The sequence below is a fragment of the Sciurus vulgaris genome (assembly GCF_902686455.1).
Source record: "Sciurus vulgaris genome assembly, chromosome: 10".
Classification (NCBI taxonomy): Eukaryota; Metazoa; Chordata; class Mammalia; order Rodentia; family Sciuridae; genus Sciurus; species Sciurus vulgaris.
The window spans coordinates 105,892,760-106,872,846 of NC_136470.1; the positions used below are offsets into that span (position 1 = coordinate 105,892,760).

The window sequence follows — 980,087 nt, forward strand, 5'->3', positions numbered from 1 at the left end:
TTGTCATTAATAGGTGCTGGCGTTCAATTAAAGCTTATTTATTTATTTATTTTTACGTCAACAGATGCATTCATGATTTTGTTCATTAACTCATTGGTAAGATAAATGCCATTGACAGAATTTATTTTTTCCCAAATTTATTGAGATATGGGACAAAATCATTTATACATAAATTATACAGTGTAAAGTTTTCATATAAGTAAACATTTAAAATGATTACTGCATCTAGTTAAATAACATAAACACATTTGATAATTAGCTTTTTTTCTGTGCATGTGATAAAAATATTCAATATCTAAGCAACTTTCTGGTATAAATATGTTATTGTTAACTATAGTCTCGATGCTGTACATTAGTTCTCTCTAAATTTTAATAATGAATTTGTATTTTTTGAGCAATCTTTCCCCATTCCTTCACCTTTAGCAACCATCCTTTTACCCTCTGTTTTTATGAGGTTGGCTTTTTTGTATTCAACATATAAGTGAAGTCATGGAGTAATTTTTTGTGCCTGGCTTATTTTATTTAGCAAAATGTTCTTTAGGTTCATCCATGTTGCTATAAATGGAAAGATTTTCTTTTTTAGGGCTGAATGATCTTAATACAGGCACCAACATAAACTCACACATATTTTCTTATTACACTAATCTGTTAAGAGGCACTTTGGTTCTTTCCTTATCTTAGTTATTGTGCCTGATTTTCAAATGTGAAACTATGCATACACATTTGAAAAAGTCCCCCTGGGCCATGGTGGTCCATCCGTGGAATCCCTTGGACTCTGAAGGCTGAGGCAAGAGGATCATAAATTCAAGACCAGCATGGTCAAGCAAAAGAGATCCTGTCCCAAAATAAAATTTAAAAAGGACTGGAGTTACAAATTAGTAGGAGAGCAACCCTGGGTTCGATTTCCAGTGGCACAAAAATAAATAATTAAATAAAGATAAAACATTTGAACGAATCTTAGTGATCACGTGATCATTTCATACTAATTATTTTATGCATTGTTATATTTGATTTGTTAATATTTTGGTGAAGATTATTGCATTTCTCTTCATGAGAGACATTAATCTGCAATTTTCATTTCTTGAAAAATATTTATCTGGTTTTGGAACTAGCATAATATTGGTCTCAACTGAGCTAGAGAATGTTCTTTTCTGCTATTATTCTCTGGATGTGGATATAGGGGCTTCATATAATTTCCTACTGAAATGTTTGGTAGAATATGCCACTGAAACCCTCTGATTCTGGTGGCATCTTTTTTGGAAAGTTATTAATTATTAAATGATTTTAAAAAATAGATATATGTCTATTCAAACTATAGACCTGACTTTGCATGAGTTTTGGTAGTTTGTGTGTATTTCAAAGAATTTGCCTAATTTACATAAATGTCCCAAGTTGGGTAAATAGAATTATTTGTACTTTTTTAAATGATCTGTTTAATAGACATGTGATCAATAATGATGACCTTTCTTTCATTTCTGATATTGTCAATTTAAGTCATCTCTCTTTCTCTTAATTATCCTGACCAGAGATCTAAATTTTATGGATCTTTTTGAAGAACCATCCTTTCATTGTATTGGTTTTCTTTATTGTTTTCCTATTTTAAATATCAATATTTCTTCACTCTTATTTCTTTGCTTCTGATTACTTAGGCTTAAATTGCTTTTTTCCTCTTGTTTTCTCAAGGGAAAGCTTGGGTCATTTGTTTTGGGTCTTTCTTCTTTCTAATATATTCATTAATAATGTGTATTTCCCTCTAAGCATTACTTTCGTAGCATCACACACATTTTGGGAAGTTAGGTTTTTCTTTTCAGTTGGTTAAAAAATCAGAAGTGAATTCCTATCTTTTCATCAATCATGTATTTTGGAGAAGGTAAAGAATCTACTCAGGATTCTTTCTTGGATATAGAACACCCTATATCCTATGGCTGGGAAACCAAAGAGTTATGGTGCAAAGGAAGAAACACACATCCAAACTAACAGATTAGTAAAAATACAATCTTTAAAATGTTACATTGGTATTTGGGAAGTATTGATTGATCTAAATACATAGGGAATTAATCCTTGAAAATATATCAAAGTTTTCTTCTTGGAGAATGGAGATAACAATTAATATATGCACGTATGTGTATATATAAAAATCATTTTAAATGGTGAACTAAGAAGAGTTGAATTGTAAATACTTATAAATGTAGAGCTGAAAAATACCAGGTTGTTTTTGTTTCAATGAGGACTTGGTGTTGGTGGGTGAGATAACTGTGCTTTCAAACTCATATATACACATTCTTATGGGTTTTGGGGGGAGAGTAATTGATTTATGCTTAGAAGATTTGAAGTTGTTTCCTGGTGAGTCAAAAGTTCTGATACAATCTCCAAAAAAAGCCCAGATTTCCTTATTTGGTGATTCCTTTTACAGCCAAGGTAAATATCTGACATCTTCTCTCATTCAGGTCTGAAGACTTGCAAACAAAGTTCACTTCCATAGAAAAGGAAATTAAAAGGTTTGATTCAGGAGAGGACTGTGTTGGTTCTATCTGTGAAAAAATGCATATGTACATATTTCGAACTACCTGCAGCCCAAGGGCTTGCTTACTCCTTTCTCATCAGGCTTCAGAGTTAACCAATCACCCAGGAAGTGGTACACATACGATCTCCAATGGAATAGACTAGAACTATGTGATGGGAGCAATTTTTATTGACTTCTCTAAGGCATTTGCTTTAGCTGGCCATAAATTACCCCTACCAAACATCAGGGATTTGGGGCCTTGCAGTGACTACATAAAGTGGTTTGTGTTAACTTGAGGAATTGTACAGGAAAGCAAACCTTGTGAACATAGATTCAAGGGAATTACAAATGGGACGCCTGAGGATGTATTTTATTTTCTATGCTTGACGATTATCTTACAGTCTAATGTTTTTCTCCCCTGTGTACATGTATGCTGATGATATAGTATGATTTTACAGAACAACAGTGATGCCCTGGGGTAGCCCTAGCAGCCTATAGTCCTACTTACTGAGCTGTTTTTTCTCCAGAAAGTTGCTTCAAATAAAACCTGGTGCCAAAATCTTAGTCTTCTGTTTCACTTCAAGGTTTCATAAATTTGGTACCTCATTAATGATTAACAGCCAGGTAGCATTTCAGAACAGGCTGAGTAAGCTTTGCGTCTGTATTGTGGGCTTGCCTTGCTTCAGACTTTAAAAAAAAAAAAAAAATCACTCTCCTGGTTTTCTTCAATGCCAGCAAAAATGTCTTTCTGGGTTGTGTTACTTTAAATATGATCACATTAGTTTCTTCTTGGTGTTGAGGGAGAATGTGGAGGAGTTGGCATCACACATGCCTGAATATTTCGTGGGCAGTTGCTGCCCCAGTGCACCTGGTTTGACAGGTGTCTAAGTGTCTCTTAGAGTCTCTTAGGAGCTTGCATTGCCCAGCAGCTGTGGCAGCTGATAAAGCCATTGTGAAGTGAAAATCTAGCATCCTCACAGGCAGAATGTGTCCTTACCTCAATGGCTGGCATGAGTGTGCTGGTGCATCGTACCAAGCCAGAAGGGGAGGATTGAGAAATGCATTCACACCAAAATGAGCACTTGCAAATCTAGTCTCTGATCATTACTTTAATTATCATAATGTATAAATGCACAATCTGGTATCCAAAGGAGCAACTGAGATTGTCATTTTTTATGGAAGAAAAGTAAAATATGGAAATTTGGAATCATGAAATGATCCATGGAATGGTTCATTTAAATAGTAGTACTATTTTTTCAAGAAGGAAAACTAAGGTTCAGAAAACTTACATAATTACTTGAAGTCATAGAGCTATATAAGTAACTAATTTGGTATTAAAGAGATAGTTTAGGATTATAAATCATAAGATTTTTATCCTTCATTTTGTTAATGATATCTAGGAGGAATATCTAATAGGGATGCAAGATAATGAAAGAAATAACATGGAATTTAAACATTTTTTGAAAAAATTGCTGCTTAGTCAATTACCACATTTCTGTTATTATTTGAAACTATGGTGTAAATTGTTAGCATGGAAACAATACATTTGTTATACTGATTAAAATGTAGCACAGTTAGTGTGAAAATGTTTGGCCCTTCACTGAAACTCGGAACTATTAATTATTTGTGTGGAATTTGTCAAGCTCTACTAAACTCTAAGGTTACTTAATAGAGATACTGTGTGTGTGTGTGTGTGTGTGTGTGTGTGTGTGTGTGTGTGTGTGCAACAATATAATGGATTAATCTGCTGAAAACCTTAATTTGATTCTTGGAAATTAGACAAAACAGTTTCTTTCTAAAATCTGAATAAATGATTGTTTTAATTTATGTTACTTTAATCATTGTCTTTTATTTATAATATAGATCAAAATCACATTTCCAAAATAATGACTAGTAAACTCATTTTCACCAAGATGACATGAAATGTTTTGATATACTACAGTAAAGCAGCCACCTCAATGTTCTTAGCTGCTCAGTTCACAATAGCTAGATTGTGGAACCAACCTAGATGCCCTTCAATTGATGAATAAATAAAGAAACAGTGGTATATATACCCAATGGAATACTACTCAGCCATAAAGTAGAATAAAATTATGGCTTTTGCTGGTAAATGGATGAAGTTGGAGAATATCATGCTAAGTGAAATAAGTCAAGCCCAAAAAATCCAGAGGCTGAATATTTTTTCTGACAAGTGGATGATGACACATACCAGGACAGAGAGGGAATGGCAGGGGAAGGGTAACAGAAGAATGGAGGCACTTTGGATGATGTAGAGGGATATGGGGTGGGAAGGAAAGACAGTGGACTGAGACAGAAATTATTACCTTATTTATATGTATGATTACACTAATGGTATGAATCTACAATGTGCACAATCATAGAAATGAAAAGTTGTACCCCATTTGTGTATGATGAATCAAAACGCAGTCTGTAAAAATTAAAAAAAAAAAAAGAAAAAATACAAAAAAATAAAGTATTTCACCAGGAACATAAAGAATCACAGCTTCTGAAATTTCATAAAACTGCATACAGCTGAGAAAGATACATTCTGAAGAAGTTTTGTGTATGCAAATGCAGATTTTCTGTTTTTCAAAAATGTTTGTTATAAGTAATTGTCACCAGTACTTCCTGCAACTGCTTGAGCACTAAGAAACAAAATGTCAAATATCAGAATGAAGACACTGGGAAACGCATATTCATCTTCCTTTGTTTCTACCATCCTTAAGTCTTTTGTTTCTTCTCTTCTTTTCCTCCTATGAATCTGGCCTTCCTGATTTACAAAGCTTCTCACCTTCCAGTCCAACTGTAATTCTGGCTGCTTCTCAAAAACTCCTGTATTCTGTTTCCTCTAGGAATTGACTAAAAATATGCCATTTGTTAGAAGTTTCCTTCTACTCATGGGCTCCTATGAAAATCCTCCCTATCTTTTAAGACAAAGCAATTTCTATGTGAAGATTTCTCAGTCATACTGGCACAGAAAAGGGGTCTCCATTTAAAACTTCATAGTTAATTATTTGCATGCTACATCATAATTATATTGTCTGATAACAAATTTCCTATGTCACATTGCCTTATTAGATTGTGATTTTGTTGCAGAATGGAAATGGGGCATGTTTTAGTGAGTTTTTTGTTTTTTGTTTTTTGCCCCTGTGACTGAAAGACCTGACAAGAACAATTAGAGGTGGAAAAGTTTACTCTGGCTCATGATTTCAGAGGTCCTAGTTCATAGATGGCTGACTCCATAGCACCAGGCCCCAAGTGAGGCAGAACATCATGGTGGAAGAGCATGGTGGGGGAAAGCGACTCTGGACATGGCCGCCGGGAAGTAGAGAGAAAGTTCTACTTGACTAGAGACAAAATTTATACACCAAAGGCAAGCTCACATTTACCTTTCTTCTCTAGTCACACCCTATCTGCCTAATTAATCCACTGATTAAATTACAGCTCTCATAATCTGGTCGTTTCACCTTTGAACTTTCTTGCATTATCTCACACATGAGCTTTTGGAGGATATCTTTTATATAAACCATAATAAGGCTGTGTATTTTAACTCATGCAGAATGTTTAGCATTGCTTTACCTATAGTAGCCACTCAAGACTCCATTGAAAAGTAAATGACATTGATTCAACATGAGTATGTCAGCAAACTTCAGGGTCTGTGACAGTAGCATTATCAGACTTTATAAATGTTGAAACCCTTTATAGAAGCCACCTCAAGCTCTATATTACCACATTGATATGGAGAATATACACTTCTTTTTCTGTTATCATACTCATAAAAATGTAATAAGCAAACATCATCTTCCATAATGATAAACAAATAAACATTTCAGGGTATGATTTAATAGATGATATCTACAATTTTAACTGCTGTTTTGCATTATGAATGTCAATCAAGTAAACTGTTGTTAATGTCAGCTAAGATATATAACATCTAGAAAATCATAATATTGAGCTATTAAACCCTTAGAAGAGTTTGACTTTATGTTTATAGTTTCCATCTATATTTTTGCTGTTAAGAAGCAATACAAAGACTATATTCATCCTCAAAGTGGATGAAATTTGTAGAAAATTTTGGCAGCTCCAATTTGTCTTGTGAAATTTCAGTGACAGGTAAGTATTTTTAGTTTGATGGGTGACATGTTCTTGTAACTTTCTTTGAAATGTATCCAAAATGTTTTTTAGTGGTCTTGGCATTTTCAAATTTTTTATGTTTGATATTTGATTGTGTGTGTATGTGTTTAATTCTTCCTAGGTATTATATTGGTTAGCTGATCAAGTAGTTTGTATTCTTGGATTATATTTATTTCCCTAAGATTCCACATGGTCAAATGAGAATTTAGGAATTGAGTTTGTGTAAATGGAATAAAGCAAAACTTCTTTAGTTTCTAACAAGTGAGCTATTGCCTTGAATGAATCAGTTTGCTCCACTCAAATGCTCATGAACATCTACGTCCTATATTATGTTGTACAAGCTGTGAGTCATTAAATAAGGGGAATAAAATAATGGAAGCAATATGTTTTAGTTAGTTTTTCTTCACTGTGACAAAAATATCCAAAAAGAATAATTTAGAGGAAGAAAAGTTTATTGGGGAACCACAGTTTTGGAGATCAACTCCATTGTTCTGAGCCCAAGATGAGGCAGCACATAATGGGGATAGGGCCCAGAAGAAGAAAGTTGCTCAGCTCATGATGAGGTAGGGAAGCAAAAGAGGGGGAGAGAGAGAGAGAGAGAGAGGGGCGGGGGGAGGGGGAAGGGACTGCAGGCCCCTTCCAGTGACCTACCTCCTCTGGTCACACTGCACTTGCCAATAGTTACCATTCAGTCATTCCAACTAGATGGACTTATTAAGTTAAACTATCACAATCCAATCAGATCACCTTTGAACATTACTGCATTACTATAGGACCTTTTGGGGTATACCTCTTAGGTAAATCATAACATGATAGTAGCCAAAAGGCATTTTTTTTTCCAATAAAAATTTGATTGACATAATAGTTGTGCATAGTGTATTGGGTACAAAGTGATATTTCATCATAGAGTTGTTAACCTATTATATGGACTAAATTGTTTCCCTTCCTACTTGAAATTTTATGTTTTGTTACTTGTATACATTATATAGTGATCAAATCAGGGCAATATACACATCCATGAATGACCTCATAACATTTAAAAATTTTTCATGGTGGGAGCATTTATTCCTTCCAGCTATTTTTAAGCATACAATACCTTATTATGGTCCCTAACTTTTTCACTTTGACTCCAAAGTGAAAAAGTATTATGAGAATGTATGCTCCCTGGACTTTTAAGACATACCAGAGAGAAAAAATGTATTTCTAAATAGATGTTTGTTCTTTTCATTTCAGTCTAATAAAAGTTTAACAATGTCCATTAGAAAGTGTTGGAAGTACTTGATTTAGGGTTGTGTAAGCTGAAATGGGTGGATGAATGGTGCATTTTTGTATGGATCAATGTTATGGAGATGGAGGCTGTGTAGGAAAGTGTAGCTGTTGAGGTTTGGGATGATTCCTGTTAAGAATTAAACATTCCTTTAGGATAAATCCTTTATTCTAAGGGATTACCTGTATACCTGTTGCAAATAAAATTCACCCTGCATGATACAGACTCTTTCCATGCTTCATATTTTATTTACCCAAATTTCTCATATTTTTCAGTTGCAATCAGTTCCATATCTTACTGTTATTTTGTTTAGCCTTTAACTTAAAACATCATTAAACATCACATTTTTACAACTTTTTTTTTATTGTAAATTCAAAGTGGACCAGTTGCAGTGACACAAGCCTGTATGTAATCCCAGATACTTGAAGGGCTGAGGTAGGAGGATCACAAGACTGAGGTCAGCCTCAACAATTTAGTGAAACCCTGTCTCAAAATTAAAAAAAAAAAAAAAAAAAAAAAAATGAAAAGGGATAGGAGTATAGATCAGTGGTAGATCCCAGGTAGTAGCCCTGGGTTCAACTCCCAGTACTACAAAACAAACAAACAAAACCAAAGTATAAACTGAATGAGCTTTGGTCAAGGTGAAAGTACGTAATGAAAAAAACTCATCTTTCAGCATTTGTTTAATGTATTACATGGGCTAAATTGTGTCCCCTTCCATATCAAAATTCACATTGAAGCCCTGGTACTATCTATACACTCCACTCTGCTTTCCTCATCATGTCAGGGAATTTCCACTCATGAGGTCCTTTTATGCAGTGGCTGGTAACACTTCCTGGCATTGCATACAGACTTGATGACATATTAAGAAAAGAAGCTTTTTCTCCTATACATGGTTTCTTAACCTGGTACTCATTTTCAGAATTGGGTCATATGTTCATGACTCAACTATTCACAATCAAAGCAAAATAAATCAGCATGATGAACAGAGGCCAGTCAATTTTCTGCCTGGAGTGTTAGGAGTCCTTCAATTCTATTAAGGTCATAGCTACTGGATAGCAGAAAAGAATTTGGATATATTAGAGAGTAGAATTGGGAATGGCTGTTAATGAAGCAATGCCTGCCACTCTAGGAACGAAACATATATAAGATCTATAACCTGCATCTGTCTACGTATCTATCATTTATCCATCTTTCTATCGCCTATCTATCATTAAATCAGTGAGATTTTTTCCCCCCATTAAAATGACTAAACTATTTTAGAATTGGCATGGTAGACTGGAGCATGCAGTGTTGTAATCATGTAGTGAATAAACAGCTGGCAGTGTGTAGGATGTCCTTACTTATTTCTGGATGTGATTCCTGTCCTGAGGCACTACTAAAGCACCGGGTAATGGTTGCTGAATGGCCATTCATCCAAAGGAACAAATAATATGTGAATCTGCCTGGGGAAACAACCAGCTAAAATTGGTTGGAGTCATGTAATATGCATTGAGCTTGGTCAAGAGAGGAAGTTGGTCATAAGCTCAGACAGGGTGTAATTGGCTCAGGACAAAAGAATGGATGAGACTGGTCATGGTAAAGGATCTGGGTAATGTACTCAACTCATTTGAAGCTTTTTTCATTCTTAGCCTCATTTACAGAATTTCCTTTGTTGCCACGACACAGCAGTTCCTCTGGTGGCATAAGAAGATGATTCCATAATAAAAATAACCAACGAAAAAAATTAAGAATGGTGAAAGAAAGGGAAAACTCCAGGTGCCAAGAAGTTCACTTTCTCAGCATGCATTTTAATCTCAGCACTGGGGGTGCATTATGATCCCCTGGTGGCAGACAGCTTGTGTCTCTGCTAGCTGAAAAATGTGAGAATGTAAGACACCTTAATTAAAGTCGGAAGCAAAATTTACAGTCAGAAGTTTATGAAAATTGGAGTAGCAAAAATTGTTTTTATTTCTCTCCTTCTTTCCAGCTTTCTGGTTTCAAAACCACAGGGAAGAAACACAAAGGATTAGTAAAAAGAAGAATGTCTAATTGCCATATACTCACCACATGCTATGTGGAATAAATTCCTGCAGTAGGTGATGGATATAAGAAAGTATTTCTTGCCAGTAGTCAGGGAAGTAGGTTTAAATATTAAGTTGGTGAGTAAAATGTGTAGAAATAACCTTTATCTTTTGTGAATAGAACTACAGTGCAGAGAGACCTTAGATGGTGGCGGAGAGCAGAAGCTTGGGGAGCAATCCTGCCTTCTGAATTGCTTCTGGTGACTGTGCTATACCTTTGGATCTACTCGTTAATTGGGTAAGCATCATTAAGCCTCTTTGAAATGGAGGATGTGTAGCATAGGGAACCATTTAAATATTTGTTCAAGTTTTATCAAGATCATTGAGAGGAGAATACAGAGTAGGGAGGACAATGGGGACAGTAACTTCTGAAATGAGCATTTACCAGAATCTTGTTGGTATTTCATGATAAATGATTCGACATAATACCAGCTGCCTATACTTATCCTTCTCCAAACAATAATATGCCTATGATATTGGTATTATTGAATGTTATCATTATGCTTATCAGAGATCATTGTCCATTCTTGTTTTGTGATGATGATCTGCTGCCAGTGGCTAATAAATTTTGCCCATATCAGGCATGCCATCTCCCAAAATTTATTTTTAGCCTTTTTGTCTTATTATGTCCTTTTCCTCATTTATCATCTATGAGTAGAATGATAACATCTTAACCCTGTATTCATTGAATTTTTTCATATACTACACCTTATTTCAGAAAAGACTTAAGATAGCTAAATTCATAAATTTGTATGTTTCAAACTATATGACTTCTCTTAAATGATTTAGACTTCTGATTTTAAAAACATATAACATACGTTATATTGCTGGCTAGAAGTTTTCTGGCTATTTTTCATTTCCTGTTTAGATTGTACAGCTCCCAATTTCTCAGTTTGGACTGTTTTACAGAAGTAACAGATGAAGTACTAGTGTTTTCAGGTGATCAGTAACATTCAAAAGTCTTATAGATCATAACTTCTTGCATTTTTTTTGAAGAGTCTTCCTCTTCCTGAAATTAAAGAAGATATTTAAAGTCTTTGAAATGAGAGCTTTCTTCTTCCACATGGTAGAAAAGCCAAGAAGGGCTGTCAAGTGGTGGTAATACTTTGTACACATTTCTACTGATGCTTTCACCAGGCCACATCAGTTTTCTGTTTATATAGCTGCCTTTTTATCAGTCTTCAAGTTGACAGAGTTCATACCCTATCAATTGAAGATTCCAAAAACCCACATCTTAGAAACATGGTACCTGTCATAGAGTGGTTGTATAATAAATATGAATTGAATGAACAAAGTCTAGAAAGGAGACGACTTGTCTTTTTTGTCCTGTGGGGGAAATGTATTTTTGCTTAAAAGAACCATCTTCTTCAGTACAGATCCACAGCCAGAAAGCATAAGCTGAGATGCCTGTGAGCACTCTAAGCTTAGAGTTTTTCCTTCTGCGGTGAAGCTAAACTGGCAGAGTGAGGATTGTTCAGAGGGGGTCCGAGGAGGGAGGGAGAAGGGACTCCTTATCTTATCCAGTAAGCCAGAACACCTGGGTAGTTACCCCATTGACTTTTTGTCCAAAGATGATGCTCAATTGGGAGTGAAACTGAGACCAGGTTTTACTTTATCCACTTGCCACTCAGGACAAGTGTGTCGTAACAACTGTCACAGACCTTAGCTCTTTTGTTGAACTCTTTGCTCCAAATGCTCTGATAGCATTTACGTTGCTACTCAAAGTTACAGTCTCATATTCTGTTCTCATAACAGAAAATCCCTCAGGTAAAAGGGCTAATTAAATATACATGGGTTTTCCCTTTTGCCAAAGGACAGCCAAATACCACTTCCTTCACATTTGCTTAAGGACAAGAGTATTTCAGTTTCAAAAAGGGATGCATTTTGTTCTAAAATAAAATATGGCACCTATGAAATCATGTAAGATGTAATTTAAGGAAAACCAGCTCAGTATTATAACAGGATTTTCTTATCACGCTCCCTCCAGATGCTGCAGCTGTCACTTAGGCCATGCCAGTGTCTGGTGTCATGCCAGTTTGATGCAAGTTGGTTCCACTTGTCACCCTTTCAATTTCCCAGATGGCCTCAATTTTAAAGGGCATATTAGCATTATCATAGCAATCTTAAAGATGTGTCTTGGCGTGACTTTAAGCTCATTTTGTTTCTAAGTCACAAAGTATAATGAAATACCACTGAGATAAAAAGGATTTTATTGTCTATATATGACATCAAATGCTCTAATCTCTGACCAAAGAAATTGAAGGTTTTAAAAAAGGTTGTTCCATGGAATACACTGCAGCGTAGCATCAAAGAGAGTAAGGGGTGCTTTAGAACACAGTGGTTTAAATAACAGGTAGGGGGTGCTTGCCTTTGCACATTTTGAAAACCCCAGGCCTATCATGTGCAGAAGTAGTTTTAATGGAAATCTGTCAAAGCATTACAGAACTGTATGAAAAAATAGAAAAACCTGAAAACATAAATGCACTCTAAATTATTAAACAGTAAAATTACTTGGTCTGTCAATTATTAATGTAAAATTCAAGCTTTCTTGAAATATAGATATTTACTTCAGCATCTTTAGATACCTTCTGTTTGTGTGTTGAATTGCTGCCTCAGTAGAGCATGATTAGATTCTGTGATAAGGATGTTTGTTTAAAAAGAAGGAATGTCTCCAGGAGACTGTTAGTTGCTAAGAATACTATTTATTTGGCACTTGGAGTCATCGCTAAGGAATCTATGTTTAAATTAAAGATTGTCAGCACTTTTTAATCCTTTTGCCCGTATCATTTTCGACTTCTCTCTGATATCTCAGAAACTCAGGACTTTACTTTTTTTTTTTTCTCCTCCACAAAATAAGGAAAGTGAAACTGACTTCACTGGGTTGTTGAGAAGTCATAGAATAAATACAGCCTTAGCAGAGTGCTGGGAATGTCCTTAGTACTCCATGATTGCTGAACCCACTCTCTCAAACGGAAGTGCATACTTGCATGCATACACACAGACATGCACACACACACAGACATACACACACAGAGAAACAGACATAAATTTTGAAATCTATATCAGAAAAACTTATCAGCAACTGGTTTGCATGGGTCTGGCTAATTTTTTGGAAGAATAATTTAAATTTGATAACAATCTTTAGGACTATTAATCACACTATGTAGAAACAGTGAACATCAGCCTAGTGAAGGAAATAGAAGGGCTGTGTGACCTTCCTTTTAACATAATCAAAGTGAAATTTCAGAGCTGGAATATCTTCAGTTCTCTGAGTCCCTAGCCCAGCATTAGAACAAAATATGTCCTCGATGTTCCAGTTCTATAATTGTCTACTGCCCTCATTTGGTCCTGGAACAGGGAATAACTGCACTTCTCAAAGGGATAGAACAAGGCACGGAGATAGGGTCAGACTGTAAAAGGACTGTTTACATGTTATGGGTCAGTTATGGAGGAACCTTGAAATTACTTTTGTACAATTGAGCTGTATGTACAGATCTTTGTTTTAGAAAGATGATTTCCTCAGCTGCATCACTGATACACTGAAGTAAGGAAGAACTGGTACAGGGAAAATTTAAAAAGAAATACAATAGCAATTTGGAGGTGATTTTGTTGTTATGTGCTTACCACATCCTCTAAAGTAGTAGAGGGTAGTGGTTAAAAACTTTGTTCCTAAACCTGGGTTTGAATTTTTGATCTACTATCACTAACTGTGGAGACTATTGGCAACTTAACTAATTTTTCTGTGATAATGACTCAGTTCCTTCATGTATGAAACATCAGGAGCTACATCATAGGTTTGTGACGACTAAGGAAACTTGTACACATAAATTTATGGGAATTATTCCTGGCTTCCAACGAAACTTCCAGCGATAAGCAATTCATTGAGTGTCTTGACAGAGAAAGGGTAGTTTGTGTGTTTAGATTTTATTTTTTCTCTGTTTGTGTTTTACAGTGCTAGAAAATTAATCCAGGGTATTATGTGTGGTAGGCATGTGCTCTACCACTGAGCTACATCATCAATCCTCGTTTAAGTTTTAAATTGGTGAGACACAGATTAAATACTTGCATGAACTTCTTAACACATTGTATCTATCCCTCTCTTGTTTGAAATTTGAGATCATCAGTTAAATCTTATGATAATACATATTAATAAATCATCATATTATGAAGAATGATAACTCAATGACCTGAGTTCATTGGAGACATAAATAGGAACTGAACCCCTCTAAGTCACCATTTGGTCATTCTTGTCCTGTGATATTATCAGAGTGGTTAACTGGGATTTCTAAATGAAAATGCCTAAAACATAAGAAATTTGGGGGTTTGGGTTGTGGCTCAGTGGTACAGCAATTGCCTAGAATGGATGAGGCACTGGGTTCCATCCTCAACACCACATAAAATAAAAATAAATAAAATGAAAGTATTGTGTCCATCTACAACTAAATATATATGTATGCATATTTAAAAAATAAGAATTTCTTTTTTTTTTTTTTTTTTTTTGTACCAGGGATTGAATCCAAGGGCACTCAACCACTGAGTCAAATTCCCAGTTTTTTTTTTTATATTTTACTTAGAGACAGGGCTCACTAACTTACTGAGGCTGGCTTTGAACTTGGATCCTCCTGCCTTAGCCTCCCAAGTCACTGGGATTACAGATGTGTGTAACTATGCCTGGCTAAGAAATAAGAAATTCTTAATTCATTTTTGTGGAATTTAAATTTTATTTTCATTTTAAAGAAAAAACAAAATAACAAAAGTTTTTAGATTAAAACATTATTCCAAATTTGGAATAAATGTACATTCAAGTATAATACTTAGACATAACAGCAATGTTTTAAACCACTGCTCTCTCTGGGAAAGTCATGTTTGTCTAGTTGTGGATTGATAGGTCCTTTTCTCTGATTGGATGAAATTTCTCCAACACCAGAAGTCCTAAAGGGGATCATATCTGCATTAGTTTTGACTCTACCTCTGATCAGCAGAGAGCATTGGCAGGTTTTCGCAGCTTCCTCTTTAAGAAGCTGTGGATAATGACTTCTTTACCACATTTCTTAGACTGTTGTGGGACAAATTCACCTTATAAAGTTCTACAAATACATGGGACTTTATATCTGGTACCAGCAGCTTACCACCAGAGGCATCATTTTGGTGCAGAGGTCTTCTTGGTTCACATGAAGAAAACTACTTGGTTCAGACCTCAGTTGAACTTGTTTCTCCTCTTCTTCCCCAGTTATGTGTATTTAGGTAAATCTCTTGATTTATCTCAGTCCAACACCATCTGGAGAATGGAGATAATGATGTTGCGAGAAGAGTGTGGTAAATTACCATCATTCAAGTATCTGAAAATTAGGGTTCTGTGAATTGAGTTCGCTGCCAGGCCTAATTTCTGTTGCTTTCTTTTATAGAGGTTCCCCACAGTCACAGATGCTGATGGCCCAGGTAACCGTTTAGGACATTTGTTGGTGGGTTGAGTGGGGGAGTTCATAGGATTAGAATGTGTGTACCATGAATCCTATGAGGACTAACGTCTGCAGATATGAATAAATAGAGTGAACCAGATGTATCTGGTTATTTTGACAAGCATTATCTCTGTTACACACATCCAGGCTTTTGAAGGTGTCTTAACATAGGTAGCTTGAAGCTTCTCTAATATGAAACATGTCACAAGGCTTATTTGTTTAGAGTTTTATTTTTAAATGTGTTCAAAGTTCTATAAAAGAAACAGTAGTTAATATAATGAAAATCATGACTTCCTCTTAGTCCAGCGTCCACTGACAACCATTTTCAACTCTTGTGGTCTTGTAGCTATTACCTTTTTCTCTTTCTTTTTTCTTTTTACACTGATATTCCTAAAAGTGATTGTGCTGTTTCTTAAATTCTGTATTTGGTATTTTCCATCTATTTTGTACTATTTAGTAATTAAAAATTAGGAATTAGAATTTATAATTTAGCTGTCTTTTTATCATTCATTATATTGAGATATATTATATAATATACACATATAATATATGTATAATATATATCTTTCTTCTGACCTTAAAATGTAGTTGTAAATTTTGGTTAATTACATGTTGACAGATTTTCATCATCAAAACGATGTAGCTTTCTTTTTATTATAGAGTCAATTACAGACTTAAGTTCACATTCATAAAGAATTTTATTTATTTTTTTTCCCTGAAATTAGTTGGCTCTTTTATTTCATTTGTTTGGCATTCATCGTGATCTAGTTTTCCACAAAGCCAAACCTGTCTGATATCTACCATGTAGATTTTTCTTTTTCCTGGTATTCTTTGGAAACTCCTCTTCATTTCTTTGCCCCAGCGCTATCTAGCAGGCAGCCAAACTATCATCTTGGGTCTTCCTTTTGTGTATAGTGATTCTCTTTAATACCCTCCTCTGTTCAGTCTTTTATTCTTGGATTCCCATGTCTTCCTTATTCTTTCTTCTCTGTTTTCTCTACTTGCTGAGTGAACTTTCAGTGTTGTCTTTCTGTTTCTGTGTAGCAACCGCTACATGAGCTAGTTTGATCATTTCCTTGAAATTTGGGAAGAACTAGAAATGTCCATTACAGATAAAATAGCTTTCTTCAATAATAAAATATTGATTTGATAGTGAGAATAACTGAAGTATCATTTAAGTCTTCATAATGTACCTGCACTGACCAGTGGAGCGCCCCATACCACAGCTAAATTTGTTCAAATTTTCTAGTTTGACTTGATATCTGCTTTGTTACAGGGAGTTTGTAACTCTTGTAATTTTTTTTTTTTTTTTAAATCTTGAATTTTGTGTGATTGCCTACTATGGGTATAACTAGAAGAAAGCATCTGAGAAATAAAATTTATAAGGTAAAACAAAGCAAAACTTAATTTTTTTGCATTTCCCTGATTCTATAGAACTACAAATTTAAAATGACAGCCTTTATTAGTGGTTAGAAACATAAACATTTTGATAAGAAACAATAATACCATACCTGTAATTTAAAAGATAAATTTTGTCAAAAGTTACAAATATGAATACTAAAGGATTTCTATTGCTTCAAGGTCATAAATTTGGAGCATTTAGAAAATGTTAGTAGCTAAGAACGAATGTACATCAGCCAGTAGCTTAATATTATCTCTTCACAATATTGAACAAAATAGTAAAATTTGCTTCAAGGGTATTAGCAGGTAGCAAAAGGCAAACTGCAGGAGCTTTCTCAATTTATTTACCTTGTATTACATTTTTTTCTTAGAATCACATACAATTTAGGATGTGTTGACATAGAGGAAAGAATGCATTCATAATGTTTCATATTATATTTTAAAGGTATAATTTCTATCATAAGGCAAAGGAAATAAGAAATAGTGCTGATATTTTAAGATAGCCCAGTGATAAAACACAGGTAGATGGTCACTTCTTACAGTTTCAATGCGAGGGCTTTATCAGTGCAGTTTAATAAATATTTGTTGTTGACATACTGAATATAAGTGCTTGTCCTAGACCCTGTGATGCCTAACACCAAGTAGCAATATGCTTAAAACCTAATGGAGCTGACTGAATGTACCCAAATAGGTATGACTCAGAATAGAAAGTGAATTTCCAAAGCAGAGACCTTAGCCAAGGACTGTATGTGCAGAGAAGACACAGAAGGTTTTCATAAAGAAGGTGGACTCTGTGTTTTTAATGGCAGTATGATAACTCACAAGGTTAGGAGCCCAAGGATATATAATCTCATACATATGCTATTTTGCAGTCTACAAAATTCTTACAAGTATAGTATAGTGGTTGTTATGTTTATTGTCCATTTTACAAATGAGGAAAGTGAAATGCTAACGTCTGTATGATTTTCTTAAAGTCATAATTATTATAAGTACTTAGGAATGGCATAGTTCAAAAATGCTTCCAAAATCCAATTTGATGATGACTTTAAGTATAATCCACTCTCATGATGTTATGGTTGGCAGAGACCTAGAAATGTCAGTCTTACCAGATGTGATTTGATGTACAGGAACACAGTGTTTCTTTGACTCTAAATTATGTCTGTAATAATTCTAAAAATTATTTGCCACAATGAATATAGATGGCCTATAAGAGTGCTTTCAAACCTTCTAGATCATCAGAATCACCTATGAGGATATTTTAAGAACACAGTCAGTTCTCATTAGCATAAACAGTCTTATCTATTTTATCTGAAAAACTAGGACTCATGCTAACATATCAGTATGTTTAATTGCTCCTTGGATAGCTGGGATTATCTGCTGGAAATGGAATATAGTATTCAATAGTGAAATGAGAAATGTAATTATTTTCATCAAATCACCATCATTTTCCAATATAGCATTTTGTATTGCATTAGCTTTCTATTATAACTAATGTAATTTTTTTATGTAACAAGGGATTCTGATGTGAAACCAAAAATGTTAATGTCATATGATTAAAATGAGAAATATTCAATTTCCTAATTTTGACAAGAATTAACATATCTTTTACCCAAAGATTTCCAGTGAACACACTTTTCAGGCCCAGAGAATTTCTTCATTCCACTACCTCTAAATATAACCAGTTTAGTTACTATTCCAGTTCTCATGAAAATTCTTTTTATTTGTAGATACATAACTTCTTCAAGTAGGAAAATCAACTACAAAAGTTCATGTTGTATATTTTAAAATTCTCCTTATTTCAAGTGAATTTGAGTGGTTTGGCCACCTTTCTGAACTATAGAAGAACATTTGAGATCATTGGAATAAGAGGAATATAGAATAAAGGACTCTAGAGTAACTATCTAAGGCAGTAATAAACAACTTACTGTTAATAACAGGTATCCCTGCCCTGAGAAGTAGGGGGTTTGACTTCAGTTGTGGGTTAGGAACTGGATCAGCCAGTCACAATCCTTGTGTGACATTAACTGTATGATTTCCTTTCTCTAAGTCTCAGCTTTCCAATCTGAGTTGTTACATGGTTCAAGTGATAAAATAGAGATCACGTAATTTAATAAACTATAATGTGTGATTCAGATATGATGGTGGTAAGATGGTGAAGGTGCTGAAGATGATTTGGCCTTAAGATGACCAAGAATGCCTTAGTAAAGGAAAAACAGAACACACATCAGAACTATATCATTAAAAAAAAAAAAAAAGAACTATACCATTTTACATACATGTAAAAAAGAGGCCTACATAGAGATGTTTATAGAAAAGTGTTGTGATTCTGTATTTAGCTAGTGATTTATAACACAAGTCATATTGGTTGTGTTTGTTTATATTGAATGATAAATATATTTAGTTGAAGAAGCAACTTAAAAAAACTCCTGATCATATTATGCACATTGGGGAGACAGGACTAAATCCATCCCAAAAAAGGATGTGAAAGACATTTGTTCAAATTCCAGCTTTGTTAGTAATCTTTAATTTTTGATAAATTATTTTAAGTCCTGAATCCTTGATGTTATCATTCATTGCTAATTAAGGTAGCAGGTTTATCAGGATTCCAAAACAATGCATGTAGGTAGAGCTATCTACCTTGGTTATTCCAAAGACTGCCTTAGTTATCCCTAAATGTATCTTTATTAAAATACTATTGAGAACACAATGTTCAAATGCTGTTGCACAATTGTATGTACTTCCTCTTATGATGGACTGAATATGTTCCCCAGCAAAATACCTATGTTGTAGTCGTAATCCCCAGTAGGTCAGAATGTGACCATATTTGAAAGTATTTCAAATACATTTTTAGAGAAATGGGTAATCTAAAATGAGTTCATTAATGTGAGTCCTAGCCTACTATGTCTAGTGTCCTCATAAGAAAAAGAAATTAGGGCACAAAATGTATACAGGAGAAGCCACACGGAGAAGATAGCCATTTACAAGCCAAGGAGAGAGACCAAGAACAGATCCCTCCCGCACAGCCCTCAAAAGAAATCTGTGCTAGAAATTTTACCTTGAAGTTCTACTATCCACAAATGTAAGAAGAAGATTTTTTCTTGTTTAAGACATTGAGTGTGTGGTACATTGTTGTGACAGTGTTAAAAAATGAATACACTGATATAGATGTCCTTTTAAAAATATGTTGGCAATGTGGAGTGTGCAAGACCTAGCCTAGAGTCTGCTGCAGGCCCCATGTTTGTCCCCCTCTCTCCTGCATATGGTAGGCTGGTTTCCAAAGGGCACCCTTTGACAGACACAATCCTTAGGTTCACCTGAGAAGGAAGTGCAGAAAATGTCACTTCCTAGAGAAAAGGATGTGAGGTTCATTGTTTACCCATGTTGGAGGTGCTTTGGGTACAATGAGTCTCCAAATTCAATTGAGGATGATCATTCTTCCTTGCTGTGTCACAGAGGGTCAGGGGGTAGGCACATCATCCAAATTTAAAAGACAAATGTCTTTTAAAATTAAAGTGCTGTTGAGTGTGAAAAACCTTCACTTTTCTGGAGTTTTGAGAACTTGTCATAAGTCAGAATTACTACTTAAACGTTCCATAGAGATGGGCCAATCTCAGTAAAGAAGCAAAAGAAGCAATGCAAGGTGAGAAGACAGAAAGATCTGACTATATGCGTATCTCTGGTGTCAGATTTCAACAAAGTTAAGTTCTAATTCTGTCTTTCCTAAGTTGATTATTTTAACCAAGTCATACTTCATTGCAACAAAGAAAGACTTAACTAACACAGGATGTATGGTTTGAAAAAAAAAAAGAGCAAAAGTGCTAATGAATGTGACATTTAAAAATATGAAGGTGCCATTTTCCTCTATAATGAGCAATGGTTAATAGATTAATATCTACTTTTTGTTTTTGTATCTACTACTAAATTCACATAGGTAAAATACATAACATGATAATAAGTAACAACTTTAAACAAGAACTCTATAAAATGGTGTAGCTTGGCAATGTAGCACATGCTGTAATCCAAGATACTCAGGAGGCTGAGGCAGGAGGATTTCAAGTTCAAGGTCAGCTTGCGTAATTTAGTGAGACTGTCTTAAAATAAAAAGAGCTGGGATATGACTCAGTGGTAGACTGCATCTGGGTTCAATCCTCAGTACTACAAAACCAAAACAAAAACAAGGAGAAAAAGAATTCCATAAAAGAAAAAGTGATACTTCTTTCTATGTACGTTCATTCCCTAGAATAATCATGATTACCTGTTTGTGTGCAAACTTCAAGAAATTTTTAATAATGTCCACTTTAAATATTTCACCACTTTTTAACCACAAAAATAGAGGATGCTTTTAGCTACTAGTAATAAAAAATCCAATTAAAAGTGCCTTTGGCATTGAGAAAAACTTATTAATTCATATAACAAAAATCTGGATGTGACATTTTCCAGCACTCTTGAGATTAAGTGAATGCCACAATGATGCCTTTCACACGACGATTTCTTTAGCATGTTATGATATCCCCCTTCATGGCCACAGGATAATTGAAGTAGTTCCCAGTGTCACACCTGGACATCACAATTCTAGCAATGAACAGAGAGGCATTTCTTCCTATGTGTCTGTTTTACTAGTGAACTGTTTCCAGAAGGTTACAAGCAGATATACTTCCACAATTATTACTAAGAGGAATAAGAATTTCTGTAACTGAGTTACACCAAACATGTACTTTCTTCCTGTTTCCTGAATTCAGGAAGGATTGTCTAAACTGAATACTTCAGAACGTGATACTCTAAAGAACTCTGAAGAAAGAGACTGAAAAGTGAAAGATCTGATGTTTACTACTTAAGAGGGCAACTAATGGTGTCTGTATACAAGACTCATGAAATACAAATCCTTGACATTTTTTGAACTCAGCAATATATAAAATGCATACATAAAATCATTTTATAAATGAAAATATAGTATTTACCTCATTCACTTTTAAAATTGAGGCTAAAGTAATATAACAAAATTAAACAATTTACAGGAACAATGTGGTGGCAATACACACATTTACAAAATTGTCAAATAATCACTTAGATTTAATGATAGAATATTGTGTGTACTTTGATGACAGTCCAGTTTCTCAATAAAAGCTAATTGATTAACTTTATAACTAGTTGTCTCTTTTAGTATTGAACAATAAAATGCTGACCCCTTTTTCCTTGATAATATTTTTGTATATACGAAGGTTAGCTCAATTAAAAACCTTGCTTGCAGAAAGTTTAGCCATTAGTCAAGAAAGTCACATTCTTGTTTTGATAAGATCATTTACATTCCAGGTGTCTATTATAATTTTTAAAAATTAAGTAAATATCTTTTGTTCTTCAATTTGGATATATATTTCATGTAATTTGAATTGTAGATTGCTGACATTTACAGAACATGAAGGAAATTACCTTTCACTATGCAGTTGGTAGCAGGAAGACATGTACATATTTATTTCAGTTTGCTAGATGCAATTTGGTAGGTGGGTAGAGAGCCAGGTAGGAAAATGTGCTGTGTATCATATTTTCAAAAGGCGACCAGATGTAATTCATCTGGTTATGTAGGTTGACTGTGCTTTCAGAAGTTGATCATTATCATTTAATATCATATTGGGATGTTTTCAAATCTGCTGTGCCAGGCACAGATTGTTCTCTTTGAACTTGATGCATGTCAAAAAACTTTGTAGTTAAATATAGAGTTGGGATTTCATGGCTAAAGTATGTCTGCTAGAAAAAAGTAAAAGTGTGCAGAGACTAATCATTTTCCTCTTAGAGTTAGAAACACCAACCTATTACCAGCATGAGCTTTTTCTTCCTCTCTCCCCTCTTTCCCTCTCTTTTTAATTTTATAACACATTATCTATTTAGTTTCTTGCACTGCATATACTGCAATCACATTAGGGAACTTGAGAAATTAATTGACTCAATATCTCAGAAACTTGCTATTTAAATGGGTAGAAAAACTCATTATGGTAAAGATGAAACTGAAATGACTGAAAGTAGGTGTTACGATTGCCTTCGTAAAACACATTTCAGCTTGGGGTTGATTTCTTAAAACATCCTGTGACTAAGGTATGCAAATCTGTCAATATCAGTTTGATTTGTTACAAAATAGAGCAAATATAAAATTATTGCAGAGTTGAGAAAAAGCATACATGCAGAAGTAATTTGAATTCTAATTAATTGAGAGAGATTTAAAGTAAGAAGAAATCAGTGGGACTGTTTTTCTGCATACCATTAAATCAATGTTGAGGCCTACTTTGACACCATCTTTGAGTCCACTTGATAATGTTCTGGGGTGGCAAACACTCTGAGGTCTTGAAATATACATTGAATGTTAGGCCTCTGATGTTCAGAAACTGAGAAAACTTCAACAAATTGATCTACTTCACCTAGACTCTATTTGCATCTGATAAATTTGTTTTATACCATTTCCTCATTTATTCTGGAGACTATTAAAAATGATATTTTTAAATAATACATAAATTGTTGAGGTTAGTGCTAATCCAAGAGTAGGTACTTATAAAGTTCAAGCTATTATTTTTTTTATCTATACAGCACTCTGATAGGCAGGTTTCTTTAGATGTTCTTATTATGGCAATGTGTCATCTGTCTTTTAAAATAAAATGGGAAGGGTGATGTGAATCTATAGTTCTTGGTGTCCTGACATGCCTGAAGGATAGGTAATGTTTTACCATGGTAGCGATTCCAAAATTTGCCAGGTTGTGCATGTGTACCTGTGTACATGGGTGTGCAAAGTCCTCAATGACACCAACATTCATACAAATGGGGATGGCATGATTTCAAATTCAATTATTCCTTGAAATTTTATGCAAATAATTTTGGAGTTTTATTGTTATCTCCAAAAAAGAGAAATATGCCTTATGAAGTGGACATGAATAAAATAACACTGATATGAGTTGATAATCCTAATTTCTGAACTTCACTCTGGGTAAGAGCTCATTTGCTTTCCTGTTACCATTTCAGAGGAAACTGCAGTATATGCTTCTTAATTATTAGATGAAGAAATGTACATACTTGTGTTGCTGTTTTTTTCCTCACTTCTCTGATAAGTGGGTTTACTCTGATTTTGTTTAGTTTTGTTTTATTTCTTAACAGGTGGTAAATGTGAGAAAGTTAAAGAAGCTGAAAGCAAGGTTTTGATATGATTGAAGATATCTGAGCAGTATCCTAAAAGACACATAAAACATGTAAAATAATTCCTACTGTTTTTATCTATTTCCTTTTCTTCTTTGTGTCCTAGCTGCCAGTCTATCAGAGCCACTTGGTGATGAGGAGCAGTTCTGGTTGAAAGAGCTGACATTCAATCTACTTCTCTGTAAGCCACTGAAGGGACAGTCAGGTCCTGAGAATTTCTCGGGACATTTGAATTCTGTAAAATCCGTAAATTTGACAAATTTTGATTAACTTCAGCCAAGAGATACAAACTAGAAGAAACAGATTTCTGTCAAAATGACTCCCAGTGTTCTCAAGTGCAACCTAAGAACTCTCAGGAGTAAGATTCCTGTAAGGTTTAAAGTTGTCTAACACTCTTCACGCTCTTCATTTCTCCACAATTATCTGCATTTCAACTGCCTGTATGTCAGCAAAAGAAAACAGACAAAATGGTTTTCAGTACAGGAAAATATAGCTCCTTGAGAATAACTATTTACAGATATATTTTGAGTAAAACATTCTGAAAATTTTGATATTGTGGTCCACTTTCATCTTTATGTTTATCAAAAGATTTTTTTGCTAGATTTAGACATCAACAGAAAGTTATCATAAAATAACTACATCAATGGGGCATTTTCAAACATCATGAGCCTTTAATCCACATGTACTCCTTTCATATTGTCTATGTGCTGGTAAGAAGTGTTTTAAGATGCACATATGGATACTTTCTCTAGGTAGCACAGAATTGTTGCAGATAAAGCTTTGATAAAGAAAGATAAAGCCTATTTTTATAAAATGATTATGTCTCCATACTCTGCACACCTTAGTTCAAATTAGAGGATAAGATTGACACAGATTTCATTAAAAAGATTCATTGCAGAGAAAAAATCTGCCACAGTGCTTCCATGTCTAGTTTGGAAAGTCATAAATTTGCAGCAGCATAGAAGGTTAGATCCAGAAAGGACCTAACACATATTTTTGTCCAATGATTTGTAGATGAAGAAGTCTATATGGAGACTGAAAGGATCTCCCTGCTCCAGAAAAGAAATCAGATTTAGATCACAATAATATTTATTCCAGAAATATTGAGTTCCAGGTTTCAGGTACTATATGTACATCATGATTAGCTCATTGTATGTTAAAAACTTCTTAGCTGAAAATTCATTTAAAACACCTAAGTTACCACACATCTTATTTTAGCAATGCAGTACACTGTAGGGTAAGGATTGTTTGGTGGTCATGGGGCTGACTGTGAACTGTGGCTCACTCCCCCTTCTTAGCATCAAAGGAGAATATTACTATGCTGAGAAAAGGTCAAAATTCAAAACTTAAAGTATGGTGTATATTTCTTTTGCACCAACATAAAGTTGAAAAATCTTGAGTGAACCATTGTGGGTGGGAACCATCTGTACTGTATTTTAAATCCTATAACCGTCTTAAGAAGTTGGCATTTGTATTTCTGTTTAACAGATAAGACAGATTTAAAGAAATGAGATGATCACCTGTATTCTGGTTAGTTAGCAAGTGATTAATCAGCTTTAAACCTAGTTGTCTTTTTGGGATACTTAATAGTAAGACAATAAATATTTGTTGGGTAAGTGAATAAATGGATGGATTTACAAGAGTCATTTCAATGCATCACTATCCCCCAACACATCATTGTAGCTCCAGTATACAATAACTTGTTTTAGTTTAATTTCATTCACAAAAGCTTAATAGACATGTATAACCTCAGCTGAGCATTTTCCACTAAGACTAATACAATTATAATGGTACATGTCTTTGCGATAAAGAAATGACCTACAATTATTCATTATTAAATATATATGTGCAAATTCAAGACCTATCAAAAAAGGATGTCTTGACGTAATTAACTTTGATTTATGATCTATCTAGGAAATGACTATGAGTGGGCAGATACTGAAGTCATTATATTCCTCCAAACTATCTTCCAATGGAAATAAGTGCGTATTTAATTGGTTGCACATGTGATTCCTCTTCTATCATAAAAATTCGAATATTGAAACATGATTTAAACAATTTTGAATAATTTGCAATCTAAAGCACATGTAAAAATGCAATCAAATATATTTCTGATAATATTATTTTCATTTTTAAAGTTTAACCAGTTTATTAAATGAATAATCACAGATAAACTCAGAGTATGATATAAATCTACTCTGATGATATAAATGATATAAATCTTTTAATAATATTTCAAAAAATCAAGATATTTTAACTATCTTATTTAGGCTAGAATATTACCAGTTTTGCTTGATAATTAAACTTCTGTACCTACAGAGATATTTAATTCTCATTATTCATGTACACATGGTAATCAAGATCTGTAACAATTACTTCTCATTCATTTATAGAGTAGGCATGGAAACCCACCAAATTTTCCAGAAGCCAGTAACCAGTTTTGTTTGTTTATTTTGAGAATAACCAGTGAATTTATTTTTTATAATAAAGTCAAATACTTGTTAGAATACTGTTTAGGACAATGAGAATATTAATTTTCTTTCTTTGCATTTCTTATTAATTTTTGTAGGATACAAATTCAAGAGAGAGTAACTTGATAGACCTGATTCTGTAGTAATGGGTCATGAAACAGTTACATAATGACATGAAAAGATGAGTATTTGTATTGGAGGGAAATTAATCTGTGGCTTAATGTCAGCATTACTATAGATAAGCTGCAAAAACTTGGCCAGTGTTTTTCTATCCCTTTGAACTTCAATTTTTCAATCCATGAAAAATGGACACAATAGGTACTATTCACATCATACAGTTGTAAGAGACTAAAATGAACATTCACTTAGCATTTACTATATCCTTAGTAGGCATTTCCACATAAATCATCACTATTTTGGTCCTTGGAATGATGACATAAAATAAGAATTATAACCCACCTCATTTTCAACATTAAAAACGTTCTCATTCTTATAAGGTTCGGTGAGATTGATAAGGAAGAAAAACATCCTTTGATTCAAACTCAGGACAATTCGATTAAAAGTCCCTGCTCACTCAAAATATTAACATCATATGAGAAAATTAATTAAATATGAAAAAATACTTAGTACCTGTTTGGCTCTCACCAATCGTCAAATATGAATGGATACAGGAGCTTTCTCCCCTTTAATGCAAAATTTACCCTTTCTTTAATCTTATTTTTCATTTCAGCTTCAGTTCAAAAGTGAAACAAGAGCGATACCTTCCATTTTTGCATGTGTGTGCAAGTACTTTTAAGTTTACGTCCTAATGTAGAAAGCACTGAACATTTTTCTTTGACCACAAAACAATCTAACTTCAATTTGATTCTCCAGTCACAGACCAACAGGGGGCATGAGAGCACTGCTAAGTATCGGAGTGGTTGTCCAGTTGAACAAGAATTTTCATTTGATGTTCCTGAGACAGTTAAAATATCATTATAACTGGCCTTAGCATTTGCAATTACTCTACTAGAACTTGATGCTGAAATTTAGTGTATTAATAAAGTCTTGTAATTCTTCGCAATGTTAATGAATCAAACATTTTGATTAAGTAGGCATGTGCAGGGGAAAAAGTTAAGATGGCGTATTCAAATGGAAGTAATTAAAATGAACACAGAGCTGGAAATGAAAATGTGACACACATAAATGACTCTATTATCACAAGATAACAGAATGCTGTTGAGGCATTTTTCCTGTAACCGAGTAGACCACTAGTTAATTGTCTGTCCTTTTGCTCTCATCCTTCCCACTTAGCAAGACTTTTGTCTCTGCTACTTGGAAGAAAGAAAGTTTGAAGAGGGGAGTCCAAAAAGGTTGGGGCTGGATCCTTAGAGGGCATTACCTTTCAAAAGAAATCGAATAGTATGCTACGTGCTTTGATTTGTATAATATATAGATAATTATATATCTTATAACTTTCTAGCAAATATTACAAAGGCTAGTGTCAGAAGGAAAAGAGAAATGAAGTTATATTTGATTTGTGTCCTATGTCCCTGAAGAAATTCAAGAGTCCTCAGGACCTTAGAGCAAGCTGAAGAGCTTCATGAATAGAACTTCCATCAGGAGAATGCCCAAACCTTGCCAGAAAGGCATTGTTTTTCTTAAGCAAGGGAAGAAAGAAGAATTATCTTCCTTGTGGATGAAGCAGGATAGGACAAAGTAAGTAGACAGATTTGTGGGTTAAAAAGGAAAAAGGTCAACACAAACTGACCCATGCACTCATTTTTGATTCTTATAAAGCCCACTTCTTTCCCCAGAAGTGACTTTTTCAGTGGTCATACTTCCAGATTTTCACCTGGGACAAAGTGAACATAACAAGGATTTCTTTTTTATTTATCTGAGAATATCATAAAACTGAGTCCCAGAAGCAGTGATTTAAAAAAGTAGAATTATATAAATAGGATGACTTATATTATAATACATTTGTCATATATGTGTTGAGTACATTGTACACAGTTGTAAAAGATTTTCTAATAGTCTTAAGATACTGAGATAAATTGGAATTGCTTGGAAATTTTCCTTTAAGAGAAGGCAGACCTTTGGATGTCTTTGGTATCTTTTGTAATTGGTTTAGGTCAGGATTTGTCTAGGACTTCACATTCATTTAATTTGAAATGGATCACAACTCTGCAGGGTATTAGAGTCCAATGGTAAGATTAAGTGGGTAGGTCTGGACACTAAGTCTATTTCAGACTGAGTAAACAATAAAGAGACTGTCTGTTCTTTACCTCTGTGGTCCCATGACAAGCATTTCTTTTTTTATTTGCTTTCCTTCCTTGTTCAGTCCTAAAGACTATTTCCCTCTTTGCTGCTCTCACCGCCCACCCCCTGAAGATTTGATGCAGCCCAATTGAAACCTATTTTCAGCCAGAAAGACTATAATAAGTTTATCAAACCAACTTCTCCTGATTTGAAGAAAAGGACCTAATTATAATGTTCATAAGTCTTAATTTTTGTCTCAGTTTTCACTGCTCAGAATTTTGTAAGCATTTTCTCAATTTTAAGTAATTGAAATGAAGTCCACACTATAACCCTGCTCTTGATAGTAGTGTTTTGAGGTGGTTTTAACAGTGGCATAAATGAATTTTCTGTAATCCATCCTCTCTTGTCTAGTTCCTCTTGTGACCAATAGAATTCATTTGGTCAGTAGCCATGGAATTGAGCGAGGCTAACTGGCCCATATGGCAATTGAACTTGCAATCTTGACTTCATTAGTACCATGCTCCAACCAGCTGAGCTAACAAGCCAAGAAAATCAAATTAGACATTATACAGAGCTCCTCGTTAATTGCATTTTCCTCTTTGGGGTTCTTCATTACAGCTACTTTCACAAATTACCAGCTTTGAAAGGGTGAGGATTGAGTCTATGGGGCTCATGTTCATTTTGCCCCTTAGCTTGAGATTAGAGAATGGAATGCACTATTTAAGTTCAGGCAGCAAAGGCGTAAGACTATATCAGCAAAATTATAGGGCCTAATGTTCTTTGTCAGAGGCTGAAGTAGCACATTTGAAACATCCCAAGAGCAAAGCTGCTGCTTTTGTGGGCAAAATGGGGATAGATATGGTTTTGGCAGCTCTTAGATCCTTTTTCTGTGCACTTCCTGTCTAATCTATGAATATTATTTCTGTCTTTAGTTTCCATTCACTTCATTCAAGAATGTGTTGTATTTGTGCTTTCATGTGAACTCTGGATTCCAGATGAAACCTAACTTCTATCATGCTTAACAACCTGGCACCCCAGCCTTGTATCTGAAATGCAAATCTGTTTTGCCCAGAAATCTGACTTTCTAAGTAGCATGTTCAAATAACAACAATCTACCTGTGATTCTTGATAAGTAATCCAGTGTCCTACTCACTAGACAACATGTGAATAGGACTTAGTTCTTTCTTTGACTAAATTGCTAGGCATGGATAATAATAGTTTGGATGAATTTAATTCATTTTAATTAATTAACATTTTGACACATACATACTTATAAATTCCCTAGGCATTTACTAGATTAATGTTTTAAGATGAACCACCATGCCAACAAATATTGTGGCTGAAGTGTTTAAATAGGCTGATTATTTGGATGCATTTTGGCAATGTCGTACAAAGTATTATTTAAGATATTGATTTTTGACATTGAGAGGAGCGATGATTACAGACTCTGTCTCTTAATACAATCTTTTAGATTTTATTACTCCATGGATTAAGATAATTTAGAATTAAAAAGAAAAACACTGAATATTACAGCTGATCATAACAAATTATCCAAATGAGGTAGGAGTTTAGGGATATCAAGATGGTGGAGGCAGGGTACAAGAAAAATACCAGCGGGAGAGCAAGACTGAAGATAAGTCATCATGTCCCTGTTGATAGGTCTCATTACCATGGCAACTCCCGCCATGGAGGGCTTATCGCCTTAGCAACTCCCTCCACAAGTTCTATACAGTCCCATTACCATGGCAACTCCTGTCACAAGTTCTGTATTCTAATTAGGTGAAAACAAAGTAACCAATGGGGACAAATAGGGCAAGGCCTTCTGTCAGGTCTATAGGGAGGTGAATGTGACACAGCTCAGCATATAAGACAAGACCCTCCCAGACATGGGATGGGATGTTGAGCCACTCTTGCTAAGTCTACTCCATCTTACTTTATAAAGGATACTTTCCCCTTCCTTTCAATAAACCTACGCTCTGCCTGTTACTTCTGTACATCCTGCTTAATTCTTTGTTCAGGATGGCAAGAACATGAACCCTATTTGGACACCCCACCTTTATGACTAGAATTCAAGTTCTGGTAGGAGAAGTTTTTGTGTTATTTATTACTTGAAATAATCTATTTTCTTGGAGGACAAAGTTAGAATTTTTAAAGATCTGTAGAGATCATCTATTTTGACTTCATTTTACCCATGGAAAAAAAGGACATAGATAGAAAATAAGTAGCATAGAAAAAAATAAGTGGGAAAGATCTGCAAGCAACTTAGTATCAGAGCTAAGGGTAGAACTCAGGTCCAGATGTTATGGACTGAATTCTGTTCCCCTCTGAGGATACTTAGAAGTCTAAGTATTACATTTAAAAATGATGCCTTCAAAAAGATAATTATAGTTAAATGACATCTTAAGGAGAGACCCTAAATCAATACAGATATCCTTATAAAATCACCAGAAAAATGTCTCTGTGAGGACCCAGTGAAAAGGTGGCCATCTGCAAGCTGGAGAGAAGACCTTATAGGAAACCAACCCTGCTGGCACCTTGATCTTAGACGTCACAATTATGAGAAATAAGTATCTGTGGTTTAAACCACCAGGTCTGTGGCATTTAGTTATGTAGATTGAACTCATACACCAAGTTTCTGTCAAAGGTCTTCTGATACTCTATGTGACAAGTTCTGAGGTTAAAGAAAAGCACACCTTCTACCTATGGCACTTATCATTCAAAAGGTGTCACAAGAGCTGACCTCCTCTGAAGATAGTAAAATTAATTTAAAATCTAACAGTGGTAGTGATGGGATGTTTGGCTGGGATTGTATCTCTCCACTTCCCTCAGAACCTGGTACAGCCCACAGCTGGAATTTAACTACCTTGTAACTGTATCCTTTGCAAAAGCACTCTCAAAAAAAAAAAAAAAAAAAAAAAAAAAAAGTTAAAACTTCATAACTTCATCTGAAGAATCCCTTCACATATGATCTCTGAAAGGAATAGTCTTATGTCTTTTGTTGGTTCATTTTCTATGCAAAAGCTACCCCTTCTTTTTCTTCAGTGCTAGAAATTATTGAATCCAGAGCCTCATGTATGCTAGGCATGTGTTCTACTACTGAGCTATATCCCCTGACAAGAGGTAGAGTTTTAGAGAATAAATTAACACTATTTACAGATTGTTATTGCATTGCGATAATTGGCATTATTTGAAATTTAAAAGATTTAAAATATTGCATTGTAATAATAATGATAATTAATTATGATATGTAATCCTTTTCCTTTTAAAACCTATATAACATAAGCCCTGTGTCTTTAACCTTATTTAGGAATAAGGAATCAAAAACTGCAGTCAGTTTAAAAATTCTGTTTTCATTTCCTATGTTCACCTGCTTCAGAGGTTTGGTTTTGGTACAAAATGATGGCTATAGCTCTGGCACAAAGTCCCTACAGTGGGTTCAACTGCAATCCCATTCACACTACAACTAGGAAAAATCATAACATGTGACTAATTTTATTCTATCTGTCCAGATATTTGTATCATCAGTACATAGAAGATATCAAGCCTTTTTGTATATACTTAGCCTTTGCTCCTTATCTCTACCTGAAATATTCTTGCAACAGAACTTGGCAGGCCCAATTTCTTATCTTCCTTATCTTTTGGGGTGACTCTTTGGTAAGGTCTTGTTATTGCCTATGTCTACCGAATCCCTCCTTCATCACTATTTATCTTTGCTACCCCACCTTCTTTAAAAGTACGTATCACTGATTAGTGAATACTGATCCTACACAAATATTTACTGTAACTTTTGTCATGTAATTGTAACATAAATGACTAGAATAGAGCATTATATGTACAAAGTAGTTAATTGATATGTTTTATATTATGCTATATATTTAGCAATACATAGAATAAATTCCAGATGATGTATTATATATTAACTTTTGGCATTTAATAAGGTGTGGGTGGGTTCCAGTTGCATGTCTTCTCTTGTATGTATAATTGTTGCCTAAAACAGGCTTGAGCATCACCTTTGACTTTAGAGTTCTTTTCAGTTTGTTTTAAATTTGGTGACATTCCTTAAAAAATGGCATCTGAATGCATATATTGACATATTTTCTGATGAAGAAATATTTTTCATTTCTATGGCTCGAAATACAAATATCAAATGGATTGTTTTTCTGTAACTTGAGGTGCATACTTGTGAATTTTATTTATGGTTTTATTCATTTGGTGTATTCATTAGTTAGATATTTGTTGAATGTCAGATGCTTAGCTAAAAACTGGAAATATCTTACATGAGAAATGCTCCTTCTCTTAAGGAGATTTCAGATAGTAGAAGAGACAAAAAGTATCAAGTTAGCAAAAATGAATATGTAATTACAAAGTTTCTGATGCCAAGAGAAACTGAATTGCATTGAGTAATACAGTGAAGCTGGAAGCCATTTAAGGAGATCAGGAAGAAATTTCTGATGAGGTGAATTTTAATTCTATGTCAGAAAAATTTAAAAACAGGTAGAAATATAATCAGTAATATCATTTTTATTGCAGTCCCCTATTTTCAGTGCATGTAACATTGAAACCAGCCCCTAGAATGGCAATGGTCTTACTGCAGTTGATAGGTTTTCTTGTTATAGTTTTTCTTCAGAATCAAATGCTGAGTAAAAGGGGTATCTATTTTTCAGCAGTCTGTCAGATAAGCTGCACACTGGAAACCAGGATCAATTGTAGATCTGACAACATAGTGGAATGTTCAGTTAACTTTAAACTGCCTTTGAGAGAAAACAAAGGGGTTCTGAATAGTCTAATCACTTTTCCCAGAAGGCACCTGTGAGTTTGCTAATTTTCCTCAGAGGAAGTCCGTGCAGAGGGAAAGGAGAATATAGGGCTCCAAGTAGCTGCCGTAGGTAAACTGCTGTTTTGCACTTGTTTTCTCTTTATTCATGTTTTCCAGAGAAGAGCCATAAATTGGTTAGTAAAAAAGATGCTTGGAATTTGTTTTCTTTTTCCTTGGAATCTATGCAGTCTTCAATCATGTATCTATATGTGCAAAGATTATTTGGAGATTAGAGATGCTGCAGAATGAAGCTTCAGTATTTAATATGCTAAAGGTTTAAAGACTTAAAGGGCCTTGCACTGAAGGGCTTTGCTGTTTCAATAGAATTCTGTGATACTTGGTACAATTTCCAGTACCAACTGGTCACATTTCTGAGTGCTATTAAGGTAGAACGAAGTTTCTGTTCTAGTCATAATATAAACACACACACACACATACACACAAATGTACACACATATCTATAGTTATATCTGTACAAATACAGTACACACACCTGTGTGTGTAATGTGTATTAAATACCTTTTAGAAACATTTTAGATAATTTTCAATATTCATGTTATTGTCAGAATAAAGTTTGTTTCTAAGAATACATATTCCCTGAAGGTAATTCAAGGAAGAAAAAGTTATATTCATTAAGATATTCATTGTTTTATTCTTATGAACACAACATCTTGGAAGCTGTCCAAATGTCCAACTATTAAAATGTTTATTATGTTATTAAATTTCCTTCCTGTCTGAAAAAATATAAACTTTATTGGTTTTGTTCTGTGTAATATTTTGCCAGTCATAAAATAAAGTTGTGGGAAATATAATACAACATAAAGTATTTAATATGTTAACTGATGTGGAAGAAAAGATAATTATGTAATTTTCCTTTAACCTCTCAAGTTACTGTTCACTGGGTAACCAACACAAGTCTCAAATTCAACTTACCCAGAGCCAAACTCCCACTTCAAAATTGATCTCTTTTCTTATTGAACTTTAAGTCCTTATCTTATTGAACTTTATCACTGTAAGTGACAAACTGAATATCCAGAGGCTCTGGCATTGTCTTTAGTGAATCTCCATCTCCATCCCTTGACCTAGACCCCATTGGCCTGGCCTTCACCTTATCATGATTCGTACCTGAAGCAATCACGGCAATATACTATCTTGGGACCTGCATTTTCTTTCTCCCTGACAAATATCTTCCCGTAAAATACAGATGAGGAAATGAGGTACCCTACGTAGAAGTACTGGTGATCTTCTAGCATATATGGGACAAAACCTCAACTCCTTTTCATTAGATAAATAGCAACAACTGTGTCTTATATATTTTCTCTCCAGTGAATATTTCTTTCTAGTGAATAGTTCAGTATCCAAGAAAGAATTTGGGACTTTTGGTAGCAAGAGGATTTTTTCAAATTAGGGTCAGATGTGATGTTGAAGATTTTGAGTGTGTGTTGCGCATCTAGAAAGTTTTGGCAGTCTTGTATATATAATTCCATTTTCGAAGAAGAGAAACTACAGAATCTTGTACACTTCTGCATATATACAAATGAAAGAATATATGTCAGATTATTGAAAAAGGGCATAGGGGAATGTTAATTATTTAAAAGAAAAACCTTATATATCTATTAATATTCAATGGTTACCGTAAACGTGATTTATTACTGTACTATTACATTTTTAACATTAAAATATTCTTTAAAAAATGAAACAACACTGGTGATAATTTTAATGCTTTTAAATTAAGGGTGAGTAGCAAGACAAATCTGTATTTGTCTTCTGGATTGCCCTTTTAGTTCTCTAGGACAGGCAGGTATATTCTATAGGACAGATGCTCTACAGAACAGAAAATATATATATTTTCTGGAATATAATTTCAATTACAGCATTCTCCCCTCTAATATATAGTAGATATGAATAAAAAGTAGAAAGATTAATAAATTCTTTAAAATTATAATAATTTGGAATTCATCCATTACCCATGTTAAAGAAGAGAGTAATTTGAAGTAAATTGTATCTCCTTACCCTCAACAGAGAGATAAAATATTGAGAGATTTTGTCTGCTCAGCATGAGGTGAAGGGAGTTTGATGTAAAATACTGTGAGTTGAGACAAAAAGACAATTAAAAATAACCTTCATTCCTCCTTGAAAGTGGTAGAAAGAGTAAAAGACCTTCAGGTTGTAGCTAGACTGACATTAACAGAGTTCAAACACTTGCTCCTGGTGAGGCTACAAGCAAGAATTGATTGGGTGCACAGTTATCATTTGGATCTGCATAAGGATTAAAACATTTAATCAATAGGTATTGAATAAGTAATTCGTACACGGTGTGCTAAAGGAGAAATATGTTGCTGGCATATTCTTTTAGAAAGGTTAAGTATTGTCTTTCTCAATCACTTTCAAGAACAATTAAAGTTTTAATTAACAGATTCTTACTTTATTTGCAAGAATTTTAAGCATCCATTTAAGAAAATTGCTCCATGTAACAGTTATGCTGGATCAGTTTGGCAGAATCATGGAGAAGAGAAGCAGAAAGTAAGATTACTTCCGAAAGATGCATCATTCAACCATTCTAATATCTTACTCTACAACTTTTCCTTTGCTTCAATGATTTTCACTCTTTTAAGGCCTAAATATATAGTCTCTGGTTTGAGTATAAATGCATAATTAATTTGAAATAAATTTTCATTATGATTCTCATTCCATGGTTGATATGATTCTGTTTTTGTACCATTCCTGAATATCTTATCATATTATTTCTTAATCCCTTGACATATCTTTAATGAGATTCATATGAATGAACTAAAGAGCTAGTAAGCAGAGAATGGAAAGATGCATACTTAAAATTGGAGTCTGCCTTGTCGATCATTAATCAGTTTAAATGCTGGTCATCTAATGATTTCCTAATTAGCACTTTCTTTCTATCATATCATTTTCTTTTGCATTTTTCCTCTGTACTCTTGTATTTGAATCAGGGGAGATTCATGTGAGTATCCGTTCCTGAAGAACACCCAAGTAGGCCAGGAATCTCTCCTCTTGCCTCCTAACATCACCTGCCTGCTAACCATTCCTGTCTCACAATGTTGGTGTTCCTCATGTACCTACTTGCTGTTTTCCTTACAAGATAGATTCATAATTTTTATAATAGCAGGTATGAAATATTTATGAGGAGACAATTAGGTAAATATCCTTTATTTGTTTGCCGTATACTTACCTCATCCGTTACTCTTCATTACCTTTTGCATTTGTAGTTTCATTTTCCTTCTCATTCTTTTGACTATGGTATATCTTCACTGTGGATCTAGCTGCCTGCATAATTTCTCAGTTTATGTTTGCACTGGAATTCATTTTGCTTTCACTTTTAAAAAAATACTTTGACAGGCAGAGACTGTATGGTTGGCATGTTGGCCCCTGACTCACCCCAGAACATTAAAACATCAATTTATTATCTTGTATTCTTTTTATCTTTTCTATCACAAAGTCAGCTTTTACTGTTGTTGCTGCCTCTAACTGTGATGCGTCTTTTATTTTACTATTTTTAAGATTTTCAAGATTAATTATTTTTCCTCTGTCTTTGTTCTCTTTGGTCAGTTATATCATGATGCAGCCTAACTGACTTGTAAATTTTACTTCTTGGATTTCTTAAAATTACTTTTATCTCTAGATTGATATCTAATATCAGAGCATTTAAGAGCCATTATCTCTTCAAAAATTGCTTTTGTCCTCTTTTTTATTCTCTTCCCCTTCGGTGACTAAAAGTCCTTTTATGGTATGCCTTTGTATACTGCCTATGATTTTTTTTTTTTTTTTCTCTTCATGCTTAAATCTAGATACAGTCTACAAATTCAGATAGAGTACTGAGTTAATACTCACTAATCTTTTCAGCTTTGTCCAATACCACAACACCTGTTGGTTCCCCTGAAATAGCATTAGTCTATTCATGAGGGTAGAGCTCCTATACCTAATAACCTCCCAGGAAGCCTCACCTAGTCAGGGTTCCACCGCCTCAATACCATCAAGCAGGGACCAAGCTTATGTACAAGGACATTTGGGGAACACACCATACTACTAGGTATGCCTGTATTTAATTTTACTTAAATTCTAGATATTTGTATGAAAATCAGAAACAATCCAGATAATGCCCTCTTCTTGCAAGAGGATTCATCTGCTCTCTGAAGGAAGACAAAGAAGCAGAAACACCTCAATCCAATCAGGAACTCAATTGATTAGAGGTAGGTTGCAGACTTTGAAATGATTGTTCTCCCCCTGACTGCCTCACTCCTGGTGTGTAGTCCCACAGAGTTTCAAACTGAGAGTCTGAGGATTTCCCAAAATTATCCCCTTATTCCTAGGATCCTAAATATGACTTTTGAATTGCAAAACAATGTAACATGGCAGTCATGTCCTGCTTTTTTTTGTTTTTTGGTTTTTTTTTTTGTTTTGTTTTTTTGTTTTCAGCTAATTGTCCTTTTTCTTTTAATCCTCTTGTCTTAAGCATCTTATTCTATAAGTGTCTTGTGGGGAAAACTAAAGCCAAGTGTTGAGCTTACTTCCCTGAATCTGCCTTCTCCTGGGGATTTTGTGGCTTCAAATGCAGGCTGCTGTAGCACCACTGACTTCAGTTTTCCTCTTCTAGCTCTTTGAGTTGCCTGCAGTTCTCTCTGCTCTGCAACTTAGAAACATCTTGCTTGGCGTTTGACCTCAAGCTGTCTTCCAATAATTAGCAAATGTTCTGACAGGAAAGAGGCAGGCAGGAAATCTGGCTCATTTCAATGAGCTTAATCTTAATCTTATCCTTAATCTTAAGGTAAGTTGCTTTACTGGTTTCTAGTGCATTCCAACACATTAAATATATATATATATTTATATATGTGTGATTTTCTGCCCTTTATAAAAAGGATTATTGACTGAGCATAAACTATTTCATCATAACCAAGGAAAATTACTGTTCTATAGTATTATTAAGGTAACCATTTCTGTATTTTGGACTATTTCTCCTGTCTGGTTTGCTTGCTTAAGAAATGGATAAACTGTATCATTTTAAGTATCAATCTCTTGTTTACTGAGCTGCAAAACTAAGCTGGCTACCCTGTGAGGCTCTGACCACCTGTCCTCTGCTGGCAAATCTTTCATAACTAGCACAGTTACAATGACTTTAGTTGTTATCTCTTTGTTTGGTGTATTTAAATTGTCTAAATTTATCACCTGTTGTTATTTAGTTTTTAATAACATTTTTAATATGATAGTCATTCAATGCCTTTTTAATTCTATTTTTATTTTCCTGTTACATTGTATATACATATGTTGTGTATTGGAACATATTGCATATATGATTTGTTTAATTATTTTATCAATACAATAAATTGTATTGATCTATACAATTTGTTTAGATCTTGTAGTTTATTTGGTATATGATAGATCTATAATGATTTTCTAGAAATCTAATTTGCACTTAGTTGTTCCACCATCATTAATTAAATGTTTTCCCTATTATTGATTCATTATTCTTCTTTTACTATTATTTAATTACATTTTGGGGGTATCATTTTTTCCTCATTTATTTTTCTGCAATAAGATACTATACATATTTATGTAGTGCACATATTCATTGGATTAGCTGATAGTTTATTTTTCAGGAGTTTCACATTTTTTGAAGTATAATTTCATTGCATTTTTAGCCTAAGTATTCGAGTTCTTTATTTACCTCTCTCCAAACCAAAATGTTTTGGGGATTGTCTTTTGGACAATATTGAATTAAAATATGTTTAAAGTTTCCTAGAATTGATATGTTTAACAGTTTCAAAGTATTCTTTTCCAGGAGTGTAGTACTGGCTGGTATAGTGATGCACATCTGTAATTAGAGCTACTAGTAAGTTTGTGTGGATCAGGAGGTTGAAGGTCAACCTGGGTACCTTAGTGATACCCTGTCTCAAAAACTAAAAAATACAAAGGACAGGAATGTAACCCAGTGGTAGAGTGCCCCTGGGTTCAAGCCCTAGTATGGTAACATATTTATCTACAGTAGATATACAGATGTAGATAAAGATAGTACTTATTCCATTTTATTAGAGTTTCTTTTTTTTTTGGCCTTGCCTGACAATAAATATTTTAATTTGTTTCATTTTTATGATGACAAAAACTTTCAAGTTTATTTCCTTTTTTTTGTTTGTTTGCTTAAATATAAAGCTAAACCACAAACTTGTACAACTAAGACATTTTATCTCACATTTAAATATTCCTGTTGGTCCTCCTCCAATGTGCTGACCACTGACCCATGCTACTGGGTGTGGCGGGGGAGATTTTCTTAGGTAGCACCATCCTGAGGCCCAGGGTGGGGATAAGGATGAGGACAGGTTCACACTTGAACTCCATTCACACTTGTCTCCGTTCACATTTACCTGGGACCGGGTGGACAGGAGCCACAGCCCCATGGACTGAAGGTGGACATGAGTGAGAACTGGACCCCTGGAGGGGAAGAGGAAGCTGACTACTCTTCCTGCTGTCACATTCAAGATGAGACCTGAGCCACAACCTTGCTCCCTAGCTCTGGGCCCTGCATGCTCCCTGTGAACCTGATGCCTCTCTTTGAGGCCAGTGTGGTGGTGGCGGGCGGGGTCCGAGTCTACACTCACAATTCAAGTTATGGCTGCCCTTCACAGGAAGGACACCTGGTGGTCTGACAAAAAGAAGGCCTCCACAGAAGTCTGGAACTTTCCACCCAGCAGAATTGGGTAAGGGAAGAAGATAGGGTAAATAATTTCTGGTCCTGCTACAAAACTTTATTTTTGATTAGAATAGAGTATCATCTCAATCTCTTCTACAAAAACAAAACAAAACAAAAAAAACACAGAACAAAACAAAAAAAAATTGCAGCACTCCACTCACTTCAAGACCTATATACATGTAAGTTGTTTTCTGTGGTTTTTTCCTTTTCTTTTTTTAAATTTTTATCATTTTTTTTTCTTTTTAATAAACTCAGTGTTCACATTTCTATAAAGAATTAACCCGGTTTCAGGAAGCTCTGCCTTGGCAGGTATAGGGAACAGCATTTGTCCCTGCCTGCCTCTAGGGTGACTGCTCACCCTAATGCTTCCAGGTACACGGAAAAGTAGCTGCCTGGGAAGAGAAAGTCTAGGCCCCGTCGTGCCCCAGCCACGGTCAGTAAGCTTTCAAGAAAGCAGAAGGGAGAACTAGCCTACTGCGAAACCTTTTTTAAAAATATTCATACACTTCAAGGTGCACCTGTCCAGACGTGAGAATAAGAGCTTAGAGACATCCTGTCCAGGCCTTGGGACGCAGAGTGGCCCTCACACCCACCTGTCTTCAGCCGTGAGGGGTGGGGGCAGTCCTGGCTCTTCACCTGGAGAAAGGAGACTCCCCTACTCTTTCCTCTAAAACCTGTGCTTAGTCTTTGACTGCATGCAAGAAGCACAAACGTTCAGTTGTGCAAAAAAGGTACAAAAACAACTAGAATATAAAGTTTTGGTAATATAAGGCCATCTGTTCAAGTCCACCTTGGAAACCTGTAACAGATATTTAAATACTACAGTAAAAAGGCATTTTTAACATACTTTTTAAAAACATCTCTGAAGTAATCTGCTAAGATTGTGTGTAAAAAAAAAAAATCATTTTCCTTTGAGGGCATTTTGCCCTTTGAGGAAGGGAGGAGGGCGGGGAAGGCGACAGAGTAAATGCTTCAGCCAAGGGTAGGCCTTTATGGAGGCCCTGCTGCGGTCCCTGTAGTCATACAGCAGCTCCTCGCCAGGCGCAATGTCGGGGAGGCGATGAGGACGAGGTGAGGCAGGCCGACGATGTTCAGCAGTTTGGTCTGGCAGTTCCCGCATTTGCTGTGATTGATCAGTCTTCCCGGGCGATTTTTGTCTCTGGTCACATCCACGCAGTAGGTTTTGCCCAGATACTGAAACAGTACCCCTCGCAGCCCGTGGTGAGGTCTTGCGTGTACAGAGCCTCTCGCTTCTTGGCGTCTGTGATCTCGAGATCCTGGTGATACTCCACCACCAAGTCGCCCCGAGAGAACTGCTTGGTGGCCATGACACACCTTTGCCAGCAGCGAGGTCAGTCTTCACGCCTTCTTCCTTCCCACTTTCGATCAGCTGGTCTGTTCTCTTCCTTTCTGCAGACTGCAGCTCGGCCAGCTCCTGGAGCTCCTTCGGACTGGGTGGAAATCTGTGAGTTTGTGATTCTGTTGCGTTTTTCCTTGAGTTTTTTCCGAGGGGCCTGTTTTCCCTTGAGGGACGTTTTCAGGGTCTGCTTGGCAACGGCTGCATTGGTTGAGTTACAAGACGAGGTTGGAGTTTTGGGAGGTTCTGCTGCTTCAGATTTTTGGTTTGGAATAGGTGTCAGGGGACCATTCCTGGCGTCTTTGATCTTCTGTTCCTCGGACTTCATTGATCTTCCTATCGCGTTCTCAGCATTTCTTTTCTCGTGTTTCCGTAGATTTCAGCTGATGGTTTCCCCTGGCGTTTGACTTAGTGATGTGCAACTGAGTTCTCTTCCTGAATGGGGGAACGCATTCCAGAGCATTTGTTCAGGTTTATGTAGGAATAGATCTTTGATTGCCTGGCAAATACGTTCTCCCCGTTGGTGTGGGGCCTCCCCGGACCCCTCCGCTTCACGGACTCCAGGCCTGGCTGTAGCTGCCACCGCCATCGCCACCGCCTCCACCGCACAGGGCTTGGACATCTTCGTGCTTTAAGCTATGGTCCGGCTCTTTCACCGCCTAGATCACCTGGGAAACCGAGCTTTTGAAAAAAGTTGCAACAACTATAGAGTTTCTTTTAAACATCAAAATAGTTTGATATTATTTTCCATTGGTTATATATTTCTTTTTTCCAGATATTTTATATATTGGTATTGCATGTTACAAATTAGAATAGGACAGTCTACTAAATAGTTTCAAAATATCTAATTTACGTGGTCATTTTGCATTTTGTTTTTAATTCTTATTTAAAAATTAGTCAAGAGTATTTCCATTAGGCTATAGGGGGTAATAGTAACTTAAAATGTTCAACCAGATTATAAGAAAATAATGACAATTTTACCTCCTACTATTTAAAAATTGCATTGTGTATTTGTTTTAGATCCTATCATAATGATACCGCCGTTTACCAGTGCCGAGTTCTGCTCCTTCTGTTGAAGATTGAACACTAGAGAAGCACGCCAAGGCAAGCAGATTAAACAGGTTTTATTTAAAGCTAATAATACAGACTTCTCCCGGCAGGAAGAAGGGGGCCATGGCTGATGTTCTAAAGTCCCAAGAAGTGAGCGCACCCTACATCTTAAAGTCCCAAGAAGTGAGCGCACCCTACATCTTTTATAGGTTAAATTCTCTTTTGTTCTCCAGTTCTCTCCCCCCCTTATCTCTCCTTCCTGCCTACGTGACTAGGCTTGGTTTTGCATTAAGTGAGAAGCCATGGGCAGGGGGAGGGCCAAGGTGATTCAGGCAGGCAAGGGCCCAGGGGGCATTAATTAGCAGCTCCATGCTTGCAGTCCTTGATAAAGGCAGGTAAATTTGGTAATCAATGGGCTCCGGAGATCCTTGACATTCCATTCTTCCAGGGGCAGTCTCCAACTTCCAGAGGCAGATGATTTTATGGCCATTTCCTCGATTTGACCTGATCCCCTATTTCTACACTAACTACCTGTTCCCAATTCTGGCTTCAATAAGACATAATGCCTCTCAAAATAATTAATTATTAAAAATGGTAGTTGAATTAAATGACCTTTTAATGTCTTTCAGATGATAACATTATTATTGTTATTTATAATATCTTTTATGAGATACTAGATGTGATGATATTAAATCTTCTAATATTTTTTCAAGTTTTCATTCTTCACAGAAAAACTAGATAGTAATGGTACCTCTTAACATACATTATTGAAAGCTATTTTTCTTTTATTGTGGAAAGAACACAACATGAGGTCTATTTTCAGTAAATTTTAAGTGCCATTTGTGGCATTATAAATTATAGGCAAAATGTTGTATAACAGGTCTTTAGAAATTACTCGTATTGTCCAACTGGAACTTCCTGTGAATTTTCTAATTTTTGTTTGATATTCACATTTGATGTCTAAAAATATCTTGTGTATAATTTACTTGTGCTACAATTTTAGTTCTAATGATCTATTATTTCCTATATGGGCAAATTGGATAGTTCTGAGCTATTTCCATGTTTTTGAAAAGTTTATGCAGTATCTATAACTTGTTATTTGAGAGTCTTTACAGACAAAACTGTATGAGCACAGAACAAGTTCTGCAAACTAATCCCTTGATAATTTTCTCAATTTCTTCCCTTGTAATTGGGTTTTATTCAAATTATTCATTTTTTTTGTGAAAGCAATTTTGGTAATTTCCAGTTTCCGAGAAACTATCCATTTCAATGAAAATTGTTTCTTATTGGCAAATGGAACAATATTTTATGAAAATTTTCCATTACATAGAAATTTGTTTAATCTTAGTTGTCATAATTCTATCTAATCTTATTGTTTGTCACTTTTTTCTTTGGGCATTATGGTGATTAAAAAAAAAAAAACAGACCAACTGAAACAAAAACATATTATTAAACTCATTCAAATAACTGGATGTGAAGGTAGGGAGCATGATTGCCCTCAGCTCCCTCCCAACTGACAGAATCTTCTTTACTGACTTGAGTCTGGAAGTTAGATCCATGCATTCAGTTCTCACACTCTTCTTGGTTTCAGAATGTACAATATATTAACATGGAAAATTCTCTCTGGGACTCTAACCTAGGCAATGTGGAGAAAGAAGATCAACAGAACTAAACTCAATTCATGTAATCTTTGGGGTTTTGCACCAAGAATATATCATTACTAAAGAACAGTCAAGTATCCAGTATGAGCATCAAAGCAAAACCTTGATCTGAATCCTTTCTTGCCAAAAACATATTCCCTGGTCTGTACATTTGTGCATTCAGTTGTTCTGTTCCCTGTTCCCTGTTCCTGCTGTTGTCTTTTTGCTCTTCATTCAATATGACTTTTAACTGTACACACCCTTTTAGGCCTCTCTACTCTGCTTTCTGCCCATCTTTCTAGTCAATTCAGCTCTTTTTTTGGCTGCATGCCTCGAATTTCTCTTAATGATATATGTCACTAACACTTCTCATTAAGCTACAATATTAGTTTTGGGAGTCCTACCATTTGAGTATTTGCTAAGTTTCTGAATGCTATTCACTCAGTGTGGGAGTTATTGAAATCACTCCAAATATCTGTCATGTAATTTAAAAAAATTAATTTCTAAGACTTTTCATGTAAGATGAGGAGTGGGAACTCTGGAAGTCAGAGTGCAGAGTTCTCTGTCTGGAAGTCAGAGTACAGCTTCCTCCAGAAATATACTTGTCTTCCCATAGGTACTCTGAAGCTCTTTCCCTCTCAATGTCACTAAAGTCTAAACTCAGTGGAAAGAAGGGGACAGTGAAATGGGGACCACAATGGTCCAACAGCAGATATTTGATCTAATATTAACTGAATAGGAGAGATGCAGAAAGTGCCTGAAACTATCTTCTGTTAAAAACAAAAATATTTTTGGCTTTGAAGAGTGGGAGATGAGAATAGGGGGCAGAAACTCTGTGGCAGTAATTGAATTAATTACCAGAGTATAAAGGCAAGCAATGAGGCATTTAAAGGAGAATTTGAGAAAATGAAATAAACGAATTCAGGAGAAGAAATTGCAGAACATTGCAACTTCACCTAATCTCAGAAATCTATCAAATTGAAACCACATTTGATACAACCATGTCACTATTAAGTGAATAAATCTTAAATTTGTTTATATTTAATTGAACATATAATACAGAATAAAAGCATAATCCATACACTTTGTAAGTTGCTGGATCTTAGGGAATTAAGTCTAACTCTGATGTTGGCAGTAATTAAGAAAAGACAACATTACAATTTGCCAATAGCTCCTAATTTCCAATAATACTACAATAAATTGTACAGGATTTTCTGGGCAATGATGTATTGAAAGAATCCAGAAAGCCTGTGAGGAATGTACCACAATTTTAATGTAGGTTTCTTAACACTGGTAAGAAGTTATGCCAGAGACCTAAAATTTTAGTTATCTTTATTTCAAGTAGAAATAATATGTGATATAAGAAAAAAATGTGAGTTTCTATTTATAGAGAATAGAGAAGAAAAGCAGGATTTAGGTAGATTAAAGGTCTAGCTGGATAGTTCTTCAGAACTAGAAAAAATATGGCGATATACAATCTATTCATGGAGCCAATAGAAACTATTAAATTTGTATTCAGCAGTGCTTTTAGGTAGAAAATTGATGTTGCTGCCAATTTAAGAAGGAGAAATAAGTTCTATAATTATAGTAAAGGCAGTAAATGTGGAATCTGAGGAAATAGCAAGAGAACTAAAGAACTAAGGGTTACTAAATCAGACAAGCAGATGATCAAGGAGGAGTTCCTAATCAACATTACATAGCCCAGGAGTGGCTCTGTCATCTTAGACAGTTGCATATGAGTGGGGGAAGGGACAGATACACTTCAAGGCAACCTGCAAGTCAATCCCACTAATTGTGCTCACAGCTCTTAACAAGAAAAGATGGGTCAGTTAGCTTTAGAAATTGCTGGAGATTATATAAACTATATAGTGACTTTTTTTGTCTAAGCTACCTAGCATAAATTGATATTTATAAAGACTATTTTTGTTAATACTATTTTAAACAGTTTATTTATTTCCAGATCTATTGAGACATAATTGATATACACTTTTGCATGGAAACATGCAAATCCTATGTATGGAAATAACATATGCTACAAAGTGTTGTGTCTTTTCCAGATTGATTTTTGCCTGCTTCTTCTTATCGCTGGTTTTCAACATGTTTCTCATACATTTTGTACAGGAAGGTCAAAATAATGAGTTTTTAAATGGGTAAATATTAACAAAAGAGAAATTACCAAAAAAATATGGTAGTGAACTAAAAATAACAGACACAGGGTACTTATCCCTAAAGCTACTTCTAGGTGCCATGCCCTGCCCTCTGATCCTGCCATCTGTCTTCTCCGGAGCTGCCATGTTTTCTAGCCCATGCTTTTGTAATTTATTATATGGACTAAATTGTTTCCTTCCTACTTGAAATTTTATGTTTTGTTACTTGTATACATTATATAGTGATCAAATCAGGGCAATATACACATCCATGAATGACCTCATAACATTTAAAAATTTTTCATGGTGGGAGCATTTATTCCTTCCAGCTATTTTTAAGCATACAATACCTTATTATGGTCCCTAACTTTTTCACTTTGACTCCAAAGTGAAAAAGTATTATGAGAATGTATGCTCCCTGGACTTTTAAGACATACCAGAGAGAAAAAATGTATTTCTAAATAGATATTTGTTCTTTTCATTTCAGTCTAATAAAAGTTTAACAATGTCTATTAGAAAGTGTTGGAAGTACTTGATTTAGGGTTGTGTAAGCTGAAATGGGTGGATGAATGGTGCATTTTTGTATGGATCAATGTTATGGAGATGGAGGCTGTGTAGGAAAGTGTAGCTGTTGAGGTTTGGGATGATTCCTGCTAAGAATTAAACATTCCTTTAGGATAAATCCTTTATTCTAAGGGATTACCTATATACCTGTTGCAAATAAAATTCACCCTGCATGATACAGACTCTTTCCATGCTTCATATTTTATTTACCCAAATTTCTCATATTTTTCAGTTGCAATCAGTTCCATATCTTACTGTTATTTTGTTTAGCCTTTAACTTAAAAATCATTAAACATCACATTTTTACAACTTTTTTTATTGTAAATTCAAAGTGGACCAGTTGCAGTGACACAAGCCCGTATGTAATCCCAGATACTTGAAGGGCTGAGGTAGGAGGATCACAAGACTGAGGTCAGCCTCAACAATTTAGTGAAACCCTGTCTCAAAATTAAAAAAAAAAAAAAAAAATGAAAAGGGATAGGAGTATAGATCAGTGGTAGATCCCAGGTAGTAGCCCTGGGTTCAACTCCCAGTACTACAAAACAAACAAACAAAACCAAAGTATAAACTGAATGAGCTTTGGTCAAAGTGAAAGTACGTAATGAAAAAAACTCATCTTTCAGCATTTGTTTAATGTATTACATGGGCTAAATTGTGTCCCCTTCCATATCAAAATTCACATTGAAGCCCTGGTACTATCTATACACTCCACTCTGCTTTCCTCATCATGTCAGGGAATTTCCACTCATGAGGTCCTTTTATGCAGTGGCTGGTAACACTTCCTGGCATTGCATACAGACTTGATGACATATTAAGAAAAGAAGCTTTTTCTCCTATACATGGTTTCTTAACCTGGTACTCATTTTCAGAATTGGGTCATATGTTCATGACTCAACTATTCACAATCAAAGCAAAATAAATCAGCATGATGAACAGAGGCCAGTCAATTTTCTGCCTGGAGTGTTAGGAGTCCTTCAATTCTATTAAGGTCATAGCTACTGGATAGCAGAAAAGAATTTGGATATATTAGAGAGTAGAATTGGGAATGGCTGTTAATGAAGCAATGCCTGCCACTCTAGGAACGAAACATATATAAGATCTATAACCTGCATCTGTCTACGTATCTATCATTTATCCATCTTTCTATCGCCTATCTATCATTAAATCAGTGAGATTTTTTCCCCCCATTAAAATGACTAAACTATTTTAGAATTGGCATGGTAGACTGGAGCATGCAGTGTTGTAATCATGTGGTGAATAAACAGCTGGCAGTGTGTAGGATGTCCTTACTTATTTCTGGATGTGATTCCTGTCCTGAGGCACTACTAAAGCACCGGGTAATGGTTGCTGAATGGCCATTCATCCAAAGGAACAAATAATATGTGAATCTGCCTGGGGACACAACCAGCTAAAATTGGTTGGAGTCATGTAATATGCATTGAGCTTGGTCAAGAGAGGAAGTTGGTCATAAGCTCAGACAGGGTGTAATTGGCTCAGGACAAAAGAATGGATGAGACTGGGTCATGGTAAAGGATCTGGGTAATGTACTCAACTCATTTGAAGCTTTTTTCATTCTTAGCCTCATTTACAGAATTTCCTTTGTTGCCACGACGCAGCAGTTCCTCTGGTGGCATAAGAAGATGATTCCATAATAAAAATAACCAACGAAAAAAATTAAGAATGGTGAAAGAAAGGGAAAACTCCAGGTGCCAAGAAGTTCACTTTCTCAGCATGCATTTTAATCTCAGCACTGGGGGTGCATTATGATCCCCTGGTGGCAGACAGCATGTGTCTCTGCTAGCTGAAAAATGTGAGAATGTAAGACACCTTAATTAAAGTCGGAAGCAAAATTTACAGTCAGAAGTTTATGAAAATTGGAGTAGCAAAAATTGTTTTTATTTCTCTCTTTCTTTCCAGCTTTCTGGTTTCAAAACCACAGGGAAGAAACACAAAGGATTAGTAAAAAGAAGAATGTCTAATTGCCATATACTCACCACATGCTATGTGGAATAAATTCCTGCAGTAGGTGATGGATATAAGAAAGTATTTCTTGCCAGTAGTCAGGGAAGTAGGTTTAAATATTAAATTGGTGAGTAAAATGTGTAGAAATGACCTTTATCTTTTGTGAATAGAACTACAGTGCAGAGAGACCTTAGATGGTGGCGGAGAGCAGAAGCTTGGGGAGCAATCCTGCCTTCTGAATTGCTTCTGGTGACTGTGCTATACCTTTGGATCTACTCGTTAATTGGGTAAGCATCATTAAGCCTCTTTGAAATGGAGGATGTGTAGCATAGGGCACCATTTAAATATTTGTTCAAGTTTTATCAAGATCATTGAGAGGAGAATACAGAGTAGGGAGGACAATGGGGACAGTAACTTCTGAAATGAGCATTTACCAGAATCTTGTTGGTATTTCATGATAAATGATTCGACATAATACCAGCTGCCTATACTTATCCTTCTCCAAACAATAATATGCCTATGATATTGGTATTATTGAATGTTATCATTATGCTTATCAGAGATCATTGTCCATTCTTGTTTTGTGATGATTGATCTGCTGCCAGTGGCTAATAAATTTTGCCCATATCAGGATGCCATCTCCCAAAATTATTTTTAGCCTTTTTTGTCTTATTATGTCCTTTTCCTCATTTATCATCTATGAGTAGAATGATAACATCTTAACCCTGTATTCATGAATTTTTTCATATACTACACCTTATTTCAGATAAAGACTAAGATAGCTAAATTCATAACTTTGTATGTTTCAAACTATATGACTTCTCTTAAATGATTTAGACTTCTGATTTTAAAAACATATAACATACGTTATATATGCTGGGCTAGAAGTTTTTCTGGCTATTTTTTCATTTCCTGTTTAGATTGTACAGCTCCCAATTTCTCAGTTTGGACTGTTTTACAGAAGTAACAGATGAAGTACTAGTGTTTTCAGGTGATCAGTCACATTCAAAAGTCTTATAGATCATAACTTCTTGCATTTTTTTTTGAAGAGTCTTCCTCTTCCTGAAACTTAAAGAAGATTACTTTTAAAGTCTTTTGAAATGAGGAGCTTTCTTCTTCCACATGGTAGAACAGCCAAGAAGGGCTGTCAAGTGGTGGTATACTTGTACCAATTTCTACTGATGCTTTCACCAGGGCCACATCAGTTTTCTGTTTATATAGCTGCCTTTTTATCAGTCTTCAAGTTGACAGAGTTCATACCCTATCAATTGAGATTCCAAAAACCCACATCTTAGAAACATGGTACCTGTCATAGGTGGGTTGTATAATAATATGAATTGAATGAACAAAGTCTAGAAAGGAGACGACTTGTCTTTTTGTCCTGTGGGGGAAATGTATTTTGCTTAAAAGAACCATCTTCTTCAGTACAGATCCACAGCCAGAAAGCATAAGCTGAGATGCCTGTGAGCACTCTAAGCTTAGAGTTTTTCCTTCTGCGGTGAAGCTAAACTGGCCAGAGTGAGGATTGTTCAGAGGGGGTCCGAGGAGGGGGAGGGAGAAGGGACTCCTTATCTTATCCAGTAAGCCAGAACACCTGGGTAGTTACCCCCATTGACTTTTTGTCCAAAGATGATGCTCAATTGGGAGTGAAACTGAGACCAGGTTTTACTTTATCCACTTGCCACTCCAGGACAAGTGTGTCGTAACAACTGTCACAGACCTTAGCTCTTTTGTTGAACTCTTTGCCTCCAAATGCTCTGATAGCATTTACGTTGCTACTCAAAGTTACAGTCTCATATTCTGTTCTCATAACAGAAAATCCCTCAGGTAAAAGGGCTAATCTAATATACATGGGTTTTCCCTTTTGCCAAAGGACAGCCCAATACCACTTCCTTCACATTTGCTTAAGGACAAGAGTATTTCAGTTTCAAAAAGGGATGCATTTTGTTCTAAAATAAAATATGGCACCTATGAAATCATGTAAGATGTAATTTAAGGAAAACCAGCTCAGTATTATAACAGGATTTTCTTATCACGCTCCCTCCAGATGCTGCAGCTGTCACTTAGGCCATGCCAGTGTCTGGTGTCAGGCCAGTTTGATGCAAGTTGCGTTCCACTTGTCACCCTTTCAATTTCCCAGATGGCCTCAATTTTAAAGGGCATATTAGCATTATCATAGCAATCTTAAAGATGTGTCTTGGCATGACTTTAAGCTCATTTTGTTTCTAAGTCACAAAGTATAATGAAATACCACTGAGATAAAAAGGATTTTATTGTCTATATATGACATCAAATGCTCTAATCTCTGACCAAAGAAATTGAAGGTTTTAAAAAAGGTTGTTCCATGGAATACACTGCAGCGTAGCATCAAGAGAGTAAGGGGGTGCTTTAGAACACAGTGGTTTAAATAACAGGTAGGGGGTGCTTGCCTTTGCACATTTTGAAAACCCCAGGCCTATCATGTGCAGAAGTAGTTTTAATGGAAATCTGTCAAAGCATTACAGAACTGTATGAAAAAATAGAAAAACCTGAAAACATAAATGCACTCTAAATTATTAAACAGTAAAATTACTTGGTCTGTCAATTATTAATGTAAAATTCAAGCTTCTTGAAATATAGATATTTACTTCAGCATCTTTAGATACCTTCTGTTTGTGTGTTGAATTGCTGCCTCAGTAGAGCATGATTAGATTCTGTGATAAGGATGTTTGTTTAAAAGAAGGAATGTCTCCAGGAGACTGTTAGTTGCTAAGAATACTATTTATTTGGCACTTGGAGTCATCGCTAAGGAATCTATGTTTAAATTAAAGATTGTCAGCACTTTTTAATCCTTTTGCCCGTATCATTTTCGACTTCTCTCTGATATCTCAGAAACTCAGGACTTTACTTTTTTTTTTTTTTTCTCCTCCACAAAATAAGGAAAGTGAAACTGACTTCACTGGGTTGTTGAGAAGTCATAGAATAATACAGCCTTAGCAGAGTGCTGGGAATGTCCTTTAGTACTCCATGATTGCTGAACCCACTCTCTCAAACGGAAGTGCATACTTGCATGCATACACACAGACATGCACACACACACAGACATACCCAACACAGAGAAACAGACATACATTTTGAAATCTATATCAGGAAAAACTTATCAGCAACTGGTTTTGCAATGGGTCTGGCTAATTTTTTTGGAAGAATAATTTAAATTTGATAACAATCTTTAGGACTATTAATCACACTATGTAGAAACAGTGAACATCAGCCTAGTGAAGGAAATAGAAGGGCTGTGTGACCTTCCTTTTAACATAATCAAAGTGAAATTTCAGAGCTGGAATATCTTCAGTTCTCTGAGTCCCTAGCCCAGCATTAGAACAAAATATGTCCTCGATGTTCCCAGTTCTATAATTGTCTACTGCCCTCATTTGGTCCTGGAACAGGGAATAACTGCACTTCTCAAAGGGATAGAACAAGGCACGGAGATAGGGTCAGACTGTAAAAGGACTGTTTACATGTTATGGGTCAGTTATGGAGGAACCTTGAAATTACTTTTGTACAATTGAGCTGTATGTACAGATCTTTGTTTTAGAAAGATGATTCTTCCTCAGCTGCATCACTGATACACTGAAGTAAGGAAGACACTGGTACAGGGAAATTTAAAAAGAATACAATAGCAATTTGGAGGTGATTTGGTTGTTATGTGCTTACCCACATCCTCTAAAGTAGTAGAGGGTAGTGGTTAAAAAGCTTTGTTCCTAACTGGGTTTGAATTTTTGATCTACTATCACTAACTGTGGAGACTATTGGCAACTTAACTAATTTTTCTGTGATAATGACTCAGTTCCTTCATGTATGAAACATCAGGAGCTACATCATAGGTTTGTGCGACTAAGGAAACTTGTACACATAAATTTATGGGAATTATTCCTGGCTTCCAACGAAACTTCCAGCGATAAGCAATTCATGAGTGTCTTGACAGAGAAAGGGTAGTTTGTGTGTTTAGATTTATTTTTTTCTCTGTTTGTGTTTTACAGTGCTAGAAAATTAATCCAGGGTATTATGTGTGGTAGGCATGTGCTCTACCACTGAGCTACATCATCAATCCTCGTTTAAGTTTTAAATTGGTGGATGAGACACAGAGTTAAATACTTGCATGAACTTCTTAACACATTTGTATCTATCCCTCTCTTAGTTTGAAATTTGAGATCATTCAGTTAAATCTCTATGATAATACATATTAATAAATCATCATATTATGAAGAATGATAACTCAATGACCTGAGTTCATTGGAGACATAAATAGGAACTGAACCCCTCTAAGTCACCATTTGGTCATTCTTGTCCTGTGATATTATCAGAGTTGGTTAACTGGGATTTCTAAATGAAAATGCCTAAAACATAAGAAATTTGGGTGGTTTGGGTCTGTGGCTCAGTGGTACAGCAATTGCCTAGAATGGATGAGGCACTGGGTTCCATCCTCAACACCACATAAAATAAAAATAAATAAAATGAAAGTATTGTGTCCATCTAAACTAAATATATATGTATGCATATTTAAAAAATAGAATTTCTTTTTTTTTTTTTTTTTTTTTTTGTACCAGGGATTGATCCAAGGGCACTCAACCAACTGAGTCAAATTCCCAGTTTTTTTTTTTATATTTTACTTAGAGACATGGCTCACTAACTTACTGAGGCTGGCTTTGAAACTTGGATCCTCCTGCCTTAGCCTCCCAAGTCACTGGGATTACAGATGTGGTGTAACTATGCCTGGCTAAGAAATAAGAAATTCTTAATCATTTTTGTGGAATTTAAAATTTTATTTTCATTTTAAGAAAAAACAAAATAACAAAAGTTTTTAGATTAAACATTATTCCAAATTTGGAATAAATGTACATTTCAAGTATAATACTTAGACATAACAGCAGTGTTTTAAACCACTGCCTCCTCTGGGAAAGTCATGTTTTGTCTAGTTGTGGATTGATAGGTCCTTGCTCTGATTGGATGAAATTTCTCCAACACCAGAAGTCCTAAAGGGGATCATATCTGCATTAGTTTTGACTCTACCTCTGATCAGCAGAGAGCAATTGGCAAGTTTTCGCAGCTTCCTCTTTAAGAAGCTGTGGATCAATGACTTCTTTACCACATTTCTTAGACTGTTGTGGGACAAATTCACCTTATAAAGTTCTACAAATACATGGGACTTTATATCTGGTACCAGCAGCTTACCACCAGAGGCATCATTTTGGTGCAGAGGTCTTCTGGTTCACATGAAGAAAAACTACTTGGTTCAGACCTCAGTTGTGAACTTGTTTCTCCTCTTCTTCCCCAGTTATGTGTATTTAGGTAAATCTCTTGATTTATCTCAGTCCAACACCATCTGGAGAATGGAGATAATGATGTTGCGAGAAGAGTGTGGTAAATTACCATCATTCAAGTATCTGAAAATTAGGGTTCTGTGAATTGAGTTCGCTGCCAGGCCTAATTTCTGTTGCTTTCTTTTATAGAGGTTCCCCACAGTCACAGATGCTGATGGCCCAGGTAACCGTTTAGGACATTTGTTTGGTGGGGTTGAGTGGGGGAGTTTCATAGGATTAGAAATGTGTGCACCATGAATCCTATGAGGACTAACGTCTGCAGATATTGAATAAATAGAGTGAACCAGATGTATCTGGTTATTTTGACAAGCATTATCTCTGTTACATACATCAGGCTTTTGAAGGTGTCTTAACATAGGTAGCTTGAAGCTTCTCTAATATGAAACATGTCACAAGGCTTATTTGTTTAGAGTTTATTTTTTAAATGTGTTCAAGTTTCTATAAAAGAAACAGTAGTTAATATAATGAAAAATCATGACTTCCTCTTAGTCCCAGCGTCCACTGACAACCATTTTCAACTCTGTGGTCTTGTAGCTATTACCTTTTCTCTTTCTTTTTTCTTTTTACACTGATATTTCCTAAAAGTGATTGTGCTGTTTCTTAAATTCTGTATTTGGTATTTTCCATTCTATTTCTTGTACTATTTAGTAATTAAAAATTAGGAATTAGAATTTATAATTTAGCTGTCTTTTTTATCATTCATTATATTGAGATATATTATATAATATACACTATAATATATGTACTAATATATATCTTTCTTCTGTCCTTAAAATGTAGTTGTAAATTTTGGTTAATTACATGTTGACAGATTTTCATCATCAAAACGATGTAACTTTCTTTTTATTATAGAGTCAATTGCAGACTTAAGTTCACATTCATAAAGAATTTTATTTATTTTTTTTCCCTGAAATTAGTTGGCTCTTTTTATTTCATTTGTTTGGCATTCATCGTGATCTAGTTTTCCACAAAGCCAAACCTGTCTGATATCTACCATGTAGATTTTTCTTTTTCCTGTATTCTTTGGAAACTCCTCTTCATTTCTTTGCCCCAGCCGCTATCTAGCAGGCAGCCAAACTATCATCTTGGGTCTTCCTTTTGTGTATAGTGATTCTCTTTAATACCCCTCCTCTGTTCAGTCTTTTATTCTTGGATTCCCATGTCTTCCTTATTCTTTCTTCTCTGTTTTTCTCACTTGCTGAGTGAACTTTCAGTGTTGTCTTTCTGTTTCTGTGTAGCAACCGCTACATGAGTAGTTTGATCATTTCCCTTGAAATCTTGGAAGAACTAGAAATGTCATTACAGATAAAATAGCTTTCTTCAATAATAAACTATTGATTTGTAGTGAGGAATAACTGAAGTATCATTTAAGTCTTCATAATGTTACCTGCACTGCCCAAGTGGAGCGCCCCAGTACCACAGCTAAATTTGTTCAAATTTTCTAGTTTCTGACTTTGTATCTGCTTTGTCCAGGGAGTTTGTAACTCTGTTGGTAATTTTTTTTTTTTTTTAATACTTGAATTGTGTGTGATTTGCCCTACTCATGGGCTATAACTAGAAGAAAGCAGTCTAAGAAATAAAATTTCTAAGGTAAAACAAAGCAAACTACTAATTTTTTTGCATTTCCCTGATTCTATAAACTACAAATTTTAAAATGACAGCCTTTATTAGTGGTTGAAACATAACAATTTTGATAAGAAACAATAATACCATACCTGTAATTTAAAAGATAAATTTGTCAAAAGTTACAAATATGAATACTAAAGGATTTCTATTGCTTCAAGGTCATAAATTTGGAGCATTTAGAAAATGTAGTAGCTAAGAACGAATGTACATCAGCCAGTAGCTTAATATTATCTCTTCACAATATTGAACAAAATAGTAAAATTTGCCTTCAAGGGTATTAGCAGGTAGCAAAAGGCAAAACTGCAGGAGCTTTCTCAATTTATTTACCTTGTATTACATTTTTTCTTAGAATCACTACAATTTAGGATGTGTTGACATAGGGGAAAGAATGCATTCATAATGTTTCATATTATATTTTAAAGGTATAATTTCTATCATAAGGCAAAGGAAATAAGAAATAGTGCTGATATTTTAAGATAGCCCAGTGATAAAAACACAGGTAGATGGTCACTTCATACAGTTTCAATGCGAGGGCTTTATCAGTGCAGTTTAATAAATATTTGTTGTTGACATACTGAACATAAGTTGCTTGTCCTAGACCCTGTGATGCCTAACACCAAGTAGCAATATGCTTAAAACCTAATGGAGCTGACTGAATGTACCCAATAGTATGACTCAGAATAGAAAGTGAATTTCCAAAGCAGAGACCTTAGCCAAGGACTGTATGTGCAGAGAAGACACAGAAGGTTTTCATAAAGAAGGGGACCTCTGTGTTTTTAATGGCAGTATGATAACTCACAAGGTTAGGAGCCCATAGGATATATAATCTCATACATATGCTATTTTGCAGTCTACAAAATCCTTACAAGTATAGTATAGTGGTTGTTTGTTTATTGTCCATTTTACAAATGAAGGAAAGTGAAATGCTAACTGCTGTATGATTTTCTTAAAGTCATAAGTTATATAAGTACTTAGGAATGGCATAGTTCAAAAATGCTTCCAAAATCCAATTTGATGATGACTTTAAGTATAATCCACTCTCATGATGTTATGGTGGCAGAGACCTAGAAATGTCAGTCTTACCAGATTGTGATTTGATGTACAGGAAACACAGTGTTTCTTTGACTCTAAATTATGTCTGTAATAATTCTAAAAATTATTTGCCACAATGATATAGATTGGCCTATAAGAGTGCTTTCAAACCTTCTAGATCATCAGAATCACCTATGAGGATATTTTAAGAACACAGGTTCTCATTAGCATAAACATCTTATCTATTTTATCTGAAAAACTAGGACTCATGCTAAATATCAGTATGTTTAATTGCTCCTTGGATAGCTGGGATATCTGCTGGACAATGGAATATAGTATTCAATCGTGAAATGAGAAATGTAAATTTTTCATCAAATCACCATCATTTTCCACAATATAGCATTTTGTATTGCATTAGCTTTCTATTATAACTAATTAATTTTTTTATGTAACAAGGGATTCTGTGTGAAACCAAAAATGTTAATTGTCATAGTATTAAAATGAGAAATATTCCAATTTCCTAATTTTGACAAGAATTAACATATCTTTTACCCAAAAGATTTCCAGTGATAACACACTTTTCAGGCCCAGAGAATTTCTTCATTCCACTACCTCTAAATATACCAGTTTAGTTACTATTCCAGTTCTCATGAAAATTTCTTTTTATTTGTAGATACATAACGTCTTCAAGTAGGAAAATCAACTACAAAAAGTTCATGTTGTATATTTTAAAATTCTCCTTATTTCAAGTGAATTTGAGTGGTTTGGCCACCTTTCTGAACTATAGAAGAACACTTGAGATCATTGGAATAAGAGGAATATAGAATAAAGGACTCTAGAGTAACTAGTTATCTAAGCAGTAATAAACAACTTACTGTTATAACAGGATCCCTGCCCTGAGAAGTAGGGGGGTTTGACTTCAGTTGTGGGTTAGGAACTGGGATCAGCCAGTCACAATCCTTGTGTGACATTAACTGTATGATTTCCTTTCTCTAAGTCTCAGCTGTCCATATCTGAGTTGTTACATGGTTCAAGTGACAAAATAGAGATCACGTAATTTAATAAACTATAATGTGGATTCAGATATGATGGTGGTAAGATGGTGAAGGTGCTGAAAGTGATTTGGCCTTAAGATGGACAAGAATGCCTTAGTAAAGGAAAAAACAGAACCACACATCAGAACTAATATCATTAAAAAAAAAAAAAAAAGAACTATACCCATTTTACATACATGTAAAAAAGAGGCCTACATAGAGATGTTTATAGAAAAGTGTTGTGATTTCTGTATTTAGCTAGTGATTTATAACACAAGTCATATTGGTTGTGTTTGTTTATATTGAATGATAAATATATTTAGTTGAAGAAGCAACTTAAAAAAACTCCTGATCATATTTATGCCACAATTGGGGAGACAGGACTAATCCATCCCAAAAAAGGATGTGAAAGACATTTGTTCAAATTCCAGCTTTGTTAGTAACCTTTAATTTTGTAAATTATTTAAGTCCTGAATCCTTGATGTTATCATTCATTGCTAATTAAGGTAGCAGGTTTATCAGGATTCCAAAACAATGCATGTAGGTAGAGCTATCTACCTTGGTTATTCCAAAGACTGCCTTAGTTATCCCTAAATGTATCTTTATTAAAATACTATTGAGAACACAATGTTCAAATGCTGTTGCACAATTGTATGTACTTCCTCTTATGATGGACTGAATATGTTCCCCAGCAAAATACCTATGTTGTAGTCGTAATCCCCAGTAGGTCAGAATGTGACCATATTTGAAAGTATTTCAAATACATTTTTAGAGAAATGGGTAATCTAAAATGAGTTCATTAATGTGAGTCCTAACCTACTATGTCTAGTGTCCTCATAAGAAAAAGAAATTAGGGCACAAAATGTATACAGGAGAAGCCACACGGAGAGATAGCCATTTACAAGCCAAGGAGAGAGACCAAGAACAGATCCCTCCCGCACAGCCCTCAAAAGAAATCTGTGCTAGAAATTTTATCTTGAAGTTCTACTATCCACAAATGTAAGAGAAGACTTTTTCTTGTTTAAGGACATTGAGTGTGTGGTACAGTTGTTGTGACAGTCGTTAAAAAATGAATACACTGATATAGATGTCCTTTTAAAACATGTTGGCAATGTGGAGTGTGCAAGACCTAGCCTAGAGTCTGCTGCAGGACCCCATGTTTGGTCCCCTTCCTCTCCTGCATATGGTAGGCTGGTTTCCAAAGGGCACCCTTTGACAAGACACAAATCCTTAGGTTCACCTGAGAAGGAAGTGCAGAAAATGTCACTTCATAGAGAAAAGGATGGAGGTTCATTGTTACCCATGTTGGAGGTGCTTTGGTACAATGATATCTCCAAATTCAATTGAGGATGATCATTCTTCCCTTGCTGTGTCACAGAGGGTCAGGGGGTAGGCACATCATCCAAATTTAAAAGACAAATGTCTTTTAAAATTAAATGCTGTTGAGTGTGAAAAACCTTCACTTTTCTGGAGTTTTGAGAACTTGTCATAAGTCAGAATTACTACTTAAACGTTCCATAGAGATGGGCCAATCTCAGTAAAGAAGCAAAAGAAGCAATGCAAGGTGAGAAGACAGAATGATCTGACTATATGCGTTCTCTGGTGTCAGATTTCAAACAAAGTTAAGTTCTAATTCTGTCTTTCCTAAGTTGATTATTTAACCAAGTCATACTTCATTGCAACAAAGAAAGACTTAACTAACACAGGATGTATGGTTTGAAAAAAAAAAAAAGAGCAAAAGTGCTAATGAATGTGACATTTAAAAATATGAAGGTGCCATTTTCCTCTATAATGAGCAATGGTTAATAGATTAATATCTACTTTTTGTTTTTGTATCTACTACTAAATTCACATAGGTAAAATACATAACATGATAATAAGTAACAACTTTAAACAAGAACTCTATAAAATGGTGTAGCTTGGCAATGTAGCACATGCTGTAATCCAAGATACTCAGGAGGCTGAGGCAGGAGGATTTCAAGTTCAAGGTCAGCTTGCGTAATTTAGTGAGACTGTCTTAAAATAAAAAGAGCTGGGATATGACTCAGTGGTAGACTGCATCTGGGTTCAATCCTCAGTACTACAAAACCAAAACAAAAACAAGGAGAAAAAGAATTCCATAAAAGAAAAAGTGATACTTCTTTCTATGTATGTTCATTCCCTAGAATAATCATGATTACCTGTTTGTGTGCAAACTTCAAGAAATTTTTAATAATGTCCACATTAAATATTTCACCACTTTTTTAACCACAAAAATAGAGGATGCTTTTAGCTACTAGTAATAAAAAAATCCAATTAAAAGTGCCTTTGGCATTGAGAAAAACTTATTAATTCATATAACAAAAATCTGGATGTGACATTTTCCAGCACTCTTGAGATTAAGTGAATGCCACAATGATGCCTTTCACACGACGATTTCTTTAGCATGTTATGATATCCCCCTTCATGGCCACAGGATAATTGAAGTAGTTCCCAGTGTCACACCTGGACATCACAATTCTAGCAATGAACAGAGAGGCATTTCTTCCTATGTGTCTGTTTTACTAGTGAACTGTTTCCAGAAGGTTACAAGCAGATATACTTCCACAATTATTACTAAGAGGAATAAGAATTTCTGTAACTGAGTTACACCAAACATGTACTTTCTTCCTGTTTCCTGAATTCAGGAAGGATTGTCTAACTGAATACTTCAGAACGTATACTCTAAAGAACTCTGAAGAAAGAGACTGAAAAGTGAAAGATCTGATGTTTACTACTTAAGAGGGCAACTAATGGTGTCTGTATACAAGACTCATGAAATACAAATCCTTGACATTTTTTGAACTCAGCAATATATAAAATGCAATACATAAAATCATTTTATAAATGAAAATATAGTATTTACCTCATTCACTTTTAAAATTGAGGCTAAAGTAATATAACAAAATTAAACAATTTACAGGAACAATGTGGTGGCAATAAACACATTTACAAAATTGTCAAATAATCACTTAGATTTAATGATAGAATATTGTGTGTACTTTGATGACAGTCCAGTTTCTCAATAAAAGCTAATTGATTAACTTTATAACTAGTTGTCTCTTTTAGTATTGAACAATAAAATGCTGACCCCTTTTTCCTTGATAATATTTTGTATATACGAAGGTTAGCTCAATTAAAAACCTTGCTTGCAGAAAGTTTAGCCATTAGTCAAGAAAGTCACATTCTTGTTTTGATAAGATCATTTACATTCCAGGTGTCTATTATAATTTTTAAAAATTAAGTAAATATCTTTGTTCTTCAATTTGGATATATATTTCATGTAATTTGAATTGTAGATTGCTGACATTTACAGAACATGAAGGAAATTACCTTTCACTATGCAGTTGGTAGCAGGAAGACATGTACATATTTATTTCAGTTTGCTAGATGCAATTTGGTAGGTGGGTAGAGAGCCAGGTAGGAAAATGTGCTGTGTATCTATTTTCAAAAGGCGACCAGATGTAATTCATCTGGTTATGTAGGTTGACTGTGCTTCAGAAGTTGATCATTATCATTTAATATCATATTGGGAGTTTTCAAATCTGCTGTGCCAGGCACAGATTGTTCTCTTTGAACTTGATGCATGTCAAAAAACTTTGTAGTTAAATATAGAGTTGGGATTTCATGGCTAAAGTATGTCTGCTAGAAAAAAGTAAAAGTGTGCAGAGACTAATCATTTTCCTCTTAGAGTTAGAAACACCAACCTATTACCAGCATGAAGCTTTTTCTTCCTCTCTCCCCTCTTCCCTCTCTTTTTATTTTATAACACATTATCATTTAGTTTTTCTTGCACTGCATATACTGCAATCACATAGGGAACTTGAGAAATTAATTGACTCAATATCTCAGAAAACTTGCTATTTTAAATGGGTAGAAAACTCATTATGGTAAAGATGAAACTGAAATGACTGAAAGTAGGTGTTACGATTGCCTTCGTAAAACACATTTCAGCTTGGGGTTGATTTCTTAAAACATCCTGTGACTAAGGTATGCAAATCTGTCAATATCAGTTTGATTTGTTACAAAATAGAGCAATATAAATTATGCAGAGTTGAGAAAAAGCATACATGCAGAAGTAACTTTGAATTCTAATTAATTGAGAGAGATTTAAAGTAAGAAGAAATCAGTGGGACTGTTTTTCTGCATACCATTAAATCAATGTTGAGGCCTACTTTGACACCATCTTTGAGTCCACTTGATAATGTTCTGGGGTGGCAAACACTCTGAGGTCTTGAAATATACATTGAATGTTAGGCCTCTGATGTTCAGAAACTGAGAAAACTTCAACAAATTGATCTACTTCACCTAGACTCTATTTGCATCTGATAAATTTGTTTTATACCATTTCCTCATTTATTCTGGAGACTATTAAAAATGATATTTTTAAATAATACATAAATTGTTGAGGTTAGTGCTAATCCAAGAGTAGGTACTTATAAAGTTCAAGCTATTATTTTTTTATCTATACAGCACTCTGATAGGCAGGTTTCTTTAGATGTTCTTATTATGGCAATGTGTCATCTGTCTTTAAAATAAAATGGGAAGGGTGATGTGAATCTATAGTTCTTGGTGTCCTGACATGCCTGAAGGATAGGTAATGTTTTACCATGTAGCGATTCCAAAATTTGCCAGGTTGTGCATGTGTACCTGTGTACATGGGTGTGCAAAGTCCTCAATGACACAACATTCATACAAATGGGGATGGCATGATTTCAAATTCAATTATTCCTTGAAATTTTATGCAAATAATTTTGGAGTTTTATTGTTATCTCCAAAAAGAGAAATATGCCTTATGAAGTGGACATGAATAAATAACACTGATATGAGTTGATAATCCTAATTTCTGAACTTCACTCTGGGTAAGAGCTCATTTGCTTTCCTGTTACCATTTCAGAGGAAACTGCAGTATATGCTTCTTAATTATTAGATGAAGAAATGTACATACTTGTGGTTGCTGTTTTTTTCCTCACTTCTCTGATAAGTGGTTTACTCTGATTTTGTTTAGTTTTGTTTTATTTCTTACAGGTGGTAATGTGAGAAAGTTAAAGAAGCTGAAAGCAAGGTTTTGATATGATTGAAGATATCTGAGCAGTATCCTAAAAGACACATAAAACATGTAAAATAATTCCTACTGTTTTTATCTATTTCCTTTTCTTCTTTGTGTCCTAGCTGCCAGTCTATCAGAGCCACTTGGTGATGAGGAGCAGTTCTGGTTGAAAGAGCTGACATTCAATCTACTTCTCTGTAAGCCACTGAAGGGACAGTCAGGTCCTGAGAATTTCTCGGGACATTTGAATCTGTAAAATCCGTAAATTTGACAAATTTTGATTAACTTCAGCCAAGAGATACAAACTAGAAGAAACAGATTTCTGTCAAAATGACTCCCAGTGTTTCTCAAGTGCAACCTAAGAACTCTCAGGAGTAAGATTCCTGTAAGGTTTAAAGTTGTCTAACACTCTTCACGCTCTTCATTTCTCCACAATTATCTGCATTTCAACTGCCTGTATGTCAGCAAAAGAAAACAGACAAAATGGTTTTCAGTACAGGAAAATATAGCTCCTTGAGAATAACTATTTACAGATATATTTTGAGTAAAACATTCTGAAAATTTTGATATTGTGGTCCACTTTCATCTTTATGTTTATCAAAAGATTTTTTTGCTAGATTTAGACATCAACAGAAAGTTATCATAAAATAACTACATCAATGGGGCATTTTCAAACATCATGAGCCTTTAATCCACATGTACTCCTTTCATATTGTCTATGTGCTGGTAAGAAGTGTTTTAAGATGCACATATGGATACTTCTCTAGGTAGCACAGAATTGTTGCAGATAAAGCTTTGATAAGAAAGATAAAGCCTATTTTTATAAATGATTATGTCTCCATACTCTGCACACCTTAGTTCAAATTAGAGGATAAGATTGACACAGATTTCATTAAAAGATTCATTGCAGAGAAAAATCTGCCACAGTGCTTCCATGTCTAGTTTGGAAAGTCATAAATTTGCAGCAGCATAGAAGGTTAGATCCAGAAAGGACCTAACACATATTTTTGTCCAATGATTTGTAGATGAAGAAGTCTATATGGAGACTGAAAGGATCTCCCTGCTCCAGAAAAGAAATCAGATTTAGATCACAATAATATTTATTCCAGAAATATTGAGTTCCAGGTTTCAGGTACTATATGTACATCATGATTAGCTCATTGTATGTTAAAAACTTCTTAGCTGAAAATTCATTTAAAACACCTAAGTTACCACACATCTTATTTTAGCAATGCAGTACACTGTAGGGTAAGGATTGTTTGGTGGTCATGGGGCTGACTGTGAACTGTGGCTCACTCCCCCTTCTTAGCATCAAAGGAGAATATTACTATGCTGAGAAAAGGTCAAAATTCAAAACTTAAAGTATGGTGTATATTTCTTTTGCACCAACATAAAGTTGAAAAATCTTGAGTGAACCATTGTGGGTGGGAACCATCTGTACTGTATTTTAAATCCTATAACCGTCTTAAGAAGTTGGCATTTGTATTTCTGTTTAACAGATAAGACAGATTTAAAGAAATGAGATGATCACCTGTATTCTGGTTAGTTAGCAAGTGATTAATCAGCTTTAAACCTAGTTGTCTTTTTGGGATACTTAATAGTAAGACAATAAATATTTGTTGGGTAAGTGAATAAATGGATGGATTTACAAGAGTCATTTCAATGCATCACTATCCCCCAACACATCATTGTAGCTCCAGTATACAATAACTTGTTTTAGTTTAATTTCATTCACAAAAGCTTAATAGACATGTATAACCTCAGCTGAGCATTTTCCACTAAGACTAATACAATTATAATGGTACATGTCTTTGCGATAAAGAAATGACCTACAATTATTCATTATTAATATATATGTGCAAATTCAAGACCTATCAAAAAAGGATGTCTTGACGTAATTAACTTTGATTTATGATCTATCTAGGAAATGACTATGAGTGGGCAGATACTGAAGTCATATATTCCTCCAAACTATCTTCCAATGGAAATAAGTGCGTATTTAATTGGTTGCACATGTGATTCCTCTTCTATCATAAAAATTCGAATATTGAAACATGATTTAAACAATTTTGAAATAATTTGCAATCTAAAGCACATGTAAAAATGCAATCAAATATATTTCTGATAATATTATTTTCATTTTTAAGTTTAACCAGTTTATTAAATGAATAATCACAGATAAACTCAGAGTATGATATAATCTACTCTGATGATATAAATGATATAAATCTTTTAATAATATTTCAAAAAAATCAAGATATTTTAACTATCTTATTTAGGCTAGAATATTACCAGTTTTGCTTGATAATTAAACTTCTGTACCTACAGAGATATTTAATTCTCATTATTCATGTACACATGGTAATCAAGATCTGTAACAATTACTTCTCATTCATTTATAGAGTAGGCATGGAAACCCACCAAATTTTCCAGAAGCCAGTAACCAGTTTTGTTTGTTTATTTTGAGAATAACCAGTGAATTTATTTTTTATAATAAAGTCAATACTTGTTAGAATACTGTTTAGGACAATGAGAATATTAATTTTCTTTCTTTGCATTTCTTATTAATTTTTGTAGGATACAAATTCAAGAGAGAGTAACTTGATAGACCTGATTCTGTAGTAATGGGTCATGAAACAGTTACATAATGACATGAAAAGATGAGTATTTGTATTGGAGGGAAATTAATCTGTGGCTTAATGTCAGCATTACTATAGATAAGCTGCAAAAACTTGGCCAGTGTTTTTCTATCCCTTTGAACTTCAATTTTCAATCCATGAAAAATGGACACAATAGGTACTATTCACATCATACAGTTGTAAGAGACTAAAATGAACATTCACTTAGCATTTACTATATCCTTAGTAGGCATTTCCACATAAATCATCACTATTTTGGTCCTTGGAATGATGACATAAAATAAGAATTATAACCCACCCTCATTTTCAACATTAAAAACGTTCTCATTCTTATAAGGTTCGGTGAGATTGATAAGGAAGAAAAACATCCTTTGATTCAAACTCAGGACAATTCGATTAAAAGTCCCTGCTCACTCAAAATATTAACATCATATGAGAAAATTAATTAAATATGAAAAAATACTTAGTACCTGTTTGGCTCTCACCAATCGTCAAATATGAATGGATACAGGAGCTTTCTCCCCTTTAATGCAAAATTTACCCTTTCTTTAATCTTATTTTTCATTTCAGCTTCAGTTCAAAAGTGAAACAAGAGCGATACCTTCCATTTTTGCATGTGTGTGCAAGTACTTTTAAGTTTACGTCCTAATGTAGAAAGCACTGAACATTTTTCTTTGACCACAAAACAATCTACTTCAATTTGATTCTCCAGTCACAGACCAACAGGGGGCATGAGAGCACTGCTAAGTATCGGAGTGGTTGTCCAGTTGAACAAGAATTTTCATTTGATGTTCCTGAGACAGTTAAAATATCATTATAACTGGCCTTAGCATTTGCAATTACTCTACTAGAACTTGATGCTGAAATTTAGTGTATTAATAAAGTCTTGTAATTCTTCGCAATGTTAATGAATCAAACATTTTGATTAAGTAGGCATGTGCAGGGGAAAAAGTTAAGATGGCGTATTCAAATGGAAGTAATTAAAATGAACACAGAGCTGGAAATGAAAATGTGACACACATAAATGACTCTATTATCACAAGATAACAGAATGCTGTTGAGGCATTTTTCCTGTAACCGAGTAGACCACTAGTTAATTGTCTGTCCTTTTGCTCTCATCCTTCCCACTTAGCAAGACTTTTGTCTCTGCTACTTGGAAGAAAGAAAGTTTGAAGAGGGGAGTCCAAAAAGGTTGGGGCTGGATCCTTAGAGGGCATTACCTTTCAAAAGAAATCGAATAGTATGCTACGTGCTTTGATTTGTATAATATATAGATAATTATATATCTTATAACTTTCTAGCAAATATTACAAAGGCTAGTGTCAGAAGGAAAAGAGAAATGAAGTTATATTTGATTTGTGTCCTATGTCCCTGAAGAAATTCAAGAGTCCTCAGGACCTTAGAGCAAGCTGAAGAGCTTCATGAATAGAACTTCCATCAGGAGAATGCCCAAACCTTGCCAGAAAGGCATTGTTTTTCTTAAGCAAGGGAAGAAAGAAGAATTATCTTCCTTGTGGATGAAGCAGGATAGGACAAAGTAAGTAGACAGATTTGTGGGTTAAAAAGGAAAAAGGTCAACACAAACTGACCCATGCACTCATTTTGATTCTTATAAAGCCCACTTCTTTCCCCAGAAGTGACTTTTTCAGTGGTCATACTTCCAGATTTTCACCTGGGACAAAGTGAACATAACAAGGATTTCTTTTTTATTTATCTGAGAATATCATAAAACTGAGTCCCAGAAGCAGTGATTTAAAAAAGTAGAATTATATAAATAGGATGACTTATATTATAATACATTTGTCATATATGTGTTGAGTACATTGTACACAGTTGTAAAAGATTTTCTAATAGTCTTAAGATACTGAGATAATTGGAATTGCTTGGAAATTTTCCTTTAAGAGAAGGCAGACCTTTGGATGTCTTTGGTATCTTTTGTAATTGGTTTAGGTCAGGATTTGTCTAGGACTTCACATTCATTTAATTTGAAATGGATCACAACTCTGCAGGGTATTAGAGTCCAATGGTAAGATTAAGTGGGTAGGTCTGGACACTAAGTCTATTTCAGACTGAGTAAACAATAAAGAGACTGTCTGTTCTTTACCTCTGTGGTCCCATGACAAGCATTTCTTTTTTTTATTTGCTTTCCTTCCTTGTTCAGTCCTAAAGACTATTTCCCTCTTTGCTGCTCTCACCGCCCACCCCCTGAAGATTTGATGCAGCCCAATTGAAACCTATTTTCAGCCAGAAAGACTATAATAAGTTTATCAAACCAACTTCTCCTGATTTGAAGAAAAGGACCTAATTATAATGTTCATAAGTCTTAATTTTTGTCTCAGTTTTCACTGCTCAGAATTTTGTAAGCATTTTCTCAATTTTAAGTAATTGAAATGAAGTCCACACTATAACCCTGCTCTTGATAGTAGTGTTTTGAGGTGGTTTTAACAGTGGCATAAATGAATTTTCTGTAATCCATCCTCTCTTGTCTAGTTCCTCTTGTGACCAATAGAATTCATTTGGTCAGTAGCCATGGAATTGAGCGAGGCTAACTGGCCCATATGGCAATTGAACTTGCAATCTTGACTTCATTAGTACCATGCTCCAACCAGCTGAGCTAACAAGCCAAGAAAATCAAATTAGACATTATACAGAGCTCCTCGTTAATTGCATTTTCCTCTTTGGGGTTCTTCATTACAGCTACTTTCACAAATTACCAGCTTTGAAAGGGTGAGGATTGAGTCTATGGGGCTCATGTTCATTTTGCCCCTTAGCTTGAGATTAGAGAATGGAATGCACTATTTAAGTTCAGGCAGCAAAGGCGTAAGACTATATCAGCAAAATTATAGGGCCTAATGTTCTTTGTCAGAGGCTGAAGTAGCACATTTGAAACATCCCAAGAGCAAAGCTGCTGCTTTTGTGGGCAAAATGGGGATAGATATGGTTTTGGCAGCTCTTAGATCCTTTTTCTGTGCACTTCCTGTCTAATCTATGAATATTATTTCTGTCTTTAGTTTCCATTCACTTCATTCAAGAATGTGTTGTATTTGTGCTTTCATGTGAACTCTGGATTCCAGATGAAACCTAACTTCTATCATGCTTAACAACCTGGCACCCCAGCCTTGTATCTGAAATGCAAATCTGTTTTGCCCAGAAATCTGACTTCTAAGTAGCATGTTCAAATAACAACAATCTACCTGTGATTCTTGATAAGTAATCCAGTGTCCTACTCACTAGACAACATGTGAATAGGACTTAGTTCTTTCTTTGACTAAATTGCTAGGCATGGATAATAATAGTTTGGATGAATTTAATTCATTTTAATTAATTAACATTTTGACACATACATACTTATAAATTCCCTAGGCATTTACTAGATTAATGTTTTAAGATGAACCACCATGCCAACAAATATTGTGGCTGAAGTGTTTAAATAGGCTGATTATTTGGATGCATTTTTGGCAATGTCGTACAAAGTATTATTTAAGATATTGATTTTTGACATTGAGAGGAGCGATGATTACAGACTCTGTCTCTTAATACAATCTTTTAGATTTTATTACTCCATGGATTAAGATAATTTAGAATTAAAAAGAAAAACACTGAATATTACAGCTGATCATAACAAATTATCCAAATGAGGTAGGAGTTTAGGGATATCAAGATGGTGGAGGCAGGGTACAAGAAAAATACCAGCGGGAGAGCAAGACTGAAGATAAGTCATCATGTCCCTGTTGATAGGTCTCATTACCATGGCAACTCCCGCCATGGAGGGCTTATCGCCTTAGCAACTCCCTCCACAAGTTCTATATAGTCCCATTACCATGGCAACTCCTGTCACAAGTTCTGTATTCTAATTAGGTGAAAACAAAGTAACCAATGGGGACAAATAGGGCAAGGCCTTCTGTCAGGTCTATAGGGAGGTGAATGTGACACAGCTCAGCATATAAAACAAGACCCTCCCAGACATGGGATGGGATGTTGAGCCACTCTTGCTAAGTCTACTCCATCTTACTTTATAAAGGATACTTTCCCCTTCCTTTCAATAAACCTACGCTCTGCCTGTTACTTCTGTACATCCTGCTTAATTCTTTGTTCAGGATGGCAAGAACATGAACCCTATTTGGACACCCCACCTTTATGACTAGAATTCAAGTTCTGGTAGGAGAAGTTTTTGTGTTATTTATTACTTGAAATAATCTATTTTCTTGGAGGACAAAGTTAGAATTTTTAAAGATCTGTAGAGATCATCTATTTTGACTTCATTTTACCCATGGAAAAAAAGGACATAGATAGAAAATAAGTAGCATAGAAAAAAATAAGTGGGAAAGATCTGCAAGCAACTTAGTATCAGAGCTAAGGGTAGAACTCAGGTCCAGATGTTATGGACTGAATTCTGTTCCCCTCTGAGGATACTTAGAAGTCTAAGTATTACATTTAAAAATGATGCCTTCAAAAGATAATTATAGTTAAATGACATCTTAAGGAGAGACCCTAAATCAATACAGATATCCTTATAAAATCACCAGAAAAATGTCTCTGTGAGGACCCAGTGAAAAGGTGGCCATCTGCAAGCTGGAGAGAAGACCTTATAGGAAACCAACCCTGCTGGCACCTTGATCTTAGACGTCACAATTATGAGAAATAAGTATCTGTGGTTTAAACCACCAGGTCTGTGGCATTTAGTTATGTAGATTGAACTCATACACCAAGTTTCTGTCAAAGGTCTTCTGATACTCTATGTGACAAGTTCTGAGGTTAAAGAAAAGCACACCTTCTACCTATGGCACTTATCATTCAAAAGGTGTCACAAGAGCTGACCTCCTCTGAAGATAGTAAAATTAATTTAAAAATCTAACAGTGGTAGTGATGGGATGTTTGGCTGGGATTGTATCTCTCCACTTCCCTCAGAACCTGGTACAGCCCACAGCTGGAATTTAACTACCTTGTAACTGTATCCTTTGCAAAAGCACTCTCAAAAAAAAAAAAAAAAAAAAAAAAAAAAAGTTAAAACTTCATAACTTCATCTGAAGAATCCCTTCACATATGATCTCTGAAAGGAATAGTCTTATGTCTTTTGTTGGTTCATTTTCTATGCAAAAGCTACCCCCTTCTTTTTCTTCAGTGCTAGAAATTATTGAATCCAGAGCCTCATGTATGCTAGGCATGTGTTCTACTACTGAGCTATATCCCCTGACAAGAGGTAGAGTTTTAGAGAATAAAATTAACACTATTTACAGATTGTTATTGCATTGCGATAATTGGCATTATTTGAAATTTAAAAGATTTAAAATATTGCATTGTAATAATAATGATAATTAATTATGATATGTAATCCTTTCCTTTTAAAACCTATATAACATAAGCCCTGTGTCTTTAACCTTATTTAGGAATAAGGAATCAAAAACTGCAGTCAGTTTAAAAATTCTGTTTTCATTTCCTATGTTCACCTGCTTCAGAGGTTTGGTTTTGGTACAAAATGATGGCTATAGCTCTGGCACAAAGTCCCTACAGTGGGGTTCAACTGCAATCCCATTCACACTACAACTAGGAAAAATCATAACATGTGACTAATTTTATTCTATCTGTCCAGATATTTGTATCATCAGTACATAGAAGATATCAAGCCTTTTTGTATATACTTAGCCTTTGCTCCTTATCTCTACCTGAAATATTCTGCAACAGAACTTGGCAGGCCCAATTTCTTATCTTCCTTATCTTTTGGGGTGACTCTTTGGTAAGGTCTTGTTATTGCCTATGTCTACCGAATCCCTCCTTCATCACTATTTATCTTTGCTACCCCACCTTCTTTAAAAGTACGTATCACTGATTAGTGAATACTGATCCTACACAAATATTTACTGTAACTTTTGTCATGTAATTGTAGCATAAATGACTAGAATAGAGCATTATATGTACAAAGTAGTTAATTGATATGTTTTATATTATGCTATATATTTAGCAATACATAGAATAAATTCCAGATGATGTATTATATATTAACTTTTGGCATTTAATAAGGTGTGGGTGGGTTCCAGTTGCATGTCTTCTCTTGTATGTATAATTGTTGCCTAAAACAGGCTTGAGCATCACCTTTGACTTTAGAGTTCTTTTCAGTTTGTTTTAAATTTGGTGACATTCCTTAAAAAATGGCATCTGAATGCATATATTGACATATTTTCTGATGAAGAAATATTTTTCATTTCTATGGCTCGAAATACAAATATCAAATGGATTGTTTTTCTGTAACTTGAGGTGCATACTTGTGAATTTTATTTATGGTTTTATTCATTTGGGTGTATTCATTAGTTAGATATTTGTTGAATGTCAGATGCTTAGCTAAAAACTGGAAATATCTTACATGAGAAATGCTCCTTCTCTTAAGGAGATTTCAGATAGTAGAAGAGACAAAAAGTATCAAGTTAGCAAAAATGAATATGTAATTACAAAGTTTCTGATGCCAAGAGAAACTGAATTGCATTGAGTAATACAGTGAAGCTGGAAGCCATTTAAGGAGATCAGGAAGAAATTTCTGATGAGGTGAATTTTAATTCTATGTCAGAAAAATTTAAAAACAGGTAGAAATATAATCAGTAATATCATTTTTATTGCAGTCCCCTATTTTCAGTGCATGTAACATTGAAACCAGCCCCTAGAATGGCAATGGTCTTACTGCAGTTGATAGGTTTTCTTGTTATAGTTTTTCTTCAGAATCAAATGCTGAGTAAAAGGGGTATCTATTTTTCAGCAGTCTGTCAGATAAGCTGCACACTGGAAACCAGGATCAATTGTAGATCTGACAACATAGTGGAATGTTCAGTTAACTTTAAACTGCCTTTGAGAGAAAACAAAGGGGTTCTGAATAGTCTAATCACTTTTCCCAGAAGGCACCTGTGAGTTTGCTAATTTTCCTCAGAGGAAGTCCGTGCAGAGGGAAAGGAGAATATAGGGCTCCAAGTAGCTGCCGTAGGTAAACTGCTGTTTTGCACTTGTTTTCTCTTTATTCATGTTTTCCAGAGAAGAGCCATAAATTGGTTAGTAAAAAAGATGCTTGGAATTTGTTTTCTTTTTCCCTTGGAATCTATGCAGTCTTCAATCATGTATCTATATGTGCAAAGATTATTTGGAGATTAGAGATGCTGCAGAATGAAGCTTCAGTATTTAATATGCTAAAGGTTTTAAAGACTTAAAGGGCCTTGCACTGAAGGGCTTTGCTGTTTCAATAGAATTCTGTGATACTTGGTACAATTTCCAGTACCAACTGGTCACATTTCTGAGTGCTATTAAGGTAGAACGAAGTTTCTGTTCTAGTCATAATATAAACACACACACACACATACACACAAATGTACACACATATCTATAGTTATATCTGTACAAATACAGTACACACACCTGTGTGTGTAATGTGTATTAAATACCTTTTAGAAACATTTTAGATAATTTTCAATATTCATGTTATTTGTCAGAATAAAGTTTGTTTCTAAGAATACATATTCCCTGAAGGTAATTCAAGGAAGAAAAAGTTATATTCATTAAGATATTCATTGTTTTATTCTTATGAACACAACATCTTGGAAGCTGTCCAAATGTCCAACTATTAAAAATGTTTATTATGTTATTAAATTTCCTTCCTGTCTGAAAAAATATAAACTTTATTGGTTTTGTTCTGTGTAATATTTTGCCAGTCATAAAATAAAGTTGTGGGAAATATAATACAACATAAAGTATTTAATATGTTAACTGATGTGGAAGAAAAGATAATTATGTAATTTTCCTTTACCTCTCAAGTTACTGTTCACTGGGTAACCAACACAAGTCTCAAATTCAACTTACCCAGAGCCAAACTCCCACTTCAAAATTGATCTCTTTTCTTATTGAACTTTAAGTCCTTATCTTATTGAACTTTATCACTGTAAGTGACAAACTGAATATCCAGAGGCTCTGGCATTGTCTTTAGTGAATCTCCATCTCCATTCCCTTGACCTAGACCCCCATTGGCCTGGCCTTCACCTTATCATGATTCGTACCTGAAGCAATCACGGCAATATACTATCTTGGGACCTGCATTTTCTTTCTTCCCTGACAAATATCTTCCCGTAAAATACAGATGAGGAAATGAGGTACCCTACGTAGAAGTACTGGTGATCTTCTAGCATATATGGGACAAAACCTCAACTCCTTTTCATTAGATAAATAGCAACAACTGTGTCTTATATATTTTCTCTCCAGTGAATATTTCTTTCTAGTGAATAGTTCAGTATCCAAGAAAGAATTTGGGACTTTTGGTAGCAAGAGGATTTTTTCAAATTAGGGTCAGATGTGATGTTGAAGATTTTGAGTGTGTGTTGCGCATCTAGAAAGTTTTGGCAGTCTTGTATATATAATTCCATTTTCGAAGAAGAGAACTACAGAATCTTGTACACTTCTGCATATATACAAATGAAAGAATATATGTCAGATTATTGAAAAAGGGCATAGGGGAATGTTAATTATTTAAAAGAAAAACCTTATATATCTATTAATATTCAATGGTTACCGTAAACGTGATTTATTACTGTACTATTACATTTTTAACATTAAAATATTCTTTAAAAAAATGAAACAACACTGGTGATAATTTTAATGCTTTTAAATTAAGGGTGAGTAGCAAGACAAATCTGTATTTGTCTTCTGGATTGCCCTTTTAGTTCTCTAGGACAGGCAGGTATATTCTATAGGACAGATGCTCTACAGAACAGAAAATATATATATTTTCTGGAATATAATTTCAATTACAGCATTCTCCCCTCTAATATATAGTAGATATGAATAAAAAGTAGAAAGATTAATAAATTCTTTAAAATTATAATAATTTGGAATTCATCCATTACCCATGTTAAAGAAGAGAGTAATTTGAAGTAAATTGTATCTCCTTACCCTCAACAGAGAGATAAAATATTGAGAGATTTTGTCTGCTCAGCATGAGGTGAAGGGAGTTTGATGTAAAATACTGTGAGTTGAGACAAAAAGACAATTAAAATAACCTTCATTCCTCCTTGAAAGTGGTAGAAAGAGTAAAAGACCTTCAGGTTGTAGCTAGACTGACATTAACAGAGTTCAAACACTTGCTCCTGGTGAGGCTACAAGCAAGAATTGATTGGGTGCACAGTTATCATTTGGATCTGCATAAGGATTAAAACATTTAATCAATAGGTATTGAATAAGTAATTCGTACACGGTGTGCTAAAGGAGAAATATGTTGCTGGCATATTCTTTTAGAAAGGTTAAGTATTGTCTTTCTCAATCACTTTCAAGAACAATTAAAGTTTTAATTAACAGATTCTTACTTTATTTGGCAAGAATTTTAAGCATCCATTTAAGAAAATTGCTCCATGTAACAGTTATTGCTGGATCAGTTTGGCAGGAATCATGGAGAAGAGAAGCAGAAAGTAAGATTACTTTCCGAAAGATGCATCATTCAACCATTCTTAATATTCTTACTCTACAACTTTTCCTTTGCTTCAATGATTTTCACTCTTTTAAGGCCTAAATATATAGTCTCTGGTTTTGAGTATAAAATGCATAATTAATTTGAAATAAATTTTCATTATGATTCTCATTCCATGGTTGATATGATTCTGTTTTGTACCATTCCTGAATATCTTATCATATTTATTTCTTAATCCCTTGACATATCTTTAATGAGATTCATATGAATGAACTAAAGGAGCTAGTAAGCAGAGAATGGAAAGATGCATACTTAAAATTGGAGTCTGCCTTGTCGATCATTAATCAGTTTAAATGCTGGTCATCTAATGATTTCCTAATTAGCACTTTCTTTCTAATCATATCATTTCTTTTGCATTTTTCCTCTGTACTCTTGTATTTGAATCAGGGGAGATTCATGTGAGTATCCGTTCCTGAAGAACACCCAAGTAGGCCAGGAATCTCTCCTCTTGCCTCCTAACATCACCTGCCTGCTAACCATTCCTGTCTCACAATGTGTGGTGTTCCTCATGTACCTACTTGCTGTTTTTCTTACAAAGATAGATTCATAATTTTTATAATAGCAGGTATGAAATATTTATGAGGAGACAATTAGGTAAATATCCTTTATTTGTTTGCCGTATACTTACCTCATCCGTTACTCTTCATTACCTTTTGCATTTGTAGTTTCATTTTCCTTCTCATTCTTTTGACTATGGTATATCTTCACTGTGGATCTAGCTGCCTGCATAATTTTCTCAGTTTATGTTTGCACTGGAATTCATTTTGCTTTCACTTTTAAAAAAATACTTTGACAGGCAGAGACTGTATGGTTGGCATGTTGGCCCCTGACTCACCCCAGAACATTAAAACATCAATTTATTATCTTGTATTCTTTTATCTTTTCTATCACAAAGTCAGCTTTTACTGTTGTTGCTGCCTCTAACTGTGATGCGTCTTTTATTTTACTATTTTTAAGATTTTCAAAGATTAATTATTTTTCCTCTGTCTTTGTTCTCTTTGGTCAGTTATATCATGATGCAGCCTAACTGACTTGTAAATTTTACTTCTTGGATTTCTTAAAATTACTTTTATCTCTAGATTGATATCTAATATCAGAGCATTTAAGAGCCATTATCTCTTCAAAAATTGCTTTTGTCCTCTTTTTTATTCTCTTCCCCTTCGGTGACTAAAAGTCCTTTTATGGTATGCCTTTGTATACTGCCTATGATTTTTTTTTTTTTTTCTCTTCATGCTTAAATCTAGATACAGTCTACAAATTCAGATAGAGTACTGAGTTAATACTCACTAATCTTTTCAGCTTTGTCCAATACCACAACACCTGTTGGTTCCCCTGAAATAGCATTAGTCTATTCATGAGGGTAGAGCTCCTATACCTAATAACCTCCCAGGAAGCCTCACCTAGTCAGGGTTCCACCGCCTCAATACCATCAAAGCAGGGACCAAGCTTATGTACAAGGACATTTGGGGAACACACCATACTACTAGGTATGCCTGTATTTAATTTTACTTAAATTCTAGATATTTTGTATGAAAATCAGAAACAATCCAGATAATGCCCTCTTCTTGCAAGAGGATTCATCCTGCTCTCTGAAGGAAGACAAAGAAGCAGAACACCTCAATCCAATCAGGAACTCAATTGATTAGAGGTAGGTTGCAGACTTTGAAATGATTGTTCTCCCCCTGACTGCCTCACTCCTGGTGTGTAGTCCCACAGAGTTTCAAACTGAGAGTCTGAGGATTTCCCAAATTATCCCCTTATTCCTAGGATCCTAAATATGACTTTTGAATTGCAAACAATGTAACATGGCAGTCATGTCCTGCTTTTTTTTGTTTTTTGGTTTTTTTTTTTGTTTTGTTTTTTTGTTTTCAGCTAATTGTCCTTTTTCTTTTAATCCTCTTGTCTTAAGCATCTTATTCTATAAGTGTCTTGTGGGGAAAACTAAAGCCCAAGTGTTGAGCTTACTTCCCTGAATCTGCCTTCTCCTGGGGATTTTGTGGCTTCAAATGCAGGCTGCTGTAGCACCACTGACTTCAGTTTTCCTCTTTCTAGCTCTTTGAGTTGCCTGCAGTTCTCTCTGCTCTGCAACTTTAGAAACATCTTGCTTGGCGTTTGACCTCAAGCTGTCTTCCAATAATTAGCAAATGTTCTGACAGGAAAGAGGCAGGCAGGAAATCTGGCTCATTTCAATGAGCTTAATCTTAATCTTATCCTTAATCTTAAGGTATAGTTGCTTTACTGGTTTCTAGTGCATTCCAACACATTAAATATATATATATATTTATATATGTGTGATTTTCTGCCCTTTATAAAAAGGATTATTGACTGAGCATAAACTATTTCATCATAACCAAAGGAAAAATTACTGTTCTATAGTATTATTAAGGTAACCATTTCTGTATTTTGGACTATTTCTCCTGTCTGGTTTGCTTGCTTAAGAAATGGATAAACTGTATTCATTTTAAGTATCAATCTCTTGTTTACTGAGCTGCAAAACTAAGCTGGCCTACCCTGTGAGGCTCTGACCACCTGTCCTCTGCTGGCAAATCTTTCATAACTAGCACAGTTACAATGACTTTAGTTGTTATCTCTTTGTTTGGTGTATTTAAATTGTCTAAATTTATCACCTGTTGTTATTTAGTTTTAATAACATTTTTAATATGATAGTCATTCAATGCCTTTTTAATTCTATTTTTATTTTCCTGTTTACATTGTATATACATATGTGTGTGTATGTGAACATATTGCATATATGATTTGTTTAATTATTTTATCAATACAATAAATTGTATTGATCTATACAATTTGTTTAGATCTTGTAGTTTATTTGGTATATGATAGATCTATAATGATTTTCTAGAAATCTAATTTGCACTTAGTTGTTCCACCATCATTAATAAAATGTTTTCCCTATTATTGATTCATTATTCTTCTTTTACTATTTATTATTACATTTTGGGGGTATCATTTTTTCCTCATTTATTTTTTCTGCAATAAGATACTATTACATATTTATGTAGTGCACATATTCATTGGATTAGCTGATAGTTTATTTTTCAGGAGTTTCACATTTTTTGAAGTATAATTTTCATTGCATTTTAGCCTAAGTATTCGGAGTTCTTTATTTACCTCTCTCCAAACCAAAATGTTTTGGGGATTGTTCTTTTGGACAATATTGAATTAAAATATGTTTAAAGTTTCCTAGAATTGATATGTTAACAGTTTCAAAGTATTCTTTTCCAGGAGTGTAGTACTGGCTGGTATAGTGATGCACATCTGTAATTAGAGCTACTAGTAAGTTTGTGTGGATCAGGAGGTTGAAGGTCAACCTGGGTACCTTAGTGATACCCTGTCTCAAAACTAAAAAATACAAAGGACAGGAATGTAACCCAGTGGTAGAGTGCCCCTGGGTTCAAGCCCTAGTATGGTAACATATTTATCTACAGTAGATATACAGATGTAGATAAAGATAGTACTTATTCCATTTTATTAGAGTTTCTTTTTTTTGGCCTTGCCTGACAATAAATATTTTAATTTGTTTCATTTTTATGATGACAAATAACTTTCAAGTTTATTTCCTTTTTTTGTTTGTTTGCTTAAATATAAAGCTAAACCACAAACTTGTACAACTAAGACATTTTATCTCACATTTAAATATTCCTGTTGGTCCTCCTCCAATGTGCTGACCACTGACCATGCTACTGGGTGTGGCGGGGGAGATTTTCTTAGGTAGCACCATCCTGAGGCCCAGGGTGGGGATAAGGATGAGGACAGGTTCACACTTGAACTCCATTCACACTTGTCTCCGTTCACATTTACCTGGGACCAGGGTGGACAGGAGCCACAGCCCCATGGACTGAAGGTGGACAGTGAGTGAGAACTGGACCCCTGGAGAGGGAAGAGGAAGCTGACTACTCTTCCTGCTGTCACATTCAAGATGAGACCTGAGCCACAACCTTGCTCCCTAGCTCTGGGCCCTGCATGCTCCCTGTGAACCTGATGCCTCTCTTTGAGGCCAGTGGTGGTGGCTGGGCGGGGTCCTGAGTCTACACTCACAATTCAAGTTATGGCTGCCCTTCACAGGAAGGACACCTGGTGGTCTGACAAAAAGAAGGCCTCCACAGAAGGTCTGGAACTTTCAACCCAGCAGAATTGGGTAAGGGAAGAAGATAGGGTAAATAATTTCTGGTCCTGCTACAAAACTTTATTTTTGATTAGAATAGAGTATCATCTCAAATCTCTTCTACAAAAACAAAACAAAACAAAAAAACACAGAACAAAACAAAAAAAATTGCAGCACTCCACTCACTTCAAGACCTATATACATGTAAGTTGTTTTCTGTGGTTTTTTCCTTTTCTTTTTTTAAATTTTTATCATTTTTTTTTCTTTTTAATAAACTCAGTGTTCACATTTCTATAAAGAATTAACCCGGTTTCAGGAAGCTCTGCCTTGGCAGGTATAGGGAACAGCATTTGTCCCTGCCTGCCTCTAGGGTGACTGCTCACCCTAATGCTTCCAGGTACACGGAAAAGTAGCTGCCTGGGAAGAGAAAGTCTAGGCCCCGTCGTGCCCCAGCCACGGTCAGTAAGCTTTCAAGAAAGCAGAAGGGAGAACTAGCCTACTGCGAAACCTTTTTTAAAAATATTCATACACTTCAAGGTGCACCTGTCCAGACGTGAGAATAAGAGCTTAGAGACATCCTGTCCAGGCCTTGGGACGCAGAGTGGCCCTCACACCCACCTGTCTTCAGCCGTGAGGGTGTGGGGGCAGTCCTGGCTCTTCACCTGGAGAAAGGAGACTCCCCTACTCTTTCCTCTAAAACCTGTGCTTAGTCTTTGACTGCATGCAAGAGAAGCACAAACGTTCAAGTTGTATGCAAAAAAGGTACAAAAACAACTAGAATATAAAAGTTTTGGTAATATAAGGCCATCTGTTCAAGTCCCACCTTGGAAACCTGTAACAGATATTTAAATACTACAGTAAAAAGGCATTTTTAACATACTTTTTAAAAACATCTGAAGTAATCTGCTAAGATTGTGTGTAAAAAAAAAAAATCATTTTCCTTTGAGGGCATTTTGCCCTTTGAGGAAGGGAGGAGGGCGGGGAAGGCGACAGAGTAAATGCTTCAGCCAAGGGTAGGCCTTTATGGAGGCCCTGCTGCGGTCCCTGTAGTCATACAGCAGCTCCTCGCCAGGCGCAATGTCGCGGGAGGCGATGAGGACGAGGTGAGGCAGGCCGACGATGTTCAGCAGTTTGGTCTGGCAGTTCCCGCATTTGCTGTGATTGATCAGTCTTCCCGGGCGATTTTTGTCTCTGGTCACATCCACGCAGTAGGTTTTGCCCAGATACTGAAACAGTACCCCTCGCAGCCCGTGGTGAGGTCTTGCGTGTACAGAGCCTCTCGCTTCTTGGCGTCTGTGATCTCGAGATCCTGGTGATACTCCACCACCAAGTCGCCCCGAGAGAACTGCTTGGTGGCCATGACACACCTTTGCCAGCAGCGAGGTCAGTCTTCACGCCTTCTTCCTTCCCACTTTCGATCAGCTGGTCTGTTCTCTTCCTTTCTGCAGACTGCAGCTCGGCCAGCTCCTGGAGCTCCTTCGGACTGGGTGGAAATCTGTGAGTTTGTGATTCTGTTGCGTTTTTCCTTGAGTTTTTTTCCGAGGGGCCTGTTTTCCCTTGAGGGACGTTTTCAGGGTCTGCTTGGCAACGGCTGCATTGGTTGAGTTACAAGACGAGGTTGGAGTTTTGGGAGGTTCTGCTGCTTCAGATTTTTGGTTTGGAATAGGTGTCAGGGGACCATTCCTGGCGTCTTTGATCTTCTGTTCCTCGGACTTCATTGATCTTCCTATCGCGTTCTCAGCATTTCTTTTCTCGTGTTTCCGTAGATTTCAGCTGATGGTTTCCCCTGGCGTTTGACTTAGTGATGTGCAACTGAGTTCTCTTCCTGAATGGGGGAACGCATTCCAGAGCATTTGTTCAGGTTTATGTAGGAATAGATCTTTGATTGCCTGGCAAATACGTTCTCCCCGTTGGTGTGGGGCCTCCCCTGACCCCTCCGCTTCACGGACTCCAGGCCTGGCTGTAGCTGCCACCGCCATCGCCACCGCCTCCACCGCACAGGGCTTGGACATCTTCGTGCTTTAAGCTATGGTCCGGCTCTTTCACCGCCTGGATCACCTGGGAAACCGAGCTTTTGAAAAAAGTTGCAACAACTATAGAGTTTCTTTTAAACATCAAAATAGTTTGATATTATTTTCCATTGGTTATATATATTTCTTTTTTCCAGATATTTTATATATTTGGTATTGCATGTTACAAATTAGAATAGGACAGTCTACTAAATAGTTTCAAAATATCTAATTTACGTGGTCATTTTGCATTTTGTTTTTAATTCTTATTTAAAAATTAGTCAAGAGTATTTCCATTAGGCTATAGGGGGTAATAGTAACTTAAAATGTTCAACCAGATTATAAGAAAATAATGACAATTTTACCTCCTACTATTTAAAAATTGCATTGTGTATTTGTTTTAGATCCTATATCATAATGATACCGCCGTTTACCGGTGCCGAGTTCTGCTCCTTCTGATGTTGAAGATTGAACACTAGAGAAGCACGCCAAGGCAAGCATATTAAGCAGGTTTTATTTAAAGCTAATAATACAGACTTCTCCCGGCAGGAAGAAGGGGGCCATGGCTGATGTTCTAAAGTCCCAAGAAGTGAGCGCACCCTACATCTTAAAGTCCCAAGAAGTGAGCGCACCCTACATCTTTTATAGGTTAAATTCTCTTTTGTTCTCCAGTTCTCTCCCCCCCCCCCCTTATCTCTCCTTCCTGCCTACGTGACTAGGCTTGGTTTTGCATTAAGTGAGAAGCCATGGGCAGGGGGAGGGCCAAGGTGATTCAGGCAGGCAAGGGCCCAGGGGGCATTAATTAGCAGCTCCATGCTTGCAGTCCTTGATAAAGGCAGGTAAATTTGGTAATCAATGGGCTCCGGAGATCCTTGACATTCCATTCTTCCAGGGGCAGTCTCCAACTTCCAGAGGCAGATGATTTTATGGCCATTTCCTCGATTTGACCTGATCCCCTATTTCTACACTAACTACCTGTTCCCAATTCTGGCTTCAATAAGACATAATGCCTCTCAAAATAATTAATTATTAAAAATGGTAGTTGAATTAAATGACCTTTTAATGTCTTTCAGATGATAACATTATTATTGTTATTTATAATATCTTTTATGAGATACTAGATGTGATGATATTAAATCTTCTAATATTTTTTCAAGTTTTCATTCTTCACAGAAAAACTAGATAGTAATGGTACCTCTTAACATACATTATTGAAAGCTATTTTTCTTTTATTGTGGAAAGAACACAACATGAGGTCTATTTTCAGTAAATTTTAAGTGCCATTTGTGGCATTATAAATTATAGGCAAAATGTTGTATAACAGGTCTTTAGAAATTACTCGTATTGTCCAACTGGAACTTCCTGTGAATTTTCTAATTTTTGTTTGATATTCACATTTGATGTCTAAAAATATCTTGTGTATAATTTACTTGTGCTACAATTTTAGTTCTAATGATCTATTATTTCCTATATGGGCAAATTGGATAGTTCTGAGCTATTTCCATGTTTTTGAAAAGTTTATGCAGTATCTATAACTTGTTATTTGAGAGTCTTTACAGACAAAACTGTATGAGCACAGAACAAGTTCTGCAAACTAATCCCTTGATAATTTTCTCAATTTCTTCCCTTGTAATTGGGTTTTATTCAAATTATTCATTTTTTTTGTGAAAGCAATTTTGGTAATTTCCAGTTTCCGAGAAACTATCCATTTCAATGAAAATTGTTTCTTATTGGCAAATGGAACAATATTTTATGAAAATTTTCCATTACATAGAAATTTGTTTAATCTTAGTTGTCATAATTCTATCTAATCTTATTGTTTGTCACTTTTTTCTTTGGGCATTATGGTGATTAAAAAAAAAAAAACAGACCAACTGAAACAAAAACATATTATTAAACTCATTCAAATGACTGGATGTGAAGGTAGGGAGCATGATTGCCCTCAGCTCCCTCCCAACTGACAGAATCTTCTTTACTGACTTGAGTCTGGAAGTTAGATCCATGCATTCAGTTCTCACACTCTTCTTGGTTTCAGAATGTACAATATATTAACATGGAAAATTCTCTCTGGGACTCTAACCTAGGCAATGTGGAGAAAGAAGATCAACAGAACTAAACTCAATTCGTGTAATCTTTGGGGTTTTGCACCAAGAATATATCATTACTAAAGAACAGTCAAGTATCCAGTATGAGCATCAAAGCAAAACCTTGATCTGAATCCTTTCTTGCCAAAAACATATTCCCTGGTCTGTACATTTGTGCATTCAGTTGTTCTGTTCCCTGTTCCCTGTTCCTGCTGTTGTCTTTTTGCTCTTCATTCAATATGACTTTTAACTGTACACACCCTTTTAGGCCTCTCTACTCTGCTTTCTGCCCATCTTTCTAGTCAATTCAGCTCTGTTTTTTTGGCTGCATGCCTCGAATTTCTCTTAATGATATATGTCACTAACACTTCTCATTAAGCTACAATATTAGTTTTGGGAGTCCTACCATTTGAGCATTTGCTAAGTTTCTGAATGCTATTCACTCAGTGTGGGAGTTATTGAAATCACTCCAAATATCTGTCATGTAATTTAAAAAAATTAATTTCTAAGACTTTTCATGTAAGATGAGGAGTGGGAACTCTGGAAGTCAGAGTGCAGAGTTCTCTGTCTGGAAGTCAGAGTACAGCTTCCTCCAGAAATATACTTGTCTTCCCATAGGTACTCTGAAGCTCTTTCCCTCTCAATGTCACTAAAGTCTAAACTCAGTGGAAAGAAGGGGACAGTGAAATGGGGACCACAATGGTCCAACAGCAGATATTTTGATCTAATATTAACTGAATAGGAGAGATGCAGAAAGTGCCTGAAACTATCTTCTGTTAAAAAACAAAAATATTTTTTGGCTTTGAAGAGTGGGAGATGAGAATAGGGGGCAGAAACTCTGTGGCAGTAATTGAATTAATTACCAGAGTATAAAGGCAAGCAATGAGGCATTTAAAGGAGAATTTGAGAAAATGAAATAAACGAATTCAGGAGAAGAAATTGCAGAACATTGCAACTTCACCTAATCTCAGAAATCTATCAAATTGAAACCACATTTGATACAACCATGTCACCTATTAAGTGAATAAATCTTAAATTTGTTTATATTTAATTGAACATATAATACAGAATAAAAGCATAATCCATACACTTTGTAAGTTGCTGGATCTTAGGGAATTAAGTCTAACTCTGATGTTGGCAGTAATTAAGAAAAGACAACATTACAATTTGCCAATAGCTCCTAATTTCCAATAATACTACAATAAATTGTACAGGATTTTCTGGGCAATGATGTATTGAAAGAATCCAGAAAGCCTGTGAGGAATGTACCACAATTTTAATGTAGGTTTCTTAACACTGGTAAGAAGTTATGCCAGAGACCTAAAATTTTAGTTATCTTTATTTCAAGTAGAAATAATATGTGATATAAGAAAAAAATGTGAGTTTCTATTTATAGAGAATAGAGAAGAAAAGCAGGATTTAGGTAGATTAAAGGTCTAGCTGGATAGTTCTTCAGAACTAGAAAAAATATGGCGATATACAATCTATTCATGGAGCCAATAGAAACTATTAAATTTGTATTCAGCAGTGCTTTTAGGTAGAAAATTGATGTTGCTGCCAATTTAAGAAGGAGAAATAAGTTCTATAATTATAGTAAAGGCAGTAAATGTGGAATCTGAGGAAATAGCAAGAGAACTAAAGAACTAAGGGTTACTAAATCAGACAAGCAGATGATCAAGGAGGAGTTCCTAATCAACATTACATAGCCCAGGAGTGGCTCTGTCATCTTAGACAGTTGCATATGAGTGGGGGAAGGGACAGATACACTTCAAGGCAACCTGCAAGTCAATCCCACTAATTGTGCTCACAGCTCTTAACAAGAAAAGATGGGTCAGTTAGCTTTAGAAATTGCTGGAGATTATATAAACTATATAGTGACTTTTTTTGTCTAAGCTACCTAGCATAAATTGATATTTATAAAGACTATTTTTGTTAATACTATTTTAAACAGTTTATTTATTTCCAGATCTATTGAGACATAATTGATATACACTTTTGCATGGAAACATGCAAATCCTATGTATGGAAATAACATATGCTACAAAGTGTTGTGTCTTTTCCAGATTGATTTTTGCCTGCTTCTTCTTATCGCTGGTTTTCAACATGTTTCTCATACATTTTGTACAGGAAGGTCAAAATAATGAGTTTTTAAATGGGTAAATATTAACAAAAGAGAAATTACCAAAAAAATATGGTAGTGAACTAAAAATAACAGACACAGGGTACTTATCCCTAAAGCTACTTCTAGGTGCCATGCCCTGCCCTCTGATCCTGCCATCTGTCTTCTCCGGAGCTGCCATGTTTTCTAGCCCATGCTTTTGTAATTTAGCACTTGCTAGTTCTTTCTCTTTATCATGTTTATCTACCAAAAAATGTTCTTATCCATGGTTTTTAATGTATACTGTTTGCTTCAATGGAGAAACGGAATCATACTTCTCATGAGTTTATAGAGAAAACTGAAGTGAGTGTTTCAGAACAAGAGAAAACTTAAATATTAACACTCAATATCCAAGTCCCTATAAGGAAGAGAGCTATTTTGTGTTCAAATATTGTAAAAATAAAATAAAATAAAGACAAACACCTATCAAAAAGTCTAAGCTTTTAGAGAAATTTGGACATCTCTGAACCCTGCCCCTCATTGGTAAGCATCATCTAGCTTAAAAAAAAATGTGAACAGCCTTCTTTAAAAAAAAAAAAAATTCAGTAGGAAATGAATCATTTTTGCACAAATTTTATATACTATAATTTATTTCATTAAATTTCACAGTTTCAGTGGTTCTTTTTATATATACCTGTGTCCTTAATGTTTCTTATATATTCAAATCAACCAATAATTATACTTACATATATACCTCCACACACATACCTAAGACTCTTTTGTGTGGCAGAAGGCAATTTCATTTAATGATGGCAATGATGGATAGCTACACATTCTCAATCGATGGCTTCAATACTGGTTCATAATCCTACAATATTAAAAAGAATCCCTTAACATTTACACTTGATGCTCTTTAGAAAGCAAATATATTTCTGTTCCTGAATAAAACACCGAGTATTAAAGATTTAGATAAATTACACTGACTGCTGCTAGTGGTGTCCCCTGCAGTGAATTAAAAACTACATTGAGCATGAAAACAAGGACCAGATGTTATTTTTACAGCCATTGTTCAAATGGCTCCAGTGAGCTGTATTTCCCTAGTGCTTCTCTGACTTCTCATACAGAAGATGACTTATGGGAATTTTATGTCTATGAAAGGATAGATAGGGTGGCAGTGGTGGTGATAATTTAACTCAGAATCCTATCATAAAATGTCTTTCTGAAGTTGAGTAACAATTTAACAAGACACAAAGATTCAGTTCAGATTGAGAGTCCTAGATTAGCACATTCCATCTCCTATCATCATGGCACAGAGCCATGGAGATTTACACCATAATAACAAAGGGAGCATCCAGAGGCATGGGGACTGCTTCACATTCCATTATACTCCATTTAGGATAAGCAGTGAGACAGAAGTCCTGGGGAAACTCTCTCCATGTTTTCAGGAGTTAATCTGTGGTTTAAGAATGTCTTTCAATGGGACAGATTTGAGGATATGATGGAGGATTTCTCCAAAACACCAAAGTAGCACAGATAATTGGAATTGTAGCATTCTCATCATTTGTATGATGTGTTTTACATAGTGACAAATTTACCATATATGTGTATGTGTGTGTATCCTAGTTGATATCCATAAGCATCAACAAAAACAGAGGAAAAAGACTTCTAATCAATTTAATGCCGAAGAGTAAAATATTGTATGGGGATATGATTAATAAGCATTTGTTTCTTGGATGGATCTTATCTCCTGTATATTATATACCAAATAACTTGTGACATGAAAAGTGCAAAAAAAAAAGCAAAATGGTATCATGAAAAAGAATTTTTAAAAATTCTATTTAAACCTAATCATACTGTAATTTGAATTATAATTCTTCCATCTAAATGCTGGTGGATTTCAGAAATATTCAACACTTAACTTCTCATTTATAAATTTAATGTAAAAATACACTAAATTCCAGGGATGATATAAACAAGGAACTGGGAAAATTCAAATACCACCTAAACAACTGAGTGTGTTCTCTTCTTGCAGTTTGCTTATTTTCCTAATCAACCACTTAGTGATAGATTCTCTGCTTCTCTTCAGACCTCCCCTTAGCTGTAATATCTTCTCCTTATCCTCTGCCTCTAATGCCCATTTCTTCTAAGAGGTCAGCCTTGATTGCTCCAGACAGGAAATGCCCACTTCCTCTGAACTCCTAACTTCAAAAACCTTGCTGGATTGTGCAGTCATGGGGACCAGGAACTATTTGATGTCCATCTTTTTCCCAGAGCCCACTTTGAGGCCTTGCACTGGCTGCTTCAAATGTATTGCACTGATGACTAAGTGTGTGATAATAGGTAGAATGAAGAATGTTTAATCTAAAAGGGTTGTCTTTCAATGTGAGATATATATATAGGCATATACATATAATGTATACATATAATACCAACTATATGTAAATATATAATGTGAGATACACATATGTATATATATAATGTATATATCTAATATGAGTTATATGTAAATATGTAATGTGATATATACATATATATACATAATATTCAACCACAAAGAAGAATGAAATCTTGCCATTTGCAAGAAAATGAATGGAACTGGAAAACATCATATTGTGTAAAATAATCTTAATCAAACACAGAAAATATCCTCTATTTTCTCTCATATGTGGAAATGAGAAAGAGAAGGAGACAAACCTCAAAGTAGAAGAGGAACTATACGGAGGGTGGATATGATTAAAACACAATCAATATATGCATGTATGGAAATATCACAGTGAAACCCATTAATTTGTACAATTAATGAGTTAATATTTATAATAAACAAAATGTCTTTCAAAATTCTTTCTTATACATTCTTTCAAGGTAGTAGGGAATATTTAAAAAATTTCAAGGCACTAACAGCTATCCTAACACTTGTTTTTAGCACCTAATATGAAAGAAGTAAGGGCATGGAAGCTCAGAGCAATTAGGGAACAATTGTAGCTTCACATAAGCAATGTGCATGATTAACCAGGTTATATCTCAAAATCAAAGCCTTATTTCTCATCTCTAAATAAAGTGAAACTCTGAAAGATTCAAGGGCAGAACCTAGGTTTCCTAAGGAGAAAACAAAGGAAAAGACAAAGAAAAAAGGGAACAATAGTGGGAAGAGAGAATAGAATGGGAGATGCTGCATTTTAACTTCAACCTGCAGGGACAACAGGAAGTCACACCAAAAACAAAGCTAATGACACTCCCAGAGGTCTATATCCTGATCCACAAAATCGGCTCAGCAGGATCATTGCTGTGGCTTATTCGACTCTGGAAAGTAACTAAATGTAGGGATAGAGAAAAATCTAAATTCCTCATTATTCAAGACACAGCTGAAAGAATGGGCAAGAGGTGCATGGAAGCCCTTCCAGAATCTGATTAGTAGTGCATTTACTCTGTGGCACTGTGGATGAAGAAAGAATATTCATCCATAGAAAGATGCAGAAACAACGCCTAAAGAGGGGAAACCCACATCATATCTTGCTTACAACAATGGAACTACCTTTAAAAATGGTTTTCCTCCCTCCAACTCCTGCTGTTTCACAATTATTTTCCCACAGAATAGCCAATGTTTCATTTTTTTTTAATTAAATAATTAGATAATATCATCTTTTCTACTTAAAATTCTCCAATAACTTCCTATTGAACTTAATTTTCTTTTTAACATCCTGGCATGTTCTTTCATTTGGGTTATTTTTACAAAAATGAGTATTCAAAAATTTCTTCATTTGAAAATATGCTTTGCATTAATTAATTTAAGAAGAAAATAGAAAGAAATGACACTATTTTTTGCTCAATCTATTAAAGAATGTAGAATATATACAGTTATATTTTTACAATATTAATTCAAGAAAATATCAATTCATGTGATAATCTCCATAGCCATAATTAATCTCTGAGGATTTTCTTTAATGTATGGAAAGAATAATTATTTATTCTTTTATATATTTTCATTAAAATTAGAGCATAGCTAGTTGAAATTCTGTTCTAAGGTGCCAATTGAGAGCAAAATACTGAGATCAATATTGAATAATACACATTTGAAGTACTGTTGTGATTTAGATCAAGTTAGAGCAAAAATAATCAAAGAGTATATATATACTATTTCCCTTTTGGAATGGATGAATCTGATTCTTCTTTTGTCCTAAAATTTTCTTTTTCACATTATTAAATCAATAGATGTGTATCATAAAAATTCAACTTACAAAGAAATGCATTGCATCAAAATTCTCTCAATTCTTAATCCCATCCTTTGAATAAAACCATTGTGAACAGTTTTGTTGTTATCTATCTCTATGAGTGCAAATATATGTGCGTGCACACACACACATCCTACAAGACAGGGTCCTACTTCATTTGCCAACCATATGTAGTTGGTTTCCAGGTTACTCACAACTTCCATATAATTTGACTGCAAATGGAAGATTCCCATGATAGCCTTCTAGATTAATTTGCTAGAGAAGTTCACAGAGCTTAGGATGATATTTTCTTATGATTGAAGACTTAGTACAAAGAATATTTTCAATGAATAAACAGATGAGGAAACACCTAGGGCAAAGTGTGGGAAAAGTTCAGAACTTCCATGCCTTTTCTTGGTTCCTGAATTTCCACATATTTAGTTTAGCAATCTGGACAAAAGCTCTCCAAACCCTGTACTATTGGGTTTTTATGGAAACTTCATTAGATAGGCATGACTAAGTCACTGACTCTTGGTAATCAAATCAATCTTCAGACTTTTTTTCTCACAGAACTGAGGGGATAAGACTGAAAAACCAACTCTCTCTAATCATATGGTTTGCTCCTTTGGGCAACTAGTCCTCATCCTGAGGATTTACAGGAGACATCAGATTAAATCTCATTAGGATAAAAACAGACATCATTGCTACAGACAGTGTAAGGATTTGAGGACCTATGTGGTAAGAAATTGAAATAGGGACAAAATATCTATTTATTACTGTGTCACAATATTGTGAATTGATTTCTTGGTTGGCTCAGACTTAAAATTGCCTAAATGTGTAACTTGGGTCAATTTTCTAAAGGTCTTACACTTAATGGAAAGGGACAGGGGTTGGATTTTGGTGCATAATATGTATTATAAAAAATAATTATGAACTTTTTTCAAGATTATGTGATTAATTAAACAAATTGTCATCAATGTATTAAATAGACATGCATTTATTTTGGAGAAAGAAGTTGAAATCAGTATATTCGAGGTTAAAGAACGAACAGAAACTTATGTGAAGAAGTGGGCAAATTGATTAGAGACCGCTTTTTCAAGAATTATGAACTTCAAGGGAGAGATTAAAAGGGTGGTACTTTTGTATCAATTATAGACTAATATGAGATGACTGAAGTCAATTTTGTAAAGTTTCAGAGCTAATTTGGATCATTATAAAATCTTGATTTATGGAAAATTGATGTTTACAAATGTTATTTTTTCTGATGTTAATATTGTTGAAATGTTGATTCAATGAGACATCAACATGTACTGAAATACACTTAATTTCTTCCTGTGAGGATGTGGTAAGATAGTTTTTCTCTAGCTGGGGTACATCTCAGTGGTAGACTGCTTGCCTAGCATGTGGGAGGCCCTGGGTTTGAAGCTCAGCACTGGAGAGGGAGAGAGAGAAGGAACAGAAGAGAGATTGTGTTTACCTTAAGAATTTTAGGATGACTAAATATGATAATATGAATAAAGTCCCTAACACAATTTTTAGCATGTAGCAGCATTCAATATTTTTCTATAACTCATCTTTGTTCTCTAAGTCTTACGCATAATGGAGGAGGCTAAACTTAATTATCTCTAAGATCTAAAGATAGAGTCTGTGATTTTAATTTAAAAATTAAAGAAGGGATAAGAATAAGAGGATCAATTTGAAATCATCCCACTTTAAAAGCAGGAGGGTTTCTTGCTTCATGTGCTGATTTTGGATTACAAGGACCTTAATTGGCCATAATTCCTTATGACCTGTGTCTTGTTTCCACAAAGTCCAAGTGCCTGCAAGTTAATGAGGAGGAAAAGTGTAGTTGCCTTTAAGACTGTCTTTTTGTACCACGTTCTCACATCTTACTTTTGATCTCCTGTTATTATTTCACAAAGTATTTTTCAAGAGACAGGTAAAATTACATATATTTAAAAGTAATCAAAACCATACTTTCTCAAAACATGCCCAACTAGTAGCTCCCTGTGTTATCTGTTTTGGGTCTTGTGGTCCTAAGTCAACACACAATATGTTTTTGCTTTTGAATAATCCATTTTCCTATATACTACCACAAGCATCTTGCATATCAGATCAGTAATGGTCACTGTATATTATTATAAAGTTAATGCATCTTAGGATCCTTCTGGTTGGTGCTGTACATCATCCCAGGCAGAATTGTCAGCTTCGTGCTTGCAGCTGCTCTCAATCTGTCATCATACATGATAAATGAGCATTGGAGTCTTATTTTCTATTGTACATTATCGTCACTACAAGATTGCAAGACCAGCATATCTTGGCTTGCTCACAAGACCCTTTATGATGATAAGAACTTTACTAGAAAAGCAGGGAACCTTACATTTCTAACTAAATAATGAGTACTATAAATCTGCTAAAATTTTGGCTTAATACCATTGGAACTTAAAATAAAACTTGTGTGTCTATATATGTGTGTGTATGCATGTGTGTATAGATATATACACACTAATTGAAATGATTTTTAATTTACATAATTATTGGTCCTTGAAGCACAACTGGCGCCATTTTTCAAAGAGATGTTGAACACTTGTCAGCAAATCTACACTCTGGATTCTTTTCCTGTAAAGCAAACTATTAGGTGCACAAGCTCCTAACTCTGTATTCATTGATAGCCTTCCTGAGGATTGGAGTAGAAGGTGGGAGGTGGGAATTTGTTGAGGTTCATGATTTTTGCTGTACTGTCAGGAATAAAGGTTTTTGTTTCTGATCTTGGCCTCTTGTTTATTCTGCCAGTTTCTCCATAAAATGTTGGTAGATAAACTTGTTAGATTATAGGTAGAGTCTAAACTTATCACAGTTCCTGACAGTATGCATAAGAAAATGAAGGGGATTCTGAAGATTTCAATGTAAAATTTGTCTTAAGAAACAAAATTCAACAAAACTAGATATATATTGATTTATATTTATTTCTATTTCATTTTTTATTTTTATAAATCTATTTGCCAATAAGTTTTGTGCAGTACGAATTATGTTTGAAGATAGAGGAGCATCAAAACTGATACTATCATTAGGGGATTAAAAGTTTGGAGCCATACTTTTTCTTTAGAAACCAGAATTATCTGGATGCTGTAATCCCAATGGCTTGGGAGGCTGAGGCAGGAGGATTGTGAGTTCAAAGTCAGCCTAGCAATTTAGAGAGACTCTAACCAACTTAGTAAGACACTATCTCTAAATAAAAAATAAAAAGGGCTGGGGGTGTGGCTTAGTGGTTAAGCAATCCCTGGGTTTAATCCCTGGTAACAGAAATAAAAAAGAAACTGAAATTAGTGTGTGTGTGTGTGTGTGTGTGTGTGTGGTGTGTGTGTGTGTGTGTGCGCGCGCGCGAGAGAGAGAGAGAGAGAGAGAGAGAGAGAGAGAGAGAGAGAGAGAGATTTATTATTCTAAGCGAAGCTTATCAGAAATAGGTAAACCATACTTAGAATGAATATTAATCAAGGAAACACATTTAAGTTACAAGCAGAAAAATACTTTGTAGGCCTTTTTGAAATGAATTTAGTCATACAGGGTATTAGACTAGAGATCTTAATTCTATAGGCTAATTTGATTTTAATGGACCATTAGCATTTTCTCAGAAGAACATTATAGTGACTTAATCTATCATTTTATACATGTGTAGTTGGCCATACTGTTTGTTCATCAGATATTTATAGGTGACTTCTTCCAGTCCCCGTTTCTCTCTTCAGTAGGATTTGAGTATTATTTCTACTAGTAATCCCACTGCCCTTATGTGTGCATGCCCTTCACTAAGCCATGGTGATTTTAGTCATGGTGATTTTCTTTTGCCAGTCTTTGTTTGAAGTGGATATTTGATGCCATTTCATTTAAAGAGTTGTGAGAAGAATTCTGTGGAGGCATGTCTGAATATACTTCCCTTACTCTATAAGTGAACCATAGAAGGGGATTTTCTTCTTTACTTCCAATATCTTAATATGATATTTGAAGGTGTGATATCCTCCTGGCATGGGGGTCTGTTAGCCTGAGGTCCCAGTATGTATACCAGTGACCCAGAGCTGAAGAGTGAAAGAATCTGGATCATGGAGGAGGCTGACCCACTGGAGTAGCCAGTTCTAGTGTCAATTATCTAGTCATGGTGCTATGTGAAACAGTACATTTCTTTACTACTAAATACACATTAATCAATATTTATATAACTCTTCAATAAATTGTGTGTGTGTATGTGTGTGTGTGTGTGTGTGTGTGTGTGAGAATGTGAGTGTATGTGTTGGGTGTGTCTAGGAAAGAGGAAAGATTAAAAGTCATAGGAACAGTTAAAATCTGATCTAGTCCTGGACAAAAACAATATTCATGAGGACATCTTAACGCATATGACACTTCATCAAATGAGGATCGTCATTAGCTTTGTATACTATCAAAGATGATTTCTTGATAATTATCCTTTTTAGTTTCTGCAAAATAGTAAGTCATAATATTCAATTTTTATTTTCATACACTGTAAATCTTATGTTCAAGAGTAGTATCTCCTGATCCCAATATTTGAAACAATTGAAAGAAAATCAGTTTGCCTTGAACACAGGCATGTGTGGGCAATAGAATGAATATTTTGCTGCTTGGACCACCTCTTTTCCTAAAATCTTCGGAGGGCACCACGGAACCCATAGAACTCAGTATGGAAATCTTTGAAAAGTGGGTATTTGAGCTTAGAATTGTGGTTACAAATGAGAAAAATAAATAAATCTTATATATGGAACAGTGGATTTAAGCTGGAATTATGTGCCCATCATGTCCTCATCAAATATGCTCAAATGATGGTTGTAATGCAATTTCACCATCATGACTAAAATTCAAATTAGAAGTAAAAATGATGTATTTATTATTCTGAAGCATGTTTTTATCATGAGAATTTACTTTTAAGACCAACCTGGAAACAAATTATTGCCTACTTTAAAATTTTGGATTTTAAGAAAGATAACTTGTAAAACTATCTTTTACATAATACAGTTTCAAAATCATCATTTATGTTAATCTATCCTCATTTAAATATAACATCTTCAAATAAGAAAAAGGCAAAGAGACTTAGTAATGTTTAACAAAAGCAAAAAATCATACACACAAATAAACATACAAAAATACACATTTCTTTTCTTCATTTTTTTTTTTTTTTTTTTTTTGAGCAAATCTTCCTTTTGTAAGCAATCAAAAAGAAAGACTTAAGAATTGACCCAACTATAGATAATCAGTCTAAATAAATGAACAGCACTAGGTGTGAAGAGGACATTTAAAAATACCCAGGGCTTAACTTTTTTTTGCATCGATTAACATAAAGTGATATATCCTATTGAACAAGATGCTGCTTTCTGTTCATGTCTAGTATTGTATTCAGTTTACAATCTTGCAAAACAATCAATAGGCCAAGTTCTCTTCCAGTTTACTCTCCTTTCTGCTAGCCTTGTGCAATTAATCTGAGTTTAACGTGCACAGCAGATCAAATGAATGCTGTCTTTAAGGTAATGTAGCAGTTCTTCCTTGGAATCACATTTTTTTGTGCTTGGGCAATCTGGTAAGCTCTTCTTTCCTGAGACTCTGTGAAGACATAGACAATGTCCTAGTGTTGCAGGAAAACATAAGTTAGCATCTAGGAAGTCTTGTCTTCCTGGTGGTAAGATAAGGAAAACTTCAAAGAATGTGATAATGAAGGAAACTGAGAAGGGAAATTAGCCCCTTCCTATGACTCCAACCTTTAAGTAGGGATCAAAGCCGAGTGACCATGGCTGTAAGTAAAAGAATGGACTCATAAAACATCTGAAGAACTCCTTTTGCCCAGTGGTCATGCAGCCTATCCTATGTATTCCCCCTACTGGTAGGCACAGGGCAGCCCTCCACTTCGTCCCAGCCTGCCTCAGCCAAGAATAAATGTATAACAAAAGGCTCATCCTCTTTGTTGAGTCATCTAAATTCTTTGTTTGAAATCAGAAAATGGTACGGTGGGGCTCTTGCAGTCCTGGGGTTGAATAATTGGCATAGTTAGCAGGATCCCAAAAAGGAATGTACTGAGTTGACTCCAGAGTCAGAAAGGGACATGGGATCTGAGGGGGGCAATCCTGGGCTCACCACAAGCCTCCACGTGGTTTGAGGTGACTTCCCTGTGGGAGGAGTAGGGACCACAGCATGAATATGCCCCCAACTGCAAAGAGGGGTGCTGCAAGTGTTGGCAGCGGCATTCAAAATGGTCATGGAAAAGTAAAATCGAATAAAATGCTGGCGTGGCAGTGGCAGGGCCCCTGCTATGTGCATTAATGACAGCCACAGCCCAGGGGTGTGCTTCGTGAGGTTTGGTTCCTCAGAGCACAGGAGGAGTTAAAACAAGGAAGAGGAGCCTGTTTAGATGGCTCAACGGCAAGGAAGTGCTGTTATAAAGTTAAGAACTTGCAGAGAAACACCTGCAGGTCATGCCACAACTTTATGCTTGATTAAGGGAACATTGCAGACCTAGAGACCTTATTAGGGTTAGTGGAAACTGGGACCCTCAGACATGGGGCTCACTCTGAGTCCACTAGCTTCAGTGACTCAGAAGTTGAAGTAGAGGGTGAAACTACAAAGGAGGCTAGACTGTTAAAATACAAAAATTAAAGACCCAGCAGAAGCAGCCAGAGAGGAATGATCGCAGTCTGCTCCCCACTCCAGAAAGATATTTACTTACCAACACGAGACCACATACCCTCATCAGAACTGGTGGAACTGGGGTCCAAGTTCAGGCAGAAAATGAAAGAAGTTATGCTAGCATGATTGTTCAACTTGTGGGACACTGGAGCAGATAGGATAACACCACAGAATTATCTAAAATGTCTTCAGTGACTGCCTATCCTGATTTATATCAGCCCTTACTATAGTGCTGTTAATGAAAGTTTGAGGTCATTATTAGTTTTGCTGCTTCTTGCCTCTTGTGACCAAATTTAGGAGATATTCCTCTTCTCAGAGGCACCTGGGCCTCTATGAAAGATTTATAGACCTATTTGTGGGGATAAAACAGACGGGGAAAAACCATGCTATTCATGTGCAGTCTTTCTCAGATCAGACAGCATGACTTTCACTGCTGGGATGAGGAATGCAGTGTTACCCTTAGACCCCACTTTTACTTACAGTGGTCTAGTAGCAAGAGTATCCCCATTAGTAGGGCAGTCACTCCAGTAAGTAGTACCGCTGATAGCAGATCTAGGGAGAAAGAAAGAATGGCAGAACAGGAGTCCATAAAACCCATCCTAAACCGAAAGAGTCTCTTCAACTCTCGCATAAACAAAAGCTGTTGGACTTCATAACAGCAAGAATGGATGAAAGAAAAATGGATAAACAACCTAATGCTGCTTTAGTACTATTATGGAAGTAATTGCAAAGGACAAAAGACTTCATTCTTACCTCTCAATAAGGAAAAAGAAAAGGGGACAGTCATACAGATAGAATATACTCTTACTCCAAAAGGAAGCAATGCCAAACTTCGCCCATTAGGAGATGTAATGAAAAGAGAGTCCGCAGTTATCCCTGAAAAATCTGGGACTCTTGGTATTGGGATGACTGGGGGGAGGTCAAGGTTCAGGAGTACAAGCCATGTACTGGATAAAAGACTATATATAGAATTGGCAATATACTGGTCTTCAAAAAATATTCATAGAGTACCAGCATTGGTGGACAAGGGACCTGAGAGTCCATTGATACATGGCATTCTTGACAAATTGTCATGTGAATTAACTGCTGTGGATGGATATGAGGGAAAAACATTGAGAGTTCAAGATGTAACCTTTATACTGTGACTTGGATGCCTGCTGTTTACCTCCCACCTACTGTCCACAGCTCTCATTTCTAAATACATTATAGGTGTTTATATCTTATGGGGTAAATGTCTACAAAATATAGTAGAGGAATTCCATTTGTATTGCCTGGAGATTAAGCATGTGTCAACTTTAAAGCCATTATTAAGGGATCATCCAAAACACTCTCCTGTTGTTTTGCTTGAACCTAGATGGATAGTCACCACCAAATGATATCAGCTTCCTGGTAGCCATTAAGAGGTAAAGGAGACCATATGTAAATTGGCTAAAGTAAATATACTTAGCCCAAACCACAGTACTTTTAACTTCTTTCTATAACCAGTGAGAAAGCTGGATGTAACTTGATATGTGACAGTAGGTTATAAGGAATTAAAGAAGATGATCCTTCCTCTTCATGCAGCCATTTCCAACATAGCCACCATACTGGGAGTGTTTCATACTTAACTGGGAACATAACATTACATATTGATTTTGTTAAAACCTTCTTTATCATAGCTATGACCCTTGAGAATCAAGACCCATTTGCTTTCCCTTGGGAAAACAGACAATGAACTTTCACTATGTTACCTTAAGTATATTTCCATAGCCCCTCAGTGTGTATGGTAGTAAACCTAGTTCCCACCTTTGCTGATAAAATTTTTTTTTAATAAGACATGCTTATGGCAGCAAATCAAAAGACACAGGACTCCTATTGGATTTTGGTCAGAGTTATGAAAATGGGTGAAGGAATATTATAGCCTGTTTGAAAAAACAACTGCATATGCTTATGCTGTTGTTCTTGCCATGGACGTATCAGTCAAGGTCAGGACCACTTACCCCATCAGTGAATGACAACAATAAACGACCAAGGCCACACGATCAAGGATGCTCAGATGGCCACCACTATGAAGTGCAGTGAATATCTTCAACAGTGAAGACTAGATAACATTTCGCTCCTCAGAACATCAACAGTTCTTGGGACTGGTCATGAATGTGGCAGAAATGAACAAAACACCAGAAAATGTTCCTTCACTCTTTCACCTGTACAAAAAGACCAATCTCCAATGTGAAGCCAGCCTGGTACTGAAAGATCAGGGAAGGAAACCTCTAAAGTGTAGAGCCTATTATCCAGGGACTGAGATTCTGTGTATCAACAAAAGGCAAGGATACAACAGTCAGTGGGTAGAATGCGAGTGGTATGGATGGTCATTGCTCAGGCCCATGAAGTCTCTGAACTGCCAGCTGGACTCTACTCAAAGAACTTGTAATGTAGTTGCCTCAATGGAACAACCATGGGTGATTAATGGCAGGTCTCTGTGGGGAAAACAACTATAAGAAGACATTTGGCATTGTGTCCAAACCAAAGTTGTCTCAATATACCATGTGAATAACTACCCTTTGTCCTTTCTGGTTTCCAGGCAATAATGAAGCTGACCAACTGGCAAAAATAAGATGACTGGAGGAATCCCCAGAAGAGGAAATTGCCACCTGGCTACATCACAGATTAAAGCATGAAGGTCAAAAGACTATGGGCAGATTGGGGCTTTTGCAGTGTTGGGGTTGATCACCTTGCATTTTACAGCCCCAAATCTCTCTATTGCCCTATTGCCCGTGTAAGACTTTCATATCAACTCTGCTTTCAGTCTTGAGATATATGATAGATTTGTAGAAGTGGGGAAAGAATATAGAGAATCTGTGGTATGCCTGTCAGAGATGATACGAAAAATGAAGATGAAGCAATTAAAACACAAATTTATTCTTTGTATAGCAGCTTCAACTGCACAATCATTTGTTCATTATTTAGTTCATATTCCATGCCAGAATCCAAGATAGGCAACAAAGCATTATGCCTTTCGTTCAGCTAAGTCATCTTGATTTTTTTCTAAAAAATCTGAGTTTATCACTCTTACCTGAAACACTCTAGTGGTTTCCTTCCTAACAATTCTGGTTGTAAATCAAAACTTTTTATCAAAGCTCTAAAGCCTTAGTGCCTGTCTTGTGTTTCTGATTTTAACCAAAATCTACCACTTTCTTTCTTGCTTACTTTGCCACAGACTCATTGCTCCAATCTCCATTTACTTTGGGTATTCCATATTTGTTTCCCATTTCCCAGAAATCTCTTTTCCCAAATGTTTCCAGGATTGAGTTCTCATCATCAGGTTCTCTGGTTAGTTATCATCTCCTCAGGAAAGGTCAAGGTCTTTTTCCCTGTTGAATATTCTTGTTAAAATTGCACTGAAAGCCGAGGTTTCTGTAATTTCTCTGATTGCCCTTACGGTTTCAACATTTTCTTATTGCTCTAATTAGCTGCTCCCTCTAAATGTTTTGGTCTGAGTGGATATCTTCCTTTTTATTCTAACTAGAGTTCTGCATGAATCAGTGTTTATTTGCCCTGGTATTTCTTTATATTTTGAATGTGAGAATGTTTCAGGGTGTATAACTTTCCATAGGTCCCCATACCATTTTCTAGTTGGAAAATCTATAATGTCTTCTTTTTCTTATTTACTTCAGAAAATTGAATACCAATGGAAAAAGCTGGATAGGCATATTGAACATCTAAATACTATTAACCTGAGATAAATTTTGTGATTTAGATCATAATGAAGATATAGGTATATATGTATATAGGTTATATATACATATATATTTATATTTCTGACATAAGTATGTTCTAAATCTCAGTATCATTAATGTCCTCGTTTCATCAAATAATCAAATTCCTGTTCTAAGTAGCTTTATGTTTGGATGATAACTTCTATAGTTTAAAAAAGAATTCATAGGTTTCTAATTTGTGTTCTTTATAAAGGGAGAAATAAGTGCATTCTTTATCATTTCATTAGAAGAACTCGCCTTTTTATATATTTTAATTAAATAGTTAATTTTAGGCCAGCTGTGTAACAATACCCCTCAGAATTATTACATTTTAAAATTTTGCTTATGAAGTTAATTAGCCCTTTTCTGGGTTCCAACAGTTTTCTCTGGGGTTTGTGCATTGTTTTACCAAAGCACATCCACAAGGAATATTTTCAAAAAAGACACAAGGGGAGGGGGAGAATTTTCTGAATAATGTTATGACTAGAAATATTCCTTATGTCTTTCACTCACTTGAATGTAATAAAACACAAGATTCTAGAGAAAATTAGTCTCCTTCCTTGGAGATTTCTAATATTCAACACTACTGAAAAGCTTTGTAGGTTGTGATTTTTTTTTTCTCTGAGTATCTTTAGGATGTTTTTCTTTAATTTTGCTTGTGACGTACAGTGGGGTGTTTCTAGCTGTGCCTTTCTTTGTTACTCGTCAAGAATTTTCAGTGTGAAATTTTGTCTTTCCTCCCAACTTTGGAAATTGTCCTTTAAATACTTGCTAGTTTTCTCCCATATATTTTCTGTCTTCTCATTCCAATAGTCATTTTAACTGATATCAGGTATAATGTTCATGAGCTTTTCTTTCCTTTTTCTCATATTTTCTTTAGGCTCATCAATTTATCACAGTGCTTCTATTTCTTTAAAAATGTTGTAATTTTCAACTGCTATCTAACAATTCTTCTTATCCTTTCAATTCTTTTTGCTTCTTTTTAAAGCCAGTCCATCCTTATTTTATAGGTGCATGATCTTTCTTTTAAAAAAAAAAATCCCTTTGAAGATAATATTTGGAATTTTTTCAAGTACTTTATTTTTCAGGATTTCTTTAAGTTCATATTTGCTTTTATTTTTAAGAATTTGAATTTCCTTCAGTTTCCTACTTGCAACAAGTTATCAGTTTGAATAATGTAGGTGTCTTTGTAATTTTTACTGGTCATTTCCTGCCTTTTATTTTAATGTATGAATTTTAGGGAGATCCCATCACATGGCACCTTCCACTTCAGACCAACAGTCACTCAGTATTTTCTTTTCTAAGTTTCCCAAATGGAAGACTTTGATCGGAGGCTGAAGCTCTTCATTTCCAAACATTTTCAGAAAAGTTGCCCTGATTTGTTGGAGAAAATTTCTCTTGCTTCAGTCAAGGACTAAATATCACCTTTAATGACAGGGCTCTCAGATCAGTGTTTCAACAAACCATTATGGTTTTCTGTCTTTTCAGTTTGGATTGTCATTGTACCTGCAGGCTCTCAAGGAAATTCCAACAATGAAATCCAGTCCATACCTTATTGCTGCCTTGTCATTGGAGAACTCTTAGGTATAGTATTTCAGGCACTCTAATATGAACTGTATGCTATCTTCTTTCTAGAACTATTCAAAATCTCTGTTGTTTATGTGATGGACTCGTCACATCCTGAGCACCTTCTTAACTGCAATTCAGTTGAGTTTTCGTAGTCGTGTGAAAAGAATTATAAAAGAAATAAAAACAAAATGTATAGGTTTTCTCCACTTTCCTAATATGTAACCATTAGAATTACATGTCTTACAAATATAATTTCATCATCACACATTAGATGGAATAATGGGAGTCTAGTACCAATATATCATAAATTAAGCTTTGAAGAAATTTTCTTTTCAAAATGAAACTTATCCCTATACACAAAGCAATAAAAATTACAAGTTAATAGAATCTTGGAATACATACCACGAAATCATATTCTACCCTTCATATTTTAAATGTGAAATATTCTTGTTAAAATATTTTAACAAAGTTTTCATGTAGCTTCAAAAAACAGTTAAATTGAAATGAAAATTGTTTCCTTATTGAATATAAAGATATAAGAAGTTAGAATAATCTATTCAAAGATATAAATGAAAATAATGTTCTTCACTTATATAAAGTAGACAAAAATTTGTTCCCACTCTTGTATATGAGTGGAAACAAAAAATAAGATGTTAAGTTAAAAATTATAGATTTCATATAAAATTTACAATGACATTTACTTACTATGAAATACATATGTTAAAGTTATTCTGAGAGAATAAACAAGTATGAATAAAGAAGAATGTTGTGGTCAAATATTAGCAGTAAAAGAATTTTGCTTTATATTTACATATACTATAAGACAATAGCTGATATTTTCATGACAGCAGAGATATAACTGAAATAGCTCAGAAAGAAACATTGTTCAAGGTACTTTGTTCATTAATAGAAAAATATGTAATCAAGTAGAAATAAGGAAAAATAATTGATGGTTTTTATTCTAATCTGCAAGAGAAATAAATTCCAGTGTGATTACTTAGTTTAATATAAGTAATGCTAGAATAACAATAAGATAGTAGAAAAGAATATTTACCAAATCTCCTGTGTGAAATGTCTCTCTATAATACCAAACACAACAGGAAATCACAAGCAAGTGACTATAAAGTTTTAATATGTCATTAAAACCAATTCAAATAGACTTGGAATATATGTGTGGTAATAAATTAAAGGTAACTTCTCTTTTAAGAAGTCATGGAAATGAATAAGAAAACTAGATATAAGCTCTATAAATACAGGAACATACAATAATTTAATGAATTGAATCAAAAATACAGCAAACATAGAAACTAAGAGAACTGTCCCAAATTAAATATTTTGAGTGTCATTTATGCACAGTGAAATGTACAGATTTTTCAGTATATGTTTTTTAGAATTTTGATCATCATTTTTAATATATCATTAAGTTACATAATCTATACCCCAACCAAGACAACATTAGCATTGCCCCAGAAAGACTCCCAGGTCCCTTGGTAGTCAATCCCTCCTCTTTAATAACTGTTGTTGAAATCCAAATACATAGAAAAATGGTATCTGTGCACCTTTTGTTTGGGATTCTTCCACTCAAAATAATTTATCAGTAGATTCTTCCTTTTAATATCTGAACACTATGGCCATTTTTATCAGAAACTCCTCCTTTTAATTCTTTTACATGTTGATAACCCTTTTCCTTATTTTAATTAATGTTGTAAATAAACTCCTTCTTAATACTCCATGTGCACATGGTCCTGTTTTCTTATTCCTCTTGAGTAAATATTTAGAAGTGAAATTTCTGGGTTCTTGTTGGTATGTGTCGACTCTATAGAACACTTGCAAACAATGTATTGGAAGTGTTTGTTTTTTAACATGTCTTGGCTTAAACCAGTACTTTTAAGTGACCACTTTGGAGGGTTTTTATTGTATTTCACTGGGGACTTCATTTCACTTTATCTGATTACTAAAACTGTGAGGCATATTTTCATGTACTCATCAGCCATTTTTCTCTCTTCATTGTGACATGTCTATTAATGAATTTTGCTAGATTTATTGGAGATCTTATATTATTTGGATATATTCCTTTTTCATCTGATCTTGATTCCAGGTAGATATAAGGGAACTGTCATTGTGAATACCAAGATTTAATTGATTTTTTAGTAAGTAAATGATCTTCAGTAGATTGAAGAAGTTGCCTTTCTACTCACAGGTTTTATTTTTATATTTTTGTCTTAACAAGTACAGAAATTGGAAAAATACATTTTCTGTATTGTTGAGGCCATCATATGATGTTCCTCTATTTTTCCTTTGATCTCTAAATTACATTGATTTTTGAATGTGGAAACAAACTTTCATTTCTGGAATAAAAGTTACTAGTACTTTATGTTTTAACCTTTACACAATTTAAATGTATTTAATTTGCTAATATTTAATTGATTTTGCATCTTGTGTTTATAAATTAGGATGGTTTATAATTTTATTATTTTTTTAAATATTTTTTGGTACTTGGAACTGAACCCAGGAGTTCTTAATCACTTAGCTACGTCCCCAACCCTTTTTATAGTTTATTTGGAGACAGGGTCTTGCTAAGTTGCTTAAAACCTTGCTAAGATGCTGAGACTGGCTTTGAACTTGCTATCTTCCTGCTTCAGTCTCCTGAGCTGCTTGTATTACAGGAGTTTTTCAGTGCACCTGGCTAATTTTCATATACTATACTTTCAGGTTTTGGAATCAGAATTAAGATAGCTTCAAAAACACAAACAAACTGGGTAGTTTTTATTTCCCTTCCATTTCTAAAACATTTTGTGGAAGGTTGATAATATTTCTTCCTTATTCGTTTGACAGAATTTTCCATTGAGGAAAACTGAGTGTAGAGTTTTCATAGGGATGAGTTAAGTTATACATTCAGTTTCTTTCACAGATAAAATTTCACTTAGATTTTCCTTTTTTGTTTTGTCACTTATATAAGTTGTAATTCAATATATTTTTGTTTTATTTCATTCATCAAATTTATTGCTATCCAGTTGCATACGATCCTGTTATTACCATTTTAATGTTCATTGAAACACATTTATATGAGGGATCCCCAAGAAGCTCATGTATGAGACAGTGGGCAATGGAAGAAAGTTTAGAAGTAAAGGGATTGATTAATGATAGTCTGAACCTAATCAGTGCATTAACCCCTATAAGAATTAATTGGGTGGTAACTGTATACAGTAGGGTGTGGCTGGAGGTGGGTCCTGCGGGTGTGCCTTTGGGGTTTATATTTTTTCCTTACTGAGCAAGTCTTTCCTCTCTTTCTCTCTACCCCCTGGTGCCATGCTCAGCTGCTTTCCTCCATCATACCCTTCTGCCATGATGTTCGGCTTCACTGGGACCCTGAAGAATGGAGCTTGCCTTCTATGGTCCAAGAGCTCTGAAACCAGGAACCCAAAGAACTGTTCTTATCAGGTCTTTTAGACACCATAGGAAAAAATAAATAAATTAAATAAAAACAGACTAAAAATGCTTCTTTTATCCTGGTCAATTTTCCTAGAGTTTATAATTATGAATCATCTATTTTTAAAAAAATCAGTGTTTGCCATGATTCTCTCTGTGATTTTTCTGTTTTCGGTACTATGATTTCACTTATTATTATCATTATTATTAACTTTTGCTTTAATTTTCTGAATTTTTTTCTAGTCTTATAATGTAAAATTAGATCATTGATATCAACACATTGTTCTTTTCATACAAGCACTCAAATCTACTAATTTCCTTTTAGTATTGTTATTGAAGCATCTCACAAATGTTGTTTTCATTACAATTTGATTTAAACAAGTTTTCAAATGACCTTTATAATTTAGTCTTTGATCCATGAGTACTATTTTTTAAAGTATATTATTACTTATGTAAAACACATTTTAGTATTGATGTTCTATTTGGATTCTTTTCAGTTACTAGTTCAATATTTTTGAGGCTATGTTCTCTGTGATTTTAGTCCTATAAAATTTATTGTGACTTATTTTATGCTCCAGTTTGTATTCTGTCTTCATGAACACTTCATATAAACTTGAACTTGAAAGAAATGTGTTGTTGGTAGAGTGTTTTATAAATATTAATCAACATTGATTAAAGTGTCATCCAAATCTCCTAAATACTTACTGAATTAAGGGTACTTCTATCAATTACTGACAGGGATTGCTAACATTTTCAATTATGATCTTGTGTTGTGCCTTTCTTCCCTCATTTCTGTTATTCTTTATTGTGTGTATTCTAAAGTTCTACTATAAGGTGTCTAGAAATTTATAATTGATGCTGCTGAAATGCCCTTTTATCATTCGAAATGACTCTAACTCTGCTAATACAATCATCTGATGATATAAACATGGCATGCTAGCTTGCTTAGACCTGGGTGAGTGTGGTGGATGATCTGATATGATCTAAAAGTCATTTTGGATCTGCTTATTTTCAATATTTTTTCTTCATTTACTTCAGTTTGATTCCTATTGGCAACATTCATGTTTGTTGAAGCTCTGTTGTATCATATCCAGTCTTGTCTCAATGATATCTGGTTAATTTTTACCATAATCTTTCTCAGTTCTAGGATCCTTGTTGTTTTGTAGAGTCCAAATTTCTCCCCAAATTTCCAATATTTTCTTTCATTATGTGAACATTTTCTTCTGGGTTTAAAAAATATTTTTCACAGTTATATTAAAATTCTGATTTCTTTATTTCAACATCTGTGCGTTTCTGAATCCACTTCAATTTATTGATTTCTTTTTTGTAACTTCTTGCACATGTAGTAATTTTGGTTGTGTGTACTAGGACTGTGAGTTCTGAAGTTTGTTACTTTCCTTTGAAAAATGAAGAGTTCTGTTTAATAGGCAATTAGTATGTGTCCCAATCACCCTGATCTTGTCAGGGCTTAGTTTTAAGCTTTATTTGCATTGCCCTAGGACATATCCTTTAGTTCTGGGACATGATATTTATCTTTCTAGCTTTTAATAACAATGGCAAGAATTATATTATAAACCTTAGTTCATAGTTGTCACCTGTTGAAATTTCTACTAAACTTTTTCAGTCTTTTTAATTTTTTAATTTTTTTTTTTAGTTTTACAGTATAGTAATGTATGTTTTGGCACATTTATACAAACATGGATTTACATGATGTGGCTATTTTATGTATGTACATAAAAAGTTAAGTCAGATTCATTCCACTGTCTTTCCTATCCCTTTCCCCCACCCTTCCTTTATTCCTCTTGATTTAATATACTGAAATTCTATTCTTCCTGTCCTTGCCTTGTTGTGTTAGCATCCACATATCAGAGAGAAATTTTGACCTTTGATTTTTTTGAGAATGGCTTATTTCACTTAGCATAATAATCTCCATATCCAACCATATACCAACAAATGCCATAAAGTCATTCTTTTTTATGACTGAGTAATATTCCATCGTGTATATATACCATAATTTTTTTTATTCTTTCTGTTGATGGGCACCTATGTTGGCTCCAGAGCTTAGCTATTGTGAATTGAGCTGTTACAAATATTGATGTGGCTGCATTACTATAGGGTGCTGCCTTTAAGTCCCTTAGGTTTATACTAAAGTGTGGAATAACTGGGTCAAATGTTCTGCACAACTTCTTGGAGCCTTGCCCCACAAATGTACATTCCAGAATCAGCATTTGAGGAAAGTTTATACAAACGTGATGAACTTTTCCCTGTGTCTCCCTCATTCCTGGGATCTTCACCCATTATTTCCATGTGTTGGGGCGGTTAGTAATTCCAAACTCAGATTCCTTGAATTGATTAAGTTTATGATGGCCTACTTCATGTGATGTTAGGAAAAACAATCCACAAAAGTTGATCTCACCTACTGCAATTTAGTTTTAGTATGGGTCAGTTTTCCACTAATTTCTGTCTTCTTTGGGTAACTTTCCATCATCTTTGACCATTCCCCTGTTCAAGGACTTTGCCAAATAGCCAACGGGTGACTAGAGAGATGCAGCCAATCAACACTTTTAATATCTTTGACAAGCAAGAGATTTAGTTTTTGTATTTAAACCTTATTTCACAGAACCACTGATTTTAGCATATGTTCTTTAAGAGAGCCACATCTATTTGATCAAATTTAATTGGAAAAGTATATAACTTTTTTAAAAACAATTTTAGCATTTGAGGAAAGTTTATATGAACATACACAAATATAGTATTCATTAAATGCTAATTGATGAAGAAGAAAAATGCTTTAATTCCTGCTAGATAAGTTTCTTTTTCTTTAGAGTTCAAAACAAAGTTTATCCTGTCAAGTGGATAAGATGCAAGGTGAGATCTTACCATTACTATTAATATATGAAAATCTCTATTTAGATGAGTTGATATTTTTTAATGCTGCAAAACCAAAACAGAATAGAGAGATCAATTTGATGTCATAAATGATGTTACATAGCCGCTCTTATGCATTATCTCAGTGACAATTTGTTTAAGAAAATTTAAATTCCTAATTGATGTTTTTATAAGTTAATGCAGAAAGGAAATTAAACTAATAAAAGACTGGTGCTATCTCTTCATTAGGTTCCACTTGAAAAGTATGATTCTGTGGTTCAGAAGTGAAGAGAGCCAAGCATAGTGGCAAGTGCCTGTCCTACCTGTACAGGAGACTAAGGCAGGAAGATCGTTTGAGCCCAGGTGTTTAAGCTGAGCTTGTACAAGGCAGTGATACCCTGTCATTAAAATAAGCAAAAAGTGAAGAGAAAAAAACAGCAGGTCTATCCTGAAGACATCAAAAATCTAACCCTTTTATGTCCTGGAGGCCTATGTTATCGTCTTTTTGGTAGGATGAGAAAAATAGGACATGATGTGACGACCCCTGCTGTGACCTCTAAGAAATCAGGGTTCTTCACCCATCCTGGATGAGTCCACATGCACCACTGCTCATTCTGCTCTTGAAATCTTTCTCAGTTACTGACTTAGTTTATTCTTTGGATGAAAAGATTATGATAGTCTAATAACTTTTATCAGTCTGTCTTGGTTTACCCTATGATCCCTATTTAATAATTATTAAGTAGCTTCCAAATAATCTTTTAAAACTTGAAATGAATTAAGCCACGCCAGATTATATGCTGAATATTTATGCCATCCCAAATTCATATTTTGAAATGCTATGGATTCAGGATATTAAGAGGTGGGTACTTATGGGACATGCTTTAGTTATGGGGGTAGAACCCTTAAGATTACAAGTAATGTCCTATGAAAGAGATCACTGTATGTGTGGACTGAGACCTTCACCTTTTACTGTTAGGACTATGCCTTTTTCATATTTAAATTAGCACAATTTTTGATATACATACAAGTCCATCAATTATGTGCTACTTGGCACCTTAGCCCTTGCTACATGTAGAGAGGCCCCTTCATCAATTGCCTATTCCTAGCCTTACCACCTCTCCATCTCACACATCCTTTGCTCCAGAACCATTTTTAATTTCCCCCACATCAAATAACTGATGTTAGGAATATTTGTAATTATTGATTTTATCACCTCGAATTATAATAACATTGTTTTTGATATCATTTTAAACCATTGATGTTAAACACAATTTAAATTGGTTCATTAAACCATTTTACTTACCTGATTTGAAAACCATTCTAGTCAAAGAAAATAATTGCATAAAATGATTAACAATAATATTTAAATAAATACATTAAATATTTCTAACCCTTGAAGTTTAATGTTTTCCTATTTAATTAGAATGTCAATTCAGGATTTGGTTGATAAAATGTATTTTGGATAATGCACTTTCTAATCTTAATTATTTATACTTATGTTATTATTCAAAGTATTATTACAGATATTTGAACACTGAGATAAATAAAATAGTAAAAGGTTTTGATTCACATTTTTGGTCAACAAAATGTATTGAATGTCTATTTAACTGAACAAGAACCACATATTATAATTTAATGGATGAGCTACAACCTTTTTTTGGTCTACCTTCAAGAGGAGTCTAAATCAAACTAAGGACAAAATCATTGACATACATAGAGGGACAGTGTAAGCAACCATGATTAAAAACAGGTCATACTCAATTTTTCTACAAAAGATCTAGGTTTAAAAATAGATCAGATGAAGGATTACTTGTGCAAGACAAGTTTTGAATGTTTGTGATGGATAGTAGGCACAAAAATTGATAGAGAAAAGACAATGTCAGTCTGTTTCTCAGGGTGCTATTTTATACCACAGAGTCCTGCACTTGATGAATCTCAGGCGCATTTTGAGTACTTCTATTCCCTACCTCCCCAAATCTATTTTATCAAATAAACTGAAAATAGTTCTTAACAGGCAGTTTGCAGTAGCCCAAGCAGACCCTCTCATTAGTTGAAATAAAATGGAAAACAAGATAAGTTCTGGGCTGTGACAAGGGCCTGTCTGTTTTTGTTTTTCAATCATGCCTCAAATCAGATTTAGCTAACATATACGGATTGAGGTTTTCTTAGGCACCAAGACTTTTTTTTCTTTTTTAAACCTAGGTTACAGTCAATGGTTTCCTATTCATGCAGCTATGGGCCTTCTCAGCTGTGAAATTACTAGTTCCTTTCCCAAACAGAACTGAAGTATCAGTTTATTTGTTTGCATTAGCCCTTTCACTTCAGTACATGAAGGCAACTTGTACCCTATTCAATGATCTTAAAACATTTTAATTCTATTATTTGTATTTTATAGGAACTATGAGGTAGAAATGTATAAAGTGCATGACTGGGAGATTAGCTTGTGCATGACTCTAATGTAATAAATAATTAAATTATTTTTTCCTTCCCTAATTCTTCAGAGATATCCCTAGCCATTCCCATCAAAGTGCCTACTTTAGAATGAAACAACACCTTTAATTTTTAGAAACACATTTTGGGGTTTGACAGAAACAGTTTTCATGCAGAGATACTGGAGATGGAAAAGAGTTTTGTCTTATGATGAAACATTTTCTAATTTTTCCACATTTTTCAATATGGCTGACTAACCTGAGTGATCCTTCTTATGAAAGAGAATGTATGTTGGATAAAACATACATAAAAAGTACATAAATGTACATAAATTCTCTTTCTTATGAAAGAGAATGTATGTTGGATAAAACATACATAAAAAGTCATTGCTGAGCTAGCATGGTATTGAGAAATCTGCAGAGGCCCTGTGTTCATTTCTGTATATAAAATACCCAACATAATCAACTTAAAGTGGAAAGATTTATTTTGGGTCATGGTTTCAGACATATCTCATGGTCAGCTGTCTCCATTGCTAAGGGCCTATGATGAGGCAAAACATCTTGGCAGAAAGACTTTACAGAGGAAAGCTGTTCAAGTCATGGCAGCCAGGACAGAGACAAAGAGGAAGGAGCCAGGGACAAGATATAGTCTCCAGAGACACAACACCTATCACCTACTTTCTTCAATCAGGTCTCACCTACTTTAGTTTCCACTCTCTCCCAATAATGCCATCAAATTATTAATCCACTTATGAGGTCAGAACCTTCTTGATCCAATCCTTCCCAAAAGCTGCAGTTCTGAACATTGCTGTTTGGAACCAGGCCATCAATATATGAATTTTCAGAGGACATTCCAAATCTAAGCCATAACTAACACACAGATAGTGAAACTAGAAGATGTAGCTAAAGAAATTATTCTGAATAAAGCATGCTTAACACATAACTAGAAAAATATTATAAAAGGAATTAAGAGATTAGAGAAGAGTTACCAAACTTCCTAGCAAGAGAAAATAAAAAAGATATGGTTTCAGAACTTGAAGAGAAAATGGTTATTAATTTCCTGGAATGGGTGGAAATTGTCAATCCTGAGATCTTGGGAATGGATTCCAAGCATGGTAAAGAAATGTTTTAATCCAAAACTGATACATGGACTGAAACCTCAAAAAAAAAAAAAAAAAAAAAAAAGAAAAGAAAAAAAAAAAAGAATGATGGACAACAAACTTCTTAACAGTAAATTAAAAACCCTGACACTTCAGAATAATATCATTCATGTTCTCAGAGAATATAAAACTGTAGTTCTGTATCTATAGGAACAGCATATCAGAAGGTTCAAGACATTTTTAGCAAAGTTTACTTCTAATTTTTACGTATAAAAATTAAAGTATTAAGGAAAATTATCCCAAATTAAAGAGTTAAATGAAGATAGTATCGGAAAGACATTTTTTTTTTTTTAAAATGGTTAACTGAATGCAATGGTTAACTTGCATTGTCTTAAAATGCAAGAATAGTATTCAATTTAATACTTAAGACATCTGTGTCAATATGCTGGAAGATTTCAGCATTTCATAAGTGTTACTAAAATTTAATCATCCCATACCCTCAATAGTTTGAGGAAGGCACTATTAAAATCTGCATAACAGATAAGAAATGGAGAAAAAAAAAAAGAAGTTAATTAGTGCCACCATGTCTCATGGCAACTAAGCAGTAGGGTCAAGTTACAAACCACACAGCCACTGTGGCTCTAGCATCTTCACTCTTGAATATTATAGCTGTTTTTTTTTTTTTTTTTTTTTTTAATCTCTGGAGGAAAAGACAGATAATAATACACTCTTGACAACAACAGGCAGTACTGATATAGTATCCTCTTATCTGCATCTTTTCAGCCTCATTGGAATTCTTTAGAGAAACAAAGACATTGCTGTTTAATTTATACAATCTCTGTAAATTAAAACCTATCCCACCGTATCCATAGCATGACCCATAATGTAATTTCTTGTCAAACATCAGCTGCAATTCTCCAGTTGCTCCAGAAGCTTGCTTAAGGTGAAGAATAATGGACATGATGATTTAAAATACAAGAATCACTTGTATTACATTCCATTTAAGATCAACTCACATATTTGAAGGAATGACTCAACTGATTATATTCCCATTTTCTCTGAAGCAGGTTCACTGTACACTGGTTACTAACTTATCTGAGCCTGATGAAACAGAATCCCCCCGCACCTCAATGCAGCATGAAGCAGGGTTTATTGCTTAGGTAGGTAGCATGGAACAACAGAGGCTAGGATTCACTGTGAGCTGATCCCCCAAAGTTCAGAAAGGCTACCTGGTATGGGTGATATCACATCTGTGCACACATTATTTGACCCACAGCAGGGCAAAGTAGCTCACCCTGGGCTTTATACTTCAGGGGCAGCAGAAAATGCTGAAGGGAAGCATTAAAGGACATCATGGACATAAGATTGCTTTATTATTATTATTATTGAGTGGGTATTGCTGAAACAGAGCTTATACTGTAACAACTAGTTTTCTCCTATCTCAGGACATGTTCACATGTCCAGCACATGTCAATGGTTATTGTGGAGAACAGGTAAGAAGATGGGAGAACTGGGCTAGTCTAAAGTCACTCCAAGAAATATTCTGAAGCCCCCAAAGCTATTTACTGAGCTGTTAATCATGTCCTGGTATTATATTATATCCTTTTAAATAAAATTAAGACAAATTACTTCTATTCTTCTCTCATAGATACAGATATAGAACCTTCTAGAGTTGGTTATTTGACTTGAAAGCAATGGTTGTCAGAGGGAGGGTAAAAATGACCCCAGTTATTTAAAAACCAAGCTCAAACAGCTTGGTGTATTTGTTCTTATATCACAAGAGTGAAAAGTAATCAAGTTATTTTTTAGCTTATTTTCAAAAGAAATTATAGGACAGAGGATACAGTTCCTGGAGGATTGTTTTACTTTTCAATTAAAAATTTAAAATCTATTGTGTCATTTATGAAAGAAACTGAGTATCTATTATTTGAACAAGAAAGCAGAAACAAAACATTCAAGACTAATAATGCTTATTTTCACTTCCTGTAAAAGAAGTTTCTTAACAATTAGTGCTTAGAGAATATTTCCTGATACCTTTTCACATTTCTTATAAAATATCCTTTGGATTTATTAGAGTTAAGAGTGGTTAATTGGTGTTGGTGACCTAAACCTTTTTTTTTCCATCTTACTTTACCAGGTTATTATCATTATTTAAGTTATTAAAAGATGTTGCTTGTTCATTGATCAGTTAATTCTCTTTCATATCTATTGCTACAAATATGGGCATCTTGAATCTGCATTGCTCAAACTCCTTTGGTTTATTGTGGGTTTTGTTTGTTTGTTTTATTCATACTAGTAGTTCTACAATGACCTAGAGGGATGATAGAACTTCATACATTAGAAGTATTCTGTATTTGCTCTGCCTAGTCTGTTGTCTCTTTGCAGATAAACACAGACATTAGATTTTATAAAGCCAGCCACCTTGAACAGATGGATGTGGGATGTGTTTTAGAGAAAAAAAGTTGAAGGTTAAACCTCATAAACAGACTCCAGTATGGGAAGGATAAGTGACATTACATCACAGCTGAAATGATCAAATGCATCCCAGTGCCAGGTGTGAGAAACCGGGGCAACTGTCACATAGTAGAGGGGAGGTAGCTACCTCAAGCTTGGAGAGGGAAGAGTTTCAGGAAGAAAGACAGATTCAAAATTTTTGTTCATGAATCCCAGATATAATTTGTTTGGGATTCAGGAACAAAATGTATTATATTATATGAAGAACCATAATAAAGTGTTTGAACCCCAGAGTAATGAGTTCTTGTTTTAGAATCCTTTGATAGTCAGAATCTTTCTCTCCTCCCAGTAGCAGTACTACAGGACAATAAGATTTTATGTGCTGATGACAAATTGTAAAATATAAAGCCCAATGTGGCAAGTGACATTTTCTTGATCACTGAGTTATTTTTGATCAAAGACTGAAGTTAATGTATATAAATGTATAAAACTAAGATATTCAGTGCAAAGATTCAGAAATACCAACATATTTTCCAGTTGAAAATTGTGAGTTTATGGTTCTATTATTTCACCGTCATTAATCTCACCAGGTTTAATTGACTTTAAGCTGCAAGTTCACGAGTATGCTTAGTTTCAAACAGACTCTTGAGTTATCTCTATAAACCCATAATTGACACCATTACTTAATATCTATGCACTCTGTACCAAAATTATGAACACTGCACAATAAAGACTAGAAAAATTAAATCAGAGTTTGAGGTGACCTAGCGTTATCAGCAGCTTACTTAAAGAATGTGTTATACTAAAGGAAAGGACACGCTGCCTTTTCATTTTCTTAGATTCAAATTATATCCTTATATCAAGTTGGATCATCACAAAGCAAAGTAAATGGACTGTGTTATCTCTGCCCCCCACGGATGTGCCTTCATTGAATTATGATTTAATGTGATGCCCTCTCTCAGATAACTTGGCTAAATGGCCTGAGTCTGATTAGACTGTGCTCCCCCACCAGTGCTGAAATTGCAGGTGGGGCATGAAAGTTGTTCTCATGAAGGGAAAGTGCTGAAACTAGATGCTGGGTGGCTATTTTTGTTTGTTTGTTTGTTTTGGTGTGATCAGGGATGTAATAGAAATCATATCTGGACTCAATAACATTTTGAATGTCAGTTCTCTTGGTGCACATGTGTATGTATATGTGTATGTTTGCAAACATGTATTTAAAATGTCATCTATTACTTTACCTTGTAATATTTAGCTATTAATACTAATGCTATGGCATTAATAATGAAATGTTTTTGTGAGAATATGAATTAGAGTTTGCTTAATTATATTTTAAATGTGAACTATTATCACAATAATACTAGAGACTCTCATGGCTTTGCAATATAAAAGCCATTTTAGATTGAGTCAGTGGCTAAATGAGAAAAAAAAAAATAGCATTCACAATTACTTGTGCCTGACACCGACTTCTGAGGAAAGAAGAGAAGAAATAAATGTGATTTCAGACACTCCCAAAAATAAACTTGAAAAACAATTTCTACTTAATTAATTATCCATAATATCATGAAAGAGAAAAGAAAGGGAAGGACAAGAGGGAGGGGAGAAAATGAGAAAAAAAAGAGGATTATTTACTATATTCACAATGACAAACAGCAGATACACAAAACACTACAAAGTCAAAATCAAAATGCTCAAAACTTTTAACAAACTCTGATGATGATGGATTGGACTCCATCATCATGGACATTCAGAGTCTGACAAAATTAGAAGTTCTCCTATGGCATGTATGCCTTGCTGAATTTTGTTTAAAAAAAATCATGGCAGTCGTGTTCTTTGAGGCTTTTTGTTATCAGAGTGTGCCTCAAAATTTAGCATTCAAGTGTCATCTGGAGAAACATCGTTAAGGTCACATCTCTCTTCCACCTCTTCCCCTGCCACATCCCACCCAAGGGAGAGAGAAATATATTTAGTACCTCTGGAGTAGAACTTCAGTACCTACACTCCAGACACCACATGCAGGTAATTCTGTTCTGGGTAGCTTGTGGGCAATGGTGGGAGAAATTCTGATTTTTGTTTTTTATCTGTTAAGATAAACCATTGAATTTTAAAATTTCCAATCATAGAAAGGGAATACACAAATGTAAAATCATGTATAAAGAAATTGAAAACACCTCTAAGTTTATTTCTGAGGCAGCACAGTGCAGTGTTTCAGGAAGTAGGAAGAGAAGCTAAGGAGACCTTGGGCCTTGTTTCTAGCATGTTCTGACTGCATGACCTTAAGTGAATCCTTTCAATTCATTGAGTTCTAGTTTTCATTTCATGAAATTGGGATATTAATGCTAGACTACCAATGTTGTTGTAAAAATTAAAGGAAAAGACAAATGGAAAACATCTAGCAATGTCTTCTATATTTTCACCCTAATTATTCCATTCAATATTATCTCTAACTTGTAAATCATTTCCAATATTTTTGAATGTGTTCTAAATTACTAGAAATATGTTAGTTATGCAATTTTTTGACACTTATTCAATAAGAACAGAAAATTTTAATTTTAAAGATCACAATATAAGATAATGCTGAAAAAGTTTTACATTATAATATATCATGAAATCATAAGCTCATATACCCTAATATTATCAAAATTAAAGTGCTAGAGTATAGCTGTACTTTAAAAGTATTCCATACAGAACAAGATTTTTGAAACAAATTTTCCTTGAAGAAGACAAAGGGAAACAAAAGATCTTTTTCTTTGAAGAAATAGGCTATTAATGGGGGGAAAATATGATGTATGGATAAAGTATTGCCATGAAACTGCATCATATCTATAGATATCAGTCTCCAATGTTAGTATAATTAACACTTTGAAAATCAGCAAAAGAACACACAGAAAAAGATATTGCTACATTTGGTCATTATTAATATTTTGACTCACACTGACAGGAATCTACAAGAAATTCCTCTATATTGGAAGAGAGTCCAAACATTTTGCCACATGAGCTTCATTCGTTATGGTAACACTGCGATTGTTGTTAATTTGACAGTCGGTGTGGCTAAGTAATGTACCCATGGACATTAGAACATGAGCAGAAATTCAGAAGTGGTACTGCACAAAATGATGGTGTTATTGGGGGACAAATTTCAGAATTATGCTGTTGTTTTTTGCAACAGTTTAGCGTTAACTTCCTTAATGTATACAAGCACCTTTAGGTTTCACTCTCTTGTCTCTTCAACAAGGATGCTGTGAAGAAGAGGGAGAGTATCTTACGTCTGATCGACTGGAGGATGCCTAAGAGTATGTCCTTGTTCACTGGTAATCAAGATCATAGTTAGACCACGTGGTAACATTGCGAGGATTAGGAAAAGATGATTTTTCCTATAAAAAGTGCCCCATGTACAATATTTGGCAAGTAGGGTACAGGATAGCATTCACTTTCATCTTTTCCCCTTGGTGTAGTATCCTTGCCCAGCGTCCAGCCTGCTTAACAGTCTAGGCCTGCCCTGCCTGGGAAACCCAAGGGAGAACATCATCGACCTCATTGCTCTACTGCCAAGTCATCTGAGTGGGACTAGGCACTAGTATCTCCTCAGGGTTTAGGATACTCAGCTTACTGGGCTGAGGGAGGGCCCTGTTGGACCCAACTTTCTGCAAGCTTCCTCGTACATGTCTGCCAGTGCCCACAGCTGCCTTGGACCACAACTTGCCTTGTGAGTTCTCTGGCACATTCATATGTTGGGGAGATCAAAGTTGTGGATCTATGCCAGCTGGAGGGCCATTTTTTGAGGATGAATATTCCCAAAGCTCATAAATGTAGGCATATTTTAAGCAGGCAAAAGAGCATACAAATTTTAGATTCAATTTCCTCCCACTACGGCCTCTACCCAGCTGAAATCACTTAAGTTTTGTGTTCATTTATTCTCAGTGTTAATTTGCTGGTTAGTGGAGAACAGACTATGGATGATCTCAATGAATTCTGGATAAAAGGTTCAATATTAACATTGAATTACATGAAGTTTTGTCATCTTTGTAGGCCAAAGGCCAGCAGGGTAACTTGTTCAGTAAAAGGATGACTGCACAGGCTTGGGATATTCAGACTTGTACCTTCCAAAGAAAGGAGTGGCCCCTGTTGGGTTTTGGAAGATATTCTCTAAACCTTAGTGATACCCTGCCCAGTAAAAGTATATTTATACACCTGAAGTCATTGGGCCATGTCAAATAGTTTATACTAGCAATGCAATAGGAGAGGGGATTTGGGTTATGCTTTGTCAGGTCGACTCCTGAAATGCTGGAGACAGAGTAACTGAACTCAACCAACAGATGGCCCAGGCCTACATGGCCAATCCCCAGTGAAGCTCTGGAAACAAAAGCTCACTTGAACTTCCCTATGTGGTAATACTCCACAGGTACTGTCACATATTATTACTAGGGAAATTAATTCCTGTCCATACAATTCCACGGAGAGATTACAACTAAGAACCTGGACCTCGTGTCTTCTGGACCCTGCTCTATGCACCTTGTACATTTTTAGTGTGCATTGTTTCACGGTAATAAGCCATGATCATGAGCACAATAGTTTTTCTGAACTTTATGAATCCTTCTTTGAATCTTAGGGACCACTGAAACAGTAATGAGGACCACAGAGTGTCCTCATTCTCATTTCATACAGAATGCCTGATACAGTAATAAGAAATTTTCCATCTATGTTATAATCAGAGAGATGCAAACAGAGATAAATAAAATTTCATATTAACCTGGCAAAAACCAGAAATAGCAATTATAGTTGATATTGGAAGCATATGGATGGCTTACACAGTCTGTTAAGTCATGGTGGGGATTTAAATTTATATAGTTGTTTTTTAACAATTTATTTTTGTCAGCACATTTGAAATTTTAGCATTCACATATTATTTTCCTAATGATTAATGTGCACAGAGATGAATATTTATTTCAATATTATTTATAATATAAAAACTAGAAGTGACCTAAATAACTCTCAATAAGGGAATAGGTGAATAACGGTGGTGCAAACATTGGAACATCATGTAGCTCTTAAAACTGAACTAGATATATGTGCAATGAATACAAAGATATTAAGTAAAAGGTAAATTTCAACAACAGTTTATCCATTATGCTCAACAAACATTTGTGCCTATGCACAAGCTCATAGCCATAAATCACACATGGGCATATACAGAACATAAATTAGAATGATGAAATATACATATTATTAGCAGTTTTGTCTCCAAGAGATTAGTGAACTTTCTAGATTTTGCATTTTTCTGATCTCCATGTATTTCATATCTATATGGTTGTTTCTTCTCTCTATATATTTCATATCTATATTGTTGTTTTTAAATTAATGTTTTAGTTTTAAAATTTAATTATGCAAATTAAAATAAGGAATTCTAGGAGGGTCCTTGAAAGAGGAGGATAGTTCCCACTGTGTTTGAATAATATATAAGTGTACCTAGACTAAGTATAGCCCTTGGCCATAGATGATAGCTGGACTCTGATGCATGACAATGAGGGAATGAGCAGGGTCTCCACTGCTCCTCTTGAAAAAGTCAGCTTTGCTTTCTAGACTTTACTTTGTTTATATGTGAAATGAATAGGTTGGATTAACCTTCTATATCTAATTTTCTGTGATTATAATCCTAACTATTGGAAGTATAAATACATATTGCATGAGAATTAAGTGTACATGAAATTGATTGATCAAAGTTATATTTAATCTTCAAGGAGAGGACATATCCTTCCCTAGAGAAGTTGGACTTTGACTCTGAGTCAGCATGGTGCAGACTGAAGCTGTGTTAACTGTGAGATATAAAACTGGGTATTCTCTGCTGTCCAATTTTCTGTCATATGAACCACACAGTGGGTTCGAAGAGAGAATCATAGAATTAATGACTAGAGCACAGCAGAAATGGAAGATGGCGAAACAGTCTTGACATTGAATTCCCAATGTCTAGTTATACTGATCAACTGCTGTTTTCTGAGCTACTCCATTGCTTTTATAATTCATTTCCCTTTTTGCTTAAGTTACTTCAATTTTGATTTAGGTAATGTACAGTGAGAGGAATCTTATCCAATATATACTATCTCTTTCCTCTTTATTTGCACTTCCCTGTGCTCAAGGCAACTTAATATTGATCTAAGTCATTTGTATAAAGGTAAAGTGATGTGTTAAATTCATTTATGTCAAAATGCTGGTGACAAGACAGTACACATTCCAGAAGCATCTACCATTTATGTAAGAGATGATTTTTGCCTTTTCCAAAGGAATGAATTTCTAATGGTGTAATTTTAGGTACTGTGACACCTGGGGCAGATGGTGAGAGAAGTTTAGCCTCTCTCTAAATCTATTTACATGTCTGATGTGTGACCATATACTGGGCTAAATTTGAGGCACTGGTCAAATGAGATTGACTATTACTCATCCTGTATAAGGTGTTAGGTTTAGTCTCTCTTATTAAATATTATTTTGATAATTTTGTTTTCTGTTTCTCTCCCAGGGAAAGAAAGTATTCTTTTTGAATGCTTATGAATTTAAATTTGAATGCTTTTTTACAGGGAAGTACAATGATCAAAACCTTGCTAGCATTAAGAAAATGATCACTATTTTTTTAATTGAGATCATTAAAATAAAATTATACTGCTAGCATTTACATTCCATTTAGGAGATTCCATAATTAAAATAATGTTTTCATTTAAAACAGACTCACAAAAAGACAGAATTGCTTGTTCAAATATTGCACAATGTAAACAAATTTCCACTAGAATGCTCACAAATAGGAAAGAAATTGCCTTTATTATTTTGTGTACTGGTATGTAGTTAATAATATAATTTTAAAAATTTAATAGGGTTAATATAATAAATGAAGTAAGTACTTTATATATATCAGATAGTAGTGCAGCTTTACATATTACAAATTTCAGTTCTAAAAATTTAATTTTTGGTGTGGCTGTATTACACAATTGAAATCACTAGATGTATATATTTGTACTCATTAAAAAAAGATACTTGAGTAATGGAACTTATTTACTTTGAAATACAAGGAGTGTTAGTGCATGCACCTGATTTTTAATATACGTAGTACACATACATAAAATGATTACACGCATTATTTATATTACATATGTGTGATTCATATCATACATGCAATGGTATATGTAGGTATGGTTATTACATATGTATATAATCATTGTTTGGTTCTGGGAGCCAGACATTATATTACTAACAAAATTCTACCTGGGCCTTACTTTCATCTTTTCTATGTTGGAGGTGATAACAATTCCCTTAAATCATTTATGATGGAGTTTAAACTACATCAGTAACATCATCAGACATGAAGTGTCTGAGACTGTTCTATCATTCAGTAAACATGATTTCTCTTCATTACGTACTGTTAATTTCAGGACCTCAAGAGTAGTTTTTTTTCTATTTGATCTTTTCAGTTTTCACTCAGTCTGAGTGAAAAAAAGTGAATTTTTTAAAAAATTAAAAAATGATCCAAGATAGGGAATGGAAGTTTAGCCATTGAGGTAAGATATGTAACTTAGGATAAATTACAAATGTGGTCTATGCCTTCTAGCATTATCTTGTGCTGCCTCAGAGCCATTGGTGCAAGTGCTCTGGATGAAAAAATTTGGTTAAGTTCTTGAGAACAGAAAAAGAGAAGTAAAAAGATATTAATTCAAAAGAATGTTATTTTCATGAATATGGTGAGCTTTCTACTTCTCCTTGGTTCTTAGGTAGCAGAGCATAGAATAGAGTTCTCTCCTTGTTTAGCTAATCTTTTGGAAATTAAAAATGGATTCTATCTTCTAGCCTGAAGTGACCCCAGGAAAGATCCGTTATCAGTAATTTTACGTATTATATAAATTTAGCTGAATATGAGTATTTAATTGATCTTTGCCTGGAAATTTGCATGGGAACTATTTTCTTTCTTTCTTTTCGTTTTTGCCAATTATAGAATATAATAGCATTTTTCCAGCATATAAACTTCAAGCACCAGTGAGTTGCTGATGTGATGTTTAAGAGGAGGTTTTCTTCACAGGCTTATCAAGTTGATGCATGTAAGATAGCACTTTGCATATTCATACTGCTGTTATTTAAAAATATCCTGTTTTCAAAGGTTTTTTCTAGAATGGCAATTGCAAGAAACTTTCCTCAAGATGGGAGGTATTTACTACAATGCTGTTAAAATATTATCTCCAAAGAATATGGAAATCTATGCTTCCCTTCATAATACCTTCTGTATAACACCAAACTCAACATACCTTGTCCTTTGGCCTAGCTCTTGTTGCATGATTGAACTTGAATTTCCTTTAAATTTAAACATCATTATATATTTCTAAATATAAATATGTAAATCAAAAATTATCACTAAAGACTAGCAGTTAACTAACAGTAATAAAATAAAGGGTTATTTTAGACTTTCAGAACTTCACTCCAGTGGAACATATTCACAAAATCAGAAATGAGTCTAAAAAGTCGCTGGTGGTAATAAAAGTGGATGCATTTTACTATGTGGAAAATTTGAAAATATCCCTAGAGATTCAAGAGGTGTTTGATAATTAACAATTATGTGTAGAAAATTGCCAATTAATAAGCTTACTTAAAAACTAGCAATGTAACATAATAATGCTAAACATAGACATGCTGATATGAAAGGAAGAGGCAGAAGAACCATACAAAGAAGTCAGGGAAAGTCTAACTGCTTAGCAATTTGACATCTTGTAATTTAGAGAATAATTAAATTTGTAATTGGAAAGCAGTTTTTCATTGTAAAACAAATGTCCCCAGGCCTCACGATCCTGATGCCTGATGTTATAAATGGCTCATAAACACCTAGATCTAGATTTTGCTAGCTTGATACCCACTTCCACCCCTACACACACACACACACCATAACTTTAAGCAGCTTTCAAGATTCCTGTGGTGTTTTTTTTTTTTTTTTTTTGTATTTTTTGCTTCCACTCTCCCAGAACACTAATGCTCATTTTTTCTTTTCAAAACTGGATAAAGAAAGGAAATATCTTCCTCTTTGGTCTTTCACAGGAATTTCGAAAGGTGTCATTTGAGCTGAGTTGCATCAGGGACCACTCCATGGACTTGCGCTTAACCTGCCTTTTCCCGCATAGGGTGTCATAAAACCACGTCCCTATAGTTGCACCTGTCTACTCCAGCTTCTTCCGACAGTGAGCTTCAGTGTACTTTAACTCTTCATGTTGAATCCCCGATTTGTGAATTTCTCTCTTGGGCATGGTACAAATAACCCACTTTATTTTCAGTTCAGTTTGTTTTCCCCTCATCATGGCCATCCATGTGTAATCTACTGGACAATCTTATGCATTTCTAAGAAATATTCATGGATAACTTTTATCTATCATATACCCAGTTTCCAATCCCAAATAAAGTCACATATTTGTAGCGTTTGATCTTTATTGGGAAGGAGGAAGCGTACACAAAGTAATATTTCACATACCCCAGTCTTTATTTTGGGTCTAAGGAGGACTGTAATGATAACTTCATAAAACATCCTCCTTGAAACATCCTCCTTAAAATATGGAATTTGCAGAAAAATTAAAAAATGATTAAATGGTAAAAAGGTTTTTGGGCTTAGTAATTTATAAGCTATCTTTTCTGAACAAATTTCACAGGGCTTTATTATGTCAATGTGCTTTTTCTTCTCTAAAAAATAGTTATAATAGACTGTATTTTTTGGACTTGACATATGAACATTTTGCTTTTATTTTATTAATTTTTATACTGAAATTTTAATTTTAGAAGTTTTAGTTTAAAAAATTATTGCAAAGATCATGTAAACTCATTTACTATATAATTACTTTCTCCTACTAATAACATGGTTTCATTATGATAAATAAATTTTATACCATTAATGAACAATTTTTTAATATATTATTATGAACTATAGTCTGCCCTCTTTCAGCTTTCCTCAACTTTTTCTTACTGTTCCTTTTCTCACCCAGAAAATCATGTTAGAGTTAGTTTTCATGTCTAGTTGGGCTTCTTTTGGTTGTGCGGTTGTGACAGTTTCTGAGACTTCTCTTAATTTTGGCAGTCTAGGTAATTTTGAGGATTATGGTTCTGATTTTTTGGAATGGAATTTCTGATGCTTTCTTCAGGATTAGAATGCAGTAGCAATTTGCAGGGAGGAAGGTCACAGAAATGAAATGCTCTTATGACATCATATCAAGGACACCCATGGTGGCTATGACTTGCCACTGTGGATGATGACATGGATTGTCTGGTTTGACATAGTGTTTGAGATCCTTCTCCACTGGAAGTCTATTTTTTGTCTTCCCTTTTCTTAGTATGCTCTTTGGAAGAAGATATTGTTATTGCAGATCACACTTAGGGATTGGGGAGTCAAGCACCCGATCCTGAGGGGAGGGTTATCTAAAGAAGTTAATAGATATTCTCCACAAAGTAATTGTTCTTCCCAATTATTTATTTATTAAATCATTTGTCCATTTACCTCATAAATTCCTGCTGGAACAATGATAAACTTGGCTCTAAATCCTTCATCCAATAACTTCAGTATTGAATTCTAATACACATATAAAGATTCACTCGTATCTGCATTGTAAACAATACAGATACAGTATTAATACACTGTTCTTTCTGTCATCAGTCTTACAAACTCCACTCATTTCTAACAAAATTTAGATTATTGTCCTTTCCCCCACCTCCTTTACTGCATCATTCACAAATGTGTAACACTTTAAACAATGTTTTGCCAATTCTGCGTTCTATTCCAGGATTCATGCCTCTTAAAAGCCTTTAAAAATGTGCATAACTTAAAGTTTAATTTTATGTTATTAAATTCTATAAGTTTTGATAACTGCCTAATATCATGTGTTCATTTTTATAACATCCTCAGAACAGATTTGCTTCCCTAAAAATTACTTGCACTTCACTTACTCAATCTTACCTCCATTGGCACTCTTGAGCAAGGGTCACACATTTCCTTTCTGAAGTTTTGCCTTTTCCAGGTTGTCACTTACACTCATACCATCCATAGATTTTGAAAACTAAATTCTTTCATATAACAACATACATTTAAAAGTTATCCAAGTCTTCTCATGGTTAAGATCTCATTTCGTTTTTAGTGCTGGATAATATTCCATTTTATGGATGTATCTTTGTTTAGTATCTTAGTGATGGACAGCTTGTTTGCTTCCAGTTTTTATTGGCTATGACTAGAGCCTTTAAAAACATTTATATTCAGGATTTTATGTGGTTATGCAATTTACCCAAATGAATAACTGGATTGTATGGTAAGTAGCATAATTGCTATGTTGTATGGTAAAAACTGCTTTTGTAAGAAATTGCTAAAGAAATTCCCAGAGTGATGTGCCATTTTACATTCCCACCAATGGAAATGAGAATTTGTATTCCTCTGTATTCTTATCAAAGTTGGAACTGTGACTCAGATTATATCCATTCTAATAGGTTCAGAGTGGTATCTAGTGTTGCTTGAATTTGCACTTCCCTATGACATATGATGTTAGGTATGTCTCCAGGTGCTTATTTTCTTTTCTACATAACACAAATTCATTTTTTAAAAAAGGACATTAGCAGAAATTCATATTTTCTGAAATACTCAGAGAAATGCTTTCCTGGGCCATGATGAAAAGGTAGAAATAGCCTTAGTATACTAGAGTAAGAGACTATATAATGCTTCAAAAATGTTTGCATAAAACTAAAAAATGTTTTTGGTTAATTTTATATAGTTTCCTTTAATCTTGTTGATGATGTTTTAGAAATAATATTTTGAATCAATAATTTGTAAAAATGTCTTATATGTAAGAAATTGTCTCATAAAAAACTTACCAAAAGTGTAAATATGTATTTTTATTTTTGTGGTCATAAAATAAAACTATAGTCAGGCATGGAGGATCACACCAGTAATCTCAGCAACTTGGGAGGCTGACACAGGAGGATTGCAAGTTTGAGGCTAACATCAGAAACTTAGGCCCTAAGCAATTCAGTGAGGTCCTGTCTCAACATAAAAAAGAAAAAGGGCTGGGAGTGTGACTCAGTAGTAAAGTGAGTGCCCCTGGGTTAAGTCTCTGATGCCAAAATAAATAAATTCATTAATTAAATAAAATAAAACTATAATGTTTTTATATTTGCATTACCTTTTGGTAACATTCTCATTTGTGATCTTGTTCCACATATTTCTACATGTTTAGATGTATATTGCAAAATGACACGTTATATGAATGAATGTGAAACAATGACTGCATAGGTATGTTAAATGAGCAACATATTTTAATTTATTCAAATAGATTATTTGAAAGTTCGTGAGTCTTCAAATTCATTCACCAATGTATTGGAATATTTATGAATATCATAAGTATTTATACACTTTATTTGAGGAAGGTAGAAATGTAGTCAAGTAGTTATAATAAAATGATGTAAGTGTAGAGGTATTTTTAAAAAGAGAGAGGGAGCACAACATTGTAAGCAAACAAAAGTGGCTAAAAATCAGACCTACTTAGGAAGTGTCAAATTGTATTTGTTTGTCCTTCTATAAAAATAGAGAATGAGACCAATCCCTGCTACTAAATGTGATACCAATGCATTTCTCAAACGTTGGTGAAATGCTAGAGCGGAGTCTCATACCGACAGTCATTAATGACTCTAATAAATAGGGGACTTTAGTTCAAACAAACACATTATTCCAAATGACAGAAGTGTAAGCATGACTAATTAATGCATTTGCTAATATTTGTTCCCTATTTATGAGAACATTACCCTGAGTTAAAACTAATTACCTGTATACATACCTCAGAAAATTCACCCATATCTCTAAGGCCAGGTATTCTTTCTTATGTTTAATATAATGATGACTTTCTGCATATATTAAGGACCTAATATACAAATATTAGTTCAGAATAACATAATATCACAGACACATTAATTTAAAAACTATATTTCTAAGCCAGAAGAACTTTCCTGTACCAATTTAAAGCAAGATGTGAACTATTCTAATTTAGGTAGTTGGTACAATCCTTAGGAAAATGGAGCATGATATAAGAAATGGAGATGACCTGACACAATCTTTACACAAATCCCAAGTGAGACCCAGGCATTCTGCTATGAAGGCAGTTCTAAATGCTGTTTGTTCCATAACACTTTCTTTTTGAATTTGTACATAAATTAGAAGAGCTCTTCAAATCCTTAGCTACAACATGACCAAACTATGTCATTTTTCAGAAAAGATGAAAGGTAATTTTGCTTTTAATTCCTCAATAACTTAACCATGAAACAAATGGTCCTGGTGAAAGAATACTTTTTTATTATAACAAATATTTGTCTATTTAAGTTGCAAATAGAATTTAATGATATTCTCCATTTGCAATATGGAATTGCTTGCTATGGTGTATATTTAAAAACACATGCATTTCTGTATCATCACAAAGTTGCTATTGAAGATATGAGTAGTTTGAACAATTGAATGAGAAATCTGATGTATTTAAGTAAAGTTAGTGAATATTTATTTTCTATCACATGATAAATGTAGAAAACATAACAGCATTCTTATCATTCAAACCTTATACTTTTACTCAAATCAAGGGAAAGGACTACCTTCTTTTCAGGGTACAATGTATTTAATAGATATATTTGAGTCAATAAATGAAATGTGAAACTTTAATGAATGATCGTATATTAAAGAGAACAGTGTATAGAGTTCTTCAATTTTTCTGTAGGTGATATTTTTCAAGAAATATTACCAACACCAATCTTTCAACATTCTGATCATAAAGTTTCTATCTTTGAACTTTTAACATTCTTGGCAAAATTTGAGTACCCTCTTGGTCTTAAAAGTGACAGACAAAATTGTCCACCAATCTAGTTTCATGAACAAAACTTATCAATCTTCCTTCTTTGTGCATTGAACAACCTTCACTTTTGGTACCCAAAAGGATCATCAGTAAAGAAATCCATATGCAATTTTAACTCTGCCTTTTTGTATTTGCTTCTTTGGGGCACTGGAAAGCAGAGCTGTTTTTCTTCTCTAACAAGCATACTACAGAACAATGAAGAAAATAAATTCTTATGATATAGTACAAGATGTAAAGACTGAAAAACATTTTATATTTGTTCATTGCTTTGTAGTAAATCATCCTATGGAAATGGAATCTTTAGGTTTATCTATTTTGCTTTCCTAATGACAGTCAGAGTTCATATGTTCACAGATGAAGGAAACATCAATGCAAGATAAAGAGCCAGGAAGGTCCCTTAGCCTCCTCAACTGACTATTAAGGACTTTTCAATGAGGACATATGGATAATGAGTGTTCAGTGTCACAGACCTAACAAATACTGAGAAGTGACCCTAAACTGAGCATCTAAATCCAAACCAGGCTTTCTGTCATTCTGCTTTGTGTCCTTTCCAGTTGATATTGCCTAGGACAGAACCATAAAATGACTCATCCGCAGGGATTCTGACAGAGGCTAAAAAAAAGAATAATTAAATGTATGTGATTTTGTAGTGATCTAGACCTGTCCCAACTGTGGCTTATTTGAATATTGTAGTATTTGATTTTTAGTGTAGTTATGCAATTACTGAACACATCATGAAACACTAAGGCATTTAATATAAAGTAATGTAATCTATATATAAAGCAACATATGTGTACATTTTCATGCTAAAAATAAATTCATAGCAACCTAATGATATATTTATTAAAATAAAGAAAATATCCTGTACCATGCAGTGTTTAACGTGCTATATATTCTGCATCACCATATGAGTTTGAGGAACTTGACAAACGTCATTCAAAAAATAACAGAAATTTAAAACTGAATTTAAAATCCTGTTCTAGAAAACTAGATAATTGGTACTTTTGTCACTATAGAATGAAGTACAATACATAAAATAAAAAATTAAGATGCTTAATATTAAATAACCAAAAATTTCTTACAATGAATGTATTTATATTATTAACATGTTATCAAGGCAAAATCAAGTTCTAAAATTGTTCAAAATATCAACCCTTGTTAAAATAGTCAACATAAGTAAAGTTTATGCCTATATAAATGCCACTTGAGTTTATATTGTTTTTTGGTATTTAACATATTGTTCTAATTGACACTGAAAAATATTCAAAATTTTAGAAGTATACTAGACGGTTGTGCAAAAGAACTCCATGAGCATTTCAAACATATTGCACGGGCATTGGTAGTAATGTCAGGAGTGGTGTGATCACTGTGGACCAATGTCTGTCCCCTCAGCCCACCACTCCCACCTAAGGAAGTTCGGTGCTGTGCATTAAGAATTTGAACCACTTACTTAAGGAAAAGTATTAGTAACCTTATTAGGAATTCCAGTCAAATTTTATTATTCCCTAAGCAATTTTCTCAAGATAGCCATGGAAAATTGTATTGGAGATATTTCTCAAAAGTATAAATGTGTCCAATGGATAAAACTAATGTTTTCAGTACAGAAGCAAAGGTTAATATTTCCAATATTTATTAACTAATAATGTTCACATATAAGTATGAAAACTGTATGTTAAGTTGGAAAAGGAACACAAAAGAGTCTCCAACTTCAAACAGTCCCACTATAACAAAGAGAAAAGCACCCCTTAAAACTAGTATTTATCACTTTCCATCAGGACTTGTACTAGAAACTGCAAATGCCAGTCATTTGAGAAATGTTGCTGGGTTTACTTTTCTTTCACATACTTGCTCCTCTTCTTCCCTGCACAAACTTATTTTTCTTACTGCTCTTTTCCTTCTGAGTTCTGTTAAAAAGACTGTTCAGGCAAGTGGGAGAGAGGGATACATACCTTCCCACACACTTGTCCTATTTCGGTTTCTTCACCCATGGATGAGAACATGGTGCCATTTCTTCAAGCATTTCCATCTGGAAGGGAAACTACACTAACTTTTCAGTGCATTGGAAGAAATTTTAAAAAAGATTCTTGAAAACTTATTATCCATAGAATAAATTTACTGCTATTTCATAGAACTCCTATATTGCCTAGAAATGATAATTTCATGTATGTGTTTGGCATGGTAACCTGTGAAAACTTGAGAGTCGTCTCATGATCATATGGGTATTCATATTTCCAACATTTAGTAAAATACTTTTATATTTGTTGAATTCTTAGAAAGAAAAACATGGAAAACTATATCCTGTCCCTTCCCCAGTTTCCCAGGGCAAGGATGATGGGATCCTAACATTCACAAGCAGATTAAGTAGCCTGAACAGAGCAATATAAAATAACCCTGTCTGCAGTGTGTCTTTCCCACAAATTACTTTGCACAGACAAATGCGAGGATGGCATTAATCCCAGAATCAGATGTGGAAAGCTCATACACTACCCTCTAAATTACCTCAGCATAAAGGAGATTAATGACTATTCTTTAAAGTCTGAATCAAAAGATTGCAATAAAGGTAATGCTTCTATTTCAGTATAAATTGCAAACATTGTTCACTTCAGAAAGGAATAGTAGGTCCTTAAGTTTTAGTGAAAATTTGATCCAACAATTCACATAACATTTGGTATCTTTGCAAATGATAAAATATTTTTGGTTTGGTTAACATAGGACATTGCAGTTTATAAGGTACTTTTTAATGTGTCCGTCCCTTTATCCTTCACAAAAAACACTGAAGGTAGACATTATTAAGTTATTTTATTTGCTAATGTAGAAAATCAGAGAAGTTGCACATAGGTGGTGTCAGTTCTCCCACACTCTTGACACCTGAAATTATGTTTTTACTGTTTCTATTCCTCAGATTCCACAAAGGTGATGTTCCCCTCTGGCTGACTCATTCCTCTTTCTTTACCACATTGCACTATCACCAGCCCAGATTAAGGCAAAAAAGAAAAAAAATTAAAGATAAATTAGTGTTTTCTGTTTCCACTGTACACTGCTACTAAGGTGCTATTCTAGATTCCAGGATTATACAAGATTGAAACAAGTTTTGTACTCAAATGCATCACTATCTGTTAGAAAGTTGCCATGAAAAAACAATTTCTGGGAGGCAGGAAAGGAGGGAGGAAGGAATCAGAAATTATACCTTTCCATTGAAGGCAGAATAAAGGCTCCTCAAAGATGCCCATAACCTAATCTTTGGGACCCAGAGATTTGGTACTTTCTATGGGCAAAAAGACTTTAAAAATGTAATAAACATGCTTGACTTTGACAGGAGATTATCCTGGTGGACCAGTATAATCACATAAGTCCTCAAAAGCAGAGGAACTTTCTCAAGTGTGGTGAGAGGGATTTGTGAGAATGGAAGAAAAGTCAAACTGAAGTGACATGAGTTGGCCTGAAGTTGCTGTCTTTGAAGATGGAGCAATAGGGCCATGAGTCAGAAAGTGAGGACAAATTCTAGCAGCTAAAAAGGGTCAGGAAGTAGATTGTCTCCTAGGGATTCCAGAAAGGAACATGGCTCTCCCTTGCCACCTTGATTTTAGCTTAAAGAAATCAAAGTTCTACCTTTGCCCTGCAAAAATGTAAGTTAAAACCTCTGAATCATTTAAGCAACTAAGTTTGTGGTCATTTGTTACAGCAGCAATTCAAAACTAACTGCAACTTCTTTCCACATGAATGGCATAGGAAATATAAAACAGGAAAATCTCTACATTGGAATTGAAAGCTAGAGAATAAAATCAGTTTTTACTCCACACAGCAGAAATGGATCAAAATTAAAGCACCCACGAGTCTAGATTTCAAATGTTTCCTTTGAAATAAGACAATGTCTTTTCCTCCAAATAAATCAGAAGAGATTTTATATTGCATCTATTACCTTGACAGGGAAATGGCTAAGGCAGGGATTGGCTGGGACCTACTGAAGAGCTATTTGAACAAGATGTGCCATTTGTTGCTACAGATCAGAGATGTCATAGCAATGGTAATGACACAGCTCAAGGATTCCAACAGAATGGCTGTGATAGCAGTGAGCAGTTTTTGAGATTTGTCTTTGATGCAGGAGATGTTTAATAAGCAGAATAGTCCTGAAAACTTGGTTATTCAGCTGTACTCAACAGGGGCAGATTTTGGTGGAGATAGCAAGGACCTATGAGACACAGTTGTTACTTAGTAGTTCTTCAACATCTCTGTATTTATTTAGGTAGTCAAAATGGTGTTAAGAATCAAATCTCTTTTTCCTCTGGGACCAACCATAGTAACATGGAGTTTAGAAGTTAATTCAGTACAGTTGTTCCAATTAGCATAATCTACTCACAGACTAACCTCTCCCACTTGGATTGCCCATGGTTCTAGATTAAACAAACTCTCCTGTGCCAATTTTTTAGTTAGTTATTCCTATCTCCCTGCTCCCATCCTGCCAGTATATATTATCACTCAGAGACTAAAAGTCCATTAACTCACGGACTTCCGTGGAAGTGTGTCAGGAGATAGCTCTTCCTATGGCAGCACTGGTAAGGAAGGCAAAAGCCATTTTCTCTGCATTTTTGATGATGGCACAGTAGCTGTGACAGTGGTTTAGCAGTCAGTGGTGGTGCCAAAAGCATCTGTAGGAGAGAAGGCAGCAGCAATAGTTACAGGAGAGGCGGCACTGGAAACAGTTCCTCTCAGAAGGGAGGGGGATGTGTAACTTCTTAGGCTCCAGGGCGTGACTCTGACCCTCTCTGACTGCTGCTTACTGTCCCCTTCATCATTTTAGGTTCCCTTCTCCAGCACCTGGTTCCTTCTGATGTTTCTGTCATTAATCCCTTGCTTTATATTCCTGTCTGTTTCATATTACTAGAGTAGTTTCTATTTTCCAACTAAACTTTGATTTATATGTTACTTGTAAAGGAAGTGGACTCAGAAACAGGCTTTCAAGCATGAGGATCTTGATTTGTTAATATTGAATATTGGACTATTCTATTCTAAGTCAGCAAATGCACAACTATATGCTAATTAATAAAATTAAAAACAAGTCAGCAAGGCTGAAAGTGGCTATTTTTCTTGATAATTGTGGTGGGAATGTTTAACTCATGGATGGTAGGATTGATGGACCAGTTTGACTGAGCTAAAGAGTTTGGTCAGTTCATAGTCAAAAAAAGGAACCACCTGAGGTCTTTCAACCTCCTTCTGCTGCCCCTTCCAAACACGGCAGAAGAGGCAGAGAGGAAAGGACTCCATTACTCCCACCTTGCAATTCGTTTTTATTCTTTCCCTCTCACCAACTGTAGAGAATCCAGATGGCAAAGGAAAATGGAAAAAAAATTTTCAGACTTTCAGATTCCTATAATGAAAGGAATCTTACAGAAAGCTTAGAGCAGAGCTAAGTGCCAATAGACAAATAGCCAGCTCAGAGACTACACTGTTAACATGTTTTATAGTCAACTCTAAAGATGATCTGTAAACACATCCCAGATCAAAATGTGAGAATTACAAAAAAAAAAAAAAAAATCCAATTATCTTATATCAGAGTGAATACCAGACTCAGAGAGGACTGTCATACTTTAAGGATAAAGAGAATAACATAGACTCAAAAAATAATGAAAGAAGAAAGTGACCAAGATTTTTTCTATGGCACAGTGAAAAAAATATACATACAAAGCACGTAGCATAGGGAAAGGAAGATGTACATTGGATAATTATTCTTTAAATATTTAAAGAATATGGATATTTGACGTTATATTTTGACAGATCTTATTTGTGTTTTAATACTAACCTGAGTATTCTCTATACTTCTGTTCCCATTACATACTATGAGATTAGACCATAGGATCTGCTGCAACCATTTATGCTGAATGCTTATGATATAAATAAAAACAGGAGTTTAAGTTTCCAGAGGTTTACAGACTAAGATTAGGAACCTGATTAATGAAAATTAAAAAAAAGATTAATTCTGAGGTTCAGGTGTAAGACAGAATTGTTGGTGTTCCATACAAAGGGAGGAATTAAGTAGGATCTCTTTCAGTAAAGTGGTGGCAAGTAGTTTAAAAAGATGATTGATGTGAGAAATTTTAAGAATATAAAGTACACAGTAATAATAGTAATGGACATTTACTGAATATTTTTAATGTACCAATCACTGTCATAAGTGTTTCCTGTGAATTGTATTACTTATTTCCAATTTTATAAGAACATTAGCATGCTACAGTAATTTTGTAGGTAAAGCATCAGAATGACTACACATGTAATCAATGGAATGTGGTGGCAGTGACATGATGTCACTTCTTAAGACAGAGGGCAACTTCTGCTTCCATCCTCTTCGGGTATTGCATTAGTGCCACTAGGCGAGGAAGTCTTCTGGAGTAGAAGAATCCTGTGAACAAAAGCCATTACCTCAATCCATGGCCAGCACCAAGGGACAGACACTGAGTGAAAACATCTTGAAACTTCCTGTTCAGCCAAGCCACAAAGAGGTAGGGTGCTGGTAAATGTTGAACACCCTAACTCTGGGAAGGAGAAATTCTGGGTGTGTAGCACTTGGTGCTTTCTATAAAAAGATAGCAATTATGGTCAATTTCAAGCCATTAATGTGGTGATACCTACTTCACAGAATTTCTCTGTGAATTATTAGCTCTTCAGCTACTGAAAGCCTGCTTGAGCCCACTGTCTCCTGTTAAATATTGCAGCATATGTGAAAGTGAGCCTAGCTGAAGCCACAAAAGCCAGCCCTGGGAGCTCACAGAAGCAGAGCAATACAAAATCCTTGTTTGAAGCTACCAAGTTTGGGAATGATTTGACATGTAGCAAGTATTTATAATAATACTTAGTCATCAATATTATTGGACAAATGATAGTACTAAGTAAAAAAAAATTTTCTCAATAATATGTTAATATTAAGAATTTATACTCAATTATATAACCTCTTCCCTTTCAAATGAATGATGAAGGTAAGAGGAAAGGTATAGCAAATGCTACATATTTCTCATAGATACTGAAAACTTGTGATAATACCTAAAAATATACAGATAGCATATTATCATATCTTCACTGTAATATCTTGAACAAAGATATTTCTATATGAGAAATATAATGACACTGTTGGGCATCTGAAATTAGTCATACAAGGTTTTTTTTTTAAAAAAGAAATGTGTTAACGTATTGCTCTTTTCATTTGGCACGTTAATAATGAAGGGCACAATCATTTGATGCAGAAAAAGCATTTGATGAAATCCAATACCTTTCCATGTTTAAAAAAGACACACACACAAACACAAACACACACACACACATGAAAAAAAACAAAAAAGAAAACTTCAAATTTATAAAGGACATTCATGAAAAATCTAACATCATATTATTCAAAAGTTACAGCCACAGAAATTAGGCAAGAAAAAAAATTTAAAGTATCCACTTGAGTGTGAAAAAAGCAAAACTATCTATTTGCAGATGACAAGAACTTGCATATTGATAACTCTAAGCCAGTTATGGCAGTGAAGTCCTATAACAACTTTGGAGGCTGTGTGGGAGGCTGAGATAGGAGGACCACAAGTTGGAGGTCACCTTGGTCAATGTAGTAAGACCATGTCTGAAAATAAAAAAGGGCTGGGGATGTAGCTCAGTGGTAGAGTGCTTGCCTACTATGCCTAAGACCCTGGATTCGATTTGATCCCCAGTACCACACACAATCTTTCTCCCTCTCTCCTCTTTCCCTCTCTCCTATTTATCACACAAAACACACACACACACAAACACACACACACACACAATCATAAGTAATATATATATGTCCACACTCACAACTAGAATTAGTAATATATAAGTTTCTTTCTATTTTGTGGAATAGTTTGAGTTAAGCTATGTACTATCCTGGTTTGTGGGTTTTCTCTCCTCTCATCTTCAGCCCTTGCCAGGAAGGCCACAAGGTCAGTTGCTGTGATTATTACAGATGCCACATTTTAAGGATGAGAGAAATGCTGAATGTCTTGCCCAAGGGCAAAATGTCAGTGAGAGTGGATTCAAGAGCCTGGATATCCAGAGAGCAATGCTCTTCCCTTCCAGGAGGTACCTGTCCCAGCCCCTGAAAGCCTCCCCAGGAAACACGTTCCTCTGAATCTAGAACAGACAGGCGGAGCAGCCAGAGAATCAGCAAAAAACAATTTTATGGGGGTTGGAGAGTCATGGGGTCAGGGTGCTCCCAACAGGGGAGTCGGGGCTCAGGCCTCAGAGGCCTGATGTGGGGCTCACATCCTGGCAGCATGTCCATATCCAGGCATGACAGGGACGGGGAGAATTGGAGACCAAGTCTCACTGTGGGCCTTCCACTGCAGCACTGGGCTGATGGGAAGAGAAACAAGAGTCAGTACATGGGGCTCTCCCTGAACTCCACCCCACAGCTCACGGTCAAGTCCCTGAGCCCTGAGGCAGGACAGAAAGAGGGCTGACACCACAAGTCAATAAAAGAGCACTTGGAGGCACTGTGGGTTACCATCCCACTTAACTACTAATACCCCTCTCCGTAAGGTTCACATGGGACTTCAAGTAAAAATTTCCAATAAAAAACAGTCTCCATTAAAATATTATAAACTCCAGATCTAATGTCAGTCCTTAATAATAGCTGAGGAAACTGAGGCACAGAAAGGTAAGGACCTGGTCCAGGGCCAACCAGCTAGTTAGCCAAGCAGTCTTTTCTCTCTGTCTATTCAGGGACACCTGGGTGTGCTCTGAAGCCCTGTGACTGGACCTGCACCCTCACATCCATACTCCCACTCCTCAGCTCCAGGTACTTCAGCTGCAGGGCCAGCCCCACCTCAGGGGCTCCAACAACACACGTGCAGCCCACAGACACCCCTGTCCACTGCACACCCACTGCTCCTCACCTAGATGACTGCACTCCCTGGTGCTCCTTCATAAGATGTGTCAAAAGACACAGGTTGAGAGTTGGGCCCAGGGAGGTCTGGGCGATGGTGTTCTGGGGAGAATGTTGGTGACTGCAGGGCCACCATCGGCTCCCACTTGGATCCCGAGTCTTGCTGGAGCAACACAACTTCTGACATGTACCTGGGCAATGACAGGACAAAAGCAAGGGGTCACCACCCACGTGTCCTACTCTCCCTGACCACACTCACCCCTCAGTTTGGACAGCACAGAGCCCAGGGCTCTCATCCAGGGTTCCCATCCAGGCTGGGGTTCCACTCTACCCCATTTCTTGGGACTAGAACCTAGAGAGGCAAGGAAGATGGGAATTCCCAGAGACTTCCAGAGTGCCCTGGAGAAAACCCCCAAGGAAGAGAACAGTGAGAATTAGGGGCCAGGGAGCTGAGGTAAGGCACCATGAAAGAAGACCCAGCCCCAACCCACCCAACCAGCCCCAGGATCCAACCACTTGAGCCTCTGGTTTACCAACTCACTTGGGCCCCAGTGGTGCGCAGAGGGTGACATGCCAGTTCCTGATACAACCCTGGTCGAATGGGTTGTTGTCCTGAAGGGAGACGGGGATGGGAAGAGGAGCTCAGAAATGGCAGGACTCGGCACAGCCATCTCCCAGTGACCCTCCCTAAGTTGGTCAGCTGAGCCAGGGCTCAACTCAGGCCTGGAGCGAGAATCCAAGGCAGGGAAGCCCAGAGTGACCCAGGGATCCTGCCTCCCAGGGCCCTGGGAAGAGCCCTCCCTCCTCCCACTTGTGTGCAGCTCTCCCTGACAGTGCTGACCCTGCACCACCTCTCCTGCCTTCTCAGGACTCCCTCCTCACCTGCTCCTCCCCTGGCAGCATCCTTGCTCTGTCTCCATGGGGCCCACTCATCCTCCCACCACGTCTTTCCAGATCCCTCATAAGATATTCCCTTGCTGCTCAACTGCTCCACAGTCAGTGTCACCCCTGCTCCCACTTCCTCTCCCACCCCTCACTGTTCCTAAACATGTGCCTTCAGTGAATTTCACAATCTGGGAGTGCAGCGGCAGCAGGGATGCCCAGGTGTATTTAGCTGTACAAAAATCACATGGCCCAGGAGAGTCTGGGCTGAAGGCCTTCAGTACACAAAGGAGTAAAGGTCAAGCAGAAAGGTCAGGTCCTCACTGACTGGCTTCTCCTCTCCCTTCTTCCTCTCCCTCCCACTGCGTCCATCTGCCTGGCTCTATCCTCCTCCCAGACTGGGATGAGTCTCACCCCCAACTTCAAGGATTTAAATTATAAATAATTGATCAACATGGGAAGGGATCCAATAGCACCACTCCCCACCCCCAACTCTCCCATGGCGCACACATGAAGATGCTCATTTTCAACCCTATTCTGCACTAGAAGAAACAAGGATCCCACATCAACAGGACAGCTCTGGAATATTCCACCATGTCCAAAAGCAACATGAATCATTGTTCTCTATGAGGTTCTGCCAGCTTTAAGGGGTTCACAGCACTTAATAACCAAGTATGCTGCAGTGGATCACACCTGTAAGCCCAGTGACTGGGGAGTCTGAGGCAGGAGGATCAGAAGCTCAAGGCCAGCCTCACAAATTTAGAAAGGCCCTCAGGAACCTAGTGAGACCCTCCCTCAAAACAAAATGTAACAAGGATTGGAGATGTAGCTTCCAAAATAAAGGAACCCTGGGTTCAAACCCCAGGACCAGAAAAAAGAGAATAATTAATTACAGAGACTAAAAACATTTACAAAATTTTTAAATTTTGAGAAATAACATTTGATTAGATGTGCATAAAGTATAGAAAATACTGGTTGTATATAAGGTATAAGAAAATCCTTAAAGGAATGATAATTACTACATTTTTGTGAACTGTGCAGTAAACTTGAATCCCTTCCTCTCCCCACATGGAACCCTATCAGACAGGAATACAATCCAAGCACTCAGACCAGTTACAATCACTGGCTCCCCTCCTGGGGATCCTGCTCCAATTCTTCATCTCAAACACCCTCCCACTCCACAGGACCAAAATCAAGGGCATCTTCTTCTTGCCCCATCTTCTGCCCAACTTTCTGCTGCCTCTACTTCTTTCCCTATCCTGGGAAAATCAGGGAATCAGGACTATCTCTGTTCCTTTCTCTCTTCTTTCCCCAAAGGTTGATGCTTTTGTTTGTTGGTTCACACATTGTTCAGATTCCTATTCTTTGTGTGCTGGGGATTGAAGCACCAGGGTCTTGCACATGCTAAGCCCATGCTCTGCCTCTCAGATTCACACACAGCCAGATGCATTTCAGGGCATCAAAGATGCCTCAGGAAAGCCAGGCAGGGTGGCACACACTTGTAATCCCAGCACTGTGGCTAAGGAGGTAGGTGAATTACAAGTTTGGGACCAACCTTAGCAACTCAGTGATGCCCTGTTTCAAAGTGGAAACAGAAGGGACTAGGGGGGAAGATCAGTGCTAAAGTGCCCCGGGTTCAAAACACAGTAGCCAACAAATAAAGTCCAGTCACTGCACTGGGGGTTGAAAACACACTGCAAAGAGCATGGCCAGTCTGTTTTAGGTTGGAGAGTGCAGCAACAACATGAGGCCCTGAGCACCATGGGGAGTGGCCAGGGTAGCTCAGGGAGAGTATCATGGACAAAGCGTAGGCAACCCTGCCCACAGCATCCAGCTACATGCAGAGGACAAGCCCAGAGAGTTAAGTAATAAGACACACAGGAGGGCTCACTTATCTGCTTCTGATTTCAGAGGCTTTTCCCAGCCCAGAAAGAGCAGCCTGAAGAATGGCTGCTGCTTTGGCCATTGATGGGAGCATCTTCCTGACAGCAAGGGCAGGGCTGGTCTCACATGGGCCAGGAAGTGAAGGGTGAAGTTAGTGAGAGAGGTCAAGTCTTTCAGGGAATAAGGCACAGAGGATACTCCAGGTGCATTGGAGGTGTGGGACATCAATGGTGGAGCTTGCTTGGCTTTTAAGGTGAGGCACAAACATATGTAAATGACCACAGGAAGAAATGGGAGTCATTGTAACAGCAACTCATAGGGCACTTTCTGGTTCCAGCCACTGTTCTATGTGTCTTCTGCATATTAACCCATGCTTCCCTGGTTACATATATGGAAACTGAGTGACCAAGTAGCTAGTTAACATGCCCACGATCTCCCTGATGGTATGTTGTGGAGGTGAGACATGGAATTCTGCAATCTGGCTCCAGAGTCCTTGCTACCAACCACCAAGCAATTGACTCCAGGAGGAGCTGCATGAAAGTGGCTGCATATAATGATGCCTGCACGGGTGCTGCCAGCGTGGGGAGGAGCCCTGTCTGGTGAATCTGGAGTGCAGACCACATTTCCCTTGAGAATGGGATCCTGCACTTGGAGGGCCTCATTTAAGTAGAGGAGGCCAATGGCCTGAACTGGGGCTGGAAGAATCACAGGAGGGAGGAAGGGAAAAGGCTGCTGGGAAAACTAAATGATGGGCTGAAGCTGGAGAGAGAAGAAGACAGGCAGACCACAGGGTGATGAGTAAGGGCTCAGCAGACCAGCCACAGATGGGAGGGGAGCCAAATATGGCTGTAATGGGGTGGTGACCAAAAGGCTGGGAGGTGACTAGCCAAGAGGCTCCTCTGTCTTTTCAGCTGTCTTGGGGTCTTTAGCTCCCACCTGCCCCACTGATGCTGCCCACCAGCCTTCCTGTCGGAAACTTTAGTCAAGTAATTATGATACTAGAGGAACGATGCCCACTCCTATCATTACTATTCCTAGTCCACGCTAAAATGAAAAAGAAATAAAGACACACAAATTGGAAAGAAAGTAATGAAACTGTGCTTCACAGATTACAAGATTTTCCATGTGGAATGAACAACAAAAAATACTAAGGGAGAATCTCAGCTGTAGAGCACCCCTGATTCCATCCCTGGTCCTGGAAAACTAAGAACCACTGCTCTTTGGAAGATGCTATGAAGAAAAGAAAATGACAAGGCACAGACCACAAGAAAAGATCTGCAAACCACAGATCTGAATCCAGCATAGAGAACTCTTGAAACTCAGTAAGGAAACCATCATTTTGTTTCTCGGTTTTGATTGGCAAAAGATTGGAGCAAACACTTTACCAAGATATACTGATGGCCAATATGATATGAAAATATGCTCAACATTATCAATCATTAGGACAGAACAAACTGGGGCATGAATGAGATACCACTGCTCATTTATTAGGCCACAATAAAAACACAAAACAAAATGACAACAAATGACAGCATCAAGTGTTGGTGAGGTTGTGTAGCAAATTCTCAAACATTGCTGGTACAAATTAGGAATTGTACAGTGGTTTTGGAAGAAAGATTTGGCGATTTCCTATAAAGTTCCACACACAGTTACCTTATGCCTCAGGAAATGGCACTCCTAAGAATTTTCCCAAGAGAAATGGAAATGTACACTAAGATGCCTGTACACCAATGGTTTTAGCAACTTCTTTGTAAGTGTGAGAAACTAGCTGGGCACAATGGCCCACACTTGAATTCGAGAAGCTTGGGAGGTTGAGGCTGGAGGATTGCAAGTTCAAAGCCAGCTTCAGCAACTTAGCCAGGCCCTAAGCACCTTAGCGAGACCCTGATTCCAAAAGAAAAACAACAAAACAGAACCAAGGGGCTGGGGATGTAGCTCATTGGTTAAGCACTGCTGGCTTCAAAACAGACCAAACCAAACAAAATAAAACAAAGAAAGTATGGAAAAACTAGATGCAAAGTTAGAATCCTTACACTGGTAATGTGTACATTATCTGTAGGCCACCCGTACAATATCCAGACTGAGAAGGAAAAGACTCCATTTACATGGTGATTCCGGAAAAGGAAAACCAGAAGGACTTGGGAGAGAATTTGGCAACGGAAGATGATAAGAGGAGATTCTGGGCAATGAAACTGGTCTAACCTTAATCATGGTGGACAGTGCAGGATGGGATCTATGTGTTAAAATCCCTGAGCATAGAACAAAAAGGGTGAATTTTACTGTGTGTACATTATTCCGCAATGAAAGACTTTTTACAAAAAGCCTACACCAGTTCCCAGATTTTTACTTCATCCAAAATAATCCCACATTTCAACTTTCTGGGCCTTTTTAACTTGATCCCCATAGGGTCAACTTCATTGCCAGTGCCACCTTGTGCTTCAATTGGAGCCTTATCCTCATCATTCCCTCAACAGAACACCTTCAGGTTCCTTGCCTTTTTCCAATCATGTGCTTCTCAGCCCAGCGGGGTATCACGGCACAGGAACTCAGCCCTGCTTACCTGGACCTCGTAGAGGCGCCTGGCGGTGCTCACGGCTACAGCCTGGACCAGTAGCTCGAAGATGACAGGCAGCAGGGCGCCAGTGGCCAATACAGCCACGATGATGCTGAGCACAGGTTAAGAAGCCAAGCCCTGGGACAAACCTCACTGGCCCCGCCCCTTGGCCCGGCCCCGCCCCTTGGCCCCGCCCCCACAGGGCCCCACCCACCGACTCTTCCTTCCTGAACTAATTGTCCATCCCCCCAGCCGAATCCTCACTCCACCGGCCTGTCCTCCTGCCTATCCCGTTTCTCCCTGCATTACCCCTCTGCCAAGTCCTGCCAGAGTCTTAACTCCATCGTCATCCCACCCCGCCTGGCTCCCTGACCACACCCACCTTCAACATGGCCTTGACAGGTCCTCCCAAGGGGCTTTTCCTTCTTTCCCGCCCACATCAGCCCTGCTCTCCGCGACCCGCCTCTTGGCTGTCCGTCCCTCCCTCTCCACAGCATGTGGAGTTCCCAGTGTGGGCCCTTGGGACTCTGTGGATACGCTATGATTTTGTCCAAGGACAGGGCCATGTCAGTGGTGCGCACCACGAAGATGACGCAGGTCACCACCAGGGCACCCAGGTATAGGCACAGGGACACCAGGAGGAGCAGGAACAGCCGGAAGTTCCGATGCCCAATGCAGTTGTTGACCCACCTCGAGTGATGGTCAAACTCCTAGGAGAGAGGAGGCAGATGTCCACGGTCTATCTGGCCTGGCCGGCATTGCCCCCAAATACTCAGGTCCCCCCAAATTCTGGGCCACCTGCACTTGGTCCCACACACAAGCTCCCAACTCCAGGCATAACTTGGCATTTCCATTGCTGCAGATGTTTGTTAGGACTCCATGGTTCAAGAGCTCAGCTGTCATAGAGTGAGGTCTTTAGAGACAAGACTGCCTGGTGTCACTTGGAGCAGGATATAGAATAACTCTGGGCCTCTCTTTTCTCAGATACTGGACAAGGATGTAAAGAACTCCCTTACCCAGCCAGCCTTCTGTACTTGGAAGGCCACTCAGGGTGTGCACATGAGAGAAGAGCACTCAGAACCCAGGAACCCCTCCAACTTGGACAACCAGAGGAAAACAGGCAAAGATCCCCAGAAAAGGGAAACACCTGGCCTAAGGTCTGGGTATGGAATATCAGGAAGCAGGGGATGGGACAGGGGCTGCCTTTCCTCCCCCTGAATCCACCAGGCTCAGCACATATTTGATGCCCTTAGCTTGTCAGCACCTGTGCAAAGAAGGCCTGCCTCTCAGGACAGAAGAAGACACAGAGGTGATAACAGATATGAGTGACCAAGTGTGGCAGAGAGACACCCTTAGCACTCTGAGAAGACAGTCTCATACCCACCCCTGGCCCACTTAATGCTGTGAGGTTCCCAGTCCTGGTCAGGTGCCCCAGGATGGATTGGTGAGTGGACAGGGAGGAGGAGTACTCACCTCCACGCAGATGTTACAGGTCTCACAGTGGAGGGTGCGAGGTGGGCGATGGAACTTGCACTGGTTACACCAGGGCATCTGGTATGCGTGGCTGTGCATCCAGGCAGTGTGTCCTGCTTCCGGGTCCTGCTCCAAGGAGCCTGGCATGGGAAGAGGTTGGGCCAGTTCAGGAGGCCCTTCCCTCACTGCTGCTTGGAGCAGCCCCATAGCATCACTGGGCAAGAAGAAGGGTGGGGAGGAAGTTTCCAGAGGAATCCCGGTCCTTGTTGAGGACACTGACCACTCAGATGGGCTGGCAGTCCAAGAGAAGGGCTTTCCAGCCAGAAGAGCTCTCTACAGAGCTCCACCATTGGGAAGAGAGATCAGTGCTGGATGTCGTGTGTGAAATGGGAAGGAGCAAGAGTGAACTGTGCTTTGGAAGAGCCTGCTGGCCTCTCTTGCCAGCCTGCCCAGTCCTCCCTTCTAAAGTAATTGGGAAACTTCCAGGATTCTGTTTCTTCACACCTCAGTGGCTTGGGAAATGAAGTGCCAGGGCCTAAGTCATGATGACTTGGAGGCAGGGATCCTGAGCCCATAGGTGGGCTTCACACTTTAGAAATCATCCTTGTAGGGACCAGCCCTTGGGGTACCACTCCTTCTCCCAGGTTTCTGAGGACTTACCTCGATGTATGATGCCCGGGTCCGATACGTTTAATTGAACCAGGCTCCAAAGGCTCAGAAAGAACAGGGGGCCGGTGACCAGGGCAAAGGCCCACTCCCCACTACCCACCAGCCATCGGCATCTGAAACCAGAATCAGACTCACTTCTAGTCTGGGCCAACCCAGAGCTCCCCACGAGGCCTGGCTCACCTGAGATCGGACTCACAGACCTTAAGGACAGGTGTAAATATCCAGGCTAGAGACAGACCATGGAGACTCCAGCTAATGTCACCAGCATTCCCAGCCACCCACAGTTCCCTAGATGCCCCAGGCACTCTAGACCTCTGAGCTACTAACTATATATTCTTCTTTCCCTCCTGACCCTCTGTCCCCACTTCCCTGCCTCTTCCCTATCATTGCCTAAACCTCAGAGCTTCCCTGGGAGACTCACGGGTAGGCGAAGAAAGCGCTGCTCGTGATAACGAGCAGCATGATGATACATGAGGCAAATAGACTTGGTCGAAACCAAGAACAGTCAACTCGAGGTTGACCACCAGGCACCATTTCCGGAGAGTGTGGCATGAGTATGCCGATTCTCTTGGGAAATGAGAACCAAGTGTAACCTGTGTTAGGTTCCCACCCAGAGTGTCATGACAACGGTAGGGAAGGAAAGAAGTATCAAGTGTGACATCACAGAGGTTGTGGCATTGGTGCTCTGGCTGCTTCCAGTGACTTCTGAGAGCACCTTTCTCCCAGCCCCACATACACACCTGTTGCACACTGGACATCCTGCTCTGTCCATGTTGGCTGTGCTGGAGCATGTGATGATGTGGATGTGGTTTGTCCTTCATAGTTTCACAGGCTGGTTGCTTGGTTCTCAGTGTGGCAGTGTTGAGGTGGTGGAAGCTGTAGGAGGTGTGGCCTAGTGTGAGGTGTTTCCTTCCCTGGGAATGGTGCCCTCGGAAGGGAGTAATGTGCTTCTCATGGCCCCCAGTGGTTCCTGTGAGAGTGGGTTGTTTTGAGAAGAGCAACTCAACTGGTCCCTCCCCAGGTTTCTAGTCAGGCAGTCTCTTCCCCTCACATGTCCTCCCACCATGATGCCATTCACCATGTTGGGATGACCCTCACCACAGCTCAGTCACAGGGGCTGCCAAATCTTGGACTCTGAGCAAAATAACATCTTTTTACAAAGCACCCAATCCTGGCTATTTGTTTAGAACAAAAGCAGAGGAAGCAAGCTAGTACATAGTCTCTGGGGAGGTGGCATGGGTAGAATTTGGCTGATTCTCATCATCCTTTCAGTCCTGTTGCTAATTGAAGCAAACAGTGCTCATTTCTTATCCTATCTCCACTTCTTTGTTTTTTGTGTTTTTTGTTTGTTTGTTTGTTTGTTTTTTAACAGATTTTCAGTTTCTGTAAGGAGTTAGCAATCTACCCCACTAAATAACTTGCCCATTTCCCTCATTTCCAGGGTGGGCTGTATGACACAATTTTGCTTAAAGAGACATGTGCAAATGTCAGTTGAAGATTTCTGGGAAAGATTTTGCCTTTTCAATGAAAGGGAAGATGATGCAGTTGGCAGAGCTCTGTGCCCCTTCTTCCTGTCTGGAAGGTAGACCTGATGGCTGGTGTGCCACCTGGAACCCTTGAGACCACAAGTCATGATACCCAGACACAACTTGTGACATTGTTGAGTCCCTGTCCTATCCCTCAACTGCTTCCCCCTGAGCTGCATATTATGAGAAGGTAACTGGGTTTCTCTTACACTGACATGTGTCATCGTATTGACCCATGAGCCCCTGGGAGCCTCTGGGATTGGTGGATTCTTCCTATCATTAGTCTTGGTGAGGGGCTGAAAACATTTTCCCATCCCAATTGGAACTAACAATGGCCAAATACTTGTGGCTTGTTTCACAGTATAACAGAGACCTGTGATCCAGGTGACATCAATTTCACTATAGATCTGCTACCACCAACTGACTGAGTAGTCCATTAAGAAATGCGAACAATTGCACAGAGGTCCAAAGACCATACGTGGTGCCCAGCACCATTTTGGACTGGGGATTGAACCCAGAGCCATGGAGGTATATCCCTGACCTTTTTATTTTGAGACAGGGTCTCTCTAAGTTGTTGAAGCTGGCTTTGAACTTGAGATCCTCTTGCCTCAGCCTCCCAAACTGCTGGGATCACAGGTATGAGCCACCATGCCTGATCAATGAAATTAAATTGATTAAAAATAGATCAAGACTGGTGGCATTGAGATCAGGGCAAAAGGACAGTCAGTGTAGATATTAAATAATCGGGTCAGGAAGATTGGAGCTGATTCCAAAGAAAATAAAATGCTAATACTTCCAGAGCACTCCCCCTCCTCCAACCTTTTTCGAGGGCTCCCTGCCCCCAGGGAATTGTTTCTCCCAGTAAGGAGTTGTTACTGAATACCTTGGCCACTTGGTGGCTCCCTTCCTGCCTTTCTGGGCAGTTGTGGAAAATAGAGGTACCAGAAATGCTCCCTTCCCACCTTTTGTCCCCATAGGCAGGATGGGCAGGGGGAACATGAGGTGAAAGGAAACCTGAAATCTTGCAGCATACATGATGAAAGAAAATGACTTCATGACCCCCCACACCCTTGGGCACCTGCTCAGGATCCTGCATCTCCAGAGGACTGTCTTTCTCTCTGTCTCTCTTTCTCTTTCCCTCTTCCCCTCTCTGTCTTCTATCTTTTAAATAAAACTTTTTACTCTTGCCTTGGCATTTTTTTCGTGGATTAATGTTCAACACCTGGGGTTGGGGACTTGAACCTGATCTTGATTTTCAAGACTGGTTTCAGACAGGAGCTCTGCACAGATCATCACCAGGGTAAATTCTTCCACACCCCACTTCTTTCTTAGGTGTGCAATTCTGTATTTCTTTCTGGAGGACAATAATGCACGCCTGACTAATTAAATGCCGTTAGTGCAAGTTGCCCTCCAAGCTCATTTTACAAGACCAATATTACACTGAAACCAAAAGATATCACAGGGAAAAACCAAGACTAATACCCTTCATGTGCATAGATGCAAATGTCCTTTGGGAAAAAAAAAATTCAGTAACATATTGAAAAGTTTACATATTATTGTCACTGGATTTTATCCCAGAATTCCAAGAATGATTCAACATAGAAAAATGAAGTATAGCTGAGCATGGCAGCTCATGCCTATCATTCCAGTAAATCTGGAGGCCAGTACAAGAGGACCTCAAGTTCAAGGCCAGCCTCAGCAACTTAGTTGGGTGCTCAGCAAGTTAATGAGACTGTGACTCATTTAAAAATAAAAAGAACCGGTAAAGCAGCCCTGCGTTGATCCCCGGTTCAGCCCCTTCCCCGCCAAAAAAAGTCACATAGGTGATAGTCCGAGACATTATCACCAACGTGGGAACTGGGGAGATGGTCAAGAGTGACTCCATCATGCAGAATCTCACCTTGCTGGACACAGGCTCCTGCAATTAATGCAGCATACATGTCAGAGCCCGACTCGTCAGATCAATGCAAGAATTGACAATATTGGTAATCACATGTGTGATTGGAGAAAACCAGTCCAGACCTCATTACTCAGGCTGGGGTGGAAGAGTGTGAAAACAGAAATCAGATATGGTGACACGAAAGAGTTGAAGGATGCTAGTAGTTTACACTGAAATCTGGAACATGATTTTCCTGAACTAAGAATGGTTTCTTGCAGCTAACTAGTATGCGTAGAAAGGTTTTATGTTATAATGCACATTCTTATCACATACTGTGTTGTTTATAGAGTGATTTTCCTCCCAACATCTTTGTGTCTTGAACATCAGATCTTTATGTCTTGGAACTATACAGTCATACTATAAATTATTAAACACTAAAACTTGAAATAATGACAATTATATAGTTCCTACTAAAACTCCACCAACTAACATTAATGTTTCTTTTCTGTGAGTTAAATAAGAGGTTCATATTGTACACATAATTTTCATAATTGGGAATTAAATAGGGAAAGCAGACTCCAAACTTTATTCTTAATCCACATCCCATATTCTTTCCTTTGTACCATGCTACCTGCTAATCAATCTGCTTAAATAACATTTTTAGCTAACTACATAAATGTGGATATTAGACATGTTATATTTTAACAGATTTTATTTGTGTTTTCATACTAACTTGAGGTGTTCTCTATACTTCTGTTCACATTACATACTATGAGATCAGACCATAGGGTCTGCTAGCAACCATTTAATTATTTTATTTACTATTAATGAGGAGAGGTGTACTGAAGAGTTCATAATTGGTCAGAGCCTGTGGGAATTTAACAGGCAGTTACAACTAACAGCTATTCATTTTGGAAAGCTCTGCTTATTGATAATGACTGCCATAGGCATTTTTCAACAGCAGAGAAAAGAGCTTAGCTGATAATGACAGCTAATAAGAATATTCCCCAATAAAAGAGATAAAAAACAGTGATATCTTCTACTGGTGCTTCTATTGTGATCAGATGTATTTGGTAGCATGAAAAGTCTGTTTGGAAAGCCTTAACTATTTCTGTATTAGAAATCTAAGTCCCTAATAAGGATGTAGAACTTTTAAAGACAATATTCAGAACACATCTATTACCACTGCAAGCTTACGTTAACAAATGCTCCTGTCTTCTGCTGCAAATTAAGACTGAATTGCTTATAGCTAGAGGTGTTACGTTAGTGCAGGGGTTGAGAAACTACTCACTAGGAATGTGGTAGAAGAATATTAGCAAAACGAGTAGTTGTTTTAAATTACCTCTAATATCTTTTCAAATCTGGGTATTCTGTTTCCTCGGTATAAGGATGCAACAGGTAATTTGTATATCTTCTTTTGGAAAAATTAAGAGTATTTTTAGTCTTCAGAGTTTGAGTTCCTATGTAAGGAGTTTGGTGTGAAAGGTCAATAAGGCAACTCTTTGTTCTTTGGAACCCTAGAAAAAGAAAGAACTAAGTGAACAGGCAGCGTTAACAATGATGGGGCTGGGTCAATATTCCTTAAATATTGGTTGTTCTTTTCCAGCCAGATACGTATACAAGGGAAATTTCAGAGGAGGCAGAAAAAGACTGCAGAAAAGACAGAGAAAATGTCACAGTAGAGAAAAAAGAAAGCATATTGAATTAGGGAAATGATTGATACTCAAGAGTTCCTAGAACATAGTAGAAATGAATGTGTGTCAGCATGATGGGTGTTGAAGGGGCAGCTGGGAAAGGCATGCATGAGACAGATCCTTAGCTTTAGGAATAAACCTAGAAGTAATTTAGTTGCAACCTTGTGCTATCTTTACACATTTAATAAGAAATTGTATGCAATTAATGAAATCATGTATTATACTGTTGGGACTAATGACACGTTAACTAACTCAGGCTGACTCCTTACTCCCTGACGAGTGAGCAAGATCAAGGCCTCAAAGGCAGTTTCAAAAGTTAGTGATGATAAATCAGACCACCATCAGGGATTGGTTAACAACAGTTCCGCGAATGTGATCAGCTCCTGCTTGCCATATAGTCCTATGGGACTCTCACCTGTGTAAACCCGCCCCCCCCCCCCCCCCCCCGCCTTGCTGACCTTTAAGCTGATTAGTTTCCGCCTACTAGTCTTTACCCTACATAAAAACTGTGTGACTTCCTCAATAAAGGAGTTCCTGCTGTGACTGGTCTTCCTGATGAGTCTGATTGTGCTCCACCTGGAGGGCTGGGTGTGGGCGGTCAGTTGGCCCTACCTTTCCCAGTCTGGTCTTGTTGGGGAGTGCTCCCTTCCCTTGTCACTTGTCGAGAAGAGCAAGGGCGCTAAAGACCCCAACATCTGGCGCCCAATGTGGGGCCCCTCAAGGCTGATCTGCAGCCAAAGCGAAGAGGCAGCTTCGAAACCAAGAGTACAGGCAGATTGGGCCAAGCGAGTTCCGAGGTAAGGCATCCCTGAAAAGATGGCGCAAACACACACCACACGTGGTGACCCTGCGCTCTCAGCTCTTAGACTCATGCTGAAGAGTAGGGGTGTTGAGTGGTCTGATACACAGGAGGAAAAAGCCTAGGACACCTTTACTCGGGTGGCCCCTTGGCTTCCTGCCGCTAATCTTTTTGACTGGTCCACATGGGATCGTGTAGAACAACTTGTTAGGAAGAGGGAAATCAATTTAGGGGAGGGTCCCCCACTGGGAGTCTACCCTACATTATCCACCCTTAAGGCCTGCTTCTCTCCAGGACCTCCCAAAGGGGGCTCGAAGCTTCCCCCCAAAGAGTTGCTGCCTAAAGAATCATTGGCTCCTCCCTTTGCATCTCCTTCCAGAAACTTGCCACATAGTAAACAATGTTGGGAGACCTTTAATGAGGAGTCCAATCCATCTCCGTCTGCTCCTCCCAAGGTTGAGGAACCATGAAGGCAGCCAGCCTCTACATATAGCGAGGGCCCACTTCCACCCCGGGGAGGCTTGTTGCTGCCATCTTGTATTCTGGGGCCACATCAGACTCCAATGAAAGCCCTCGCTCTCCTCCTTCCTGATGGTGGGAAATCTTCCTGGAGGCCATTTTATGATACTGGGAGAGAATTCACTGACTCTAACCTCCCCCCTCCCTGTATGGCCTTCCTGGTAAATGCTAACCCAGGGGGTAACCAGCATGCTATATGGTACCCATGGGAGGCACAAGATTTAAAGGAACTAAAGAAAACTGTTTCAGAGGATGGGCCCAATTTCCCATGCTCCAGGGCCTCGCCCACCAGCAGTGCACCACTCAGAATTGGAAGAACCTAACTAAATCTGTCCTTCCTGGTCCTTTATATCTAAAGTGATGTGCCTTTTTTAATGAAGAATGTCATGCTCAGGCTGAACAGAACCAGGCCACTAACCCTCCCGTCCTGGTTACTTATGGGATGCTCTCGGGGTCCAGTGACCCATTTTCTACTGGCCTCTTACAGGCTGCCATCCCAGCCCCATATCAAGAACAAGTAAGAGCCCTAGGGTTAGTAGCATGGAAAGAGCTAGAGGAGGGCCCCTCAGAACCCCCCATCACAGGGATTACCCAGAAGGCAACTGAGGACCTAGCAACCTTCATTGAAAGGGTTAAAAGAAGCCTTCAGAGAAAATTTCCTCCCGGGCCCCTAAGAGATCAATTTGTTAAAATGTTAGTTTGGGAAGGAATGACTACCGATCACAAATTGGCCTGTGCAGGGATGAAAGATCACTCCATGGGAAGGTGGATTGTGGCTACCAAAGATATTGGCATGCAAGAGCATCAGTCTCAATCCTTGGTCGCAGCCCTACAGGCCCAAACTGCCTCACTTACTGAGGCTCTCATTGCAGCCTTGTCACTGTTGCAGCTAAGGACAAAGGAGTATGTTATGACTGTGGGCAACCAGGCCACTTCAAGAGGGATCGCCCCACTGGTCAGGTGTGTTCTGAGGCTCCGCCCGGATGCTCTACGGGTTCAGTTCAAAGGCCAGCCACTCCCAAGATGCCTTGCCCAAGATACAGAAAGGGATTCCTTATCTTCAAGTCTCTTCTTTCTTGTGTTTCTATGTTCTTCCTGCAAACTCGAACGCCTCCTTCTTCTCCCGCTCTTAATCCCTCCTCCTCCTCCAACTTCCACTTAGCTGTTTCTGCTTCCATTCCCTGGCCCAGCCTACCTAGTCCTCCTGCCATGAGGTCCTGCATAGGCCAGTGTGGAGGGAGTAACCAGCCCAACCATCAGTCGCATGTCCCAGTAAGGAGTATGATATAGCAGCCTCATTCCCCACAAGTAGTGAGAGATAATGTTGCACAATTTTTTGCATCCAAACCTGAATTGATTACAAATGAGGAAAAAATGGCTAAAATGCCCTAGGCACAAAATTTCTGCTTAAACCGGTTAGCTCCTTCCAGATCTCAGTCAAGGTTTACATTGAAATGTAAATAGAGGGCGCCTGAAGACTCAGTAGGAGACCAGTCTCAAATGCAAGGGAAAACAAAAAAAAGAGCAAAAAGAGTCTTACCTGAACTCCAGCAAAAGTAAATTTTATGGTGTTTTACTAAAGTAATTAATGGCTGTATCAATTTTCCAGTACTCTTGTTTTTTTTTTTTTTTTTTTTTTTTTTTTTTAATTCTATATTCTTTTGAGCTCATGACTTTTTGATCAGTTCTATTTTTTTTATTCAACTAGAGTTTTTGAACATCTGTTACATTGCAATGGAGATCACCTATAAAGTTACAAGGCCTTTGATTTTGTGTTATTTGTATGTCGTGCTGACTGACGTCATGTTTTATCTGTATCAAAACTGAGCACTCCTAAAATTCCAATTTAAAAATGGATCCAGATACTTTTAATTCACGTGATTTAAAAAGGTTCAATTTAAATTGGGTAAACTAATAAAAGTAAAATGTCTTCAAAAATAACTCGCAAGTCTCTAGGTGGTCAAACTAATAAAATGTTGATGTTAATAAAATGTCTAATATCAATTGTTTCTAGGACTTTCCTTCAACAAGGAAAGATGGCAAATACTATTCAGAACACTTGTCTAATATCTTGTTTTTTTTTAAGAAAATAAGTGAATTAGAGTTGACATGTATGGGATTACTCAAATGTATTTGTAGAGAAAATTGCTTTGTGTCATCATTAAACTAAAAACAAGGTTACTAAAAGTTATGTCCTAACAGGTACAATTCTATATACAAAGGGTTCCAAAAGTTTCAACTGTGTTTCAATTAGAGTACTATAAATTAACAAAATATTTAATCTTATTAAAATGGAGCAATTTATATAAATTAAGAAATTTCTTAAGAGTTGTTTCAGAATGTGAACAAAAAGGTCAACACATAGGAAAGAAAAAATTAAAGGTTCTAGATATGGCAATATATTTAGTGAAGAACAAAATGTTTCTGGGTAAGCAAGTGCTTATGTGATAAAATACATGAGAGTCTAAGTAAGTACTAAGAAAGTCTGTAAAGGGCAAGTTTCAACAAATTTGCATGTAACTAAGTTGATTGTATGTATGTGACACAGTTAAAGCTATTTAAGGATTTGCCTAGAAATACTAATGTTCTAATATAAACCAAAGTTTAATCTATATGGTAAAATGATAAGGATTTCTTAGAAACACTAATTCACTCTTAACTTTGTGTCTATTAAGTTTTATTCTTTAGAACAATTAGTCTTAAAAATTGGGGTTTATACAGTTATGGTTAAACAACTGTTAGAGTATTGTACTACATTAGAGTCTAAATTTTTCTTTAAAAACTAAATTTGGTAATATAAAAGTGTCAAGGTAATTGTGAAATGGTCTCTCTTTGTATATTAAATGTGTTCATATTTTCCAGGTATACAAGTTTTTAAAGCAGGGAATATATCAAGCTGTTATTCTCCAGATTAAACTTGTCTATAATGGTAATTTTAAACTTAAAAAGAGTAAATTTTTTGGGGGATTTATTTCTATCTTTTAATGTTCTATTATAGGGCCTATCATCACTAGGATATATGTAAAATTTGTTACTTTTTACACTGAGATAAAAATTTTAAATGTAAATGTATTTCTAAAAGTTAGAGCCTGATTTGTTTAAAGGTTAATATTGTGAAACATGAAAACATTTTGCCACTTTGCCACACAAAAGGAAAGTTAAAAGCTCTCTCAGCCTTTCTTTAATTCATGGTTTTGATATAATGTTAAATTGTGTTAACTAATGTTCATATATAGACTCAGGAGTCAATATATGTAAACTGCTTAAAATGACATTTAAGAAAGAGTGTAATGCGCAGTAGCAAAAATGGGACAACAGTGATTGAGACTGGGGTCTCTGACCTCATGACTTTGGACAGTGGACTTCCTTGAGAGCTACACAGAGCTCCTAACATTGCACTTTGTAGCTCTACCATCTTAGATCTACAGGCTCAACTTGATTCCTTGGCTGCTGTTGTCCTGCAAAATCTTCGTGGTTCGGATCTGCTAATGGCGAAGGAAGGAGGGCATTGCCTGCTCCTTGGTGAGAAGTGCTGTTTCTATGCCAACCACTCTGGCATTGTACAAGATAAAATGAAAAACCTACAAGAAGATCTGGAACATCGTAGGAGCAAGCTCCACTCTAATTTCCTCTGGACTGGGTTACACAGGTGGCTCCCCTACCTCTTCCCGCTTATGGGACCGCTAGTCACCACATTATCCTTGTGTTTACCTTTGGGCCTTGCATAATCAATAAGCTTATCCATTTACTGAAAAGCCAGGCTAAGTCTGTGCAGCTCATGGTGATCCGACAGCATTATACGGCCCTTCATAATGTTGATTGGGAGCCCTATAGGATCATGGATCACTCGTATCAGGACACTGGTGTCTAAATGTCTCTCCCTTAAGCCCTGCTTCTCCTGAGGGGCCCGCCTGAAGCACTAAGATGGTAGTCAATGACAGGTAAGATCCTCAGAGGAGGAAAACCTAAGACAGACACACCCTTAATATAAAACAAAAAAGGGGGATATGTTGGGACTAATGACACATTAACTAACTCAGGCTGACTCCTTACTCCCTGGTGAGTGAGCAAGATCAAGGCCTCAAAGGTGGTTTCAAAAGTTAATGATGATAAATCGGACCACCATCAGGGATTGGTTAACAACAGTTCCGTGAACGTGATCAGCTTGTGTTTGCCATATAGTCCTATGGGACTCTCGCCTGTGTAAATCCCCCATGCCTTGTTGACCTTTAAGCTGATTAGTTCCCGCCTAGTCTTCACCCTATATAAAAGCTGTGTGAGTTCCTGCTGTGACTGGTCTCCCTGATGCGTCTGATTGTCCTCCGCCCGGAGGGTTGGGTACGGGAGGTCAGTGGGCCCTACCTTTCCCAGTCTGGCCTTGTTGGGGAGTGCTCCCTTCCCTTGTCACTGGTCGAGAAGAGCAAGGGGGCTAAAGATCCCAACATTATACACAGTAATTGAGTTATATAGAAGACAAAGATGTATATGGGTGGTAATATGTAGTAAGTTAACATGTTATCATATTATCATATGCACTGTGGTAAAAGGTATCATATGCATATGGTAAGAAATATGTGAACATTTGCCAGTAAAATATTCATTTTCTGAGAGATAAATATAAGTTAAATGCAGCCTTGATACATTTATAACTATGTAACTGAAAATATGTGGCTAATGATTTCATCAATATCAAAATATCAAAATTTTAAAATAATGTTAACATCATTAAAACAAAGTACAAATATATGCCTGAAGTTTTCTAATAAGAAGTAATATGTGGATTAACTTTATTGTAGAATAAAAAACAATTTCCATGAAGGCAATGGAATTTTATCATTTTTGATAAAATGTGGCAATTTAAATTACATGGTTGCCAAGTGAATGTGGTACAAACCTCTTATCTTCAATAATAGACAAGCTTCTTGAAAGTGGCTTTAAGAAGATTGCATTAGGAAGTAAATTTTTCCCCTTAACTGTTGATGTATAGCTATTTTTCTAATGTAAGAAACAAATAAACAAAGATGGAACTCAGTAAGTAAAACTGTACCATGAAACTTGATGAAGTTATTGTATATTTCCCCTACCTTGAATAAAATTACATTTTAAAAAGTTATATATATATATTTAGAAACATTATTATGAGAAATTGTGAAGAGAAAATCATAACGAGGCAGTTAGATAACCAAAATACAGCAAATATTCTGAATGCACTACCTTGAAGAATAGTATACTTAGAGTTTTGATACTAAAATAAAAATAAGTAAAATCTGTGTTAATTATTATATGTTACCTACATTGCATATGTAATGTATAAAATATAATAGTGCATATAATACACGATAAATAAAATTAAAAATAGACATACTTCCAAAGAAGATACACAACTTGCTAACAAGTACCAGAAAATATTCCTAACACCATTTGTTATTAGAAAAACACAAATTGAAACCACAATAAGATATCACTTTGAGCACGCTAGGATGGCTATAATTTGAAATAAGGAAAATTTAAAAAACTGGTTACAATGTAGAAAAAGTAGCACCCTGATATTTTGCTAGTGGTAATGCAAAGTGGTTCAGTAGTTGTAGAAAATATTTTGGGTGCTTCCTTACAAGTTAAACATAGAATTACCATATGATCCTGTCATTCCACTCCTGGAATATATCCAAAATAATATAAGACAGGTACTCCAAAAGTGTATGTTCACAGGGCTTCAGAACAGCACTGTCCACAGTAGCCTACAGGTCAGAATATCCCAATGTTCATCAGAAGATTAGCAAATTGTGGTATATACATGTAATTTAATATTATTTAGTTATAAAAAGAATAAAAAAAAAGAATAGTTTTCAGCTCAAAACCAATGATATATTGATCCATGTTGTAGCACAATAAGTTATTTAGACTTTAATTTTTGTCTACAAAAATTTTGGAATTTTCTGAGTAAAAAGAATGAACTTTTATTTATTTATTTTTAATTGGATATTGAACCTAGGGCTTTGCACTTGCTAAGAAAGCACTGTACAATTGAGTTACCCTTTTTATTTGTTCTTTTTTTTTTTTTTTTTTTTTTTTTTTTTTTTTAGATAGAGTCTTGATAATTTGCCCAAGGTGGCTTGGAACTTACAACCCTCCTGCCTTTAGTCTGCTGAGTAACTAGAATTATAGGCCCAGCAATAATACCATTTTTAATTCATAAAAATCCCTTTCGACAATCTCCAAGTGTGATTTAATGGTGTAGTGTGGCGTATTCCTTGTTACCACAAGGATGGTGTTAGTTATTAGAGACTCAGAAAATTAGAGGATGGGAACTTACAGACCTATCCACTGATATTTAGAATGGAGAAGGGGACTGGAGATTGAGCTCTATAAAATCTTTTAAATGATGAGTTGGGAGATGTTTCAGGTTGGTGACCACATTGAGATGCCCAAAGAATGGAAGCTTGGCACAATTTCCTAAACTCTGCCAGTGCTTTGCCCTGTGAATCTTCAGTTTTGCTACTCCTGAGCTGAATTTTCATATTTAATTGGTAAAGGGAAGGCACAAAGTTTTCCTCCAGTATTGTGAGTTATTCTAGCAAATTATCAAGCTTGGGATCAGGTTGTGGAAACCTTTGATTTATAACCAGTTGTCCAGAAGTATAGGTGGAAGGGTATCTGAATTGGGGCGTCCTGTGGGACTATGGGAATGGTTGATAAATTTAGTAAGTGTCAGAACTGAGTTTTGGAAAATCCAGTTGGCATCAGATTATTGGAGAACTGGTATTGGAAAGAACTTCACATATGTCACAATACATCTCCAAAACTTTATGTTAAATGATAAAAAGCAGAAACAAACGGTTGTGTATTTATATGAATCATTCAGACCAGGTGAATCTATAAAGGTGGAACACAGATTGGTAATTACCAAGGGCTGGGCAGAGGGAAGAATGTGAACAAACTGCTTAAGAGGTCAGAGATTTTAACTCTAAGGCTGATGGAAATAACTAGTAATGAAATAAAAGAGATTGTTCACAATGTTGTGAGTATAATTAATACCACATTGTTCTTTGCTTATTTTAAACTGCTTAATTTAATTTTATATGAATTTTTCATTTCAATAAATTAATTTTAAAAGAGGGCCATGTCATACATATAGCCCACACAACATTCTCAGATTTAAAAGATTTTGGGAAAAAAGAGCAGTCCTTTATTTGTAAGTCATAATTTAGGTACTTCTTGTTGATTTAGAGAAAAATTGTTGTCAACAAATGAGCTCCTTTTGAACTTATATCCTGGTTTATTTGACAGCTAGAAAATTTCTTAGTGCTAATGAATTAGTACATTTACAAATAATGCATGGAACAAAGGATAAATTACAGAAAACATTAAAAATACTTTGAGTTTAATTAAAAGAAGGAAATTACATTTCAGAATTAGAAATAGTGTGGTGTTCATGGGAAAATTAAAAAAATACTAAATGAAGACATTTAAAAAAGTGTAGGCTAAATTGCCTGAACTTCCATTACAGAAAGGTAGAGGAAAAAATAAGCAAATTAACAGCAAAAGAAAAAGAATACTATAAACAGAAATACTATTAACAGAAAAAGTATACTATAAAATGAAAACAGAAAAGAGTAATATAGAGAAAGTTACTTTAGGGAAAGTCAAAATACCAAAAATTGTTTTTATTTCCAATATTCGTTAAATTGGCAAATAGAAAGATCAAAAACAAAGAGAAGAGGAAACCAATATCAGAAGGGAAAAAAGTAGTTATCAGTACATAAAGACAAGAAAAATACAAGAGGATGTTGTAAAGAACTTTAAGCCAAAATTTCTGAAAACGTAGATGAAAAGAATACATGCTTTGGAAAAGATGTCTCAGAAAATGCATAAGAAGAGATAATATAATGAAATAGTCCCATATCCAGGAAAGCACAAATATCTTTAAAAAAATTGACAAAACTTAAAATCCATAACCAAAAATATGAAGTGAGGACTAGCTGGTTTTAACAATGAATTGATTAGAGCAGTTAAGGAAATATAATACAGTTTGTATGCTCTTTAGGAGAGAAAAGTAAAAAATGACCCAATCCATTTATAAAGCTAGGGTATAGCAGAATGAAAATAAAGAGCAATTGTAAATCAAAGACAATTAACTAAAATAAAAAAAATTCCCAAAAGATTCACTAAAGAAAGTAACTAAATATACAAGGTTTTATAATATTTTTTAAATTTATGTACATTCAAAGTCAGGAAAGACCTTTCTACAGTGTAAGTTTGTAATCAAACTTACATGGAGTTTAATGACTGAAAGTGGGTTGAAATTGGATTGTCAGCTCCTATCTGTACTGTTTCTTAAAATGAATTCTGCTGAGATATGTGCATTTAGTTTGTGAAAACTTCATCAAACTTTTAAAATTCTAAATTTTTAAAGTTTTGTAAAAACAAAAATTATAACACACTGGAAACATAGAACAAAACCAAATAAAAAAGCAATAAAAGAACGTGGTAACGTTAAATGGCAGAATGTCAGCAGAATGGTGTGCATGACTCCCTAGCTTCTTGTTTGACCACTGGGTAATTGATACTGCCTATTCTATTGAGACAAAATAATTTGAAATTGAAGGAAATGTAAAAATAAATATGACTTAATTTTGAGCATATATTATTTTAAGGAGTCTATGAAAAATAAATTTGAATTGCCAGTTGAATTTCCAGGTAAGCTTGCAGAATTAGAAGAATGATGAAAAGGACATATTAAAAATATGCAAAGGTGTGGACGAGGGTGTACTGGCAGGGAATATAATTTAAGTGATGTTTTCACTTCTGTAAATAAAAGGACCCAACCAGAACAACTGTGAAGGAGGAAAACTTTATTCAGGGGCTCAGTTTCAGAGGTCTTAGTCCATAGACAGCAGGCTCCATTCCTTGAGGCTCAAGGTGAGGCTGAACATCATGGTGGAAGAGTGTAGCAGAGGGAAGCAACTCGCATGATGATCAGAAAGCAGAGAGTTACTCTAGGGATACCAATATTACCCCAAAGCCACACCCACAAGGCCCCACCTGCCTCCAATACCATCAGGACTGATTTGGTTTGGGGTTAAAACTCTCACAAACTAATCATTTCTTCTTTGAACCCTCTTGCATTGTCTCAAGTGTGAGCTTTTTGGGGACACCCCATATCCAAACCATAACAGTGACTTTTAAAAGTTGTATTTCAAGTATCATCAAGATATAGTAGGGTTACTTTAGACATCTGAAGAGAATGTGGGAAATCAATTTTAAGGTGATAAGTGGGTATCTTCTGTTTGTGTTACATTAAATGATTTGTTTCTGGGGTTAAGAATACAATACAGAGTAAACTCAAGGTGTCCTTGGTTCTTGGGAGATAAATGAATTGAAGGTTGAACATAGAAAGTTCTACCTGTGGTGAGACAGGTAGAAAAAAATATATTTTGAGAACAAATTATCATCATCATGATCCCTACTTAATGAAAATTGAGGGAAGACTGCAGGTTTGATACTGAGGAATCCAACCCTGCACTAATATTATTGACACAACTTAGCTTAAATCAAACCAATTTAATATGTATAGGCTACCAAATAATTTTAAGAATTATTTAAGCATAATTAAATTATTAAATATAAATAAAGGTAGCAAATAAAGGAATGATATAACATCTGAAGTCTGTATTTACAAATGTACTCAGTGTTATGAAATATTATAGTATTCTATAATACAACACAATATTTGGAACTTAAAAAACATAAGAAATGATCTGCTGTGTCCACTAGATGGAGTATGATACAGCTATATTAGAGCTGTGTTTGGAAATGGCGTTGTAATACAATAATGTTTGGTAGAAAAAAGTTGAATAAATTTAAGTTTAAAAATGTCATATATATGTAAGAAATGAAACATGCTGAAATTCTAGTACTAGAATTAGGATAAACGTTTTTCCTTCCCTGAATTTTTCTTTATTTTTCTAATATGTTTTGGCCGTAAAAAAAATCCCACAAATTTATATTGCCAATGTAGTATTGTTGAATAGTAATTATTATAGACTAAAGTCCACAATAAATAGAAATCAAAATGTATAGTGACTTACATATCTTGAAGTTTATTTCTTGCTTATGTATCTGTGCTTACCTGGCCAACGATTCAGGAACCAGGCTCTGGGAGCTTTGCTATCTTCAATGAATAGCTTCCAAGGTCTTGTTGGAAATCATCTCCATTCCAACTCATAGGAGGATTTCATGGGTCAGACTAGAAGTGTACAACTGCTTTTGCAAATGTTACTTTCTGTATCAATAATGATTTCTGTGTGAAAGATCACCCATTACTTCCTTGTTCTAAAACAATAGTGTATCTTTTTCTCCTGATCCCATAGGTTGATTAAGCAGATCTTTGCTGTCTTATATTGCTTTTATTCATACAGTGACAGTCAGCTGATGGATAAGCTGGGCTTCAGCTCAGTCCCCTGAACCTGTTTCCAGGGAATATGTCAGGGAAATGTCTCAAGAAGATGAAACAGAAAGTTGTGAGCTCTTTAGACCTACCTCAGATCATATGACATTATTTCTGCCACATTCCATTGGTGAAAACAAATCTGAAGGCCAGCCTGAATTCAGAGAGGTCCAAAATTAATTCTACCTCTTGAGCTGATGAGTCCAGTAAAGTCACATTACCAAGCCAGTGGAGACTACAGGGACATAACTCATTAAAACACATGATTGTAACATTATACTACATAAATGTTAGAACCTAGATATATGACTACCCTTATGTAGAAGTGATTTTGGAAGATGAGTTTTAATTCTGTGCCCAGAAAGAGAAGAAGTTTTCAGTTTTGATAAACCATGGACACTCCTTTTTATAGTACAGTAGGTAGTATTTTTCTGCTTTTTAAAAACAAATTGGTGTTAAAACTTTAATTAAAACCTGACAAATACTACATTGAAGATCATAATGAAGTTCTACTACTGGATTCAACTTTGTTAATTCACACCTTCCATATTCCCAGTCTTGGGAGGAAAACACTAAATTTAACCATACAGTATGATAATTTATACAGGTTTCTGTCAACTAGTGCTTAATAAATTGAGGAAGTTCTCTTCCGAATTTGCTAAAAAAGTTTCCATGAATTGGTCTACTTAGATTATTGAGGTGAGTGGGCAGGTGGAGATGTAGGCCACCCTTCCGTGGCCTGTGCCATTAAAAGGTACCTGGCCAAGGAAAGAGTGGGGGCTGAAATACAGCCCTTGTTGGAACTTGCCAAACCTGTCTTGATAGAATTATATATTTCTACAGAGGATGTGTTGGCTTCCAAAATATCTATCCAAGTGGCCATGTATTTTAATCCATCCACATGATGTGAGTGCCTATTTTAGGTTTCCAACATCTAGAGAAGTACCCTTTTTCTCTAAAAATGCAGAAATGTGATGCTTAGGTTAGAATTAATTCTGGATGAAGATGTTAAGGGTAATATTTGGTTTCTGACATGAGTCTTTGGTCGAGTTTTAAATCTTTGTTTCCTCAAATGTGGTTCTGGGAACAAAAGCATCAGCAATATTAGGCTGGTTTATCGAAATAGGGAATATGCAATCAGAAACACTGCATTTTAACAAACTTACCATGTGGTTTATATAATATATATAATATATATATTATATATATATTAATAATATACACCACACACATGTATATATATATATATATATCAGTGTTTGGGAAATATTTCTTTAGAATACAGATATTGAGTGAATACACCTCAGAGTTTTAGTATCAGATGGTATTTTTCTATGAGCCTGTCCCCAATTTTAGTGAAGACCATGGCTACCTCATCCAACAGATCTTTGCTATATCTACACAAGATTCAGGGGATACTGGAACCTTTCCAAAGCTGTGACATGGAAAGGTAAGGAGAAGCAGGGATCTTACAAGCAGATAGTAATGACAAGGCAAAAATTAAATTCAGCATCTTTCTATTTATAGGTTGGCACAACTCAATGAGTGAAGGGAAATGCAGATATATAAAAAGATATACTAATTTCCAAGAGCCACCTTAGGAAAAATAAAAAACTGGGTGGCTTTAAACAACTACTTGTTTTTTTTACAGATAGAAGGACAGAATTTGGGAATTAAAGTATTAGCAAGATCACATGCACCCTTGACTGTGGAGCAGAATCTTTTCCTTTACTCTTCTAACTTCTGGTGGTAATTGACATTGTTCCAGTGGTATAACCACCATCTTCCTGGATGTGCTCCCCTTGTCTTCTCTCTGTGCACATCTATCTCTGTGTTCAAATATTCCCTTTTAATAAAGACATAATCATGATGCTTTTATCTTAACTAACTGCAATAACAACCCTATTTTCAGAAAATGTCACATTCTGACATGCTAGGGGCTAGGACTACCACATATATTTTGAAAAGACATAATTCAATCCATAAGGGAAGGACAAAATTATGATTAGATATGTGTTGAATTATATTTTAGGAGCTGTCTAATAATTTATTAGATAATTTCCACAATCAATAATGTAATAAGTCATAATGTTACTGAAGAATATCAATCAAAATATGGAATTAATTCAAAGTAATATAAAAGCAGAAGGGCACCACAGTTATAAAATAAGTCTCAAGACAAATTAAAAATAAGTGGTTCTGGGGTTGAAGCTGTAGCTCAGTGGCAGAGCATTTGCCTAGCATATGTGACGTACTGGGTTCAATCTTTAGCACCACATAACAATAAACAAATATGATAAAGGCATTCTGTTCATCTACAACTACAAAAAATTAAGATAAATAAATGCCTCTGAATACCAAGATTATCTAATTTATGGACAAGATAGCAGTAAAATTGCCTTAAAATAAAAATAGAATAAAGCCTTTGGGTTCCTAATGGGTTTAGACTCCTGGGCTACAGGCCCTCAGCAGCTACTTCTTTGGTTCACTTGCATTTTTCCAGTTTTTGTGCTCAGTCTACTACTGGGATTCTTCTGCGTATCATACGTAAAGACCAGAACTTTTTCCACTTTAGGCCTTCCTTATGACCCTTACTTTACTTTCCCTAAGTATCTGATTGCCCTCTGAAGTGCAACTTACCTGTTTATTTTATAATCTTTCTTCACTGTGTAATATAAATCTTTAGTACTGGCATACTTTCTGTATTCTTTGATATATATCACTTTCCTCCTGTTAACAAGCTTACCATGTGGTTCATATATAAGCACACAGAAAGCTCTCAGTGAATGTTTGTTGGCTATATATAACCCTCCTAAATATATATTGTAGTTCCCCTTCTCTGCAGTTGCTTTCTATATTTCAGTTACCTCACTCACAGTCAACTGTGGCTCAAAAACAAAATGAAAAATACTACAGAAAAAAAAAAAAAAAACCCCCTCATGTCTTAAATAGCTTTTATTGTAACATACTGTTATAATTGTTAAATTTTGTTTTCCCATCTACTCTGCCAAATTTATAAATAAACTTATTCTGGTGTGTATGTCTAAGAAAAACATTGTAAATATAGGTTTTAGTACTGTCTGGAATTTCAGATATCCACAGAACACCTTGAATGTATTCCCAGAGGATAAAGGGGAACTAATATAACCTACAAAATAATTATCAAAATCTTCTTATTTAACATAGATGTAGATATAGCTTTCTTTTATGTGTTTTATTCTGTCCTTCTGAGGGCAATAAAAAGAAAATTTGCAAATGATATGAAGAATCCAAAGGATTTTTTTCAAGAATCTAGATATTTAATAAAGTTCTTAAAAATGCTGTCATCAAGCATGAAGTTAAGAAGTGTTGTGTTCTTTTCCACTCTCAGCCTCTAGTAAGGCATTCATTAATATGGCTGGATCTGTAAGCATATTGTCTCAGCAAAGGAAAATGAAGTCATAAACAAAGAACATTGAATACAAAAATTTTGCCAAGGAAAAAAATAAAACGAAGACCAAATGTTTTTCTATAAATAAATTTTAAAAATCTATGAGGTGATTGTAGCTGAGAAACAATACATGTGTCCAGAAAGAGATGTGAAGAACAGAAGTGGTACTGAGATCTGGGATAGAAGAACACAGAAAAAGTCACAAACTTCAATAAGTAAATAAATTAAGTCAAAATATGGGGGATGCAAAGAGTGGAACTTCCCCAAATATTCTATAGGTACTCACTGGGGAGCAAAATTGGGACAATTTAAGACAAAAAAAAAAATCAACAGGAAAAGGAATCTATTCTACATACAAAGGTTGTCTACGTGACAGATATCCACAATGATGTCTGGAAACTTGAGAGCATTTTGGCTTTAAGGATATGGAAAATTTATTAGCTGATCTAGGAAAGAGCTTCATGCTAAGGAGGAACTGATATAAATGCTTTTCTAATTAAACAGGATGAGTTCAGTGGGAACAAAAAAAGAAGATCACATGAGAGTGGGGATATGTAACAGAAGTAGGAGAGATAAGAAAGTAGAAGACCACATTTTTTATCACTTTGCAAAAGTAATAGAAGGGTTTTTAGAGAAGTGAAATCATAAAATGTTCTGTGAATAATTCATTTTTGTAAGAGGCAAGGAGAATAAATCTAATGTAATAATGAACACTAGAGTGTAATTATGATCAAGATTCCATTCAAATTTTTTAAATAAAACGAACTAATAGCAGAGTAATATACCCATACAGAAAATAAAAGATGTCAGAAACACAATATCCATAGATTAGATCAAAAATGATAGTGAAATGAAAGAAACTGAAAAAGATATAAGATACAACTGGACTATAAATATTCAGAATGTAGATTAGAGAATCATGAAATATTTGGCAAAGGAATAAAAGAAAACCTTCCGAACTAAAGAATAAATTATAAAACAGAAGACTTTTTAGAAAAATGACTTACCATTGATTCTTCTCCCCAGAGTATTTCCCCTGCTAGTATTAAATAAACCCCAGATTTTATATCCCATCCAGAGGCTGCTGAAATAAGATTGACAATGTGGATAAACATGAAGGCAGGTGATGGGCATGTGGGGGTTCATATACTTTTCTCTGTATGTTGTATGTATTCAAATTCACACAATAAGAATTTTTTTATTTTTAATAAAAGAATGAATGGATGTTGAAAAAAATCGACCTTACTAGACTAGGAAGTGAAAGAAGAAACTCAAAGAAAACAAGACAGGTAAAAATATTGTAAAGAATGTTGCACATATATTTAAGGGTTCCTGAATAAGAAAAAAACAATGAAATAACTAAATATTAAAAAATACATTTAAGAAAAATTCCTAAATGTGAAGAGAGTTGAAATCATTTGAAGTTTATATTGAAAGGGGCAATCTCCATACTGGAAAAGTACGCTTAGAAAAAAAATATTGAGATATGTTGTACTAAAATTGCTAGAAATAAAACAAAATTGACAAAGCAATCAAAAGGGACAATTTATTCAAGAGGAAAACAGATTATCATTGATCTTTGACAATGTATTGAGAATTAAAGAGCATATTAAATAGCCTGCAAATGGAGAAAAGGAGAGCCCATAACTCTTATATCCATCCCTTTAACATAAATGTTTTACTTTACAGAGAGTAATAAAATATAAATAAAAAGTTCCAAGAATTATTACCTTTCACAGATATTTTAAAATATTTGAAAATTTTGGAACACTATATGTGTAATAAAGTGAGAAAACAGAAATTCTTACATTTTTCTGAAGTATAATTAATATAACCCTATATAAAAGGATATTTTAAATAACTCAAATTATGAATTCTATGATTATGTATCCATAAGACCAAAAACACTTCACCAGAATATTTTTAGAGCTGACAAATAACTATACCAAAGTATTGGAATATAAGATCAACACAGAAAAATCAATAGCTTTCCTATACTCCACTAGTCAAGGAAATCAGAAAAACTGTCCCATTTACAATAACCTAAAAACAAAGAAACAAACGAACAACAACAACAACAAAATACACCTTGGGAATAAATCTAACCAAGGAGGTGAAGACCTCTGGATGAAAACTATAGAACACCGAAGAAAGGAATTGAAGAAGACCTTAGAAGATGGGAAGACATCACAGGTTCTTGGATAGGCAGGAATAATATTGTCAAAATGGCCATCGTACTAGAAATGCCATAAAGATTCATTGCAATCCCCATCAAAATATCAATGATATTCTTCACACAACTAGAAAAAACAGTCCTAATATTCATTTGGAAGAATAAGAGACCCAGAATAACAAAAGTAAACCTGAGTAACAAGAGAAATGCAGGAGGCATCACAATACCTGATCTCAAATTGCACTACAGAGCAATAGTAATGAAAAACATCACGGTATTGGCATCAGAACATATAAACACCAGTGGAATGGAATAGAAGACATGGAGACAAACCCTCATAGACACAGTCATCTGATACTCAAAAAAGTGCCACAAAAAAACACTGGAGAAAAGATGGAACCTTTTAAACCCAAGATGCTGGAAACACTGGCTATACAAATGTAAAGAATGAAACCAGATCCCTACCTCTCACCCTGAACAAAGGTCAACTCAAAGACCTGGGAATTAGGCCAGAAACTTTGCAACTGCTAGAAGAAAACACAGGCTCAATGCTCCAACATATTGGTGCAGGCACTGACTTCTTTATCAAGAACCCTAGAGCTCAAGAAATAAAGCTAAGAAACAACACATGTGATGCATCAAATTAAAACGCTTCTGCCCAACAAAGGAAATAATTAAATGTGTGATGGGCGATCTTATAGAATGGGAGAAAATCTCTGCCAGCTACCCCTCTGACAAGAGATTAATATCCGAGATATACAAAGAACTCAAAAAACTTAAACACGAAAAAAAAAGGTCCAATAATGAGAAAAGTACTATATAGACACTGTTCAAATGAGAAAATACAAATGGTTAACAAATATATGAGAAAAAGTTCAAACTCCCTAGCAATCAGGTAAATGCAAATAAAAACTACATTCAAATATAATTTCACTCCAATGAGAATGGCAGTTATCAAGAATAGAAAGAAACATAAATAGTAGTAAGGATGGGGGCAGGGAAGGTATTCCCATACTTTATTAGTGGAATTGCAAATTAGTACAATGACTAATTAGTGGAAGGAAGCATGAAGATTTCTCAAAGGACTAAGAATGGAACTACCACAGGACCCAGCTATCTCACTCCTTGGTATTTACCCAGAAGAACTAATATCAGCATACTACAGTGATATAGGCACATTAATTTTTATTAATTAGCACAACTCACAATAGCCAAGTTATGGAACCAGCCCAGGTGCCCATCAACATATGAATAGTAAATAAAATGTGGTGCATATACACAATGGAATTTTACTAAGCTATAAAGAAGAATGAAATTATGGCATGTGTCAGTAAATGGAGGAAAACTAGAGAACATCAAGCTAAGTGAAATGAACCAGACTCAGAAAGTCAAGGTTTGAATGTTTTCTCTCATATGTGGAAGCTACAGTCAGATAAGGGAAAGAGAGAGAGCAGCACCATGAACATAGAAGGGAGATCAGAGGAATTGAGAAGGGGTTAATGTGGAGGAGGAAACATCAGGAAAGGGGAGGAACAGCAGAATGAGATTGATCTTATGATGCTGTGTGCTTGTGTGAATGCTTCATGATGAATTCCACTGTTATGTAATCCTACAACATACCAGTTTATAAAACCAATATAAAGATGGGGAGGGTTACAGGAATACAGAGGTAAACTAAAGAAGGGAGAGGAAAAGGAAGGGGAAGATACTGGTGTCCGAAATGGAAAACATTATATTCCATGAATGTGTGATTATCTCAAAATGCACCCCACTATTATGTATAGGAATAATGCATTAATCAAAATATGAATGCTAAAATTCTTTGATATGGCAATTCCTCTTTCAGGAAATTAATCTACACATATACTTGCAAATAAGGAAATGACTGCTACAAAATTTATACTGTCGGTGCGAATACATGTTCTCACACGTGTGCCCATCATGATGTGAGGCCATCTGCTGTGAAGCCCTCACCAGAGAATAAATCAATGTGCTGAGCCAATGTTGGATTTTTGAATCTCCAGATGTGTGAGCTAAATCAACTTCTTTTCTTTATGAATGGCTTGACTCAGGTATTTGTTATAGTAACACAAGATTCATACAATGCACAATATAAATAAATCATGGTGAATAAAACATACATATATGTATATGGGTAAGTATAAAACAATGTTATTTTATACAGTGGTGGAAGTTGAAAATGAGCTAAATATTATCAAAATGATAGAACTATGATATGCTTTGTAAGATTATAATATGTTTACATAGTATTGATTATGAAAATTAAAATATGAAATCTGTCATCTAATAATATACATATTACAGTTTTATATATTATATTCCCTGAGGTATATGAATTTACATATCTAGGGACTCCTTCCATTCTATTTAATACCCTGATGGTTTGCTGCAAATTCACTATTATCTGAAATTCAACAAAGAGAAATGTCATTGATAAGAAAGTTTTACTCTTCTAGGAGCTAAATAATTTATTCTAACAATTTAGTTGAAATGACTTGGATTATTATTTCACCCATTCTCTTTAGTTCCTAAGTCTTAAATTTCTAAATTTAGGAAAAACTTCTTACCACATTTTTTTTTATTGTGTGATAAAACTCTAGTCTGTATAAATCAATGCATTTTTTAGTCTCAGTGCCTAGAATAGTCCCTCTCTCTCTCTCTTTCCCTGTCTCTCTCTCTTTCTCTCTGTCCCTCTATAAATATTTATAGGAAAAAATATATTAATAAATAAATGTTAAAATTTTAGTTTATTTTAGAAACTTTTAGTCCTCATTTTCCAAAAGAGAAAAAACAAGATTTAATAAGATTCATTAGAAAAACAAAGGTTGAATGTTTTCTTTGATATGTGGATACTGAAACACAGTAACGGGAGTGGGCAGAGAATAGTTTAGTGAATTAGACAAAAGGAAATTAAGAGAAGGGAGGGCAGATGGGAACAGGAAAGACAGTAAAATGAATCAGTTGTAACTTCCTATGTTCATATATAATACACAGCCAGAGAAACTCTACATCACGTACAACTACAAGTATGAGATACTAACTAAAATAAGTTACACTCCATGTCTGTAAAATATGTCAAAATACACTCTACTGTAGTGTACACCTAAAAAGAACAAACAAAAAATAAAAAGAATGTAATACGTAGAAATACATTTAATAAAATACGTGAAAAGTTTTTATTACGAAAACTGTAAAACATTGTTGAAATAAATTAAAGATCTATATAAATAGAAAAATAGATTCATTAATAAAATATATCATATTTTTCTAAAATGTGGATAGGATGGATGTGTGCATTCTCATCACACAAACAGTGACAGGTGATGTAGTGCACTTAGTCATTAGATTTAACCATTCCATTATGTCTACATATATGCATGTAATTGTGTGTGTGTGTGTGTAGTTCAAAACATGTTATACATGACAAAATTTATAATGTTAACTTTCAACTTATAAAATAAATTAACTTTCCCAAAAGAGACAGTTGCTTAGGGGGAGAGCTGAACCAGGTCAGTCTGACTCTAATATTCATGCTCTTTCAAATATACACCATGTATCTTTTTTAGTTGGGTATTCTACCAAATTAAATTGCTAATATTGTTGAAGAAAGTATGTGAATCAATGGTGAACATGCATTGGAGAAACTTCTAATCTGTGATGTCACTTGGAAAAGAATGATAAGGAAAGAATGAAAACATGATGCTTTGTGGGGAGCCATCCATGTTTAGCAGAATTGGGCTTGGCTGAGCCATAGGATACAGAGGTCTGACTCCCAGGAACTGGCAGTCATGGGAGACTGGTTTCAGATAGCCGAGGAGTAAGTGGCCCTGTACAGAGCTGTTCACTCCTGAGGATATGCTAATTCTCTAAACAAATGGCTTCCCTAACTCCACCCCATCTTGTTCCTCACAGAAGCCCCTTTACCTGTGGGACTATAAATAAAGGTGAAGGTGGGGCTTCTCCATCTCGTTGGAGGCTAGAGTTGGTATGGCCCAATCCATCACACACCCTTGCATTTGAAAAAGTATTGGCTCTTGTAATTATTGATTAGATAAATTTATTAGTAATTAATTGATCTCTGGAACCATCCTCCTCTGACAGAAACTGTTCCTCTCATTCACGCCGGAAGTGGAAAAACCCCCACAATGCTTGAGCTAAATTTTGAAGGGTGAATGAGAAATAGCCAGATAAAGATGCTAGGAAATGACTGTCTACAAAGATGAAGAAAGCAAGATGTGTAAGAATTAAGCATGACTTCTGAGAACAGATACACTAGAGTGGAGTTTGTGTTCAGTGTTTCTAGAAGGCGATAGCTAAAGGTCACATTGGAAAACTGAACTAACAAATTATCATAAAGATCTATGAATGATATATTAAGACTTGTTAATTTTATCTTGAATAGCTGATGGGAGGACCAATAGCCAATGCGTTAGTTGCAAATAATGATGGTGTTAAAGGAGAGCGATCAACCAAAGAGTTACCTCTTACAATTTCTTCAGTTTCAGGAAATTTCAACCCAGACACCAAAAGAGTAGCATCTTTCTTGAACTCCTGAGACTTCCTTCTGGGCAAGGATGCTGACCTCAAGACTAGATTGGACAAACAATGTTGGATATGTGCCCATGTGCATCTTAATTCCATTGTTCTAATCACATATCCCTGGAAATATTGCACTGTTGCAGCACCTTAAAAATAGAACCTGCTGACACGGGCTACATAATTTGGAGCTGTATACCCATTTGAGGTTGGGATAACAGTCTCTATAGATTTTTGAAATGCTTTTATTATTTGGGAATACAGCTTTCTTATAATATTCCTGTAACTAATCTACCTGAATGTAAGTATTGTCTGATGAATTGCACCTTCTATGTTGGCTGATTCTGGTGAAAAACATGCTTTCAGTCCAAGACAAATGAAGGTCAGAATATTTTAAATATCTGTTTTATGCCTTTTTCTTTTATGAAATGCAACAATAAAGCTTGACTCACAATAGTTTCAATTAAATTCACTGGTAGCGTTCCTAAGTCAAAACAAATAAAAATTATAAATAAATTTGTACTGATTAAGACCCCAGGTTGCTTTAGGAAATAAAGATTTGACAGGAGAAGTCAAAATTTCATAACATACATTGTGTCATTTCAAATCTCTTTTCAATGTCACCTGTCACCTTTTAATCCATTCTTTTCACTCTAGATTATATTTGCTCATAGAAAACTGTAGTGTTAGGAATTCTGTTAAAGGGGTCAGAATGAAGTTAAATAAGCCTTCAGTGATAGGACTTTATAGGAATTTTTTCTCATAAACTTAATTGAAGTTTTTTCTTTACTGTCACTGATTTGACAGTCTGCAAATTAAGAGAAAATGCAGGAGAATCAAAACGTTTAACCACAAATATTTCTAGAAGTGGTTTGCTACAAATAAACATTTGCTCTTTAGTTCTGAATTTTGAAAAAAGTGAAAATAAAATATTAATTGCTCTCATACCTCTAATGTGTGTATTACACATATACATACAGAGAACATTTATATTTGTATATATGTAATGTAGATATTTCATTGAAGATATTCTTTAAAAGTAATTTAATAAAATTATTAAGAGCATATAGCCTTCTAAATAACTTGAATGGGTTTCAATTACTTAAATAATAAGGAATCCTCAGAGTGTTAATTTTATCCAATTGAGAAACTAAAACAGTGCCATTTTACCTATATTGTATATTTAATTCAACTTTTTTTCCCCAGGTTCGGGCTCCTGGACTTGCTCCCATAGGCACTGTCTCTGTAAAATAGTGGCAAGATGGCTCCTGCCTTAGCTCTCTGGGGACAATCTGAAGAAGCATAGCATCTTTCCTGCATGACTCTATGTATAGTATAGCTCACCCTCTGGATCATTCCAGTAGTGTCCTTGAACTCCGAGTTGTTTATTCCAAGACAAGCCATGTTGCCACCTGAAGTTTGGGATCCCTTAGCCCCCCTCCCCACTTTGCCTGCAGTGGATTAGCTCCAGCAGTCACCAGAGCTGGTGATGAGCTTTCTTCTTTTATTTATTTAATTTAATTTTTTTTTTTTTTTTTTTTTTTTTTTGTGCACTAGTGATTGAACTCAGGGACACTCAACCACTGAGCCACAACTCAAGTCCTATTTTGTATTTTACTTAGAAACAGGGTCTCACTGAATTGCTTAGCACCTCACCATTGCTGAGACTGGCTTTGAACTCAAGATTCTCCTGCCTCAGACTCCCAAGCCTCTGAAATTACAGGTGTGTGCCTCCTCCTTTATTTTATTGTATCTAACTTTCTGAGTCCCCACACTGTTCTGACAGCCCAGTATTGAATTCCAGTAGAATCCCTGTTTCATCCACCTCACTGAGAAGTTGTTTATCCACTCCTTTTCCTCATGCCACGGAGCAGTTGGGAAAGCAACCTCCTTGACTCCACCATTTTCCAAGAGCTCTTGGAACCGCTAACTTAGCTGCAGGAGTCACAGTTGCATTATGCTGCAGCAGATTGCAGTACTAGACTGGGTGACTTTAAGCTCTTGGAGAGCATAGGAGACAGAGCAGACACTGCAAGTCTGGCCCACTGAATTCCGACTCGAAGGCTCTCTCGGCTTTTCCCTCACTGGTTATAACTGTAGCACCTAGAAAAATAGCTGGAATGTATTCAACAAATATTTGTTGAATAATATTTGCTGCAATTTGTGTTTTGTGGGAGGAAGTCTTATCCCAAGGAAGTAAGTGATCCAAGGTCAAATGGCTAGACTTTGAATATTTCAGGAATGTAACTCGGAGTTTATCACATATAGAATGATACATTTCCTACTTCCTCAACCCATCCACATGTAATATTTCACAAATACATACATCCATACCTAAATATATGATGTATTATATGATTTGTTGAAAAAACTTTGAATTTATACTGCTTCAAATACTTTTTAAGAATTATTTTCTAATGATACCACTATCCAAGGATACTAAATACAATTGGATATAACAAAAAATAAAATCCATTGTTTAAAATCTCATATGAAACATAGCTTCCATCATATGAGTATATTAGAAGTTCAAGAGAATCATAGCAATTACCAATTTTGTATGTATCTATGCTGTATTCAGTATAGAGATAACAATATATATACTGGGCAGATATATAGAAAGACAGATATATTATATATATTTAAATATATGCATATGTGCTATACATATATGGTACATATCTTATGTACATAATATATAGATAGATACATGTATAAATAGATGGTTGATATAACATGTACACAATATATACACATAACCAAATTATTTAATGTTAATAAATAAGAAGTGAAAAATAATATTCACTTTTTTAAATGAAATATATGTAACAGAAATTTTTGGTCTTTTTTTTTTTTTTCTTCACTTACTAGCTTTCTCAGTGACTAAGAAAGAACAAAATAGAAATCAAAACTCTCAATGTCCAAGTGGAGAATCCATTAAACCAATGCCTTTTCCTAGATGTTATTTTTGTGTATTTCTTTTGTTCAAAATTAATCAAAATGTAAAGAATTGTACTCTTTTCTGGAAATAGGGTAATAACCAGGTTTCTGTGTTTTACCTATGCAGTCAGAATATTCAACAGAGATGTGGCTGCCCAGCATTATTCTTCTTGCCTTCAGCAGATTTTTTTATTCCTTTTTGGTGATTCAATTGTCTCATACTCTCAGACTAGATTGGGCCATTGAGGTTCCATTCCCAAGACCAAAAGAACAGTGCATTCCATCATCCAAGTCATTGTTTTACTTTGCGGATAACAAAATATACCTCAAGAGCTATGAAACTTCCAATTTCCTGTTATATTGAAATCACAAAAGTCAAACCTCTCTTGTAATACCTGGCAGACACCTTTCAACACTGAGGATGAAAGAAATCCAACATGAGAAGAGAGTCAAGCTGAACAGAGATAAGCAAATATGGATCCTATATTATTCATTGTGTCCCTGTATTTACATCCTAGATCAACTGAAGAATTTGTAAGTAAACTGAATTCATTATAGTTCAATGTTGTTTAAGCTAGTTTGAGAATTGTCTGTGACCATCAAAAGAATTTTGATAGAATTCAGTAAAACAGAAGACACAGAGACAAACCCACATAAATACAGTTCTCTCATACTAGACAAAGGTACCAAAAAGGAAAAAAGAAAACCTACTCAACAAATCGTGCTGGGAAAACTGGAAATCCATGTGTAGCAAAATAAAATTAAACTTCTATCTCTCACCTTGCACAAAAATCAACTCAAAATAGATTAAAGGATTGGCACAAGACAAAACACTTCTCTAGGTACTTGATAACTGGCATGTGACAGGAGAGTGTGTTTTCTAATAATAAGAGTAATGGACACTTTAATAACTGTTGCTTAAAGCTGTAGGAGAAATTCCTCTCTTCCAAAAAATGAAAATAGGCAATATGAGGATTTCATCATTAAAGTGATAATGGCAAAGATGAAGATAGATGTGTGCACATATATTCTCATGGGAAATAAAAATGCAGGGTTTTCATATTGCAAAGATGCTTCCTTATTACTTTTTAATGTTATAGAAGGGGTTTTCTAAAAAAAACGTCCAAGTTACTTTTATCATTGGGAGTATAATTTAGGATTAAGGATATCAAATTGCTGTTTACTGCAAATACTAAGATTCCTAGATTTTTCTATATGATTTTCCCAGAGTAAATTTAAAAAAATTATATCTGCTATGTTATATCCTCAAATGGTTCAAGCTAAGAAACCAAAATATATTCAGAATATTCTGAATCAGAATTGAATTTAATTTTTTAAGCTTCTAAGGAAATGATACTGAGAAAAGTTGGAAGAAAACAAAATTCTAACCATTAGGATATAGTTTAATGAATTATGTTATATTCATATAACCAAAGAAATTGTAGCAATTAAAACTTTTACTTTTTGAGAAATGCACATTTGCAAATTCTTCTCACAAATTCTGTGCATAATAATAAAGACAATTAAATAATTAGCAAAAAAAGTACTCATAAAATTGCCAAATATCTCTAAGTTGTTAAGTTTTGATGATTTAATCTTTTCTATACTATAGTGAAATTATGAGTATTCTATACTTTGGGTGTATTATTAACAGAAAAATGCTACTGCAACAATAAAAGAAATGCCACTTGCTAAGACATAGGACAGAATATATGGGGAAGTAGATGTAATAAGAACCAGCTATGGAATGGATTGGCGGGAGGCAGTTTGCTGTGCATGAGGATCATAGCTCACTTCCTATAGTCAAAGACGTCAACAGGAACCACTCTAGATAGAGATCATATGGATGAGCAAGTTCTACAGGTTCTATTGCCATCTGCAAAGCTAAGGAAACAGACAGAGGCAAACTTTATTGATAAATCTGTCTGTCTTAATCACATCTCGATGTGATATGTGAAATAACCCAGAGAGAAATGTTGTCTTTTTCAGGCATAATTTGTAAGAGATGGTGATTTCATCACTTCTTTAGGTAGGCTTGTTATGGTAAAGATTAGGAAAGTTACTTTTGAGCATAGGAAAGAGGACGACATAAATGTTCTCGAGTGTTCAGTGCAACTTGCAGATTATTATGAAATGGTGCCAAGATTTCATTGTATGATATTTTTCTCTGGCTGAGCCCAGTCACCCAGGGAGAAACTGAAGTAGTGTAGTTAAAGGCTGAGGTTATAGATGGCTTAGCAGAGCTAGTGTATATAATAACTCTAGCAAGGACAGATGTAAAAAATCCACAGGCTAGCTCCAGGTGCAGGGCTTGTTGAGGGCACTTCTTATAACACATAAAGGAAATTATAGTAGCACTTCAGAGCACAGTGATTGAAACTTAAACAGATATAATAGCAAATAATAGGCATAATAACTGCACTAGCAGCTCTGACAAAATAACAGGGCCCTAGCACTGATATAACTTCCACTATCTGTCAATTTTAGGTCTCCTGTGAAAATTGAGAAGCCACACTCAAATCCTCCATTGGACATTCCCTCCAAATGTCCCCTAGATATTTCCTAACAACCCTGGAGAAGACATTATTATAACACAAAACTCTAACATATGTAAGATTTGTGAGTTAGAGTGCTCATGTTTGCCAGCCTTCAGATTTAGTCCTCAGGTGAGACCACCTTACTCAGGTGCATCTTGGAAGAAGGGAAATCACTCCATCGTGGAAGCTCCCTTTAAATAAAATGTCTTGCCTATAATTTTCTTCCATTTTTCACAAGGTGTTAATGTTGGTGTTATGTATTATGATGTTGGTATATGTTTCTCCAAAGAAAATATAATCGCCAAATTCCCTGAGAGCAGATGTCCATTTATAAGTCATAGCAAGGCTGTTAGAAATAATATTCTTTTCTAAGGATAGATATATCCAGTAGCCTGTCTTGCCTCCTAGCCTGCACACAAACTTCTGTGTTCAAATAGTTTTGGATGAGTTCCTTGCTTCCTGATGTTCACATGTTAATATGAAAAGTATGGGAGAATGGGTTGGTTCCCAGGTTTTCAAATAGACTTTTATTTTAGAGCAGTTTTAGATTTACAGAAAAATTATATAGAAACTACAGTTTCCATATTATACTCCCTCCAGCATATAATTTCTCTTAATATAACTTTCAATAGTAGAAACTATTTGCTAGAATTGATAAATATTAATACATTATTGTTATTAACTATAGTGGGCATTATAGTTCACTTTTTGTGTTGTATAGTTCTATGGCCTTAGATAAATGCATAATGTCATGATCACAGTATAGAGAATAGTTTCACTACCATAAAAGTTTTGTATGTTCTCTTGTTCATGCTTTTCCATCCCTGAATCCCTGGAAACTATTGATATTTTCACTGTTTATATAGTTTGCCTTTTCCAGAATGTCATATAGTGAAAAAAATATACAATATTGAAGTCTTTTCAGGCTGCCTTCTTTCACTTAGCAATTTATATGTAAGGTTCATTCATATTTTTGTTTTTTGACTGTGCTCATTTCTTTCTTTCAAATAATATTTCATTGTATGAATGTGCCACAAGCAGTCACCTATTGAAGTTTTAAAAATCTTTTATTATTTGTTCTAATTAGATGTACATTGGAGTAGATGTGTAAAACTGCTATAAGCATCCATTGAAAGTTTTTAGATGGACATAAGTCTTCATTAAATTTTGGAAAATACTTAGGAGCATGATTGCTGGATCATGTGATAAGACTACCTTGAGTTCTGTAAGATTGCTGAAGTGGGTTCCAGATTTGTTGTAGCCCTTGACTTTCTCAAGGTGTAAGACTTCCAATAATTCACATTGTCTCCAATTTAGTGACTTTAATTGGCATATAATAGCTCAAGTTATGTTTTGCCTCTGTTATATTGAGAATATCTTTATATAAAAATTTTACCATCATCTTAGTTATTGTGTAACTCTCATCCACAGTGTTTACTTGTTTCCTATCTGTGGTTTCTAATTAGTTACCTACTTTACTATTTTGGTGGCCAAAACCTTGACTGAACATTTGACCACATTTATTTCCCTTTTCTTAATTTGTGACACATAATTTGACCCTTCCTATTACTGCCTTCAAAAAACACCTCTTACCTAATTTATTTATTTTGGTACCAGATATTAAATCCAGTGGGATTTAACCATTGAGCCACATCCCCAGTCTCTCTCCTTTTTTTAATCTTAAATTTAAAAGTTTTTTGAGATAGGGTCTCCCTAAATTGCTTAGGGTCTTGATAAGTTGCTGAGGCTGGACTTGAACTTGTGAACCTTCTGCCTCAGCCTCCCAAGAAGTTACTGGGATTACAGGTGTGCACCATCACATCCAGAAAAAAAAAAAAAAAAAAAAAAAAAAAAAAAAAACTGTTATTTTAAAAAGACACTTATCTTGTTAAAGTAGGTTTATGTCTTCTATTTTCCACCAACTCTTTCTTTTCTCTTATGCATTAAACAATTAGCTCTTGCTGTCTACCTTCCCAATATCCTGAAGGGGAATATTAATTTCCAAAAAGAACCATATATTTGCAATTGCAGTGCAGTTTTTCTTCATGTTAGGCATTAAGCATCCTTATATAGGCCCAGCATTAAATGATCTTTTGTGATGAAACTGAGAGAAAAACATGAATCTTCTGATTTTTACAATGTTCACTTTCTCATTGATCAACAATAACATTATAGACAATCTGTCCTTTTCCCTAGAATTGTTTGAAAATAAAATATTAAGGGTCATAAGAAACAAACCAACAAATATAACATTTTCAAACACTCTCAAGACTACAGATATCATACCTATTTTTATAACTTGAATTATTTTTTTTAAATACATTGAAATTCTCATCCCCCTACCTCAAAATGGGACTTTATTTGTAAGTAGGGTCTTTGCATATGTAATCAAGTTAAGATGATATCATTAGAGCAGACTGTCTTCATGACTAGTGTCCTCAACAAAGGATAGAGACACATAGGAAGAAAGCTCCATGTGACTGGTGACAGAGATAGAGATCAGAGTGATACAGCTGTAAAGCAAGGGAACTCAGGGATTGATGAGCACTCCCATAGAACAGTAAGGGACAGGAAAGATTCTACCCAGAGTCACAGAGGGAGCATGACCCTAACAGAACCTTGTGTTCTGGACTTGTAGACTCCTAAACTGTGGGAGATAAAGTTCAGTTGTTTTAAGCCCTCTAGTTTGCGGTATTTTGTTATTTCTGGTGTAAAGAATGTAATACACCAGGGTAGGGAAAAGAGAACTGCCCATGGACCTCTGCGTTCTCCTACGACTGCACGCTTTAGGCCAGTAGTTTTACTGTCATGGTCAAGTGCACAATGATCTTTTCTCTTTCTTTTTTTTTTTTCTTTCTCTTTTTCAACTAGAGATGTTCTCTCCCAGGCTGTTGTCAGGCGAAAAACCTCATTAAAGTTGCTGGTGGGGGACTACGGAGAGAAAGACTTTATTTGCTTTCCACACTATGGAGTATCAAGAAAAATTGCTTGAGTACTCTCATGAATTCAAATAAAACCAAAGAAAAGAAACACAAAAGGATACAATGACGGCCCCTCAAAGATGAGAAATGTACAATTATGTTTTCTTGTGTGTTTAGCTTTGTTATTATGTTTAATGCCATTCTAGCTTACTCTTCCCTTTTCTGGAAAGCAGCTTGTTGGAGATAATCAATTTCAAAATCAATACTTATAATTTGTTTTGATTCAAGGGATATTATTTCTCATGCCTGGAAGAGTTTCTCTAGGCTTACCAGAAAACCATGGATCATATATCAGTGATGTAAATCATTGTTTTCTTTCTACTTTGTCACAATTTACCACTCTTCACACTTGGCTAAATATGTCCATTTCTATTACCTCATCTCATGGCAGCTGATAAGGTGCCACCTAGTCTTTTCAGGGCTTCCTAGTCTCAAAATATTACTATTAAAAGAATCCACAGAACTGGCAAAGTCAGGAGTTTATGGTGCTGGATCTGTGCCTTTCTAAAGTTTAATCAAACACCTCTAATTCTTTAAGACATTAAAAAGAGTTTAAAAGATTATGGAGAGATACAGTTGCTATTTGATTACATAGATTCATTAGAAAATATTTAGGCTTTGGGTAAAAAAAGATGCATGTATTAATAAAGTCAATAATCAAACACAAGTGAAGTTATCAATTGTGATTCACAAGAGTTGTTAGACATCCCTTGACCTTTGAATATGCTCCAGGAAATATTTAGGTGCACATTATTTCAGCTTTCAATTGTATACATCTTGAAAGCTTTTGATATGGGAATTATCAAAATTTTTATCTACAAAATAGTTTTTACTCATAGAATAAATATTGTAATTTCACATGCTTCCACATTTCAAGAAATCTAATTTGTGAAACTAATCAGTGACTGGTAAGTTCAACGCAAAGATCATTCTTTAAGGACCTATGCAGTGCCCAGCACTAACTTACTCAAAAATGGGAAAGCAAAACGTAGTTTTGACAATGTGCTTGGACAGTAGTGAAAGATCTTGCTTCATTGGGTTGGAAGTAAGCTTCATCTTGAACGTTAGTGGAAGAAAAGGTGATGATTCAATTGGGACCAAAAATGGAGAACATGACAGATCAGGTCACAGTACTCTGAGTTCATCCTCTAAGCAATTAAGTTTGTTGTTTTGACTGTATGTGTGAAATGAATCAAGAAATAGAACGCAAAGTGTATTTGAGAGACGACAGCCTCTAAGAAAGAAGATCCCTAATGAGGTGAAGAGGATCTCATCTAGGATGATAGAAGAAACTAAAATGAAAGAAGGAATGAAACATGAATCAACAAGATTTTCTAAGAGGACAAAAGTAGAAACAAAGATGATGATGAAGCAAGGCACACACTGTTTTATCAGGTAATTGTACCCATCGCAATGATCGTTCCACCTTATTTCAGTTCAAAAAAGTCATCTCATAATCTTGTCATGGTATGAGTCTGTTCCTCATGCTGTTTGAAACGAAACGAAACAGAGTAGAAATGTATGCACCAGTGGCATGCGGATGTGTATGTGCATTTTGAACATTATGAGCCCTACGCCTACAATTCTCAGCGCATGCGCATTGTCAGTCTATTCTCCACAGCGGTGACTTGTAGCACGTTGCCCAGAGGCTGTGTTACTAACCGTAACTGCATTTTGTGAGTGGCACTGAGGACAGAGGGTCAGGTAATGAAATCAGTGATACTAGTGCAGAATTTTAGGACAGGAAATTAAAATTTTTGGTCCATGCTTCATAACACTGCAAAGCCTCAGTTTTTAATTAAGTAAATTTTTTCAAGTGTAATGTTTTGACTATGATGAACAAATCATTAACATCTAATGCACGAAGTTTTTCATTTTTTTTAGACCTGAAAAATTTTTAAACTGTCATGGAATTATGTGTGTAATTTGGACTATTCAACTTTGACAAATATTCATAAGTATTTCATGAATCCTTATCTTGCACCAAAACCAGTTTAGTAATAAGTGATTTTTAAGTATACAGGTAAATTTTTTATAAAAAAAGTTCCACATAATGATCGTACCCCACTTTTGCAGAAATATTTCTCACAAAATCTGTGACAATTATGCAGTAAAAGAAGGTACGCATTGCAAAGAAAAAGGAAATAAACAAGTACAATGGATATCACTAATTGCTCATAAATAGAAAAAAATCTATTATTTCAACTAAGTCTTAAACTGATAAATGAATGGAGTAAATTTTATTAGTCACATTTTCTTAGTCATAACCCTGAGCCTCCGAAAAGTTGTAAGAAATGAGTAGAAAGGAAATTTGAATCAAGATATTTTCACTCTAAAGTTTTCCTTCATGTAATGCTACTTTGTTAGAATGAAATAAACAACCAAATTTGTCATAGCATCTATTTTTAGTAAGTAGTACAGATTTTAAGATTAAATATAAAATCCTTTATTTTCTTTTTGTATTTTGCATTTTAAAATGCATGTCTGCAAATATCTAATTAATTTATCTATTATCTCTATTTCTTTTTTGTTTGTTTAATGTATTTTTATTCATTGGAAAAGACAATATAAAATTTAAGAGTATAAACTCTTAAAATATCTAATTATTGAAAATATTTCCTGTTCTTAGTTTGCTTTCAACTTATGTAATTTGGGAAGATTATAAATATGAATTATTCTTTCTTTCAAAATGTTGACTTTCTGGTGTATTCTCTATATTTTTATGTTTTCAATGAAAACTGTTTTCATCTTAATATTTAAGAGTACCTTATAAAATGAGAGCTATTGCTTGTACACACAAAATATTTTAAACATAGCTTGTTAATTTTGATATTTCCTCCTTACTGTAAATTTAACCCTTGGTTGTGACCCAGCCTATCTTTCAACTGTCTTATATAGAAAACTTTAAGCAAATATATCTTCTCAGAATTAAAAGACATACCTCAAGGCTGAGTGAAGTCTGATGGCTCTTCCAGCAAGGTTAATCCTGTACTCATTTGATTTTATTCTGCAGCAATTGGGCAGAGATTTTGGTGACTGTGGCTCTGGCTGTGGGAGAGTCAAGAGGGATTTCCTTTGAAAGTTTTGTGGGATGTTTGGACACTTGCACTGATATCTCTCTTCTGAGGGATTTCATGGCTCCCTATGCATTCAAAAATTATATTTGCTAATTAATATCATAAGCTAAATCAATTTTTTATTTCATTATCTAAAATTTACTCTATCTTCAAATGAAACCTAACCAATCCAAAAAAGAAAAAACTCATAAAATATGTACAACTAATTAGAACAAATAAAGTAAAAAAAAAATTTTGAATTTTAAAAAATTTAAAAATACATGTACTCTTCTCAGAAAAAAAAGATGTATTTTGTAGCTAGGACTAATTTTTTCCCCTACTATTTCTTCTTCTTTAATTAAATAATAGAAGCTTCAGTTTTTAATTAAATACCTACCTTTCTATGATGAAGTACTCTATTTCCCAATTTCACTCAATAGGAATTGCTTTAACTTTGACCGCAGCATATAAACACAGATCACACTGGAAAGTTTTAGTAACTATAATTAGAGATAGATGCATGCTCTTATTTAACTCTTCTTCTTCTGCTTTTGGACATGATGGGTGGAATAATAGTTGTGTGAAAATCTTAAAGTATATTTTTGAAAAATTATAAATTAATTCAAAACAAAATACAACTGTTAGATGATTGTTGCCAGCTGTTTTAGAATACTGCACCCATAAATTTGAAATACCCTAAAACATAACAACAGATACATGAAATAAAATATTGAACTCCATATTTGATCTGAAGATTTCACAATGTGTCACCCATAACAAGATATTAAACTAAAATGAACTGTTGGAGGGGTTTCAAGATGGCAGAACAGAGAAAGTCACTTTCTGACTGCTCCATGGTGTGAAACCAAAAAGCAGATAGGCAGCTTTTCTGTGAGGTGGGTGAATGAAAAGAAGGTGGGTGTCGGGGGGCTTTACTGAAATTGAATACTGTATATTCAAAGCAAATGGGGGAAGACTTAGGAGGCAGAATGTAAAAAATAATGAAGAATTTCCCAGCGCCACAGCTGCAGCCGCGCCTGGAGTCACCAACCAGAGCTGTCCCTCCTCAAGCAAAGTGGAGGGATAAGGAAATGAAAGAAATGCTCATTTTTAGGAGGCCTGAGGCTTGTCTGGGTATAGAGAGTTTAAAGATCAAGAACACTTCCCAACTAAACTGAAATGCATGCTCTACCAAAAATGCATGCTTTCTTGTGCAGGAAAGAAGCTGCATCTTTCCGGACTATGTGAGGAGGACACAGGAAAGAATCATTCTGTTGTCCCAGGGCAGGGACTGGCAACTGGGGATCCAATTTCTGGTAAACCCAAGTTTGGCCCAAAAATAGAGGACTAAATAATCCACACTGCATGACACAGAGTCTACATAAGTGACCAGGAGATAATCAAACATGGAGAGGGATTTATACAGGGGAATACTGGTCATGCAAACCCACCAGGTGCTTCCCCTTCCCCTCCAATATCATTGTTTTCAGGACAGACCGATAGAAACTAACCTGGCCAGAAAATCTAAAGGGCGGGGGAAGAGATAGAGTTTGGAGAGGAGAAAGAGACCAGAAAGTAAGAGTTTGGTAGGTGAAGGAGTGGACTAAGAATTGGCTCCTCCACCACACAAATGGAACCCAGAGGAGGTCCCTGGGTTTCAGCATGGACCAGCAATTGCTAGGCCCTGGTGGTGTGCTGATTCAAAATTTCCACAACAATTGGCATTCAGCAAAGAACCTAGAGCCTACCTAAGCCCAAACCAAACTCCCAGGAGTTCTGCCTATAGAATTACGTCTCTCACTTCAGCAACCCCACCCTGAGGATGGAGCAAGCATCACCTCCAGAAGACCCCAAATGCTGCTGAGAAGGTGAGCTGAAACTTGAAGTTGAATGGAAACAGTTCTTTAACTTTTCATAGAGATCTTTTTTTTTTTTCCTCTCTCTCTTTCTAATTGTTCCCTTAATGTTTCATGGAAATGTACGCTTTTTCGATCTCATTTCTAGCAATTATGAAGCAGTTATTTTTCATGGATCTGTATTTGGAGGACTAGGATGTTAGATTACCATATATCAGTTTTGTTTTGCATTCTTTTATTCTTATTATTCTTATTTTTAATGTTTTAAAAAATTACTTTATATGTTATATATATATATTTTTTTCTGTTTCCCTTGATTAGCTTTCTCTCTTTTCTTCTACTAACAGCCACTCTCTATTATTCTCTCTTTCATACTTCTTTTCATTTTTTACGTATATCTTCTCTCCTCTGCCCTCATAATCATCACATTCAACATAAGTTCTGTTCTTTCCCTGTCCACCATTTGAAATTGTAAACCCTTTTGCAAACTTACTGTTTTTATTGTACACAATAACTGATCATAGCATTTCTGTTTATAGTGAAAATTATCATTGTAGATATCATAGCAGGAACTATTTGGTTTAAAGCTGTATATCGTTTGCATCGGTTGTTGCTATTATTTGTCTCCATCTAAATGGTGAGGCACTGGAAACCTTCAGGGACACTAGAAGTCCACAGGGTAGTAACTTTATTGCCCAGATCCATACTGGTAGATGGGTAGACACAAAAACAAATGAAAAAGAAAGGGAAAAATTGCTACAAACAAACCAAGATATATCAGTAATGGGATTCATAGATGCCACAGTGAAAGAAACGTAAAAGAATTTAGAATGCACATACTTAAATTGATCTGTGAGGTAAAAACCACATAAGGAGTGAAATCAGAGAGAAAATATAGGAAGCGAAAGATCACTTCAATAAAGAGAGAGCTATTCTGAAAACAAAGTGAAGGAATCAGTGAACCAAATTAAAAATTCAATGGAAAGGAGCCAGGTCCAATTGAGAACTTCTGTAATCCCAGTGGCTTGGGAGGCTAAGGCAAGAAGATCCTGAGCTCAAAGCTAGTCTCAGCAAAAGCAAGGTGCTAAGCAACTCAGTGAGACCCTGTCTCTAAATGAAAAACAAAATAGGGCTGGAGATGTGGCTAAGTAGTCAATTCAGTTCCAGGTACAAAAAAAAAAAAAAAAAAAAAAAAAAAAAAAAAAAAAAAAATCAATGGAAAGCATCACTAACTAGACCACTTGGAAGACAGTTTCAGGAAATGAATTCAAAATATATAATCTTAGAAGTAAAGTTGACCATGGAGAAAAAAGAAATCATGAATAGAATTTCCAAGAAATATAGGATAACCTGAAAAGACAAAATTTAAGATTTATCATGATAGATGAATGCTTGTAGACACAAACCAAAGGAATATACAATCTATTCCATGAATAATATCAGAAAATTTCTGAAACCTTAAGGATAAAATGGAAAATCAAATACAGGAGTCTTATAGGACCCAAAATATACAAAATTACAACAGATCTACACCAATTAGCATTATTATGAAAGTCCCTAACCTACAGAATAAGGATAGTATTGTATAGACTGCCAGAGAAAAAACAACAGGTGAAATCTGGAGAGAAACAAATTTGAATCTAGACTGATTTTTTTAAACCCAGAACCTAAAAGCTAGGAAGTCTTGGAATAATATATACCAAGCTCTGAAAGAAAATGTATGCCAATCAAGAATACTATACCCAGAAAAGTTAAGCTTCAGAATTGACAATGAAATAAAAACCTTCCAAGATAAACAAAAGTTAAAAGAATTCATAACTGGAAAGCCTACACTATAAAGCATACTCAATAAGATATTTAATGAAGAAGAAATAAAAGTGAAAAACAAAAAAGGCAGGAACTAAACTAGAAGAATAGCCAATCAATGGAGAAACTAATTTAAATTAAAAACCAAAGTAAATCAAAATGATGTAAAAATTGTTTATCAATAATAGCATTGAATGTAAATGGCCTAACATCATCCATCAAAGGACATAGACTGGCAGAATGGATTAAAAAGAAGACCCAACAATATTCTGTCTCCAAGAGACTCATTTCATAGGCAAAGACATCCACAGACTGAAGGTAAAAGGATGGAAAACCATATCATTTGCATGGATCTCATAAACAAGAAGGGATTTCTATTCTTAGATAAAGTGGACTCCAAGCTAAGGTTAATCAGAAAGGAAAAGGAAGGGCTTCTAAAGGGAATTACATATCAACAAGACATAATAAGTAGAAATATTTATTATCAAACAGTGGAGCACCTACATACATCAAACAAAAAAATCTCAACTTCAAGAATTTAATAGACCACAACACAATAAACCTTTAACATACCTCTGTCACCACCAGATAGATCTTCCAAACAAAATCTAAAAAAAGAAGTAACAGAAATAAAAAATGTAATTAATAATTTAGACTTAACAGACATATATAGGATATTTCATCTATCAGTGATAGTATATATTTTCTTCTCAGCAGCACATGAATTCTTCTCTAAAATAGAAAACATCTTAGGCCACAAAACAACTTTTAGCAAATACAAAAAAGAAAGAGAGAGAGAGGGATAGATAATACCTTGTATTCTATTAGAACATAATGAAATGAAATTAGAAATCAATGATAAAATAAAAAATGGAAGCTACTATAACACCTGGAGACCAATAATACACTATTGAATGATCAATGAATAACAGAAGAAATTGGGGTTGAAATAAAACAATACTGAGAGGTGAGTGAGAATAGTGACACTATATATGAAGATCTCTGGGACACTATGAAGGCAATTCTTAGTGAAAGTTTCATTGCATTGAGCAGATTCATTGAAATAATAGAAAATCACCAAATAAACAACCTAACATTGCATCTAAAAGCCCTAGCAAATGAAGAACATATCAACACCCAAAGCAGTAGTAGACAGGAAATAATTAAAATCAGAGCTAAAATAAGTGAAATTAAAAGAAAAAAATCAAAAATCAACAAAACAAAAAAATCAGTTCTTTGAAAAAAGTAAATGAAATTAGTAAACCCTTAGCCAAGCCAATGAAAAGAAAGAGAAGACTCAAATTACTAAAATTCATGATGAAAAATGAAATATCATGATAGACACTACTGCAAGATAGATGATAATCCAAAACTATTTTGAAAATGTATTATCTAATGAAATAGAAATTCTTAAAGATATCAACAAATTTCTAGATACAGGAATCAGGAGGACATAGAAATTTAAACAGATCAATTTCAAGCAATGAAAGTGAAGATGCCATCAAAAGCCTACCAACTAAGAAAAGCCCAGGACCAGATGGTTCTACCAGACTTTAAAAGAAGAACTATCCCCAATATTCCTCAAATAATTCCATGAAATAGAAAAGTAGGGAATCCTTCCAAACTCATTCAATTAAGCTAGTAGCAATCTGATGCCAAAACTAGACCAAAACATATCAAGGAAAGAAAATTTCAGACCAATATTCTTGATGAACATAGATGCAAAAACTCTTAATAAAGTACTGGCAAAACACATACAAAAACATATTAAAAAGATAGTGTACCATGATCAAGTGGATTTCATCAAGAATGCAAACATGGTTTAAGATGGAAATCAATAAATGTAATTCATCACATCATTAGATGTAAAGACAAGAACCAAATGAAAAATTTGATAGATGCAGAAAAAGCACTTGACAAAATAAAGCATCCATTCATGTTCAAAGCACTAGAAAAACTGGGGATAGTAGGAACATAGCTCCGCATTGTTAAAGCAATATATGTTAAACTGAAGGTCAACATCATTCTAAATGGAGAAAAATTGAAAGCATCATAAAACCCAGAAGAAGAAAATGATACCCTTTCACCACTTCTATTTATTATATTCCTTGAAACTAGTCAGAGCAATTAGGCACAAGAAGGAAATTAAAGGGATACAAATAGGAAAAGAAGAACTCAAACTATCTCTATTTGCTGAGAACAAGATTCTATACCTAGAAGGCCAAAACACTCCACCAGAAAACTTCTAGAACTCACTAGTGAATTCAGCAAATTAGCAAGATATAAAATTAACACTGATAAATCAGTTGTGTTCCTATACATCAGTGATAAGTGAATTGAAAGACGAATTAGGAACACTATCACATTCACCACAGCCTCAAAAAAAAAAAAAAAAATATTTGGGAATCAAAAGTGATGAAAGATCTCTACTGTGAAAACTACAGCATACTAAAGAAAGAACTTGAAGAAGACCTTAAATGATAGAAAGATCAATGTTCTTGGATAGGCAGAATTAATATTGTCAATATGACCATAAAACCAAAAGCACTATACAGATTTAATATTATTCCTATTAAAATCCCAATGATGTTCTTCATAGAAATAGAAAAAGCAGTCATGAAATTTATCTGGAAAAATGAGAAGCCAAGAATAGCTAAAGCAATCCTTAGCAAGAAGGTGAAACAGGAGGCATCACAATACCAGACCTTAAATTATCCTACAGAGGTATAGTGATAAAACAGCATGGTATGGCACCAAAACACACAAGAAGGCCAGTGGTACAGAATAGAATACACAGAGACAAGCCTACATGAGTAGTTATCTTATACACAACAAAGGTGCAGTAAATATACATTGGAGAAAAGATAGCATCTTCAAGAAATGCTAGGAAAACTGTAAATCCCTATGTAGCAAAATGAAATTAACCCCAATCTCTCACCGTGCACAAAATTCAAAGTGAATCCAGGACCTAGTATTAGACCAGAGATTCTGTGCCTATTAGAAGAAAAAGTAGACCCAGCTCTCCATCATGTAGACTTAGGAACCAATGTCCTCAACAAGACTCCTGAAGTGCAAGAAGTAAAAATCAAGAATCAATAAATGGATGGTATCAAACTAAAAAACTTCTTCACAGCAAAGGAAATAATCAAGAGCATGAAGAGAGAGAGCCTCCAGAATGAGAGAAAGTCTTTGCCACTCACACCTCAGATACAGCATTAATCTCCAGGTTATACAAAGGTACAACACCACCAACAACAATAACAATAACAACAACAATAATAATCCAATCAATAAATATGTAAAGTAACTGAATAGGTACTTCACAGAAGAAGAAATATGAACAGTCAATAAATATATGAAAAAATGGTAAACGTTTCTAACAATTAGAAAAATGCAAATTAAAACTACACTGAGATTTCATCTCACTCCAGTCAGAATGGCAATTATCAAGAATACAAATGAGAATAAATATTGGCAAAGATGTGGGGGAAAAGGTACACTCATAAATTCGTTGGTGGGACTGCAAATTAGGGCAACCTCTCTAGAAGGCAGTATGGAGATTCCTCAGAAAACTGGGAATTGGAAAAACCATTTGATCCAGTTATCCCACTCCTTGGTTTATACCCACAGGACTTAAAATCGCATACTACAGTGACACAGCCACAACAACATTTACAGCAGTCAACTTAACAATACTTAAGCTATGCAACAAACCTTGGTGCCCTTCAACAGATGAATGAATAATACTGCTTAACCATAAAAATGAATGAAATTATAGCATTTGCCAGTAAATGGAAGGAACTGCAGACTCTCATGCTAGGTGAAGTAAGGCAATGCCAAAAAAACAAAGGCCAAATGTTCTCTCTGATGTGTGGATGCTAACACAAAATAAAGGAGGACAGAGGGAAGAGTAGAAGGTCATTGGATTAGACAAAGGAGAATGAAAGTGGGGGATGGGAATAGGAAAGACAGTAGAATGAATCAGACATAATTAGCATTTGCATTAGCTCACATAATTGTCATTCTTTTGATTAGATTACTTATCAAAATTAGATTACTTATCAAAATAAAAGATCGCTCTTTTAGCATGTTTTCAGCATGCAACATGTTGTTAACTATAGTCAGTATATTTTATGCAGACCTCTTAAGCTTACTTCTTCTAACTGAAATTTTGAACACTTTGTCCAAAATCACCCAGACTTCACTCCTGGACCTGCTACCCCATTCCCTGAGTCATCTTGATCATGTGGTATTTGTCTTCTGTGCCTGGCTTATTTTATTCAACATGATGTATTCCAGGTTTATCCATGCTGTCACAAATGATGGAATTTCTGCTTATGGTTTTCTTTTTTACTTTCTTTTTTATATTTTTTAAGTTTTTTTGATATCAGGGATTGAAATCAGGGTCACTCGGTTACTGAACCACATCCCCAACCCTATTTGGTATTTTATTTAGAGACAGGATCTAACTGAGTTGTTTAGTTAGCCCCTTGCTTTTGCTGAGGCTGACTTTGAACTTTAGATCCTCCTCCCTTGGCCTCCATAACTGCTAGAATTACTTTAGAGGCTTGCACCACTGTGCCTGGCATGTTTATGGTTTTCTAATGACTCATCACGTATATATCCCAAGCAGATGGTATTTCTGCTTCAAGCTATGATTCTTGGGGTTGAGGGAGAGGTGATGCAGGCAAATAAAACTGCCCTTCCTACTCTTGTCAATGTATCCTTTCTTACTATTGTGCTTCCCCAGGTATTTTGATTTCTCACCTCATTTCTTTAGTTCCTGGGAAGATATTTTCCTGAGCAGATAGTTCTTAAAATTTATGTTTTGGTGTGGTAGGAGCATATCACTGTAGAGTCTCACTACCATCAAGCGCTCTGTCTCTCCTCCAAGAGTTGGGAAGATTTTTAATACCTTCATAAATTAATAAAAGCATTAATTTTCATTCTGGATAAGGAAGTGTTGGTGATAGTCTCAATATTTTAAAACTGGCGTTTTGGTGATGTTTAATTCTAAAAGACATAATAAATATTTTCATCTTTTTTGTTTTAAAGTGTCTATTAAGTATTTTTTTTTTTTTGCTGGGAATTGAACCCAGGGCCTTGTGCATGTGAGGCAAGCACTCTACCAACTGAGCTACATCCCCAGTCCAAAGTATTTTAAGCACAGCAGAAGGATTACTTATTCATCGCTGCACAACAAATGACCACAGATGTTGTGATTTAGTATACACACATTTATTATCTCACATTTCTGTGGGTTGAGATTCAGAGTGCAGCTGAGATGCACAGGGTCTCATAGCCCTCAGTCAAGGGTTGAGCTGCATTGCATTCTCATTCGGAGGCTGGACTAGGGAAGAATCTTCTGAGCTCTCTAAAACATTGTTGGAATATTACTCAGCCATAAAGAATGATAAAATTATGGCATTTGCAGGCAAATGGATGAAATTGGAGAATATCATGCTAAGTGAGATAAGCCAATCTCAAAAAGCCAAAGGACGAATGATATCACTAATAAGTGGAGGATGACACATAATGGGGGGGAGGGAAGGGTTAGTGTTAGGGTTAGAGTTAGGGTTAGGGAGGGGGGAAAAAAAATAAAAAAAAAATAAAACATTGTTGTAATTTGACCAGAGAAGAAGGGAAGAAATTTCTCGCTACACTGAACCTGAAAAGAGACAGATTAAGAGAAGGGAGAGCCAAGGATTACAGAAGAGGTAGGGGATCATAGCAAGGCAGAGGGAGAGGAAAGAAGGGTCATGGGAGATGGATATGATCAAAGTATGCTATTTGCATGTACAAACACACCACAATGTATCACACTATTCTGTATAATTGAGATACACTAGTGAAAAAGAGTGAGAAAAGAGAGCCACTGCCATGCCATGATGTGCACCCTGAAATTTTGAGGGAAAGTAATAATAACAGAGAAGATAGAATAATGTCAAAATCTCTGGTAGAGAAAGAAGAGCAAAAACTCAAGAATCAGCAATGCATGGAAAAATGAAAGCAGTTAGAAAAAGTGGTGCATATATTTTGCTACTGAATGTATGCCAGGATATATTAAATTGTCAGTCTTTCCAAGTTCAATTTAGTTCACAAGTGCTTTTGCAATTTTTCCAGGCTAGATCATCCCCTTTATCAAACTTCAAACACATATCTGCAACTGCCTACTTAGGATTTCCACTTGTATATCTAAAATTATCCAAAATTCATCCACTTTAGTTAATGCTCTCGGTTGTTCTCCTTTAAAAAAAAAAAATCGTGATAACCCCTCTCTGTCCTTTATACCTTGCATTGAAGACTTCAAGAAATTTTGTTACCTCTACTTTCAAAATAGATTCAGAATCCTCACACTTTCCCCAACTTGTGCCTCTGCCACACTGACTCTGCCCACTTTTATCTTTTGCTTGAACTACAGAAATAGCCTCTTGCTTGCAACTTGCTTCCTACTCTTGTCAGCACAGCAGCCAGAATGATACTTTATAAAAAAATTAATTTAAATAAAGTTATTCATTTGCTCAAATTCTTGCAAAAATATTCTTACTTCAGTGAATGCAAAAAATAAATGTGAAAGTCTGCTTAGTGACCCGCACAAATTCTAGGTGATGTTGCTTCCTTTGCCTACCCGACCTTATCTCCTGCTCTTCCTCTTGAGCTCTCTGCTCATTGTTCACCCCCATAATTTTCTTGAACTTAAGCATTTTAGGCAAGCTTCCAGTGTGGTTCTTTGCACTAGCTATTTGCTTTTCCAGGCATACATTCATCACAAATATCCATATACACAATATACGTGCTTACTTCTCGTGCTTGCTGAAAGGTTTCTTTTTCTTGAAGTCTACCTAGGGCACCCTGCTTAAAAAGGTATTCCACCTTTGTTCAGCACCACTTATTCTGTTTTCTTTGTTGTACTAATTTTTGTCCTTTATCATAGTAAATTGTACTTTCAAATTATCTTAAACAGGCTGATTCATTTTATGTCATGTGTATTGTCTGCTCCTACTCCTGTATCTAAAATGTAGTTTGTATAAGACAGACACCTTTCTTTTTTTTGCTTAATAATGTGTACCTGGTGCCTGAGAGAACACCTAGCACATGGGAATACTTAACTCCTATTTACTAAATTAATGAATTTAGAAATAATAATAATATCTATTTGGATACATCACAATCTTTTTGCAAGAGACACAGTCTAGAAATATAATAATTGATAAGGAAAAAAGTAATATCTTCAAAAACCTCCCTCATTTCATGGTACTTGTTGATGACTATTCAATAACTAGTCTGCCCCACTAGTAGGGCATTATACCTTCATTGAACTAAGAACCTAACTAGCAATCTGGAAACCTCTACCAAGAGAAAATAATTTTCTATACATGAGTGAAATGAAAACAGGTTGCATAAAAAATTCTAGGAATAAATTATGGGAAATTCTGAAGGATATATTGAAAGGAAAAGAAAAATGATAATTATGTGAGTAAAATAATATTCTGTACTTTGAATTTTAAATGTTATCATTTTCGGCCTTCCTGTGGAATATTTTCATTTTGTTTTTGTCTTTGTTTTTTTGTTTTTGTCTCATTTTTGTAATTCTCGTGATCAAATCCAGGGCCTCATGCATGTATGGGTAATAACTCTCCCACTAAGCTAAACCCCAGACCTCACTTTAATTTTTGACGATAATTTTTCTTAAGGTACATGCTGTTTTATTTTTTTCTACATAAGATCTTAAATGGATGAAATATTTGAACTTTTATTTTTTTGTCACAAAGGCTTTCTTTGGTCCCTAATAATTGTCAGTTAAGATTTTTGTAGGTCTCTTTTTCATAATTGTTCTCTAAGTTAGATAAGTATGCACAGATTCTCATATGTTTCTGTGTTGAGAGATGTTTATATAGTTAGTCTCTTTCCCTACCTCATTGTTTTTAATCTACAAACTGATACAGTACATAAAATAATTTTTGGAGCATGAAATTCTACTGGTATTCTTTCTGGGTTTACTGCAAATTATGCAAGCTTTATTTTAATTATTACTGTGTTGGTGTGAAATATCACCTCTTATTATCTTTATTTCTGAACCAGCATATTTGCAGAGATAGCTACAAAATATCTAAGTGGATGCATATAACAAGTGTTAAAGTTCAGTCATCTCTAGTGGTTGTATAGGGTTGGTGTTAATGATAGGCTGACAGACGCTCCACTAGAAATCTGCACATGGTTATGATTTTCCAGCAAGTGATATCCCAGAAGATTGGGAAAAAGGCATCTTCTAGTACTCCATAGCCAAATACTATTCTCTATTTTGGCGTTTCAGTATTTGGGGCCACTAGTAGTTTTTCTTGACAATTTTATCAGTTTTACAGGTAGTAGAAATGTCACTTGTGAAAGATTCCGATTTCACCCATAATTTTGTACTGAATTCCTGAATAGTTTTATTTAATTTAGATGCTGCTGTGATCAAGACTATCTCCACTGCTATCTGGTTGGTTGGGGAATGATGTTGGAACCATTCTGATTATTATTTTCCTTGAATTGAATAGCTGCCATCGTGTCCAAGTGGGGAGCAAGTGGTAAAAAACAATTAGTAATAGTCATTCTCTGGGTAAAAAAGTGAAATTGCTTGAGAAATTCAACTTTATCAATGGGATTAGAGAAACACTTGAAAACACAACACTGAAACTGATTATCTAAGTGAAATATTGAATATTCTCACAAAATGCATATGGAGAGTATTTCACTCTGACTGCCACAAAATAATCACTGGTAGATGTTATAATTTGGGGTCTTACATTTTGTCAGCAACAGGTCATACTGGTCATATCTGCCCCAGTACCAGTTCTCTGCATAGAGAGCTAGAGCAAAATTGTCTTCACTACAAATTCTATCCTTGCCTATCAGAGTAACAAAGATTTGTTTTAGATTTTTCTCTTAATTGTTACTTTTTTTCATTTTTCTTCCTTTTGAGTAATCCAAAAGACACATTCCTTTAATAAAAGAGTCTTAAAATAAGTGACAAGAAGTTTCTTGTCCTTGTTATAGGCACATTCTTCATCTTCAGTTAGATAGACTTTTAAAATACTTTAAAAACATACATAAAACATAAAAATAATACATGTAATTTCAGCAAACTCAGAAACCACAAATGCACAACTACTTTACAAAGTACTCTCTAAAAACAAGAAGTCTAATTGAAAAGGCTATGTACACAAAATGCATAAGTCAATTAGTCACAATTCATATAGATAAATGATATCATATTTTAAGTATGATTTATTAAATTGATTAATTTGAAAATATAATGTATCTTCTCTTTCAAACTTGAGGAAATAATATCATTTGATACTTTAGCACACTTAAAAAACTTAAACATGAAATTAAAAGTGTTGATAAGCTCAATACGTAGATATTTTTTGAATAAGAATTAGCCTAAGACAGAAATATAGTTATTTTTATTTCATTAGAGTGAAAATGATGGGAGCAATTAATCACCAGTAATTACCTCTGTAATTAGCATTGTAGATTACATCCACTAAGGTACACTTAAGAAAATAATATTTCACAAATTACCAGACACTATAAATAAAATACAAAAAGCAATATTTTGACAAAAAAATAAGCATAAAGCTAATCAATTATAGAACTCTTGGAATCATATGTTCCTGTGCCAGTATTCATGCTCCTGAGATTGTGCAAATGTACTTCCATTATTCCGCATTAGTAGAGTACTTGGGCTCTGGCTCTAGTGACCACAGATATAGATCTAAACTCCTGTATTTACATTTGTTGAAACACTGTATAACTCAGTCTAAAAACTTAACATTGGGCCTCAGTATTTTTATTTGCAAAATGGGTACAAATATTTGTAAAAATGTTATGTCTTAAACTATGAGACATAAAAACTCAAGTGCTCAGTATATAGTAAAAGAGAAAATTAATCCAACTAATTTTTCTTATTGCTCTTAATATGGATTTTAGTTTTAGTTCAACATTTGCCTCAATTAATTTATGATCCATTCAGGTAAATTACTAAATCTTTTTTCTGACTGTCAAAATATCATTATTCACAGTTTAGTTTTTTCCAAAAAGTAATTAAAAATTTTTTTAAAACACTCCTTTTAAAAATTTTTTTATTTTTCATTTTTTATTTTTTACAGATGCATTCTGATTCATTGTACACAAATGGGGTACATCATTTCATTTCTGTGGTTGTACATGATGTATATTCATATCATTTGTGTAATCATACATGTACATGGTAATGATGTCTGTCTCATTCCACCATTTTTCAGTGTTTCAACAAATGTAAATATCTATGTATAGATTGTAGGTTTCATATCTATAAATAGTTAGTAGGTGATCATAAATATTACTCTACAAGCTTCATTTTCACTCTAGAACTATTAATAGAACTAACTTAACTAATAGAGAAAAATACTGAGAATACAATAGAGTTAGACCATGAGAAGAAAATGGAAATAGTTTATCGTCTGTTAAGAGAAAGAAAAGAAAAGAAATAAGAAATGATCAAGAGATATAGGTCATTAGGGGGAAATCCAAAGAATAATTACTTTTCAATGTTACATGTTTCAATGCTTATCATAGGCTTCTGCTCTGTGATAATGTTTTTTTTTTTTATTAACTTTGTCATTAAATTTGCTGGATGACATCTGGAATTGATTAAATTATTTAAAAGATGATTTATCTATGTCTGGTAACAGAGATGCTAGAGAATTATTCCCAAACATATTTTTAAGTGAAATAAATGTTACCTGATTTATTTTTCTGAAAGTTCCTCAATTCACTGAGAAATAATTTTAGCTAAATGTTTAGATTTAATGTGAACTGACACTGTTGCCCTCCTTATTTTTACTACTGTGTGTATGTATGTATATATATATATAAATATATATGTATATGTATAAAATATATAAAATATATAAAATATTTTATATTTATAATATATATTGTATTTATATATAATACAAATACATAATATATAATAATATATACATATTTGCATAATGTATTATATAGTATAGATTTATATTATATATAAATAATTTATATATAAATAATTTATATATCTCTATCTATCTATCTCTAAATATATATATATATATACACACACACACACATTATATATATATGTATGTATTGGTACCAGAGATTGAACCCAGGAATGCTTAACCACTGGGATGCATCCAAGCCGTTTTCATTCTTTATTTTGAAACAGCATCTCCTTAAGTTAGTTAAGGCCTCACTAAGATGCTGAAGCTGGCTTTGAACTTCTGATCCTCCTGCTTCAGCCTTCAGAGCCTCTGGGATTACAAGTGTATGCCACTATACCTGGCTCCTTAGTATCTAAAATTTGATCAGACAGTTGTGTGACAAAAATAATGTTGACTTTTACATCATCTTCATCATCATCATTATCATGAAAATAGCTCTAATGCCAGAGAGCTCCCTATTTACTGACTGCTCATCATTTATCAGAAGCTGTGAAAAGTCCCATTCATGATATTTATGAATTAGAGGTAACAGTGTCATTTTTATTAATGAAAATGTTAGATGAAATTATGTATGTGAAAGTATAGTTCATTATCAGAAATAACATTTACCCATCTATTATATGGAAAAATTCAGGAGTATTTACTTATTGCTGTACCTCTATCCAGAACATTTCTATCCCCAATTTTCAATGTATGACATTCTTACTACATTCATTCAGGTACTATCTTGATTGTCAACACTTTTTTTTATATCATCAAATATTACATAATAAAATATTAGCTTTCTGTTTGTTCATTTCTTCAGTATTTTAAAATCCAGCAGAATTAAAGTGGCTGTGAGGGAAGACACATTATCTCTCCTATCTTCAGTACGCAGAAGACTTCTGGGCCTACCCCTGGCATTGGACAGGACTGTTGAATAGAAGGTCTGTCTATTCTGTGATTCATGCATGTTTATAAGTTAAACTTAGATATACTGGCTGTTTTTGCTGTTGCTGTTGTAATTGTCTCTGCAGAGCTATCTTCCTTTCTAATCTATGCATTAAGAGGCTATTTAGGATTGGCTCTCGTTGAGTTCATTTAAAGTCGAGAAAATGTGAAGCGTCTTCATTAGATCACTGAATTTCAGGGGAGTGGTGCAGGAGTACTTATTTTTCTTGTTCACTCCCCATCAGGCCATAGGTTGCCAATGCCTGTTTTCTTCTATTGAAGACATAGCTCTTCTCCAATAGCCCTGACCTAAAGCTCCAGCTCTTCTTAGACAGTTTCTATTAACAATCTCTCTCCTTAAGGTCTAGCTGATTTCAGTAACTTTATAGCCTATGAGTGCTTCAACATATCATGGTGATTACTGTTGGCCTTGCCGATACTTCAGTAATTACTGAAGCAAAGAGTGAGATGAGAATGGAGAGAAGGAGTGTTGGTCACATTATTAGAGGTAAAATTGGTAGCAATTTTAATTTGCTTTCAACATAAAGAACACAAGACACTGATGGATTAGAAGTGGATGTTAAATAAAGCAAAATGTGAAAGGCAATTTCTTAAAACTTGCATTTGAATAACAAAATAGAGATGCTGTTCATCAATATAGTGAAAATTGTTGCTGATGACCTTCCTGAGAGGGAAATCAAGAACATTGCCTTGAACATGCTAATTTTCAAAGTCTTATAAAATACACACTGACCATGTAAAGCATCTTTTTAAATGTTGAGCTCAAATTGGAAATGTTCTCTTGATACAGATAAGATTTATATATGTAGCAGTGGATGGGCAAGTGTATAGAAGAAAAGATGGCAAAGGTTGGAAATGCTTGACTGACCTAAGATACTTTCCATATAAATTCATGGAGACAAAAGAAGATACAATTATAAATCAAGAGAAAACGGCTGCTAAATCATTGCTTGTTGTTAATGATTCTGCAGACAAATGGTAGCCTATGGTGTTCATTTGAATTTTGATCATCTCTGGTTTAGATATCATGGTGATATTGGCTTCATAGAATGAGTTTGGAAGGTTTTCCTCCTCTTCTATTTCATGGAATACTTTAAGGAGTATTGGAATGAGCTCTTCTTTAAAGGTTTTGTATAGCTCTGCTGAGAACCCATCAGGTCCCGGACTTTTCTTTGTTGGTAGGCTTTTGATGACTTCTTCTATTTCATTACTTGAAATTGATCTATTTAAATTTTGTATGTCCTCCTGGTTCAGTTTGGGTAATTCATATGTCTCTCGAAACCTGTTGATGTCTTTGAGATTTTCTATTTTGTTGAAGTATAGATTTTCAAAATAGCTTCTAATTATGTTTTGTATTTCAATCATGTCTGTTGTGATATTTCCTTGTTCATTCAGAATTTTAGTAATTTGAGTTTTCTCTCTCCTTCTCTTTGTTAGTGTAGCTAAGGGTTTATCAATTTTGTTTATTTTGTCAATTTCTTCAATTGTTTCTTTTGTTTCAATTTCATTGATTTCAGCTTTGATTTTAACTATTTCCTTTCTTCTACTATTTTTGGTGTTGCTCAATTCTTCTTTTTCTAGGGCTTTGAGCTATAGTGTTAAGTCGTTTATTTGTTGATTTTTTCTCCTTTTATCAAATGTGCTCAATGAAATAAATTTTCCTCTAAGAACTGCTTTCATAGTGCCACATAGATTTTGATATGATGTCTATCTTTGTTCTTGATTACCTCTAAGAATTTTTAAATTTCCCTCCTGATGTCTTCTGTTATCCTTTCATCATACAATAGCATATTATTTAATCTCCAGGTGTTGAAATAGTTTCTATTTATTACTCTGTCATTTATTTCTAATTTCAATCCATTATGTTCTGATAGAATACAAGGTAGTATCTCTATCTTCTTGTATTTGCTAACAGTGGCTTTGTGGCATAATATATGGTCTATTTTAGAGAAGGATCCATGTGCTGCTGAGAAGAAAGTGTATTCATTCTTTGTTGGATGGTATATTCTATATATGTCGTTAAGTCTAAATAATTGATTGCATTGTTGAGATCTATGGTTTCTTTGTTCAATTGTTGTTTGGAAGATCTGTCCACTGGTGAGAGAGGTATATTGAAGTCACCTAGTATTATTGTGTTGTGGTCTATTTGATTCCTGGAATTGAGAAGGATTTGTTTGACATACATGGATGAGCCACTGTTTGGGGCATAGATATTTATGATTGTTATGTCTTGCTGATTTATGCTTCCTTTAAGCAGTATGAAATGTCCTTCTTTATCCCTTCTGACTAATTTTGGCTTGAAGTCCACATTATCTGGTATAAGGATGGATACTCTGGTTTCTTTGCTGTGTCCATGTGCGTGGTATGTTTTTCTCCATCCTTTCACCTTTAGTTGTTGGGTATCTCTTTCTATAAGATGAGTTTCTTGCAGGCAGCATATTGTTGGATTTTTCTTTTTAATCCAATCTGCCAGTCAATGTCTTTTGTTTGATGAGTTCAGGCCATTAACATTCAGGGTTATTATTGAGATATGATTTGTCATCCCAGTCATTTGGCTCATTTTTGTTTTTTGACATGACTTGGTTTCTCCTTTATTTGGCTGTTCCTTTAGGGTAGCTCCTCCCTTTGCTGATTTACATTGTTATTTTTCATCTCTTCCTCATGGAATATTTTGCCGAGAATGTTCTGTAGTGCCAGCTTTCTTTTTGTAAATTCTTTTAGCTTTTGTTTATCATGGAAGGGTTTTATTTCGTTGTCAAATCTGAAGGTAAGTTTTTCTGGTTATAAGATTCTTGGTTGGCATCCATTTTATTTCAGAGCTTGAAAAATGTTGTTCCAGGCCCTTCTAGCTTTTAGGGTCTGGGTTGAAAAATCTGCTGATATCCATATTGGTTTCCCCCTGAATGTTATTTGATTCTTTTTCCTCTCACAGCCTTTAAAATTCTGTCTTTATTTTGTATGTTAGGTATTTTCATTATAATGTGCCTTGGTGTGGGTCTGTTGTAATTTTGTATATTTGGAGTCCTATAAGCCTCTTGTACCTAGTTTTCCATTTCATTCTTCAGATTTGGGAAATTTTCTGATATTATTTCATTGAATAGATTGATCATTCCTTTGGTTTGTTTCTCTAAGCCTTCCTCAATCCCAATAATTCTTAAATTTGGCCTTTTCATGATATCCCATAATTCTTGTAGATTCTGTTCATGATTTCTTACCATCTTCTCTGTTTGGTGAACTTTGTTTTCAAGACTAAATATTTCATCTTCAATGTCTGAGGTTCTGTCTTCCAGGTGTTCTATCCTATTGGTTATGCTTTCTATGGAGTTTTTAATTTGGTTTATTGTTTCCTTCATTTCAAGGATTTCTGTTTGGATTTTTTCAGTATCTCTCTTTATTGAAATGATCTTTTGCTTCCCACATTTGCTCTTTTAACTGTTTAGTGGTGCGATCATTCAAAGCCTGTGTTTGCTCTTTCATCTCATAGTTTGCTTCTCTGATCATTTTAATTATGTACATTCTGAACTCCCTTTCTGACATTTCTTCTGCCATGCTGGATTTTATTGATGTAGCATCTAGGTTTGTATGGGACATTTTCATCCCTTGTTTTCTCATATTGCTCAGGTGTCTTTCCCTCTAGTAGTGAAACTGAGATATTGAAGATTTCCTCTATTGACTTATAGTGTCTGTAGATTTCCAATAACTCACCTCCTAGCCTTCAGTTGCCTGAAGTCTTGGAGGAACTTGATAATTCAGTGCTTCACAAGGAGCTGCCCCTCTAGGGGTGGTGGCCTTCAGGAGGGGTATATTCCCTGCAAGTGGACAGAGGCGCCTCCACTTGTTGACCAATGGTCAGTCAAAGGGGGACTAGACTGTGGGCTGGGGCATGGCTAGTCTGGACCTGTGTCTCTGGTTCTACTGCCCTGGTGGGAAAGCCTTGCCTGTCAGGGAAGACTCACCCAGTGGTAAGTCCCACTGGGCAGCCCTCCTCTGCAATGTTCCCAGGAGTCCGAACCTACCACCTGGGTCAGGGAGCCTCACCATGCACTGAAGCCTCTTGCTGGGTGGCCCTCATCTACAATGCTCCCAGTTGTACAGGTTCATGTCTCCAGCAGAGGAGTCTCACTGGGCATCTACTCCATGATGTTCCCTGCATTCTGGGACTACTGCCCCATCCAGGTAGCCTTGCCCAGTGGGAGAGACTCACCTGGCAACTCTGAGTTGGTCCCTAGTCTCTCAATACCTCCTCTTCTTGAATCCTGAGTCCTGTCAAAGGCCCTCCAGTCTCCTGTAGGTGTCTCAGGAAGTGAGCCGCCCTTCCGATAATGATGGCCATGCACACAGGAATAATTCAAAATGCCTGCACCAGCCTCCAAAGAAGCTGGGGAGCCCCAATGAGGGTGTGCTGAGTAGCACAGAGGCAAATGCAGTGTCCCTCAGCAGTAGGGGCCAGGCAGGCAGGCTCAGCGATGGCGTCTGACCTTGGTGTGGGGTCGAGCAGGCTGGCTGGCTCAGTGATGGCAGCTGACCTGGGTTGGGGGTCAGGCGAGCTAATAATATCTTTTAGTTTTTTTATTTTTACTTACTACACTTTGATTCACTGTACACAAATGGGGTGCACCTTTTCATTTCTATGGTTGTACACGATGTAGATTCATACCATTCATGTAATCATACATGTACATAGGGTAATGATGTCTGTGTCATTCCACCATCTTTCGTACCCCAGACCCTCTGCCCTCTGAGTAGTAATATTTCAATAACAATAAAGCAAACATTTTTAGTTATGGAATTTAATTATCAAATTAAAGAAAATCAATGAATTTCAAGTAATGCTCTCACTTAGACATATTGAATTGAAATTTATCAATGTCTATAGCAGCTCAATTCCCAACAGCTAAATTTATGAAAACAGCCTAAGTACCCTTCAACAAATGAATGCATAAAGAAAATGTGGCATATATAAAACAGTGTAATATTACTTAGCATAGAGAGAGGTGATATTCTGGCATTTGCTGGTAAATGTATGGAACTGGAGAATATCATGCTAAGTGAAATAAGCAATCCCCCAAGCCAAAGGCCAAATGTTCTTTCTGATATGGGAATGTTAACTCACAGTAAGGCAGGAAGGAAGTTAGGGAAGAATAGACATACTTTGGATTAGACAAAGGGAATGAAGGGTGGGGAAATAGGAATGGGAAAGATAAAAGAATAAATTGTACATTATTTTCCTATGTTCATATATGAATTAATGACCAATGTAAATCCACATCTTGTGCAACCAGACTAATGGAAAGTTGTACTCCATTTTTGTATGATATGTCAAAATACATTCAACTGTCATGTATAACTAAAAAGAACGAATAAAAAATTTATACACAAAAATGAAATTCATAAACCTTTTGTACTCTTTGCATGTAGAATTACATTTATAGACTCTTAAACTCTTAATAACTTTGTTTTTAGTGAAGACAAGGAAACAAAGCAATCTCAAACTTTTTCATTTTACCAAGTTATAAAAACACATTTAATGTTTATAAATATATTACCTTATGGAATTTAAGAAATTAAGAGTACTTGATTTTATATTTAGCAGTTGATGTTTTAGCACTTTAATTTGTAATCAGATGTTTTTGTTAACAAACACTTTTATGAAGATTAATCCCATTTATGTTAAATCTAATCTACTCATTTTTAGCTGTAAAAACCAGGATATCAGACAAGTGTAGTTAACATATTTACCATCTTTTCCCTGTTGAAGAAAATCCTAGAAATAATGATTATTGATATTTAGACATTTTATGAAACCAACACTTTATAGTCTGACCTGAAAAACTCATGAATTAGTCATTTTAAAAACATCTTTACTCTCATTTGTTTACTTATTTTAAATTGAACTTTTTTTAAAGTCACATGAACCAAAAGATATTTGGAGCTATTTTTTACTTAAATTTTGATTCATGAGCACTTATTTATCTATCTGCCAATTTTGATATCATGTACATGATATATGGACATATACACACATTTAGACACAAGAATACATTTCACCGGTGTGTACACATACATAAAACAGGAAACAAAGGTCTTGTAGCTTTTTTAAAGTAGATCTCCATAGGTAGGAGGCAACTTTATATATGTTTATTAAAGCCTGTATTAGATTTAACATGTTATAAATTAAAATAGAGTCTATCAGATCTTTACATTATGACTTAAACATAGCACAGGCCTGCACAGTTGGAAATTACAGGTGTAAGTCTGACAGAAATGTTGGGCACTGAACTCAAAGTTCAGCTGGCCAGTTGTCCTAAATGTCTATCAGATTTATTCCAAACATGACCATGTCTGTGTTCTTAGGATTTTGTAAAAACAGACATTTTTAATGTATTTGAGATTCGAGAACCTTTGAAAAAATGTCCTCTTAACAAAGAGTATAAAAACCTCTATAGTTAAATAAAATAAGACTAATCAGAAAAATATAGGTGTGAAGGATCAAATGGGAATTCACCATAAAACCATGAGCTCAAAAGCAGAATTTTTTAAAAAAAGTTTAAAAAATAATATGGTTGTAATTACTCTAGTAAAGGAACATGTAAACCTTTTTTTATTGATCAGAGGGTACCTTCTTTTTCTATTTATTTTTTGTTCTTTTTAGTTATGTATGACAGTAGAATGTATTTTGACATATTATACATATATGGAGTATAACTTTTATTTCTGTAGTTGTACGTGATGTAGTTACACTGGTTGTGTTATATACGAACATAGGAAATTCATGTCCAATTCATTCCACTGTCTTTCCTATTTTCAACCCCCCTCACTTTCCTTTGCCCTCCCCTTTCTTCTAATCTAATGAAATATACTAGTTGACTGTAATGTTAATGGGGAGCATAATAAAGGAAGAACCAAAATATCATGATCTCTGCTATGTCTAGTCACACAATTAGTGAGATCACAATTAGTACATTAGGCAAAATATCAATCACTGTCTCCCAGGTTTCTCTTTTGCTGCCGCTGTATGATCTGCCAATAACTGGGACTCATCTGCTCTCCACATTAATACACACAATGACATCAAATTTTAAAAGCTGTCAGAAAAAATAGACGTGTACCCACCAAAAATAAATATATAAATACAATAAACAAAATAGGTTCCAAAGAGCAAAACTGGAAAGCAGAAAAGAGTTAAGTAACAAATCTTATCCTAGACAATGTTAAATGTAAATCTGCTACCCATACTGTAACAGTCCTCAGAAAGGGTAATTCAGACTATTTTTAAGTTTTAAGTGAAGAAAACTATATGGTGCACAAATTTGCTCGTATTTCTGAACAAATTATCTATACATTTTTTTAACTACTTTTGCCACATATTAGTAATGCCTGTTGTTGAATGCCATGTGAATATAATCACTGTGTGGTTTGTTTCTGGTTTCTAATATGGAATGCAGACTCATACAGCATATTGCTGTAATTGTGGTTTTTCCCATTGATGAATAGGATTCCACTCTAAGAACATAACAATCAGTCCTGCTGTTCTATTAATGATAAACATGTGTTTTTCCATTTGACTAAGAAAATTAAAGCTGCAGTTTTGATTTTTGTGCCCATCCATGGGTGCACATATGTAGTCCTTTTTTTTTTTTTTTTTTTGAATCACATATAATAAAGAACTGCTAGATCACAGGGAAAGATTTTGTAGGTTCTAAGATATTACTGAAAAGTTTTCTACGGTCATATCCACTTTATTTTCTAGTAGGTATATATTGAGGAGGATGCCAATTGATCCACATTCTTGTCAAGTCTTGATTAAAAAAATTAATTTGAAACAATGAGTATAAATAGGGGTTATTTAGACTGAGTATACTAAATATTTTCATTCACTTCTTCCTTACTGCTAACAATTTAATTTTTTTTCTTTTGCATAATAGTTTTGTTAAAAAGCCTTTTCTGTGAACTATCAGTTTTAAACCATTTACTCAATATTTGTTAGTCATTTTTTTTCCTGTTGATGAATAGAAATTCCTTTAATGTTTTGGTTTTGAGTAATCTGCCATATATGAACTAGAAATATTTGTCTCAGACTATGATTTTCATTTAAACCTTATAATGGCATCTTTGGATTCATACATCTTAATTTTAATGAAATTCACCAAATTACTTGATGTGGTTGCATCAATCTGGTGTTGATTTTATCTCCTTTGGCTATAAAGTGAGGAGTTGGATAATTGGGTCAAATTGTGATTCCATTCCTAGTTTTGGGAGCAATCTCCATACTGCTTTTCAGAATGGTGGCAGCAATTTTCAGTCCCACCAGCAGCGTATGAGAGCATTTTTTCCCCCACATCCTCCTGGCAACATTTATTTTTGCTTCAATTCTTGATTGTTGCTCTTCAGACTGGAGGGAGATGAAATTTTGGTGTAGTTTAAATTTGCATTTGTCTACTTGCTAGAATTGTTGAATATTTTTCATATATTTGTTGACTGTATTTCTTTTTCTGTTCAGTCCCTTTGCCCATTTATTGATTGGCTTATTTACTTATTTATTTATCTATTGTGTTGAGTTTTTTTAGTTCTTTATATATCTTGGAGATTAATACTCTCTCTGAGGAGTGAGCAGCAAAGATTTTCACCCATTGTGTAGGCTCTCTCTTGAGGCTTTCAATTATTTCTTTTGAGGTGAAGAAACTTTCTAGTTTGATAACATCTCATTTATTGATTCTTGATTTTAGTTCTTTTGCTGTACGAGTCTTATTGAGAAAACCAGTTCCTGTATTTTCTTCTAGTAGGCACAGGGTTTCTGGTCTAATGCTCAGGTTTTGATCTACTTTGAGTTGAATTTTGTGCAGGGTGAGAGATAAGGATTCAATTTCATTGTACTACATATGGATTTCCAGTTTTCCAAGGATGATTTGTTGAAGAGTCTATCTTTTCTCCAATGTATGCTTATGGTTCTAGTATGAGGTTAAAAATATAGTGCACCATTATTAAGTGGAGTTCATTGCAGGAATGCAAGGTTGGTTCAACATATGGTAATCAATAAATGTGATTCACCACATCAAAAGAATTATAGTAAGAATCACATGATTATCTCAATAGAAGCAAAAAAAGCATATGAGAAAATGCATCATTCATTCTTGCTTAAAACAGTAGAAAAACTATGAATGTTTAAATAATCTATCTTAAACCCAAAGGCAACATCATTCTAAGTGGAGAAAAGATGAAAGCATTCCCTCTAAAAACTGGAACAAGACAGGGATAACCTCTTTCACGATTTCTATTCAACATAGTCCTTGAAACCTTAGCCAGAACAATTAAGTAAAAGAAAGAAATTAAAGATAAGTAAATAGGAAAAGAAGAGCTCAAAATATCCTTGTTTCCTGATATCAGGATCCTATAATTAGAAGAATTTTGGGGGGAAAAAAATGGAAAATTTGTAGAACCCATAAATGAATTCAGCAAAGTAGCAGGATAAAAAATTACCACCCATAAATCAATTGCTTTCCAATACACCAATGACACATAAGCTGAAAGAGAAATTAGGGAAACTATCCCATTCAAAATAATCTCAAAAAAAAAGAAAAGAAAAGAATTGGGAATCAATCTAACAAAAGATGTGAAAGACTTGTACAATGAAAACTACAGAACACTAAAGAAATAATTTGAAGAAGACCTTAGAAAATGAAAAAACCTCCCATGTTCTTAGATAGGCAGAATTAATATTGCCAAAATATCCATACTACCAAAAGTGCTATATAGATTTAATGCAATTTCTATTAAAATTCCAATGAGGTTCTTCACAGAAATAGAAAAAGTAGTCATAAAATTCATTTGGAAAAATTAAGGAACCCAGAATAGCCAAAGCAATCTTTAGGGAGAAATGTGAAACAGGAGGCATCACAATGCCAGACCTTCAACAATGCTACAGAACCATAGTAACACGAACCACATGTCACTGGAACAAAAACAGACATAAAGACCAGTGGAACAGAAGAGAAGAAAATATATTATTTTAAATAGTCTAATATTTAGAGAAGTCTTAAATTCATGGAAAAATAGAACAGAATATTCAGAGATTTCCCATAGACAAACTTGACCTCACAAATATGAACACTTTCCCAAGGTCAACACCTTGCCTTCAGTGGTGCATTGTTGCAATTGATAAAAGTTGCAGGAGCACATAATTATCATCCACAGGCCATAATTTACATTATGTTTAGTTTATGAATTTTGACACATGTATAATGACATGTGCTCAACATTATGGTATCATACAGAATAATTTGAGCATCATAAATATCTTCTGTGCTCCTCCTATTTTTCTCTTCCTTCACACAACTCTGGCAGCCAGTGATCATTTTACTGTTCTTGAGAGTTTTTCTTCTTTTTTCCCCTAGAACTATGTAGAGCTGCCTGTGCTATCCCTCAGTACACACCCTTGTCAGGCTGGCTCCTCTCATTCAGTAATAGACATGTCAGGTTCCTCCTTGAGTTTCCATGGCTTGCAAATTTGTTCCCTTATATTCCATCATCTGGTTGTAACACAGAGGCACAGACCACAATTGTTCCGCACAGAGTTCATTTATCCATTCACCTCCAGGACGACATCTTGGTTACTTTCAATTGTTTTGGAAATCACAGATAAAGTTCACATAAACATCTGTGTTGAAGTGTTTGCATGGATCTAAACTTTCAACTCATTGGAATGCATACTGAGGAGTATGACTGCTGAAGGCATGAAGAGTATGTTTCGTTTTGTAAGAACTTGTACAATCATTTTGCCAAGCAACTCTACACTTGTTTATTCCTATGTAATTAGAGTTTCTTTTTTTCAAAAAAATTATTTGTTCTCATTAGTTTTTCATGACAGTAGAATGTATTTATACATTTTGATAGATCATACACAAATGGAGTGTGATTTCTCATTTTTCGGATTATACATATTGTAGAATCACATCGGTTTTTCTTTTGCTCCACATTCTTAAAAGCATTTCACACTATCAGAGTTTCGGATTTGGGCAATCTAATAGATCTAATTTGGCTTCTCATTTTTTTTTAATTTTCAGTTTCCTCATGGCATATGATATCAAGCATATTTTCACATGCTTAGCTGTCATCTGTATACTTTCTTTGGAGGTTTGCCCATTTATTCTCTTTCCCAATTTTTAATCAAGCTATTTATTTTCTTATTGTTAAGAGTCCTTTACAGCCAGGCATGGTGGCTCACACCTGTAATCCCAGCGGCTTTGGGGGATTAAGTAGGAGGATCGAGAGTTCAAAGCCAACCTCAGCAAAAGTGAGGCACTAAGAAACTCAGTAAGACACTAAATGTGTCTCTAAATGAAGCACAATATACTGCTGGGAAAGTGGCTCAGTGGTCAAGTTTCCCAGAGTTCAATCCCCAGTCCCACCTTTGAAAAAATGGGAGTCCTTTGCAATCAATACTACAAGATTCCATCTTGCCCCATTAGAATGACAATTATCAAGAAACAAGTTCACAATAAATGTTGGTGAGGATGTGGGAGAAAATCTTCACTTACACATTCTTGGTTGTACTGCAAATTGGTGCAATCACTCTAGAAAGCAGTATGGTTCCACCATTTGACTCAGTCATCCCACCCTTTGGTTTACACTAAAAGGACTTAAAATTAGCATACCACAGTGACACAGCCACTTCAATGTTTATAGCAGCTCAATTCACAATAGCCAAGTTGTGGAACCAAACTAGATACACTAGAACAGATGAGTGGGAAAGAAATTGTATATACACAATGGAATATTACTCAGTCATTAAGAAGAATAAAATTATGGCATTTGATGCTAAATGGGTGGAAATGGAAAATTTTATGCCAAATGAAATAAGTCAGTCCCAAAAAACCAGAGGTCAGATATTCTCTCTGATGTGGATGCTAACTCACAATGTGGGAGGTAAAGTTTAGAAGTTAATTGGATTAGACAAAGGGGAATGAAGGGAAGGGTGGGGGAATAGGAAAGACAGTTGAATAAATGGGACATACCATCCTATCCTTATATATGAATCCATGACCACTGTAACTCTGCATCTTGTTCAACCACAATAATGGAATCCTAATTGAAACAAGTTTTACTTATTCTATGAATATAAAATTATGTCACAGTACACACTGTTGTCATGTATACCTACCTAGAAAGTCCAAATGAATAAAAAAGTCTTTTTCATTTTATTGATGTGTTTTATATATATTCATTAAAAATATTTTCTTCCACTATATAGCATGTTTTTTTTTATTCTTTTGACCATGTCTTTTAGAGAAGAACTTTCATATTTTAATGAATTCCATCTTACTAGTTTTTTTTAGAGAGTAGAACTTTTATATTTTAATTAAATCCAGCTTACTAATTTTTTTTCCCATGACATTTTTGTATTTGAATACATGACCAGGGTAACTCCACATCATGTACAACCACAAGAATAGGATCCTAAGTAGAACAAGTTATATTCTATGTAGGTATAATTTACCAAAATACAGTCTATTGTCATGTATAACTTAAAAGAACAAATAAAAAAATTAAAGCAAGCATGAAATGTCTTAAAACTACACAAAAGTATTCTCTACCCCTTTAGACCATTGATTGGTACTTGCAGGGAATTTTCACAACATGAATATATGTTTTGTGTATTATTTTTTCAAATAGATATTAATTCAATAATGTGTAATAAAGGTTTTCTCAAAGGAAAAAATGTAAAATAGACTCACATTGTTTTCAATGGACAAAATTTAACTACATCTTAGGGAGTACATTTGACAATGATTTTTAAAGAAATTGAAGGAAGCGAATTACTATAAAAGTTTGGATACTTGTGACTTTTGAAAGAATAAAGGGATTGAGATCAGGATGAAGTACATGGAGGAAATTTAGGGTGGCTGTTGATGCTATTCTTCTCCACAGGGTGGTGGTTACACATTTTTCTTAACAGTATTTGATTTTGTAATAAAAGCACATTGCAAAAAATATACAAGAATAAATTCAATTGTTCAAAAATCCTGTTCAAGGAGAAAATAATGAAACATTTTTATCACATTAATGAAGCCTAAACAAAATAAGAGATAATAAGTATACATGTAAATTATCAATTGTTCTTTCTATATAAAACAATAGTAAGAAATTGCAAGATTTCATGGAAACAGGCAAGTTGATTCTTACAAAGAACTCACTTTACTAGTTCTCAAAGCTTATTATATATATAATTTCACAGTACTGAAATATCAGTGCAAAAATAGAGAAATATAGAAATATCAGATAATGTTAAGCCAAGAAACAAAAACATATTTTCATTGTCACTTGATATTTTTTCAGATCAGTTTGCAAATATCTATATACGTATATGTATATATATTCAATAAATAATTCTGATATATATTTATATGTAAAAGTGAAATTTAATAACTTTTACCCACTCTTCATAAATTGTATCATTTTGACTTAAAGTCCTGTATAAGAAAAGCCCAAGGAATTCTTTTAATAACCTAAAAATAAAACAATCTCAAATCTTACATTACAAAATCAATAGATTCAAAATTATGTCTTAAGACAAAGAGTTACGAGGTAAAGGAAAAGAAGCAAAAAATGGAAAAACAAAAAATGCAACATTAATAACTTCCCTAAAATAAAATTCTATCTATTAATTAATAACAAAGAACAAAATCAACACTAGAGAATAGGCAAGAGTGAGAAACTTCATTAAGATGCATGGAAATGCAAATTAAAACAACATGAAAGGCCAACCTATAACTAAATGACTGAAAAAAATGTAAAAAGTGTTGGTCAGTCTTTGAAGGGAGATGACCACAAATTAGGCAGACATTTAAAAGTAACTTAGAAAATGGGAGACACTCCAGCTGTAGTAAATGCACTAGTCATATTTTGAGGAGTGGACATAGAAGAATCATTATGCTTATGGAAATTATTACCTAGTTTGTAATCACATATATATTAGCTTCCTACTGGGATAAGCAAAACTGAAAAAGTATGACAATACAAAGTAACAGAAATGAGGTAGAGGAGTGGGTACTCACATCAGTTTGGCACAACCTATTAGAAACTGTATTGCATCACCAAGAGAAGTTAGAAAGATGAACCCCCTTAGCAATTCACTTGTGGGTACTATAATCAATAAGAAACTTGTGTTCATATGCATTAAAAGACATGCATATATTTATAGCAGCATTATTTGTAATAACAAAACCCAGAAACAGCGAAGGAAATTTATTTTAGTGTTTTCTTACTAACAGATGCTATTTGACATTAGAATAAATGAAGTATAAATACAAACACTAATATGCATAAACAGTTAAAAACTATATTGTTAAGAAAAAGGTCAGAGAAGAGTACCATATTATAACATGAAAAGTAGGCAAAGTTAAACTATATGTTACTAAAAGGCATATGCCCAAAATACATGTATTTTGTTTAGAAATGCACAGATATGTTGAAAGTATAAAAAAACAAGAAATATTAAATTGTCTTTAAAAATATTACAACAAATATTTACCTTATTACCACCCTGACTTAATAGTGATCTGGCAAATAATTACCCAGAATTACCCAGACTTGCTTTCCCTATTCATTTATACATTTAGGTGGTTTTCTATTATACACTGGTACAAAAATAATAAAAGAAATTCATTCACACCACATAGTTTTAGTATGTAATCAATATGGGTGTAATAGCATTACTCCAAACTCCATTAAATACAATATTTGATTTTACTTTGGATTCTTACAGTTACCTATAATTTTCCTCACAATGACAAAGAATGTCATTGAAAGAATCTTAGGAGAGACTTAAACTAAGTAGAAAAATAGTATTTGAAAGAATAGGAATAGACTTTTTTGGGGTTTGCAGAACCTGAAGCAAATTTTTCTTTCAGTGTCCTGTCTATATGAATAATTTATTTTAAATTGGTTTAAAATTCATCATCATAGACTGGGGTGAAGTTCAGTACTGGAGCATTTGCTTAGTATGTGTGAGTCGCTAGGTTTGAACCCCAGCACCATAAAGTATAAAAATAAAAATAAAATATAACTCATTGTCACATGAGAAATATAGTGATGTGTGTGTGTGTGTGTGTGTGTGTGTGTGTGTGTGTGTGTGCAGAAAAGATAAAGATAGTAAAGAACCATTTACCTACCTGTTTGTCATTCAGTTAGGAACACTTTCTTTCTCTTTAGGTCCAGACCTATCTTTTGTGCAAATACCATCAAAATGTGTGATTCTGTTTGCATAATTTCCTATTCCCTTTGAGTTTCAGGTAATCTTCCATCAGCATATTACTTACAATGAGCTTAAAGTATTTTGTTTTATATTTTATATTGAACGTGGACTCCTCTCTTTTGCAGGCAAATGACTTGTTAACATGTTGTTTTTGAAGCACGATTTCCTTTTCTATGAACCAGGGATTAGGCATTGTATGTAGATTAGGAATAATTTATACCTAATTAATAATTCACATTTTTCCCTATTTTTTTTTCTTAAAATACATCCAGTAGATTTTGTGGGGGACTTAGTTTCTAAATTTTAATTTTTGATGTCTAAATTTTAATTTTTGATAATCAAGTATACAAAAACTAAGATCATGTCAGATTCTGAAAAATGTTATGGAAAAGATATACTAATGGAGTAAAACATCAAGGTGAGAAGAGGTAAAAAAAAAAAAGGAAATTGTCTTTGAGGAACTAATAATAGAATAGATACCTGAATGTTGAGGGACAAGGAAACAAGCATGAAAAGCTATCCTGGAAGAAATTCTAGGCAGAAGGAACATCTATTACAAATTTTCTAAGTTTAGCCAGACAATACCACTGTTCTACACTGTTGAACTTTGGAATTATCTAAATTCTTAAACAATTGGATGTTTAAGCAAGGGGAAGTTTGAAACAGATCTCTTCAGCTTCTTTGATTGTATATTGATGGTGTAGACTAGAAAAAGTGAGTAAAATCACTGGCTGTTGGGAAGTTGAGGAATGTCTGATGATAGGTTGGACTAAATAACAGGTAAAGGAGAAAGGAACCGAAGCAGACTGGCTTTAAAAGGCCATTCTGATTCTTTCTTTCTTTCTTTTTTGGCAGGGAGGAGTGGGATGATACCGGGAATTGAACCAAGGGGCTCATACCAATGAGCCACATCCCCAGCCCTGTTGTATATTTTATTTAAAGATAGGGTCTCACTGAGTTGCTTAGCAACTCACTTTTACTGAGGCTGGCTTTGAACTCCCGATCCTCCTGTCTCAGCTTCCCCAGCTGCTGGGATTACAGGCATGCACCACGGTTCCCAGCCATTCTGATTATTTCTGAATAAACTTTTGTGTCATTTAATGAGATGGGGAAAACTGAGGAAGGAGCAGATCAGGTCTGACATTTCTAGATTAATTTCAAGGGACCTATTAAATGTATGAAGCAAGATTAAATAACCCATGTGAATTAAGTGTAAAGATGTAGTTGGTAGTCACTAAGCTAAAATATCTCTACTTAGTTGCATGGCAAGTACTGCAAAGCATAGAAGATATGTATTTAAAATCTCCTTATGTACTTCTCTATCTTTATATTCCTAGCTCTTCCATGTCAATTATTTCACTTTATCTGTTTTAATTTTTCCACCATTAAGCTGTATTTAGTGCTTACTAATCATTGCACAAAAAGCAACTAGCCTGAAGCCTGATGTAAAATTCAGATTCAGTGTTTATCAATGTATAAATATACTTTGAGGGGAAAATTAAAAGAAAAATTAGTTCTGCATACAATATAAGAAAATATATTATTATTTAGTTTTGTGATTCAGCTCCTAGACTGCATGAATACCTTTTTATATTCAGAGACTAGTAAGGATTAGAAGTTGATTGCTGAGGTACAGTGAAAAAGCAGTAGAAAAAGTTTGAATGGAATTCTGATCCACTATAATGTATAGTAAGTTACAAAGGAAAAAAAAATATTCTCAGTTGAAGTAATAATTACAGGATAATTTTTATTATAAGCACCATGTCAAGACCTTTCACTCTGCTCTTTAATTTTAATGTCCCATGTAGATTGCAGATATGTGTAAATTTAGTGTGCTATCACACATTTAATCATCAAAACACAGAAGTTATTTAAGTGTTAGAAGAAGGAACTGATACCAAATTCACAGGACAAGTCTTTTAATACGGCGTAATAGAAAGAATGTTCCTTAATAAACCCCTCATGAAGCCAGCAATCAGAATCTTTTAATGGAACTGTCTAGGGCCTCTGTGTTAAGGATGATGTATAATGTTAGTTTTTAATAGATGCTTTTGATCAAATTAACAAGGTGTCATTCTATTCCTAGGTTGCTAAAACTTCTTTTATTAAATTGGGAATTGATGGTGAATCGCACCATCTTTTGCATCAACTATGAAGTTGATAATTTGTTTTTTGTCTTTTAATCTTTTAAGATAATACATCATACCATTTTAGGACATTTAAATGTAGACTTAATTTTGCATTGCTAGGTTAAAGTATTTATTCAAGATATATTAACGTTTTAATATATTGTTGTATTTGATTAGCTAATATTTTATATACAATCATTGCCTGTGCACTCATAAGTAACATTTAATCATAGATAAGGTCTTATTTGTACTTTGCTGTGTGACTTTGGTAGTGCAATTATACTAGCCCCCTATAATTAATTTGAAATTACAGGCATACCTTATTTTATTATCACACTTCACAGATAATGTGTTTTCTACAAATTGAAAATTTGGCAACCCTTTCTTGTCAATCAGTGCAGGTTTTCAATAGCACGTGCTCATTTTGTGTCCCTGTGTCACTCTGTGACAATTCACATAGTGTTTCAGCTTTCATTGGAAGTTACCCGGGTACATAATCAAAACCTTTTGTGTCCTGGAAAGTCAAAGGTGAAAGACATGGGGGAGCTAGTAAAATGGGTGTTGCATGATAATGAGGGAGAGTTTCAAAAGAGAGCTACATTTTCTATGGTCATTTTTCATTTTTCATTTGTGTATTGTTCCTTTAATAATCACTACCTTTTCAAATTATTTCCTCATTTTTTTTCCTATTGGATTATCTATTTTTGATTTGTAGAAGACAATTTTTTTTTTTTTTTTTACATTTTCTGGGTATAATTCCCTTGAAGACATATCTCAATGTGTTTGCCTCTGGGAACTGTGTTATGTGTTCCTTTATTAATGTATTTCATTCCATTTGTTTTCTGCTAAATTTCTGAGGCTCCTGCAAGACACATTGAATCTTCAATTATTCTCTGTCTTATTTTCTCCTCTTATTTCCATATTGTTGCACTATTCTGAGGAATCTTTTCTCTTCATTTCATAATCTTTTCATTATACATGTAAAACAAATATACAAAAATATTTTAATCCCCTAAAACTCCATATTTTTTCAGTGGTTACATTTTTATTATTTGCTTTCTTGTTTGTAGGAATCCTATTCTCTGGATTATATGTGATCATCTCTGGTTAGAGAATTTTAGATTTTTTCCTTGTTCTCCCCATTTCTTGTCACATTTTCTTTAAGTTCACCTTGATCTTTTTCATTCAAGTGCCTGTCATTCCTCTGAAGCTGAAGGTCTTGGTTATCTGGGTATATTTTAGAAAAGAAACTGGGTAGTAGGCTTAACCTTCCTATAGAGTTGTGTAGATATTGTCTCGCTCCAGTTACCTATCTAAATGAGAAGCCTAATTGAAAGATCAATTTTAGGTACAGGAAGCTACATGCATACTTTGATTTATGTTAATCAAAAATAAAGCAAATACTAGGCTGGTAATTAGACTGTGGACTGTCTCTACGTCAGAATTAGCAGACAGAATGGGTTTTCTGTATGTGACGTTTTGCCAGTATGCACCATAAACTTCTTGCTATTTTAAGACTTTTGTTTAAAAAACTTAGATTTTAATATTATAATGTATATAAAAGTTATATCAGACCAGAATAATCTTTATGAGAAAGCACATTTCTCTCTGTTGGAAAGCTAGTTGGTTAATGATCATGTCATTTTGCAAAGGCTGTGATTGGATCACATATAAATAACTGGGATCTGATGCTAAAGTAACCCAAGGCATCCATGTCTATTACAGGATTATATGTGACAAAACATTTAAATGTTTACATCCAGTGTTTACTGAGGAAATGCTTCATAAGGAAATGTTTAATGAAATATTTCAAGTGAGTATGCAGACTAGTAAATCACTGGAAAAACAGTGAAAGGTGCTAAATTTTGGAAAGCATTCTATAACCTTGGCACTAAAATCTTGAAGCTAATCATGTAACCTCTCTAAGCTCAGCTTCTGCATGAAAATAGGAAAGATAGTTTTTAAATTTAGCTTAAGATTTTTCATGGAAATTAATGAAAACAAACAAAAACAAATAAATTTAAAAACCAGTCAATTTAAAATAAGTAAATTGTCAATTCCCAAGTTCAAACTGAAATTATAAATTAAATAATATTATAATATTTTATAACACAGTGGAAAATAATTCTGGACTTTGGACCAGCCTCAGCAACTAAAAAAGTCAATTGACCTTGAACAAGTATGTTAAGTTCTAGTTTTTCCAGTTTAATGTGGATAACAATACCTGCCTCTAAACTCCCTGGACTGTTGTGAAGAGCCAGGTTGAAATCATGAGATAACAACCATAGGAACTAATGTGAGTTTATTACTAACACATCATAATACAAATACTAAATAAATGACTGAATAGTGACAAAGACTTGAGGTGCCTTAAGGCTTCAGAGGAATGACAAATCTCAGCTTGGACGGGCCAAAGAGAGCTCCACAGAGGTGGGATTGAAAGCAAACAGGAATGCACTGTACTTGACCCCATGTTTCAACAATCCTTTTATTTGCATTCCTTTCATTTCAAAATCTAAAACAAATTAAGATAAACTTGAGGGTCAGGGAAAGGGCAGCAGAAGATAATAGTTCTGTTTAATGAAATATTGTTGTGTCAACACAGGAATGCAGAGTGCTTGAATAAATTGTTAGTGTTTCATTTTATATTCTGTGAAGCCTCCATCAGGGAAATTTTATAATCAGCAAAGGCACCAAATTCATGATGTGTCAGGATCATTTCTATTTTATTTCAAATGCTATTTAATATCAATAAAATAAAAACAAAGGTGCAAAGAAATGTAATCACTTGATTTCCTTGTATCTTGCCCTTCTCCCTTAATTTCAATGCAAATGACATTTCAACTGCTCAGATTTTCAGTGATTTATGTTCTCTAAATATTCTTTTGCTATCTGTATTCAACTCAGTATTACTGAATTTTTTAAACTAACTTGTAATATTTTCTCGTTATATTGTGTTGAAAACTCAAACTTTATAAAGTGATTTATGGTACTAAAATACTATGATAAAACACTTTTAAGGAGGATATAATTCCATCTGAATTATCAGTTAAAGTAATTTATTATAAAATGTTGTGATTATCTTTTGTTAAAGTTCTTTTTGGTATTTCCTGTTTCCAAGACAACTCAATTTTTTATTATCTTTTCACAGTTTCTGTGAAGCATATTTCTTGTGCGGAAAAAAACTGATGATCTTCAAAAATATTATATTTTAGGCTAATTCCAGTAAAGAGCCACTTTCAAAACAATGATCACTTGCAAAGATTCCCCTAGGATAGAACAGACTTTCAACGGTTTCTCAGCTTCTTACTGTTTTAGGAAATATATGACTTCTCTCCTATGTTGTACTACAATAATATCTGCAGAAAATTACTTTAAGTAACATGTCCTAGTTCCAGAACTAACAGAAATAATTGGTATTTAAAAAAAGTGATGTGAAAAAATATTAAGAAAAAACATTCAATTGAAATTCTAATACAAAAAAGTGTCTTGCTTACCTATCTACTTAGTATATTTTCTTCTACTAACATCACTAAGATTTTCCTTTTCTAATGAAGTTTTGTATTTGAGAGAAAACACGTGTGTTTCATACATACTAATTGTGTTTCAATTAAGTGTTATTTGTTTGTTTTTGTTTGTTTTTTTTCTTTTTCTTGAGCTAAGGTCTTGCTGCGTCACCCAGGTTGACATCAAACTTGGATTTCTGCAGATTTGGCACCTTGGGCAGCTTGTATTACAGGAGTGCCCCTCTGCAATTGGCTGTTATTTTTAAATTTTCTTAGTTTTAGTTCAGTTATAATGTCACAAAAAGATTTATATAGTAGGAAATATTGTATATATGAAGTAGTACAAATGCATTACTTTGTAAAGCACAGTAACATCTGATCTCAAGAATTCAGATTATCACAAAAGATATTAAACTATGAGCCCAGAATAGTTCATTTAATGGGAAGAACATGGGCAACATTATTTAAGTAGCATCTCCTATTTCCAGAATTAACAAAAATAAATATTTTCAGTGGGTTCCCAAAGGGACAGTGACTCAAGTATAAATACTTTTCACTGAAACTTAGCCTGTGTCTAAATGACTCTTTTAATCACTGATCATTCAGTTGAATCTGCCTATAAGGCAATCAAATTGTGCAATTTATTTCATGAGTAATGGATTTTCACAGGTGTGAACATACTATATATCGTTTTGTCAAGTCTTAAAAATGTATGTTCAAAGAGGGAAAGAAAATTTTTCTTCAGCCTCAAAGAATAATAATTTTCTTATGTCTTAGTGCACACTTTTTTTTAAAAAAAATGAAAACCAATAAAATCAAGAGCATTGCACATCTACAACTTTACATTTTTTTAAAAAATTTAACTGGATATTTCAATATTATTATATAGCTTGATGATACTGAACTGTTCTTTGAATGAATTTTGTAACCCCAGATTTTACACTAAGAAAAATAATAAATTCCTACAATGAGAAAAATATTTATGGGTCACTGTAGATAGAATCCTTGGTAGGTGCAATTAAGTACTTCTGAGCTCTGGGCTAAACCCTTATTTAGACGTATTAGGAGTATTTAGAAGCATTCAGTGTTTTCCATTGTATTATATAGGTCTAACACATTGTGACATAAAGTTATGTTAGTATTTTATGGAAGTTGGTTCCTCTACTAATCATTTTCAAAATCTTCCTGAGTTTCCACTCAGGTCATTTGTTACCAAAATTAACAAATACTGTTACTTCTTATTGGAATGAAATATTCCCACCATGAGTTTATATTTAACACAATTTCATTTTATTCAAGATCACACATACTGAGGACATGTGTTTTGTCTCATGTAAATAACAAAAATATTTATGATGGGGAGTATACCTGAGGAGGAAAGGAAAATTTATACACTCAAGATTTCCATAGTCTAAAGAAAATAAATAAAACTGTCATTTAAAGTTGTATTTATTCATCTTGGTGCAGGGTACATTGTATATGGCAGGTGCTCAAATTTGGGAGAGTGAGTATTGAGAAATACAATCAACTAATATTTCATAGCTATTCATATTTTCCAAAAATTTTGAATAGATTGATCCCATCCTTTTTTATTAGTTGGAAACGATTTTAATTTCTGGTGGCAATTTGCATAGGACTTAGAAAAAATCATGTAAAATTTAATCATGTTATAATTTGTTATGCACTAACTAGAGTACAACTGATACATTATTAAGTGTTATATACTGTGATATATATGCATAAGTGCATTTACCTTCTGTTCAGGCACATTACAATTAATTCAACCTCTTAAGAAGAAACAAATTGGGGACATTATTCAAATATTAATATTCCTTCATACATGTTTTTGTATGTTCACATGATCATTTAAAATTATAAGCAGTTCCTTTTACTGAAAAATTTTTATTATTAATTATTAAAGCATTTTAAAAAGTTGCTTATTCTAGGAAGAGATTTTAAGTTTACTGAAGAATTAATCCATTTTGTGTGATAGAGTCCCAGTCTTATTGCACAATGATATTCAATTTGTAAATTTTTTTTAAAAAATAATGTTTTGGGGTCATTCATTCACCCACAAGTTCTTAATAAAATATTACCCTGTCCTAGGCAGTTACCTCATTATTAGTAATATAGAACTAAAGGAAGGATTCAACATCCTTGCTTTTGTATAACTTTTTACTTTTTGGACTGGCTATTGAACCAAGTGGTGCTTTTTTACTTTACTGAGATACATTCCCTTTCACTTTTACTTTTTATTTTGAGACAGAGTCTTGCCAAGTTGCTGAGGCTGACCATGAACTTACAATCCTCCTGCCTCAGTCTCCCAAATTTCTGGGATTACAGGCTGTGAGTCACCTCCCCACCAGCTCATACAAATTATTAATGTACAGGAGATGTACAAAAAACACTTGAAAAAAATAGCATAACAGGAAGATTGGTGATAATTGTCATAAAATATTTTTTAAAGTAGAGAAGAGGTAGAAAAGCAATGTTGGTACTTGATGTAATTAGGTTTGATAGAGTTGTCTGGGGAGTCTTTTGCAGTCATGAGGGGAATGATATAGCACAGTATGGGAGTGGGTGTGTTTGCTACATTTAAAGCACAGCAAGGAGGCTTGTGAGGCTGGAGATGAAGTCAGAGAGTGTTCTGGGACTGATTATCTTGAACTTTGTGGGTATGTTATTGGGTGTTACTGTGGATAGATGGGAAGTCATTGGCAGGGTACTTTTGTTGTTTTATTTTATAGGGAATAGAAAAGTGGTCAAATTTGGTATACTTTCTGAGAATATTAAACCACAGAGAATGCATATAGTAATGTTGAAAATACAATGTATTCAATTACTTTAGAAGATAATGTGAAACTATACTTTAAACTTGAACATCTCTATAATATATAACCCACCAATTCTATTATTAGGCAGAAACCCCACCTCAAATGCTTACCAATGTGTATCAGGATATATGTACACATTTTCTTATAATTATTAGTTGCAATTGCAAATGTATGAAATAACTGAAATATTCATTGACTGGAAAATAGATAAACAAGGTAAAGGATTATTTTACAGAAGTGAAAACTAATGAACTAGATTTTTATAAAGCAACATAGGTGGATCTTAAATGTAATAGAGAGTAAAAACAGTAAATCACAGATTATACATAGTATAATGCCATTTTTATAAGTAATCACAAAAATAAAAAGTAAAGACTTTATTCATAAGGATAACTATATAATCTAAAGAGGTAAATAGAAAGATGAACAACACACAAAATGAGCAGGACAAAATGGAATGGAATACATAGATAGACATAATAGCCTTAAAGATTTTCTAATTCATAAAAAAGTATAGGTGTATTTCCATATTATGCACGCATGTATTTTTATGTATAAACATTTCATCAGATATTTAAAATAATCAAAAGTAAAATCTTTTTTGGAAATATTAATTGAAAAATTATTAACTTTGATTACATAATTTTAGTAAGAGAAAAACTCGAAAGAGTTGAGAGTAGAGAGAAAATTGGTTATGGAATCACACATTTTTATTGGGAAATACTTTGATGACAAATGCACGAAAGGCATTACATAATTTTAAAAACAGTTTCAAAGTCAGACTCTAGTTTCAATGTAATACGATTGCTGTGTGAAAAGTAAACCATAGGTAGACAAGAGAAAGATAACAGAAAGTTAATCAGGAGACTATTTCAGTGGAGAAATGAGTACAGCGGGACTAGACCTAGTCTGACAAGTGGTGTGAAGTGATTCCAGATGTATTTCACAGGTAAATCTATGAAGGCCCCAATGAAAGAGAAAGAGAAATTTCAAGTTTATGGACCTTGAAATTTGAGTAGAATGAAGTTGTTATTTCTGAAATGGGGAAGGCTATAAAAGGGTAGGTTTAGGTAATGAAAGCAAAATATGTGTTTTTGAACATGTTAAACTTGTGATGTTTTTTCACATAGAAGGGAAGATGAAGGGTAATTATCTAAAGTTCAAGGGAGGTATTAGAGCTTTTGCTGTACAGACATGCACACACATCAGTGGGTGTTACACAGACAGCCAAGGGACTGGGGTGGAAGTGACTTAGGGACTGGGCCTTGACAAACAAGGGCGATTGCTCATGGAAGGCTGTTCTCATGTCCAACAAGGGCAGTGTTTGAAGAAATAGAGAGTGAATGGCCAATCATGTCCAATGTGGCTCAAATATAGGAGAAAGTTGAGAACTGATACTGGAGCTGGTACTTTATGAAAGACACTGATAAAAGTGACAAAAAAGGCCCACAAACTATGCCTAACTACTTACAAGTTGTGAACCAGGGCAGTCAATTCTAAATAAAATAATATCTACACTCTAGCTTGATAAATATGACATCTAATAATAACATAGAAAAATAAGTAGTTAGATCTTATCTCATTATTAAAGATGATCCACAAATTACAAAGAAAAAGAAAAGGGGTTAAAAGCCAGCATAGGGAATCTATGGAAAAATCATACCATTTCTTTGTTTTCAAGAATCTGCAGTTTTTTTGAGAAGGTAACTTTTTCTGCTGTTTAGTACTCAAATCCACTATTCAGTTCAGATTATCCGAGGTATTCTTTTATGACAGCAGAATTAGAAATCACAGGTTTTCATATGATCTATATGTAAGTACACATTTTTCTTGGAACAGAAGGTAGAAAATGTGGAGGCCTGTTCCCCAGTCTCCGAATAGCTTTTACTATGTGAATAAATGTGTTAGGTCAAGTGTGCTTTGCTAAAGATCAGATTCCAAGTGGTGGAGGCATCCATTCATTCTTTAATAACATTTTTTTTTGTTTGTTTTTTGAGTCTTGGGAGAAGGGTACAAGCTTAATAGCCTGTACATACCTCCAGTGCAGATAGTTCTCAACTTAAGCAACAAATGGACATTAACAATTTTTTTCAGCTCTATAATGAGGTGAAAGTGATACATATTTGGCAATAACCAGAGTTGGAATTTTTAATTTTGATCTTCTCCCAGACTAATGTATGCATTAAGATTCTCTCTCATACTGCTGGACAGGAGTGGTGAATAGCAGCTCCCAATTAGCCACGTGATCATGAGGGTAGTTAGATCCTTTAGTGTCCTATGTTGCTAAGCTCTGAGGTTTGGTAAGTTAAGTGCATTAAATGGTTTTTTGACTTAATGATATTTTCGGTTTACAATGGGGTTATCAGATTTGAATGAAGTTAGGGGTGAGGAGGTGTGGAGACTGCTTCCATTGGATTCCTTGATAGACTATCATTTCACTGCTTCAGAGCAGGGAACTCATACAGAACACAGCAATCCACATGCCATAGATGAAACTAGGTGACTGTATTTCTTTCAATATTTAAGAATATAGATTGTAAGGAAAACTTTCAGGTTTTGGAAGCCCATTCCTTTTTTTATTTCACAACACTGTGTAGGGTCTAGAATTAAGTATATGATCTGGCATTATTTTTAATGCCTTCTTAATGCCCAGATTGAAATCAGTCTTATCTCCTGAGGATTTAAAATACCCCAACTCTGTACTGTGTTTAAGGCTACTTCTCAGATACTTATTGTGTGTGTGTGTGTGTGTGTGTGTGTGTGTAACAAGTCAAAAAAATTAGAAAGAGAAGATTTAATGAAAAGAATTTTCTTTCTTTGCTCAATGGAATCCATAAAAGTGCCTCAGATGTCAGGTGTCTCAGATACTTTTCCCCCATATATTTGAAGTTGAATATTGTGCTGAGTAAGAGTTAAGAATTATTTTATGAAACACATTTAATCAATTTTAGTTTGATTGCATAAAATATGTTATCAGAAGCTATGGCAAATTGATTTTTGGATGGAGAGGAATTTCCAAGGCATTAAGCGATTTGCTTTTGCTTGTCAGCAACATGGAAGTAAGAAATATTTTATCTCATTTGGGCTGGTGGTTCTTGTCTGGTTCATTAGCTTCTATTCAAGTTCATCTATATGTCATGGTTAATAGTCAAATGCTTTAATGAGTGTGTATAAATAAGCTGAGGCAGAATTTGGTCTATACATTTCTAAGATATAATTGCTTCTATAAGTCTTATAATTTTCTTTCTTCTAATTATTTTCAATTAATATAGAATATAAGTTAAACTAGTACATTTCACATACAAATGTGTGTGTTGTTGCATTATCTAGAGTTCTGGAAATTAGTATAATTAAAGTTTATGTAAATAATGGCTTCATGATTGCAAAGTACTATGAAACTTGAAAACTTTCAGGCAGATTTGTTTCAGTAACAACTGCCTTCAAAATTTTTTATTTTCTCCATCTCAGCACAGGTATGAACAGCATCTTTAATTCAAGGAAACCTCATTGACCTTTCTGTTTTAACATTCTAGTTTATTATAATTTTAATGTCATTTTCACAGTGAAAGCACAGGTTCCTTGGGAGTAGGGGCAACAAAATATTCACTGGTGTTCTCTGTGAAAAATGACAATGAATAAATCCAAACCAGCTTAGTGAGTATCTATTGCTGTGCTTATTATAATCCTTCTCCTCTCTCTTCTTGTAAATACCCCCCCTCCCCTGTTACTCACCCCTCCTTCCACTGTTTTGTACTATAAGCCTATAAGTCACAATATTATGATTTTCAGAGTTATTTTTCATAGCTGTAATGCAAACTCTAAAGTGTACAGTCATATCTTTATCCTGTCTTCTTAAATGCATTTCACCTTACATCCCAAACCCAACACCTAAGGATGTCATATCCCACCCTCCATTTCCCTGGTTCTTCTCATTGTTCTTACTTGTTACAATCTGGCTATCAACCCACCTCTTAATTTGCCTCAACATTAGCATTTTCCCATTCAATCTATATTTTATTTAAACACAAAATATTTTTTGTATTTTAAAAATTTTTTTATTAGACCATTATAATTATACATAGCACTTGGGTTCATTTTGACAAAATCATACATCTAAGGAATTAGATTTCAATCCCCATCCCACCTCTTTTTCCTCCCCTCCTTCTTCCCTCTTTTCTCCCTCCTGTACTGATTTTCCTTTAACTCCTTTATTTGTTTGTTTTTGATAGGTATTTTCTACATATAAATAAAGGTGAAATCCCTTTTGATATATTTATATAGGTATAGAACCAGATTTTGTGAAATGCATTGCATATTTCTTCCCATTCTCTCTTCCCTCACTCTCTTTTCCTTCTTCTACACTGGTATTCCCTATATCTTTATGATGTCTGACCCCTTCCCTGACCACCTTCTTTCCCTTATTTTTCTCTAGATTCCACATGTGAGAGAAAACATTTGAGTCTTGATTTTCTGAGTCTGGCCTATTTCACTTAGCATGTTTTTCTCCATTTCCATCCATTTACTGGAAAATGCCATTATTTCATTCTCCTTTAAGATTGAGTATAAATCCATTGTATATCTATACACATTTTCTTGATCTATTCATATATTGATGAGCATCTGGATTAATTCCATAGTTTGGCTACTGTGAACTGTGTTACTATAATCATTGAAGGGGCTGTGTCAGTATATTATGTTGATTTTAATTCTTTTAGATAAATACTAGCAGAGTGGGATAGCTGGGTCATATGGTGATTCCATTCCATGTTTTTTGAGGAGTCTTTACATGGTTTTTCATAGTAGTTGTACCAGTGAGCATCCCACCAACAAATTACAACTGTTCCTTGTCCTTCACATCCTCACCAGCATTATCATTTGTGTTCTTAATCATTGCCATTCTGACTGGAGTGAGATGAAATCTTAGTTTAGTTTTAAATTACATTTTCCTGATGCTAGAGATGTTCAACATTTTTTTCATGTATTTGTTGACTTTTGTATTTCTTCTCCTGATAAATTTGTTTAGTTCTTTTGAACATTTATTGATTGGGTTATTCTTTCTTGTCATTGAGATTTTTGAGATCTTTATATATTCTGGATATTAATCCCCTGTCATAGGAGTAATTGCAAAAATTATTTCCCATTCCATTGACTGTCTCTTTACTCTCTTAACAATCTCTTTCACTGCACAGAAACATTTTGATTTGATGACATCTTATTGATTCTTAGTTTTATTGCTTGCACTTTAGGGATCTTATTGAGGAAGTTGATGCCTGCACCTATATAATGGAGTAACACCATACATTTTTATCATATGATATTTAATCACATCGTTATCATCGCAAGGTCTTGTGGAGAACCTTTTCTCCACTCTGAAACCTAACCTGAAATTATAGCTTCATTTCTCATAACTTCCAACACTCTACTAGATTATTCACTATTCTCCGAACATTCCATGGCATTATTTGCTATTTTTTAGTTTTTATATTCTGTCTTGAAAAATATACACTCTAATACCTTATTTTAATAAGACATTAAATTGTCTTCTTTAAATCTTTATATTAATACAAATTTTTATGTATGTACTTATCATGTACAATATGATGTTTGGAAGTATATATACATTGTGAAATGATTAAATCTAGCTAATTACCAAGTACATTAACTAATATTATTATCATTTTAGTGGGGAGTGCATCTAATGTCCACATCCTTTGCATTTTTCAAGAATACAATATACGGTATCCCCTCCTGTCTTCAGGGGATATGTTTAAGACCTCCAGGGGCTTCCAGAAAGCACAGACAGACTGAACCCTAGAGGTACTGTTTTTCCTCCTTCTCTCTCTATATATTTATACATATATGATGCATATATATGATACAATTTAATTAAGCATAGTAAGAGATTAATAATAGCTAAAAATAAAAGAGAACCATCATAACAACATGTTGTAATAGCAAAAATTTACATGAATGTGGTCTGTCTCTATTAAGACATTTTGTTGAAACATAAGCACCCTGTGGTAAGATGGTGCCTGTGTAGTGCCATGAGTGAGCTGAAAGCCCCGTGACGTGGCATCAGATTAGTACTGAACTTCTTGCTTGAACCCAAGAACTCAAGTGTGGCAGCAGTGGATCTGGTAACTGAGGGTCTGCCAAGTGACTTTTAGGAGTGTGGTCAGACTGTGCAAATATGCTGGACACAGGATGGTCACATCTCCCCTGGGGTAGAGCAGAATGGTGAAGCACTCATCACAATACTCACAACCGAGAGTGATTTAAAAAGGAAATATTTATTTCTGTAATTTTCTATTTAACATTTGCAGCTCATGGTTCAGACCATAGGCAAAAGGAAACAAGAAGGTGAACCAGCTAAGACCAGACTGTTGACTGATCCTCAACGACAGTCATCAGTCTGCCCAATAGAGCCTAACATTACAGTGGTCCTGTTAAGTGTGTATATTTTAACCAGCACACCCCAAATTCCCTGACCCGTAACGACCTTAGAATTTGATAACCATCATTCTACCCTCTACTTCTTTTTTATTTATTTATTTATTTTATTTTATTTATTTTTTTTGTAAACAAATGGGATACATGTTGTTTCTGTGTGTACATGGAGTAACAGCACACCATTTGCATATTCATACATTTACATAGAGTAATGATGTTTGATTCATTCCGTTATTTTTTACTTCCCCCCACCTCTCTTTTCGCTCTATACAGTCCCTCCTTCCTCCATTCTAGCCCCCTCCCACCCCCCATTACATGTCATCATCCGCTTATCAGTGAGATCATTCGTCTTTTGTTTTTTTTTTTGAGATTGGCTTATCTCACTTAGCATGATGTTCTCCAATTTCATCCATTTGCCTGCAATGCCATAATTTTATTATTCTTTATAGCTGAGTAATATTCCATTGTATATATATACCACGATTTCTTTATCCATTCATCAATTGAAGGGCATCTAGGTTGGTTCCATAGTCTGGCTATTGTGAATTGAGCAGCTATGAACATTGATGTGGCTGTATCTCAGTAGTATGCTGATTTTAAGTCCTTTGGGTATAGGTGAGGAGTGGGATAGCTGGGTCAAATGGTAGGTCCATTCCAAGTTTTCTGAGGAATCTCCACACTGCTTTCCAGAGTGGCTGCACTAATTTGTATTCCCACCAGCAATGTATGAGTGTACCTTTTTCCCCACATCCTTTCCAACACCTATTGTTGCTTGTATGCTTGATAATCAACATTCTAATTGGGGTGAGATAGAATCTTAGTGTAGTTTTGATTTGCATTTCTCTTATTACTCAAGATGGTGAACATTTTTTCATAAGTTTGTTGATTACTTGTAGATCTTCTTCTGTGAAGTGTCTGTTCATATCCTTAGCCCATTTGTTGATTGGGTTATTTGTATTCTTGGTGTTGAGTTTTTTGTGTTCTTTATATATTCTGGAAATTAGTGCTCTATCTGAAGTATGAGTGGCAAAGATATTCTCCCACTCTGTAGGCTCTCTCTTTGCATTGCTGATAGTTTCCATTGCTGAGAGAAAGCTATTTAGTTTGAATCTATTCCATTTATTGATACTTGCTTTTATTTCTTGCGCTATGGGAGTCCTGTTAAGGAAGTCTGATCCTAAGCCAACAAGGTGAAGATTTGGACCTACTTTTTCTTCTATAAGATGCAGGGTCTCTGGTCTGATTTCAAGGTCCTTGATCCATTGTGAGTTGATTTTTGTGCAGGGTGAGAGATAGGGGTTTAGTTTCATTCTGTTGCATATGGATTTCCAGTTTTCCCAGCACCATTTGTTGAAGAGGCTATCTTTTCTCCATTGCATATTTTTGGCACCTTTGTCTAGTATTAGAAAATTGTATTTATTTGGGTTTGTGTACATGTCCTCTATTCTGTACCATTGATCTATCTGTCTATTTTGGTGCCAATACCATACTGTTTTTGTTACTATTGCTTTGTAGTAGAGTTGAAGATCTGGTATTGCAATACCCCCTGCTTTGCTCTTTCTGCTGAGGATTGCGTTAGCTATTCTGGATTTCTTATTCTTCCAAATGAATTTCATGATTGCTTGCTCTATTTCTATAAGGTACGTCATTGGGATTTTAATTGGTATTGCATTGAATCTGTATAGCACTTTTGGTAGTATGGCCATTTTGACAATATTAATTCTTCCTATCCAAGAACATGGGAGATCTTTCCATCTTCTAAGGTCTTCCTTAATTTCTTTCTTCAATGTTTTGTAGTTTTCATTGTAGAGATCTTTTACATCTTTTACCTCCTTGGTTAGATTGATGCCCAAGTATTTTGTTTTTTTTTTTGAGGTTATTGCAAATGGAGTTGTTTTCCTCATTTCCCTTTCAGCTGTTTCTTCGCTTGCGTATAAAAATGCTGTAGATTTATGCGTGTTGATTTTATAGCCTGCTATTTTGCTGAATTCATTGATGAGGTCTAGAAGTTTTCTGGAGGAGGTTTTTGGATCCGTTAAATATAGAATCATGTCATCCGCAAATAGTGACAGCTTAAGTTCCTCTTTTCCTATACATAGCCCTTTAATTTCTTTAGACTGCCTAATTGCTCTGGCTAGAGTTTCGAGGACAATGTTGAATAGAAGTGGTGAAAGAGGACATCCCTGTCTTGTTCCTGTTTTTAAAGGGAATGGTTTCAGTTTTTCTCCATTAAGAATGATGTTGGCCATAGGCTTAGCATAAATAGCCTTTACAATGTTCAGGTATGTTCCTACTATCCCTATTTTTTCTAGTGTTTTGAGCATGAAGGGGTGTTGTATTTTGTTGAAGGCTTTTTCTGCGTCAATTGAAATAACCATATGATTCTTATCCTTAAGTCTATTGACATGATGGATTACGTTTATTGATTTATGAATGTTGAACCATCCTTGCATTCAGGGATGAACCCCACTTGATCGTGGTGCACAATTTTCTTAATATGTTTTTGGATACGGTTTGCCAATATTTTGTTAAGGATCTTTGCAACTATATTCATTAAGGAATTTGGTCTAATATTTTCTTTCCTTGATGTGTCTTTTCCTGGTTTGGGTATGAGGGTGATATTAGCTTCATAGAACAAATTTGGTAGGGTACCCTCATTTTCTATTTCCTGGAATACTTTGAGAAGTATTGGAATGAGTTCTTCTTTGAAGGTCTTGTAGAACTCGGCTGAGAATCTGACTGGTCCTGGACTTTTCTTGGATGGTAGATTTTTAATGGCTTCTTCTATTTCATTGCTTGATATTGATCTTTTTAAATCGTGTATGTCCTCCTGGTTCAGTTTGGGAGGAGCATATGTTTCTAGAAATTTGCCAATGTCTTCGGTGGTTTCTATTTTGTTGGAATACAGATTTTCAAAGTAGCTTCTCATTATGTTCTGTATCACAGTGGAGTCTGTCGTGATATTTCCTTTCGCATCATGTATTTTAGTAATTTGAGTCTTCTCTCTCCTTCTCTTTGTTAGTGTGGCTAAGGGTTTGTCTATTTTGTTTACTTTGTCAAAGAACCAACTTTTTGTTTTGTCAATTTTTTGAATAGTTTTTCTTGTTTCAATTTCATTGATTTCAGCTCTGATTTTAATTATTTCCTGTCTTCTACTACTTTTGCTGTTATTCTGTTCTTCTTTTTCTAGGGCTTTGAGCTGTAATGTTAGGTCATTTAGTTGTTGACTTTTCATTTTTTTCTGGAATGCGCTCCATGCAATGAATTTTCCTCTTAGTACCGCTTTCATAGTGTCCCAGAGATTTTGATATGTTGTATCATCATTCTCATTGACCTCTAAGAATTTTTTAATCTCCTCCCTGATGTTTTTTGTTATCCATGTTTCATTCAATAGCATATTATTTAGTGTCCAAGTGTTGGAGTAATTTCCCTTTTTTATTTTGTCCTTGATTTCTACTCTCAGTCCATTATGATCTGATAGAACACAAGGCAGTATCTATTTTTTTGCATTTCCTAAGGGATGCTTTGTGGCATAACACATGGTCTATTTTCGAGAAGTTTCCATGTGCTGCTGAGAAGAAAGTGTATCTGCTCGTTGATGGATGGAATATTCTATATATGTCTATATATGTCTATTAAGTCTAGGTTATTGATTGTGTTATTGAGTTCTATGTTTTCTTTGGTTGGATTTTGCTTGGAAGATCTATCTAGTGGTGACAGCAGTGCATTGAAGTCGCCCAGAATTATTGTGTTGTGGTCTATGTGATTCTTTAAATTGAGAAGGATTTGTTTGATGTACAGGGATACACCATTGTTTGGGGCATAAATATTTACTATCGTTATGTCTTCCTGATTTATGGTTCCCTTAAGCAGTATGAAATGTCCTTCTTTATCCCTTCTGACTAACTTTGGCTTGAAGTCCACTTTATCTGATATAAGGATGGAAACCCCCGCTTTTTTACTGAGTCCATGTGCGTGGTAGGTTTTTTCCCATCCTTTCACCTTTAGTCTGTGGATGTCTCTTTCTATGAGATGAGTCTCTTGTAGGCAGCATATTGTTGGGTCTTTCTTTTTAATCCATTCTGCCAGTCTGTGTCTTTTGATTGATGAGTTTAGGCCATTAACGTTCAGGGTTATTATTGAGAAATGATTTGTATTCCCAGTCATTTGGCTTATTTTTGGTTTTTAAGTTGGCTTGGTTTCTCCTTTGAGTGCTTTTTCTCTAAGGTAGTTCCTCCCTTTGCTGACCTCCATTGTTGGTTTTCATTTCCTCATGGAATATTTTGTTGAGAACATTCTGTAGTGCAGGCTTTCTATTTGTAAATTCTTTTAACTTTTGTTTATTATTGAAGGATTTTATTTCATCTTCAAATCTGAAGGTTAGTGTTGCTGGGTATGGGATTCTTTGTTGGCAACCATGTTCTTTCAGAGCTTGAAATATGTTAGTCCAGGCCCTTCTAGCTTTTAGAGTCTGGGTTGAGAAGTTGGCTGCTATCTGTATTGGTCTCCCCCTATATGTAATCTGATGCTTTTCTCTCGTGGCCTTCAAAATCGTATCTTTATTTTGAATGTTAGGCATTTTCATTATAATGTGCCTTGGTGTGGATCTGTTGTGATTCTGTGCATTTGGTGTTCTGTAAGCCTCTTGTATTTGATTTTCCATTTCATTCTTCAGGTTTGGGAAATTTTCTGATATTATTTCATTGAATAGGTTGTTCATTCCTTTGGTTTGTATCTCTTGCCTTCCTCAATCCCAATAATTCTTAAGTTTGGTCTTTTTCATAATGTCCCATAGTTCTTGGAGATTCTGTTCATGATTTCTTACCATCTTCTCTGTTTGGGCAACTTTATTTTCAAGATTAAATATTTTGTCTTCATTGTGTGAGGTTCTGTCTTCCAAGTGGTCTAGTCTTTTGGTGATGCTTTCCATTGAGTTTTTTGTTTTGTTTATTGTTTCCTTCATTTCAAGGATTTCCATTTGTTTTGCTTTTTTTTTTTTTTTTTTGAGAATCTCTATCTCTTTGTTGAAATGATATTTTGCTTCCTGCAGGTGCTCTTTCAGCTTATTGATATTATCATTCATTACCTGCATTTGCTCTCTTATGTCATCCTTTGCTTCGCGAATCATCTTAATCATGTATGATCTGAGTCCTTTTGTGACATTTCTTCTAACATACTGTCATTGGATTCTATTACTATAGAATCTAGATTTGTTTGGATCATTTTCTTCCCTTGTTTTTTCATGTTGTTCATGTATCTTCCCCTCTAGCACTGCAGATCTGGGGTATTGCAGATTTCCCCCTATAGGCTTATAGTGGCCCTACTGGTTTCCAAAACCCTTTCTTTAAGGGGAGATCAATATTAGCAGTGCCCAAATCAGACACTATGCAATCCTAGACCAAATAGCCCCTAATGGGGACAATAACAAAATTGTCATAATAAACAAAATGAGTCCAAATATTATCTTTGGTAAAACAAACAGGTTTGCAATAAGGTACAGTTTCTAATGGAGGACAAAGAGGATGCAGAGGGATGTAGAGTGTGGCTGTTAATGGGATAAGAAAAGAATATACAGAAGTTCTAGGAAATAGAAAAGGTGAGAGTGTAATCAAAAGAAATCAGATGGTAGCATCCAAAAAAGGGAGAAAGAGACTCTGAGGGAACAGGTAAACAAAAGGAAAAGAAAGCAAGAAAAGTAAAGAAATAAAAACTTAAATTTTTTAAAAAGGAGAAAAAAGAAAATCTACAGTATAACAGTCATATACTAATGAAACTTCCCAGTGTTCAGTAGCCTGATGCATGAGAGGTACCTGACAATGAGCTTCAAGCCTCCAAAAGGCATCACAGGATGGGATTTGCCCCACCCAAGGGTCAGTGTTACAGCTTCCAGGATTATCCAAGATGGCCACTGTGGCTTTGAAATGTGTTGGCAAATGGGGAGCTGCAGCTCAGGGGTGGACATGGTCAGCTGGAGGTCCTGGAGATGGGATGCAGTTGGTCCAGCAGGGTTCCTGGAGGTCCGGTGTGTTTGGTGTAGTTGTGGGATCCTGGAGGCTGGGTGCAATCAGTCGGTCTAGGTCCCGGTGATAGGGCGCAGTCAGTTGGTCTGGTGGTCCTGGCAGCAGGGAGCAGTTAGTTGATGTGAGGGCCCCAGAGGCAGGGAGTGATGGGTCAGGCTGAGGGATCCTGGAGACGGGGCTTAGTGAGTCCAGCCAGGGGTTGTATGGGGCCTGGCTGTTGTCTCAAAATGGCGGCAGCCACGTGTAATCAAACCAGCAGGTACTGTAACAGTGAACTTCCAGGCAGCAGCAGGCAGCTGGTGCTCCAGGGCGGTTACTGATCAGTTTGCTGACTGTTATTGGACGATCGGGAGGTGAACCTTCAGCATTGGGTGATGGATAGGAATAAGGCAGGCGATGGACAGGAGAGAGGCAGGCAAACGGTGGATGATAGACGCCTGATAGTGAGCAATCTGCTCTCAAAAACGGCATTGATATGCTGGCAGACTGCAGGTCATCACAGCAGACAAATGGGTAAACACTAGGGGATCGATAAGCAGCAAAAACTGCCTCACTGAGAAACAGATATCCTCTGCTTGTAACCGGCATTACGAAGCGACAAGGAATGCAGCCTCCCTCTAGTCCACCATCTTGGATCTTCCTCTACCCTCTACTTCAATGAGTTCAACTAGTTTAGATTTTACAAGAGTGAAATCATGTGACACCAATCTTCCTGTGCCTGGCTTAGTTTTTTAAATGTAATAGCTAATGGGATTATTCATTTTCCACCAATGTTCTTTTTATAGTCATAAAAATATTCCTTTATGCAAATATATCACATTTTATTTATGCCATCAATTGACAGATTAAGTGTTATTTTTTTTCCCCCTCAGTTATTGTTATAGTGCTATAATAAACATGGAAGTGTGGGTTTTCTGACAAACTGACTTCATTTTCTTGGGACATACAGCTATTTATATATTGCTTAGTCATGCAGTAGCACTATATTATCTATTTGCTTATTTATTGATTGATGGATGGATTGATTGTAGTGTTGGGATCAAACCTAGGGGCTCGTATATGTTAGGCAAGCATTTTAACACTGAATTATACTCACGGGCCCTGTATTTCTAAGTTCTTGGAAGCTTAATACTGTTTCCTACTATGGCTGTACTAATTTACATTCCTGGCAAGAATGTGAGAGTGTTTTCATTTTACTACATCTGTGTCAACACTGGTGATATTTTGTCATTTTTTATCATAACCATTCTTATTGGACTGAGGTGATATCTCACTGTCATTTGCATGATGATTAGTGATATTGGGCATTATGTCACATACCTATTAGTCGTTTGTATGTCTTCTTCTGGGACCTAATTCTCAAATATATTGCTCATTTTAATCCTTTTTTATATTTTATTAATTTTTCTTTGTTATTGCTATTTTGCATGTCCTTATACATTTTGGATATTAACTTCAGGTCAGAGGCATCATTCACAGGCATTTTCTCACATTGAGTATTATAATATATACATATGCTGAAAGATGTGGGTTTAATTTCATGTATTTACAAGCAGATACATGGTATTCCTAACACTATTTGTTGAAGACACTATTCTTTCAAAAATGAATCGAGCATACCTTAAATGTGAAGACTTTTCTTCAACTGGAATACATTTCATTCTTCTGGATCATATTTTATTTAAATTTTATGTTCTACATTGAAAATAATCATTTAAATATTTATCTTTTTCTCTATATTTACTGTTTTGCAGTCTCCGTAGGACAAACAAGACAGCACTCTCCACCTTAGTGGAGGTTATCTTCTGGCATAAGTGATGGTAATTTTTTCCAAGTGCATCCCTCTGTCTTGACTCTCTCTATATTTCTACATTATATTGACAAGTACCAGGAAAGCTTTATCTCCACAATGATATCTCTGCTCTTATGATTTTGAAAACTGATAAACTAACTTTTAGTCTTATTATTTTACTAATCACGATAAGCAGTTATGATCTACAGTGAAATTTACCAGAAGGTACTAAAATATTACCATTTAATTGTATTTCCCATTATCTTGTTTTTTTGTTGTTATTGTTGTTATTGCTATATTTCTTTTTGAATAATTAACCAAAATAACTCTTGAATAAAAGCAAACACTTTCCATATCTCTTATTTTCCTCCTACAGCTACTACCCATAATATCCAACACTTCAATAAACATAGTAAGTTCTGAGTAGATAATTGGGTTTTTGTTTATATTTTATTCACTTTTAATCTTGTCATTAATTAATAACTCATTCACATTATAGACATCTATATTAGTGTTGTACAAATATTAGTAGTTGCGTTATACAGATATTTTAAGCCACATAATACAGATACACACACACATATATATGTGTACATAAATTTTCTTTCTGCCACAATTAAATATATAAGATGTTAAGATGTTTAGGAGAGTCTATTCTTCTTAATCATTCACACAAAATTTTAAATTAAAAATTATTTGATCTACTTTCACAAACTATAACACAGTTGAACTTGGAATTTAGCTTCAGTGGTAGATAACTCACTCTGCATATACAAGGTCTTGGTTTCAGTCTCCTGCATGACAAAAAATAAATACACAAAAATTAAAAACCAAAAGCTATTCTATTTTCTGTTTTCTTTTTCCCCCCCTTTTGGCACAATGTAGTTAACACATTGCAAAATATAATGCTTTCACAAATAGGATGTGAGCAATGAAAAAGAAATGTTTATAATCTGGATACCACATTTTGCATAGAAGATTTGTTTGAAAATAAACATTTCCCTTCAAAGATAAAATCATATGATTCTTCACAAAGGCACTAAACACATACATTGCAGAAAAACACCCTTATTAACTAATGGTGCTGGGAAAAATTGGGTATCCCTAATGCAGAAGAATGAAATTAGATCCCTGTCTCTCACTCTGCCCAAAGTCAACTCAAAGTAGAACAAAGACCTAGGAATTAGGCCAGAAACTTTTAAAATGTAAGAAAAAACCATGAGTCAACACTGCAACATACAGGTGCAGGCAATAACTTCCCCAATAGGACTCATAAAGCCCAGAAATTAATACCAAGAATAAAATGGAGGATATTAAATTAAAAATCTTCTGCAAATGATGGAGATGACAAAAGGCATTAAGAGAGCAAATTCTAATGACAGAGTATGTATATCAGCCATATATAAAGAACTCAAAAACGTAACTCCAAAAATAATAGAAATTCAATCAATACATGGACAAATAAACCAAACAGAGGTGTTTTCAAAATAAAATATAGGAGAATTTGTTCAACAGCCTTAGTAATTAGGGAAATGCAAATTAAAACTACACTGAGATTTCTTCTTACTTCAGTTAGAATGGCATCATCAAGAATACAAACAATAATAGATGCTGGTGAGGATGTGGGGAATAAGGTATACTTATATATTGTTGGTAGGACCATAAATTAGTATGATCACTATGGATATCAGATGGAATTTCTTTGAAGATAAGAAATGGAACCACTATATGCCCCAGTTATACCAATCCTTGGTATATATTAAAAAGAACTAAACTCAGCATAGAATAGAATACATAAATATCCATGTCTATAGCTACGTGATTCACAATGAACAAGTTATGGAATTGGCTTTGGTCTCCATCAAAAGTTAAATGGATAAAGAAAATTTGCTATATATGCACATTGGAGCTTGACTCAGTCATAAAGAAGGCTGAAATTATGTCATTTACAGTAAAATGGATGGAAAGTAACAGCATTATATTAAGTGAAATAAGCCAAACTCAGAAAATCAAGAGTCATATGATGATTTTTTCTTGTATTTGGAAATTGGAGAGAAAAATGGAAAAAAAAAAAGTGATTTCATGAAAAGAGGAGATCAGTAAGGGAAGAAGACCACAGTGAGGGAGGAGGTAAGAGAAAAGGGAAGTACCTGGGAATGGAATTGACTAATTATGTTTTGAGCATGTATGAATATATCACAATGAATTTTACTATTATAATACATCAATAATTTTTTTAAAAAATGAAAAGTTCTCACTCTTAAAGGAAAAGATTAACTGTAAACACAGTAACAAGTCACTAAATGATTTCATTTTATCCATAATAAGCAATATGAATTCAACTTTATGAATTGCTAAAAGACAGTAGAGTGCATTAAAATATTAACAGTATAATTATCTTTCAAAAATAGTAATGATCATTCAGTATTATTTTAATTTTTTCTTCCTTAACATTTTTGAAGCTTTTGCCTTTACAGTTAACATGTATAATTTTTTAAAAACTTGTAATTTTCAAATAATTACAGATTTACAAATGTTTTAAATGGGATAGGATTTTAATATGTGCCCTTCACCTATTCCCCCTAGTGGTTATAATTTTTTTTTTTTTTTTTTAATTTTGATGAAGTCCAACTTACCAATTTTTTTCTTATATGGATCTTTCTCCTGGTGTCTTGGCTAAAAGTTATTTTCAAGTCTTAGGTATCAAAGGTTTTCTACTATTTATTCTTCAAAATATTTTATTTATTTCACACTTTCATTCAAGCATTCCAATTTGAGTTAAATTTGCATAAGGTTGTAAGTATAGGTTGAGGTTTACTATCTTTATTATGAATAAACAGTGATAGAAAACTCCATTTAAATAATGATACACTATATGTATTAGTAGAAAAACCTACCTCAAATAGAATTAAGCAAAAGATAGAACTTATTAAATAAAAATTGAATTCACATTTCTTGACTAAGTAACTTTTTATTATGTTATTCCATTTAAAAAGAGGATCTCAGACAACTTGATTTTACCTGTTTAACTGGAAATTCCTGGATAATAGGTATAGGAAACTTTTAAAAAAGGTTTGTAACAATATGTATTTTGTTGTGACTTTATTTCCTGTCATTAAGCTGCTGATGTTTTTTTTTCTTGAGGAATTTGTACAAAATATATTCTGAAATTATGTTTTCATTAATTATAAAGAAGCTATTAATTTAGAAATGAAAATAAAAACCTTACCTTTTTATATGTGAAAGCATGTAATAATAATGACCAGATACAACGAAGAAATTGCAATGGTTACAGGGTTTTAAATGACCATCTGCTAGTAATAATCAATCATTTCTGCAAATATAATGAACGTTAACAAATGTGTACGCGTTGTATACTTTATATAAATCTTATGGGGGGGAAAAGTGTCCTTAATGCAATTATGTCATGTGATTCCGTATGGTGCTATTAATCTTGCTGGATATCCAAATATCATGTTATTTGATCCATTATATAGGCACTTATGTCTGTTCAATAATTTTCCAGCACTCAATGTGTAAATCATTGTAAACTTATTTTTTACTTATTTGAAATGTGAATAATACATTACAATAATAAAGAATACTTTCTGACTTGGAAATTTCCAAGAATTCCTCTGAATTATTATTTCTCATTCTCAAACCAATAATTAGTAGCTGCTAAGAATTTGGAAAAAGTATGTTTTAAATTACAGGATTCAATTAAAAAGTGAATAAATATGATAGTAAAATTTAAAGAAGAAAATTATGATTAACAAATTTGAAAGTTGCAAGTTCAAAGGAAGTTACTGGAACAAAATTATAAACCTCACTGTGTGACAATAATTAATTTAAATGTATTTAAAAATAATACATTTCATCCTGTCTCAAAAAAAAAAAATATATATATATATATATACATACACAGAGAACTGGGGATGTGGCTTACTGGTTAAGCACCCCTTAGTTCAATCCCCATTACCAAAAAAAAAAAAAAAAAAAAAATCCAACCAACATTTTAGTTAAGAATTATAGAAATTATTTATATTATGCACTCAATTATAAAATACTTTATAAAAGTTGATAGCAAAAGCAAGGTTATGTAATTGTTAACAGTCTTATTTTTTCAATCAAAATACATAATTTTTTTCCGTTTTGATTATAAAATGAAACTCAGGTCTGCTCTCTATATATGAGAAATATCTAAAACACAGTGCTTTGGAAAAGCTAAAACTAAATGGATAAAGAAATGTCAGGGAAATAAAGACAACAAAAGCATCAAAGATAAAAATTACATATTACTTACACATCTACTAGAATTGCTAAATTGCAGAAAACTCCTAAGTTAAAATGTTGGCAAAGACAAGAGACAATTAGACTCATTTGTTGCTGCTTGCAATGCAAAGTGGCTCAGTCACTTTGGAAGACAGTTTGGCAGTTTCTTATGAAGTTAATCATAGGCCTACTATATGACCCAGCAATCATATACCTAAGCAGTTATTCAAATGATCTGAAGATTTAGCCCACATAAAATCTTGCACACAAACATATATAGTAGCTTTTTAAAAAAGTTGTCCTAAATTGCTGGCCTCTATAACACACACCTGTGGATAAATGCTTCCATCTACACACAGTAACACGAAATAACACACCTGGGAGGTATAAGATAATCTGTCTCAGCACCATCTCTGGCTTCATCTCTAGTCAAATGTTCCTTCTTTCTGTTCTTCAAATTCAGCAAACACATCCACCCCCATAGACCATTACCTTCAAGGCTCCAAATGTCTTCCCAAGACAACTTGAAAATCAAATAATAGCAATCACCAACATTGTTTGTTCTCCTCTTCTCTGATATTTTTAGAGTACTTACCACCAATCTTCCTGTTAGGTTATTTCTGTGAGTGTTTCTGGTACATCTTCACATTAATAGTTTACATGAGGTGGGCCTAGTGGTGCATGCCTGTAATGGTAGTAGCTTGGAAGGCTGAGGCACAAGGATCACAAGCTCAAGGTCAGCCTCAGCAATTTAGTAAGATCCTATCTCAGAATAAACATAAAAGTGGCCAGAGAGGTAGGTGAGTGATAAAATACCCACAGTTCCATCAGCAGTACAAAACAAAGCAAAACAAAAGCCAAAAATTGTTAAGGTGAACTTCAGTAATGAATAACTAAACCACAGTATATATTCATATATTCATACTGTGGTTTAGTATTATTCAGCAACCAGAAGAAATGAGGTACCCAGTGATGAAAAATCATGGAGGAAAATAAGTACATATTGATAATAAAAAAAAAGTCTATAAAGACTACCTACTGTGTGAATTTCAGACAATGCAAAATATAATGACAGTAAAACAATTAGCTAATGCCAGAGTGAAGTGGGGGAGGCATAGATACATGCATTATGATCCAAACCAAAGCATTATGGTTTGGTTTGGATCTTAAATGACCCCCTCCCCCGCCTCCCCCTCCCAAGCACACATACCTCCAAATCTCAGGTCTGGATGAGCAGTGCTTAGAGATACATCCCCGACCATTTTTTCTATTTTTTTATTTAGAGACAAGGTCTCACTAAATTGCTTAGTGCTTCCCTTTTGCTGAGACTAGCTTTGAACTTTTGGTCCTCCTGCCTCAGCCTCCCTAGCTGCTGGGATTACAGGTCTGTGCCACCATGCCTGGCTCAACGGTTTAATAAAGATAAAAGAGTTCCTCCACCTGGCGAGGGGAAACAAACCTGTAATCCTAGGGGCTCCGGAGGCTGAGATAGGAAAATCACAACTTTAAGGCCAGCCCCAGAATTAAGCGAGGCCTTAAGCAATTTAGTGGGACTCTGCCTTGAAATAAAAAATAAAACGTGCTGGAAAAGAGACATAGTAGTTAAGTGCCGCTGGGCTCAATTCTCAGCACAGAAAATAGATAAATTAATGACGATACATAACGATGGGGGGGTGTGTGTGGCAGAGGCGTGGGAGAGAAGAATGTAGGAACTTTGGATGGTGTAGAGGAAAATGGGGTGGGAGGGGGTAAGGGAAGGGAAGATAGTAGAATGAAACACAGTATTATCCTATGTATATGTATGATTACATGAATGTTGTGACTCTACTTGTGTACAATCATAGAAATGAAAAGTTGTACCCTATTTGTGTACAATGAATCAAAATGCAGTCTGTAAAAATAAAACATTAAGAATAAAATACATAAAAATTTTTAAAAATCAGGAAAATTGCTTTAAAATATCAAAGCTCTTGATTTTAAAAAGCCAGAGATAGCAAAGTAAAAGTCATTACCAAAATTAGGGAAAGAATTAGGAGTAACCCACAATTATCCCAAGAAAATAGGGATAGCAATAGTTGTCAGTTTTACTGCAATTGTGGTTATAGGGTTAATTGCAATTTCTAATTTATAGAACTACCAGTGTTTTCATTAAGATTCAATATATGTAATGTTGTTGTTCTACGTTCACATGAGAAGTTGAATTTTTGTTTATTAGGGGCTTGGTGTTCAAAATATCTCATCATAAGTCCTACATTTTTTTTTTTTGTTTGCTATATTTTTACTTGTCTACCTGTCCTGCCTTATAAGTGATGTGTTAAAATTTCCTGTTTCTGGATGTTTCTTTATGAATTTCCTTTAGTTTTTAATAAAGGAGGATAATGTGTTTTTTGGGGTGGATGTGTTCATATTCATCCTACCTTCATTTTAATTCATTTCTGAAAGACACACAAATGTACTTAATGAAACAATAGATGCTGTGTTTTTTTTTTTTTTTTTTTTTTTGTTGTTGTTTTTGTTTTCCTTTTTGTTTTTTAACTGGGGATTGAACCCGGGGTACTTAACCACTAAGTCACATCCCCAGTCCCTTTGGTATTTTACTTACAGACATGATCTCACTGAGTTGCTAGGGACTCACTAAGTTGCTGAGGCTGGCTTTGAACTTCAGATCCTCCTGGTATACAGGCATGGACCATACTATTTCATAATGCCTAGATGTCAACAAAATAGCTAACTTTTTCTAAGATAAGTTTCATGTTTAATTCAACTACAGTAAGAGTGAATATTTATGGAAAGAGGCAATTTCATGCTAAAGTTTATTATAAAAGGACAAACAAGGATGATTAGAAAACTTGTAACAAAAGGTGTAATATCTACTAGCTATAAAGTCAGACTTGCAATAAAAAATTTTTCAATTAAAACAATATGCTAAAAATATGGTAATAGAGAATGGAAAACAGACCAATCAAATAGAAAAAAGTCCTGGAAATTGATGTGGATCCATATAGAAATTAAATATGACATCTCATATCAGTTAAAAATAATAAATTTTTAAATAAATAATACTGAGACAAGTACATAGATATTTCACGAAGAATAAAGAAAATGTATTCATACATTATGAAAAAATATGAAAAAATTCCTTTTGAAATTCTTATTTAAAATCCTAAGGATATTAAAGGAAATATTAACAAATTTGGATGCTTCTTAACTTACCTATTAGGTTATATCCCAATAATATGCATTGTTAAGTTGCAAATATTTTAAGTCAAATGCATTAAGTGCACCTCAACTGCTGAACATAATGGCTTGATAAGAAAGTAGACTGTACAGTATCATCTACCCTTGTATGACTTACCCTGTAAGCTGTGGTTCCCAGTCTGCCAATATCAAAAAAGAATAAAGCATTACCTTTGCTAGACTGGGAAAAGATCAATATTCAAATTCAAAGTCTGTTTTCTATTGACTACATATCGCTTTAGCATTATCATATAGTAAAGCAATTGTAAGTTGAAACATTCCATGTCAGATCATCAGAATGTGTGCGCATTTGTCTATGCATCTCTCTAGGGTGTATGCATACATATGTATAGTTGTCTATATTGTACTGTGGTAAGAGTAGAACTAGAACACATGGAGAGACAAAATAAACATAAATACTAAATAAAAGGAAACTAGGGAGCTTATATCCTTAATAGGTAAATAATACTTCAAAGTTCAGTGACTAATGGCCAAATCCCAATACTAAAGTGCATGTGTGTGTGTATGTGTGTGTGTGTGGGTGTGTGTGTGTGTGTGTTATCCTTCTTATAGAAATAGATGTTCAATTATATCACGTGCTAAAAAATGATTAAATGATTGAGAGAAATTTCATCTTCCATTAAGATGAATCAATCAGACCCCCAAAACAGGTAAAGCTATAAATCTACAAAATCATAACTTTTCTTGAACTCACATTAGAACTGAGAGCTTAATTTATAGCCTAAAATCTAAAATAAGGTAGGTTCTTACAAAGAGAGCCATGAAGCATCACTTATCCTAGTTGGAGCTCAAAGATGCAGATTTGGTGACCATCAAAGATCAACTAGTTTTAAAATTTTTAAATTATCAGATTACTTCTAAAGGTTCAGTAAATGGGTAGAGGTTAGAGTGGGCAGGTGAGAGAGTACAGAGCTCTGTATGTCACAGGTACAAGGATTTCACATTCTCTCTTGGGTTCTTCTTGATAGATTTCCCCCATATGCTAACTAAAAAAAATTGGGGACAGTAGACAGATGGAAAAAGTGTTTCTGATAAAGTAAAGGTTCATGTGCTAGTTTGTGAAAGGTATAAGCCCCCACCAGGATTGTTTTATTTTTCTTAAGCAGCTAGGTGTTGAATGTAGAAACTGAGAACCCAAAGCAAACAAAAGCCACCTTTCCTTGAAGGGAGCAGGAAAATGTCTATTACCTAGCTCATGAGAAATTTTGTAACATCACTGAGAGGAACAGGCCAATAAGTCTCCAGACTGAGACAAAAACAGCGCATAACTGCAAGACTAAATAAGACAATCAGGAAATGCCCTCCACCACACCACACTGCACCACGCTACAAAGCCCTGAATACCAATTAATAGCATTCGACACCAGGTACAAGGCAAGGGGTGGTGGAGGCTCCATCTTGAGATTTTAGCTAATAGGAAAGCCTAAATTTGAGAGCACAATAGGAATATTGAAAACCTTCCGTAATCCAATCCATACTTAGGCAAAATTATACTGGAGGATTTTTGAGTCGGTTATGCTCTAAGACTCACCATAGTTAGTAAATAAAAATTCCAAAACTTGTTCAGCTCTTTAATTGGTTTCACCTCTATGAATTGCTCTTCAAAATCTTGAGAGATGAATGCCTATTTAAAGACAAGTATAATTATGCTTCAGTCTCTGGTATTCTGTTCATGATGACCAGTTTTCAACCAACAATTTTCAAAAAGGGAAGAAAAAGAAAGAAAAGGCAGAAAAAGGAAAAAAAATATCACACAGTCATGACCTAGATGTTGTAATTATTTCATGCTGAATTAAAAATGACTATAATTATTTTGAAATAATTTAAAGGAAAAAGTAAACAGCATTTATAAATAGATTGGGAATCTGCAGAGAGAAAGAGAAACCATAAAATCCTAAAACTTTACTGAGATATGATTTTCATATATTACATCTGTGAAATGACAAATACATAAAAACCAGAAGAGCATAGAGCATCTCAGTACATCTGTAAAGAAATAAGAACTTTTATGCCATTGTGGTGGGAATAATCACTCATAAAATTCATTTAGAAGGGAGTGTGCAATATCCAATTAAACTCAATAGTTCAGCAATTCACTTTCTAGAAATTCACCTGAAAATAAAACTCCTTTACAAAATGAAAGCACACACGGATCAGTATATTTATTGCAGTGATGTTTGCAATTGGAAAAATTGGGGAAAAAGTGGAAAAAAAGTCCATATACTCCAATAAATAGTATACTATATAAAAATCAATGGTAAATACTCCTCCTACAGAATAACATAGAAGGATATTCTGAGTATCTATTTCTACTATTGCTCAGTGATAAAAGAAAAATGGAAAAATTATTGATTTCTACTAATATTCATTTAGAGACAGACAAGGATACATTTCACTTATTAAAAAAGGAATTGGAACTTAAACTGTAAATTAACCCCTTTTTATAGGAGTTGAGTGTCTGTGTGACACAAAAGATGGAAAGATGGAAACAAGGTAAAATGAACTAAGGGTAGGACTTCTTTAAGAATACTTATTATTTTAATAGGTCTCACACTTAAATCCAAGTTAAATTCCCATGTAAAATAATAAGGTAAATCTTTACATCAGAAAAAAATTTACTCATTTGTAAACTATATATAACTTATAAGAAAGTCTTTTTGTTTTTATACTAGTCTTCTAATTCTATCTCAAAAGTTTGACTGAAAAAGTAATAAAATAGAATATATTGACATTTTCTCTATGGCAAAACTATATTTTATTTCATTTTCTGACCAGTCTTGGACAGATACCATGTAAAAGTGGTATAAGCAGTAGCTGTTTGACCTGGGTAGTTATAAATTCAGTTTTAAGAATTTCACATTTATGATCTTCAAGTATATATTTATACAAGAATGTATTAATAATTTTTTGCTGGCAAAAATTATTGAAAGATTCATGAGGCAATAAACAAAATAATCTTTTTGTGTATAAAGCTAGGAGGAATCATCTCTACATTTGTTGAAGTGGTTGAAGTATTGAGTAATGTAGCACATAGTCAGACCTACTGAAAACAAGGCAGAAATCAAACATGAAATTCACAGATGACTGTTTTGTTTACTCCAGTGGCTCTACTTAGTTAACTTTAGTCTGATCAATTCAGTATTCAAGCAAAAAACTCTCAGAGTATGTACCATTAATGGTATATAAAAAGTGGGATTTGCATCTTTTAAATTCTTGATTTAAGTCAGGTGTTTTAAATCTTTACCATTCTATATTTTTACCACATGGCATAGTATATTTTCTTAAATTTTAATCTTTATTTCTCAAGCTTTCTTAAATTTCTTAAGCTTCATATACTATAAAACTGACAAAAATCAGAATACCTATTGAGCAGGGTATTAAGGACCCAGTTAATTTTGACTATTATTATTGAATAAGTAGTATAATTAGTGAGCTTATTATTTTATAATGTTTTAAATCAATTAGGCTGAAAATAGAAAATAATTAGCCTGTTTTATTCAAAGGCCAGACCTTCATAATAAATGCAAAATAAATCACATTATTACATTCAAGAAGAAACAGAAAATTTCTAAACGATAAATGATAATGAAGAAATAGTCAAATAGAGTGTATTTAAAAGAATCCTGAGTTCTTTGAACATAGTTCTCAGTTCCTGGGTAGTGTGGGATTTTCTAGGATAAACATACATGACAAGAATTGATCTTGTGGATGTAGAAATCCCATCAGAAAATTGCTGTAGAAGAAGTAAATTTATCAAAGATGTAGTCCTTTTCTTAGAAACAAAGCAACAAATGAGCAGTTTCAGAGAAATACAGTATAATGCATTAAGTAATTAGATAATTCTAATGAACTTTGTTTCTGAGGTCAGAGGAAGTTGCAAATCATTTTATTAGCCTAGTTCATTTCTGTTTTTTATCTCTAAAAATTAAGAGTTTTTCATTTTTATTTCTATTTTAAATCTGATTAATAAAAAAATACATATTTAAAAGTGCCACATGATGTCTGGTATATGTATACAGTATGTAAGCTACAATTGGGATAATATATCTATCTCCTTAAACATTCCTTTCCTCTGAGTTTCAGAATATACAGTACCTTTTATTATCTCCAGCCACCACTACCAGGCAGTAGCATTACTGGAAACTTCGTTAATCAACTTTCCACTGTGTGACAAAATACCTGGGATAAAGCTTAAAGGAGAAGAGCGTGTTTTGACTGACAGTTTCAGAGGTTTCAGTCCATATTCTCTTGTCCCATTTCTATGAATCCAGGGTGAGGCAGAACTTCATGCAGAGAGCATGTGGCAGGCTCTCATCCTGGTGACTGGAAGCAGATAGAGGAAGGGACCTATGGTCCCAATGGACCTTCAAGGTCATTCCCATGGTGATCTACTTCCTACAACTAGGCCCTACCTCGTAAGTTTCCACCATTTCCCAGCGGTGTCAGTAGATGAGGAATAAGTATTTAAATCATGAGTTTTGGGGGACATATCTGATCCAAACTATAACAACTTCCTTTTTCTATCCAAATACAGCTAAATTACCCATCATACATTTCCTTATCCCTCCTCCTTCCCTGCTTTATGCTCAGCACCATTTTACCCTCAACTATGAGATCAACTTTTAAAAATGTCTTGTAAATTTTAATCTGGATGTTTAAATACCTTATAATTTCTCTCTGTCTCTACCCTTCTTCTTCTTCTCCTTCTCCTTCTTCTTCTACAGGGTCTTGCTACTTACCCCAGCAACTGGCCTGGAAGTCCTGGTCATCCTGCCTCTCTACTCCAGAACAGCTGTGATTACAGATAGCATGCACCAGCATCCTTGGATAATGTTAATCATTTTAATATCAATATTTCAGGTAATACACATTCTTTTCTTTACTTCTTTGGCTATGTATCTTCATTTCTAACAAGTAACATCTTGTTCATGGTAACTTTTTAGACGGTCTCATTTGAGAACCTCTTTGAATAGTAGTTAAGGGGATTGTTTGCTTGTGTTTTTAAAACTCTAGAACTATAGAATATTTCTCTTCATTTTATATTATGATTTTGTTATGTTTCCCTGGGTTTTCTTATTTTTAATCATATCTATCATTTTGAATAATTTAAAGTTTTAAACAGTGATTATAAATGTATTGCAGTTTCAGAGCACTAAGCAGGAGAATGACCAAAGTCTGTCTTTTGTTGCTGCCAATCTGTGCCACCATGTGGAAGACAAGCTGATGCTAAAGGACATAAAGCCAAATTGAAGGACAAATGACAGAGAAATTCATAAGGTTGTGTGCTAAACCTGCTTTCCCAAAGGCAGATCCCAAGCCTAAAAAGGCTGTCTAAAGAAGGGAGAGAAGAATACCCATGCAGAAAAGGGGAAGCTGACACTGGCAAGGGTAGGACCATCCCTGCGAAAATGGAGATACCAGGACAGACCAGGCACAGAAAGCTGAAGGTGCTAGAAATGCCAAGGGAAGTGCGTGCATGTTTTATTACTGTACACTTTCACTAAACATACAGTTTGAAAAAACATTTTAACAAGATTTGATAAAATTATGTAATTTTGAATTTTGTTTTACTTATTTATTTTTAACCTGTGTTTGCACAAAGAACACTTCTTTGTTGTATTTGGGGGAAAAAACATATGGCACTAGTAGAATGTCTCTAAAGCTGGATCGCTGTGGGAAAAACACCTTTCCCTGCTATTTTGGGGAGACTTCCACTTGGCTCCTAGGAGGAGGGCTTCCCGGATAGCCTCACACATTGACATTTTAGCAGAAATGCTTGTGATGTCAGAAAAACTTGGCTCCTCGCTATGTCTTCCTCTTCCTCTCTGACTTCAGCTTGACTTAACTAACCTCCTTAAACAGAAAGACCTGTTGGGACCTGATCCCCAAAGTTGCTTTCATCTCTGTGTCAGGCAATCTTGGCTTTCCAAGGACAGCATTATGGCCGTGTCCCTTAAAGGAGCAGTGGTTGCTTTTTTAGATGGTGACTTGTGACATTGGTAATTCTGCAAGTTTCTTTTTATGTCCTAAGTCAGGGTTCTCTCTGAGAAAGCTGCTGAACAATATGTTAAATGTGAAATGCCAATTCTTACTTTAAACCTTCTTTGTTGAGGGCATCAAATGAAAACTTCATTGGATTTTATAGGGGCTTTCTGATTTTGGTAGTCCATTCAAGAAGGGAGTTTGAAAGTTATACCCTGTTAATAATTGCCTGCCAGAAATACTGGTTATTTATGTAAAGTATCTTTAATATCTTTAATAAATGTATACAGTTTGACAACAAAAGTGCAATTTCAATAATATTCTGGTTCATCCAAAAATTATATACATTGTATTAACATAACTTATTCTATGATATGCAAATTTTAAGCAAAATTATTATGCTATTATCAGGTAGAAGACATTGGGACTTTGGGTATTAATACCAATTTTTTAAAATGTCAATTTTTTATGATAAATTATGCAACTTTCTCCTTGTCTTTTTAAGTTTATAATGAAAGTATTTTCATGGGAACTTATAACACATTTTTTTAATAAAATCATATGCAAATATCCATCTGTTCTCTTCCATTAGAGATTTAATTTTAAGAGAAATTATTTGAATTCAAATTCAAAACCTTTAATAAATAGATTGAATCTCTTATATTGAGTAGTGAAGGACAAAATATTCCTATTTTCAGAGGTATGGGCAATTCATAAATTCATATTCTTTGTATAAGTCCATATTGGCATATGTGTAAATCTCTGTATTTTTCATTTATTGCACAAATATTTAATTAAAAAAATTGAAAATACTATGCAAAATCATTCAGCCTATACAAAATATAGAGTAAGAATAAAGGTAAAAAGATTTGTTGGCTGAAAGTCAAGCTGGCTCAATGGAATCCAATACCTTCATCAGTGTTTGTAGAGAAAAGGAAGTATTAAACTGACCTGAACTCCCCATTTATGGGAGAGTTCTGATAGAAACAAAATTTAAGAAAAGGCTTAGATAAAGCAGATTAGAAGACAACAAACCTTAGGCGAAAATTAAATAATCATGATACCAAGTATTTGAACACAGGGTATTTTCTTGGAATTCACTTGTCTAATTTTGAGAGTTGAGAATTAGTAAAGAAAATAATTTTGGGGAAACCAAATGTCATCTCAAAACTGTGCAGGACCAAAGTTCGATGAGATTAAATATACATTGAAGCCCATTAAGTACCAAGTTTTCAATTCTGACAGTATTTCAAATAAATTGACAAGAATGAATTAAAATAGGTTGGAAACAATAAACTAGAGCTTGTAGATATAATAATATAAAACTTTGTAAATATTATAATATTTATAATAAATGTTATATAGTATATATTACATTATATTATATAATACTACATTATAATAATTATATTACATGATATATGATACATTAATTGTAATATGTTTAGGTAATTATATACTTATTACTATGTATGTTACATAATTTATATTATAATGTATTTATGTTTTTATAGATGTTTCATCTAAGACAATGGGACAAAATGGGTTAAAGATGAGAGAGGCCTTCAGAGAAAGAATGAAAATATATCATATAATCAAACATGTATTCTGGATAGCACATGCTCATTAATTTGAATATTTAATAGGATTTTAATTAAGAAAATATCCTTACTATTTGATTAATTTTATCAGCTTATGTTATTTTATTTTATAAATGATATATATGTGTTCAATTTGACTAGAGTTGATTCCAACAAAGAGATACACTTTATGATAACAATGTTGTGTCATAAACATAATTCAAAATGTTAAGTTTGTAGGAGGAAATAGAAATGTGAGTCAGGCCTATGGGAATCTCAGCTGCTCTCATTTCAGTTACCTCTCCAGTCTCTGATATCTCTTTCATCTTTACAGTACACCCTAAAGCTCTTGTGTAGATCAGACACAGACAGATTTGAATTGGAATCTTTGATTTGGTTCCTAGTATAACAATGCATTCTCTGAATCTCACTTTTCTCATTAGTAAAATGTGACTTAAATGTATCAGTCTGGTGGAATCAAAGGTAATATTAAGTAAATTCAAGTAATTTACTTTGTCTCTCTCTCAGGTACTCGTTCTATATTATTTTTATGCAAAGTATACTTAGGAGATAGGTATGGAAAAAACAAAATTTAGCATTTACTATTCTCTTTAGTATTTTATATTTATATCAATATATTTGTAGCTCTCTTGTATAATATCATTTCTCTACAACCTTCTTAATGGAAATTAAGACTTCTGATCAAGGAATCCATTGCGTGCAATAAATGGATTTCTTCCTTTGTCTTCCAGAATGTTACCAGTTGTAGAACATCTGAAATAAAACTAAAAAGTGAATATTTTGGTCATTTTTATGTTTTTATTTGTGAAAGAAGCACCAGACCTGCACAGGCATGAAATATGTGTTTATTTTTCTTAATTCAACATCTTCTGTTTCCATAGACACATTTTAGGGAGTCCACAAGTAAGAGATAATATCTTGATTTCAACTTAACTACTCAGGTAGATGAAAGTAGAATGTGTAAAATTCATAAGAAAAATGAAATGATTTACTTTAAAGGAAATAAAGGTAGTTTATGATGCATATTTTACAAAAAGCACTTGAAGGTTTTCTCAGTTGTATCATGTGTATTCTATGGAAGCAGCACTGAAAATGTTAAAATATAGTATTATTTAATTCAAAGTTTTAAAAGTGTTTCTGCAAGAAATTCATTATGTAATCTGACTTCCTTAACAAGACCCTTAGTAAAATCAAGAAGCAATAAATGGGATGGATTCAAACTAAAAAGTGTTTTCTCAGCAAAAGAAATAATTAATGTGAAGAGAGAGCCTACAGATAAGGATAAAATCTTTATCACATGCATCTCAGATAAAGCATTAATTTCTAGGATATAAAGAACTCAAAAAACTCAAAACAAAACAAAACAACAACAACAAAAAACCACAAATAATCCAATCAATAAATGGGCTAAGGAACTGAACAGACACTTCACAGAGGAAGAAATAAACTGAGCAACAAATACATGAAAAAATGTTCAACATCTCTAGCTATTAGAGAAGTGCAAATCAAAACTACTTAAGATTTCATCTCAACCCAGTCAGAATGGCAATTATCAAGAATACAGGGAACAATAACTGTTGGCAAGGATGTGGGGAAAAAGGTACAGTCACATTGCTGGAGGACTGCAAACCACTATAGAAAGCAGTATGAAGATTCCTTAGAAAACTTGGAATGGATCCGCCATTGACCCAGCTATCCCACTCCTTGGTTTATAAAATCAGTATACTAGAGTGACACAGTTATGTCAATGTTTAGAACTCAATTCACAATAGCTAAACTATGGAACCAACCTAGGTACCCTTCAATAAATGAATGGATAAAGAAAATGTGGTGTGTGTGTGTGTGTGTGTATTTGATAGATTGTTACTCAATCTTAAAGAAGAATGAAATTATGGCATTTGCTGGTAAATGGATGGAATTGGAGATATCATGCCAAGCAAAATAATCCAAATCACAAAAATCAAAGCTGAATGTTTTGTCTGATAGGCAGATGCTAATTCACAATAGTGGGGGTGGTGCTATGGAGGAATAGAATTACTTTAGGTAGAGGGGAGTGAAAGGAGGAGAGGGGATAAGGAGATAAGGATAGTAAAATGAAACAGACATTATTATCTTACATACATATATGATGGCATGACCAATGTGATTCTACAACATGTACAATTAAAAAAGTGAGAAATTATATCCATTTATGTATGATATATCAAAGTGCATAAATGCATTCTACTGTCACAGATAACTATTACAACAAATTTTAAAAAGTTAAAAAATAAACTCATTATATAAATTATGGTACATTAGTACAATAAATGTAATTGAGATTTTGAAAAATAAGGCAAATTCACAAATATTGAGCAGATTCACAATATTGATCCAGAACACAAAAAATGAGTATAGAACCCAATATTTGGATGCCGTATCTTATAATCAGACAAAACAGAACCGGGGACCCAGGGGTTACAACCTTGGAAGCACAGCCAGATGAAGAATATACATTCTTTTGTTCTGGTTAATTTTTTAAAATATATGCATCTATTACTTATGTCACATAAAAATTAAAATGAAACTAACATGAAAAGAAATGATGAAATTTTTGAGTTCTTAATATAAAGCATAATATAATTCATATTTCACTGAATGACTGTATGATTCAACAATTGCACTTCTGTGTACATACCCAAAGAAAATGAAATCAGAATTGCGAGAAGCTATCTGTATTCCCATTATCATAGCTGCATTACTCACAATAGCAAACATATGGAATCAAATGTTCATAGATAAAGAAGGTGGACAGATACTCAGTTTTTTACATTTTTTTAAAAAGGAAATTCTGTCTTTTGGGATCACATGATTAAACAAGGAGTACATTATGTTAAGGGAAGTTAGCCAGAAACAGAAAGACAAGTGCTGCGTAAACTCACTCATAATACTACTAGGAGGACAGAGTTGCCAGGTTAGTGGGGTGTGGGAGAGTAATTTATGTTGGCCAAATGTACAAAATTTCATTAAATAAGAGAAATAAGTCTGTGAGATTCATTATACAGTACAGTGACTACTATTGTGGTTAATAAAAGTATATAATTGAAAATTGTTAATAGAGTAAATCTTACATGTTCTGATCACATATAAATGTTAAGTATGTGATAAAATGGGTCTGGGATTTAGTTTGATTTAATCACTTTATAATGTACACATTGATCAAAATATCAACATATCAAAATGACAGCTTGAATATAAATGATTTATGCTTGTTATTTACACAACCCATATAAAAGTTGTTTCTAAGATGCTAAAAACTGAATTCAAATTTTTAACATACTTGACTATTGCATCTGGAGTACAATCAAAATTCTGACTACAAAATAACCAATGAACATAGAGCACAATATTTCTGGTTTGCTATAACCCTGCAATTTTGTCTTTCTGTAGTCACAAAATAGTCAATGAAAGCATATCAAACTATTAAAAGAGAAAATGACCGTAGATATGGTAATGAAAGAGCACTATATTGAAACTCAATCTTGAATTCTTAAAAAAATAATTGTTTATGAAATTTAAGCAGAGAAATAATGTATTCACAGAAAAATAAGTATCAGAGTATCATAATAAGAGTAATTAAAAAGGTCCTAAAATGTCCTTAATTTCCCATGATTTTCTAGTTGGGACAACCTGCTATTATCTCCAGTGGAGATAGCATGACCCTCTATAGTGTGATATTTATCATTACATGTGTTTAATTAAATTAATAGAAACCACCATATTTTATTTCATAACTCCTGAAACTTTTGAATACTAAATCATATGCATATTTCATCATATTAATCCTAACTGAATTTTTACCTAGAAGTTTAGTTGGAGGTTTAGTTTCAATTACAGACCTCAGATTGTAAAAGACTCGATGCATCACTATACTTTATCTCTTAATGCTGGACTGGAAATGTATCTCAGTGGTATAGTAATTGCTTTATATGTGTGAGGCCCTAGGTTTGATCCTCAGGACCCCCGCCCCCCAAATGTGTTTCAAAATGAAACACATGGTTATTCCAGCATCAGAGTTACAAATTCTCTAAGAATGTGTTTTAAAAGTCACCCCTATCAGTTGACTTTCTTTTAAATTGAATAACTTTATTTTGTTGTATTTTAAAAGTTCTTTGAATAACCTGAATGAAAGCATTTTTTTAAAGAATAAAATTGTTTCAGTTTATATTAAACCATATGATGCACTCCATAGAAAACAACAACTACTATTTTATTGTTATCGGGTCAAGCAGACAAAAGACAGTGTCAGAGCTGTCAAATTATTAGCTCATTTATTTTACATATCTGCAAACAAAAGGTTGGAGACATTTTGAAAGCACGTACAACCTAGATAAAAACAAGGTCACTCGTCAAAAACTCAAAATTACTGTTGGTGAATTCTATGATAATTATTAAGAAAATATAAAACCATCTGCTTTTAGACTCAGCAGGTGCAGGGCATTTAGAGGCAGGAGCATTTATTTGTATTGTGCATTAAATTAACATGTATTCAAAAGCACAACTAAGATAAAATGTCACTCCTATTGCTTGTGTCAAAGATTTATTCATGGGTTCCAATATTCTGTTTCTATATCCTGAACTTTGATCTTCCCATTATTACTGTCAGAATATTAATAAAGTTTGTTGCTATACCCAAAGGAACCATTAAAATAATCATATAATCTCATTTCTTTTAAGAAATGACAGCACTTATCTTGTATTTACAAAAAATTAATCTCTTGACTTCTTGTCCCCTCTATCATCAGAGATTCTTTGGAGTCAGGAAGACACATCAGCTGATGATGAAAAATTGCCTAACTTTACAGTTGTCTATTTACTTTATGCTTGTTTTACAATCCCAATTCTGCTATTTGAAATGTGTGTGCATAGGAATTTTATAATCACAAGATTGTGATTTCATTTCTAGGTATATATCCAAGGCAAATGAAGACTTATATTCATGCAAAGATAATGTGTGCAGTTTTCCTAACAGCTTTATATGAAATAGCTAAAACTGGACTATGCAATGGGATGAGATACTTCAGTAATAAAAATAAATGAACTTCTGATACATCTATCAATATGATAAGATCTTAGTTAAGAGACCATGATTGAGTTATTCCATTTCATCCCAAGACTAAATTGTTCCATTGCATAAACCTCTTTCTAAAACAAATTTTAATCTTAACTGAAAGAAACAGATTAGCTATTTCTTAGATGATAAGCAATGAATGACAAAGGAATCTTCCAAGGTGATGAGTATGTTCTATATCTTCAATATGTTACATGGATGCACCAATTCCTTAAAACTATTTTGGTGCCAATACCATGCCATTTTTGTTACTATTGCTTTGTAGTATAGTTGAAGGTCTGGGTATTGTGATACCCTTGTTTCACTCTTCCTGCTAAGGATTGCTTTAGCTATTCTGGGTTTCTTATTCTTCCAGATGAATTTCATGATTGCTTGCTCTTTTTCTGTGAGGTACGTCATTGGGATTTTAATTGGAATTGCATTGAATCTGTATAGCACTTTTGGTAGTATGGCCATTTTGACATATTAATTCTGCCTATTCAAGAACATGGGAGAACTTTCCATCTTCTAAGATTTTCTTTATTCTTTCTTTAGTGTTCTGAGTTCTTATTATAGAGGTCTTTCACCTCTTTTGTTAGATTGATTCCCAAATATCTTATTTTTGTTTTTTTTTGAGGCTATTGTGAATGGGGTAGTTTTCCTAACTCTCTTTCTGAGGATTCATCACTTATGTACAAAAATGCATTAGATATATGAGCATTGATCTTGTAACCTGCTACTTTACTGAATTCACTTATGAGTTCTAAAAGTTTTCTGGTGGAATTTCCTGGTTCCTCTAAATATATAATCATGTCATCAGCAAATAGGGATAGTTTGAGTTCTTCTTTTCCTATTCATATCCCTTTAATTTTTTTTGGTCTGATTGTTCTGGTTAGAGTTTCAGGACAATGTTGAATAGAAGTGGTGAAAGAGGGCATCCCTGCCTTGTTCCAGTTTTTAGGGGAAATGCTTTCAGTTTTTTACCATTTAGAATGATATTGGCTATGGGCTTAGCATAGATAGCCTTTACAATATTAAGGAATGTTCCTACTATCCCTATTTTTTCTAGTGTTTTGAGCTTGAATGAGTGATGTAATTTATCAAATGCTTTTTCTGCATCTATTGAAATAATCATGTGATTCTTGACTTTAAGTCTGTCGATATGGTGAATGACATTTATTGATTTCCAAATGTTGAACCAACCTTGCATCCCTGGGATAAAACCCACTTGAACGTGGTGATACTATCTTTTAAATATGTTTTTGTATGCAATTTGCTAAAATTTTGTTAAGAATTTTTTGTGTTGATGTTCATTAATGATATGGTCTGAAATTTTCTTTCCTTGATGTGTCTCTGTCTAGTTTAGGTATGAGGGTGATATTGGCTTCATAGAATGAGTTGGGAGGGTTCCCTCCTCTATTTCATGGAATACTTTGAGGAGTATTGGAATGAGCTCTTCTTTAAAGGTTTTGTAGAACTCGGCTGAGAACCCATCTGGTCTCAGACTTTTCTTTGATGGTAGGTTTTTGATGACTTCTTCCATTTCATTACTTGAAATTGATCTGTTTAAGTTGTGTATGTCCTCCTGGTTCAGTTTAAGTAGTTCATATGTCTCTAGAAACCTGTTGATGTCTTCAAGATTTTCTCTTTGTTGGAGTATAGATTTTCAAAATAGCTTCTAATTATGTTTTGTATTTCAATCATGTCTGTTGTGATTTTCTCGTTCATCCTGAATTTTAGTAATTTGTGTTTCTCTCTCCTTCTCTTTGTTAGTGTGGCTAAGGGTTTCTCAATTTTGTTTATTTTTTCAAACAACCAACCTTTTATTTTGTCATTTTTTAATTGTTTCTTTTGTTTCAATTTCATTGATTTCAGCTCTGATTTTAATTATTTCCTGTCTTCTACAACTTTTGGTGTTGATCTGTTCTTATTCTAGGGCTTTTAGCTGTAGTGTTAGGTCACTTATTTGTTAACTTTTTCTTCTTTTATTGAATGTGCTCCATGAAATAAATTTTCCTCTAAGTACTGCTTTCATAGAGTCCCAGAGATTTTGATAGGATGTACCTTTGTACTCGTTTACCTAAAGAATTTTTTTTATTTCCCCCCCCCGATGTCTTCTGTTATCCATTCATTCTGACATTTATTTCTAGTATCTCTATCTTCTTGTATTTGCTAGCAGTAGCTTTGTGGCATAATATATGGTCTATTTTAGAGAAGGATCCATGTGCTGCTGAGAAGAAAAGGTATTCGCTCTTCGTTGGATGATATATTCTATATATGTCAAGTCTAAATTATTGATTGTGTTATTGAGATGCATGGTTTCTCTGTGCAGTTTTTGTTTGGAAGATCTGTCCAGTGGTGAGAGAGGTATATTAAAGTTACCTGTATTATTGCGTTGTGGTCTATTTGATTCCTGGACTTGAGAAGGATTTGTTTGATGTACATGGATGAGCCACTGTTTGGGGCATAGATATTTATGATTGTTTTGTCTTGCTGATATGCTTCCCTTAAGCAGTATGAAATGTCCTTCTTTATCCCTTCTGACTAATTTTGACTTGACGTCCACATTATCTGATACGAGGATGGATTCCCCGGTTTTTTTTGCTGAGTCCATGTGCATGGTATGTTTTTTCCCATCCTTTCGCCTTTAGTTGGTGGGTATCTCTTTCTATGAGATGAGTCTCTTTCAGCAGCATATTGTTGGATTTTTCTTTTAATCCAATCTGCCAGTCTATGTCTTTTGATTGATGAGTTCAGGCCATTAACATTCAGGGTTATTATTGAGATATGCTTTGTCTTCCCAGTCATTTGGCTATTTTTGTTTTTTGACATGACTTGGTTTCTCCTTTATTTGGCTGTTCCTTTAGGGTAGTTCCTCCTTTTGCTGATTTACATCATTATTTTTCATCTCTTCCTCGTGGAATATTTTGGTGAGAATGTTCTGTAGTGCCAGCTTTCATTTTGTAAATTCTTTTAGCTTCTCTTTTAAAGGAAGGGTTTTATTTCGTCATCAAATCTGAAGGTAAGTTTTGCTGGGTGTAAGATTCTTGGTTGGCATCAATTTTCTTTCAGGGCTTGGTAAATGTTGTTCCACACCCTTCTAGCTTTTAGCATCTGGGTTGAAAAATCTGCTGATATACGTATTGGTTTCCTCCTGAATGTAATTTGATTCTTTTCTCTCACAGCCTTTAAAATTCTGTCTTTATTTTGTATGTTAGGTATCTTCATTTAATGTGCCTTGGTATGGGTTGTTGTAATTTTGCATATTTGGAGTCCTATAAGCCTCTTGTACTTGATTTCCATTTCATTCTTCAGATTTGGGAAATTTTCTGATATTATTTCATTGAATAGATCGTTCATTCCTTTGGTTTGTTCCTCAAATCCAATAATTCTTAAATTTGGGCTTTTCATGATATCAGATAATTCTTGTAGATTCTGTTCATGGTTTCTTACCATCTTCTCTGTTTGGTGAACTTTGTTTTCAAGATTAAATATTTTGTCTTCAATGTCTGAGGTTCTGTCTTCCAGGTGTTCTATCCTATTGGTTATGCTTTCTATGGAGTTTTTAATTTGGTTTATTGTTTCCTTCATTTCAAGGATTTTTTTTTTTTGAAGTATCTCTAACTCTTCATTGAAATGATCTTTTGCTTCCCACATTTGCTCTTTTAACTGTTGAGTGGTGTGATCATTCAAAGCCTGCATTTTCTCTCATCTCATTGTTTGCTTCTCTGATCCTTGTAATTATGTACATTCTGAACTCCCTTTCTGACATTTCTTCTGCCATGCTCTCACTGGATTTTATTGATGTAGCATCTAGGTTTGTTTGGGACATTTTCATCCCTTGTTTTCTCATGTGGCTCATGTATCTACCCCTCTAGTAGCGAAACTGAGATATTGCAGATTTTCTCTATTGACTTACAATGTCCCTGTAGATTTCCAAAAACTCACCTCCTAGCCTTCGGTGCCTGAAGTCTTGGAGAAACTTAGTAATGCAATGCTTCACAAGGAAGCTGCCCTTCTAGGGGTGGTGGTACTCAGGTGGGGTATATTCCATGCTAGTGGGCAGAGGCGCATCCACTTTTTGACCGATGGTCAGCCAAAGGGGGACTAGACCATGGGTTGGGGCATTGCTTGTCTAGGCCTGTATCTCTGATTCTACCGCCCTGTTCGGAAAGCCTTGCCAAGCAGGGAAGACTCACCTGGTGTCTAAGTCTTGCTGGGCAGCTCTCCTCCCAGAAATTTCCTTTGTTCCAGAACTACCACCTGGGCTGGGCAGCCCTCCTCTGTAATGTTCCCTGAGGCCTGGAACTACTACCTTGGCTGTGGAACCTGGCCCTATGAGGGACTCTCTCGCTGAGCTGCCCTTCTCTGCGACATTCCTTGGGGACTGGACCTACCACCTGGGCCAAGGAGTGGACCTACCCCTGAAGTCTCTTGCTGGGTGGCTCTCCTCCGAGAAGCTGCCTGTGGTCCAGTCCTGCCACCTGTGTCTGGGACCCTCACTCTGCCCAAAAGCGTCTCGCTGGGTGGCTCTCCTCTACAATGCTCCCGGTCATCTGGGTTCACAGCTCCAGCAGGGGAATCTCACTGGGCAACTCAACTCCACAAAGTTCACTGCGTTCTGGGACTACTGCCCCATCCAGGACCCTCACCCAATGGGTGAGACTCACCTGTTGGCTCTGAGTTGGTCCCAAGTCTCTCAATACCTCCTCTTCTTGAATCCTAAGTCCTGTCAAAGGGCCTCCAGTCTCCTGTAGGTGTCTCAGGAAGGGAGCTGCCCTTCTGATGATGATGGCCCTCAGGAATAATTCATAATGCCTGTACCAGCCTCCAAAGAAGCTGGGGAGCCCCAGCGAGGGTGCATTGAGTCAGCACAGAGGCAAGTGCAGTGCCCCTCAGCAGTAGGGGGACAGGCAGGCAGGCTCAGCGATGGCATCCAAACTCAGTGTGGGGTCGGGTGGGCTTCACGATGGCATCCGACCTTGGTGTTGTGACTTGATGTCTTGCACATAATTTTCCAAATTATCCATCATTAATGTGGCATATATCAGTACTTCATTTCTTCTTTGGATAAATAATATTCCACTATATGGCTTTATTGTATTCTATTTATCCATTTTTCTGTCGATAGACATTTGATTTATTTCTATTTTTTAATTTTTAAGAATAATTACATAATAGTACTATGAACATTCATGAAATTTATTATGTACACATTTGTTTTTATTTCTCTTGAGTATGCATTTAGAAGTGGGATTGCTGGGTCTTACAGCAACTTTGCGTTTAACCATTTGAGTAACTCTCAGAGTGCTTTGTGAAAATGTGTTCACATTTTGCATTTCAACCAACATTAGACGGTTCCAATTTCTCCTCATCCTTTATAATATTTACTATGATCCATATTTTCTATTATGCATACTAATGTGTATGAAATGTTATTTACTGGGTCATAATTATGTTATTCATCTTTTCATTTCCTATTGGCCTCCTTTGTATCTGCTTTGCACTATTGCTTATTCAGATTCGTTGCTCAATTTGCATGTGATCTTTTGTCTTATGATTGAGTTTAATAGTTCTTTTTATATTATTTGGAAAAGCCCATGATCAGGTATGTATTTTATAAAAATGTGTTCCCATTCCATGGGATATTTTCACTTTTTGTTTGTTGTTTGTTTGCATTTAGAAAGGGTCTTGCTATGTTTTCTGGTTTGGCCTGGAACACTTGGGCTCAAGTGATGCTCCTGCCTGACCTTCCTGAGTATCTAAGACTACAGGTATGCAACACCACACCATTTAAAAATTTTTCTCTACTTATTGATGGTATGTCTTGAAGAAGAAAAGTTTCGATTAGGGTGATGTTGATTTTATCTACATTTTTTCTTCTGTTGCTTATAGTTTAAAGTCAAATCCAAGGAATGTCTGCCTCAGCTATGATCACAAAGATTTATACATGTGTTTTTTCTAAGAATCCTATAGTTTAAGATTTTACATATATGTGTTCAATCTGTTTTGATTAATTTTTGATAAACTTTTCAAATCACATACAGAATTAAAATCAGAGCAGTGAAATTGTTTGTGTGTGCATAATGATTTTTTTCCAAATGACTTACTCATTCATATTTTATTTAAACCAATAAATTAAAAAGTTAACTTTTTTGATGTGATATAAGATAGGACTCAAATTTATTTTTCTTTTTTTTTTTTCTTGTGGCTATACAGTAGTCTTAGCATGTTTTGTTGAATTGTTTTGATACTCTAATGAAAAATCAGTTGACCATGAATGTGAGGATTTACTACTGATATTTTCAATATATCCCACTGCTCTGTAGTCTGTCATTGTATCAGTATCACAATGTCTTGATTATTGCAGCAGTAATGTAAATTTTCAAGTTAGGAAGAGTGAGTCCTGCAACTTTGTTCTAGGTCACATTTCTGGAAATACAGAATAATGCTAAATATGTGGTTGCTTCTTTTAAAGAAATTTCATTTGAAAGGTTTTGTTTTCAATTTTGTTCTCTTCTTTTTGGTTTGTGTTGGGCATAAATGACTCCAGATTTGTATTCTATGGACTAATAACTTTCTTTGCACTTATACTGTATCTTCACTTAAAAATGAATAGGTAGCTTCATTGTCTTTCCAATACTTTTGGCTTTCTTGCTATATACTATATCATTATCTTCAGTAGGTTAACACGTAATTCTAATGTCTGTAAAAGCTCAGATTTCAGAGTTGTTTGTTGACTATTTAATAGATCTGAGCCATTAGGGTTTATGCCATTTTTTACTATAAATTGGTATAATTTAAGTGACTAATGACAACAAAGGCAACAATAACACAACTAAATTTTACTGAACTCTATAAACAGAATTATGTATTTTTCTTTCACAACAATTACCTAGAAGTGTTTTTTTCTGTTTAATTTAATTCACCAACTCCTAGCATGACATCCTTCTCTCAGTCCTATTTCTAGTGATAGCTACCAAATCTGTAAATAACCATCTTCATGGGCCACTTGTGTCCCTCTTAATTTATCTGGTCAGACAGATAGGGGCAATTTCTAGAGAGACTCATCTGAGCTGGTAAGGTGTAGAAGAAACCAGTGAAGGTCAATAGGATTGTGATTCTGAGGTAGTTTCTAAGGCATTAGGATTTCCTTTAGATCATGTTTCTCATTATACAAAAAAAAAAAAAAAAAAAAAAAAAAAAAAAAAACCATAATTTGGTGTTGTCATTCTTTGAGCCACAGCACCGGCGTGCTTATTTTCAATCTAAGTATGATTATTATTTTGCCACTGTGGAAAAACTGTAATATAATGGAGTGGCAGTGTCATTATTTGAATGACATTATCATTATTTAGCTTTTCCTTAACATCATGTGGCTATGATCAAGACTGATTGAAATATATAAAAATACCCATCACACTGAACATGAACAGAAAATGTCAGTCAATGCCACCATTTGAAATAATGACTTTCAGGTTGCAAAATTCAATAGTAATTTTATTCTTTACCATAGTTTAATTTTGGACAAATTTGATGCTGATGATTACCTCCTCCTACTTGTAAAGAGGATTTTTTAAATCTTTTGTATTGTCTTTTTTTTCTTTTTTTTTTCTACCAGAAACAGGGTTGCTCTGCAGCTCAATTTTCCTCTTCTCCTAAATAATACCAATTCCCTTAGCAATACCACTCAATATTCATGAATTCATGAATTTGTGTGTCATGAATTCAACATTATGTATAGGGTTATAATTTCCAGTTTTTAATAGTCTTTTTCAACTCGGGGCTTCATATTCAATTCTATGATAGATTTCTCCACTTGAATGTGAAACAAACATCTAATGTCCAAACGGAATTCCTGCTTTACCACAACCTCTTCTATTAACTGTTTTTCACTTCTCAGGTTAAAAAAAAAAAAAAAAATCTTATTCTTCTAATATGTTTAGACCAAAATCCATGGAGCTCTCCTTTATTTCTCTCTATGGACATTCCACAATCACAGATCTTTGACCACTGCTATATTACTGGTTCCCAAATGATCCCTTTTATTCCTACCTCCAAGATTACACCCCTGGTCAAGTTACCCTTAACTTCTACATGATTACTGCTATACTTATTAAGAGGCTTCTTGGTGTCAATGTTAGGTCCTTTATAAGCTGTTGTCAATCAAACCCAGAGAGATGTGTTAGAAGGAACTATAATTAAAGGAGACATATCTGTTTAGACCAGATATACATGAAAAATACTAAACCTTAAGGCTGATACTATCTATAAATGAATGAAACTTTGTGGTACTTGGAGATGATCATTTTATTTCATCTCAGAAGAAATGAAAATAATTTTGGCCATGGGGAAAACTCACCCAGGTCAATTAAAAATATGATAATAAATGTGACCACATATGCATGTACCTTGAAAATGTGACTGACTTTCCAATTTTTTCCTTTAGGAATTGGAGTTTATTTTCCAATTCCTTTAATCTGAGTTGGTCTTACTTACTTAGACTAACAGAATCTTAACAGAAGTTACATTGAATGGTTTGCATGATTGAGTCATAAAAACCTTCCACTTTGTTTCTTGCTATTTTAAGATAGTGATCTTAGACTTCCCTACAGGGAAACCAGTCTCCTGTGCTGGAGGATGAGTAGTCACATGGAAGGGAGCTGAGTCATCCCTGATAACAGTCATGGCCTATGGCATGTAGCATGGAGGACCACATTGGATCTTTCCTGCCATCCTGCGATCTGAATATAACTGTATAAACAAGCCCAGAAAAAACAGCGAAGTAAATGCACAGACAGAAAACAAGGAAACTTGGAAATAATAATTTTGGGGTGTACCAGGGATTGAACTCAGGGGCATTCGAACACTAAGCAACATCCCCAGCTCCATTTTATTTTTTATTTAGAGAAAAGGTCTCACTGAGTTGCTTAGTGCCTCACTTTTGCTGAGACTGGCTTTGAAGTCAAGATCCTCCTGCCTCAGTCTCCCGAGCCACAGGATTACAGACATGCTCCACTGCAGCAGTCAATTGTGGTGTTTTAAACAACAGTTTTCGTGTTGTTTATAATGTAATGAAAGGATACCAGTTAAAACTATAACGTCCTCTCTGACTCCCATTATTGTTTTTGGTATTATTACATTCCATAACACTAGTGAGGGTTAATAAGTTGAACAATTATTTTTTATTGTTGTTTTATTGTTTATTATTTGTCTAATCTACTAAAGTGTTAGCACTGCACTAGTATAAATTTTGTCTGGTTTGTATAATGATGCTTGACACATGCCAGGTATTAAATGAGTGAATGAATCTGAACTATGATATAGTGCTAGCATATTAACTATTACTGGAAAAGGTATTTAAAAGAGATGGTTTAACACATTGTATCACATTAGACGGGGAAATATATTTTTCAATATTTTGTTGCAAGAGGTAAAATGTTTTATATCTTTTCTTTTTCTATACCAGATTTATAAAATAATGTTCACATAGGTGACATTTATAGATCTTATAAGGTAAAGGAATTATAAACATGAAGAAGTCTCAGATATGATTATTACTACATGAAGTATTTAGAAAGTTCAAAGTCTATTCAGCTTTTAATGTCAGTCTGGACCAACTTCTACACTCATTCCCTGACACCAATTTCAATCAGGAAGGTAATTTAGGCAGTTAGGAATACAGTTTTCAAAGGAAAATGCCATACTGTTTGTTCTGTTAACTTTCGATGTCAATGTATCTCACAAGTTAAAAAAAATATCATTAGGGCATACGTAGGACACATGGTTATACATATTAGTAGAATTTATTGTGACAGTGTCATGTGTGCACGTAATTGACTCCATTACATTCCCTGGTACTTCCCTTTTCTCTCCCTTCCTCCTGCCTACACCTGCTTTCTTTCCTCTACTCATATTAGTGAAAAATGGCATCTCTATCTTAGAGTTTAGATTCACCTCATTTGGTCATAACTCTAAATCTATGAAGAAACCAGTTTCAAAGAATTTTAGATGTTGTTTTAAACTTTCTTCAGATGTAATGGAGATGCAGAGGGTTCTCCAATTCTGAAGTTCTTTTTGTGATTTTACACTTGCTCCCATTTGCACTGAACGGCCGGGTCACAGTTTAGGGTCTCTGGAAACTGATATTGGGATGGAGTGTGAGCTGCAAAGCATTCATTAGTATTAAATGCATGTGAAGGTTAGGAAGGGAGAAATAGGATTGGGCACTCGGAAGTCTGACTGTGATGCAGACATAAAAAGCTCCAGAATCTTCACCGGGAGTTCAGAAAAAAGTCATCACTTAAAGAATTCCAGGTTCTGCCCAAATGACTTTACCTTTATACTCCCACCTCTCTCAGTCACCAGATGTGGGCTGACCTCTGACCCATCCATTTCCCACAACTCAGGTGGATCCTGAAGACACTGCCAGGTGCAGGCTGGTTGGCTGCTGAATGCAGTCTCAACAGCCAGCATGCAGCAAGGGGATTTGGATAACAGTTCTCATGGTCAAAAACTGCTTTTTCCTGAATACTCTCCAATGCTCCATGTTTTCCCTTCCCTGAACTTGGCCTCTTTGTGAGGAAGCGAATCCGTTAGAAATGACATTAATCGAAACCCCATAGATTCTAAAGGAGTGATACAAATAAAAGAATTATTGGGGAAATAAACCACAGGGTAACCAAGTCTTCATCTTCTAAGGTAAATGGTTCCTAACTCCTTAATTACTACAATTAGCACATAGAACATTTTCTGAATAATTCCTGTAGTTGACATTTTATAGTAATTTTTCGTCATTTGTGTTCTTAAAAGTTCATGGAGGGTGAATAACATTTCTTATCTGGTGTTTATATATAATATTAACACTCTTGTTAAATGTTTTCTAAATGAACACACAAAGTTTATACAAAGAATTCTTTGCAATCCAAATATTACCTTCCCATTTCAACTTTTCCTTTTTTACTGTGTAAAGGAATTAGTGAGAACAGAGAAATAAAAAGAAGCAATAAATCAACATTTAAAAAATCACAAAATTATTATGATATGTCTAAACAGGATATCATAAGGCTAGATATTATGCATGCATTGAACAATAAAGTAAATACTTAGCAATAAACTTTCAAGTTTCTTAACGTGAATGATTTCTATTTCTATCAATATTACATTCCCTCAGGAAGTAGGTTGGTACTTTGTCTTTTTACTGGGCACTAGATAATTCAAAAGTAAAAAGCCATTTGTGGAACCTTGCCACATATATCATATTCCTCGCAAAAAATAATAATTCCAATATAGCAATATGAATAGAAATCTAGAAAAGAAAATGACTGCTCAAGAATACAATAGAAGTGGAAACTATTTACATTTCTAAAAGCAAACAAACACGGCTAAATTATATTGTTATATTGTGAGCATGGACGAATATGTAACAACAAATCCCATCATTGTGTACAACTCTATTGCACCAATAAAAATGTGGAAAAAAATAATAGCAAACAAGCAAACCAAAATCAGAAGAGTGTGAATTTCCCTGCAGCTTATCATAGCTTAAAGGTTTTACATTTCTCTGCAACATTTACCTTTGGGTCAAGTACCATGTCTTAATTTTCCTAGATTGCCATTACTATTTCTATTATAGATAGTAACTTTACTATTTGTAAACTTGATTTTAAAGCATCACCCAAGTCTTCCTTAAGTTCGATTTGTGGTCTATTTCTGTTATACCACTACATTGTCTAAAACCTTTTTGTTTTCCTCTTCTGACCTCTATGGTAAATTTCTGGAATTCTTTGATGCCTAAGTTTTCTCATTTGGCTTCTATGATCAATCATCTGAATCAACCTTAGCAGCCAATTTAATGTCCTCTAATTCTAACCTCATGATATTTGACCTCTTCAATATTTCACTGAATGTTATGTCTGAGGGATCTATTAATCCTTTCATCTATCTTTCCTTCCTTCTTTCCCTACCTCTTCTTCTGCTTCACCTTTTTCAAAATTCCTTGTTTTATTTATTTTATTCTATTATGCATAACAGCCATGGATTTTAGGCTAGTACCCTTAGATCCTAAAAAAATATTGCTCAATTCTGTGATTGTTTTTGGCACTTAGGAAATAAGAATTACACTAGTGATGAGAAGAAAGAAAGGATAAGAGATTAAGTAGTGTCCTTTGACCTCTGCAAACTGTAATTGATAGAAGATAATGCTGTTCTCAAACTAGAATATCCAGTTTCTAAGGTTTTAGTAATAACTCAGAAAGACAGAAACTAGGTGAGGGTACTTATCTGACTGAGGCAAATCAAGTAATTACTCTAACGTGTAGCAAGGACTAAAGGTTCAAGAAAGAAGTGATAGTTCTTGGGACAAGGTGGGTAGGATGTATAAAGGAGTTATTTATATAGTCTAAATGAAAAGATAACCTTGCATTTGGAGTGAAGAAGTCTGACATCAGCTTAAATGAAAGTCGTGATTCTTCCCTTTTTTCTATGTTTGATGCAGTTCACAGACCCAGAGTCCACTAACTGAATAGAATATAGGGTTTCCTTAAGGAAAGTATCTTGCAAAATGCCACCCCAAGCATATGCCATAGTTATTCCTCTAGTTTCTTAACACAGGGACTGTGGCTACAGGTAAATATAAATTCACAGGAAGGGAGTTATATCCAGATATTCAGGGCTACAACATAAAGTGTCCTAATCAACACTGATACAGGAGTTCTGAAGTCCCAAAATTCTTCTTATTGGAGCTGAGGCTTATGAAGATCAGTGAGTACAGTTGTTGTGGCTTAATCCCGTCTCAGATTGGGCCACAATCTGAGAATTCACAAACCTGATAAGTGGTTATTTTCCTTATTTTTGGATGCAAAATTAGGATGAAGTATTTATCAGCTGGCAGAACCCTCATATGACCTGACCTTTTAACAAGGTCATTTAACCAAGTCATTTAACAAGGACCTATGTTAGCCCATCATTAGACCTTAATTTTGAATGAAATGTTCTAGGTAGTTAAAGTAATTTGTTAGTTTACTTGACTCTAAAGTTGGACCTGGGTTTCATGTTGATCTTTCTGGTATTATCTGACAATTATATTGTGACCACCAGAGGTGCATGTATTTCCTGGGATAGAACTCATTTGATGGAACAGAGGACAAAATCATGAGATGTTAGTCATCAAAATAAAGAAATACTTTTGATTCCACCTCAGTTTTATCCTCCCAAAGTTTCATGTTTGAACACCATTACAGTTTGGACATGAGGGATGCCCTAAAAGCCTATGTGTTAGGCGATGCAGAAATGTTCAGAGGTTAAAAAATTGGATTATGAGAGTTGTAACCAAATCAGTGGATTAATCCTTGTGATGAATTAATAAATTAATTAGATTACTGGGCAGAAACTAAAGGCAGTTGGGACTTGGCTAGAGGAAGTACGTCTCTGGGGGTATGTCCTTGAGGATTATGTACCTTGTTCCTTGCTCCCCGCCACTCCCACTCTCTCCTTCTCTCTGAAGCTTGGCTGCCATGAGCTGAGAGGCTTTCCTCACACTTCCAAGTGATATTTCACCTCAGGCCCAGAGTAATGGAATTAGCTAACAATGAACTAGGACCTCAAAAGCTGTAAGCCCAAAAGAAACTTTTCCTTCCTTAAGTTGTTCTCGTTGGACATTTTGATCATGGTGACAGCAAGCTAGTAGAGATGCTAAGAAAATAAAGGGCTAAAAATAAAAGCTGAAATGAGCATTTCCTTGCAAACTCTTATAAGAACCCAGCAAGCAAAGTGTTGTTTTGTTGATAGACCACAATATTACAAATGTCATAAAATAAAGGGTGGCATTCTCTTCATTTTAGTCCTGAAGAGCTTCAGGTAATTGAGGACCCAAGGGCATTGGTGACCCCACCCAAATGACAGTCAGTGGGGAAATTCATAGCAAAAATACCAAAATGAAAACATGGTGTTCAGAAGAATGGTTAGCAGGCCCTACAGGCACAGTGAGGCTCACAGTAGCTCAGCAAATGTGGCTGAGCCCAGAAGTGTCCAAGCACTGCTTGGACAATGTTTATTTCAAGGTGGCCAGGATTGTAGAGTCTGACATGGATAAAATACTGCCTCACTTGCTTTGGTTTATTTAGCTCATCACTAAAAATTTCAATGAAGCAGCCTTTGTTTTAAAATATTTCAAGGTTTATTGCAGCCCTAAATTTTTATAGTCAGTTTGTCAAATAATTCAATAATTTTGGAGAGCAACAATCCTTTCAGTTGTAAAGAAGACTATTTTACTTAATTAAGCAGTCTACTCATTTCAAACAAACTAAAGATGATGATAAATACTAATGTGTTGCCTTTCAATGTAAAACTCGCAGAGGGCAACATTATGTTATTCTACAACTCTGTACAGGTCTGAGTACGTTATGATCTCTTTTTCCAAATAATTTTTTTCTGCAGTAAGATCTTTAGAGAAAAATCAACTAGTGGAATTATAAGGAAATAGTCCACAAAATTAATTGCTTCTTCAGAAGTATAGTATTCAAGTAAGTAGGCATGAAAGCATTTCCACACATTATTAATTTTAGTGATCTTTGGATTTCAAATAGACCCAATAATATTAGTAATAACAAATGCTAACAGATGTGCTAACAATACTGAAGGCATGTTTATACAGACTGTTTTACTTCATACACGTTCACAATAATCTTCCTAGTACTAATGTTTTCTTGTCACTTGGATAAAGTAACTGAGTATTAGAAACAAATGATTGGTTCACACAAGAAGCCGATGGACGAGCCCAGATTAACAAATACTGTCTGTAGAGCCCATACTCCAGGTTCACTTCAATGCTACTGAACAGTATTGTGATTATGACGAAATTATTAAAGCAAAGTAAAAACTTACCAAGTTTTCCAGTATTACAGTGACCACATGTCAAAAAACAAACTGCTTGGGGTCTCCCTTTTCTTCATTGCTTTGGTCTATCTTGGGATACCATTCTTGAAATAGTAACTGCTGTGTTTTAGTTCCACTTTTAGTTTTCCTAATTGTGTCTTCCCTCAATTTAATCATGGAGCAGGATCAACTTGGATTTTCAAATTCCCCTTTGTTAAAAACTTAATTGAATCTATTGTTCTTAAAAGTATTTGATGGACAGAAAAAGAATTGCTTGCTTTCTTTGTTATTTCGAATTTCAAAAGGCTCTTCCTAAACTCTAAGATTCAGAATCTTGCTAATTTAGGCCACAAAAAGTGTAGATGAACAGACAAAAAGCATCGTCAGCGTAGAGGGATGATTCAAGGAAAAGATGAACTAGTGTAGTTCCAGCAGATCAGAGAGCTCTGCACTACCTGGGACAGACCCAAAAGAACAGAAGTGCCTTGCACTTTTGCACACATTCCTACACCTCTGGCAGCTTTTTCTCAAGACCTCTTTCTTGAGTGTGTGGAAAGGTGGAGAAAGTTCAACTTTATCCCCAGCCTTCTTGTGAGCACTACAAGAAAGCCAAGAGTTGAGGGGCACCGAACAATAATTAATAACAAAGAACAAAATCAACACTAGAGAATAGGCAAGAGTGAGAAACTTCATTAAGATGCATGGAAATGCAAATTAAAACAACATGAAAGGCCAACCTATAACTAAATGACTGAAAAAAATGTAAAAAGTGTTGGTCAGTCTTTGAAGGGAGATGACCACAAATTAGGCAGACATTTAAAAGTAACTTAGAAAATGGGAGACACTCCAGCTGTAGTAAATGCACTAGTCATATTTTGAGGAGTGGACATAGAAGAATCATTATGCTTATGGAAATTATTACCTAGTTTGTAATCACATATATTAGCTTCCTACTGGGATAAGCAAAACTGAAAAAGTATGACAATACAAAGTAACAGAAATGAGGTAGAGGAGTGGGTACTCACATCAGTTTGGCACAACCTATTAGAAACTGTATTGCATCACCAAGAGAAGTTAGAAAGATGAACCCCCTTAGCAATTCACTTGTGGGTACTATAATCAATAAGAAACTTGTGTTCATATGCATTAAAAGACATGCATATATTTATAGCAGCATTATTTGTAATAACAAAACCCAGAAACAGCGAAGGAAATTTATTTTAGTGTTTTCTTACTAACAGATGCTATTTGACATTAGAATAAATGAAGTATAAATACAAACACTAATATGCATAAACAGTTAAAAACTATATTGTTAAGAAAAAGGTCAGAGAAGAGTACCATATTATAACATGAAAAGTAGGCAAAGTTAAACTATATGTTACTAAAAGGCATATGCCCAAAATACATGTATTTTGTTTAGAAATGCACAGATATGTTGAAAGTATAAAAAAACAAGAAATATTAAATTGTCTTTAAAAATATTACAACAAATATTTACCTTATTACCACCCTGACTTAATAGTGATCTGGCAAATAATTACCCAGAATTACCCAGACTTGCTTTCCCTATTCATTTATACATTTAGGTGGTTTTCTATTATACACTGGTACAAAAATAATAAAAGAAATTCATTCACACCACATAGTTTTAGTATGTATCAATATGGGTGTAATAGCATTACTCCAAACTCCATTAAATACAATATTTGATTTTACTTTGGATTCTTACAGTTACCTATAATTTCCTCACAATGACAAAGAATGTCATTGAAAGAATCTTAGGAGAGACTTAAACTAAGTAGAAAAATAGTATTTGAAAGAATAGGAATAGACTTTTTTGGGGTTTGCAGAACCTGAAGCAAATTTTTCTTTCAGTGTCCTGTCTATATGAATAATTTATTTTAAATTGGTTTAAAATTCATCATCATAGACTGGGGTGAAGTTCAGTACTGGAGCATTTGCTTAGTATGTGTGAGTCGCTAGGTTTGAACCCCAGCACCATAAAGTATAAAAAAAAAATAAAATATAACTCATTGTCACATGAGAAATATAGTGATGTGTGTGTGTGTGTGTGTGTGTGTGTGTGTGTGTGTGTGCAGAAAAGATAAAGATAGTAAAGAACCATTTACCTACCTGTTTGTCATTCAGTTAGGAACACTTTCTTTCTCTTTAGGTCCAGACCTATCTTTTGTGCAAATACCATCAAAATGTGTGATTCTGTTTGCATAATTTCCTATTCCCTTTGAGTTTCAGGTAATCTTCCATCAGCATATTACTTACAATGAGCTTAAAGTATTTTGTTTTATATTTTATATTGAACGTGGACTCCTCTCTTTTGCAGGCAAATGACTTGTTAACATGTTGTTTTTGAAGCACGATTTCCTTTTCTATGAACCAGGGATTAGGCATTGTATGTAGATTAGGAATAATTTATACCTAATTAATAATTCACATTTTTCCCTATTTTTTTTTCTTAAAATACATCCAGTAGATTTTGTGGGGGACTTAGTTTCTAAATTTTAATTTTTGATGTCTAAATTTTAATTTTTGATAATCAAGTATACAAAAACTAAGATCATGTCAGATTCTGAAAATGTTATGGAAAAGATATACTAATGGAGTAAAACATCAAGGTGAGAAGAGGTAAAAAAAAAAAGGAAATTGTCTTTGAGGAACTAATAATAGAATAGATACCTGAATGTTGAGGGACAAGGAAACAAGCATGAAAAGCTATCCTGGAAGAAATTCTAGGCAGAAGGAACATCTATTACAAATTTTCTAAGTTTAGCCAGACAATACCACTGTTCTACACTGTTGAACTTTGGAATTATCTAAATTCTTAAACAATTGGATGTTTAAGCAAGGGGAAGTTTGAAACAGATCTCTTCAGCTTCTTTGATTGTATATTGATGGTGTAGACTAGAAAAAGTGAGTAAAATCACTGGCTGTTGGGAAGTTGAGGAATGTCTGATGATAGGTTGGACTAAATAACAGGTAAAGGAGAAAGGAACCGAAGCAGACTGGCTTTAAAAGGCCATTCTGATTCTTTCTTTCTTTCTTTTTTTGGCAGGGAGGAGTGGGATGATACCGGGAATTGAACCAAGGGGCTCATACCAATGAGCCACATCCCCAGCCCTGTTGTATATTTTATTTAAAGATAGGGTCTCACTGAGTTGCTTAGCAACTCACTTTTACTGAGGCTGGCTTTGAACTCCCGATCCTCCTGTCTCAGCTTCCCCAGCTGCTGGGATTACAGGCATGCACCACGGTTCCCAGCCATTCTGATTATTTCTGAATAAACTTTTGTGTCATTTAATGAGATGGGGAAAACTGAGGAAGGAGCAGATCAGGTCTGACATTTCTAGATTAATTTCAAGGGACCTATTAAATGTATGAAGCAAGATTAAATAACCCATGTGAATTAAGTGTAAAGATGTAGTTGGTAGTCACTAAGCTAAAATATCTCTACTTAGTTGCATGGCAAGTACTGCAAAGCATAGAAGATATGTATTTAAAATCTCCTTATGTACTTCTCTATCTTTATATTCCTAGCTCTTCCATGTCAATTATTTCACTTTATCTGTTTTAATTTTTCCACCATTAAGCTGTATTTAGTGCTTACTAATCATTGCACAAAAAGCAACTAGCCTGAAGCCTGATGTAAAATTCAGATTCAGTGTTTATCAATGTATAAATATACTTTGAGGGGAAAATTAAAGAAAAATTAGTTCTGCATACAATATAAGAAAATATATTATTATTTAGTTTTGTGATTCAGCTCCTAGACTGCATGAATACCTTTTTATATTCAGAGACTAGTAAGGATTAGAAGTTGATTGCTGAGGTACAGTGAAAAAGCAGTAAAAAGTTTGAATGGAATTCTGATCCACTATAATGTATAGTAAGTTACAAAGGAAAAAAAAATATTCTCAGTTGAAGTAATAATTACAGGATAATTTTTATAAGCACCATGTCAAGACCTTTCACTCTGCTCTTTAATTTTAATGTCCCATGTAGATTGCAGATATGTGTAAATTTAGTGTGCTATCACACATTTAATCATCAAAACACAGAAGTTATTTAAGTGTTAGAAGAAGGAACTGATACCAAATTCACAGGACAAGTCTTTTAATACGGCGTAATAGAAAGAATGTTCCTTAATAAACCCCTCATGAAGCCAGCAATCAGAATCTTTTAATGGAACTGTCTAGGGCCTCTGTGTTAAGGATGATGTATAATGTTAGTTTTTAATAGATGCTTTTGATCAAATTAACAAGGTGTCATTCTATTCCTAGGTTGCTAAAACTTCTTTTATTAAATTGGGAATTGATGGTGAATCGCACCATCTTTTGCATCAACTATGAAGTTGATAATTTGTTTTTTGTCTTTTAATCTTTTAAGATAATACATCATACCATTTTAGGACATTTAAATGTAGACTTAATTTTGCATTGCTAGGTTAAAGTATTTATTCAAGATATATTAACGTTTTAAATATTGTTGTATTTGATTAGCTAATATTTTATATACAATCATTGCCTGTGCACTCATAAGTAACATTTAATCATAGATAAGGTCTTATTTGTACTTTGCTGTGTGACTTTGGTAGTGCAATTATACTAGCCCCCTATAATTAATTTGAAATTACAGGCATACCTTATTTATTATCACACTTCACAGATAATGTGTTTTCTACAAATTGAAAATTTGGCAACCCTTTCTTGTCAATCAGTGCAGGTTTTCAATAGCACGTGCTCATTTTGTGTCCCTGTGTCACTCTGTGACAATTCACATAGTGTTTCAGCTTTCATTGGAAGTTACCCGGGTACATAATCAAAACCTTTTGTGTCCTGGAAAGTCAAAGGTGAAAGACATGGGGAGCTAGTAAAATGGGTGTTGCATGATAATGAGGGAGAGTTTCAAAAGAGAGCTACATTTTCTATGGTCATTTTTCATTTTTCATTTGTGTATTGTTCCTTTAATAATCACTACCTTTTCAAATTATTTCCTCATTTTTTTTCCTATTGGATTATCTATTTTTGATTTGTAGAAGACAATTTTTTTTTTTTTTTTACATTTTCTGGGTATAATTCCCTTGAAGACATATCTCAATGTGTTTGCCTCTGGGAACTGTGTTATGTGTTCCTTTATTAATGTATTTCATTCCATTTGTTTTCTGCTAAATTTCTGAGGCTCCTGCAAGACACATTGAATCTTCAATTATTCTCTGTCTTATTTTCTCCTCTTATTTCCATATTGTTGCACTATTCTGAGGAATCTTTTCTCTTCATTTCATAATCTTTTCATTATACATGTAAAACAAATATACAAAAATATTTTAATCCCCTAAAACTCCATATTTTTCAGTGGTTACATTTTTATTATTTGCTTTCTTGTTTGTAGGAATCCTATTCTCTGGATTATATGTGATCATCTCTGGTTAGAGAATTTAGATTTTTTCCTTGTTCTCCCCATTTCTTGTCACATTTTCTTTAAGTTCACCTTGATCTTTTTCATTCAAGTGCCTGTCATTCCTCTGAAGCTGAAGGTCTTGGTTATCTGGGTATATTTTAGAAAAGAAACTGGGTAGTAGGCTTAACCTTCCTATAGAGTTGTGTAGATATTGTCTCGCTCCAGTTACCTATCTAAATGAGAAGCCTAATTGAAAGATCAATTTTAGGTACAGGAAGCTACATGCATACTTTGATTTATGTTAATCAAAAATAAAGCAAATACTAGGCTGGTAATTAGACTGTGGACTGTCTCTACGTCAGAATTAGCAGACAGAATGGGTTTTCTGTATGTGACGTTTTGCCAGTATGCACCATAAACTTCTTGCTATTTTAAGACTTTTGTTTAAAAAACTTAGATTTTAATATTATAATGTATATAAAAGTTATATCAGACCAGAATAATCTTTATGAGAAAGCACATTTCTCTCTGTTGGAAAGCTAGTTGGTTAATGATCATGTCATTTTGCAAAGGCTGTGATTGGATCACATATAAATAACTGGGATCTGATGCTAAAGTAACCCAAGGCATCCATGTCTATTACAGGATTATATGTGACAAAACATTTAAATGTTTACATCCAGTGTTTACTGAGGAAATGCTTCATAAGGAAATGTTTAATGAAATATTTCAAGTGAGTATGCAGACTAGTAAATCACTGGAAAAACAGTGAAAGGTGCTAAATTTTGGAAAGCATTCTATAACCTTGGCACTAAAATCTTGAAGCTAATCATGTAACCTCTCTAAGCTCAGCTTCTGCATGAAAATAGGAAAGATAGTTTTTAAATTTAGCTTAAGATTTTTCATGAAATTAATGAAAACAAACAAAAACAAATAAATTTAAAAACCAGTCAATTTAAAATAAGTAAATTGTCAATTCCCAAGTTCAAACTGAAATTATAAATTAAATAATATTATAATATTTATAACACAGTGGAAAATAATTCTGGACTTTGGACCAGCCTCAGCAACTAAAAAAGTCAATTGACCTTGAACAAGTATGTTAAGTTCTAGTTTTTCCAGTTTAATGTGGATAACAATACCTGCCTCTAAACTCCCTGGACTGTTGTGAAGAGCCAGGTTGAAATCATGAGATAACAACCATAGGAACTAATGTGAGTTTATTACTAACACATCATAATACAAATACTAAATAAATGACTGAATAGTGACAAAGACTTGAGGTGCCTTAAGGCTTCAGAGGAATGACAAATCTCAGCTTGGACGGGCCAAAGAGAGCTCCACAGAGGTGGGATTGAAAGCAAACAGGAATGCACTGTACTTGACCCCATGTTTCAACAATCCTTTTATTTGCATTCCTTTCATTTCAAAATCTAAAACAAATTAAGATAAACTTGAGGGTCAGGGAAAGGGCAGCAGAAGATAATAGTTCTGTTTAATGAAATATTGTTGTGTCAACACAGGAATGCAGAGTGCTTGAATAAATTGTTAGTGTTTCATTTTATATTCTGTGAAGCCTCCATCAGGGAAATTTTATAATCAGCAAAGGCACCAAATTCATGATGTGTCAGGATCATTTCTATTTTATTTCAAATGCTATTTAATATCAATAAAATAAAAACAAAGGTGCAAAGAAATGTAATCACTTGATTTCCTTGTATCTTGCCCTTCTCCCTTAATTTCAATGCAAATGACATTTCAACTGCTCAGATTTTCAGTGATTTATGTTCTCTAAATATTCTTTTGCTATCTGTATTCAACTCAGTATTACTGAATTTTTAAACTAACTTGTAATATTTTCTCGTTATATTGTGTTGAAAACTCAAACTTTATAAAGTGATTTATGGTACTAAAATACTATGATAAAACACTTTTAAGGAGGATATAATTCCATCTGAATTATCAGTTAAAGTAATTTATTATAAAATGTTGTGATTATCTTTTGTTAAAGTTCTTTTGGTATTTCCTGTTTCCAAGACAACTCAATTTTTTATTATCTTTTCACAGTTTCTGTGAAGCATATTTCTTGTGCGGGAAAAAAACTGATGATCTTCAAAAATATTATATTTTAGGCTAATTCCAGTAAAGAGCCACTTTCAAAACAATGATCACTTGCAAAGATTCCCTAGGATAGAACAGACTTTCAACGGTTTCTCAGCTTCTTACTGTTTTAGGAAATATATGACTTCTCTCCTATGTTGTACTACAATAATATCTGCAGAAAATTACTTTAAGTAACATGTCCTAGTTCCAGAACTAACAGAAATAATTGGTATTTAAAAAAAGTGATGTGAAAAAATATTAAGAAAAACATTCAATTGAAATTCTAATACAAAAAAGTGTCTTGCTTACCTATCTACTTAGTATATTTTCTTCTACTAACATCACTAAGATTTTCCTTTTCTAATGAAGTTTTGTATTTGAGAGAAAACACGTGTGTTTCATACATACTAATTGTGTTTCAATTAAGTGTTATTTGTTTGTTTTTGTTTGTTTTTTTTCTTTTTCTTGAGCTAAGGTCTTGCTGTGTCACCCAGGTTGACATCAAACTTGGATTTCTGCAGATTTGGCACCTTGGGCAGCTTGTATTACAGGAGTGCCCCTCTGCAATTGGCTGTTATTTTTAAATTTTCTTAGTTTTAGTTCAGTTATAATGTCACAAAAAGATTTATATAGTAGGAAATATTGTATATATGAAGTAGTACAAATGCATTACTTTGTAAAGCACAGTAACATCTGATCTCAAGAATTCAGATTATCACAAAAGATATTAAACTATGAGCCCAGAATAGTTCATTTAATGGGAAGAACATGGGCAACATTATTTAAGTAGCATCTCCTATTTCCAGAATTAACAAAAATAAATATTTTCAGTGGGTTCCCAAAGGGACAGTGACTCAAGTATAAATACTTTTCACTGAAACTTAGCCTGTGTCTAAATGACTCTTTTAATCACTGATCATTCAGTTGAATCTGCCTATAAGGCAATCAAATTGTGCAATTTATTTCATGAGTAATGGATTTTCACAGGTGTGAACATACTATATATCGTTTTGTCAAGTCTTAAAAATGTATGTTCAAAGAGGGAAAGAAAATTTTTCTTCAGCCTCAAAGAATAATAATTTTCTTATGTCTTAGTGCACACTTTTTTTTAAAAAAAATGAAAACCAATAAAATCAAGAGCATTGCACATCTACAACTTTACATTTTTTTAAAAAATTTAACTGGATATTTCAATATTATATAGCTTGATGATACTGAACTGTTCTTTGAATGAATTTTGTAACCCCAGATTTTACACTAAGAAAAATAATAAATTCCTACAATGAGAAAAATATTTATGGGTCACTGTAGATAGAATCCTTGGTAGGTGCAATTAAGTACTTCTGAGCTCTGGGCTAAACCCTTATTTAGACGTATTAGGAGTATTTAGAAGCATTCAGTGTTTTCCATTGTATTATATAGGTCTAACACATTGTGACATAAAGTTATGTTAGTATTTTATGGAAGTTGGTTCCTCTACTAATCATTTTCAAAATCTTCCTGAGTTTCCACTCAGGTCATTTGTTACCAAAATTAACAAATACTGTTACTTCTTATTGGAATGAATATTCCCACCATGAGTTTATATTTAACACAATTTCATTTTATTCAAGATCACACATACTGAGGACATGTGTTTTGTCTCATGTAAATAACAAAAATATTTATGATGGGGAGTTACCTGAGGAGGAAAGGAAAATTTATACACTCAAGATTTCCATAGTCTAAAGAAAATAATAAAACTGTCATTTAAAGTTGTATTTATTCATCTTGGTGCAGGGTACATTGTATATGGCAGGTGCTCAAATTTGGGAGAGAGTGAGTATTGAGAAATACAATCAACTAATATTCATAGCTATTCATATTTTCCAAAAATTTTGAATAGATTGATCCCATCCTTTTTTATTAGTTGGAAACGATTTTAATTTCTGGTGGCAATTTGCATAGGACTTAGAAAAAATCATGTAAATTTAATCATGTTATAATTTGTTATGCACTAACTAGAGTACAACTGATACATTATTAAGTGTTATATACTGTGATATATGCATAAGTGCATTTACCTTCTGTTCAGGCACATTACAATTAATTCAACCTCTTAAGAAGAAACAAATTGGGGACATTATTCAAATATTAATATTCCTTCATACATGTTTTTGTATGTTCACATGATCATTTAAAATTATAAGCAGTTCCTTTTACTGAAAAATTTTTATTATTAATTATTAAAGCATTTTAAAAGTTGCTTATTCTAGGAAGAGATTTTAAGTTTACTGAAGAATTAATCCATTTTGTGTGATAGAGTCCCAGTCTTATTGCACAATGATATTCAATTTGTAAATTTTTTTAAAAATAATGTTTTGGGGTCATTCATTCACCCACAAGTTCTTAATAAAATATTACCCTGTCCTAGGCAGTTACCTCATTATTAGTAATATAGAACTAAAGGAAGGATTCAACATCCTTGCTTTTGTATAACTTTTTACTTTTTGGACTGGCTATTGAACCAAGTGGTGCTTTTTTACTTTACTGAGATACATTCCCTTTCACTTTTACTTTTTATTTTGAGACAGAGTCTTGCCAAGTTGCTGAGGCTGACCATGAACTTACAATCCTCCTGCCTCAGTCTCCCAAATTTCTGGGATTACAGGCTGTGAGTCACCTCCCCACCAGCTCATACAATTATTAATGTACAGGAGATGTACAAAAAACACTTGAAAAAAATAGCATAACAGGAAGATTGGTGATAATTGTCATAAAATATTTTTTAAAGTAGAGAAGAGGTAGAAAAGCAATGTTGGTACTTGATGTAATTAGGTTTGATAGAGTTGTCTGGGGAGTCTTTTGCAGTCATGAGGGGAATGATATAGCACAGTATGGGAGTGGGTGTGTTTGCTACATTTAAAGCACAGCAAGGAGGCTTGTGAGGCTGGAGATGAAGTCAGAGAGTGTTCTGGGACTGATTATCTTGAACTTTGTGGGTATGATTGGGTGTTACTGTGGATAGATGGGAAGTCATTGGCAGGGTACTTTGTTGTTTTATTTTATAGGGAATAGAAAAGTGGTCAAATTTGGTATACTTTCTGAGAATATTAAACCACAGAGAATGCATATAGTAATGTTGAAAATACAATGTATTCAATTACTTTAGAAGATAATGTGAAACTATACTTTAAACTTGAACATCTCTTAATATATAACCCACCAATTCTATTATTAGGCAGAAACCCCACCTCAAATGCTTACCAATGTGTATCAGGATATATGTACACATTTTCTTAAATTATTAGTTGCAATTGCAAATGTATGAAATAACTGAAATATTCATTGACTGGAAAATAGAAACAAGGTAAAGGATTATTTTACAGAAGTGAAAACTAATGAACTAGATTTTTATAAAGCAACATAGGTGGATCTTAAATGTAATAGAGAGTAAAAACAGTAAATCACAGATTATACATAGTATAATGCCATTTTTATAAGTAATCACAAAAATAAAAAGTAAAGACTTTATTCATAAGGATAACTATATAATCTAAAGAGGTAAATAGAAAGATGAACAACACACAAAATGAGCAGGACAAAATGGAATGGAATACATAGATAGACATAATAGCCTTAAAGATTTTCTAATTCATAAAAAGTATAGGTGTATTTCCATATTATGCACGCATGTATTTTTATGTATAAACATTTCATCAGATATTTAAAATAATCAAAAGTAAAATCTTTTTGGAAATATTAATTGAAAAATTATTAACTTTGATTACATAATTTTAGTAAGAGAAAACTCGAAAGAGTTGAGAGTAGATGAAAAATTGGTTTGTTATGGAATCACACATTTTTATTGGGAAATACTTTGATGACAAATGCACGAAAGGCATTACATAATTTTAAAAACAGTTTCAAAGTCAGACTCTAGTTTCAATGTAATACGATTGCTGTGTGAAAAGTAAACCATAGGTAGACAAGAGAAAGATACAGAAAGTTAATCAGGAGACTATTTCAGTGGAGAAATGAGTACAGCGGGACTAGACCTAGTCTGACAAGTGGTGTGAAGTGATTCCAGATGTATTTCACAGGTAAATCTATGAAGGCCCCAATGAAAGAGAAAGAGAAATTTCAAGTTTATGGACCTTGAAATTTGAGTAGAATGAAGTTGTTATTTCTGAAATGGGGAAGGCTATAAAAGGGTAGGTTAGGTAATGAAAGCAAAATATGTGTTTTTGAACATGTTAAACTTGTGATGTTTTTTCACATAGAAGGGAAGATGAAGGGTAATTATCTAAAGTTCAAGGGAGGTATTAGAGCTTTTGCTGTACGACATGCACACACATCAGTGGGTGTTACACAGACAGCCAAGGGACTGGGGTGGAAGTGACTTAGGGACTGGGCCTTGACAAACAAGGGCGATTGCTCATGGAAGGCTGTTCTCATGTCCAACAAGGGCAGTGTTTGAAGAAATAGAGAGTGAATGGCCAATCATGTCCAATGTGGCTCAAATATAGGAGAAAGTTGAGAACTGATACTGGAGCTGGTACTTTATGAAAGACACTGATAAAAGTGACAAAAAAGGCCCACAAACTATGCCTAACTACTTACAAGTTGTGAACCAGGGCAGTCAATTCTAAATAAAATAATATCTACACTCTAGCTTGATAAATATGACATCTAATAATAACATAGAAAAATAAGTAGTTAGATCTTATCTCATTAAAGATGATCCACAAATTACAAAGAAAAAGAAAGGGGTTAAAAGCCAGCATAGGGAATCTATGGAAAAATCATACCATTTCTTTGTTTTCAAGAATCTGCAGTTTTTTTGAGAAGGTAACTTTTTCTGCTTTAGTACTCAAATCCACTATTCAGTTCAGATTATCCGAGGTATTCTTTTATGACAGCAGAATTAGAAATCACAGGTTTTCATATGATCTATATGTAAGTACACATTTTTCTTGGAACAGAAGGTAGAAAATGTGGAGGCCTGTTCCCCAGTCTCCGAATAGCTTTTACTATGTGAATAAATGTGTTAGGTCAAGTGTGCTTTGCTAAAGATCAGATTCCAAGTGGTGGAGGCATCCATTCATTCTTTAATAACATTTTTTTTGTTTGTTTTTTGAGTCTTGGGAGAAGGGTACAAGCTTAATAGCCTGTACATACCTCCAGTGCAGATAGTTCTCAACTTAAGCAACAAATGGACATTAACAATTTTTTTCAGCTCTATAATGAGGTGAAAGTGATACATATTTGGCAATAACCAGAGTTGGAATTTTTAATTTTGATCTTCTCCCAGACTAATGTATGCATTAAGATTCTCTCCATACTGCTGGACAGGAGTGGTGAATAGCAGCTCCCAATTAGCCACGTGATCATGAGGGTAGTTAGATCCTTTAGTGTCCTATGTTGCTAAGCTGAGGTTTGGTAAGTTAAGTGCATTAAATGGTTTTTGACTTAATGATATTTTCGGTTTACAATGGGGTTATCAGATTTGAATGAAGTTAGGGGTGAGGAGGTGTGGAGACTGCTTCCATTGGATTCCTTGATAGACTATCATTTCACTGCTTCAGAGCAGGGAACTCATACAGAACACAGCAATCCACATGCCATAGATGAAACTAGGTGACTGTATTTCTTTCAATATTTAAGAATATAGATTGTAAGGAAAACTTTCAGGTTTTGGAAGCCCATTCCTTTTTTTATTTCACAACACTGTGTAGGGTCTAGAATTAAGTATATGATCTGGCATTATTTTTAATGCCTTCTTAATGCCCAGATTGAAATCAGTCTTATCTCCTGAGGATTTAAAATACCCCAACTCTGTACTGTGTTTAAGGCTACTTCTCAGATACTTATTGTGTGTGTGTGTGTGTGTGTGTGTGTGTAACAAGTCAAAAAAATTAGAAAGAGAAGATTTAATGAAAAGAATTTTCTTTCTTTGCTCAATGGAATCCATAAAAGTGCCTCAGATGTCAGGTGTCTCAGATACTTTTCCCCCATATATTTGAAGTTGAATATTGTGCTGAGTAAGAGTTAAGAATTATTTTATGAAACACATTTAATCAATTTTAGTTTGATTGCATAAAATATGTTATCAGAAGCTATGGCAAATTGATTTTTGGATGGAGAGGAATTTCCAAGGCATAAGCGATTTGCTTTTGCTTGTCAGCAACATGGAAGTAAGAAATATTTTATCTCATTTGGGCTGGTGGTTCTCTGGTTCATTAGCTTCTATTCAAGTTCATCTATATGTCATGGTTAATAGTCAAATGCTTTAATGAGTGTGTATAAATAAGCTGAGGCAGAATTTGGTCTATACATTTCTAAGATATAATTGCTTCTATAAGTCTTATAATTTTCTTTCTTCTAATTATTTTCAATTAATATAGAATATAAGTTAAACTAGTACATTTCACATACAAATGTGTGTGTTGTTGCATTATCTAGAGTTCTGGAAATTAGTATAATTAAAGTTTATGTAAATAATGGCTTCATGATTGCAAAGTACTATGAAACTTGAAAACTTTCAGGCAGATTTGTTTCAGTAACAACTGCCTTCAAAATTTTTTATTTTCTCCATCTCAGCACAGTATGAACAGCATCTTTAATTCAAGGAAACCTCATTGACCTTTCTGTTTTAACATTCTATGTTTATTATAATTTTAATGTCATTTTCACAGTGAAAGCACAGGTTCCTTGGGAGTAGGGCGCAACAAAATATTCACTGGTGTTCTCTGTGAAAAATGACAATGAATAAATCCAACCAGCTTAGTGAGTATCTATTGCTGTGCTTATTATAATCCTTCTCCTATCTCTTCTTGTAAATACCCCCCCTCCCCTTGTTACTCACCCCTCCTTCCACTGTTTTGTACTATAAGGCCTATAAGTCACAATATTATGATTTTCAGAGTTATTTTTCATAGCTGTAATGCAAACTCTAAAGTGTACAGTCATATCTTTATCCTGTCTTCTTAAATGCATTTCACCTTACATCCCAAACCCAACACCTAAGGATGTCATATCCCACCCTCCATTTCCCTGTTCTTCTCATTGTTCTTACTTGTTACAATCTGGCTATCAACCCACCTCTTAATTTGCCTCAACATTAGCATTTTCCCATTCAATCTATATTTTATTTAAACACAAAATTATTTTTTGTATTTTAAAATTTTTTTATTAGACCATTATAATTATACATAGCACTTGGGTTCATTTGACAAAATCATACATCTAAGGAATTAGATTTCAATCCCCATCCCACCTCTTTTTCCTCCCCTCCTTCTTCCCTCTTTTCTCCCTCCTGTACTGATGTTCCTTTAACTCCTTTATTTGTTTGTTTTTGATAGGTATTTTCTACATATAAATAAAGGGTGAAATCCCTTTTGATATATTTATATAGGTATAGAACCAGATTTTGGTGAAATGCATTGCATATTTCTTCCCATTCTCTCTTCCCTCACTCTCTTTTCCTTCTTCTACACTGGTATTCCCTATATCTTTATGATGTCTGACCCCTTCCCTGACCACCTTCTTTCCCTTATTTTTCTCTAGATTCCACATTGTGAGAGAAAACATTTGAGTCTTGATTTTCTGAGTCTGGCCTATTTCACTTAGCATGTTTTTCTCCATTCCATCCATTTACTGGAAAATGCCATTATTTCATTCTCCCTTTAGATTGAGTATAAATCCATTGTATATCTATACACATTTTCTGATCTATTCATATATTGATGAGCATCTGGATTAATTCCATAGTTTGGCTACTGTGAACTGTGTTACTATAATCATTGAAGGGGCTGTGTCAGTATATTATGTTGATTTTAATTCTTTTAGATAAATACTAGCAGAGTGGGATAGCTGGGTCATATGGTGATTCCATTCCATGTTTTTTGAGGAGTCTTTACATGGTTTTTCATAGTAGTTGTACCAGTGAGCATCCCACCAACAAATTACAACTGTTCCTTGTCCTTCACATCCTCACCAGCATTATCATTTGTGTTCTTAATCATTGCCATTCTGGACTGGAGTGAGATGAAATCTTAGTTTAGTTTTAAATTACATTTTCCTGATGCTAGAGATGTTCAACATTTTTTTTCATGTATTTGTTGACTTTTGTATTTCTTCTCCTGATAAATTTGTTAGTTCTTTGAACATTTATTGATTGGGTTATTCTTTCTTGTCATTGAGATTTTTGAGATCTTTATATATTCTGGATATTAATCCCCTGTCATAGGAGTAATTGCAAAAATTATTTCCCATTCCATTGACTGTCTCTTTACTCTCTTAACAATCTCTTTCACTGCACAGAAACATTTTGATTTGATGACATCTTATTGATTCTTAGTTTTATTGCTTGCACTTTAGGGATCTTATTGAGGAAGTTGATGCCTGCACCTATATAATGGAGTAACACCATACATTTTTATCATATGATATTTAATCACATCGTTATCATCGCAAGGTCTTGTGGAGAACCTTTTCTCCACTCTGAAACCTAACCTGAAATTATAGCTTCATTTCTCATAACTTCCAACACTCTACTAGATTATTCACTATTCTCCGAACATTCCATGGCATTATTTGCTATTTTTTAGTTTTTATATTCTGTCTTGAAAAATATACACTCTAATACCTTATTTTAATAAGACATTAAATTGTCTTCTTTAAATCTTTATATTAATACAAATTTTTATGTATGTACTTATCATGTACAATATGATGTTTGGAGTAGTATATATACATTGTGAAATGATTAAATCTAGCTAATTACCAAGTACATTAACTAATATTATTATCATTTTAGTGGGGAGTGCATCTAATGTCCACATCCTTTGCATTTTTCAAGAATACAATATACGGTATCCCCTCCTGTCTTCAGGGGATATGTTTAAGACCTCCAGGGGCTTCCAGAAAGCACAGACAGACTGAACCCTAGAGGTACTTTTTTCCTCCTTCTCTCTCTATATATTTATACATATATGATGCATATATATGATACAATTTAATTAAGCATAGTAAGAGATTAATAATAGCTAAAAATAAAAGAGAACCATCATAACAACATGTTGTAATAGCAAAAATTTACATGAATGTGGTCTGTCTCTATTAAGACATTTTGTTGAAACATAAGCACCCTGTGGTAAGATGGTGCCTGTGTAGTGCCATGAGTGAGCTGAAAGCCCCGTGACGTGGCATCAGATTAGTACTGAACTTCTTGCTTGAACCCAAGAACTCAAGTGTGGCAGCAGTGGATCTGGTAACTGAGGGTCTGCCAAGTGACTTTTAGGAGTGTGGTCAGACTGTGCAAATATGCTGGACACAGGATGGTCACATCTCCCCTGGGGTAGAGCAGAATGGTGAAGCACTCATCACAATACTCACAACCGAGAGTGATTTAAAAAGGAAATATTTATTTCTGTAATTTTCTATTTAACATTTGCAGCTCATGGTTCAGACCATAGGCAAAAGGAAACAAGAAGGTGAACCAGCTAAGACCAGACTGTTGACTGATCCTCAACGACAGTCATCAGTCTGCCCAATAGAGCCTAACATTACAGTGGTCCTGTTAAGTGTGTATATTTTAACCAGCACACCCCAAATTCCCTGACCCGTAACGACCTTAGAATTTGATAACCATCATTCTACCCTCTACTTCTTTTTTATTTATTTATTTATTTTATTTTATTTATTTTTTTTGTAAACAAATGGGATACATGTTGTTTCTGTGTGTACATGGAGTAACAGCACACCATTTGCATATTCATACATTTACATAGAGTAATGATGTTTGATTCATTCCGTTATTTTTTTACTTCCCCCCCACCTCTCTTTTCGCTCTATACAGTCCCTCCTTCCTCCATTCTTGCCCCCTCCCACCCCCCATTACATGTCATCATCCGCTTATCAGTGAGATCATTCGTCTTTTGTTTTTTTTTTTGAGATTGGCTTATCTCACTTAGCATGATGTTCTCCAATTTCATCCATTTGCCTGCAATGCCATAATTTTATTATTCTTTATAGCTGAGTAATATTCCATTGTATATATATACCACGATTTCTTTATCCATTCATCAATTGAAGGGCATCTAGGTTGGTTCCATAGTCTGGCTATTGTGAATTGAGCAGCTATGAACATTGATGTGGCTGTATCTCAGTAGTATGCTGATTTTAAGTCCTTTGGGTATAGGTGAGGAGTGGGATAGCTGGGTCAAATGGTAGGTCCATTCCAAGTTTTCTGAGGAATCTCCACACTGCTTTCCAGAGTGGCTGCACTAATTTGTATTCCCACCAGCAATGTATGAGTGTACCTTTTTCCCCACATCCTTTCCAACACCTATTGTTGCTTGTATGCTTGATAATCAACATTCTAATTGGGGTGAGATAGAATCTTAGTGTAGTTTTGATTTGCATTTCTCTTATTACTCAAGATGGTGAACATTTTTTCATAAGTTTGTTGATTACTTGTAGATCTTCTTCTGTGAAGTGTCTGTTCATATCCTTAGCCCATTTGTTGATTGGGTTATTTGTATTCTTGGTGTTGAGTTTTTTGTGTTCTTTATATATTCTGGAAATTAGTGCTCTATCTGAAGTATGAGTGGCAAAGATATTCTCCCACTCTGTAGGCTCTCTCTTTGCATTGCTGATAGTTTCCATTGCTGAGAGAAAGCTATTTAGTTTGAATCTATTCCATTTATTGATACTTGCTTTTATTTCTTGCGCTATGGGAGTCCTGTTAAGGAAGTCTGATCCTAAGCCAACAAGGTGAAGATTTGGACCTACTTTTTCTTCTATAAGATGCAGGGTCTCTGGTCTGATTTCAAGGTCCTTGATCCATTGTGAGTTGATTTTTGTGCAGGGTGAGAGATAGGGGTTTAGTTTCATTCTGTTGCATATGGATTTCCAGTTTTCCCAGCACCATTTGTTGAAGAGGCTATCTTTTCTCCATTGCATATTTTGGCACCTTTGTCTAGTATTAGAAAATTGTATTTATTTGGGTTTGTGTACATGTCCTCTATTCTGTACCATTGATCTATCTGTCTATTTTGGTGCCAATACCATACTGTTTTTGTTACTATTGCTTTGTAGTAGAGTTGAAGATCTGGTATTGCAATACCCCCTGCTTTGCTCTTTCTGCTGAGGATTGCGTTAGCTATTCTGGATTTCTTATTCTTCCAAATGAATTTCATGATTGCTTGCTCTATTTCTATAAGGTACGTCATTGGGATTTTAATTGGTATTGCATTGAATCTGTATAGCACTTTTGGTAGTATGGCCATTTTGACAATATTAATTCTTCCTATCCAAGAACATGGGAGATCTTTCCATCTTCTAAGGTCTTCCTTAATTTCTTTCTTCAATGTTTTGTAGTTTTCATTGTAGAGATCTTTTACATCTTTTACCTCCTTGGTTAGATTGATGCCCAAGTATTTGTTTTTTTTTTTGAGGTTATTGCAAATGGAGTGTTTTCCTCATTTCCCTTTCAGCTGTTTCTTCGCTTGCGTATAAAAATGCTGTAGATTTATGCGTGTTGATTTTATAGCCTGCTATTTTGCTGAATTCATTGATGAGGTCTAGAAGTTTTCTGGAGGAGGTTTTTGGATCCGTTAAATATAGAATCATGTCATCCGCAAATAGTGACAGCTTAAGTTCCTCTTTTCCTATACATAGCCCTTTAATTTCTTTAGACTGCCTAATTGCTCTGGCTAGAGTTTCGAGGACAATGTTGAATAGAAGTGGTGAAAGAGGACATCCCTGTCTTGTTCCTGTTTTTAAAGGGAATGGTTTCAGTTTTTCTCCATTAAGAATGATGTTGGCCATAGGCTTAGCATAAATAGCCTTTACAATGTTCAGGTATGTTCCTACTATCCCTTTTTTTCTAGTGTTTTGAGCATGAAGGGGTGTTGTATTTTGTTGAAGGCTTTTTCTGCGTCAATTGAAATAACCATATGATTCTTATCCTTAAGTCTATTGACATGATGGATTACGTTTATTGATTTATGAATGTTGAACCATCCTTGCATTCAGGGATGAACCCCACTTGATCGTGGTGCACAATTTTCTTAATATGTTTTTGGATACGGTTTGCCAATATTTTGTTAAGGATCTTTGCAACTATATTCATTAAGGAATTTGGTCTAATATTTTCTTTCCTTGATGTGTCTTTTCCTGGTTTGGGTATGAGGGTGATATTAGCTTCATAGAACAAATTTGGTAGGGTACCCTCATTTTCTATTTCCTGGAATACTTTGAGAAGTATTGGAATGAGTTCTTCTTTGAAGGTCTTGTAGAACTCGGCTGAGAATCTGACTGGTCCTGGACTTTTCTTGGATGGTAGATTTTAATGGCTTCTTCTATTTCATTGCTTGATATTGATCTTTTTAAATCGTGTATGTCCTCCTGGTTCAGTTTGGGAGGAGCATATGTTTCTAGAAATTTGCCAATGTCTTCGGTGGTTTCTATTTTGTTGGAATACAGATTTTCAAAGTAGCTTCTCATTATGTTCTGTATCACAGTGGAGTCTGTCGTGATATTTCCTTTCGCATCATGTATTTTAGTAATTTGAGTCTCTCTCTCTTTGTTAGTGTGGCTAAGGGTTTGTCTATTTTGTTTACTTTGTCAAAGAACCAACTTTTTGTTTTGTCAATTTTTGAATAGTTTTTCTTGTTTCAATTTCATTGATTTCAGCTCTGATTTTAATTATTTCTTTTCTTTTACTACTTTTGCATTTATTCTGTTCTTTTACTAGGGCTTTGAGCTGTAATGTTAGGTCATTTTGTTGTTGACTTTTCATTTTTTTCTGGAATGCGCTCCATGCAATGAATTTTCCTCTTAGTACCGTTTTCATAGTGTCCCAGACATTTTGATATGTTGTATCATCGTTCTCATTGACCTCTAAGAATTTTTTTATCTCCTCCCTGATGATTCTTGTTATCCATGTTTCATTCAATAGCATATTATTTAGTGTCCAAGTGTTGGAGTAATTTCCCTTTTTATTTTGTCCTTGATTTCTACTCTCAGTCCATTATGATCTGATAGAACACAAGGCAGTATCTATTTTTTTGCATTTCCTAAGGGATGCTTTGTGGCATAACACATGGTCTATTTTCGAGAAGTTTCCATGTGCTGCTGAGAAGAAAGTGTATCTGCTCGTTGATGGATGGAATATTCTATATATGTCTAATATGTCTATTAAGTCTAGGTTATTGATTGTGTTATTGAGTTCTATGTTTTCTTTGGTTGGATTTTGCTTGGAAGATCTATCTAGTGGTGACAGCAGTGCATTGAAGTCGCCCAGAATTATTGTGTTGTGGTCTATGTGATTCTTTAAATTGAGAAGGATTTGTTTGATGTACAGGGATACACCATTGTTTGGGGCATAAATATTTACTATCGTTATGTCTTCCTGATTTATGGTTCCCTTAAGCAGTATGAAATGTCCTTCTTTATCCCTTCTGACTAACTTTGGCTTGAAGTCCACTTTATCTGATATAAGGATGGAAACCCCCGCTTTTTTACTGAGTCCATGTGCGTGGTAGGTTTTTTCCCATCCTTTCACCTTTAGTCTGTGGATGTTCTTTCTATGAGATGAGTCTCTTGTAGGCAGCATATTGTTGGGTCTTTCTTTTTAATCCATTCTGCCAGTCTGTGTCTTTTGATTGATGAGTTTAGGCCATTAACGTTCAGGGTTATTATTGAGAAATGATTTGTATTCCCAGTCATTTGGCTTATTTTTGGTTTTTAAGTTGGCTTGGTTTCTCCTTTGAGTGCTTTTTCTCTAAGGTAGTTCCTCCCTTTGCTGACCTCCATTGTTGGTTTTCATTTCCTCATGGAATATTTTGTTGAGAACATTCTGTAGTGCAGGCTTTCTATTTGTAAATTCTTTTAACTTTTGTTTATTATTGAAGGATTTTATTTCATCTTCAAATCTGAAGGTTAGTGTTGCTGGGTATGGGATTCTTTGTTGGCAACCATGTTCTTTCAGAGCTTGAAATATGTTAGTCCAGGCCCTTCTAGCTTTTAGAGTCTGGGTTGAGAAGTTGGCTGCTATCTGTATTGGTCCCCCTATATGTAATCTGATGCTTTTCTCTCGTGGCCTTCAAAATCGTATCTTTATTTTGAATGTTAGGCATTTTCATTATAATGTGCCTTGGTGTGGATCTGTTGTGATTCTGTGCATTTGGTGTTCTGTAAGCCTCTTGTATTTGATTTTCCATTTCATTCTTCAGGTTTGGGAAATTTTCTGATATTATTTCATTGAATAGGTTGTTCATTCCTTTGGTTTGTATCTCTTGCCTTCCTCAATCCCAATAATTCTTAAGTTTGGTCTTTTTCATAATGTCCCATAGTTCTTGGAGATTCTGTTCATGATTTCTTACCATCTTCTCTGTTTGGGCAACTTTATTTTCAAGATTAAATATTTTGTCTTCATTGTGTGAGGTTCTGTCTTCCAAGTGGTCTAGTCTTTTGGTGATGCTTTCCATTGAGTTTTTTGTTTTGTTTATTGTTTCCTTCATTTCAAGGATTTCCATTTGTTTTGCTTTTTTTTTTTTTTTTGAGAATCTCTATCTCTTTGTTGAAATGATATTTGCTTCCTGCAGGTGCTCTTTCAGCTTATTGATATTATCATTCATTACCTGCATTTGCTCTCTTATGTCATCCTTTGCTTCGCGAATCATCTTAATCATGTATGATCTGAGTCCTTTTGTGACATTTCTTCTAACATACTGTCATTGGATTCTATTACTATAGAATCTAGATTTGTTTGGATCATTTTCTTCCCTTGTTTTTTCATGTTGTTCATGTATCTTCCCCTCTAGCACTGCAGATCTGGGGTATTGCAGATTTCCCCCTATAGGCTTATAGTGGCCCTACTGGTTTCCAAAACCCTTTCTTTAAGGGGAGATCAATATTAGCAGTGCCCAAATCAGACACTATGCAATCCTAGACCAAATAGCCCCTAATGGGACAATAACAAAATTGTCATAATAAACAAAATGAGTCCAAATATTATCTTTGGTAAAACAAACAGGTTTGCAATAAGGTACAGTTTCTAATGGAGGACAAAGAGGATGCAGAGGGATGTAGAGTGTGGCTGTTAATGGGATAAGAAAAGAATATACAGAAGTTCTAGGAAATAAAAGGTGAGAGTGTAATCAAAAGAAATCAGATGGTAGCATCCAAAAAAGGGAGAAAGAGACTCTGAGGGAACAGGTAAACAAAAGGAAAAGAAAGCAAGAAAAGTAAAGAAATAAAAACTTAAATTTTTTAAAAAGGAGAAAAAAGAAAATCTACAGTATAACAGTCATATACTAATGAAACTTCCCAGTGTTCAGTAGCCTGATGCATGAGAGGTACCTGACAATGAGCTTCAAGCCTCCAAAAGGCATCACAGGATGGGATTTGCCCCACCCAAGGGTCAGTGTTACAGCTTCCAGGATTATCCAAGATGGCCACTGTGGCTTTGAAATGTGTTGGCAAATGGGGAGCTGCAGCTCAGGGGTGGAATGGTCAGCTGGAGGTCCTGGAGATGGGATGCAGTTGGTCCAGCAGGGTTCCTGGAGGTCCGGTGTGTTTGGTGTAGTTGTGGGATCCTGGAGGCTGGGTGCAATCAGTCGGTCTAGGGTCCCGGTGATAGGGCGCAGTCAGTTGGTCTGGTGGTCCTGGCAGCAGGGAGCAGTTAGTTGATGTGAGGGCCCCAGAGGCAGGGAGTGATGGGTCAGGCTGAGGGATCCTGGAGACGGGGCTTAGTGAGTCCAGCCAGGGGTTGTATGGGGCCTGGCTGTTGTCTCAAAATGGCGGCAGCCACGTGTAATCAAACCAGCAGGTACTGTAACAGTGAACTTCCAGGCAGCAGCAGGCAGCTGGTGCTCCAGGGCGGTTACTGATCAGTTTGCTGACTGTTATTGGACGATCGGGAGGTGAACCTTCAGCATTGGGTGATGGATAGGAATAAGGCAGGCGATGGACAGGAGAGAGGCAGGCAAACGGTGGATGATAGACGCCTGATAGTGAGCAATCTGCTCTCAAAAACGGCATTGATATGCTGGCAGACTGCAGGTCATCACAGCAGACAAATGGGTAAACACTAGGGGATCGATAAGCAGCAAAAACTGCCTCACTGAGAAACAGATATCCTCTGCTTGTAACCGGCATTACGAAGCGACAAGGAATGCAGCCTCCCTCTAGTCCACCATCTTGGATCTTCCTCTACCCTCTACTTCAATGAGTTCAACTAGTTTAGATTTTACAAGAGTGAAATCATGTGACACCAATCTTCCTGTGCCTGGCTTAGTTTTTTAAATGTAATAGCTAATGGGATTATTCATTTTCCACCAATGTTCTTTTATAGTCATAAAAATATTCTTTATGCAATATATCACATTTTATTTATGCCATCAATTGACAGATTAAGTGTTATTTTTTTCCCCCTCAGTTATTGTTATAGTGCTATAAAACATGGAAGTGTGGGTTTTCTGACAAACTGACTTCATTTCTTGGGACATACAGCTATTTATATATTGCTTAGTCATGCAGTAGCACTATATTATCTATTTGCTTATTTATTGATTGATGGATGGATTGATTGTAGTGTTGGGATCAAACCTAGGGGCTCGTATATTTAGGCAAGCATTTTAACACTGAATTATACTCACGGGCCCTGTATTTCTAAGTTCTTGGAAGCTTAATACTGTTTCCTACTATGGCTGTACTAATTTACATTCCTGGCAAGAATGTGAGAGTGTTTTCATTTTACTACATCTGTGTCAACACTGGTGATATTTTGTCATTTTTTATCAACCATTCTTATTGGACTGAGGTGATATCTCACTGTCATTTGCATGATGATTAGTGATATTGGGCATTATGTCACATACCTATTAGTCGTTTGTATGTCTTCTTCTGGGACCTAATTCTCAAATATATTGCTCATTTTAATCCTTTTTTATATTTTATTAATTTTTCTTTGTTATTGCTATTTTGCATGTCCTTATACATTTTGGATATTAACTTCAGGTCAGAGGCATCATTCACAGGCATTTTCTCACATTGAGTATTATATATATACATATGCTGAAAGATGTGGGTTAATTTCATGTATTTACAAGCAGATACATGGTATTCCTAACACTATTTGTTGAAGACACTATTCTTTCAAAAATGAATCGAGCATACCTTAAATGTGAAGACTTTTTCAACTGGAATACATTTCACTTCTGGATCATATTTTATTTAAATTTTATGTTCTACATTGAAAATAATCATTTAAATATTTATCTTTTTCTCTATATTTACTGTTTTGCAGTCTCCGTAGGACAAACAAGACAGCACTCTCCACCTTAGTGGAGGTTATCTTCTGGCATAAGTGATGGTAATTTTTTCCAAGTGCATCCCTCTGTCTTGACTCTCTCTATATTTCTACATTATATTGACAAGTACCAGGAAAGCTTTATCTCCACAATGATATCTCTGCTCTTATGATTTTGAAAACTGATAAACTAACTTTTAGTCTTATTATTTTTACTAATCACGATAAGCAGTTATGATCTACAGTGAAATTTACCAGAAGGTACTAAAATATTACCATTTAATTGTATTTCCCATTATCTTGTTTTTTTTGTGTTATTGTTGTTATTGCTATATTTCTTTTTGAATAATTAACCAAAATAACTCTTGAATAAAAGCAAACACTTTCCATATCTCTTATTTTCCTCCTACAGCTACTACCCATAATATCCAACACTTCAATAAACATAGTAAGTTCTGAGTAGATAATTGGGTTTTGTTTATATTTTATTCACTTTTAATCTTGTCATTAATTAATAACTCATTCACATTATAGACATCTATATTAGTGTTGTACAAATATTAGTAGTTGCGTTATACAGATATTTTAAGCCACATAATACAGATACACACACACATATATATGTGTACATAATTTTCTTTCTGCCACAATTAAATATATAAGATGTTAAGATGTTTAGGAGAGTCTATTCTTCTTAATCATTCACAAAATTTTAAATTAAAAATTATTTGATCTACTTTCACAAACTATAACACAGTTGAACTTGGAATTTAGCTTCAGTGGTAGATAACTCACTCTGCATATACAAGGTCTTGGTTTCAGTCTCCTGCATGACAAAAAATAAATACACAAAAATTAAAAACCAAAAGCTATTCTATTTTCTGTTTTCTTTTTCCCCCCCTTTGGCACAATGTAGTTAACACATTGCAAAATATAATGCTTTCACAATAGGATGTGAGCAATGAAAAAGAAATGTTTATAATCTGGATACCACATTTTGCATAGAAGATTTGTTTGAAAATAAACATTTCCCTTCAAAGATAAAATCATATGATTCTTCACAAAGGCACTAAACACATACATTGCAGAAAAACACCCTTATTAACTAATGGTGCTGGGAAAAATTGGGTATCCCTAATGCAGAAGAATGAAATTAGATCCCTGTCTCTCACTCTGCCCAAAGTCAACTCAAAGTAGAACAAAGACCTAGGAATTAGGCCAGAAACTTTTAAAATGAAAAAAAACCATGAGTCAACACTGCAACATACAGGTGCAGGCAATAACTTCCCCAATAGGACTCATAAAGCCCAGAAATTAATACCAAGAATAAAATGGAGGATATTAAATTAAAAATCTTCTGCAAATGATGGAGATGACAAAAGGCATTAAGAGAGCAAATTCTAATGACAGAGTATGTATATCAGCCATATATAAAGAACTCAAAAACGTAACTCCAAAAATAATAGAAATTCAATCAATACATGGACAAATAAACCAAACAGAGGTGTTTTCAAAAAAATATAGGAGAATTTGTTCAACAGCCTTAGTAATTAGGGAAATGCAAATTAAAACTACACTGAGATTTCTTCTTACTTCAGTTAGAATGGCATCATCAAGAATACAAACAATAATAGATGCTGGTGAGGATGTGGGGAATAAGGTATACTTATATATTGTTGGTAGGACCAAAATTAGTATGATCACTATGGATATCAGATGGAATTTCTTTGAAGATAAGAAATGGAACCACTATATGCCCCAGTTATACCAATCCTTGGTATATATTAAAAAGAACTAAACTCAGCATAGAATAGAATACATAAATATCCATGTCTATAGCTACGTGATTCACAATGAACAAGTTATGGAATTGGCTTTGGTCTCCATCAAAAGTTAAATGGATAAGAAAATTTGCTATATATGCACATTGGAGCTTGACTCAGTCATAAAGAAGGCTGAAATTATGTCATTTACAGTAAAATGGATGGAAAGTAACAGCATTATATTAAGTGAAATAAGCCAAACTCAGAAAATCAAGAGTCATATGATGATTTTTTCTTGTATTTGGAAATTGGAGAGAAAAATGGAAAAAAAAAAAGTGATTTCATGAAAAGAGGAGATCAGTAAGGGAAGAAGACCACAGTGAGGGAGGAGGTAAGAGAAAAGGGAAGTACCTGGGAATGGAATTGACTAATTATGTTTTGAGCATGTATGAATATATCACAATGAATTTTACTATTATAATACATCAATAATTTTTTAAAAAATGAAAAGTTCTCACTCTTAAAGGAAAAGATTAACTGTAAACACAGTAACAAGTCACTAAATGATTTCATTTTATCCATAATAAGCAATATGATTCAACTTTATGAATTGCTAAAAGACAGTAGAGTGCATTAAAATATTAACAGTATAATTATCTTTCAAAAATTAATGATCATCAGTATTATTTTAATTTTTTCTTCCTTAACATTTTTGAAGCTTTTGCCTTTACAGTTAACATGTATAATTTTTTAAAAACTTGTAATTTTCAAATAATTACAGATTTACAAATGTTTTAAATGGGATAGGATTTTAATATGTGCCCTTCACCTATTCCCCCTAGTGGTTATAATTTTTTTTTTTTTTTTTTAATTTTGATGAAGTCCAACTTACCAATTTTTTTCTTATATGGATCTTTCTCCTGGTGTCTTGGCTAAAAGTTATTTTCAAGTCTTAGGTATCAAAGGTTTTCTACTATTTATTCTTCAAAATATTTATTTATTTCACACTTTCATTCAAGCATTCCAATTTGAGTTAAATTTGCATAAGGTTGTAAGTATAGGTTGAGGTTTACTATCTTTATTATGAATAAACAGTGATAGAAAACTCCATTTAAATAATGATACACTATATGTATTAGTAGAAAAACCTACCTCAAATAGAATTAAGCAAAGATAGAACTTATTAAATAAAAATTGAATTCACATTTCTTTGACTAAGTAACTTTTTATTATGTTATTCCATTTAAAAAGAGGATCTCAGACAACTTGATTTTACCTGTTTAACTGGAAATTCCTGGATAATAGGTATAGGAACTTTTAAAAAAGGTTTGTAACAATATGTATTTTGTTGTGACTTTATTTCCTGTCATTAAGCTGCTGATGTTTTTTTTTCTTGAGGAATTTGTACAAAATATATTCTGAAATTATGTTTTCATTAATTATAAAGAAGCTATTAATTTAGAAATGAAAATAAAAACCTTACCTTTTTATATGTGAAAGCATGTAATAATAATGACCAGATACAACGAAGAAATTGCAATGGTTACAGGGTTTTAAATGACCATCTGCTAGTAATAATCAATCATTTCTGCAAATATAATGAACGTTAACAAATGTGTACGCGTTGTATACTTTATATAAATCTTATGGGGGGGAAAAGTGTCCTTAATGCAATTATGTCATGTGATTCCGTATGGTGCTATTAATCTGCTGGATATCCAAATATCATGTTATTTGATCCATTATATAGGCACTTATGTCTGTTCAATAATTTTCCAGCACTCAATGTGTAAATCATTGTAAACTTATTTTTTACTTATTTGAAATGTGAATAATACATTACAATAATAAAGAATACTTTCTGACTTGGAAATTTCCAAGAATTCCTCTGAATTATTATTTCTCATTCTCAAACCAATAATTAGTAGCTGCTAAGAATTTGGAAAAAGTATGTTTTAAATTACAGGATTCAATTAAAAAGTGAATAAATGATAGTAAAATTTAAAGAAGAAAATTATGATTAACAAATTTGAAAGTTGCAAGTTCAAAGGAAGTTACTGGAACAAATTAAAACCTCACTGTGTGACAATAATTAATTTAAATGTATTTAAAATAATACATTTCATCCTGTCTCAAAAAAAAAAAATATATATATATATACATACACAGAGAACTGGGATGGGCTTACTGGTTAAGCACCCCTTAGTTCAATCCCCATTACCAAAAAAAAAAAAAAAAAAAATCCAACCAACATTTTAGTTAAGAATTATAGAAATTATTTATATTATGCACTCAATTATAAAATACTTTATAAAAGTTGATAGCAAAAGAAGGTTATGTAATTGTTAACAGTCTTATTTTTCAATCAAAATACATAATTTTTTTCCGTTTTGATTATAAATGAAACTCAGGTGCTCTCTATATATGAGAAATATCTAAAACACAGTGCTTTGGAAAAGCTAAAACTAAATGGATAAAGAAATGTCAGGGAAATAAAGACAACAAAAGCATCAAAGATAAAAATTACATATTACTTACACATCTACTAGAATTGCTAAATTGCAGAAAACTCCTAAGTTAAAATGTTGGCAAAGACAAGAGACAATTAGACTCATTTGTTGCTGCTTGCAATGCAAAGTGGCTCAGTCACTTTGGAAGACAGTTGGCAGTTTCTTATGAAGTTAATCATAGGCCTACTATATGACCCAGCAATCATATACCTAAGCAGTTATTCAAATGATCTGAAGATTTAGCCCACATAAAATCTTGCACACAAACATATATAGTAGCTTTTTAAAAAAGTTGTCCTAAATTGCTGGCCTCTATAACACACACCTGTGGATAAATGCTTCCATCTACACACAGTAACACGAAATAACACACCTGGGAGGTATAAGATAATCTGTCTCAGCACCATCTCTGGCTTCATCTCTAGTCAAATGTTCCTTCTTTCTGTTCTTCAAATTCAGCAAACACATCCACCCCCATAGACCATTACCTTCAAGGCTCCAAATGTCTTCCCAAGACAACTTGAAAATCAAAAATAGCAATCACCAACATTGTTTGTTCTCCTCTTCTCTGATATTTTTAGAGTACTTACCACCAATTCCTGTTAGGTTATTTCTGTGAGTGTTTCTGGTACATCTTCACATTAATAGTTTACATGAGGTGGGCCTAGTGGTGCATGCCTGTAATGGTAGTAGCTTGGAAGGCTGAGGCACAAGGATCACAAGCTCAAGGTCAGCCTCAGCAATTTAGTAAGATCCTATCTCAGAATAAAACATAAAAGTGGCCAGAGAGGTAGGTGAGTGATAAAATACCCACAGTTCCATCAGCAGTACAAAACAAAGCAAAACAAAAGCCAAAAATTGTTAAGGTGAACTTCAGTAATGAATAACTAAACCACAGTATATATTCATATATTCATACTGTGGTTTAGTATTATTCAGCAACCAGAAGAAATGAGGTACCCAGTGATGAAAAATCATGGAGGAAAATAAGTACATATTGATAATAAAAAAAAAGTCTATAAAGACTACTACTGTGTGAATTTCAGACAATGCAAATATAATGACAGTAAAACAATTAGCTAAGCCAGAGTGAAGTGGGGGAGGCATAGATACATGCATTATGATCCAAACCAAAGCATTATGGTTTGGTTTGGATCTTAAATGACCCCCTCCCCGCCTCCCCCTCCCAAGCACACATACCTCCAAATCTCAGGTCTGGATGAGCAGTGCTTAGAGATACATCCCCGACCATTTTTTCTATTTTTTTATTTAGAGACAAGGTCTCACTAAATTGCTTAGTGCTTCCCTTTTGCTGAGACTAGCTTTGAACTTTTGGTCCTCCTGCCTCAGCCTCCTAGCTGCTGGGATTACAGGTCTGTGCCACCATGCCTGGCTCAACGGTTTAATAAAGATAAAAGAGTTCCTCCACCTGGCGGGGAAACAAACCTGTAATCCTAGGGGCTCCGGAGGCTGAGATAGGAAAATCACAACTTTAAGGCCAGCCCCAGAATTAAGCGAGGCCTTAAGCAATTTAGTGGGACTCTGCCTTGAAATAAAAAATAAAACGTGCTGGAAAAGAGACATAGTAGTTAAGTGCCGCTGGGCTCAATTCTCAGCACAGAAAATAGATAAATAATGACGATACATAACGATGGGGGGTGTGTTGTGGCAGAGGCGTGGGAGAGAAGAATGTAGGAACTTTGGATGGTGTAGAGGAAAATGGGGTGGAGGGGGTAAGGGAAGGAAGATAGTAGAATGAAACACAGTATTATCCTATGTATATGTATGATTACATGAATGTTGTGACTCTACTTGTGTACAATCATAGAAATGAAAAGTTGTACCCTATTTGTGTACAATGAATCAAAATGCAGTCTGTAAAAATAAAACATTAAGAATAAAATAAATAAAAATTTTTAAAAATCAGGAAAATTGCTTTAAAATATCAAAGCTCTTGATTTTAAAAAGCCAGAGATAGCAAAGTAAAAGTCATTACCAAAATTAGGGAAAGAATTAGGAGTAACCCACAATTATCCCAAGAAAATAGGGATAGCAATAGTTGTCAGTTTTACTGCATTGTGGTTATAGGGTTAATTGCAATTTCTAATTATAAAACTACCAGTGTTTTCATTAAGATTCAATATATGTAATGTTGTTGTTCTACGTTCACATGAGAAGTTGAATTTTTGTTTATTAGGGCTTGGTGTTCAAAATATCTCATCATAAGTCCTACATTTTTTTTTTTTTTGTTTGCTATATTTTTACTTGTCTACCTGTGCCTTATAAGTGATGTGTTAAAATTTCCTGTTTCTGGATGTTTCTTTATGAATTTCCTTTAGTTTTTTAATAAAGGAGGATAATGTGTTTTTTGGGGTGGATGTGTTCATATTCATCCTACCTTCATTTTAATTCATTTCTGAAAGACCACAAATGTACTTAATGAAACAATAGATGCTGTGTTTTTTTTTTTTTTTTTTTTGTTGTTGTTTGTTTTCCTTTTTGTTTTTAACTGGGGATTGAACCCGGGGTACTTAACCACTAAGTCACATCCCCAGTCCCTTTTGGTATTTACTTACAGACATGATCTCACTGAGTTGCTAGGGACTCACTAAGTTGCTGAGGTGCTTTGAACTTCAGATCCTCCTGGTATTACAGGCATGGACCATACTATTTCATAATGCCTAGATGTCAAAATAGCTAACTTTTTCTAAGATAAGTTTCATGTTTAATTCAACTACAGTAAGAGTGAATATTTATGGAAAGAGGCAATTTCATGCTAAAGTTTATTATAAAGACAAACAAGGATGATTAGAAACTTGTAACAAAAAGGTGTAATATCTACTAGCTATAAAGTCAGACTTGCAATAAAAAATTTTTCAATTAAACAATATGCTAAAAATATGGTAATAGAGAATGGAAAACAGACCAATCAAATAGAAAAAAGTCCTGGAAATTGATGTGGATCCATATAGAAATTAAATATGACATCTCATATCAGTTAAAAATAATAAATTTTTAAATAATAATACTGAGACAAGTACATAGATATTTCACGAAGAATAAAGAAAATGTATTCATACATTATGAAAAAATATGAAAAAATTCCTTTTGAAATTCTTATTTAAAATCCTAAGGATATTAAAGGAAATATTAACAAATTTGGATGCTTCTTAACTTACCTATTAGGTTATATCCCAATAAATGCATTGTTAAGTTGAAAATATTTTAAGTCAAATGCATTAAGTGCACCTCAACTGCTGAACATAATGCTTGATAAGAAAGTAGACTGTACAGTCATCTACCCTTGTATGACTTACCCTGTAAGCTGTGGTTCACAGTCTGCCAAATATCAAAAAAGAATAAAGCATTACCTTTGCTAGACTGGGAAAAGATCAATATTCAAAATTCAAAGTCTGTTTTCTATTGACTACATATCGCTTTAGCATTATCATATAGTAAAGCAATTGTAAGTTGAAACATTCCATGTCAGATCATCAGAATGTGTGCGCATTTGTCTATGCATCTCTCTAGGGTGTATGCATACATATGTATAGTTGTCTATATTGTACTGTGGTAAGAGTAGAACTAGAACACATGGAGAGACAAAATAAACATAAATACTAAATAAAAGGAAACTAGGGAGCTTATATCCTTAATAGGTAAATAATACTTCAAAGTTCAGTGACTAATGGCCAAATCCCAATACTAAAGTGCATGTGTGTGTGTATGTGTGTGTGTGTGGGTGTGTGTGTGTGTGTGTTATCCTTCTTATAGAAATAGATGTTCAATTATATCACGTGCTAAAAAATGATTAAATGATTGAGAGAAATTTCATCTTCCATTAAGATGAATCAATCAGACCCCCAAAACAGGTAAAGCTATAAATCTACAAAATCATAACTTTTCTTGAACTCACATTAGAACTGAGAGCTTAATTTATAGCCTAAAATCTAAAATAAGGTAGGTTCTTACAAAAAGAGCCATGAAGCATCACTTATCCTAGTTGGAGCTCAAAGATGCAGATTTGGTGACCATCAAAGATCAACTAGTTTTAAAATTTTTAAATTATCAGATTACTTCTAAAGGTTCAGTAAATGGGTAGAGGTTAGAGTGGGCAGGTGAGAGAGTACAGAGCTCTGTATGTCACAGGTACAAGGATTTCACATTCTCTCTTGGGTTCTTCTTGATAGATTTCCCCCATATGCTAACTAAAAAAAATTGGGGACAGTAGACAGATGGAAAAAGTGTTTCTGATAAAGTAAAGGTTCATGTGCTAGTTTGTGAAAGGTATAAGCCCCCACCAGGATTGTTTTATTTTTCTTAAGCAGCTAGGTGTTGAATGTAGAAACTGAGAACCCAAAGCAAACAAAAGCCACCTTTCCTTGAAGGGAGCAGGAAAATGTCTATTACCTAGCTCATGAGAAATTTTGTAACATCACTGAGAGGAACAGGCCAATAAGTCTCCAGACTGAGACAAAAACAGCGCATAACTGCAAGACTAAATAAGACAATCAGGAAATGCCCTCCACCACACCACACTGCACCACGCTACAAAGCCCTGAATACCAATTAATAGCATTCGACACCAGGTACAAGGCAAGGGGTGGTGGAGGCTCCATCTTGAGATTTTAGCTAATAGGAAAGCCTAAATTTGAGAGCACAATAGGAATATTGAAAACCTTCCGTAATCCAATCCATACTTAGGCAAAATTATACTGGAGGATTTTTGAGTCGGTTATGCTCTAAGACTCACCATAGTTAGTAAATAAAAATTCCAAAACTTGTTCAGCTCTTTAATTGGTTTCACCTCTATGAATTGCTCTTCAAAATCTTGAGAGATGAATGCCTATTTAAAGACAAGTATAATTATGCTTCAGTCTCTGGTATTCTGTTCATGATGACCAGTTTTCAACCAACAATTTTCAAAAAGGGAAGAAAAAGAAAGAAAAGGCAGAAAAAGGAAAAAAAATATCACACAGTCATGACCTAGATGTTGTAATTATTTCATGCTGAATTAAAAATGACTATAATTATTTTGAAATAATTTAAAGGAAAAAGTAAACAGCATTTATAAATAGATTGGGAATCTGCAGAGAGAAAGAGAAACCATAAAATCCTAAAACTTTACTGAGATATGATTTTCATATATTACATCTGTGAAATGACAAATACATAAAAACCAGAAGAGCATAGAGCATCTCAGTACATCTGTAAAGAAATAAGAACTTTTATGCCATTGTGGTGGGAATAATCACTCATAAAATTCATTTAGAAGGGAGTGTGCAATATCCAATTAAACTCAATAGTTCAGCAATTCACTTTCTAGAAATTCACCTGAAAATAAAACTCCTTTACAAAATGAAAGCACACACGGATCAGTATATTTATTGCAGTGATGTTTGCAATTGGAAAAATTGGGGAAAAAGTGGAAAAAAAGTCCATATACTCCAATAAATAGTATACTATATAAAAATCAATGGTAAATACTCCTCCTACAGAATAACATAGAAGGATATTCTGAGTATCTATTTCTACTATTGCTCAGTGATAAAAGAAAAATGGAAAAATTATTGATTTCTACTAATATTCATTTAGAGACAGACAAGGATACATTTCACTTATTAAAAAAGGAATTGGAACTTAAACTGTAAATTAACCCCTTTTTATAGGAGTTGAGTGTCTGTGTGACACAAAAGATGGAAAGATGGAAACAAGGTAAAATGAACTAAGGGTAGGACTTCTTTAAGAATACTTATTATTTTAATAGGTCTCACACTTAAATCCAAGTTAAATTCCCATGTAAAATAATAAGGTAAATCTTTACATCAGAAAAAAATTTACTCATTTGTAAACTATATATAACTTATAAGAAAGTCTTTTTGTTTTTATACTAGTCTTCTAATTCTATCTCAAAAGTTTGACTGAAAAAGTAATAAAATAGAATATATTGACATTTTCTCTATGGCAAAACTATATTTTATTTCATTTTCTGACCAGTCTTGGACAGATACCATGTAAAAGTGGTATAAGCAGTAGCTGTTTGACCTGGGTAGTTATAAATTCAGTTTTAAGAATTTCACATTTATGATCTTCAAGTATATATTTATACAAGAATGTATTAATAATTTTTTGCTGGCAAAAATTATTGAAAGATTCATGAGGCAATAAACAAAATAATCTTTTTGTGTATAAAGCTAGGAGGAATCATCTCTACATTTGTTGAAGTGGTTGAAGTATTGAGTAATGTAGCACATAGTCAGACCTACTGAAAACAAGGCAGAAATCAAACATGAAATTCACAGATGACTGTTTTGTTTACTCCAGTGGCTCTACTTAGTTAACTTTAGTCTGATCAATTCAGTATTCAAGCAAAAAACTCTCAGAGTATGTACCATTAATGGTATATAAAAAGTGGGATTTGCATCTTTTAAATTCTTGATTTAAGTCAGGTGTTTTAAATCTTTACCATTCTATATTTTTACCACATGGCATAGTATATTTTCTTAAATTTTAATCTTTATTTCTCAAGCTTTCTTAAATTTCTTAAGCTTCATATACTATAAAACTGACAAAAATCAGAATACCTATTGAGCAGGGTATTAAGGACCCAGTTAATTTTGACTATTATTATTGAATAAGTAGTATAATTAGTGAGCTTATTATTTTATAATGTTTTAAATCAATTAGGCTGAAAATAGAAAATAATTAGCCTGTTTTATTCAAAGGCCAGACCTTCATAATAAATGCAAAATAAATCACATTATTACATTCAAGAAGAAACAGAAAATTTCTAAACGATAAATGATAATGAAGAAATAGTCAAATAGAGTGTATTTAAAAGAATCCTGAGTTCTTTGAACATAGTTCTCAGTTCCTGGGTAGTGTGGGATTTTCTAGGATAAACATACATGACAAGAATTGATCTTGTGGATGTAGAAATCCCATCAGAAAATTGCTGTAGAAGAAGTAAATTTATCAAAGATGTAGTCCTTTTCTTAGAAACAAAGCAACAAATGAGCAGTTTCAGAGAAATACAGTATAATGCATTAAGTAATTAGATAATTCTAATGAACTTTGTTTCTGAGGTCAGAGGAAGTTGCAAATCATTTTATTAGCCTAGTTCATTTCTGTTTTTTATCTCTAAAAATTAAGAGTTTTTCATTTTTATTTCTATTTTAAATCTGATTAATAAAAAAATACATATTTAAAAGTGCCACATGATGTCTGGTATATGTATACAGTATGTAAGCTACAATTGGGATAATATATCTATCTCCTTAAACATTCCTTTCCTCTGAGTTTCAGAATATACAGTACCTTTTATTATCTCCAGCCACCACTACCAGGCAGTAGCATTACTGGAAACTTCGTTAATCAACTTTCCACTGTGTGACAAAATACCTGGGATAAAGCTTAAAGGAGAAGAGCGTGTTTTGACTGACAGTTTCAGAGGTTTCAGTCCATATTCTCTTGTCCCATTTCTATGAATCCAGGGTGAGGCAGAACTTCATGCAGAGAGCATGTGGCAGGCTCTCATCCTGGTGACTGGAAGCAGATAGAGGAAGGGACCTATGGTCCCAATGGACCTTCAAGGTCATTCCCATGGTGATCTACTTCCTACAACTAGGCCCTACCTCGTAAGTTTCCACCATTTCCCAGCGGTGTCAGTAGATGAGGAATAAGTATTTAAATCATGAGTTTTGGGGGACATATCTGATCCAAACTATAACAACTTCCTTTTTCTATCCAAATACAGCTAAATTACCCATCATACATTTCCTTATCCCTCCTCCTTCCCTGCTTTATGCTCAGCACCATTTTACCCTCAACTATGAGATCAACTTTTAAAAATGTCTTGTAAATTTTAATCTGGAGGTTTAAATACCTTATAATTTCTCTCTGTCTCTACCCTTCTTCTTCTTCTCCTTCTCCTTCTTCTTCTACGGGTCTTGCTACTTACCCCAGCAACTGGCCTGGAAGTCCTGGTCATCCTGCCTCTCTACTCCAGAACAGCTGTGATTACAGATAGCATGCACCAGCATCCTTGGATAATGTTAATCATTTTAATATCAATATTTCAGGTAATACACATTCTTTTCTTTACTTCTTTGGCTATGTATCTTCATTTCTAACAAGTAACATCTTGTTCATGGTAACTTTTTAGACGGTCTCATTTGAGAACCTCTTTGAATAGTAGTTAAGGGGATTGTTTGCTTGTGTTTTTAAAACTCTAGAACTATAGAATATTTCTCTTCATTTTATATTATGATTTTGTTATGTTTCCCTGGGTTTTCTTATTTTTAATCATATCTATCATTTTGAATAATTTAAAGTTTTAAACAGTGATTATAAATGTATTGCAGTTTCAGAGCACTAAGCAGGAGAATGACCAAAGTCTGTCTTTTGTTGCTGCCAATCTGTGCCACCATGTGGAAGACAAGCTGATGCTAAAGGACATAAAGCCAAATTGAAGGACAAATGACAGAGAAATTCATAAGGTTGTGTGCTAAACCTGCTTTCCCAAAGGCAGATCCCAAGCCTAAAAAGGCTGTCTAAAGAAGGGAGAGAAGAATACCCATGCAGAAAAGGGGAAGCTGACACTGGCAAGGGTAGGACCATCCCTGCGAAAATGGAGATACCAGGACAGACCAGGCACAGAAAGCTGAAGGTGCTAGAAATGCCAAGGGAAGTGCGTGCATGTTTTATTACTGTACACTTTCACTAAACATACAGTTTGAAAAAACATTTTAACAAGATTTGATAAAATTATGTAATTTTGAATTTTGTTTTACTTATTTATTTTTAACCTGTGTTTGCACAAAGAACACTTCTTTGTTGTATTTGGGGGAAAAAACATATGGCACTAGTAGAATGTCTCTAAAGCTGGATCGCTGTGGGAAAAACACCTTTCCCTGCTATTTTGGGGAGACTTCCACTTGGCTCCTAGGAGGAGGGCTTCCCGGATAGCCTCACACATTGACATTTTAGCAGAAATGCTTGTGATGTCAGAAAAACTTGGCTCCTCGCTATGTCTTCCTCTTCCTCTCTGACTTCAGCTTGACTTAACTAACCTCCTTAAACAGAAAGACCTGTTGGGACCTGATCCCCAAAGTTGCTTTCATCTCTGTGTCAGGCAATCTTGGCTTTCCAAGGACAGCATTATGGCCGTGTCCCTTAAAGGAGCAGTGGTTGCTTTTTTAGATGGTGACTTGTGACATTGGTAATTCTGCAAGTTTCTTTTTATGTCCTAAGTCAGGGTTCTCTCTGAGAAAGCTGCTGAACAATATGTTAAATGTGAAATGCCAATTCTTACTTTAAACCTTCTTTGTTGAGGGCATCAAATGAAAACTTCATTGGATTTTATAGGGGCTTTCTGATTTTGGTAGTCCATTCAAGAAGGGAGTTTGAAAGTTATACCCTGTTAATAATTGCCTGCCAGAAATACTGGTTATTTATGTAAAGTATCTTTAATATCTTTAATAAATGTATACAGTTTGACAACAAAAGTGCAATTTCAATAATATTCTGGTTCATCCAAAAATTATATACATTGTATTAACATAACTTATTCTATGATATGCAAATTTTAAGCAAAATTATTATGCTATTATCAGGTAGAAGACATTGGGACTTTGGGTATTAATACCAATTTTTAAAATGTCAATTTTTTATGATAAATTATGCAACTTTCTCCTTGTCTTTTTAAGTTTATAATGAAAGTATTTTCATGGGAACTTATAACACATTTTTTTAATAAAATCATATGCAAATATCCATCTGTTCTCTTCCATTAGAGATTTAATTTTAAGAGAAATTATTTGAATTCAAATTCAAAACCTTTAATAAATAGATTGAATCTTATATTGAGTAGTGAAGGACAAAATATTCCTATTTTCAGAGGTATGGGCAATTCATAAATTCATATTCTTTGTATAAGTCCATATTGGCATATGTGTAAATCTCTGTATTTTTCATTTATTGCACAAATATTTAATTAAAAAAATTGAAAATACTATGCAAAATCATTCAGCCTATACAAAATATAGAGTAAGAATAAAGGTAAAAAGATTTGTTGGCTGAAAGTCAAGCTGGCTCAATGGAATCCAATACCTTCATCAGTGTTTGTAGAGAAAAGGAAGTATTAAACTGACCTGAACTCCCCATTTATGGGAGAGTTCTGATAGAAACAAAATTTAAGAAAAGGCTTAGATAAGCAGATTAGAAGACAACAAACCTTAGGCGAAAATTAAATAATCATGATACCAAGTATTTGAACACAGGGTCTTTCTTGGAATTCACTTGTCTAATTTTGAGAGTTGAGAATTAGTAAAGAAATAATTTTGGGGAAACCAAATGTCATCTCAAACTGTGCAGGACCAAAGTTCGATGAGATTAAATATACATTGAAGCCATTAAGTACCAAGTTTTCAATTCTGACAGTATTTCAAATAAATTGACAAGAATGAATTAAAATAGGTTGGAAACAATAAACTAGAGCTTGTAGATATAATAATATAAAACTTTGTAAATATTATAATATTTATAATATAATGTAATATATACTATATAACATTATATTATATAATACTACATTATAATAATTATATTACATGATATATGATACATTAATTGTAATATGTTTAGGTAATTATATACTTATTACTATGTTATGTTACATAATTTATATTTATAATGTATTTATGTTTTATAGATGTTCATCTAAGACAATGGGACAAAATGGGTTAAAGATGAGAGAGGCCTTCAGAGAAAGAATGAGAAAATATATCATATAATCAAACATGTATTCTGGATAGCACATGCTCATTAATTTGAATTTTAATAGATTGTAATTAAGAAAATATCCTTACTATTTGATTAATTTTATCAGCTTATGTTTTTTATTATAAATGATATATTATAATGTGTTCCATTGACTAGAGTTGATTCAACAAGAGATACACTTTATGATAACAATGTTGTGTCATAAAACATAATTCAAAATGTTAAGTTTGTAGGAGGAAATAGAAATGTGAGCTCAGGCCTATGGGAATCTCAGCTGCTCTCATTTCAGTTACCTCTCCAGTCTCTGATATCTCTTTCATCTTTACAGTACACCCTAAAGCTCTTGTGTAGATCAGACACAGACAGATTTGAATTGGAAGCTTTGATTGGTTCCTAGTATAACAATGCATTCTCTGAATCTCACTTTTCTCATTAGTAAAATGTGACTTAAATGTATCAGTCTGGTGGAATCAAAGGTATATTAAGTAAATTCAAGTAATTTACTTTTGTCTCTCTTCTCAGGTACTCGTTCTATATTATTTTTTATGCAAAGTATACTTAGGAGATAGGTATGGAAAAACAAATTTAGCATTTACTATTTCTCTTAGTATTTTATATTTATATCAATATATTTGTAGCCTCTCTTGTATAATATCATGTCTCTACAAACCTTCTTAATGGAAATTAAGACTTTCTGATCAAGGAATCCATTGCGTGCATAAATGGATTTCTTCCTTTGTCTTCAGAATGTTACCAGTTGTAGAACATCTGAAATAAAACTAAAAGTGAATATTTTGGTCATTTTTATGTTTTTTATTGTGAAAGAAGCACCTAGACCCTGCACAGGCATTGAAATATGGTTTTATTTTTCTTAATTCAACATCTTCCTGTTTCCATAGACACATTAGGGAGTCCACAAGTAAGAGATAATATCTTGATTTCAACTTAACTACTCAGGTAGCTGAAGTAGACTGTGTAAAATTCATAAGAAAAATGAAATGATTTACTTTAAGGAAATAAAGGTATTTATGAGGCATATTTTACAAAAAGCACTTGAAGGTTTTCTCAGTTGTATCATGTGTATTCTATGGACGCAGCACTGAACATGTTAAAATATGAGTATATTTAATTCAAAGTTTTAAAAGTGTTTCTGCAAGAAATTCATGTATGTAATCTGACTCCTTAACAAGACCCTTAGTAAAATCAAGAAGCAATAAATGGGATGGATTCAATACTAAAAAGTGTTTTTCTCAGCAAAAGAAATATTAATGTGAAGAGAGAGCCTACAGATAAGGATAAAATCTTTCTCACATGCATCTCAGATAAAGCATTAATTTCTAGGATACTATAAAGAACTCAAAAAACTCAAAACAAAACAAAACAACAACAACAAAAAACCACAATAATCCAATCAATAAATGGGCTAAGGAACTGAACAGACACTTCACAGAGGAAGAAAATACAACTGAGCAACAAATACATGAAAAAATGTTCAACATCTCTAGCTATTAGAGAAGTGCAAATCAAAACTACTTTAAGATTTCATCTCAACCCAGTCAGAATGGCAATTATCAAGAATACAGGGAACAATAACTGTTGGCAAGGATGTGGGGAAAAAGGTACAGTCACATTGCTGGAGGGACTGCAAACCCCTATAGAAAGCAGTATGAAGATTCCTTAGAAAACTTGGAATGGATCCGCCATTTGACCCAGCTATCCCACTCCTTGGTTTATAAAATCAGTATACTAGAGTGACACAGTTATGTCAATGTTTAGAACTCAATTCACAATAGCTAAAACTATGGGAACCAACCTAGGTACCCTCAATAAATGAATGGATAAGAAAATGTGGTGTGTGTGTGTGTGTGTGTATTTGATAGATTGTTACTCCATCTTAAAGAAGAATGAAATTATGGCATTTGCTGGTAAATGGATGGAATTGGAGAATATCATGCCAGCAAAATAATCCAAATCACAAAAATCAAAGCTGAATGTTTTGTCTGATAGGCAGATGCTACTTCACAATAAGTGGGGGTGGTGCTATGGAGGAATAGAATTACTTTAGGTAGAGGGGAGTGAAAGGAGGAGAGGGGATAAGGAGATAAGGATAAGTAAAATGAAACAGACATTATTATCCTTACATACATATATGATGGCATGACCAATGTGATTCTACAACATGTACAATTAAAAAAGTGAGAAATTATATCCCATTTATGTATGATATATCAAAGTGCATAAATGCATTCTACTGTCACAGATAACTAATTACAACAAATTTTAAAAAGTTAAAAAATAAACTCATTATATAAATTATGGTACATTAGTACAATAAATGTAATTGAGATTTTGAAAAATAAGGCAATCACAAATATTGAGCAGGATTCACAAATATTGATCCAGAACACAAAAAATGAGTATAGAACCCAATATTTGGATGCCGTATCTTATAATCAGACAAAACAGAACCGGGGACCCAGGGGTTACAACCTTGGAAGCACAGCCAGATGAAGAATATACATTCTTTTGTTCTGGTTAATTTTTTAAAATATATGCATCTATTACTTATGTCACATAAAAATTAAAATGAAACTAACATGAAAAGAAATGATGAAATTTTTGAGTTCTTAATATAAAGCATAATATAATTCATATTTCACTGAATGACTGTATGATTCAACAATTGCACTTCTGTGTACATACCCAAAGAAAATGAAATCAGAATTGCGAGAAGCTATCTGTATTCCCATTATCATAGCTGCATTACTCACAATAGCAAACATATGGAATCAAATGTTCATAGATAAAGAAGGTGGACAGATACTCAGTTTTTTACATTTTTTTAAAAAGGAAATTCTGTCTTTTGGGATCACATGATTAAACAAGGAGTACATTATGTTAAGGGAAGTTAGCCAGAAACAGAAAGACAAGTGCTGCGTAAACTCACTCATAATACTACTAGGAGGACAGAGTTGCCAGGTATAGTGGGGTGTGGGAGAGTAATTTATGTTGGCCAAATGTACAAAATTTCATTAAATAAGAGAAATAAGTCTGTGAGATTCATTATACAGTACAGTGACTACTATTGTGGTTAATAAAAGTATATAATTGAAATTGTTAATAGAGTAAATCCTTACATGTTCTGATCACATATAAATGTTAAGTATGTGATAAAATGGGTCTGGGATTTAGTTTGATTTAATCACTTTATAATGTACACATTGATCAAAATATCAACATATCAAAATGACAGCTTGAATATAAATGATTATGCTTGTTATTTACACAACCCATATAAAAGTTGTTTCTAAGATGCTAAAAACTGAATTCAAATTTTTAACATACTTGACTATTGCATCTGGAGTACAATCAAAATTCTGACTACAAAATAACCAATGAACATAGAGCACAATTATTTTCTGGTTTGCTATAACCCTGCAATTTTGTCTTTTCTGTAGTCACAAAATAGTCAATGAAAGCATATCAAACTATTAAAGAGGAAAATGACCGTAGATATGGTAATGAAAGAGCACTATATTGAAACTCAATCTTGAATTCTTAAAAAATAATTGTTTATGAAATTTAAGCAGAGAAATAATGTATTCACAGAAAAAATAAGTATCAGAGTATCATAATAGAGTAAATTAAAAAGGTCCTAAATGTCCTTAATTTCCCATGATTTTTCTAGTTGGGACAACCTGCTATTATCTCCAGTGGAGATAGCATGACCCTCTATAGTGTGATATTTATCATTACATGTGTTTAATTAAATTAATAGAAACCACCATATTTTTATTTCATAACTCTGAAACTTTTTGAATACTAAATCATATGCATATTTCATCATATTAATCCCCTAACTGAATTTTTACCTAGAAGTGTTAGTTGGAGGTTTAGTTTCAATTACAGACCTCAGATTGTAAAAGACTCGATGCATCACTATACTGTATCTCTTAACTGCTGGACTGGAAATGTATTCAGTGGTATAGTAATTGCTTTATATGTGTGAGGCCCTAGGTTTGATCCTCAGGACCCCCGCCCCCCCAAATGTGTTTCAAAATTGAACACATGGTTATCCAGCATCAGAGTTACAAATCTCTAAGAATGTGTTTTAAAAGTCACCCCTATCAGTTGACTTTCTTTTAAATTGAATAACTTTATTTTGTTGTATTTTTAAAAGTCTTTGAATAACCTGAATGACAGCATTTTTTTAAAGAATAAAATTGTTTCAGTTTATATTAAACCATATGATGCACTCCATAGAAAACAACAACTACTATTTTATTGTTATCGGGTCAAGCAGAACAAAGACAGTGTCAGAGCTGTCAAATTATTAGCTCATTATTTAACATATCTGCAAACAAAAGGTTGGAGACATTTTGAAAGCACGTACAACCTAGATAAAAACAAGGTCACTCGTCAAAAAACTCAAAATTACTGTTGGTGAATTCTATGATAATTATTAAGAAAATATAAAAACCATCTGCTCTTTTAGACTCAGCAGGTGGCAGGGCATTTAGAGGCAGGAGCATTTATTTGTATTGTGCATTAAATTAACATGTATTCAAAAGCACAACTAAGATAAAATGTCACTCCTATTGCTTGTGTCAATAGATTTATTCATGGGGTTCCAATATTCTGTTTCTCTATCTGAACTTTGATCTTCCCATTATTACTGTCAGAATATTAATAAAGTTTGTTGCTATACCCAAAGGAACCATTAAAATAATCATATAATCTCATTTCTTTAAGAAATGACAGCACTTATCTTGTATTACAAAAAATTAATCTCTTGACTGTTCTTGTCCCCCTCTATCATCAGAGATTCTTTGGAGTCAGGAAGACCACATATCAGCTGATGATGAAAAATTGCCTAACTTTACAGTTGTCTATTTACTTTATGCTTGTTTTACAATCCCAATTCTGCTATTTGAATGTGTGTGCATAGGAATTTTATAATCACAAGATTGTGATTTCATTTCTAGGTATATATCCAAGGCAAATGAAGACTTATATTCATGCAAAGATAATGTGTGCAGTTTTCCTAACAGCTTTATATGAAATAGCTAAAACTGGACTATGCAATGGGATGAGATACTCAGTAATAAAAATAAATGAACTTCTGATACATCTATCAATATGATAAGATCTTAGTTAAGAGACCATGATTGAGTTATTCCATTTCATCCCAAGACTAAATTGTTCCATTGCATAAACCTCTTTCTAAAACAAATTTTAATCTTAACTGAAAAGAAACAGATTAGCTATTTCTTAGATGATAAGCAATGAATGACCAAAGGAATCTTCCAAGGGTGATGAGTATGTTCTATATCTTCAATATGTTACATGGATGCAACCAATTCCTTAAAACTATTTTGGGTGCCAATACCATGCCATTTTTGTTACTATTGCTTTGTAGTATAGTTGAAGGTCTGGGTATTGTGATACCCCTTGTTTCACTCTTTCCTGCTAAGGATTGCTTTAGCTATTCTGGGTTTCTTATTCTTCCAGATGAATTTCATGATTGCTTGCTCTTTTTCTGTGAGGTACGTCATTGGGATTTTAATTGGAATTGCATTGAATCTGTATAGCACTTTTGGTAGTATGGCCATTTTGACAATATTAATTCTGCCTATTCAAGAACATGGGAGAACTTTCCATCTTCTAAGATTTTCTTTATTTTCTTTCTTTAGTGTTCTGAGTTCTTATTATAGAGGTCTTCACCTCTTTTGTTAGATTGATTCCCAAATATCTTATTTTGTTTTTTTTTGAGGCTATTGTGAATGGGGTAGTTTTCCTAACTCTCTTTCTGAGGATTCATCACTTATGTACAAAAATGCATTAGATATATGAGCTTGATCTTGTAACCTGCTACTTACTGAATTCACTTATGAGTTCTAAAAGTTTTCTGGTGGAATTTCCTGGTTCCTCTAAATATATAATCATGTCATCAGCAAATAGGGTATAGTTTGAGTTCTTCTTTTCCTATTCATATCCCTTTAATTTTTTTTGGTCTGATTGTTCTGGTTAGAGTTTCAGGACAATGTTGAATAGAAGTGGTGAAGAGGGCATCCCTGCCTTGTTCCAGTTTTTAGGGGGAAATGCTTTCAGTTTTTTTACCATTTAGAATGATATTGGCTATGGGCTTAGCATAGATAGCCTTTACAAATATTAAGGAATGTTCCTACTATCCCTATTTTTTCTAGTGTTTTGAGCTTGAATGAGTGATGTAATTTATCAAATGCTTTTTTCTGCATCTATTGAAATAATCATGTGATTCTTGACTTTAAGTCTGTCGATATGGTGAATGACATTTATTGATTTCCAAATGTTGAACCAACCTTGCATCCCTGGGATAAAACCCACTTGAACGTGGTGATACTATCTTTTAAATATGTTTTTGTATGCAATTTGCTAAAATTTGTTAAGAATTTTTTGGGTTGATGTTCATTAATGATATTGGTCTGAAATTTTCTTTCCTTGATGTGTCTCTGTCTAGTTTAGGTATGAGGGTGATATTGGCTTCATAGAATGAGTTGGGAGGGTTCCCTCCTCTTCTATTTCATGGAATACTTTGAGGAGTATTGGAATGAGCTCTTCTTTAAAGGTTTTTGTAGAACTCGGCTGAGAACCCATCTGGTCTCAGACTTTTCTTTGATGGTAGGTTTTTGATGACTTCTTCCATTTCATTACTTGAAATTGATCTGTTTAAGTTGTGTATGTCCTCCTGGTTCAGTTTAAGTAGTTCATATGTCTCTAGAAACCTGTTGATGTCTTCAGATTTTCTCTTTTGTTGGAGTATAGATTTTCAAAATAGCTTCTAATTATGTTTTGTATTTCAATCATGTCTGTTGTGATATTTTCTCGTTCATCCTGAATTTTAGTAATTTGTGTTTTCTCTCTCCTTCTCTTTGTTAGTGTGGCTAAGGGTTTCTCAATTTTGTTTATTTTTTCAAACAACCAACCTTTTATTTTGTCATTTTTTTAATTGTTTCTTTTGTTTCAATTTCATTGATTTCAGCTCTGATTTTAATTATTTCCTGTCTTCTACAACTTTTGTGTTGATCTGTTCTTATTCTAGGGCTTTTAGCTGTAGTGTTAGGTCACTTATTTGTTAACTTTTTCTTCTTTTATTGAATGTGCTCCATGAAATAAATTTTCCTCTAAGTACTGCTTTCATAGAGTCCCAGAGATTTTGATAGGATGTACCTTTGTACTCGTTTACCTAAAGAATTTTTTTTATTTCCCCCCCCCCGATGTCTTCTGTTATCCATTCATTCTGACATTTATTTCTAGTATCTCTATCTTCTTGTATTTGCTAGCAGTAGCTTTGTGGCATAATATATGGTCTATTTTAGAGAAGGATCCATGTGCTGCTGAGAAGAAAAGGTATTCGCTCTTCGTTGGATGATATATTCTATATATGTCAAGTCTAAATTATTGATTGTGTTATTGAGATGCATGGTTTCTCTGTGCAGTTTTTGTTTGGAAGATCTGTCCAGTGGTGAGAGAGGTATATTAAAGTTACCTGTATTATTGCGTTGTGGTCTATTTGATTCCTGGACTTGAGAAGGATTTGTTTGATGTACATGGATGAGCCACTGTTTGGGGGCATAGATATTTATGATTGTTTTGTCTTGCTGATATGCTTCCCTTAAGCAGTATGAAATGTCCTTCTTTATCCCTTCTGACTAATTTTGACTTGACGTCCACATTATCTGATACGAGGATGGATTCCCCCGGTTTTTTTTGCTGAGTCCATGTGCATGGTATGTTTTTTCCCCATCCTTTCGCCTTTAGTTGGTGGGTATCTCTTTCTATGAGATGAGTCTCTTTCAGGCAGCATATTGTTGGATTTTTCTTTTAATCCAATCTGCCAGTCTATGTCTTTTGATTGATGAGTTCAGGCCATTAACATTCAGGGTTATTATTGAGATATGCTTTGTCTTCCCAGTCATTTGGCTATTTTTGTTTTTTGACATGACTTGGTTTCTCCTTTATTTGGCTGTTCCTTTAGGAGTAGTTCCTCCTTTTGCTGATTTACATCATTATTTTTCATCTCTTCCTCGTGGAATATTTGGTGAGAATGTTCTGTAGTGCCAGCTTTCATTTGTAAATTCTTTTAGCTTCTCTTTTTAAAGGAAGGGTTTTATTTCGTCATCAAATCTGAAGGTAAGTTTTGCTGGGTGTAAGATTCTTGGTTGGCATCAATTTTCTTTCAGGGCTTGGTAAATGTTGTTTCCACACCCTTCTAGCTTTTAGCATCTGGGGTTGAAAAATCTGCTGATATACGTATTGGTTTCCTCCTGAATGTAATTTGATTCTTTTCTCTCACAGCCTTTAAATTCTGTCTTTATTTTGTATGTTAGGTATCTTCATTTAATGTGCCTTGGTATGGGTTGTTGTAATTTTGCATATTTGGAGTCCTATAAGCCTCTTGTACTTGATTTTCCATTTCATTCTTCAGATTTGGGAAATTTTCTGATATTATTTCATTGAATAGATCGTTCATTCCTTTGGTTTGTTCCTCAAATCCAATAATTCTTAAATTTGGGCTTTTCATGATATCAGATAATTCTTGTAGATTCCTGTTCATGGTTTCTTACCATCTTCTCTGTTTGGTGAACTTTGTTTTCAAGATTAAATATTTTGTCTTCAATGTCTGAGGTTCTGTCTTCCAGGTGTTCTATCCTATTGGTTATGCTTTCTATGGAGTTTTTAATTTGGTTTATTGTTTCCTTCATTTCAAGGATTTTTTTTTTTTTGAAGTATCTCTAACTCTTCATTGAAATGATCTTTTGCTTCCCACATTTGCTCTTTTAACTGTTGAGTGGTGTGATCATTCAAAGCCTGCATTTTCTCTCTCATCTCATTGTTTGCTTCTCTGATCCTTGTAATTATGTACATTCTGAACTCCCTTTCTGACATTTCTTCTGCCATGCTCTCACTGGATTTTATTGATGTAGCATCTAGGTTTGTTTGGGACATTTTCATCCCTTGTTTTCTCATGTGGCTCATGTATCTACCCCTCTAGTAGCGAAACTGGGATATTGCAGATTTTCTCTATTGACTTACAATGTCCCTGTAGATTTCCAAAAACTCACCTCCTAGCCTTCGGTGCCTGAAGTCTTGGAGAAACTTAGTAATGCAATGCTTCACAAGGAAGCTGCCCTTCTAGGGGTGGTGGTACTCAGGTGGGGTATATTCCATGCTAGTGGGCAGAGGCGCATCCACTTTTTGACCGATGGTCAGCCAAAGGGGGACTAGACCATGGGTTGGGGCATTGCTTGTCTAGGCCTGTATCTCTGATTCTACCCGCCCTGTTCGGAAAGCCTTGCCAAGCAGGGAAGACTCACCTGGTGTCTAAGTCTTGCTGGGCAGCTCTCCTCCCAGAAATTTCCTTTGTTCCAGAACTACCACCTGGGCTGGGCAGCCCTCCTCTGTAATGTTCCCTGAGGCCTGGAACTACTACCTTGGCTGTGGAACCTGGCCCTATGAGGGACTCTCTCGCTGAGCTGCCCTTCTCTGCGACATTCCTTGGGGACTGGACCTACCACCTGGGCCAAGGAGTGGACCTACCCCTGAAGTCTCTTGCTGGGTGGCTCTCCTCCGAGAAAGCTGCCTGTGGTCCAGTCCTGCCACCTGTGTCTGGGACCCTCACTCTGCCCAAAAGCGTCTCGCTGGGTGGCTCTCCTCTACAATGCTCCCGGTCATCTGGGTTCACAGCTCCAGCAGGGGAATCTCACTGGGCAACTCAACTCCACAAAGTTCACTGCGTTCTGGGACTACTGCCCCATCCAGGACCCTCACCCAATGGGTGAGACTCACCTGTTGGCTCTGAGTTGGTCCCAAGTCTCTCAATACCTCCTCTTCTTGAATCCTAAGTCCTGTCAAAGGGCCTCCAGTCTCCTGTAGGTGTCTCAGGAAGGGAGCTGCCCTTCTGATGATGATGGCCCTCAGGAATAATTCATAATGCCTGTACCAGCCTCCAAAGAAGCTGGGGAGCCCCAGCGAGGGTGCATTGAGTCAGCACAGAGGCAAGTGCAGTGCCCCTCAGTAGTAGGGGGACAGGCAGGCAGGCTCAGCGATGGCATCCAAACTCAGTGTGGGGGTCGGGTGGGCTTCACGATGGCATCCGACCTTGGTGTTGTGACTTGATGTCTTGCACATAATTTTCCAAATTATCCATCATTAATGTGGCATATATCAGTACTTCATTTCTTCTTTGGATAAATAATATTCCACTATATGGCTTTATTGTATTCTATTATCCATTTTTCTGTCGATAGACATTTGATTTATTTCTATTTTTTAATTTTTAAGAATAATTACATAATAGTACTATGAACATTCATGAAATTTATTATGTACACATTTGTTTTTATTTCTCTTGAGTATGCATTTAGAAGTGGGATTGCTGGGTCTTACAGCAACTTTGCGTTTAACCATTTGAGTAACTCTCAGAGTGCTTTGTGAAAATGTGTTCACATTTTGCATTTCAACCAACATTAGACGGTTCCAATTTCTCCTCATCCTTTATAATATTTACTATGATCCATATTTTCTATTATGCATACTAATGTGTATGAAATGTTATTTACTGGGTCATAATTATGTTATTCATCTTTTCATTTCCTATTGGCCTCCTTTGTATCTGCTTTGCACTATTGCTTATTCAGATTCGTTGCTCAATTTGCATGTGATCTTTTGTCTTATGATTGAGTTTAATAGTTCTTTTTATATTATTGGAAAAGCCCATGATCAGGTATGTATTTTATAAAAATGTGTTCCCATTCCATGGGATATTTTCACTTTTTGTTTGTTGTTTGTTTGCAGTTAGAAAGGGTCTTGCTATGTTTTCTGGTTTGGCCTGGAACACTTGGGCTCAAGTGATGCTCCTGCCTGACCTTCCTGAGTATCTAAGACTACAGGTATGCAACACCACACCATTTAAAAATTTTTCTCTACTTATTGATGGTATGTCTTGAAGAAGAAAAGTTTCGATTAGGGTGATGTTGATTTTATCTACATTTTTTCTTCTGTTGCTTATAGTTTAAAGTCAAATCCAAGGAATGTCTGCCTCAGCTATGATCACAAAGATTTATACATGTGTTTTTTCTAAGAATCCTATAGTTTAAGATTTTACATATATGTGTTCAATCTGTTTTGATTAATTTTTGATAAACTTTTCAAATCACATACAGAATTAAAATCAGAGCAGTGAAATTGTTTGTGTGTGCATATATTGATATTTTTTTCCAAATGACTTACTCATTCATATTATTTATTTAAACCAATAAATTAAAAAGTTAACTTTTTTGATGTGATATAAGATAGGACTCAAATTTATTTTTTCTTTTTTTTTTTTCTTGTGGCTATACAGTAGTCTTAGCATGTTTTGTTGAATTGTTTTGATACTCTAATGAAAAATCAGTTGACCATGAATGTGAGGATTTACTACTGATATTTTCAATATATCCCACTGCTCTGTAGTCTGTCATTGTATCAGTATCACAATGTCTTGATTATTGCAGCAGTAATGTAAATTTTCAAGTTAGGAAGAGTGAGTCCTGCAACTTTGTTCTAGGTCACATTTCTGGAAATACAGAATAATGCTAAATATGTGGTTGCTTCTTTTAAAGAAATTTCATTTGAAAGGTTTTGTTTTCAATTTTGTTCTCTTCTTTTGGTTTGTGTTGGGCATAAATGACTCCAGATTTGTCTTATTCTATGGACTAATAACTTTCTTTGCACTTATACTGTATCTTCACTTAAAAATGAATAGGTAGCTTCATTGTCTTTCCAATACTTTTGGCTTTCTTGCTATATACTATATCATTATCTTCAGTAGGTTAACACGTAATTCTAATGTCTGTAAAAGCTCAGATTTCAGAGTTGTTTGTTGACTATTTAATAGATCTGAGCCATTAGGGTTTATGCCATTTTTTACTATAAATTGGTATAATTTAAGTGACTAATGACAACAAAGGCAACAATAACACAACTAAATTTTACTGAACTCTATAAACAGAATTATGTATTTTTCTTTCACAACAATTACCTAGAAGTGTTTTTTTTCTGTTTAATTTAATTCACCAACTCCTAGCATGACATCCTTCTCTCAGTCCTATTTCTAGTGATAGCTACCAAATCTGTAAATAACCATCTTCATGGGCCACTTGTGTCCCTCTTAATTTATCTGGTCAGACAGATAGGGGCAATTTCTAGAGAGACTCATCTGAGCTGGTAAGGTGTAGAAGAAACCAGTGAAGGTCAATAGGATTGTGATTCTGAGGTAGTTTCTAAGGCATTAGGATTTCCTTTAGATCATGTTTCTCATTATACTAAAAAAAAAAAAAAAAAAAAAAAAAAAAAAAAAAAAAACCATAATTTGGTGTTGTCATTCTTTGAGCCACAGCACCGGCGTGCTTATTTTCAATCTAAGTATGATTATTATTTTTGCCACTGTGGAAAAACTGTAATATAATGGAGTGGCAGTGTCATTATTTGAATGACATTATCATTATTTAGCTTTTCCTTAACATCATGTGGCTATGATCAAGACTGATTGAAATATATAAAAATACCCATCACACTGAACATGAACAGAAAATGTCAGTCAATGCCACCATTTGAAATAATGACTTTCAGGTTGCAAAATTCAATAGTAATTTTATTCTTTACCATAGTTTAATTTTGGACAAATTTGATGCTGATGATTACCTCCTCCTACTTGTAAAGAGATTATTTTTAAATCTTTTGTATTGTCTTTTTTTTCTTTTTTTTTTTTCTACCAGAAACAGGGTTGCTCTGCAGCTCAATTTTCCTCTTCTCCTAAATAATACCAATTCCCTTAGCAATACCACTCAATATTCATGAATTCATGAATTTGTGTGTCATGAATTCAACATTATGTATAGGGTTATAATTTCCAGTTTTTAATAGTCTTTTTCAACTCGGGGCTTCATATTCAATTCTATGATAGATTTCTCCACTTGAATGTGAAACAAACATCTAATGTCCAAACGGAATTCCTGCTTTACCACAACCTCTTCTATTAACTGTTTTTCACTTCTCAGGTTAAAAAAAAAAAAAAAAATCTTATTCTTCTAATATGTTTAGACCAAAATCCATGGAGCTCTCCTTTATTTCTCTCTATGGACATTCCACAATCACAGATCTTTGACCACTGCTATATTACTGGTTCCCAAATGATCCCTTTTATTCCTACCTCCAAGATTACACCCCTGGTCAAGTTACCCTTAACTTCTACATGATTACTGCTATACTTATTAAGAGGCTTCTTGGTGTCAATGTTAGGTCCTTTATAAGCTGTTGTCAATCAAACCCAGAGAGATGTGTTAGAAGGAACTATAATTAAAGGAGACATATCTGTTTAGACCAGATATACATGAAAAATACTAAACCTTAAGGCTGATACTATCTATAAATGAATGAAACTTTGTGGTACTTGGAGATGATCATTTTATTTCATCTCAGAAGAAATGAAAATAATTTTGGCCATGGGGAAAACTCACCCAGGTCAATTAAAAATATGATAATAAATGTGACCACATATGCATGTACCTTGAAAATGTGACTGACTTTCCAATTTTTTCCTTTAGGAATTGGAGTTTATTTTCCAATTCCTTTAATCTGAGTTGGTCTTACTTACTTAGACTAACAGAATCTTAACAGAAGTTACATTGAATGGTTTGCATGATTGAGTCATAAAAACCTTCCACTTTGTTTCTTGCTATTTTAAGATAGTGATCTTAGACTTCCCTACAGGGAAACCAGTCTCCTGTGCTGGAGGATGAGTAGTCACATGGAAGGGAGCTGAGTCATCCCTGATAACAGTCATGGCCTATGGCATGTAGCATGGAGGACCACATTGGATCTTTCCTGCCATCCTGCGATCTGAATATAACTGTATAAACAAGCCCAGAAAAAACAGCGAAGTAAATGCACAGAAAACAAGGAAACTTGGAAATAATAATTTTGGGGTGTACCAGGGATTGAACTCAGGGGCATTCGAACACTAAGCAACATCCCCAGCTCCATTTTATTTTTTATTTAGAGAAAAGGTCTCACTGAGTTGCTTAGTGCCTCACTTTGCTGAGACTGGCTTTGAAGTCAAGATCCTCCTGCCTCAGTCTCCCGAGCCACAGGATTACAGACATGCTCCACTGCAGCAGTCATAATTGTGGTGTTTTAAACAACAGTTTTCGTGTTGTTTATAATGTAATGAAAGGATACCAGTTAAAACTATAACGTCCTCTCTGACTCCCATTATTGTTTTTGGTATTATTACATTCCATAACACTAGTGAGGGTTAATAAGTTGAACAATTATTTTTTTATTGTTGTTTTATTGTTTATTATTTGTCTAATCTACTAAAGTGTTAGCACTGCACTAGTATAAATTTTGTCTGGTTTGTATAATGATGCTTGACACATGCCAGGTATTAAATGAGTGAATGAATCTGAACTATGATATAGTGCTAGCATATTAACTATTACTGGAAAAGGTATTTAAAAGAGATGGTTTAACACATTGTATCACATTAGACGGGGAAATATATATTTTTCAATATTTTGTTGCAAGAGGTAAAATGTTTTATATCTTTTCTTTTTCTATACCAGATTTATAAAATAATGTTCACATAGGTGACATTTATAGATCTTATTATAAGGTAAAGGAATTATAAACATGAAGAAGTCTCAGATATGATTATTACTACATGAAGTATTTAGAAAGTTCAAAGTCTATTCAGCTTTTAATGTCAGTCTGGACCAACTTCTACACTCATTCCCTGACACCAATTTCAATCAGGAAGGTAATTTAGGCAGTTAGGAATACAGTTTTCAAAGGAAAATGCCATACTGTTTGTTCTGTTAACTTTCGATGTCAATGTATCTCACAAGTTAAAAAAAATATCATTAGGGCATACGTAGGACACATGGTTATACATATTAGTAGAATTTATTGTGACAGTGTCATGTGTGCACGTAATTGACTCCATTACATTCCCTGGTACTTCCCTTTTCTCTCCCTTCCTCCTGCCTACACCTGCTTTCTTTCCTCTACTCATATTAGTGAAAAATGGCATCTCTATCTTAGAGTTTAGATTCACCTCATTTGGTCATAACTCTAAATCTATGAAGAAACCAGTTTCAAAGAATTTTAGATGTTGTTTTAAACTTTCTTCAGATGTAATGGAGATGCAGAGGGTTCTCCAATTCTGAAGTTCTTTTTGTGATTTTACACTTGCTCCCATTTGCACTGAACGGCCGGGTCACAGTTTAGGGTCTCTGGAAACTGATATTGGGATGGAGTGTGAGCTGCAAAGCATTCATTAGTATTAAATGCATGTGAAGGTTAGGAAGGGAGAAATAGGATTGGGCACTCGGAAGTCTGACTGTGATGCAGACATAAAAAGCTCCAGAATCTTCACCGGGAGTTCAGAAAAAAGTCATCACTTAAAGAATTCCAGGTTCTGCCCAAATGACTTTACCTTTATACTCCCACCTCTCTCAGTCACCAGATGTGGGCTGACCTCTGACCCATCCATTTCCCACAACTCAGGTGGATCCTGAAGACACTGCCAGGTGCAGGCTGGTTGGCTGCTGAATGCAGTCTCAACAGCCAGCATGCAGCAAGGGGATTTGGATAACAGTTCTCATGGTCAAAAACTGCTTTTTCCTGAATACTCTCCAATGCTCCATGTTTTCCCTTCCCTGAACTTGGCCTCTTTGTGAGGAAGCGAATCCGTTAGAAATGACATTAATCGAAACCCCATAGATTCTAAAGGAGTGATACAAATAAAAGAATTATTGGGGAAATAAACCACAGGGTAACCAAGTCTTCATCTTCTAAGGTAAATGGTTCCTAACTCCTTAATTACTACAATTAGCACATAGAACATTTTCTGAATAATTCCTGTAGTTGACATTTTATAGTAATTTTTCGTCATTTGTGTTCTTAAAAGTTCATGGAGGGTGAATAACATTTCTTATCTGGTGTTTAATATATAATATTAACACTCTTGTTAAATGTTTTCTAAATGAACACACAAAGTTTATACAAAGAATTCTTTGCAATCCAAATATTACCTTCCCATTTCAACTTTTCCTTTTTTACTGTGTAAAGGAATTAGTGAGAACAGAGAAATAAAAAGAAGCAATAAATCAACATTTAAAAAATCACAAAATTATTATGATATGTCTAAACAGGATATCATAAGGCTAGATATTATGCATGCATTGAACAATAAAGTAAATACTTAGCAATAAACTTTCAAGTTTCTTAACGTGAATGATTTCTATTTCTATCAATATTACATTCCCTCAGGAAGTAGGTTGGTACTTTGTCTTTTTACTGGGCACTAGATAATTCAAAAGTAAAAAGCCATTTGTGGAACCTTGCCACATATATCATATTCCTCGCAATAAAATAATAATTCCAATATAGCAATATTGAATAGAAATCTAGAAAAGAAAATGACTGCTCAAGAATACAATAGAAGTGGAAACTATTTACATTTCTAAAAGCAAACAAACACGGCTAAATTATATTGTTATATTGTGAGCATGGACGAATATGTAACAACAAATCCCATCATTGTGTACAACTCTATTGCACCAATAAAAATGTGGAAAAAAATAATAGCAAACAAGCAAACCAAAATCAGAAGAGTGTGAATTTCCCTGCAGCTTATCATAGCTTAAAGGTTTTACATTTCTCTGCAACATTTACCTTTGGGTCAAGTACCATGTCTTAATTTTCCTAGATTGCCATTACTATTTCTATTATAGATAGTAACTTTACTATTTGTAAACTTGATTTTAAAGCATCACCCAAGTCTTCCTTAAGTTCGATTTGTGGTCTATTTCTGTTATACCACTACATTGTCTAAAACCTTTTTGTTTTCCTCTTCTGACCTCTATGGTAAATTTCTGGAATTCTTTGATGCCTAAGTTTTCTCATTTGGCTTCTATGATCAATCATCTGAATCAACCTTAGCAGCCAATTTAATGTCCTCTAATTCTAACCTCATGATATTTGACCTCTTCAATATTTCACTGAATGTTATGTCTGAGGGATCTATTAATCCTTTCATCTATCTTTCCTTCCTTCTTTCCCTACCTCTTCTTCTGCTTCACCTTTTTCAAAATTCCTTGTTTTATTTATTTTATTCTATTATGCATAACAGCCATGGATTTTAGGCTAGTACCCTTAGATCCTAAAAAAATATTGCTCAATTCTGTGATTGTTTTTGGCACTTAGGAAATAAGAATTACACTAGTGATGAGAAAGAAAGAAAGGATAAGAGATTAAGTAGTGTCCTTTGACCTCTGCAAACTGTAATTGATAGAAGATAATGCTGTTCTCAAACTAGAATATCCAGTTTCTAAGGTTTTAGTAATAACTCAGAAAGACAGAAACTAGGTGAGGGTACTTATCTGACTGAGGCAAATCAAGTAATTACTCTAACGTGTAGCAAGGACTAAAGGTTCAAGAAAGAAGTGATAGTTCTTGGGACAAGGTGGGTAGGATGTATAAAGGAGTTATTTATATAGTCTAAATGAAAAGATAACCTTGCATTTGGAGTGAAGAAGTCTGACATCAGCTTAAATGAAAGTCGTGATTCTTCCCTTTTTTCTATGTTTGATGCAGTTCACAGACCCAGAGTCCACTAACTGAATAGAATATAGGGTTTCCTTAAGGAAAGTATCTTGCAAAATGCCACCCCAAGCATATGCCATAGTTATTCCTCTAGTTTCTTAACACAGGGACTGTGGCTACAGGTAAATATAAATTCACAGGAAGGGAGTTATATCCAGATATTCAGGGCTACAACATAAAGTGTCCTAATCAACACTGATACAGGAGTTCTGAAGTCCCAAAATTCTTCTTATTGGAGCTGAGGCTTATGAAGATCAGTGAGTACAGTTGTTGTGGCTTAATCCCGTCTCAGATTGGGCCACAATCTGAGAATTCACAAACCTGATAAGTGGTTATTTTCCTTATTTTTGGATGCAAAATTAGGATGAAGTATTTATCAGCTGGCAGAACCCTCATATGACCTGACCTTTTAACAAGGTCATTTAACCAAGTCATTTAACAAGGACCTATGTTAGCCCATCATTAGACCTTAATTTTGAATGAAATGTTCTAGGTAGTTAAAGTAATTTGTTAGTTTACTTGACTCTAAAGTTGGACCTGGGTTTCATGTTGATCTTTCTGGTATTATCTGACAATTATATTGTGACCACCAGAGGTGCATGTATTTCCTGGGATAGAACTCATTTGATGGAACAGAGGACAAAATCATGAGATGTTAGTCATCAAAATAAAGAAATACTTTTGATTCCACCTCAGTTTTATCCTCCCAAAGTTTCATGTTTGAACACCATTACAGTTTGGACATGAGGGATGCCCTAAAAGCCTATGTGTTAGGCGATGCAGAAATGTTCAGAGGTTAAAAAATTGGATTATGAGAGTTGTAACCAAATCAGTGGATTAATCCTTGTGATGAATTAATAAATTAATTAGATTACTGGGCAGAAACTAAAGGCAGTTGGGACTTGGCTAGAGGAAGTACGTCTCTGGGGGTATGTCCTTGAGGATTATGTACCTTGTTCCTTGCTCCCCGCCACTCCCACTCTCTCCTTCTCTCTGAAGCTTGGCTGCCATGAGCTGAGAGGCTTTCCTCACACTTCCAAGTGATATTTCACCTCAGGCCCAGAGTAATGGAATTAGCTAACAATGAACTAGGACCTCAAAAGCTGTAAGCCCAAAAGAAACTTTTCCTTCCTTAAGTTGTTCTCGTTGGACATTTTGATCATGGTGACAGCAAGCTAGTAGAGATGCTAAGAAAATAAAGGGCTAAAAATAAAAGCTGAAATGAGCATTTCCTTGCAAACTCTTATAAGAACCCAGCAAGCAAAGTGTTGTTTTGTTGATAGACCACAATATTACAAATGTCATAAAATAAAGGGTGGCATTCTCTTCATTTTAGTCCTGAAGAGCTTCAGGTAATTGAGGACCCAAGGGCATTGGTGACCCCACCCAAATGACAGTCAGTGGGGAAATTCATAGCAAAAATACCAAAATGAAAACATGGTGTTCAGAAGAATGGTTAGCAGGCCCTACAGGCACAGTGAGGCTCACAGTAGCTCAGCAAATGTGGCTGAGCCCAGAAGTGTCCAAGCAGTGCTTGGACAATGTTTATTTCAAGGTGGCCAGGATTGTAGAGTCTGACATGGATAAAATACTGCCTCACTTGCTTTGGTTTATTTAGCTCATCACTAAAAATTTCAATGAAGCAGCCTTTGTTTTAAAATATTTCAAGGTTTATTGCAGCCCTAAATTTTTATAGTCAGTTTGTCAAATAATTCAATAATTTTGGAGAGCAACAATCCTTTCAGTTGTAAAGAAGACTATATTTATACTTAATTAAGCAGTCTACTCATTTCAAACAAACTAAAGATGATGATAAATACTAATGTGTTGCCTTTCAATGTAAAACTCGCAGAGGGCAACATTATGTTATTCTACAACTCTGTACAGGTCTGAGTACGTTATGATCTCTTTTTTCCAAATAATTTTTTTCTGCAGTAAGATCTTTAGAGAAAAATCAACTAGTGGAATTATAAGGAAATAGTCCACAAAATTAATTGCTTCTTCAGAAGTATAGTATTCAAGTAAGTAGGCATGAAAGCATTTCCACACATTATTAATTTTAGTGATCTTTGGATTTCAAATAGACCCATAATAATATTAGTAATAACAAATGCTAACAGATGTGCTAACAATACTGAAGGCATGTTTATACAGACTGTTTTACTTCATACACGTTCACAATAATCTTCCTAGTACTAATGTTTTCTTGTCACTTGGATAAAGTAACTGAGTATTAGAAACAATGATTATTGGTTCACACAAGAAGCCGATGGACGAGCCCAGATTAACAAATACTGTCTGTAGAGCCCATACTCCAGGTTCACTTCAATGCTACTGAACAGTATTGTGATTATGACGAAATTATTAAAGCAAAGTAAAAACTTACCAAGTTTTTCCAGTATTACAGTGACCACATGTCAAAAAACAAACTGCTTGGGGTCTCCCTTTTCTTCATTGCTTTGGTCTATCTTGGGATACCATTCTTGAAATAGTAACTGCTGTGTTTTAGTTCCACTTTTAGTTTTCCTAATTGTGTCTTCCCTCAATTTAATCATGGAGCAGGATCAACTTGGATTTCAAATTCCCCTTTGTTAAAAACTTAATTGAATCTATTGTTCTTAAAAGTATTTGATGGACAGAAAAAGAATTGCTTGCTTTCTTTGTTATTTCGAATTTCAAAAGGCTCTTCCTAAACTCTAAGATTCAGAATCTTGCTAATTTAGGCCACAAAAAGTGTAGATGAACAGACAAAAAGCATCGTCAGCGTAGAGGGATGATTCAAGGAAAAGATGAACTAGTGTAGTTCCAGCAGATCAGAGAGCTCTGCACTACCTGGGACAGACCCAAAAGAACAGAAGTGCCTTGCACTTTTGCACACATTCCTACACCTCTGGCAGCTTTTTCTCAAGACCTCTTTCTTGAGTGTGTGGAAAGGTGGAGAAAGTTCAACTTTATCCCCAGCCTTCTTGTGAGCACTACAAGAAAGCCAAGAGTTGAGGGGCACCGAACAATGAGCTTGTATGATGAAAGTGATGTGATGGGATAAAGAGATGGCAACATAGGCTGTGGATCAATAACCAAAGCCAGAGTCAGATTTTAAAAATATGGATTCAAATGATCTGGTGGGCAGATCTTGAGTTCTCTGGAGTGACCACAGAGAATTGATCACAAATTGCCCTGTCTAGTAAATTGCAGCAGATATATTGGCAATGAAGCCAATATTTCAGACTAGTCAGGAGAAACTATATTTACTTCAGGTCAAGAAATCACTCCCGTGAAGACAATATGATTAATAATTCCTGTCCCATCTCAAGGCACACCCCAAGGAAGAAGAAAATGAGTGGTAAGGAAGAACCATGAATTTGTCTTAGCTGAAGTCTTCAACTGACTGAAAGTGACCTTCATTGACCAGGTTTGAAGTGAGTGTTTTTTTTTTCCCCTTCCTTCAATGTAAATGGAATATTGTGAACTAAGTTGAATTATTTTATAGAGAAATAAAGCCCTGATTTCACATGCCAAGTTGCAACTTGGAAGTCTATGAACTTTAAAAATTGTAAAATATCTACTCTCAAATCCTCAGAGTGAAATTTTACTCATTTGCCTTCATTGAAATATATTACTTCAATCACATACTACTGGACATTTAAAAAAAATTGAAGCGCTCATATTTTTAATATTTCTATCTGTTTCTACCAAGGATTTAGATACTGCTATTGAGTTATAAATAGAGTTGATGACACTGTAAAAGAAAGCCACGTAGTCATGGCACCATGTAGGAAAAATTATTGAACTGGAAATCAAAGTTCAAGGTCAAATACACATTTTTAGGTGGTTTCCTGGAACCAAAATTGCAATGTGAAAATATAAAGATATAGGTAGTTATTACCTTGAAAAGATGTATTCATTTATAAAGGGAAGTAACTGTTTTTCTAGTATATAATACTAAAAATAAATTCACCTTAAATATGTATCTCTATATCTATCCAAATATGTAGTATTAGTTTCCTATTGCTACTTTAATAACATTACCATGAATTCTGTAGTTTAAAATAACACAGATTATTTTTCTGTTTTAGAGGCCAGAAGTCCAACATGGGTCTCACCGAGTGAAAGTCAAGGTTTAAGGAGGGTTGCTAGAGGAACCTCCTGGAAACTCCAGAGGAGAATGGGTTTTTTTGCCCTTTCCATTTTTTTTACAGGTGGGGTACCTGCATTCCCTGATCTATGGACCCTTTTTTTATCTTGAATGTCAGCAACTGTAGTGCATCACTCACTTCTGAATCCTTCCTCATAGTTTCTTATTCTCACTTTTACTCCCCTAACTCTGTCTCTAATTGTATAAAGATTCTTGTCGTTACAATGGGTTCCAGTGGAATAAGGAACAATTCCAGATAATCTCTCCATCATAAAATTCTTAACTTATATCAACAAACTGCATTTAAACACTTAAGATAACATATTTAGCAGTGCTAAGAATTAGTAAATTTCTGGAAGTCAAAGTTCGTAGTGAATATACATTTGTATGTGGCTTCCTGGGTGCATTTTCACATTATTCCATCTACTGCAAACATAAAATGATCGTACAATATGTGAGAACCCTGTCAATAGGGCAACTTCTTATACTGGCGCACCACTGCACTCATAGATCTGTGGGAAACATTTTTAAATGTACAACTTAGCAGATGTCTACAATGATTCATATATATATGTATGGACATAATCATATTTGTGTAAAGTATGATGTTTTGTGCCAAATTTTAATGTTACACATGAATTCAAATATCCAAATATAATTTGTTCAAAATTATTGCTTAAAATTAAATTTTAGGAATATGAATATATAAATAAAAATTGTATTATTATAAAAACAATTGAATTCTTGCTAGGTGAGCAAGGTGACAAAAGGACAACGTTACAGGAAAAGCTGTTCCCTCCCTCCCTCCCTTCCTTCCTATTTCAACGGGCATTGAGATGTAATACATTTGCAATAAAATACATCTTTTGAAGTGAACGATTGAATGATTTTCAGTGGGTGAAGAGTTAAATAGTCATCACTATTAATATACTGTTTTAGAAGTTTTAGGCTTACAAAAAATTTTAGTATAAGTACACTCTTTCTAAGTAGAGGGATTTCTCTCATCCACAAAACCTACCTTCATCACAATTTTTTTTCTGTTATTAACATCTTGCATATGTTTGCAGAAGTTACTTTTTAAAAAACATTCTTTATTGGATTGAAGAAGTCCCTTCTATTCCTAGTTGTCTAAAAGTTTTTGTCATAAATATATATGTTGTCTAACTTTTTTCTGCCTCTATTTTATATAATCATTGTTTTTTAACGTTGAACTAGTCTTAAATACCTGGTATAAGTCTTAGTTGCTCATATTGTATAATTCTTTTTATACAGCATTATATTTGATTTTGAAATATTATGTGGAGGAATTTTCCATCTGTGTTCATGACAGACATTGATCTATGGTTTTCCTTTCTTGTACTTTCTCAGTTTTGTTTTGGTTTTAGGGTAATGCTGGGTTTATAGATTGAACTAGAATGTATTATTACGGCTTTTATTTTTTGTAAGAGACTGTAGATTATTGGTATAATTTCTTTTTAAAATGTTTCCTAGAATCAGGAACCCACTGGGACCTGATAGACTCTGTTTTAGAACTTATTACATGTTAATTCAACTCTCTAATAGATATCTGTCTATTCAGGTAATCTTTAGGTTTGTGTGAGTTTTGCTGGGTTGTATCTTTTAAGGAATTGACATTCAGGTTATCAAATTTTGGGACATGGTATAATTTATACTAATGCTTTATAAGATTGGCAGCAATAGTTCTTTTCACCTTTCTGTAGCTTGCATTCTTTCTAAATTTGTCAACCTAGCTAGAGTTTTATCAGTGTTATTGATTTTTCAAAAAAATTATTTTGGTTTTGTTCATTATTCTTTATTGATTTCTCTTTTCAATTTCATTGATTTTTGTTCCAGCTTGTATGATTTTTTTTTTTTTCTTTCTGATTACTTTGAACTTTACTTGCTCTTCTTTTTTTAGGTACCTAAGGTAGTATCTTAGATTATCGATTTCGGATATTTCCTCATTTTTGACAATATGCATTCAGTGCTACAAATTCGCTGCATCCCAACAAATTCGATAAGTTGTAATATTACATTAATTTAATTGGTGATAATTATTGGCAATAATTAAATTTTTGTGAGACTTCTTTGATTTATTTGTTATTTAGACTTTTGTGGAACAGTTTGATTAAATCTCCAATAATTTTTTACTTTTTCAGCTGTTTTCCTGTTTATTTCTTGTGTCATTCCATTCTTGTCAGACAGCATACTTTTAAAGATTTTTATACTTTCAATTTGATAAGGTGTATTATGTTGTCCAGAACACATCTTGATGAATGCTTTCAGAGAGTCAAAGGATAATGTGCATTATACTGTTTGAGGACAAACATCCATAGATGCCAATTAGATCCAGTTGATTAATGATGATGTTTTATTCAACTATGTCCTTACTGAGTTTTTCTATTCTCCAACTGGCAATAACTGATAGGAGGTGTTGAGGTCTCCAGCACTAAGAATGGATTCATCTATTTCTCCTTGCTACTCAGTTTCTGCCTTGTATACTTGTTAGGTGCACAGTAAGTATTGTAGTCTTCTTGAGTAATTTACCCATTTGTAGCTATGTTGTGCTCATCTGTAGCTATGTTGTGCTCATCTGTAGCTATGTTGTGCTCATCTGTATGCCTGATAATTTTATAATTTTCCTTGCCATAATTTCTAATTTGTGTGAAATTAATATAGTGATTCTTTCCTTTGAGTATTGATAGTACGGTATTACTTTCTCCATCTCTTTACATTCAATTTGTCAACATCTTTACATTTAAAGTGGGTTTCTTATAGACAATATATAGTTGTTCTTTTTTAATTCATTCTGACAGTCTTTTAATTTATGTATTGACATTTAAAGAAATTATTAATAGAGTTGTACTAATATCTATCTTATTTGTTACTGTTTTTCTATTTTTGTCCTTGTTTTTTATTTTTCTTTTATTTTCACCATGTTTCTACCTTCTGTGATTTTGAACACTTTTATTTGATTCAAGTTTTTCCCATTTCTTGCCATATCACTCATAACTGCTTTCATAAAAATGATTTCTTTTAGGGGTTGGCACAGAGTTTTTAATATACATTCCAATAGATCTAAATACTATTTCAAATAGCACTGTTCTACTTCACAGTTGTGCAAGTATTGTAACAGAATGTCCCCAACCCTCTCTCCCATTTCTTATAATATTGCTGCCTTTTATTTCTCATACATATAAACTATAATCATTGAATACATAGTTGCTGTTGTTATTTTAAACAAGCTCATTTTAGGCCATTAAGATTAATAAAATATTTGATTTCAGCTTCATTTAATTTTTTCTCTAATGCTCTTCATGCAGACCCAAGTCTCTGCCTATATTTTTCTTTGTTTTGAAGAATTTATTGAGATACTTCTCATAAGGCAGGTCTACAGGCCAGGTTAGTTAGGCTCTAGAAAGACTCTAGTTTGTTAGACTGTAGCAAAACATATTTTCCTGAAGGCAGGCCTATTAAGAGGAACAAACCAACCCTCAATGTTGCAACTATTTCCCAATTTCCAGGCCCAGCCTCTGCATTTTTTGACAGTCATTTTTGCCAAACTCATTCCCATCTTAATTTCTCACTGATTTCATCCTCTATTCTACTTTAACTCTAATTTTATCTCACTTTTGGACTGTTGTCCTTGATCTGCCTAGAGTACCACCCCCCAATCCCTTAACTTTGATATTCTTTGGCCATATTGAGACGTACAATCCATTAATCCTACCATGTTTTTACAGTCTCTCAAATGTCTGATTTTCCAACTTTCCTCATTAACATGATACATTTTGTGGTTGATATTTAATCAGTTCCTTTAATACATCCTTGACCCTTGGCCATATCTTTTCTTCTTCCTATTCTCAAGAATTTATCCTATTCTACAGAATTTATCTTGCCAATTTTATCATTAACAACTAAGTCTGAAAAGTATCTAAGCAAACTGAAGGAGTCTTACTATAAATTCTTTTAAATTCTTGCTCATAACATAAACATCAAGTTGATGCTCAATACTAAAGAAAATATATATTCTTTGATTTTTTTTCTTTTTTGGAGGGGTGGGGGCAGGGCAGGGGGTGGACTGGAAGAATCTTGCTATTTTGCCCAGACTGGCCTTGAACTCTTGGGGTAAACGATTCTCCTTCCATAGTCTCCCAAATAACTGGAACTAGAAGCACACATTGTGGCACCCCACTACATTTTTCTAAATTATCAGTTAGTTAGTCTCAATTTTCTTTCTCCCAATGTTGCCCTCCTGAAGAAAATGGATTTACACCCCCATGTAAGACAACCACTACCTTTTAAAGTAAAATTGAAATGCATATTAAATACACATATGGCAAGGGCTGACTTTGCCACAGATCTTTTTTTCCAAGACGTTTACAATAACTTCTTGAGGATAGGAGATATTAAGTGAATAACAGTGTGGTATAATAAAACAGGGAGCTACAGGGGTAGGGTGTGGGGGTCTCAGATATGATTGGAATTGTTATCACAGCTGGAAAATTTTTTCTTGTTGTGAAGGTGTCTTGAGCTAATAAGAATTATTCAAATGGAGAAAGAGAAGGTATGACATTCTGAGCAAAGTAAACAGCAAGTGAAATTGAACTAAGGTGGGAAACAGCATGCTAATTGTTGTTTTTTCAGCCATTATTATACTCAGTAGCCTAAAATCCACTGGGAAAATAAATGAGCTCCCAGAGAGTAAACTCAGAACACCTGAACAGAATAACATTGTGGCACCTGGGAAATAGATATTGGCTGGAAAATCACCTGGAAACATGCTCAGAGTAATGTTGTGCCATATTTGCTTGGCCATATGGCAACATTTCTGAGTTGCAATGCCAGAACCATGCAAAAATTTGGCAAACAGTATAAACTGTGGCACTCAAAAGCTAATGTATATGCCTCCTAATCCCTCTTAGTTCAGCCCCATTCATTTATGTCTTACTCCTATTCACCATACTACCTTATTAAGGGATTTTTCCTTTTCATTTTATTTTCATTTGTTCTGATTAGTTATACATGACTGTAGAATGCATTTGTGCATTTTGGTAAATTATACATAAAAGGAGCATAATTTCTCATTTTTCTGATTGTACATGTTGTAGGATCACATTAGTCATGCAGTCATATATGTACATGAGGTAATAGTGTCTGTTTCACTCTACTATCACTCCTACCTCCATACCCCTTTCCCTCCCTTCACTCCTTCTACCTAACTAAAGTAACTAAAGTAACTATATTCTTCCATACCACCCTTCCTTATTGTGAATTAGAATCTGCATATTCAGAAAACATTCAGTCTTTGAATTTTTGGGTTTGGTTTATTTCGCTTAGGATGATAACTCCATCCATTTACCAACACATGCCATAATATCATTCTCCTTTTAAGTTGAGTAATATTCCACATTTTCTCTATCCACCCATTTGTTGAAGGGGAAAATTTTGTTTTCAGGTATGCGTATACTACATACTTAGTGAATGTCAAGTCTCAGCCTCATCTATGTGATATTTTGTATCCTTCAGGAGACAAGAAACAGCCCTGTGCATATCTCCCAGATTTCAATGTTACATTTCAACATTCCCAATGCACCACTATTTATAAGATTTTAGAGAGAAGGAAATGGGTAATTGTCTTTAAATATATTTTACAGGTAATTATTTGTGTACAATGGAAATGAGAGTGAATTACCACAAAGATTGCTCTGATTTCTCACTTCTCTTGCATTTTGAGTCCATATATGCTCTCATCAAAAAGTCAACTATATTTCTCTACTCACACTGTGGAGAACCTGTGGGCCTGAAGTGAATAAGAACAACAACGATAAAAACTGCACAGATATGAGTGATATAACTGTTCTGAACCTAGACCTAAAGAGAAATTGTTAACTTCTGCTCTGGAGATTACTATGTGAATAAAGCCAAGCAACCTGCTGGCCAGAGACTGAGCACCCATCTTTAGAAAGTCTGATTCAACAGAGGAGAAGCCACAGACAGTACCCAGACTCCAGCCTTCCTGCCAGTTCACTTCAGAAACCTGATGCAGCATGAACTTTGGAGACCAATATGTATTGTTTTATGCGATTGAATTTTAGCATCACTATTTTCCCTGTGTTTCAGATGTAATACTTGGAACATGAAACATAATATTTATAAATGGGAAGAGTCCTGTTACCATGTGTTCATACCTAAGCCTTCATCATCTTTGCTAAGGTATACTTGTCCAAAGTTCTAGTAGACTCTGTTCATAATTGGAAGGTGGAAAATAGAGTTAATTGAACTTTAGAATAAGTACAATGAGATATTCACTGAAAAATAGAATGGCTGTAGTTTGGAACTATCAGTATTAGAAACATCTTTAATATTTCCTTTTTTCATTTGAGATTTAATACTCATTCTCAATATGAAAAATGTTCACATAAAATCAGAAACATGTTCACCTCAGAGGCAGGATGTGTCTCTGACTTCATATCTGGTTTGGATGGAACACACAGAGTAAGTGGGTATGAAAAGGGTATTTACTCACATTATGAGGCTTTCTGGGAAGAGCAAGACAGCTAAAAACCATGTCTAAAAATAGACTGAGAGAGGAAGGAAAGCTTTTTTTTTTGGTCTGTTAGCATAGCTCTGTGAGAGTTTCCACAGGTGATTTGCACTTCCCACTTGTGCCAAAGGAAGGATCACACAGGCCTTCTCTAATCAGCTGTGCAGATGTAGGGCAGAAGGGCAATAGGGAGGTGTGAGATGCAAAAGGTGTAAGCAAACATAAAAATGATGTGAGTCTGTCTTCCAATTTGCCACTGAAGTTTCACCTGAAGTCTAAAACATGCCACATGTTTTAGTAAAACAGTTTACTTGAAAAACTATAAATTCAATGAAATATAATTTAATATAATTGAACACTCAGTTTTTCAAGTAAACGGTTAGGTGCTTGATGAGGCCTGCAGATGAGGTCAATGTAGGCAAGAGTTCCCTGTGTGCCTTGCTGAGAGACCAGCACTGTGTATTCTGAGAATTAAACTGATGCCTAGTTCACTACCTATGATATTTAGAACTCTGCACCTATGATTGGAATGTCTCTCCAGGACACTTCTGTTCTTTTCACACTTCCAAATATTATTGACAGTGAATTAGGCACACATTTCTTAACAGTAATGGATTTTCTAAGGCAAGAGATTCCTAGAGATTTTTTTTATTCCAAGCAGGGCAAACTTGGTAGGAAATAGTTTTTATTTGTTTGTTTTGTTTTGTTTTGTTTTGTTGTTTTTTTGTTTTTTGTTTTTGTTTTTTGAAATTGGCTGACTGAATAGACAGAATAAAGGGAGGGATAAAATTCTAAAACTTTCAGCAGTGAACATTAGCCAATCAGTCTATCAACTGGTCCCACTCTGCAAAAACTTAGTAAACTAAGTTAATTAGTTAATTAGCTGATGGGTGCCCATTATTGAACTCCAGAAAGACAGAAAGGCACACATCGGAAAGGTGGGGAGTGCAGAGGAGCTTACCCTGGTGATGATTACCGCAGAGTCCCCATCAGGAACCAGTCTTGAAAATCAGGATTAGGTCCTGTTCCCCACGGTGTTGAAGATTAAACAGCCAAGAAATGCCCACACAAGAACCAAACATTTTATTTAAAGGATAGGACAGAGAGAAAAACAGGAGAGAGTCCCCTGGAGAAGAGGGGGTTCACAGTCTGTGCCTGAGGGAGTGGAAGTGTCCGGTACCTTTGATACTTTACAGGTATCCTTTCTTCCCCTGTCCCTCTCCTCCTATCCTGCCTATGTGGGCAAAGGCACAAAGGGAGCTGTCCAGGAACCCCTCCCTAGTTTCCATATCTGCTCAGAAAGGGCTGAAGGGAGCTGCCCAAGAGTAATTATTAACAACTCCTTGGTGGGAGGAGCAATTCCTGGAGCCAGGTAAACTTGGCAAAAGATTGGAGGAGGGAGAGTGGTCTATAGGCATTAGCATTTTATTTCCTTCTGAATCAGCCCCCATCTTCCTGAGTCAATCATTCTTTATCTACACTGACTGTCCTTTTGCCCTGGTCTCAATGCCACTAGGTCTGATCTATTTTTAATCAATTTAATTTCCTTGTCCAGGCATGGTGGCTCATACCTGTAATCCCAGTGGTTTGGAAGGCTGAGTCAAGAGGATCACAAATTCAAAGCCAGCCTCAGCAACTTAGTAAGAGTTGTCTCATAATAAAAAGGCCTGGGGATGTAGCTCAGAGCTCCCAGATTCAATCTCTGCTCCAACAAAAAGGGGTCAATACACATGGGCACTGGATTCTGTGCCCTTGCTACATTTCAGCACAGACTTCTCTGTCAGTTGGTGGTAGCAGTTCTAAAGGAAAAGGTTGATGTCACAAAGATCACAGGCCTCTGTAATAAATGCAAGAGTAGTCATAAGTATTTAGTCATTTTTAGTTTCAATTAGGATGGGAAAATTGTTTCTGCCCCTCACCAAGAATTGTGATGGGAAGAGTCCGCCAAAACATAGGGTCTCAGGTGCTCAGTGACCAGTACAATGACACACATCAGTGTAACCAAACTCCAATTATTTTCTCATAACATGAAGTTGGGGGAGACAGCTGAGGGATAGGACAGGGACTCTATAACGTCACAAGTTGTGTCTGGGTATCATGACTTGTGGCCTCAAGGGTCCCAGGTGGCACCCCAGCCAGCATGTCTACCATCAAGACAGGAAGAAGGGGCATAGAGCTCTGCCAACTGCATCATCTTCCCTTTCATTGAAAAGTCAAAAGCTTTCCCAGAAATCCTTAATAGATATTTGCACACATCTCTTTAAACAAAATTGTGTCATAAAGTCCACCCTGGAAATGAGGGAAATGGGCAAGTTATTTATTTGGATAGATTGATACCACCTTCCCCCAACTGGAACTCTGTTTCAACAAAAAAGAAGTGGAGATAGGATAAGCAAAGAGCAATGTCAGATTCAATTAGCACCGGGCCTGAAAGGGTGATGAGAATGAACCAAATTCTCCCCGCCCAGCCAACTCCCCGGAGACTCTATTAGACTGCTTCTTGTTGCTGTAAGAAAACACCCACGATTGTGTAGTTTGTAAAGAGATGAGGTTTCTTTAGCTTAGAGTCCAAGACTTGGCAGGCCCTGAGACTGACCTTTGGTGAGGGTCATCCCAACATGGGGAATGGCATCATGGTGGGAGGACAAGTGAGGGGTAGAGATTGCCTGGCCAGAAACCTGGGGAGGGACAGGTTCTGCTCTTTTTATTACAACCCACACTTACAGGAACTATTGGAGGTCATGAGAATTACATTACTCCCTTCCAAGGGCACCATGCCCGGTGACAAAAACACCTCACACTAGACCACACCTCTCAACACTGCCACACTCAGGTCCAGGTCGCCAGACTATGAACCATTCAGAGTCAAAACCACATCCCATCATCACACACTCCAACAGAGCCAACATAGACAGAGCAGGATGTCCAGTGTGCAACAGGTGTGTATGTGGACCTGGGGGAAGGGTGCTCTCAGAAGGCACTGGAAGCAGCCAGAGCACCCATGCCACCACCTCTGTGATGTCACACTTGATACTTCTTTCCTTCCCTACCGTTGTCATGACACTCTGGGTGGGAACCTAACACAGATTACACTTGGCTCTCATTTTCCAAGAGAATCGGCATACCCATGCCACACTCTCAGGAAATGGTGCCTGGTGGTCAACCTCGAGTTGACTCTTCTTGGTTTCGACCAAGTCTATTTGCCTCATGTATCATCATGCTGCTCGTTATCACGAGCAGCGCTTTCTTCGCCTACCCGTGAGTCTCCCAGGGAAGCTCTGAGGTTTAGGCAATGATAGGGAAGAGGCAGGGAAGTGGGGACAGAGGGTCAGGAGGGAAAGAAGAATATGTAGTAAGCAGCTCAGAGGTCTAGAGTGCCTGAGGCATCTTAGGAACTGTGGGTGGCTGGGAATGCTGGTGACATTAGCTGGAGTCTCCATGTCATGTCTCTAGCCTGGATATTTACACCTGTCGTTAAGGTTTGTAAGTACGACTTCAGGTGAGCCAGGCCTCATGGGGAGCTCTGGGTTGGCCCAGACTAGAAGTGAGTCTGATTCTGGTTTCAGATGCCGATGGCTGGTGGGCAGTGGGGAGTGGGCCTTTGCCCTGGTCACCGGCCCCCTCTTCTTTCTGAGTCTTTGGAGCCTGGTTCGATTAAACATCTCGGACCCGGGCATCATACATCGAGGTAAGTCCTCAGAAACCTGGGAGAAGGAGTAGAATCCCAAGGGCTGATGCCCGCAGGGGTGATTTCTAAAGTGTGAAGCCCACCTATGGGCTCAGGATCCCTGCCTCCAAGTCATCATGACTTAGGCCCTGGCACTTCATTTCCCAAGCCACTGAGGTGTGAAGAAACAGAATCCTGGAGGTTTTTCAGTTACTTTAGAAGGGAGTACTGGGCAAGCTGGCAAGAGAGGCCAGCAGGCTCTTCCAAAGCACAGTTCACTCTTGCTCCTTCCCATTTCACACATGACATCCAGCACTGATCTCTCTTCCCAAGGGTGGAGCTCTGTAGAGAGCTCTTCTGGCTGGAAAGCCCTTCTCTTTGACTGCCAGCCCATCTGAGTGGTCAGCTTCCTCAACAAGGATCGGGATTCCACTGGAAACCTCCTCCCCACTCTTCTTTTTGCCCATTGATGATTCTCTGGGGCTGCTCCAAGCAGCAGTGAGAGAAGGGCCTCCTGACACTGCCCCAACCTCTTTCCATGCCAGGCTCCTTGGAGCAGGACCCGGAAGCAGGACACACTGCCTGGATGCACAGCCACGCATACCAGATGCCCTGGTGTAACCAGTGCAATTTCCATCGCCCACCTCGCACCCTCCACTGTGCGACCTGTAACATCTGCGTGGAGGTGAGTATTCCTCCTCTTTGTCCACTCACCAACCCAGCCTGGGGCACCTGGCCAGGACTGGGAACCTCACAGCATAAGTGGGCCAGGGGTGGGTATGAGACTGTCTTCTCAGACTGCTAAGGATGAATCTTTGCCACGCTTGGTCACTCATATGTGTTATCACCTCTGTGTCTGCACCTGTCCTGAGAGACAGGCCTTCAATGCACAGGTGTTGACATGAGAAGCACATCACATCTGTGCTGGGCCTGGTGGAGTCAGGGGAAGAAAGCACTTGTCCCATCCCCTGCTTGCTGACACTAGATACCCAGACTCGAGGCCAGGTGTTTCCCTGCTCCGGGGATCTTTGCCAGTCTTCCTCTGGGTGTCCAAGTTGGAGGGATTCCTGGGTGCTGAGTGCTCTTCTCTCATGTGCACACCCTGCATGGGCGTCCAAGTGCAGAAGGCTGGCTGGGTAAGGGAGTTCTTTACATCCTTGCCCAGTATCTGAGAAAAGAGAGGCCCAGAGTTATTCTGTATCCTGCTCCAAGTGACACCAGGCAGTCTTGTCTTTAAAGACCTCACTCATGACAGCTGAGCTCTTGAACCATGGAGTCCTAACAAACATCTGCAGCAATGGAAATGCCAGGTTCTGCCTGGAGTTGGGAGCTTGTGTGTGGGACCAAGTGCAGGTGGCCCAGAATTTGGGGGGACTTGAGCATTTGGGGGCAATGCCGGCCAGGCCAGATAGACCGTGGACATCTGCCTCCTCTCTCCTAGGAGTTTGACCATCACTCGAGGTGGGTCAACAACTGCATTGGGCATCGGAACTTCCGGCTGTTCCTGCTCCTCCTGGTGTCCCTGTGTCTCTACCTGGTTGCCCTGGTGGTGACCTGCGTCATCTTCGTGGTCCGCACCACTGACATGGCCCTGTCCTTGGACAAAATCATAGCGTATCCACAGAGTCCCAAGGGCCCACACTGGGAACTCCACATGCTGTGGAGAGGGAGGGACGGACAGCCAAGAGGCGGGTCGCGGAGAGCAGGGCTGATGTAGGTGGGGCTAGAGGGAAAAGCCCCTTGGGAGGACCTGTCAAAGCAATGATGAAGGTGAGTGGGATCAGGGAGACAGGCGGGGTGGGATGGACGATGGCGTTAACTCTGGCAGGACTTGGCAGAGGGGTAATGCAGGTAGAAACGGGATAGGCAGGAAGACGGGCCGGTGGAGTCAGCTTTCGGTTAGGTGTACTGGACAAACTGTTCAGTCGAGAAAGGAAGATTCGGTGGGCGGGGCTCCATGAGGGCGGGGCCACTGGGCAGAGTCAGGCCAAGGGGCGGGGCCAGTGAGGTTTTGTCCCAGGGCTTGGCTTCTTAACCTGTGCACAGCATCCTCGTGGCTGTATTGGCCACTGGCGCCCTGCTGCCTGTCATCTTCGAGCTACTGGTCCAGGCTGTAGCCGTGAGCACCGCCAGGCGCCTCTACGAGGTCCAGGTAAGCAGGCCTGAGTGCTGGGCCGGATACCCGCTGGGCTGAGAGGCACATGACTGGAAAATAGCAAGGAACCTGAAGGTGTTCTGTTGAGGGAATGATGAGGATAAGGCTCCAAATGAAGCACCAGGTGGCACTGGCAATTAAGTTGACCCTGTGGGGGTCAAGAGTAAAATTGGCCCAGAAAGTTCAAGCGTGACATTATTTTGAATGAAGTGAAAATCTGGGAGCCATGGTACGATTTCTTCTAAAACTCTTCTATTGAGGAATAATTTACACACAGTAAAATTCACCCATTTTCTTATATGGTCAGGCATTTTGACAAATAGATACCATCCTGCACTGTCCACCATGATTAAAGTTGGACCAGTTTCATTACCAGAATCTACTTTCATCATCTTCAGTTGCCAAGTCTCTAGTGAAATGTGGTCTCCACTCTGGATTCACCAGACAGGGCTACCCCCCCCCCCCACCCACCCCCCCGATTACTGACAGCACCCGTGCAGGCATCATTACACGCACCCACTTTATCAATTGCTTGGTGGTTGGTAGCAAGGACTCTGGAGACACATTGCAGAATTCCATGTCACACCTCTGCAACATACCATCAGGGAGATCATGGGCATGCTAACCTGCCATCTGGTCATTCAGTGTCCCTATCTGTAACCAGGGAAGTGTGAGTTAATATGCAAAAGACACATAGAACAGTGGCTGGTAGCAGAAAGTTCCCTATGAGTCCCTGTTACAATGACTGCCATTCCTTCCTGTGGTCACTTACACATGTTTGTGCCTCATCTTAAAAGTCACACAAGCTCCACTGTTAATGTCCCACACCTCCAATGCACCTGGTGTATCCTCAGTACCTTATTCCCTGAAAGACTTGACCTCTCTCACTAACTTCACCCTTCACTTCCTGGCCCATGTGAGTCCAGCCCCTGCCTGTGCTGTCAGGATGATGCTCCCAGCAATGGCCAAAGCCAGCAGGCATTCTTCAGGCAGATCTTTCTGGGTTGGAAAATCCTCTGAAATCAGAAGTAGCCAAGCAAGCCCTATTGTGTGTCTTATTGCTTAACTCTCTGGGCTTCTCCTCTGTATGTAGCTAGGTGCCCTGGGCTGGGTAGCTATGCTTTGTCCATGATACCCTCTCTGTGAGCCATCCTGGGCATTCCTCATGGTGCTCAGGGCCTCATGTTACTGCTGGACACTGCACCATGAAGTAGGCTGGCCATTCTCTTTGCAGTGTGGTTTCAACCCCCAGTTCAGTGACTGGACTTTATTTGTTGGCTACTATGTATTGAACACGGGGCACTCTAGCTCTGATCTTCATCCCAGTCCCTCCTGTTTTCCAGTTTGAAACAGGGCATCACTCAGTTGCTAAGGTTGGTCCCGGGCTTGTAATTCACCTATCTCATCATCCACAGTGCTGGGATTACAGGTGTGTGCCACCGTGCCTGGCTTTGCTGAGGCATCTTTGATGCCCTGAGATGAATCTGGCTGGGTGTGTATCTGAGAGGCAGAGCATGTGCTTAGCATGTGCAAGACCCTGGTGCTTCAATCCCCAGCACACAAAGAATAGGATTCTGAAAAATGTGTGAACCAACAAACAAAAGTATCAACTTTTGGGGAAAAAGAAAAGAGAGAAAGGAACAGAGACAGGCCTGATGCCTTGATTGCCCCAGGATAAGTGGAAGGAGAGGCAGCAGGAAGGAAGTTGGGCAAAAGATGGGGCAAGAAGAAGATGCCCCTTGATTTTGGTCCTGTGAAGTGGGAGGGTGTTTGAGACGCAATTGGAACAAGAGCCCCAGGAGGTGAGCCAGGGATTGTAACTGGTCTGGGTGCTTCAGAGCTGTTGGATTCTATTCCTGTCTGATAGGGTCCCATGTGGGGAGAAGAGGGGATTCAAATTTACTGCAGAGTTCACAAAAATGTAGTAATTATCATTCCTTTAAGGATTTTCCTATACCTTATATACAAACTGTATTTTCTATATTTATACACATCTAACCAAATATTATTTCTCTAAATTTAAAAATTTTATAAATGTTTTTAATCTCTGTAATTAATTATTCTCTTTTTTTCTGGTCGTAGGGTTTGAACCCAGGGCTCCTTTATTATGGAAACTACATCCCCAATCCTTGTTACATTTTGTTTTGAGAGAGGGACTCACTAAGTTCCTGAGGGCCTTTCTAAGTTTGTGAGGCTGGTCTTGAGTTTGTGATGTTCCTTCCTCAGCCTCTCCAGTCATTGGGCTTATAGGTGTGATCCACTGCAGCATACTAGTTTCTTAAGTGCCATGAATCCTGTAAAGCAGTCAGAACCTCATAGAGAACGATGATTCATGTTGCTTTTGGACATGGTGGAATATTCCAGAGCTGTCCTGTTGATGTGGGATCCTCGTTCCTTCTAGTGATGAATAGGGTTGAAAATGAGCATCTTCATGTGTGTGCCATGGGAGAGTTGGGAGTGGAGACTGGTGCTGCTGGATCCCTTCCCATTGTGTCTGAACATTTAAAATTTAAATCCTTGAAGTTGGGATGAGACTTCTCCCACTGTGGGAGGAGGACAGGGCCAGGCTGATGGATGGAGTGGGAGGGAGAGGACGAAGTGAGGGGAGAAGCCAGTCAGTGAGGACCTGACCTTTGAGCTTGACCTTTACTCCTTTGTGTACTGAAGGCCTTCAGCCCAGACTCTCCTGGGTCATGTGATTTCTTACAAGGAGAATACAACTGGGCATCCCTGCTGCCACTGTCCTCCCATATTGTGAAATTCACTGAAGGCACATGTTTAGGAACAGTGAGGGGTGGGAGAGGAAGTGGGAGCAGGGGTGACACTGACTGTGGAGCAGTTGAGCAGCAGAGGGAAGATCTTGTAAGGGATCTAGAAAGACGTGGTGGGAGGACGAGTGGGCCCCATGGAGACAGAGCAAGGAAGCTGCCAGGGGAGGAGCAGGTGAGGAGGGAGCCCTGAGAAGGCAGGAGAGGTGGTGCAGGGTCAGCACTATCAGGGAGAGCTGCTCACAAGTGGGAGGAGGAAGGGGGCTCTTCCCAGGAGCCTGAGAGGCCGGATCCCTGGGTCACTCTGGGCTTCCCTGCCCTTGGATTCTCGCTCCAGGCCTGAGTTGAGCCTTGGCTCAGCTGACCACTTTAGGGAGGGTCACTGGGAGATGGCTGTGCCGAGTCCTGCTGTTTCTGAGCTGCTCTTCCCATCCCTGTCTCCCTTCAGGAGAACAACCCATTCGACCAGGGTTGTATCAGAAACTGGCATGTCACCCTCTGTGCACCACTGGGGCCCAAGTGAGTTGGCAAACCAGAGGCTCAAGTGGTTGTCCCTGGGGCTGGTGGGTTGGCGTGAGTCTGGGTTTTCTTTCCTGGTCCCTTACCTCAGCTCCCTGGCCCCTAGTCCTCACTGTTCTCTTCCTTTGGGGTTTTCTGCAGGGCACTCTGGGAACCTCTGGGAACTCCCCTTTCCCTTGCCTCTGTAGGTTCTAGTCCCAAGAAATGGGAATGAGTGTAATCCCAGCCTGGATGGGAGCCCTGGATGTGATCCTGGGCTCTGTGCTGTCCAAGCTGAGGAGTGAGGGTGGTCAGGGAGAGCATGAAAGTTGGGTGGTGACCCCTTGTTTTGGGCCTGTCATTGCCCAGGTACATGTCAGAAGTTGTGTTGCTCCAGCAAGACTCGGGATCCAAGTGGGAGCCGATGGCGGCCCTGCAGTCACCAACATTCTCCCCAGAACACCATCGCCCAGACCTCCCTGGGCCCAACTCTCAACCTGTGTCTTTTGACACATCTTATGAAGGAGCACCAGGGAGTGCAGTCATTTAGGTGAGGAGCAGTGGGTGTGCAGTGGACAGGGGTGTCTGTGGGCTGCACGTGTGTTGTTGGAGCCCCTGAGGTGGGGCTGGCCCTGCAGCTGAAGCACCTGGAGCTGAGGAGTGGGAGTATGGATGTGAGGGTGCAGGTCCAGGTCACAGGGCTTCAGAGCACACCCAGGTGTCCCTGGATATATGAGGAGAAAATACTGCATGACTGACTAGCTGAGTGGCCCTGGAACAGTTCGTTACCTTTCTTTGCCTCGGTTTCCTCAGCTATTATTAAGGACTGACAGTAGTCCAGGAGTTTATAATATTTTAAAGGAGACTGTTTTTTACTGGAAACTTTTACTTGGAGTCCCATGTGAAACACACACAGTGGGGTATTAGTAGTAAAGTGGGATGGTAACACATGGTGTTCCCAAGTGCTCTTTTATTCACTTGTAGTGCCAGCCCTCTCCTTTGTCCTGCCTCAGGGGCTCAGGAACTTGACCGTGAACTGTGGGGTGGAGTTCAAGAAGAGCCCCATGTACTGACTCTTGTTTCTCTTCCCATCAGCCCAGGTCTGCAGTGGAAGGCCCACAGTGAGACCTGGTCTCCAATTCTCCCCCTCTCTGTGATACCTGGATATGGACATGCTGCCAGGATGTGAGCCCCACATTAGGCCTCTGAGGCCTAAGCCCCGACTCCCCTGTTGGGAGCACCCTGACCCCTGACTCTCCAACCCTCATAAAATTTTTTTTGCAAATTCTCTGGCTGCTCTACCTGTCTGTTCTAGATTCAAAGAAAATGTTTCCTGGGGGAGGCTTTGAGGGGCTGGGACAGGTACCTCCTGGAGAGTATGAACTAGTCTCTGTAGACATTCAAGCTCATGAATCAACACTGTCTGTATTTTTGCCCTTGGCCAAGACACTTAGCATTTCTTTCATCCTTAAAATGTGGCGTCAGTAATAATCACAGCAACTGACCTTGTGGCCTTCCTGGCAAGGGCTGAAGATGAGAGGAGAGAAAACTCATCAACCTGGATAAACAGTGTACCTCCAACTACTCCACATAGAAAGGGAACTTTCATTTTATTAATTCTAGTTTGTGTGTGTGTGTGTGTACATGTGTATTTTTAGATGTGTGTGTGTGTGTGTGTGTGTGTGTGTGTGTGTGTGTGTGTGTGTGAGAAAGAGAGAGTGATAAAGAGATACTGTGTGTGGTACTGGGCATCATATCAAACCTAGGACCTTAAGCATGGTTGCAAACTCTCTACCACTGAACTACAGTACCAGCCCTTTTTTAAATTTTGAAACATGGTCTCACTGTACTGACCAGGCTTCTTTCTTTATCAATTGGATACTTTGATTTTTTTTCATGTGAAATTTCTATGACTGTAACTTTTAATAAATATGATGTTAATATTTTTCATAAATGCCCTTTATCTGTTTGAGGAAGTTTTATCTTTGTTGTGTGTGTGTGTGTGTGTGTGTGCGTGCGTGCATGTGCGTGTGTGTCTTTCTTTTTTAATCATAGAAAAGTATTAAATTTCTTCAAATGATTTTTCTGCATCAAATGACCCTGTCGAGTTTTTACTTGACTCTTAATTAGTGTACTACCAAATTTGGCCTGCAAATTTGGGGTATCTTCCACCCATACTCCAGCAGCTGAGCAGGTAAGTTCTTTATTCATAGAGAGGAATCTGGGGGGTACCTCAGAAGATAAACTTCTCAGATCTTAGCATATATGAAGGAACTCAGTGTCTGCTGGCAGTGGTGGTCACTAATCAGGGAAATGAAATCTTAACTTGTTTGGTGATGTTGGGAATTTTTATTGTAACTATGGGGAACACACATGGATTAGACTTTCATCTTACCCTATATTAATTTCAGATCGATTTAAGATTTAAAAGAAATAGGAAACAATATACCAATACTTATCAGCTTGAAGGAGAGGGAAATACAAGTAAACTTATATGATGCTAGCAAAATCATTAATAGATTTGATTACATACAAGAAAGACTTTATGTTAAAAATTTCACACAGTTAAAAGGCAAACAACTGAAAACTATGCTTACAATAAACACATTGAAAATATTAATTCTTATTAATCTATATTTATTTGGTTCTTTATATTATCTTATCCTTCTATCCCCACTTCCTTTATTTTACTCTACCTTCTGCATTTGAGAGGAGTTGTAGAGGTGGAAATCACCCCAGGAACAAGACAGAGGTCTAGTAAAATATTGCTCTAGGGACTGGCCCTATGTGCCCTGAAAGGTTCCTTTACCTTTGAACCTAGGTCCAGGAGAGGAGGACAGAACTGAGAATTGAGCTTCCATGCTGAGAAGGAAGTTTATCTGGGGACTCTCCATGAGAAAGGTTGCCAGGGTCTCCTCAAGTAGGACTTCAGTCACAGTAGCTATAAAGGAAGCCCCTGGGACCCATCATTGTGAACTGGTAGGTGACAGTCTTGATCCTCTTAGATTCTGATGACATCTGTACTTCCAGTGGTTCCCCAACTCAGTGGACAAGGTCTGGAAGGTCATCTAATAGATGAACAATGAACCCAGCAGCCCTAGAAGGTAATAGAATTAGGAACTCTTCTGGGATAGAAACCATCAATTCAAAAGTTAGAAACAATCATATCAAATGGCTGATGACCACTGATCTTTCAGCACTTCTGGCACTTCTGTTTTCTCTGAGACCAGGGAAGCCCCCAGGCACAACTAGCACAGCTAAATTCCCAAACTGTTTTTTTTCCCCCCTTTTCTCTTCTCTCAGCAACAACATGAGTAATAGTCCCCTTGGTCCATAACTGAATCAGCAGTATTTCTTTTCAATGCATCAGGGGACAGTCCTTTTTGAAATGATCATCTTTCCCTCAAGAGAAATGGGAGGTCAAGGAGTACCCCTGGGCACCTGCTCACATGACTGCCATCAGTTCCCCATGTCGTTTGTCATTCTTTTTCTACTTCCCTAGGTCCCAGTTATAGAAGACTGCTGAGGTGGCCTGGACTAATTGATCCAAGGTTTTGTTTACTTCCACAGTCAGTTTTTGGAGCTTCCTCCATATGTCTGGAGCATATTGAATTAAGAATTTGTCTTTAAGAATGATTTTGTCATCTGTGACCCTGGCTCAATATCAGTGTGTTGGTTAGGTCCTCCTGGAGCCTCCGTAGAAAGGTAACTGGTGGCTCCTTTTCCCCTTGAATCACAGTGGCCAGCTGGGTATAATTGAAAGGCTTATCTTGGACTTTCCTCAATCCTTTTAACACATAGTATATCAAGCGATGTCTGTCCCATTCATCTTTATCTCTGTCAGCATCCCAGTTTGGTTCAGTGAGGGGAAGTGCCTGACTCCCCTTGGCAATGTTCCAACTCTTTCCAGCCTTGGTTACTTTCCATCCCCCTTCTGTATCATGGTTGGCTCTTGTTTCGATAGCCCTCTCTAAGACCCTTTATTTCTCCAAAGAAGTTAAATTTTGACTCAAAAGGAACAGAACGTGCTTCCATGTTAAGTCATAAAGATTCGATAATTGCTACAAGGTTTGAAGATATTGCTCTGGGTTTTAGTGTACTTCCATAGGTCTTTATGTTCTTTAACTTTGTTAATAAAAAAGAAACCTGTACTATCTTAGGTCTGAATCCCACCCTGGCATTACCCTGAGAGGAAATATGCCCTTAACAGCAGATTTCCTAGCAACTCTGGAATTAAAGGTGAAGTTTTTCCCTGGATAAGGAAGACTGAGCTCTAATTCTTTTAAATTGGAATATAAAGGGAAAACAGTCTCAGGACCCATTTTTCCTGAGGAAATTTCCTGTTTCACTGGTGAAGTTCCCTTTTCTTCTGTGAATAAGTTTTCTGTTCTTGGGATTTGGTATCTGACTCAGAGCAGCAGATTGTCACTTGGGTCTTAGTGTCAAATTTGCAATTCTTTGCTAGTTCAGGATGATCTCTCAGATAAAAGAATAAATGTAATAAGGAACTTCATTCCATTTACCATCCTGCTTCCAGAAAAAAATCTAATTGCTGAATAGTAGTATGATTTAGGTTCCATCAGGTTTAGGTCCAATTTTCTCCATCTTCTAATGGGTATTGGGGCTAGGCCTCAGTGCAAAAGAAGATCAAAAACTTTCTCTTTAATTAGGGGTCCAAATTATCCTAACTTTTGAGCAGACAGGAGAGAAATGAGCCTTGTGGGATGTTGGAAGAATTGAATCCCATCTGGAAACTAAAGATACAAAAGGTCTTGGGAGTGGCCCAATTCCCATATCACTCATTTGAAAATCTGGAGGAGTGGCTCTGGCCTGTGAAACAGGCAGACTGGCTTGACCCAGAACCTATATAAAGGTGACCATATCTGGGTAAGAACTAGACAAGCTTACATGTGTTCTGAGGTCCATATCTCCGATACTCTTTTTGCCACTCAAATCTGTCTAATGATTTCATTCCCAGAAGCCAACTAATTCCTACCTTATTCCTATCAAAAAGAGATTCATAATTCTCAGTAGAACTAGAATCTGAAGGGGTGGCATCTATCTGTAAAAATATTTTTGCTGTAACCAGATACATGAGAGGTACCTGATAATGAGTTTCTAGTCTCCAGTGGGTGTCTCAGGATGTGAACTGCTCCACCTAAAGATGACAGCTTCTGCTTTGGGGATAATCCAAGATGGCTGCAGAGGCTTCCAAATGTGTTGGTAGATTGGGAGTTACAGCACACAGGTGGGGGCAGGGGCAGGAATACTTGGGTCCTGAAGCTCCATCTCAGTCCATGTGGGCAGGCCAGTCTGGGTCTGCATTGAAACTCCTGGGTGGGTGGGCCTGCTAGATTGTCAAACCAACCTAGATGCCCTTCCATAAAGAAACTGTGGATAAAGAAACTGTGGTATATATACACAGTGGAATATTATTCAGCCATAAAAATTATGGTATTTACAGGTAAATTGATATGGAGTTGTAGAATATCAATCCAAGTGAAGTAAACCAAAAAAAACAAAGACTGAATGTTTTCTCTGATAAGTGGATGATAATACATAATGTGGGGTGAAGGGGGAAGGAGAGAATGGAGGACTTTGGATTGTGTAGAGGGAAATGAGGGGAGAAAAGGGGGAAATAGAAAGATTGTGGGATGAGACAAACATCATTACCCTATGTACATGTATGATTACATGAATGGTGTGAATCTACATTGTGTACAACCATAGAAATGAAAAGTTGTACCCCATTTGCATACAATGAATCAAAATGTAGTCTGTAAAAATAAAAATAAATAAATAGAAATAATAATAATGAGAAACTGGGATATATCCTTATAGGCAGAATATTTACTGGTGACATAAAAAGTGTACTTGACCTTATTAAGACAAATATTTTTCCAATATAATCAGATAAATTATGCTTATATATGCACAAAATGACTCTTCTAAACATTTATTCACCTCAGTTTCAAAAATATAATTTTAAATGATCCTAGATTAGTTCTTTCATTCTCTTAGAAGTGACAAATAAATCGCAAATTGTTCCTTAAAAAATAAATTTTTACGCTGGAGTCTCTGAGATAAGAATTCCGTGAACTAGTAACACGATCTCTCAGCCCACATTTATTGGTCTTTTTCTGTGCAAGGAGATTCCCAGCAGCCATTATAAATCAATCCCAGGAGAAGTCCTGTGATGGTCATAATAATATTCCCATTTTTCTTTTCTTCCTTTCTTTTGAAGGATTTTTAAAGTCACAAGGGAAGGAGATATGTGGTTTCTAAAATGTCTCAAAAAACAAGAAGTTTCTCTATTAAAGGGCCCTTTGATTAGGGGTGACTATCCTGACAAAAGGGACAAGATCTCTACATAAGATAAAATGAATTAGTCTTAAATGACAAACTGTGTTCCCATAAGGAGGAAAAGAAATATTGCTGATTCAGTCATGGACCAAGGGGACTATTACTCATGTTGTTGCTGAGAGAAGAGAAAGAGGAAACAAAAAACAGTGTGGGAATTCAGCAGTGCTAGTTGTGCCTGGGGTCTTCCCTGGCCTCAGAGAGCCACAGAAGTGCTTAAAGATCAGTGGTCACTTTCCAGGTCTCATCAGCCATATAATATGACTGTTTCTAACCTCTGAGTTGATGGTTTCTATCCCAGATAAGCCCCCAATTCTATTACCTTCTAGGGGTGCTGGGTTCATTGTCTTTATTCAGCAAAGCATTGATGAACAAGACAGAGAGATAGCAAGCAAGAAGTAGGTTTATTGCAAATGCAACATCCTGCCTATGTGGACAAAAGCCTCAAACGGAGCTGTCCAGGGTGTTCCTCACTCTATTTTCCATATTGCCCTGAAAGGCAGGAAGGTACCTAGGAGGTACTCATTAAAAACTCCTTGCTAGGAGGAACAATTCCCTGGAGGCAGGTAACCCTGGCAACATGTTGGAAGAGGGAGAAGTGCTCTGGAGGTATTAGCATTTTATTTCCTTTTGAGTCAGCCTCCATTTTCCTGACCCTCTCATTCCTTATCTACACTGACTATTGTTTTGCTCAGGTCTCAATCCCCTCCTCTGACTGAGGGAACCCTTAGTGCTTTCAGTGGAAATGGGTTTGACTGCTCTGGCTGTTTCAGGCTGAGAGGGACAACATGGACCAAGCAGTTTGGATTTCCCTTTTAAGAATGTTTTGGGTCAGTGGAGAGGTCCATGGGAAAAGTCTAATTTGGAAAGAATAGGTGGTAAAGTCATCTGAGTTATGTTATTTCTATGAAATAAACAATAAGACATGAGTCCTGGAATGAGATTAATACAAAATAAATGTAATAGCATGGAACATGACAATGAATAACATGGTGATGATAGAAACTAGTGATTTTTCACCAGGAGGTTTAAGAGCTAAGAAGTTTTTCCTATGGCAAACTAGTGAGGACATGGCCTCTATTTGGGAATATTTATGGATATTAGTTATATTGTCAGAGTAATTAGGAATGCAACCCAATACTTAGTTATTATAATGTCACAGATGTCCCTATAAGATTAGGTAAACTATTCAATGTCATGTGATTTTTGCAAGATACCTTTTTATTGGTATAAACTCTGTGCTTAGTAGAGATCCCTGGGTTAGATAATCATACTAGCAAACAGATCAAGCCTGTGTATGTAGAAGGTAAGGAAGATTATTAGACCTTAAATTGACTTTACGAAGCTTCTGATTCTGACAGTGTCTTTGGATAGTTATCGGCCACTCCTAAGAATCCCTCTTTTATAGCCTCTAGTCTTACTTACTCTTGGTGGGGTTAACATGCTTTTAGTTCCATTAAAAGAACAATTGTCTTTAGTTTTAAATGCTCACGTATGGCTCTACCTGGTTATAACTGTTTTGGCTGGGTGTTTAAGACCAAGCTGGTGAAATTGACCTTGTTTCTATTGTTAAGAGTCAGCTGAGTTTCCTTAAGGTGTCACTCTTGAGAACCTGTGAGCAGTCTTTTAGTTCCACTAGTGCCATCTGTCAGGATGGGTCAGGGTCTCTGTGTTTATGTGGCTTCCCTTGGAATCATCATGATATCTCCTCAAATACCCTCCTCTTTGCTGCATGTACACTGGTCAGCTTTTTGTTCCCCAGGGTCTCACTAATCTCCCTGATTGAGAGGTCATGAGGTCTAGAATTGGAAAGCCCTTAGAAGATTGCCCCTATTCCCTTGGTTCAAGCCGACATCAGAGGGCAAAAGCTAAATATTGGTTATTTTCTTTCTTGGCTCCTTCTTGGATCCTTGATTTTAGTCTCCAAGTTTTGGTTTTAATCATCCAGCAAAAAAAGGTGACAACTGAGAGGGATTCCCCACATATTAAATTTGCCCCCTCATTTTTGTTGTTTTAGGATGACAGCATTTGAAAGAATCAAACAATAAAAATAGTTTTTGACAAAGACATGAACTAATAGGACTTTAAAGATTTAAGGTTATTGAATGAATAAAAGAGGGATCAACTACCTAAGTGTCATAAGATAAACAATGAGATTGCTCTTTTTTGAGAAATTTATTCATACATAGAAATAATGTAATCAAGCAATTAGAAAAATTATACAATTCAATGTGCTTTGAAATGCTTCAACTATGTCAAAATGATTTATCCATAGATAAAAGGTATCATTCATGATTTATTGAAGTGATTGCTTAATTTCTAGACAAATATTCTTTTTATTTATTGTAGTGAAGTATAAACTTAAAATGCAAAGTTAAAATTGTGTCAGTAGTCTTTGATAAATGTTATAGCATATGATAAGCTTTTAGAACAATTAAACCACATATCATAAGCCAACAATTTATTACATGCTTATATATGGAAAATGAAAAATGAAAATTTTTTCAGTGAGTACTCATGTTCCTAATCTGTTAATGAATATTTAAGAGGGGTCTTATGATTCACCTATGTTGTCTCAGGTCGTGGCACTATTTTTACCTCTTAATGTCAAACTCTACCTCAATTTTATGAGATCAAGTCCACAATTTGTCAGTGTGCAAGAGTAAGATTTAATCTGTCTTTCCCTCATGATGATAGACTTCTCACTGCCACTAGCTACCTATAAACCTGTGAGACTGAAGTAGGGGAAGCTGCATGGTAGGCAGAGGTGATAAGACTTCATTGTGGTCTGATTTTATTGGCGTTAGGTTTAATGGGCCTGGAGGTGGTGAAAATTCCTAAGGCTTTAGACATGCTTATGAAATGACAATTGCAAATTTTTCATTTTATCACCTGTGAACTAGGAATTTGTTTTCTGCTTTAGCTGGTTGTTCCACTTTCTTCCTGGATTCTTGCTCCTTTTGTTTCTACCACTTATACAATTTTGCCTTCTGCTAGTTTTTTTCTTGGATGGATAACCGATCAATTTGAGGACACTTTTTGTCACACTGGTCTACCTCTGACTCAGAAAATTCATGAACAACCGTTGCTTGTTCTGATGATCTTGGAAAGTATCCTCTTCTTTTAAACCACACTTTCTATTTGTCACATTTGCAAGTTTTGGGAAAAATCACACAAGAGCCCATTTTTTTTCCAATGCATTTTTCTTCTGAGGAAGGATTTAGAATTAACCCTCCTCTTGCCCACTTGAGGGTCTGTTAGGTGAAGGGGAAGATGAGAGCATTGTCTTCTTGGAGACCTTCAACTCTCTTTAAATAAATATTCACATAATCCTCTTTATTTTCCCCTCTACTCTTATTTATTTTTAAGCTTGTTCTATGGCTGAGAAGCTCCAGTGGGACGGAACTGATTTTGGCAATGTCTTTCATAAATGTGAATGCACAAATAAGTACATGCAATTTCAAACCTATTTTAGTTTTGTGCCCCTATTAAAATTTTAATCTTTGAAACATTATTTGAAAATATAATAATGATAAAACAAACATCTTTCAGTACATTGTCCAGATTTCTAAAAGTGGAAGTCAGGCTTATGATTTTCAAAAATATTAACACAGATTATATTAAAACTCTCCACAAAGTTACATAAACTTTAACTTCAATTACCAGTATATGAGAATACTCACAGGTGAAATAGAACAGTTCATTATAATTAACTACTAAGATGTTTTTGTTCACTTTAAAGTGTAAAGTTTTTAGGATAACTTGTTTCTTTCTGTGCTGTTATACTTCAATAATATCCTCTCTTGAATTATTGGAGTTATTACTTATAAGTTCATTGTCCCTGAAAAGTTCCACACTCAATATTCTCACTGTTTCCTCCACCTATTGGGTGAAACTGGCCCCCTTTACTGCAAGACTTTACCACAAGAGATTCAGAAAATTTTGAGGCAATTTGAAGATAGACTTTTCCCCCCAGTTTAATCATCTATGTTTATGGCCAACATTTGTATAAGACATTTCAGAATAGGAATATTTAAGAGCATCTCCCTTCCTGCAGACATTCTACTATAGTACTGGAGATCAAGTCCTTTGTTGAACCTGTTTGGGGAAGATTGCTTGACTTGCAGATCAAAGAATGTGCAGTAGCTACGGTCTGAATGTTTGTGTCTTCCTAGAATTCATGTGTTAAACCTAGTCTCCAATATGATTATATGAAAAGGTGAGCCTGTGGGCAGGTGACTAGCTCATGAGTCAGTGTCTGGCCTTTATAAAAGAGGTGCCGGAAACCTGCCTTGTCTCTATTACCATGTGAAGACAATGGATGAGGAGCTTTCTGTGAGCAAGAAAGTGAGCCTTCACTAGACATCAATCTGTGGCTCTTGATCATGGACTTTCCAGCCTCCCAGAAATGTGAGCAGTAAATGTCTATTTTTATAAGACACCCAGCAGTCCCAACAAACTAAGACAGTAGAAGTCACTAAGAGAGTGTGCCCTGTTTCAGGGTCCTCTCCTGTAATGTAGAATGCTGCATGTGTCCTCATCACTCTGGGGCTGGTGACATTCTAGAGCTATTCGTAAGATGTTGCTCTTGCTGCTGACTGATCCAAAAAGCTGTTTACATTTCTGACCCACAGTTCTCATTTTCTTATTGCACACATATACACACAAGCAAAGATATATTTGCATGTTCACATATGTATGTATGTAATCATGATGAATTAGCAGTAACACATTTTTTCCAATGTAATAAATTCCTTGCAGAGTGTTATCAACGGAAAAACATGCAACTGTAGATACAGTCAGCAAATATAGGTCAATAGAAATTTTCTGTACTGGAACACATTAGCCTTTATAGCAATGCAAAAAAAAAAAATTTAAAGTCATTTTGGTTTAAAAGCAGGCAAAATTGTATTTGCTAAAAAATGTATCTAATTACACTGAAAATCTCAAAGATTCCACAAATAAGGCTACTATATCTAATAATACAGTTAGTCAACTTGACAGGAGACAAAGTCCATATACAAAAGGAAAATACATTGTATTTCTACATATTAGCAATAGAAAATGTGATTTGAATTTATTTATATATGAGTATAAATGCACATATACAAGCATACACTCACATTTAGGGACAAGTTTAATCAAATACATGCAAGATTTGTGTACAGAATGCTACAAAACAGGGGCTGGGCTGTAGCTCAGTGGTAAAGTGCTTGCCTTGCAGATGTGAGGCACTGGGTTTGATCCTCAGCACCACATAAACATAAAAAAATAAAATACAGGCATGCTGGTCATCTACAACTACAAAAAAAATTTACAAAAAAAGAATGCTACAAAACATTAAAGGAATAAGCTATGTATTTTTAAGACATGATTCAGATAAAATAATCAGGGCAATGTCAAATTAGTAAAACTATATATACATATAGGTGTATACATATATACATGTACAATACACACACACACTATATATGTACATATGTGAAACAGAATACAGGAGTACAGAAATTGTCCCACACATATATGACTAATGTATCTTGACAATGTTGCAAAGGAAATTGAAGATAATAAGAAAATTGAAAAATATCAATAAGTGATACTGAAACAGTTATATGTCCATATGCCCCCTCCAAAGTTTCTTGATCTATTCTTTTTATCAAATGTAAAAATCAGTTAAGTTTTAATTTTAATTCTATTTATTTTTATGTGCATGCATTTTTCCACTATGCATTCAAGAGTTTTTATTAGTCATATAGCAATATTTTGTGTCAGATATGCTTCCCTAGTTTGGGAGTCAGGCCAAACTGGGCTCAAATTAAAATCTTCATTTTAACTTCATGTAACTTGAAAAATATAATACATGTCTTAGAGTACAAATTTATTATTGGTAAAATAATTACACTTATTTTTGCTTCATGGTGCTATGGTGATAATTAAACATTTATTAATATGAATGGTAATTCAAAATCATCTTTGTATAATTAGTTTGTGTTGGACCTCAGCCTAAAACATTAAATGTATTGACTCCTTACTTCTCACAACAAATTTGTAAGACATTTCTTTTAATCCACATTTTATGTGTTGGAAAAGGAGGCATAAAGAAATCAAGCAGCATGCTTTAATTTAGAGATCCAGTGAATTTTAGAGCTAGAATATAACTCATACCAGCAGATACCCTACTGAATCAGTCACCCTCTGTCTGTGTTAACACAGTGATCCACTTGAAGAGGCTTTATCTAATATATAATATATATTGAATATATATTATGAGCACATTGCATGAATTATTTGTTGATGAATTGGTATTATCACTAATTCAATATTTGCAATATAAGTTATAAACCAATGCACAATGTTTATTTTCTTCTAAATTAATTACATCATGATTTTTGTTATTTTGAACTCTATCTAACCTAGTATTTTCTTTTCCTTTTTCCTTTTTTTAAAATATTTAGGCTATTAGCTGTCACTATGTTATAGCTTAAATAAAATTCTCTTTTTCCTTAAATAAATTTCTTTCTTTCCTCATCTAGTTAATTGCTTACAATTTAAAAATCTGTGAGAAGAAAATTAAACATACTGTTCTAAAATCTCAGAGGGGAGTTAAAAGTGTACAAATTACAATTTTTTGTAGGAGTATAAGAAGGGATAATAGAAAGATAATAACTGGCAGAATGGATGTGAATTTTCAAATTGCATTTATATTTTTATGGTCTCTGTATAATTATAAAAATATTTCAAATTCAAAATCCACGATCTTTTCATAGTAATCTTTCCATAGTAATTCTAACTGCAGGGAAGACAAAACTGTAAATACTTTAAGAAACTTTTAGTTTTCTTTATGTCCAATAGGCAATAGCTTAACATTTTATTTAATGGTTTTCTGTGAAAAAAAAAAAAAGTCTTCCATGGTCAGTCCTTGAAGATGCCAAGTAAAAAAATACATGTATAACATTTCTGGAGGCTGGAATTTCTATTCTCACAGAAGGTCATATCATGAAATAAAGTACTGGTTAAAAAATATGAATGATATGATTGGTAGATTATTCAATGGTCCTCATCTGAATGGCTAGAAACACCTCCAGACAATATACTAACAAATGCTGAAATATAAACACCTGCTACTGTTTTATTCAATGTGAACATATGTGCTCAGTCAGCTGCAAAATTAATTTTAGTTAGAATGATTTCTTAAAATTTAACTTGAATTGATTTTCTTGTAGGATTTTAATAGTACTATTGGAGGTTATGTTTATGGGACTCACTGATCTACTCAAGCTTTAAAATATACTTCTGAATTGTGTGACTTATTAATTGATTGACATACTTTAACAGCAAGGTCAAATAGACACATATTTGGGGAGAAGAAATGACATTTTTTCAAATATGAATTTTGTTGAGAAAAAAGTGTAAGAATTTATAATCCATCAATAAAGGCAATTATGAATAAAGTCAGTTAAGTGATACACCTGGTGAAACCCTAATGAATGCTTTATATTTGTTGTTGAGCTCCTGAATGAAAATGAGGGAATCATTCATCTATGGGTTCTATGGCTGAAATGCACAGTTGAACATGTAGACAGGAATCAAACCAGGTATCTGGATTCTATTTTAATCACAGAAGACCTGTTATGAAATAGAGAACCAGTTAAACCACTGTGATGGATATGATTGATAAATTGTTCACTGGTTCACATCTTTGAATGGCTGGAAATGGTTATATACAATATACTAATAAGTGTAAAAGCATAAATGTCTGTAACTATTATATTTAATGTGAATACATGAGATCAAAAAGCATATATGTTCGCCTTGCTTTTGAGAAGATTTCCTGTTCATCCACTATTAGGTAGAAAAGAATTAGCAAATGGCTTTAAACCATCCTCTACATTTAGTGAGAGGTGCCCTAGCAAAGGGTCAGAAGTGACCCAATAAAATCTCCTCGTGAACATGACAATGAGAGACCACCTACCAAAGACATTGTTAGCATGTTTTGACTGTCTTTATATAGGAAATGCTTTGTGGTATGATCTAGTCTGATGAGAGAGGCTTATGGTGAAGAAACATAGAATCTATCAATTTATGGGAGATGAATTCAGAAAAAAAATAGCACATAACCTGTACCTGATACTGCATAAAAGAAGTTTTGTGACCAACAGCATTTTTATGTTCAAGTGATGGCCGCAGGTACATCTTATGGGTCACTGATGATTAAAAAACTCTACCAAAGTCTGTCCTAATATGGCAGGAAAGGACCTAGGTATCTGCTACATAAGTGGTCCCATGTATCTTCTTCCATTTGAAATTATTAGAAAGTTTGAATGAATTAAGATTTCTGATTTGTGTGTGTCTGATTAGACCATCCAGTCAAGTGTGTTAGTTCAGATTGTTCCTGAGAAAATTATCATTTAGAGTCTTGAGTCTTAATGAAGAATGAGGAAATTAAAATATGATAATCTGGTTTCTCTTGTGTTGGTTCAATCATGTCACTGTAAATTGTACAATTTGTTTAGCTGCTCACATAATTAACCTTTCTGTTTAAGTATTGGCCCCTTAGAATAAATTTTGTGGTAATAAAGCAAGATTTCTTTTATTTCCTTCTGTGTGAAACTTTTAGCATATATATGTTTCCGAAGGTCACTTTAGTCTTAGAAGCCAAAACTTCAAGTAAAGAATGAAGCAAACAGGAATACATAAAAAAATTGTCTAGCAATTTTAGTTGATGAAAAACTCACTGATTAGGTATAAAATAATAAATGAATAACACTAATGATATACTGTGCTAGCCAAGACTCCAAGTTGCTAGTGTATGATATTTAAATAAAGATGATACTACTCTATATCATGTTAAGTTTTAAGATTATCACTTTGAGAGGGTTATAGACACTGATTTCCTAAGACAATATTACATTATACTTGCTTTATAAAATAATTCCTAATAGTTACCCTTTACACTTCAAAAATGCTCTGAGAGATGAATTACAGTATTATCCTGTGTATACACAGTGGGCTATTTTAAAGAGAAATTGTCTTTTCTCATAAAGAACTAGATATGTCTAATAGAAAATTATAGATATTTGGAAACTCATCAGCTGTATTCAAGAATTTAAAAATTTTTAGTAAATGATTTTTCCAACAAGAAGAGCTGCCCAATATTGGAAATGTTTCCATAGTATGTTTTAAGTTTTTTCTTCTATCAGAGGCATGACTTTTTGATGACTGAGCATCAAAAGGATTTCTAGGAAAGCTTTGTTGTTTATTCTCAAAGATAAGCTAAGTAGCAAATAAAAATAGGGATTTCTCATTCTGTATTTAGGATACTAAGACATGGAAGAAAGGATGACCTACAAGAGCATGATCAATACAGGCTTGGATGTAAGTAAATATGTGAGATCATATGTCCTTAAGAGAATCAGGAACATTTTTCTAGGGAAGATCTGTAATGTGATATTTGCAACATGGTAAGTAAATGGGACCATGGAGTAGATTTTCTTTGATTATTAATATACATAAAATGATGGAGGAGAAAAATCTAGGAAACTCTTAAGGAAAAATAAATTATTCCCTTGGCTAGCCCAGGGACACAAAAAGAGAGAGAGAGAGAGATGTAGAATTGAATAATTGAGCAAAGGTGAGAATATTATTAATTTTAAAACCCAAAGAACAATGTGAGAAGTGGAAGAGAACACAAGGTGGACAGGTCATTGAAGAAATGTTTTGCTTTGTTTTGGGGGATCTTTGAGACCTTATTGAGCATGTGGCAAAAGAGTGAACATTTGTACATTAACAAATTTCAAAGAAAATTGGGAAAAAAGAGAGAAAAGGAATTGAGGATGCTCTGGAAATATATAACACAGAGTTCAGATTTTCGTTTGATTCCTGCCACATTCAGGTCATAGTCAGAAGATGTCTGTTATAAAGAGCTGAGATTAAAAGCTGGGCCTCTACAAGATTATAATAGTAGATGCAATTCTAGTTACTGCAATAGTGTGCTGAAGAAAAGTTCTCTCCTTTTTCAAAACACACTTTTAGAAAGAAAAAAAGAATATTTAAATACATGTAATTTAATTTTCCTTAAAATATGAACTCTCTAGAAAACAAAATTTTCAATCATACTTGTGATGTTTTCTAGTCTAATTATTACTCAGGGAATGATCCCATTCTCCACCATACTTTCCACATGGTAAAGTGTAAGTCGTACATGCTATTTACATGCATGTGATGTAAATATCAGTGATGTTGGGTAAGGCATTATTTTAAAGAAAAATCAATAAGCAGCTAAAACTCTGTATCCTCTGTGTGTTTATGAAGTGTCCATCTGTTTTTGCCACAGATTGTTGCTGTTTTGATGCTCCATCTCTCACCCTTGTATCCTCCATGAACGTAGCACTAACAACTATCTGCTCCTCAATGCCACCTGCTAGGTTTGTTTGTCTGAGACCTTGTTTCCCAGCAGGCCAAGTAGTTATGTTGTCTGAAGCTGTGCTTCAGTAAATTCTTAAAATAGCTCTCATGCCCTCTCCATTTCCCAAACAATAGTTATAAGAAAGAGGCATCTTTATTTTTGGTCATATGCCAATATTGAATGTTGTAGAAACCCTCTCTGGAGAAATTCCTAAAATTTCAAAACCATGATCTATTATCTATATTTTATTCCTATATGTTGGTAGAGATAGGTCCTCAGAATTCTATGTATGCTAATTAGATTTTACTCTCACACAGGTATTTAAAAATATGTTTTTTTAAAAGAGCAAATACAGAGAAACTTACTACAGGCTGAACTCAAATTAAATGAAAAATAATCAGGGTAATTGAAAATGTACTGTGTTTGCAAGCAACATTTCCCAGTATTCCTTAGTCTAAGGCAATGGTTTTGTTTTGCATTTTCCCCCATTCCACTCTTTCCTTCTCAACCTGGCTTCTTGCCTATAGGCAAAATCAGAGACAGAGTGAATGGCAGAGTGGTCCTTGCACTCAGGTGTCTCAGAATCTGGATGTCAAGGTACAAATTTGGGAGAGCAGTCTGATCAATGATACAAATTTAACTTCAAAGCCAATGTTAATTTATTGGCCATTATTCAAGTTTCCCAACTTCAGGAAGAACCAGAAATGGAGCGTCTATCAGGAAACTCTCTGCATCAGGACGGAGTCTTGGTCTTCTCTTCTGGATACAGTCCTGAAACTGTCGTGGTCTTAAAATTATATTTATTCATAAAATCTTGATTAGCTGGAAGGGTTTAAGAATGCATATAATGATGGTTTCTTACTTCCAAAGCTGACTGAAGACAGAAACAGAAAACAAAACAAGACCAAAGCTATTAGTTGCCTCAAATGCTATGATCTCCTGAAATACAGGAATAGTTTTGAAAGAAACCTCCAGGAGGGCAGATTTGTTAAGTAAAGGGTTACAAAAGACTTAAACCCCTATGTGTCTTAAACACCAGTAAAATTTGGAGTGTAGGTGTATTTTCACTTTTTTTGTGAGGAAAATCCTGTAGTTTACATAATTATTTCTAGAAATTAATTACCAGTGAGAGTAAAATATTAAGATCCATTCTTATCTCTCCTTTCTTTCTTTCTCTCTCTCTCTCTCTCTCTCTCTCTCTCTCTCTCTCTCTCTCTCTCTCTCTCTCTCTCATACACACACACACCACTCTATTTTAAAGACATACATGCAAAAGTGAATAAATATACACATTTATGTAAATATATGTCTATAACACTATTAATAACTTAATCCATCTATTGAACATCAGTGTGTGCCAGTATGGGGTAAGACTTTAATAGTTCTTGTTAAAGAAAATTGTAAAAATAATCTTGAGCTGAATATTTTAAGTTCCATGTACAAGGAACAGTTTAAGAGACATGGAAACTGAGACTCGGGTTTTAATTATTCTTTCCAAATCACACAGTTAGTGTGTCCTAAATCCCTGTTTATAAAAGTTATTCTTATTCCACTTTGAAAACAATGCATGTGAAACCATGATTTTAGCTAATGCCACAGATACAAAATGGTTATTGAAGATCAAATCACAGTTTATTGGTAATACATATAAATCAACTAGTAGAATTAGAATTATGTGAGTCTGACTAAATTTATCACCTTACATATTTAATACTGATAAAGCTTTTTGCTTGACCTGAAACTTTGATACCTGAAACTTCTAGGCTTATCTATGTACCTCCTTACAAAATCCAGTTTTAGCAAGTAATCTGCTAAGTCAGTTTACAAAGAACCCCCATCCTTTATATCTGACCACCCTCTATATATTGTCAGGCTCCTTATTCTCCACAACCAGGTGATGTGGAATCATCCTGGCTTGTCTTCAGTAACAATCCTGTTAGATAGTTTTATTCACAATCCCTACCCTTCTCCTGGACTATAAATCCCCACTTGCTTATGTTATACATGGAGTTAAACACAATCTCTCTTTCTCTTTGCAAGATCCCTTTGCAGTGTCTCTACTTCTCTTGTAGTGGTTTTAAGTAAAGTCTCCCTTATCATTCTTTAACAAGTGTCATTGAATAATTCCTTCCATAAGAATATTCATAAAGTTAAAATAGTATAGTGCATTTATATTCTAATTTCTATTTTATTTTTATTTCATAACCATCAATTCTTAATAGTTCAGCTATCCGTCTATTCATTCAGTTTCAACTGCAAATCTATAAATGGTGATGAGGATTTACTCCTTGATCCAATTCTGGTCAGGCTTCTCTGTGTCCAGCCTCAAGCTCAGCCTATAAAAACTATAGGTTTGCTGCATAATTGATTTCATGCCCTCTACCCTACTCATGTTCATCCAAACATATATAAAAAGACATTATCAAAACTTTTTAGCAGCATAAGGCCACATTCCTGGGAAAACTCAGATTCTTCTGAGCTTCTCTCTGGGAAAGCTCAGAGCTGTCAAAGAATTCACATAGTTTGTTCCAACCAATACCTGATGACAGGCCAAAGACCTCCCTTTCCTAGAGTCTCTACTAAAAAGTGTTTATAATTGTGAACCTTTCCTTCCTATCTATCTATCTATCTATCTATCTATCTATCTATCTATCTATCTATCTATCTATCTATCATCTATCTTTGAATTGTATACATAATTCCTACAACTCAGGAGTGTCTTTCCAAAGGACTTGAGAGCCATTCTTTGAAATACAATCACCAGGAAGCACAGGGCTTCTGTCTCCAAGCCTCCTAGACAGAATTCTAACTCTGATAACTGCTAGCCTGCAGACATAACTGGCCCAGTCAAATTCACACCACCAACACTTCAGAATTTTTCACTTGAGTTGCTCTACTGAGTTCCTATGCTCTCCCCTCCTGCTCCCTCATTCTTCCTGTAAAACAGTTAGCTTTGTATGAATCAAAGCTGAATTCAGTTCATGTGGATCTTCTATTGTGATAAGAGATTGCTGATTAAAATCTCTTCTTACTACTTTAGAACTTTGTCTTTGCTTACTTTGAAAAATGCCCTATGCTTTCTATTTGTAAATGAACAGATTATATCATGACATTTAAAGTATTTGAAAAATACTTTAAATTCCCAATTTATAGATGAGAAAATGGAGAGACTGATTAATAACTTCTCCCAAATCACACATTTAATAAGTGATAAAACTTGAACAGACTGGAACAGTCTGAAGTCAGACTAGCAGGTTTAGTTCTGATGTTATTAGCTGATTCATTTTGGGCAAGTTACTTAATTGTTTTGATTCAATGTTATCATCTTTTATTTATTTTCTTTAAATTTTTACTTTTATCTTTTGGGGAAGGCATTGGGGATTGAACTGAAGGATGCTTAACTACTAGACCACATCCCTAGTCCTCTTTATTTTTTTTAATTTTGAGATAAGGTTTCACTAAGTTGCTTAGAGCCTCACTAAGTTGCTGAGACTAGCTACAAACTTGTGATCTTTCTGTCTTAGCCTCCTGTGTTGCTGGAATTATAAGCAGGAGCCACAACGCCAAGCCTCGATGTCATCATCTTTAAATGGGAATATTAACAATGCCTATCTCTCTTAAGGTTATTGTGATGAACTCTGTTAATTCATGTCAATCACTTAGAAAACAGCTCAGCACATAATGAGTACTCAGTATATTAACATTTGAACATCGGTACCATCATTATTACTTCATTACATTGTTCTTATATATTTTTTTCTCTTTTTAAGTTTGTAGCAAAACAAATTAATACATGGAAAATTTGCTAACAAGTTGTGTTATAATTATCTGGACTATTAATCTGGACATTATCCAGGTTCTGAGCTTGGAGGCAGAGAGGGGCTAGCTGGAACTTGTGTTATTTGAAAGTTTACCTGAGGTAGGAACCATTTAGTTGAGGAAAAGGTCAATATTATAGGAATAAAGAAAAAAAGAAACTCAGTTTTTCTGTTCCCAACCAACCCTGGAAATGCAAAACTAAGAGACTGAAGAGATAACACCCTATAGAAACGACTTTTGAGCATTCGTAAAGCAAGGTCCTGACATACTCAACAGTGTAGCAGAATAGAGATCAGTGTGAAAGGTTTGTTTCCTTGAGATTTTTCTTAACCTGGTCCATCATGGAATATTCAATAAAGAAAGTGAATGCTTGTTCTGACTGGATAGAGGCAGTAAAAAGGAGACGAAATAGAAATTTCTTGTTTCTTAGAGACTGGGTCAAAACCTCAGAGAAGGTTTTGACAGCAGTTTCTGAAAGAATGATCCATTTGATCTGTTTTGTGAAAAAATATACATGTTTCCTTGACTTTTGAAATGAGGACATCACCACAGCTGAACCCCAGGGTTGGCATGGTTCCTTGGTCTTCCAGAAGTAATGACCATGTGAGAGGAGGTGAATGGACACAAAAGAATTCCAACCTAAACCCATAGGAACTACGTCAAGTGGAGGAAACCAAGCCTTATCCTTGCAGAGGGATTCAAACATTGTATGAGGGCAAGATGCCGTGTTCCCCAGTGTCTTATCATTGTGATGAAGATTCCCTGCATACCAGAGGTTATAAGAGGAGCTTGCAGCTGCCTATGCTGATACCCACAGTTCTAGGAGATCAAATGGTCACAGGTTAACCTGGAGACTTCAGTGAATACCAGCAAAAATAATTATGGATTGGCTTACTTCAGTTAGCATGATAGTCTCCAGATCCATTAATTTACTGGTAAATGTCATAAAGTCATTCTTCTTTATGAGTCCTGCCATCATGTATATCCAAAAAATGGGATCCTAATTAGAATAAGATATATTTCATGCTTGCATAATTATATCATAATGGATTCTACTGTCATGTACACCTAAAAAGAGCCAATAAAATAAATGAAAATAAAGAAAGAATAACTATGGATCAGGTGCCACTTCTCAGTTCATGGTACCTTACAACTACTTATGTGTCCCAAGAAAAGAAGGGAGTGAGCAAAAATTATGTATAACAGTTTAACAGAGAAATCATGAATTATTCCTGATATACCTGTGTCATGACAGGCATCAGATGTTCATAAAGCTCAAAGGATAAATTAGATTGAGTGACAGATAATTTAAACAAACTGGATTATGAATCAGTATCTGTAGTCATAAATACCTCCTCGCTTATATAAAAAACAACATTTCCATTCTTTCCACTCCAACCACTCAAGTTCATGCAATTGGTCCACCCTCTAGGGGATGCCAGGAAAATGTGTATCCTGGAAAAGAAATGTATATCAACTAGTCACTGACACCTAAAGCTGCTCAGTTAATCACTTTGACTTAACAATAAATCACAAAGTGGTTTATTGTTCCTGAGCTCTGACTCTGGTACTCCAGCTCTACCTGGCATTTTCTAGAACACAGTGTTCTTAACAAACTTGGGATTTAACACTTAGAGATACCATGGGTAATTATAACTGTCAGCAGTCCCAAATTTATCACTGCATTGAGGACAGAAAGAAGGAGAATTAATATTTTTTGAGTTCTTTCTGTTCTGCAGTTTCATTTATAATCTTTGCACCTATTTTGAAAGGTAGGTGCTCTTATCTTGCGCTACACACGAAGAAGCTGAACTCAGCAACATGAGTCTTGTTCAAGTATGAAATAGAGCTAAAATCGAATTGAGATTTCCATAAGCAATTTGCATTAAAGAATAATCCCATTAAGTGTCTAGGGAAGGAACTTAGTTCTACATTCTTCTTAGGGGAAATCCGTGACATGATTTTGAAACCATCCATGAGAAACATTCCTGGGCCCCAATCCAAGACTACTGAATCAGATTATTCAACAACAAGACAGAGGAATCTGTATTTCATTTGTGCCTTAGGTACTTCTTCTGTGTGCTTAAGTTTTTAACATTGCACATTGTTTTTTTAAGAAGGAAATTATATCTGAGATACAAAATGATAAGAGGAATTAAAATTTACCCAGCTTTTGTATACTTCAAGAAGAACATCCTATTTTTTTGTAATATAGTTACTAAAGCAATATTTCTGTCAGCATAGGACTACCAAGAAGTTAAATTTTAAGATAAAAAAAATAATCACTAGAAAATCTTAGAGGAGGCTGCAAACCATAAAAGTTTAGCCGTTATGCTGGATCCTTTTGGTATTACTGTACTTTGAGATGTATTACACCATTACTATTTAATCACCTTTTAGAAATTTTGCAAGCCTAGTGTGGAATGATTAAAGCTACTTTTTATCTGAAAAAAAAAATGCACCTTTGCCTAATGTGATATAATCACATAAGAATTCTTTACATTAAACTTTTTTCATTATCTCAGCTGTAGAAACTTGTCCTGTATTTGATCAATAAATCTGTTACTTATAATTAAATTAATAATCACATTTTGACCTTTTTTTGGAAAATACAATTTTGATTAATAATTAGAACCTCATTTCTCCCTTTACAGAATTACTTATTTTCCTCTACCATTAACAAATCCTATATATAATTATGTTTATAACTGCTTACTCCCAATGGTTTTTCCTAAACTGTGTTTTATATTGAGACTATTTCTTACAGAAAAATAGAAGTGGATAATCAATGTATATCCTTAGATTGAATTGATTCTCCAAATTTTGATTGCTATGAAAAATATTTCTTCCTTTATTATTGATTGATGACTATAACTACTTACAAAAATGAAATCGTTGCATATAACAGAGGAAGTAAGATACAAATAATACTATGTATTGATCAACATCTTATCTCTTTATTAAAGTTATATGAAAAACCTGTGAATGATTCCAATATCAATCAGGAGGGAAAAGATTGTTATTACTTTGATTTAGAGAGAGAAGAAAGTCTTATATACATTGTAAATTAGACATGAGAAGTAAAGAAGAGGATAGAGATTATTTTGGAGGAAAAAATCATGTATGACTGGAGCACAGAGGTGGACTGTTGTTACATGAGCAATCGGGTTATGTAGCTAAAACACTCAAAAATAAGAGTGAGAGAAGATATAGGAAATAAAGGATGGAGTCAAACCTTATAAGGTATTAATTAATCTGTAGTTCAGTGTTATCACTAATTAAGCACCTGGAGTTTCCTATTGTGATAAACACATTATATGTACCAAATAATGTCCTCAAACATCAGATATCTTCTATTTGCTAGTCTAGGACTTTTGCAATTAATCCTGTACATTCTATTAGCATAAGTGAAGAGTAAGAATACTTTTTGAAAAAAAATATTAGGCCCTTTTCATTGTGAATCAACTAAGTATTCTAATTTTGCTTCATATATCAAATTATCATACACATGCACACACACATATATGAAAAAAAACCATAAATCATATATATGGTCTGAGTCTTAGTTTTATTGTCACAATTATTTGTAATACTAGTTAAAATTTGAAGGCCTGGAAAGGTCAATTGGTTTCTAAAAAATCAAGAAGGTAGTACTAGTGCTGCGATTAGAGCTAAAACCTTTTGACACCTAATTTTAGATAAATTTTTTTGCATTATTTCTTAGAACATGTTCATGAAAACTGCTAATTTAGACTATCTGGATGATGAGCAATTTGCATTTTTAAAAGGCTGTATTATATTGTTAATGTGGTGTATTACCATGAAGAACAACTAACCTGGGTAATGAAGTTTCCCTAGTAGGTTTAACTGGCAAAAGAAAAGAAAAGATTTAGTGCTAAATTAATGGCTTACATAAAAAGACATATTTGAAGGTCTTTGATATTAACTGAAATAAGAATTACTTTCAAAATCTTGTTTACATTTCTAATTTAAGTGGAAAAGTTCTTTATTCATAAATTTCACGATTTTCATAGCTTCTGCCCACATTCTGAAATTTCAAAATTAATAAACCTTACCACGGAAAGGATATTTTATTTTTAGAAACATTGGGAAAATACTTTTTATTCTAGGAAACTGGATAAATGTATTAATCCAGGAAGATTTTTACTCTTGCAACCATCAGATACTATGAGAATATCTCATAGTGTCTGTATCACTTTATTTATTTAGTTACATAATATGCAGGAGAGTGAGAGAGCCATGGTATAAGCACTCGCTCATGACACAAATTAAAGACACAACTGCACTCTCAGAAGGCCCCCTGATCTAGATAAATGCAAGCCTCAAAGTAAATGAAATCTCTCATACCATCTGTCATCCTTTTCAAAACAGCACACATTTTACATTTCAAAACTTATAGGTACTAGTGTATTTTGTGGACCACCTAGAATAAGAATAATATCAATATTACTAATATTTATTTAAAATATGGCCACATTACAAGGAAAAGTTGGATTTTTTTTTTAGCCCTGCTCAGGACAGATATCAAAATCAGTTTTAGCATGCATAATCAGTGAATGGAAGCTCTATTATAACACACAGCCACTGGAATCACTTTAAGCACACTGCAATCAATAAGTAACAATAAAGCACCTCACTGAACACGCTTTTGCATGGCATCCAATCAATATGGGCTCCCAGCTTCTAAACGGCAAGCAATTAAAGATGAATTATCTTGTAAATACCAACTACACCACAGCAGTCTCATTCTACACAAATGATGTCCAAACAGGAACCTGTAACAAACAGATACCTGTAGCAGTTCACCAAACCTTGAATTTCATGCTATCAAACAATTCTATAGAGTCAGCAGTTTTCTCTATTTAGAGAATCTATGCCTAACCAGCAAAATTCTCCATTCTCCATAAATGTATTAATTGGTACATTTATGTTGTGTTCTCATTTTAGATGTTCAATAAGAATTTCATCCTTTTATGGTTCTGAAAGTTACACCAAGATTGTGTTGGAGACTGTTGCTTGCCAGCCTTTCAGGGAATTCTTTAAGCAACAGGCATGTTTACTGGGTCCTTTTGGGCCAAATCCCACTTGCATTTAAGATTTCTTTGGAAGTTTCTAACTTAACTGTTTGAGTTCTGTCTCCTTATTCTAGAACTTTTGACCAATGTGTCATTAACCAAGACTTTATATAATTAGATGTTATTTATTCCTGATTATCTTGAAAATTAACTCTACAAATGTCTCTCTTTTCTGTTCTGTGTTACTTCTTATAAAATTGCATGATTTGAAATTTTGTGTGGTGAATTACTTGTTTTTAAAACTCTCTGAAGCTTAGTTTCTCTATATGGGACAAGAAAACAGTATTCTTTCTGCACAAGAAGTTTCTGAGACTTAAGAGATAATCACAGGAAAGCATGTAAACTGTTACTTCAGTAATAAATGTTTAGAGAATTTAGGCAATAGTGTCATTTTGCAATGCAAAAATTTTAACCATATTAGAGCCACATGCCTCTAAAGTGCTGACATCCCTGCCCATACCTCTGTATTCCTTGCCATGGTTAAGGAAGAACCAACTTCCTTTCAGAGTAGAGTTTTATGTAACATATTTGCATTAAAAAATTAAACATAATTTTATTTCTCATTCTCATCTTTTATTGACCTTTTTAAATATTTTTTGATAGTCTACATACTGTATAAGGATTAGAAGATTAGAAGTAGATAAAGAAAAACCAAGGCATACATATGGAGCCAAAGAGATTTGGGGTACAGGAAATAAGCATATAAGCAAACAACATAGAATGAAGCACAGGTGGTGGAAATTACATTATCAATGTCCTCCACATGCTTACTCGTATTGGAAAAAATAGAGATTTACTTAAAGAGAAAGAGCCAATGAAAAACATGTAGTGTTTTTTTTGTGTGTGTGTGTGTGTGAGTGGGGAAAGGTTGTTTTGTTCTTTTTTACTTTTGAGAATACTTTTTATTATTGAATTCTATGAGGCTAAATAGAGAATAAAAACAAATTGGTGTTTGTGTTTAAACTGTATCTTAATTAGTAATATTTTCTTTAAAATTTTTCTGAGTATTTTACCAAAAAAGCTAAAAAACATGAGCTATACAAAGATCTGTGCACAATACAGAATTTAATGATTAAAAACTACCAGTATCTGTACTGAAGGGAAATACTTATTTTGGATCAATATTTTAGAAATTGTAGAGGATTTCTGTTGTCAAAACTGAAAATAATATTATAGATTTTCAAAACTTTATATAATGCCTGAAAATGCAGGATTTGTTTGAGTATCCAGGGAAAAGAAACATTAATGACAATAAGTATCTTTATTTATTGCATTATAATTTACCATATTATATAATCATTATACTAATTGCTCATATTATCTTCTACCAAAAATTTCAAGGCAAGTTACTCCAAGTAATATTCAAAAGTAACAAGTAGATGGCATTATATTACTATTAATACATACTGCTAAAGGTAAAATTCAGGAAAAAAATAGTTCTATAAAACATTTTACTTTTGAATTCATGAGTAAATACATTTTTTTAATTCAATAACTTCACATTTGAGTCAACCTGGATATAAAATTATTGTAATTCTAGTGATTTCCTTGAGATAATCGCTTCACTAACTGAAACTATTACTTAAGGAAAACCACTTAACACGGCAAGTAAATTTCTTCGCAGGAAATGAAATTAACTTTACATTTAAGACTCCTTTAAGGACTTCCAGTTTTAACGCAATGTTGATTTTATACCACAATGTACTTCTCTACCCCTAAACCTTGTTAAATGAACAAAACAGATATAACAAGAAAAGCAAAGAGAAGCATACTTATGTCAAAACAAGGAACCCTTCAAACCATAACCGTGTTATTTTAAAAACTGTCAGAAGGGAAAAAGACAACAGAAGAATCTAGTAGTCCCTTTTCTCTTACCCAGATACATAAAGAAAGAAACAATAATCCTAAAACATTGTTAATATTCACCTATTTTCAGGTGTCCCATATGATATGCCTGAGTATAACCATCAGAGAACCAGATCTGGTAGTTTGCTATCACTACTAGAAGAAGACCAAAAATGCCAAAAACATTTGATCATGATTAACAAGAGATATATCTAATAATATATCTAAAAAAGAAGTAACACATAGTGCGTACCTCTGAATTTGCTGATAGAACAAAGGAAAGGGCTACTGGAAATCCAAATTTAATCTATCCTTGCTTGCTAAAATTTTGTACCATTAAACATTTGGCAGTTTTGTCCATTTTGTCTTCCTATTTCTGTAAATGAAATCGGTCGTAAAGACTGAAGATTTGGGTAAACTGTAAGAAAACACATTTTTTTTTCTTTGAAATACAAAGGATTTCAAAGCATACCCTGACTTTAGAAAAACAATCTGAATCCTGATGATAATGCACATTAAAATGTTAACAAAATTTATGTTACTATAATTTCTATATAACTTTTATTTTTAGCCTTTTGTCTATATATCTATGAATTTGTATATATATAAAAATATATATATATGTATATATAAATCAAGACACATACACATAATGTAATATATATACATACATATATATATATAGAGAGAGAATCTCAAGAAAACTCCAAGTAGATTAAAAACAATTCTTCTATAGTTTAACGTACATGAAAAGAAAAGAACACAAAATATGGTGAAGTTTCAGTTAGAGCAGAAGGTACTTTCTTGAATGAGGAATAAATTGAATCTGTAGGGTCAAAAATAACTTTATATTCCTTGATTTAATACATTTATCAATTCTGATAAATATTCTAGTAAGTTTCTTGAATTTCAAGTAAGAAAGAGATGATTCTTTAGGAAATCAAATAGGAAAAATCAACTACTTTTGACAAGAGTGTGTGTTTGTTTGTATTATATATGTGTGGGCATGTACCACTTGTAACCCAGTAGGGCTACCTTCAAATGTCCATGTGGCATAGCATCTGGTCAGAGGATGGAAGTGTGGGTACAGTCTCACCACCACGTAATTTGCTGGTTGTGTCACATATAGCACCATCCAGGAGCAGCTGATCTCAGAGAGGCTGAAATAGTTTCAAGAAACATATCTGAAGCACTAGCTTGAGAGCAACACTCCAAAAGGGACAGGACAGGTGCTTTTTTTCAGTTTGTAGTGCACAGATTTAGTAAGAAGCTTTTTGATTTTGAGCTGAATCCCAAAAGAACAAAATGTATGAGTTCAGGACTAAAATTCAGAAATGCAATGGACTCAACTTTAGTCATTCCAATGACCCACAGGCATATCCCCATACTTTTGGTTCTACAGGGTTGGATGTTCTGTTTCAACGTGGATGCTCTCTTGCCAGGGTTACTGTAACAGGTAGATACCTACTTGGAACTCCTTGCAGTCAAGGACCTGCAAGAGAAAAGAAGAGTTAACATACACACAAGAGTAATTTTTCTTCCTTTTTTTGGTACCAGGGATTGAATTCAGGGGTACTTGACCACAGAGCCAATTTTGTATTTTGTTTAGAGACAGGGTCTCACTGAGTTGCTTAGTACCTCGCTTTTGCTGAGGCTGGCTTTGAACTCAGGATCTTCCTGCTTCAGCTTCCTGAGCAGCTGGGATTACAGGCCTATGCCACCATATCCAGCAAGAGTAAATTTTTCTTGATTGACAGGAGACCATTGCATTCAGTAAAGTGGGGCAGGGAGGACGATATTGGAACAAAAGTGGTCTGCTTAGGTGCTTCCTCACAATAAGTGTGAACTGAACAATGGTAACCATCTGGGAGTAAGAAACAAATAATTATTGTTTCAGAACCCTCAGGAATAGAAGTTTTATTCTGATCATCTCACAAATCCCCGGGATTTGTCCAGAGTATAGTTGAGGGTGTGGGAAAGTTAAAAACCACAATTTCTAATCCTTCTAGGATAATCTGAGATTGTGTCAGTGGAGAATATAGTTCAACTCAATGACATCTCCTTTCAAAGGATTGTCTCAGCCACAGGATCAGAAGCCCCTTATAAGAGTCATTCCTTAACACAGAATGGGCAAAGAGGGTTGTTTATGGTGAATGTGAAATGTATGTCTCAGATGTTATGCTGCAACTTCCATAATTAATGGACTGCCTTATGTTCTGCACTAGAATCCACCATATTAGTCAGTAGCCCTGCTTCCCATGGGCCACTTCAGGACTATGACCTGGAGGGTCAGGTAGGAAGGCAGGGATTGTGGAATTCTTTTAATGGGTTACATTGTCTTGAGAATGTCTTTTCAAGGTCACTAAAACTTTCTTTCAATTTCCTTGCAGTTCCTACTCAATTTTCCTTCCCAACATGTCCCCTTCAAAGGATTCAGTCCTGATTGTCCCTCCTTCTCTGATTCCCTTCAGCATTTTTTCCTCTCAATAAGTCTCTTGAAACTCCAACAGTATCTTTTTGTTTGCTTTTTGGAGACCTTATACTAAGACAACATTTTTGTAACTTCAGCAACATTTAACTTCTCAGAGATAGTGGAATGATTTCTGCAAAGTTTTGATTACTAAAACATAAATGGTTACTCTCACTTCCAAAGTCATAGTCACACATATGCAAGAAAGATATATATAATTTCTCCAAAATAAACATATGAATTTCTTTTAATTTTTTTATATCTATTTGTTCTAATTAGTTTTACATGAGAGTAGAATGCCTTTTGATTCATTGTACACAAATGGAGTACAACTTTTCATTCCTATGGTTGTATAGGATGTAGAGTCACACCATTCCTGCAATCATACATATACCTAGGGTAATGATGTCTTTCTTATTCCACCATATCCCCCCCAATGTCCCCTCCCCTCTCCTCACTCCCCTCTGCCCAATCCAAAGTTCCTCCATTATTCCCTTGCCCAGCCCCCATTATGAATCAGCATCCACATATCAGAGAAAACATTTGACCTTTGCCTTTTGGGGTTTGGTTTATTTCACTTAGCATGATATTCTCCGACTCCATCCATTTAATTGCAAATGCCATAATTTTGTTCTCCTTTAATGCAAAGTAATATTCCATTGTGTATATATACTATAGTTTCTTTATCCATTCATCAATTGAAGGGCATCTAGGTTGGTTCCACAGTTGAGCTATTGTGAATTGAGCTGCTATAAACATTGATATGGCTGCATCACCATAGTATGCTGATTTTAAGTCCTTTAGGTATAGACTGAAGAGTGGTATAGCTGGGTCAAGTAGTGGTTCCATTCAAAGTTTTCTAAGGAATTTCCACACTGCTTTTCATGGTGATTGTACCAATTTGAAGTCCCACCAGCAATGTATGAGTGTACCTTTTTCTCCACATCCTTGCCAACACTTATTGCTTGTATTCTTGATAATCACCATTTTGACTGGAGTGAGATGAACTCTTAGTTTTGACTTGTGTTTTTCTAATTGCTAGAGATGATGAACAATTTTTCATATATTTGTTGATGGATTGCATTTTTTCTTCTGTGAAGTGTCTGTTCAGTTCCTTAGCTCATTTATTGTTTGGATTATTTGTTTTTTTTGATGTTAAGTTTCTTGAGGTTTTATATATCCTGGAAATTAGTGCTCTATCTGATGTGTGTGTGTGTGGTAAAGATTTTCTCCCATTTTGTAGGCTTTCTTTTCACATCATTGTTTCCTTTGCTGAGAAGAAACTTTTTAGTTTGAATCCATCCCATTTATTGATTCTTGATTTTATTTCTTGTGCTTTAGAAGTCTTGCTAAGGAAGTCAGGTCCTAAAGTGACATGATGAAGTTTTTGCCTACTTTTTCTTCTTTAGGTTAAGGGTCTCTGGTCTAATTACTAGGTGCTTGATCCACTTTGAATTGAGTTTTGTGCAGAGTGAGAGAAAGGGGTTAATTTCATTTTGCTCCATATGGCTTTCCACTTTTCTCAGCACCATTTGTTGAAAAGGCTATCTTTTCTCCAATGTATGAATTTCATTGGGGGAAAAATTGACTATCGTGCATTCAAGTAATTAATCCAAATAAAATGACAGAATTTAAAATTTTAATAAATTTTGAATGAATATAAATATAGAACCCAATTTAAAAACATCACAATTAACTATCGTTAATATGTGTATAATATAAATCTTTTGCTGGGCTTGGTGGCACACACCTATAATCCCAGGTGAGACTGGGGCAGGAGGATCACAATTTCAAAGCCAGACTCAGCAAAAGTGGGGAGCTAAGCAACTCAGTGAGACCCCATCTCTAAATAAATTACAAAATAGAGCTGGGATATAGCGCAGTGGTCAAGCACCCCTGAGTTCACGCCCCCGGTACACCCCAGCAATATATATATATATATATATATATATATATATATATATATGTGTGTGTGTATCTTATATATATTGTAAACTTATTGTAAAAATAGTATAATAAAAATAGGCCTAGAGAAAACATTTTTAAAAGAGCCACCAAATGTATAAAATGACTGCAGAAATGAAAGATATAGATATATGAAAGATATAGATTAATAACTTCAGAGAATGGTCTTGAAAATATTGTTTGATTAAACAAAGACTATATATCATTTGTATGCTAAATATATGATAACACTGAAGATAATAAAATAATGATGATCATAATTAATGTGATTATACTTTCTTGAATGTGAGGCTAATTATTAATATTTTATATATCTTTTTAAAAAGTACTGGTATATGGTATATTCTAAGATCAATGCTTATATGAGAAATAAACTCAGAAAACAATTTCCAAAATTTACTAAGTTCCAGGAAACAAAAAGCACCTACTTTATAATCCAATAACTAATATCTGATGATTTTGTCCATTGTGTATCTACTTTATTAATCTGATTCTAAACTAAGAGAAAAGTAGATGTTGCAGTGTTTATGATCATTACTTTGTATACAAAAAGACATTATTGATTTTATTATTGATTTTGAGTAAAAATTGATCCTTCTACAACCCAAAGTAAATTTTTGAGCAGTTTTATGAACAAGACAAAATGTTTCACATTTATTTATGACAGAAGGCAAAATCATTTAGACTTGGGGAACCCTATGGACACTCAATACTTGCTTTTAAAATAAAGGGCAGAACATAGATTATACTACACTTTAATTCTACTCACCCTTCAAATTAAGATATGAATATATACCTGAACAAGATGTGCACCTCTAAAACATATTATTATAGTAAAAAGAAAGGGAATGGATCCAGAATAGTAAGGAAAGTAACCACTTCATCTGATATGAAAGAATATATTATGCTTTGGATATGAGGCAGCCCCCCCAATCAGAGATGAGATGATTAGATACCAATATATGAGCCATCTAACTTAATTTCTCTTTCATTTCTAATGTTTCGGTATTTGTGTAATAAACTTTGTTTTTCCATCATTTTAAAGAGCAATTTGCTTATGACACTTGTCATGTAACATTGGTCATCACAGCCTTTATCTTTTTGCTAAAATCTCATTTTTCTAAAGGGATCTGGGAAGGATTGGGATTTGGGATAGAAGCAAGAGGAAGTGAATGAAGGAGTTCTATGATTGAAAATGACTATCTGATTTCATTGCTTAAATTCTAAATCATATTTTTCTTAGACACATTTAGCATCTATCTATCTATCTATATCTTATGTATATATTATTTTTGTCATATATATATATAACTGATGACTAAATCAAGGTACAAAATTCTATAAAATCCTCTTAGAATTTTTCCAGTTTAAATAACTGTCCAATGTAAAAAAAAATTCACGTTTTCCTTTTTGATTTTATTCATTTATTTCAAATGTTTTCTTTTTTTGGGTAACAAATTACTTGGAGCTTTCTGAGAAAGCACATCAAGTAACAACAAAAACCATCATGAAACATACATTCTAACAAACAAAAAATACATATAAGGTAATCTCAAATAACTGAAAGTTCCAATGAAGGAATATAGTGATATTATGAAATAGTTTAACTTTATTAGGGTGTTTCTTAACATAGAGTGACCATGGCAAACCACTTTGCACTTTAAAAAGCTTTTACATTTCAGCTAAGATCTAAATAATTATGAGTAACCATGAAGAATCTCATGCACTGGCTTATGAAATACTGTGTTTTCAATGAATTGTAGTTCTATAGGCCCATTCATGGTTCATAAAATGAATAGATTTTAAAACTTATTTATTTACTCATTTATTTATTATAATTCAAATACTGAATGGCATCTACAAATGAGAAACTTTAAAATAATAGGATAAGCCTGAGGATATAGCTCAGCTCAAAAAGGAGGATAAAACATGGATTATTAGGAACTTTTAAATTTATTTATTTTTTTGTCATGCTGGAATTGAACCTAGGACCTTGTGCATCCAGGGCAAGCACTCTACCAACTGAGCTGCATCTTAGCCCATGAAATGCTTTTCTTAAAAATGGCTTATAAATATTAGAGCTTTAAATATCACTTATTACAAGGTGCAACATGAATATAAGGTGAAATTTATTGTTAACACTGGTGGTTATAAATCTTTACTCAAGAGAATTTCCATGGGGATTTCAGTACCTAGACTAAATGACCAGATTTAAATGCATCATTATTTTTTAACCTCATTTGTGTGCCTGAAGCAGTTGTACTACAATCATAGCTCGTGTCTAGTCACCATTTTCTTTTTGTTCACATATGATTGTATTTTTGATGTGTGAAATCTGTGATTTCTTGGAAGGAAACTCTTCTTATCTATATGCCTATTTCATGAGAGTTAGTTTAGTGAAAACTTAATGGTTTATTTTCCAAATCCACGTAAGTAGACCAAGGTAACCTTCTACAAATTACAGTACAGGTGGAGAAGCTGCTGAGGGCACTGCTATCCATGCACCCCTCCTTGAGAACTTTGTCCTTGCTTGTTGGTACTGCATGCAAGTCACATGACATACAAGGTCAGATATGGGCCAAGTGTCAGCCACAGGCAGAAGAACCTCTGTCTTAAATGTAAACAAAGATATTTTTTAAAGTATAGATAATAAAGTAGAAATATAATTTCTGTTATTTATTTACCTCCATGGATCATTTTGAACACTTCCTGAAGTGTATATATATATATATATAACTTAGAAAGCTCCAGTCTCTTGGTATTTCTACTGGACATAGCTCAGGCAGCTCCAAGACAATTGATGTTTTACTTAAGAAAATATTTTGCCTCAAAATAGTCACATTTGTTATTGCATCTTTTATACAGATGAAATCCCCCAACTAGAAATGCTGTGACAATCCCTTGGTTGACCAGAATATGTATAATAATGATAGACAGAGGAGCTGCTGAAAGAGAAAAAGATAATCGAAGTGTCTGTAGGTAGATAACATTCATTTTGATAAATATCAGTCGCACTTTGATAAATATCAGTAGCTTCTATCCACATAACTAAACGGTTAATTAGTACAACCCATATGGCAATTCTTTTTTCCAGAAGTAGACTTTTAGACGTGAGACTGGAATGAGAAAATTATTTCATATTAGCCTGCAGTAAAGCAAAAATTGATTTTTAAAAAAGCAGTAGGGTTTAAATGATCAGTTATATATATTCCTGTCAAGTATTTCCTTAAGAGAAACCTCTTCCTTTAGATGATGTTGCTGTTACAACAGTGAAAGGACATTATATCCATATTGTGTTTATGCCACTTGTAACTGACAAAGGGGAAAGAAAGATACAAGAATCCCTTGGATGCAGTGCTAGTTCTGAATTAATAATATTACAGTAAATGAAGGAATCATTTAGGTCGCTGAACACTATGCAGCAAATAATCATTTTTTAAATGATCAGATACTAATTCCAAAGTAAATACACTCCATCTTGTAGTTGTTTCTCTCTTTTCTCAGAACAATTGAGTTTACAACATTTTCCCAAATTTAGTGTTAGATTTTATCACGTCTTTTTATTTTATTTTAATTTTGTTTTGTGGGAGGAAAGATGAGGTATAGGCTGCCAAACCAGTTATTGACAAGTTTTGCAACACAAAATACACAAATGGCCTATATAAATCATGGCAGGAACAATTTGTCCATATTAATAAAATAAATAAGATCAAGATAAGTAAAAGGCAGAGAAATATAAAATAGAAATTAGGAAACACAGACAGAAGCAAAATATATGTACATATAAGAAACTTAAGTTTTTCACATAGTTTTTCAAAATTTTGCATCTAATACTATAAAATATAAATAATGTACTGGTCTCAGAGTTGAGTAATTACTAAGTTTCATGTCATTGTTTCATTGAGTTCAGTGAAAATGATTAATTTTAACCCCTTCTTTCTCTTGTACATAACATATCATTCTTGTTTATGTTGATCACTGTGCAAATCCAAGCTATAAATCATGATGAGTAATACATAACTCTACATTTTCATTCCAGGACTATTAATGCATGCTGTTCTCCTTCCATTGCATGGAGACCTCCAGGCATTTCACTGGTAACATATAATTTTGACTTTATATATATATATATATATATATATATACATATATTCATATATATACATATACATATATATACATATATTCAAATATTTTGGCTTTTTTTTCTTATAAGACAAGTAAACAATCCAAAAAGACTAGTTTAATATTCCTATCCACTTTTGCTTTATAAAGTTAGAGTATCATTTTTAAAACATTATTGTTTACCTAGTGATTTTTTCTCTATGTTGAATTTTATCAATTTTAGCATTTAAGAAAAGTTTATTAAAGATTGAATAATTATCCCAACAATACTCTTACATGTACTCAAATAATCATAAAGTTGATAGTTTGTTTTCTTAATTTCCATCCATGGTCCCATCGAGGTTGCCTTGAAGGATGCTGGGCAAAAGGAAATTGAGAAAGTCTTTGTCCTTAATATGTTTGAGTTGAGTAGTATAGTAGTATAGTAGTATAGTAGTTGTCACACTTTTATTAGGAAACTTTTAAAAATATAATTATACAAGTCTCATAGTTTATGTGTGTGTGAGAAAAAGTGTGTATGTGTGTGTATGCATGTGTTTATGTTCATTAGGAAATAGTTTAGAATTAATATGGTTTCCAGATAGTTAAAATTAAACCTCTTTGGAAGATATTTATTAATATAATCATTTTAATTGCAACAAATGTTCGAATGGTATTCTATTAAAAAGTGAAAGACTAGAGTAAGATGAAACATAAGAACAATCAGAGTAGTTAAGCTGTTCTTTAAAAGGATTTTCCTGTTGGGAGAGACCTCTTCCCTTCTCTGCATATGGAAGTTGGACTTTCTTCAAACTGAGCTGGAGTCCTTATTAAATATCATTGTGTTTGCCTCACACTGCAAACTTTTCTGAGGAAAAGTATTGACTGGTATTTATGGTAAATTATGAATAATTTCCCATACCTATTTTTGTTATCCCAGGTGTTGATGCAGTTTCATAAAGAAATGAATGTAGAAAATAAAAATGTTCTTTAAAAAAGACTTTGAGTGAAAAGTTGTATGCTGAACAAATTTGCTCTAGCCCTAGTCTTGACACTGGTGCTGAAGGAAGTGAATGGACTGAAGGAAAATGAACTGTACAAAAGCCAGGCTGGGTTCATGCCAATGATAACTCATTTCAATGAGATATTTAAATAATTTGTGAATTCAACAAGAAGAATAAATCAGATGGCTTCTCAGGGGAGGAGGAAAGGGAAATGATCAATTTTTTTAAAAAAAATTCTTTGCTGCTTCTTTTGGTATTTTACAAGAATACTCTACTTTTGGACTCATTTTCCCATTGTTTCACAGATTTTTAGCACTCATTACTTGGGAGGTAAAACTCATTTTCTCATAATGATTGACAAGAGTAATGTGATATTTATTTCTGTTTTATTCATTTAATTTTATGTAATTGACAAGTTTTGTGGATAATGCTGGCTTATATTCTCCAGGCTCTCTGTATGTTTCTGTATATTTATGTGCAATACATCTGTTGCAGTGTGCAGCTCCTCTCAGAATCATTTTCTGGTTTCAGCTCTGCAAAAGGGTGAAAGGAAAACAACTTAGAAACCAGAAATGAAATCACTGGCAGGCTGCAGCTCTGAATGAGACTTGGAGGCTCCTTCAGTTCTTTGAAGCAGCATGTGTCAAACTTGTGATGAATCAAAATTTTATATTCAGAATTTGAAACCTCTCAGCTGACACAGCTGCAGTCAAAGCCTAGAGGATACAGTGTAAGATTCCTATTTTGCATCGAATCACTGAATACTTCCATTGGAAATTCTTTTTCTCAAAATAATTGCCTCATTTGAATGTTGGGGTACAGAAATTCAGGAAACAGCATTCCTTTTTAGAATAAAGACAATGAAAAAAAATGTGACATGACCTTTTTTCCTTCCACGAATTGCCTCTGAGAGCATATCTACCTGTCAGTTTGCCTACCCACCTTCCTGTGTCACCAGCCCTCACTGCTCAATCATTGAAGAAGGTGTAAAATCAAGAGCCATATATATCCATTTTGTTAAATAAAATAATCTCTTTGTCAAACTCTGTTTTGCCTTAGGAGATTAAATGGGAGATGTTCTTTCTGAAGGCTTACATCGAGAGGTACCTTCCCTATTTTGCAAAACATCATCTATCACATTTAGTGGCTTCTATGGTCAAACTTACCCTATGGTGTGGCAAGTGTGGCTGTGCTATGATCTGGCCATCTTCGTCTCAGATCCTTTTTCTTGGAATATTTTTTTCAAGTAAATAATGAAATTGGAACTTCCCATGTAAATTATAAAAAGACATATAATTTAAATATAGATTTATTAATCATGATTCTAATGTGCCCTAAAGTTCATAGTGATTTATACTTGTTGATTGTGATTGACAGATAAAATTCTGTTTTAAAACTACTATGGTCCTTGGCTACAGATTTAAAGAAATGACTGTACCTGGAAGTAAAATTTTATTTTGGATTAAAATTATACTTAAATAAAATATAAGTATGTATGATAAATTATCTTGTTCAATGATAAATAATAATATGTAAATAAATAATAATAGAGAGATTAACCACCTTCTTAACCACCTTCTCTCTCTCTCTCTCTCTCTCTCTCTCTCTCTCTCTCTCACACACACACACACACACACACACACACACACACACACAGAGGAATGCATGAATCTTAATCTTAGTTGTTAGTTCCAAACAAATTAATAATTTACACTTAGAATTTTTATGGGATTTGGCTTTAAGAATGATTTGATCTATTTGCTAATCCAAATAATTAAAGGGAAAGAAGAGAGCATTTTATACTCTTAACGACAGTGAAACTGAACTCTACAGTGGTTACTGAACCTGCATTAAAAAATGTTAGTTTGTGGTAGATCAACTGCTTCAAAACCTGGTATCTCTGTTTATAAAGTCAATAAACTACCTAGAGGATGAAATGAGCTCTCCTTGCTCTGAGTATTTATGAAAAAAACAAATAGTTTTAATAAATATGTTTACCTTAATCTCTTCCAACTGAAATAATTTATCTTGGTATGTAACCAAAAAATTTGGTTGTAACCATGACATGAATATTGTTTCCCCCTAAAATTTACATGCTGGACCCATAACCTTTAATTTGATGGTGTTTGGATGCAGGCTCTTGGGCATAAGGTTTACAGGAATTCCTGAGAATGGAGCTCCAATGATGGAATTAGTGTCATAAGAAAAGGAAAAGACACTAGAACTTTCTCCCTCTCCAAGGTGTGGAGCTACAGAGAGAAAGCCTCTGCAAGCAAGACAGACACCTTCCCCAAGAATCAAACCTGCTGGCATTTCGATTGTGAATTTCCAGGCTTCACAGCAGTAAATATCTACTGTTTAGCCCCTCACTTTGACCCTAGTCTAAGGCATTTTGTTAGAGGAGCCCAGTCTAACATATCTACCGATTTTACCACATCTACCTATTTTAAAGAATGTAACCAGTCTAGCATGTGGCTTAACTTTTGTTTTCAGTTTTAAATCTTATTTCTTAGTTAAAATCTTTTCTTTTCTTTCCTTTTCTTCTTCTCCTCCTCCTCCTCCCCCTCCTCCTCCTCCTTCTTCTTCGTCTTCTTCTTTTCTTTCCCTGTTCCTTTCCTCCATTTGACATCAGTAAAAGTTTTAAATATCATGAAAACTGATTTGGCTGTAAATGGAGAAACGGTACCAAAACAAAGTGAAAAGAAAAACCCCAAGGATACACAGAATACCCTAAACAAACCCTCAAGTTTGGCCTCTGGGGGTTCACATATCACAAGAACCTCAACTCTACCCCCTTGCAACGACTCTTCGGAGAAGCGCTGAACGCACACCAACAGCACAGGAGACCGCCAACAACACCTTTTGTTAACACAACAAATGTGACACTAGATAACTTTTTTTTTTTTTAATTACAGTACATGGTACACAGGGTCTCCAAGATGGCCCTGTATAAACCCCCGTAAAGACTTGAGCCCAGTACTCTTTATAAAAATATTGTGTTGCTACAAAAGTATAAATTAATGCCATAGATATTAAGAAATATTAAACACATAAAACTTAGAAAGATTAAGAAAAATATTCATTAATACCTATAGAAAACCCTGACCTAAAAAAGATATTTTTTGTGCTTTTGTGTGTGTGTGTGTGTGTGTGTGCATTTCTTTTTTTTTTTTTTTTTTTTCTTCCTTTTTTTTTAAGATGACTTGAGTTTCTTGCACTGAGAGAGACTCAGATGTCTTTATGGTGTTGCCTAGAACGCTGTCACTTTTGAGAAAGGATGGAGGCGCATGCACACAGTTACTGAGCAGGGCAAGAGGGCACCATGTCTTTCTCAAGATTACCAAATTGGGGAATTGGGGGGTAAAAAAAAGGCAGGATCAGAAAACAACCAAAAATAATTTACAAAATATCTCTGCTCCAGGTGGTTGTACGAAATGGTCTCCTGATGCTTGGGTTCTGAACCGCCTGGCTGCAGTGTTCCTGCTCTCTCCAGGTGCCGAGACCTCAGAAAATATCTTTTTTTTCTTTTTTTGTATGCATGCATATATTTAATAATGAAACAATTCATTAACAACAAAAAATTATAAAAATTTATGAGGCCTCAGTGCTGTGGAAGAAAGTGAGATATCAAGGAAAAAAGCAACTGAACCAGAAGGTAATATGATGAGCAAAAGCAAAAGCAAATATGAGTAGGATAATATTATATTACCTGAAAAAGGAGAAGGGCTGGAGAAGCAACCAGTTATCTGAATGCTTAGTAGCAAGCAGCCTCACTGAATGTTGCACAGAATGGAGGCTATGAGCCAGAGAAAGTCAGGAAAGGAAAAGAATATATAACCCAGGGTAAATAGATGGAAGAGAGTAGGAATTACAGAGGGATGACTCTAAGGCCTTTTGTTTCCGCTAAAGTCTAAAATAAGCCTTAAGTTTTTAAGTATGTCAGTCAAATTCTACAATCACATCATGAGTAGCACTAGGCACCTGTGAAGATGTGGTGAGGGAAGTGGTTTATAGAAGTAAAGGAGTGACATGGATCCTGCTCTACAGAGCTTACAACCTACATGAGGAGACAAATTGTACACATAAAACTACTATAAAATATATTTACAAAATAACATACATACATATAAATATACATATGAATATCCAACATAGGAAGGCTAAGGGGTACTATGTCAATAATTGCTTAGAAGTCCCTAGGAGAGTCATTGAAGGCTTCCTAAAGGAAAAAATGTTGGACTTGTTTAAAATATAGTGTTAGTAGAAAGTAGGGCATGTGCAAAGGTACAGAAATAGGAATAACTATACCATGTTCAGTAAGCAAATAAGCTTGATTAGAGTCCAAATACATCTAGTTAAGAAGTGAGTGTGATGAAACAGTAGAGGTCCATTCAGTGAAAGACCCTGCAATGTTAGATCTGGTCTGTAAACAAAATGAATAGGGAATGAATGTTTTCATTAGGTAAGGATAAGTGGCCACGGGTCCAGGACCAAATCCACTTCTCTCAAGTTTGGTAAGAGACAGAAACCAGCAATGGAATAGTAGAGAAGCACTCAGCTTCCTTTGAGAAGTACAAGGAATTGCCTTCTGCAAGGACTTGTTCAAAGTGGCAAGTGAACCCCCCAAAGCAAAGAAGTTAAAAAACAATGAAATTTCTATGTAGCAGATCTAATATCCTAAAGCCAGCTAGATCCTGGTCATCTCAAGTGTTCAAGCAGAATATACTTGGCCCTTGCTACTAATTCTTGGTGGGAAGCATATTATATATGCTTATAAAATGGTTTTATTTTTGAACTACAATGACAATCAACTTTGATCCTAACATTTTATACATTACAACAAGAATGAAAAGAGCCCCAATCTATAGGGAATGTTCATGTCCCTAAAGAAGGACAGGTCAGTAAGGGCCAAATTCTCCCCTATTCTTTAAGTGGAAAAGCAAAATATCACACCTTGAAAAGAAGCTGCTCTCAGCCAAAGCAAGTAAGACCTCTTTCTTTAAGCCTATTGATCTGAAGCTGTTCCAGGAAGAAAAGGGGGAAAAAAAACAAAACAAAAACAAAAACAAAAACAAAAAAAAAAACCCAAAGAGTTCAGGTCAGATGTTCAGCAGCAGCCAGAGTCCTACCCTATGTCACCACAGTTCTGCTGGAAAGTGCTGGATCCCAGTGATGCTGGATCCCAGTGATGTTGAAATTGACTGTTGGGGCCCAATCTTGATGCCATATGCCTCATTGTGGACATCAAATAAACCCTGCTGGATCTTCCTATATGTTTCTTTGGCTATGTTAATGAAGGCCTCTTCAACATTGCAGGCTGTTTCGGCTGAAGTTTCCATGAATATAAGTCCATACTCTCGAGCAAAGGCCTCTCCTTCCTCTCTCTTCACATCCCTGCGGGACTCTAGGTCACTTTTATTCCCAATCAGCATGATAACCATGTTGGAGCTAGAGTGCTGGCGGGCATCCTCTAATCATGAGGTCAGGTGGTTGAAGGTTTCACGCAGTATCCCAGATTTGCAGTTTGATTTGTTTTCCATCAATGTTGACCATGCGGGCCCCAAACTCACACCTATCATGAGGTCGTGGACAGGCTAGAACCGCTTGTCTGTAAACTGCAAGAGGAGACATGACTTCCCCACACCTGAAAAAAGAAGATGTACATTCCAGCAAGCACGTGGCTGGAGAACTTTACAGCTGCTGGACTCTGGGCATAAGGGCTCAGAAAATATCTTAACGAAGAACTTCAACAAAACTTATTAAATACCTAGATGCTTGGGATTACTAAAGACAAATTTATTTGGGCCACTTAAAAATAGTGTATAATAGGCATAGTTTTACAACTGTTAAGAAATTAAGTACACAGATTTGATTTTTCATTTGTTACTTCTTATAAGATTACAAAGCACAACTGACAAAACAATACTTTTTGACATTTATAAAACTTTGATCCCTACTATTATGTAAATATTATTCTAATTTAGATGTTAGAGAGAAACAGATAAGACAGGCAAAATATGACATAGAAAATTCTTTGGGAAAAAATGTACAATGGAATGCAGCACATAGAGAAATATTTATCAATTACTACATGCAATAGAAATATGTAATATTGATTTGTAATTATAATTTTTATCTGAACTTGAAAATATTTTGTAGCATTTTTGAGAAAGAATCTTTCTAAATTGAAAATGTTTTTTAGAAGTATGCCTATTCATATATCTAATTGTGCAAATATTTTTCTTTATTAAAAAGGATTTTTTCAATCATATATAAGAAAATGTCTCTTCATAAAAGTCATATCTCATTTTTATTGTCTTATAATCTAAACAAATAAATGGCTAATATATATTTAACTTAGTTTATATTTTCTCTAGTAATTCTTATATTACATAAGGGATTTATTCCTGTGAAAATAATTATATTAGAGGAAACCTAGCTAACATTTATGAAAGCAATAAGCCAGTGGAAACCATCTCATTTATTTTATAAGAAAAATATTTTAATAAATCAATTTTCCTTTGAACTTTAAATAAGTCCATAGTGAGTAGTAATCTTAGAACTGTTAAAGAAATAATGGGCCAATAATTAAATGTCAAAATTTGGGACTTGATAATTAAATGCTATTTCTCTCCAAATGTTAAGAAGGCTCTTTACATGGAATTTTCACAAAAACAATTAATCTGGGGTTTTGTTTTTGTTTTGTTTTTAACATAAAAGAGTAAATGAAGTCCATTTCAATTTTGTGTTTTGTTAAAACACAAATTCTATATTGATTCAGATATTAATTTATGGAAATAATCAGAAGGATCTTTTTTCCATCTGGGAGCACTATTACCACATTATTAAAACACTGAAGAAACTAGTAATGAACGCTTAGCTTTTGTTCTTATTATAGTTCTATTGTGTGATTCCAGACACTGTTATAGACTTTGATTTCTTTATGAAAAATTTTAAAGATGAAAGCAGTGACCACCAACATTACTTTCCATGTCTTGAAATTTATTTCACGCATATATTTTAAGATTACTCCTGTTGGCTACATTGAAGGATTCTTTTTGTTTTACTATACAGTAATGACAGGATTATAGCAAACTCATGAGAGGAAGGAAAAGTTATATGGGGCATAATAAAAATGACTTGGGAGTGGTCATTACAAAATAACACAGCAAAAATGGTAAATATGGTCATGCAAAGAAGAATAAAACAACTTCATGTATTTCAAAATTGCTTCTATCTTCTTTTTGTTAGCAATTTTCAGTTTTCCTTTAATAACAATATTTAACAATTAACAATTATTAATCCTTTAATAACAATATTTAGATACTATTAATAGTGAAAGTAGAAAACAAATTAATTTTGGAAATGAATTTTAGAAATATGGCAATAATGTAACTGCCTATATTAGATATTTATATCCTACAAAAAGAACAATAGAGCTATTGATTTAGATTAGAATATTCTGAGACCTAGGAACTAATGTAAATCATATGTCATGTGTTACTACTACCTTAACAACTGTGGTCAGAACCCATGGAAATGGGAATTATCACAAGTGATCATAAATGGAATGAAGGAATTCCCAAACTGGATGCATGACCTCCAGTAACTTTTAATCCATTAAAATTTTTAACATTGATTGATTGTAATCTAATATTAAATAATTTTACTTAAAATATATTACTAATTTATAGCTTGTCATATCACCCATAGATATTTAAAATACTTATATTATTCATCATAATCTGAAATTATTTTATTTTTGTTTTTCAGACTTTTTGTTTACTGTTAACTCCATCTGAAAAAAATAAATTATATCATGCAGATTTCTTTTCATCAGTATCCTTTTGAATCTCTAGCAACTTGTACAAATCCAGGCACATAATAGGTAGTCATATATTTTAATTGAATAATTAATAACTAAAATGATTATGTAAAGTTTCCTTAGTATATTCTGGCTGAAAATAGAGAAAAATGGTTCAACTCTGTATTTGTGTAAGAGAATAATTTTATCAGAATTTCAATATTCTACCTTCCATATAATCTGAACTTGAAATTTAGATATGGCAGATGACTTTGCAGATACCAGTTTATACATCTTGCCTTTATTTCTTCTTTTCAAGCAAGGCTTTGTTGTTTGTTTCTCATGTTAGGCAATTAACGTGTAATTCCTTTGAGGCGATTCATGGAAAGGTTTTTCTGACTTTTTGTTTCTACAAAGCAAAGGCCAATGGAGGAAACTCATCTTGGGGTAGAGAGGAGAGAGTGAGGTGGAGAAAGAAGTTTATACCATGATACTGAAGCAAGAGCTGTCTACATAGTAGTGTAGATAGGTGATCCATTGGATAGGGGAGATCATAACTGATATGGGTGCGGGAAGATGGAGGATGCCTCTGGGGGATTGAAATGCTAATACCTCCAGAGTCCTTCCTGGCCCCTCCTCCACACATTACCAAGGTGACCTGCCTATAAGAAACTGTTCCTCCCAAAAGGCACTTATTGAAGCACTTCCTCGGTGGCCCTGACCCTGCCTGTTTGCTTCTCACCTTCTGGCTCTTTCCCAGGGCCACTGGTCTTATACACAGGACGGGGAGAGGAAAGAGACAAGATAAGGGGGGAAGAGGGCAGAGAACAAAGAAAATCTAAAATGTATAAAAGGGGCAGGACACTCTCACTTCTTTGGATACCAACTCTGGGCCCCCTTCCTCCCAGAAGTCTGTTTCTATTCTTCAAATAAAACTTGCTTTCTATGCTCTCAAAGGTGTTTCTCCGTTGTTCAGTCTTCACCAATAACATTATCATGGATGCTGTGATGCTCACAGGTCCACTTCAGGAATGGGGGATTTATTATTTTTTTTCCTCCACTCTCAGAAACCTCCAGAAATTTTTTCAGCTAATGTGAACAACCTGGCCCCAAGTTGCCATTCTTCTATACCATTTTCAAAGCTTCTTAAAGGATTTTATGGAGCTTTGGTTGAGATTGCTTAATTTGTGTCTGTACCCATTTTTTTCTTCCCTTCCCCTTCAGGGGAATTAATCCAAGCATATTTTTTACTAGACCTCTTGTATACTAAACTCCATTTTAGACTCTGTTTCCTGGAGAATGTGGAAATGTTAGTGTGAGACTCTTAGAAGACACATACCTGGAATTTTGAACTGGATGTGGAACATCGCGATCTCTTGACCACGGTAGCAGTGAAATGGTTTAAGCTTCTGTGCATGATGAGCTGGGATGGTACAACTGGTGGGAATGCACAAACTGTAATATATCAGGCCTTGGAAGACTATAGTGGAAATAATAACATTAAGCACAGTAGAATTGCTAAATTTTATTGCTTTGAGAAAAGATAACAAAAAACTGAGAGGAATTAATTGGCAAATAATGGTAACTGTAAGATTGAAAACTCAAAGGCCTCCTTGGTATTATACAAAGGGATCTCAGCTGCTATAATGAGAGGACAGAGAAGGATGAAGACAAGACCCAGTTCTTAATTTGAAAGAATAGCTGACCTTTAAACAAGGTTACAGGAGTCAATACCCAATAGGAGCACTGGGAATTGCAGAAATGTTGGTAGGAAGGATTCTAGAAGTATGCAGAAGTAATGATCCACAGTGACTGTTATGCAGAATAATGGCTACCCCAAATCTCCTAATCCCCCCAAAATTCACGTCAGGTTGGGTGGAAAAGGGTAACAAAGGTAGCAGACATTATTACAATTGCTAACTTATTTACTTAAATTTAAATTGAGAGGTTATTCTTAATTGTCCCAGAAAGAAAATGTAAGTAGAAGATACCTTAAAATTGGAGGAGGAAAGAACTAAATAGAGGGCAACGTGAGAACTTGGGCAAAGTCATTTCTGCCTTTGAGCATGAAGGAAATGGCCACAAGGAATGCAGGCAGACTCTCAAAGACAAAACAGACAAGAAAACAGATTTTCCTCTAGAGCTCTCAGGAGGAACACAACCTTACCAACTCTTAGCAGATAGTCCATTCAGACTCCTGATTTCCAGAACTGTAAGATCATAAATTTACATTATTTTAAGTCACTAAATTTGTGGTCATTTTTTATAGAAGCAGGAGGAAACTAATATATTTACTGAGGTAGAAATGCCAAAGATGCTGTGGCAGATGGTAGAAGAAGGAATTAGAAGACTGAGAGCAATAATTTACTCACAGTGATATACTATGTAGGGTAAAAAGAAAAAACGTGAAAATAGGCTTGATAGAGGGTTTAAAGGAAACACATTTGCCAAGTCAAAAAGGAATATGTTGATGAGGAACTGGCAATCTCAGTTAGAGTTCATTGCTTTTGTTAGGACTTCTTTTCCAGCAACAAAAACAATACCAAGAAAATACCAAGCTCCACAAGACCAAAGGTTAAGTGTCATTGCTCAGGAAAAAAATTGAGGTTGCATGATTAGAAATCTAGTTGTCTCAAATTTTGCAATGAGAAACAACATCACAGTGGCAGCCATAGGACTCTAATTTGCAAAGTTAGAGTTTGTTAAGGGAATAGAATCTTCCAAAGTGTGAGATAGGTGAGCAGGCAGTGATGTCCAGTTGCTCCTTGTTATTGCCATACCCACCAAGTTGTAGGTCATTCAGGTCTAGCAACATTTTAACAATCCAATATAAAAATCAGTGTATACCACTGGCCTCAAATTGGCTGTATTTAGGCTCCCTTGCCAATGCTTCCTGCTGACTCTGTTATATTTCTAGTTTGTAGCCATGCCTGGGAACCAACTATGTTATTAGTCAAGGCCAGAAACACTGATTCTGTGTATATACTCAAGGAAATACACATTAACTTATGAGCATGCCCCAAGTCCTACCCTTTCACTTCTGTAACATGTTGGCCATGTGCCTTCTTTGTTTGACCTGCATATAAAAAGAGCCTATGGAAAAGACTCAGGGTGAAACAGGCTAATGGAGACCAAAATGGGGGCAAAATGAGGACTAAAATCGAACTGATAGGAGCTGAAGCTGAAGCTGGAGACTGGTTGTGGAAGATGGAGAGGTTATGGCCACTGCTAAATAAAGCATGTTTACTCTCCTAACTATCTGACATCTTCTTCCACCTGTAGAACCTTGCATCTATTTTCTGAATCAGAGCTCCTACATGATACCTGCATATTACCCAAACAGCACCAAAGATCATAAGAAAGATGCCTGTGCAGGCGGCTCAGAATATACATATCAATCACCAGGGTTGCACCTGCAAGTCAATAGTCAATTACTGGGTCTGACATTTATGCCACATGGAGGTTCCCTGATAGGAACCTCCTATGTAGGGGAAAGAATTCGGAGCATGGCTCATGAAGGTGTTGGTTTGGTATATGGGATTAGCTTACGACACTGTGGCAAGGGAAAAATCTTCCCTGTGGAAAGAAACTTGAGTGTTGACTGGTCATCACTACAGGGAAGAAGAATCTGAATTTATAGTATATGTGCAATCATAGTTGGTAGTGAATGTCTTGCTGACTGGTCAAGGCATAGGAGAGTTTGTAAGATTGGAGACCAGGAAATATGGAGTAGGGACATATGGCCAGGTTTTTTTTTTTTTTTTTTTGTTTTTTTTTTTTAATATGGTTAGGTTTTTATTTCTTGTTTAACAATAGCTCAGAATTCATGAGGATAGACAGCAGATGATATTCGAATTAAAATAAATTATGAGTTATATTTGAGTTAATATAATAAAAGGAGGAAAATTTTAACTCTAATTTGGAGAAAGAGCAGTTGTTGGAGGACAGAAGGCATGCAAGATGGAAAACTCTTCATCTGTTTTTAGTTACTGTATCATGAGTATCTAGGTGGTCTAGCATAGAATAGATTCTGTCACACACTTGCTAAAATCCTTGTTGACAAGTATAAACACAGGAAATACATTTCCAAGGCTAAGTAAGATGTAAAGTTACTAAATAGCAGCAAAATTCAATTTCTTAATTTCTTTTAGAAAATTTGTTAGTGAAGACATTTACCTCACAGATTGTTTGATGCAATTAAATTTTGATCTCATCTAAATGCATCTAAGCTTACTGGTGGCTGTTTAGTAAGTGATCAATAAAAGCTATTCGTTTAGTTAACTTAGCAATTAAATTGTTGCAAAAAATTTGTGATTTCTATAGAAAAAAAAAAGGATTTGTGTCTCATTGTTTATTTTCTATATTTGCCAATACATAGCAATATACCTTCGCTCAGCAGGGAAAAAATGTAGCAAGTACCTGTCATTATTTAAACATTAAGAGAAAAAATTTTCCATGGATGAGCTATTTCCATAAAGTCAACATTGATTATATTTTTTTCACTTTAAAAAATGTTTATTGCTTATTGCCTCTGGCATACTTGGATGTTAGATCTATTAATAATATGCACTGATTCAAGAGATGATATCTTTTTTTTAACTTTAGAAAAATAGTGATGAATGTCGTAATCGAAAGACCTTCATTTTGAAAGTCTCATTTGCATTTTTTTGCCATTTTTATCTTCCTTATTAAATACACATATTTATATTTAATTACAGATATTCCTCAACTTATGATGGTTTGACTTAATGATTTTTCCACTTCATGATGATAAGAAAATCATACTTCAAATTTTGAATTTTGGTCTTTTCCGAGTTACAGATATGTAGCTCCCACTGGAGAGGGTGATCACAAAGCCAAACTATGGATACTGTTCAGTCTACTGTGATGATGCCTGGTATATTGAGTATACTAGGCTTATGATAATTTCAATTTAGGATTGGTTTTTTAGGTACAGACCTGATCATAAATTGAAGATCATTTATATAAATATATGTACATGCCAATTTTTAAAAACAAATTTACACAATTAAAATGAGAAAAAACATGATAAAGTATAAGTTTAAAACATCAAAGAATCAATTCATATTAGACGAAGAGACAAAGGCTTTTGAAGAAGAGTTTTTCTATTCTACTAAGATTAAAAACATTGTTTTCTCAAATATTTACTTTTTCACTGAAAAGTCTCACAAAATTACAAAAACAAAAGTTTAGGAAGGTCCTAAGCTGATTCATTTGGGACTGAATGAATCAGTTTTGGGCAGTGTTAAGATTTTATAATTATAATCCTGTAATGAGAATAAAAGAGAATTGTAATTGACTTCACTGAGGCCAACTGGTTTAAAATTATTATTAGGCTTTAGAATAAGATCTCTCTAAAAGTTCTAAAATTATTATAGTCTGTGTTTTAGTCAACTGTTTTGGTGCTGTGACTAAATGACACAACCAGAACTGCAGAGGAGGAAGAGTTTATTAGAGGGCTCAAAGTTTCAGAGGTTTCAATTCATATACAGCAAGCTCCATACCTCCAGGCTCCAGGTGAAGCAGAACATCATCACAGAAGAGTGTGGCAGAGGGAAGCAGAGAGAGAGACTCCATTCACCAGACACAAATATATACCCAAAGCCATGCCCAGTTCCCACCTCCTCCAGTCACACCCTACCACTTCCGTTATCACTCAGTAAGAGTCTGGGTTAAGACTCTTGCAACCCAATCATTGCTCCTCTGAACCTTCTTGCAGTCTCACACGTGAGCTTTTAGGGAAAACCTCAAATGTAAATAATAACAGGCTGGTACAAACTCAAAATATCAGAAATGTTAGCAATTATTGGATTCCTGAAGTATATTCTGCTATAGCAATTCTTAAGTAGAAAAATCAATTCTTTAATATATAATATATTTTTGTTGGACATTCAAATGCATCCTATGACAGATGGAAAAGGAGATATGATTTTGATTCCTGATGACTTAGCAATTCCTCTTAAAGGAGCTAGCGCGTCTGAGACTTGGTTTCTATTGCAGCCTTCTTCACCAACAATCTTTTATCTGGCAACATTTCTAATAAGTCAGCTCCTTTCAATGCATGCAGTTTTTCAAAAGCTAGCCATTCTAAGCAACCAGGACTATATGAAAGATGAGTCATTAGCATTTCTTTATCTATAATGAGAACACATTTGTTTTATTTTTAAATCAGTTTAAAATTTATTTTTATTTGAGGAAATGTTACTTAAAATGTTTGAGAATTACATGACATTGAAACTTAGATTTGAAAAGATAGTAACCATATTGTAAGTGTTTGAGAGACCAAATTACTTTTCTTTGAAGGCACAACACAAAGAGAAACTTCAGCCTTTTTTAGATCTTGAAGAAGTTAGGGGTAAGTGTCAAATATCTAGCAATTGTTGGTATGGAAGAGGCCTGAAATGAGGTGATGGGCTGGTGACACAGGATTTAACGGTACTTGGAAGGTAATCCTTGTTTGAAGTGGTACATACTCCAAGCACTCCAACTCTCCAACTTGACAGAGGATAAGGAAGGACCTCAGAAATCAGTCAGAGGAGTATGAAGCAAAAAGCCTGCTCACAAAGGAGGGAAACTGAGTTAACTCCTGGTAGCAAACACGGAAAAATACTCTCTGAAAAGCAATCTTACTAAGGGAATCATCATTTTCTACCTGAAACCAATTTAAGTTACTTGCTTAGAAAGGTGAATTCTTACTTATAAAACAGAAATTTCTGTTGAGGAAGGAAAAAAAAAAACTATGTTTAAGAAAGCATGCCAGAGAGGTAGCAGCTTCATCTTGAATTATCTTAGTCTCATCTATCATCAATAAATAACTTCATTCTTAACATCATCAGTATATAACCTCAGTCAAAAATACCATTTTTATGTAGAGGTTGCCATCGTGATTGCTGTGGACCTGATGGAGAATAAAACATATGCCCTTTCTTTTGACAGCTTATCTTCTAATGAGGGGAAAAATTAAAAGACTATATAAACAAGATAGTTTCAGAATATGCCAAGTTCTGTGAACAGACTAAATAGAAGTTGATAGTGATCTTTGAGGGAAAAAAAAAAAAAAAAACAACTAACCAATGACAAGACTGAGAGGAGAACATCTAAAGAAGATAAAAAAAAATGTCAAAATCATAAGGTATAAAAGTATTTAGCTACAGATAGAACCTGGAGAGGTCAATGTGACTGGAGATCTGTTGGTCAATGGACACTGGTCTTAAGTACAGGTAGAAAGATTAGCAGAGACCAGAAGTAAGAGGACCTTATAGGACCCTGTAATAAGTTTATATTCAACTTGAAGAGCAGTGGAGAAAGCACTTAAGTTTTGTTTTTCCTTTAAGGAACTTGACAATTTTGTATTTTTAGAATAATTTAGCTCCTTTAAGAAGAAAGGATTTTGAGTAATGGAGCCTGGAAATTAAACTAATGAGGACAAATTAGGAGGCAAGTACAATGATCCACATGATACCTCACTGAGATTAGTGCCCATGGAAAGAATTTGCAATGTTTAGAGGAAAAAACTGGTGTACATGATGAATGACATAGGCTACAGAAAAGGAAGAATAATGCAGGATTCGACTTCAAATGAGCAGGTTTTCTCTGGAATTAAGATTCCTATTTTGAAAGTTTGTGGTTTAATATTAAGATTTAGTCAATTAAGTGGAATTTTTAAGTAACATGTATCAATAAGAAATATCCACAGAAGCATGTATTTGTGTTTATGCTAATTCTATTTTATTCTTTCTTAGTTTCTTAGTAAATTTCATTTTGAAAATTATACTCTATCAATCCATAAGGAAAAATAAAAGCAATAAAAAGGAAGATATTTTCCATATTTAGAACTTCAGAATAAGAAAGTTAGAGCACCTCTAGAGAGTAGTATTACACGTGCAGCCACATTGTCTTTGAAAGCACCCAGAAACCACTGTGGACTTGGGAACTCATACAAGAGATTTTATTAAGCAGACAGGCAGAGTGTCTGCCCACAGGGTGAGAAAGAGAGCAAAAAAGTGAGAGAGAGAGAGAGAGAGAGAGAGAGAGAGAGAGAGAGAATGAGAATGGTGGTGGAGCTATTCTTAAGTAATCAGATTTCACAGGCTAATAATAACGAACCAATGACTGATGAGAACGTTCGCAGGCTGACAAGTGGACCAATGGCTGGCTAGGATGTTTGCAGGCTGACAATCTGGGTTGTAAAATGGTGTGTGTGGGGGGTGGTGCAGGATACTGGTAGCAGCTGATGACAATATTCCTCCCTTTTTGTTTTTATAGATACTGGGGGTGAGATGATTGTCTTTCTTCTGTAGCTTCTTCCTGCTGGTTAGGGGCAAAGACTCTCATTCCTGTAAAAAAGAGGATTAGGAAGGGGTTTAGGTGGGAGCAGAATTTTTGAAGATGGAGGTGTCAATAGTGAATTATAGGTCTTGGCTTTGGATATCAGGGATGGCTGGTAGTCTTAAAGGAGAAGTGAATGATTGACCGATTGGTTGGTGAACTTGTGTGTGTCCACCAGCTACAGAACTTGTGTATCTGATCTTGTAGGAACTTCTGTAGGCAATTTAGCAGGCATGGTCCTGTTTAGGAAGATCTGTAGACCTTAAAATAACTAAAAATTTCTGACTAGCAGTTATAAGACACTTCTGCCTAATAATCTCTTTTGTAGCCTCCAATCTTACTTATTCTTGGGCCTAACACAAGTGTAGGTCTTAAGTTGCAAAAAAGGAGCTATTGTCCTTCCTTTTAAACCCAGTTATGGCTATATTTTGGTTATAACTATTTTTGCTAGTTGTTCAAGACCAAACTGGTCAAATTGACCTTGTTCCTATCTGCTATTAAGGGTCAGCTGAGTTCCCACAGGGGTTACTTGTGGAGAACTTGAGAGCAACTTCTTAGCTCCTTTAGTGCCATTTGCTAGGTAGGGTATCCTTGATGAGGTGGCTTCATTTGGAAGTATCAGGGATGGCTCCCTTTTTTAATGACCCTCCTCTGCAGCAGGTGCACTGATCGGCTTTTCATCTTCTAGTGGTCTCATGAATCTCCCTGATTAGGAGTTTGTGTGGCCCAAAGTTGCAAAAATCCTTAGAGAAGCTCTCCCATTCCCTGGGTTTGGGCTGACTCAGAGAGCAAGAGCCAAATACTGGTTTTCTTGGTCCCTATATTTTAATCTCAATCTCTAAGTTTGATCTTAAACATCCAGCAAGCCAGTCTTACCAGTCATAAAGTAAGAATACTGGGCTTTAACTTTAATGTGTATGACATTACAGTTATTTACCCCCTTTTATTTAATTGGAGTCTATATTTTCTTATCTGTCCTATAGGTGATGGCTTATTATCTCAAATTAATTTATATCATTTGTTCTTGAAGTAGTACTTCTGAAAAACATTAATCAGGCAACAGTTATAGAGTTTACAAGGAAAATACAAAATTGAATTAACAACAGTAAAATATTTAGTTTGTGTAATAGCTATCTTGAATTTTGGCTGAGCTATACATTATATCCCCTGCTTGAGATCACAGCAATTTTACAACACACGAAAAAAATCTTTTGAATATAACTTTAAATAAACTGAAGTCTGGCTTATTTTAGAGGCATTCTGATATGCAGCAGGGTGGGAGGCAGAGCCTTATCTCAGGTAAGGTGAGGCTCTTTATAAATCTTAGGTAAAGTGTTCAGAAGTTGATCTTTGTCTCTTTCTTAAATGTCATTTTAAGATGTTTCCATATATTGTTTCCTGAGTCTATGTGAATGTTAGTTAATACAATGACATTACATCCAAAACATAAATCAAGGAATGGCTGAGAGAGTTTTTAACTTTCTTTTTGTGTGGCAAAGTGGCAAAATGCTTTCATGTTTCAGGATATTAATCTCTAAATAAATCAGACTCTAACAGGTCCTGTTATAGAACATTAAATGATATAAATAAATCCCCAATACTATTCATATTGACACAAAGGGGTGAGAGCAAAGAGAATAGAAGGTGTGAACTCAGGGAATCTCTACCTCCTTGTTGTTGCGGTGACAGAAGTTGTATCCAAGAGGAATCTAACTTTTATTGTGGTCAGAAAATGAGCCTGCAAGGTTTGAGATTTGGAGTCAAATGGAAGCCAAATGTTTTTGAGAAGAAGGCCAAGGGGATTAGCGTTGCAGAGAATTTTAGGTTGGGCAGAGCCCATAGGTAAGAGTTCTCAGGAGCCCAGAGAAGGGAAACAGGAGAGGAAGGGGCATTCCTACAAACTTTTTGATTTCCCACCTAGGAACAGATCATTAGTGAGGGTCATCACCATCCCTAACAGGTCTATGGCTGAAGCTGAGCGAGACCCTGACCCAGTAGACCCAGTACTGGGGTTTTTGGAGAGAGAGAGTTTAGGGCCACCTTAGAAGAGTTTTGAGGACTCACTGCCAGCAGAAGGAAGGCTGTCCAGCAGAGAGAAGGTTGACGAGGTCAGCAATGGCAAAAAGCAGAAATATTCTATCGTGGATATTGGCCAGGGAAGGGGGGTACAGTCAAGGTGGCTCAGATCCCCATAAGGAGAAAGCCAGCAGGCAATGACCGTGGATCCCATCCCAGGTTTCATCACAGACTTTCCTACCTAGAAACATTTTCTTCTCCCTTCTGCCTAATCCAAAATAACTGTCTCTGAGTGAATGTGTAATAATTTCACAGAAGAACTACATTCTGAAAAAAATATTTTTTTCCATAATTAGAGAAAAGGGCAACTTCTACATGGTTTACATTTTAAAAAAAGAACTAAGTCTGACCTCATATTTGAAGCAACATACTTAAGTTAGCTTAGGTTTAAATTCTTGATGAACTTGTATACAACATGTCTGTTTGGATTCTCAAGGGAAAGCCAGGAAATCCTTAAGGCTTTATGGGAACATGCTCTTTGCTTTCTAGGCTTGATACTAAAGAAAAACATCTTTTTCCCCTTCTACTAAATATATATTTGTACCTAGAACCCTTTATTTTTTTGTTCACATCTGAAAAAAAACTCTTATAAAATGTCTGAATTTAGATAAATTAAGATGAAATATTTTGTTATGTACTATACTCTGATTGAAATACAGTTGAAAATTTTGGATCCCTTTGTTTATAGGATTATACCTATTAGGACTTAAGTCTTAGTGACCTTGTTTTTAGTGATGACACAAAGCAATTTTTTATGGAGTTAGCAATTTAACTTTGTAAATTAATCAGATGTCTCTAACGAACACATTTGAGTAATCCCACACATGTTAAATCTAATTAAAAAATGAAGATATCAGACAGGTGAATTGAACAGTATCTACCATCTCTTTCCTGTTGAAGAGAAGTCCTAGAAACAATTGATATTAGACATTTTATAGGCATCAACATTTTATTAATTGACCACTGGAGACTTGTGAGGTAAGTAATTTCAAAAGCATTTCACCTTCATTTGTTTACCCAATTTTAAATGACCTTTTTTAAATCATGTGAATTAAAGGTATATGGATTCATTTTTAAATTTTAATTCATGAGCACTATATTTAGACACACATATATAGACAAACAACACATATCACAAAAGCAAAGGCCTTATAGCTTTTTATAGGTGAATCTCCATTGCAAAGTAACAGATGTTCAAAAATAACTCTAGAGTTGAATAGAAGTAGAACTGATCAAAAAACTATTAACCTAGGTATGTAGGATCAAAATTGTGAGCTTGAAAAATATAGCATTTAAGAAAAACAAAACAAGAAAAAATGATAAAGGCCATTAATTATAGCATGAGAGAACGAGAAATATAAAGGCAGGAAGAGGGGGTGAGAAAGGCAGGGAGAGGGGGTGAGAGAAAGAAAGAGAGAGAGCGAGAGAGAGAGAGAGTTCTGTGTTGCAGCCCAAGAGAAACTTAAAAAAGACACTTTTTCATTCTCATCTTGGCCCTCACTGAGTCTGCTGCAGTCTACATCCCAATGTAGGTTTCACCAAGAATAGGCAGGGGAAATTGCCAGGGCTTTTTTCACCCTTTTTCCTGGTTGGTAATCAGGTCAGGTTTGGATGCAGAAAATTATGAAACATTATCTCCCACTACTTTGGAGGAATGGGGCTGTTATATCATACTCCTTACTGCAACAAGCCACTGGCTGTTGGGCTAATTAGGGTTACTCCCTCCACACCAGCCACCTCCCGTAGCAGGGCTAGAATATGTGCACAGAACCTCATGGCAGTGACTGGGTAGGGGTACAGAAGCAGAAATAAAATGGCGCAAATGAGATGGAAGAGCAGGAACTGGAGGGGCCTTTGCTGCAGTGGACCAGTATCGAGGTGGTTTGTTAGCTGAGTTGAAGTTGGAGGAGGAAGAGGGATTAACAGGGAGAGAAGAAGCCAAAACAAGGTTCAGGTTTGCAGGAAAAGCAAAGATCAGGTTTAGTGTGCTAGGGAATCCCTTTCCATCTGCCTGCTTACTCTCAGAAGTTGTATGCCATTATGTGACCATTTTGAATTGATTATCTAAAAGATAAGTTTTGGTGGTTTTAGGCTGGGGGTCAGGTAAAGGGGTTTAAGATTGTCTAGTAGACACTCCAGGGGTGAATCTGCCAGAATGGAGGACCCAGATCCCATGGTAGAGACTGATACAGCCTAGTCAGTGTCCAAGGCATCCTGAGGTCACAGATTAGTTGGCTGGAGCCAAGAAGGCAGCACAGTGATGGGGTCATCACCCAACCATCAGTGTGTGCTACATAAAAGCCAAGAGAGTTGAGGACCTGACATCAGGATTTTTGAGGGTGAGCATGAAAAGGAGCCTAAACCCTGAGAAAGAATCTCCACCATAAAGATCAGTGACCCACTCATCAGATAAGGTCCACTAAGGGTGCCAGCCATAACTGTAAGAGTCGTGGCTAGGGGAACCACCCACTCCTCAACTGCCTTGAGGGTGCTGGACGATCAACAGTCGCATCTCAGGTCAGCAGAGGAGTGTTTAAGTTGACCCAGGGGGAAACTCACCAATCTGAAGCAGGTGGTGGATGGGGAGAACATCCAGAAAAATGGAGGTGAGACCAACATCTTGGGGTCTGGGGCGACAGATGGGATTCCACCTGTGTAAGTGAAGGTAGAAGAGCCCATCTGAGTCATGGCACCAATGAACGAACCCAGAAACTGCTCCGGATATGGGAACTCACTCAAGAGATTTTATGAAGTGGACAGGCAGAGTGTCTACCTCAGAGAGAGAAAAACAAAAACTGAGAGAGAGAAAAAAAACAAGAAAGAGAGAGTGAGAAAGAGAGAGAGAGCATGCAAGAGTGAGAGCAAGGGAGAGAGAGAGAGAGAGAGAGAATGGTGGTGGAACTATTCTTAAGTAGTTGAATTTCACAGTCAAATAATAATAGACCAATGACAGCTAAGAATGTTTGGAGTCTGAAAAGTGGACCAATGACTGGGTAGGATATTCAAAGGCTGACAATCTGGGTTGTAAAATGGTGTGTGGAGGTGGGCAGAATACCGGCAGCAGCTAATGCCAATAGTGTTGACATGTGTTGGGAAAGACATGATATATTTTACAGCACATTCCTAAAGTTCTACAGTTTCAGAAGCATAATTACAGAGCTACTGAGTTTGTTCACTTACCTCTTTTCTAAGCAACAATCATGCTGCTATTAATATTTATTTGTTTTTATTATACCCTCAACAAAAAGAAACCATTGCACCCCCAGTTTCCCCACTGTACTAGACTTGTCCCCTTTACATGTCATCCAACATATTTGATTTCCTTATTCTACTAAATTGCAACCTCCTTGAGGTATTGATGATCTCTTATTTGTCTTGGTACATTTTCCAGTAGCTTAGACACATCCCAGTAAACAATTGACTAGTGAATAGATAAATGATTGTATAAATGAATGAATGAGGCAATAAGGCCCTTTATTCTCTGTGTACTGCTCTCTTGGCAACCTGGCATTTGTATTGAGTAAGAACAAGGATAGAGAAAGTATGAGAGAATTAAACATGCCTTAAGAGTGGAGCATTGAATCTTTCTTAATTTCAGTTCTGTTACTCTTTTACTGAAGCACTTATAAACAACTATCACAGCATAAGAGAGGAAATGCATGTTTCTGGTACACATGCATCATGTGCATGTGAGTTTCATTTCAATAAAACAGGACTAAGATAGGTTAGTTTATTATAAAACCCCTAAATGGTCATGGAATTGAATTGAGTTTGTCAATCTAGTATATATTTTTCATTTTAGATTTTTTAAAAAAGGCAGGAAAAGTCAAATTGGAATCAATAAGAAGCATTGTAAGCATGAAATTAGAACAAGAAAAATAAGTACTTTGGTTTAACAATTAAAAAAACATAAAACCAAGATTGAGTGATATAATAAAGATACATATATACACATGACTGGTATTTAAAAACTAAGATCACTGACATAGAAAAAATTCTAATCTAAAGAGGAATTGATGGTTTCTTATAATATTTAACTTTTAATCTTTGTGTTTTGTATTTCTTATTCCAAACCCCACCATAACAACTCCCTTCATAAATGCAAAGCTTCTTGTTTCAGTCCCCTACATCACTGAAAGAAGTGAGCACTTTGCAGAACACAGATGGAAAACAAGGTGATGAGGTCTTGAATATTGAGTGGGACAATTGTTAGAGCATATTTATTTCTCTTCATATTATTACAAAGGTTAGATGTATCTGTGAACATATTTTAGATTAAGACATACCAAAATTGGGCCAGTTAATAGGAATAATAGCACAAATAAAATTAGATGGAGTACACGTGTGAACCAATTAAAGTACAAAGTGTAAGAAGAGAGAAATGTGAAATATAAACAGGATTCAAGATTCAAAGCAGCATCATGGAGGTAGTGATTAACAATGAAAAGAATTGAAAGTCAAGTGGTTGGTTTTCCAAATGAAGTTATACTCAATTGAATAATGAAACACAGAGATGCAGTTGATGAATTATGGTGGGAACTTTCCAAAATACGAAAAAGTCTATCCAATGATATTAAGGATAAAAAAATCAGCATGAGGTGTTCAGGAGCAATACACAATTGTTATAATGCTATTAATTTTCCTCAAATATATTGATTTTAAAATGAACATTGTGTTTATGTTCTGTTGTTCTAATTTTTTTTTTACTTTCTGTGCCCAATTTATTTTTAATGTCATACTTTTATAAAAATAATGTATTGGTTCTTTTTAGTTATGCATGACAATAAAATCCATTCTGATATACTTTTATAAGCATGGAATATATTTCATTCTAGTTAGAATCCCATTCTTGTTGACGTACGTATGATTGTGGGATTCTCTGTGACGTTTTCATAAATGTACACAGGGAAATTATGTCAGATTCATTCCATTAGGAAAAGGAAAGTTCAACCAAATTTTATGGCAAAATGTACTTTTATTTTATCAAAAAAATGGAATATAATCCAATATATTATATTTTTGGACATTTTCTTCTTTGTTCCATATCATAGAGTGTACTTACTCATGAGAGCTATGACATCACTCAGAAATAAAATCTTATGTGCCCATAGTAGAATATGTGGTCTGTTAATGACATTATGTGGTTCATGAAGGTATGCTACTAGAATAAAAATGTTTCTAAAATGTTCATATGTGTTTTTAAAGATCATATGACATCAAAATTTCACCATCACATAATAAAATATGTACTAAACAATGAAAGTCACTTGAAATGAGATTACTATGATAACCATGCTGATGATTCAGAAAATTAAACTTGGAGTTGAAATTGAACAGAGTCAGGCATACTGTTTCTAAGTGCTGAAGGGACAGAATTGACATTTTGAAATGTGGAATATAAAAATGGAATTTTTATTTTACAGAGTTAAGGAAAATTGTATTTTTCCATGACTGGATTTATAAATATTGGTTCTTGTATTCCTGCATCCTATTTAATTATCTGTAGCTGTTATTTTGAAATGTAATCTATTATCGCTTCTGAATGTGAACCTTGTCTACCAAAATAAGTAATATTATGGCAAGTCTCCATTCTGCACAATATTTGAAGTGAAGCAACAGACTGTAAATAAGATGTAACATTTTTCAAGGCCTAGGTTCATTGTGACTTCTTCTTGATGACTATTTCTGAGAAAAGTGGTATTGAGTTTCCAAGTTCAGTTATTCTATATGGACCTATCTATATTAGACTCAGAGATTTTAATTATTTATATACATGTACATGTAATTTTCCAAGCCTAGAGGACCTCGCAAGCAGCCACAGATTGAATTATTTCTGATATCCTGGCACCTAGAGAAAAGTATGACAATATTCAGAGTGAATTTATTGCATATCTGATGGACTGAATTAAACTGAAATGTATGGAGAGAAGGACAGTTATTTCAAACTACAAAATGTATGTTGGTGACTTGAGGAATGTAAAATTCACATTTGAAGTTTCTTAAATGTTATATAACAATAAATATTTGAATATACACTTAAATCAAAGTCACTTTTTCATTAGTCTTTCATAATACACACCTGAAACTGAATGTGGGCTCCAGCTTGACCATCCAGATTCTGAAAAGGTGTAACATAAGAATGAAAAGACAGGGGTGAAAATGGAAATTATGGAAAACAATTACTCCCCTCCTCAGAAAGCTTTCACTGCCATTGTCCAAAATTTGCAGTTAGTTTAAAAGAACAGCTACCTTAAAAATGAACATATTAACTAGAATTAAATTTGAAATGCTAATACCTTCGTCTTTCTTTCCTACCTTCAATGCAGCTCAGAATTTGATCAGGTGAAAAAAAATCTGCAAGGAAAATGAAGGTGTTAGTTTCAAAGCAGAGTTTATAAAACAGAAAGCCCTTGTGGGTTGGAGGTGAAATGATAGCTTGAGATCATTATGATGGATTTTTTCACAAAGAGACATAACTAACAGGCATCACCAAAGAGGGTGACCCTGTGATGTGGATTTTTAAGATGACATAACAAGGATAAAATTCAAAGGCCTCAGATCAACTACTTAGAAGCTCAATAAAAGTAACTTTACTATTTGAGATTAGAAAGTTTAGAAAGCTTTTAAATTATTATATTAAAAATGGTAACCCACATGTTCTTTGGTCTTGGACATATTTATTTCTATTTATACACATTACATTTTTCAGGGTAATTTGATTAATAAAATATTATTTTTATTTATTAGCAATCTGATGGTATTGAACAAATACATAGATAGAATCAAGTTCTTATTTTTTGCTTATTAGAGAAAGATGAGAGAGAGAGGAGCAAATGGGCAAATGTTAACAACAGGCGAATCTAGGTAAAATGCATAGATGTTCTTAGTATTATTCTTTGTTATTGTAACTTTTCTGTAACTTTGTCAGTTTCCAAATAAAAAGTTTTTTTTAAAAGGCAAAATAATGTATGAAACAATACAGCATTTTAGGGTCAGTTATGACATTGTCTGATTTGCTTAACGATAATTAAGAATCTGAAATAAACTCAGTGCTTTGCACTAATAAACAAAAGCAAACAAAAAAAAGTCTTTTAAATTTCTATTTTGTTCAAATAACTCTAATATGCACTTGAGGAAGCAAAAGTCCTGCCTTTCAGGAGACCCATTTTTTGTCAGTTGGTTTTTCTGATCATTTTGTCATCTACTGGTCAGTCACAGGGCAAGATCAAGAAGGAAATGGGAAGGATAAAAGCATTAGATAGGTGTGAATTATTTTTTAGCTGTTTATCTTTCTCTTGTAAGGTCTTAATTATTCCATTATGTATTCTAAGTTTTTATTTCCTCTAAATTGAGCCTTTAAAGTTACCATTAGAAAGGTGTATTCCTTAGAATTTGTCCTAGAGAAGCTGTTTTATGAGATATTAAACAGAAAAGATTCTCGGGTGAGATAAATTTGAGAAATTCAGTGTTAAAATTAAGCAAATTTCTCTAATAAGTAACAAATTTATCTAAATAAAGTTTCTTTTGAAGATATATGATGTTAATGAACATTGTAAAATTCCAAAAGGGGAACATTAAGCACATCTTTGGTGACTCACAGATTTGTCTGAATATGTAAGTGCTTCAGACTAGGGATTTGAGAAAGTGAGAACTCCAGAGTTGAGACTCAGCCTTCTGAATGGTCACCAGAGGACAGCTGAAGATATACTGATGTGTGCTCAAAATGTAAAGAACAGTTGTAAGAGTATGGGAAGGGGATTCCTAGTTTCAGTAGATGTATCATCTAGAGTACAAGTGAGCAGAAACTGATTTAAGGGCCATACTTGACTTCTAGCAGAAGTAATTGAAAACACTACTTTACTCCTGTGCCATAATCATAATCGTGTAGTTACTTGGCTGGGAAAAGAGAGAACAAGAAGAAATAGCTGGTCTTTTCCACAAATGAGGGAAACATAATGAGGAAAGGATAATATCCCTGCCCTTTAGGGCAAATGAAGTCATAGCAAGATGTCTAATCCCCTGATATTATTTATAGCCTTCTAAGATGTTTGGTAAGTATGTGCTTCCTGAGGCTCCCGCTAAAAGGCAGCTACTGAGACAACAGTAAAGCAATATTCCACCTTAATCTGCCATTGAGCTGATGAGGTTGAGCACCCACAGAAAATAGGTGAACAGGGAGAAAGAGCTGTGACTCATAATGAAAATGAGAGGGTCATTGTTCAACTGGGAATGGTGGAAACACTCATAAGATTCAAATGAGGCAAAGCCAAGCCACTATCCCTTCTCATTAGGTTGGCTACTTATAAGAGGTATTTCTAGTAGATATTACCTAAGGAAAGATGCTATAGTATCTATTCAATATCCTAGACTTGCAAATTGTATTTTAGGAAGAGCTCAGAGAGCTGAGAAACTCCAGCGCTGCACCTGATTATACTTATCTGCATCTACTTTCCTTGCTACACACAAATGGAAGAAAGAAAAGGGTGAGAGAGAGTATTAAAAAGTAACAGTGTAATGATTGCCCCAAATAAGTAGGGACAAATAAGTCCCTGATGGGAGAACTATTATATTTGCCATCTAATAGGGAGAATTGTCAAACTTTAATCTAACACCATGGATTTATTTGTACAGAATTCAAATAGATCTTTAATAGATTAATAGATAATCAGAGGTCCTCATGACAATCCAAAACAACACTGATGAGCTTGACAGACGTGATCAGATGACATAGGGAGGGACTCCAGAGTAGCATTGCACATTAGAAGAAGCAAAGGCAACATGATAATACACATGCACCAAGGACTAACCCACTTTTTCCCTGAACAAGTTAATTCAGGATTCTTATCAATCTCAAATCAAGGAACTCCATATTTTAAGGGAATAGAAAATAAAGATATTTGTAAAAAAATGAAGACAAATTTTCCTTTATAGTAGTTTTAAGATGAAGGAAAGAAAAAGACAGCTAGCAATAAGAAGGGCATTATATTTTTAGAAAAAAAAACTATTATTTGTTGCTTTGAATCCATTTTAGTTGAGGGAAGGCTAATATCATGAAGAAGTGATTGTTCAAAAGTGAAACAAATATAAATAATAATCTCTCACAATTTGTAAGAAAATAGAGGTGAAATGCTTTGTTTATCTCTAATATTCTAAGGTAGATTTTGTGGACCTCTCTTCTATACAATGCAATTTGGAGTTAAATCACTGTATTATGATACATCAATCCTTCTTGTTTTAAATGAAAGTAAAATTTGAAGCTATTATAAGCATTCATAGCTATGTCTTTCAAAAAATCTATTTGCATACATCAAACAATGATATTTAAAGATGATATTGAATTTCTTCAGAATTGCAACATCCAAAATTAATTCTCTTCTGCATTTGTATTGTAATCCTTGCACAGCTTATTGACTTACCATCTTAATATAATTATATATATACAACAAATATATATGTGCATTTATGTGTGAAACAAGTATGTGTGTATATATATGTATCTATATCTATATATATAGATCTATATCTATATATATGTATCTATATCTATATATATAGATCTATATCTATATATATATCTCTATCTATATAGATATCTCTATATATATATACATTTATTTCAAAAAATTGTAACATCTGTTACCCCATTGATCACCAATATTACTTAAGAAGTCTGACTCTCTAGGCATATGTTCTCCTTCTCCCTCACAACTCCATGTGAGTCTTCTCTGAGTTCTAAGGGGTGATTTGTATGTATTTCAATTAAATTTTATAACTAGATCCACTGCATTTGTTTTAGCTTTATATTATATCATTAAACATTTATGAAATATTTATTAGTCCCAGCATTGCATGATGTTTTGAGAAAAAGAGTGGGATAAAGCTATCTGAATTTGTGATCTAGTCGGAGGGAATCATAATAATTAATTAATGTCACATAGATGTTGGAACAAAAGATAAACATGAGTTAAAATGCCAGTATGCCTTTTGACTACATAAAAATTAACAACTAAACTTTTCTGGGTTTTTTATGAAAGCAGAGCAATTCCCTGAATGATTTCTGGAGGCCAATTTATATTGTGATACCCAGATAAAAGGAAAGGCTAACAGGTAATCATAAAAAAAAAAAAAAAAAAAAAAAAAAAAAAAAAAAAAAATGAAAAAGCAAATGGAAGCTATAAACAAGGAGGGTGAGATGACTGGAAAATGGAGGTGATTTTCAAGCAACCAGTGCATATGATACCCAGATGAAATTTTGCACATTAAACTGGCAAAATCAAACCACAGAAGTTGTCTGAGTCCATTTTTGTGATACCGTAACAGGATGTCACAGACTGAGTATCCTGCAAACAAAATTATTTGACTAACAGCTTGTTAGACTTCTGGAGTTTGAGAAGATCAATATGGAAGGTCTGGGAGTATTGTGAAGACCCTCTTGCTGTGCTCTCCATGGTGAAAGGCAGAGGGCAAGAAAACAGGCGAGACAGCCAGAGAGGGAGGGCTGCACCCGTCCTGTAACAGGAATCCTCTCCAGTGAAACTACGCCACTCCTGAGATCCCAACACTAATGAATTCATGATCTAGTCACCACTTTAAAATCTTATCTCTCAATACTGTTTCATTGGGAATTAGGTTATGGATACATGAACTTTAGGGGACACATTCAGACTGTGGCAAAAAGCATGTGACAGCTAACTGAATAGTTTTCCTAGGAAAACTCCAAAGTCTTTTGAGCAGAATAGCTCCTTCTTTCTGTGTGTGGAGTGTCATAGAGAATCCATACCAAAGCTAAGAAATGGCAAGAATTTGTGATGTTCCTGAAGACAAGAAAATGCTGTGGAAATTATTAAATATTTATATTTAAGTAAATCCAAAATATTACAAAGCAATTAAGTACAAAGAAGTCAAGTGAGGAGCTAATGAATTTCAATTTCATATGTATTGAATATATGATATTGTCTGAACACACAAGGTTGCATGTTCATCCCAGCCTGACATGTGGGTTTAAAATTCAGTAAGTCAGAGCCACTGTTCAGGACTGATGCATAAACAATATATGAAATTATAAGAGCAAATTAATCCTCAGAGATGGAACAGAAAGAAAATAAGAAAAGATTTGGTGGATAACATCCAGGAATGAGAAACTTAAGGTTGGCAAGATGAAGAGTATGGTGCGGGGATTGAGAATACATCAATCAGATCCCTCAGGATAAAAAAGTAGAATACAGACTTCAAGGGACAAACTGCCCAAAGGTGGTAAGGAGGCAGACCAGTCTTGTGAGAATTTAGTAGTTAAAGGAATAAATGAAACAGGATAACTCGTAAGGAGATCATAGGCTAAGAAAAATGTTTTCAGTGAAAAAGGCATGAAAATCCAGGCTTAAAAATCAAACCAAAAGAAAAAAATATTGTTGAGAGGAAATATAATTCAAGTAGTTCCCATTGCTTAGCCTTGTCTCCCACTTTCCAGATAATTGTAGATAGTTTACACATGTAAATCCATCTTCCCAATATTATATAGTGTGAATGTCATCCTTATAGTATAACACAGGAAATGTTATACTATTATATATATATATACATATATATATGTATATTAGTATATTATATAGTGTAATGTCATCCTTATAGTATAACATAGGAAATGGAGGCTCAGAAATTTTATAAAGATTCCATGTGATGTGACAGAAAAAAGGATCATTTTGGTGTTATTTGAACCCAGGCCAATATGTTTCTTTCTTCCATATTTATTTATCAAGACTAATGCTGTAAAGTGAGGGGTAAAGAATACATAAAGATACAAGTTCCCCAGGTAAAAAAATAATGTTCTTTCCTTCAGTAAATAGTTTAAATCTTTTCTAACCACAAGTCTTCCATATTTTTTTCAACCCTTCTCTAGCTTTATCCTTATTTTGCAGGTTCAAATGTAATTACCGGCCAATTTATTCTGGAATGTATAATTAGATGGTAAGGATGCTCCTAAAAAGGTTCTTTAGTAGCTGACTGTGCGTCTGAGACGACTCTTGTAGAGAAAACTTATCCTCTTTAAGTCTGTAACCATAGTACTCCTTATTTTTCTCCACCTGATCACTTTGACACCATCTCCCAGCACACCATCAGATAAAGTAGGTCTTCTAATTTATAACACAATAGAGTGTTCCTCTTACAGAATTATGTGAAATGGTAATCTTATTACATCAATTGTCATACTATCTATTGTGTAGAACATATTTCACTTTTTACACAGTGTATCAATTGTACGAAGGCATTCACCGTGAAGCAGTAGCAAAAAGATAATCCACTTGTGTTAGTCAGCTTTCTGATCCTGTGAAAAATACCTGACAAGAATAAATTAGAGGAGGAAAGACATCTTGAATTATAATTTCTGAGGGTTGAGACCATGATAAGCAGGATCCAAGGCAGAAATGACATGGTGGAAAAACATAGTGGAGGAAAGTCACTCAGCTCCTGAGTTAGGAAGACATACCCTTCCAGGGCACACCCACACTGACCCAATTTCTTTCAACTCCGTTCGATCTCCCAGTAGTCTATTCAGCTGTAAGTGTATTAATCAGATGTGATCAGAACCCTAATGATCTAATCACTTTCTGAAAACTCCACCTCTGAACCTGGCTCCATTAGGGACCAGGCTTTGCACACATGAGCTTTTTGGAGGGAGTACTGAAGATCCAAACCATAAGACCACTTAACATAAAGTGAATGAAAATATAAACCAGCTATTAAATGGTAGTGAGTTTTACAATGAAATACTAGGAAGTAAGTACCCTTCCATTACTGAAGCCATTCCTTCAAAGTAGAACAGGAGGAGGATTAAAATTCTGTGTTTAGGATATTTATTCATAGTTATTATTCAGCAACTGACATTTTCTGTCCTCATAAAAATGCTAACACACATTTTCCCATTCATTTGTAACCCCAGAAAAAATTAAACTGGCCCCAATCATAATTTTTATGAGCATACAATATCCTACTTATACTTTGACACAATTGCATGAAAAAAATCCTCATATTTGTCACTAAATGACATAATGAAATGCACAAGCCTATATTGAAATTTAACTTTTTATATTCAGTATTGCAGTTATTTGATATAACTGACCCACAAAGCACAAATAGCATAGACAAATGGAATTCCCAAAATAATGTTACATTAATTTTTACCAAGAATAATGTGTTACCTGGAATTTTCTCATAATAAGTGAAATTTGAACCAAAGTGGTATTTTTATTTATCTTTTTCTTTCTTTTTCAAAGAAAAAAAAAAAACAAAAATCAATGAATGCAGAGCCAAGTTCTAATAAGATGAATTAAACAAACAGCAATTTTCAGAGTTCTACGTTGTCTAATGAATAATTACATAGTTCAAAATTGACTTTTGTAGGGAGAGCAATGACCTCCCCCAACAAATGAGCATAGTTTCATTTGCAGAACTTATATGTGTCCTTCTTGGCAAAAAGTAACTTTGCAGATATAATCAAGGATATTGAGATAGGGAGATTATCCTGAATTATCCAATTTGCCCAATCTAATTCCAAGTGACCTTATCTGTAGAAGAGGGCAGTAAGAGAGAGTCAAATTAAAGGAAATGTGACAGTGGAAACAGAAATAGGGATGATGCAGCCACTAGAAGGGGGCAGGTGCGCTCTAGAACTTGAAAAAGGACCCCTCAAAGGAATGCAAATCTATTGACACCCTTATTTTTGCTCAGTAAGACAAATTTGGACATTTGTACTTTAGACCTTCAGAAATGTGTGTGTGTGTGTGTGTGTGTGTGTGTGTGTGTGTGTAATTTTTAAAATTTTTTTTTAACTGAACCATAAACATTATGCATATCAGTAGGATACCATGTAACGTTTTGATACAAGTTTACATTGCATGATGTTAAATGTATTTATGTCCTCCAACATTGTCAGATCTTTATGGTGAGACCTTTAAAATTTCTTTCTCCCAGCTTTTGGAAATGTGCACTATATTATTGTTATCTATATGTCACCCTTTCCTTCCCATTCTCTTCCTACCAAGCTGCCCAGCTTCAGGTAAGCATTATTTTACTCCCAACTTCTACAAGATCAACTCTTTTAGATATAATATATGAGTGAGATCATGTGGTACTTTCTGTATTTGACTTATTTCATTTAATGTGATGATCTCCACTTCATTTCAGGTTGCCACAAAAGACAAGATATCATTCTTTTAAATGGATGAATAGTATTTCAATGTATATATGTACCACATTCTCTTCATCCATTTATCAGCTGATGGACACTTTGGGTTGTTTTCATTTCTTGTCTATAGTAACTGTGGTTGCAATGAACATGGGAGTATAGATTTCTCTTGATTTCATTTTCATTGGTTATATATTTGGCATGTGACTGCTGAGTCATATGGAGGTTCTATTTTTAATTTTTGATGTACCTCCATGTTATTTTCCATAGTACACTCCCACCAACAGTGTGCAAGATTCCTCTTTCTCTGCATTCTTAACAATATTTATTATGGTCTTTTGATAATACAGGATTTTACTGGGGTGAGGTGATATTGTGGTTTTTATTTGCAATTCTTTGATGACAAATGGTGTTGAACATTTTTTTCAAGTACCTTGTGGTCATTTTGTAATGGATAAAGAAAACTGGGCCATTTACACAGTTGAGTACTCTTCAGTCACCAAAAGATGAAAGCCTGTCATTTGTAACAGCAAGAATGGAAAGATACATCATTATATCAAGTGAAATAAGCTGAATACAGAAAGATAAGTACCACATGATCTCACTCATAAATTTAATCTAAAGGAGTTGATATGATAATTCATAGTAGAATGATCAGCAGAACCTAGGCTGGGGTTGGAGGTGAGGGAGGGAAAGGAAAAAGTGAATCAGTGGGACTACAATACAGTTGGATAGAACAAAGCGAGAAGTTGTGGTGTGCTATTATGCAGTAGGGTGACTGCAGACAACAACGATGTACAGTTCAAAAAGCTGGGAAAAAGTATTTTTAAAGGTTTAGTCACAAAGAAAGGATGAATGACCAGATAAATATGGTTAACCTGATTTAAACTTTATGCATTTTATGTGTGTTGACTATTACACGACACCACATTAATGTGTACAACTTTTACATTTTTATATATCAGTTGAAAAACAAAATAAATATAGATAAATATTTTCTTTATCTAAAGAATTATAATGAAAACAGAGACGATAACAAACAGCCATTGTGTGAAGGTGCAAGTCTATCACAACTACTTTTTTATTTCCTAAGAAATAAATACATCTGAAACACTTAAAAATGACATTATTTTTTATGATTTATTAAGGTTTCCTCCATCCATATAACTGATTGAGGCACTTTTCATGATGGTATTCTGTGTCTCTTTCAAAATGTTACAATACTACCTTTGTTATTTTTTTATGTTTATTTATTTTTATACTTCATAACAATGTAAACCCTTGAGATCAGGAACTGTGTCACATTAAATTTCATAGTCTCTTTATCACCCCAAACAACATTTTGAACACTGTGAAACCACATGTCATTTAGGATGCTAATTGAAATCAATATAAGAAAAACAAAAAATAGCATGTTTCCCTGTCTTCAAATATTTCTAAGATTTGACCTGAACCTTCAGCAAAAATGTTGAGTTCGAAAGCAGTAAGGAAGGATTTTGTTGCTGTCATTAGCTCTTTGTTAATTAAAATTAAAATATAAATTTGATATTATTTGGCTTTCTTTATATTCTTTGAGATCTGTTTGGTGTTTCATCTATAAGCAAATGATGACAAAATTTATTTATTTTATTTTTGACTCTCAATACTATGGCAAAATTCTGTTTGATTTTTTGATCACTGAGGATCAACTCATCCCAATCAAAGCAATGTGTTAATGCAAGTCACATAAAGAAACACATAAAGTGACATTTCCCAGGAAAGATTAGTTACATTAGTTATAAATAATTTATAATATTATTTTATGATAAATGAACATCAGTAGACACTTGTCCAATGGGTACAACTTAAATATATGCTTAAAGGATATTCTTTGATTACTACTCACCTGGCAGGTTTTCGAAAAGTGTTTTCACCTATATAATGTAATTATTTATTACATCTTTTATTCACACGTTCTTTACAAGGTACTGATATCAAATTTACACCCATAAGATCCACTAAAAATAGATTAGTTCATTTTATTACATAGGATTTTTAAAAATCAATACCAAACACCTATCTTATTGAAATCTTTTTTAAAGAGAATTTTAAATTTATGATAGATAAAGCTTAACCTATAAAATGCACCCCAAATTAAATGCATAATGGCATAAATGTGTTTTTAGCCAACATAAAAATGAAATCCTTAGAGTTTAATAAGGAGAAAAAGAATTTGTCTAGACTGTTTCTGTGTATACTGAAACATAAACCCTGGTACCTGTTTACTTTGAATGAATTCATAATTCTCTTTTTTGATTGCTTTAGCATCTTCGTTTCTTATGAAAGGTTTTTTCCTCAATTAGTTTTTGTACTTGATTTTCCTTTATTCTCCAGAAAGAGATAATGATTTCATACACATATTTCATTTTAAAAATATAATAGATGTCTTAGTCTTATTAAATAATCTCTAGAATTTCTCCTTCTTAGTTACATAATTACACTGCTTTTTTTTTAAATGTGTTTGTTTTGTTCTGTTTTTTTATACCAGGAATAGGACCCAGTAGAGTTTAACCACTGAGTAATATCCCCAGCTCTTTTTATTTTTTGTTATGAGACTGGACCTACCTAAGTTGCTTAGGGCCTCACTAAGTTGCTGAGGTTGGCTTTGAAGCTGAAATCCTCCTGCCTCAGCCTCCTGAATTGCTAGAATTACAGATGAGCACCACCACACTCAGGAATTACAAAGCTTTGACATTTCTCAAAGGTCTGTTGATTTTCAACATTTTAATTATTTAGTAAATTTTCACTTGGCTCTTCATTTCTCTATGTTTTTGCAAAATTTGCCTATGAAAAACACTTTCGTTTGGTTTCCCAAGCCCCAAAGCCTTGAAAGATTAGGGAGAAATTGCACAATTTATAAATTCATAACTGGTCATGAATTAATATAGTGGTAAATATCTTCTACCTTTTATTAGTTCTACAATGGACCAGGAGTAGGGGTGCACACAAATAAGCACATTCTTGCATAGCCTACAGAGTAGTTTCAACACAGCTGGGTGACCCTAAGCAACTCATTTTTATTATTTATTTATTCTTTTGGAAACAGGATTGCATGTGTTTGCAAATGTCAGTAATATAAGGGAATTATGAAGGATTTATCAGGAATAAAGTATTATTGACCTAAAATTTCTATAAACCAATGTTTATAAACAAATATAAGCACATGAAAAAAATATTAAAGAGACATGAGGGAAAATATCATGGATGCAAAATAGCAGAATCAACAGAAAATAGTTATAAAATCATATTAGGGTTCAGATATTGCCATTATCAGACACAGATGTTAAAAGTAACCTTGTTATGTTCAAGGTAATAAAAAAATGAAAATGTTATGACATATAAATGTTAAGTAGGACTGAAAGAAACTAACTAAATATAATTATATAATTAAATATATTTTTGGTATTATCCAAAAATCAGGAATAAGCTAAATACCTGAGAAATAAAAAAAATTGAGTTTAAAAATCGTTGGACATGTTTACCTGCAAATTAAACACAAAGAAAGATTGGTGAACTGATAATCGGGTAATTTTTTTTTTTAAATTGAGAGATAAGTTAGAGAAGCAAAATAATGAGAAATATTTGTGCAAGGCCTAAAGTACTCTGAGAAAACACTCAGGATCTCTGAAATATTTTGAATTAGTTCTCTAGAAAGAATGGAGAAGGGAAATAGGAAATGAGGGCTAAGAATATTCTACAGCACTCATTTTACATATGTAAGAGGAACAATATACCTCAATTGTGATGAATAATAAGAAATTTACATTAAAGTGTAGAATAAACAAAGGTAAAATTATAGAGGAAAATTTTTTTCAAAAAGACACTGTGCTTACTGGTAAAATCTTCTTAAACTGTTAACTAGAACAGAAACACATGCATTTTTCAAAAGCAGTTACCCCAAACAGAAATCCACCTGTACTAAAAATCTTTATTTTTGAGAAATAATAAATGAAAGACTGACTCAACAAATTTACATCAAAAATTATTAAACGATGGTTTCAAACAGAAAGGAAATGATTCAAAGATATATTGTCAAGAAAGAATAAGCAGCATTAACCTGGTGAATGAAAATTTTATAAATAATATAAGAGGCTTTCTCCAGATTAAAATAAAATAATAATTGCATGCAACATGAGAGAGGAATAAAGAAACTTTTCTAAGTTGGTATTATCCAAAAATCATGAAAAATATTCATTCACTTTAGATTTTTGTTTGTTCGTTTTTGTTTTGTGGAGCTGGGATTGAACCCAGGGCCTTGGGCATTCGAGGCAAGCACTCTGACAATTTAGCTATGTCCCTAGCCCATCACACTGTATTTTGATAAGTTAATGAGACATGTCATAAATTTACTAGGAAGAGATTATAATTTTTAAACTTTCAAAGATATGTGAAATGGTGGAAAGCATTCTACTGTCCCTTCTTCTTTTCTTTCTCTCTTCCTCATTTTGCCCCACCCTCCTTCTTTCCATCCATCCATCAATCTATCCATCTATTATCCACCCACCCTTTGGGGAACACCAATCCTTTTTCATTCCTTTCCCTTCTCTTTTCTGAAAACTCTGTCCAAAAGTCACTTTTTAGGTCAAATAAAGTAGTTTGAATTTTCATTTGTTGGGTGGACTGGGCAGGTAGCCACTGGAATAAGGTATTAAAATGATCAGGATGAAGGAAGGCTAAATATAATGTGGTGCAGGTTGTTGATATCCTTATGGAGTGAAGAGGGCATCCACTGTGGGGTATTGGTGGTGGTAAAAGTATAGATTAATGTAGGCTACTGAAATCTGAGGTGGGTGGCAAAGGGAGGCAGCAGCGGCAATGGGAGATGGTTTATTAAAGGATAGTTGATGAAATAAATGTTGTCACTTTATTAGAGAATGGAGTTGTAAATATGGAAATAGAAAACTACAGTAAAACTTGTGTGTGGATTGGATTTGGAAATACAACATTGATGCCATGGCTTTTTAAAATCTATATGTATATTTATATTTATAAACAAATAAATAAAGGTTGTGGGTATGTGTCTGTGTGTGCATATTCACTAATTTTGCCCACCAAGAGGGACTGGGAGCATCAAGAGTACAATCGCATTCAACAGTTCAAAAGACCAGAGTTTTATTTTTCTTTTTAAACTAAAACCAAGCATTTTTAGAGAAGTGGAAAATTTTAAGACTAGGGCAGAGTAATTAAGACTATCTCTTGTTTGAACTATCTCTTGTTCCAGAAGGTACAAAAGTGTTCAAGGAATAATTAGGACATGTAGCAAGGACAGAGAAAACACTGGTTTAAAGGCTTTCTCAGTGGCCAATCATGGAGCAATTTAAACATCAACTCAGTTATATGGAAATATTCTATCCCATTAAAAAAAAAAAAAAAAAACCAGAAAAATATGAGTCCACATTGGAATAAATCAAGGAAACTTTTGTTGTACTACACTATTTATTAATAGGTATAGAAGGAATGACTGAATTAAAAATGTATCGTGGGAGCTGCGGTTGTGGCTCAGTGGTAGAGCACTTGTCTAGCATGTGTGAGGCACTGGGTTCGATTCTCAGCACCACATAAATATAAAATAAAGGTCCTTTGACAATTAAAAAAATTTAAAGAAAAATAAAAAATGAACTAAAATAAAAACTAAATCGTGGTACTGATGACAGTTCAGGTAAGTGATAGCAATAGATTTCACAACTATTAGGTGCAAGTTTGATGATGAATGGGCTATTTATGGTCTCCATTTATCTTCCTATATAATTCTTACTAATTACAAAGGAAAATTTAGTGACTACAGTAGAGAAACCTGGATAACACCACTTTAATCAGGTGAACAAAGTTAACATTTGAAGTAAAGAGACAACAAATAGTGGGATAATTGAAAATTGTGGGCCACTTTTTACAAAGATGTAATTCTTGCCAAATATGCTTCTCCAGAATTTAATAACAAGGAAACATTAGCTAAACACAAATTGAGAAAACTTTTTCAAAATAATTGGCCTGTAATTTTTAAAGTTTCATAGTCATCAAAGGCAAAGAAAGTCTCTGAAACTCCTCCCAGTAGATGTAGATCAAAGAAACATGACACAAAATGCAAGACATGATCTTTGAATCATTTTCTTTAAAGATGAAACATGAATGGGGTCTGTGCCTTTGAGGGTAGTATTTTGCCAGTATTAATTTTAAATTTGTTTGCTTACTTTTATTGTAGTTATGTGAGAGAATATCCTTGGTTTTAAAAAGTATATGTTAAAATTTAGGGGCTGATGAGGTAGTCTGCAGTCAAGTTCACTTCCTATAATATGGGAAAATAATATTTGGCATTTTTTTTCACTCTTTTTGCAATTTTTATTTAAGTGTGATATTATTTCAAATAACTTTGAAAGATGAAGTAAGTGGAAAGACGATAACAAATAGAAAGAACAGAAAATTTTGCATGCACAATATATGTCTTAAAGAAAAAATTCTTTAGAAAAATAAAGGTGGGCACAGTGCCCGTTTACTCTAGATAATCACCTAAGTCTAGGAGTTTTGAGGCCAGTCTGAGCAACATAATGAATCACTGTCTCAAACAGTAAAATAAAATATAATAAGATAAAATAAAATCAATCAGGGGACTGGGAGCCAGGGGTACAGCTCAGTGTTAGACAGTGTTAAGAGTCATATGATCCTGGGTGTAATCCCTAGCTCCAAAAAAGTAAAAATAAAAGGGTAGAAATACAATAATCAGGGAGGAATAAGAAGAACCTTGATGACAGCTCCTATACCTGAGATAGGTGGAAAGTGATAAAAGGAGCGATCATTGCAGAAGAAAGCCCCAGGGAAACTGTAATAAACTTTGGCAAGCCGGATTTCAGTGAATGTAAGGCAGTAAGGGAGACTTCAGTGAAGGGGGTGAAATATGGACTGTGTGTGTTAATTCTAAAAGAGGTTTTCAATGGTAAACTAGAAATATCGTGGCAGATGAAGCATGGGAGGCTATGAGAATGAGAGGGAAGAAAAGAAAATCAAAATAAAATACATGTAACAAATATAAAGATTATCAGGGACACTTAGTGGTTGAATTTAGTTAATCCTAAGAGAATAAAATTGTCACATTAATCTTAACAGGTTCTCAATGGGTGTATGAGCATTTCACATGTCTCAGAATTCATCTTGTTTGGGAAAGCTAATTTTTTATTGGTTCTTTTTAGCTTTGCAGAACATTAATATTAATTATAACATGATTATAAAAGCATGAAATATAATTTGTTCTAATTCAGTCCCTAGTATTTCCCCTTTCCCTTCCCTTCTCCTTCCCCTGTTTATTTCCCTCTACTCCACTGATCTTTCTGCTATTATAGTTTTTTTTTAATTAATGTCTTGTGGATATGATGGTGAGATTCACGATAATATTCATATACGTACATATGAGAGTTATGTCAGATTCATTCCACTATTCTCCCTTATCCTGTCCCTCTCCCTTCTCCTTCAAACCACTTCATGTAGTCCACTGATCTTTCTTCTAGTTTGATGAAATTCCCCTCATTTTCAATTCTCTCCTGAACTCTCTCTTTCTCTCTACTTCCCTTTTATTTTGAAAAAGTTTTTCATATCAGAGAAAACATTTAACCTTTGATTTTTTGAGTCTGACTTCTTTCATATAGTATGATAATTTCCAGTTCTATACATTGACCAGTAAATGCCATAATTTCATTCTTCTTTTAGGCTGAGTAATACTTCATTGCGTATATATACCACAATTTATTTTTCCATTCATCTGTTGATGGGCACCTAGATTGGTTTCATAGCTTGGCTGTTGTGAATTGTGTTGCTATAAACATTGATGTGGCTGTATCTCAATAGTATTGCTGATTTTAGATCATTTGCATACATATTAAAGAATGGAATAGCTGAGTCTAATGGTGATTCCATTCCTAATTTGTTCAGGAATCTCTCTCTACCCAGCTTTCCAGAGTAGTAACACTGATTTGCAGTACCACCAACAATGCATGAGTGACTGTAACTTTTCCCCATATCCTCACCAACGATTTTTTATTTGTATTTCTGATAATTGCCGTTCTTATTAGAGATAAAAATCTCAATGTACTTTTGATTTGCATTTCCCTAATTGCTAGAGATGTTAATTGAACATTTTTTCACATATTTCTTCACCATACATATTTCTCCTTTTGAGAAATGTCTGCTTGGTTTATTAACTTTTTTTATAAACTTTAGTTTATAAAATGCCCATTTATAAATTGGGTTATTTGTGTGGGTCTTTCTTAGTGTTAAGTTTTTGAGTTCTTCATATTATGGATATTAATGCCCTATTTGAGGATTGTTGGTGAAGATCTTTTCCCATTCTCTAATCTCTCTCTTGACACTCTTGTTTCCTTTGTTATGCAGAAGCTTCTTAATTTGATGCCATTCCACTTAATGAGTTTTGTTTTTATTTTATGTACTTTAGAAGTTTTGTTAAGAAAGTCAGTTCCTGTGCCAACCTGCTAGAGTATTGGGTTATATTTTTTTCTAACGGTTTCAGAGTTTCTGGTCTAATTAATGTATTGTCAAGCCACTTTGAGTTGATGTTTGTACATGGTGAGAGAGAGTGTTCAAGTTTCATTCTTCTACATATGGATTTCCAGTTTCCCCAGCATCATTTATTTAAAAGACTGTCTTTTCTTCACCCTTTGTCTTTGGCACCATTGTCTAGTATTAGATAAGTGTGCTTAGATTGTCTCAGGGTCTTCTCTTCTATGGGTCTTCATGTGAATTTTATGCTACTTTTGTTACTATACCTTTGTAGTGTAATTTGAGGTCTGGTTTTGTGATTCTTGGACTATCAATCTTTTTGCTCAGGATCGCTTTGACTCTTCTGGGTCTCTCTCTCTGGGAATTGCACTAACCCTGTATTTTGCTTTTGGTGGTATGGCCATTTTGATAATATTACTTTTGCCTATCCAAGAGCATGAGAGATCTTTCTATCTTCTAAGGTATTCTTCAACTTTTTCTTCAGTGTTTTGTAATTTTCATTGTAGAGGCTCTTCTATATTCTTTGTTATATTAATTTCCAAGTATTTTCTTGAGGTGGTGAATGGGATAGTTATCTAATTCTTCTTTAGCAGACTCATTATTGGAGTATAGGAAAGTAAAAATATATGAGTATTAATCTTATTTTCCCTCATTTTTATATTAGTTTTCTGTTGCTTCAATCTTAGAGACTTAAAATACACAAATTTAGTAAATTAGAGTCTTCAAGTCAGATGTACAGTAAAATACTACAAAGATAAACCCAAGATGATTGAAGGACTATGTACTCTTGGCAGCTATGAGAAAGAGCCATGTTTTTTAAGGGATGTTTATACTACTTGGTTCCTGGTCAGATTCCTCCATATTTAAAGTCAGCAACAGAAAGGTCACATATCTCATTGTCAGTCTTCTTTTCTGACTCCCTCTTGTACTTCTAAACACTCTTGTAATTATATTGTGCTCCCATGGACAATTCAGGGTTAGCTACCCATTCTACAGTAGGCTAGTTAAAAATCTTAGCTTCATCTGTGAACTTAATTTCCTTTTAAACTTTATTTTAGGGTGTCCATAAATCTGACAACTAAAGCACGGGGACATCTAGGAGGCGGTCATTATTGTGCAATCACATGTATTTTTCAATCTTTTCCTCTTTTTTTCCAAATAATAGACAGGACACCAAAAAATCCATCACTTACTTCACTATGAATCTTAGAATATTATAAATATTTAACTTTAATACCCTTCACTAAATATTAACTCAGGTCCCCTTGAATATGGAGATATGCATATAAGAAATTCTTAGGGAAATCAAATCCCAGAAGCATAATGGAAATCAATCAATTTGAGATAATCAACCAAATTTTTGAACTTTTAGTTCAAATGTACTCCTAGCTATTGAACTTCTTTACCCTCATTTATTGCAACTGTTTTCTGACCCATTGATTGTTATTGCTGCTCTTTGATAAATTTATTCCCAATTATATTCATTTTTTTAAAGTTTTAAAGAAGAAAAAATTTTTAACACTGTGAAATATGTATACTAATATATGATTCAATATATTTAAATGGAAAGCTCAAATTTCACAGGATAGTCATTGAAGGACTATGCCTTTTGATTAGAAATTTTTTCAAGTCCTAGTTCTGATTTTCAAAGTTCTATAACTTCTAAAAATTATTAAACTCCTTTAAGCTTCAGACTGCTTTCTTTTCTGGGATATAAGAATACTAATCTAGCTTTATTGAGGTATTTATAATGATTACATGATATCTTGTCTACAAAATGTTTGGGTATTCCCTGGTGTTGAGTAAGGATGGAATAAATGCATTTATTGGAATGACATTTATTTAGATAATACAACATTGACAGTCTGGGCCATTGATTATTGATAATGATTACAATACAGTGCACAACCTATATACTCTTTTGAATGAATGACTGCCTTATATTTTACAATGTGGAATTATTTGAATTTATACATTATAATTATATACAACATGCATCTAAGAAACGGCAGTGTACCAAGGGTAACAAAACACTGTTAAGGAATACTTGAAGCATCCTGAAGAAGAATTTGTAATTTACATGGAGTACTACATACATGAAAAGAATAATGGGGAAAGAAATTGAAAATAAAGACTCAGATATAACAGAAAATCGAGTGTTTTTGTAGCATTTACTAAGGAGCTCCATGTGGAGAAAATTGGGAGATGACATATTCTTTCTTGTAACTTACTATTAAAAAAAGAATGCACAAAAAATTCGTATGAAAAGTGTCCAAAGTCCATGTAGTTTAAAAAATCGTGTTGGAACATGATTTGAAATTGTTGTAGTTGGTTTGGATAGGAAACTATTAATTTTCTTAAAAGTTAAAAGATACTATAATTACATTTATGTGACAAATTATAACTCTGCATTTTCTTATAAATTATACTTTTCTAAAATAATGTATATTTCTTCTATAATCAAATTAAAATGCTTTTAGATATTGAACAAATTTAAGTAATTCACACACTATTCAGTTTTTAAATTTAATTTTAAATTAATGATGGGATAGGGATATGAATAAAGCATTTGAAACTATGTAAGCTTATCATTTATTTGTTGAACGAATATTTATACAATGTATGATGTATATAACATACAACTGTAGCATGTGAAAAATATGATTAAAACTTTGCTAAAATTGAAAAGGGAGTAATATTTAATGATAGTACAAATTTTCAATCCCATACGCTAAAAGTTTGAAATAATTTATCAAATGTTATACAGCTATACATAAAATTGTAGAAATTATTAGGTCATTAATAAAGATGTTAAGACAGTATAATATAGAGTATGAGACAGTGTAATGTAGAGTCTCATTTTCACTTAAAAAAATCCTTAGTTGACTGTTAAGGAAGAGTGAGGAACATAAAATTTGGAACATGATTTGAAATTGTTGTAGTTGGTATGAATAGAAAACTATTAATTTTCTTAAATTTTCAAAGTGATTATTTTTCAAATGAGAACTTTTTAACATTTTTTAAAGGTGCAATGCAATATTTTGAAAGATTTTGAGTTTTTATTATTCTGTATTCAATGGCACAATCACTTGGCAAAAACAATATATGAGAGATCTAATCATTTCATATATGAATTAAGTGTCTTTAAATGTGAGTCATAAGGGTAGTCTAAGTATAAACTGTTGTTTATTAAATATTATTTTGTTTTATATTTCAGAAATCTTGAATTCTGTTGTTTCTTGTTCTCCTATTGTAATTTTTTCTCTCTGTGAAATTGGAAATTCCTGTGTTTCAAGTTTGAGAGTATTATGTTTCTGTACAGTATCTTGCAGTGCTTTTTCAAAAGGCAACCAGTGGTTACACTAAAAATTGTCAAACATTCAATTTTAAATGATAGTTTATTTTCATCTCTGATAAGAGGTTCTCCATGAAACATCATAAAATATTAAATGTTGACACTGATGGGAAGCTTTTATGTGTCTCATGATTAAATGAAATAGTGTGACACACAGTTGTTTCTTCCAGCTCGCCCTCTGAATAGATTCTACAATTTTATTATAATCTATAAAATAAATCTTTCAGGAAATCCATGTGCTGCACTGAATTGTGGAATATATCATCATTTACTTTTAGTAGAATTGTTTTTTAAGAAATCACTTTTTTGTTTTTCTTCTTTTAAATTATATATATTTAAATTGGGGACAGTTGAAACAATGTTACAAAATCATAAATAAGATTCATTCAAAATAGCACCTCAGTAAAATCCAAACACTGTAATATTGATTAAATAAATAAGAGTTTTTTTGTTGCTATAATACAGTTCACACTAAATTGGCAAGAGTTTTAGTGCTTATGATGAAGAACAGTTACAAATTTCAATAAAATATAGTTGGATCCTGGAAACCTGACTATATAGTACTAAAAAAATAAGATAGTGCCTTGAAAAATTTCAATGGCATGGATTAGGTTTATTTCATTCTTTTTTCATTTGTTGGTTTTAGACATCCATGACAGTAGGGTGTAGTTTGACATATTATACATACATGGGGTGGAACTCATTATAGTTTTGATCCCAGTCTTGTGATTGAACATGATGTGGAGTGAACTGGTCGTGTATTCATATATGAGATAAGGAAGCTAGATCTGATTCATTCTACTGGCTCTCCTATCCCAGTTCATCCTCCCTTCCTATCATTCCCCTTTGTTTAATCCAATGAAATTCTATACTTCCTTTTCCTAACCTCCTTATGGGTTTGCATCCACCTATCAGAGAGAACATTCAACCTTTGATTTTGGGGGACTGGCTTATTTCACTTAGCATGATATTCTCCAATTTCATTCATTTACTGGCAAATGCCATGATTTCATTTTCATTTATGCCTGAGTAATACACCATTGTGTATATGTACCATATTTCTTTACTTATTCAGCACCTAGATTGGTTCCATACCTTGGATTTTGTGAATTGAGGTTCTATAAATATTGATGTGGCTGCATCACTATAGTACGCTGATTTTGAGTCCTTTGTGTATAGACCATGGAGTGGGATAGTTGGGTCAAACTGAGGTTCCATTCCAAGTTTTCTAAGGAATCTCCATACTGCTTTCCATAGTGGTTGAACCAATTTAAAGTCCCACAAGCAAATGAATCTGTGTTTTCCCCCACCTCCTCACCAGTATTTATTGTTATCTGTATTTTGATAATTGCTATACTCACTGGAGTGAGAAGGAATAGCAGTGTAATTTTAATTTGCATTTCTTTAATTGCTAGAAATTTTGAACAGGTTTTCATAATTTTTTAACCATGTATTTCTTTTTCTGTGAACCACAAGCCTTTCATTAGGCATATTATACTCTATTTTTCTCTGATGCTGAAAGAGGCCCATGTCAGTTATGAAATAGAACTTAAAGTGCAAAGTAGATAGATTTTTGATTCAACCATATGAGTGGGTGAAACTAATGAAAGACATTCGTCTTGTAAACTTGTTTTTCTAGTAAAAGAATACATTAAATAATCATGTTACACCTCTATGCCATACTAATAATCTGGGTTTTCCAAAAAGAGAGTGATATATAATGTTAAAATATTCAAATATTTTAACCTTTCCTCTGAGTATTACAGTATTCTCTAGCATCAATTTATAGACAAAACTTGGTTTATATTTGATTTCCTGCTTTACCCAAAAATTAAATAAAATTTATATAAAATAAATCTGTCTGCCCTGTCTCCTCTTTAAGATACTTGGCAGTCTTTTATTACATTTCACACATTGTAGTTTTTTCTTTCTTGAGATTTTTCTACAAAGCTCTTAAGTTCAGAATTGTTGAATCTTTTGTGGTCTCACCTACATGGTTTGTTGGAATGGATAAGAGAAATCTTTATTCTTCTGTTTGTTAATTGCCATTACTGAAGCAATTCTTCCTCTTCATATTCTAGCCAATGTGGAGAATTACGCAGTTTTCCAATTTGGCTAAGAAGTACACACTGCTCCAAATCTGTGTGAGCATTAAGCAATGTTTCTTTGGAATATTTTGTGTTTCTTCCAGTCCTGGGAAGTTTCTTCACCATAAGCTTCAATCAGTATTCTAGTGAGGATTCAAAGTGCCCTGCAGACCAGTAGAGGACCCTGAAGACCACTGGAGTTCTATTCCTGAGCAAGTGTCTTCTCTCACTGTCCTGCAATCGCTAACAAACCGGGTCTTGCCTGACTCTCGTCTCCTCCTCCTTAACTCAAGGAAGTTGCTAGGCTCTGTTTGGCTCTGTCCCTAACCTGTACCACAGCCTAGAAAGGATAGCAGTAATTTGAGTACTTATCCAAAAGGACACATGTTTCCTTTCTCTCAGAGACTGCTGTTTGTGATGGGGTCAGTGGTGCACACCAGTAATCCCAGCTGTTTAGGAGGCTGAGGCAGGGGAATCACAAGTTCAAAGCAAGGGGAAATCAAAATTAGTAAGACCCTGCCTGCCCCCCAAAAAAGAACAAAACAAAAGAAAAAAAATGAGCGGAGACCTATTGCAACTGGGATTTATCCCAGGAATGCAAGAATGCTTCAACATATAAAAATGGAGTGTAGCTGGGCATGGTGGTGCACTCCTGTGATTCCAGAACTCTTGAGGCTGAGACAGGAGGACCAAAGTTCCAGGCAAGCCTCAGCAACACAGTCAGGTCCTCAGCAACTTAAAAAGAATTTCACTCAATACAAAGTCGAAAGGACTGGGGATGAAACTCAGTGGTAAAGCATCCCTGGGTTAAATCCCCAGGGCACACCCTGAAAAAATGTTGTATAGGTGATAGTCTGAGACATTATCACAAACTGGGAACTGGAGAGACAGAACACTGATTCCAATATCAGGCAGGATCTCACCTCACTGGGCACATGGTCCTGCAGTGAATGCAAGATATATTTCAGACCACATCTCATCAGATGATTGCAAGAATTGACAAAATTGGTAATCACACCTGTGATTAGAGAAAAACACTCCAGACCTCATATCTCAGGCTGGGGTGGAAGAGAGTGAAAACAGACATAAGGTATTGCCATACAAAAGAGTTGGAAGTTTGCTAGTAGTTTACACTGAAACCTGAAACGCCATTTTCCTAAGCTGAGAATGGTTTCTTGCAGCTAACTACTATGTGTAGAAAGGTTTTATATTATAATACACTTTCTTATCACACACTATGTAGTTAGTTTATAAAGTGATTTTCCCCAATTTCTTGAACATAGTGTCTTCGTGTCTTGGACCTAGTCAGTCATGTGATTAATTATTAAACACTAAAATTTGGAATAATGTTAATTATGTTGTAAACATAATTAACATTAATGTACTTGATTAACATAATTAATGTTCATAATTAACATAATTAATGTACTTCACATTAATAGTGAAGTAAAAAAAAAAAACAATTATTTGATTCAGAAACAGTTTTTGACAAAATCTAATCCTTTCCATGATTAAAAAGGGAACACATACACACACAACAAAGACACAAGGAAACTTCCACAACCTGATAAATGGCATTTATGAAATATCTAACAAGTTTATTAAAAGTTAAAGGCACTGATATTAGACAAGAAAGAAAAATTTTTAAGTATCCACTTGAGAAAAAAATAAGAAAAACTATCTGTTTGTAGATGCTGAGATTTTCCATGTAGAACTCCCTAAGCCAGTATGAAATTGACCTACTCCTGTAACACCTTGGTAGGCTACATGGGAGACTGAGACAGGAAGATCATAAGTTGGAGGCCAGCCTGGTCAATTTAGTGAGCCTATGCTTCAAAATAAATAGGGCTGGGGATGTAGCTCAGTGGTAGAGTACTTTACTACCATGCATAAGCCCCTGGTTTTGATTTGATCCCCAGTACCACACACAATCTCTCCTTCTGTCTCCTCTCTTTCTCTCTCTCTCTCTTTCACACACACACACACACACACACACACACACACACACACACACAATTTTGTGGAATGCACATGTGTGCACATATACAACTAGAACTAATAATAAATAAATGGTCTAAGAACTGGGCAGGCACTTCAGAGAAGAAGATATACAGGTGATCAACAAATACATGAAAAAGTGTTCATCATTCCTAGTAATTAGAGAAATGCAAATTAAAACCACCCTAAGATTTCATCTAACTCCAATTAGAATGGTTATTTTCAAGAACACAAGCAATAATAAATGTTGGCGTGGATGTGGGGGAACAGGCACACTCATATATTGCTGGTGGAATTGCAAATTGGTGCAGCCACTCTGGAAAGCAGTATGGAGATTCCTCAGAAAACTTGGAATGGACCCACCATTTGACCCAGCTATCCCACTCATGGGTTTATACTCAAAGGACTTAAAATCAGCAAACAACAGTGATGTAGTCACATCAATGTTCATAGAAACTCAATTCACAATAGCTAGATTGTGGAACCAACCTAGATGCCTGTCAACAGATGAATAGATAAAGAAACTGTGGTATATATAATAGCCATAAAGAAGAATAAAATTATGGCATTTGTTGGTAAGTGGATGAGATTGGAAAATATCATGCTATGTGAGATAAGTCAGTCCCAAAAGGCCAAATGTTTTCTCTGATAAGTGGATGATGATATATAATGAGGGGGAGTGGTGGGGGGAAAGTGAAGAATGAAGGAACTTTGAATGGTGTAGAGGAAAATGGGGTGGAGGGGTGGGGACGGAAAGATAGAATGAAACAGACAGTATTACCCTATGTATACATGTGGTTACATGAATGGTTGAATCTACATTATGTACAAACACAGAAATGAAAAGTTGTACCCCATTTGTGTACAATAAATCAAAATACAGTCTGTAAAAATAAAAAATACTAATTAAAAAAGAAAATAAATAAATCTTCGTACAGACAGAAGCCTCCCCTCCAGATTCTTGTTCTCCTGAGAATTCTGAATCCTCTTTTGACAGAAATAAGGTGGGAGTTACATGCATTCTGGGAATGAAAGCATCGGACAGGTCTGAGTTACAAAAGAACATCAGGAACATGGACCAGAGGCCATGGGTAAGCTTGGTCAGTCCCTACCTGGACATAGTTGACCTTGGATAGATTCTGAGCCAAGCCAGTCTACCTGATTCACAGGAGAGAGCTGCCCCTCCAGATTTGTAAAAGGGTGAAGTGGGGAGTGGGCCACCCTCATCAAGACCTCTTCCTTCTTTTTTCTCCAGATGAGATCCAATTCTTCTAAGATCCCATAAGACTTACCTCTCCCCTGTCTGCTCAAATACTGGAATAGTTTGGAACCCAATTAAAGAGAAAATCTTTGATCTTCTTTGGCATTGAGCCCCAGCCTCAGTACCCATTAAGAGATGGAAAAAAGTGGCCACCCTAGAAGACCCTAAATTATAGTACCAGTTGGGAATTGGATCTTTTTTGTAAATGGGAGGGTAAATAGAATTTAGTCTTTTATGTACAGTTGTTCTCTTATCTGAGCAATCATCCTGAACTAGCAAAGAATTGGAAGCTTGACACACAGACCCTACTAGCAATCTGGCTCTAAGTCAGACACCAAATCCCCAGAACAGAAAAACTTACTGACAGAGGAAAATGAGCCTTTACCAGTTAAACAGGAAATTCCCTCAGCCCCCATCTAAAGGAAAAATAGGTCCTAAGACTGCTTCCCCTTTATATTTAAATGTAAAAGGATTGGAGCCCAGTCTTCTTTATCCAAGGAAAAACTTCACCTATGATCCCGGAGTTGCTAGGAAATCTGGGGCTCAAGGCATATTTCCTCCAGAGCAATGCTGGGGAGGGGGGATTTTGACCCAGGATAGTACATGTCTGTTTTTCATTAACTGAATTAAGGACATAAAGACCTAGTAAACTACACTAAAAACTCAGAGCAGTATCTTCAAGCCTTTCAGCAGTTATCATGTCTTTATGACAGCATGGAAGGATGTTATGTTGCTTTGAGTCAAAAGTTAACTTCTTTGGAAAAATAAGGGGTCTTGGAGAAGGCTTTTGAAATCAGAAACAACTATTATATGGCAGGGGATGGAAAGTAACCAAGGCTGGCAAGAGTTGGAACATTGCCAAGGGGAGTCAGGCAGTTCTCCTCACTGAACCAAACTGGGATGCTGACAGAGAGAAAGATGAATGGGACAGACATCGCTTGATATACTATGTGTTAAAAGGATTGAGGAAAGTCCAAGATAAGCCTTTCAATTATACCCAGCTGGCCACTGTGATTCAAGGGGAAAAGGAGCCACCAGTTACCTTTCTACGGAGGCTCCAGGAGGACCTAACCAACACACTGATATTGAGCCAGGGTCACAGATGACAAAATCATTCTTAAAGACAAATTCTTAATTCAATATGCTCCAGACATATGGAGGAAGCTCCAAAAACTGACTGTGGAAGTAGACAAAACCTTGGACCAATTAGTCCAGGCTGCCTCAGCAGTCTTCTATAACTGGGACCTAGGGAAGTAGAAAAAGAATGACAAACGACATGGGGAACTGATGGCAGTCATGTGAGCAGGTGCCCAGGGGTACTCCTTGACCTCCCATTTCTCTTGAGGGAAAGAAGATCATTTCAAAAAGGACTGTCCCCTGATGCATTGACCACCTATTGGATGGCCTCCCAGGCCTTCGCCATGAGTTGGGGAACCATTGGAAGTACAGACGTCCTCAGAATCTGCGTGGATCAGGACCGTCACCTACCAGTTCCCAATGATGGGTCCCAGGGGCTTCCTTTATAGCTACTGGGACTGAAGTCCCACTTGAGGAGACCCTGGCAACCTTTCTCATGGAGAGTCCCCAGATAAACTTCCTTCTCAGCATGGAAGCTCAATTCTCAGTCCTGTCCTCCTCTCCTGGACTTAGATGCAAAGGTAAAGTAACCTTTCAGGGCACATAGGGCCAGTCGCTAGAGCAATATTTTACTAGACCTCTGTCTTGTTCCTGGGGTGATTTCCACCTCTGCAACTCCTCTCAAATGCAGAAGCTAGAGTAAGATAAAGGAAGTGGGGATAGAAGAATAAGATAATATAAAGAATCAAATAAATATAGATTAAGAACTAATAATTTCAATGTGTTTATTGCAAGCATGTTTTCAGTTTTGGTTGCCTTTTAATTCTGTGTGAAATTTTTAATGTAAAATTTTTCTTGTATGTAATCAAATCTATTAATGATTTTATTAGCATCATATAAGTTTACTTGTATTTCCCTCTCCTTCAAGCTGATAAATATTGGTATATTGTTTCCTATTTCTTTTACTTCTTAATTGATCTGAAATTTATATAGGGTAAGATGAAATTCTAATCCATGTGTGTTCCCCATAGTTATAATCAACATTCCCAACGTCATCAAACAAGTAAGATTTCATTTCCCTGATTAGTGACCACTACTGCCAGCAGACACTGAGTTCCTTCATATATGCTAAGATCTGAGAAGTTCACTTTCTGAGGTACCCCCCAGATTCCTCTCTATGAATGAAGAACTTACCTGCTCGCTGCTAGAGTATGGGTGGAAGATACCCCAAATATGCAGGCCAAATTTGGTAGTACACTAATTAAGAGTCAAGTAAAAACTCGACAGGGTCATTTGATGCAGAAAAATCATTTGAAAAAATTTAATACATTTCTATTATTAAAAATGAAAGACACACACGCACATGCACGCACGCGCACACACACACGCACACACACACACAACAAAGATAAAACTTCCTCAAATAGATAAAGGGCATTTATGAAAAATCTTGACATCATATTTATTAAAAGTTACAGGCATAGAAATTACACATAAAAAAAAAACATTAAAGTATCCACTTGATAAAGAAAGAAGCCTGGTCAGTACAGTGAGATCATGTTTCAAAATTTAAAAAAGGGCTGGTACTGTAGTTCAGTGGTAGAGAGTTTGTGACCATGCTTAAGGTCCTAGGTTTGATATGATGCCCAGTACCACACACAATATCTCTTTCTCTCTCTCTCTTTCACACAGACACATACACATAAAAAAAAAAAAAAAAAAATAACACACACGTACACACACACACACTACTAGAATTAAGAAAATGAAAGTTCCCTTTCTATATTGTGGAATAGTTTGAGGTACACTATGTTTATCCTGGTTGGTGGGTTTTCTCTCCTCTCACCTTCAGCCCTTGCCAGGAAGGCCACAAGATCACTTGCTGTGATTATTATTGATGCCATATTTTAAGGATGAGAGAAATGTTGAGTGTCTTGCCCATGGGCCAAAATCCAGAAAGGGTTGACTCATGAGCTTGGGTGTCCATGGAGCCTCGTTCTTTCTCTCCAGGAGGTACCTGTCCCAGCCCCTCAAGGCCTCCCCCAAGAAACACATTTTTCTGAATATAGAACAGACAGGCAGAGCAGCTATCGGAATCAGCAACAAACAAATTTATGGGGGTTGGATAGTCATGGGGTCAGGGTGCTGCCAACAGGAGAGCCGGGGCTCAGGCCTCAGAGGTCTCATGTGGGGCTCACATCCTGGCAGCATTTCCATAACCAGGCAGCACAGGGAGGGTGTGAATTGGAGACCAAGTCTCACTGTGGGCTTTCCACTGCAGCACTGGGCTGATGGGAAGAGAAACAAGAGTCAGTACATGGGGCTCTTCCTGAACTCCACCCCACAGCTCACAGTCAAGACCCTGAGCCCCTGAGGCAGGAAAGAAAGAGGGCTGGCACCACAAGTGAATAAAAGAGCACTTGGGAACACCGTGGGTTACCATCCCACTATACTACTAATATCCCACTGCATGTGTTTCACATGGGACTCCAAGTAAAAATTTCCAATAACAAAGAATCTCCTTTAAAACATTATAAACTTCTGGACTAGTGTCAGTCCTTAATAGCAGCTGAGGAAACTGAGGCCCAAAAAGGTAAGGATCTGGTCCAGGGCCACCCAGCTAGTTAGACAAGCAGTCTTTTATCGTTGTCTATTCAGGGACACCTGGGTGTGTTATGAAGCCCTGGGATCTGGACCTGCACCCTCACATCCATACTCCCACTTCTTCAGTTCCAGGTCCTTCATGTTCAGGGCCAGCCCCACCTCAGGGGCTCCAACAACACACGTGCAGCCCACAGACACCCCTGTCCACTGCACACCCACTGCTCCTCACCTAGATGACTGCACTCCCTGGTGCTCCTTCATGAGATGTGTCAAAAGACTCAGGTTGAGAGTTGGGCCCAGGGAGGTCTGGGCGATGGTGTTCTGGGGAGAATGTTGGTGACTGCAGGGCTGCCATTGGCTCCCACTTGGATCCCGAGTCTTGCTAGAGCAACACAACTTCTGACATGTACCTGGGCAATGACAGGACAAAAGCAAGGGGTCACAACCCAACTTTCCTGCTCTCCCTGACCACCCTCACCCCTCAGCGTGGACAGCACAGAGACCAGGGCTCTCATCCAGGGCTCCCATCCAGGCTGGGGTTCCACTCAACCCCATTTCTTGGGACTAGAACCTATAGAGGCAATGAAGAGGGGAGTTCCCAGAGACTCCCAGAGTGCCCTGGAGAAAACCCCAAAGGAAGAGAACAGTGAGGATTAGGGGCCAGGGAGCTGAGGTAAGGCACCATGAAAGAAGACCCAGCCCCAACCCACCTCACCAGCCCCAGGGTCCACCACTTGAGCCTCTGGTTTCCCAACTCACTTGGGCTCCAGTGGTGCGCAGAGGGTGACATGCCAGTTTCTGATACAACCCTGGTCGAATGGGTTGTTCTCCTGAAGGGAGACGGGGATGGGAAGGGGAGCTCAGAAATGGCAGAACTCGGCACAGCCATCTCACAGTGACCCTCCCTAAGGTGGTCAGCTGAGCCAGGGCTAAACTCAGGCCTGGAGCAAGAATCCAAGGCAGGGAAGCCCAGAGAGGCCCAGGGATCCTGCCTCCCAGGGCCCTGGGAAGAGCCCTCCCTCCTCCCACTTGTGAGCAGCTCTCCCTGACAGTGCTGACCCTGTACCACCTCTCCTGCCTTCTCAGGGCTCCCTCCTCACCTGCTCCTCCCCTGGCAGCATCCTTGCTCTGTCTCCATGGGGCCCACTCGTCCTCCCACCATGTCTTTCCAGATCCCTTACAAGATCTTCCCTCTGCTACTCAACTGCTCCATAGTCAGTGTCACCCCTGCTCCCACTTCCTCTCCCACCCCTCACTGTTCCTAAACATGTGTCTTCAGTGAATTTCACAATCTGGGAGGGCAGTGGCAGCAGGGATGCCCAGTTGTATTTTCCTAGTCAAAAATCACATGGCTCAGCAGAGTCTGGGCTGAAGGCCTTCAGTACACAAAGGAGTAAAGGTCAAGCTCAAAGGTCAGGTCCTCACTGACTGGCTTCTCCCCTCACTTCTTCCTCTCCCTCCCACTCCATCCACCTGCCTGGCCCTGTCCTCCTCCCACATTGGGATGAATCTCATCCCAACTTCAAGGATTTAAGTTAACAGTGTTCCGTCACAATGGGAAGGGATCCAGCAGCACCAGTCTCCACCCCCAACTCTCCCATGGCTCACACATGAAGATGCTCATTTTCAACCGTATTCTTCACTAGAAGGAACAAGGATTCCACATCATCAGGACAGCTCCAGATATCCCAACAGGTCCAAAAAAAAAAAAAAAAAAAAAAAAGAACCATTGTTCTCTATGAGGTTCTGCCTGCTTTACAGGGTTCACAGCACTTAAGAAAATATTATGCTGCAGTGGATCACACCTGTAAGCCCAGTGACTGAGGAGGCTGAGGCAGGAGCATCACAAGCTCAAGGCCAGCCTCACAAACTTAGAAAGGCCCTCAGGAAACTAGTGAGACCCTCCCACAAAACAAAATATAACAAGGATTGGGGATGTAGCTTCCATAATAAAGGAGCCTTGGGTTCAAACCGTATGACCAGAAAAAAAGAGAATAATTAATTATAGAGACTAAAAACATTTACAAAATTTTTAAATTTAGAGAAATAATATTTGTTAGATGTATATAAAGTATAGAAAATACTGGTTGTATTAAAGGTATAGGAAAATCTTTAAAGGAATGATAATTACTACATTTTTGTGAAATGTGCAGAAAACTCGAATTCCTTCCTCTCCCCACATGTAATCCTATCAACAGGACTGGAATCCAACATCTCTGAAGCACCCAGACCAGTTACAATCACTGGCTCCCCTCCTGGGGCTCTTGTTCCCATTCTGTGTCTCATACATCCCCCCACTCCACAGGACCAAAATCAAAGGGCACTTTCTTCTTGCCTCATCATCTGCCCAACTTCCTGCTGCCTCTCATTCTTCCACTTATCCTGGGCAATCAGGGCATCAGGCCTGTCTCTGTTCCTTTCTCTCTTTTCTTCTATCCCCTAAGGTTGATTCTGTTGTTGATTCTGTTGATTCTGTTGATTCACACATTTTTCAGCTTCCTATTCTTTGTGTGCTGGGGATTGAAGCACCAGGGTCTTGCACATGCTAAGCACATGCTCTGCCACTCAGGTACACACCCAGCCAGATTCATCTCAGGGCATCAAAGATGCCTCAGCAAAGCCAGGCACGGTGGCACACACCTGTAATCCCAGCACTGTGGATGATGAGGGAGGTGAATTACAAGCCCGGGACCAACCTTAGCAACTGAGTGATGCCCTGTTTCAAACTGGAAAACAGGAGGGACTGGGATGAAGATCAGAGCTAGAGTGCCCCGTGTTCAATACATAGTAGCCAACAAATAAAGTCCAGTCACTGAACTGGGGGTTGAAACCACACTGCAAAGAGAATGGCCAGCCTACTTCATGGTGCAGTGTCCAGCAGCAACATGAGGCCCTGAGCACCATGAGGAATGCCCAGGATGGCTCACAGAGAGGGTATCATGGACAAAGCATAGCTACCCAGCCCAGGGCACCTAGCTATATGCAGAGGAGAAGTCTAGAGATTTAAGCAATAAGACACACAATAGGGCTTGCTTGGCTAATTCTGATTTCAGAGGCTTTTTCCAACCCAGAAAGAACATCCTGAAGAATGTCTGTTGCTTTGGCCATTGATAGGAGCATCTTCCTGACAGCAAGGGCAGGGGCGGGACTCACATGGGCCAGGAAGTGAAGGGTGAAGTTAGTGAGAGAGGTCAAGTCTTTCAGGAAATAAGGCACAGAGGATACACCAGGTGCATTGGAGGTGTGGGACATTAATGGTGGAGCTTGCATGGCTTTTAAGATGAGGCACAAACATGTGTAAGTGACCACAGGAAGGAATGGCAGTCATTGTAACAGGGATTCATAGGGCACTTTCTGCTACCAGCCACTGTTCTATGTGTCTTTTGCATATTAACTCACACTTCCCTGGTTAAGATGGGGACACTGAATGACCAGAGCAATGGGAGGGAGCCCTGTCTGGTGAATCCAGTGTGCAGACCACATTTCCCTTGAGACTTGGCAACTGAAGATGATGAAAGGAGATTCATGAAACTGGTCTAACCTTAACCATGGTGGACTGTGCAGGACGATATATATTTGTCAAAATGCCTGAAAAATAGAAGAAAATGGGTGAATTTTACTGTGTGTAAATTATTCCTCAGTAGAAGAGTTTTAGAAGAAATCCTACCATGGCTCCCAGATTTTCACTTCATCCAAAATAATCTCACACTTGAACTTTCCTGGCCATTTTTACTCTTGACCCCCCACAGGGTCAACTTCATTGCTGGTGCCACATGGTGCTTGCATTAGAGCCTTATCCTCATCATTACCTCAACAGAACACCTTCAGGTTCCTTGCCTTTTTTCAATCATGTGCCTCTCAGCCCAGCAGGGTATCCGGCACAGGCACTCAGCCCTGCTTACCTGGACCTCATACAGGCGCCTGGCGGTGCTCACGGCTACAGCCTGGACCAGTAGCTCGAAGATGACAGGCAGCAGGGCACCAGTGGCCAATACAGCCAAGATGATGCTGTGCACAGGTTAAGAAGCCAAGCCCTGGGACAAAACCTCATTGGTCCCGCCCCGTGGCCAGGCTCCGCCCCTGGCCCCGCCTCCACAGGGCCTCGCCCCCCGAATCTTCCTTCCTGTACAGTTTGTCCAGTACACCTAACGGAAAGCTAACTCCACCGGGCCGTCCTCCTGCCTATCCTGTTTCTACCTGCATTACCCCTCTGCCAGGTCCTGCCAGAGTCTTAACGCCATCGTCCATCCTACCCCGCCTGTCCCCCTGACCTCACTCACCTTCACCATGGCCTTGACAGGTCCTCCCAAGGGACTTTTCCTTCTAGACGCTCCCACATCAGCCCTGCTCTCCGCGACCCGCCTCTTGGCTGTCCGCCCCTCCATCTCCACAGCATTTGGAATACCCAGTGTGGGCCCTTGGGACTCTGTGGATACGCCGTGATTTTGTCCAAAGACAGTGCCATGTCAGTGGTGTGCACCACGAAGAAGACGCAGGTCACTACCAGGACAACCAGGTAGAGACACAAGGACACCAGAAGGAGCAGGAACAGCCGGAAGTTCCAATGCCCAATGCAGTTGTTGACCCACCTCGAGTGATGGTCAAATTCCTAGGGCAGAGGAGGCAGATGTCCAGGGTCTATCTGGCCTGGCCTCCATCGCCCCCAAATGCTCAGGTCCCCCCAAATTCTGGGCCACCTGCTCTTTGTCCTACACTCAAGCTCTCAACTGCAGGCAGAACCTGGCATTTCCATTGTTACAGATGTTTTTTAGGACTCCATGGTTCAAGAGGTCAGCTGTCATGAGTGAGGTTTTTAGAGACAAGATTGCCTGGTGTCACTTGGAGCTGGATACAGAATAACTCTGGGTCTCTCTTTTATCAGATACTGGACAAGGATGTAAAGAACTCCCTTACCCAGCCAGCCTTCTGCACTTGGACGCCCATGCAGGGAGTGCACATGAGAGAAGAGCACTCAGCACCCAGGAATTCCTCCAACTTGAACACCCAGAGGAAGACAGGCAAAGATCCCCGGAGCAGGGAAACACCTGGCCTAAGGTCTGGGTATCTAGTGTCAGAAGGCAGGGGATGGGACAGGGACACCTTTTCCTTCCCTGACTCCACCAGGCTCAGCAGAGATGTGATGCCCTTCACATGTGACCACCTGTGCAAAGAAGGACTGCCTCTCAGGACAGGTGCAGACACAGAGGTGATAACACATATGAGTGACCAAGCGTGGCAAAGATCCACCCTTAGCAGTCTGAGAAGACCATCTCATACCCACCCCTGGCCCACTTATGCTGTGAGGTTCCCAGTCCTGGCCAGGTGCCCCAGGCTGGGTTGGTGAGTGGACAGGGAGGAGGAGTCCTCACCTCCACGCAGATGTTGCACCCTCCACTGTGTGACCTGTGAGGTGGGCCGTGGAACATGCATTGATGACACCAGGGCATCTGGAATGCATTGTTAAACATCCAGGCAGTGTGACCTGCTTCTGGGTCCTGCTCCAAGGAGACTGGCATGGGAAGAGGTTGGGCCAGTGTCAGGAGGCCCTTCCCTCACTGTTGCTTGGAGCAGACCCAAAGCATCACTGGGCAAGAAGAAGGGTGGGGAGGAAGTGTCCAGGGGAATCCCAGTCCTTGTTGAGGACGCTGACCACTCAGATGTGCTGGCAGTCAAAGAGAAGGGCTTTCCAGCCAGAAGAGCTCTCTACAGAGCTCCACCCTTGGGAAGAGAGATCAGTGCTGGATGTCGTGTGTGAAATGGGAAGGAGCAAGAGTGAACTGTGCTTTGGAAGAGCCTGCTGGCCTCTCTTGCCAGCTTGCCCAGTCCTCCCTTCTAAAGTAACTGGGAAACCTCCAGGATTCTGTTTCTTCACACCTCAGTGGCTTGGGAAATGAAGTGCCAGGGCCTAAATCATGATGACTTGGAGGCAGGGATCCTGAGCCCATAGGTGGGCTTCACACTTTAGAAATCGCGCCTGCGGGCATCATCCCTTGGAGTACCACTCCTTCTCCCAGGTTGCTGAGGACTTACCTCGATGTATGATGCCAGGATCTCCCACATTCATGGATACCAGGCTTCAGAGGCTCAAAAGGAAGAGTGGGCTGGTGACCAGGGCAAAGGCCCACTTCCCATTGCCCACCAGCCATCTGCATCTGAAACCAGAGCCAGACTCACTTCTAGTCTGGGCCAAACCAGAGCTCCCCACGAGGTCTGACTCACCTGAGGTCGGACTCACAAACCTTAAGGATAGGTGTAAATATCCAGGCTAGAGACACACCATGGAGACTCCAGCTAATGTCACCAGCATTCCCAGCCACCTGCAGTTCCCTAGATGCCCCAGGCACTAGCTGCTAGCTATATATTTTTCTTTCCCTCCTGACCCTCTGTCTCTACTTTTTCTCTGCTATCATTGTCTAAACCTCAGAGCCTCCATGGGAAACTCACGGGTAGGCGAAGAAAGCGCTGCTCGTGATCACGAGCATCATGATGACAAAGGAAGCAAATAGACTCGGTCCAAACTAAGAACAGTCAACTCAAGGTTGACCACGAGGCACCATTTCCTGAGCGTGTGGCATGGGTATGCCTGATTCTCTACGGAAATGAAAGCCAAGGGTTATGTGTGTTAAGTTCCCACCCAGAGTGCCATGAAAATTGTAGGGAAGGAAAGAAGTATCAAGTGTGACATCACAGAGGTGGTGGCATGGGTGCTCTGGCTGCTTCCAGTGCCTTTTGAGAACACCCTTCCCCCAGGTCCACATACACACCTGTTGCACACTGGACATCCTGCTCCATCCATGTTGGCTCTGTTGGAGTGTGTGACCATGTGGATGTGGTTTGACTCTGAATGGTTCATAGTCTGGTGACCTGGACCTGAGTGTGGCAGTGTTGAGAGGTGTGGTCTAGTGTGAGGTGTTTTTGTCACCGGGCATGGTGACATTGGAAGGGAGTAATGTAATTCTCATGGCCTCCAATAGTTCCTGTAAGTGTGGGTTGTAATAAAAAGAGGAGAACGTGTCCCTCCCCAGGTTTCTGACCAGGCAATCTCTACCCCTCACTTGTCCTCCCACCATGATGCCATTCCCCATGTTGGGTCAGTCTCAGGGCCTGCCAAGTCTTGGACTCTAAGCTAAAGAAACCTCATCTCTTTACAAACTACACAATCGTGGGTGTTTTCTTACAGCAACAAGAAGCAGTCTAATAGAGTCTCTGGGGAGTTGGCTGGGTGGGGAGAATTTGGTTCATTCTCATCACCCTTTCAGGCCCGGTGCTAATTGAAGCAGACAGTGCTCTTTCCTTATCCTATCTCCACTTCTTTTTTGTTGAAACAGAGTTCCAGTTGGGGGAAGGTGGTATCAATCTACCCAAATAAATAACTTGCCCATTTCCCTCATTTCCAGGGTGGACTTTATGACACAATTTTGTTTAAAGAGATGTGTGCAAATATCAAGGATTTCTGGGAAAACTTTTGACTTTTCCAATGAAAGGGAAGATGATGCAGTTGGCAGAGCTTTGTGCCCCTTCTTCCTGTCTTGATGGTAGACATGCTGGCTGGGGTGCCACCTGGGACCCTTGAGGCCACAAGTCATGATACCCAGACACAACTTGTGACGTTATAGAGTCCCTGTCCTATCCCTCACTGTCTCCCCGTAACTGCATGTTATGAGAAAATAATTGGAGTTTGGTTACACTGACGTGTGTCATTGTACTGGTCACTGAGCACCTGAGACCCTATGTTTTGGCGGACTCTTCCCATCACAATTCTTGGTGAGGGGCAGAAACAATTTTCCCATCCTAATTGAAACTAAAAATGACCAAATACTTATGACTTCTCTTGCAGTGATTACAGAGGTCTTTGATATATGTGACATCAACCTTTCCGTTTAGAATTGCTACCACCAACTGTAGAAGTCTGTGCTGAAATGTAGCAAGGGCACAGAATCCAGTGCCCATGTGTACTGACCCCCTTTTGTTGGACCAGGGATTGAATCTGGGAACTCTGAGCTACATCCCCAGGCCTTTTTATTATGAGACAGGCTCTTACTAAGTTGCTGAGGCTGGCTTTGAATTTGTGATCCTCTTGACTCAGCCTTCCAATCCACTGGGATTACAGACATGAGTCACTATGCCTGGACAAGGAAATTAAATTGATTAAAAACAGTTCAGGCCCTAGTGGCATTGAGATCAGGGCAAAAGGACAGTCAGTGTAGATAAAGAATGATTGACTCAGGAAGATGGGGGCTGATTCAGAAGGAAATAAAATGCTAATGCCTATAGACCAGTCTCCCTCCTCCAATCTTTTGCCAAGTTTACCTGGCTCCAGGAATTGCTCCTCCCACCAAGGAGTTGTTAATAATTACTCCTGGGCAGCTCCCTTCAGCCCTTTCTGAGCACATATGGAAAATAGGGAGAGGTACCTGGACAGCTCCCTTTGTGCCTTTGCCCACATAGGCAGGATAGGAGGAGAGGGACAGGAGAAGAAAGGATACCTGTAACGTATCGAAGGTACAGGACCCTTCCACTCCCTCAGGCACCGACTGTGAACCCCCTCTTCTCCAGGGGACTCTCTCCTGTTTTTCTCTCTGTCCTATCCTTTAAATAAAATGTTTTGTTCTTGCGTGGGCATTTCTTGGCTGTTTAATCTTCAACACCGTGGGGAACAGGACCTAATCCTGGTTTTCAAGACTGGTTCCTGATGGGGACTCTGCAGTAATCATCACCAGGGTAAGCTCCTCTGCACTCCCCACCTTTCCGATGTGCGCCTTTCTGTCTGTCTTTCTGGAGTTCAATAATGGGCACCCATCAGCTAATTAACTACTTAACTTAGTTTACTAAGTTTTTGCAGAGTGGGACCAGTTGACAGACTGATTGGCTAATGTTTACTGCTGAAAGTTTTAGAATTTTATCCCTCCCTTTATTTTGTCTATTCAGTCAGCCAATTTAAAAACAAAAAAAAAAAAAAAAAAAAAAAACAAAAACAAAAACAAAAACAAAAAACAACAACAACAACAAAAAAAAAAACTTCTATTTCCTACCAAGTTTGCCCTGCTTGGAATAAAAAAATCTCTAGCCTTAGAGAATCCATTACTGTTAAGAAATGTGTGCCTAATTCACTGTCAATAATATTTGGAAGTGTGTAAAGAACAGAAGTGTCCTGGAGAGACATTCCAATCATAGGTGCAGAGTTCCAAATATCATAAGTAGTGAACTAGGCATCAGTTTAATTCTCAGAATACACAGTGCTGGGCTTTCAGCAAGGCACACAGGGAACTCTTGCCTACATTGACCTCATCTGCAGGCCTCATCAAGCACCTAACCGTTTACTTGAAAAACTGAATGTTCAATTATATTAAATTATATTTCATTGAATTTATAGTTTTTCAAGTAAACTGTTTTACTAAAACATGTGGCATGTTTTAGACTTCAGGTGAAACTTCAGTGGCAAATTGGAAGACAGACTCACATCATTTTCATGTTTGCTTACACCTTTTGCATCTCACACCTCCCTATTGCCCTTCTGCCCTACATCTGCACAGCTGATTAGAGAAGGCCTGTGTGATCCTTCCTTTGGTACAAGTGGGAAGTGCAAATCACCTGTGGAAACTCTCACACAGCTAGGCTAACAGACAAAACAAAACAAAACAAAAGGTTTCCTTCCTCTCTCAGTCTATTTTTAGACATGGTTTTTAGCTATCTTGCTCTTCCCAGAAAGCCTCATGATGGGAGTAAATACCCTTTTCATACCCACTTACTCTGTGTGTTCCATCCAAATCAGATATGAAGTCAGAGACACATCCTGCCTCTGAGGTGAACATGTTTCTGATTTTATGTGAACATTTTTAATATTGAGAACCAGTATTACATATCAAATGAAAAAAGAAAATAATAAATGTGCTTCTAACACAGATAGTTCCAAACTAGAGCCATTCTATTTTTCAGCAAATATTTCATTGTACTTATTCTAATGTTCAATTAACTCTATTTTCCACTTTGCAATTATGAACAGAGTCTACTAGAACTTTGGACAAGTATACCTTAGCAAAGATGATGAAGGCTGAGGTATGAACACATGGTAACAGGACTCTTCCTACTTACAAATATGTGTCATGTGCAAAGTATTGCATCTGAAACATGGTGAAATAAGTGATGCTAAAATTCAATCACATAAAGCAATACATATTGGTTTCCAAAGTTCATGCTGCGTCAGGTTTCTGAAATGAACTGGCAGGAAGGCCGGGGTCTGGGTACTGTCTGTGGCTTCTCCTCTGTTGAATCAGACTTTCTAAAGAAGGGTGCTCAGTCTCTGGCAGCAGGTTGCTTGGGCTTATTCACACAGTAATCTCCAGAGCAGAAGTTAACAATTTCTCTTGAGGTCTAGGTTCAGAACAAATATACTACTCACATCTGTGCAGTTTTTATTAATTGTTCTTATTAATTTCAGGTCCACAGGTTCTCCACAGTGGGAGTAAAGAAATATAGTTGAATTTTAATGAGAATACAATGGACTCAAAATGCAAGAGAAGTGAGAAATCAGAGCAGTCTTTGTGGTAATTCACTCTAATTTCTCTTTTCCACAAACAATTACCTGTAAATTTATTTATGGACAACTAACCATTTCCTTCTCCCTAAAATCTTGTAAATAGTGGTGCATTGGGAATATTGAAATGTAACATTGAAATCTAGGAAAGAAACACAGGGCCTTTTCTTATCTCCTGAAGGATATAAAATATCACATAGATGAGGCTGAGACTTGACATTTACTAAGTTATGTAGTATACACACACTTGAAAATCAAAATTATCCCCTAATAGCATAGTATGGGGAGGCCGGATAAGACATAAATGAATGGAACTGAACTAACAGGGAGAAGGTGAAGAAGAGTCCAATCATTTGGGTGTATCCAATGCTTAGAGAAGGCTTATATATATTAGTTTTGAGTGCCACCGTTTATACTGTTTGCCAAATCATTGCATAATTCTGGCATTACAACTCAGAAATATTGCCATATGGCTAAGCAAATATGGGACAACATAACTCCCAGTATGTTTCCAGGTGACCTTCCAGCCCATATCTATTTCCTCATCGCTACAATGTTATTCTGTTCAGGTGTTCTGAGTTTACTCTCTGGGAGCTCATCTATTTCCCCAATGGTTTTTAAGCTGGTAAGTGTAATAATGAGTGAAAAACAACAATTAGCATTCTATTTCCCACCTTACTTCACGCTCTCTTGCTGCTTACTTTGCTCGGAACAGATTACCTTCTCTTTTTCCATCTGAATAATTCCTTTTTGTGTTTTAAGATTAACTCTAGCCACCTTCACAATGAGAAAAATTCTCCAGTTGTGATAACATAACTGCACTCACCTGAGACCCCCACGCCCTACTTCCATAGTTTCCTATTTTCTTATAACCCTCTTGTATAGTTAGTGATTCACCTAATATCTCCTATCCTCAAAAAAGTTCATTTAAATGTCTTGAAGAAAATATCTTGTAGCTAAGCTAGTCCAAGCCGTACATGTATTTAATCAGCCTTTCAATATTTAGTAAAAGAACTACTCTTTAGTAAACCATGGACCTCTTTTATTTGTTCTACTTAGAGAGCAGAGTGTAGTTTGATGCATTATACATACATAGGGTGCAACCCCTTACAATTTTGTCCCCAATCTTGTGGTTGAACATGACGTTGTGATGCTGGTCATGTATTGATATATAAGCATAGAAAAGTTACATCCCATTCATTCTACTGTCTTTCTTATCCCAGTCCCATCTCCCTTCCCTTTATTCCCTTTTCTTCAATCCAATGAACTTCTATACTTCCCCTCCCTTGACTGTCCTTTGTTGTGAGTTAGCATTTATATATCAGAGAAAACATTCAAACTTTGGGTTTTGGGAACTGTTTTATTTCACTGAGTATGATATTCTTCACTTCATACATTTACCAGCAAATGCCACAATTTCATTCTTTGTAGCTGAGTAATAGTCCACTGTTTAATCATATCCCATTTTCTTTATCCACTCATCTGTTGAAAGATACCTACCTTGATTCTATAGTTTGGCTATTATGAATTGAGTTTCTATAAATATTGATGTGGCTGCATAAACTGTAATATGCTTATTTTAAGTTCTTTGAATTAGTTTTCTGTTTATTTTAATTTTGACATGTTTTGGTCATTCATTATCAAAACTTATGGAATATAATGCAATCATGTCTGATTAAAAGCAAAAGTTAACTATGTTGGGTATCCTTCATAAAGTAGCAAATTTTCTGTGCTTTTCTTTCTTCATGGATTTTCTTTCTATAAATCTCCAGGCTAAATGATTAGGTGATGGACTATATAGCTGCATTATATTTTGCATTTCCTCATCATCCCAAATTGAAATGTACTCATGACAACAGTTTACATATCTTTGAATTTCTGTTCTTGGAGGTTATAAAAACCAAATAACTACTGGCAAAAAAACCCAAAAAAAAAAACAAAAAAAAACAAAAAAACCTTTTATCTAGTATGGATTTTTTTAAGAAAAAGTGAAATAGGAATAAAATCAAGTTAGTTTTTTTTTTTTTTTTTTAAGAATGAGATTGAAAGGGAATAGTATGAAAAGAAAAGAAGAGAGGATCTCTTAGAAATTCATTAAACCATAGGTATTCATTGGGATGATAGCTTAGCAGAAACAATACATAGAGACACATTTGGAATCCGAATAGAACATGTATTTTATATTAATTCACATTCTACCGCTAATCAATTGTATTCCATATTACCTACTTTAACTTATCCTTGTGATACATTTGAAGTTAGAGCATCAATTTAACTTGTAAAATATAATTATATTTAATAATGTATTCACTTTTCATTATTCTGCTTATGCTTCTAACCATGCAGACTCAATGGTGCTTGCAATGAGACAGGAGGGAAATTGCTTGAGAGAACCACCATGCTCTACTCTTTTCCTGTGCCTGCCTGCCTGCCTGCCTGCCTTACTATTTTCACTGAATGGTAATAATTTAGTGTTTTGAGTGTCACATGCACAACATTTCTGTATGAAAAGATGTTTTTAAAGATGAAACACAAAATATCATTGCAGAAGAATATTAACAGATGAACTTTTGCAATTGATCTTCATATAGGAAAAACTAACTTTGAATCCTAATTGAGCACACCCGTAATCCCCTCAAAAATACTCCCGTTCTTACCAGTAGAACTGCATTGCAAATATTTACTCAATTCCTGTTGCTTGAGGGTAATAGTGTTGTTATGCGCTGACTTGCATTACCACCAAATTCATTAACTGAAGCCCTAAAACCCCAATGTGAACGTATTTGGAGATTAGGCCCTTACGGAGGTAATCTTAATGAGGTCATAGTGTGGGGTTTTAATTCACTAGGATGGGTGACCTTATATGAACAGGAAGAGACACCAAGGGTGTCTGCAGACAGAGGAAATGTCATTTGAAGTCATAGTGACAAAGCAGCCATCTGTAAGCTAAGGAGAGGTGTCAGGAGAAACCTAACCTCCAGTACCTACTTCTCAGAATTCCATCCCCCAAAATTGTGGGAAAATAAATTTCTATTATTTAAACCACTCAGTAGGTGGTGATGGTAATCACAGTCATGATAACTTATACAATTATGCTTTTTGGTTTCAACAATAAAAAGTTTGTAATATTTTTACCTTCAATTAACATAAAAGTACTCACATAATGCCTTTGATTCTTTTAGCCTCAAACTTTTACCACCTAGCCATTAACAAAAAACGTTTATAAAATTTTACCCTCAAGAGCCACTTTTCTGTGCTGAACTTTGACAAGATTTATCTGCTGTTATAAAATAGCATTTACTATAATTCATTATCTTTTCTGTGCTTTTGTGATATTCATTCTATCACTGTTACTAAAAAAGAGCATCATGTTTTTCATTTTCTTCTCCATTTAGAGAACCAAACCTGCTTCAGCAAGTACTTAATAAATTGTCAGAAATAATCATGGCAAGGTTGAAAAATAAATGTGGATATTCCAAAAATGAATTCACCTCTTAAAGTACTTATTTTTATAAATTAGATTGCCAAGCCAGAGACCTAGGGACTGGTTTCTGTCACTCCTGTATTCCCATCCTACAGTAAATGAAAAAATTTCAGCATATCCAGTGAAAGTTACCACTTGTAATGTTAAAAATTCATCCTTGTATCTTTAATGTCATCACCCTGATTTAGATCATCTCAATTTTTCCTAGAAAACTACAGACAGTTTTCTTGTTTTCTGGTCCTGTCTTACTCCATTTCCATCAATATTTCAATTAGAAATATTTAGAGTCTTTAAAGAAGACTCTAAAATCAGAATGGACATGCCACTCATATACTCCAAAGATGTCACAAAATTGCAGTGATCTTTGGCTAAAGAGTTGTCATTTCTTGCTTTGGTAGATATCTTATTATATAGCATATGGTTTCTAACCTTGAGAAACAAATCATAAATCTCATGAAAATGTGTGCTAGAATGGTGGTATGGAAAATTAAATGTGATTAAAAAGCAAAATATTCTTATGACAGAAGTATATAGTCCTTTCAAATTGACTTTCGATCTTTGTGGTTGATGTAATTTACTCTCTTAAACTTTTAAGAGTAAATTAGGCAGATAAAAAAGTAACAAATTAAAATTAATAATGTAAATGAGTATAAAAAGCAAAACATTTTACTAGTAATTTTTTATTGTACCCATACATTAAATGTATCCCAACATTCCTACTCTTTCATCTATTCTCAGGATGTATCTTACAAGATTATTGATATAATTAACCAAACTATGGTTCACTTTTGGCATGCAGACAATATACATTAATAGAAAATAAAGATAATAAAGTCGATTTACATTGAGGCATTAATTTTATTTCTAAAATTTTTCAATACTCATTAAATATATATTAAACATTTATAAATTACTGATATTGCTAGATGTTGAGCGAGGTTGAATGGAAAAGTACAATAATAACATTAATTATAAAATATAATACCAGTAAGAACACTATTCCTATTTCATGAATATATTTTATCTTAGGAAATTAAAGCAGAGACACAGTAGACTGGAAGTTGGACAAAAAAGAGGGAGGGAAGGGAAAGAATTTTAACAGAAAGTTAACACATATTGACCTTTTAAAAAAACTTTGCCACATAATAATAATATAGAATAGTGCATTATATAGTGGCATATCCATGTATGCATGTGATATGACTTAAGCACTTTCATTCTTTAATACAACTCCTTTTCCTACCCTGTTTTCTCCCCTTACTCCTCTCTTCTTCTACCCTAGTAGTCTCCATTCTATTTTGATGAGATCCTCCCATTTTATAATTTTTTCTCTCTAGCTTCCCCATATGAGGGAAAAAAGGACCTTGGCTTTCTTATTCTACCTTATGTTACTTAACATGATGTTCTCTAGTTCCATCCATTTACCTACAAATGAAACATTTTTTCTCCTTCGTGACTGAATAAAATTCCATTGTGTATGGACACCAAATTTTCTTTATCATATTCAACTGTTGACAGACACCTCCACTGTTTCCATAACCTGGCTCTTATGAACTGGGCTGCTATAAACATGGGTATGTGACACATATTGATCTTCAATATTTTATATGAATATACCTAATTCAAACCTAAATATTCCAAATGTGTGTTCAAATTTATTGTTAAAAGTCAGTTTGAAAACTTCAGGTGTTATGGTCCCTGAATTTTATATAATCATTCCACTTTTCTGTCATCTCAAATGAGAAGATAAGCAAAATGAATTAAAAAACACCATGAATATATAAAAAATCACACCTTAGCTATTTCAACTAGTATCTCTAATTTGGGTTATATTTTTTTTCAATGTATAGTAGAATAAATTTGCTAATAAAGAAAAGAAGATCATAACATTATTGAAATGCATTTATGGAAAAACTAATATTATAGAATAGTGAACAATAACAGATATGAGAGAGTAGAAGGGATTATATTCCCCTCCATCCTGAATGAAGAAAAAGAATATTAATCATTTCAGGGGCTTGTTTCTCTGGAACTGAGATGTATTTTGCATCTCTATAAATCTTCAAAAACTACAGAAAAAGATGACACAGAAAGCATCATGTTTTTTTTTTTTGTCACTATCTCTTCCATTTTCTTTCATAAGTTTTTATCTGAGAAGTATTCTTACCTAATTTATTTATCACATAAATACATAAAGCACCAAAATAAATTTAAAAATCATTTCTCAAGTTGTCTTTTCAACACTATATCAGAAATTTTACATGTATTTTAATAAATTCAGTATTTAATTTTGAGAATAAAATTCTCAGCAATAGATCCAGAGATGGGAAAGGCGAGAAGATGAAAATTAAATTCATAGGAAAGCCATAAGAGGTGAATAAATAAAAATCCTGACTAGTACATTATAATAATACCAGTTTATAATAATGAAAATGATTTTATCACCTATTTATTATGACCAGTGTTGTGGACTAAAGTGCGTTTAAAGTCACTTGAGAGTTCTCTTAGTTTAATACATATTTAAATCCAATCTGTAGTGTTTCTGGAGAAGCTAGAACCTGATTGTAGGCCGGCATTAAAAGGCTGACTGTCTTTAGATAACTCCAGCAGTGAAAACTACTTCTGCAACTGGAATATAAAAAATAAGAATCAAAGTTTCAATTCTGATTCATAATAAAGGGAAAGACATGCTCATAGAAGTGCCAACATTTGAAGTGTGGAACCTTACGCATTGCATCACCTACAGCGGAAGTCGTTAACCCTGGAAGAGATTACCAAAAGAATAAAAAAAGACTAACTCAGTTGGAAAAAAAATAATATAGGCAGTTTAATGGAATGAAAGAGTGAATAACCCTTCTCACAGGTAAAAACAAGAATTCATATTACATAAATATTAGTTGAGCACCATTATTTGTTTTTCACATTCAGTTTTAAAGCTTACATTTGAAGTATAGGTTTCATTGAAAAAATTAAGCAGAAATAGAGGAAGACAAAAATCTATATTATCTGTGGGAAGTTTAACACTGAATAAGAAAAAAATTAACCCTTATTTAAGGAAGTTTGTGTGTGAGACAGAAACAGACACAGTGAGAAAATGAGAGAGAAGTGTACATATGTGGACATAAGCAGTGTGAACACGTTATTTCATAACATAATTTTAGGTAGTTTTCATTTTCTTTATATTCAGGAGGTAAATGAATATGGAATTGTATTCCATATTCTATTTGTAATAGAAAACCAAATCTGATTTGAAAGATGGAATAAAATAGAGATAAGAGCAGGAAAAAGAGAGAGAGAGAGAGAGAGAGAGAGAGAGAGAGAGAGAGAGAGAGAGAGAGAGAGAGAGAGAGAATCATGAAGACAAAAGCTGATTTTTAAGAACTACAGCGAGATTCAACTCCACTTACCCAAGTTGACTAAAGCTGAGCGGGACACTGGGTAACGGCCAGCTAGGTCGGCACTACAGGTTCCATTAGGTCAAGTTCATTGGCACTGGCAGTTGTAGGGCTGGTGCCAGTTGCACATGGAACAACCGTGGGTGCCATCGAACCCTGTAACCTCCTACGGGCAGAGGGTGAGGCTGAGGAGGAGAATGACTTGGATGTGTACCCTGGTTCTCCCTGCCACCTGCAGCCTGCCGCCTGCCGCTCACCACCCAGCTGTCTGCGGTGGAACCCAGCTGTGTAGTCATGGGGACGGAGTCATCTTACCAAATGCAGAAAGAGAGTGAGGAGCTGTGTGGCATGCAATGGAATCTTGCAGAAGCTGAGCACGATCTTGGTAGCTTAGCACTGCCTTACTCTGAGTCCTTAGATCGGGAACATGCCAAAGCACAAAGGGCCCTGTTAGAACTGAGGCAACGACCAACGAGAATGGCAGCAGAAAGAAGAGGCCATTTAGCACAGAGAAAGAGGATGTGTGTGTGTGGAACGGGGATGCCATTTGCAAGGATGCTTTAATCAAGATAAAAGAAACTAAAGATGAAGATAAATCAAAATTATTTATGCAGAAATATGAACAAAAAATAAGACATTTTGGTATGTTGAGTCCATGGGATGATAGGGATTTTTGTCTTAGTATTCATACCTTGTATGTGAAAAACTGCTAAATATTTTGTGGTATTTTCACCTAGAAGCTGAGCAGAAAGGGTTTTTTCTTCTCTCTCTTAATTACCCTGAATTATGAGGGCAGCTTATTTAGTGTATTTTTATAGTTAGCTTTCATTGTTTCTTCTTTCTTCAAACTTAACATGCTTTTTAAAATTTATCATTTTTGTAAATCAAATATTTAAAAATCATGTCTATTTCTTAATACATTTTCAGTTATGCTGTGGAATAGTGTGAGCTTTGGAAATATGCCAATAAATTATTTTACTCACAAAAGAAAAATATTATTTTTCCTTTCCATGTCAAAGCTCAAAAAATAACCTCCCAAATATGACTGTATCCTAAGACCCCAAACTGGAGAATAGTTTACCTTTTAACTTATATTAATCAGGGTTTTCCAGAACACAGAACCAATACATTATGTCCACATGTATGGTTCACTGTGTGTTTGAATAGAAATTTCACATGTCCTCATGAGGGTCAACAAGTCCCAGGATTTGCAGTTGGCAAGTTCGACAAACAGGAGATTCAATGGTATACTTTAAGTTCCAAACTGAAAGGCCCACAACCCAGAAAAAGCAGATGTTGTGTATTCAACATGAATCCAATGAGACAGGAAATTCTCATTTATCTTCTCCATTCAGAATAGGCTTTCTACTGATTATATGAGACTCACTCACATTATGGAGGACATGTTAAATTATAACACAGAGATGCAATCAGAAACCCTAGACAATGAAACACTCTTTAAATGGGTGAATGGGTGCCCTTAACAAATGCATTTTAAGGTTTGTAAAGAGAAAGAGATGGAGAAACAAGAGGCCTAGAATAGCCAAAGAATCACTTATCAAACAAAGTGAAGCAAGACACAGGACAATACCAGATCTTCAAGTATACTGCAGAGCTATGGTAACAAATAAAGTATGGTATTGGCACTAAAACAGGCATGAAGACCAATGGAACGGAATACGAGACACAGTGATAAACCCACATGAACACACTTATCTCATGCTAGACCAAGTGCCATAAACATACATTGGAGAAAAGATAACCTCTTCAACAAATGGTGCTGGGAAAACTGAAAACCTATATGAAGCAGAATGAAATTTAATCCCTATCTCTCACCCTGCACAAAACTCAAAGCGAATCAAAGACCTAGGTAAACCATAAACCCTGCATCTTCTAAAAGAAAATGTAGGCCCAACACTCAAATATGCAACATTCTACGGTGAAAGAAATAAAATCAAGAATCAATTAATGGGATGGGATCAAACTAAAAAACTTCTTCACAGCAAAGGAAACAATCAAGAGTATAAAGGAAAAACTTAAAGAATGGGAGAAAATCTCTGATACTCAAAGCTCAGGTCCTTAAATACAAAGAACTGAAAAACTTACTTGCAAAAAAGAAATAAGTTTTGCAGGCAAATGGATAAAATTGGAGAATATCATGCTAAATGAGAAAGCCAATCTCAGAAAACCAAAGGACAAATGATCTTGCTGATAGGTGGATGATGACACATAATGGGGGGTGTCATAAATATGACAAAAATTTTTTTTTGTCATAAATGCACAAAAAAATAGACACTTCTCAAAAGAAGAAATACTAATGGTCAATAAATATATGAAAAAAATGTTCCACATCTGTAGCAATTAGACTAATTCCAATTAAAAATACACTAAGATTTTTACCTCACTTCAACCAGAATGGCAATTATCAACTATACAAGAACCAAAAGATGTTGGTGAGGATTAAGGGAAAGGGTACACATGTCCATCAACTGTAGTAACATAAATTGATGCAACCACTCTAGAAAGCATTTTGGAGGTTCCTCAAAAAGCTAGAAATGAAATCTCCATTTGACTCAGTTATCCCACTCCTCAGTATATGTCAAATGGATTTAAAATCAGCATACTATAGTGATGCAGCCACATCACTGTTTATAGCAATTCAATTCACAATAGCTAAGCTATGGAACCAACTTAGATGTCTTTCACTAGATGAATGGATAAAGAAAATGTCATATATTGTGTGTGTGTATATATATAATGGAATCTTACTCAGCCATAAAGAAGAATGACTTTTTGACATTTGCACATAAATAGAAATATTTGAAGACAATCATGCCAAGAAAAATAAGCCAATCCCTCCAAATCAAAGATCAAATAGTATCTCTGATATGTGAATACTAATAAGTGTGAAAGGGAGAAGGAGGGGAAGAATGCAAGTTCAGTATATTAGATAAACGGGAACAAAGAGAAGTGAGAGGTGATAGGAATAGGAAATACAGTTGAATTAACCTGACAACTTTCCTATGTACATATATGAATACATCACAGGTAATCTCACCATTGTGTATATTCACAAGAATGCAAATATTGTTATAATAAGATAGACCCTATGTTTATGTAAATATTTCAAAATGGACTCTATTGTCATTTAAAACTAAAAAAATAAAAACAGATGGAGATGGCAGCGTAAAGGAATATTTATAGACAAAACATACTTTAGAAAAACACAGACTAATGAAAGAATTTTATTTGGATTATAATTTTTAAAACTATCAGATAATTGAAAGCTTAAAAACTAGGTAGATAATGGATGTTACTAAGTAATAATCATTAATTTTTTTGATATGATCATGTTTCAATGTCATGAAATACACACAAAATAAATCACATTTTTTTCTTATAAAGATGGGATTATAATATCATAACCTATGCTATTCCTTTCTACTTCATGAAACTTAAACAGAACTCAGAGGTGCAGTGATAGTTGTCTAGAGTCTGCAAGTCAAACCCTCAAGTGACCTGAAGTTTCCTGGTTCAGCCTTTGGTTCCCTTGAGTCTCAATTCCTGTGTTCTCCTCATCCCACATTTCAAATTTCATACCACAGGCAGTTTATCCCTACATCAGCTATCATCAAGAAAAATTGATAACCTCAAAATTAACTTCCAGGTTCCATAAAGAGTTGAACCACAGTTAATTGTTGGATACAATTAAATGTTACTTAAAAACTGAATAAACTAAGAAAGTCAATATAGGATATGAATGAGAAGCTATTAAAATATAAGCAATTTTGTAAAAGAACCAAGTAGTTTTTGCAAATAAAACACACAATAAATCAAAATATTCATTCAAAAATTTCTTAAATAGATTATACCATGCTGAATGCAGAATGTCAAAGTTGGAAGACAAAGTATTCAGCCATGAACATTCAGACAGTATTAGAGATAAAAGAAAGTAACCATGATTAGAATATACAAGAAATCTGGGTCACCATTGAGTCCAAATTGGAGATTTATTTGAATTGAAGTGATCCATAAAGATTAATGACACAGATTACCTGTTCAGAGAAATAATAACAGATTTTCCAAGCTTTGAGAATAAGGTAGACATCCAGGAGACATTCAGAATTTAAACACAAGACAAGAAAAATAACCTTTCCATGATACATTATCATTAAAATGCTTAAAATACAGAACAAGGATAACATTTTAAATGTCTCAAGGGAAAAAAATCAGGTCACTTTTAGAGGCAGGCCAATCAGATTTTCTTCCAATATCTCAGCAAAAACTCTAAAATCCAGGAGGACATGGAATGATGTATTCCCAATTCTGAATATATATAAGTGTCAACCAAGATTGATATACCTAGCAAAGATACCTGTACAATTGAAGAAGAAATTTCAAACTTCCAAGATAAAAATAAAGAAAAATTTCATGACTACTAATCTGGCATGACAGAAAATACTTAAGGACATACTTAACACAGAAGAAATATTTTTTAAAAAATCCAGAGTAAAAAAAATGAGCAAATCTCATTGAAGAGTAGCTAAGCAAACGAGACCAACATAGGAGCAAATTAAACATCAGAATTAAATGAAAATGGCAGAAATTAATAAACATCTCTCTATAAAGACATTTAATATACTTGGTCTTAACTTACCAGCTAAAAGACACATACAGGTAGAATGACTTAAGAAATAAAACTCAACTGTATGTTATGTGAAGAGACTATTTATACAGGAGAGGATAGACACAGTTTAAAAATGAAAGGATGGATATTGGTATGCCATTCAAATGGAACCCCCAAAAGCAGAAATAACTGCTCTCATATTTGACTAAGCAGATTTTAAGCCAAAATTAATCAGAAAAGACAAAAAGGTCACTTTATACTGGCAAAAGAATGATCCAACAAATAGATAAAATGATAGTAAATATTTATGTCCCAAACATTGATGCACCTAATGACATAAGAGACATATTTAAATTAAAGACTCCGGGAGACCCCAATATAATCCTACTGAGTATTTTCAATACATCTCAACAACAATATATAGGTCATCCAGTCATAAATTCAATAGTCTCTTCAGACCTAAAAAGTATTAAAAATCAAATACACTTAATTGACATCCATAGAATATTTTTTCCAGCAACAGCTGAATACAATTTTTCTCAGCTGCTTAAAGAACCTTTTCCAAAATAGACCATGCTTTAGGCTACCAATCAGTTCCTAGCAAATACAAATACAAATATGTGTATAAAATTATATATACATACATATATATAATTCTTGCTACTTACATGATAATAAAAAAATAAACTTAGAAATCAACACCAAAAAACCCCCCAGAAACTGTATAAAATCATAACCACATATAAAATAATTTTGAGTGATAAATATATGATAGAAAAAATCAGGAGATAAATGAAAATACATTAAAATTAAATGAGAAAATGATACCACATACCAGAACCTCTGGGACATTATGAAGGCGAATCAAAGAGGGAAGTTTATAGGTATAAGTCCTACATAAGAATATCAAAAATTCCAAGTAAACAACATAATGATACATCTCAAGGCCCTTCAAGAACAAGAACAAACCAATTCCAGAACCAGTAGAAAGAAGGACATAAGATCACGGCCAATGTCAATGATAGTGATAATTTAAAAATACTGAAAAGAATCAGTGACACAAGTCATGGATTCTTTGAAAAGATAAAAATGATTAAGCTTTAGTCACACTAAACAAAAGAGAAAGAGAACACCCAAATTAATAGAATTAGAGATGTAAAGAATTAATCATCAAAGACATCACAGAAATCTAAAGGATCATTAGTTTATATTTTAATTAGGCTGCAATAAATTTGAAAATCTAAAATAAATGTATGCATTTCTAGACACATAAAACTGGTAAAAATTAAATTAACAAGACATAGAAGAACTAAAATGACCAATAACTAGCCATAAGATAGAAGCAGTGATAAAAAGCCTTGCAATAAAGAAGAGCCCAAGACCAGGTAAATACTTAGTTAAAGTTTTACCAGGCCATTAAAGAAAGAACTAATGCCAAAGCTCTTCAAATCATTTCATGACAAAGAAAAGAAGGAACACTTCCAAATTCATTCTATAAAGCTGCTCTCACACTCATACCAAAACCAGACAAGGGCACAATGAGGAATGAAAACTATAGACCAATACACTTGATGAATTCAAATGCAAATATCCTAAATAAAATATTAGCAATTTGTTTTCAACAGAATACTACATCATGATCACGTTGTTTCAAAAAATATGTATTTTGTATAGTAAGAATGTCCAGTGTTGTTAAGAACCCAAATAAGCAAAAGAAGCTAAATATCAATAATGCTTTAATTTATCATATTAATGCCATAGTTTTAAATTTGAAAATACAGTGCAAACCAAGATGATATCTAATTTTTCCACAAAATTATTCTTATAGTAAGATTTTTAAATTTTCTATTAATGTTGAGAGTCAATTTGGTTTAATAATATATATACATATACAGTTGTGTGTGATTACGTGTATGTGTGTGCATGTGATTCTGGGCATTGAACACAGGTACACTTTACAATTCAGCTACATCCTCAGTCCTTTTTTTTTTTTTGGCCACAGGGTCTTGATAAGTTCCTCAGGGAGTCACTAAGTTGCTGAGACTGGCCTTGAACTGTGAACTTCCATCTCCTGTCTTTGACTTCTTGAATCACTGGATTTACAACCATGTACCATACCATTGCACCTGACTCAAAATATATTATTACTTTCTGTTGCCACTGCTAACCATAATTACAAGAATAACTAAGGAGATAAAAACTTTAAGGTCTTTTGAATTTTTGTTTACATTGATGTTTTAAGAAAATATGACTCTATTCAATGAAAGACATGTGAAACATATGTTAGAGCAGATGAAGAATTTATTTAAATTATTTTAATTTTATCTGGTCTTTTTAGTTACACATGAGAGTAGAGTCTATTTTGTCATTTTTACACATATATGAAATGTATCATATTTTAACTAATATCCCAGTCTTGTGGGTGTATATGATGGTGGGAGTCACTGTGGTGTGTTTATAGGTGTGTGTGTGTACATAGGAAATATGGCAGATTCATTTCACTATCTTTCCTATTCTTACTTTCACCTCCCTTCCCTTTTTTCCCCTTCGTCTAATCCACTACTTCAATTCTTCCCCTCCACCCCCCTTGTTATAGGTTAGCATTAACATATCAGAAAGAGTGTTTGACCTTTGGGTTTTGGGGATTGGCTCATTTCACTTAGCATGATAGTCATAAGATTTATCTATTCACCAGTAAATGTCATAAAGTTATTCCTACTTATGGCTGAGTAAGATTCCATTGTAAATGCATACCACATTTTCTTTATCCATTCCTCTACCAAAGGCATTAGGTTGACTTCATATCTTAGCTATTGTGAATTGTGCTGCTGTAAACAGTGAGGTTGCTACATCTCTGTACGATATTGATTTTAAATCCTTTGGGTATATACTGAGAATTGGGATAACTGGGTTGAATGGAGGTTCCATTCCTAGTGTTTTGAGGAATCTCCATAATGTTTTTCAGAGTGGTTATGTTAATTTGTACTCCCTCCACAATATATCAGCAGACCTTTTCCCCACAACCTCACCAACATCTATTATTACTTGAATAGAATCTAGATAATTGCCATTCTGGTTGGAATGAGTTCAAATGTTACTGCAGTTTTAATTTGGATTTCCCTAATTGCAAGAGATGTTTACAGTTTTTAAAGTGTGGTAACTATTCATATTTCTTCTACTGAGAATTGTTAGATTAGTCTCTTTGCCCATTTACTGATTAGATAATAATAATAATAATAATTATTATTATTATTGGTGTTAAGATTTTTGGTCCTGTGTATATTCTAGAAATTAAAACCTTATCTACAGTGGCAGATTTTCTTCCATACTGTTGGCTTTCTTCATGTTCTTGATTGTTTCCTTTGCTCTGAAGAAGCTTTTTAGTTTGATCACATCTCTTCTATTGATTCTTGATTTTACTTCTTGTCTTGTTGAGGAAACTGGTTCCCAAGCCAAGTTGTTGGGGTGTTGAACCTACATTTTATTCTAGTAGGTGCAGGATTTCTGGTCTAATGCCTAGGTCTTAATCTACTTTGAGTTGAGTTTTGTGCAGAGTGAGACAGTGGTTGAATTTCATTCTGCTACATATGGATTTCCAGTTTTCCTAGTACCATTTGTTGAAGAGGCTATCTTTGCTCCAATGTATGTTTTAGCACCTAGGTCTAGTACATAATTGTTTTCATGTGGGTTTGTCACTGTTTCTATTCAATTCCATTGGTCTTCATGCCTGTTTTGGTGCCAACACCATGCTTTATTTCTTACTATAGCTCTGTAGTATAATTTAACATCTAGTATTGTGATGCCTCCTTTGTTACTTTTCTCACTGAGCATTGTATTGGTTATTCTAGGCTTCTTATTTTTCAATGAATATCATAACTGCTTTTTCTATTTTATGCGGATATCATTGAAATTTTAACAGTTATTGCATTCAATCTTTATAAAACTTTTGGTAGCATGGACATTTGGACAATATTAATTCTGACTATCCAAGAACATAGGAAATCTTTCCATCTTCTAAGGTCATCTTCAGTTTTTCTCTTTAGTGATTTGTAGTTTTTATTGTAGCAGTCTCTAAACTCTTTTGTTAGATTGATTTTCAAGTTTATGGATGTTAATTTTGAGTCTATTGTGAATGGGATCATTTTGCTCTTTTCTCTACAGCTGATTTATCATTGGTGTATAGGAATGTAATTGATTAATGGGTGAAAATTTTGTCCTCCTACCTTTGTGAATTAATTTGAGATCTAGAAGTTTTCTTGTGGAGTTTTTTGGGTTAAATATATGGGATCTTGTCATTGGCAAACAGAGTTTGAACACTTTTTATTTCTATTCATATCCTTTAATTTCATTCCTTTCTTGATTGCTCTGGCAAGAGTTTCAAGGTCTCTGTTGAATAGAAGTGGTGATGGAAGTCATCCCTGACTTGTTCTAGTTTTTAGAGAGAATGCTATTAGTTTTTCCCCATTTAGAATGCTTGGTCTTGGGTCTGTGTAAGAAACTCTTACAATATTGAGTTATATTCCTGCTATCCCTAGTTTTTCTAGTGTTTCGAGCATAAAATGGATGCTAAATTTGTCAAATTCTTTTCTGCGTGTATTGAGATAATCATGTGATTCTTGTCTTTAAGTCTATTGATGTTATGGATTATGTTTATTGATTTCTGTATGTTGAACTCACCTTGCATCCCTGGGATGATCCCCATTTGATCATGGTGCACTATCTTTTCAATGTGTTTTTGTATGCAACTTGACAGTGCTATATTAAGAATTTTTGTATCTGAGTTCATCAGGGATATTGGCTGAAATTTTCTACCTTGATGAGTCTTTGTCTGGCTTTAGTATCAGGGTGATACTAGCATCATAGACTGAGTTTAGAAGGATTCCCTCCACCTTTGATGGCATTTTCAATTTCATTGCTAGTAATTGATCTGTTTAAGTTCTCTAGGTCCTCCTGATTCAAATGGGTAGGTCACATGTCTCTAGAAATTTGTTGATGTCTTCAATATTTTCTAATTTATTGGAGTACAAATATACAAAGTTGTTTCTGATTATCCTCTATATTTAATAGTGTCTATGCTGCTATTTCCTCTTTTATCATGAGTCTTAGTAATTTGATTTTTTCTCTCTTTCTTTTGATTTGCCTGGCATGTTTATTATTTTTGTACACTTTTTCAAAGAAGCTACTTTTTGCTTTACTGTTTTTTTTAAATACTTTAATATCAGTTTCACTGATTTTGTCTCTGATTTTGATTATTTCCTGTCTTCTACTGATTTTGGTGTTCATTTGTTCTTCACTTTCTAGGGCCTTTATATGAAATTTCAGGTTACTTATTTGGTGCTATTCTATTCTTTTAATGAAAGAACTCTATGCTATAAACTTTTGTGTTAGTACTGCCTTCATAGTGTCCTACTGATTTTGATAGATTGTATCACTATTCTACTTTACTTCAAAGTAGTTTTTAATTTCACCCTGATTCCCTCTGCATCAATCCATTATTTAATACTGGATTATTTAATCTGCATGTGTTAGGGAAGTTTGTTTTGTCTTATCTTTGATTTCTAACTTCATTACATTACAATCTGAAAGAACAAAAGGTGTTATTTGTATTTTTTTGTGTGTTTGTGTTTGTTCAGAGTTGCTTTGTGGCCTAAGATCTAATTTTAAAATTGACACATGTGCTGCTGAGAACAAATATATTAAATCATTGATATGTAAAATACAGTGTGTGTGTATATATATATATATATGTTTTTCCTAAATTATTAATTATATTTTTGAGTTCTATAGTTTTTTTGTTTCATTTTTGTTTCAAAAATCTATCCAGTGATTTGAGAGATATTTTAATATCGCTCAGTATTATTGTGTTCTGGTCCATCTGATTCTTGATATTGAGAAATTTGTTAGATATTTGTAGATGCTCCATGTTTAGTCCCTAAATATTTACCATTGTTATTTTTAGTCGTTGTATGATTCACTTTAGCAGCATGAAAAGACTTTCTATGTTTCTTCTCATTAACTTTGGCTTGAATTACATCTCATCTGCTAGCTTTTGAGATATATGTGAATGATACATTTTTCCCATCTTTTTATTTTCAGTCTGTGGAAGTCTTTGCCTAGTAGGTGAATCTCTTGGATACAGCATATCATTGGGGTTTGTTTTATAATCCAGTCTGCCAGTCTGTGTCTTTTGATTGATGAGTTGAGGTCATTTACATTCAATGTTACTATTGAAAGATTAGTTTTATTCCCTTATTTTGATTTATTTCTAGTTTTTAATTAGTATTATGCTTTGACTCTTCTTCCAGTGTATTTCCTCCCTCTGCTGATTTTCAATTATTTTTCTTATTTCATATGCATGAATTATTTTATGGAGTATGTTTTGTACAGTAGGCTTTCTAGGTGTGAATTCTTTTAATTTTTGGTTATTGTGGAAGGTTTTTGTTTCATCGTCCATTCTGAATCTTAATTTTGCTGAGTATAGCATTCTTGCTGGACATTTATTTTCTCTTTGCATATATTATTCCAAGACCTCCTGTCTTTCAGGGTCTGATATGAGAAATCAGCTGAAATACGATTGTTTTACCTTTATATGCAACCTGTCATTTTTCTCCATCAGTCTTTAAAACTCTATCCTTTATTCTGCATGTTGGGCATGTGCATAATAATGTGCTTTTGTACGTGTCTGTTGTAATGTTGTATATTTGGGATCCTGTGTGCCTCCTGTATTTGATTTTATATTTCCTTCTTAAAGTTTTGGATTTCTGATGTTGTATTCCTTTTTCTTTTTAATTTATTTTTATTGTAAACAAATGGGATACATGTTGTTTCTCTGTTTGTACATGGTGTAAAGTCATACCATTTGTGTAATCATACATTTACATAGGGTAATGGTGTTTGATTCATTCTGTTATTTTTCCCCTTCCCCCCACCCCTCCCACCCCTCTTTTCCCTCTATACAGTACCTCCTTCCTCCATTCTTGTCCTCTCCCACCCCCATTATGTGTCATCATCTGCTTCTCAGTGAGATCATTCTTCCTTTAGTTTTTTGATATTGGCTTATCTCACTTAGCATGAATTAGTCTGGGTTTCATAGACTTCAACTATCCAAATGAATCTTAAATTTGGACTTTTTATGTTATTTCATATTTCTTGATTCTCTTAACTACTACTCTCCATGGTCAGATTTTGTTTCAGGATTATACATTTTGTTTTCATTGTCAGAAATGCTACCTTCCAGGTGGTGTAGTCTATTGGTGATACTTTCAACTAAATTTTCAATTTGATTTATTTATTTCTTCATTTTGAGAATTTCCCTTTGGATTTTTTTCAAAATCTCTCTTTTGGAAGCAATCTTTCACTTCCTATAATTTATCTCTGATTTGGCTTCTTACATCATCTTTTACCTTGTAAAGCATCATCAGTTTAAGTATGAATTTTATAAATTTGTTTGATATTTCCTCCACTATGGTGTCCATGGATTTTGTTATCAAGGTATTTTGATTTGTTTGGAATAGTTCAACTCTTATTTTCATATCGTTTTGTGTGTCTATGCATTCCATATTGGGGTGTAGGTGACAGAGCCTCTCCTCTGTGAACTTATAGTGTCCCTAAAGGTTTCTAGTTTCTCACAATTTAGGGGGAAGGTACATAATAACAACCTCCAATGCAAACAATTTATACCATTCACGTAAATTCTTAGTTCTTACTATGACATCTACAGTTTTAATTTACACAATAAGCAGAAGTTATATGATAAGCAATTGCTTATTGTAAAACAATAAGTTTGGAAAAGGTTTTGCTACTTGAAAAGGTGAAGAGAGGAATCAGAAGAGATGGGGAAATGATGATTATAAGGGAAGAGGAGAGAAAATAAAAGCAAAAAATTAAAGAAAGCTCGAAATATAGAACAATATAATTTGTATGTTAGAAAAAGAAAAGAGAGAAATGCATTTAAGAAAAAGAGAATTCACAGTACACTAATCAAAAACCCAAACCCTCAAAAGACAGAGTCATGAAAAATAACTACTTTCAAAAATTTCCAGAAATGAAGAAATTTAAAATATATGTATAGGTACACATCCCATGCAACATTCAGCAAAAAATCAAAAAACACAAAGTGAAGGAAGACAGAACAAAAGGGAAAAAAAACTGATTTAAATTTTTTTTAAAATGTTTCTTGATGAAAAATTAAATTGTTTCCATTACAGTTATCAAAATTATGAATGAAAATATGTTTGTTGTGTGTTGCCAATGTCATTCTTTCCTTTTTCTCTTTAGGTTTTTATTATGCACTAGAGGAGTAGCCATATGCTGCCAAGTTCTTCCTCTTTTAGCATCACTCCTCAAGTTGCTGGTTGGAGTTAAAAAATTTTCCACTTCCCTTCCTGTGCTATGAGGTGAGGAAGTTTGGAGAGTTTTCTACTCCACTCTCTGGGTGAGTTTGCTGTAGAGTTCTATGAGATGAGTTCCCATACGTGGAGTTTCCAAAGGCATGGTTTAGGTGTAGTGAGGTCCTGGTCTTTTGTTGAAGGGTGATTGTTCAATATTTTTAATCAGTGTGCCTGAAGAACCCAGAAGCTGCCAATTAACACTGGGCATCTGCACCATAGGATCTCCCATGGGTTCCTGTCATGTAGAGAAAATCCAATTTTTCTCCCCCACTGCCACGCATAGATCATGTCCTTCCTGGTCTCCTGGGATCTATCCCCAAGCACACAGTCACTCCCACCTATCCAATAGAATTCCTGGCCCACCCCAGCTGGTCCTGCAAGCTACCCAACTCAAAAGTATGAGAGGGACCTGGAAATCTCTCAGATCTCAGTGACCCATATCCATGGGTAAAACTTTCTCTGCGTCTGAATTTCTCCTGGTTTCCTATGGACTCTCATAGTCTTGTGGCAGGCTCTTGACTGCTGCAGCCTTTGGACCTAGCTCAGATTACAGAAGTTGGCTTTCCTGAGCTTGTTCCCATACCCACTGGTCACTGTAGCCTGGTGCAAATATGGCATCTGCTTTGGATTTCCATGGATAACTGGGGGCACACAGAATCTTTTCCCCAAGAGGATATAGTGTAACTTACCCTCTGAATCAGTACAGCAGTGTCCTTGATCTCTGATTTCTTACACCAAGATATACCAGGGTGCTACCTGAATGTAGTATTTTAGTGTCCTTCTCTCCAACTTGCCCACAGTGTATGTATCAATTCCAGCAGGTGCCTGTGGTGGGTTTTCTTCTTTTATTTTTCTGTATCCCATATTCTGAGTCCCCAAGCTATTCTGAGAGTCCAATATTAAATCTTTAAAATCTTTTCACCCACATTACTGAAAAGCTATTTATCCACTTTCCCAGTCTCATGCCATGGAGCAACTTGGAAAACCACCTCTTCTATTCCAATATCTTAACAAATCTGTAATGAAGAATCTGAAAGCATGAAACTACACAAAATTTTGAAATAGTATATTATTTTCAATTTTTAATTGAAATATAATCTGAAAGTATCTCACAATTTAAAAATTTCATATGTATGCACATTTCATTAAAGGATAAAAATATAGAATACTCACAAGTAGCAAATGTTTATTACCCAGCTAAGAAATGGGAAAGACACATTATTATTCATTTCAAATATTTAATTTTAACATTTTATCCTTCAAGATATAAGATCCTAAGATTTTTTTACAGTGAGAATGAGAAGTAAACAAAAAATGAGTCAGGTGTGCATTAATTAACATATTTATTCACTTACATTGTGATTGCTGGAAGATATTCAATAGGCACTAAATTTAATTATATAGTCAAGCAATAATATAAAAATTACCAGCATAACTATTATAGAGTTTCTATGAATCATCAATAGATGATCAATAGATGATTCAGAGAATTTAGAAGTTCTCTGAAGTGGAAATTCATGGGTTCAATATAAGCTCTTCACTAACCAGATTATGCTTATGTTTAAAGATTATTTTTATCATGATAAGGACAATGTAAAATGTATAGAAGTATCAGAACAACATGTGGTACATCATAAAAATTCATATGTATATTTAAACAAAACTATTTTGTTAATTATAGAATTATAAGTAAAAGAATTACTAGAGCATTAAACTTTCATCACATAATAGATCTAGGAAAACATGTGAGTTGATTTACAGTGAGTTTTGCTGAGTGAATTTGTTTCACAGATGAAATCTCAATATGAAGTTGCTTTGAGGCAAATCCCAAACTTTCTGTCTATATCTTAGGGAGTTAAAGTTTTAGAGAAGTGGAGCCTGCTGTTCAAAGAAAGCAGCCAAAGGGAATTCAACATGCTTACATTATAATTGTGCAGAAAAGTAATATGATAAAGCTTAAATTTATTTGCATTTTGTAGGATTTAAATCACAAATGTATGCTTTGTTAAAGCTGCAACATTTTGATTTTGGCTTACATATTTGTAAAAGTTGAAAATCTACTGAAAGAAATAATTGTGAAATATTCACTATTATATTCTAGTTGTGGCTCCTCTTCCTACTCTCTTCCCAGTATGAAAACTTTAATTATATTTACTATACTAGACACTATTCTAAGAGCACTGGATATTTTATTTCCTTTAATTTTCATAGTGATATAAGGTCAGAATTATTATTATGATATGAGTTGCACAAATAAGCAAACTGAGGCATAGAAAGTCTTCCCAAGGACACAGAGCTGAAAAGTGGAAAAATTACTACTTAATACCACAGTTTAGTTTTTTCAGCCTGCACAATTTTAAGTTAAATATAAAATATGTGTCCCTCTAATGAAGAGTCTGTTATCTTGTTTGATTTTCACTATAACCTATTGAAATAGTCAGGAAAACTATTACATTCTCGAAACTAAAATAAAAATAATCAGGCTCAGAGATATGAAGGTGACTTATCAAAGTTATATCACAAGGAAAAGGTAAATTTTACCCAGAAAACAAAAATCTAAGTATAATTCTAGTTTTCTTTTAACTATATCATATTCAATTAACAGAATAAAATACATTTGAAGAAGTATAAGCTATACTAAAGACTTGTTCTAATTCTTAAACCATTGTTCCCATGATTCAAATAGATGTCCAATTATATTTATTTTAATATTAAATCAAAACTTGGACAGTATGAACAGAAATGCACATAGAAGAGGAAGGCAAAGAGTGATTTTGCAAATGTTCTAGTAAACTAATTGCACTGTGTATCTCAAAGACCCAATAGGAATTTGATATGTAACCATGACTCATGATCCATGCCCACCCCACATACCACTCCTCCATGGTCTGCTTTAGTACATATACTTTATGTCCTGTTTTAAATGCCCATGTTAAAAGACATTAAACTAATAGAAATGTGCACTGTAAAGATTCATGATAAGCTGTATGCTAATAGAGTTTTTGTTTACTTTTTCCCACTTAAACTTGCATAAATGAGAGATGGTATTACTAATGTTTGATGATCTTATTGTTTTTATGTAATTTTGAGGCATTAACACCAGAATGATGAATTAATCAATTTCCTGGGCCCCTGGAATCTCAATTTCATCATTTAAAACATAAAATTTTTTTTCTAATCACTTCGTTGACTTAAGAATCAAATGGGATCATGGATAAGAAATAATCTCCATGAGGTATAAAAAGTATTAACATGGCAAACAATGAATTGTTTTAAGTATTTGATTCTCTTCTCCACTTTTTACATTTTTATTTGTTTGCTATTGTATCACAAGATACATAAACAAGGGCATAAAGTTATAGTGGGGAGAAGTATGATTCTTTCTCTTTCCCACATAAGTAATAATATGAAATCTGTTTTCTGGGTCTAAATTTAAACCTTCCTATTCATTCCTAATTCTGTTGCTGTTTTTGTCGTTTTATTTCTTCATCTGCACTTTCTAGAGCAAAGAAGTCCTGATATTGAGGCTGATCAAACTCTTGATCCTGATCCTGGTTCTAGAAAAACTAACAGATTCTGTTCAAACGACTGCAAAGCAATAGAATGAAAAGGCCTATGAGGAGGATCTGTGTCCTCAGCCCTGGTCAATACCTAGTACCAAATGAAGAACTGATGCTTATAAATCATTAATCTGCTAGATAAGTAAAGTTTCTTGTCCCTACTCGGCACCATGTCCCAACTACATTTTATCCTTTACCCTTCTTTTCTTTTCCGTATCTCGATGCATCACAGAAATGGTCTTTACTTAAACTTTGGCCTACTTAAACTTAAGCCTACTTCAGTCTAACATCTTTCACCACTACAATCTCTCTTAACAAAGTGAATTATTTTTATCCGTGTTTTTTGGGGTTCTTTTCTGTTGTTTTTTCCCTTCGGTACAGGAGATCAAACCCAGGCCTCACACATGCTAGGCAAGCAATCTGCCACTGGGCTGCTTCCTCAGCTGATCTCTCTTTTCTTGTTCTCTGTACATTTGAAACCACTTTTATTGCCCTTTTCTTGAAACTTTGTCCTATCTGACTTATAAAAATAATTTCTGTATGATATTTTTTTGTTTATCCTCATTGTTTCATAGTCTCTATGTAAAGCCATTTTCTTCATTTTCTTCTTCCTCCTCCTCTTTTCCCTCTTCTCCTCATCCTTCTTCTCTAACTCCTCTTCCTCCTTCTTTTTCCTCTCCCACACCTAAAATATTTAACCTAAAATATTTTCCTTGACTATCTTGGCAGACATTTTATGGTTTACTAGTTAAATTCTGAAACTTCTGAATCTCCAATCTAGGTGACTTTCCTGAATTCTGAACAAATAAATCAGTGAGTATCATACGTCTCTTCCTGGTTTTCCCGTAGATATGTGAAACTAAATCAGCCAAATGTGAAATATGCTTGTGCTCAATATTTCCTCAATTAATTTATGACACTATATACTATCAAGTTGCTCAAGTCAGAAATGTGGGAAGCAATTTAGACAACTTTAGCAGGTTTTTAGCTTCCTTTCAAATCTACTAATCATTAAAATTTTTATATTCAATTTAACATAATGACTGTATCCACTTCCATAGTTTCTGATCTCTTGGTATCTTGGACATTAGCTTTTAATGTAATAACATTTAGTATTATGTAAGGTCACAAGGCCAGGAGTAACCCACCAAATGTTTTTCCCCATGAGGCGCTTTTACTGAAATGCAAATTGAGTTTCTTATTTATCTACTTAAAATCTTTCAGTGTTCTGTATTAACTACAAAAATCATTCTTCAGCATCAAGAAATGGAATAAAGATTTTTGTGATTTACTCTTACATTTGCCATCTCACTGCATTGTTTTCTCTTGCATCATAAATTATAACAATATTCAGCTGAACATACTGTAATGCATTTTCCCCTCTGGCCCACACTCATGTGCTTCAGTTGATATAAAGTGCCCCTCCCTTGAAGCCCTATGCCAATCAAGATTCTGTTGAATTATCCGTTCTATAGTGAGATGTCCACTGCATGACTCACTTCTTAGGCCACACCAGCTCAGTTTTATCTTGTACATGAGTCTTTTACTTTGTCAATTAAATTATGATTATTATTTCACCAGGTTCACTCTTAGCCTCGTTTTAGAAGCTCTTGCTTATCTTGCCATGTTTCTTCACTAGTGACTGCAGTGAGACATCACCTTGGTTCTTAACAGTTAGACTTAATTTCATTTCTCATCAAAGGCATTCCTCTTGGATATAAATACAGTAATTGCATTCTTTCTACTTTCCTTTGAATGAGCTGGTGCATATTTACTGTCTGTCCATTTATTATCAGCTTAGGTGATATCCTGCACCACTGCCCTGTGCCCTGAGCCACAATGCAGAGAGGCATCACAGGAGCTGACTGTGAGCCATGCTGTCATGCCATACTTATTGCAGCAGAGGATCACTTACCAGTGGACCTGTGCAATTCCTCTGCTGAGGAATCATGGCACTTGAAGTTCCAAACTTAATTGATTTTTAATGGGCCCCAGGCCTCATTATTTTACCATAATAATCATGTGATTTGTGATTCCCTGCTGACATCTCTTATTTCCATCCATCAAAGTTTCAATAAAATCAAAATTTCAAAATTTTGATGTAGACCAAGATATCATATTTATGTAAACTGAAGCTGTTTTATGCCTTCATGCTTTAATGAGGCTTAACTTATTTATAATAAACTGCATATATTTAAAGGGTATATTTTCCCCATGATTTACATATTGATCATATTTGAGGTAACAAACATTTCTATCATTCCTTACAGTTTCTTGTAACTCCCTCCCTCTCTGTCTCACCATTGATCAGATTTGTGCCATCACTGATTAATTTTTATATTCTAGAAATTTATGAAAATATGCATCACATGCAACCTTTTCTCTGGTGTTCTTTTATTTAATCAAATGGTTTCAAAATTGTCTGGCGTTCACTTATTCAATCAAATGGTTATGAAAAGTTTTCTTTATTACTGCTAAGGAATATTCCATTGTATGGCTATATCACAATTTTTCTCTTGCTGTTGCTGTTGTGTATGTTGTTTCCAATATTTGGTCATTATAAATAGACATTTCAGTGAAAATTGACAGACGACTTTTGTTGAGCATTTGCTCTCACTTTTCGTAGCAGTGAATTGACAAAGTTGTATCCGTATTGTTTCACTGTGTGTGTTATAACTTAAATAATTATAATGAAAATGGTAACAAATATGAAGTATAAAATACAATATTCAAAAACATTAAAATTTCAAAATTGCATAATAATTATTATCACCTTTATGGGGCATCTGAAGTGGCAGATTATGGAAAAGCAAACTTTAATTGACTTATTTTTAAATGAAAATAATCATAAAATGAAACCTTAATAAAATATTTTGTGCAAATAAAGTTAAAAGTCTGTAAATGAATTGATTTGAAGAGTTTTTCCTGTTTTTTATGAACTAGCATGCAGTTAGTATAGTTCATTACTTTGTGAAAATAACACACTTAGGATTGTGTGGATGAGTGAGGTCCTATGATGCAAGGGCCTCATTTCCTATCAGAAACTTCTATAGTTTTGTTTGTATGTATCTGAAGCTTTTTACTTCTGTGATAGAACTGATTTCCTTGAATCACAATGACATTATGAAACTAAAATTTTTAGGGTAATTGATCATTAAGTCTTATGAAAACATTCAAATGATAATTCATCTTTCTTCCATGTTTTTAAAAGCTTACCTGACTGAAAAGAATAACTTGATTATTGTTATGAAGTCATAACTAATAATTTACTTGCCTAGGAATACAATAAATTACATTACATTGCATTAGGGGTTTGGTGGTTTGTACAGTTTTTTTTTTTTTTTTTTTTTTCCTTTAAGTGGAAAAAATTCAACCTGTACATCAAGTGGATGTTTGCAAAGTCTTTCTTCTTTAAGTCTCTTGGGAAATGCTCTGCTGTATACTATGTGCAACTTCTTTTTAATTCATACTTTCCTATGAATAGTCTAATTAGCATTCTAATTAAACTACAATTGATTTATTGTGAAATGACCATTTATTTAAGTAACAGAATGTGACAAACTGAAAAGGTCTTTTAAATAAATGGCATTCATTCTCCCCGCTTGGTGAGGAAGTGCTTCTGACTAGTGTTCTACAGGCCCCTGCTGTGGACCTGAGTTGCTTTCAGTCACTTCAGCAAAGACACTGAAAAACTTTGTCTAAATTATGAGCCTTTATATCTTCCTAAGAGAGTAATCACTTTGAAAAACATAATGAAAAATAGAAAATGAGGAGATTAAGGAAGAGAGGTGTAGGTAAGGAAAAAAATATATATATTCCTTGAATAAAACAGTTAAGAAAATAATAACAAGGAGAAGCAGGAGGGGAAGGGGAGGGGTAGAAAGAAGAATAAAATGGAAATACATTAATTTCAAGACCACAAATAATATGTAATAATAAATAAGAACTACATTATGAATAATTAAATAAATATTCAATGTGAAGAGAAAAGAAACCTTAGTTTACTAAATCTCTTTAAATTTCCAAGACAGTATTGAAATCCATTTTATTCTGAATGCTGCCTCTCTACTGTCACATATGTTAGCATAGGAGAGAATGGTTTTAAGTACTGAAGCATGTATTAAGATAAATACAAATAATATTTTTTAGGAAAATCAGAAATTACTAGGGCAATTTACCAGAGGTGTCCATAGGAAAATGATATTTATTTCACAATGATTAAAAAATAGAAAAAAATAAACAATGATAAGAAAAAATTGGCTTGCTCTTTCAAGATAGATTCTTGATGCTTTTCAAGATTGCCTCTAACGCCTCATATCTGCAATGGGATTTTGAAGAAAACTTCAAACATACTTCTTCAAGGACATATGCATGACTTCCTTCAGAGTAAGAATGTGCAGAGACAGAATCATACTACATGTTATTTCAGGAAGTTTTCACTTCAGACTAACTGCACCAAACTCTCACCAGATGTGTAGTGTGTCTGAATCTCTACAACACTTGTAACATTTGACATTAATCATATTTATTTATTCAAAACATGTTTATGTAGATCTATGTTTCAAGAACTTATTTCAACTGCCAACTGCCGAGCAGAAACAAATGAATCCTTTCTCATTTCTGCATAATAATCAGCTGAGTAAAACTAATATCTTTTTGTTGGTATAATTTGCATTTTCCTAGTTACTGAGGAATTTGAAACTGATCTAGGTTCCACTGGGTTTCTTTTCTAATGAATTGCTGGTTTTTATCTTTTGCCTATTTCTCTATTGAGTTTCAAACTTTCTAAAAGTATGTTTTTAGTTTTATATGGACATAATATCTTTATTTATTCATTTTTATGTGATGCTGAAGATTGAACCCAGTGCCTCACACATACAAGCAAGCACTTCTACCACTAAGCCACAACCCCAGCCCCTGAGTTTCAAACTTGATGTTCTAGATATTGAGAAAATTTTCACCACAATCAGGTTTTAAAAAATAAGTTAATTTCAGTTTCAAACCTAGATATTGAGAAAATATTGCTTTAAGGGTGAACTGAGAAACATCATATGTGAGCTGCATTTTGCAAAAGTGGTACTGTCACAGCTCTTAGCCTAACATGGTGGCCACAAATCATATGGGACTATTAATTTTAATTAATAGGTTCATTAATATTTTTTAAAGTCCTTGGGATCGTGACCCCAAACCATTGTTCCATGACTTTTTGACAGACTCAGCATTCTTATTCAATGTTCTGGTTCTACATGTACTACCAAGGATCTGCCAAGAAGACATATATGCATGATTTCATGTTATTGATTTTATTCACCATGAATTAATTTAGAGAGAATGGATATTTAAATATAATTGACTTTTCTAAAATACTAATATTAAACAATTATGTTTTAAACAAGAATTAGTAATATATTTTTTCAATATTGCTTTTTAGTTTGTAGTTCACCTGATCATGTTTTGCATGATCTTTCCTTCATTTTTTGTACAATATGATTTTGGTCATGTTCAAATTGAATTCTTCAGTTTACTTTTCCCACCAGTTTCTGTCCTCATATAAAACTATGCTTGCATATTTAGCTTGAATCCTGGGATGATTCTAAATTTACTTGCTGTCATGGGTGTGTTCTTGGTATGTTCTTTAAAGGAGAGTGTAAGTAAATAGTAAAGTCAAATGAAAGCACAGACAGGTATAATTACTTGTTTCCATTCTTCATCATTTTAGCCATTTCTTGCGTCCATCTTTTAATGTTACAGCATCCAGGACAATATCCATGCAAATGGCAGGAGGGCATATCCCTGCTGTGATCCCAGGCTTATGGGGAGTATCAACTTTTCAACATTAACTGAAACTGAAGCTGTGTTTCACAGTGGCCTTCCATTACAGCAAGGAAGTTCATATCCTTCCCCATTTTTACCATCAATGAAGTTTTCATTTTTCCCATGCTTTTGTGGACTTTGAAATGTTTATGATATTTTTTTAAAATTTATGTTGTCATTTAGTTAGTCAATTATATTTTTAAGTAGAATAATATTTCAACAATAAATTTGATTAACTTTACAATGCCAGGTATATGGTGCACTCATAATCAATATTTGTTAAATGAAAAGTTAGATGAAGCCTTTGCAAGGTCATGTAGTATCAAATCCTAGACTACGGTGAGGCAGGCATATTATAGCAAGATCCTAATAGGCTTCAGTATTTTCTTTCTTAGCTTATTTTTCTTAAGTCCACTCTGATTGAAGAGAAGATAATTACACTAAATTCCTAAGTGTCAATCTCTTTTCTGAACAAAAGAACTGTTCACTTTCCATTAACAAAGCTAACAAGGAAGACAGATTTTATTAATATAAAAAAGTCATAAAGTAAATTTTATTAATTCTACTTACTGCTTTTTTTTCTAACATAAGAGTCCGTCTGGGTGCTGGAGGGGTTAAGGGGCAGGCGCAGTCTCCGAGAGTCATTCTGTCGCAGGGAGGGTTGGGGGGATGTCTGAAATGTATTTTTAAAGAACATCAACCTGTCATTCCTGAGATGAACCCCATAGAGCCCTGGAGAATTATTTACATAAATTGATAAAATTGAGTACAAATTTCTACTCGTATCTTCATGAAGGTTCTTGGTCTTTGGTTTCTGATTTCATAATTTTTTATCAGGTTGTGTGGTCTTGTAAAAGACGTTGGGAGGTGTCCTACATTCTGAGTGTGTGCATGAGATGGTATTCTAAATATTTAACTATTTTGAACAACGTACGCAGTGTTTGGGAAGATTTTTGGAAAAAAAAATTCGTATTTCCTTTCCTTTCTTTCTGCTTTTAATGACTTAAGTCAACATGCATGATGTTGAATTTCATCTATTTTCTTTACAAATGACCATAAAGTACACAAATGGGACACTGCTGTGGAAATAATATTTTATATTATATATCCAAGAGAACAAATTGTTTAAAAGTAAGTGAAAGCCAGCCCCTAGCCCCACACCCAGCAGTGGGCCCGACTGCAGGCAGCTTCCGGGACCAGGTCAGGCCAGGGCAGCAAGAGGCTTTCCCGAGCAGCCAGGCTCCCTCCAGTGGCAGTCCTGGTACACAGCCAGCTTCTCCAAGCAGGCCAGCCCAATGAGAGGTTTCTGCACACAGCCAGCCCCCAGCATGGGCCCCCAGCATGGGCCAGAGGCAGCTTGCTTCGGGAGCACTGCATTATCAAGTTCCTCCAAGACTTTAGGCTACTGAAGGCTAGGAGGTGATATAATGGAAATCTACACGGACACTATAAGTCAATTGAGAAAATCTGTAATATATCAGAGTCCCACTGATATCTGACCAATATGAGAAAACAAGGGAAGAAAATGTCCCAAACAAACCTAGATACTACATCAATAAAACCCAATGACAGCACAGCAGAAGAAATGTCAGAAAGGGAGTTCAGAACGTACATAATTAAAATGATCAGGAAAGCAAATGAGGAGATGAAAGAGCAAATGCAGGCATTAAATGATCGCACCAATCAACAGTTAAAAGAACAAATACGGGAAGCAAAAGATCATTTCAATAAAGAGAGATACTGAAAAAAAAAATCAAACAGAACTCCTTGAAATAAAGGAAACAATAAACCAAGTTAAAAACTCCATATAAAGCATAACCAATAAGATAGAACACCTGGAAGGCAGAACCTCAGACATAGAAGACAAAATATTTAATCTTGAAAACAAAGTTGACCAAAAAGAGAAGATGGTAAGAAATCATGAACAGAATCTATAAGAATTATGGGATATCATGAAAAGGCCAAATTTAAGAATTATTGGAATTGAGGAAAGCACAAAGAAACAAACCAAAGAATGAACAATCTATTCAATGAAATGATATCAGAAAATTTCCCAAACCTAAAGAATGAAATGGAAAACCAAGTACAAGAGGCTTATAGGACTTCAAACACACAAAATTACAACAGACCCACACCAAGGCACATTATTATGAAAATAACTAACATACAAAATAAAGACAGAATTTTAAAGGCAGTGAGAGAAAAGAATAAAATTACATTCAGGGGGAAACCAATAAGAATATCAGCAGATTTTTCAATCCAGACCCTAAAAGCTAGAAGGGCCTGGAGCAACATTTACCAAGCCCTGAAAGAAAACGGATGCCAACCAAGAATCTTATACCCAGCAAAACTTACTTTCAGATTTGACAACAAATTAAAATCCTTCCATGATAAACAAAAGCTAAAAGAATTTACAAAAAGAAAGTCGGCATTACAGAACATTCTCAGCAAAATGTTTCATGAGGAAGAGATGAAAAACAACAATGCAAATCAGCAACTGGAGGAACTAGCCTAAAGAAATAGCCAAATAAAGGAGAAACCAAATTATGTCAAAAAACAAAAATGAGTCAAATGACTGGGAAGACAAATCATATCACAATAATAACCCTGAATGTTAATGGCCTAAACTCATCAATCGAAAGACATAGACTAGCAGATTGGATTAAAAAGAAAAATCCAATAATATGCTGTATGCAAGAGACTCATCTCATAGAAAGAGACACCCACAGACTAAAGATGAAAGGATGGGTAAAAACATACCATGCACATGGACACAGCAAAAAAGCTAGGGTACCAATTCTCATTTCAGATAAAGTGGACTACAAGCCAAAGTTAGAAGGGATAAAGAAGGACATAACATACTGCTTAAGGAAAGCATAATTCAGGGACAAAACATTCATAAATATCTATGCCCCAAACATTGGCTCATCCATGTACATCAAAAAAAAATCCTTCTCAATGCCAGAAATCAAATAGACCACAACACAATAATACTAGGTTATTTTAACACACCTCTCTCACCACTGGATAGATCTTCTAAACAAAAATTGAATAAAGAAACCATAGATCTCATTAACACAATTAATAATTTAGACAGACATATATAGAATATACCATCCAACAAAGAGCGAATACACTTCTCAGCAGCACCTGGATCTTTCTCTAAAATAGAACATATTTTATGGCAAAAAGCTAATGTTAACAAATACAAGAAGATAGAGATACTACCTTGTATTCTATCAGATCATAATTGATTGAAATTAGAAATAAATGACAGAATAAAAAACAGAAACTACTCCAACACCTGGAAATTAAATAATACACTATTATATGATGAATGGATAACAGAAGTTATCAGGAGGGAAATTAAAAAAAATTCTTAGAAGTAAATGAGAACAAAAACACATCATATCAAAATCTCTGGGACACTATGAAAGCAGTACTTAGAGGAAGATTTATTTCATGGAGCGCATTCAACAAAAGAAGGAAAAATCAACAATTAGACTACTTAACACTACAGCTCAAAGCCCTAGAAAAAGAAGAACAGAACAACAACAAAAGTAGTAGAAGACAGGAAGTAGTTAAAATCAGAGCTGAAATCAATGAAATTGAAACAAAAGAAACAATAGAAAAAATTAAAACAATAAAGAGTTGGTTCTTTGAAAAAAATAAACAAAATTGATAAACCCTTAGTGATTCTAACAAAGAAAAGGAGAGAGAAAATTCAAATTACTAAAATTTGGAATGAACAAGGAAATATCACAACAGACACGAGTGAAATACAAAACATAATTAGAAGCTATTTTGAAAATCTATACTCCAACAAAATAGAAAATCTTGAAGACATCAACAGGTTTCTAGAGACATTTGAATTACCTAAACTGAAAAAGGAGGACATACACGACCTAATTAGATCAATTTCAAGTAATGAAATAGAAGAAGTCATCAAAAGCCTACCAAAAAAGAAAAGTCCGGGACCAGAGGGATTCTCAGCCAAGTTCTACAAAACCTTTAAAGAAGAGCTCATTCCAATACTCCTCAAAGTTCCATGAAATAGAAAAGCAGGGATCCCTCCCAAACTCAATCTATGAAGCCAATATCACCCTGATACCTAAACCAGACAGAGACACATCAAGGAAAGAAAATTTCAGACCAATATCCTTAATGAACATCAACGAAAAAATTCTCAACAATATTTTAGCAAATCTCATACAAAAATATATTGAAAAGATAGTATAGCACAATCAAGTGGGTTTTATCCCAGGGATGCAAGTTTGGTTCAACATCCGGAAATCAATAAATGTAGTTCACCATATCAACAGACTTAAAGTCAAGAATCATATGATTATTTCAATAGATGCACAAAATCATTTATAAAATACAGCATCCCTTCATGCTCAAAACACTAGAAAAAATAGGGATAGTGGGAATATTTCTTAACATTGTAAAAGCCATGAATGCTAAGCCCATGGCCAATATCATTCTAAATGGTGAAAAACTGAAAGCATTCCCCCTAAAAACTGGAACAAGGCAGGGTTGCCCTCTTTCACCACTTCTACTCAACATAGTCCATGAAACCAGCCAGAGCAATTAGACAGACCAAAGAAATTAAAGGGATATGACTAGGAAAAGAAGAACTCAAACTATCCCTATTTGCTGATGACATGATTATATATTTAGAGGAAACTGGAAATTCCACCAGAAAACTTTAGAACTTTTAAGTGAATTTAGTAATGCAGCAGGTTATAAGAAAAATGCTCATAAATCTAATGCATTTTTATACATAATTGATGAATCTTCAGAAAAAGGAAAACTACTCCATTCACAATAGCATTGAAAAAAATAAAATACTTGGGAATCAATCTAACAAAAGAGGTGAAAGATCTCTGCAATGCGAACTACAGAACACTAAAGAAAGAAATTAAAGAAAACTTAGAGAATGGAAAGATCTCCCATGTTCCTGGATAGGCAGAATTAATATTGTCAAAATGGCCATACTACCAAAAATGCTTAACAGATTCAAAGCAATTCCAATTAAAATCCCAATGATGTACCTTACAGCAATAGAGCAAGCAATCATGAAATTCAACTGGAAGAATAAGAAACCCAGAATAGCTAAAGCAATCCTTAGCAGGAAGTGTGAAGCAGGGGGTATCGTAATACCAGAACTTCAACTATACTACAAAGCAATAATAACAAAAATGGCATGTTATTGGCACAAATATACTCAGACAGATCAATGGTACAGAATAGAGGACATGGACACAAACCAAAATAAATACAATTTTCTCATATTAGACAAAGGTGCCAAAAATATGCAATGGAGAAAAGATAGCCTCTTCAACAAACGGTGCTGGGAAAACTGGAAATCCATATGCAACAGAATGAAACTACAGCCCTATCTCTCACCCTGCACAAAAATTAACTCAAAATGGATCAAGGACCTTGGAATCAGACCAGAGACCTTTCATCTTATAGAAAAAAATGTAGGTCCAAATCTTCAACATGTCAGCCTATGATCAGACTTCCTTAATAGGACTCCCACAGCACAAGAAATAAAGGCAAGAATCAATAACTGGGGTAGATTCAAACTAAAAGCTTTCTCTCAGCAAAGGAAACTATCAGCAATGTGAAGAGAGAGCCAACAGAGTGGGAGAAAATCTTGGCCACTCATACTTCAGAGAGAGCACTAATTTCCAGAATATATAAAGAACTCAAAAAATTCTATACCAAGAATACAAATAATCCAATCCACAAATGGGCTAAGGAAATAAACAGCATTTCACAGAAGAAGATCTACAAGCAATCAACAGATATATGAAAAAATGTTCAACATCTCTAGTAATAAGAGAAATGCAAATCAAAACTACCTAAGATTCCATCTCATCCCAATTAGAATGGCAATTATCAAGAATACAAACAACAATAGGTGTTGGTGAGGATGTGGGGAAAAAGGTACACTCATACATTACTGGTGGGGTTGCAAATTAGTGCAGTCACTCTTGAAAGGAGTGTGGATATTCCTCAGAAAGCTTGGAATGGAACCACCATTTGACCCAGCTATTCCACTCCTTGGCCTATACCCAAAGGACTTAAAATCAGCATACTACAGAGATACAGCCACATCAACGTTCATAGCTCCTCAATTCACAATAGCCAGATTGTGGAACCAACCTAGATGTCCTTCGATTGATGAATGGATAAAGAAACTGTGGCATATGTATACAATGGAGTATTACTCAGCCATGAAAATAATAAAATTATGCCTTTTGCAAGCAAATGGATGAAATTGGAGAATATCATGCTAAGTGAGATAAGCCAATCTCAGAAAACCAAAGGATGAATGATCTCACTGATAAACCGATGATGACACATAATGGGGGTGGGAGGGAGGAAGGAGGGACTGTCTAGAGGGAAAAGCGGGGTGGGAGGGGTGGTGGGGGAAGGAAAAAATAACAGAATGAATCAAACAACATTACCCTATGTAAACGTATGATTACACAAATGGTGTGCATTTATTCCAAGTACAAACAGAGAAACAACATGTATCCCATTTTTTTATAATAAATATAAATTTTAAAAAGTAAGTGAAAAATAAAAATTAGGTTTTGTACAAAGAACACTCATATCATTGCACATTTTAGTAGTCCATTATATTTTCTTCTGAATACACTCACATAATTGAATTAAACATGATTAGCTCAAACTTAGAAAGTTAAGTTTTATAGTTAGATACGCAAAGAAATTAACATTAATATCTGCATAAAATCTACAACTGAAGATTTTCACAATTTTCTGCTACACCTTTGATTCCCAATTATAATCACCTGCTTAAACAATACCAGGCTTTTTACTTTTTATAACTCTCTGATGTATTTATCCATATTGGCATGTGTGAATGTTGAAATATTCTTATCCATATTCTTATTTCTTCAGTTTGCACACAGCTGGGTCTTTCTCCCCAGTCAGGCCCAAACGTTCCTGTTTCTTTGCAAATGTGGACTCCTATTCTTAGAAATTCTTGCAAAATTTTGAATCCATGGAAAGCTCATGAGAAGCAGTATTTCATTGTAGAAATATTTAAAGTTAGAGGTACTAACATTACAGATGACTCCTGGCACATTGGATGGTTTCAGTGTTCTATGAATGACATAGACCACAGATAAAACTAAGTTTTTTAATGTCATATGCTCTATTTTTTTTTTTTTTTTTTTTTTTTTGCGATGCTGGGGATTGAACCCAGGGCCTTGTACTTGCAAGGCAACCACTCTACCAACTGAGCTATATCCCCAGCCCTGCTCTATTCTTCATATTTCTTTTTTTAAATTTATTTTTTATAGGGTGGGAAGGAAAAAATATTCTTTATATTTCTTAGTCATCTTTTTCTATTAAAGACACACGATTTCTTTGCATGGGCTGCAAGACATGATTGACATGATAGACATGATTGACAAGTGTTTTTTTTTTCTCCACCAGATTGTTCTACCTTTGTCCCTATCACCCTGTTGGCTAACATAAAGAATTTGTCCAGTCCATCAATATCACTCTCAACAAATATTTATAATTGTAAAATAGTATTAGAATGTTCATTAATTCAAGTTGATGGAAAAATGCCTTGTTTGAATATTAATATAATTAAGCTTCAATTTTAATAACAAAATTTTGAGTATCCTACCCATCACTAAAATTGCCTTTATCTTCTTCATATTCTTTTAAAGCTTTGAGAGATATTTGGTTTACCTTAAATACCATGATTTTATTTTGGAAATAATTACAGGAAGTTATTATGTGTATATACATATATATGATGACAAAATCTATGTTGATGTCTTAATACTAAAAATATGTAAGTACCAAATATTATTAATGAAAATATTTATATGGTGGATTCAATATTTAAGGACACATCTTAAGAAAGGCTTGTCAAACATTAAGAACATTAAAATTTATAAAATGTTCACCTCCTAGACAAAGCCAAAGAATCTTGTGTATAGGTTTATCTTTTGACAAAATTTTGTTATTTTTTCTTTTTAATATCTAACAACACTTGGTTGTGTAGGGATCATAGTAGCTAATTCTTTCAAAGTGTCAATTATATAGAAATCTCAGGAAGTCATTACTGAGATATCTAAATGCATTATTAAAATGAATTAAAATTGCATGTGTTTTCACATGTATGGAATAAATATTCAATTTCCTAAATTTCTGGGCACAAACAAAATACAAATGCAGTCTTTCTTTATTTCTTCTGAAATTTTCTTCATTGATTTCTTTAAAATATAAGATCTATCCTCTGTATTCTGCAAATACGAATGAGGACTTTTCCTTTGTTTTAGTAAGATTTTGATCTTAATCTCCAGTAAAATCATTTGTTTTCATTTATTTAAAGTAATTATCAAGTCATGCTTACATTATATTGCATGTTATCAATTTGGGTTACATTATCTGCTGAAAAGAATTTAGATGCTAAGACATATTTTGAAATTACAACTTTAGTAATGTTGACTTATTTTTATCTATGTTTCATGAAGATAGGCTGATTTATATGTGTGTCATTCAGTATGGAAGGGATATTCCTGCCATGACGCAGTATTTATAGTTGATATTTTCCTAACATCACTAATTGTAAGACAATCTAATTCACAGTATTTTAGCAGAATAGCTTCTACTCAAAAGATTTTGGTCATGGAACATTTTTAGTAATAAACATTTTCAGAACTTTTTCCCTGAGAAATTTGAAAAGCATGGATTATCATGGGAACAATCCAAATTATTCAAGGCTATTTTCATATTAAAAGTATTTTACTAAATAACTATTTTTTAAAATTATTCAACCTCTATACTTTAGGAATGCTTTGTATTCATCTATCTAAGTTTTGTTTGTGATTCCCTATAGACCATGACAGAAATGAAATAGAATGGAAAAAACTTGCCAAAGTGATCATATTGCAATTGACAGATGGTGCTATGAAAGTCAGTCACAGTTGGATGTAGAAGTCACTAACCAAAATCACTGGGTCCGAAAATGGCTGCCAATATCAAATCAAATTTCTTATTTATTGTAGCATCTATGCTGAGAAATAGCTAAACTTTATGATATATACTCCTTTCTCTATTCAAATACACTATCTCTTTTAAAAATTGCAGTAAGCATTTGATAAAGAACTACCCTTCTAACCAACTTTTTTGGTGTGTACTGCAGTGTGGCTAGCTACAAACATGGTGCTGTATAGTAGGGCATCACTTCACACAACTGCAATTTTATGTCCCTTGGATGGAAAAAATTCCTAGCAACCACCATTCTTCTCTTTTTCTGTGAGCCTCAGTATTTTAGATACTACGTATAAGTGGATTTCTGCAGTATTTGTCCTTGGGATTGACTTATTTCACTGTTCATAATTTCCTTCAGGTTCACCCATGTTGTTACTTACATGTAAACAAAAATTGTACTTCAAAACTAGGAAAATAAGGCGTTCATCTCTTGCATTCCAGAACTCCTATGACAAGGTCTAATATCTATTTACTCTGCAGTTTATTTTTATAGTTCTAGGTAAAATTTTCATACAGATAATTTTTGATATTCAATTTGAGATGATTGTTTGACTCCCTTGCTTCAACACAACCACTTTTCTCTCCTAGTTTACTCTTTAACTATATAACACACTTTCTCATTAACTTCATTCTGTATGTATACCACATGTTCTTTATCCATTCATCTGTTGATGGGCACCTAGGTTGGTTTCACAGCTTGGCTATTGTGTATTGTGTTGCTATAAATATGGATGTGGCTATACCTCATTACTATTGTTGATTTTAGATCTTTTGGATAATTGTTCAGGAATCTCTATGCAACTATTGTCCAGGAATCTCTATAGAGCTTTCCAGAGTATTTGCACTAATTTGCAGTCCCACCAACAATGCATGATTGAGTATAACTTTTACCCTATATCCACACCAAAATAATTTTATTTATATTCCTAATATCCATTCTCACTAGAGAAGAAATCTCAATATACTTTTGATTTGCATTTCCCTAATTGCTAGATATGTTGAACATTTTTTCATATATTTCTTGGCCATTCATATTTCCCCTTTTGAGAAGTGTCTGTTTAGTTTATTAACTTGCTGGTTCATAAATTTTAGTTTATAAAATGCTATTTATAAATTGGGTTATTTGTGGTTTTTTTTTTTGTTTTGTTTTGTTTTGGTGTTAAGTATTTGAGTTCTTCAAATTATGGATATTAATGCTCTATTTGAGGATTGTTGGTGAAGATCTTTTCCCATTCTCTAATCTCTCTCTTCACACTCTTGTTTCCTTTTTTGTGCAGAAGCTTTTTAATTTGATGTCATTCCACTTATTGAGTTTTGGTTTTATTTTATGAGCTTTAGAAATTTTGTTAAGAAAGTCATTTCCTGTGCCAACCTGCTGGAGTCTTGTGGCTATATTTTTTTTCTAACAGTTTCAGAGTTTCTGGTCTAATTAATGTATCATCAAGCCGCTTTGAGTTGATTTATGTACATGGTGAAAGAGAGTGTTCAAGTTTCATTCTTCTACATATGTATTTCCAGTTTGCCCAGCATTGTTTATTTAAAAGGCTGTCTTTTCTTCACACTATGTCTTTGACACCGTTGTCTAGTATTAGATAAGTGTGCTTATGGAGATTGCCCCAGTGTCTCCTCTTCAATTGATCTTCATGTGAATTTTGGTGCTGGTATTATGCTATTTCTGTTACTATACCTTTGTAGTTTAATTCGAGGTCTGGTATTGTGATTCTTGCACTATCAATTTTTTGCTCAGGATTACTTTGACTCTTCTGGGTCTCTTATTTTTACAAATGAATTTTAGAACTTTTTTTTTTTTTTTTTTTTTTTAGCTTAGTGAAGAATGTCATTGGTATTTTGATGGGAATTATAGTGACTGTATATATTTCTTTTGGTAGTATGGCCATTTTGATAATATTACTTTTGCCTATCCAAGAACATGAAAGGTCTTTCCATTTTCTAAGGTATCCTTCTATGTATTTCTATAGAAATCTATAGTTTGCATTGTAGAGGTTCTTCACATTCTTCATTATATTAGTGCCCAAATTTTTTTTTAAGGTTATTGTGAATGGGATAGTTTTTCTAATTCTTCTTCAGTAGATTCATTATTGGAGTTTGGGAAATTAATCATTTATGTGTATTGATCTTGTATCTTGCTACTTTATTAAATTTGTTTTTCGGTACTAGAGGTCTTCTGGTAGAGTTTTTTGTACTCTCTAAATATAGGATCATATTAGTAAACATAATTTGAGCTTCTATTTCTACTGTATCCCTTTAATTTCCTTTTCTTGCCTTTTTACTCTTGCTAGAGTTTCAAGGACTATGTCAAATATGATTGGTGAGAATGAGCATTCTTACCCTTTTCCTATTTTAGAGGAAATGCTCTCAGTTTTCCTCATTTCAGTATGAAATTGTTTTTGGGTTTGTCATATAGCCTTTACAATGCTAAGTTAAGTTCCTTCTATTCCTAATCTTTTAATGTGTTAAATATGAAAATTACTGTACCTTTTCAAATGATTTTTCTGCATCTTTTGAGATAATCATGTGATTTTTTATGCTTAAGTTTATTTATGTGGTAAATCACATATGTTGATTTGTATATGTTGAACCAAGTTTACATCCTGGGATGAAATCCACTTGATCATGTTGCACAGTGTTTTAATGTGTTCTTTTATGCAGTTTGACAATGTTTTATTAAAAATGTTTTTTTATCTATGTTCACTAGGGATATTGGCCTTAAGTTTTCTTTCCTTGATGTCAGGTTTTGTTATCAGGATGATCCTGGTTCATAGATTAAATTGGTAGTGTTCCCTACTTCATGGAATAATTTGAGAAGAACTGGTATTAGTGTTTTTTTAAGGTCTGTTATAATTTGGTTGAGAATCCATCCAGTTCTGGGATTTTCTTTGTTGAAATGCTTATAAAAATACATGCTTCACATCATTACTTGAAATTGATGTGTTTAAATTTTCATATCCTCATGGTTCAATTTCAGTGTTATGGTTTGAATCTGAAGTGTCCCCAAAAGATCATGTGTGAGAGACAATGCAAGAAGGTTCAGAAGAGAAACGACTGGGTTATGATTGCTTTAATGCAATCAGTGAACCAATCCCCATGATGGAATTAACTGAGTGGTAAATGAAGGTAGGTAGGGTGTGGCTGCAGGAGGTAAGCACTGGGGGCATGGGTTTTGGTATGTATTTTATATCTGGTGAGTGAAATCTCTCCTTTCTGATACTCATGAGTTGCTTCCCTCTGCCACATTGTTCTGCCATGATGTTCAGACTCACCTCAAGGCCTGAGAAATGGCCAGGTGTGTTTGGACCAAGACCGCAGAAATCATGAAAACTCAAACTTTTCCTCCCTTAAAATTGTTCTGGTCAGATCTTTTAGTGACAGCAGCAAAAAGCTGACTAAACACTAGGAGTTCATCAATGTATTTTAAGAATATTTTTTAATTGGAGTATAATTTTTCAAAATAGTTTCTGATGATTCTCTGAATTTCAATAGACTATATAGAGATATTTCTTTTTTTAACCCCAATTTTGTTATTTTGATTCTTATCTCATTTTATGTTGTTTAGGTTTGCCAATAGTTTATTAATGTTGTTTAGACTTTCAAAAATCAACTCAGTGTTTTAATTGACCCTGTGTATTTATTTTATTCTCAATATAATTGATTTCAGCTTTCATTTTAGTTATTTCCTATGTACTGATTACAGTGTTGGTTTGGTCTTCTTGTTCTACAAACTTGAGGTGCAAAGTGAGAATATTTATTTAGTATCTGTTTTTTTAATGCATAAACCCAGTGCTAAAATCTTTCCTCATAGTGTCTAAGAGATTTTTGATACACTGTATCAATTCGTTTGTAAGAATTTTATGTCTCCCCCACATTCTCCTGCTATCAATTCATCTTTGAAAAGTAATAGAATGTAGGCTGGGGATATAACTCAGTTGGTAGAGTGCTTGCCTTGCAAGCACAAGGCCCTGGGTTCAATCCCCAGCACTGGAAAAAAAAAAAAAAAAAAAAAAAAAAAAGGTAATAGAATGCAGCAGGGCATGGTGGCACATGCCTGTAATCTCAGCAGCTCTGGAGGCTAAGGAAGTGTTCAAAGTCAGTCTCAGCAATTTAGGGAGGCCCTAAGGAACTTAGTAAGAACCTGCCCCTAAAACATATATTAAAAATGGCTAGGGATATGGTTCTGTGGTAAAGCATCCCTGGGTTCAATTTTCAGTATATAAAAAAGTTATCTCTTATTATTTTTATTTGCTAAGATTTCCTTTATTACCTAAAATGTGATCTATTTTAGAAAATATTCCATGCACTCTGAGAACAAAGTGAAGTCATTTATTTGTGGATGAAATATTCTACAGATATCTGTTAGGTCCATTTGATTAATAATATTGTTTTAATTCTAGAGAATCTTTGCTTAGTTTATATCTGGATGATCTATCAGGTTTTAAGTGGGATGTTTTGAAGCTGCCCAGTATTAGTGTACTAAAGTCTATCTGATACTGAACATTGACAAGAGTTTGTTTCATGTACATAGATGCACCACTGTTTGGGCATAAAAATTTATTATCATTTATCTTGTTGTTGGATTGTTCCCTTAACTATTATGAAGTTAGTATGTTTTTCTTCTAAATGATTTTGTTTGAAGCTCATTATATATAATATGATGATTGCTACTGCTGCGTGTTAATGGGTACAATTTGCACGGTATATCAGTTCCCATCTTTTCATATTCAGTCTGTGAATGTCTTTGTAAGGTGTGTTGTTGGCCAAGAATATAGTGTTGGCCCTTGTTTTTGATGCACTCTGTCAATTTTGTCTTTTGATTGAAGAATTTAGACCATTTACATTCAATGTTATTATAAAGCCATGACTTTTACTTCCTAATGTGTCTTTTATACCTAATGTGTCTTCAGACTTGGTTCTCCTTTAAAATATTCATCAAGTGTAATTTGTCTCTATGCTGGTTTTCATTTTTATTTTTTTACTTCATGAAACATTTCATTGAGTATGTTTTGTAATGGAAACATTGTGTTATGAATTCTTATAGATTTGTTCATTGTGGAAGTTTTTTATTTCAATTCTGAAGGATAATTTTGTTGGATACAGTAAGTGGTCTTGGTTGTCACCCACTTTCTTTTGGAGTTTTGGGTATATTATTCCAAGTCCTACTCATTTTTAGGATATGGGATGAGAAACCACTTGAAATCTGAGTTGTTTTAACCTCTAAATGGAACCAGTCATTTTTTCTTGCAGATTTTAAAATTATTCCTTTATGTTTTATATTAGATGCTTTCATTATAATGTGTCTTGGAGTAAATTTATTGTAATTTTATTGGAGTTCTATATACCTCTTGTATTTTAATTTCCATCTCATTACTAAGATTTGGAAATGTTGTGATGTTATTTCATTGAAAGCATTGTGCATTTCTTTAGTTTGTATTTCAGACCTTTCATCTACCCCAATGCTTTTAAATTTGGTCTCTTGAGGTTATCCCAGAGTGGTTGATCATTCTGGTCATGGCTTTGTAAAATCTGTTCTTTATCCTCAACTTTATTTTCAAGATTACATTGTCTTCAAGGTCTGAAAAATCTATCCTTGAAGCGATCTAATGTATTGGCGATGATTTCTGTTGTATTTTTAATTTGGTTTATTGAGTCTTTCATTTCCAGGATTTCCATTTGGTACTTTTCAGAATCTCTATTGAATTGATCTTTCACTTTGTATATTTTCTCTATCTCATTTCATTTCTTACATCTTGTTTTTGCTCATTGAACCTCACAACTATGAACTTTTAGATTGTTTCTACTATATTTCTTCATTTTGGAGTTCATGGAGTCCATAATTTAAGTGTTTTGGGCTATTTGGGATGGTTTGTTCAATGGTTTTCATATTGCATGCGTGTCTACCCATCTATTGGGATAGATATGGCTCAAATATCCATATTTGTATTATTTGAAAATGTCTATGTATTGATATTTTAATTCAGTGTATAGAATCTGCTGATCCTGGTATCAACACCACTTTGAAAGAAACAACTGAAAACTACTACAAGCACTTCAAAGCCAAGTCAACTACTAGTCAACCTTATGAAAAATGAAAAATTTGTTAATGTTTTTCTACTTTTCTTCTAATTCAGTTATGAACATGTAGTAACATTCTGGAACAGGATGAAAAATCAGTTGCTAAATACAGTAAAATTGGTATAATTTTATATGAGTGCTGAAAGGGGAAAAAATACAGTTTGGGCAAAGAGAAAGAAAAAGAAAATAGAAAGAAAGGTCAGCAAAAAACAGTACATGCCAAGATAAACAGGAAAAAAAATGAGAAGGTATATTTGAGGAATTAGCAGATAATGTAAGAGGGAAAATAGTAGATAAGAGGACAAAGCATAAACTAGGTTCAAAAAACAAAGATAGAATAATTCTAATGAATGCTTGAAGCCATTAGAAGGAATACATTCAAATGAGTTGAAAGTACAGTGTTGGCTATTAAGGTAGCAACTAATAATCAAGATAAAGAGTAGGGGCTAGGGTAGTGACTCAGTGGTAAAGGGTTTGTTAAGCATGTGTGAAGCACTGGGTTCGATCCTCAGCACCACAAAAAAATAAACGAAATAAAAGGACATGTCCATCTATAACTAAAAAATAAAGAGAAGGAATAATAAAGATGATCATAATTGATGTTAAGAGTTATTTATCTTAAACCATGCGAAGGTGAAAAAAAAACTTTTGTTGCATGTTGTTTTGGATTTTATTCGGATTTGGAACATGTAGAAGATGTCATTCTTGGCTTTGGATTCCTCCAGAGGTCGTGGGGCACATGATCACTCTCCTAGTTGCTCTGAACCTCCCACTGGTTCTAGTTTGTCAGCTCAGGGGCCTGTGGTTCACAGCTTGGGGGATATGGTGTTGTGTCTGTTGGTTGTTCCTGTTACGTGAAGGAGTTAAAGATGCCAGATTAAAACTGTAAGTGTGATTGCTGGTTTCACACTGTGTACTCACTTCCCTCTACAGGATGCTTTTAATGGTGGTCTATAGCCTGGTAGCTGTCTACAAGCACAGGTCCTGTGCTTGTGGATTCTCCATGAGTGATATGTGAGGCAGAAACATTTCCCCTGGCCCGTACAGCTCACTGAGTTACTGTTCTCACTGCTGAGTACATGAACTCAGCTGATTCTCCTGTGTTCTAATTTCTACTGCCCCTGTTTGGAATGGTCAGTACTGATTCTCTCTGCTAACTGTGGCTGAGTCAGGATTGAGGCAGATCTGAGGTTTGCTACTAATATCTCAGTACTCACAGTTCTTCTGCTGGGAATTACAGGTGTCTACTCCTTCTCTGTCTGAACTTCCATAGCAGCTATGGGCACACTCTCTAGGCAGGTCGGTCCACCCTGGTCCCCTGTTTTGTGGTAAGAGGAAGGGGTTTAGGCACATTAGGCCAGTAGCAATCCTGCTACAATGTCTTTTAGACGGATTCTTAAGAGAAGTCACTGCAGGGTGTTCCCTCTGGTTTAAATTGCTGCTATCCATATGTGGGGAGTTGCTGTGTTGATTTACTTGTCAGCTGTGGGCTCTGAAAATGACTGTGAAGTAGAGAACAACAAAAAAATTGAATTTTCTTAGTTACAAATCAGGAAACTAGTGATATATGTGATTGTAAACAAATAGGAGAAGAGTGAATAAGAACTTCCACAGAATCCTTAAGAAAGAATGCATAGTATTTTACTGTTACCACTGATAACTCGTTCTAATTTCTAAACTCCATCTCAAGCATGCTACATCTTTATGAAGGATGGTTCTATATATTCTATACTCTATACATTAAAAAGATTACAAATACATACTCTTAATAGCACTCTACGAAATAAAAATATCATTGAAATCTAATTCATTGACTTGCAATTACAGAACCCTCCCATACATTCCTTGCCTATATATCATTTTTAAGGTTTTTATACTTAATAACAAGAAATAAAACTTTTCCTGTTCCTAGAATTTTCAACCAGTGAAGTTGAATGCTAAAATGCAATACAACACGATGATTTAAAGAGAAAAAAACAATTGAATCCAGATACGGAGACTCCAAACTATAAAAGGGAAGAATTAATCATGATATTCAACAACAACAAAAAGAATGTTTCAGATAAAACCACACCATTGCTAGAAGAATTCCAGAAAATGCAAAGAGAAAGAAGGTAACTCCGAGTTTTTTGAAGAATTTTATGTTCACCTTGGAGACTTTACACCTGTATTCCAGATGAGAAAGCATAAAGTTGTTTTTCTCCATTTCCCAGGAAGTTCAATTAAGAAAAAGTTTTATAAGAGAAGCTGTTAAAAATTAGGGTATGATTGATTGGAAGCCTGGTTATCTAGATTCATAGAATGTCTAGTTTCCTCTCTCAATGCACAACCTACTCTGTGACAAGAACAAAACATGATGAGGGAATTCTAAATGATGAGATAATGAGGAAAAGGCTGACCAATTACCAGTGACATATTCTCAAAGAACCTCACTAATATATTCACTGATTCTACCAAAGATACCTGGTAAATCTAGTGGGGTAGCAATCTACAGTCCAACTCCTAGCAGGCTTCATCACAGGAGCCTACTCAGGCTCAGTCCCCAGGAACAAAGGAAGAGAGTTGATGTTATAGTCATTATGGTGTGTTGTGTAAAGTTTGATGGCCTACTAAAATATTTTTAAGGTTTGGTTGATAGAAGATGGACAGCACTGACCAAGTAAAACAGGTCCAACATTTGTACATCCACTACTACCCTAGAGAAGTCATTAACAAAGAACTAAAGTAGAACCAGAGCAAGGCTGAGGACTTCCATATTCCACTGAATTTTTTGTACTGATGTGATCTAATACCTGAACCACTAGATTATAAAAATCAAATCCTTCTATAATCAAATAAAGGTGTTCACCTTAGCATGAATTTACAAATTTACAATCAATATGAACATTTTTTTCTATTATACACTTTGCATTAAGATGACTTCTTTATTTCAGAAAAGTCTTACATGAAATAAATTTGCAATAAATTGCAATTATTTCAAATTCAAATACATTTATTTATACCAAAAATATGCTACTCAACAGCTGTCATATGGGTAAATGGATACTTTACAAAATGATGGCTATCATTCAACCCTTGACCTGACGTGTCTGTCAATTCTAAACAAATATACTGCTAATGTTGCCCTGTCCCAATAGACACCATATTGAGTCATCTACCTTAAAATCTAAAATTTGTAAATTACTTGCCTTTGATTTCTGCCTTCCAATGTGTTACAAAGTCTCTATAAAGTTAATGGAGTACAATGAGCATAAACTTAGCTTACTATGATCATTTTGATTTTATCATCTTTTCAGGAAGTCTTCAGCTGACAGTCACAATAGCTGAATCTTTATTTTTGATAGTTATTTAACTAATATTTAATATATTGAATTTCCAAAAAGTTATGCACTATATGGAAATCAAAAATCTTCAGTCATGAGTTCACATTCAGCCAATTTAATCATATAAAAATATGTTAAGTGACAAAAGCAAGACACACAACTATATGTATAGAATATTCTCTTTTTTGATAAAAAATATATATACATCTATTTATTTTTGTGTCTGTGTGTGCTTAACATATTTGCAATGTTTATATAAGAAATCATTGAGAATGCATATGCACAGAATATTTTTTCTATTCTTTGGAATTCAAAGCTATTCATATATCATCTTCATAGTTGAAGATATTGAATATGATTTTGCAAGAAATAAAATGAGATCTTTGGAATGGGAAATCAGGTATTCAAGACTGATTCTGGTACTCTTGTAAACCTAAGTTATGTAATATAGCTCAGTTTCCTCATTTCTATAAAGGAGAAATTAATTTTCCATCATTATTGTTTTCTATTACTACATATTAAGAAATAGTATTTAAAACTATGAAACAGATTGGGGACAACTACATTTCTATTTTATTGAAACACCTAGTAGTATAGGTGTGTAATCTGAATTCAAATGCATTCCATTCCCTCAATCATTCTGTAATATAATTTTTTTTTTAACTGGCATGTGCATCTTTGTGGAACTAGAAGAATGAAGAAAGTTTGTCAATTTTAAATAAAGTGACTCATATAATTGGCTTGGTTTAATTCCTGTGGAATAATTGGTAAAATTTGGATTAAAAATAGCATTTTCAAAACTGTTTTCAAAAATAGTTTGGAATGAAAATATTATTTATAAGAGGAAAATGCTAAAAGTTACTTCATTGCAATAGATCATATTATTTTCTCACATTTTTATATTAGTTTTATGTTGCTTCAGTCTTAGTGGCTTAAAATACTCAAATTTAGTAAGTTACAGTCTTGAAGTCAAAAGTACAGTAAAATCCTACAAAGCTATACCCAAGATGATTGAAGGTCTATGTTCTCTTGGAGGTTATAAGAAAGAACCGTGTCTTTAAGGGATTTTTATACTGCTTGGTTCCTGGTCTGATTCCTTCATATTTAAAATCAACAACAGAAGAGTCACCTATCTCATTGCCAGTCTTCTTGTCTGACTCCCTCTTGTACTTCTAAATACTCTTGTAACTATATTGTCCCAAGGACAATTCAGGGTTAGCTACCCATTCTACAGTCAGCTGATTAGAAATCTTGGCTTCATCTGTGAGCTTAGTTTCCTTTTATTTTAGGGTGTCCATAAATCTGACAAGTAAGGAATGTGGATATCTTGGAGGGGGTCATCATTGTGTACATCACATGCATTTTTCAATCTTTTCCTCATTTTTTTCCAACTTATCAGACGACAAAGTAACCATCATTTATTTCACTATGAATCTTAAACTATTATAACTATCTAATTTTAATATCCCTTTCACTAAATATTAACAAATAGATCTCAGTTCCCCTTGAAAATGGAGATGTGCATATAAGAAATTCTTATGGAAATCAAACCCCATAAGCATAATAATGGAAATCAATCAACTTGAGTCTATCAACCCAATTTTTAGAACTTTTAGTTCTCATATACTCTTGGCTATTGATCTTCTTTTCCCTCATTTATTGCACCTACCATCTGACCTATTGATTGTGGTAGCTGCTCATTGATGAATTCATTCCCATTGTATACATACATCTTATGAAGTTTTAAAGAAGAGAAATATTTTATAACACTATGAAAGATGTAGACTAATATATGATTCAATATATTTCATTGGAAAGCTCAGATTTTACAGATTAGTCATTGAAGGACTGTGCCCTTCAATTGGAATTTTGTTCAAATTCTTGATCTGATTTTCAAAGTTCTATAACTGCTAAAATTTATTAAACTCCTTTAAGCTTCAGACTGCTTTCTTTTCTGGGATATATGAATACTAATCTAGCTTTATTGAGGTATTTATAATGATTACATGGTATCTTGTCTACAAAATGTTTGGATATTCCCTGGTGTTGAGTAAGGATGGAATAAATGCATTTATTAGAATGTTCTATTTATTTAGGTAATACAACATTTACAGTGTGGGCCCTTTATTATTGGTAATGATTACAATACAGTGCACAACCTATATAATCTTTTGAGTGAATGATTGCCTTATATTTTACATTGTGGAAATATTTGAGATTACAAATTATGTATCTAAGAAACAGCAGTGTACCCAGGGTACAAAATCTCTGTTAAGGAATAATTGAAGCATCCTGAAGAACAATTTATAATTTACATGGAGTACTACATAAAGGAAAAGAATATTGGGGAATAAAATTGAAAATAAAGACTCAGATGTAATGGGAAATTCAGTGCATTTGTAGCATTTACTAAGGAGCTCCATGTGGAGAAAATTGGATATTGACATAGTCTTTCTTCTAACTTACTATTATAAAAAGGACATATGATAAATTCATATGAAAAAGTGTCCAAAGTCCACATAGTTTAACATAAAATTCAAAGTTAAAAGTTATTATAATTGCATTTATGTGAAGAATTATTCCTCAGCATTTTCTTATAAATTATAATTTTCTAAAATAATGTGTATTTCTTCTATAATCAAAATAAAATATTTTAGATATTGATCAAATTTAAGTAATTCATATACTATTAAGCTTTTAAATTTAATTTAAAATTAATGATAGGATTGGGATATGAGTAAAACATTTGAAACTATGTAAGCTTATCATTTATCTGTTGAATGAATATTTACACCACGTTTAATGTATATAACACACAATTTCAGCATATGAAAGAAAATATGATTAACTACTGTGCTAAAATTTGAAAGGCAGAAATATTTAATTATAGTACAAAATACCAACACCATTTGTCTAAAAGTTTGAATAATTTGATAAAGGTTTACAGCTCTACATAGAAATACAGACATTATTTGGTCATTAATAAATATGCTAAGATAGTATAATATGGACTATAAGACAGTGTAATATAGAGTCTCATGTTCATTTTAAAAAATCCTTAGTTAACTATTAAGGAAGACAGAGGAACATAAAATAAGGAACACAATTTGAAATTGTAGCTGGTATGGTTAGAAAACTACCAGTTTTCTTAATTTCTTATTTTTATAGATTACAGATTGCATTTATTTGTAGACATCTGGAAAACAATCCAACAAGTTCTCGGGAGAACTCCCAACAAGCCTCCTCTTCTCCTGCTCTCAGCCGGACTCTGCCTGGGTTGGGTGGCGGCTGCCACTCCACCGACTCCAGCTAGTACTGAGGGTTTTCATGACGGTCTTCAGCACCAGCACCGCCTGGGTGCTCATCGCCTCTGGCTCTAAGGATCTCAGTGACCAGTGAGAAAGTAGCTAGGCTCTGTGGGACCCCGTCCCTGCCACAGGTAAACGCTCTGCTCATTCAAGTTTCCTCAGTCAGGAAGATGGAAGGAGGTGAGGTTTCGGTGACAATTATAATCCTTTGAGAAGTTATTTCCCTTAAAGTTAAGATAGTAGTGTCTGTCTTGCTCTTGACTCAGCCTGCCCTGAGGTGTGGGTGACTCGTACCTGTGATGGAATCTCCGAAGTGGGGGTCTGTCCTCCTTCCGGTCTGCTTCGCCCAGGGCACGACCTCAGGGAGGCTGGAGGACATGGGCATCTCCACAGCAGGTCGAGATGGCTGTGCTCCTGGCATCTTGGGAGGTTTTATTATTGGGAGTGTGGGTGCTGGCAAAGAACTTGACATCCCTGTCCTGGTCCATCTGCAGGGTCATGATGGTCTGCTCCACTGCTTCCTGATAGCCACTGGCAGAGGCCAAGGAATACTCTTTTTCCAGCAGTTTGTCTTCATGTTTTCACAAGCAGCACTCTGACATTTGGAAGCCTGTCATTTGCCAAGGTCATCAAGTGTGACATCAGAGGCACAGCAAACTGGTTATGGGGAGTCAGTCCTCCTCGATGACAGTCTGGCAGAGGAAGACAAAGGCTTGCCGACCAGATCAACTGCCAAAATTCTCCACCAGCTCATTGATGAGGTCTGCTCTGAGGGTTGGGTGTTGCCATGTGCAGCTTCTTAATCATATTGCTGTCCAGTTTGTTGGAGATCCAACAAGGAACGAAGGACACTTTGCCTGCACACAGATTCAGAGCAATGGGACATAAATAGTCTTAAATAATCTGCAACTGTACACTTCCAGAAGCAAAACCAGCTGTTCAGCCAGCTCTGCTCAGAAGTCCCAGTTTCTACTGTTGTCGGTCACCAGGAACCTCGGCAGCTGTTACAGATACTGTCTCCTCTTGTCCATAGGTAGAAGCTTCAGAAAATCATGCAAGTGCTTAAGGACACCTATCCTGACTCACGAGGTCTTTAAAAAATCTATTAAAAATTGGAACCAGATCTGCAGCTGTCAAGTGATCTCCAAGAATAACCGTCAAGTGATCTCCAAGAATAACCCCAAGCTTGTGGTTGGAGAATGGTAAGGTTCTTTGAACTTTCCACTGCATGTCTGAAGCCAGAGTCTCATAAGTCTCCTGCAGGTAGTGTCAATTCTGTTGACGGAGTGACACTCAAAGTGATTTTTTTTCAAATGACAACTTTTTAATATGTTTTTGAAGGTGGAATGCAATTTCTTGACAGATGTTGAATCTTTCTTATTCTGCTTTCATTGGCATCATAGCTTGACAAAAACAATAAGAAGATATAGAAGATATAATAATTTCATATCAGGATTAAGTGTCTTTAAATGTGGTTCATACAGGTATTCTAAGTATAAATTGTTGCTTATTAAATGTTAATTACTTTGCATTTTATATTTCAGAAATCTAAAATTCTATTAAGCTCTTTGCTGCATCTATTTCTTGCCACTCCGACATTTGACACGGTTCTGTTTGAGTAGAGGACTCAGCACTTGACACGGTTCTGTTGGTCATCTTCTCTCTTGGAGGTCAATGGCATGGCATGTATCCATGTGTAGTTGCTTTTTAATACTAATCATCAATATATCATTAGAAACTTATTGGAAAAACATTGGGAAGGTTTTACTGTATTGGGACACAAAATAGTACACAATAAAAATTTAGTATTAATACATAGATAAAATATATAAAAATAAACAACTGTAACTATGCTTGAGTTAAAGGAGCCTGTGATTGCTTTAGTATAGTAATTTCTAAATATAGATGGATAAAGAGGCATTCCTCTGAGCTTGGATGCGGTGTTTAGCCTTTGTAGCTTTCCTAGTTTTAATAGTTGATTCTAAAGATAATTTACATAATAAAAATATTTGGGTTAGTCATAAATATAATTTGTGTTTTTCCTATGTTTAGTCTAATTCTTTGAGAATCAAAATAAAATTGTAGTACACCATTAAATGAAATAGAATAGACTAAATATTAACTATAAGTTGATTTATTTGCCCTTTGTTAATAATAGTGAAAGCTTTTCAATGTTAAACACTGGAGTTCATGGTGGGGGTGGTATCTCAGAAAATCTAGTGACATGTTTGTTCTGGAGGTTGAAGGCTGGCAGATCATGGTGCCCTCAGTTTAGCTGGGAGACAAGGTTGTTTTAATCTGGCTGGGAAATAAGTTTGTTTTGGTCTGGGCTGTCATACAGAGAGAATGTGTATTTTGAGAAGAAGCATAGATTGTACTTTTGAAGGTTTTTCTTATTTTAAACTAACCATAAGATGATATAATCATTACTAAAGAAAAATATCTATAAAAAGTCTGGCAGAAAAATAAAAAGACAGATTCAGCCTCAGAACAATTGGTGTCTCTGTACGCTGCTTCTCTACCCCGCTGATCCCTCCCTTCTACCTAGGACCTGCGACCTCTGCTAGGGCAGAACCCCGGAAACTCTTTTTTATTCTCCTACACTAATTTTTTTGTGAAATTGGAAATTCCTATGTTTCAAGTTTCAGAGTATTATGCTTTGTTCAATAACTTGCATCACTTTTTCAAATGGTAACTAATGGCTTTACTAAAAACTTTCAATAATTCAATTTTAAATGATAGTCTATTTTCATCTCTGATAAGAGGTTCTCCATGAAACATCAGTAAATGTTAAATGTTGACAACGATTGGAAACTTTTATGTGCGCCATGATGAAATGAAATAGTGTGACACACAGTTGTTTCTTTGAGCTCTCCCTCTGAATAGTTTTACAATTTTATTATTATCCATAAAATAAATCTTTTAGGAAATCCATGTGCTGCACTGAATTGTGGAATATATCATCATTTACCTTTATGAGAATTGCTTTGTTTAAAAATTTTTTTTTGTATTTCTCATTTTAAATCACATATATTTAAATTGGGGACAGTTGAAACAATGTTGTAAACTCTAAAATATGATTCATTCAAAATAGCACCTAAGAAAAATCCAAATAATATAATACTGATTAAATAAATAAAGGTTTTTTTTCATTGCTATAATATAGTTTACAATAAATTGGCAGGAGTTTTAGTTCTTTTGATGAAGAACCGTTACAAATTTCAATAAAATATAGTTGGTTCTTGGAAACCTGGCTATATACTACTAAAAAAATAAATTAATGCCTCGAAAAATTTCAATTGCATGGATTAGGTTTATTTCAATTTTTGTTTCATTTGTTGATTTTAGACATCCATGACAGTAGGGTGTAGTTTGACATATTATACATACATGGGGTGGAACCCATTACATGATCCCAGTCCTGTGATTGAACATGGTGTGGAGTGACACTGGTCGTGTATTCATATATGAGATAAGGAAGCTAGGTCTGATTTACTCTACTGTCTGTCCTATCCCAGTCCCTCCTCCCTTCCTATCATTCCCCTTTGTTTAACCCAATGAAATTCTATACTTCCTTTTTCTAATCTTCTTATGGGTTATCATCCAACTATCAGGGAGAATATTCAAACTTTGATTTTGGGGTACTGGCTTATTTCACTTAGCATAATATTCTCCAGTTTCATTCTTTACTGGCAAATGCCATGATTTCATTCTCATTTATGCCTTAGTAATACACCATTGTATACATGTACCACATTTCTTAACCCATTCATCTGTTGAAGGGCAACTATATTGGTTCCATACCTTGGATTTTGTGAATTGAGGTGCTATAAACATTGATATGGCTGCATCACTATAGTATGCTCCTTTTGAGTCCATTGTGTATAGACCAAGGAGTGGGATAGCTTTGTCAAACTCAGGTTCCATTCCAAGTTTTCTAAGGAATCTCCATACTGCTTTCCGTACTGGTTGCACCAATTCACAGTCCCACAAGCAATGTATGACTTTGTGTTTTCACCCACATCCTCACCAATATTGTTACTTGTATTTTGATAATTGCTATTCTGACTGGAGTGAGAAGGAATATTAGTGTAGTCTTAATTTGCATTTCTCAATTTACTAGAGATTTTGAACAGGTTTTCATAATTTTTTAGTATTTCTTCTTTTCTGTGAAGTGAACCATGGGACTTTCATTAACTTTACTACACTATTTTTCTCTGATGCTGAATGAGTTATTAAGTAAAATTAAAAGTGTAAATGTAGATAGACAAAAATATACAAGATTTTTATTCAACCTTGTGAGTGGGTGAAACTAATGCAAGACATTCAACTTTTAAATTTGTTTTTCCAGTAAAAGAATACATTAATACATCATGTTACACCTCTATGGCCATACTAATAATCTAGGTTTTTCAAAGAGGAAGAGAGTGATTTAAAATGGTAAAATATTCAAACATATTTTAACCTTTTCTCTGACCATTACAGCATTCTCTAGGGTCAATTGATAGAGAAAATGTGGTTTATATTTGATTTCCCGCTTTACCCAACCCATTAAATAAAACTTAAGTCAAAGAAAACTATCTGCCTGCCTACTTTTGAAGATACCTGGCAATCTTTTATTGACTTTCAGGCATTGTGGTTTTATTTTCTTGAGATTTTTGTACAAAGTTCTTAAGTTCAGAATTCTTTAATTTTGGTCTCACCTACGTAGTTTGTTGGAATGAATCAGAGAAATCTTTATTCTACTGCTTGTTAATTGCCATTACTGGAACATTTCTTCCTCTCCATATTCAGGCCAATGTGGAGAATTATGTACTTTTCCAATTTGACTAAGAAGTACACACTGCTCCTAATCTGAGTGAGCATTGAGCAGTGTTTCTTGGAATATTTTGTGTTTCTTCCAGTCCTGGGAAGTTTCTTCACCATAAGCTTCAATCAGTGTTCTAGTGAGGACTGAAAGTGCCCTGCAGACCACTAGAGGACCCTGAAGACCACTGGAGTTCTATTCCTGAGCAAGTGTCTTCTCTCACTGTCCTGCAATCGCTAACAAACCGGGTCTTGCCTGACTCTCGTCTCCTCCTCCTTAACTCAAGGAAGTTGCTAGGCTCTGTTTGGCTATGTCCCTAACCTGTACCACAGCCTAGAAAGGATAGCAGTAATTTGAGTACTTATCCAAAAGGAAACATGTTTCCTTTCTCTCAAAGATTGCTGTTTGTGATGGGGTCAGTGGTGCACACCAGTAATCCCAGCTGTTTGGGAGGCTGAGGCAGGGAAATCACAAGTTCAAAGCCAGAAGCAGTAAACTGGTAAAACCCTACCTCCCCACCAAAAAAAAAAAAAAACAAACAAAAGAAAAAAATGAGTGGAGACCCAGTTGCAACTGGGTCTCCCAGTTATTCCTGGTTATCCCAGGAATGCAAGAATGATTCAACAGGTAAAAATGGAGTGTAGCTGGGCATGGTGGTGCACTCCTGTGATTCCAGCAACTCTTGAGGCTGAGACAGGAGGACCAAAGTTTCAAGCAAGCATCCGCAATATAGTCAGGTCCTCAGCAACTTAAACAGAATTTGACAAAATAGAAAGGACAAAATAGAGAGGACTGGGGATGAAACTCAGTGGTAAAGCATCCCTGGGTTAAATCCCCTGTGCACACCATGAAAAAACGTTGTACAGGTGATAGTCTGAGACATTATCACAAACTGGGAACTGGAGAGATGGCCAGCGCTGATTCCAATATCAGGCAGGATCTCACCTCGCTGGGCACATGGTCCTGCAATGAATGCAAGATATATTTCAGACCACATCTCATCAGATGATTGCAAGAATTGGCAAAATTGGTAATCACACCTGTGATTGCAGGAAGGCACTCCAGACCTCATAACTGACACTGGGCTGGAAGAGAATGAAAACAGACATAAGATATTGCCCCACAAAAGAGTTGGAGTTTGCTAGTACTTTACACTGAAAGCTTAAACACCATTTTCCTAAGCTGAGAATGGTTTCTTGCAGCTAACTACTATGTGTAGAAAGGTTTTATATTATAGTACACATTCTTATCACACAATATGTAGTTAGATTATAAAGTGATTTTCCCCACAATTTCTTGAACATAGTGTCTTCTTCTCTTGGACCCAGTCAGTTATTAAACACTAAAATTTGGAATAATGATAATTATGTTGTAAACCACATTAATAGTGAAGTAAAAAAAAATCAACACAATCATTTAACTCAGAAAAAATTTTTGACAAAATCTAATCCTTTCCATGACTGAAAAGGGAACACATACACACACAAAAAAAGACACAAGGAAACTTCCACAATCTGATGTATGGCATTTATGAAATATCTAACAAGTTTATTAAAAGTTAAAGGCAGTGATATTAGGCAAGAAAAAATTGTTTAAATATCCACTGGAGAAAAAAAAAAAAAACAAAAAAAAACAAACAGGAAAAACTATCTGTTTGTAGATGCTGAGATCTTCCATATAGAACTCCCTAAGCCAGTGAAAAATTGAACTCCTTCTATAACACCTTGGGAAGCTACATGGGACTCTTGAGACAGAGGAGGATCAGAAGTTGGAGGCCAGCCTTGTCAATTTAGTGATTCTATGCCTCAAAATAAATAGGGCTGGGGTTGTAGTTCAGTGGTAGAGTGCTTGCCTACCAAGCATAAGGCCCTGGATTTGATTTTGATCCCATGTACCACACACAAACTCTCTCCCTCTCTCCTCTTTCTCTCTCTCACCCTCTCTCTCTCTCTCTCTCTCTCTCTCTCTCACACACACACACACACACACACACACACACACACACACACACACATACACACACCCATAAGTACTATACTTATGTCCACACACACAACTAGAATTAGTAATATGTGAGTTCCTTTCTATTTTGTGAAATAGTTTGAGGTAAGCTATATACTATCCTGGTTGGTGGGTTTTCTCTCCTCTCATCTCCAGCCCTTGCCAGGAAGGCCACAAGGTCAGATGCTGTGATTATTACTGACGCCATTTTAAGGATGAAAGAAATGCTAAGTGTCTTGCCCAAGGGCAAAAAGCCAGAGAGTGTGGACTCATGAGCTTGGGTGTCCACAGAGCATCTCTCTTCCCTTCCAGGAGGTACTTGTCCCAGCCCCTCAAAGCCTCCCCAGGAAACACATTTCTCTGAATCTAGAACAGACAGGCAGAGCAGCCATAGAATCAGCAAATACAAATTTATGGGGGTTGGAGAGTCATGGGGTCAGGGTGCTCCCAACAGGGGAGTTGGGGCTCAGGCCTCAGAGGCCTCATGTCAGGCTCACATCCTGGCAGCATGTCCATAACCAGGCATCAACTGGGAGGGGGAGAACTGGAGACCAGGTCTCACTGTGGGCCTTCCACTGCAGCACTGGGCTGATGGGAAGAGAAACAAGAGTCAGTACATGGGGCTCTCACTAAACTCCACCCCACAGCTCACAGTCACGGCCCTGAGCCCCTGAGACAGGACAGAAAGAGGGCTGGCACCACAAGTGACTAAAAGAGCACTTGGGGGCCCATGTGCTACCATCCCACTTTACTACTAATACCCGACTGCGTGTGTTTCACATGGGACTCCAAGTAAAAATTTCCAATAACAAAGAATCTCCTTTAAAACATTATAAACTCCTGGACTAGTCTCAGTTCCCAAAACTATCGGAGGAACCTGAGGCCCAGAAAGGTAAGGACCTAGTCCAGGGTCACCCAGTTAGTTAGCCAAGCAGTCTTTTCTCTCTGTCTATTCAGGGACACCTGGGTGTGCTCTGAAGCCCTGTGACTGGACCTGCACCCTCACATCCATAATCCCACTCCTCAGCTCCAGGTGCTTCAGCTGCAGGGCCAGCCCCACCTCAAGGGCTCCAACAACACACGTGCAGCCCACAGACACCCCTGTCCACTGCACACCCACTGCTCCTCACCTAGATGACTGCACTCCCTGGTGCTCCTTCATAAGATGTGTCAAAAGACACAGGTTGAGAGTTGGGCCCAGGGAGGTCTGGGCGATGGTGTTCTGGGGAGAATGTTGGTGACTGCAGGGCCACCATCGGCTCCCACTTGGATCCTGAGTCTTGCTGGAGCAACACAACTTCTGACATGTACCTGGGCAATGATAGGACAAAAGCAAGGGGTCAGCATCCTCGTGTCCTACTCTCCATGACCACCCTCACCCCTCAGCTTGGACAGCACAGAGCCCAGGGCTCTCATCCAGGGTTCCCATCCAGGCTGGGTTTCCACTCAACCCCATTTCTTGGGGCTAGGACCTACAAAACAATAAAGAGGAAATTTCCAGAGACTTCCATTTTGCCCTGGTGGAAACACCCTAAAAAGGGAACAGTGAGGATCAGGGCCAGGGAGCTGGGGTAAGGGACCAGGGAAGAAGACCCAGCCTCACTCACCCCATCATCCCCAGTGTCCAACCACTTGAGCCTCTGGTTTACCAACTTACTTGGGCCCCAGTGGTGCGCAGAGGGTGACATGCCAGTTTCTGATACAACCCTGGTCGCATGGGTTGTTGTCCTGAAGGGAGAAGGGGATGGGAAGAGGAGTTCAGAAATGGCAGGACTCGGCACAGCCATCTCCCAGTGACCCTCCCTAAGGTGGTCAGCTGAGCCAGGGCTAAACTCAGGCCTGGAGCGAGAATCCAAGGCAGGGAAGCCCAGAGTGACCCAGGGATCCTGCCTCCCAGAGCCCTGGGAAGAGCCCTCCCTCCTCCCACTTGTGAGCAGCTCTCCCTGACAGTGCTGACCCTGCACCACCTCCTGCCTTCTCAGGGCTCCCTCCTCACCTGCTCCTCTCCTGGCAGCAATCCTGCTCTGTCTCCATGGGGCCCACTTGTCCTCCCACCAGGTCTTTCCAGATCCCTTTTAAGATTTTCCCTCTGCTGCTCAACTGCTCCACAGTCAGTGTCACCCCTGCTCCCACTTCCTCTCCCACCCCTCACTGTTCCTAAACATGTGCCTTCAGTGAATTTCACAATCTGGGAAGGCAGTGGCAGCAGAGATGCCCAGGTATATTTTCCTAGTAAGAAATCACATGGCCCAGCAGAGTCTGGGCTGAAGGCCTTCAGTACACAAAGGAGTAAAGGTGAAGCTCAAAGGTCAGCTCCTCACTGACTGGCTTCCCCTCTTCCTTCTTCCTCTCCCCCCGACTCCATCCATCAGCCTGGCCCTGTCCTCCTCCCATACTGCGATGAATCTCCCCCCAACTTCAAGGATTTAAATTATAGGTGTTCAGTCACAATGCGAAGGAATCCAACAGCACCACTCCCCACCCCCAACTCTCCCATGGCTCACACATGAAGATGCTCATTTTCAACCCTATTCTGCACTAGAAGGAACAAGGATTCCACACATCAGGATAGCTCCAGAATATCCCACCAGGTCCGAAAGAAACATGAATCATTGTTCTCTATGAGGTTCCGACTGATTTACAGGATTCACAGCACATAAGAAACTAGTATGCTGCAGTGGATCACACCTGTAAGCCCAGTGACTGGGGAAGCTGAGGTAGAAGCATCACAAACTCAAGGCCAGCCTCACAAACTTAGAAAGGCCCTCAGAAACTTAGTGAGACCCTCCTTCAAAACAAAATTTAACAAGCATTGGGGATGTAGCTTCCATAATAAAGGAGTCCTAGGTTGAAACACTAAGACTAGAAAAAGAAAGAGAATATTTAATTACAGAGTCTAAAAACATTTACAAAAATTTTAAATTTAGAGTAATAATATTTGATTAGGAATGTATAAAGTAGAGAAAATGTTAGTTGTATATGTGGTACAGAAAAATCCTTAAAGGAATGATAATTACTACATTTTGTGAAAAGTGCAGTAAACCTGAATCCCTTCCTCTCCCCACATGGAATCCTATCAGACAGGAATAGAATCCAACAGCTCTGAAGCACCCAGACCAGTTATAATCACTGGCTCACCTCCTGGGGCTCTTGTTCCAATCCTGTGTCTCAAACTTCCCCCCACTCCACAGGACCAAAATCAAGGCGCATCTTCTTCTTGCCCCATCTTCTTCCCAACTTCCTGCTGCCTCTCCTTCTTCTACTTATCCTGGGGAAATCAGGGAATCAGGACTATCTCTGCTCCTTTCTTTCTTTTCTTCTCTCCCCAAAGGTTGATTCTTTTGTTTGTTAGTTCACACAGTTTTCAGATTCCTATTCTTTGTGTGCTGGGGATTGAAGAACCAGGGCCTTGCACATGCTAAGCACATGCTCTGCCTCTCAGATACACACCCAGCCAGATTCATCTCAGGGCATCAAAGATGCCTCAGCAAAGCCAGGCACGGTGGCATAGACCTGTAATTCTAGCACTGTGGCTAATGAGGTAGGTGAATTACAAGTTTGGGACCAACCTTAGCAACTGAGTGATGCTCTGTTTCATAGTGGAAACAGAAGGAACTGGGGATGAATATCAGTGCTACAGTGTCCCAGGTCTAATACACATTAGCCAACAAATGAAGTCCAGTCACTGCACTGGGGGTTGATAACTACTGCAATGAGCATGGCCAGCCTACTTCAGGTTGGAGAGTCCAGCAGGAACATGAGGCCTTGAGCACTATGAGGAGTGGCCAGGGTAGCTCAGAGAGGGTATCATGGGCAAAGCATAGGCAACCACAGCCCACAGCACCCAGCTACATGCAGAGGAGAAGCCCAGAGTGTAAGCAATTAGACACATAATAGGGTTCTCGCTTGGCTACTTCTCATTTCAGAGGCTTTTTCTAACCCACAAAGACCAGCATGAAGAATTTCTGCTGCTTTGGCCATTGATGGTAGAATCAGCCTCACTGCAAGGGCAGGGGCTGAGCTGACATGGACAAGGAAGTGAAGGGTGAAGTTAGTGAGAGAGGTCAAGTCTTTCAGGGAATAAGGCACGGAGGATACACCAGGTGGATTCCAGGGGTGGGATATTAACGGTGGAGCTTGCTTGGCTTTTAAGATGAGGCACAAACATGTGTAAATGATCACGGGAAGAAATGGTAGTCATTGTAACAACAACTCATAGGGCACTTTCTGGTACCAGCCACTGTTCTGTTTCTTTGGAATATTAAACCACGCTTCCCTGGTAATAGAAAACAAAACTGAGTGAACAAATGGCTAGTTAACATGTTCATAATCTCCCTGATGGTATGTTGTAGAGGTGAGACATGGAATTCTGCGATCTGGCTCCAGAGTCCTTGCTACCAATCACCAAGCAATTGGCTCCAGGAGGAGCTGCATGGAAGTGGCTGCATGTAATGATGCCTGCACAGGTGCTGCCAGCAATGGGGGAGAGCCCTGTCTGGTGAATCCAGAGTGCAGACCACATTTCCCTAGAGACTGGGATCCTGCACTTGGAGGACCTTATCTGAGCAGAGGAGGCCTATGACCTGACCTGGGTCTGGAAGAACCACAGGATGGAGGAAGGGAAAAGGCTGCCAGGAAAACTAAATGATGGCCTGAAGCTGGAGAGAGAAGACGACAGGCAGACCACAGGCTGCCTGAGTAAGGGCTCATCAGAGGAGCCACAGATGGGAGGGGAGCCAATTATGGCTGTGGTGGGGTGGTGACAAAAAGGCTGGGAGGTGATGAGCCAAGAGTCTCCTCTGCATTTTCAGCTGTCTTTGGATCTGCAGCTCCCACCTCCCCCATTGATGCTGCCCACCAGCCTTCCTGTAGGAACCTTTACTCAAGTAATTATCATACTAGAGGAATCCAATGGCAAAGATGCCCACTCCTATCATTCCTAGTCCATGCTGAAAACAAAAAGAAATGAAGACACACAAATGGGAACAAAAGTAATGAAACTATGCTTCACAGTGATATAATTTTCCACGTGGAATGGACAACAACAAAAAATGCCAGAGGAGAATCTTAGCTGTAGAGCACCCTGATTCCATCCTGGTCCTGGAAAAACTCCACCACTAAGAACCCCTGATCTTTGGAAGATGCTATGAAGAAAATGAAATGAGGCACAGACTGCAAGAAAAGATCTGCAAAATATAGATATGATTCCAGCATAGAGAACTCTTGAATCTCGATAAGGAAACCATGGTTTTGTTTCTTTGTTTTGATTGGCCAAAGATTGGCGCAAACACTTTATCAAGATATACCGAGGGCCAATATGACTTGAAAATATGCTCAGCATCATCACTCATTAGGACAGTACGCACTGGGGCACCAATGACATACCACTGCTCATTTATTAGGCCACAATGAAGTGCAAAGCAAAATGACAACAAATGACAGCATCAAGTGCTCGTGAGGCTATGGAGCAAATTCTCAAACATTGCTGGTAGAAATTAGGAATTGTGCAGTGTTTTTGGAAAAAAGATTTGGGAATTTCGTATAAAGTTCCACACATAGTTAGTTACCTTATGACTCAGCAATGGCACTCCTATGAATTATCCCAAGATAAATGGAAACTTACACTAAGATGACTGTACAGGAATGGTTTTAGCAGCTTCTTTGTAAGTGTGAGAAACTTGCTGGGCACAATGGCCCACATGGTGAATCCGAGAAGTTTGTGAGGCTGAGGAGGAGTAATGCAAGTTCAAAGCCAGCTTTAGCAACTTAGCCAGACCTAAAGACCTTAGTGAAACCCTGACTCCAAAAGGAAAACAAAAAAAATAAAAATAAAAAAAATAAAATTAAAAAACAAACAAACAGGGCCATGGGTCTGGGGATGTAGCTCATTGGTTAAGCACTGCTGGATTCAATACAGACCAAACCAAACAAAATAAAACAAAGAAAGTATGGAAAAACTAGTTGCAAAATTAGAATCCATCCACTGGAAATGTGTCCATAATCTGTAGGCCACCCGTACAATATCCAGACTGAGAAGGAAAAGACTCTTTATATGGTGATTCTGGAAAAAGGAAAATCAGAAGGACTTGAGAGAGAATCTGGCAACCGAAGATGATGAGAGGACATTCTGGGCAATGAAACGGGTCTAACCTTAATCACGGTGGACAGTGCAGGATGGTATCTATTTGTCGAAATCCCTGACCATAGAACAAATAGGGTGAATTTTACTGTGTGTATATTACTCCTCAATAGAAGACTTTTTACCAAAACCCTACACTGGTCCCAGATTTTTAACTTCAACCAAAATAATCACACACTTGAACTTTCTGGGCCATTTTTACTCTTGACCCACAGAATCAACTTCATTGCCGGTGCAACCTGGAGCTTGAATGAGAGCCTTATCCTCATCATTCCCTCAACAGAACACCTTCAGGTTCCTTGCCATTTTCCAGTTATGTGCCTCTCAGCCCAGTGGGGTATCCGGCACAGCACTCAGGCCTGCTTACCTGGACCTCATAGAGGCGCCTGGCGGTGCTCACGGCTACAGCCTGGACCAGGAGCTCGAAGATGACAGGCAGCAGGGCGCCAGTGGCCAATACAGCCACGATGATGCTGTGCACGGGTTAAGAAGCCAAGCCCTGGGACAAAACCTCACTGGCCCCGCCCCTTGGCCTGACTCTGCCCAGTGGCTCCGCCCTCATGGAGCCCCGCCCACCGAATCGTCCTTCCTGGACTGGACAGTTCGTCCAGTACACCCAGACAGAACCTCACTCCACCGGCCCGTCCTCTTGCCTATCCCGTTTCTACCTGCATTACCCCTCAGGTCCTGCCAGAGTCTTAACTCCATCGTCCATCCCACCCCGCCTGTCTCCCTGACCACACCCACCTTCAACATGGCCTTGAAAGGTCCTCCCAAGGGGCTTTTCCCTCTAGCCTCGCCCACATCAGCCTGCTCTCCGCCACCCGCCTCTTGGCTGTCTGGCCCTCCCTCTCCACAGCATGAGGAGTTCCCTTTGTGGGCCCTTGGGACTGTGTGGATACGCCACGATTTTGTCCAAGGACAGTGCCATGTCAGTGGTTTGCACCACGAAGATGATGCAGGTCACTATCAGAGCAACCAGGTAGAGACACAGGGACACCAGGAGGAGCAGGAACGGCCGGAAGTTCCGATGCCCAATGCAGTTGTTTACCCACCTCGAGTGATGGTCAAACTCCTAGGGGAGAGGAGGCAGGTGTCCAGGGTCTACCTGGCCTGGCCTCCATCGCCCCCAAATGCTCAGGTCCCCCCAAATTCTGGGCCACATGCTCTTGGCCCTACACACGGGCTCCCAACTCCAGGCAGAACCTGGCATTTCCATTGATAACTCTGTACCTCTTTTCTCCCATTCTGGATAAGGATATAAAGAACTCCCTTACCCAGCCAGCCCTCTGCACTTGGAAGGCCTTGCAGGGTGCACATGAGAGAATAGCACTCAGCACCCAGGAATCCCTCCAACTTGGACACCCAGAGGAATACAAGCAAAGATCCCCAGAGCAGGGAAACACCTGGCCTACGGTCTGTGTATCTAGTGTCAGAAGGCAGGGGATGGGACAGGGACATATATTCCTCCCCTGACTCCACCAGGCTCAGCACAGTTGTGATGCCCTTCACATGTCACCACCTGTGCAAAGAAGGACTGCCTCTCAGGACAGGTGCAGACACAAAGGTGATAACACATATGAGTGACCAAGCATGGCAAAGATCCATCCTGAGCAGTCTGAGAAGACAGTCTCATACCCACCCACTTATGCTGTGAGGTTCCCAGTCCTTGCCAGGTGCCCAAGGCTGGGTTGGTGAGTGGACAGGGATGAGGAGAACTCACCTCCACGCAGATATTACAGGTCGCACAGTGGAGGGTGGGAGGTGGGCGGTGGAAATTGCACTGGTGACACCAGGGCATCTGGTATGCGTGGCTGTGCATCCAGGCAGTGTGTCCTGCTTCCGAGTCCTGCTCTAAGGAGCCTGCAATGGGAAGAGGTTGGGCTAGTGTCAGGAGGCCCTTCTCTCACTGCTGCTTGGAGCAGCCCCATAGCATCACTGGGCAAGAAGGGTAGGGAGGAGGTGTCCTGGGGAATCCCGGTCCATGATGAGCAAGCTGACCACTCAGATGGGCTGGCAGTCAAAGAGAAGGGCTTTCCAGCCAGAAGAGCTCTCTGTAGAGCTCCACCCTTGGGAAGAGTGATCAGTGCTGGATGTCGTGTGTGAAATGGGAAGGAGCAAGAGTGAACTGTGCTTTGGAAGAGCCCGCTGGCCTCTCTTGCCAGCCTACCCAGTCCTCCCTTCTAAAGTAACTGGGAAACCTCCAGGATTCTCTTTTCTCATACCTCAGTTGTTTGGGAAATGAAGTGCCAGGGCCTAAGTCATGATGACATGGAGGCAGGGATCCTGAGCCCATAGGTGGGCTTCACACTTTAGAAATCGCTCCTGCGTGCATCAGCCCTTGGGGTACTACTCCCTCTCCCAGGTTTCTGAGGACTTACCTCGATGTATGATGCCCGGGTCCGAGATGTTCAATCGAAACAGGCTCCAGAGGCTCATAAGGAAGAGCGGGCCGGTGACCAGGGCAAAGGCCCACTCCCCATTGCCCACCAGCCATCGGCATCTGAAACCAGAATCAGACTCACTTCTAGTCTGGGCCAACCCAGAGCTCTCCACGAGGCCTGGCTCACATGAGGTCGGACTCACAGAACTTAAGGGCAGGGGTAAATATCCAGGCTAGAGACACAGCATGGAGACTCCAGCTAACGTCACCAGCATTCCCAGCCACCCACAGTTCCCTAGATGCCTCAGGCACTCTAGACCTCTGAGCTGCTAACTGTATATTCTTCTTTCCCTCCTGACCCTCTGTCCCCACTTCCCTGCCTCTTCACTATCATTGTCTAAACCTGAGAGCTTCCATGGGAGACTCACGGGTAGGCGAAGAAAGCGCTGCTCATGATCACGAGCATCATGATGACACATGAGGCAAATAGACTTGGTCGAAACCAAGAACAGTCAACTCGAGGTTGACCACCAGGCACCATTTCCTGAGAGTGTGGCATGGGTATGCCGATTCTCTTGGAAAATGAGAGCCAAGTGTAATCTGTGTTAGGTTCCCATCCAGAGTGTCATGACAACGGTAGGGAAGGAAAGAAGTATCAAGTGTGACATCACAGAGGTGGTGGCATGGGTGCTCTGGCTGCTTCCAGTGCCTTCTGCGAGCACCTTCCCCCCGCCCCACAAACACACCTGTTGCACACTGGATATCCTGATCTGTCCATGTTGGCTCTGTTGGAGTGGGTGATAATGTGGATGTGGTTTGTCCTCCAAAGGGTCTTACGCTGGACGCGTGAACCTCAGTGTGGCAGTGTTGAGGTGGTAGAACCTGTAAGATGTGGGCCCTAGCGTGAGGTAATAGGGTCCCTGGGGATGATGCCCTGGGAAGGGAGTGAAGTACTTTTCATGGGCCCCAAGAAGTTCCTGTGAGAGTGGGTTGTTCTAAATAGAGGAAGATTGGCTCCTCCCTAGGATTCTTATCAGGCTATCTCTACCCCTTGCATGTTCTCCCACCATGATGCCAGTCCCAGTGTTGTGATGACCCTTATCAAATGTCAGTTCCAGGGGCTGCATATCATGAACTCTGAACTAGTAAAACATCATGTCTTTACAAAGCAACCACTCTTGGCTCTTTTGTGAGAACAAATAAGAGAAAGCAGCTAAGACAACAGTCTCTGGGGAGTTGGCTTTGGGAGAAGATGGTGATTCTTATCACTCTTTTAGGCCCCATTCTACATGATGCAGATAGCTCATTGCTTAGGCTATATGCACTTCTCCCTTCCTCTTGTGACAGAGCTCCAGGTTTGTGAAAGAGGTAGAAAACCACATTATCACAAACTGGGAACTGGAGAGAAGGCTAACACTGATTCCAATATCAGGCAGGACCTCACCTTGCTCGGCACATGGTCCTGCAGTGAATGCAAGATATATTTCAGACAATCTCATCAGATGATTGCAAGAATTGACAAAATTGGTAATCACACCTGTGATTACAGAAAGGCACTCCAGACTTCATAACTCAAGCTCGGGTGCAAGAGTGTGAAAACAGACCTAAGATATTGCCACACAAAAGAGTTGGATGTTTACTAGTAGTTTACATTGAAATCTATAATATCATTTTTCTAAGCTGAGAATGGTTTCTTGCAGCTAACTACTATGTGTAGAAAGGTTGTATATTATAATGCCCCATCTTATCACATACGATGTAGTTAGTTTATAAAGTGATTTTCCCCACGGTTTCTTGAACACAGTATCTTCGTGTCTTGGAACTAGTCAGTCATGTGATAATTTTTAAACATTAAAATTTGGAATAATGGCAATTATGTTGTAAACCACATTAATATGAAATTAAAAACACAATCATTGATGTGGAAAAGCCATTTGACAAATCTAAGATCTTTCTATCACCAAAAAGAAATACACACTCAAAGAAAACAAAGATAAAATGAAACTTGCTCAACACCTCATGAAGGGCATTTATAAACAATCTAATATATTTATTAAGAGTTACAGACACCAAGGTTAGGAAAGAAAAAACATTAAATGTCCACTTGAGAAAGAGGAAGCACTATTTATTTGCAGTTTGTAAGCTCTTGTATATAGAAATCTCTAAGCCGGTATGGCAGTGAACTGTAATATCTTGGGAGGCTACATGGGAGGCTGAGACAGGAGGATCACAAGTTGGAGCCAGCCTGGTCAATTGAGTGAGACATGCCTCAAAATAAAAAGGACTGGGGATAAAGCTTAGTGGTAGAGTGCTTTCCTACCATGCATAAGGCCCTGGATTTTATTCCATCCCCAGTACTACAAATAATCTCTCTCTCTCTCTCTCTCTTTCACATATACGATCCTAATGAATAGACACATGCACACACAACTAGAACTAATAATAAGTAAATTCCCTTTCTATTTTGTACAATAGTTTGACGTGCACTTGGTATTATTTTGGATGGTGGGTTTCCTCACCTCTTATCTCCAGCCTTTGCTGGGGAGCCAGCCAGGTCAGTTGCTGTAATTTTTACAGTTGCCACATTTTGAAGAAGAGAGAAATGCTAAGTGTCTTGCCCAAGATCAAAGAGGCAGAGAGTGTCAGTTCCTGAGCTTGGGTGTCCAGAGAGCAATGCTCTTCCCATACAGGTGGCATCTATCCAGCCCCTCAGAGCCTACCACACACCCCTAAGAAACACACTTCTTTGAACATAGAAAAGACAGGCTGAAGTCAGGAAGCAGCAAGAAAAAGCACATTTATGTGGACAGGAGAGTCATGGGGGTCATGGACTCTGAAAAGGTGAGTGGGGATGCTCGGGCCCGAGAGGGCTCCAAGTGGGACTCACATCCTGGCATCGCATGTAAGTTCACACATTACTGGGAGGGGTGGATAGGAGGCCAAGCCTCTGCTGGGGGCCTTCCACTGCAGCACTGGGCTAATGGGAAGATAAACACAGAGTCAGTACATGGGGACTCTTTGTTAATTCCACCCCAAAGCAAACAGTCAAATCCCTGGGTCCCTGGAGGCAAGACATAAAAGAGGAGTGGAATCACAAGTCACTAAAAGGATTCTTGGGGTGCACCATGGGTTACATGACCCACTGCACGGCTCATGCTCTATTCCATACTTTCACGTAGGATTTAAAATAAAATTTTCCATTAAAAAAGAATCGCCTGTAAAACATTTTAAATTAGTGGACTAGTCTCAGTCCTCATTAATAGCTGAGGAAACTGAGGCCCAGAAAAGCAAGGGACTAGCCCAAGCCCAATCAGCTAGTTAGCCATGCAGTCTTTTCTCTTTGTCTCTCCAGCAATACCTGGTTTTGCTCTGAAGCCCTGTGACCTGGACCCTGCAGACTTCAGGTCCATAATCCCACTCCTTAAGCTCCAAGTGCATCAGCTTCAGGGCCAGCCTCGCATCACGGGCTTACCCAACGAATGACACCCCTCTCTCAGTGCACACCCACTACTGCTCACCTGCTAGATGGCTACAGCCTCACCACTCCCTGGGGTACCTTGTCCACCTGTATTGAAAACTATAGTTTGAGAGTTGGATGCAGGGAGGTCTGTGCGATGGTGTGCTGGGTTGTACCTTGGAGAACTCAGGCCTCCATTGGCTCCCACTCTGTTCCCTCCTCCCTCTGGAGCCACACAACATCCAACATGTACCTGGGTAGTGACAGACCAAATGCAATGGGTCCCTACCCAGCTTTCCTGGTCTCCCTGACCACCTTCAACCCTCAACGTAGAAAGCACAGAGCCCAGGGCGTTCATCCAAGAGCCACTTCCAGGCTACAGTTCCCCTCTACCCCATGTCTTGGGTCAAGAATCTAGAAAGGCAAAAGAAGGAATTTCCCAGAAGTTCCCAGAGTGCCCTGGAAAAAACCCCAAAGGAAAGGAACATTGAGGGTCACGACCTGGGAGCTAGGGTAAGGGACTGGGAAAGAATATCCAGCCTCACCCACCCCACCAGCCCCAGGGTCCACCACTTGAGCCTCTGATTTACCAACTCACTTGGGTCCCAGTGGTGTGCAGAGGGTGTTGTCCCCTGAAGGAATTGGCCCTGGAGAGTTGGGGATGGGAGGAGGAGGTCAGATCCAGCTGCACTGGGCAAGGCCATCCTCCAATGACCCTCCTTAAGTTGGTCGCCAAAGCCAGAGCTCAAACCAGGCCTGTAATAAGACTCATAGGAAGAGAAGCCCAAGAGTGACCAGGGCCTCCTGCTTTCCCTGGCTTTGTGGAAGAGGGACCTCCCTCAACCCAGTTGTGAGCAGCTCTCCCCAGAGGAGTCCTGACACTGCAGCCCCCTCTCCTGCCTCCTCAGGACTCCCTCAGCACCTTGACCTTCCTTCGCAGCATCCTTGCTCTGTCTCCATTGGCCACCCATGTCCTTCTACAGCGTCCTTTCAGATACCTTATAAGATCTTCCTTGTGCTGCTCAACTGCTCCGGAGACAGTGTCACCACCCACTCCCACTTCACTTTCCCACTCCTCATGCTTTCCTAAAAAATGTGACTTCACTGAATTTAGCTATCTGGGAAAACGGTGGCAGTGGGGATGGGCAATCAGTCAAAAATCACATGGCCCAGAACATGGCTGAAGGCCTTCAGTAGGCAAAGTAGAAAAGGTCAAGCTCAAAGGTCAAGTCCTTCCCTGGACACTGACTTCCTTCTCCCCTCCATTAGTCTACTATCTCTTCCCAACCCACTCCATCTATCAGGCTCTCCCCCTCTCTCCATTAGACCAGGATGACCATCACTCCAGTTTCAAGAACTTTGGCTCGCAAATATTCTGTCACAATGAGACATGGCCCAGCAGCACCTCCATCAACACTGAACTCTCCCATGATCCAGGCATGAAGACTCTGCTCTTTAAAACTATTCTTCACTAGAAGGAACTTGGATTCCACATCAAGAGAGCTCTGGAATATCCCACCATGTCCAAAAAACAACACAAACCATAGTACTTTATGAGGTTCTGCCTCCTTAAAGGTGCTCAAACCCTTGAAGAACCAGTATCCTGCCACGTGCATTGGCCAAGGTCTGTAATCTTGGTGGATTGGGAGCCTGAGGCAGGAGGATTCCAAGTTCAAAGTCGGCCTCAGCCTCAGCACCTTACCAAGGCCCACAGCAACTTAGTGAGATGCTATCTCAAAATAAAATATAAAAAGGATTGAAGATATAGATTTATTGCTAAAGCACCCCTGGGTTGATCCCTAGTACCAGAACAAATTAATTAATTAGTGACAGATAATTATAAAAGATTTACAAAATTTTTAAATTTAGAGAAATTTTCATTAGTTTATAAAGTAAATGTTGAGTGTATAAAAGGTATAGAAATGTCCTTAAAGGAATGATAATAAATTTTTAAAACTCAACTAAACATGAATACCTTGCTCTCCCTACATGGATCTCTATCAAACACAGCTCTGAATCCAACAGCTCTGAAGCACAAAGACCAGTTTTTCTCACTGCCTCCACTCCTGGGGCTCCTGCTCCAAATCTCTGTCTCAAACACGCACACACTCCACAGTACCAAAATCAAGTAGCATCTTCTTCTTGCTCCGTCTTCTGCTCAACATCCTGCTGTTTCTCTTTCTCCTTCTTTCAGTGAGGATCAGGGCATCAGGCTTGCCTGTCTTCCTTTCTCTCTTTTCTTCTATCCCATCAAATGTTGATTCTTTTGTTTGATGGTTCACTCATTTATTCCGATTGCTTTTCTTTGTGTGCAAGGGGTTAAACAACCCAGGGCCTTGCACATGATAATCACATGCTCTGCCACTCAACTACACCCCCAGCCAGAAATATTTCAGGGCATCAAACATACTTCAGTCAAGCTGGGCATGGTGGTGCCTGCCTGAAATCCCAGAGACTAGGAGGACTGTGGCAGAAGGATGGCAAGTTCCAGGCAAACCTTAGCAACTTAGCTCCACCTTGTTTCAAAATTTAAAAAATAGAAAGGTCTGGCATGTAACTAGGTGTTTAAGGATCCTGGGATCAATCCCTGGTACCAACAATGCAAAACAAAGTAAAAGAAATAATAGCAGAAAAATAGATACAGTGTAGAAATCCTTTAATTGGAGAATATAAAAATAATCTGTAGGTTATCCATATAGTACTACTGAGAAACAAAAAAAAAAAAAAAAAAAGAAAAAAAGAAAGAAGCTACAAATCTGAGCAAAATATGGATAAATCTCAAATGCATTGTGCTAAATGGATGAAGTCAGACTGAAAAGGCAAAGACTCCATTTATAACTCTTCTGGACAAAGAAAAATTAGATGGATGCAGGAAAAGAAATTGACAACAAAAGATAAAGAAATAATTTCCTGGGGCAATGCAATTGGTCCAACTCGAATCATGGTGGCAAGTGCAGGATTTATCCATTTGTCAAAATCCCTGACTGTAGACAACAAAGGGTGAATTTTACTGTGTGTAAATTTTCAGCAAAAGACTTTGAAAAAAAAAAAAAAATCCTACCATGGCTCCCAGGTTTAACTTCATCCAAACTAAATTCCATGTTTGAAATCCTGAGCCTTTTAAATATTGACTCCCCACACTTGGTATCAATTTCATAGCCCTTGCCACTTTGTGCTTGAATTAGATCCTTATCTTCATCCATCCATTCACATCCTACTTTCTTACCCTTTTGCACGGGGGTTCCTCTCATAGCCAATGCCCTCCTGTCCTCTGCCTCTCCAAATCACACATAGGACATGTGGAGGGCCCTGTCCTACTCTACAGTGAAGACCTTACCAAACTATTTCTTCCAGTCTGCTGCACCACTCAGACTGAGCCCTTCTAGGAGTGTACTGGGTGTCTCCCTATGTTATTCTGATTGCAGGTTGCTTATCCACACAATGTGGGATGCACTTACCTCTAAAACCATCTGTCAAATAGCACACTCCCTAGCACAAGGTAGGTTCTCCAAATAATGCACCCAGGAGGGAGAAAGACCATGGAGCTTTAGGGGGAGGACAGATTTGAGCTGCATTTAAAGAGGTGGGTCTGGATGGACTAATGAGGGCCAAGGGCTATGCAGAACTCAAAGAAGTGCCAAATCTGGGACATGCAAGATGCCTCCATACAGCCAGGTTGTGTGGCACAAATACTGGGCACCACTTACCTGCAACCCACAGGGACCCCTGGCAGTGCTCACCATCATGGCCTGCAACAGCAGCCCCAAGATGAGTGGAAAAAGGGCGCAGATGGTGGGTAGAGCCACTAGGAAGCTGTGCAAGGGTTAAGAAGCCAAGCAGACCCACAGTTCCTCCATGGCCCCACCCCTCTAGCCCACTTTGACCTCCCTGGCCCCACACTCATAGACCCCCACCCACCTACACTTCCTTCGTGGACTGGACTCTTAGTCCAGTACACCCAAGGGAAAACTCACTCAGCCATGCTTTCCTCCTGCCAGGCCCTTTTTTATTTCCATTACCCTTTGTCTGGCTCTGCTAGATTCTTAGACCCACAATCCACTCTACCCACCTATCTCCCTGACCCCACAACCCGTCATCATGTCCTTGACATGTCCTCCCAGTGGGGCTTTTCCCTCTGACACCACCCACATCAGCTCAGCCCTCATTGACCCTGCCCCTGGACTGTCCACCCTTGCCTCCCCACCACCATGCTCTTCCAATGTGGGTCCTTGGCACTGTGTGGATACGCCATGACTTAGTCCCAGGAGAATGGCAGGTCTCTGATACATACAAGGACGGCCACACAGGTCACCAGCAGGGCAGTAAGATATAAACAAAAGGATGCCAGCAGCAGCATGAAGATTCTAGTGTTACAGGGACCCACACAGTTGTTGACCCACATGCAGTGGTGGTCAAAGTCCTAGGGAAGCAGAGGGTTTATCTGGCCTGGCCTCCATCACCTGCAAAGGCTCAGACCTCTCACAACCTGGCCCCCTATGTGACCTGCTCTTGGTCCTACCTGGCAATTCCATGGTTAGAGCATAGTTAGGACTCCATGGCTCAATATGTCACTTCTCCTTAGAGAAAAGACCAGCCTGATGTCGCTTTGAACAGGATATAGAATAACTCTGAGCCTTTATATTCTCAGATACTACTAAGGATGTGACGAACTCCCTCGCGCAGCCAGCCTTCTGCACTTAGAAACACATGCACTCATATCCTAGGAAATCCTTCAACTTGGACACCCAGAGGAAGATAGGTAAAGATTTCTGGAACAGGGCAGAAGCTGGCCTAGGGTCTGGGTATCTAGTAACAGTGATCCACAGGATGGGACAGGGGCTGCCTTTCCTCCCGCTGACTCTACTAGACTCACACAGATGTGATGCCCTTTGCATGGCAGCACCTGTGCAAACAAAGCCAGCTTCTCAGGACAGGTGAAGACATAGAGGCAATAACTGACATACGTGACCAAGAGTGGCTAAGAACCACTTTGAGCAGTCTGGGAAGATAGTCTCATACCCACCCCTGGCCCACTTATGCTGTGAAGTTCCCAGTCCTGGCCAGGTGCCCCTTAATAGGACTGTGAGTGACCAGGGAGGAGGAGTACTCACCTCCCACAGATACTACAAGAGGGACAGTGGAAGGTCCGGGGTAGGTGGTGAAAACTGTACGTGGGGCACCAGGGCATGGGAAATGGCCTCCCATACATCCGTGCTGTGTATGCTGTCCTGGGATTCTGCTCAATGGAGCCTGGAATGAGAAGAATTTGGGGCAGTGGCAGGAGGCCTGTCCATCATGGGGCTGCTCAGGGCAGCCCCATAGCATCAATGAGTAACTAGAAGCCTGGGGAAGAGGTGGGAAATCCCAGTCCCTGTAAAGCAAGTTCACCATTCAGATGGACTGGCAGTCTCAGAGAGGAGGGTTTCCCTCCAGAAGAGTTCCCAACTTAGATGGACTGGCAGTCAAAGAGAAGAAGGGTCCCTGCCAGAAGAGCCCTCTACAGAGCTCGACCCTTTGGAATAATGATCACTGCTTGATGTCATGTGTGAAATGTAAAGAAGGCAGAATGAACTGTGTGGTTTGCCAGCATGCCAAGTCCTTCCTTCTAAAACCACCAAAGTCCTCCAGGATGTTTTTTAATTTTTCCACACCTCAGTGGCTTGGGAAATGAAGTGACAGGGCCTAAGTCATGATGACATGGAGGCAGGGATCCTGAGCCCATAGGTGGGCTTCGCACTTTAGAAATCACCCCTGTAGGCATCAGCCCTTGGGATACCACTCCTTCTCCCACGTTTCTGAGGACTTACCTCGATATATGATGCCAGGCTCTGAGATGTTCAGGGATACCAGGCTCCCTTCTTTCCTTCCTGACCCTCTGTCCCCACTTCCCTGTCTCTTCACTATCATTGTCTATATTCTCTTCTATTTCTTTGTAAGAAGCCTGACAGCTTCCATGGGAGAATCTTGGGTAAGGGAAGAAAGCTCCGCTGATATTCATGAGCAGCACAGTGATGGAGGCCCAAAAAGACTTGGTCTAATCCAAGCATTTTCAACTTGAGGTTGGGCAGGTGGCATGCATCCCGAGAGAGTGGCATGGCTCTGCCTGTTTCTCATGGAAATGAGAACCTACTGTTAGTTGTGTTAGGTTGCCACCCAGAGTACAATGACAATGATAAGGAAGGAAAGAAGTATGAACTGTAACATCACAGAGGTCTGGCATGGGAACTCTGGCTGCTTCCAGTGACTTCTGAGAGTACCCTCCTCCACCCCCACATGCACTCTTGTTGCACACTGGGACATCCTGTTCTTTCAATGTAACATTGCTGGAGCATGTGGTGATGTGGATGTGGTTTATCCTCCATAGGTTCATAGCCTGGAGGCTCGGTCCTCAGTGTGGCAGTTCTCAGGTGATAGAAACCATAAGAAGTGGGGCCAGGGTGAGGTAATAGGGTCACTGGGGACAATGACTTCGGAAGGGAAAAATGTACTCATGGGTCCCCATTTGTTCCTGTGAATGTGGGTTGTTATAAAATAGAGCAAGACCTGTCCCTCCCCATGTTTCTGTTCATTTCATTTCTAACCCATGTGTGTCCTCCCACTATGATGCCACTCACCATGTTGTGATGACCCTTATCAAATGTCAGTTGCAAGGGCTACCATATCATGAACTCTGAACTAGTGAAACATCATCTCTTTACAAAGCAACCATTCTTGGCTATTTTGTGAGAACCACATAAGATAAAGCAGCTAAGACAACAGTCTCTGGGGAGTTGGCATGGGGAGAAGTTTGGTGATTCTTATCACTCTTTCAGGCCCAGTTCTAAATGAAGCAGACAGTGCTCATTGCTTAGGCTGTATGCACTTCTCCCTTTTTCTTGTGAGATCGATCCAGGTTTGGGAAGGAGGTAGAAGACTAAACAACTTCCCTGTTTCCCTCGTTTCCAGAATGGGCTCAACATTTTGCTCTTGCTTCAGTATTTCTCATTATATATTTTACCTTATGATTGAAGAACAGATAAAGCAGACAGGAAGTTGAAAAAAGAAGAGGGGGAGAAGGGAGAGAATTTTAACAGAAAGATAACACATATTGATCTTTTAAAAAATTATTGTTGCATGATTATATAGATTAGTGGATTATATAGTGGCATATCCATACATGCATGTGATACAATTGATGAAATTTCATTCTCTAATACATCTCCTTTTCCTACCCTGTTTCCTCTCCTTACTCCCCACCTTCCTCTACCCTAGTGGTCTCCCTTCTCTTTTCATGAGATCCTCCATTTTTATAATTTTATAATTTTGTTCTACCTTCCCCATAGGATGGAAAAAAGGACCTTGACTTTCTGATTCTAGCTTATCTTGCTTAACAGGATGTTCTCTAGTTTCATCCATGTTAAGCAGGAATTGAAATTTTAATTTTATTACCTGAACATGCTTTCTGGTTAACATTAATTTGTTCTAAAAAAATATGAGGTACGAATGATAAATTTTGTGGTCATGCAGGTTGCATAGTACTGAAAAGCAGTAAATGAAATTGTAACTTACTCTCTATTTAGGACAGGCACAAAATGCATAGCTGATACTCACTAAAGCTTATTCAAGTTTTTAGCTAATAACCCAAAACTATACTCTTGATTAAAAATGCGATATTTTTATGAGATAAATTGGCATTTATTTAGAATCCATACTGTCTATTGATTCTTGATCAATTTCATGCACTTTAGCATCTTGTTAAGGAAGTCAGATTCTATGCTGACAAGTGAAGGTGAAGGATTGGGCCTACTTTTTCTTCTAGTTGTGGCAAGGTCTTTGATCCACTTTGAGTTGAGTTTCATGCAGGGTGAGAGACAAAGGTTTAATTTCATTGTGTTACATGTGACTTTTCATTTTTCCTAGCACTATTTGTTGAATAGGCTCTCTTTTCTCCAGTGAATGATTTTGGCATCTTTGTATAGTATAAGATAACTGTATTTATGTGGGTTTGTCTCTGTGTCTTACAGGTAGTCTTACCAATTGGTCTATATGTCTATTTTAGTGCCAATACCATGCTGCTTTTATTGTTATAGTTGAGTATAGTTTGAGGTCTGGTATTGTGATGCTTTCTGCTTCACTTTTCTTTCTAAGGATTACTTTGACTATTCAGTGTCTCTTATTTTATTTTCAGATGAATTTCATGATTGCCTTTCCTAGTTCTATGAAGAATGTCATTGGGATTTTAATAGGAATTGCATTAAATTTGTGTAATGCTTTCGGTAGTGTGGTCATTTTGACAATATTAGTTCTGCCTATCCAGGATCATCATTTTTAAGATTTCTTTCTTTATTTGTTTAGTATTCTGTAGTTTTCATTTTAGAGATCTTTCACCTCTTTTGATAGTTTGATTCCCAACACTCATACATTGCTGGTGGGAATGCAAAATGGTGCAACCATTGTGGAAAGCATTATGGAGATTTCTCAGAAAATTTGGAATGGATCCACCATTTGACCCTATTGTCCCATTGCTCAGTTTATATGCAAAGGACTTAAAATCAGCATACTATATTCATGACTTCACATCAATGTTTATAGTAGCTCATCTCACAATAGCTAAACTATAGAACCAAACTAGGTGATCTTCTACAGATAAACTGATAGAGAAAATGTTGTATATATGTGTACATATCTATATGCATACATACACCCACCCACCTCCCCCCTCACACACACAAATATACATATACACCATGGATTATTACTCAGCTTTAAAGAAGAATGAAATTGTGGCAATTGCTGGTAAATGGATGAAGTTGGATGATGTCATGTTGAGCAAAATAAACCAAACCCAAAAAACCAAAGGTCGAATGTTTTACCTGATATGCAGGTACTAATTCACAATAAGGGGGTGTACAGGAAAAAATAGAGTTAACTTTATATTTGGTAGAGGGGAGTGAAGGGAGGGGAAGTGGTATGGGATAGGAAAGAGAGTAGACATTATTACCTCATGTAAAAATATGACTATGACCAATGTAATTCTATAATATATACAATCAGAAAAATGAGAAATCACACTACATTTATGTATGATTTATCATTATGTATAAATGTTTTCTACTGTCATGTACAACTAATTAGAAAATATTTAAAATTTTTAAAAGTAGGTATTTAATATTTTACATGAATATATCTAATTCAAACCTTAACATTCCAAATGTACCTTCAAATTTAAATGATGGTTGAAAGTCAGTTTCAAACACTTTCAGAGGTATGGTCCCTGCACTTTATATAATCATTCCACTTTTCTGTCATCTCAAATGAGAAGATAAGCAAAGTGAGTTTAAAAAATAATGTGAATATATATTAAATCACACCTTAGTTATTTCAACTAGTCTTCCTAACTTGGGTTATAGATTTGTATTTTTTTAATGGATAGTAGAATAGATTTGCCAATAAACAATTTTATGACATTATTGAAATGCATTTATGGAGAAAACAATATTATAGAATGGTGAACAATAACACATATGAGAGAGAAGAGTTTTCATTCTCCATCCTGGATGAAGAAAAAGAGTAATAATTATTTTGTGGGCTTGATTCTCTGGAGCTGAGATGTCTGTATAGTGTTTCTATAAATCTTCAGACACTCCAGAAAAACATGACACAGAAAGCAGCATGGATGTTTTTAGTCATTGCTTCTCCCACTTTCTTTCTTGATATTATCTATGAAGTATTATTTTCTAAATTATTTATCACATAAATGCATAAAGCACCAAAATACACTTATAAATTATTTCACAAGTAGTCTTACCAATTGATTTCAAAAATATTTTTTATGTATTTTTAAAAATTCAGTATCTAATTGAGAATAAAATTCTCAGGAGTATACCCTGAGATTGGAAAGGTGAGAAGATGAAAATTAAATTCATAGGAAAGTCATAAGAAGTAAATTAATAAAAATCCTGACTAGTGCATTATAATAATATCAGTTTTATAATAATGAAAATGACATTATCACCTATTTATCATGAACCAGTCTTGGGGACTAAAGAATAAAAGGCATTTTAATGGGATGACAGAGTGAATCACACTTCTCATAGGTAAATACAAATATTCATAATATTAGTCGAATGCCATTATTTTGTATAAAGTTTTTCTCAGTCTAAAAGCTTACATTTGAAAAAGCTTCAATTTTAAAAGTCAAGTAGAAATAGAGGAAGATAAAAATTTATATTATCTGTGGGAAGTAAAATACTGAATAAGAAAACATTAACCCTTATTTAAGGAGGTTTGTGTGTGAGAGAAAAACAGAGACAGTGAGAGAATGAGAGAGAGAAGTGTACATTTGTGGACATAAGCAATGTGAACACATTATTTCATGATTAATATAATTTCAGACATTTTTCATTTTCTCTATATTCAGGAAGTAAATGAATATGAAATATAAATTGAAAACCAAGTCTGATTTAAACAATGCAATAAAAGAGATAAGAGCAGGAAAACGGGAAAAAAAGAGAGAGAGAAAACCATGAAAACAAAAGCTGATTTTTAACAACTACAGTGAGATTCAACTCCACTTACTGAAGGTGACCAAACAGAGCCGGACACTGGGTAAGTCCCCTGCAGGCTGTATGACTGGTTTGGAGTGCAGGTTCCATTACGCCAAGTCCATTGGTAGTGGCGGTTGTAGGGCTGGGGCCAGTTGCACGTGGAAAAACTGTGAGTGCTATCAAACCCTGTAGCCTCCCTAGGGCAGAGGGTGAGGCTGAAGAGGAAAGTGATTTGGACATGTCCCCTGGTTCTACCCACTGCCCACTGCCTGCCGCTGTCTGGCAGTGATGCCCAGTTGCATAGCCATGGGATGGAGTTGGCTTACCAAAAGCACAAAGACAGTGAGGAGCTCTGTGATATGCAAATGGAATCTTGTGGAAGCTCACATAAACTGGGCAGCCTAGCACTGCCTGACTCCCAGTCCTTAGATCAGAAACATGCCAAAGCACAAAAGGCAGTGTCAGCACTGAGGCAAGAAGAATGAAGACTCACCCACATTATGGAGCACATGTTAAATTATAACATGGAGATGCAATCAGCAACACCTAGACAATAGAAAACTCTTTAAATGGGTAAATGGGTGCCTTTAACAAGTGCATTTTAAGGTGTGTAAAGAGAAAGAGATGGAGAAATAAGAGGCCCAGGATAGACAAAGCAATCCTTAGTGAGAAAAGTGAAGCAAGACACATGACAATACCAGATCTTCAATTACACTTCAATTATACAGAGCTATGGTAACAAATGGCACATGGTATTGGCACCAAAATAGGCATGAAGACCAGTGGAATGGAATATGAGACACAGTGACAAACTCACATGAATAGTTATCTCATGCTAGACCAAGGCTCCATGAACATACTTTGGAGAAAAGATAACCTCTTCAACAAATGGTGCAGGAAAAACTGGAAACCTATATGTAGCACAATGAAATTTAAACCCTTTCTCTCACACTGCACAAACTCAAAGTGGATGAAAGACCTAGTTATTAGACCAGAAACCCAGCATCTACTAAAAGAAAATGCCGACATGCCTGCTTAGGACCCAACTTCCTCATCAAGACTCCTAAAATGCAAGATATAATCAAGAAGTAATTAGTGGGATGATTTCAAACTAAAAAACCTCTCCACAGCAAAGGAAACAAGAGTGAAGAGAGAAATTATATAATGTGAGAAAATCTTTGCCACCCACAGCTCAGTTAAGGCTTTAATTTCCAGAATATACAAAGAACTGAAAAGCTTACTGTAAAAAATCAAATAAATCAATCAACAAATGGTCAAAAAAACTAAACAGTCACTTCTCAATAGAAGAAATATGGACAACAAATATATGGAAAATGTTCAACATCTCTAGCAATTAGAATAATGCAAATTAAAACTACACTGATATTTCACCTCACTTCAACCACAATGGCAATTATCAGAATATAACTAATAATAGATGTTGGTGAGGATTGGGGAAAAGTGTACACACATACAATCCTGGTAGGAATGTAAATTGGAGCAATCACTCTGTAACGTATTTTTGAGATTTCTCAAAAAAACTAGAAATGGAATCTCCATTTGACCCAGTTATCCCACTTGTTAGTATATATCCAAATGACCAAAATCATAGTAATTATATATATTAATAGGATAATGAGAGGTATCAGTACATGTGTATACTGTGTAATGTTTAAATCAGGTTAACCATGTGTATATCCTCAAAAATCAAGTTTTTTTTTGTTTATTTTTTTTTTGTAAATAGTGCCTCTTCTAGAAATATTTTTTTTCCTGCAGATGATCTCTTCTAAAAGAAAACTTTGGACAAATTAAATAGTTAAATCAAGCAAAGAATGATTCATCAATCAAGCTGCACACTGAACCAGTAGAGGTTTAGAAACCCTCATTTTCTGGGTGGGCAGAGAGAATTTATAGACAGGAAATAAGTGAGGTGTGGTCAGAAAGGTTTCAGCTGGTTACAGATCAGTGCTTGCCTTCCATGGACATTGTGGACTAGTTGGCAGCCTGTGATTGACTAATGTTCACTGCTGACAGTTTTAGAATTTTACCTCTCTCTTTATTCTGTCCATTTAGTCAGTCATTTGCAAAAAGCATCTACTTCTACCAAGGTTGCCCTGTTTGCCCTAAAACATTTCTAGGAATCTCTTGCCTCAAAAAATCCATTTTTGTTAAAAATTGTGTACCCAATTCAGTATCGATAGTATTTGGAAGAATGAAAAGGACAGAAGAGTCCTAAAGAGGTTTTGTAATCATGCATGCAGAGTTCCAAATATCATAGGTAGTGAACTAGGCAGTCATTTGTCAGAATACACAGTACTGGGCTCTTAGCAAGGCACACAGGGAACTCGTGCCTACCTTGATCTCATCTGTAGGCCTCATCAACCACTTAGCAATTTACTTGAAAAACTATAAATTCAATTAAATAAATTATGACATGCTTTAGTCTTCAGGCAAAAACTTCAGTGGCAAATTGGAAGACAGACTCACATCATTTTTATGTTCCATCTCTTAGTGTTGGAAATACCTTTATTATTTTCTTGTTTCAGTTGAGATGTAATACTCTTTTTCAATGTCAGAAAAAAGTTCAGAAACATGTTTACCTGCAGAGGCAGGATGTGTCTCTGACTTTTTATCTGCATTGGATGGAACACACATAGCAAGAGGATATAAAAAGGTTTGTTACTCACATCATAAGGCTTTCTGGGAAGAGCACATCAGCTAAAAAACATATCAAATGATAGAATGAGAAAGCAAGGAAAAGTTATTTTTTTTTATTTATTCTTTGTAAGTCAGCAGAGCTGGGTCAGAGTTTTCATGTGTGATTTGCACTTCCCACTAGTGCTAAAGGAAGGATCACACAGGCTTTCTCTAATCAGCTGTGCAGATGTAGGGCAGAAGGGCAATAGGGAGGTGTGAGATGCAAAAGGTGTAAGCAAACATAAAATGATGTGAGTCTGTCTTCCAATTTGCCACTGAAGTTTTTACCTGAAGACTAAAGCATGTCATAATTTATTTAATATAGATATTCTCCACTTCATCCAATTACTAACAAATACCATAATTTCATTCTTTGTAGCTGAGTAATATTCCATTGTATAAACATACCCCATTTTCTTCCATTCATCTATTGAAAGATAGCTAGGTTGATTCTATAGGTTGGCTATTGTGAATTGAGTTTTTATAAATATTGATGTGGCTGCATCAACTGTAATATGCTGATTTTAAGTCCTTTGAGTTTGGTTTATTTTATTTTAATTTGACATGTTTTGGTCATTAATCATCAAAACTTTTGTAGTATAATGCAATTATGTTTTATTAAAAGAAAAAATTAATTATATTGGGTATTCTTCCTAAAGTAGAAAGTTTCCTGTGCTTTTCTTTCTTCATGGATTTTCTTTCTATAAATCTCCAGGCTAAATGATTAGTTCGTGGACTATATAGCTGCATTATTTTTTTTGCATTTCCTCATCATCCCAATCTGAAAGGTACTTATGACAATGGTTTACATATCTTTGAATTTCTGTTTGTGGAGGTTTTAAAAAAATAACTGCTGACAAAAGATTTATCTCATATGGATTTTTAAAAAAAATGGAATAGGAATAAAATCAAGTTAGTTTTTTTTGTAAGAATGAAATTGAAAGGGAATAGTATAAAAAGAAAAGAAGAGAGGGTCTCTGAGAAATTCATTAAACCATGTGTATTCATTAGGATGATAGCTTAGCAGAAACAATGTATAGAGGCACATTTGGAATCTAAATAGAAAATGTATTTTATATTAATTTACATTCTAACTCTAATCAAATTTATTGCATATTACCTACATTAACTTATACTTGTGATATATTTGAAGTCAGAGCATCAATTTAACTCGTAAGAATGTAATTGTATTTGATAATATATTCACTTTTCATTATTCTGCTTATGCTTCTAACCATGCAGACTCAATGGTGCTTGCAATGAGACAGGAGGGAAATTGCTTGAGAGAAGCACCATGCTCTACTCTTTTCCTGTGCCTGTCTGACTGCCTGCCTGCCTTACAATTCTCACGGAATGGTAATAATTTAGTGTTTTGAGTGGTACATGCACAACATTTCTGTTTGAAAAGATATTTTTAAAGATGAAACACAAAATCTCGTTACAGATGACTATTAACAGATGAACTTCTGCAATTGATCTTCATATAGGAAAAACTAACTTTGAATCCTAACTAAGCATAACTGTAATCCTCTCAAAAGTACTTCTGTTCTTATCAGTAGAACTGCATTGCAAATATTTATTCAATTCCTGTTGCTTGAGGGTGATAGTGTTGTCATGTGCTGACTTGAATTCCTCCCAAATTTATTTATTGAAGCCTAAAACCCCAATGTGAATGTATTTGGAGATGAGGCCCTTAAGGAGGTAATCTTAATGAGGTCAAAGTGTGGGGCTCCAATTCCCTAGGTTGGGTGACCTTAAAAGAACAGGAAGAGACAACAAATGTGTCTGCAGACAGAGGAAAGGTTATGTGAAGACACTGTGACAAAGCAGCCATCTGTAAGCCAAGGAGAGGCGTCAGGAGAAACCTAACCTCCAGTACCTACTTCTCAGAATTCAATCTCCCAGAATTGTGGAAAAATATATTTCTACTATTTAAACCATCCAGTAGGTGGGGATAGTTATCACAGTCCATGATGACTTACACAATCATGCTTTTCAATTTCAACAATAAAAATTTGTAATATTTTTACATTCAACAGACTTAGAAGTACCCACCTAACAATAAAGATTCTGCCATTTAACCTCAAACTTTTACCATCTGGCCATTAACATAATAAGTTTATAACATTTTACCCACCCTGAAGGGCCACTTTTTTGCACTGAACTTTAATAAGATTGATCTGCTGTTTTAAATTAGCATTTACTATAATTCATTATCTATTCTATGCTTTTGTGACATTCATTCTATTACTGTTATTAAAAAGAGAGCATCATGCATAGAAGGGCAACATATTTTATTTTCTTCTCCATTTAGAAAACTGAACGAGCTTCCAGCAAGTACTTAATAAATTATTATGAGTTAATCATGGCAAGGTTGAAAAATAAATGTGGATATTCCAAAAATGTATTCACCTCATAAAGTACTTATTTTACAAATTGATTCACATGTTGGATTGCCAAGCCAGAGATCTAGGGACTAGTTTAGGTCATTCCTGTATTCCTATCATACAGCAAATGGAAAACTTTCAGCAAATCCAGTCAAAGGTACCACTTGTAATATTAAATCTCCATCCTCATATCCTTAGTGTCATCACCCTGACTTGGACCATCCCAATTTTTGTTAGAAAACTGTTTTCTGGTCCTGTCTGACTCCATTTCAATCAATATTTCAATTTCAGTTGGAAGGACTTTTTAAAATTGGAATGGACATGCCACTCATTTGCTCCAAAGATGTCACAGGATTGAGTAATCTTTGGCTAAAGAGTTGTCAATTCTTCCTTTGGTAGGTATCCTATTATACAGCATATAGTTTCTCAACTTGGGAAATAAACCATTAATCTCATAAAAACGTGTGCTAGAATGGAGTATCGAGAATGAAGTGTGATTAAGAAGTAAGATATTCTTACTATTGAAATTTATATTTCTATCAAATTGACTTTAGATCTTTGTGGATGATGTTATTTAGTACCTTAAACTTACAAGAGTAAATTAAGCAGATACAGAAGAAACAAATGAAAATTATTAATGCAAATGAGTATAAAAGGCAAAACATTTTACTAGTAATTCTTATACTACTATACACTAAATGGATCCCAACATTCCTACTCTTTCATATTTTCCTGGATGTATCTTTCAAGATTGTTGATATAATTTACCAAACTATGCTTCACGTTTGACATGCAGATAATGTATGTTAATAGAAAATAGATAAAGGTAATAAAGTCAATTGCATTTTAAGGCATTGATTTTATGCCTAAATAATTTAAATAATTATTCAATATATATATTAATCATTTATAAATTATTCCTAAATGTTGAGGGAGGTTGAATGGAAAAGTCCAATAACAACATTAATTATAAAATAAAATATCAGGAAGAACACTATTTGTATTTCATGAATATATTTTACCTTAGGAAATAAAAGAAGAGACACAGCAGACAGGAAGTTGGACAAAAAAGAGGGAGGGAAGGGGGAGAATTTTAACAGAAAGTTAACATATATTGATCTTTAAAAAAAAAACTATTGCCACATAATAATTACATAGAATAGTGCATTATATAGTGGCATACTCATACATGCATTTAATATAATTTAAGCAATCTCATTCTCTAACACATCTCCTTTCCCTACCCTGTTTCTTTCCCTTACGCCCCTTTTCTCCTACCCTTGTGGTCTCCCTTCTATTTTCATGAGATCCTCTGTTCTTAATTTTTCTCTCTAGTTTCCCCGTATGAGGGAGAAAAAGAACCTTGGCTTTCTGATTTTAGATTATCTTGCTTACCATGGTGTAGTTCCATTCATTTACCTACAAGTGAATCATTTTTTCTCCTTTGTGACTGAGTAAATTTCATCGTGTATATACACCAAATTTTCTTTATCATGTTCACCTGTTGAGAGACACCCTCACTGTTTCCATAACCTGACTCTTGTGAATTGGGCTGCTATAAACATGGGCATGTGATACATATTGATCTTTAATTAATAAATATAAGAATAAAAATAGATTAGGGATCATTAATTTGCCATTAGTTGGTAAAAACCATTTTTGTCAGTTTTGACAGCTTATAACAGAACAGTGTAGACTAGATACAAATGTATTTCTCACAATTCTGAAGCTTGAAAGTCCAAGCCCCAGGCTCCAGCAGAGCTATGTCTGATGATAGACTCCTTGTGGATGTGCAGATGTTTGCCATTTTGTTTATTTCCTCTCATGGCTGCAAACAAACAGAGAGGAAGAAAGCTCTCCCTACTCTTATAAGTACAATAATCCTGTTCATGTGGGCTCCACTCTCATAACCTAACACTTCCTAAAGACCTTTTGCATAATACCACCAACTTTGGAAGTTAGGATTTAAATACATGGATTTGGGATGTGTATAACATTCAATGCACAACAATGACAAACTCAAAAATATTAGTTTTTCTGGAAGAACTGAAATTTTATTGCCTGTACATGCTTTCTGGTTAACAGTAATTTTTTCCTCAATCTTAAAAGATAAATTTTGTGATTGTATAGGTTACATAGTAATTAAAAGGCAGTAAATGAAATTGTAACTGACTCTATTTAGGACAGTCTCAAAATGCATAGCTGATGCTCACTATACCTTATGCAAAGTTTTAGCAAAGAATTCAAAACTATAATTTTGAGGCAAATAAAAGCAATATTTTTTTCTCAGGTAAACTAGTATTTATTTGAACTCCATCCTATCTAATGATTCTTGATTTAAAATCTTGCATTTTAGGGGTATTGTTAAGGAAGTCAGGTCCCAGGCTGACATGGTGAAGATTTAGGCCTTCTTTGCTTCTACTAGTCACAGGGTCTCTGTTTTAGTGCCTAAGTCTTTGATCTACTTTGAGTTGGATATAGGTTTAATTTCATTGTGTTACATGTGGCTTTCCATTTTTCCCAGCACCATTTGTTGAATAGGCTATCTTTTCCCCAGTTAATGTTTTTGGCACCTTTGTCTAGTATTAGATAGCTGTATTTATGTGGGTTTTTCTCTGTGTCTTCTATTGTGTACATGTCTATTTTGGTGCCAATACCATGCCATTTTTGTTACTTTAGTTCTGTACTATAAAATCTGTTATTTTCATACCTCCTGCTTCACTCTTCTTGCTAAGGATTGCTTTGTCTATTCTGGGTCTCTTATTTTTCCATATGAATTTCACATCAATGTTTATAGTACCTCAACTAGCCAAAGCAAAAATATGGAACCAACCTAGGTTCCCTTCGACAGATGAATGGATTGAGAAAATGTGATATATATATATATATATATATATATATATATATATATATATATATATGAATGATAGGATATTACTCAGCTTTAGAGAAGAATGAAATTGTGGCAAGGCTGATAAATAGATGGAATTGGAGAATATCATGTGAAGCCAAATAAGCCAAACCTATTAAAAACCAAAGGCAGAATGTTTTCTCCAATAAGCGGATGATAATTCATAATAAGGGAGTATGATATGGAAAAACAGTTACTTTATATTATGTAGAGGGGAATGAAGGGACAGAAGTGGTATGGGGTTAGGAAAGATAGTAGACATTATTACCTCATGTATATATATATGACTGCATGACCAATGTGATTCTATAATATGTACAATCAGAAAATGAGAAATCACACTCCATTTATATATGATTTATCAAAATATATAAATGCATTCTATTGCAATGTTCATAGCTGCTCAATTCACAACAGCTAGATTGTGGAACCACCTAGATGCCCTTCAATAGATGAATGGATAAGAAACCGTGGTATATATACACAATGGAACATTACTCAGCCATAAAGAAGAATAAAATTATGGCATTTGCAGGCAAATGGATGAAGCTGGAGAATATCATGCTGTCAGATAAGCCAATCTCAAAAAACCCAAAGGACAAATGATCTCTCTGATAAGTGGATGATGATACATAATGGGGCTGGGAGGGAGGCAAGAATGGAGGAAGGATGGATTGTATAGAGGAAAAAGAGGGGTAGGAGGGTTGGGGGGAAGGAAAAATAACAGAATGAGACAAACATCATTACCCTATGTACATGTATTATTATGCCAATGGTATGACTCTACTTCATGTGCAACCAGAGAAACAAATTGTACCCCATTTGTTTACAATGAAACAAAATAAATAAATTTTTAAAAATTGGTATTTAATATTTTGTATGAATATATCTAATTGAAACCTAAACATTCCAAATGTATCTTCAAATTTAAATGATGATTGAACGTTAGTTTGAAAGACTTTCAGGGATAGAGTTCCTGCATTTTATATAATCATTCCACTTTTCTGTCATCTCAATGAGAGGATAAGCAAAATGGGTTTAAAAAATAATGTGAATGTATAATAAATCATACCTTAGCTATTTCAACAAGTCTTCCTAATTTGGGTTATAGTTTTTTTAAAATGAATAATAAAACAGATTTGCTAATAAAGAAAAGAATATTATGACATTATTGAAATGCATTTATGGGAAAAACAATATTATACAATGGCAAACAATAACAGATATGACAGAGGAGAAGGGATTTCATTCGCCTCCATCCTGGATGAAGAAAAAGAGTAATAATCATTTTGTGGGCTTGATTCTCTGGAGCTGAGATATCTGTACTCTGTGTCTCTACAAATCTTCAGAAACTCCAGAAAAACATGACACATAAAGCAGCATGTTTTTTTTTTTTTTTTTAGTCACTGCTTCTCCCATTTTCTTGTTCTTATTAGCTATGAAATATTCTTTTCTAATTTATCACATAAATGCATAAAGCACCAAAATAAACTTAGAAATTGCTTCATGGGTAGTCTTATTAATACTATTTCAAAAAAAATGTATATGTATTTTTATAAATTCAGTACTTAATTTTGAGAATCCAATCCCAGTAGTATATCCTGAGATGGGAAAGGTGAGAAGATGAAAATGAAATTCATAGGAAAGTCGCAAGAAGCAAATAAATTAATAAAAATCCTGACTAGTACATTATAATATCAGTTTATAATAATAAATATAATATTATCACCTATTTATTATGAATCAGTGTTATTGACTAAAGAATAATATAGTAGTTTAGTGGAATGAAAGTGTGAATCACCCTTCTCATAGGTAAATACAAGTATTCATATTAAATAAATATTAGTCAAACACCATTATCTTGTCTAATTTTTTTCACATTCAGTCTAAAAGTTTACATTTGAAAAAGAGATTTAATTGAAAAAATCAAGTAGAAATAGAGGAAAAGTCTATATTATCTGTGGAAATTTAACACTGAATAAGAAAAAAAAAATCAAACCTTATTTAAGGAGGTTTGTGTGTGAGAAAAAACAGAGACAGTGAGAGAATGAGATAGAGAAGTGTACATATGTGGACATAAGCAGTGTGAACACATTATTCCAAAATTAATATAATTTTAAGTATTTTCAATAACCTGTATATTCAGGAGATAAGTGATTATGGAATACAAATTGAAAACTACGTCTGATTTAAAAGATGCAATAAAAGAGATAAGAGCAGCAAAACAGAAAGAAACAGAAAAAATCATGAAAACAAAAGCTGATTTTTAAGAACTACAGTGAGATTCAACTGCACTTACCAAAGTTGACCCAAACAGAGCGGGACGCTGGGTAACGGCCCGGCCGGCTGGGCAACGACCAGGCAGGCTGCGTGGCTGGCTCGGGGTGCAGGTTCCATTAGGCCAAGTCCATTGGCAGTGGCGGTTGTAGGGCGGGGGCCAGTTGCACGTAGAATAAACCGTAGCAGTCCTCGAGATCCTGTAGCCTCTCTCTGGCAGAGGGTTAGGCTGAGGAGGAGAGTGACTTGGACATGTTCCCTGCTTCTCCCCACTGTCTACCGCTGGCTGCTGTCTGGCGGTGGTGCCCAGCTGCGCAGCCATGGGATGGAGTTGGCTTGCCAAAAGCACCAAGACAGTAATGAGCTATGTGGCATACAGATGAAATCCTGAAGAAGCTGAACACAAACTCCATAGCTTAGCCCTGCCTAACTATGAGTCCTTAGATCAGGAACATGCCAAAGAACAAAATGTACTGTCAGCATTGAGGCAAGGAGAAAATGAACAGAGACAGAGAAGAGGCTTTAGTACACAGGGAGAGGATGTGCCTGTGGAGTGTGGATGCCATTCGCAGGGATGCTTTAAAGAAGAGTTTTATTAATTGAGATAAAAGAAACAAAAGATGAAGATAAATCAAATCCATTTATTCAGAAATATGAACAAAAAAGCAGACATTTTGTTATTTTGAGTCAGTGGGATGTTAGAGTTTTTTGTCTGACCATCCATACCTTGTATGTGAAGAAACTGCTAAATATTTCATGGTGTTTTCACCTAGAAGCTGAGCAGAAAGGGTTTTCTCTTCTTTCTCTTAATTAGCCAGAATAAAGAGGGAAGCATATTTAGTATATTTTTATGATTAACTATCATTGGTTTTTTCATCCTTCAAATTTAAAATGCTTTTTAAAATTTATCATTTTTATAACTCAAATATCAAAAATTTGTGTCTTTCTGAATGTTTTCAATTATGTTGGCTGAATTAGTGTGAAATTTGAAAATATGCCAAGAAATTGTTTTATTCACAAAAGAAAAATATTATTCTTCCTTTCAGAGGTCAAAAATGACCTTCCAAATATGACCATCTCCTAAGCCCCCAAATCAGAGAATAGTTTACCTAATAACTTACATTAATCCCGGATTTTCTGAAAACAGAATCAATACATTATGTCCACATGTGTGGTTGTGTGTGCATTTGTATAGAATTTTCACGTGTCATCATGAGGGCCGATAAGTGCCAGGATTTACAGTTGGCAAGTTGGAACCAGGAGAGTTAATAGTGTATATTCAGTCCCAAAATGACAGGCCAAGACCCAGAAGAAGCTGATGTGTGTTCAGCATAAAGCCAGTGAGTCACAAAAAATCTCATTTATCTTCTCCACTCAGAATAGGCTTTCTACTGATATGAGACTCACCCACATTTTGGAGGACATGTTAAATTATAACATGGAGATGCAATCAGCAACACCTAGACAATGGGAAAACTCTTTAAATGGGTAAATGGGTGTCTTTAACGAATGCATTTTAAGGTGTGTAAAGAGAAAGAGATGGAGAAATAAGAGGCCCAGGATGGCCAAAGCAATCCTTAGTGAGAAAAGTGAAGCAAGACACATGACAATACCAGATCTTCAATTATACTACAGAGCTATGGTAACAAATGGCACATGGTATTGGCACCAAAACAGGCATAAAGACCAGTGGAATGGAATATGAGACACAGTGACAAACCCACATGAGCACAGTTATCTCATGCTAGACCAAGGCTCCATGAACATACATTGGAGAAAAGATAATCTCTTCAACAAACGGTGCTGGGAAAACTGGAAATCCACAAGTAGCAGAATGAAATTTAAACCCTCTCTCACCTTTCACAAAACTCAAAATGAATTAAAGACCTAGGTACTACACCAGAAATCCTGCATTTACTAAAGGAAAATGAAGTCCAATACTCCAGTATGCAACACTCTAAAGTGCAAGAAGTAAAATTAAGAATCAATTCATGGGTTAGCATCAGACTAAAAAGCTTCTTCACAGTACAGGAAACAATAGTTTAAAGGGAGAACTTACAAAATGGGAGAAATTTTTTTGCCACCCACACTTCAGATAAGGATTTAATTTCCAGAATATACAAAGACTGAAAAAGCTCAACTGCCAAAACAAAACAAAATAATAAAAAAAAGAAACAACAAATAAGTCGAACAATACATGGACAAAAGAACTAAAAAGACACTTCTCAAAAGAAGAAATATGAGTGATCAACAAATACATGAAAAAAATATTCAACATCTCTAGCAATTAGAGTAATTCGAATTAAAAATACACTGAGATTTCACCTCACTTCAACCAGAAGGGTAATTATCAACCATACAAGTACCAATAGATGTTGGTGAGGATTGGGGGAAAGGGTACACACATACATCACTTGCAGTAACATAAATTGGTGCAACCACTCTGGAAAGCATTTGAAGGTTCCTCACAAAACTAGAAATAAATGCATTTGACCCAGTTATCCCACTCCTCAGTATATGTCGAATGGATTTAAAATCAGCATACTATAGTGATGCAGCCACATCACTGTTTACAGCAACTCAATTCACAATAGTTAAGCTATGGAACCAAACTAGATGTCTCTCACCAGATGAATGGAAAAAGAAAATGTGATATACTGTATATGTATATATATGTATATATGTACACAATGGAATGGCTTTTTGACATTGTCCAGCAAGTAGAAATATTTGAGACAATCATGCTGAGAGAAATAAGGAACCCCCCCCAAACAAAGATCCAATAGTGCTCTGATAAGTAAATACTAATATAAGGCAAAGGGGGATGGAGGAGAAGGATATAAGTTCAGTGTATTATATAAACGTGAACAAAGAGAAGTGAGGGGTGATAGGAATAGGAAATACAATGGAATTAATCTGACATAAATTTCCTATGTAATATATGAATATACCACAGGGAATCTCACCATTGTATACATTCACAAGACTGCAATTATTGTTATAATAAGATGTTTGTGTAAATATTTCAAAATGAAATCTACTGTCATGTAAATATTTTAAAAAAGAAAAGAAAAAAGGAGATGGAGATGACAGGGTAAGGACTATTTATAGACAAAACATACTTTAAAAAAACAAACTAATGAAAGGATTTTATTTGGATTATGATTTTTAAAACTATCAGATAATTGAAAGCTGTGTAGATGATGGAAGTTACTAAATAATAATCATGAATTTTGTTTCAATATGATCATGTTTCAATGTCATTAAATACACACATGCAAAATAGATCATATTTGTTCCTTATAAAGTTTGGATTGCAATACCATACCTATGCTATTCCTTCCTATATCATGAAATTTAAACAGAACTCAGAGGTGCAGGGATAGTTGTCTAGAGTCTGCAAGTCAAACCCTCAAGTGACCTAAAGTTTCTTGGTTCAGCCTTTGGTTCCCTTGAGTCTCAATTCCTGTGTTCAAATTTTATACCACAGGCAGTTTATCCCTACATCAGCTAACACCAAGAAAATTTGACAGCCTCAAAATTAACTTCCAGGCTCCATCAAGAGCTAAACCACAACTAACTGTTGGAAGCAATTAAATACTACTTAAAAACTGAATAAACTAAGAAAGACAATACAGGATATGAATGAGAAACTCAATTTAAATGTAGCAATTTTGTAAAAGAACCAGGTAATTCTTGCAAATAAAACACAATAAGTCAAAATGTTCACTCAAAAATCTTTAAATAGATTATACCATTCTGAAGGCAGAATTGCAGAGTTAGAAGACAAAGTATTCAGCCATGAACACTTAGACAGGATTAGAGAAAGTAACCATGATCAGAATATACAAGAACTTTGGGCCAATATTAAGACCAAATTTGATATTTATTTGAATTGAAGAGATCCATAAAGATTAATGGCATAGTTAACCTCTTCAGAGGAATAATAACAGAATTTTCCAAACTTTGAGAATGAGGTAGACATCCAGGAGAGATTCAGAATTTAAACAAAAGACAAGAAAAATAACCTTTCCATGACTCATTATAATTAAAATGCCTAAAATACAGAACAAGGATAAAATTTTAAAATCCTCAAGGGAAAAAACCAGGTCACATTTAGAGGCAGGCCTATCAGAATTACTTCTAATTTCTCAGTTAAAAACTCTAAAATCCAGGAGGGCATGGAAGGATGTGTTCCTAATCCTGAATACATATAACTGTCAACTAAGATTGATATACCTAGCAAAGCTACCTGCACAATTGAGGAAGAAATTTCAAATTTCCAAGATAAACATGAACAAAAAAATTCATGAGTACTAATCTGGCATGACAGAAAATACTTAAGGACATACTTAATGTAGAAGAAATATTTATAAAAAGTCGAGTTAAAAAATGGACAAATCTCAATTGAAGAGTAGCTAAAGAAATGAGATATAGGAGCAAATTTAACATCAGAATTAAATGAAAATTGCAGAAATTAATAAATATCTCTCTATAAAGACAAAAAAAAAAAAAAGACATTTAGTATAAATGATCTCAATTCACCAGATAAAAGAGACAGGTAGAATGGGTTAAGAAATAAATCCAACTATATGTTGTGTGAAGAGACTACCCTTATAGGAGAGGACAGTTTAAAAGTGAAATGATGTATATTGGTATGTCATTCAAATGGAATCCCCAAAAGCAGGAATAATTGCTCCTGAATAGAGGACAAAGAAGATTTTAAGCCAAAATTAATTAGAAGAAACAAAAAGGTCACTTCATACTGGCAAAGAAACAATTCAACAAAAAGATAAAATGATAATAAATATTTATGCCCCAACCATTGATGCACCTCATGACATAGAACAGACATATTTAAATAGAAGACTCAGGGAGACCCAATATAATCCTACTGAGTAATTTCAGTATCTCTCAACACCAATATATAGGTCATATAGTCACAAATGCAATATAGTGTCTTTTTGTCTAAAAAATATTAAAAATCAAATAAACTTAACTGACATCTGCAGAATATTTTATCAAGCAACGACTGAATACACTTTTTTTTCAGCTGGTTAGGAGTCTTTTCTGATATAGACCATGTTTTTGGCCACCAAGCAGTTCCTGGCAAATACAAATACATATATATATATATATATATATATATATATATATATATATATTTCTTCACAATGTAAACAATCATAAAAAAATAAAATTAGAAAACAACACCAGATCCCCCCAGAAACTACATAAAAACATGACCATGAACAATGTACTTTTGAATGATGAATGAATGATAGAAAAAATCAGGAGAGAAATAAAAATATATTAGAATTAAATGAGAAAATGATACCAAACAACAGAACTGCTGGGACATTATGAAGACAAATCTAAGAGAAAAGTTTATAGATATACATGACTACATAAGAATATCGTAAAAGTTCCAAATAAACAATCTAATGATGCACCTCAGGAACGTCAAGAGCAAGAACAACCAATTCCAGAACCAGTAGAAAGAAGGAAATAATTAAGATCACAGCCAAAGTCAACAAAATAGACAATTTAAAAAAATACAAAGAATGACACAAAACATGGGTTCTCTGAAAAAATAAAAATGATTACACTTTCGGCACACTAAACAAGAGAAAAAGAGAAGACTCAAATTAATAGAATTGGAGATGTAAAAGAATTAATCATCAAAGACATCACAGAAATCTAAATGATCATTAGTTTATATTTTAAAAATTATGCTGCAATAAATTTGAAAACCTGAAATAAATGTATGTGTTTCTAGACACATAAAACTGGCAAAAATTAAATTAAGAAGACACAGAAGACCTAACATGACCAATAACTAGCCATGAGATAGAAGCAGTGATAAAAAGCCTTCCAACAAAGAAAAACCCAAGAACAGGTGAATTCTTAGCTAAAAGTTTACCAGGCAATTAAAGAAGAATTAATGCCAAAGCTCCTCAAATTATTTCATGACATAGAAAAGAAGGAACGCTTCCAAATTCATTCTATAAAGCCACTATCACACTCATACCAAAACCTGACAAGGGAACAATGAGGAAAGAAAACTATAAAATACACTTGATGAATTCAAATGCATATATCCTTAATAAAATATTAGCAACATATTTTATAAATATGCATATATCCTTAATAAAATATTCAACAGCATACTACATTTTGATCAAGTTGTTTGTTTCAAAAAGGATGTATTTTATATAGTAAGAATGTCCAGTGTTGCTAAAAATGCAAAGAAATAAAAGAAGCTAAATATCAATAATGCTTTAATTAGTCATATTAATGCCATAGTTTTTAATTTGACAGTGTAGTGCAAACCAAGATTATATCTTAATTTCCACACAATTATTCTTACAGTAAGACTTTTGAATTTTCTATTAATGTTAAGAGTCAATTTGTTTTAGTAATATAAATATACAGTTGTGTGTGATTATGTGTATGTATGTGCTTGTGATTCTGGGCATTGAACACAGGTACACTTTACAATTCAGCTACATCCTCAGTCCTTTTTACTTATTTATTTATTTTTTTGCAACAGGGTCTTGATAATTTGCTTAGGGACTCACTAATTTATTGAGACTGACCTTGAACTGTAAACTTCCATCTCCTGCCTTTGACTCCTTGAATCACTGGAATTACAACCATGTGCCATACCATTGCACCTGACACCAACCATACTATTACCTTCTCTGTCACCTCTAACCACAATTACAAGAATGGCTAGGGAGAAACTTTAAACTCCATTGAACTTTTGCTTACAGTGATATCATCCTTTAATGTTTTCAAGCAAATTTGACTCTCTGTGCAATCAAAGATGTAACATATGTGTTATAGCAAATGAAGAATTTATTTTATTCATATTATCTTTATTTTAATTTGTTCTTTTTATATATACATCACAGTAGAGTCTGTTTTGTCATTTTTATACATACATGAAATGTATCATATTCTTACTAATATCCCAGTCTTGTGGATGTATATGATGGTGGGAGTCACTGTGGTGTGTTTATATACATACATAGGAAATTTATGGCAGATTCATTCCACTATCTTTCCTATTCTTACTTCTCCCTCCCTTCCTGTTTTCCCCCTTTGTCTATTCCACTACTTCAATTCTTCCCCTCCACCCTCCTTGTTATGGGTTAACATTCATATATCAGAGAGTGTTTAAACGTTGGGTTTTGGGATTGGCACATTTCACTTAGCATGCTAGTCTTCAGATTTATCTATTCACTAGTGAATGTCACAAGATTCTTCTTATTTATGGCTGAATAATATTCCATTATGCACATATATCACATTTTCTATATCCATTCCTCTGCCAAAGGGCAGTAGATTGACTTCATAGCTTAATTATTGTGAATTGTGCTGCTATAAACAGTGAGGTTACTGCATCTCTCTAGTATGTTGATTTTAAATCCTTTTGATATATACTGAGGTCTGGGATAACTGGGTCGAATGGAGGTTCCATTCCTAGTTCTTTTGAGGAATCTTTATACTGATTTTCAGAGTGGTTGCTTTAATTTTCACTCCCACAACAATTTATCAACATACCTTTCCCCCACATCCTCACCAACATCTACTGTTACTTATATTTAGATAATTGCCATTCTGGTTGGAATGAGTTCAAATGCCCTGCCATTTTAATTTGCATTTCCCTAATTGCAAGAGATGTTTATACTTTTTTAAATAGGTTGACTGTTCATGTTTCTTCTATTGAGAATGTTAGTTCAGTTCCTTTGCCAATTTATTGATTGGAACATCATCATCACTATTATTATTATTATTAATGTTATTATTATCCTTGGTGTTAAGCTTTTTCTGTTCTTTGTATATTCTGGAAATTAAAGCTTTATCTGCTGTGGAAGGTTTTCTCCCATTTGCTAGGCCCTATTTATGTTCTTGATTGTTTCCTTTGCTGTGAAGAAGCTTTTTAGTTTGATCACATCTCTTTTATTGTTGTTGTTGTTTTGTTTTTTTGCAGTGCTGGGGATTTGAACCCGAGGCCTTGTGCTTGCAAGGCAAACACTCTACCAACTGAGCTATATCCCCAGCCCTCATTTATTGATTCTTGATTTTACTTCTTGCACTCTAAGAGGTTTGTTGAAGAGTTGGTTCCCAAGCCAACATGCTGGCGTAGTGGACCTACTTTTTCTTCTAGTAGGTGCAGGGCTTCTGGTGTAACCCTGCCTATGTCTTTAATCTACTTTGAGTTGAATTTTGTGCTGGGTTAGAGATAGGGGTTAAATTTCATTCTGCTACATATGGACTTCCGGTTTTCCCAGCACCATTTGTTGAAGACGCTATCTTTTCTCCAATGTATGTTTTAGCACCTTGGTCTGGAACATGGTAATTGTTTACATGTGGATTTGCCACTGTTTCTATGCAGTTCCATTGTTCTTTATGCCTGATTTGGTGCCAACACTATGCTTCATTTTTTTCTATAGCTCTATAGTATAATTTAAGGTCTGGTATTGTGTTGTCTGCTTTATCACTTTTCTCAATGAGAATTTTCTTGGCTATTCTAGGTGTCTTGTTTTCCAAATGAATATCATGACTGCTTTTTCTATTTTATGGAAAACACTTTTGAAATTTTAATAGGAATTGCATTCAATGTGTTTAGCACTTTTGGTAGAATGGACATTTTGACAATATTAATTGTGACTATCCAAGAACATAGGAGATCTTTCCATCTTCTTAGGTCATCTTTGGTTTCTCTCTGTAGTGTTCTGTAGTTTTTATTGTAGCAGTCTTTAACCTCTTCTTTTAGATTGATTCCCAGGGTTTTGGTTGTTAATTTTGATTCTATTGAGAATGGAATCTTTTTGCTCTTTTCTCGACAGCTGATTTATCATTGGTGTATATGAATGCAATTGATTTATGGGTGATAATTTCATTTCCTCCTACCTTGGTGAATTAATTTGAGTTCTGAAAATTTTCCTCTGGATTTTTTGGGTTAGGTATATAGGATCTTGTCATTGGCAAATAGTGATAATTTGAACCCTGTTGTTGGTTTTTTTTTTTCTATTCATATTCCTTTTATTATTTCTCCTCCTCCTCCTCCTCCTTCTCCTCCTCTTCCTCCTCCTTCTTTGCTTGATTGCTCAAGTTTCAAAATCTATGTTGAATTGCAGTGGTGACAGAGGGCATCTCTGTCTTGTTCTAGATTTTAGAGAGAATTTTGTTAGGTTTTCTCCATTTAGAATGATCTTGACCTTGGGTTTGTGTATAGAACATTTACAATAATGAGTTATAGTCCTGCTATCCCTAGTTTTTTCCACTGTTTTGAGAATAAAATGGATGCTGAATTTTGTCAAATGCCTTTTCTGCATCTATTGAAATAATCATGTGACTCTTGTCTTTAAATCTATTGATGTTATGGTTTATGTTTATTAATTTCTATGTGTTGAACTCAACATGCATCCCTGGTATGAACCCCACTTTATCATGGTGCACTACCTTTTTAATGTGTTTTTGTATGAAAGTTGAAAGTACTTTACTAAGAATTTTTGTATCTAAATTCATCAAGGATATTGGCTGAAATTTTCTTTCTAGATGTGTCTTTGTCTGGTTTTAATATCATTGTGATACTACCTTCATAGAATGAGTTTGGAACGGTTCCCTCCTTTTCTATTTCATAGAATAATTTAAGGAGGATTTGTGTAAGTTTCTCATTAAAGATCTGGTAGAACTCAGCTGAGAATCTATAGATTGCTTGGATTTTCTTTGTTGTTAGGTTTTTGATGGCATCTTCAAGTTCATTGCTAGTAATTGATCTGTTTAATCATCTAGGTCCTCCTAATTTAGTTTGGGTAGCTCAAATGACTCTAGAAATTTGTTGGTGTGTTCAAGATTTTCCATTTTTTTTTTTTCAGAATGAACTTACAAAACAGTTTCTGATTATCCTCTATATTTCAGTAGTGTCTGTGCTAATATTTCCTTTTTCATCATGAGTCTTCATAATTTGAGTTTTTTCCCTCCTTCTTTTGATTAGTCTGGCTAAGTGTTTATCATCTTTTTCACTTTCTCAAACAAGGTATTTTTTCTTAAATGATTTTTAAAAATATTTTAGTATAATTTCATTGATAGTGGCTCTGATTTTGTTTATTTCCTGCCTTTCACTGATTTGGTGTTAATTTCTTCCTCATTTTCTAGGACATATGTACATTTTTCAGATTATTTCCTTAGTGCCATTCTATTCCTTTAATGAAAGAACTCTATGCTATGAACTTTGATGTTAGTACTGCCTTCATAGTGTCCTAGAGATTTTCACGTATTATTTCACTATTCTAATTTACTTGAAAGTAGTTTTTAATTTCACCCTGATTCCCTCTGCTTCCATCCATTATTGAATAGTGAATTTTTTAATCTTCACATGTTAGAGTAGTTTCTTTGCTTTGTCCTTTCATTGATTTCTAATTGCATTCCATTAGAATCTGAAAGAATGCAAGGTGTTATCTGAATTTTTTTTGTATTTGTTCAGAGTTGTTTTGTGAACTATATTTTTAAGTTCTACAGCTTCTTTTTTTAATTTTTTTTTCAAAATCCATCCAGTGATGAGAGGGACATGTTAATATCCATCACTATTATTGTGTGGTGAACCATCTGATTCTTAAAATAGAGGTTTGTTTGATGTATGTAGATGCTCCATTTTTTGGTTCATAAATATTTACCATTGTTATTTTTTGTTGTTGTATGATTACCTTTTGCAGTATGAAATTACCTTCTTTGTTTCTTCTCATTAACTGTTCCTTGAATTCCACCTCATCTTGTTGTTTATGAGAGTCAGTCTATGTAAGTCTTTGCCTAGTAGGTGAATCTCTTAGACACAGCATATTGTTGGGGTTTGTTTTTTAATCCAATCTGCCAGTCTGTGTCTTTTGATTGATGAATTGAGGCCATTTACATTAAAAGTTTTATTGAGTGATTAGTTTTATTGAATATCATTTTGATTTATTTCTAATTTTTAATTGGTATTAGTATATCCTTTGACTATTCTGCAGTGTATTTCCTCCCTCTGCTGATTTTCAATTTTATTTCTCATTTCTTCTTCATGAATTATTTTATGGAGTATGTTTTGTACAGCAGTCTAGAAAGACTGTGAATTCTTTTAACTTTTGGTTTTTGTGGAAGGTTTTTGCGTCATCATCCATTCTGAGTTTTAAATTTTTCTGAGGATAGTATTCTTGCTAGACATTAATTTTGTATAGTGAAATATTATTCAAACACCTCCTAGCTTTCAGGGTCTTGTGTAAGAAAGCAACTGAAATTCAATTGGTTCATTTTTATATGTGACTTGTCCATTTACTCCATCCGCCTTTAGAAGCATATCTTTTGTTCTGCATGGTGGGCATGTTCATAATAATGTGCCTTGGTATGAGTCTGTAAATTTGTATATTTGGGGTCCTATATGCCTCCTGTGCATGATTTTCTATTTTATTCTTGATGTTTGGAAAAGTTTCTGATTTTATTTTGTTACAATATTGTGTATTTCTTTACTCTGTGTTTCAGAACCTTCATCTATCACAATGAATCTTAAATTTGACTTTTTATGTTATTTATATTTCTTGATTCTCTTAACAACTTTTCTCCATAGTCACCTTTTTTCAGGATTATATAATTTGTTTTCATTGCCAGAAGTGCTACCATCCAGGTGGTCTAGTCTGTTGATGATCCTTTTCATCAAGTTTTAATTTGGTTTATTGATTCCTTCATTTTGAGGATTTCCATTTGGCTCTTTTTTCAGAATCTCTATCTCCTTTGGAAGTGATCTTTCACTTCTTTATTTTCTCTCTGATGTAGCTCTTTACATCATCTTTTACCTTGTAGATCATTTTAAGTATGAATTTTCCAAAATTTTTGTTTGACATTTCCTCCACTATGGTGTTCATGGATTTTGTTATTGAGGTATTTTGATTTGTTTGGAATAGTCTGTACCCTTATTTTGTCATAGTGTTCTGTGTGTCTATATATTCCATATTGGAGCTTAGATGACAGAACCTTTCCCCTATGAATTGATAGCATCCCTGAAGGTTTCTAGTCCCTCACAGTTTAGTGGGAGACACATAATCACAACATCCAATGCAAACAATTTATACCATTCACCTAAATTCTGAGTTTCTGTTATGACATCTACAATGTTAATTCACACAATAAAGAGAAGTTATATGATAAGAATTGAGTATTGTTAAGTAATAAGTTTGTAAAAGGTTTTGCTATTTCAAAAGGTGTGTAGGAGGAATCAGAAGAGATGTAGAAAATGATGATTATAAGGGAAGAGGAGAGAAATTAAAAGCAAAATTTAAGGGAAGAGTGAAAAATAGAAAAATGTAATTTGTATGTTAGAAGAAGAGAAAAATGCAATAAAGAAAAATAGACAATTCACAATATACTAATCTAAAACACTAGGCCTCAAAAGACACAGTCATGAAAAATAACTACTTTAAAAAATTGCTAGAAATGAAAAAGTTGTGAAATATGTATATGAAGTCATGCCCATGTACCATTAAGCACAATTTTAAAAAAAAGAAAAAAAGAGGAATACAGAACAAAAGAAAAAAATAACTGATTTAAATTTTAGAAGAATGTTTCTTGATGAAAAATCAAATTGTTTCCATCGCAGTTGTCAAAATTGTGAATGAGATATATGTTTGTTATGTGTTGCCAAATTTCATTCTTTCCTTTTTCTCTTTAGGTCTGTATTATGCACTAGAGTATTAGTATATGCTGCCAAGACCTTCCTCTTTTTGTGTCACTCCTCAAGTTGCTGGTTGGAGTTCAAAAATTCTCCACTTCCCTTCCTGTGCTATGAGGTGGGGATGCTTGGAGAGTTTTCTCCTCCACTCTCAGGGTCAGTTTGCTGTAGAGTTCTGTGAGATGAGTTCCCATAGGTGGAGCTCCCAAAGGCAGGGTTCAGGCCTCGTTAGGCCCTGGTCTTTTGTTGAAGGGAGATTGTTCCAATGATTTTTAGTTCGTGTGTCTCTAGAGTCCAGCAGCTGACAATCAACATTGGGAGTCTGGACCACAGAATCTTCCCTGGGTTCCTGTTAGGCAAAAAGGATCCAATTCTTCTCCCCCACTGCCACCCACAGATCATGTCCTTCCTGGCCTCCTGGAATCAATCTCGGAGCCCACAGTCACTCCCACCCATCCAATGGAATTCTTGGCCCACCCCAGCTGGTCCTGCAAGCTGCCCCACTTAAAAGTGTGAGAGGGACTTGGAAATCTCTCAGATCTCAGTGACCCTTATTCCCCTGGGTAAAACATTCTCTGTGCTTGAATTTCTCTGGGTTTTCTAGCCACATTTGTTGTCTTGTGACAGGCCCTTGCCTCCTCGAGTTTTTGGATCCAGCTCAGATTAATAAGTCTGTGTCCCTGAGCTTGTTCCCATAGCCAGTGGCCACTGTAGCATGATGTGAATATGCCATCTGCTTTTCTTTCCATGGATAACAGGGGACACACAGCATCTTTTCCCCAAGAGGATATAGTGTAGCTGACCCTCTGGATCAGTCCAATAGCTTCCTCAATTTCTGATTTTTCAACTGAAGACATACCAGTGTGCTACCTGAATGCATGTTTTTTTTCCCACTCCCCACCTAGCCCACATTTTATCAGATCCAATGGGAACCTGTGGTGGGTTTTTTCTTTTATTTTTCTATATCCAATATTCTGAGTCCCCAAGCTGTTTTGAGAGTCCAATATTAAATATTTTTACCAACCTTACTGAGGAGCTACTTATCCCCTTTCCCAGTCTCATGCCATGGAGCAACTTGGAAAACCACCTCTTTTACCTCCAGCATCTTAACAATGGGAAAGACACACTATTACCCATTTCAAACATTCAATTTTAATATTTTATCCTTCAAGATATAAGATCCTAATATTTTTTTTACAGTGAGAAAGGAAAGTAAACAAAAATTGAGCTCAGGTGTACATTAATTAAAATATTTATTTACATTTATTTAACATATTTATTTATTTTGAATAAGAACTTAATTTAATTATATAGTCAGGCAATAATATAAAAATCACCAGCATAACTATCATAGAGTTTCTAGGAATAATCAATCATCTATATGGTAATTTGGAAGAGTAAGTTTTCAGAAGTGGAAATTCATGGGATCAACCTTAGCTCTTCACTAACCAGATTATTTTAAAGCTTATTTTTACCATGACACGGAATATATAATTTGTATAGATGTATCAGAACAACATGTGATACATCATAAAAATTCATAAGTATGTTAAAACATAAAACAACTGTCCTTAATCACAGAATTATAAGTAAAATTATTACAAGAGCATTCAACTTGCATCATGCAATAGGAAAACATGTGAGTTGATTTATAGTGAATTTTGCTTACTGAGTTTGTTTCACAGATTAAATTTCAACACAAAGTTGCTTTGAGGCAAATCCCAGACATTCCCGCTTTCTCTTAAGGGAGTTAAAGTGTTAGAGAAGTGGAGCCTACTGTTCAAGAAAAGCAGCCAAAGGGGATTCCACATGCTTACATTATAATTGTGCATTCAAGTAATTTGATAAAGCTTAAATTTATTTGCATGTTGTAGGATTTAAATCACAAATGTAAGCTTTGTTAATAAAGTTTCAGCATTATGATTTTGAGCTTCTATGTACGTAAAAGTTGAAAATCTACTGAAAAAAAATTGTGAAGTGTTCACTATTATATCTATTTTTGAATCCTCTTCCTACTCTCCCCCAATATGAAAACTTGAGTAATATTTACTGTATACTAGACACTATTCTAAGAGCACTGGATATTTTATTCCCTTTAATTCCCATAGTGATATAAGGTCAGAATTATTATGATATGAATTTCACAAATAAACAAACCGAGGCATAGAAAGTCTAATATATCTTCCCACGTGCAGAGCTGTAATATGGCAAAATTGCTACTTAAAACCAGAGTTTAGTTCTTTCAGCCTGCACTAATTTCAGTTAAATATGAAATATGTGTCCCTCCAATGAATAGACTGTTATCTTGCTTGATTTTCACTATAGCCCAATGAAATAGTCAGGAAAACAATTGCATTCTCAAAACTAAAATAAAAATAATCACGCTCAGAGATATGAAGGTGACTCACCAAATGTTATACCATAAGGAAAAGGTAAATTGTACCAGAAAAAAATCCAAGAATAATTCTAGTCTTCCTTTAACAATTTCATTCTCAAATAACAGAATAAAATATATTGGAAGAAGTATAATCCATACTAAAGACTTGTTCTAGCTCTTAAAACCATTGTTTCCATGATTAAAACGGATGTCTGATTATACTTATTAGTATTAAATCAAAACTTTGACAGTATGAACAGAAATGCACTTAGAAGAGCAAGGCAAAGAGTGATTTTGCAAATATTCTAGTAAACTAATAGCACTGTGTATCTCAAAGATCCAACAGGAATTTGAGATATGACCATGACTCGTCATCCATGCCCACCCCACATACCACTCCTCCAGAGTCTACTTTAGTACATATACTTTTATGTCCTCTTTTAAATGCCCATGTTAAAAGACATTAAACTAATAGGAATGTGTACTGCAAACAGTCATGATAGGCTATATGCTAATAGAGTTTTTGTTTACTTTTTACCACTTAAATTTTCATAAATAAGAGGTTGTATTACTAATGTTTTTATGGCCTTATTTTTTTTTTTTTAATGTACTCTTGAGGCGTTAACTCCAGAATGATGACCTGATCAATTTCTTGGGGCCCTGGAATCTCAATTTCTTCACTTAAAACACAAAATAGTTTTTTTTCTAATCACTTAATTGACTTTAGAATCAAATAGGATCATGGGTAAGAAATAAACTCCATGAGGTATAACAAATATTAACATGTCAAACAATAAATTGTGGAAAGTATTTGATTCTCTTCTCCACTTTTTACATTTTCGTTTGCCTACAATTGTATTACAAGGTACATAAACAAGGCTATCATGTTATAGTGGGGAGAAGTTTGTTTCTCTTTCCCACATGAGTAATAATATAAAATCTATTTTCTGGGTCTAATTAAACCTTTCTCTTCATTCCAAATTCTGTTGTTCTTTTTGTTGTTTTATTTCTTCATCTGCACTTCCTAGAGCAGAGAAGTCCTGATACTGAAGCTGATCAAATTCCTGATCCTGATTCTAGAAAAACTAATGCTGATTTTGTTAAGCAACTGCAATTAAATAGACTGTAAAGAGCTATTAGGAGGATTTGTGTCCTCAGTCAAGGACAGCACCTGGTACCAAATAAAGAGTTGATACCTATAAACAATTAATTTGTTAGATAAGTAAAGTGTCTTGTCCCTACTCTACACCATGTCCTAACTATATTTTATCCTCTACTCCTCTTTTCTTTTCCATATGTTGATGTTTGGCAGAACTGGTCTTTACTTAAACTTAGGCCTCAAACTCTATTAAGTAGCTAGGCTATTTTAGTCTAACATCTTTGACCACTACAATCTCTCTTAGCACAAGGAATTATTTTTATTTTGTTTTTTGGGGTTTTCTTGTTATTGTTTTTTCCCTTGGGTACAGGGGAATCAAACCCAGGCTTCACACATGCCAAGCAAGCAATCTGCCACTGAGCTGCTTCCTCAGCAGATCTTTGTTTTCCTTGTTCTCTGCACATTTGAAACCAACTATTATTGTCTTTCCTTGAAACTGTCTCCAATCTGACTTATGAAAAATCATTGCTGTGTAATAGTTTTTGTTTATCCTCGTTTTTTTGTAGTCTCTATGTAAAGTCATTTTCTTCATTTTCTTCTAGTTTCTCCTTTTTTCTTTCTCCTCCCCCTCCTTCTCTTCCTTTTCTTCCTCCTCCTCCTCCTACTTCTTTCTCTCGTCACCTAAAATATTTATTTAATATTTAGGTTAAATATTTAACCTAAAATATTTGCCTGACTATGTTGGCATCCATTTGCTGGTTTACTGAAACTCCTGAATCTCCAATCTAGGTGACTTTCCTGAAATTGAACAAATAAATCAGTGAGTACCATACATCCCTTCCTGGTTTTCCCATAGACATGTGAAACTAAACCAGTCAAATGTGAAATACGCTACTATTCATTATTTCCTCAACTAATTTATAAAACTGTAAACTATCAAGTTGCTCAAGTCAGAAATGTGGGAAACAATTTAGACTACCAGGTTTTAAGCTGCCTTTCAGATCTACTAATCGTTATATTTTTTATATTCAACTTAACATAATGACTGCATGCACTTCATAGTTTCTGATCTCTTGGTATCTTGGACATTAGCTTTTAATAGGATGATATTTTGTATTATTATGTAAGGTCACAAGGCCAGGAGTGCCCCACCAAGTGTTCTTCCTCACAAGGTGTTCTTACTAAAATGCAAATTGAGTTTTCTTATTTGTCTACTTAAAATCATTCAGTGGCCTGTATTAACTACAAAAATCATTCTTAAGCATCAAGAAATAGAATAAAGATTTTTGTGATTTACTCTTCTTACATTTGCCATCTTCACAGCATTGTTTTCTCTTGCATCATAAATTATAACAATATTCAACTGAACATACTGTAATGCATTTTCCCCTCTGGCCCACACTCATGCCCTTCAGTTGATGTAAAGTGCCCCTCCCTTGAAGCCCTATGCCAATAAAGATTCTGTTGAATTATCCGTTCTAGAGTGAGATGTCCACTGCATGACTCACTTCTTAGGCCACACCAGCTCAGTTTTATCTTGTGCATGAGTCTTTTACTTTGTCAATTAAATTATGATTATTATTTCACCAGGTCCACTCTTAGCCTAGTTTTAGATGCTCTTGCTTATCTTGCCATGTTTCTTCACTAGTGACTGCAGTGAGACATCACCTTGGTTCTTAACAGTTAGACTTAATTTCATTTCTCATCAAAGGCATTCCTCTTGGATATAAATACAGCAATTGCATTCTTTCTACTTTCCTTTGAATGAGCTGGTGCATATTTACTGTCTGTTCATTTATTATCAGTTTAGGTGATACCCTGCACCACTGGCCTGTGCCCTGAGCCACACTGCAGAGAGGCATCACAGGAGCTGACTGTGAGCCATGCTGTCATGCCATGCTTATTGCTGCAGAGGATCACTTACCAGTGGACCTGTGCAATTCCTCTGCTGAGGAATCATAGCACTCGAAGTTCCAAACTTAATTGAAACTTAATGGTCCAGAGGCCTCATTATTTTATCCCCATAATCATATGATATGTGATCTGTCTTCACACCTTTTATTTCCATCCACCTAAGTTTCAATAAAATCAAAATTTCAAGCTCTTGATGTAGACCAAGATATCATATTTATGTAAATTGAAGCTCTTTTATCCCTTTAAACTTTATGAGTTTAACTTATTTATAATAAATTGCATGTATTTGACTGGTATATTTTTCAATTTTTGCCATATTTCTCATATTTGAGGTAACAAACATTTCTATCATTCCTTACAGTTTCTTGTAATTCCCTCCCTCTCTGTCTCACCATTGATCAGAATTGTGTCATCGCTAATTAGTTTTTATATTCTAGTAATTCATGAAAAGATGCATCACATGGAAACTTTTCTCTGGTGTTCTTTTATTCAATCAAAATAAGTATAAAATGAACCCTCAATAAAATATTTTGTGCAAAGAAAATAAAATGTCTGTAAATAAATTGATTCGAATAATTTTTCCTGTTTTCTGTAAACTAACATGCAGTTAGTATACTTTATTCCTTTATAAAATAATACACTTAGGATCATGTGAATGAATGAAGTCCTAAAATGGAAAGACCTTATTTCTCATCAGAAATTTCTATAGTTTTCTGTGTATGTATCTAAGGCTTTTTCCTTCTGTGGTAAAAGTGATTTCCCTGAGTCATAATAACTTTATAAAAATAAAAGTTTTAGGATACTTCATCTTTAACTCTTATAAAAACATTCAAATTATAATTATTCTTTCTTTCATGATTTTTAAAAGTTTACCTGACTGAAAAGAGTAACTTGATTATTGTTATAAAGTCCTAACTAATAATTTCCTTACCTAGGAATATAATAAATTACATTACATTGCATTAGGGGTTTGGTGGGTTTCTATACTTTTTTTTTTTTTAAGTGGAAAAATATTCGACCTGTGCATCAAGTGGATGCTTGCAAAGTCTTCTTTAAATCTCTTGGGAAATGCTATACTGTATACTATGTGCAACTTCTTTTTAATTCATACTTTCCTATGGATAGTCTAATTAGCATTCTAATTAAACTACTATTGATTTATTGTGAAATGAACATTGACTTAAGTAACAGAAGGTGACAAACTGAAAAGGTCTTTCAAATAAGTGGCATTCATTCTCCCCCCTTGGTGAGGAAGTGCCCCTGACTAGTGTTCTACAGGCCCCTGCTGTGGACCTGAGTTGCTTGTGCTTTTCAGTCACTTCAGCAAAGACACTGAAAAATTTTGTCTAAATTATGAGCTTTTGTATCTTCCTAAGAGAGTAATCACTTTGAAAAACATAACGAAAAATAAGTCAGAGAGAAAATGAGGAGATTAAGGAAGAGAGGTGTAGGTAAGGAAAAAAATACATATGTTCCTTGAATAAAACAGTTAAGAAAATAAAAACAAGGGGAAGCAGGAAGGGAAGGGGAGGGGTAGAGAGAAGAACAAAAGGGAAATACATCTAATTTCAAGACCACAAATAATATATAATAATAAATAACTAAGTTATGAATAAGTAAATACATATTCAATGTGAAGACAAAAGAAAGAAACCTTAGTTTACTAAATCTCTTTAAATTCCCAGGACAGTATTGAGATCCATTTTTTCTGATATCTGCCTCTTCTACTCTCACATATGTTAGCATAGGAGAGAATGGTTTTAAGTACTGAAGCATATATTAAAATTAAATACAAATAATATTTTTTAGGAAAATGAGAAATTATTAGGGCAGTTTACCAGAGGTGTCCATAGGAAAATGATGTTTATTTCACAATGATAAAATATAGAAGAAAATAAACAATGATAAGAAAAATTGGCTTTTTTATAGATACACAAAGAAATTAACATTTATACCTACATAAAATCTAAAACTAAAAAAGATTTTCAAAATTTTCTGCTGTACCTTAGATTCCCATTTATAATCATCTGCTTAAACAATACCAGGCTTTTTACTTTTTATAACTCTCTGATCTATTTATACATATTGTCATGTGTGAATGTTGAAATATTCTTGATCATAATCTTATTTCTTTAAGTTTGCACATAGCTGGGTTTTTCTCCCTAGTTAGGCCCAAATGTTCCTGTTCCTTTGCAGATGTAGACTCCTATTCTTAGAAATTCTTGCAAAATTTTGAATCTGTGGAAAACTCAGGAGAATCCGTGTTACATTGTAGAAACGTTTAAAGTTAGGGTACTAACATTATAGAGCACACTTGGCACAATGGGTGGTTTCAATGTTCGCTGAGTGACATAGACCACAGAAAAAAAACTCACAGTTTTATAATATCATATGCTCTATCCTTTATATTTCTTAGTCATTTTTTTCTATCAAGGACACAAGATTTCTTAGCATATGCAGCTAATCAAGACATGACTGACAAGTGTTTTTTTTTCCTATACCAGATTGTTCTACCTTTGTCCCTATCCCCCTGGTGGCTAACATAAAGAAGTCGTCCAGTCAATCAATATCTCTCTCGATAAATATTTACAATTGTAAAATATTACTAGAATGTTCATTTATTCAAGCTGATGGAAAAATGCCTTGTTTTGGATATTAATGTAGATTAAGCTTCAATTTTAATAACAAAGTTTTGACTATCCTACCCATCACCAAAATTGCCTTTATCTTCTTCATATTCTTTTAAAATTTTGAGAAATATTTGGTTGACCTTAAATACCATGATTTTATTTTGGAAATAATTATATGAAGTGATTATATGTACATCCATATGTATGATGACAAAATCCTTCTTGATGCCTTAATACTATAAATATGTAAGTACCAAATATTTTTAATGAAAATATTTATGTAATGATGGATTCAATATTTGAGGACACATTCTAAGAAAGACTTGTCAAACATTAAGAATATTAAAATTTATAAAATGTTCACCTCCTAGACAAAGCCAAAGAATCTTGTGTATAGGTTTATCTTTTGACAAAATTTGGTTATTTTTTCTTTTTAATATCTAATAACACTTTGTTGTGTAGAGATCATAGTAGCTAATTCTTTCAAAGTGTCATTTATATAGAAATCTCAGGAAGTTATTACTGAGATATCTAAATGCATTATTAAAATGAATTAAAATTGCATGTGTTTTCACATGTATGGAATAAATATTCAATTTCCTAAATTTCTGGGCACAAACAAAATTCAAATGCAGTCTTTCTTTATTTCTTCTGAAATTTTCTTCATTGATTTCTTTAAAATATAAGATCTATCCTCTGTATTCAGAAAATACAAATGAGGACTTTTCCTTTGCTTTAGTAAGATTTTGATCTTGATCTCCAGTAAAATCATTGGTTTTCATTTATTTACAGTAATTATCAAGTCATGCTTACATTATATTGCACATTATCAATTTGGGTTATATTATCTGCTAAAATGAATTTAGATGTGAAGAAATATTTTGAAATCACAACTTAAACAATGTTGACTGATTTTTATCTATGTTTCATGAAGATAGGCTGATTTATATGTGTGTCATTCAGTATGGAAGGGATATTCCTGCCATGATGCTGTATTTATAGTTGATATTTTCCTAACTGATATTTTCCTAATTGTATCACTAATTGGGAGATACAATCTAATTCACAGTATTTTAACAGAATAGATTCTACTCAAAAGATTTTGGTCATGCAACATTTTTAGTGATAACCATTTTCACAATTTTTTTCCCTGAGAAATTTGAAAAGCATGAATTATCATTTAGGAAACAATCCAAGTTTTTCAAGGCTATTTTCATATTAATAGTATTTTACTAAAGAACTGCTTTTTAAAATTATTCAGCCTCTATACTTTAGGAATGCTTTGAATTCATCTATTTAAGCTTTGTTTGTGATTCCCTATAGACCATGACAGAAATGAAATGGAATGGAAAAAACTTGCCAAAGTGATCATATTGCAATTGACAAGTGGTGCTATGAAAGTCAGTCACAGTTGGATGTAGAAGTCACTAACCAAAGTCACTGGGTCCAAAAATGGCTGCCAATATCAAATCGAATTTCTTTTTTATTGCAGCAACTATGCTGGAGAAATAGCTAGGTAAACTTTATGATATGTACTTCTTTCTCTATTCAGACATATTATCTCTTTTAAAAATTGCAGTAAGCACTTGATAGAGAACTCCCCTTCTAACCAACTCTTTTAGTGTGTACTGCAGTGTGGCTAGCTACAAACATGGTGCTGTATAGTAGGGCATCACTTCACACAACTGCAATTTTATGTCCCTTGGATGGAAAAAATTCCTAGCAACCACCATTCTTCTCTTTTTCTGTGAGCCTCAGTATTTTAGATACTACATATAAGTGGATTTCTGCAGTATTTGTCCTTGAGATTGACTTATTTCTGCTCATAATTTCCTTCAGGTTCACCCATGTTGTTACATACATGTAAACAAAAATTGTACTTCAAAACTAGGAAAATAAGGTGTTCTTCTCTTGCATTCTCAGTACTCCTGTGACAAGGTCTAATATCTATTTACTCTGCAGTTTATTTTTATAGTTCTAGATAAAATTTTCATACAGATATTTTTTGATATTTCATTTGAACATTTGACTCCCTTACTCCAACACAACCCACTTTACTCTCCTAGTTTACTGTTTAACTATATAACACACTTTCTGATTAAGTAATAACTTCATTGTGTATATATGGGCACCTAGGTTGCGTTCATAGCTTGGCTATTGTGAATTGTGTTGCTAAAAATATGGATGTGGGTGTACCTCAATACTATTGCTGATTTTAGATCTTTAGGATACATAACTAGGAATTGTTCAGGAATCTCTATGCAACTATTGTCCAGGAATACTCTGTACAGCTTTCTGGAGTAGTTGCACTAATTTGCAGTCCCACCAGCAATGCATGATTGAGTGTAACTTTTACCTTATATCCGCACCTAAATATTTTTATTTATATTTCTAATATCCATTCTCACTAGAGTGAGAAAAAAATTTCAATGTACTTTTGATTTGCATTTCCCTAATTGCTAGATATGTTGAACACTTTTTCATATATTTCTTGGTCATTCATCTTTCTTCTTTTGAGAAGTGTCTGTTTATTAACTTTTTAGTTTATAAATTTTAGTTTATAAAATGCTCATTTATAAATTGGGTTATTTGTGTGGATTTTTTTTTTTTTTGGTGTTAAGTATTTGAGGTCTTCATATTATGGATATTAATGCCCTATTTGAGGATTGGTGGTAAAGATCTTTTCCCATTCTCTAATCTCTCTCTTCACACTCTTGTTTTCTTTTTTGTGCAGAGCTTCTTAATTTGATGCCATTCCACTTATTGAGTTTTGGTTTTATCTTATGTACTTTAGAAATTTTGTTAAGAAAGTCAGTTCCTGTGTTAACCTGCTGGAGTCTTGTGGCTATATTTTTTTCCAGCAGTTTCAGAATTTCTGGTCTAATTAATGTATTGTCAAGCCACTTTGAGTTAATTTTTGTATATGGTGAGAGAGAGTGTTCAAGTTTCATTCTTCTACATATGGATTTCCAGTTTGCCCAGCATGGTTTAATTAAAAGGCTGTCTGTTTTTCTACCCTATGTCTTTGGCACCTTTGTCTAGTGTTAGATAAGTGTCCTTATGGGAGATTGTCTCAGTGTCTTTTCTTCCATTGGTCATCTTTTGAATTTTTGTGCTAGTATCATACTATATTTTTTTTTAACTATACCTTTGTAACATAATTTGAGGTCTGGAATTGTGATTCTTATAATATCAATCTTTTTCCTCAGCATTGCTTCGGCTCTTCTGGGTCTCTTATTTTTCCAAATGGGAATTTTAGAACTGCTTTTCTAGTAGTATGGTGAAAAATGTCATTGGTATTTTGATGGGAATTATACTGACTGTGTATATTGCTTTTGGTACTATAGCCATTTTGATAATATTACTTTTGCCTATCCAAGAGCATGAAAGGTCTTTCCATCTTCTAAGGTATTTTTCAATGTATTTCTGCAGAGTTCTACAGTTCTTATTGTACAGGTTCTTCACATTCTTCATTACATTAATTACCAAGTATTTTTTTTTTTGAGGTTATTGTAAATGGGATAGTTTTTCTAATTCTTCTTCTGCAGATTCATTATGGAATATAGAAAAGTAATAATTTATGTGTATTGATCTTGTATCCTGCTAGTTTATTAAATTTGTTTTCATCTGTAGAAGTCTTCTGGTAGAATTTTTGTTTTTTCTAAACATAAGATCATATTAGTAAACATAATTTGAGCTCCTTTTTCTACCATATCGCTTTAATTTCCTTCTCTTGCCTGATTACTCTAGCTAGAGTTTCAAGGACTATGTTAAATAAGATCGATGAGAAAGGGCATTCTTATCTTGTTCCTGTTTAAGTGGAAATGTTTTGGGATTTTCTTTTTTCAGCATGATGTTGTTCTTCAGTTTGTCATATAGCTTATACAATGCTAAGTTCCTTCTATTCCTAATTTTTTAAATGTTTTAAACAGAAAGTTTATTGTACTTTGTCAAATGATATTTCTGCTTTTTGAGATAATCATGTGATTCTTAGCCTTAAGTCTATTTATGTGGTGAATTACATATGTTGATTTGCATATGCTGTACCAAATTTGCATCTGTGAATGAAATATACATGATCTTGATGCACAGTGTTTAATGTGTTGCTCTTTTATGCGTTTTGACACTATTTTATCAAAAATATTTGTATCTATGTTCACCAGGGATTTTGGCCTTAAGTTTTCTTTCCTTGATGTGTTTTGTCTTGTTTTGGTAACAGGATGATACTGGTTCATAGATTAAATTGCCAGGGTTCCCTACTTCATGAAATTAACTGAGAAGGATTTACGTTAGTGTTTTTTTTTTTAAGATCTGTTATAATTTGATTGAGAATCCATCCAGTTCTGGGACTTTCTTTGTTGAAAGTTTTATAAAAAATCCGTTTCAAATCATTACTTGAAATTGATCTCTTTAACTTTTCATATCCTCATGGTTCAATTTGGGTGGGACATATATCTCTAGGTGTTATGGTTTGAATCTGAAGTGTCCCCAAAAGATCGTGTGTGAGAGACAATGCAAGAAGGTTCAGAGGAGAAATGACTGGGTAATGTTAACTTTAATGCAATCAGTGAACCAATTCCCTGATGGAATTAACTGAGTGGCAACTGAAGGTAGGTAGGGTGTGTCTGCAGGAGGTAGGCATTGGGGGCATGGCATTGGGGTATATATTTAAATCTGGTTAGAGGAATCTCTCTCTCCTTTCTGATATTCATGAGCTGCTTCCTTCTGTCTCATTATTTTGCCATGATGTTCATATTCTCCTCAAGTCTGGAGAAATGGAGGGAGGTGTGTATGGACCAAGACCACTGAAACCCTGAGAACTCAAATTTTTCCTCCCGTGAAATTTTATAATCAGGTCCTTTAGTGACAGCAGCAAAAGAGCTGACTAAAACACTAGGAATTCTTCAATATATTTCAGACTTTTTTTTTAAATTGGAGTACAAATTTTCAAAATAGTTTCTGATGATTCTCTGAATTTCAATATAGTGATGTTTCTTTTTCCTTACCCCATTTTTGTTGTTTTGAATCTTATCTCACTTTATTTTGGTGAGTTTTGCCGATAGTTTATTAATGTTGTTTAGACTTTCAAATGTCAACTCTTCGTTTCATTGACCCTGTGTATATATTTTAATCTCAATAAAATTGATTTCAGCTCTCATTTTAATTATTTCCTATGTACAGATTTCAGTTTGGGTTTAGTCTTCTTTTCCTAGAAACTTTAGGTGCAAAGTGATGTTGGGTCTAATGACACATTAACTAAATCAGGCTGACTCCTTCCTCCCTGGCGGGTGAGCAAGATCAAGGCTGCAAAGGCAGTTTCAAAGGTTAATGACGATAAATCGGACCACCATCAGGGATTGATTAACAACAGTTCTGTGAACGTGATCAGCTCGTGCTTGCCATATAGTCCTATGGGACTCTCACCTGCATGAACCCCGTGCCTTGCTGACCTTTAAGCTGATTGGTTCCCGCCTAGCCTCCACCCTACATAAAAGCTGTGTGACTTCCTCAATAAATGAGTTCCTGCTGTGACTGGTCTCCCTGACGTGTCTGCTTGTCCTCCGCCTGGAGGGCTGGGTGCAGGCGGTCAGTTGGCCCTACCTTACCTGTTCTGGCCTTGTTGGGGAGTGTCCCCTTCCCTTGTCACTGGTGGAGAAGAGCAAGGGGGCTTAAGACCCAGACAAAGTGAGAATCCACTTAATATGTGGATTCATGGAGTCCACATATTAAGTGTTATTGGTTGTTTGGGTTGGTTTGTTCGATGGTTTTCGTATTGAGTTCATGTCTACCCATCTATTGGGATAGTTATAGCTACTTCTTTAAGGAAGGGCTACTTCATAAGCATCTTACTCTTAAGAGCTCTGGGTTGTAAAAATATCCATATATTTATACTTTAACTCAGCATATAGAATCTGCTGATTCTGGTATCAACACCACTTTGAAAGAAACAACTGACCACTACTACAATCACTTCAGAGCCAAGTCACCTACTATTCAAATTTATAACAATGAAAAACTTGTTAATATTTTTCTCTACTTTTCTTCTAATCCAGTTATAAACATGTAGTAACATTCTGGAACAGGATGAAAAATCAATTACTAAATATAGTAAAGGTATAATTTTATATGAGGGCTGAAATGGGAAAAAATAAAGACTGGGCAATGAGAAAGAAAAACAAAATAGAAAAAAAGGACAGCATAAAATAGTACACACTGAGACAAAAAGAAGAAAAAATGAAAAGGTGTATTTGAGGAACTAGCAGATAATGTAAGAGGGAAAGGAGTGGATTAGTGGATAAAGTATAAACTAAAGCTCAAAAAACAAAGATACAGAAAGTAATTCTAATTAATGCTTGAAGCCATTAGAAAAAATACATTTCAAATGAGTTGAAGGTACAGTGTTGGCTATTAAGGTAACAACTAACAATCAAGATAAAACGTGTGGCTGGGTTGTGACTCTGTGGTAGAGTGCTCTCCTAGTGTGTGTGAAGCACTGGGCTTGATCCTCAGCACCACCTACACACAAAAAAGGTACTTGTCCATGTACAACTAAAAAAAAAAGTAGGAGTAATATAGATAATCAAAATTGATACGAAGAGAATTCATCTTAAACCATGCCAAGGTGAAAAAAAAATTGTTCCATCTTAGTTTGGATTTCATTAGGATTTGGAACATGTAGAAGATGTCATTCTTGGTTTTGGATTCCTCCAGAGGTCGTGGGGCACATGATCACTCTCCTAGTTGCTCTGAACCTCCCACTGGCTGGTTCTGGTTTGTCAGCTCAGGGGCCTGTGGTTCACAGCTTGGGGGATATGGTGTTGTGTCTGTTGGTTGTTCCTGTTACGTGAAGGAGTTAAAGATGCCAGATTAAAACTATAAGTGTGATTGCTGGTTTCACACTATGTACTCACTTCCCTCTACAGGATGCTTTTAATGGTGGTCTACAGCCTGTTGGCTGTCTACAAGCACAGGTCCTGTGCTTGTGGATTCTCCATGAGTGATACGTGAGGCAGAAACATTTCCCCTGGCCCGTACAGCTCATTGAGTTACTGTTCTCACTGCTGAGTAATAACTCAGCTGGTTCTCCTGTGTTCTAATTTCTACTGCCCCTGTTTGGAATGGCCAGTACTGATTCCCTCTGCTAACTGTGGCTGAATCAGGGCTGAGGCAGTATCCAACCAGTGGCTATCACTAGGCAGTTGTGGCCTCAAGTCAGGCTGAAAATTGGGTTAGGCTGGGAACCCTTGTCTTCTTCCTTGAACCTAGGCAACTTTCTGCCTTGACTGACATCTTCCTGGCTATGGTAAAGACCTGGAAACTTCCTTTAAGGTTTCCAAGGATTCAGTCAACTTCTACTTGTGGAATGCACCAGGTGCTGCCATGATCTGGAGAACCATCCCTCTATGCAGCTGGAATGGACCTATGTATACTGTGAAAGCAATCAGAGGGAAAGTCCCTCTGGGCTTCTTAGGACTCAATTTCCAGCTGTGCCTCCCTCCAGCATTAGCAGGGCCACAGAAGATCTCAAGCCTCCCCTTCCCCTTTCCTTTGCTCTTGGTCAAAATTTCTTTGCTGCTTAGATTTGAGCTCTCACAGATTCTTCTGCTGGGAATTACAGGTGTCCACTCCTTCTCTACCTCAGCTACGACAGGGTCTATGTGGAACGCGGAGGTGGGTAAGTACATTCTGGAAAGGTTGATCCTCCCTGGTCCCCTGGCTTGTGGTAAGGGGAAGGGGTTTCAGCAACTTTTCACGTGTAGCAATTCTGCTACAAGGTTTTCCTAGATAGATTCTGAAGAGAAGCCACTCCAGGGTGGGCCCAACTGTTTAATTTGCTGCTATCTGTATGTGGGGAGTTGTATTGATTTTCTTGTCAGCTGTGGGTTCTGCAAAATGAGTGTGGTGTAGAGAGGAATGAAAAATTGAATTTTCTTAGTTACAAATCAGGAAACTAATGATATATGTGATTGTAAACAAATAGGAGAAGAGTGAACAAGAAATTCCACTGAATCAGTAAGAGAGAAATGCATAGTATTTTTTTGTTACCACTAGATAAACATGTTCTAATTTCTGCACTTGTCTCAAGCATGCTACAATTTTATGAACAATGGTTCTATATATTCTATACTCTATACATTAAAAAGGTTTCAGATACATACTCTTAATAGCACTCTACAAAATAAAAAAAAATCATTGAGTACTAATTCATTGACTTGCAATTATAGAACCCTCCAATATATTCCTTGACTATATATCAATTTTAAGGTTTTTATACTGAATAATAAGAAATAAAACTTTTCTTAGTACCCTAGAAGTGTCAACCAGTGAAGCTGAATGCTAAAATGCAGGCAAACACCATGATTCAAAGAGATAAAACAACTGGTTCCAGATGTGGGGACTCCAAACTATAAAAGTCAGAATTGATCATGATATGCAAAAAAAAGAATGTTCCAGATAGTACGAAACCATTGCTACAACAAATCCAGAAAATGGAAAGAGAAAGAAGGTAACCCCGAGTTTTTTGAAGAATTTTATGTTCACCTTGGAGAATTTACACCTGTATTCCAGATGAGAAAGCATAAAGTTGTTTTTCTCCATTTCCCAGGAAGTTCAATTAAGAAAAAGGTTTATAAGAGAAGCTGTTAAAAATTAGGGTATGATTGATTGGAAGCCTGGTTATCTAGATTCATAGAATCTCTAGTTTCCTCTCACAATACACAACCTACTCTGTGACAAGAACAAAACATGATGAGAGAATTCTAAATGATGCGATAATGAGGAAAAGGCTGACCAATTACCAGTGACATATTCTCAAAGAACCTCACTAATATATTGGCTGATTCTACCAAAGATACCTGGTAAATCTAGTGGGGTAGCAATCTACAGTCCAACTCCTAGCAGGCTTCATCACAGGAGCCTACTCAGGCTCAGTCCCCAGGAACAAAGGAAGAGAGTTGATGTTATAGTCATTATGGTGTGTTGTGTAAAGTTTGATGGCCTACTAAAATATTTTTAAGGTTTGGTTGATAGATGATGGGCAGCAATGACCGAGTAAAACAGGTCCAACATTTGTACATCCACTACTACCCTAGAGAAGGTCATTAACAAAGAACTAAAGTAGAACCAGAGCAAAGCTGAGGACTTCCATATTCCACTGAATTTTTGATACTGATGTGATCTAATACTTAAACCGCTAGATTATAAAAATCAAATCCTTCTATAATCAAATAAAGGTGTTCACCTTAGCATGAATTTACTAATTTACAATCAATATGAACATTTTTTTTCTATTACACACTTTGCATTAAGATGACTTCTCTATTTCAGAAATATGCTCCTCAACTTCATGGTTTGTTGGAATGGATGAGAGAAATCTTTATTCTAATGCTTATTAATTGCCATTACTGAAGCAATCCTTCCTCTCCATATTCAGGCCAATGTGGAGAATTACCCAGTTTTCCAATTTGGCTAAGAAGTACACACTGCTCCTAATCTGTGTGAGCATTGAGCAATGTTTCTTTGGAATATTTTGTGTTTCTTCCAGTCCTGGGAAGTTTCTTCACCATAAGCTTCAATCAGTATTCTAGTGAGGACTCAAAGTGCCCTGCAGACCAGTAGAGGACCCTGAAGACCACTGGAGTTCTATTCCTGAGCGAGTGTCTTCTCTCACTATCCTGCAATCACTAACAAACCTGGTCTTGCCTGACTCTCATCTCTTCCTCCTTAACTCAAGTAAGTTGCTAGGCTCTGTTTGGCTCTGTCCCTAACCTGTACCACAGCCTAGAAAGGATGGCAGTCAGTTGAGCATTTATCCAAAAGGACACATGTTTCCTGTCTCTCAGAGACTGCTGTTTGTGATGGGGTCAGTGGTGTACACCAGTAATCCCAGCTGTTTGGGAGGTTGAGGCAGGGGAATCACAAGTTCAAAGCCAGAGGCAGAAAATTGGTAAAACCCTGCCTTCCCTCCAAAAAAAAAAAAAAAACACAACAAAAGAAAAAATGAGCGGAAACCCATTGCAACTGGGATTTATCCCAGGAATGCAAGAATGATTCAACATATAAAAATGGAGTGTAGATGGGCATGGTGGTGCACTCCTGTGATTCCAGCAACTCTTGAGGCTGAGACAGGAGGACCAAAGTTCCAGGCAACCCTCAGCAACACAATCAGGTCCTCAGCAACCTAAACAGAATTTGACTCAATACAAAATAGAAAGGACTGGGGATGAAACTCAGTGGTAAAGCATCTCTGGGTTAAATCCCCTGTGCACACCATGAAAAAACGTTGTACAGGTGATAGTCTGAGACATTATCACACACTGGGAACTGGAGAGATGGCCAACACTGATTCCAATATCAGGCAGGATCTCACCTCGCTGGGCACACGGTCCTGCAGTGAATGCAAGATACATTTCAGACCACATCTTATCAGATGATTCCAAGAATTGACAAAATTGGTAATCACATCTGTGATTAGAGAAAGGCACTCCGGAACTCATAACTGACACTGGGCTGGAAGAGAGTGAAAAGAGACATAAGATATTGCCACACAAAAGAGTTGGAGTTTGCTAGTACTTTATACTGAAACCTGAAACGCCATTTTCCTAAGACGAGAATGGTTTCTTGCAACTACCTACTATGTGTAGAAAGGTTTTATATTATAATACACATTCTTATCACACAATATGTAGTTAGTTTATAAAGTGATTTTCCCCACAGTTTCTTGAACATAGTGTCTTCTTGTCTTGGACCCAGTCAGTTATTAAAAACTAAAATTTGGAATAATGATAATTATGTTGTAAACCACATTCATAGTGAAGGGAAAAAAATCAACACAATCATTTAACTCAGAAAAAGTTTTTGACAAAATCTAATCATTTCCATGACTGAAAAGGGAACACATACACACACACAAAAAGACACAAGGAAACTTCCACAACCTGATGTATGGCATTTAGGAAATACTTAACAAGTTTATTAAAAGTTAAAGGCACCAATATCAGACAAGAAAAAATCGTTTAAATATCCACTGGAGAAAAAAAAAAAAACAGGAAAAACTGTTTGTAGATGCTGAGATCTTCCATATAGAACTCCCTAAGCCAGTAAAAAATTGAACTCCCCCTATAACACCTTGGGAAGCTACATGGGAGTTTGAGACAGAAGGGGATCAGAAGTTAGAGGCCAGCCTGGTCAATTTAGTGATTCTATGCCTCAAAATAAATAGAGATGGGGATGTAGTTCAGTGGTAGAGTGCTTGCCTACCAAGCATACAGCCCTGGTTTTGATTTTGATCCCCAGTACCACGCAAAAATTCTCCTCCTCTCTCCTCTTGCTCTCTTGCACCCTGTTTCTCTCTCTCTCTCTCTCTCTCTCTCTCTCTCTCTCTCTCTCTCTCTCTCTCTCACACACACACATACACACACACACAAACACAAGATACATATGTCAACACACAGATAGAATTAGCACTATATAAGTTCCCTTTCTATTTTGTGGAATAGTATGAAGTACACTAGGCACTATCCTGGTTGGTGGGTTTTCTCTCCTCTCATCTCCAGCCCTTGCCAGGAAGGCCACAAGGTCAGTTGCTGTGATTATTACTGACGCCATTTTAAGGATGAGAGAAATGCTAAGTGTCTTGCCGAAGGGCAAAAAGCCAGAGAGTGTGGATTCATGAGCTTGGGTGTCCCGAGAGCATCTCTCTTCCCTTCCAGGAGGTACTTGTCCCAGCCCCTCAAAGCCTCCCCCAGGAAACACATTTCTCTGAATCTAGAACATACAGGCAGAGCAGCCATAGAATCAGCAAATACAAATTTATGGGGGTTGGAGAGTCATGGGGTCAGGGTGCTCCCAACAGGGGAGTTGGGGCTCAGGCCCCAGAGGCCTCATGTGGGGCCCACATCCTGGCAGCATGTCCATATCCAGGCATCACAGGAGGGGGTGAATTGGAGACCAAGTCTCCCTGTGGGCTTTCCAATGCAGCACTGGACTAGTGGGAAGAGAAACAAGAGTCAGTACCTGGGCTCTCCCTAAACTCCACCACAGCTCACAGTCAAGTCCCTCAGCCCCTGAGGCAGGACAGAAAGAGGGCTGGCACCACAAGTGAATAAATTAGCCCTTGGGGGGCACCATGGGGTACCATCCCACTTTTCTACTAATATCCCACTGCGTGTGTTTCACATGGGACTCCAAGTAAAAATTTCCAATAACAAAGAATCTCCTTTAAAACATTATAAACTCCTGGACTAGTCTCAATTCCCAAAACTAGCTGAGGAAACTGAGGCCAGAAAGGTGAGGACCTGGTCCAGGGTCACCCAGTTAGTTAGCCAAGCAGTCTTTTCTCTCTGTCTATTCAGGGACACCTGGGTGTGCTCTGAAGCCCTGTGACTGGACCTGCACCCTCACATCCATAATCCCACTCCTCAGCTCCAGGTGCTTCAGCTGCAGGGCCAGCCCCACCTCAGGGGCTCCAACAACACACGTGCAGTCCACAGACACCCCTGTCCACTGCACACCCACTACTCCTCACCTAGATGACTGCACTCCCTGGTGCTCCTTCATAAGATGTGTCAAAAGACACAGGTTGAGAGTTGGGCCCAGGGAGGTCTGGGCGATGGTGTTCTGGGGAGAATGTTGGTGACTGCAGGGCCGCCATCGGCTCCCACTTGGATCCCGAGTCTTGCTGGAGCAACACAACTTCTGACATGTACCTGAGCAATGACAGGCCCAAAGCAAGGGGTCACCACCCACGTGTCCTACTCTCCCTGACCACCCTCACCCCTCAGCTTGGACAGCACAGAGTCCAGGGCTGTCATTCAGGGCTCCCATCCAGGCTGGGATTCCATTCAATCCCATTTCTTGGGGCTAGAACCTACAAAGGCAAGGAAGAGGGAAATTCCCAGAGACTCCCATTGTGCCCTGGAGAAAACACCAAAAAAAAGGAACAGTGAGGGTCAGGGCCAGGGAACTGGGGTAAGGGACCAGGGAAGAAGACCCAGCCTCACCCACCCCACCAGCCCCAGGATCCAACCACTTGAGCCTCTGGTTTGCCAACTCACTTGGGCCCCAGTGGTGCGCAGAGGGTGACATGCCAGTTTCTGATACAACCCTGGTCGAATGGGTTGTTGTCCTGAAGGGAGACGGGGATGGGAAGAGGAGCTCAGAAATGGCATGACTGGGCACAGCCATCTCCCAGTGACCCTCCCTAAGGTGGTCAGCTGAGCCAGGGCTCAACTCAGGCCTGGAGCGAGAATCCAAGGTCAGAGAAGCCCAGAGTGACCCAGGGATCTTGCCTCCCAGGGCCCTGGGAAGAGCCCTCCCTCCACCCACTTGTGAGCAGCTCTCCCTGACAGTGCTGACCCTGCATCACCTCTCCTGCCTTCTCAGGGCTCCCTCCTCACCTGCTCCTCCCCTGGCAGCTTCCTTGCTCTGTCTCCATGGGGCCCACTCGTCCTCCCCCCACGTCTTTCCAGATCCCTTACAAGATCTTCCCTCTGCTGCTCAACTGCTCCACAGTCAGTGTCACCCCTGCTCCCACTTCCTCTCCCACCCCTCACTGTTCCTAAACATGTGCCTTCAGTGAATTTCACAATCTGGGAGGGCAGTGGCAGCAGGGATGCCCAGGTGTATTTTTCTAGTAAGAAACCACATGGCCCAGGAGAGTCTGGGCTGAAGTCCTTCAGTACACAAAGGAGTAAAGGTCAAGCTCAAAGGTCAGGTCCTCATTGACTGGATTCTCCTCTCCCTTCTTCCTCTTTCCCCTACTCCATCTGTCAGCCTGGCTCTGTCCTCCTCCCACAGTGGTATGAGTCTCCCCCCAACTTCAAGGATTTAAATTAAAAGTGTTCAGTCACAATGGGAAGGAATCCAACAGCACCACTCTCCCCCCCAACTCTCCCATGGCTCACACATGAAGATGTTCATTTTCAACCCTATTCGTCACTAGAAGGAACAAGGATTCCACATATCAGCTCTGGAATATCACACCAGGTCCAAAAGAAACATGAATCTTTGTTCTATATGAGGTTCTGACTGCTTTATGGGATTCACAGCACTTAAGAAACTATTATACTGCAGTGGATCACACCTGTAAGACCAGTGACTGGGGAGGCTGATGCAGGAGCATCACAAACTCAAGGCCAGCCTCACAAACTTAGAAAGGCCCTCAGGAACTTAGTAAGTCCTTCCCACAAAACACAATGTAACAAGGATTGTGGACGTAAAAAAAGATTTAGCAATTTCCTATAAAGTTCCACACACAGTTACCTTATGCCTCAGCGATGGCACTCCTAAGATTTTCCCAAGAGAAATGTAAATTTACACTAAGAAGCATGTACACCAATGGTTTTAGCAGCTTCTTTGTAAGTGTGAGAAACTAGCTGGGCACAATGGCCCACACTGGAATCCGAGAAGCTTGGGAGGCTGAGGCTGGAGGATTGCAACTTCAAAGTCAGCTTCAGCAACTTAGCCAGGCCCTAAGCACCTTAGTGAGACCCTGACATCAAAAGAAAAAAAAATTACCAAAAGAGAACCACGGGGCTGGGGATGTAGCTCATTGGTTAAGCACCCCTGGCTTCAATACAGACAAAACCAAACAAAATAAAACAAAGAAAGTATGAAAAAAATATTTGCAATGTTAGAATCCTTCCATTGGTAATGTGTACATTATCTGTAGGCCACCCATACAATATCCAGACTGAGAAGGAAAAGACTCCATTTATATGGTGATTCTGGAAAAGGAAAACCAGGAGGACTTGGGAGAGAATTTGGCAACCAAAGATGATGAGAAGAGATTCTGGGTAGTGAAACTGGTCTAAACTTAATCATGGTGGACAGTGCAGGATGGTATCTATTTGTCAAATCCCTGACCATAACAAAAATGGTGAATTTTACTATGTGTACATTATTCCTCAATAAAAGACTTTTTACAAAAACCCTACTTCATCCAAAATAATGCCACACTTGAAGTTTCTGGGCCTTTTTAACTAGACCCTCACAGGGTCAACTTCATTGCCGGTGCCACCTGGGGCTTGAATGAGAGCCTTATCCTCATCATTCCCTCAACAGAACACCTTCAGGTTCCTTGCCATTTTCCAGTCATGTGCCTCTCAGCCCAGTGGGGTATCCGGCACAGCACTCAGGCCTGCTTACCTGGACCTCGTACAGGCGCCTGGCGGTGCTCACGGCTACAGCCTGGACCAGGAGCTCGAAGATGACAGGCAGCAGGGCGCCAGTGGCCAATACAGCCACGATGATGCTGTGCACAGGTTAAGAAGCCAAGCCCTGGGACAAAACCTCACTGGCCCCGCCCCTTGGCCTGACTCTGCCCAGTGGCCCCGCCCTCATGGAGCCCCGCCCACCGAATCTTCCTTCCTGGACTGGACAGTTCGTCCAATACACCCAGCCAGAACCTCACTCCACCGGCCCGTCCTCTTGCCTATCCCGTTTCTACCTGCATTACTCCTCAGGTCCTGCCAGAGTCTTAACTCCACCGTCCATCCCAACCGCCTTTCTCCCTGACCCTACTCACCTTCAACATGGCCTTGACAGGTCCTCCCAAGGGGCTTTTCCCTCTAGCCCCACCTACATCAGCCCTGCTGTCCGCGACCCGCCTCTTGGCTGTCCGCCCCTCCCTCTCCACAGCATGTGGAGTTCCCAGTGTGGGCCCTTGGGACTCTGTGGATACGCTATGATTTTGTCCAAGGACAGGGCCATGTCAGTGGTGCGCACCACGAAGATGACGCAGGTCACCACCAGGGCAACCAGGTATAGGCACAGGGACACCAGGAGGAGCAGGAACAGCCGGAAGTTCCGATGCCCAATGCAGTTGTTGACCCACCTCGAGTGATGGTCAAACTCCTAGGAGAGAAGAGGCAGGTGTCCAGGGTCTATCTGGCCTGGTTTGCATCGCCCCCAAATGCTCAGATCCCCTCAATTTCTGACTACCAGCCAGGAACCCTCCAACTCAGACAACCAGAGGAAGACAGGCAAAAATCCCTGGAACAGGGAAACACCTGGCCTCAAGTCTGGGTATCTAGTGTCAGAAGGCAGGGGATGGGATCGGGACATATTTTCCTCCCCTGACTCCACCAGGCTCAGCACAAGTGTGAATCCCTTCACATGTCACCACCTGTGCAAAGAAGGACTGCCTCTCAGGACAGGTGCAGACACAGAGGTGATAACGGATATGAATGACCAAGCATGGCAAAGATCCATCCTTAGCAGTCTGAGAAGACAAGTCTCATACCCACCCCTGGCCCACTTAAGCAGTGAGGTTCCCGGTCCTGGCCAGGGGCCCCTGGCTGGGTTGGTGAGTGGACAGGGACGAGGAGTACTCACCTCCACGCAGATGTTACAGGTCGCACAGTGGAGGGTGCGAGGTGGGCGATGGAACTTGCACTGGTGACACCAGGGCATCTGGAATGCGTGGCTGTGCATCCAGGCAGTGTGTCCTGCTTCCGGGTCCTGCTCCAAAGAGCCTGGCATGGAAAGAGGTTGGGCTAGTGTCAGGAGGCCCTTCTCTCACTGCTGCTTGGAGCAGCCCCATAGTATCACTGGGCAAGAAGGGTAGGGAGGAGGTGTCCAGGGCAATCCCGGTCCATGTTGAGCAATCTGACCACTCAGATGGGCTGGTAGTCAAAGAGAAGGGCTTTCCAGCCAGAAGAGCTCTCTACAGAGCTCCACCCTTGGGAAGAGAGATCAGTGCTGGATGTCGTGTGTGAAATGGGAAGGAACAAGACTGAACTGTGCTTTGGAAGAGCCTGCTGGCCTCTCTTGCCAGCCTGCCCAGTCCTCCCTTCTTTAAAGTAACTAGGAAACCTCCAGGATTCTGTTTCTTCCCACCTCAGTGGCGTGGGAAATGAAGTGCCAGGGCCTAAGTCATGATGACTTGGAGGCAGGGATCCTGAGCCCATAGGTGGGCTTCACACTTTAGAAATTGCCCCTGCGTGCATCAGCCCTGGGGTACCACTACTTCTCCCAGGTTTCTGAGGACTTACCTCGATGTATGATGCCCGGGTCCGAGGTGTTTAATTGAACCAGGCTCCAGAGGCTCAGAAAGAAAAGAGGGCCGGTGACCAGGGCAAAGGCCCACTCCCCACTGCCCACCAGCCATCGGCATCTGAAACCAGAATCAGACTCACTTCTAGTCTGGGCCAACCCAGAGCTCCCCACGAGGCCTGGCTCACATGAGGTTGGACTCACAGACCTTAAGGACAAGTGTAAGTATCCAGGCTAGAGCCAGACCATGGAGACTCCAGCTAATGTCACCAGCATTCCAAGCCACCCACAGTTCCCTAGATGCCTCAGGCACTCTAGACCTCTGAGCTGCTAACTATATATTCTTCTTTCCCTCCTGTCCCTCTGTCCCCCTCCCCTGCCTCTTCCCCATCATTGCGTAAACCTCAGAGCTTCCCTGGGAGACTCACGGGTAGGCGAAGAAAGCGCTGCTCGTAATCACCAGCATCATGATGACACATGAGGCAAATAGACTTGGTCGAAACCAAGAACAATCAACTCGAGGTTGACCACCAGGCATCATTTCCTGAGAGTGTGGCATGGGTATGCCGATTCTCTTGGGAAATGAGAGCCAAGTGTTATGTGTGTTAGGTTCCCACCCAGAGTGTCATGACAACAGAAGGTAAGGAAAGAAGTATCAAGTGTGACATCACAGAGGTGGTGGCATGGGTGCTCTGGCTGCTTCCAGTGCCTTCTGAGAGCACCCTTCCCCCACCCCCACATACACACCTGTTGCACACTGGACATCCTGCTCTGTCCATGTTGGCTCTGTTGGAGTGTGTGATGATCTGGATGTGGTTTGTCCTCCAAAGGGTCTTAGGCTGGAAGCGTGAACCTCAGTGTGGCAGTGTTGAGGTGGTAAAACCTGTAAGAAGTGGGGCCTAGCGTGAGGTAATAGGGTCCCTGGGGATGATGCCCTGGGACCCTGGGAAGGGAGTAAAGTACTTCTCATGGGCCCCAAGAAGTTCCTGTGAGAGTGGGTTGTTCTAAATAGAGGAAGACTGGCTCCTCCCTAGGTTTCTTGTCAGGCTATCTCTACCCCTTGCATGTTCTCCTACCATGATGCCAGTCCCAGTGTTGTGATGACCCTTATCAAATGTCAGTTGCAGGGGCTGCCATATCATGAACTCTGAACTAGTAAAACATCATGTCTTTAAAAAAAAAAAAATTCTTGGTTCTTTTGTGAGAACCAAATAAGAGAAAGCAGCTAAGACAACAGTCTCTGGGGAGTTGGCATTGGGAGACGTTGGTGACTCTTATCACTCTCTTAGGCCCAATGTACATGGTGCAGACAGTACTCATTGCTTAGGCTATATGCACTTCTCCTTTTTTCTTGTGACAGAGCTCCAGGTTTGGGAATGAAAATTAAATAACTTCCCAGTTTCCCTCATCCTGCATTTGCAGAATGGGCTCAGTATCACCGGTTAATGGTGATGAGTTCTGCTTCCTCTAATGTTGAAATGTGATCATCATAGAAGAATCCCAAGGACAATCTTTTAAAGCAGGTTTTTTTTTTTTTTTTTTCTTTTTTTTTTTTTTTTTTTAAGTAGGAAGACTGACTTATCCCAGGAGAGAGAAGGGAGCCATGGCCGGTATTCTGGTATCCCAAGATGGGAGAGCGCCCTGCCCCTTTTATAGACTTTTACCTTCTTTGTTCTCTTGCTCTTCTCCCGCTTGTCACTCTCCTTCTTGCATATGTGACCAGGCCCAGGAGATGCCTGTGGGATGGCCAAGAGGTGAGAATCATAAGGACAGGCGGAAGGGCCAGATGGAGTGTTCCAGGCAGGAAACAGCCCAGGAGGCATTAATTAACAACTTCTTGTCTACAGCCTTTTGAGAGGGGTAGTATAGGCAGGTGATCTTGGTAATGGAAGCACTTGGAAACATTGACATTCCAATCTCCCAGGGGTGGTCTTCAACATCCTGGAACCAAATGGGACTCATTTTCTCAATCCAACCTGATCACCTATCTATCCTAACTGCCAGTCTTCAATTCTGGCTTCAACTTTATGACACAATTCCTATTAAAGAGAGGTGCACAAATGTATATGAAGGATTTTTGGAAAGAATTGTGCCTTGGCAGAGCTCTGTGCCCCCTGTTTGGTCTTAAAGCTAGACCTGCTGGCTGGAGTGCCACCTGCAACACTTTAGCAACAAGTTGTGCTACCCAGACACAACTTGAGACATTGTAGAGTCCCTGTCCTATCCCTCAACTGCCTCCCCCCAAGCCTCATATTATGAGCAATTAACTGGGTTTCTATTACACTGATTATTGGCCACTAAGCACCTGAAACCAGCTGTTTGGCAGATTCTTCCCTCCATGTGTGTTGGTGAGGTGCAGAAACCATTTTCCCATCCCAGTTGGAGTTACAAGTGGCCAAATACTTGTGGCTTCTCTCACAGTGATTGCAGAGGCCTGTGATCCAGGGGACATAAATTTTGCTCTAGAACTGCTATCACCGACTGACTGAGAAGTCTGTGCTGAGATGAAGCAAGGGAACAGATGTCGAATGTCCAAAGGTAGTGCCCCCTTTTTGTTGGTCTGGGGATTGAATCCAGGAGCACTGAGCTACATCCCCATCCCTCTTTATTTTGAGACAGTTTCTCACTATGTTGCTGAGACTGGCTTTGAACTCATAATCCTCTTGACTCAGCCTCCCAAGCTGCTGTGATTACAGGCATGAGCCACCATGCCTGGCCAAGGAAATTAAATTGATTACAAGTAGATCAGGCCTGGCCGCAATGAGACCAGGACAAATGGGCAGCCAGTGTAGATAATGAATGATTATATCAGGAAGATGGGGGCTGATTCAAAAGGAAATAAAGTGCTAATGCTACAGAGCACTTCCCACCTCCAACCTTTTGCCATGATTTCCTGGATCCAGGGAATTGTTCCTCTTAGGAAGGAGTTGTTAATAAGTAATTCCTGGGTGGCTCCCTTGCTGCCTATCTGGCCTGGTATCAAAAGTAGGAAGAGGTACCTAGAGGGTTCCCTTCCTGCTTTGTGGCCAAGTAGTTAGCATGGGAGGGGTACAGTAGTAGAAAGGTAACCTGAAATCTAGTAAATGTGCAGGACACCCCTATTCACTGGGATGTCAGCTCCACTCTTCTCTCTAGTAGAATCATTCTCTCTCTCTCTCCCTCTCCCCTCTCTCTCTCTCTCTCTCTCTCTCTCTCTCTCTCTCTCTCTCTCTCTCTCTCTCTCTCTCTCTTTCTCTCCTCACCCTCCCTCTCAATTTCACTCTCTGTCCCTCTCTCTGTGTTATATTCTTCCTATAAAACATTTTTTCTTGCTTCAGCTTTCTTTTTATATGTTTTAGCTTAGGAAATTGAAGAACAGATACTGCAGACAGGAAGTTGGAAACAAAACAGCAAGGGAAGGGAGATAATTTTAACAGAAAGGTATCACATATTGATCTTTTAAAAAATTCATTGCTGCATAATAATTATATAGAAAAGTGGATTGTATCACTGCATATCCATTCATGCATGTGATATAATTGAGGAAATTTCATTCTCTAATACATCCCCTTTTCCTACCCTGTTTTCTTCCCTTACTCCCCCCCTTCCTCTACCCTAGTGGTGTCCCTTACTTTTTTGTGAGATCCTTCCTTTTTATAGTTTTGTTCTCTCTACCTTTCCCATATGTGGGGAAAAAGGACCTTGACTTCTGATTCTGACTTATCTTTATTAACATGATGTTCTCTAGTTTCATCCATGTTAAGTAAGAATTGAAATTTTAATTATATTGTTTGAATATTCTTTCTGGTTGACATTAATTTGTTCTAAAAAAATATGAGTTATGAATGATAAATTTTGTGGTCATGCAGGTTGCATAGTACTGAAAAGCAGTAAATGAAATTGTAACTTACTCTCTATTTAGGATAGGCACAAAATGCATAGATGATGCTCACTAAACCTTATTTAAGTTTTTAGCTAATAATCCAAAACTAATCTTTTGAGGCAAAATAAAATCAATATTTTTTTCTCAGATAGATTGGTATTTATTTATTTATTTATTTTTTTGCCGTTTTGCCCTTTTTTATTTTTATTTTTTTATTTTTATTTTTATTTTTTTTTATTGTAAACAAATGGGATACATGTTGTTTCTCTGTTTGTACATGGTGTAAAGGCATACCATTTGTGTAATCATAAATTTACATAGAGCCATGTTGTTTGATTCATTCTGTTATTTTTTTCCCTTCCCCCCACCCCTCCCACCCCTCTTTACCCTCTATACAGTAGTTCCTTCCTCCATACTTGCCCCCCTCCCTAACCCTAACTCTAACCCTTCCCTCCCCCCCATTATGTGTCAACCTCCACTTATTAGCGATATCATTCGTCCTTTGGCTTTTTGAGATTGGCTTATCTCACTTAGCATGATATTCTCCAATTTCATCCATTTGCCTGCAAATGTCATAATTTTATCATTCTTTATGGCTGAGTAATATTCCATAGTATATATATACCACAGTTTCTTTATCCACTCATCAATTGAAGGGCATCTAGGTTGGTTCCACAGTCTGGCTATTGTGAATTGAGCAGCTATGAACATTGATGTGGCTGTATTTCTGTAGTATGCAGATTTTAAGTCCTTTGGGTATAGGCCAAGGAGTGGGATAGCTGGGTCAAATGGTGGTTCCATTCCAAGTTTTCTAAGGAATCTCCACACTGCTTTCCATAGTGGCTGCACTAATTTGCAGCCCCACCAGCAGTGTATGAGTGTACCTTTCTCCCCACATCCTCACCAACACCTGTTGTTGCTCGTATTCTTGATAATCGCCATTCTAATTGGGGTGAGATGGAACCTTAGGGTGGTTTTGATTTGCATTTCTCTTATTACTAGAGATGTTGAACATTTTTCCATATGTTTGTTGATTGCTTGTAGATCTTCTTCTGTGAAGTGTCTATTCATTTCCTTAGCCCATTTGTTGACTGGACTGTTTGAATTCTTGGAGTAGAGTTTTTTGAGTTCTTTATAGATTCTGGAGATTAGTGCTCTATCTGAAGTATGATTGGCAAAGATATTCTCCCACTCTGTAGGCTCTTTCTTCGCATTGCTGATAGTTTCCTTTGCTGAGAGAAAGCTTTTTAGTTTGAATCTATCCCAGTGGTTGATTTTTAATCTATACCATCTATTGATTCTTGATTTCATTTCTCGTGCTTTTGGAATCTTTTTAGGGAAGTCAGAATCTATGCTGACATGGTAATGATTTGGGCCTAACTTTTTCTTCTAGTTGTTGTAGGGTCTCTGTTCTAGTACCTAAGTCATTGATCCACTTTGAATTGAGTTTCATACAGGGTGAGAGATAATGGTTTAATTTCATTGTGTTACATGTGGCTTTTCATTTTTCCTAGAACTATTTGTGGAGTAGGCTATCTTTTCTACAGTGAATGTTTTTGTGTCCTTTGTCTAGTATGAGATAACTTTACGTTTACGGGTTTGTCTCTGTGTCTTCTATTCTGTACTATTGGTCTCCATGTCTATTTTGGTGCTAATGCCATGTTTTTATTTCTATAGCTCAGTAGTATAGTTTGAGGTCTCGTACTGTGATGCTTCACTTTTCTTGCTAAGGATTACTTTGGCTATTATGGATCTCTTACTTTTCCAGATGAATTTCATGATTGCTTTTTCTAGTTCTATGAAGAATGTCATTGGGATTTTAATAGAAATTGCATTAAATTTGTATAATGCTTTTAGTAGTATGAACATTTTGACAATATTAAATCTGCCTTGCAAGGAGCATGGGAGGTCTTTCCATCTTCTAGGGTCTTCATCAACTTCTTTGTTTAATATTCCTTAGTTTTCATTACACAGGTATTTCACATCTTTTGATAGATTGATTCCCAAAACTCGTACATTGCTGGTGGGAATGTGAAATGGTGCAACATTATGGAAAGCATTATGGAGATTCCTCAGAAAACTTGGGATGAATCCACCATTTGCCCAGTTATCCTATTCTTCACTTTATATCCAAAGGACTTAAAATCAACACACTATAGAGATGAAGCCACATCAATTTTTATAGCAGCTCATCTCACAATAGCTAAACTATGGAACCAAATTAGGTGAACTTCCATTGATGAATGGAGGAGAAAATGTGACATATATATATATATGACATATATAGGCATATATATATATATATTCACACACATGTACATATACAGGATGTAATATTACTCAGCTTCAAAGAAAAATGAAATTGTGACATTTGCTATTAAATGAATGGAGTCAGTGGATATCATGACAAACATAATAAAGCAATCCCTAAAAAAACCAAAGGTTGAATGTTTTCTCTGATATGCAGATATTAATTTACAATAAGGGTTTATATAAGGAATAATAGAGTTACTTTATATTAGTTAGATAGGAGTCAAGGGAGGGGAATTGGTATGAGGATAGGAAAGATAGTAGACATTATTACCTCACATACATTTATGACTGCATGAACAATGTGATCCAAAAATATGTACAATGAGAAAAACAAAAAATCACACTCCATTTATGTATGATTTATCAAAATGTATAAATGCATTCTACTGTCATGTACAACTAATTAGATAAAAATTTAAAAGTTTTTTAAAAATTTGTATTTAATATTTTATATGAATATAGCTATTTCAAACCCAAACATTCCCAAATGTATCTTCAACTTTAGATGATTGTTGAAAGTCAATTTGCAACAAATTCTGGTGTTATGGTCTCTGCATTTTGTATAATCATTCCATTTTTCTGTCATCTCAAATGAGAAGACAAAGAAAATAGGAATAAAAAATATTGTGAATGTATAATAAATCATACTTTAGTTATTTTAACTAGTCTTCCTTTTTTGAGTTGCTTTTGTTTTTTAAAGTGGATATTAGAATAAATTTGCTAATAAAGAAAAGATTATGACATTATTAAAATGCATTTATAGGAAAAAGATTATTACAGAATAGTGAAGAATAACACATATGAGAGAGGAGAAGGGATTTCATTCTCCTCTACCCTGCATGAAGAAAGAGAGTAATAATCATTTCAGGGGCTTGATCTCTGGAGATGAGGTGTCTGTATTCTGCATCTCTATAAATCTTCAGAAACTCCAGAAAAATATGACAAAGAAAGCAGCATGGGTTTTTTAGTCATTGCCTCTCCCATTTTCTTTCTTAAGTTACTATCTAAGAAGTATTCTTACCTAATTTATTTATCACCTAAATGGATAAAGCAGCAAAATAAATTTAAACATTATTTCTCAAGTAGTTTTACCAACACTATATCAGAAATTTTTATATGTATTTTTATAAATTCAGTATTTTATTTTGAGAATAAAATTTTCAGCAGTATAATCTAGATTGGAAAGGTGAGAGGACAAATTAATAGGAAAGTCAAAAGAAGTAAATAATTAATAATAATCCTGACTAGTATAATAAGTATAATCCAGTATAATAATACTAGTTTATAATAATGAAAATGATATTATCACTTATTTATTATGAACCAGTGTTGTGGACTAAAGAATAATATAGGCAGTTTAATGGAAGAGTGAATCACCCTTCTCAAAAACATCAAGAATACAAGTAATAATAGGTGTTGGTGAGGACTGGGTAAAGGATACATATATACATTGCTTGTACTAACCTAAATTGGTGCAATCACTCTGTAGAGCATTTTCAAGATTTCTCAAAAAACTAGAAATGGAATCTCCATTTGACCGAGTTATCCCATTCCTCAGTATATTTCCAAAGTACTTAATCAGGCTAAAATATATATATATATATGTATATATATATATATATATTTCAGCTAAAAAAAATAATATATATATATATATATATATATATATATATCTCTAGGTGATTTCCCAGAGGATATATATATATATATATATATATATATATATATATCCTCAAAAATTAAGCTTTTTTTGTAAATAGTGCCTCTTCTAGAAATATTATTTTCCTGTAGATGATCTCTTATAAAAGAAAACTTTGGACAAACTAAACAGTTAAATCAAGCAAAGAATGATTCATGAATCAAGCCGCACACTGAACCAGTAGACGTTTAGAGAGCCTCATTCTCTGGGTGGGCAGAGAGAATTTATAGACAGGACACAGTGAGGTGTGGTCAGAAAGAGCTCAGCTGGTTACAGCTCAGTGCTTGCCTTCCATGGACATAGTGGACTAGTTGGTAGCCTGTGATTGAATCATGTTCACTGCTGACGGTTTTAGAATTTTATGTCTCCCTTTATTCTGTCCATTCAGTCAGCCATTTACAAAAAACATCTATTTCTACCAAGGTTGGCCTGTTTGGGTTACCAAAAAAAAAAATCTCTATTAATCCCTTGCCTCAAAAATCCATTTTTGGTAATAAACGTGTACCCAAATCAGGTTGAAAAGGACAGAAGTGTTCTAAAGAGGCCTTGTAATCATGGGTGCAGAGTTCCAAATACCATAGGTAGTAAACTAGGCAGTTATTTTGTTTCTCAAAATACACAGTACTGGGCTCTTAGCAAGGCACACAGGAACTCTTGCCTACCTTGACCTCATCTGAAGGCCGTATCAAGCACCTAACAATTTACATGAAAAAGGTTCGATTAAATAAAGTATGGCATGCTGTAGTCTTCAGGAACAAACTTCAGTGGCAAATTGGAATACAGACTCACATCATTTTTGTTTGCTTACACCTTTTGCATCTCACACCTCCCTATTGCCCTTCTGCCCTACATCTGCACAGCTGATTAGAGAAAGCCTGTGTGATCCTTCCTTTGGCACCAGTGGGAAGTGCAAATCACACATGGACACTCTGACTCAGCTCGGCTAACTGACAAAAAATAAATAATAAAATAACTCTTCCTTGCTTTCTTATTCTGTCATTCCACATGTTCTTAAGCTGTTGTACTCCTCCCAGAAAACCTTATGATGTGAGTAACAAACCTCTTTATACCCTCTGGCTTTGTGTGTTCCATCTAATGCCGATAAAAAGTCAGAGACACGTCCTGCCTCTGCAGGTGAACATGTTTCTGATTTTGTGAACTTTTTCCTGATATTGTGACAGAGTATTAGATCTCAACTGAAACAAGAAAATAATAAAGGTGTTTCTAACACTAACAGTTACCAAACTTAGAGCTATTCTATTTTTCAGAAAATATTTCATTGTACTTACTCTAAAGTTCAATTAACTCTATTTTCCACTTTGCAATTATGAACATTTAGTCTCCTGGAACTTTGGACAAGTATACCTTAGCAAAGATGACAAAGGCTGAGGTATGAACACATAGTCACATGACACTTCCACTTACAAATATGTGTCATGTGCCAAGTATTGCCTCTGAAACATGGTGAAATAAATGATGACAAAATTCAATAGCATAAAACAATACGTATTGTCTCCAAAGTTCATGCTGTGTCAGGTTTCTGAAGTGAACTGGCAGGAAGGCTGGGGTCTGGGTACCATCTGTGGCTTCACTTCTATTGAATCAGACTTTCTGAAGAAGGGTGCTCAGTCTCTGGCAGCAGGTTGCTTGGGTTTATTCACACACTAATCTCCAGAGCAGAAGTTAACAGACAATTTCTCTTGAGGTCTAGGTTCAGAACAAACATACCACTCACATCTGTGCAGCTTTTATTGTTATTGTTCTTATTAATTGCAGGCCCACAGGTTCTCTACAGTGTGAGTGGAGAAATATAGTTGACTTTATAATGAGAATATATATGGACCCAAAATGCAAGAGAAGTGAGAAATCAGAGCAATCTTTGTTGTAAGTCACTCTTATTTCCATTGCCCACAAATCATTACCTGTAAAATATATTTAAAGATAATAAACCATTTTCTTCCTAAAATCTTATTAACAGTGGTCCATTGGGAATGTTAAAATGTAACATTGAAATATGGGAGAGAAGCACAGAGCCATTTATCTCCTGAAGGACACAAAATATCACACAGATGATGCTGAGACTTGACATCCACTAAGTATGTAGCATACACACCTGAAAATCAGTTTTACCTTAATACCTTAGTATGGTGAAGCCGGATAAGACAGAAATGAATGGAGTTGAACTAACAGGGAGAAGGTGAAAAAAAGTCCAATCATTTGGGTGCATCCAATGCTTAAAGAAGGCATATATATTAGTTTTGAGTGCCACAGTTTATACTCTTTGCCAAATTTTTGCAAGGTAATAGCATTACAATTCAGAAATGTTGCCATATGGGTCAGCGTTACTCTCAGCATGTTTCCAGGTGATTTCCCAGCCAATATCTATTTCCCATTTGCCACAATATTATTCTGTTCAAGTGTTCAGAGTTTACTCTCAAAGCTCATCTATTTCCCCAAAGGTTTTTAAGCTACTAAGTGTAATAATGGCTGAAAAACAATAATTAGGTGCTATTTTCCACCTTAGTTCACTCTCCCTTTCCGCAGAACATGTTACCTTCTCTTTTTCCAACTGAATAATTCCTTTTTGTGTTTTAAGATTAACTCTAGCCACCTTCACAATGAGAAAAATTCTCCAGTTGTGATAACATAACTGCACTCACCTGAGACCCCCACACCCTACTTCCATAGTTTCATATTTTCTTATAACCCTCTTCTATAGTTAGTGATTCACCTAGTATATCTTATCCTCAAAAAGTTCATTTAAATGTCTTGAAGAAAATATCTTGTAGCTAAGATAGTCCAAGCCATATATGTATTTAATTTGCATTTCAATATTTAGTAAAAGAAATACTCTTTATTAAGCCTTGGACCTTTTTTATTTGTTCTTTTTAGACAGTATAGTTTGACACATTATACATACATAGGGTGCAACCCATTACAATTTTGTTCCCAATCTTGTGGTTGAACATGATGTGGCGTGACACTGGTCGTGTATTCATATATAAGCATAGAAAAGTTACATCCCATTCATTCTACTGTCTTTTCTATCCCAGTCCTGCCTCCCTTCCCTTCATTCCCTTTTCTTCAATCCAATGAACTTCTATACTTCCCCTCCCTGTACTGTCACTTGTTATGGGTTAGTATTTACTTATCAGAGAAAACATTCAACTTTTGGAACTGTTTTATTTTACTGAATATGATATTCTCCACTTCATCCATTTACTAACAAATGCCATAATTTCATTCTTTGTAGCTGAGTAATATTCCATTGTGTAAACATACCCCATTTTCCTTATCCATTCATCTGTTGAAAGATATCTAGGTTTATTCTATAGCTTGGCTATTGTGAATTGAGTGTCTAAAAATATTGATGTGGCTGCATCAATTGTAATATGCTGATTTTAAGTCCTTTGAGTTTGGTTTATTTTTATTTTACTTTTGACAAGTTTTGGCCATTCATTATCAAAACTTATGGAGTATAATGCAATTATGTCTGATTAAAAGCAAAAATCAAATATACTGGGTAGTCTTCTTAAAGTAGAAAGTTTCTGTGCTTTTCTTTCTTCATGGATTTTCTTTCTATAAATCCAGGCTAAGTGAATATTTCATGGACTATATAGCTACATTTTTTTTTTTGCATTTCCTCATCATCCCAATCTGAAATGTACTTATGACAACAGTTTACATATCTTTGAATTTCTGTTTGTGGAGGTTTTAAAAAAATAACTGCTGACAAAAAACTTTTATCTAATATTGATTTTTTTAAAAAAAATGGAATAGAAATAAAATCAAGTTAGTTTTTTTTTATAAGAATGAGATTGAAAAGGACTAGTATAAAAAGAAAAGAAGAGAGGGTCTTTTAGAAATTCATTTAACCATATGTATTCATTGGGATGATAGCTGAGCAGAAACAATGTATAGAGACACATTTGGAATCTGAGTAGAAATGTATTTTATATTAATTCACATTCTACTTCTAATCAATTGTATTGCATATTACCTATTTTAACTTGTACTTGTGATACATTTGATCAATTTAACTTGTAAGAATATAATTATATTTGATAATGTATTCACTTTTCATTATTCTGCTTATGCTTCTAACCATGCAGACTCAATGGTGCTTGCAATGAGACAGGAGGGAAATTGCTTGGGAGAAGCACCATGCTCTACTTTTTTCCTGTGCCTGCCTGCCTGCCTTCCTGCCTTACAATTCTCACTGAATGGTAATAATTTAGTGTTTTGAGTGTGCACAACATTTCTTTATGAAAAGATGTTTTAAAAGATGAAACACAAAATCTCATTACAGATGAATATGAACAGATGAACTTTTGCAATTGATCTTCATATAGGAAAAACTAACTTTGAATCCTAATTAAGCATAACTGTAATCCCCTCAAAAATACTCCTATTCTTACCAGTAGAACTGCATTGCAAATATTTATTCAATTCTTGTTGCTTGGGGGTGATAGTGTTGTTATGCACTGACTTATATTCCCCGCAAATTTATTTATTGAAGTCCTAAAATCCCAATGTGAATGTATTTGGAGATGAGGCCCTTAAGGAGGTAATCTTAATCAGATCATAGGGTGGGGTTCTAATTCACTAGGATGGGTGACCATATAAGAAGAAGAAGAGACACCAAGTGTGTCTGCAGACAGAGGGAAGATTATTTGAAGACACAGTGACAAAGCAACCATCTATAAGCCAAGGAGAGGTGTCAGGAGAAACCTAACCTCCAGTACCTACTTCTCAGAATTCCATCTTCCAGAATTGTGGGAAAATACATTCTATTATTTAAACCACCCAGTAGGTGGGGATAGTTATCACAGTCCATGATGACTTACACAATTATGCTTTTCGATTTCAGCAATAAAATATTTGTATTATTTTTACCTTCAGTTGACATAGAAGTACCCACTAATGCTTTTGATTCTGCCATTTAGCCTCACACTTTTACCAGGGAGGTTAACAAAATAAGTTTATAACATTTTACCCTAAAGAGCCACTTTTCTGCACTGAACTTTCATAAGATTTTTCTGCTGTTTTAAAATAGCATTTATTATTATTCATTATCTATTTTATACTTTTATGATATTCATTCTATCACTGTTATTAAAGAGGTAGCATCATGCATAAAAGGAAACGTGTTTTATTTCCTTCTTCATTTAGAGAACTGAACCAGCTTCCAATAAGTACTTAATAAATTATTATGAAATAATCATGGCATGGTTGAAAAATAAATGTGGATATTTCAAAAATGAATTCACCTCATAAAGTACTTATTTTACAAATTGATTCATATGTTGGATTGCCAAGCCAGAGATCTAGGGATTAGTTTAGGTCATTCTTCTATTCCTATCATACAGCAAATGGAAAAATTTCGGCAAATCCAGTGAAAGTCACTACTTGTAATAATAAATATCCATCCATGTATCCTTAGTGTCATCACCTTGACTTGAATCATCCCAATTTTTCCTCTAAAACTACAGTCAGCTTTCTTGTTTTCTGGCCCTATCTTACTCTATTATCCATTAATATTTCAATTTCAGTTAGAAGAGCTCTTTAAAATTGGAATAGATATGCCAATCATATGCTCTAAAGATGTCACAGGATTAAGTAATCTTTGGCTAAAGAGTTGTCAATTCTTTCTTTGGTGTATATCTCATTATACAGCATATTGTTTCTAATCTTGGGAAACAAACCATAAATCTCATAAATATGCTAGAATGGTGGTATGGAAAATTAAATGTGAATAAAAATTAAATATACTTATGACCGAAATTTATAGTTCTAACAAATTGACATTAGATGTTTTTGGTTGATGTTATTTACTATTTTAAACTTTTAAGAGTAAATTAAGCAGAAACAGAAGTAACAAATGAAAATTATTAATGCAAATGAGTATAAAAGGCAAAGTATTTTACTAGTAATTTTATACTGTACTATAATTTTGTATACTGTACTGTAATTTTTCATACATTAAATGAATCTCAATATTCCTACTGTTTCACTTTTTCCTGGATGTATCATTCAAGAGTGTTTATATAATTAACCAAGCTATGCTTCACTTTTGACATGCAGATAATGTATTTTAGTAGAAAATAAAGATAATAAAGTTAATTTGCATTTTGAGGCATTTATTTTATTTCTGAATAATTTAAATACTTATTCAATATATATTAAACATTTATAAATTTCTGATCTTGCTAAATGTTGAGGGAGGTTGAATGGAAAAGTACAATAATAACATTATGCATAAAATAAAATACTAGGAAGAACACTATTCATATTTCATGAATGTATTTTACCTTAGGAAATTAAAGAAGAGACACAGCCAACAGGATGTTGGACAGAAAAGAGGGAGAGAACGGGGAGAATTTTAACAGAAAGTTAACACATGTCGATCTTTTGAAAAAACTTTTGCCACATAATAATTATATAGAATAGTGCATTATATAGTGGATATCCATATATGCATGTGATAAAATTTAAGCACTTTCATTCTCTAATACATCTCCTTTTCCTACCCTGTTTCTTTCCCTTACTCCCCTCTTCTTCTACCCTTGTGGTCTCCCTTCTATTTTCCTGAGATGCTCTCATTTTATAATTTTTTCTCTCTAACTTTCCCATATGAGTGAAAAAGGACCTTGGCTTGCTTATTCTAGCTTATGTTGCTTAACATGATGTTCTCTAGTTCCATCCATTTACCTACAAGTGAATCATTTTTTCTCCTTTGTGACTGAATAAAATTTCATTGTGTATAGATACCAAATTTTCTTTATCATGTTCATCTGTTGACAGACACCTCAGCTGTTCCCATAACCTGGCTCTTGTGAATTGGTCTATTATAAACATGGGCATGTGACACATGTTGCTCTTTAATTATTAAATATAATAAGAAGAAGAGATTAAGGATCATTAATTTACCATTAGTTAGTAAAAAAAAAAAAAAATTTGTCAGTTTTGACTGCTATAAAAGAACAGTATACTAGGTACTTAGACTTACAAATACATTTCTCATAATTGTGCATCCTAAAAGTCCAAGCCCCAGGCTCCAGTAGAGCTCTATCTGATGACAGACTCTTTGCAGGTGTGTATATGTTTGTCATTTTGTTTATTTCCTCACATGGCTGGAAGCAAACAGAGAGGAAGAAAGCTCTTTCTACTCTTATAAGGACAGTATCCTGTGTGTGTGGGCTCCACTTTCATAACCTAATTACCTCCTGAAGACCCTTTTGCATATTACCACCAAAATTGAAAGTTAGGATTTAAATACATGGATTTGGGGTATATATAAATGTTCAGTTCACAACAATGGCAAACTCAAAAATATTAGTCTTCCTAGAAGATCTGAAATTTTATTGCCTAAACATGCTTTCTGGTAACATTAATTTGTTCTCAAAAAATATGAGGTATGGATGATAAATTTTGTGGTCATACTGGTCGCATAGTTCTTAAAAGTTAGTAAATGAAATTGTAACTTACTCTCTATTTAGGACAGTCTCAAAATGCATAGCTGAAGTTCACTACACCTTATTTAAATTTTTAGCAAATAATTCCAAATTATAGTTTTGAGGCAAAAAAAGCAATATTTTTTCTCAGATAAATTAGTATTTATTTTGAATCCATCCCATCTATTGATTCTTGATTTAACCGCTTGCATTTTAGGGGTCTTGTTAAGGAAGCCGGGTCCCAGGCCGACGGGGTGAAGATTTGGATCTACTTTTTCTTCTTGTAGTCTCAGGGTCTCTGTTATAGTGCCTAAATCTTTAATCTCCTTTGAGTTGGATAAAGTCTTAATTTCATTGCATCACATGTGGGTTTTCATTTTTCCCAGCACCATTTGTTGAATGGGCTATCTTTTCTCCAGTGAATGTGTTTGGCACCTTTGTCTAGTATTAGATACCTGTATTTATGTGAGTTCATCTCTTGTAAATTCTATTCTGTACCATTGGTCTACATGTCTGTTCTGGTTCCAGTACACTGAGGTTTTTGTTACTTTAGCTCCGTACTATAAAGTCTGGCATTTTTATACCTCCTGTTTCACTCTTCTTGCTAAGAATTGCTTTGGTTATTCTGGGTCTTTTTTTTTTCTAGAATAATTTCATGAATATTTTTTCTAGTTCTATGAAGAACTTCATTGGGATTTTAATAAGAATTGCATTAAATTTGTATAATGCTTTTAGTAGTACAAACATTTTGACAATATAAATTCTGCCTATCCAGGAGCATGGGAGATTTTTCCATCTTCTAAGTTCTTCTTCAATTTAGCGTTCTACAGTTTTCATTGTAGAGGTCTTTCACCTGTTTTGTTAGATTGATTCCCAACACTCATACATTGCTGATGGGAATGCCAAATGGGAATAAAAATGGAGATTCCTCAGAAAATTTGGAATGAATCCATCTTTTGACTCAGTTATCCAACTCCTTGGTTTATACCCAAAGGATTAAAAATCAGCATACTACAGTGATACAACCACATCAGTGTTTATATCAGCTCAATTCATAATAGCTAGATTGTGGAACCAGCCTAGATGCCCTTCAACAAATGAATGGATAGAGAAAACCTGATATATATATATATATATAAAATATATATATATTATATAATTATATATATATTGTATATATTATTCAGCTTTAGAGAAGAATGAAATTGTGACATTACTGGTAAATGGATGGAGTTTTAGAATATCATGCTAAGTGAAATAAGCCAAACCCAAAAAACCATAGGGTGAATGTTTTCTCTGACATGAGTGTGCTAATTCACAATAAGGGGGTTGGGATAGGGAAAAATAGAGTTACTTTCTATTTGATAGAGGGGTGTAAAGGGATGGGAAGTGGTATGGGAGTAGAAAAGAGAGTAGATATTATTACCTCATGTGCATATATGACTGCATGACCAATGTGATCCTACAATACGTACAATCAGAAAAATAAGAAATCACACTCCATATATGTATGATTTATCAAAATGTATAAATGCATTCTACTGTCATGTACAACTAATTAGAAAAATTTATAATTTTTTTAAAGATTGGTATTTAACATTTTATATGAGTATATCTAATTGAAACCTAAACATTCCAAATGTATCTTTAAATTTAAATGATTGTTGAAAGTAAGTTTGAAACACTTTCATGTGTTATGATCCCTGCATTTTATATAGTCATTCCACTTTACTGTCATCTCTAATGAGAAGATAAGCAAAATGGGTTTAAAAAATAATGTGAATGTATAATAAATCACACCTTAGCTATTTCGACTAGTCTTCCTAATTTGGGTTATAGATTTTTTTCACAAATGGATATTAGAATAGATTAGCTAATAAAGAAAAGAATGTTTGACATTATTGAAATGCATTTATGGGAAAAACAATATTATAGAATGGTGAACAATAACATATATTAGAGAGGAGAAGGGATTTCATTCTCTTCCATCCTGGATGAAGAAAAAGAGTAATAATCATTTCAGGGGCTTGATTCTCTGGAGCTCAGGTGTCTGTATTCTGCATCTCTATAAATCTTCAGAAACTCCAGAAAAATATGACACAGAAAGCAGCATGGGTTTGTTTACTCATTGCCTCTCCCATTTTCTTTCTTAAGTTATGATCTAAGATCTTAAGATTCTTTTTGAATTTATTCATCACATAAATGCATAAAGCAGCAAAATAAATTTAAACATCATTTCTCAAGTAGCCTTATCAATACTATTTCAAAAATATTTTATATGTATTTTTATAAATTCAGTATTTAATTTCAAGAATAAAATTCTCAGGGGTATATCCTGAGATTGGATGGTGAGAAAATGAAAATGAAAGTCATAAGAAAGTCATAAGAAGTAAATTAATAAAAATCCTGACTAGTGCATTATAATAATATCAGTTTATAATAATAAGGAGGATATTGTCATTTATTTATTATGAACCAGTGTTGTGGACTAAAGAATAACATAGGTAGTTTAGTGAAATGGAAGAGTGAATCACCCTTCTCATAGGTAAATACAAGTATTCATATTACATAAATATTTGTTGAACACCATTATTTTGTCTAGAAGGTTTTCACAGTCAGTCTAAAAGCTTATATTTGAAAAACAGATTTAATTGAAAAACATCAAGTAGAAATAGAGAAAGACAAAAATCTATATTATCTGTGGGAAGTAAAACACTGAATAAGAAAATATTAACCCTCATTTAAGGAAGTTTATGTGAGAGACAGAAAAACAGAGACAGTGAGAGAATGGGAGAGAAAAGTGTACATGTATGGACATAAGCAGTGTGAAAACGTTATTCCAAAATTAATGTAATTTTAAGTATTTTTTATTTTCTTTATATTCATGAGGTAAATGAATATGGAATACAAATTGAAAACCAAGTCCGATTTAAAAGATGAAATAAAATAGAGATAAGAGCAGAAAAACAGAAAGAAAAAAAGAAAAAAAGAGAGAGAGAAGATCATGAAAACAAAAGCTGATTTTTAAGAACTACAGTGAGATTCAACTCCACTTACCGAAGGTGACCAAAACAGCGAGATGCTGGGTAACGGCCGGGCAGGCTGGGCAACGACCGGGCAGGCTGGGCGGCTGGCTCGGGGCGCAGGTTCCATTAGGCCAAGTTCATTGGCAGTGGTGGTTGTAGGGCGCGGGCCAGTTGCACATGGAATAACTGTAGCAGTCCTCGAGACCCTGTAGCCTTCCTCTGGCAGAGGGTGATGCTGAGGAAGAGAGTGACTTGGACTATCCCCGGTTTTCCCTGCTTCCTGCTTAGCCATGGGATTGAGTTGGTTTGCCAAAAGCACAAAGGGAGTCATGAGCTCTGTGGTGTGCAAATGGAACCTTGTGGAAGCCCAGCAGAAACTGGGTAGCTTGGCACTGCCTGACTTCCAGTCCTTAGATCATGAACATACCAAATCACAAAAGGCAGTGTCCGAACTGAGGCATGGAGAAGAATGGCAGCAGAAATGAGGCTTTAGTACAGAGAGAGAGATTGTGTCTGTGGAACGTGATTTGCATGGATGTTTTAAACAAGAGTTTTGTTAAGCAAGATGAAAGAAAAGAAACTAAAGATGAAGATAAATCAAAATCATTTATTCAGAAATATGAACAAAAAAATCAAACATTTTGGTATGTTGACTCAGTGGGATGATAAAAAGTTTTTGTATGTGAAGAAACTGCTAAATATTTCATAGTGTTTTCACCTAGAAACTGACCAGAAAGGATTTTTTTCTTCTGTCTATTCATTACCCAGAGTTAAGAGGGCAGCTTATTTAGTACATTTTTACAGTTAACTTTCATTGCTTTTTCTTCCTTCAAACTTAACATGCTTTTTAAAATTTATCATTTTTATAACTCGAATACCAAAAATTTCATGTCTATTTCTGAATGTATTTTCAATTATGTTGGCTGGAATAGTGGGAGCTTCAGAAATATGCCAACAAATTATTTTACTCACAGAAGAAAACTATTATTCTTCCTTTCCCTGTTAAGGTCAAAAAATGACTTTCAAATATGACCATATCCTAACACCCCAAATTGGAGAATAGTTTACCTTATAACTTATATTAATCAGGGATTTCCAGAACACAGAACCAATACATTATGTGCACATGTGTGGTTGTGCGTGTGTATGTATAGAATTTTCACATGTCATCATGAGAGCCAACAGGTCCCAGGATTTGTAGTTGGCAAGTGGGACAACCAGGAGAGTCAATGGTATACATTCAGTCCCAAACTGACATGACCACAACCCAGAAAAAGCTGATGTTGTGTATTCAACATGAAGCCAAGTGAGTCATAGGAAATTCTCATTTATCTTCTCCATTCAGAATAGGCTTTCAACTGATTATATGAGTCTCACCCACATTATGGAGGACATGTTAAATCATAACATGGAGATGCAATCGGCAACATCTAGACAATGAAAAATTCTTTAAAAGGGTAAATGGGTGCCTTTAACAAATGCATTTTGAAGTGTATAATGAGAAAGAGATGGAAAAACAAGAGAACTAGAATAGCCAAAGCAATTCTTAGTGAGAAAAGTGAAGTAAGACACATCACAATACCAGAACTTCAATTATACTACAAACTATGGTAGCAAGTAATTCATGGTATTGGCAACAAAAAAAGGCACGAAGAAAATGGGATGGAATTGGAGACACACTGACAAACCCACATGAACACACTTATCTCATACATGGAGACCAAGGCTCCATGATTATACTCTGGAGAAAAGATAGCTTCTTCAACAAACGGTGCTGGGAAAACTGAACCTCTATATGTAGCAAAATGAATTTAAACCCTATCTCTTACCCTGCACAAAACTCAAAGTGAATCAAAGACCTAGGTTCTAGACCAAGAAACCCTGCATTTACTAAAAGAAAATGAGGCCCAACTCTCCAATATGCAACACTCTGAAGTGCAAGAGACAAAATCAAGTATCAATTAATGGAATGGAATCAAATTAAAAAACTTCTTCACCGCAAAGGAAACAAGAGTGTAAAGAGAGAACTTCTATAATGGGAGAAAATTATTGGCACCCACACCTCAGATAAGGCTTTAATTTCCAGAATATACAAAGAACTGAAAAAGCTTAACTGCACAAACAAAAACAACAACAACAAAAAGTAATCACTAAATGGACAAAGGAACTAAACAGATGCTTCTCAAAAGATGACATACCAATAGTCAACAAATACATGAAAAAAAAATTCAACATCTCTAGCAATTAGAGTAATGCAAATTAAAACTACACTGAGATTTCACCTCAATTCACCCAGAATGGCAATTATCAAGAACCAATAGATGTTGATGAGGATTGGGGAAAAGGGTACACATGTATCGATTGTAGGAATGTAAATTGATGCAATCACTCTGGATAGCATTTTGGAGGTTCCTCACAAAACTGAAATGGAATCTTCTCTGACCCACTTATCCCACTCCTCAGTATATGTCCTAAAAAAAAATTAGCATACTATAATGATGCAACCATGTCAATGTTTATAGCAGCTTGATTCACAATAGTTAAGCTATGGAAACAACCTCGATGTCTTTCAACAGATGAATGTATAAAGAAAATGTGATTGTGTGTGTGGATGTTGTGTGTGTAAATATATATATACACACATACACAATGGACTCTTACTCAACCATAAAGAAGAATGACTTATTGACATTTTCAGGAAATAGAGATATTTGAGGGAATCATGCCAAAAGAAATAAGGCAATCCCCTCAAATCAAAGATCCAGTAGTGTCTCTGATAAGTGGATACTAATACAAGGCAAAGGGGGAAGGAGGAGAAGCATACAAGTTCAGTGTATTAGATAAAGGAGAACAAAGAGAAGTGAGAGGTGATAGGACTAGGAAATACTGTGGAATTAATCTGATATAACTTTCCCATGTACATATATGAATACACTACAGGGAATCTCACCATTGTGTACATTAACAAGATAGGAATTATAGTTATAATAAGATATACCCCATGCTTGTATAAATATTTAAAAATGGACTCTATTGTCATGTAAAACTTAAAAAATAAAATAAAAGAGAGATGGAGGTGACAGGGTAAAGGACTATTTACAGACAAAACATACTTCAGAAAAACAGAGACTAATGTAAGGATTTTATTTGGATTATGATTTTTAAAGCTATCAGATAATTGAAAGCTGGGTAGATAATGGAACTTACTAAATAATAATCATGAATTTTATTTCTATATGATCATGTATCAATGTCATTAAATACACTCACACAAAATAAATCACATTTTTTCCTTATAAAGTTTTGATTGCAATACCATACCTATGCTATTCCTTCCTATTTCATGAAATTTAAACAAAATTCAAAGGTGTAGTGGTACTTTCTAGAGTCTGCAAGTCAAAACCTCAAGTGATCCGAATATTCTTGGTGTAAGCCTTTGGTTCCCTTGAGTCTCAATTCCTGTGTTCTACTCATCCCACATTTCAAATTTCATACCACAGGCAGTTTATCCCATATCAGTTATCTCCAAGAAAAATTGATAACCTCCAGGCTCCATCAAGAGCTAAACCATAACTAACTGTTGGAAGCAATTAAATGCTACCTAAAAACCAAATAAACTAAGAAAGTCAATACAGGATATGAATAAGAAAGTCAATTAAAATATAGAAATATTGTAAAAGAACCAAACAATTCTTGCAATTAAAACACACGATAAGTCAAAATGTTCATTCAAAAATCTCTTAAATAGATTATACCATGCTGAATACAGAATGTCAGAGTTGGAAGGCAAAGTATTTAGGCATGAACATTTAGACAGTATTAGAGAAAAAAGAAAGTAACCATGATTGTAATATAAAAGACTCTGGGCCAACATTGAGAACAAATTGGAGAGTTATTTGAATTGAAGAGATTCATATAAACTAATGGCATAGATAAGTTCTTCAGAGGAATAATAATAGAATTTTCCAAACTTTTAGAATGAAGTAGACATCCATGAAACCTTCAGAATTCAACACAAGGAAAGAAAAATAGGTTTTTCATGACACATTAATTTTAAAATGACTAAAATACAGAACAAGGATAAAATTTTAAAAATCTCAAGAGAAAAAATCAGGTCAATCAGGCAAGCCAATCAAAATTACTTCTAATGTTTCAGCAGAAACTGGAAAATGCAGGGGGATATGGAATGATGTGTTCCCAATTCTGAATATATAGAAATGTCAACCAAGATTGATATATCTAGCAAAGCTACCTGTACAATTGAAGAAGAAATTTCAAACTTCCAAGATAAAAATAAAGAAAAATTTCATGACTGCTAATCTGACATGTCAGAAAAGGATTAAGGATATACTTAAACAGAGGAAATATAAAAAAAGTCCAGAGTTTAAAAAGAACAAGTCTAATTTGAAGAGTAGCTAAGCAAAAGAGACATAGGAGGAAATTAAACAGCAGAATTAAATGAAAATGGCAGAAATTAATAAACATCTAAGGACATTCAATATAAATGGTCTCAACTCTCCAGCTAAAAGACAGAATGGGTTAAGAAATAAAACCTAACTATATGTGTGTGAAGAGACTACCCTTATAGAAGAGGACAGACACAGTTTAAAAATAAAATGATGGATATTTGTATATCATCAAATGGAACCCCCCAAAAGCAGGAATGAATGACTGTTCTCATATTTGACACAGCAGATTTTAAGCCAAAATTAATCAGAAGAGACAAAAAAGTCACTTCATACTGGCAAAGAAACAATCCAACAGAGATAAAAGATAATAAATATTTATGCCCCAACCATTGGAGCACCTAATGATATAGAACAGACATATTTAAATATGAGATCCCATATACTCCTACTGAGTAATTTCAGTACATCTCAACACCAATACATAGGTCATCCAGTTATAAATGCAATAAAGTGTCTTTGTATCTAGAAAAGTATTAAAAATCAAATGAACTTAATTGACATCTATAGAATATTTTATCAAGCAAGAGGTGAATACACTTTTATCAATCAAGAACTGAATACACTTCTTTCTCAGCTGGTTAGGAGCCTTTTACAATATAGACTATGCTTTAGACCACCAAGAACCTTGTAGCAAATATATATATTTATATATTTGCTATATATATATATATATATAGCTATATAGCTATATATATATTGCTATTATATATAAAATATTTGCTATTTTATATATAATATATATAATCTTATATATATAATTATAAAATTATATATTTTTTTGCAACTTCCATGATCATAACAAAATAAAATTGAAAATTAACAGCAAAAAGCCCTCAGAAACTATATAAAAACATGACCATGAACAATGTAGTTTTGAATGATGAATGGATGATAGAAAAAATCAGGAGAGAAATAAAAATATGTTAGAATTAAATGAGAAAATGATACCAAGTAACAGAACCTCTGGGACCTTATGGAGGCAAATCTAAGGGGAAAGTTTATAGATATGCATATCTACATAAGAATATCAGAAAAATTCCAAATAAATAACCTAACGATGCATCTCAAGACCATTGAAGAACAAGAACAAACCAATTCCAGAAGTAGTAGAAAGAAGGAAATAATTAAGATCACAGCCACAGTCAACAAAATACATAATTAAAAAGCAATATAAAGAATCAATGACACAAAACATGGGTTCTTTGAAAAGATAAAAATGATTAAACTTTAATCACACTAAACAAAAGAAAAAGAGAAGACTCAAATCAATAGAATTAGAGATGTAAAAGAATCATCAAAGACATCACAGAAATCTAAAGAAACATTAGTTTATATTTTAAAATTATGCTGCAACAAATTTGAAAGCCTGGAATAAATGTATGCATTTCTAGACACATAAAACTGGCAAAAATTAAATTAAGAAGACACAGAAGAACTAAAATGACCAATAACTAGCCATGAAATAGAAGCGGTGATAAAAAGCCTTGCAATAAAGAAAAGCCCAAGACCAGGTGAATTCTCAGAGTTAAAGTTTACCAGGCCATTAAAGAAGAATCAATGCCAAAGCTCCTCAAATTATTTCATGACATAGAAAAGAAGGAACACTTCCAAATTCATTCTATAAAGCCACTATCACACTCATACCAAAACCAGACAAGGGCACAATGAGGAAAGAAAACTATAGACCAATACACTTGATGAATTCAAATGCATATATCCTTAATAAAATATTAGCAAGTTTTTTTCAACAACATACTACATTATGATCAAGTTGTTTGTTTCAAAAAGGATGTATTTTATATAGTAAGAATGTCCAGTATTGCTAAGAACTCAAATAAATAAAAGAAGCTAACTATCGATAATGCTCTAACCAATCATATTAATGCCATAGTTTTTAATTAGAAATTATAGTGCAAACCAAGATGATATCTAACTTTTCCCCACAATTATTCTTATGGTAAGACTTGAATTTTCTATTAATGTTAAGAGTCAATTTGGTTTAGTTTTATATATATATATATATATATATATATATATATATATGTATGTATGTATGTATATATGTGTGATTATGTGTATGTGTGTGCATGTGATTCTGGGCATTGAACCACACAGGTACACTTTACAATCCAGCTACATCCTCAGTCATTTTTACTTATTTATTTTTATTTTTTGCAACAGGGTCTTGATAATTTGCTTAGGAACTCACTAAGTTGTTGAGACTGACCTTGAACTGTGAACTTCCATCTCCTGTCTTTGTCTCCTTAAATCACTGGAATTACAACCATGTGCCATACCATTGCACCTGACACCAACCATACTATTACCTTCTCTGTCACCTCTAAACACAATTATAAGAATGGCTAGGGAGAGAGAAACGTTAATCTCTGTTGAACTTTTGCTTACAGTGATGTCATCCTTTAATGTTTTCAAGAAAATTTTAATCTCTATGCAATAAAAGATGTAACATATGTGTTATAGCAAATGAAGAATTTATTTTATTCATATTATTCTTTATTTTAATTTGTTCTTTTTAGATATACATCACAGTAGAGTCTGTTTTGTCATTTTTATAAATATATGAAATGTATCACATTCTATCTTGTATCCCAATGTTGTGGATGTATATGACAGTGGTAGTCACTGTAGTATGTATATATATGTACATAGGAAGTTTATGAAACATTCATTTCACTTTCCTTTTCTTACTTATCCCTCCCTTCCTGTTTTCCCCTTTTGTCTATTCCAGTACTTCAATTCTTCCGCTCCACTCCCTTTGTTATGGGTTAGCATTCATATATCAGAAAGTATTTAAACGTTGGGTTTTCGGATTGGTTCATTTCACTTAGCATGATAGTGTTCAGATTTATCTATTCACTAGTGAATGTCATAAGGCCGTTCTTGTTTATGGCTGAGTAATATTCCATTATACACACATATCACATTTTCTTTATACATTCCTCTGTCGAAGGGCAGTAGATTGACTTCATAGCTTAGCTATTGTGAATTGTGCTGCTATAAACAGTGAGGTTACTGCATCTCTGTATTATGTTGATTTTAAATCCTTTTGATTTATACTGAGGATTGGGATAACTGGGTCAAATGGAGGTTCCATTCTTAGTTCTTTTGAAAAATCTCCATACTGTTTTCAGACCGGTTGCTTTAATTTGCACTCCCACCTCAATTTATCAACATATCTTTTCCTCACATCCTTACCTACATCTACTTTACTTATATTCTAGATAATTGCCATTCTGATTGAAATGAGTTCAGATGCCCCTGCAGTTTTAATTTGCATTTCCCTAATTGCAAGAGATGTTTACACTTGTTTAAATAGGTTGACTGTTCATGTTTCTTCTATTGAGAATGTTAATTCAGTTCCTTTGCCAATTTATTGATTGGATCATAATCAACACTATTATTATTATTGTTATTAATGTTATTATTATTATTATTGGTGTTAAGCTTTTTCTGTTCTTTGTATATTCTGGAAATTAAAGCTTTATCTGCAGTGAAAGATTTTCTCCCATTTGCTAGGCTTTATTTATATTCTTGATTATTTCCTTTGCTCTGAAGAAGCTTTTTAGTTTGATCACATCTCTTTTATTGATTCTTGATTTTACTTCTTGCACTCTAAGAGGCTTGTTGAAGAGTTGGTTCCCAAGCCAACATGCTGGCATAGTGGATCTACATTTTCTTCTAGTATGCCTAGGGCTTCTGGTGTAACCCTGCCTATGTCTTTAATTCACTTTGAGTTGAATTTTGTGCTGGGTTAGAGATAGGGGTTAAATTTCATTCTGCTACATATGGACTTCCGGTTTTCCCAGCACCATTTGTTGAAGAAGCTATCTTTTCTCCAATGTATGTTTTAGCACCTTGGTCTGGAACATGGTAATTGTTTACATGTGGATTTGCCACTGTATCTATGCAGTTCCATTGGTCTTTATCCCTGATTTGGTGCCAACACTATGCTTTATTTTTTCTATAGCTCTATAGTATAACTTAAGGTCTAGTATTGTGTTGTCTGCTTTATCACTTTTCTCAATGAGAATTTTCTTGGCTATCCTAGGTGTCTTGTTTTCCAAATGAATATCATCACTGCTTTTTCTGTTTTATGGAGGACATCATTGGAATTCTAACAGGAATTGCAATCTGTATAATACTTTTGGTAGCATGGACATTTTGACAATATTAGTTTTGACTATCCAAGAACATAGATCTTTCCATCTTATTAGGTCATCTTTGGTTTCTCTTTTTAGTGTTCTGTAGTTTTTATTGTAGCAGTCTCTAACTCCTTTCGTGAGATTGATTCCCACGTTTATAGATGTTAATTTTGAGTCTATTGTGATCTTTTCTCTACAGCTGATTTATCATTGGTGTATAGGAACACAATTGATTTATAGGTGATAATTTTGTTTCCTCCTACCTTGGTGAATTAATTTGAGTTCTAGAAGTTTTGTTCTGGAGTTTTTAGGATGAGATATATAGGGTATTGCCATTGAAAAATAGAGATAGTTTGAACCCCTTTTTTTTTTTTTTTCTATTTATCCTTTAATTTCTTTCTTTGCTTGATTTCTCTGGCTAGAGTTTCAAGATCAGTGTTGAATAGAAGTTTTGACTGAGAGAATTCCTGTATTGTTCTAGTTTTTACAGTGAATATTGTTAGTTTTCCCCCATTTAGAATGATCTTGGCCAAGATCTTCTAGTTCCTCCTGATTCAGTTTGGGTATCTCACATGTCTCTGGAAATATGTTGAGGTCATGATTTTCTAATTCATTTCACTATGAATTTATAAAACAGTTTCTGATTATTCTCTGCATTTCAGTAGTGTCTGTGCTAATATTTCCTTTTTCATCATGAGTCTTCATAATTTAAGATTCCCCGCTCTTTCTTTTGATTAGCCTGGCTAAGAGTTTATCAGTTTTGTTCGCTTTCTTGAAGAAAAAGTGATTTTTTAAAAATATTTTAACATCAATTTCATTGATTTGGCTCTGATTTTGTTTATTTCTTGTCTTCCACTGATTTGGTGTTAATTTCTTCTTCATTTTCTAGGACCTATATATGTTGTTCAGGTTATTTCTTTAGTGCCATTCTATTCTTTTAATGAAAGAACTCTATGCTATGAAATTTGATGTTAGCACTGCCTTCATAGCATCCTAGAGATTTTGATGTATTGTTTCACTATTCTCATTTACATCAAAACAGTCTAATTTCACCCTGATTAAGTCTGCTTCCATCCATTATTTAATAGTGAATTATTTAAACTCCACGTGTTAGAGTAGTTTCTTTGCTTTGTCTTTTCATTGATTTCTAATTGCATTCTATTATAATCTGAGAGAAGGCAAGGTGTTATCTGGATTTTTTTTTTTTTTTTTTTTTTGTATTTGTTCACAGTTGCTTTGTGACTAATTCAAAAAATTATGGACTAATTTCAAAAAAACCCATAGGCTGCCAAGAACACATATATTAAATCATTGATAGGTAAATTATGGTATATATGTCTATTATTCCTAAAGTATTAATTGTATTTTTGAGTTCTATAACTTTTTTGTTTAAATTTTTCTTCAAAATTTAAATTTAAATTTTTAAATTTCAAAATTTAAATTTAAATTTTTGTTTAAATTTTGCTTCAAAAATCTGGTTAGAGTGGCATTTTTATTTCCATCAGTATTATTGTGTTGCAGTCCATTTAACTCTTAATATTGAGAAGTTTGGTTGATGTATGTAGATGCTCCATTGTTTGGTTCATAAATATTTACCATTGTTGTTTTTTGTTGTTCTATGATTACCTTTAGCAGCATGAAATGACCTACTTTGTTTCTTCTTATGAACTTTGGCTTGAATTTCACCATCTGCTAGTTAATGAGATCTATGTGAATGAAATATTTTTACTTATCCTTTTACTTTCAGTCTGTGGAAGTCTTCGCCTTGTAGGTGAATCTCTTGAATACAGCATATTGTTGGGGTTTGTTTTTTAAACCAGTCTGTCAGTCTGTGTCCTTTGATCGATGAGTTGAGGCCATTTATATTCAATGTTGATATTGAGAGATTAGTTTTATTCCCTATCATTTTGATTTATTTCTAGTTTTTAGTTGATATTAGTTTATCCTTTGACTATTCTCCCAGGGTATTGCCTCCCTCTGCTGATTTTAAATTTTTTTCTCATTTTGTATGCAAGAATTATATTATGCAGCATGTTTTGCAAGGCAGGATTTCTAGGTGTGAATTCCTTCATCTTTTGGTTATTGTGGAAGGGTTTTGTTTCTTCATCCATTCTGAATCTTAATTTTGCTGTGCATAGTACTTTTGCTGGATATTCATTTTCTTTAGTTATGTATTGTTCCAAGACCTCCTAGCTTTTAGGATCTGGTATGAGAAATCAGCTGAAATCCAACTGGTTTACATTTATACTTGACTTGTCCTTTTACTCCATCAGCCTTTAAAATTCTATCCTTTGTTCTGCATGTTGGGCATGTTCATAATAATGTGCCTTAGTGGGGATCTATTGTAATTTTGTATATTTGAGGTCCTGTATGCCTCCTGTATTTGATTTTGTATGTCATTCTTAAAGTTTGGAAAAGTTTCTGTATGCCTCCTGTATTTGATTTTCTATTTAATTCTTAACGGCTGGAAAAATTTCTGATTTTATTTTATTAAAAAGACTGTGCATTTCTTTACTCTGTGTTTCAGAACCTTCATCTATCACAATTAATCTTAAATTTGACTTTTTATGTTATTTATATTTCTTGATTCTCTTAACAACTTTTCTCCATAGTCACCTTTTTTCAGGATTATATATTTTGTTTTCATTACCAGAAGTGCTACCATCCAGGTGGTCTAGTCTGTTGGTGATCCTTTCCATTAAGTTTTAATTTGGTTTATTGATTCCTTAATTTTGAGGATTTCCATTTGGATCTTTTTTCCGAATCTCTATCTCCTTTGGAAGTGTCTTTCACTTTCTGTATTTTCTCTCTGATGTGGCTCCTTACATCATCTTTTACCTTGTAGATCAGTTTAAGTATGAATTTTCCAAATTTTTTGTTTGACATTTCCTCCACTATGGTGTTCATGGATTTTGTTATTGAGGTATTTTGATTTGTTTGGAATAGTTTGTACCCTTATTTTGTCTTAGTGTTTGGTGTCTATACATTCAATATAGGAGCTTAGATGACAGAGCCTTTCCCCTATGAACTTACAGCATCCCTGAAGGTTTCTAGCCCTCACAGTTTAGTGGGAGACACATAATTACAACATCCAATGCAAACAATTTATACCATTCATACAAATTCTTAGTTCTGATATGACATCGACAATGTTAATTCACATGATAAACAGAAGGTGTATTATAAGCAATTGAGTTCTGCAAAACAATAAGTTTGTAAAGGTTTTGCTATTTCAAAAGGTGAATAGGTGGAATCAGAAGAGATGTAGGATATGATAATTATAAAGGAGGAGGAGAGAAAGTAAAAGCAAAAAATTAAAGGAAGAGTGAAAAATAGAACCAAATAATTTGTATGATAGTAAAAGAGAGGGAGAAATAAAATTAAAAAAATAGACAATTCACAGCACAATAACCTAAAACCTAGCCCTCATAAGACACAGTCATGAAAAATAACTACTTTCAAAAATTGCTAGAAATGAAAAAGTTGTGAAATATGTATATGAAGTCATGCCCATGTACCATTAAGCACAATTAAAAAGAAATGAAAAAGAGAAGGAAGACAGAACAAAAGGAAAACTAACATTTAAATTTTAGAAGAATGTTTCTTGATGAAAAATTAAATTGTTTCCATTGCAGTTGTCAAAATTGTGAATGAGAATATATGTTTGTTATGTGTTGCCAAATTTCATTCTTTCCTTTTTCTCTTTAGGTCTGTATTATGCACTACAGTATTAGCATATGTTGCCAAGAACTTCCTCTTTTTGTGTCACTCCTCAAGTTGCTGGTTGGAGTTCAAAAATTCTCCACTTCCCTTCCTGTGCTATGAGGTGGGGATGCTTGGAGAGTTTTCTCCTCCACTCTCAGGGTCAGTTTGCTGTAGAGTTCTGTGAGATGAGTTCCCATAGGTGAGCTCCCAAAGGCAGGGTTCAGGCCTCGTTAGGCCCTGGTCTTTTGTTGAAGGGCAATTGTTCTAATGATTTTTAGTTCGTGTGTCCCTAGAGTCCAGCAGTTGACAATTAACACTGGGAGTCTGGACCACAGGATCTCCCCTGGGTTCCTGTCAGGCAGAGAGGATCCAATTCTTCTCCCCCACTGCCACCCACAGATCATGTCCTTCCCATCTCCTGGGATCAATCTCGGAGCCCACAGTCACTCCCACCCATACAATAGAATTCTTGGCCCACCCCAGCTGGTCCTGCAAGCTGCCCCACTTAAAAGTGTGAGAGGGACTTGGAAATCTCTCAGATCTCAGTGACCCTTATTCCCCTGGGTAAAACATTCTCTGTGCTTGAATTTCTCTGGGTTTTCTAGCCACACTTGTTGTCTTGTGACAGGCCCTTGCCTCCTCGAGTTTTTGGACCCTGCTCAGATTAATAAGTCTCTGTCCCTGAGCTTGTTCCCATAGCCACTGGCCACTGTAGCATGATGCGAATGTGGCATCTGCTTTGGATTTCCATGGATAACTGGGGACACACAGCATATTTTCCCCCAAGAGGATATAGTGTAGCTGATCCTCTGGATCAGTCCAATAGTGTCCTTGATCTCTGATTTCTCATACCAAGATATATGAGGGTGCTATCTGAATGCAGTTTTTCACTGTCCTCCTCCCCAACCAGTCCACAGTGTATTTATCAGTTCCAATGGGCACCTGTGGTGGATTTTCTTCTTTTATTTTCTGTATTCCATCTTCTGAGTCCCCAAGCTATTCTGAGAGTCAATATTAAATCTTTTTACCCACATTACTGAGAAGCTATCTATGCACTTTCCCAGTCTCATGCCATGGAGCAACTTGGAAAACCACCTCTTTCATTCCAACATCTTAACAAATCTGTAATGAAGAATTTGAAAGCATGAAACTACATGAAATTTTGAAATAGTGTATTATTTCCAAATTTAATTGAAATATAATCTGAAAATATCCCACAATGTAAAAATGTGTATCTATGTACATTTCATTAAATGAGAAAAATACAAAATACAAACAGCAAATGTTTATTACACAATTAAGACATGGGAAAGACACACTATTATCTATTTGAAATATTCAATTTTAACATTTTATCCTTCAAAATATAAGATTCTAACTCTTTTAACAGTAAGAAAGTAAACAAAAATTGAGCTCAGGTGTACATTAATTAAAATATTTATTTACTTACATTGTGATTACTGTAAGATAGTCAATAGGCACTTAATTATATACTCATGCAATAATCTAAATTCACATCATAACTATTATAGAGTTTCTAAGAATCATCAATCATCTATAATAATTTGGAAGAGTCAGTTTTCTGCAGGTGAAACTCATGGGGTCAACCTTAACACTTCAATAACCACATTACGTTAAAAGATTATTTTTATCATGATACAGATAATATAATATGTGTGGATGTATCAGAACAATAAGTGGTACATCAAAAAGATTTATATGAATGTTAAAACAGAAGTATTGTTTTCTTAATCATAGAATTATAAGTAAAAGAATACTAGAGCATTAATCTTTCATCATGTAATAGGTCTTGGAAAACATGTGAGTTGATTTATAGTAAGTTTTGCTTAGTGAGTTTGTTTCACAGATGAAATTTCAACACAAAGTTTCTTTGAGGCAAATCCCAGACATTCCCTCTTTCTCTTAAGGGATTGAAGTGTTAGAGAAGTGGAGCCTGCTGTTCAAGAGCAGTCAAAGGGGATTCAATACACATTATAGTTGTGCATTTAAGTAATTTGATGAAGCTTAAATTTATTTGCATGTTGTAGGATTTAAATCACAAATGTAAGCTTTGTTAATAAAACTTCAAATTATGATTTTGAGTTTACATGTATGTAAAAATTGAAAATCTGAACAAAATGATTGTGAAATGTTCACTATTGTATCCTCATTGTGGCTCCTCTTCCGGCTCTCCTCCCAATATGAAAACTTTTGGAGTCTATTTACTATATACTAGATACTATTCTAAGAGCACTGAATATTTTACTTCCTTTAGTTGCTGTAGCATTATAATGTCAGAATTATTATTATGGTATGAATTTTGCAAATAAGCAAACTGAGGTACAGAAAATCTAAGATATCTTTCCAAGTGTACAGAGCTGAAAAGTGACAAAATTACAACTTAAAAGCAGAGTTTAGTTTTTTCAGCCTGCACTAATTTTAGTTAAATATGAAATATGTATCCCGCCAATAATGAGTCTATTATCTTGTTTGATTTTCACTATAGCCCAGTGAAATAGTCAGGAAAACTACTACATTCTCAAAATTAAAATAAAAATAATCAGGCTTAGAGATATGCAGGTATCTCACCAAATATTATATCATAAGGAAAAGGTAAATTGTACCCAGATGCAAAAATCTAAGTATTATTCTAGCCTTCTTTTAACTATATCATCCTCAATTAACAGAATAAAATATATTTGAAGAAGTATAAGCTATACTAAAGACTTGTTCTGGGTTTTAAAACCATTGTTCTCACGATTAAAATAGATGTCCAATTTACTTATTTTAAAATTAAGTCAAAATTTGGACACTATGAACAGAAATACACATAGAAGAGCAAGGCAAAGAGTGATTTTGCAAACACTCTAATTAACTAACTGCACTATGTATCTCAAAGATTCAGTAGGAATTTCATGCATAATGACCATGACTCATCATCCATGCCCACCCCACATACCACTCTTTCATAGTCTACTTTAGTACATATACTTTTATGTCCTGTTTTAAATGCCCAAGTTAAAAGACATTAAACTAATAGGAATGTGTACTGCAAAGATTCATGATAAGCTGTATGGTAATAGAGTTTTTGTTTACTTTTTCTAACTTAAACTTGCATAATTGAGAGGTTGTATTACTAATATTTTATGACCTTATTGTTTTTATGTAATCTTGAGATATTAACTCCACAATGATGACTTAATCAATTTCCTGGGTCCCTGGATCCTCAATTTCTTCACTTAAAACATAAAATAGTTTTGTTCTAATCACTTTGTTGCCATTAGAATCAAATGGGATCATGGGTAAGAAATAATCTCCATGTGGTATAAAATATATTCTTGTAAGTATTCGATTCTCTTCTCCACTTTTTACAGTTTTATTTGCCTACGATTTTATTATAAGGTACATAAACAAGGTCATCATGGTATAGTGGGGAGAAGTATGTTCCTTTATCTTTCCCATTCGAGTCATAATATGAAATTTGTTTTCTGTGTCTAATTTTAAACCTTCCTATTCATTCCTAATTCTGTTGTTGTTTTTGTTCTTTTATTTCTTCATCTGCACTTGCTAGAGCAGAGAAGTCTGGATATTGAAGCTGATCAAACTCCTGATCCTGATTCTAGAAAAACAAATGCAGATTCTGTTCAAGTAATGTGGCAGGCGAAACCCGGGGCCCAGGGTTACGCCATGTGCATCCAAAGATGGCGACTGGCAGAGAGCAAACGGCATTCTGAATATGAATGGAGAAAGGCAGAACGCATTTACAATTGGCTGCATGATAATCAGTTCAGCTGCCTAGCATGTGGACAGATATACTTTGTATGTATGCTCCAGCGAGTGACTGCTTGACCTTTAACAGGATTGGATGGACATATCTGGTTACAATTGCTTATGCATGAGACTGCTTATTGGAATAAAAGGGAAGCTGCTTCATGAACTTCTGAAGAATATGCGTGTCTTTTGTCCCGCTGGTCGCCCGAAAGCATGAGAAGCGGTTTTCCCTAAGCGGAGCTGCTTGGAGCCACAGGGCAAAGAAGCCGCTTGAAGCAGCCCGTGGGCAAACAGCAGCGGCTCTCCGCAAAGCAACTGCAATTCAATAGAATGAAAAGAGCTATTAGGAGGATTCGTGTCCTAATACTTTGTACCAAATAAACAGTTGATGCTTTTAAACAATTAATCTGCTAGATAAGTAAAGTTTCTGGTCCCTACTCTGCACCATGTTGTAACTACTTTTTATCCTCTACTCCTCTTTTCTTTTCCATATCTTGATGCATCACAGAACTGGTCTTTAGTTAAAATTAGGTCTCACATTCTATTAAGTACCTAGGCTACTTCAGTCTAGCATCTTTCCCCACTACAATCTCTCTTAGCAAAGTGAATTATTTTGATCTTTGTTTTCGGGGTTTTGTTGTTGTTGTTCTTCATTTTTTTGTTGTTTTTTGTTTTTCCCTTGGGTACAGGAGATCAAAGCCAGTCCTCACACATGCTAGGCAAGCAATCTGCTGCTGGGCTACTAATCATTTTTTTCCTTGTTCTCTGCACATTTGAAACCAGCCTTTATTGCCTTTTTCTTGAAATTTTCTCCTATCTGACTTATAAAAAGTCATTTCTGTATAATATTTTTTCTCCTCATGTTTTCATAGTCTCAATGTAAGGTAATTTTCTTCATTTTCTTCTCCTTTTCTTCTTCCTCAACCCCTTTCTCTTTCTCTTCCTTCTCCTCTTCCTTCTTCTTCCTCTCCCCACCTAAAATATTTAACCTAAAATATTTACCTATCTTGGCACCCATTCTTTGGGTTACTAGTTATATTCTGAAACTCCTGCATCTCCAATCTAGGTGACTTCCTGAATTCTGAACAAATAATCCATGAGTACCATACATCCCTTCCTGGTTTTCCTGAGGACATGTGAAACTACACCAGAAAATGTGAAATATACTTGTGTTCATTATTTCCTCAGCTAATTTATGACACTGTAAACTATTAAGTTTCTCAAGTCAGAAATGTGGGAAGCAATTTAGACTACCAGGTTTTAAGTTTCCTTTCATGTTGCTGCCCGCGGCAACAATTGCGTGGGTATTTATCGGAGGTGGACTGAAAATAAACTACTTTTCCTATATTCACTAATTTATAGAGGAAGAAATACTTTGAGAGAAAGATAGGCTTTGCTTAGAGGAAGAGAAACTTTGCTTAGACAGAAAGTTTTAGAGAAAGAGAAGCTTCTACGATTGTCAGAGATCTATTTCTTCTTAAACTCTGCTGCTTCTCCTTAGAGGTGCATCTTGCATCCTGTGAACTAAAGGGTGCAACCTAGAGGTGTGTTCTCAGTTCTCTGCTCTACGATCTGCCTTCTGCTGCTGCCTACTGCTTCTTTCTGCTAGCTGCTTCTCTTCTCTCCTAGCTGCTGCTTCTTACTGCTGCTTCTTCTTTCTGCTAGCTGCTGCTCCTTGCCTTCTGCCTACTGCCCTCTTATATTCTCTCCAGGAGGCAGAGGGTGGGGCCACGCCAGTTTAGATCAGGCGAGGAGCCAATTGTCCTATCACAGCAAAGGTTAAAACGAGCAGGCCCTAGCAGGAGCACTGGGGAACACCTGTGCACATGTTGTGTATGTGGACTTAATTGAATATGGCCAATGATAAATCACCTGAGTGTGCTTATGTTAATTAACCTCCTCACTGCCGATGTGATCAAAACAACCTCTGGCTGGCCTCCAGGCGCCATCCTGGTGCAGCCCACATGGCACAGCCCCCAACACTTTCAGATCTACTAATCATTTAATTTATTATGTTCAACATAACATGACCACCTCCATTTCCAAAGTTTCTGATCTCTTGGTATCTTGGACAGTAGCTTTTAATAGGATGATATTTTGTATTATTATGTAAGGTCACAAGGCCAGGAGTGCCCCACCAAGTGTTCTTCCTCACAAAGTGTTCATACTAAAATGCAAATTGAGTTTTCTTATTTGTCTACTTAAAAATCATTCAGTGGCCTGTATTAACTATAAAAATCCATCTGAAGTATCAAGAAATGGAATAAAGATTTTTGTGATTTACTCTTACATTTGCCATCTCACTGCATTGTTTTCTCTTGCATCATAAATTGTAACAATATTCAGCTGAACATACTGTAATGCATTTTCCCCTCCGGCCCACACTCATGTGTTTCAGTTGATGTAAAGTGCCCCTCCCTTGAAGGCCCTATGCCAATAAAGATTCTGTTGAATTATCCGTTCTATAGTGAGATGTCCACTGCATGACTCACTTCTTAGGCCGCACCAGCTCAGTTTTATCTTGTACATGAGTCTTTTACTTTGTCAATTAAATTATGATTATTATTTCACCAGGTCCACTCTTAGCCTCGTTTTAGATGCTCTTGCTTATCTTGCCATGTTTCTTCACTAGTGACTGCAGTGAGACATCACCTTGGTTCTTAACAGTTAGACTTAATTTCATTTCTCATCAAAGGCATTCCTCTCGGATGTAAATATAGTAATTGCATTCTTTCTACTTTCCTTTGAATAAGCTGGTGCATTTTACTGTCTGTTCATTTATTACCAGCTTAGGTGATACCTTGCACCACTGGCCTGTGCCCTGAGCCACACTGCAGAGAGGCATCACAGGTGCTGACTGTGAGCCATGCTGTCATGCCATGCTTATTGCTGCAGAGGATCACTTACCAGTGGACCTGTGCAATTCCTCTGCTGAGGAATCATGGCACTTGAAATTCCAAACTTAATTGAAACTTAATGGGCCAGAGGCCTCATTATTTACCCCAATAATCATGTAATGTGTGGTTCCCTCCTGACACCTCTTATTTCCATCCATCAACGTTTCAATAAAAATTTCAAACATTTGATGTAGACCAAAGATGTCATATTTATGTAAATTGAAACTTTTATTTCTTTAAGCTTTAATGAGGTTTGACTTATTTATAATATGCTGCATATATTTAAATTGTTTATTTTTCTGATTTTTGACATATTTATTGTATTCATGGTAAAAAACATTTCTATTATTTCTTACAGTTTTTTAACTCCCTCCCTCTCTGTCTCACCATTGAAAAAATTTGTGTCATCACAAATTAGTTTTCATATTCTAGAAATTTATGAAAATGTGCAATACATGCGACCTTTTCTCTTTGTGTTCTTATATTCAATCAAATGGTTTTGAAAATTTTCCATTTTGTATGTGGCAAAATTTTCTTTATTACTGCTAAGGAGTACTCCACTGTATGGCTATATCACAATTTTTCCATTTTTCATATGGTGTCCTGTATGTTGTTTCCAGTATTTGGTCATTATAAACAGACATTTCAGTGAAGATTGACGGACAAGGACAACTTTAGTTGAGCATGTGTGATCACTTTTCATGGCAGTGAGTTCACAAACTTGTATCTATATTGCTTCACTGTGTGTTGGTCTAAGTTAAGTATACGCTAGTGTTATTAAATGCTCAGAGTTCAAGTTTTAGCTATTCCAAAGATACATCTATAATGATGGGCAAAGTGAAATCTGTAACCTACTTGTTGTATCTGCACAATGGACATAAATTATAACTGAGAGGATTATAATGAAAAAAGTTAACAAATATAAAGTATAAAATACAATGTTCAAAAAACATTAAAATTTCAAAATTGCATAATTATTACTATCACCTTTCGGCAAGACTGAAGTGACAGATTATGGAAAAGCCAATTTAATTGACTTATTTTTAAATGAAAATAATAATAAAATGAAACCTTAATAAAGTATTTTCTGCAAATAAAGTAAAATGTATGCAAACGAATTGTTTTTCTTGTTTTCTGTGAACTAACATGCAGGTAGTATACTTTATTACTTTGTGAAAATAACACACTTAGGATGAGCAAGGTCCTACAATGCAAGGACCTCATTTCCTATCAGAAACTTCTATAGTTTTGTGTGTATGTATCTGAGGCTTTTTACTTCTGTGGAAGAAGTGATTTCCTTGAGTCATAATGACATTATGAAACTAAAATTTTTAGGATAATTGATCATTAACTCTTATGAAAACATTCAACTTATAATTCATCTTTCTTCCAAGGTTTTTAAAAGCTTATCTGACTGAAAAGAGTATAACTTGATTATTGTTATGAAGTTCTTACTAATAATTTATTCCCCTAGGAGTATAGTAAAATGCATTACATTGCATTAGGGGTTTGGTGGTTTCTATAGTTTTTATATTTTTTTTTCCTTTAAGTGGAAAAAATTCAACCTGTACATCAAGTGGATGTTTGCAAAGTCTTTCTTCTTTAAATCTCTTGGGAAATGCTATACTGTATACTATGTGCAACTTCTTTTTAATTCATACTTTCCTATGAATAGTCTAATTAGCATTTTAATTAAACTACAATTGATTTATTGTGAAATGACCACTTATTTAAGTAACAGAATGTGACAAACAGAACAGGTCTTATAAATAAATTGCATTCATTCTCCCCCCTTGGTGAGGAAGTGCCTCTGACTAGTGTTCTACAGGCCCCTGCTGTGGACCTGAGTTGCTTGTGCTTTTCAGTCACTTCAGACACTGCAAAAACTTTGTCTAAATTATGAGCCTTTATATCTTCCTAAGAAACGAGTGACTCTGAAAAACATAATGAAAAATAAGTCAGGGAGAAAGTGGAGAGATGAAGGAAGAGAAGTGTTCGTAAGGAAAAATATATATGTAAGTTCCTTGAATAAAACAGTTAAGAAAATTAAAAAAAGGGGAAGCAGGAAAGGAAGGGGAGGGGTAAAAAGAAGAATAAAATGGAAATACATTAATTTCAAGACCACAAATAATAAGTAGTAATAAATAATAACTACATTATGAATAATTAAATAAATATTCAATGTGAGGAGAAAAGTAGGAAACCTTAGTTTACTAAATCTCTTTAAATTCCCAGGACAGTATTGAAATCCATTTTTTTCTGATGGCTGCCTCTCTACTGTCACATATGTTAGCATAGGAGAGAATGGTTTTAAGTACTGAAGCATATATTAAGATAAATACAAATAATATTTTTTAGGAAAATCAGAAATTACTAGGGCAGTTTACCAGAGGTGTCCATAGGAAAATGATATTTATTTCACAATGATTAAAAAATAGAAGAAAATAAACAATGATAAGAAAAAATTGGCTTGCTCTTTCAAGATAGATTCTTGATGCTTTTCAAGATTGCCTCTAACGCCTCATATCTGCAATGGGATTTTGAAGAAAACTTCAAGCATAATTCTTCAAGGACATATGCATGACTTCCTTCAGAGTAAGACTGTGCAGAGACAGAATTATACTACATGTTATTTCAGGAAGTTTTCATTTCAAACTGACTGCACCAAACTCTCACCAGATGTGTAGTGTGTCTGAATCTCTACAACACTTGTAACATTTGACATTAATCATATTTATTTATTCAAAACATGTTTACGTAGATCTATGTTTCAAGAACTTATTCCAACTGCTGAGCAGAAACAAATGAATCCTTTTTCATTTCTGCATAATAATCAGGTGAGTAAAACTAATATCTTTTTGTTGGTGTGATTTGTATTCTTCTAGTTACTTAGGAATTTGAAACTGAAGCTGTGCTAGGTTCCACTAGGTTTCTTTTCTAGTGAATTGCTAGTTTTTATCTTTTGCCTATTTCTTTATTGAGTTTCAAACTTGATGTTCTAGATATAGAGAAAATTTTCATCACACATCAGATTTTTTTAAATAAGTTAATTTACAATTGTTCTTTATTAACTGGCACAACTGCTTTATTTGCTAGCTTTCCTGAGAAATTAAGTTAATGCTGTAAACTACAGCTTCAAGTGGTTAGTCAAGAAGAATATTGGGATGAAAAATCCATTCAAGGATCAGTGTCCAATAAAGCAAACCTGAGCCACAGAGTCACCGCAAGTTGAATCTGGGGAAATGCTTGGCATAAGTAATGATTTCCAACTCATTTCCCCCAAACGTGTGTGGTTCTGGACTCCACACATCCTTATGTAAAGGGCCCAATTCACTAATAGGTCTATTTTATTACCATCAGTACCACAACATATTGTGTAGAAAAAAAAAGCACATTTGTTCCTGAACATAACTTCCTTCTGCCTAGGAAGCCTTCTTACCCCTTTTCTATGTATCGATGATTCTTTTTTTTTCCCTTTCTGCTGCTTTTAATACCTTCCATTCCCCTGTGCTTTACAAAGTGCTCCTTCCACTGGATGGAAAGATAATTTGGGTCACAGATAGTTTTACTCATCTTTATATAATCCATGCCAAACAAATTGTGTCAGACACCATTATTTTTTAATGAAAAAAGAGAAGTCACTGTGCAATTTCCTGGTGCTGTGTTATGGTTCAGAAAGTAGGTGTTCCCCAAAAGCTCATGTTGGAGACAATTAAAGAAAGATCTGAGGTGAAATGATTAGGTTCCTAGAACCGTCTCCTAATCTTCGAATCCTATGATAGGGATTAACTAGGTGGTAACCTTAGGCACCTTGTATGTGACTGGAGGAGGTCATTGGGGCCATGCCTTGGGGGTTATATTTTGTTGTGGTAAGGAGATATCTCTCTCTCTCTCTCTCTCTCTCTCTCTCTCTCTCTCTCTCTCTCAGCTTCCTTGTGTTATGTTCTAAGCCACCTTCACCTTCATTCAACACACTTCTGTCATGATATTCTGCCCAGCCTCAGTTTCAGAACAACGGAGCTGGCTATCTATGGACTGAGGCCTGTGCAACTATGAGCCTCAAGTAAACGTTTCCTCCTCAAATTGTTCTTGGCAGGTTTTTTGGTAACAGTATGAATAAAAAGGTTATCTAAATCACAGAGAAATGAAATTTACCTTCAGATTCATCTTTCACTGGAAACGCATGTGAAGTTCTCCTTATTATTCTTATAGTAAGAATTCCCTTACATCTAAATTATTCATAAGCAGGAGGGAAGAAAATGACTTCTTTAATAGTGATAAATTGGAATATAAAAATAATGGGAAAATATCCATGGGATCAGAATCATTGCTTCGAGGGTGAACTGAGAAACAGCATGTTTGAGCTATATTTAGCTACAAAATTGGTACTGTCACAGCTCTTAGCCCAATGTGGTAGCCACAAATCATATGTTCTGGTTCTACATGTACTACCAAGGATCTGCCAAGAAGAAATATACACATAATTTCATGTTACTGATTTTATTATTATGAATTAATTTAGAGAGAATGGATATTTAAATATAATTGACTCTTCTAAAACATTAATATTAAATAAATATTTTTTAAACAAGAATTAGTATATTTTTTCAACATTGCTTTTTAGTTTCTAGTTCACATGATCTTGTTTTTCATGATCTTTCCTACATTTTTTGTTCAATATGATTTTGTCTGTGTTCAAATTAAATTCTTCAATTTACTTTTCCCATTAAATTATGTCCTTATATAAAGCTAACTATGCTTGTATATTTGGCATGATTCTAAATTTACTTGCTGTCATGAGTGTGTTCTTGGTATATTCTTTAAAGGAGTGTGTAAGTAAATAGTAAAGTCAAATGAAAGCGCAGACAGGTATAATTATTTATTTCCATTCTTCATCATTTTGGTCATTTCTTGTTGCCATCTTGTAATGTTATGGCATCCAGGACAATATTCATTCAAATGGTGGGAAGGTGTATTCCTGCTGTGATCCCAGGCTTATGGGGAGTTTCAACTTTTCAGCATTAACTGAAACTTCAAAAATGTTTCACAGTGGCCTTCCATTACAGCAAGGAAGTTAATATTCTTCCCCATTTTTATCATCAATGCAGATTTTATTATTTTTCCAGTGCTTGTGTGGTTCTTGAAATGATGATGATTTCTATCTTTCAATTTTTTTTTAAATTTTATGTTGTTATTTAGTGAGTGAAATGTTTTTAAAGAACAACATTTCATTCCTGAGAACAGCCCCATTTGGTCCTGGTGAATTATTTACATAAATTGATAGAACTGAGTATGAATATTTTTATTCATATCTTCATGAAGAACATAGGTCTTTTGTTTTCTGATTTTATAATTGTTTAATCAGGTTATGTTGGTCTTGTAAAAGAAGTTGGGGAGTGTCCTCTATTCTCAGAGTGTGTGCATGAGATGGTATTCTAAATATATAACTATTTTGAACAACATACAGAGTGTTTGGGATTTGTTGGACTAACATTCATACTTTCTTTTCTTTCTTTCTGATTTTAAGGACTAAAGTTAGCATGCATGAAGTTGAGGACACTAAATATAAACTTTCACCTATTTTCTTTACAAATGGCCATAAAGTACACGAACATAAAGTGCTATAGAAATCACAGTTTATGTTATATTTCCTAAAGAACAAATTGTTTAAAAGTAAGTGAAAAATAAAAATTAGAGTTTCTACAGAGAATACTCATATCGTGGCACATTTTAGTAGTCCATTATATTTTCTTCTAAATATAGACTCACATACTTATGATTAAATTAAATATGCTTAGTTCAAACTTAGAAAGTTAAGTTTTTATAGTTAGATACGCAAAGAAGCTAACGTTAATATCTACGTAAAATCTACAACTGAAGAAGATTTTCAAAATTTTCTGCTGCACCTTAGATTCCCATTTATAATTACCTGCTTAAATAATACCAAGCTTATGACACTTTATAGCTCTCTGATCTATTTATAGATATTGGTATGTGTGAATGTTGAAATATCCTTATTCATGTTCTTATTTCTTCAAGTTTACACAGAGCTGGGTTTCTTTCCCCAGGCAGGCTCAAATGTTCCTGTTTCTTTGCAGATGTAGAGTCCTATTCTTAGAAATTCTTGTAAAATTTGGATCTCCAGAAAGCTCAGGAGAAGCCGTGTTACATTACAAAAATGTTTAAAGTTAGAGGAACTAACATTACAGAGTACTCTTGGCACAATGTGTAGTTTCAATGTTCTCTGAATGATATAGACCACAGATAAACACTAACAACTTTTTAATATGCTCTATTCTTTATATTTCTTAGTCATGTTTTTCTTTCAAAGATACACAATTTCTTAGCATGTTCTGCTAATGTAGATATGGTTGGCAAGTGTTTTTTCCTCCACCAGATTGTTCTACCTTTGTCCTTATGTCCCTGGTGGCTAACATGTAGAAGTTCTACAATCAATATCACCCTCAATATATATTTACAATTGTAAAATATTACTAGAATGTTCACTTATTCAAGTTGATGGAAAAGTGCCTTGTTTTGGATATTAATGTAGATTAAACTTCAATTTTAATAACAAAGTTTGAGTATCTTACCCATCACCAAAATTGCCTTTATCTTCTTCATATTCTTTTAAAACTTTGAGAAATATTTGATTTACCTTAAATACTATGATTTTATTTTGGAAACAATTACATGAAGTTAATATATGCATATTCATATATATTATGAGAAACTATGTTGATGTCTTACTACTAAAAATATGTAAGAACCAAGCATTTTAATCAAAATATTTATATAATGATGGATTCAATATCTGAGAACACATTCTAAGAAAGGCTTGTCAAATATTTAAATTTATACAATGTTTATCTCCATAGAGAATGCTAAAGAATCTTGTGAATAGGTTTATCTTTTGGCAAAATTCTTGTAATTGTTTCTTTTTAATATCTAATTTAACACTTTGTTCTGTAGGCATCATAGTTTCTAATTTTTTCAAAATATCAATTATATAGAAATCTCAGGAGGTCATTACTAAGATACCTAAGTGCATTATTAAAATGAATCAAATTGCACGTGCTTTTCACATGTATTGAATAAATATCCAATATCCTAAATTTTCAGGCATAAACAAAATTCAAATGCATTCCTTCTGTATTTCTTCTGAGATTTTCTTCATTGTTTTCTTTAATATAAAAGATCTATCTTGTGTATTCAATTAATTAAAAAAAAGGAATTTTCCTTTGCTTTAGTACGATTTTGATCATAATCTGCAGTAAAATCATTTGTTTTCATCTATTTAAAGTAATTGTCAAGTCATGCTTACATTTGTATTGTATGTTATCAATTTGGGTTATATTATGAAACTCTCAAAGGATTCTTATTATCTGCTAAAAAGAATTTAGATGCTAAGAAATCACAAGCTTCAGTACTATAGATTGAATTTTATCTATGTTTCATGTGTATAGGCTGATTTATATTGTCATTCAGTATGAAAGGATATTCCTGCTATGAATTATATTTATAGTTATTTTCCCAACTTCATTAATTTTGATTCAAAATCTAATTCGCAATATTTTGACATAATAGAATCTATTCAAAAGATTTTGGTCATGCAAGATTTTTAGTGATATCCATTTGCACAACTTTTTCACTGAGAAATTTGAAAAACATGGATTATCACTTCAGAAACAATCCACATTTTTCATGGCTGTTTTGATATTAATAGTATTTTACTGAAGAATTACTTTTAAATTATTCAACATCCATACTTCAGGAATGCTTTTCTACTTAAACATTGCTTGTGATTCCCTATAGACCATGACTGAAATAAAATAGAATGGAAAAAACTTGCCAAAAGTGATCATATTGCAACTGACAGGTGGTGCTATGAAAGTCAATCACAGTTGGACTTAGAAGTAACTAACCAAAATCACTGGATCTGAAAATGACTGCCAATATCAAATTGAATTTCTTTTTTATTGTAGCAACTATGCTGAAAAATAGCTAGGTAAACTTTATGATATATACTTCTTTCTCTATTCAAATATATTATCTCTTTTAAAAATTGCAGTTAGCATACTTGATAGAGAACTCCCCTTCTAACCAATTTTTTAAGTGTATAATACAGTGTGGTTAACTACAAACATGGTGCTATGTGGTAGGTCTATGGATCTTATTCATTTCATACAACTGCAATTTTATGCTTATTAAATGGAAAAATATTCTTGGCAACCATCATTCTACTCTACTTCTGTGAGTCTCAGTATTTTAGATACTACATATAAGTGGATTTATACAGTATTTGTCCTTTGGGATTGACTTATTTCATTTTTCAAGATTTCCTTCATGTTTACCCATACAGGCAAACACAAATTTCACTATAAAACAAGGAAAATAAGGTGTTCATCTCTTGTATTCTCAGTCCTCCTGACAAGGTCTAATATCTATTTACTCTGCAGTTTATTTTTATAGTTCTAGGTAAAATTTTCATACAGATATTTTTGGATATTTCAATTTGAGATGAACATTTGGCTCCCTTACTCCAATACAACCCACTTTTATCTCCTAGTTTACTCTTTAATTATATAACACACTTTCCGATTAAGTGAGAAATTACTTTGGTGGTATGCTCTATAAATAGTGTTCCTAGAAGAGACAAGATGGTGGATTGGTGGGAAGTGACTTTTCTCACAGCTCTGTGACTCAAGATTTAAAACAGTGAGAAAACTACTTCTCTGGGAGGGGAGTGGCAAAACAAAGCAAAACAAAAAAATCACATCACTGATATATAATATTGGACAGAGACATTTTGATGACTGGGACATTTAGGGTAGATCGGACAAGTCTAAGGAACAGAATTGGAGCTGAGGTATGGGCAGGAGTGGGGAAAATATACAAAGTCAGAAAAGATCTATGAGTGCTGGGAAAATCTTGGTGTGGGAAATCCCAGGATCTGAGGGGCAACCTGCCCAGGGACAAAACAGAAGCTATTTGGCCCAACAAACTGGTACACAAAAGTCATGGTCTGCCAGCTGTGTACAGGGAGCCCAAGTTGGAAACACTCTAATATCTCCGTGAAATGGTAGAGTGAACTCAGACTGGGAACTTAGATTTGAGTTTGGGGATGAAACCAATAAATGAATTCAGCAGATGCCAACCAGGAGATCTAAAGTGAGCCTGACAAATAAGGAGACTCTCTGACATGGAGAATTTCTGGCATGGAGACCATTTTGCTTGGGATTAATGAAGATTAGATAGTTCAGAGAAAGCCAGCTTCCCTTCCCCTACTACACTGAATCTGAAGGACAGAACTAATGGCAGGGAGAAACTGAAAGAGTGAGGGAGTGACTGAGCTCAGTGCTTGGAAATGTTCCTTAAGAAACCAGAAAAGCGCAGTAACTGGAATAACACAAGTGGAGAAGGACCCACTTCCCCTTTCCATAGGTGGTGTCCTGGGGTGAGTTGTAGGGTAAATCCTAAAAGTGCACTTATTTGTTAATTGCTGAAAACTTCCACATAATACAATACCTGGGGCAACAGCAGACCAAATCCCCACCCCTGGGAGTTTCACTTGCAGAAATTCATCTCAAAGAACTCAAAGACAACTATACTGAGGATGTCAAACTGAAAGAAACTTCCACAACCTCTCACACCATTCCATTGAGAAGGGAAACTGAGAAAGGGAAAGGCAGTTTGGCACAGACAGCAGGCAAAGACTCTTGAAACCTATTGTTGTTTGTGTTTTTGTTTTCGTTCTGTTTCATTTTGTTTTTGAATGTGTACTGATTGACATGTGATGGGACATTTATACATTTGTACACGTAAATATTTGTTTCTGCTTTTTCAGTTTTGGCGTTTCTTCAAGGTAGCTATTGTTCATTCTCAGTTTTTTTTTTTTGGAGGGTTAAATTTTTTGATTAGTATATTTTGAATCAATTTCTATTGTCCCTTTCACAGCTGTTTTCTTTTGTTTCTGTTTCTCTCCTTTTACTTTCAATAGCCAAACTCTATTATTCTCTCTCTCTCTTCATTTTATTCTTTTACTTCTTCTGTTTGTTTTTCCCCTTATAAACACATCCTATGTTGCTTTGCATTTGCTCTTCTCACCTCTTGAATCTTAAAACCCTTTTCTAACTTCCCCACCTCTTCTTTTCCTCTTGAAGAACACTATCTTTAACTATATACTTAAACAGTGTTCATATACTTTTATTTTTTCACTTTTTACCATTTTGTTTTAAGGCAGTTATTTTTCATGGACAATATTTTGAAGACTAAGATTCTTGATTAGTATATGTTGATTTTATTTTATAATCTTTTATTTCTGTTTTGTATTTTCTATTTTCTTATTTTTAGCTTTATTTTTAATTTTTAAAAATTGTCTATTATTTTAATTTTTATGTTTTTATTTTTATTTTATACATCTTTACTCTCAGCAGTTTCTCTCAACTTTCTCTCTTTCCCTCTGCTAAGAGCCAATCTCTGTTGTTCTCTTTTTTATTCATCCTTTATTTTTTTTAGTTCTATTTCTTCCCCTCCTCTCTCATAATCATCACATCCTACATTACTTCTTTTTAATTCCTGGTCACCATGGAAATTGAAAACCCTTATGTAAACTTAGTGTTTTCACCGTGGGCAATAACTAATCATACCATTTCTTATAATTGTGACAATCATCATTATAGTTTTCATTGTAAGAGCTATTTGGTGTAATGCTATAAATTGTTTGCATTGGTTGTTGTTATTATCTCCCCCTCAACTGTCAGGTACTGGAAGCCTTCAAGGGCACTATAAGTCCAAAAGGTAGAAACTCTACTGCCTCAAAACAAACTATTAGATGGGTAGACATACAAACAACATAAAAAAGCAATGGAAAAAATTGCCTCCAGAAACCAAAATGCAACAAAAAGAGAATCCACCAACACCACAGTAGAAGAAATGTCAGAAAAGGAGTTTAGAATGGTAGTAGTTAAGTTGATCTGCGAGAGAAAGGATGATGTAAGGGAGAAAAATACAGGAATCAAAAGATCACTTCAATAAAGAGATAGTGATTCTGAAAAGAAAAAAGGAAATAACAAGGAGAAATCCTAGAAATGAAGAAATAAATAAACCAAATCAAAAATTCACTGGAAAGTATGTCCAACAGACTAGAACACTTGGAATCCAGAATCTCAGTCTCTGAAGACAAAAAATATCATTGAAAACACCCAGAAACCACTCTGGATGTAGGAACTCACACAAGAGATTTTATTAAGTGGACAGGCAGCATAGAGTGTCTGCCTACAGGGTGAGAGAGAGAGAGAGAAGAGAGAGAGAGAGAGAGAGAGAGAGAGAGAGAGAGAGAGAGAGAGAGAGAGAGAGAGAGAGAGAGAGAGAGAGAGAGAGAATATGGCTGTACATCTTCTTGTAAGTAGTAGATTTTCGCGGACTACTGATGATCGGACCAATGGCTGCCAAAAATGTTTGCAGGCTCTTGAGCAGACCAATGACTGACTAGGATGTTAGCAAACTGATTATCTGGGTTGTAAAATGGTGTGTGGATAGAGCAGAGGATGTGGAGAGGGCAGAATACTGTTGGCAGCTGATGCCAATAATAATCTTAAAAATAAAGTTGACCATGTAGAAAAGATGGTAAGAGAACATGAATAGAACTTATAAGAAATAAAGGATAACATGAAAAGCCCACATTTAAGAATAATCAGGGTAGATGAAGGCTCACAGATACAAACCAAAAGAATGCATAATCTTTTCAATGAAATAATGTCTGAAAACACTAATAACTGGAACAAGACAGGGATACCTTTTTGTGCCACTCCTATTCAACATAGTTCTTGAAAACCTAGCCAGAGCAAATAGACAAAACAAAGAAATTAAAGGGATATGAATAGGAAAAGAAGAGCTCAAACTATTCCTATTTACTGACAACATAATTGTACATTTAGAAGACAGAAGAAAATCTACCAGAAAGCCTGTAGAATTCATAAACAAATTAAGCAAAATAGCAGAGTATAAAATCAACACACATAAATTAATTGTGTTCCTATACACCAATGATATATGAGCTGAAAGAGAAATCAGGAAAATTATCCCATTCACATACTTCAGAACCAATCTACCAAAAGAGGAAAAACATCTCCAAGATGAAAACTAGAGAACACTAAAGAAATAAATTGAAAAAGACCTTAGAAGATAAAAAGTTCTCCCATGTTCTTGGATAGGCAGAAATAATATTGTCAAAGTGGTCATACAACTAAAAGTGTTGTACATATTTAATGCAATTCCTAATAACATTCCAATGTTGTTCTTTGTAGAAATGGAAAAAAGCAGTCATAAAATTCATTTGGGAAAAAAATACCTAGAATAACCAAAGCAATTTTGAGTGAGAGAAGTGATGCAGGAAGTATCTCAATACCAGACCTTCAATTTATATTACAGAGTTATAATCACAAATAAAGCATGGCATTGGCACAATAAAAGACAAGAAGACCAATAGAGAATAATAGACTACACAGAGATAAAACCACACAAATGCTGATATGTTATACTAGACAAAAGGGCCATGAACATACATTTTAGAAAACATACCCTGGGAAAATGGAAATCCATTGGTAGTAGAATGAAATTAAACCCCTATCTCTCACCAGCACAAAACTCAACTCAAAGTGGACCAAGGACCTAGGTATTAGGCCAGCAATCCCAGCCCTTACTAGAAGAAAATGTAGGCCCAATTCTCCATCATGTCACCTTAGGCACCAACTTCCTCAATAAGAGTACTAAAGCACAAGAAGTAAAATCAAGTGTCAATAAATGTGATGGTATCAAACTATAAAGCTTCTTCACAGCAAAGGAAACAATCAATATTGTGAAGAGAGAGCCTATGGAATGGGAGAAAATTCTTGCCACCTACACCTCAGATAGAGCATCAATCTCCTGTATATATAAAGAACTCAAAAAACTTAACCAAAAATCAAATAACCCAAACAATAAATGGACAGTGGAATGGAATAAGCACTTCACAGAAGAAGAAAAAAAAAATGGTCAAAAAGTATGAAAAAGTGTTTGGCCTCTTTAGAAATTAAAAAAAAAAAATTACAAATTAGAACTACACTGAGATTCTGTCTCATTTCAGTTAAAATGGCACTTATAAAGAATAGAAGTAGCCATAAATGATGGTGAGGATATGGGGAAAGGGGACATGTCAGTAAACATTGGCACTGTTGTGAATAAGACCCAACCAGAACGATTTTAGAAGAGAGGAAAAGTTTATTTAAGGGATCATGGTTTTAGAGGTCTAAATACATAGACTGAAGGCTCCATTCCTTGGGACTTCAGGTGAAGCAGAACATAAATGGCATAAAAGTGTGGCACAGGGAAGCAGCTGTCATGATGATCTGGAAGCAGAGAGAGAGATTACACATTCCAGACAGAAGATAAATAGACCAATGACACACACCCAATGCCACACCTCCTCCAGTCACACCCCAACTGCCTTCCAGTCAATAAATTACATCAGGTAATTAACTCATTGGGTTAAGGTACTCACAACCCAATCATTTCCCTCCTGAATCCTGGCTTATGATTTCACATGTGAGTTTTTGGGGGACACCTCATGTACAAAACATATCAAGGGTTCACTCATACATTTCAGGTAGTACTGCAAATTGGTACAACCACTATGGAAAGCAGTAGGGAGATTTCTCTGAAATCTTGGAATGATACTACCATTTGATCCAGTTATCCCTCTCCTTGGTCTATACATAAAGCAATTAAAGTCAGCATTCTACAGTGATATAGCCACATCAATGTTTATAGCACCTCAATTCACAATATCCAAGCTATGGAACCAACCTAAGTATCTTTCAACTGTAGATGGCATGAAGAAAATGGGGTACATATACACAATGGAATATTACTCAGTCATAGAGAAGAATGAAATTATGGCATTTGCTGGTAAATAGATGAAGTAGAGAATATAATGCTCAGTGAAATGAGCCAGTCCCAAATCTCAAAGTTCAAATATTCTCTCTGATATGCAGATGACAACACATAACAAGGAAAGTTAGGGAGGGAAAGTATAGAAATTCATTGGATGAAACAAAGGAAATGAAGCAAAGAGAAGGGGGACAGGAATAGGAAAGACAATAGAATGAATCAGACTTAATGTTCCTATTCTTATGTATGAATATACAACTATGTAACTCCACATTATGTTAAACCGAAGATTGGGATCAAAATTATAATGGGTTGCACCCCATTTATGTATGATATGTCATGTGACACCTTACTGTCATGTATATCTAAAAACAACAAATTAAAAGAAAAGGACCACGGTTTAACAAAGAATATTTATTATACTAAATATTGAAATGCCTATTTAATACATGTATGTCTAGAATTGTCTGCTACAAGATATTTTCTTCATGATATTTACACTAACTTTTTGGCAATAGGAGATATTAAGTAAATCAACAATCATAATAGTGTGATATAAGAAAACAGGGAACTCTGGAAGCAGGGCGTGTGGATCTCAGATGACTGCAGTTATGCTATCACAACTAGAGAATTTTTTCATTGTGAAGTTGGCTTGAGCTAACCTTAAAATAAAAATAAGAAGTATTCAGATAGAAAAAGAGAAGGTAAGATATTCTGAGCAAAATAAACAGCAAGGAAGAATGAACTATGGTAAGAAATATCATGCTAATTATTATTTTTCAGCCATTATTACACTTGGTAGCTTGAAAACCACTGGGGAAATAGATGAGCTCCCAGAGAGTAAACTCAGAATACCTGAGCAGAATAACACTGTAGTGACAGAGAAATAGATATTGATTGGACAATCATCTGAAAAAACACTGAGAGTAATGTTGTCCCCTATTTGCTTGACCGTATGACAATATTTCTGAGTTGTAATGCCAGAAGCATGCAAAAGTTTGGCAAACAGCATAAACTGTGGCACTCAAGAGCTAATGTATATGCTTTCTACAAACACTAGATGCACCCAAATGATTGGACTCTTTTTCAGCTTCTCCCTGTTATTTCAGCCCCATTCATTTATGTCTTCTCCGGCTTCATCATACTATATACAGTATTAGGGGATGACTTTGACGTTCAGGTGGTCCAGGTGTGTATACTACATACTTAGTGAATGTTGAGTCTCAGGCTCATCTATGTATATTATGTATTCTTAAGGAGACAAGAAACAGCCCTGTGCTTATCTCCCAGCTGTCAATGTTATAGTTCAACATTCCCAATGAACCACTATTTACAAGATTTTAGGGAAAAGGAAATGATTAATTGTCTTTAAATATATTTTACAGGTGATAATTTGTGGGTCACAGAAATGAGAGTGACTTACTATAAATCCTGCACTTATCTTTTTCTGAGTCCATCTATATGCTCATTAAAAAGTCAATCATATGTATCCATTCATACAGTGGAGAGCTTGTGCGCCTTAGATTAGTAAGAACAACAAAAATAAAACTCCACTGATGTGAGTGGTATAATTTTTCTGAACCTAGACCTCAAGAGAAATTGTCTGTTAATTTCTGCACTAGAGATTACTGCGTGAATAAGCCCAAGCAACCTGCTGCCACAGACTGAGCACCCTTATTTAGAAAGTCTGATTCAACAGAGGTGAAGCCATAGACAGTATCCAGACCCCAGCCTTCCTGTCAGTTAACTTCAGAAACCTGACACAGCATGAACTTTGGAGACAATATGTATTGTTTTATGCTACTGAATTTTGGCATCATTAATTTCACTGTGTTTCAGAGGCAATATTTGGCACATGACATATAATATTTATAAATGAGAAGAGTTGTAGTATAATGTGCTTTATCCCTCAGTCTTCAACGTCTTCGCTAAGGTATACTTGCCAATCATTCTATTACACTAAGTGTCCATAATTGCAAAGTAGAAAATAGAGTTAATTGAACTTTAGAGTAAGTACAATGAAATATTTTCTGAAAAACAGAATAGCTCTAAGTTTGGTACTATTAGTGTTGGAAACACCTTTATTATTTTCTTGTTTCCGTTGAGATCTAATACTCTGTCACAATATCAGAAAAAGTTCACAAAATCAGAAACATGTTCACCTGCAGAGGCAGGATGTGTCTCTGACTTTTTATCTGCATTGGATGGAACACATGTAGCCAGAGGGTATAAAGTGGTTTGTTACTCACATCATAAGGCTTTCTGGGAGGAGTACAACAACTTAAAAACAGGTGGAATGACAGAATAAGAAAGCAAGGAAGAGTTATTTTCATTATTTATTTTTTGTCGGTTAGCCAAGCTGAGTCATAGTGTCCATGTGTGATTTGCACTTCCCATTGGTGCCAAAGGAAGGATCACACAGGCTTACTCTAATCAGCTGTGCAGAAGGGCAATAGGGAGGTGTGAGATGCAAAAGGTGTAAGCAAATATGAAAATGATGTGAGTCTATATTCCAATTTGCCACTGAAGTTTTTACCTGAAGATTACAGCATGCCATAATTTATTTAATGGAACATACAGTTTTTCAAGTGAACTGTTAGGTGCTTGATGCGGCCTGCAGATGAGGTCAAGGTAGACAAGAGTTCCTGTGAGCCTTGCTAAGAGCCCAACACTGTGTATTCTGAGAATCAAAGTGACTGCCCAGTTTACTACCTATGGTATTTGGAACTCTGCACCCATGATTACAAGGCCTCTTTAGAACACTTCTGTCCTTTTCAACCTGATTTGGGTACACGTTTATTACCAAAAATGGATTTTTTGAGGCAAGAGATTCATAGAGATGTTTTTTTGTACCCCAAAGAGAGCAACCTTGATAGAAATAGATGTTTTTTTTTTTTTTTTTTTTTTTTTTGCAAATGGCTGACTGAATGGACAGAATAAAGGGAGAGGTAAAATTCTAAAACTGTCAGCAGTGAACATTAGTCAATCACAGGCTGCCAACTAGTCCACTATGTCCATGGAAGGCAAGCACTGAGCTGTAACCTGCTGAGCTCTTTCTGACCACACCTCACTGTGTCCTGTCTATAAATTCTCTCTGTCCACCCAGAAAATGAGGCTCTCTAAACATCTACTGGTTCAGTGTGCAGCTTGATTCATGAATCATTCTTTGCTTGATTTAACTGTTTAATTTGTCCAAAGTTTTCTTTTATAAGAGATCATCTACAGGAAACTAATATTTCTAGAAGAGGCACTAATTACAAAAAAAGCTTAACTTTTGAGGATATATATATTTAAACTGTTTAAGTCCTTTGGATATATACTGAGGAGAATGATAACAGAGTCAAATGGAGATTCCATTTCTAATTTTTTGAGAAATCTTGAAAATGCTCTACAGAGTGATTGTACCAATTTAGGTCAGTACAAGCAATGTATATGTGTACCCTTTCCCTAGTCCTCACCAACATCTATTATTACTTGCATTACTGCTATTCTTGAGAAGGGTGATTCACTCTTCCATTCCATTAAACTGCCCATATTATTCTTTAGTCCACAACACTGGTTCATAATAAATAGCTGATAATATAATTTTTATTATGATAAACTCATATTATTATACTGTACTAGTCAGGATTTTTATTAATTTATTTATTTCTTTTGACTTTCCTATGAACTTAATTTTCATCTTTCACCTTTCCCATCCCAGGATATACTGCTGGGAATATTATTCTGAAAATTAAATACTGAATTTATAAAAAATGCATATAAAATATTTTTGGTACAGTATTGGTAAAACTAATTGAGACATGATTTTTAAGTTTATTTTGGTGCTTTATGCATTTATGTGATGAATAAACTCAAAAAAGAATACTTCTTAGATCATAACTTCTTAGATCATAATTTAAGAAAGAAAATGGGAGAGGCAATGAGTAAACAAACCCATGCTGCTTTCTGTGTCATATTTTTCTGGAGTTTCTGAAGATTTATAGAGATGCAGAATACAGACACCTCAGCTCTAGAGAATCAAGCCCCTGAAATGATTATTACTCTTTTTCTTCATACAGGGTGGAGGAGAATGAATTCCCTTCTCCTCTCTCATATGTGTTATTCTTCACTATTCTGTAATAGTCTTTTTCCCATAAATGTATTTTAATAATGTCATAATCTTTTCTTTATTAGCAAGTTTATTCTAATATCCATTTTAAAAAACAAATATAACCCAAATTAGGAAGACTAATTGAAATAGCTAAAGTGTGATGTATTATACATTCAAGGTATTTTTTATTCCTATTTTACTTCTCTTCTTATTAGAGATGACAGAAAAGTGGAATGATTATGTAAAATGCAGGAACCATACACCAGAAATTGTTTCAAACTGACTTTCAACAATCATTTAAGTTTGAAGATACATTTGGAATGTTTAGGTTTGAAAGAGCTGTATTCATATAAATAATTACTAATTTTTTAAAAACTTTAAATTTTTTTTTCTAATTAGTTGTACATGACAGTAGAATGCATGTATACATTTTGATAAATCTCACATAAATGGAGTGTGATTTCTCGTTTTTCTCATTATACATTATTTTGGATCACATTGTTCATGCAGTCATATATGTATGTGAGGTAATAATGTCTACTATCTTTTCTATCCGCATACCAATTCACCTCCCTTCACTCCTGTCTATCTAATATAAAGTAACTCTATTCTTCCCTAAATAGCCCCTTATTGTGAATGTATATCTGCATATCAGACAAAACATTTGACCTTTGGTTTTTTTGGGTTTGCCTTATTTCATGTAGTGTGATATCCTCCAACTCCATTCATATACCTGCAATTGAGAAAATTTCATTTTCTTTGAAGGTGAGTAATATTACATCCTGTATATTTACATATATATGTGTGTGATATATATATACACACACACTCCTATGGTGACATATATGTCATATAAATATATATACATATATTTATATATATACATACATTTTCTCATCCATTCATCTGTGGAAGTTCACCTAGTTTGGTTCCATAGTTTAATTATTGTGAGATGAGCTGCTATAAACATTGATGTGGCTTCATCACCATAATATGCTGATTTTAAGTCCTTTGGATATAAAGTGAAGAATAGGATAACTGGGCAAATGGTGGATTCATCCCAAGTTTTCTGAGGAATCTCCATAGTGCTTTCCACAATGGTTGCACCATTGTGCATTCCCACCATCAATGTATGAATGTTGGGAATCAATCTATCAAAAGATGTGAAATACCTGTGTAATGAAAACTAAAGAATACTAAACAAAGAAATTGAAGAAGACCTTAGAAGATGGAAAGACCTCCCATGCTCATGGATAGGCAGAATTAATATTGTCAAAATGACCCTAATACCAAAAGCATTATACAAATTTAATGCAATTTCTATTAAAATCCCAATGACATTCTTCCTAGAACTAGAAAAAGCAATCATGAAATTCATCTGGAAAAATAAGAAACCCACAATAGCCAAAGTAATCCTTAGCAAGAAAAGTGAAGCATCACAATACGAGACCTCAAACTATACTACTGAGCTATAGAAATAAAAACATGGCATTAGCACCAAAATAGACATGGAGACCAATAGTACAGAATAGAAGGCACAGAGACAAACCCACGTAAAGTTATCTCATACTAGACAAAGGTCCCAAAAACATTCACTGTAGAAAAGATAGTCTACTCCACAAATAGTTCTAGGAAAAATGAAAAGCCACATATAACACAATGAAATTAAACCATTATCTCTCACCCTGTATGAAACTCAATTCAAAGTGGATCAATGACTTAGGTACTAGAACAGAGACCCTACAACAACTAGATAAAAAACTAGGCCCAAATCTTCACCATGTCAGCATAGATTCTGACTTCCCTAAAAAGATCCCAAAAGCACAAGAAATTAAATCAAGAATCAACAGATGGTATGGATTCAAAACAAATACCCATTTACCTGAGAAAAAATACTGCTTCTTTTTGCCTCAAAAGTATACTTTTGGATTATTAGCTAAAAACTTAAATAAGGTTTAGTGAGCATCAGCTATGCATTTTGTGCCTATCCTAAATAGAGAGTAAGTTACAATTTCATTTACTGCTTTCAGTACTTTGCAGCCTGCATGATCACCACAAAATTTATCATTCATACCTCACTTTTTTTTGGAACAAATTAATGTTAACCAGAAATCATTTTCAGGCAATGAAATTAAAATTTCAATTTTTGCTTAAAATGGATGAAACTAGAAAACATCATGTTAAGCAAGACAAGCCAGAATCAGAAAGTCAAGGTCCTTTTTTCCCCTCATGTGGGGAAGGTAGAGAGAACAAAATTACAAAAAGGGAGGATCTCATGAAAAGGGAAGGGAGACCACTAGGGTAGAGGAAGGGGAGTAAGGGGAGGAAACCGTAGGAAATGGAGATGTGTTAGAGAATGAAAATTCATCAATTGTATCACATGTATGTTTGAATATGCCACTATAAAATCCGCTTTTCAATATAATTGGTGTGCAGCAATGATTATTTTTAAAAGAGCAATATGTGATACCTTTCTGTTAAAAATCTCTCCCTTCCCTCGCTTTTTCAACTTCCTCTCTGCAGTATCTGTTCTTCAATTTCCTAAGCTAAAATATGGAATAAGAAAAGGTGAAGTAAGAGCAAAATGTTTTATAGGAAGAATATAACACAGAGAGAGGACAAAGAGTGAAATTGAGAGGGAGGGTGAGGAGAGAAAAACAGAGAGAGAGAGAGAGAGAGAGAGAATGATTCTACTGGAGAGAAAAGTGTCCAGAACTGGCACTCCAGTGAATAGGGGTGCCCTCCACCTTTGGTATATTTGAGGTTACCTTTCTACTAGAGTCCCCAATCTCCCACCCAGCTTTTGTGGCCAAAAGCAGGAAGAGAACTCTCCAGGTACCTCTCCCTATTTTCCATATCTGCCCAGATATGCAGGAAGGGAGCCACCCACGGTGTACTTACTACCAAAGCCTTGCTGGGAGGAAAAATTCCCTGGATCCAGGAAACCTTGGCAAAAGGTTTGAGGTGGGAAGTGCTCTGTAGCATTAGCACTTTATTTCCTTTTGAATCAGCCCCCATCTTCCTGATATAATCATTCATTATCTACACTGACTGCCCATTTGTCCTGGTCTCATTGCGGCCAGGCCTGATCTACTTGTAATCAATTTAATTTCCTTGGCCAGGCATGGTGGCTCATGCCTGTAATCACAGCAGCTTGGGAGGCTGAGTCAAGAGGATTATGAGTTCAAGGCCAGTCTCAGCAACATAGTGAGAAACTGTCTCAAAATAAAGAGGGATGGGGATGCAGCTCAGTGCTCCTGGATTCAATCCCCAGACCAACAAAAAGGGGGCACTACCTTTGGACATTGGACATCTGTTCCCTTGCTTCATCTCAGCACAGACTTCTCAGTCAGTCGGTGGTAGCAGTTCTAAAGCAAAATTTATGTCCCCTGGATCACAGGCCTCTGCAATCACTGTGAGAGAAGCCACAAGTATTTGGCCACTTGTAACTCCAACTGGGATGGGAAAATGGTTTCTGCACCTCACCAACACACATGGAGGGAAGAATCTGCCAAACAGCTGGTTTCAGGTGCTCAGTGGCCAATACTCAGTGTAATAGAAACCCAGTTAATTGCTCATAATATGAGGCTTGGGGGGAGGCAGTTGAGGGATAGGACAGGGACTCTACAATGTCTCAAGTTGTGTCTGGATAGCACAACTTGTTGCCTAAAGTGTTGCAGGTGGCACTCCGGCCAGCAGGTCTAGCTTCAAGACCAAACAGGGGGCACAGAGCTCTGCCAAGGCGCAATTCTTTCCAAAAATCCTTCATATACATTTGTGCACCTCTCTTTAATAAGAATTGTGTCATAAAGTTGAAGCCAGAATTGAAGACTGGCAGTTAGGATAGATAGGTGATCAGGTTGGATTGAGAAAATGAGTCCCATTTGGTTCCAGGATGTTGAAGACCACCCCTGGGAGATTGGAATGTCAATGTTTCCAAGTGCTTCCATTACCAAGATCACCTGCCTATACTACCCCTCTCAAAAGGCTGTAGACAAGAAGTTGTTAATAAATGCCTCCTGGGCTGTTTCCTGCCAGGAACACTCCATCTGGCCCTTCCGCCTGCCCTTCTGATTCTCACCTCTTGGCCATCCCACAGGCATCTCCTGGGTCTGGTCACATATGCAGGAAGGAGAGTGACAAGGTGGGAGGAGAGCAAGAAAACAAAGAAGGTAAAAGTCTATAAAAGGGGCAGGGCGCTCTCACTTCTTGGGATTCCAGAATACCAGCCATGGCCTCCTTCTGTCTCCTGTGGTAAGTTAGTCTTCCTACTTTTTTTTTTTTTTTTTTTTAGTCATTATATGATTTTTTTTCTTTTTTTATTATTTAAACAAATGGGATACATGTTGTTTCTCTATTTATACGTGGAGTCAAGGCATACCATTTGTGTAATCATAAATTTACATAGGGCAATGTTGTTTGATTCATTCTGTTATTTTTTTCCGTTTCCCCCCACCCCTTCCACCCCTCTTTCTCTCTATACAGTGCTTCCTTTCTCCATTCTTACCACCCTCCTTATCCCTAACCCTATACCTAACCATAACCCTAATGCTAACCCCTTCTACTCCCCATTATATGTCCTCATCCGCTTACCAGGGAGATCATTCTTCCTTTAGGTTTTTGGGATTGGCTTATCTCACGTAGCATGATACTTTCCAATTTCATCCATTTGCCTGCAAATGCCATAATTTTATGATTCCTCATGGCAAAGTAATATTCTATTGTATATATATGCCACAGTTTCTTTATCCATTCATCAACTGAAGGGCATCTAGGTTGGTTCCACAATCTGGCTATTGTGAATTGAACAGCTATGAACATTGATGTGGCTGTATCTCTGTAGTATGCTGATTTTTAGTTCTTTAGGTATAGGCCAAGGAGTGGGATAGCTGGGTCAATTGGTGGTTCCATTCCAAGCTTTCTGAGGAATCTCCATACTACTTTCCAGAGTGGCTGCACTAGTTTGCAACCTCACCAGCAATGTATGAGTGTACCTTTTCCCCCACATCCTCGTCAATACCTATTGTTGCTTGTGTTCTTGATAATCGCCATTCTAATTGGGGTGAGATGAAATCTTAGGGTAGTTTTGATTTGCATTTCTCTTATTACTAGAGATGTTGAACATTTTTTCATATATCTGTTGATTGCTTGTACATCTTCTGTGAAGTGTCTGTTCATTTCCTTAGCCCATTTGTTGATTGGATTATTTGTATTCTTGGTGCAGAGTTTTTTGAGTTCTTTATATATTCTGGAAATTAGTGCTCTATCTGAAGTATGAGTGGCAAGGATATTCTCCCTTTCTGTAGGCTCTCTTTCACATTACTGATAGTTTCCTTTGCTGAGAGAAAGCTATTTAGTTTGAATCTATCCCAGTTGTTGATTCTTGCTTTTATTTCTTGTGCTATGGGAGTCCTGTTAAGGAAGTCTGATCCTAAGCCAACAAGTTGAAGGTTTGGACCTACTTTTTCTTCTATAAGATGCAGGGTCTCTGGTCTGATTCTGAGGTCCTTGATCCATTTTGAGTTGAGTTTTGTGCAGCGTGAGAGATAGGAGTTTAATTTCATTCTGTTGAATATGGATTTCCAGTTTTCCCAGCACCATTTGTTGAAGAGGCTATCTATTCTCCATTGCATATTTTTGGCCCCTTTGTCTAGTATGAGAAAATTGTGTTTATTTGGGTTTGTGTACATGTCCTCTATTCTGTACCATTGATCTACCTGTCTATTTTGGTACCAATACCATGCTGTTTTTGTCACCAATACCATGCGGTTTTTGTTACTATGGCTTTGTAATAGAGTTGAAGATCTGGTATTGCGATACCCGCTGCTTCACTCTTTTTACTGAGGATTGCTTTAGCTATTCTGGGTTTTTTATACTTCCAGATGAATTTCATAATTGCTTGCTCTATTTCTGTAAGGTACCTCATTGGGATTTTGATTGGAATTGCATTGAATCTGTATAGAACTTTTGGTAGTATGGCCATTTTGACAATATTAATTCTGCCTATCCAAGAACATGGGAGATCTTTCCATCTTCTAAGGTTTCCTTTAATTTCTTTCTTTAGTGTTCTATAGTTCTCATTGTAGAGGTCTTTCACCTCTTTTGTGAGATTGATTCCCAAGTATTTTATTTTTTTCGATGCTATTGTGAATGTGGTAGTTTTCCTAATTTCTCTTTCTGAAGATTCAGCACATATATAAAAATGCATTGGATTTATGAGCATTGATCTTGTAACCTGCTACTTTACTGAATTCACTTATGAGTTCTAACAGTTTTCTAGTGGAATTTCCATGTTCCTCTAAATATATAATCATGTCATCAGTGAACAGGGATAGTTTGAATTCTTCTTTTCCAATTCGTATCCCTTTAATTTCGTTGGTTTGTGTAATTGCTCTGGCCAGAGTCTCAAGGACAATGTTGGAAAAAAAAAAAAAAAAAGAAACCTGGTCTATAAGATTTGCCTGGGGATGGTACTATGATCATCAAATTTCAACATCTGAGGAAGCAGAACTCATCACCATTAACCAGTGATACTGAGCCCATTCTGGAAATGAGGAAAACTGGGAAGTTATATTTTTTTCCCAAACCCGGAGCTCTGTCACAAGAGGAAGGGAGAAGAGAACATAGCCTAAGCAATGAGTACTGTCTGCATCATTTAGAATTGGTCCTGAAAGAGTGATAAGAATCACCAACTTCTCCCAATGCCAACTCCCCAGAGACTGTTGTCTTAGCTGCTTTCTCTTATTTGTTCTCACAAAAGAGCCAAGAGTGGTTGCTTTGTAAAGAGATGATGTTTTACTAGTTCAGAGTTCATGATATGGCAGCCCCTGCAACTGACATTTGATAAGGGTCATCACAACACTGGGACTGGCATCATGATGGGAGAACATGCAAGGGGTAGAGATAGCCTGATAAGAAACCTAAGGAGGAGCCAATCTTCCTCTATTTAGAATAACCCACTCTCACAGGAACTTCTTGGGGCCCATGAGAAGTACTTTACTCCCTTCCCAGGGCATCATACCCAGGGACCCTATTAGTTCACACTAGGCCCCACTTCTTACAGGTTCTACCACCTCAAAACGGCCACACTGAGGTTCACGCTTCCAGCGTAAGACCCTTTGGAGGACAAACCACATCCACATCATCCCACACTCCAACAGAGCCAACATGGACAGAGCAGGATGTCCAGTGTGCAACAGGTGTGTTTGTGGGGCTGGGGGAAGGTGCTCCCAGAAGGCACTAGAAGCAGCCAGAGCACCCATTCCACCACCTCTGTGATGTCACACTTGATACTTCTTTCCTTCCTTACCGTCGTCATGACACTCTGGGTGGGAACCTAATACAGATTACACTTGGCTCTCATTTCCAAAGAGAATCGGCATACCCATGCCACACTCTCAGGAAATGATGCCTGGTGGTCAACCTCGAGTTGATTGTTCTTGGTTTCGACCAAGTCTATTTGCCTCATGTGTCATCATGATGCTGGTGATTACGAGCAGCGCTTTCTTCGCCTACCCGTGAGTCTCCCAGGGAAGCTCTGAGGTTTACGCAATGATGGGGAAGAGGCAGGGGAGGGGGACAGAGGGACAGGAGGAAAAGAAGAATATATAGTTAGCAGCTCAGAGGTCTAGAGTGCCTGAGGCATCTAGGGAACTGTGGGTGGCTGGGAATGCTGGTGACATTAGCTAGAGTCTCCATGGCATGTCTCTAGCCTGGATATTTACACCTGTCCTTAAGGTCTGTGAGTCCGACCTCAGGTGAGCCAGGCCTCGTGGGGAGCTCTGGGTTGGCCCAGACTAGAAGTGAGTCTGATTCTGGTTTCAGATGCCGATGGCTGGTGGGCAGTGGGGAGTGGGCCTTTGCCCTGGTCACTGGCCCTCTTTTCTTTCTGAGCCTCTGGAGCCTGGTTCAATTAAACACCTCGGACCCGGGCATCATACATCGAGGTAAGTCCTCAGAAACCTGGGAGAAGGAGTTGTACCCCAAGTGCTGATGCTTACAGGGGTGATTTCTAAAGTGTGAAGCCCACCTATGGGCTCAGGATCCCTGCCTCCATGTCATCATGACTTAGGCCCTGGCACTTCATTTCCCAAGCCACTGAGGTGTGAGGAAACAGAATCCTGGAGGTTTCCAAGTAACTTTACAAGGGAGGACTGGGCAGGCTGGCAAGAGAGGCCAGCGGGCTCTTCCAAAGCACAGTTCACTCTTGCTCCTTCCCATTTCACCCACAACATCCAGCACTGATCTTTCTTCCCAAGGGTGGAGCTCTGTTGAGAGGTCTTCTGGCTGGAAAGCCCTTCTCTTTGACTGCCAGCCCATTTGAGTGGTCAGTTTGCTCAACATGGACCGGGATTTCCCAGGACACCTCCTCCCCACCCTTCTTCTTGCCCAGTGATGCTATGGGGCTACTCCAAGTAGTAGTGAGGGAAGTGCCTCTTGACACTGCCCCAACCTCTTCCCATGCCAGGCTCCTTGGAGCAGGACCCGGAAGCAGGACACACTGCCTGGATGCACAGCCACGCATACCAGATGCCCTGGTGTAACCAGTGCAAGTTCCATCGCCCACCTCGCACCCTCCACTGTGAGACCTGTAACATCTGCGTGGAGGTGAGTACTCCTCCTCCCTGTCCACTCACCAACCCAGCCTGGGGCACCTGACCAGGACTGGGAATCTCACAGCATTAGTGGGCCAGGGGTGGGTATGATACTGTCTTCTCAGACTGCTAAGGGTGGCTCTATACCATACTTGGTCTTTCATATCTGTTATCACTTCTGTTTCTGCACCTGTCTTGAGAGGCAGTCCTTCTTTGCACAGGTGGTGACATGTGAAGGGTTTCACATTTGTGCTGAGCCTGGTGGAGTCAGGGGAGGAAAATGTGTCTCTGCCCCATCCCCTGCCTTCTGACACTAGATACACAGACCCTAAGCCAGGTGTTTCTCTGTTCTGGGGATTTTTGCCTATATTCCTCTGGGTGTCCAAGTTGGAGGATTTCCTAGGTGCTGAATGCTCTTCTCTCATGTGCACACCCTGCATGGCCTTCCAAGTGCAGAAGGCTGGCTAGGTAAGGGAGTTCTTTACATCCTTATCCAGTATCTGACATAAGAGTGGTACAGAGGTATTCTATATCCTGCTCCAAGTGACACGAGGCAGGTCTTGTCTCTAATCACCTCACTCAATGACAGATGACCTCATGGGCCATGGAGTCGTAACAATACTCCAGGAAGTCTAGGAAGGAAGATTCGGTGGGCGGAGACCTGTGAGGGCGGGGCCACAGGGCGGAGTCTGGTCAAGGGGCGTGGCCAGTGAGGTTTTGTCCCAGGGCTTGGCTTCTTAATCTGTGCACAGCATCATCCTGGCTGTATTGGCCACTGTATCAATGGAAATGCCAGGTTCTGCCTGGAGTTGGGAGCCCGTGTGTAGGGCCAAGAGCATGTGGCCCAGAATTTGGGGGGACCTGAGCATTTGGGGGTAGTGGAGGCCAGTCCAGATAGAACCTGAGTCTGCCTTCTCTACCCTAGGAGTTTGACCATCATTCGAGGTGGGTCAACAACTGCATTGGGCATCGGAACTTCCGGCTGTTCCTGCTCCTCCTGGTGTCCCTGTGCCTATACCTGGTTGCCCTGGTGGTGACCTGTGTCATCTTCGTGGTGCGCACCACTGACATGGCCCTGTCCTTGGACAAAATCATAGCGTATCCACAGAGTCCCAAGGGCCCACACTGGGAACTCCACATGCTGTGGAGAGGGAGGGGCGGACAGCCAAGAGGCGGGTCGCGGAGAGCAGGGCTGATGTGGGCGGGAAAGAAGGAAAAGCCCCTTGGGAGGACCTGTCAAGGCCATGTTGAAGGTGAGTGGGGTCAGGGAGACAGGCGGGGTAGGATGGACGATGGAGTTAAGACTCTGGCAGGACCTGGCAGAGGGGTAATGCAGGTAGAAACGAGATAGGCAAGAGGACGGCCCGGTGGATTAAGGTTCCGGCTGGGTGTACTGGACAAACTGGCCAGTCCAGGAAGGAAGATTTGGTGGGCGGGGACCTGTGGGGGCGGGGCCACAGGGCGGAGTGTGTGTTCAGGGGGCGGGGCCAGTGAGGTTTTGTCCCAGGGCTTGGCTTCTTAACCTGTGCACAGCATCATCGTGGCTGTATTGGCCACTGGCGCCCTGCTGCCTGTCATCTTCGAGCTACTGGTCCAGGCTGTAGCCGTGAGCACCGCCAGGCGCCTGTACGAGGTCCAGGTAAGCAGGCCTGAGTGCTATGCCGGATACCCCACTGGGCTGAGAGGCACATGACTGGAAAATGGCAAGGAACCTGAAGGTGTTCTGTTGAGGGAATGATGAGGATAAGGTTCTAATTCAAGCCCCAGGTGGCACGGGCAATGAAGTTGACCCCCTGTGGGGGTCTAGTTACAAAGGCCCAGAAACTTCAAGTGTGGCATTATTTTGGATGGAGTAAATATCTGGGAACCAGTGTAGGGTTTTTGTAAAAAGTCTTTCATTGTGGAATAATGTACACAAGTAAAATTCACCCTATTTGTTCTATGGTCAGGGATTTTGAGAAATAGATACCATCCTGCACTGCCCACTGTGATTAAGGTTAGACCAGTTTCATTGCCCAGTATCTCCTCTCATCATCTTTGGTTGCCAAATTCTTTCCCAAGTCCTTCTGGTTTTCCTTTTCCAGAATCACCATATAAGGAGTCTTTTCCTTCTCAGTCTGGATATTGTACGGGTGGCCTACAGATTATGGACACATTACCAATGGAAGGATTCTAATTTTGCAACTAGTTTTTCCATACTTTCTTTGTTTTATTTTGTTTGGTTTGGTCTGTATTGAAGCCAGTGGTGCTTAACTAATGAGCTACATCCCCAGCCCCATGGTCCTGTTTTTTTTTTTTTTTTTTTTTTTTCCCTGTTGTTTGTTTTATTAGTATTGTGATTCTGAGATCTAGGATTACTAATACACTAGCAGTGAGACAAATTCCTGGCAACAACTGTCAGGTTAGTGCTGCTAACTCCCTTCCCCAACCACCATAAAATTTTAGTATGAAAAGAATTAAAAGGAATTACTAAGCTGAACAAATAGGAAAACAAAAAACTAAGGAAATAATTCAAACCAATAACAAAAGAGAACCCTAAAATTTGAAATCACTGCAATTGAAAAATTGAAAAAATAAAAAGTAAGTGTGCTTTACCCCAGACCCCCTCCCTATTCTGAATTTAAATATTCTGTGCAAAAGAGCATCAGATTTCTGGTTATAGATGTAGCCCTTCTTTTAGTGCTCTGCAGTTTTCTGCAATTTTATTGTTTTTTTTTTTTTTTTTTTTTTCTTTTGAAGTCAGGGTCTCACTAAGGTGCTTAGGGCCTGGCTAAGTTCCTGAAGCTGGCTTTGAACTTGCAATCCTCCAGCCTCAACCTCCCAAGCTTCTCGGATTCCAGTGTGGGCCATTGTGCCCAGCTAGTTTCTCACACTTACAAAGAAGCTGCTAAAACCATTGGTGTACAGGCATCTTAGGGTAAATTTACATTTCTCTTGGGAAAATCTTAGGAGTGCCATTGCTGAGGCATAAGGTAACTGTGTGTGGAACTTTGTAGGAAATCACCAAATCTTTTTTCCAAAACCACTGCATAATTCCTAATTTCTACCAGCAATGTCTGAGAGTTTGCTCCACAGCCTCACCAACGCTTGACACTGTCATTTGTTGTCATTTTGTTTTGTGCTTCATTGTGGCCTAATAAATGAGCAGTGGTATCTCATTGGTGCCCCAGTGTGTACTGTCCTAACGAGTGATGATGCTAAGCATATTTTCATGTCATATTGGCCCTCGGTATATCTTGATAAAGTGCTCCAATCTTTGGCCAATCAAAACCAAGAAACAAACCATGGTTTTCCTTCTGAGTTTCAAGAGTTCTCTATGCTGGAATCAGATCTATGTTTCACAAATCTTTTCTTGCAGTCTGTGCCTTACCATTTCATTTTCTTCATAGCATCTTCCGGAGATCAGGGGTTGTTAGGTGGTGGGATTTTACCAGACTAGGGATGGAATTAGGGCTGCTCTACAGCTGAGATTCTCCACTAGCATTTTTTGTTCTTGCGCATTCCATAGGGAAAATCATATCACTGTCAAGCACACTTTCATTATTTTCTTTCCAATTTGTGTTTCTTTATTTCTTTTTCTTTTTAGTGTGAAATACGAATGATAGGAGTGGGCATCTTTGCCACTGGATTCCTCTAGTATGATAATTACTTGAGTAAAGGTTCCTACAGGAAGACTGGTGGGCAGCATCAGTGGGGGAGGTGGGAGCTGCAGACCCCAAGACAGATGAAAAGACAGAGGAGTCTCTTGGTTCGTCACCTCTCAGCCTTTGGTCACCACCCCACCACTGCCATATTTGGCTCCCCTCCCATCTGTGGTTCCTGTGCTGAGCCCTTACTCATCACCCTGTGGTCTGCCTGTCTTCTTCTCTCTCCAGCTTCAGCCCATCATTTAGTTTGCCTGGCAGCCTTTTCCCTTCCTCCCTCCTGTGGTTCTTCCAGCCCCAGTTCAGGCCATAGGCCTCCTCTTTTCAGATGAGGCCCTCCAAGTGCAGGATCCCCAGTCTCAAGGGAAATGTGGTCTGCACTCTGGATTCACCAGACAGGGCTCCCCCCCATTGCTGGCAGCACCCGTGCAGGCAACATTACATGCAGCCACTTTCATGCAGCTCCTCCTGGAGCCAATTGCTTGGTGGTTGGTAGCAAGGACTCTGGAGCCAGATCTCAGAATTCCATGTCACAACTCTGCAACATACCATCAGGGAGATCATGGGCATGTTAACTAGCCATTTGGTCACTCAGTTTCCTTTTCTGTTACCAGGGAAGCGTGGGTTAATATGCAAAAGACACGTACAACAGTGGTTGGTATCTGAAAGTGCCCTATGAGTTGCTGTTACAATGACTACAATTCCTTCTCGTGGTCATTTACATGTTTGTGCCTCATCTTAAAACCCAAGCAAGCAGTACCATTAATGTCCCATCCCTCCAATCTACCTGGTGTATTCTCTGAGCCTTATTCCCTGAAAGTCTAGACCTCTCTCATTAACTTCATCCTTCACTTCCTGGGCCATGTGAGACCAGCCCCTGCCCTTGCTGTCAGGAAGATGCTCCCACCAATGGCCAAAGCAGCAGACATTCTTCAGGCTGCTTTTCTGGGTTGGAAAAAGCCTCTGAAATCAGAAGCAGACTAGCAAGCCCTATTGTGTGTCTTATTGCTTAACTCTCAGGGCTTCTTCTCTGCATGTAGCTGGGTGCTGTGGGCTGGGTTGCCTATGCTTTGTCCATGATACCCTCTCTTAGTTACCCTGGCCACTCCCCATGGTGCTCAAGGTCTCATGTTGCTACTGGACTCTCCTACCTGATGTAGGCTGGCCATTCTCTTTATAGTATGTTTTCAACGCCCAGTGCAGTGAGTGGACTTTATTTGTTGGCTACTGTGTTTTGAACCCGGTGCACTTTAGCTCTGATTTTCATCCCTAGTCCCTTCTGCTTCCACTTTGAAACAGAGAATCACTCAGTTGCTAAGGTTGGTCTGGAACATGTAATTCACCTACGTCATTAGCCACAGTGCTGGGATTAGAGGTGTGTGCCACCGTGCCTGGCTTGACTGAGGCATCTTTGATGCCCTGAAATGCATCTGGCTGGATGTGTGTCTGAGTGGCAGAGCATGTGCTTAGTATGTGCAACACCCTGGTGCATCAATCCCCAGTCCACAAAGAATAGAATTCTGAAAAATGTGTGAACCAACAAACAAAAGCATCAACTTTTGGGGAAAGAAGAAAAGAGAGAAAGGAACAGAGACAGGCCTGATGCCCTGATTGCCCCAGGATAAGTGGAAGAAGGAGAGGCAGCAGGAAGTTGGAAGAAGATGGGGCAAGATGAAGATGCCCTTGATTTTGGTCCTGTGGAGTGAGAGGATGATTGAGACACAGAATTGGAAGAAGATCCTCAGGAGGGGAGCAAGTGACTGTAACTGGTCTGGGTGCTTCAGAGCTGTTGGATTCTAGTCCTGTCTGATAGGGTTCCATGTGGGGAGAGGAAGGGATTCTTACTGCACAGTTTACAAAAGTGTAGTAATTATCATTCCTTTAAGGATTTTTCATTACTCATATACAACCAATATTTTCCATGCTTTATAAACTTCTCATAATATTTTTCTAAATTTAAAAAGTTTTAAATATTTTTAGTTTCTGTAATTAATTATTCTCTTCTTTTTTTCTGGTCCTAGGGTTTGAACCCAGGACTCCTTTATTATGGATGCTACGTCCCCAATCCTTGTTACATTTTGTTTTGTGGGAGGGTCTCACTAAGTTGCTGACCGACTTCTAAATTTGTGAGGCTGACCTTGAGCTTTTGATCCTCCTGCCTCAGCCTCCCCAGTCACTGGGCTTACAGGTGTGATCCACAGCAGCATACTAGTTTCTTAAGTGCTGTGTACCACTTAAAGCGGTCAGATCCTCATAGAGGTCAATGGTTCATGTTGCTTTTGGATATTCCAGAACTGTCCTGATGTGTGGAATCCTTGATCCTTCTAGTGAAGAATAGGGTTGAAAATGAACAACTTCATGTGTGAGCCATGGGAGAGTTGGGGCGGAGAGTGGTGCTGCTGGATTCCTTCCCATTGTGACTGAACATTTAAAATTTAAATCCTTGAATTTGGGATGAGACTCATCCCAGTGTGGGAGGAGGACAGGGCCAGGATGATGGATGGAGTAGGAGAGAGAGGAAGAATTGAGGGGAGAAGCCAGCAGTGAGGACCTGACCTCTGAGCTTGACCTTTACTCCTTTGTGTACTGAAGGCCTTCAGCCCAGACTCTCCTGGGCCATGTGATTTCTTACTAGGAAAATACACCTGGGCATCCCTGCTGCCACTGCCCTCCCAGATTGTGAAATTCACTGAAGGCACATGTTTAGGAACAGTGAGGGGTGGGAGAGGAAGTGGGAGCAGGGGTGACACTGACTGTGGAGCAGTTGAGCAGCAGAGGGAAGATCTTGTAAGGGATCTGGAAAGACGTGGTGGGAGGACGAGTGGGCCCCATGGAGACAGAGCAAGGAAGCTGCCAGGGGAGGAGCAGGTGAGGAGGGAGCCCTGAGAAGGCAGGAGAGGTGGTGCAGGGTCAGCACTGTCAGGGAGAGCTGCGCACAAGTGGGAGGAGGGAGGTGGCTCTTCCCAGGAGCCCTGGGAGGCAGGATCCCCTGGCCACTCTGGGATTCCCTGCCCTTGGATTCTTGCTCCAGGCCTGAGTTGAGCCCTGGCTCAGCTGACCACCTTAGGGAGGGTCACTGGGAGATGGCTGTGCCCAGTCCTGCCATTTCTGAGCTCCTCTTCTCATCCCCGTCTCCCTTCAGGAGAACAACCCATTCGACCAGGGTTGTATCAGAAACTGGCATGTCACCCTCTGCGCACCACTGGGGCCCAAGTAAGTTGATAAACCACAGGCTTATATGGTGGATCCTGGAGTTGGTGGGGTGGGTGAGGCTGAGTCTTCTTCCCTGGTCCCTTACTCCAGCTCCCTGGCCCTGACCCTCACTGTTCCGTTTTTATGTGTTTTCTCCAGGGCACTCTGGGAGTCTCTGGGAATTCCCCTCTTCCTTGCCTCTGTAGGTTCTAGCCTCAAGAAATGGGGTTGAGTGGAACCCCAGCCTGGATGGGAACCCTGGATGAGAGCCCTGGGCTCTGTGCTGTCCAAGCTGAGGGGTGAAGGTGGTCAGGGAGAGTAGGACACGTGGGTGGTGACCCCTTGCTTTTGTCCTATCATTGCCCAGGTACATGTCAGAAGTTGTGTTGCTCCAGCAAGACTCGGGATCCAAGTGGGAGCCGATGGTGGCCCTGCAGTCACCAACATTCTCCCCAGAACACCATCGCCCAGACCTCCCTGGGCCCAACTCTCAACCTGTGTCTTTTGACACATCTTATGAAGGAGCACCAGGGAGTGCAGTCATCTAGGTGAGGAGCAGTGGGTGTGCAGTGGACAGGGGTGTCTGTGGGCTGCACGTGTGTTGTTGGAGCCCCTGAGGTGGGGCTGGCCCTGCAGCTGAAGCACCTGGAGCTGAGGAGTGGGAGTATGGATGTGAGGGTGCAGGTCCAGTCACAGGGCTTCAGAGCACACCCAGGTGTCCCTGAATAGACAGAGAGAAAAGACTGCTTGTCTAACTAGCTGGGTGACCCTGGACCAGGTCCTCACCTTTCTGGCTTCAGTTTCCTCAGCTGCTATTAAGGACTGAGTCTAGTCCAGGAGTTTATAATGTTTTAAAGGAGATTATTTGTTTTTGGAAATTTTACTTGGAATCCCATGTGAAACTTACGGAGAGGGGTATTAATAGTGCAGTGGGGTGGGTAACCCACAGTGCCTCCAAGTGCTCTTTTAGTCACTTGTGGTGCCAGCCCTCTTTCTTTCCTGCCTCAGGGGCTGAGGGACTTGACTGTGAGCTGTGGGGTGGAGTTTAGGGAGAGCCCCATGTACTGACTCTTGTTTCTTTTCCCATCATCCCAGGTCTGTAGTGGAAGGCCCACAGTGAGACTTGGTCTCCAATTCACCCCCTCCCATGATGCCTTGGTATGGACATACTGCCAGGATGTGAGCCCCACATCAGGCCTCTCAGGCATGAACCCCAACTCCCCTGTTGGGAGCACCCTGACCCCATGACTATCCAACCCCCATAAATTTGTTTTTTGCTGATTCCTATGGCTGCTCTGCCTGTCTGTTCTAGATTCAAAGAAATGTGTTTCCTGGGGGAGGCTTTGAGGGGCTGGGACAAGTACCTCCTGGAAGGGAAGAGAGATGCTCTCTGGACACCCAAGCTCATAAGTCCACACTCTCTGGCTCTTTGTCCTTGGGCAATGCATTTAGCATTTCTCTCATCCTTAAAATGTGGCGTCAGTAATAATCACAGCAACTGACCTTGTGGCCTTCCTGGCAAGGGCTGGAGATGAGAGGAGAGAAAACCCACAAACCAGGATAAGCATAGTGTATCTCAAACTATTCCACAATATAGAAAGGGAACTTATATATTACTAATTCTAGTTGTGTGTGTGGACATATGTATAGTACTTATGAGTGTGTGTGTGTGTGTGTGTGTGTGTGTGTGTGTGTGTGTATGATAGAGTGAGAGAGAGAAAGAGGAGAGAGGGAGAGAGATTGTGTGTGGTACTGGGGATCAGATTGAACTCAGTGTCTTATGCATGGTAGGCAAGCACTCTACCACTGAACTACATCCCCAGCTCTATTTATTTTGAGGCATAGACTCACTAAATTGACCAGGCTGGCCTCCAACTTGTGATCCTCCTATTTCAGCCTCCCATGTAGCTTCCCAAGGTGTTAAAAGGAGGAGTTCAATTTTATACTGGTTTAGGGAGTTCTGTATGGAAGATCTCAGCATCTACAAACAGATAGTTTTTCCTGTTTTTTTTCTCAAGTGGAGACTTAAGCGATTTTTTCTTGCCTAATATCAGTGCCTTTAACTTTTAATAAACTTGTTAGATATTTCATAAATGCCATTTATCAGTTTGTAGAAGTTTCCTTGTGTCTTTTTTTGTGTGTGTATATGTTCCTTTTTTGTCATGGAAGGGATTAGATTTTGTCAAAAACTTTTTCTGAATCAAATGATTGTGTTGATTTTTTTTACTTCACTATTAATGTGGTTTACAACATAATTATCATTATTCCAAATTTTAGTGTTTAATAACTGATTAGGTCCAAGACAAGAAGACACTATGTTCGAGAAACTGTGGGGGAAATCACTTTATTAACTACATATTGTGTGATAAGAATGTGTATTATAATATAAAACCTTTCTACACATAGTAGTTAGCTGCAAGAAACCATTCTCAGCTTTGGAAAATGGTGTTTTGGATTTCAGTGTAAAGTACTAGCAAACTCCTACTCTTTTGTGTGGCAATATCTTATGTCTGTTTTCACTCTCTTGCAGCCCAGCCTCAGTTAATGAGGTCTGGAGTGCCTTCCTGCAATCACAGGTGTGATTACCAATTTTGTCAATTCTTGCAATCATCTGATGAGATGTGGTCTGAAATATATCTTGCATTCACTGCAGGACCATGTGCCCAGTGAGGAGAGATCCTGCCTGATATTGGAATCAGTGTTGGCCATCTCTCCAGTCCCCAGTTTGTGATATTGCCTCAGACTATCACCTATACAACATTTTTTTATGGTGTGCACAGGGGATTTAACCCAAGGATGCTTTAACACTGTTTCATCCACAGTCTTTCTATTTTGTATTTAGTCAAATTCTCTTTAAGTGGCTGAGGACCTGAGTGTGTTGCTGTGGGTTGCCTGAAACTTTGGTCCTCCTGTCTCAGCCTCAAGAGTTGCTGGAATTATAGGAGTGCACCACTATGCCCAGCTACACTCCAGTTTTACATGCTGATTCATTCTTGCATTCCTTGGATAAAGCCCAGTTGCAATCAGCCTCCACTGAAACAGGGTCTTACCAATTTGCTGCCTCTGTCTTTGAACTTGGGATCCCCCTGCCTCAGTCTCCCAAACTGCTAGCGTTACTGGTGTGCACCACTGACCCCATCACAAACCGCAATCTTTGAGAGATAGAAAACGTGTCCTTTTGGATAAGTACTCAACTTACTGGCATCTTTTTTACGCTGTAGTACAGGTTAGGGAACATAGCTAGATAGAGCCTAGCAGCTTCCTTGAGTTAAGGAGGTGGAGATGATGAGAGTTGGGTGAGACCAGGTTTGCTAGAGATTGCAGGACAGTGTTTAGAGAAGATTGCTACTTAGAAAAAGAACTCCAGTGATCTTCAGGGTCCTCTAGTGGTCTGTAGGACACTTTTGAGTCCTCAGTAGAATACTGATTGAAGTTTGTGGGTGAAGAAATTTCCCAGGACTGGAAGACAACACGCAACATATTCCAAAGAAACATTGCTCATGCTTACACACATAGGGTATAGTGTGTTCCTCTTGGCCAAATTGGAAAATTACATAATTCTCCACATGGGTTAGAATATGGAGATGAAGTTTAGCTTCAGCAATGGCAATTAACTAATATTAGAATAATGATTCTCTGGTCCATTCCAAAAACTCATAAAGGTAAGACTAAGAAAAAATTCAAGAATTCTGAACTTAAGGGCTTTGTAGAAAAGTCTCAAGAAAATAAAACCACAATGCCTGAAATTCAATAAAAGATTCCCAGTCATTTAACAAAAGAAGGTGGCAGAGAGTTTTCTTTTATGTAAATTTTATTGTTTGGGTAAAGCAGAAAATCAAATATAAACCAAGTTTTAGCTATAACTTGACCCTAGAAAATGGTTTAATATTCTGAGTATAGTTAAAAATATGTTTGAATGTTTGACCATTTTAAGTCACTCACTTCTTGGGAAAATCCACATTAGCAGTATGGCATAGTGATGGAACATGATAATTTGTTGTATTCTTTTACTGAAAAAACAAATTTGAATCTGAATGTCTTGCATTAGTTTTACCCATTCACACTGTTGAATTAAAATCTTTTATTTTGAAATGTGAAATAGGAGAATAAACAATATTCACTTGGAATAAACAAGTGAAGTAAGCTAATCCCAAAAAACCAAAGGTTGAATGTTCTTTCTGATATGTGGATACTAACTCAGGCCAAGAAAGGGAGAGAAGGGTAACAATAGAAGTCCATTGATTTTGGTGAAGGGAAATGAAGGCAAGGGTGGAAGGAATGGAATAAGGACAAGATTAATTTGATGTAATGTTTCTGTCTTTTTTTCTGAATACATGACAGGGTACTTCTGCTTCATGTACAACCACAAGAATAGGGTTCTGATCATAATGTTATATTCCAGGTATATATCATATGCCAAAATACATTCTGCTCTCATGTCTATCTAAAAAGAACTACAGTAACATCAAAAAATGCCAGGCAAATAAGTAAATAGTGCTCTGTGATTATTTTTCCGTATCATGATTATTTTCCTTTTGTGCAATGTTTTGGTTTTCTTTGTATTAATAATTGCCTTACTTTTCGTCTTCTGTGTTTCCTAAACACAAATCATATTTGATTGGTATATTGACAAATCTTCTTGGAAAATAATTACCTAATAATCCATATGTTCTAACTTGTATCATTGCTACTTGGAAGACAAATGTCAGTGTGATTTTATATTTCATTTTATTTCTTTTTAAACTCTTTCCCTCTATATATTTTATATTTGCTCCTCTGACTGCCTAATTTATGCTCTCAAACAGAAAATTTCTTCTCTCCACTTCTGAATATTTTTCTTACAAGACTTCCTTTATAATTCCTCATACTTGATTGTAAGAAATCACTTTTAGAGATTGCATCTACTTGAAATTTCCTCATTGTGTTTCATTACTATGGGTCCTTTATCCTAAAGTATTTTGTTGTTGGATTATGGCTTCTTCAAGAATTCTGCTCTTCTCTTCATGATGGAACATATTCAATATTTCTCTCCAAAGCTTGTAATTATAATGTTTGTTTATTTTACTGATTTAAATATATACTCAGAATCTGCTATTTCTCCAGGAAGCTAGCTTTATAAACTTTTTTTCTAACATTTCCACTAGAAATTTTCAGGTGTAAGATTATTATTGTTATCTAAACTCTGAAAAAGAATCATTAAGAAAGATATTTGGGGGGTGTATTTTGAGGAAACAGCTTGTCTACTCTAGGGTGACTGAATCATGTCTGACTTTTATTGGATAAGCCCAGAATATAGGTATCTGGAAATCCTATGTCTGCGATAGTTCAGAGTTTCTAATAAAGAATATTCCAATTCCACTTGAACAAATATGCTGAGCTGAAGAACTGGCAAAGAGGATTGGGGTTCCAGCCACAAAGTTTATAGAATTTCATAAAAACTCAGTTTTAGAATTTTATCATCTGATTTTCTGACCTTGGAATCACTGGCTCCATTAGATTTAACATCGTTTTTGTTCGCTTTAACACAACTGTACATCTCAACATCTTAACTCTTGTCAATCCATTTCAGAATTTTTAAAAATACATGGCACCTATGATGATATTTAAGTAGTTTGACATTGGGACTATATACGCTAAAGTTATAATTTATCTTCATCTAAATGAGATTCAGAAGGAGAGAGAATAGAATGTATTGTAAGTATGCAGTGTTTAGCTCAATGTTCTTAATAGGTAAACATGTAGTGTTTCTTATTAGCCTGTAATCTTACATTTTAGAAGTCTCATTATTATTAATACCTGTCTGTACCATTTAATCTATAATAAACTTCATTTTTAATTCTCTAAATACTTTCACTTTGCTACTGGAAAAAATATTTTAAAAAGATAAAACTGTGTTAATGACACCTTAAACACTGAATTTCATTTTAATAACACTGATTAGTTATTTAATATAGTTCACTATATAATAGTGAATGATAAAAATTCTCCTGAAAATTAATTTTCCACATATAATTTTAAGCAATATAATCATTTAAGCAGAATTTGTGTGTGTATGTCTCATAATGTTATTTATAAACACATATGCATGTAAAATTGTACATTTGTATAGTGTGTGTTTAAATGTAGCAGGTAGAGATACTAATTTAAAATTGTCATAATAGCTAAGTTAAAAGAATATTAAATATCTATTACCAGATTTTACCTTTTGTAAGAATAAAGTTTATATTTTTCTTAAACAAAATTTACCTATAGCTGTTATAATTAAAGAAAATTATATAATTTTCCATTATAATAAAAAGCACATTTTCCACCATACCTTCAAAAGAAAACAATGATCATTCTTTGGCATAAAAAAAAGTCACTTTCATTTTAATATCAGGAATTGTCAAATGCACATTGAAGTATACTGACATAATACATTATTTTCTGTAATTATTTTTACATGCAAAAATGAGATTAAGGGAAATACTATATGTCAACAATTGTTATAGTAGGAAATAAGTATGTGACAAATAATCCATGAGAGATCAGTGACTTACATGTTTTGAAACAGAGTTTAGAAATATACTTCTTACAGAATAGACTCACGAGATTGTTCAAGTTCAATAGGATAAATATGCTAGTGGATTCTAAAAACTATTACAGTAAATGTTAGTTAAGTGATAAAATCATGATATGGAAAAAAAGTGGATTGAATATTTTCACCTTGTGACAGTTGATAAGTCTGAATTGAGCAGCAACAGTGAGCCAGATATGTGAATGCACAGAGAAATGTATCTGAGAGAGAAGAAAGGACAGGAATTCTAATCAGAAGGTACAAAAGTCTATATAAAACAATAAGTAAAAGGGATGTCATGTCATGGTTGAGACATTAGAAGAGTCTCATTGTGATTTAATATTGGGGTTGATGGAATGGAGATGTAGATTGTTCGACATAGTTGGTGAAAGCATGCTGTTCAGAAATATCTTTTTTTTTTTTTTTTTTTTTTTGCTGAAAGTAATGCAAGAGTCATTTGATGTTTAAATCTCACAGTTCAAAATCAGATGTTTTCAATCAATTCATTTTCTGTTTACTCTGTAATTATTTTTTGGTCATCTGTGTAGGTTGTCATCCATGACACATGATATATTCTCATATGTACTGCTGATAGGAGTGAACTGTCTCCATTCTTATTTAACTTCTTACATTATAATAGGGTTAATCTAGGATGATACAGCAGCAATGACCAGGCTGAGGAAGGCTTAGCAAGTGGGGAGCAGGATAGGAGACTACTATAGACACTCTTCCAGGAGACAGTAGACCCGAAATAAGTCAAAGACAAATGACATGCTAAGGGCAAGCCACATTTGAGATGCTCTTCTGAGGATAATCAATGGAAGTTTTGGATTGTTTGTCCATGAAAAGAGATCATTTGAGGTAATTTGGAATTACTGAGGCTTACCATGGTGCAATTTTGTGTATACAGCCTAAAAACTTTCTGATTACTGTTTAAAGTGAGCTTTGTATAATCACTAAGGCATTCTTGGTACATGTTTTTAAAAAGCAATGACAACTCACTCATACCTGAGTCCAAATTTAAAATGACACCTGCATTTTATAATTACAAAGATGAGAGCCAATTTAATTACTTCACCAAGAATCCAGATTTTGCTGTTGGAAGTGGCCAGATGTATATATGAATGCTGAGTAGCAGAAATAATTTAGCAAAATACAAAAGCAAGCTTTTCATTTTTCATGGAAGATTGATTCCTCAAAAGTATTCATAAAGTTCCCAAATCCTTTCCAGGTGATATATAGAGAGAATTGTCTTAAAAATATTTTTAGATACAAAAGAACACTGAAAAGGAAATTAAAACATCCAAAAATAATTAAGAAAAAAAAAGATATGTAACATAGTTTTCTGAATATGTATCAACTTTAAACATATTCTTGAAGATTACAGCTTACTTATTCAATCTCAATATCTGAAGACTTATAGAATAGAATATGTTAAGTCAGTAGAACATTTATCTAGAACTTGAGCTAAAGTAGTTTCAAAATTTAAAACTTAAAGGACAATAAAGATCATTTGGCCTGATCCTTTAAATTTGCAGAGGGGAAATTGGGCACCAGAGGAACCAAATTCCTAAAAGTGTAACAATAATTGTCTGAAAATAGGCACCTCATTAGTATAGGATTGGGACCAGAAAGCAGACCTCTGAACCTCTGAATTCTTTAGTCCTAAAATCTAAATGATCCCATATCTTGGTGAAATTCAAAAAATTTAAAAAAAAAAGAAAGAAGAAAAAAAAAAATGCTATTTTCATTCCATTCCAAACCACAATTGATTTAAGAGTATATTTTATCTGCGATCTTCATCTTTTCAAAATGCCCACACCCAGTTCTGAATTATCTGAAAATGTAATTTGATATGGTAATACCCTAACCAAAGTAAACCTTACTTACCAGATAAAAATCTTTATCTCAATGTTTTCCTAGTGTGTTAGGTTTTCATTGCTGTGGTCAAAATACCTGCAAGAACAACTTAGAAGAGGAAAAGTTTATTATGACTCATGGTTTCAGAGTTTCAGTTCATGGTTAGCCTACTCCATTGCTCTGGGTGTTAGATGAGGCAGTACATTACAGCAGAAGGTCTATGGCAGCAAAAGAAAGCTGTTCTGCTCTTGGTGGCCAGGATGCAGAGACCAAGAGGGGAATGGGCCACAAGGAAGATGAGCCCAACCAGGGCATACCTCCAGAGACTCACCTTCTTCAGCCATGCTCTACCTGCCTGCAATCACCACACAGTTGCTGCATTTGAACTAGGATGGACTGATTAGGTTACTGTTCTCTAATCATTTTACCGGAGTATTCCTGCATTAAAACAGATTTGGGGGGACACATCATATCCAAACCATAACATCTACTCATTTAATATTTTGGAATTTTCTATTATCTCTTCCAACTTAGTATATTGTAGATTTTATAAGAGCATTGACCTTGTGTGTCATTTTCTATAGTAACCCCAGAAATTTGAATGATGGGTGTACTTGACGGTATACATTTTTCAAAGTCAATAAATAGATGTATTGACTTAATGGATCCTCTTCCAGATTCATTCTAATTACTGAAATAGGAATGACTTTGATTCTAAGTCATCACTGTGAGTTGGTTTAAATAGTTTTCAGTAAACAGAAAAGTAAATTTGATAGTATCACTCTCGGTATACCAAAAAGAACAACAATAATATTCAAACACTGAATATTCACCAGAGTTTCAAGGCACTGCAAATATCATGGATTAATTAAATAACTATTGGATAAAGACTACTGAATAACAAAAAGGATTATTAAAAATTGTGTAGGCCAGAAATTGTTATAGCCTGGTCTCTATTATTAAGCATACAAACACAAATTCTCAGATCGTATTCTAAACCATTAGTGCCTTCAAAATAAGGGGATGGATATTTTTAGAAAACTGCATCATTAGAAAATCTTACAAGTCTCCATCATGTGTAACCCCAAGAATGGGATCCTAATTAGAATAAGTTATATTTTTTGCATGTATAATATGTCAAAATGTACTCTATTATCATATATATCTATAAAGAACAAATAAAAGAAGAAAGAGAAAAAGGCTTCCAGGTATAAAAACACAGGTAAGTTAACTAAGAGTACCTTGAAGAATCAAACTTCCTTTTGCTGACAAAATGAAAAATCTATACTTAATCCATTTTCTGATACTGCTTCAGTTTATTAAACATGACAGGACTGATATGTCATTCTCTAGAATTTTTCCTTATAATTCCAAATTGGCTACTTCACTTAAAAAGACCATATCTGCATTCAGGTAAGAATGTGTAATTAGAAAGAATAAGGTCTGAGGGATTCACATCTCTCCTCTTTATTGCCAATGAAAAATCTTTGGAAGAATTTTTCAGTATTTTTGCAAAAGAAGATGATAAATTATGAAGTTGTTGCATTTAGTTTGGGTCAGTTATACACCATTGACTGGAATTGGCAGGACTGTGACTACAGAGCAGAATCTGCTAGAGACCAATATCTTTTATAAATACAGATGCAAAAATCTTCAACATAATATGAACAAGTCAAGTCCAACATTTTGTGAAGAGGATTATACATCACTACCCAGTGGAGTTTATTCCTGGTATGAAAAGTCAGTTCTACATTTAAAAATCAGTTAAACTCCATCACAACAACAGGCTAAAGGAGAATTGCAACACTCCATCAATAGAAGTAGAAAAATATATTGACAAAATTCAACATTCATTCATGATCAAAACCATCAGCAACCTAGAAATAGGAGGGAACTTTATCATATTGATAAAGAACATCTGTAAAAGTTTTAACAGTTAATATAACGTGTCATAATGAGAAAATAAAACTTTTCTGAGTATGATCAGGAGTAAGACAAGGAAATTTCTTACCACTACTTTTCATATAAACTACTCAGATTAATTAAGCAGAAAGAAAGAAGTTTGTTCACAGATTATGAAATTGTCTATGTAGAAACTCTCAATGAATCTACAAGAATGAAAAGAACTATAATTAGTAAGTGATTATTATCACTGTTGAAAGATAAAAGGTTAATGCACAGGTTTGATTGCTTTACTATATGATAGCAACAAACGATTTTGATTGAAATTAAAAACAATATAATTTCCTTTAGCATTTTAAAAACAGGCACATAAGTATAAATCTAACAAACTATGTACAAATATGTATGAGAAAAACTATAAAACTGATGAAACTCACTGAGGAATTGAATAAATGGAGTCAGGCATGGTGGCACACACCTGTAATACCAGTGACTTGGAAGATTGAAGCAGGACAATTTCAACTTCAAAACCAGTTTCAGCAACTTAGCAAGACCCTGTCTCAACATGAAAAATACAGAGGGCTACAGATAAAGCTCAGTGGTAGAGCACCTCTAGGTTCAATTTCTAGTACCACAATGGATATACATAAATAAATAAACACAAAATGAAATGGAGAGAGATTTCTTGTTTATGGATAAGTAGGTTTAATGTTGTCAAAATGTCAGTTTTTCTGATCATTATCTATAGATTCAATGCAATCCTAGGGAAAATTCTAGCAGTGTGGAAGTTGACACACCAAACTTAAGTTTACATGAAGATACAAAAGACTGAAAATAGTCAATAATACAATATTGGAAGAGAAAAAGTTAAAGAACTGACCCCATGAAACTTCATGATTTAATAAAAAGTTACAGTAGTCAAGTTAATGAGGTATTGGTCATAAAAAAAAAAAGGTCAATAGATCAATGAAACAATATATGGCGGGGTCTTAAGCCCCTTGCTCTTCTGGACCAGCAGCAAGGGAAGGGGACACTCCCCAACAAGGTCAGACAGGGATAGGTAGGGCCAACTGACCGGTCAGCAAGGCACAGAGGGTTCAAGCAGGTGAGAGTCCCATAGGACTATATGGCAAGTACGAGCTGATCATGTTCACAGAACTGTTGTTAACCAATCCCTAAAGGTGGCCCGATTTATCATCATTAACCTTTGAAATCGCTTTTGAGCCTTGATCTTGCTAACTCGCTAGGGAGTAAGGAGTCAGCCTGAGTTAGTTAAGGGGTCATTAGTCCCAACAAATATAGACCAAAAATATACACACACACACACAATATTGCCAACTGATCTTTGACAAAGAAGCAAGTATAACTCAGTAGAGAAAGAATAGATATTCAACAAATAGTGCTAGAGCAATTAAATATTTCCATAAAAAATAATCTAGACAAAGACCTTACAAATTACACAAAAATTAATCAGAAATGTATAATAGACCTATTGAACTCCTAGAAGATAATGTAGGAAAAGTTCTAGATGAACTTTTTTTGGCTTGGCAGGATATTTTTAATTTTATTTTTATTTATTTATTTGATTGACACAGTCCAAAAGCATCAGTCAAAAAAGAAATGATAGACAATCTGGACTTTGTTAAATTTAAAAATTTGTGTTTTTCAAAATCATAGACTATATTTAGCAAAGGAGCTATTTAGGGCAGTTAACTATTCTGTATGAGGTTATAATTGTGGAGATATGTCTTTATACATTTGTCAAAACCTCTGAATGTATAACACCAAAGTGAATCTTAATGTGAACTATGAACTTTGGGTGCTAATGATGGGCCAATATAGAAACCTTCATTTTAACAATTGTACCACTCTGGAGGAGATGACGATAATAAAGAAGACGGTGTGGTATCTATGAGAACTCGTTGAACACTCCATTCAATCATGCAGTGGAGATAAACTTCTTTAAAGAGTAATGTCTATAAACAGTCATAATTAGGTAAATGCTGCCAAAGGAAAAAACAATAACAAAGCAACTAAGAGACATAGTGAACAAGAAGTAATGGGATACCCTGTAGCAAAAAATAAATGCACAAATACCTTTTACTTACTTTATATAAATCATTTGGTTTATATCCTTATTATATTTATGTAATTACAATTACTTATCCTGCCTTTCATTCCCTTTGGAGTAAACCAAATATTGTTGTTGGCAAATCTTTAACTTCCAGTTACAATTTAGCTTATAGGTAAAACAGAAATGAAAGAGGTATCTATCATTTTGCAATCTTAATGTTATTTATAAATCTAGATGACATAATAGTGTCTACTAACGACAAAAAGAAATACAACCAGACATTAATATACTTCCTCAGGCATATCATATTTTGGAAATGCAAAACATGACTTGTATTTAGAAAGTGTTGCAAAATAATTCAAACCTGAATTGAATTAAGCTTCTAGATGTAACTAGCAATTTTAATTAAATGTATGATACAGATAAAATATGTAACATTTCCATTTGTATGAAATGAGAAAATATTGACTAGGGAAAATCATATAGTTTTTAAAAAAAGCTAATTCTGTTGAACAAAATTGCAAAAGAGAAGAGAGTGGAAACCTACAAATTAAAAATATCAAGAAGGACATTATTACCCTACATACATCTATGATTACACTACCAGTGTGACTTCACCATGTTCAGCCAGAGGAAGGAGAAGTTGTGCTCCATTTGTATGCAATGTGTCAAGATGCATTATATCGTCACGTATAACTAATTACAACACATAAAAATTAAAAATATTAATTCATTGCATTGTTTAAAATTTAAAAATCATACATCTGAAAGATTCCATATTTATAAGTCTTAGACAAAACTAAATGGCAAAATATATATTCTTATTCAAAGAAATAAGCTGTAAAAAATGCTTCAACAAAGAAACAAAATCACAAATCATTATCATACCTAAAGATTTCTAGTAATTAATATCAAGAAAATCAAATAAGTGGTCATATCTTTCCAATTTATTTTATTGTTTAGAGGCATATTTACAATATTATCAGATTAAATCATATTGCTTCTGAGAGTTGGTTAAAATAAGATTGTTCATAATTGAAGGTAGAAGTTGGTTCTGAGCTTTGAAAAAATGAGATTGACCATGACCTGATAGATGCTGAATCTGGTAATAGGTTCATTATACTATTTCAGGTATTTTTTGTATGTATTAAAAATTTTTCAGAAAAAAATTGTTCCCTGAGTTTCAAATTCTCTTTTGAGGGCATATTATACTTTAACTTGATTTTTTTATAAGGGATTATTGACATTGAAAGGGAAATTATTGTTAATGAGATATTTCTGATTTAAAGGCAAAAATTTAAGTTTAATTTTCTAGATTAGGGTCCATACAACTCAATAACTTAGTTACATGTATCTAGTTTGATCTTTTTCTTTAATTTCTGCCATTTTATTCTAATCTCATTGTAACTAATATTAAAGTCTTTGGTAATATTTCTTTAAATATTAGTGCCCATTTTCATTGCTGCTTTGAGACAATGGAATTCTTTGAAACATGTCATTTTGGAAAAACAGTTATGAGATGGCAAATGCGGTGAAATAAAACCTAGCACGATTACATGAATGGTATGAATCTACATTGTGCACAACCATAGAAACAAAATGATGTACTCCATTTGTGTACAATGAATCAAAATGCAATCTAGAAAAAATAAATAATTAATTAATTAATAAAAAAAAAATAGTATGGGCAGATGACTGAGTAAGGTGAAAAGAGGAAGTTAGGATACTTTTGTGGATATACATTTCTCTGGGATTTCCAGAAATATGGAAGGGAAAGTGGTCTTACAAACTCGTGGATCTCAAAGGTCCCATGTTGCCAGGGGAGGTACGTGGTTCTGAGATGAGTGAGGTAGGGGGATATGAGCTGCAGCAACAAAGTTTGGCTCTGGATCAGAAATTCTCCTGGCTAGATCTTAAGTTAAAAAATTGACTTGGTCCAAGGGAGCCAACTCCTCTCAGCCAGGAAAATGTTTTTGTTGTTGTTGTTGTTGTTGTTTGTTTTTGAGATATCAAAACTTGTAACATAAGAAAAATTAAAAGCTATAATACAAATGATCTATTGGATCATTTTATTTTTAGCCAAATTCTGTTGTCAGTGGTGTGTGAATCATATAATAACATGAACTCTAGGAATAACTATTGTCAGTGATTCTTTTAGCTAGTATATTGCAAATCCCTAATCAGTACAGAATATGAATAACAAACATTAACTTTACTTCTGTTCTCAGGTTTTTAGTTTCAAAGTAAAATTCTATTTCTTTGGGTATATTATTTCATAAAGTAGTTCATCGTCACATATGATAACAATTCAAAAAGATGTGGCTAACAGCACTCAGGTCCAACAAATAACTTACCCTGAGTTTGAAGGTGGAAAATAAATTTTACATCTGAGAAAAACATGGAATGTCTTTTCTAACACTTTAAACATAGATCAAAATAATACTGGATTAAAGTCAATATAAATCACAGCAGAGTCTGAAATGGTAATATAACAAGTATGTCAGTGCTAGTGTTTCTGTCAGAAATCTCTTTAAATATCAGAAAAGTCCAAGATGTTGTGTATATTGCAGAAGAAAATATGTAATTATATATAATCCCCTTTTTCATTGGATGATAGGTGTTTTATGTATCAATAAGCTACCTGCCTTGGGAAAATTGAAAAAACTCAACAATAGACATATATGAGATGAGAGATAAAAATAATAAGATAGATTATTGTTTATAATTTTCAGTCCATATATCATTAAATGGGATTATTAGTAGCCCCCATACTTTTATACTTTGATATATGTACTATAATTTTATTATAAACATATATGTATTTATATATATTTCAAATTGTTGGGACTGGGATTGTGGCTCAGTGGTAGAGTGCTTGCCTAGCACATGTGAGATACTGGGATCAATCCCCAGCACCACATATAAATAAATGAGTAAAATGAAGTTCCATCAACAACCAAAGCAAATTAAAAATAAAATAAAATTGTTCCTTTCGAGTACTGATATTTGGTTTAGAACTTTACTGATATTAATTTTAATACCAATGGTGGTCAAGTCACTTTTTTTCATCACAGTTCCTAAAGAATGTAATTTAATAATGTTTGTTCAATTCTTTTAATCTTTATTTATTCAAAAGTATATTGAGTAATTTAATATGCCATCACTGCTCCAGATTCTAGAGTTAGAGCAGTGTACACAATAGAAAAAAAATATTTCATGAATCCATGCACACTGTTGGGAGAGACAGATATAAAAACACAAGCTTATTCATACATCCATATGCGTATGTACACATAAAAGCAGGTAGAAATAAATATTGTGATAAGAAATAAATGATGGGGAATGATGGTAAAGTGAGGTCTATTTTGTACTAGATGATAAAGGAATATCTCGCTAATACAGTCATAGTCACCATTTCTTGGGTAGTTTTCCAAAAAGGAGGAATAACAGAAAGACCATGAGGCAAGACTATTCTAAGCATACACAAGAAAAAGGGAACAGTCCAGCAAGTGGTGGTAGAACAATATGCAAGAGAGTGTAGGATCTGATCCTGTGGGGGCTTGTTAGTACTGGTAAGAATGACTTTAATTCTGAAAAAGATGTGATGCTTCTGGAAGGTTTAAGTTGATGGAAATGTGGTTAGATAGATGTTAGATATTGATAAAATATTAAATGCATATAAAAGTATATTTTAAGAATTATTTTACATTTATTAAAAAGTGTTCTGGTAGTGTAGAGAATTCTGATACACTATTATTAACATCTTGTACGTTTGTTATAATTAATGAGCTAACACTGTTATGCGTGATGATTATATTTGTAACATCACTAAATTCCATACTTTATTCATATTTCTTAGTTTCAGTCTGTTATCCCTCTTCTGTTCTAATTTCTTATCTAATATGCTATGTTGCATTTGGTCAACATGTGTCCTTAGGTTTTTCTTGACTTTCAAAGAGTCATGATAATCTTTGCTTTCATGAAATTGACAGCTTTGAAAAATACCAGTAAAGTTTTTGTGCAGTGTCTTCCCCTCTAAATTTGCCTAACATTTTTTCTCATGTGAAGACTAGGATTGCAGGGTTGGGGAGGAAGGTCACAGAGAAAAGTGTGTCTTTTTTCAACAACACAAAGAATACATACTATAGCGTTACTAATTACTATTGCTGTTAAGCTTAGTCACCTGGCTGACATAGTGTCCCAGGTATCTCCATTGTACAGTCATTTATTTTTCTCCTTTGCTTATTCCATTAGGTAGTAATGCCTAAGAGAAGTCACATTAATGATTTAAGTTTCCTTGCACACTAAGTATCTATATAAACTAATATTTCTGCAAGGGAGATTTGCTTAGTATCCCAAATTTACTTATGCATTTAATCATTTATTTATAATAGTAGGGACTCATAAGTATTTATTTTACATTTTGGGTTGAAATTCAGAATTTATTTATTTTCCTCAATTTCCTAATCTTGTATATTGGAAGGTCTTTCACCTCACTCCTGTGTTCCTATGACACACTTTTGTGTGCATATGTAAGTATATGTTTACTATCCCTGGTACATTGGTCATTGTTATCCATTTGTTACTTTCTTTCATTAAAATATACTCCAGTTTTATTCTTTCCCTCCCACAGTCCTAGATTCAGCCATTTCTCCAAAAAGTTCGGTTTCCTTTAATTGGAGCATAATATCAGATACTAGATCCCTAGATCAGGAAGATGGGTATACTTCTTGTTGCTATAGTATTTTTTCTAGACCTCTTATTGACATAGAAATTAGGTATGTTTATATCTACAAATTTTTAATATAGATCCATGTTCAAACAACATGTTTCATACAAATGTTTGCTGCCCTCAGTCCTCGCTATGTGAAATAGTCTGATCTTCTCTCATTGCTTATTTGAAACTTTCTACTCCAATATTAAGAAAGCTGGCTCCAGTTATTTGTCACCATTTACATTATTGTTCAGTTCTACTATACAGGCTTATTGGTTTAGGAATGAGAAACAGTTTCCTAGGGGTAACAACTTCATTACCCAGGGCAGAGTGTGATGTACTATTACCTATGCCTTTTTCTCATTTTTACCAAATGACAGGTCAACAACAATTTCTTCCCAGGTCCTTGAGTTAGGATGTTCTATACATTTTTAATAGTTAGATACTCTTGTGATGTTAAGCATATCATCTTGAAATCTCCTGGCCTACTCAATAATATAATTTTATGTTAAACTCTGCAATATATCAAAGTTAATGTTTTATGTTTTAAGATCCTATGGTATTTAACCAACAAGAGGCAATTTATCCATTATTACAGTATTGTACAGAACAGTGTAACCTCCTAAATATCCCTTCAACTTCTTCTAATTAATATCCTTATTCTGACCCTGTGAAAGTATTGGTATGTATATAATTTCTATAATTCTTCCTTTTCAAGTATGATAGAATTATGTGTCATAGACTTTTTAAAAATTTTCTTTTGCTGTTATAGATGGACATTAGACCTTTATTTTATTTATTTCATGTGGTGCTGAGGATCAAACCCAGTGCCTCACACATGCTAGGCAAGCACTCTACCACTGAGCCACAGCCCCAGTCCCTGTCATAGACTTTTAAAGGTAGGTTTTTAATTTAGTGCTAGTATGAGATATTTATACACATTTCACTTTTAGGATGTCTAGAAACTGAAATTTAAAGAGGGTTTCCCTATACAGCACATAATTTCATCTTGACTTTAATTTTGTGTTCTTTAAAATGTACTCTGAAAGTCTCTTTGACTTGGTATATTTCAACTTGTACTTTTATACTGGAGATTAAATCAGGGTCTCATGCATTGGTAAGCATGCACTCTATCACTGAGCTCTACCCAATCCTAGACCTTTAACCTTATAAGTAACAATATATTTGAATTAACATCTTTAACGTTTGCAATACTTTTCCTATTTATATTTATATTTATAAATTTATATTTCTCTTTTTATTTATTTGCCTTCTCTAAACTTAAACTTTTATTTTGTATTATTCCATTTTCTCTCTTTTATTTTTAAGGAACATCCCCTTTTATTTATTTTTTAATTTTTTCTTGCTCATTACTAAATTTTTATTTAATTTGTTCTAATTATTTATACATGTCAGTACAATGCATTTTGACCCATTGTACACAGATGGAGCTCAACTTCTCATTCCTGTGGCTAAACATGGTGCAGAGTCACAACAGTAGTGTAATCATACATGTATATAGGGTAATATTGTCTGCCTCATTCTACTGTTCTTCTTATACCTATAGCCACACCCCTTCCTTTACTTCCCTCTACACAGTCCAGAATTCCTTCATTCTTCCCTGCCTGAGCCCCCTCTCTACCACGGATCAGGATCCGCTCATCAGAGAGAACATTTGGCCTTTGGTTTTTGGGGACTGGCTTATTTCACTAAACATGATGTTCTCTAGTTCCATCCATTTACCTGCAAATGCCATAATTTCATTCTTCTTTAATGCTGAGTAATATTAATTTGTGTATATGAACCAAATTTTCTTTATCCATTCATCTGATGAAGGGTATCTAGGTTTATTCAATAGTTTAGTTATTGTGAATTGAGCTGCTATAAACACTGATGTGGCTCTGTCACTGTAGTATGCTGATTTTAAGTCCTTTGGGTATAAACTGAGGAGTGGGATAGCTGGACCCAAAGTGACCTTGTTCCTCTCTTCTGATTAATTTTGGCTTTGTAGTATGGAGAGTCCTCAGAAAACTGGATTGGAACCACCATTTGACCCATTTTCTCTCTTTTATAATATCGATGACAGACATTAAAATTTGTTTTTTAATCGTTGCACTGAAATTCAAAATCCTGTATATTTTTAATTAATTTAATCTGAATCCATTTTCAAATAACACTCTGTTTCATATGGACTATAGATTACTTATATGAGAGTGGTCTCAATTCCTCCCTCCTATCCCTGATGGCATTACTGTCATTCATTTAACTTATCCATATGCAATAATCATCAATATTACTGTTTGGAACCTTTATATATTAGGTCAATAATGAATAAAGAAGTCAAAAAAATTATTTTACCTTCAATTATTCCTTCTTTGGTTCTTTAATTTATGTAGATCTAAGTTTCTGACCTATATAATATTTTCTTCTTTTTGAAAAACTAACTTACTGTTTCTTTTATAGAAAATCTTTTGGCAATAAATTTTCTCAATTTTCATTTGTCTAAGAAGATCTTTATTTTTTTCTTTACATTCAAATGATAATTACTCTGGATATAGAATTCTAGATTTTTGTTGGTTTGCTTAACATTATTTAATTCCATCTTTTTTGTTTGTTTGTTTTTGGTATCCAGTATTGAATCCAGGGATGCTTAACTGAGCCACATCCTCAGTCCTTTTTGTATTTTATTTGGAGACAGGGTCTCACTGAGTTTTTAGGGCCTTGCTAAATTCTGATGTTGATTTTGAACTCACATCCTCCTGCCTCAGCCTCACAGCTGGTGGGATTACAGGCGTGCTTTCCCACATGGCCTAGATATTTAATTCCATCTTAAACATCCTTGCTTGTTTTTTAATTACAGGCTCCTTGCTCCTTGTTTCTTTAGTTGCTTTCAAGGTTTTCTGTTTTTCTTTGGTATTCTGCCTTTTGAATATTATCTGCCTGATTATATACACTTATATTTAGTCTACTGGTTAGGTGTTCTCTGAGCTTGTTAGTTCCATGGTTTGGTATCTATCCTTAATTTGAAGAAATACAACCATCACACCAAATATTTCTTTTGCTCTTTCTTTTTCTCCAAGTACTCCATTTATATGGAGATTTCCTATTGGAAAGTGTCCCACATTCCTGTAAAAAAAATCAATACTATTTTTTCTCTTTGCATTTTAATCTACAATATTTCTATTGATCTACCATTAAGTTTACAGATTCTTTCCTCAGTTGTCAGAGTCTTTTAATGACCCCATTGAAGGCATCCTTCATTTGTGGAACAACACTTTTTATTTCTAATCTTTCCTTTTGATTCTATTTAGAATTTTAGTCTATTTACATTACCCATTTCTTTATGTAGTTTTTTTTTTTTATTAGAATCTGTAACATATTAATCATAGCTATTTGAAAATCTCTGAGAATTTCAAACTCCGGTTCTGTTGCTTACTGCATCTTCTGTATTTTTCCTTGCCTTTTATCACATCTTATAATTTTTTCTTTCTGAAAGCTGAATACATTGTATTGGGTAATAGAAACTGATATAAATAGGCCATTAGTGTGAAGCTCAATGTTAAGTTGCCTATGAGTTATTCTTTATCATTTGCTATAGGGATAGGTGCCAGATGCTTCAAATGTTTTTATGTCCTTATTTCTCTCTTCTCATTTTTACACTGGACTTTCAGAGGGACTCAAGGAATTGGCGCATAGATTTTTTGCATCAGTTTCAGCTACTTATCATTATTTTCATACTGCAACTTTGTTGAAGTACTGAGAAAGTGTGAAGGAGGTAAAGAACACTAATTTTATCTTACTATGTCATTGAGTTGTGATGTTCATCTGTTTCTTAGGTTTTAATTTTCTCTCTCTTACTTGATATAAGAATGCTAGAGGGGATTGCAGTATTAGAAACTCCCTTTCCTAATGTGAGACAGGGCTCTGGTGAGGCCTTTGCACTTTAGAGCAGAACTTTGAGAATATGCTAGAAATATTTCACAGCAGTTACCCTTCTGCTCTCCAACTCTCTACAAAGACTAATTAAAATATTTTCTTCCATTCTGTAATTTCTTACTCTTCCTATCATTATTAGAAGATAATTTTGTTTACCAATGTACAGAGAAAATGAAATTTATCTTATAGATAAAAATAATACAACTATCCAGAACAAAATACTACCTATACATATATATAGTGGTGAGTTTGTCTAACCATCACAAAAATCACAAAAATCACAAAAATCCTAGGCAGCATCAGCAGTATTTTGGCATGGGCTGATGGAAAAGTCCTATTAATTGTTAGGAACCAAGGAGTGAACAAAAGCTCTAAAAAATAATCATGTCCAAAGTAAAGGACCTTCCCATGAATAAGAACATAAGGAAATAAATTGAAAATGTGTTTAATTACTGGAAGAGCTCACAGTCCCTGAGTTATAAAAAAAAAAAAAAAAAAGCCTGTGGTATCAGTGCAAAGGAACAGATAAGCATCTGCATCCAATATTCAAATTTAGCACCTTGAGAAACCTGAGGTGAAAGAAAAAGAGATTGAGACATCACCTTTTTCTATCCATCTATTTTCATTGTCAGAACATGATGCAATTCCTAGATACACAATCCACACATGTGCATTGGGGGATCCTCCCTAAGACTGTAGCCTCCAGGAATTTCTCATTCTCAAGTTTGTACAGACTCAGTCCCCAAAATATTTTGCGAAAAATTATCATTTCATTGCCTTTTGCTCAGGTTCAATAATTTTGGCTTGATTATTTGATCCACCTGTCCTTCACAATTCTGTATCAGTGGTTTGCACAAATTTGCAGTTCTTTAATGGGTATAATGTAAGTTGATGAATTCAGTTTGTCCAGCTCTTTCTGTCCGTGTAAAGGCATGTTTATTACATTTTGAACTGAAAAGACAAGACTCGAAGTTTGTTTTCATAGCTGTTGCATAGACAAGATCACAAGGGGGCTGGTAGTGAAGCAAGGGTCTGTGAGGAGACCCTAACAGGAACCCACACTAAATGCCTAGCATGGTGACTTTGCCAAAGTGATAGGGAAGAAGGGGTAAGATGTGCATACTGGTTGTATTTCAAAGGAAGACTCAAAACAGTTCTCATTTGGGTGAAAGAAAAATAAATGACAGCAGGAGAAAGACATGTAGACAGATATTGATCAAAGATGACACCAAAGTTTGTGTTCTGATTGACAGAACAATGGAGTTGCCATTTATTCATTGGAGAAAGAACAACAACAACAAAAAGATATGGTGATTGGAAAGTGGTGGGGAAAGGCAAAATGAGGTTAGAAAAATGCAGTAAAGTAACAAAATGATTATTAAAAATAAATCCAATGTTAAGGAAATTCTAAAAGCAAAGAGCACAACCTATAATAATAAAGTAATCATGGGGAATGAAAGTGAAGATTTGGAAGGAGATACACTTTATTAGGATTTTGTTCAAGAACTAAAAATACTCCCCGCATAAGAAAAAAATGTGTAAAAGTAATTAAATTTGAAGAGAAAAATGCCTTGGAAACCAGGATAATCTTACTGGTCTTTAGTTCAGCAAATTATCACTTCAAATACCTGAATTTCTTCAGAATAATAAATGTTACAAAGTAATCACTTATCTCCTCACAATGGACGCATTACATATTACTCACAAATTCCATGTTTATTTTTGTATCACCAAATTTTTAAAATATGCTGCAATAATCTTTGTAGTTCATTTAATTTGTATAGCTAACAATTGACCCTTATAGACTATATTTGGTACATTTTTAAATATAGAATTTTGCTAAATGACTTTATATAACTTGACTTGAAACATTACATTATTTTGTTAAGTTCCAGTCCAGTGTATTTACATTTTCTTTGTTTTACCTTTATTAATTAATTTTTTTTAATGTAATGCTTAGGATAGAATCCAGTGCTTCACACATGCTAGGCAAGTGCTCTACCACTTAGCAACAATCCCAGTCCTATTTTTTTTCTTTTAAATGTAAACTTTAATGACTAGGTAGTGAAGGGAACAAGGTTGCAGCCATTATTCCCCTGATTCTGCTCCCCCCCAACACACATACCATTTTACAGTCTAGATTGTTAACTTCCCCATTAGTCATTGATCCAATTAGCCAGAGGACTTCCACTCCTTATGGGTATTTCACCTGCCATTTGCGCTCTTTCTCTCTCTTTTGCCCTTAAGGGCAGATGCTCTGTCTGCCTTATTAAAATCTCCTGTGTGAGTTCCTGTGTCTGGAATGGTTTTCTGGGTGTTTTCAGATAGTTATCTATTTCTTTTTCTAAGTATTTGCTTTCATATTCAATATGGGTTTTTGATTGGAAATAGATAATTATAGGGATTAATTTAGTTAAAATGCTAGTATCAGGGGAGGAAAAAAAAGTTACCTCAAACAGAAAAATTTCAGGATTAACTGGGACAAGTGACTTGAATACTGTGTATTTCCTTCGAATACTATATATTTCTTTCCCTCTGTGTCCTTCCTTTTCCTTCTCTACTCCTCTCAATATATCCCATGCTTCCTAATTCAGATTTTTCAGTACTCCAATTTTTATGTTAAATCAATTAACATGACCAGTCTCATAGTCTATATGAAGAAACTACCCACAGAATAGCTACAATCCCCAATTCAAACTCCACAATCTCTGGAAGAGGCCAGTTTGGGTAAGATTCTATTGCCTTAAACAATCAGCTGTGAATTAACAATTTAGTTTGAGCAACAGCAATCTCCATAATCTAACCATCCCTTCCCTTGAGTAAGAGCAAATGAAAGGATTGCTTCTAAGAGGGTACGGGTGATGAGATTTGTAAAATATTATGGTCAATGTCAGGAATACATATGTGAAATAGTTTGGGTCAAGTATTTATGGTAATATTCCTTGTTAATTTAAATGAAAGTTGAGACTAGATTATACTAAAATTAAAACCAGTATCATTTTCAGATTTTGGCAAGAAATGATAAGCAAACTGAAATACAAATTGCATTTGATATACAAATATATTTCAAAATGAAGGAAGGAGATCTGGAGGACTATTTCCAATTGGCCAGGGGTAGACTATAAGGGACAAGGTAGACAAGAGTGTCATCTAAAAGTGTATTGATACTCTGGCAAATACAGAGAAATGAACTACTGTGTATCCAGGGTTTGAATGAAAAGTCATAAATAATCAGGTGGAGAAAAGCACATTAAAATATTGCAGTTTGAAAGTATGTGGAGAAATTTCTAATACTTTGCTACTAAATACATTGCTATGCTTTGTATGGGCAATGATTAAGCATAAAATTGTAATACTGCATGTGTACATGTGCGTAACTATAAATAATTACTAATACACATATGTATGCAAACATGAGGCTAGATAAATAATTAGAACTCAGAGTATCCACCCATTAACTCAAAGAGTAAGGCACTTAGGAGGGCAAGAAACTTGGGTTTAGAAAAAGGTTTCTTTTTAAATCTTGCAATTTTCACATATTTTTTTAAGGGTTTAGTACTCAACTTTTTGTGTGTGTCTCATTCTCATCTATAAAAGAGGATAATAATGCTCTCAGTAGGTATATAGTTAGAATTGCTTAAGATAATGTTTTCAAAGTTCTGCACTTAGCATGTCATCAGTCAAATATAATTTTGATTAATTTTATCACCAGTAATCATCCTATTCATAATTATTAAGTAAGCACTATGGGGCAGGTGTTATAAGACATGCTGGGAAATAATAATTAATCATACAATGTCAAGTTGTTTAGGCAGAAACCTCCATCCTTTAACTGATAGTTCATGATGGATCTGAACCACAGAAATTTCATGGACAAATCTGTAGAGGAATGGAGATGTTCAGAGACGGGTTTGCTGAGGGTGAGGACGAACGCTTCCCACCCTACCTAGCCTTACCCAGCGTGCTTACTCAGGCATCAGAGATGGATTTCTGATGGCATGGATCTAATTTTATTTAGGGTTGCACAGGACATATATAGGCACATTATCCAATCAGGTTAACACACTTGTTAAAGTATAAAAGTCAGCCTATAGGTGAGCTATACGTGGAGGGTCGAGGTAGTGTAAACAAACCAAGTATGCCTAAGCAATTCTGCCCAGAAACAGGTCTGAGACAAAGGACTGGGGGAATGGCAAGCTCCTGCACACAGCATGAGGCAAGGCAGCGCAGGCGAGCTCACATCATAGCTTGCTGGGATGCTTGACAGAACGAGGCTTCCCCTCAGTTCAAACTCAGCCTCAACAGCTGCAAAGACCTCTATTCCATGGTGAGTCTTTACCATTACCTCAGTTTCTCTGTTCAGACTCTTACTTTGACCATGGTGTCAGTGACTGCTGTCAGATAAGCTTGAGGAATGTTCCCTACAGAGGAACATTGGTTTATATTGCTATTAACATACCAGAAATTTGGAACAAGTGCTAGTAGCTGGTGATGTGACCAGATTCAAAAGACTTCCATGATCAACTCTCATTTTCACAAATTTCTATCTATACTAATTCGTTTTAGACCCTTTGCCTTTTCTTCTTAGTCCATACATGTTTTAGTCAGATTTTTTGTCTGTGACTAAAAAAAACCCAACCAGAACAACTGTAGAAGAGGAAAAGTTGATTTGGGGGCTCATGGCTTCAGAAGTCTCAGTCCATAGAAGGCTGTCTCCATTTCTTGGGGCTCCAGGTGAGGCATAACATTGTGGCTGGGGAGTGTAGCAAAGGAGAGTAGCTCACATGATGATCAGGAAACATGCAGAGAAAGAGAGAGAGAATCCACTTACCAGATGCAAATGTATCCCCCCAAACCACGCCCCCAGAGCCCCACCTCCTCCAGTTACCACTCAGTTAATCTTATCAGGGGATTAATTCACTTACTGGGTTAAGGCTCTGCAACCCAATCATTTCTTCTCTGAACTTTCTTGCATTGTCTCACAGGTGACACTTCACATCTAAACCATAACAACACAGTACTTTAAATGTTTGGGCAGTTTTCACTCCAAGCTCTGAAGTCACAAGTGAACAGAGATACATTTCTGATACTTTGGATGAGAATATTTCTTATATTATGGAAGTTTTAGAATGTTTCTCTGGATCCAAGCTACCTTTTCTAACTACCATTTGGCTTTTGCAATTCTAGAGCAGTGACGTACTGTAAGCAGTTTAAAATGTAATTAACTGTACTTAACTTCTTGGAAGTCACTTGTTTTCTGATATTGTAATAACCTGTCTATAATGAACCATGTATTATAGTTATGAAAAGGCATCAACCCCAGTAGTTTTATTGGCATTCCTTGTCTGCCAGCACAAAGCAACCTAAGAAATAAGACAAAACAAGATAATAGCAACACAACCACAAAAATTATTAAAGGACTTATTCCCTCCTAGGGCTGAAAATGATCAGATATCATGATAATTTTATAAATCTTCACCTTTCCTGATAAACCAATATATTAAGAAGTTAGTGTACAGTCATTTCTTATTTCTCACATTCTAAAATATTAGATATAGTTTACTTTCATATGTGTATACATAGATTTCACTTGGTATCCATTATAATAGTTATTATACATTCAAATCATTCTAAACACATACAATACAATATAGTGTATTCTGCACTATTTGGCCTTTTATAATCCCAATGCATTTACAATGGATTACAATATCTACTAGCCAGTATTATATTATTTCTGAAAAGTAATCTACTCTGATATTAGCTGATAAAATAATTATAAATTAGAAAGAATACTTTCTCCATCCCTTTTCTCATAAGACAACTAAGAAACAATATGCAATTTTAGCTTTGCTATTTGTAGAACTTATACTTTCAATTTTAAATGATCCTATTTATCTTCTTCTTTTAAAGATAAAATGATGATGTAAATTTTCTTTAAAACTATGGTAATTTTTTTATTAATAGCCATTGGAGTGCTCAGTTGCTTTGAGTTCTGAATGAACTTACTCAGTATGACTGCTCTTTTCCCATGTGGAGGAAAGCTTCCATGCAGGACTCTGTATCAAGATTAATAAACTGTTCAGTGACTTCAATTAACTATGCTTACTGAAGTTTTCCTAAAGAAAACAGGAGTTTTAACAAGCTGATTAGTTTGAAAATCTATGCCATTTTGAAGTAGTCAACAGCTCTCCCTGTCCTCTACTTTTTCAAATACCTCCATACAATATTCACAGCTTTCTAAATATCTGCTTTGGCCTTTATAGGTAACTGACACATGAGAGGTTAGAACATGAGGTTAAGGCAATAATTCTGTAAACTGGGCCCTCTGTGTGACCTCCACGAGCCTACAATTTTAAAAAGCAATCTATAGGCTACATTTCTCAGCAAACAACCTGTTATCTGCTGAAGAAATGCAGGCACCCAGTGCTGATAAGAAGAACACAAATTACCTTGAAGTGGGGAACTTTTGTGACCCTTACTCAGACTGGACCACAGAACTCAGGGGAATAAGGATAATTTCCTCTAACCAAAAAAAAAAAAATCTGTAATTCCATGTTCCAATTAGAACCAGTCAACATGAGCCAAAGTGACCCAGAATTGCCTTGGATCTGTGCCATGAGCAGTGGGGACTTAAACATCTGATGCCATCCTGTCATCAGTGGGACTCTGCAGAAACTTCCCTGGGATCCCCAGTAAGACTGCACAGCAGAAGGGGCACGCCATACTTTTTTACAAGGTGGTCCTGCCTCACTGATTTGAGAATATCACCAAGAATAGCAGGCATGAGTTTATTAGAAAGGATAAGGAAAGGAAAAAGGGAACACTCCTATGGGAGAGAGTGGGTCCTCTCCTTTTCCTATTTTTCTAATAAACGTATGCCTGCTCTTCTTGGTGACATGTCTGAAATCTTTCCCGTGTGATCACAAGAATCAGTGAGACAAGACCACCATGGCTGCCTTGGCTCCACAACAGGGCTGGCTCTGTAAAAGTCTCAGGTGCCTTCCTTTAACCTTGAAAACACAAACATTTTCTCTCCACTTGGTCTCACCTTATGCTCTTCACTAAACCTGAAATGTTAATTCCACAACCTAAAAGTGAAAGAGCCCCCTCTTCCAACCCAGCTGAAAGGCATGAAGGATTTTCTTGAGGAATGAAGCTCTTTCTCCACCATTATTTTGCAGCATTGTGTTTATCTCCAATGTATCACTTTCTGTTTTCTAAGTAGGCCGTGTGATCTATGTGCTTTCAATATTCTGTTGTAATCTCTCAATTTTGTTTAAAGTTTGCAAGAATTTCTGTTCCATAAATACTGCTTGAAAAAAAAAAGTTATATATCCCATTTTTGTGTGTGTAATGTTGAAACTGGAGGTGGGATCTGTGAGTAAACAATATGAGATCACTTTTCTCATGACGAGTTAGTAGGAACAAATTTTAGGCTGCCTGTGTTCATTCCTATTTCTTTTTTGATAAGTCCTTTACTGCAATCCTAATTTTCAGTAAAAATGTAGGTGACTATGTAAAGAATGTGTGTAAAACCTGTATTTCATATTTTGGGTATTATAGCTTATGCAGAATTCATCATGCTTTCTGAATCTTATTTCCAGAACTACAATGTTCATTAAAAATCTAGGTGATAAATGCACAAGTCTCTGCAGAAAACAAAATATATATACACACACACACACACATATATATATATATATATATATATATATACTGTGAAAATTGTATGAAATAAGGGTACTGTAGTACTATGCAAAGTGTCAGAAAAAAATATAATTATGGTAGAATTGGAATAATTTAAGTGTCTTATAATCAAATGAATTTAATGCCACCCAGGAGGAAAGAGGCTGAGCTCTATCACTCACTGCTCCAGAAATATTCATAGTCAAATTAGCAGGAAAACATGATTTATTCAAAGCCTGTTTCAAAGCCTGATTTGAAGGAAGTAGAAGAAATTTGCTTCAAAGGTGCTATCTTTGAGTAGCTTTAGCACTAGAAAAGCTTTTAAGTGGGGAAAAACTGCATTAGGATAGACGAAGAAAGGAATTTCACAGGTTTCTCCTACTTCCAGGGCCCTAGAGTCTTCTTAACAAGTGAAGAGAAGCTGGGACTTCCTGGGGCCATCAGTTTTATCAGAAGGGCATGAGCAAATTCAGTGTATTTCAGTCTTGACTTTATCCTGAAAATATTGTACTCACTCCTGCAGAATGGCATCTCCTAGAGACAGAGTTTTCTGTGCAAATAAAGGGGGTTTAGATATTCTCTACTTTTCTACACTGATAATTCTAAGCATCTAAAAGGACCTAATGGTTCACAATTTGGGAAAGAAATATAATTTCAAATTAGTTTTGTCTCAAAATTTACATCCACAATTTTACTTTAAAAAAAAAATCTAATTTCCTCTTGAGTAAAAATAATTAACTCCTTCAAATTTCACTATAAAAAGTAATGATGCTTTGCATTTTTATAGTGGTATGTGTTTTAGGAGTATTATATATAAACATAATAATAAAAATTAATATAAAATATTGCAGTGCATAGTATCACATATATAAAGTATATACAGTAAAATAAAAATTCCACATGTTATCTTTTTACATATTATAGAAATCATTCTGTTGTGCCTATATGCTTAAAATGTTATACTGCTTATTTACTTATTGTAAGCATTTATTCCCTTTATTTACTATTGTTTTCTACCTATAAGTTATTTTCAATCTGTGACATAGGGATGATAGGTATTATTTCTTGTTTTAAATGAGGAAACTATAAAAGTTGGTATTTTGTGCCAGTTTACATGGCTACTGAGCAGTTGATCTGGGAATCAGTTATTTTTGTTGCCAGTTTATTTTTTCCTATTACAATGATTTGCATGATTGTGGACATTGAAGCATGTTCTTCTTCATTTGGACATTTCTTATATTCTATTGAAAATATTTTTTCCCATTTTTAAAATTCTTATCAGCTGTTTATCCACTTCCAGACTCTTAAGTGCTTTAATTCTATGAACCGTTTAAATCCTTCCAACCAGCAAGGAGGAGAAAATGCAACTTAAGTTTAGATTTCCACAAATCGCTCATTTCTCACATTAGTCAGATGAGGGAGATCATTTTAATGGTTCCCCTTTTAGAGATGAGTAAACTAAGACAGCTTGCTAAGGTGGCTTTCTTTCTCTGGACTTGCATTTTCTGAAAATGAATAGGATAACAGCACTTATGTTAAAAGATGCCTATGGTAAGTAAATGTATAATGTGCTTGGAAAAGTGCCTGATTTAGGATTAGCTATCTAAAAATATCTTATTTTGTCAGGTGCAGTGGTGCAACCCTGTATTCTGAGCTATTCTGGAAGCTACGGCAGGAGGATCAGAAGTTCAAGACCACCTAACAAAATTAGTGACACCCTGTCTCAAAAGAAAATAAAAAAGGGACTGGGGATATAACACTTGGTGGTAATGTCCATACTAGAAAATTAATTAATTAATTAAATCATATTCATTGCCTATTTTATGAATAGCTCTCATTAATTAATATTAAATAGTAAAACAAGACATGAATTTTTTAATCAATGAAATGCTAACATTAACTATTTGCATAAGATCTGCTATTTTGCTGCCACCATTATTCTGCCTCCCCCAGACCACTTTACAACCCAGATTGTTAGGCCATGAACCTCCTCACCAGCCATTGGTTCATTGTTATTGGCCCAGGAAGTTCCACTACTTAAGAATATCTCCCCTGCCATTTTTTTTTTTTTTTCTCTCTCTCTCCTTGCTTTCACTCTCTCTCTCCCTCACTCGCTCGCTCTCTCTCATGCACACACTCTCTCTCTCATTTTCTCTCTCTCTCATCCTGCAGGCAGATACTCTGCCTGTCCGTTTAGTAAAATCTTTTGCATGAGTTTCCATGACCAGAGTGGTTTCTGGGTGCTTTCATTAACATTAACCAGTCACTTAGAATAGCTCACAGCCACAGAATTAACATCAACTTAGCACGGAGTAGTATCTGATATGATGAGACCAGTTGTTGATATTTAAAACTGACATGGAGTAAGTATAACAGTTATACCTAAAAAACAAAATCAGGCAAAGTTATGTTGTAACTATCAATGGTTAAATCCAACTCCTGTAACTAAAGAGATATTTTAACTAATTGATATTACTGTTAACTAATTTCATGCTTTATTTGTGGAAATTTAAGAATTGGTTTAAAAAACAAAGCAACTCATGGGACTGAGATGGGAGGATTAAAATTTGCAGCCAGACTGGACAAAACTTGGGAGACATCTTGAAGGAGTTAAAATTTAAGTGCCCATAATTAAAGCACAGAATCTGTAGTCTAGCAAATGAACTTAGGAAAAGAAACAAAGAAGGACAGGCCTGAGGCCTGAACATACCTAAACAAGCCTAAAATAAGACTGCCAAATCATCAAAAACTAACTGGCCATAGAGGATAAACAATCTCCACAAGGCCGTGGACCATCTGGTGTCACCCACTTTCCCCCTTCTTCCCTTTTCTTTAAGGTTAACTTGACCGCCTGCTAACCAAAATAAACTGCCCTACCCCATTGCTGGAATGTCAATTTGCACGTACTACTTGCTGATGTAATCAATGTAGTCATGTGCCCGCTTATGTTTGAATCAGCCAATTATGTGTACCCGCGCCAAACTCCCTAACTTTTCCTATATAAACCCCTGATTTCTGAGCCTCGGGGTCAACTCCTCTAACTCCTGCATGAGATACGTGTTGGCCCGGAGCTCCGTTATTAAAGTGCCTTGTGCTTTTGCATCAAGCCAGTCTCTCGTGTTTCCTGGAGCGCGCCATCCTGAGACTCGAGTAAGGGTCTTCCTTTTGGGGGGTCCTACAATCTATCTCCAAAAACAAAACAAAAAAACCAATAACAACAACAAAAAGTCAAAAGCCACAATAACAACAATGACCCAACCAACCAATCAAATCAAAACACCAAAACAATAAATAAAAGATGATAAAAAACTTGAGGCTACTGCTACATGCCTGGGGCCTGCCTTGTAGTCCCTGGGTGCCAGTTCTTGTAAATATGCAGGAAACAATTTGAAACACAGAGTAGTAAACAAAAAGTTCATTAGAGTGAAAAGCAAAGTTAAGTTTCAGCAAAAAAACTACACCGACTGCCTAGAAGAAGACTGTGTGGTGCTCACAGAATTGGGTTTTAAGGGAGTTGGGTCTCCTGTTCTTGCCTCAATATCCTACCCCTTTAATCAATTCATTGCCCTTCGGATAGCCCTCAGCAAACTTTGTGAGGTTCTGGATGTTCTGCTTGCCAGGATAATTGGGGTTGTGAACAGTGTTAGTAAAAAGGAAGAGTCCTGGTGATCTGGTTACAGTGTGATGGCAAATCCAGATCTGGCTGTGATATGAAATTATAAAAATGTTATGGTAAGAGTCCAGTGCCTTGGGAAGGGTCAGTTCCCCTTCCCTCTCTTATCCTTTCTCCCGGAAGCCTAATGAACCATGAGTCCCTACCTTTTGCATTGTCAATAACTGCCCTAAAAGTCTGACTACTCCCTCCTGAAATGTAACAGATGCCCGTGAAAAGAGCTGTTTCTTTTCTGTTCTGTGAGCATGCTTTATGTTTAGAGACCCTGCACAGGCCTTCAGTTGCATAGATAAGGAATTTTTTTTTTTTTTTTTTAAAGAGAAAAAAGCCCCAGTGATAGGATGGGTCTAAGATGTTGTCAAATAACCTATAAATATTGTGAGAAACTGTGGATCAGTGCTCAGAATTTTGGAGTGCTAATCTCTTCTGGGCCTCCAGCATAAAATAAAATTTGGTTTCTCCTACTTTCCAAGAGTTGTCTTGTCATTTCCACAACAACAGGAGATAAGGACAACCAGGTGTGGAACCAGCAATGCCCCTTGAGGGGTTATAACTATAGCTGGGGGGTGGGGGGGGGCGGGGTCTTGACATATCATACTCCCCCAGTAGGGTTCCCCATAATCTTAAGTAGTAGTTCCCTCAAAGAATTATAATCTGTCGCTCGCAATGACGACTCTTACAGGATCTTCCTCAAGCAGTTTTATTACCCCAGGTTCTTACAGAGTTCCCGTAGATCTTCTTCCTCCCCCTACCCCAGAAACCATTCCCTTATAGAGCCCATCAGCCAATCCGCAGCCTGTCCATGTGCACATCACATGGACTCAGCCAGTCCATTGGCAGTTGCCCCGTGGCATGCGGTGTTCCCGTGCATCTCATGCTCTCGCTGTCAGACCTCCTGAAAGTTGTTTACCACCTAAGTGCTCCGAGGAACTTCCGCTCAGCGCCATCTTAGCTCTCAGACTTAATGGCCGATGGGCGGGGCCCGTCACAATAATCATCTACAGCTTGGGAAAGGTGGGACATTCAAACTCTCATTGCCAAGTGCTTACCTGTTTAGATAAGGCTTTCCGAGGTTTCAGTTTCCTGACCCCTGGATTTTTCTTGATGCATAGGACTACTGGTCTGTCCCTCCTTGTCCTTTCCACCCACCCACCTGTTCATGGTTAACTATCTACCTAACAGCTACCATTGTTTTATGTATCTATCTTTGCACAACAAGCCACACCAAAACTTAAAGACTTAAGGTCTTATTTTTCCTTATTTCTCACAGCATGAGTTCCCAGTGGCCCAGCAGGATGATTCTATCTTGTGGCTCCTCATACTGTTGCAGGCAAATGGTACCTGAGGGTAGTCACCCAAAGCCTACTTCATTCACAGTCTTGCTCTTCTTGGAGTGTCTGAAAGTACTGAAGAGTGCTTGAGCATTGTTTTTTTTTTTTGTTTTTTTTTTTTTTGTTTTTTTTTTCCTCTCTGCTCCTCTTGTAACCTCTCTTCTCCTATAGACTCTCCCCGTGGCTATTTGGACTTCCTCACAGCATGGTGGTCAGAGTACTTGCACTACTCACATGGCTGCTTCCCCAAGGCCGCTTTAAACTTCTAAGAAAAAGGGTTAAAAATTGCCAGGCTCTTTAGGTCTGGGATTGGATATTGACATAAAAACAACCATCCAATGATCACAGTAGTCCCAGATCCTGGCCAAATTCAAAGACAGAGGAAATAGATGTCCCCTCTCAGCAAGAGAAATATCAAAGGGTTTGTGACCATCTTAAATCTACCACAACCACCTTAAAATGTGTACATCATGTACTTTCAGCCATTTCTAAGCATGTATATTTTATGTCACTAAAATAGCTTTATCTGATTTTTCAAAGATAAAATAATTTACTCACATATCATAAATATAATATTTTTAGCATTTAATGATTCTATGTTATTTCAATAATCTATGTATTTACATACTGCATAAATATTCTTTGATTTCACATTTCAACTTTTATCATATCTCACACTCATAATCAATAGCACACGGATCACTCTTTTAACTTAAATATTAAGAAATTCCAAAGTAATTTCCATAAGAAATATCCCAAGAATCAGAATTACCGAATTAAATAATGTTCAGCCATGCAAGTCTTTTAATTTGTACTGAGAAATATTTAAATATGAAAATTAAAACTCGAAGCCCCACAGGCTTCTTTTTTGTATCCAAATCAAAGGATTTCTATAAACCCATCTCACTGATACTATCAAATAAATATGTAGGACACCTTCATGAACGGATCATTTTGCAGGGACAGAATATTTAACATGTCCACATTTAAGCAGTGGTGATGCTTAAATTCTCAGTTTTTTGTGTTTTATCAAGATTTGTGCAATGTTTGCAAAAATAGAATAACTGAAAAAGATAGAATATGACTGTATTTGGGGTATTAAAACATTAGACAACAAAAAGAGCAAGAAAAGACAGAATTCTGTACAGAATTAACTAAAACATATGTCTAATATGAAATAAATTCTTAATTAGATTTGGACATAAAAGTTAAACATGACAGGGTCAGCATAAAGCAAGCACAAAAGAAATGGAAGAATTCTTTCTGCAACAATCTTGCTTCTTTAAACCCTAAACAAAACTATAATAATACAAAGACATAATTCTAGTTGTAAATAAAAATGACAGGTCATTTCTTGAAACAATATTCTGTTCTGAAACTATGTGTCCTTATTATTGTTCCTTATACTGTCTCCTATAACTTTTAGGATACCATTGTTTCCCTCAAAGATCTTTGCAAAACAGCATATGATTGGGGCATTTTGAGGAATTTTGAGATATCAGACCCAGTTTTATAGCTTAATACACTACATCAACTGTTCTACTCAAAGCTTGAAACCATGACAAAAATAGATTTATTGAGTTGTATCAGATTTCTACAGCTCTTGATTCTCACTTTAAAGAGGCAAGTCATTCTTAATCTCACATGTGGGGCAATTTTATAGGAATTATGAAAGAGTGTCAGGTCATAAATTTTCTTGATGCCATTTATATATATATATATATATATATATATATATATATATATATATATATATATATATATATAAATCACTTTAGATATGTATCCAAAGTTAAAATCTGACCTTTTTGTAGAAGAGTAAAAAGATGCAAAGGGATGCATGTTTATGTTAACTATTTACCATTCTTCTTTCATTAGTATTGACCTCTTCCTTTTTTTGTCATTTTAAGTTTTCTTTATAAAGAACTTAATAAAAGAACTACTGCAGTTCTTGATAAAACAAAGCATATTTACTTGGTTTACAAAAAAGTAGCCAAATTATTTATACAGGTTTCATCTTGACATGAATATTGGAGTGGGTAGCAAGACTTACAGAATGAGAGACTTCTGACATCATTGCTATTTAGATTTAAAAAGATTTATTTTGCAAATTCTTTTAATCATCCCCAAAAGAGACAAAATATGACATATTTTATTCTGAATTTTCTTTTCTCATGTCAAATGTAATTATTATTACTAATTAATATAAATGTATTTTTCCAAAACTTTCAGTCCCTAATTTGCTTATGACTCTGTGCCTTTCACGTCTTGTATAAATTCTTCAAAGTCTGAAAAAAAAAAATCAAAAAAGGCCAAAAACACCCTAAGTTTCAGTAAGTAACAATTTTAAAGTATGTTTTATAGAGTTTTTCAGAGCCTATGCACTTTATCTTTGTCCACCGTGACCCATCAGCTGACAAGTTCAAAGTTTTGATGATTTTCTTTAGATGTTTTTATTCTTTTGGTACTTTTGTTAAATTATTAATCCCCTAAGGTGGGCTGGATAAAGTAAACAATAGCCAGAAATATTTTCTACTGTTCACTTTATACAATTCTTTCCCTTATACAATGACCTCATTATTTTTTTTTTGAATTACCATATGATACTTAAGGCGGTTCAATCCAGCAGGCAGAATAATTAAAGAATAATTAATGGGTAAATTTGCCAAGGTTTTCACTGACTAGGATAATATGTTTTGCTTAGAATAAAGTCAGTTCTCTGGTCATTCCAATATTGAAAGAAATAAAGAAATATTTGAAGTCATGTTTTATTTAATTTAAAAATAACATTAAATTTATCTTTACACTAAATCTCAAAATGTACTTTTGGAATAAATAACAAAAAAAAATGAAACAAAACATATAGGGATAATAAATGAAGTTTAAAATGTTGAAACTTCCAGTGTGAGACTGCCCAGTCATTATGTTGGTTCATTCATAGATTAATGATGAAGGGAAGAAACTGGCAAATGACTCTTCGTTTTTTAGAATATAGCAAATGCATTTTAAAAATAAGTCCACTATGTTTTAGCCAATGGTAAAGAGCATTGATACTTCTTTCTTATTGTGTCTATGAAAGTATTTTAGTTTGAAGTGTATGTTGAATTTATAATTTTGTAAAATTGGAGACTAGACATAAAACACAAATGTGTTATATTACATACATGTGAATTATTTTAAGATTACTTGGAAATAAAAAATCTTTGATTTTAAATGGTTTGTCCACATAAAAACAACCAGAATTTAAACAAATTTAACATGTGTATACCAAATTATTAAATTATTGCCCATAGAGAACTAATACCAGGTGTTTTATTTATACATTTTTAAAATTTTGTTTTTATTTTTAGTTCTGTTTTTTGTTTGTTTGTTTGGTTTGGTTTTGTTCAGTGCTGGAATTGGGCCTAAGCCCTTGATACATGATGCTAGACATGCCCGCTAACTCTGATCTACGTTCCTGGATGGTTCTTAGTATTTTAAAATAAGATGTACTTTTAATGAGAAGTGGTGAGATTATGTAATTAATATACCAAACCAACTTCTCTATAAAACTTAACATGTTCTTGGACTGTCCAGCTCTGAGATAATTTATTCCAACTCTCTCATTTAGCTGCTTTGAAAACTGAGGCTCCAAACAAACAAATAAACAAAAAAAACCAAGCAATCAAAAACAAAGCAAAACAAATCTGTTCAGGATCAAACAGTTACGGGAAAAATAAGGTTAAGGTCCTGTTGTCCTATGTTCTCACCTAGAATTCTTACAGTATGTGGTTCTGGTGAGTAATCTCAGCCACTTTAGAGACCATGACTTTTGACAATTTACTGTATGTCAAATTAAATAATGAATGTCAATAGTTTTCATCTGAGCAGGTGCAACATTTACTAGACATTTTGCGTACATATGATCTTTGATTTCGAAAGTGCCTGTGTGTGCATAAGGCCAAAGTGCAAATATCGAAGCATCTTCTAAAGTAATGTCAATAAATACAAAACTATTCATTAAGAAATAAAGCAACAGAGATTTATTTTGAGGAAAGTGTTTCTAAGATGTAAATGAAACCAAAGTCAGCAGCTATACTTAATATATTAATTATATTTTGAAAATCTGCTGAAGATTGAAATTTAGACAATGGAGCCATAAAAGTCTATATATTTATGGAGAGAGAAATATTTTCAATTAATATGAGAGAAACGTCAGTAATTAGGGAGGGACTTCCCACTGTGCAATAGAGAATATTTTTCTGCAAAAGTTCCACATTACTTGCACATTACTTCTAGTCTGATAAATGAGTTATTCCACAATTGAGGTCAATTTCTCATGCTGACGGTTTTCTCATCTACTCCTCCCATTCATAGTACCTTTGTTCCAAAGCAATGTAATTGGATTAATGAATAAATAGTGTTATTGTTCAAAGTAATGTGCAGTAACATATATAGCAATATTATCCATGAATTATAGTATTAAAACTGCTCTAGGTATGCCAAAATTGGAAAATATCTGTGGATCATTAACTACCCATCCCACAGTGGTGGAAAATTCTGCCAATGCATTGTGAAAAAATTGATGTTGGTGTTGCAAGAGGCCCTGAGTGGCTTTCAGAATGACAACTAATACATTTTATATTAGCATTTCTGTTTGGAAAATCCCTAAATAGGCTGGCAAAGGGGTTAATAAATCTGAGTGAGAAAATAAACTTGTTATTTATTTCCTACACAGTCCCATGATTATACTGTTTAATATTTATTAGTGGAGTCAGTAAAATTTTCTTGAATTGTTTGGAACACAACTTAAAGAGTTACTCTTACAAATATTTTGACAATACAGATGTTGAATTCCTTGAGCAATTAAATTATGGAGCTTCTGTGTATACACTTTGATAATATCTTACTTTAATGATTTGGAATGTTCTTCTCAACTTATCTTTTAGGTCACAACATAGATTTACTATTTTTAATACATTATTAACCAGTACTGTACTCCCTCAAGGGGGGTGCAAGCTTGAAAATAAATAGTTGCATAAAAATATAATGTCATGCCTTTTCATACAAAGAGCACACTTTCCCCACATTTCTTGAGTTGGGTCTTAAATGATTTAATGCTACAAAAAAATAGAGTGGTTATAATATACTAGACACATTCTATCTACCAGGAAATAATGTTTTAAATACTTATTAGGAATTAACATGATTCTGTGTGGTAGACATTATTGTTGCCTTTTTAGATGAAGGAACTGAAACTCAGGTAGTTCTAGTAGTTGTTTAAGCATGCATAGGCTCTCCATATCTACTCCAAGATAAGTCATTACTAGTCAGTCTATATTGGGACAGGACTTCTGAATACTAGGCTCAATGTCAAGCAATCATTAAATGAACTAAATTCTCCACACCATTTATTCTGGTCTTCACCAGTTAATACTAAAGGATTTGTGACCCCCATCCTCTATCATAATTAGATGTTCTGAGCTTTCTTCCTACCTAGATCTAGAGCCTCCATTTTTCTCTAAAAGTAGTGCACTATAACTAAGAAATTCCTTGACAATTCTTGCTCCGTGATTTTTTTGAATGATAATTATTGAGAAAATCATTTAAGTGGTGACCCTTGAGTCATAATCTAAGTTTAGATTTTTGCTGATTTCTGGTAACTGCAAGGCTCTTCATTATGTCTGTAGGTATTATACAAAGTTGCTAATTCAAATTTTTCAAGAAACCCTCTAAGGTTTCCTCATATCCTTGTGGCCTTCATTGACCCTCCCATTTTTATTAGCATATTAATGCTTCAATGTGTTTTCTCTAAACTCCAAACCCTGCTATGTTATTGTGCACTGCCTATCACCAGCCAGACATTCCATCAGGCCCCATATCCCATCAGGTTCTGAGACTACCTGTCCCCAGTGAACTTCTTTTTCTACTTGAACTCAGTTACTTCCTCCCCCATACCTAGAATACTGTTAACACATGAGAGCAATCCATTCCTAACTCAAACATTGCCCTGTGAATCAATGCTTGACTCTTCTCATTTTGCTCATTCCTCCATGATCTTTTCCCCACTTCATTAATATTATTTTAAAATATCCCTAGTTTTTAATTTCATTATTATCCATCTTAGACTGCCAATGTAAATAAGCTCCTCTGCTAATCTAAATGTTATCAGGTTTTTCTAGGAAAAAAAAATCCCAGTGTTGAATAAATATAATTCTGAATTTTTTCTACATTGACACCTAGGTAAACAAACATCATTAGACAAAGTCACACCAAAATATGTATTGTTTCAGATCTCAAATTCTTGGAAAACAAAGATGAAGAGAACATAGAAGTAATACCTCTCTAAGATTCTTTAACTCTCTATAATTACTGATTAAAATATTTTCTTTTATTCTGAAATGTCTTAATCTTCCTTTCATTAGCAGATAATTTTGTTTTCCAATTTACAGAGAAAAGTATAAATTATTTGATAGGTACTCATAACACAACTACTCAGAATAAATACTACCTACATATAGTAGAAAATCCTACTAAGTGTTGAGAACTGAGAGTGAATGAAAGCTCTAACAAATGATCGTGTCCAAAGTAAGGGCCTTCTTATGAATAAGAACAAAAGGAAATGAACTGAAAATGAATTCAATTACTGGAAGAACTCTTTGAGTTGTGGGTAAGTGGGGGGAAAAATCCTCTAGTATCAATGCAAAGAACAGAAAGGCATCTGCATATAAATTTAGCACCATGAGAAACCCGAGGCTAAAGAAAGAAGAGGTTAAGACAGATGTTGTAATGAGCAGAAAGGAAGTAGAAAGCCCAGTGACAGTAAAACCTATAAATGGGGGAGGACCTTTCTGAACAAAGGTCAGATCTGTAAAGCTTTAGGCAGATCTTAAAGCAGCTTACCAACAAAGGACAGCTACCAAACATCCCAAACGAGGGTGAAGCTAACAGATATTGAAGTGACTGAGTTGTTCATGGTTTGAAGACACTTTGAAAGTGTGATACTGATACCACCGTTTACTGGTGACGAATTCTGCTTCCTCTAATGTTGATTTGAACACTAGAGAAGCACACCAAGGCAAGCATATTAAGCAGGTTTTATTTAAAAGTAGTAATAACACAGACTTCTCCCAGGAGGGAGAAGGGGGTCACAGCTGATGTTCTAGAATTCCAAGAAGTGAGGGCACTCTACATCTTTTACAGGTAAGGTCTCTTTGTTCTCCAGTTCTCTCCCTGCTTATCTCTCCTTCCTGCCTATGTGACTAGACGTAGTTTTGCAGGTGAGATGCATAAAGTGAGAAGCGAATGGGCAAGGGGAGGGCCAAAGTGATTCAGCCAGGTAAGGGCCCAGGGGGCATTAATTAGCAGCTCCTTGCCTGCAGTCCCGACAAGCACAGGTAGATTTGGTGATCAGTGGACTCAGGAGATCCTTGACATTCTGGAAAGGGAGCTAAACCGCTGCCATGACAGGCTGCATTTAGGGTATGAAAGATTTCAGGCCTAGATAGCCGATTCCAGGAAGGCTACTAGATTAGGACTGGCCTTTGGCAAACAACCAATCGGGAGCTAACAAGCCAATGCCTAGCATTCCAAACCATATATGTCAATATGTTAAGACCTGGGTACCCTAAGCCAATGGAAACATGCCAAACCACACATGTTGGACGATCAGCCAACTGTGTACTTTGCTTTGTTCAAATTTCCCGCTCCACTGTGGAGCTTATAAAAATCCCACTGAATCGAGACTCCGGACTCTCAGCCAGTACCTGCTGTGTCAGTGAATGCTGTGAGTCCGAGCTCCAGCTTGCAATAAAGAACCCTTTTGCTTTTGCATGGGAGTTGGCTCCCTGGTGGTCTTTGGGGATTGGCAATCTGGGCACAACAGTTGGAGGCTCATCCGGGATCCCCCAAGACCCCCGGGACTCCCGAACCCGAGGGTTGATCACCGGCTGGTAAGTGTGTCTGTGTCTTTGTGTGTGTGGCGCCTTTTTCCCTGAAGAACTTGAAACTGGTCAGGTTTCTGTAGAGGCCTTTTGTATTAGAGTTGGCAGAGGACCTAGGCGGACGCACTGGAGGGTCTCCAACGGAGGGTCTTGGAAGATGTTCCAGGCCCTCCTGAAGGAAATGTAAGTCCCCCTGAAGAACTTGAAATTGGTCAAGTTCCTCTAGGATTTGAAACCAGTCGTGGGTCGCTCCCACGTTACGGCGTGAGGCTGTCAGTTTACTTTTGTTTCTGTTTTAGGTTGACCTCTGGCATTTTTCTGTTCTTCTTTTGTCTGTTTTCTTAAGTCTTTTGTTTGTGACTATTTTTGTGAATGACGACATGGGACAAACTCAGATGACTCCCTTGACTCTGGTGACTGATCATTTTAAGGATGTGCGCGCTCGTGCTCATAACCTCAGTGTGGACATAAAGAAAGGAAAACTAAGGATTCTTTGCAGATCCGAATGGCCCACTTTTGGAGTAGGTAGGCCGCCTGAGGGAACCTTTGATGTTTGTAAGATTAGAAGTGTAAAAGCAAGGGTCTTTCTCAGATGACCCAAAGGGCACCCAGAACAAATCCCCTACATTTTGGTCTGGGAGGATCTTGTTGAAAACCCCCCTCCCTGGTTAAAACCACTTATTCCAGCAGGAAAGATTCTGGCACTAAAGACTCAATCTGCTGAGGAAGATAGCCCCAAACCTAAACCCTCTGCTCCCGCTCATTCTTAGTGTTCTGTTTTTCAGGGAGGCACGGAGGAAGAAGTCATCGTTCCTCCCCCATGTCAACCCAGGGTTCCAGCACCCCCTGAAAACCAGCCCCACTCGGCTGGCACAACCGTGGCCACCCAACAGGTTGCAGGACCAGCAGCCGGTACCTGAGCAAGGAGCCATCGGGCAGGCTCCCCTGCTGCTCAAGGACCAGCAGATTCAATGGTCCTTCCCCTCAGGGCCATGGGGCCCCCTGATGAGGCGGGAAACCAGCAGTACCATTATTGGCCCTTTGCCACCAGTGATCTTTATAATTGGAGGTCCCAAAATGCCCGATTTTCTGACAATCCTAAAGATTTAATTAGTCTTTTAGATACCGTCTTGTTCACCCATCAGCCGACCTGGGACAACTGTCAGCAACTCCTGCAGGTCCTTTTCACAACAGAGGAAAGGGAGTATATCCAGATGGAAGCCCAGAAATTGGTTCCAGGAGACAATGGGCAACCGACCACCAACCTAGACACCATCAATGCTGTTTTTCCTCTGTCTCGTCTGCCTGGGACTTCAATACAACCGAAGGTAAGGAGAGGCTCCGGGTCTACCGCCAGACTCTAATGGCAGATCTCAAGGAGGTTTCACGAAAGCCCACCAATTTGGCCAAGGTAGGTGATGTGCAGCAAGGTAGAGAAGAGAGTCCAGACGCCTTTTTAGAAAGACTTATGGAGGCTTTTAGGCAATACACTCCTATGAACCCAGAAGCCCCTGAATCGAGGGCTGCGGTGATCATGGCATTCATTAACCAGGCAGCCCCAGATATCAAAAGGAAACTGCAGAAGATTGACAGACTAGGAGAAAAGAGTATACAGGACTTGATGGCGGCGGTGGAGAGGGTTTACAATAACCGGGAGACACTAGAGGAAAGACAGACTCGGATGATAGTGGAAGAAAGAAAAGTTTAGGGCAACTGAAAACGCCAGGCAGGCCTGCAACATGGCTAAAATCTTACTTGCAGCTACTGCAGAATCTCCCGGAGAAAAGAGGAAACAACTAAGGCAGTTAGCAGCTGGGCAAGACAAGGACCGATTCAGGCCCAGAGTGCAGAAAGACCAATGTGCCTACTGCAAGAAGATAGGACACTGGGCACGGGAATGTCCCAGTAAGGCAGGGAGAAAAACCCAAGATTTTGAAGGTAGACGCAAGGTGCTGGTGACAGAATCTGGGGACATCAGCGACTAGGGGGGACAGGGTTCGGTTCCCCTCCCCGAACCCAGGGTAACCCTTATAGTGGAGGGAACCCCCATCAACTTCCTTGTGGACACAGGGGCCCAAAACTCAGTATTACAACCTCAAGGCAAATTGTCCACCAAGACTTCTTGGGTACAAGGGGCCACTGAGATGAACAAATACTCATGGACTACCCGAAGAACAGTGGGCTTAGGTGTGGGCTGGGTATCCCACTCGTTCATGGTGATCCAAGAATGCCCATACCCACTCCTGGGGCGAGACCTGCTCACCAAGATGGGGGCCCAAATTAGTTTTGGGCCTGAGGGAACATCAATCTTAGATTCATCTGGACAACCCATCTGGGTGCTTACGATTAGTTTAGAGGATGAGTACCAGTTGTACCAGGTCCCCGAGCCACCCAGTGATAACATGGACTTTTGGCTCAGAGCCATTCCTCAAGCTTGGGCAGAAACAGGGGGTGGGGGGGGGGGGACAGGTCTGGCAGAGCATCACCCACCCTTCTATATTGAATTGAAACCAGGAGCTGAACCTGCCCGAGTCCACCAATATCCAATGGCAAGGGAAGCCAAACTGGGAATCACACCTCATATCAGGCACCTACTGGAGGCGGGAATCCTGAGACTATGTCAGTCAGCCTGGAACACCCCCCTGTTGCCCATCCACAAGCCCCATTCAAATGATTATAGACCAGTGCAGGACCTGAGGGAAGTTAACAAGAGAGTAATGGATGTGCACCCGGCAGTCCCCAACCCGTACACCCTCCTCAGCTCCCTCCCTCCTAACCAACAATGGTATACAGTGCTAGATCTTAAAGATGCCTTTTTCAACCTACCATTGGCTCCCAAAAGCCAAGACATCTTTGCTTTGAATGGAGTGACCCTGACAAGGGAATCAGTGGACAATTGACCTGGACCCAACTGCCACAAGTCTTCAAAAACTCTCCCACCATCATTGACGAGGCACTCCATGAGGATCTTGGTGAGTTCCACACCAACCACCCTCAGATCACTCTTCTGCAGTACCTGGATGACCTCCTCATAGCTGCAGAGGACTGCGAGACTTGCATGCAGGGCACACGAGATCTACTCTAGATGTTGGGGAGTCTTGGTTACCAAGCATCAGCTAAAAAGGTGCAAATCTGCAGACAGGAGGTGAGTTACTTAGGCTATATGTTAAGGGATGGTCAGAGATGACTGACAAACTCCAGAAAGGAGACAGTTCTTAAGATTCCCAGACCACAAACTGTCCGACAGATTCATGAATTCCTGGGGTCTGCTGGGTTCTGTAGGCTGTGGATCCCAGGGTTTGTGGAGCTAGCCAAACCCCTCTATGAGTCCACTAAAAATCAGGATCTCTCTTGGTCAGAAGAGATGGAGGCTGCCTTCACAAAAATTAAGGCTGCCCTCCTTTTGGCTCCAGCCCTTGGGCTTCCGGATGTGACCAAACCCTTCCACTTGTATGTGGATGAGCGGAAAGGAATAGCCAAAGGAGTTTTGACCCAATACTTGGGGCATATCTATCAAAGAAACTAGATCCCATGGCGGCCAGTTGGCCACCTTGCCTACGCATGATAGCGGCCACTGCACAGGTAGTCAAAGATGCCGATAAATTATCGATGGGGCAGGAACTTTCTGTGACCACCCCCACACCATCGACGGGGTGCTCAGCCAGCCACCTGATTGGTGGATCAGCAACACCCGCCTGACTCATTACCAGAGCTTATTGTTGAACCCTCTAGGATTAAGTTCCAGATACCCTTGGCTCTGAACCCCGCTACCCTGCTGCCAGACCCTGACCTCAACACCCCCCTTCATGATTGCATGGAGATCTTGGCTCAAGTCCACGGGTCTCGCGTGGACTTGAAGGACCAGCTGCTGGCAGACGCCAAGGACATCTGGTACACCGATGGGAGCAGCTTCGTACACAACGGACAGAGGTATGCGGGGGCAGCAGTGGTGTCCAAGACAGAGGTGATTTGGGCTGAGCCCTTGCCAGCAGGGACTTCCGCCCAGTGCACCAAACTAATCGCCTTGACTAAAGCCCTGAATATGGCAAAAGGGCGAAAGTTAACAGCCTACACAGATAGCCACTATGCGTTTGCTACGGCACATGTCCACGGGGCCATATACAAAGAGAGAGGAGTACTAAGAGCTGAAGGAAAAGCAATTAAAAACAAAAAAGAAATCCTTGCTCTACTGGCTACCTGTGGCTGCCTAAAAAGCTGGCCATAGTACACTGCCCTGTCACCAAAAAGACACCACCCCAGTAGCCAGGGGCAATAATCTGGCAGACCGGATGGCTAGGCAGGTGGCTCTGCCAACAAGTCAAACCCTCAGTATTGCCCTGGTGGATCCTGGGCCAGCCAGCCTACCAAAAACTCCCCGATATACCAAGGAGGACTTAGAGTGGATCAGACAGCAGCCCACTACTCAATGCATAGAGGGTGGTGGAAGGCCGTGGACAGCAGCGTAATCCTTCCTGAGGACGTGGGGAACAAAGTTTTAAACAGGATGCATTGGGCCACACACATGGGCACCAGAAAAATGCAAGACCTGATTAGGAATGCAAAGATCCGAATCAAGGATGCCAATGCCAAAATTGAGAACATCATGGTGGACTGTAAGGCCTGTCAACTGACAAATGTAACCAAGACCTCTGCAAACCCAGGATCCCGATTACAAGGGAGGAAACCAGGAGCATACTGGGAGGTAGACTTTACTGAGGTAAAGCCGGGCCGCTACGGGTATAAGTACCCAATAGTTTTTATGGACACCTTTGCAGGATGGGCCAAAGCATTCCCTACCAGAAGCACGAAACAGCTCAGAGAGTGGCAAAAAAAAAACTGTTGGAGGAGATTATGCCAAGGTATGGCTTTCCCACTATGATTGGATCTGACAATGGGCCTGCATTTGTATCCAAGGTAATACAGGGTTTAGCATCAGTTATTGGGGCTAATTGGAAATTACATTGTGCATACAGACCCCAGAGTTCAGGACAGGTAGAGAGAATGAATAGAACTCTAAAAGAGACCCTAACTAAATTGACCATGGAGACTGGCGGGGACTGAGTGGCTCTCCTTCCTTATGCCCTTTATAGGGTCCATAACTCCGTTATAAGCTGGGCCTGACCCCCTTTGAAATCATGTTTGGAATACCCCCTCCCATTGTACCACAACTTCAGGCAGAATTAATAACTGAAATTAATGATCATGAACTTTTGTCTTCCCTCAGTGGTCTCCAGCAGGCCCACCAAGAAGTTTGGCCAAATTTGAGGGCCTTATTTGAGACGGGGCCCCCATCTGAACCCCACCTCTATCAACCAGGCGATTGGGTCTATGTACGGCGCCACGGCAGGGGACTCTCGAACCTCGCTGGAAGGGACCGTTGGTGACCATCTTAACCATGCCAACTGCCCTCAAGGTAGACGGGATCGCCACCTGGGTCCATTATACACAGGTGAGACCAGCAGACCCATTCGCTGCGGAGGACAACTTCCTGTTAACATGGAAAGTAACCCACCACAAGGACAACCCTCTCAAACTAAAGTTGCAATGAGCAGGGGGTCAATGATTTTTCTCCTAATCCTACTCCAAGCTCACAGATGCACAGCCAACCCCCACCAACCCTTTAACGTTACCTGGTAAGTGGTTAATGCAGCCACACAAGAGGTATTAACTTCTACCTCACATGTGGCACCTCTTGGGACCTGGTTTCTGGACTTAACCTTCGATCTCGAGGAACTGCTTCAATTGACTTGGAAAGATGCCTTCATCCAACACCATCATTTCTATGTTTGCTCCGGACATCGGACAGGAAAAATGACTCAGAAAGAATGTGGGGGAGGGCAAGATTTTTATTGTGCTTCCTGGTCTTGTGTTTTGACGGGGCATATTTGGTGGAACCCCCCCCCCCCCCAGTCCCATGCTGGGGACTTGATCACCCTGTCCCGGCTCCCGGGGTCCGAATGCCTACCATGCAATGAGGCAAAGCTACCTGATGAAACTGTTGAAGGTGAATGTAACATAGAGTGTCTGCCTTTATGAAAAGACAAGATTAGGAGCTAAAGATCCAGGAGCCTTTTTCACTGCGCGGCTCAGAAAAGAACAATTCCTGGCTAGAGCAATAGGACCCAACTAAGAGATAAGAGATAAGACCTAGACCTGTTCAGCCACCAGCAACAAATACAGTAACCGCATCCCATCCTCCCAGTACCAGTTCAGAGCTGCCCACTCCGGTTCCTAGCTCATTGCCTCTGCTCTTGGAGTAACCTCTGTGGGACCTAATGATCAAGACCTATCAGGTTTTAAATGTGACCAAACCTGATCTCACTGAATCCTGCTCACTTTGCTATGATATTAGGCCCCCCTACTACGAAGGCATAGCCATGGTTGCTAATTACACCACTGGTTCGAGGGCCGAAGAGTGCAGATGGCAACATAGAGGCTCAACAGACTGACTCTGCAGTCAGTATCAGGGCAAGGACTGTGCGTTGGGCAAGTGCCTCCCACCCATCGGCATCTATGTAACAAAACTATCCTGCTGCCATCCTCCAATTACATACTGCCTCCTGACAACAGATGGTGGGTGTATTCCATTGGGCTCACACCCTGTATTCATGGTGGGATCTTAAACTCCATTGGGGGTTACTGTGTGTTGGTACAACTCTTCCCCCGAGTACTATATCATGATGGGGACCAAGTATACCAAACATTGACAAGAACCCCATCACCCCAGGTTAAGAGGGAACCCATAACAACGATTACCCTCATGACCCTGTTTGGACTTGGATTAGCAGGTACAGGGACAGGAATCTCCTCCCTTGCACTTCAGGGCCAACACTACAGCACCTTAAGGACAGCCATAGATGAGGATATTGCTAGGATGGAGACTTCCATCACCCATCTTCAGGACTCACTGACATCCCTGTCAGAGGTTGTCTTGCAGAATAGAAGAGGACTAGACCTAGTGTTTCTGCAACAAGGAGGTTTATGTGCCGCCCTTGGGGAAGAATGTTGTTTTTACACAGACCACTCAGGGGTAGTTAAAGAATCCATGGCTAAAATCAGAGAGGGATTGGCAAAACGAAAACGAGAGAGGGAACAGTGAGAGGGATGGTTTGAGTCATGGTTTAACTCATCTCCTTGGCTAACTACCCTAGTTTTAACGCTTCTGGGCCCTTTGATTATTTTACTAATATTGCTTACCTTCGGTCCCTGTATCCTTAATAGATTGGTCAATTTCATGAAGGACCGCTTAAATACAATTCAACTTATGGTGCTTAGAACTCAATATAGGCCAACACAGGAGACAGAAACTGAACTTTCAACCCAGGATCCGTGATTGGCTCTCCTAGGTACAAGAGAAAGCGGGAAATGGAAAGGGAGCTAAACCACGGCCATGATAGGCTGCATTTAGGGCATGAAAGATTTCAGGCCTAGATAGCCGATTCCAGGAAGGCTACTAGATTAGGACTGGCCTTTGGCAAACAACCAATCGGGAGCTAACAAGCCAATGCCTAGTATTCCAAGCTATATATGTCAATATGTTAAGACCTGGGTACCCCAAGCCAATGGAAACATGCCAAACCACACATGTTGGAAGATCAGCCAACTGTGTACTTTGCTTTGTTCAAATTTCCTGCTCTACTGTGGAGCTTATAAAAATCCCACTGAATCAAGACTCGGACTCTCAGCCAGTACCTGCTGTGTCAGTGAACGCTGTGAGTCCGAGCTCGAGCTTGCAATAAAGACCTTTTTGCTTTTGCATTGGAGTCAGCTCCCTGGTGGTCTTTGGGAATCGCGATCTGGGCACAACAATTCCATTCTCCCAGGGCAGTCTCCAACTTCCAGAGGCAGATGGCTTTCATGGCCTTCATTTCCTCAAGTTGACCGGATCCCCTATTTCTACACTAACTGCTTGTCTCCAATTCTGGCTTTAATACCATGGAAAGCACCTTGACGTAGCCCTTCCCAGGAAACCAATATCATTCAAAGATGGGATCAAAAAGGATTCAGACAAACTTATTCAGAGAAGATGCACAATTGAATCATTTTTCCAATGTAAAGTAAAAATTAGAAAACAGGTTTGCAAGTCATAGAAAACTCTCAGTATTTTAAATGCAATAAAATAAATAAACAATATAGGCCAGGCACAGTGGCACACACCTATCATCCCCAGGGCTCAGAAGGCTAAGGCAGGAGGATCTAAAGTTCAAAATCAGCCTCAGTAAAAGCTGAGTCACCAAGTGCCCTTGAGTTCAATCCCTGGTACCGCAAAATAAAAAGAAACAAACAATATAATTTCAAAGAAATAAAAAAGTTAGAGTTGATATAAGCCACAGGAGAGGCTTAATAAATGAGAACTGACTAAAAGCAGGAAGAGTTTTTAAAAGTTTTTAAGAAATAAAGTTATTTAATATATAAGAAGAAAATATACATGACAACAATGAATAAATGAATCAAATGAATTAAATGAATGAATGAGTAAATGAATTAGAGAATTAAAAAAAAATCTTAATAACATTTTGAATGAAAAATCATGATTTGAAAGTAAATAGCAAATACAGAGCATAAACAGACCCAACATGCATATTTGAGATCTTTCCAAAGTAAATGCAACTCAACTGATCAGAGTAGGTATTTAGCTAATAGAACAAAACTCTCCTGAAATAAAAGGAGTTGTATATCTACATATTGAAGAGTTATACTTCAAAACTGAATGTTCAACACATATTCTTTGATTTATTTGATTGATATAAGTTTGAGTTCCCAGTCTCTTCATGCACATCCTGACCTCCCTCATTTATGTTTACTGGTTTATTTTGAAATAGCACTTAATCAAAGTGAGTCAATGAATAATTCTTAAAATTTAAATAGCTGTCATTTCTATGGAAATTGTAATAGCTTTGTTTAAAATATATAAGAAAAAAATATTTCATGAGAATGAGATACCCTGACTTCTCTAAAATAGTCAAAGAAAATTAGAAACCACTTGCTAACTTGGAAAAAATGTGTTGTTTTATACTTTCTTGCTTTTATTCAAATAGTTGCACTTTCTAAGGGAATTTGGTAATTTAACATGAATGGGGAAAATCATTTCTATGTTTGCTTTTTAATTAGCTTGTTCAATTTGCTGAGCCTGCTCTTCTCTTTTCATTTTCTAATTATGACAGAATCTGAAACAGATGCAGATGAAGGATGACCTAGTTGAAAATTCAGCAGCCAGGCCTATAAGCTTTGTAAAGGAGTGTCAACACCAAGGAGTCCTCAGTTCAAATGGATTTCAATATGCAATTGCAGTCATTAATATGGATTGGTGTCAAACTTATCAGCATTTACCTTATTTATTGAATGACCTAATATTTCAAAATGGTAATGGGAAAAGGGTGGGTAGGAAGACAAGGACAGCCTCTAAAACCAATGTCTGCAGGGCTCCTATTTGAATTTCAGATTTACTGTCACATCAATAGTTAGTTATTGTCCATACACAAGAGAAAGGACTATAGACATAGATGCTGCCTCAAATTTAGGCATTAAATTGGAATTATATATTAAAACTGAGTAGTGATATTCTCTTTGGTCAGTTTCTCTTAGGATACTATACTGTGCATAGAATATATTACTTATGTGCATATTAAATAAAACTAAAAATGATCACTAAAAATGTATTCCCTGATCTACAGCATATATCAATTGTATATTCCCAGGTACTTGTGCTAGATGTAGATAAATTTGAATAATGCATATTTTAATTCCCGTGAAATGAATCATTCCACAAAATAAGCTGAAGATTCCTCATTTTATGCAAGAAAGAAACAAAGAAAAAAGCAAAGTCAAATGCTTCCCTAACTAAATCATGCTGAAACAGTTTCTCAGCTGAATGACAGCACTCAACAATTAAGAACAGTTAAGCTTTGCAGAAATTACCAAGTTATTTAAAGGAAAGAGACAATAAATATAATAAGAAAAAAATCCTATGATTCTTATGATTGTTAGAATAGGAAAATAAGGAATAAGAAAGGAAAATTTCAGATGTAAAAGCACTAAGGCACAATTTAAATTTCACAAAACATTCTTAACTTTTGTATTTTCAGAAGATATCATGACAATAGTATAAACAGGTCTGGTATAATTCTAATTCCAGCACAGCCATTTGCAATTAATTTAATGTTTCTAAACCTCAGTTTCATCATATATAAGTGGAGTTTTATGAGAATGAAATGAAATAATCACTGTAATATATCATACACACTGAATGGTGTGTAATAGCTGCACATAATAGATGCTCAGTAAATGTTGCTGTCTCAAATTCTTTTATTCTAACCTATTTATTCAATGTAGGATAAAATAGAAATTGTTGCTAAGTCCACTGCTTTAACATAGCTTCTTCTATAATCAATACTTTCCTATCCATTCTTAGAGAAAGTCATAACACAAAGAACTTACCATTACTTTTAAAGAATAATTGATTTGTTTCTAAGTTTTCTGAGAGTCTTATAAGAATTTATTCATTGTTTTCAGTGATGAATTCTTAATAAGGTTCACTGAAACAATAAAATAGTAAGGAGCAAAGATACATGTAAGTATTTAGAATTTGTAGCACTTAGTGTAACATAAGTTCCTTTTACACATACCACCAAACTGTCAGGAGTTTGACCCAATATAATCTTACCTGTGTTTTCATTAAGCTCCAGTTGATGGTGATTAATAAGAGTTTTGATACTCTGCTTCGTACAGTCCTGTGACTTCAGTGACTCAGATGATGACCATATTTCCTTTTATATTTTTGGCTTTCAAGATTTTGCTAAGTCATCTGCAAATTAGCAAGGGATAGGAATTGAGATGACGAGATGACTTGGCAAGCTTTGTTAGAATATGCCCAAAAGAGGCCATCATCATTTCTCTCTATACTTCAGGGACCAGTGCTTGATCTTTTGGAGAAGGCCATAACTACATGCAAGGGAGACCAAGAAATTGATTTTCTGGGCCTGTGACATTATCTGTACCTAAGAAATAGAATTAAGAACACAAATAACAAAAGCAGTCTTTTAAAAATATGGCTATGTGTGTGATACTCTATTAAAATATGTGTAATGGAATATGTAACTTAGAAATACATACATTTATTACAATATGAGAAGCTTCTATCAGTGCATATAAATCATCCCATGAATGCTCAGAATTAAATCAGAAAGCAAAATTAATAAATATTTTGACATATGCAAATTGTGTTGTGTGTGTGTATATAGGTCCAGTTAATAACCTGTATAATCTGTGTTAGAAACAAATGCAGTACGCTTCATCATTAATGACAGTTTCTTGGGTGGGTGAGAGTGAACAGAAATACTGAATGCAAAATAATAATTTTGCCAGTGTTAAAGTCAGATGTCTTACTCCAATCATAAGAAAATTGTAAAGATCCTTAGGTTTGCTATATCTAAGAAACAAAACAGGAAAACATTTAAGTACAAAAGTTTCTCTATTGAAAAGGAAACTTGCATTCCACTACTTTATCTGACATATTAAATACTTCACCTACTCACTTAAAATCTTTTGCCCAGAAGATAAAATTATTTTTCTAGATAGAGTAATTATTAATCTGAAAATAACTTCTATGAATTTATAAAACAAAAAGTTTTTAATATGCTGAAATTCTCTAGTAAGTTTAGGATTAATGTGATTCACTTTATATCTTAAACCAGGTTATTTTAGAATTCCCTCAATTTTAGAAAACTTGACAGTTTGAATCCCATAATGGATTATCATTAAATTTTAGGTTCAATAAAAAATATACAGTATTTTACAAATTGGTGAAAATATTAATCTTCAAATATAGCTTACTGAGTTCAATCAATTGTAATAAATACATAATTACATGTTTGCATTAATTAAAATACATTTTTCATTCCAAACATTGTCTCAATTTATTTCACATTAGTGAGCATAATTTATAGGGGGATAGTTATGATATAAAATTTTCATGAAACATTGATAATTTGAAATTATGTATGTATGCTTCTAAGTAAAAGTAGGTTTTGTAACTTAAGCAAATACGAATCAAAGAAAGAAGAATGAACTCAGTAACATTTGTTTCTAATGGAGAAGATATTTGTCACATTCATCATTTTTCTTTTGGAAATCAGATTTTTCCTTTCAGCCATCCTAACAATAAGACTAAATCATAGCACTCTGCCTTCTTAGACCTTGGGTGATCTGGAAGGAGGTTGTGAGAAATAAAAGAACAAGTAAAATTAGGGCAGAGACAGAAAAAAGGAAATGGTAAAGATTCTTAGGTTTGATATACCTGGTCTGCATTTCCTGTTGGAATGCAGAGTATCCACACCAATATAGAGCTGTTTTGGACTAACAGATAGGCAAACAAAGCATATGTAGACGGAGACTAGTTTTGGCACTCCACCTTTTGTCAAATCCTGTGCAGTCTGTTAAGGTCTAGAGTTTCTTGTGAGGAAAGTAAAACATAGCTAGTTGTATAGGACAGAATCAGTTAAACTTCCAAGACTGGTGAATTTAGCAGTGAACAGATCTTGAACTGCAATCTGTGAATCGGACTGCATAACTAAGACCATACAGAAGACTTAGCTAAGAAATCAGTATTTGCAGAACCAGGAAGAAGTAGAAAGGACAGATTGGAAGACCAATGGACCCTGACCATACCCAAATAAGAGATCATAAGTTACAATAATTCTAAATATCAATGATAGAAAGCATTACCGAGAGCCCAGAAAAGTGGGGTTATGTCTCAAATGAATTAGCAGGAGACAGGATAGAATTGTACAAATGACCACTCTTTCTATTATATGGGTAAACATGCTTTCCTGTTTCCTAGATGCTAGCTTAGGATGCTTTGGAACCTTGTGATACTCTGAAACCCAGATGTCTTTTTCAAACATAGAAAATTTTTAGCTATTATCTTTTTGAACATTTCTTCCATCCTACTGTCTTCATATCCCTATTTAAATCTCATGACATATGTGTTTAACCATCTCATTCTATGCTTCATATATTGAACCTTCTTCTGTAGTTTGTCTTTCTTCCTGGATTGAATCCTGTGAAATTTATTTTCTCTTTATCTTTGTCTAATATGCTAGTGTTCCATCACAAAGTTTAAAATTTTAACTGTGATATATTATAGTGGTATTTCATTACATTTTAAAAATAACCTTGTCCCATGTTAACTATTTCCAAGTGGCTCAGGTGTGTTAATCATGTTTATTTTATATTTCCATCTGATAACCACATTATTGGAAGTCCTTTTAGATGTTTCCACTGTTTCACTGCAATTGTTGTCTCAGAAGTTGTAGGATACGAAAATCGCTCATAATTTGTACAGCATGCTGTATATGAAATAGACAATAAAATTAAATCACATTGTCCTTTTTTTATGTTTTTACAATTTGAAATTTCTATCAAGGTCAATCTTTTTCCTTGGTCCTTGCTCATTTTGGCCCTTCCTTAATTCGTTGACTTACTTTACTGCATTCATTCTTCTTGTTTAAATTTATTCCTCATATTTTAACTCTCATTTTAAGCATTAATCTTTTATATATCTGTATGTGTGACTTAAGAACGTATTACATATGTTTTTGACTTTACAGGAGTCAAGTAAATTAACTATAGGTCTGGGATGGTTTGAAGGAAGCTTAGGACCAAGGGAATACTGTTTGATGTGTCCTTCTAGGTAACATTCTGACCTATCACTGAATTTCCCCTCATCATTACATAAATAATTCCATAACATTCTGGCTCCTTTATTCAGCAAAAATTACTTAACTATTATTTGTTTCAGGATTTGAGGTTACAAGAGAAGATCAGCAAGTCTCAACAGAAGGCACATTCTTATGATTTTACACACTGATAGCACCCCCCCCCAACATTTATCTAATATTGCTAGAAGAAAAATTTTAAAATGATATGTGACAATGACTTAAATTTTAGCATATAGTTATGGTATGCCATGTTTTATAAGACTCTTCTCTTACATAATTCTATAGATAAGAAATATCTTTCAGAAATTCAGTGATAGTTTTTCACCTGAAGAACAGTTATTCACTCTATCCTACCACTGAATAAAACAAAACAAAACAAAACAAAATGGTGTCAGGTATTGGTGTTCAGCATCATTTCCAAAATTGAGAACTGGTTAAATGCTAACTTTCTTCTCATGACCTTTCTCTACAAAACTCAGAAGTACATTCAAAGCTCAGGCATAAAAAAGGTCGTATGTGTTTATGAATTTGCTTTTTTCTTTTTTTAATGGTTTGTTAGAAATTTTTGTTTCACCATTTTATTTTCTATGAATTTTATGGTCAGACAGTGGCCTTGAAACTTTTGCACACAGAGATGATGTATATATAAATACAAAATCACTTTTATTTATTTTATTATTTCTTATTTGTTCTAATTAGTTGTATATGACAGTAGAATGTATTTGTACATTTTAATAAATCATGCATAAATGGAGTATAATTTCACATTTTCTGATTGTACATATTGTAGGATAACATTGGTCATGAAGTCATCTATGTACATGAGGTAATAAAATCACTTTTAAATGAGACTGCAAACAATTTGGTTTTGAGAAGTAAAACAATGTCACATGCATTTCATTTTCATAATGATAAAAAATTATTATTTTTTATGGTTTTAGACCCAGGATTAGTTGGACAATCTAACTGTAAACAAAATTGTTTCCACAAGTGTCATCATCATAGAAATTAAAATTTTAAAAATATGCAATCTTATTTTTATCACAACATCATTAAAACCTTCAATTACGCACTTATTTTAATATAGAATGTAAAAAAGGAACACTATATCAGCATGAAATAATTCTGAAGATAAATTTGTAAAATGATTGTCTTTCACTTTAGTTAGAATGTGACTGATATCATAAAAATCATCTAACAAATATTGAAAACTATATGAGAATAATGGAGTTTGTATTTTATGTGTTACTGAATTTAAATTTAGTTGTTTCATATTTTATATTTGAAGTAATTGTTTAATTTGTAAATGTCTGATTTTCCTATGAACTATCAAATTTTATAATAGGCATAAGGTTAGTTTTTTAAAATTAAGCACTCAGTGGAAATGGAAAAATATTTATACATGTTCATCTGATAATAAATAAAATGCAGTTATTATCCACTAACATTTAATATACCATTATAGTGATAGAATGAATTGATGAAATCCAAAACTCCCAAGGTAATAAATCAAATTTGTGATCAGTGGAGCCCTATTAATCCAGGTTTTCTGGCTTGTTTTTGTTTCTACATATTTACTTTTATTCACTTATTTTTGTGTTTGTGCCACTGAGGACTGAATTCAGTGGGCTCTACTTCCTTGTCATATCTTCACCTTTTTTTAAATTTTGTTTTGAGACAGGGTCTTTCTAACTGGCCCTTAAGTAACTGCCTTACTTAAGAAGCAACCAATTCTGAAATCTATAAAATTTAACTCTATTTATAGTGAAATACACCTAAAATGACCATCATATTACAGTTTGTTCTGTTAACTATACTTCTGAGTGGTGGCTTGATAACCTTAACTGCTGATCAGATTCAGGAATGAAAATGAGTTGAATATCTAGCACAAAGAGGTCTGGAGCAGAATCATGTAAATGAACATATGAGAGTAGATAAAAATCTGAACAATTTTTGTATTACATGTTAATGCCCACTAGAAAGTACAACCTTGCAAGATGCACTGAAAACCCGAGTATACAAAATTGATCAACTGATTGCTCCTAGCCAACTCTTGTCATTAACTACCCTGGATTATTGGACACACGAATGAACTGGCCAGAGGCAGAAAAAGAGGCTATATTTGATCCCCAAAGCTCAGACTCCCAGTTACTGAGGTCAATTTAGCTACTGCTTCATGTGTTTATTTCATCAACAGCTGACCCCAACACTGTCCTACACATATATTACTATTCCTTGAGAAGTAAAACAATTCATTTGGTTTAAAGTTGATCTCTTTCTGTCTGTTGCATACTGGAAGAGCTGTTAGTTTATTGTCACATGGAGATAAACCTTTTCTGAGGTTGGATTTCCTTTCTTTATTCATACAGCCTCATTGAGCACCATGAAACAGTTATTTACTCAGTGTCTAATCCATAGTCATAGAATCTCACTGAACGTAATATACAAGCAAGAGACAAACTTCAGAGAAACCAAGGTGTAGAGTGGGAACATAACCTTGTGACCTACTGATCACATTACATGACACTAGTAGGAAGCAGCATCTGTCATGATAAATCATTGGAATGTCCTATGGGAGATATAGTCAAAGTGCTAGTTCAGAAGAAATACTAAAACAGATGAATTTGCCATCATCTGGGATATAATACACACACTGAAACACAGATTTAGTGTCCAACCCCAATAGGAAAGAGATGTGGTTCTGGTAAATAAAATGAGAGGGAGTAGTCTCACTCACAATTCCTACTCACAAATTATTGAACTTTGTTTCTGTCCCTGCCACTCTGGACTCTGAATGTTTAAGAGTTCTGCTTTCCAAAAAGGACCACCTCTTGCCAGGAAATATGACAATAACCCTAAAACAATTCAGAATAGAGCTGCCATCTGAGCACTTTGAATTCTTTAGATCCAAAGACCAGTGGGTAAGAAGATGAGTCCCCATGTTAGCAAGAGTAATCAAACCTGATCAACAGAATGTATTTGCTGTATTGACACAAAACGGGACTGGAAAGTATACAGCCACACTGATTTGCCTATGCACCACTTGATTTTCTCTTGCCTAAGTTTCACAGTGAATACACAAATACAGCTTCCCTGGCCTTGAAGTGTAAAATTATCTAAACCCTAGATAACTCTTAAATAAAACTTTGGGTTGCATCACAAGAAAACCAGTAAAGATCTGCTGAGTGAACTCTGTGATTAAGGATAATTTAAAATGAATTATGGAAAAGGAAGATGATTACCTGTTGTTGCCTTGATCTACTAATGGCAGGGGTTATAGTTCTTATAACTAGCTTCTCTCTTCTAAAGTTTTGCCTCAGAAGAAAGAGGGGCAATCAGAAAATCTGGAAGAACCACTAGCCAGACATATTTATAAGCATGTATTGGTTATAGGGCAATGGTAATAAAGCAGTCAGTTACTGCATGTGCCACTTATCTCTCCCATCAAGTGAGAAACTGTTTTGAAAGGTTCTCTTCAATCGCAGCCTCCAGTTTCTAAACTGTTGCATCTACTGCAGTCATATTTACTTTTGACTGCTTCCAGCCAGTGCATAGGCAATACACCAGTAAAGAGGAGTTGTAACTGTCACCAAGGTTCTTCCTATTACCATTTTCCATTCTTTCTTTTATGCTTTAGTAGCTCTCATATCTGCACTGAAATACAAGTTCTTCCTGCCAACTCAAACTCCCTTATCCCTTTAACTTTCCTAAGCCTTACCCTCAGTAAATCCCTTTCATGTTCAATTTTCTTTTTCTGAAGGACCCAACAGGGCAGTTACTCTTCCAGTGTACTAAACACTGCACCCATATTAGACACAATAGGACAAAATAGGACAAACACACTAGCATTATACTCCATATACTGTAGTTCAACTCAGCACCAAAACAAAGGAACTAATATATGAGAGATTGTATTTGTAAAATATCTGTATCTGATCATTACCCTCCAAAACACACACAAATTAGGAAGTATGGTTTCTATCTTCAAGAAACTTAGAATTTATCTGGGGAGAAAAACACATGCAAAATCCCATTTATGCAAAGATAAAGACTACTTAATGGTGATTTACTGAAGTGCTTTGGGAGAGAAGTTTCACCCACTTATTGAAAAGGCGTCCCTGCATCCCTATCACTCCATCTTTAAATGTACTCCATATGTCATTCAGAGAGGTTTGTATATGAGTTATTTTTGCATTATGCAAGCTTTCCTTAAACTGCCATAATCTGTTTTATTAAAATACCTGCATCTCATAGGGTATCAATACAATTAAATAAGATCTTCAGAAAATAAAGATTTTTATATCACATAATTATTAGATTAGAAAATGCTTCAACAATAGCCAAATGTTACAATATTAAATTACCTGAAGGAGTAGTGTTTCTCAGATGATACTAATAGAAATATTATCCTATATTAACAATATGATTGTATTTGTAAGGCAGCTATACAGACACTAAATCCTCTAAAGTATCAAAAATAATATATAAAAATTATATCCATAACAAATATACATAAATATATATAATCATATATCAAAAGACACAGTCCTTCAGATATTAAAATTACTCCTTAACATTATTTCCCTTTATTGAGTTGTCATCTGAATTTTATAAGTTAAAGGAAGGACATGTGACTGATAGATAATATTTGATTCAAGTATCTCTTTTGGTATTTGTACCTATAAATTTTACTGTACTTTATTGAATATTCCATACTTTAAATCTATTCATATATATTCAGATCCAGGAATCTATGAAATAGCTTTACCTTTGGGTTAGTGACAAAAAAAAATAAACTAATGGAGACTATGAATTTTGGTATTAGTACTAAAAAATTGCATACATTCACAGACTCCTGGAAATAAAGTGGTTAGGAAAAAAAAATTGTGTGCTAATTAAATTCTTACACAATAGATTAAATTGGTCCAAAAATATAAAAATTGAAACAATAACAAAAAATAAATAGGAAACAAGTCAATCTAGTCTTCAGGTTCATAAAGCAGGTCAAAGTTTTGGAAATTAAATCATACTTATGAATTTTTCTGGGGGCCTTTACCTTCCACTTGGTGAACTTTGTATCACCTTCCCTTTCCCACAGTTCTGTAGGGTCAAAACAAGAGAGAAGCACTTAAAACCAAGAGGAAACTCCAGATTAGCCCAATGGTGTCTAGTTACCAGTGCATAAATTCAGATAAATACATATATAGGCCAAGTTATGCCAATGTTACTTGAATTCAGTAATAAATACAGGTCCTGTCATGATCATTTTAATAGAGAACATTCAATGACATGTATTATTTACCAGAACATTAGAAATAGAAAACATAAAAAGCAAAGTAGCCAAAAAGACATTATAATATCATAGAAGCAGTAACTATAGAAATAGCTACCACAACAAGGACTGGTGAAATGAAGAGAGATTAGGATTTTTATAAACTTGTGGCACAGAGGTAAGCATCTGTAGACCTGGTTCCCTAACCTCGGGAGATGGGTACTAGCTAGCTGACCGTGGAATCTCTCTCACCGTGGCCATGGTGAGAGAGGTAAACTATGGGGAACATTGCAAAGAAAAACTTTATGTGTCTCTTTGAATCAAGTGTCCCTGACAGGGTGAAGAATTAGTGCAGTGGTGAAAATAGCAAGAGGAAGGAAGTCTTTTCTAGAGATTCCCTTCTCGGAATAGTTGACCTGTGATTGAGCATACAAAGGAGAAGCATGGTTTGCAGTCTCAGTTCAGAGAGAAGAGTTAACAGGTAGGCTAGGATCTGAGAGAAAAAAGGTCAATGAAAAATACAAACTTCTTTAGATGAAGATAATATCTAATATCTCAAGATATATTTTACTTATACCGAGTATTTGAGAGCATCTTTGGAATTCAATCCTACATTTAATGTTGACCTACCCTGTGTGAATCACTGTTCAAGACACTGAATATTTAATAAAGTAATACACTGACTCTTGCTCTTTGGGAACTCATGATTTTAAAAATGCATTAATAAAAATTTAAATAAAATACTATGTCACATGCTTTTAAGAGAAAAATTCAATCTCTTGCTCTTAAAAGCAATCACTTATTCTTTGTGTCTTTCTGAATTACATAAAGACTTGTATTTTTTTTTTTTTTTAATTTTACTGACACTAATATCTCTCCAATTTTCTTTTGGGCAGAAAGTGATAATCACTCCTGTCTTTGTATATTGTTTGTTTTTTGAATCATGTTTATTTATGTTATTATTATCTATTATCCAGCATATCAGCATATGGACTTGTTAATAACAATTTGTTAACAGATATACTTTAATTCATTCATATTTGATTAATCATCTTATCCCTGATTTTGCAGTTTTCTGAATAAGCATGCACATTATCATGATGAATCTTTTTTTACCATAATTAAAACAACCTATAAATTATTCTTAGATTACCTGAAGATTATCAAAATTTTACCTTACCAAGAATACTCACTAAAAATATAGGAAATTAGTTTTGCTTCAGTTAGCCTTGAAATGAAGAGCTTCAATAACAAATAAATTTCAACAGCTTTTTAATTCATAGAGGAATGTATGTATTTGAGTGTGTGTATGTCATTACTTCATCAAGGTAATATTCACTTATCAGAATTTATGAATTATTCTTTCAAACACAATATTTATTTTCAAATGAGAAAAATTATTTGAACTGAAAATAAACTATAATTTACTAGTTCATATCAGACGAAGGATAAGAGCTTTCAAGGTTCAAGACATAGCTCAATTCATAGATTCAAATGATATTTTAAGAAATTGCTTTCCATTCCATCTTTCAAATGAGACTTCTTACTTCCTAGACTTTATTTCTTAGACTTTCTCTTTCAATGTTAGTAAAGATGAACCTGGGCAGATCTGGATTCTGAGATTTTTATAGACAGTTATCTCAGCAAACCCAGACCATATATTTAATAATAGTTCCAGCATATTTGCTTACAATTATTCTTTGGCCTAATGGAAGAAATATGTCTATCCTTGAATATCCATACGTATGGACTGGGAGGTGGGATGCTCTCATACTCTCACCTCAGGTCATTGTGTATGTTCTACTAATAAAAATAGATATTCTTGTTCCATTTCTCAAACAACTAAATGTCTTTCTCAAAAAGACATGCAAAAAGACCAGCAGGCATGTTTGAAATTTTTCAACAGCATATTTAAAATGTTCATCACTAATCATTAGAGAAATGCAAATCAAACCACAAGGAGAAAATATTTTCCCAAATGAACTAAAATCAGAATTCTATAATGATACAACTACCTCAAGAGTTTATAGTAGCACAATACACAATAGCTAAATTATGGGATCGACCCAATGTCCATCGATAGAGGAATAGATTAAGAAATTGTATTGTATATGCAAAATGAAGTTCTACTCAGCCATAAGGAAGAATGAAATTATGACATTTTCTGGTAAATGGATGGAAACAAATAATGTTATGCTAAGCAAAATAAACCAGATTCAGAAACTCAAAGATCAAATGTTTTCTCTCATGTATGTAAACTAGAATAAAATAAAGGAAAAGAGGAGGGAGGAATAGTATACCAAAAAGACATAGGGAAGATAAGTAGTATAGAAGGAGATCAAAAGGCAGAGTGGAAGAATGGGAAAAGGGAGGAAATGAAGAATGAATTCTTAAAAATCATGTTATGTGCACATATAAATATACCACAGGGAATTTCAACTTTGTGTATAAGTAAAAAGAACCAATTAAACATAAATAGACAAGTGAGAAGAAATATAGCAGTTTAGAGAAAGGAGATGTGGGGATGGGAGGGAAGATGAGAGAAAGGTAGGTCATGTACTGAATTCATATTCCATGCATGTACAATTTTGTCAGAATGAACATTGTAATGTATAATTATAAAGTTTTGATAAAAAACACAATATCACATCACTGCAGAAATGAGTATTATCAAAAAGACAAAAAAAGTGAATGTTAGTGAGAATGTGGAGGGAAAATACTCTCACACAATCTTGGTAGAAATGTAAATTAATATAGGCACAATGGAAAACAGTATAGAGTTTTCTCAAAACACTAGAAACAGAACTACCAAGTGTACAAAAATCCCACTCTTCTGTGTGTATATCAAAAGGAAATGAAATCAATACATTGAAGAGACATCGGCATTCACATATTTATGGAAATCCTTATTCACAATAATAAAGATATGGAATCCATGTAGGTGTCCATCAACTGATGAAAAGATAAAGAAAATTCAGTAAGCATACATAATGGAATATTATTCAGTATAAAAGTACAAATTCCTGTCTTTTATAACAAACAAAAGGCAGAATTTTGTTTGAAAAGACATAAGTGAAAAAATATCAGGCACAAGAAGATACCACAGAATCTCATTTCTTTGTACAATCTGAAGCAGTTGATATCAAAGAATTTGAGAGAGACTGTGTGTGGAGGAGGTGGGAAGGGATGAGGGAGGGTTGGCCAGAGGGCAGTAAGTTGCAGTTGATGTGCAAAATAAGTTCAGGCATTCTATTATATTACATATCTATAGATAACAAAACTATACTGTATATTTAATAAAAAGCTAGAGGAAAAAATTTTGAATGTTTTCATCACAAGAAAAGAATAAGTATTTATGGAGATACATATGCTTACCTTAATTTGAACATTATACATATATACATGCACAGAAACATCACAAAGTACCCATAAATATGTACAAAATTTAGGTTTCAAAAGTAATTTTTAAAACACAGCATATTGAAACCACACCACCTAGAACAAAGAAATGTATATGAATATTGTTACATATGTATATGTATTCATATATGTATATAAATAAGTATACATATATGTATGCATATTAAATGTACACATTTATAAGCATAAAACAGTCTAGAAATAGCTACAGGTATAAATATTTATGCATGTACACATGTGCATATGTACATTAATGTGTACATTTATATTTTTCCAGTATGTTATACATGTTTATGCATACATATATGCATTTTTATATGAATGAAAAATAAATATGGATTTATGAAAGTATTATTCACAGTTATTTATTACACTTATTTCTATTGTGTGGTTGGCCTTTAGTTTTTTGACTAATAATTCCTCATTTTAGGTAATTAAGAATATTGCCCTTTTTGTTTCCATTTTTTTCATTAATTCTGTCTATACTCCATATATTTGATATAACTTTTTTCTAGACTCATATAGTGTAGGGAACATTCCTCAAGCTTATCTGACAGCAGTCACTGATACCATGGTCTAAGTAAGCCAAACAGTCTGGACAGAGAAACTGAGGTAATGGTAAAGACTCACCATGGAATGAAGGTCTTTGCAGTTGCTGAGGCTGAGCTAAGAGCTGAGGGGAGGCCTTGCTCTGTCAAGCATCCCAGCAAGCTGTGATGTGAGCTCCACCATGCTGCCGGAGCTTACTGTCCCCCCAGTCCTTTGTCTCAGACCTGTTGCTGGGCTGAATTACTTAGGCATACTTGGTTTGTTTTCACTACCTCAAAGTATAGTTCACCTATAGGCTGACTCTGTTATGCTTTAACAAGCGTGTTAACCTGATTGGATAATGTGCCTATGTATGTCCTGTACAACCCTAAATAAAATTAGATCTGTGCCTTCAGAGCTCTATCTCCAATGTCTGACTGAGTGCACTGGGCTAGGTAGGCATCGATGTCCTTACCCTCAGCAGACCCCTGTCTCTGAACATCTACAATATAACTCTTTGATATTTACTATATCTTAATTAATTGAAATTCAAAATGACACCGAACTTGTAACTTTAGTTTTCCAAATGCTAGCCTCTTTTCCAAATATTGTTTGAACAATCCTTCCATTCTTCCCTGAATTGAAATCTTCTTGTCACATATTAAGTTTATGAGAATACCCACATATATAAAAATTATTAGGTGCTTTAAATCACGTTAAGTTGCTGGGTGTATTTTTTTCTCAGAAACATATTTCTATTTCAATATTTTATTACAACTAATTTACTTGGGAATTTCCTCAATGCCCAAATTTTAAAATCTCATTGTTATGCCAGGCATTGGCCAACAGTTCAAATTAATTCTTACAAGTGCACCTATTCTAATGAATTGCCTCAGACTGGCTTCTTTTGAAATGAATCACGTTGACCTTGCAACAGCTTTATTGAGTTAAAATAACTATAAATTCCACATGCATAAAATGTAAAGTTTGATGTTTTCAAATATGTGTACACCTGTGAACTGTCATTTCAATCAAGACAGTGAACACATTCACAAGGTAGATTCCTCCTACCTTGTTATAATTCTTCCTTCTTGTCCTTCTTCATCATTGACCCTATATGAGCAGTGTTCTGCTTTTTGTTACTGAAAATATATAACTTTGTAGAAATGGAATTCTACACTCTCTATTCTTTTCATTTAGATTCTTTTAGGCAGCATAATTATTTTGTGATTCACTCATGCTGTTGTACCATGTATTCTTTCATATTGTGAAATAATTTATCACATTGCTTAGTTCATTTATTCACTTGTTTATGGATATTGGGGTTGTTTCCAGTTTGGGTGTAAAAGAGAAAAAGAGGTTTCTATAAATATTGTACAGACCTAAGCTTTTATCATTTTATGGTAAATATCTAGAAATAGAATGACTAGAGATTATGGTAGACAAATGATTGACTTTTGAAGAAAATGTCTGCTATTCAAGGTGTTTATACAATTTTACATTTATAAAATTGTATAAATCTGACCATTGTGTGAAGATTTTAATTTCTCCATAACAAATATTTGATATGGTTGGTCCATTTTAATTTTTGAAATTATAATAGGTTTATTGGGTTACCTCATTTTTACAGTATTCTGATGAATAATGTTTTTGAATGTCTTTACATGTAATTCTTTGATATTCAAATAGCATATTAGTGAAATATATGTTTAAATATTTTAATCATATTTTCAGTTTTTTGTTGCTTATTAATTTTTCATATATTTTATATGTTGTGGATCAAAACCCTATAGTAGTTATGTGACTTTGACATATTTTCCACCAGTTTGTGAACTGTCTTTTTATCATATTAGAATCATATAAAATTGAAAGAGTCCATAGGTGATGAAATCCAATTTGCAATTTTCTTTTGTATTCTAGATCATGCTTTTAGTGCCATGTCTAAGAAATCTCAGTCGCTCAATGTAACAGGTGTTTTCTCACTTTTATTGTTGAATTTCTGTACTTTTGAGTTATAAATATATGTCTGATTAATTTAAATTTATTTTTGTATATAATGCAAGGTATACATTGGAGTTATTGTGCTCAAATTATGTTTAATCCTTTCAGTACCATTTGTTGAAAATAAAACAGAATTAAGATTCACCACTGGAGTGTTTTTGCATTATTGTCTAAAACAATTAAATAGAAATGTTTGAGTTAGCTCTGGATTTTCTTTTCTCTTTTGTTATTATCTATCCTGGTGTCAATAAATTATCTCCTTTGTAACTTTATAATAATTCTTAAAGTGAGATATGCAATTCCTCCAACTTTGTCCTTTACCAATATTGTCTTGGCTATTTCAAGCTTTTGAAATTTAATGTGAATTTTAGAAAAAACATGTATAATATGTAGACAATAAACGTGGAAACATTTGATTGGCATTGTGTCAAACCTACAAATCAATTAGGAGAGAACTGACAGTTTAATAACATTGAGTCTTTTGATCCACAAAGATATATCTCTCTATTTAGCTAGGACACAGTTTTGCAATTCTTTATATTACTCAGTGTGTAACCTCTCATATAATTATATTTAACCCCAAGTATTTTATATTGTACAAAGCTGCCACGTATGGTAATGTTAGTTTAATATTTTAGTTGTTTGATATTATTACACAGAAATGTAATAGAGTTTAAGGCATTCATCTTGTATCTGCATATTTTTTAACTTATTACTATTGTAGCTCTTCTGAAAGTTATAGAAGGTTTTCTACTTAAGTATGCATATTATCTATGGATATTGTTTTCTTTTTCCTTCTTTTCAAATATGGATACCTTTTACTCCTTTTTTTGTTGTTGTTACTTACTCTGATTAAAACTTCTAGTAAAATATTATTAAATAAAAATGGTCAAAATTAATATCTGATTTATTCCTAATGTTATTTAGAAATCATTCAGTGTTTTATCACTAAGTATGATGATAATTCTAGATTTTTTTAGCCCTTTATTGGATTGGTACAGATTTATTTCTAATTTGCTGAAAGTTTTTATCAGGAATGGATTTTGAGTTTTCTTAAGAGCTTTTTCAAGATTTATTGAAATGATGCCTTTCCTTATCTGTCTGTCCAATTATCTGTTCTTTTTTAGCTTGAGACATAATTAACATGGCCCAATTCACTCATTTTTATAAACAATATTTTGGCTTATGTAACCATCACAATAATCATTTTTGGAACATTTTCATGAATGAACAGACAAACAAACAAACAACAAAATCTTTGTACTACCTAGCCACCAACACACAATCTACCAATCCACATTCCAGCCACCAGAAGCTACTAATCCACGTGATGTTTTTATGTACTTTCCTTTCCTGGACATCTGATGTAAACATAATTATATATTAAGGAGTGTGAAGGGCTGACAGATCTGACTCCATGAAAATGTTGTAGGCCAGACTCTGAGGGAAATGACTAAACAGATTCCATTTTGCTCTGAGACTCCATGTTATGTAGGAAATAAGCTTCTCCCATGGGAACATCCCGCCTCTGTGCCCATCATCAGTTACTTGGTGTGACATGTTTAATAATATACAATGGCCAACTCCTATGTAATAAAGAATTGCTCTCTTTTGATTCCTATTGCTCCTAAACAATGTACCATGTGAACAGTGATTGTGTGGATGTTAGTAACCATTCTTTAGTTTGTACCTAGGTAAGGGTCATTTTGACCCACTTCCCCTCTGTCGATGATCTCATGATGTTAATGTGTAATTTCCAATCATAGCAACAGACACTTATGATTAATGTAATTTTTGGTACAAGAACCCCTACAACCCTGTGGTCAGGGCTATTCTCCCAATAGCCATTTTTTGGGGCATTATGTGAGACAGTCAGCCGGCCAGCTTAATAAAGACTCTCAAATTTGGACTTTTCAGTGGTGCTCAGTCTGTTCTTAAGTTGCACCCCATAACAGGGGGACTCTGTGACTGCTTCTTTCAGGTAGATACTGTTTTTAAGTTACCTCCACGTTAGAGTATTAATCAGTATTTTGTTCTCTTTTACTTCTAAATAATTTTCATTATATGGATACACATTATTTTTTGGTTGTCCTATTCACAGGCTGATGGACATTTAGGTTATTCTAACTGGCGATCATGAACAATGTTAAGATGAACATTTGTGTACAAATTGTTGTGTGCACACACATTTTCACTTCTTCTGAGTATATACCTAGAAATGGAATTGTGAGTCATATAACTATTTTTAGTGTTTTCAGGTGTTGCCAAAGCATTGAAGTGTTTTACTTTCCCATCAGTGGTGTATGAAGATTTCAATTTCTTCAAATCCTTTCTAACAATTTTGATCATCTGTCTTTTTAATGCAACCATCCTAGAGGGTCTGCTGTGCTTTTAATTTTTATTTCTCTATTGACTAATGTTGTTGAACAATGTATCATATTTATTGGCTACTTGAATGTCTTTGGAGAATGTTTATTCAGATCCCTTTCTCCTTTTATAATTGCATTATTTTTATAATATAGGTTATATAAAATTTATATAGGTTATAAAAGTATAGGTTATATAGGTTATATAGGTTATAACCCATAATTTATATAGGTTAAATAGGTTATATAATATTTTTATGATATAGGTTATATATAATATGGGTTATGTATATATTTATATACTCTAAATATAGATTTCTCTTAGTTGGGATTTACAGTTTCAAAGCATTCTGTGTTGTTTTTCTTTCTTGATAGTATCCTTTAAATCACAATTTTAAATTTTTATTATGTCCAATTTATCTAATTTTTTTCCTTTTGTTGCTTTTTGTGGTCATATTTAATTTTTTTAAATTCATATTCACAAAAATTTCTGCTTTGTTTTCTTCTAAGAGTTTTCTAGTTTCATATTTACTTTTTATGCCTTTAATATTTTGAGTTAATTTCCTTAATGTGAAGTACAGGTCCCAGTGTATTATTTTTTTATATTAATTTTTTTAATTTTTTTTTTTAGTTTTACAGACTGCATTTTGATTTATTGTACACAAATGGGGTACATCTTTTCATTTCTATGGTTGTGCACAATGTAGATTCATACCATTCAAGTAATCATACATGTACATAGGGTAATGATGTCTGTCTCACCATTTTTCATACCCCCCTCCCTTCTCATTTCCCTCTTCATAATCTAAAGTTCCTCTATTCTTTCACCCTCCACCCCCCAAACCCCACTATGTATCATTATCCAGTTTACTCTTTTGCATGTGGATAGCGTCATGTTCCTATATCATTTGTTGAAAAGACTTTTTGCCTCAAATAATTGTCTTGGTATTCTTGTTAAAAGCCAATTGACCATAAATTTAAGAATTTATATCTGGGTTCTCAGTGTTATAACATTGAATTTCTATGTCTAATCTTATGCCAGTAACACACTGTCAAAATTATTATAACTTTGTACCAAGTTTGAAAACTGAGAAATGGAAGTCCTCTAACTTTGTACTTTGTTTTCAAGATGATTTCGGCTAGTTCACATTCCTTGAATTTTAGAATAAGCTTATAAATTTCTTAAAAGAAGTCATGTGAGATTTTGTTAAGGGACAGTAGGAAAATGTCCAGGTCCCACTAAGTTCCCACAATTCTCAAATATTCTGTTCCAAATTTTTTTCTTTAATTTTCCTTTGCTTTTCAGTTTGACAAATTTCTGTTGATGTATCTTCAAGATCTTACTTTCCTCAGATGTATCCTATCTCATAAAGAACCCACCAAAGGCATTCTTCCTTGATGTTGTTTTTAATTTGAGCATTTTGAGTCTCAGTTTCCTTCCCCATGTTCATATTGTCCAAGTGTTCCTGCATGTTGTTCACTTTTTAAAAAATTCCAGCCCAGATCATGTTAATCATAATTATTTAAAATTCCCTCTCTGGTAGTGAAGGGTTGTGTAAAATAATATTCCTATAAAATAGCTCCCAAGAAAAATGGAAGGAAGGTGTGGCTCTGGAGGAGGAAGGGGAAATTGACCACACATTAAACCTCTCCCAGTGCATTCCTTCCTGATAACAATAGGCCCTAAAGGAAAGGGTGGATATGGGATTCTGGGCCCTGAACCTTGACCTTCCCCCATGGTAAATTGTCCTAAATAACAATGGGTAAGATTTGAGTACTCATCCCTGCGGGTCTGGTTTTAATTTGTACAACTAGCCCCTGAAGTCAAAACTTCAGTTTCTAATGACTACATCATCCTATAAAACCAAAATCTCCTCTGTAACTGAGGGCCATTTTCCCATCCAGAAAATGGGCCCCAAGGGCACCCAAGTCTGTGAAGGAATAGTCTGATTCTGTTGAGGTCTGCTTCCAGTCCTTTTGTGCTTACAGGAGATATCAAAACTTCTTCTATATCTGAGTAGATTCTGACTGGATTTGTTTCTTTAAATTGTCTTTTGCCATTTAGCATCTCTTATGGTTTGAATGTTTGTCTCACCCCAAAGTAATATATTGGAACCTAATTGTCAATTTTATGATATTAGAAGAGGATTTGCTAGAGTTCTTAAATAATGGGATTAGGGTCCTTATAAAATAGAACCAAGGGAACATGTTCATCTCTTCCCCCATGTGAAGAGCAAGGAAAGGTACTGTTCTATTTGACCAGGAAGCAGGTCCTCAGCAGATGCAGAATCTGCCAGTACTTTGATATTGGATGTTCTGGCCTCTGCACCTGAAAAAATAAATCTGTTGTTTTTAATCTGTCCAATCTATATTTTGTTATAGCATCTCAAAAGGACTAAGACAACATGACCCATAATTTTTTTCTTGTAAGTCAAACATGATATATTGGATAAAATAACTGAGATGAATAGGCCTTGTGGTAAGAAGTTTTACATCTACCTAACCAGGAATTAGGATATCTGTACTGTTTGCAGTTTCCTCATCTTGGTCTCTCCTGTTTTCTTTAGGTTTCCTTTAGAGACTGTTTCTTAAATAAGATATTAGTCTTATAGTTATTTTAGCTAGAGTCCATCATTGTAAGGTAGGTGCCTGATTGGATGTGCCAGTAAATTTTGATAGGAAGAGATACATTCTGTAATGGGTAATTAAGTCTTAAACTTTCAGTGAGCCTGTGTCCCTGACTAGACCTACAGACATGCTTCTCAGCTTTTGAGTTTTTACTCCTTAAGTGACACAGGCAGCACAGAAGAGGCCCCAGAGCTGTGGTTGTGCATATGCCTTCATCCACATCCAAGGCTAGATAGGGCTGAAGTTAGCTATTCCTTCCCCCACTTCAAAAGTTGGGCAGGACTAGAATTGGTTATTTTCCTTATACAGATCAGTTAGGCTCTGATAAACACTGTAGGTTCTTTTCTTAAAGGACACTTCTTTTCAAGACAGAATAGAATTTTCTGGGTGCATATTAAATGGTTGTTTCCTCATGCTGCTAAACACAAAAGAGTAGTTTTCTTTGCTTTTCACACCTAGAATCTGGATGAGGTAAGCTCACAAAAATGTGCCTCTCCCCTTCCCCCACCCCAAAGCCCCTAAGCACTTGTCTGTGTGCTTTTGAACCCTCAGAATTGTTCTACACTAAATCTCCAGAAAATGCCAATTCCGTTGCAGCCAGTTCCCTGCCTTCCAACTACTGTCAATCTATAAACATCCTAGTTAGCTATTGGTTCATCAGTCAGCTTGCAAGTATCCTTCTCCGTTATTGGTCCCTTTTAGCCCGGCAGAATTCAACTGCTTCAAGGAGCTACCCCACCATCTTTTTCTCTTGCTTTTTCTCTCCTACTCACTTGCTTTCTTTCTCCTCCTCGCTTTTCCACTCTCTCTTGCACACACCCTTTCTCTTTCCCTTTCTTTTCCTCTCATTTTCTTTCTTACCCTGCAGGGAGACACTCTGTTTGCTTAATAAACTCCCTTATGTGATTTCCCGTGTCCGGTGTGGTTTTCCTGGGATTCCTTGCACTGGTAATGTGAAATTCTCAGTCCTGCATGCTCTTCAGTTTTCAGGGCAGGGTTTTCCCTGATGAACTTAGTTCTTTGCTGGATGTAAGCTGTGGATTTTGTTTCTTTGATTTTTTTTTTTTCCATGTTGTTGGGTGGGAGTGGTGACTTCTAAGTTCCTTCTACATTGATTTTACCAGAAATTGGAATTCTTAATATTTAAAAGATATATTGTAAGATTTGATTTTTTTTCCACAAAGAAAATAATCTTTTCATGAAAATCTTGAGCAGCATAAAATTCAGAATCTCTATATATAGGTAGAACAAGGAACAAGGCTATGATGCTAAGCAACTCTAGTATTTTATATAAAACTGGTAAAATGTAATTTTGACAGAGCATATTCATTCCTAAAGAAGTAATTATTTTATGTGTGTCTATGGATGTCACAAGCGGCAAGGAGGAGTCAATGAGAATAAATTTGGTCCAAAATCAATTGGCTTTTATTTTATGCTAACCACACAAGTATTATAGTTATCTTAACTCTAGTCACACCAATATCACGCATTACATAATCACTAAATTACTATAAGCCCTGAATAAGCAAGACACACAGCCTGCAGACCAGGCGGAGACATTTTAGGCAGGATGTACATGGGGCAGCTCCGCTGTCTTGGAAGAAGAGACAGCTCTGAGATCACCTCCACGGGAATGTCTCGGTCAGGACGATGGGTGTTCCAGCAAGCAACAAGTAAGTCAGTGAGTCTCCTCCAGGCTTGGTGTAGCACTGGCGTCATTGGTGCAAAATGGAGACTGGGGCTAGGCTCAACATGAGTCCTTTTAAATCCTTTTTATCAGACCCTGCCAGCTCATCTTGGTCAGGGGAAGTCAGTTATCTTACTCCGGGTCAGTTGCATATGTCTCCAGCTTGGGACACTGTCAGCCTTATCTTGAAGTAACATTACATCATTACATCATCACAGTGCACATCACTCAAGTTACTTTTTGGAAGTTACACAGCACACAAAATGTCACACATTTAATTTTGCTCCTTACAATGTGGGTGGGTGCTGGTGTTTGGGATGGATCCCAGGACTTCCCACAAGTTAGGCAAGTGCCATATCTCTGAGTTATATCACTAGCCCTATCAAATTTTGATAAGGCCCTACAGCTTTTATTTTTAAATAAACAAGGCTAGAGTGAGTTGTAGAATTTTATTTCATTTTTGTAGCACTGGGAATTGAACCACTGAGTTATACTGCCAGCACTTTTATTTTTTTATTTTGAGAAATAATTTGGCTAAGTTGTTGAGGCTGGGCTGAAATTTGTGATTCTCCTGTCTCAGCCTCTAGAGTCAATTGGATTATAGATGCACACCATCCCAGCTATAATTTTTTTAAGACTATGATCAATGTCAAATCACAAGTATATGAAATAATCTGAACAAAGGTGTTTGTAAGTTTAAGCAAAACATTCTCTACATAGGCAAAATATTGTTGCCATAACCAATTTTTTGGCCAGGTTCATTAAGACTATTAGATTTTCCAGACTAGAGCATGAAGAGATGATTTTTCTACCAGTTTTTCCTCGTATTAACTTTTATAGTTCAAGTTTTTGTGGTTATAAGTACCTGCCATCAGGTAAATGTTATTGTACAGAGGACTACTTCAGGGCTATTATTATTAGAACCAGCAGAAGAACATTAACATTAAAAAAAAAAAAAAATCCAGGTTAGGAACCTCTAGCAAGGGTCTCATTTTAAAATCGCATGTGCAAGGATTTAACAATAAAAACAACAACAAAAAACATTTCAAAGAATTTATGAGCTTTAAGGTGATATCTTTTCAGAACTTAGCACATGAAGAATCCACAGATGATTTACATAGATAATGAGCAAAAGCTAACAATAGAAAAAGGTCTTGTTGGGGGAAGACAATATAAAAATATTTACAAAAAGAGAACAAGTTCAGAAATAAAGGAATATTTATAGGTTATTAAAAAATTATCCATCTTTAAACTTAAAGAGGCCCCTTCAAGCTCCTAAATGCTTTGTTTTCTCCTCCTTTGATTCTTGCTCATATTTCCTCCAATGTCTTTCCTCTGGTCTGGAGTTGAGTTGCTTCTAAGTTTTCTTGTGGAAGCTGATTGTTTACATGTTCATTCAGGAATGATTTTCTTTAGCTTGTGCCCTTGGTTTCAGGCTTCCTTTATCTGGCCCATGGCTGAGGGGACGAGACAAACTTGCTTTGAGATCACATACTGGTTTCTTCTTGGAGACCTGAGTCTATGTTGCTGGGGTTGCCAAATGAATGAGGTAATAGCAGCAGGATTCCCCCTGGGTCTCTTTAACTTGTGTGTCCTGAGCACAGCCTGACCTTTCAGGTTACTCCTAGATGGGGCACATGTAGAAACCTTTGAGCTGATGTCTTGGTCAGTAAGCACTTATGGTCATAATCTTTCTTAGGAACAGAAAACCTGACATTCATTTTGGCTGCTGAGCAATCAAAGCATGTGACAGATGCCTTCAGAAACAAGTGCTCTGGCTTGAAGGGCCATGGGACTGGCCTTGTGAGTACTGCAGGCAATGGGAACTTGAACCAGAGTCCTCATTTTGGAGGAACAGGAGTCATTATCCCTCCCTATTGCTGGGCTGCTTCTTCAGTTCATTAATGAATTGTGTTCTTCACAATGTTTCTTTTTTTCTCTGAATATACTTGTCAATGAACTCCATTTACTTAAAATGAATCTCATGAAGCTTCTGGAAGACATTTATTTTACTTTTCCCTGAGGAAATCACATTCCTAGCCCTTTGATTCTGGTCCGGCAGAGAAGGAACTTTGGCAGTAATTCTGGAATTCTGATTTTTTTGCTTTTCTTGATTCTGAAATTTAGTGTTTTTGTTTTTAATTATTGTTTTTTTGGTTTGGTTTGGTTGTTTCCTCACGGGATGATCCTACGGAGGTTATGATTTCCATGGGCTCTCTTGCACTGCCTACCTGTTGTGGTGACATGACAACTGACTCCCTCACTGCTTGTTTCTGTTAATCTGTAACTGAGTCTTATCACAAGCGAAGGTAAAATTTGACTTTCATTTTGATTCTTATTTTATTTTCTTGCTTTGCATTTAAGATGGACTTTAAAGGTTTTTAGCTACTTGTCTGCCTTCTCTGCCTGGAGGTCCTGTCTCTTGGCTAAATTCTGTAGGTCACTGTACCAAAAAAGTCCAGATCCTCCATGGAAGAGTTGGACACGGCATTCTGCAATTTCAGAGACCGAACAAGCACCACTCAGAATTCTGTCACCCCTGTAGTATTCAGTTGTTGAATCTTTTAAATAACTACATTGTTTTCTGGAAAGATATTGGCTTATAACTATCTTTTCTAGTAGTATCATTACCTAGTTTTGTCATTAGTTATGTCTCATTGGATAGGAGGGGTATATATCCTCCTTTTATATCCTTTTCTAAAAGTATGTGTGACATGATTTTATTTATCATTAATTGCTTGGTAGGATTCACCACTAATGTCAACTCAATCTGAAGAGCTTCATGAAAAGATACTTAAATAAGCATTAAAATTCTTTGATATGGAGTTATTTACTTTCTTTATTTTGGAAACAACTTTGATCATTTGTGCCTTTACCTGGTCAGTCTGATTAATATCTTTCTTTTTTTCTGTCTCATCCTTCAGTAGTTTCTTTTCTTTTTTCTTTTTTTTTTTTTTTTCCTTTTGTTATTTCCTCATTTTTTCCATTTTCTGAAGTGGAAAACTAACTGAAGATATTGATTTGAGATATATCTTCTAATTTCTCTTTTGTTTTTTCTTTGACCTATAGGTTTACTTATAAGCATGTTATTTAGTTTTAAAATGCATGGGCATTTTCAACATGTCTTTCTACTGATAGACTACTAAATAAAATTTCTCGTGGTCAGAGAATATACCTTTTATAACTTGATTATTTTAAATGTTGAAAGCCTTCTGCTATGATCTAGAATATAGTCTATATTGAGAAAAATCCATTTTCTTTAAAAGTGTTTACTCTGGTGCTGTTGGGTAGAATTTTCTATAAATTTCCATTAGGTCAATATGGTGTTCAAGCTTTCCATGTATTTACCAATTTTCTGTCTTTTTATTCCATAAACTAGCTTTCAAAACTAAAGATGAGTTTGCTCTATTATTAGACACACAAATAATTGTAAGATCTTTATTAATTTTATTTTGAAACAATCTTGTTTATTTAATTAATGCTTTCTCTGAAATTTGCTTTGTTCAGAGTTAATAGCCACTCAGCATTTTTTCCAATTTCTATGAGCAGGGTATCCATTTGCCTTTTTTAACATAAAATATATTTGTGTTTATCTTTTAAATGTGTTTTTAGAATGCAGCACAGAGAATGCATTGCTTTTTTAATCTAATTTTCATTTTTGCTATATTAATTGGGATGTTTAATTTATATTTAATATTATATATGTTATTTGCACATTTTAATTTAGATCTATTTTAATAGGGTTTCAATTTTTTCTGTTTTTATTCACTTTTTGTGCCTTCTCTTGGCTTGAATATTTTATATGATTCTATTCTATCTACATTACCTGTGACTAACCAATACTGATAGCAAAATATCATATATTAGTGCCTCCACAGGGAAAAATCCCAATTTTTATTTTTCACACAAATTACATAGTTGTTTCAATAAATTTTAACATTAAAGGTTTTGCATCACTCGATTTTTTTGTAGGAAAAAAAATTTCATACCCTTTGTAATAATAGCTACGCTGCTACTGATTCAACAAACAGCTGACATTTTCTATAGTGATAGAATATTCAAGGTTTATTCTTCATGATTAATGAAGAACTCTAAAAGAGAAACATTGAAAAATTTCTGACCAACCTGGCAAAAATTGATAATGAGAGCATGTATTTTACTATCAACCACAGTGGTCATGTCATCTTATGAACTGAACATTTAATTAAATATCACACTGGAATTTATTATGAATTTTATTCTTTGGACTTTCAATGTTACTAATTTCTGAATCCTTCACCGGTAATTCATTTTCTCTGCCAAACCTATCCATTCCTAAATCATACTTTCACTTCCATCTCTCCACAGGGAGTGATTTCATCTGTTAAAATGATAAATCCAAATAGTATTTAATTTAATTCTAATTATTTTAAAATTTGTTCAATCTTATTAAAGTTTCAAAGAAAAGTTAGACATGCCTTAATATTTAAATATTTATTTAATATCAAGAATTCCAATGTTATATATTTATATATTATATAGGAAGAGACTATATTTTATTATATAATTTTTTTCAGTTTTCTAGACAGGATTATGAAAGGAATGTCTTATAATGAATCTTTTTGTTTTTGTATGCAAAAGTTTTACTCTTACAAACTTTAAAAAAAATCTATTTACCAATAGTGATATTTTTAAAACAATGGACTAAAGTACTTAAATGGTATTTGTAGAAATTTTAGGCTTACTAAATTATTTTTAGGTATCGCTGTGTTTTATGGTTTTTAAATTGTGGTTGTAAACATATAGTATCGACATATATATGTGTCTATACATGTATACTTAATTTGATTGAAAGTAACCAAGAAGCAAAGGAGAAAAGTCTCTTGACCATTTCCATATAAAGCAGTAACATTGCGGAACATCACGATACATTCAGGCAACCAGGGAATTGATACTCACATAAAGATGTGCACTTACACTTCGGTAGGAATACGTTCTCTTCAGATCTCCTAGGAGTGACAACTTTAGTCATCCCTAGAGAACAGAGAGTTCATAGGACCATATGCTCTGCTGCCAGTCCTGGGTCACCAGGAGGTGCCTTATGAGCTAGAGGAAAGAATGATCGCCAGGTGATGCACCCAGCTGGTTCCAAAGTCCATGGATCTGAAGTTGCATTCTTTTTACAGTGACATTCTCAAATGATTTTTTTTATTATTAAAAAAAGAATCCTCTTTGATGTAATATCAGATACAATAATTTACCTCATTGTCAACTCTCCTATAAGGTAAATATTCCATAGAAAGTGTTAGAATATTAAGGTAAGATGATTTAATTATAAATGTCATCATCAAATGTAATTGGAAAATTACCAAGCAAACATTCATTCAGACTGTAACAAATTATTTTTCAAATTATACATTATTTAAAAACAGTATCTTTCCCCAACACAGTGCTAAATTATACAGAAAATAAGCTAAAAAAATAAGAATAATTCAAGGACAAATTATGCACACATTTCTTGATTCCTAAGAGAAGTTCTCATTCACTCCCTTTCTCTACTTAAACCTCCCCCAGCAGTCTCAGAAATGAGTTTTGAAGTTGCTTTCTCTCTCCAGAGATGCAAAGCACAGAATAAAAAAAAATCAAATTTTGAAAAATTATTTTTGTTGAAATTTTAGATTCCTAGATTTAATTGAATAAAATGAAAAACCAACCAACAGACACAAACTAGAGCAATTGACCAAACTGCATATTTAAGATACTACTTTTACTAAAACCATTTACAAAAAAGTGAAACTATGGTACATAAACAAGTAAATGTAATTTATACACTAATAACACAAACTTTTCTAATGGACAAATAACCCCAAAGGTTAGCCTCAAAAAACAAATGAACAAAACAAAAACCCACCTAAGTGATGCTAGATTTACCTTAGTAATCCAAAATAACTATGGATTTTTTATTGATATTTGCTTCTTTAGCTCTGCTTATACAACCAGTTTTATATTAAATACAAATCAAAATTAATTTATATTTAGGGAAAAAAAGTGAGCCATCATCTTGGATAGATCATCTTCGCAGGTATTCCTTGTTATATAACATTTTTGTAAAATACCCCTGCTACATTGTGTACCAATGTATCCTTTTCTGTGAGTATTCTTTTCAAAAGTACCTTTTTCGTATGGAGAATATAAAGTACAAAATGAACCTGCATTAGTGGTCTATAGCACATAACTTAAGTGACCTCATGAAGTGTTTGTAAGAAGAACTGGTTTTCATCTTGCAGTTCTTAGTTTTGGAATACAATATTCTGTAGTATCTGTTAGAAAATATTTCACAAATCATATACTAAATAAAAGCAACAAATTATAGTTACTGAATTTTAACATTGTACAAGGTGAATCAGGAGCTTTAAATTAGTTTTACAACATTAACATTTTAACATTTTGTTTAAGGTTATACTTTTTTTTAAGTAAAATGGGTATTTTCCTATTTCTTTTTTTTAATGTATTTTGATTTATTGTACACAAATGTGGTACAACTGTTGTTGCTATGGTTATACACGAAGTAGAGTTGCACCATTGTGTAATCATACATGTACATAGGGTAATGATGATGTTTGTCTCATTCTGTTATTTTTCCTTCCCCCACCCCCTGCCCACCCCTCTTTTTCCTCTATACAATCCATCCTTCTTCCATTCTTACCTCCCTGCCCCCTACCCCACATTATGTATCATCATCCACAAAGAGACTGTGACAATGAATAAGAAGTTTGAGGTTTTTATCAATCTGAGATTTTAGGTTGCAAGAAAAAAAAGTGCGACATGACAATAAGTGCTTGTAATGATACAATTTTAATGACAGTTTCTAATTCTATCAACTGACTAGTATGGTGTAGTATTAGGTATATGTTATATTTTGCATAAGATTAGGATATCACAATATGAACTCACCTCCTACAGTGAGAATAAATTGGTATCTATGAGATTTCTAAGGGAGAACATTTTAGACTAGAATCTATGAAATAGAGACAATTATTCCATCTTTACTTTGACTTCTGAAAAGTAAAGGATATATATCCTTTTGTTTTACAAGGACACATAATACCTACATAGATAGATAGATAGATAGATAGATAGATAGATAGATAGATAGATAGATATTAGACCATCAAATCTACCTACATATATATGTATGAATGTGTGTATATTTATGACTGTCTAAATCAATAACTCATGGGGAACACAAATTCAATTTCTATAGCATAAGAATAAAAATACTCCATGCAAGTTCTGGGACTCAGTATAAAATAATAAAGTATTATTCTGTATCATGGATATGAATGTAGTAATTCTTGGTCAACAAAATATAATTCAGTATTCCCCAAATTTAGGTAGTGCCAAAGAGGCAAAGATGTTAACTACAAAACCATCAGTGGGGAGTGGTAACCATTTAATTTAAACATCAAATCAGATATCATTTGAAATTCCATTAGGAGAATGAATTCATCACTGCTCGTGTAGTTTATTGGGTGTTATAGACTTCTCGAAGGAAAGAAAGACACAGGATTTGATAGATATTCAAACTGTACAGTGATTTCGTATTGCAAATGATTGGAATACACTTCTGGCATCCTAATGTTCTTGTGCTGATGGGCTCTTCTGTTGCTCAATGTGTCTAAAGCAATAAAATCGGCTTGTAAGCTTTGCCTCGGCAGCTGAGCACTGCAGGCATTCAGGTCATTATGGCAGTAGGGATGCTCAGTTGGGAAAATGGTATATAAATAACTGATAACATGAGCAGAGTCTGATTAATCCTTACTGGCCAGTGACTATTTTTAGGATCCACTTGCATTTGAAAGGATTTATGTTTCTGAGGAATTGAATGTAAGAGGATGAATTCTAACTCCATTCTGACAGCAGGAAAGGAATTCTTAGAAAATAATTGTTTTAGAAGTGAGTTCTAAAAATTATAGTAGCTCTTTTCCTTTTTTAATGTACGTATACTTTACATTTTTATTGCTACAACCATGGGAAATTTTTATAACATTGCCACTAAAATATGAATCTGAGAGCAAAACAAGAGAAATTTTGAATTAAGATTATATACTGGTTTTTTGGTAATATACTTTTTAATGTGTTCTCTGATATTTCTTCTGTGTTTTATTTCATCACTTTTAAATTTATGTCTACCTGGTACACATTATTATTCTCTCTCTCTCTCTCTCCCTATCTCTCTCTCTCTCTCACACACACACACACACACACACATACACACACATAGCCCACACAGATATACATTTTTGTCAAATAAGTTAGAACAAAAATAGATACACATATATTCATGTCTCTGTGGTTTGGGTTATCTATATAATTTCATGTCAAGTTATACAAAGCAATGTTAGCATGTTTCCAAAACAATTAAGTATTTTAGTTTGATTAATAGAAACAAGATTATATTGTTGATTAATAGCATATATTTTTCTGTCAGCTATGATATATATTTTAAATAAAAATTTCTGTTATCTATGGACAACCAGAAAGCATGTGTGATTGAGTATATTTTTCTGGGCTGGGAGTTTCTAACATCTGACAAATATTCTCATAGGGTCTTTGAGGAAGTTAATCAATTTAGTTTCATAAGTAAAACATTTGCAAATGCCATACATATGTTACATGAAAATCAATCATTTTCTTAAATTCAATATGATGAATTTATGGGTGATTGATTCTAGCAATTTCTTAAATGATTGCTAATATTGCCATTGCCACTTCTGATAAAAATCACCAATTTTTGAGTATTTTAGTGGTAAGAGATGGTATTTTAGTTGTCCACTTTTATGACTTATAATTCTGACCAATTGTGAAAGTTATGTAATATCATCCCTTTATAAAAATAAAGAGGATACTGCATTTCAAGGGCAAGACTGATCCAAATCATGGAACTACTATTTAGTGAGTCAGAATCATAATGCAAATGCTTATTTCTCCAATGTCATGCTATTTTAAGAATTATGATATGCTACCTAATCCTGACAACTCAATTTTTATTTTTAAATATTTCTGCATTCCATCTGAAATGTGATTATAATTGTTTATCATTATGTCCTGCCATGGCTAAATAAACTCTTGAAACTAGCCCCACTCATATATTGTAAGCATTGTGACTCACCTAGACCAATGAGCACTAAAAAGATGCATATGAGCAGATCCTTGAACAAATAACCACATTACAGATTATAATGAATAATACTGCTACGTATGCAGGACTTTACAGATGTTATAGAAAGCCATTCATTTTGACTTGTATAATCTGGTGAATCTCATAAAAGAGTTAATTCTTAAACATTAGTGAAGCTTCATCACATGCATATAGGCCCATGAGAGCAAAGAATAAAGATTTTTAGCCATGACATCGAGTTAAGAAACATTACCCTAAAATCTGCAAACAGATGGAGCATAGCTGTGCTTTCCATAAATAACAACATATGCTTAAGGTTTGTGTTTGTTATAAGATTTAACAGTAACACCAAAATCATGCACTGACCCCACACTTATTCCTTTCTTTCTCTGAATGTTCTAGAGTTGATGAGTATATATTAGAATTAAATAAAAATACATGTTTTATAAGACATAATCTGCTTATATACATACTTTTGATTATATTCATAATAAATACAGCTATGATTTGGATATGTCTTCTATATGTTACCCATGTGCTCACATGTTGGAGGCTTGGTTTTTAGTTTGTTGGTGTTGAAATGGTGTGGTCTTTAAGAGGGGGGTTTAATGGGAGGTCATTGGGGACACTAACTTTAAAGTGATTAAGATAGTTCTTGTAAGATACTGAATTAGCCCTCACAAAAATGAGTTACCAAAAAATCTCTTTCCTGACCTTGGCTTTCTGTCTTTTGACATCATCTTTCCTTCACACTCATGAACTAGCCAGCTTGATGCCATCTGCCACAAGGTGTGTAGCCAGAGAAGTCCTTGCTAGAGTTGACATTATGTTGTATGAACATTCAGCCCACAAAACTGTGAGCTATATAAACCTTTTTTCTTTATAACAACGGAGTATCAAGGTATTTCATTCTAGCACCAGAAAATGAACAAATAGTAACAAATAGTCATACATAGTAACCCAATGTATTTCAAAGCTAGTTTTATGATCTACTGAGTGTTGATAGCAATGAATTTTTGCAATTTATGACTATCTAAAAATTATTCAAAAATATTTTCATTGTAGAAAATCAATGCAGATATATATGCACTATTGTTTGAATACTAATTCATGAAACCCATCTCATCTTATTTTTTCCACATTCCCTGCTATGAGTCCTATTTTGCTTTCTCATTAAGTGTATGTAATCTAATGTACTTAAAAATCTATCCTTGAAAACATTTGGATTCTTAAAGATTTTGATACAATTTCTGTTTGTATATGTTTATGCATTTTTAACCTTTAATTTTCATCAATTACAACTATTGAAATTTCACTTTCTCACATCTATCACTAAACTTCCTATAAGAAAATCTATGTGTATAGTTATTAAATACATATTTACATACAATTATAAGTAGAATAACTTTGGGGTTTGCTAATTTAGCAATTCATTGGAGAAAAACATTTTATTTTTCCTGATATTTTAAATTGTTTACCTTACCTTTATTTTCTGCTTCAATCATACTAATGTTCTTTGACCTCAAACCACTGAACATATTTATTTTCTCTTTTTGTCCTCCAAAAACCTTCCTTCCTTTTCATCTGCATGGAGAAAACTCAAAGCATTACTTCCTTATCATTTGAGAGTGAATCTACTTTTACTAAGTTGATTAAACATGAGTCTACTATTGCTAAATTGAGTAAACAAGTAAAACAAATTAAAATTCAAAGTATCTTAAAACACATGCAGACAGACACAATCAATGATATAGGGAACCAGAGACCTAAACAAAAAGCATATGGTTGACTAATCCAAAGACAGAATCTTCTCTCAGATAGCCCTGTGATTTCCCTGGCTTTTCCTCCTGCACACCATGTTTGCTGCATCGTGAGCCTGCACTCCCTCATTGCTACAACGACAACTTGGACCATGCTTTCTCATTCATAGATGTGGATAAGACAGCCCGTCTTTCTCAGACTGTATTTTCATAGTGAGAAAGCTTCTTTCCAGGAAGGCTTTATCAATGTGTCTTTAGATTTCATTGATTATCTTTACTCAGGCCTGTAAGTCGGTTACTGGAAAGAAGCAATGGGTTTGCTAGGATCACACTGTATAGAAATCACTCGTGAGTCGAGATCAAGAGGGAAATAAATATATACAAGTGAGTCAGGTTTCACTTAGAAAGAGGAAAAGTGAGTGCACATTAGATGGAAATAACACTGATGTTGCATAGATTCACTTCTTACCCTATTTAGTAAAAGTCAATAAATATTCCTATCTCGGAACTTTTCATAGCACAATAAATACAGACATATGTACAGATAGCATATGTCTTACTATAGAATGCCAATATACTTTAAAACTGGATGAATGTTAAAGTGGTAACTTTATCAATTTCAGCTTCCTCATTGATAAGGAAAGGACAATAATACTGTCTTCTTTGGTTATACTTTTTACTGTGGTTAATACTAGCACACAATTCTTGGTATGGTTCCTAGCATGAGATAGTCAATAGTGGCTAGTGTAAATGGCACTAATTGCCCACTACTTACATGAGTTCTCAAGTTTGTCATTTTCTGGTACGATTTAAAATAGTTTATTTGGCCACAAAGAAATTGATCATATGATTTTTGGCTAAAGGCAAAGTATTTTTTCTAAAGCTTTTTTCAATCTAAAGAAATTCTGTTATTTGCCATTGTATCACACACACACACACACACACACAATAAATTTTCAGTTAGTGATGAGGCAGCAGGAGCATGTCTCTTAAGAGTTTTGACAACACACTTATTTTAAGTTAAAATACTTTTATCCTCCTCAATTCTCCCTACTCTCTTACCACAAACTTGCCTACTTATCTCCTTTCAATCTTTCACTTTTTCAAACTGGCCTAAGTTTCCAATACTAGGTCTGTTCATAATTTAAATAGATATATGAAACTATGTGCTTTAGATTCACAATTCAGAAGATTCATTAGTTAACAGATTATACATTTATTAGTAAATATTTAATAATCATACTATTTTCAACAACATGCATAAAATTTTTTTCAAAGCATTTCCTATTACGTATTTAGAAAATATTGGTTAAATATTGATTACTAAATGAGATTCTCTGGAGATTTTTAATTTATAGGTATTCCATGTAGCTTGGGGAAAACATCAGTATTTTGACGTGATACAAATCTCAGTCTAGAACCTTAGGTTTTACAAATGTAAATTTAATTTTCAGTGACTAAAAAATTTGAGTTTCATTTTATTATATGGTGGAAAAATGTTACCCAATCAATAATCGTAGACATTAACCCAATTACATGATTCCCCAAACGAAAGAGGTGACAGTCACTCCAGAGTAATTTCTGTGGTCTGAGGAATGAGATCACAGGCAGTAATCTACAGGGGATTTGCTGGGAAGGATCACCAGCATTTTGGTTTCAGTCATCTCTATACTGGCGTCTTGCAGTTATCTTCATTTCCATCAAGTTTCAGACTCAAGACATGCTGAATGTTAGTGGGGCCTCTTTCTCTAACAACAAGGTTTCTTTAGGCCTGACCGTCAACTCTATCAGAACTTTTCTTTGACCCACCAGAAATAGAAGGATATTCAAATACTGATACCTTAGAACCTAATGAAAGCATCCTCCTGGCTTCTCTGACTAAAGAGCTCTTGTTACTCTCTCTGTCTTTTATGGTTTGAGTGTGAGTTGTGGCAACACAAGAGTATTCAGAGGGGAAATGAATAGGAGACCTGCAACCTAATCCGTTGATTAATTCACTTGAATAGATTGACTGGGAGGTGACTGAGGGCTGATAGAATGTGTTTGAATGGAGTAGGTCACTGGGTTATTCCTTTGAAATTTGTTTTCACCCTGGGATCTCATTTCATTCTCTGCTTCCTGGCTATCATGAACTGAGCAGCTTTCTTCTGCCACTCCATTTCACCAGGATGTTTTGCCTCACATTGAGCCCAGAGTTATGGAGTCATCTGGCCATGGACTCTGAAACCATGAGCTAAAATAAATTTTTCCTACTCTAAGTTGTTCTGTGTTGGTATCTGCTAACACAGAAATTGGTACTCAGAAGAGATTAAAGGAACCAGGTGGTTTGGAAGTGATTCAAAGTAGGAATTTGGAAAAGTCTAGAGATGTAGACTGTAAAAAAACTTCACCATTGTAAGCAGAATGCCTATAGGACTGCAGACAGTAAAGTCTAAGCTTGTGAGGTTCAAGAGGAATAGGAGCACACTTATGGAAACTAAACTAGGGAGCGTTCTTGATACATTTGGCCAAAGAAGTTGTATACAGTTTGCCTATGTCCTGAGACTTTCTGTAAGGTTGAATTTAAAGGTGATGGATAATGAATCTGACAAGAGATTTCAAGGCAGCACAGAATTCAGGTAGTAGAATGGATATTGCTTGCTGGCAACTTGTAGTCAAGTTTACTGTGATAACCAGGAGCAGACAACAGAGTGGAAAAATTTGAAAATCTTGCAATTTGTCGAGAAATGTGCATGTAAAACTGGGGCCAAGGAAATTGTGATTTGTGAAGAGATCATAGCTACTAAAGAGATGTTAAGTATTTTAGAAAAAGAAAAAAAGGAAGAATGATTTGAGGGCTTCTAAGGAATTGACAAGACTATACCCATCGCAGGCTCCAGGTTGTAAAAGCAAAAATTCCTTTTGAGAAGAGACCATGGGGGAACCCTATTTGCACAAGGGGACCTAGTTTCACCATATTTGTGATCCAAACACTCAGAGGCCATTGCTACCATGGTCTCAGGAGGCTCAGATCCTGTTCAAGATGGCAGCAGATCTTAGCATCATCCACATGGTGCTATTTTTCAGGAATGCAGCAAGCTGGATTTAAGCTGTCATGGTAGCATCTACTGAGATTTCACAGTAAAGCCTGTGAGGCAAAGCAAAGTTTAGCAGGGTTAGATGTCATTCAGGCAGCCCCCAAGAGATGATGCATGAAGATGTGAGAAGGAAGTTGAAATTGCAGTGGAGACACCTGAGATTAAGAGATGCCAGTCATGTGGAATACCCACTGAAGAAATCAAGCAGAAACAAGTCAAGAGAAAGGTCATGTGGGCTGCAACCAGCAAGGTTGTAGGGATGGAACTATATGAGCCCTTTGGAGAGAACATTACAATGCAGTGTGCACTAGATGCTGGACATGGAGATATAGGACTTATTTGCCCAGCTGGAGTTTGGTGTTGCTTTGGTTTTTATCACTTTATTATATGCCCCTATTTCTATCTTTTGGAATAGAAATGTTTCCTCTGTGCCATGATATATTGGATATATGTAACTTTAGATGTTTGTAGGGATTCAGAGTCAAGAGTTTGCCTTGAGTTTCAGAGGAGAGTTTGATCTGTACTTTGGGAAATTCTGGACCTGTTAAAACTTTGGAGATGGACTGAATGCATTTTTCATCATGAAATGGACTTGAGCTTTTGGAGGCAAGAGACAAAATGTTATGGTGTGGATATGAGGTGTTCCCCAAAAATTTTTGTGGGGGATAATGCAAGAATGTCCAAAGTGTAATAATTCAATTATGAGAGTTATAACCTAATCCAGTACTGTTAAGGCGGTAAGGTGTGGCTGGAGGAAGTTGGTAACTGGGAATGTGCATCAGTTGCACCCTGCTCTCTCTCCCTCTCTGCTTCCTGGCTGTCATGAATTGACCTGCTTTTCTCTGCCACACCCTTCTGCCTTGTTCTGCCTTATCTCAGGCTCAGAATTATGGAGGTGACTGACCATGGACTGAACCACTGAAACCATGAGACAGAATACATTTATTTTCCTCTAAATTGTTTTTCTTGGGTATATTGGTCACAGTGATGCAAAGTTGAACAACACACTATCCTAATGCATCCAAACTATGCCACATGCCAGTAATAAAATGAGACTTGCCAGTTACTCAGACTATATATGAAAAATAAAGCAAAGTTACCAATGACAGAGAGAAGGGTTTGATTACTAAGCAAGACTCAGAATGATAATGCTTGTAAACCTGTATTCTACTGCAGAAAAATAATACAATTTATCAACCATATTAAGAATCATGGACAAAGGTTGCCTTACAGTCAGATGTTCAAATAAGCAGGGTATGAGTTCCAATTGTCCTCCTTTTCTGGGTCTGTACTACACATACTTTTCCTCGGTAGTTAAGACCATTGCATGTGCATAAAGCACCTCAAACCAGAAAGCACAAAATGGGGATTCAGTTGGGACTTCTGATGGCTACCAACCAGTTGAATGTAGTTTAGTGATCAGGCTGAAAGGAGACTAGGTGCAAATCTTTACTCTCACTGTTATTAAAACAAATACAAACTAATGCAGACCTTCTCCAATCTCCTAAACCTGTCAACCAAGCAAGACTATTACTTGGTTTCATGTTTTGACCATGATATTATATTTTTCAGGTAAATTAGTAAACCTTGCAAGGCAATTCTGGGATGCTGGAATAATCTTCTCAGCCCAAAGATAAAAATTTGTATTGATTTGGGTAAATACCTTTAATATATATTTACATGTAGCTTATTTATCACTTAACATTCAATAATGACCTATAAATATTTAAATCATTTGGAATAATGCCAGTGTTCTGGCAGGAAATGATGACTCACTGAAATGCAATAATTAAGAGGAATTTGATTAAGGGACTACTTTCCACTGATAGCTGTTTTGAACTGCATAGGATGTTGCTATTTCCCAGAACTGGAAACAAATATGAAATATTTACAGCTTCCTATCTGAAGAGGTAATAGTTTTTGAAAAAAGGAAGGACTAACTGTATGAAAAGGGAATATATAGACAGTCCGAGAGTTATAGACTTCATAAGATACAGTCAATCAATGTTGACCCATAGCTAGAGGTAAGTAGGGAAATGGATGATATATGCCTTGAACTACTTTCCTCCCAAATTTGACATTTTTTTCATGAGAAAGAGGAAGTCATTGATACAGTCAATACTTTTTAGACTTCTAGAACATAGAGCAGGATAAGAAGATGAAAACCTCCTGTATAGGTAAATGGAGAATATTCTGTATCATGTCAAATAAAATACCTGTTCTTACCTTGTTATGCACTCTTACAAATCCACAGTATTCAATATACTTTATGCTCTAACTTTATTTTATCATAGACTGGAACTCAGAATAGAAGGACATGCTACATGAAATTAACCCAGGAATTTCAAACTCATAATCTTCTTTTTGGCTTTCCTGGAGTGATATTTTATCCTTATGGCAATGATAAATTGGATGGAAGAGGGCTATAAGGCAGAAAGGAATTACTGTAAGGAAAGAGTACATTGATTAATGCATTAAAATATCATCTACTACTATAATAATAATTGCCTTATTTTTATGATCTTATTTTAGTTGATATTAGTATTTTTGTATCAATAAAGTTTTTCTTTTTTAATGTTTTCTATATTTTTTCAGTGCTATTAATTGAACCCAGGGCCTTGTGCAAATATTCTGTCACTGCGATATATCCCCAGTCCTTAATAATATTTTGATAATTGTTTTTATCAAAATTGAGAGGAATTCTGATTTAAACGAATTTTTAGTCAAATAAAGAAATATAAACTCATGGAAATTAAATCACTCATATAAAGTCACATTTAATAGTTTTCTGATTTAGTTGTCATTCCTGTATACAGTTCTCGTTTCATTCAGTTTAGTTAACACACACCAGAAAAAAAAAAAAATGACCATACTGCATTTCTTCTAAATTTCACAATTTCACAGGAGCACAAATATTGGAAAAAATACATACAAAAATACATTAAAATTAACTCATAATATTAGCAATTGGACAAAAACAAACAATACACTTTGTTTTGAGTAACTGTTGCTCTACTGTTAAAAACTGAATTCTTGTGTAACTGCATTATAAATGCTACAAACTAAAATATGTTGTATAAATACCATCATTATTTTACAAATCAATGTTCATAGAAATTATAAGTGAAAATGAGATATTTCAGATGAGAAATTGATCTGATTAAGATACTCATAGATAACACTGTATCTACAACACAGTTGTACATGGTGTTATACATACAAAATGAAATATTATTCTGCATAAAATGAAATTGAGCTCCAATATACATACAATGTGGATGAATCTTTAACACTGTGCTAAATGAAGTCAGATACAAAAATAAAAATATTGCAAAGGTCCTCAAAACTATCAAGGTCATAGATTAAGGTCATAGCACGGAAGGATAGTTCAATTGCCAAAGAGGAGTCATGTGAAAATTCAATGTAATGTAATGAGCTGAATGGAAAGCTAGAGGAAAAAGAAGATATAAATGAAAAAACAACTGAAATTTGAATAAAGTCTTGAATTAACAGTTCAGTTTTGACAATGGTATTATGGTAATATAGGCCATTAAATTTCAAATAAACTGTATAGGGTCTATAGGAATTCTCCATACATTTTGTAAATATACAATTGGGTAGACAATTTTAATTCTTATACAAATTGTTGTAAAATAGAAAGTTTCTTAAAACGTACATGGGAAGGTCTGGGGTGCGGCTCGGTGGTAGAGCATTTCCCTAGCATGCACAAAGTCCTGGTTCAATCCCCAGCACTGTAAAAAAAGAAAAAAACAAGTTTTAAAATATACATGTGAAATGATAAATCAAATTGTATACATAAACTCCAAATAATAGCTTAATAATAATGCATCTCAAATGTAAAAGACAAATTCTCATTTGTGCAGGTCACTTTTTATTATTATTAACATACCTATTGCACAAATCATTGGATTTGACGGTCACTTTCCATATAGTCATGGGTCCTGCATTTGTCCTAGCCATTCTCCCTGCTACCCTATCTTTCCTAAGTCTTCTTCCCATGCACAAATTGGACTCATTTTTAGAATAGCACAAATGTAAAAGGCTTCTACTTGAGTGTCTACTCTGTAGACTCTATAGTCAAAGGTTTCTGCTGTTCATCTTCCTAGCAAGAAACAAAAATGGAATAATCTTTCTGAGGTCTGAGAAGAATATCCATGAAACTATGTCTCCTACAGATATTCAAATAAAGACAGACACCTAGATTATAGCTAATTAGACACTTTACATGCATTGACTCATTTAATTCTCATAAAATCCCATATTGTAGATGATGCTATTACCCAGTTATATAGATAAAAAAAAAAACCAGGACACAGAGATTAAGTAACTTGCTTATGATCTTTCCATAGTAATCTGCACAGATGGAATCCAATCTCAGGAATTCTGGCTTCAGAGCTATTATCTTAATTGCTAAATTATAATGTCCTTGTACATTAAGTGGATGACAACAGTTGCAGCCAATTGTGCCATCAAATTTATAGCGTCCTTTAGATAGAGTTTCTAAGCATCCTGAAACTAATCTTAAAATATTAGCTTTCGTTTTCCCACATTATCCCATAAAAGAACCTGTCTTCATACTTTTCATGCTGAATTCTTTCCTATCAGGTCTCCACTAGATGATATTCTGCCGAGAGATCAAATAGCAAATATCCTGAGACTATATTCCATGAAACCATGAAGGTTTTAATCAACCAGGAGTTAAACCTTAAACCTAGTACCCTTGTCAATATATTTCAACATTCCTCTTCAGGTCCCATTAGCAATTATTACCTATCCAGTTCCTTTAGGTAAATAACACAATGAAGTTTTTATTCATTACTTTATAAACTTTTTACATTCTTTAGTGTTTCTTGGTCTTAGTACTCTTCTCTCTCCTCGTTTTTCAAGGTTCTCTTTCTAACCCTTTCCTTCTACTATATAAAATAATAATTGTTGCTTATACTTTAAAATATGTGCCCAAATCACAAAGTGTGTGATGTCCTCTCTTGAGTTTTCAAGCGAATTTATTATATATTTCTCTGTACTCCCATGTAAAGTGCACTACTTCTAATATCAAAGTGTCTAAATGATGAACTACCCATGGAAGAAAGAAAATATTGTCAATACAATTGAAATCATATCAGGATGGCCATTACATTAATCTTGGTATTTATTTTTAAAACTCTTGAACTTTATACCCTTGCTGCATTTGTGAATCCCTAATAATTTATAAATAATGAAACAGTGAGGTCAATTTTAGGGGGGTTTTCAAGATGGCGGCCTAGAGGGTGGCTGCATTACGTGTTGCTCCAGAACTCAGGATTCAAGAGAGGAGATATTGAGACGCTTGGGACCAACTCAAAGTAGCCGGGTGACTCTCACCCCCTGGGGGGGCATCCCGGATGGGACGGGGGTCCCGGAACGCAGGAAACTTTGTGAAGTAGAACTGCCGGCGAGACGCCCCTCCCCCCGCTGGAGCGCCATAGAGGAGGCCACAGCGCTGGGACTCGGAGCAGCCACTGGGGCTCCGGCGGCTGCCCGGGGGAGGAGTGGCGGGGAGAACTGTGTGGACTCAGGACACCGGGGCCTGCCCTGAGGAGGAGGAGAGGAGCGTGGCCACTTGGATTCGGAGAGACTGCGCCAGAGCTGCAGGCGGTTGCCAGAGGAGAAGCCGCGCGGCGAGCTGTTTGGAATCAGAACGACGCTTCTGAACACCGGGGCCTGCCCTGAGGACGAGGAGGAAGAGGAGCGGCCGCTTGGATTCGGGTGACTACGCCGGAGCTACAGGCGGTTGCCAGAGAAGGGGCTGCGTGGCGAGCTGTTTGGACCCTGACCACTTCTGAACCCCGGGGCCTGCCCGGAGGAGTAGGAGAAGGAGGAGAAGGAGCGCGGCGGGTCCTTTGGACTCGCAGTGACTGCATTAGCGCTCCAGGCGGCGGCTCAGAGGAGAAGGCGAGTGGTGAGTTGTTTGGTCTTAAAGTGACAGCTCCTGAACACAGGGGGGCTGCCTGGAGGAGAAGCATGGTGGGACGCTTGGTCTTGAGGGACCACACCAGAGCTCCGGGCGGTTGCCCAGAGGACCCGTGCAGAGGGTCACGTGGATTCAGAGCCACTCAGAGGGACTGCTCCTGAACACCCGGGGGGTTATCTGGAGAAGGAGGAGGAACGGGCAGGGTCACTTCGACTCGGAGTGATTGATTGCCCCGGGCTACGGGTGGTTGGTGGGAGGAGGAGGCACGAAGTGAGTTTCTTGGACTCCTAGTGACCGCACCGGCATACTGGGCGGCTGTCTGGAGGAAGAGGCCTGTGGCGGGTCTCTGGGACTCAGAGCGATTGTTCGGGGCCACAGGTGGCTGCTCAGAGGAGGGGCCACGCAGCCAGGCGATTAGGTGCAGAACAGGGTCCCAGGATCTAGGAGGCTTCTGGGTGGAAGAGCCGCACAGAGACAGGCTTAGGGCGGAGCGAAGGTTCCAGGCCTATGGGCAAATTCTCTGAGGAGGGGCAGTCTAAGGAGATTCATCTGCGAAGGGTGAGGCTCCCAGGCCCAGGAGGTAGGGCCGGGCCCCTGGAAACTTTGCAGAGGAAGGCAGCCCAGCCCAAGCAGTAGCTGTAAATTGAGGGGAACCTCTAGGAGGAAACTGACCAGCGAGACCTCCCCACCGGGTGAGTCTTCCCTGCTGGGTGAGGTTTCCCACAAGGACGGTAAAACCAGAGACTCAGGCCCAAACAGGCCTTGCCTCAGCCCACAGCCTAGGTCCCCTTTGGATGACCATTGGTCAACAAGTGGAGGCACCTCTGCCCACTAGCAGGGAATATACCCCACCTGAAGGCCACCACTCCTAGAGAGGCAGCTTCCTTGTGGAGCACCGCATTATCAACCTCCTCCAAGACTTCAGCCTACTGAAGGCTAAGAGGGGATATATATAGAAATCTTCAGGGTCATTGTAAATCAACAGAGGAAATCTGCACTATCTCAGCGGTCCACTGATATCTGAACAACATGAGAAAACAAGGAAAGAAAATGCTGCAAACAAATCTAGATGTTACATCAATAAAACCCAATGACAGCACGGCAGAAGAAATGACAGAAAAGGAGTTCAGAATGTACATAATTAAAATGATCAGAGAAGCAAACGAGGAGATGAAAGAGCAAATGCAAGCATTGAATGATGAGATGAAAGAGCAAATGCAAGCATTGATTGATCGCACCAATCGACAGTTAAAAGAGCAAATACAGGAAGCAAAAGATCATTTCAATAAAGAGTTAGAGATATTGAAAAAAAAACAAACAGAAATCCTTGACATGAAGGAAACAATAAACCAAATTAAGAACTCCATAGAAAGCATATCCAATAGGATAGAACACCTGGAAGACAGAACCTCAGACATTGAAGACAAAATATTTAACCTTGAAAACAAAGCTGAACAAACAGAGAAGATGGTAAGAAATCATGAACAGAATCTACAAGAACTATGGGATATCATGAAAAGGCCAAATTTAAGAATTATTGGGATTGAGGAAGGCCTAGAGAAACAAGCCAAAGGAATGAACAACCTATTCAATGAAATAATATCAGAAAATTTCCCAAATCTGAAGAATGAAATGGAAAATCAAGTTCAAGAGGCTTACAGGACTCCAAATACACAAAATTACAACAGACCCACACCAAGGCACATTATAATGAAAATACCTAACATACAAAATAAAGACAGAATTTTAAAGGCTGTGAGAGAAAAGAACCAAATTACATTCAGGGGGAAACCAATACGCATATCAGCAGATTTTTCAATCCAGACCCTAAAAGCTAGAAGGTCCTGGAACAACATTTTTCAAGCCCTGAAAGAAAATGGATGCCAACCAAGAATCTTATACCCAGCAAAACTTACCTTCAAATTTGACGATGAAATAAAATCCTTCCATGATAAACAAAAGCTAAAAGAATTTACAAAAAGAAAGCCAGCATTACAGAACATTCTCAACAAAATATTCCATGAGGAAGAGATGAAAAACAAAGAAGCAAATCAGCAAAGGGAGGAATTATCCTAAAGGAATTGTCAAATAAAGGAAGAAACAAGTTGTGTCAAACAAATAAATAAACAAAATTTTGAAAATGAACCAAATGACCGGGAAACCAAATCATTTCTCTATAATAACCCTGAACGTTAATGGCCTGAATTCATCAATCAAAAGACATAGACTGGCAGACTGGATTAAAAAGAAAGATCCAACAATATGTTGCCTGCAAGAGACTCACCTCATAGAAAAAGATACCCATAGATTAAAGGTGAAAGGATGGGGAAAAACATACCATGCACATGGACTCAGCAAAAAAGCTGGAGTATCCATCCTCATTTCCGATAATGTGGACTTCAAGCCAAAGTTAGTCAGAAGGGATAAAGAAGGTCATTTCATACTGCTTAAGGGAAGCATAAATCAGCAAGATATAACAATCATAAACATCTATGCCCCAAACAGTGGCTCATCTATGTATGTCAAACAAATCCTTCTCAATTTCAGAAACCAAATAGACCACAACACAATAATACTAGGTGATTTTAACACGCCTCTCTCACCACTGGACAGATCTTCCAGACAAAAATTGAGCAAAGAAACCATAGATCTCAACAACACAATCAATAATTTAGACTTAACGGACATTTATAGAATATTCCATCCAACCAAGAGTGAATACACTTTCTTCTCAGCAGCACATGGATCCTTCTCTAAAATAGACCATATATTATGCCACAAAGCTAATGTTAGCAAATACAAGAAGATAGAGACACTAGCATGTATTCTATCAGATCATAATGGATTGAAGTTAGAAATAAATGAAAGAGTAAAACACAGAAACTATTCCAATATCTGGAGATTAAACAATATGCTATTATATGATGAATGGATAACAGAAGATATTAGGAAGGAAATTAAAAAATTCTTAGAGGTAAATGAGAACAAAGAAACATCATATCAAAACCTCTGGGACACTATGAAAGCAGTACTTAGAGGGAAATTTATTTCATGGAGCGCATTTAATAAAAGAAGTAAAACTCAACAAATAAACAACCTAACACTACAGCTCAAAGCCTTAGAAAAAGAAGAACAGAACAGCACCAAAAGTAGTAGAAGACAGGAAATTGTTAAACTCAGAGCTGAAATCAATGAAATTGAAACAAAAGAAACAATACAAAAAATTGACAAAATAAATAGTTGGTTCTTCGAAAAAATAAACAAAATTGATAAACCTTTAGCCACACTAACAAAGAGAAGACGAAAGAAAACCCAAATCACTAAAATTCGGAATGAACAAGGACATATCACTACAGACAGGATGGAAATACAAAACATAATTAGAAGCTATTTTGAAAATCTATACTCCAACAAAATAGAAAATTTCGAAGACATCAACAGGTTTCTAGAGACATATGAATTGCCTAAACTGAATGAGGAGGACATAAACAATTTAAATAGACCAATTTCAAGTACTGAAATAGAAGAAGTCATCAAAAGCCTACCAACAAAGAAAAGTCCGGGACCAGATGGGTTCTCAGCCGAGTTCTACAAAACCTTTAAGGAAGAACTCATTCCAATACTTCTCAAAGTATTCCATAAAATAGAAGAGGAGGGAACCCTCCCAAACTCATTCTATGAAGCCAATATCACACTGATACCTAAACCAGACAGAGACTCATCAAGGAAAGAAAATTTCAGACCAATATCCTTAATGAACATCGACGCAAAAATTCTCAACAAAATTTTAGCAAATCGCATACAAAAACATATTAAAAAGATAGTGCACCATGATCAAGTGGGTTTCATCCCAGGGATGCAAGGTTGGTTCAACATCAGGAAATCAATAAACGTAATTCACCATATTAATAGACTTAAAGTCAAGAATCACATGATTATTTCAATAGATGCAGAAAAAGCATTTGATAAAATACAGCACCCCTTCATGCTCAAAACACTAGAAAAAATAGGGATAGTGGGAACATTCCTTAATATTGTAAAGGCCATTTATGCTAAGCCCATGGCTAATATCATTCTAAATGGTGAAAAACTGAAAGCATTCCCCCTAAAAACTGGAACAAGGCAGGGATGCCCTCTTTCACCACTTCTATTCAACATCGTTCTTGAGACTCTGGCCAGAGCAATTAGACAAACCAAAGAAATTAAAGGGATACGAATTGGAAAAGAAGAACTCAAACTATCCCTGTTCGCTGATGACATGATTATATATTTAGAGGAACCTGGAAATTCCACCAGAAAACTCTTAGAACTCATAAGTGATTTCAGTAAAGTAGCAGGTTACAAGATCAATGCCCATAAATCCAACGCATTTTTATACATAAGTGATGAATCTTCAGAAAGAGAAATTAGGAAAACTACCCCATTCACAATAGCCTCGAAAAAAATAAAATACTTGGGAATCAATCTCACAAAAGAGGTGAAAGACCTCTACAATGAGAACTATACAACACTAAAGAAAGAAATTAAAGAACACCTTAGAAGATGGAAAGATCTTCCATGTTCTTGGATAGGAAGAATTAATATTGTCAAAATGGCCATACTATCTAAAGTGCTATACAAATTCAATGCAATTCCAATTAAAATCCCAATGACGTACCTTACAGAAATAGAGCAGGCAATTATGAAATTCATCTGGAAGAATAAGAAACCCAGAATAGCTAAAGCAATCCTTAGCAGGAAGAGTGAAACAGGGGGTATTGCAATACCAGATCTTCAACTCTACTACAAAGCAATAGTAACAAAAACGGCATGGTATTGGTACCAAAATAGAAAGGTAGATCAATGGTACAGAATAGAGGACACGGACACAAACCCAAATAAATACAATTTTCTCATACTAGACAAAGGGGCCAAAAATATGCAATGGAGAAAAGATAGCCTCTTCAACAAATGGTGCTGGGAGAATTGGAAATCCATATGCAACAGAATGAAACTAAACCCATATCTCTCACCATGCACGAAACTCAACTCAAAATGGATTAAGGACCTCGGAATCAGACCAGAGACCCTGCAGATTATAGAAGAAAAAGTAGGTCCAAATCTTCATCTTGTTGGTCTAGGACCAGACTTCCTTAACAGGACTCCCATAGCACAAGAAATAAAAGCTAGAATCAACCACTGGGATAGATTCAAACTAAAAAGCTTTCTCTCAGCAAAGGAAACTATCAGCAATGCGAAGAAAGAGCCTACAGAGTGGGAGAATATCTTTGCCAATCATACTTCAGATAGAGCACTAATCTCCAGAATCTATAAAGAACTCAAAAAACTCTACTCCAAGAATTCAAACAGTCCAGTCAACAAATGGGCTAAGGAAATGAATAGACACTTCACAGAAGAAGATCTACAAGCAATCAACAAACATATGGAAAAATGTTCAACATCTCTAGTAATAAGAGAAATGCAAATCAAAACCACCCTAAGGTTCCATCTCACCCCAATTAGAATGGCGATTATCAAGAATACGAGCAACAACAGGTGTTGGCGAGGATGTGGGGAGAAAGGTACACTCATACACTGCTGGTGGGGCTGCAAATTAGTGCAGCCACTATGGAAAGCAGTGTGGAGATTCCTTAGAAAACTTGGAATGGAACCACCATTTGACCCAGCTATCCCACTCCTTGGCCTATACCCAAAGGACTTAAAATCTGCATACTACAGAAATACAGCCACATCAATGTTCATAGCTGCTCAATTCACAATAGCCAGACTGTGGAACCAACCTAGATGCCCTTCAATTGATGAGTGGATAAAGAAACTGTGGTATATATATACTATGGAATATTACTCAGCCATAAAGAATGATAAAATTATGACATTTGCAGGCAAATGGATGAAATTGGAGAATATCATGCTAAGTGAGATAAGCCAATCTCAAAAAGCCAAAGGACGAATGATATCGCTAATAAGTGGAGGTTGACACATAATGGGGGGGAGGGAAGGGTTAGAGTTAGGGTTAGGGAGGGGGGCAAGTATGGAGGAAGGAACTACTGTATAGAGGGTAAAGAGGGGTGGGAAGGGTGAGGGGAAGGGAAAAAAATAAGAGAATGAATCAAACAACATTGCTCTATGTAAATTTATGATTACACAAATGGTATGCCTTTACGCCATGTACAAACAGAGAAACAACATGTATCCCATTTGTTTACAATAAAAAAAAAAAAAATGAAACAGTATGTATCATGTGCATGTTTTAAAGTTCAATAATATTATTTCTGTTATGTATATGTATATGTACACATGCACACATACACATATATATGTATACATGCATTACATATATATAAATATATGTACTATATGTGTTTGTGTGTGTCATTTTTTTCTAAAACAGGGAAAAATGGTTTGGGAAGGTGGTTCAACATATCTGTGGTGTATATTCATGAGGTAACTTTTGGTATCCTTACACAGAATATGCAGTTTGTTATCCTGATTATAGATATTTTGGTTATTTCTATTTTTTTACAGTTACAAAAGTGATGATACATCTAATATTCTAGTTGTGATATGTTCCATCATTTATTTTATACACCAAGAACTGCTAAAATCTAAGATATGTATGTCTTTACCATAATTGTTAAATATTGTCAAATTATTTTGCAAGGTAGTGTACCAAATATACCCAATGATTACTGCATAAAAATTCTCATATCAATGAACTTTTATCATCATTTAGTGTTGCTAAATGTTTTCTTTTTTTGGGGGGGGGGAAGAGTACCAGGGATTGAACTCATGGACATGTGACCACTGAGCCACATATGTCCTAGTTCCATTTTTTATTTTATTTAGAGACAGAGTCTCACTGAGTTTCTTAGCACTTTGCTTTTATTGCAGCTGGCCTTGAATTCGTGATCCTCGTGCCTCAGCCTCCAAAGCCTCAAGGATTATAGGAGTGTGCCACTGCACCCTGCTAAATGCTTAGTTTTTGCCCCCCAATCTAATGAATGTCACTTGATATTCCATTGTGCTCTTAATTTCTTTCTCTTATTTTTAATGTGATTAAGCATCTTTTCTTTGTTCTTGGCTATTTTGTATTTTTTCTTCTGTAATTTTCCCATTCATTTTTTTCTTCCTTTTTTAAAAACTGGGTTATTTCCCTTTTCTTTAATATTTATAGAATATTAAAAATCTTTTTTTACTAAAATATTTATTTTTTCTATGCATTTTCTCCAAGCCATTGACTATAATTTTCCATTTAAATATTATCATTTAATAGCCCACATGTTTTTAAAGATAATTTGATAAAATTTATCAGTATGTTTTCAATAGTTTTACTTAGACCTGGTATTTAAGAAAAATTTCCATCCTCTAAGTTGCCACATATTTTATTTTAATAACACTTATATACTGTTGCTGTGATTAGTTGATAAGAACATGTTTTCCGGAGACTATGATATCCTCAAGGGCAGGGGCCATGCATTATTCAACTTTCTACCCCAGAATTTGGAGATGCTTAATAAATATTTAATTTAAAATTATCAGCATCTTATATGCACTAGTAAAGGCATATCACCTATAATAACCACTATACTAAATTCTTCAATTATTTTATAAATCTGGGTACAAACTATAATAAGCCTCAGATTCTACTATGTGTAGCTTAGAAAACTAAATCAAAAGATATTCTACAGAAAAGAATCATTGTATATTCACTTGAAATTTTGAACATCCATCTCTGATACACTGAGTCAAATTAGTCAAAAATTTTCAGTATTGAAGCCTTCAATCCTGAGTCTGTATTTCAGACACTATATCAGTGCTTTGTTATTAATCACTTCCACTTTTTCATGGCTTCCTCCACTTGATTCACTGACAGTGTATCTAAGCAGAGGAATACTGCTTAGACATAAGCAGTATTTGAGTTTACATTTATTCTTATGCTTTCATGTATATAGCTATAAAACCATAAAGCACTCGTTTTTAAAAGTGCACATGGATATTTTTTCCTTTGTACTTTTTTAAAATGTCACTCAAAATAAATTGAATGTTAGTTCACTCATGTACTTAGATTCTATAATAATAATTTTAATAAAATTTGTTTCAAATTATTATGAGCTTTATATGAAGAAGTTGGGTCAGTATTTTTCTTTATATGTCAATCATTACTTAACATTTATTGGATTTCCAGAAAGTATTATAAAGTTCAAATAATACAAATTGTATATAATGCATAGTAGAAATACATAGTAGAATGTAGAATTTAAAGATATTCAAATTGTTAAGAAGCAACAAAATTTTGATATATCAGCTGTTGTGACCTTTTTCATTTTTGAAATATTTGGAACATTCTATGCCCACTTCTCTCAGGTAAAGTGTGTCACTAAGGCTTTTTGTCACTGTGACCAAAATACCTGACAAGAACCACTTGGAAGGGAGAGCCAAGATGTCAGACTAGAGGGAGGCTGCATTTCTTGTCGCTCCGTAACTCTGCTTTCAAGCTGAGGATATCTGTTTCTTGGTGAGGCAGTTTTTGCTGCTTATCAATCCCCTGCTGTTTACCCCATTTGTCTGCTATGACCACCTGCAGTCTGCCAGCATATTGACACCTTTTTTAAGTGCAGATTGCTCACTGTAAGGCACCTATCATCCGCCATTTGCCTTCCTCTCACCCGTCCATCGCCTGCCTTACACCTATCCATCACCCAACACACGGGGTTCTTCTCCCAATTGTCCAACAACAGTCAGCAAACTGATCACCGACCACTAGTGGAGCACCACCTGCCTGCTTTTGCCTGGAAGTTCACTGTTATAGTACCTGCAGGTTTGATTACACATGGTTGCTGCCATTTTGAGATAACAGCCAGGCCCCATAGGACCCCTGGCCGGACTGACGGACTCTCTCCAGGAGCCCTCAGCCCAACTGATCATTCCCTGCCTCTGGGACCCTCACAACGACTGACTGCTCCCTGCTGCCAGGACCCCCAGACAAACTGACTGTGCCCTATCACCAGGACCCCAGACCCACGGCACCTGGCCTCCAGGATCCCGCAACCACACCAAACACACCTGAAATCCAGTACCGTTGCCTGACCAACCACATCCTGCCTCCAGGACCTCCTGCTGACCATGGCCACACCCTGAGCTGCAGCTCCCCATTTGCCAACAAATTTCAAAGCCAGAGCAGCCATCTTCCATCTTGGATAATCCTGGAAGCCATAGCTCCCATCTTTAGGTGGGGCAAATCCCATCCTGAGATGCCTGCTGGAGGCTTGAAGCTCATTGTCAGGTACCTCTCATGTATCAGGCTACTGAAGACTGGGAGGTTTCATTACTATATGACTATTATACTGTAGATTTTCTTTTTTCTCCTTATTGAAAAAATTTAAGTTTTTATTTCATTACTTTTCTTGCTCTCTTTTCCTTTTGTTTACCTGTTCCCTCAGAGTCTCTTTCTACCTTTTTTGCATGCTAACATCCAATTTCTATTGATTACACTCTCACCCTTTCTATTATCTAGAAATTCTGTATATTCTTTTCTTATCCCACTAACAGCCACATTTTACATCCCTCTGCATCCTCTTTGTCCTCCATTAGAAACTGCAGACCTTATTTCAAATCTTTTCATTTTACTGAAGATAATATTTGAACTCATACTGTTTATTATGACGATTTTGTTATTGTCCTCATAGGGGCTATTTGGTCTAGCATTGCATAGTGTCTGAATTGGGCACTGCTAATATTGATCTCCCCTTAAAGAAAGGGTTTTGGAAGCCTATAGGGCCACTATAAGCCTATAGGGGGAAATCTGTAATACCCCAGATCTGCACTGCTAGAGGGGAAGATACATGAACAGCATGAAAAAACAAGGGAAGAAAATGATCCAAACAAATCTAGATTCTATATTAATAGAATCTAATGACAGTATGTTAGAAGAAAGGTCAGAAAAGGACTTCAGATTATACATGATTAAGATGATTCATGAAGCAAAGGATGAGATAAGAGAGCAAATGCAGGCAACGAATGATCATTCCAATAAGCTGACAGATCAACTGCAGGAAACAAAAGATCATTTCAACAAAGAGATAGAGATTCTCAAAAAAAAAAAAAAAAAAAAAAAAAAAAAAGAAAGAAAGAAAAAAGAAACGGAAATCCTTCAAATGAAGGAAACAATAAATCAAATAAAAAACTCAATGGAAAGCATCACCAAAAGACTAGACCACTTGGAAGACAGGACGTCAGACAATGAAGACAAAATATTTAATCTTGAAAATAAAGTTCCCCAAACAGAAAAGATGGTAAGAAATCATGAACAGAATCTCCAAGAAATATGGGACATCATTAAAAGGCCAAATTTAAGAATTATTGGGATTGAGGAAGGCACAGAGATACAAACCAAAGGAATGAACAACCTATTCAATGAAATAATATCAGAAAATTTCCCAAACCTGAAGAATGAAATGGAAAATCAAATACTAGAGGCTTACAGAACACCACATGCACAAAATCACAACAGGTCCACACCAAGGCACATTATAAAGAAAATGTCTAACATTCAAAATAAAGATAGGATTTTGAAGGCTGTGAGAGAAAAGCATCAGATTACATGTAGGGGGAGACCAATATGGATAGCAGCCGACTTCTCAACCCAGACTCTAAAAGCTAGAAGGTCCTGGAACAACATATTTCAAGCTCTGAAAGGAAATGGTTGCCATCCAAGAATCCTATACCCAGCAAAACTAACCTTCAGATTTGAAGATGAAATAAAATCCTTCCATGATAAACAAAAGTTAAAAGAATTTACAAATAGAAAGCGTGCATTACAGAATGTTCTCAACAAAATATTCCATGAGGAGGAAATGAAGAACAATAATGGAGGTCAGCAAAGGGAGGAACTACCTTAGAGAAAAACCACTCAAAGGAGAAACCAAGGCAACTTAAAAACCAAAAAATAAGCCAAATGACTGGGAATACAAATCATATCTCAATAATAACCCTGAAAGTTAATCGCCTAAACTCATCAATCAAAAGACATAGACTGGCAGAATGGATTAAAAAGAAAGACCCAACAATATGCTGCCTGCAAGAGACTCATCTCATAGAAAAAGACATCCACAGACTAAAGGTAAAAGGATGGGATAAAACCTACCATGAACATGGACTCAGTAAAAAAGCGGGGGTTTCCATCCTTATATCAGATAAAGTGGACTCCAAGCCAAAGTTAGTCAGAAGGGATAAAGAAGGACATTTCATACTGCTTAAGGGAACCGTAAATCAGGAAGACATAACGATAGTAAATATTTATGCCCCAAACAATGGTGCATTGCTGTACATCAAATAAATCCTTCTCAATATCAGGAATCACATAGACCACAACACAATAATTCTGGGTGACTTTAACGCACCGCTGTCACCACTAGATAGATCTTCCAAACAAAAACCAACCAAAGAAACTATAGAACTCAACACAATCAATAACCTAGACTTAATAGACATATATAGAATATTCCATCCATCAAAAAGCAGATTAACTTTCTTCTCAGCAGCACATGGAACCTTCTCGAAAATAGACCATATGTTACGCCACAAAGCAGCCCTTAGAAATGCAAAAGATTAGAGATACTGCCTCATGTTCTATCAGATCATAATGGACTGAGAGTAGAAATCAATGACAAAATAAAAAACAGAAATTACTCCAACTCCTGGAGACTAAATAATATGCTATTGAATGAAACATGGATAACAAAAAACATCAGGGAGGAGATAAAAAAAATTCTTAGAGGTCAATGAGAATGATGATGCAATATTTCAAAATCTCTGGGACTCCATGAAAATGGTACTAAGAGGAAAATTCATTTCATGGAGCGCATTCCAGAAAAGAATGAAAAGTCAACAACTAATTGACCTAACATTACAGCTGAAAGCCCTAGAAAAAGAGGTACAGAATAACAGCAAAAGTAGTAGAAGACAGGAAATAATTAAAATCATAGCTGAAATCAGTGATATTGAAACAACAAAAACAATTCAAAAAATTGACAAAACAAAAAATTGGTTCTTTGAGAAAGTAAACAAAATAGACAAACCCTTAGCCATGCTAACAAAGAGAAGGAGAGAGAAAACTCAAGTTACTAAAATTCATGATGAAAAAGGAAATATCATGACAGACACCACTGAGATACAGAACATATGAGAAGCTACTTTGAAAATCTGTATTCCTACAAAATAGAAACTACCAAAGACATTGACAAATTTCTAGAGACATATGCTCCTCCCAAACTGAACCAGGAGGACATACACAATTTAAAGAGATCAATATCAAGCAATGAAATAGAAGAAGCAATTAAAAATCTACGATCCAAGAAAAGCCCAGGACCAGACGGATTTTCAGCTGAGTTCTACAAGACCTTCAAAGAAGAACACATTCCAATATTTCTCAAAGTATTCCAGGAAATAGAAAAGGAGGGTACCCTACCAAATTCATTCTATGAAGCTAATATCACCCTCATACCCAAACCAGGAAAAGACACATCAAGGAAGGAAAATTTTAGACCAATATCCTTGATGAATATAGATGCAAAGATCCTTAACAAAATATTGGCAAACCATATCCAAGAACATATTAAGAAAATTGTGCACCACGATCAAGTGGAGTTCATCCCTGGAATGCAAGGATGATTTAACATCTGTAAATCAATAAATGTAATCCATCATGTCAATAGACTTAAGGATAAGAATCATATGGCTATTTCAATTGACACAGAAAAAGTGTTCGACAAAATACAACACCCCTTCATGCTCAAAACACTAGAAAAAATAGGGATAGTAGGAACATACCTGAACATTGTAAAGGCCTTTTATGCTAAGCCCATGACCAACATCATTCTTATTGGAGAAAAACTGAAACCATTCCCTTTAAAAACGGGAACAAGACAGGGATGTCCTCTTTCACACTTCTATTCAAAATTGTCCTTGAAACTCTATCCAAAGCAATTAGACAGACTAAAGAAATTAAAGGGATATGAATAGGAAAAGAGGAACTTAAGCTGTCACTATTTGCTGATGACATGATTCTATATTTAAAGGATCCAAAAGCTCCTCCAGAAAACTTCTAGACCTCATCAATGAATTCAGCAAAATAGCAGGCTATAAAATCAACACCCATAAATCTAAAGCATTTTTATATGCAAGTGATGAAACAGCTAAAAGGGAAATGAGGAAAACAACTCCATTTGCAATACCCTCAAAAAAAATAAAATACTTGGGAATCAATCTAACCAAAGAGGTAAAAGATCTCTACAATGAAAACTTCAAACCATTGAAGAAAGAAATAGAGGAACACCTTAGAAGATGGAAAGATCTCCCACGTTCTTGGGTAGGCAGAATTAATATTATCAAAATGGCCATACTACCAAAATTGCTATACACATTCAATGCAATTCCAATTAAAATCCCAATGATGAACCTTACAGAAATATAGCAAGCAATCATGATATTCATCTGGAAGAATAAGAAACCCAGAATAGCTAAAGCAATCTTTAGCAGGAAGAATGAAACAGGGGGTATTGCAATACCAGTACTTCAACTATACTACAAAGCAATAGTAACAAAAACAGCATGGTATTGACACCAAAATAGGCAGGAAGATCAATGGTGCAGAATTAAGGACACGGACACAAACCCAAATAAATACAATTTTCTCATAATAGACAAAGGGGCCAAAAATATGCAATGGAGAAAAGATAGCCCCTTCAACAAATGGTGCTGGTAAAACTGGAAATCCATATGCAACAGAATGAAACTAAACCCCTATCTCTCACCCTGCACAAAAATCAACTCACAATGGATCAAGGACCTTGAAATCAGACCAGAGACCCTGCATCTTATAAAAGAAAAAGTAGGTCCAAATCTTCAACTTGTTGGCTTAGGATCAGACTTTCTTAACAGGATTCCCAAAGCACAAGAAATAAAAACAAGAATCAAAAACTGGGATAGATTCAAACTAAATAACTTTCTCTCAGCAAAGGAAACTATCAGCAATTTGAACAAAGAGCCTACAGAGTGGGAGAAAATCTTTGCCACTCATACTTCAGATAGAGCACTAATCTCCAGAATCTATAAAGAACTCAAAAAACTCTACACCAAGAATACAAATAACCCAATCAACAAATGGGCTAAGGATATGAACAGACTCTTCACAGAAGAAGATCTACAAGCAATCAACAAACATATATAAAAATGTTCACCATCTTTAGTAATAAGAAAAATGCAAATCAAAACTACACTAAGATTCCATCTCACCCCAATTAGAATGGCGATTATCAAGAATACAAGCAACAATAGGTGTTGGCGAGGATGTGGGGGGAAAAGTACACTCATACATTGCTGGTGGGGCTGCAAATTAGTGCAGCCACTCTGGAAAGCAGTGTGGATATTCCTTAGAAAACTTGGAATGGAACCATCATTTGACCCAGTTATCCCACTCTTTCGCCTATACTCAAAGGACTTAAAATCAGCATACTACAGAGATACAGCCACATCAATGTTCATAGCTGCTCAATTCACAATAGCCAGGTTGTGGAACCAACCTAGATGTCCTTCAATTGATGAATGGATTAAGAACTGTGGTATATATATATACAATGGAATATTACTCAGCTATAAAGAATAATAAAATTATGGCCTTTGCAGGCAAATGGATGAAGTTGGAGAATATCATGCTAAGTGAGATAAGCCAATCTCAAAAAACTAAAGGAGAATGATCTCGCTGATAAGCGGATGATGACACATAATGAGGGGTGGGAGGGGGGCAAGAATGGAAGAAGGAGGGACTGTATAGAGGGAAAAGAGGGGTGGAAGGGGTGGGGGAAGGGAAGAACAACAGATTCAGACAAGTACCATTACCCTATGTAAATGTATGATTACACAAATGGTATGCCGTTACTGTATGTACAAACAGAAACGACATGTATCCCATTTGTAAAAAAAAAAAAAAAAAAGTTTTGTGGCACATGTCTGTATTATAATCACTTAAGGAAAAAAATGTAATTGTCACTAAAACAAACAAACAAACAAACAAAAAATCCACTAACCAGTAACTCATAGGCATATGAAGAAATAAAGATTTCTCAAAATGTTAAAAAAAAAAAAAGGACCACTTGGAGGAGAAAAGTTTATTTTGGTTCACCATTTCAGAGGTTGTTCATGGTTGGCCATCTCTACTGCTCTGGGCCTAAAGTGAGGCAAGATATCACAGCCAAAGAACATGATGTAGGAGCACATGGTGACTGAGAATCAGAAGAGGGAAAGAACCATCGTGAACACACACTCTTTGGGTGCACTCTTTCAGTGACCTACCTCCTCCTGCCAAGTCCCAACTGCCTGCAGTTACCAGCCCATAAGTCCATTCAAACCAGGAGGAACTAATTGGGTTGCAGCTCTCATAAACTAATCATTTTTCCTCTGGATATTTCTACAATAACACAATAGGTTTTGGGGGTCACTTCATACTAAATTATAATATGAAGTATGACTTCTTAAAACAGAAAGAGACAAACGGCAAGTTTTTTAATTTCAAACACAAAAGTGTAAGCATTTGTGAAGAAATTAGATCATGTGATTAAAAAGTTTTTTTTTTTTTAACCTGTGAATAATAACACAAACTAGTAGGACAAAGAGAATAATGTAATGTGATCAATAGAGGAGATGCTAGTGTCGAGATGTGATAGACTAGGAATAGTTAGAAACCTATTGTAAGATCTGAAGATCTAAAGGATAATTGGAAACCGAACAAAGAGGAAATGGAGGAATAAAATCTAGAGTGATTTTCTGTCGTGGTCTTAAGCCCCCTTGCTCTTCTCAACCAGTGACAAGGGAAGGGGACACTCCCCAACAAGGCCAGAACAGGAAAGGTAGGGCCGACTGACAGCACCCAGCCCTCCAGGCGCATCAGGGAGACCAGTCACAGCAGGAACTCGTTTATTGAGGAAGTCACACAGCTTTTATGTAGGGTGGGGGCTAGGAGGGAACCAATCAGCTTAAAGGTCAGCAAGGCAAGGGGGGTTCATGCAGGCCAGAGTTCCATAGGACTATATGGCAAGCACGAGCTTATCACGTTCGGGAACTGTTGTTAACCAATCCCTGATGGTGGTCCGATTTATCGTCATTAACTTTTGAAACCACCTTTGAGGCCCTGATCCTGCTCACTCACCAGGGAGTAAGGAGTCAGCCTGAGTTAGTTAACGTGTCATTAGTCCCAACAATTTTCCCGGACTTATTGAGAAGACTTCAAACTAATAATAGCTCACATTTTTACAGTAGTTGCTATATGACTGGAAATGTGCTAAGCAATCGTGGATGGGAAATGCTTTCACTAGTTCTCCAGGGACCCGTGGTGTGTGTGGAGAGATCTCTGATTTGCAGTTGGTCCACACTCGATGTGATGTTACTTAATGGAAATTGAGCAGAGCTATAAACAATATATTCTCACAAGCTGATATGAACTGGCTCCACTACTTCTAGAAGTTGTGTGTTTGTGTGTGTGTGTGTGTGTGTGTGTGTGTGTGAATTTCCTTTTATCCTCAAACATATCTCTTTAAATCAGGGAGTCAGGGTTTCTTAGCCTTGACACTATTCCTTTTTTAATTTTTTTTAAAGCTTTATTGAAATGTAACTGATAAGAATGACATATTTTAAGGTGTTTAGTTTGATTTGGCATACATATAAACACTATGAAAGATCCTGTAAGAAAGCTAATTTATATATCTATCACCTCACATAGCATCATTTTGTTATCATTCTTTTATGTGCCCCAATCTCTTCTGATCTGTAAAGTGAACCTGGATAGCACTTGCATGGAATAGTATAAACATATTGAACTGGATCATTTTTTGTTGTGGCAGGGGCTAGCCTTTGGACTGTGGAATGATTGGCAGCAACATCTTAGACTCTACCTACTATTTACCAGTAGCCTCCCCCAGGCCTCAGTAAGCAATTGAAAGCAAGTTGTCTCCAATCTTTGCCAAATTTTCTGTTCTCTGGAAAATTATATCACTCCTAGTAGAGAGCAACAGCTTTGTGGAACATCCTCTCATTTTCTTCTTCTCCTTGTTTTCTTCTTCTTCTTCCTCATTATTCTTCATCTTTTCCTTTTCCTTTTTGGCACATTAAGAAACTGTTGGTGTAAGCACAAGTCAGTGTCTAGAAAGCTTGATGCTTCTGAAGGTGAAGGAAGAAGGATCCTCAAGAACGTGTTGGGGGGAGCAAGGAGGAAGGAAACTGGTCACTTTCCTTATCTTTTCTCTTTAGGCAGGATCAAATCAGAAAGCTTGGATGTGAAATAAAGTCACATACTCATAAAGCATTTGAAGAAGCCCATATGCATAGTTGGCATGGACCCTATCTGTATAGTTTCCCCTGCGTATAGGTGCTGTGTGGCCTTCCATTTTGTCCCAGGCTGCCACAGTAGAGGAGCACTGATGTAATAAAATGTTCAAACCCTCTATCTTGAGTCGTCCAAGTTCCTCTCTGAGATTGGAGAACAGTTCACTGGGGCCTTTGTGTTCCTGGAGTTGAAATTCAGAGAAGTTCCATAGTTATTAATTGGTTGATTTTTTGTAATAAATGCAGATAGTCTGACTTCAGAGTAGGGAGATTTTACACAATCTCATGTATATTACACATAATTACATATGATATATCATCATATTGTAGTATATAAGATAATTATATCATATGACATTTAGATGTCATATATAGCTATAAGATATATAATCTCAAAGTTTTAATTATTCAGTGGTAAACTATCATGAATCAAGAGGTTCTTATTTTGATGTCTATCTTAGGTAGATGGTTATTTTATCTTGTTTAAATAGTTTTCCTTCAGCATATGTGAAGATAAAATAGATTAAAATTATGAAATGGTTAATGTAATTTTAACATGAAATGTTTTCATTATTATTATTACATGTATATCCATATTAGTCAAAAATTATATTTATACCAAAGATAGTCTATGTCTGATGCATAATTAGCAATGAATTATCCTTCTAATTTATAGCCTCCCAACTGAACAAATCTTAGTTAAAAGCAATAAACAAACACAAAAAGCCAAAAGTTAAAGTAATCAAAAGAGATGCTATTAATGAGTACCAAGAGTTTACATGTTTTAATTGTATCGAATGTTAGGAAAGTTAGTTATATCTTTAAAGAATCATAGAATTCTAGATTTAGAAGATGATAAGACCTTGTTCTAACCACATCACAAATATTAAAAACAAAAATTTCTATTTCAATTATGTATTAAAATATCTCACTACTGAAAAACTAGCAAATCTAAAAGTTAATACTTAGTCACCTCACCAAAGCATTCCAATGATATGTACTGCCTGGTTTATCTATCAATAAGTAGAAAAAGTCTGGAAGAATTTTAGTAAGAATGACATTGCTTAATAGGCTCCCTTTTTATTAAATAAATCTACTCTGTCTTGGTTGATAAACATGAATGAAATATAATGCTTTCTAATTTCCAGAGTGAAGTCAGGGGGAAATTTGTCCAAATGTACAGTTGCAAAATAATACTGTGATGTTACCACTGAAGGCAAGAACTTTCAGTTTTCCCCCATCAACAAGATATTATCTCCATTAGATTTAACATTTACAAATATTTTTTACTTATTGATATTTGAATAAACTTCTTCCAGCTCATTTTAACGTGCAAAGTTTCAACTATATATTGTATTGCCTTTTCTACCTTTCCATCATGTCATATCAGAATACTGAAGTATTCCAATCTCTAGGAGTTAGGCAAAATAGGATTTTAAATCCAAATCTTAAAACAAAATAACTGAACATAAGAGAGCCTCACATTATAGTTTTGTACACATAAGTAACCACCATTTTGTAGGGGTACAATCTTCCTACCCTCCATGATGTAACTATGCTTGCTTTACATCAGCAGAATCCCTTAAAAATCATTCTGGCTTCACATATGAATATAGATTAGTACTCTGTATACCCCGTAGGTATCCCCTCATTTTCCTTTAGTAGTTGGACCTTACAATGAATATGTTATGATTGTAGGTTTTATATTTTAAAAGTTGAATTAAAATAAGCATTCTACTTTAATTTGTAAATAGCTAATGTATCCGCAATAATGATTCCCCAACAATTATGAGCTTCAAATAATTAAATCATTTGAATGTGTATTACCATGTGTCCATTTCTGTGATATTCACCAGCAAATATCAAGTGCTGCCCAAATTCCAGATTGTTGTGGGCACAGTGGATGTGAAGGAAACCAGGGAGTACTCCTTTCCTTTTGTGGAACTCAGTGCAGCAGAAGGAGCAGGTTACAAGTAATCAAATAGGTAATGTGCAAAATATTTTAAAGTAGCAATCACTGATTCCCAAGTAAGTATCTTATTGCAAGGTACAAAGTAACATAATTAAAAATGACCTCTAGGATATGAAAATTCAAGTCTGTATTTTAAATTTTTGTTCAAACATTGATCAAATTATATGTAAAGTTCTAATCCTGCTCTGGAATCAGGTTGACTAAAGTGGCTGCTCTTATTTTGTAAAATTTAAAATTTCTCACTTTTAATACATAAAATACATTTTAATATATTAAATACATTTTTAATACATAAAATACATTGTGTTTGTGTTCTCAGTATCAATACCCTTTTTTACTTTGCAGTCTAAATTTCTAATGTTTGGATTACAGTCCCAACTCTTAGAATTAGTTTCTTTCTTCTATCCTTCCTTCTTTTTACTTTTATTTATTTACAGATAGGGTCTTGCTGTGCTACTCAGGCTGGCCTCAAATCTTGAGTAGTTGGAACTGCTGGTGTGCACCACTGCACCCATTTTCCCAAATGTAAACCCTTAAAAGTGGAAGGGATCTAAATGTAGAATTTCAAAATAGTAAGGGAGTAAGGAAACATATTTTTGCTGATCAGGACTATTCAATCCTAAGGAAGTGAATCAAACTTCTCAAAATTCAATTTCAATTTTTAAGGTCTTGAAACCCAAGATTTCTTATTTTCCATTTTATTACTCTTTTGTATTCAGGGTATTGTGATATACTTAGACATAGTTACGAGAGGCAGTCACCAATGTGATTTGATTTTAAGGGAAAATGTTGGGGGCTCACTGTATTCTCTAAAATCACTTTACCTAAGTGATTTTAGGAAGGTGCCTAAGAGCCCCACAACTCATGAATAATTCATGATTAGCACTTAATAAGTTGCACAGATGTGACAAAAATGACTCAGCAATTATCATTTGCTCTTCATTGTTTGTGAATTCAGTGTATCACATGATTCAAAAGTTCAGTATTGGGGATAAATAAGAGATCACCAAAGTGCCAAGGAACCATGGCAATCCTACAGAAAACCCCAAAAGCAAACAGCATTGATTTTACAATTTTGCATAATAAACACAGCTATGGGAGTGGACTGGTTCTGCAAACATTGAATTGGTTTCCACGCAAAGAAAGTGGGTGGTCATGTCTTATAGGACCTCCTATTGCTTACTTCCACTTCTAACCCTACTTGCTGGATTTTTTTCTTTAGCTTCTTAGTAGGTCAGGGCATCACTATGCCATGGACTGTCATTCACTGAATAGATATTAGGTTAGTATTCTCAAGTTCAGATCTAATTATATTACATTATTCTCAAAAACCTAAAGTGCTCCTAATTCTTCTATTTACAGGGGAAAAAAAATCAAATGTTTCTACCTGCTAGTCAACATTGTCTAGAATGAAACTCTACCTGTGTCTTTTCTCTTTCTATACTTGGTAACATAATGTTTTTCCATAAACTCAAAAGACATTCTGCATAATTATATTTTCTGGAAAGTTTTTAAGAAATATTTTTTGTTGAACAAAAAGGATCATATTAAGGGGGCATGTGGTTCAGAGCAACAATAAAGAAAAAGATGAAGACTTCTATAAGATACAGTGAGGAGTTGGAAGAGTGAATGCTAAGTATATTTAACATAAGACTCTTTTCATAACAAACATAGATTCTATAGAATCATTTTGTTTTGGCACATGATACATAATTATGTTAGAGTAAAATATCTCACAGTCCTAAGACGTCCTTCAGGTCTTCAAATTCCAAAATAAGATCCCAGTTTTATTTTTAGCCCACCTCTCTTGATTTCCCCTGTGTGCTCAGCAAGTACATTTAAAAATAAATTTAGCTAATATACAGAGAAGAGTTAGCTATCTTGAACATAGAAACTAAAGGAGGAAACTTCAATTTGAATTAAAGGTAGACAAAAAGAGGTCATAGTAAAAGAACTTCGTTGATAAAACCATAATAGATTCAAGATGATTTGGACAAGCATTATAGATGAGTGGATATCATGATTTAGGAATCTAAAGGGGTAACCTGGTAATGGGTTGGGTATGGGAATACCCATACAAAATGTAATCAGATTTGTTTCCAACTGACTAATCAATAAAATGAAATGATTTCTCTATATAATCTTATGCTAATCTAAGCAACACTTATTCATATTTTCATGAGCATGGATCTGAAAATTAGAATTATTCCACACATCAAAGTTGATTATTCTGTATCTTTAAAAAAAGCACCAAATTAGTGAGCATTTAGTATTGTGAATGTCAACAAATTAAAAAAAAAATAAATTATTAACACCTATGGAAAAAATACACATAGTCAAAAATTCTACATTTGTCAGATGGGGTTTGAACTGCACTTTTATATTTAACTCTTCAGTAGAACACCAAAATACAGGAAAACATGTCAAACAAAACTATTGAAATGGGTTCAATTTTCAATAACTTTATAATTTATTACCTGTAAGGATAAACCCAAAATGTACACACTGATATTTTCAGTTCAATAAAATCATAGTTTATATAAGATCTTTGTTTACATTTTCATAATAGGCACACTTTTTATTATTGAATTCATATTTATCTGAGCATGCCTTCCTGCTGTAGTTGAAGTTTATACATTTTAATGTTTAGCATCTATCCTGATGTAGCACAGATATATCCTATTTCTTAGTATACAGCAGAATTGTGAGTTTTACCAAGACAAAAATGTATGCCCTAACAATTTTTGGAGTAGTATAATTCCAAGGAAGCTGAAATCAGGGATGAAAGATAAGTGAATTGAGGAAGGAAGAAAAACAAGTGCAAAGGACTGTTTCAAAAGACATCTTCAAAGTGACCCCGATAAAGACTGTGACTGAGAATACATATGGAGAAAGGGGTGGTAGTAGAGAAGAATTTATCCTCTGTCTTGGTTCTGATCTCACACATATACTTCTTCCCCTTCCCAAGCCCATTCCCACTGACTAGAGTTGACATTTAGTCCTTTGAACTTCAACTCCAGAGCCAGCTGGACACTGTCAGCCCAGAAACAGACACTGCGGTTTGTGCCCCTTTGCCACTCTGTCCTGTCCACAGGCTGCAGGACCTTAAGAGAAAGCAAGGGCAGTTTCTCAGCTCCACTAACTTCTACTGGAGCCACAACATGACCTGGAGTAGAAGGCTGGCTGATTTCCACATTAACTTTGGCTTTTCCGAGTTTAGTGAAAAATGCTTCAAAGCCTCTTACAAATAAGGCAATAGTTACTGTGCTAGTTCAGTTTCTCCAGAGAAACTGATGGGTACATATTACAATCAGAAATTTTCAGCTGGGCTTGGTGGTGCACATCTGTAATCCTACAGCTCCGGAGGCTGAGACAGGAGGAATTCGAGTTCAAAGTCAGCCCCAGCAATTTAGCAAGTCCCTAAGTAACTTAGCGAGACCCTGTCTCTAAATAAAATATGACAAAGGGTTGGGCATGTGGTTCAATGGCTGAGTACCTCTGGGCTCGACACCCATACAAAACAACAACAACAAAAATAATTAGTTCATTTTACCTTTTGTCCCATATGATTGTGGGTACTGGAAACCCTGGACAGCCCAGAAAGCTGGAGACTCTGGTAAGAGTTCATACTGCCTCCTGCAGGCAGAATTTCTTCTTCCTCATTGTAATATAAAGCCGATACTCCGCCTCCCAACCACCTGTCAGTCTGTGTTCTGCCCGCCTCTTACATTACAGGAATTTCCGGCTTATGCTGCCGCTGTTTTCCTGCTTCCCATATTACGTCCTAACATGCTAAATAGCTATTGGTTCATCAGTCAGTTTGCAAGCATTCTCCTCCGCTACTGGTTCCCTCCAGCCCAGGAGATTCCAATATCTGGGAGAAGCGCACACGCCATCTTCCCTTTTTTCTTTTCTTTTCACCCTGGAGCAGACGTGTTAGTTGTCCGCATAATAAAGTCTCTTGCGTGAGACCTCCTGTCTGCAGTGCATTTTTCTGGGAGCTATTGGTGAGCCGCAACTGAGAGGAGCGAGCGGGCGGCGGCTAGAATCGCTGCGGGTCCCAAGCTGCCTTACACTCATTACACCCCAGTATTTGCTCTTAAGGCCTTCAAGTCCTTAGATGAGGACCACACACATTATTGAGGGCAGTCAATTAAACTTACTGATTTAAATGTTAATCTCATCTAAACAATTCATACCTAGTGATATATAGACTGGAGTTTGACTTAAAGCTCTACACCATGATAAAGGCAAGTTGATCACAGATTAACCATCATAGTCACCTTATCTTAAATATAAACTTTATAATTCTATGTCTGCATATACTCTTTTCCTTTCATAACTGAGTGAACAGAGAAATGTTCCTTAGATTTCTATCAGCTCATGACTTCCAATACAAATTTCAGTATCAAAAGCAAAAACAGTTCTTATATTGGATCCATTTGCCCTCTACTCTCATATTTTTCTTTGATCTTTGTTTTTTTAATATAATCCTCAGTTCTCCTCTCTAGTCCTCTCAACCTTCAACTTTCTTATCATTTTGCACTCTTGGAAGAAGCAGTTTTGACTATTCCAATGGTCTAAACTTCATTTATGTATTACACTTACCAGTCTAACAATTCCTCCAAAGATTGCCAATTGATTTTAAAATAAATTCCTATATTATGACTTGATAAGACATAATACTCCATCTTCTTTTAAAAGTCACCTCAAACTACCAAGAACCCAAAGTAGAAACTTTGATGAAAATAGAAAAGTTGTAAGCTTACATTATTACTTATGAGGACTCAAAGTAATTGAGAGTGGTGAGTGTGATTTTGTAGAAATGAGAGGCAAACTTGGAGGTAAAACCCATGTAGCTCTTCAGAGTCTTAGAACCTGGAAACACGTGGAAGAAGAGTTGGGCAGAGAGGAAGGCAAAAAAAAAAAAAAAAAAAATAGGAGAATTAGATGAGCATTTATTTAAATGGAAATTAGAATCAAATGACCATTTTATCCAGATTTAGAGGTCAGCAGAATTGAGAATCCTGTCCCAGAGAAAGGCTGAGATTATATTACAAGTGAAAATATCCCATACTGTGTGTCCCCCAGAACTGCAGGTATTCTGTGCTTTATTCCCCAAGCAGACGATTGTGAGATCAGTCTCTAGAAAAGCTTACTTGGCCTAGCGATATTATTTTTCCCAGAGAGAGATCACAATCCTTCTTGATTGTATAGCCCTATTATTGAAATACCTTAAAAGAAAACCTAACTAGTCACAATCCCATTCACACTGCTTCAGAAATTAAGAGCACAAGTTCAATTTTAGATTACTATTATAGCATCTACTGTAGTTGGCCTTTTCAAAAAAAGAAAAGTGGATAGGAGAGGCAATCACACAGCTTAACTCCTGTTCAGACTCCTTCACCTGCCAATATTTTCAAAACTCACGTTTATTTTGAAGTAGTTATGCTGATTTGGCTCAGCAATATAAACAAGCTATTAACTTTACAGTGTCTCTGGCAGATGAGGGTTGGTTGAGTAAAGGCTTCCAAGAAGATTTTCCATCAGCTCTTGAGGGCTTCATTTCAATATAATTTATAAGAAGGATCACAAGATACTTGAGAACAGCTTTCCACATGAAGGGCATAGAGCCCACACTTGGAGAGAAAATGCACTGAGCAGAAGAAAACTCCAGGAGTATAACCAATTTCATAAAAATAATGATAGAACAAAAGTATTAATCCAATGGCTAGAAGAGAGAGTGATGTAAAGGAGTAAAGATTATCATATATTAAAGTGGAAGTTGATCTAAAGTTGATGAATAGGCACAATTTGTGTACATTTTTAGTAGAAACCATCTAGAAAATCCTAGAATTAATATATAACAGTTAAAATTGATTTTTTTCTTTGGTGTGGGATGCTGATGAAAAGGGGAGAGCCACATATAGGAGAGAGCTTTTTTATTTTTTTTTTATTTCTTATATATTTTCAGCACGATTTACTGTGCTTCTTAAGTGCATACCATCTTGATAAACACTAATTAAAGAGGAAACTATTTTAAACTTTTTCAAAAAGAATAAGAAACATTACACAAAGCTATAATATAATCTTGTATTTTTTCCAAACTCTGCATGATTTTGAAATGCTGAAACAATTTTATTACTTGTTTTTTCACATAGCATTAAAAACTAAACAGTGTTTTATTATTACAAATTCCACAGTAACACTACTTTATTATAACATAATTGTTTCCAAATACATAATTTAACTGTTTGCTCCCCCTTGGGAGTTAGTTTCCACATGTCAATTATATTTGGAAATGACAAGAAAAAATATGAAATTGTATTTCATTTTTTAAATTTTTTCATACCTTTCAAATTGAAAATACTGAATCAAATTTTAATCTTTGACTATGGCCAGAATGTTTTCCAAAGTGTTTAAACTAATAGGCTATCATAGGAAATGTGTGAGTATTTGTTTCACTGTGACATCTATGATTTTTGTTCCTGGACTACCTTAGAATATTTCCTAATTTCCCAATCAGCAACTCTCTCCTGCCTTCATTTTGGAATTTGGTAGAAGAAATGCAGATTTCCTCAAGCCAGTGTTCATACAGAATATGCCATTATTCCTCAGTCTGTCATAATTTTAACCTAGTTCAAGGAAATATGAATTGTAAATATCAGCACTCATCAAGACCATTGTGGATAAAAACAAAGAACTAAAATTGGACACCCAGGAGAAACAAGTCTTTTTTCCCTTCATAACTAATATGAGTATAGCCTTTTAATTTTAGAACAAAGGAATAGAAGGAGGGATGGAGGGAGGGGAAATAAAATGAGACAGAAAGAGAAAAGAAAAGAAAGAAGACAGAAGCAGGGGAATTTGGAATCAAATCCATGTTAAAGCTGGCTAGGACTGTCAGGAACAAGATAGGTGACTATGATCATAAGAGGGGGCATAAGGACACTTGGGATGGAATCATGCTATACCTCACTGTGGTACTGATTCCCTCAATTAATAAATGTGAAAATTTTCCAGGAAGTTACACATAATTATATGTGTGCAATATACAAATAAACACTCAAATGAAATAACATAAACCTGGTAGAATTGAGTAATTTTGATAGGATTGCATCAAAGTCAATTTCTTGATTATGATATTGTTTTGTAGTTGTACAAGATGTTATTGTTGTGGGCAGCTAGGAGATGGGAAGACTGGGTTTTGGTATCTCTGTTTTGTTTCTTATGGTTGTACAGGAAACTGAAATTATCTCAAAAAGATTGGAAAACTAATTAGAATAAGATACATTCCATGGTTGTATAAATATATCAAAATAGATTCTACTGCTATGTGTATAACAAAAAAGAACAAATTTAAAAAACAACAACAAAAAAAGGCTAATAGTCTTCTTATTAAAAATATAAAGTCATTTCAGGTATATTTTTCCAAGTCATCTGGATAGGGTTCCTGATAACAAGTTTTACTGAAAAAACTTTTACTATCATAACTCTAAAATGGTGTATATTTATTATCCAAACCTCAATATCAACATAAGTACTATTGTATGATATGATTCTAAAATTATAGACTCTCCTTTTTTGTACCAGGGATTAAACACAGGGGTGCTTAACCATAGAACCCATTTCTAACCCTTCTTTTTAATTTTTTATTTAGAGATAGGATCTCGCTAAGTTGCTTGGGGCCTTGCTAAGTTGCCAAAGCTGGCTTTAAAATTGTGGTACTCTTGCCTCAACTTCCTGAGCCACTGGGCTACAGGCATGGGTCACTAGACCCAGCTAAAATTATACACTTTTCAAATGAAGTTCTAATTAAGTAATTTTCCCCACCATGGTCAAAAAGCTAAAAATATAACAAGAATATCTGGAGCAAACTAGAAATGCTCTTTGAGCTTAACTCAGATAAATGATTTATAAGATTGGCAATAAACATTATTATATTCATTAGATTTTATTAAACATTATTTGTAATCTCTGAAACTTTAAAATACTTCTTTTTGCCCTTATTAAAAATGGACGATTCATAGAACCGTTATAAAGTAAATCAATGAACATGTGAGTGTTTTAGAAGAAGGGGAGACAATAGAATTTAGAAAGAGAACAGTAGTAGTCTCTATCTTGAGCTCTGACAACTTTCAACTACAAAGAAAATCTCTTACACAGATGAGCAAGAGATAAATAACTCAGAGCTGTCAGATCCTTCTCTAAGGAGAAATTCACAAGAATAATTCTGAACTCTTGAATCAAAGGGAGAAAATTCATGAGTTGCAGATAGGGGAATAATTTTATAAGCTCCAAGTGGAGCAATTCTCCGATTCCTTACTACCCCAAGGAACACCAATCACCAGACAGTGCATATGTGGTCTGACTATTTGCCCCCTAATCCCACATGGGAAGAAAGTTCTCGTTTTTTCCGTTCAATTTTGTTGCTGTTGTTGTTGATGTTCATAGCAAAATTCTATTCAGCAAAAAAACAAAATAAACAAACATTACTCCTTATAAAACAGAGGAAAGAAATAGCTGGTCTAAATTTTAAAATACCTATAATGAAAATTGAGTTCCACATTTATCGGGGCTCCCTGATTTTTAACTTAAAAGCTCAAAGAAAAAAATGGAGATAATTTTAAAGGAGTGTAGCAATGGTTACTGTGGGAAGGAAATTTAGACAAGCTCTGAGTTCAAGGAAAGCTTCCGTAAGGGATGACACTCAGCTGATGAAGTGCAATCTTTGAGCCCAAGAAAGGACACACACTGAAGCATCCAAAGAAAATGGGAAAATTCATTTCTTTAGATATTCTTCATAACTATTTCCTCATTTAATTTACCAGAATTTTGGTGCATGTTTCAAAGTTCTCTTATAAAAACATTTGCTTCTGAAAAGGAAGCTAGATTTAGCTTTGTGGTTAGTAAATACAAAAGAGGAGCCAAGTGAAAGAAAACCCAAAACACACTCTCACGTCTTCTTTTTTAAAAAATACAACCAAGAATTCATTTGAATTTCTCCTATGTAAGTCGATGTGAACTGGAAAAGACAAATCTAGTTACCCTTACTAAATCCACCAAGTTTCTTAGTTTTTATTTTCTCTAAGGGAAATGTACTCGATTTCTATGGCACTTTTCTTAGTTCTGTTCTTCTGGACATCTAGTTTTAATCCGTCCTGGTGGCTACTTCTTTTTGATCATTTTAGAAAATACCCCATTTATTGTCATTTGTCTTGAAACTCTCTTCTACAGGGTTTTCACCTTATCTTTCACAGTCTTGATTGGTAATGGTATTTCCTAGCAATCCATACAAGAAGTTGTCAGAAACCTGTAGCTCTACCCACCACTTCCATCACTGTTCACCACGTCACCTGCTGGATATCTCCACAAGCATCCTGAATTAAAAAAAAAAAAAAAAAATTCAGCTTACTTACCATTCAGTATTTCCTGTTTCATGCATGGTGCTCCTACTACCTAGTCACCAAATTGAAATGCCATGACTCCCTCCTCTCCCTTACTGATACAATATAACATCCTTTTATTGTCCTCTGGCATTATCTAAAAATTGTCATCACTCTTCATTCCAAACAGCATGGCCTGGTCCATCTCATCATCACTGAACATAAATTTCTACAAAACCCTCTATTTCAATCTTTTAAATTCACATTTCTAATGATGAGCCTGGAGTAATCATTATAGTATGCATGCCTGGATCACTCTCCTTTTGAATCCCTTCAACAGCTTCTCATTGTATTTAGGGTTAAGTACCAAACCTCAAAAAGAAACTTTCCAGGGTTCATACCTATGTCTTTAGCCTCATCTATTTCTACTTCTCCTTTAAACACTACCCTCCAAATATAAGAAATTTTCTCATCTGTGTATATTCAAACATCGTTTCCCAGCCAGAAATACTTACTACTCTTTTCACTGTACTTTATCTAGAAAATCCCATTAATATTTATTTTTCTTTTTTTTTTTTTTTCTTTTTTTTTTTGTGGTACTGGGAATTGAACCCATGGCCTTGTGCTTGCAAGGCAAGCACTTTGCCAACTGAGCTATCTCCCCAGCCCCTAATATTTATTTTTAAATTAAACATTTACTCATTGATAATCTGAATTCTAATTTCTGGTTTATAGCTCACCTGTGTCTTTTATGGTAAAAAAAATAAGCCAGTAATACATCTTCTACTTTTAACAGAGGGAAAATAGAGTCTTTGCATGAGAAAGTGGATAGAAATAGATAAGAAATTTAGCAATGAATATGATCAGAGAAATCAAACTGACCACAAGAAAAAGTGTAAGATAAATATGCCTTATGTATGCTCAGATTTCCCTCATTCTCCCTTTCTGTCTTCATAAAGCAATATTAGGAAACCTGTTTTTTTTAGATGTATATTTACGCTAAATCTTTAGTATGACATTCATTGATAATTGCTGAGATCCTTCTACAAGTTCATTGTAAAGAATTTACATAATTTATTTTTCCATCATAAAAATACAAACTTCAGTGAGCCATAGTAATCACAGTATATTTAGGATCAATTTCAAAAGTCATGCTGTAGAAAAAACATGAATAGACAAAACATACATAGTCACACTTTTGACATACTCTTAAGATTGAGCATTACATGGTGATTATGTTCAAATATTAGCACTACTATTTTCTGGCTCTGTGATCTTGAATCAACTACTTAATCCCACCTATATAATAGAAATAATATTAGCATGTTTCATAGGATTTAATACCATTTAAGGGGTTATATGTATGGATTTTTATAAAAATATTTTCTCTTAGTTGGCAATGGACCTTTATTTTATTTATTTCTTATGTGGTGCTGATAATCGAACCCAGTGCCTCACACATGCTAAACAAACACTCTGCCACTGAACCATAACCCCAGTGCTAGGTATGGATTTTGTAGAACAATGTCTGGCACAGAGTAAACACCATGTAACTGATAGCTGTTATTTAAATTATCAGTGTACCTAGTTGGCATTTGGTATGGGATTTCAGTAAAACATCAAAAATGCAAAGCAGTAGAAACTGTGGCATCTTCTAATTTCTTAATCAGTACAATCTAGTCAAGTGAACTACATACATCAAAGAGGATACTCGTATGACATTCATGAAAACTGTGGAAATGAACCAGGTACCAGATGCTATGACTGATATAAATTAATGTGCAAATTATACCAGAAGTTTTATACATTAAAATTAAGCCATAAAAACAATATGTGAGCCTCTAAGATTTATATCATCAAATATAAAATTAAAGATCTTTTATTTTTTAGTAGAGAAACATCCTGATATTTTCATAGCATAGGGAGTTATCTATTGGCATTGAAATTCTGCTGATGTAGTTGTATACACCTACAACACTTTTGTGTCAGAATCTGCTTGGTGAGTGCACCTACCTTCAGGAACCAAGCTGTCAACTCTCTTCTGTGCACCTTGTGTTAGAGGAGGGAAGGTGCCACCATGCCTGCAAAACAACATCAGAGAATCCTTTCCCAGTGTCTGACTCATGGAAGGCACTTAAAAATATTTGTTCCATAAATGCTTTATGTCTTGAAATTCATGTGGGAATGGATTCCACCACAGAATTTGTCCAAGGAAATTATTTTGGAATGACAAACAAATTTAATACTTCTAGATGATCAATTTAGCTGAAGTATCCCACTGTTGCTAAACACATAAGGGGGGATACAACATGGAAATCAGTTGGGTAACTCTAGTATCTGACTAAATATTTTAAGTCATATTAAAATATGACTTCATCTCCTACTGACCCTGTAGATGACCTGTTTACACATCAATATATGTAACAATATTTATGTTCATCATGGATATGAAAGATATTAAATATATGTGTATTTTACAAATACAGGAATTAATTAAATTAAGATAAGAAAAAAATATACCCTTATATATTCTTAATATTAAAATGGATATGTTCAAGAGTATAAAGCAATTATAAGGCCAGGAAAATTCTGCCATCAAGAAGCTTATGATTTAATTCTTCAGGTAGTATATAGCAGGTCACATAATCGGCTTGGATGTCAGGGTTGATTCTCAGTACCAAACTGTGGGTGTGTGAGGGGTAGGGACAGAATATGGAGAAGAGACAAATTGTTCATCCTTCTTTCAAGAAGCGTCCAAATGTTAAATGTGGAAAGTTCAGGATTCATATCTGTCAAGTAAAATATCCAGACTGATTTCTGTCAATGTGTTTTCCCAACTTAATACTCTTTTCAATATACTATGCAATAGTGAACAACTCACAAGGACAGGTTAGAGACAAACCCGTCCATACAGTCAGCAATTGTTAAGTGCTGAAGGGAAGGCATTAGAAGGAAGATATTGAAAAACTGGACAGAACACCACGAACACTAATTCCAGGTCAACTCAACAATACCCTGAGGATACAGAGTCAGGAGTGAGTGAATGCAGCTAAGATTGTGGTGGGGAAACTACAGCAGGCATTGTCCAAATGCTGTGAGGTTCCAGGATTTATAGAAAGGAAAGTTTTATGAAGAAGCAGTTAGCAAAGCTAAATCAATAGTTTAGGAACATTATTCTGGAAATATCAAACAGAAAAGAACTGAGAATAGAAAAAATACACTGGGGAAGAAATCCTTTCCAAAATTGGAGATAAAATTCCACAGTAAAATAGGAGGTGAAGATGAAGAAAGAAGGAATATAAGACATATATTTCAGATGTTGTCGAGGAAAACAAAGAGTGAAAACAACTTTGTACTTTCAAACTGAGGTGAGTGAAGAATGAGCATGCAATCAACAGAAGTAGAAAAGGGAATAGAAGTTCATTTGAGAATAATTCCTGATTATAACATTTTGAGTTTTAAATGATGATTTTTATCACCAGAAGAAAACAAGTAATGCAGTTGAATCATTTGGAGCAAAAGGTATAGATTTAGACTCTGGAGGCATCAATGTAAAGATAATTGCTTACATAGTGAGAATGTGTAATTCTGGAATGGAGGGAAGAGAATTACCCAAGAATCAAGTTTTGGAAAATGAACATTAAGATTCAGGAGAAGAGAACATGGATCAAAATAGAAGTTAAATTACTTAGGAAATTTTATCTATAGAAGAGCTACTGAAACATCATTATGAATAGCCCCAGAAAATCCCTTATAATGGGCAAACACAGTGTTAAAAGTCAAAGAACATAAATTAAATTTAAAGAAAGAAAGACTAGATCATCAAAACAAATGACATTTTAATTAACAGGAATATCTTACTTTCACTTAAGTCCTGCATTTAACAGAGCACATGTAAATTTACTGTGAATTGTCTTTGGAAATGAACTTGAGATTAGCAAATACTACTTTATATGATAAATTGTGACTATCACTTATATTGTGATAATCTGAATACTGAAATCATATATTTTATCAGAAAACTCACAAGGACTGATACAGATTTTATTTTGCCTGCTTCTAATGTGAGCAATCATTACTTTTGTGCATTTAGGAAATTTAAAAGACTATCTCTCAGGAAAAAAATTGCTCTCCCATGATTCTTCATAAGTAGTTATTTTGTTTTTTTATGTTTGTTTCTGTATTCCTGTGCTGTCATTGGGTTTGTTTTATTTTATTAATTCTGTTAAAGATAGTGTCAATATTGTTAGTTTTATTAATTTATTAGTTCTAAAGGGATATTTATCTCACTGAATAATATTCCACTATGTACTTTTATGCAGAAATAAATATATTAAGAATCAGATATAGCAGTTAACACCTCTGATGTTCCACACATCTTTCAGTCATCTGCTTTGTGGCAACCTGTTCTAAGCGCTTTGTATATACTAACTTAGTCATGCATAATACAGTGGAATAGATAGCTCTCACTCTTCTCCCAGTATTTAAGATGAGAAAAATGAATCACAGTTTAGTTAAAATTTAGATGTTTTCTCAAGATCTCTGAGATTTAAAAACATAAGAGACAACCTTTGGTTATCACAGACCTGAGAATACTAAAAACCTAGAATATTAATTTTCTATTTAATTTTCTATTGGATATTTTTCCCTTATTATCTTCACTTTGTGAATTTGCCATTATTTTAAGTTTTTCCTGTAGATGAGTCATTCATAACTTATTTATTTCTAATCTGCTTCAAGTCATTTTGGATGTCTAGTATTAAGGGAAATAAAGTGATTTTTTTATTTCTGGGTCAAACAGCTTTTCTGCTGGTATAAAAGGAAAAGACAGAGGATATTTAACATGACTCATTTTTCTTTATTCCCCAAGAAATATATTTAATTAGTAGAAATGATCATTGATCACTGCTAATCATTGACTTTACATACATTTTTATGAAACAATACATGATAAAGGATGATTCGATACAATACAAATGCCAAGTTCCCTTTCTAGTACCAAATCTATGTGTTATAAATCATTGCTAAATGTAACTCTGGTCTAAGCCAAGTATAAATAATTCACTTGAAAATACTCCCCTACAATTATAGCTCTGGAGGGAATATTTAACACCCTAAGATTTAGTTCAAGATTATTTTAGGATTTTTCAATTAGAGACCTTTACAAATACTTGGCTCCATCCCTCTTTCCCTATTAGAAGATTTTCATATTCTGTGTAAATATCTGAAAGAAATTAAGTGCTTTGTTAGCACACTATTTTCTCTTTGGGAATTTCCTGCTCAAACTTTTCTTCCCAACTGGTTTGACAACTCTTTTGCAAGAAAACACTATGTGGTCCTTGTGGTCAGAAGAAATAAAGATGGTGATTTCTTCATCCTCCTCCTGGATTTTGTTCTCCAGTGGATGTATCAGCAATTGGCTCCTTCTCCTTTACTTTCCATTCTGCACTTCACATATCTGCAAAAGTGGTTTCCATTCATTGAAGACTACGTTTCAGAAATTCTGCCTCTTACTTCATAAATGGAAGAACTACAGCAGTTACTTCTTAAAGGCATACTTTCTTTTTATACATTAAAATATTGTTCAACTCATTTTAAATTTAGGTTAATTAGAAGTACTTTTAAAAGAAATGCTCCAAGACTTTACAACATATAAAATGTACTTCTGAGTCTAAAGTATAAATTGCTTTTAATAAAAAAAGGTTAGTGACCTCTTTACCTTTCTGATTGCTGTTCCTTTAACTGAGGTTATTATCATTTTTCCTTTGAATTGTTGAAATTATAATCTAATACAGGTAATTCATGCCTTATTTTTACCCTATTTAAGCTATTCTCCAAAATCCTGTTGTGAAAATCTCCACAAATATATTTATATTTGTATAAAATATAATTGCAATTATTATGTACATATTATTGCTTTAATAGTGCCAAAATCTGGAGAATAAACTGGAAAATGTATAAAATTACTGAACTAATACTATCATTTTCTAACTATGCCAAAGACAAAAGAAATCTAAAATAAAAAAATAAGTCAGGGTTTATTTGCAGTATTCATATAAGGTTAGATAGTAATTCTGTAATACCATAATTAGAATCTGTATAAGGCTCTTGAAATATAAATTTAACTGTAATGTATAAAGCTGCTCTCCCGCCCATTAGGTACAACTATTTTCCCCGCCTCCCAACCACTTGTCAATCTGTGAACATCCTAGCTGGTTCATCAGTCAGCTTGCAAGTATCCTTCTCTGATATTGGTCCCCTGTTAGCCCAGTGGAATTCAACTGTTTTACTGTAGCTTCCCCGCCATCTTTTCCATTCTTTTGTCTGTCTTACTCACTTTTCTCTATCCTCCTGGCTTTCCACTCTCTCTAGTGTACGCCCTTTCTTTTCCTTTCTATTTTCCTCTCATTTCTCTCTTACCCTGCAGGGAGACACTCTGTTTGCTTAATAAATTCCCTTATGCGATTTCCCGTGTCCGGCGTGGTTTCGTAGGATTTCCTTACATCTGGTGCCGTGACTTGGGACGGGTCCTTCCACTATTGCCAGTATAACATCTGATGCCCCAGTGCCCCCAGACACCGCTCCACCTTCCATTCTCCCTGGTTACTCTGCTCTGCATTTATCACTGGACTTCAGGTTGGTGAGTAGGCCGGTTCCCCTAGGCCAGTTTATAGTTATGGCTGGCCCCTATAGTCGGTCTTATCTGCCAGGTGGATTCCTGATTTTATGGTGGAGATTCTCTCAGGGTTGAGGCTCATCTCGTACTCACATTCGCGCTCGAAAACCCTGATATCAGGTCCTCAACTCTTCTCAGCTTTTGCCTAGCCCACATGGATGTTTGTGTGACAACACCATCTATGTGCCGCCTTCTTGTCTCCAGTCGACTACTCTGTGGCCTTGGGATGCCGGGGCACAGACTCAGCTGTATCAGTCCCCAACATGGAATCTGGGTCCTCCAATCTGGCCAATTCCACTCTGGGAACCCTTCGCCCAATCCCCGGTACTTAAAGCCATCAAAATCCGTTTGTGTAATGGCACACAGCTTCCGTGAGCGAGCATGCAGATGGAAAGGGATTCCTTATTTTCAAGTCTTTTCTTTCTCGCTTCTTGGCTCTTCCTGCAGGCTCAAGCGCCTCCAGACCCTGCTTCTCCGTCTTCCCCTGCTCCCCCTGTAATATAAGCAGCCCCATTCGCCAAGTAGTGGGAGATAATTGTTTAACAATTTTCTGCGTCCAAACCTAAATTAATTACTAACCAGTAAAAGAGTTAAAAGGACCTAAGCATCAAGCTTCTGCTAGAACATTTTAGCCCCTTTCAGATTCAGATCTCAGTCCAGGCTTACATTGAAACGTAAATGGAGGAAGGCATGTGGGAAACCAGTCTGAAGCCCAAGGGAAAAAAGTATCCATTTTAAATTTTTCCTGGGCTACAACTCAGAATACTTTTCTCCTTTCACCTTTTCTCTCCTTCTCATTTTCTCATGCTTTAATTAGTTACCATTATCATTTTTTTCTAGGACTTTTGTTTTTCTTAAATGCTGTATTTTTGAGCTCACAATTTTGATCCTACATACCTAGGTTAATGATTTTTGATCAGTTCTTTTCATCCAACTCTAGAGTTATTTTTGAACATCCATTACATTGCAATGGAGATAAATATTACAAGGTCTTTGCTTTTGTGTTAAATATAAGCGCCCATAAAAATTAAAATTTTTAAATGGATCCAAATATTTTTAATTCATGTGATTTAAAGAGGTTCAATTTAAATTGGGTAAATTAATAGAAGTAAAATGTTCTTAAAATTAACTCACAAGTCTCTAAGTGGTCAAACTAATAAAATGTCGATGTTTATAAAATGTCTAACATCAATTTTTCTAGGACTTTTCTTCAACAGGAAAGAGACGGCAAATACTGTTGGTACACTTGTCTGATATCTTGGTTTTTCTACAATAAGATGAGTGAATTAAAGTCGACATGTATGGGATTACTCAGATGTGTTTGTTAGAGACAAATTAGATAATTAGATATTAATTTACAAAGTTATTCCATGAAGTAACATACTTAAAAACATTATTCTTTATATATTAAATGTGTTCATATTTTCCAGGTATACAAGCCTTTAAAGCAAAAAATTTATCAAGCTGCTATTCTCCAAATTAAACTTGTTCTGTAATGGTAAACCTATCATTTAATGTTCTATTATAGGACCTGTCATCAATAGGGTATATGTAAAATGACATTTAAGAAAGAGTGTAATGTGCAGTAGCAAAAATGGGACAACAGTGACTGAAATTGGGGTCTCTGATGACCTCATGACTGTGGCATGCCTGGTGCCTGGGAGTGCTCCTGTGCAGGGGCACAAGATGCCTAACTGCTGTGGCAGTACATGGATCTCAGCACACAGCTCCTGGGCAGGAAGGAATTCTCTTGCTAGGTAACCAGTGTTTCATCAGCTCCCTTCTCTGGTTCCTGCCCACCTTACAGTAACTTTGGAACCCAACATTGCACATATATAAAGATTGCTGACATAACTCTTTAGATCTGTGTTTCCATCAGAGAACAGAGCTCCATCTGATCTCAGCTTAATCTTCAAAATCTGTGTTTATAACCCTTTATTTTCTAATACTCCTTTGTCCCTCACTAAAGAGCCCCACATTACCTGAGATAAGGCTCTGCCTCACAACCCTGCTACACATTACAATGGCTCCAAAGTAAGCCTAACTTTAACTCATTTAAAGTTGTGTTCAAAAGTTTGATGTTTATTGTAAAGATTACTGTAATCTCAAATGGGAACTGAGCCAAAATTCAAGATAGGTATTGCACAAACTGAATGTTTTACTGTTGGTGATTCCATTTTGTATTTTCCTTGTAAAGTCTAATTGTTGCCTGATCAATATTTTGCAGAAGTACTGCTTCAAGAGCGAACATCATAAATTAACTTGGAATAGTAAGCCATCAGCTATAGGACAGATAATGTAAACCCCAATTAGATAAAAGGGGGTAAATAACTGTAAAGTTATAGACATTGAAACTAAAGCCCAGTACTCTTGCTTTATGACTGGTGAGATTGACTTGCTTGATGGTTAAGATCAAATTTAGAGATTGAGATTAAATACAGAGGTCAAGAAAAGTCCATATTTGGGGCTTGCCCTCAAAGTCAGCCTGAACCCAGGAAACAAGAGGACTTCTCCAAGGAGTTTGCAACTCTGGGTCACACAACCTCCTGACCAAGGAGATTAATGAGACCACTAGAGGATGAAAAATCACTCGGTGCATCTGCTGCAGAGGAGGGTTATGGAAAAAGGGACACATCCCTGGTGATTTCAAGGAGAGCCACCTCATGGAGGAGACCCTGCCTAACCAATGGCACTGGTGGAGCTAAGAAGCTGCTCTTAAGCTCTCTACGAGTGACCCCTGTGGGAACTCAGCTGACTCTTTGACAGGAACAGGTCACTTTGACCAGCTTGATCTTAAACACCTAGCAAAACAGTTAAAACCAAAATATAGCCATTCTTGGACATTTAAAAAAATAATACTTGAATGTAACTTAAGATGTACACTTGTGTTAGCCCACTAGAATAAAGACTAAAAGCTACAAAAGAGAGATTCTTAGGCAAATGTGCCTGATAACTATCAAGAGAAACTGCCAGAGTCAGAAGTTTTAGTCAGTTTAAGGCCTACAGACACAGATAGGCTTAATCTATGTTTGCTACTAACAGAAGTATAGAGATCTCTACTAAATGTTATGTTTACATTCCTGATAACCTAGACAATGTTAAGTTCCCAAATAAAGGCCTTGTCCTCTCCAGACTTTTCTAGGCCTTGTTATGGGAACAACTTCTCAGTTCTTCCACCCCCTGGTGAGGAATTATTGACTTCTGTCATCTTTATGATATGCATTGGCATGTTCCAGTTCTGCAACATTTATATTGTATCAATCTCATTTCAGTACTCATGTCTTTTTGTTCTTCTCTCATAGAAGCACCCATCCCCAGATGCCTTTACAACCTGCTCTTCCCAACCGGACTTCTACCACGAACCCCTCAATTGGCCCAATTTCTAAAAAGGGAACTCCAAACTGCTTGCCCCATGCTGCCCCCTTCCAGCTCGAAGAAGCCAGATCGGTCATCACCCCCTTTCCCTACAGCAGTGAAGGAGTTCCTAGAATTAGAGGGGTAAATGAAGTCTGAATTGGGTACAGGCAGTTAGTGTAGAAATAGGGGATCAGTCAAATCGAGGAAATGAAGTCCATGAAAACCATCTGCCTTTGGAAGTCTGGAAGGAGAATGGACTTTTTACATCTCACCTGCAAAACCAACCCCAGTCACTTAGGCAGGAAGGAGAGAGAAGGCTTCAAAAAGAACTGGAGAGCAAAAGATTTTCTTATAAAAAAAGAAATAGGGGAATGTAATGTATAAAGCTGCTGTCCCGCCCATCAGGTACAACTATTTTCCCTGCCTCCCAACCACTTGTCAATCTTTGAACATCCTAGCTAGCTATTGGTTCATCAGTCAGCTTGCAAGTATCCTTCTCTGATATTGGTCCCCTGTTAGCCCAGTGGAATTCAACTGTTTTACTGTAGCTTCCCTGCCATCTTTTCCATTCTTTTGTCTGTCCTACTCACTTTTCTTTATCCTCCTGGCTTTCCACTCTCTCTAGCATGCGCTCTTTTTTTTCTTTTCTATTTTCCTCTTATTTTCTCTCTTACCCTGCAGAGAGACACTCTGTTTGCTTAATAAATTCCCTTATGTGATTTCCCGTGTCCAGCGTGTTTTTGTGGGATTTCCTTACATTAGCCATATTTTATAGTCATTTAAAAGTTACTCAAATTCTATATGTTTTTCAAAGGCAGGGTATAGGCTATATAGAAAAAAATTAAATAAAATGATTCTCATTCAAATAATAAGTATACATTAAACTAAAAAAAACTGCATGAACTGAATTAAAAAATGAGTGATTTGAATGTGATTATGACATTTTGTAATTAAATGTATAGTAATTATTTCAGACAAAATTGAAGAACCAGGTCTTCCTGAAAAATAGGCATGAAATATTCATATATCCATAGTATTTCCACACTCATACTTGACTGATAGAGCAAAATCCAACATTAATTTGAAAAAATTACTCTGAAACCAGAGTTATGCCTCACTTTATAATTTTTAATTTTGATTTATACTTGTCAGAAAAAGGATGTCAGCTGAATACTACTTTTATACTTAATTTTCAGTTGCATGATTCTATTTTATTAACAATTGTATTGTTAGAAAACAATAAAAGTTCTACTGCTACCTTTATTCTTATACTATTACTTTATACTCTGTTGATGGGGATATAGGCAGTGTGTTTGACCAATGGGACTTTTTTTCCCCCAAGACCAGTCTCAATAGAGGTACGTTTAAAGGAAAGAGCAAAGAGATGAGTTACAGTTTATTTCATATGAAACCATACTTGTGAAGGAAGATATCTTTGGCCATAGGTAGGTTGCAAAATCACTTCAGTTGGAGGAAACAGTATTCTTCCCTCAATTTAGCAACCAGGTGCTATCGCAGACTGTGTCTAGAAAGATAACTAATATCGCACCAAAGAGCAACTCTGCTCTATCTTTCCTTTTCAAGAACCATATTTTCTAGTTTATTCTTTATAGAATAATTCTTTCTAGATAATTCTCACTAAGTGAAATAAAGAGACTTTTGAGCAATCCTCTCGTCTCAGAAAAATACTTCTTAAGTATAGTCAGATAGATAAAAAGCCCAAAAACAAGACTCTGAAATTGTGACTATGCTCCGGTGGACAGTTACATTCTCTGATGAAACAAAGAATACATGTCATTCCATAGACATTGTTTTTTATTAGATTTCAAAGGGAAGGGAAAGTTCCCACAGAATCTCAAATGAATGAGCAGATCCGCTGAGGAACTTATTGCAGCCTCCCTAAGGGGAGGAATTTTGGCTTCTGAGAAAAAAGACAAAGGTGATAGAATTACTCGGTACAAAGGTTCTGGCCATAATACTAAAAGACACAATACCAAACAACATAATAATAAAATATTGAAATCCTGAAAGACCAAAATTAATTAAGTCTAAAATCTCTAAAATCTAAAATCTGGAAGGATCAAAATTCTAAAAATATAATTCTAGAAAAAATGCTAAAAATTTTTTAAACACTTTGCATTTTATATGGAGATTTATTTGAAGAATATATAAAATCATGATGGAATAATTTGTGGACCACTTTACACAATAAAATAGATAGTAATAACAAACATAATTTTGCAAATGTACCTTCTCAGGGAGGTGATTTGCAGTCACCCAGGTATAACAGTCATGAATAGATGAACTGCATTAATAAAGAAATAGGTTAAAAAGTGAAATATATAAATGTATTTCTCTCTTGTTGCTATTTGTGTAACTCAGTTTTATAACTGTGGTCATCTGTAATGCCAGGAAGGACGTTTTGTCTTTTGTTGATCAATAAAAATAGCTCACCACTTTGTATATAGTCATCTGAAGTCAGGAGATTTCAAGGTATTTTTACCATTCACAAACACAGACATAGAGAGAGCACTTCTTCTATTGAGATAGTCAGTGTTTCTACATGCATGAACAAGGCTTACACACAGTCAGTGTTATGATATGCACTTTTAACACATCTTATTTACAAAACCTTATAAAATGAATTAAAGCACTCTAAACACCTCTATACACTTGCACTTGTACATTGGAAATTATCTAAAGATGAAATGTATAGCTTAGTGAATGCTAAAAGTAAAGCTGACAATTTAAAACTCAAAAGAAAAAGCTCAAAAGAGGAAAAGAACAGAACATTTAAATAAGAAACCCCTATTCCCAAAATTTCAGATTTTAATATTTTGCTTTCTTAAATTCTTTTAAAAATTAATTTTAGGTATACATGACAGTAGAGTGTATTTTGATATTTTATACATACATGGAATATAAGTTCCGATTCTTGCGGTTGTTCATGAAGTAGAGTTTCACTGGTTGTGCATTCATATATAAACACAGAAATGCTATGTCCATTCAGTTTACTGTCTTTTCTTTTTCCATTCTGCCCTTTCATTCATTCCCATTTGTCTAATCTAATGAACTTCTATTTCTACACCTCCTCACATTATTGGCTATTAGCATCCTCGTGTCAGAGAGAACATTCTGCCTTTGTTTTATTTAGGACTGACTTATTTCACATAGCATGATAGTTTCTGGTTCCATCCATTTACCAGCAAATGGATAATTTCATTTTTTATGGCTGAGTAATATTTTATTGTGTATTTACCACATTTTCTTTATCCAATCAATGTTGAAGGATACCTAATTTGGTTCCATAACTTGGCTATTGTGAATTGAGCAGCTAGAAACATTGATGTGGCTGCATCACTGTAGTATGCTGATTTTGTCTTTTAGGTATAGAGCAAGAAGACCAAATGGTGGTTCCATTTCAAGTTTTCTAAAGAATCTCCATACTGTTTTCCATAGTGAATGCACCAATTTGTGGTCCTACCAGCAATGTCTGAGCAATGTATGAGTATACCCCACATGCTTGCCAACATTTTTTGTTACTCATATTCTTGATAATTGCTATTCTGACTGGAGTGAGGCAAAATATCAGTGTAGTTTTAATAGGCATTTCACTAGAGATGTTGAACATTTTTTTTCATATATTTTTTGATGATTCACATTTCATCTGTGAAGTTCTTGTTCAGTTTCTTTACCCATTTGTTCATTGGGTTATTTGTTTGTTTTTGGGTGTTAAGTTTTTTGAGTTCTTTATATATCCCAAAGATTTATGCTCTATTGAGATAACCATGTGATTGTCTTCTGTATGTCTATTGAAGTGATAAATCATATTTATTGACATCTGTATGTTGAACCAATCTTGCATCCCTGGGATGAACCACACTTGATCACTGTGTAATGGTCTTTTTAATGTGATTTTGTATTTCATTTGCCAGTATTTTATTTTTTATTGTTTGTTCTATTTAGGTATATGTAACAGCAGAACGCATTTTGATTCATTGTACATAAATGGAGTACAACTTTTCATTTCTCTGGTTGTACATGATGTAGAGTCACACTATTTATGTAATCATACATGTACATAGGGCAGTGATTTTTTCTCATTCCATGGTCATTTCTTCTCCCTGCCCCCTCCCCTAACCTCATTTCCCTCTACACAATACAATGTTCCTCCATTCTTCCCTTACTCTCTCAGCCCCCATTATGTATCAGCATACACTTAGAGAAAACATTGAGAATTTGTTTTTTTGGCATTGGCTTATTTCACTCCATCCATTTACCTGCAAATGCCATAATTTTATTGTTCTATATGGCTGAATAATATTCCATTGTGTATATATATACGACAGTTTCTTTACCCATTCATCTATTGAAGGGCATTTAGTTTGGTTCCACAATCTAGCTATTGTGACTGCTATAAACATTGATGTGGCTGTATCACTGTAGTATGCTGATTTTAAGTCCTTTGGGTATAAAATGAGGAGTGGGATAGGTAGGTCAAATGGTGAGTCCATTCCAAGTTTTCTAAGGAATCTCCACACTGCTTTCCAGAGTGGCTGCACCAATTTCCAATCCCACCACCAATGTATGAGAGTACCTTTTCCCCCACATCCTGGCCAACATCTATTGTTGCTTGTATTCTTGATAATGGCCATTCTAATTGGTGTGAAATTAGGGTAGGGTAGTTTTGATTTGCATTTCTCTAATTACTAGAGATGTTGAACATTTTTTCATATATTTGTTGATTGATTGTATATCTTCTTCTGTGAAGTGTTTGCTCAGTTCCTTAGCCCATTATTGATTGAGTTATTTGTATTTTTGTTACTGTTTTTAGTTCTCATAAATTATAGAGATTAGTGCTCTATCTGAAGTGCATGTGGTAAAGATTTTCTCCTACTCTGTATGCTCTCTCTTCACATTATTGGTTGTTTCCTTCTGTGAGAAAACCCTTTTTAGTTTGAATCCATTCCATTTATTGATTCCACATCATGTGCAATCAGAAAAATGGGGAATTGCTTTCCATGTATGTACAATATATCAAAATACTTTATACTGTAATGTGTAACTGAAAATAACAAATAAAAGAAAAAAAAAAGAAAAGGAAATATCACACAGACACTACTGATATATAGGCAAGAATCCAAAACAATTTCGAGAATCTATATTTCAATAAAATAGAAAATGATGAATACATTGACAAATTTCTAGATACATATAACCTCTGAATTGAATCAGGAGGACATAGAAATTTAAATAGATTAATTTCAAGCAATGAAATAGAAGACGCCATTAAAAGCCTACCAACAAAGAAAAACCCAGGACCAGATGAATTCTCAGCTGAGTTGTCTCAAACCTTCACAGAACTTATACAGATCCTCCTAAAATTATTCCATGAAATAGAAGAGGGAACCCTTTAAAACACATTCTATGAAACTAGTATCACCCTGATACCAAAACTAGATAAAGACACACCAAGGAAAGAAAACTTCAGACCAATATCCCTGATGAACACAGACATAAAAAGTTTTAATAAAATACTAGCAATTTTTTTTATTTCTTCTTCATGAAATATCTTATGGAACAGATAGGAGGGTAGAAAAGTGAGTGTTTGCAATTTTAAAGGGTTGAAGGGGTAGATGCAGTGATGACTTAGGATATGTTGTTAATGAGAAAGGGGAAGAAATTATAGACGTGAAAATATAAAAGAGAAGAGAGAGAATGTAACTTGGCTGTCAGCAATAGAAAAAAGAAAGAGGGAGAAAAGAGAAATAGAGTAGTGGCTAATACTATACAAAACAAATTGAAAATATTCTAATCCAAAAGCCTAATCTTCAAAGGGCAGAGCATGGGAAAATAACACCTTAAGAAAAAAAAAAAAAGACCAGAAATGAGGAGAAACTTATATATTTATGTACAGGAGTCCTTGACTCAATCAGCATATATTCAAATAAAACAAAAACCAAATATAAAATAAAACAAAAACAGAAATAAAGTTAAAATCTTGATGAAATGTTTATAAATTAAGGAGCCATTTCTACTATTCTGGATAAGATATTGAACACATATTCACTAGACAATTTCAATTCAATAGACAATTTCCAATTGAATATCTTTTTATTTCTTTTTAAGATATGCACTGAGTGTTAAAGTATGGGTCATGGGCTATAGAGTCTTTCCTTTTTATTGTGTTACTCACCAAATTGAAGGTTGGGCTTTTAAGACTTCTTAACTTCCATTCTTGGGAGATTGGTGTGGGCAGGCCGGTTACAGGCCACGTGGTAAAGCTGCTGGCTGGGGCAGGTGGTCAGGCAGCAAAGGGCTGTGTCAGGAAAGCTGCTGGATACTAAGCAGCTGGCTGGACCAGGTTGTATAGCAGCTTCTCAGGCAGGCCTAGCTGATCTAGCCAGGTGGGCCAGGTGGCAAAGCAGAGCACCAGGTAAGCTGTGCTGTGGCTGGGCAGCATAGAGACTGGTCATGTCTGGTGGGTCTAACTGTTTGGGGCTTAGCAGATCAGGGCCTGGGAATGGGCCTTGCAGGCTGGTAGTGAAGCAATGGGCTGGGTGGGCCAGGCAGGTCTGGTGGTGAAGTGACAGGCCAGGTAGGTTGGACTGCAGCTGATCGGTGAAGCGGCTGGTTATGACTGGTAGGCCAGCTCTCCTGGGCCAGGTGGACCAGCGCCAGGCCATGGGCCTTGCAGGCTGGTTATTGTGGGCTGGGCCAGTCAGGCCTGGTGGAGAAATGTCAGTTTAGCAGGTTGGGCTATGCACCCATGGAAAAGCCACAGATCCAGTAGGTGAGCAATGGGTTGGATGGGGCCCAGGGGTTCAGGGCACTAGGGGTTGGGGGACCAGGGATCCTGGGCAAGTATCAGACTGGTTCCAGACTGGTGTGTGCTGGAACTGGTCACCAGACAAGTTGACAGCCAAGTGCCTTTACTCCCAACCTTTTAACATCTTGATCCACTGTAGCTGGCCTTGGTAGCCCCTTGGAGCCACAGGACTCAAGGGTTGAGAAGAGCCAAGTTCTCTCTAGCCTCTCCAGTTTGTGTTCCCCCAGGTGAAATGCTCCGAGTTTCTGATTTTCCATGAGTTTTTTAGGGTCAGTTAAGTCTTTGTTTGGCTTAGGTAGGTTTATGCAGACCTAGCCACGAGCTCAGGATCTGGATTTCAAGTTCCCATTGGCACCACCACCACACTGTAGTCCCGATTTTAATCTTTTAGGTTGTGAATTGTAGAACTTTAGAATTGAGAAATTTTGAACTTTCAGGAATTCAATTTTGGGGATTACGAAACATGTTTTCTGGCATGATGACTTGCACTGCTTGGATAACCTGGAGGTAAATCTACTTCCAGCTACTCTAGGTCTTGTCCCAATTCAGGTACCACCTTAGCATATTGTGACAGGATATACAGCAGTTCTTGTACTGGTATATAATCCATTTCATCCAAGTTTTTAGTGCCACCTCTGAAACCTTGGAGAGTGACCAACTTAAACCCAAACACATAGGTAATGAATGCAAAAACCTTTCTATTGAGGTTATAGTATCAAAGAATAAAATAAATAACTGTCAACAGCTATAATCTGAATTTTTAGTCCTCAAATTCATTCATATAAATGGACTAAACATATACCTCAGGAATGAGTGTAGAACATATGGAGTATGAGACCACCTCACATTGAAGCAGTAATATGCATAAGAAGTGAAGAAGGCAAAACAATTAGTTAACCTAGTATCTTCAGAATCTGGCTAGCATGTGCAGAAAGTCAGATGCTTAAGTTAACTTGTCTTTAATGGTATTTTTAGAGTCTTTGAAAACATTTAAATTAAATTCATTTTAACTGATAAAAAATATATAAAATTCATAATATGAATATGGTAATGTGATGTCTTCATGCATGTATATGTCATATAATACCTAAATCATTTAACATATCTATCTTCCCCAATATTTATTTTTTATAATTTATCTATTTTATTTATTTATTTTTTTATATTTTGGTACCGGGGATTGAACCCAGGGGCATTTTACCACAGAGTAACATTCCCAGCCTGATTATTTTATATATATTTTATTTTGATACAGGGTCTCACTGAGTTGCTCAGGGCCTCACTAAGTTGCTAAGGATGGCTTTGAACTTGTAATCCTCCTGCCTCAGCCTCCTGAGCCACTGGGATTACAGGCAAGAGCCACCGTTCCAGGCTATAATTTAATTTTATATGATACATAAAATCACAAAAGTTGTGCTTATTTACAGGGTACAAAATGACATTTCAATACCAGTGTACATAGTGTTTAAATCGAGTTAAACATATCTATCTCCTCAAATATTTATACTTCACTCATTGAAAACTTTCAAAATCCTTTTTATAGCTTTTTGAAATGTCCAGTCCATTGTCATTGCCTACTGTTAGCCTCCTGTGCATCGCATGCAGAACTTCTTGCTCTACATAACTGTAACTGGTACTCAGTGGTTAAACTTTCCTCATCTCTCCCTCCCCATGTTCTCCTCAGGCTCTGATAACCGCCATTCTACTCTCAACTTTGATGTCACAAACTTTTTAAAATTCCGCATATGGGTGAGATCATGCAGAAATTGTCTTCCTGTTCCTGATTTATTTCACTTAAAACAATTATCTTCAGTTCCATCCATGTTATTGAAAAAGACAGGATTTCATTTTTTAAAACTGTCTGCATAGTATTTAATGGTATAAATGCATCACCTTTATCCATTCATCAGTTGACAGGCACTCAGTTTGTTTACATTTTTTGGCTATTGTGACTAGTGCTTCAATAAACACAGGATCTCACATGTCACTTCAAAAACTAATTTCGTTTTCTTTGGTTATATACCCAGTAGTAGAGTTGATGGATCATACTGTAGTTTTATTTTTAAATTTTTGAGGAAGTTTCATACTATTTTCCATAATGGGTGTACTAATTTACATTCTTAATATCAGTGTCCAAGAGTACTTCTCCTCACATTCTTACCAGCATATGTTAGTTTTCGTCTTTTTGATATGCATTTCCCTGATTATTGATGATATTGAGGATTTTTTTTTTCCAATTCTTGCTGGCCATTTATATATCTTCTTTTGAGAAATTTCTATTTAGGTGTAGTGCCAACTTTCTAATTGCTTTACTCTTAACATCATCACTTTTGCTCTTGAATTTCAGTAACTCTTTATATATCCTCCATAATGTCCTTTTTGGGGTGTATGGTTGTCAAACATTTCCATCTTTTCTGTCAGTTGTCCCTTCATTCTGTTGTTTCCTTTGTAGTGTAGAAGCTTTTCAGTTTATCTATTCTTGCTTTGTTTCCTGTGCTTTTCAGGTCGTGTCCAAAAAGTCCTTGCTCATTCCAGGGTCTTAATGTTATTTCCCTGTTTTCTCCTAGAAGTTTCATATTTTTGGGTGTAACATTTAAGTCTTTAATCCATCTTGAGTAGTCTTTCGATGAAAGATAGGGGTCTAGTTTCATTCTTTTGTATATGGATATCTAAGTTTTACTCTTTTCATTTATTATAATGTCATGAACTTCTTAATATAGAGATTCTCAGCACTGTGCAATTCTTGCCAACTGTTTCTTTTATTTGGTAAAATGATTCTTTGTTTCATGGGATTGTTTTCATTTTTACACTTCCAGAACTTTCCTTGGTTTAGCTCAAGGTTCATGCACTGACCTCCCTTCTCCCTGGACAGGGAGACCACAGGATGCAGGATCTAAAACAACTTCATCTACTCTCAACAAATCTTCACAGACTGTCCCTATTACATTCTTGAGTTTCATTGTTTTACACGTGATGTTATGTATTTAAGTCTTCAAGAGTCCTGGAATAAACTCACCAATTTCTTTTGACAATCTGTATATTTCAATTTGAAATATTGCTTTGAATTTCACATCTATTTTATGTTCATGCCATACAGAAACCTCAATTTGAAAATACCATTATAAGTAAAACTAATTACATGACAAGAAAAGAAGGCAGACTGGTGAGGGGACTTCAAAGTAAGTAAAAAAAGAAAATCTTGACCTTGTGTATTTTTACTATGAAAAGGATAACATGAAGAATTGATAATTAAATTCAAATATTTAAGGAATTAAAATTAAAGTCACTGAAATATTAATAAACTACTTTCAGGGAATAAAGAGTTAAGTGAGAAATGTTTCCCCAATGACAATCTTTTTGTCAGAAATGAAGAAATAAAAGCTGACTAAATCAACAATCAATGAGTGAATAAAAGAAAAAACAAAAGAATCATCGTTGTAGGTAATACTTTGAATAACTTCAAGAGAAAATATGATGAACTTGTGATATTATTTAAATATTTTCCCATATCATGGCTTCCTATAATAATTTTTTAATAGTTCTTAACATTATAAGTGGGTAGAGGACACACACACACACACACACACACACACAGAGAAACACACCACATCTTTTCTTTTATCTTAAATTTTATGTTTAGCTGAAACAAACAAAATACAGATTAATGGGAAAACATCTATTTTGATATATGTATATATTATGTACTTTTCAAATCAGGTTAAATATATCTATCTCCTCAAACATTTATTTCCTTATGAAGAAAACATTCAACATCCTTTATTCTATTTTTTTGAAATATATAGTACATTAATGTTTTCTGTAGTCACCCTACCACAACACACTAAAACTTCCTGTTTTTATCAAACTGTAATGTAATACCCATTGATAAACCTTTGATATTCAGAAAATTTAACATTCATTCATCCTACTTGATTTTTAGATTGAATTGACAGTTTCAGAATTTTGTTTGGTAAATCTACAAAGGAGTAATTGATGAAAGCAGACTGGAGGGTAGAAACTAATCTGAGTTTAGGGTAAACTTGAAACTGCTGTGGCTATGGAGGTCAGATGGGAACTCGAAAGAACTGGGCACGGATCCTTAATTGGTGGGAACTTAAAACCATTACATCCGAGAGGTGGGGCTCCACGCTCCCACCCTGAGGTGAGCGTTTCCCAGACTCCTTTGCCCCCACTCACCTGGGAAGAGAGGCCCCACTTTTGAGTGATGTGTATCAATAACAGTATTGTATCACTGGTGGTCATGTTGGTTAATTGAAGAGAATAAAGAGAATGAGATTTTAAAAAAAAAAATCTCAATAATTTTCATGTTAAGAACACACTAAATTTCTGAGGCTATTTATACAAAAACAGAATTTTAGATAATTGAAAATAATTGAAACATTAAAAAGTTTGCTTAAACAGCATTGCTTCTCTTTAAAATAACTATTATTCACATTTCCCATTTTGTTGTTTTTCTTTGTGCCTGAGAAACTCTTCTTGAAAATTTCCTTACAGCCCAATCACAAACATTACAATTGCATGTACTACTTATGCCTTTTATGTCTTGCTGTCCAGAATCCCTTTGCAGCCTTTGGCTATTATTTGTTTTTCCTTCCTTATTTTCAGAAATCCCAGAAATTATCTATTTCACACTGTTGAGGATTGTAGTAGCCAGTATTTTGTTTCATTCCCTGAAAATAAAATAATGAATAAAGCAAACGATTATTTTTTTTCACATTTAAATATTAGAAAGTATACAGATATTTAAATAAAATGAATTTCTATTCCTCTCTGTTTTGTTTGTGTGTGTCGCTGATCAATAAAATCTTCAGGGTGTGGTCTGACAGGTGGAAGCAATGGACAGATAGGAATTTTCAGGTGGTGTTTTTCCAAGTTCTTCTCCATTCTGGAATGGGTAATCAATAAAAAAAGTTTTCTCATAACATAAATTGAATATTTCTGTGGTAAAAATGATTATCTTCTTTTTTCCCATGATTGACCTTAATAACTCACAAACTCCATAAGCACTTTTTGATGCCTATGAGTTATGAGACTTTCATGCCCATGAAAGAAATATAATAATCACCCTTCACTGCCGAGATATTCTACTACCTTCATATTAAATCAGTAAAAGGTGCACGATTCCTCGTGATTGCAAGAAGGCTGAATAAACATGTCAGATATCTATCTAAATTCAGATGTGTGACACCTGAGGATCATTGTTTAGAAAAGAGGCATTATAGGTGCACTGTCAATATTTTAAAAAACGGGACATTTTATTATACTTGAGTTAGGAAAGCATTATTCAGACATCCTTTCAAATTTTCAGACAGCTCCTTGACTTATTTTAGAATTGCTTATTTGAAAAGCTCAATTACAATATTTTAATTTTTGATCATTATATTTATGTTAGAAAGCAATTTAGCAATTATGTTAAATTCTAATTTGAATATATCATTTGCAAATCACCCATCCTTCTGTATAAAACCATGAGAATGCCAACAAAATTGGATCCCTGACAATAAGAAGGTAGTTGCATGAACTGCATTAATGGAAACAAGTAGGTGAACTGAACCTTTTTAGAGAAATGTAAATAATGAATCTCCGTTCATTTACTAACTTAATAAGACAAAACAAAACAAAAAAATAAAATAGTGAGACACTTTACATTTTAGAGGTGACACTTCTTTAAAAATGATTTTTTTTTTTTCTCATTCACTTATGAAGCAACTCTGGCTCTAGTTAAATCATAAAAATATTATAAAATTGTATTTGTCCAAATGAAAATCTGGAATTAGTTATTATTTTAAAAAATCAACAAATACAAATACAAGTGTTTATTAATATACAGATTTGGGGGTATTGTTTTGCTTTTTGTTTGTTGTTCTGGGAATCAAACTCAGGTTCACCTGACTAGGCAAGTACTCTACAATTGAGCTACATTTCCCAGACCTTGACATATAGTTTAAATATGTGTAAATTTGTTTAGTAACTAAAACAATCAGAACACAGATTAATTCCCAAATCAGTAAATTCTCCTGTAGACATCTTAAATTAAATCACACCTCTCCTTGACTTTCACTTCTAACAAATAGTGAAATTTTAATTTTGGTTATTGTATTATTGTTTCTTTCAGAATATTACACACATAAGAAGCAACAAGTATATAACTTTTAAAATTTACTTCTATCACTCAGAATATAAGTAGATATAAGTTCAAATACATTGCTTTTTCTAACAATTGTTCATATTATATTGCTTAGTAGTATTTCATTGTATTCCAGGGGAGAGATCATAAACCCACTATAAGTTCTGCTTTTTTCCTACTGTGAAGTCAGTCACTTTGCCTGATGTTCATATGACCTGAAATATACACCCACGCACACACACATAATGTATGCATTGTATATAGAGAGTTATAGATAAGAATGGAAGAACCAAAAAAGGTGGAATAAGTAGGAGGCTGGACTTTTCGTGAAAAGAGAAAATTACATATTTTGTAAGCACCCATGGTAGTATATGAAAAGAAAGGAGCAAATATGGTAGGTATTTGAAAAGTGGGTCGATAAGATTTGTGGTGTAGGGCATTCTTTAGTTGTTAATTACTTCTGTTTTCAGTTGTCAGTACATTGAAACACCTGTCTCACTTTTATGTATCCTTGTATTTGCTTTTGCTAGCCCTAGGTCCCTGAGTAAGCAGAGTAACTGTAAAATTGGATTCTGCAACACAGACCAAATAAGACACCATATTTAAGGTGTGGGAAAAAACGTTAAAATTTTAACTTATGCCTTTACCCAAGAAGAGCTTCAAACCCACTCAAATTATAACGAACAGATGGCTGAAAGCCTGACACAAGTCCTCCAGTGCATGCTTACATGAAGTGTCACACAACACTGTTGATGAACTGAGGTTTTATTCAAAAACATTTTTGTTTCCTTTTTATATTGTACTCTCTGACAGGACCTTGCAGAAAAAGTGAATTGAGAAAGTGACTGCAAAGTGAAAACAGCAAGCAATAATCTATTGTGCCAAGATTCATATAAAATCTAAATAGATCTCTCTTGCTCTCATTTCATTCAAGACTTTCTTACTCTGAACCTGCAACTTATATGAACTTTTCAGAATTTTTGCCTGATGCATATTAATTCTGTTTAAATGAGTCAAATGGGATCTGTGGCAAATGCATAAATAAAATAATTAAGTATATGGCTCCTCCCTTTTTCAGAGACTACTTAGTCCTATTTCAGATATATTACAAAAAATAGATTACTTAAAAAATATATTTGGTGCTGAGAAAAAATGATTTCTATAAGAATTGTTACTACTAATAAATAATTTGAGGGTCGCAGTTGTGGAGCAAGCTGGTGGGTGAGTCAGGCCGCCTGCATCGCTGAGGTAGCAGGCGGGCCCCCAACCCACCTTCCTAGGAGAGCTAGGCGGCAGGCAGCCAACCTGCCCAGCCACCAGGCCAAAGACCGATGCCATCACTGAGCGACCCCACCCAACCACCACACCGAGGTCTGTCGCCATCGCAGAGCAAGCCAGCAGACCAGCCAGCTGGCCTGCATCACAGAGGTAGACAGAGGCTACTTTATAGGCTGGTGCAGGCATTTTGAATTATTCCTGAGAGTGTGGCCATCATCTTTGGAAGGGCAGCTCCCTTCCTGAGACACCTACAGGAGGCTAGAGGACCTCTGACAAGACCCAGGAGTCAAGAAGAGGAGGTATTGAGAGACTCGGGATCAACTCAGAGCTGCTGGGTGTCTCTCCCACTGGTTGGGCTCCCTGGATGGGGCAGTAGTCCTGAAACACAGGGAACTTCCTGGAGTAGAATGGCCCAGTGAGACTCCCTGCTGTAACCAAGTACCCAACCAGGAGCATTGCAGAGGAGGGCCGCACAGTGAAAGGCTTCGACACAGAGTGAGGGTCCAAGGCCCAGGTGGTAACTCTGGTCCCCAGGGAACATAACAGAGGAGGGCTGCTCAGCGAGGGAATCCCTCCCAGGGAAAGGCTCCCCAGCCCAGGCGGTAGGTCAGGACCCATGGGAACATTGCAGAGGAGGGCTTCCCAGTCCAGGTGGTAGTTCTGGACCAAAGGGAACTGCACAGAGGAGAGCTGCCTAGCGAAACTTCCCCACCAGGTGAGTCTTCCCCACTGGGCGAGGCTTTCCCACCAGGGCAGTAGAACCAGAGACAGAGTCCCAGATCAGATGTGCCCCAGTCTGCAGTCTAGTCCCCCTTTGACTGACTATCCATCAACAAGTGGATGCGCCTTCTTCCACTGACAGGGCACAGACCTCACCTGAAGGGCACCACCCCTAGAGGGGCAGCTTCCTAGTGGAGCACGGCATTATCAAGTTCCTCTAAGACTTCAAGTTACTGAAGGCTAAGAGGTGAGTTGTTAAAAATCTACAGAGAAAATATTAGTCAATAGAGGAAATCTGCAATATCCCAGAGTTTCACTGCTAGAGGGATAGATACCTGAGCAATATGAGAAAATAAGGGAAGAAAATGTCCCAAAGAAACCTAGATGGTATAGAAATGAAATCCAATGACAGCATGGCAGAAGAAATGTCAGAAAGGGAGTTCAGAATGTACATAATTAAAGTTATCAGGGAACCAAATGAGGAGATAAGAGAGCAAATGCAGGCATTGAAGGATGAGATGAAAGGGCAAATGCAGGCATTGAATGATCACGCCAATCTACAGTTAAAAGAGCAAATACAGGAAGCAAAAGATCATTTCAATAAAGAGTTAGAGATATTGAATAAAAACCAAATAGAAATCCTTGAAATGAAGGAAACAATAAGCCAAATTAAAAACTCCATAGAAAGCATAACCAATAGGATACAACACCTGGAAGACAGAACCTCAGATATTGAAGACAAAATATTTAATTTTGAAAACAAAGTTGAACAAACAGAGAAGATGGTAAGAAATCATGAAAAGATTCTATAAGAATTATGGGATATCATGAAAATGCAAAATTTAAGAATTATTGGGATTGAGGAAGGCTTAGAGAAAAAAAAAACAAAGGAATGAACAATCTATTCAATGAAATAATATCAGAAAATTTCCCAAATCTGAAGAATGAAATGGAAAACCAAGTACAAGAGGCTTATAGGACTTCAAGTATACAAAATTACAACAGACCCACACCAAGACACATTATTATGAAAATACCTAACATACAAAATAAAGACAGAATTTTAAAGGCTGCGAGAGAAAAGAATCAAAATACTATCAGGGGAAAACCAATAAGAATATCAGCAGATTTTTCAATCCAGACTCTAAAAGCTAGAAGGGCCTGGAACAACATTTTTCAAGCCCTGAAAGAAAACAATGCCAACCAAGAATCTTATACCCAGCAAAACTTACCTTCATATTTAACAATGAAATAAAATCCTTCCATGATAAACAAGAGCTAAAAGAATTTACAAAACGAAAGCCAGCACTACAGAAAATTCTCAGCAAAATATTCCATGAGGAAGAGATGAAAAACAATGACATAAATCAGCAAATGGAGGAACTACCCTAAAGGAACAGCTAAATAAAGGAGAAACCAAGTAGTGTAAAAAAAAAAAAAAAATGAAGCAAATGACTGGGAATACAAATCATATCTCAATAATAACCCTGAATGTTAATGGCTCATCAATCAAAAGACATAGACTGGCAGATTGGATTAAAAAGAAAAATCTAACAATATGCTGCCTGCAAGAGACTCATCTCATAGAAAGAGATACCCACAGACTAAAGGTGAAAGGATGGGAAAAACCATACCATGCACATGGACACAGCAAAAACGCTGGAGTATTCAACCTCATTTCATATAACGTGGACTTCAAGCCAAAGTTAGTCAGAAGAGATAAAGAAGGACATTTTATACTGCTGAAGGGAAGCATAAATCATCAAGACATAACAATTATAAAAATCTATGCCCCAAATAGTGGCTCATATATATACATCAAACCAATCCTTCACAATTCCAGAAATCAAATAGAGCACAACACAATAATACTAGGTGATTTTAACACACCTCTCTCACTGCTGAACAGATTCTCCAAACAAAAACTGAACAAAGAAACCATATATCTCAATAACAATCAATAATTTAGACTTAACAGACATTTATAGAATATACCATCCAACCAAGAACGAATACACCTTCTTCTCAGCAGCACATGGATCCTTCTCTAAAACAGACCACACTTTATGCCACAAAGCTAATGTTAGCAAGTATAAGAAGGTAGAGATACTACCATGTATTCTATCAGATCATAATGGATTGAAATTAGAAATAAAAAACAGAGTAAAAAACAGAAACTACTCCAACACCTGGAGATTAAATAATATGCTATTGTATGATGAATGGATAGCAGAAGACATCAGGAAGAAAATTAAAAATATTCTTAGAGGTAAATGAGAACAAAGAAACAACATATCAAAATCTCTGGGACACTATGAAAGCAGTACTTAGAGGAAAACTGATTTCATGGAGTGCATTCAATAAAAGAAGAAAAAATCAACAAATAAACGACCTAAGACTACAGCTCAAAGCCCTAGAAAAAGAACAACAGAGCAACACCAAAAGTAGTAGAAGACAGGAAATAGTTAATATCAGAGCTGAAATCAACAAAATTGAAACAAAAGAAACAATTGAAAAAATTGACAAAATAGTTCATTCTTTGAAAAAATAAACAAAATTGATAAACATTTAGCCACACTAACAGGAGAGAGAAAACCCAGATTACTAAAATTTGGAATGAACAAGGAAATATCAACAGACACAATTGAAATACAAAGTACAATTAGAAGCTATTTTGAAAATGTATACTCCAACAAAATAGAAAATCTTGAATACATCAACAGGTTTCTAGAGACATATGAATTAACTAAACTGAAACAGCAGGACATAAACAATTTAAATAGATCAATTTCAAGTAATGAAACAGAAAAAAGAAAAGCTACCAACAAAGAAAAGTCCAGGACCAAATGGGTTCTCAGCTGAGTTCTACAAAACCTTTAAAGAAGAGCTCATTCCAATACTCCTCAAAGTATTCCATAAAATAGAAGAGGAGGGAAACTCCCAAACTCATTCTATAAAGCCAATATCACCCTGATACCTAAACCAGACAGAGACACTTAGAGGAAAGAAAATTTCAGACCAATATCCTTAATGAACATCGGTGCAAAAATTCTCAACAAAATTTTAGCAAATCGCATACAAAAACATATTAAAAAGATAGTGCACCACGATCAAGTGGGTTTTATCCCAGGGGTGCAAGGTTGGTTCAACATCAGGAAATCAATAAATGTAATTCACCATATCAACAGACTTAAATTCAAGAATCACATGATTATTTCAATAGATGCAGAAAAAGCATTTGATAAAATACAGCATCCCTTCATGCTCAAAACACTAGGAAAAATAGGGATGGTGGGAACATTCCTTAACATTGTAAAGGCCATCTATGCTAAGCCCACGGCCAATATCATTCTAAATGATGAAAAACTGAAAGCATTCCCCCTAAAAACTGGAACAAGGCAGGGATGACCTCTTTCACACTTCTATTCAATATTGTCCTTGAAAATCTAGCCAGAGCAGTTAGACAGATCAAGGAAATTAAAGGGATACAAATAGGAAAAGAAGAACTCAAACTATCCCTATTTGCTGATGACATGATTATATATTTAGAGTAACCAGGAAATTCCACCAGAAATCTTTTAGAACACATAAGTGAATTCAGTAAAGTAGCGGGATATAAGATTAATGCACATAAATCTAATGCAATTTTATACATAAGTGATGAATCTTTGGAAAGAATAATTAGGAAAACTACCCCATTCACAATAGCCTTAAAAAAAAAAGTAAAATACTTGGGAATCAATTTCACAAAAGAGGTGAAAGACCTCTACAATGAGAACTACAGAACACTAAAGAAAGAAATTAAAGAAAACCTTAGAAGATGGAAAGATCTTCCATGTTCTTGGATAGGCAGAATTAATATTGTCAAAATGGCCATAAAAGTGCTATACAGATTCAATGCAATTCCAGTCAAAATCCCAATGACGTACCTCACAGAAATAGAGCAAGCAATCATGAAATTCATCTGGAAGAATAAGGAACCCAGAATAGCTAAAGAAATCCTTAGCAGGAAGAGAGAAGCAGGGGGTACCACAATACCAGATCTTCAACTATACTACAAAGCAATACCAACAAAAACGGCATGGTATTGGCACCAAAATAGACAGGAAGATCAGTGGTACAGAATAGAGGACATGGATACAAACCCAAATAAATACAATTGTCTCATAGTAGACAAAGGTGCCAAAAATATGCAATGGAGAAAAGATAGGCTCTTCAACAAATGGTGCTGGGAAAACTGAAAATCCATATGCAACAGAATGAAACTAAACCCCTATCTCTCACCCTGCACAAAAATCAACTCACAATGGATCAAGGACCTTGAAATCAGACCAAAGACCCTGCAACTTATAGAAGAAAAAGTAGATCCAAATCTGCAACATGTTGGCTTAGAATCAAGACTTCCTTAACAGGACTCCCATGGCACAAGAAATAAAAACAAGAATCAATAACTGGGATAGATTCAAACTAAATAGCTTTCTCTGAGCAAAGGAAACTATAAGCAATGTGAAGAGAGAACACACAGAGTGGAAGAAAATCTTTGCCACTCATACTTCAGATAGAGCACTAATTTCCAGAATATATAAAGAACTCAAAATACTCTACAACAAGAATATAAATAATCCAATCAACAAGTGGGCTAAGGAAATGAACAGGCACTTCACAGAAGTCGATCTATAAGCAATCAACAGACATATGAAAAAATGTTCAACATCTCTAGTAATAAGAGAATTGCAAATCAAAACTACCCTAAGATTCCATCTCACCACAATTAGAATGACAATTATCAAGAATACTAGCAACTATAGGTGTTGGCGAGGATGTGGGGAAAAAGATACACTCGTACGTTTCTGGTGAGGCTGTGAATTAGTGCAGCTGCTCTGGAAAACAGTGTGGAGATTCCTTAGAAAACTTGGAATGGAACCATCATTTGACCCAGTTATCCCATTCCTTGGCCTATACCCAAAGGTCTTAAAATCAGCATACTACCAAAATACTGCCACGTCAATGTTCATAGCTACTCAATTCACAACAGGCAGATTGTGGAACCAAACTTGATGCCCTTCGATTGATGAATGGATAAAGAAATCGTGGTATATATATACAATGGACTATTACTCAGCCATATAAAATATAAAATTATGGAATTTTCATGCAAATGGATGCAGTTGGGGAATATCATGCTAAGTGGGATAAGCCTATCTTAAAAACTAAAGGAGGAATGATCTAGCTGATAAGCAGATGATGACACATAATGACGGGTGGGAGGGTGGCAAGAATGGAGGAAGGAGGGACTGTATAGAGGTATAAAAGGGGTGGGAGGGGGAGGGGGGAGAAAAAAATAACAGAATGAATCGAAAACTATTACCCTTGGTAAATGTATGATTACAAAAACAGTATGCCTCTACTTCATGCACAAACAGAGAAACAAGATGTATCCCATTTGTTTACAATAAAAATGAATTTTAAAAAATTTGAAATTCATTATGGCTATAATTTTTAATACAAAATATTAAATTATCACTGGTTTAAGGAAGTAACTAAAAGTCATATAAAAATTCTCACATATGATTAATATATATGCTCTTCACTTTGAAAGAATATACATCCATGATTATATAATCATAAAAAATAGTAAATATAGGTATTAATATGTAGAAAACTAGAATGATTGAAGGAAGGCAGCATGAGTGAATGCCTTTGGAGCAGGGAGTATTTTGTTTTCTTGTTTACTTGTTCTGTTCTGTTTGTGTCCCACCGGAATAATCTATTTGACAGGATTAAACATTCATGACTCTCTTAAAAGCAGGTGTGTAGTTTTACTAGCTCTGAATATGAAAGTCACCAAAAAGTCTTCAAATAAAAAGTAAAGTTCTCATAATGGAGTGTTCCTTTTTCCAATATTTAATTAGGTTTCAAGACTCCCTGAATTTCCGTGAAATTCAGATATTTGCCACAACAGCTGTTTGACTTTAAAAACCCCGTCAGAATGTCAAGATAATTCAGTTGAGAAAGAATAGTCTCTTACACTGATAAGGTTGGATTACATTAAGTGAAATGAGCCAAACTCAGAAGGTCAAGGTTCGTGTTTTCTCTCATATGTGGAAACTAGAGAGGAAAAAGGAAAAAGGAATGTTTTCTGGGAATCTCATAAAAATCAACAAAGATCATAAACTCATTTATGGGATTTTCTTTATAATTTATAATTTTAAAAGAATTATTAGGTTAAACTGTAGGCATTTTCAAATATAAAAAACACAGGGTATGTTGGTATCTACTGTTTTCATTATTTAACCTATTCTCTTGAATATTCCACTTTTTTCTTATTTCCCTTTAATTCTTACCTGGTAATATCCAGAGAGTAAAAACATAATTATGACATTTAAGAAAAATACTTTTTATTAAAACTAAATCAGCATTTTTAAACCTGGAAGAGTTGTTTTCAGAAATATACTTAAATTCATGTGTATGGAATTGTGATACACACAAATGAACACACACAATGCCTTATTAGAAAATATACATTATTATCAAAATTGATGTCAAAACTGAAAACTGCAACCATTTTAAAATATAATGGTTATTCTTTTTTCCACTCTTTTGTTTTTCTCAATTACAAATAGCAGTCTAATGCCACACTGAATCCATTGCTAGATAAAATAGAAGCACTGAGAAAGTATAGAAAGGATGAATACAATGGTCATGATTCTTCTATTTCCTCCTAAAATGGTGACTCCTTTTTCATTTCCAGACACCTAAATTCATTTAGCTGTGCAGAAGCCACCTCTTTGCTATTTCTGAGCATTATATTACATCACACATTATTTCAGTTTTTATGCAAATTTTCTTTGCAAAAAAGTGGTTTGTGACCACTATGTTGAGCATTTTTTTTTTTTAAAAAGATTGTGTTATGGGGTGCAACTCAAGAACAGACTGATCACCACTGAGAAGTCCAAATTTGAGAGTCTTTATTAAGCTGGCCCGCTGACTGTCTCACACAATGCCCCAAAAAATGGCTATTGGGAGAACAGCTCCGACCATAGGGTTGTAGGGGTTCTTATACCAAAAATCACATCAATCATAAGTGTCTGTTGCTATGATTCGAAATTTCACATTAACATCATGAGATCATCAACAGAGGGGGAAGTGGGTCAAAATGACCCTTACCTAGGTACAAACTAAAGAATGGTTGCTAACATCCACACAATCACTGTTCACGTGGTACATTGCATAGGAGCAATGGGAATCAAAAGAGAGCAATTCTTTACTACATTGGATATGCCATTGTATATTATTAAACATGTCACACCAAGTAACTTATGATGGGCACAGAGGTGGGGTGTTCCCATGGGAGAAGCTTATTTCCTACATAACATGGAGTCTCAGAGCAAAATGGAGTTTGTTTACTCATTTCCCATAGAGTCTGGCCTATAACATTCTCATGGAGTCAGATCTATCAGCCCATCACAATTGCACTACCGCTTAAATAGTATTTATTTCTAAACTGTCTTTGGTACAAGATTAGGACACATTTTATACTCATGAACATATGTTAAAATTGCATAATCTAAATCAAAATACATCATTTCTTCATGACAATTAAACATATTTTTCAGTCTGCAGAAAGGAAGTTAATTCGTTCGTTGTTATTAGTTTGTGCATTATAGTCAAAATATTACACTTGACAAAATTTACTACAGTTTTGCAAAGTATGTACTTAACATTTAGTCTTCTGCATCTGAAGATTCTGTGGACTATCTTTGGTTTTGTTATCTGATGCACCTGTCCTCAGTGCCACTCATATAAGAAGTATTTACCATTAGTACTTCAGCACTCCAAACAAACCACACAAGTTAGTTTTTAGAAATACACTCACAATACACACATGGTTAAAATTCTGGGCTCACTTGTATTGTGCAAGAAGACAAATGCACATCTATATGTCACTGTGAATGGGTGGCTTCTCTGTTTACCTTTTAAGTGACTTGGGGAATAGAATTATACCATTATATGACAAAAGGTTATATAAACTAATTTTGTACTGAATAAACAGTGTGGTGATTATGCAATGGTGATGATTATGCAGTGAAACATGGTAGTCTCTTTTAATTGAATTATATCTAAATAATTTTATACATTTTAATACATCTTCATTAAGCCCTTAACAGAAAGAATGTATGGCTCACCACTAAGAGTTCTAAGAAGTTTCTAATTACTTTAGCAGTGTTTTTGATTTGTTTTGAGCATCAAAAATTCAGAGTATAACTTAAGACCTGAAATAACTAATGTAACTTTTTTTCATGATCTTGTACATTTTATAAGAATACTGGAATAAATAACAAAAGACTTGAGCTCAAATTCTCAAAATATGATGCTTAGTTAGCTAATTTAAAACTCTGTTGAACTATTTTTTTTTTTTTAAGATTAAAGGGCTTTTGCTAGATAATTTCTAAGAAGCACTGAGCACCAACCGTGAAAATTAGAGGAGAAAATAGGGGAAAAAAACAATTTACCAACTTTAGAGAATTGACTAAATGCAATATTTTGATAACATGGTACTTGGTGCAACTTTAGAATTCATATTACATATGTGAAAATGGGGACAGTACTCCTCAAGTTATGACATAAATAATTAGGAAAAATTATGAATCTAAGTTGATAAATCAAAATATAGATGTGCCTACGAAAAATACAGGAACAAATTGCTATCTTTTTCTTAATTTTTAATTGATACACAGAAAAGTAAAACTTGTACATAGGACATGGGATTCCATGTCATTTTCAATACATGCATACATTGAGTAGTACCTAAATCATGCTAAATATATCTATCGCCTGAAACATTTATCATTTCTTTCTGGGAAAATTCATATTTCTTTTTTGTAGGTTTTTGAAGTGTGCGCTACCTTATTGTTCTCTAGTCTTCATCCGTCTGGCACTAGCATTCTACCCTCAGTTTCTAGCAGATCAACATTTTTTAGATTTCATATGATGAAACCATGTCATGCAAGTCTTTCTGTCTCACTTATTTGACTTAATATCATGATCTCCTGTCTTATACATGTTGCTGCAAATGACAGAACTTTATATTTTTTTATGGTAAAAAGTACTCCATTTTGGACAAGTACCACATTTTCTTTATCTGTTCATCAGGTGATTAAAGCTTAGGTTGATTTAATTTCTTGGCTATTACAAATGGCAAATGAACGTGGAAGTGCAGATGTCTCTTCCATAAATTTATTTCATTTCTTTTTACTATATAACAAGGAGTGGGATTGCTGGGTTATAAGGTTGTTCTACTCTTTTAAGTTATCCCTGCACTGTTTTCCATAATGTCTGTACTAATTTACATCCCACAGTGTCAAAGTCTTCCCTTTTCTCCACATTCTTGCTAGGCCTTGTTATCCTGAGTCTTTTTGATTCATAGCAATTCTTACTAGAATGAGGTCATGATATCTCATTGTCATTTTGACTTGCATTTCCCTGATGATTATTACTTTTAAGAACATTTTCGTGGCTGGGGAGATATCTCAGTTGGTAGAGTGCTTACCTTGCAAGCACAAGGCCCTGGGTTCGATCCCCAGCACCAAAGGGGGGAAAAAAAAATAAGAGAACTTTTTCATGTACATGTTGATCATTTGTATGTCTTATTTTCAGAAATCTACTTAGATAGCTCATGTATTTTTATTTTCTTTTTCTTTCTTTCTTTCTTTCTTTTTTTTTTTTTTTTGTGGTCCTGAGGGTTGAACCCAGGATTTGTATATGCTTTCAAATGCTCTTCCACTCAGCTACATAACCGTATTGCCCATATTGTCCTTTTTTTAAATTGGGTTATTTGTTATTTTTTGTTTTTTGTTTATTTTATTATTGAGTTTTTGAGTTCCTTTTATCTTCTATATATAAATCCCTTCTCAGATATATGCATTGCAAATGCTTTCTTTCATTCTGAAAATTGTCTGTATGCTCACTGTTTCCTTTACTATGTAGAAGTTATTTAGTGTGATGTAATCCATTTATCTATGTCTTCTTTTATTTCCCATGCTTGGAGGGTCATGCCCCAAAAATTCATACCCATACCAATATTCTAAAGAATTCTCCCTATGTTTTCTTCTAGTATTTCTTAGTCTGGGGTCTTTCATTTAAGTCTTTAAATCATTTTGGGTTGGTCTTTGTAACTGGCAGAAGATAAGGATCTAACTTTCTTCTTTTCCATTTGGATATCCAGTTCTTTTTTTTTTTTCATTTTACTAGTTCTTTTTATTTATACATGATAATAAAGTCCATGTTGATATACTTATGCAAGCATGAAATATATCTTATTTTAACTAGGATCCTAGTCTTGTGGATGCACACAATGGTGATATTCACTGTGGTGTATTCATTTATGTACATAGGAAACTCATGTCAGATTTATTCCACTCTCTTTGCTTTTCCTATTCCTCCTCCCTTCCCTCATTCCCCTCTGTCTAACCCACTGAATTTCTATTCTCCCCACCCCCTTATAGTGGGTTAAGTTCCATATCTGAGACAAAACATTCTACCTTTGTTTCTTTTTTAGGAATTGGCTTATTTCAGATCAATCCATCCATCCATTTATTGGAAAATGTCAGAAAGTCATTCTTTAGAGCTAATACTCTTCTGTGTATACAATTTCTTTATTAATTCATCTATTGAAGAACACCTAGGTTGACTCCATAGCTGAGCTATTGTGAATTGTGCTGCTATAAACATTGCTGTGGTTGCATCACTGTAGTATGCTGACTTTAAATCCTTTGTCTATATACCAAGAAGTAGGATAATGGGGTCAAATGGTGGATCTATTCCCAGTTTTTTGAGGAAGCTCCATACTGCTTTCTGGAGTGGTTATACCAATTTTGAGTCCCACTGACAATGTATGCATATATCCTTTCCCCCACATACTTGACAACATTTATTGTTACTTATATTCTTAATAATTGACATTCTGGCTGGAGTGAGATGAAATCTCAGTGCAGTATTTTTATTGCTGTATGTTTGTTTTTATCTTTTCTAATTAGTTATACATGACAATACAATGCATCTTGACACATAATATATAAATGGAGTATGACTTATTCTTCTGGTTATACATGTTGCATTTCTCTAATTGCTATACAAGTTGAACAATTTCTCACATATGTGTTAATTATTCATATTTTTTATTTTAAGAAGTGTCTGTTTTAGTTCTTTTGCCAATGTATTAATTGGGTTATTTGACTTTTAAGTTTTCTGAATTCTTTATATATCATTGAAATCCACACCCTATCTGAGGTGCAGGTGGCAAAAATTTTTTCCCATTCTGTAGGTTTTCTTCATGTTCTTGACTATTTCCTTTGCTGTGAAAAAGCTTTCCAGTCTGATGCCATACCATTTATTGATTTTTGATTTTACTTCTTGCACTTTACAAGTTTTGTTGAATAAGTTATTTCCTGTACTGACATGTTGGAGTGTTGGACCTAAGTTTCCTTCTAGTAGGTGCAGGATTTCTGGTCTAATTCCTAGGTCTTCAAAATCCAATTTTCTAAAGAGCTTTAAAGAGACTACTTTCTTCATTGCATGTCCTCATCATTTTTCCAGCAGTTGCTTACTGTAGACACATGGGATCACTTCTATTATCTGTATTATCTTCCATTGGCCTTTGTGTCTTTTTATTTCAATAGCATGGTGTTTTGATCATCAGAGCTTTTTAATATGTATTGTATACAAAAAACATAATATTTCCTGTTTTGTTTCTTTTTCTTAAAATGGCTCTATTTGGATTTTTCTGTTATTCCATATTAATTTGAAAATTTTTATATTCCTGTGATGAATACTATTGGTATTAGAAATTGAATTGAATTAGTAAATCATTTCAGGAAGGATAAATATTAACAATATTGTTTCTTCTATGAACAAGAGATGTCTTTCCACTTGTGTGTCTTCTTCAGTATGTTTAATCAAGATTTTATAATACTCATCATAGAGGTATTTCATCTGTTTGCTTTATTTTTTCCCTAGGCATTTAATTATTGCTACTATTTTTAGTTATACATGGAATCATTTTCTTGGTTTCTATTTCAGATAATTCTCCTTTGGCATACAATAACACTACTAATTTTATATGTTGATTTTGAGTACTGTAATTTTGCTTATTTTATTTATTAGTTCTAATATATTTTTGGAGCTTTTAGTGTCTCATATATATATGTGTATATATATATATATATATAAATGTCATTGTTTGAGAATTACATGATCATATGATCATGTAATTCTCAAACAATGACATTTTGACTTCTTTTCCAATTTGGATGTCATTTCTTTCTTTCTATTGCCTAATATATTTGGCTAGGACTTCCAGCAGTATGTTGAAAAAAAGTGGTAAAAGTTGGCATCCTTGTCCTTCCACAGATCTTGGAAAGCTTTCAACTTTCCCCCATTCAATTATGTTATCTGTTGGCTTAAAGTTAATATCTTTTATTGTTTTGAGATATGTTCCTGGTATACCTAATTTGTTTAGAATTTTTATCATGAAATAATGTTGAATTTATTTAATTCCCTTTCTACATCAGTTTAAAAGACAATATACTGTATATAATTTTCACTGATCTGCCTATACTGAAACATCCTTCCAACCCTTCAGTTGCTAGGGTGAATTAGTCATGTTGAATAATCTGTTAAGGTGTTGTTATTTTCTGTTTGCTAGTATTTTGTGAATGATTTTTGCATCTATGTTCATCTAGGATATCTAGAATATTGTCCAGTAGTTTTCATTTTTCTTTTTCTTTGTTTTCATTTCTAGTTTTTCCTTATCTGGTTTTGATATCAGGGTTATACTGTTCTCATAGGAAGTGGTTGGAATACTTCCTTCCTCTTCCCACTCCACCTCCTCTTCTACCTCCTCCTCTTTGTTGAATGTAAATAATTGAGAATATATGTTAATTATTTTTTATAATGTTTGGTAGAATTCAGCAGTGAAGCCTTTTTTTTTTAATTTCTGATTCCATTCCAATTTCTGATAGTAACTTCCTTGTTACTATCAGTGATTTATCCTGGAGAGAATATTTCATATTCTGATGAGAAAAATGCATATTTGGAACTTTTGGATGGAATGGTCTGTAGATGTCTTTTAGGTCCATTTGGTCTAGGGTACAATTTAACTGTGATATTTCCTGGTTGAATTTATATATGGATGATCTGTACATTGAGAGAAATGGGTGCTACATCCCCAAATATTATTGTCTGGTATATCTCTCTCTGTGTAGGACTATGAATACTTAATTCATATATTTGGATTCTCCAATATTTGGTACACATATATTTAGAATTGTTCTTTGCCCTTGTTTAGTTATTATAGAATGATCATTTTATCAATTATAGTGGTCTAACTTGTCTTATTTTACTGCTTTTGATTTATTTATTCTAATATTAGTATGGCTACTGCTGCTTTCTTTTGGCTTCTATTTCCATACAATATTTATTCCATCCCTTAACTTTCTGTATTTATGTGTCCTTAGAGGTGAAGTAAATTTCCTGTCAACCACATACAGTTGGGTCTTAAGTTTTAATCCACTCAATGGCACTACATGTGTGTGTGTGTGTGTGTGTGTGCCTGTGTGTATTGGTAGTTGTTGACCCTAGAGTCCATTACATCCTAGGAATACACTCTAGCACTGAGCCCAACCCTTAGTCTCAGGCAATATTGGCTAATTTTATCCATTCATATTCAAGGTAATCATTGAGAAGTAAAGTCTTATTATAGCTATTATATAATTCACTTCCTAGTTTTATGATAGTTCCTTTCATTCTCCCTTTTTTATAGTATTCCTTGGTGTTTAGGTAAATTACTCTGGAAGTGTGCTTTGATTGCTTGCTTATTATTTTTGGTTTGCCTATCATAGATTTTTTTCACTGTGGTTACCATGAGGCTTACAACAAACATCTTTTGATTATAACAAACTAGTCTGAAATGATATCAACATACTATGACTACAAGGATAAAAACAAAAAAAAAATAAAATAAAATAAAATAAAACAAGAGAAAATGTACTCAAAAACAAACCCCAGTTGCATTCCATTCCTCCCCACATTTTGAAATGTTGAATCCTATTTTACATTTTTCTGTTTAGCCTATTTTTTACCTGGGATATAATTATTATTTTAATTGTTTTGTTTTTTAGTCTTAATAATACAGAAGTAAATGGCTTATGTACCATGTTTACAATATTATAGCCTTATAAGTTTGTTCACATAATTATCTTACCAGAAAATTTTATAGTCTCCTGTTTTCTTCTTCATTAACAATTATTTCTTTTACTTTAAAGAACTTCCTTTAGCATTTCTTATAGAATAGATCTGGCAGAGATATATTCTCCCAGCTTTTCTTCGGAAAAGACTTTTTCACCCCTTCATTTCTAAAGGATAACCTTTCTGGGTATAAAATTCTTGGTTGAGACTTTTTCCTGTGAGTCCTGGAAACAGCTCATGCATTCCCTCCTATCCTGTAGTGTACTTGTTGAGATATGAGCAATCTAAAAAATTGGTGCATCCTTGAGAATCTTCTCTTTATCTTTCACTTTTGAGAGACTGATTATGAAATGTCTTCAAGGTAGAGTTGAGTTAAATTTGACTTGAGACCTGTGATATTTTTGTTCCTTAATATTTGTATGTTTCTGTAGAATTGAGATGTTATTGCTTTGAATAATCTTTCTACCCCTTTGATATCCTCAAGTCCTCCTTGAACACCCAAAAGACTAATATCTGTTCTTTTACTATTATCCCCAAATTTCCATAGGCTTTTATCATTTCTCTTCATTCTTTTTTTACTTCTGAAAATGTATATTTTCAAATAGCCTGTCTTTAAGCTCACTAATTCTTTCTTCTCTTTGGTCTATCCTGCTATTGATATATTCTATAATATTTAAAATTTTGCTTAGTGTATTTTTAGCTCAAAAATTTCTGTTGATTTGTTTTTTTCGTGTACCTATCTTTGTTAAGTTTCTCTTTCAGAGTATTTAAATAGTTTTTTGGTGTTTTCTTAATTACCACCAACTTTCCTTTGAACAGTTATTTTAATTCTCTCAGAGTTCTCCTATCACTGTCTTGTCAGTTTTTAGCACCTTACTTTGAGTACTAGGTAAGATCACAGTCTCCTAAAAGTTCTTGATTTTTATTAGTATGTGACATCTGTGATTCGGGTCTATGCCTAGTGCTGAAGCAAGTCTAGAGGTCAGTCTGTAAACCTTAGTATGGTGATCCTTGAAATTGTGGGATAGGTGGTAAGACTGTTTATTGGCTACTAATGCCAATGCTCAATTGGATCATTCTTGAATCTCAGCCACAGGGATCTGCATAGTTTTGGGAAATTTCTCCAGGCTGACTCCAAAACTGGAACTGAAGTGACTGAAATTTGCATCTATCCTTCCAATGCATAGCCTCTGCCTATTGCCAAAAATAGTCTAGAGGTTTTTTTTTTTTTTTTTTTTTTTTTTTCCTTAGCATGGGGTCTTCACTTTCTACTGGATGCTTGCCCTCCCTGCAGCATGCCTGACACTCGACTCTGAGATAAGGACTTATGTTAATTTTCATACCCTTCTCTCCAGTGCATGGTGCCTGGATCCCATTCTGCCTTTGGAGGAGGCAGCAAGGAGGCTGTCTATTTAACATCTGATCTGATGCAGTTGAAGTGTTTCAGTCCAGAGATATGGCAGTAGGTGTCATGGGGCTCTGCACAGCACACTGTTTTACTGTAGTGGTTCTGGTACTAGGTTTCAGTTCTAAGGTCTGGATTTAATTCTCTCTTCTTCCACCAAGTAGGAGGCTCATCTCCATGCCAAGCTGCTTGGAGTTCAGGGAGAGCAGTTATGCTGGTAACCCTTTCCTTCCTTCTTTAATATATCCTTTCATTTTCTTGTACTTAAACTAGGCACTATGGTTTCTCATCTGATTTCCTTAGCTTTTGTGCTGGTAGTTTGGTGCAGGAATAGCTGTTAAACTTGGTGTGTCTCTGGGGAGAAAGTTCCAGAGGATTTTAGTCACCTTCTTGCTCCACTTGAGCAACTCACTATATATATATTTTTTTTGTTTTCTTCCTTGTCTTAGTATCATGTGCACTTTTTTCATAGATTTCTGATTTTTTGTTTTATAAAATCATAATTTCTTTAATGATAAAGAGAAGGTGAGCTTATTTTCAAAAAAGTAATGGGTTGATGTACAATTAGGCAGAGACATGAATATGGTGTTACATTTTTTGCCTTTCTATTATTTTTTATTATTTTCGATTGATCATACACAAATGGGGTACAACTTTTATGTCTCCTGTTGTACATGAAATAGAGTCACACCATTTGTGTAATCATACATGTACATAGGGCAGTGATGTTTTTCTCATTCCATGGTCTTTTCTTCTCCCTGCCCTCTCCCTTAACCTTATTTCCCTCTACACAATCCAACATTCCTCCATTCTTCCCTTACTCCCTCTGTCCACGTTATATCTCAGCATCCACTTAGAGAAAACATTCTGCCTTTGGGTATTTGGGATTGGCTTATTTCACTTAGCATGATATTCTCCAACTCTTTCCATTTACCTGCAAATGCCATAATTTTATTCTTCTTAATAGCTGAATAATATTCCACTGTGTATACATATGACAGTTTCTTTACCCATTCATCTGTTGAAGGACATCTAGGTTGGTTCAACCATGTAGGCATTGTGAATTGAGCTGCTGTAAACATTGATGTGGTTGTATCACTATAGTATGCTGATTTTAAGTCCTTTGGGTATAATAAGCCAAGGAATGGGATAGCTGGGTCAAATGGTAGTTTCCTTTCAAGTGTTCTAAGGAATATCCATACTGCTTTCCAGAGTGGCTGCACCAATTCACAATCCCACCAGCAATGTATGAGTGTATCTTTTTCCCCATATCCTGGTCAACACCTATTGTTGCTTGTATTCTTGATAATAGCCATTCTAATTGGGGTGAGGTGAAGTCTTAGGGTAGTTTTGATTTGCATTTCTCTTATTAAGAGATGTTGAACATTTTTTCATATATCTATTGACTTCCTTGTAAATCTTCTTTTGTGAAGTGTCTGCTTAGTTCCTTAGCCCATTTATTGGCTGGATTATTTATATTCTTGATGTAAAGTTTTTTGAGTTCTTTATAAATTCTGGAGATTAGTGCTCTATCTGAAGTGCATGTGGTAAAGATTTTCTCCCACTCTATAGGATCTCTTCTCACATTGTTGAATGTTTCCTTTGCTGAGAAAAAGTTTTTTAGTTTGAATTTATACCATTTATTAATTCCTGCTTTTATTTCTTGTGCTTTGGGAGTCTTGTTAAGGAAGTGTGGTCCTAAGTCAACATGATGACGATTTGGACCTACTTTTTCTTCTATTTGGTGCAGGGTCTCTGATCTCATTCCTAGGTCCTTGATTCATTTAGAGTTAAGTTTTGTACAGGGTGAGAGATGGGGTTTCAAGTTCATTTTGCTGCATATGAATTTCCAGTTTTTCCAGAATCATTTGTTGAAGAGGCTATCTTTTCTCCATTGTATGTTTTTGGAACATTTGTCTAGTATGAGATAACTGTATTTATGTGACTTTGTCTCTGTGTCCTCTATTCTGTACCATTGATCTACCTGTCTGTTTTGGTGCTAATACCATGCCATTTTTGTAACTATTGCTCTGTGGTAGAGTTGAAGTTCTGGTATTGTGATATCTCCTGCTTCACTTTTCTTGCTAAGGTTTGCTATGGCTATTATGGTTCTCTTATTCTTTCAAATGAATTTCATGATTGCTTTTTTCTCTTTCTATGAGGTACATTATTGGAACTTTAATTGGAATTGCATTGAATCTGTATAGCACTTTGGGTGGTATGGCCATCTTGACAATATTAATTCTGCCTATGCAAGAGCATGGGAGGTATTTCCATCTTCTAAGGTATTCCTTAATCTCTTTCTTTAGTGTTTTGTAGTTTTCATTTTAGAGGTACTCATATAAAAGATAAGTTTTATGAAATAGGAATGAAGTAATAAAATGCAAAGCTTGAATTGTTAAAGAGAATAGAAAAGAAGGAGCTGTGATGATCATTCTTAACATGTTTACACATTCAAATTTAGCTCATCAACTCTAGGCCTTTAATTCTGGAACATCAGGAAAAGGAGAAGAGAGTGACAGAAAACAATAGATAAAGTATGCTAGAGAGAGAATAAATTGAAAAAATGGTAGGACTTTCTTCAAAGAGGAGATAACCTGAATCTATGTTCCCTTGAGAGTTGTGGAAATTAGCAAGTAAGAACAGATATTCAACCTAAATTAGGAAAGCCAAGAACTTAATCCCCCTCTTTCATTAGAAGATGAACCTTAATATTACTTTATTTCTGGTCCACAATGCTATTATATGGAAAGAAAAATGCAAGAGATCTCAAAAAAATAAATTAAAAAAATAAGTGATATCACTCTTTACCACTCTGGCTATGCTGAAGGAAACCTGGAAGAGGAACATAATGATCATATTCCAGATTTGAACCCAGGTAGGTACCTACCCAGTAGGTAATGTGGCAACATTACCTACTATCATGAGCGCTCAAACATTTTGCTATCCTAAAACTTAAATAACTTGCTTTCTCCTTGAGAATGGAGTGACTTCACCAATTCTCAAATTCTGTACAAATGATAGGCAGGAGTCTTTAGTTCTTTCTAAAAGTTGAAGAGATTTATTAAGAATTATTATCTATGACACAGAATCTAGTAGCTATGGGTCCTCTAGAAACAGACATCAGGTGGCTTTGTCTGGGTAAAAGTGCCATATCACTTAGAAATGGGAGACAAATAAAAAGTGGATATCTTCAGTTTTTATATTTCTTCTTCTTAAATATAGTATAATGTTCTAATATCTGTTGTGAAAATCTAGCATATAAGTCTATACATAACTAATACTTTTAATAAAGACTTTTAAGCCTAAAATTTTAAAATTATCATACATTAATGCAATACTGCCTGAATTTTGCATATACAAACACCTGCATTTTTCAAATATGCACACATGCATGCACAAATTTTTATCCCTTCTATGCCAATAAATAATGATTCAGATTTTGTATATGAAAAGCTCAAGTTTCAGTGTAAAGGTAAGGAAATTCCTGAGTTTTACACACATTATAAATAATGGAACTAGAATTGTAATCCAGGTCTGACTTTAAAGCTTCTGCACTTTTTACTCACTAAAATTCTCCTCAGACATGATGGAAATGGTAATTCCATATCTCTTATGGCACTCTTTACTTTAGAATGCATTTTTATTTCTTTTATGTCAGGTAATCACATCATCAGCTCTGTGAAGAAGGCAGGACAAACATTTTTATTCCCATTTGACGGGAAAATGCTTTTGAATATAAAAGGTCCCATACAAATATAATGTGATATTATTGGTATTTGTAAAAATAAACTTGAGTGGTGAACAATTGAAACATAATATTTACTGCACAATTCTCCCTTTCCCTGCATCAAGATGGCATTGATTTTCATAGGGTGTCTATGACTAGGTCGACAGTATATATTTAGTGATGAAATACAATCTAAGTTGATGGTAAAGTTGTCAAAAGAAAGAAATACACAAGTACCAACATTAGTGCTAAAACTTCTGTTGTTGAAAATGAAACACTGCTTCAGGATGCTAAGCTCCATTGCTTTAAAGTACTCTTTTTGTATTTCCTACACAGTGCGACTTTTTAGAATTCCTGAAACTAAATGAGGCATAGATTGGGGACATCCACCATTCTCATCGCAGCTGCTGCAACATCATGGAGCACATTGCATGCTCAATGGGAAAGAAATTAACTGCCCATCTGTGTGGTGTGTAGTTTCAGGCTTCTCATGCTTGATTAGAAGGAGGGTTTGTAGGCAGATGATAGTCCAACCATTTCACAGAGACTTTGTGTGAAAACTGGATATGAACAATTGAACATAAGACCATTCCTTTACCTGGAATTTTCTGTAAGCAAGCAGAAGGATGAGTTGTGTTATTACAATTTAACAAAGTATGGTAGAGAATTATTCCTATGAATAATAAAGTTAAGGATTAATGGCCTTAAAATTATCATTGGATAGATATTAGATATGGACCCTTCAGAGTGCAGGGGTAAAGTCATAGCTACAATATGGGGAGGGGGTTCAATTGTTTTTTTTTTTTTTTTTTTCATGACAAATATAAAAGTGCAGCCTGCTAATCAAATGGTTGGCATATGACTGCTAGTTACTCTGCATTAGAGTTCCCATCATAACACAGGTATATTCTGTTCTACAATTAGAAAACACTTTGCAGAAAAATAGTCAACAATTATAATCAGTGAACTTTAAAAAGGGAAGGGATTCAAAACTAGTGAGTTGTAGTAATCATTAGAAATCTGTAATCAATATAATAAAGTAAATGGTTTGGATACTTCAAAATTTACTCTATCCTCACTATGTACAGTCTGAACACCAATTAACAGAGTGAAGTAAATGTGTAGCATATTCATGTTCAATCAATATGTATCATTTGTCATTTTTCAATTCTTGGAGCAGGAAGATAAAACTTTGGAAAATTCAGAAGATAAGGAAAAAAGATGACTTAAATTAAAAAGGTGCTCCAAGAACAGAAATATTAGCAACCAAAAATAGTAATATATTTGGCAAGAAATTGCATGTCATGCAGTCATAGATTGCAAATTAATTAACAATTTAGGTAATTTTCAGGTTTTCATGGAAAGTTAAAAATAATTTGAATAATAGTTCTTTCAATATAGTTACCATGCAAATTATCTCTAAATGTCAACTCTTTTTCATATACATTTAGAAGAGAACCTTAAAAGCAAATGAGATGTAGCTTTCTATAGGATCATTGGCTGTGGGAAGAAGAGAAGAGATGGAAATAGGAATCAGCTAAACCAATCTGGTTGAAATTTGGTTTAAATTTGGAAAAAAGACCTTTATCAGTTTATGCAGAAAAAACCTTCTGTGTAAAAATCACCCCAAATTCAGTAACCAAAACAATTACTTATTATCATGCTCACAGATTTATGCCAGGGAAGAGAACTGGTAGCCCCATTTAGGCTTGGAAGGATAGCTCTGTTTTAAACAGTGATTAGGTGAAGCTTGGACCATACTGTGGCTTGACCCCAAGTTTATGTAATGTGTCTTTCGTCTTCCTTGATTAGAGGCTACCATAACATGCTAACTTCTAGAATAGGAAAAGCACAAGGGTCAAACCAAAGTGTAAAAGCACATTTAAGGCCTTTGAGGATACCACAAACACTCATAATCCACTGGTCAAAGCAAGTCTCATGTTCATTTCCCAACAGAAATAAGAAAGTACACTACTCTATGACAAGAGGAGATACCAAAGGTATTCAGAACAGGACTTTTGGAAACAAAGTCATACAATATACTGGAGACTGAAGCAAAAAGTTCATGAAAGAAATATGTAACATACCTTTAAATAGCTCTTTGTTGTCTGCAGAGAAAATCACAAGTAAAGTGGAGAAATTTGTTCACTGAACATTTTGTTCTGTGATAAAAGTGCTAAGATTTGCATTGGTCTGATTTTCAACATAAATCAATTACCCCAAGTGAATACAGAGAATCTTTGAAGGAACCAATCCTCATAACTGTCTGGGCAGGGGGCAACTGATGCTACAGAATCTCAGCTAGACTCAGAGTATCTAGTAAGGATAAATTATTTTTGCTTTAGGTTTTACTCTTTGATTTTTCATATTTTGCTGCCAGCAGGAAATAAATATATAGGGAGATTCCCAGCCAGAAATGAAAAATAAACTATTAATGAGTAGAAATTAATATTTCTCTTTTATAGTAATTTTGAAGTTGCACTAAACATATATCAATAGTAAATAAACCAATCAAATATAGAAAATTTAAAATAAGCTTAAGTGCATAATCTAAATTCTCAGTCCATTATTATTCCCTATCACAGTTTTATTAACCCTTACATGTGTCAGTTACTATATTTAACCTCATGTATGCAAAAATGAATGTATCCTCATATGAACAACTTGATGATGTTTGTGTAATAAAGAATTCTCAGTCTTTTTGTTTTTCCAATAGTTCTTTTTTCCTTTAAGGAAAAAGATTGCATAATAATAAAGAATAGACTTCACCAAAGTTTAGTAATTTCAGTTTTTGTCCTAAATATTTTTCTAATCAGAACCATGGTACCTACTTTCTCTTCCTCTTTCTGTTGAAATCATAATACTGTCTTACACATGTTAAGATTTCTATGAAGTTCAAATAAAAATGAACATAATATTGAGTGAAAGAAAACTCTTTGTTTTCCCTGATAAGTGGATGATGATATATAATGAGGGTGGGGAGCAGATAAGAGAAGAATGGAGGAACTTTATGTAGAGGGAAATGAGAGGGGGGTATGAAAGATAATGGAATGAGACAGACATCATCACCCTATGTACCTGTATAATTACACAAATGGTGTGAATCTACATGGTGTAGAACTATAGAAATGAAAAAAATATGCCCCATTTGTGTACAATGAATCAAAATGCAGCCTGTAAAAATAAAAATAAAAAATAAATGAAGAAAGAAAATTCTATAAATTACATGTTAATGTATATTATTTGCTCTTCTTTGTCTACTTAGTATGGAAATATAAAACTTACCATTTGTATTTTGCTTCATAATTTAAAAATTATTTTCATATATGTTATTTTGGTAATAGAATAATGACCTCCTAATTATGGCTATGTCTGAATCCCTGGAAATGTGAATATTTTTTTCTTACATTGTGAAAAAGACTTTGCTTATGTGATTAAGGTAAATACTTTGAGTAAGCAAGGTTATCTTATACATGCTTATGAGCCTAATGTTATTGCAAGGTCAGTTTAAAAGGGAAACTCAAGGTTAATAAGAGAAGAAGTCTATGTAATGGAAGCAGGGAAAGAATGAAGTTGCCAATAGCCAAATAAAGAGGACAGTATCTCACTTGACATGAGAGACAGACAATGCTCAGGGAGTCTCAAGAAAAGTCAGCCTCAACTTTAGCCTAGTGAGCTTGCTTTTGTACATCTCACCTTCAAAACTGAATATAAGAAGTCTTTATTGTTCTGATTAAATAAATGTGTGGTTGTTTGTTTCAGCAACGACCTAGCCAGGGATCTACAGAGAAACTCATCCAACCTGAACTTATCTATTGGTTATCTATCTATCATCAATAGGGATATATCTTGAGAAATTGGCTCACCATATTTTGAAGGCTAAGAAGTCCCAGAATCTTACAACTGCAAGATGGAGTTTCAGTTAATTCAATTGAAGGATGAAGGAAGTCCTAAGAATCAGGAGAACCAATAGTATTATCCCAGGCTAAGAGCAGGAGAAGATGAGAAGCCACTGTTCAAGCAGTGAGATAGGAAAAGGGGGGCAACTTCCTCCTCCTCAGTCTTTTGTTCTACTCAGGCCCTTAACGTATTCAATGATGCATATCCACAAGTGGAAGGACAATCTATTTTGCCAAGTCCACTGATTTAAAAGGTAGTGTTATCTGGTAACATCCTTATAGACAAAACCCAGTAAGAAGGTTTAATCTGTGCAGTTCATGGCTCAGTTAATTCATCACATAAAATTAATCATTCGAAGTACACCACTTATCGACTTACACCCAAACTCATCTCCTTAAACCAAAATGAAATAAATAAAAATAAAGATAATAATACAGTCACATTCCACCTAGCATTATATAATCATCTGTCATAATTCAGAAAATCTTTGTATGTGTATGTATACACAAACTTATTCAAAGCAAAATAAGAAATACTCAAGACAATTACAGGTCTAGTTTCTGTTATTAAGCATGTGGTCATAGTCAGTGTATATGACTACTTCCCTCCACTACTTACTTTGTATTTCCTTTCTTTCAGCTTAGTGGAGTACTTTAACTTGTGGGGTGACACAAACCTTTCTGCCATAATATAAATGTTTCCCCCAAAATTAATGTGATGGAAACTTAATCCCAATGCAACATTGTTGAAAGTGGGGCCTAATGAGAAGTGGTTGGTTCCACCCTCATGAATAGTTAATGCCATGTAGAAAATACTTGCACAAATGGGTTTTCTCTCTTATGTTCCTCTGCCATGTGCAGAGTGTTCATTGCCATTTTACCTTCCCTCCTTCTGCCATGGGAGGACACAGAAAGAAGGTCCTTGCCAGATGCTGATATTATGATCCAGGACCTCCCAGGTTCTAGAACTGTGATAAACTATCCAGTCTGTAGTATTCAATCATGGCAGAACAATTAGAAGACATCTTCATTCCTGAAAATTCTGGGCCATTAGAACTGCCAGGATTGGGTTATAATTACCCTTAGACCTTACACACAGGGCATGGTAGTTCTGAGAAGTGTCATATTAGATATCTTCTATCTCATACATAATCACATGGAATACAAATATCTATAAAATTTTTATCCATTTATGGAGACCTAGCTATGTATTTCTGTATTTCTTTATTACCAATTTTCCAATCATGTTTCCTTATTGTCCTTGACCATCCAGCAAAACTATTGTCCACAAACCATGAATGAGTATATAGTCATGACTCAGACTCTTTTTCCTTTCAAGTAAAGGTATGACCAGGTACACTGTTTGAGGTTGGCCTAATAGCAGAATGTATCTTCAGCACTGTCCATTATGTACCTATAGGCACTTAGAAAGGGGCTGTAGTTCTCCACCTGACCACTTTGGGTTGTTGGAAGTATATTTTGCAGAATCATCTATGAATCAGATCCAAGTCTCGTTCTATGCAATTATTGTAGGAAAATCCCCATAAGGCTATATATGCAGAGTGAAGAAGGAGGGGAGTTTTGTAGTGTCATCAATCTACAAAATCAGATTTGTGTGCCTGATATGCAACAAACATGCCAAAAGTGCTTTGGGTGAAGAAAGTTTAATTGAGAAGCTACTGACCAAGAAGGTAGAGGATGTACTTCAAATGTGTCATGCCCCAGCAAGCATGGTCATGTGTTATATAATAAATGAGGTTCAGAAGTGAGAGTCCTATGGAAAAACTGGTAGTTTCACAAGTTGTAACAAAATCAAGGTTTTCATAGTTTTTGGTGCTAGTGGATACCTGGTGGGTATGCTTTTAAATCTGTGTGATGAAGATAACAAGTTTATCTATGGATAATTTTAAGAATGGGAACAGGGTAATTGGTCAGATTGACCAGAGGAAAGAAAGAATGTGGTCCATTTATTTTTTAAAACTTTAACTAGGAGAGAAGAATGGTCCAAGTCTTATATGAGATAAAATATATATATATATATTTCATTACTGGGACTCATTTACAGTAGCAGTGAGAACCGTGGGTCTTCAGGCTCCTTCTCTATTATGCTTGCTTATGCCTTCAGTGTCTTCTAGGTCCAACCCCATATGTACCACTTCTATTTAATGATAAAGTGGTGGTATGTATGCCCAATCTTATGGCTTCTTGGACCATATAACTCCAATTCATGATGGAAAGCTCAGGTCACCTAGGAACTTGGTGGCTCATGCTTAAGCATTGAGTCTCTACTAAGTTTCCATAACAGGTCAAGAGCTGTTTGTCAAAAAGTGAGTAGCAAGTATAGAAAATGCCAGGGCTTTTCTGAATCCAAAAGGCTTGTACTAAGGTTTCCAAACAGCATCTCTATTTTCCATTGAGATTTCATGCACCATTGGATCTGCTGAATCACACGGTTGGAGTAGCAAAGAAGCTTACACAACAACGTAACCTATTACAGAGCATTCTTTTGTTATGGGATGTACCCCAAAAAGGAGCCTTTTGAGACACTGGGTAAATGAAATAGAGTATCATACCCAGGTGAGGAATATATTGCACCTAAAGTCTAAAGGGGGCAACTAGGTATTACGTCTCCTTCTTGCTAGCAGGAGGGGCCTAATAAGTCTTTTTTGGCAAATTTTTATTTCTTTGATTTCTACTTTAATTGCCATGTAACTCTCCTTATTTATAGGGCACAGTGTCATAATTTGATGCATGTATACAATGTATAATAATCAAATAAGAGTAAGTAACATTTCCATCTCCTTACACATTTATTTCTGAGTGTTGTAAAAATTTGACTCCTTCTCTTCTAGTTGTTAATGAAACATAACATTTTGTTGTAAACTAGTCACCCTACTGTGTTATAAAATACTAAAAATTATTCTTATTAACTATATTTATGTCCCCATTATTCAACTTCTCCCCTACTTTTCCTAATATCTACAGAAAACTATTGTAATCTCTACTTCTACAAAATCAATGTCTTTAACTCTCATATATGTATGAAACATGAGGTATTTGTCTTTCTGTACTTGATCTACTTCACTTAACAAAATCACTTCCAAATCTACTAATTTTGGGGCAAATGACAGGATTTCTTTTTGATAACTGAATAGTATTACTTATGTGCATATACACTGCTTTTTATTAATTCAATCGTCCATCAATAGAGAGCTCAGTTTATTCTTCAGACTGGATATTGTCAATACTGCTGCAATAAATGGGAGTGCAGATATATTTTTGGTATAATTATTGTATTTCCTTTGGATATATAGTCATTAATGATATAACTGGATCATAGGGTAGTTCTTTTAATTTTTAAGAGAACCTCAGTTTTCCATAATGTCTGAACTAATCTACATTTCTACCAAAAGAGTATGAGACATCCTCTTTCTCTGCATCCTTGCTAACATTTTTATTTTTTTCTTTTTCATTATACCTACTCTAATTGAGGTTAGGTGATACCTAATTTTTATTTTAATTTGTATGTTACTGTTGATCAGTAATATTGAGAGCTTTTTCATATACTGGTTGGATACTTGTATATCTTCTTTTGAGACATGTCTAAGACCATTTGCTCACTTAAAATGAGATTATTATTATTTTCACTATTATTGCTGTTGACCTTCAACAAATTGTTCTTCACCTTAGATAAAGTACTTTAACATGAATCGCAACACTGGACCTCTAGAGATTTTGATGACATAGAAACCCCTAAATTTTAATCAGATTTATTTCTTACCCCTTGAAAGACAAATTTCTAACCAATAAGTCTGGGGTAGTTAATATTTTCTATTAATTATCTTCAATTAGAACAACAGCATCAAAGAAATTGAGGCCAGGATTGAGGACAGGCAGTTAGTGTAGAAGTAGGAAATTGGGTCAAAAGGAGAAAATGGAGGTCATGAAAGCCATCTGCATCTGGAAAGTTGGAGACTGTCCCTGGGAGCCTGGAAAGTCAGTGTCTCCAGTGACCTTTTTGATCACCAAGGTTATTTGCCTATACTACCCCTCCCAAAAAGCTACAGGTAGGGAATTGCTAATTAATGCCCTCTGGGCCACTTCCTGTCTAAATCACTCCATTTGGCCTTTCCTGGCGACTGCCCATCTGCTTCTCACCTTTTTCCCATCCTACCTGCATCTCCTGGGCCTAGTCATGTAGGCAGGAAGGAAAGAGATAAGGGGGAAGGAACAGGAAAACAAACCTATAAAAGGGGCAAGATTTACTTATCCCATGGATTTCCCCCTTGGGTCCCCGTCTTCCACCAGAAGTCTTATTTTCTACTCTACACTTGCCTCAGTGTGTTTCTCTGGTGTTATACTTTAACAGCTGATGAAGCAGGACTCTTCAAGGTAACTGGCAGTATCAAAATGAACAAGGATAATATTTTAGAGAGGATAACGGCAATCAAATTCACTGTGTACTTATTCTTATTGGAGAACTGCTATACCTCTGAGGCAGGATGGTGAAGGTGTAGGTTTGCCAGAAAGCAAACTGAGGGCCTTAGAGACAGGTATGGAGAAAAAGACACAATAAATCTATAGCTGCATGCCAGTTACCAGGGAATTTGTTAATTTACTGAAGTAATAAAACTACATCTGGTAGAGCAGATGCAATTGGAATCAACACCTGGTTATGCTTATAATAATACATAGTCATTCTCCAAGATCACTTTCTCTTTTGCACAGTCCAAATGGGAAGGTCGTGGGAATTGCCATTCTTTAATTTTCAAGACTTTGAAGGTGGCTCTAATCTCTGAAATACTTTCGGGGATTACATATAATTTTTATTTACTCTGTGCCTGAAGAGAGACAATTTTACTGGCTTCCACTTGGCCTTTCAATGCAATAATCCTTATTCCAGGGGTCAGAAAACCAACAAGGTCATTCTGCTTGTTGCCAAGTATTATCTATTCCAATGATGCCATCTGAACTAGAAAAATGATTACATGATTATCCCTTTGATTGTTAATGATGAGTTTGAGGACCCAATGTACTCAGAGCTATGGACTTGAACTAAACCTCCATTGATCATCAGACTTCCATGAACCACTAGTCTGGGTTTCAATGATGTTTTGGCATCCTAGAATTAGTGTCAGTTAAAGACAGATTATTGTATTCCCAGAAAAATCTGTTTTGTTTTGTTTTGTTTTCTTCATAATGTTATAAAGCCATAGGCCTCTTTGAAAAATGTTAGGAGAAAGATTAACTGTGTAATTGTCAGTAGTATACTGGCATATTTACTCAAAAAGAACTAGCTTCCCCTTCTGCTATTTTTTCAATTATGTGCTCTCTTTAACATTCATGTCAACACTTAATTCTCCATGCAGCAGAATTGAAAGGTGTGGTCTTTGGGAGGTGGTTAAATCATGAGGCCTGAGTCCTCAGCAATGGTAACAGCACCCTTAAAAAAGGGGATCAAGGTGCCAGGGAGTGCTCTCTTTCCCTTGCACCCCTTCAGTCATCTGAGGACACAGCATTCTTCCCTTTGGGAAGATGGAGCAAGAAGGTGCCATCTTAAAAGCAGAGAATGGCCCTCAAAACACAAATCCTGCTGGAACACTAATCTATTCCAATGAGCACAACGAGGAACAAATTTGCATTCTGTATACATTACCTGGCCTTTGGTATTTTGTTACAAGAGCACAAACAAACTAAGGCATTTTCATTTAAGGTGTTCTGAATGTGTATATTGACTTAAGGATGGGAAATAATTAAGATACTATGGCTATTTCAAGTTGGACTTTGGTTTATCCAATATAGAACTTTCCTGTTCTTATATATCAGTTGAGAACTTAGAAAGTTTCTATCACTAGAAAAACAGCAATTTGTTAATGCCATAGGTTTATACTAGACAGACTAATTTGATTATTGCTTTGACTGCTTTCCAGTACTATAACCACATTCATCTGTTCTTTGGTGGTTAAATGACTTCACTTGGCCCCTGGCACTGTAGGAACCATTTCCTTCCATTACATTTATGTTCACCAGTGCAGTATCTGAAGTTCCTACTTCTAAGATCTGGCCCATAGATACAAGTGATCACAGAGCATCCTGAAGGACGCTGGGACTTTCCTCACAAGTTTATTTTTCTCCATATTAGTGAAAGATAGGCATCTAGACCAGATTGCATGAGTAGGTATTAAATGGGGGAAAAAAATCCATATTGGGTGATTTTGTTGTAAGTGAAACACTCCATTCTAGAAACCCAATGTCTCTAAGTCTTTGACTCTTCTACTTTAAACAAGGGTATATTCCACATTTCTGACATGCTCACATAGGGCCTCCATTTTAATTCATCTTTCAGCCAGTTGACCAAACAAATCATCAGAACCTTTCGATCTCCTCAACACTAACCGCAGAATCTCTGCTAATGTGCCTATGTCAATAAATTCACCCTGATCCAACTTCACCCTTCCACACTTTCAGTATCTACTCCCATATATCTATGTTCTCAGGATTTCTTTTCTATTCATTAAATGACTCAAGAAGTTGTTTTGGGGTGTAAAGCACCTCTTCAGAGGCCGCACATTCTACATCACATTTAAGGGGTTACTTGAACTTGATTACATCTTTATAGAGTTCATTTATCTCTAAAATCAAAGAGAGATAATGGTGGTGGGCTTTGAGGACTTTGAAAAGAATCAACCTTATATCACAGGGGGAGCTGCCTTAGAGAAAGTCATTACAGTTTCCTCAGTTAATGAAGAGGTAATTTCATTATCTCCTCAGGTTTTTGCTTCAGCTAGAGGAAGAAAGGTCAATATCACTGTGTATGGTGAGAACAATACAACTGGTAGGTGGGATGCTACTTCTTAGAGTAGGAAAACTACTTCTGTGGGTACAGAAAACTCTTCAGAATTTAGGTGCTCAAGTTCCTAAGTTTCATCACGGTCTGACATCCCATTTATAATCATATGAACTTACAGGATCTTATGCTTTCCCATTCAATGCTCTTACTTTAACAATAGACATCTTGTAAAGCTGAAAACTCAACTTTCATTGTAATTCAGTCAGTTATGGGATAAGATTTTACCTGTAAGTTGTAGCAATTTCTACCCTGGGGTTAGAAGAGATAAAGTTCTCTCTCAAGGCACAGTAGAATCTGCTAGGTTACTTCTGCTGCACTTGAGCTGAAAATTTGAATACTTAGTTTATCCATTACTTGCACAACTTTGGTGACATTTGAAGAATGTCATTATACTATCATCATCATGCTCATTATTTTTTTCAAATGTTCAAATATGTCATATATATAGTCATCTAGCTTCTTGCTTAGGAGTAAAACCAGTAGATATTTTATATATTTTTATGGAAGGCTTGTAACATGGATTATCAAGAGTCTGTTTACTGCTAGACTTAACACCTATAATCTAATCTGTGTTCTATAATAATAGGCATCTTGTAAAGCTACAAATTTTATCTGTCAAATGATGAAATACAAAGGGTAATATTTAGAATTTGATCGAAATAGAAGATTTGCTTTAGCAAAAATAATAAACAATGAAAAACAATAGTTAAAACAAAAATATAAAAGATGTGATTGTGGACACATTGGCTAAGAAGTTGTCCCTGAGGACATTTGCATGTATTTTTATATCTGTGAAAGTGACTCAATGATAATTACTTGTAAAATGTTACCAAACTTTACAACCTAGAAAGGTCTTGGTGATCTGGCACACTGAGGATAAGATTCAGGAACACTGTCATTTCAATGTTACTGCAAAATTAATTGAGACTCTATGAGAGTTTAACAATGCTGGAGCAAGAATCCAAATGCTTGGATTTGAATTCTAAATTTATAGCTTCTGCTATTTACTTCTTTTGGCAAGGATGTTATACTTTCTTTATCTCACTCTCTAATTTTTAAAAAGTGTTAAAAATGGTACCTAATCTTGAACATTTATTTTAAATATTCAATCAGCAAATGCTAGTTAACAATTTTAACACAGTTCTTGGCACCTAATGTTCAACAGATGTTGCCTCTGCTTATTTTCATCTTTAGTATGCTATAGATGGTTGAACACAGTGTGTGATTCTGGCATGAACAACTAACTTGGTTAAAGACATTCCTATGGATCATAGAACAGCTAAGAGAGAGATGAACATTTTCTCTACAACAGAACTTTTTTTCAACAAGCATGATGGTATCATAGTTAGACACAGCAAGAGAAACCTGAATATGTTGATTCCTGTCACTGATGTTCATGAAGAATTGACTTTCTTATAGAGAGGGGAGAATCATGTATGCATTGTCCAGATGCAGCTGGTCTAGGCAATGATGTAAATACCCAGATGTTTGGTTTTGGGTTGCTATGATTTAGATCTGAAGTTATTTAATGATTCTGACCTTTATATTTTTTAAATTGCTGAACTGCGATATAAAATTCATATCCTTTTTCCTTATCCTTGTGTTTTTTACTGAACATGTATAATTCTGTCTTGCCTCAGATATGTATGATTTGATATTTCTTATGTTATAAATTTATGTCTGTCTCAGATTATTTACCCTTCAGATATATGATTGAAAATTAAAATTATTTTCATCCTAGTTTTATATAGAACAACAGTGTGAGGCAAAATCATTCCAGTTTACATGACTAGTAACAGTGTCTATCTCATGGAACAGCATTTTCTATATTTAAATTGAATTCATTACAAGGTCAGTACCTATTAGAGCCAAGCTTCCACTAAATGTTCAATAACTGCTCATTAGTGATCTTGATGATGAAAAATACACTTTTAAATTTGTTAACTTAGAGACTATTTATTATTATGTCATATAACTGTCTTGGACTATTATTCCAAACATAATGAATGTGATCGGTCAGAAGACAGTTTCATGTTCTCAGGTTCACCCTTACTCAAATAACTATTTCTAAAAACCCCACCTTTACCTACCTATAATATATAGTCATTATTCTTTCTTCCTGTGATACGTGAAAGCCACTCAGATGTTATAAAACTGATTTAATTCTGGGTAGTAAATTCCTTGCCTCCAAACTTAAAGACCTTATTTATTTTACATCAAGAATATTTCTTCATGATAAATATCACTTTGTTGCTGAATCCTTTTACAGCGTTGATTTTTCTTTATAACTAACCTCAGTATATTTTCAATTTTTTCTATTATTCATAAGACAGTTCAGACTTGTTCTTTGTTCTGTAGCTACAGAATGATTGCTTGTTTTCACTCTTGGGACACATAAATGAACAAAAGAAGTCACTCCTGGGAAAAGTTGGATCCAGAAGAGGGTGCTAAAGTCTTGTGGCTAACAAACAAAACAAATCAAAATAAAATAAAACTACCTTGAGGTAAATACTGTCATGCATGGAATTTGTTTATTGTTATGTAATGATTTTGTGTTATTTTTTTTTCTTCTGTCATGTCCCTAGGTGAAATTTTATCTACCAATGCCTGCATTTATTAGACTTTTTGGTCTGCAGCGACTATTGGTGTTATTTAATTTCAGTAGGTAGACATGAATGCATTTCTACTCTTAAAATTACCTGGCACTAGATCCTTATATAAGGTGCATTTTGGTCACAGAGAGGAAATCTACCTCAACTTTTCAGCATGATAATTATATTGTGAGAAATTTGGGAAGCAAGTATAGTTTAATAAACTTCGTTTCAAACGATAATGTATGGTTGCAAAGTGCTTTAATATACCATATATTTTGACTCCTATTTTGTAAAAGGATAAATTGTGCTTCAAAATAATAAGCATACTAGCCATTAGTCAGGGATGAATTGCTAGAACTAAGAACTGCATGCAAATCTTCTGATTGCAAATATCACTACATCTCCCAGAAACTAGAATATGATATATAAATACAAAATAAGATCACAATATTACAACTTAAGATTTAGAATATTAAAATTTAAACATAAAGGCACATATTACACTTAGGGTGTGATAAGCAGTCTGAAAGTGTCTCAAATACAATGATAGAAATGGTTGTGCTTACATCTCTAAGAATAAATTTTGGTCAACAAAGCTACCTTTTTTTTATAGAGTGTAAAGTCAATCTATCTCTGTTCTCCTTAAGGATCTTTGAAATAAATTAAAATACACTCACATATAATCACTGAGCAAATATTTATGTATAGGAAAAGATAAAGATTAGATAATATTGGCTTAATTTGAATAATGAAGCTATACTATACAATTATTTCACATCATTTTATATATTGTTTCTCTTAAATATGAGTTGGAGGGTATGTATGTTTTTATTCATTTTTTAATATTTTGCTTTTCCCTTCAGCAATTTGCTTCAATTCAGAATATTAGGATCTTGCTACAATCTCCATATTAAGGTATCACTGCGTCCTAATACCTAGGCTAAAAATCACAAGTCTCATAAGATATATAGTCCTAGTCATTATCGTATTGATAGTCCAATGGGTAGGAAAATTGTGTAGTCAGACAATTTCAACATAAAACTTAGAGAATTGCTAAGAAAACTATAGGATCATAGAACACGGGCTTGGAGTTTCAATTGGAAAAATAACTTCTAAACTTCTCTTTCTTTCTTGTAGTCTTTAAAAACAGTTATTTACCTTCTATAAAACTATGTGGCAGAATGACACCTTCTTTAACTTCAATCATTATGTGCTCTAAGTGAAGAAATTCCCTGGAATTGAGGGAAACAAATCACAGTTCTTTTCCCCTCAGTCCATATGCTGAACTGGCTCCTAAAAGTGGACATTCTGGATGTTTTGCAGGTGACTCAACCCTTTGAAGATATTAGAACATTAACCTATTGCTTTAATGTAGTTGGGTGACTTAATAGACCACTTACAATGCTATTCTATAACTGTTAGAGTACTAGCCTGTATCCCAAAGAGCCTGTTAATGATCCTCCTCTTCAAAAAAAAAAAAAAAATTCATATGCCCCCATTGAATCTAGCATTATTATAAACATGTAGTTCAATATGCTCAATAAGCATATACTGAATTAATTGAGACCAGACACAGCTCTTGTAACTAAAGAAAATTTACTGCAAGCATATCTATAATGCTGCATTATAAGCTGCATGGTTTCTGAAAAGAGAAAGGGAAAAGGAAGTTTCCTGATTTAATATCAAGAAGCTGCTTAAAATAGATTCAAATAATTTTAAATGCCTTCCTTCCCTATTTATGTAGCTAATTCTTTTGTTAATGTTTGAAAACATTTGATATACTTTTATTATTCCAGGCTCCATCTTTGTATACAATTCTAACTCTCTGGCTGGTTACTATGACTCCTGAGTGAGGCAGAATCCTTAGGGAGGAGAGCTGCAGAACACAGATGCTGATGAAACAGGTACAGAAAAAGGAGTGCATCAGAGAACAGAATGGGGATTACTAACATTGCTTCCATCAGCAGAAACCACAGCCCATGAAAGTACATGCTGGACTACAGGAAAACTGGACTACAGCTTGGCTGGGTTATTAAACAAATGAACGCTGATTAGTTAAACATTTTGGCATATTAGCATATCTATGCCAATATTTTTGGTTAATGTTGGCATAATGTATATATTTTTTTAATTTTCAGTATTCTAATTAGTTTATTTGTAAGATTTCTCCTGAAAGAAACAAACATTCCTTTATCTACAAAAAGGTCTTAGTTTGTTTAGAGTTTTATCTTTAGTTTTCTTTTGTCAGAATTTATAACTCACATCAGATCTGGTATCCAAACCTAGTATTCTGAATAAATGCTTGATTTCATTGCCTGAAGTTTTGAAATTATGAGGTGACAAGGAGTCCCAGCAGAGTCAACTTCCATCATTGGTATGCATTTCTACACTTTAATTACAGAATGGTCTAATCAGTTGCTTTCTGATAAAAATGAAGAGGTTGGTTAGAATGAAACTTGCTAAAAGTTCCATTTAATTAAAGAACACTTCTCACTGCAACTTCTATGTTTTAGAAAATTAATAATGTTTGTCATGAAAAGTTATGCTGAGTCCATTACTTTACAAAAAATAGATTTGTACAGCTAATACTTGTGGATTATCAAAACCAGGAATTTTAGAATATGAAAATCTGTATTTTTAAATTCTTTATTTTCCAGTTAGATATATTACATTACTTCTCAGTACTAATAGAACTTAAGCAAGATTCATACATGTAATTATTTGCACTGTGAATTTTTAAAAAATATTCATATATATGATTTAAATGGTTATGTATATTACATATATGTATTTATATTGTTAACATTGGTTTTCCTATTAACGAAATGACAGCATTAGGGACATTTCCACGTTTCAGAGAGTGAATGGAGTAACTCATTTTTTACTTTCAGTTTTATTTTCTTTTAGCTTTCTGTGGCTGGAAAAACTGGGGTATGTAGGTAGCTACGCAGTAATAACCAGCAGGAAGGCACCAGGGAAGAGCTCACATTCTTGTCAGATAACACTTTTCATGGTTAGCATCATTTCAAAAGTGCTGAAAGAATTTAACAGAGGATCCCAAGGTAAGGCTACAATTTGTATTTGTTAATGATATTCATCAAACATCAATTGTGCTAAAATTTTTTTTTAACTCAATTTCAAAAGTTTGTAAGATTCATTGAAAGTGAAAGTCTTAAAAAAAAAAAAAAAGACGTGAAAAACTACATTTGCATCCTTCCTGTTTGGTCTCCTCCTTGACCATAGCCACCTCTGCAAGTGTGTCCTGCACTGCCCAGATTCCCATCCAGCCTTTGGCTCTCCTTAAACCCTCACTTCTTTTAACTCACTGCACCTGATCACTGAGGTGACCCCATCCTCAGGTCAGAACTAACATGATTATAATTTTGATGCTTTTGTATTTTTTTATTCTATTCTTCCTTGCTTGCTGCTAGTATATAGAAATACAATTGACTTTTAATGTTGACCTTGAATGTTATAGCCTTGCTGAATTAACTTTTTAACTAAATTGGAATTGACTTTCCTGTATGTTGTGGGGTGGGAAAGCAACTACAGTAATTTGCATTATTATAGGGTCATTAGTTAAAAAATTTATCTTTCTTTACTGATGTGCAGTTCTAAGTTTACAAAATCAGCCATCTTGTAAGTGTGAGGAGTGTCTATATATTTTATTCTATTCCTTTAGTATTTGTCTATAGTTGTGCAAGTATCACTTGCTTCAATTTATGCAGTCCCAGTGACTTTTGACATCTAATAGAGTAAGTATGCCAGCTTCAATGTTTTACTGTAGTTTATTTATCTATTTATTTATTTTGTAATTTGAACTGGAATGTTTCCAGAAGCCTTGTATATTAAAGGCTTGATTCCAAACTGGTGACACTATTGGGAAGTGTTGGAAATGAGATTAGGTGTCATAATTGGAAAAGGTGTGTCACTGGAGATATTTCCCATGCACACTCAGGTCTGTATTTCCTTTTGTATGCAGGATTTTGGGTATGTTGCACAAATTTTAGTACATTATATTTTAATTACTTCTCTGTTATCTGGGTCTTTGACACACTAGTGTTATCCATAGATCATTTAGAAATGTGTAGATTACTTTTGAAAGATATGGGTATTTTAAATTTTTTTTAAATTTAGAGTTTCATTGCATGCTTATTTTTACATTAAAAAATCTATTCTATAGTTGTCAAATGAATTGTTGTCTGTTCATTATATCAACTACTGAGAGAAGTGTAAAAAAATCTCTGTAATTGTGACTGTTGGCATCTCACCCTTTTATTAGGTCAACTTATTACTTTTGTTGCTAATTTTTTATTGTAAGGATCCCTGTTTCTCTGTAGTAATATTACTTAAAATAACAAACCCTGGATATTTTAAAGTTCATATGTGATCATTGCACAATCTAGATATATAATTTTTCTCTTCCTATTATGCATACATTCTATTTGTTTATGATCCTCTCCTGTTTAGTAAGTGTAATTTAATATGTCATTAGCAATCTTAGTTCAAGAGAAAAGATAAACCTAAAGTCAAGGTTTATTAATCTCCACAATTTATTTATAATTGAATATAAAGGAGAAGGTAAGAAATTTTGCTTAGCATTCTTTATAATCCATGCCATCACAGACATAGGTTAGGATAGTTGCAAAAATTTTAAAATATAATTTGCCCTGCCTCTGGACTCTTCCTATTCTAAGCATACTTCATACAACTGTACCAAATATTTCCCAAAACTAAAGTTATTTTTCTCATCCTCATAAAATTATTCTCATCATTTTAATAATAATTTAAAAATATATCTAGCATTTAAATTCTTTACCATCTCCATTTACAGATCCATTTCTCTCTATAACCCCCAATTCTCCTTTGGTCCCATCCATGATAGACTCTAGTGCAATGAGGATTTCCTGCATTATGCTTGCTTTGGCACATACTGGAATACTCTCTGACATTCAAAAAAATCTACGAAAAGCTTCATATCCTGTACTAAAAAAAGAAAGTGTGATGAAATGATTAAGTGTGCATTAAATGGGCACAGAATCAACATGAAAATACTCTCACTGGTCAGAACTGGAATAAAGAAAGAGAAAGAAGGAAGGAAGGAGGGAAAGAGAGAAAGAAAGATTAAAAACCAGAATATAAAGCAAATCTCTATGAGTCTACATCAATATAAATTAATGTGGGAGAGTTGACAAATCTCCATGAAGCATTCTGATTAAGGGGAGTTGTAGATACTTCCTCTTAAAGGAGGCTCACTTTAACTCCCTTTCATTTAGTGTGAGCTATACTGTATGAATTGTCTCCAAATAATGTAGTATGGAAGTGACTTTACCGGAGATACACCTAGCAAGTGTTACTTCTACCCTGTAATACAGTGATATTTTAAGAGGTGATGAGGATGAGATTTTACTTTTATGTCTTCCCATCAAAAACTCACAGCCCTAGGCTAATCATGAGAAAAAATATTGGACAAGCACAAGTTGGGGACATTCCACAAGGCATGTGGATAGTATTTATTGGAACTATCAGTCATTAAGAAAAGGGAAGTCTGAAAAATTCTCAAAGCCTAAAGGAGGCTAAGGAGATATAATGCATAAGGTAATTTGGTATCCCGGATGGACTGCTGAGACAAAAGCAGACTTTAAGGAAAACTGACATAATCTGATTCAAGATGGAGTGCATTTAATAACAGCATGTCAACATTAGATTAGTGGTGGCAAGTATATCATAATGAAGTAAGGTGATACCATAACTGTGCATAGATTACATGAGAATTTCGCATACAATGTATGCAATTTTTCTGTATATCTACAACTATTTTAAAATAAAAAGCACATTTTTAGAAAAATTACTCCATATTAATATTTCGATAACACAATTTCCTTAATTATTTTGCCAAAATTGTAGAAAGATTTAAAGGGATAAAGTGAAATATTTGATATCCGTTTAAATAAAAGGGGGTGCAGTAAAGTTTCTTAAGAGGAAAGTAAGATAATCTGGCAAATATTTTAACAGAATGATTTTCAAAAGCAAAGTTCATCATTTACATCTCAGATTACACTTGTCAGACTAAGATATTTCCTTCTCATTGCAATTGCTTATTTTCATGACTTTACTTGATAGTCATTTAATTCACTTTTAATTCATAACTGATTTGCATATCATTTCCATAAATATACTTAATATGCTAAGTCTTGGACATAAAAAGCATAAATATCATGATCTCTGACCTCAAGGGTCATATAGGTTAATATAAGAGTAGGCAGGCAATATTATACACCAGGATAATTGATTATCTGAGATATTTATGAAGCACAATAAAAGTATAGGAGAAAGAAAATTTTTTCATCAAAAGAAAGTGCTTTTGGGTTTGAGGTTAAGACATTAATAGTAGGAGTTTGGTCTAGTTGCACAAGTAAAGTTTTTTTTGTAATATTGAAAATAAATTATTTTTTCTAATTATACATATTTACATGATACAATATTAAACACAAACATGAAAATTGATATCATTCAAATATGGACATTATATTAACACATTTTTTACTTTTGTAACTGGGGATTTTACTTTTGGTACTGGGCACTTAACCACTGAGCCACTTCCCCATTACTTTTTAATATTTTATTTAGAAAACAGGGTCTCACTGAGCTGCTTAGGGCCTTGATAAGTTGTTGAGGCTGGCTTTAAACTCCGGAGCCACTGGAATTACAGGTATGCACCTGGCTTAACATACACATTTTTTATCTTGTTCCAGGAACTGTTGGCAATTCTAACATAGATCATAACATATATGCAGTGTAACATTTATCATATTATAATATATCGTGTTTATTTTCATGCCATTAAAAATATTCAAGATGAGAAATTACTGGTAAAGGCAATGTTTATGATCAAAAGCAAAGAGATATCTTAGAGAATGTTTTATTCTAGAAATTACAAGTAATTAAATATAGTGGGCAAGGCAAGGCCAAGTCAAAAACAGGAATAAAAGATATTAAAGATGAGTGCTTAATGTGGTTTTGTCATGAAACTAGCACCAAAATGTTAAGACTTGAACTTTTAGAAATGAAGAGTCATTTAAGAATGTTAATGAGGTGATGAGAATGGTGTTTTATTTTTGTTATTTTACTTGGGTTTTGTTCTTACTGAAAACTCATAGCCCTAGACTAATCATGAGAAAAATACCGAACAATCCCAAGTTGGGGGCATTTCACAAAGTGTTACAAAAGGTACAATATCTGTTATCAGAATGCTGTGAATTCAGGTTTAAGCACTGAAGATTCACTGGAGCAATATATGTGCATGCTTTTATAACTCCTCTTCTACTGGACTGTAATTAGATATATATAAGTGTACACATATATACACACACATATGTGTGATGACATATGATATATATATACATACACATATATATAAATTACCAATAGTGATGAATTACTGATTTTTTAAATATTATATTTATATATATCCTCACCCCTTATCAGACCCAAGGAACCTATATATTCTGAGATAAATACACATATGTTTGTAAAACTTTACAAATGTAAAATATTTTACACTTAGTAAGTGCTCAGTAAATATTAACCAAAAGGAGACTGAAATAAAATAGACTACAATGCCATGTTGTTAGCTTATATAAATCTTCTTAACAATAAAAATGTACATAAGTTTTATTAACTTTTGACCTTTCGCCACTAGAATATGCTTCACTTTACATTTTCATTAGAATTACTAGCTTTTACCAACCATATAAGATATGGAACAATACATTTCTTCACTAACCTTTAGTGGATCCAGAACACTACTTGCACGATGCAGACAGTTTGAAGAATTTGGAAGAATAACTAGATCTTAAATAATGAGATTCAAAAACCCTAGTAGTAAGAACATTTGTAAGCACTGTTAAATAGCAAACACTGGTGCCATTTGGAATACATAGTTTGCACTTGGAATCTGTCTATTCACAACAGCAACTGAATTATTATGCTTAAGTAAGTTTCATAGAAGCTGGAATGTGATTGCTCAGTGAAGTGTTATATTGACTAAAAAAGCAGTATTTCAGGGTTCTTCACAAATTACTAGTTGAAGAAAAGACTTCTTACATAAGAAATAGGGATATTCCATTTAGTCACCAGTTTTCTCAATGATTTTTCACCCCCTTTTGTACACACTGGGGATTGAACTTCCTTGCTGTCTGAACTTTGATGGTTTGGGACATGTTCTAGCAATCAATTACAAATGAAAATCATTAGAAATTTTATTGCAAGAAGGGAATACTCCTAGGATCTTTATCTCTAATGTGGCTGTAATTCTTGGATCAATAAGCAAGGAACCCCTGACGACATACAAGAGAAAGAAAACTTAGTTGTTTTTATCGCACTGATATTTTAGGGTTGTTGTTATCACAGCATTATCTCGCTTCTACTTATAAAATATGTTATTACCTAGAAAATCATGTCTTTTTGACTTAGGATGCAGGCGAGAGGCAGGTAAAACAAATCAAATCAACCAACCAAACAACAAATCTGTTAATGAGATTTGGAAAGATACAATCCATAATATACAATAGCATACAATCTGTGTACTGTAGATACTATAGCATACAATCTGTGTACTGTAGATATAATCCATAATATAGTAAGCAGAGCATGTTTGGCATAAGTTTTACTTATGATAGATTGAAAGATGGATTCATTCAGCACAACTTTTGTCTGTAATAATGTGTAAGATATAAACTATATGTAATTAATTTTTATTCTAGGGAAGATTTTGTAAAAGCAAAACACCTTGACCTAGCAAGTTTTTTTTTGTTTTTGTTTTGTTCTGTTTTGCTTTGTTTTGTTTTTGGTACCAAAGACTGAACTCTGAGGAGCTTAACCACTGAGTCACATCTTCAGTCCTTTTTTATTTTTTATTTGGGGTCTGGGTCTCACTAAGTTGCTCAGAGCTGGACTAAGTTGCTGAGGCTGGCTTTGAACTTGTGATCTTCCTGTCTCAGCCTCCAGAGCCAGTGGAATTACAGGCCTGTACCACCACAGCACCTTGCTTGACCTAGCAAGGTTTTACAAAAAAAATTGATAAACTTTGAAAATAAAACTCTCCAGTTGGCAAGCAGTGAGTAATACATTTGGAGAGATCATTTCAAGCTTAAACAGTAAATGACGAAACTGAGAATGTCTTAAAACGATTTTAAGCTATTCAAACTGAGACTTAACCAATATAAAGTTAAGGATATGGATGTTACAGTCATTGTAAAGACAGTTTTAAATACAAAAGTATATTACATCTGGATATATTTAATTTTGCACAAATAAAGGCACATTAAAGGATATGGTAAATACTTGGATCTTTCAAATTAGTGAATTGGCAGTGCAAGATTCTTTAGGCAATGCTCATATTTTCACTGTCCCAGACTTATTCACTACTTCTTAAAGGAACTCTGGATTATTTTAATGAATATACTTAAAAACTAAGATTTGCATTGTTTTACATCATACATGTATTTTCCTTCAAATGAATTGGGGACCGCAGTCCTCTATTTTGTTAGCACTGGTTACTCTAGTTGCCTGATGTTTCCTTGGTGACTAGATGAAGAAGCTGATTAGATATTTGGAAAGGGAGCAGGACATTTTAGGAACCTGTGAGTAAAGGACAGGCCAGTGCAAGCAGACACCAAATGACTATAAAGAGAAACGCAGGCATGTGGCTCAATGTTGTAAATTGAGAGATGAGCCATGCAGACAAATAAAAGCAATTCTATGTGGATGAGCAAGATCAAAATGGATTCTGCTCATAGTCCATAGATTGTCCATGGCATGTCCATAGATTTTCCAGAATTAAATGGTAAAGAAAAATCCAAATACTATTTCTACTATATTTTAGATATTAATAAATTTGGGTTATAATTTTTCACTTTTTTGTCTTTTTCTATTCTACATTTTTCTTTCTCTAAAAATTAGTACTTAAAAAAATTAAAGGATAAGTATGACAATTCTGCTTCAGTAAACTCTCCAAGTTTTCACATAATACGTAGCCAAAACAAATAAATGCATAAAATAAATTTTATGATGAGTCAATGATGGACAAAATTAACTTTTTCCATTTAAGGATGAAGGTAACAAATTAATAGTATTAAGTTATTCTTTCATTCATTGATTGAGTAAATATTTATTAAATACCTGCTGTTTCAGACATTGTTCTGATCACTAAGAGTGGATTAACAGACAAACTTCCCTAATTGGATATTCTAGTTGGTAGTAGTAGTGAAAAGTAAATATGTTGCTTTCAATGATAATCAGTGATTTATATCAGAAGAAAGCAGAAAATAAGGATAAATGATTTTTCAGAGGGTGGTAACACAAGGTCACTAAGTAAAAAAACAATGTGAATAGATAAGTTATCTTAGAGGACTGTTCCAGAGAACAGAGCATCCAGGATAATGGTTGGCATATATCATAAATATCAAAGATGCTAGAGCAAAGTAAGACACAGGAAAGACTGTAGAAGCTAAGATCACAGTAGTAAGTTTCAGGGAGCTAGATTAAAAAGAGACTTTATCTTTGGATGTTAACTTTAAGAGAATAAGGAGCTATTGATGAGTATGGAGTGATGGAATTAAAGGATCAGCTTCCACTTCTGCAAGAGCGCTTCAGCTAGTGTGCAGCAAGATAAAGAGGCAAAAAGACCAATTAGGAGATGAACTGTGATAATAATTCACATGAAAGAAGTGCCTTGAACCACGGTGCTAGGACACAAGATGATAGAACAGTGGATATAATGTGAGTTTTAAGGCATCAGGACTTACATACAGAGTTCGTGTGGGGAACAAGAAAAAAAATGGTATTGAAGCTGTCTTCAATATTTTAACTAAAGTTGTTATCAGTTAGTATCCAGGGTTTACTAAGGTGAAAGGAGTCTAAGAAAGACAAAATTTGTGTACTAGAATGACAAAGACATTTAAAGACACTAAGTCAATTATATTAAGTTTAAGTAGAATTTCTAAGAGCATAAAGCTTCAGATTTTAGTTGGAGAAGTCCATTTGGATATTGTATGCACATAGATAACATTTAAATTAAAGTAATTAAATAATATTACCTAGGAAGTGTGTGGAAAAGACATAGAGTTGGAGAAGGACCTGAAGTGAAGCTTGGGTCACACAACATTTAGAAAACAGGAGAAAAAAGACTAGAAGAAAGGCCCATGAGGGAGATAAAAATAAGAAGTAGAAAATGTTTTCAGATAGAAGTGTTCCATGTGTCACTTAGCACTGATATTTCAAGCTACATCAGATATGGCGATGTACGGTTGATTTTAGGAATGTTCAAGTCATGTGAAGGCTCAGTGGTTTGATTGGGGAGAATAAATTTGGAGTGAGATCAAAGGAAAGTGGCCAAGTGAAGCCAGAAGGTGGGTACGGTCAATTTTATTTTATTTTCCTTTTTGTTTTCTTGAACTTTGCTGTTTAGAGAAACAGAGAAATTAGAAGGTACATACGGGGGATATGTGAGTAAGAGAATTGTTATGATGTACAGGTTCAAGTATGTTTATATACTGATGAGATTAATCAAATACAAAGAGAATCTTGCCAAAACAGGGAAAAGGGGGAAATTAATGATCTGAAGTCCTTCATTTGAAGAAAGATAATGAAGAGAAATATACTAGATTTAACTTACATTTAGGATTGCATATAAAAGTGAATTCAAGTAAGTTAATGTGAGATAAGAGGTTGAATTCGACAAACAAGTGGAAGGATTTGTCTTCACTAAGAACATAAAGGGTAAAAAGCAAAATAAAGCCATGAGGACTGATGGGGCAGTGAAAATTCATGCAAAACACATTTTGGTTGATTCATTTAACATAAACAAATGGCTCCCAGCTACATAGCTGTAGAGGTTAGCTCCTGGTGGAGTGGCAATTTTTTGGAGTTGGACCACTAAGGGTAATATTATGGACAGAGAATGGATGTTCTTCAAGGAGCGGAATATGTGATATTGAGATAACAAAGGGCTAAACTTATTTAAAGTAACAATTTGTACTGTTCAGCTCCTGTAATAGACTGCTGCTGAGATAGGTCCAGTACAAGTTAACTGAAGGAGAGACTGGATCAAGAAACAAAGTGCATGGGATGCTGGTGGATCATCTGTGTAGAAACAAAAATTACTAAGAATTGAAATGAGATGTAATAACTACCCATGGGATCGAATCTATAAAAATGTGATAAATTGTCAGAGATCAATATATGACTACATTGTGGAACATTGTTAAGTGGTATATAGTCTGATAAATGTGCTTTGAAGCTCCAGATTTTATGGACAAGGGGCAGGATAGTGAACTACCAGTGATGATGAAGAACAACAGAAATACCACCTATTTAATCACTAGTTCTAGATGCAAAATTGAACAAAATATAGCTGTGCCTAACAAAATCTGTAGGGGAAGCACTACCTTTAAGACAGAATGAGATTTCACACAGATAAAGTACAGGAAAACCTCAAGAGACATATAGCAAAGAAAAAACGAGGAAAGATGAGATTAGAAAAAAAGATTACAAAATCCTACAAAAAATGCCCATATAGGAAGTGAGAGCTTTTCTGAGAATCTAGCACTTCTTGTCGTGACAAAAGTATATACTCCAGGACATGAACTTAAGGCTCACATTGGGAATGAGCCCATGAGATTTGTAAGACAGAGGGTTTATTGTCGTTTTCTAGAGCTCTTAGATTTTGGAGACTTTATCGTCATTTTTTCCAGGGGATTAAAATGGGTTCAAGAAACATTATATGCCAACAACATATAATATTTAGGTTTATATATTAGTACATAAAATAAATCATCAAACTGAATGATGTTTCTCATTATATCCTGGAGAATCTATAGAGATACTAAACCATTAACAAAGTTTTAATTTATATATTTACATGCCTATAACTAAACAAACCATAAATTACCTGAATTTTGTTCAAATATAACTATATAAGTTTTAAAAATGTACCAAATTCCACACATAAAACTCTTTTATATTATCAGGGTTTTCTTTTTTTTTTGGCCTAATATTACTTTTCTTTGGATTTTAATTAATCTACAATTTATTTACAAAGATGGAAGCAAGAAATCTTGAGATTCACAGATTATCCAATTATCCAATCCAGTTGTTGAAATGGATAGTGGGGATAGTTGCAGAACACTATGAATGTCTAATGCTTTTGAATTTTACAGTTGAATGGTGACTTTTTTTGTTATGTACACTTTAACATGATGAAAAATTTTAAAGGAATTCCAAATATTAGTTTCAGTGTAAATAAAAATACATCTCCAAAAAACTCAGAGTAAGCAAATTAGTTGAATGCTATTCAATCTATTAAATGTTATAAAATATGTACAAGTATTCATCTGTGTGTGTTTGCTTCAGCTATTACAAAAATAGTTTTGGAATATTTTCTTTGTCAGTATCATCATTTCTCATGATTCTCCTCAGCCAAAAAATCCATCATGCCCCAGACAAATCACATGAGAAATACACAGGTATTTCAAAGTCAACAGTTCTCTAACATACTTTTTTTTTTTTTCTCAAACATTTATTTTCCCTACTGTTTCCTAACTCATTTGGACATATTCACATTCTTCTAAGATCATAGCATACAATGTATGTATACGTTATTGTCAGATAATATTAGCTTGAGTCTTCTTGTGTTCTCTTTTACAAGAGACCCTTCTGCCTGATATAGCTGAAGTCATTTTTTTTTCAGGTAATATATTTCATTGATGTAAGTTATCATCTCAAACTACATTTCATGACATGGTACTGTCTTCTTCCAAAACTTTCAATGTATTTTTTTATTATGATGCTTGCCATTTAATTGTAACAGATTACCAAACACTTTACACAGCACTATTTACATAATAGTAGATATGTTACACTGTCAATGGTGACCAGGTGATTAGTGTTTCCAAATTTCTCTGGTATTTACACATGGATCTTGTTTAGAGTATAAATCTCATGTCTTAATGTTAAAATCACATATTCTGTAATCTATTTTACTAGAGTCATCAATTAAATGTACATTTCAATGGCATAAACATTTTAAGCCACTTCACATTCATGAAATGTCATTGTCTATTGTATTTGTATTCTTCTGTGTCCTGTCACTCTTGAATGGCCTTTCATGCACTTAGTGCTTGCTAAAACCCCTTCCATTCTACACACAGTGATTAATTGTTTTCCATGCCAACTGCCTGGGCTCAAGTCTTGGCGTTTCTGTTTCCTTATCTGTAAAATAAAGAAAATAATAGTTACTATTTCAGAGGAGTGTGTAGGTAAAAAATAATTAAATATGTGAAAATATAAAATCAGGCATGGTGGTGAATGCCTGTGATCCCAATGATTCAGGGGACTAGGGCAGGAGGAGGTTTGCAAGTTTCAGGGAAGACTGGGGAACATGGGCCATGTCTTGAAATAAAGAATAAAAATATCTGGGGATGTAGTTTAGTGGTAAAGAGCCCATGCATTCAATTCCCAGTACCAAAAAATTTAAAAGAAATATTTAGTGCCTATTACATAGAAAGGGCTGAATTTATTACCATAGTTTCTGTTGCTATTGTCATTGTTTTTTCATTATAATCATCATTACTATAAACATTTCAATACTGTCCTCTTTGAAGTTGTTCTCTATCCCTAAAATATAAAAATATGATCTACTGATTTTCTGATATTTCTAATAATATGCATTTCATTATATTATACTGATTTTATGAATTTTTAAGAAAGCCTATTAAACATTACAACATTCCTGAAGATAGAATGCATCATTCTTTGGATAACATTTACAAACTCATGTTGGAATATACTGAAAGCAAATTACATTTGCTTCTTCAATCACATAGGCATACAAGCAACCTGAGATCAATTTCGTTAAATTCTCTGCTTGAGACTTTTTTGACCACACTAGTTTTGTGAATTCAGAATGCAAACCTTACAAGGTATTGCTTTATAATCTGAATTATCAAGGAAAAAAATTATTTTCCCTCCACCAAGTGTCAAGGATGAGACTTACGAATTTCTTTTTTTTTTTCTTGTGTACTTTACTTTATTGTTTACCATTGCACTATTGATATGACCCTATTGAGGGTCAGCCTTAAGTGGAAGTCTCTAATTATTTTACTTATGTTGAACAAATTTTTACTAAAAATATATAAAATTACCAATAATGTAACATCTTATAATCTATTGCATCTTATTTTGATAAAAATGGAAATAAGCACTTATATAACATTTAATATAGATAGATCAAAATAATCTTGTGTTTACATATATGAACCCTGTAAATGTGTTTTATTTCTTTAAACTTTGATATTTTTTCCTGCCATACAAAATCTTGCAAGTGCTTTGTATGTAGATGTTAAGAAAAGGATAGCATCAAATTATGCATAGAAAGAAAAGTATTACATGTTTTTGCTCATAGAAGGAATCTAGAAAAAAATGTGAAATGAAAGTAGAAAGGAGGCTATTAGAGAAGAACATGGGGATCAGAGGGATGTGGGACAGACTAATGGAGGGCAGTGGGCATGTGGACATGATCACATTATCTTACACGCCTGCATGAATATGCCACAATGAAACATCAACTCTGTATGGTTAACGTAGACTAGTAACAATAAATATTTTATATTTAATTTTTAAAAAATTTAAGGAATTCAAATAAAATTTATTTAATACTAATATAACTTTTAATGCAAATATTTTAATGAGGTCATATAGTTTTTAGAAAAGAAGTGAAAACAAAGAAGAAACTAATTCATAAAGAACACTTTTAATAAAGTAACTGAGCAAGACTATATTTTTTGCTTTCCCCTTTCTTCTATGTATTACTTTTGCATAATGATTTAAAATATTGTCAAAATGAACTGTATGCAATTGAAATTGTTCTTTAAAATGACAGCACATAAACTACTACTGCTGTGAAAAGGTGTAGCACAAGGTTTTGTTTAAAAATCCTGAAAGAAAAGCTCAATCTCTTCTTTGATCATAGCATGATCACTAAATATCTTTACTTGTTTAGGTTATTTTTAGCTTTAAGACAGAATGAATTTTTTCTCCTTAAAAAGAACAAGTTCAATCTTTATAAAAGATGTATGAGAGACTATTCCATTGTAAAGAATGAAATCTATGAAATAAATATTTAAACCTTGAAGTAGAAATTTCAATACAATGGTGGAAAAATAAAATGGAAAAACTAGAATGAAAATATAATTCTAGATGTGCATTCCAAAAAGTTCTGCCATATTCCGTAGGTGGTGTCCTTTGACCTCTATGATCAACTGTTTCTTCCTTGCCTGCATTTTTCACAGAAATGAGAAATGCTAAAACCTAAGACCCCTGCCCTCCTCAGCTGACAGTACAAAGATGCAGGAGCATCGAGAGGTAGGAAGACTGTGTTCTGATGATGGACTATGAGACTGAACCAGCTCCAGGACTGTCTCCCTCTAAGCTCCTTATTTGAAACAGTCCCATGCATTCATTCTTAGGAAGCTCCAGAGGATGTGCTCTATGCAAATGAGATGGTCAATCCAGAATGTGAATGATGAAACATCATAGCAAACAGGGGCCTGATGCTGGAAAGCAGTGTAGAAGTTCAGAGGATCGTCACCAAAGGCTAGTTCCAGGAAATCTTACTAATCTCATCAGTTCTTCCATCAACAGGTTTAGACTGAGTTCTTCAACTGTTTTTTCCAGTCCTTTCCACAACTCAGGAATCCTGCTAGTCTAACATTCTCTTCAGCTTAGAGGTCCACCACCCGGGGTAGCTGGTAAGGCTACCCCATCCTGAACAGGATCCTCCATTGCCATGTGCTCCCTTACATGTATGGTCTTATTTTGAAAATTAAACCCAAGTACTCATCATTAAGCTTGAAATATGATGTTTTTTACAGTGCACTAAGTCTAAAATTAAAAAGTGCAACATCAATAAAAATAGAAAATATTTAATTCTAATAACTTTCCATGCCATTACTTCTCTAAGAGACTGTAAACTCACAAATGAAAATTTTGCTTAATATGATTTTCTTAATAGTTTCTTAATACTAGTTTTCTTTTTGTCTTACTGAATATTCAAAAAAATTGTGCAAAAAATGATATTGAAACTCTATTCTCAGGTAAAGGTTTACAATACAGTTTTAATCAAACTGCTAATAATTTCTGGCAAATATTGTCAAATGGAGGTATGAACCATTAACTCTGACACTTATTAATGTATTCAAGAATTCTGTAAACTTTTTAAAATAATAAACAATTCCCAAATATTAGAGTCTTGCAATAGCAAACATTATTCCTATTCCACAGATTTACAAGTCAGCTACATCCCTCCTTGCCTCTGCTGGCTTTGGTTTTGTTATGCTCCACGTCTTGGTAGAGGGCAGAAGCAAGAATAAACAATAAACATGCAAGAGGTTTTAAACCTCTTGATAAATGTCAAAACTTCTCAAATTGAATTGTCCCAAGCAAGTCATATATCCAAGCCTTATCATAAGACAGAGAAATATTCTATGGCTACATAGAATCATGGAGAACAGGAGGTGACATTACCCTATTTTTTCTTTTTCTTTTTCTTGGGGGGAGTACTGTTGATTGAACCCAGGGACTCTTAACCACCAAGTCACATCCCCAGTCCTTTTTTATATTTTATTTTGAGACATGGTCTTGCTAAGTTGCTCACAGCCTCACTAAGTTATAGAGAATGGCTTTGAACTGATGATCCTTCTGTCACTGGAAATGCAGGTATGCTCCCTGGGTTCTGGCAACACTATGTTATTTTAACATTATCCTAGCAAGAGAGAAGCAGATGTCTCAGAATGACCTAACTTCCCCTGCTAAGAGAACATAAATTTTAGGTTTGTATTGATGTATAATTGTAGGAAGAGGCTAAAATGTTTTTCAGAGAATTAAAAATCTTTTGCAAGTACATGATTAAATTTGGAAGCAGGTAGGAAAAATCGAGTTACAAAAATAGAATACACCCATGCATTTATATTCTTATAGTAATGTTATGATACAAAAATGAATTATCACCAAACTCAAGACTTTGGAAGTCTGTCATTTTAAAAAAACTTAAATAAATGTCTAAGTACATTAGTTTAGACATAGGGGAATGAAGGGAAGGGAGGGGGAATGGGCATAGGAAAGACAGTAGAATGAATGGGACAGAACTTTCCTATGTTCATATGTGAATACACCACCCTTTAATTCCACATCATGTTCAATCGCAAGAATGAGATTTTAATTGGAGTAATTTATGCTCCATTTGTGTATAGTATGTCAAAATACACTCTATCATCATGTATACCTAAAAAGAACAAATAAACAATTTAAAAAGAAAAACTAAAATAATTTCTCCACCAAATACATGATGAGCTAGGTGTGGCATTAGCCCAATATCTATCTAATCAAATCTAGTTTGTGGTGTATTTTTCTATTTCATACAAATGTTTGAAAGCTAAAATTGAAGTATTGAAGTTTAGTAATCATTCAATTATTTATTCATTTATACAGCAATAACAAAAAACATTTTGCTAATTCAGAGTCACTAAATCAAGCACTGATTAATATTTTGTAGTGGAGTATGCCATTTTGGAACCTAGAGAAGGGAAAATTTGATGAATAATTAGAGTACGGAATACAAATTACACATCCCTGCTTTTTATTTCCTTTATGTTTATCTTTTCTTTTATTCTAATCTTTCACAGAAACAAGTTTATATCCTGCCTTTACTTCCCTGCTGATGAAGCTTTCCAACAACAGACGATAGCACTGATCATCATTCAGAGAGTCTACTGAAGGAAAAGAAAAGTGATGTCTTAAGAACATCTGAGCACTCAAAATGATAGACGCTCAAGGCCCATGCTGGGTGGTCTTGAATGTTATACTCAATGAACTGCTACACAATTGGGTTTAGTGAGCTAGACTCAACTGTTAATTTGCAAGCTGGGAAGTGACTAAATGGAAATATTTACAAGTTTAAGATGTTCTTTCTTTTTAAAGCATTTTGCAGGTGGAGATGATGAGTATCATTCATCCTTTAAACTGACACAAAGATAGGACAAAGAAAGAATTGAATGGTCCCGCCTATAATATCAATAGACTCTTTGTTGAGAAACTTGAATCAGAATAATCTTTCAGCTTTTTCTTTAGTAATTATAAAGTTTCTTTAAATAATTTTTTCTACAAAAATATGTGAAAGGGTATCTAAAGAGTTATATGCTGAAATATTAAATCATTTAATAGGAACATGGGTATTATTCCATAATTGTCTGTTTGCTGGAAAATTTATAATGAGTATATTTGCAGAACATTTTATAATGAATATATTTGCTTAATTATGTGGGTTATTGTAATATTTTCCCTTTTCCTTTAGATGTTGGTTTTCTTAAAATTGTGACATGATGCTCTTATCTCTTTTGTAACATTTGTTAGCCCAAAGCACCAGACGTTAGATAAAACAAGCAAAAGACCTTTTCACAAATTCTTTATCTTTATACTATAAAAATTCAAACATTATGAGAGAGATCATTGCAACTGGTTCCTCAATAAGACTTTTGTATTTGCAAACTCCAGACTGTCATGGAGACTATTTAAATGTGTAATAATTTCAGAGTTGGACAACTCAAATCTCCCTTATTATTACTTAGGATTTATGTAAAAGAAGTTCAGAATAATATACCCCATATATCTTTAAATTAAACAAATATTCTTGAAGAGAATGAATCTTCACAAAGATGAAAAAATATTAATAATAATTATAAAATTTGATACTTACATAAGGAGTAGAATGGTCTTGTTAGAAAATAAATTGATGGAATGATATTTATACATAAAGAGACCTACATACACATATACATTCACGGAACTTTTCAGGGATCATTACAATATTTCATGTGCATGTGTGTGTGTGTGTCTGTGTGTGTGTTAGTGGGTACATGGAAAACAACATAGTATCCACCTTTAGAACAGGTAAGTAAAACAGGACTGGTGTATACTGTTTGGTTCTAAGTAGCAGTTAAAGGTCACAATCAATATAAAAACAGTATGACACAGACACATTAAGTAACAGAGGTAAGAAAAACAAAAGGAGACAGAAATACCTCAAAACAATATGCTTAAGTAAGTCAAAACTTCAAGCCCAACTGATTTTTTTTCAATATATATATATGCATATATACATTTCAAATATAAATATGTTTACATTGCAATGAGCTTAAAATATATTCATGTTTCCACTAATACATACATACTTTTAAAAAGTGAGAGAAGTTACACAGATCATTTGTTCTTGAGCGAGAAACATAAAAATCACAATTCTTTGGTCTTCTATCAGTTATCTATTACCACATTAATGTAGCATAACAAACTACTTTGAAACAGGGTAGTTTAAGACAATTATAATATTTTATTTTGAGAATGTGGGCTGGAAAATGCATCTGGTACGTTTTCTGGTTTCACCTGGTCTCCCCAGCACATCTGGATATAACCTGGCTGTTATCTGGCAATCATTCATCTGGGGATGGGGTGGCTCTTGACTGGAACAATTCAGTTCTGCTTCATTTTTCTCTTACATTCCTCCAGTGGGTCAGCCTGAATGCATTATCATAGTGAAGGCAAAATGCATGAGTCCTTTTTCAACCTCTGTTTTCATTACAATTGCTGATATGCCAAGGGCCAAAGCAAGTCACATAGTTAAACTCAGAATCAAGGTGTGGGGAATCATGTTATATGCTTTGCAGTAGGAGCCACAAAGTAATATTTTAAAGGGTATATATTTTTTAGTAGAGGCAAAGGATTAAGTCCACTAAGTCTATCGTGAGTTTTGCTTTACTGGCTATGTACTGCAAATTAAACAAAATGTAAAATGGTATGCCTTTACGCCATGTTCAAACAGAGAAACAACATGTATCCCATTTGTTTACAATAAAAAAAAAATGTACTACTTCATTTTTTAATATAATTGAGTAAACTTTGAATTTCTATTTACTTTTAATAAAAATAAGCAAAGAAATAAGACAACACATATATTAACATCTGCTTTGCACATATATAAGCAGAAACCAAAATACCCAAGATATAGTTCAATGATGTGCCAATCTTTTAAATATAATGCTACTTAGTCATAAAAAAATTCATTAAAAGAAGTACAGGACTAATGGCTGTGTTTCCATTAACTTAGGTGGCTATAATTGGCAATCCTATTGCTTTTGAGTATTAACTAATCAATAGCTAGTTTCAGGTAGTAAATTCTAGCCCCTAACTTACATAAAAAGCATTGATTTGATAGATATCAATGACAAGATTGGCTAATTTCACAGAATATCTGTCATAGAATTTTTAAAAAGAACTTTTGACTATGTTTTTGGTAGTATTAAAACATTCTTCAAAATGTGATATTTGGGAAAAGAAGTTGTCAATACATAAATTAACCTAGGATAATAAAAGCAAACAGTAATTGCAAAGTCGCTTTCAGTGAGTATTCCCTAAATATTCTTCAGATTGTATTTTTCTATAATCTTTTCTATTATATTTTATTTATTTTTTTTTCCCTCTGGTAAATCGGCCACTGCAGGCGGCATTGGTAATTGGATTTGTATGTTGTGAGTAGATGCTGATGAAACAAAATTAAATATCAGATAAACTGGAGCTCATAACAGTGAAATATAACAAAACAGCTAAGTAAGGAAGATATAAAAGGAAGAATATAGTTTCACAAAACTGAGTGACTTGAAAAGATTATTCCCTGGATATAGCAATTAAAAAAATTTAAAAAGGATACAATTCAGTCTTAAAAACTTAGTTTGATCTTGAACGTGGGAAAAAATAAAACCCAACGCATTATTTTGGAACTCTGAGAAATATTAAGGAATAAGGCTCAGTCCCTATCTAAATAATTCATATATAAGAACTTAATAATGTAAATTGAACTTATCTGGGAAAATGTTTGAAGAATGCCTTTTAGAAAATTCTCTTTTAAATTAATTATGAGGCAATGTTAAAAATTTGTTGTATCAGCTTTTCATGAATAGATATTTATTTAGGGGATCAATTTTTTGCCATGCTTAGTTAATCTCTTTAATAACTTTCTATATAAAAGTATGTGCATGAAAGACAGCATCTATTTTCATTTATGTTTTAAAATATTTATTGATTTCTCCTGTGAGACCATGTGATAGTTAATATTAGGTGTCAACATATCTAAGTTTTGGTGCCAAGTTGTTTCACAAAGCATTAACTGAGATGTTGCAGTGAAAGTATATTTGAGATGGTTTTATCATTTAAATCAGTAGGCTGTGAGTACAACAAATTATCCTTCATAATGTCAATGGTCCTCATCCAATCAGGAGAGATGTTGAGAGAAAAGAACCAGATTTTCAAAAAGGAAGGAATTCTGCTGTCCTCACTGTGAAACAGAAATTTTCACTGGATTTCCAGTCTTTATACTCTAGACTGCACCATTAATATTTTTCTGGAATTTCTAATCTATTGACTTGCTTCAATCTAATCTATCGACTTGTTTCCAATTCCTGCAACTTCATGAGACAGAAGTGGTTTATTTATTCTTTAAAAACTAAATTTCTATTTCTCTCTCTCATTAAACAGAGAGAGAGAGAGAGAGAGAGAGAGATAACAAATAGAGAAAGAAGTATATAATCTGGTCTAGTCTACCACAACACAAATGAAACCAAACACCATCGATAATACATTGTTTATTATTGCTGTTTTCATTTTGTGCTAAATTATTTTTTGTTTTGATTTGGTTTGCTGGTCTGGTTTTACATTAAACGTAGGCCCATAAAAGTGAGAAAGAAAAGTAGCAAGAGAAGCAAAAGTTGAAATGCAGATGTGAGTTGCAAAACACAAGTTCTGCTGTGGGAGTGCAAGGTTGAGGCCTGAAACCTCAGCTGGCCATGAGGAAGACCATGCCTGACTCTGTCCTCATGACAGAATGCCGCAAACAACTCCAGCAATGACCATGTGGCGGGGGGCACATTAAGTAGGAAGGCTTAAATGGGAGTATAATTTTCTTCTTTTTTTTTTTTTTTTAAGTATTAGGTTTCCAGATAAATTCCTCTTTTCAGATTAGTCAACTTCTCTGTCTAGCAGAAGAATCAAAGACTTTTTTCTCACAGATCAATAAGTGTAATGATTGGGGCTCATCAGTAGGGTGAGGGAAGAGTACAGAACTGCACACTTAATTGTACATACTGATGCTGAGAATACGGAGAATGACTAGAAAATAAGCTTTCACAGTAGGAAACAAAAAAGGATCAAGATTCATGGTGATATTGCATGGTTCAACAGCAGCACTGGAGAAAAGATAATGGAGCGATGTATCCGAAAGCACAAATTGAAGATGTTTCTTCACAGATGAACAGAATTTATGCCTATCCCAGTCATATATCTAGTGTGAAGGTAGAATAAAAGCACTCGCAGAAATTGAAGACCTTAAAAAATAAATCACATTCAACCTTTCTCAGTATGAGATGCTACTGAACTAAGGAGTAAATCAAGAAAAATAAAGACACAGAATACACAAACAGGAGAACCAAAATAGGAGATAAGAGAAGGAGATCCCCAGAACAAGTGGAAATAATGTTTAAAATGTAGGGGTTAGGAGGTAGGTGTGCTGAACCACCAGTTCAGAAGAGTAGATTTTAGAAGACTTTAGGGAAAAAAAATCTGGAAAGAATTAAATTACAGATTCTTGGTGATATTTACAGATTTATGACATTGGCAAAAATTATATTTCAATTTCTAACAGTGTTGTGATTTGGATCTGGAATGTCCCCCAAAGGCTCATGTGTTGAAAGCTTGGTCTCCAGTACACAACAGTGTTCAGAGGTGGAGCTTTAGGAAGTGGTTGGATCATGAGGGCCCTGACCTTATCAGCAAATTAATCCACTGATGGATTAATAATTTGAAGGCATTATAGGAAATGGTGGAAGTTTTATAAGGTGGGACCAGACTGGAGGAAGTAGGTCACTAGAGCCTTGCCCTGGAAATCTAGCCCCTCCCCTACTCCTCTCTCTCAGCTCCTGGCTGTGTGGAGCTCAGCAGCTTTCTTCCACCATGTCCTTACACCATGATGTTCTGCCTCACCTCAGACACAAAGCAATGGAGCTAGCCAGCCATAGGCTGAAAACTCTATAACTGTGAGCCAAAAGTACATCTTTCCTTTAAGAAGTTGTTTTTGTCTGGTATTTTGGTCACAGTGACAGAAGACTGATAAAACTCATTTGAAAACTGACTTAGGGTAGATTCTGAAGTACTATCTCCCCACCTACAGATGAGGACACCATAGGAAAGATGTCCTGGAGTTTGTCAAAGGTTGTGAAATACATCACACACATGGATGAAAGGGGAGATCTTCTGGAAGGAGTCAGTCTGGATGTTGCACCTGCAAAAGGATACCAATGAGACTACTGCATTCCAAAAACAGGATATAATATTGCAGGCTTGGATCTGGTGCAGAACCTGTGAGAAACAAATTCTTCTTTGTCTGAAGTTCTAAATTTGCTTGGAATACAAAGTGGAAGTTGGTCCAATGGAAGACATGATCCTGGACTGCAGCATGGTAAACATTGTGCCTCTCAATGACCCACAGATTACAGCTTTCAGAGTTGTAGAAATAACACAGAAATCTGTCCCCAGAGGGAAAAAGTCAATCCTGATCAAGTCCTTTGCATCTCCAGAGGGAAGGAAACAACCACTTAGAACCCAGGAACAGTGCATTCTGGCCTAATCAGAATCATGAATTTGTATTTTGAAAAGTTGCTCCAAAGGGTCAAAGAGAAACCATGAGCAAATATCATAACCCCCAGTGAGATAGCTCCCAGAGACATGACCTCTTAATGCCTGGATCATCACCCACAACCCTCCAGTCTTTGAAGCTTAAAAGTGTGCCAAGAAAACACCTCTCAGGCTGATAATTTCTGGTATTGTAGTGTTGAGAGCTGGCATTGCTACATTAGAAGTCATCCCACTGAGGAAAGCCACTTTTGTCTTGCTAAACAGCATGCACCTCTATCCGGGTCCTCCATCCAAATCCTGCACCAAGGAAGGCAGCACTGAGAAAATGGAGTATACCTCTCAACCTTGCAGCCATCTGAGCACCTCTGGTAGGGAAAGCTGAATTTGAGAGGCAGCATGCATCTCTGCTTTCCCTGTATCTCCTTTAGTTGAAGGAGAAGTATTGGAATGAAATTGACCAATTTATGTTATGTTCACATACAAATAAACCAAATAAATCCCAATATTATGCATTATTTTAGTGCACAAATAAAAATAATAAATTTGCCTTATTCAATAAAATTAAAAATAGAAAACAAGATTCTCATTAAATATAGGGAAAGTTTTTAAAAATATTCCAAATCCAATGACAACATCTATGAGCAGCACAAAGATCAAAACAGTGTAATCAAAGAATACATGTATTGGTTACAAATTTTAATTCAACATTTTGGAGACAAAGAAAAAACAAAAGGGAATATTTGGTATTCAAAATGAGATGTAGCTGCAAAATAATTAATTATACAGTGCTTTTACTAAAATTAAAAGATCAAAAGAGTAAAAATAGTCAATGCTTATTTGTTAATACTTTCTTTTATAAAGCTAGATTAGATATCTAAAGTAGCTTAATTGATTTAAATAAAGATAAGATTAAAAGCAAATACAAGCTAGGACATATTTTTTTTCTTAAAATTCATTTATGGTGACATGCCTTAAGCATGAGATTTACTTTGAATATTTAAAAATCTACTAGTATTTGGGATAATAAAATCTGTCTGGACCACTGATAATGTGAACATCTCTACATCATAAGAACAGTGATAATGGAAACTTCTGTTGTCTTTATAATTTCAGAAAGAAAAACGTTAAGCCATTTATATATTTATACTATGTTACACATTTTCTTGCTGAAGTTACCAAAGTGGATCAAGATGATAGATGTCAGTTCTTAAAATGTTTGGGACATTAACTTAAATTCAACAAGTTTATTTTAGAAAACATCACCCAAAGCAATTATATCAGAGATCTAGTTGTATGTTTCTGTTTCCAAAATACTCATTCTTCATATGCTGATATTACATACAGCTACTCAGTTCTACCAAGTTAAAAGATTTATAGTTATTCATCAGGTAGTAAATTCTGTACGGCCTAACATTCAAGGACTGTGAAGTCATTTATAAAATAAGTCCCATTGAAAAAATAATTCATGGAGGGACAAAGTACACTAAAATCAAATTTATAAGAAATGATCAGGCACAAAATGCTTCTAAGATTTTGAAGATCTACATGAATTTGTGTTAGTCTTTATAATATTTTTAAAACCTCAAAGCATTACATACCACAAGTACATGCACACATAAGCATAATTATAGTTACCAACTTTCATTTACTGAAAATTGAAAGCTAGATAATAGAAAAGGCATATGAGACACATAAACAACATGTGTACACACATGCACATACACATACATATTGAGAAAGTACAATAGCCTAGCTATTTTTCACCTTTTCCTTTAAGCAGGATTTTCTGAAATAACACTTCTTTACAGATGGTTATGTTTCTTGTCTCAAAGATAAAATGAAAGACATTACTGAGATCAACAGTATTTACCCATTTTAGAAGGTTTGTTCAATAAGTTAATTAAGATCAGAACTTTATTTCATGTGATTCATTGAACAATTAGGAAGCTTCTGAAGTATTGTAGAAAAGAGAAGGAATATCCAGGGTTAGAAATGGTTGTGGGAAGAAAATGAGAGTAAAAGTGAAAAAGTTATTTCACAGCTAATGAGACCAAGGAGGCAGATACTTAGTGAGTGACCGAAGTCTGTGCGTATAAGACAAATACAAAGGAGAGCATGAACTCAGTCTTTATTAACCCAAACCTTATCTGTAGCCAAGAAATAATTCAAATTGAGACATCCTACAGTCCCCTCAAGTGGGCATATTCTTCCCACAATCTTGTAAGTCTCACTGTCATTTAGTCAGATGTCAGCACACTAAACCAAATCTCCTTGCTGGGGTGTATAAAGAAAATATTTCTAAAGCACAGGAGATCTCTGCACAGCCTGCACAGAAACAGGTAGACACAAGTCCTTATTAACCCTCTTCTCAAGTCCTCTTCCTCTTCCTGCACAAGGATGGCAATTGTCCCAATACATGTGACAGAAGAATCCTTCCTTTCACATTCCTGTTACAAGGTAAAGGTATTCAAATACCTGTAAAAAGCAATTCTTAATCATTTTAATGATATGATTAAAAACACATACAAATACACTGACAAAAATTTTCAATGTTATTTTAGCAAGCTTATAGACCATTGAAACATGTTTTTTTTTTTTTCCTATTGACTCAGGTTAAGTAATTATGTTTGTCGTTTTGGTACTTTGAGAGAAACTAATCAGTAAGAAGGCCAGAGGAAGTACTACCATAGTACTTGGGTAATGGTTTTGATCAGACTATATTTAGCTCCAATTTGTTGATGTTAAATTTAAAGATAGAGAAGTTGAATTGTTAAGAAGTAAAATTTTAAGGAAAAATTTAAGTGTGAATTTGACTGAAAGTATTACACTGAAAAATTTCTTAAGTTATCAGGGAAATGTATATAGCAAGGAAAAGGTGAAAATATTTAAGAGGAAATTATCAGAATTAATACAGGAATGATGTAGAGGCAAAGACTATAGGAAGAAAATGTAGGGGATTGCATAATGCAATAAAGTCTATAAAAAAAGAATCTAACTGCGTTCTGAACATTTAAAGTAACTAAGGGAAGGACTATATAATCCATCTGTTAGAATTACTAAATTTATTTCCCAGAGGGAAACAGGTTAATATCTGAAACCAGTCTACATGGAATTGAATAATTAGGTGAATGGATGGTGGGTGTTAGATACTGTTTCTCACTGTTGAAGTGAGAAGTTATAGATAAAAAGCAGAGAAAGCTAGAATAGCCCACACAGCACTAGGTTAGAATTATATGTATTTATAAGAACTCAAGTTTAGCTTAATATAGGTACAAATAGATGCATATAGAACTATTTCTAGATGCAATTACATACAAGGTGTTTATTGGTTTTGCCATAACAAGATACAATAGACTAAGTGGCTTATCAACAGAACTGAATTTCTCATAGTTCCCAAGATCAGGGAGCTGGTTCATCCAGTTTGTGTTGAGGTCTCTCTCTCTTGCTGTCTTGCAGACTGAAGTCTTCTCCCTGTGTCCTTACATGGTGGAGAAAAAGAGAAAGACCTGGTTCCACTTATAAAGTGATAATTTTACTGGATTCAGATTTCAATTTATGGCCTTCTTAAACTTTAATTACCTTCGTAATGGTCCCATGTCCCAACATAGTCATATCAGGTATTAAGGATTAATTTATCAATTTTGGAAGAACATAATTCAGTTATTATATATAAATATTTTTATATATTAATACATATGCACACAATGACTGAGTGTACCTATATCTACCCATCCATCTACACACACATATATTTGATATATATATACATACATATATTTGGTTTCTAATATCATTCTGCACTGAAAGAAACCAAAGTTACTTGAAGAAATGAATGGGTCCAGGCTTGAATTATCTTGTAGAGTTAGTCAATAATCAAGGGCTAAACACACACGGAGAAAGTTTTCTCCAAGGGACATAGGAATCAACTGAAAGATTTCTAAATGTCTAAATGGGTCAGTTTTTAGATACACACACAAAAAGCATTGTTTTAGATTTTAACCCAAATACAATTAAGAATCTATGAATATGAACCCGTAAATAAATGAATATGAACACTGTAAATAAATAAGTAAATAAATAATTAGAGTTTAAACAAAAGTTATAAAACTAGAATTAAAAAAAAAATCTTTGTTTTTTTTTCTTTTTAATTGAAATTAATCATGTTTCCTGATTGCCTCTAACACCATCTGCCAAATTGGGGATAAGGAAAAGACTAAACAACCACATGGTTTAACTAACCTTTTAAACTGAAAAATTAAGATTGAAAGGAAACTAAGAAGCCCAGAAATTCTGGGGTAGATAGACAACCTCCAGAATCTAGGGTAGAATGTTTGCAGGTGGTGGCCAACAGGGTTTGTAATGCAAGCTAACAGGTTTCATTTGGGGTTCTAATCCAATCGATTGGTACTGCCTACCTGAAGAATTGAAAGGGAAAGAAAATCAAAAGATCTGTTGGGTTCGATAGGACAAGCCATTGTTACAGAACCAGATTAGTGATGTATGTTGTACTTTAAAGAGGTGGAAAGAATGGTATTAGTGCCATATGTATGGTTGTTCTAGTGGGTTTATAAACTTAGGCTCAGGATGGATTTTAATAATGTGCTAGATTAGAGCAGTAAAAGAAATAAAATGATGTGAATATCAATTTAAATAGAAATTTAGAGTATGAAATTCTACAGTTCATTTTAGATTAGGTAATGTCACTTCTCCACTAAAGACCCTCCAGTAGTCTCTAATGTAAATAAAATACAATAAAAATATGCAGAAATGCCTCAAGTCTCCATATGAACAGGTTCCCACTGCCTCCCTGGCATCATCTACTACTGGGATCATCCACTCTACTCCATATCCACTGGATTTTTGTTGTGCCATAAACATTTCCAGTGTATTCCTCCTTAATAGCTTTGCTTATGCTTCTTCCTCTACCTGGGATACCTTACCCTAATAGCTTGATTTATCACTTTCTTTGGAGTTTTACTTAAATGTTAATTTTTCCATATTTTATTTAAAATTCTAATTCCTCTACTTGCCATCCCACATACTCTCTCTACATTGTAAAACTTGCCCTCTTCCAATGAAGTGTTTTTTTTTAATCTATTTTTATCTGCAGTGTCACCACCAAATGAGATAGATCATAGCCCCATAAAGACAGTTTGTTTCCTGCTGTATAACTAATCCATAGAAGGTACTTTTACATACTATGTCCACCATAGCTATTTGTTGAATACCTGAGAACATCAATGAATAAAATAATAGGATTAGATGACAGAGTTTAATAAAATGTTAGCAGGTAAACAAGTGTCCATTTTGGAGGAATAGAGATAAACATAGAGATTTGGTTTTTATAAAACTGAATAGCTTTAAGACCACAGAAAATTTCCAGAGTATCAGAAAGAGGAGAAACAGACACAGAGGTGAGAGGTAAAAACTGGCTCACACCAAGTTTTCAGACAGCAAAGATTGTAAGGGCCAAGGATGACCCAGATAGAGAAGAAAAATCTTGTGGTGAATCAAGTTAGATGTGCTTCTGTTAATGAAGGCCCATTTGAATATTTTCTGATTTCATGCATATTTTCCAACAAAACAAAACAAAAAAAAACCTTCAGAAATATATGAAGAACCTGACTTCAGGGCAATACAAATTAACACACTCAAGTATCATAAAGCAATCCAATTCTACAGAAAAGATTTGGAAATGCAGTATTGATTTTCTTCATCAGAAAAACAATCTGCAACAGCACAGAATTTTAAGGAAGTTTGGGAAGAACTATACAATTATGGTTATAAAATTAAAAATTAAAAATTAGATGAGAGAGAGAATGAAAGTAAGTTAAAAGAATGAAGGAATGAGAATGGGGAGTGAAACGGAAGACTAAAGAGGTTTAAATAAAGAGCATTCTTTCTAATGTGAGGACATAATAGCAGTTGCTTAAATTAAACTTGTGGCTCTAAATTTGTTATGCCAATAAATCAGCATCTTAATCAAACCTATTATTTCTAGTGGAAATGTTATTCTTCAATCTATTCCCTCTTTTTCGCATTCCGTTTATTTACTACATTTACCGAGGCTGGTATCCTATCAATTTCTCCTTTATATTATGTCCACACCATACTTTTTCTTTCCTTCATTTCCAACACCAAGTGTATTCCCACATTGTGCCTCTCCTAACGTAACCTCTTATTGGCTTTCTCTTTAAATTACTTTTTCTGTAATTCATTTTTCTACAATGTCAATACAGTATCTCTAAAGCATCTGTCAATATTACTAAGTCCTCCTAAACTGTCTGTGGATTAAACTCCTAACCTTTACTTCTGGCATTTCAGAACCTCTATAATAAGTCTTATTGTTTCTACCAGTTTTAAAATTACTTTATCACTCTAGCTAAAACCGACTCACATTGTCTCCTGAAGCACCCCTGAGTCTTGCCCCCTTCATACACTCTTTCAACTGAAATCATCGTAGATTATTTTAAGAGTTCAAATTTTAGTCCCACAATTCAGCCCCCAATTTTTATTGCAATATCCTCCATGAAACTTTTCTAAATCAGGATGCTATGGTTTGGATATGAGGTGTCACCCCCAAAGCTCACGTGTGAGATAATGCATGAAGGTTTGTAGGAGAAATTATTGTGTTATAGCCTTCACCTAATCAGAAAATTAATCTCTAATGGGATTGCCTAAGTGGTAACTGGAGGCAGGTGGGGTGTGGCTGGAGGAAGTGGCTCACTGAGGGCATGGCTATTGGGTATATATTTTGTACCTGGCGAGTGGCGACCTCTCTCCCTGCTTTCTGATCATCACGTGAGCCTCATTCCTCTGCCACATTCTTCTGCCATGATGTTCTGCTTCACTTTGAGCTCTGGGGAATAAAGTCAGCCTTCTATGGACTAAGACCTCCAAAACCGTGAGCCTCTAAGTAAACTTTTCCTCCTCTACAATTGGGTTGGTATGGTCTCTTAGTGACAGCAGCGAAAAAGCTGACTAAAACACAGAACTTTAACTTTTTTTTTTTTTTCCAAATAACATAAAAATCGTATATATTAGTAGGTTACCATGTTATGTTTTTTCCTTGCTGTGTTTTGATATATGTATATATTGAATAATGTTTAAATCAGGTTAAACATTTATCTCTGTTATCATTTCTTTGTGGTAAAAATTGTCCAAATCCATTCTTCTGGTTTTTTGAAATGTATAGTACACTGTTACACTGCCTTGCAGGAACACTATAGAACTCTTGCTCTTACCTAACTATAGTTTAGAACCCACTGATCAATCTTTCCCTATTGGGCTCCCCACTCTCCCAGTCTCTGTAATCACTATTGTTTTGAACTTCTGTGAGATAAACTTTTTAGACTGCACATATGAGTGAGAATAAGCAGTGCATGTCTTTCTGTGCCTGGCTTATTTCATTTAACATAATGATCTTCAGTTCCATCCATGTTTTTGCAAATGATAGAATTCCTTTTTTTTAAATAGTGGAACATAAATCAAGACTTTGAACTGATTTTACTTCCCTCAAGGTCACCAAAGTACTAGATGACTTTTATGAAATTAATATACCAAAATTTATCCAGGTGCAGTGGTGCACGCCTGCAATTCCAGCAGCTTGGCAGGCTGAGGCAGGAGGATCAAGCGTTCAAAGCCAGCTTCAATAGTGAGGGGCTAAGCAACTCAATGAGACCCTGTCTCTAAATAAAATACAAAATAAGGCTAGGGATGTGGCTCAGTGGTTGAGTGCCCCTTAGTTCAAACCCTAGTATCCCCCCAAAAATATGCCAAATTCTGTTATTTGTAATTCAAAGGTATATTCTTTTCCTTTAGGTTTGTTTTATATAAAATCATTTACATTATTTTACCATGGAAAGAGTGTAAACTGCTTTTGTACATTTAGGTCCTGAGACCTTTATCCTTTTTTTTTTTTTTTTTTTTTTTAATATCTTATGGTGTCAAATATGCCTAGGTATCTAAATGAATGCTAGGAGAGCATTGGATCTATGATTGTCCCAGCTGATCTGAATTTGCTGTGGTAAAAAGAAACCCTTAGTAGGGCTACCTTTGGAAGCAAATTATCTCTAGCTCTATATGGGGAAAAGAATCACCCATCTTGAAATATCCCTGCAAAGCATTTGTTCTCTTTATTGGTAATTACCTCCATTTTTCCTGAGCAAGCTGGAAGTCAGAAAGCATCAGCAAAAATACCTAGTGCTTCTTTGCTTCTCAGGTACTCATCAACCCAGTCCGCACTAGTGAGAAAGCAATGTCAAATACGTTGCTGTTGCCAAAGGATTCTTAAACTTAGACCCTTGTATTTTTTTTGCTAAATCCTTTATGTTCTTCATTTTGATTCCTTAAAATTAGTCCCTTATGTATTTTTTCATGCTGAGAAACAGAATAAAAATTGTGCATGTATATACTGAGGGGCCAGATGCTTATGCATTCCTATCAAAGGCAGCACGGGAAAGCATTATCTATTTTTGAATATCTGAAAAGACAAGATAACACTGATTGTGTTGGGTGATGCGTGAATACTTCAGTAAAGCTGTAAGTGCCATAGAGTGTTTCAGCAGGCCCAACAAGTATTTTAAGTGCAGGATTGGTGGCAGGTGGTATTGATGGGAAAGGCAAAAGTGGTGAAGTGTGTGAAGTGAGTGGCTGGCAAGAACGGTCTAGGGAGGCATAGTCATCATGGTTCTCACTTATGAGTTGGACTCCACCTCATCACAAGATGGAAATCATGAATTTTTGCCATGTTCGGTGTTTTGAGTTCGGAGTTCTGAGTAACATCGGTTATTTTCACTAGCTGGAGGAACAGCAGAAAAAGTGGAAGAATCATGTTGCACAGGATTACTGCTTAGCAAAGATGACTCAGCAGCTTTTTTGGTGACATAAAAAACAGGGAGTCTAAGTGCTTTTTCCACTACATGCATTGAAATGGGGGATGGTGTTTAGAGTGGATTATAATGAATCACACATATTTTCATCAGGTTGAGATACCCTTGGTAATAAGATGATGAAAGGAATGAAATAGTAAACTTCCTATTTTAATGACATTTTATTTTGCTACTACAGGTTATACTAATGTTTAAAACCAAGTTCTTCCCTATTTTCCCTCTACCATTGCATAGGAAAAAAAAAAATGTTTCCTTTACGTATTATTTTTCCCCAACAGCCTCCTCTGTTAGTCCTTGCACCTGGATCTGTTTCTCTAAATTGTTGCTTATCTCAGTGGAGGAGGAGTGAGGGTCTCTATTTTAAGATACTTTTTATCTTTCCCACCTTTCTGGCCACCCAGTAAAGGCAGCCCCACTGATTCCAAGATGGGAACTTACCGGAGTGCTACCATTAAAGGATTGAGAAGAGCAGTCAAAGTCAGTTGATAAAAGATTTAATAACTGAATGATAACCTTTCTAAAATATTTAGTTTGTAATAATTTTAGACTTGGTTGCAAAGATAGAACAGTTTCTGTATACCCTCTGTCTCATTTTGTGAGAGGTTATGAGAACCTCTCACAAATCTGAAATTTTATTGTGACTGAGATATCATCATTGATATAATTATATCACCTATCCATTGATACTTTTTTCTGTTTTAGGATCTAGTCCAGGATACCATTTGCATGTAGCTTTTACATATTTTAGTCTCCTTTCATCTGCCACAATTACTTTAGACTTTGTCCTTAAATACTTTAACAGAAATGAAGAAAAGTACTTGGGTATTTTTAGAATGTTGCTTAAATTGGATGTTTGATTCTCCTAATTACACATGGGTTAAATAGATTAGCACATAGTATTACAGAAGTTACATTCCTTCTCATATATCAGGGGATACATGGCATAAGTGTGATTTAATGTTGGTCATTTTAACCTACATTACTTGGGTGCAATGGTCTCTGCTAGTTTTCTTCTTCATAAATATATTATGTCTCTCATTTCTCTTATCATTTGGTCCATACTCAATGAGAGGGAAAATAAGACCAGCCTCCTGAAAGGAGGGGTGTTAAAGAATTTGTGAAAATGTTAAAACTAATACAGTAATTATATCAGTGGGGATAATTTTGAAGTTGTGTAAATAGTCTGTATTTTGGGAAATTTCATGCAATACTTTTAGCATTCATCAGTGGGTCTTGGTGTTCTGAGGGTGACTTCTTATTTCCTTCATTTTTTGCCCATTTATTGGAATTTTCCTAAAAGAACTTTTTTCTCATTTAGTTTACTCAATTTCTCACATCAGTGTCCAATACTATCTAATTAACCACCATTATACAATGCTAGTAGCATTTTATTGCTCAGATAGTTCTGGTTTCAGTAACGGAACAATCAGTTTGGCTTCTGTGTTCCTTTGGCATATTCCCCCATGTTCTTTAAGAATTATGTTACTTTATGATACAATAAGTTGTTTCTAATCCCTTTGCATTTTCTTAGGAATAGCTCTGGAATCATATTTTTCTAAAGCATCCTTGGTTGGAGAAGGGTGTACAGTAACCTGTATCTAGTCTCTAGGAGAGCACATTACTACCAAAGTGTCACTGTTTCTAGTCTTTTTCAAAAAAGAGAGGAGTATAGCCATATCTACCTTTATTTTCATATCTGCCTGCATATCTATTAAAAATGTGAATTTATGCTGAAATATGACTCTACATCAGCATCTCACAACTCATTCTTGCATTCCCTCTTCTGAACTGTTTTAATCTATCATAAGAAACCTATCTTTCATTATTTACAGTTTATTTACTTATTTGTTCAACCTTGGCATATATACCAAGTTATTTCAAAATTACTAGCCCATGCTCCTATAAAGTATGAATTTGAAAACCTCAGTATAGGATTTATGTACAGGTCCTGTGATTGTTTTTGCCTTAAATCATCCAAAGTACTATTTCCAATTACTTCAACTATTGTCCTTTCCTTCCTTTCGGTTCTTATTGCACAGATTGCTAATACAATCACATGTGTTTATTACAGTCTGAATTACAAGTGGGCCCCCAAAAGGATTGATTTTTAAAAACATGTACAGTGGAATTCACCCATTGCAGTGTACAATTCTGTGGGTTTTGAAAAATGCAAAGATTAATCCATCTGGTACCACAGTATCACACTTCAGTCTGTGTTCAGTCACTTTAAAGTTCCTTTGGGTTCCTCCTTGGAATCACCTACCCCTGTCACTCCATACGTCTGTGCCCAAGCAACAACTCATCCATTTTCTTTCCCTAGAGTTTTGTTGTTTTTTGAAATGTCACACAAGCAGAATCATATGATCTATAGCATTTTTCATTTAGCAAAATTTATGTAAAATTCATTCATTTTGTGAATCAATATTTCATTCAAATTTATTTCTAAGCTGTAGCATTATATTTATGAACCAGAGTTCATTAATTCACCCATTGAAGGAATTATCATTAGTTTTTTTTTTTTTTCAGGTTTTGCAATGTGAATAAAACTGCTGTATACATTTATGAACAGGAATTATGTGAAAATGTGTATTCGTTTCATTGGGAAAATAAAAGTAAGATTGTCAGATCACATTTTTAAATTTTTTAAGCCACCAGTAATCTGCATTCCAGAGTATCTGTTCAATATTCATTTCTACCACCAACTTAAGGGAATTCCAGTTACTGTGTACCCTCACAATTCCCTCGTTTCAGAAATTTCATTTTAGTAATTGTAATAAGTGTGTGGTCACACTTCATGGTTTTAATTTGCATTTCCCTCCTAATAGTGTCAGGCATTTTTTAATGTTTATTTCTCACCTTTGGTGATGTATCTGTATGATTTTGTCCAAATAATTATTGGATTTTTTCTGGATTTCTTTTAGTTTGTACTAGTGTCTTATGTGATTTGCAAATATTTTCTCTTAGTACATGGCTTATCTTTTCATATTTGATTTTCTCAGACCTTCCAAATTTAATTTTGACAATATTATTGTCTCTCTTTTTAATGATTTTGATTCATTGTAAACAAATGAGGTACAACTTGTTTCTCTGGTTGTACATGAAGTCATACTGTCTCTTTTTGTACTGGATTTTGCATTTGTTATGTGTAAAATGATTTAGTAAATCTCAAGGTCATCCAGATGTTATGTTTCCTTTTAGAAACTTTGTAATTTTACATGTTATGTTTATATTCCACATGTTTATTTTTAGCTAATTCAATAATTATTTTGGGAAATAATTGTAAATATTTTCATTTCAATTTCCAATTTTTTACTTTTAGAATACTGGAATACTGCTGTCTTTCAATTGGCCCTGTTTCATGCAAACTTACCAGAATTATTGATTGATTGTAGGTGCTATTTTTAAATTCCGTGTAATGTTTTCTATAGACAATCAGATATATGTGGTTATAATAATTGTGTTCTAATTTTATTCCTTCATTTATGAACAATGTTTCATTTTCTTACTTTATTTTGCTGCTGACTTTCATAAGATTCAGTAAGGACTAGTGATATAGCTGGGCTCAGTGGCACACACCTGTTATACCAGAGACTCGGGAGACTGAGGCGAGAGAATCACAAGTTTGAGGCCAGCTGCTGCAACTTAGCAAGGCCTTAAGCAAACTTAGTGAGAACTTATCTCAAAAATAAAAACTAAAATGGGCTAGAGATGTGGTTCAGTGATGAAGCGCCCCTGGGCTAAAACCCCAGTAATGTAATATATACATATACACATATATATTCTTTATTTTTCCTATTTAGTTTTTCCTTTTTAATCTGAACTGTTATCCTTATGATTCCTTATGATTTTAAACATTTTGTGTTAAAGCAACATATTCTTACTTTTTTTCTTTTTTGGTGGTTCTGGGGATTGGACCCACGGCTGTGCACATGTTCAGCAAGTGCTCTACCACTGAGTTATATCCCTGGCTCTTACATTTTATTAAAAATGCAATAATACAAGGATTGTCCAAAAATGGGAAATATGCTTAGTTTAGCTTTTAAGTTGCTTTATAAGATTTTTCAGTTCTATTTTTCATTCTTCAGATATACATTAGAAATCTTCAGTTTTTAGAACAATTCCTTGATTTTAGCACACTCTTAATATTTTCCTTTTTTTTCTTGGCTATTCATTTTATTCTTTTCTCTAGCTTTCAAGCTCTTAAACTTCTTATAGTACACAGAAATTATAGTTTTTTAACTTTATATCTGAATAGACTTTCCTAAATGCACAATCTCACCACTCTTCAACCTCTAATCTTGGCTTTTGACTTGTGATATTTACAAATACTCTACTGTTATAACATAATGTGAATATAGAGAATGTGAGATTTCAGAATTTGAAGAAGGAGTGTTATGATTTGTATGTGAGGTGACCCCAAAAGCTTCCATTAATGCAGGATTATTCAGAGGTCTGAATAGTAGATGATGAGTTGTAACCTACCATTCTAATTTAAGTGGATTTAATGGATGTTAACTGTAGGCCCGGTGGGGCATGACTGGAAGAAGAGGGTCACCAGGCATGTACCCTAGAGGGGTTCTTCCTGCACCCCTTTCCTCTCTCTGTCTCTGAATCGCTCTCACTTTTCTGCTTCCTGATCGAGCCATGAGTTCAGCAGCTTTTCTCTAATGGGCTTTTTCCTCCATCATCTGTTCATCTTGGGCCCAGAGCAATGGAGTCATTCATCAATGAACTGAAACCTCTGAAACTGTGAGTTTCAAACACACTTCCCCTCCCCTAAGTTGTTCTTGACAGGTATTTTGTCACAACATTACAAAAGCTGACTAAAAGAAGGAGCACTCTAACTTACAAGTCAATTTCCTAAGTGAGGATGTATGTGTTCTCTGAAGAGTCCATGCTCCATGTTCCTGGGTCAGTGGATGATGGGTGATATAAAATTAAAACAGATTTTTAACAACTTTATTCTTGGTGTCTCCTGAAGATAAAAGCTTGGCCTGTGCTATAATTTAAAGTGTAGTTCGAGTTTTCATAATCCATCTTCAGATGTGTTATTTTACAAGACAGATTTCTCTTCAGGTTTGGAAAATTTGTTTGCCAGTCTTTGTTTTTTCCACTTTCTTGAAAATTTTCATTTTTCTGCATATTCATATATAAAATATTTTGATGATCACCATGGGCAACTTTGATATATATATATATATATATATATATATCAAATGTATCTATCTATCTATATATATACATATATATATATATATATATATCCAGAAATATTTTTAAAGCTTTATTAGGATTGAACCCCATCTTTGACAGAAAAATCTCCTTGATCTTTTTGTGAGGTTATGTAGAGAAGGTGAGCTATAAATCCTTCATTCTCTTCTTGTTCTTTCATAAGCCATCACTACTTCCCAGTAAAACTTTGATTTTAAAATTTTTGAATTGTGTTTCCAAAAGTCTTGCTGCCAGACTACATCCAAAAAGGATAATAAGAAGAACTGGACTCATGATAAGATTTATAACAGCATATACATTTAAGAAATAGCATTTTGCCTCATTATATTCTGTTGTATTATATGAGAGTATAAATTGAAGATGAATACCACTGCTATTTTTTATAACCAAATAATTGAAAAAAAGAAATGTCTATTTTTAGTAATTGTTAGATTCTCTACTGAACTTTAGATTTAATGCTGTATAATGTTCCTTTCCTAATCAGTGACTCTTTCACTGGCAGGCACTCAATAAATGCTTCTTGAATTAATAATTAGTACTAATAATGTTCTAAATTTAAAGGAGCAAACACATAAAAAGTGTCAGTCTATCCAGGGGTTTAAAATTAGAGTTTAATTTAAATATGGACAATTAGAAATGTAGATTCAAGTGTAATATCTTTGCCTTTCTTAGAACTTGCTGAATTTTATATCTGATGGAAAGTCCAACAGGCACAAGTTCTAGTGTGGTGTCCTTAGTTAATATTTCCATGTCTGTAAGCTGGTATCTTAATTTCTCTGACACAAAAAATCTGGGTCTTTCAAAATGCTAACAGAATACTTGCATTACCTTTGTCATCTGTCCCATTCCAGGATTGAATATGGTAATATGGGACTCAAATTCTGGCTATATAGCCAAATGAATGAAATGACCATAATCAGTATTACCTACCAGTTTAGGGAATGGTTTTGGATGCATACTTGCTCATTTGATATATGGATGAAAGGAGAAATTCATCTGACCATAATCAGTCCTTCTGGTATCCCTGCAATAACACCCTTGATCAGTCTCTCCCAATGTCATTGTACCTTTGAACATTGCCAAATTGATCTCTATGATCATATTTGTTTGCTCCTGGCCTGAGAGAAAACAGTAGGAAATGTTTTGGCATGGAAATTTAAAACCTTCATGTGATTTCATCATGTAACTTCATAAAATATCCTCTCTAGCTACGGTTCTGTCCTCTGGCATACCCTGTATTTTGTTCTTTGTTGCAGAAGTGCTTGGTTTTCCTTGGATATACTGGGTTCTAGTCCTACTTGTTAAATTTATTTTCATTTTATTTTGAGTGCTGAAATACCTAATATTTTTACTCTATCAAAACTTAATATCTAAATTGAGGGGCACATATTACCTTATTTGAGTACTGTTTCTCACTTGCATAAAGCCAGACTTAAGTGTGATCTTTAAAAGGTTCTGTTATTGTTTAAATCTCTCTATATTGCCAAAATTTGCCTTGTCTTGTTGCTAGTTGTGCGTTTTGGGTATATCTTACTAGATAATAATGGTTTTGAGAACAACCAATGAATTATTTTCTTGCCAATTAATGAATTCCAATCATGAGTACTTATATAGGTATATGACATTAAGCAAGTGATTTCAGTTTTCCTCCTTTTAGTTTGCACATTTGTAAAACTGGAGTTACAATGTCCAGGGAAAATACCAGTCAGAACAATTGTATTATTATGATAATGGTTATAATTTTGAACTTTTAGGTTTTTACACCCATTGCTTGTTATCACTGTATAGAATGTAGCAATCTTCACAGATACTTAATAAACATTTGTTGATAATAAAAATTATTAGATTTGACTATACTTCTTCAACTGTGTTTTACAGTATCACTTGTTGAAAGATATATACTCAATGATCTGTTATAAGCATGGACTATGCTTCACAGATATTTAAAGTTAGGTACTGGGCTTACACTTCAATTAGAAATTGGGTTGCCAATAAAGACATTTAAAGCAAGTAGAGCTCAATATTAAATTTCACTTCAGGTAGTAACCTAGTTAAATACTGCATCTAAGTAAAAGTAATACTCTAATTACTGTCAAATAACTGTAATCACTTGGTGACACTTTTGTTAGTGTATTCACATAAGGCATGACCTTCCCTTTTGCAAAGTCTTTAAAATGCGGAATGAACTGGGCATTTATTGATTATACCTTCATACTAATGCAGTATAACATTTCACATGCAATTGAGACACTTATTGCATTGAAGAATAAAGTGGCAAAATGAATCCCACGGGGCTGCTAAAAGCAAAGAATGCTGCATATATATTGGATTATTTGACATTAAAATGAGCACATGTTTCACTGGTAGCATCTATTTGCCTTTTCTAATCTTTTAAAATACATGCTAGTAAGTGATTGTGAAGAGTTAGAATAAAGAATCACTAACTAAAAAGAAAATCTCAGAAGGGATTACTATGTTAGGAATTAGGAGGCCTGATTTTAGATTTTGCTATATATAAATGTGCTCTTGAGATTGCTTACCACATCTAAAGCTTAGTATCCCCAAGAGTAAAAATGAAGAGTATTGATTTGTAACTTTAATGATGATTGCCAAGTGTAAAAAAATGATGTGTAATGATGATTGCCAAGTGTAAAAAAATGTGGCATAGAGGCATGAAACATATTTATTAGCAAGACCTGGTGTGGTATATTTCTTTAGTCCTCTAACCTGAGCAACATAATGAAATTTCATCTAAATATATAATATATATAATTATATATAATATTATATATAATATATAATTATATATATATAATGTAATATCTGGATGCACAACTATGTCTCCATCTGTAAGATATCTGTATTTACCTATCATGTCTCCCTAGAAGTCTAAATATTGATGTTTGCATTTACTTCTATCTGCATTAATATGATATAGTTCTGGAGTATTTAATACAGAGAGAAGCACCTTATTCTGTAATTCCTTTTTAGGACCATACTCCACACTTCATTCTTCAATTAAACAGGTAATGATGAACAAATTCATTTTCAGTTCATAGCACACAAGAGTTTCAAGAAATGCTTAATATTTTACTTGAAAAATATATTTGAATGTTGCTAAACAGAAGTTACCTTATAACTTAAACATACAAAACAAGCCATCTGGCTTAATTCAACTCTAGGGATCCAAGAATCCCCATCTAATTTACTGCATCATTAAATAGAAAAAAACTATTTTGTCTTGTATAACTGATAAGTTGTTTTTTGTTATTATAGCCATTATTTTCCAAGCAACAGAACTTTTATCCTAAGTACTCTTACAGAAAGAGTAATGCTTATATTTTATATTTACAGTCCTGTAGTATAGTATCTTTTATTGGCATAATACCTTGTGAGCAAAATTGGTATAGCTAGAACACATAAGAATGTGGTCATTAGGAAGTGTTAAATTCCAGAAAATATTTAAGAAGGACACTCATATAAAGAAGACTGTTACATGAATGCATATTTTATAAACTAAAAGTCCATCATGATGGCTTCTACATATTAATACTATTTAACTGAAAGGTAATAGTCTGTTTTTAATGAAATCATGACCTTCTGAATTTTTTTTCTGGGCACAAAATAGTTCTCAATGTTCTTGTTAACCAACTTCGTAACTTGATTCAGAAGTAAAACTGATAAAGTTCAAACTGTTAAGTTTTCATATTTTACTAATAAAATTTAGTCATTGTATATGTGCTAAAATCAGTGTCACAAACTTTATTGTAGGTAGGGGTTACAAGAAGATTTTGGTAAAATGCAGATTTCTGATTCAGTAGATTTTAATGTTACAACAAATTTTCCAGGTGACAACAAGGCTGTTGGTCCCTTCTTACTTTCATTAGCAAGGTACCAAATGATGGGTAATCTGCCATGTGCATGTAAAGGAATTTAAAGGAGGAAAATAGCAAAATTCAAAAATAATTGCAAAGAAAATTTTTGTCTCCCTTTAAGGGCAAATCTAAAATGTTACAGTAAATATGAGCGGTATCTATTCTCTAAAGAGATAAACAGGCAATCTGTACACCAGAAAAACATCTCTCAAGTGTTGTTGCATTTGGGATCTAGAGAGACACTATTGTCAAGTGACCCAAAATGCCACACAGTTCCCTTCTCATAGTGTATAACAGCACTGTGATAAGGACTTGGATACTTCAGTGCCTCTTCACTTGGAGTCTATGAATTTACAAATCCAAGCTGTGACCATGATTCAGATCCCTGTGTGTATGAGATAGATGTAGTTAACTGATAGTTGAACTCTAGCCTTATGTCCCTTGACCTACTTTTTAAAAAGGTCCATTATTGAAGGGATAGGCAAGGTGAATGTCTCTAAAAATTCATTCCACCTTGGCCAAATTAATACAACCAAATCAATATTACATCCCAGATACAATGATAGAGGTTAGAAAAACTTACACAAACTTGAAGAACGCAGAACTGATGATACCCCTCGTATCTGCTTTTATTTTATCAGAATTATACTTGAAAAACCCTTTATTTGTGGCAAAATATGATAAATTAACTTAAACTTCAAAAGAATGTGTAGTCTCAATTTGCACTGGCTCACTTGATGTGCTGTCTTTTCTAGAATATATTATCATAGCCTCTGACACTTGATATCCACTATTGTCTGACAAATGCCTTCTTTTCATTCCCATTAGGAAAGAACATCAGACAGTGATAATCATTTTTAATCTTACCCCAGGGCAGAATTGATTCTCCTGCTCTGTGTAAGTAGATAGTCCAAATAATTTTACTTGTTCTGACATTTGACAGAACATCTGAGTGCACTATCTTGATGACATCATGCTAGTAAGACTTGATCAGCAAGTGGAATACACTTCTAATAGACTGGCAAGGTATATGTTCACCAGAGTTTTGAAGATTAATACTACAATAACATTTTATCAGAAATAATTGGAGGTACAGTAGTCTTTTTCATACTGAGAAATTTCATCTGAACAACCAAACATAGACAATGTATTTCATCTTAAACATCCAGCAATGAGTAGTGGTATGATGTATGATCAGTTACTTTTGAATTTGATCCTTAGACATCCTGATGTAATTTCAAGATGACAGAAAATGCTATCAGTTTTGAGAGGTTTTTATATGAGGTTCAGGCTGTGACCCAAGAAGTATCTATGGTACATGAAGATTCCTGGAGAGATTACTCTTAAACTGCAGTACAGATGTCTCAGTGCAGAACTGGAGGTTCTGGAACAAGGTCACACCATTCTAGACTGAATGTATAGTCTCTTCCAAACCATATTTTAAGAGTATTTCTTAATCACGAAAAATATTTGGAAAAAGAACAAAGCAATAATAGTATTAGTGTTAGTGGTAACTCAGTGTTCTCTCCATTGTTCTTCCTGAACACATCATCCAGAGCGCAACCAAAGCTCTTCACATTAGATCACATCTTTCCTTGAATTCTGTTTAATAATCATAATATGTTCATTCATACTTCCTGAGAAGCTCATCTAATCTAGTAGTTTAACAATTATTTCTCTCAACCACAGACCACTTGAATCTCCATGATGATCTCTTTATAGTGTAATGCTGTAAGAACTCAAATAACATTTATATCATAGATTTCAAAGTGGTGCTCCCAATGTTAAACTTCAGGTTTCTAATAAATTGTTTAAACATTATTTACAACCAAAAAATTTGCTTTAATAATATTTATGCTGGCACTACAAAGCCAACTTGGTTAATATTGAACTTTGCTATTTTTATAATATGTTGCTGGTATATACATTTTCCAATTAATATTAGAGCATGTTGTCACAAATCTAATGCTGCAAATGTATTCTTACGTATGGTAATGTAACCATATAGTTCTCCAAAAATACTGCAGTACATATTTAGACAAAATGAACTGATATTTGCAAATGAAGCAGATATGATGAATTTTTCAAGAAGATTCAAGGAAAACAAGGTAATAGATTGAGAGAGAAAGAGAGAGATACAGACAGGACACCTGCAGACAGAATATACTCTCAATGGAGAGTAGTGAAGGTTAAGACCTTCTTTCTCCAATTCTGCCATATACTAGTTTCTGTTCTTAGGCAATCTACGTTACATCTTTGGATTTTACAGAATTTTGTGTAGATTCAATGAAAAAACATACATGAAGGTGCTTTTGTCTTATTAAATTAAAGCATTAAATATATGTTTTAAAGTATTCAAAATTCTGGTAAAAACAATCTGCATGTGTGTTCAAGTTTTTGCCATATGAATATAAATGTCTCATGATGGAAATTAATTACATAATTCTTTTGATTTTTCAAATACCTTGCAGATGACTATGCTAAAGGAATTAAATATTCTGTTACAAAATACTAACCAAGTCAAACAGTTTGTCTTTAATTACTCTGGTAAAGTAAATCAACTATAATTTCTTTATGACTTGATTCTCAAAGTTGAAAATCAGTAATATAAACAACACACCAGGAATTTTATTTGTCTGTTAGAATTGGAAGTGTGAGGATACAGAGATGAGAAAAAGAGGGGATGAGTGGTTATTTGAAATGTCACTTAATATATCAACAATTATTTTGAACCTGAGTTAATCCTTATAATTTTCATACATTCAAAAATAAAGCAAAAGGGAAGACCAGCTTTATGTAATCATCATATTTAATTGAAATACCAGCAAATGCAAGAAAAAGAAAGCGTTTACATAACCATTATCAAGTTAATGTTCATTATTTCAGATTCTATTGTACTCTTCTATGCTAGGCTTGTGTGAACAATATAATAAGATTATAATATGATTTATGCAAAAGAAATGGCCAAAGCTTTAGAGTCAATTTGAAAAAAAACAAGTTTCTCTGTTAGTTCCCTTACATTCTAGCTATTTGATAAAGGACTAGTAAGGTAACCAATATTTGTGGTGCAAAGTAAGCATGTATTAAAGTTTGCTGGCTTATCCTCAAAGTTATCTTTGTATAGACATCTATACTAGAGCATTCAGAAAAGCTTACACTACAGTATTTAAGCTTCTACCCATTAGAATCTATGAAACACACAGTGATAATGTCTTCATTTAGAACAAATGAAATGGAACCCCAATTCTCTTTTTGATTTGTCATTCTCTTGCTTTTGAAGTTGATAAGAAATACAGTATTCCAAAACCGTTTGCTTTGATTAGAATTCAAGAATACTGAGCTTTTATTTTCTTAGATCTCACTCATGCTTTATCCTCTCTCTTATGGAGAAAGAGAGCAAGATTTTGATAAATTTTCTTCAAATGAAAAGCAGATGAAAGCTATTGATCAAATATGCCCTAAACCAGATCTAGAAGATCTGGGAGTTGTTACACATTTAGGGAACTTTAGTTATTAGTACTTGATTGAGTTTAAGGTACCCACTGCCTATTTAAGATATCCACACTTAGCTTCTGAGTACCTTGCATATTCTCCTGCTATAATACAGACACAGATTCAAATGAATATACATGTACACATCCGTAAAAATGGCTTATTTAAATATACACTTAGGTAAATTTGTATTTATATATTTGCATATGTGTATGCATATTTCAGTGCTTCCTTAATAATTTCACATTTGCTTAGCAAATATTCAACATTATAGAATGCTTATGAATGGATGAGAAAGCTGTGGCTTTGTGACATATTCTGCACATTTCAGAATACCACTCACAAAGCATAGTACTTTTTCCATGTATACTTTCAGTTTTCTTTTTAATATATCTGTGACTTTTCTTACATTCTTTTCTAAATTCAGGAATATGTTAAAATAATATAGTCACTTCATGTTAAATGTTAATTTGATTTCAGAATGTCAAACTGTCTTAGCAAAATGATTCATTTGGATATATAGCAAAATATGATGTCCAGTAAATTTTAGGTTCTTCCCTTTAGTCTAACATTATTTTAAGTGGAGTTTCTCAAAATGAAATCAAGTTTTGGTTCAGAAAAAGAGGAAAACATTACCCTCAGGAAAAATGAAAGAAGTGCTATAATATTTGCATAAAATTTTTCTTTTTATCTTCATGTGAAACAATATCAGAACACTTCCTTCTAAATATAAAATATACAGATTTTAATGATTACAAGCTTCAGATGTTTTACACTGATATTCTCTCATGTCATTTCTTCTGAGTCTGTACATTGTTTATATTCGTGGTAATACCAAATTTGCTCAGCAATCTTTATTATTTGAAAGATTATGCTGTCCTTTGTCCATTCTGTACATATGTACAATCAATTTTATTCCTTTATTTGGAACCACGAATTGAACTCAAGGGCGCTTGGACCACTGAGTCATATATCCCCAGCCCTATTTTGTATTTTTATTTAGAGACAAGGTCTTACTGAGATGCTTAGTGAGCCTTGCTTTTGCTGAGGCTGGCTTTGAACTTGTGATCCTCTTATCTCAGCCTCCCAAGCCTCTGGGTTTATAGGCATGAGCCATTGTACCCAGTTCAATTTTATATTAAATATTCTGTTAATCCATCTTCATACCTATGCTAATTAAATATCAGGAATTGTATACCATGGATAATAAAAAATTTAATATTAAGAGTATATATTTCCATATTCCAACTTGAAACACAGGTTAATGAAAATATACATGTCATTTCAGATCTAAAATAGTTTATGCTAGAAAAATAGTTGTATGTTGATTCTGGTTTTTGTCCTGTATCCTTGACTAGTTTTGACAGTTTCTTAAAACACAAAGATAATCATTTAGAAAGTATATGAAGAATTCAATAAAACATTGGGAAAGAGTGAGAAGCTTGCCATAAAGGAAATAAGCAACTTTTAAATATATTCAAAATTTTAGTGTCCCTGATAATACAAGATTTATAAAAGTAAAAATAAATATCACTTCTTCCCATAGCTGTTTGCCAAAAATTAAATGTTTGATATGACAAGGTTTATGTTAATGTAGGAGAAAATCTTTCATGTTTCTGAATAAGAATGAAAATGTGTACATTTATGCTTAGCAATTTAATCAGTATATCAAAATCTGACATGTGTTCATGATTTGATCCAAGGATTTCATTTTTTTAATCATTTCTATAGTTGTATTGCATTTATATGAGTTGATGGAAGCACATGAAATTTCCTTGCGGTATGTGGTTTATAATAGCAAAAGAATGGAAATATCCTATATGTCACAAAATAAGACTGTTTAAATGAAATGTAGTACATCCTTGCTGTGGAAATCTATGTAGTCCTAAAAGGGAGACACCTTAACATATATGGGTTTGGAAAGGAATAAAAACTGTATTAGTAGGTGAAAAGATAAAAGGTTCATATTTATATTTTTGCTACCAGAGTAAAGGTCATAGACAAAAGAGCAAAAGAATATAATATATATATATATTCTAAATTATATGATTTTCAATCCAGGACTATCAATTGTATTGGGACTCTTCATTGGTAGGGATTCACACACACACACACACACACACACACACACACACACACACACACAAACAAACACAAAATCATGTTAGAAATTACAGACAAAACTACAGGAATTAGAGGAATGGTTTCTGAAGCTTCAAAATCTATACTTCAAACTTCTTTTCCATCTTCCACTTTGTAGAGTGGCATCTAGTATCTCTGTTACCAGGACTCAAAAGTGTCTGCATAATCTTTGAATTTGACTATTGGATTGTAGTTAGTAGGCACTGAGAAGATTGTGAAGTTCAGATTTCAGCAACTCAAGGTTTGAATTTCAGCTATTCAATATACTAGCTTGTACTCTTCAGATTTACACTGGTGGTGGTGTCTTGCTTTATTTTTTCTGAGCCTTAATTTCTTCAACACCAAAAAAAAAGTATTGACAAAGTATACTACCTATTGAAAAGAGTTGAAAAAATTTGTAAATGGGCAAAAATAAATGTAAAATGGCTATTATGTAGTTTGTTACATGCTAATTAATAAAATCGAGTAATAGAATCATCATTTCCATTAGTTTCACATCCATTTTTTTCACACAAAAATTTTTGGCTGAATTATAGAAATGATTTCTGAGGTTTTCTTCCTCCTCCCTAGCTACTTATCTTCCAATATATCCTAAATATTTTGCACACATTTATCTGAAAGATCTATGAACTCAATTTGGCCTAGAGGCTGAAGGTATAATAAAATCAGCATGAATTTGGAGGCAGGGACACCTTGCTTGAATTCTAAATGCCATTTGATTTTTCTCTTGGGGAATAAAGAATTGATGTGGTTCACCATATTTTTCATTCATTATTTGAAAACAAAGTCATTTGAAGACATTTGATAAGTAGTGTTTTGTAAATTATTTGAGACATGAAGAGTATATGTACTTTCCTTAAGACCATACTTCCACAGGAAGTGATGTTAGAGAGTTAATGATTTTCAGACACCTCGCCTAAAATTACCTCTCAATTTGCCCAATTTTTCACAGCAAGAGAGCTCATGGACCTGGATTATTGGGGAACAGAAGGTGGTAAAACACAAAGATTCAGCTGTGACTGGACAGGAAACTCATGTGTATTTAATGTCAGAAAACAAATCCTAATTCTCTGGAAGATATTCAAAAGGGGAATCATTTTCTTCCCAAGGTGCTATGTCTTACAATATAGACTTACATCAGACACTTACATTCCTGACTGGTTTATTCCTGCCTATATACAACATGAGAGAAGATCTAGAACAAGAAGAACAAATTAAATCTAAAAAAAGTAATAAATATTGCAGGTAGGAATGGATCTCAATGAAATAAATATACCAAGAGATAAGGAATAAAAAATCTTTCAAAAATAAAATAAAATGCATACAATTCTAGTCAAAGAGATTAGACAAAAGATAATGTACAGCCACATTATTATTTCTAGGAATAACAAATGGGTTATCACTATTTCTACCTATATTAATTGTTCAATAAAATATTGTAAAAATTTTTAAACAGTAACCATCTTAAATGGACAAATACCTTGATAGGCACAAACTACAAAAGCTCAATCAAGTAGAGATTTATAAGCTAAATTGACCTGTATTTAATATAAGAAATTACATTTATATTGAAAAAATTTTAATGAAAATTCTAGGTAGAGGATCTTACTAATTTTGCAAAACATTGAAATAATACAAATTCTCCAAAGATTCCTCAAAGTTATGGACACCAGAAAAAGATATCAGCATTATGTTGATTGTAAAACAAGATGAACATATTCTAAGAAACAAAAACTGGAGACACATATCTCTGCAGAACGCAAGCAAAAAAATTAATAAAATTTTATGAAGACTATAGCAATCAAATGCATTTTGCTGAACATAATGACCCCCATTTTCATCCACATCTTCACAAATGACAGGACTCTATTCTTTTTAATGACTGGATGGCATTCCAATGTGTATTTGTACCGTGTTTTCTTTATCCATTCCTCAGTTGACGACACTGCTTGTTTCCATGCCTTTACTGTCGTGGATAGTGCTGTCATGAAGATGGGAGTGCAGGTGTCTCCAATATGGAGTTCATTTCTTTTGGATATATACCCAAGAGTGAAATTGCTGGGTCATATGTTACATCTAATTTTAATTGAAGATATAATTTTATATAACAGCTTTACTTATTTACGTTCCCCTTTTTCCAATTCTCATTAGCACATATCTTTTGTTTTGTTTTTGTTTAACCTGGAAATACAAGTTTGGCACAATATTAAAAAAAAATCAATGTATATAATCAATCATATCAAGATATTTAAAAATTAAAAATCATATGATTATCTCAAAAAAAGTAGAAAACATAATTTGGAAAAAAAATTCCCATTTATTTTCACAACTCTCAAAAAACTAGGAACAGAAAGCATCTTTCTTAACCTGGTAAACAGCATCCACACACCAGAGATCACATCTTTTTCCTGGTAAAGTTCTTGCTGGGTTTCTTCTAAAATCTGGAATATGGTAAATGTGTTCACCCTCACTACTTCTATTCAACATGATATTTGATGCACGAGCCAGTGGAATCAAAGAAAAATAAGTTGAACTCTCAAGGAATATACAAAAATCTACTAGAAGCAATAAGTTAGATTAGGAGAGCAAGATTTAAGGTATACACACATGGACACACACAAGCACCTATTTCTTTACATAAGGGATGCAAAGTTGGTGTTGAATTTGAAAAAAAAAATCATGTAAACTAGGATCAAACATGGAGGTTTTTTATTATTTGTTTACTTACTATTTTGCTTGTCTTTAAATTCCTGGGCTTGAGAAAACCTCCTGCCTCAGCCTCCTAAATAGGTGAAACTACAACCCCATATTCTACACTCAGCATATGAAACATTGAAAGATAAATTTATCAAATTTATGATTCAAGACTTACAAAATAAACTGAAGTATAAGACTTGTATACTGAGAAAAAAATCAGTGATGATCATTGTAAATAAATGACTGTTTTTTTCTATTAGATGTAAAACATACTGATGTGAATAAAAATGGTGGATGCTAAGCAGTATATGTTGAGGGATGTGGTGGAGAGTTCTGATTACAAATAAATACCAGGAAGCTGTCTTGATGATAGAAATATTCTATGTATATTTCTCAGAACTCATATTTTGTAGTCATTAGACTTCAATATAGATGATTTTTGAAAATATTAATATCCAGAAGTTCTTTCTTATACTACATATTTAATATATTTTATGGTAACATAACATTTACATAAAGTATATATATTCATTAATATAAGTGCATTATTATATATAAAATGGATAGGGGATCATGATTAGTTAAGATTACGTGTCTAAGTGACATGGTTCCCTTCACAAGAGTGCTTTTCAATCACTAAATGGAGCAGGTCACTGGGGATTTTAGGGACAATGCTTAGTTTCCATCTAAAATAGTTTTCAGTGAGTGGTTCTTTGATTGAAAATAATAAACATAAGCAGCGTGGGAGCAGAAATAGTGACATAGAATAGAAATGTCTTGTAGTGAGCTTTGTAGACATAATGTAAAAAGGCCATTTGACATAGAGAATTGCATAACAATAAAATCGGCTTTCTACAAGCTGAAAAAAAAAAATCTCCAATAAATATCACAGACTATGGATTATTCCTGTAAAGTAATTCAGCACCTACATTTATAGTATACTCTGGACTTAATGAGTAAAATTATTAAATACTTGAGCATAGTTTACACTAGCATTTAAATAATCTTTTTTTTTTTTTTTTTTTTTTTCTGGAATACTACAGCCAACATGTCAATACATTGGCTACTAAGGTTAAAATTCAGAAGATAGCAATATTAACAAAAATTTTGTTTTAAAAATTGTTATGATGTTAGCATTTAAGACCTACAATGAACTTTTCTCCAAAGAAAACTATAAGGGTTGTTAAAATGTTATATATTTTTATATATGTATATATTAGTAAAGGATGGTTAAAATTTCATATATATAATATATACTTCATATAACATGCAAAATGAAAAGCATTCTTTTCCTCTTTAAAAAGATGCCTCACAAATTTTCCTTTCCAGAACATGTAAGTCTCCAGTTAAAAAATATAGATCATCATGGACTAGGGATATACTTCAGTTGGTAGGGTGCTTGCCTCGAATGCATAAGGCTCTAGGTTCAATTCCCAGCACCACACACACTCAAAAAAGATAGATCATATTCTCTCTGAGATCTAGCTTGCGTATTCCCGGACATTAAAAAATAGGCTTCTCTCAAGAATTCACCCTTGTATTACTTGCTAAGGTCAACAGGTATATCTCCCTCTCTTTTCTATTCACATGAGCAAGATATTTACATCCTTAATATAATTTGATCAAAATTATTTTTAAAGTCCATATCTTAAAATGAGCAATAAAAACAATTTCTATGAACTAATATATATTACTGTTTATTCCACTCTATCAAAAATGTTTGTGATTCTAAATATGTATATTTAATTAATTTTTGAAATTGAAATGAATTAACAATTTTAGTATTTTTTGCATCAAATATGGGATAAATGGAAAGGATGCTTGTGATACAGAAAAATGTACTTCCCATTTAAGAACAAAATAAAAAATTATGTTTTATATTATAAGAAAGTGAAACAAGTAATGATATTTACTTTATTAAATTTTATTTTACTCTAGTGCAGTGAAATTGTATTTCATTCTTTCTTTTCAGGCATCTCATATATCTTTGTGTGGTATAGTTTTTAAATTGAATATTTTACACAATATGAATTGTGAACTGAATCTTAAGAAAGACTAGCTTAAGTAGCTCCCTGGGAAATTTTTAAGTTTAAACTCCCTTTGCTGAATTTGCTTTCTTTATCTCTGCAAAAAGCAGAGGCAGACGCAACAAACATTTATTAGACAGTTATAGTTCATAAAATCAAGATAACTCTTTCTCACCAAGTTACAAATTTAGGAAAGTCTCAAAATATTAATAAAACTTACTGGCTCAGAGAACAATGACTTTGATTTTCCTGCCAGAGTTGCAGTAGAGTCATTTATTTCTGTTATGTATCTGATGTTACATCACTCAAGTTTATGTTCCCTTCTGTGTTCCCCTACTTTAGGAAGCTGACTACACAAATAAATAAACCTTTAAATTACATATATTTCATGATACTGCCCAGCAATATGTATTTTTTCAAGGAATTCGCACTTACAACAGGATCTAAAAACAGAAGTACTTTGTGTTAGGTTTCTGTACAACCTCAGTCTCACCACATGGACATATCATGCTCATTTGTATTCTTCTAATGTTCCTAAATATCTTAAATAGAAAGTGAAAATGAAAACAATTATACCACTTACATTGTACATTTGTTAGAAACTCAAGCATTCAGTGGATTTGTGGTTGTGGTGTTTGTGTTTGTGTGTGCATGAGAGAGAAAGAATGGAAGATAGAAAAAGAAGGGTAAGAGGGAAGAAACCTGAATAACTTAGGATTTAATTTTGTAACTGTTATCTTTGGTGAATAAAAAAAAAAGAAATTTTTTAAAAAGTCTATATCTATACTTTTTACATTATTGTTTATGGGCGTTATTTAGTCAACAATCATGTTTTGTAGATTTTTAGAAATTCACAAGATCTCTTTTTAAATGTTGTTCCTTCCCTCGACCAATATGAAAGAAACAGAAAATGGCAATAACTAGAAATGTTAATGGACCACTTCACATTAGTTATAATTGTTGAATTTTTACAGATTTTTTTCTAAATCATTTAGTAGTTGGCAATTAGGCATGGTGTCAGCTACATAATTCTTTCTGGAAAAAAATTACAAAGAGCAAAAATCTAATATATTAAAAGTGTAACAAATTTCAGCTGTATTTTGTTTTTAACCATAGTGTTAATTTCTGTTTAAGAAAATATTAAGTTAGAGGATCCCAGTTAATCATTTAGTGCAACACTCATTATGACAAGAATTAAATAGAGCCAGGGAACTTCAAATACTTTACCAAGATCACACAGTAGATAGGCAACTCCTTCACAATAGTACAGCAAAGACCTTAAGATGTACACTACCAGGCTTGCCTCCTTAGTCCCTATTCCCAGTCCCATTAGGCTAATCTCAGGACTGGGAAGTGAGCCAAATTAAACAAAGACAGAAAATAAGGTATATTCCTGACTTGTTATTAAACAGTGACAATTTCTTCAATTTAAATACTAAGCATCCAACTGTACTGAGCTGTTTTTTTATTTTTATTTTTTTATTTTTTACAGATTGCATTTTGATTCATTGTACACAAATGGGGTACATCATTTCATTTCTATGATTGTACATGAGGTAGATTCATACCATTCATGTAATCATACATGTACATAGGGTAATGATGTCTGTCTCATTCCACCATTTTTTCATACCCTTTCTCTCATTTCTCTCTACATCATCTGAAGTTCTTCTATTCTTCTCTCACCCCCACCCTGAGCTGTTTTTAAAAGTCAAATATTCTGCCGACGGAGGCGGTACATGCCTGTGATACCAGAGTCTCTGGAGGCTGAGACAGGAGGATCCCGAATTCAAAGTCAGTCTCAGCAACAGTGAGGTGCTAAGCAACTCAGTGAGACTCTGTATCTAAATAAAAATACAAAATAGGGCTGGGGATGTGGCTCAGTGGTTGAGTACCCAAGTTCAATCCCTGGTACCTAAAAAAAAAAAAAAAAAGTCAAATATTCTGATCAAATTCATAACATGAGATTACAGATGGTTAAGTGTTCATAAAATCTAATGACAAAAAAGATATGAATACAGATACCACTGAAACCCAGAAGATTGTTAAGGAATATTATGAAAATTTGTACTCTAATGAGTTAGAAAGTTGAGAAGAAATTTATAAATTTCTAGACATAAATGACCTACAAAATTGAACAGGCCCAGGGAACTTCAGGTACTTGCCCAAGATCACACAGTAGATAGGCAACTTCTTCACAATAGTAAAGCAAAGATATTAAGATGTACCCTACCAGGCTTGTCTCCTTAGTCCCCACTCCCTGTTTCATTATATTCTCTTGAATATAGAAAACATAACCAAATCAATAATAAAAAAGAGATCAAAGTAATAATAAAGTCTCCCATCAAAGAAAATTCTTGCACTGGATGGATTTCATGCTGAAATTTACCAAACTACTTAAAGAACTCAGACACATCAAGGGTCCTCAAACCAGTCCATAAACTAGATAGGGAAGGAACACATCCAAACTCATCCTACGAAGTCAGTATTACCCTCCTACCAAAATTGTATGGGTAATGATGCAGGAGAAAGGAACCCATACATGGTGCTGTTGGGAATGTAAATTAGTATAACCACTGTACTCCATGGTATGGAGATTCCTCTATAAACTAAAAATAGAAAGACCATATGACCCAACTATTCCACTCTAGGGTACTTACCTGAAGGAATCACTCAGCATACAATAGAATTAACCTGCTTACCCATGATTGTAGGGGCACTGTTCACAATAGCAAAGCTATGGAATCATACTGGATACCCATCAACAGATGAAGAGATTTAAAAAATGTGGTAAAAATACAAAATGGAGTATTATCTCAGCCATAAAGAAAAATGAAATCATGTCATTTGCAGGAAAATGGATGAAACTGGAGGTCATCAAGTTAAGGAAAATAAGCCAAATTAAGACAAATATTTCATGTTCTCTTTATTAAGTGGGAACCAAGTAGGGAAAATGACGTGAAAGTAGGTGGAGAGCTATTTATATAAGGGGAAAGGGCCAGAGGGAAGGGGTAAGAGAGGCTGATAGGGAACATGGATATGATCAAAGCTTGTTCCATGCATGTATGAAATCCATTATTTTATATAATTAATACACAATAATATATAATTTATAAAGCTAATGAGATGTTAGGTTCAGAGATTAACAATGAAATTACTACAATCAAGTGATATTTTAGATGTAAATATACATGTAATTTTAAAAATCAGTGGGTAAGAAAATAAAGTATAACAATCTCATCTGAATATCTAGGAGTAGAAAGAAAAACTTCTGAATTGCTTTAAAAGCAATGACAAAAATTTGTATTGAAACCAGGCGCACTGACACATACCTGTAATCCAAGCAGCTTGGGAGGCTGAGGCAGGAGGATTGAGAGTTCAAAGCCAGCCTCAGCAAGTTGACAAGGCCCTAAGCAACTCAGAGAGATCCTGTCTCTAATAAATACAAAAATGGGCTGGGGTTTGGCTTAGTGGTTGAGTGCCTCTGGGTTCAAATTCCCGTAGGGGGGAAACAAAAACTGGTTGCTCCTGTTACTGTTTAGAAATAACTTTAATAATGCATGTATTGTGACTTAAAATCCTTTTTACTAATCACCAAGAGTAAATGCTGATGAATAAAAACCTTGTATCATTAAAAATATGCCTAAATTGAAGAAAAATAAATCTAGAAGAAATACCTATAATACAGAGACAATTTTTGAAGTGCATGTTATTAGAATATTCCTCAGCAGTTCTTTACTATATTCTAAACAACTACATCTCTCTTCAATCTGTTTGGTTGGTTGCAATTGGCACAATATACTTATTATGAAATCTCTAAATTCAGTTTTATTATTTTAAAATGTTCCACTTACTTGTGCAATAGAGTCAGCTAAGAAACCCAGTTCCCCATCTGTCATCAGTTTTGGAGAATTTGATCTGCTTGTCTGGAGTTCATAGAAGAGGCTAATAGATTTAACTGGAGACTCATCACCTGTGGCATCACATGAAAGGTCAAATTGCCAGTGGTGTATTGGCTAGCATTGTCCATAAAAATCTCACATAAAATCTCACAGGTGAAAATGACAATCTCTAGCAAAGCATAGAGTCTACTTTATAAATGATGAAGCAGAGTGGTGCCTGGTCACTCACTGATGCCCAATCCAATGCCCAGAGACAGGTTAAATCATTACTATATCCTCACTGTGTCCATATCAGAAACGGCTTTCGAAACTACACATTCCTCATGTGAAATATGAACTCCTCCTCTGAACTGCTGTGCCAAATTGCTAATGCTTGCATTAAACATTTTATCTCTATTTAGAAACAAATTATTTTTGACACATATTCTTTCAAAAAATTGCTTTCCAAAAGCTCAGGTTCACCAAGGATAAAAGCAACTAACCAACCATTCAAAACAATCAGAAAATATTTTGAAGCCATTCTCTCATAATTAGCTTTATGACCTTAAGCTAGAAAACAATTTCCAAATCATCTAATCATGTCAAATCACACCAATGATTCACCTAAAGCAAAGGTCAAGTCTAAACACAATTTACTCAAGGTGTAAAGATATGGGTTTTAAAATAATGACCATCTTCTACATAATTAAAGATATCTTTCACAGAGATGAATGGATTGACCTTAAGAATAAGCATCCTATTATTTATTCAGTCTCTTAGTTATTAAAATTATTTACATTTGTTGACATAGTCTTAATAATGATCAATCTCTTAAATTCAGAATCCCTTTATAAGATTATATTCTTAACAAGATCATTTTCTTCATGAAGGAAGAATGAACATTTATCAATTTTAGTCTGTATCAGTTTTGTATAAAGAATAAAGTTGTAAAGAATAAAACTAGCACCAATCTCACAAGTTTGTTCTAATAATTAAATGAACTGAAACATGTAACTCATCAGAACTGAATATCGCAGAGATTGAAAGCAAATGGATACTGATTCATTATTTCCCATATCGCAGAGATTGAAAGCAAATGGATACTGATTCATTATTTCCTATCCATTCCATAGAGTGTAGTTGTTACAGTCTAAAATTAGGAATGGGCATATAACTCAATGTAGTTTATGCATTCTCTATGAAATTTGAAGGTTAGGGTGCACAATCACAAATCATTTTTTACATATCAAGAACTAACCTTTTAAAAGGCAACTGTGGCTGTTCAGGCAAAAAACTGGGTTTATGGGAAACTCTTCTCAGCCTCAGAGAAAGAAAAATACACAAAGAAATAAAAAAAGTCTCATAGTATAGGATAAATCGAACAGGTAATTCATAAAACCTAAGTATTGGATTGTTAATTACCATTGCAGCTCATTACTTTTGCATTAACTTATAGTTCATCCATCTCTAAATTAAAGTTTTCTGCCATGATATTCTTGATGGTTCCTTACTCGCATAAGTAAGGAACATTTTTAAAATAGTAATAAAAGAAAATATCTTGAGTGCATATTTATTTTTAAATTCAAATTTCAAAATTCTGTTTGGCACATTTAGGATACCATTTAGGATTCCCCTTTTTCATGTTGTGATATTTGAGGAAAAATTTAAAAAGATGCCCAATAGTAAGTGTTAATAGCCACCATTACTAGATTAGATGCAAGTAATATTGAATATCCTAACTAAGAATGAAAAATTGAATCAAAATATAATTCCTATTATTCTGGTTGCCTCCAAAATTCTAGTCAAAATGTATATATATATCTTTGTTTTATCTCAGTGTCATATATGAAATATAAATGTAAATAAGGCAACATTTCAATTATTGCATTACTTGTTTTTTAAGAACTAATAGCTACTAAACGATTCTTCACATTTTTCTTGAAGTTTTTTTGTGTCAGAAATAAAGTGAGATAGAAAAGGAAAGGGAAGAGAGATTGAATTTGAAAATCAAAACTAAAAATATAATGTTTTCTTATTTTAATTGTTAGATCAAGTTCACTGACAAGGCAGAAGAGAGGTGAAAATATTTCATTTTAAAGGACTTTAAATAGTTGATATTTGTGAAAACAGTAGACCTGTTCAGCATTAGGTCAATGGATAAAACTAACATGTTTTATGATGATTTAAGTCAGGTGAAACCTCATTTTAGTTATTTTTTTTTCATTTTTAACATTTATCTACTCTTACTTTAGTGATTAAATTTTAATTGAACATTTAATATTTTGTATAGGTGGACATTTAATATTTTACTGATATGCCAACTTGATTTAATTACAAATGAAAGTTGAAAATTCCTATACTCATTGGAAAGTAAAAAGTGTTTTGAGTATCATATATCAGGTCAAAACATACTCAGCATATAAAACTGCACTCAAATCACTGGGAAGAAAATCTATTGGAGGCAAGATAACTTCTAGAGTTTCCTAATTAGAAAATTTTACTCTTTAAAATATAGCTTGTTCCTGTAAAGTCTGGCAAATGTTATAGGACTCAATGATGTCCACTCAATGGATTGGAGAAATTTTAGAACATGAGTTGATTGAATAGACTTGTAGCAAAAGATAAACAAAAATGTTTCATGCCTTCAGTAGAATTCATATAGAGGGCTTAAAGTCACATCAAAATGTTATATTTTTAATTTGAACACAAAAATATAGATCTCTTAAATTTTGATTTATCTTAATATTATCTGTGAATCTTATAGAAAATAGAGGTGACAAGTTCCCTATCCCAAGGGAGAGAATCACAACCTCTTTGTAAAATTCCACTGTAGATTTATTTAGTAAGATTATTGCACAAACCATGTGGCTATTCAAATAAATACCCTGTACCCTACTAAACTCTCAATATGTTAGATCTACCTGCTACCCTTATTATTATAATTTTTTGTATTCCAAAATTGAGAGTCAAATATTTTCTATTACGGCTTACTGATAATAACAAAGAAATATAATATCTCAGGATCAGGAATAATACTTTTTAACACATGTATTACTACTATGTTTTCATTTTTTCTAAGTAACTTTAGGTCATGGATAGATGATTTCAATAAAAAATGGAGACTTCCACAATTTGATGCATTTGTTTGAAATTAGCAATGATCATTGGTCACTTCTAGATAGTTCATTTGTAGATCTAGACTTTAAAGCAAGAACATGATTTGCCTAGGTTTATATTATTAGCTACTTCTGAAAAGGATTAGAAACAAACTTCAATATGGATTTCAGAATTTGGTAAAATGTTCTATTGAAAATCTCTGTTTTTCTTTGCATCTTAAATGATCAGAGCAAAAATTACTCATTATTTCCACTCTCATATGCCAAGTTAAATTATGTTTTATTTTATTACATCATAGAAGAATATTTTCTCATAAAATCTCTAGAACTTAACAACTGAGAATAGCTTGGTGAAAATTATTTCTCTTACTTTTCAAAAGTGCTTTTCATCCAGCATCTTTAAATAGTAAGAAAATTGCTATATGCATTATTCATTTTTCCTTAAACTGACATTTACTTCAAGTAAATGTGTTTACTTCAAGTGCTTAGGATACTGTCAGCAAAATCTGTTAAGTCTTCAATTAATAGAATGAGCAAATCATTTCAGTCAAATCCTAAATATCTAAATAATAACAGTGCCACTCTCTTCTACAACCAAGACCTTATCTTTTCTTTTACTTGGAATTTATTTGTCATAGTTATCTGTCTCATTTCATCATGAAAAAAATCCTATCTACTCATCTAATTTCTTTGTTCTTATAAGAAATGTGACATAGGAAAGCATAAGCTTTGGATCAATCTCTAAAGTGTCAATACCCAGCACTTAGTTATATAGTTACATTAGTCACTATCAGTGAAGTGAAGCCACAAACCCTTCCACAGTGTTTCATAGAAATTCCTTCCCTAAGGGCTGGGGTTATGGCTCAGTGGTAGAATGCTTGCCTAGTATCCATGATGCACTGGGTTTGTGGGTTTGATCCCCAGCAGCACATTAAAAAAAAAAAAAAAAAAAAAAAAAAAAAAAAAAAAAAAAAAAAAAAAAAACCTAAGTGAACAAAATGGAGGTATTGTGTTCATCTACAACTAAAAATATTAGAAAAAAAGAAATTCCTTCCCTGAATCCTCTACCATTTTAAAAATAAAAAAAGAAAGATAATGTTTGCTAATTACTCTTTCATATAATCATCTACTTTATACTTTACTCAACCATATCATGAAACTGAGAATCATCTATTACAGGAGAAATTAAAGCAAGGAAAATTTATACAGGAAATGTATTTCGTAAAACTTATAGGTGACTGGGATCCCTATCCTGTATTAACTGATTCTAAAACCCTATGACTTCTAGTTCAGTAAGTTACTCTTGCTTGTTCATTTTCTTTACTAGTCCTCATATAACTTTGGGGACTGAGTTTTATTCAGAGGTAGTTGTTCCCCTAACATAATGTGTCTGCAAGGCATCTATGTACTGAGCAAACAAAGTTTTGTTTTTTTTTGTTTCCCCTTTAGACTACTCTCAGTGCTCACTGTCTGATCTTGTCTTTGCTTTTGACACGTCTGGTTTGGAAGTTTTTCCCAGGCTGCTCTTCATTAATTCATTCCTCCAAACCACATCATTTACAATGAATACACCAATATCAATTAGTCTAGAACTGCTTGTTATTTTTTGACCTTTAAAAAGGCCATATCCTCCCATTTATTTGTTTCAACTGTGTACTTGACAATAGTTTTTTCCTGATGGAGAGTCATGGGTAGATTCTGATTTGATAACTTGGAATTTTTCCTCTCGGTTTTGTAATTCAATGAACTTTTGAAAAATTCCAATTTGTTGAATATGTGTAAATGCTTCTTGAGAAACTTTCTAGGTCCATTTTTAATTTTACACTGAAATATAGTGATGCTTGAAAACTATTACATTTGCCCAATTGCATTCAAAACAATTTGTGCTGCTCCTTCCACATCAAGACCCTCACTCTCCCTGTAATCTTCTATACATACTGCTATTTACTATGCTTAGAAAACTAAAGATCTGAAAGGTAAGTTGGCTTGCAACCAAAGGTAAAAATGCTAACCTTCCATTGATGGTAGCTTTTTGATTACAAATTGCATTGATATTGTACTCGTGGCAAAAAAATAAAGTTCAGAAATATTGAACATTGAAAATTTTCATCTAGTTTTCTATGACAGAAAAAGTTGGATATGTATTGCACACAGGGGATATTAGCATTTTGTATCAATTTCAACCATATGAAACTTATTCAGTATAAAATAATAAGTCAAAATTCATTCAATATCAGTAACTTCATATGGCTCAAACAATATGATGTATATTCTAATTATGTCAACCTCTGCCTCCCTCTACAACTCTTAACATGAGGTACAATATGAAATGCCTAATGCCAGCTCTCTATCTCCATCTAGAAGTCCTGTAGATACCATGTTAGCTTTTTATAATGTGTAACAAATTATCATAAATACCAAAGTATTATCTCAAAATTCTGGACAGTAGTCCAGACTTACCCTCCTGGTTCCCTGTGATGTTCTCACAAAACAATAATCATAGTATCATGTAGGCTGGGTTTTCATGTGGTGGATCTGAGGAAGAATTTGCTTCTTTGGGGCTGTTGGCAGAGTACAGTTCCTTGTAACTATCATTCTGATTTCCTTTATACTAAATTGATATCAGTCAGGACCTCAACTTCCTGAGGCTTCTAGCAAATGTCTGCCTTTTATAATGCAACCCCTTCATCTTTAAGTTAATATAAAATCCTTAGGCTTCAAATCCCTTTAACTTCCTGCTCTACCACTAGATGAAGAAAATTTTCCTCTTATAAAAAGCTTCACAGTTGGAGTAGGCTTACCCAACTAGTCTTCCTTTTTATATAATCATTATCCAACTATATCTCATCATATTTTAGGTTTCAAACATACTCAGAGGGAAATGACTTATTCAAGAGCTCTGGCTCTTGAATAAGTCATTCTTAGAATTTGGTCTACCATAGGCACTTGACCAGCTATATGCTGAAGAGTGATATGAAGACAATCAATCCTGTATTTCCATCCTCTTGTGGATTGAGTTGGTAATACAATTATCAGAGTTACCAATAGCAGAATTAAGGTGACAGATTCTGCTGGTTTCCTCTCTCCTTCCTATTTCATCCAAGCCTTTACTAAATCCTATGTTCTTACTAGATATTTCTGAATCCAACCTTTTTGTACTCATTGTCACTGTGTTCATTCTGGTCCTCATCATTTATCAGCCCTATTGCATTACTTTATCTCACATTGCTGTCAGAATATTTAATCAAGTACACAAAATTAAGCATGGCACTTCTGTACTACAAGTGACTTAACCAGATGTCTTTCAAAATCAAAAATGAACTAATATAATTTTCAAAATGCTTTTGCCTTTGTAATCCCTTCCCTTCATTCTTAGATTCTTATGAATCCATGGACTTGAGAATGACTATTTAATGACTCAATAATTCTACATGAATTTCAGACTTCTCAGATCTACACATAGCCTCCAAGATTTGATACTTGTCCCTATCTTCATTGTCTACTACTCCATTTATGATATTTAGCAATTTAAAAGTGCTTGTAGTTTCCAGAAACACCATGATATCTAAATGCTGACTATTACTCGCAGTGTTCGACTTCTTAGAATGCTCTTGTCTGCCTTATGTAATTACTACTCATTTGGGGATAGTTGCCTCTCATACCAACTTCTCTAGAGGAATCTTCATTGCTTTCCACGGAGCAAACTATGTCCTTCTTGTCTATAATTTTCATGTTAGACTTTTGTTTACCTTGACTTTAAGAATGTTAATTTATATTCTATTTTCATGTCAGTTTCAGTGATGTCAAAACTCTCACTTGCCCTCAGGGATTTCCTCTGTTCATGCCTTCAAGTAATTTTCCCCTGCATTTAGGCAGGAAGTGTGACTTTAGTCTAATAAATGGTTTAGGTAAAGGTGAAGGGAGGAATGTCACTCCTCTGATTATGCTACACAATATGACTGATTTACTACCAAGCTGGCTCTAGACATTCTTCTTGATGGCTTACTAAAACAGGTAACCATATTGAGAAAGCTGGGGCAAAAAATAGAGGGGGCCTCCAGAAACTTCAGCTAGTTTGTGGAAAAAGGTTGGTCTGTACATACTGAGAGCGTTTTTCATACAACTAGCAATACCTTGGAACTTTCAATTCTATAACCTCATAAAAATAAATCTCCCAACAAGCTGAGTGAGCTTGGAAGTAAATTATTTCCTAGTCAGAACTAAAGATAAAAACAACACCAGGCTAATACTGTCATTTCTTTTTTGTGAGATCTCAAGAAGTGGACTCTGACAAACTATGTTCAGATTGCAAACACACAGAAACTGTAGACAATGATTTCAAGTTGCTAATGCTTTGAAATTTATTGTGCAGCCATCACAAACTAGATGCTGGCATCCCCAACAGCCTATTATGCCTTATTCATTGTTGTATGTATATTACCTGCAATCTTCTTATCTATTGATAAATACACATAGCTCTGAACCTCAACAGCCTCCATGTCATTAACCATAAGTTTGTTTTTTACCTTTCTGGTTTTGGTTCCTAATTCCAATCGATATCTTAATGAGTCTTTCTGTACCTCTTTTTGGCTTGATGATATACTAATACATTTACTCTCTTAAGACATTTATTTCCAGAATAACTTCATATTACATTGATTGTAGGAAGTTAGATAGTATCAATGAAGAAAACTCCTAACTCTTAAGTTCTGTTCTTTCTGAACAGCCAGCCAGATGCTATATCTGGGCAATTCATAAATTCGTTTCCTGAGACATATGAATAAAAATGTCATCACTTTGGAAGTCTGTCATTCTCCAATCCACTTCCATTAAAAAAATTTTGGCCATGGTCAAAAAAGTACTATAAACAGATGTGTTTTTTAGTACTATAAATAACAGGTATGAAATCAGGATTGTTGGTACTGTGTTTTTAGGTATTATTAACCTAAGTACACCACTGTGCCTATTTTTCTCCTTAACACAATTAAAAGGGTTTGAAAAGAGGTGAACAGAAACCATATGATGGGTTTTCCCTCTATAATTACATTGAAGTAAGAACACAAAATACCTGTTTTTAAGGCCCTCTAAGCTGAGTGGATATATATGAACTCACGTATTTAATGAAGTACTCTTCCCACTAACTACTTAATTACCCAAAAACAGTGACCAGGATTTCTAGTTGCTTGTAACTTGCTATAGACCTTAGTGGGAATTTAGCCAAATTGATGATTATTAAAACAGATCCTTACTTCAAGGTATAAAAAAGCAAACACACCAAGTTAGCTAGCTACTTGAAACTTCTCCCCTAATGACAAGTATTGGGTACACATACCTGCACATGAGTTAATATCTGCATTTGTCTTGAAATGACCTATATATAAAAACCTCTGAACCAATTATTTAAAAACTCACACCCCATTCTTGTGCTGCAAATACTGCCAGCAATATAGACCTCAGTTCTCATCAATTTCAGTTTCTTTACCCTCTTGATCCTAGACATTTGGAGTCAATGATTGTCTTTCTGGGGGAAAAATGGACAAAACACAAAAATTTGGAACTTTCCTTGGATTAATGGATTATAATACGTTTACTCTCATCTCTCCATTTTGATATAATTAATAGCCGAGGTTTCCAAGGAATGGATGATATTATTTCATTTCCTCAAGTATTCCATTTCAAATCCCAATTATTTCCGCCACAGTCCTGTCTGTCCTGGATACGCACTCTTATAACTGAGTGAAAGTTACCTTGATTCTATTGAGTTACTAGTATAAGAGAAGCAATAGTTGACTGAGTTAAATTATCTTAAGTGAGTCATGAAAAGATGGAGGACACCGTGCTATCTTCCAGGTAGGGAGGAATTTCACAGGTGTAACACTGTCACCATGCTGGTGCCATACTCCATGCTTAGACTCCGTTTTCTCCCTAAGCATACCTAAACAGTTTCAGAAAATGCTGTTCATGTTCTTCTCTATGTTTATCTTTTTACTTTCCTATTACCCGGGACCTTCAAATTAATAGAATTTCATAGAATTTTGATGAACACTTATACTGCTATACATTGTAAGGAAAACATGCCAGAAGTACTTAACTTACTAAATCAGAGTTCTATGTAATAGCTGAATGTGGACTTCTATAAATATTTTATATTCCACTAAATTCAGATCTTTTCTATTTCCCCCTTGCAACAGCAAACAAAGCCACCAAAATAGTTAATACAACAGTCCAGTATTGAATGACTCTATAAAGAGCAAGATACAACATGTCTCTAACACATTACAAGAATTAAATAAGCTTTTTTATATGCAACATTTTTTGTCAAAAGTTGCTTGTCATTTGAATACTTAGCATCTATCCTTGAATTCATGGAGCATAAATTATTTGTAATAAACTAAAATAGCAATGTACCTGTGAGTTTGACTAAACTTTACACAGTTTTCTTCCTGAGAGCTTATTTCTGATCTTTTTTTTTAATTTTTTTTATTCTGTATATACTTTAGAAAACTTATCTTGGTACACTTTTTACTCTCTTAGTTTGAAAAATAGAAAAACTTCTTCCAGTCTATCAGCAGATTTAAAACTCAGGACATGAGGGCCATCCCTTTGAAATGTAATTATGAAGAATAATAAATTGGGCTGGGCATGTAGCCCAGTGGTGTAGAAGATCCCAAGTTAGCCAGGCGGGGCTCGGTGGCATGCACCTGTAATCCCAGGGGCTCTGGAGGCAGAGGCAGGAGGATTGAGAGTTCAAAGCCAGCCTCAGCAAGGAACAAAGTTGCTAGAAACTAAGCAACTCAATGAAATCCTGTCTCTAAATAAAATACAAAATAGGGCTGGAGATGTGGCTCAGTGGTTGAGTGCCCCTGAGTTCAATCCCCAGTACCAAAAAAAAAAAAATGAAAGGCCCTAGGTTTGTAGGTTTGGTCCCTTGTACCAAAAGGAGGAGGAGGAGGAGGAGGGAAAAGAGAAGAAGGGGGAAGAGCAGAAGAAGGGGGAGAGAAGGAAGGTGAGGGGGAAGAGGAGGAGAAGGAAGGGAAGAAGTAGAGGGAGGAGAAATCTTCTATTCCAAGTCTCTACAGGAAAACAGGAACCTGATTTCTATGAGCCACAATAAGCAAATATATATATTTGCTGGTCACATTGATCAAACTTCCCACAATGTTTTTCACATTTTTACACCATCTCACTCAAGTGATTAAAAATTATCCTACCTTTTGTTTCAGCCGAATTAATTTGAATCTCTCACCATTGCTGAAGTCTTAATGTCTTTCTTGACTATTTAACTCCATCCAGTACATTTTTTCTTTGACAATATCCATAGCTTATTTTCAACTTCTTAACATGAAATAAATAGACTTTCTATTATTTGACAAGAAATAGTAAGAAATCTTGGCCATCCATGAAATAGCTATCTGTCAATTGATTCAGTGTCTGGTTTCATATAGATGACTATATCTGCAACATTTTGTTCGATTTTCATATTCATTAACAGTGATTTTGCTTCAATTTATATTATTAAATATAATTATCTATTTTGATTCCAGATTCTGACTTTATTAGAGTTGATAACACTGCAAAATACTTGCTGAAGCAGAGCCCAAAAGGACCATGTAAAAGAGTTAAAATAAAATTCAGTTAATATATGAATGTAGTCAACATAGAAGTTTTACCTAGACCATTAGGTTTCAGAATACATATCACAAGCAAAACATGATGGTTCTATTATCTTTTGTTCTAGATATTAGCTTAAATTTTTCCTTTGGCCATAAAAAAAGTTTGCTTTTAGAAATAGAAATCTTCAGCATGTGTAAGGTAATGGGTTCAATCCCTAGCACTAAAAGGAAAAAAAGAGAAAGAAAGAGAAAGAAAGAGAGAGAGAGAGAGAGAGAGAGAGAGAGAGAGAAATAAAGAAAGAGAATGAAAGGAAGAAAGGAAGGAAGGAGGGAGGGAAAGAAAGAAAAAGAGAAAGAAAAAATTACTCTCTTCATATTAACATTATAAGAGAAAATAATTGATATAATATTTGCATAAAAAAAGAAAAGGTTAGTACAGGCCATATGTAATACAATTTTAGTGCTACTTCACCTAGATAATTCAGAATATATGCATTTTGGTTTGATATGGAAATATTTGATGTCTAAAATAATAAGTACTTTAATATTCAAAAACTTGTTTATTGTGCTTTTTAAGATATATGGATGAAAACATCAAACATTCAAATTTTAGGTTATATTTTAAATGATCTAAAATATTTAGAGTAGGGCATGGGATGAGTTTCATTTTTCATTTCCATGCAAGTAGAATTTGCCAGAGTAAATTATTGAAGAACTTTAAGCAAAACTAGAGAACACAAAACTCATGGACTAAATAGATTGTGCTTTCTAGTAGTAAGAGATAGCTGCTCTTTCAAGGGGAGACATAAAGGAGGATTACGTAAAGGAGGAGATTACAATGTCACCAGAGAAGAGGAGTCTCTGGAGAAGAGTCAGAGGAGTTCCTGCAAAGAAGGGGAAACTAGACTCAGCAATAGTGGCGTCTTTGGCTTACATATAAGAAAATAATTTTAACATGACCATCAGAGGCATAGACAGATTTATTTAGAAAAGCAGATACATGTTCAAGGGAGAATGCAGGCTATCTCAAAAGAGAGACATCATTTGTGATAAAGCAAGAAATACACATTCGAAGGAGAATGTGAGCCATCTCATGAATAAGAAATGCTATTTGATAGTTCCCTGCTCTTTAATAAAGAAAACTTGGTGAGGGATGGGTATGGGAAAGTATATAAGAATAATATCAGTCGGGTGATCTCAAGAAATTTTATGATGATCTGGCCATCTCAGGATCTTTAGGCTAACGTGGCCTCTGTTTACCAGATCAATAGATGATGCTGGAACGTCCCTGTAAATTATAGTTTCTCAAAATAGAGTAACCCGCCAGGCACGGTGGTGTACACAGTAATCCCAATGGCTTCAGAGACTGAGAAAGGAGGATCAAAAGTCAGACTCAGCAATTTAGGGAGGCCCTAAGCAACTTAGTGAGACCTTGTCTCTAAAGAAAATGTAGCTCAGTGGGCAAGTACCCTTGGGTTCAATCCCCAGTACCAAAGAAAAATTAGTAACTCCATTTGATTAATCTATTAGGAGGTTAATTAACAGTGCTCAAGGAGATTATCATAAGCAAATGAATTTCACGTTAAGTTTTAAGATTTACAAATGTCTTAGAAATTTGGGAATGACAGACCTAGAAGAGAGACTAGCTTGTGAATGACAATTCTGGAAAAGTATGAGAGTTCTGAAATGAATTCTTACTTCTTTGTCCCCCTTTTGTTTCCTTTCTACCTATTTTTCTTCTATCCTACATCACAAAAATAAAAGAAAGTCTCACAAACAATTTATAAGTCAGCAAATAATAGCTATTCCTAGATGCAAGGGTGATATCTGAATATATTTGCCTTTTTTATTTTTAGAGACTGCTTTTTGATTCCTTGTACACAAATGGGGTACATATTTTTGTTTCTATAATTGTGCACAATGTAGATTCATACCATTCATGCAATCATACACGTACATAGGGTAATGATGTCTGTCTCAGTTCACCATTTTTCATACCCCACCCCATTTCCCTCTACATAATCTAAAGTTCCTCCATTCTTCTCTCACCCTGTACCCCCTCACCCCCATTATATATCACCATCCACTTATCAGGGAAAGCATTCAGCTTTTGTTTTTTTGGGATTGGCTTTTTCACTTAGCATGATATTCTCCCATTCCATCCATTTATCTGCAAATGCAGATAATAATAATATTATTATTATTTATGACTGAATAATATTTCATTGTGTATATATACCACAGATTCTTTATCCATTCATCTGTTAAAGGGCATCTAGGTTGGTTCCACAATCTAGCTATTGTGAAGTGAGCTGCTATAAACATTGATGTGGTTGTGTTACTGTAGTATGCTAATTTTAAGTCCTTTGGGTATAAACAGAGGAGTAGGATAACTGGGTCAAAAGGTGGGTCCATTCCAAGTTTTCTGAGGAATCTCCACACTGCTTTCCAGAGTGGCTGCACCAATTCGTAGTTCCACCAGCAATGTAAAATTGTGCCTTTTTCCCCACATCCACACTAACATCTATTATTGTTTGTGTTCTTGATAATAACCATTCTAATTGGAGTACGATGAAATCTTAGAGTTCTTTTAATTTGCATTTCTCTAGTTACTAGATATGTTGAACACTTTTTCATATATTTATTAATCGCCTGTATATCTTCTGTAAATTGTCTGTCCAGTTCCTTGGCCCATTTATTGTTTGGCTTTGTATTTTTTGTGTAAAATTTTGTAAGTTCTTTATAAATTTTGGAGATTAGTGCTCTATCTGAAGTGTGTGGAAGTGTGTGGAAAAGATTTTCTTCCACTCTGTAGACTCTCTTTTCACATTATTGATTGTATCCTATTTGCTTTTGATCTCTTTAATTGTCCTGTCTTCATATCATATGTGACTCCCTTATTTATTTCAAAAGGATGATTGTTATGGTTTGGCTGTGAGGTGCCCCCCCAAAAGCAATGCAAGAAGGTTCAGAGGAGAAATGATTGATTGGGTTGTGAGAGCCTTAACCCAATCAATAAATCAATCCCCTGATAGGGATTAACTGGTAACTGAAGAGGTAGGGTATGGTTGGAGGAGGTGGGAACTGGGGGTGTGGCTTTGGGGTATATATTTGTATCTGGTAAGTGGAGACCTCTCTCTCTGCTCCCTGATCTTCATGTGAGCCGCGTCCCTCTGCCACAATCTTCTGCCATGATGTTCGGCCTCATCTTGAGCCCTGAGGGATGAAACCCACTGTCTGTGGATTGAGACCTCTAAACCTGTGATCCCCCAAATAAACTTTTCCTTCTTTGCATAGTCATGTCCTCTAGTCATGGAAATGAGCAAGCTGACTAAAAAAAGAATATATGTATATATGTATCATAGTAAAGTTTTAATTACCTCTGAAAGAAGTATGCTTCTGTAACAGGAAGAAGATAATAGAAAAGTGAAAGACCAAAGACAGAAGGGATGGAATTAAAATTAAAATCTTAAGTCTGGAGAAATACTGTGTAAGACATGAAAAAAATATCTTACCTAATCAGATTGGAATGTCTTATGAATGTTGTAGCCTGTAGTGCACCCTACAGGTTTACAGAGACTGCATAATTCTTATTACATTTATCTTTCTCATTTATAGAGCATGTTTATCCTACTACTTCAGTGCAGTGAATTACAATGTTTATTTTGTTTTTGACCAGGCTCATAAATCTATCTACTAATATCCTAATATTTGCTGTTCTTTAGGGTAGAAAAAAAAAATTCTTGTTTTCTACCAGATCAGATATTACTCTAGTAAAAAAAGTTTCTTTCATTTTTAAGTGAGTCACCAAATTTTTTGGCATGCTGACTTTCCACATGATTGCACATGATGCAGTAGATGGGTGACCTAGCAGCAATAATTAGGCCTTCTCAATTTAAACTGAAAATTTTAAATGAGAGAAATTTATGGTGTATTTATACACACAAACTGCTTATGTATGTGTGTATTTAAAAGTTTTTCTATAAAAAATTAATATATAGATATTGAATTTCTTTTATTTTTTACTGAAATATAATATAATATAAGTCAATGGGATCCTAGGACACTAATGTAGGGAAAAAAACTATTTACATTTATACATGATATAATTTTATATATGTAAGCATGTATGAGTATATATGTGTATGATAATATTGAAGATATAAGTATTATCTAAATATTTCCACAGGATAAAAAGTTGAGGAAAACACTAAACTATTATAAACCTCCAATCAAATTTTTAAAAGCAATCAAAATTTTAAAAGCTACATATGGATTTCCAGTTTTCCCATCACCATTTGTTGAAGAGGCTATCTTTTCTCCATTGTATGTTTTTGGCACCTTTGTCTAGTATGAGGTAACTATTTATGTGGGTTTGTCTCTGTGTCCTCTATTCTGTATCATTGGTCTACATGTCTATTTTGGTGCCAATACCATGCTGCTTGTGTTACTATTGCTCTGTAGTATAGTTGAATTCTGGTATTGTGATGCCTCTTGCTTCACTCTTCCTGCTCAGATTGCTTTGGCTATTCTGGGTCTCTTATTCTTCCAGATGAATTTCATGATTGCTTTCTCTATTTTTATAAGGAATGTCATTGGGATTTTAATTGGAATTGCATTGAATCTGTATTGTGTCTTTGGTAGTATGGCCATTTTGACAGTATTAATTCTCCCTATCCAAGAACATGGGAGGTATTTCCTTCTTCTCAGGTTTTCTTTAACTTCTTTCTTTAGTTTTCTGTAGTTTTCAATGTAGAGTTTTTCACCTCTTTTGTTAGATTGATTTGTGAATCTACATCATGTACAACATAGAAATGAAAAGTTGTACCCCATTTGTGTACAATGAACCAAAATGCAGTCTGTAAAAATGAAAATTTTTAAAAAATTTAAAAGTTAAACTTTATCTCATGTATAACTACAATGGAATATCAGTCTACACATTAGAAAGGCTCAGTGATATTTATCAATATTATGTGTAATGGCTATTGATGGTGCTAACTAGAATAGCTTTTTGATGCATAAGTTATTTGGTCTTCTATAGTCACTGTCTCTGGAAGTATGAAAGTATATAATAACAGAGATGCCTCACACTTGCTAGTAAATTAAATTGACATAAGGGATGCTAAAGTAAACAAAATATGTAGCATTTCAATTTCCATATCTAGAATATTCTTCTAACTTTTCTTAGGGATTCTAATATATGGATAGATAGAAAAACTTGAAGATTTGAAAACATGAATGCTACTTTTGTTTAAGCCTGTGCATTCTATTCGTGTGCCAAGAAGTCACAAAGGTTTTTAGAAAAAAAAATAAAAGAAGGTTTGTACAATTTAACAGAATAAAATTTTTGAATGTCTTCAGGGGAATATAAACAAAATACTTTATTCTTTCAAAATGTTGACTAAATATTGGGAGGTTTGAGTTTCTAATTGCACAGAGATTTTAAAATTTTGTATGTAGCTAAGTATAATAATTTCTTCAAATCATCTGTGGCTGTAAATAAAAGATACTTGTATGATTATCACAAGATGACTATAATAACTGAGGATTACATTTCTGAAGCAGATTCCCTGTAATTATTTAAAACTTAACCTTTGGATTCATTAATGAGTATGTTGATGGAGAATGTTAATTTAGTAGAAGAAAATATTATTTAGTGCATGATTATGAGAATTACAACTGTTGGCATTCATTTTAAGGAAAATATTTATCAAAGGTATTTGTATACTCTTAAAAATATTTTTTTAGATGTTGATAGATCTTCATTTTATTCATTTATTTATATGTGGTGGTGAGAATCAAACCCAGTGCCTCACACATGCCAGGCAAGCCCTCACCACTAAGCCCTGCCCCAGTATTTGTATATTTTTAAAACAGTATATAAACACGTGTATATATATGCATATGTTATATATATATATATATATATATATATATATTTATGTATGGTTTAATATCATGGCTTATTAATAAGAATTTATTTTTTGAGCTTTTAAATCAAAAGTGAGGGGAAGAGCATTTGCCCAGCATATGTAAGTCACTGGGTTTTGATTCTCAGCACTTAAATAAATAAATAAATAAATAAATTAGAAGTTCCCACAATTAGAGAAAAATAAACAAAACATGAAGCTAAAATTCAACAAATTATCACAAAGAAACCATTCATAGACCCCAGAACCTAGACTGAGAAAATGAATCGAGACAGTTCCCAAAAGCCCCTCTTTTATGTTCTTTCTTCTAGTTCTCAGTTATCAAGACACTGACTCCAAATACTAACTATAATATTTGTTTGTTCTAAAATTCAGTGAAGCAAATTCAGGGACATATATTTGCATTTCACAGATGTACATGCATCTTCACAATCATCATAATCAAAAGAAGAAATGGAGAAAGGAAGGAAGGAAAGAAGAAAGAAAGGAAGGAAGAAATGAATGCTGGATAAACTAAGTTTCTTTAAACTGAGAAAACCGATGTCATGAGTTAAAAAAAAAAAAAAAATCTCACCCAATATATAGAAAGAAATAGGTGCCTATAAGGAAAAAAAGGTATGTCAGCTTTTACTTTTCTCTAAGAATCTTACTAAGCAACCAGAGGAAGACTGGGAAAAATCCTAAGTAGTGTTTTCCATTTTGCTGACTGGGTGAGGTGAACATTAGCAACTGCCTACCCTTTACCCACCTCTCCCATCTCTTTGAAAATATCAAAACCCATTGCCTAAATGTGAAAGACAAGAAAACTATGACCAGTCAACACGGGTGGAAACCCACTAAGACTGAGGGAAGCAGGATGACAAAAACATATCTCTACCCTTGGAAGAGATCAGGAATGGCTAGTAGGCCCACAGTTTATCTGAGGAAGGACCATAATGAATGTGAAAGCTAAGATTAGAAGACCTAGGCTTCCTTGCCTGCCTAAGGTGTGTGTAAAATATCACAAAAAGCCCTTACTCTATTTTCTATGGCGTGGTTCAGTTCTGATCGTTTCTATTTTTGTGAGAGAATAACCATTTATTTCAGCTTATAGTATGTGTTGCTAGATAGCTACATGCATATTTTCTTTAAACTCTTTTTGGTATTATTTAAATCTTGTACACTTTTACTAATAAGCATTAAGTAAGAGTAACCTTGAAATACAGCTATAATTATTTAAAGGCCCAGACTTTTTCTGGAAAACAGTTCATAGGGAAGTTCAAAGCCACATAGGCAATAAATTAAAACCCAGCCATTTAATATAAATTTTGACCCTATAGACTTTAAAAGAGAAAAGACATGCTCATAAGAACAATTTTCTTCAGTATCTCCCAGGGATAAGCAAAATAGGCTTGGGTAGTTACCCATGTGGCAAATATTTCTCAATTTATAGACCTTATGGTCACTGTCATGAATAGTCAGTTCACTCAATATTATGGTGTAAAAGCTACAGTGATAGGCTAAGTAAACAAGTCACATTGCCTGTGTTCCAATAAAATTTTATTTAGGAACACTGATGCGAAGGCAACATATTTCACATGTCACACGATATTATTATTCTTTGGATATTTTTTAAAGTATTTATAAATAAAAATTAATTCTGAAGTCATAGAGTATATTATGACAATCACCCTGATTTAGCAGGACTGATTTAGTTTGTGTGGCACAGTCATACAATAAGTTGTATATTAAATAATAAATGTTATGAATATGTGAGAAACTGCAGTCTAAAGAGACAAAGCAATCATCAGCACAAGAGTCAAAGATAAAACAGGTTTTGAAATAATAAAACAGGAAAATTAGAACAACTAAATAACATGTTAAAATCACTAATGGAAAAATCAGACAATATGTAGGATCACATATGTATTCTTCAGCACAGAGATTACAGCCATCAAAAAGAGCCAGATGTGAAGGGTAGAAATTAATACACAATGAAAGAAATGGAGAATATATTTGAAGGATTCACTAGTAGATCCAAAGCAGATGAGAAAGAATTAGTAACCCTGATTATTAATAAACAAAAATTATTCACACTGAAACAAAATGAAAAAGAACAGTGAAAAACTAAACAAAAATAATAACAAACAACATAGGTCATTTGGGAGCTGCATATCAGTAACAAGCAGTTTAACACAGAAATATTCTGAATTCCTGAAGAAAAAGAAAGAGATAATATGATGGAAGAAATATTTAAAGAAGTAATGACCTTTTATGTTCCAAAATTTGTGACAAAGAAGAATATCAGAAAACATAAGCAGAATTTAAAACAAGCAAAACCATATTTAGCCATAGCATATGTGAAGGGCTAATAATCAAAGAGAAAGACAAAATATTGAAAATTCCCAGCAAAATAAAAAGAAAAACAAACAGAGAAACAGAAAAAAGAATTAAAGCTTATTGCCTGTCAGAAACTGTAAGGAAGCAATTGACTAATACACACACACACACACACACACACACACACACACACACACACCCTGTGCTTCTTTTACTTCATAACAGCAGAGTTGAGTGGTTATGTAATTTAAAATAGGATAAAAGGAAAAGCATGAGGAAGCATCTGCCATCCTAATATCAAAAATCAGGCAAAGTATGTATTTTCAGACAAAGTAGATTTCAAAATATTAAATTATTAGTTAAACAAGGACATTGTCAAATCATAAGGGCATGAGTACTCTTAGAATATATTAAATAATCTTAAATGCATCTAGATCTAAAAACTAATTTTCAAAATACACAAGTTTAAAAGTGATAGACCTCAAGGAAAAATGGGTAACTCCAACCATATGTTTTAAAACTATAGCCTTTACTTCACAATATTTCATAGAATGTGTAGGCAGGAATTCAGTAATGAAATAGCCAACTTGAGCAACACATATCATACAATTAGACCTGTATGACATCAATAAAATAACCCATGGCAGAAGTGTATGTATGCTTCATTAGTGTACCTAGAAAGTTACCCAATATAAACTGTATCCTGGATTTTAAAGCAAAACTTGAAAAATTAAAAAGAATAAACATCACATAAAGTATATTTTTAGACCTTAAAGGAGACAAATCAGTAATAATATCTGGAATGGTTTCAAATATTTCAAAATTAAACAACACAATGCTTTAATTCAGAAGTTAAAAGGAATTCTCATAGTAAATTAAAATGATTTCAGATTAAATTTAAAAATACAACATCAAAAATAATGGGTACAGGTAAGTAGTGTTTAGAGGAAAACGTATAACATGCTTATATCAGGAAAAAAAAAAAAACATGCTTGGTAAGCTGAACTTTCACCAAAGAATCTATACAAAAAAGATAAAGGAACAGAGATAATCAAATCAATATAAATAGGAAGAAAGAAACAATAAAAATTAGAGCAAAAATCTATGAAATTGAATATCTAAAAAAGAAAATACAAGTTAATCAATAAATGATTGGGCAATTAAGAGTTAAGCAAATAAAACACTAATTACTAAATAGTTAACAAATGAGAGACATCACTACTGATTCTACAGAGATTCAGAGGATGATAAGGTAATACTATGAAACTTCTGAGTCCATAAATTAGACAACTTACTTAAAATATATGAACCATAAAATGAACTCAAGAATGAATAGGTAAATTGAATTGTCTTCTAATATCTTGCCAAAATCAAATTTTCTGGTCAAATGTTGTTACTGGTGAATTTCTAGATTTTTTTTAAAACAATTGTATTGGTTTCTATTTTTAAATACAATAGAATTTATTAATTTTAAGTGTGCAGCATTATGATTTTAATAATTTACCTAGTAGGGAATGCTTCAAACATAATTGAGCCATAAATAAATAAATGTATCACCTTGATAAGGTTTTAAGAAATAATAGCAATTCTACACAATCTGTTCATATACAACCCTAGAATATATATCATACCATTGGATATCTAAACCTGTCCCAGAAAAAAATCAATAAAATGGTGCAAATACTCAGAAAATAGTTTGGTAGATTTTATAAGATTAAATGTATACTTACCAAATGACTCAGCAATCCCACATTTATCCTAGAAAAGTGAAATGTTATGTTGACTCTAAAAATTCTACATGACTATTGCTAGGATTTTTATTTGTAATAGGAAGTAAACTAGAAGCATCCAAATGTCCTTCATTGAGTAAATAAGTTTTATACAAAATTTTTATGCACGCTTGTAATCAATTTGTACAGAAAGTTTCCTGTGTGGGGGGGCAGTGGTTAATACTACAACCTTTTGGTCTTCCTCCATTTGCTGTTATCTCAGTCCTCTTTGCTGATGCTCCCTCCTCGTCTTACCTCTAAATATTGGAGTACTTAGGGCTCTTCTCTATTCTGCTCCACTAACCATATGATGTCATTCCATCCACAGCTCAACTACTTCTCCATGCACTTTAAGCCTCCAAATTAATGCCTATGAACCTGATCTCTCCCTGAACTCCAAACTCATGCTTTCGACTACTCAGATTGCATCTGCACTTGGTTCCCAACAGATACCTCACATTTAACCTTTCCAGAGTCAGTCCCTGTATTCCTTGCTCCCCAAATCTAGTACTCCAAAAGAATTCTTCATCTCAGTAATTAAGAGCAGAATTTACTCTATAGTTCAGATCCAAACCATGGATTCAGGTTTTGTTGATCAGATCTTCATCGTTATGGCCAAAATACTTAACAAGAACACCTTAGAGAAAGTGTATTTGGGGCTCATAGTTTCAGAGGTTCCGTTCACAGTCAGTCAGTCCCATTGATTATATTGGTCTGGCCTGAGGTGAGGCAGAACATCGTGATGGATGGGTGTGGCAGAGGAAAACTGTTCAGCTTATGGCAGGCAGGAAAAAGACAGGAAGAAGAAGAGGGGGGAGGGAGGAATGAAGGGGGAGAGACCTATTTCTCAAGGTCATACCCCCAGTGACCCTCCTCTTCCAGTTATTTCCCACCGACCTACAGCCATCAATGGATTAATCCAGCAAATGGATTAATTTACCTATGTGGTCAGAGACACCTCTGAATCTCACTGCATTCGGGATTATGCTCCCCAAACATGAACTTTTCAAGGGATATTCCAGATCCAAACTATAACACAGACTGAGGCAGGGGAAGATTGTTTGCCTGAGATACAGAGTGAGACCCTGTCTCAAAAATGAAAACATAAACAAAATCCTTTGGAGTCACCAGGTTCCTATCTTCATCTCACATTCCATATCTGAGCCTTCATATCCACCTTCAAAATACAATCTACTGGTCCCAGACACCATCCTGTCTTGATTGGGTATTTTAGTAGCCTCTGAACTGACCTGTGTTGCTTTTGCCCTTGACTCTTAGTAGATTCTGCTCCAAATATTAGCTAGTGCTTCTTTTAAAGCTGAGATCAGGACTTCAGCTCAAAACCCTCGGAAGGCTTCCTGTCTCCTTCAGAGTAAAGTCCGAGGTTCTCACCTGGACTTTCAAGGCCTACTTGACCTGGCCCCACTAAGTTACAGACCTCATTTCCTAATATCCTTACCCTTACTCCATATCAGCCAGGCACAATGGTATCTGCTTAGTTCATCTCCTCAAGTACATCTGGATATTCCAGCCCTGGGTCCCTTACCTGTCTCCTTTCCTGAGTTTCCCACCATAAATATTCACAGGACTTACTCTTCACTTCTTTGAGTTCTTGATTCAAGTAGTACCTTCTGTCACTGAGGGAAAACAAACCCCCTGGTCTTTTCTGTCCAAACAGACAAACACCATTCTAACTCCCTCACTTCTTGACTGCCACTTTCTTACAATGGCTGCCATCCTTTTCAAAATCTGTACTTCCCCATGCTTCACTTCCCTCTAAGTGTACATGCCAAAAGGCATTCGACCCAAGAAAACTTTCCCACCACCTGCCTGGGGGCAGGTACAGAACAAGGAGCACCGAGAGGGTCTTCTGATGAGGTCAACTTCCTGATTCATAGTTTATTTACTTATTTGCAGTGCTGGGGATTGAACCCAGGACCTTGTGCTTCCAAAGCAAGCACACTACCAGCTGATCTATGTCCCCAGACCTACCCCTGCTTTACGAAAGGGCTAGTGGACACAAGCAGGGAACCCAATCAGAGAGACACTTCCATGCTCATGTTCCTAAGGGGAGACCCAATAGAAAAATAAAAACAGATGCATGGATAGAGGGTGCACCAATCAATGACAGTCATGAATGCATGGACAGGGGAGGAGATAAGAAAAGGGGAAATTTCTAGAGACCATTAAAAAGAATAGGCCAAATCTCCCCAACCAGATGCCTAGCTTTGGGACCCCTTCTCTTCAGAGAATTCTATCTCTGTATCTCTGTTGCCTTTGCCATAAACCTACTTCTTGCTTGCTATCTCTGTGTCCTACTCTTCAATTCTTTGCTGAATAGAGACAATGAACCCAGAAACCCTAGACAGTAATAGAATTGGGGGCTCATCCGGGATAGTAACTAGCAATCCAAAGGTTAGTAGCAGTCATGTTAAATGGCTGATGAGAACTGGAAAGTGACCTTTGATCATCCAGCACTTCTGTGACTCTCTGAGGCCCAGGAAGCCCCCAGCCATGACTAACACCACTGAATTCCCAGACTGTTTATTATTGCTTTCTCTTCTCTTGGCAACAACATGGGTAATGGGCCCATAGTCCATACCAAAAATCAGCAATATTTTGTTTCTTTCTTATGGGAACACAGTTTGTCAGTTAAGACTAAGTCACTGCTAATTCATCTTTACCTTATGCAGAGATCTTGTCCCTTTTGTTAGGTTACCCCTGATCAGAAGGCCCTATAACAGAAGAACTCCTTGTCTTTCTGAGACATTTTATAAACCACCTATCCCCCTCCCTTGTGACTTTAAGGACCCACCAAAAGAAAGGAAGAAAAAGAATAAAAGTTGATATTATTATGACCATCATAAGACTTTTCCTGGAGTTGATGTATAGCACCTGGTAGAAACCTATTACACAGAAAAAAAAAGACCCACAAATGTGGGCTGAGGGATCGTGTTACTAGGTCAGGGAATTCTCCTCATGTCAGAGACTCCAGCATAAATCTTTTTACAGAGCACTAATCTTCAGAGTTTATAAAGAACTTAAGAAACTTTACACCAAAAATACAAAGAACCCAATCAATAATTGGTCTAAGGAACTGGGCAGACACTTCAGAGAAGAAGATATACAGGTGATCAACAAATATATGAAAAAGTGTCCATCATCTGTAGAAATTAGAGAAATGCAAATTAAAACCATCCTAAGATTTCATCTAACTCCAATTAGAATGATTATTATCAAGAACACAAGCAATAAGTTTTTGCGTGAATATAGGGAAAAAGGCACACTCATATATTTCTGGTGGAGTTGCAAATTGGTGCAGCCACTCTGGAAAGTAGTATGGAGATTCCTTAGAAAACTTGGAATGGAACCACCATTTGACCTACCTATCCCACTCCTCATTTTACACCCAAAGGACTTAAAATCAGCATACTACAGTGATGCAGTCACATCAATGTTCATAGCAACTCAATTCACAATAGCTAGATTGTGGAACCAATCTAGATGCCTTTCAACAGATGAATGGATAAAGAAACTGTGGTATATATACACAGTGGAATATTACTCGGTCATAAAGAAGAATAAAATTATGGCATTTGCTGGTAAATGAATGAGGTTGGAAAATATCATGGTAAGTGAGGTAAATCAATCCCAAAAGGCCAAATGTTTTCTCTGCTAAGTGGATAATGATATATATAATAAGGGGGTGGGGGGGGGGAGAAAGAATGAAGGAACTTTGAATGGTATAGAGGAAAATAGGGTGGAAGGGGGTGGGGGAACAAAAGACAGTAGAATGAAATACAGTATTACCCTATGTATATATGTGATTACATGAATGGTGTGAATCTACATTGTGTACAACCATAGAAATGAAAAGTTGTACCCCATTTGTGTACACTGAATCAAAATAGTCTGTAAAAATTAAAAAAAATAATAATAAAAAAAACAAAGAAAAAGTCTTTGTACAGACAGAAGTCTCCCCTCCACATTCTTGTTTTCCTGAGAATTCTGAATCCCTTTTTGACAGAAATAAGGTGGGAATTACATGCACTCTGGGAATGAAACCATCAGACAGGTCTGAGTTTCAAAAGAACATCAGGAACACGGACCAGAGGCCATGGGTAAGCTTGGTCAGTCCCTACCTGGACACGGTTCACCTTGGATAGATTCTGAGCCAAGCCAGCCTACCTGATTCACAGGAGAGAGCTGCCCCTCCAGATTTGTAAAAGGGTGAAGTGGGGAGTGGGCCACCCTCATCAAGACCTCTTCCTTCTTTTTTCTCCAGATGGGATCCAATTCTTCTAAGATCCCACAAGGCTTACCTCTCCTCTGTTCTGCAGAAAAACTGGGGTAGTTTGGAACCCAAATAAAGAGAAAATCTTTGATCTTCTTTGGCATTGAGCCCTGGCCTCAGTACCCATTAGGAGATGGAGAAAAGTGGCCATCCTAGAGGACCCTAAAGTACAGTACTAGTTGGAAATTGGATCTTTTTTATAAATGGGGGGGTAAATAGAATTTAGTTTCTTTTGTACAGTTGTTCTTTTATCTCAGCAATCATCCTGAACTAGCAAAGAATTGGAAGCTTGACACAAAGACCCTACCAGCAATCTGGCTCTAAGCCAGACACCAAATCCCCAGAACAGAAAAACTTATTGACAGAGGAAAATGAACCTTTACCAGTTAAACAGGAAATTCTGTCAGCCCCCATCTAAAGGAAAAATAGGTCCTAAGACTGCTTCCCCTTTATATTTAAATGTAAAAGGATTGGAGCCCAGTCTTCCTTATCCAGGGGAAAACTTCACCTATGATCCCGGAATTGCTAGGAAATCTGCTGCTCAAGGCATATTTCCTCTCAGGGCAATGCTGGGGAGGGGGGATTTTGACCCAGGATAGTACATGTCCTTTTATCATTAACTGAATTAAGGACATAAAGACAGACCTAGTAAACTACACTAAAAACCAGAGCAGTATCTTCAAGCCTTTCAGCAGTTATCATTTGTTTATGACAGCATGGAAGGAAGTTATGTTGCTTTTGAGTCAAAACTTAACTTCTTTGGAAAAATAAGGGGTCTTAGAGAAGGCTTTTGAAACAGGAAACAACTACTATATGGCAGGGGATGAAAAGTAACCAAGGCTGGCAAGAGTTGGAACATTCCCAAGGGGAGTCAGGCACTTTCCCTCACTGAACCAACCTTGAATGCCGCCAGGGAGAAAGATGAATGGGACAGACATCACTTGATATACTGTGTGGTAGAAGGACTGAGGAAGGCTCAGGTTAAGCCTTTCAATTATACCCAGCTGGCCACTGTGATTCAAAAGGAGCCACCAGTTACCTTTCTACAGAGGCTCCAGGAGGCCATTACCAAACACACTAAAACTGAGGTGGGGACACAGATGGAGGAAATCTTAAAGATAAATTCTTGACTCAGTCTGCTCCAGAAGTACAGAGGAAGCTCCAAAAACTGTCTATGGAACTAGACAAAACCTTGGACCAATTAGTTCAGGCTACTACAAGAATATTTTATTATGGGACCCTAGAGAAGAAGAAAAAGGGCAAATGACATGGAGAACTGACGGCAGCCATGCAAGCAGGTAGCAGGGGTACTCTTCCAACTCATGTTTCTCTTTTGGGAAAGTAGGCCATTTCAAAAAGGATTGTCCCCAGACACACAGAAGACCTATTAGACTGCCTCCTGGACATTTTCCTCTGTGTTGGGGAAACATTGGAAGGCTAGATTTCCTCAGAACCTGAGGGAATCAAGGCTGTCATCCTCCATTTCCCTTTGAAAAGTCCCAGGGACTTCCTTTGTTCAACATAAGGAGCCCCAGGTAGACTTGCTCGTGGACAGGCACCAGATAAACTTCCTGCTTGACATGGAAGCTTGATTCTCAGTCCTGTCCTTCTCTCCTGGACCTCGGTCCTAAGATAAAGTAACAGTTTGGGGCATTTTGGGCCAGCCCCTTGAGAGAGATTTTATAGTCCTCTTGCTTGTTCCTGGGGTGATTTCCACCAGTGTCACTCCTTTCTTATTATGCCAGAGGCTCCAACCCATATCTTAGAAAGAGACCTATTATCTCAATTTAGTGTCAAATTGTTGCTACCTGGGGAATATAGCTGTCTACCCTTAATAGAGGCGGAAGTGGAGTTCATGCTTTGGTAAGATAACACTGCAGTGGGAAGAGCATGGGCAGCAAACCCTGTTGAAATTCACCTTGAGTATCCTTCCTACTTTCCTCACCAAAAACAGTATCCCTTAAAACCTGAAGCTAAGAAAGGACTAATACCTATCATACTGGGTTTGAAACAAAAGGGAGTATTGATAGAGTGCTCTAACCCCTATAATACTCTTATTTGGGGGTCCTGAAGGGCCCCAGTAAATGGAGATTAGTTCAGGACCTTTGCATAATCAATGAAGCAGTAGTCCCTTTACATCCAGCTGTTCCAAACATATATACTCTCCTTAGTGAAATCCATCGGCCTATGAAGATCCTAGCTGTAAGGAAGGACAAGTTGCCTGGACAGTTCTCACCCAGGGATTTAGAGACAGTCCCCATTTGTTTGGAGAAGCACTAGCACAAGACCTCAGGGAATGGTCGTACCCTGATACGGTGTTACTCCTGTATGGGGATGAACTTCTTGTGTGTGGACATTCAGAAAAAATAATTTCTGAGGGCATTGGCTCTCTTCTCAATTTCCTGCCCACTAGAGGATACAAAGTCTCCTGAAGGAAAGCTCAGTTTCTACCCTGGGCTGCTAACATAATCATAATATGGGAAGATGAACCTCAAAAACTTGGTCCAGAATGAATTCAACCCCTGCTCTTATATCCCCTTCCTCAGAGAGTAAAACAACTCAGGGCCTTTCAGGGAACAACTGGGTATTATAGAATGTGAATCCCTGGCTATGCTGAAAAGGCAAGACCCCTCTGTGAATGCCTTAAGGAAATGCAGGGATGTTCAAAGACAGTTAATTGACTGCAGAGGCAAGAAAAGCCTTCAATGCATTAAAAACAGCTCTTATCCAGGTCGCTGCTCTAGGCCTTCCCACTCAGTCAACTTTTCAATTATCTGTTACAGAAAGGAATGGAGTGGCACTAGGCATGATTACTCAATCATTAGGGGCCATTAAGTCTAAATATACCTTTCTCATACTTCATGCTCAAGCAGTTATTGAATAGAGAAAGAATTGCTTACTACTACAGACACTCCTGTTAAGCATGGCAAGGAGATTCTTCACCTCCAAGAGGCTATCTTCCTGTCCTCTCAGGTAGCTGTTATCCATGTTTCTGGACATCAGCAGAGAGAGAACATAACAGCTAAAGGAAATAGGACTACATATGTAGCAGCCAAGTCAGCTGCTTTACAGGGCTCCACAGTTGCCCCACTCCTATGAGAAAATTCTTTTCTGTCCTCCAAATGCCCCCAGTACTCCATGGAGGAGGCTCAACAGGCTGTAACTCTAAGATACCAACTAGGTAATGGTAATAGAGCATGTTGAGTTTCTTGAGTGAGCACCCTATTATTCACCCAAGCATCCCAATGGAAGATTTTGAAGTTGCTGCATCCACTCTACCATTTAAGAAGAGAGAATACTCTTACCCTGATACAAAAAAAAAAATATGTCTTCAGGAAAAGGCTTGAAGGACACAGTTCAAAAGATTGTCCAAAGCTGTGAAATCTGCCATATGGTTTTTAGCTTTCCTTGGGCCTCTGGTGACCCTGGTGCTTTTTCTTCCTTCTGGTCCTTACCTTATCAATTTGCCAATTTGCACTGTGTCCTCTTGTATAGAGACAACAAAATTCAGATAGTATTACAAATGGAACCCCCAAGGAACATCCCTCCTGACTTCTACTAGGGACCCATCAATGGAGGCATTAATGTATATCATCAGTGTTGGCCTCTGGACTAGCCTGCTGCTTCCCACCTACCCTAGACCTTCTCAGAAGGACATCCCAATTACTCCAACCACACCCTTTTCCAGCCTGATGCAGCTAGAACCATTGTTGCCCTAACTCCCAACAGTTGTAAGAGTATCCCCTGAGGTGGGGATTGAGGGAGATATGGAAGGACTAGGGCAGCAAGGGTAAGATGGCAAGTGAGGAGGCTGAGATCAGGATCAGAACAAGAAGCATGGATCATCAGATGAGGTCAAGGGGAGAGATAAAGGGGGATGATGCACAGAAATCAAATTCCATGCATGCATGATTTTGTCAAGATGAACTCTTCTATGTATAAATATAGAGCTCTGATTAAAATAAAATACCATTTGCATAATTTGCAATAATTTCCAGAAATATTGAACAAGTTTTCAACTGTTATGAGAATAATTATAATACTAATACTGCAATTAAATAGCACAAAATATATTTTCCAATTTTATAGATGACAAATGGTATCTTGATCTTTTGATTTAATTTACAGTTCCTTGTGAAATTTAATATTTTATATATCTGCAAGTCACATTGTTTTGTTTTTGTGAGTTGCCTGTTTATACTTTTGCCTGCTCACATTTCAGTGTGGTTGTACTGGGGTTCTCTCCCTTTGTTTATCATGGTAAATATACCCAACATAAAATTTACCTCTTTAGCCATTTACAAATGTCTGGTTCTGCAGCATGAACTACCTTCACATTCTTAGGCAAACATCACCACCCTCCATCTCCAAAACTTTTCATCACCCCAAACAGACAATCTATGCCCATTAATCAACTCCTCCTCCTTTTCTACCCCGACTGCTCTACTTATTGTCTCTATCAATGTGACTATTCTAGGTGTCTCATATAAAGGGATAGATCATACAATCTATCTTTTTGGGTCTGGTTTATTGCCCTTAGCATAATAATATTTTAAAGGTCTATTTGTAACAAAACATTATGTTAGTATTCATTTCTGTTTAGGCTGAATAATAGTCAATACTATACATATGAATAGCATTCTACAGAACATTTTTTTTTATCTATTTATCTGCCAGTGAAGATTTCTACATTTGATTACTAGAAATAATGCTGCTGGGAATGCTATTGTATAATACTTGTTCAAGTCCTTGCTTTTAATGCTTTCAGATATATCTACAGGAGTGGAATTGCTGGATCATATGGTAATTAGCTGCTTACTTCTTTGAGAACTTGCCTTAGTGTTTTACACAGTAGCTGTACCATTTTAAATTCCCATCAAGTATGCAGGAGTGATCCAATTTCTCCTCATACTGAATAACACCTTTTGTTTCCTGGTAGTGTTTGTTTATAATATACATCCTAATGGGTATGAAGTGGTAGCTCATTGTAGCTTTGATTAAGTGTTGTCTTCCTCCTTTTTATTTGCAGGATAACTTTTAAAAAGAATGAAACATGGCATTTACTGGTAAATAGATGGGAATAGAGAATATCATGCTTAGTGAAAAAAGCCAAACTCAGAAACTCAAAGGTCAAAATGTTCTCTGAAATGCAAAAGCTAGAGTAAAATAAAGGAAAAGGGAAGGAAAAGATAACACAAAAAATCAATTAAATATAAATTATAATCATTATTTTTGATGTGCTTATTGCAAACATCTGATTTTGTTATTTGTAATTCTGTGTGAAATTTGTAATATAAAGTTATTTTCTGTATGTAATCAAATCTATTGATTATTTTATTATCATCATCTAAGTTTTCTTGTGTTTTCCTCTCCTTCAAGTTTATAAGTATTAGGTATATAGTTTCCTTTTTCTTTCATTCTTGAATCTATTTGAAATTGAAGAAGGGTAAGATAAGAGACTAATCCATGTGTGTTCCCCATAGTTATAATCAATGGTTCCAGCTTCACTAATCAAGTAATCAAGTAAAACTTCATTCTCTAATTCTTGACCGCCACTTCCAACGAACACTGAGTTCTTCATATGTGCTAAGATATGCAGAGTGGACCCTGTGGTGGGCCTCCCAGATTCTTCTCTAGGAATGAAGAACATACTTGCCTAGCTGCTGGAGTGTAGGTGGGAGACAGCCCCAGATTTGGGGGACTGCCTCCACTACTTCCAGGGACAGATTGCATCCTAAGGAATTGACACTACAGGGCATAACAGCCTAGACACTTTGCCTAAAAGCAGGTCAATTTTGAATGTGACTTTGGGGTTTGCTGAGTATTTGCTGGATCCCTACCTCAGGTGACTCCTTCTGCTCAGTCTTGCATCTTCCCCTTTTCTTCCCTTCCTTCCATGGGTGTTTATCCCTAAATCATTCCCATAAATATCCTTCATGTTGATCTCTAAAGTCTGTAGTGGACATTGTGTTTCATTCATCTATTGATTTTAGCACCATGTATTTTGACTTTATGTTTGTAGTTTTCAAATACGAGGAACTTTTTGCATTCTTAGTTGTTATTTTAATCCATATAGTTACATGGTGTCCGTAAACACAGCACCATACAAGGACTGGCACTGCAGGTCAGTGGTAAAGTACTTGACTAGCACACATGAGGCAAGGCACTGAGTTAGATCCCCAGTATCACATTAACACACACACACACACACACACCCATACACACACACATACACACACACACACACAACATTAGAAAAAAATTCACTTATGAACTAACCTAAGAGATTGAACTCAGTCATCTTCTTTCATTTAAAATTGGCATCTGAAGCCAGGCATGGTGGCATAGGCCTGTACTACCAGCTACTCAGTGGCTAAGGCAGGAAGAATGCAAGTTCAAAGCCAGCCTGGGCAACATAGTGAAAACCCATCTCAAAAAACAAAGCAAAGCAAGGGGGAGTGGTAGCTTAGGGGAGAGTGCTGCCTGGCACATGTGAGGCACTGGGTTTGAGCCTAAGCACCACATTAAAAGCAAATAAATAAAATAAAGGTATTGTGTCCATCTACCACTAAGAAACATAAAAAATGAAATGGAAAAAAATAGTGATATAATCAACCCATAAACCAAAGGCCGAATGTTCCCTCTGATATGCAGATGCTGACGTACAACAAGTGGGGGAGGGAAGAAGAGAAGTTCACTGGATTAGACAAATGAGAATGGAGGGAATGGAGGGGTGATGGGAACAGGAAAGACAGTAGAAGAATTGGACAAAACTTTCCTATGTTCCTATGTGAACACCACCAGTGAAACTCCATCAGGTACAACCACAAGAAAGGGCAGCTACACTCCATGTATGTAGAGCAAAATACACTCTACTGTCATGTACATCCAAGAAAAACAAATAAAAACATTAATAAAAAAAACAAAGCAGAACATCACACTAGCATATTCCTTTTCCATGAATTTAAGCTGCAATGTAAAACTTTTCACAATGACAACTTATTACAAAATGCAATTAAAATTCTTGAAAAGGCAGTATTTCATGATGTCAATAGTACTGATACTAAAATTGCACTTTCATTACTTACAAGTCAAGAACTAATTATAATATAGTCTAAAAGAACTAAAATTGAAAAGGGAAAAATCAAGAAATATGATAACTTAAAAGGATCTTCTAAAGAAGACTATGGTTTCAGTGGTAAATTCTACCACAACTTTATATAGACACCACTCCTTTTCAAACACCACCAGAAAGTACAACAGAAGAAACAATTCCCAACTTATTTTATAGGACCAATATTACTCTGATACCAAAGCCAGACAAAGATATCACAGGAGAAAACTAAGACTAATAGCCATTATGAGTATAGATTAAAAAATCCTTTAAAAAATTAACAAGAAAAATTCAGCAGCATATTAAAAATCATATATCACTGCAACTGGGATTTACCCCAGGAATGCAAGAATGATTCAACATATAAAAATGGAATGTAGCTGGACATGGTGGTGCATGCCTGTAATTCCAGCAACTTGGGAGGCTGAGAGAGGATGATTTGCAAGACCAGGCCAGTCCTCAGTCAACTTAGTGAGGTCCTCAGACATTTAATGAGACTCAATTAAAAATAAAGGGACTGGGGATGAAACTCATTGGTAAATCATTCCTGGGTTAAATCCCCAGTGTACCCCCCCCCCACAAAAAAAAAAAAAAAAGGAAAAAGAAAAAGGAAAGAAAGAAAGATGTTCTATGGGTGATAGTCTGAGACTTATCCCCCAACCTGATTCTGGGGAGATGGCCACGACTGATTCAAACATCACACAGGATTGCACCTTGCTGGGCACATGGTCCCTGAATGAATGCAGAGCACATTTCAGACCATGTCTCATCAGATCATTGCAAGAATTGACAAAATTGGTAATCACATCTGTGATTGGAGAAAAACTTCCAGACCTCATAATTTGGACTGGGATGGAAGAATTTGAAACAAATAAGAGTTGAAGGTTGCTAGTAGTTTACACTGAAATCTGATACACATTTTCTTAAACTAAGAATATCTTCCTGCAGCTAGGTATTATGTGTAGAAAGGTTTAATAATTATAATACACATTTTTTATATGTACTATGTACTTAGTTTTAGAGTTTTTTAAATGAGTTCCTTGAACATAGTATCTTCTTCTCTTGGACCTGGTAAGTCATGCTATTAATGATTAAACACTAAAACCTGGAATAATGTCAACTATGTAGTATACCACATTAATAGTAAAGGGAAAAATCAACATGATCATTTGATGTAGAAAAAGCATTTGACAATATCTAATACCTTTCCATGATTCAAAAAGAATCACAAACACACACACACACACAACAAAGATAAAAGGAAACTTCCTCAACCAGATAAAAGGCACTTATGAAAAATCTAACATCATATTAATTAAAATTTGCAGCCACTGAAATTAGGTAAGAAAAAATTAAGTGTCCACTTGAGAAAGAAGAAAAAATATCTCTTTGCAGATGGCAAGAACTTACATATAGAAATCCCTAAGTCAGTGTGAAAACGAACACCTGTGACAACTAGGCAGGCTACGAGGGAGGTTGAAAAAAGAGGATCACAAGTTGAATGCCGGCCTGGTCAATTTAGTGGGACCAATCTCTCAAAATATAAAAGAGCTTGGGATGTAGCTCAGTGGTAGAGTGCCTGCCTGCCATGCATAAGACCCAGGGCTTGATATGATCCCCAGTACCACACACAATGGCGCGCTCTCTCTCTCTCTCTCTCTCTCTCACACACACACACACAAACAATCCTAAAGAATACAACCATGTGCACACATACAACTAGAACTATTAATAAATAAGTTCCCTTTTCATTTCGTGCAATGGTTTGAGGTACACTAGGTATTATTGTGGCTGGTGGGTTTTCTCTTCTCTCATCTCCAGTCCTTATCAGGGAGCCAGCCAGGTCAGTTACCATGATTAACTGTGATCACACTTTAAGGATGAGAGCAATGCTAAGTGCCTTGCCCTAGGTCAAAGAGCCAGACAGAGTTGGTTCCTGAGCTTGGATCTCCAGGGAGCAATGCTCTTTCCTTCCAAGAGGCCTTTGTCCTAGACCCTCAGTGTCTCTCCCACACCCCAGGAAACAGACTTCTCTGAACCTAGAACACACAGGCAGAGGAGCCATAGAAAGCAGCAAAAAACATTTATGGGGATTGGGGAGTCATGGGGGTCATGGCACTTCCAAGAGCAGAATGAGTGGGGACTCAGGCCCAAGAAGACTCCATGTGGGGGTCACATGATGGCATCACTTGCACATCCAGGCCACTAGGAGGAGGTGAATGGGAGGCCAAGCCTCCACTGAGAGACTTCCACTGCAGCACTGGGCTGATGGGAAGATAAACACAGAGTCAGTACATGGGGGCTCTCTGTAAATTCCACCCCACAGTTCACAGTCAAGTCTGAGTACCCTGCAGGAAGGACAGAGGAGAGGTCTGGTACCACTCATCAATGTAAGGGCATTTGGGAGGCACTGTAGGTCACCCACTCCACTGTAGTCCTAATGCTCCACTCCATATGTTTCACAAGGGACTTCAAGTAAAAATTTTCATTAAAACAAAAAGTCTTCCTAAATATTATAAATTAGTGAACTAGTTTCAGTCCTCATTAATACCTGAGGAAACTCAGGCCCAGAAAGGTAAAGGACTGGCCCAAGGCAACCAGCTAGTTAGCTATGCAGTCTTTTCATATATCCAGGGACACCTGGTTGTGCTCTGAAGCCCTGTGTCCTGGACCCTGCACCCTCCAGGTTCATACTCCTGCTCCTTAAGCTTCAAGTGCTTCAGCTTCAGGGCCAGCTCCACCTCAGGGGCTCCCCCAACACATGTGCAACCACAGACACCCCTCCCCCAGTGCACACCCACTACTCCTCACCTGCTAGATGGCTACAGCCTCACCACTCCCTGGGGGCACCTGCCCATCTGTGTTGAAAACTAGTTTGAGCGTTGGGCCCAGGGAGGTCTTTGTGATGGTGTGCTGGGATGTGTCATGGAGAGCTCAGGACCTCCATCGAATCCCACTCTGTTCCCTCCTCCCTCTGGAACCACACAGCATCCAACATACACCTGGGAAATGACAGGACAAATGCAAGGGGTCACCACCCAGTTTCCTGCTCTTCCTGACCACCCTCACTCCTCAGCTTGGACAGCACAGAGACCAGAGCTCTCATCCAGGACTCCCATCCAGGCTGGGGTTCCTCTCATTTCTTGGAGCTAGAACCTACAAAGGCAAGGAAGAGGGAAATTCCCAGAGACTCCCATTGTGCCCTGGAGAAAATCACCAAGGAAGAGAACAGTGAGGGTCAGGGCCAGGGAGCTGGGGTAAGGGACCAGGGAAGAAGACCCAGCCTCACCAGTCCCAGGGTCCAACCACTTGAGCCTCTGGTTTACCAACTCACTTGGGCCCCAGTGGTGCGCACAGGGTGACATGCCAGTTTCTGATACAACCCTGGTTGAATGGGTTGTTGTCCTGAAGGGAGACGGGGATGGGAAGAGGAGCTCAGAAATGGCAGGACTCGGCACAGCCATCTCCCAGTGACCCTCCCTAAGGTGGTCAGCTGAGCCAGGGCTCAACTCAGGCCTGGAGCGAGAATCCAAGGCAGGGAAACCCAGAGTGACCCAGGGATCCTGCCTCCCAGGGCCCTGGGAAGAGCCCTCCCTCCACCCACTTGTGAGCAGCTCTCCCTGACAGTGCTGACCCTGCACCACCTCTCCTGCCTTCTCAGGGCTCCCTCCTCACCTGCTCCTCCCTCTGGCAGCAATCCTGCTCTGTCTCTATGGGGCCCACTCGTCCTCCCACCACGTCTTTCCAGATCCCTTACAAGATCTTCCCTCTGCTGCTCAACTGCTCCACAGTCAGTGTCACCCCTGCTCCCACTTCCTCTCCCACCCCTCACTGTTCCTAAACATGTGCCTTCAGTGAATTTCACAATCTGGGAGGACAGTGGCAGCAGGGATGCCCAGGTGTATTTTCCTAGTAAGAAATCACATGGCCCAGGAGAGTCTGGGCTGAAGGCCTTCAGTACACAAACAAGGTCAAGCTCAAAGGTCGAATCCTACTCTTGACACTGACTGGCTTCTTCTCTCTCTTCTTCCACTTTTTTCTTCTCCCTACTCCTTCCATCATCCTGTCCACCTCCTCACCCACCAAACCAGGTTGAATGTCACCCCAAGGATAAGAGTTGTAGCTAGCAAATATTGTCACAATGGGAAGTGACCCAGCAGCACCTCTGCCCACCCCCAACTCTCCCATGGCACACACAAGAAGATTTTGATTTTAAAAGCTGTTTTACACTAGAGTAGGATCCACATCAGAATAGCTCTGGAATATTCCACCAAGTCCCAAAAGCAACATGAACCATTGAACTCTATGAGGTTCTGCCTCCTTTAAGTATTTCACAGGACTTAAACTAGTATCCTGCCAGAAGCAGTGGTGCAGGCCTGTAATCCAGGAGCCTGAGACAGGAGGATTGCAAGATTAAGGTCAGTCTCAGCAACTTAGCAAGGCCTTCAGCAAGTTAGGGAGACACTAACTCATAACAAAATATAACAAGGATTGAAGATGTAACTTCAGTGATAAAGCACCCTGGGATCAATCCCTAGTATCAGAACAAATTAATTAATGGCAGAGTAATGAAAAAATCCACAAAATTTTAATTTAGAGAAAGAATTTTTGAGTAGATGTTTATAAAGTATAGCAAATATTGATCGTACATAAGTTATAAAAAAATCCTTAAGGAATGATAATTAATAAATTTTTAAAAACTGAGCAGTAAATTTGAATACTTTCCTCTCCCCACATGGAATCCAATCAGACAAGTAAAAAATCCAACAGCTCTGAAGCACCCAGAAGACCTTCTCTCACTGGTTCCACTCTTGGGGATCCTGTTCCAATTCTGTGTCTCAAACACCCTCCCATTCCACAGCACCAAAATCAAGTGACATCTTCTTCTTGCCCCATCTTCTACCCAACTTCCTGCTGCCTCTCATTCTTTCCCTTATCTCCACGGAATCAGGGCATCAGGCTTGTTTCTGTTCCTTTCTCTCTTTTTTCCTATCCCCAAAGGCTGATTATTTTGTTTGTTGGCTCGATACTTTATTCAGATTCCTTTTCTTTGTCTGCTGGGGATTGAAGAACCAGGGTCTTGAACATGCCAAGCACATGCTCTACCACTCAGATACACCCCCAGCCAAAACTATTTCAGGGCATCAAAGATGCCTCAGTCAAGCTGAGCAAAGCAATAAGAACTCTGCTTCTTTGGATGATGCTATGAAGAAAATGAAATGACAAGCTACAGATGGCAAGAAAAGATCTGCAACACATTGATCTAAATCCAGCACAAAGAACTCTTAAAATTCAATAAGGAAACAACCGTTTTTGTTTGTTTGTTTTTTAATGAGTAAAAGATTGGAGCAAACACTTTATCAAAGACATACTGATGGGCAATAAGACATGAAAAATGGTCAACATCATTACTCATTAAGAAACACACACTGGAGCATGAATCAGATACCACTACTCTTTTATAAGCCTAAAATTAAAAGACAAAATAAAATAACAACAAACGACAGGGTCAAATGCTGGGGAGGATGTGGAGCAACTGCAATTCTCATACATCGCTGGTACAAATTAGAGATATAGCTGTTTTGGAAGACAAATTTGGAAATTTCCTAAAAAGTTCCACATATGGTTACTTGTGTGGAACACAAGTGACTCAGCAATGCCACCACTAAGAATTTACCCAGAAGAAATGAAAACTTATATTCACATGCCTGTAAACCAATGCTAGTAGCTGCTTTATTTATAACTGTGAAAAACAAGCTGGGCACAGTATAATACCAGCCTGAAGCAGGAAGATTGCAAGTTCATAGGCAGTCTCAGTAACTCAGTGAGGCCCTAAGCAACTTAGTGGGACCCTGACTCAAAAGAAAAAAGATAAAGTTTTAAAAAAATAGGGGAGGGCTGGTGATGTTGCTCAGTGGTTAAGCATCCCTGGGTTCAATTCCTGACTAAACAAACAAACAAACAAACAAAAAAACCTGTTGAAAAACTAGATACAATGTAAAAATTCTTCAAGTGGTGAATGAATAAATAATCTGTAGGGCATCCATACAATACTACACAACAAAAGGAAATAAACTACTGATATGAGCTACACATGGATGAATCTCAAATGCGTTGTGCTAAATGAATGAAACCATACTAAAAAGGCAACAACTCCATTTATACGTGATTCTGGACTAAGAAACAACAGAAGGACATAGGGAAAGATTTTGACAACAAAAGATGATGAAAGGGTTTTCTGGGGTAGTGAAACTGGTCTAACCTTGATTATGGTGGACAGTGCAGGATGGTCTCCATTTGTCAAAATCCCTAACTATAGACTAAAAAGTGTGTATTTTACGTGTGTAAATTATTCTCAACAAATGACTTTAAAAAAAAAAAAAAATCCTACCATGGCTCCCAGGTTTCCATTTCATTCAGACTAAATTCCACGCTTCACTTCCTGGACTTTTTAAATCTTGACACCTCCACCCCATGGTGTCAACTTCCTTGCCCATGCCACCTTGTGCTTGAATAAGAGCCATGTCCTCATCCTTCCATTAATATCTACTTTCGGGTTCCTTACCTTTTGTAAAGGGTGCCTCTCACAGGCAATGGCCCCTCCTGTCCTCTGCCTTTCCAAAATCACACCTAGGATAAGTAGAGTCCTACTCTACGATGCCTGCCTCACCAACCTTTCAGTTTCTTTGAGTCTGTTGAACCACTCAGGACTGACCCCCTCTCAGAATGTCCCTGAGTGTCTTCCTGATGTCACGCTGATTGCAGTTCCTACCTACACAAGTGCAGGATGCACTTACCTCTATCCCCTCCCTCAAATGACAGGCAGCCTAGCACACAGGAGGCTCTGGAAGGAATGCACCCAGGAAGGAGAGTGACAACAAAGCTCCAGGGGGAGAAAAGGCTTGAGCTGCATCTTAAGAGGTGAGTGTGGAAGGACTAATGAGGCACCATCAGGGCCAAGGGCAGTACAGAAAGTGCCGTGTGGCAGAGGTGCAAGATGCCTCGTCACAGCCTAGTATCCCTGCACAGGCACTCAGTCCCACTTACCTGGGCCTCGTAGGGGTGCCTGGCGGTGCTCACCGCTACAGCTTGGTCACCAGCACCAAGATGAGTGGCAGCAGGGCGCCAAGGCAAGTACAGACACATTGAAGCTGTGCACAGTTTAAGAAGCCAAACTAAGGGACAGTTCCTCACTGGCCCTGCCCTTGCTTTCAGCTCTGCCCTCCATGACCCTGCCCACATAGAGTCACGCCCACTTGCTCTTCCTTCCTGGACTAGATTGTTACCAGTACACCCAACGGTAACCTAACTCCACCGTGCTATCCTTCTGCCCGTCCCTTTTCTACCTCTGGGAGCAGATTCTTTACTCTACTCCGACCCATTAGATTCTTAACTCCACAGTTCATCCTACCAAGACTGTCTCCCTGACTCCACTCGCTTCAACATGGCCTTGACAGGTCCTCCCAAGGGGCTTTTCCCTCTAGCCCCGCCCACATCAACCCCACCCTCATTGACCTGCCCCTTGGCTGTCCAGCCCTCCCTCTCCATAAGTCATGCTATTCCCAGTGGAGGCCCTTTGCACTGTGTGAATATCCCATGGTTTGTCTAAGGAGAATGGCAGGTCTCTGGTGTGAACAAGGAAGGTCACGCATGTCACCAGCTGGGCAGCAAGGTACAAACAAAGGGACCCCAGCAGCAGCATGAAGATACTGATGTTAAGGTGACCCACAGTTGTTGGTCCACTTGCAGTGATGGTCATATTCCTAAGGGGAAAGAAGCCAGGCCTCAAGGGTCTACCTGGCCTGGCCTCTATCATCTGCTAATACTCAGGCCTCCTGCAACCTGGTCCTCTAGGCCACCTGCACCTGGCACTACACATGAACTCCTATCTCCAGAGAGAATCTGGCAGTTCCTTTGTTAGAGCAGAGTTAGGACTACGTGGCTCATCAAGTCACTTGTCATGAGTGAAGTCTTTAGAGATAAGACGTGCCTGGTGTTACACTGAGCCTCTATTTTCTCAGATACTGGATAAGAATGTAAAGAACTGCCTCCCCCAGCCAGCCTTCTGCCCTTGGAAACTCGTGCAGGGTGTGCACAAGAGAGAAGAGCATTCAGACCCCAGGAAACCCTCCAACTTGGACACCCAGAGGAAGACAGGTAAGGATCACAAGAACAGAGAAACACCTGGCCTAGAGTCTTGGTATCTAGTATCAGCAATCCAGGGGATGGGATAGGGGCTGCCTTTCATCCACCTGACTCCACCAGGCTCAGCACAGATGTGATGCCCTTTGCATGTCAGCACCTGTGCAAACAAAGCCTGCCTCTCAGGACAGGGGCAGACACAGACACAATAACTTTATCCTATGTCTTTGGCAGCTTTGTCTAGTATTAGATAAGTGTGCTTATGCGAGATTGTCTCAGTGTCTTCCATTTGTCTTCATGTGAATTTTGGTGCTAGTATCATGCTATTTTTGTTACTATACCTTTGTGGTGTAATTTGAGGTCTAGTATTGTGATTCTTGGACTATCAATCTTTTTGCTCAGGATTGCTTTGGCTCTGCTGGATCTCTTATTTTTCTAAATGAATTTTAGAACTGTGTTTTTAGTATAGTGAAGAACGTCATTGTTATTTGGATGGGAATTGCACTAACCCTGTATTTTGCTTTTGGTGGTATGGCCATTTTGATAATATTGTTTTGTCTCTCCAAGAGCATGAGAGGTCTTTCCTCTTCTAAGGTATTCTTCAAATTTTCTTCAGAGTTCTATAGTTTTCATTGTAGAGGCTCTTCACATTCTTTGTTATATTAATTACCAAGTATTTTTTTGAGGTTGTGGTGAATGGGATAGTTTTTCTCTTCTTCAGTAGATTCATTATTGGAGTATTGGAAGTAATAATTTGAGTATTAATCTTACTTTCCCACATTTTTATATTATCTCAGTCCTCTTTGCTGATGCTCCCTCCTCGTCTTACCTCTAAATATTGGAGTACTTAGGGCTCTTCTCTATTCTGCTCCACTAACCATATGATGTCATTCCATCCACAGCTCAACTACTTCTCCATGCACTTTAAGCCTCCAAATTAATGCCTATGAACCTGATCTCTCCCTGAACTCCAAACTCATGCTTTCGACTACTCAGATTGCATCTGCACTTGGTTCCCAACAGATACCTCACATTTAACCTTTCCAGAGTCAGTCCCTGTATTCCTTGCTCCCCAAATCTAGTACTCCAAAAGAATTCTTCATCTCAGTAATTAAGAGCAGAATTTACTCTATAGTTCAGATCCAAACCATGGATTCAGGTTTTGTTGATCAGATCTTCATCGTTATGGCCAAAATACTTAACAAGAACACCTTAGAGAAAGTGTATTTGGGGCTCATAGTTTCAGAGGTTCGTTCACAGTCAGTCAGTCCCATTGATTATATTGGTCTGGCCTGAGGTGAGGCAGAACATCGTGATGGATGGGTGTGGCAGAGGAAAACTGTTCAGCTTATGGCAGGCAGGAAAAAGACAGGAAGAAGAAGAGGGGGGAGGGAGGAATGAAGGGGGAGAGACCTATTTCTCAAGGTCATACCCCCAGTGACCCTCCTCTTCCAGTTATTTCCCACCGACCTACAGCCATCAATGGATTAATCCAGCAAATGGATTAATTTACCTATGTGGTCAGAGACACCTCTGAATCTCACTGCATTCGGGATTATGCTCCCCAAACATGAACTTTTCAAGGGATATTCCAGATCCAAACTATAACACAGACTGAGGCAGGGGAAGATTGTTTGCCTGAGATACAGAGTGAGACCCTGTCTCAAAAATGAAAACATAAACAAAATCCTTTGGAGTCACCAGGTTCCTATCTTCATCTCACATTCCATATCTGAGCCTTCATATCCACCTTCAAAATACAATCTACTGGTCCCAGACACCATCCTGTCTTGATTGGGTATTTTAGTAGCCTCTGAACTGACCTGTGTTGCTTTTGCCCTTGACTCTTAGTAGATTCTGCTCCAAATATTAGCTAGTGCTTCTTTTAAAGCTGAGATCAGGACTTCAGCTCAAAACCCTCGGAAGGCTTCCTGTCTCCTTCAGAGTAAAGTCCGAGGTTCTCACCTGGACTTTCAAGGCCTACTTGACCTGGCCCCACTAAGTTACAGACCTCATTTCCTAATATCCTTACCCTTACTCCATATCAGCCAGGCACAATGGTATCTGCTTAGTTCATCTCCTCAAGTACATCTGGATATTCCAGCCCTGGGTCCCTTACCTGTCTCCTTTCCTGAGTTTCCCACCATAAATATTCACAGGACTTACTCTTCACTTCTTTGAGTTCTTGATTCAAGTAGTACCTTCTGTCACTGAGGGAAAACAAACCCCCTGGTCTTTTCTGTCCAAACAGACAAACACCATTCTAACTCCCTCACTTCTTGACTGCCACTTTCTTACAATGGCTGCCATCCTTTTCAAAATCTGTACTTCCCCATGCTTCACTTCCCTCTAAGTGTACATGCCAAAAGGCATTCGACCCAAGAAAACTTTCCCACCACCTGCCTGGGGGCAGGTACAGAACAAGGAGCACCGAGAGGGTCTTCTGATGAGGTCAACTTCCTGATTCATAGTTTATTTACTTATTTGCAGTGCTGGGGATTGAACCCAGGACCTTGTGCTTCCAAAGCAAGCACACTACAGCTGATCTATGTCCCCCAGACCTTACCCCTCTTACGAAGGGCTAGTGGACACAGCAGGGAACCCAATCAGAGAGACACTTCCATGCTCATGTTCCTAAGGGGAGACCCAATAGAAAAATAAAAACAGAGGCAGGATTAGAGGGTGCTACCAATCAATGACAGTCATGAATGCATGGACAGGGGAGGAGATAAGAAAAGGGGAAATTTCTAGAGACCATTAAAAAGAATAGGCCAAATCTCCCCCAACCAGATGCCTAGCTTTGGGACCCTTCTCTTCCAGAGAATTCTATCTCTGTATCTCTGTTGCCTTTGCCATAAACTACTTCTTGCTTGCTATCTCTGTGTCCTACTCTTCAATTCTTTGCTGAATAGAGACAATGAACCCAGAAACCCTAGACAGTAATAGAATTGGGGGCTCATCCGGGATAGTAACTAGCAATCCAAAGGTTAGTAGCAGTCATGTTAAATGGCTGATGAGAACTGGAAAGTGACCTTTGATCATCCAGCACTTCTGTGACTCTCTGAGGCCCAGGAAGCCCCCAGCCATGACTAACACCACTGAATTCCCAGACTGTTTATTATTGCTTTCTCTTCTCTTGGCAACAACATGGGTAATGGGCCCATAGTCCATACCAAAAATCAGCAATATTTTGTTTCTTTCTTATGGGAACACAGTTTGTCAGTTAAGACTAAGTCACTGCTAATTCATCTTTACCTTATGCAGAGATCTTGTCCCTTTTGTTAGGTTACCCCTGATCAGAAGGCCCTATAACAGAAGAACTCCTTGTCTTTCTGAGACATTTTATAAACCACCTATCCCCCCTCCCTTGTGACTTTAAGGACCCACCAAAAGAAAGGAAGAAAAAGAATAAAAGTTGATATTATTATGACCATCATAAGACTTTTCCTGGAGTTGATGTATAGCACCTGGTAGAAACCTATACACAGAAAAAAAAAGACCCACAAATGTGGGCTGAGGGATCGTGTTACTAGGTCAGGGAATTCTCCTCATGTCAGAGACTCCAGCATAAATCTTTTTACAGAGCACTAATCTTCAGAGTTTATAAAGAACTTAAGAAACTTTACACCAAAAATACAAAGAACCCAATCAATAATTGGTCTAAGGAACTGGGCAGACACTTCAGAGAAGAAGATATACAGGTGATCAACAAATATATGAAAAAGTGTCCATCATCTGTAGAAATTAGAGAAATGCAAATTAAAACCATCCTAAGATTTCATCTAACTCCAATAGAATGATTATTATCAAGAACACAAGCAATAAGTTTTGCGTGAATATAGGGAAAAAGGCACACTCATATATTTCTGGTGGAGTTGCAAATTGGTGCAGCCACTCTGGAAAGTAGTATGGAGATTCCTTAGAAAACTTGGAATGGAACCACCATTTGACCTACCTATCCCACTCCTCATTTTACACCCAAAGGACTTAAAATCAGCATACTACAGTGATGCAGTCACATCAATGTTCATAGCAACTCAATTCACAATAGCTAGATTGTGGAACCAATCTAGATGCCTTTCAACAGATGAATGGATAAAGAAACTGTGGTATATATACACAGTGGAATATTACTCGGTCATAAAGAAGAATAAATTATGGCATTTGCTGGTAAATGAATGAGGTTGGAAAATATCATGGTAAGTGAGGTAAATCAATCCCAAAAGGCCAAATGTTTTCTCTGCTAAGTGGATAATGATATATATAATAAGGGGTGGGGGGGGGGAGAAAAGAATGAAGGAACTTTGAATGGTATAGAGGAAAATAGGGTGGAAGGGGGTGGGGGAACAAAGACAGTAGAATGAAATACAGTATTACCCTATGTATATATGTGATTTACATGAATGGTGTGAATCTACATTGTGTACAACCATAGAAATGAAAAGTTGTACCCCATTTGTGTACACTGAATCAAAATAGTCTGTAAAAATTAAAAAAAATAATAATAAAAAAACAAAGAAAAGTCTTTGTACAGACAGAAGTCTCCCCTCCACATTCTTGTTTTCCTGAGAATTCTGAATCCCTTTTTGACAGAAATAAGGTGGGAATTACATGCACTCTGGGAATGAAACCATCAGACAGGTCTGAGTTTCAAAAGAACATCAGGAACACGGACCAGAGGCCATGGGTAAGCTTGGTCAGTCCCTACCTGGACACGGTCACCTTGGATAGATTCTGAGCCAAGCCAGCCTACCTGATTCACAGGAGAGAGCTGCCCCTCCAGATTTGTAAAAGGGTGAAGTGGGGAGTGGGCCACCCTCATCAAGACCTCTTCCTTCTTTTTTCTCCAGATGGGATCCAATTCTTCTAAGATCCCACAAGGCTTACCTCTCCTCTGTTCTGCAGAAAAACTGGGGTAGTTTGGAACCCAAATAAAGAGAAAATCTTTGATCTTCTTTGGCATTGAGCCCTGGCCTCAGTACCCATTAGGAGATGGAGAAAAGTGGCCATCCTAGAGGACCCTAAAGTACAGTACTAGTTGGAAATTGGATCTTTTTTTATAAATGGGGGGGTAAATAGAATTTAGTTCTTTTGTACAGTTGTTCTTTTATCTCAGCAATCATCCTGAACTAGCAAAGAATTGGAAGCTTGACACAAAGGACCCTACCAGCAATCTGGCTCTAAGCCAGACACCAAATCCCCAGAACAGAAAACTTATTGACAGAGGAAATGAACCTTTACCAGTTAAACAGGAATTCTGTCAGCCCCCATCTAAAGGAAAAATAGGTCCTAAGACTGCTTCCCCTTTATATTTAAATGTAAAAGGATTGGAGCCCAGTCTTCCTTATCCAGGGGAAAACTTCACCTATGATCCCGGAATTGCTAGGAAATCTGCTGCTCAAGGCATATTTCCTCTCAGGGCAATGCTGGGGAGGGGGGATTTTGACCCAGGATAGTACATGTCCTTTTATCATTAACTGAATTAAGGACATAAAGACAGACCTAGTAAACTACACTAAAAACCAGAGCAGTATCTTCAAGCCTTTCAGCAGTTATCATTTGTTTATGACAGCATGGAAGGAAGTTATGTTGCTTTTGAGTCAAAACTTAACTTCTTTGGAAAAATAAGGGGTCTTAGAGAAGGCTTTTGAAACAGGAAACAACTACTATATGGCAGGGGATGAAAAGTAACCAAGGCTGGCAAGAGTTGGAACATTCCCAAGGGGAGTCAGGCACTTTCCCTCACTGAACCAACCTTGAATGCCGCCAGGGAGAAAGATGAATGGGACAGACATCACTTGATATACTGTGTGGTAGAAGGACTGAGGAAGGCTCAGGTTAAGCCTTTCAATTATACCCAGCTGGCCACTGTGATTCAAAGGAGCCACCAGTTACCTTTCTACAGAGGCTCCAGGAGGCCATTACCAAACACACTAAAACTGAGGTGGGGACACAGATGGAGGAAATCTTAAAGATAAATTCTTGACTCAGTCTGCTCCAGAAGTACAGAGGAAGCTCCAAAAACTGTCTATGGAACTAGACAAAACCTTGGACCAATTAGTTCAGGCTACTACAAGAATATTTTATTATGGGACCCTAGAGAAGAAGAAAAAGGGCAAATGACATGGAGAACTGACGGCAGCCATGCAAGCAGGTAGCAGGGGTACTCTTCCAACTCATGTTTCTCTTTTGGGAAAGTAGGCCATTTCAAAAAGGATTGTCCCCAGACACACAGAAGACCTATTAGACTGCCTCCTGGACATTTTCCTCTGTGTTGGGGAAACATTGGAAGGCTAGATTTCCTCAGAACCTGAGGGAATCAAGGCTGTCATCCTCCATTTCCCTTTGAAAAGTCCCAGGGACTTCCTTTGTTCAACATAAGGAGCCCCAGGTAGACTTGCTCGTGGACAGGCACCAGATAAACTTCCTGCTTGACATGGAAGCTTGATTCTCAGTCCTGTCCTTCTCTCCTGGACCTCGGTCCTAAGATAAAGTAACAGTTTGGGGCATTTTGGGCCAGCCCCTTGAGAGAGATTTATAGTCCTCTTGCTTGTTCCTGGGTGATTTCCACCAGTGTCACTCCTTTCTTATTATGCCAGAGGCTCCAACCCTATCTTAGAAAGAGACCTATTATCTCAATTTAGTGTCAAATTGTTGCTACCTGGGGAATATAGCTGTCTACCCTTAATAGAGGCGGAAGTGGAGTTCATGCTTTGGTAAGATAACACTGCAGTGGGAAGAGCATGGGCAGCAAACCCTGTTGAAATTCACCTTGAGTATCCTTCCTACTTTCCTCACCAAAAACAGTATCCCTTAAAACCTGAAGCTAAGAAAGGACTAATACCTATCATACTGGGTTTGAAACAAAAGGGAGTATTGATAGAGTGCTCTAACCCCTATAATACTCTTATTTGGGGGTCCTGAAGGGCCCCAGTAAATGGAGATTAGTTCAGGACCTTTGCATAATCAATGAAGCAGTAGTCCCTTTACATCCAGCTGTTCCAAACATATATACTCTCCTTAGTGAAATCCATCGGCCTATGAAGATCCTAGCTGTAAGGAAGGACAAGTTGCCTGGACAGTTCTCACCCAGGGATTTAGAGACAGTCCCCATTTGTTTGGAGAAGCACTAGCACAAGACCTCAGGGAATGGTCGTACCCTGATACGGTGTTACTCCTGTATGGGGATGAACTTCTTGTGTGTGGACATTCAGAAAAAATAATTTCTGAGGGCATTGGCTCTCTTCTCAATTTCCTGCCCACTAGAGGATACAAAGTCTCCTGAAGGAAAGCTCAGTTCTACCCTGGGCTGCTAACATAATCATAATATGGGAAGATGAACCTCAAAAACTTGGTCCAGAATGAATTCAACCCCTGCTCTTATATCCCCTTCCTCAGAGAGTAAAACAACTCAGGGCCTTTCAGGGAACAACTGGGTATTATAGAATGTGAATCCCTGGCTATGCTGAAAAGGCAAGACCCCTCTGTGAATGCCTTAAGGAAATGCAGGGATGTTCAAAGACAGTTAATTGACTGCAGAGGCAAGAAAAGCCTTCAATGCATTAAAAACAGCTCTTATCCAGGTCGCTGCTCTAGGCCTTCCCACTCAGTCAACTTTTCAATTATCTGTTACAGAAAGGAATGGAGTGGCACTAGGCATGATTACTCAATCATTAGGGGCCATTAAGTCTAAATATACCTTTCTCATACTTCATGCTCAAGCAGTTATTGAATAGAGAAAGAATTGCTTACTACTACAGACACTCCTGTTAAGCATGGCAAGGAGATTCTTCACCTCCAAGAGGCTATCTTCCTGTCCTCTCAGGTAGCTGTTATCCATGTTTCTGGACATCAGCAGAGAGAGAACATAACAGCTAAAGGAAATAGGACTACATATGTAGCAGCCAAGTCAGCTGCTTTACAGGGCTCCACAGTTGCCCCACTCCTATGAGAAAATTCTTTTCTGTCCTCCAAATGCCCCCAGTACTCCATGGAGGAGGCTCAACAGGCTGTAACTCTAAGATACCAACTAGGTAATGGTAATAGAGCATGTTGAGTTTCTTGAGTGAGCACCCTATTATTCACCCAAGCATCCCAATGGAAGATTTTGAAGTTGCTGCATCCACTCTACCATTTAAGAAGAGAGAATACTCTTACCCTGATACAAAAAAAAAAATATGTCTTCAGGAAAAGGCTTGAAGGACACAGTTCAAAAGATTGTCCAAAGCTGTGAAATCTGCCATATGGTTTTTAGCTTTCCTTGGGCCTCTGGTGACCCTGGTGCTTTTTCTTCCTTCTGGTCCTTACCTTATCAATTTGCCAATTTGCACTGTGTCCTCTTGTATAGAGACAACAAAATTCAGATAGTATTACAAATGGAACCCCCAAGGAACATCCCTCCTGACTTCTACTAGGGACCCATCAATGGAGGCATTAATGTATATCATCAGTGTTGGCCTCTGGACTAGCCTGCTGCTTCCCACCTACCCTAGACCTTCTCAGAAGGACATCCCAATTACTCCAACCACACCCTTTTCCAGCCTGATGCAGCTAGAACCATTGTTGCCCTAACTCCCAACAGTTGTAAGAGTATCCCCTGAGGTGGGGATTGAGGGAGATATGGAAGGACTAGGGCAGCAAGGGTAAGATGGCAAGTGAGGAGGCTGAGATCAGGATCAGAACAAGAAGCATGGATCATCAGATGAGGTCAAGGGGAGAGATAAAGGGGGATGATGCACAGAAATCAAATTCCATGCATGCATGATTTTGTCAAGATGAACTCTTCTATGTATAAATATAGAGCTCTGATTAAAATAAAATACCATTTGCATAATTTGCAATAATTTCCAGAAATATTGAACAAGTTTTCAACTGTTATGAGAATAATTATAATACTAATACTGCAATTAAATAGCACAAAATATATTTTCCAATTTATAGATGACAAATGGTATCTTGATCTTTTGATTTAATTTACAGTTCCTTGTGAAATTTAATATTTTATATATCTGCAAGTCACATTGTTTTGTTTTTGTGAGTTGCCTGTTTATACTTTTGCCTGCTCACATTTCAGTGTGGTTGTACTGGGGTTCTCTCCCTTTGTTTATCATGGTAAATATACCCAACATAAAATTTACCTCTTTAGCCATTTACAAATGTCTGGTTCTGCAGCATGAACTACCTTCACATTCTTAGGCAAACATCACCACCCTCCATCTCCAAAACTTTTTCATCACCCCAAACAGACAATCTATGCCCATTAATCAACTCCTCCTCCTTTTCTACCCCGACTGCTCTACTTATTGTCTCTATCAATGTGACTATTCTAGGTGTCTCATATAAAGGGATAGATCATACAATCTATCTTTTTGGGTCTGGTTTATTGCCCTTAGCATAATAATATTTTAAAGGTCTATTTGTAACAAAACATTATGTTAGTATTCATTTCTGTTTAGGCTGAATAATAGTCAATACTATACATATGAATAGCATTCTACAGAACATTTTTTTTTTATCTATTTATCTGCCAGTGAAGATTTCTACATTTGATTACTAGAAATAATGCTGCTGGGAATGCTATTGTATAAATACTTGTTCAAGTCCTTGCTTTTAATGCTTTCAGATATATCTACAGGAGTGGAATTGCTGGATCATATGGTAATTAGCTGCTTACTTCTTTGAGAACTTGCCTTAGTGTTTTACACAGTAGCTGTACCATTTTAAATTCCCATCAAGTATGCAGGAGTGATCCAATTTCTCCTCATACTGAATAACACCTTTTGTTTCCTGGTAGTGTTTGTTTTATAATATACATCCTAATGGGTATGAAGTGGTAGCTCATTGTAGCTTTGATTAAGTGTTGTCTTCCTCCTTTTTATTTGCAGGATAACTTTTAAAAAGAATGAAACATGGCATTTACTGGTAAATAGATGGGAATAGAGAATATCATGCTTAGTGAAAAAAGCCAAACTCAGAAACTCAAAGGTCAAATGTTCTCTGAAATGCAAAAGCTAGAGTAAAATAAAGGAAAAGGGAAGGAAAAGATAACACAAAAAATCAATTAAATATAAATTATAATCATTATTTTTGATGTGCTTATTGCAAACATCTGATTTTGTTATTTGTAATTCTGTGTGAAATTTGTAATATAAAGTTATTTTCTGTATGTAATCAAATCTATTGATTATTTTATTATCATCATCTAAGTTTTCTTGTGTTTTCCTCTCCTTCAAGTTTATAAGTATTAGGTATATAGTTTCCTTTTTCTTTCATTCTTGAATCTATTTGAAATTGAAGAAGGGTAAGATAAGAGACTAATCCATGTGTGTTCCCCATAGTTATAATCAATGGTTCCAGCTTCACTAATCAAGTAATCAAGTAAAACTTCATTCTCTAATTCTTGACCGCCACTTCCAACGAACACTGAGTTCTTCATATGTGCTAAGATATGCAGAGTGGACCCTGTGGTGGGCCTCCCAGATTCTTCTCTAGGAATGAAGAACATACTTGCCTAGCTGCTGGAGTGTAGGTGGGAGACAGCCCCAGATTTGGGGACTGCCTCCACTACTTCCAGGGACAGATTGCATCCTAAGGAATTGACACTACAGGGCATAACAGCCTAGACACTTTGCCTAAAAGCAGGTCAATTTTGAATGTGACTTTGGGGTTTGCTGAGTATTTGCTGGATCCCTACCTCAGGTGACTCCTTCTGCTCAGTCTTGCATCTTCCCCTTTTCTTCCCTTCCTTCCATGGGTGTTTATCCCTAAATCATTCCCATAAATATCCTTCATGTTGATCTCTAAAGTCTGTATGTGGACATTGTGTTTCATTCATCTATTGATTTTAGCACCATGTATTTTGACTTTATGTTTGTAGTTTTCAAATACGAGGAACTTTTTGCATTCTTAGTTGTTATTTTAATCCATATAGTTACATGGTGTCGTAAACACAGCACCATACAAGGACTGGCACTGCAGGTCAGTGGTAAAGTACTTGACTAGCACACATGAGGCAAGGCACTGAGTTAGATCCCCAGTATCACATTAAACACACACACACACACACACACACATACACACACACATACACACACACACACACACAACATTAGAAAAAAATTCACTTATGAACTAACCTAAGAGATTGAACTCAGTCATCTTCTTTCATTTAAAATTGGCATCTGAAGCCAGGCATGGTGGCATAGGCCTGTACTACCAGCTACTCAGTGGCTAAGGCAGGAAGAATGCAAGTTCAAAGCCAGCCTGGGCAACATAGTGAAAACCCATCTCAAAAAACAAAGCAAAGCAAGGGGGAGTGGTAGCTTAGGGGAGAGTGCTGCCTGGCACATGTGAGGCACTGGGTTTGAGCCTAAGCACCACATTAAAAGCAAATAAATAAAATAAAGGTATTGTGTCCATCTACCACTAAGAAACATAAAAAATGAAATGGAAAAAAATAGTGATATAAATCAATCCCATAAAACCAAAGGCCGAATGTTCCCTCTGATATGCAGATGCTGACGTACAACAAGTGGGGGAGGGAAGAAGAGAAGTTCACTGGATTAGACAAATGAGAATGGAGGGAATGGAGGGGTGATGGGAACAGGAAAGACAGTAGAAGGAATTGGACAAAACTTTCCTATGTTCCTATGTGAACACCACCAGTGAAACTCCACATCAGGTACAACCACAAGAAAGGGCAGCTACACTCCATGTATGTAGAGCAAAATACACTCTACTGTCATGTACATCCAAGAAAAACAAATAAAAACATTAATAAAAAAAACAAAGCAGAACATCACACTAGCATATTCCTTTTCCATGAATTTAAGCTGCAATGTAAAACTTTTCACAATGACAACTTATTACAAAATGCAATTAAAATTCTTGAAAAAGGCAGTATTTCATGATGTCAATAGTACTGATACTAAAATTGCACTTTCATTACTTACAAGTCAAGAACTAATTATAATATAGTCTAAAAGAACTAAAAATTGAAAAGGGAAAAATCAAGAAATATGATAACTTAAAAGGATCTTCTAAAGAAGACTATGGTTTCAGTGGTAAATTCTACCACAACTTTATATAGACACCACTCCTTTTCAAACACCACCAGAAAGTACAACAGAAGAAACAATTCCCAACTTATTTTATAGGACCAATATTACTCTGATACCAAAGCCAGACAAAGATATCACAGGAGAAAACTAAGACTAATAGCCATTATGAGTATAGATTAAAAAATCCTTTAAAAAATTAACAAGAAAAATTCAGCAGCATATTAAAAATCATATATCACTGCAACTGGGATTTACCCCAGGAATGCAAGAATGATTCAACATATAAAAATGGAATGTAGCTGGACATGGTGGTGCATGCCTGTAATTCCAGCAACTTGGGAGGCTGAGAGAGGAGGATTTGCAAGACCAAGGCCAGTCTCAGCAACTTAGTGAGGTCCTCAGACATTTAATGAGACTCAATTAAAAATAAAAGGGACTGGGGATGAAACTCATTGGTAAATCATTCCTGGGTTAAATCCCCAGTGTACCCCCCCCCCACAAAAAAAAAAAAAAAGGAAAAAGAAAAAGGAAAGAAAGAAAGATGTTCTATGGGTGATAGTCTGAGACATTATCCCCCAACCTGATTCTGGGGAGATGGCCACGACTGATTCAAACATCACACAGGATTGCACCTTGCTGGGCACATGGTCCTGAATGAATGCAGAGCACATTTCAGACCATGTCTCATCAGATCATTGCAAGAATTGACAAAATTGGTAATCACATCTGTGATTGGAGAAAAACTCTCCAGACCTCATAATTTGGACTGGGATGGAAGAATTTGAAAACAAATAAGAGTTGAAGGTTGCTAGTAGTTTACACTGAAATCTGATACACCATTTTCTTAAACTAAGAATATCTTCCTGCAGCTATGTATTATGTGTAGAAAGGTTTAATAATTATAATACACATTTTTATTATGTACTATGTACTTAGTTTTAGAGTTTTTTAAATGAGTTCCTTGAACATAGTATCTTCTTCTCTTGGACCTGGTAAGTCATGCTATTAATGATTAAACACTAAAACCTGGAATAATGTCAACTATGTAGTATACCACATTAATAGTAAAGGGAAAAATCAACATGATCATTTGATGTAGAAAAAGCATTTGACAATATCTAATACCTTTCCATGATTCAAAAAGAATCACAAACACACACACACACACAACAAAGATAAAAGGAAACTTCCTCAACCAGATAAAAGGCACTTATGAAAAATCTAACATCATATTAATTAAAATTTGCAGCCACTGAAATTAGGTAAGAAAAAATTAAGTGTCCACTTGAGAAAGAAGAAAAAATATCTCTTTGCAGATGGCAAGAACTTACATATAGAAATCCCTAAGTCAGTGTGAAAACGAACACCTGTGACAACTAGGCAGGCTACGAGGGAGGTTGAAAAAAGAGGATCACAAGTTGAATGCCGGCCTGGTCAATTTAGTGGGACCAATCTCTCAAAATATAAAAGAGCTTGGGATGTAGCTCAGTGGTAGAGTGCCTGCCTGCCATGCATAAGACCCAGGGCTTGATATGATCCCCAGTACCACACACAATGGCGCGCTCTCTCTCTCTCTCTCTCTCTCTCACACACACACACACAAACAATCCTAAAGAATACAACCATGTGCACACATACAACTAGAACTATTAATAAATAAGTTCCCTTTTCATTTCGTGCAATGGTTTGAGGTACACTAGGTATTATTGTGGCTGGTGGGTTTTCTCTTCTCTCATCTCCAGTCCTTATCAGGGAGCCAGCCAGGTCAGTTACCATGATTAATACTGTGATCACACTTTAAGGATGAGAGCAATGCTAAGTGCCTTGCCCTAGGTCAAAGAGCCAGACAGAGTTGGTTCCTGAGCTTGGATCTCCAGGGAGCAATGCTCTTTCCTTCCAAGAGGCCTTTGTCCTAGACCCTCAGTGTCTCTCCCACACCCCAGGAAACAGACTTCTCTGAACCTAGAACACACAGGCAGAGGAGCCATAGAAAGCAGCAAAAAACATTTATGGGGATTGGGGAGTCATGGGGGTCATGGCACTTCCAAGAGCAGAATGAGTGGGGACTCAGGCCCAAGAAGACTCCATGTGGGGGTCACATGATGGCATCACTTGCACATCCAGGCCACTAGGAGGAGGTGAATGGGAGGCCAAGCCTCCACTGAGAGACTTCCACTGCAGCACTGGGCTGATGGGAAGATAAACACAGAGTCAGTACATGGGGGCTCTCTGTAAATTCCACCCCACAGTTCACAGTCAAGTCTGAGTACCCTGCAGGAAGGACAGAGGAGAGGTCTGGTACCACTCATCAATGTAAGGGCATTTGGGAGGCACTGTAGGTCACCCACTCCACTGTAGTCCTAATGCTCCACTCCATATGTTTCACAAGGGACTTCAAGTAAAAATTTTCATTAAAACAAAAAGTCTTCCTAAATATTATAAATTAGTGAACTAGTTTCAGTCCTCATTAATACCTGAGGAAACTCAGGCCCAGAAAGGTAAAGGACTGGCCCAAGGCAACCAGCTAGTTAGCTATGCAGTCTTTTCATATATCCAGGGACACCTGGTTGTGCTCTGAAGCCCTGTGTCCTGGACCCTGCACCCTCCAGGTTCATACTCCTGCTCCTTAAGCTTCAAGTGCTTCAGCTTCAGGGCCAGCTCCACCTCAGGGGCTCCCCCAACACATGTGCAACCACAGACACCCCTCCCCCAGTGCACACCCACTACTCCTCACCTGCTAGATGGCTACAGCCTCACCACTCCCTGGGGGCACCTGCCCATCTGTGTTGAAAACTAGTTTGAGCATTGGGCCCAGGGAGGTCTTTGTGATGGTGTGCTGGGATGTGTCATGGAGAGCTCAGGACCTCCATCGAATCCCACTCTGTTCCCTCCTCCCTCTGGAACCACACAGCATCCAACATACACCTGGGAAATGACAGGACAAATGTAAGGGGTCACCACCCAGTTTCCTGCTCTTCCTGACCACCCTCACTCCTCAGCTTAGACAGCACAGAGACCAGAGCTCTCATCCAGGACTCCCATCCAGGCTGGGGTTCCTCTCATTTCTTGGAGCTAGAACCTACAAAGGCAAGGAAGAGGGAAATTCCCAGAGACTCCCATTGTGCCCTGGAGAAAATCACCAAGGAAGAGAACAGTGAGGGTCAGGGCCAGGGAGCTGGAGTAAGGGACCAGGGAAGAAGACCCAGCCTCACCAGTCCCAGGGTCCAACCACTTGAGCCTCTGGTTTACCAACTCACTTGGGCCCCAGTGGTGCGCACAGGGTGACATGCCAGTTTCTGATACAACCCTGGTTGAATGGGTTGTTGTCCTGAAGGGAGACGGGGATGGGAAGAGGAGCTCAGAAATGGCAGGACTCGGCACAACCATCTCCCAGTGACCCTCCCTAAGGTGGTCAGCTGAGCCAGGGCTCAACTCAGGCCTGGAGCGAGAATCCAAGGCAGGGAAACCCAGAGTGACCCAGGGATCCTGCCTCCCAGGGCCCTGGGAAGAGCCCTCCCTCCACCCACTTGTGAGCAGCTCTCCCTGACAGTGCTGACCCTGCACCACCTCTCCTGCCTTCTCAGGGCTCCCTCCTCACCTGCTCCTCCCCTGGCAGCAATCCTGCTCTGTCTCTATGGGGCCCACTCGTCCTCCCACCACGTCTTTCCAGATCCCTTACAAGATCTTCCCTCTGCTGCTCAACTGCTCCACAGTCAGTGTCACCCCTGCTCCCACTTCCTCTCCCACCCCTCACTGTTCCTAAACATGTGCCTTCAGTGAATTTCACAATCTGGGAGGACAGTGGCAGCAGGGATGCCCAGGTGTATTTTCCTAGTAAGAAATCACATGGCCCAGGAGAGTCTGGGCTGAAGGCCTTCAGTACACAAAACAAGGTCAAGCTCAAAGGTCGAATCCTACTCTTGACACTGACTGGCTTCTTCTCTCTCTTCTTCCACTTTTTTCTTCTCCCTACTCCTTCCATCATCCTGTCCACCTCCTCACCCACCAAACCAGGTTGAATGTCACCCCAAGGATAAGAGTTGTAGCTAGCAAATATTGTCACAATGGGAAGTGACCCAGCAGCACCTCTGCCCACCCCCAACTCTCCCATGGCACACACAAGAAGATTTTGATTTTAAAAGCTGTTTTACACTAGAGTAGGATCCACATCAGAATAGCTCTGGAATATTCCACCAAGTCCCAAAAGCAACATGAACCATTGAACTCTATGAGGTTCTGCCTCCTTTAAGTATTTCACAGGACTTAAACTAGTATCCTGCCAGAAGCAGTGGTGCAGGCCTGTAATCCAGGAGCCTGAGACAGGAGGATTGCAAGATTAAGGTCAGTCTCAGCAACTTAGCAAGGCCTTCAGCAAGTTAGGGAGACACTAACTCATAACAAAATATAACAAGGATTGAAGATGTAACTTCAGTGATAAAGCACCCTGGGATCAATCCCTAGTATCAGAACAAATTAATTAATGGCAGAGTAATGAAAAAATCCACAAAATTTTCAATTTAGAGAAAGAATTTTTGAGTAGATGTTTATAAAGTATAGCAAATATTGATCGTACATAAGTTATAAAAAAATCCTTAAGGAATGATAATTAATAAATTTTTAAAAACTGAGCAGTAAATTTGAATACTTTCCTCTCCCCACATGGAATCCAATCAGACAAGTAAAAAATCCAACAGCTCTGAAGCACCCAGAAGACCTTCTCTCACTGGTTCCACTCTTGGGGATCCTGTTCCAATTCTGTGTCTCAAACTCCCTCCCATTCCACAGCACCAAAATCAAGTGACATCTTCTTCTTGCCCCATCTTCTACCCAACTTCCTGCTGCCTCTCATTCTTTCCCTTATCTCCACGGAATCAGGGCATCAGGCTTGTTTCTGTTCCTTTCTCTCTTTTTTCCTATCCCCAAAGGCTGATTATTTTGTTTGTTGGCTCGATACTTTATTCAGATTCCTTTTCTTTGTCTGCTGGGGATTGAAGAACCAGGGTCTTGAACATGCCAAGCACATGCTCTACCACTCAGATACACCCCCAGCCAAAACTATTTCAGGGCATCAAAGATGCCTCAGTCAAGCTGAGCAAAGCAATAAGAACTCTGCTTCTTTGGATGATGCTATGAAGAAAATGAAATGACAAGCTACAGATGGCAAGAAAAGATCTGCAACACATTGATCTAAATCCAGCACAAAGAACTCTTAAAATTCAATAAGGAAACAACCGTTTTTGTTTGTTTGTTTTTTTAATGAGTAAAAGATTGGAGCAAACACTTTATCAAAGACATACTGATGGGCAATAAGACATGAAAAATGGTCAACATCATTACTCATTAAGAAACACACACTGGAGCATGAATCAGATACCACTACTCTTTTATAAGCCTAAAATTAAAAGACAAAATAAAATAACAACAAACGACAGGGTCAAATGCTGGGGAGGATGTGGAGCAACTGCAATTCTCATACATCGCTGGTACAAATTAGAGATATAGCTGTTTTGGAAGACAAATTTGGAAATTTCCTAAAAAGTTCCACATATGGTTACTTGTGTGGAACACAAGTGACTCAGCAATGCCACCACTAAGAATTTACCCAGAAGAAATGAAAACTTATATTCACATGCCTGTAAACCAATGCTAGTAGCTGCTTTATTTATAACTGTGAAAAACAAGCTGGGCACAGTATAATACCAGCCTGAAGCAGGAAGATTGCAAGTTCATAGGCAGTCTCAGTAACTCAGTGAGGCCCTAAGCAACTTAGTGGGACCCTGACTCAAAAGAAAAAAGATAAAGTTTTAAAAAAATAGGGGAGGGCTGGTGATGTTGCTCAGTGGTTAAGCATCCCTGGGTTCAATTCCTGACTAAACAAACAAACAAACAAACAAAAAACCTGTTGAAAAACTAGATACAATGTAAAAATTCTTCAAGTGGTGAATGAATAAATAATCTGTAGGGCATCCATACAATACTACACAACAAAAGGAAATAAACTACTGATATGAGCTACACATGGATGAATCTCAAATGCGTTGTGCTAAATGAATGAAACCATACTAAAAAGGCAACAACTCCATTTATACGTGATTCTGGACTAAGAAACAACAGAAGGACATAGGGAAAGATTTTGACAACAAAAGATGATGAAAGGGTTTTCTGGGGTAGTGAAACTGGTCTAACCTTGATTATGGTGGACAGTGCAGGATGGTCTCCATTTGTCAAAATCCCTAACTATAGACTAAAAAGTGTGTATTTTACGTGTGTAAATTATTCTCAACAAATGACTTTAAAAAAAAAAAAAAATCCTACCATGGCTCCCAGGTTTCCATTTCATTCAGACTAAATTCCACGCTTCACTTCCTGGACTTTTTAAATCTTGACACCTCCACCCCATGGTGTCAACTTCCTTGCCCATGCCACCTTGTGCTTGAATAAGAGCCATGTCCTCATCCTTCCATTAATATCCTACTTTCGGGTTCCTTACCTTTTTGTAAAGGGTGCCTCTCACAGGCAATGGCCCCTCCTGTCCTCTGCCTTTCCAAAATCACACCTAGGATAAGTAGAGTCCTACTCTACGATGCCTGCCTCACCAACCTTTCAGTTTCTTTGAGTCTGTTGAACCACTCAGGACTGACCCCCTCTCAGAATGTCCCTGAGTGTCTTCCTGATGTCACGCTGATTGCAGCTTCCTACCTACACAAGTGCAGGATGCACTTACCTCTATCCCCTCCCTCAAATGACAGGCAGCCTAGCACACAGGAGGCTCTGGAAGGAATGCACCCAGGAAGGAGAGTGACAACAAAGCTCCAGGGGGAGAAAAGGCTTGAGCTGCATCTTAAGAGGTGAGTGTGGAAGGACTAATGAGGCACCATCAGGGCCAAGGGCAGTACAGAAAGTGCCGTGTGGCAGAGGTGCAAGATGCCTCGTCACAGCCTAGTATCCCTGCACAGGCACTCAGTCCCACTTACCTGGGCCTCGTAGGGGTGCCTGGCGGTGCTCACCGCTACAGCTTGGTCACCAGCACCAAGATGAGTGGCAGCAGGGCGCCGAAGGCAAGTACAGACACATTGAAGCTGTGCACAGTTTAAGAAGCCAAACTAAGGGACAGTTCCTCACTGGCCCTGCCCTTGCTTTCAGCTCTGCCCTCCATGACCCTGCCCACATAGAGTCACGCCCACTTGCTCTTCCTTCCTGGACTAGATTGTTACCAGTACACCCAACGGTAACCTAACTCCACCGTGCTATCCTTCTGCCCGTCCCTTTTCTACCTCTGGGAGGCAGATTCTTTACTCTACTCCGACCTCATTAGATTCTTAACTCCACAGTTCATCCTACCAAGACTGTCTCCCTGACTCCACTCGTCTTCAACATGGCCTTGACAGGTCCTCCCAAGGGGCTTTTCCCTCTAGCCCCGCCCACATCAACCCCACCCTCATTGACCTGCCCCTTGGCTGTCCAGCCCTCCCTCTCCATAAGTCATGCTATTCCCAGTGGAGGCCCTTTGCACTGTGTGAATATCCCATGGTTTTGTCTAAGGAGAATGGCAGGTCTCTGGTGTGAACAAGGAAGGTCACGCATGTCACCAGCTGGGCAGCAAGGTACAAACAAAGGGACCCCAGCAGCAGCATGAAGATACTGATGTTAAGGTGACCCACACAGTTGTTGGTCCACTTGCAGTGATGGTCATATTCCTAAGGGGAAAGAAGCCAGGCCTCAAGGGTCTACCTGGCCTGGCCTCTATCATCTGCTAATACTCAGGCCTCCTGCAACCTGGTCCTCTAGGCCACCTGCACCTGGCACTACACATGAACTCCTATCTCCAGAGAGAATCTGGCAGTTCCTTTGTTAGAGCAGAGTTAGGACTACGTGGCTCATCAAGTCACTTGTCATGAGTGAAGTCTTTAGAGATAAGACGTGCCTGGTGTTACACTGAGCCTCTATTTTCTCAGATACTGGATAAGAATGTAAAGAACTGCCTCCCCCAGCCAGCCTTCTGCCCTTGGAAACTCGTGCAGGGTGTGCACAAGAGAGAAGAGCATTCAGACCCCAGGAAACCCTCCAACTTGGACACCCAGAGGAAGACAGGTAAGGATCACAAGAACAGAGAAACACCTGGCCTAGAGTCTTGGTATCTAGTATCAGCAATCCAGGGGATGGGATAGGGGCTGCCTTTCATCCACCTGACTCCACCAGGCTCAGCACAGATGTGATGCCCTTTGCATGTCAGCACCTGTGCAAACAAAGCCTGCCTCTCAGGACAGGGGCAGACACAGACACAATAACTTTATCCTATGTCTTTGGCAGCTTTGTCTAGTATTAGATAAGTGTGCTTATGCGAGATTGTCTCAGTGTCTTCCATTTGTCTTCATGTGAATTTTGGTGCTAGTATCATGCTATTTTTGTTACTATACCTTTGTGGTGTAATTTGAGGTCTAGTATTGTGATTCTTGGACTATCAATCTTTTTGCTCAGGATTGCTTTGGCTCTGCTGGGTCTCTTATTTTTCTAAATGAATTTTAGAACTGTGTTTTTAGTATAGTGAAGAACGTCATTGTTATTTGGATGGGAATTGCACTAACCCTGTATTTTGCTTTTGGTGGTATGGCCATTTTGATAATATTGCTTTTGTCTCTCCAAGAGCATGAGAGGTCTTTCCTCTTCTAAGGTATTCTTCAAATTTTCTTCAGAGTTCTATAGTTTTCATTGTAGAGGCTCTTCACATTCTTTGTTATATTAATTACCAAGTATTTTTTTGAGGTTGTGGTGAATGGGATAGTTTTTCTCTTCTTCAGTAGATTCATTATTGGAGTATTGGAAGTAATAATTTGAGTATTAATCTTACTTTCCCACATTTTTATATTAGTTTTCTGTTGCTTCAATCTTAGAGGCTTAAAATACACAAATTTAGTAAACCACAGTCTTCAAGTAAGAAGTGCAGTAAAATTCTACAAAGCTAAACCCAAGATGATTGAAGAACTATATTCTCTTGGTGGCTATAAGAGCCATGTTTTTAAGGGATGTTTATACTACTTGGTTCCTGGTTGGGTTCCTCCGTATTTAAAGTCAACAACAGAAGGGTCACATATCTCATTGCCAGTCTTCTTTACTGACTCCCTCTTCTACTTCTAAACCCTCTTGTAATTATATTGTGTACACATGGACAATTCAAGGTTAGTTACCCATTCTACAGTCAGCTGATTAGAAATCTTAGCTTCATCTGTGAGCTTAGTTTCCTTTTAAACTTTATTTTAGGGTGCCCATAAGTCTGACAACTGGGGCATGTGGACATCTAGGAGGGGGTCATTATTGTGCATGTCACATGTATTTTTCAATCTTTTCCTCATTTTTTTCCAAATAATAGGACACCAAAATATCCATCATTTATTTCATTATGAATCTTAGACATTATAAATATCTAATTTTAATATAACTTCCTTTCATTAAATATTAACAAATAGAACTCAGTTCCCCTTGAATATGGAGATATGCATATAAGAAATTCTTATGGAAATCAAACTCCCTGAGCATAAGAAGGAAAATCAATCAGCATGAGATTATCAACCCAATTTTTAGAACTTTTAGTTTAAGTGTACTCTTAGCTATTGATTTCTTTTCCCTCATTTATTGCAACTACTTTCTGACTCACTGTCGTAGCTGCTCTTTGATAAATTCTTTCCCATTTTATACATTCATTTTTTAAAATTTTTAAAGAGAAATTTTTATAACTCTATGAAATACATAGACTAATACATGATTCAATATATTTCAATGGAAAGCTCAAATTTTACAGAATAGTAATTAAAGGACTTCACTCTTCAATTAGAAATTTTTTCAAGTCCTAATTCTGATTTTCAACGTTCTATAACTTCTAAAAATTATTAAACTCCTTTAAGCTTCAAACTGCTTTATTTTCTGGGAATACTAATCTACCTTTATTGAGATATTTATAATGATTACATGATATCATGTCTACAAAATGTTTGGATATTCCCTGGTGCTGAGTAAGGATGGAATAAATGCATATGTTGGAATGCTATATTTATTTAGGTAACACAACATTGACATTTTGGGCCACTGATTATTGCTTATGATTATGATACAGTGCACAACCTATATCATCTTAGTTTATATTGTGGAATTATTTGAAATTAGACATCATGCACTTAAGAAACAGCAGTGTAATCAGGGTACAAAAACACTGTTAAGGAATACTTCAAGCATCCTGAAAAACAATTTGTAATTTACACGGAGTATTACATACATGAAAAGAATACTGGGAAATAAAATTGAAAATAAAGGCTCAGATGTAACAGAAAATTGAGTATATTTGTAGCATTTACTAAGAAGCTCCATGTGGAGAAAATTGGAAGTTGACATATTCTGTCTTGTAACTTACTATTAAAAAAAAGAATGCACAATAAATTCATATGAAAAAGTGTCCAAAGTTCACACAGTTTAACATAAAATTCAAAGTTAAAAGATATTATAATTACATTTATGTGAGGAAAGATACCTGTGCATTTTCTTATAAATTTAATTTTCTAAAATAATATATTTCTTCTATAATCAAAATAAAATACTTTTAGATATTGAACAAATTTAAGTAATTCATATACTATTCAGTTTTTAAATTTAATTTTAAATTAATGATGGGATGGGGATATAAATAAAGCATTTGAAACCATATAAGCTTGTCATTTATCTGTTGAATGAATATTTACATCATGTTTAATATATATAACATACAATTTTAGCATGTGAAAAAATATGATAAATACTGTGCTAAAATTGAAAACAAATATTTAATTATAGTACAAAACATCAACATCATATGTTAAAAGTTTGAAATAATTTATCAAATGTTATCCAGCTATACATAGAAATATAGAAATTATTAGGTAATTAATAAAGATGTTAATACAGTATAATATAGAATATGAGACAGTATAATGTAGAGTCTTATTTTCACTTAAAAAAAATCCAGTTGACTGTTATGGAAGAGTGAGAAACATAAAATTTGCAACATGATTTGAAATTGTTGGAGTTGGTATGGATAGGAAACTATTAATTTTCTAAATTTTTCAAATGAGAACTTTTCAACATTTTTTGAAGGTGGAATGCATATCTTGATAGATTTTGAGTCTTTATCATTCTGTTTTCAATGGCAGAATCACTTGAAAAAAACAATATATAAGAGATCTAATCATTTCATATATGAATTGTGTTTTTAAATGTGATTCACAAGGGTAGTCTAAGTATAAATTGTTTATTAAATATTAATTACTTTATGTTTTATATTTCAGAAATCTAAAATTCTGTTAAGTTGTTTCTTGTTCTATTGTAATTTTTTTCTCTTTGGGAAATTGGAAATTCCTGTGTTTCAAGTTTGAGAGTATTATGTTTTTGTGCAATATCTTACATTGCTTTTTTGAAAGGCAACCAGTGGTTACACTAAAAATTGTCAAAATTTCAATTTTTAATGATAGTTTATTTTCATCTCTGATAAGAGGTTCTCCATGAAACATCAAAAAATGCCAAATGTTGACACTGATGGGAAGCTTTTATGTGTCTCATGATGAAATGAAATAGTGTGACACGCAGTTGTTTTTTCCAACTCTCCCTCTGAATATTTTTACAATTTTATTATAATTCATAAAATAAATCTTAGGAAATCCATGTGCTACACTGAATTGTAGAATCTATTATCATTTACCTTTAGTGAAATTATTTATTTAGAAATAATTTTTTTTATTTTTCTCATTTTAAATGATATATATTTAAATTGGGTACAGTTGAAACAATGTTATAAAATCTAAAATATGATTCATTCAAAATAGCACAAAGGTAAAATCTAAACATTGTAATACTGATTAAATAAATAAGAGTTTTTTGTTGCTATAATACAATGTAATAAATTGGCAGGAGTTTTAGTGCTTATGAAGAAGGACAGTTACAAATTTCAATAAAATATAGTTGGTTCTTGGAAACCTGACTATATACTACTAAAAAAATAAAATAGTGCCTTGAAAAATTTCAATGGCACAGATTAGGTTTATTTCATTTTTTTGAAATTTGTTGGTTTTAGACATCCATGACAGTAGGGTGTAGTTTGACATATTATACATATATGGGGTGGAACTCATTACAGTTTTGATCCCAACCTTGTGATTGAACATGATGTGGAGTGACACTGGCCGTGTATTCATATATGAGATAAGGAAAGCTAGGTCTGATTCACTCTACTGTCTTTCCTATCCCAGTTCATCCTCCCTTCCTATCATTCCCCTTTGTTTAGTCCAACGAAATTCTATACTTCCTTTTCCTAACATCCTTATGGGTTAGCATCCACCTATCAGACAGAACATTCAACCTTTGATTTTGGGGGACTGGCTTATTTCACTTAACATGATATTCTCCAGTTTCATTCTTTTATTGGCAAATGCCATGATTTCATTATCATTTACACCTGAGTAATACACCATTGTGTATATATACCACATTTCTTTACTCATTCATCTGTTGAAGGGCACCTAAATTGGTTCCATAGCTTGGATATTATGAATTGAGGTGCTATAAACATTGATGTGACTGCATCACTGTAGTATGCTGATTTTAAATCCATTGTGTATAGACCAAGCAGTGGGATAGCTGGGTCAAAGTGTGGTTCCATTCCAAGTTTTCTAAGGAATCTCCATACTGCTTTCCATAGTGGTTGTACCAATTTACAGTTCCACAAGCAATTTATGACTATGTTTTCCCCCCATCTCCTCATCAATATTTATTGGTACTTGTATTTTGATAATTGCTATTCTGACTGGAGTGAGAAGGAATATCAGTGTTGTTTTAACTTACATTTCTTTAATTTCTAGAGATTTCAAACAGGTTTTCATAATTTTTTAACCATGTATTTCTTCTTCTGTGAACCACGAGCCTTTCATTAGGCATCCTATACTCTATTTTTCTCTGATGCTGAAAGAGGCCAATATCAGTTATTAAGTAGAACTTAAAGTGTAAAGATAGATAAAAATATAAAATATTTTGATTCAACCATGTGAGTGGGTGAAAACTAATGCAGACATTCAGCTTTTAAACTTGTTTTCCAGTAAAACAATAAATAATCATGTTCTACCTCTATGCCATACTAATAATCTGGGTTTTCCAAAGAGGAAGAGAGATTTAAAATGGTAAAATATTCAAACATATTTTAACCTTTCCTGTGAATATTACAGCATTCTCTAGGGTCAATTTATAGACAAAACTTGGTTTGTATTTGATTTTTTTGCTTTACCCAAGCAATTAAATAAATTTTATGTGAAGAAATTTCTATGCCCTGCCTCCTTTTTATGATACCTGACAATCTTTTATTGACTTTTAGGCACTGTGGTTTTATTTTCTTGAGATTTTTGTACAAAGTTCTTAAGTTCAGAATTGTTGAATCTTTTGTGGTCTCACCTACATAGTTTGTTGGAATGAATCAGAGAAATCGTTATTCTACTGCTTGTTAATTGCCATTACTGAAGCATTTCTTCCTCTCCATATTCTAGCCAATGTGTAGAATTATGTAGAGTTCCAATTTGGCTAAGAAGTACACACTGCTCCTAATCTGTGTGAGCATTAAGCAATGTTTCTTGGAATATTTTGTGTTTCTTCCAGTCCTGGGATGTTTCTTCACCATAAGCTTCAATCAGTATTCTAGTGAGGACTCAAAGTGCCCTGCAGACCACTAGAGGACCCTGAAGACCACTGGAGTTCTATTCCTGAGCAAGTGTCTTCTCTCACTGTCCTGCAATCGCTAACAAACCTGGTCTTGTCTGACTCTCGTCTCCTCCTCCTTAACTCAAGGAAGTTGCTAGGCTCTGTTTGGCTCTGTCCCTAACCTGTACCACAGCCTAGAAAGGATGGCAGTAAGTTGAGTACTTATCCAAGAGGACACATGTTTCCTGTCTCTCAGAGACTGCTGTTTGTGATGGGGTCAGTGGTGCACACCAGTAATTCCAGCTGTTTAGGAGGCTGAGGCAGGGGAATCACAAGTTCAAAGCCAGAGGCAGAAAATTGGTAAAACCCTGTCTCAAAAAAAAAAAAAAAAAGAAAAAAAAAGAAAAAAAGAAAAAACAGAAAGCAACAAAAACAACAACAACAACAAAAAAACCCAAAACATAAATGGGAGTCCCATTGTAACTGGGATTTATCCCAGGAATGCAAGAATTCTTCAACATGTAAAAATGGAATGTAGCTGGGCATGGTGGTGCACTCCTGTGTTTCCAGCAACTCTTGAGGCTGAGACAGGAGGACCAAAGTTACAGGCAAGCCTCAGCAACACAGTCAGATCCTCAGCAACTTAAACAGAATTTGACTAAAAACAAAATAGAAAGGACTGGGGATGAAACTCAGTGGTATAGCATCCCTGGGTTAAATCCCCTGTGCACACCATGAAAAAACGTTGTAGAGGTGATAGTCTGAGACATTATCACAAACTGGGAACTGGAGAGATGGCCAACACTGATTCCAATATCAGGCAGGATCTCACCTCACTGGGCACATGGTCCTGCAGTGAATGCAAGATATATTTCAGACCACATCTCATCAGATGATTGCAAGAATTGAGAAAATTGGTGATCACACCTATGATTGGAGAAAGGCACTCCACACCTTGTAACTGACGCTGGGCTGGAAGAGAGTGAAAACAGACATAAGATATTATCCCACAAAAGAGTTGGAGTTTACTAGTACTTTACACTGAAACCCGAAACACCATTTTCCTAAGTTGAGAATGGTTTCTTGCAGGTAACTACTATGTGTAGAAAGATTTTATACTATAATGCACGTTCTTATCACATACTATGTAGTTAGTTTATAAAGTGATTTTCCGCACAGTTTCTTGAACATAGTATCTTCTTGTCTTGGATTTAGTCAGTCATGCTATTAATTGTTAAGCACTAAAACTTGGAATAATGTCAATTATGTTGTAAACCCCTTTAATAGTGAAGTAAAAAATCAACACAATCATTTGATTCAGAAAAAGTATTTGATAAAATCTAATTCGTTCCATGAAAAAAAAAGGAAACACACACACACACACACACACACACACACACACACACACAACAAAGTCACAAGGAAACATTCACAACCTGATAAAGGGCATTTATGAAATATCTAACAAGTTAAAGGCACCAATATTAGGCAGCCAAAAATAATTTCAAGTATCCACTTAAGAAAAAACAAGAAAAACTATCTGTTTGCAGATGGTGAGATCTTCCATATAGAACTCCCTAAGCCACTATGAAACTGAACTCTTCCTGTAACACCTTGGGAGGCTACATAGGAGGCTGAGATAGGAGGATCACAAGTTGGATCACAGCCTGGTCAATTTAGTGAGTCTATACCTGAAAATAAATAGGGCTGGGGATGTAGCTCAGTGGTAGAGTGACTGCTTGTCATGCATAAGACCCTGGGTTTGATTTGATCCCCAGTACCACACAATCTCTCTCTCTCTCTCTCTTACACACACACACACAAACACATACACAATTATATGGAATACGCACATGTGCACACACACAACTAGAACTAATAATAAAAAGCTCCCTATTTTGTGGAATACATTCAGGTGCATTTGGTATTATCCTGGCTCTTGGGTTTTCTCTCCTCTCATCTCCAGGCCTTGACAAGAAGCCAACCTGGTCAGTGGCTGTGATTCTTACTGTCGCCACATATTAAGGATGAGAGAAATGCTAAGTGTGTTCCCCCAGGTCAAAGAGTCAGACAGTGTTGGTTCCTGAGCTTGGGTGTCCAGAGAGCAATGTGTTTCCCTTCCAGGTGGCATTTGCCCAGCCCCTCAGAGTCCCCCACACCCCGCCAAGAAACACACTTCTCTGAACATAGAATAGACAGGCTGAGCAGTAAAACAGAAAAAAAAAAAAAAAAAAAAAAATATATATATATGTTAATTGGAGAGTCATGGGGATCATGGACTCCAAAAAGGTAAGTGGGGTGCTCAGACCTGAGAGGGCTCCATGTGGGGCTCACATCCTGGCATCACATGCAGGTCCACACATTACTGGGAGGGGTGGATGGGGGCCAAGCCTCTGCTGGGGGCCTTCCACTGCAGCATTGGGCTGATGGGAAGATAAACACAGAGTCAGGACATGGGGGCTGTTTTCAATTCCACCCCAAAGAAAATGGTAAAGTCCCTGGGTTCTTGGAGGTAGAACAGAAAAGAGGACTAGGATCACAAGTTACTAAAAGTGTCCTAGGGGGGGCACTGTGGGTGAGCAGTTCCACTACATGCCTAATGCTCCACTCCATATGTTTCATATGGGACTTCAAGTAAAAATTTCCATTAGAAAAAAACTCATCCAAAACATTATAAATTAGTGGACTAGTCTCAGTCCTCATTAATAGCTGAGGAAACTGAGGAGCTTAAAGATAAAGGACTGGCCCAAGGCCAAGCAACTACTTAGCCAGGCAGTCTTTTCTCTTTCTCTATCCAGTAACAACTGGTCGTGCTCTGAAGCCCTGTGACCTGGACCCTGCAGCCTTCGGTCCATAATCCTACTCCTTAAGCTCCAAGTGCATCAGCATCAGGGCCAGCCCCACCTCAGGGGCTCCCCCAAAACATGTGCAAACACAGACACACCTTTCCCAGGGCACACCCACTACTCCTCACCTGCTAGATGGCTGAAGCCTCGCCATTCCCTGGGGTACCTTGTCCACCTGTGTTGACAACTCTTATTTGAGAGTTGGGTGTAGGGAAGACTGTGGGATAGTGTGTTGGGCTGTATGTGGGAGATCTCAGGGCCTCCATTGGCTCCCACTTTGTTCTCTCCTCCCTCTGGAGCCACACAACAGCTGACATGTACCTGGTAAGTGACAGGCCAAATGCAAGGATGACCACCCACCTTGGTCTGGTCTCCCTGACCACCTTCACCCTCAGCTTGGAAAGCACAGAGCCCAGGACTGTCATCCAGAAGCCCCTTCCAGGCTACAGTTCCCCTCTACCCCATTTCTTGGGGCAAGAATCTAGAAAGGCAAAAGAGGGAATTTTCCTGAAGTTCCCAGAGTGCCCTGGAGAAAACACTGAAGGAAAGGAACGGTGAGTGTCAGGACCTGGAAGCTGGGGTAAGGGACCAGGAAAGAATACCCAGCCTCACCCACCCCACCAGCCCCAGGGTCCACCACTTGAGCCTCTGGTTTACCAACTCACTGGGTCCCAGTGGTGCGCAGAGGGTGATGTAACAATTTCTGCCACAACCCTTGTCATAGGGGTTGTCCCCCTGAAGGAATTGGCCCTGGAGAGTTGGGGATGGGAGGAGGAGGTCAGATCCAGCTGCACTGGGCAAGGTCATCCTCCAATGACCCTCCTTAAGTTGGTCAGCCAAAGCCAGAGCTCAAACCAGGCCTGTAATAAGACTCACAGGAAGAGAAGCCCAAGAGTGACCAGGGCCTCCTGCTTTCCCTGGCTTTCGTGGAAGAGGGACCTCCCTCAACCCAGTTGTGAGCAGCTCTCCCCAGAGGAGTCCTGACACTGCAGCCCCCTCTCCTGCCTCCTCAGGACTCCCTCAGCACCTTGACCTTCCTTCGCAGCATCCTCGCTCCGTCTCCATTTGCCACCCATGTCCTTCTACAGCGTCCTTTCAGATACCTTATAAGATCTTCCTTGTGCTGCTCAATTGCTCCGGAGACAGTGTCACCACCCACTCCCACTTCACTTTCCCACTCCTCATGCTTTCCTAAAACTCTGACTAAATTGAATTTTATGTTCTGGGAGGGAAGTCGCAATGGGGATGTCAAATGAAATTTTCCTAATCAAAAATCAAATGGCCTAGAACATCTGGGCTGAAGGCCTTCAGTACACAAAGCAGAAAAGGTTAAGGTCAAAGATCAAGTCCTCTCCTGGACACTGACTTGCATCTCCTCTCCATGAGTCCACTGTCTCTGCCTCACCTCACTCAATACAACAGCTTCACTTCCTTCACCCCTCTAGACCAGGATGAGTGTCACTCCAAGTTCAAGAGCTTTGGGCAACAAATAATCTTTCACAATGAGACATGGCCCAGTCATACCTTTGTCTATCCCCAACACTCCCATGGCTCACACATAAAGACTCTGCTCTTCAACACTATCCTCCACTAGAAGGAAGGAGGACTCCCTATCAGGACAGCCCTAGAGTATCCCACTATTTCCAACAGGTAACACAAACCATTGAACTCTGTGAGGTTCTGCCTCCTTTATGGTGTTCCCAGAACTTTAGAAACTAGTATCCTGCCAGGTGCATTGGCCCAGACTTGTAATCCCAGTGACTTGGCAGTGTGAGGAAGGAGGATTACAAATTCATGGCCATCTCAGAACCTTAGCCAGGTTCTAGGCAACTCAGTGAGACCCTTTCCCAAACAAAATATCAGAAGGATTGAAGATGTAGCTTAAGTGATAAAGCACCCCTGGGTTCCATCCCTAGTACAAGAACAAATAAATTAATTAGCGACACAGTAATATAAAAGATTAAAGACTTTTTGAATTTAGAGAATTTTTCATTAGATGTTTATAAAGTAAAAGTTGATTGTGAATGAGGTATAGAAAAATACTTAAAGGAATGCTAATGAATAAATTTTTAAAAACTGAACAGTCAGTGTGAATACCTTGCTCTCCCCACGTGGAACCCTATCAGACAAATAGAATCCAACAGCTCTGAAGCATCCAGACCAGCTTTTCTCCTGCCTCCACAGCTGGGCTCCTACTCCAAATCTCTGTCTCAAACACGAACACACTCCACAGGACCAAAATCAAGTGACATCTTCTTGCCCCATCTTCTGCCCAACATCTTGCTGCCTCTCCTTATTTCAACTGGGGATTGGGGCATTTGACTTATCTCTCTTCCTCTCTTTTATCCTACCCCCAAATGTTGATTCTTTTGTTTGAAGGTTCACTCATTTATTCTGATTGCTTTTCTTTGTGTGCAGAGGGTTAAACAACCCAGGGCCTTGCACATGCTAAGTACATGCTCTGCCACTCAGCTACACTCCCATCCAGAAATATTTTAGGGCATCAAACATATCTCAGTCAAGCTGGGCATGATGGTGCCTGCCTGAAATTCCAGAGACTTGGAGGACTGAGGCAGAAGGATGGCAAGTTCCAGAAAAAACCTTAGCAACTTAGTTCCGCCTTGTTTCAAAACTTAAAAATTAGAGCCCAGCATGGTGGCGCATGCTTATAATCCCAGCAGCTTGGGATAGTGAGGTGCTAAACAACTGAGTGAGATCCTGACTCTAAATAAAACACAAAATAGGACTGCGGATGTGACTCAGTGGTAAAGTGCCCCTGAGTTCAACCCCCAGTACCAAAAAAAAAAAAAAAAAAAAAAAAAAAAAAAAAAAATTTTTAAAATAGAAAGGTCTGGCATGTGACTCAGTGTTTAAGGACCCCTGGTACAAACAATGCAAAACAAAGTAAAACAAATAAAACAGAAAAAATAGATGCATTGTAGAAATTATTCAATTGGTGGATGCAGAGGTAATCTGTAGGACATCCATACAATATGGCACAGCAAAAAATAATAAAAAGAACTAGCAATATGAGCAAAATATTGGTGAATCTCAAATGCATTGTGCTAAAAGAACGAAGCCGGACTTAAAAAGGCTATGACTCCATTTATAACTGCTTCTGGAGAAAGAAAAATTAGAAGGAAGCAGGGAAAGAAATAGACAACAAAAGATGAAGAAAGAATTTTCTGGGGCAGTGCAACTGATCCAATGTGGATCATGGTGGTAAGCGCAGGACTTATCCATTTGTCAAAGTCCCTAACTATAGACTAAATGCTGAATTTTACTGTATGTAAATTTTCAGCAAATGACTTAAAAAAAAATCCTATCATGACTTCTAGATTTCTACTTCATCCAGACTAAATTCCATGCTTGAATATCTGGATCTTTTTAATATTGACCCCCCCAACACATGTCATCAATTTCATAGCCCTTGCCACCTTGTACTTGAATTAGATCCTTATCCTCATCCATCCATTCACATCCTACTTTCTGGATTTCATGTCTTACCCTTTTGCACGGGGGTTCCTCTCATAGCCAATGCCCTCCTGTCCTCTGCTTCTCCAAATCACACCTAGGACATGTGGAGGGCCCTGTCCTACTCTACAGTGAAGACCTCACCAAACTGTTTCTTCCAGTCTGCTGCACCACTCAGACTGAGCCCTTCTAGGAGTGTACTGGGTGTCTCCCTATGTTATTCTGATTGCAGGTTGCTTATCCACACAATGTGGGATGCACTTACTCACCTCTAAAGCCATCTGTCGAATAGCACACTCCCTAGCACAAGGTAGGTTCTCCAAATAATGCACCCAGGAGGGAGAAAGACCATGGAGCTTTAAGGGGAGGACAGATTTGAGCTGCATTTAAAGAGGTGGGTCTGGATGGACTAATGAGGCACCATGAGGGCCAAGGGCTATGCAGAACTCAAAGAAGTGCCAAATCTGGGACATGCAAGATGCCTCCACACAGCCAAGTTGTGTGGCACAAACACTGGGCACCACTTACCTGCAACCCACAGGGACCCCTGGCAGTGCTCACCATCATGGCCTGCAACAGCAGCCCCAGGATGAGTGGAAAAAAGGCACAGATGGTGGGTAGAGCCACTAGGAAGCTGTGCAAGGGTTAAGAAGCCAAGCAGACCCACAGTTCCTCCATGGCCCCACCCCTCTAGCCCACTTTGACCTCCCTGGCCCCACACTCATAGACCCCCACTCACCTACACTTCCTCCGTGGACTGGACTCTTAGTCCAGTACACCCAAGGGAAAACTCACTCAGCCATGCTTTCCTCCTGCCAGGCCCTTTTCTATTTCCATTACCCCTTTGTCTGGCTCTGCTAGATTCTTAGACCCACAATCCACCCTACCTGCCTATCTCCCTGACCCCACAACCCTTCATCATGTCCTTGACATGTCCTCCCAGTGGGGCTTTTCCCTCTGACACCACCCACATCAGCTCAGCCCTCATTGACCCTGCCCCTGGACTGTCCACCCTTGCCTCCCCACCACCATGCTCTTCCAATGTGGGTCCTTGGCACTGTGTGGATACGCCATGACTTTGTCCCAGAAGAATGGCAGGTCTCTGGTACATACAAGGAAGGCCACACAGGTCACCAGCAGGGCAGCAAGTTACAAACAAAGGGACCCCAGCAGTGGCATGAAGATTCTGGTGTTACAGGGACCCACACAGTTGTTGACCCATGTGCAGTGGTCAAAGTCCTAGGGAAGCAGAGGGTTTATCTGGCCTGGCCTCCATCACCTGCAAAGGCTCAGGTCTCTCACAACCTGGCCCCCTAGGTGGCCTGTTCTTGGTCCTACCTGGCAATTCCATGGTTACAGCATAGTGAGGACTTCATGGCCCAATAGGTCACTTCTGCTTAGAGACAAGACTGGCCTGGTGTCACTTTGAACAGGATATAAAATAACTCTTGGCCTCCATATTCTCAGATACTGGTAAGGATGTAAAGAACTCCCTCACCAAGACAGCCTTCTACACTTGGAAACACATGTACTCAGCTCCCAGGAAATCCTTCAACTTGGACATCCAGAGGAAGATAGGTAAAGATTTCCAGAACAGGGCAGAAGCTGCCCTAAGAGTTTTGGTATCTAGTATCAGCAAGCCAGGGGATGGGACAGGGTCTGCCTTTCCTCCTCCTGACTCTACTGGGCTCACACAGATATGATGCCCTTTGCAAGTCAGCACCTGTGCAAACAAAGCCAGCCTCTCAGGACAGGGGCAGACACAGAGGCAATAACAGATATAAGAAACCAAAAGTGGCTAAGAGCCACTATGGGCAATCTGGGAAGGTAGCCTCATACACACCCCGGCCCATGTATGCTGTGAGTTTCCTGGTCAGGCCCCAGTACCCCTTGAGAGGATTGTGAGTGAAAGAGAGGAGGAGTACTCACCTCCACACAGATACTACAAGAAGGACAAAAGTGGAAGGTCCAGGGTGGGTGGTGAAAACTGCACATGGGGCACCAGGGCATGGGAAATGGCCTCCCATACATTCATGCTGTGTATGCTGTCCTGGGATTCTGCTCAATGAAGCCTGGAATGGGAAGAGTTTGGGGCAGTGGCAGGAGGCCCATCCATCATGGGGCTGCTCAGGGCAGCCCCATGGCATCAATGAACAGCTAGAAGCCTGGGGAAGAGGTGGGAAATCCCAGTCCCTGTAGAGCAAGTTCACCATTCAGATGGACTGGCAGTCACAGAGAGGAGGGTTTCTCTCCAGAAGAGCTCCCTACAAGGCTCCACACTTTGGAATAATGATCAGTGATTGATGTCATCACGTGTGAAATGCAAAGGAGGAAGAGTGAACTGTGTGGTTTCGAAGAACCTGCTGGCCTCTCTTGACAGCATGCCAGGTCCTTCCTTCTAAAGTCACCAGAATCCTCCAGGAAGGAAGAGGAATGATCCTTGAATAACAATTTGATTTCAATGTGATGCAGTTAAATGTTATTATTTGGTAGGTTTGGTGGAGTAAAACTGTAATCCCAGTAGCATGGGAGGCTGAGGCATGAGGATGACAATTTCGAGGTCAACCTCAGCAACTGAACAAGAACCTGTCTCACAATAAAAAATAAAAAGGGCTTTTTGTAAGTTCAATTGGGTTCAGTCTCTGGTACCAAACAAACAAACAAACAAAAAAACAACTTATTTGCTTTCTCCCTATTCGACCTCATGGTACAGAATTATTACTTCACCTATCCTATTTAATGGGGTCTATACTTTTTTGCTGTTTTTTGGAAATTTTATGCCATAGAAAATTATAAGCATATTAATAGAACAATAGGAGATTTTGCACTTCTAAAGAATCTGACAATACTGAATGTTATGTGGCTTTGGGCTGCATCGAGGACTGCCAGCATGATTAATCATAAGGTGGACATGTGAGCAGTTCTTATCCTCAGGCACCTGGAGTCTTATCTGATGACACTTTTTGATGTTGCTCTTTTCTGATACTGGATTCCAAATTCAGAATAATAAATTGACCTCATGTCTTTTTTGCCTGGTAGGTAGAACTAAAGGCTCCCTCCCGCCCCTCATGATCCATGACAAAGCCCTGTCAAGTACCTGGCACACATTAGCAAATACTTGTTGGTTGGGAAAAATAAAAGAATATGAAATACTTAGTCAAGCTGTACTAATATCTGTTTAGGTTGATTCAACTTTTTCACTGTTATAATGCTTTACTGAGGATTCCTGTAAGTCTATTTCTACCATGGCCCCACTAACTTTCAGACTTCATTTCCTAACATGCTCACCCTTTCTCCCTCCACACCAGCCAGGCACAGTGTCTCTGTGATTAGTCTCCTTAAGTACATCTGAATATTTTAGCCCTGTGTCACTTTACTATTCTCTTTTTCTGAATTTCCCACCACAAATACTCATAGGACTTGCTCTTCACTACACTGAGTTCTTTGTTCAAGTGGTACTTTCTGCCATTGAGGGAAAACAAGCCCATCAATCTTTGCTTTCTGACCTGAGAAGCTCCATTCCAACTCCCTCACTCACTGACTGACATTTTCTTACAATGACTGCCTACCTTTTTAAATCTGTACTTTCCCATGCTTCACTTCCTCCTAAGTGTACATGCCAAAACACATTCAACCCAAGAAAACTATCCCAGCACATGAGAATGAAGGGAGGTGGGTAAGGGAGACATAGAAGGGCCACGTCCGTCAGAGCAAGATGGTAAGTGAGGAGGTCAGGGGCAGGTCCAGAACAAGGAGCATGGAGAGGTTATTTTGATGAGGTCCACTTTCTGCTTGGTGACACATTGAGGAATCCAATCAGATATACAATTCCATGCTCATACTCCTAAGCAGGGAATCCAATAGGAAAAAAAAAATAAAGACATGTGGACAGAGGATCACCAATCCATAACAGTGAGGAGCACATGGATAGGGGAGGAGATGAGGAAAGGAGGAAATTCCAGAGACCATAAAAAGAATAGGCCAAAACTCCCTCACCAGATTCCCAGCTCTGGGGCCCCTTCTCTTCAGAAAAGTCTATCTCTGTACCTCTGTTGCATTTGCAGTAAACCTACTTCTTGCTTGCTATCTCTCTGTCTTGTTCATCAATGCTTTGCTGAATAAAGACAATGAACCCAGCACCCCTAGAAGGTAATAGAATTGGGGGCTCGCCCGGGATAGAAACCATCAACTCAAAGGTTAGAAACAATCATATTAAATGACTGATGAGACCTGGAAAGTGACCACTGATCTTTCAGCACTTCTGTGGCTCTCTGAGGCCAGGGAAGACCCCAGGCACAACTAGCACAGCTGAATTCCCACACTGTTTTTTGTTTCCTCTTTCTCTTCTCTCAGCAACAACATGAGTAATAGTCCCCTTGGTCCATGATTGAATCAGCAATATTTCTTTTCCTCCTTATGGGAACACAGTTTGTCATTTAAGACTAATTCATTTTATCTTATGTAGAGACCTTGTCCCTTTTGTCAGGATAGTCACCCCTGATCAAAGGGCCCTTTATAGAAAAACTTGTTGTTTCTTGAGACATTTTAGAAACCACATATCTCCTTCCCTTGTGACTTTTAAAGACCCTTCAAATGAAAGGAAGAAAAGAAAAATGGGAATATTATTATGACCATCACAGGACTTCTCCTGGGATTGATTTATAGTAACTACTGGGAATCTCCTTGCACAGAAAAAAGACCAATAAATGTGGGCTGAGAGATCATGTTTCTAGTTCAGGGAATTCTCTTCATTTCAGAGAACTCCAGCATAAATCTTTATTTATTTATTTATTTATTTATTTATTTTGAGAACAATTTGTGATTTGTCTCTTCTAAGAAATGAAAGAACTAATCTAGGACCACTTAACATTATATTTTTGAAACTGAGGTGGATAAATGTTTAGAAAAGTCATTTTGTGCATATATAGGCATAATTAATCTGATTATACAGTATCCAATCACTATATTGGAAAAATTTGTTTTAATAAGGTCAAGTATACTTTTTATGTCACCAGTAAATAGTCTGCTTAGGAAGATATATACCAATTTCTCATTATTATTATTTCTATTTATTTAATTTTACTTTTTCAGACTACATTTTGATTTATTATACACAAATGGGGTACAACTTTTCATTTCTATGATTGTACACAATGTAGATTCACACCATTCATGTAATCATACATGTACACAGGGTAATGGTATTTGTCTCATTCCACTATCTTTCCTTTTCCCCCTTCCCTCCCCTCATTTCCCTCTACACAATCTAAAGTACCTCCATTCTCCCCTTCCCCCTTCCCCCCACCCCCCACATTATGTATTATCATCCACTTATCAAAGAAAACATTCAGCCTTTGGTTTTTTTGGTTTACTTCACTTAGTCTGATATTCTCCTACTCCATCCATTTACCTTTATATACTATAATTTTTTTATGGCTCAATAATATTCCATTGTGTATATATACCACAGTTTCTTTATCCATTCATCTATTGAAGGGCATCTATGTTGGTTTGACAATCTAGCAGGCCCACCCACTCAGAAGCTTCAGTATGGACCCAGGCAGACCCACCCACAGGGACTCAGATGGAGCTTCAGGACCCAAGTCCACCTGCCCCTGCCCCCACCTGTGTGCTGTGGCTCCCCATCTACCAACATATTTGGAAGCCTCTGCAGTCATCTTGGATTATTCCCAAAGCAGAAGCTGTCATCTTTAGGTGGAGAAGTTCCCATCCTGAGACACCTGCTGGAGACTAGAGACTCATTGTCAGGTACCTCTCATGTATCAGGTTACAAAATGAATCTTTTTACAGATAGATGCCACCCCTTCAGATTCTTGTTCTCCTGAGAATTCTGAATCTCTTTTTGATAGGAATAAGGTGAGCATGAGTTGGCTTCTGGGCTTCTGGGAATGAAATTATCAGACAGATTTGAGTTACAAAAAGGGTATTGGGGATGTGGACCTCAGAACACGTGTAAGCTTGTCTAGCTCTTACCCAGATATGGTCGCCTTTGTATAGATTCTGGGCCAAGCCAGTCTGCCTGATTCTCAGGCCAAAGCCACTCCTCCAGATTTGCAAATGAGTAAAGTAGGAATTGGGCCATGCCCAAAACCTTTTGTTTCTTTTGTTTCTAGATGGGACCAATTCTTCCAAGATCCCACAAGGCTCACCTCTCTACTGTCTGCTCAAAAACTGGGATAATTTGAACCCCCAATTAAAGAGAAAGTCTTTGATCTTCTTTTGCACTGGGGCCTGGCCCCAACACCCATTAGAAGATGGAGAAAACTGGCCACCTGATGGACCCTAAATTACAGTACTATTCAGCAATTAGATCTTTTCTGGAAGCGGGAAGGTAAGTGGAATGAAGTTCCTTATTACATTTATTCTTTTATCTGAGAGATCATCCTGAACTAGCAAAGAATTGCAAACTTGACCCTCAGATCCTAGTGACAATCTGCTGCTCTATGCCAGACACCAAATCTCCAGAACAGAAAACTTATTGACAGAGGAAAAGGGAACTTTACCAGTGAAACAGGAAATTTCCTCCGTCCCATCTTAAGGAAAAATAGGTCCTAGGGTTCTTCCCCTTTATATTCTAATTTGAAAGAATTAGAGCCCAGTCTTCCTTATCCAGGGGAAAACTTCACCTATGATCCCAAGGTTGTTAGGAAATCTGCTGCTAAGAGCCAACCATGATACAGCAGGGGGATAGAAAGTAACCAAGGCTGGCAAGAGTTGGAACATTGCCAAGGGGAGTCAGGCACTTCCCCTCACTGAACCAAACTGGGATGCTGACAGAGATAAAGATGAATGGGACAGACATCGCTTGATATACTATGTGTTAAAAGGATTGAGGAAAGTCCAAGATAAGCCTTTCAATTATACCCAGCTGGCCACTGTGATTCAAGGGGAAAAGGAGCCACCAGTTACCTTTCTACGGAGGCTCCAGGAGGACCTAACCAACACACTGATATTGAGCCAGGGTCACAGATGACAAAATCATTCTTAAAGACAAATTCTTAATTCAATATGCTCCAGACATATGGAGGAAGCTCCAAAAACTGACTGTGGAAGTAGACAAAACCTTGGACCAATTAGTCCAGGCTGCCTCAGCAGTCTTCTATAACTGGGACCTAGGGAAGTAGAAAAAGAATGACAAACGACATGGGGAACTGATGGCAGTCATGTGAGCAGGTGCCCAGGGGTACTCCTTGACCTCCCATTTCTCTTGAGGGAAAGATGATCATTTCAAAAAGGACTGTCCCCTGATGCATTGACCACCTATTGGATGGCCTCCCAGGCCTTCTCCATGAGTTGGGGAACCATTGGAAGTACAGACATCCTCAGAATCTGCGTGGTCAGGACCGTCACTTATCAGTTCCCAACGATGGGTCCCAGGGGCTTCCTTTATAGCTACTGTGACTGAAGTCCTACTTGAGGAAACCCTGGAAAACTTTCATACAGAGTGTCCCCAGATAAACTTCCTTCTCAGCATGGAAGCTCAATTCTCAGTCCTGTCCTCCTCTCCTGGACCTAGGTTCAAAGGTAAAGGAACCTTTCAGGGCACATAGGGCCAGTCGCTGCAGCAATATTTTACTAGACCTTTGTCTTGTTCCTGAGGTGATTTCCACCTCTACAACTCCTCTCAAATGCAGAAGCTAGAGTAAAATAAAGGAAGTGGGGATAGAAGGATAAGATAATATAAAGAACCAAATAAATATAGATTAAGAACTAATATTTTCAACGTGTTTATTGCAAGCATGTTTTCAGTTTTGTTTCCCTTTTAATTCTGTGTGAAATTTTTAATGTAAAGTCTTTCTTGTATGTAATCAAATCTATTAATGATTTTATTAGCATCATATAAGTTTACTTGTATTTCCCTCTTCTTCAAGCTGATAAGTATTGGTATATTGTTTCCTATTTCTTTTAATTCTTAAATCGATCTGAAATTAATATAGGGTAAGATGAAATTCTAATCCATGTGTGTTCCCCATAGTTATAATCAACATTCCCAACGTCACCAAACAAGTAAGATTTCATTTCCCTGATTAGTGACCACCACTGCCAGCAGACACTGAGTTCCTTCATATATGCTAAGATCTGAGAAGTTCACCCTCTGAGGTACCCCCCAGATTCCTCTCTATGAATGAAGAACTTACCTGCTCGCTGCTGGAGTATGGGTGGAAGATACCCCAAATTTGCAGGCCAAATTTGGTAGTACATTAATTAAGAGTCAAGTAAAAACTCGACAGGGTCATTTGATGCAGAAAAATCATTTGAAAAGATCTAATACTCTTCTATGATTAAAAAAGAAAGACACACACGCACATGCATGCGTGCACACACACACGCACGCACACAAAACAAAGATAAAACTTCCTCAAACAGATAAAGGACATTTATGAAAAATCTTAACATCTTATTTATTAAAAGTTACAGTCATAGAAATTACACATGCTTAAGGCCCTAGGTTTGATATGATGCCCAGTACCACATACAATATCTCTTTCTCTCTCTCTCTCTCACACACACACACACACACACAAAAAGAGATACACATGTACACACACACACAACTAGAATTAATAAAATTAAAGTTCCCTTTCTATATTGTGGAATAGTGTGAGGTACACTATGTATTATCCTGGTTGGTGGGTTTTCTCTCCTCTCATCTTCAGCCCTAGCCAGGAAGGCCAGAAGGTCACTTGCTGTGATTATTACTGATGCAATATTTTAAGGACCAGAGAAATGCTAAGTGTCTTGCCCAAGGACAAAAATCCAGACAGTGTTGACTCATGAGCTTGGGCGTCCATGGAGCCTCCTTCTTTCTCTCCAGGAGGTACCTGTCCCAGCCCCGCAAGGCCTCCCCAGGAAACACATTTCTCTGAATCTAGAACAGACAGGCAGAGCAGCCAGAGAATCAGCAAAAAACAAATTTATGGGGGTTGGATAGTCATGGAGTCAGGGTACTCCCAATAGGGGAGTGGGGCTCAGGCCTCAGAGGCCTGATGTGGGGCTCATATCCTGGCAGCATGTCCATATCCAGGCATCACAGGGACGGGGAGAATTGGAGACCAAGTCTCCCTGTAGGCCTTCCACTGCAGCACTGAGCTGATGGGAAGAGAAACAAGAGTCAGTACATGGGGCTCTCCCTGAACTCCACCCCACAGCTCACGGTCAAGTCCCTGAGCCCCTGAGGCAGAACAAAGGAGAGGGATGGCACCACAAGTGAATAAATTACTCCTTGGGGGGCACCGTGGGTTACCATCCCACTTTACTACTAATACCCCACTGCGTGTGTTTCACATGGGACTCCAAGTAAAAGTTTACAATAAAAAATAATCTCCTTTAAAACATTATAAACTCCTGGACTAGACTCAGTCCTTAATAGCAGCTGAGGAAACTGAGGCCCAGAAAGGTAAGGATCTGGTCCAGGGCCACCCAGCTAGTTAGACAAGCAGTCTTTTCTCTCTGTCTATTCAGGGACACCTGGGTGTGCTCTGAAGCCCTGTGACTGGACCTGCACCCTCACATCCATACTCCCACTCCTCAGCTCCAGGTGCTTCAGCTGCAGGACCAGCCCCACCTCAGGGGCTCCAACAACACACGTGCAGCCCACAGACACCCCTGTCCACTGCACACCCACTGCTCCTCACCTAGATGACTGCACTCCCTGGTGCTCCTTCATAAGATGTGTCAAAAGACACAGGTTGAGAGTTGGGCCCAGGGAGGTCTGGGCGATGGTGTTCTGGGGAGAATGTTGGTGACTGCAGGGCCGCCATCGGCTCCCACTTGGATCCCGAGTCTTGCTGGAGCAACACAACTTCTGACATGTACCTGGGCAATGACAGGCCCAAAGCAAGGGGTCACCACCCACGTGTCCTACTCTCCCTGACCACCCTCACCCCTCAGCTTGGACAGCACAGAGACCAGGGCTCTCATCCAGGTCTCCCATCCAAGCTAGGGTTCCACTCAACCAAATTTCTTGGGGCTAGAACCTACAAAGGCAAGGAATAGGGGAATTCCCAGAGACTCACAGAGTGCCCTGGAGAAAACCCCAAAGGAAGACAACAATGAGGATTAGGGGCCAGGGAGCTGGGGTAAGGGACCAGGGAAGAAGACCCAACCTCACCCACCCTGCCAGGTCTAGGGTCCACCACTTGAGCCTCTGGTTTACCAACTCACTTGGGCCCCAGTGGTGCGCACAGGGTGACATGCCAGTTCCTGATACAGCCCTGGTCGAATGGGTTGTTGTCCTGAAGGGAGACGGGGATGGGAAGAGGAGCTCAGAAATAGCAGGACTCGGCACAGCCATCTCCCAGTGACCCTCTCCCTAAGGTGGTCAGCTGAGCCAGGGCTCAACTCGGGCCTGGAGCAAGAATCCAAGGCAGGGAAGCCCAGAGTGGCCCAGGGCTCCTGCCTCCCAGGGCCCTGGGAAGAGCCCCTCCCTCCTCCCACTTGTGCGCAGCTCTCCCTGACAGTGCTGACCGTGTACCACCTCTCCTGCCTTCTCAGGGCTCCCTCCTCACCTTGTTCCCCCCCTGGCAGCGTCCTTGCTCTGTCTCCATGGGGCCCACTGGTCCTCCCACCACATCTTTCCAGATCCCTTACAAGATCTTCCCTCTGCTGCTCAACTGCTCCACAGTCAGTGTCACCCCTGCTCCCACTTCTTCTCCCACCCCTCACTGTTCCTAAACATGTGCCTTCAGTGAATTTCACAATCTGGGAGGGGAGGACAGTGGCAACAGGATGCCCAGGTGTATTTTTCTAGTAAGAAATCACATGGCCCAGCAGTCTGGGCTGAAGTCCTTCAGTACACAAAGGAGTAAAGGTCAAGCAGAAAGGTCAGGTCCTCACTGACTGGCTTCTCCCCTCACTTCTTCCTCTCCCTCCCACTCCATCCATCAGCCTGGCTCTATCCTCCTCCCACACTGGGATGAGTCTCACCCCAACTTCAAGGATTTAAATTATAGGTGTTCAGTCACAATGGGAAGGGATCCAACAGCACCACTCCCCACCCCCAACTCTCCCATGGCTCACACATGAAGATGTTCATTTTCAACCCTATTCATCACTAGAAGGAACAAGGATTCCACACATCAGGACAACTCTGGAATATTGTACCAGGTCCGAAAGAAACATGAATCATTGTTCTCTATGAGGTTCTGACTGCTTTACAGGATTCACAGCACATAAGAAACTAGTATGCTGCAGTGGATCACACCTGTAAGCCCAGTGACTGGGGAGGCTAAGGCAGGAGCATCACAAGCTCAAGGCCAGCCTCACAAACTTAGAAAGGCCCTCAGGAACTTAGTGAGACCCTCCCTCAAAACAAAATGTAACAAGGATTGGGGATGTAGCTTCCATAATAAAGGAGCCCTGGGTTCAAACCCTACGACCAGAAAAAAAAAAATAATTAATTGCAGAGACTAAAAACATTTACAAAATTTTTAAATTGAGAGAAATTATATTTGGTTAGATGTGTATAAAGTATAGAAAATACTGGTTGTATATAAGGTATAGGAAAATCCTTAAAGGAATGATAATTACTACATTTTTGTGAAATATGCAGTAAACTTCAATCCCTTCCTCTCCCCACATGGAACCCTATCAACAGGAATAGAATCCAACAGCTCTGAAGCACCCAGACCAGTTACAGTCACTGGCTCCCCTCCTGGGACTCTTGTTCCGATTCTGTGTCTCAAACACCCTCTCACTCCACAGGACCAAAATCAAGGGCATCTTCTTGCCCATCATCTGCCCAACTTCCTGCTGCCTCTCCTTCCACTTATCCTGGGGCAACCAGGGCATCAGGCCTCTCTCTGTTCCTTTCACTCTTTTCTTCTTTCCCCAAAGGTTGATTCTGTTGTTTGTTGGTTCACACATTTTTAGCTTCCTATTCTTTGTGTGCTGGGGATTGAAGCACCAGGGTCTTGCACATGCTAAGCACATGCTCTGCCACTCAGGTACACACATAGCCAGATTCATCTCAGGGCATCAAAGATGCCTCAGCAAACCAGGCACGGTGGCACACACTTGTAATCCCACCACTGTGGCTAATGAGGTAGGTGAATTACAAGTGCGGGACCAACCTTAGCAACTGAGTGATGCCCTGTTTCAAAGTGGAAAACAGGAGGGACTGGGATGAAGATCAGTGCTAAAGTGCCTCGGGTTCAAAACACAGTAGCCAACTGTGGCGGGCGAGACCCCAGGGCCCAGAGTTACGCCACATGCATCTAAGATGGTGACTGGCAGAAAGCCAAATGCGTGCTGAATGCGCCTTGAGAAAAACAGGAAGCGTTTACCATTGGCTGTATGATAATTAGTTCAACCGCCTAGCACGTGGACAGATATATCTTACACGTGTGCCTGAGCTCGTGATTGCTTGACCTTTAATAGGATTGGATGGACGTATCTGATTACAATTGCTTATGCATGAGACTGCTTATATATTGAGGGTGTTGTCCGAATAAAGGGGAAGCTGCTTCATGAACTTCTGAAGAGTACGTGTCCTTTGTCCTGCTGGTCCGTGGCAGGCGGCAAGCGGTGGCAGCGGCATCAACAAATAAAGTCCAGTCACTGAACTGGGGGTTGAAACTACACTGCAAAGAGAATGGCCAGCCTACTTCATGGTGCAGTGTCCAGCAGCAACATGAGGCCCTGAGCACCATGAGGAATGCCCTGGATGGCTCACAGAGAGGGTATCATGGACAAAGCACAGCTACCCAGCCCAGGGCACATAACTACCTACAGAGGAGAAGCCCAGAGGGTTAAGCAATAAGACACACAATAGGGCTTGCTTGGCTACTTCTGATTTCAGAGGTTTTTCCAACCCAGAAAGATCTGCCTGAAGAATGCCTGCTGGCTTTGGCCTTTGATGGGAGCACCATCCTGACAGCAAGGGCAGGGGCTGGACTCACATGGGCCAGGAAGTGAAGGGTGAAATAAGGGAGAGAGGTCAACTCTTTCAGGGAATAAGGCACAGAGGATGCACCAGGTGCATTGGAGGTGTGGGCATTAATGGTGGAGCTTGCATGGCTTTTAAGATGAGGCACAAACATGTGTAAGTGACCACAGGAAGGAATGGCAGTCATTGTAACAGCAGCTCATAGGGCACTCTACGTGTCTTTTGCATATTAACTCACACTTCCCTGGTTAAGATAGGGAAACTGAATGACCAGATGGCAGGTTATCATGCCCATGATCTCTCTGATGGTGTGTTGCAAAGTTGTGACTTGAATTCTGCAATCTGTCTCCGGAGTCCTTGCAACCAACGACCAAGCAATTGACTCCAGGAGGAGCTGCATGAAAGTGGGTGCATGTAATGATGCCTGCACAGATGCTGCCAGCAATGTGGGGGTGGGGAGGCCCGGTCTGGTGATTCCAGAGAGCAGATCACGTATCCCTTGAGACCTGGCAACTGAAGATGATGAAAGGAGATTCTGGTAATGAAACTGGTCCAACTTTGATCATGGTGGACAGTGCAGGATGGTATCTATTTGTCAAAATACGTGACCATAGAAGAAAACGGATGAATTTTACTGTGTATGAATTATTCCTAAATAGAAGAATTTTAGAAGAAATCCTACCATGGCTCCCATATTTTCACTTCATCCAAAATAATCTCACTCTTGAACCTTTTGGGACATTTTTACTCTTGAGCCCTACAGGGTCAACTTCATTGCCGGTGCCACCTCCTGGTGCTTGAATTGGAGCCTTATCCTCATCATTCCCTCAACAGAACACCTTCAGGTTTCTTGCCTTTTTCCAATCCTGTGCCTCTCAGCCCAACGGGGTATCCCAGCAAAGGCACTCAGCCCTGCTTACCTGGACCTCGTAGAGGCGCCTGGCGGTGCTCACGGCTACAGCCTGGACCAGTAGCTCGAAGATGACAGGGAGCAGGGCGCCAGTGGCCAACACAGCCACGATGATGCTGTGCACAGGTTAAGAAGCCAAGCCCTGGGACAAAACCTCACTGGCCCCGCCCCTTGATCAGGGTCCACCCCTTGACCCGCCCCCACAGAGCCCCGCCCACTGAATCTTCCTTTCTGGACTGGACAGTTCGTCCAGTACACCTAACGGAAAGCTAACTCCACCAGGCCATCTTCCTGCCTATCCCGTTTCTACCTGCATTATCCCTCTGCCGAGTCCTGCCAGAGTCTTGACTCCATCATCCATCCTACCTCGCCTGTCTCCCTGAGCCCACTCACCTTCACAATGGCCTTGACCGTTCTTTCCAAGGAGCTTTTCCTTCTAGACCCGCCCACATCAGCCCTGCTCTCCGCGACCCGCCTCTTGGCTGTCCACCCCTCCCTCTCCACAGCATGTGGAGTTCCCAGTGTGGGCCCTTGGGACTCTGTGGATACGCCACGATTTTGTCCAAGGACAGTGCCATGTCAGTGGTTTGCACCACGAAGATGACGCAGGTCACTATCAGGGCAACCAGGTAGAGACACAGGGACACCAGGAGGAGCAGGAACAGCCGGAAGTTCCGATGCCCAATGCAGTTGTTGACCCACCTCGAGTGATGGTCAAACTCCTAGGAGAGAAGAGGCAGATGTCCAGGGTCTATTTGGCCTGGCCTCCATCGCCCCCAAAAGCTCAGGTCCCCCAGATTCTGGGCCACCTGCTCTTGGTCCCACACACAAGCTCCCAATTGCAGGCAGAACCTGGCATTTCCATTGCTATAGATGTTTGTTAGGACTTCATGGTTCAAGAGGTCAGCTGTAATGAGTGAGGTCTTTAGAGACAAGACTGCCTGGTGTCACTTGGAGCAGGATACAGAATAACTCTGGGCCTCTCTTTTCTCAGATACTGGAGAAGGATGTAAAGAACTCCCTTACCCTTCTGTACTTGGACGCCCATGCAGGTTGTGCACATGAGAGAAGAGCACTCAGCACCCAGGAATCCCTCCAACTTGGACACCCAGAGGAAGACAGGCAAAAATCCCCGGAGCAGGGAAACACCTGGCCTCAAGTCTGGGTATCTAGTGTGAGCAAGCAGGGGATGGGACAAGTGCTATCTTTCTTCTGCTGACTCCACCAGGCTCAGCACACTTGTGATGTGCTTCTCATGTCACCACCTGTGCACAGAAGGCCTGCCTCTCAGGACAGGTGCAGACACAGCGGTGATAGCAGATATGAATGACCAAGCGTGGCAGACAGCCACCCTTAGAAGTCTGAGAAGACAGTCTCATACCCACCCCTGGCCCACTTATGCTGTGAGGTTCCCAGTCCTGGCCAGGTACCACAGGCTGGGTTGGTGAGTGGACAAGGGAGGAGGAGAACTCACCTCCACGCAGATGTTACAGGTCGCACAGTGGAGGGTGCGAGGTGGGCGGTGGAAATTGCACTGGTTACACCAGGGCATCTGGTATGCGTGGCTGTGCATCCAGGCAGTGTGTCCTGCTTCCGGGTCCTGCTCCAAGGAGCCTGGCATGGGAAGAGGTTGAGGCAGTGTCAAGAGGCCCTTCCCTCACTGCTGCTTGGAGCAGCCCCACAGCATCACTGCGCAAGAAGAAGGGTGAGGAGGAGGTGTCCAGGGCAATCCCGGTCCATGTTGAGCAATCTGACCACTCAGATGGGCTGGCAGTCAAAGAGAAGGGCTTTCCAGCCAGAAGAGCTCTCTACAGAGCTCCACCCTTGGGAAGAGAGAACAGTGCTGGATGTCGTGTGTGAAATGGGAAGGAGCAAGACTGAACTGTGCTTTGGAAGAGCCTGCTGGCCTCTCTTGCCAGCCTGCCCAGTCCTCCCTTCTAAAGTAACTGGGAAATCTCCAGGATTCTGTTTCTTCACACCTCAGTGGCTTGGGAAATGAAGTGAAAGGGCCTAAATCATGATGACTTGGAGGCAGGGATCCTGAGCCCATAGGTGTGCTTCACACTTTAGAAATCGCGCCTGCGGGCATCAGCCCTTGGGGTACCACTCCTTCTCCCAGGTTTCTGAGGACTTACCTCGATGTAAAATGCCTGGGTCCGAGATGTTCAATCGAACCAGGCTGCAAAGGCTCAGAAAGAAGAGTGGGCCGGTGACCAGGGCAAAGGCCCACTCCCCACTACCCACCAGCCATCGGCATCTGAAACCAGAATCAGACTCACTTCTAGTCTGGGCCAACCCAGAGCTCCCCATGAGGCCTGGCTCACCTGAGGTTGGACTCACAGACCCTAAGGACAGGTGTAAGTATCCAGGCTAGAGCCAGACCATGGAGACTCCAGCTAATGTCACCAGCATTCCCAGCCACCCACAGTTCCCTAGATGCCTCAAGCACTCTAGACCTATGAGCTGCTAACTATATATTCTTCTTTCCCTCCTGACCCTCTGTCCCCACTTCCCTGCCTCTTCACTATCATCGACTAAACCTCAGAGCTTCCATGGGAGACTCACGGGTAGGCGAAGAAAGCGCTGCTCGTGATTACGAGCATCATGATGACACATGAGGCAAATAGACTTGGTCGAAACCAAGAACAGTCAACTCGAGGTTGACCACCAGGCACCATTTCCTGAGAGTGTGGCATGGGTATGCCTATCCTCTTTGGAAATGAGAGCCAAGTGTATCTGTGTTAGGTTCCCACCCAGATTGTCATGACAACTGTAGGGAAGGAAAGAAGTATCAAGTGTGACATCACAGAGATGGTGGCATGGGTGCTCTGGCTGCTTCCAGTGCCTTCTGAGAGCACCCTTCCCCCAGGTCCACATACACACCTGTTGCACACTGGACATCCTGCTCTGTCCATGTTGGCTCTGTTGGAGTGTGTGATGATGTGGATGTGGTTTGACTCTGAATAGTTCATAGTCTGGTGACCTGGACCTGAGTGTGGCAATGTTGAGAGGTGTGGTCTAGTGTGAGGTGTTTTGTCACCGGGCATGGTGCCCTTGGAATGGAGTAATGTAATTCTCATGGCCTCCAATAGTTCCTGTAAGTGTGGGTTGTAATAAAAAGAGCAGAAAGTATCCCTCCCCAGGTTTCTGGCCAGGCAATCTCTACCCCTCACTTGTCCTCCCACCATGATGCCATTCCCCATGATGGGATGACCTTCACCAAAGGTCAATCTCAGGGCCTGCCAAGTCTTGGACTCTAAGCTAAAGAAACCTCATCTCTTTCCAAACTACACAATCGTGGGTGTTTTCTTATAGCAACAAGAAACAGTCTAATAGAGTCTCTGGGGAGTTGGCTGGGCGGGGAGAATTTGGTTCATTCTCATCACCCTTTCAGGCCCGGTGCTAATTGAAGCAGACAGTGCTCTTTCCTTATCCTATCTCCACTTCTTTTTTGTTGAAACAGAGTTCCAGTTGGGGGAAGGTGGTATCAATCTACCCAAATAAATAACTTGCCCATTTCCCTCATTTCTAGGGTGGACTTTATGACATAATTTTGTTTAAAGAGATGTGTGCAAATATTTATTAAGGATTTCTGGGAAAGCTTTTGACTTTTCAATGAAAGGGAAGATGATGCAGTTTGCAGAACTCTGTGCCCCTTCTTCCTGTCTTGATGCTAGACATGCTGGCTGGGGTGCCACCTGGGACGCTTGAGGCCACAATTCATGATACCCAGACACAACTTGTGACATTATAGAGTCCCTGTCCTATCCCTCAACTGTCTCCCCCTAGCTGCATGTTATGAGAAAATAATTGCAGTTTGGTTACACTGACATGTGTCATTGTACTGGTCACTGAGCACCTGAGACCCTATGTTTTGGCGGATTCTTCACATCACAATTCTTGGTGAGGGGCAGAAACAATTTTCCCATCATAATCGAAACTAAAAATGACCAAATACTTATGACTTCTCTTGCAGTGATTACAGAGGCCTGTGATCTTTGTGACATCAACCTTTCCCTTTAGAACTGCTACCACCAACTGACAGAGAAGTCTGTGCTGAAATGTAGCAAGGGCACAGAATCCAGTGCCCATGTGTATTGACCCCTTTTTGTTGGACCAGGGATTGAATCTGGGAGCTCTGAGCTACATCCCCAGGCCTTTTGATTATGAGACAGGCTCTTACTAAGTTGCAGAGGCTGGCTTTGAATTTGTGATCCTCTTGACTCAACCTTCCATTCCACTGGGATTACAGGCATGAGCCACCATGCCTGGCTAAGGAAATTAAATTGATTAAAAATAGATCAGAGCTAGTGGCATTGAGACCAGGGCAAAAGGACAGTCAGTGTAGATAAAGAATGATTGGCTCAGGAAGATGGGGGCTGATTCAGAAGGAAATAAAATGCTAATGCCTATAGACCACTCTCCCTCCTCCAATCTTTTGCCAAGTTTACCTGGCTTCAGGAAATTGCTCCTCCCATCAAGGAGTTGTTATTATTCCTGGGCAGCTCTCTTCAGCCCTTTCTGAGCAGATATGGAAAATAGGGAGAGGTACCTGGACAGCTCCCTTTGTGCCTTTGCCCACATAGGCAGGATAGGAGGAGAGGGACAGGAGAAGACAGGATACCTGTAACGTATCAAAGGTACCGGACCCTTCCACTCCCTCAGGCACCAAATGTGAAACCCCTCTTCTCCAGGGGACTTTCTCCTGTTTTTATCTCTCTTTTACCCTTTAAATAAAATGTTTTGTTCTTGCATGGGCATTTCTTGGCTGTTTAATCTTCAACACTGAGGGGAACAGGACCTAATCCTGATTTTCAAGACTGGTTTCATATAGGGACTCTGCAGTAATCATCACCAGGGTAAGCTCCTCTGCACTCCCCATCTTTCCGATGTGCACCTTTCTATCTGTCTTTCTGGAGTTCATTAATGGGCACCCATCAGCTAATTAAGTGCAGTTTTTGCAGAGTGGGACAAGTTGACAGACTGGCTAATTTTCACTGCTGAAAATTTTAGAATTTTATCCCTCCCTTTATTCTGTCTATTCAGTCAGCCAATTTCAAAAAATACTTCTATTTCCTACCAAGTTTGCCCTGCTTGGAATAAAAAAATCTCTAGGATCTCTTGCCTCAGAGAATCCATTACTGTTAAGAAATGTGTGCCTAATTCACTGTCAATATTTGGAAGTGTGAAAAGAACAGAAGTGTCCTGGAGAGACATTCTAATCATTGTTGCAGAGTTCCAAATATCATAGGTAGTAAACGAGGCAGTCAGTTAAATTCTCAAAATACACAGAACACACAGAATGTCCACCCCTCACTGTTCCTAACCATGTGCCTTCAGTGAATTTCACAATCGGGAGGACAGTGGCCGCAGGGATGCCCAGTTGTATTTTCCTGGACAAAAATCACATGGCTCAGGAGAGTCTGGGCTGAAGGCCTTCAGTATACAAAGGAGTAAAGGTCAAAGGTCAGGTTCTCACTGACCTGCTTCTCACCCCAACTTCAAGAGTTTAAATTATAAACATTCGGTCACAATGGGAAAGGATCCACAGCACCACTCTCCCCCCCAACTCTCCCATGGCTCACACATGAAGACTTTGATTTTCAACCCTGTTCGTCACTACAAGGAATCAGGTTTCCACATCAACAGGACAGCTCTGGAATATCCCACCAGGTCCAAAAGCAATGTGAACCATTGTTCTCTATGAGCTTCTGACTGCTTTAAGGGGTTCACAGCACTTAAGAAACTATTATCCTTCAGTGGAGGACACCAGGAAGCCCAGTGATTTGGCAAGCTGAGACAGGAGGATCACAAGCTCAAGGCCAGTCTCAGAAACTTAGAAAGACCCTCAGCACACTGGAACATCCTGCTTTGTCCATGTTAGGTTTGCTGGAGCATGTGATGATGTGGATGTGTTTTGTTCTCCATAGTTTCACAGGCTGGATGTTTGGTACTCAGTGTGGCAGTGTTGAGGTAGTAGAACCTGTCAGAAGTGGAGATTTTTAGGGGGTAATAGGGTCCCTGGAAATGATTCCCTTTGCAGGGAGTAAAGCACTTCTCAAGGCCCCAAGAAGTTCCGGTGAGAGTGGGTTGTTCTAAATAGAGCAAGGCTGGCCACTCCCTAGGTTTCTTGTCAGGCAATCTCTACCCCTTGCATGTTTTCCTACCATGATGCCCATCACCACGTTGTGATGACACTTATCAAAAATCAGTTTTAGGGTCTGCCAAATCATGAACTCTGAACTAGCAAAACCTCATCTGTTTACAAAGCAACCATTCTTGGCTATTTTTTTAGAACCAAATAAGAGAAAGCAGCTAAAACAACAGTCTCTGGGGAGTTGGCATTGGGTGATCCTTATCACTCTTTCAAGCCCAATTCTAAATGATGCAGACAGTGCTCATTGCTCAGGCTATATGCATTTCTCCCTTTTTCTTGTGACAGAGCTCCAGGTTTGGGAAGGGAGTAGAAAACTAAATAATTTCCCAGTTTCCCTCATTTCCAGAATGGGCTCAGTATCACTGGTTACTGGTGATGAGTTCCGCGTTCTCAAATATTGAGGTTTGATCATCATAGAAGCATCCCCAGGCAAATCTTATAGAGCAGGCTTTTTTAAAGTAGGAAGACAGACTTATCCCAGGAGGGAGAAGGGGGCCATGGCTGGTATTCTGGTATCCCAAGAAGTGAGAGCGCCCTGCCCCTTTTAAGGATTTTACCTTCTTTGTTCTCTTGCTCTCCTCCCACCTTATTACTCTCCTTCCTGCATATGTGACCAGACCCAGGAGATGCCTGTGGGCATTAACAACTTCTTGTCTACAGCCTATTGAGAGGGGCAGTATAGGCAGGTGATCTTGGTAATGGAAGCACTTGGAAACATTGACATTTTAATCTCCCAGGGGTGGTCTTCAACATCCTGAACCAAATGGTCCTCATTTTCTCAATCCAAACTGATCACCTATCTATCCTAACTGCCAGTCTTCAATTCTGGCTTCAGCTTTATGACACAATTTTTGTTAAAGAGAGGTTCACAAACGTCTATGGAGGATTTTTGGAAAGCATTTTGCCTTGGCAGAGCTCTGTGCCCCCTGTTTGGTCTTGAAGCTAGACCTGCTGGCTGGAGTGCCACCTGCAACACTTTAGGCAACAAGTTGTGCTACCCAAACACAACTTGGGATTGTGGAGTCCCTGTCCTATCCCTCAACTGCCTCCCCCTGAGCCTCATTTCATGAGCAATTAACTGGGTCTCTATTATACAGAATATTGACCACTGAGCACCTGAAACCAGCTGTGTTTGGCAGGTTCTTCCCACCATGTGTGTTGGTGAGGGGCAGAAACTATTTTCCCATCCCAATTGAAGTTACCAGTGGCCAAATACTTGTGACTTCTCTCACAGTGATTACAGAGGCCTGTGATCCAGGGGACATAAATTTTGTTTTAGAACTGCTACCACTGACTGAGAAATCTGTGCTGAGATGAAGCAAGGGTCAGATGTCCAATGTCCAATGATAGTGCCCCCTTTTTTTTGGGCTGGGGATTGAATCCATGAGCACTGAGCTACATCCCCATCCCTCTTTATTTTGAGACAGTTTCTCACTAAGTTGCTGAGACTGGCTTTGAACTTGTGATCCTCTTGACTCAGCCTCCCAAGGTGCTGTGATTACAGGCATGAGCCACCATGCCTGGCCAAGGAAATTAAATTGATTACAAGTAGATCAGGCCTGGTGGCACTGAGACCAGGACAAATGGGCAGTCAGTGTAGATAATAAATGATTAGGTCAGGAAGATGGGGGCTGATTCAAAAGGAAATAAATTACTAATGCTACAGAGCACTTCCCACCTCCAACCTTTTGCCATGTTTATGTCATTCCAGGGAATTGTTCATCCCAGTAAGGAGTTGTTAATAAGTGCCCTGTGGGTGGCTCCCTTCCTGCATATCTGGGCAGATATGGAAAGTAGGGAGAGGTACCTGGAGGACTCTCTTCCTGCTTTTCCGGCACAAAGGCAGGTTGGGAGGATGGGGACCCTAGTAGAAAGGTAGCCTGAATATACCAAAGGTGGAGGGCACTCCTATTCACTGGGATGCCAGCTCTGGACACTCTTCTCTCCAGTAGAATCATATTCTCTCTCTCTCTCTCTCTGTCTCTCTCTCTGTCTCTTTCTCTCTCTCTCTCTCTCTCTCTCTCTCTGTCTCTCTCTCTCTCTCTCTCTCTCTCTCATCCTCTCTCGTCCTCTCTCTTCCACTCCTCTCTCTCTCTTCTCTCTTCTCTCTCCTCTGTCTCTCTCTCTGTCTCTCTCTCTCTCTC

At 36.0% G+C, this 980,087-nt stretch overlaps 5 protein-coding genes, 1 long non-coding RNA gene and 3 pseudogenes across 12 annotated transcripts; 2 read left to right on the top strand and 7 right to left on the bottom strand.

Annotated features, from left to right (window-relative positions):
* Positions 1-41,141: 41,141 nt before the first annotated feature.
* LOC306637668 (N-lysine methyltransferase KMT5A-like) lies at positions 41,142-42,219 on the bottom strand (annotated as a pseudogene). Its single transcript has one exon. The product of its transcript is annotated as an N-lysine methyltransferase KMT5A-like (transcript).
* A 38,042-nt stretch (positions 42,220-80,261) lies between these two features.
* Positions 80,262-81,341, bottom strand: LOC306637669 (N-lysine methyltransferase KMT5A-like; annotated as a pseudogene). The gene has a single exon. The product of its transcript is annotated as an N-lysine methyltransferase KMT5A-like (transcript).
* A 54,687-nt stretch (positions 81,342-136,028) lies between these two features.
* LOC306670779 (palmitoyltransferase ZDHHC19-like) lies at positions 136,029-143,681 on the bottom strand. Of its 2 annotated transcripts, XM_079155721.1 has the most exons (6): positions 143,547-143,681; positions 142,611-142,783; positions 142,080-142,185; positions 137,295-137,365; positions 136,764-136,944; positions 136,029-136,221 (listed from the first exon to the last, which is right to left on the bottom strand). In XM_079155721.1, exons 1-5 carry the CDS (start codon positions 143,643-143,645, stop codon positions 136,764-136,766), a joined length of 630 nt encoding a protein of 209 aa, XP_079011847.1. In that variant the 5' UTR covers positions 143,646-143,681; the 3' UTR covers positions 136,029-136,221. The 2 variants fall into 2 exon arrangements, with proteins under 2 accessions (XP_079011847.1, XP_079011848.1); XM_079155722.1 differs by lacking the exon at positions 136,764-136,944.
* A 6,338-nt stretch (positions 143,682-150,019) lies between these two features.
* Positions 150,020-349,315, top strand: LOC306637670 (palmitoyltransferase ZDHHC19-like; the record flags this gene model as incomplete). The annotated part of the gene is made up of 8 exons (XM_079100440.1): positions 150,020-150,111; positions 342,792-342,935; positions 343,244-343,365; positions 343,890-344,029; positions 344,786-344,958; positions 345,391-345,496; positions 348,716-348,786; positions 349,135-349,315. 8 exons carry the CDS (start codon positions 150,020-150,022, stop codon positions 349,313-349,315), a joined length of 1,029 nt encoding a protein of 342 aa, XP_078956566.1.
* A 41,653-nt stretch (positions 349,316-390,968) lies between these two features.
* Positions 390,969-395,004, bottom strand: LOC306637671 (ras-related protein Rab-2B-like; annotated as a pseudogene). The gene is made up of 2 exons: positions 394,977-395,004; positions 390,969-391,477 (listed from the first exon to the last, which is right to left on the bottom strand). The product of its transcript is annotated as a ras-related protein Rab-2B-like (transcript).
* Positions 395,005-445,226: 50,222 nt separating this feature from the next.
* LOC306670247 (palmitoyltransferase ZDHHC19-like) lies at positions 445,227-596,489 on the bottom strand. The gene is made up of 8 exons (XM_079154920.1): positions 596,426-596,489; positions 554,059-554,139; positions 516,069-516,190; positions 515,411-515,550; positions 514,590-514,762; positions 514,055-514,160; positions 470,524-470,613; positions 445,227-445,319 (listed from the first exon to the last, which is right to left on the bottom strand). Exons 2-7 carry the CDS (start codon positions 554,094-554,096, stop codon positions 470,605-470,607), a joined length of 588 nt encoding a protein of 195 aa, XP_079011046.1. The 5' UTR covers positions 554,097-554,139; positions 596,426-596,489; the 3' UTR covers positions 445,227-445,319; positions 470,524-470,604.
* On the bottom strand, positions 508,087-509,258 carry LOC306670913. The gene is made up of 3 exons (XR_013766533.1): positions 509,206-509,258; positions 508,679-508,859; positions 508,087-508,136 (listed from the first exon to the last, which is right to left on the bottom strand). It is a non-coding gene; the product is annotated as an uncharacterized lncRNA (long non-coding RNA).
* On the bottom strand, positions 572,939-974,736 carry LOC306670246 (palmitoyltransferase ZDHHC19-like). 3 transcript variants are annotated; one of them, XM_079154919.1, is made up of 9 exons: positions 596,435-596,549; positions 578,797-578,932; positions 578,049-578,170; positions 577,390-577,529; positions 576,737-576,909; positions 576,202-576,307; positions 574,110-574,180; positions 573,581-573,761; positions 572,939-573,040 (listed from the first exon to the last, which is right to left on the bottom strand). In XM_079154919.1, the coding sequence occupies exons 2-8, from the start codon at positions 578,826-578,828 to the stop codon at positions 573,581-573,583; spliced, it is 825 nt and encodes a 274-aa protein (XP_079011045.1). In that variant the 5' UTR covers positions 578,829-578,932; positions 596,435-596,549; the 3' UTR covers positions 572,939-573,040. The 3 variants fall into 3 exon arrangements, with proteins under 3 accessions (XP_079011045.1, XP_079011043.1, XP_079011044.1); XM_079154917.1 differs by lacking the exons at positions 576,202-576,307; positions 576,737-576,909; positions 577,390-577,529; ... (1 more) ...; positions 578,797-578,932; positions 596,435-596,549 and adding exons at positions 971,797-971,902; positions 972,336-972,508; positions 973,261-973,400; positions 973,922-974,043; positions 974,670-974,736; XM_079154918.1 differs by lacking the exons at positions 572,939-573,040; positions 576,202-576,307; positions 576,737-576,909; ... (2 more) ...; positions 578,797-578,932; positions 596,435-596,549 and adding exons at positions 971,797-971,902; positions 972,336-972,508; positions 973,261-973,400; positions 973,922-974,043; positions 974,670-974,736 and having other exon boundaries at positions 573,472-573,761.
* On the top strand, positions 640,817-649,368 carry LOC306670417 (uncharacterized protein; the record flags this gene model as incomplete). Its single annotated transcript, XM_079155079.1, has 6 exons — positions 640,817-640,947; positions 641,168-641,376; positions 641,898-642,037; positions 643,558-643,663; positions 648,811-648,881; positions 649,228-649,368. The coding sequence occupies 6 exons, from the start codon at positions 640,817-640,819 to the stop codon at positions 649,366-649,368; spliced, it is 798 nt and encodes a 265-aa protein (XP_079011205.1).
* Positions 974,737-980,087: the final 5,351 nt, after the last annotated feature.

Bases quoted from the DNA above. Each gene is read 5' to 3' on its own strand.
- LOC306670246 (XM_079154917.1), bottom strand. From the start codon at position 974,701: ATGGACAGAGCAGGATGTCCAGTGTGCAACAG. The intron at 574,181-971,796 runs GTAAGCAGGGCT...GTCTCCCTTCAG, and splicing joins GGCGCCTCTACGAGGTCCAG to GACAACAACCCATTCGACCA. The intron at 573,762-574,109 runs GTGAGTTGGCAA...GTCATTGCTCAG, and splicing joins TGCGCACCACTGGGGCCCAA to GTACATGTCAGAAGTTGTGT.
- LOC306670247 (XM_079154920.1), bottom strand. From the start codon at position 554,096: ATGAGACTGGGAAAGGGGATAAGTAGCTCCTCAGTAAG. The intron at 516,191-554,058 runs GTTGGTAAAAAT...TTCTGGTTTCAG, and splicing joins ATAAGTAGCTCCTCAGTAAG to ATGCCGATGGCTGGTGGGCA. The intron at 514,763-515,410 runs GTGAGTTCTCCT...CCTCTCCCCTAG, and splicing joins CCTGTAATATCTGCGTGGAG to GAGTTTGACCATCACTCGAG.
- LOC306670779 (XM_079155721.1), bottom strand. From the start codon at position 143,645: ATGCACAGCCACGCATACCAGATGCCCTGGTGTAACCAGTGCAAGTTC. The intron at 142,784-143,546 runs GTGAGTACTCCT...CCTCTCTCCTAG, and splicing joins CCTGTAACATCTGCGTGGAG to GAGTTTGACCATCACTCGAG. The intron at 137,366-142,079 runs GTAAGCAGGGCT...GTCTCCCTTCAG, and splicing joins GGCGCCTCTACGAGGTCCAG to GACAACAACCCATTCGACCA.